The sequence below is a fragment of the Rissa tridactyla genome, chromosome 6, assembly GCF_028500815.1.
Source record: "Rissa tridactyla isolate bRisTri1 chromosome 6, bRisTri1.patW.cur.20221130, whole genome shotgun sequence".
Taxonomy (NCBI): Eukaryota; Metazoa; Chordata; class Aves; order Charadriiformes; family Laridae; genus Rissa; species Rissa tridactyla.
Genome location: NC_071471.1, coordinates 33,888,016 through 35,041,448, shown reverse-complemented (window position 1 = coordinate 35,041,448; position 1,153,433 = coordinate 33,888,016). Strand labels below are relative to the sequence as shown.

Below are 1,153,433 nucleotides of genomic sequence, written 5' to 3'. Positions count from 1 at the left end.
ATGGAGAGCGGTCTAGCGATAACATCTGCCAGCTCTCTCAGCACTCGTGGGTGCATCCCGTCAGGGCCCATGGACTTGTGAATGTCCAGATTGGCCAAGTAGTCTCTGACCCGGTCCTCCTCAACTGAGGGAAAATCTTCCTCTCTCCAGACCTTCCCCCTTGCCTCCAGGGTATGGGATTCATGAGAAACAGCTTTAGCAGTGAAGACCGAAACACTGTACGACTTTTCCTCCAGTTGGGAGATTTACATGCAGCTCACTTGAAAGCTGTGCAAACAGCTTCTTTGTCAGTTCACCTGCTGAATAAAGAAGCCTGAAGGAAAATTAACTGTACTGTGCTGAGGTTCACAACTTTCCAAAGGCAGGTGCTGGATACTAATTCACCTAAATTAGAGGTGAAGTGTGCTGGTAGGAGCCCATCAGAAGCTGGGAGCTGCTGCCCTTCAAAAAGATGGTGTTACCAGTGACATAATTGGTGGTATCTCCTGTTGGGCTGGAGCATGGAGCCCAGCTCTGGCTGCCTTTCTGGGGTGCTGCGCCTCCCACCCAGCTCTGGGTGCGTCCCGGTGCGCCGTTCCAAATCTGCTCTTGAGCTCTTCCTAGAATCTCTGTCATGGGGTCGCATGCCGTAAAGTGCAATGGATAAAAGGAGCACCTGAAGTGACACTGCTATTTTTTGAACTGCTAGAGAGTATGAGACTTCCTGCTGTATTTCAATGGGAAGAAAAGGTTTGCATCTCAATTTAAAGGCAGAATTCTGCTTTTGTTCTTGTCTGAGTGGTGGTGCACTTGGATCTTCCCCCATGCAAGGGTGTAAAAATATCAAAGTCTTTATGGTGGTGCCAAAAATGAAGGTTATGTGATAAGCCATCCAGTTTTGTCTTAATTTAGAAGAAAATACTGGTATGAGATGCACAACAATATGGACATTATATGGAAGAGGTGATGTGTTTGCTAGGAATAAGAAGGTGATAGTTGTACTTTTGGCTTGCATCTCCAGTCCATCTAATGACTCTCACAATCCAAAGTAAGCAGTTACAATGTTTAATTTGAATCAAGCACTTGATAGGAATGGAAAAAAAGACATTCTGGTAAAATAGGAATGCGTAGGAATTACTGTCCGAATCGGATTGGTTTGAAGCTCTCAAACTCATAAGTAATTTTACAAAAGTAATGTAAAAAGTATGTGTCTACCATGCAGAAGACTGTAAACTGGAAATGGCTGCCAAAATCTTCAACTCCCCCAAAAGCCAGGCACTTTTGAAGATTGTCTTAAATATCCAAATAATTCAGTACTTTTTTTTTTCTTTTAATGAAGACAAAGCTTCTTGCCCAGAGCTCAGCTGCCAGGTGCACTGTGGTGACCTGTATTGCCATAGAATTTACCCAAGCTGGAGACTAATGTTGGTATTCTTCAGAAATGATTTCAGTGTTGATAGTGGGCAATCACCATAGCTGTAATGTGCGGCAAATTTCACGAATGTGCCTAGAAGAGCTGCCACATAATACCTTTGAATGGGGGCTGAAATCACATGCGTTGCAGGACTTGCAACACATTCAGAATATGTCTCGTTTATTGTTTTGCTGTGTACTAAGGAGAAAATTCCTCTCAGATGCTTTCAGTGAGCCTACTCATATTCTGTCAGTAGGGGATGTGCTTTAAAAACTGCCTGAGAGAGCATTATTATAATTCTCTTTCATCTGTCACCTGATAAACATTTTTATATTTACCATCAAAACCACAAGTGATTATTATACTTATATATATTTAAGGAGAGGGAGAGCATCTGTTTCATCATTGACCAGTTTGGCCTAAACCACGACATAATTTAATACATTTATAATATTATATATTATATTAACACAAAACCAGTTTATTTAATACCATAAATATTTACTGTTGGTATTTTTATCTGCTTCATTGTTTCTTAAAAGCAAATCAGTGTACAATATTTGTGTTATTTTGGATGAGGGGTTTACTGATATGAAAAAAATATCAAATATTGATATAATCGTTGATAAAATCAGTGAGGAGTGATAATTCCTCTAATAATCTCTTAATTTTGCAGGAGAGAAAATAAAACTTGCTCTTAATGAAACTTGTTAGTAGTCTGTGAACTAGTTGTTTAATCAAGATGACACAAAATCACCTTCACAATTACCTTTGATTATAAGAGGTATCATTGTTCACCAGTAATGTTGTATTCTTTCCTCTTTTAAATGTCGAGTACTACAAGATTTGTATCACGTAGCTTAAATTCAGTGACATACACAAAGTCAAATCACTAGACTGTTGCTGTAACGGTGTATTTCTTAAATGAGTACGTTGTTCTGCAGTGATTAAAATAAAATCAGTCTTCTGAAATTATGCCCTTTCTAGGCTGCTATAATGGTTTTTTTTTCTTTGTTCTTCATCACACCTATAAATATATCCCCATTTCTAATTGCCAGGAGGTTTAGGTTCTGTGAAGACTCATTCTCTCTCTTTTTATTTTCTTCTCTTTTCCTGAAGATATATTAAGCCTCCAGCTCTTGAAGTTGGCTTCAGTTTACACTTTGGTTGCTGAATCTATGTTTGATAAATCATTGTCCACAGATGTTGTCTGCTTTAATTGCTTAATTTTCTAACTAATGGATCAAAACTTGAACAGACGTACTCTTTTCTAACTGAAGGGAGGACAAAAAAAAATAGACAGGATGACTGAAGTTGGGTTGTAGAAGGATTGAGAGAGCGCACCTTCTCTTTCTAATTAGTTTCTGAAGTTCACTGAGAATTGAGGCCTTGAGAGGAGCTTAGAAAGGCAAAATGTGAGCAGCAAAAACTGAGGGGCCGGAAAAGTTCGAGCAGATGCTCAGTTCTAAAATAGGGTGAAAGTTACCTAACTGGATGTGCTGTGCATACACACGTATGGGCAATCAGGCAGCTACCTAATAGAATAGGATGTCAGGAGTGCAGGTCTTGTTCTGCATTAAAGGGGCATGTTTGCCAGCTGAAGATGAAGAGCGCTGCTGCAGGAGTTTGAGGAGGCACGAGAGCCCTGCTTTTCTAAACACAACTGGATCCTCACAGGCCCCAAGGCAAAATTTGAGCTAGAAACATAGGCACTGGCCTTTGAGGCTGCTTTGAGAGTGAGGCCATTGCTGTGAATGCCTTGCAAGGAGGCAGTGGGACTGTCTCCCTCCTTGCTTTATTCCTCCTCTGCGTCTTTGTCTAGTGAGAGAGAGAACAAACATCCTGCTGTGGCTCAGATCTGCTGGGAGTCAGGCAAGAACAGAGTCTGCTAGCTGGGACCTTAGGAGGTGATTTTCCTTTGCAGTGTAAATAAGGGTAAAGTTTTGGCGAAAGATCAAGTATTTTCAAAGTCATCATGCATGTGAAAGCATAGTGAGCTCTGGACTTGAAATGCCAAATAATGCTTTCCCAAATCCACTGAAAAAATCAGAAAAGAAAATTGGGGGAAGTGGATTTCTAAATGGAGTGGTTTGTTCCTAGCAGTGGCCCTCGTATGCATTTGCAGTAACCTCTTGGGGTTAAAACCAGATTCCTCTGACTAATTAGCCTGGAAGTCTTGTCTGTAATCTCTGTCCGTTTGATAGGCTGTGCTCTAAATTCTGGCTCCAAAGTTAGATGCTTAACGTCAAAAAACCTTGAACCCTTCATGAGCACAACTGAAGTCCTCTCACATTACATAGGGGTGCTCCAAGAGACCCTCTCATGACTCAATGTTTGCAGCTTTCTTTCCTGGCTTTATTTGTTGTTTTGTTAAAGATGCAGCTCTAAATGTCCTGTTAGCTGTAATATCCAGGAGAGGAAGTGCTCATTGCTCATTCAGCCTGAGTTATGATATTTTATTTGAGGTTCTTTCTGGGTGGTGTTCATCATCCATTTCTTTTGCTTTGTCTGTCTTCTTTTTTTTCACACTATGGGTCTAAGTCGACTTTAAGAATTTGCATTGGTAGTTTAGCAGACGCTTGCCTTTTCCCTTGCTCACCAAAAGGGAAACATGATTGCAAAGACCCAAGGATGCTTTTTAAACAAATATGGCAAGAATGAGCTTCAGATAATAAGCCTTTCCTACAGGGAGGCAATCTGTTTTGAGGTAAGGAAGAGCATGTTTTCATAGGTATGTTTTTCGCAAGGGCAGAAGCAGCTTGCCACGACAGCATAGTGAAGAATATCCAGGCAGCTGGATATCTTTCCTAATATAGTTCTAATTTTTTTGTTCCTAAGAGTTAAATTTTGTCAATTATTTGACAGGATTTCCATTGAAAAACCATTTTTAAACCAAATCCATAGTATCCTGATAGCATGCAAGGTATTCCTTTATTCTTTATGGTAATCTTTGCTCAAGTGATTGCCAGTTAAAAATATTTTCTAAGGTTACCAAATCTGGAACATAAACCTCTCACAGCTTTTATAGTGCATGGCTTACAGGAGAACTGAAGTCTTTCACGTTGACATCTGCTTAGCCCTTGTTAAGTCTCATTGGAAACCATCTATTCATATGTATTTGCTTACAGCTATTTTGAAGAGATTTGCATTTATCAATGTAATCTAATTAGGGTTGAATGTTTAAATGTTTGTGCAAATGGGAATTAACAATTATGGGGTTTTTTTATTCTAACACATTGTAATAGGTGCCATCTATTGACTAAAATGTATCAAGTCATACATGTACTTGATCTCCTGAAACAGCAGCTCATGTAATTGCTGTTCTTTTCCCGTTGTGATGATTTGAACTGGTAAATAACTCTTTGCTAGTCATTTCTTTGACCTGTTTTTTCTTTCTTTTCTGGTCAGAAATTTTCCATGAACAATTGCATTTTATTGACTTTATCCATTTCATAAGCTACTTCCCCAGTGATTTCTGCAAACAATAGTTAGCTTCTAATTATTTCATGAACAGCTCAGTGATGAGGATGACTAGGGCACTACAACATCTCTCTTATGAAGAAAGGCTGAGGGGCTTGGGTCTTTTCAGTCTGGAAAAAAGAAGACTGAGGGAGGATCTTATCAATGCTTGTAAATACTTAAAGGGTGGATGTCAAGAGGATGGGGCCAGGTTCTTTTCAGTGGTGCCCAGGGACAGGACAAGGGGTAATGGGCACAAACTTGAGCATAGGAAGTTCCATCTAAACATGAGAAGCAACTTCTTTCCTTTGAGGTTGGCAGAGCCCTGGCACAGGCTGCCCAGAGAGGTGGTGGAGTCTCCATCTCTGAAGACGTTCAAAACCCACCTGGACACATTCCTGTGCAACCTGCTCTAGGTGACCCTGCTCTGGCAGGGGGTTGGACTAGATGATCTCCAGAGGTCCCTTCCAACCACTATGGTTCTGTGACTCTGAGTGATTTCGATAACTTTTTTTGCATGTGCTGCTGAGTAGCATGTCAGTATGCCAAAGGGCTCATCATGTTCATTCTTTGCTTCACCTAAGGTTATCAAAATACAAGTTGTATTGTGATATTGCCATCTTTGCAGCAAGACTGCAGGATGGAGACTTGCAGTTCCTAAAATGAATTGATTTCCTAAAATCTGTGAATTTTGAAATTTTTATTGTGTAAGTTTAAAAAAAAGAAAAGTAATTAAGTATTATTATTTAAAACAAGTGTTGTATAAAGTTTGCATTCATGGCCAGGACACGATCCATAGGAAATCAGGTTAAAAGGGCCAGTGATTAAAATTAGTTATGAAAACAAAAGAGAAGAAACCGAGGAGGAAAACTGTCATAGTGGTTTAACTCTGCTGTTTTGTCACTCTTAAATTACATTCTGTTGAACCTTTGCATAATTTCAGTTCAGTGTTGCCATTTGCAAGAAGAAAAAAATAGTGACCTTTCAAATTACCTGTAACAGATTAAAGAAAAAAATATTTTTTCCAAATTACTAGAACTCCATTTGTATCCATAAGCCATTAAGAAAGCAACAGTACTACTAACTGATACATGCCTGTGACAAAAGCTGTGTTGAACAATACAAAATAGGAATAGGTCCTTCAGAAATACAGCATATTGTTTATCATCTGGGTATATTTGCAGTTATGTTGGATCAGTCACGAAATACTTTTGCGTGATTTTTTGGTTTATAATTTTTAAGAAAAAAGGCTTACAACAATTACAATGTTGAGCCACTGACACAAGCAATAAAAAAATCCCAGCTCGGTTTATGAGCACTTTTAACCTGTTTTTGTTTTTTTACGGGGGTTACCCCCAATTGTTATTTTAGTATAAATACCAATATTTGCTGGGATTCATAGAGGATGAGTAATGGAAGAGACAGGTATTATTTCCACAAAATTTGATGAAGTTTGTGTTTCCATGCAAAACTGTGTGTGTTCATTACCCATACCTAGTATCTATACGTTCCATTTCATGCTGTTATTTACAATGCATGTTTTTTTTCTCAGTAGAACAAAGATAATACACAAATATGGACAGGGTTATGGTTCCCCCAGGAAGAGGTATGGTTTTTTCATGTGTTTGGGAGTGGTGTTTTTTTTTTTTTTCTTTAAGTATGCTAAACACACTGTTAATATAAAAGCAAGAAATAAATACAGTGTTCATTTTCCTAGGAATTTCATAGTGGTTTTAACTGATGCCTAAAAATGGTTCCTAAGAATCTGGCTAGTGTTTTCAAATTTGCATCCTATTAGATAGGCCTAATAAATAGTATTTGGGTATTTTCATTGATAGATAAAGCAACACAGCAAGATGGCAATTCTGCAATTCCATGTGAAAGGATCTCTTTGTCATCCAAAAGCAGATGTAGTGTCATAGCCTGTGTTTGAAAGGTTTAAGTCTTATTCTTGTCAGTCGGTATCACTTGAGTGATTAAAATCTCGAGAACTGTTGAAAAGATTGTTGCGGTCAATGCTGTGTTTATAAAAGAACAAACCATATTTAGCATTTAGCTTACTTGTAGAGGTTTGCATTACTTTCCAAGTATATCTATACAATTTTATTTTCTACAGAAAGAGTAGCAGATGTGACCAGATAGTTAAAAGAATATCAAAAAGATTATTAGTAATGCAGCTGAAGCACCACTGAAATCGGGTTCATCAGGGTATGCTCTTTGTACATAGGTAATGGTGTCAAACAGACCAAAATAACTGTTATCTTTGGGAGGAAATTAAATGATTCAAGGGCTGGATGAATCATGGCAAAAGATATAATTTTATAATATTTCTTGAAGAATATATCTTTTGCAATTTTGTTACTTTTGAAAATATACATTATACTTAAAATGGGTGTCATGCAGAGATCTGACATGATTCAGTTCCCAGTTTCAGTATTTACTCTTTTTTTGTGTGTAGGGCTATCCATGAGAGTATTTAAAAGTGAATTTTCATTATTTTGAAACAATTGGAAAGAAAGAAGTATTAAATGTCAGTTTATTGAAATTTCATTCCCTTTTTGTTTGCAATTGATGAACTCTCCTTTTTGCAAAAGAATTAATGATTCTTTACTGCTAATGACCTGGTTTTTATTATTATTTTTTTTTAACTACTACATTTCATCCCATTTCCTTGTAACAGCAAAGATTTCCAGTTCCTCCAGAGCATTCCTTAGAATACTAAGGATGGGTTCTACATTTGTATCATAGGAGATTTAAGCAGCCCTCCTCTTAGGTCATGGTAATTAATGAAAATACTTAGTAGGAGAAATTCAAGAACTCATTAGAAAACTCTTCTGGTAAGCTTCTACCTACGTGACAGTTCCTAATTACGCGCACCTTTTCTTTTTTTTTTTTTTTTTCTGTCTATCATATTATCATGTTTGTATTCTTGTGTTACATCCCATCTCTCCAGTTTTAACAAAAATCTTGCAAGTCTCTGGGTAAACAAATCGGTTTGGTTTGGTTTGGTTTTTTATAGTGAAGAAAATTGTTAGATGAATCTACCATGAACAGATTTTGCCAGAAGTAATTTTATATTTATTTCTATAACTATGAATCTTCCCATAAAAACATACACTTAAGTCTTCCCTAGAGTTGGCTTAGATCAAAGGGTTATACTGTTGCTCACCTTACATTTTGCTCCTTCCTATTGTAGTTTCAGAAAGCCTAATGTATGACACAGACGTGTTTTAAGCACTGATGTGCAGAATTCTGATCCACGTTCTCAACCACACATTAGGTGCTTTTCTGAATTGTTTCCCAGGCAGACAAAGCTGTAGTTTCTGTGGCAGTTCTTGCCTTAACCTGTTAAGATTATTGAAAAAGAGAAGGGACGAGTCAGCTACAAGTGCTGTAGTGGTTAAGTGTGCTGAGGGTGCAAAACAACCACGAAGCTTGACGTTTCACAAAATGGAATTTAATTGTTATCTTATTAAAACAGGAAAGAAGGAAAGAACGAAGGCAGACTTACCGCAGTCTAAGGGAATTGAAAGCCATGTATTCTACTTGCTTGGAAGTTACAGTAGTACCAGCTTCTTGCGGGGAAAAAGCACTCAACATGGCACTTCGAGTGATGCATCAGTGTAGAAAAGATGTCCAAAGTCATGTCCCAGAGAGTACGTGGTTGCTAAAAGAGGAGGAAACGAGGAGATGCTATGTAGGGCTTTCATCTGAAAAGCATGGTTGAGAGCAGGGGAAGCAGTCTTGGCTTCCAGACTATGCTCTCCTGGTACATCTACCTAGAAAACTCAGAAGTCAACCTGGAAACAGTCACTGGAATCCAATGCTCTGTCTTAGTACCTTTCTACTGACTTCTCTGGTTAGCAGGAGTTTAACTTGAAAACACTGATCACTGTGTAGCGTTTTGGAATAACAGAAGCATTTCACAAACACTTCTGGGCTCCAGATCAAAGTGCTTGGAGGCACTTGTGCCAGGCTCTTGGGGTGCTGCCATATGGCAGTGCCTAGCATGGTGTAGATTGCTACTGTCTCATGGTCAGGGATTTCAGATCCTCCTTTTGAGTTTTCAGGTTCTTTTTCCAGTCTGGCTATTAGAGGCTGTTCTGCAAATGGTGCGTCTAATTATCTTTGGTTTTTACTCATTTGATACCATATGTGTTAAGTCACTGAGCATGTTTGAGCGGTGTTCAGAGTCTAAGATGGTTTCTTAGGCCATACATCTAAGAAAAAAAGTTTTTTGTCAAAATACAGGACTGTTTGGAAATATGTGAAAGAAGCCATGGGGATTTAACTGGACATAAACTTAGCATGTTGTGATACTTAACTGAGCAGAGGAGATCCTTGAGTACTAGAAACAATATGTAGAAACAGCAAGGTGGTATTATTTTTGTGCAAGTGTTTATGATGTTGTTGGTGAAATATGTTATTCTATTTTAAAATATAAACTTTGAAAAGACCTGCCAGAATGAGTAGACACTAGGAAAGCTCAAGTTACAAAATCCACCCGAAGTGAATACTGCAAGTCATTCAATCCCTGCCTATGTATACCCTCCCCATATACAGGGAAGATTTCTGCTAACAGAGGCTTGTTCGATAATGCCGTATGGTGATCTGAAATTCTGGAAGCCAGATCCAGATGAATGGACTAGCAGTGAGTTGCACCATTTTGTCAATGAGAGTAATAACAGTTGCAGCTTACCTAAGGAATGTGGTTGGTTTTCCATCACTTGGAGTCTTTCAGTCAAGTATGGATTTCTCTCTAGAGAGAGGCTTTCTTCAACAGCAAGTTGTAGTTTTGGTGCACAAATGAGTGGTGAAATTGACTGGTTTTAGGCAGGAGGTGAGACTAAATGATTACAATAGTCTCTTTTGGAGACCATATAAAAGTTTGATTTATAAAAATTCAAACATGTTTGGACAGGGAGACCATTTCTTGGCTTGTATGACCTTTTGCAGTGTTGTTTTTCCACAGAGAGAAGAAAATCTTTAAAGAATCTATAATGAATTCTCACTTCTTTAGGCACATGATTCCCCTCTACTGTATTTGCAGGTGTTTTATTTCCTCTCCTGCAGTTCCAGCTTCATTTTATATTTATTACCTAGCTTCATCCCAAATTTCCTGCTACAAATATTTCTCTTAGCAGTCCTTGAAAAGTAGAGTTTATTATGAAAAGTTTTCTTCCTTCTCTGTGCATTGAGACAATGCCTATTCAAAAGTATGGCTGCAATTCTGAGGATTAGATTAGAATATTTTTCTTACATCAGTATTTCAGCCTCTGGATGATTAGAAGCCCTTCTACCAAATGATTTTAACAGTAGAAAGGAGTAGGCTGAAATCATGAGCAATCGCGCTTTATAGTAGTGAACCTACACATCATTTGGTTGAGCAGCCATGAAGACTTTTGGATATAATAAAATGTGTTTCTCACAACGAACACCATGCCACTGTATGAAACAAACACAACTTAATTAAGAGAAGAATAAACAGCATATATGTATTTGGAGGAGAGTTTAGATATTTTTAGTAGATTTATTTTTCCGTGTGTTTTTTTTTTTTAAGTCAACTCTGTGTCACTTACTACACTTAGTATGGTGTGATATCTGAGCCACTGAGATCCTTGGATACTAGAAACAGTGTGTAGAAACGGCAAGGTGGTACCTTACCTGCTGGCACAAACAACTAGTTGTCAAATGTCTCATTATTATTATTTTTCTTTACTAGTAATCTCACTCCTGCCTTGCCTTCAGTAATGCCTTGTTGACTTGCACTTTGGCAAGTTTATTCCACTTTCAAGGAAGTACTATGTTGGACATTATTGCCTCTGAATTCTGCTGTCAACATCTGCAGCTTCAGAAAAATTGCTCTATCAGTAGAGCAGCCCTAGCTGAGGTAAAATGGTCACAGGCTGTCCCTATCAGGGCTGAGGTACTTCTTGTCAGAAGGTGGAAGGATCATCTCCCTTCTACTGCCCTGCTGCTGTCCTGCAGAAAAGTAATTCTTTGCGTGTAGTTATGGAACCTCCTGAAGTATCACTGGGAAAACTATGGAGAAGATAAAATCTCTTGACAGCACTATTTCTGTATCAGCAGCAGGGACAAAGAAGTCATTCTCCTTAGCCCGTTTTAAAAGTGAAGCAGCTTCTTGGCTCAGTTTAGCATCAGTTAATGATGGGAAGCTCATTACCTCTGAGTTGTTAACTAGTGTAGTTAAGGTGGGGCTGCAGGGAGCTGTGCTTTGTCCTTCGTATAAGCAGGTGGATACCTATCATATAGTAGTTGCCCACCTGCCATACAGTGTGTTGGTCACTTGATAACTAGGTGTTGATCGTGTAACAGATTAATGTCCAAATACATGCCAAGAGTGTATGTGCGGCTCTAAAGTACCCTTAAGAGGCCAGGCGAGTAGAGTACTGTTTCTGTTGTGTTTCAGGATACCAACCTCCTTAGCATACTAAAAAAAGCAGTCAAATATATAAATAAATGAAGACAGTAGCTTCCTGAAGTGCTTACGGAAGTTGTTGTATCTGGTTATGCCTGCTGAGATGGAAGCCTGAATAGTAATGAAGGAGACGGATTCCAAAGACTTTCTGACAGTAGACGTCTGTGAGCAAAATTCGGACAGCAGACGCATGCATCTAGTTCTGCCTGACGTTAATGAGAGTTGCAGGCACGCATCTAAGGCCGAAGTTGAGTCTATATTTCTCATCATATTGGCTGTGTGAGCTTGTCACTATTTATTACGTTAACCCTTTGGCCAGATTATTGCAAAAAATACTGCGTACTGTTGATACTTGACAGCATGCAGTCTTTGAATCATACATACAGAGTTAGCTTTTGAACTTGTAGCCTCTTTGATTTATTCGCTGCTGCCTCAGGAGTTTCTGTCTGTTTTAAAATCATGTCTGAGTTATATTACTACTAGGAGTTATTTCATGGCTTAGCTGTTCTACAGCTCCATGTTACCTTTCACTTACTGCATATCTTAATCACTCTTAGCTTTACTAATGTACAAGTCACCATTTTGACTTCTTTTTCATTAAACTTGTGCCTGCATAATAAAACAAAAAAAACCATGGACATTCTCTTTTAAGCCAGATGCTAACCAAAGTCAGCTGTACTTGTTTTGAATGAAACTACAGCCTCATTAAATCATAACATTCATTACTTGCTCCTAGCTCAGACATGCTGGGAAGGATATATCATCTGCTCCTTTTCAACTGCAGCCTTTGTATGGCTTATTTGTAAATGCACGTGTGAAGTTAGAGAGCAAATGAACATCAGTGAGCTATTACTAGAAGTATGAAATACGTCTGTTACCTACTCGGGCTCCATGATATGATCACAATGCAAATATCACCTGGTTTTTGTTCTGGTGTGGAACAGCCTGTGCACTAAAACTGTTTCGAGCACAAGGAGATGAATAGTCAAATAAAAGTAAGAATAAGTATGGCTGAACTAGTTCAGCCAGAACAAAAAGTAACTCATCTCCTAATTAGAGTTGACATTTTTAGTGCAGAAGAACATACAATTAAGGAGAAATGTCCATGAAATATTTTCTGTTGAGTGATGCTGAAGTTCCGAGCCTGATAGCTGAGAGTTCTGTTTTTCATCCCATTCCTTGAGTGCTGGAGACAAAGTTCAGTCCCATTTGTGATGCTGCTCTGCACCCTTAAAAAGGAGAAAAGCCTTGGGGTATGGCAATTCTTAACTTTCTGGGTTTTGAGACACAGAAAACAGCTATTGTGGGACTGCATTATTTTAGCAGGAAAAGTTGAGCTTCATGTGCATGGTTTTTAATTGCGATTATGGATGGAATCACAGAGAGGTTTCTGTACTGCAGGGAGCCTTTTGAGGACAGAACATAGTCAAGACTTGTGCCTCCTCTGTACTGTGCTCCATTGCCTTCCTGTACCTGAAAAACAAAATTCTACTTTCTATCAAATACTGAAAAATTTGGATGTTCCCACACCTCTCATGGCACAGCTCTACTCAGGAGTTGCTGATTCTGTGTATGTGTCAATGATTTGAACCTAATGTTTTAGCTGTGGCAGTTTCACAACAGGGATCAAAGTTAAGCAATTTTTGGAGGTGTTGTGACCCTAAGCTGGAGGGTGCAGATCTCCTAGGTCTGAGCTTTTTTCATGAGGAGAACAGAAGCAGTTTGCCTGCTTATCTTTTCTATAGAATCTTAAATTATTTTTTTAATTTTTTCTTCAACAGAACTTCTTGCAGAAATTGGACTCTCACAATTGCAAGAAAAAATGAAGCAGTTTACAGATAGGGAGAATAAGGGAAAGGGGACTGGCAACAGTGTTTTCCACATCAAAGCCATGAAACAGGAATATTGGGCATTTTCTGTTATGCGGAGCTACTACCCAAGTGTATTTCGAGGTTTTATATATATATTATAAGAACAAGCAGGTGAAAAATTACTGAAAGGAAGGAGAAGATGGGTATGGTGTTGCATGACTGGTTGTAATTCAGTTAGGAAGTTGGGGCGGCCTGAGGCTAGAAGGTACATCACTAGGGGACACAGTTTTCCTCTAATCCTACGTCCATAGTGAATAAGCAGTTATCTTTTATCTCTGTTTCCCATATTTTTTATTTACTTGAAAGGTAGGACTTTGTCAAAGGAAAGTGCCTGTGGGAGAGCCAAACATGAGATAAATGGAATTCATAAGGAATAAAAGGAGTCATCTTTTTGCTCTCACCTCTAGATTTTGCATGGTTTCTGTGGAACGTTTTAGTTGCTGTTAGAAATTCATGTAGTTAAAATCATTCCTTCATCTTTCTACTCACTTTGCAAAACAAGAAGGTTTGGCATTTGCATGTGCCTGTCTTCTGGTTCTGGTTTCTTACGGTGCTGATGTTTACCAATACAAAGATGCTGAAATTAAGTGTATGAGTTATGCATCCTTCCAACGTCTCTTTCACGTTACTTTTGTGTTCTGTTTTGCTGAATAGCTTTGCGTAAAATGTCTTGTCCAATGGGAGGCCATATCTAGTAAGGACACTCATTTGGTACATGGAATAAATTGTTTTGTTTCTAAGCAAAGCAGCAAAAAGGTGGATTACATCCAGTATGTGCTAAAGTCTGTAGCACCTAGCAAGTGGATGTGAAGGTGGTTGTTTTTTCTTGAAAGCTGTCATTATAATGAGTCACAGTATTGCATCCTGCGACATGGTTGTGTATTCCATGTGTCACTAGACAATTCTGTGGTGTACTTGTAGCGTTCTGGTCAGCCAGGTCACAGGGCAGAAATAGGAAAGATGCAGAGAAGGCTGAGAAGAATATATACTGGCTTCTGTACAGGGGTGGAGGAGAAGCTAATAGACTGGATTTCGCCCTGGAAAAAGGTGGATAAGAGGAGAGGTGAAAGTGGTCTAGAAAAATAATGACGAGGGGGGAGGGAGAAGATAATTAGAAGATGATTTCTCACTGTTCCTTGGAAATAAAGCATCAGGGCAACCTGTTAAAATTATCAGGCAGGTGGTTTAAAGCAAACAGAAAACCTCATGTATTTTGACATGTCATAGTTACATTATGTGATTCAGGTCCATGGGATGTTTTGGAGACCTAAAATACAAACATAAGAGGAGGTCAGATATGCTCATGGAAGATTAGTGCAGGTGGAAGCGTGTGCAGTTGAATATTCAGCACAGTGGTCTGTGCTTCCTGTGTCTTCAGCTTCAGAAATCCCCAAGCTACAGATTACTGGCAGCAGGGAACAGTAATTCTGCATGTGCACTTGTCTTGTGTTTTTTCCTTGGGTGTTTGCTGCTGGCCAGTGTTAGAGCTGGCATTGGGCTATGGTGACCTGTGGCTTTACACAGTGTGACAACTCTTATTGTACCAGTGTGGAAATGTACTGCTGCTCAAAGAGCTTTCCATCTAAACAGACAAATTGAAAGACAGGGGAGTAAAACATACTTCCAGGAGTAAGGTACTGTGGTCATGGCTCTACAGGAAACAATGTACATTTGGAGAAATATGTATGAGTCTAAGATTATTTTTTTTTTTCACTTTGGAGATAGGAATCTGGTCTAACAAAAAGAAGGAATTTCTCACAAACTCATAAGGTCTTCATTTCTGCAGATGAAATGAGATTAATTTGGGACACTTTTTCATGTGAGAAATGACACAATAAAGCAGATTTTCCTTTCAGTGATGAGTATTATGTCTAGATGAGTCTAACGGCCATTTTGGTATTAAAACTGATGCTCTTCAATAAAATCAAGTCCTCCTTCTCAAGCTGATTATTATTCTTGACTTTAGGATATATTCTCTTTCGGTGTTTTAGTTTTTATGATATGCACATAACTAGGTGTTTGCCGCTAGATTGCAGTATAACTACTTGCAGTGGAGTTCTTGATAGCTCTGCTGTGCTGTTTTATCCAAGTCAAATGCATTAAAATAGTTCTTCTTTCTAAAAAAAAAATAAAAAAAAATGTTCTTTAGTTCTTTTTTTAGAAAGATAGTTTCTAATGTCTTGATTTCAATTATTTGGGAATGTGAATTGCCCGCAGCTGGTGATGAAACAGTTTTCATTCTCATTTTAAAGATTATATAAACATAATCATTTGGAGCACTACAGACACCTCTCATTCCGTTGCAGTTGTTTCCTCAATTTGATTACTTCTTAATCTTTTGTATGAAAAATTTTAAATTAAGACAGACATAATCAGGAGTCAGTAAAATGATTCACAATACTTCTGGTACAGTTCTATGCTTACTAAAGCCAATGGATTTTTTTCTCAGATATTACCAAACGAGGAAAGAACTGAGCTACTCGGGCCAGTGAATGAACTTCCTGGTGTGCAAAAAAGCTGAGCGTTGGTTTTGTTGTATGTATGAGCTTACTGTAAGAAGGTCTGCTGGAGATGAGATGCTTTTATCTGGCAAACTCTCTCCTTCCATTTAACTTTCAATAAACTTATGATCCTAGCAAGCACTGGAGCATGTAAAGAATGAAATAATGTCCTGTTGTACAAGCTTTTGACTATTTGCTAATTGTGTTGCCCTCCAAAATATTTAAGTTGATGCATGTCTTGTTAAATTTCTCAGGAGATTAATTTTAGCTCTAAAAACGAGTGCTAATATCGTAACGGAAATGGTTTAATGGCAAGGTTCCTCTTAGCCTCATACCAACTCTTGATTTTGTATGTGGTTTTGTTTGCTTGCTGGGACCTGCCCTTCACATTTCCAGGAGAAAGTGCCTCATACCGTTTTTTTTTCCTGTCATTTTGGAGAAGGCAGCAATCTCATCTTTTCTCTTGCCAACTCTTTGAATTACCTATTCAGTATAAGACCTCTCCAAAATGTTACCAAATCAAAACAGGGAGAGTGTCCTCTGTTTTTTCCCCCCTTTGGTCAATGAGCTGATCTGACATTCTGCTGCTGCCTGGTCATTTCACCGTGGAAGGAAGTTTGGGGTAGGGAGGGGGAATGTGAACATCCGTCTTAGTGCCAGAGCACAGCAGTGATGGCAGAATTGCACCTTTATATGTTCAAATTTGTGATATCATCAGATAAAAGGTGTTAATGTTTCTCAGATGTAATGTTTGCCGCTGCATTTATGAGGTGTTTCATTTCATCAAGCTTCAGATATTTGCAATTTGGATGTATGTGTCTGCTCTCTTAGTTGTATTATCACTGGAAAGAACAATGTATTTCAGTAGTGCAGGTCATCTCTTCCTAGGCTAGATATCAAGAATACTTATGTTCATTGATGATAAATGGGTGTCCAGCTGATGGGTATCTAGTTTGGTGAGGTGAGGCATAAGCTTTGTGTGAGAACATTTGAAAGGCTTTATTTTATATCAGCAATATGAAATATTTCCTGGTATTGCATTTTCACTTTTTGTTCAAATCAAAGGAAAAAAAAGAAAAAGGTGAACACTGTAAACAAAACTAAGTATTCCAGAACAATCTATTTTTTTGTCAAAATTAATAACATTTCAATGCTTTTGGTTGAATGAAAGTACACTTTTTTTTTTTAACTAAAGGTCTGCTGAAACTGTTCGTATTGGTGACATCATTTTTGCTTTTTCACTAACTCCAGAGGTATCATAGATAATTTTTTTTTTTTACCTTTATAGGAAATGGAAATTGTTACTGTCCATGCACATTGTCACATCTTCAGTATAGTTTACTTAATATATTCAGATTTTCAGGTATTATTTAACTTGGTGCATAAGAGTAGGCAGCTTTTGAAAACTCAAAGGAAATGCCCCAAAAAGAAGTACATGTTAAAAAAAAAAAAATTGCAGCTTTGATGTCATAGGTTGATGTCATGAAATACCAAGTTTACATATTAGACTTTTGCATTATTTTGCCTTTCTACATGCAGGAATGACTTTCCCTGTTTCAGCTTTAATATAATGGGGAAAAAAGATCGGTCACTTACTATATTAATGGGTTTTATATAATGTTAAAGACAAATTATTTCTTTATCTCCCTTCTGTGGCAAGACCATATGCTCACTGGTCTGAGCAGTATAGGAAGGTTCAGTAAGGTAATTTTAAACATAGGTATCTGGGGTCATTTTGTGTAAGACATGCCAGGCTTTCTTTATAGGAATGCTCAATAAAGAGCGAGTTAGCTTATGTGAAAACAGTACAGAGATTCCACAGTCCCCATAATGATGTGAAGTGCATTTGGACAGTTGTGAAATACTGTATGGGAGACATTGCAGATTTTGATACACATTTTCATTATGTTGTTGATTCCTCCCACTGTAAACAGTTTATCATCTTCAGTTATTCAATAGATAATCCAAAGTGTAGTTTAAATAATTGCCTTTTGACTGTTGAAAGCTCACAGTGACACAGGCAACACAGTGTGTGATTTGTATTGATCAGTGAGTATTGTTTGAAGCAAGAGTACTTGAACTAAGAGGGTTCTTTGTAGCAGAATGAATTCTCAAGAGTTACATATGATGTAAAGAGAGAACCTATTTTTGAATGCTATTCAAGGCATTTTTCATGTTGGCAATGAAGCATCTGTTGTGTGAATTAATAATTTTGATGTCTTGAGATTTCAGAAAACATCAGAAAACAAAATATTGGATTTGGAGGCTCCATGCTTAAAAGTGGTTTTTTAATAGGATATCTTACTTATGGGAAGCAGCTGAGGGAGCTGGGGTTGTTCAGCCTGGAGAAGAGGAGGCTGAGGGGAGACCTTACCACTCTCTACAGCTCCATGAAAGGAGGGTGTAGTGAGGTGAGGCTTGGTTTCTTCTCCCAAGTAACAAGTGATGGGACAAGGGGAAATGGCCTCAATTAGGGCCAGGGAAGGTTTAGATTGGATATTAGGAAAAATTTCTTCACTGAAGGGGTTATCAAGCATTGGAACAGGCTGCCAGGGAAGTGGTGGAATCACCATCCCCAGAGGTATTTAAAAGATGGGTAGACGTGGTGCTGAGGGACATGGTTTAGTGGTGACTTGTCAGTGCTGGGTTAATGGTTGGATTTGGTGATCTTAAAAGTCTCTTCCAACCAAAATGATTTTATGATTCTGTGAATCTCTGGATCAATTACTTATTTGTGGGATATATCTTCTCTGGCACATGGTTACAGTAACTATGTTGGAAAACTAGACTTAACTGGGATTGTGTATGTGCAGTTGAGACAGGTTAGCTGAGGATACTGGTGTTTTGCTCTCCTTCCTCATGCTAGGGCAGGTTCAGTTTGACTGTAGTCTTTACACTCAGCATTTTTGATTTGGTTCTTAAAAGTACAGCAGTTCTCACCTGTCTCTTTCAATCCCATAAATATCTTGTACTCCAGCCAGTTGGGGGTTTTTTTTGGCTTTTCCTTTAGAGTAAGCTCACCCAAACCTGTAGCAATTTTTTTCCAACAACAGAATTTAGAAATGGGTAGCAGAGCCTTCTTCCAGGATGCTTTGGGGTATACTGTGTCCCGGTGTTTTTACTGTGGAGGTCAGTGCAGAGGATCTTGGTCTTTCCCTTTCAAGAGAAGACAACAGGCAAACAGTTCTAGAAGAGAGGAGCCAGGTAATACTATTGGCTTCTTTTCCCTTATCAGCTCTAGCTGGTTAGCAAAAAGGAAACCTGTACACTGCAGACTTCTGGTCCTGCCATTCCCAGAGTATTTTGCAATGGGGTAGTATGTATGGCCAGCAAAAATAGCCCTGGAATGATTTACTGTCTTCCAGCGTTGCTGTTTTCTAGAAGCAAAGGTCTGTTCCCCCAGGTTCCCTGTGGCTTAAAGGGCCAATATATCGTCTCAGAAGAAACAATGCAATCTACTGCCCTGAAACAAAACCAAAAACTTTTAATTTTTCACGTAGTTTGTTTTGAAGCACCGTACTTCCAGTCCTGTTCACCATGTCACATCCTGCCTTCTCTCTCCTTTAAAGTGCTTTTGCACAGCAGGCAGTCGTGGGAATGGCTTGATCACATGGGAATGGAAGATCACTAGTTTGTTTCATTGTCTTGTTCTGAATGTGCTTTTAGCTGTATGGAGGAAAAATGAACGTTATCCTTGGCTTCCAGCTTAAAGCTGGCAAAATATGAGTTTCAGTTCTTCCTCATGAGCCTAATACAACAAGCTTAACAGGTGACACAAGAACTACTTTGTATGCATAAGCCTAGAGGGTCTTGTTCACTGCAGCTGAAACTTCTGTTGAACAGATCTCTACAACACGAATTATAATGTCATAGCAGCTTTACGTTGAGTGGTTTAATTTCATGACAGCGTTAGATAGGATTTTTTGTTTTCGTTTTGTTGCTGTGGTTATTCAATAGCCTGTTGTTAGCAGTCAGCAGTCAGGTACGTGCCTGTTGCAACCTATAAGCAGAAAACAATACAGTAGCGCTACAGCAATTAAAAAGTTACCTTCATCTAAATGATACAATAAATAAGCACAATTTGATGGGGACTCTGGTTATCTTTTTATATCCTCCCAATTTGTGCTCTGTGCTGTGACAGGAATTTACACATGAGACTTAGAACCAGAAAATAATATTTAACTCCATGGTAATCCTTTCTAGAATCATACTTAGTGAGAGGAGAATTAAGATTGTTACTGTTTCCTTTCCCGCATCAATGTTAATATCTTAAGATAGAGATTAACATGGAAGATTCCATCAAACTAAAATAGTTGAACTGCAGCTGTGGTGATAGCTTTCAAGAACATATATCCTTCTTTTTATTCACGCAGTCTTTACTGTGTGGTTATAGTTTTCAGCAGCCTTTTAATTATAAATAAAGAATATTTTGGAGGCAGTCTACACATTTACCAAGCAAACTTACATTTTGCTACCAAGCATACAAATAGGTGATATTTACATGCATAATTTCTTCACAAAAGAATCTTATGCATCTCTCATGCATGGAAAGTGTAACCTTGTTTGTTTTCTGAAGATAAGCACAGAAAAAGTTAGCTCCTTTCCTTGAATGCGCCTACAAACAGAGAACTAGGAGGCTACATCTTTGGGCTCAGTAACACCTTTTTGTAATCAGTGTGATACTGTAGAGATTGTGGGGTGCAATACTGTAACTAGTCAGCTGGTCAGTCATATCTCCAAATCCTGCTTTGGATTCAGAATCTTTTTGTGGATATTAGAGAATGGCAATGCAGGGGGTTTACTTCAGGCTTACTTCTTTTTCTGAATTAAAACACCTTGCGTTCACACAACACAACTCCTGCAGAGAATTAGTTGATCAGTTTTAAGAGTGGTCTACAATCCCCTTGTAAAATAATTAAGTTTCCTTTTGCCATGGGTTAGCAAGGAACAAAGTGTAGGTGAGTGCTTCGCAGTGTTTCTGTACTTTGGCTGCCTTCCAGCAGCTGGCCTGGTGTGCTTTGCCTTGCACAATGGCCATCCTGTGGCCCCTGTGTTATTTTGGCGACAAATACAAAGTGCAGCTGCACGGATGTGCCGCCTGTGTTACTGTTATTCCCCCATTACCACTGCAGCTTTTTTATACCTGTGCTTTGTGCCCCTGCCTGGTGCCTCACAAAGTCTGGAATTACTCAGTACAGAGAGCCAGGAAAAAATGTGGGTCTCTTTATGCGGCGGTCTTTGTTGTTTACATATATATACCAGCAAAGGCAGGGGATTCAGAAGACTAAGGAAAGAAATAGGACTTGCCCTGAGCCCATCATTTGAGGCATGGTAGGAAAGTAAGAAGTTTGTCCTTAAGATCTAAGATCTCTTCCCCCCTGTAGTGAGAGCCTTGAGTAAATCTTAAAAAGATTGGAGAGAGAGTCCTGATAGATGGAGCTGGACAGGGGTCATTGGGAAGAGGAGATTAGCTGAAGCTGACTCTGTGCTCAGCTTCCTAAGCGAGATGTAGTTGTTTACTCCTCAGTTGCCTAATCCACGGGGAGCTGGAGCACACGTTCTTGTGAGGGACAAACAGAGCCTGAGCCGAGCCATTGAAATCAAATTGGCTGGTGAGGACAGATTAATGAAGGGCGAGAATGGAAGACGTATGAGTCCCATAGGCCCTGGCATAGCATCCTTCATATCTTTCCACCCCAGTCACTGCCATCCTCCTGTAACTCCTGGCTAACATCAGCAGTTACTATTTGCTTATTACTGTGCCAACAGAAAATAAATTGAAATTGCCTATGGTATAATAAGTTTTGGGAGATATCCTAAAACACAATCCAGTAGTTATCTGCTTCTTGCACGCTGTTTCAAGACATTTCAGAAAGTAGTCTTGACCTTATTTTTTACTTTGCCTGGAAGTTAAGATGGCCAGAACACTCAAAAGTGGGTTTCCAAAATCTTGGCTTGTGATGGATACAAAATACATTTGTAAAACTGTGCTGGATGCTCACATTAAAGGCTTGGGCTGTGTCCTTTGCCTAGTGTAAGTTACCGTTTGGGAAATGCGTGCTTTAGAATTTAGCTGGCATTTAATCCTGAAAACCTTCGTCATGTGAGAAATAGCATGTTTGCTTTGTGGGGGGATTTGGAATCCGAGTCCCTCTTCCCCCCAACAGTGTATTAGTATTTTCACTTAAGTTAGCTTTGATTGGATGCTCTAGCAAACAGTGAAGTTGCTCATTAGCAGTAAACTGGTGTAGTTGTAGTGGAATAAATTGCCCAGCTACATTAAATTGTTCTCCACTACCTAAGTTATTTTCCTTAAAAGTTTCCATTTCTTTATATAACCTTCATTATAACTTTTTTTTTTTGGGAGCAATCCCTTCAAATATCCGTTGCCCTTCCTCGTGTCCCAATTTTGAGGTTAAAAATCCAGTTACCATTGTAAGATGCTAAGTACAGAAAATGGGGATCACAAATAATTTCTTTCTTTTCTAGTATGTCCCTGCATATTCATTTGGTTTCTGCCTTTCTGAAATTTCACCAAGTGTAAGTCAGGTCAGCATACAGCAGAGTGCTGCTGTTTATACTTTGCATTTAATCTGATAATAGGGCACTTTAGGCAGTAAGAAATTGAAATGATGTTCCTTCACCCAGCTCAAAGCTGAACTATACCCCTCCAAGCCTTAGGCTAAGGCTATGTGAGAAGTCGACCTTTAAAGCTTAAGCTGCAGTCAAACACTGTTTTTAAATAGGTTTTAGTAGTAGATGGGAAGTGATCACAGCAACTCCAATTGAGAGCATTAGTTTTCCTTCAGCTTCTCACAGCAGAGGACTTTTTCCATGTTCAAAGGCCTCAGCTTGCCCATTTGAAGTGGTGTAATCTGTCTTCCTTGCAGTTTTCCTTCCTCCATGTATCCAGGGTCAGATCCTGAAAAATAGTATAATCTGTCAGGCACATACCTAAAGAAATTCTGCTTGAGTGCTCTGATTTGGGAATAGGGGTGCTTCTGTGGCAGATATTGTGGCATTTTCAGAAAATTTCTTCAAGCTTTCTCTTCTTTTGGAGCAAGCTGTCTATCCCAAAGAGCCCAAATCCTGCAGGTAGCTTTAGTTTCAGTGGGTTGGTACTTTGATGAAAAAATATTTAATTAAAATTTTCTTCTAAACCTTCAGTGTACTTACATCTCAGCTAGCGAGATTAATATAGTCAATGAGAAAGTCCTTTAGAAGATAAACTGCTGGGAATAGCCTAGCTTCTCTTAGGAAATCTGATGTCAAAGGCTGGCTGTACCAGGTGGTTGAAGATCTGGCTTTGGATACCTGAGTATCCAGTACTGCTGAAACTGACATCTTTGTGTTTTAGCAATGTGTAGCAAACATCACTGGTGGTGGAGAGCTTCACTGGCCACCGAGATGACGTTACCCCTAGGGAATAACTGTCACCAAGAAAACCACTGACCCAGGCTGACTGCTTTGGATAGGATGTTCAGCGTAGTTAATGGTATTCTCATAAGGTTTGCTCTTTCTACTCCTTCTGTAAAATGGCAGATATAATTTTCTAGACATTTGGACGCTTATATGTGAACATTGTCGTTGAGAGTTGAACTTTGTGACGCTTTACCATGCTGGAGGCTTATAATCTGCCAGCAGGCTGTTGAGATTCAAGAACTGTATGATTCAGATTACAGTCTGAAAAAGAAAGGTGAATTCCCAGGAATTTAGTTTATTTCCATCTTCTTATCTTCATAGAATCATAGAATCATAGGGTTGGAAGGGACCTCTGGAGATCATCTAGTCCAACCCCCTTGCCAGAGCAGGGTCACCTAGAGCAGGTTACACAGGAACACGTCCAGGTGGGTTTTGAATGTCTCCAGAGTTGGAGACTCCACCACCTCTCTGGGCAGCCTGTTCCAGTGCTCTGCCACCTCAGGGTAAAGAAGTTCCTCCTCCTGTTTAGATGGAACTTCCTATGCTCAAGTTTGTGCCCATTGCCTCTTGTCCTGTCGCTGGGCACCACTGAAAAGAGCCTGGCCCCATCCTCCTGACACCCACCCTTTCAGTATTTATAAGTGTTGATAAGGTCCCCCCTCAGACATCTTTTTTCCAGACTGAAGAGACCCAAATCCCTCAGCCTTTCCTCATAAGAGAGGTGTTCCAGTCCCCTAATCATCTTTGTAGCTCTCTGCAGTACCATCTCCAGCAGTTCCCTGTCCCTCTTGAACCGGGGAGCCCAGAACTGGACACAGTACTCCAGGTGCGGCCTCACCAAGGCAGAGTAGAGGGGGAGGATGACCTCCCTTGACCTGCTGGCCACACTCTTCTTGATGCACCCCAGGATGCCATTGGCCTTCTTGGCCACAAGGGCACATTGCTGACTCATGGTCATCCTGTTGTCCACCAGGACTCCCAGGTCTCTTTCCACAGAGCTGCTCTCCAGCAGGTCAGCACCCAACCTGTACTGGTGCAGGGGGTTATTCCTCCCCAGGTGCAGCACCCTACACTTGCCCTTGTTGAACTTCATAAGGTTTCTCTCTGCCCAGATCTCCAACCTGTCCAGGTCTCTCTGTATGGTGGCACAGCCTTCCGGTGTGTCAGCCACCCCACCCAGCTTGGTGTCATCAGCAAACTTGCTGAGGGTGCACTCTATCCCCTCATCCAGGTCATTGATGAATATATTGAACAGGACTGGACCCAGTACTGACCCCTGGGGAACACCACTCGTCACTGGTCTCCAACTAGACTCTGTGCCCCTAATCACAACCCTCTGAGCTCTATCTTTCAGCCAGTTATCTATCCACCTTACTGCCCATTCATCTAACCCACACTTCCTAAGCTTCCCTATGAGGATGCTGTGGGAGACCGTGTCAAACGCCTTGCTTAAGTCAAGGTAGACCACATCTACCGCCCTCCCCTCATCTATCCATCTAGTCATGCCATCGTAGAAGGCTATCAGATTAGTCAGCCATGATTTCCCCTTGGTGAATCCATGCTGAGTACTTCTGATAGCTTTCTTTTCCTCCGCATGCCTTGAGATGACACCCAGAACGAGCTGTTCCATCATCTTTCCAGGGATGGAGGTGAGGCTGACCGGCCTGTAGTTCCCCAGCTCTTCCTTTTTGCCTTTCTTGAAGACTGGAGTGACATTGTCTTTCCTCCAGTCCTCAGGCACCTCGCCTGTTCTCCAGGACTTTTCAAAGATGATGGAGAGCGGCCCAGCAATGACTTCTGCCAGCTCCCTCAGCACTCTCGGGTGCATCCCATCAGGGCCCATGGACTTGTGAATATCTAGATGATCTAATTGGTCCCTCACTCGCTCCTCCTCAACCCAAGGGAAGTCTTCTTCTTTCCCTGTTACTTTATTCAATGCCTGGGACTCCTGAGGGCTGGGCCGAGCAGAAAAGACCGAAGCAAAGAAGGCATTCAGTAACTCTGCCTTCTCCACATCCTCCGTCACCATGACTCCTGCCTCATTCAGCAGTGGGCCTACAACTTCTCTGGTCTTCCTTTTGCTTCCAATATACTTGTAGAAGCTCTTTTTGTTGTGCTTGATGTCCCTAGCCAGGTCTAATTCCAAGGCGGCCTTGGCTTTCCTTGTTTCATCCCTGCACGCTCTGGTGGCATTCTTGTAATCCTCCCAAGGGGTCAGTCCCTTCTTCCACTTATTATAAACTTCCTTCTTCCACTTGAGCTCTTTCTGAAGCTCCCTGCTCAACCATGCAGGTCTCCTGCGTCCCTTGGCCGATTTCTTTCTCTTAGGGATGCACCGATCCTGAGCTTGGAGGAAGTGGTCTTTGAATATCAACCAGCTTTCTTGAGCCCCTTTGCCTTCCAGAGCCCTAGCCCACGGGATCTCTCCAAGCAGTTTCTTGAAGAGGTCAAAGTTAGCCCTCCTGAAATCCAAGGTTGTAATTTTACTTCTTGTTGATGTTTTGTGGATAGTACCCATGATCCTGAACTCAATCATTTCATGATCACTACAACCTAGGATGCCCCCAACCTTAATGTCCTCCACCAATCCCTCTGTGTTTGTCAGTACCAGGTCTAGAAGTGCTCCTCTCCTTGTTGGCTCCTGTACCACCTGTGTCAAAAAGTTGTCATCAATGCACTGGAGGAGCCTCCTGGACTGTGCATGCCTGGCTGTGTGGTCTTCCCAGCAGATATCGGGGTGATTGAAGTCCCCCATGAGAACCAGGGCCTGCGATTGCGAGGCTACCTTCAGTTGTCTGTAGAAAGCCTCATCAGTTTCCCCATCCTGATCAGGTGGCCTGTAATAAACACCCACAACAGTGTCCCTCATATTTGCCTGTCCCTTAATCCTCACCCATAAGCTCTCGACCCGCTCTTCATCCGCCCCTAGTGAGAGCTCAATGCATTCCAAATGCTCTCTCACATAGAGTGCAATTCCACCACCACGCCTTGCTGGTCTGTCTTTCCTGAAAAGGACATAGCCATCCATGACAGCATTCCAGTCATGCGAGTTGTCCCACCACGTCTCAGTAATTGCAATGAGATCATGGCCCCGCAACCGCACACAGACCTCCAGCTCTTCCTGCTTATTCCCCATGCTGCGTGCATTGGTGTATAAGCATTTCAGAGAGGGAGTTGTGTGTGTAGTTTTGACCCTTGAGATGTGGTATGCCTTCTGGCTTTCAGAAATACTGGCACACTGGCCCACAAGCGCTGAGCAACTACACCCTGGCACCTCACCAGCAAGCCCAGTACCATCCCCACCCCCCTTCAAATCTAGTTTAAAGCCCTCTCAATGAGCCCCGATAACTCTTGTCCTAGAACCCTTTTTCCCCTAGAGGTCAGGGTATTCCTGCCTGTTACCAGCAGGCCAGGCGTTTTGTAGATCAGGCCATGATCAAAGAAGCCAAAGTCCTGCCGGCAGCACCAAGCTCGAAGCCAGGCATTGATCTGCTGGCTCCTTCTATTTAGCCCCTCATCATTCCCCGCAACTGGGGGAATAGACGAGAACACAACTTGTGCTCCTGATCCCTTGACCAGGCGTCCCAGGGTCTTGAAATCTTTCTTCATTGCCCTTGGACTTCTTCTTGTTACCTCGTCGCTGCCTACCTGAAAGAGCAAAAGTGGATAGTAGTCTGAGGGCCGTACCAGGGAAGGAAGCATCCTCTTCACGTCCTTGACCCGGGCCCCAGGGAGGCAGCAGACCTCCCTATGTACCGGGTCCGGCCTACATATTGGGCCTTCTGTTCCCTTCAGTAATGAGTCACCTATGACAAGGACCCGTCTTTTCTTCTTTACCGCAGAGGTTTTGATGCAGGGGGAGGTCTGACTAGACCTTGCTGAGGGCTCCAGGGTAGGAGAAATAGGAGAAATATTGTGCTCGTCATCATCCAGGTTCCTCTGTAGAGCACTGTACCTGTTAAGTAATGGCAGCTGGGAAGATGGGGTAGTCATCGGGCAGTCTCGAGTGCAGCACCTGTTGTGCCACGCAGGAACTTCCTGCCATTGCCCCCTGTCCTCCAGGTTACCGCCTTCAGTTGAGGTGAGAGAGGATATGGAGCTCTCTGTTGCAGGGGTTCTATCTGCCTGCTGGGTTTCTGTCATGGGATGCAGGATTCTACTCCAGGAATCTTATCCCCCTCTCGCATTCCCTGATGCTCCTCAACCTACTTACCTCCTCCCTGAGCTCCATGACTAATTGGAGAAGATCCTCTACCTGAGCACATCTCCTTCTTTCTTCATGCGTTAAATGCAAAGCAGGTGCCATTGCACAGTTATTGACAGTTGTTACTAGAGGTAAGGAATGAAGGTTCTTGAGGATTATTGCATACCGTGGGGCAATTTTCTTTAAGGTATGGAGGAACTTAACTATATAGATCCCATTAATTTAAAATTGGAGGTGTGATGGTGATCTTAAGTTCACCAACTCATCCTGCTGTGGAATTTTTCAGACAATGTAATTAGGAATGACATCTACTGGTTTTCTCTAATATCCTCCAAATCACATGAAAGAAGAGACAGTCATCAGTGACTCTGTGAAGAGTCTAGTGATCCTGTTCTCTACTTCTAGATTTGTAATGGAAAACGCTACAGGATCCCATTAAAGCCAGAGTGTTGAAAGAAGGAGAAGAAAGAACAAAACAGAAACCAGGTGGAGTTAAACAATTTTTTAGGAAATGCTGGAGGAAATAAGTGCTGATGTCTGGCAACACAATTTCAGTAAACAGCTTTCTATAAATGATTTCCAAAAGGCGAGCTGAGCAAAATCAAACTATTTTGTAGCAGGCAGCGATATGACAACCTAGAGATAATTGGATACACTTCCTGTTAGGAAATGCAAATTGTGTTTTGATATATAAAATGGACTAGGCAGTGATCCTTGTGTTTCTGCTTTGCTTTACTAACAATAGAGCTGGACCAGTGGGAACTCAGGAAAAGAATAGAACAGGGAACAACATTGCCCACAGCTTAAAATCTGTTCAAGAGACGCAATGTCCAAATAAAACCAATAAAGAAACTTCATATTGCTTAGTTCCATTAGGAATAATTAGCAGCAGTGGATAATAAAGTTTTGGAAAGCCCATGTTAGCCAATAGCTAACACTTGACAGATGGCAGCGTGCTCAGGGAGCATGACAGTAGCTGTTAGCCCTTTCTGTAAGGGGTCAATGAAGTTGAGGTGTATGGTAACAAAGACATTTATTGTTTGCTACTTACTCTTCTAAAATCTTGGGATTATTTGATCTTTAAGGAGAAGAGCATTGACAGATTGCCTGGACATTGCAAAACAAATGCTTGGACAGCTGTGAATTTTAATTGATGCTTTCCTACAGGGTGGACTTTCTAGCCCAATGGGTGCTGGAAGTCTGTGGATAGATATGTGCAGCTTGAGGGCTTGAGGCTTTTTACCTTCCTGTGTACATACCAAAAGTATGCTAAAATAAAAGCAAGCTTTTCCCACACTAAAGCTTGTGTTAATTTAACTTTATAATTTATGCATTTGTTTTCTAGTGAGATTCTACTTTCTGAACATAACTTCTGGTAATCTATTTTTGTAAGAACATGTACTTCAGATATTCCTGCAAAATGCGGTGTGCCAGCATGGTGGTTAATTAAGCTTCTGCAAATCAGCATTTCACATTGAAGGAAATATTTCGGTCCAAAGATAGGTCAGTTACTCTGTTTGTCTGTCGTTGGGTGAAGTAGCATACTGGTTGCTTGCTCGGTTATGTACAATTGTACTTTGTTCATGAATGTGGCTTACAAAAATGAAATAGGTTATTTATATGTCAAAAAAAAATTACTCATAGCATGAATTTTGACTAGCTATAAGGCATGTCTGGTTACACTGCATAACTCACTAACCTTTCTTGAGGGCATAGTATTTCTTCCTTCTTTTTGATATTTTGGCACTCCTCTATCCTTTCAAAGTTTTTGGCCAGGGTATGTGATCTCTGTGTTTAGAGGGAAGAGCATAAGACATTGGTGTGACTCTCACAAAATAGTAAAAAAAAAATAAATTGAATGCATAGTAAATGATATCAGTCACTGTAGTCCACCTTCTTCTCTATGGCAGTAGGAAATTGTCAGTTGTTTCAAAAATACTAAAATAAAAAATTGGAGAAAAAATTGAATTTTCAACAGTGTGACTTTGGATGAAATTTTTCTTAGCCTAGATGCCTTGTTGATTTATTTCTGAATGTACTTTGTAATTACTTTTTTTAAAATTTAGAATAGCATAATAAGGAAATATCTTAGTGTTTTAAAATTCTGCTGTGTTTTATAGCTCATTTATTACTTGTGGCATAGAACTTCACAACTGAATCATGCACTCTATAAAGAATATTTTTATCAGCTGCGTGTGGTGTTACATGTTAATTTCATTGGTCGCATAGTGCTTTTGTTTGAGGCTAAGAACAGCTAATCAATTTTGCTAATTCACTGTTTAAGTTAAAAATTTCAAAATGAAACAGGTGCGCTCATGTGGAAGGGCTGTAAATATCTTTGGCATTTTTGTTACCCTTCTGCTATTTCTGTTACATACATTTCTTCTCCAATGGTGTCAGAAAGCACTGGTCTAGATAGGTTGTCAGCTTCTCTAATAGCATAATATTTCCAGTGACACCTGCAGAAAACTGCATTTCTTTCTTAGCTATATTTTTTCCATTTGAATTGTCCTTTAGAGACAGTAGTTTAGGATTATTTTTCCTTCTCTTTGCCTCCCGAGAACATGAAAAACCTGGTAAGCTTCCTTGTTACTTTTCCAATTTTAAACTGGTTGCTATTAGGAATGAGTGAATGCCTTGAGTACCGGGGACGTTTGAAGGCGGAAGTTCAGGATGTTTAGAGGGCAGGCTAGTGTTCCACTGACAGTGAGTGCCATGGTGGTGCACTGCTGAAAGGCAGTCTGAGGTAGGTATCAACACGGCATGTTCAACACTTGAAACTGGGATGTGTCTACTCAGTGGCACTGTAAAAGGCATGCTCTTGACAGCTGCAGTTTATAAATGTCTTGTATATACAGACATAGGTTATCATTGTAGGTGACCGCAACACTGAAGACACATTGGCACAACCTAGCAGCTAAACATCCAGGAAGAGTCTGTACTTGTTACATTGGGTTGAAGACTATGGTAGTGTTCTTAACTCGGTTAAGAACAGTCTCACAGCTCTTCATTTTCTGTGAAGACAAAACATAAAACTGTTGGTAACTGCTCACATTACTGTGTGCTCCATATAACAAGGGATAGCTAATGATGCAAGTGAATTTTGCATCTTTAGATCATAGGGATGATCTTAAGAACATAGGGACTTCTCCAGCAGAGGTAAAGTGTGTACTACCCAACTTTTCTGAGAGCCTCTGGTAACTGTAGTCCTGTAAACAGGATGGTGACATGGAAAGAGAACGGCAGGAGCTACATGGACTCACACAGACTTGCCTCTGTGCTGGTAAACTGCAGTACAAGTACTGCTCTCACACATTGCCTCTCTTTTAAACAGCAGTTGCTTTTCTTTAATTAGTGCAGCTCATGTAACGTGAGACTTCATTCACGAAACGTAAAAGGCACTGTGTGCCCAGTCACTAAGAACAGTTCTTGGAGGCATCTGGTACCACCATTTGAATAAGGTAACAAATATCACTGGGTGATGCAGACTTCTGTGCAATGTGAATTTGAAGATACTAGCTACAGAGATGTCAGGAAAAGCTGTTGATGTGATACAGAAGCAGACAGAACAAGACATGGTAAACAAATGTTGCACCTGTCACCCAAGATTTTTCAGCTATGTGGAATTTGCAACAATACCTCTTATTGATAAAAAAGGGCAATAAAATGTCCAGACTTCAATGCAAATGTACTGATCGTACGCATCTTTTTTTTTCTTTTGGCCGGATATCTGATTTTAGATGCCCCTGCAGGTATCTTTGAAAGCAAAGAAGTAACACTAGTCCTGAGGGTGGTGATAGGCCACCTGAAAAGTCTTGGAAAACTTTGTTTGCTGTGCAGGGGAGGACCTGCAGGTGAGCAAGGATCTCAGAACAAGAATGACTTTTTGTTTTTCCAGTGCACCAGAGTATCCAGCCATGTATTGAGTGTCTCCAGGTCATAAAATCACCCCAGGTTGGAAGGAACCCTGAAAGATCATCTGGTCCAAACTTTAATCATCATGTCATTGGGGAAAAGGAATATTTTGATGGGGCTGTGGATGGATCAGAACTATGGTCAATGTAGAAGATGCCACATCTGCCTCCGACTTCTCTTTGGTTCTTCTTGTTGGGTCCTTTTACCTGTACCCCCAGTGTGTATACTTGACACAGTAACTGCGGAAATGATATGTGCTTACAGCTTGCTCGTATTTTGAGATTTAGGAACTTCAGGTGGCAGCATAGAAGGCCAGTGACAAAGTTTTTCTTTGGTTGCTGAGTCAGCCCAGAGGTCCCTCAGAGCAAAATTATATAGGTCTGCTAAATGAGATCTTAAAATGAGAATACAGTAACAACATCACACCTTTCAAATCTTTCTGATTGAAAGCCCTAACTGTATATCCAGAGGGCGAACTATATTACTTTCACACTAGCAAGCTTTCAGGACCCATTCAGAAATGTACTTGAAACAGGACCAGAATGAACATCATCTGTACCTCTTTTCAAAAGGAAGGAGGGGAATACTAAAGTAGTATAAAGTCACTGTGAGAAATAAAATTAGGGCTGGCAGGCCATATAAGCGGGGGTTCATTATGCTTTTTTCTACTCCCCACAGTAAAGAGCCAGCCACAGGCTTGACTGACAGTTAAAGCTTGTCCTTTCAAGCAGCAGTCCCTGCGCGAGTCACAGGCTTCTCAGTTGTGAGAGCTCACCTTGTTCTGAGATGCACCGGCTCATTTCACAATCAGAGTCTGAGGCACCTACCTCTTATCTGAGTAATTGCAGATGAATGTCATGAAGCCTGCAGTGATTTCTGAGCAGTGGCTTTTTGCTTCTTAGAGACTTCGTGTGGTACCACTGGAAGACAGGAGCTTTAACGGCATCAGCAGAAACCAGTGCATCAGCACTTTGGATTTAGATTCCAGCTGATCTGAGAGTATAAGGAAGACTAACAACACGTGATTTTGACTTTTCTTAAAATTGGGATCCTAACATGTCTTTTAACAACAGATGCACGCTCACAGAATTTAAAATAAAATACAGAGCTTACTAATTGTGCGTATCCTCTATCAGTCCATTTCAATTCCACATTATATTATACACAGAGAGAATTCATCCTGCTCACTCCCATGTTAATGTAAGAAGTCTTATCTCAGGAAGTGGTGTTTTAAACACTGAAGTATTTGTTCAAATGAATTACTGTACCAGGCAATGCTTACCAAATGACAGATATGTAAAGCTTGAACAAGAAGCATCACCATATTCCATGTCTCTGACTCAGCCACTTAGTGTGTCCATGGCTTTATTTCTGTATGTTGGCACTGCCCAGGCCGCTTAGTTACAGAGTGTGTATTTTGCATGCATTTGCAAGAATAACACTTGTGTTACGCAATTCACAAATGTGTAACTTCCACAGTTCATAGAATTATTAGAAGAATAAGGTAACTCTTGTGTCATTCACTTTTAAAAAAGATGACGGTTTGAATCAGACATTACAATTTATGTAACACAGCATTTTGATTACAGTGACCTCAGTGCTGATAAATTCTAAAAGCTAAGGTCAGGAAGATGTCTCATGCCATTTTTTTTTCATAGAATCATTTAGGTTGGAAAAGACCTTTAAGATCATTGAGTCCAACCAACATACATTGCTTTTCATGGGGCCTCAGGTGGCTGAGCACAAAACCAACTGATAGCTCCTTTCTGAATGATAGATGCATGGGTGAAAGTCAAGAATTGTGTCTGTGGTTACCTCAGGGAGCAGGAATGGTAGAAGATTAAATTCCTTCTCAGTATTGCTTGTACTTCTTCTGCTAGGTTAATATCAAAGTATTGTAAGTGTCAAAGAGAGACTAAAGCCTTAGTGTACTTACAAGGGAAAGCAATGCTTCCTCAAAAGGAGAAAAGAACTTGAACTATTGCTTGAAGAGTGAGTGGGACTCCAAAATCAGCATGGAGTTGATTCTCAAGATGCATATCACCTTCTTGTCCCACTTGGGGCAAGAAAGACTTGTGTCTGTCATGCCAAATATTCAGCTGGTACCAACGTCATTAAGGTTTCTCCATCTAGTTGAAGATCTCTGTGTGGGTAAAAATGAGGAGATGAGGAGAAAGTAGAGACAGTAGGGACCATATTTTCAGTCCTCCTGACCTACCAGATTGAAAGGGAGGGTTATCTGCAGGAATTACTTCTGCCATGTTCTGAAAAGACTGATATTTACAGGCAGGGAAAGGTTACACTGTTAATACTTTATGTAGTGGACAGTGAGTAGAAGAGAAATTCTCTATCACTGTAGATAACACAAGTATTTTGAAATATGAATAATACAGGTAGACAGGAATTTTTGAAGTCAGGTCCACCGTGTACCACACAGAAGCATCTCTTTTCTTAAATGACTGTGCTGCTTTTCGAATGTTCACCCGTAACTATTGCCTTTCATTATAGATTTGCTTTTTCTATAATATTCTTTTTTTCCCAGCGTGTTTTGATAGCTCAACCTTTTAATTTAATGGACTCAAAAAGCTCCTTCCCTGAAGCAGACATTTTGGTTACTGTTTACTGCAGTCTTTTTATGCTTTGTTTCGCATTAGCTCTTTCTGTTCCATCCCCCATGCTCACCATCTTTTCCTTTCCCAGCTTGCTACATTTTGTTCCCTGGGAAATAAAGTGCATTTTTGTTGCAGTTGGGCCCATTCAGGAGTTCTTAGGTTGTCTTAAAATAACTTTTAAGTTGTGTCAAATAGTTCATGCAAAAACGTTCAGCTTGGGTGCATTTTGCTAGCACTTTTTCCTTCCTTCTTAAATGGTTTAAATCCATTAAATGTACTAGAAGTTTGAAGCTTAAAATATCTTAATATAGGCTAGCGATGTAAGAGCTTAGAGAAAATCCTTTCCAAGTTTATGAGCATAGAAAGAAGTTAATTAAAGCCAACCAAGAAAATACAAAAGCTAGAAAAAAAAAAAACCACATAATGAAAGAATACAAATTCAGAATCTGTCTGTAACTGTAAGTCTCCTTAAATGATGTTGGGACAGATCCAAGTAAAAGCTTTTACCTTCCACTTCAAAGTGAGTATTTTGTGATTACAGAAATTATGTGCCATTCTGGCATATCACAACCCCTCTTTCCCTTAAGAACTTTTTCAATTTTAGCCATATTCAGAAGGTTTTAATGCATGTCCAGTACATGATGCTGCAAATGGCGGTTTGTATCAGTTCAAGGTGGGTGTGGTATAGAGCTTTTGTTCAAGAGAAGTATTCTGGCAGATCTATTTTAGTGTTGCTTTATTTCTGTGTATATATATTTATATATGTATATCATGTATATTTTATGTCTTCTGCCTGTGCAGACAGTTTTATTTCAGTCTTGGTGCCTTCAGAAAAAGGTGTACTCTGAATTCCCAGAAAAGATGGGTGAGAAACTGTAAAGCTATATGTGATACATCCCCAGTGAGATATATCCAATTCCCTCTTTATTTATGTTATGTAATGTAAATGTAATTTTTAAAAGAACAACCCTGGAAGTTCTAACAGTAAATGTAAATATTCATTTTTAATGTCTCTGTTTAATTGCTTCAGTGAAGTTATTAGTGCCAATTAACCATACCTAGGTGAATAAGGAGTCATTTGAGGCCAATTGGCATCCCAAATTGGAGCCTAAGCAATTTGCAGAGCCAAAGCCTGGATGTTCATCCAAGCCGAGTGAGTACAAGGCTTATGGAGTTCCCGTTTGCTGCATGTTGCGTGTGGATCACAGGTGCTGAAATGGTGCTGGCTCCTTATATGCATCACAGAGAATCACAATGTGAATAAGGCATCTGTCATAGTGTTAACTGTAAATGTAGTGATGTCATAATTTAGTACCTATGAATGTGTGTACGGTCATCTAGTAACTGTTAATCTTCATTATGAGTTTCTAGGGAAGTCTTTTACAGTTAATGCAGAGAACCACTATAACAAAATTTTTTTTAGCTCTTAGTGTCGGGTATGGTAGCATAAATATGTTGGGTTGAAACTGCTTTAGGGACAAGAATGTAATGTTCAGTTCAGAAGCCTCCTCACAAAGTTTACAATATATCTCAAAATAGTATTTCTATTTTTTTTATCCTTTTTAGGACCAGTGATAGCATACAGAAAAGTATCAGAAAAGGAAGACAGTTTGAAAAAGGGAATACAAAAAGTAACAGGTCTAGACCAGTCTTTAGTACAACTTCAAACCAGTTGTAGTACGTACCTAGAGACACTTGAGTGTGTGTGAACTGGCCCAGCAGTTGGAGTGCATAGAATTCCCATGTCTCATGTTATACAGGTTTGAAAGGAGAACAGAGCATGTTTGAAATCTTCACAAGGAGAGGTTACCAAACTTTAACCCATTTCTGAGCAGTTACAGCCTGTAGGAACACTCTTACGCCACTTAAATGCAAAGTCAAACTGATTCCAGGTTGCATGTTTGACTCTGCAGTGGAGCTGCCTTGAAAAGTACTCGAGCAGTCAAGAAGCTTTTAGAAAATTCTTTGTCACCTCTCACCTTAGAATGACTTGAACTGAAATGGGCTAAAAGCAAATAGGTGAGCCTAACATTGCTGCTTCCCCCCCCCCCCCGCCCTTGTCTTTGCACTGAAACAGAGCAGCAGTTGTTAAATATTCAGGAGCTGCCAAAGGCAGTTTAAGAAGGTACAGTCCCTTTGCTGGTAATTACATCTCCCAGCTGAGATACAGCAACACGTTGTTTGAGTATCTTCCTGCAAAATCAGAGAGGAAAGTATGAGTCACTTAGAGAGACCCTCGCAGTGCTGCAGCAGGCGGATTTATATTCAGTTTATGACTATTTTCTGCAGAATTGCTATCTGACCAGGTGTTCTTGTCCGTGTATTTGCGCAGTGAGTTATTCCTGTCCCAAGAGTTGTTCTCTTCTGTTAGCCTTACTTGAGTCCTTCCTCTGTTTCAGGATCACTTCTTCAAATGATTCATGGTTTAAATCGTGTCAGGCATTACAGTGCTCTGCTCAGACACTGCTACCATTGAATCGGATCTAATATACAAATGCATATTATAATATACACAAATGCAGAGATATATCAATACTTGCTTCAGAATTTGTCCTCTTGCATGAAGTTACAGAGATTGTCCTATAAATATAATTTCCAAATCTTGGAACTACACTAGACAAGAAACAATTAGGAGTTGTTGCATCGTCCAGAAAGGCCTTTTCTGTGTTGGCAGCGTTTACCTGCTTACAGGGGTTTTCCATAGAGCAGTGAGGAATAGAGTAAAGTTGTATGGCCAAGATAACTAGTAAGAAAAAGCCCCATATCAGCGCGGTGTTCTGGTACTTTGGGGTTGACTGGCTTGGAAATCAGTTAGACTGTTCTCTTTGCCTCATTAAAATTCTTCTAAATTAAGTTTTAAGCTGAGCAGTGGTTTATCAATGTCAATTGCCCATCTTTAATTTTCTGTTAATGTGGAAAGTTGTTGCCTTTGATTAAGATTAGTTGTAACAAACACAAGCCTGTACTTAACTTCATACTGAGTGACCAGTTTTACTGTCTTTAGATGTTGTTATCTTGCAGACCCTTAAAAATTCAGGTTCTGCACACACAATTTTATGAGCCACAAAAGCATCTTGCAAGTGATTGAAACAGTATTACAAGATGGGGGAGGAGGGAAAATGATGTCCAGAGACTATGTGAAAAGACAGAAGACTTCTGCTTTAGGAAATACCAAACCAAAAATGATTTGGTATTTAGATAGGAAAAAATGGGGTGTGTGCTTGTGTATAAAAAAAAATAAAACAAAAAAATGACACCAAAACCACAAAAAAAAAAAAAAAAAAAACAACAAAAAACAAACTTGAAAACCTTGTACATATACCATCTCAGAGAAGCGTAGTTTTGGATGAAAAGATACAAAAAACTTAGCATGATATTTCTAATGATACAGAAGAATGCAACCATCCTCATTGTCCTTCTCAATTAAGAAGGCGCTGAAGTCTTCCAATAAATCCCAAGATTTTTTAATTAAATGGAATATAGGAGTGTGTGACATGGTTAATCTTTCTCTATTTTTCCAATAAGATGTTGATTTTTGAGTATTTGAAACAATCTGTTAAAATGTGCTTCCTGGGACACTAGAAACGAATGTACCCTCCAGTCAGTCAGTGGATATCCTGTATATATAAACGATAAATTATTATGAAGGGATGAAACCAGTTCTGATACAAAACATGAATCACTTGGCAGAAGGCACCAACTCTCAATACAATTGCATGAAAAGCCTTGAAGAGGTAGTAGAGACTAAATCCTTAGCATTTCAGTAAAGTATGGCTGTAGTTTTGAATTTGATGAAAGGAAAGATTGATATTTGACATGGTTACACTGCTGAGCCCATCTTCATGCAACATAGGAAAAAACGCCTTTCAAAGCAGGTACAAAATATGCCTGGATTTCCAGTGGGGATGTAGCAGTAGTTTATATGCTTGATGACAGATCTTGAGAGAGAGCCTCTACTAAAATTGTTGGGAGGAGCAGGTATTCAACACTATTTGGCCCTGAGCCTTTATTTTTTCCTGTAAAATACAAAAAGCAAATTTACAATGCATGTAACCCTCACATCAGATTCCTAGATTCCAGCCTGCATCCTAAAGCCTTGTGGCCTTGCAATGGCAGCCTGGCAGGCCGAGCCTTGTCTCAGATTTCTGTGCAGTATAAACGTATTTGATGGGCTGATCTGAGGCTCTTTCATGTACCTTTGTTTTTAGATCATTATAGGCTGCTTCTGCACTTTCTCTGATTCCTTGATGCAACCACAGGATTTCTCAACCTTGCCAGTGCTTTGTTCCTGCTTCTCAGGTTGTCAAACTGACTACACAGGCAGTCAAAAAAACCCATACACTCTTGACAAAGTTTTAAATTATTTATTGTTAACCTGTCACTGAAAATTAGCCTCCTTATGTCTGTGTGGAAGAGAATGAAAATTAACACTGCTGATTGCTAAAGAAGGCTTGAAATACTAACGAGGAATTGCTGTTAGTTATGTACAGAATAACATGATGCAATACGGACTTAATATTCCTTTTTTCCTTCCTGTCTTCAATGACATTTCCCTGGCTACCAGTCTCTTCTCCCCATAGTTACATATTCTCTGACCCTAACATGGCCCCGCTTCACTGCTGCTACGAATGTGCTTCTCTCAGAATTCTCTACTTGAGAAATGTAATTAATTCAGAGTAATTTGTTCAAGAGGCATTTAACTTGAAGATTGCTCTTTCTATTCCAGACCTGACAAGGCACTTGGGTGACCGAACGCTGGCATGTCTTCTGTTTCAGCGGGTCCAAAAAGAGATGTGAGCTCTCTTCACAAACATTGCTTTGCCTTTGAGGTCAGCTCACTGTTGGTTTCTAGGGCACTGAACCTGAAAAACACAGGTGTGACAGGAGACCAACAGCTCTTTTTCGGTTATCTAGAAGTTCTTTGTAAATGTCTACAGTGGTTGACTGTATGTCGTCCTTTTTTTGATGAGGAAGACTCTGCTTTATAATACTGTTTTAAACAGGAAACATTGGCAGCCAATATGGAACCGCTAGCTGTGGTTTCATTATCTAATTTAGGTAGGCGTAAACCCAGATCTGTGTCTCTGCCCCTCCCTTTCACTTGCCAGTACAGCAGGGCAAGCCTGGCTCAGCACTCAGTTACTGTGGATTGCTACACTGAAACTATTTTGGGGTTTTCGTCCCTGTTTTATGTGAGTTTAGGTCCCTGACTAGCTCAGCATGGTCCAGGTGTTTGCCAGTCTTGGTGCAAGGGAGGCAGAGGAAGCCCTTGGTGTGAGAAAGGCAGTCAGACTGCCTTCTTTTGCAGCTCTTGGTCACGGAACTGCACAAGAATGCTTAGGCCCCATCAGATACGGAGTATAAACATCCTTGTAACGTACAATCATGGTAATGGAAATGCTCTGTATGAAGAAGAAAGTAGCACGGGAAAAGGATTGCGCTGCAGTTTAACGATCCGCTGGATAAATTTGAAAGGAAAATTCTGCTATAGTACCTCAAAGTATTTAAGAGCAAGGAAGGGATTTAAAAGCTCATTTTAAATCAAATGCAATTAGACAATATTATTTGTTCAATTTGGTAGTAGGAAGCATAAACAAAATAATCAATACCAGTTAAATAAGCATTGAATTTCTTAGGCTGTAGTAACAGCCATAGGTATAAACTGATGGACGTTCATGCCACAGCATGCTGAGAAAGTTCAGGAAACCACCTTTTGCCTCAGTACTGCTCTGAACAGATGTTATTTTATTCCTCCGCAGTAGTCATGAAGACACATGTAAAAATGAAATGACTGGTTTGTATAAGGAATACATTATTAAGTTTGTAAATTCATGTACTTACCTGAATTTTATTTGCTTTAGGTGTGCAAGTCATACAATTTGTAAATCATTGTACAGAAATCAGTAAAATAACAGGCAGGAAGTAGGGAACATAAAGAATGCATAGTTAATCTCTTAAAATTCATGCATGTTGTGGCTGTACCTGTACTTTGTGGGCTCAGTGCGGAGACTGAGTGCTTGTATTTAGTGCTGCTTTATTCCCAAGGGTACACCCTGTGCCTGTTCGCTCTAGAATGTGACTGCTGCCCACATCCCGTTTAGGGCCTATCAACAACTGTTTTATTGCTAGGAAACAAAGAATTTTAAACTGAAAAAAAAATACTACAGTGGTCTGAATACTCCAATACTCTAGAAGCTAGGTCTTTTTATTTTTTTTTAAAGTTCAGTAATATATTTTAGTTAAACAGTGGAGTGTAGGAAGATATGATATATTACCTGAAAACTGAATGCTAGGAACTTTAAAAAAATCACATTAACCTCTTCTGCCTGTTGAGATTTAACTTACCCTGAGCTGAGCCTTGATCTTACTCTAGCTTCTGTGGAGTTGAATCCTCTGGAGGCCCTCAGAAGCAGTAAGTCTGTGTGGGCAGCAGCTGCGGTGACAAAATTCTTTCTTCCAAGAGGTCATTGTGTCCCAAGTGAACTATTCTGTTGGGAGAAATTATGTTGAAAGTTCCTGGGCTCGTGATGCTTCTGCCTTGCAGGCTGCCACGTAATACATCTTTCTTCAGTTTTCTGTCACTATCATTGTCCTTTGTATGTGACATGCCAGAGAACTGAAGTGCAAATTAAGCTTATTTCCACATACATCCTGGGTGCTGAGGTCCAGAACCATTTTTCTTATCCTGGGTGAATTTCCCATGAGGAGTTTCTCTTTCTGATTTCCATAATCATTCACTTAGACCTCTGCAGTGGCAGGGCCTCCAGCAAAACCAGTCTGATCAGAAGCAGGGTTGTGCAGATGGTAGCCATTCTCTTGGGTTAGGCAGAGTACTTGAGATGGAGTTTGTGCTGGCTTTATTCCTTTACCCTGCCTGCAGGTGGGCAGGTGATGCTTAATCCTTCATAAAGCCAGTTGGCGCTAACTTAACCATTCATTGGTTTTTGAACAGATCTGAACTGGCAGAGTGAGTTCGTACCCAGTCAGCAGGGTGAGCTTATTCCAGATCAGTACTTCTGCACAGCCATGGCACTTTTGATGAAGTACAAGGAACGCTAAACCTGGGTTTATGGTATTATTGAGCCATAGCCTGAGTTCAAAGGCTGGATCCAAAATCTATGTAATTTAACTTCCTTTGGCCAGTTTTTTCTGACTTCAACCTTGAGCTATTCAAAGGAGTGCTTCCCGTGGACTTAGCCGATAACTCAGAATGGCTGCGTGGGGGAGATTTTGTCACAGGGCTGCTAATGCAGGCCTAAGTGTTGTGTAAAGGCCTGAAGATTTTAATAAAGACAACACCTGCCAGGAGCTTAGAATGGCAGACGGGAGAACGAGAGTAAGTTGAGAGGCAGACTGCTGCTTTTTTTCCCAAGATGTTCATTCTAGTGTATAGCTAGTTTTATATTTTCTATTTAATGCAAATGACTATTTCAGGCTCTATCAAGCTTCCTATTAAAATAAATTATATAGGCTTCCTTATTCATTCCTTTATGGAATTCAAGATATTCTGATGTTGTCAAAGGGTAATCTCTTATTTTAAAAGTCTGCTTTTGTTTGATACAGAAAGAAAGTGATTTTCTTAGTCACAAGGTCAACGAAAGTCCTGAATAAGACACATGTGAGAGCATTAATATTTCTCAAAGGGATGGTTTAAAAAGAGATGTTTTCAATAAGTACAGTCAGAGGATTTAAAAAAGCACAGGGAAAGAAGAAAATGAAATGAATTGCAAAGTACATTCTGTGTTAAAGAATTATAAATTCATGTAATAAGTACAGAGGAAAAAAACATGCATTAGTCTCCTAAGTGGGTGTGTATGTATCTTCATATTGCTGGAAGGTTAAAGGTGCTCTTTAGCTACAGCTCTGGGTGTGGGGTGCCCTTTAAGTGACAGATTGACATAAGCCAGATGAAATTGTTTGGGTTTGTTTGTTTTTTTTTAAATGCTCGGCTGTCCAGAGGTTCATAGTTTATTCTCGTGCAACAGCCTCCCTGTGAAGGGACTCGACATAATTCCTCAGCAGCTCATGGTGTTAGGAGTAGGGGAACCTAAAAAAATCTCGAAGTGAAAGAACGGAAGAAACACAAATCTTCTGAGTATTACTGTGTGAATATGGAAGAATGCTTGAAAAGTGTCTGAACAGCACTTTATCCTTTTATTAAAAAGTAATTGTCATGGTTTTGGCCGGATTGGCTGATCAGAACAACAGATGGCCCTCCCCCCTGCCCTCCTCAGAGAGGAGAGGAAGAGATAAGGAGATTTACGGGTTTAGAAAAAAGAACTAAACTACTTTAATGAAAAGAATAATAAATAAGGAAATAAGAAATAATAATAAGATTTTTAAAAAAGTATACAATACATACAAAACTGTATCGCGCTCCCAGGATGATGATTGCGTCACCAGCAGACATAGGGAAAGTCCCAGACTGGAGTCAGTGACGGACAGGAGCTGAATTCCGGAACTAGAGTCAGTAATGCTTGGATCGGGATCAAAGGCAGATGAACAGACAGGGTCCTCCTCAGATGTCGGCCATTGAAGAAAGAGAGCGAGCCAGAGCAGACTTGCCCCTTAGCTTTTATACTGAGCATGATGCACATGGGATGGAATACCCTGTTGGTCAGTTTTGGGTCACCTGTCTGTCCGCTCCTCCCTGCAGGTGGGACCCCTCTATGCTTTTCCGCTTCCGACCCTCTAACAGGGCAAACAGCGAAGTTAGCTGACCTTGGTTGTTATAGCAATAAGTGTAAGTAAGAGCCTCTGTGCATACCATTCCTTGGTATAATCAGGTCTTATCACTCTGAGAGTGAACAGTTTCTGAACAATATGCTGTTAATTTCAGACTTTAGTCAGTTAGAAGAGGCCCAGCTAAAAAGTAAAATTACAAATCAGAAAATTGGTTCTGTTTTACCTCAAACCAGGATAGTAATAACTTTTTAAAAAAGAAAGATTGGGAATTAGTTTCATTTTCTTTCTTCAGTTTTTATTATCTTTTTAATAGTTTTCAGCTAACTGTGGAAGGGGAGGCCAACTATGAAACTGTAATGTAGTCTAGATCTAAGGAACACAGCATGCTAACTAAAACCGAAACTGATATTATTGGAGAGTACAATTAAAAAGATGAAAATATAGATAATGTCTGATCTAAGCCTGAGCAGACATTATTGCAATTTGTAATTGCTTGTGGAGGGGTACTTGGTAGCTTGCAATTGACGTCAACAGTGAAACCCCAGAGAGTATGGAAAGAATCACAATTAACCTTTTTCAAAGTAATTTGAATTTGCAAGGCAAAGGAATTTATCTGGTCCAGACTGAAGCTACAAGAACTTCAGAAGCTTTTTTTGCCTCCAGTTCCTTTTCCTACAGGTCTCTTTTTCTGTAGTCCAGAGAACTCTGTTTATTTTTTCCTTTTTTTTCCTAAAATAATTATGCATGCAGTTTCGCGAGCCAAGATAAGCAAAATTATACTTGGAGAGTGTTGCAAATGTATAGTGCATCAGATCATTTTGCTCACAAATGTTTGCATTGGTGTGAAAAAAAATACGGCAATATTATCTCTAACCTACAGAAATTCTTCAGAGATACGATATAGCTGTGGTAGGTAATGGGATACAATTTGAAGACATGCATTTAATTCATCTGTGTTGACATGCAAGTTGAGACAAGGTTGTATTCTCTGTTTTTTGACAGCAGGTGTCTGGAAGCTGGTTGATTTGTCATTTACTGTGCCACTTTGTCATTTACTGTGATCCTGAGTTACACTCCTAGGAAGAGTTTTTGTGGTCCTGCACCCTTGGGAGTGTCTGTAACCTTTAGATGCTGTCACCTAAAATCAGCTCGCTCATGCAAACCACCCATATTCATCTCATGTAGACTAATATCATCAATTACTGTAGTATATGTGAATTTTAGAATCTTTGGTAAACTTACCCTCATCGTTTTCCTCTGAAGTAAGGGAGTGCAGGTTTCATGTTGGAGCTGGAACAGAGACACTGAGGGACCAGTAGCACCAGGGTCACACAGAAGTCTGTGGTGGAGCAGGACCTCTAATGTGTCTAGAAGTCCTAGGCAGAGGTCTTAACCAATGGAGCCTTCATGGTTTTATCTTCCGAGTCTCCAGCGATTCTCAAAATAAGAGTATCATCTGTTTTTTAATGTAAACTATTAGAAATCAGAAAGGCTTTTTTTTTTCTAAATTTCCCAAAAATTTAATTTAAAATTACTTTTTTAATCATGCAGGTCTCTACTGTAAATTGGATATACTATAAATACCTTCAGTAAAGTTTAAACAAGCATAGAATTGTGTAGCATTTTACAGGTCATGACTTAGAGAGAGGCAGTATAATTCCCTTTCTATCTGAGAACAGTAATGCTGAAGCCAGACTTGCTTAATGACATGATTATATCATCAGCTCTATTAACTTAAAAGAAATGGGATCTACCATTATTCTTGCTGTGTCTGGTATGTGTAATTATAAGTATCAAATTGCCATTTCCAGAACAATTATAAAACCTGCAGGAGAATTTCAAGAGGTTTATGTTGCTTCATGGACTATGGTAAGCATATGGTAAAAAATAAAGGCATATACAAAGGGCACAGGAACTTCTCTGAAAGGGCATCATAAGCTTGTGAGAAAGTCGTTCTTTGGCTGCAGTTTTCAAACTACAGAGTTTTGGGGACTCTTATTCTCTTTGCCTCTCCCTTGCCTCCCCCATCTGCAAGACTTGAGCCAAGTAAAGCAAGAGTAGGGTCTGTTACCTGCTAACGTCATTTGAGTCAGAAATCAGAATGCAGGGAGGCCAGATGAGGGATCCTCATTTTTTCTTCAAGGTGCCTGCAGATGTGTTCAGAGGGGAAAGAGAGAGAAGTGCTGAATTCTACGAGGTAGGGGAAACGGGCAGGGGAGATTATTGTCCAGCGTAAGATGGAACTAGGAAGGTTGTGCTATGCAGCAGTCGATCTCCGAGAGCTGCTTTGCAGGGGAATAATCAAATTCTCCAGCCCTTTGACAAAGGTGAATGTGAGTGGAAAGAAAATTCCTGTCTTCTAGTTCGTCCATCTGTGCCAGAGCCACAAATGACAAACCAAATTAGCTTTAGTTCTCTTAATCCACGTGGTTTGGTTTGTTAAAGTATCAGGTCATGTTATAGGTCTGAGTTTTTATTGCTGTGCCTGCCAAATAGTTATTTACATTGATTATTTTGCTACAGAATTATTATATAACCAATTTGTGCTGGATTTAACCTTTTATAGTCATTTTAGGCAGCTGGGAATCAGACTGTATGTTTTCACAACTGATCTTTATTTGAGTAGTGTCACTCGCTATCATTGTCTTCAGTATTACTCGGATTACTTGTTGAAAGCTATTTTCCAGATACTCAACATTAATATCTAATAAGAAAGTCATTTAAGATAATAGGATCTTTTAGCAAAATCTCTGATTTCATATTTTAATTGCTGGTCCCCATTCTTCATTTATCTAAGTCCATATGTTTCTTATGCTTATTATTATCTCATTAAAATGAGAAGGAAAGCGATGACATTTGGAAGAAGGATAATCCTTTGTTTGCAGTTCTGCTAGAATACATCATCCATCATTTTCTTTCTGTGATTTTTTTTCCACTCTTCATTGCCAGTCTATCAACTGTATGATTTACTCTTTTGAAAGTAAATTTTTAGTTCAGCTTAGCTACCAACAAAAGACATCTCTTTCCAGCATTGGTATGCTGAATAAAGTTCAGCGTATAATATATTATTGCTGGGGTTGTGGGTTTCTTGGTGTTTTTTGAAATGGTTTTCTGAAATGCTGGTTTTGTTAGCAAAATGCAAATCCCTCTCATAAAACAGAAGCTCTATCTGTGTACTTTAATATATTTAATAAATAGTCAAAACTTGAACAGATACAGATGCTTAGTCCTATTTTATGTGGCAGTACTCTGACAATTGATAAATATGTTCTGGTTTGTGAGAGCAGCCTTCTGCTTAAATGTGTCATCGTAACCTGTGATTTTCTTTGTTGAATTTAGGCTGCATTTCACTGTAGATGGAGCTGTATCACACACAAAACCAACCAAAAACCAAAAAACCTCTTGAAGTTGCCATCTGCAGTTAAGGTGTCTAAAAAAATGATAGAATTAGTTGTCATCTTCCAGGCAGAATAATGGCAAAGGCAAAGCCAGGAAACCATGTGAGAGGTGCCAGTGCTGAACAATGTTTTTTTCAGTGCTGTGTTGAGATTGCGTTTTCAGCTCCAGGGGACCTGAAGGTTAACCAGATTGACCATCAGGGGTGTGGAATTTATGCATAGGGTGCGGCACTTCAGGGCCTGATCCCTAGTCCTTTTCATAGTGAATGCTCTCACATCTGTCACTGTGTAGGGCATCTGTAGTACCATACATCGCAAATAGCTGCCTCCTGGTGAATCTTCTGGCTGTTCCCCTAGCATGCATAGGGGCAATAGTACTCTTGTCACAGGGACTGAAGCGTGGCCTCATGGCTCAGTTCTCTGAGTAAGCTGCAGGTGCAAGTAGAGCACAAAGTCGCCCAGTTACAAGCTAGAACACCTGGCCTGTGGTATGGACTCGCTTCTGCTGGCAGTGGGTAGGAGGGCAGCAACTTCTGGGAGAAGAGTCAGGAGGCAGCTGGAGCTGGTGGCAGCTCTGACTTGCTGCAGGTTCCTCAGCGAATATAAGCAAGTGAACCCGTGAGGCTTCTCTCTGAAGGAATCTGTTGGCGTTGGGAATGCCCAGTAAGCAGACGTTACAGTGCAAATGCCACTAAGCCTGCCTTCCCTGCTAGGAAACAAAAGGAATTGTGAAGCGTCCTCTCACAGGAAGGAGCCTTGTTGTTGGGAGAGGTGAAGGTTGCTGTGAATTACAGGTTGTCAAACCTTATGTTGTTTTAAAACCACTGGTAGATTTTCCTCTTTGCCTTTTGGATAATAAGAGAAATTTGTATGCTGTAAGATAAAGGACTGCATTTTCCATTGCTTTATTCCTTTCAAATGGGCCACTTACACAGGCACAAAGTAAGTATCAAGTTAAACATTTACTCTTCTGATTTTATATTGCATTTATACTACCTTTGCAGAAGTGCAAATACATGTTTGAATTAGTGACACCAGATCAATCAGAAGCAAAAAAAGATGGTTATGCTTCTAAGCAGTGAGGAGTGAGAAAGAGGGAGCCTGTAAGCTATGCATGGCCAGTTAGGTGGTCTTTGATGCTGACAGTGTTGACTGGTTCTCTCCTATTTATCGTAAGAATGGCAGTGATTTCCTGCTTATATGATGTAATTGAGGCATTTTTTTCATTCTGTCCCCTCTGAATCTCCAGGGCGTCCAAAAAACCACAGGCGTAGAGGAAACACTTGAAGCAAGAAATTTTAGCACTTTGCTTGGATGTTGAAGAGAGAGAACAAGAAGGTACAATTCGGAGGAGAGGCAGTGGGGTAAGAAACTCAGCTAACACACTGGAAGAACTGTTGTCTTGCTGTAAGACGTAAAAAGTGTTAAAATGTTGAAAAGAAATCTTTTGTAAGAATAGATTAAAAACAGTATTACAGGCTGAGAGGTCTAATGACCTCTCATCCCTCACAGTTTTTACCATTTTTACCTCCCACTGTTTACCCATTTTTCAGTCAGGCAAGACCTTTCCTGAACTTGACCGTCATTCTTCCATTTTATGCTTTTATTGTATGTTCATAAATGCCACGTTCACATTAACCGAAGTTTAATGTTATAAAAAATTCCTAGTTTGCATTCATTTTTCAGAAGTCTTGTGTCTTAAATATTTTAACTTTCTGATGCTGAAAATTCCTCAGGTAGAAGAGCTGAGCTTTTGTTTGCAATTCTATCAGAATGGGCCATCTGTCTCTTTCTCAGCCATTTCCCTGTAGAAAGTAGCACATTAAAGTTCCTGTGTCTACACTGGCACAGAAGACAAATAAGATTTTTCTTCATGAGACCTGATATTTTATAAAAATACTGAAGGGGTGGAATAAAAGTAGAGTGTAGAAATGACTTGAGAAGAAACATGTTCTAAACATTTAAGCCTTATGTTATTCACAGAAAAAACATGGACTTAATCCCCTCTTCTACTAAAAAAAAACCCATACAAAGGTCCCTACTTCCTTAGCAGACCATGAATCTTTGTTCCTGACTCAAAGTTGTATAATAGCTGTAAAAGGAAAAATTCTCCTGAGTGTCATCAGAATCAGGAGCGTTCACTGGCCTGAAAGTCTGCGAGTTTCTTTCTATGAATTTAGACGTGCTCTTTTTTGTTAATAAAAAGGAGGAAGTACAACCCCAAGAAGTGAGCCACCCTATGGGTTTCCAGGTGTTCTCCTGTTTGCAATTACCAGACATTTCCTTGTTATGGAAATGTGTTTCATTGTAGTGTATGCTCTCAGGCTTGACCGTGTTGTTCACCACCCATAGACCACTTAAAAATGTGTATAGACCCCAGGAGTCTGTAAACCGGTGGCTGAGAAGCTCTATCCTAGATTTTTTTGTGAGGGGTGTTTATGTAATCTCTTTTAAAAATCTTATAGCAAAGGAAGTCCCACCATCTTTCTGGATTGAGAGATTCACCACTTGGGTTTAACAAGGTTTGCCTTGTCTCATATTGAGACATCTTCTCTGTCCTTAGCATAGTCATCACAGAGGACTACTGGTTACAAGCATTCTTGTGTCCTTCTAAGTATTTTAAGAGGGCTATAGTCATCTTTAGTTTTCTTTTAAAATCCTAATTTTTTCTCACTAATCGTGCTTTCTAATCATCTTGTTATTCTGCGTGGTCCCTTTGGACTTTATCCAGTTGGTTTATAATTTTATGGGAGTGTGGTACTCTAAAATAGCTTCTCGAGGCCCTAGTGGAGCAAGTGACTAGGTACCCAGCCTCTCTGTCGGTGCCTCACAGTCTGAGCATTGTCTTTATCTACATCATGTTGTTCCTCCGCATTCATTTTGCAAATGGTATAATTACTGTGTCACGTTTTGAGATTAACAGTCTAGACTTTGGTATATTTGGGCATTAGTTTTTCCTCACCCAATGGATTATTCTCTTGAGAGGTTTGTTTTTTGGGTTGTTTCGTTTTAAATTAAATTTAATCTCTTTGATTTCAGACCACTTCCCTGATCTGTGGTTTTGAATTCTGTTCTTGTACTCCAAAGCGTTTACAGTCACTCCCAGGCTGGAGCCATCCATAGGTTTTATGAATATATTCTATGTTCCAGCATCTAAGCTGTTTGTAAAACGTACAGATTAGAAGTAAGGCCAATATATAACTCTGCAGGACCCTGCTTGAAAGGCCTTTCCTCTATTAAAGTAGCTTAAGTGGCATCGTTTGTTGTGGAACAGAGTGCCTCGTGGGAAGCAGGTGTAACTTTTGGTAGAAGATCGATTGAAAACTTGACTTTGTCCCAGAATAAATTTGGATGGATGAATCAGCTTGATGGTTACTCGTTTCCCCCTTTTTGCTACTGTAGTTTGGGAATAAGGCTCTTCTCTTGGCGTTTGAGATTTTTAAGACTCGTGTAAGCGGTCAGCACGTGCTACACTGGGGAGGGTGAATTTCAACAAAAATGTGTGAGTGACCAGCCAGCTTTGCTGTCCAAGCTGTGTGCAGTGCTCCAAATAGTCCACGCTCCTAACTGGAACCAGCATTTCAAAGTTGCAGTACAGTTTTTTCTGGTATCTGCTGTGTGCTGTTGGTGAATCACAATAGACAGAAACGTGCATTTTCCTTTTAAAACGTATCAGACTGTTACGAATGTCGAAGACAATGGTGTTACATTAATTTATGTCAGCCAAAGTCCTCTGTCAAAATTTTTACTTCTGTAGTGATTCGCAGAATGGATTTTTCCCCACTGGATCAAACTTTGAACTATTAATTTATACACAAAGTAAGTTATGCTTCCAGTATTTTTTGTTGTTTGGCTTTATCGCTGCCATCTAATTTTGCTTTTGTTCAGTCAAGCATGGCGTGGCAATCCGCAGGCACCAAAATGATTTTGATGGCACAAATTCAGCGCTGCTGTTTGCGCACACCACTTGCAATGAAGAAGGCAGCAGGAGAGTGGTCTGTCTGTGGATTTAGAGTGCAGGTGCTGTTTGTTTGCACCTGTGCATGGGGACTGATGTGTTTATTACGTCTTGTGCGCAGATCGTTCCTATGTGGCATGCTCAGCGAGTCTGAGGCACATAATGACAACTTATTTATACAAAGTCAGAAAATTGAATTCTCATGAAGTGATATGTAATCAAATGACCCAACAGAAAGTCTTTGTGGAAGAGAAGATTACTTGAGAATATTAGAGTAGTTCTTGCATCTCTACGTTAATGAGATTGTTGAATTATTTTAGTACTTTATATAATTTTATAGTCAAAGATTCACTGCAAATATATATATTCTATTTACTTCTATTCCTTTTAGTCCTAATAGGTTATACTATTGTTTCCTTCAACTGTCTCTTCACACAGATGGTTTTTGTCCTTAATTAAAGTACTGTCATTATTTGACAACACTTCCAAGTAAACACCCATCATTTTGTTTTTACTTCAGTTTATAGTGAGCAGTTGTGAAATACTTAATTATACATTTTGTGTGGCTTCCCCAGTTCTAACAGAAAATTTCTTTTGTCCTCTTTCCTTTTCAATACGCAGCTAAGAGTATTCAAATAACCCTATTCACTAGAATGAATATGATTAGCAATGTGATGAGAATCTAATTGTAAGAAATATGTTAATGTTTAATTTATTTTTACTGAGACACTTTGAGGGTATAAAAGGCAATTTAAATGCATTAGTAATGATAATGATGAATTTATGTTTTAGATGTGTCCAAAAGTCCTCTTTGGCAGTGGAGGTGAATTGTGCTTGGAGCTGTATGAGTGCTCATGCTGCATTTTCATAGATTTTGGTGACAATTACCGTGTAAACATAGTTAAGGCCTGATTTTCCAAAATAGCTCTGTTCCCACTTTGGACACCATTTTGTGAGGATGATGTTACTTAACTGCTATCGACCAGTGGCTTCACAGAATCACAGAATGATAGGGGTTGGAAGGGACCTCTGGAGATCATCTAGTCCAACTCCCTGCCAGAGCAGGGTCACCCAGAGCAGGTTACACAGGAACACATCCAGGCGGGTTTGGAATGTCTCCAGTGACGGAGACTCCACCACCTCTCTGGGCAGCCTGTGCCAGGGCTCTGACACCCTCAAAGGAAAGAAGTTCCTCCTCCTGTTTAGATGGAACTTCCTATGCTCAAGTTTGTGCCCATTACCTCTTGTCCTGTCGCTGGGCACCACTGAAAAGAGCCTGGCCCCATCCTCCTGACACCCACCCTTTAAGTATTTATAAGTGTTGACAAGGTCCCCCCTCAGTCTTCTTTTTTCCAGACTGAAGAGACCCAAGCCCCTCAGCCTTTCTTCATAAGAGACATGTTCCAGTCCCCTAATCATCTTGGTAGCCCTCTGCAGTACCATCTCCAGCAGTTCCCTGTCCTTCTTGAACCGGGGAGCCCAGAACTGGACACAGTGCTCCAGGTGCAGCCTCACCAGGGCAGAGCAGAGGGGGAGAATGACCTCCATCGACCTGCTGGCCACATTCTTCTTGATGCACCCCAGGACGCCATTGGCCTTCTTGGCCGCAAGGGCACATTGCTGACTCATGGTCATCCTGTTGTCCACCACGACTCCCAGGTCTCTTTCCACAGAGCTGCTCTCCAGCAGGTCACCCCCAACCTGTCCTGGTGCAGGGGGTTATTCCTCCTCAGGTGCAGCACCCTACACTTGCCCTTGTTGAATTTCATAACGTTCCTCTCTGCCCAGATCTCCAGCCTGTCCAGGCCGCTCTGTATGGTGGTACAGCCTTCCGGTGTGTCAGCCACCCCTCCCAGCTTTGTGTCATCGGCAGACTTGCTGAGGGTGCACTCCATCCCTTCATCCGGACCACTGATGACTATATTGAAGAGGACTGGACCCAGTACTGACCCCTGGAGAACACCACTCGTCACTGATCTCCAACTAGACTCTGTGCCCCTAATCACCACCCTCTGAGCTCTGTCTTTCAGCCAGTTATCTATCCACCTTACTGCCCATTCATCTAGCCCACTCTTCCTAAGCTTCCCTATGAGGATGCTGTGGGAGACCGTGTCAAACGCCTTGCTTAAGTCAAGGTAGACCACGTCTACCGCCCTCCCCTCATCTATCCATCCAGTCATGCCATCGTAGAAGGCTATCAGATTAGTCAGCCATGATTTCCCCTTGGTGAATCCGTGTTGACTACTTTTGATAGCTTTCTTTTCCTCCGCATGCCTTGAGATGACACCCAGAACGAGCTGTTCCATCATCTTTCCAGGGATGGAGGTGAGGCTGACTGGCGTGTTGTTCCCCGGCTCCTCTTCCTTGCCTTTTTTGAAGACTGGAGTGACGCTGGCTTTCCTCCAGTCCTCAGGCACCTCGCCTGTTCTCCAGGACCTTTCAAAGACGATGGAGAGCGGCCCAGCAATGACTTCTGCCAGCTCCCTCAGCACTCTCGGGTGCATCCCGTCAGGACCCATGGACTTGTGGATTGTGAGTATTAGCGGTTACGCATTCAGGTCTTGAGGTAGAGGTGAAGGAGCAGGGAGTCAGGAGAGAGAAAGCTCTGAAGATCTGGGGTTGGCAGCACAGGCCGAGGTAGCAAAGCCATGTCTTAAGAGAATAGGGTAAAGACACGGGCGAAGAAGCTGGATCCCGAGTTTGGGGTGCACAATGAGAAGAAAGATTGAGTTGTGATGCAGAGGCCCACTGTTTGGGAAGGGATGCATGTTGGATGCATCAGTACAAGCTTTATGCTGTCATAAGATATTTTTACTGTCAGTCGCTATGGTACAGCGTCAACAGAAGTTTCTATTTATTAGAAAAGTAGTAATAGTTAAAGTTAGTCTGATTAAAGTGAAAAGAATTACTTGGCTCATAAATTCTCAAAACTGTTTCCTCCACTCTCATTTTTTCTATTTTCTGTTTTAATGTCTCTGTATAATACTGTTAATTCAGGTGGCACCTTAAACACTTTATCTTGCTTATAAATACAGAAATAAATTACTAGTATGAGTTTGTTTTACTGGTTAATTCATTCACAAATGCCTCCTACAATGACTGATAGAGGATATACAAATTAAAAATTTATCCAAGTGAAACAGAACAGCTACAGCATTTCAGATGCTCTCAGCCTAGTACTTGTTTGAAGGTCTAAACCTTTGTATTTTGTGTCAGAAGAATATTTTAAGGTATATGAGTTGATACAGCCTCAGGTGTTCTTTTTGGTGGCTTTGAGAGAAGCTGTTAACCTCTCTCCCCATCTTGCTCAGGACATACACACACACCTGTGCACATCCAAATACGTTTCTGAATTAGTTGCGTTCTGTTCCTAAAGTCTTCTGTCCTCCTCTTGTCTGGAGTCTGCCTCTCTACTTGCTGAAGTTTTCAATCTCTGCTCATGAATTCCTTCCATAAAAGCTGTGCTCTTGGGAATTCTCATCTTACCTCTTGACTGCTCATAGAGAAAGTCATTCCACATGCGGGTGGAAATTATGAAATAGTTCAGGAACAAAAAATTGGCATCTGGTCCTCTGGGAGAAGATGATGACAACCCCTGTCATCCAGATCAGCAGCTCTAGAGAACAATAGGAAGAGGTAGAAGACTGGCCAAGGCAAGAGTATTGGCAACAGACACTAAAAGCCAAACCTTTGAGTCGCTTCCTGGCTTGGGGGGCCCAGTGAAAGTGGATTAAATTGATGACCTGCATTTTTTTGAGATCTAGAATAACTTTCAAAAAGAAACTGAGTTAGATGGTCCCTGAGATATTTGCAGTCGAAGCTGTATGTGAAACCCAGGAGGTGGGGGTATGTCCAAGGCTGAGGCTGGTTTTTTTTTCTCTTCAGATCACAGATATATCACTATATGGGTTCACGGTGAGCTGGGTGTGGTAGAGGGGAACTAACAATTCCAACGTGGAGACAAAGTAGATGCTGATGTTTTTTGAAAATTTGGTATGAGGTTTGCCACACATCCAGTGGAACTGAGAAATCAGTTTTTGACTTTCAGACTTGTTTTCTCCTTGCTGTGTTTGACGATAGTATGAAGTTGCCGGTCATATGTAGGATTATTGGGGTCTTCCTGTTGGAAGTGGTCTGAACTGTTAGGAATAAGCTATTTCCTGTGAAACAACAGGGAGGATAAAGGCACTGGAATAGATAACTCCAGTTGGGAAAGAATGAATGCATCTCACAGTGCAAGACAGTCTTGAATGTGTTGCTTCCTTTGGGTATAGCTTGAGGAACCACCACAGCTGCCAGTGAACAGGCAGCCCAGATTTCATCCCAGACATGTTTCCCAGTATTTTTCCTTGCACTGACACTTGTCTGACTTCCTGGAAAACTGACCAAGGGAATTTTTGGCACAGTTACTTTTCTGATGATTGGCTCACAGAAGCTGACCTCTAGGAAAACATGGAAGTGGCTGCTCAGAGGAATCTGAAGGAGGGTACGTTTGGAGCTGCTGGGAAGGAGGTGGTAATGGAGGTACCACTTTAGCAGCAGTTAGATTGACTTAAAAGTAATGTTAAATTGTACAATCGTGATCTCCCTATGCTGCTTGACATCTGCTTTCTTCACCCGTTGATTTCTTTGAGGGCAGAATGCCATACCACTGCAATCCTGCTGGAAGGACTGCGTTGCGTTTCTGGGATTACTGCACTCTAGCAGCATAGAAATACTGTCGCCTGTCAGAGTTGGTGTTTGTTATCTTTGTGTTCTTGCGATATTTGTGTGCCTCTTGGTGTGGCCAGTGTTTTGTCTTTGTTTTGTATCTTGTTCTCAACTCTAGTAATGCAAGTGCTTGAAAAAAACCTAGCTTGTTTGTAAGAAGTGAAGTTTTAATATATGTCTAGGTAGAAATGCCTCATTAGTTCTGTGAGCAAGGATTACAGAGGCGGTGTGTCTTATGCAGAAGAAACTAGACAAGTATTTCATTGCTGTGATTCTGACCATTTACGTGCAAGACAGTTCAAGAGAAAAGCATAAGCATTCATGCTGTGTTTGGTAACTAAATGCAAGAAGGGAAGAGGGCAGAAGCAGACACAGGTATTCATCACAATTTAAGTCATATTTCACTTGCCAAATTACTGTGTCTCATGAAATTCACCCATATTTCCACCTCCTGGCTCTGTCACCATGTTTGTTGACAGATGATGGGTTAGCAGATTGTTAGCATTTTTCACGTGTTTGTGTTAGCGGGCCTGAGACCTGTCTGAAAACTTCTCCTTCTTTTTTTTTTTTCTTTTTTTTTTTTTTTTTTTTGATTGATAGTCAGAATCTCTTGAGAGTTTTCTGGGATTTTTAATGCTTTCAAAACTGTTTCTTTTTCCTTGCACTGGCTGTTGAGCCTGCCTTGCCTCTCAATTGCCTGCCATGAGAGAGGCAGCTCAGGATTTTAATACTAGCTGTCAGCGAGAGGTCTGCAGAGTAGTGTGTCTGGAGCAACAAGAAATGTTGATTCTTCAAATGTCTTTTCATTACAAATTCTTCAAATGGAATGTCTGACCTTCAGGGATGAAAAAGTTCCAGGGAAAGAAAGGGTCAGCTGCCAGCACTGTAATCTCACAGGTATGAAAACCTTCTGAAGGACCGGTCAGAAATGACGCTTGTGAAAACTGGGACATGTAACTGGCAGTGATAATTGTAGACAGAGCATATACTTTGAAGGAGCGGGCTCAGAGTCGGCCACTTTCTGCAGTGTTTTCATATCTTTAAAGTAATGTTGAGACAGAATCACACATAACAGAAAAATAATTATTTTTTAAATATGTGTAGAACTGAAATGTAAGCATAAGTTTATTTGAGTTAATTAGTGTTCTTTTAGAGTTACTGAAGTGGCTCAAATTCAGTGTTTGAAATATTTCTACGTGTTACGCTATCCCCAGATGGCTAAAAGCTGCTAAAGATGTTGTTCTTATTAATTTTTTGACTTTGTGTAGCTCCTGGTGGCTAAACCTGACGGTGGTTTGAGCCATGTCTCTGAGGTGCTCAGTTTCTGGCTTCGTATTTTTATTTTAAATTATGTGAGTTTTAATTGATGAGGGATTGTACAGTATTCTGTGTTCTTGAACAAATTGGTTCCAAATGAATTCAATTATAATCTCCTCCAAAATAAGTGGCAGAGTTATGTGATTTCATATATAAGCAGGCAAAGTCCTTCTGTTTGTTTATTTCTAAAGACAATCTGGAGGGGAGAGGAGAAGTTTAGTTTTGTAACAGCACCAGACATTTGCATGATAAAACATTTCAAAGCCAACCTCCATCCAGAACAAAAGAATTTAATTTGAAGGAAAAAAAAAATATATTTTAAAGTTTTACCCTGCAGTCATCTAGGTGGAGGGCTGTCACATAAGGTTTTCAAGATGTTTTCAGTGTCTTTTTGTGGCTAGTGTGACTTGTATGCATCAATTCCTGCGAGCTGCAGTTAGACTAGAGGCAGTAGGATGACTCAGTTTGCCCAAATACTGGGTCTAGCCTGGCATAGGCCCAAGTCAAAATGGGCAACTGTTGACAGTCTGATACAAATACTGCTCTAAAGCTTCACGGGGAGTATGAATGACCACTGGCAGTCACGGAAGTTTACTTCAATAAATGTTTCTAGAACAACAAACAAAAAACAACCTCTAATTTTTTACGCTAATTGTTGCCTGAATATTTACATGAGCTATTTTTGTAGAAGTTGTTCTTCCTGCTGCTGAGGCTTTGAGAGCTGTACGCCAAGCAGGAAAGTCCTTTCAGCTGGTGTTTCACAACAATTCGTCACCAGAGTGATGACACTCTGCTAATGTAATACACAGACTCCAACACCATCAGAGTGCTAGTGAGTAGAGGTGCCATGTTTGTGATTTAGTAGCCCTATATATCATCACAGTGTCACCAGCCGATGGTTACTAGCATGATCTCTAGCAGGGAAGGACAGAAAGAATCTTTAAAGCAAGATGAAGATGAGATTAAAAGAAGATGAAAATAAGATGAAATCTTCTATGGATATCCCACTTCTGTGAGTTATTCCTTGAAACCGTGCATGAACATAGGATAAATTGTCCTTAAACACATCCTACTGGTCTTGCATGTGGCTTAAATTTCTTTTATTTTAGCGTGGGGAAAAAAGGTGGTAACAAGTATATTTTGCTGTTACTGTGGACGAGTGCAGAGAACAGTTTTTGTGTGCCAGAAGAGCATGTTCAGTGACTTAATCGAGGTCTCAGTTCAGCCTCTAGGCTGCCTCTCCAGGGAGCCTGTGCAGTCCCTCCTAGCAGAGCGTAGTGCATCAATTACATGAGATTCTAGAAGTAAAAAAAACAACAAAATACAAGAACAACAACAAAAAAAGCCCCACTGAAGTCATGAGGCACTGGTGTTAGTATCTACAGAACTTGATTTGTCCCTCTCTGTGCTGCTGCCCCTGGTCCTTTTCCACAGTGCCGTACATTCCCCCTGTGTCCCAGCTTTCATTTGCAACCGTGTGTTCCTCAGACGTACCCATATGGCGTTCTCCTCTCAGCCTGGGAGGCGGAGAGCGGGCAGCACCCCATATTTCTCATTCCCTGACCAAAGCTTTCATTCCTCTCCCCAGCAAAAGGCTTTAGCAGTGCATAGTGATCGTATAGGAGGTAGCTGTGTAATTCCTGGAGGGTGTTGAAGAGGGTTTGTGTGAGGGTAAAGAGGAGAATCCCTTTATCTGAGATGCTCGAAGCAGAAAAGCAGCACCCATTCTGACACTTTGTGTTGCAGCATCCAGCAGAGAATGGTCTTCATCTCTTTTGTGGAGCAGGAGATCAGTGAGGGGACTGAGAGCCCATCTAAATTCAAAGATATCGTTATTACCCTTTCCAAAAGGCACTTGGCCTTGTGGTACATGGTGATTTCGACACCCTTTTGCGTGTCTGTGTGTGCATATATCATAAAGAATGTAATATACATTTCACTCAAGTATTACGTGCAGATATAGGAGTTCAATCTCATTCCTGCTGTTCATTTGGTTTCCAAATAAGAATCTTGCTTTGTTGCAGCAAAGCTGTGCCATGACAGGTTCCTTCCCCACCACCTCACTCTTACCTCACCCATGTAATGAACCAGGATTTGGGTCAAGTGTTTATGAAGTCAGTTATCCATATGGATTGAATGTCTGTGGGAACATGAATGTTTAATCAGACATTTGTTAGCAAGCTAAAGAGGCAACATTATGTCAAGCGCTGTGCTGTCAGAAAATTTCCTTGCCTACTATCGCTATGGTAACAGCCAACAAATACCTGCTTATTTTGTGTTAGCATCTGAGCTGAAGGAAAATCTTCCAAGCGATAAAGCTTTAACATCTAGTGGATGGGCTGGAAGGGCAGAGAACCAAAGAACGTCCTACCATTTTCTAAACCTGTTTGACTGATCAACTGAGAAGTTTCTCCTGGAACTATTTCTGTCAATCTGCAAGGAACAGAAATGGTTAGCACATCATCTAACCAGCCACATGGACTGAATTTTAATTGCAGTGTCTGGGTAAAAATATTCAGCATTTCAGAGTTGGCTCAGATATGTTCATTAAAAACTTAATGAAGCATATATATATTTCATATAGCAAAATATCGTGAGCTAAGTGCTTCGTCTGAGGAATATGTTGTTTCCAATATTTGACAGGCTCTGCTGCAGAAGAGGATAGTGGTCTGGCTAGCCCATTAGTAGCTATTCAGCAAACTGGAATAGTAAGTCTGTTTCTCCTGGGCTACTTGAAAATTCCCTCATGTTTTGTGGGATGTCCTAGCAGGGATGGGTACAAACCTGTGTTAGCTACTCCTCAGGCTGAGCCCTACTCCCCCTTAAAGGAGTCTTGCTCTCCATCTAACCCACCTCCCAGCTTAAAATCACCTAGTTAACTTTGTGTCTTGAATGTTGTACTTCTGCATTTCAAGTCAATGCCTCTCTATTCTTTGCGTCAGTGCCTTTTCCCTTTCTCTCTCATCCTCTGGCTTCTGTGAAACAGAGTAACTCCTTAGAAGCAGCTCAGGCAGAATCTTTCAGAAGAGGAATTAACTAAGGAAGATAATTCCCAGTGGCCTACCTGCCCTCCTTCCTCACAAAAGATCTGTGCTAGGTAAGAAGCTGAAGCACAATGAATGTTTCCATCTCTCCCCACTGCCCCAGTCTGCCTTCCTGCGTTGTCTGTGGGAAGAGCCTAGGGAAACACACAGCCTTTGGGAGCTTTATCTCACTGGGATCAGGGAGTAGCTGAAGGATTGGAGTCAATTGGGTAAACCCGGCTGGGTGTAGTGTAAGACTTGCAGGTGAAGCAGAGTTATCTGGCCCACGGAGCAGACGTTGATGGAGGGCTGCATCTTTGGGAGCTGTTGTGCTTTTAGCCTAGAGGTTTAGGCTACAGAGAAAAGACGACTGTCTCTGCAGCCAGGCTACTGTTTCTCACAGAAGTGCTGTGGCTTGTGAAGCTCTGTCTGATTCACATCGGCTGTAGCACAGACAATCATCAGAGGAACCTTTTTTTCAAAAGTATATGGTCTCCGGATTAATGAGACCAAGAAATTTTGTTGAGATACCTGAAGATCTTTTACTACTTTTTTTAAGATTTTAACTACTTTGCCTTAAACAGCTTTAAGATTTTTTTTTTATTCCTCTGGTTACACCTTAGTACATGGTATTCTGTGTCTAGAAATTTAACGGATTTTATTGCTAGATTTGAACAGTTCTATGTCATAACATGTCCTTGCAAAATTCTGAAACTATGGGACTAGCTTATGTATTTTAAGTGGGATGTGTAGACACAATTTTGATCTTTGAATACTGCAGTGTCAGAGAAAAAATGGCCCACTGGCAGGGAAAGTTATGAAGGCATTCAATAGAGAGCCTTCTAGAAAGTGTCATCCATATTTTATGTTCTCTGTCATGGACACTTTTGTTTAATTGAATGTTAGTTATTTTCTTGGACTACAGCATACCCCAACCCTCATCCTTTTAACAAAATCCCTCAATAGATTTGCACAGATTCAAACAGTTGATAATCATTTAGAAAGGCAGAAGATGAAATTAAATGGAAGTGGTTTTGTGCAGGCAATTTACCAAGCCTATTTCAAATGCTCCCTTCATAATTCATTGCAGCTGTGCAGCTGAGAGCATACCATATGCATACCATGATGATTACAGGTTATATGCACTTAGCTTTTAAATGGTTAAGAGGCAGCTGTGGTCCTTGCTTGATATTAGGCTGCTGTAGTAGGACTTGTGGAAGTAAATACATGGAAGAGCTGGAATGTCTGTGCTGGAATGTGATCACTGTTTGGGGAAAAGCTATGTCAAGACCGTGACTTGATATGGAGGTCACTGTGATTGATACAAGCAAACTGAAAAATATATCTACTTCATCTGTAAAGAGAAGGCGACTGCCCTTTTAAGTAGTTTAAAAGAAAATGTGCATGGTTGAGTACTACTAACTGGGTAGGTGACACACCTGGAGATGACTGCTTGCTCTTTAAAATGCCTATTGAAAAAATAAGTTTTCTGGAAAAGAAATTTAATAGAGATTTTAGGTATTTTGCTAGTTTTTTCTCTCTCTTTCTCCCTTTTTTTTTTTTTTAAGCATAGGATAACGATGTTCAGTCACAGATGCCTAAATCCAGGTACCTAAATAAAAGCCTGTTCTGTTTCCATGGGAGTAAACTGGCATTTTTTTCATTGATCTGACCTAAAATTGCCACATTTTTCAAAAGTAACTTCAAATTGAGCTGTCAGTACATAGCCTTTTGAAAAATCAGGCTGATTACTTGATTGCCTAAATTTTGACACCCATATTGAACACCCCTGCTATATTATTCTAACCATTAAAGACAATCTTTCCCAAAGGGCAGTCCTTGAGACTGTACAAAGAAATTCAAAGCTGGTCCACAGGGGAAGCCAATTTCTTGTTATTTTCATTAAAAACTTGATGATGATAGCAAGTGGTTCATGAAAAGTGGTCATGAAAAACAGTTCACAGTGTTCTCTCCAAAAATTTGGAAACTACTGATCTATGGCAAGTGTATCAAGTTCCTACCTCCTTTAGATATGGTAGTATGAATTCTGAGGTGAGCTTCCTGCATGCCTTTTTGTGCAAAGAGAAAGTCTTGTAATTTACATCTGCATGTTTGTGTGAACTTACTGTACATATTCAAGAAATGACAAGAATGTCATTTTTGGAAGACATAACTGATGATATTTTTATGCTTTTCAAGTGAACAAGGCTCAGACCCTCGTATTATGTGCTGGCATTGCTCCTTCCATGTCCATAAGCAGAAAGCAATTGTTTCTTCCTTTGTTTAGATTCAGTTTAACACACTGGTTTGTTTCTAAAAGGAAAGTTCCCAGGTATTTTTTAAATTAATCTCTTTCTCTCTGTCTTGAGAGATTTGGGAACTCTTGGATGAACTTCTGACATGCAGGTCAAAAGGCTGCCGTACTCATTCTGATGTTGGTGGAGTGGGCCAGTTAGCATGCAACCACGGTACCTATCAGTCTGAATTGGAGGTTAATGGAACAGGGAATCTTCTCAGCCATTATAAACAGCTCAGGGTAAAGCACCTGATTTTTAAGGAAGTACCTGTAGCTGTGGTTGGCCATCCTGGCACCCAGAAAGTGTATTTTAGGAGGGAAACAGAATCCCATTGAATCTGACTGAAGGTGTTATATATTCAATGGCATTCGAAAGCTGACCCTTGCAGACGGGCAGGGAAGTTTGTTGTTCTTGCCACACAGAAGAGTGATGATGGCCAAGTGCAATAAAACTTGATGCTGCAGCATAGCCTCATGAGAACTTCTGTATATAGAGGAAAGATAGGGAAAAGAGAATAACTGTAAATACATAATTTCTGGACCTATATTTTTCATAAACGTGAGATTTACATGGAAAATACATTTAGCTGTTGGCCTGGAAACATAACTATTCTACTGCATGCAACTCAGATTTAAGTGCAAGTCAGTCACATCTTGCATGATGCTGCTGTTTGCTGCTGCATTAAAATTGAAGATGAGAAGACGCAACTGTTTTTTAATTCCAATCCAAGCACTGAATAAGCCCCCCAAAATGGTGTATCTTTTCTCTGCAGTGAAGTTCTGTTGTATTTTTCTTGGTTTCTCTGCTTGCATGCCATAGTCCATCCTGGCCTCCCCGTCCTGGTCATGACATATTGCTGAATTGTGGCATTTGCTGGCTTACTCTTAGGTATCCTCTGCCTTACACGGAATCCTGTAGTGTGGTGATTGCTTTGCCACTGGCTTGGTGCTCAGTCTTCTACACGGAAAGCTGCTTGAGAGACAAAAGCATGAGAAGTGAGAGTGAAAAGTGAGAGTAAACTAGGAGCAGAGGCCAAAGATGGAGAAGAGGGAGCAGTGTGTCCATGGAGAGGTGGTTGTAGCGCAGTTACTAGGGAGCTGGAAAACTTTGTAGAGAAATTCAGCATCAAAACCGCCGGGGGAAGAAACAGCCCAGCTACAGTTTTCTTCAGGAATAAAACTTCCAAGACCACATGTGTTACATTCCTAAGCTTCTGAGATGAAATGCAGTTGTAAATGAAAAATAAATTAGTCAAGTCACTTTAATTGCTACTTAGTTATGTTTTGGGGCCCTTGCCATTTAGGATGAAAATTTTCTTAGATTCCCAGTGTGATATAACTATTGTATAAATTATTAGCTCTACTTTATAACTAAAGTTACACATCATCACAGTAGAGTGTTGAAGCAGATGTTGAACATGTTTTTTACATGCTGTATTTGTCATACTTTGTAATTCCAAATTATTCATTGCAATACGTGGTGTAGCATTTGCATCTTCATTAAGCACTCATTACTGCCGGTGTGTTGCTGCTGATGGGGCTGGTTTACATCTTGCTGCACAGTTAATAGTGATGATTGGAGAACATTTCCAGTCTTTTGTATTTCATCATATTGTTAATTGATTCTGTTCAGATGGCTGACCACCCTGTCACAGTAAAATGATGGCATTCTCTAAATCCTATTTCAAGTTAAATAGCATTGATTAGTGTCAAGGAAAAATGTAAATGACTGTTAGTATGTTTTTAAGTGTGTAGTACAGTCACTGGAATAAGAGCAAAACTTACGGCCATGACTGTAGTCCACTATTAACTATTTATATCAATTATTTCAACCAGTAGTTTCTAATTTTATTTAATAGGCACCTCAGCAATTTGTCTTGGTGCATCTTCTGTATTTTATAAAACCATTCTCCTACATCGACATGTCACTCATCAATAAATGAGTTTCGTCCCTGGGAAACCTAAGAAGGGGGATGAGAGATTTCTGCTTATTTAAAAAGGCAAGCAGGAAGTTCTGATTTTGTCCCATCACTTCCCTGTGGAATCAGTCTTGCCTGTGGAATTTTACTCAAGTGCAGCCTTTAACCTTGGATGCATACTTAAACTACCTGACACATCTGAAGCTTATTTATTTAGGCCTTGAAATATCTCCATTTGCAAAAAACATGGCAGAATAAAACCACCCAGTTGCCAAAAGGCCATCGTTATTCCCAAACTGCTGCCAGAAGAATGAACAGTCCAGCACTTGGTTAGGAAGGGATTGTAGGCTTGTTCAAGTTGGGCGCAGCAGAAGGAAAGGCGGGCCGTGTCTCCTGTCGCGGGGGACACAGAGGTGAGAGTGTCGGTGTTTGCTGAAGAGGTGGGAGGGAAGGCTGGGGAAGTGCTGTCCCTGCCGGAGGTGCCTGTGCACGGCATCATCCCTGCAGCAGGGCCCTGCCTTTGCCCAGCGTTGGGCAGAATAGCCTCTGGCTGAGACATAATGAAGCCCCTAACTCCTGCTGCTTCCAGAATCTCCTCTATTTTAGTCTACTCCTGTCAGTTATCCCTTGCATTTTTGATGATTTGTTCTACTTTTAATATTTGTGGTTTTAAATTTTTCTTTTGCTGCTATCTTTCCCTTATTAGATATTTTTCTTTCAAAACAATTCATTCTATTACACTGTTTAAGCAACAGTTGTGCTGGGGTAGCCAGTGAATCACCCTGGCGTGCAGAATGGGGAAGTGTGGGGATGGTGGGATGGGGCATTGCAGTTTCTCTGTTAGTTGCAGACGTTTCACTGAAGGTATTTGCAGGACTGATTATTTCTGGTAAAAACAGTAAGTGCTTCTGTGGGATGGCCTGTGGCTTGTATGTAGAGACTGAATATCCTATTCATTTTTTCATCTCCCTAGTTCAGTTGCTTTATACGCATGTGAAGTAGTTTTTAATAAGTTTCTTGTTTTCCTTTATACCCCTGAAGACTGTTTAATTTACTCTGGCATTTCCCATCAATTCTGTTAGGTGCTAATTATTCCATGAGCTTTCTCTGTGGTCCTTAAGCCTCCTTCCCCACTAGGGTAGCTGTTGGTTTCAGGGACTGCCTCTGTATTTACACCCTGTTGGATAAAGATATCCAGCTGGTGACGTTCTGTTTGTCTTACGCTTCCTTTCGCATCACTTCACAGACAGCTTCTCAAACTGGTTCTTTTGGTCTGCTATTAACTTCTGTCCTCAGATATGTATGTACAGCTTCAGCTGAGAGTCAGTAAAAATTACCTGCGTGTATCAGATGCTGAGAATGGATCCTAAGATATGTCTTAAGTTATTTCACTGATAAACCTTTTGTAGCATTCAACCAAGATGGAGCATGACGTCACTGAATAGACATGCTAGGATAGGCTACACTGACCTTGTCAGTCACAGTGTTACTGGTGCCAACACATTAGCAGTTGAGAACAAAAATTTCTCTTTCATGGGAAGATTAAAAGCCATTTTGTTTGTATCTTCTTTAGATGCTTAAAAGACTGTGGAAAGGATTTAAATTGTCAAAGAGTGATTTTTATTATTTTTTTTTCCCTCCCATGTAGTTTCTTACACCGTGACACTTGGAAATGACCTGGCTCAGAAATGCTAGGAAAGCTGCTTATTTCTATTGTTTCCCAATAATAAGGATTATTTTTAGGTGTGACACTGTAATCAACATTTCCACAACATTTCCAACTAGAAGACAAATTTCCCCTGCTTTCATTCTTCATGTAATGTAACGTACATTGTGACACACAGGCTGAGTCTTTCCACTTTACACCCTTTCCCAGGGGTTTTATGATGAGCCCAGTGTCTCCAGCCCAAACGTTTAGTAGTCTGAAGGGAGTGGATGTGTATGCAAACCTCCTTCCCACAGTGTACAACATGCAGAAAACCAGGGAATCGCTGCATCCCTGACAGCACTGTCCATAGGCAGGCTTTCACTGAGATTGAGAGCGTTTTGCCTGCCTGAGCAACTCTTGGATTGTGCTTTTAGGCTTCTACATCAGGAATTAAACACTGCCTTCATCTACGTGGTTGCTTTTCATGGCCTGTATCTGAGTGGGTTTTCTAGTCATTTAAGACTAAATTAAGTCTTCTCTGTAGATAACATCTTTGGGAAAAGAAACCCCCAGTTGTCCCAGGGAGTGGTCCTCAGGGGAATAAGCCCAGATACTGGTTAGTGTAAGCAAAGCTGTCACCATCTCTATATGTGAAGTATTGTGATACAGCGTATGACACAATAAATTTGAAAAGATGCTTTCAGTTATTGGAGCAAGGCCAGGTTTCTGTTAGCAGACTCTCCCTCTAGTCATACAGTGGAAAAACTGACCTGGATGAATAGCTGCAGGGGCTTCCCCCCAGGTGGAGCAGAGAATGCGAAATGTGTATTGTGAGGAGACCCACGTAGTGATCCTGGGGACCCTGTACAGAAGTTCAGTATGTGTCTAGGGACGTGTGAGAGGCAATATTCCTGCATATTTTTTGACTGAGGATGTATGTGGATTTATCCTGCTAGTGCTGACTGCAAATACCAATGAAGAAGGTTCAGGATCAGATTATATTATTTGCTGATAAGTCTTAAAAGGCTTAGACACGTTGAGACCATTCCAAGCATCAATATACAATGATGGATCCCTAGGGCATGAGGAGATTAAAGGTTTCTTTTCATGCCTCAGAGTCAGAATACTAATGCAACACAATGAAAACATGTTTAGCTCTTAGAAGGATTACAGAGACTTCCAGAGATTTTAATACACAGAGGATTCTTAATTACTATAATAATGATTTTTCATGCAATAGTTCACAAATCTTTGCCAAGCAAAAGGGAAAAGTGTCTTTTAGGCAAAGAAATTCAAAGGATTTCATTTTAAGTTACTTTGTAACTAACCTATAACTGATCATTTAGTTGATAAAAGACCTGCTGCATTGTAAAGATAGTATTTCCTAGGCAGTGACTGTAGCGAGGGAAATTTGTGTAGCTTTCCAAAGTCCTTGTTTGGGAGGTTTTGTTTTAGTGCAGCCAATCTAAGACAGTGAATGAGGATAAATTCTGAATTAAGCAGAAGCCGGAGTGGTGCAGTGACTGCATTATTTACACCGGTCTTCTCTACTTTCATGTTATTACTATTTAAAGGTACAGGTTATAATTGACTTTAAATGATAGTGAGCTGCTCCCACATTCTGCTGTTCTTGTTGATTCATGCAGAAATGCCAGGCTGTAGAATATGAGTCATCTTACAGGGTTGACATGGTTTTTGTCTTGGTTTTTTTTTCCAAAAACAAAAAAAAGTAGCTGTATCATCTGTATCCACTGACTATAAAGTTCATCCAGAGGCCCGATTCAGGTGTAGCCCCCTGTACTGAGTTAATCTAACATTAGATGAGATGAAGCCCACGACAAGTTGTCTAGTTTGCCACTTCCCTGGGTAGAATCTGCCTTTTATGGCTTACAGCCAGTTCACCTGTATATCCTGTATTACACTGTAGATCTTACCGTATTTTTTTTCATACTACTTATTATCAGACAAAATCTCTTTGTTCTGAGAAAAAGAACTGAAGGAATAGAAATACATAACATTATGAATTTTTAACCTAAGTAGTGGGTAGCAAGATGAAAAGTATTTCATGTTTCTGAAGATTAGCCAACTTCTAATTATTGAAGCTTAAGAAGAAACATCTTTAGGAAGCAGATCACTTCAAAACTGCATGATTTCTTATATCTTTTGATACTAGCTGCATTTGGAGGCAAGATATGTGAACTGCATTGAAAATTTCTATGTAACTTGTTTCTAAACATTTTTGTAACGTTGGCATATTATTTCAATTGAAGATTTAATCCATGCAGTAATTTGCAGAAAGAAAGTATAAGGCCTATGATAGATGGGTTTTTTTTAAATTTTTTTTTTTGAAAGAAACTGTTTTGATGTGGGTTTAACGTACATGCCAATATTCTCGTTTGTATTTCTAAGCAAGCTCGCAGGTAAGATTGTCTCAGGTCTTGGAACCAATCATAAAGTTCAGTTTTACATATATTTCCAGAAATTCCTCGTAAAAAGTCTTCAGACATTTTTGATTGCTTCTAGTAGATTTTCATCTTTTGCATATGTTCAGGTATAAATAATATGCAGGTAGAGTTTTAGAATTCGACTTTTTAAAAGGGTATGTTGCATTTGCAGCCTGGCTCAAATTTTAGGTTCAAATATGCAGAGTTTTGCTGTCCAAACTGTTAAAGCCCAAGCTGGAATGTACCCTCACACAGGCCTGGAAAGCACCAGCCCCTCTGAAGTTAACACGGTGACTCCCTGGACTCTCTTGAGCTTTAAATTGAAATTTAACCTAACCATTACTATGAAAGGACAAGAATTAGTTGTAGTGATTGCTGAAAGATACCTTCAACCTTCAGGGAGTTGGGGCAGGGGGGAGAGATGGAATATAATTCCCAAGTCACCAGTTCGCTCCCGTTGCAGACCTAAACAGCACTGGTTTGTTGCCTGGGTCTGTCGTTTTTCTCTGCACTGACAGTCACTGGCCATTTGAATTCAGCCAGTGGGTGTTGAAGAGTCTCAGGCAGCTGCTGTAACGAACATAAAGTGAATTTATAGCAGAATGCTAACACTTTTTATGAGATACTTTGTCAACATCTCCCTAAACAGCCACCGTGGATTTGCTGTACATCCCTGGTTCAGCGCAGGGGTCTGCACACAGAGTGGGCTTCTGCTGTCCAAGAGATGGGCCGACAAACTCAGCAGGACTTCAGTCCAGTGCACATACGCAATGCAAGCATGCTGTAAGGAAATCTTTCATGATGAATTCTTGTATAAGCTTGCAAATTTCTCTATTGCCTCAGTAATGCATGACATTTTTTTTTTTTTTTTGCAAGAACTTATTTTATACATCAATGCTGAGATGTGTAGATTGACAGACTTGTATTCTTACTTGTATTCTTTCGCTCTCCAAAGTCAATCTGGAGATGATATTGCTGGTGCTCGCTCTTGGTTTGTTTGTTCATGCTAGTTAACTTTTGCTACGCCAGCTGATGCTTTTTCTTGTATATTGGTTAAGCTGTAACTTAGAAGCCAGACCAAAGTGACATAAGGGTTTCTCATTTAATTTCCTCCCCAGCCCAGCCTCAGCCTGCCTTGGAACAGGGTTTCCCAGCCCTTCTTGTGGGTGGCAACTGTGTAGAGGTGCAGACTGTGACCACAGCAGCTGGAACCCCAAAGAGTTGCCATTTACACCAAAACTGTGGTCACGCTCAATGGTGGCATCTCTGCATGCTCTGTCATACTGAATGATTAATGAACCTTTCTCTCCCTGCACATAAATGTCAGTCTAATTCCATCTAGAGAATTCCAGGTGAGTTTATAGATATATTTGTGAAGCAGTATGTTTCCTCAATGAGAAGATCTAATGTCATTGTTCTGACTTAAGAAACAAGCCTTGTTTTGCCATGGCTTTTTTTTTCCCGTTGCTCATATTCTCTTAGTAAATGTGCCCAGCCTTTGTGCTGAAATTTTCCTACTGTCAAGCAGATGGAGGTCTGGGGAATTTTGTTAGTGGTGTCGGGTGTTACAAGAACAAGCTTTATTCTCTTCCTTGTACAACTCTGGATGGAAGTTATATTTTTGCTCTGTATGAGTGCCAGTTTTTGGAATGTGCTGCTAATTGTGGAAGATTTATTTACTGCTCTTCCTCCTGAGTTGAAAGGCATTGTATTTCTGTTCCATTTGAGAGATAAATGTCTGTCTGTTTCTATTACAACTTTATTTTAATTTCCAATTTCCTTTTTTTCGGCTTCGAGATGTCCTTAATATATTCCAAGGATTTAAAAGATTATGTTAATTCATTTCACCCACAGTGTGTCTTTTGTTGGTTTATTATTCTGGAAAGATACTGTCTCTCGGTTTGAACGCTCTCATCAAGACAGCATAGTCTGTTACTTTGGTGTCCTTGCTAAGAAGGTTTCCATGTTACTTTTGTAACTTGTCCTTTTTTTCAACCAAGTTTAGAAAGAATTTGTCAATCATAACTTTCTTATTTTCACCTTCCCCTAGCCTAGCCCCCCCACTGATTGGGTACTTTGCATGTGTGTTTTCCCATTTGACTGCCATTAGTATAACTTACAATGTCGGTGGCCTTCACGAGCTCTCTTCTGCCCCACCAAGGTGCAACTCCCAGAGAAGAAAAAACTTCAGTGAGAGTAAAAATGTGGTCTGTTCCAGCACGGGAATTAGCATAAAAGCTTGGGCCATCTGGTCCAGTATCCCTGGTGCTCAGGGTGATCATGTTCCTTCTTAACCCTTGGCGGCAAGCAGCTGTGTCATACCTGAAACATAAAGATTAATATACTTTCTAAATGTTTAATGTTATCAGAAGTAACCATGGAAATTCTTAATGCCTATATAAATTGCTGATCCTCCTTTTAAGTCTTACTAAGCTGTTGACCTTACTAATCCTTTAGGTCAGTGAGCCTCTGGGGTTAATTATGTGTAGTGTAAAAAAGCATGCTTTTCCTCTCTGATGTTCCAATTTTCTGCTTTAAAGTGGGGTTTTTTTGTGTAATATGCCTAGAAGGAGAGGTTCCTTGTTTTACTGTTTGCCTTTCTTCAGGACAAACTGACAGCAACCACATTTGGTTTATGCACCACAAAATCCTTTATGATTTTTTGTTACAGCGTCATAGGGCCTGTACCGTTTTCAGGAAACTCTTATCATGTGAGAAAGTGAGGGAGAAGGAAAGGTGCCACTGAATCAGTAAGACGACCTTGTTTTGTCCCTTAAAATATCATTCAGGTTTTTCCTGATAAATAAATGGTTACGTAGCATTCTATTTCAGTGTCAGCTTTGTACTTCTGGAAAATTCTGGGGGCTTGATGAAGTGGTTATTTTTTTAATGGGCATTCAAAGGGCTGGACTTCCACTGAAATTGCTATAGCACTTTCAGTGGCAGCTGCAAATGGCAAGGGTGGAAGTGAAGATGATGGCAGCCCGTCTGGAGCAACACATGGGTGAGAACTGGGCACCTCTTAGATAGTGGTAGGCAATTAATGACTCTCAGTCTAATTTTCAGTTCATTTGGTAGTCAAAAAGTCTTTAGCATAACCGAGACTTGGATCAGTTGTATTTTCAGGATCTCTTCTATCCTTTATCTGTGTTAGTGTCTCGTATTATTTTTTAAAATTTTTACTGCCTGTTAAGAGGTTGTCATTGATTTCACATAAAAATAACTGGTCATCTTTGCTGACTCATTTGCAAGCAGTGAAACAGCAGTAGCAGAACATACAGTTTCTCTCGCTCAGTCATTCGTTTACTTCATTCAATGACCTTGTGCGTTTTGACTAATGAACACATGTATTGGTATTTATTGCAATAACACTTCTGTCTGCCAGAGAGACAAAGAATTAAAGCAATCCACTGGAATGACATTCCCCCCCTTGCCCAGAACAGAAAAGGCATCTACATGTTGAGAGGCAAACTCCTTTATTATGGGCATGAGAGAGACAGCGAGAAAGACAGGAAGCAAGAGGAGATGTATAGACCTCATGCTGATTCAGGAAGGACCACTTAGGTGGTTCTGAAGACAGGAGTTTGTTCCTGCTAATACGACTTGCGTGCAACACAGAAAACACTGAGGCTAGCCCTCCTTCAGGAGTATAAAGCATCCCGTTCAGGTCACAAAGTTTAAGGTTTAAGTGATCTCTGAAGGCCATCAGATTGAGTCCCTTGCTCAGAGCAGGGCTATTTTCAAATGTAGACTGGGTTGTTCTGGGCTTTGTCCAGCTGCGTTTTGAATATTTCCAGGGTTAGATACTCCACGATGCCCCTGGGCAAACTTGTCCCAGTGTTTTCACTGGGAAATGCTTTTTATTTTCCCCCCTCATGCTCAAGGCACAATTTCCCTTCGTACAATTTGTTTGCTACCCCCTTATGATAAGAGTCCCAACTCTGTCTTCTCCACTGGGTAGCTGAAGACAGCAACTAGATCCCACTTAGTTTTCTCCTTGCAGTCCTTTACTTGTTCAAAGTATTTCAAGACTATATTAATTCATTTCTGTCACCCAGCATTTGTTGTTGTGTTATTCTGGAAAGGCGCTTAGGTATCTCTGTTTGATTGCTTTCAGCAGGGCAATGGGGTCTGCTACTTTGCTGTGCTTGCAAAAATGAACACAAGGAGAAACCATGTGTGAGAGAGAGCGTGAGCCTGAGCTGAGCATCACGAAAGCACTAATGAGCTCCTGTCCGGTGACAGTGTGTACCTTGGAATTTGAAGGCATATATTTGTGTCTTCTTGTCTGCTGTCATTTTTTTTTTTCTACCAATTCTTCCCTCTCCAAATTGCCTTTATCCTTTATTTCTCTGTACCTCTCTGCTTTTCCTTGGAATGTAATCCTAGAAGGAAATTCTATCATATGCAGAAAAGAAAAAAAAAAAAAAAAAGAATGAGACCTCATAAAAACACAACACTGCTAAGAGATTTAGAGAGTCAGTCATCTTAATCTGTGTGGAGTGATGGAGTGTGATTTGATGAGGATGACACAGAAGTTTTCACAGACATGTCTGGGCAGGTTTGGAAGGTAAATTTAGCTGGCATTTGAGGCCTACTGTCAGGTGATGAGATGAACTTTCCCGGCAGAGGATTTGTTCCAGTTGGGGACGTTTTCTTCTTGACCAGTGAAGAGATGACACGGATTCCTTAAGGTCAAGGAAGATGCAGAATGAAGGTTTGTGTTCATTTTCTTACAAGTGTAAATAATCATGTGATTGAGGCATATAATCTTGATTGAGGGGAAAAACCCACATGTTCAGATCTGGAGAAGAGGCCCAGCTGCTTTGCCTGGGAGACTCTTCATGGCTTCAGGAAATGTTCCTCCAGTCTTGTTGAGTCCCAGAAGCAGCACTGCCTGCAGTGAAGGAAGTGAGATGTTATAAGGATATTCTCCATCTAAAGCGTAATTAGAAGGGCCTAGCTATGAGCACTCTCTCTTTGTGATATCCAACAAATCCAGATCCATTATATAGCTTGCCGCATGAATTCCTTATCCTGAGATTTCTCTAAGTTGAGAAATGAATTTCTGTGACTCTTTAGCAATAACAAAAGCAGAATATTTCTCTAATTGTGAGCTCATGCTTTACGTGGAGTCAGTGCCTGTACTCCAGCTTGATTTCTGAGACAGCAAAGCAAACCTGAAAGTTCACTATATTAAAAGTTGATGTCTGAAGAAGGCCGTTTAAATGTTTGTTTGTAAGTATCCACGTGTTGAGGTAAAATTTCTGTCATAATGTGGTTCAAAAATATTTTCTCTTGGTATCTTGAGTAATTACAGCCAATCTGCATGCAGTTTATTTCTGTTTATTTTCTAGTAAATTCACCAGCTTCTTCTATCAAAATCCCATGTCAGTGTTTGAGGTCTAATGTTCTGTGGCTTTAGAATTATCACCCGCATGTTTATTGCAAAATTGCGGTTCAACTATAAACTTGTCCTGCAGGGAGCTCTTGAGGCTTTCATGACCTCATTTATGCAGCGATAAATTCCCAAATCTCATTCAGCCAGTGTTTTCTCTGTGTCTAAATATTTCAGTCCCCCACCATATGAGATCATTTTACAGAGCTGAAGTGGTATGGGAAAGACTGTTATAATTAAAGGTATAATAAACTATTAAACTTGAACAAATGAACTGGTGCTCTGGTGGAAAAAAGACAGTAAGCTTGTGAAGCCTGTTCTTCCTCATTACAGTAATGGCTGTTTCCCAGGCTTGGTCCATGCGGCTGTTCAGCATGGCCCTCATTACTGTGGCTAATCTTGGAATGGCAGCTTCCTTCCTTTTAATTTATGGATTCCATTAAAGGCAGCTATGGTCTATATGTAGTTTACTAAGGCTTAATTTTCTTGCCAAGTGAAAAAGTGTATTTTCACCAAACAACGAAAAAAACCCAATAAAACCAACCTTCATTTAAAATGGGAATTTCAGTGAAAACTCGACTTTCCAAAATAAGAGTCCTTGTATTCCTTTTTCCCTGAATTACACTGAAGACATATCACTACGTGTCCTCTAAAATATGAAAGCATGCAGGTGCAAGGTAATTTACAGGTAGTACTGAAGGCAGATTTCGGTCCTGTAATGATCCCAAGTTTTCTAGAAACGTTTGCTATTTGAAGAGGAGAAGGAGATTGCATGGCTGTCACCAATAGGAGTTCCTCATTGGAGTTACTGCCAGTGCAGATACTTCAATGACAATTGATAACTAAATTAGATAGCACCCTTGAAAAAGTGATGAGGTTTTTTTTTCTCTTTCTAAAATACATTAAGCCAAGTGTAATGGCTGTAACTTCTAAAACAAACACATAAAAATGATGAAAGCATAGTTCAAAGATACATGGTCACTTTAATTGCAGAACTTGTCTTAATTTTTAGGTATTCAGTAAATGCTTTTTCTTTCGAGGCGGACCATAGCTATTCCTGTCAAGTTCATGTTTGGTACCTTCTTCATAACAGTTCAGTGTGCCATTGGACCTAAGGCTCTCTGGACTGGTCAAGAAAGGGAGAAAATACTTGGGCCAAAGAACTAAAGGGGTTTACTTTGTTTTTGCAAATTGAACTTTCTTTTATCCTGATGTAAACCTTAGAGGATCTGCATATGTTTATATGACTTGTAATATTAAAGTGTCTGACAAAATTAGGATTTAAATTCTGCAGGAAAATATGCTAAGTTGCTCAAATCCATTATCATATTGTATATTTCTTTTGTCTGTTCATTGCGGTTTTTTTAATTATTAGTTTATTCTCCTCAATACGTTTCTTTCAAGTTGTTAATGCTGTTGCTGTTGAATATCCCTAGTGTGACCACGGAAAAAGGAGGGGGAAAGAATAATGATTAGTGCAGTATATTGTCTTCATCATGTATTCATTAAATTTTGTTTAGATAATTAATCTGGGGGTTACAATTCAGCAACTGTTCCTATTTCCACAGTTGCTGCGCTGTGCCAACACAAGCTTTGACGCAGAATTAACTTTATTTTTGGAGCCAAGTCAACATCTGTGGGGGATCCTTTTGCTCATCATAGTATTTCAGCAGTAATTTCTTATAAAAATGATTCCAGTGTACATTCTGGAAAACTGAGTCACAGAGACTGTTTTCTTTGTGTGTATCTTGTATGTGTCTGACTGACAGCCAACATGCTTGGTTTACCATGGCAGTGGTGGTGTAGGGGGAAATTCTGGTTTGGAAAAGGCCATGGGGAAGATTTTGCCAACTAAATCATTTTGCTCTTAGGAAAAGTCCTCCTTCGAAGGGGAGGAAGGAAATATGGCCAAATCAGCAAAAATTCCCACCGGTCCAGTTATTTTGAGATTTACTGCTGCGAACATCAGCTTTCAAAACTGAGAAATAGTTTGTTCCATTTTGGGACAGTATTATCTCTGCTTCTCTTCAACACATTGTTGGAAGCCCGTTGGAAGTACAGGATTAGTAGAGTGCAATGTGTAAAAGAGAAGTGGCTTAGGCTTTGTTTTGTTTTGGCTATGCAGGTTAATAGCAGTCTGTCGTGGTTGTTCAATAGGTTAGGCAGCTGAGGAGGGAAAAAAGATCCTCTAGTCTTAGCATTTGACCTGGGAAACTACATAATCAGCCATCAAATCTTCAAACATCTATAATTATGTGATGATTCTAGCATTTAAGTGTCTCTGAGGATCTCCAGTCGACTGAGAATTTTTGTTTATTTTACGTAGACAATTAAATATTTAACTAAGTGTTTTTAAAACATCTTGGCAAGTCATGCGTTTTCTTCCACTTGAAAACAATCTTGGAATACACATAGTATTTATTAATGAATTCTGGTTATTTTAGAATAGATTTGTAATCTTGTATTCTTTAGAAAAATAATGTTGTGTTTTGTAGACCTGCAGGGTGCTGTTAATGCTCTTTGTTAGATGGAATCTGAAAAAGGTAAGGTTTAAAAAAATAAATTCAGGAGAGGAGCAAAGATGTCAGTATCTGATAAATGGTGGTGTACTTTCTTAAAGGAGAGCAATAACGGCTGTCTTTTGTTCTTGACTAGTTAGGTTTGATGCAAGGTTCTGAGTTGCTGAAACCTACATCACAGGCCTGAAAATGACGTTTGCTGGCTTTTTTTTGTTTTAAATTTGTCATTATGAACCCTCTCATTGAAACTGATGTTCTCGAGTAAGGATGTCAAAACTCTCTCGTGAATATTCCTGTTGGCACTGGGTCCCTGCACTGGTTGTCATTGCTTCAAGTTTTGGAAAAATATTTTCTGTAGAGTTTACAAAAACTGTATTTATTATCAGCACCTGGCTTAAGATAAAATATTGTCCCTGGACCTTGCCCCTTACCCTTCATGGAAATACTTAGCCTGATTACTCTCTTCCATCTCTAGCATTTTCCCAGGCAGAGAAGATGAGAACACGGAACTGATGTGCTGAGTACAGGGTTAATACCTGAGTACAGGGTTAATACCTGAGAGGTTTTTCAGAGCTGCGTTTGACAGGGCAGGTTGGGCCACAAGTGACTCCTGCAGGGCCATGTGAGGAATCCCTTCCCCTGCATTGACCAGTGGAGTCACAGCATCAATGTCACGGCCCTTCCGTTTTTCAAGTGCTTTACCCATCATGTAAATTCAGGATTTAAGAAATACAAAGTGAATGGGACCTGGATTTGCTGTCTGTATTTTGCCCGTGTAGCGTATCTTAACACTTCCTGCTTTCAGTACCTGGCAGCTTTGTGCTGGCATAGTTGGGTCTGCAGTATAGGGAGTATTGTTGCAGGCAAAAAAGGTTATTGCTGGCTAGCACCAAATCAGCACTGAACGCTGATGGAAGGGGAAGAGATAAGTTACTACTTCCGATTTTTAGAAGTGTCATAAAAATCAAATAGAGGCGAGGAAAGAGAGCAGGCACAAGAGAGAAGATGACAAAGAAAGTAATGCCGTTGTGCATTCTTTATGCTTTGTACAAACAAGCTTATTAATGTGCAGAGTAGAGGCCATATGGCAATCTCTATTTTAATCATCCATTTCAGTGTCTTGTGATCTGCAGAAACTTTCTGGGTTGACTTCTTTACAAGTGGCCTGTTTTTATTTGGGAATTTGAGCATACTGGATGGAGGTGGGGTTTGTTCGTCAGAAGGAAAGTCTATGTAACTATTTCCTAGTAGCTTAACAGATGAAAGAGTGTGTGTTGTGGGGAGGGAGATAAAATTCAGCATGAAAACAACCCATTCTGAAAAGCAATGTGGAATGATTTCATTATCGTTGGAGGCTTTCAGGATTTATATATGCATATGAGTAGGTTTTCCTTTTCTACCCGTAGCTAGAAGTGGAAGAAAGTAATGCCTGGATCAGATCACAGATCATTTACTAAACTTCATGGAACCATCATAGATCAACATCTCTTTGGTCACCAGCATCTTGCTGTCCCAAATGTCCTCATACACCTTCAGCATTGATTATTATCTCTTCAAACCTTTCCTTCAGTAGTCCGTTGTTATTCACTTGATGATATATTATGAAACGGTAGGGAAGAAATAAAGTTCTGAGATAATACCAATTTTTTGAGCCTTTCAGTTTGTCTCTTCTGAAGATCATTGCCTTGCTAGGATCCCAACATCATATTTGATAGACCAGTCCAACTGCTCTGAAATCGTAGTCTTGGTGTGGTTTGCTGCCTCGGTACCTGTCTCGGCACATGTCGCTCAACTCCTTTTTAGTTTATGACGTTGGTGTCAGATGATATTATCCAGGGCATGTTAATTTCGGGGGGGGGGTTGGATTTTTTTTTCATTTCATAATCAAAATATGCCATCCCAAGTTGCACGTAGTTTCATCATTCCCTAGCATTCAGCAATGAGCTGAATCTCCTGAGTATCACTTAGATGTCATCACTTTGGTTTTGACTGGCATTTTACGAAGCCCCTAATAAATTCCATGCTTGGTTCTGTCAAAGCAGCATCGTCTGGGCACAGTGAGGCACAGTTTAAATCATTATTAGTATAACCGCACAGAAGAGCTAATCTTTCACTACAACGCTTTGTTGTCTTCCCCATGGCTTCATCAAGATCTTTACACAGCTGTAAAGCTTGTTTTGGTTTGCAGAGGTTGGGGCAGAAAATGACTTGCTGTGCATCTCTCTGCTTCTATTGGTGTTTTTAGTGAGGGTTCAGTTTCCCTTTTCCTGAGACATGTTAGTCTTTAAACTCATTTAATAATATTTTACATTATTTAATGTCTTGGAATGACTTCTTTCATTTAAAAAAAAAAAAAAAAGATAGATAATTCAGGCAGTAGGTTACTTTGAAGTCTTTTCTTCCAAAGCCCTGAGGAAATTTTAAACTTTTCCCTGGGCAAGAGTCTAGTCAGCTTCAGGAGGGCACAGGATGCTTGAAAATAGGGAAACGCAGTGTTTGCATTATCCTTGTGGCTAACTCCCTACTTGCAGTGTAGCAGTTTGCATACTTCGTGACTTAAACTCCAGGAGTTTAAGTAGCTTTCTGAGAGTTGTATAGGCTGGTATCACTTTGTTGTTTGGGAAAACAACCGTTAAAAAAACCGCAACAACCACCACCACTTTATTTTATGCTTTCTTTACAAGTTGTTTTTAAACACTGTGATTTAAACATGTTCAAATGTAGTGATGTGCTCATCGGTGGAAATAATGTAAATTGATTTAAAAATGTGAAACATTCTAATGGGAAGCAGTAATATTGTGAGTCAGTCATTCATAACAAGAGACCATTTTGCTCTGCTTTCACTCTCTAGTATTCCTGTAGCTGCCTGGTACTGTCACTATAATGGAAACAATAGAGGTGGAAAAGCTCTTTGATTATTTGTGGATGTAAGTGTGTAAGGGCCTTGAAACCAAATGACTGTTGCTAATGAGGTATGTCTTGTGTTAGTGACACTGTAGGACTCTTTCTCATCAAACCAGCTCTAGGACCACATGATGTAAAATGCCATCTGGGTTAGAAGCAGGATTTAGCTTCTGATGCTTAAGTTGGAAGTGGCACTGTCAGAAACTCTTCTAGCTGTAATATGTGTTCAAAAGGAGTCGTAGACTATAAAATACTGTATTTCTGTGTTTCGGTTGTGTATAGTGGGAGGTAATGGCATGTTGTTGTCTCTGATGGATGTTGACATAAAGGAATACAGAAATGCCTCTTCCCTCATAAGAAGATGTTATCGTACAGGTGTGCTGTCTCCCAGCTTAATGTAGTTTAAATATTAATCCAGGTGGCATGCATAGTCGGCTCTTTAAAAGGGGTGCTTGCTGACATATATTTTAGAGAAGAATTGTTTAAAGGAAATGCAGTTAGCTGGGGGTTGGAACTGATGTTTTTAAGTTTTGTTATTTTGCTTTAATTGATTTTTATTGTCACATTTTAGAGTAAGGGCCTTAAGAAAAAGAAAAGTGAAGTTTTAGAAGGCTGAAGAATGTCAGCATGAGCCCTGTCATAGAAGAAGGAAAAGAAAGAGGAGAAAAAGAAGAAAACAAAATAGATGTGGGCAGGACAGAGTAGCCAGCCTAACTTCTATTTTCAGAAAAATACTGGAACAAATGTTCAGGCCTTGCAAGCACTAAAAAATAATACAGTGGTAAGTAGCAGCCCATGTGGATTTGTCAAAAAGAAATCATGTCAAACTGACAATGACAGATTAATAGACCTCGTGGCTGTGGAAGAAACAGTAAATGGAAGATGCTGTAGCTTCACTTCAGTGAAAGCTCTGACAATGTTTCCCATGATGTTCTCATAAGCGAGCTAAGGAAACGTGGCGTCTGTAAAAACAGCGTGGGACAGAGGTGGAAACCGTGTAGTTGCTGTAAATGGTTGGAAGCAGAGCAGCAAGGTGGATTTAGAGACTAGGTACTTTCCAGATTATTGAAGCATGGGAATAGGTTGCGAATAGGTTTCCGGTGACACTTGAGTTATTTCCATCCCCTGAGGTCTTTAGAAGAGGCTAGATAAATGTACATCACCAATGGTTCCAGCAGAGGGGTTCCAGCCCTCCTCCTGATGCTGGGAGGAGGTAAACATGATGATCTCTTGAGCTCCTTTCAAGACCTATTTTGTATCATATTATCTCAGAAAATACTTGGTCACTGTGCTCTGCTTTTCCTGCCAGTCAGTGAGTCTATGTGTGTACGTGTTTTTATATCTCTAACTGGTAGCCAGAATAATGTTGGCTGTAAAGAACATAACTCCAGTACATTGGTTATATGTCCCTGCTCTTTTCTATAGCAAACATAACAGGAAAAAAATAAAGATTATGAAAATCTTTATTAAATAACTTCTTTCAACTTCAGTGTGCAAAAGTACCCTAAACAAAACTGAGCAGACAAAAGGACTTAACAAAGAGGGTAGCTATGGTTGGTTGTATATGACTTTAAAAAAATACTCTCCATTTGCTGCTTAGGTGTGTTACATTTGCATGATTTGTTCTCTTATTTATACTCATTTCATTCTCTGAGAGTTTTGTTGGCTAGGTAATGAACCAAATGAGTGCATTCTCTTGGATGCATACAGAATGTTTACTAAGTGATGTACCCAGTAGTTTAGTTTTGATTGAACCCCTTGCCATGCCAAATATATTATTCAAGTATTATTACAGTTCATTACTTTTCAACACTGTCAAATACAACACATACTGAATTTTAAAGATTTCCTTTGTGAAGGCAAGTGCAAGCATTAAGGGACAAATTGCAATTACTCCACTCTTTTCTCTCCTTAAAATCATCTCCGTAATATTATTTCCTGCCATTTTGTTGTACACAAACCTTTCTGTTTCATCCACTATAGGAAAATGGGGAGATTAAGAAGTGCATATTTGTGTCTGTGCAGTCCTTATATCAGACAGTAACAGTATTGTTAGCATACACTAGATATGAAAGAAGAATGCGGTAGTTATTTAGTACCTTTATAGGTCTAATTCTACATTTTTAATTTTCACTATGACGTTTTTGTGCTTTGGAATGAATGCATGTGGGGATAGTCCCAGAATGTTAAATATAATTAAAATTCTTCTGCAACAAAGTATATCAATCATTTTTCCTTCTTTAAGAATTCTGCAAGAGAAGTGATAATGATTTACTTTCATATGCTTTAGTTCCCTGGATGTTAATACTTTAACAAAGATCAATATATTGCATATTTCTGAATGCAGCCTATTAATTTGTTGTTTTAACATCTCAGGCGTGTGGTCTCTGAGTTATCCTTGTTACTTTTCTCATAATTAGAGGAACTCTTGGAAGAACGCACTTTTTAATCCCCTGGAGGGTTTTTTACTGCATTAAAATGGTTTCCAGGTAATGATCTGAAGTGATTAGTTCTATCAGTAAAATTTAACAAAGGAGAGGGGGGAAGAACAATGAAGATTGAAAAGTGAAATCAGTATTGCCACTGGGCTCAAGAAACTATCAGAAATACATACGTACTGCCTTCTTACTCTGACCATGACTATCCCTTCAAATATTCTTTCTCCAAAGAAAGATTTTTCTTCTCTCCATTAATAGTTTGTAATGGTAGTTTGGTTTTCCAGACCAAATGCTTGCTGAGTATACTTGAGCAGGCGGGCAATGGTTGCAGTTGGGTTTCTTTGTGGAGCGGTGGAGTTGAGGGTGTTTCCCCCTCTTCTCTATTCCAAATTACTTGAAAATTCTTCAAGGGAGAGAGCAAGACTTTAGCTTTCCTTGGTGAGCTCCTGGTCCTGCTCTAAGGGAGACAAGGGAGCCCCAGCTCCGTGCTGGGAGCCTGCAGCTTAGCTGGGACCAGCAGAGTTTGGCCCCATGAAAAGGAGGTATAAATTCCAGGGGACCGAAGGGGACTGGGCAGACCTTGCCATTTGGCGTGAAATGTGGACCTGTCTTGAGGACACAATAGGCAGAGTTGTGTACTTTTGGTTTACTTTTCTGGCTTTTATGGTCGCTTTGAGGTTCTCTGTTGAAAGATGAAATACCAGAACTACTGTTGTAGTGAGGTTTGGCTTTTCCTGTGTTTAATGATCTTCCCGGTCCTCTTTCGGAAGCTCTTGTATGGAAATATTTGGGCAGCTCCATCTCAAAGCTATGGCAAAATTGTGATGCTCTCACACTTGGCTGCGTTATCTTCTTCACAAGCCTTTGGGGAAACAGAATTTCTTCTCCCTGAATCTTACTAGTAGACAACACAATGCTGTCACTTTAAGCTAATCCTAAATTTGGTTTTGTCAAAGGTTTTGCTGCCAGGTTATTTAGTTCTTTACTTTCACAAACGGATCTCTGTGAACTCTCTGGTTGTGTTTGATTACTGGGGAAAAGAGCTTTGAAGAAAAAGGGAATAATTTTGTTCAGAGCTGCCTGTCCAGTACTCTCTGAGATAGTTCATACTGGCCACCTGTGGTTTGTGTGCCCTAAATCACCACTTGATCACTTGTCTTCACAGCAACGAGGAAATTACACCTACCTCTGTTCTTGTGTTGTGCAGTGTCACCTGAAAGATAACATAAAAGCACAACTACTGTGCTCAGAGTATTGGAATCATTCAATTGCACAGTGCACATTAAATACCAGTTACTGTACATGCTACCAGCAATCAGAGGGAGGCAGAGCAGTAACAACTCCGGGCTGGGCAAGAAATTTCCAGGTGCTGCAGGCAGACCTGCAAACTAAAGATGATTTACGTACTTGCTCTAATTGGGGCTTAACCGTGACTTTGCTGTGCTTGGGTCATGTTTCATTCTTCAGTAGAGCAAATTATTAAATGTTTTATTACCAGATTCATCACTTCCACTTGCATCACACTGAGAATTTGCTGATGACAGGTATTGATCAGAAATCTTAGTGTTCTCTCATCCTTCCTCTGATACAGCAGCACTGAACTTAAAATAATAAAGAATCCAGTACTCCCAGTCTCATAAAGTGGTGTTTTGCCTTTATGTGGCAATACCTTTACTGAAGCCAGACAAGAATTTTTCCCCCAGTATGTTATTCTTAAAATTATCTTAAAATCTTACATCGGTTCATTAGATATGTGTGTGCTACTTGTACTACTATCCCTTCATTGACCCTTTTTAAAAAAAAAAAAAAAAAAAAAAAATCTTAGAAGAGCGCTTGTAAAGATAACGCTGCACACAGTTTCCCTAACAAGTTATGCAAGCCCCTGTGAAAGGATTTTGCAGAATCACACTATAAATCCCTTGAATAGGGCTATTGATTTCTGAAGAGGTCTTGCTGCAAAAGGGATGTGCTGCTGGAGCCTCCAGAGGTGTTACAAAACTCACTAAAAGAACAATAGCACTGAAGAAGCAACAGCAGGAGAAAATCAATTCCATGGCTGTTTTCTGTTTGTTCTCGGCTAGATTATACAGGGGGAGAGTGTATGGGTTAAGCTATATTATTTCAACTGGGGCTGAAAGTTGCTTTCTTTTTTCTGTTGAGAGTTATTTGATGTGTCTGTAATATGGGTGCCGGGTAGATGTGGCAAACAGACTGTGGCTTGACAGGTTCTTTGCTTGGAGTGTGTGAACAGTGATTCCTTATGCAGCAAGTAAACGCTATCTTTACGAAAAAAGTAATCCAGTCATGGCGCCAGAGTTACTTTAATGAGGATGGTGCTTGTCTAATTCTGCTACCATCTGTTGTTTAAGACCAGCACCCTACGTTCTATCAGCTCATTCATTTGCTGTCAGATACTAATTTATTATTTTTTTTAAATGAAGGCATGGGAAAGGCATCATATTTGTAGAGAGCAACTGTATTCTTTAAAGTTATACTTTCGTCGTACTTGCAAGTCTTATTTAGTGCTTATATTTGTTCTAGTATGCTGATAAATGAAAGGAGGAGAGCAAAAGGAAGAAATTGCTGGAAGAGAAATGGAGGAAGACCCCAGAAAAACTAAGCTAAAAATCCCCCCTACTTTATTTTAGTCTTTATTTTAAAAATATCTCTTGATGTGCTGTTGACTTGAGCTTAAGTCTCCATTCAGTTGTTTTGAGAAGCCATAATTAGAAGTCCTTATTCCTCCATGCCAGAAACAGCAAAGATAGAGCACTGATTTTTAAATGAAACTCCTCTTTTCGTTTACTTTTTCACAGTCATTCCCCAGGTCAATAGGTGATGTACTTATTCCTTCATCTTTGGAATCAGGCTGTGATCCTCAAGGAATATGTTTTATCAAAGAGATGGGTTTCAGCCTTTTTCCTTTATACTGTGTTCTTTACAGCACGTATTTGTTTTCATGTCTATAGCAGCAGATTTTTGGGTGTATTTAAATTTATGGTGTTTAATACCAGCAAGAAAATATTGGATGGTGACATAAAAATGTTAGTTTCGACTTGTAATTCATTCTAAGGTTCATGAACCACAAGTGTCCTTAGATTCACATCCCCTTAAATAATGTATTCCTCCCAGCTGACAACATACTACAAAATGTAATGATTTTAGCAGCAACTATAGAAATGTTTTATCAGTTGAATCATAAATGCTAAGAAAAACAAGGCTCTGCAGAGAGGTCTGGACCTGTCTCTGGGTGGTGGCTTTTGAACTAGCAAAGTCTATCAGCGTTCAATATTAGACGTGGGGAGATATTTTTTTATTATTATTGTTGATGTTATTAAATTTGGGAAATTCTATCTCTTTTTGCAAATCGCCTATATTTTTAAAAAATTGTCCAATTAAGTATGAATGGTAGTGCTGGAAGTATTACTTCGGTCTGTATTTCAGAAGCACCTAAAATACTTCGAAAAAATCTACGTGATTTTGGGAGCCTATTTTGAAGGTAGTTGAGGAGCCATATTACACAGAATGGGGCTCTTAAAATCCTGAGAAGCACTTCTCTCTCCTCACAGGCAATTGGTGATGTCTCAAGGCTGATCCTTAGGCAGTCTTGGTTAGGACAACAATGTTCCAATTCACACTGAGAATCCAGTTTAAAATGTTGGTGTTTCACAGACACTTTTATCCATCCCTCATACCCTCATATTTTTTTCTTGTATAAAAAAAAATCCAGAAAGGCTTCCTCATTTATTAATAGCTATGATGTAACTGTTTTCTTTATACTACCATCTCTCATCGGATTTCTAACAGATTTTTTTCCCCAAGACATTTTCTTTCCATTTCTGTCCTCTTGATTTCAGTTCAGTGGGAGCTGCAGTCTTGTGTAAGCAGTCTTCAGTGCTAACAATGTATACGTTTTGTCCTCTCTCTTTTCTATCCCCATCCTCACATACGTACATTTTAAAAGTGTGTTTGGGGTGCAGAATAGTTTTGCAACTTGACTCAAACCTGCTGTGGAAGGAAGCAATCCATTTCTATGGTTTCTGGTTTCAGGTGCCTACTGGCAAGAGAGAAGAGAGGAATCAATATATTCTTTCTCTGTGTTATTATTCACAACTCTGTTTAGAATCATAGAAATTAAAAATGACTGAGGTTGAAAGAGACTTCTGGGGGCTCCTAATCCAACCCCTTGCTCAAAGCAGTCTAAGTAGATCAGGTTGCTTGTGAGCCTGTCCAGATGAACTTTGAATATCGCCAAGAATGGAGATTCCTTAGCTGCTGTGGACCCTGCTCCAGTGTTTAACCACTCTCTGGTGAAAAAAGGTAATTCCTTTGCTGTACCTTGTGCTTGTTAATCGCTGTCCTTCAGCCCTTCAGCTGCACGCCTATGAGATGACTCTGACTCTGTCTTCTCTACACTCTCCCATGAGGCAGCTTTTCTAAATGGGAAGACACAACTTGGAATAAGGCAAACACAGTCATTTTGATAAGTTTGTCTTAATTGGAACTTGGTGCTGTTTTGCTGAAATTCTCCAACAGTTTGTTCTTTGCATTTGTTTCAAATACAACGTTTGCTTGGTAATTAAAGGTCAGTGTCTTACAGAAGGAACGGAAGTACATATAAACCACTACTTAAATAGTGTACCTACAGACAAACCATTAAATGGGACTTTTCTTGAGGCACACATTTAATATTGTACTGATACTTAGATGAGTATTTAGTAATAGTTGAAGGAAAGCCTTTCTCCTCAGTATTGACTGTAGAAGGCAATGAACACAGTGTTCAGTGTTACCTGAAAAAGATGCTGTTGGATGACAACCAGTTGCATTTTCAGGTGCACTACAGCATGAGTAGCTATGCAGATTTTTTGCATGATACATTTGAGAAGAGGAACTGTATGAAAGTATTCTAATTAACAAATGACATATATACCAGAACAGCTATCTTTGAGGTTCGAAAGAAAATAAAGTTGCCAAGGACTAAGAAGTTTGGCAGTTCAGACTTAAGGCATACATAACGCTTCCAAAAACCCTACATTTTCCCAGTCTTTGCCCTGGCATGTCATAGTAATCAGTCACATGCTCCCTCACAGGTTGCCGGATGCCATTTTATGTGCCGATGGGCTAAACGTGTGCTGGATTATACAAGATGCAACGTCTAAATTTGACTGACAAACATAAGCATTTTGTCAATATCAATATCATTTTACTCATCAGAAGTTGTCTGTGGCCTTGCTAAGACCTTTGCAATTATTCTAACTGGCATTGCTTATGCTGCTTTACATCTAAAGTTTCTTGGCAATATAATGACAGTCACAGTCAAGCCTGAGGAAAATGTGCGTTTCAGATTGTTTCCACTTTTGAACTTGTCAGATTTCAACATTACCTTTTGGAAACGAGTACATGAAGTGCACAGAGGTGAACCTCGGCTCCCCTACAGAAGACCCCGCGAGTGTGAGAAAAGACTGAAGTGGGGATTCACGTGTGCACTCCCTCAGCTGGAATTATCAGTGTGGGAGGGTTTTACCTTTTAGGTCAGTTTCGGGATTGGATGCTCTTGTAGTCTTCGGCTGTAGTATGTGGGCTTACGTCGGTTTTGTGAACAAAGTTTCACTAAAGAGTTTGTCCTCTGTCTGCTATTGCTTGCTGCGTGTGTGATTTGGGAAGCTTACTGGCATTTGCTGATATTACCTACTCTGCTCGCAGGCTGCTGCGTGGTGGGAAGGCGCCTGTCTTGGCAAATGAGATCCTGCAGCACCCATCAGCACTTAACCATCACTGTAGCTATGCTGTCATTACATTTGACAGCATAAAAAGCATTGATTGCATCAAAAATGATTTGAGTCTTCCTCAAGGTCAGTGTCAGAGGAGACATGATCAGTATTTGAAGGGAATGGGAGATTTTTTTAAGTTTTTGGTTCAGACTAACGTTGGCATAAAGTCCACACTCAGGAAAGCAGAGTCAGACTCCTCACTCCATTTACTTTTTAGTGGACTTGCATATCTGCAAAGAAACACAAATGAAATTATGTGAAAAACAGTAATGATGGAGGTTTGAACTAAAACTAGTTTTAGTTTTGTGGTCCACATAGCTTCCAAGAAAAATTAATGCTGTTGGTGGATGTTGTTAGAATGCAACTTTTCTTCAAATGACAGGCTCTAGTCCAGTCAGACCTATTTGGTACCAGCTTCATTATGGGGAGTAAAATAATGGATTTAGTTTCAAAAAAGCTAATTTCCGGTTTTGGTGGAAAGTTTACATGTAGCTCTTGAGAAATACTTATTTAAAAAAAAACAAAACAAAACAAACCCAAAAAGAACAACAAAAAAACCCAACCAAAACAAAAAAACCCCAAAGAACTAAAACAAAGCACTGCTGTTTTGGTGAACGGCTTTTATGCCCTATGTTAAGTTTTGAAATTATGTCTTATTTTATGGCAGTTTCTCTACATGCAGCTTCCAGCGTGATGCCAGAGTCAAGCAAAAGCTGCTACTGGTGACAACCCTGCAGTAGGAAGTATCCTCATGCTGTATGTCTTTGAGTGAAACCAAAGTGAGGAAGGAGATCTCTACTTCTGTGTTGGCCTCTGGCAGTTAATTTGTTGACTGTGTTATGCCTGAACTCTAAACAGGATGAGATCTGAAAACTCACTGTTGATCCCTCGTGTGGCAGAGTCAGTCTGGAGGAAAGTCACGTGGAATCACTGAAGGTGGAGGGAATAGCCTTTTGGGGAATAGGATTTGGCAGCGACTCCAAGCTGCAGCTCCCGACTGCACTGAACATTTTTCCAGGCTAGGGATTAATTTAACTCTGCATGGCTTTATAATATCAAACTGCTTGTAGCTATGTACTGTAATAATCCTGAATTGATCTCGCTCTGAATGAGTGCCGCACTGCTTTCCAATGGGTTAGGGATATCCTTCCTTCTCAAAGGAAAAAACAATAGCACAGTAAATATGTATAACTCTAAATGTATAAACTATGTACAAAATATATATAATTACTAAAATACGTAAATATAATATTTTAATAATATACATATAGTTGTTGCTCATAGCTGCTACCTTTACATAAATTGTGAAAAAATGAGGTAATGGAATCAGTCAGATCTTGTTGACCTGGTTTGATTTGTACATACCCTTCCTCACTTTCTGCCCAAACATCACTTGCTTTCCGCAGATCTCTTTTGCAGGTTTTACAAATCCCTTGAAACAGGCAGGTGAACCCCAGGGATTTGCAAACAGAAGGTTGGAAACCACATGTGTGGGTCTCAATAGCAAAACTCACCTCTTGTACTCCATAAACTCCGTGGATTTTTGCTCTGTCAGGGCTGCATTTGAACCAGAGCCTTTCTTTAGGTGCTCCAAATCCTTCATCTGGTACCTTGTATTCAGGAGACACAGAGGAAAGACAAAGTTGGATCTTCTGTATTTAACAGGCTTGGTTCTGATTATACATCTCTGTTGCTTCACTGACTTCAGTAAAGAGGGCCTCTCTGTATTTCTCTGATTTCAGAATTGGGCCTAAAATTGATAGTGGTATCACGAAAAGGAAAATACCGTTAGGAACTAACACTCAAAAAAAATGACACAGCCTGGTTTTGAAAATGGAACTAATTCATTCACCAGCTCCCCCAGCAGTGAAGCAGAAATGAGCGGAAAGGATGAGAAGTGATAACAGTGATGAAAGCTGTGGCATCCTTCTGTAGGCAGGCACTAAGGCTTCTTTTAAAAATGTGCAGTAAGGTTTGTGACACCAAGTCACCATCTTCTGAGAAATGTCTGGATTTTTGAAGTTAGGCTTAAGACTTAAGGAAAAAAAAATATTACATATCTTCTGGCCTCTCCCCCAGTCTTGTCTTTCATATTCTGCTGCTGGGCATTGGCTGTCAGCAACAGAATCAAGTTTGGTGTCCGGGGATCCTGTTTAAAATTGCTCGGTTCAGCTCTCCAGCTGGAAAAAACAGCAAAATAACAATTCTCATTGGGTGCTCTGATGTTACTCCCAAGGGTCACCTTTCTGCTAGCGCGTGGTGTGCAGCAACCAAAGCTTGTTTCGGATTGAGGGTCACCACTGTGACTGCATTAGCTCAGCTCTTGTCTAGAAACTTGAGGAAAATTAACCCCACTTTCTGATGACAATGAGTTAATCTTCCATGCCTGCATGCTTAAATTAGCTTGGCAAACAAGATTTATGCTGAAGGGCAACAGTACGATCGTGACACGGTGGGTAGAGTAGCACGTGGTGCTGCATTCCTCGGGTATAACGCTTTTTCAGTGCTCTTTCATCTGCTGAGACAAGTGTTGGACCAGCTTGTTTCTTCTCCCTCTGTGCTGACTCCAGTTTGGGATTGTTCAAGCTTGCTGGGTAGCATGGCCTGATTTAAGCTGTCAGTTTTTGTGTGGTGACCCGCTTTTTTTTAGTGATACCTTGTTGGTCCCTGCCACCCGCTGCTCTAGCTAACTATCCCAGCCTTCCTAACAGCTTTTCTTATTTCAGCTCTTAGCAAGGGGGCATGCAGCACTGAGAGCTAACGCAGTAGCACATCAGTGACCCTCTTACAGCTTCTCCCAGCTCATACCTTGGAGCAGGCACTTACGTAAAGCTCCCGCCTGCGTTTTCTAGGTTCTTTGCTTTTGTACCCTGATGCTGGAAGCTATTGGCTTTGATTAGGAGGAGCCTTCACCCAGGCATGTGTGGGTGATTTGTGATAATTTCATACGTTATCGTAAATGGCAAGCTCTCTTCTACTCTATGATAATTGTATTGCTGTCTATAAGAAATATCTCTAGCTTAGTAAAATAGCTTATGAGAACAAACATGTTAATGCCTGCCGGTTTGTCCTTTTTGCTTATCATTCCTCCTTTTCACTTGATGCTAGAAGAGCCCTCCTCTATTTCTTGGCTCCCCTGTCCTCTGAAACTCTTCGAGTTGAAAGGTGCTGAATGGATTTTGCTTTATGCACTAGGCTTTATGCACACAATATATAAATGTATTTAAATAAGCAAAACTTTACCAGAATGGGGAGGGCGAGAGAAACATAGATTATGTCAGATGCGGAAACCTGAGCAGTCCACATCAGAAGATCCTTTTAAGACGCTGGGCAGACTGGCAAACACCCTTGGCTGTATCCTCTTTCTGTCAGCTGGGTATGACTGCAGCAGCAGCCAGCTCCCGCGCGCGTCTGTTGTCCTTGATTGTATGTTCTTCACAGCATGGCGATCAGGCTCAGAGTACCCCAGTCTATGGCTAGATTGATCTCCTGCTTCGAGAAGAGGCATGGGGTTTTCTGCCAGGTTTAGAGCATTATTGTTCAGTGCTCCATGCGGATGGTCATGGCACTGGTTGAAATCTTAACACTTCAGAAACCAGTGAAGCTACCACTGCAAACTGCAGCGAGGCCATGATTACAAATACAAGTTTTAAAAAAACTTTTGAATTATCCTCAGTCTTCGCAGTCATATCCCCAGAAATCTGTGTTTTACCTTCTCCCAGGAACATTCAAGAACAAAAGAGCATCTGTCCTCGGAAGCAAGACTGGCAAAATGTTAGAGCTTCTAAACAATACTTTCAATAAGGGAGATTCACCTTCCTTGGGTTTCACTGCTGGCATTACTTCCAGGTTAGTGGTATAATTCTTTCTCTCCTGTTCCTATTTCTGGAGAATCTATTTCAATGTCTTGCTGCATCTGTTTCCTGCTCCATTCTGCTTAGAGTTTTTCATCTTGTTATGCGGTTTCAGCAGCTGTTGGGATACTCACAACTGTTGAACCCTTTCAGTTCGACTAGTAGATTTTCCCCATCTCCGCTGATAGCTGATAGGGCTTCATTTTGCCAGGGTCATTCTTCTGCTTGCCTGCTTAATGTTTATGCACTATGTTTGCATTTTTTGTTTGTACTGCTGTGACATTCAAAGCCACTAGTAAAGATCTAAGCCGCGTTGAGCCAGCACTCCACAAAGCCTAAGTAAATGAGAAAGCGTGGTACGTATCCCAAAGTGCTTTAATTCTATGTGATGATTAGACTTTTTTAAGGACTTTATATAAGTCATGCTATAAGAATGTGAGAAAGAAGTTGTCTAGTTTGACTGAAAAGAAGGAAAAAAAGCAATCTACCTGGCTGTGGTTTAGGTCGTGACTGGTGTGAGCGGCCTGCGGCCTCGCTCCTCCTCTCCTGTTCGGCTTCAGCATTGTTGAGCAAATAATGAGGAAGTTTCCCTGCAACCTTAGAGCACCACCTATAAACCCAGCTACTGTTAACTAATAATATAGACAACTCCTGCATGTAATTTAGAGGATCAGTGCACTGCAGAACTCCTCAGTTACACATGCCATAGATGTTTTTTCAGTGTTATTTCTTTTCTTTCTGTAATAGCTCTAGCATTTTGTTGAGAGCATAGCAGAGGAAAAGTGACCAGCATTACTCTAAACTGACTGTTATTATCTGAAAGTGGGCTCTTACTAAAATATTCAAACACTATTTCCTATATTCTGAGATTATAGTACTCTTCATAGATGTTTGCAGATTGCTAAATTAGGATACTAAGCAATTATGAAATGGAAGTGCTTCATGAATTTCATTTTCTGATATGCAAAGCACGAGGGAAAAATACTAATATTAATATAGTGCAGTCTCCAGGATAATTTAGTGAGAGAAAGTTGCTGTTCAGTATTTTAAGTAAACTCTGCAGGAGCAAAGGCTCACTTGGGCTGCAGCCCACTTACAGTTTCGGCACCCACATCACTAAGAATTCTGTGGCACTCAGTGAAAAGTTTCATTTGTAAAAAGATCTTTGAATCCTTCCTTCCCCCCTGCTGTTTTCATCATTCAACAACTGCCTTCACAGTAAGACACCATTTTCCTTCTTGGCCTCATCTTACTCATTCAGTACCCACCTGTAACAAGCCAGGCAGGTTTTCTACAGACAGACAACAGTGTCATTTGAAGTAGATGTCTCTCAAAGCAGCATCTCTTCTGTGCCTTTGTAGACAGGGTCTTAGAAAGCCAAAGATCTGATTTGGGGGAGGGGGGTAAAGTGTGTGTGTGTATAAACATTTTTTTTTTTTTTAATGTATGTAGCTGTCTTTTTCAGATTGTGCCATTAAATTTTACATAAAAATTAATTTCTATAATACCTTCTTAATTGTAATTTATATAGATAGAAGAAATAGTAGAGAGGCCAGTGTCCGTACGTGTTACATCAAAGAATGAGATAAAATGTAAGTACTTACCAGAAAGTGGTATGTCAAGGCATGCAATGTGCATACCGAGTAGAGAGTACCTGTCACTTGGGAGGGCGTGAGTCCCTACTAATAACAGTGACAATTGTGGGTAGCTGTTTTCCTTTTTGTATAGTCTCCAATTCTTTGGGAACATGGTGAAGGGGTTACTTGTTTGTAGGAATTCCCAATAAAAAGAAATGCCGAAAGCGTGCAAAGGTGAACTCATCCTTTTACAGAGAAGATTGTAATATGAGTGCTCTGCCCCAGCTTAAAGACCCTCCCATTGCTATGGGTCTTCATAAGTGGGGCTGCTTGGAGCGTTTGAGGGATCATGCTGGTACTGCAATTCTAGGATATTACTAACGGCAGCTGAAACTATAACATTTTTTCTTAACTATTTTGTTTCCTTCCCTCAAGGTTTACGTTTTCATTTGTTTTCATGCAGAAAATAAATTCTGTGAAAGGGAAACTCTTAATAAATAACCTGTAGTAAAGGGTGTGGCATAACTGGCATAACTCCTTCCGTTCATAGTAGCATGAAGATTGCATCACTGAAGATTGTGCCTGTCAGTAAATTAAATAAAATACAAACCAAGTTCAGGAAATTAAATTCATTGTAAAGATAATGGAAGATTCTCATTTTCCTTGCTGCTGTAGTCATGCACACTTTAATTGTTGCTTGGAACAATCAATACCTTGTAAAGAAAATAAACATTCCTTTTTCTTAAGATACTCCACGGTTTTCTAGGGATATGTGGCAGTCTGTTTTACTGCCAGCCTGGATTCAGCCAGTTAATGCCTGAGCTTCTGTGGTTCAGGGAGTATCTGCTCTGAAGAGGTCCATTACAGGTGCCATTACCATGGACCTCTGCTGTAGAGGCTGTGCTGACGAGTCGTACGTAACCCTTCTCAAGCACCTTGGGTTACATCAAAAAAAGTCCTGTGACTTAACTCCAATGAGTTGAATGGAGTATTCTAGCTGTATTTCAGCCTGGCCCATTACATAGTTGACTTTTTTGGGTAGTATTTACATTATGTTCATCTTTCTTTAACGTGGGTAAACATGGTTGAAATGTTTGTGGCAGGACGAGGAAGCAGCTGTGCACTTCAGTACTGGAGATGCCAGACTTTGGTATAACGGAACAAGCAGCTAGGAACAGTTAATTTTGCCCAACTTCATTTATTAATCAGTTTGATTATTTCAGTTTCTCCAGTTTTGCAAATTAGACGTAATCAGATTCACTTAATAGCGTGGTAGATCTGTGTGTTAAATTATACAGAGCAATGTTATTCATAGGTCCTTTCAATTTCCCCATATAGACTAATCTTATTAATATTTATCTCGTAATCTTCTTACAAATTCAGAGTGCGTAATCTCTTGTCTAAATGAAGCTACTGTTCACACAGGGCTCTCCTTGTTTTCTTTAAAGAAAACAAAGAAATCATAGTAGCACTTAATGTTATGAAAAGCTTAAAACAGGAAAAATGTAATTAAGTGTGAAGTATTATTAATGATGCCAGCGTCCAAAATGTTTGTGTTGTCAAAACAACGGGCAGGAGGGATGATAGCGTACTGAAGGTTAAGCCTCACCTTCAGAAGCACCATACCATCTTGGGGCTCGGCCCCTGCGGTTAGGTTTAGCTATAGAAACCGTCTTGTTAGGATGGTAAACAGTAATGTGCTTGGATGCTGATGGATTTCCTGCCAAGGTCCCAAATGACCCAACATCTGCCTCCTTTCACCCGTTGGTTCTATTCCGTGGTAGCAGAGGGGTGGGGGCAAAAAACAAATGGTTATCTTTAAAAATGCAGGATATGACCTAAGGATGACTGTACCTTCTTCCAGCTCTGTGAATTGGGTTTGGCTCTTGAAACATGAGGAACTGTAGAGCCAATCTGGAATCTGTTCACTGATAAGCACAGTGTACTACTTGGATGTTTCTAAGAGGCTAAAGGACTTTATTTACTACTTACACAATCTTCAGTGCCTGTCTATGGTAACAAATGTTTTGTGAAGCAGTTAGGCACATGCACAAGTTTGTCCCTACTCAGAAAAGCACTTCAGTGTGCTTTTAAGCCCTTTGGTTTTAGCTCTTCGTTGGATCAGTGGGAGGTTTTTCAAAGGCAAGAGGCTGTCCTTATCTCACAAATGGGCTAAGCTATCTTATGGCAAAATAGTCCTCAAAAATTCTTTGTTTTACAAAATGTTAATTTTCTTTTCCCTCCCCTGCTGCAATGGTCAATGGCCTTAGAACAATTCCTTTCTTACCTGCGTGTTTGGTAAATACTGATTCTAATGATTTCAATTCTGCTGTTAAATCCCTCGAACTAGAACCGTGCCCATCATTACTCCTGTAAATTTTCACATTTATGCATCAGCTTGCTTAGGACAGTTCTGGATGCACACGAACAAAACAAGGAAGATCAAACACTTTTTAAAGCATGAAGAAGTGCCTCATATTGCTTCCTAAAATTTTGTCCAGAAAGACACCATGTTGAGTGAGACTGCAAATTCTTGTAGCTAGGCAGAAACTTTTTTACTTTTGCCCTGAATAGCTAGGGAAATTCTGGGGTGAAGACGAAGTGCACTGTATACAGGTTTCCCGGCTGACTGCTTTAGATTGAGGATGATGCCACAGATTTTTGACATTCAGGCATCATTAGAGTCATCTTTTCTGATGTCCTTTATAGCCCTGGGTAAAGTGCCTCATTTGGTAATGCTGAACTAAATTATCTCTAAAAATACCCATTCGTGATGTAGAAACTAGAAAGCGTAATACATCCCTCTGTAAGCTGTGCAAGTGTCTGCTCTCATAGTATAAAAATGTGCGCTCCCAAGTCGTTTCATCTAGTTTTGGATCTCCTAATGAGTTTTTCTGCCAGATTAAAGCATAATGACCAGGGAGGGATAACAAGCAAGATTAGGGATGTGGAAAAACTTATGAAAGAGTGAAAAGATTGATACTGTTCACTATGGAGAAGCAGTAAATAAGAACAGATACGAAAAGGTCTCTATCATTTGTTATTGTGAAGCCAAGAGGGGGCCCTTGCATTTGCTCCTTCTCCCATGACAACAGGAGGCAGAGATATTCATTTAAATGAGACCTAACATCTATTTGAAAGGAAATTGCTTATTTTTCCCCAGCACATACTTCTAGCTGTTTCAAGATTTCTCTGAAACCGAGAGATAAGTGAGATTATTTTTTTTTCAAAGTCTGCTTATTCATAGACAGAATACCCCATTATATATCCAGTGTGACAACACTACAAATAAAAAGCAAAGCCTAAAAAGCTCAAAATATTTGGAAGAATCTTAGTGTTTCAGTGTCCTGGTTCGTAAGCAAAGCTCCTGTATTTTCAGACATTTGCTCCACATGATGTAAAATGTTGAGAAGAGTCAGAGGGATTAGAAACGTAGAAGACTATGAAAATACCATCTCTGGATAATGTTCCCCTCGTATTACCTTCATAAATACATAAGCAGTTTATGTGAGCATCAACTGTATATGATATATGATAGTGTATCGAATATATGAAATGGTAAAGGAAGTTTCATATAATCTTTGGACTACACGCCTGAAAACTTTTTAATTTAAAAGTATAAGAAAAGAGATTTTTATTGTGTGGTTTATTGTTTGGCTGCCTTGAGGAAACCCCTTGGGGTTCTCTGAAGCCCTTGGTGCTGGCCGTGCAGCCACAGCATCCTGTCTCAGGTGGGCTAATGAACTTTGGTGAAGCAACTAACATGTTCTGACATCCTTTGGCTTGTTTTTCTTAAATGTCAGATTTTTTCAGGTTGAATAATTTATCTCTTTGTGTTGCATTATAAATGTGAAAGGTTTTTCTTTGTGAGCTTAACAATGAAAGTTACTTGAAACTAGGGATAAATTGTGTCTCCTGACACACGTGTAAGTAGGTATTTAGTTGAGACACCAATAGTTTTAATGTTTAATTTACACAGTGCTTAAGGTTTAGCATATTTCTCCCAGAGAACTTGTCTGATTTTTCATTTTCTGCTGTCTTTCTGTATTAGCGGTAGAGATGATGTGATACTGAAGTTCTTAGCATACTTTGGTTATTTACAGGTAAGAGGAATAATCCAGAAACTTGTCAAAAAAAAAAAAAAAAAAAGGCAAGCAAGCATCTAAGTGAACTGTAAACAAGAAGTGTGTCTGGTATGCTTAGGAGGGTGGTTCCAAAAAATGACAATCCACTTAAACCTGAACAGCCAAAAAAAGAGCTCCCTAGAAACTGCTTGTAGAAAAGGCTTGACAAGTGTGAGAAGGCTTGGAGCAGGCAAGTCAGCAGGTGTTTTATCCTACACCGTGTTTTGCAAGGAGGACTACAAGTACCTTCTGATTACTTCAGTTATCCAGCTGGGCTCTGGTATTTTGGTTATACTGTTAAGGTCTCACTCGTTTGGAGTTATTTATCTTAGGAGTCATCTTCCTGACTACGTCACTGTCGTGTGGAGGGTTTAGTATGCAGTGATTGAATGCACTGCTTGTGGGTGCTGGGGAGACCGATGGGGAAGCTTGAAAAGAAGGAAAGCAGAAGAAGTTACGAACTGTCCTTCACCCTCCCCAAAGCCCTCCTCCCAATTTAATGAGGTTTTCAAGTGAACCCTTTGCAGCCATACAGCAGCTGGCCCTGCCACGTGATCCTGGGGCTGTTCCTGTGGGGCAGCCTGCCCATAGCCAGGTAATTTATTTCAATAAGGAGAATTAGGAGGAGAACTGGCTGGTTTGAGTAGGCTTGCTTTTTTCTGAACGGCAGCTGACAAAGCCAGAGAGTAGAATTTTATGAGTGTCTGACCCTACATAATTTTTGCTGTTTAAAATAGGAAATTTATATTAATGTTTCTTTTTTCTTTGTTTTGTTACTGTCCTGTTTTTTAAAACCTAACATTGTCTTTGAGCTGAAAGTCAGTAGCAAGATGAATTGCAACTGTTAGCAGTTGCATCAGGTAACTGGGTTCCGGTTCTTCAATAAAAACATGTTGCTACATTTATTGGGTTCCTTTTTATATTTGTAGAGCACTGGGTTAACATTTGTCACTTAAGGCTTTCAATTAGAAAGTGTAATTGGAGTTTTCAAACACAGAACACAAATCTCTGCAACTAACATGTATCTTTTGAAACTTCTCATAAAATAAACTGTAAAAGTTGAATCAAAATGAAAGTTGCAAAAGCTGCGTTTCCTTTTACAAACAAGTGTAAGCCAATATCCATTAATGTTATGGCTTCTGCTTGAGTGACAGAAAATAAATTTTCTTTAAAAGACCCTAAGCATTTTAATTATTAAAATAAGCAACTTAAAAGTTAAGCAGGTGTGTTCTAATGAAACTCCAGCAAGAAATAGGAAGATCGCAATAGAATAAAGTCATAATTTACTAATAATGAATTTTGCCTTGGCGGTGAGGGTTTTTCTCTGCAGCCTGCTGTACTGAGTGGTCTAATTCAATCCGTATCTTCACTGAGACTTCGTTTAGGTAGGAAGCAGGTGAGCCAAGTGTGCCAGCTCAGTTTCTGGGTGTAGTAGGACTGTAACCCTTTGGTGAAGGAAGACCTAAGAGGCATACTGAATTGTAACCAAGAGTTTTCAGCAGCATTAAAAAAAACCCCACGCATGATGTGAATCTCAAAAGAGAGTTTTTTTTCTCAAAAGGCAACATACGTGTGTCATGGGGGAGAGCGCTAGAGCAGCACGATCACTGCAGGGGCACAGTGAGGAATGGAGAGAGAAGAAAAAGAGTTGCTCTTTGCATTCATACATTAATCTCTTCGGAGGAGGAATGCCCACATAGACATAGAGCCTTGCTCATGCTCGTGCCATCCCTACTGGCCCTTTATTCTTACTCTCCAGAGTTCAGGCAGCACAATTTTGAATCATTTGCCTGTGAATTTTGCACACTGCATCCTAACAAAGTGTGAAGCTCCTCAGGGAGAGAACTGCATTACAATGAAGGAGCCTGGGGAGCTGGGAGGAAAGAAAGGTGAATTTGCTGTCTTGTTACCCCCAATTAGGAACTGGGGTGTGACTCGCTTGGCTTCGTGGGAGACGGGGCTATGGCTCATCTTTGAAAGCAGGGGCTTATTTAACAGAATGTTCATGACATTTCTGCAGCTAACACATAATTACCCAAACAATTGCTCTTCAAAGGCAGTTACGTTGCTTTCATGTCCTCTCTGCACTGGGTGATGGCTGATGGCAGGGTTCCTGTCTTTCACATGCCTTTTTGCTGCATTTTGGGTGATTCCATAGTTCACCTCTTAAATTATTTGGCTCACAGCTCCTAACATGTAGTTAGATTATGCATGCCAATTCCCTTAGCAGTCTAATTGCTGACCTTACATGCTAATGTTGCTAAATATATGATTAGCTATAGCCAGTAGCGGCCTACCCACTAAACTCCAGCAATACAAAAGACTTGTCATTCCACTCCTTTCCTCACATAGGAATGAGAGCAGAGCTTCCCCAATTTCTGCGCTATACACATCTACCATCTTTTTCCAAGTGTTTGGGTTTTTATTTTCTTTTTTCTCACAGTGATAGTGTTTGAGCAACTAAAATAAACATGAACCTTTAGAGCTCCATACCTCAATGGCAAGGTTTCATTTGGAGAGAAGGGTGAAGGAAGAGAAAGTTTCTGTGTTTTGGGAAGCGAGTGTATTTGAACCCGTTCATAAAACGGTTTAGATACATTTCCCACAAATGTATGTTTTGGTCCAGATTCTCAGCTTGATGGTGAATGAAGGTCTAAGCAGAAAAGACAAGACTTGAATGGTATGTCCTAGGAAAGAATATTCACCACCATGAATAGGGAACTGATACCAAAGTGTCTTTGGTGTAATGAGATAGAAAAGCGGAATATTAATCCTGAAATACTTATTATCTAGACTTTCCTAGCAAGTATGCCTGAATTCATGGAATTAGTGTTACTTTCATTTTTTGTCTTGCACCTGTTTGCTTTTTTACAAGTAAACTGAACAGATTTTTGTTCTCTTTTAGTTAATTCTCTGGCTGCTCTGACATCTTCGCACAGGCATTGGACTGGCAAATTGGAAGAAAAACAGCAGCAGCACGGGTGAGTGTGTACTGATTTTTTTGAGGGTTTTATGCCTCTGTCAGGTTGGAAAGGCCATTCAGATTACGTACTCGGATAAGTGAATCACTTTGTAATTTTGCACACTACAAAATGCAAAATCCATAACAGAGGGGCTGGAATGAAATCCAGGATAACAGCAGTGAGTCTTAGAAATTTCTAATTTGGTTGTTGTCTTCTGGTTACTTTTAAGTGCAGTATACACTACCATTATTTAGTTACGTGATTCGTTTTAATACCTACTGTAACCTTTAGGTATATTGCATTTCAAAATGTATTTCAACAGAGAAGGTAGGTAACAGTAATTATAAAAAGTCATCCACCAGTCAGGAAAAAAAACAATTATACTCTGCATTTTCTGCTGAAAAGGGTGAGGTTCTCAGCGGTAGAGCAGGCAGAGTGGGGGCAGTTGCCAGGGCTGTGCTCGGCAGCCTGTCTGGGACAGGAGTGGGATCAGCCCTGCACTGAAAGCTGCTGGTGTTCTCAGAGCCTGAAAAGTTAGCTTGCATCAACAACTAAACCGTCTATTTTGCTTCCCATTTTTAAGAAAACATTGCAAATGAAGAAAATCTGAGCAGTCTGTTCCACAGCTAGACCTGAGCTGACTAACAAATTAGGAAAAGATGTGGTCTGTGGACAGAGCTGTACAGTGTTGTTTTGTTCCTTGGTTCTCTTGCTGTGATTTAATCATGTAGGAAGGCTTTTCAGATAAACAATCCTGTGCAAATGATGCAAACATAGACTGCTACAGGAAAGAACTTCTGTGGAGAGTTTCTGGAAGTAATGGGAGAAGACTAAAACTACTGTGTAATCTCACATGTCATTCCTCCAATATGGTAAAAACAGACGTGTTGTTTCACTCGTTTGAATTTGTGAAGACCAAGGCACGTTTTGCTTTCCTAATGAGAAGTCCCACCAACCCAACCTCTTACAGTGGAGATTTTGTGTATGAAGGGATCCCAGTTTTGATAAAGGTGCTTGGATGTGTGTAACTGGAACATGCTTTCAGCAAGGATGGAAGTAGCAGACTGTTGACTGAACAGTCACTAAATGTATCCTTCCTTTGCCAAAGGGAGCTTACATAGAAATCCCAATGAATGCTCCTGGAAACCATTTGTGGTGTTTGCAGTACAGGTTTTTATTTGACCAGAGACTTAATTAACCTTAGTCTTTGCAACTCTGTATGTTGGGGAATTTTTCACTGAGCATTTGAACCTGAAGCTTAAGCTTCTGAAAGTAATACAAATAATGTATGTTGAAAAACTTAAAATTCACGAGCTGTCCATCTCCCTACATAAGGCCTAATGTATTTATGGCCTTCTCACTGCCCTGCCTGAGCGCACGAGCAACTGCTGGTGCCCAAAGAAGGGGACTGGAGCAGAGGGTTGATTCAGTGACTTGACCGAGGTAGCAAAGAACATCTGTGAACTGGATCCAGGTTTTGTGGTTTGTCCAGCATTTGCTCAGATTTTTGCAGAGCCTGTGTTACCTTTGCGGTTACATTCTCAACAGGTAACATTAACACCATATACGTTAAAAAAAAAAATGTTCAATGTTTGCAATTTTTTAATAATATACTGGATATAATTGTTAAATTGATTCTAAGCAATCCATAATATATTTAAGTTTAATAGGTTGCACAAGAATACCTACAAAATAAAAAAAATTTGGACAGATATCTTTCACAAATGATATTTATTAGGCAAAAATTTACTAGAATTTCAGGGATCGGTTTATTTTCATACATTTGGCTTCATGAGTCTGCTAAAGCGGAAACATCCTTTTCCTTTATTGTATACTTATACTGTGCAGACATCCAATAAATCATAAAGCTGAAGTATATAAAAACATATCCTGTTCATTTCCCTATAAAATATCTCTGCACAGTGTTTTATGTATTTTTGTAGAACTACCAGTTCATCTCTGGGATTAGTTTGTAGTAAAGTTTTATAGACATTGTCATCTTTCAGTTTCAAAGGCAGCTGATATTTAGAAGGATGTTCCACTCCAAATGAGGCCAGTGTTTTGTCTGTCCAGTAGAAGTTATTTTTACTTTTAATAATCTGCTACCATGGGAGCCTACACAACATTTAAACGTAAGCGTTCCATACCTTATGTTGATGATTAATTCTTTGTTCAGGCAAGCATGCTATGAAACTAAAATACCATTTGTGTTTTAAGATTCACAAGACATAATAAATTAATTAAGTGAAAGCTAGTCTCCTTTTCCTGTTTGAAGAGTATTAGTAAGAAGCTGTGTCTTTGTTTTTACTTACTGGGTTTTTTACCTGTTTGTGACTTGAATGCAAATGCGGGAAATTCGCAGATGTGTCGGATGTTTGTCATTGCTTCAGTAATTTCCTCCTAGGGTAACCGAGTGCAATTTCTGCATTCAAAATCTGTTACAAATGTGTAATTTCTTTTAAAAATTCCAGAACAGTGGCCATTTGGGAGAAAGAGTGAACATGAATGAGAGAGAGGTCAGTTAGAATAGAATAGAATAGTTTGGTTGGAAGGGACCTACAGTGATCATCTAGTCCAACTGCCTAAAACCCAGTTTATAAAACCCATTCAGATATTAATAGAAAAATGTTGACTCCGTATCTTAGGTGGTGATGTGCTGTTTGGTTTACGCTTCTCCTTTCGTGCGCTAACTCAGAAAGTTTTATGCTCTGTATAATCAAACTTGTACATATATACAGCATGTTGGCATTATTAGGAAGTTTAGCAGGTACTGTAACAAAAACTTGGTTGTCAAAGTTTGTAATTTTGTAAATAATTTGACTGATTTAGTTATTCAAAGACTTTTCATTCCTATTTTGAGCAAGCTAAATATTTTTTTTGGGGGAAAGAAAATTGTCAGTTCTTTTAAATGCTGTAAATGCAGTTCAGAAGTTTTTCCTGATTTTTGTAGTACATCATTGCTGGGGGATTTCATATAAGCTGTATGTGCAGTAACGCTTACGCAATTGAGAGTGACAAGGCGACTTGAGAGCTGCCTCTTAATCACATTTCTAACCTTAGCAGAGTATCAGAGAGCCCAAGTAGAGAGTCCAGCGTGATTAGTTGTTGTTTCCTAACTGTATAATGTTACCATTCTACCAAAATCAATGAGAAAGCTTGATGATTAATATAGGCTTCAAAAGAAGGATTTGGAGTGGCTTCCACTTAACCTGTTTGGTCTTAATCAGTTTTCTTTTGTTTAAAGAGGGGAAACTGGAGAGAGCAAAAAACTAAGCTTTTCTGCAGTTCTGCTTTGGATAAAGTACATCAGTCCTTTGTCCACTAGATTGAGTTTTACACCGTTGATTATAGGGGGGTATATTTGGGTTTCTTTTGCCCCTAAAGGGCTCGGAAGGCACTGATGGCAGAGCAATGTACCTTTGAATAACAGGGGCTGGTTTTCAAAGATTTTCTGAGGCTGGCTGGGAATTTTTTGTTGAATAATTTTCTCACGGAAGAGGAACTCCCTGAAAGATTGCAGCTTCTCTCAGGAAAATAGATTTTTCCATGATGGTCATTTTTATCAGATAAATGTAAGAGTGTTTTGGCATGGGTCTTTTAAAACACAATTCCAATATTTTACTTCTGAGTCTGCAAAAACCGCAAACATTTCCTTTCATATCAATTTAGCAGTATTTCTCTATTAGTACTTTGTTACCAATGCTTCAGTTCATGCCCCTGTTTGCTCCCCCAAGTCAAGCTCTCTGCAAAATCCCTCTCTCCTAATGCAGTGTGATTCTTCCCTCCAGCTGCACTTCTCAGTGCATCCCAGAAAGCGATGCCCGGTCCAGAGGGGAAAACTGAGGCGTCCATTTGTGTGGTACCGCTCAGGAGGCAGCAGTGGCCCAGGGCACTGCGGTTCAGCACGGGGCTGATGCAGGCTCTTCTCATCCATGCAGCGAATCCAGAGAGAAGGCTGAGAGAGAAATGGCAGCCATTCTTTGGGTGGAAAATGTCAGAACACAGTATTTTTCATACTGAGGTCCAAACAAGTAGCTGTGCCTCACAAGTTTAAACAAAAATTAAATGGGATGTAAGTTCCGTATTTTACTAAGCTGTACTATGAAGGCATTGAACTGCAAAGCTGGATGCCTGACACAGTTTTGTGGGCCAGATAGTGAAGTCCCCTTGCTTTGTAGCTTGGTTAGAATCTTCTGAGTATCCCATGAGGCACATGTCTGTAACATTAAACAGCTGAACGCCTGAGAAACTCTGGTCCCGAAGCCTTCTTTTCACATAACTTTTCTCTTTTGGTTCATGGCAAAGCAGAAGCAAGGGCCGTGGGCGGGAATCCTGCCCTTACCAGTAGATATAGTCTCTTCTCTAAAGGACATAATAAATATGTAATAAGTGATTTTTATGTATTATTTACATTTAGGAGGCAAGATGAAAAGAACATGCTTAATTTTTTTTTCCTACCTATCTAGGTATGCCTCATATTCCTACACCGAAAAATAGTACTATTGACTGTAATGTATTCACAACAAACTTTTCTTTAGGAATCATCCATTCTTTGCAACCTTCCCAACATTTTTTTTCCCCAGTCTTTTCACTTCTTCAAGTATGAACTGGTTTTGCCCCATATCTCCTAATTGCTGATGATGTTGAGGTACGTAATTATGTTCCACTTTATCACTTACCTTGAGCAGAGATAAAGCTTGCAGGGGATAGACCATACACAGTCCTGTATTAATTTGCCGTGGAAGGCCTGCATCGTAGGAGAACTCAGGAGAGCTAGGGGCAAGCGATTTTAGGCGGAAGCAATGGGAAAATGTCTTTATAAAATAATTCCATAAATCAGCTGCTAATGAGGATTCCTCTCTGGGAGTGTACTCCTGGAGAACATGGGCAGAGCTTTCTTTGAGGGATTGAACGGAGGCAAGTAGGATCCCACAAAAAAAGGGTGCTCTCCTGAGGGTCTCTGAGCCACCTCAGCAGCCGTCAATCAAGAGCAATCACCTTGCAGCTCATCTGCCATCCGATATGTACGTGAGGTCAGAACATTGCCTGTCCCTGCAGAAGCACAGAGGTGGCTGCAGTGACAGTCAGTGGCTCTTGCTCTTCACATTTTCAAGTGTGTAGGGAGTTTGGGTTTGTCTTTTTTTTTTTTAAATTGCACTTCTTTTCATGGTCGCTGTAGCTGAGACTTATTCTGCATTAGCAGCAGGTATTTGGGATCATCCTTTATTTCCAACCAGTTAAATGTAATTGTTGCATCCTTCTGGTCTGCCCACCTGTTCGTTCCCATTAAGAAAATACTACCTTTATAAAACTGTTAGACTTCTTGTTGTTGAGGGAAGGATTGTGCCATCTGTTAGCATGGTACTGCTAAAAGTCAGGGCTGAAAAAAGTAAGATAGCTAATAAAAAAGAAATTCAAGTCAAAATGGTGAAATTAGTAAAAAGGTTGCTTTGGAAAAGTGGGCTGGGTGACTGATGGAAAAACTGCGCATCTTTAGTGCTCAGCAGAGCTTGGGAATGAGGCAGCAGCGAACCTCTCCACAGTGGCATGACAAATTGTTATTAGGAGGGGAATTAAGGAACTTCTGTGATTCACAGACTGAAAGATCTGATGAAGACATTGCCTGTGTTTAAATCAATCTTCACCAATTTACTACAATTCCTCAAATTCTGGCAGTAGTTCCCTCAAGAGGCTGTTGAGGAGACAAAAAGTTGGAGAAGAGAGGCACTGTGTGGCTATAGAGAGTGCCAGTGAGATAGAAGGGGTAGAAGCTGTCAAGTTACAAAAAGTTGGGAGTGTCTTGAGGTAGTTGGCTTAGAGCTAATGATCTGGAGAAAAGTGATCATCAGTAAATCGTTATCAGCTCATGACAAAATGGAGATCAGAGCTGACAGGGAGGCACTGCTCCATGACCTTAGACTGCCAGGACAATGAGCAGCCTGTTGGCTACAAAAACACCCAGTATGGCAAATGGGCGGCAGCTAATGAGTACTGGAAGACATAAACCCCTAACTTTGAGGTTACAGAGAAGTGCGTCTGCTTGGGAAAAATATTTGAATGTTGTTTAAGCTGCTGCTGTAACTGCCTGTGTGTGACTATGGGAGCTCAGATATTAAAAAAAGAAAAAAAGAGAAAAAAAGTCCTGACGTATTTGATAAGGGAGATTGAAATGGCATGGCAAAACTTTGTAAACCTTTTTTGCTTTTTTCTTCTGGAATTGATTTCATGTGGAATTTTAGGCTGAGCGCAGTCATCCATTAAAACAAAACAGGGAAAAGAAATGCAGAGAAATGAGAGAAATGTAGGTTTATTACTTTTATTTTTTTCCCCTTTCTCCTCCCTTTATGTGTTAAATGACTTGGAAAAGAGACAAATAACTTAAGACATTGCAGTTTAGCTATGTTCTCATTATCCTGACAAGTACAAGAAGTAAGAGTATGCGAAATCAGGCATTTTCTATATTCCTCTAAGGTAGAACAAGGAGAATTCTGATGAAATTAGAGGCAGAGCGTTTTAGCAAAAGATCAATTTACTAAACATTATAATTAATTGGAATTTCTACCCTAAGAGATTACTGCTGGAAGTACCTGGATAGGTTGACCAGATACCTGGTGGGATCCAGCGAGTCGCACTCTGGCGTTGCCATTCTGTCCTGTGGGGTGTGCGCTCGTATCCTGACTTGATGCCTGCTAGGATTTCATGGGTTCTCCTGCCCAATTCATCAGACCCAGGCCTAATGAGATTCTTCGCAGAAGAAATCACATGTCACTTAAGGCCCTTAAAATCAATGACTATACAAAGAGCAGTTTTTAAAAAAAAAAAAAAAAGGGTGAAAAATCTTTACCAGTCTCTACATTTTACGAAGTATGTACCTGCACAAATTGATAGCGAGAACATGGCTATACTGCAATGTTGTTATGATTGTCTGCTGGTGTGTTAATATATTTTTAAAAAAAGTAGTACTTTAGATATTGAAGCATCGAGTTGTTTCCCATGATGAGTAACTTCGAGGAGTTTATGCTGTGCTTTTCTAGACTGAAGACTTATTTGTTTATCTTAATAGTTGCTACAAAAAGAACCTTGTACAATGAACAGAGGAAACCTCACCAAACAGTCCCAAAATAATTCAGGCAACTGACAGAAGGCAGTGCTTTCTGCTATGAAGACATTATGAATGCCTACTTTTTTTTTCCTATCTCCGTCATCCACTCTAAGTTAGCTTTGGAGAGTGATTTTATCTTTAAATATGAATCAGATGATGTTGCCAAGACAACCTCTCCTCAAGCTTTTCGTATCGCCCACAGTGTGCGCTAAACCTCAACCAAGTCTTCTGCCAGAGTGATTGGTCACTTATTTTTCAAGTGGGATTTGATTTGATGAAGCAAAATATTCAAAGTACTTGATTTTCTTGGCTCCGTGGCGAGTCACTCCAGCTAGTTTCACTTGCTCTGTCTCCAGGGCTGGAGGAAGCTAATCACACTGGCAGCTGGATTCCAGCATATGAGAGAGTATTTGACTGAAGGTACGGCTCTGCAGTCGATTAGTGCTTTCCCAGCCACGGCGTAGACGGGGAAGGTACAGTCAGTGACAGAACACCTCCTCTGCAGGGTCTTCTACAGTATTTTCTCCAGGATATTAATCCTCAATGTAGTGATGCTGTGTTTTAGGCTAATAGAGTTACACCTGCTTTGTCTTGTTGCAAGGTGCCTTTTCTTGAACCGAAATGTCTTTTATCACTTGGCAGGGGCTCAAGTATCCTGTATGAATTGGCTGCCCATTGCTGATGCGACAGGAGCGGGGTTTAGTTGTTTGTCGCCGCTGTTCCCTGCTGTGGGAACTCACTTCAAAAGATACCTCTGAGTAGGCTTATCCTTATAAGGAGAGAGACAAACTTGAATAATACTTGAATAAATATAGACTCTGTTTGTCACACAGTAATATTAAATTCCCTTTTCATTTCTTATAACCTCAATGTATTTTATGACCCTTTAGCTCTTACTTCTCACTGCTTTGTCAGCAGACTCCCTCTTTTCACTGTCATTCTTTTAGCTTTATTAAAGAATTGTGCTATCGTTCTGTCTTAAACTTTCAACAAAGTAGGCTCTTGCAAAGTGATGTTTTAATTAACTATAACGGTAGCAATGGCTCAGCTTATGTTACTAAAAAAAGGGAAGGAATCTGGTGTGAAAGGTTTTTTTTGCTCTTTCACTGCCACCGCAAAGTCATTTTCCCAAGAAACCCAGTGAGATTGATGAGGAGATGATGACTGAGAAGCCCACTGATAGTCAAGGCTGTGACAAAGCAGCAGCAGGCTGAGCCTCGTCTTTGGTGGGGACGTGCTGGTGGCAACCTCCACAGGGGCAAGGGCTCCGCAGTGGTCTCAAGAGCCACCCCTGGTTCTTCCTGCCTGGGCGTTCAGTGGTTGGAATTTCAGATTGTTTTACCCAGAAGCAGCTGAAAGATGAGACAGACAGAATTCATCATCCTGACTGAGATGAGAGTTTATCCAGTGACAGCCTTATATGATCACTGGTGCTCTGAACAGTTTGTGTTTTTTACCGAGAGAAAAACAATTTCCCCATGAAGGATTATTTTTTTTTACGAACATTTCCAATGTTTCAAATTTTTTTAGCTATTGCATCCCGTCTTTCCAGCAGAGAGGAACAGAGAGGTCTGAATTGCTGTTGCATCCCTCTCCTAAAAGTCCTTTCCATTTTCTGAAAGGTGGCTGCAGCTGAGGTACTGTGCTTCCAGTGTGCAGCTTTAAAGTAGCTTTCCTGTTACATTTACAAATGTGGAATCTGTTGATATTTAATATGATCTGTACTGAAACCACAGCGTAAGTATAAATATGTATTACAATTTTTTTCTACGCAAACTATGAGGTTTTTACACATTGCGTCCGCATCTCATGGTTATTTGTGCATGAGGGTTGTGGAAAACCCATCAAAGTCAGCCTGTGTACTGAATAAAAAAAATGCAGATTATATTGTGGGCTGCAAGATACTCTAGTGAAGGGATTGTTCTAAATGCAATACATTAGAAGTTATTTCAAGCCAAGACATAAATGACATTTCAAATTTTGAAAAGAATAATTATCTAAACTGTCACTTGAAAGAGAAATTCTTTATCTATTAGTTTTTTATGTTTCAACCTGTAAAAGACATCTATGGGATTTATTTTCAGTATGTGAATAAACTTGATGGAATAAAGTGGAACGACTAATAACCTTGGTCTGTCAGATAGAGCCATTAGGTCCTTGTCCCGGAGGTACTCTGCCCATGCACTTCTTGACGCGCTGAGCAAGTCCAGGTCTTGAGTCTCTGTTTTAGTTACTTTGAGGCATCTTTGTGACTTGCAAAATGCAGCCTAAACGGTCACGCAAGTGACTGCTCCTGCTGTTGGAATCCTGACTGCCCCAGGAGGCGACCCTGTCCTGTAACTCGCAGCTACCGTCGCGTCTGTCGTAGCACACAGTAGTGTTTGTACCAGCAAGCGTGCATGTGAGTAACAGCATCTTCTGTGCCCAAGACTTTAGAACTGGGCTGGATTTTACTGATTGAAATTAGTCTAGGCATCATTTGGAAATGAAGCCTGAGCATAACTTCTGTGTTGAATGGAAACCTGATGTACTAATAGATCTATACAGAACCCAACTATAAAAATAGGCTCCAAGCTTTGTCTGTCTGTACAAACTGGCTCTTCCACTATCAGGATAAGTGAATTTGCTCCACTTTCTGTGACCACTTTGGATTTCAGTGACTGACGAACACAAATTTGAGTTTGCCTCAAATATGGATTGCTGCTATGGAGAATATGGAGAACTCCTCAATTTTGCAGCACAGCTGGGTGCTAAAGCCTTCACCTGCTCTCTTGCTTTCTCTCTTGCACTTGTATTGTTTTCATTATTTATCTTTTTATTAATAAATCTATTTATTTTATCTTTTTATTGTTTTCAGGAAACTGAATTTGGAAACTACTGGATATGTCAAGACATGGCAACCAATTGTCTTGATAAGAAATGACAAAAAAATAGTTTAAATAACTTCTTTTTTTCTTGTGTAGAGATTCAGGAATAAAACGCCATTAAGAACATTAACCTTTTAATGAAGTGTTTAAAAGAAGAAGACAAAAACATAACTAACTCGCATTTCCTTTTACAGACAATAACAAACCATTCCCACAGTTTGCTATGCTATTTGAAGAGTAAATATTTTTTTAAAATGTAACGGCTATATAAACTATACAATCTGAAGGTTTGGTGCTGGGTAGTGTACGGAAAGAGCTGTAGTTGTCTCTGAAACAGATGGATGATCTAAGAAAAACATGTGTTTACTGAAATGGGCTGTGACCACAAGAGATGAGCTTTGGAGCTTTATCAGTGATTATTCTCTTCTCAGCTTTGTAGTTTAACAAATCCACAAGGAAAAATTGAAGAACTTTATGCCTTTTCTGATTGTTTTACAAGATGATGCCAACCAATTGCTTTAATTTTTTAGTATTTGTAAAATACTTAAAGGATTAGTTTAATGGGACGACAGTGAGACAAACATCCTCTACCCCAGGAATGCACTCTAGCCTGGTAGTCGGCAACTCTCCAGGAAAGTAGAAGACATAGCTTCAAACTATTTTAGGCAAAGGAGCACAGGAGGGTGTTTTCAGCTATATGGGTGGGTGACTTGGAGCACAAGTCTTATGAGGAGCAGCTGAGGGAGCTGGGGTTGTTCAGCCTGGAGAAAAGGAGGCCAAGGGGAGACCTCCTTGCTCTCTACAGCTCCCTGAAAGGAGGGGGTAGAGAAGTCGGTCTCTTCTCTCAAGTAACAGGCAATAGGACAAGAGGAAATGGCCTCAAGTTGTGCCAGGGGAGGTTTAGACTGGATATTAGGAAAAATTTCTTCACCAAAATGTTATCAAGCACTGGAACAGGCTGCCCAGGGAAGTGCTTGAATCACCATCCCTGGAGGGATTTAAAAGACAGGTAGATGTGGTGCTGAGGGACATGGCTTAGTGGTAACTTGTCAGTGCTGGGTGAATGATCTTGAAGGTCTCTTCCAATCGATTCTGTGATTCTGTATTGGTAAAGGACAGCAGAAAAAGCATAAACAAGAGAGAACTGATTGTGCCCTCTGTGCCAGGGTAAGTTAAAGTGTGTAACACATCCCAGTTAAATGTCTTTGATAGAGTCACATGAGCTCTGCTCCCCATGGCTTGGTTACAGAGAGCAAAGAAGAAAAAAATACTTACGTCTATGAAATCAAATCCTTCCCTGATCTTTCCCGAATCAACCTGACAGCTTCTAATTGCTGTGTTCAGAGGTCCCACTGGAGTTATTTGTGCTCCTCTTCTAACATCCATTGTCATCTGAAATGTTCCCTGAAATATTCTAAAGATAAATATTAACTAGGTTTATAAAGTTTCTGGAAGGTTGTCGTGGTTTGGGCCGGGCTGGCCAACGTGGGGCACAAAACTATGACCCTGGCATTAAGAGTCCCATGCTCTAATGACTGAAAGGTATAAGATTTAAATATTTATGTAATTGGCAGAGTGGTATTTTTCAATGATAGTAATTGTTGCTTTATTCAGAGATTCACTGCCTGATATGTAACATCATGAAGATGTCCCAACTACATCCCAACTAGGATGCCATCTCCTAGTAGATAGCCCTTGCTATTGAGGTGAGCCCTGTGAATTCCACCAGTTAGTAATTTCGTTCTTATCATATTGTAATACTTGATGTGTTTAAATAAGCTTGTGCCATAAAATCATTTTGCACATATTGTATCACAATATCACTCCTTGCTATATAACAGGAAAATGGATGTTCGCTAGTTTTGAACTTCACTGGACGGCAGAGACTCCTGCGATAATCCTTATGTGCCTTTGAAAGGTTATTTTTCATTAGTAGTACCGGCCTGAATGGCAAAATGATGCTACTGCGCCTTAGATATCAGAAGAGTCAAAGAGCTCTTTTCCTACAAGCATTGGAAATTAATGACTTGTATTCCTGTAAACTTTGTGGCTTATTTCTGTGGTTATAGAAGTAGGATCAAATTGAAAGATGAGGAAGAATGTTAATCATCAAATGTTACATGCTTTGCAGGAGGTAAAGGTGAAAGAAACTTCATATCCTGTTCAATGTCAATATTTATTGTCCACAGAATAAATGTACTCTTAGAAAAATTAACTCTCTTGATGGCATTCCTTCAAACTAAATGTGAGTGCAGAGACAAATTCATGTGGTTGCAAAATAAAGTGTTTTATCTATTTTTGCTCGCTAAAGCACACGGAAAGTTTGTATGTCACTGTGAAATCTTAAAGAGAACACAGGTTTTTGGTAATACTGATGATGTTTTCTGCAAACAATCAACACATTTTACAGGCATTTACAGCATTGATACTTTTTTAATGAAAGACATCTGTTTCCAAATGCAGGAGTTCAGTTTGTCCACGATGCCTCAGCATTTATTTAGGCCATGAACCTTGCATTTACCCAATTCAGTAGACGCTTTTCCTTTTGCGATTCTTTATGCTTTTGTACTTGCCATCTACTGTGTCATCCACAAACTAGTGGGTTTTTTTCCTGGAAGTGACACCACAGGCATAACAGGTCTCTCGGAACTGTCACAGTTCACATGTTAAAACCGCCTTCTAGAGTTGTCTTTACGAGTGTTGTAAATCTCTTCATTCCCGCTCATACTGCAGAACAGTGTTTCAGAATGTGTCTGCTTTGGGGAACTCTTTGCAGGACTTTTGCAGTACTCGGGAGGATGCTGGGGCGAGATCTCTGTGATGAAGGCAAATGTGACAACTTGGCAGTTTATGAGAATTTGTGTAATTTTAATGGCTTTGGAAGCTGATGTGCCTTCCTCCTGCCAGGAGATTGTGATGGTGGCATTCTGATTGGATTGTGTAGAAGTCAATGAAGGGAAGTGAGGTACAAGTAGTCAACTAAAGGGCAACATAAACTTTTGAGAGAGGACAGTAAGTTGGAAGCAAAGAAACTTCTCTTTGTAGAGCCCACTTTTCCCATGAGCTCCCCCCTTGTTCACAGGATTTACTGTTCCTCAGCCACCTCACCCATAAATATCTTTTTACTTTTTTCCATCCTTGTGTATAAGGGAAAAATCATTCTAATAGAGCTGTCCACCCGTTTCTGTGTCCTGCCTCAAACTGCCCCGTATGACTTCTCTTGACTCTCTGCCTGTGAGTCACTGTTATGTTTGAATGGGGAGATGAGATACATTGTCCTTCCTTTCTTCTCCAGCTATTCCTTTCCTCTTAACTTTGCCCATTTCCACCATTTCTGGTGGAAAGTCACATAGATAACTAAGCCCACAACATGTCCAACATTGTGCTTCGCTTTCATCTCCTAAACTGCCAAGAAATTTAGGGCTGCAACCTGTGATTAATGTGTTGCTGGGGTAGAGGAAAATGTCCATAATTCTTTGACTGTGGTTAGTGGAAGCGTATTTTCTATCTATGTGCTGAGCTTCTTATCTTCTGTGGGGGATGGTGATCCTGGGACACTAGGTTGGTTGACTGGAAATGCTTTTGTATTACTTATTTTGAAGAATGAAGGTGTCGAAAAGAATAGCATAATAATATTTTAGTCTTTTACATTTGCGTAGCTTAGACACTAAATTCTAATGCAATATTTGAATAAGTCATTCAGTACACAGCATTTTGTTTTAAACTTTTAAAGACATTAAACTTTAAGCTGCAAAGTGCAGTAAATCAATAATGTGTATTGATCCTGATTCCTAAGTAAATACGCACATTTAATTTAACCTTTTTTTTTTTTCTTCAGAAAACTTCACAAATTAAGTAGTTGGGTTGGGACCAGATCATACCAACACATGCCAGAGAGCTTTCAGCTGAAGATAGAAGTTGGGATAGTTGTTGGTCATTCCTTTCCGTGCTCAGTGTTAAGTTCTGTTGATATAACACTTCTCTCTAAATATAACTACTAATGAAAAAATCTATAAAAATCTGCTCTCATCTATCATAAATGCAAAGCATGGTAAAATTTATCAAAATAAAAACTCTGAAAGGTAGTGAAGAAATCAAAAGTTTGAGAAGTTAAGCATGGAAACAGGTTTCTAAGAGTTATGTTCAATCTGTGATGAGTCTGTCACAGAGGAAGCGCACTTCCAGGTATGGGGCAGTTTTTCTTGTTCAAGTAAATCTAATGCATCATATGGAGCAGCTCAAATGTCTGTTCATTTCCTTAGATGTTTTGAAATATTCCAGATTCACTTTGCCAGGTAGTTTCTGACCGTAGTGGCAAGCTTCTGTTAGTGGTGAGGTCTGTATGTAACTTAATTATTGGATAAGCAGACATTAGGCATTAATTTACAGAAGAGATAAAGAGTGGGAACTTTTGGCATCCTGAAAAATTGTGTTCTAGAATCTAAATCTAAAAAATCTAAATTTTTAGTATTTCTCCTACCTCCACGCCCCCTTTAAAAATATTACTGTTCTCCAAGTAAGAAAATGAATGCTATGGATCTGTCCCCACTATGGCTTGGTAATAACAGTTAAAAACTGCTTGATGCTTCACAGAACTGGAGCTGTGGCACGCGGTCTGAATTCTTGGATGCCACAGCTCATGTGTTATACCTGAATGCTTTATAACTGGCACAAAGACTTCAGTTGAAAAAAAAAAAAAAAGAACAAAGTAAAATTCATTCCTCAGGTTAGAACCTGCCACAAGCTAAGAACAGGAGAGCTACCAGTGCCTGAGGGTCCTGCATTGGCAAGGAATTGATATGGTGAGATATACCAGATCCTTTCATCAGGTAAATTACAAAGAGAAATAAAAAAAAACTCTGTGTGTTTTTTACCAAGTGTAGATTTCCTTCCTACCCCCAGATCAGAGTGACGCTGAGTATGAGTCAGCTGAGCTGCTCTGGCAGCTGTGAGTGAAGATTTTTGTAATGTCACAGGGCTGTGATCCATATCATGCAGTTCTTCCACTGCTGAACTTAAATGCTACAGAGAAGGGCAGAAAAAATAGATTTTACATAGTGTAGAAAAGAAAAGGCTTCCTGGCTCACTTAAGTGATACACTTGATCCCTAAAGTGCTCAGAATGTGTTGAGAATAACACAGAAATTTCGGCCTTCTGCAAGGCCTGTGAAAGGAGAGGCTAAAGGGGTTTAATGGAATTTTCAGAGTTGGAAGGGACCTCTAGAGATTATCTAGTCCAACTCCCCTGCTAAAGCAGGATTTCCTAGAGCACATTACTCAGGGCTGCATGCAGGAGGGTCTTGGAAGTCTCCAGAGAAGGGGACTCCATAGTCCCCACAGGGGACTTCATAGCTTTCTAGGTTGTCAGTTTGAAGGATCAGTCATCATGAACCATAGACAGACATTTTTCTCCCAGAAGTTAGACTTTCTTTTAGGCAGACTCGTAGGGCATGAGATGCCCTGGGGTATGAGACGTCAGCATGCGACTTGCAGGTATGAGTCAGGACCTATGGGAAACTAATTTCTTCTTGAGTGGCAGATGGATGTGGGGTGAGGAATACTCCAGGGCACCAAAAATGGTGCTTGTTGCCTGTATTTAGACAGCCAGATTCCATCCCACCCTTTTGTGGTTGGGTTTCTTTTTCAGAAGGCTCCTAACAGTGCAAGCCTGACATATTTCTTAGCAAACTGTTCCAGCGTTTCCTTATTCTCTGTGCTGCCTGATTGTATATTAATTCATGGTTCAGCTTGTCAAATTTTGACTTCAGCTGTTTGATCCTCTGTTTTTATCAACCAGGTTGAAAGACTTCCCCTGTGGCATATGTTTTGGCTTGGTGCTTGGCCTCATCTGTAAAGCAGCAAAAGCAGTAGGGCCAGTTGTGTGATACCCGTGGCCTTTTGGCTTTGGGCTTGCTTTATTCTGGCTGCCCTGCGGCACTGTTCCCTGTCTCTTGTTTTTTTCAGCAAAACCCGACTCTTAACTGTTGTCTGTTGGGTCACCGTTAACCTCTCTGGCACCAGCCTTTTTGTGAGGATCCTATTTTTGAAATACCCTTGCAAACCACAAGAAAGGCTTGGTAACATTTCATTTCACCGATCAGCAGATTTGGGGGGTGGGATCCCTTTGAAACCCCAGCTTTAAAGGGATGAAGATCCAGAGCAGATGTCTCTTACAGCTTGTATGTCAGAAGTGCAGGTATTTTGGTTCTATGGAGCGCTTCAGTTTATGTAAGGCTTCCCATGCCTGCTGTATCCCCATGTAATCTCCTGACAGCACTTGCTCCCTGCAAGAGGAGGCTTTCCAGGCAGATATTCCCGTGTTGTCCCCCTTGCTTCAGCATCTGCATGTTTCACTTTTTTCTTCTTCCTGGCAAAAATCACAAGCTTTCACCATTTTCAGCCCATTAACACGCAGCTCCAGCCATTCCCTAACCTTGAAGAGGGCTCTGCACAAGCCCTTAGTGTCCAGCCCCGACAAATGGATGTCACTGGTACATGGTCAGGAGGCTGCCTTGAAATTCATTTTTATCCCAAAACTTTTGTTTGCCATCATTTCACCTCCCAGGGGCTCAAACTAAACGTGACTTTGAACCAGCTGCGTTGCTGTGCTGATGACCTGGCCTACTGACTTCTCCTATCTGCATGTGGTTTTTACGTTGCTTTTTCAGCAGCGTTATTGCCCGTGACTCTCTCTGTCTGTCCGACTAATATTAATTCTACTTTAATTCACTGTTTCTTTGCTGGTAGTTCTGAGTTAGCCACTGACTTCAGCATTCCAGTTGTAAGACCACCTCCACCAAATTGCGATTACAGCAGTACCGTAGTCATTAATGTAAAGATTTTTGGATCTTCTGATGTACTATTTTCTCATTTGTTTTCTTGTTTATTATCACATTGCCTCATACTTGCGTCTCATATGCGTGATTCTGCAGCCAATTCAGAGAACTCACAAAAAGAAGCAGGTTATCCCTACTTAGGCACCAAAAAAAAATCTCTGCACTGCATTTCCTGTCTTTTTGATATTTTAGCAATGAAATAGAATTTTTTTTAACTATAAAAGTCTGAATGTGGATGAGAGAAAAGTCCCTTGCTTATAATTTCAAATTCTAGTATTGGCCACCACTTCATGGTATTTGGGACAACTGGGATCACATAATATCAAGTCAAGTGTGCTGTTTTCCTGGTATGCAGAAAAATATATTTCCCAAAGGAACTTGGTACATAAAATATGCTTCACCAAAATCTTTTTCTAGCAATTGGGTGGCGGTGCTGCTCTTTCTTTAATCCTCATTTTTAACTTGGTATTATTCAGATTTATTTTCCTTTTCCTTCCAGCCACAGAGCAAAGAAAAGAAAAAAATTTGAGACACTACTGTTTTGTTAGCTTTCTTTTGAATACCTTTGCAAAACAGGTAGAGGTTTTGTCTGTAGTAATTCAGCTCCAAGAACTGCCAGTTTCATGTATTTTCATGAGTTTTGCAATAAAGACTATCTATTAATAATGTTTTAAACATTTCACATTGTTTTTATGTTATTAGAATTGTCCCTATGGCTAAGGATAAGACATTCCTTGATCTGTATTTTGTGGGAGGTAAAAGTTTTAATAAAGTTGCGGAAGATTCTTCATTGCACCAGGTTATAAACCCAGGAGGGAATAGATAAAGCTGCACACGCTTTCCCAGCTTTCCAGGCAAGATGTGTGTCCGCCAGCTCTCATCGGAGAGCTGGGTCTGTCCTTGCCTCTGGGAGTAACCAGAGCATTTGCCTAAGGCTTTTCCACCCATGGTAAAGCACCCAAGGAGGTTCTCCTTGTCCTCCAGATGTCTCAAAAGTAACACCAGTGCTTGCCTCCCTAATTACTGTTTAATTTCTCTATTGTTACTTATTCCTTGATTTTAACTCTCTTTCCTTCTTGTCTTTGGGGAATATATTAAAATAGAAGTGGCTTTCTTTTCTGTGACAGTCTCGTGTGTTGCAGATTGAACTTTAAAAATATATTATAATTGAGGTATTGAAAAGAAATTTTTCTGCACGTCAGGCACCCTTTCTTTTTCTCCAGGTTAAAAAAGCAACAACAAACCCAACCCATAATTGTCTGTGTTATCAGAATGAGGTACCTACAACAGCTTGTGAAGGGCAGCTGGGGAAGTGGAGCACAACACAGCTGTTCCCTCTGCTACTGCCAAATAAACAAGCTGCTCTATGTCTGGAAAAGGGCTGCTGAACCCTTGGAAATCCCACAGGACTTTTTCTCTCCTGTGGCTCCCAAGGAACTGTGTCTACTCCTGGGAAAAGGTTCCCCTGAAAGGTTGTGAATTAGGAGCAGAGATTATTCTTGAGTGCAATGGTCCACCCGCGGTACCTACCCACTGCCCCTTTGAGGAACATAGGAAATTGTCCAAATAGCAAACCCCTAAATACCCAATTATTTGCACTTACTGTCGTGAAATGTTAAAGTTGGCGCCTTAGTCTGTGAAGCTCTGGAAAGAGGAGGCTGAGATGCTGTATTTCAGAAAAGAAATCCACTTCTGAGGAGGAAATGCTTATTTGCTCTGGAAATACACTCCACAAGCCAAGAGGATTTTAGGCAGGGTGGGCTACACACAAGCCAAGCTGAATACTAACACTTCCGAAGAGGTGTCGAAGTAGTGTTACTTGTCCAGTGGAGTTGTTAGCTTAAAAAAAAAAAAAAAAAAAGAAAAAAAGAAGAAAATTCAGTTATGTCAGTCACAGCATTGCTATCTGCCTCTGCTTTGGTATGTCTGTGGCATTCTTCTCATGGTGCTTAATAGTTTTCCAGGGCTTTACAACCCTGTACGTGAGATGTGTGGAGAAGCTGTAGCTTCCCCTGTGTTAGCGTATCGTGTATTAACATTGCCTGGGAGCTGGGGGGAAATACATGTTTTTTCTTTCTTCCTGAGCTATTCCTGGCTGAGGGGTGGGTGGGTGGCTCAGTTAGGCAGACTGAAAGGTGGCTCACTGAAACTCTTGTTCAAAAGTCAGTCTCTCTTCCATTCCTGTCTCTGACTTGTGTAGATTGCAGAAATCCGTTCACATTTAGTGGGGAAATTTGCACTTACCATAAACTCCTCTGCAGGAGCATTTCACAGTCTCAGGCCAACGTAGGAGAAAGCTCTGTGTCTTTCCTGCATGAGCTTCGCCTTCCCAGATGACAGTTTGGTATTGCCTGAGGGATGTACCTGTCCAGATAATCATCATCAGGAGGCAGGTAGCCTCTTGAGTAACTGTTGGCAGTTTAAACTACGTCCTTTAAATGTCACAGTGAGCAGTAAGCAGCATGCAGACCTAATCTTGTTGAGGGACTAAGTGCATATCACATTATATTGGTGATAAACCAGTTCTTTAGGATTGTGTAGACTTGACTGCTTTTGGTGAAAAGCCCCGATTTACTCACTTTATTCTTAAAGATGTAATCCCAAAGTGGTTACTTCTCCACATTCTGTTTTGATTAATTCAGTTCACTTGCGATTCTATGCGTGTGTGCGTGTGTGTATGTACACCCATGCAGATGTATAGGAATGACTGCAATGCTAGCATTACCTTGGGTTTTGGTGAATGTAATTCCGTTATCCAAAAGAAATTCAGTCACTTCTTACCAATGTAGTTTGTCATTCCATTAGATGAAATGTATGTATCTGTAGGTGATCTGACTTTAACGGATCGTTCTATCCTTGAGGAAGAGCACTGGTGTCACACTGCGGCTATCTTCTCTTTTTGATACCTTAATTTCTGCACAATATGGTCTGTCTAAATCCAGTCATAGGAGAAACTCTTGCATTACTGACAGGAGCCATGAGTAAGCTTGATTACCACCTGAGGTTATGCATGAATGTATGAAATATACACAAATGTATATACATAATATATACAGTCTTTTTATTTGCCACCTGCCAAAAATGTAAATGTGCCTGTGCTGTCAATACTTTAGCATTGAAATGGACAGTTCTTTCCCTAGGTACCATATTCCGAAATAACTAATTGGGGTCATTAATTTGCTTAATATTATTGTTTAAAATGTGGATAGACTTTTCTTTTCAATAATGTGCTTCAAGCAATACTGTTTTTCTTTTAGCTAAAAATATTTCTGTATAAAGTGTCACATCTATAATATCACATCCATTATTAACCTCTAAGGAACCCTGAACTTTTGTACAAGAAATGAACAGGGTCACTAGAACAATTTTTTCTTTGTCTACCCCGTTACACATCAGCTGTAAGAATTTTCAGAGATCCTTAGGACTGCTGTAGGCCGGCAATACAGTCCCCAAAGAATGAAGGCGGAGCAGTGAAGGCACTTTGCTGCCCAGGCTCTTGCTGGCTGCCGTCAGCCATTCCACAGGCTCCGGCTGGTGTCAGCCTTTTTCACCCCGGTGGATATCTCATCAAGGGATTCGACTTCTCTGGCACAATTTGTTTTCAGTAGACCCTGTTGTGTTTGTTTTTTTTTAATAGCCTACCATTTGGTAAGTTTTTGCCAATTAACCTGTTTCCACCAAGGTGAGGCTGACTGGTCTGTGCCTTTTTTTTCCTCCTCTAGAGAAGTCTGGAGAAGGACAAACAGAACCTCCTGTTGCCTGGAGCTGGGAAATGAAACCTAGTGGTTTAGAAATTGCTTTGGCTGGGGGCTCATGAAGAGCAAGTGCTTTTACTTTTAAAGAGTAACTTGAGTTTTGTGGATTTGCTTACAAAAATAGCATTTTATTTATTTTTTCTTTTAATCAGTCTGCTGGGATAAAAAGCTGGAAGAATCAATGCTATCTTGTTTTCTCTTTTGCTGTACTATTGTCAGTAGGAATTTTTTTTCTTGATATTTTGAGAAGGAAGGAGCAGTGGAAGAACTAGGAATTGATTTGGCTTAAAGTAGAGCTGGGGTTTCTTTCAAATTGAGCTTGATATTCTCCTCATTAGCATGACCTGAAGCCCAAGTAAAGATTTGATGCTGCAGTATAAGCAGCAGAACTGTGTATTTTATAATTCATTATCATAAAAACTAGGAATTTACTTCAGAAGAACGCCAGTAGTCTATTTTTTTTAAATTATTATTGCTGCCTATTATGTCATACTGTATGTTAGAACACTCTTCAGTTACTTTCATGGTGCCAAACTAAAAGCCTGTCCTTCTTCCATGTTTTTATACTTCTGAGTCAGAAACTTGGGCGTCTTGTTGCATTTGCGGAAAGTAATTTGTAGTGTCATGTAATTTGCACATCATTAGTTTAGGGTGCAGTTTTAGTACATACTTCCTAGTTTCAACTTGGGATCACTAATTTTCATGGACTACTAGGCTCTATAGATTTAGCAAACTATAATTTATGCATTCATCATTTGAAATTAGTTTGTAATACTTCCACTGTAATTTAGTCTTAAGGGTGGTTTTTTTGCTGTGGTAGTGCGATAATTAAATGAAACAACTTTTCATTGTTTTTCATATGTACAATGCACAAGACAACTCTATTGTTCTCAAATGCACTGTTTCAATAGATTTTTGTTCAAAAGACAAAAGTTTTCCCATGTCCATTCTCAAAAGACAGATTGCGGTACTCTTCTATGCCAATAATTGCTTCCTCTTTGCAGAACTTCGTATAGTACAGGAGAAGGTATTAGAGCACAGGACGCAAAATACTTCCTGAGACTTCCAAATGTCCCAGAGCTGTCCCCTGCAGAATAAAAAAAGCCTCTGCCTTGGTTGTCATTGCTGTTAATTCAGTGGAGACTCGCATTTGTACTTGACACCAGTTCAGGAAGGTCTTTGGATAATCACAGTCATCATCACTGAATACATCCTCTCCATAATCAGAAGGCGTTTCTGCATCAGAGTAACTCACCAGCATAGGATGCATCTGCTCCTTCCAGTTTTAGTGTGGATAGCCACATGTTTCCGTTGGCACCCATGGAATTACTGCTATGGCAATATAAGTCAATTCTAAAGGCCATCAACTCTTATTTTCAATGAAAATTGTTTTAATAAAGACACTTGTTCTGTATGTAGTTGTACTCACAGGCTTCATCAAGAGGAAGGCAAAAGGCTGCCTGATCCCAGGCTGCGTTTAGCCACAGGGGAGGAAAACCCAGTTGGATGGATGAGGCTCACTGACAAGGTCTACGGAGGAAGTCACAGGGCTGGATGTGATAAAAAAAATAGTGAGAGAATGAGATACGAATGGGAAGTGGGAAACTTGTTTTCTTGTATTCCTTTCTTTCTGCCTTTCTTCTGGTTCTGGTAGGAGCTTTAAGTTGTCCAGCTTCTTTTCTTTCTTGTAAGGAAGGCAGTGCGGCTCTGCTGGCAGTTACGCGAGTAAGACAGAAACTGATACCCTCGTGACTGCACATAGCCCAAGTGGAGAGAAGACCAGGCAGGAGTGGGCAAACCGCAGCAGCTCTTGAAGAGTTTTCTGGAGGAAACTGCTAATGCAGGCAGTTGAATTAGGCACACCTCCTGTAAAAGTGCAATAATGATGCTGTTAAAGCCAATAAAGAGAAAGGCTTTATTAATCAGAGGTATTCAAGTATTGTTGCCTGGTACTTACCCTTTCTGTTTTGCAGATATATATTGCAGATACATATTACTGCAGATATAGATTATATATCTGTATCTATAGATCCATCTATCTGTCTGTCTATCTATTGCAGATATGTATTATTTGCACTTGGCTGACAAGTGAGAGCAGGTATTGCTGCTCGCCTGTACTCCTTCGTGGTGTTAAGGAACAGCTTTTTAGTTATGTATGACATGGGTATCTCTCTTTGTCCAGTAGTTATCCTACTTTACATGAGGTGTGAGAGGCATGTAATTAAGGACTGTGTTTTGCTCTGAAGAGGGTCAGGTAGCACTGAATGGCAGGTTTGATACGAAGTGGGCTTGATTGCAGTCTTAATGTGCTTATCTTGCCCTCCACGGTAGGAGGGGAGGTGACCAGGCTCTTAGCTGAGATGCTTCAGCCTAAGCCCCTGGAGGAAGCTGGGCTGGACCTGGGCCTTCCCACTGTCAGCTCGTATCAGACTGCAAAGCATGATTATTCTGTCTGCATTCCTGCTTTGAAAAAGACTGTGAAGATTTTTCTCTCCCTCCGTGTGAGCAATGAAGTATGGAACGAGAAACAAGAGGGAGTCTACCAGCTTACTGTGCTTGTTCTCTTCAAGCTAAAGGGTGTGCAAGATCAACTTGAATTGGTATGTGAGACTCGCCTGTGTATATACACACATGCGATTTCAGTAATGAAGAAAGCCACTGATAACTTTGATTTTAAAATGTGTAATGATAACATTTGAAATTAAATTTAAAGTAGCTACTGGAAAAATTATTTCTATTAATTTATAATCTTAATGCTTAATCATTAATGGGTTTCTTTGAACTGCTCAGGGTCTTTTTATCACCTTAATGCCACCGGTATAGTTGAAATACAAACAGCTACACTTGACACAAACTCACAAGAAATAAAACCAAGATCGTAAGGATCTTACTTTATATAATACTCTGCCATACATGTGGCGTGTATATTGACCTCAAGCTAATGCTCACTTGGTTACTGGCCTGATTTTTCAGTTAGATATTTAAACATAGAAACCAAAGAATCAGTCATCCTTGTAATTCTCTGCCTTTGGTGTTTAAGAGCTAGCAAAGAAAGGATTATCATTATTACAGGCAGAGCACTAGTTCTGCTATGTTAAGGTTGTGAACTCTTTTCTGTTTAAAGGTTGACTGTCTTCTACGTGCTTTAAAACACATGTGCTTATACAGATCGCCTTCCAGTTGAATGCATCTTGTGGCTGTGCTGAACCAAATTTCTCACTTTTGAGGGTCATTAGAAACAGGGTGTTTTTTTCTTACATTTTTAAGCCCAGTTGGAAAGGATACTAAGGAAGTTGTTTCTATTACAGAAAGAACATCATATCATTTTTCTCACTGAACGTCTCCAGTGGTTCACCTCCATTTGGTCTTATTTCTGTCTGCAAAATTGTGCTGTTGGTAAAGCTGGCATTAGATGGATGTTTGTTTTTACTGGCAGTGTGTACATATCAAAAAGTTTTGCTGCAGAGAATATCCCAGAGGTCTCACGCTGATCCAAATGAGGCTCGACATTGTACATATTTTCCTTGGAGAGTGAAACTCTTCTCTGCCTAAGCTGAGTTGACATAAGGAGCTTTTCTGGTGGGAGTCTTGCATTGCCAGTTCTGCTTTGGAGTTGGAGATTGTCATGGGCTTCATTCAAATAAAAGCATTGTTTGTAAAGAAAAGTTAACATGTTTATCACAGATGTCGAAAAAGGAGCCGTACAGCTCAAGTTCTGCTGGAAAGATTGGGACAGTTTCTCTCCTGCTAGAACCTGGTGTTCAACAGTCTTCCATATTTCAGAATTCGATCAATTCCAGAGAAACGATTACTAAACATAATTAACTCTCAGTGAGATAGCCATCACAAAATACAGGGAGAATCATCTCAATCTGTGAGAGCTGGCCCCAGCAAACAGTTGTTCACTTCTGTTCTAAGGAGAACAACTTCCCTTTCTACGTTTGAGAGGCTTCTGTTGCTTTTTTCTGTAATGGTCTTTCTGTCCTTCTTGTGGCAACAGATTCCTTATTTCGTTCTCATCACATTCTCTATCCGTAGATTAGTGTGTATATGGTCACTAGATAAATGCTTCAAATCCCCTGCTGTTCTTCGGAAATAGAAGTTGCATCCTCAAATCCTCTAGTTATTGAATTAGCTGTGCTGGAGCCGATGCTTTGGAAAATGTATTTTCTGGCCTCTTTGGTTTTCCTGGCTATTATCACATTGAACAACAAACATAATGTTTTCCACGGCAGCCGACATTTTCCAAGTAACTGGTTTGTTTTTCCAAGTATCAGAATTCTACGGGTACCTTTGGGTAATGCTTTTCCCTTTTGGACAGATGAATGTTGGTTACCTTTGCGTGCTCTGCACCCGGTTCAGCCAGCCTAGACCATACATCCCGCAGCCCAGGATGTCTTCTGCATTTAGGCTCCATGTGACCTAAAAAGGATCAGGCACGCCTCCTGTGTTCCTACTGATGCTAGTGAGTTTACAGAGAGAATCATTTTGGTTAAGAGAGAAATATTTGATAAAGAAACATCAGATACTACAGACAATCTAGAAGTGTAATGTTAGTTCATGAATAAGGGTGGAAGAAGCTAAATCCTCTGAAGCAGCCATCTCCTGCTCCAAATTAACTTCCAGAAGAGTTAAAATAAACGTATTTCTTCTGTTAAACAGAGAGCTGGGGTTATGGGTATTTGTGAAAATGTCTGTAAATGTTAAAAGCAACCAATCCAGCAAAAAGAACTCAGTGACTAATAGTAAGAGAAGTGTTACAGCACAAAATACGCAGCTGTTGGAAATGTGTAAGAACACTTGGAACAAAGTGCACTACACAGGTGGTTCACTGCATTGTGGTCTGAACGGGCTGGCGCTGAACTTTGGAGAGTGCTTGTTTTATACTCAATGCCCTACCAAGGTTTGTCGAGTCTTTTTTAAAACAAATTAAAGAGCCAGCATGTATGTCAACAACAATACTGGAAAGCAGATATCTTGAGCTCGTCTGCCGTGGTACCAGACTGTCACTATTTGGGGATTTATTAGGAAATATTAGTAATGGAAACATACTTGAAGACTTGACAATAGATTAGAAGATCTGAGCGCCACAGCATAGTGCACAACGCAGCTCAGAGGCTGCTCAGGTTATTGTTGTTGAAGAAAGCAAAAGTAAATAACATGCAGATGCAATTTTTCATCATTTGTACAAGCTCTAGACAGTCAGCTCTGATTTCCTGTAGAAAAGACAAGAAAGAATGTCTCTTGCATCTATTCCACCTTCAATAATTGAATTACAATCATCCCCATTGCTCTTGTTGAGGAAAGCAGATGGTAAAATGTTACTTCAGAGTGTTTGGGGGAACACAGAATTCTGCTTAAAGGTTGTTAATACTTCTACTTAAGTGTTCCGTAGGTTACTTTAAGAATATCCTTGGGATATCTAATGCTAGTATAGAAATAATAGGGAAGAGATGATAATCTCACTTTTGTATTGCCAATTGCTAAAAGAGTTTAAGTTCATTTAAACTAGCACTGACTTACCAAAACGTTCTTTGGTTCACCTTGTCAGGGAAACGTAGGTCAAAATGGAGTGTTAGTAGCTGAATTAAGTCTCATCACAATAAGAAAATAGATTTATTTTGTGGGAGATTTGATAAAAAGTTAATAGAGAGTTTGCTTCTTCTCGTAGTCAGAAATAAACACAGTGGAAATCTTTAGCTTTTAAAAAAAAAAGTTTTTCCAGGTACACCAATGGGAAAATGTATGCTGAATAGAAATTCTACACAACTATTGTTAGAGGAATATATTCAAAATAGTAACAAAGCTTGCTGAAAAGCAACTTGAGAGGTGATTTTACATTTTTCTGCAGCTAATTATGCACAGAAAAGAAGCAATACTGCTGGGGTTTTCCACATGGCTGAAAAACATATAGAAAAATTCAGTTACTGAAACTGGAAATAAAGACAAATTCAATAACGAAGGAAGTGGCAATATGCTACAGTGAAGACTGGATTTCCAGAGGTGGCAACCTTGTTAGCATTTGAGCCTCTAAAACAAGGTTAGTTATCATTATGAAATACGTCTTGTGCCCTCAATTTTAGAGGCTTTCTGCAGTCCTATTTTGCATGTGTCTGCAGTGGTCCCTGCTGATCTTGGAGCTTTTTATTCTTGGAGCAAATTCCCATTGTAATGCTGTTCCTTCAGGAGCCTTGGGAAGAGCAGGGTTGCTTCTCTGGCCCTGGGGAAACTCCTGCCTGCCTCGAGGCAATGGTGATAATCTAGCCTTGTGCCTTACGGGTTTCACTGTACTCCTATAGGATCTGGGATGGGTTTTTTTCCTATGCTAATTGTACATAATTAGCAAAGTGTGTTGGGCATAGGGAGATGTTTATTTGTTTTGGTTTTTCTTAACTGACAGGTTTTGCATATTTTGATTTCACTGAAGCATTAGTATTTTACTTGAGCTGGTGAAAATTTGGTGGACTGAGAAACTGAAGTGATACAGAAAATCTTCTTCAGTAGGTGGCAGAGAGCTACTGAAAAGAGCTACAATAATATTTTGAAAGTGTAGGAACACTCTGAAGAAGCATAAAATCCTCTGACGGGCCCATTTGTTAACAGGGCTTCTAGAAACGACTAATAAATCGAAGGGGTGAGCTCCTGTTCTCACCTCTCATTCGTAGAGTTTAGGTTTAATCTCATGCATTGACTGCGATTTCCACAAATTAAACATTAAAATATAGTAAACCATTAATTTTTTCTTGATTTTCTGTCAAAGCAGCAAAAATCTTATTTCTTGTGGATTTATCACATATCAATTGGAGCATTTAAACAGAGACTGAATCTGGCATAGCATAAGGAACCTTGTCTGTCTTGGTTCAATAGTATATTCCCAAATTGGACAAGTAGTACTATCCAGGTTTCAGAATGTAATTTCACAACTTTTTTACATGACTTTTCAAAGATTATTTGAAGATTTTGCTCTCTTGTTGGCTAGAAGTTACAGGTTGTGTGGTTCTTCTGCCCCTTTCCCCCAGTAAATTAGTGAACTAATTCCAGAGAAAATACATCTAGGCATCTTCTCCCTTCCCTTTCTCTTCATTAATCTATGAATGAAAGTCATAGTGGGGCTGCCTGTGAGCCAGCTTACACCCTCAGGATGCAAACTTCGGACACCTTAGAATCCCTTTTGGTTGCTTACAGCCAAAGATGTTGTTTGTATGGGCTGGATGAAGGAAATTCTAAGTTAGGTGTTTTCTGCATCTGGTATTTATTGTGAGATGATAGTGATATTCAGTTATGTAGAACATTCATTTATACTTTAATAGCAAAAGAAATAATAATTTATAGAAAGGAATTCAAGTATCTAAAATAATACTTTGTTTGATACTTGTATGCCTGAAAATGGGTACAATTTTGTAGTTTCTGGCTTCTAAGAAAAAAATCTTGGCTAATTTGCATTAATCCAGAACCTGTGATCTCTTTGGTTCGCGGGCAAACAGCTCTTGTTGTAGAGGCTTTGGGGACACATTTAGAATTGTTCTTGTTATACAGAAATGCTACAGTTATAACACTTTTGTGACTAATGACTGTAACTTATGCAAGATCCAGTTAATAAATTCAAACTACTCATATTAATTAGTTCATAGACAGTTTGATCGTGGTCAGTATCAAAATGATTCTACAATGATAGAAAGGAAACCTTATTTTAGGAACTAATCACTTCATTCATACATTCTATTTCTACAAAAGTGAGATTTGGAAGAACATTCATTAACTGTGAGTCATGGCATAATGGAATCCTACCAGAGTCTGTGGAATCCCTAAAAAGTTATTGAGCAAAATTGCTAAAGTAACTCATGTGCAACTGCGAATTGGAGGGGAGATGAATACAGTGTCAGCTACTATTGAATCTATTTCTGTAAATTAGATACCACTTCTTTTCACTCGTCTTTTTAAAAAAATTTAACTAAAAATATGGTTCTATACCTCATAATATTTACCAAATGCTTGCAGTTTTTCTCTGTATAATTTACATGCATAAATGCAATTTCCTTTTTCCATGGTTTTGTAAAATACATAAGAGAAAGAATTTACTTGGTAAATGCTATGCTTGAGAAAAAAAATAAAGGGGAAATTTTAAATTCATATATCCTATAAAAATAGAGGGAATATATATTTTCCTCACCTGTCAGGAAAAAAAATGCAAAAATGCTTCTTTAATTCAGTCTAAAGGTAGTGAAAACCCAGCAAAAAAGTTACAGTAGGGAGAGAAGACAATTTTTCTTGTTACTGATGGATTGTGATGTGTACAGTGTAATTGGAGATGACAGGGGAATATCAGAAATCAAAGAAAGCTCTTAAAGAGGCCTAAACAATGCTGAGCAGTTAAAGTAAGATAATGGTTATCTGACCAAAGATGGTAAACTATGAAGCTAGCAATAAATGATCTGTCGGGGGGAAGCGGCACGGCGGGGCGTGTTTCCATTATGTGCGTGATGGTTTTGTGAACTCAAACAGAAAATATGACATTTGTAATCAAGGTAAAAGAAGGAAAAAAAACCCCACCAAAACGGTATTGTAAAATAGTTTTCTCTGGAGTGAGACACGTTGGAAAAAGGTATTGTTTGTAAAGCCCAGTTAAAGTTTTATGTGCAGGAATTAAAGTATTCAGGGCTTGATCTAACGTCCATTCAAGTCAACAGAAGGCCGCTTACTGACTTCAGTGCACTCTGGAGGAGATTCCCAAAACATTTGGCTTCACTTAAGTTGTCCTGCTTAGGTCAGGTTGACCTCGTTTTGCTTGAAATACAGTCAGGCTTACAGAGGATGAAGAGTGATGGATATTGAGAATAATCCAGCAAACACTCAGCTGGGGAATTGAGGCTTTTGAGGTGGCTATGAAAGCCAGCCATTGACAGAGATGAAAAATGTAATTTGTTTTTCTAGCACATGCCGAACAAGTGCCAAAATGAGTGATTCACTGCCTTAAATTCTAAATTAACAGAATCTGTCCATTTTGGAAAGCAGCTTATCAAGCCTGCAGTTTTGTGACAGAGGATTCTAGCGTTCTCCAAGGTTTTGTGATCCTGGTAAGTACTGATGGTAAAACTAGGGAATGATACAATTTATAGACTAGAGCAGGCTGCCTCACCCAGAATGTCATCCTGGCTGCCTCATCCCATATGAATAAAATTCCAATTTTTAAAACATATTATTTGGCTAAATGTCTGTATTTTCTATGCTGGATCCCATCCTTGCTTTGCCTTTAGAAATTTACACCCAGAAATCAGAAAAAATACAGCAGCTGTGTCTTTCTTGTTCAAGTCATTACAGCACAGAGAGATTGATAGGACAATGAAGACAAATCAATAAGAATGGAAGGGATTGGTCTGATTTCTGTTCCACCCAGGTTTACTGCAAACCATCCTATTTAACTCCATAAAACCCATGAAAGGGTATTGATAACAAAACAAGGAAAAGCTCCCACTTCCCACCGTGACTGTAAGCTCGTTACCAGGCTTCTACCAGTGTAAACATTTTCTGATCCAGAAAGCAGCCTTCCTCTGCTAGAGAAAATGCTTCAAGAATAGGGCCAAGGCTGCTGTCTGCCGCCTTCCCCATGAGGGCAGGCGGGAGCAGGACTAGGAAAGGCACTGGAGGTGGAGAGGGCAGAACTACACCCCTTTAGAGCTCCGCAGCTCTTCCTGCTGTAGAGCTGCTCCGGAAACCAGTGCAAGAGGCATTCATCTGGAATTCCTCCCTGTGCTCCCATATAGTGCCAACTGACGCACAGCACAGCAAGAGCGAGTGTCTTTACGGCACACTTTGGTCGATCATATTTTAAGCAGTGCTCTTCATTATTAGAAATGGGCTTAAAGTGGAAAGCCTGGCGGTAAAACAGTACCAGTGTGTGTGGAAGGGGCAGCTGGTTGTCTGTTCCTGTAGGTGAGAGTGAATTTACAGGCTGGCTGTCAGTATTGCTGCTCGCAGTTACTCACAGAGTCGGGAAAGGATTCTGCTAAAATGGGAGTGGGAGGATCTCTAGGCTGCCGTGCGGTGTGTAAACGTGGTGACAGGATGAACAGTATTTTGCAAGTAAGAAATCTTGAAGAGAGGTTGTACTATTGCAGATTTAAATGCAGCATTCTGGGCAAATCTAATCACATAAAAAAATGCTGGGTTATGTGAATTTCAGCATTTCTTGATAACACAGTAAGCAGTGAACTAAATTGCTTGAAAATAGATAAAGATACATAAGTATCATTATGGCAATCTTCAGTATTGTTAATGAGAACGTGGTAAACTCCTATCATAGCATCACATGCATATTTTATGTTTAATGTGTGAATGGTCTCATTTACAGGTTGATGGAGATATATTTTGTCCATCCTCCAAGAAGATGGTCAAAAAACATTCCTTTCTTAAACAGATTATCAGTTCAAAAACCTTGAAAGCATTTGTGAGGTGCATCCTAAAAAAAACAAAATCCTTTTATTAAACGTGTTTTCTCCACACGTTCATAAGAAGGAGGGGTTTTGAATTCTTAATATTCACTTATTTTCATACACTGCTTATAGCTTTTGAAGGGTCTCCCTAACTTAGATCACAGCTTTTTTTGCAAAAATATTTTGATCCAATGTCTGGCTTTTAAAGAGTTGTTTTGTTGTGGTGCTTTTTCTGCGTGCGCTGCAGGGGAGAAGCAAAAAAAAGCTTGGTAGGTAGGGCTGGGGGTTTGCTGTGTTTTGGTTTTATATATATTTGACTTCCTCAGCAACTCCAAAGACTTTCTGTCTCTTCTGAAGCATTGTTGCACACTTATCTGTAACCAACGCTTATTGTTAATCTTTTTATCATTTCAGTTTACAACCAAGTATTGATACAAACAAAAGCAGAACCGGCTGTAGCATGGATATATATGAAAAGTAACCTGGAAGAAATTGTGCTAAACAAACAAACAAAAAGTTACTCGGTTTCTTGATGCTCTGTGTTTAAAAAAGGGGTTATAACAGTGTTTGTTTTCAAAGAGGGTTACTTTAAACTATTTTCCTGTGTTCTATCCTAGAAATATCAGTAATGCTAGCTCAGTTTTTCTGAAAGCCTGCTGAGCTTCTCAGAAGGTGTGCGTTACCCTGCCTAAATTAATGGGGATGACCAGAATGTTGAATGTACAAAGATGCACTTTCTGTTAATGTTTAGACATTGAATTTATATATTTATAAGAAAAAGTAATTAATTAAGTTCCGCACAGAAGCTAAATATTTTCCCTATTTCTTCATATTGTTCCCAATTGACTTTGTTTACTCTTCTGTAGTCATTTTACAATCTCCGTGACCTCTCTGGTTTTCTGAGTTTTACTGAAGCTAGATAGTCCAAACGCCTAAGGGTCCGTCTCTTATACCTGCTTGTGATCTGCATGAATCTTGCAGGGATGTAACTGCATTAAAGATGTCAGTCTCTTGGGCAAATCTGATGGAAAATCGTCAGTGTGTTAAGAGATTGCTGTGGGAAAAACAGACTAAGAGGCTCTTCCTTGCTCCTCTCTTTCCTTCCCTTATCGCCGGGTCACAGAAGCCTTGTTACCATAGGAAGCCAGTCTAGAGTTGAAGGGCATCAGTGTAGTTGAGAGAGGAACCTGCTTTTCCATTGAGGTGTACGTGCACTTCAGTGGCAGCATTATTCAATCTGTGGCTATTGAGTGACATTCCAGTCCAAGGGAAACCTCTGCCTTTTGCAAATATGCATCCCACTTTCAGTTGCAGATGACAAAGCACTTGTGACTTTTCCTCTCTCTCCATGTATCTTTGTAATACCGTCATTACAGGAAGCTTAGACTGCCTGAGGCTATGGACAACAGTCTGATTGCACTTCTAGAAGAAGTCACATTAGTGGCGAGCTGTTAGATAAGATCAAAACAAATTTGGAAGACCTAAAGAGCTAAAGGATTTCTGTTATCAAATGCCTTTTCAGTGGAAGGCAAGGAATATCTGTGAGCAGCAGTGGGTATTGTTTCCAATCAGGGCCTCATTTCTTAGCAAATTCTTCTTCTGGCAGCTCCAGTGACGATGTCCCGGTGACGCTGGCTTCACATGGACATACAAGAGAAGAAATACCTCTGTATTTGCTGGGAAGTTTCAATGGATACATTGTAACTCCCTCTGGCATTTGAGCAGAACATGGGAACTATTGAATATCCTGTAGTTAAACAAAGCCCAGATACTAATTTCCATAAAGGTCCAGGCTCTCATTAAAGGTTTATGAAGAAGTCAGCAAAATACAACCCACAGTGCTCTATCAGGACGGGGCTTTGAACAGTGAGGGAAAGGTAATTTTCTGAGTGGTACCATTCCTGTAGTGCTGAGAATCCCCACTAAATATAGTCCCGGCTGAAGCGACTTAGCTTTTCGGGCTCTCAGGGAGGTATCTCCTAGGAGATGGCTTTGAGTCATCAGGTTTTGATTTGCACCCGCTGATCGGTGTCACGGTATCATTTTGCAGTTTACAGAAACCTCACAAAATCCTTGTCAGTAAAATGAGAAAATCTTAATTGGATATAGAATTGTAATAAAATAGAAACTATAAAATATGGATTTGTTTTTCTGTTAAAAGTTGGCTTGCCAGGGTAGAATATAAAGTTTTCAGTGAAATTCGATCGTTCATTTACAGGTGAGCACCTCTGTCTGCCTCATAGCAAGTCTCCTCAGCATATAAAGAATGTTGATCATCACCTGTCTTGGGCATATATAGTTGTTTTTCTAACAGGAAAAAAAATATTTTTTTCCCCTGTTTAGTCTTCTTGGAGATAATCTATAGTTCTCAGGTTTTAATATTGACTATTCTTTCAGCTGTTCCACCCTGAAGCTTTCTCCCATTCCTGTGAGGGAACATAGATGCGGCTTTGAAGATCAGTTTGACAGTTTCTGCACTACCCTTTAAGGGTACCAGAGAAATTATACTTGAGCAAAACACCAGTGGGTGTTTTGGAAAGGAGGAAAGGAACAAAGCTCCTTTGGAAAGGAGTTTGGCTTGTCTCTTGCTCTAGGTCTGTTGCTACATTTACCTGCTCGGTATTAGTAAAAGCTGAACTCCCCTAGCCTGTCCAGAGACCTTCTTTCTGCTTCAGGAAAAGAGGAATCACACAGACCTGTCAGCCCGTGTCTGCTCGTAACGTGTTAGTATTGGTAGAAATCCTGCCTAGCTCTAAGCAATGACTTCAAGCTTGCGTTGGTTGCTTCTGTCTTTCAGCCATTTTCAAGTGTATTTTGAATAAGACGCCAGCTTTGGTATTTCTCTTTGGATGAATCAGACCTGGGAAGGGGAATATCATTACTGTAGATGGGAACAAAGAATGCAATGGCAGTTAGGATAAGAAAATTGTATTTGCTATTTATCTTAAAATTAAAAATTTATCTTTGGACATCTTTAGAGAGCTGGAGCTGCTAAAGATTATGTCTAGTACTAAGCCTGAATTGGAGAAAGACTTGTTATTTACTGTGAGGAAAATTAGCTATTTTTTAATTGACAGGCTTTTAATTCTATCCATTTCCATGATTTTTCATGGTTGATTTTGACAAAACATTGCTAAGAATAGTAGTTTAGGAAATTGTTTGGGTTAGTTTCTTAGCAGCATCTGAAAATCGAAGTATTTGGCAGTGTTTTAGGGAAGCACGAGATAACCTGAATGCTTCAGGGAGTACCATGTAACATTTTTTACTGAAGTCAGGTCAGTTGTGCTTACAAAACACCTTGTAAAATGTTGAGTGTATTGTTCTTCCCTTTGTAACCCAAATGCTTTTTCTACTGGTGGTGGCGGGTAAAAAATTTTGGCTGGAGTGGAAGGCCAGAAAAAATTCCTGATTTATTTTGTAATTGTAGCTGAAGCTTCCATCAAATGGATATATTTTGACTAAGTGAAGATCAGTTCTTTCTTCCCAGTCCAGTTTGTGGGGATGTTATAAAAGAAGAAATAATATCAAGAAAATGTTTAGGAAAAGTGCATTTCATCTAGGGACTTTAAGTCTTTTCCCTGTGACAGAGTTTATATTCTTCTTGGGTTTCGCCATATTGTGTAAAGGAAGCTTAGAAAACATGGCTCACGTTTTTGTCAATGTCATTTGCACACAGTTTTAAGCTTTCTGAAGTGTTGAGAAATAGGTCACTTCCCCAGAATTCAGCAGTTAGTTTACATGTTTAGTGGAGCTGAAGGGTAGGAAAAATTTCAAAGCATCTTTTTTGTTTTTCTTTTTTAAGCCATTATTCAACCTTGAAATGAAAACGCAGTCACTAAACTATGCTAAATAGCTCTTTTCCCTAGTTTGCTGATTGAGCTAAATGGCCTTTGGAGATATTTATGAAGATGACTTACCTTTCTCTTATATACAAGTCATGCTTCCTCATCCACGTAATAGAAACAAGAGAACTCAGGCCTAAGATTTCCACATCCTGAAATGGTTTAGCTGCTTTTGCAATAAACTTACGAGTTTTTATCTGAGACCTGAGTTTTACATTTTGGAATGAATCACAAGATGCATTTTTTTTCCCAAGAATTTAACCTATAAAAACAACGTAACATACTCGGAGAACGTAGGATTCCTATAAACATGAACACTTCAGCTGTGTTACATTTATGCGCCCTCTGTAATTCTGTATGTGAAGAAAGGAAAGAGCAGCTCGTCCTTCCCGTGCCCGTTGCAGCTGGAGGGCAGGGAAGTTAGTTAGGGACGCGCTGAGCCATGCTGAGGATGCTGATACGGTTAAAGTCTCTCCACTTCAAAAAGTAACACTAAAATAAATTTCTCTATATGGAGCGTCCGTGTCTTTCTTCCGCACAGAGCAAAGCTGATCGATTCACGTATTAAGTTCACCGCCTTCTAAAGTTCTATGCCCCTAGAGAAGCTGGAAGTGAGTGGAAATAAATACTGATCTTGTCTGAGTTTCTGTTTACTTTCCAGTATTGCAGCTGGCCATTCGGGCTAAAGAACCCCCCCATAACCTTTAGTTTGCTTGTCGCCTTGCAAGGCAGGCTCCTCCCGGCGGGCAGCAGCGATCAGCAGGGGGAGCTCCCGCACCGCTGCTCTCCCAGCGCCCGCCGCCGCGGCCGCCCGCCGGGGGAGGGAGGAGCGGGCACCGGCAACGACGAGCGTGCAAGGCCGCTAACGGGGTTTCATCCTACCTTTCAAAATCTCTGGGTGAAGATGACGGTAAAGACACCGTCAAACATACGACACTGAACTCGGTATTGGGGAAGGAAACCCTTGCGAAATATGGGCTTTATTCCCCAGTGTTCTGATCTGTGGGTTGCTCATGTAAGTCCACAGCTTGGGCTTCTCTCTGATTCACAGGTGTAAGCTAAACGCATCACTTGCCAAAAGTTTAACATTTAGATACAATCCCTATAGAGAAGAAGTGGGGGAAAATCGCTTTTGCACACTACTATCATGTTTCTCTTTTTTTTTTTATTTTTTTTTGGCAGTAGAAAGTCACTTTCTAGTTCCTTCTGCATGCGCAAATTTCATTTCAGTCATGTAGAAAGCACTAGGAAACCTTCCCTTAATTTTGAGAAGTTAACCCATTTAATGTAATAATTTGGCCAAATATATAAACATGTGCAATCCTATGCAAAACTTGAACATATTTTATTCCAAGGTAATATTCAGCAATATGAATTTATTTGAATTTTGTTTTATTTACAAATTCAGATATAGAATAAGTAAGCATAATGAAGGCCATTTGAAAATTAAAGGTTTTTCTAAGGCATTGCAAAATATGGGTTAATCTTTTATGTACAAATACACAGAAAGTGACTTGCTGTTTCCAGAAGTCTCTTGGAAAATGGTTTGCAAGCAGTTAGTCCTAAAAGAAAGTTTGTATCTGACATGTTTGTAATTATTTAAATTCTAATGTTTCTTCAGCTGTGTGAGAGAACAAAATTTTTTCACTGAAATGTCTGGGTGTCTTTCCAGCTGGTATTTGGTAAACACTAAGATGGCAAAGACTATGATCATCTTGTGGGAGGTGTGTCTTTTCATTATTCTCCTAAACCTGCTTCTCCCCATCTTTATAGCAGCATTAACAGATTAAAAAAAAGGAAAAAAAAAAAAAGAAAAAAAAAGAAAAGAAAGACTTCTCAAAGAAAACTAACAAAAAGTAGCCTTAAGCAAAAATCCAAAGGAGAACATCTTCATTGGAGGCTTCAAGTGAATTTGGCAGGAGTGGCTCTGTGTCGCAGATGGGGAACTATCCAGCAGAACTCTCCTTGCAGTCCTCAGGAAATCAAATTAGCCTGACAAATGTCTGGCTGCACACTTCAGAATGAAACTCATGAATGTTCTAGCAACATCTGCTGTTACTTATGTGAATGTGACAGAAGAAAATTGAACATAACATGTGCTAGTGAGCCAGCAAAGCTGACTTTGATCTTTCTTGCTTATGCAGGACAAAAGGAGGGAACGAAGTACGAGATGGAAAACAGTTTCTAAAATAAAATTTTAAAATTCAAATGATGACTAAAAAGATCTCAAATGTCCTTTTCAAATCCTGCTATCAGTGTGCAGCAGATGATTTTTTCCAGGAATTCCCCTTGTTCAGAACAGTTGGCCTTTCAGTGAGGAACCGGAGCTGCTTTTCTGTGTTGACGTATTGATATTCATGAAAAGAGTGAACTCCAAATATCAGAGACTTTACAGTCATTTCAATGAACCACAGAGAGACAAATCCTAATATCAAATGTAGTCATGACAGCTACTTCTTAGAAAGAACAATTAATAATTAAAGGCTATTTTCACAATTTGAAGGGGAAAATCTGCGTAATATAAATTCTTCCTAATGAGTCATTTTGATCAAGGAAGTACAACACTGCATCTTTTAAAGGAAAAATAATGTGCTTTGAACCTATAACGTTTGTAAAAGAATATCTTTGAAACTCCTTTACTTACATTAAGGCTATTGGGGCTGCCATCACATTTACACACCACTTGGCAGATTGTCACATCCTTATATTAATTTTCAGCTTCATTCTTTGCCACGTGTGGAATAATTGTTGACTCGAGTTTTAGGAAGAAGTGTGCGGATGCATCCTCATCTCGGCCATGGGTATGCCATCCCTTGCATACCAAGCTCAGTATTGTTTATATTCTTGCTTTTTCTCTCCTAATGATAACAATTACGGGTAAAAGCATTTTACTAATGATGAAGTGTTAAGAGCAAGCATTTGGAATATTTGATTCTAGCTCTGCTATTAATTTGGGTTTTAAAGATGTCATAGAGGAACTGAAGGAACAGTCTGACTATTGACCTGTTTTTACATGAGATACAAAGCAGCTCAATGAGTTCCCGCTTGGGCATGCGAAAGAAGCTTGTGCATCGCTACCAGTTACTGCATTTAAGTGCTGTGCCCATGATGGTCTAGGCAAGTACAGAAAGGTCTTTTCAAACAAGATGAACTTGATGTGCTGTGGTGTAGCTCTTAACCTGCTATGCTCCAGAGGACTAACGTAAACTTCTCGCATCACTGAGTCATGCCCTCCTCCCTAAAATGACTATATAGCGCTTCTCAGATTTTCATGGCTTTTGAGGGGAGAAGAAGAATCCGTGTGTGTGCAGCTCCCACATTTTCCCATGAAGCACAGGGAATTTGGATGTTAAGTTCAGGAATCAAATCTATTTCTCTTGTATGCCAATAACGACAATCAGTTTAAGAACACAGAGCAAGTCAGAAAGGAATCATTTTGTAGCTTCACCTGTTTATGTACAGTTCTGTAACATTCTATTTTGAGTTTGCCAAAGTCTGGACTATGGTTTGGGTATGAAGAGCTATGCAGAACAAACCTCTTTACTCCCCTTCATACGTGGTTATAATTATTGACAAATAAATTTTGAATCCGGTATTTTTAGGAAGGTGACGAGGTGGCGAATGGTATTCTTATTTGCAATTCAGGGACTGGGTTGATCTTGCAATTTTCTTAGTTGAACAATCTTGTTTTGATTTGCTTATTGAACAAATCAGATACAGAAGTTTTTGATGAAAGACAGCTGTGAAACAAATAACGATGTGTTTGTGTGGACCATAGCCATGCTTAAAACCTTAGCATTTACAGTGTGGCTTTCAAGGAAGCAGATGTAACGCTGTAGCTGGGTATAGTGTTTCCTCCTCCACGTATAGACCTCTCCTGACAGCCTCTCCACCCCAAAATTTCGATGACAGATCAATGGAGTGTTTGTAGTAGGGTTTCTTTCCTGCTGGGTGCAGGCCTTGCCACAGTTCTGAGGGGAGTTTCCCAAAGTCTGCACCACCTTTAGCTTTATGAGAGCCAGGAAGAGTTAGGGATTTTGGAATCATTCTGGTTGCCAACTATGCTTACAGGAGGAGCAGTAAGATGGAATCAGAGAAATTCTTGATGAAAATTTCTGGTGTTTTCATCAGCCTTTTTTCCTCTGGTGGCTCGAGAATGATTTTCACATTTGCTTATCTTCTTTGTGATACACAAAGCATTGCTCCTTGCCGGGATGCGTGCTGTGTTCTGCGACTGAATCAAGGGAAATGTTGGATTGCAGAATAGTCCTAGGATAACAGAGATTTCTCTATTATTTCTAATATTATCAGAAAAAGTTGAGAGATAATAAAGTTACCTTTAAGGCCTTCTATTTTTTTAAGACTTTTAGAAGCTTTTTAGGCAGCTTACAACTTAATAGTTAGGAAAATTTGCCTTTTAAGGAGTTTTCAGTAGCCTCTTACTTGTGGGCTGCAGTAATCAAGAGCCAGTGTCTCAAAGGTAACTGGGTGTTTCAGTGCTCGGTGGTGTCTGACTCTGCTGCTGAATTAGGCAACGAGTCCATTGAGTGCACAGGGAAGGGCGTATCTTTACCCAAAAGAAGGTAAAAGGTCTTCAGACACAGATGCAGGCTGTTTGTGCTGTGTACTGTAAACACAGAGCAGCAAAAAGTCCAGAGACTAAATATGAAATATATATGGAGAAAGCCAGAGGGAACATAATGATGTTAATAGACTGACATAGGTCTTTTGGAAGGCTTTAAGGTGCCTTGGAAATATTCTGCTTTGTTGGCATGTTTTTTTCACTTAAATAAGCCCAAAAGAAATATTAAGAGAAGAAAAATTAAACGAAGTGATCACAGCCAGTAGCTTGGAGCTGACCATCGGATAAAAGATCAGGGTGGATAATGTAACTTAAATGAGAGTAGAGGTGGCGTGTCGGCATGTGGGCTCCAAGGCACCTTTGGGCAGTTTTGTGATGCTGGTTGGTAGGATTTTGTGCATGGGGGGCAGAAGGAAATCAAGTGAGGTGATTTGTTGAGCATATTGACTGTGGGTTTATGCTGTGCTCTGCATTTAAGCTGTATTTAAGAGTTGGTCTAGCGCAGAATCAGCAGATCTGAAAGGTTCGTACTGCAGAGAAAAGTCGTGATTGGCAGTGCAATGAATTTACTAATTTTACTTTGGTCCAGATCAGAAAGGCTTTTAATTTCATGAGCGTGAGGTCTTCTATTGATAGGCAGATAGGTAAGAACTCGTTATCTTCTTTAATACATATCTATAATGCTATACCAACTGATTGGCATGGTACTGGTCTGTGTGTACATATAGTGTGTATGTATATATAATGCTCCTAAGCCATACGCTGGCTTTGAATACTTATCTCAATACCCTCTCCCCTCCAGAATGCTGTTTTAAAGAAAGAAATCTGCGGAATTGTGGGTAAATAGAAGCTTTTCTGGAAAGTATAACAACAGGAACAATGGTCTAAATGACAGGCCTGGTATGTGCCTTTTTCAGACATTTATATCTGGGTGAATCAAGGTTGGTTTGTTTTTTATGGCTGACATTGAGGCTGTCTGATTTGGTTTTTTGTTTTGTTTTGTTTTTCCCAGCCAGCAATGTTGTTCCTCAGAATTTGTTGCTGTTGTCTTTCTAGACTCTTTAAGCCCTCTCAACTTAGAAATGTATTATTTTGGCTGGCAGTCTACAGAGTGCAATGCCAGTGTTCTCAGGAGGAGAGCATTAAGGGAAAGCAGGTATTCATCTTGATATTGCCAGTTGAATAAAAACGATTAAGGGAACAAACTGTTGAATCTGAAGATACATCCTCTGACTGCAGTTCATTCTTTCTTGCGGCTTCTCAACATCTTGCTTGTGGCTTTTTTTTTTTTTAACTGAGATTTACCGTTTTTCTGTATAATACACAAACAAGTTATACAGTTAGCTTGAAATGGCTCAGAACTTATCAATATAAGTGTTTTCTTCTTTCAAGAAGATTAGCAAAATCCAACACCTTCTGCCTTTCCAATTAGTCTACAAGTTGGATATAGCTAGTCATCAGCTCTCACTGGACTCAGTGGAGAGAGTGAGCCAGCTCCACAGGGTGATCCATCCCAATTAGTAATCCAAATCAAGCCAGTATCTTCTGCTGGATTTCCTTGCCCTGCCTTTGATCTCATGTAATCTCTTTTCCTTCCCTGGCCAACAATGGGGTGAGGGCTCTCTGTAGGCCCTGTAATGTTGGGCATATTGTGTAAGTTAGAAGTTTATAATTTGTTCTTGCTGGGTTTCAAAGCATTTTAGTGATCTTTCAGCTGGTGGGAGAAGTAATACTCACCATTAATTTTCTCATTTAATGTGAGCACTTTGTTCCAGACTGGCTGGTAGGGGAAGAAGGCAACAGTAAAATAAGAAATATGGTCAGGAAAAATACCGACAGATCAGGATGACTTCATTGAATGGATGGCCTGTGATGTAGTGAAATCAAATTCCTCTGTATTGAACAAAAGTAATGCTCTGTGAAGGTACTTCATAGACATCTCTGTCTCAGGAATTTTCTCCACTCATGTTTCTCACTGTCCTATTTTTTGTTCTCTTGCACTCATTTCTCACTTGTGCATGATTTCACTCAACAAGCAGGAAAAAAATGAATCAAACAGGAGAAGAAAAGTTTCTGTTTGATGTAATACTTGTTTCTATAGGAAATATTTTGCTACGTGTTAAAATTTTCCATCTCCATTTCTGGAGAACCTTGAAATTGCCAAATCCTTTGTGTTGGTGTGTTTTCTCCTTGCATTCTTGATCTGCCAGCTATTACTGTTCCAATTATTGCTCTGCTGTCAGCATGATTACCTTTCTTATCTTACATTACTTTAGCTCTTCTACTTTCTCGTGCCTTAGCAACAATTTTCTTAGCAGAGCTGAGACAAGGTTGTAATGTACCTAATCAGACCTTCAGTCACAAACAGTCCCTTGTCCAATTGTTACATCAATATGTTCAAAATAAACTGAAGTGGGGAGGAAAAAAGCAGGCTCAGTAGCAGCAGCACTGATGCAAGACATAGTGAAAAAAGATTTCATTATAATAAATTTTTTCTAGGCACTATGGGTGTGTAAAGGAAGTACAGCATTCAATTCAGTGAGGACATGGGGAGCAGCAGGCCCAGAGAGGTGAAGATTACATATACCCAGCTGATTGCCAATATTTTTTGTCTTTGGAAGGTACACACGGGTAGCATTCTTCAGTGAAAAATTGTTTTTGAGAGGAAAAAATGCAGAATTATGGCTTGTCAGCATTTAATAATATTTGTTATTTTGTTGTATTTGCTGAATTGTTAGTACCAGAAGACTAAGTAGCCTGGAAACCATGATGCTACATTTTAATACTGTGAATTGAAATAACCTTTGAGCTAATTTTTCATTCAGAATGTTCTTAGCTTTCATTTTTCGTCAGCAGCACCACCAGTGCACGTGCCATTTTCTTACTATGAGGAAGCCTTTTGTTTCAGACTCCGTGTACTTTTGTTTTTATAGAAACATATTGTTACCTTTTTCTTTATGTCCCAATACACAACATGCATACACAACTGGAAACCAAAATGATTTAAATACATCTGTTCCAGCAGCAACGCGTGAAAGATTAGGTTTGATGAGGAGGAAGCACTTGAAATACATGCTGTTAAACTGCAAAATCTCTCCCCAACATGTCGTTTGGAGGCCTGAACGTGGAGGAAGAAAGTCCAGAAGGGCTCCTGGGGCTGCCGTCAGCAGGTCTCTGAGAAAGCTGCAGGACGCCCAGGTTCATGCACCCTTGTCAGGACTTTGAGGGATCCATTGGCCTCCCTCACCTATGAACTGCTCCCAAAGCAGGTAGTCTGTGATTTGTGTATCTTGCCCATACAAGGATTTTGCTGTTGTGGTTCATAGCATCAAGGAGACCTGGGAGCTAGACTGACCTCTAAGGAACAGTTGTAACATACGTGCTAATCTGTTACAGAGCACTTTGTAACTAAGCCCTTTAAAAACTGGTAAATATACAGCAAATGCAGAAAGGTACACTACAATCCTAGATAGGCCATGTGTTTTATTTACCTGGTAAGCAGAGTGGGGTTTTTGTTTATTCTTGGTAGCTGGAGGTCTGACTTGAGAAAGAGTCTTCAAAATATAGGCCAAAATGCGTCTTTAAACAATGATAATGGAGAAGGCAAGTTTTGTCCAATTAAGCATCTTAAAAAGAAAAAAAAAAGTTACTGTGTCATCTTCGCAGATATTTTCTATTGGGTTTGGGGATTTGTGCGATTCGCCACCCTCCCCCTGCCTCCTGTTGAAAGATCTGGGCAGCTGGAATATCGAGGCTGTCCATGGTGGAATTAGAGATGTTTTGATTCTTTACAGCTAGAGCTACTATCAACAAAGAGTAAAACAGCAATGTTGAATCATCAAATGCATCAAATCTTACCCTTTCAAAGTGAATGCTGGTACTTCCACTGAATTCCTAAGATGCCAGTTACATAAAGATTAGGGTCGGTGCAAGAGCACTAAGCTAACGACTGGAGACAAATTTTTCAGTAGTGTGATAGCAGAGAAGAATATATGGAACAGCCTACCCTGAAGGTGAAAGCTTGAAAAATTTCCTTAGCTCTTTTAAAACCAGTTTGCAGTGATTCTGTAGGTGATTTTGTGCTTAGGGGGTATCTTTTAGCTAATAACAGCCTTTTTCAGCTTCTAGTCCGGATGAAACAGGCTGGAGCACGAAACAGGGCATACAGAGCCCAGCGATGTAGTTCTAAAAAGTCATATGTCTGATATTTACTTGGCATGTGTTGAGCCTTTTAAAGTGCAAGAGCATCGTTACAGGCAATCTGTGTGGAACCAAGCTAGCTTAGTGTCCTGTCTTTGGCAGGGTCCAACAGGAAGGGATGTAAGAGTAGAGGAAACATTTAGGGGCACTTCTCTGGAATAGTCTCCCTGTAACTGCTTGTGCCTCAGGGAGTTTCTGGGTTTCTCTTGAGAGATTCCTCTTCCATTTGTCCATTTATGTTGTCCAGTCTCCCTTTTACTGTCCACAGCGTCCTGTGGCAGAGAGTTCTATGGCTCACCCACATCTTGTATGAAGAACTGACCCCCTTTGGTTCCTCTGAAGCTGTTACTTGCAGTTTCGCTGGGTGCTACCTGCTTCTAGTACTGGAAATACAGTAAAAAAAAACCAAAGCAAACTGAAACAACACCCTGTTCCCCCTTTACAATGCCATTCATGACTGTATAGGACTTTGTCGTCTCTTCCTCAGTCATCTTTCTCAAGCTGAAGAATCTGATTTTATTCTGTTTTCACAGAAGCCGTTATAAAACTTGATCATCTTTACAGTCTCCAGGTACTGAAACACTTCTAGTTCATACTCAGTTTCGTAGGTCTCCTCCCACTCCTGGACGATTTCTGTGTAGAGTTCCAGAAATTCCAGATAGGACTTCTGCTTGTCCTGTTCATTATTTCTTTTGGAATTAAGCTCTCATTACTTTTTTAGTTGCATCATTGTACAGTTTATCGAGATTATATCAAATATGCCCAGCTTCTTCATTTTCTTTTAGTTTTATGATGCAACTTTACTGAGCCTATTCCATGGATTCATTACGCTGCAACTAGAGTTAAAGCTTGTCTTTTTTTCCTGTCTTCTTTACACTAGTTTAAAATGAATTATCCTGTGCCACAATAGCATATGACAGCTGTAAAGAGTCACAGATCTTGCTCTGAGCCAAATTTTATTAAAAAAAAAAAAGCAAACTAACATAGTGTGATTTCAAGAGCTTCTTTTGTTGGTCTTTCTTTTCTGTAGCCCTTCTACCTAGAAATGTCCATGCTGATTTAAGAAGCACTATCTGTGGGCCTAACCTGGTTTTGCAAATTCTGTCCTGGGCAAGGCTTATTTAAAAGGGGGAGCTTTGGGTCTATAAACAGGGAATTACTTAGGTTTAGTTGTGTGATTGTCATATAACTCTTGAAGTTGTTTCTGTACCCCAAGCTACATACAGACATTAAGGTAAAACACACAGACAACCCCATTTCTTCTACACACAGCCCAGCAGACACCATGGCGAGCCTAATGTTGCACAAAAAATGATAAAAAACTCTGGTGTGTTAGCTGCAGAAGAGCTGTCTGGCAACTACGTAATTTCAATATTAGATGATCAAGATCATTGGAGGAGACAGACATTTGAGCTACTTTTTAAAGTGTCTCAGATGTATACTCCAAAGTGTGTTTGCTATTATGCACTATCACCTATCCAAAATAATAAGATATAAAATACATAAATAGTACAGACTAATTCTAAAGACTAATTTTCCTGGCTGTTTGTCTTTCATGTCTAAAAGCCTCTCTTGTTAATATTTGGAAACAGTTGGTTGTTAATTCTCTCAATGTGATTCTGCTCACAAAAAGCCAATTCTTCGATCTGTGTTTACCTTGACTGGTAAATTCCAAAAAACGTAACCCCTCTTGAGGGATGGGATGGAAAGAGGAAACAATTACAGATTCTTAAGGGTTAGAGAGCTGGAGAATTTTAACAAGAACTTCAAGCCTTATTGACGTCAAACAAATACTGTCCAACATGTGCAATTCTGTTAGCTCCACTTAGTATAAATTAGTAATTCGGTAAGAGAATATGTCAAAAGCAATGGAAGAAATTGCTGCTGAGTAATATAAGGAAAGAAATTGCTAGTGGCCTCCAACAATGCACATGCATTTCAGCCCTATTGGTGTCACCAGCAATTACGATTTTCATAAACAATTATTCTGGGAAAGAAAAAGTACTATTTCCAGAGTTGTGGTTCCAGCATTGCACAGCAGAAGGGCTGGTTGTGCCTGTCAAAAGCACCAAGGCCCTTAGTAGTTAGTTACCATCCCTGGAAGGTATAGTCTAGTCTTTGGAGATAACCTTCCTCCAGAGGATCACCACATCTCCACATGCTCTTCATTGTAATCCAGACAGTGATAAAACATGCTAACCCAAGACAAAATCCACATCTGCTAAAACTAGTCACGTGTTCAGTACCTGAAAATATAAAAAAATGGCTCATAGTAAAAGTGCGTGCAGCTTCTGGGCATCAGGATGGGAAACTTCTGTTGTTTGTGTTTATACTTGTTTGAGCGTTTGCTCTTAATCAGCACTTGAAAGAAGAAACTGGTTTGCAAAACAGAATTTCACATGAGGTAATTAAACAAACAAAAAACTAAAATAAGACGGAACAAAAGCAGTGGCTCCTTTAAAGCACCAGTAGGATGAACAGGAAAATAAGAGAATACAATTAACTAAAGTACTCATCAGAAAAATGTTTGATCCATTTTAGGATCAAAGAATATCTAAGGGGCTCCACTCAAGGAAAAATATATTGACATGTTTCTGTGGGATTGCTGTACTAATGCAAAAGGAATGAGCAACAATTTTAATTTGTAATGCTCATGAGTTCAACTTAATTTCACTGTCTTGAAGTATGTCTTGCTATAATGGTATGTTTACTTAAGATACATGCCACAAACAGAAATCATTACCTTCAGCTGGGGTGAGGTCTACATCCAGTGTGTTAATGGAAATGGAGTGATTCTGTAGTTTTTCAGGAAGCACTTGAAACACGGTGAAATAGTTTGGGATGTTTGTTCCTGTAAAAGAAAAAAGAATCTTCTGTAAAATTCATTTTTCTTCATGACATCAATCTACCAAAACTACAGGTAGCTGGGAAATTCAGTATTTTCCCATTCCGTATTCAGTATATTATTCAGTATTCAGTATTTTTTTAAAACATTAGTATTTGTAAAGATTACAAGCATGTTTTATAACTTGTTAACAGTGATTAGAACTAGTTCATGAAAATCAAAACAGTTATTTGAACTACTAACAAATATTTACTTGATACTAAGTACAATATATTTCTTCTTGGTCCTGTTAACTTGCTTATGAATATTTAAATGAGCCTGTAAACGTTCACATGCACCCACACAAATCACCTGCTATGTTGAGCTTCATAGTCTATATAGAGCAGTACTAGATGGGTTCTTTTTCAGTATACATTTCCAGGGACAAGAAAAAGAGAAATCTTTGCTGTTCTCTGTTTGCTTAAATCTCTAATTTTTTTTTTTAAAGTATTCTTGTACTGGGTCAGATGAGATTTGTTCTCTAGAAAACCCACAAGGGAAAGGTAATGTCAGTTCATTCGCTGGACCTCTCTGCTGGCTCTCAAGCATGGCATAACCTCCTTGAACTATCTCCAAGGACTGTGCACATTGATGTCCATCTTAAAGACCCATTTCTGTCATGCTGCCTACAGTGAATTGAATTACCTTACATCCTGCTTCTGTTCTCCTTCCCTTAACCGATACCTCATTCTCTATTGCTTTCAGATTTTTGAGCATCTTGAAATGAGGACTGTCCTTGAAGTTTCTGGAAGGCACGTGGGCCAGACTGTGTGCTCAGGAATTAAATGAAAGAGTTTGTGTTTGACCAAATCCTAAACAGGTGTCAAGGATTTAATAAAGTGAGCTCTACTCAGTGTAGCAAATCATTTTCTTGCTGTCTCTTGAGGCACATGGTGTCTGTTCCTTTGCTTCTACCATAGCATGGATTATCACAAACAGGAAAGAAAGCAGTGGCAAGCACTCCAGAGCTGCTTGTTTGGTGCTTTGTGTGCTCAGTGACTGAATCACAAAGTTAGAAAGGATCTGAAGAGACAACTTAGCCCACTGCTCTTTCTGGCAGATAGCTATCTAACCTAACTGTCTGTCTGTCTGTCTGTCTAATGGAGGTTTAGCAGAATCTTTATCCGTTTGGTTTGGGCTGTACCCACCCAGACCACCAGAAGGATGTCCTAATAACTAACTTAAATCCAAAGCAGTTTACAACTGTTTCTTCTGTGCTGATCATAAGACTAGAGCAGGGAATTGAGATCCCATTAGAAGCAAAGTCTGCACTGCAGAAGGACAGGAGTGCTGCCCTGCAGTCTCCACTAACTCGCCTTCCACGGTGAGGTCAGGCAAGCTCTCTCATTGCCTGTTCTGTGTCATGGCGTATGTGCAGGCTGCTGTTGCTGGTCTTCTCTCTTCCTTTGAGGGCAGGATACACCTTGCTTTGGTTGGTGGCTTCTGTATGTCAAGTATGTATGTAGAACCAGCTGGTAATGATACTATCCAGTTCCTAGTCTGCACTTAGATTTGAAAGTGGTGACTAGATTAAGAATTAAACATTCTGTTTTACCTGCACTCTTCTGCTCAGTGGGTGTAGAACTATTCCATATTTAAATCAATACTTCATAAAACAGAGAAGTCTCAGCTAATTGTTACATTATTACTTATAATTCTTTTCTGCTAAATTCACTTTCATAGTTTGGTTGTGGTTTGGAGGGGGTGGGTTGTTGTTTTTCCAGCTGGATGTAAGGAAAAACTTTATCCCGATTAAATCTTTTAATCAGTGGAACAGGTTGCTAAGGGAGGTGGTGCAGCCTCCATCCTTGGGGCTTTTCAAGACCAGAGTGGGTACCAACGTTTAACTTCGTGCAGCCGACCCTGCCATGAGCAGGAGGATGGACTAGAAACCTTCTGAAATCCTTTCTGAGCTGAATTACCTTATGCTGCTATGAGTCTTATTGAGCTTATCAGCTGAGGTTTTTTTTTCCCCTCCTTCCCTACAAAGATAAAGACACCCCCACCTGCCCAAGTATGTAGAAGCCCATTGCTACGGTGTGATATATGCTCTGGTTACCAAACTGACACACAAGTCTTCACTGCAAGACAAATTTCAATATACTTAACATCAAGAGAGGCATTTATAATTAAATTATTGTTGCGAAGTGCTTACGAACAGAAAGCACAGGGCAGGAGGGGTTCCCCTGTCCCTGCAAGCCTCGTCTCCTGCCAGTTTAAACCCATCTGTCCTTGGCCAGCACTATGCTTGAACTTCTTTCACCTTTCCACTGTGTATATCAAACACAGCTGTATTTCTTTGCATCTGGTATTGTGCTATGCTAAACAAGAAATTCTTTTAATCTTTTTTTCATCACTTCCTGAGGGAGAGCCTCTAATCACCCTCCTGCCTGCTCTGGGTTTGGGCCTGACTGAGGTCTGGGCAGCAGCTTTGCAGCTGTGTTCTAGAGAAAGTCCCACCACTGTGCTCTGTTTTCTTGTAACTTCCAGGTGCTAAGCTCCCAGCATTTCACAGGAGTTCCTGTGATTAGTCAATAAATGCTTGACTTTGCATTTTATATTATTCTCTCTCTTTCTCCCTCTTTCCTCTTGGCCAGTTCCTTACGTGTTTTACAGATTTATCTAATCTCCATATTATAGGGGTTAAGATACTTTTTCACAGTGGTATTACTTTGAATGCTTCGTAGAAGTCCACATCAATTAGGTCTATCGTGTTTCCTTTGCCTTAATTGCGAGCCAAAACAATAGAGAGTTGCCGTACCCCAGCAAGCTGCCCGTTCAGTTTGGTACAGCCTATCATGCTGAATCTCCCTGCTCTGTTTACCTCCCTGTTTTCGATTATGCTTTCCTACAGAACGTGTTCAAGAGCCTTCAGTATCACTTGAGATAAAACTAATGGATCTGCTGTTGCTTGTCTCGCCTTTTGTTTTGCCCTCTCTCTGAAGCGTAAGTGGGATTTCAGCTCCTTTTTGGTCAGGCCGTGCCTCACCTCCGTTTGATAGAGGCCTGTCCTGTTTCACTTGTACTTCATCTCTGTATGCTTTCATGTATTCTGGAATGGAGACCATCTGGGCCTCGCAGTGTAAGCACATTAAATCCTTTGATCTGCATTTGTTTTTTGACAGTGGCAACCTCCATTTCAGTACTTCGTTGCCATTAGACAGTGTGGGTTTTGCCTTAGACTCCTCATTTTTTTTCCTTATTGAAAACCAAATAAAAGTATTCATTCTAAAAAAAAAAATCTGAAAAATAATCTTAGATTCATTCTTACAGCATCCTAATATATTTTCTTCTTTATTATGTTCTCTATTATAGGACTGAAGACACTTGTTACTGTGTAGAAAACATTTGATTTAGGGCTGTCCTCAAATTATTCTGGCACTTTTATCTCTACAATGTAGCTTTCTCGTGCTGCTTATTTTCCTTTATAGTGTGTATCTACTGTCTCTTTAAGGATAACTATCACCCGGTTAGGGCTGGAGGCCTTCTGAAGTTCTTTCCTTTTCTTTAGAAAAAAGTTTTAGATGATTTTTAATTTCTGAGTTAGTTTAAGTCCTGAGGCTCTTCATTTCAGGTACTAGTGCTCTTAATATTTCAGGGGGTTTTCATTGTGTTTTTTTACTTATTTTTTTTTAATTGAAAACCTTTGTTTACAGTCTGGTTTTATTTATCATTTAGCTGGCTATAAGTGGAACCAACTCATGATCTCATCAGCTATTTTCCGTGGTGCATGATGACATTAATAACCAAAAATGTAACTAAGATAATATTGATTATTATTGGTTTAATACCTATTTCACCGTGTGTATATATTGTGCATAGTATTTTGTTGTTTCTGTATATTGTGTAATACATATTTTGTTGTGCCAAAGCCTGTGAATTATCTAAGGAAATAATGAAGCCCTGCCACTAACCCAGGAAATAACCAGACCCTACTGTTATTGTACACCTATTTCTCCAGCGTAAAGCAGGGAAGCTACCGCCTTCTAGAGCAATGCAAGAGTCCATTGCTGGTTTGCAGTAAGACCTTACAAGAGCAAGAGCTACTCCTTCCCCTGAGCAATATGTCTGCAATATGCTGTATTATCCACTTGGGAAAACAACGGGCACTCAGGAGCAACACAGCAGCGGGGCACTCATCTCTTGTTGCTTTAGACTGTCTGTTTTGGAATGTGTCTCCTGAGTAACATTAGTGACCTCTGCCTGTATCCCATGAGATTTATAGCGGTCTTCTAGGAGAGTGTCTCTTCTCAGCTAGTGTTGTTCTGTCTGTTTTCATATTTATTTCTTCACAGTTTACCCAGTAATATACTTAAAATGCTACACCCCACCACCCCATTTATTTCTATTCTTTCCTCCTTTCTGTTCTTGCATCCCCACCATGATAGCCATTATCTTTCTGTTATTTATTTTTCCCATCCTGTATACATTACTTCTAGTTCATCTGTTCTGTTCCTGAAGTACACTGCATTGGTTTACAAAAACTAGTTTTCTCCCGTCTTGCCCAATGCATTTACTAAATTGAGTCTAGACCTGGAGAAGTCTCATTGTCCATCCCCCTTTTATTTTGATCTCTATTAATGCTTTCTCTTTCTTTTTCCCTTGTCCTTTGGTGTTCATATTCTGTATATTTTTGCATTACCTGAGTTTATTCTTCCTTTAAAAAGAATAAAAAAAAAAATCACCCACATAATTTATAGATTAATGCTCCTTTTTTCCACTCTTGCCAGCTTTGATTTCGGAGGGGTGAGCGACTGGTTGTCGTGCAGAGTCTGCCACCCAGAGTCCCCTTTCCTGCCTGAACATCTTGGAAGGTTCCTTGCAGAAACAACAGTGAGCTATCTGTTGATCTGTGATAGCTAGAGGCCAAATATGTCCCTCTCTAGACACCAGAATAATTCCACTGATAATCATCTGAATCCTTTTTCTGTCCACAAGACCGTATTTGCCCTCCACTATTTCTTGGTCAAGAGGTGTTCCTAGTTCTTGAATTACCTGCTGACTTCCTAGTTCTTTTATATCTGACATACTTTGAATACATCTTTTGCCTCTAGCTGCATCCAAACTCCTCTGATGTTTTCTTCTGTGAGCATGGTCTGGCTGCATTTCACACAGTAATATATATTCACCTCTCTTGAACTTTTACAAAAAGACAATTTGACTGGACAGTATTTAAAAAGCTACTTAATATTAGTCTGTGTATTTATCTGAAGGAGTTACATTTACATTTATTTGTATTGCCCTATAAAATCCAGCATTTTTGAGAACACCAAAGGAATGAGAAGGTGGAGAACACTCAATTAAAAAAGAAAGAAACTCCACTCCCCTGGTAACAACTTGTAGCTATTTTTCAGCCATTTGTAAGTGTTGGGGTTTTTATAACTGGGAAGATTGTATTTCAACAAAGTACTGAAGTAGGGTTTTACTGGGGAAGTGTTTCTGTACCCTCTGACTTAGTTTGCTTTTTATTAGGTTATGCCATTTTAGATGACAGTTCAGCAAAATATTTAGTATTCTACCCTTAGATGTTATGCATGTGCTTAAATACTTTGTTGGATTGAGTCCTTGAGGGAGAAGTTTCTACTCTTTACCTAGCCAAGGCCCCAAAACTTACTACTGCAGAGGAAATTACCACTCTAGAGCACATTGTGGCTTCCCAACTAGCAACAGCAATGAGATTGGAAGATACAAGCCACTATTCAAACCCCCTTGTTGGGTTCCCTTTTATGTGTTACTTCAGGCTCTGCATCAGATGCCAGAAACCTTAAATCTTGGCACATCCAGAATTGTCAAGTTAAGAACATGAAATAGGACAGAAATGTCTCTCTGCACTGTATGTATGAGATTGTTCCTGTAAGGTGGATAAGGAGAGGGCATGGTCCTGATCCCTCAGGTTCCAGCAAGAAATGCGGTACACCCAAGAGTGAGGAGGGAGATGAGGGTGATCAGAGGTCAGGACAGCTTCCAAACACATGAGGAGCCAGCCAGAGCGGGACTCTGCAGTGTTGCAAGGTCACCTTCTCCTGGTTCACATCTTCTGCAGTCCTTCCCCAGCTTCACGTCCTCAGATGTTGAAAGTCTAGACCTCCATTCGAGTCTGTGGAGCTGTAGCCGACATAAAACACTTGACAGTCTGACCAAAATGTTCACATTTATGGGAAAACATTAAAATGAAGATTGATTTAAAGAACTAATTTGAATACCAGAATAGCTTTAATGATGTAATTTCCTTTCCTCCAATTACCATATCTAATGTACTTTTCTCATTAAAAAGTACTGTGTATGCAGGTATACTACATAAGACAGAAAAGAAACTGCAGGTGAAGCATTCATGGTCCAGGAAATTCTCCTGCAGTTAGTGGTGCAATACTCTATTCTTCCTTATTCTGTATTCTCTCTGCACTGTACCTATTTCACACTGATTCTTTCCCTGTGATCATGTTGCCTCCAGTTAGAGATAACAGAGGAACCACATGGTAGATCGGTTGTAGAGTTTGCTCAAGAATTTTGCATGTAAGGATAATTGCGCCACATCTTGTTTTCCCCACCGAGAACTTAGTGTGTTATTCTATCTTGAATTTGTATTAAAAAGCATTAATGTTTTGTGGCATAGTTTCTTATGCTGCCCCCATTACTGCAGACTCATGTCCCTTCCAGGACTGTATTAAGCAGCAGGACAAACATCTGTCACATGGTGGCTCTTTCATCTTCTCTGCAGGAGGAGGAGTGTTTGCAAAGGAGTCATTTATTTTGGATTTATCTTGATCCATATCTACACATATCTGCACAGAAAGAGACAGAAGCACACATGCCTTGCTAAGCATTTGTTAAAGGATACGGAATCAACCCAAACGTGCCTACTATTTAGGTTGGAAAGTGGTGATGTTTGATGTGTTCTGTAGTTTCTGTGGGAGCTTGTTGTGTAGTGTTACATTACTTCGCAAAAAAGCTATGATGAGAATGAGCAAAAATAAAGCAAAAACCTTTATGCCCTGTCTGCTGTATGAGAGACAGTAGTCAGGCTCCCTGCTTTAACCTCTTAACAATTGTGTATTTTATTTTGTTGGCCATTTCATCACTTTTTCATCAGTGCTGAGAATATAAAAGGAAGAATAAGAAGGACCATTCAGTAAAATTATAGAACATTGAAAAGGTCAAAGGAATATTGTTTACCGTTATCTTTCAGAGAACATATGAGGCTATAAAATTGCAATGCCTCATTCCTGTGACAAAGATTGCAACAAGGACAGAAAGGCCTGCATAAATCCAGTCTTTTGACAATGACTACAAGCGTGGCACATAGTACAATTTAATCCATTGTTGTTAGAGCTTTTAGATGTAATCAGTTGGTTAACACCCATGAAGTTTCAGATGACTTTTAGTTTCCTTCAAGTCACCTGATAGTTGTTTTGTGACTATTTTGAGGGAAGGTGCAAGTGAGAAAGTGTAACATTTTATTTATTTTACTCTAGTCAAGAGTCCAGTGAATTTATTAAGATGAAACTGCAGGATGTCTGAACTTGTCCAGGTCAGTTATTTACTCTTAGCTCACAGAAAGAACATTTCCTATACTTCATTTCCTATACCAACTGAAACAGCGATTATTTCAAGAACCATCAAGCTCAGGCTATCTATTTTTATGGCCTCATCAACAGCCATCTCTGGATTCTTCACATGTGATGCTAGCAGAGCTTTTGGTTATTGTTAGTGATGAGCATTAGACTGCAGCACTTGAAATGAAAGCGCAGTTGGGAGGGTATCTGGGGAAGTGTTGCTTTCTGCTCTCCCAGCTTCCCATCCCAAGGCAACTGCTGCTGATGAGTTTGGGGAATAGACTTAGAGACTAGGTGGACATTTGCTCTAACTTAGCGAGGCTGCTCTTAAGTTTCTGTAGGATCCACCTTTCTCCATCTAACTTAACTGTCTTAAACATTTTCTCTTCAGTAGCTCTTTGTATTTCTTCTACAGCTGGTGAATGCAAATGGACACCTCTGAAGGGGCATGGCAGATGTTGGTAGTTAGCCCCTGTGATTACATAGGAATCTTAAAAAGTACATGTTTATCTTTTAGATGGCTACATTTAGGTGAGATGAACACTAATACAAAGGATTTAATTCATGTTCTGCTTCTTAACTTTGTAAGCACTATGACTGAATATTGCTTGCCGTAAATTCCAAATTCAGTCTGGGCTAAGTCCATTTTGTCTGATACCTTTAAGAATGAATGAGAGCACTCCCCTTCTTAGAAAATCTCATTGTCTGTGATGAGAAAAAATATCCTGTTATTGTAATGCTCCATCTATGAATCCTGAACTCTCCAAAATATTGGTTTGAGCTATAAGAAGACTGTAGACTGTGTTGTTCAATAGTAGAAGTAGCACAATAGGAGCCAGAGGTCTGAGACTTAGATGAAGACTCTGTGTTAAAAACACTGAATTAAATGTTACTACGTACCCTAGAGAGTTTCAGAAGACGTATACAATAACAATCAGATACAGACTGTCAGACTGGAGAGTGTAAGAATGAGGTAGTAACCCAGTCAGCATAACAGGGAACATCGAACTGCCTAACAATTGCCCCGTGAGTTTTTTGTGTGGTGACTGCTGAATAAAAAGACATTTTAAAGACAGTCACAGAGGAGGAGGAGAACTTGGCTTTGCAGGAGCTTATTTAGGAGCTTTTCTTCTGTACTACAGAGCATGTGAGGAAGTCGGAAGCCTTTGCTTGAAGTCACGATAAGTGAGCAATGGAGGAATTGTGGGCCATCCGGTGCAACCACTGAGCTTCTGATAGAGAGTAAGAGGTGAGAGATGGGGACCTGGAAGGGGACGGCTGCCCCATGGGGAGCCAGCCAGCAGGGGGCTGGCAGCAAAGACAGCAGGCGTGTGCTGGATGTAATGCAGAAAGGGGAAGGGAAAGGATCACGCAGAGGTTTGACACGGTCTCAGCAGCAAGTGAAGAGTGGGTCTATATAAAGACCTTCTAGATAGACATCAAGACAGCAGAACTGCATTTACCAAGGTCTGAGAAAAGACTGCTGCAATCACTGAGATGCTGTATAATGAGAACTTCAGCTGTGTGCACAGAGAGGAATGTAGGGTTTTTTGGTCGTTTGGTTTTTTTCAGTTTGCCTCTCCCCATTGTTCTAAATTGATTGATCTGATGTATCATCTGTCTTATTAAATTCAAGTTTTCAGTGGCTTTTTGGAACTTGCATTTTTAAATTGAGTAATTCTTTCCTGCTGCTTTGTTTTCTTAAACTGCTTCTAATCATCAGTTGGTCTGAAAAGATATTCACATATCTGAAATGCTGTCATTCATTAACACAATCGAGCTTTTAATTAAGATTTAAAGTAAAGTTGTTTTAGAAAGGGACAGTGAAATACTCTAAATTTCTTATTTAAAACTTGTCTTGCAGATTTTTATGAATGGTAAATATTGTGCATTTGATCAGTATGTACAGATACTGGAGAACTGACAAATCTTTTAAAATACCCATACATATCTTTAGTATAATTCAGTATTTGCTTTAAAAATTAAATTCTAATAGCTGGCAATATAATAAAAAGGACTATACCATCTGCTAGCTGTATATAATTATATTAAAAGCATCAGTCTGTACTTGATTCAACAATTTTCAAGAGCTTGTTAACCTTTCGAATTAGATTTGTACTATCAACTATACTTAACAAGGAACTTTTTATCCATGGCTTTTATATTTCCTTAATTAATTCCATAACTCATTTTAGGCATTTTTCTAATACAGTAATGTCATACAGTTATACATCCCCAGCAGGATTTTCAGGGATGTCTTGTTTCATCTTCCCCCTTTTCTTTCCCCCCTACCACACTGTAACGCTTCTGTAATGATGAATGTTATCCCCTCCATCTCCACTCCAATCAGCCCACACTCGCTATGTGGCCCACTTGAAACATTCATATTAAATATATAAAGGGCCAGACTTTCTGTCTCTCAGAGTACTGGTGTGCTGTGCCGTTACCCAGCTTCAGACTGTCATCTTGAAAGAATGGATTTACATGTATTCCGTAATTATCTCTTGGAATATCCCTGCTGTTTTGAAAAAGGTGTGAGAAAGTCTTTTGCCTCTGAAACTTTCAGAGAATTTTCTTCAGGCAGTTGTTCTCACCTTGACCCTTTAGAGGCCAGATTTAAGCACACAGCGTGTGTAATAACAGTTTTGGCGCTACCTTAAAATGATGGGATGTGCCAGTGGTGGATTGCTCTGTCTCCCTAGCATTCATAGCAAGTCAGAGACGTAATGGGATTCTACAATTCAACCCAATGTGAATTGGATGTGGAAACATAGAGAAATTCTGCTTCTTACCAATATCTTCAATTACAAAAGTGGGAAGGATCCTACAGTTGTTGTATAGGTGGTGAATGCTGTGTAGAACATGGCAGTCTGTTCAACAGGAGGGTTAATATTTCACCGCAAATAAAGCATTGTTATTATGAACAAATCTCCACAAAGTTTATCAGGTTTAGGAGTGAGCTAAAAGCTCCTCTTTAGCCACTGTTATGATTTGGAAAAACAGAAAGATGAACTAGTATTAGAAAATGTTCTAAAAATCAAAGCATCGATCTATTGAAACAGAAATCATAAATAAGAGGTGGTAATATCCAAATACTTGGATATTACAGGTTTTTTTCATATTGGGAAAATTCTCATCACTCTCCAGAAAACGTCTTTATGTAGCCTCCCAGTTTTTTACACTTTATTTTAACTTCTTATCATCGTATTTTTCATGAATGTTTCCAAAATATATTTTAGAAAGTACACATTATATGTTGGAGTACTGTACTGCAACCGGCTAATGTTACTTTTCACTTACGTGCCTGTCAAATTCACATTAACAGCCTTGAGGCAGTTACATCATTTATCATAGCTTAACCTTGCTCCTTAGCTCAGAGCTGTAGGACGGGAAAGGACAGGGAAGACGGCTTCTTAAAATAGTCTTGACAGTGTTTCTTTAGCCTGTTATTAAAGATCTCCCTATGCCCCGCATGCTAAAGTCCAGTTTAAACCTTCTTTACTGTAATTTCAATCCATGATCTCTTGTATCAACTATAAGTATGGAAAGCAGATTATTTGCCTTCTTTATAGCAGCTTTTCATATATTTGAAAATAGTGTTCCCCTTCCTAGTCTGTAGGCTGGGCAGTCCCATTTCTTTCCACCTTTTTTAGTCTGTCACATTTTTTATGCTTTGGTTAATCTACATCTTTCTCAAAGGATGGTGCCCCACGCTGGATGCAGTGCCCCAGCTCAGATCTCCTTGCTGAGAATTACATGTGTTTAGCAGTCCATGCTCTTGTTACACATATAAGTCTGCATGGGGTTTTTCTTCTTCAGTCTAGCACTGCTGAGTCTTGCTCATTTTGTGACCCACGGTAATTCCCCAGAGCCTGCACCCTAACTAGTTATTCCTCAGCCTGTGATGGTGAAGTCAGGAACAGCTGCCTATCCACAGAGCTATATAATTCTGCTTTCTTGCAGCCTATTTGCTAAAAGCTGTCATCCAAGTTACTAACATCCAAGTTCCTAAGTATTGAGCAGTGCCGGCCACAGGATGGATCCTGCAGAACTCTGCTAGAGTCATCTCTCCGCATTTATAGGCAACCACTGATAGTTAACTTCCACGTGCAGGTTTCATGCAGCTTTCCATTTTTAAGTGCAGAGGTAGGCAGCTTTTATGCCCACCAGCAGTTCAGGCTAGCTGGGAGCAGATCATGGAGCGCTGTTCCTGCCATTCCTGCCAGATTCCCTCCTCCTCCTGTCTACCTGTTCATGCAGAGAATTATTGGGAAAGTAGTCCCTGATGCGTCCCTCTGCATCGCTGCCTGAACAACTCTTATTTCGTGGCTGCACATTTAAATAAGATTTAGGAAAATATGCTCAAAGGAAGAAACACATGAAATATTTCCAGGAACCTTTTAAAGGTCTACAGTGAAGTGGGGGGAAAAAAAAGGGAGGGAGGGGACATATGACAGACAACTGTCAATTATTCAGTGAATGTCACCCCTCCTTGTAGTCTATTATTTTTCCTGCTATATGGCTTTGTTTATTTAAAAAACAATAAAGTGCTTGATGATGGAATAATACCAAGTACATTAGTCATCTTCGTTTCACGGCATTGTTCCCTAAAAAGCTGCTTCAGTTCTGGATATATTAAGCGTTTTAAGTTCTGTACCTTACATGTAGTCTTGGATAACCAGCCCACTGCAGTAAGGTAATAACTTGTAAGAGAGCTTATCCTCAGATATTTACAGGTTTGTAACACAAGGAGTGGCACTGACCTTGCAACATTGGTTGTGTGCCAAAGTAGAAGAAAAAGAACTAGTGTGCCACTTCTGTATGCAGTTAGCCATAGTTGAGGGGGTTTCTGTGCTGTTATCCTGAGCAATATTGCAGCACTGTGGTTTCTTTCTTGCAAGTAAACTAGCCAGCAACAAGAAATAATATGAAGGAGAGGGATTCTTAGTCAAATGTATTAAGAGGGTTCCCACGTTGGTATTTCTGGGGTCAATATTTAGTCTTCAGAGGGAATTTGTGGATGTGAAAAATCAGCATAACATGCAGATGCTCTTCCTTCTGAAGCCAGGGGGAACTTTGCATTAAAGTAAAAAACAATGGTAAGAAAAACATGTATTTTACAAGTATATTGGGATAGATAAATTGGCAAGTCCCAAAATGCCAACAGATCAGGTTTTTTGCTGTGCTAAAACGTAAATGTATGGAATGTTTTACTAATATGCTCTTATGCTGTCTTTTTTTTTTCACCCAGATGGTAAAGAGTATGTATAGTAAACTTGGATTAACAATTTCTAGTCATCCATTTACTTTTATTGTACCTGTAGGTTTATTCTAGAGGATGGCTTAAATCATAGAAAAGAATCATAGAATCATTTAGGTTGGAAAAGTCCCTTAAGATCATCGAGTCCAACCATTAACTTCACCACTAAACCGTGCACCTCAGCACTACGTCTACACATCTTTTAAATACCTCCAGGGATGGTGACTCCACCACTGCCCTGGGCAGCCTGTTCCAATGCTTGACAGTCCTTTTAGTGAGGAAAGTTTTCCTAATGTCCAATCTAAACCTCTTGAGTTCTGAACTTCGGCACAGCTTGAGGCCGCTTCCTCTCATCCTATCACTTGTGACTTGGGAGAAGAGACTGATGCCCACCTCCTTTCAGGTAGTTGTAGAGAGAGATAAGGTCTCCCCTCAGCCTCCTTTTCTCCAGGCACAGCAACCCCAGTTCCCTCACCAACCCCTCATAAGACTTGTTCTCTAGACCCTAATCTTCTGATCATCTATGAATTCATCGTTAAAATGTTGGGTAGTATATGTTATAATCACATAGTATTAAAAAATAAATAGCATATCCAAACCTTTAAACATTGTCTTAATACATACTTACCATGTTTTTGGCAAGTTAAATGAAAACACCATGAAAATGAATCACCTACATGATAACTTGGCTTGACTTATGGCTAGGCTAAAGAATATGTAAAACTAATGGAATTATTAAAAGCAGAAATTAAGAAAAGGCTGTGTAGCACAGGAAGCAGTCTCAAATTAAAAGTCCAAGTTTAGAAATGCTGACAATATATGAAAGTATTTATTATTATTAAAGACATTATTATTTGGTATTATGATTGTTAATTCCAGTAGTTCTTTATTATTACTACTTTTTTGTTCCTCATCTGTGTAATTTCACTTGCTTCTGACAATAACATCAATTTCCCAATAGTATTTCACAGTAGACTATAGCTTAAGTGAAACTAAAGGACAACAGAGCACTTTCCTTAGTGGAGCTAAGGTAAAGACAAAGGGAGCGGATCTCTTACGGACAGTCTCGTGGCTGAGAGGGCGGAGGTCTCAGCCTGGAGGGGTACACAGCTTCTTTATCTATTAGTACATTTCATAAAAAGCATATTCCAAAATTGGATTTTTGTTTAACATTGTCTCCTTCTCTTGAATTCTATTGAATCGTGTCTATAGCTAAATTAAAGCATTATTTTTGCATGGCATTTCAGTGAAAATTGATTATATTTTGAATAAAAAATAGTACTATAATTTTTAGCAGCCCTAGAAATTCTGCCATATTTTACTTTTACAGAAATTCATAATTCACCACTGCATTATTTAATGAAGTATTTTAGGACATTTAGTGAACAAAAACAGTCCTTGAAAGCTTGTCTGGCTTAACTTCTCTCTTCATTTTTCTCTTGCATGACTTATATTCCTGTCATTTATATGGTTTTGCAACGCCAACGCTAGTTTCATAAGTATTAAACATAAATGCATTTAAAATAATTAAATTTAGTTGTTCCTTGTACTGAGCATAAAGATATTTAAACGTAATAGAAAAATGTAAAAAAAAATAGTAGTTTTTAGTAAGTTAATATTTGTTGCTCTGTAAGAAGGTTGATGCTTGTGATCTAGATATCTGTTTCTGAAACAAAGAACTAAGGCCTAATTTTTCAAAGCAGGTAGATCCACACATGCCAGGTTCAAAAAGGAAGTGCGCATCTGTGTTTATGTAAGAACGACTATCCAAATTTATTTCCAATAATTAATGTTCATAGCAAATCAGTTGTAGACTGTATATTAATTAAATCCGTGGCCTGTATGATGGCTGAATTATTCACAGAGTCATTAAAATGGCACCAGAATTTAGATGGGGGTTTTTTGTCAGTCAAATTATTAGATAACTTTTCTTCTATTTAAAAAAACAACAATATTAAATACATATTTGTGTATGAATACTGGCTATAAATTGTATAGAAATTTTCAGATTGGATGCTTGCAGAAGAGCATCAGTTCTTCCAGAAAACATTGTAAGAGTAAGAACAGTATCTGAGATTCAGGTATATCACCTTCCGTCCAGTGTTATACCTTAGTTGAAAAACCAAAAAAAGTTACACATAGCTACGGTGTGTGGTGGGCTACTTGGAGCTGTGTTGTTGAAACTTTTCCTTTCCTATCTGGTATCCTGGATACGCGTTTCTTTGCTGAAAAGGCTTAGTGCCAGGTCTTAATTAATTTAATTTACGAAGAGTAGAAGTGGCTCTGAGCCTTCAGGAGTCATCACCTGGAGAGTTAGAATTAATTATCCCATCATAGTATAGAGCCCCTTCTCCCAGGGTATGACCTTTAAAGACGCTCGCTGGAGTACCGTGCTTCCTTCTGGAAGGTTATATGTGAACAGAGTAAGGTCAGAAGCTAAACCAAGTGCTTGCTTGAGAGAGTCCATTTGTAGCTTCTTACCTGCAGAGGATGGTCTGAGCTCATGTTTGCTTACATGCCCTTCGGATGCCAGTGCAAGGTAATAAATCTGCTGTCTGTAAACCTAAAGAGAAACAAATAAGATGAGTAATAAACTGAGCTAATAATAAATACAAAAAGCAGGACGTAAAGGACAGGGTAGAATATTTCTTAAACTGGGTATCTCAACCCATTTCAGTGAGTAACTGCACAAATAAACTGTTACTCATTTTGAAGGTTAAGCTGTAATAATAACTTTAAAACCTTTAAATGGAATCTGCTATTTACGATAAAGCATTCCCAGTGTTAGACTCAACTCCTTCCCAAATTGATTATATTCTCTTTTGAGCAGAAGTAAGTTTCAAGCATCTAATTCAAGAAGAGTCATCCATCTTCCTTTCTGCTAGTCAGACAGCTCGATACTCCAGTTTCTTCAGAAAGTCTTAACTTGCCAATGGAATGGATATTTCTTTCTCTTCAGCTCTACAGGCTCTTTCTGAGTAGTTCCAAGCCCGTTTAGCATTTGCGTTGTTCATGACAGGCATTCATTTTGCAAAAAAAGCATATGTGCATCAGAAATAAGAAAGAAGTACAATTAAAAAGAAAAATGCCAAATTATTTATAGGGGCATTTTAAAGATTTTTAAGGATTACTGAAGATGTATTTTTTAAAGATTTACAGATACTTTACAGGTAGTCTACAGACAAAAAGCAGTTATTGTAACCTGGAAATGTATGGTGTGAATTCATATTATTTTAATCTATTGTTTGTGGGGTTTTTTTTTCTTAACCAGTGATAAAACCCTAGAGATTATGGTCATGAATCTTGTTGGGAACACATCCAGCTAATTGTTTAGAAAATCCTTTTATCTTAAGTTTTAAGAAAAGTCATCCTTCTTACATGACCCCGGAATAATGATACTTCATACTACAGAGCAAATTCAGTAGAAGAGTGAACAGGAGTTAAGCAAGTAACTTCAAATCATAAAATTGTTTGGCGTTACGATTGAATCTATCAGTGGTGTCAATCATAAAACTGGTATAACTTGGGTTTTGCAATTAACTCAGCAAGGGTACCTAGTTTTCTTTCCAAACACAACAGCCAAGGAAGAAATGCCATTTTCAAATTCCTAAGTGATCTGACTATGTATTTTTCACAGCTAAAATTGGACATGGCAGTTGGCATTTAAATTCTTTTCTGTCACTGGGTACGACACTGAGTTGTGTCCCTCATTGAAACGTACTGGAACCAGTACGTTTCAATATCTTCATCAATGACATAGACAGTGGGATCAAGTGCCCCCTCAGCGAGTCTGCAGATGACACCAAGCTGTGTGGTGCGGTTGACACACCTGAGGGAAGGTTTAGACCAGATATAAGGAAGGAAATTTTTACAATGAGGGTGGTGAAACACTGGCACAGGTTGCCCAGAGAGGTGGTAGATGCCCCATCCCCGGAAGCATTCCAGGTCAGGCTGGACGGGGCTCTGAGCAACCTGATCTAGTTGAGGATGCCCCTGCTCATTGCAGGGGAGGTTGGACTAGATGACCCCTGGAGGTCCCTTCCAACCCATTCTATTCTATGATTCTACGAACCAAATTCATCCTGTCTGAAAAACAAAGTATGAAGGCTTTCTTTCAATGAGCAATCACTTTTATTGTTAACATTTTCATTGATAGAATTTATCAAAAGATAAATGAACTTGTCAACATTAAGTTGCTCCTGTTTTGTTCCAGGATGCCCCAAGTCCTAATGTGATCAGTCTTTTCCCAGAGAAGTTGAAAAGATGACCTTTTAATTTTTGTTCAAGTACACAATGCTAAGCAAAAGTCATAAAACCTCTGTACACTTCAGGTGTAAAATCATCCTGTATAACAATCTGAGTCTAGCGTTGCTGCTCCCAAGGACTGAGAGCTTTGTGACACTATCCAACCAAGAGTAGCATCAAAGTAATGATGTTATAATGAAGGCAGAGGTGGCATTTTAACTTTGAGCATGTATTTTTGATTGCTGATACCATTCTTCCAAAAGCTCCCTTCAGGTTTAAAATTTCTCTTGTTTTTCTGCCATTTTTAAGTGTGAATAAAAAACCATTTCTGACTCATCATGAATTTGCAATTATGCTTGATTGTGACTTAGATCACAATCTAAGCCCCTGTTGCAGGGGGAGGGGGGTGAATTAAAAACTCAGAACCAGAAACAGACAGGATTCTACACAGATTTAACTTCTGGTTAACCAACATTGCGTCATAGTTTAATGAATGACTGTGATGGGGAGTAAGATTGTGCTGCTAACCTTGTCTGAGAAGGAAATTAGTAAAATGGAATGACCGGAAATAATTGAAATCAGAAGTAGTTCAGTAATGAACTACAGAAATGCAATTCGAGGTCGTTAATTTAGGGAATAAAAATAATTTCAGGTGGAATTTAGAAGAAATGGAGGAGGAGGAGCAGAATTCAAATGAACGAGTCCTGTTGCATGATGACTGTGAGTCACTAATGAGATACAAAACTAAGAACTGTAAATGAATCCTAGGAGCCCTGTCAGACATGACCAAAGATGTGATAATGTGCAGTTAGACCTCATTAGCTTAAGAAGTGATATGATTGCAGGGTGAGAAAAGAGCCTCTTAAACTGAAAGCTAGTGCTGGTGAAAGCACAAAAGGCTTCAAACTGGTGTCGACTACATTAAGGCTGGATGTCCCTAACGAGCCGGGGAGGGGTCCTGCTCAGTTCCACATCCCTAATTTTGGGGAAGCTGGGTTTTGTGTTGGAGAATCCCCCTGTGTCCTTTATGTGCTAAGCACCACCTGTCTGGTTGTTCTGCGGGGACATTATGGCTCTTTCTCCCTTTGTCATCCAGTCCCTCCATGGCCCAGGGCTCCTTCCTTAGCTCCTCAGAAGCTTGGCTTCTAGCACACAAACGTTTATGCCAGTAAAACCAAGGCTTAGAAGTATGTAACTCAGATAACTCTGTAGTTGTGTATAGTAATTCCTATGCCTTCCATGTCCAAGAAATGCTATTGTACCAAAGTTTTAAAAAATACCTTATTATTTTTTTTAGGAAGGGATTTTTTAAAGGCTTTCAATAATTACGAGTTCCCGTCTTCAAAAAATTTGTCCGAAGTAGCTTTGGTTTTACAAACATCTACTTTAAAAAAAAATAGACTTAAAAGACTTTTTGTCTTTCTTGCTGCACTCACTAGTAGCAGATGTGCTTTTTCAATGGCATCATCTCCATTTGCTTGTGGAGGCTGAAAAATACTAGCATTCCACAATAAAAAATTTACAGAAGCATGTAATCCCTATTCTGGCAGTAAAAAAACGATGCTGAGCATGTTCAAAATTATCCATTTTTATTTCTAGCCCAGACCTGTTGCTTGATGATGCGAAGTGCTTCATGGTGCTGGAAGCATCAAAATTTTCCCACCTTTCACCTCCACACCCAGAAAGAGAAAATAGATTTATAATATAACGGCAGATTTTAATGTCACAAATAGAATTGTATCATCTACTCTAGCAAACAACACGGGCCTTTCATTTAATATAAGAATAATGGTACTGACAACAAAATGAACTATAAAGCTGCTGCATGTTACATATGTTGCACTGAGTACAGTAATCAACTCGGTGACTTTGTGGAGGAGTTTTAGATTTGGAGAAGGGAAAATTTATACTTAACATTGCTTGATACAAGTGACTTGCATTATGGGCTGGTAGATAATCGGAGGGGTTTTGGTTACCCCGGAAGGTTGAGCTGACCTTGTTTGTTGATTAAAAGGTAAGACTAAAGACAAGGTAATTTTGCTGAACTGGAGCATTTGGTGTTAATGAAGTGGCAGGATAATTTGTAATAATAATATAACCATGGTGATGCAGAATGGAAAGCAGTATCATAGTAGCCGATGAGGTTAAGAAATGATTGTAAACTGAATATGCAAAGTAGATAGAGTAACTAGTGAAAAGCACATTTAAGAAATTGTTATTTGGAACATAGGGTGATATTTTGGGATATCATGGCACATTGCTGGGGTTTTTGGTGTTTTTTTTTTTGGTTAGGAACAAAGAACTCTGCCTCTTGATTTCTCTTTCTGTTTACGGAAGCGAGGAATGTAATAACTTTGGAATGATTGCTTAGAGTGAAATGGATAAAAGAAAAGGAAAGCCTATCTAGGCTACAATTAATTTGACATGTCCCACGTCGTAGGCTATGAAATGAACTTTTCCATGATTCTTTCTATCTGAGGCCTTTGGAGAATGTAAATTCTATTTAAAGGTGATTATTACAACCAAACTCATTATTTTTCCAGTGGGTTTTAAATACAAGTGGCTTTTTGTATTTATAAAAATTTATCTGTAAGAATCAGTTTAGAACACATGAGACCTTTCCAGAATTGACCACAAACCCCAATTTTATTTAAATTAATTTAACAAAATATTAAGCTGTCTATATCACTAACAATGTTTGTGAAATTTTCTTAATGAACTCTGAAATGTGTATTATAATCTCTTCAAATTTGCATTAACTTTTGAAGGCATCCTGTGAAGTTAGTAGAAAAGCTGGCATTCACTTCAAATAAAAACTCTTGTAGGTTCTTGGAGTTACCACTTCTTTCATTTTAGGAATAGAGCAAATATGTTTCCATTGATGTCTGTGGAGCAACACTGATCTATAAAAGCTGGGGATGTTGCCCAGTTGAATCACTTTTTTAAAAAGTAAAATCCTGGAACAACATTTCATTACAGTTTCTTTGCAGTAAAACCCTTTATGAGGCTACAAGTTCCATACAGATGGTACTAATTATGTCATCTTCTTCTTCTTTTTAAGATTTTTTTTTTCCTCTAGATTTATTTTTTCACCTCTAAGCAAAACACAGAACACTGTTATATATAATCCATGGTCATTTAAGCAGAAAGTTGTCTGAGAACAGTTAATTATTTAATTATTGCATAGACTATACCCTTGGTAACACAGTTTGGGGGAAAAAAAATCAGTTAAGCAAGCAGAAGCTTTTTTCCTTAAACTCCATCCTTAAATAGCATCGCCTACTGTTTTCATTGAATTTAGGATAGATGAAAACCCATTCCAATGAAGATAAAATTCCCATTTTAGAACGTGGTATTTGGTTAACTTAGCTGTACATAATACATGTAAATAAAAGACTAGAATCATAGAAAGAGGCACCTCAAGAAAAGCTCTGCTGCTGTCTGCAGCAAGTCAAGATCAGAGATGTTTGCTTAACTTTGTTTGCCTTCTGTGGAACTCCAGAACCTCCCTTATAACCTCCTCTAGGACTTCATTGTTCTTATATTAATGTTATTAACTGATTTATTTTCCTTTAAGTGAAGCTGATGTCATTGCCCCAGCACTACACACTGCTGTTGTCTATGTGAACCAGAGCCAGGATTAGACACCCTGGTGGCTAGGCTGGGCGCTCCCTGCCATCTCCCTTGTCTCCTTCCTTCTTACCACCCTTCTGACCTCTCCCAGACCAAGGCAATTGCCAAGTCTTCTACACCACAGCTTCACTTTTTCTAGAGTAAACCAGCTTGTTTCACCCATTTTCCAGAGCAGAGTGGTTTCAATGGTAGCAGGTAGTTTGTGCTTGCTGTGTCAGTGGTCCGTTGCTCCCTGCCTCCTCTGCCTTTGGAGGAAGGCAGCAGAGGAGGAATACAACAAGCAGAGAGCATTGGCCCTGGGGCAGTGGACATGCCTTTGCCCCTGAAAGCTGTAATCATTCAAGAAGGTGGCATTGTTCCTGCTCCCCCGCCCCCCAATATCTCTCTAGGGTTTAAAATAAGGTTAAGATAAAGCTATCTCCAGGCTCAGCTGAACAAGATCAGCATCACTCAGCACTGCTCAGCCCTGTAGCACCAGCTGATGGCTCCCCTGTTGTCATGTAATTTCTCTTAATCTTCAATGGTAAGAGGAGTGCAGTGGATGTTAACTGCTGTGTGCAGATTTAGTATCTGCTAATGAAGCTTGTATTGTTTTAAAAGGTCTTGATAACAGAAAAAGATCTCAGCTGCTTGATGGCAGTGTACCGTCCCGACTACTGCAGGTGGAGAAGATGGGATGGGATAGGAACTGCTCCTTCCTTGGCAGCGCTTTAGCATCCTTCCTTGAGGGGAGGGAGGTTTGCCAGACCGAGCAGGATTGTGCATGTAGAGGGCAACTCGCTGACTCGGCAAGAGAGAAGCTGATGGCACTGTTGGAGAAAGGGTGACTCTGCAGAAAAGCAGGAGGCAGATGTGCAACCAGACCTCAAAGACAGAAAATGTATTTTGGTGGGCCCAAAGGGACTTGGGGAGTGGTGTGGTGGTGATGTGTGTCTGTTACAGCCCAGAAAGACCTTACATGTTGCTGAAATGGAAGCAGGGCTGGAAAAAAGACCACATGCTGTAAGGATACAGTGGACAGAGGGAGATTCCCTAGCAGACAACTTTAATTTCTGTTCGATGTTACTCTGAGTTTTTTTTCTTTTGAAGAAACGTAATTGTTGTAGTTTGCGGCCTAATGAAACATGTCTCTAGAGTTAACAAAGTTCTGGTGGTATTTTGGGAATCTTGCTTGAAGGTTAACGTTTGGTTCATGTCAGAGTTTTTGCCAGTTCAGGGTCACAACCTATCCAGTGACATCTAAGAGTGTGTGCCTGGATTACCACCAAAGTATCTTCTTGTGACTCTGCTCCTGGAGATGGAAGGCTTTTAGGTTTTCCTGGATAAAAGATGAATGGTAAAGTTGGTCTTGTGTTCAGCTACTTGTAAATCAGAGCATCTTGTGTGTGGTCACACTGGAAGGGAACGAGTACCTAGTGACACAACTTAAAAAACTGCTTCAGATCATGGACAACAGCTAATCTTACGAAGGACTGTACACGTGTGCTTCACTTCAGATCTAATGTGTTTGGAGCCAAGCAAGTGATTGAATTGAGACCTGCACGCATTTGCTTTTATCGGCAGTGGTAAATGCGGGGATTAAATTTGATCTTCTGATGTGAGAAAGAAATCAATAACTGTCATAATCACGTGACAGTTAATTATAGGTCAAAATCTATGGGGGTTTTAAAGTATGTAGATATTTGGGTGAGCAGGAGGGGAAAATACCTTCAAAATTTGCAATAGTGTTTTTCCCTAGCCCTGTCAAGGCTGTTTGCCTGGTGCTCTTTCTTGCCTGGAGAGAAGCTGCTCCAACTGCAAATGGGCAGAAGAGAATTAAAGTTGACCTAGAACAGAAGTGGCTGTCACCCGCTAAGTCTGGTTTCCCTATTCCACTGGGCTCTTCGTTTGCCCTTGGGATTTCTGTGGGTTACCAAGGCAGAATGGCTTCACTGGCGCCATGTCATAAAGCGCAGAGCATGAAGGTCATAGAAGCATAGAATCATGGAATTGTTTATGTTGGAAGGGACCTTTCAGATCATCAAATCCAACCATCAAAGGTCATGTGTGCAGGTCTTTCAAATGGCCTCCACCGCCAGTGGTACCTTTGAATGGTCACTCGGTGGCTTTACAGTTCATCCTGTGACTACGTAGCAATTACCTGGAACAGATTATAATGCTAATCCAACAGGTAGTATTAAAATCACTAGTGGTTGAAAATAACAAGTCTCAAATCATGGTTTTTAAGGCAAATATAGACATCAGGTCTTATGTTTAGAGGCACCTGTGAAATAATGAGGAAATACATAAAGCTATGCAAAAAGCAGCAAGTTGGTTTTGTTTTGTTGACAAAAAAGATCTGGTTAAAGCTCTTAAAATGTATTTATGGGGTGTGTTTACTACAGTTTTTTGAAATACAGTCTGGCCTTTCTCTAAGCGCTCCTGGTAATTGAACAGAACTGTAGCTTTCCCCAGCAGTTTACCTACAGCCTTTCCCACTGAATTGAGAATTGTCCTTCAGTACTATTAGTGCATTAGCTGACAGAAATAGCGGTGTATTTTCATTTGTCATTTCACTCTGAGGAAGAACTGAGTAATGTTCAGTGGCGGGATCTCGGTCCTGTACAAGACTCATGTATGTTTCCAGGTGCTTTGTTAGATCAGACCCCTCCTATTTACATTTCCTCTATATCTCTTATTTTAAATGCTTCCTAGAGCTGTCTAATATATACAGAACTTGTAAAAAATACCTTATAAAATAATGTTGTTGTAGGGGGTGCCCATACCCCGGGGCAGCAGCGGGGCTGAGGGGTCTCTGTGAGGAGAGGCCAGGGCTGCCCTGGGCGGGCGTGGCCGGTTCCAGCCGGTTCCAGACAGCCAGGGCCGGGCACAGCCCAGCCCTTCAGCCCCTATGGTGGCACCTCAGGGAAACGGATTTAAGAAAGGAGGAAAATGCGTGAAAGGAGAGGAATGAGGAGAAAAAGCGGAGAAAAAGTGTGAGGAAGAGCTCTGTGAGCACTGGAGGGGGGGAGCGGGGAGGAGGAGGGGGAGGAGGTGCTTGGGACATCGAGCAGAGAGTCCCCTGTGGCCTGTGGGGAGAACGTGGTGGGGCAAGGGAAGGTGTCGGGGGGAGACAGTGGGGCTACAGCCTGACCATCACCCCCATTCCCCATCCCTTGCACCGCTCTGGTGGGCTGAGGAGTCAGGAATGGAGGAGTGAAGTTGAGCCTGGGAAAGGCGGTGGCGGGGAAGGAAATGTTTTTGTTTTTCACCGTGGAACTCAATGTCAATTGGAAATAAATTCATTTTCACCAAGTAAAGTCATTTTTGCCTGTGATAGTGATTGGCATGCGATCGGTAAGTGATCTCCATGTCTTTATCTCGACCCATGAGGTAACTTTGTCCCCCTCTCCTGTTGACAGCTGGCCAAGGCCCACTCACCACAGTTGCGTGGCCCTTGCACAGCATGTCCCGCTTAAAGATAGTGTGTTGTTTAGAAAAGAAAAACAAAAGCAACCCACAGCTTTCCAGAAGCAGGGCAGATAACATAAATGCATTTTATCACTGCTTTCAAACGTCGGTGATTGCTGATGTTTATGACGTGAGTGTAAATGGTTTGGTATCTAATGCTGTGAAATAGCCAGAGATTTGAGCGATAAGAGTACATCCATGTTGAATGAAAGTGCTTAAATGTGGATTTTAATCTTGTTGTGCACACTGAAACCTAAGGTGGTCAGAGAGAATTATGTCACATAAAGAGCATTAATTCAGAGAGAGAACAGGCTGAAGAATTGTGAAATAAACAACAATAGTGCTGTGTTCCTTCGCTACAGTACCCTGCAGGTTGAGAATCAAAAGATTTGATGGATTATGGGCTAGACTAAATGAGACAAGATTTCAGATGTTCTCAGTCTAAAATTGGACATTCAAACTTTTCATAATATGGCTAAGGAATTAAATCTGAATGCAGATATATATGGCAATCAATTAGCAACAATAATAAAATTGCTTTTTCAGTTACCGTGAGAGTGGACGATGCAGGGAAAGCAGAAGTCAGAGAGAGATGCAATATTGGAGGAAGAAGGAAAAAAAGAACTCAGTTGCCAAAGGTAGGGAAGACATTCCACAAAATGTTTAGCAATGAAGGTGATTTTCCTGTGCTTGATCAAATGTAAAAAACTCGATGTCATTTAAAAATCTTTTTGATGTGAATTTGAAACCATGGTTTGATAGCTTCTCCTTCACTGGCAGGATGTAGATTGCTATTTCATAGGAAATGGAGTGCAATTAGTAACTTTCTACAGCTGAAAACAGTAGTCAGCAGTAACTTTGAGGCTTTTCTGATCTTAGCTCCATCTGAAACAATATTCTAACGTGTAGTAGCCTTGCTGGTACGAAATTCCCCATAGATCTGTCTCCACAAAGTAACTTTTTTTTTGCACTAGCTGCTATCTTTCTCTCACATCATTTTTGTCAAGGACCACTTGGGGTTTTCCCTTGCTCTGTAGTCTGGGGAATGGTCTGTTTCTAAGGAGCATCTGGAAATTTCATCTGTCAGGGCCTTGGGACCTGACAATGCCTGTGATCTTTCCTCGTCTCCCAACAGGGATTTGGAGAGCTTTTTTTGTACCCATTGTAGGTAGGTTAGAGGCACATTCTGCAAACCTTTCTGGACTGAATGTCTGTTAAATTGGTTTAAGTGGATCTTACAACCATTTGCAGTCATAACCTTTCCGTTTATCTTGAGCCGTACTAATATATCACCCTGATGTGATCTATATAAATCCAGTAAATACTGACTTATAAAATTTTCAAGGTTGTTCCTTGTATGGAAAAGCCATCGTGCAGTTAATATGTTCTAAAATTGATAATTTGGCTTTATAATTTGCAGATTGCTTTTTGTCTCAGCTATGTGCTCAGCTCAAAGCAATGTAAGACCCTACTGCCCATCCATTTATTGTTTTCTTTACACGTAAAGACCAGTGTGTTTCACAGTTTGGGGCCTGGAGATGTTCCTGGCTTGTCTGATACCTATAGTTTCTTGCTGCATTGTGTGGCTGATTCACAGTGTTATACAATGGGAGACACAATGGTTTGTGTTGACTGACTCTCAGATGGCTACCTTAATATATTTAATGTAGACTTATCCATCTATCAGTGTGTGCAGAATATGGCATCTGCTCCCATGAATTTAGTTATTCTTTATCTGATTTATAGCACATGCCTGTAATAAATTATCTCAGCACAGTTGGAGTGCAGTGAACTGCAGATTAAGAGCTGGAATGAGTGGGGAAGGCAGGGACTTCGTAAGCCGTATTTATGGAATCAAAACTCTTTTTTGGTTTTGATTCTGTAACAGAAACTAACAGAAAGTTATCTTAATTGCTAACTTTATAACATACTTCAGCAAATTCTTTTCCAACTCCGCTGTTTTCATATAATTAATCTAATCTGTGTTCTGTGTTTTAAATGGACATCCTAGAACTACAGCAACTGCTGGTCTGTCAACTATTAAGAAGCAGTTAGGTCAAAGCCTGTTTCATTATGTCTTAAGTCCAGTGCATTTATGTGTTTATTATTTTTATTAATATTAATATTTTCTTTACTGAGAGCTTTGTAAAAATGCTAATTTCATTTGGATGTAAGTCCTTAGTCTTAAGTCCCTTGACTTCGGGCAGATAAGCTAGGGCAGAGGCAGTGAATGTACTGCAGCCCCATCCTGCATTCTTCTTCCCTCGGAGAGAGTTCTTTTAGCCACTGGTGAAGCATTGCTCTTCAGTGCATTTGTTCAGTATTTATGCTGGATTAACAACTGCGCTTCATGTTTTCTCTTGAAGGAAACACTAATGGTCTGTGCATAGCCTTGGTGGCACAGCAAGAACGTAGAGCTAATGTAGAATTTGTAGAACACATGTAATCACGCCAGCAGTTAGAGCCTCTAACTACATGACAAGGCTTCAAAGGTTACAAATCCAGGAGAAGATAAAAGATCTGCTCAGTAACGTGGAATGCAGAGAACAACCAAAAATACCACTGTGAGGGTGTGAGCTAAAAGACCATATGTTCAGTAGAGTGATTGTGAACTTGGTAAGAAACAGAGTTGTGGACTTGCTTAAGGCTTAGTTTACAAAGGAATGCTCAGCAGGACAGTTGGATTTCTGCAGGACCCATAGTGCCATAGGTTGATGATGTGAAGCACAGCCTGACCACATTCAATAAAGATCAATTAAAGACAAAAACAGATAAACAAAAAACTCTTTTGAGCAAGAGACCTTTGGAATAAAAAAATGATAGACTTCAGTCAAACAAGGATGATGGGACAAGAGACTTCATGCTCCATACTATAGGTTTGAGTTCAGCAATTTGGCAATTTATGATAGTGATACCTCTCTCTTACTAATTCTTAAAATTATTGCCAGAAATACTTGCAATTCTAGCTTTATAAAGAGTCTGGGGTGAGTTCAGGATGCTCAAACTTTGCTGATTCTACAGTACTTTTTTTTATTTAACCTTCAGAGTTGAATTCATATGTGTCAGATGTTAGATTCTGGAAAGCACTCATTAAAAGTGAGTCAGAAATAATTTCTGTTTGTCTTTCTCAAATATACCTCATGTAAAAAATGTAATTTCAGTAAATTTAATAGTGTTTCTTCACAGCAAAGCAAATGGAGTGACAGATTATCCAAATTGTTACAATTGTTTAAAAGGTCATAAACTATAGCACTTAGAGACATACCATTCTCTTAGTCTAGAGAGCTTTCATCAACCTTGCCCAAATGCATTTAACTACTGATACTAAAAGACTGCATTTACCAATTTTTAGAAGTTGCTCAGTGATTTTGATTGAGTGCGATGTAGAGTGTGATGAGACTGCATATGCTGTGTTGCAAGGACAGAATCTCCCATAACCAGGAACCAGTGGTTCCTGGTTAAGGGAAGCAGTCATAGTGGCCCTTTGCAGGGTGTTTTGTGTCTCTGTCACATTTAACCTGTCCACATCTAAGAGCGCTAAGAAAATAGAAGTCCGGACAAGACTCTACAGTTACATACAACATCTCAGTGAAGGTAGTGGTTCTTATTTAATCCAGATCATTGTATCCATCCTCATGGTCACTAAAGAACTAGAATAAATGGTATTTCTCCTGTCTGGAATTCTCTTTTTCTAGTGGCTTGCCATTGTAGCACTTAGGTAAATATACCTGAAGCTTAAAAAACAGAGTAACACAATGAGGTTTTATGGTCTCTCACCCTTAAGCTGACAAACGTTTCTTGTGAACCAGATCCACCAAGGTAGTATAGCATAGCCTTAGATAAAATATCTTGTGTTAGTACAGCTGTGTTTCCTATAGAAGCACACAATAACAAGTTAATAAACGCTGTCTTAGGTTTAACAACTGGCCAGTTGTTTTTTCCTTCATTAAGAAAGCAGTAAACACTCATGTTCCTTTTATCATGTCCATTACGTAGTAGTGGTGTACAATATGAAACCTTTCAGTTGTGTTCTTGGAAAGCTGCAACTCCAAATAAATGGTTTCATATCTTCCTTGTTTGTAGCACTGCGGAAGTTCTGAAATGATTATATATTAATAGGGAGTTACTGTACTTCTAAATGGGGACATGGAAGCTGCTAGCTACATATTTAGTTGATACTGCTGTTTTGGTAGCAACTGTTAAGTGAAATCCTAGAAATTAATTATATTTTTTTTAAGAACAGCATAGGAAAGAAAACAACTTTTGAAAGTACTTTATTTAATTCATAAAACAAATATTTGCTTTGAAATAAAAAATACCTTGTTTACAGCATAAGGACTCAACATTCAAGATGTCTTCATCTATTGTTCTTTGAAATATTTATCAAAAAGCTTTCTCAGATAAATAAAAGGCTATAGGGATTTTGCTGACAAATGTACTGCAGCCTGTTTCATGTTTGGTATTCACTGAGGGATCAGTAGCCTTCAGAATTGCTGTTGTAATGTAAGAAAAAATTTGTGTAGTTTTAACAAATTAAAAATGCAGAACAGAGCGGTACAATAAAAAGGAAAACGGCACCCAGAGCTTGTCAGATATTCTGGTTTGGTACCCAGAGTCTCAAATTGAAAAGAGAAGACAAGAAAGAGGCAGCTACTGGTTACCGATGCGCGTAGTAGAGATTACAGTGATTTGGGATTTAGCTAAATTTGATTCCAGTTTTCCCTTGTTACTTTATTAAATTCCCAGGCTTGAGTAAAAATTAATATTATTAGTATTTTTTCTACAAGTTTCAATACCTAGTTCAAGTATTTGACAGTATGTATGTGTTGATGTATTGCTCTATGCTTCATTTTATTTTAAAAAGCAAAACAAAAAAAGCTTTACTTGACTCAAATGACTAATTTATCCTGTAACCAGTATTTTCCAATTAAAAACTAATGGAAAAAAAAATTTTGGAACCAGCAGTATGACTGTAATATTAAAGGACTAAATGGAAACTATAAACAGAAATATGAACTGTTATTACCCAATATGGCATATAACATGAGAAATGAAAAAGTAACTGCCAAGAAGTAATGGTATTACAAGATGTATATAATTTGAGTCGTGAAATCTGGATAACTTCTTTATGCACTTAGGGCTTCTCTGGGTAGAAAGGCATTCCTGCTCCACAGCTTTGTTTACTGTTAAGTTATGGGTCTGCATTGTCCACGGAGCTTGTATAATGTAGGGGAAGAGATGCTTCCAGAGGGTGATTTCAAAAACGCAATTAGGAACCTAGTGAAGACTTGTCCTGGATCTCTGCGCGACCTCCTGGAGAGGTCTGGCTCTTCCCACTATACAGGGAGACTGGATAGAGGCTTTTAAGTGGGGACCTGACTTTCTTCCACCCAGCTTTCCTGGTGCCATTGGGTGTGGTGGTGTACTGAGATTGCCACCCTGACTTGGCCTGAGACTCACTGCGAGATGAAGCTTCAGCTTTGCGACCACAACTTCTCCTGTGGGGACTGTCAAAAAACTGGCTGTCAGAAGGGGGAAGAATCTGTGTCTTTGTACTTCCTAGCGTGGGGTCTAGCAGCCCCCAAAGCACTGTTTGTGTAAATGCTGTGGTGTGTCTCCCTCTGCCACGATCACACTCAGGCTTCCTAAGATCCAGCTACCGCTTGTGTATGCTTGTGTGTAACGTCACTCCTAAATCTCTCCATACTTGAGTACAGCAGCATTGCCTGCCATTGCCTGAAGTGCTGCTGGTGATGAACCCCTTCAACACAGATACATAAAATAACATAATTCTGTGGGTATGCTCAAAGAAACTTTGTTTTATGCAGAATTATTGATCTTCCTATAAATCAAGTTTAATTATCTCTGTGCTGCCATTTGGCTGTCTTTTTCTGATGGCCTTTGTGTGTGGTAATGGAGATAAATGGGGGGCATACCACACACTAGTAATGCGTAAGGGATGATTGCAGAGTGTGGTTGTTTTGTAGAAAATATTGTAGGTGTTTGACTGGATCTGTAACACATGGTGATCTGGAGTTATAGCAGAGTGTCTCCATCCTCCTGGGGGGTTGGCTTTGTGACCTCGCAATGAAGTGAGTTTTCCTTTGTTAGTGGAAGTAGTTTTCTAGACACGACTAAAGGACTTTTTCATTTTTGGTGAAAGTACTGCAAGTTCTGCACTATGACCTGAGTCATGGCGTACGGTTACAGTTCGCTCCATTATTTCCAGCTGTATAACTGATTTTCGTTTAACTTTATTGCTTATATTGCATGTTTTAGAATTATAAAGTGAGTTTAGGCAATTCTTCCAACAATATCTACTTCCACTGATTTGTGTCAAATGTATATAGCCCCCTCCAGTCATTGAATTAACTACAGAATTCTGTGCAGAATTCTTAGAAATATTTTCCAGGTTTTCATAGAAAGTTTGACATTTTTTGCATATTTCAGTTTAATCAGTTTTTAAAAACTAGTTCTATTAAATAATTTTTCCTTTGCAATTCCAATTAACAAAGAGAATGGGACTTTCTAAAGTAAAGGAGCTAATTTATTTTTGCCTCTTAACCATTTAGATCTGAGGAATGAAAGAAATACAAATTTAAACCGTTTTCTGTAGGAAAAAAAGAACAGTGGAATATAGCAGCATGACAGCGATGCTCAGGACAGATGAGGTAGAGAAAGGGGTTGTGTCAAATTAGTCTCAATTGCATGATTTTGAATTTTTCATTTATGTAGAATAGTGCAATAGTGGAAGAAGTATCCTGCAAGAATATTTCTTGTAATGTGCCACTTGGAAACAAAGCTGAAGCTGGTCAGGAGTGCTTGGGTCAGGACTCGTCTCTCTGAGATACCACGTTATTGATAGATGTTTTTTCTGTGCGATGAACGGAATGGAGTGCTACAAAGAACTGTCTTCCACCATCTTTTTTCCCTGTGCACTTTCCTGCAGTTCTGTATCCATACAGGGATAATGTGCATGTAAAACACACAGGTCCTGCTAGAGTTTCTACAAAAATATGATCGTGATACATTGTGAATGAAAAGTTTGAATACTGTAATTGTATGGAATATAAAAATAAGGCTGTGCCGTACATTACAATGTAGGACTCAAATATCCATAGTTGTATAAGATTGAAGTGTTGATAGTATATTATTATTACTGAGGTAATATTATGGATTTAATTCTATAATAAGATAACAGCAAAATAGCATTAGATGTCTTAAGCATCTGTAATTAACTTTTATGCTTGTTTGGGTTTTTTATATTCTGCCTATATATAATTTATGAGGGACATAGATTATTCTGGTACTCTGGAGATCCTATGATCAATGCAGGTAGAGCTGGAGGGAGCTTCAGGAGGTCAGGGAGTTCAGCCCCCTGCCCCAGCAGGAGCAATTATACCTAAAACCATGCCTGGCAGTTAATTAGCTAGCCTGTTCTTAAAACCCTCCTGTGATTGAGATTCCACTCTCCCTTGGCAATTGATTTCAGTGCTGAACTATGTTGACAGCTAGAAGGATTTCCCTAATGTCTAAACTATATTTCCCTTGCTGCAGTTTAACCCTTCCTGTCCTATCCTGTGAAGAATAGTTTTGTTCCTTTCCCCTGACAGCAATCAACAGAAAGCTGTTATCATGGAGGGTTCACATCGTTTTGGATTAAAAAATCCCAGAATCTTTAGTCTTTCCTTCTAGCGTGTGCTTTCTTAGCCCACTGATTCTTCTTGTCGCTTTCCTCTTGGCACTCTCTGAATGACCTGACTTACTGGCCTGCTGCGAAGCCTTAGAGAAGCCACGGCAATCCTCAGCTTGGTGCTGTGGCGGGGGGGGGGGGGTAGGGAAGTGCCATGGGCCAGTGGGGCAGGGACGGGCACCTGCTGGGTGGGTGCTGGCTCAGGTCTGAAGGCAGTGGCTGTTTGCCAGTACAGCAAGGCGGGCCGTGCAACACATAGCAGTCCTGTGCCAAGCCGTGACACCAGCTCAGCTGGCTCCTGTGCCTCTGCACTGCGTTTCCCTTTGGAGAACAGACATGCCCGCTTACTGACTTCCGTGGAACACTTTGAAATCTGTAGATGAAATGTACTTTGAGAGATGTTGTAATTTTTCACTTACAAAACCATGGGTCTGTAATTTACATCACTTAATGTGACAAGTACAAATCAATCCACATACTGTATATTTTTAAAATGTTCCTGGTTTGTAATTCTATATAGTTAGGGCATATTTGAAAAGCATTTTTTAGGACAAAATGTTGGCAGTTAGAAAATACCAGCACCAGTCTTTATTTCATCCACATAAAAAGCAGTGATAGGTCAAGATTATTTAAGTAGGACCTTGATATGGTCCTACTGCTTGGTCCAAAGCTGCTTGGTTTACTAGCACTGTTTGCCTTTGTGGCTTTTCCTTCTGAGCTCCGTGTTGAGACCTAAGGACCTTTCTTTCACTGTTTACAGAGCTGAGGTTTTCTAATGGCCTGCTGCAAGACCACAGAGGTCAGTGGCAATGAGTTTTGGTGTTGCTTCTGAGCCCCAACTATTGCTACTTCAGTAAATCAGCTTTGGCCCATTTCTTTCATTTGGAATTGAACAATCCTTGCACGCAGCAGGAACAGAAGCAAATAAGTAGCCTTGACAATTCTCTTCTGAGGTTTTTAGTGATTTCTTAAGATTAAAAAGTAGATTAAAGCCATCTCAGAGGCCAAAGGGAGGACTGTCTTCATTGCAGGATTTATTTACAATACTTATTTTTCCAACTTTGCTAACTGTTATGCTAAAAGGAGGAGAAATTCAGACTGTGACCACTAGAGCCCACGTTTCTGCTTGGTTCTTCTCAAAAGCTTGCTGTAAACATGGTCACAAGCTGCTTGTCTCAGCAAGCAGGCAACAGGAAAGCAGAATTTTTGATGAAAGATGTAGGTTGCTAACGACTGCGGTGTTTGCATTTTCCAGTGTGATGCAGTTTTTCAAATGGGTCAGTCCGCATCTGAAGAGTCAGTGTCCAATAAAGTTCCTCTCAGCTTCACCAAAGCCTGTGCTGGCAGTTGTGTACTTTGTTGTATACATGTGAATAGATATATAACTGAATAAAGAGTAGGCAGGGAAGTGGAGAGGAAAGGGAAAATAAGAACAAAAAAGCCTAGTCCTCAGTAGAATAATAGGGTTAACTATTGTCTCACTATGCATTGTAATTTAAATATTACAAAAGACAAGTTTTATATTTTTCCTTTTAAATAGATCACAGATTATCGTGCTTTATTCATGAATCTGACACATAATAGTAACAAATACATTAATAATCCCTATTTTAACTTCTGGGCTTCGCACTCTGTCTTTGCATATCTACAACACCTCATCATTATTAAGCACCCCAACTGCATAATGTGCCATGTTGGGTACGTGTGAGAGGACATACAGTACATTTCTCCAGGAACTGAGCTCTCCATTGCTTTTATTGTTCTGTATCACAATCTTAATGCGTTTTTAATGGAGTTTTCAGAGAGTGAACACCGTCAGCCCATCGTCTGCTATGCTCAGCATAGAGGAATGAGAAGTACATGCTTTATGGAAGCAGGGTAGAAAATTAAAGAAGGATATTATTAAAGTGTGGGAGGAAGTTTGTTGATGAAATGATGATGCTTTCTGTTCTCAGGCATGACTTCTGCCAGTTTAGTAGTGATTTAGACTGAAAATATTTTTCATGATGTTCATACCAGTCGGGTGGCCTGCAGTAAGGACTTGAAACAAAGTAATTCCAGAAAAAACAGTGAAGTAGTTTGTAAATAACTGAAATCACTGCATAACCCATGAACCATTTGGATGATCCCTCTCATTTCACTGCATATTTTCTCACTTAGTTTTCATTGATAGGAAAATCAATGCTGACTTCTAAGGATTCATATGATCTAGAATATTTCACAGGAAGGCCTTATGGAACAAATCTGTTTTTAAATGAAATAATATATCTGGTTTATTTAGTTCCCTGTCCAGCAAATCACTTAAGCTCTGGACTGCTGTTTGACAACTGTATTTAAAGTTCTGCTCGCACTACTCTGTGCCTGCTGGAGTGATGCCATATTTGGTTGAATGGATCTGTAATACATGATCAATGCCTTAGTTTTGCCTTTTTCCTTGCTTTTCTTTCTTTTGTTTCTTGTACAACAAGTCTTGTTCCCATTTTAGGTTTTTTTGGTTTCCTGAGCATAATGCCTCTGCTCCTATTTTTGTAACAGGGTCTAACAAAACTAAAACCGTTTTACATTGCTCATATATTACAGGCATGTGGAAGATGAATTTACAGCAACAGGTAAGGGTCAGAATTTCAGGGCACAGCTGTCTGACAAATAGCTGAAAGTGATTACATTTGGTCCAAAGTGAGCACGAGGTGAGAGAGCAAAACGTATTGCTTTTAATGGCTCCATGTGATATTTCTAGATTACACTTTAGGAGAATTCACTGCACAAGCTAGCCTTCATAGCTGAAAGTCACAGGTTAATTAATCAAGCCCAACACACGTATGTACAGGCATACCCATAAATCTAATACAGAACTTGACTGGAGAATATAGGAAAATACCAGCCTTGTCGATTGGGCTTGGTAAGTCTGACACATAATTCACTTGTTCGGGCAGTGGTTTATAACTAGCAATTACTTCACTCTGAATCAGAAACTGACCATCTCTCAAGTGGCGTTAACTTCATTGCAAATAATTGCTGCGATGAGGCAGAAGAGCTAGAGAGATTTAGAATATAATTACTTAAAATTTGGATGACAAAATAAAACAACCTAAAAAAGTTACACAGGCCTTCATTTACAGACTGTACGTAGTTAACATTTTTCAATTACATGGACAAAACAGGTTTAATCAATATCAGAATAATTTTATCTGTATTGGATACCAGTTCTTAAATATGAATTAGAACATTATCTACCCAAGATCTGTATTTAAGGATGTTGCTCTTTTACTAACGAAGAGATGGAAATGTGCTGGCTAGACACCTCCCCCCCCACCCCGCAAAAGGAATGCTGAGGAGAGGTAACAAAATATTCTGCATGTTTGCTGCAGACACGATGGGAAGTGTTGGGTTGAAATTGCAGCAGGAGAGCTTCTGGGGATAGAGACCCGCAGGAGTGGGCTGGCTAGAGAAGGCAGCGAGGATGAAGTACGTCTTCAGGCAGGGACCTAGACAAGGTGACATCTTAAGGTCACCTTTCTGACCTTTAGTGGCAGTTCTTTGACTGAACTCTTTAGGTTATAACTGCTGTAGGACCTATGCAGAAAACATGCAAGTATGTGCATGTGTGTGTGAATGTAAACACAGGTGGACAAGGTTTGAGTTTTAGAAATAAAATTACATTTATTTCTTTCATTATGTTAAATTCATGGACACAGCAATTTTATGTTTCTGCTCTTTTCTTGTGTTTGTTGTTACTTTAACTAGAGGAGTCTACCTTTCTCCCACAGAAGAGTGTCCCCCCCCCAAGAATGAAAAGCTTCTACCATAACTTAAATACCACTTGAAGCTTTAGAAATGTTAATGCATTAATATTTTGTGATCAGTTACATATGTCCTTGACTGAAAGGTGTCATGAACTGCTTGTTTATCAATCTTGAAGCCAGTGTTATTTCTTTCTCCTTATATCCTCTCTGAATAAATAAATAAATTGCAGATCGTAAGTGCAGATTCTGAAAAAAGGCACAACAATGTGGAAGGCCCTGCAAAAGTTTTTCAGAGACGTCTTGGAGGCATGGGTTGGTGCATAAACATATTCCATGTTTCCTCTCTGATCAGTCTTGGTTTCTGTGTCTTTTGAAGAAGTACGTAGGCATGCCTTTCCTATGACCTTCCTTCTGCTTTTCTGCAAGGAAAAAGAAAATACGGAAGTTATTTCAGCAAAAAGAAATCTCTGTGCCGGATATCTTTGTCGATACCTCCTACACCTCTGAAAAGGCTATGGGACCAATTCCTAAACTAGACAAGTCTCCAGTTTGTTTTCTGTAATTGCTGTTCAGTCTCACCAAACCTAATTATCATCTAGCAGCTGGCCTTGGCAAGTGCTTTGGGCTTGCTCGATAATCAATAGAAAAGAATAGGCACCTCCAGAGGATAGCTTATATCATCCAAAGGTAATTATCTAAAATTGGTGGGCTGAATCACCTCTGGTGGTATTTATCTCTTTCCATCAATTATAGCAAGAGTCCAGATGACTGGCTTAAACGGGGTGATTAAAGAGATGAATCCTGCTCTTAGGTAATGTTACAAGAGGTCTGCTTCCTACAGTGTCTAATTTCTCATCATTGTGGAAAATCACCTTTTCTGTAGCTCAACAATAGGTTACAGTGGCTTCTTGTATAAGCCTCTTTCAGATGCAGTCCTCCAGTCCAGCTGTGGGTACTGCCAGTTTCCACTCAGTCTTTCCAGCTCGCGCTGAGTTGGCATCCACTTGAGCCCTGTGAGCAGTGCCTTGTGTCATTGCAGCTGCTCCCCAGACCTTCAGGGGGGATGAAAAAGGAGGATGCAGTGTTCCAGCTCCAATCCTAAGATATTGAGGTAGAGAGAAAAAGTAAGCAACAGCACAGAGTTACACAGTCACATCTGCTTCCCCTTTGTTGGTCCCAAATGCTAGAATAGACGTTTGTTTTGCATGGCAGCAAGTTTTGGTGTAACTTCACATCTTCACTCAGCCACTTCTCTGCTGCTTCTGGTGATCTGATTTGCTTCTCTGTTCTTCCTCCTGAACTCAGTCTGTCTTATCTTCTCATGGGTTGTGTTTTAAAGCTACTAGTGCAGCTTTTGGATCAAACTGACCCTCTTCTCTAATACAGTAGGTGAATTTATCCTACTTAACTGTAGCTATTTAAAAGTTGGGTGCTTGTTTTAAACGAGCAGTCTGCATTCCCTGATAATCAGCAGAAGAGATATGACCAGAGGACATTCAACCTGTCTAAGTCATGGGCTGACTTGCTGGGAATACCAGCCTATCACCCACAGGTGAACCTGTGGTTTGGCTGAACACCTCTAATGTGGCTATTGAGTTGAGAGTGTTGTGGCCTATGTGCTGATCCTTCAGGATGGAATGGACCATACAGAACCCTTTTTCATCCCTCTTGTAAAGACATGCTAAGTGCAGAACAGAAGGTTGAGGGAAATGTTTTTTACCTTTTCTGTTCTAATCCCAGAGACACCAAAAGTGTGTCTGGGGAAGCTGCTGCAAGTTGGAGCTGCCACTGAAGTTTGGTAAGTTACACCCTAAAGTGTACTGGGGATAGCAAGAAAGAGGTATGAAAAGGACTTTTCTTCCCTGTACCTTACATTTTCTGTTCTCCTTCTCTTTGACGCAGGTCCCAAAAGATTTGTGAAAGAGCCTAGCTTTCATGTTTCACTGTTCATGAGAGATATGTTGGAAGCATAGTTTATCTGCCCACAGTAGGTTGTCCAGTGGAACACTGTTAATTGTTTTCAGTGACTTACTGTAAGCGTAGTCACCCAAAGCAGTATTGCCAAAGGCAAACATCAGTTGTGTTTCTGCTAGACCATGTTTCAAAAGTTTGTTCAGATAATTTGTTTCCAACTCAGATGAGGGACAAAATATTCTTAAATGAGTTTTTCCTCATTCTGGGTTTTCTTGCAGATTTTAAAAACTGGGCATGCACATAAAAGCCAAAAGAAGTTACACAGTTCCTGTGGCAGATTTTTATCATCAAATATCGCCATGCACCACAGCAATCAATTCTTACTGGTGTCTTGAAGTTTCTGAATTTACCTGGACTGAAATCATAAAATCAGATTTCTAAATGCATTTTGTTTCCACGTGTGTTACGTTATAAATCATTTTCATTTTGTTCTTGATGTTATCCTGCTGCAAAACAGAGAGAAAACACTCAATAAATGAAATTGCATCTGTCTGATTCAAAAAATCTGAGTAATACTAAAGGTCTTCAGCTGGAATATATCTATTTCTGCTAGAAAGGTTTTTCAAACCTTCTTCCTCCAATAAATTCTGACTGTTATTTTAGCACAGATAAGATAATACGCACAAAATATGATTGCAAGAAAATCCATAAGACTGGTGTGACAGACCCTGTGTAGTTCAAGAAATTATTTTTTCCAGCAAAAACAAATACACAGTGTAGTGTATGTCATTCAAATGGCAAGAGGAAGGAATTGCGTTTCATGAAGTAAAAATCTACCATCAGCAAGCTCATATATTTCTTAATGGCATCATTGGGCTTTGTAAATTTGGACTTGGGGGATCATAAAGCCCCAATGTGTGTACATTGAATTTTCTACTGAGCAGCGCAGCGTTCAAATTCTGAATATTTTCACAAGTATGTGTAATAATATATCAGTTTTTAATGTTTAAGTGACTTAGTGAGAAATAAGACGAGGAGGATTAGCTACTAAACTTGTCAGAAATATATTCCAAGTAAATGCCAGGAGAAGTGGGGGGAAAAAAAAAAAGATTGAATTTGGTGTTTTTTCACGGCAACTGTACAGTGAGTTCTATCAGATTTACAACTTTCTTTCCTAATATGGAAGAAAAACTGTTAATCTTGTGAAGGTAGGATATTAGGTGACTTGTACACAGAAGCGTTTTCTGAGCAGCTAGCACTTCAGGTGCACGTTCAGTGACATACATCACTGTTCTGTTTCTTTTTCAGTAAATTTTTGTTTGGAAGTCAATTTATTTTGTGTGTCTCATCATGTGTATGCGTGTATATGAAGGCTGTAGTAAGTTGAGATTTCTTCCATAAGGAAGGCTAAAATTGCCTTCCAGTGGCGTAATCTTCAATGTCTTGGTTGTTTGGTACTGTATTTTTCAAGGAAAAAAGAGTATTTCTGTAAGTTCTCAAAATTTGTCAAAAATCCTGCTTTTGCAGTCTTAATTTTCTCACATAATTTTGTCTCAGTTTAGGAAGAAAAAGTCAGTGTCATATAATTTCTTAAAATGTCATCTAGCTAAATCCTTTTGAGAATTGATGCCATTGCTCTGGGAGGCTAAATAGGACAGAAACAAGCAAAAGTGCATAATACTTGTTTGCATATTTCACGTTTAAAAAGAAATAACATTTCTGTTGAGAATAAACTCATTTCAGCTAGAATCGAAGGTCTGTGTTGTTTTGTTTTTCACTTATCAACTCCCAGAGCAGAATCAGGCTGTGCCGAGGATGAGTAATTTAGCCATGTAACCATCCTCAATTGGAAATTATAAAGGCAAAAGGAGTTCTTGTTATAATTCTGTTAAATCTTCTATATAACTAGACTATAGAGCTCATGCAGAACAATAATTGATGGTAAGGCAAAATCCATTACTTGCTGAGTGTGTTTTCTGATAAATTCTGTGTGGTCAGAGGTGGTAAACTGTGCCTGGCTTCCTCTTGATTAATATTCTGCATCTTTTTGCAGTCAGTGTCAATCATGGAATATGAGGATCACTTAATTTATAAAATTCTAAATGAACAATAATTGAGTTCAAATCTGAAATTTTTAGGAGCATTGACAGGAGAATTAGCTGTAAAAATATATGAATGTCAAGGAGAAAAAGAAGAGGAGAAAAGAGGAACATGAGGTAATGTTCAAGCAATTTTGCTTGAAGTTTACTGATCAAGGATATGATAAACCTAAAAGTAATACCCTTCTCAAAAACTCAGATTCCATCTCTTACACAGTTGGACCACAGATATTTGGTTGTGGTTATTCTCTCTGAGTACTGTATCTTCTGTTTAGCTAATGTTTGGAATATTATATTGTGATTGTTGGGGTCTTTCTAAAAAGTATGATTTTCAAAAGAGGGCATTTTCCCTCCCCGATGCGTGTTTATAGATTTTTTGGACTGAAAGCCTCCTGTGAAGTTCATTGTGATTTCAATAGGTTGGGTATTAAAATCTTCAGTGTTTTGAGTGTTCAGGGTTAAGATTCAAATACACAGAGCAAGTAAACCCCAAGCAATAGTAACGCATTACGAAGCTATAAAGAGAATACAAACTTCAAATGTATTGACATTTACATAGGTACGGAAAGACTCCATCGTGACTCTGATTAATTCTAGCAGAATTACCCATTGTGCCAATTCCTACCAATATAATAACTATTCTCTCTCGAGATAGATTTTCTTATCGGCTATTTTGCTAGTTTGAGGAACTGGGAAAGTCATTGAGTAAGTTAGATTCAAACTAGATGGCTTTTATAAGTGTGCTTCTAAAATCAAATCTTTGCTGTAAGGGAGAAAAAAACCCCAAAGTCCTTCTTGTTCTCTTTTCGTGATCTCTGCCTGTTTCTGGACAAATCAGGTGCTTTGAATATATTATTTATTATTTTATTTTTAAGATTACAGATAGACCAGCATCTGGACTGTCAGCTGTATTTGCTAGGTGTTCTTTACAAACCTTGCTTTATATCCATATCTAGTATTTACCTATATATTCTCCTCATTTCTGAGAAAGTTGCTGAAATAGCTTTTCCAGGATGCAGCAGAAGTGCTACACTGACAGAAAATCACAAATCTCACATGGACAATGGACAGAGAGAATCTTGAAAAAAATAAAATCCTTATTGAAGTATTATAAGAAAGTTATGGCTGTATAAGAAAAGCAAGTGAAAACGAGGCTTTTAGCTCTCCAAAACATGGTCAGATTTTCCTGTGAGTTCCATTTTTCAATTTAATAGCTATGTGACATGTACTTGACACATCTCTCCTGTAATATAGGATGATCTCCCATCTTTATTTTCTGGGAAATAAGTCTCTCTAGTGGAGTTACATTTAAGATAGATGCAACGGAATTTGGAGTTGTATAATTTTGCACGAAGAAGGATTGAAAAAAGCTGCCTAATATTCCTTCTGTTAAACATCTCTTGGTCTGCATTATTCTCTTTAAGCATGAAACAAGTTTCTTTTCCAAAGATGGAATTTATAGCAGTCTCTTGTGCAGAGAGCGTATTGTGTTCTTTGGAGGGAGCTCAGAAGCACTGTCTGAGCACAGTTTGGAGAAGAGGTCTTAACGGAGTTGCATTGCACACGTTGTTTCTGAATTTGGCTGTTTGTTTCTGTTTCTGTATTCCTAGATGTCAGTGTTATGTTTGGCTAAATCGCCTGCAGGTCTAAGGGTTACTACCGCCTGGGAATTCACTTCTTTCCCCTGCAATTCTCTCTCTTCAACTGGAGTGAATAGGCAAAGCCCAACGATAAATCTGTGATTATACTTTAAGAAATAGCGTGTGTATTTTGGCTGCATTATTATTTTCAGTTCTGTAATATTAACCTAATATTGCCAACATAGTACTGCTTTTTCACAACAGAACATATTATCAAATAATACAGAATAATTGTTAAATCGCTAAATAATGGCAATAGCAGTTGTAGCTGTGGGGGACTCAGGCCAGAAGCAAGGCCAGTTGTGCAGCAGCTGATCTCGTCTGTTATTAGACCACCTTTGGAGTGACACATGGTAGTCAGAGGGTCTAGAGATTGTAAATCCTTTGAGGAAAGGATTTTTTGCCTTTAGGAAGGCAAAAGCCCAGCTGGAGCTCAACTTGGCCACTAATATAAAGGACAACAAAAAAAGTTTTTATAAATACATCAACAAAAAGAGAATCAGGGAGAATCTCCATCCCTTACTGGATGCAGGGGGGAAAGTTGCAACCAAGGACGAGGAGAAAGCTGAGATACTTAATGCCTTCTTTGCCTCCGTCTTCAATAGTCAGAGCAGCTATCCCCAGGGTTTTCAGCCTCCTGAGCTGGAAGATAAGGATGGAGAGCAGAACAACCCACCCATAATCCAGGAGGAAGTAGTCAATGATCCGCTTCTGCACCTACACGCACATAAGTCTATAGGGCCAGATGGGATTCACCCAAGAGTACTCAGGGAGCTGGCGGGAGAGCTCACCAAGCCTCTCTCCATCATTTATCAACAGTCTTGGTCGACAGGGGAGGTACCAGATGACTGGAGGGTGGCTAATGTGACGCCCATCTACAAGAAGGGCCGGAAGGAGGATCTGGGGAACTACAGGCCTGTCAGCTTGACCTCGATACCAGGAAAGATCATGGAGAGGATCATCTTGAGTGAGCTCTCACGGCAAGTGCAGGGCAGCCATGGGATCAGGGCCAGCCAGCATGGGTTTAGGAAAGGGAGGTCCTGCTTAACCAACCTGATCTCTTTCTATGACTGTGTGACCCACCTTCTGGATGCGGGGAAGGCTGTGGACGTTGTCTGTCTGGACTTTGGTAAGGCCTTTGACACCGTCCCCCACAGCATTCTCCTAGAGAAGCTGGCGAATCATGGCATAGACAAGTGTACTCTTCGCTGGGTTAAAAACTGGCTGGATGACCGTGCCCAGAGAGTTGTGATTAATGAGGTGAAATCCTCTTGGCGGCCGATCACTAGTGGTATCCCTCAGGGCTCAGTTTTGGGGCCAGTTTTGTTTAATATCTTCATCAATGATCAGGATGAGGGGATTGAGTGCACCCTCAGTAAGTTTGCAGACGACACCAAACTAGGTAGGAGCGTTGATCTGCTTGAGGGTAGGAGGGCTCTACAGAGGGACCCGGACAGGCTGGATCGATGGGCCAAGGCCAACTGTATGAGGCTTAATAAGGCCAAGTGCCGTGTCCTGCATTTCGGTCACAACAACCCCAAGCAACACTACAGGCTTGGGGAAGAGTGGCTGGAAAGCTGCCCATCAGAAATGGACCTGGGGTGCTGGTGGACGGCCAGCTGAACATGAGCCAGCAGTGTGCCCAGGTGGCCAAGAAGTCTAACAGCATTCTGGCTTGTATCAGGAATAGTGTGGCCAGCAGGAGCAGGGAAGTGACCGTGCCTCTGTACTCGGCACTGGTGAGGCCTCACCTCGAGTACTGTGTTCAGTTTTGGGCCCCTCTGTACAGGAGGGACACTGAAGTGCTGGAGCGTGTCCAGAGGAGAGCTACCAGGCTGGTGAGGGGTCTGGAGACCAGGTCATATGAGGAGAGGCTGAGGGAGCTGGGCATGTTTAGTTTGGAGAAGAGGAGGCTGAGGGGAGACCTCATTGCCCTCTACAGCTACCTGAAAGGATGTTGTAGAGAGGTGGGTGTTGGCCTCTTCTCCCAGGTGAACAATGACAGGACCAGAGGAAATGGCCTGAAGTTGCGGCAGGGGAGGTTTAGATTAGAGATTAGGAAGAATTACTTTACTGAAAGAGTGGTCAGGCACTGGAACGGCCTGCCCGGGGAGGTGGTTGAGTCACCATCCCTAGGGGTGTTTAAGAAACGTCTAGATGTGGCACTTCAGGGCATGCTCTAGTGACAGAGATTGTAGGGGGTTTTTTGTGTGTGTGTATGGTTGGACTCGATGATCTCCAAGGTCCTTTCCAATCATGAAGATTCTATGATTCTATGAAAATCCTGTATTTATTGCTTATGCTTAGAAACTTGATGTCTCGTTAAATCTTCTTTTCTTCTTCAGGCTCTGTAGTCTCTATTTCAAATGGTACTTTACAATATCTACTGGGTTAGATTAGCGTTCTTACATCTGTGGCAGTCAACGTAAAATTTCTCATCACACATTACATTCAGTAGAATCAGTGGCATTACCTGAGCCAAAACAGTTTTTTCATGGGAGTTTAGATAACGCCATCTGTTATAGAAGCTCCTTTATGAAATTGTTCCTATCAGCTGTTTATCATGTATGTATAGGATCTAAGTGTGTTTGACACTTTTTTTTTGTAAGGCTTTTGAGATCTTTTATCTATAGCCTGTGAAAGAAAGAGATTACAGGTTTTTTTTAAGGGTCTTTAAAAAAGTTGAGTAAACAACATATGTAATGACTCTGTAGGGAGATACTGCTTAATTAAAACATAAAGTCATTCTATTAGCATACGCACCTGCTGCTCATGTGGTTCATTTCTTCCAGAAATAACCAAATTACTGAATAGAGATTGTTCTATAGTTCAACTACCTAGAATGTGCGCTTCTGCATTTTGTCTTGTCCTCCTGCTGGTGATTCATTGTTGGCTTAAAAATAGTCACACTACATGCAGACAGAGATCTGCTGGGACTCAGCAACCAGCTGTGAAAGAATACAGTTTGTCTTGACTGTTTAAGGAAAAAAAAAAATCCCCCAAAGCCTATATAGTTCTCATAGATGTTATCTGTGGGGGAGACTTGCACTTCACATTGGGCACAAAAGAATCTCTACTTCCCCCATGCACTATGCCGTCATCCAAAAAGTGTGGGAAACATAGTTTGTGGAAAAAGATTGAAAATGCTCTGAAAAGTTGTGGCTGCTTTATAGGACTAAGGTTTCTTATTACTTAGGCACCTTGCAATGTATTTTGATTAACTTAATTATAATGTATCTGTCAGACAAAATACTCCTGGAAAGTTTGAATATGTCCCAGTATGTGCCAGGAGTGCCTTTTCTGTGCGTGTACGTGATAGCTTTGATTTGAAAAAGAATTAGACTTGTTCTTGTAATATGATGGGATTTAATTCACATCATCCACTCTTTTTTTCCCCTTGCAATTTTAAAGTGAATGTAATATACATAGAAGGGAGCAGACCAGTAGGGAATGAATTTTAATTTCTTCCACACTATATAGAGTTGGGTGTATTTGCTTTAACTGAGGCACTATCTCCTCTGAAGAGTCTTAAATAAAGAGCATAAGAGTCAAGGCAAGTATGAAGTCATCCTTTCCTGATGCTTCTTTCCAGTTTCTGGTCATCAGAACTGCAGAGGTGTCTGGAGCTGGAGGTTGCGTTTCTAGTACTAGATGTAATAGCTGTCAGTATACCATCCTCCTTCAACGAGGTGCACAAACTTTCTACAGGAGGTCTTCCTCCTTATTTATTGCTTTATCTTCTTTCCATACTGAGGTGCATTAAGTATTGTAAAGAGTTTGACTTAGCTGTTTCCTGCAGATTTATACAAGAAAACCAAGAGATGAAACCCAGCATGTGTAAGGTTCTGATTTTTGTAAATACTGTTCATACGCCTCTAGGGTTGTGAAACTATCACTATGTCAATGTCAGCCGTAAAAATTACATTATCAAAGTTTGTATTCTTTCTATCACATCCTCCATCTACTAAATGGGTCTCTATCTAGTTACGATTGCAGTAGCGTGACAACCAGCTATGAAGAATAAATTGTTTATCTACTGAATGTGGTTTAATATAAGTATGTTGCAGACCTCCCTGGGAAATCTATTCTAAGTACAAAATGTAAAAGTGCCTCATATCCCAGGCAGCCACCCAAGAACTAGATTAATAGTTTAATCTTGGTCCAGAGTGAAGGCCACAGAAGATGTTAGTTTCCTGATGACTTCAGGATATCATTTAACATGTCCTTGGTTTCTAAAACTCTACATAGCTTTGATGTGGATACTTCAAATATTGGCTCTTACTTAGTGTCCTGTTAAAACAACTGAAATCAGCTGATACGCTCAAAAATTCCTTTTAATACTGGACACAGGGACTGTGCCATTTCTGAGGAGGGTATATGTCTCTAGGATTCAGCTTTCACCACAGCTCAGACAAAAGCACAGACTTGTCCTGAATTCAGCACAGAGTGTTCTGAATTTTGATTTTTTTCCCTCTTAACTTGGTGTTTCAGAGTATGTGGAGTAAAGGAGGAATGCTGGCATTGCAGTTGTTTCCTTGTGGAGCACGTGCTTCATCATTTGGGTTTAAGAAAATGCCAGAGTGTCTGGAGATGTTTGTAACTTGTGCAGTGTAGATGGAGATACAAAAAAGTCAATCTAAGAGTTTGCGAATTGTGTATTTACAGACATTCCTTAAGATCTCTGAAAAGCTGTTTCAGGTTAGATTTTCTTCATGAGCAGCACACTACTTTCACTCAGATACATGTTATTTGCTTTAGCTGATATAAATTCAATCTGTAAGGGAGGAGGGAGCATTAAAAATGTCCTTTTATAGAAGACTTTAAATTAAAGACTTAATTTTCCACTGTATATATTGAATAAAACCTTGTCTAATTACCAGTCAAAGTATTGTTGACTGTTACAAAAGCAAGGTTAAACGACTTGGGTCATGCTTTATGTGACTCCGTACCACAGAAAACATGAACACAATCTTCCTTTTCATTTCTCATCGGAGATTGCGTAACCCTCCTCATCTATTTTTAAGAGATCTCTTTTCTCTGTTCTTTGTTTCTGTAGGAGAGAAAGCAATCAGGAGCATGAATTTTGGATAGTGCTCGGTCCATGACAGCTTCACTTCTCTCTACTTAGTTAATGCACGCAGTTAAACCCTTCACATTTCAAGTTATCACTAAATTCCACAGTGCTAGTGAAGAATGAGCATATCTCTGGTCCCTCTTCCTCCTTTCCCCTTCAGCAACTGAGTTATGTTGGAGTGATTAACCCAAAACTTTCAGGAAAGGTCCTCTGAAGAGCAGGAGATAGGGCTTCCTTGGGAACTAAGACAAAGTTTTTGCATGTGCTGCCAAAATGGATTAGAGCCTAAAAATTCGTCAAGAAAGTTGTGCCAAATTAATCCTTACTCTTCGGGCTGCAGCCTACTTAAGAGAAAAAGGCAATGGGAAGGTGTGGCAGATAGTGAGATATGATAGGGGAAAAACATTTTCTTATTCAGAATACTTGCTGCTAGCAGATGGTTAAAATCCCCCACATTACTTTTAGATGCATGGACAAATAAACACACAAATAACTTGCTCTGCAAATGTCTTCTGGCCTACCCTTTTTGTAGTTGCATGGTATGAGAGTAACTAAGCCTATGGTTCCTGGAAAAACATATTTAACAAATGTGTCTGTGTCTTACACAGAGGGGCCTCTAAGTTCAAGCTTTTAGGTGCACAAGCGAGTTAAATTTTGAGTTTTACAGAATGCTCTGAATTCACTTTCCAAAGGTTGAGGCATGTCATTGTTTCATTGTTACGAGGTTTTAATAAGGGCAGGAAAGTGTCTAGAAAAAGAGTAGGAGTGAGATAAAATTTATTATGCAAATTTGGAGTGTTATAACACTGAAAGAAGTATCACAAACAAAAATAATTGAGGGAGAAAAGAGGGAGAGGGGGGAATCTGATTTAATAGGAGGAAAATAACTAGTAAACTTTTTAACAGTACGCTTTATGCAACAACAAACTCCAGCCCAGGATGATGCTGTACTACTGAAGTGGAAGGTGTCAGAAAAAGCTCCAACTTGTGATTAAAAGCCTATGCATGAGCTTTTCTGTGCTTTGCATTCTTTTGTACTGGATCTGGTGCCAAATCTGGTGGGCCTGATTAAAATTGGGAAATCCAGAACAGGTTTCTGTTGTGCTTTCAGGTTATTCATGAGTTCAGTCATGGTGTCTGAGGCTTCCTGGTGTTCAGCAGGATTGATGAACAGATGTACGTGGTGTCTCCCTCCCCAGCTAACGTCTCATTGTTGAAGCTGTCACACATAGATAATGTCAACATTAAGCGTCCTGGTAGCCTGCCTGCTGCTGACATACCACAAAATATCTGGGTAGTAGTCAGGCTGACATCTGCACGTTTGCTAACTAGCTAAGTCATTCATTTATCCAGTGGAAAAAGTGGAATTCTTTAAAACTGCAAGTCATGCTGCACCTTATAATTTTCTTTCTTTTCTACAATTTTTCATCATAAGTGCTTTAACGGAAAATTTAATAGGCTGGATTGTGATCAGTGGAGTCTCCCTCCCTTCAAGGTACACTGCATACGACTGAAGGCTTTCCTGGATGAAGGAAGAATGATCATGTGCTTCAGATGTCCTGAAATAGGTGGGGAATTGTAGTCTAAGTGTGCAGAAATAAGATACAAAGCCTAAACTTGCATTTAGGCCTCCACATAAGAGGAGAAACCGATTGACTTCCAGCAGGTAGTTCCTCCTACCTCTGTTAGGCATTTTGGAATGTAATTAAGTGACCTTTGGAAGTGTATTCCCTTCATTAGCTTCTGAGGGAGCTTTAATGATTGGCTTGGGGTAGATGCCTGTCTTACATGATAGTGTTCGGTGAAACTAAATCCACCCTTAAGCTCTCTGTAACTGATATCTATGTCTGTAAGATAAAGACTATACTTCAGAGACTGTTCATTAATTTTTTCCTGAGGTTCTCAGGTGTTACGATCATGGCAGCGTATAAAAATTTTATCTTTCAGGTCAGGTAACTTGGAAAATGCCTGGTGAAATCATTGCTTGTGATGGATACCATTGCAAGAAAATACAGGGACAAGTATTTTTATTGTGTTCTGAAAGAACATGACAAGAGAATTGGGTAAAAGATCAGCGCTTACGGTATGTGGTTATCATAAATCACCAAACAGATCCATGCAGCATTGTACATGTTAAATTCTTTCAAATGTCTGTATGTTGATTTTGTGGATGCCACTAACGCTGTCTTGTTCTGTTGATATTATTACGACTACAATATAAATGACTGTGTGTCAAAGGAGGAAATGTGAAAAAAGAAGCTAAAATGACAAAAAGTTAAGGCATAGATCATTGGTACAAGGTTGTGCCACAGAGAGGAAGGAGACATTTGCTATGCGAACATCAAGCATTCATGCACGGAAAAATCTCTGAGCAATAACTCTCCCCATGCCTTTGGCCTTGGGAGCTGGGATGCTCGGAGACAGTGCAAGGTGCCTGTGCCAATGTGCCGAACCTGCTGAGTCAAGAGAATTATTTCAGTTTGTATCGGTTTTTGTCCTCTAAACACACTTTTTCTTCCATAAGAAGTAGGCTGAGTCACCAACCTGGAATCTCACCCAAGAATTCATCCCCAACACACTAGGTATTTTGAATGTATTCAGCGTTTACTTCCTATTGTGAGGACTCTGTCGGGCAATCTTTGCATTCAGTCTTTGAGTCCTCTGCAGACTTGGCTTTTCTAAGGTCTTTTGATGTGTTTGTTTTACTCTTTGTCATAATGAAATTACAGTATAAATCTGAAATATCTAGGGTGGCATATTTATTCATGCATTAAAGACTACATTTCTTAATGTATTTCCTCCCATCATTGTGTGGCTAATTCTTAGCTGTGACTTCCAAGAGGACTCATTTGGGGGCACAGACCAATTCCACACAGCTCTTTTGACCTACAGCATACCTGAACGCTGTGAAAATGTGTTCTTTTTCTCCTGCCCCTGTTTATTGTTTCATTTCACTAGCAATAAAAGCCAGTGGCAGATCAGCTTTTTCCTCTCCTCGCGTAGGAAACCTGCCCAAGGCAATGTTTTAGTGCTGAAACTGGCCTGACTCTAATATACAGGTTTAATGCTTTATAATGTTCGCAAGAATAAAGTCTATCATCATGCTCCAAATTGCATTGAATTGGAGCTGTATAATGCTGAAATGTTTCTTTGTTATTTCTCTCTGTGTCATGCTCTGTAAGTTACTGTAAGTTACTCTTAGTACCTGTGTTTGTCACGACGGTGCCTTTCTTTCCAAAACAGAGATTGGATAGTTTGTCCTGGTATTTCCATCCCATATCCTCTTGTGTGCATGTCTCAGGTTTGGTGGTATAGGTGATGTGCTGAACTAAAAAAAATGGGAGCCAGGCTGTTCCCTCAAGTGCCATGACAGGTTTCAGAACACCACGGACAAACTTGACTATGAGTTTTTCATTCCAAACTACATGTCTGTATTAGTCTGCCACACAGGAAACGGGCGATTAATGGGGTGAAATCCTCTTGGCGGCCGATCACTAGTGGTATCCCTCAGGGCTCAGTTTTGGGGCCAGTTTTGTTTAATATCTTCATCAATGATCAGGATGAGGGGATTGAGTGCACCCTCAGTAAGTTTGCAGACGACACCAAACTAGGTAGGAGCGTTGATCTGCTTGAGGGTAGGAAGGCCCTACAGAGGGACCCGGACAGGCTGGATCGATGGGCCAAGGCCAACTGTATGAGGCTTAATAAGGCCAAGTGCCGCGTCCTGCATTTCGGTCACAACAACCCCAAGCAACACTACAGGCTTGGGGAAGAGTGGCTGGAAAGCTGCCCATCAGAAATGGACCTGGGGTGCTGGTGGACGGCCAGCTGAACATGAGCCAGCAGTGTGCCCAGGTGGCCAAGAAGTCTAACAGCATTCTGGCTTGTATCAGGAATAGTGTGGCCAGCAGGAGCAGGGAAGTGACCGTGCCTCTGTACTCGGCACTGGTGAGGCCTCACCTCGAGTACTGTGTTCAGTTTTGGGCCCCTCTGTACAGGAGGGACACTGAAGTGCTGGAGCGTGTCCAGAGGAGAGCTACCAGGCTGGTGAGGGGTCTGGAGACCAGGTCATATGAGGAGAGGCTGAGGGAGCTGGGCATGTTTAGTTTGGAGAAGAGGAGGCTGAGGGGAGACCTCATTGCCCTCTACAGCTACCTGAAAGGATGTTGTAGAGAGGTGGGTGTTGGCCTCTTCTCCCAGGTGAACAATGACAGGACCAGAGGAAATGGCCTGAAGTTGCGGCAGGGGAGGTTTAGATTAGAGATTAGGAAGAATTACTTTACTGAAAGAGTGGTCAGGCACTGGAACGGCCTGCCCGGGGAGGTGGTTGAGTCACCATCCCTAGGGGTGTTTAAGAAACGTCTGGATGTGGCACTTCAGGGCATGCACTAGTGACAGAGAATATAGGTTGTTTGGTTGGACTCGATGATCTCCAGGGTCCTTTCCAACCATGAAGATTCTATGATAGTTTATAGTCATTTATATACTGAATTTTCACATGCTGGAGTCTGCATGGAAACACTTTGTGGATTTTGCTGTTAAATTGCATTGAATAGAAAGCTACTGCTGCTATTTGGGAAGGCTTTTTAATCCAACTCACAGTGTTAAAAAAGTGCAAGTTTCCTTGTGGCTTTTTCAGTCTATCATCCAAAGGGAGTGAGTGCAGCACACCTCTCATTGCTGTCAGAAGTGAAGCATAACGTATAAGCAGTGGTGGAAGTGGCACAATGTTATTCCGGGAGCAGAGATCCAATCTCACCCGTGGTAATTAGTTTAAGTTTCTTCCAGTTATTTCAACTGAGCAAGAGGCTGCAGAGGAAAGTGTGTTCCTCAGCATACCGAGAACTTCAAAACCCGTAACAAGGTTGGGCATTACCATCAGATAATTCAACCAACCTTCTCACCTTTTACTCAAACATGAGCATTTCAAGCCTTCTGTCAATATTAGATATCTCTGTACAGCATATGATGTCAAATTTTACCTTACTGTAGATATTCAAGGATCCCTTAACATACATGAAATTATTTAAGTCAATAGATAAGTATGATTCACTTATTAAGTCTCTATTTCTCTTAAGTTAATTCACAGAAAAAATACTCTTTGAAAGGGGAAAGCTTTAGTAGTGATTTATGGCACGTTGACTTCACAGCTGTGTAGTTGCAGTATTATCCTTTATTGAGGTAAATGTTGGATTAGAGATACATTTCTTCTTGGAGATGGGAATTACTGATTTGTTTTATGGTGTGTGATGTAGTTGCATACAAAGCAGTCTGGAAGGGTTACATGCTCTGTGTAATAATGCTGTGAAACTGCTTTCCCATACCTTATTTTGGCACTCCCTCTGCCTTGCTGAATGTGTGAGGAAGGTGATTTGTTTAAAGGCTGTGTTATGAAATACACATGACAGGAGATAAACCACGTATCAGCCCACATGTCACTTCCAGCAAAAAGATAATCAGTTAGTCAGAACCAGGTTCATGTCTGATGCTGTTGCTAGTGTGTCTGCTATGTAGAATAAAAACGGTTCGCGGGATCTAGGGCTGGGCCCTTCATTTCCCATCTGTCAGCTAATGAAATCACTTTCAGTAGCCCACAGGCTCCCACAGTACGTGCTAGCTGGTTTCGCAGCAAGTCTATAATCTTGTCAAAGTTTGGGGAAGTTGATGACTTTTTTGCTCTGACTCATGTTGTCAAGCATCACTTCACCTGTTTGAGGAATGCAGTCTCAGGAATGCATGTTTCTGCAGTTGCCTGCACCCTCTGAGCAGAATATCGGCTGCTGCTTCCTTCCTTTTTTAATTTTGCAAATATTCTGGTGTTTTCTGGCCAATGGTACAGGTTATTTCTTCTATTAAGCATCGCAGACAGCATAAGAGTTTTCTGTAAGTAATCATTATTTGATTATTTGCTTTTCTCAAAGCATCTGATGGACAGGTTTTCTTAGATACACATTTCCAGTATCTCAGCTGAATGTGGTTGCTTAAACTCAACTGTTTTGAAGGCAAATTCAAAAATTATTTTGGTTCCACATTTAGAAATTCTTCAATAATCTCTTGGCTGGAGCATGTGTAGCCCTCTGATTAAATTAAAGGTTTTTTTAAAGATTATGCTGATTTTCTTGCCTTATGCTAGGTTGGTTTATTTGGGGGCTATAGAGTCTGGAGGCTACTCTGAAGTCTGTTAAGAGTGGAGAAAAGAGAAAGGCAGTATGATCTTTTCTCCTGTGCATGTAGATCTTTGCTTCAAAGAGAAAACCACCTATGGACTCCATTGCACAAGGGGCCAATTGCTGACCAAGCTGCTGAGGAGAAAAACATGTAGCTGAGTTGAGTGATCTGAAATTAATTGGGTCTGATGGCTTTAATCAAAAAGGATTTCTTAAAGTGTCTAAAGCAATCTCAGATCCATTAGTAAGTTTGTTTGAAATCTTAATGGATGAGATCCAGTAAACAAATATATTGGTAGTCTAGTGACTGTCATAAAAGGAGGGAATGCATGAGCAGGAGAGAATGCAGGCCTGTGTGCTTAACTTCAGTTCCTGGAAAAATACTGGCATAAATAAACTACTTGTGAGCACCTCTGAGACACTTAACCTCTGATAGGTGATCAATAAGAGGCAGTATAGTTTTGTCAAAAGCAAATTAAATCACAACAATCTGATTTCTTTCAATGATAACACAGAAGGCCTTCCTAGAGGAAAGGCAAATGAAGTCCTGTTCTTAGATTCCAGCAGAGGTGAAGCTTTTGGCAGTGTTGCATATGGCATTCCCATAAGGAAAATAAAAGAACATAGATAAATTAATATAAGATGAATGCAGTGTCCATGCTTGGAGCAGCTGTCTGTGGTTCTTTTCTAAAATGCAAGGCCTCTTGTAAGCGTGGTTCCTCCAAAGTTTAGTCTTGTATCATTTTCATGAATGCCGTGTATGCTGGATTAGATAGCATGTTTAGGCAGTTGCAGACAGTACTGGTTTAAAGGGGCTAGAAGATTAAAATTCAGAAGCTCCTCAACGAGTTTGAAAAACTGTCTGGCCTGAAATGAGAATAGGATTCAGTGAGAAGTGTAGGCTCTTGGACAGGAGTAATCACCTGCTCAAATTCAGGCGAGGGGAAAAACAGTAAGCTACAAATATGCGGAAAGAATTTGGAGGGTATAATGAGTCATAAACTCAGCAATGTCAGCCTTTTACAGGAGAGGCAAACATCACGATGGAATGCTCAGGACAGCATGATCTGCAAGACAGATAACGTGATCCTTCTGTGCTGCTCACAGTGTTCGTAAGACATCAGCTGGAGTGCGGCACTCGGTTTTGGGCACTGCACGCCAGGGAAGTGGGGCATTTGGAAAAAACGGAGGAGAATGAAGGAAATGACAACAGGTTTGGAAAAGTGGTTTGTTTAGTCAGGAGAGGGCTGACAAAAGCCATTATGAGCCATCAAATATGTAAAAGTTTACTCTAAATGAAAGATTCTGTTCTCAGTGTCCACAGTTTGTCAGGTTAGTAACAAGGGCATAAAATGCAGCAAACATGATACAAGTTTGACATCAGGAAAAGACTTTGAGTGATAAAGAGTAATGTAACACTGGAGTAGGCTTGCAAAGGAGTTAGAAAGAAGTCTTCATCAAGATTTTTAGGAACAGGATAAGAAACATTCCCCGGGAGTCATTCTGATTGCGGTCTGTCCAGTCTTAAAGCAGGGGAATAGGCCAAGTGCCTTTTCAAGCATCTCCTGTGTTCCATCCCTTTTCATTGCAGAGAGACACTCATTTTCAAATACATTATATATACACTGAAATAGCTTATTCTAAAATCCATGTGATTGCATCCTTTCTTTCATCTCTCTTCTGTAAAAATATAAATTTGTCTGTTAGAGTGAACATTTTTGTTTCGCTTTTTATGATGGTGCTAGATTAGTTGTTCTTTTTTTCTCTTTTATGCTCTTTGAAATGTATTTTGCCAGTTTCTTTTATGTGCTATTAAAATTGTTAAGCGTTTCTAAAAGCTGTGGGGTTTTTAATAATTTTTCTGTGGTAGCTTTATCTGTGCAGGTTTTTTTTTTTAACTTTTTTTTTTCTCTGTCACCTTTTCTGGTCTTCTAGTGGATGAGCATACTGTTTTCAGCTCTGCTGGGTTTCAGAAAAGTGAGGGAGCAGAGGAAAGCCTGTGCATGATGTAGTACAGCCTTTTACCCCATCTCTTTGACTTTCTTTTAACAGTTTCCCTTCCTTTCCCTTCCTTCCTCCCATGTATGGCTTTGATATGTCTCCAGATTTTTTTTAAAAAAACAGTGGTGACCATCATTAAGCAAAGATCTTGGCACCTTTGGTTTGCCCAAAGGCAAACCTTATACACTCTGAATTGCAGTTGTAAATCTGTCATGAAGAACAAACCTTGCGGCAGTTGCTAGTGTGGCGGGTACAAAATGCTGATCACATACATACACTCTGAAATACTGTAAATATTATCCTATGAGAAAATGGTGACAAATTAACATTTGTACAGACTCACACTGCTACGGTAATGCTTTAATAACAAAAGACCACAGTGCCCACAGTTTTCTTCCTGCTGAAAATGGAATAGACTGCAGTGTATTCTTTCACTGATAGAAATTAAAAGTAGTCTCACATCAATTATTAACATTTAAATCACATTTTAAATATTAAATGCAAGAAAAGTCATATTATTTCCCTGGGAAAGCTAACTGCGTTCAGGGTCTAATGACAATAAAATTAGCTGTCAGTGCTGCTAGCCTCTAGAGCTTCTTGCCCTCCCAGGGGCCCAGACACCTTCAATAGCTGGTAAGGTGCCCTGCCTGCAGTGGCACTGAATGGGTTTTCAAATGTCTTTATTTCACCTAAAACATTCTAACAGTGGTGATTAGGCAAAAGATACAAAATGCTCTCCTTTTTAGAAAAGTCAGGATTTAAGATACTCCTGTGGGATATATTTTTTGGTGGGGATATATCTGAGTGTGCTCTCCCATCATGTGCTCTGTGTGTCTGTGTGTGCTGCTTATCACACAAAGAAAGAGGCTGCTGAGTAAAGGGCTGTAGGATGGGGAACACAGTCTTTCATTTACATGGCTTTTAGTTCAAAGATAATTAATTATTTTTGCTTAGTTTAACTTTTTTTTTTTTGGTAGTGAAACAACAGTACAGCCTGAACCTATACCATTTCTTTCTAGATAAATAGAATTCAATAATTCAGATACTGTGGAGGAATGCCTAGTGATTCTCTGTATGATTAAAAGTCATTAGGCCAAACACATGGCATTTTAGTGCTCTGAAATCAGAGACATTAGATGAGCAGGATTGTAGCTGGTGCATCTCAGAAATCCTTTTGGGATTAATTAAGATAGGCCCACTCAGAACCTGAAAAGCAATCAGTCAAAAAAAGGGAAAAAAAATAATCTTGGTTTTGCGATTGCCATAAGACAGTATATTTAGACATCTGTGAGGATCTATAAAAAGTGGTTCCAGTTTCCACCAATGATAGCCTCCTTTTGATTTTTTGAGTTAAGTATGAACTGTAGCAGTAAAACAAAATGTTTCTGTTGGAATTGCATTCAGGGTAAGCATTCAGTATTCAGATATTTTGTATTTACCATAAAAAGTCATTCACTTATTCATTCATTCATTCATTTAAGAAAGGGCTTTGCTATTCTATATTTATTATGAGCTCCCTTGGCTCACTTTCCAGTTTTACAAAGGACTCTCACGAGAGGTTTCAACAATAGCAAATACCACAACCTGCAAGGGCCCTCACTGCAGATGAAAGCTCTTTATAACAGGTGAGGACAGAAGCAGGTAAAGCTTTATTCACATTGCACAAAACACCAAAAAAATGTTTTCCACATCCTCAGCAAATGATCATGGAGTTGTCTTTTAGATGCCATTTTATTTTATAAATAAACAAATGAGGGTCTTTATTGAGTTTTGAATATCAGCACCTAATTTGTTTTTTCTCTATACTCAGCTAAAACAATGCTGAGCTTTCTTAGTTTAACAGAATATTGTGTCTTGCAGCCTAGACTTTTATCAGGTGATTCTATACGTGGCTTTGGATGGCTGCCTATAATCCATATTCTTCAAAGTGAATTTCCCTTACCCATAGACATTGGTATGGCCTGCAGCATTATGGAAATATTTCTCCTTTTTTGCATATTAAGGGAGCTCTTAGAGTCAGCGTTGCTCCCATGGGGCCTTTGCCTGTTCTGGAGGTCCCCTCCCACCTTAATTGTATTGTGAAGCCAAGAGAAATGTTATCTCTGATAGTTTCTGTCAGAGAAGCTAATGAGATTGTTTGGATTGAAATTGTAAGAGGTGTTACTGGCCTGTCAAGTAGCATTGCTGGAATTGAAGGCTGCTCACACTCATTTTCCTTGGAGCAGAGCATTTTTCTGCACTTCGTCACCGTGTTCTCCGAAGGTTACTCTCCAGTCTTAACAGGTACCAATGTTCAGAGAGGCAGAAGTGCAAAACCGCATTCCAACTTATACTAATTAACTAAATGTATGTCAGATATGTGTTACCCTCACACTCCAAATAAGCTATACTGCAGCAAGTGGCAAAGAGCCTTAAGAAAATCATAATTAATGAGCTTCACGGCGTCTGGCATTGGTTTTGTGTTTGGTATATGGCATAAAGCCCTGGATGAATCAGTCATCAATACTATTCTCTAATTTTGTTAGTTGTATCAGAGTGAGCTATAAATACTCAGTGCTCATTCCCCTAGTATTTTATTTCTTCATTTGTTTACCAGTTGCTCTAACTATCTGTAAAGGATTAGTGAGTGGAACAGGGGCTGTAATCAAGATATCACTCTCCTAATTGGGTCTGCTGACTGTCATAGAGTGCAGGCATTACTACACCTATTTATCATAGCTTAATCTTGGAGCAACTTTGACAAGACAAATTGAGAGTCCTTCTCTACTGTAAGCTGTAGCCAGGGAGTTAGGGCGCTTGTCTGGGAAGCAGAAGACCAGTGTTTAAATCTTGCTCCACAGCCTTAAGAGGGCATTTGAGCCAGGGGTTTGGTCATGAGCCAGATGTCCGTAGTCCTGTGGAGAGGATTGTAGTTTCATGAATGTTCATAAGGCCTTTTCTTTCGTAATTTTTATTGCTGTTACTAAAATGCATGGAATTGAACTAAAACAGGGCTTGGGTGGGAGGGGGGAGGATTGGCTGCTTTTTTTATGTTAACCTGGAATATTGTTAACTACAGCTGAACCTTAAAAATAATTTATTCACATAGTTGTAGTTTGAAGGGATTTAAAGTGGCCATTTTCACATTGCTTGAAGGGAAATACTGTATCAGCCCACGTTCACTGAAAATTTGCTGGAGGTTCATCTGAAAGGTTTGTGAACCTTAGCTACTTTGTCAACAAACTTGCCTTGGTTTTCAGCCATGTCACACCACTGGACACCAGCAGACCCTTGAATGTGTTTGGAGCAGATACAAAAAAATTCACCCCTATGCCCTGGTGTATTAGCTGTATTAATTAACTTACTCTGTAAACAAAGATGCGTGTAGGTGATCTCTAAATAGTCCAGCAGAGAATATTCATTAAGTGAAAAAACCTAAAGTGCGTGAGTGTTTTGAAGGCATAAACACTTACAGATATTTGCATAAAAACCCTATGCAAATCCTACCCTGCAGAATTTTATTCTTACATTATTCAAATTACAAATTCACTGTTAGATTTATTTAAGAAATTATCTGCATCATCAAAAGCAACAGAGATGACAGCAAATGCACAGGTGAACCAAAGCCTTGTAGAGACGTGACCTGAGGGGCTGAGACTTGTAACGGTGGGAGGTCTCAGGGAGCTGCAACACATGAGCAATGAATATCAGGCAGCACAGCCAGCCTGGCTCACCCAGTACCACTCTGAACTCAATTTCAGAATCCAAATTGGAAAGAAAAATGGGCACACTTAAAGTAAAATGCCAGTCAAGTCAACACTGAACACCACCTCAGTTTTCTGATGTGAACTGTAAATAGTATTACAAGAAACTAGTGAAAGAAAAATAATTAGAAATCCATAACTTGTGAGAGAAAACCACTCTGTGTCTTTTATTCAAGTTTTATGTGAGATTATAAACAACTGATTGCAAGGATTCTTTGTACAGAAAATTACTTTCTTTGCATGAATAACTAGCAAAAGATAACCCTTCCATTGCTGCTGTTCATCATTCCTTATATTTTGTAGTCCTCAGTCATTTGAGAAGCTGGACCATACTGGGAGGGTTTCCTCAAGAAGCTGGCGAGGAGGATAATGCAATTGCTGGACTTAACGATGGAGCATGAGCAGTGTAAATTGTGTGCTTTGGTGAATGTACTGGAGAAAAAAATACTCAGCCTGATTCTTCATCTTGAACTGGCAATGCTTGACTTTCATGATGTTTCAAATCACTAAACTTTTTATTCTTCTAATCTAGAAATTATAACACTCCAGTTTAGAAGAGAACTGCAACTTTCCCATATGTAGAAGATATAAATGTGTATAAATAATAGACTTTTGTTTAGGAGGATGCTTATGCTTATATCCCTAAAAGGTATTGAGACATAATGCTCAACATTTTCATAAATGTCAAAATACATTCTCTTGAGTCACTGTCAAGTTCTAGTTTCAGTCTTAAAAGAATTTCTGAAGGAATTATTTGAGTTATTTATCATATGAAAACAAATTTTTTTCAAAGACAGTCTTATCAAATAGTAGACTTTTTTTTAACTTTAAAACAAAGGTTCCTGTGCAGATTGTAGCAAATTGAACAGATGAGGGACCGATTCCTGGACCAGGGCTCTCAGGCATGAACTAGTTTGTGTCTTTGCTGTGCAGGGCAAGAAGCCTCCAGAGCAAACTGTCCACATCCACGCTGCACAGAATTCTGCGCTGGCTGTCCCCGTGTGGTTCTGAGGTAATGCTAATTCTTATTTTATGTGTTTCAGTTCAGTGTCTGTAACGCTGCAAGATGGACGTTGTAGTCTGCCAGGGTGTTCTTAGGGCACGATGCCAAGAGCACTTGCTGCCTGCACTGTGGTGCGGCCTGAAGACTTGCGGGAGTTTTAGGGTGTGCAGATCATATTGGAGGATTGTGCAGGGCAGAGGGACTTAAATGTCATGTATTCCTACCTATACCATCTTTTGGGAGTGATCCATCATTAAATTAACACCTGAATTTGCCCAGGCGTTGTGGAGAGGTGGTTGGAACAGCCCAGAGTTAGGGGCAGGGACAATCAATCAGTTGCATAGTCAAGGGCTGCGGTGTTGCGTTCACTCCTTAGCCCTCTCATTGAGTGGTATGGACATATCCATTAAGACTGGGGAAAAAAAAAAGGTTTTCCGAAAGATTTCCTTCAAAAAAAAGAAGTGAGGCGACCTGATAATGTAAATGAAAAAGCTGCTTGAATGTTGTTATCCCTTCCTGAACTATGTGGGATATTTCTGCTTTGGTGAGTGCTGATTGAGGGTGGATTACAGCTTGCCAGTGTTCAAGCTCCTTGGCTCAATTAAAGCTCCATGGCTTCTCACGGTTATCATACACAAAGGAAGGTGGGCATGATTTTGAAACAAAGTGGTTGGTAACTGCAGATGCTTTTTGCATGTGCCAAAGCAGAAGAGAAATCCAGAGGCATTTTTCAACAGTTTGGCCCATAAACTTTTCAGTTTGTGAAAACCATAGGGAATTGTGAGAGACTCCAGATTAACGTTAAAAACTTGGCATAGGAGATTCAGCTTGCATAAATTTGAAGGTAATGTACGCTGGCAAAAACAATCCAAGCCTCTCATGCTGCTGAGCTTTAAACTTTCCCATTCCTCTGAGAAAAGAAATTCTCATTGTCACTGGTAAACTAGCAAAGTAAAAATCTCTCCAGAATATGTCAACAGTAGGAAAAAGCAAAAATTAGATCTTCGATTCATTAGGGAAATGGAAAGCAATACAGAGAAAGTTAAGATTTTATTGTCACTGACACTCATGAGCCTTTGTTTGGAATGTGAATTCCTTGTTAAAAAAATACAGAAATAATTCTGAAAAGATCCAGAGGACAGCAAGGCTAATGTTATGTTTTTAATTACCTGTGAGCACTCTTAGAAGTCTTGTCTTGCACGGAATGAAAGAAAAAAAATACTGTATTAGAAGAATCAGTCATAATTCTGTATAATTGATGGCAGGTAAAGTAAGATAAATTGAAGGAGTATTTCTTTAGAGTACATATTATTACTGTATTATTACGAGTATTACTGCTTGGCCCAGCCCTCAGGAGTCCCAGGTTTTGGAGAAAGTTAACGATGAAAGAGGAAGACTTCCCCTGGGTTGAGGAAGATCGAGTGAGGGATCAGTTAGGTCAATTAGATATTCACAAGTCCATGGGCCCCGATGGGAGGCACCCGAGAGTGCTGAGGGAGCTGGCGGAAGTCATTGCTGGGCCGCTCTCCATCATCTTTGAAAGGTCCTGGAGAACAGGCGAGGTGCCTGAGGACTGGAGGAAAGCCAGCGTCACTCCAGTCTTCAAAAAAGGCAAGGAGGAGGAGCCGGGGAACAACACGCCAGTCAGCCTCACCTCCATCCCTGGAAAGATGATGAAACAGCTCGTTCTGGGTGTCATCTCAAGGCATGCGGAGGAAAAGAAAGCTATCAAAAGTAGTCAACACGGATTCACCAAGGGGAAATCATGGCTGACTAATCTGATAGCATTCTATGATGGCATGACTGGATGGATAGATGAGGGGAGGGCGGTAGACGTGGTCTACCTTGACTTAAGCAAGGCGTTTGACACGGTCTCCCACAGCATCCTCATAGGGAAGCTTAGGAAGTGTGGGTTAGATGAATGGGCAGTAAGGTGGATAGATAACTGGCTGAAAGACAGAGCTCAGAGGGTGGTGATTAGGGGCACAGAGTTTAGTTGGAGGTCAGTGACGAGTGGTGTTCTCCAGGGGTCAGTACTGGGTCCAGTCCTCTTCAATATATTCATCAATGACCTGGATGAAGGGATGGAGTGCACCCTCAGCAAGTTTGCCAATGACACAAAGCTGGGAGGGGTGGCTGACACACCGGAAGGCTGTGCCCGCCACACAGAGAGGCCTGGACAGGTTGGAGATTGGGCAGAGAGGAACGTTATGAAATTCAACAAGGGCAAGTGTAGGGTGCTGCACCTGGGGAGGAATAACCCCCTGCACCAGGACAGGTTGGGGGTGACCTGCTGGAGAGCAGCTCTGTGGAAAGAGACCTGGGAGTCGTGGTAGACAACAGGATGACCATGAGCCAGCCATGGGCCCTTGTGGCCAAGAAGGCCAATGGCATCCTGGGGTGCATCAAGAAGAGTGTGGCCAGCAGGTCGAGGGAGGTCATCCTCCCTCTCTACTCTGCCTTGGTGAGGCCGCACCTGGAGTACTGTGTCCAGTTCTGGGCTCCCCGGTTCAAGAGGGACAGGGAACTGCTGGAGATGGTACTGCAGAGGGCTACCAAGATGATTAGGGGACTGGAACACCTCTCTTATGAAGAAAGGCTGAGGGGCTTGGGTCTCTTCAGTCTGGAAGAAAGACGTCTGAGGGGGGACCTTGTCAACACTTATAAATACTTAAAGGGTGGGTGTCAGGAGGATGGGGCCAGGCTCTTTTCGGTGGTGCCCAGCGACAGGACAAGAGGTAACGGGCACAAACTTGAGCATAGGAAGTTCCACCTAAACATGAGGAGGAACTTCTTTCCTGTGAGGGTGGCAGAGCCCTGGCACAGGCTGCCCAGAGAGGTGGTGGACTCTCTGTCACTGGAGACATTCCAAAGCTGCCTGGACGCGTTCCTGTGCAACCTGCTCTGGGTGACCCTGCTCTGGCAGGGGGGTTGGACTAGATGATCTCCAGAGGTCCCTTCCAACCCTATGATTCTATATAGTCAACTTGTGAAATTCACAGCTGGACAGGGTGAGAGCTGAACATTATTGCTGAATATTATTGCTGTTCTTAGGATAAGACTAGTTTAATATTTATGGCCATTGATAATATCCATAGTCAGACCTATTAGGACATATGGAGAATCAAATTGAACATAGTAGACTATAAGTTGCTTGCCACAAGTATCAGCAAATACTTTTTTTCCATCTCTCTTTGTAGGAAAAAATAACACAATTTGTCATTACCACCAAACCGGTTCCCTATTTATTTGCTTTCACTATTTTTTCCACATCTCTGTACCCTCCAAAATGGAGATTGTTTCTCAAAGAAGCTTCAAGTTTTTCTTGTGTCGCGTGATTGCAAGTGTTTTGCCCTGTCAAAAATGCAGTTGTTCCTTGCCAATTGTGAAGTCTGCATTCAGTTGTACAATTAAGGACAGTTTTGTTCATGTGACAGAAGAATTGCCCTTCATTAGGCAAAACTGCCTACATCTCCTGTTGCATCTGTCATTTCGTGGGACACAGAACGTGCCCCAATGACAAACTAGATGAGCGTGGGTGCAGTTCATGATACGACAAGAAGCTATTGGCATTTTATTACCAGATGTGCTTTCTTGGTCACGCAGAGGGGAAGAGGTACAGGGCACTTGAGAAAGGATCCAAAAGAATCCATCAAGCCTATTATCTGTTCTTCATTTATGCCAGAACCACCCATTATAAAAAGGCCAGCAAGGAACGCGTTGCAGGCCAGATGACCTGGTTTGCTGTGTCAGATCCAGCCAAGATAGCCCACGTGGTTTCATCATAACTGCTATAATGAACACTTAGATCAGTACTGTATACCACCATACTGACACATTTTTCTGAGCTGTGAGGGAACAACGACAAGGATAGTTTCATGTTCATATGGTTGTTTTATTTTGTTTCATGTTAAAATTATCTAAAGGCAAAAAGCAAAATAATCTTCCAGAATGTGTTTATGGAGGTTGGGCTTTTGCTCCAATAAGATTTATCAATTTTACCATTGCTGTTCTCATAAATAAGTTACTGGAGTATAGATTAACTTTTACACCTTCTTGAGGAGTGCTTTTTTCAGCAGTGAAACATGTATGTTCAGTTATTAAACTTGATGGTTCTAAACCACTAAACTTTGGGCTTGCTGAGGTTTGAAATGGGTGAAGATGAAGCGGCTTTCAGAAATAATGCCTTCCTACCCCACTGTGTCTGAAATCTGCAGCTCTGGACGTCATACTTGTTTGCTCTTCCACATACAGCATGGAGCCCTATATGGGCTTGCTCAGAGATCCAGGGGACTATACCTGGTTTTAGTATACTGTTAACTTCTAAATAATCCATACCATATGAAATGAAGAACCAGTAGCATTAGCTGTTATTCAGCATGGCCGTGTGTAGGAATGGTTCATATGGGGAGATGATTTTTCTCTACTTCAGCTTGCTTCATGTTTCCAGAGCAGTTAGGAATAATGAGCAGTGAATTCATTAGCAAACTTCACATTAACTCTGTATTACATATCAATAGTAAACCCTAACACTGGGGTGAAAACAGAATGCCTAACCTAGGTGAACAGTAGGCTTGGTTGCTCTTTCAGTCAACCAATAAACTCAGAAAGACATTCTGATACCAGGCTACACGGGCCTTAGAGGGAATAACTTCCACCCATCAAAACAGTGTGTGCTAACCCTAAATCTCTGCAACACTGCTCCACACCCCATAGCAGCATTCAAACTCTTACCAAATTCCCCTACCTAATCACCCCGTCCCTCTTCTCAAAATTCAGATGCTAACAGAATAAAACATTCAACTGAAGGGACAGTGAACAACTAGTAACATGCTGAGTGGTTAAATCCAGTGACTGGTTGGTCACTGACCTTCCTTTCAAAGGAATAGGAACGTTTGTGTGAAAACTGGACGTAGTACAGCTTCATTGAGAAAGAATCAGAGTTCTTATTTTGTAGTAATAAATTATTGTATAAATACTGAAAGTCGTCTGCTTATGTTGTGATTTCCCCAAAGGTTTCTCCAGCTAAAGCCATAGCTTAAGTAAACATTTCCACAAAAACTAGGTTTTTCAACCCTTGGCCTCTGCATGCCTCCCTAAATGACTTAAATTCACTAAAAGAAATCAAACGTAGCAACATATTTAAGTAAAATATACCACTGTGTCTGCATTATAACATTAATTTATCATTAAGCACAATAAGCATAATCATAGGCTGTAGTAGAATGATGTGGGAAAAAAGCCGAGGAATTCTGTGGACCTCTGCTATAGTTAACATCACGCATTGGTAACTATTCTAAAACATGCTTAAATTTGGGACTACAGAACTAAATGTACAGAGAATAAACATTTCAAGGATGGTGGTGTGAAATATGATTAAACTGAGCTTGTGACCACACAGTGAAACATGGAAAATAACATGAAACAAAATGAAATTTGCTGTGTTTTGGCATTTAGTACCACCCATTAATATGTTTGTATATTTCTCTGGAGTTTAAGTTGTACTGAGCCATAATTACTGTGCAAATACATATTTAAACTGAATTCACTTTGGGTCAAGCTTTGGCTAAGAAATCTTTAAGCTTGAGACATATTGAGCATGTGAGCGCTTACTGCAATGCAAAGAAATTCATCATTTTGTTTGACTAAATGTCAATTCTTTTTGAAGGATTAGAGTGGTTTTAAGTTAAAGTCGTAAAATTATGAGAGTGATTAAAAGATTTGCTGTCATCAAATCAAAATTTAGAGAAATACTTCAAGCTGAGGAATATATTTTCAGGTCAAACAGGGCAATGGTTGGATAGGTCTCCATTCAAATACAATTAGTATTTATGAATTATTAATTCAGTCAACTCATCTTTTGTTTATTAATTTGAAGAATTATGTGGAAACACACACCTTTCCTAGTTCACGTGATGTGAATGCCACTGAAAAGTGGGTTCTTGTCCAGGAAGATACTTCAGCAAGGAACAAAGCCCATGGAAACTTTTGTAGTTCAACACTAAAAATAAAGACATTGAGCAGCTGTAAGAGGTCCCGAGTAAGTACATGGCCCCTTGAATAACTTGAAGCATTTCTTTCTCCCCTTTTTTACCCCTTCAGCAGAGCAATTCTAGCTTCGGGCCTCGTAGGTTGTGTGATTTCTCTTTATTCTTGTGGCCCAAGATGCACCAGGCAGCACCAGAAAAGGGGGAATGGCAACAACCACTGCACCTTCAAGTGCACAGGAGCCCCACTGCTTTGCAATTCAGATAGTTAAAGCAGTCTTTTTTCTTACAGAAATATCAAGTTAGCTATTTTTGTTTTGTGATCTTTAATTTGGAATAGAGCCTCAGTGTCTTATTCTCTTTGATAGAAAATGATTCGGTGTCTTACATATTGCTCTGTGGAGTGGGAAACCCTCCATCTGATCCTGCAGCTAAAAGGCTGAGAGTGAGTGAGCACCAGGAGTCCACGACGCTGGAAATGAGGGAGGGAGGTCCCTGTGTTTGACCAGTCACATCAGCATCTTTTCCAAGCTGAGATCAGGGCTTCTTCCTCCTGCACTGAGAGTTGTCAGCCTGTTTCTATGGTGATCTCCAAGACACTGATGGATTTGCTGTGATTATATAACATGTTCCCAAAAAAATCAACTTAACTACTAGGATCTTTGAACGCTGTCAATATTTTTGAGTGTAGCCTGGACATTATGACAGTCAATGGGTTTCATCCGCTTAAATGAGAGCGGGTATTTAAAAAGAGAGCGAGCGGAAGGCAATCTGATTGAGGTAGGCTTTCAAAAGGCAAACATGTCATCTGATGACTGCTGCTTCTGGGCCTGTCAACTGTAATTTGTCCTGCTGAAAGCTTTGCTGCAAATCTGCATGGAGATTTTCTGGAAAGCGCAGCTCATGCACGTTTTCTCTGATGGATATGAACCGTGAAGTGCATAGTCCCTGGATATGCCATTTTACCCGGTTATCCGATTCTTTTTTGCTTGCTGGATCCACAGAGTTACACCGTAATGACATTTATTACACTCCAGCGTTCTCCCTATACCTTTATCAGAGGAGTATTTCCTTCCCTTCTCTTCCCTTCACTTTCCCAATACTTGTAATTTGATTGTAGTTTGCACTGTATTTGGGGCAGGTACTTTTTTTAAACCACTCTCTCCTTCCTCCACCTCCCTGCCTGCACATACACACCATCTGCCATTCCTGGGTTTATTTGGTTTCATGAAAATGTCATCTTTCATTTTAAGCAGACGGACCTCTCTGATTCAGGTGGATACAGCTCTGAATTAAATGCCAGGGAGGGGAAGCACGCTGTGCAGCCGTGGGGTTGTGGCAGCATCCTGCCTTGTGGCAATACGTGCCACACCTATTGATGTTACCAAAGGGGACACTTTGCTAAGTCTCCTTGTCTCCTCTTGGTAACTCCCTGTTTCCCTGGTCCTAGTGGTGATGGAGGAAAAGCTCAGAGAGTTCAAACCATCAGTAGTTGTTGTGATGATCTGAATTGTAGGCTAAATGGTTGGATTTTGGCTGTCTTTGAGGCCTTTTGCCTCCAACATGCTTGCTTGCTCTGCATGTTGCCCTGAGAAAGTCTGGCTGCATGTGTGAAATAAAGGGCTTGTTTTATATTAAAAATACAAATGCATCAGTGGTCATCATGGCACATACTCGTCATACTAAATGAACAGTGTGGCATATTGCTATTTTCAGCTGTATTTAGAACTTCTTAGCATGGATCTACTTCTGTAAAACTTTTAATGTGTGTTCCTAGATTGAATGACCAGTCCTTTGAAAGGAGAATGAAGCAAGATCTGAGAGAAAGTACAGATGGACAGACAAGGCAGGCATGTTTCCTTGAAATATAGAGACCTCCAAATTCTCTATAAATGTGCCGCTGTGTTAGATGGCCCATAGCCTCCCTAAATAAAAAATACAAGCTGCTCTTGTGTTCTTCGTTTCTTAGCAGATGCTGTATTCAGAATAGTACGTTTAAGCGCAGCTTCAGTACTCTTTTATCAAAACTCAAGACCATTGTTACCAATAGCACTGTGTGACTGCCGTCATGTGCCATCGTATTTTAACTTTCTGAATACCCAGTTTTGTACATTTAGTTGAATAATCTTCTCCCTAATTGCCTAAGAGTAAATATGCTGTACCTCTGACACAAAAGGGCAATAAATACAGGGCCAGAAAATAATTTCATAGTCCATGTCACCTGCATTAAACATAAAGTCTTAAATTAATCTCTAGGCAGCCTCCGTAGGCAGTGGAAGGGTAACTTTTCTACAGGACAGTTGATCCCACATTAAAATTGTTCTCTCTAAGTCAGGTGAGTTGAGTTGCCCTTTCCATTCGGCAATGAGCAAGTCTAAGTGAGCAGTTTTGACAAATGTTTAATCTATAGATGGCTAGAGTAAGGCAGAATGGATGTGCTTCTGGAAAGGAGTGAAATTCATACAAATGTGCAATTGAACCCTCATATGCCTCTTTCTGGGTAAGCCTTGACCCGTGATAATGAGTGGGGAACTGTTAACAAAAGGAAAATCACGCTGGCATCACTGCAGCATGGAAAGAGAACCTCCACCGCTGGAAACAAGGGGTGCAGGGAGGTGGTAGGAGCTGTGGGCTGCGAGCAGCTCATCTGAGGAGAGGAAGAGCTGAGTGCCAGACAGTGTAGAAATGCAGATGAGCAGGGAAGTGTGAGGGAGGCTTTCCACCCGTCACAGGCACGTGCCAGGGCAGGGAGTGGCTGCAGCCAAGTGCCTTTTCCCTTGGCCTGGCCTGTCAAACATACTGTTGCATTTATCCTTCATACCCCATATTCTCTGTTCTTTGTACACAGGAAAATGAACTTTCTTGCCTGAACTTTCTTTTGTTTTTCACTGAGCTTGCCTGTCTTAACCAAAATGAGCACCATTAGCAGAGGGAGATGCTAATTTTCCATGGAAACCGGTGGAAAAGGAAGCAGGTTTCCAAATAATCTCTCCACATACACTTGCAGCATCTTAGTGCCTGTTGTGTTTGTTTTAGATTTGGGAAACCAGGCACAGCATGCTCAAATGACATGCTTGGTGTCATGCGGTATTGAGAGCAGGACGCTGAGGGCTTGAATCTGTGCCTGTTGTCTTAGTCACAGCTTCTTCTTAGTATTTTTGTGGTTTTTGATTGAATTTTTTAAACATTTTTTTTCATTGTAGTATATGCTTCAGCCTGTGTTGTGGTTTTCCGTGTGAAAGATATGGACATATCCATGAATAATAAAATTAATCATCGTTTCACAAGTAACTAGATCATGTATTGAAATGGGGGGATGGAGTAGGATTTAGGGAAATCATGAAATTATCAGTTACTGGGTTTTGTCATAAAGCAGAAAATGAAGCTTTGTCAAAACTGAGTTCTTTTCTAGACTGCAAAATATTTCTTTGGGTGTACCCAAACTGGATGCGTTTTGCCCATAATAGCAAAATCTCCAGGTATGTATCTCCCCTGGTCAAAGAGTACTTTGCTAACACAGAGTACGTGTGCTGGCTGGGCAAGTTCCTTCCACGTGAACGCTGCTGTGCTGGGGTCAAAAGGCTCGTACTCGTGAAAAAGTCATCCCTCTTAACTCACATTCTGTGTTGGAAAATGCACCTACCCTGTGCAGACCAGGCCTTAGCATTACTCAGAGATGCATTTTGGAACAGCTTTCCCCAAATCCTACTCACTCTAATGCTGCAGCTGCTTTTCTCAGTGTTTTCAGCTTTTCTACTAATGATAATCACAAAAGAAATAGGTATTTCTTCCTACAAACTGATGTTGAACTTTAAATTGGTCATAAGTAATTATTTGTCTCATGGATTTTTTTTCATATGGCATGCTTTAACAAAGTGCAGAACAATGATACAAAGGAAAAGAAGATATGTTTCATATCTGTTGTATCTTTGTCACTACACTGGAGGATAAAAGCGATGGTGCCGTATATCCAACACTGTAAACAACTTTCACAGCTTGTTAAATGCTGAAAAGAAGCTTGAGAGTTTAGTCATTTACAAAAGCTGTTGTTTTGCTAGCAGATAAAATATTTCCTGCTACAGAACACATGGAAAATGCTCATTTTCGTAATGTGCTAGTTCAGAACCAGTAAGTTGCAGCTCCATCTTTTGATGTTATTACAGTGAATGTACTTTCACTGCTAACACAAACCTTTGTCCCTAACCCAACTCCAGAGCATTGTCCTTGCTTTTTGTGTGCTGGCATTGCCTACCCACGTCACAGCAATAAGGTCTGTGTATGCACAACAACCAGTGGAGGAAGATGCAGGCTTTGACTAAGTTATTTTTTCCCCAAACAGGAAATGAATACCAATTAAATATATAAAAGCTTAATTTCAGCAGTGCAGATTACATAAGTGCAAAGACAAAGTGAGTTGTAATTACTCACTTGAAAATAAGCACAATGTCTATGCCAGGGCGGTTAACTCAGAGGTACTAGGTAACAGTTGCGGTGATTTGAGAAAAAAACCCCAAGATTATGTGCATTGAGAAATCTCAACTGACCAGATTCTGAAGTGGCGTTTGTTTTTATTCTTATTGGTAATAATCCCTCTAATCATCTGCTAAAAGGGGCTTGTTTTCATTTTGTAAGTAGATGTGGTCAAAACTCATTGCACTGTAGCCTTTTGATGCTGCTGCTGGCTTTTCTTAGCGCTGGAGAAGCTGGAACAGTCTGTGTGTGAGCTGCTTTCCTCTGATTTAGGTTGTTCATATGTTTGATAGAATTGGTGCAGGATTAGTGTTCGGACCACTTTCTACTTTTCCTCCAGTTACATTGATTTTCTTGCTCACTTAAGACTTATTATTTTATTTCTTGCCATTATCACAGAACAACTTTTTCTGTGTCTGATTGAATCTTGTTATTGATCCAACTTGAAAGAATAATTTTGATAGTCTTATCTAAATTTTTTGTATAGTCTTGCTTTTACTGAAGTTACGAATGTTAATCCATCTGTCAAATCAAGATTGCATTGAAAATGTTTCTCTCCACCAATATCCTTATCCCTATGTAAGCTTAATGACATGTAGGTATTACAGCGCAGCCACTCTCTCTCCTACTTTTCCAGTTGACTAATAGCCCCATGCCCTGAAATGTGTATGTCCCCAGTTCTCAGGGAGGTCAGCAAAAGTGTCCAGGCACACTGCATATGATAGGAAATGTTTCACAGTTCAAAGTGAATAACAGTTCTGGGAGCAATGCAGGACACTTTGTTTCCTCTTGATTCATATTTTCGGGCCAGGCTTCAGTATCAATGAGGAGCATTAATGTAATCTTTTTCTTCTACTTGACTCCCTATTTGCATGAAATTTGTACAAACCTTAATGTCTTTTGAGTCTCAACTTCTCTTTCAGTTTGGTTGAAATCAGATGATAGATTTTAAAATAATCAGGTAGGAAATGCCAGCGCATGCACCATATGCTGTATCACACAAGCTTTGCTTCCAAGCTGAGCTAAAAATGACTACTGAAGGGTAATGAGACGTAATTACAAATCTGAGTGAGATATGTCTGCATTGTTTCACTATGAATGTGTTCCTGCTAGTGCATGTCTGTCTGTCTCTAATGTGGATAGTATTACCAGGAAACTTCCTGTAGCTAACTACCGCTAAACTATGCGTTCACTGAGAATTGCAACGAGTGTGGCTTTTTATTGTTCAATATAATCCACCATCAAGGTAATTTGGCTTTTTTCGGCAAGTCATTAGCATAATAAATTGCCTAATATGCATCTTTTATTGTGAGCTAATTCATCCTTTGAGGGGAAAAAAAAGGCAATCGCTAGTGTCAAATCCTAAATTACAATAAGCTTGGGAACATATATGGCAAGATAATGCTGATGAAAGTGAGAATCTGAACTCCAACTAAAACAAAAATCATTAGCTTAGCTGCAGCATTTACAATAAATAAGCATACTGCTTATAAACTGCCTTGTTACACTGTTCAAGTAACGAACAGTTTTGTTTTTCAGGTTCAATACCATGGTCTCTTTGCACTTGTTGAACTGTTTTCCTCATAAGTCTTTGTCTTGTCAGTCTGCACAAATCTGCTCTTAAACAAGGTGAGCGGTGAGGCTGGGACTTTGCATCCAGCCTCTGCTCTGCTGGGCAGTTCCATCATCTTTATCAAATATACTCATACCTATTAAAAGTAAGCAGCAGTGGTAAGGCTGAACCAATATTTGATTGCCCTTACAATTGGCAGTGCATCACTTTAATTAATAAGAAGCTTTTCCTCCTCTGTTAATCTTACCTTCCACCTTCAAAAGCTCAGCTGAGCAGCACTATCTAATGGAATACATAATAACTCAATCATGGGGAGAGAGCTATCTCCTCGGCTGCTTTGCAGCATCTGTCACTACTTTGCTTGATATTTGAAAATGTAAGAATACATTATAAGTGGTTGAGATGTCTCATGAAAGAAATCATCGTGTACAAAGCTATTAGAACTTGTAAATAGAAGTTTCTTCTAAAGTGCTCCCTGTCCTGCATTCCCGCTTGAGGAGGGAATTAACATGCACGGAAAAGCTATTTTAGCTTTTCAACTGGATGCTTCTTCCTGGGGGATTGCTCATAATTCCGCACGTAATGACACTCCCTTCTAGAAGAGAAAACAAAATATATTGATGCCCCAGAGTAAACTGGAAACTGTTCTTTATCCATTCTTATTTTTAAACAACTCTGCACAAAATCTTGTGTTTTACTTAACTGCTAAGCAATAATTCCTTATTTTTTATATATATATATGTGTGTATATATATATATATATCTAATGGTCATATAATAACCATCCCATGACTGCATTACATACCCAGAAAGCCCAGGAACCCCAGGTGCTTCAGGTTCATGCCACCTTTTCAAGCTAAAAAGGTATGCACTTGCTGCGGTGTCTCCTTTTGAAAATACATCAAAACGCAAGTCGTATGCCCAGGACAATTAGCTGTTTCTCATCCTGCTGGGCCTAATATTGTATAAAGTAACATTACACACAGCCAACTGCCTCAGGTACATTTAACACTGTATGCATTACTCTCCAGATGTCTGGGGGCTATGAAATAATAAACCTTTTATTTCTTTTGTCTTCCCAGAGGAGGAAAAAAATTCTTGATTAATAGCTTTCTTTTGAACAAGAAGTTCTTTAAATATGTTACCTGCATAGATAACAACCTCTCATTTAAAATACAAAAAAAAATAGTCCAACTTTTACTTACAATACTCCCTTTCAGATTCCCCCAAAAAGCAACAGAAAAGGTTTCAGTGAGACTATTACCTCTTTCCCCGGTACATCCAACCTTTGGAGGATTTGGGGTTGTGGAGAATGGGGAGAGTTGCTGCCTTGTGTCTATTTTGACCTGATTGTTTACTAGTTAAGTAAAGTTAAGCATTTTTTAAGGAACTTGCAGCTGATGGTAAGTCTCCAACAGCATTACTCTTTCAATGCACTCAAGTGACTCCTCTGGCATTGCATTTTGGAGGAGAAAAGATCACTCTTCTCATCCATTTCCACTTAGTGAGTCACCCAGCTGTTACACTTTTATACACAAAATGAAAAGATGGGAAAGAAAAGCAAAAGCAAAATCTGTGTGCAAGATCTGTTGGCGAGTTATACTGTTTAATAGAATGACCTTCACACAGAGCGAAGAAACACAATGTAGAGATTATCATTAAAAAGCTTCATTAATAGAACCAGCCGTGCCTGCAATGCTTTTATGAAGGTGTTCAGATGAGTTCCCGGGACTCACACTGCACCACTGCTTTTCGCCATCGCATACCTATTTCCTACATGTAATTTTTCAAGGCATCTGTTCATCCAGCCTGTCTGGCTTCGGTCTCCTCTGAGTCCTCTCAGCTGATTATTCCAGCTGGGTGGACTTTGATTTTTTCTCAGTATTTTTGTCAGTGAAGCTGAAGGCTTTCAGGACAGGTAGTTTGTTTAACAAGACAGTTTAACAGTGATGTCTTGCTTAAACCTACCTCACAGCTCTTTCGTTGGTCTTTACTTACCCAGAGTAAATCTTACAGGCACTCACTTCAAGGTTGTTATGCAAGTAAGTTCTTCAGCTGCTTTTACAAACTCTTTACAATAACAAAGTTTATTCTTGTAGTTTGTTTTCAGTTTCAGATTTTTCAGTGAGTGACTATTCGTCACCTCTTGCCCTATGCAAGATCTGTCATTATACGTATATATACTCTGTATACACACTATGCATGCAGTGTGTGTGTGTATATGTGTGTACTGTATATTCACAGCTGCTAGCCAGCAACCTGCCAGACTATGAGGAGTAGAGTGCATAATATAAGTACTCTTGTCCTTGAATTTAAAGGAATACAAGCAAATTGATGTGACCCCAAAGGAAAATTTAATTTAAAAGAGGAATAAAATCCTGTAATACTTTACATTATTTTATCCATGCAATTTCTATTCCCTGCAATGAAATTCATGTTGACAAATTACCCTGTACATAAAAAAAGTAATTTTGTCAATTAAGTAGTGGTCACTCACCCGTTAATTACAGTTGGTTTTCTCTGTGTAAGAAAAATTGGATACATCAGCTTTTGTAACCAGCCTTAACTCATTCCTTTTTTTTTTAAAAAAAAGCATCCTCCAACTACAGAAAGGCAGGTATTTACGCATTGATATAAGTGCCCTCTTCCTTTCAAAAAAATCTACTCCTTGCTATACACTACATGACCTTCTAATTAGTTATGCTGTCCTTATACGAGTAGCTATTTCCCGAATTTCAATGAGAGCTGATGTGAATATGTGATGAGACTGGCTGTGTTACCACGCAGCAGAGAGGTCTCCCCTGTCTTGCTGGGAAAAGAGAGTGAATCCAGGCAGGAGTGAGTTGCTGTTGGGAGGAATTAAACTGGATTTGTCCCTGAGAGAGATGGAGAAAAGCATGGGATGCTGTGACTGCTGTGAACTTCTCTGTCTTGAATACCTTTCCTTCCGCATGCACTCACTCTGTTGACAAGTGTAAGGAAGCAGAGCCTAAATCCATCCTGTTAAAACCTGCCGGATCCCAAATACAGTGGGCTATTGACTATCAAACTTCTCTGTCCCAGGATGGGAGGCTTTTGGTTCTGCAGCAGTAGCTGAAATCTTCCTTTATTTCTTGAAAACGAGGGGGTCTTTGTAACAGGGGGGTTATTTTAGCAGGTGCATGGAGAATCGTTAGGTGTTTCTGTAGTTTGTGTCTCAGCAAGGGAATGGGATCTTCCACCCATGGGAGATGTCAAAGATGGCTGTGGTACTACTGACCTGTACAAATCAGTTGATATCATTATATCTGTGTAATTACTGAAACAATGCTAAATTTATATTTTTATCAAGAATGGAAGCAAACTAAGGTATTTATCACTGTGCTGTGGAAAATGATGACAGCTCAGATTAAAAAAACATTTGTCAGGAAAGGTTTTCATTGAGAGGACATGGGAGGGAGAAGTCTCTATCCAACATTTTGACTTAATTTAAAGGAAAGCTTATTCAATATTAGTTTTACTAATAGTAATCTAAGGTGATGGTTAATCCATTGCAGCACACAGTGTAGGACAAACTTTACAGTGGACAGTGTCACGTTCTCGTTTCTAATACCTGATGCTGTCGGCATGGCTACTGCTGTGTGACAGGTCCCTGCCTCATTTGTGGCTAAAGTTTCCAGTGTTGTTGCGCTTTTCTGGTGCAAGACCTGGAGGTGGTGTAGTGGGTGATGGGTGCCCGCTAGAGGGCTGTCTCACATTCAAGGCCATTGAATGCCGCCCCTGCTGTGGGTTTCTAGCCTTTGCCAGAGGCATGAGTAGGTGAGATGAGAAATCTGAGAGAGAGTCGCTAACCTCTTGTCCCCAGTCACCTGCCTGGAACCCCTGGGGCCTGCACGTCAAAGTCACTGTGTTCTCACAATTGAAAATGAGCTATTTAGATGCTACAATTTGAATATTATAATGGTTTATGAAGCAGCAGGTGTTCCCCAAAATCAAGACCCAGGTGCTAAATTGCGTATGCTACACCGGTGGCTACTATCTGTCCTTAATTCAGCATGTTTCAGTTTCTACATGTGAAAAATGAAGTGACAGTGGGCCGTAACAACCTGTCTAGCTGCTTATAAAGCAAGGCGGATTGCTTTTCAGTTCAGGGTGGGATTCACCCTCTGCTTTCTTTTGTCTGAGTGTTAATTTTTCACAAAAGTCAAGCAAGTCTCAAGCAAAACTGCCTCCTTATCACAGCCCCACAGACACTTCTTCCCTCATTCTCCCAGCTGAAGGCTCTCGTCCTGTCTATCTGTCTCACTCTCAGCTCTTCATAGAGAGCACCTCCTGCTCTCCTGGCTGGAGCTCGTAAGGTTGTTAAAAGGCTGACTGCTGCCCGGTCTGAAACAAGCTACCTTCTTACACATCGTCTCAGCTCACAGGCATGCCATGCAAACAGATGTCATTAATATTTGAGAAGTTCTCAGATCCTACATTGTCAGTGCCAGAGAAAACCCTTTGCAAAAATGAATAATTCTGTCTTCAGAGCAACGCGCAGTAAATAAGGCATAGACCAACGCACTGGATCTCTAGGAGAAGGCAAAAATACGGAATTGCTGCTTGTTCAGTGAGCATTGTCCGTTCGCAGAGACAGAGGAATCCTGTAGGACCATGTGAATATTCATGTGGTGAAGACTCCTGGACCACATATGTGCAGGAGGCATGGGCAGATTGTCGTCACAAAAACAAGCTGAATTCTGGCTTCTCCACACTTTTCCAGGGCTTGGATTTGCTGCCTTAATAATGCTGTTTTATTACTGTTTGTTTATAGGCCATGTGCATTTGGTTCCTTTTGTGCTCTTCTATTTCCATAATGTAGTTTTGCTGGAATCATATGAAAGCGCCGTTCTCTCTCCTGTGAGCCCCGGTAGAGCCACGCTTATTATAAATGTATTTATGTAATGAATGAAGTTACTTTGGTTTGGATTAAAAATGTTTTCTGTATCCTCAAACCATTCTAGGCAGATGCCACAGTACAGCTGAGGAGCAGCTTCATGGTACAAAGCACCATTCACATGCAAAGTTATAATTGGGGCTGTTCTGTCAGTCCTGCAGTCACATCGTGTGATCGTATTTCAGGACTTCATAACTGTCATAGTTTTACATCTAATTGCTCAGGTCTCCATAGATTTAAATGCTGCAACGTAATTAAGGGCCAAATGCAACCCTTAGAGCAAAATACGGGTGCAGCGTGCTAGCCAGTTGTATTGCTGGCGTGAGAAGCCTCCTGCAGCTGCAGAGCAAGGAGTTCTTCTGCTGGCTAACTGCCTCTGGTAACTTCTGCTCTTGCACGAAGCAGGCGTGCTAACAGGCTGATGAGCAAAACCCACTGCGCTTCCAGCGCTCCTAACCCCCAGGAGAAGGTTGATATGTATCGTGCAGATGTAGCTTTGCACTGTGCCAAGTGCACTCTGGCGATGGAGCTGTTCTGTGAAGCTGCTTGTGTGGAAAGCGAAGGCACTTTGTGCTCTCTCCCCCCATTGCAGCAGTACTGCGACACTGGTGCACTATAAGTTCAGGTACAGTTTTGTCTTTTTCAGGGCCTTTCTGTATCCTTGCCCTGGCTGTGTGTCTTACATATTGAATCCCATCATTAAGTGTGCTTTACTTTCCATTTTAACAGATTCATCCTGATCTTTTCTGTCAAAAGTCATCTGTATCTGCTCCGTAACATTGCAGGCTGAAGAGTTTCTGCCCAGGAGAGTGGCCCAGGCTAATCACATTCCACATAGGGGAATTCGGATTTACATTAGAAAGCAGCAGTGGTGTATCTGTTTCAAACACTAAGCCCTGAAGAAGAGGTTGAACTATCTTTTCCAGAGAAGCAGATTCTGAAATACCTGCTTGTAAAGTTTAGCTTCGCTGAACCAGTGCACAGGTAAAAGGGGCAAGTGAGTGAAATGTCAGGTGTGGTACAAGGTCTGTAAGAGTACTGAGCGCTTGAGCTAACCTGGAGTTAGAGAAATACCTCGTGCTTGGGGCATGTTTCAATAATTCAGGAACCATGTGATGTTTACTACATTAAGGTAAATTTTAAGATTGATTGTCCTTCACAGTAAATAGCAGCCTAAAGTTTGCCTCAGTAGCTATTTGGCTTACACATATTGATATTCACCAAACCGAGAAATCAGTACATGTATTTTAGAAATACTCTCACAGTGTTAAGTCACAAGCATGTAGCTATTCTGCTACAGGCTTTAAGTAGTATAATGGATTTTACCTAGTCTGAGATCCAGGAGGAAATTACTGTTCACCTTCTGAGATGCGATTTATGTCTTTCCCTTGATATATCTGCAAGAGCCATCATGTATTTTTCCTTTTCTGTGACCAGACTAATGAAAGCTGTGTTTCCCTCTCTAGTATTGCTAATCTCTATGGAGATGAAAAGGAGACCGAATAATATCACTTGATTATTTTGGGCCATTGGTGTGGCAGGATTTTACTCCAGAAAGAAACCACCCCCATTTCTTCACAGTTGTATTTATCAACTTGAGAAGGAAAGCAAGAACAGTATAGTCGCATCTCCTGTAAATCTGGCACACTCAACATACAAAAAAAGTTATATCGATGCATCCTGATCTTGAGAAGAAGTAATATTGTCATTTGGTTTGTTTCTGAAATTACTTTAGTTTAATATTCATTGCTGTCTGCGGTTATTTAGACTTGCAGTATTACAAGGTTAATATAATTTGAGTTGAATCTGGATCAGATTCACGCACTGGTAAAATAAAGAAAAAATGTTTTATAAAAAGTCTATATATATACATACTATATTTCCTTAGGTACATAAGACTATATTTCCTTGGGCTTGCACAGCCATTTTTCACCTCTGCCAAATGAGGATAAAACATTGTCGTATCAGGCCTTTTATGAGAGCTTTTGTTTTCACTTGATGAATGTTATTGACGTACCTTTGCAGTTTAACAGGACAAATGCACAAGGCTTATGCTAAGCGGGTAAGACTGGGACAGGAGAGTGGCCATGGCCGTGTCCTGAGGATTGCTTTAAGAGTGAGTGGGTGGCTACAAGGAATAGGAAGTGCCGGAGTAGTACATAAAGCTTCCTCATGGCAGCACCCCTTGCACTAATAACTTGGAGTGGGTTTTTTACCTTTATTGTGAAATTTCTCAGTGTAAGACTGTACGTGAGTGCATTTGTACTCCTCTCTCTTTGGTGCCTGTGAATGCTGTATAATAGTTGGGGATTGTTACTGTCTGTTCTTTCTGTTAGCTACTTTTTAAGTTTTTAGTATTCCGTAAGCAAGACTTGAAAGAGAGATCGGGAGGAGGAACTTTGTCAGGGAAGGCTCCTTGGAAGGTGAGTGCAGCATGCGAGAGTACGTGTTGCTGCTGGTATGATTAAAGAACTCATTTAAACCTCGCAGGAAGAAAGAAGGCAGCATTCCCAGTTTAAAAACATCAAAAATAGAAAGAACAGGAGAGGATTAGGAAATCAAGCTGGAAGGGTGTAATAAACAGATTAAAAAAGCATAAACCTTTAGTGAACAGAGAATTGCCACGGAAATAAACAGAAACAATAAGATTATTTTGAATTACCTCTGTGAAAACACAGAATGGCCAGCAGAGGAGCGCGCGCGCGTGTGTGTGTGTTGCAGGTGGTAAGTGAAGAGGAGAATGAAGAGAGAGAGAAATAAGAAATTAAAATCAGCTTCTCTGTGTAACTCTTGTTGCCTTTAATCTTTAACACTCAGCTTTTCAATAATGTATGAATAGCCACTGGATACTTTTAAAATATACCGTATTATCTCCCTATTAGGAGAAGGATAACACTGTAATATAAATCCATAAAAAAAAAATAGAAAAAGGAGCAGCTACTACGCTAGACAGTCCTCTGTCTCATTCTGGCGACAGCTATTGGGCAACACTGCCAGATATAGTGCCATACGCAATTTTAAATTCTCCTCGTTATGTTGTCCTAGCTTGAAAATAAGGCAGATAAATGTTAATGAAGGGCACGTTCTGTGCTAGAAAGATATTATTCTCCTAAATTAGGAATCGTATAACAAGAGAGAATTAATAGAAACATATCTTTGTTTATCTTAATACAGGATTGATACAGGGCTTCTGCATAGAGTAGAGCACTCAGAGATGATAGGTATAAATACATAAGTTCCATTTAATCATTTCTTTCTCCTCAGAATAGGCCCAGAGGAAAGGGAGAGTATCTCAAAACCCTGGTGACTGCTCACCTCTTCAGGAAGCTCACTGAGCCCTGCGCTTACTTTAATTGAGCTTTAAGGTGGTGGTGGCTAAAAAAAGCTCAGCTTGTGTGCCAAGGCACAGGGACTAATACTAAAGAGATGCACGCTTTGCTTTGCAGGTCAGGCTTCGTTTTTTTCTACTTCTAGTACTTTGTCCTCACAATAAGACTAAATAGCACAGGCACAGATCTCATTTCCTCTGTAACTACCACCTAACGCAGTTTCCTCTATATATCCACACTTCCCTTCCAAGTGGTAATATCTTCTTCAAGAGAGTTGGGGAAAAATGGGGTAGTAACTAGAGAAATGGTGGTGGTGGGTTTCTGTGTAGAAATTCTGTGGACGGTCATGTTCTCACTTGCTCTGTGCAGTAGAGGTAGCCCAGCACATCATAGTCTTTTTTCGGGTGGGTTCAAAAGGAGCCTCAGGTTTGGGGTGTGTGCTCTCAGGTCTGTTCTTTAATCATTAATGACTTTAGTGAGTTAAAGCACAAGGAGTGTGAAATCGTGCAGTGTTCCGCCTACTGTTGTGTGTCCCTCTGTTGTTATAAGGTCAGACTTTGGTGAAATAGTCATCATCAGTTTTCTTAGAGCTGGCAGAAAGGAAAATGGTGCAAAAGCTAGTTTTTCACCAAAGACATATTGCCTGTAAGAGGGCTGGTGGCTGCTCATCACCAAGATACCTCTCATTCTTTCTCCTCAGTTATCTTAACTGCATTGGAGATGGGCTTCTTCAATGGGACAAATTCCTGAACCTTTACTGAGTTACTTTTCCTTGTAAGAACTACGGTGATAACAATAATATCCCCATTTTTCTTCTACTCCTCCTCATCACTGTACACCTTTTTGCCAAGACATTTCACATGAAAAAAACACATTTAGCCATGCAACAGGCTTTCCCGCCCTTCCAGCTTGACACCAGCAATGCTCTGGCTAAACCATCATTTAGCACATGTTGAATGCTGCTGAAGCTACAGCTGGAATTAGGGCTTTCATGGGTTTCTTTAGTAGCTCTTACTGAAAGTTGGGGAAGGTGGCAGAATGAAATTTTACAAGTGTAGAAGAGCTCCTTCAGTCCATACTACATCTTTGCCCTTATGAAATAGCTATTAGAGCTGATATGTTGACATTTGTTGAACTGAACTTGCTAGTAATTAGACATCTCTGCTCTAGTGGTGCCCCCAAAAGCACACAAGGGGCTTCATTCCTTTTAGCAAATTATAGGAAAGCCAGCTTTCAATGATCATCAATTACACTAGCCTCTTTGAAGTGTAATTATATGACATTTCTGACTCATTATCGGATAGATGTAGTGCGGATCACAGATAAAAAAGAGGAAGGAGAGAAAGTGTTTAATACAGAGTGGTGGTAGCACAAGATCATCTTAAATTTTCACCTCTCAGGCTATTGTTTGAGGCTCTGATACAGCTATTTTTCCCCTTGAAGACTAGGACTGCTTTTCTTATCTGCAGTCCCATGTTCATTGATTTGAATGGTGTCCTGATTAACACCCTTGTGACCCTATTGACTTGGATTCTCCCCCATCACAACTTTTTGCATCCACATTCTAGAGAATCGACATGTGACTTTTCTTACTTTACATGCCAGGAAACTTGTTTTTTTAAATGTTACATCATCTTACACAGTCAGCAAGTTCCACTCCTAAATTAATTAACCTCCAGCCATTCTCATCCTCATGTTTGCCCAGGAAAAAGCCAGCGGGCTTTTCTGTCTCACTGCTCCAGTTTTCCAACGTAAGGGGTGCCCTTTGTCATGGCTCTTCTCTGATGTTTTATACCTGTGAGGTATATAATTTTATTTCTATTCAGATTTTTATTCCTGAATAGACTGGCAGCTGTCTGTAGAGATTTTTACCAGATCAGTCATCCAGATTACAGTTGAGATTACTAATCTAAATAGAGACTAAACCAATGTCAGGAAAGTGGCAAACCTGCTCTAAGTCATTTCGTGGACTATGTGAAATCAGTTGTTGACCCGAGTCCTGGTAGACTGGTATCCAAATAATAAAGCAGAGCAAGAGATTTGGTGATAAATACGACTCGGGCTATGGGAGTCTAAAACCATCTCTGGACAAAGTTGTCTTGTTCTGATGAGCCCTAAAGCAGTCCAGCATAGCTGTTTGTGAGAGCATTCAGCTCTTACGGAGGAATGGTATTTTCTGTACCACTCTGAAGAGCTGCAACACGGTATTTACTCTCATGATAACAGTGAGACTCCTTCCTTAGGTGCTGATGATTGAAAGATTAAACTGGGCAGTAGTGGCATTACTGGGACTGCTAAGCAGAGTTTCTCTAATGCAGTCCCTTGCTGCCGTAGCCATTAGTTGAGGAATGTTAGAGAAATAAGAGATTTTAGGACCACAGCAGGAAATCTTTTTTTTCACTGAGATTATAACGTTGGTACTCTTTCACTTTGACACAGTGCAGTCTAAGGGAAGATTTTGGAATGCTGTCACATGGGCAAACAGGCAGAAAATGCAGAGGAAACAACCCGTAGAAAAAGTATTTTCTGTTCAGGCAGCGTCTGTAAAGTCATTGCATAATTAGCTAGATACTCTCCCAGGTTTGTTTTATTTTTCTTCCAGGAAGATAAATTGTCTACTTATGCCTTGAGAAGCCCCCTCATAACTCACATTAGCCCAAAAAGGCTTTAATTTCCCTTCTGGCTCACTTAATGTTCTTTGTCCTGTTCCTTCCTTTCCCATGTTACAGCTCCGTCATTAGTTTCCGTAACTCTCAGGCCAGCATCTTCACCTATTTCCTTTGCTCTTTGCTTATTTTCTGTGACAGTACGTTCTGGAAAAGCTCAGCAAACCTCCTTCAGGAGCCAGGCAGCCAAGAGAGATCTACCGAGTGCTGCACATGAGTGATTTCCCACATTTGCAAGTCTCTGGGCTGATCTATCAGAGTCAGAACTACAGCAAGATTAAGTGCTTTGTGCAAATACCTGTGCTGGGATTATCCTAGCTCTACGGTGCTCATTAAATATTATAGTAAACAGATGCTGTTTAAATTATTTCACAGTGAGTAACAAAGGGGAGAGCTGTAATATTCTTGTGGATTTTCAAACCATTTTGCCTTCTGTCTTCTTTTTTGCTTTTGTTAACATTTAATTCAAGCCAGCTCGTCCTCTTTTATGTTCTTTTTTCTCAGCACTTTCTAAATACCTGATCGCTTAGAAATCAAATATTTACTCTTTGGGGGAGTTAAAAACTTTGGAACAGTTTCCAAAATTGATTATATTTTTATTCCTTAACATGACTTAAAACATTGAAGACCACAGCCTTCAGCTATCAAGTTTGTCTGTCCTTTACCTCCAACATAGCATCTAATATACTGACTTTTGCATTCAAGTTTGAGGAGCCAGCATTTAAAAAAATACTTCTTTGGATATTAGAGTAAATAATTGAGATGGGAACTGAGTTACTTAGTGATCAAACAGCATAAAATATGGATTTACAAACTGCCAGTTCTAGAATGGGAAGAGATGTGATATTTTCCATTTTCCTAATTGCTGTCTTTGAGTGTTTCACCACATTCACTCGCAACACAGCATGCTTCAGTTTGGTACTGGGGGAAGCGTAACGACGAACTAGCTGTTATTAGGTTCTTCCTGATGATCCTCTGTTAAAATCAGTATAGTAGCAGCAGGGGCAAATATGGCTCAGTGGGAGAGAGAAGGAAAATTGCTTTTACCAAAAACATGTCAGTGTTAATACAAAATTCTAAACTCTGGAGAAGTGTCTCTCTTCCTCTCTTTTTGTCAAGTTAAAAATTGTTCTCCTTCTTATCTGTGATGCTCAGTTCAATTGTGCACACAGTTGTCTTCTCCAATTATTTACTCAAAACAGGCTTTAACTCACTGTTTAATATATTCAGTGGCGTTCTTTTTGCGTTGCACCTTGACTTCTTGCTCAGCTTTTCTGAGTGGGACATTTTACGTCATGTAATAAAAAGACAATCCCTGCTGCAGCCAGACTTTCTGTGTCACTTAAATTGGCCAGAATTCTGTATGTAGTTTCTTTGTGTGTCTGATGTATTTGCCTTTAAGCAGTTAATGGCACAACTCTTGGTTAGTCTTTGCATGGGTATTGTGGCATTGCCTCTGGACTCTGGCTCAGACTGAGATCCTGCTGAGCAGGGCGGTGTCAGTGCATCGGGAAGACAAGTGGTTTGCAAGGAAGGCTGCAGTACAGTGAGTATCGCTGCTCTGCCCTGGCAGCTGTATCACGGCGGAACACAAAGGAGGGGGGTTCACGGATGAAAAGTGGAACCGCTGAACTTCACACGTTTTCCACTTTTTGGTTTTTTGCTGACAAACCAGATCCCAGATTTACAGCATGACGTATTAACTGCCTTTTTTGCTCCAGCATCTCTTGTGCAAGACAACATTGCCTTAGTCACCGGGTTCTCAGGATTTAAATGTCAGGCTTTGTCAGCATGGAGATTGCATGTTTATGTGGGATTTCCTGTGATTCCTCCTTTCCAGTTCATCTTGTCAGACTTCACAGAAGAGGCTGCTGCTCCCTTAGTCTCGCTCAATAGCTGTTATGTCTTATTGCCATTAAGAGCAAAACATTCCAAAACCTTGAACCTGGGACTAGACCATTTTAGAAACATTTTTTAAACTAGCTATTTAGACACCTCACTACTGCATAATGATGCCGGAAAAACCTCTTTTCACTTTTTAAACATGGTGACTGTTATTTTTATCCACAAAATGAAAAGTACAATAGACATTATATGAGAGAAAACCTTGTGTATGTGTATCCAGAGTATGACAGCTCATCTATCCGACCACAAATTAGATTGCTGTTCAAACTGTCTTCAATGAAGGCAAAATGTAGAGCGATTTTGCTGCTTAAGATAGAGTACATTTTTTGAAAATAACAGTTTAACTTTATTTTAGTACTTGGAATAGCTGAAAATACTTCCATGTCTTACCACATTCAGAGTTTATTTCATGTAATTTTTCTCATGTAAATGGTTAAGAGTGGGAAATATTATTTTAATGAATATATAGTTATTTTTTGAAATGATGCACAGGCAGTCATTGCTGCTACTTCACATGCAGTAGCAGTGTACAGTAAGGATGAGGATCTGAGTTAACCCAGCAGGTAGTCAAAAAGAGGAGACTGGTGGCAATGAGCTTAGGTCAAGAATCATAGAACCATGGAATGGTTTGTGTTAGAAGGGACCTTAAAGATCATATAGTTCCAACCCCCCTTCCATGGGCAGGGACACCTCCCACTAGACCAGGCTGCTCAAAGCCCCGTCCAACCTGGCCTCGAACACTTCCAGGGATGGGGCAGCCACAGCTTCTCTGGGCAACCTGGGCCAGTGTCCCACCACCCTCACAGTAAAGAATTTCTTCCTGATATCCGATGTAAATCTCCCCTATTTCAGTTTAAGACCATTACCCCCTGTCCTGTCGCTCTACTCCCTGATCAAAAGTCCCTCCCCATCTTTCCTGTAGGCCCCCTTTAGGTACTGGAAGTGGCTAAAAGGTCTCCTTGGAGCCTTCTCTTCTCCAGTCCTACAGAAGGAAGCAACTGGTGTCATGTTCTACCCAATACACAATCGCTACAGACAGGTTCTGGAAAGCAGTCTCGCCTCCGCATGTTTGAAGGGCTTTGTTACTGTTGTGGTCTCTGATAAGATCAGAGAGAAGTAAGGTGGTCAGTAACTAAGGAGAGGGAAGAGACAGTTAATAGGAATGAAAAAAAAATATTGAGATAATAAAGTAAGCTGCAGTCATGTAGGGCATAAGTTGACTAGGATCAGAAGACAGGCTGCAGCGTGGCCGGGAGCAGGCGTTGGTTTTCGTATTGGCTCTTCAGGTGAACAGTCACGGTGCCCCAGCTTCTGTAACCTCCACTGAGCAAGTGATTTTACATCCATAACTCCAAGGATGCTTTAGTAAAGCAGTTCATCTGAAGAGGTAGTAAAGTGCAAAGGCTAAAGAACCAGATCCAAGATGAGCTGCGGAGTGGCATAAATTGCACCTTTCAAGCAGGTGTTGTAATACATGTTTGATTTACCCTAGCTCTGAGGGCTTTCCCTGCCAGGCATAACATTACCTGCCCTTGAGCTGGTTGTTGCACGAGTCCTGGGTGGCTCTGCACCAAGGAGAGAGAGGTGGCAGATCCACATCCCATCCCCACAGGGTGTGCAGAAGGAGTCACAGCTGGCTCGAGTGAGGGGTTTCAGCAAGGCCTAAGGCAAATACACCCAGGAGCTTTGAGCAACCAGCAAATGGGATTTTTTTTTTCTCTTTGTCATTTTCTGGAAGAAGAGAGAAATTTTTGCAAAGGGAATGAGAAAGACCGCTTTGCAAGCAAACTTCCTTTTAATGTTGTGACATCATTTTAAAAAAACAATGTGTTCTCACGGTTTGTTTTTTGCAAAAACAAAAAATAGCAAGTCACAGCAATTGGCAGATCCCTGCTGTCAGTATTTGGTGACGCCAGCACTAGCTGCAGCAGATGGAGAGATGCAAACATTCTGGAAACTTGGACAAACTGATTTTCTTGAGCTTGAGAAAGCAGCGCTGTAAAATGCTTCTTCCTCCTCAAGTTCTTAATAAATAGCACTTTCTGAGGAAAGGAAGTAGGGATGTGACAGTGCTTTTGGGACTAAGCCAGCTTTCTCTCCAGCAAGCTGCTCTTTCTGTTGATGGTGGCTATTTAGGAAGCATATGCCAGGAACATTGCAAAGGCAGCAGCAAAAGTCAGTTTGCTTATAGTAAAGGGAAGGAGTGTGTTTGCTTATTCTCTTCCTTTAGTAATTAAAATCATTGCAGAATCTTAAAAAACATGGAGTCTGAAGCTGGATAAGTGTTAGGAATTACAAAGCTGAGGATATACAAGCACAGTAGCTGGATGAGAGGCACCTACATCATCAAGAAATCGCTGGTGTTCGTGTTTTACCACCTTAATACCACTGACATTTGCTGGTGAATTTAGAGGTGTCACAGAGGTCTCACTGTATCAACAGATGTCAAGGATGGAACCACAGACCTCTGGTGCCTCAAATGGAAATGAATGTTTATGAATTATCATACAAAAGACAGCCTGAGTAGTCTCTAAAAAACACTTGCTCTTAAGATGTTTCTCTAGTATTGTCCTGACTTCTGGGAAGTCAACTGTCCTTCTGTCAGATAGCAAGTATGATGGGGTGTCACAGAGGGCAGAATGAGGAGGTCATTGTTACTTTACCAAATGCGCCAAAAATATTCAGTATTTACAAACAATTCTGTTTGGAAACTCCTTCACAAAGCTTGTAGCATTACTTTGTTTGCACTGTAGACTCCCAACGAGCTAACCTAAAAACGCAGGCTATTTTTGGGTTGCTGAGGGTGACTTGTCGAGCTGGAATGGAACATGATAGAGGAGTAGAGGAGTAAGGGAGCTTGACAGGACAGACCACAGGTTACAGGATCTGCGACGTTACATGGAGAGCGCCCTATCACAAGGAAGCAAGGTCCTTTAAGCCTAGAGCATAGCAATAGGAACAACGAGCAGAAGGTGCTCAGCTCAAACTAAGCTGGAAATACATGAGCTCCTACTCATTGGACTAATTGCAAGTGGCTAATGGCACTAGTAAGAGAGTATCAGCAACCTCTGTAATACATTGGTTGTCGCATTCTGTGCCATTCAGTCCCCTGGCTCATCTTTCTTAGGAACATAAATAAGTGAAAAGGCAGAGTAAAAAATCAGAGGAAAGTAAATCAGAGCTGAGAAATACTCAACTTTTCAGTAATGCCCTAACAGAAGTGATGGCAGCCCTTAAAACCCTATCACTAATAAAGCTTTTCTCCCATATCCAGGCTGTTCATTTCTCTGTGTCTGGAAAAGTGGTAGTGGTTTTAAAATGCAGCAAAATTTGCCTTTTCTTTTCCTCTGTATCTTAATTTCCTCACCCAGCAGGGTTCTGACGCCATGAGGAAAATGAAAATCCTTGCACTGGTTAACCAGCCAGCAGCCACAGAGGATATGTGAAGGATGCACAGACTTACCTAGTCATTGCTTTCTCTTTCAGGGACCAGTGTGTGTATATATATATGTATTTTTTTTAATGTGTAATGTTGATATTGTTGCCTAAAACTCGGTTTGGAGTTTGAATATAGGCTGAATAGAAGAAATATTTACATCATCATTATTAAAGGAGATTGTTGCTGCTTATACGAAGTTGTTATTGCTTTCTGTTATATAATTTATCTATGTAATGGTTCTTGTCATAAACTAAGCCATGATCCCACCTGTGTTTCAGTTCCCATAGGCACCAGTGACAACTGGGGAAGCTCTTCTGGTTTGTGCTGCTGTGCTGCCGCCACTCCTGAAAGTTCGCAGGGCAACCTGAGGAACCAGACGCGGGACCTGGGGAGAACCAAAGTAATCCCTCCTTTTTAAGGTTGGTTATAACACAGACCAGGGATGGCCAGCACTGCTGCTGGAGGAATATCTGAGTTTATTGGGGTGGAATACGGACCTTTCAGTGAGCACAAGACTCGCTCTTTCTATTTTTTCCCTGGTTGTATTTGTGGGATTCTCGTTACTGAACTGTCACATGATTCTTTATTGCAGAGAAGACGAAGGTATTACACGTTTTAATGAAACCTACATATGGAAATAATATATACGTATGATGCCTTTTCATTAACTTCGAAAAGATTATTCTTTGTTGGAGGAAATAGGGGGTGAGGCATGATCTGTCAGGAACTGCTGTATCTGAGTAAGATTGCTGTGGAGGAGCAGGGAAAGACTTTGACAGCTAATTATTACAGATTTTTGCCCAATACTGTCCAAGGTGAACGTAGCTTGATTGGATCTTGAAGCAAAAAAGAATGTAGGTGAGCTGGCTTGATGTGTCAGGGCAGAGCAGGCAAAGCCACAATCCTAGGGCACTGTCAGTGAATTATGCTGCCAGTACTTCTGTCTGCTTTGGGCTTTTCTCCTGCTCTAACCTAATGTTTTAACTTAATGGGTGCCAGTGACAAGTAGAGTGCTGTGGGAGGTCTGTGCTGCGACTCACTCCGTTTAACATTTCTGTCTGACCTGGCGGAGGTGAGGGAGTGCTCAATCAGAGTTGGGAATGACAACAAACTGAGGGGGTGGAGGGGTTTTACATCATAGAATCCCCTAGGTTGGAAGGGACCTTTCAGATCATCGAGTCCAACCATCAACCTCACTCTGACAAAAACCATCACTAAACCATAGCTCTAAGCACTATGTCTACCCATCTTTTAAATACCTCCAGGGATGGTGACTCCACCACTTCCCTGGGAAGCCTGTTCCAATGCTTGATAACCCTTTCAGTGTAAAAATTTTTCCTAATATCCAGTCTAAACCTTCCCTGGCAGAACTTGAGGCCGTTTCCTCTTGTCCTATTGCTTGTTACTTGGGAGAAGAGACTGACCCCCACATCTCTATAACCTCTTTTCAGGTTGTACATCCTTGAACATTCTCAGGATTCGAGTGGATAAAGCCCTGAGCAGCCTGGTCTGGCCCTGAGCTGGCCTGGCCTTGAGCAGGAGATTGGACTAGAGGCCTCCTCAGGTCCCTTCCAACCTAAGTTATCCTATGAGCCTGTCTCATGATGCAGGCTCCTGCCTATTTAAAAAGGCTGTTCTGTGCCACTACAAATTTCTGCTGTTTTCCTGTGACTTGGTGGTCTTGTAAGACACTCTGAACTGCAGCATTGTGACCTGTGGTGTTGAAGTCAGGAGTGAGTTGTAAAGTAGGAGTACTAAAAGGCTTTGCTTGTCTGACATGGAAAGCCAAAGCACAGCATTCAGAAAGGTACGCTCCCCAGGAGACTGAAACTGAAATGTCCTTCCTGGGTCCTTGACAAGTAGGTTTCACAGTCTCATCTGAAGCTGGCATGGGTAAAACTGCATTTTTTATTTTATCCGGGATTATTTTCCCACAGTCAGGAGCTTTTCTTAGAGGAGTTTCAGCCTCCTGCCCTCTGGGGTCTGTAACTGCATTTCTGATGCACATAGTGTCCCCAAGCGCTGGAGCTGTCATGGTATCAGAATGTGAAGAGGTTTAGAGAAAATTGGCGCAGCCTTGCTCTTGAGGATTTCAAAAACAGGATCTGAGAAGAGGCAGGGCCAGATAGCAGGAGGAGCGAGAACCAGCTTCTGCACACCAACACTTGATAGTTAAAAATATGTTTATGGTTTATTTTACCTAGGAGTTGGGAAACCATAGAGTATGAAGCTTGTAACTTTTTTGGGATTCTCTTCTTTAGTTTAATAGTTTCTTTGGCTTTTTCTAATTAAAAGTTTTTCTAATTAGAATCCAGTCTTAGGCCACTTTAACTTCTCTTGTCGTTTCTTGTACCATTAGGTATTCCTGGTTTTGTTTGATGTTTTCTGGTATTAATGGTGAAGGTGACGTCTCGTGGTAGCAGTGGGATAAAACAGTGTCAACATCTCAATTGTTAGTTTCTTTTTTAAATACTTTGTGAATAAACATTCTTCAAGGCCTGAGAAGAGCTGTACTGTGGAAGTTCTGAGCACTAAACATAAGCAGCTTTGCCTTCAGAACTTCAACTGATGTGAATCCCTGATGTTTATGAGGTGTTCATGTTATTGCTCTCCAATGGGTTCTTCCCAAGACAGAGGAACTGCAAACTGGACAAGGCCAGAGTTCCTCTCATCTGTCTCAAATGGCAGGTGATAGCAGGCTCTGCAGAGGGATACTGGGAAAATCTCCTATGCACGATTCTGGAAGAACATCTACCTGGAGGCTGTTTATTTCTGGTCTGAATTGGGGAGTGAATTATTAGACAGACTGAAATTAAGAGAGCTTGTGGTAGTGTCGTGTCTGTAGAAATGTGATGAAGAGAAGGCAAACAAGATGAGAAGCATAATTTTGTGATATGTGGGGAACAGAGCAGCATATCTCAGTCAAGAGCAACAGTATTAAAAAATAAGCTACTCTCACAATTCAGCATCTCTAGGGAAAATAAAAAACATATAAAACTTCTCAAGGCTTGGGCTAGTTTTCAGCATTGTTTTGAGTCACCATAAATTCTTTGAGTACATCTATATGAATTTAAAAATAGTCTTTTTCATATTCTTGGAGAATTTGCATTGAATGGACTCCTCCGACATCTCTGTTCATCCTTGTCTGTTTGCAGGACTTTTATTGCATGCAAGCAAGTTGTCCGCTGGGGCTGTATAGATTTTTGTATCACCTGAAGACTTGCCCTCTGTGAGCTCTTCTGCTGCCTTGTGCTGTGCTGTTACCTGTCTGCAAGGCCCTCGGGGCGAGATAACAGAGCATGTGTTTGTGTAGAGCTTTCAGTTGCGTGTGGAAAGAGCTGTGAAGTGCATTTGCGTTGTGTGTTAATGAACGGATGAAGCAGGCTTAGTGATCTTTTGGAAGACACACGCTTTATTTATTTTGTATTCAGCTGTAATGAGCAATTACCCGATTCTTCTCTAGTTCAGCACTTTGTATCTGTCTCAAGTTGATGATAATGGCTGATCTTAAAATGTTACAAGTTCGTAAGCAATTAGGGCAAAGACATATCAACAAAAGCAACTTTTTTGTGTGTTAAAGATTAGTTACAATTCAAACCAAAAACCACCAGAGAGAATGGAAGGTGTTGGGAATGTGACTTTTGGTTGTTCTTCTTCAAAGCTATTACGAAGTCTGGTTTATTTCAACTGTTGAGAGTGGCAGGACTGTCTACAAGTGGCAGTATCACAAGCAAAATGAGCTTCTAAAAATGCTGATTTTGGATACATGCAATTATTAGGAGAACAGTGAACTCTTGGGCAGATAACAAATCATGGCACATCCATCATTTCATACCTATTTGGTGAGGTACTAATGAGCTTTGAACAGTACACAGATCTGGTTCTGGCCTCCGCATGGAGTCAGACAAACACTTCAGAAACGTTTATACAGTATTTATTTTAATTCTCTGCGATAACAGTTACTCCTTTAATAATGCATCTTTATGTTTATTGTAGTGGATAGCAGACCTGCTTCTGTATGCAGCATCTTTGCTCTTGCCGTTTTTTCTGTCGGCAGGCCAACTTATCTGGTGCTAGTACATCACCAACCACCTGCTGTGGGCTATGTATCTGTTTTCTTAATTGCAGTGGAATCATTCATGCCAAATAATGCCACATTACAACAGCATGATTTAATTTGGAGCTGTTCGTTATAGTTGTATTACCCTTCAGCTTTGGCACCCTTCCAGAAAAGGACCCATGAGTAGCAGGTTAGACAGTTTCCTCAAGTGATAAAAATGCACCCCACACAGCTCGCTGCCAGGTCTTTTCTGCTGCACAATTCTGCCATAATTGCATTTCTTGGGTTCCGTTTGTGTCATGCTAAAAAATAATAGTGGGGTTTTTTCTTAGACTTTCAAGTCTCGATTACAATCTCTTGCTGTTCTAACTTAATCATGCTGTACTGTGAAAAATAAGGGGTTTAAGGATGCATTACAAACATTGCTTACATTTGAACAGTGGAGCTTTTAACTTAAAACCTGTACAGAATTATGCACTACATTGATAGATGCCAAGGCTAGAAGAAATTCAGGGTGCCTCACAATTATTCCCTAATGAGAATAGTAATGAAAGTTGAACTTGTGAGCATTTGGCTTTTTGTAGTACTTTGAATTTAATGTACACGGTTTAAGGCATTTACTCCATTATAATTTAAGATATTACCATGCAGAATGTAGTCTATTAACCATTCCACTGTTTCTCCTAAAGTATTTATAGTAAACTTTTTACAATTAATCAAAAGCAGACATTGTAAAAGCGAAAATCAGATTTATTGCCAGGATTGTAAATGTCAAGTATACTGTTATGCAGGCTTTGTATTACTTCAGTTGCAACTTTAAAGAACATTTTAAGTGATTGGAAAAAGGAAGTTTATTAAAGGCTCAGCAGGTCTTCTCTGCACTCTACTGTTATTAATGTAAATCATTGCATCGTGTGATAGAGGAGCAGGCAACATGGTAGGAGCAGTTTTTAATCAGGTCTTCTCTGTGACTACCAATACTTTCAGGAAGAACTTGAAACATAGACCATCCTATTTCTTCTGACAAACAAACGCAATGAGATTTTAGAAGAAAGAAAGGATAGTGCAAACCATCCAGGGTAGTTAATTGCTGAACTTGTGTTTGAATATATCCTTGTATCTTTGAGTAGCAGCTGGATGGTCAAAATATACAGACAGGTTTCCCCTTCACAGGCGAAATGGAGCGATGCATTTCTTCTTATAGCTGGTGTCTTGGGAGGGGGAAATCTCTGCAAGAGATCTTATCAGAGGTTTTGTGCATTGTTCTTTTGGCAGTAGAGTTTTGCTCTGTCTGTGGAAAAAGCATTTGCCCATACTGAGAATTGCTGTTGCAGCAGTTCCTCAGAGCTGCTGAGGAGCACTTGTGAAAAGGCAAAAGCTTCAACTGCAGCAAACGTGTGATGCCCATGGACCTGAATGAACAGCTGTATTTCTCCCCCCTGCCCCATACTGTAAGGATTGCAGTTTGATACAGTTGAGTGCCATGAAGTGCATCGATGAATAAACCACACGGATCCCAACACAGTACAGTGAACTGGAGAGCAGCTCTTTGCAAGGACTGCAGGACCAGAGGAAATGTCTGAGAGAGAGGGAGCACCGACAGTCTACCAAAAAAGCAGTTTATGGCGTAGCTTGGGAATAAGCCTTGTGATCTGCGTGGGTATTAAAGGCTGTAGAAAAAACTGTGACTCTAGTGGACAAAGGCAATAGTTAGAAGGTGGAGCTGGAGAAATTCAAAGCAGTTGATGAGAAATGGCATTACCTTCTAGGGCAGTAGGTGTACAGCAGCTGGTTAAGGTAAAAAAAAAGAAGAAGAAAAAAACACTTTGGGAGATTACCTATCTGTGTGGCTACTCCATGTAACATGATCTGAAGCACACGTACACACCATGTAGGGCTGAAAAAAGAAGCTATAACTTTCTTACCTTGCCCATGGTCTTGAACTTTGGGTCACAACTTAGCAGACAGACACTGTGATGGTTGTAAGGAAGTTCAACACTGCCAACTTTTTTCCATTGTGTAATTGGCTTTATCTTCAGTCCAAGATACTTGGTAATGTTTGGGGCAAAGGTTATTTGTTTGCTTTTCGTAGACAACACTAATACATTCCCTTAGCTACTAAGTTGTCTAAGAAAGTTAAATAATCTTGGTGCATGATCTAAAATTGAATTGTGATTGGTAGATTTTGATTACTTCTGGCATGATGGGGGACTCAAACGCGACCATAGCACAGAAGTCTCTGGGCTGGGATTCTGGGATCCTCAGCTTCTCCATGTTTCATTTCACACGTCTAAGAAATGTGGGTAAGGGCTGGTGTCTGCTTTGCAAACTGTTTTGACACTGGTAGATTAAAAATGTCACTAAGAAAAGGACATTGTTTTACTGTTAATATGCACTTAATGAAGTTATATAGAAGACAGAAGAAAGAAGTGAACAAGTTTTCCTCCATTTTTGTGGCTGTGACTTTTAAGCAGGGAAGACTTTGGATAGATATAGAGGATAGAAAAGTACTGTAATAGCTCTCCTATGGATATTTTGAAATCTTTGAGGCTCTTTAAAACTATAACTCTCTGAGAGATGAGTATAGAGGATCCTGTTTTAGAGCTGGGTATGGATTGATGAATTCCTGAGATTGGTTTTACATGAAAATACAAATTAAGGTACGAAGGTAATCTAAGGGAAACAGGTAAGGTAAGGAAGAAAGAAGGAATATTTAGATTAAAGGCAAAGCTACAATTTCAAATGTTTGATTCCTGTATTACTGTGTGTTTTCAAAATATTGTAATCCGTAAGATGTAAACAGGATTTTAAGTGCCTTTCTGCTTTGGAAAGCTACTGATCGCTTTCACTGAAACATTAAACACAGTTATTTTCATTATCTGAGAAGCTTTATCACTGAGAGATTTTAGCTAACACCAAGAAGTTAGCAGGGAAATCACATTAAACCTGGAGTGAACAGGACACATGCAAACAATGCAGAATATTCAGAGCACACTTACCATTGATTGTGCTGGTAGGAAAAGCTGCTAATGGTCAGGGAAGTGAGATGGATATTTTACAGATATTTTGCCTGTTACAGAAAAAATTCTGGCAAATGATATGTGAAGTAGTTTATGACACTGTCAGTGAGAATTCCTAGTGCGCAAGGGATAGCTGACCTGCAGTCCTCTACTCACAGAAGCTCAAAGGCCTGACCAAACCTGTGTCTGACTTAGCAGGTCTTGCCAAGGTGCTCACCCCTCTCAAACACACACAGAGCACTGCTTACAAACCAGCATTGGCAGGGACTTAAATAAAATCAGCCTTGTGGAACAAATCCACTCTGGTCACGACTTGGTTGATTTTGTAATTGGTGAATACCCATATCAGCATTTGACTGTACTTGGAGTGATGCTTAATCAGCAAGGAGGAATTTGACCGTGGCTTTCCACAAAGCCAGCCCACACCCCACTAACTCAACCTGTACAGTCACTTTTTTCATCTCTAAACGGAAAGAGATTAACAGGTTAGATTTTAATTGGCCTGGAATAGAACTACAGCCCTGCAGCAAGGCTTCAGCCCTTTCCTCTTTGCTTCTGTTCCTACAAGGAAATGTACTTCAGTTGAATTCTCCTTCATACTTCTCTTGTGGTGAGAAGGTTTGACATGGCTTACTGGATTCCATTTGTGACAAAATGGGACCCTTTGGACTTTCAGTCCTTCAAGAAGTCTGTAGCGTTTGAGCATCTCCTTTCATGTAAATTGACCTCAACTTTTGTGTGTGGTGGGGCAGTTGATGTCACGCTTAACTCAAGCTAACTTCAGTTTTCTCCTGGCTTTTCCCTGTAGCTCTGCTGACTGCTGTCAAATTACCTACAAAGTGAGGTGTCAGCTGGGATAAGTAGAATTGGAAGAAAATGGCTGTGGTTGTCTGAGGTACTCTGCAATATTTGCAATCTGTGGATAAGCAGCAATCAGCAAAACTCACAATAAGCAGTAAGTGCTCTAAGTGTCGTAATGAGCTCAGTCACTGAAATCGGAATGCCATTTATGTTGCCCTTTGATAATAATTTGTGATTGCCACTCAAGAAGGCAATCATGTATCCAGTACAGCTAAAAATTAGATCCATAACCCAGGCTTTCCATTACAGTCTGAACTGCGGTAAAGTATAATAAAAGGATCTTTGACTGCATTCATGTTTAGATGGTGTACATCCATGTCACGTATCAAAAGAGAAGGGGATCTTAAATAGCAGAATTTTTTTGAGGAAAATGTGTAGATTACAGGTATTCTTTGGAGAACTCTACAGATAATGTTCTAACTCATAAAATAAATGTTATGATGCTGACAGCATCTGGTCTCTTTCGTGCTCACATTCGTATGTTTTGAAGGATCTTGCTAATCCAGATCTGTCATACTAAGTACCTCATTTTGGGGGCTGTTTTTTTCTTCTTTTTTTTTCTCCCTCCTCCTTTCATTTTTATTTATTGCTGACTGCTGAAGTGTTATGGCTTGATTTTCAGACTATGACACCTTTTGTTTCTTTTCTGCCTCTAGACAGAACTAGTTTTTTAGTATTTTCTGATCTGCAAAATTTCTTGAAAGGATGTAATGCTATGAGAGTCTTTTTGCCTTGTGTGCAAATGCCAGTTTAATCACAAATGTAATATAAAACCATGTTTGATACTGATGGGCAGGTAAAAGCATGGTGTTGATGTCACAGAGGAGAGTACGTGCTTTCTTCTTCAACATAAAGGAGAAAGACAGAAATGAGAATGGATGTAGTTCATCTAGTACATGTTCCAGTGTTAACATGAATTATTCCACTGAATATTGGTAGGTAGCATACCCTGTGTGTGACACACTCGGTTGATCACATGCTGCTTTATCTGGTGGTAATGATAACCAATTGATAATTAAGCTTAACATCTGGGGGACTTTAGTAGACCTACGACAAAGCAAGTCCTCCAGAGAGGTGTGCAGAACCAAATTATTGCACTGATTGCTCAACAGCTGTAAAGAGAGGATGGGAGCCTAAGGTTCACACTGCAGAACTACCCCAGTCCCCCACAGTAAATGGCTAAATAGTGTTTCCAGGCCTAAATGTAAGCCTTCCTCCAAGAGTGTGCAGACACTTTGCTCAAGTGGCTCTTCCCTAGCAAGTTCATTTTCCTTTTTTGCATCATGTCATGCTAGGATCTTGGCAAGAGCTACCCATCTACTCTTGTCTCCTTTTATCCTGCAAGAGCACCACCACATTGACAAAGAACCTTCTGAGCTGCAGAATTTGCACACTTCAATGTTGCAATGCTATGTATTCAATTCTTGGAGCCATTGTATTAAATATAGGAACATAAAGACCACCATACAATTCATACTAACAAGATACTTAGCACAGTAACCTGTGTCCGGCAATACCCATGATTCAGCAGACCCAGGATACCTGGAGTACGTTCCTAACTGTTAGGTACTTTTTGCCTAGGGGAACTCTTCTAGGGTCCTCTAACCAGTGATTCCTTGAAAGAACCAGTGACAGAGTGAGAAAATTTCATTTTTCCTAGTGTAACAGTTTATCAGGGGCTTTGGAAGTCTCCCAGTAGCACTGTATCTCCTGTCCTGCTGCTTCTCTCCTCCCAACAGCTGTTTATCATCAGGTAGTGGAGTTTGGCCTCTGTAAAAATTCTTTTGGGTCTTGGACTTCTTGCTGTTAGTTATCCAAGAAGAAAACTTCCCAAGATATTGGAGAAAGATTGGCAAGATGATCATCAGCCTTGTATTGTTTGTGAGTCTTCAGTACTACTTTTAGTAGTACTTCAGTACCTACTTTTAGGTATCTGTTGCTCTCTAAGAGTAGTGAACAAGAAGGGGATGCCAAAGCGGCAGCAGAATATTGTTGGCAAGGTTAAATCATCTCCATAGGAAACAACTTGCAGGGGATGTGAGATTTCCCTTTTAGTGGTCTGTTGCTTCTCTGAGAGGCAAGTGTGGGCATCTGGCACTCCAGGGGTCAGAAGGAAACTCTTCAATGCAGAACTCGAGAGTTCTTTATGTGCAATTACAGTGAACATTTCCGTGTTAGTCACTGGCAAGTCAGATGCTGTACGTAGTCTTCTGTTCATCTTGAGGATATAAGGAAGTACCAGGAGATGGATAAACTTCAGACAATGCTGAAATGCTTCCAAAGAGTGATAAAGGTCATTCTGAATTCCTGAGTTCGATGGAGTTTATCTTCTGGAATGAGTGCAGACAGATGAGCATTTCCTCTGTTCATGGCAGTACTGCGCTGTATTCAGCTGATCAGTTCCGCACACCCTGACATGTGTCAGAAAAAATGTCAAAAATCAGATTTGGAAAGTCTGGAAACAACAAGAACTGGACTCTAGGGGAGTAACACATATACTGTTTGCATTTGAACAAGAAGACTGATAGCTCATTCAAGTGATTTCAAAAAGCCTACTCCTATCTTTGAAGGAACACATTTGCTTACCATATTTGCCAGTTGTTCATTCCTAGCATGACTGGGTTTAGATTTTTTCATCACAAAACTTTGCATAAAAAGCAGTCATTATACTACACAGACAGCAAAAAGAAATTGTGTGTGAAAATAGGACACCGAACTTAGAGACAGAAATTTCTTCCCAGGCCACAGGGTTCCAGCATGGAGTAAACCATGTTTCATACTCTCTGGATTTTGCAAGCAGCTTTAGAAAAAGAATCTGTATTCAGTAAGAGTGTATAAAGTGGGCATCAAATCAGATAATCATAAGCCACCTACATCAGAGCAGCTTTCCAGCATGCCTTTGCTGTGGTGGCTCTTACATATGTTGTATATATTATCTAAACATTGAGACATTGCTCAGTGAGTGAGGTAGACGTAGAAAATACAACTTGGATACTAAATATGACCATTTGCTAATGAACTTTATGGACTTTTCATCCCGATTATTGCAGCAAACCTCAAAAGAGATTGAATAGAGTTAATTCTATTTGATACTGAAAGAGAAGCGTGCTGCGGTAAGAAACTATTGAAAGTGAGCCTGTAATTGTGTTTGCCCAGAGGTCTGAAAGGTGCAAGATTTATAGGAAGAGATACTGAGTATGTTTTATTAGACCAGTTGATTATATCTGGAAATAGCGGATGAGCTTTGGGTCACGCTGCCTCCTCATCAGACACAACAGCGGCAAACTTCAAGCCAAGTGCTGACTGAGACAAATTTGATAGGAAAAAGATAGCTGGCTCTTGCAATAGAAACTGTTCTCTGTGGAAAGAGGTGATGAGTTGTCTCTCTAATTAATATATGTGGAATAGAAAGGTGTTACTAGGGGCTAAAGCATGAAGTTTGTAGTACTATAAAACTTGTATTACTATTGATTGTGATTGATTTATTTTTTAATCCAGCTGTAATTCCTAGGCTTCTGAAGGTTTTTCATTGGCTTCCTTTAAAGGTAAGATCTGAGAGGGCAGACAGAAAGGTAGTGACTTTGTGGAAACGTTCTCCAGCTGGTATGTGGGAGTTTCTGTTTTCAGACAATACGTGATCTCTCTGGTTCTGCCTAGCTGTTTGTTTTCACCTGTGTGCTTTCCAGGGAGGTGAGTAGAAAAGCTAGACAAGAAAATGTGCTGAGATGAAGATTTTGGAAATCTACAGGTAGCAAACTAGGACCTGTTTGCCTCTGAGATGAGGCAATCACTGCCCACAGAGAACAGGAGGAGCAAATTGGGATACTGATGCTAAGATTTGTGGCTTAAAATCTGGATCTTACTGGAACAGTTTTGGGTGCCTGGGGTCAAGTAAGTAAGCCTGATGAGTTGTCTTTTTTTTTAAATCAATATTAATCAGATTTCCAAATAATTTGTTTCTTTATGGAAAAAAAAACCCTTGTAACAGTTTCTACAAATGAAGAATCCAAGTACGAGAGAAATAGCCTCTGGCCCACTTGATAGGGCACATCCTTGGGAAATATTGAAATATTGAAGGGGATAGAGCAGGAACTCAAATATTTGTCTTTCATATGGCAGAAAAGCATACCTTTTATGTACTCAACAGACAAAACAGTTATGAACTTAATCTTTTCTTTGAGAGAAAACATGCTGTGAAGACTCAGGATTACAGGTAGCATTCGTGCCACAAGAAAAAATCACCAAGGGAAGCAAAAAAATTATTTTTTTGTAATAAAAGCAGTGAATTTGCTTTTTTTCTTCAATACTAACATGGTAGATAATAATACTAGAGGGACTTTCCCAGGCACAGTGCTGCCAGGAAGGAGACTGGCAGCACAGCAGTGGTGTGTTAAAGAGGTGCCCCTCCGGTGGTGTGTCTTGGCTTCCTGCAGTCCAGACAGGCTTCAAAGAACCTATTGGAAGACAAATATTTATTAGAAAGTAAAGACTTGTTTATTGTTTGATAGTGTGTTTCAGAGATTTTTCTTTTTTTTTGAGTAGTTTCTATTTCTGTCTGTTGAGCATGTATGTATTTGCAAAAGCCCAAATTTGGAACTTTTTGTCTTTCCTGTTCATAGTCCAGTGTCCAGCCCCATGAGTGTCTGTTTTCACTTTGCTGCCAGCTTTGACATATCAGTTGCATTTGGAATTGATTATTTGGCACTTGATTTTCGATCGGTCTTGCAAGCCACCATCTGTACAGCTGCTGCACCGCTGCTCTTAGCAGCCTCGAGGTACCTTAATGCAACTTGGTAAAGCTTGGAGAGGTTTTCTTTAACAAAAAATGCCTTACTTCTTTCATCCTAGTATGCAATACATTGCTGTTAAGTAAGAATTATGTTTTACTGACAAATACTGTCAAGCATAATAAAAATCCACTAAGTAACCTGATCTATCAAGTGGCAGAATACTTCAGAAGCCAAGTTCACATGGTTTTATAAACTTTTTTGATTTAACTGTATTAATTATTACCTTCCGTAAATGTAGTAGAAATTGATATGCAGAATGGAAACAGTTGTCATACTCAGTCTGGGATGAAAATTAACAACTGGTACGCTGGTTAGTCATGCACACATAGACTGCTATGGGCCAGTTTAATTTTCAGTGTGAACATTATTCATTGAAATATTTAATCCAGACAGTTTGAATACAGTAACTCACACAGTGTTAAATATCTGCCTTTGGGGATTTCAAAATATACATATTTTCAAGTGTAGTGCATGAAAGCCTTTGTCTTCAGTGAAAAAGACCAAATGTTCAGCTCCAAGGGACTGGGAGTCAAACAGGGACTTGTCCGACTTGAGTCAAGCAGAGCTTTCGGAAGCCTTGCTGAGACTCTCTCACCTATTATACAAGACAAGGGAGGCGTTGTGGTCTTTAAAGTCATATCATCTATTTTCATTTTTCCTGAGCCCTTAACCACAACAATCCAGAATTGTGAGTTAATTTTCAGTTAATTTGAATTATTTATTTGGTAGTTGAAGACAGGAAAAATTTGAAAGCATCTAAAGGACCTTTAGGAAATTTAAATTATTTATTTTTTTCTCCCGGAGTAATTTCCATCCACTTTAGTCTGTTGTAGATATCTGTTGTTAAATGTCTCATAGTCACACAGAGAAAGTGACCAAGGCACAGAATTGGCATCTCGATTCCTGATATGGCAAAGGACACTAGCTTAAAAATTGATCTCCTGAGCCTATTTCAGATACAACTAGTAAAAAGCAGGAACAAACAAAGAAAACCCAACACCAAACCAAAAATCTTTCTAAATCTTTTTCAATGATTCTGCCTTCAGCGTTTAATTTTTCACTTTGGAATCCTTTCGTCCTTCCATACTAGAATTTAAATTGATTTGTCTCTACACAGAGTAGCCCTTTTTTACCTTTTTTTTTTTAACGTTAATAGGGCAGTCACGTGGAATTCTCTTTCAATTTGTTTGATGTAATTGTCCTGTAGACTGCAGTTATGAGTTGTCAAGTAGTCAGTCTGAATCAACAAGTGAATAATACTAAAGTATATTAGGAAGAGCTAAGCGTGTTTTCACAGTTGGTATGTGAAGCTCATGCTGTGACTTTTCTCTCCAGCGTGATCAGCTGTACAGATCCCCTGAGGCAGGTTGGTGGTCTGAAAGTCAAGGCTTCTGTCTGGTCTCAGCCTGAGAAATATCCCTCGAAAACTACCCGTGTTTTGCTTTCTTCTCTACATGTTTTGTTTTCTTCTCCATTTTTCTTCTCCATTCCAGTCTGGATTTGAATATAAGGGGAGTGCTGGAATGGTCTAATGGATATAAATTATTAAAATGTCACTATATCTCTTGTTTATGGAAACTTTTTCACTTGTAACTGTCTCTCTAAAATGGTGAATTGCATTTTGGTACTGAGTTATAAGATACGCAGCCTATCTTTGTAAATCTTCATCATCCTAGAAATCCATGTAAATCATTAAAATCTTGAATTTTTTGTGTAAGGTCTGTATCCTATAAACTATTTAGTAATGAAAGCATCTAAGGACTGGAATATATAAACTGGGAATTCTACTGGACTTTAAGATCTTTTGATTAAAAATACATATCAGGATGAAATATTAATAAATCTGTAGAGCGCTGGGTACCGTGTGTATGTCCTGGTGTATAGATGGGCTGAGTATCCAGAGAACCTCTTGGACGCAGTTTGTGTGGTAGATGCTCATCACGTCTGAAACTCAAGCCCCGTCCTCTTCTGCTTGCAGGAGCGCAGTTTCCTTTCTCCACTCGGGGTGCCTACACCCGCATGGTGCACACAGCTGTGCGTGGCCCCATTACATTCCATCCCTTCCCTTCTGGCTGTGTCACCACCATCTTGGGTATCCCCAGAAAAGCCACAGCCCATGGTGAGATGCAGAAGATATAGATCTTCCTTTGAGTACTATATTCAGCGCTCACTTGCAGTAAGTTCCAGTCCCTTGTGTGGCCAGAGTCACACACAACTACAGCTTGGACTGATTCCTACTATTCCAATGTCGGGTCCGTATGTTGACAGAGTTGGTTCTTTCCAAGCACACTTTGTCAGCCTCTAGTAGAGCCATACATAGTGAGTATTTAATACAGCTTTGTCAAGGCTTTAAATAAATAAACAAGAATAATAATAGCAAAGTAATGCATGAGGATGGGAGAGTTTGTGGTATTATGTTGTGTATATGCATGAAATAATAAGCTAACCTTATTCCCTGGATGTTCTTTTCAGGTTCTCTCTCAAATGTTCTTCTTACTTGATTTTGCTTATTTTATTGTCATTCTGGTGGTGAAAGAGCACCTAACAGTGCTATTGAGTGTACTGACCTGGGTGGTCCCTCATGCTGACAACCTGTTGTGGAGTTTCAGTTTGAATTTTATTTTCCGCTAGCCCAAATTATGGTAGGAAGATCAAAAACAGTGGAAAACAAAACCCCTGTGCCAGAACGCTTACAGATGAAACAGAAAAACTTGTGAGCCTGCTGTAGTTTTTTGATAGTAATGAAGCTTGGCAGAGGAAGCAAAGGGGATGAGGGCAGAAAGGTAAAGTAGTACGGTGCTGTAGACCCAAATATTTTGGTCCATGTTAAATATATTTGTGTCTATAATGTCCAATTTTTGCTAGTTTTCCCCCTCAACCTGTTTGTATCCACACCCAATGTAGAACAAATTATATTTTAAACTGGAAAGATGTGATTTTTCTATTATGGCAGTTAATAATACAGAGTAACTCCCTTTTTTTCTCCTCCAAGATGTTTCAGTAGTATTAGACAGTCACGTTGCCTGCAGGGACTGTGGATCTTCTTCCTTCATTATTTAAGTCCTTCTCTTCCTGGCTTGTGTATTCATGGCTGTACTGGTTCAGCCTGGCCTGTTCCACGCGTTTCAGATTTTATGTTGTATTAAAGTAGTATACGTATGAGGTAATAAAGCTAAGTTTACATCCACTCGTCCAGGTCCTCTGGCCACCATCTTTGCTCTTTCTCTCTACACAACCAGCCTCTCTGTGTTTTTATCATTTGTTTTCTTCTTCTTCTCTCTCCAAACAGTTCCTCACAGAAAATGCTGATGTGAAACAGAACTGAGAAATGTCCGGAGCTGTCGGGATGTGAGAGCTTGCAGATATCTCTGTGCCTATTCACTGCTGGGATTCCTGACTCGACTCCAAAGGCTGTAGGAGGTAATAGAAGTTGAGAGACCTATTTCTGATCCAGCTCACAGACCAAACAACGGAGCCTTTTTCTTCCCCCATCCTTAGTGTACAGCCACCTGCTCTGTGATTAGATACGTTCTGCCCACCAAAGCCAGAGGGAGTAGGTAGACTTTGGGTTAAAGCACTGAGGTGGGACACAGGCATGTTGGATTCGGTTCTTTCTCCTCACACTATGAAAATGCCATATTGTGTCAAGTGAGGTTGGTCAATGTTAGTATAGTTAAAAATAAAGACACTTAAAGGCCATTTTCCCAGTTCTACCTCGGGCAGCTAGGGTAGAGTTAATTGCAGCTTGGAACAGTGTTATTTATCATGACCAGAGATGCAGGCATTGCTATGAATGAGCAGAGGTGATATCCTGATTCACTTGGGAATAGCCCAGTAGTTGCTTTCCAAGATGAATGTGGATTTGAGCCTCAGGATGGAAGAGCGTGGGGGTCAATGATAAAAACTTAAAAGGAGTTCAAAGGTGGTAAACTGTAAGTCTGTTCAAATTTCGTTCAATAAAGAAGTATTCCTTTGAATCCTAAACTCAACAAGTTAACAGATCTTGCAAAAGCTTCATAAGAACACACAATACTTCCTTATATATTAAATTTCTACTGTATTTTAGCTTTGGGTACTAGAGCATTACTTTTTTTATTGGGGGGTGTGTGGTGGTCTGTCTTTTGAAGTTTTTTTGGTAGTAATTTAGTCTTACAGAAAATCTTACTTCAGAAGCAGCTGATTTAGCAGGAAGCCATTAAATGGTTTAAAGGGAAGTGTCAAGAATTACGTGGTCTGAGGACTGGCCAGTATTGTACTGTGGAAATAAAAGCTCAGAAAATGCTGACCACCTTCCCTCTTTTCCCTTTTGTTTGTGTAGAAAACAAAGTTAGAATTCTCCTTATTTGGCTGAAACAGAGGCAAATTCATTTGCTTTTTCTCCTGAGTATCCCATTGGCTGTGCTATATATGTTTACAATACATATTGCAGTCGTCTTTTAAAAAAAAGAAAAAGAACTATTTCATTTCTGTTTGATCTTGAGCACAGGAGTTCTGTTTGTAACAGAACTGGCTTAGTGATCTTATTCTCTACCAGCATTAGCAAAACTATGTCCAGATAATGAATAGCCATAAAAATAATACATAAAATGTATGAAAACTGCTTCAATTGTGAAGTCCTTAATCCAGTCCAAATTGGGGTGCAGTGCTTTGCGTTTACAGTAAGACCTTTGCTCACACAGTGTGGGTAAGTAGCTATCTATGGTCATCATTTATCTGTTAAACACAAATAGTCCATTCATCTGAGAAGCAATCAGGTGAAGCCTTCAGCCCAAGAGGTAGACTAAGATTAGAGAGAACCTACAAAGAAATGCAAAAATAGTCTCAGTAAGGAGGAGTGAAAAAGTTTTACACAGACAGTAGCCTTGTAAGAGGACTTCCAAGACTGAGAAAGACTGAGCTGAAATACTGGCAGTAGCTGATGTTGTGCACACTCTTACATAGCTTGGATGCATGTTTTTGTCTACATACAGAAGTACATCATGAGTTTCACAAGGGCAGAGTCCAGAGCTAAATAACAGAGACCCTTTTTTGATAATCTGTGGTTCTGAGAAGCAAGAGCCAGGGCTTAGTCTCTGTCCTATAGGATACACAGAATTCTGGACTTGGTTACAGTGGCATCCTGAAGGACCTCTGTCCCACTGAAAACTTGTTTTTTCCTCTGTATTTGTTTTTCTGCATTTTTAAAATGCCCCAAGTTAACTAAATTCTAATGAATGACAAAAATCTTCCCCCGTGGAAAGTTTGCTAACTAATTAGATGTATACGGTTAAATGATTGCTTGGTTTTTGTTCTGACAATAAATAATTTCCTTTGGCTGAACGGAATGCATTTGCATCTGTTCTCAGAGAACGTTCAACCCTCTCCCTTGATACTCTGCAAGTGTTAATCTGATGGGATGTTGTTTGCATCATGAGTAGGTATCTTTGGAGCTCCCTGCAAAGCTCTGATTCTGGGAATTTAAATGTCCTAAAAATACACCCAAAAAATAAAACCCATACAAACTTTCTTTTACTTCTGGCCGTTTTATTTAATTGTCAGAACTTGAAAGAGCAGATGTAAATATTTAGAGATGCGCTCTGAAGTTACGTCCTTGAATTCCATCTTAATCCCTGTTGTAGCAGGTTTTTGCTTTTTGTATACTGTAAGACAATTTGATCTGGTAAGTTCAGCAATACAGATATAATTTGCTTATAGAAAATTGGAGGCTAAATAAACATGTTATCCTGAAAATTACAAATACAGAAATGCCTGTGTTCACACTCATGAGCTTTTTATGGTGTTTTTATTTTTTCCCCGTAATGGCTGATAGATGATGATGCAGAGGATGAGGAGGGTCCCCAGTGACTAGTTGCATGGTACATACCATGGGAGAACAGCTCTCCGGCATCTGTTTGCATTCAGCTCTAGTACTGAGCACAGGACTAAGGAAGCTTGTTTAACTGCAGATATTCTTCCATTTCTCAAATATTTTAGCTCCCCATGATAGCTGTTTTTGTCAGGTGAACTACATATGTTCTTTGAAAAGTCTGAATTTCAAGCTGTTATGACAGTTTTAATAGTGCTGTGTTGTTGTTAAATGTAGCCCTATTGTTCAGAATTCAGTCCAGAGACACAAATTTATCAGAGAACTTAAGGCTGCAGTGGGTATAAAACTTTTCTTCTACTGAAGAGAAAAGAAAAAAAGATCGTATTTCATAGTAAAACAGGTATTTTCTTATTTCTCCTTCCGTTCTTGTTCGTCATTCTCAGCTTTATCCTAGTATTCAAAAATCACAGAGCCCGTGTAAAGGTGGTTATTTCTATGTATATGTATGTGTTGTTGGTACCATACTACATATATGTGTGTGTTCTTTGTACCATACTGTGGCAGCACAGTAATATGTGCTAGCATCACTGCTTTTTGGAATACAACATTCCTGGCTTGAATTGTAGGCTAGGGAAAACAAAGAAAAAACACTCACACATTTTGAATTACTGTGTGGGAAAACAAATGAGGTAACTTATTGCTAGAGCGCTGCCCAAAAAATCAGTGAGATAACTAAAAATTGTTACCTTTTCCTGGAGCTTGAGTAATATTTAAATTCTTCTGTAGACTTCTGTGCACTGCTAGTTCCTTTCGCTTTAGAAAGTAAGCTGAACATTTCAGTGAGATGGATTTTAGTGAGACATATGTCTTTTCTTGGTAAGAGTTTGGCATTCCTAGTTCTAGTCCTGGAAGAGCAGTGAAACATGTATATACAAATACATGTTAATAAAAGCAAATGCAAACATAAATCTTTTGAGAAAAGACTGCTGTGACACATAAGAGACATGCTTCCTAGCAGCCTTTCAATGAAATGGACCCTTTGCAGCTCATGGGAATCTAAAGGAGGGCTATAAATGAAGTTGGTAAAGTGGTGCGAGGAGAAAGGCGACTTCTCAAGGAGAGATTTATACCCAAGAGACCACGGGTAGCTCCAACAATGGAGCTGAGGAAACATGGCTTGCATCTTGCTACAGCACAAAGAACAGATACAGTCAACAGAAACAGAGAAAGAGTGTAAGATGAGAGTGCCGGAACTGGGGTATGTGCTCTTGGTTTGGCCAATAAAATTGGGAAGGATGTGTTGCCTTGACAAGAATCTGGCATGAAAGATCTTCCTGTGTTTCCATCAAGCCTTCTAGCAGAGCAATATGAATTCTCAAAGGGTGAAGTAGGTCAGTATTAAGGAAGGCATGACATTTATGGTTTGTTCAGGTAGGTGTGGCAGACAGCCTTGTCCACATCCTGCTTGTCCATCAGGGAGAATGTGGAGCTGGACCTACTTTTTGGTACTTGGCTATGTACACTGAGCAGAGGGAGGTCTCATTAGTGCCTAGGTAACCAACCCCAGGTTTTTTTGCGTCTCTGGCAACCACTGTTGTCCAGTGGAAACGAGCTGCACAAGAAAGATTTCTAAGTTGCTCAGCAAGGTCATGTAACAGTGAAATCCTTCAAATACAAAGGCACCAATATGCAGCCAAAAAAGTGAGAAAAGGAAATGTAGTACTGAGTTGTAGTTTGTAAACAGAAATTTCCACAGAGCTTTTTCCAGTTTTTAAACAATTTCCGTTCTCACCACCTACGCATTCAGCAGAACATTGTGTCGTAACTGAAAGAACTTTTCACACATGAAAAAACACTATTTGAGAAGGCAAAAAGATAGGCACTGTTCTGAGTGAGGACGGAGATAGGAGAAGATGGTATTTCAGCATAATAGGAGTCATGCAAAAAATCTTCTGGAGTAGAACTGCTCTTCCTCACTTGAATGAGAGGAAGATTTCATTTGGAGCATTGCGTGGTTGTTGCAGATCCATTGATTCCTGTCTTAAGGACACTTGGTTGGTTAGGTTTTGGTTTGTTTCCTTAATTTCTTGATGGCATAGTTTTCAACTCAAGTTTTCTTTGAACCTGGCAAATGTAACCAGTATTTTTAAGTAATCCTGCATCTCAGAGTTTGCTTCTTTGCAAAAGAAAACTTTGATTCTAGAATTTCCTGCTTTGCTTTTTGTGCTTGTCATAGCAGCTCTGCCTCCTCTGTTCAGCCTGGTGACTAATGGCAGAGTTTGAAACTCTTGCAAATATAATTCTCTGTAGATTATGGTCATATATCATAATTCTATCTAGCAAAATCTGTTCTTTGATAAAAGGGAATGTAGTATCATTTGTATTTACGGTCTTGTTCAAAGGAGTGATGTGAGGTTAATTGGAAGGTTAATTAGGAGAGGTTTAATCTAAAGGCAACAAGTCTAATCTCCACTCTCAAATTCATGAGAGTGCTCAGCTCTTCCAATAAAAGCAACTTTCCTTAGAGATAAAGATCTCTGACACAGGAGGCAATTCCATTTATTTCAAGGTAGTACAACTTCACAGGATTACTCACCTGGAAACACAGCAAGGCAACTGTAGCCGCTCTGGTTGTGCTGTGCCAGCCACGCTAATTCTTCTTCCATGCTATCATGGAAAATCAAAATCTTGCAAGAAAATATGGGAGTCAAGTTAAGCTTCCTGACAAAACAGCTGTAGGCAAATGTGGCTTATTTTGCCTTTTTGGCAATGACAACAGAATTCCCAAGGTCAATAACAACGTCGCTGTCTGGTACTCTACATTTTTTTAATCAATAAGCAGGAGAAAGATGAATTGCTTTTAAGATTAATAGCCAGTCATCACTGTAAGTGTAACTGTCAAAGCCTGAAAAAATTACATGCCCTTCTACTAAGTCAACCTTCATACAGCCCAGCCTTGCCCTGAGCACCTGTGGATATTTCTGCAGTCAGGGATTAAATAGTGTAATGGTTCCTTTTAGGCCAGGGAAATAAATAATGTTCTGAATAGACAGTGAAAATACAGGGCCTCCTGTAGCTGAGTAGCTCCTGCTGTGCTCTCTGCTGCAGGGCTGACAGTCTCGAAGCGCTGTGATAGAAGTGAGTCCAGGAAGCCTTTTCCTAAACTTCCTTCTGGTCCTGTTATTTCATCAAGGCAGGATCAACCCGGTGCTTTTCTTCAGCTCATCATTTTGGTACCCGTCTCTGCCTCTTCTTCCCATCTCACTGTTTTTCCTTCCCTGTTCTTTGTGAGCTCTTACGCACAACAGCGAGGAAGGGGAAGGAGAGGAGAGATAAGTAAGTTCCAGAAATGGTTGAAAGGAGTGAGAAGAAACCATCAATGGCACAGATGGGAAGAGACAGAGAAAAGGTCCCACTGCACTGGGGGAAGATGCACGTGGGATGTAAATCAGAGAGCAGGCAGCCGATCCATGTGTTTGGCCACACCACTGTTTCCAGGATGTTATGGCTTAGTGATCCAAGCTTTGGGGTCACACGCCAGGACTTTCAGGCTATGTAGTTGCTGCTACTGGTGCTTCACACATTATTTATGGTCTTAATTCCCATCTTGGTTTAATTGTTTGTTGAACTATGTAATTGTAGAATTAAAAAAAAAAAAGGCGCTTTAGGTTCTAACTCAAAAAAGTCTAAGGTGATGTGCTGCATGAGAAATGAGTAGACACCTGAATGCTGAGAAGGATGCAGGCAGCAGGGTAAGAAGATGAAAAGGTAGTACAGAGGGCTCTTAAGTCTTCAACAGGATTCTCTAAGAGTACACTTAAAGACAAATGGAGCACTCCAGGAAGTCAGCTGATGTAGGCAATGAGAAGAAGAGGCTGGTTTTGAAGTATACCTTCTATCTTTCACAATAGTGTATTAATTCTCTTTTAGTCTTTTAAGTTTTGGAAAAAAAGTCTAAAAGTATTTCACTGGGGACACATTGTTTTATAGCCAAGAGCTTCCATTGCATTCTGGAAAATACCGTTTATCTGCCATCATATGTACGGGATTCAGATCATTTAGAATATCCTTGCCAGGTGATACGCTTGAAGATTCAAGAATCACACTTGTCACCTCTGCTCAGTATTTAAATATTTCCTTCCCATCATCACAATCTTAATTTTTGCCTTTACTTACGTCAGCATTAGGTGAACAAAAAGGTTCACGCTTTCCCTTTTTGTGTTTGTAATTACAGCTGTGTATATAGCTTTAATTTCTATCTGTTCTTAAAAATTCAACAAGATAACAATTTTTTAGCAGCTTGTTTCTCATTGAGGCCAGAAATGAGGATGTTGTGTCTGGTATTGGTGTGTGACAGCTCTTGGTAGGTGATAATCTGTATTGATGTTTGCTCTGCAAAAACATAGTCAGCCTGTGGCCTGTCAGCGTGAAGTACCATGGGAAGTGTCAAGTGTGTGGGCAAAGTGTTAGAAGATGGCTCTCTTCATTACAGGATTAAGGCTGGAATTTGTCTTCTCTGATTAATCAGCAGTTCACTTGTGAGGGCTGTCGTTCCTCCTCCTCCAGGTAATACTGAGAACCTTCAAAAATCCATAAGGAGGACTTTGTCAGATGAGTCCTTTCTCTTTAGCCTCTTTTGTATTCAGTCCAGCTCAAGTGTTTAGGCAAGCTCATGGCCGTCAGAGGCTCTGACCCCCTCACATCTTCTTCCCCGCTTATGCACAGCCATTCATTTCAGTGTTGTCTACTGTTACTCCCTCCTGCTAAGACCTTTGCCTCTTCTGCAGGCCTTGCCTGTGAAAAGGCACACGCAAGAGCCCTGTTACAGCATGTATGGTAAGGAATATCCCATGCCTTTAAGACAGGCACAGTCAGTGGAATTCTGCCAGCAGGTAAAACAGGTATCTTCATCTTTCTCCACACTCCTCTTGCCTGAGATGCTGTCCTGAGGAAGATAAGCAGTCTGCTACAGGTGCTGAAAGGGGAATGCCACATTCCTGCAATGTCCTAAGCGCCATTCGGATGCCTTGACAGAAATGAAAGAGTACTTTAGGGCAGAAGCTCTACAGGTTTTGGAATAGCAGCCGTCTCAGTTTCACATCAGATGTGTGCAGTCCTGTGACCTTTTCCAGATATGTCTGAAAACAAGAGCCTAGACAACTTGAAAAAATATCCCAAAATCTCATTCGGAATGTTTCAGTACAAGAGCATGGTCTTTCCCATCTCCCAGGTAAGACTCTGCTCATCTCAACGTTGTTTCCCTTCCCCTGGAGTCTAGATCCTGGTAGACCAGCGCTAGTACTGCTCTGGCAGTCAGAGCTTGCCATCAGTGTCAAACGCAGGCGTGGCCCATCCCTTTCATCCATGACAAAATCTACTGTTCTGGCTAGGTTTGGTCACCTACTGACTTGTTCAGTCCCCACCCCTGCTCAGAGGAGTTGTCTTCACAGTACATCAATGAAAGGCATTTTGATGATGGGCAAAGACACCTTTTCCAGATTAAGCAGAAATTTCTCCCCACAGATTTCCTTTCCCAGCTGCATAGACAGCCAGGCAAAAGAGACAGCTGCTTAATCAGCCCAAGGTTTCCTCCATGTTGTAATCTACACAGGAATCTTTGGCCTGTTATCTGTAATGCTTTTTGCCCTTTTCTGGTCCTCCCTTTCCCTTATTTTTCCCAGGCCCAAATGTTTCTCACATAGCAGGGGTCTTCACGCTTTTCCTCTTAACCTGTAATATCAATAAACAAGGAGTGAACTGCACAGTGGTCTCACAGGGAATATTCAGTCCACTCAAATTGTTGATGCTTTTCCAAAACGTACGAACAGGGAGTTCACTGCTATGCCAAGTGCCAGCCAGGCTGCCAGTTGCTGAGGTTACCATAGCCATGTTCACATGTGCTGCGGCACTGTAAAGACCCCACACGGGACTTTTGGGGCTTAGAAAAAGAAAAAAACACACCTTTATCATTAAAAACAAAAAGTCTGAGTCTGAGCAGAATTGTTTGCAGCAGGGAGGTGGCCACAATGAATAGTAGCTGTGAATGCTGTGTTCAGGCACTGCCATCGGCCAATGAAAGAGTGTAGCAAGGCTTTGAAAGTGCGAATGTGTAGCTTGGAGCATCAGTACTGGAGCAGGAAAATAATGGGGAGCAGAACGTGACCTTAGGGGGAAGGAGGCCCATGGAGAAGTGGGGCAGAGGGTACTACACAGCCAGAGCAGGTTGAAGCCCTGTCCCAGAGGTGATGGTGGCCTCCAAGTAAACAAGCTGCGTGTTACCATTTTCATATGTGGAACGACACCAAACGTTTTTGCTTTTAGCTTAGTTCCAACATTTGAAGTCTTGGAGCAGTACTTTAAGATTGTTTTTGTTCTGGAGGTGACAGTTTTGAGAAGCACTTGATCCTGAATATCCATGTCTCTCTTGTCTCCTCTCTTCTCTCAACCAAGACATCATAACATATTGAAATTCCTAACTGACTTTTTTTCTTGTACATTTAACTTCAGGCATATGTTCTATATATGACTAATAGTGAAAAATGACCCCACATTTACAAGTCATTCTGGTAACTCCAATAACAGTCAAACAACAAATTTCAAGGATCATCGGGCTCTCCAAACGTTCATTTTGTTAACAGATATAACAGCAAAGTAATCATCATTAGAATAGTAATTTTGTTTCAGCAACCCTTAAACTCCTGCTGTGCCACTGTATTGCCAGTCTCTGTTCTGAGCTGATGGAAGGAGAGGGTGATTCTATTAACTAAGTTTCAGAATAATTGAAGAAGGTGTTTTAAGATACAAACTTTCCTTTGATAGAGGAATTTCAAAGGTGAATGGAAGCTTCAAAGGAGGCACTGGGAATGCAAGGATAGCAGGATTGAGTTTTTAGTGGTGGGTATCTCCTGACTTCAAATTATTTTCTGTAAAGATACCAGTTCCTTCTTTTCACACCAAAAATATGTCAAAACAAGAAACTTAATTTATTCAGTTCTCTTGGATGCCATATGTAGCTGTCTTTTTCATGAATTAATGTATAAACATGAGAATGCATCTTTGCCATTAAACTATATTAGCAAATACTGTCCTTTTTTTAAGTATTCCTCTGAAAATTTACTACATCTTTGGAAACCAGAACTACAGAGACTGTGTTAAAACAGTATAGACACTAATGTGAGATGCCTTTGGTCTTGCATAATTTTTAGAATGAGCTGTGAAAAGTTGCCCTGGAAAGGTGGAAAACTATGGAAAGTGAAAAAGAAACTAAAAAAATGAAACCCCCTTGCATTGCTATGGATTCTAGGAGTGTAGATACTTGGCAGATTTCTTCTCCTGCAAGCAGCTTTCCTTTGCAGCTCTTTTGATGTAGAGATTTTGAAGTTGTAGAAAAGCACTACCCAAAAATAAGAGGTTTTCTAAGTCATCTCCATGTCAGATCTACTCAGCCTCTGTCATTCCTGAGAGAACGGTGGAAATCTCACAGTCTTCCCAGCATCTCTATTCTAGTACTTTGCTATCTTTGTGGTTAAAAATATTACTCCAGCATCTAAACAGAGACTTTCTTGCTGTCTTTGATGTCAGTCTGTTCTTGTCCTGTCTTCTGGATACGGAGAAAAGATTATTCATCTTTGCCATTTTCTCTTTGCAGTTCGGTATGTACGTGGCTAGCATTCCCCCATGATTTTTCTCTTTAGAAAAGTGTCTCCATTTCTTTGAGTCTTTCCACGTAGGTCACGACATCTAGATACGTGTTCGTGTTCTTTGGTTTGTTTGGACTCTGTTCGGTTGATGGCTGTTTTCTGGACCTGCAGAGCATAAAGTAAGACACAACATACTAACTGTGTGTTCATCAATCCTAGATACAGTGGAAGGATTAGCTAACAGGTAGTGTAAGTTATATTCCTTTGAATGTATCTTCCTTTTTTTGCGAAGGAATGAAACTGTTGACTTTTCGTTCAATTCAATATTAAGACTAGTGATAGGTTCTTTTCTGCAAAAGTACTTCCTTGCCAGTAGCTCCTTGGTGCATATTTCTACAGATGATTATTCTTTTTCGGGTATAGAATTCTGCAGTTCTTTTCAGACTACTTTTCAGACTATTTCTCATGATTTTGAATTCTAAACCCATTTCTTATTGTAGTGAAATCTGCTAGTCTTTCTGGTTATTAAAACTGTGTAGTTTTCATTATGACGAGGATCATTGCTAACTGACTATTGGCTATTCCACTGGTGTTGCCCTCACCTTGTAGTTGATTCATCCAACTAATGTTCGTCAGACTTGTTGGGAAGAATCTCATTGGAAATGTTTTCTCTTAATTTTGGTGTGCTGAATCTGATGCAACCCAGATACACCTACACTCAAGACAAGCTATTGCTATGACTTGTATGCACCTGGCCATTTGTACCATACGTATTTCGGAAACAGAGACTATAACAAGGACTATAACAAAGATCCTAGTCTCTGCTACAGAAAAGTGTATTCTAATAAAGTAGCTGTAGCAATCTTTTACTTTATTATATATGAACTCCCTGGCCACACATGAATATTGGGTATATCCAACTTTTTTTCCTCTGATTTGTATGGGTGTATTGAAAAATATTGGCATAAACTGATATTTTTAGTATTCTACACAAAGCTTTTCCACCATTAGTATTGATTTCAGATTTTTTCCTTGTGTAGGGAATGGTAAGATTAATGAATAAACTTTGCTCTGTTGTATTATAGTTCAGTCTAATTAGATGTTGGGATTAAGTAAAGTCAAGCAGCCACTGACCACTGTGATGGTGTGTCTTTGACACAAAAAAACCATGAGTTTTTCTGCATGTTCAGGGAGAGAAGGGATAGTATGTAGCAAAGTGTTTTGCTGAGGACAAGAGGAAAATGGTGGTGACTATGGAAAGAATAGCAGGGATGTGATGGATGTGAGGGGAATATGACTGAGAGAGGTGGCAGTTGGACATACCACTGCAAAGCATCTGACTTTTTCTTCAAGAAACCATGGGTGAGAGACCAGGAGTTTTGAGAAGCTCGGTAGCAATCATAAAAGTTGTTCTGTCAAGAGAATAATGATGCTTTTAGTGATCAGGAGTGCAAGATGTTTTTCCCCATACTTCAAGTGTTGCAAAACTCTCGAATTCATAAACATAGTGCAGTGCTTTTCCTAAAAGCAAAAGGAGATAACAGTATCACAAATAAAGCACACTAAGTATTTTCCTTTTGAAAGGCAGACTTTTTTCCCCTTTCAGGATGTTTCTTTTTCTGAATGTAAGCCTGTCTGCAGTACTCTGCATACTAGCCCACAGTTCATCTTTTCTCCTCTTGTGCTTTTCTTGTTTTAATAGATGCCACAAGGGATTAATTGTGCATTCAGACAGACTGTTTACTTTTTATTACTCCTTTTTTTTTTCTTAGAGTTTCTTTTGGTACATTTGAGGCCTGATCCAGATTCCCCTCTGGGCAGCCTCAGGGACATGTGTTCTCTGGTACTTAGGAGGAGTTTGCTGGCCCGTGTGTTGGGAATGTGTGCTGTGCTCCTGGTGGGGTGAGCACTGGGTGGCTGTTCCTTGGCGCTGGGGATGGGTATGTACTGCGCTGCAGTGGCACTCATCATGGAAGAGCCGAGCACTGGTTCTTCTACACTCTTCTTCACCCTTCCTCCACTGCCCTCACCTCAGCAAATCCACCCCTGGACTCATGTCAAGGTAGAGTAATTTAAAACTATTGCTTTTCTAGTCTCCCAGTTAAAAAAACAAATTATATCAAAGTTGGAAAACGAACCGTTTTTAAAAACTCCTTCAGATTGTCTTTAGTAGTTTAGGTAACTTGGAAAGTATTATCCAATGTTTTCTTTCTGAGAAAAAGCCATTGTTATCAAAGCCTGCCCCAGGCCAATGTCAGACAGATGAACGCTGAATCAATGCCTCATAGCATTCCCAAGTGTCTGCAGCAGCTGCGTTGTAAAGTAAATGGACTTGTGATAGTTAATGGCAAAATGTCGAGCTATAGAGTTGTTACAGCAGCAATATCTGTCAGAGACCTCTTCTCTAGCCATTACAGTTCACTTCATAGAGGAACAATAACGGCAAATTCCTTATGATTTTCCTGCAGAAGAGTTGGTGTGGCAGGGAATTTAACAGCATCCTTTGTTAAATAGGTATATTTTAAAAGATTTTTGTGCATTGTTTAGGGAAACCTGCAAGAATGAATCTACAGAATGTGTTTAGATAATGTGCCATTTTGATCACTCAGCCCCTACTGTTATATCTCGGTGGATATTGCCATTTATACACAATGAACTTTGGTTTTGCATCCAGAGCTTCATTGGCATAGTAGGGCTTCAGATCATTGCTGTGAAACTGGCTGAAACAGATATCCAAAATAGAAAGTATCAATATTTTAATGTTAAAATACTCCTTTGAAACAGCAGGAGAGCATAATTAATGCCAATCAAAAGTTTTATGGAAAAAAATATTGTCTCACAAATCTGGCGTGAGTTTTGAAGTGATTACAAGTTCAGATGATAAAAGTAATGGCGCTGACAAAGTTATTTAGACTGTTGTAAAGTGCATGGCTGAATGATGCATGACATCCCTTTAAGAAATCTGTTCTTAATGCTTTATACTATCTGTAGTACTCTTCTTGAATAAAGCATGATGGCATTGCTAATAAATACACAGATGGCAATAGTTGGTTGCCTTTCAGATAAGTTTATGCAGCCAGATCTAGTTCATATAGTTAGGTCTAGGTGATAGTATATCTGTATACCCTAGAAGTTAGATTTCTTTGGGGATTTCATGTCCAGTTCTTGTACCTAAGGCTGTTACCTCCTGGCTGAACAGGAGAAAAATTGCAAGACTGAACTATGGCATAGAGTAAAACGGAAGGAACTATGCCTTTGTAGTTAACCTTAAAACAACAAGTCACAAGCTCTGTCAAGTCACTGGTAATACAAAGGAAACTTAATGGTAGCTGGTTGTCTATTTCAGCTGGGAAAAAACGGAACCAGCAAGCCTTTCTGTCTAGATGTTGAAGTCCTGAAACAGGAGCAGTATTACAGTGGTGAGGAAAATTAAATACTGCATTTAATTTTAAAATTAATTTATCTAGGGGTCGATCCAACAGGGATGCTGCTGATCTTTCAGCATATTAGTCAGAAAAGACGCAGGATAGCTGATGGTGGATGGAAGAATGGGTTAGATGGTGTAGCAAAGTCAGTCCTAACCCTACAACTCTGTAATGCTGCAGATTCTCCAACACTGAACTCCAGAGCACTTTCAGTGTAATGATCAATAAGTCAAACCTTCAAGGGAGCATTTCAAACACATTTATGATGTGCAGAAAATGCCCAAAACTTTTCTTGCAGATTTTGTATTGACTGTCTTTCAATGGGCATCTTGTGATATCAGCAGGATTTTCAAATGACAGTAGTGCATTTTTGTCCCAGAGCTGTATGTCAGCAGTGAGCAAGTCATAACAGTTTGGAGATATTTGAAACAAACTACTAAATGAATTGAAAAATGGATACTTTCTAGCTGTGAATTCTTATTACCTGCAGATCTGACTTCTCAGTATTTCTTGTAATTAAAAATTTAAAGGATCATTCTAAATTCCTAAAGAAATCATTACTAAAGCCTATTAAGCTGAACTACCATTTCCCATGAGAAGCTGAGGTGGCCTTTAGTTGATTTTTTCCAATTTTATAGTTTTGTGTCCTTTCCAGGAGATTCGCTGCTTTTAAGCTAGGAGTTTTTTTGTTTGTGTCTCTCAGCGTAGGAGAGGGGTTAATACCACAGCAGAACTTTGGGTTTCCAAACAAGACCAAGTAGTAAGCGTTGAAGATAGCCCTGTGTGAGCAGATAGCTCTGAAGTCTCTTTGTATGGTTCTGCCAACATCTCACAAACCAGATTCAGTTGTTTTCAACTATGTGCAAATATGCTGTGGTGTTTCCAGCCATTTGTTTCAGCTCTTTAAGTGCTACCGGTTAGACACTCTCTGTCGGTTTGTACGTACCTAATGCAGATAGATTTCATCTCAATTAAAGCCTCTGGACGCTAAAATAGAGCAGGTAATAGAATCACCAAGCAGAAAAAAGTTGAAACTGTTTATTTTGATAAAGATTGTGATGCTTTTAGCTTGTGACAGCAATGTTTTATTTGCTGTAGGTGTGACAACGTGATGCCTCTGAACCTTTTTTCTGCAGCAGAGTTGGAATGGAGAAGAAATGGAAAGGATTTTCCTATCCCACTTGCTGCTTCTAAATCGCTACACATACTCTAGATTTCAAAATTCAGCGTTTTTCTCTTGTTCTTCTTTAATTACGTTCTATGGCTGGAATGTAGCTTTATTAAATTGTTTTGGCTTCTAATAAGATTTGCCTCAGCCTGACCCACATGTTCTCTAGCAAGTCCTCCATGACAGCTTTGCCGTTCGAAATACCACCTTGCTTTTACTTTGTCCTTGGCAACATATAGCCCAGTGACAGTAATCCTCAAGGGAAAGATAAGGGAGCTGAAGGATGCTCTTGTGAAAACATGCTGTATCTGCTTACTCAAGTAAAGTGGCTGCGAAGAAGGAATTGGCTTCCTTCTCTGCACACAGATTGCTTGCTTTGCTCACAGTTTGCTGGCGATCCCTAAGTAAGAAGTTGGGACTGATGCTTAGAGTGCCTCATCTTTTTGCCTAGATAATATATTTCTCTTGACATGAATAAGTGCCAGTTCATAAACGTATAAGAAAAAACATATTACTATAGCTACATTTCATATACCAGTAATTGTGTTTCACTCATAAAAATAAATCATCATTTTCTTCCTCTTTTCTGTTCTTATATGATCAAAAAATTGAGTGCTTGCTTAGAGGAATTGAACGGGCCCTCAGCATCCCTGAAATTGAAATCTCAGGTATATCAAAACACTCCTCAAGTATGAAAGCATTCAGAATTCAAGGGATACCTTGTCAGTTTTGCTTTTTCACTCTCTGGGGAACACCTAGTAAAGGTGAACTGGAGCATGGCTGGAAGCAACTACAGAGCAGGCAAGCCAGAAGAACAGACAAAAAGGAAGCTCCTAGTTCGGTCTGGGCACTTGGGTCAATCCTTCCCACAAAGAGCAGGAGCCCTTAGAAGGGAAGGGGTGATGAGCAGGGAAGAAAAACAAAAGTTGAATGAAGTGGTTTCAGGAGGGAAGAGAGGAGGAAATGAACTTTGCAAGAAAGGAGGAGCAGTGTGGAGGATCCCAAGGAAAGGGCTGCATACTAGGAATACAAGAAACTGTTGCGTGAGGAATAGAAAGCATAACAATCAAGTAATAGACTCAGTAACCCATGAAAGCAATAGGGAATGAGAAGAAAAGAATGCTTCTGTTCATGTAGGAAATGAGACGCATAAAAATAGAAGAGCACAGCAAAGAACATAACAGAGGAACAAGCAGAGAGAGATCTCACGTCACCCACAGCTTTTGTGTTGGTGAATTCAAGTAAAAGTGAAGTGATTGCTGTGTGTTCTTAAACAGATGTGTGCTGCAGAGGAAAGCAGGCCATTCTCAGCAATTCTATTACATTAATGTTGTTGCCTGCTCTTCTCTGACATTTTTATGAGGGTGCATCAGCTGCTCCTCTAGACTGAAGAGCCAATTCTCAAGGCTCTTCTCGTCTCAGGCCTGTATTTTGGTCCCCATATGCTCACCTTCCCTTTGATAAACTAAGTGAATGAATAGTACACAGCAGTATTTTCTGTCTGAAGACTTTTTTAATTTAATGGAGAAAGTTTAGGGCACTAAAACTATTTGCAAATCCAGAATAAATTTAGTGAATAGTTCATATGAAAAAGAAGTGAGATGATGAGGTGTAAGGGTGGGGATTTTTTTAAAAGGTCTTTTGCATTTTGAGATTGACTTAACGTTAAAAAAGGGATAAAACAAACACGAAAAACTGAAGAATCTAAAGGAAGACTGGGTTTAAGCTAATACTATGAGTCCATCTGAGCAAAATTTCTTTTAATTTTTCATTTGGCTGTCATCTAAAAATAAATACAGAAATCCTGTGCTCTCGCAACACTTTTCTCAAGCTGTTTTCAAAGCTATTGCTTCTCCAGATAGAATCCTACATTTTGGAAGTCAGACATCGTTTTTCTGATCTTTGTTTGACTTAATATTTGCCTGTATTATGAAGCATGCTGTTTCCTTGTCCTCAGCTTACCAAGCCATCCAGGACACTCTCTACAAGCGATTCATCCACTGATAATTTGCTGTTCCACCACTGTTTGTGTCAACCTCAAACTTTGTCACTAATTATTTCGGTTTTCACCCCCAGCTCACTGATAATAACACAGAGACAACATCCAAGCTATGTAAAGTCTCATGGTGATTCCTGCTGATGATAATGGCCCGATGGTCGTCAAAACCATCTGTTTGATGTGGGTGATGATAATTTATTTTCTAATGAGTCCCAGTCACTCAGTCTGAAAGAAGTGTTCTCACTGCATGTCGTTGCCCGTTTGGGGTAGGACTCTGCATTGTGTTGCACTAAAGATCTTTAAAATGCTGTACAAACATTCTTATCTATATTCTTCATTGCTCACTTCAGAAAAAATAAACCACGTACATCTAAAGATTGGAGAGAGCCTTTTTTTTTTATCATTGCTTGTTTCCATGCAATTAAATAAACTTCACAGGTAGCTGCTTGCTGAATATTCCTAACCATTTGCTCTCTCAGCACTTGCATAATAGTGACAAATATCAAATGTGAAGCTTCTTTTCCCCTTTCCTTTTCTCTTTGTCTTTTTTATCCTCTGGTTTGTACATACTGCGTTCTTAAAATGCAGATCCTGAATTTCTTGCTACAATGAAGAACATGGAAATAACGCGCAGTTTATGAAAAGCGTTTACAGGATTTGTTCCCATTTCCTGACAGGTTGTTCTGAATTATAATGATAATGAATGATATTCTAGATTAATGATATAGGGCGAAGCTTTGTTACTGCTGAAGCCAACGGAAGTTGTTCCATTGACCTTTCAGTGCCAGGATTTCACTCTTAAGAATTAAATTGAAACTGAATATGGATGTAGAGACTTGGGCAATGGCTATTAGGATTATTTCTATCAAAATCCTGTGTGCCTAGAATCTCTCCTCAGTGCTAATAGCCAGGGCAAACAATGTGCTTTTGCCAGCAGTATTTTTCAGTGCATTGTCTCTAGTTTTCAGTGCTTTGTGCTCTAGGATCTGTGTTGTTATGTGTCCTACCGTTTATTAAAAAACTATATATCCCATAGAAGTATTCTTCATGTGTGTGCATAGCCATTTTAGCAAATGCTTAAGTTTTTCACCTCTCAGTGTGCCACCAAAGGTATTTGCCAGTCTTATGATATGTGTTGTTGGAAGTAGGAATTGTGGATGTGCTACTTAAAGTATTTTTAAACTTTTACAAAGCACATTGTATAAAAGATACTGCTGGAGATTAGAAGAAATTTTTTCTGCAGTCATTTTGAGCCAGTAATTGATGGAGAGTTTGCTTCAATAGCTGCTCTTTTTGTGTTTTAGAGTTCAAAAAGATATTGTGTCATTTCTTCAGCAGCTCTTGCAAGCAACTAAATAGTTTGTTTAAATATTTTGTGTAGTTAAGCAAATAAGTTTTGAACAGATAGCTTCCATTAACAAACTGATTAGAATATCAAACATGCATCCTATTTCCAGGAGTTCCAACTGTTAAAAATATGCATAACCTAAATTTTCAAGATACCAGTTTTATTGTAGCTGAAGCTTCTTCAAATAAGTACGGTAAGCCTGGAAGATTTGGTGCTGAGGTGGTAATCTGTCCTTGAGAAAGGTGTCATTTATTTGTGCTAATGCTAAAAGAAAAGTTAGAAGGGTCCCTTCTCTTTTTCCTTTGTTTCATTTGTTAATTTCTGTTTCATTGCACCTGTGCACATCACAGTTGTGGTACTCTGACGCATCCCAAGTCATATTTTAGTCTGCGAAGATTAAAGTGAAGTCTTGGCTTTGAGTGGCATCCTCTGTAGCCCTGCTGGCTAGTCAGGCAAAGTGGGCCCTGAATGGCGTGGCCAGAAGCCACAGCTTACATGAGGACATCACGCACAATTGCACTGTGGTGCTGTCATGTAATGGACTGAGGAACTGGCTGAAACAGCAGATCACATTATTGTCACTTTGCTGTGTTTGCCCAGCTTTTTGTGCTTACCTTAAATGGCAAAATGACATTCTGGCTCTTAGCGAATTATCGCAAATTTAATTTAGGATTATTTAGCAGGTTGAAAAATTAATGTCTTCGTGTTTGAAATGTAGCCACTGGATTTTTTCATAAAATTGAAACATCAAGAAGAGTGTTCACTTAGTGTAATGCATTAAAAAGCAATGTCCAGTCTAGTTTAAAAAGTGAAAAAGAACTCTATGCAGCTCTGTGAAAAACAAAGGTCTAAGGAAGATTTCCTTCCAAGTTTAATGTGGATACTCTGCAAAGCTGTTTTACTGAAGTATATTCTACTTACCTTGAGATAGACAAAAATGTCATGGCTTAGCATGAGGGAGGGAAGGGAGAGGAGACATTCATTTTCTTGACCATTGCCTGAAACTTTACAGATGAGGTTTCTTAGTCCTAGCATTGTCAGGGTGAAAAAATTTGGGAAGAAAAAAGAGTGAGGGAGGATGCTCAATGCATTGATAGGAAGTATAAGGAAAACATACTGACAACATTAGCAAATAAATCAAACACAGATGCAGAAGTCAAGTTTCTAAATCTGCTCATTAAATATTTACAGTTGACACCCTCAAAATTGGAAAATATGTTGACATCTCAATTTATCTTTTTGAACAAACTGTCATACCTGGCATGGTATGAAATTGATAACAAAATAAACTGATCCGGAAAAGTCAGTTACGCTTCTTGAATTAGGGAAAATGACACTTACTGAAAAAATGTAGTGTGTCTTTAGAGTCTCTTCATGTCTATCTTCATACCTTCACCATTTTCTTTATATAGGGTGATGACAATTGCATTTGCTAGGGTACAGAAAGCTTCCTGAATCTGACTTCTTGGAAGGTTCTTCATTAGCATTTTCTGGTTTTACTGTGGTGGGGCAAGGGATAAATATGATGAACATCAGCCACGAAAGCATGAACTCTTGTGCTGTTCCCATCTGCACACAGATGTGAACTGCAGGAGGCTGCAGTGGTCGTGCTTTCTTAGTCATTCTTGGAATCGGAAAATTATTATTTTTTTTTTCCCAACAGAAAAAGACAAATGTTCAGATAATTAAATGCACCTTAATATTGCATTAATAAATTGATTTCTATTAGAGAAGGAAAACAAAAATTATTTAGATTTGTTTTATTTTAAAATCAATCCTCTTTGAAACTCATGAAATTTTGGTCTTAGGTGAAAGTTGAGGGAATGATGTTTTTGAAGAGGTGGGAATGTATAGAAAATGGTTGGTTTGTAAAAGGAAGCAGGAGATAGGCGTGCAGGAGCTGCTAAATTCTCCAAATATTTGTTTAACCACTTCAGCTTGAGCTGTTCTTTTTCTACCACAGAGGCGAGCCCCAAAGGGGTCCCTTCCATGGCTTTTCACACGGGATGCACTGGAGGCAAAAGAGTCTCAGCTCAGGGAATCCCCTGCAGTGCCCACAGAGGTGCCACCTCCTTCCAGGAGCGGCCACCAGCAATGTCCCCTCCACACCTCTCCTCGCCTTCTGTGAGTGCCCCCGGCGGCGCCCGCCGTCCCTTACCTCAGCAACAGCACCACAAGCTCCTCTGATTGGCCAAGGCGCAGAGGTGCCCCTCTCTGATTGGCTGAAGTGCCACGGGGCAGTGCCGTCTGGCACCCAGCCGGCTGGAACCGGCTGTGATAGGCTCCAGGCGGGTCCCAGTTGCCGCCTCACAGCTCACGCTGCCTTCGAAGTCTCTCCGGTTATGCCCAGCACAGGGTGAGTTTTACTTTGAAATATGCTCTTCCCTCTTCAGCTTCCCTCAGGAGGGACCCTCTTGCTGTGGAGAAGCAGGTAGACGTCTGCTTGTGGACGTGGCTGTGGAAATGGGCAGCACGTTTGGGCTTACGCCTTGTTACTCCTCTCTTACCTGAGGGTGGAGGGGGGCTTCGGTTTTGTTACATGGATTTTGGCATACGGAAAGTGCATTTCTTCTAGCAGAATGATGTTTCTAATCAGATCAGTTCTGTATTAACAATTTCTAAATCGCATTTGTTCTCATTTTGTTCAGTGGGCTGGAGCCTCAAAATTTATGTGGAATGGCACGAAATGTAAGGAGGTATCAAAATACTTTGCCCATTTTAAGTCTGTGATGTTACATTCGTTACAGGCTTTATAAATCACTGAGTCCAGGAATGAGGCAAATCTGATATTCAGTCCATTTTCATATGCTATTTGGCTCTTTCTGCCATACTGTCACATTTGTATTGATTTTAGTATTGACTGACTGAAAAATGGGAGAGTCTTGAGTTGCATCATCCTTGTACAGGCAATGTGGTGATAATAGAACAAGGTATTCTTTAAGAACAAAAACATTCACAGGGAAAACATATACTGTGAAACAGAGTATCTTTTTGGATGCTTGCCTGTGTGTATATGCATTAGTGACTTGGTTATAGTCACAGACTGTGCAAATAAGTGAGAAAAAACAGATAATTACTGCATCAGGAGGAAAAAGTCACAGGTGCAGCTGAAAAGGACTTAATCCATAAACAGGGGCTCAGCTGGGCATTTTAAAGAGAACGGGCTGCAAAGAGGCAAGCAATAGTACTAGAAGCAAGAGGACAGCAATTGAAATTCTCTTTCAGAAAGCGAAAAGAGGGATGTGGATCCTGTGATGAGGGTTGTGTGGTTGGTTTTTTTCCCCTTTCCATTGTGATTTGCTATAGTAAGGGCCTTTCATAGGACATACAGGTCTTGTTATTGCAAATGTCTGGGTAGAAAAAGACTGAAGTATTTTAGATTTCTGAAACTTAGGTTTGAGAGTGTCACACTATGGAGACATAAAGGCAAGATGGACAGTTGCATTGAACTGCAGGCAGGTTGGAGAAAAAGATAAAGACTGCAATGGAGTTTATTTAAACCTTTTGTAACAGAAAATTGACTGCAATCAAGATGTAAATAGGCGTGATCATTGTTAACAAAAAGGAAAAATGTCCTTGAAAGAGACTTCGAAGGGTAGGGTGAGAATGGCAGTAACTTCTAAAATTAACTTTAGAAATGTGTAAATTAAGTGCTGAGAACAGGAGATCTCAAGTAGAAGGGAGTGAACTTTTTGGACAGTTTGTCAATTTGTGATGAAAATGCTCTAGTTAGACATGGTACCAGCTATACACTGAAGCCTGGCTTTTAAATATTAAAAATACTACATTGTGAAGCTGTATAAAGAAATACAACTCTTTCCAGAATGATGTTAAGAATAATGTTGTGGATGTGATTCACTGGGATGAGCTGAATAGTTTGGCTGTTGTGCTGAGCTTGACTAGTATGAGGTGCAGCAGCAATCACAGGGAGCTCCCAGAAGGTGCATGAATAATGATCTGAATCACTAATTTGCCCTATGTCAGGCCTAGATGTGGAAGCATGCCTACAAAAAAACATAGCAAGTGTGTTCCAGAAGGTGTTAGTGAGGGGTTAGCTAATTTTCTAATAAGTAGGCAGGCTGGAGAGGAAGAAGCCAAGCAGCAGTATCTCTTGAGGTCAGATTGTTTGGTTGTCTCAAGGAGGGAGGAAGGCTGGAGGACGCTCTTGATTAATAGAGTGGATATAACTCCCTCCAGGTCCTTATTGTGGCTCTGTTTCTTAATCCTGAAGCATTGAGGGGGTGTGGAGAGCCAGCAATGGGATGTGGGCAGTGAGCATGCATGCCTTTTGTGGAGATGGGGGGAAGAAGGGAATACTCACTGCCTTTTGCCAAACGGTTACGAGGAATCTATGACCTCTCACATAGGGATTGTCACAGGTACTAAGAGATAAGTCGTATTAATAAAACTGGCTTCAGCAAGATGCAAAGCATAAAGATTGTTTAGCTCTCTAGCTGATTCTGGCGCATATCTGGTTGGCTCATTCAGCCCGACTAATACAGACTTTACCTGTCATCCCACACACAGGCAGGATTTTTTGCTTCCCTGAGCGCTGTCGCGTGCTGACCCAAAGCCCTGCTCTGGAGAGACAAGTTGCGTGTCACCTCTGAGAGGAACATCCTCAGGCAGTGACAGCTCTTAGTCGTGTTGCTCTAATGCAGTAATAACCACATAACTTTAACTTGTGCAGTCTTGAAAAGGTCTCAGCCTAGGATCTCGAAAACCTTTATGGCTGCTTTGTATCTGCACAGAAATTACCATTTGGAAGAAAAATACTAGTCCATCAAGCACTGAACAGCAAGCAAAAAGAATTAAGTAAACTCACATCTCCTTGTTTTTTAGGCTTAGACTTCATAAACTTTTATGCCGTAATGGCACTGGGATTCCCTGACCTTTTAACTGTGAAGTAATTCTAATAGGTATAGCAAATAAAAGGTTGTAATGTTTAGATGAGTGAAAATGCATATTTTCTTCATAAGCTTGTGAACTGCGTTCATGAAATCTGTACCTGTTTGCATGTTACTGGTTGGGCTTACTGTCATTCATGTAAAACACTTCCATCCTGATTTTAAATGGAATTTTGCCAGTTTCTTGAAACAAAAATGGGTTTTCAAGCCAGGAGTCCATATTTCTTTCTTACAGAAATTGATCTCCCCTGTAGCGCCACCTCTCTTTAATCCCAGGAAACAGAGAAGGTAGCATAAATAATTGCTTTAGAGGTGCAAAATTGTTACATCTTCTGGAGAGATTAATTCACTTTTCAGTATGGGGGCACTATGTTTCGGCTCTGCTAACAATGAGAAAAAAAGGGTGGAATGGGGACTCCTTGGCTTTGAAGCTGTACCACTGCAAAGAAGAGAGTTTAAAATCCACAGACATACATAGAACAGGAGAAAATGGTTCTGTAACCCAGTGTCTAGGCACCTCCCAGGGAAAGCAGAGAGCGGCCTTTGTTAGGTCACGATTCCCAGCAATTCCCCTGCTTGAGGCAAAGGCTGCTGCATGTAAAATAGAAATGGGTTGCCAGCCTTTACATATAAGCACCCTTCTTAGACCCTGTATGTTCCTTTACAGTTATTGCTGGTTTTAGTAGGGTTGAGAGTTGATTCTGATCCGCTTCAGTTGCTTCTGACAATGAGGTAGTTAGCTGTATGTGAACTGTGCTTGTTTTCTTCATCATGTTCCAAATTAGGACCTGAAGCTCTTTCCTTTTGTACTAAGGAATATTTTGCTCTGTATCTGTGAGAATGGGGAAGATGGTGGAGGGGGAAGTGTGTTTTGCTTTCTGTTATTTATAAAATACTAATTGGACCTTTGCCTTCAAATCTAACAGGTGACAATGGCATCTGTATTGCCTGGCAGGACTGTCCCCTGCAGTTAGTTTCCATACCAGTGAGTACTTTGTGCGTTGGAAAGGGCACTGTGACAGCCCCAGTCCCTGCCTCAGAGGAGCTGTGCCTCTTCCGTGCTCACCTCGAGTATGTCCTTTTAAAAACAGTGCACATCAAGAATATTTGAAGGTTTGGTTCTTTGTCATACTTCATTTTTCTTGAGCAGTAACTTAAAATCCTTGGAAGTTATCATAAGCCTGGCTGATTTACAAGTAGATTTTTCAAAAGGCTGTAAATTCTGCTGATTTTATTGGAGCACCCAAGCCAGGTCTAGGGGAATTACAAGCAGGGGAATCCAACAAGACACTTTTTCTTCCTTATTGGCTTTCTCAAGAGAATGAATAAGTTTTATGACATTTTCCATTCTTCTTTCATCTTTGTCACAGGAATGGATTGGATATTCCTTCTTCAGTAGATTTTCTTTTTCTTGGAGTGTATTTTCACAGGCTCTTTCAGTTTTCACTGGACATTCCCTTGCTTCCCCCATGGCTGGTGAGGTTGTAAGTGGGGAAGCTGGTGCATTGCTGAAAGGGTGAGTCCTTCAAAATGTAGAATATTGAAAAAGTCAAAGCGATTCTATACAGCACTGTGGTTCAGTGCATTCTGCGGGTATTAACATTCAGATACCTTCCACTACAGCAAAAATTGAAACAAGGGGCGAAAACAATCCCTTCTCATGACAAGTATTGCAAGTGGGATGCAGAAAGGAAATAAACATTTACCCTGTTCCTCTAACTATTTTCACATTTTATTCACCTTGTGCTTGTCTTAAAGGACAAAATCTTATTTACTATTAGTTTCTAAGTTTTATTTTGCTATTTAATATCTGAATTCTACTTTCAGAGCCTCTTATCAAAAATCAAACTGTAAATTGAGCGCTTTTTTTCCCAATTCTATGGCTGAACCAGAAAAATAAAGTCAAAATTCACATTTCTGACCACCCCCAAGCTATTGTTTTTCTTCTCTTCCCCCTTCACCCCAAGAAAAACATGAAGAATTGTTTTGGTGGGGTTTCTTTTTGTTGGTTTAGCCTTCAAAAATTAAACTAACTTTAATTTCAAAATTTCTAGCTGAAGCTAGCTTTTGAGACAAGATGCTTGAAATTGATAAACTAAAATGTTTTGCTTATTTTGGATTTTTTTCAAGAATTGTTTTCCAAGTGTAAAGTATTCACAAATACTTTTGATCCACCTGAAATGGCTTTTTTGGTGCTTGGGAGGCTTGTTCTGGGCTACAGCCTGTCTGGAGCCTGGCCTATAAGGCATGATATTAACAAAGCTTAGACAGGTGTGTTGCTGTGCTGATGGTGTGCCTGTTGATCGGGTGTATATTTGGTCCAGGTAGCCATGGGAAAATGAAGTATGAATTGCGTAGAGCAGAATGGGAGAAAAACCTCAGTGACGCGTTCAGTCTCACTAAAACAATTTCTCGTGCTCCAGTTTATCCTAGTCATTGTTTTCTGTAAGTCACTTTAGTGGTTGATCCTGTACTTTATTAAAAAAACCTGCCTATCTTAGCATGTCTGGCTTTGTCAATGCAAGTTTAATGAAAACCTTTCACCAATGGATTGTTGTTCAGCCAAGTAACCCTTTTCCATTCATTGGAGCTGCTCAAATAAATACAAAGTGGGATTAAATTCTCAAGGGTTTTATGTTACAGTATTGACTGCTGAATGCTTTTTCTTCAACCAAGTGCTTATTTTGCAGTCCCAGCTGGGTCTGTTTGGGGCAATAATCAGCGTTGTTTGAGGCAGCTAACAGGCACTTTCAGCATCCTCCCAGTGAGCAGAGAAAGGCAGCGTCTTGCGTGCAGTGTGCTCTCACCCACCGTGTTAGGTGACACAGGCATGATGTTTAGAGCTGTGCTCGTAGCACAGAATGCGTTCAGAGAAATTACAGGGAGGTATTGAAAAAATCGTGGATATTAGCAATCTTGCATGGAAACCTCATGTGCTCCAAGTCCAGTACTCATAGACTGAGCAGTGGTCTTCAAGTAGTTGCTGTTGTATCAGGCAGGCTCTGCGTGAGAGTTAATGCACAGATACTTGATACTCTTGTTATTCCTCACTCTGCATTAATGGTACGACTGAATTCACAGGGTCTATGGTGAGGTGGCGGCATGACTGGCAAGGTTTTCTATCAAGCTTTCTGATATCAAGCAACCGAAGTGTTAATTTTCACTTGAGAGTTCTGCAGAGCTGTTGTTAGATGCATTATGGCTAATTTGCAGTTATCTCTTAGGCTGTAAGACACTGGGCTTTGTATTAGTGTTGCAATTGACAGCTTGTGAAGTTGGAAAGCAGAATGAGTTGCTGTTTAGGATAAATAGGAAGCATTATTTATAAATAGGAAGGAAGAAAATTGACAGCTAGAGCAGCATGAAGAAACCCAAGAAGGGTACTTTTAATAAGCTAGCATTAGACTAACCCATTCCGACAGAATAAAATAAAGCAGGAAACAACTTGTCAGGAGGTGCTGCTTTGCTCTGGAAGCAGCAGGTTTTGAAATTCAAAGGCAGGAGATCCTACACCTTCTTCTATACCTGAACTGTTAAGAGGAAGGAGTCTGATGTTCATTGCACACATTGCTTGTGCCTTGAGAAGGAATGGTGGAGCACCATACTCTGCTGTCATGGAATGATGAAAGAGCGCTTGAACATGATTTTTCTTCCCACACCAGGCTAAGCAGTCCCAATCTTGCTCCTGAACGCACATTTTTGGACACCCCATATGCCAGATCTGGCACTTCTGTAACCTTGTGCCTACCCCATCTAGTGCACTGAGCCTGCAGATCACTAAACTGGCCCCGCTTACAGCTCTAACTCTCACTAGCTTCTGGGAAAACCCCAGCCTGAGGGAGAGGAGGCTTACTTTCACCTGGTGTAAATGTAAGTAGAGACTGTTTTCACACAGCTAATTGGTGAGCAAAAGAGAAATAACTTTAATTGGGAAAATGGACAATCTGAATGGATTTTTCTTCTGCCCATACAACAAAATACTGTTGGATCTCAAAGTGACAGCTGCATTAGGAATGTCTGTAAAGAGAGCTAAAATAAATTTATTGATCTGAGGCTCGTAACAAAGCCTCTTACCCATGCTGCATCTTTTCAATTAAAAGAGTGTACAGTATTTTAAGCTCACCAAAGTTCAAATTATAACAGACATTCAGTACGCATCTTTTAATTGGCTGTCTTGATTTATAATCTGGGTAGAGAATCCTGAGTTCCATTTCACAGGATAGTAGAGAGACCTGTCCTAAAATACTACCATAAATTACGTTTTAGGTACTTACTGAAACTTGTCTGACATCAGCATTAACTTTGTAACAATGCATGGCATTGACTAAATATTTAAACAGTGAAGATTTTTAAGTAGCTGTAATTGCAGGTTTTTCTTTTTGTGTTGGAAAGTTATCTGTTCTATGCTTTATTAACCTATTTCTAATACAAAAATTATGCAGATTATCTTTTTAGTGAAGATTCTTCAATATTTTTGTGGCAAGGTTAAGATTGTATAAGAATTTAATTGATTTTGATTGATTTGCCAGTATAAAGAGGAGCATAACTAACAGGGGCTGGTGAGTGTGGCTGAGAATACAGAAACTAAGAGGATATTATGTGAAACTGTTTAATCTGAGACATCATTCACCTGTTCTTCTTTGAAAACAATCCCAGGAAGGGGTACATGTGAATAATTTTAGAGGATATGTGTTAATTAGAAAGAAGACATCTGTTTGAGTCTTGTGTCATTAATGAAAGGCATGCTATATTTACTCTGCTTCTGGAACATTTTGTTCTCTTGGAAAGAAATTACCTCAGCAACGTAAATTGTACATACTAGATTGTCAGTCGTATTCCAGTAGGACTTTCCAGCATCACCTGTCATTGTCTTTACCCTGCAATGTGGTTTAAATCTCTCCTCTGTCTCTCTTCCCATGTAAAAATGCAGTCTTTTTGTCCTCATCTTTACAAGCTGTTGGCACGGATGAGGAATTCTGCGATGTCGTGTCCTGAGATCATTGCTGTGACTATTGCTGTGCCCATGCTGTGTGTCTTAGTCATCTGATCTCTCCCCACATTTTTCACACCACCACTTCTGTGGGTTTTTTATATGTAGCTGCTTTGGGAGTGTGAATTTCTGTCCTACACCATCCTTGTGCCATGTCATTCCCTCTCTCTTTCATAGTTGCCCTACAAAAAGTGTTTCTGTCTGATGCATGCAGTTGTTATCCATCCTTGATATTGGACTGGTAGAAAGCTGGGGCCAGTTTGAGCATAGTGAGCACTAAAAATATTCATACTTACCGCTTCTTTGCATACCTCTCTCTCCTCTCTTAATTTGTTTACATATTTGTCATAACTATGGATTTTGATTCCAAAAGCTCCCAGTCTATTTCTTTTTATTTGTTTTTACAGCACCTTCTGTTGTGTTCTTTTGTGGTTATTAATGGGAACTCTGGATTGGATTTTATAACGGTTGAGATGCTGAGTCTTGAATTGTAAAACAGGTAGATTAACTTCTGCTAGGAGGAAGAGCTTCTTTGTAAGGAAAACAAAGATGCTGGGGCTTTTCTGTGGCTCAGACATGCTGCAGACTTGCATGTTCCCTCCAACCAGCTAGTCCTTGCCAGGATGCTTGAGCGACTGGATCATCTCAAATTATTCAAGGCTCAGTTTCCTTCACATCTGCTAGCTTGACGCACTCACGTGTGCTGTAGCTTCTAGCAGCGTGTGTTGTTGCGTCTCTTCAGCAATACGAGTACTTTTTGTGACACCAAACCAAAAGTTTGGTATCAAAGAAATGTGAGGTGTTCCCTGCATCAGATCTCTGCCTGCCTCTACTCCACCATATCGTTATTATAAATCACACGGGCTGATGTGCTAATTCTGCCTTTGCTGAGTAAATTTAAAGGAGCTCACAGTGGTCCCTGCGCCCATGGAGAATCCCCATTAAAAAAGAAAAAGAAATGAAACACGCATATTTTGGAACAAGAAGAAACAACGCCAAAGTGTTATTTGTTAGGGAAGCAAAATTAAAATGTGGTCAGAGACAGGATGGCAGGAGGTTGCCAAGCTGAAATGGTTACAGGGAAGGAGGAAAAACTGGGATGCTGTAGATGGAGCAGAGAAAATGCTATGAATTGACAGAAAAAAAATCAGGCTGGAAAGCAAAGAAACACATGTCCTACTTTTGCCATCCAAGAAGTTGGCTTCTTCAGCATTTAATCACTACCTCTCATATTCTCAAATACTAATTCATTACATGTACCATCAAAATTCTCAACTCTTCCTATATGTTAAGTGTGTTTATAGATAACACTCATGTAGATGTACGTTACGCTGTGGAAAAAGCTCAAAAAAAAAAAGTAGCAGTACCATTATTTGTGTCTTTTAAAGATTTTGAACACAGAATATGTGCTTGCAAATGCTGAGTTAGCCTCTGCAAAAGGATGAAGCTGTATGATCTTTTGGTTATTCTAATATGACCTCAAATTCTCAGGTTCCAATTCTCTTTTCCATCTAGGGAACAAAATAAAAGAAGAGTTTCCACTGCTTGAACCCATTTCATTTAGATTGCTTGAATAGTTAAAAAAGTTAACAATTACAGAAGTCGCTGTTAATGATGGGCTAGGAAATAAAGGAATGTGAAGTAAATGTGTATGTTTTCTTGTTTGAAGTACAAAGTTACTGTATGGCTGTATTAGTAGGGAGTATTTGTATACAGACTTGGCGACCTGTGGAACTTACATTCTGTGCTTAACTGTAAGGAGAGAGAGAGAAAGCATAGCATCCTGAATGCAGGGCAGCTGGCATTGGCTGAACTTGAAGGTCAGGTCAATAGAGACAAAAAATGTAATGGTGTGGTGTGAAATGCGAGGTTATGGGTTATGCTGATATGAAGTAACGATGATGCATACCAGAACAAGGCAAATCCTGGAATCTGTTAGTATTTTCAGGCTCTCCAACTCAGAGTAGTTTCAGAAGGGAAAACACTTTTAAAGCCTAAGCTGCCTGCAACTACTATGACCTCTTTCTAAATGGTCCTTTGCGGAAGCTCCTTTGCTGTGTGCTTTACTCTGTGGTGGTGTACATTGTAAATTTCTTTTTTTTTTCTTCTGTGTTTTTTTGCCCCTTCCTCAATCCCAAATGACTCCTATGCATTCCCTTTTCAAAACTAATGAAGGACAGTGATTTTGGTATCACTTATACTATTTACGGATTTGTTCATGCAATACATTTTGTACAGCAAGATTTATACAGACTTATTTCTACGTAGTCGTATCTTTTGGCCACTGCCTGTTGATGAAATGGTCTTTCCATCAGATTCTATCCCATGCTGAGACAGTAATGTGTCATATGTGTTGTGAGACAGCCAGTAAGGTAGGAGGATCTTCCTGTAAGAATGGGATCATTATAGCAGTTATAAAACCACTACAGTTATTAAACTTCATCACTCTCTGAAATCGGTATTCACAGAGCCTTCATTAGTGAAGCAAAGACTTGATTATAGGCTACTGTTTATTTTGGGTAATGAGACTTAAATTTGGGTAGCTGGGATTTTCTTAGGTAATCAAAAATGTATCTAGAATCTCTTTTTCTGAAAATGTGTTCCTTGTGTTTAGCACAGAGAGGAGAACTCTTCAGCAAAGCTTGTCCTTATTAAAGTCATTGAGGTGATGAGTCCTGGGTTTGTGAATGTGCGAGGCTTTCATTCTGTGATTTTGCTTCACAAAGGTTAAAATGTATAAGTATCTTTGCTAGAGATTGTTGGTGGTTAGTCATGCCTTTGAACGCATGCTGGTTGCTCATCCATTTTTCAAAGGTTTTGTGCTGTGGCTGGAGCTCTGCTTCTGGTCTTCTCTGAACTAGTCCATTCTGAAAGCTTTTGCCTGGTTTCCTCATGACTCACAGTATTTTGGTGAGATCAAAAAACTAGTTCAACAGAAACACGAGATTATCAAGTTTAAGTGTTATGTCATGTCAACAGTTGAGAAGCCATATTTAAACTGTGAAGCAGAAGGATATTTTTGGTTTTGGACGTGACTAGGGAGTTTCGAGTAGCTTGTTTATACAGAAAAAAAACCCCAAAACTCTGTGTCATCCGCTCATTTTTGATAAATGTAGGTTTACCACACTTTCCCCTAGGAGTGCCATAGCAATGACAAGGTGTTTCTTCCACCTTCCCCTTTTGACTTGGTGCATTGAGGAGAAGTTAACTCCTTTCATCAGAATTTACTTTCTGTACCGTGATTGTGTGTTAGACATCAGTATGTCTGATGTGGCAGTTCCCATGCTTTTAGGCATAACTCTGCATTGTGACTGCTTTTGGACTAATAATGAAAAGGTGTAAAATTTACTGTATCATTTTAGTTGCTCACTAATGCAGTTCTCTTTAAATTTTATGTGTGACCTCAATCTCCAGGAAGAGATTCACGAACACTTCTCAAGATCGCCTGTGTGTTTCTCACCACAGCTTGGTGAGGCACCAGTAAACTTCGGAGAAGTTACAGACTGGTCCTTGAAAGCTCTCTAGTATAGGCTTTCCCTTCTCAAAATTGCTTGAGTTCAGATTTTAAGAGAAATATAACATCAATTTGAGCTGTTGCATATCATAAATTTCATATTTGATGTATTTTCTCTGGAGCCTAGTGAATTAGAAGGCATTAATTTTGCCATCTGGGGGTGCAGCTGATAATTTTACAAACTGCTGCTCAGGTTGTAGTACAGGAGTGCTGAAGTCTTGACATTTACAAGCTGAAAATGATTTACACTTTTAACAAAAGTTTTAGCAGTGTAAACAGCGTTCGGCAATGGTATACAAGCTAACCTGTGCCCTTTAATGTTATTACCTTCCAGAAGCTGCCAGTCCTAAATGATTAAACGATAAATCATAACACACTGAGACAACAGCAATCACTGGGGCCATCTGAAAAAGACAGACTTGTTGAATTTCTTGTATTTCCTGGACATAGTCTGCTCTTTAGAATGGTTTACCAACGAGGGCATTTGGATTAGAGGTTTTCTGCTGTTCCTAGTAAAATATTTTACCTCTAATGTGGGAGGCTTTGTTCTGGACTTTTTTTGTGAGGGTTGTAATTTAGAAGTTCGTATTCCCACATTACTAGAAGAGCTGTAACTTGAATTACCTCATCTGAAGTCGATAGCACAGTTATGGACAGACATCCAGACTAAAAAACAGAAACTGTTCTGAATTCAGGAACATGCTTCTCATTGACATAAATGAACTTCCCGTTCTGATAATGTTACGGGTTTTATGGCTTTTATATAATGTGAGCATGTGTTGATTATCTGCGGGAGAAGTATGTTGAAGTTTCTGCTTGTGTATGATTTTGTGGATTTTCAGTCAGAAATATAAAATGCTGTAAAAATAAACTATGAGAATTCTTTTAGGCATTAGGATGTTAGGGGGATCGTAGGTTTTCCTAGGAAGGTATTTACTTGTATTAGGTTTTTAAAAAAATAAATCAGGTCACCTTAGCTGGGTTTGTTGGATGAAGTTTCCAGTATTTGACTTTGTTTCTCCACTTGTTAAATCTTCTGCATTCTTAAAGGCAGTGCTGGTATTACCAGTGCTGTCTCTGAAACTGAGATAGTGGTCATGGCAAGGAGCAGTTCTCAGTAAATACACTGCAGTCTGTATGTTGTGGCATAGTGTTTTTAGAGGAGAAGCTTATGTATTTGATGCATGCGTGTACCCGTGTGTACACACACTAAAGTGCAACCAAATAAATTCAAAATTTTACAGGGTGGGTACCTCTGAGTCCCCACAGTCGAATACTAGGGAATTAATTTCTACACATACAAACTAAGGAGAAAAAGAAGTATAAAGAGCATAATATTAATGTCTTGTCTGCAGAAAATGGCCTACGTGGCTGCCAGGGGTTGAATGGGTGTAATAGCATTTTAATACTTTTCTGGGATTTGTCTCTGGATGACATACCGGACTCTGAAGCATTGAATCCAACTCAGACGCTGAAATGCTGTGAACCTTATCCCCTTTGCAGCTGCGGTATTGCCTGGCTCCATGCTTTCAGTGCTGTGTGACTTGTCTCTCTCAGCCATTCCTCCCAAGCTGCCACAACATCCCTTCCTTCTAGTTCTCCACACACACATCACCATCCCAGGAAGCCATGGTGCAGCAGCCTCCTCTGTCATTTCTCCATCCAGTCGGGTCTTTCCAGGTGACTTCTGCTGGAAACGCGAGTAGAAATTGCATGTGGCTGTCTCTACACCACCACCTCTGCATGCTTCTGCTTTTATAGCGAAGTATGGGGGTGGGTGTCAGGCAAAAGGAACATGCATGAAAATAATGAACAAACCTCCCTTTCTGTGCCAGTATTGCTAAACTTAGCTGTTGAAGTACTCTTCATTGAAACACTGAATGTTTAACATCACAAAAAAGGTACCAAAATTCCACCCGTGGGAGATATTATAATCCTGTCTGCCAAAATATATGTTTGTTCTTTATAATTTCTCAAAGGAGGGTTTTGACTGCCAAAAACCCATTTGATCTAAGTTTTCTAATACTGTTTGACATTATGGTAATAAAAATTAACTTTGTCTAATTCCATTGCTTGTGAAACAAATTGCCAAACTGAGCTCAAATAAGCAAACATATATTTTAGTAAATGTATTTAAAATAATTAATTTTTATTGGAAATGACTTATTACTGGTGCTGAAAAAGACTTTATTGAACCGTTTGGAGTTTATATTCTCTTAGAATCAATATTTGCTTTTTCATAGTAACAGTACATGTGTATACTCCTTTAGAATTGCAGTCGTAAGCCTAGTACTAGAGTGCTTCTGTTAAAGCATGGAACAAATTTGCTTTAGGAAATAAAAGGTATAAATACAGGAACTTAGTAAAGTTTTATATGGACTAGAGTAACTTTTTTTTTCCTCTAAAAATCTTTATCATAAAAGAGTAGAGTTCCATAAAAACAAAGGTGTAGAGAACTTATGATTAAGAGTGATTTCAGTAAATACATTGCACTTCATACATTAATATAGTTTAAGAATTCAATCTGAAATTAAGGAATGCTGTTCTTTTGTCCAGTTTCAGGACATTAATTCCTTTATATTTTGTGAGGTAATGCAGGTGGTGAGTGACGGAGATTGTTCCTATAATGTAGAATAGTCCAGGTTCAGTTACACAGGTGAAGAAAGGGAGTCTGAACTTCCTCAGTCGGAAGAATTTTGTATCTGTGACAGACTGAGACAGGCTGTGGTGATGTTGATTCAGAGAGTGCCTGTGCCACAACAGAAATGTTGTCTGTGTTCTGCTTTTATTCTCTAGTTTGATCTTAAGGCTAATGAAGGCCTTTACATTAAAGGGAAGGTTTAAATTTCCACCACAGCACTGTATTCACTTGAAGTGTGAAGTGAAAAGCAATCCATGCGGTACTAATGGTATCGCACTGGCTGTGGCTCTGGGAGGTGTCCTGCACTGGGTCCTGGATGGCAGCTACAAAAGCAGTGCTAAGCTGGTTGAGGGGGGAAAAGCTTTTTCCTGTTTTGCTCAAAAATGACTCTTCAGTGCATGAGAAAGCTGTGATGAAGAAGGTGACAATAATGTTAAGACACTACTGACAACAGCCTAGATCTTTGGCAAACAGGTAAATTTTAAAATAATTATCTTCTGAGAGCAAAGTCAGCATTTTCACAAAGGCTGATTCTGTTAGTAAGTAAAATACTGCTTATGGCATATTTGGTAGACCCACAAATCTGGCTCAGTTTCTTTGCCTCTCCTTGAAGTGCAATGCGAGAACTCTTCCCAAATAGGCAGCTAATATACATTTTATTCAGACAACTATTTAACTTTCTCCTTTTCTTTTGTGCAGTGATGCAGCTTCAGTAGACCTGCAGAGACTCTCCATTTTGACTAGGCTTATTCTCTGAAGTGATGCTAGAAGGGGTCTTCAGCTGAAAGAAGAGAGGTGATCAAAATTTTCCTAGGCAGAGAAGCTTCAACCTTTGTATGTTAAGGTGAGCAAATAATTTCTGTACTCTTACATAGTTTAACAAGAGTGGGGCCAGTGCTTGTAAATTGCCATGGAATGTGCATCTTGATTGTAGGCAGATTTTCTATATTTTATAGGTTACCAAGCCTACCAGTCTTGATCCTTACAGGATTTAGCTGTAGGAACGCCTAGGCTGTGCATTGTCAGTGATCTTCACTGAGACATTTAGGCCCTCTAGGCTGGGGTTACGTCAGTCCTGGGTACAAGCAACAGTTTTGTAGGCATACAGGGAAATTTGGTGGCCAAAACTTAGAATCATAAAATACCTCAAGTTGGAAGGAACCCATAAAGGATCATCAAGTCCAATTTAAGAAGTTAGATTACAGAATGAACAGACATGGACTTATTTTGTAGGTCAGGACAGTTAAATACAGACCTCTTTCTTTTCTGTTTTCCTTCTCTATGTTGCTGTACTAGAAAGCATGATTTGTTCTCCCCTGTGCCCCATGGGCATGTTTTCTTGCTTACAGTTTTCATCTAGGCGTATGATCTTCCCTGAGTTAAATGGGCATATCCAAGTTCACAGCTGTATGACCGGATCAAAAAGTTGATGGGCCAGGTCTTCATCTGATGCAGATCGGCTGTGCATCTCTTTTTTTTTTTTTTTTTTTTTTTTATTTGGCCAAAGTTAAAACATAGTTAAATACAAAGAAAATGTAGGAGGTGCAGAACTGTTTTAAAATGCAGTACATATGTGACAGACTCTTTTTACTATATTATTTGCAATACACTGCTCTTCTATTATAAACAACCCAAAAGGTGTGAAAAGACTTCCTAGTAGATACTTCAAAAAGATCACTATTGCACTAAGAAGAGCAAAGATCATTTTTCAAGCAAATATCAGCCAAATATGTAGTAAGTATCAGCAAAGATTTCATTAGATTAACACAATATTTGAATTTTGTATATTTTTTCACATTTCATATCAGATAGCAAAATAAGCTCTACATATTGAAACAGTATCAGCTGGTTTCTACTAGCAAAACCCACTAGGGAAAAAATAATAAAATTTTGATCTCTTTCATTTTAAAAGTGTTGTTAAAATGAGCCTTATAAAAAAAAACAAAAACAAAACAAAACCAGAACATATGTATGACCTCTGAGAGGCAGAAAAAATGTAAAATTTTGTACATTTTAAACTTGCATTCAAGAAAAACATTCCCAAGAAACTGCGTATACAGAAGAAGTACAGATCATTCTACATTTCAAGAAAATATTACTTCACTGAGACCAATTTAAAAGAGAAAAAAGTTGCTTTAAGATAATACATATCTGCAAAAACTGTCTTCGTTTAAACCGAACAGCAAATAAAAGAACCTTAACATCTTTGTTATTTTTCTGTTCAGCCCCACTCCTTCTACTGCAGTTGATTTGATTTGGGTACTTAGTACCCAGTTCGGCTATCCACATAGCTAAAGTAGAAGTCGGAGGAGTAGCTGGATATCCAGTGGGCTTTCACGTGATGGTTGTTGCCGGGGAAACCACTCCCCTGGTACCCATGCAGGGAGCAAGTCCGCCTCTTCAGGCTCACAGACACAGAAGCGTCAGTCTGTCAGTTGATGGGAAGAAAGCAAAACAGCAGTGGAGGAAACTTAATACGGAGAAGTAATTAAAGTGTTTAGATACTTCAAATGTAAAAGTTAGGATATTATTCTTAGGGAGTCCACCAAGGGGACTGCACTAACTCTGACTAGAATGCCTTGAAGGGAGTTACACTTCTGTTCTCCTTCATGGGGATAGTTGTCAGCTCAGCCAGTACTAGTCAGTTGCTCTGTTGATTTAGATTATATGTGTGCGGTGCAGCCTCCAAACGAAAATGGAAAGTACAAAGTTGTAGCTGTGTCAAAACTTATCTAAATGACTACATCTCTGCAGGGCATTTACCCTGCACTAAACACAAGCAGACTTCCGAGTCACAGGTGTCCCTTAAAATGCATCCCACTGGGTGGTATGACTTGCTTGGCCATAAACTATTGGGAAAGGGATGTTTTTCCTTCTCACTGAGTGTGCAATTAAAACCAATGTATTGCCAGGAGTATACTTGAAAACTGTCAGAAATAAACGATCCCCAGGACTACCAGCCACAGAAGATCTTGGTACCAGCAGCTAGGCCTTTCAGGGACATCATTCCCTCTGGTGAGCTGATGGTTTCAAAGGCCTGTGGGGTGTTCTTCCCTACAGGTAAAATGTCATAAGGGACAGGAGTCAGAAAGAAAGAGTCTCCTCTAAGCATTATTTAAACTCAAGAATTTGGAAGGTGAGATCTATTACTTGTTTAAATAGTTCAGTAGAAATGCCCATTAAGAATATAGATTAATTTTTAATCGTTGGAAAGCTCATGAGCATATTTCCCCTTCCCTGAAAGCACCTGCCTAAGAGCTGATCTGAGGCCAAGATGTAGGCATTCGTTAGTGCTTTATCATCAAAGAAGCTGTTAGTATTTCATATTTTGTAATGTTTTGACTCAGATGATTCATATCTTACATTTTTTGTATTGTATGGAACACTAAATGCCTGGTTTTTTACAAGTTTTCTGGAAAACAGGACGGAAACAGTAAGAGAACCCTTTTGTCAGACCAGATTATCTCACCAAACTCTTTTCAATGGAAGAGAAGTCATCCCGTGCCCACCTACGAAGCCTTCTTGCTTTAGAAATCTTCACAAAAGGAAGAAAAGAAGCTGCATTAAACACTTTTCTGACAACATCCTCTGAGTAAGTGACGATTTAGAATTTCAAGGAAATGTGGGATAGTAGTCCGGAGGCCGATATGGCCATTTCTGTCTTGTTTTCCATAAGTCGTTCCTCTGCTTCACATGCTCCCTGTTTTTTCAGTTGTGCATATTGCATATAAAAGATGGGAAAAAGATATATTTGGTTTTGTTGCATCGGTGTTACTCGAGCTAAATAATTGAAGAATATTAACTTTGTTGTTTTGGTCCAATTCTAGTTTTGATAGTTATGCTGTACACTTAAAACTGTCTTGGCAATTGCAAATGATTCATCTTTCTCTCACTTCTTACTAACTTTTGCATATTGCTGTTGTGTATAGTAAACTTTAGCTGTCTTTCTCCCATGAGGGGCTGAAAATTAGTCCTGTAAGGCATGTACTTAGCAAATCCGTTTGTAAAGTGCATTTGGAAAGCTCGTGAATGTGTCGGGGGGTACCATATAAATGTAAGTTTATTAATTCGGTGTGAATTTAGTTACACATTTTTAATGCAGTATAGATTTCCCTCCTGGAAATAACCCATAAAATTTCTGTTGAGAGAGGGGAGGGAAAAAACCCACCTAAATTGTGTCTGTTTTTTTTCATATATTCATAGAAATACGGATTACTGAATGGATTATCATGATTCTCTCTCAGCATGCCATTTCTTGAATGATGTTAATACCTTGATGATGGATAGTCGATGTAGTTGGGAGGGCATTTATAGTAAATACAATTGTTTTATTTCCCTGTCTATACATATATATCGTATTTTGCCAGAAACACACATTCCTATAGCCTTGCTGTTTTTAAATGCTACCACACTATAGTGCATGTCTTGAATCATTTTTTTTAGAAATATAATTTGAGCTAAGTAACTTATAGATTGTAAAATACCTATATTTATGGCCTAATAAAATTTGCTAAATTCATTTTAGGCTTGAATACAAAATTTTATGTGTAATCATGTGGGTAGGTGCATACATTATATTTTGAAATGCCAGTAATTTACTGAAATGCCTGTTTACATAGACAAACGTTAAAATGTGCTAAATAATTGCCTTTGGACCTTCAGTCTTATAAAACAACGTCCTATATGAACAAAAGATGGGTCTTATTAATTCGTGTTTTTCATGTTCAGAGGCTGTGCTAGTTCTTTTTTCCATTTTTCTCGCTTTTCTTCTTAAGAACTTCACTTCTTCATTCTGTTTTCTCTTGCCTGTAGGTCTTCCCTATGAATGTGAAATGTTAAAAATAAACAAACAATGGCATGCTTTTCATTTAGAAATTAAATTGCCCCTTTAGCATATAACTGTTCATTAGCCAGCATGTAATTAGTTTTGCAAAAGTCAATCTAAAACTTGCATACCTTGACGCACAGTTTGTTTTGTTCTTCTCAATTAATGCGTTTGAAGAGAAACTACTGCAGGTCACTGCTGGCTGATAGCAAGCCTAAACATAAAGTCACCTCCAGTGTGGATACCCAGGGAAAAGGACACTGAGCCTTACAGGACTGGCATTTCATCTCTTTCTTCAGACCTCTGTACTACCACGAAACTTTGTGGAGCTCGAAATCCTCGGTGGCCTTAACAGATCCAGGACTTACCTTGCTTTATACTTACATGAGTCAGTATGTTGAAATAAATGCTGCTCAGCCCACCTGGTCTCTGCATTGCATCCAGACCGCCTTGAATTAGTCCCATTGAAATTATCCATAAAGTTACATGCATAAACAACGTAAGGAATTAGCTTGAATTTTTAAGTAGGCGTTTGCTATATCAGTGCTTTATTAGTAACAGATGGAAGTTACTCTTAAGGCTTAGTGATGGTACTTGCGTTATTTAAGAAAACTGTTTTACTGTCTATAGTTGTCTCTGTAGGTATCAAGCTGTAGAACAGCGATGTGACTGTACAACTCAGCATGGATCCCAATTCTGTTCTAAATTAAAACTATTTGAGTTTTGTATTTCTAGGGCACAGTATTTCAGACACTACCTTTCAATACCTAAGTAAGTACAGATGGCAACCTGTCTGAATGTTAGAAGGATGTGCTAAATTGTTCTTTAACTGCGTCGCTAAATACTGGGTTGATTATTGTGCTGGCTAGTTTGAAAACACAGACTTCATTCAAAACATGTTATAGCTTCATTTATTTAGGGGAAAAGGAAAATCTCCCCTGATTTTCCCTTCAGGGAAGTTTCCACGCTGAATGAGTACTACCCCTAATCTTCCTCCTGCAAAACCCACAAATTGCTCAGAGACTTTGAAGCTGGAAGCAAAGGGAGATCATGGGATGCCATTGAATTAAAGAAAATGGAAGGGCTATTGTAATCTTATCTGTAATAAGCCAGAGCAGTGTGGAGTGAAGTAGGAGCTCTTCTGTGCTGACATTGTGATGATGACACCATCTTCTGAAACCAGGATATTTTGCCGCTTAGAGCAGCTATGGCACTGTGAGGACTCAGGGTTCCTTTTCTTTTTTTAATGGGAATTTCTGTTTCTGTCTTCATAGCTCTAAACTCAGTGACTGCTCCTTCATCCTTTCTTTCTACAGTGAGCATACACTGCAGCTGGTAAATCATAAAAGGACCCAGGGCGTGAAGAGGTTTGTGGAAGACTTTGGTCACCAGAGTGCTCAGCATGACCAGGGCAGTAGCTTCCTCCGGGGTTCCTCATGTATTTGAATCAGCCCCGGCTGTGCCCTGAGCTGTCCTGACCCACAGCAGCTGAGCCAAGCTGATGCTGGCAGAGGCTTTCCCGCTTAACTGCACTTGAATGTCCTTTTTGGATGGACTGCTGCAGCGCTCGGAATGTGTGCAGGTTAATTCTAACTTCTCACAGACCAGATGACAGCCCCATGAAGGCAGAGAAGCATTTAAGATTATGAGGGCTAAAATTAACCTCTGCACCCAGCCGGCAGGCTGTCTGTCAGGAAGCCCTGCAGAACAAGAGTATTGTTTGTTCTCCTGCCAGTTGGAGGACATGAACACAATTTAGGGAACAGCTGCAACGAAGAGAACAAACAGGTCTGGTAGAAAAGATTTCTGTTCGGGTTACAGAAAAATAGAAACTATTACAAAGTGATTTAATTACTTACAGATTAGGATCAGTGAGTCAGATCTTTTGCTAACATTTAACCCCCTTTACCCACTGAGTTCAATAACGGTAATTGATAGTGGTGTTTGGCCCAAGATATTAATTCAATCCAGCGAGTCTCACTTCATATATTTGAATCTGATCATTCAGGTGGCATTCTGGGTTGCGTAGTAAGCAGTTTATCTCCCAACACAGAGAGGCCTTGATAAAAATTTATCATTGAGGTCTGGAAGATTTCAGACTGAGGAGAATGTAAATGGTTATTAAAAGTCTTATTTGGTTAAATGGGGAGAGAGTTCATCAGAGCAATGAAAGGTGGCCTGGAGTACTGGGAGGTACTGTCTCTTGTCTGAATGGCTGTCTGTTGCTATGTAAAAAAAGATTTTGTTTTTCACTAAGATATTTCAAAAGGTCGCATTCTCAGAACAACTGTTAATTGTACCTTAGTAGGTTGACTGTGTCAGGCAACAGCTTAGGTATGCTATAAACAAACAGCTGGATCTATTGATACTTGTCCATCAGTATCAACTTCTCTGAGGATGAGTGATACATCTAAGAGTTAGATGGACCAAACCTGTGATGGACAGTTTTAAAATGGGATAAAAAGGACTTGGCAATTTGGAATGTATTTCCTGACCAAGTTTATTTTTTGTATGTCTCTGTGGACTTTGGAGTACTGCTGAGTATTTTATCCCATTTTATATATTAATTTTTACTCAGATTTTTCTGCACGTGTTTTGAGTGGATAATAAATGCTTCTATTGACTTACTGAACTCAATAAACTAGATTTTGACCGACATACTTGATTGAACTCACAGACACCGTCAGGGAACAGAACGTTAAGCTCTTCCCAAGAAGTGTAGAGTTTGCTGAAAGCTTCCTCTGAAGCTGGGCCAGTTGCCTCAGAATAAAAGATGACCATTAAATAAATTAACACTATGAAAGAGGTAGGATGCAGTATGGATACTGTTGGGAGGAAAGAGAGCCATGTAAACATTTCCCTGTTGTGAGGTAGTAGTGATGGACTGCGGGAAGCACTGGACTCTTCCCTCTCCATAAACCAGTAAACCCATGCTTATGTATGCTAAAAGAAAAGCCAGATACCTAGTGGAAGCATCTTCAAACTAATAAAATTATCAGTAATCAAATCAGCAAAGGCAACTTTGTTGGAATATATGGGGTAGGAAGGATTTTTCTGTTACATAAATTTTATTGAAAATATCCTGCTAGTGTCTCTTTTTGTTGAGTTTTATGTTCTTCATACAGTATAATGCTACCTTTATTTTCTGTCCGGCATTATTAGTATTTATTTAATGCTTACACATAGTCATGGAAAAATTACTTACCATATACTTCCTTACAATATTTATGTGCCTAATTTCACTGAAGCCTATGAGAGTATTTTCTTGTAAGTTAACAAGGTTTGTTCCTCCTAGATAATAAAACATAACATTTGTAAATAGATAAGAACTTCACATTTCCACATAGACTGAAACATATTGAGTCCTAAAAAGTGTTTGATGTTCTAAAGACAAAGCTTGAATGAAAACATGAAAAAATAGAATGTTAAATTACAGTAATGTAAATTAAATGCTCAGAACAGATAAACTGTAGCTGTGATCTGTGTAGACCCAGCACAGCACATGAAAGTAGTATAGTTACTTCAAATGCGTATAGTACAACTATGGTTTTTAGTGATTAGTATAGCTAAAATAATAAAACCAAACATATCTGATGACTATAAGCAATAAATACCATTTCAAGCATCACAGGCTGAAAAGAAGCTATGCATTCTGGGCTGAAACATCCTCCTCTTCAGAGGTAAACCTAACTCTTTCTAGCTGTCCAACCAGATTTATTGGCTACAACACAAGTCTTTAATGAACCTTAACAAAAGAGTCAATTAGCAAAGAGCTTACCACTGTATTAGAGCAGTTTTATGAAAATGTATTTCTCTCAATTTTGAATCCCTATTATGTTTTGGGGTTTTTTTTAATTGACTTTTGAGTTCAATTTCCTGATTTTCAGTGGTTCTTCGCAATTACCCAACTTCTAGGCTTCATCACATACTGTACTTAGTTTTGGTTTACTGCTGCGCTCATCATTCAGTGAGTTAGCATTGCAGTAAGAACTATTTCATTGGCGTAGCGTAAATGTCTTGCTTAATTTAAGAAATAAATAGAATTGCACGCTTTACCCATCAAGTATAATAACACGGAGGAAAATGTTTCCGAGTTAATATGCCTGCTTGTATTGCACAGTTAAGGAACTTATCTTTTTGGGCTAAAATTATCAAAAGTAAGAATCTATGAATTGTGGTATTACATCAGACTAACGGTTCCTCTAGTCCAGAATCCTGTCTCAGGCAGTTTGCTGAATCAGATGCATTTAAGAGAGATGCAGAAAGCACTCCCCTTGTGATTTGTCCATTCTTCCAGCTTCTACTTGGTGGTGCTTGGTTTACTTCCTGGAACATGAAGATTTCTGTCTTCATGTTTGCGATTTTATTATGATCTGATGTAACTTCATTTTCATATAAACATAATTTAAACAAAAGAATTGGCTACATTGTTTTCAAGAATGTCTTTCCGCTGTGAAATCTTCGGACTAACTTTCTGTTATATAAAATTATGTTCTCTTATGCCACTTTCAAATTAATTGCTTCCAGTGATCCCTTGCTCTCCTGTCATGAGAACAGTATCTTGCCATGACCAATTTTGTTTCGTATCATTCATTAGCTTATGTATCTTTGTTTCCCCTGTATTTGTCTCTTCTTTTAGCTAAATATCTCTAATCTGTCATTCTTCCTTAATTTTCTCTGTGATGTCTTACTGCTGTATCATTTCCCACTATTTCTTTTTTAATAGGGAATGACCAGAAATTATGACAATAATTAAACCATCTTCATGAATTTAATCAGCGATGTAGTGTCTTACTAGGGCTGGAATTCTTGGAGGTGCTTAACCTTACTTCATTTCAGACACAAACAAACCAAAGCTCTCGGAGGACAAACTTGTGAATAATAAGGAAACAGCTATAGGAAGAGAGAACTGTGAGTTAGGCTTTCTAGATGATGGACCTGTTTTTAGCACTTCACATTGAACAAAAAATGTAATAACTGTTCTTGGGTCAGGGACTACAGTGCAGGGTCTCCCCCAGTTTAGTGAGCAGTCTACTTCCTTATGTATTGTTCTCTGTGGATCACTCAATTCTAAATTCCCCTTTTCTTTTTTTCTAATTTGTGTGTTTGTTTGCTAACATCATGGAAGTGGCATGAATTCAACATGAAGACCTGGAAGCTGTAGGACAGTTGTGCAGCCTCTCTTTAGGGGAAGTGGAAGATGTCGTTTTGGACCCTTTCAGAATAAGTTGGGCAGAAAGCTATGCTCTCCCACAGGCCTGTCTCATAAAAAAGAGCTTTCCATCACCATCAACACTTAACATGAATATGTTTAATGAAAGTGGCTTCAGGTTATGCATGTATGTGAACTCAGTCTTGCCAGCATTGAAGCTGTTGAATGGGTTCAGAATACAACTTCCAGGAGGTTTAAATATGGGGACACGCTGGTTTGGATAGACCAACTGGGTTCTCATCTAACACTGAACTTCTTAGTCCCATTGAGGCATAGACAGTATGTGCAATAGCAGAACTTCAGGTCTGTAATACCAAACACCTTGTACTTGGACCTTATGATTAGTTGTGAAAACTCTCCTGTCACTCTCTCAGAAACAGCATCTTCTTTTAATTTTTAAGTAGAGCTAACTACTACTGCAAGTTTTGTTTTGTTTTCCAGAAAACGTGAGTGAAGAGGCAGAGATAGGAGTGGGTACTCTTCTGGTGATACAAATAAAGTGCTCAGACACTACGTAACTGCTTTTCCCTTTTCTCAGGGGAGCTGATAATGCTGACTGTAATAGTGAGTTCAAGGCCTGAAATCCCAAGGACAGCGAAGGAGAACAAATGTTCAGTGCAGAAATAGAGCTGTCATAGTGCCCCACGTGCATGCTCTCCTCTGCATTTGTGTGCTGTTACCAGGGTTCAGGAGATGTGTGGTACCTCACACCAAGAAAAGAATCGGCATTGTCTCTGAGAGAGAGGACAACTTGAATTGCATTTTTAGAAGGCTCTCAGGCACGATAAGGCGAAGAAAGTATGCCCCATGGTGTATGTAAATATTTTTCTATCTCTGCTAAACAGTGGGTGATTTCATATCTAATTTGTCTGTAAAAGAAAACCAGTTAACTGTAACGTTTTTGTCTTACCCTCAAATTTCTGTTTTATTTTGCTTACACTTGCATGTGCGGTTATCTTGTCTCGTTTGTTCTTAGGCCAAACCAACTATTTGATACTCAGACAGTAATATTGCATCCCCTAACAATTTCTGCCAGTCTAAACTTACCTGAGACAGGCTGAGCTGATGTATTTGTATTGAGCCTGTCCAAATACCTTACTGCATTGGTGAGAAAGCTGGATACTTCAGTTAGACAAGATTTAGCCAATTCTTGACATCCAGCTTTGTAACTCATCAATACGTAATGCAAGTCTTCAAAGGTCAATCCGATAACATTGAAAAATCTATCTTCTCATGTTGCAAATACACAAGTGACAGAAATACACATGCCAGCCTAGTAGGCATTAGGGACAGTGACGCGGTTAGTTTAAGAAGATTCTTGAGTAAGGGTTCTTCAGGGTTGTGGTTGGTTGTCAATGGTAGTGATAAAAGATTCTTAAAGGCCGTGAAAAGTAGTTTCCCAAATGAATTAATTGTTTAAATTGTTTTATGCACCTAAAATCCTATCTCTGTTTCTCTTGATTTAGAACAATAAATTACCTGTTTAGATTTTTGATTTGGACTCTTACCTCTGTTGTACCCATATAAATGAAGCATAACTTCAGTGAGGCTATTACAGATTTATTCTGATATAAACAAAGATTAGTATTAATCTGGCCATCAAACTATAAAGGGAAAATGCCATGGGTTGTGTTTCAAATTTTTATATCAAAGGTGTTCAGCATTTAATAGTAGAGAAATAATTATGGAAGAAGACAGTGAGTGCTTTTAAAGCATGGCTGGAGTAGAGCAGAGCTAGCATGGTTGGGAGTGATATGATAAATACCAAAGATTGCCATTCTCCCTCAGGCTAATGTGAAGAAGTCAGCAAAGGAATGACACTCCCCTGTTTGGCCATTAAATGTTACACTTTTCTCAGAGTAAAGGTTATTAGCTTCATGGTCCTGGCAGAATTCTATTTTGCATAATTTTATTCTAGCTTCTCAGCTGCTTCTGTTAGTGGCTAAGGGCGTCTTTACTTCCTGTCCTAAACTGCTGGGTAGAAACTATTGTGCGACATTTACTGCTGGTGAATAATTGCCTTTGACGAGGTCTTCAGCAGAATATTTTTGGAAACCGTTTTGACTTCAGTGGGATGTCCATCTAAAAGAATTTGTCCTGTATCTGTTAGACCTTTTATAGCTATGCAATAGCAAGTGTTTCTTGTCTGTGAGAGTCACTTGCCTGACTTCCACCCTTCTTGTTAGGCCAACACACTCCAGTAGCGTAAAAACTTGACTTTATTCCCAACTGTGCTTTCTCCCTTGTTTGGTGCAGAGGTCTCTGTGCTAGACTGCGCCAGCTGTGTGCTCCACAACAGCGAGCTGTAGGACATTGGGATTTCTTCTCACAGCTTGGTAGGCAGCTTGAAAGAAGTGGAGATTTCAAAGCTACAGTCCTTTAAGGGCAGACGGAGGATCTGATATTCTTCCAGGTTTCTCTGGCAGGAGGCATTGCGCCTTGTGCAGAAGTGTCCCTACGTAATAAGGGAATTCAGATTGTTACCATCCTGATACTATAGTATGATTTTATTAGCTATTTCATAACTTACTTGATTCTGAATATAGATGACTTCATATGGAACAGGGCAATAGTGAGTCAACCCTTGTGTGCATAAGTCCAGCCCTGCACCATATATAAACATATATATATATAAAGATTGTAAACCAATGTGATTTCCTTTATAGCTTAATACTGAAATCTCAAAATATTGAGAAACCTAGATTCTACTCTATCTTTTGGGAAGCCCTGGACATGATTTGGCGCTATGGCACCATAGTCACGGTTTATTTTTAGTGCACCTTTTTCTAGCTTCCATCAACAGCACAGAAGAGCAGCCTTGTCCACCCAGAGGGTATGCTTTTGAGCCATTCACCTATTTTGATTCTGGGAGGAAATGGTAGACTGTCTACCCTAACAGCTTCCCATGCCTGCCTGAATGGCCTTGTCTAACGAGTCTCTCTACAGAGACTGCCTGTGGTTTTCCATAAAGCAGTGTAGCAAGCAATGAGATTGCATTTGCTTAAGCCAGGGGAAGGTTATTACCAAAGCTGCAAGTGCCTCGTCTCTGCCATAAGTGTAAAGCCCCTGTAGCACAGTTGTCTGTGTGTGTCTTGTTAGGAATGAGGGAGTAGGGCCACAAAACATGTCTAGTCTGTCTGCGCATGGTTCCGTCTTTTCTCCTACAAAGTGCCTGCCTCAGTTTTTTTCAATATTATCAAGCTTTATTTCAATTCCTGGGAAAATGCTGGAGCAAGCCATCCATCCTTGTAAGCTCCTGGAATTACAACATCCAGAAGGGATTTGTCTTGAGGAACCAAAATCACATCTAGCTGATATAATTTTCTCCTGAAACAGGGAAACAATTCTTGTGGGTAGGACAAAGACAGTAGGTGTTCTTCTTTGTCTTATGGGAAAGTATTCTCTAAATGACACTATCAAAGAATAGATGCAAACCTGGTTAGATAGCCATACCTGAGAGGAGTTATCCCCAGTTCACTACCGGAAGAGAAGTGTGCTGTGCATGAGTTCTGCAGAGCTTTGTGCAGGAGCCAGTTCTGTTCAGTGTATTCATCACAGAGCTGTGTGATGGCATAAACAGCATGCGTATTATATTTATTTGCTAGGAGGAGCTGCAAGTATGTTGTAAGACAAGGTGAGAATAAGAAATTACTGTATAAATTGAGGGATTTAATGAAAAATAGGGTGAAATTAAAAAGGGCATGATGTAACACCCAAGTAGGAATAACTAACCGTGCACAAAGATGTTGGGAGATAACTGTTCAAATAGCAGGTCTATAGAAAAGGAATTGAGGGAAACAATCAATCGTAAGTTGAACAGCGATCAATACACAATATTGTGCTCTTCCAGAAAAAGAAATCACACTGGGGTATATAAAAAGAAGTACAGTTTGCAAGATGTGTAAAGCGATCCTCAGAAGTACACAGCATTGGTACTATAGTGTCTGATTTAGAGCAAACAAAAAGAAAAGAATTTAGGAGGACTAAAATTGGAATTTGAGGTGCAACTAGTTGCAAGACCACAACGAAATAGAATTTGAAATGTAAAGGAAACAAGAACTTGATTACATTGTTGAGCAGCTAAGTGGTTTGGATCATCACTCTCTGCTACTGGTAAGAGTAGGCATGTTCTACTCAAGGCTGGCTGTTTTCCAGAAACTGAGGTGCAAGATAAGGAGATACTAGAAAAAGATGCTGGTTTGAAAATGTACTAAATTGCTTCAGTTACAGGAGCTGAATTATGAAGTAGGTCAGCTAATTAAAAAAAAAAAAAAAAAACAAAAACAGTTGATGGGGAAGGAGGTGTCCATTTAAAACAGCAACTGTGTGCTTAAAAAAAAAAAAAAAGTTGTAATAGTGATTTGGGGAATTAGAAACCTGTAAGATTGACACCTGGACCTGGCAAACAGGACAAAATGCTAACTCAGAATAGTTAATAGTTTCTATGAAAGGTCTAGCCAGGATGGATTCAACAAAGGCATAACTGTGCCACCCCGCTCTCCAGCCATGTAAGTGAAGTAGGGGATGTAGAAGCAACACCTGATTTAATTAAACTAAGTATTCAAGGGGCCCTTCATATTGTCCTCCAGAAGGCTGTTAGAGATACTATATCAACACAGTGCAAGGCACAAAGTACTCTTTTGGGCCAGAAACTGAGCAGGAGATGAGAAGAAGTAAGAAGGTACATTTATGGTTAGGTTTCAGTAGGGAGAAAAAATTGAGAGCAGGTGTTCTCTTGCTTGATGTATTTATTAATCTCAAAATACAGATCTGTGTTGAAGCAGGAAATTTGTAAAAGTTAGTCAGCTCTTGCCCTGTCTTGGGGGAATGTGAAAAAAGACATGAGCAAAATGCTGAATAAACAACGTGCAGCGTTGACAAATGCATTAGAAAATGTTCAAAAGCGCAACCATACCTAGCTGCGCCTTTTGGTTACTATGGTTAAGAGATGCCAGTTCTTACAGTTGACAGCACAGGAGAAGAGTACTCATGTCCTAGCACCTCTGAGTCCCCAACCTGAATAACTCTGTCCAGTGGCCTCAGAGACAGATCACAGTCTTCAGCAGAGAATGACTTCTCTTTCTCTGTGGCTCATCTCTGTGAAATGGCTTCAGTCTGCTGACTCACTGAACGCCAGTGAGGCTGCTAATGCTTTGCTACGAGTATTGTCAGGCCGAGTGATCCTCTCCTGGGATCCGTGGGAGTGCTCCCAGAAAGGACGTTCTTTCTGTTCACAAAGAATTCCTCCTACACATAATGTGGAAATGAGAAGAATGTGTACAGGAGCGGTGCTACAGGGCGTCCATCTCTTCCAAATGTCTCAAGGGCTCTTACTTAGTGTTCCCACTTACAGAGTGGGGAAAGACTGGTCATGTTACAAGAAATTCTGCATGAAAAGCAATGATGCCATATTGCTGCTGTTAAACGGTTCTCATGATTATAAACATGCCCCCGAGGTGGGGGCAGCTTCTGGCATCTTCTCACAGAAGCTACCACTGCATCCTCCCCACTATCAAAACTTTGCCATGTAAACCCAGTACAGTAGCCTTTTCAATCTTCTATATTATAGTAAAGTTTTTACTTCTCTTGCTGTCCTTAATTGAAGATGGCAGCATTCTGGTGATAGCTCATCACCCCCAAATGCTGTGCTAGACCTCATGTCAAGATTTCTGAGTATTTTGGAGTAGATTATAATGAGCTGAACGCTTTCTTTCCTGTTTGTGTAGGTCAGGATGTACGCTTCAGGTTACAAGAAGGAATGATATTTGGGTTACACTGGAGTAAATTCCTCAGGTAAGTAAACACATGCCTTTTAAATTTGTGTCAGTTTTAGCTCACGTGTTACAACTCAGAAGTTTTGCTGCATTTAAAGGTGGAGGAGACGTGCCCGCAGGTTTCTTCCCTGACCTGAATCTACCTACCTTTGGGTTTGCTAACAGAGAAATAACAGAAATACGGAAAAGCTTTTGTTGAAATTTCAGCTGTGTCTGTGCTTGCGTTTCCTCCTAGGACTGCTCCTTTCCCATCTGCTTAACTAGAGGGGTTAGTCCATATGCTGCAGATAGTGGCAGCTAAACGTGTCTTTCCCAGGTACTGAAAGCATAGACTATCCCAGGTACGCCCTAGAAGCCTTTCAAGGCTGGTATGGAAGATAGGAAAAAATAACATTCAACCTATTCTGTACAAAGTAATGTGTGGAACATTAAAAAAGGCAGCAAGTCTAGATACACCATATGCAGGGAGCTGCAAAGGTCAAACACCAAATGGGTGCATAAAAAGGGCTTCTGAAAGAGAAGAGAAAAATTTACATTTTCTGTAAATAATCCTGAAATATGTTAAAACCACTCTGAAACATAAGAACAACCTGGAAGGCAGGTGAGGGTCACCATATTGAAATAAACAGTGGAACACAGTTCTCTTAAGTGACCGGACAGACCTGTTCTGGTGGCAAGCAAGTGGAAGGCCCCACACTCAGAGCGTGATGGATAGGAATGTGTTTACCCCTCTGTCATTAGATCTGGAGGGTGAAAGTTGCTGTGTGTCTCTGGGCTTTCCAGAAAGTTTGGCAGAACTGAGTGGATTATTAGATAATGGTGGAAATGATTACTTCAGTAGGTGATCCTGAGTGTTTCTAGGCATTGTTTTAAAATACTGAATACAAATTTCAAAATATTAAACAAACGGGGTAATATTTTTCGAAGTTCTTATATTTTATTTGCAAGTAAGTAAGTTAAAAAGCTATACCGAGGTGTTTATGAAACACAGATAGAGAAAAGTTACCAATTGATGGTAAAATGGTGTAAGCACTAAACTTCTATTGACTTCGAAGAGTATGTTGGCATTTTAGTTGTTACATCTTGTGTTTTAACTTTGTAATTTAGTTACTGGTAAGGTGTAATCACTCTTGATGGATGTGCTAACAACTAAGCCCTAAAAAAACTGCTGAGTGTGTCCTGGAAGCTGCTAATTATTCTTAGCTGTTATTAGTTTTAGTACAAGCCAGAGATATTCAGCTCTTGACTCCAGTATTTTCTGTGCGTGTGAACAGAAGCCTTATTAGTGTTAACTTCCAAAAAAGTACACCTGATTCTGACAGCTGTCCCTAGGTGCTACAAAAAAGTAGGGAAGTAATGGTCACTGGTGCAAATCAGCCCTTTTCTGGGAGAGGGATCAGAAGCTCTGAGTGAAGTGTATCCCATGTGAGATGAGCTTTCCAAAACCTCCCTCTGGGCAGTATCACGTTTTGGAAAAGTGGGACTATGTGCTCTACTTGTTAAGAATCATAAATATCTTCTCCTTTGTACAAAAGGTTTTATATTTGCTATTATCCAGTCTTATTTTCTACTTTAAACTATGATGCTTTCTGGGCACAGCATATTTATTTCAGATGATTAGAATTTATCCTTGTAAGAGACTCTGACAATGGTTTTTTAGAGGCTGAAGCACCTATGTTGTTTTCCATGATCCTTCGGAACTTGGCAGGGAAGAAAATCTCCAAAACCAGAGAAAAGCATTTATTACTTTATGAAATTCTGTTCAGTTCTGGCAGAGTTCTAAACTTGGTAAGTTCTCTTTTTAGCACTTGATTTCTTCGCAAAATGCTGGCAGTTTGTCAAAACATAAACAGTGTAACCTGGCGCGCTGTGCTGCCAGGAATAACAGCATCTCACACTGGCAGGGACACAGTCTCTACAGGGAGCAGAGAAGAAGAGTCTTGGGTAGACTGAACTTCTAATGAAATATTGTCTTACCTATTCCAACAATTAAACCAACGAATAACCTCAATACCCCACTTCCCAGTCAGGACAAAAATCTCTTCTCTTTGGCAGGTGATGTAGTTACTCTTGTTATGTGGGGTTTGTACACAGCTGGTGATAGATAACTGGGAACTGTTGTGATTTCTCTTTCCCCTGGTTCTCACTTGAAGAAAAGACAGGGGGAACACTCTTTGCATTGGTTTTCTTGTGTTAAAAGCTGCCTCAGTTGGAGAGTCAGGCACTTGAAAGTTATGAAAAGCCAGAGTGACAGTCATCGGTGTAACCTTTTAATTCAATCTCTGTGTGCATATTCATTATGATGTAATCTTTAATTATGGCACTTAACTCTCTTGCCAGCTCTCTCACATATTAGTATCTAGATCTATGTATATGTATGTGTGTGTCAGGAAGATTCTCAGTTCATGTGTAGAAATCTGAAGGTGCATGGAGAAGAGAACAATGAGGGGGATTGTTGAAAGAGAAAGGATCATCCTATGACTAAGGCAGGTGAATGAGAAGAATTCCTCTTTTCTTCCTGTTTCTGCTGCAGTCTTTGTGTGTGTTGCTGAGCAAGCCACTTCAACCAAAACACCTTTTGTGGTTACTCTTTGCTTGTCTCATCTCCTCAACCCCTCAGGCCTAATGTGCAGAAGTGCTGAGCGCTCACAGCTGCAAACGAAATCAATGAGAAGTGTGGTCACTCAGCGTTTCTGGAATGAAGGCAGAGTGGATTGGATATCTGCACGTGGGAGGATAGTAGGTTCTGGGTGCCAGCCCTTCCTCTGCAAATGATTTGCAGCGTGGCCTCTGGCATGGGTTGTTGGGGTTTTTTTGTCTTTGTGTCTCTGTTGTGGACACAGTACATTTTGCAGTAAATGTAGATTAATTAATGTCTGTGAGACACTCCTGCTAAAAAATTCCCCAAATAACATGGGTGAAATTAATACCTTTTGTATGCATATCAGATTTTGGATGGTAATGAGGATATGGTATTCATGCAGATGTATACTGTACACAGTATACACGTCACACACATGTATGTATACACACACACATAGACATCCCTAGATGGATTTGTTTGTGTACATTTTAAAAAATGTAGATGTAAAGGTATCTTTCTGTTGATGATAGAGGAGTTCAGAACAGCAATTACTTAGATTGCCTTTATGAACTTCCAGTTATGAGGTCTAACTAATTTTTTTTACAAGACCTCTTCCAACTCAGCACATTTGATAGCTCCCAGTCATCAACTGACTACACTGCTTAATGCTTTTATTTTTACAGATTTATAAATGTATTTGAAAATGTGTTCTTAAACTTGATTCCCAAATAGAAGCTGGGTAATACCTCTTTTTTCCTGAATACATACCATTCGTAATTCAAGGGTTAAGGAGAGTGTTTATTAGTGAACAGGTAGAGGCATCGCCCTTTGTCCAGCTCTGTGAAGCTGTCAGACTAACTAGTGGAGGCTGTTTCAGCCACTCCTTGCATTTCATCTGCAAGTATTTTCAATGGTTTTAACTGACTTCAAGAAGGCAGGATGGGACTCAGATGGTATTAAAGGAAAATAAATAGGAATGCATAATTAAGAGCGAGGGTTGGAGTCTTGTACGTTAGTGTATCTTTCTAGTGGACAATTGCAATGTGTCAGTAGAGTTATTCTGGATTTATACCTGTAAATGTCAGACAAGGAAATGGCCTGAAATGGACTAGCACATAAAGGACCTGCGCCTGCTTTCACTGAAATCAATATCAAAATTTCCATTCATTTCAATAAGCACTAGGAGATGATGGATTAGGAGAATTTAATTTGGGGCTTTGGGGAATTATATTCACAACTTTAATTGTATTTATGTAAAACACACATTGATCCTTGAACAAATTCTCAGTACAGCTGGCCATTGAAAAAAAATTAGAAATGTTGCAAATGCCTCTCTGCACATTCTTCCTATGATTAACTGTTCTTTAAAAGAGAAGAGAATGTAGGGATGTAATAGTAGGTATTGCCCTGCTTGCAATTATTTTGAGTAGTAAAACAGATTAAGCAGAGGCTTAAGGCACGAGCTTAGTGAATGTAGCCATATCTAAACAAACGGTGACGAATCTGCTCTTCCACTCTGAATTTTAAGATTAAATAAATGGCAGTCTCGTTTAAATTATATGTAAGCGTATGCAAATATTTAATTAACGGGGTCTTGACACCTTAGCTTGTAATTCCTACTCTTATTAAAATCATCCACCAAATTTTGAAGTAGAAATTAAATCTCTGTCTAATTAAAAGCATTACTTTTCAAATAAGATTGTGTATTGTGACAAGTACTTCTGAATTCTGCATTAGTACAGAAGCTCCCAAGCTCTCAAATTTGTAGGCCTTCTGTATAAGCAAACAAGATTCGCTGCTAAAATCTCTGACTCATCTAATAATGGTGGCGAGAAATACCCGGCTAGTGCAATAGTGCTCTCGAATGTCGCCGTGTATTTTCTTCATACTCAATCTCCCTGTGCTTCCTTTTCTTCCTCCGATAGTTAATTTGAGGAATTTGGATGTTTAAAAAGCCTGAGAGAAGGGACGTGTGGCATGGGGGGAGAGAGAATAAAAGCCATTACACAGGTTTTCATTCACCAGTGTTTTTGCAAAGAATGCTAAGGCATGAACTGTGAGCTTATTTCCATAGTACATATTGCCATGTAAATACTTACAGGATTCCTGTAAAGCACCAGGATGTAACAGGGGTTGAAATTCATGCTCTTGTCACTTTTGTAGGGGAGTGGAACATAAGAACACCCCATCTAAATCAATAGGAGTCTTGCTTTAGACTTCAGAGAACAGGTGGGATGAAATTCTGGACTGAGCTGCAGCTGGGGGATTAAATCTGGATTAACACAGGTGAAACTGAGAAGAAGGGATCACGGCGTGGCTGAGCAAATTTAACTCCTGGCAGCTGAAGGGGATGATTCTTGCCCTACCTGCATGGTCTGCTTGTTCCTGACCTGCTCAGCAATGCCTTTGCTGTTTATCTGACTCCTTAGTGATCCCACTTCGCTTGGTAAAGATGAAGGAAACTCTGCTTTTCTCTGCCAGGTTTGCTTTCTGCTGATTTAATGAGTTGAACTGGCATGCCATGGGGTCAAGCGAAGTCGCTGCAAGGAAAAGAGCAGAAAAATGCGGCTTTGGAGCTTGGAGAACTTTTCTTTTGGTAAGCAGAGTCGCTTTAAATAGCTGCTATTCCATATTCCCGCTTGTGTCTCTTGCTCTCCGCAGTTGCACCATTGCAATGGTCTGTCTGTGGGGCCACTGCAAGAAATGCGATCAGGGAATTGATCCATGCTAAACTCAATCTAGGAAAAATAATAACTATATTTTTTTAACCTGAGTCAGTTCCCCATGGTGGCATGGGAGACTGGCTTCTTAAGACAGCCCTGAAAAAGAGCCAACTGGACAGAACTCATTTTCTGAGTGATGCCCTCCTCGCGTTTTCATGTGAGTGAGTGTGGTGGGAATGGAAACAGCATTGGGGTTGCTGCAGTCTCTGGCCAACATTGGTCTTCTTGGGATTTTATTGTTAAATAATTGTTCCTTGCATACCATATTGAGTGGAGGAGCCTGGCCTGGCTCCTGTGTTGATCATGGGCTGAAGCTAATATTCCCCCAAAGAAAGGGGAAAAAATTCAGTGTGGGTGGTTTAGGTCATCAATCTTGAAGTAAAAAATTAATAATGGCTGAGCCCCCGATTCCACAGGCTGCCAGTCCAGCCGGTTTGACATTTTTCTTAAGATAGTTTACCAAAAACCTTACCTTTAAGCCTTCAAAGCTCATGCATTAAGGAAATGCTCATATTTAAAGCAAAACAGAACTCTGCTACAGGAGAGCTCATGGGCTTCTCTTGAAGTGCATGAGGATCTCTACAGATACCTCTCAGTTGTAAAAACAAATGTGCAAATACAATTGGCAGAAGCCTAACCACCCCCTCTGGTAATGAGCAGACACTGTCTTCCCCCTTCAGCTCCTGTAATTAAAAGTCATTTTTACTTCATGAAAATCATCCCCTCATTAACTTCCCAGCCCATGCCAGTATCCCCAGACTAATCCCACTCGTAGGGTTCATACCTGTGGCAGCTCAGTGCTGTTTCTTTCTGTTTCAATTAAGTTTGCAGGGTTTGCCCCCCCTCCCCCCAACAACGCAAACTAAAGTAAGCGTGTAGTCTTTGTACGCTCGCATAAGCGGATCAGCCTCTGAGGTTAGGAAGCGTACCTAACGTCTGCGAAACGTGTTGCTTGCTTAAACGCCGGCCACGGCGGGTATTTAAAGCCCTGACCAGGAGTTCCGGGGCCCGCTGCGCCGGGTGGGCAGGAGGGAAGGCAGGCAGGCAGGCGGCTGCAGGAGCTCGCTGTCCGCGCTTGCAATTCACCGGCCCTCCGAGCCGAGAGGGGGGCACAATCCGCCCGCGTTTGACAGCCCTGCCGCCTCGGCACCGCTCGCCTCCCGCCCGCCCGGCTTTCCGAGGCCCGGCGTTGTGCGGCGGGGAAGGAGGAGGAGAGGGGGCGAGGCCGGCCGGGGTCCGCCGGCTGGCGGCGCCGCCCCGCGGGAGCGGCCGCGGCTCGGGAAGGCAGCGGCGGGTTCGCTGGCGGGGCTGGAGCCGGTGGCGGGGAAGCGCTGCCCCGCCCCGGGCTGTGACGGAGGGCACCGAGGCGGAGGTGAGGGGCGCGGGGTGGGATGGGGGGGGTTAGTGGACCTTAATGTCGAGTTCGCCCGGCTTAGGGAGCCGCAGCCCTGCGCGGGAAGGAGTAAAGTCATTTGCCCGAGTAGCTCCGTACCGGGAGGTTTGGGGGCAGCGAGTGCGGCTGGGGTGAGAGGCTCTGAGGGGGTGAATGCTGCTTAAATGGCGCCGTCCAGGGGAGAAGCACTTAAATATAGTAATAGTTGGCGGCATCCCGTTTGCCGGGGGAGACCTCACGTTAAACTCTTTGCTCCTTTTCTAATAGCTAGCGTGTTTAAGCTACAGAGTACTCTAGAAATTTAGTCTGATTCCTTCTGAAGGCTGGGTTTAGTTATTAGGATTCCAAACGACTTAGCAGACTCATCTCAAAATCCTTGGGGAAACTCAGATTTTATTCAGCTTCTGTGCAGAAAATTTGTGGCTCATAAATCTACTTTAACATTTGGATCTGAGATGACGTTGAGACAGTAAAGATTTACATGGTCATCTTCATTTGAAAGGTCGTGAGTTACTATTTTGCTCTTTTAAAAGATTTTACAGAAAGCTGTTGGTGGTTTAGCTGATGGAGTTGCCTGCAGCAGTTTAATGAGGGAGGAGCACAGGTGAACCCAATAAAGGGAGCTGAAGGCAAGAGGGCAGGGGAGTTTGGTGTGATTAAAGAGGCAAACTCGGGTGTTGTGTTCACTCAGTCAGTGTGGCTTAGGAAAGCTCTCTTCCAGCTGTGTGGGGGCACAGGAGTGTCTGTCCTGTCCTATCTGAGAGAGGAGTAGAGGGGGTAGTGTGAAAAAAGTGAACATTTGTGTTTGAAACCAGCAGTATTTTAGCTGCTGCTCACCTGTGAGGCGCCTTTCCTTTGCATTGATGCTAAATGGCTGAATCAGTTTGGAGTTTGTTTGCTAAGAAATGAAGGTATGTGCTTCTTTAAGGTAACACCCAGAGGTTTGCCATTGCAGGGCTTCCCGTGTTCCTGCAGCAGATGCAATTCGCCACAGGTTTGTGTGGGACGTCCTCGGGGGAGGAGTGGGACCCCCCGCGGGGCTAACCCTGCACCGCCGAGCACAGACCGGACAGCCAACAGGTCCCCGCGGTGTTGATTCGCCATCTGAAAGTTTTTGTGCTGAATTCAGATGAGTGGCAGCTGAGACATTCATTCTCCCAGGAAAAAGGCCTACAGGTGGCATTTGGGAATTAAGGCACCACCAGCGAATACACAGGCTTGGCAGTCGGTGTGCTTGCGGGTCCGGAGTTGGGATCGGTGGGTGCCGAGAGTGATTTCGACGGAGGTGCGGCGCAGCATCTTCCCGCACGGCCGAGGCGGGGTGCGCGGAACGGGAGCGAAGGGCGGCAGGGAGGGAGCGAGCGAGCCCCGGAGCCGAACTGAGCCCGCCCGGCGGCCCTGTCTGCCGTGCCCTTCCCTCCCTGGGTGTGCTTGCCCTGGCCGGGGGAGCGGGGCTGTGGGGGACAAGGTTGCTCCATCCTGGAGGAGGAGGTTGCAGAGGGCTGGCTGCCGAGGCAGGGATGCTCGGAGCGCTCGCAAATGCTTGCTTCGGTGTTGGCGTTTTTCCCTTTTCTCCCCCAATCCTCCTCCTTCTCCTTCTTCCTCTTTTTTTTTTTTTTTTTTTTTCCCCTGATCCATAAAACGCGGAGCGGGGAGGCGGGCATGAGCAGCCCCTCAGCTGCGCCGTAACGCTTTCACCGTGCTCCCCCCCAGCCGGGAGCCGCGGCGGCAGCGCCCGCCGCTCGGGTGAGCCGCCGCCGGGGGGGGTGGGCATCGGCGCCGCCGCTTCCGTGCTCTCCGTGCCAGCCCCAAAGTTTTCCTCCCGGCCCTGCGCGGCCCCACCGCAGCGCTGCAGCCGGCGTTGGTCAGCGGCAGGCAGAGCGGCGGCGGCGTTGCCCCCGCTCCGCGCGCGGACTCGGCGGCGGCAGCACAAGCCGCCCTCGCGGGCCTCGCCGTCCCCGGCCTTAAGCGCTCCCGGCACCGTCCCGCTCCCCGCCGCGGCGGAAAGTTTCCCGGCGGAAGGGGGTAAGTCGCGGGGGAGGGAGGCGCAGGTGAAATTGCCGCGGAGAGGGCTGGACCTGGGCCGCCGAGGCTCTTTTGGCTGCCCCAGCCCGGAGACTCCCCACCCTTCTGGGGCAGGGCTCCGCGGCCGGAGCCGGGAGAGCCTCCTCCGGCGAGGACACATGCCCGTCCACTCCCTTCCTTCCTCATCGGTCCCTGCCACCACGCAGGGAAACGGTGACCTCAAGTATTGTTGTATTGCTTTAAAATGTAGGGTTAATTTGAAAGGGCTAGTGGAAGAAATGCAATGTTTAGACTTTAATATCTTTGTGTGGTAATCAGTAAAATAAACGAACCAGTTAGTATTCCACTCCTGTAATACTTGGTGTGGGAGAGAGGCTGCTGTTACATCTCATTTCCGAGCTCATTTGGGGGAAGCGGAGTGATGCTGGATGCCTTGTCTGCTGCCTTTTCCCAAGTGCCTCAGCCCTTCAGGCATCGGGGGGTCCTGCGGAGGGGAGTGGGGAGGCTCCTTGCCTCAAAACTGTAAAGCTGCGGGGAGACACCTTGGGCTCGGAAAGCCCCATGAATGCTTTAGGAGTGGGATTGCAGCAGTGGACTGAGAGTGGAATCAGCAGGGTGACTCCTGGTAGGTGATGTGACTCTGATGCCTGCCTTTTACACACCCCAGTGATTTTTATCATTCCCTGTGGCTGATCGGATCTCTGTGTTTGAAATGTTGTGCTAACTTGAGAGATGCCGGGTGAAGTCAGTCCTGTGGGCTGGAGCCTGAGGAATACACGATTACCTTTGGAAGAACAAGATAGGCATGTGGGTGGTATCATCTGGGGGCACACGCTTGGGGGGTCTGCTTTCCAGACCCTTTACGTGTTTCAGCAGTGGACATTAATGACAAGTGTGTGGATGTCAGTTTAGAGCAAGGTGTGTGGTGGTTGGAGGGGTGGTTAGATGTAAGTCAATTTACATTGACTCATAAAGACTCCACGGAGGTGGGGGGGAACGCGCTGTGTTTGCAGGGCAGGTTGCTTCCATCTCTCATCATTAAAAGTTAAAGTGGAAACACTTCCTTGTTTGTTCCCACCCATCCCCCTGATGGGAGGAGGTTCGTGACATGTAAAATTCTTGGGACTGCTCTTTGGGAAACCTGCGGATTAAGTGAATGTGTTTTTCACTTTGGCTGAGAGCTGTTTTGCTTTCTGATGGTTGGTAACTGGGGAAAAAAAAGAGAGATTTAAAAATAAAATTAGACTGTATAGTTGAAGTGGTAAAGGAAACGTTCTCAAGATCCCACGTAGCAAGCTGGGAATGAACGCAAACTGTTCCTGCTCTGTACCTCTTCCAAATGCAGTTCTCTGAAAGATGTTATCTCCTCCCGCATCCCAGCAAAGCCCAATCTGCATGGCTAGTCAATCACCTAATGTAAATGAGATGCTTGTTCTCAGCCTCCTAAAGAGGCAGTGGGAACATGTTGGTACTGCAGCAGGAGTGACAGTCTGGTCACATGCATAACCCAGCGTGTACAGTAATGATGTGGAAATCCATCCTGCTTTAAACTTTCTGTTGTGTCGCAAAGCTTCACAGAATCTGAGGCAGGTTACTTCCGAATCGAGGACTACTGCTTCTACCCGCTTGCTTCAGCTGCTGTTGATCTGGCAAGTCCCCTTATGCCACCCTCTGGAAGGTACAGTGACTGTAGTTGACACATACTTAATTTACAAGAGAAAAACCGTAGACCAGTAAAGGGATAGTTAGAGTCAAATCAGGCTGCTTAAATTAATATTCAAAGTTTAATAGTGCAGCCTTTCACATCCTGCTATGATAAGTACTTTTTCTGTAACTTTCAAATGACAATATGTATGTGTATCTGGAAAAGTGTGAGAGTGTCCGATTCCTTTGTTAAGATGGAAATAGTTACTAGAGCAACCTCCTAAACATCTTTAAAGGTGAGTACTAATCCAATATGTATTTTGCAGATAAAGGGTTCAGTCAGCTTTTCAAGAACATAGCTATTGTTTATTGATCTATCGTCCACTAACTAAGCATTGTACCAGTTTTGTAAATGTATGTGTGGATATCTTAAATCTGGTCTTTAGGCACTGATTTCTTCCATGCTCTAATGGAATTCTGAAGCACAAAGGCTGTTGAGTTGCCGCATTTTGTATCTGTGATGTATGTGCGTTTGTTACTTTGCAGGGTAGCTTGGGGCTGTCAGCGTGTTGGTGTCTGTTTGCAGGGACAGCTACACTGTAGTGCCGGATGGGTGTGTGGGAACCATACTGAGTTAAGTGTTGGGCTTCAGAAGCAGGTACAGGACTGAATTAGGGGTTGTAGAACTTTACCTGGGTTGATTTAAGAGCATGGGTATCAGACAGGAGTTGGAAGTTGGCCCAAGTTCTTTTTCCTCAATTTTAAAAATAAACCTTCCATAAGTTCCTCATGTATTGCTACTGGGACATGTGTGCTTCAGGAGCATACTTGTACTTAGTGGGATGCATTCTTACAAAGTAGGATCCTTCAGGTCTCCCTCGCTTATTGTTCCTTTCCCTCTTCCCATGGCTCAGCAGCCTGATGCGCATGGAGATTTACCACTGAACTCTGTGATTTAAGTCGTATGTGAACAGCTTCAAACACAGGGCATAATTTGTTGTTAAAGCTGCTCGTTGTTAACTCTTAAACAGAAAAATAGTATGATATTAGCTTTCCTTTTTTGTTTTGTTTTTATGTTTGTGCTTGCATCAGAGCCTCTATCCAGCTAAGTATCAAAATCTGAAAATAGGAAGGTAATTTCTGGTCTTGGTTCAGGTGTAACAGTAAGTCTGACAGAAAACCCATTGGTTTAGCAAGCCAAAGCTTTTTGCCCCGTGAAGGTGGCTTTTGCATCTTCATCAAAACTTCAAGTTAAAGGAAACAGAGAACTCCGGCGAAACAGGGCATTGCTTGTGTGTGAACCAGCTAGTTCTCTCCCAAACTTCAAGTGCATGGCTGAAAACTGAACTAATAGCCAATGAATGTATTCTTCTCAGTACTTACAGCATACTGATGGGTATCTCTGACTAGTTCAAGCTTGACATCTGGATTGAGCCAAAAGACTGCTTGAGACTTTAAACCAGGTTTGCTAGCTGTGTCCTATTAATAGCTTAAGAATTAAGTACGTGAACCACAGAAAACAGTAGTTAAAGTGAAAAGGATTATTGCTCAAAATCCTGCAATCAGAGCTTACTGCTTTAATTAAAAATAACTAATCAACTGATGAAGGAGAAAAAAGTACCTTGCAGGTATATATTGTTCATTTTGCTGCTGCCAGAGCATTTTATTTTATGCGTTTGTTGATAGGAAATCTTTTGGGGAAGGAAACCCTGAGTGCCTAAATAGCTTGTAAGAGTACAAGGGAGCTGGCTTCTGGGGGAGAAGATGCTCCTGTAACTTTGGATGCTTACGTGGTTTATTATAAGAGAGTTCACAATAAATACCAACTCAGCAGTAATTGGATTTGATTTGTCTTTTGGCAGTTGGTATAATCCTATTGGCTGTGGGTTTATGTATTTTCTAGCGGTTAGGATTACACGCTGTTCTTTGACTGCATACCTGACTGAATTTTTTCAAGCTGTAACACAAAAGAGGTTAGAACAAGTACTTTTAATCGCTGGTGGCAAATCTCTGAGTAAGAGCTAAGGTAATTTAAAACGCTGTCTGTTTTTTGTATATATAAAAATCTTATCTATTTGATCTTTGTGTGACACCTATATATGCACAAAACATATAGCTTTGGGTGTGGGAGAGAAGGGTATTCTTCTTGGATTCACCTGAGAAGGGAAAAGCCATTAGAGCATTTGAGAAGGGTGACCTGTAGCTGTAGCGTGGCTGCATTTGCCTTGGACCTCTATAGAGTCCCCTGTTCTCAGGGACTTGACCTGGTCGGTGTGGCTGCCCTGAATCCTTGGCTGATGTTCATGAGCTTTGTTGGAGGTGCCAGAACGCAGCAAACCCCCAGCACTGCAAAGAGGTGAGGAAGGGAGCCAGCCCCCTCTACTCTCTAGCCTGGGTTGGAAATGCGGATGAAGGCTGTCATTGGGAGGCTTTTTTGTTGTGTTTTGGGTTTTTTTGGAGGAACTCTGTCTTTGCTGGATAACTCTTTGGAGGGGATTTTGAGGGCAATTAATGACCAAGCAGACCAGTGGTGTATCTCAATTAGGATGCTGCAGCCGTGGTGACAGCATTGAGCAGTGAGGAGCCAGGTACCAGTCGGGCACTCTTACCTTGCGTATAAAACCCCTACCTCAGCTGTGCTGGCTCATACTGGGAACAGCTGCTCTGAAGTAATGCCCTTACTGGGAGTTTACATTAGTAGCATCAAGATCGGAATCTTAGTGTAAAGGTGAACAGAGGAATCCTGGGCTTTTTACTAATTTTTCTTGGAACTTAAGCAAGCCTTGCTGCAGTGGATGTTCACCTGGGGAAGGGCCATGGACTGCTGTCTTTCTCCAGCCTATTTTGTCTGTCATCAAGAGAATGCCCTGCAACATAGAAAGACACAGTCTTGGTTAAAATGAATTTTCTGAAACAGTGCAGTCTGAAGGGCAAAGAAAAAAGAGAAACGGAGGAAAGTTCAAAGTAAAGTGCCACAAAGACTGTGGTTATTTTCTGTCACTGGTGAAGTACTAGCTTATTTTTTCTTTGGTTTGTATGTTTCATTTTCTAACCTGAACAAACCATTTGAGATATCCAGAGAAGAAACTGAGTGAAAAGACAAAGCTGATTGATGAAAGCTGGTAGAAAGATTTCAGAAGGTGTTTGGGAAGGATGTAAGGAGAAAAATTTTCCTGATAAAACAATTTCGGGAGCCCTGTTAGTAACACAGTAGTAATTCCTTTCTAATGTGAAGATCCTGTTTAAGCACTATAACACTGCTCTTGTTGAAGCAATTCAATTAGTGGGAGAGAAACATACAGGCCACTACTTTTGTCAGTGCTTTTATTTATTATTTTGGTTGTTAGTCAGATTTGGATAAGAATTTGTGGATAAAACAGCTTTTTTTTTTTTTCCAGAAACACATATTAGCACACATTTCTACTTAAAAAACCAACCAACATTTTCTCTAGAAAGTGGCTTAAGACCCAGGTTGTAGGACTGAACTTGTAAATTGCACTGCTTGAGGATCTGGGGAGGCTGTGTGAGATGGGTTGTTAATATGTCCATTTTACAGACTTTTAATTGTGGCAACTCAGGAGCCTTCTTGCAAAGCCAGGTTATTGGTTGTCTCATTTACTTCATTCATGTGGTTCCTTGTCGGATATTTTAAGCAGAACAAAGATACTCTGTCTTTGTTTCCATTTAAACTGTGGTTCAGTGCACAACCATTGGAGACTTTTAGTGATATATTATTTTGGATGAGATGTAGAACTGCAGTCTTATCACTTTGTTTTTAAATTTCGCATGGTGCTTTTTAAAAAAAAAAAACAAAACAAATATTAATCACAGCATGCAAGTGCATTTTGAATAGTTGATTACAGCATTTCTGTTTGCCTACACTTTCTACCTCATTGTATCTAGAGAAACAGTGCTTCTGTCTTGGTGGTTGCTGTCTTCCATTTGGCACTTGGTTGCTTTTGGTAAGAGGAAGATGCTCTTGTGTAAGGTCTGGGTGTCTTGTGGGCTATCCCATGGGAACCCTCCATGAGGCCGGTTCCTGGCTTCACCTGCAGCAACTCAGGGACCACGCACATAGACGTTGTTAGCTCTGTGCCATCTTGCAGCACTTGCATGCCACCAGGTCATTGTATGATTGCAGATTTCTCTGATAGCCATCCTGTACCATCTGAATGGGGGAGCCACCCTATTTCAAAGATAACAGTTCTATTTAAATATTACTTGGACCAGCAGCTCCAGATTTTGCTGGCTAATGAGCAGCAGCGTAGGGACGATAGCAAGCAGCATTGTGCTGTCTTCTTGCAGATCTCAGTATTAACTTTTCTTGTTTTTAGGAGTATTTCCCGAGACAAGCAAATGTAATAAGAGCAGGCCACTCTATGTTGCTTGCTACAAGAGCTGTTAACGTTTCAGAGTGATGTATTTGAGAGTAATGGGCAGAATGTTTTTGTGAAGGATGTTCTTCATGACTCTTGTGGAGAAAATAAATCTCTTCTAAACAGAGAAATTAAGTATGCCGTGTCAGAAGTAGGAGAGAGATGCTTTAAAAAAACCCAAGCCAACACTTGAGTATTATGATGATCTGGTCTTGTTGGTTTTGATTGAGCTTTCTTCTAACTGCATTTTCTATAAACAACATATATGTGAGTGTGTAACCATAGAGCGTGGCCATTCTGGTACATAATGGTGATGAATACACTAAACCTCATAGTTAACTCCTGGGTTTGTCAGGGACAGCTTCGGAGACTATTCTTCTGGGTTAGGAGGTCTTCCAGAGTAGCTGTTTAAGCTAATCTGATATTGTTTGACTGAAATGCAGTAGCAGTAAGGCTGGCTGGGACAGATCTTTGGGAGGGGTGAGTGATGAGAGTATGGGGAGGAGCTGGTGAACTTTTCAGCTGAAGCTGGGAAAGGCCTTGCAAGTGCTGGGCCAGCAGTTTCTTTGTGAATGGCAGTAAAGTTGCCGCGTTTCAGTTCTGTGTTAGTCCATGCTTCGCTTGGCACGATTCAAGTTACATAGCTGAGCCTGTATAGGTATGTACTGGTTAACTATGATGGTGTTTGAATTCTTGAGTACTGTGGCAAATACTTATTCCCAGGAGTCTCCACTGAGCAGGCCCATGCTTCATCTAGCAAACTGAATTTATAGCTTATGAAGACTTCCTTAATTTTTTTTCCTTTGTTTTTACACTTGGGTAATATCAAAGCTTGAAATAACTTACTTGGATACCTTTGGTGTCTCGTGGTGTATCCAACAGTGCAACTTGTGTCTTTATTCTCTGCTGTCATCTGCAAACGGAGATTGCAAGTTTGAGGAAAGAAAATATTTGTGAGATGGCACAATGAAAGTAATTAGAATATGGTATATTTTATTTTTATTGTTACAGGTAAGATGAGTGTAAGCGCAAGCTAGAAATGAAACCCACACTCTAATGGAATTACGTATTGACAGCTTAAGTGCCATGTGTATGACAAGGAAAAATGAACAAGTTGAAGCAGAAATGCAAGGTTGCCTTTGTCAGAGACTAAAAAAATAAAAACAAAATTCAAAGAAAACTGGTAGATGGGTGAGCAGAAGTTAAATGCGCTAAATGAAAGCCTGCATAGTCTTAAAGGATTAATAAAGAAATATTTTTAATTGCCATGTTGTAGAAACATGAAAGTCTGGTTTTAGTTTCTCTGCACTGTAAAGGTTTGGTTTATGTAGTACTTAAATTTTCATGTGCTCTTGCAATTGTGGAATGTCACTTCGTGCAATCTATTAAGGCAATAATTGTTCCTCTCTTGATTCAGAACAGTCCTTTGGGCCTGTGGTTTCTTGGGGGGCAAGGAACTCTGCTAAGAGAACTCTTTCTGTATATGAGGTGCTGCGTGAGGGTCATGGTGAACTGCAAACAAATTCTGTGTTATGCAGTTAAACCTGGCATAGGTTTAACTGAAGCCTGCTTGCGTGATATGAGTGAAAGTCTTGTCTTCGATTACATAGAACGTAAGTGCAATCTGTGATACAAGTCCACAAGTGGGATTCAGCCTTTTCCTAGAACACCTGAAAGTAAAATTCAAAATATCTGAGTTGTTTTGAAATAAACTAACCTGTCTGCTAATGAAGGACTCTGCGTAGTGGTAGTTGCCTTCGAAGAAGCACCAACTGGTTTCTGAATCCGTTTAGCTTTAAGTTACTTAACAATCACAAGTAGGTTCTTTAAATCTCCCTGGAACAGTCTGAACTCCGTTACTCATGTAGCTACTAGTATGAATTTGTTCATAAAAACAAAATTGCTGCAGTTGTCATCATCAAGGAACTTTCCAGTACTCGGTCATTTTACTTAAGTTGGAGGGTTCTTTTTCCCCTGTAGGTGCCCAAATCAGTCATAGGGCAGTAGATAATCTTATTCAGCAGCCTTCCTTTACTTCTCTTTAATTTTATTTTTTTTCCTATCAGGATCTGAGAGCAATGCATTTCAAGAGAGTAAAACTTTTTAGTTTAAAAAAAAATAATAATCTTCTAACATTTAATCTGAAACAAGGTTATTTACATAAGTACTTACAACAATAAGATCTGGATAAAAGCACCTGTTGAATTTCAGATTGTGGCTGTTTCCAGATTATTTTTTTTTTTAAACTGTAAACTCTGTAATAAAATGGGATTTATAACTGGTGAACCATAGGGCAGAAGTTCAGCGTGTAAAAAAAATCTCTTTGTATTTTGAAAAACTCCAGAGAGTAAAGATATTGTTAACTCCTGTTGAAAACATAGTCACCGCTACACTTGGGAGCAGAAGCGGAATGTACAGCCTCCAGGAATTCTACAGCAGCCTCCGTCACAATATGGAATCCTTCTGCTTGGCAGCCAACTCGGCAAGCAAAGTAGATGGAGGTGAAAGGCTGGTGGTGAGTGGTGTTTCTCCTTTCCTTAGCAGTTCATCTACGGTTATCTAGGGGCTTATCTGGATTAAGGGGAGTTTAACAATGTGGCAGCTACAGGAAGGTCAGAAAAGCTGACCTACTGTTGCAGGGGTCTCTTTTAATCTAGGAAGGTAGTCTGAAGTGCACTGGTGGGACTGAAACTACTGAATAGCTGAAGCAGACCACTGATGAAATTCATAATGGATTGAAGCTTTGTCCACTGGCACTGCAACCCACTTCCCTTTTTGCTTTATTTCTTCCTGATTATAACTTCAAAGAGCAGTAAAGCAGTGGATCATAGTGCCTAGGTTTGCCTTGTTGAAGGTAAAGGACAGAGGATTATTGAAATCCCATAATAACTCTGTTTTTTTGGGGGACAATGGTCTCCCTTTGAGTCTTTGATAATGTTCCTGTTCTAATATCTTTGAAGGCAGATTAAAAAAAAATAATCTTCTAACTATTAAGGGAGTCTCAAACTGAAGGGAGCCATCCATCAGAGATATGGATGTTATGTCCTCTTGCCCTCCCACCAATTATCAAGATAGTGACAAGTTTATGGCTTGGACTGTCAACCACAGAGGATGTCATTGGGGGCATGAAATTCCAAGTTCTTTCTGAAGATGTCCTTGTATAACTTTGTGGAAGAAATTAGCAAATTATTTTGATGGCACAACAGATAATTTTGCACTAGCCTCGATATTTTAGCTAAGTCAATCCTTTGTGGGGTACACACACCTGAGACAAGTTGGGGCTAAGAATCTGTGTTTTGGCTAGAAAGTAATCAGTTCAGAGCAGTAGCTGGCCTGTTTTGAGATTGATTCTGAACTGAATTGAGGCTGGCACTGGTTGTGCTGGCATTAGTCCCTATGTGCTGCGTGGTGGTGCTGATTCACTGGGGGCATGTAAAGCCGGTGGAAGAAATGTCGCGTGGCTGGAAAACTTTTTTCATTCTAACTTTGCATTTGCTAGTATAAATACTACTGTAGAATTTTCCTATCTCAGTATTTTAGAGTGAAGCAAGTGTTTAGCTTGTAGTCAAAACCAATAGCTCTACTTCATCTACCAACTTTCTCCTGCCTCTGTGCAGAAATATGTCTCTGCTCCTGTGGCAGTAACATCTTCAAGTTGCTGGGGCTGTTGAAGTACTTGAGCTGGTCTAGGAGGTGTTCATCCTCCTGAAATGAGCTGAACTGAGATCTCTCAGCAGGAAGAGAGTTCCTGAGACAGGAGCAGCTAGTACCTAAGGTGCATCAAGAAGTGTGGCAGTTGGGGTTGTGCAGTCTTGGAAAAATATTACCTTTCCGAGACAAAATGGTAATGAATCTGTCTCAAAAATTTATCTGTATCCATTTAGTGTCTGCTGGAATTTTTCTTTTTGGGCTTTAATGTGAAACTGCCTTCTGTTTCCCATGACTCAGGTACATACAGATGAATGGGTGCATACGTTCCTGGTCTTTCTAAGTAGATGGGCATTTGCTTGTAATGCAAAAGGAATGAAAATTTTCTTGAATTGACTGAGTGTAGTTGTAGGCACAGCACACAAGGAATTTAGTATTAAGACTGAGTAGATCCATCTTGTCAACAAACATTTGTTTGCAGTTCTTGTACTGCTGTACAGGATCTTTTAGCAGAATCAATTACAGCTTAATATTACATGGAAAAATAAGAATAATGAAATCCATCACTAAGGTTATGTTGTGAGCAGGCAGGCTGAGATTATTGTTAGTGTGCTGGTTTACTTATAGCGATACTGTTTCCCTCTCATTCAGTCTCCTAATCAAATTTTTACACAGTGTTTGACATTTACATGACATTCACATCTGTAGAAACGCTGTTTCCTTTTCCCCATTGCTCCGTTTTCTTTGAATTAACATTACGCTCAAAGCAGTAGACTCTGAGGTGAGAGAGATTTTAGAAGGGAACTGTTAAGAAATGATGACTGTAACACATAGGTCTTGTTCATCAGGGCTGGCTGCAACTGTTTTAGGCTTTTAGAGTGGTGGGGTAAAGGCTTTAATCCACAAATTGGTAGCAGATAATACCAGAGAAACTAACAGATTGCCCATTTTTCATCCCTTTGTTGTTTTTAGCATAAGTAATTTTGCAGAATTAAGAACAACGTGCTGCTTGTTGTTGGTATAGATTGTGTTGATACAGTGACAGCAGTGCCATGTAGTTTCCTAGCAGTAGTCTTGGGAAGTTACCATTACCCTTTGAGTGGTAGGGGTTTTTGTTGGGTTGGATTTTTTTCCTTTTACCCTGAGAAGAAAAGGTACCATCACGTATTGAAGTGCAGTGAGCCCAGTGAAGCAAACCACACTGTGTTCTGCACTTAAGTCGCTTGCTGAAGCAGTTTCTTGCGCTTGGTTATGGCATTTTTGGATGAGGCTGTGGGGCTCAAGAACTCAGGAAGGAGCCTGCAGCGTGGGATTACACCGTACACCCTGGACTGATGGCTATGGGGAGCACCCCCCTGGGTCTGACTGAGGGATGTGTGCTTGGTGGGGTGCTGAGGGGGGGACTCTTCCCCCGGGGTGAGGGGATAAAGGTGGATGGTAGTGCAGGCAGAGGGCACCAGCCTCCCTTGCTGAGCTGGCTGGGGTGTTTGGGGACCTTGGAAACAGGGCAGGGATGAGATGTGCAGTGTCTTGTTCACAGTGCCTCAGAGGCTGAGGTGCAGTAAGGGCTCCAACAGCGCATCCACTGATGCACACTTAGATGGTCTCTAGATCCCTCTAAAAGCCGTGGAGAAGTTCTTAGTTTTTTGTTCTGCAGACTGTGCTCAAATCAGAGCTGATAGACTTGTATGTGCTCAATGTATATTCAAGAGTTTATTGTTTTCTTGCAAAATGGGCTCATGATGGGTTTGTTGCATGTAAAGGAACAGCTTAATATGGAAGTTTTGATACATGAAATCTGAAGCAGCCACTGAAGGAGTGTAGCTGCCCTGAGCATTGCCAATACCAGTGCAAGAAGGATTTATCTACATTTACCATGTATATGTAAAGACTTGTTTTCAGATACTATTAGTTCCCCAGTCTGGTTGCCACAGCGTCTTTTGGGGAGCTGTACACCAGTCTTGTCCTGCTGCAAGTTTTTCAATAACTGCATATGTGTTTAAATCTAGTTCTTAATTTCATCATAACAACTTGGCCCAGGTTGCCCAGAGAGGTGGTCAATGCCTCTTCTCTGGAAACATTCAAGGGCAGGTTGGATGGGCCTCTGAGCAACCTGATCTATCCTGCTTGTTGCAGGGGGTCTGGACTCAGTGATCTTTGGAGGTCCATCCCTTCCAACCCAAACTATTCTATGATTCTAATATCACGTCTGTCAAGTAGACTTAGAGGTTGAGTAAAACATAGTGTATCTGCTTCACAAATACGCATCCAAATGCAGCTACTTAAAAAATAAAATCTATACGTTTCAGAAATCATGAGATCCAGAGAGTTGCTGGCAGCTTGTGATCTTGTGGTTAGGTTGGAACCATTTAGTTAGACGTTTTAACTGGTCTGTTACCATGCTGCTTTTAGAACAAATGCTAAACTCTGTGCAGCAGGTGTGTATAATGCATTTGTATTTCATCATTTTAACATCTATCTGTGCTTACTGTTCTCCTTGACTGTTACACAGAGGAAATAATTTGAAAGGGCAGAGCTGTGGACAGAAAAGATTTTTGTAGCCCCATTTTACAATCTGGAGATTGCAAACTCTATGTAGCAGGAGAGGGTACTACTGTGCCTTAACTACAGGAAAGTACTCCCTGCGTAGGGGGCTGCCTACAGTGGTGTTAAATGGTGTGTTATAGTAATGTGGAATTGGGGGTGCGGAGGGGAACCCTACAAAATCAGGATTTGTGGCTGCAGCAGATATGTACTGGTGGTAACTTGTTGCAAAGAAGTTTTAAACAACTGTGTGGTATGAGTGTTTTTAATGTTGTCAAAATGATGTACATTTAGAAATAATCATGCTGGTAATGAACTGTGACAAAAATATGAACTGCGATGTGGGTATTTTGGATTAAATAAGGTATCCCAGTCTGTTTGTCCCTTATATGATTTCAGGCAGGCCATGTACTTGAATTTTTTGATAGAAACGGAGTAAGCTTTGCTGATAATGATCTGCTCATACGTTTGAGCTTTTCCCCCTTTTCAATCCTATTGCAACCAGTAGCTGGTGCGTTGTCCCACTGCTGTCATATTATACAGGAAGGAAAAAACCCCCACTTTTTTTACCTCCTATACTTAAGAGAAGTGTCAGAGCTCGAAGGAATTGGTTATATTGTGTAACGGTATCAGTTGGGAGCTGGTGAAGCACAACTAATGAGTTTTGGACTCTGAAATAATTTATAATGTGGAACTCAAAATCTGGAAAATTGTTTTTGAAAGTTGTTAGAAACAAAAATAGCGCTTCTCAACTGCAAAGCTGAATGTCAGCTCTTTAAGTTGGGTAGGCATGGCTAATGGCAAAAAATTGTTCATTAGATTAAAATGTGCTCTGAGGTAGCTCTGCGCTCTGACTCCTTTTTGAAATGGGTAGAATTAGAGAGGAGGAGAAAAAACTGTTAGGAACAATAGATCTGCTCTCTTCAAGTATCTTGTTAGGTCATTGGCTGAAGTCTCATTCTCCATGTTCTGTGCTGTTTCTGTTTTTCAACGTTATGTTGCATCATTTTTTAATGTTCTATTACCTAAGGGTTACGCTACTCTTTAAAGTAATGCAAGTTTCTCACTTTGTTTTTGTAGAAGTACCTGAAACTGAATTTGTTCTTGGCATTTTTTAAACAAAACCTCCTGCTATTTTTGCAACAAGACTATGAAAAAGTAAACAGGGAACACTGGACATAGACAACCTTTAAAATACGAACCAAAGCCTTGGCAGAGCCTTTGCAAAAAATCACTTCTTATTAGTCAGCCTCCTGTCCTGGACTCCCATAAATGCATTGCTGATGGATCTGCTCTGTGCACCGGTACTGTACTCCTTATTAAGCTCGGTTTGTTTTCTGTCTCTCTTGAGTGGTTGTTTAGAAAATTGTTTTATCCAGGTGGATTTGTTGTTAAAATTCTCAGAGGAATATAATGCTTTAAGGGACCTTTTGGATCATTGAATCTGACTGCTACTGTTACACTGAAAACTCCCTTTCGAAAAGCAAAGCATGTCATGGTTTATATTCCCTCTTCTCTTCTCAGTGTAAGGCTGATTGCTCAAATTGTTGTGCCTCTCACTTATAATTTTTGCTTATTTAAGGCCCATATATTCATATTTTTATTGTGCCAGCATTGTCCTTTTGCTTAAGTGGTTTCCTGCCCTTCTTGGTGTCTTCCACAAAGCATTTTGTAGAGAGTGTGGTTACATTGCCTTTTGCCTGTCGTTTCCCAGAGTAAGCAAGCCGCTCTTCTCCTGTAGGATCTGTTCTGTTCCTAGTGCCATCTTAAAAGATGTGAGCTTAGGTTCCATTTAGGAGTTTGAGGATTTTTTGCATTTATGAACTTGTTAAATCAATTAAAAATTTGGTCGGTGGTTTTGAGCCAGTGTAGGCTGTATGTAATTTTGCCATTTCTCAGGATTAAAAATAGAGATTTTTATCTTAAGAGTTGCAGTGGAGAAAGCATGGCTTCTAATGGTTGAGGGAGCATTGTCAGAGGATAGTGCCATCTAGGGAAATGCTAGTAAGAGTTGATAGCCTCTCTTCCTTCTTTCCTCAGTCAGCTTACAAAGTATAGGGACTTTGTGGGAAAACTGAGCAACTCTCCGGTCCCCAGCCAAGCCAATCTTTCTTTTCCTCCTTGGACAAAAGAGGGGCAGAACTACTTATGCTGCAACTCTGCCTAGTTCAGGTTCAGGGCGGTGCAAATGTTTTTGTGTGGCACAGAGCCTGAGGTAGTGGTACACCCTGCACATCCAGCCCAGTTGCACGCAAGACCAGCAAATGTATTTCATCATTGTATCAAGTCAGTAAAAAGCTGTGGGAGTTGCTGTTACAGGCGCAGATCCATCTCTGTTGGGCTGATGTGAGCTGTGTATGGGTGAGCATCTCCAGTCATGTCTGGTTTTGAGCAGGCCTGTCACGTTGGCTGCAGTGCCACACGAGTGCATGGGTCAGTGGTTGGTGTCTGCAGTGTGGTCAGGAAGCCCTCCTGTTATCTGGGGCAATGTGGAATATGATGTAGAAATACCTTGGTGAGGCTTCAGAAAACCAGCCTGGGTCCATCATGGTCAGGGCTGCGTCTGGAGCTAATCAGCCTGATCATACCTGCACTTGCGTTGTGCCTTTCTTCAGGTGCCCTCAAAGCCTGACAGGATCCTTTTAGCTTTGCTTGAGTACATAGAGCCAGCTTGAGGTGCGTGTGTACCCAAGTAATAAGCCCTCCAAAAACCTGAAGCACATCAAGGCAGGAGCTCCAGAGCAATGAACTAGGTATGACTTCCATTCTTGGGTCGACAACCACCCAATTGGCTGCTTTACACTCCCCGAGACTTTTATGCAGGTTTTCCAGTGCTGGCTGTGGGAACTCTGCTGTATCCCTTCTCCAGGCTTTGTTCCTTTCCAATTCTGTTACTGTCTTTCCTCAAACTGGTTCTTCTAGTTCTGGTTTTCTCTGGCATAGTTTCCCCTGTGATGTTCTACCAAGTATATCACTATAGTTCTGATGGGGAGGGCATCATATCTGCTTTGCGTATTGCTGCCTTAGTAGAAATATTTTGAAAAGCTGTTGCATTTGCTTGATGCTTGTAGGTCTTAAGAAGTGAACTCATCTTTTGTTTGCCAGTTCTTCACTGACCTGTGTATCTTTTAGTGTAATCTTCCCTTCCAAGGCTCTGTAGACATTGGATACAGACTTCAAGCTTAGTTGCTCAGATCTCTTTTTCTTTTTTTTACCCTTTTTTCGTAATTGAAAATCTGTATTTCCTTTTCTGTAATTAATGATTCTATTCTTGACTTGAAATGTTTGAAGCTACTGCAACAGCAGGATGTGCAATTCTTATGGTGGAGCTTTCTGTAGTCGTAGACCGTCAGTCTGCCTGTACCGTTTCAAATGCCCTGAACCTCTTCAGTTTGTCTTCCACTGAGTAGTTGTACTAATTACCATCTGTGTACCCTCAATTTCTGTCTTAACTGTGCAATACGTCATAAGAAGTGTTTCCCCCAGTTTTTTTGCACTTTGTTTCTCTTACCTGGTTTTTCTTTTCCTGACACATGGCTTTGTTTCTTCCTCTGCTTGTAATATATGGCAGAAGATGTTTTTGCTTTATAGTTACTGCTCGGCCTAATACGTAGCCAAACTTGACCGTTGGTGGTTCTCACTGTATTTCTGTGCTTTCTTAATCTCTGAGAAAGAGCTCTTGCAACTAATTGTACGCTCTTCTTCTAAAGTTACTGGGAGGTGTTAAAGACAACGGCTCATTCTTGATCCAGTGCTTTTGGTGAGAGCTGCTCACTTACTGCGCTTCTGACCTTGGTCTTCATTTGTCCCAGGAAAGGAGAGAACAAATTTTGGTGGTAAGTGATGGGGTGTGCTGAGCTGTAAATCATTAACAAGTGACTCCAGAGCTCTTTTTCCTTAAAGAGCCTTCGCTCAAGTCCTGAGTTGGTTCAGCGCACAGAAATGGAACAGGACTTTCGCGTCTAAAATGTGTATTCCTATTTAGTTGTTTTGCTTGCAACCCTGCAATAAGCAAAAGACACCTCAACTCTGCCTGCTGTTCTTTCTGTCTCAGGTTTAATGTCTCGTTTTCTTCTAACTTCAGGGGTTTCCCACATGACATGGTGACATGTTTCCCTTCATATAAAGAAGGGGAGGGGAAAAGGTGGAAGCAAATGCCTGAAAGTGATAACACCACAGAAGTGTTGGGAGTATTTTGGCACACATTCCTATGCATAGATGTGGATATGGCTATCGCAACTAATTTTGATTTTGTTTTAGAAGATTGCATCAAATAAAAGAAGAGGTAATTGAAACTTAAGAAGCATTGTGCAATCAAAGTAGCTTGCTCTTTACCCGTTGTACTGGGAACCATAATATGGAGAACACTGCTATTTGCCCAACAATTTTGGTGATAATTGGAATTTAAAAAGCTCTTGCTTGACAGCTGTAGCCAGATGTATGCTTTCCTCTGGCTTCTTACTGCTCCAGGATGGCAGTTACAGCCTGGCAAATAGGACAGATTGAGGAACACAAGACCTGCAGAACCTTCCTGTTTAAATTATATTACCAGTTAACAGCAGGGTTCCCTCAGCGCATTTGAGCTCTTTCTCATTTATTGCTTCTAAGAGCCAAGGATTTTTTACAGTCATTTAATTTCCTATGTATCTTTAAAACCCACAAGAAGCAACAATTGGAGGGACCATTAACACCTCAGCTATGGGACTAATGAGGAACACAATGTCTGTGCTAGAGATATTCATTTGCTTGGTTCCAGTTGTATTTCTCCCCTTAAATTCTTTGTGTTCTTCCCTTAGCTGTGAGGAGAAGATGAAATACTGAAAATGAGTGAAACATTGGTTGCAAGGACGCTCCTGTTAATCTTTACATACTCCCTCACATGCAGTAACTTTTTTCTTTTTTTAAATACTGCTGCTCAGGCATTGGTGCATAGAGATCTTTCCCTTTCGGTTCTTTAAATGTCAAAAATTCCCTTCTTTTACTGGGAACATCTTTTTAATCTCTTCCTTCATCCATGAAGGAAGTGAAGAGCTAAGTTCAACAGTTAACATCTATTTCCTTTTTCTTTCTTTTTCTTCCCACAGCACTCTGAAGGTGCTTCTTTCCCTTAAGTTGTACCTTTCTAGCTTGTTACGCTTCGGAGGCGAGAAGGCAGGCAGAATTTGTCCCATAGGTGTATGTGGACTAATTCTCTTTATCTTTTGATAAAGCAGTTTCATGCGCGTATTTCATCTGGATTTTTTGGTTTTAAAACAGTCAGGCATTTGTTCTGACCTTCGCTTCATAAGGAAAACAAAAGGATATAAATTAGCAATAACAGTGAATAATACTGTCTAAATGAAAGAATAAAATGGAAGAGGATAAACCATCAGTAAATGCATTGGTAGAATGCTCTGAAATATGCTGCTTACCTTCTTTTTTTGATTATATTGCATTTTCTGAGCTCAGGCAAATATTTTCCTTGAAAGCAATTTTGGATTCATTTATCCTTGCAGTATATAACTTTACCTTGTAAAGTCTCCTGTGACTAAAATATTGTTTAGGAAAATATATCTAATAAAAAAAAAAATAACCCTAAGCTTATTCCCTACTGCTTAAACCTTCTGCTGCTGCATTGTGAGTTTTATGAGGTATGAGTTGGGAGTATAATGGTTTTATAATGTTTGTGCCAAAGCACGATCAGCTGCTTCTCTGTCTCTGCCTCCCAGTTTCATCACTGGGTGGTTTCTTACATTGCTTGTTGTATGTGAAATCCAAGCTATATTAAAGGATCTCTTTCCACATTAGCCTGTTTCCAAAACAGATTGTTGTCTTAGTACAGGTTTATTAGTTTAACAGATAACTGAGTTTGAAGAAACTACCTGTAAATTAACTACGAAACTAGCAAGGCACACTTTGTTTTGACTTGTCAGTCAGGATTTCTACATTGTTTCTTACTTAAAGGCATTGTGTAAATACAGGCTCAATGTTGTTTGGGTTTTTTTTTAATAAACTAATTTATATGTTTGTGTTTCTGTTTTTCAAAGTTGTGCTGGCTTAGTTTACGTAAAAATGTGTGGGTGCTGGCAGATTGCAGTGTTTTGTAAACTTCTGAGGAAGTAGGTAGGCTGCACTTCTAATATCAAAACACTTCAAAATCTTTTCCTGCTGCTTGAGAATGAAATAACTGTTGACCTATCCGAAGTTGCTTAAAACAGAATGCTAATTTTCTTAAAGCATTGATTTATGATTGGTAAGCTATGTCCCTACATCTGTCTATATTTCAGGATGTTCCTTTCCAAAAGAGTTTGGAAACAGTCATGTTTCTCCAGAAATGGCTTTCCAGATGCAGAACACTTTCGCCTTTGTACACGGTTAAGAGAAAGAGAAAAATGATGCTTATAATAAGAAATGTTAGGATCAGGGAAAGGCAATATGGTGACAAAGAAATCAAGTACAGCTTCAGAAAGTCAAATATCTTGTTAAGTCTATGCAGAAATCAATAATCACTTTTGAGAACGATGGTATTGAGTGTTCTATTTTGAGAAATACTTCTGTCTTTAAAAAAATAGAGTAAATGACTACAGTAGAGATGCAGCTGAATTCTGTAGCAACTTTTCTGGGTATGCACACTGGGAAGTCAAGGATGTCTATCTCGCTAGGCTTTCCTAGCTGCTGCTGTGTCTGGATTTGTGGGCAGCCTGTTGGTACCTTGGGATGGGTGGGCAGTTCCCGAGGTGGTGGCTGCATGCTGGGATGTTTCCTGGACAAGCACACGTGGTCCATCGACTATGCTGCTCTACCAAAGCACAGGTTCCAGCAGCTGCTCTGGAAGTCATCTGTGCCTGCCCTGGGCTTCCTAGGTATTTGTCACCCAAGTACTAAATCGGATAACTGCAGGCTTTTCAGGACCATATAGCAAGCTTTAAAATGTGCTTATCGGCTAATAGGATCAACAGTGTTTCTGTCCTCCCCTCAACCCCAAGCAGTGCTCTTCCGTTACAGAAGAGTAAGTGATACTGGGCTTTTCTATTTTTTATTAAAGCTGAGCTGTGACACTTCTGTTTTGGCTTTGTGCTGGGTGAGAAACGTTCAGTTTGAACTGATGATAAAGCTGATTCGTAGATGTCACACAGCACTCTCCTCTTCCTTCTCCATTGTAGCTTCTTGTAATGAAAGCGCTTTGTGTGAGATGTTTGGCCAGTGCTGCTGTAAGTGGAAAATGGAAGAAAATCCTGGAAAACAACTGCCTTGTCCCACTGTCACGGTTAGCTACAGCTGTCTGCTTTTGCTGTTTGAAACTAATGAAATTGCAGTTTGTCTCTGTATGAAGGCCAGTTCTTGCAAAGAAGAGCTTCAGGCTGGAGGAGGGCAAGTAGGTAATTTTAAGTGTCTTTGGACCTCACTGCTGTTACGTCCTGTGTAAGAAGAATATCTACATGGTCTGCGGCAATAAAACTTGACTTGTAGTGGCAAATAAGGCTGTGTGAATGGAATCAAGTGCTGAAGTCAACTGAAATAGGAGTTAGACTATATGCCAGGTTGCATACGATGGGCCTATAAATCATTACTCGGTAGTGAACAGACTATAAGAAAGCTTACTTTGTTGCAAGACCCACAGAAAAATCTATGTTCTCTTGCACTTTTATCAGTTAATGATACAAATCTGCTGATGACTGGGAGTATTTATTTGCTGTGAAAATAACCTGCTTATGTTGCACTGAGTGTCATGGTTGAATAGAAAGTAACAGAATTGTATATTATAGATGCAAATGATACTGGAACATGCATTATTGACACACTCTTATTCAAGAGATCAAGTTAGCATTTCCTGTATGTTTTACCATAAGGTGAGTTGAGAGGAATTTAGTCCTAAGTCCAAAGTTTTATATTGCCAAGCAGATAAGATGTTGATGGCTATTGGAAGAGTCCTGGATGCCACTGGTTTCAGTGAGCCCAGTTTGTGCAGGGGGACCAGCTTTACTCCAGGGTCATGAATGTTTGAGATATGCTCTCACTTTGCTTTTTCCAGCTGAGGTGGTCAGTCCCTGTATCTGGCTGGCACTTCCAGTTTGGGGAATGTAATTGTTGCATTAGTTTTGCTTTTTTTGTTGTTCCTTCCCATTGGAGGTGTGTGTTTTCATAAACCTCTGGCATTCTTTTGTGGATAAAAGTGTTGTAAAATATCTGAAAGCTATTTTCTTTGACATAAACTTCTCTGTGTAAAGGGTATATGGAATCATTTCTTATTAGAGCTGAAGTAGATATAATTGTTAGAATGCTCTGATGTAATGGACTAGTAGTTTTTATGAAACTGATATTTGGGCCTTTTAAAATTAAACACTTCTTGAACTTATTTTGAGCTGTGAAACAGCCAAGATTGAACTGTACGGAAGCAAATAACAGAAATGCCCTACCAGAAAGAAAAGAGAATTTCCTACAATATACTGGGAAATGTGTGCTTTGTGTTTAAAGGGCGTTGGCCCTTTGCCTTCAGGGTAAGGAATATGTTGTTTGGTGATGCGATGTGAGAAGTGGCATTGTGCAGTGTTGCTATTAAGAATTATGTAAATGCTAGTAAATGGGTGGGCTGTTTACTGTGGGAATAGTACTTATCTTCACAGGGAAATGTTCTTTAAATGAGATTGATTTGAACCTCTGCAATGTTATGGTGGAGTGAGGCAGAATGAATTCTCAGTTGATTCAGTTTTGCAAATAAATCCTGGGTATAATTCTTGCTAAATGATCGATCTACTAGGTATAATGGTTAGCATACAGGCAGCTCATACCTTCTTTTTTTTTTTCTTTTTTTTTTCTTTTTTAAATTGCTATTGCTCATTGCTGTCCATGCAGTTTGCATCCCTGAGGGGTGTTGCTGCTAAGATATGAATGTGAGAGATCAGACATTCCATGGAAATTTTGGGCAGACTAGTAGCATTAATTAGCAGGAAGACCATATGCTTCTAGTCCAAGGGTCCTGTCCAGAGAATTGAAATGGCTGATCCTGAGCCGAAGAGGGAAGCAGCCTGAGGAGCTAACAGAGGTGTTGAATTTCACAGTTTGCAAATCATCTTGGCCTGACCTGCTGTGTGTTGTACAGCTTTCTCCTCTACCCAGATGCTCTGCAGTGAGCGTCAAGACTTGAATCCAGACAAGAGTGTTTTGATGAGCAGGGTTGATGGTCTGCCACAGGCAGAGAGCAGGGAAGCCATTTAATCTGTGTTCACCCACCATGCTCAAGAGACAATATGATACTTATTTGTTTCTTGCCCCTATGAGGCTTCCCGAGAATACGTGTTCATGAACAATCAGGGTATCGCATGCTTTCTTCTTCACCTGTGAAGATAGCTACTTTAATTTGTACTTTCTGCCCTTTTCAAGGCAGAGTATTGCAGCTTGCCATCATGGTGGCTTTCAGTGATGACATGAACCACACTGCACAGCGGTACAGCCACTAAACAGAAAGAGCAAAGATGCGTTTGAGCAGTTCTGTGTGTTCCCCAAGGCAAAGTCCTTGATCTGGAGGTCAGGATAAATCACAGCTGTGTTAAGCGAGAGACCAGAGCCTATTCCTTTCTCCTAGTACACAGTATTTCCAGTAGTGCTGTTGGCCTGAGACTTGTCAGACAAAATATCAAAACCTCGTTGTACTTTGGGGGACACAGTGCATATAGGCAGTTTTATCCAGAAGCACTGAGTGGAGGTGTCTGGGTTTGTTCTTCAGTATTTGGAGAGAATAGCTGCTGAAGGCAATTGCTGTGTCTGTATTTGCCAAGGAAGTGGTTATGCCTTTTGTATAGCCCAGAAGAACTCGGGCGGTGCTTCCACTGCTGGTAACTTTCATTTTTGTAAGAAAAAAGTCTGTATGAAACGGAGTGCTGGTCATGTCTTGGACCATGTTGTCGGTCGACTTCATACCTTCCTTTGAATACTTTGTGTAAACTGGAGAGAGGGGAAGCAGTAAAATAGAGATGAAGCCATGATGTAGTACTAACTTCCTTCATACCTTCTTGCTACTTGGCATGGATGGGAGAAGCCCTGTTGAAATAGTTGAGCCTGCTAATAGAGATCCCCAGCTGCATCATTTAAGCAATAAGTAAAATCAGGTTAAAGATCTGATAATAATAATTAAATTTGCCATAAATGACCTTTAAAGGTACTATGTACACCAACACATCTGAATAATCATATCTGTGCTTTGGTGTCTTATTAGAGTAACAATATGATTTTATAGGTGAAGCTTTGTAGTCCAAGGTGCAGCACGCTTGTATTGTTTCACATCCTTTCCTCTTGCAACACCACTGAAATAAATGTTACGGTGTATGTAACTCAACTGGTTAATGGTCTATTCATAAATGCTCTGGAAATGATGAACAAGTGCTGTCCCAAAGGAGGATGGCTTTATCCAGAAATGTTGAATCACTGTTGGAAGTGTAAAATATAGTTTGAGCCTAAGTAGAGAGGTGTGACCAATGCCTTCCTTATTTGGGTACGTGTTAACAGAAACCAGAGCTGCTGGCTGGGCTCTCACCGGCAGATTCAAGCTGAATAGAACGAGTTTGTCCAAATTCTTGCCTGTTGATCCTGTTTTGATGTAGTCTTAATTATTACAAAATTTCTTGTTGTGCAAGCTGAGGGCTCTTGTCGTGCTTGTTTCTGAAAAGGCTAAGCACTTTTTTTCTTTTTTCATTTGGCCTGTGATGTCAAGGTAGGGAGACTAATATGATCCTAGAGATATGAAAGGGTTGCAGAGTTTTCCTGGAACCTAGTTGGATGTTTAGATACTGAATAGTTTAGTTGCCTATGTATGCTAATTTGCAAAAGATCATAAATGATGTCGCGTTTGTTGTTGTATGTCCCAGTATCTCGAATGCTTTGCGGGAGGCCAGTTAGTTGCAGCAAAAATACCCTGTCATTGATTTATACCTACAACACTTTACCTTGTGAAATGTGTTCCAATACAGTATTATTTAAGATCCTCTCTAGAGGAAACACAATATTAAAAACAAAACAAGAAAAAAACAGCAACAAAAAGAAACTAAACCAACCCTCTTCAGTACAGTATATTGGAAGGAAAATCATCTGCCCGCACCGTTCAGTTGTTTGCTGAGTTGAAAGATGTGATGTATCATGTGTGTGAGGGAATGAATCGGCAGAGACAACAAAATAAACTCTGCCAAGCTAGAGGGTCTGGGGACATCACGTACCATAATTCTGTACAGTATTTTGATTGTTCTCCCGCCTTCCACCTCATACCCTCTTTCCTCCGAGGATAAGCATCTCTTCTCTTCTTACTTTGCTTTTCCTCTCAAATTTTAATCTTCAGAAAGCTTTTCTCAAAAGCTGCTATCAACTCCTGTAGTGATTTTATAACTATATACATCATATCTATATATGTATATACACATATAGTAGCATACTACAAATGGGTAATACACTACCTTGCAACTTGGAAATTTTTTGATTTCAGCTTTTTTCTTGTGGAGGTTATTTCAGTTATCCAGTAATCTTACCGGTGCTGAAGTGAGACAACTTTCTGTTATGGCATCATAATCCGGCAAAATGGTAAACAGGAACTTCGCAACTACGGCTTTTTCTGCCACTAGTAGCAACTGCGTTTTGTCTGGAGCTCTTTTTTTCTCAGGTAATTAACAGTTGTGGGACAACATAGTTCCAGAGATGGTAAACTCTTAACTTCACATAACTTGGGTGTTTAAGATATCCTTCTTAATTTTAAAAGAGATTTTCCCACCAAAATCATATTTTACATGCATGTTAATATCCAAGAGGCAAACATTTTTTACATGTGCATGTGTAAGGGGTTTTTTGTATCTATCTACAAATGACAGCGAGAACTATGCTTTAAAACTCCTTTTCTTTGTGTTTCTTGTTGTTCTTGTAACCATCTCTCTTCCTTCAGTGTCTCTATGAATAAAGCTAACTTTCATTCCAAAAGAGGAATTAGGAAAACTCTCAGTTGCATCTTCTGGGATTCAAGATCCGTATACTGTGCTGTAAAAGGATCCCTTTTTTGCTATGGGGAGCAATTTTAACTTCTATAAAACTAGCCAGCATGGGGAAGTTGTTGTATCTGCTTTAGCAGTGTGCAGATATGGGTAAAACCTGTGCACGGAGCCCTTTGTAGCAAGAAATCCAAGATGTGTGTGTGCCGAGAACAGCTGACGGTTTGCTGGTTTGAGCTTATCTAAGCGGCAGTCCCTCTCTCCATCTTTGTTCTCTCAATGATAAATGATGGCTGCAGCTGTATCTGTGTGACACAGCTGCTAATTTTAAATTATAGTTTAATAGACACAGAAATTAACAGTATAAAGGTTTTAAGTCTACTCCTCTCACCGCTTTCTGGTGTTTATTTGGTAATTGCACAATTTAGTTAAAATAACTGACCAACTTGATGCGTAGGAAATTGATTCAGAACTTCAATCTTCTTCTGCCATGCACTGTTAATTTTGCTCTACAGCTCTTGTATTAGACACTCTCATCTCTAGGGTAGCAGCCATAGATCCTGCTGAGCAGGGGAAAAGCACTGTGCAAGAGATCATCAATGCAGCGAAGGCAGGAATGGTTCTGTAAAAATGCCCTCCCCATCAAGTGATGGCTGCGTGTGGGCTTACATCAAGAATGCCCCTTCAGTGACAGGGATCCCAGCCAAGAGGAAGAGAGAGGATGGTAGTGCAGGGGCTTGATTCTCAGCTGTATGGCTACTTGCCTTTTTAGGGTTCACAGGGTAACTTGCCTGGCAAGTGCAAAAAATTTTAGACCTCATTGTATGTCTAGACAGACTCTAGGGCTGGGGATGAGGCAGTGGTCACGGTCCACGTGTGTATCAGTGATTTAGGACTTGGACTGTTGAGGGAGGGACCTCAGCATCCTCTGAAATGCAGCACGTGTTGTGTGCAGGACCAGAGAAGTGAAAAAGATGGTTGAAAAATGATATAAAGAGCTGGGGAATGGGGAAATGTCTGAAACAGGGGAGACCTATATAGCAGGTTTAGATGGTTTTGTCAAAATAGCAGCGGAACTGATTGTTGGTGCTTAAAGAAGACATCGAGAGTGAAGGGTATTAAAAAGAAAAGTGCTGGAAAGCTAATGCATGTTCCACATAGTTCCACATGCATTAGGGATGAAGCACTGTCCGAGAGGGGGGTGTATTTAAAACTTTATTCAGCAGAAGAAAATGTGGCAGATGTTGTAAAACTGAAATAGGAGATAGTGAGGTTTGAAAAGCACCCTGTTTAAACAGGGTATGATGAAATGGACACTTGGACAGATGTCTTAAAGCCTAAGAAATAAGGTGAGGGACTTAAAGTGCTGCGGCTGCTGCAAGGAGTAGCTACTTGCGGAACCTCACAAGAGAAACAGCTCCTTTGCAGAGGGTGTGATTACTAATGTTGCCGCCAGAGGCCTTCTTGTGTTGACCATAATTACACTTGTAGGAGTCGGAGCCACGGATCCACAGCAGCTGGACTTGATGTCAAAAAGGGGAACGGGAACATAAGAAAGAGACAATTGAGAAAAGAAAGATGGCTCTTCTTGAAGTAGTTCAGGAATATTGGATGAAAATACAGATCAACAGGTCTTATGTCAATACTAGGCAAGTTGGTTGAAACTAGAAAGGACTAGAATTAGGTGATGTATGGAAACTGAGCAAGATAAGGAAGAATCGGTGTGACTTTTGTAGTGGTAAGTTGATCCTAATGTAATTATTGAAGCTGTTGAAGAGATCAACTAGGGCTGTTATAGAATGAAGGGGAATGAGAGCAAAGGTTCTTGCACTGATAAGAGGTGATTATAAAATGTAATAAATTAAAGTTAGAAATAGAGAGTCAACTTTCAGAATGCAGGGAGGTTACTAGCGGACCTGTGTTGTTCTACTGTTCCTTGTTGCCTTGGAAGAAAGAAGTAGTGGTACGTTGATGATCACTATTCAAGAAAGAAAAATGAGAGCTAACTGAAGAGCTGCAAAAGGCCCTTGGAGTATCGAGTGGCTGGGTGATAAAAAGGCAGATGAGATTCAGTGTAGATAAATGTGGAGTAGTGTACGTAGGAATCCTAATTTTCATACGAGATCTGGGCTCTGAACTGACTGTTATAATTTAGGAGTGAGATCTCTGTGCTAAAATAGAGAGTTCTATGAACATATCAGATTGTTGCTTGGCAGCTGTCAAAAAGCCGGCTCAAGGGTTGGGAATTATTAGAAAAGGAATAGAAAACAGAAGGGAGCACTATACGACTGCATAAATCCATGCGTTGCCTGTATCTTTGCACAGCTATCATCCTTCCAATCGCAAGAAGAGTAGCAGTGGAAGCAATTCAGAGATGGATGAAAGGCATCATCTGTATACAGAGTGGTGTCTGTGCAGCACAATTAAACAGGCTATACTTGTCAGTGCGGAAAAGAAATACAGGGGAGAGGAGGAAAGCAGTGTGTTAGAGGTCTGTGATGCTATGAGTGATGTGGAGCAGGTGAGTAGAGAATTGGTGTCTTTTTGGAGAGGACCTGGAGGGTGTCTGGTGAAACTAAAGGGTTCAAAATAGCAACAGGAATTAATTCTTCACCCCCCACGCAGGTGTGCTCTGGGGCTCTGCTGTGAGGTGGTGGGAGTGGGAAGAAGTCAGGCTTTCATGCACATGTGAAAGCAAATGCACAAATTGAAAATTCACTGAGGTGGTTAAACACAGATGTTCATGACTTCCCTGACTTGCTTCCTCCTTTTGATACTTGGTCTTAAACATATTCCTCATCTTGCTTTAACTATTGGCAAGAAGAACCAATAGAGGGCTTCTAGCAGCCGTGGAGAGAAGGAAAGAACCGAACCCAGGAGTTCTTACTCAAGCTAAAATTTGAGAGCACTAGTTTTGCTGGACACAAAGAAGAACTCTTGGTGTCCAAATAGAGCATACTGGAAGTTATTCGTGGTTTGTGAAATTAAAAAGAAAAAAAATACTTTTTGACCATGGGGAATACTGTGATAAAACCATGTAAGTTAATAAAATAAACATGGAGATGAATTACATATTTTTTGCTTGGAAGATGTCTTGCAGACATTGCATTTCAGTCTCCAGAGTTACAACAATGGAACTAACTGATAGTAAAACTTTGCTCAGGTTTGCTTGCATCATCTTCATGTAGATCGATTTATATGGCATCTAAGATGGCATTTTTTTTCTCCTCTTAGAAACAGTGACCTAAGTAGCAGAAGTTTATTGAAGTTTTTTCTTAAGTGACAAATCCTGCAGTAGCTGGTTCAGCCACTGCAGTAATTTCTCTTTTAGTGGTTTTGTATCAGCTACGATTTTTCAGAAATCTTTCTGTTGAGTGAAACAGTTCATAAATGCTTCCTGTGTGGAGAGATAGCACACAAGTGGTCTTGAGGGAATTGCTGCTGGAAGCGTAGGCTTCACCGGTTCTCTAGTGGCCAGCCAGTGTTGATTGGCATCGTTACCATTTTCCTAGGATAATTAGAGATGCACAGTAGGCAAAGACATATGTAGCTACCATCTGATACTGGCAGCAAGGCAACAGCAGTCTGCGTTTCGAATCATCTTAGTTGTATACTCATCTCAGTGAGTCACAAATGCTTTTTTTAAAAAAAAAATAAAAAAATCTGCTGTACCAGAAGTAAAATGTGAGCATGAAAGTGTTTGCTTTAGCGCTCTTCACTGGATTTGCTTAATAATTTTTCCCTTTGATATTTTTCCGACTAATGTAATTGGGGAGGAGGGGGAGGGAAGTAGATGGAGTGTGGGAAGTTGCTCAGATTTCTTCAGGCCAAGTAGGGTGAAAGGACTTTTCAGTGGTATGCACTCCAGTAGCAAATGCAGAGAGCTTCTCTTGTGAGGCTGGTGCGTTGGTCCTCAGCAGGATGCTGCAGTGAAGTCTCCTGTCTGCACTATAATTTAAAAAATGACTCCACTTGGTTAGGAAAACAAATAAAAATAAAAAAAACAAACAACCACAAAACAAGAAGCAAGGTGGAAATGTGAATTATTGTTGGGAAGGGTCGACAATAGCACACAATCTCCTAAAATTTTTCTTGTACACTGTAGCTTTTGTATCAAAACAATGAAGTCAGGTTTTGCGTGTGTCTCTCAACTTCATTGTATAGCGTTGAAGGGTGGCTTTGCATTGATTGAAATAAAAGCTTGGTAACACATGAGGCTTCTACTTGAGATTTTAGCTTTAGATTTTAGTGTTGGTTAAGGATTTCTGTGGGCTTAACGTGTCCCTTGGATCATGGCTTTTCCTTGGTGTAGAAGTACCGTGTTATGAAACTACGACTTGGCAGTTCTAAAATGTTGAAGATTTATTTTAAAAAAGAAAAGAAAAAGCATCTTTCACTTACCTTGCATTTCTCTATGAGAAGACGCGTGTGAGTGTTGAATTTGCACTTGTGTTACATGTTGAAGTGTAGGGCTGTAAGCTGTGGCAGAGAGAGACTGCTCCTGCATACGGAAGAGACTTCTGTGATGCAGCACAACATACAGTTTTGCCTAGTTAATTGTTAAGTAAGCAGTGCTGAATGCAAATGAGAATAATGTTTAAAAACGTGGGAGGCGCTCCGAGTATGTAACTCAAATAGTTAGCAGTAATATTTCTGAATATTTTCCTGAAGAATACCCTCCCGTTGGGTGGATTTCCTAGGGTTCTTGTTTGACATAGTTAATCTCCATAAGCTAATGTAACGAAAGATGGCTGAAACAGGTAGCAAACAGTAGGTTTGCTTCCCAAACACCCTTGAAATATTATAATACTACTAGCTTGGCTAATTTAACAAAATTTCTGTGGGAAGTCCTCCAGGGATAGTTAACTCCATAGTAACAGTATCAAGTTTTGTAATTTTTTCTGAAACTCTCCTAATTAAAACAGCAGGGGATCTCATGAAAATTCTTTAAAAAATTTTGTTATTGTAAATGACCTTCTATATTTGGAATGTTTAAAAAGGAAAAAAAAAAGGCAAGATGCTTAAATTAATATTTTATTACTGTTGGCAAGGAAGAGTACGATTATGCCATGCTTTCTTTTCCCAAATCATCCTTTTACTCTGCCGTGCTTGCTCGCTTTCCCTGTAGCAAGTCACACTGCTGTGGAATTAAAAAAAAAAAATAAATAAAATCTATGTCTGCTGCTAGTGGAACATCAACTGTGTGATAATGTTTGTCATCAGAGAAGAGCAAGGGCTATCTTCATCCTTTTTTATTCCAGCCAAATCAGTGTGGCGATGCCCAGGAGAGGACCAGCTGTGCAGGAAGAGCTCAGTTGTTCTCAGCAAGTTGAGGTTTCTGTTATGAATCTTTCATTGACAAAATACGTGGGGGAAATAGAAGCTTATATATGGCTTTGAGGGTCAAGGTGTGGTCAGGAATCATGAGGTTCTGCACAGAGAAGGATGGACCAGTTCTGAAGGAGCTTTGTAGCCACTGCACTCACCTGGGCAAAGGAGGCACAAGGGACTTGGAAGCCATTGTTTTCAAATGGGGGAAATGAAAGATGAGATGGGAGAGAAGGGAAATTACTTCATGAATAAGAATCTTCAAAATCTTTAGTGCTGGTAATGAGATCTCAGTAAGAGGTTTAGGTGCTTTTTTTATCTTCAGAATAGGTGGAAAGGGTTTGTTTGATTTACTTTAATTATTTTATTTTTTTCCCCTTGCCCTTATTCCGTGTTACAGTCCCCATCCTGGAAGATGAAGTGGAAGGGTGTACTGCAACCTGATAAGTGACGTCCCTTAAGACTGGGAGTATTTTGCTTTTGAAATCGCTTCAAAATGTCTTGTATTCTTCAGATTAAACTGTTTATCATGTGACCTGTCTTTGGAGAAGAGTTTCAGCTGTCTGCAGCCTAGTGAGAAAAAATATTAACTTTTTAAAAAAAAAACCAAACAAACCAACCAACCAAAAAAACCCTACAAAACAAACAAACAAACCCAACAACAACGAACCCCTCCTGTTACAACTCTGACTTGAGGACTTTCTAATATAGCAGTTACGGGCTGAATCAATAAGGTACAATAAAAATCTGCATCCAATTTACTAGCATGTGATGGGTGCAGAGTATGTGTGTACTTATCTTTATAGAATCATTCTGCAAACTTCTTTTCTAGAAGCAAGTAGAAATAATTAGCTTGTCAGAAAACAAGATAGATGAAGCTGGTCAGGAAGACCGCTTTTACTGTGATACTGCATAATTAGGGACTTTCCCCTGGCCCCTTCAATTTGAGATATAGATATGTATGTCTGTGCGTGTTTCGAGTTAGCTTGATCCTTAAAAATTGGGGCGAGACTGAAGAGAATGGGGTTTAGGGTTTGAGTTGTTCTTTCTGGATTCCCGTTTTGTTCTGGCTGACTGGAACCCGCTCTCATTTAGAGTTACCTGCCTTTTTATCCCAAATTGGGACGATGTCCTAAACTGTTCACTTGGGTAGAATAGCGCACAAGCCACAAGCACGCGAGCAGAAAAATATTTTTACAACTGCAGGAATTAAGTGACAGATAGATGGAATGGGAAACCCCTCTGCAGGTTATAGCTGTGAGGAAAAAAGCCACCACCGCCAAAAAAATCCCAAACGGAACAAAAAAAACCCAGAATGGAACAATTGAATTTTTTGTCCTGTTTTCAGGTTATGAGACTCATTTATTTCTTTTGTGCATGTGGAACAGAGATCAGTAAAAGAACAGTTATTTATGGGTAGACAATTGTAAGTAAGTTATGGGAATGTGGTAACCTCCTTCTTGGACTCTGGGCAGCTTTTTTACTCAATTGGTTGATGCAAATTTAGACCCAGCTTAGCAGTGTATGCGGAAGATCAGCATATTGTCATTGTCAAGTTCACTTTACCTGGTATAGAGGAAGGAGGAAATTATAGCTATTGTCCTACATGCAGATTTTAGCTGACAATAACAAAATTGTTGATACTGGTCTCAACACACTGAATCTGAATTTGAGGGTGCTTTTAAATTTTCACTTGAGGGTTCGGTTTTTACTCTTAACTAGGTAGGTTTGTGTAGTCAAGGCCAAAATGGAGCTTCATTTTCCTCCTATGTTGTGTGTGGTTTTTTTTTTTTTTTTTTTACTTCAGACCTTAATAACTGTTCATTCAAGATAGCAGTGCCACTGCAGTACAGTTCCTTTCTCTTTTAGGTATGTACTACTGCCCGTTAAACCTTTTCTGGGAATGTAACTGGCTGTGCAGCCCTGTTTCTGATCAAGGGGGAGCAGCAAATGTAGTGAAAAGTGTGATTATGTTCAGTATTGAGACAAAACTTAGAAAAAAGTGCACCAAAAAACTGTCTAAAAATGCACGTTCTCACCCAGAGTACTTTCAGACACGCATTTGAAGTCTGGTCGTGTCGTTTTTGTAGGCTAATGAACGGCTCAGTTACGGTTTTCTTTCTTCTGTGAAGATGCTTTTCTGCAGCATCCACACAGTCTTCACAAGCTGGGACGTGGTGCTGATGCTCGAGACCTTGTGGAGATGGTGTCACTTGACATTCCTCCTGTGCGTCATTGCCCAAGAAGGCTTTTTGCTCTGAAGTTCTTTTTGTTTCCTACTTTCCATCTTCACCTCTCAGGAGAGGAAAACCTGGTAATTGTTCCCTTACTGACACCGCTGGAGGAAACTGAGCAACCATATTCCACCTGAGAAATCATTTTCAGTTGCTAAAGTTCCTCCGTATCCTTTAGAGGAAAAGAGTTTACACAATGTTGTAACTATGAGTAACGTTATTGATCTAGATATATTCTAGTGACAATTACTGCTTTAACTTATTTTTACTAATTGCTGCGCAGGAAATTTCCCATGTGTTTACGGTAGGGCAGGTAAATTTCTGGCCGTATCAGCATGTGCCGAAGTCTGAACAGTTACATTATGTAAGAAAGCTATATACATCATACAAATGTGTGTATGGAATGAAGCCTTGTTTTATTACCCCCCTGCAACTGTTTCGCAGGCCTTGGCCGATATTCAGAGAAGCACTCACACGTATCTCAGTTCCTTCAGGTTTGGTGGAAATGAATTTCATTTCAAGACCATGCTCCAGAAGATGCTTTTCTTCACTGAACCTGTATGCAGATATTGAAACTTCAAAAACAGAAAAAAACCCCAACCCTTTGCATGAATTAATTCAGGCGTTTATGGAGATCTTCCATACAAAGTAAATGCTAGTTTTCTGGGGTTCTGTGACATCAAAGCCAGGTTTTAAGAGAAATAATTTTTTTATTGAACGTGAATTTGAAAGGCCAAAGTAATTTTCCATGTTTAAAAACTTCCACAAGACCTTGCATTTTTTTTATCATCTTTCTCTTCTCTTAGAAAACCACTGTGTGTGGGAACCAAATTGGGTGAGGCAGATGAAATAATGGGGAGCGACAGGATGGATAAAGAACCTTGAGCTTTCCTCTGCCCAGCTGTGAACAGGAGCATTTTCCTCTCTGTATAATCCTTTATTTCTGACAGAAGAGACTTCTAAAAGTTCCTGTTTCTGCCTTCTTTGCTCAGCCAGCACACTTTTTTCCCCTTCTGGTGTTGATATAGGGGCAGTGCTGGAGGCATCATACTGCCATAGGATCCTAAAACTGTAAAACCACGCACAATCTGATGTGCTAGAGGGGTCTAGTCCCCTTACGTAAAAATGATTTCCAAGTTCTGGATGGCTGAAGTTGTCCCAGGCTAAATTAGTGAGATCACTTGGGAAGTTAGTCTCATTGTCTGTTATCACTTAGTATTGTCACGCTTGTGGTGAAGGCAGATTCTAGTGAGGTGTATGAGAAGTGACTTACACATTTGCACTTTCCCAATATAACGGATTTTAGCATGGAGGAAAGGTATAATGAAACATAGTTTCTTTGTTTTTGTTTTTTTTTTTTTTTTTTTTTGTCTGCTGTGTCCAACAGATATGTTGTACTTATCTGCATTAAAGCAGCTGGCTCTTTTGCTGGAGGCACCTATACAGAATTGAGAGTTTGTAGAAGAAATTCGCTAACTACCTTGAGACTTTTTGCATTGGGACTAGATGTTGTCTACCTTGTGGAGAATGGAGCAATCTGGAGAGATCAGTGTGAATAGGGAAGGCATGCAGAGAACAAATGCATGACTAAGTGTGCGGATTTTTTTGTGGTGTGATCTTTTTCTTAAGTCTGGGTCTTTCTGAACAGCTTGGGGTGTGAGATGAGCGCAGTAAAGATTTATTGTGATCTAAAGGGTTTTGAAGTCAACAGATACCAGCTTGTAGACTCTGTTTTCTGCTTTGCCTCTAGAAGATGATATGAAGTATTAAAAAAAATAAATAAAAATATTCAAGTCAATGGTGTTCTGCCTTCACAGTATCAATTGTGAAGAAGTAAAAACTTCTCTGTTGGAGTGATGGAAACTTATGGCTCCGTAACACAGGAATCATTTCTTTGGTAGCAGTTCTTGCCATTGATCCCATTCCTGCTGTAAATATGTTTCAAGTCGTGATGTTTCTTTCTATTGATGTCACGTTAGTGCACATGTGCCCTCTTCTCCCGGATTTTATGCATTTAACTAACATTGCTTGTCAAAGTTGGGCCTGTGTGCAGTTCTCCTGGTGCTTATGTACAGAGACTGAAAAGGTGACAAAGCCACAGCCATCTGCTTCCCTCTTGCTCTCTGTGGTAGTCTGGACTTTCTGGTCCAATGGGTGTATTAGCTGTGACCCCATGCGAGAAACTCTCTAAATCTTGGGAGTTCATCACCGTAACTCTGTTCAATATATTTACTTCATAAGTAAAAGATCAGTATCCCAATTAATGTATCTTTAATGTAAGAACAGAGTTTTTAAAACTCATAGATAAGTGTGTGTTTCTTTATGCCCATCCTCTTGTGTGTACAGGAGCTTTAAAATGGTAGAGTTTTGCAGGAATTTTTGAATAACCACTTGGCTCTAAGCAGAAATTTCAAATGGGACCAGTTGAAGTAGAGTCCTGGTAAGCAGTGAGCATGTCTGAAAACTTGACTGTAGGTGACTTAACATTGTTACGTGTGTATAAAACCATGTAATAACCAGAAAAAGTGTTCTCTTGAATACCTGTGATAAATATGGCTTGCCTTGTTGGCATTTTTGTAAGTTCCTATATGTAAATTTTAATTGCATAAACTGCCAGCGTTTCCTACTTGCCTCCAGGGAGGTATCTGTAGTTTTTACTGTTGGTGGATAAATCTTGATTTCAGTGTCTGCTCTAAGGGCTCCAGTTATAAAGAACCTGAATTCTCCTTCTGGTCCTGCGGTAGTTTGATACCTGTTAAAGAATTCATTTGAAGTCACTGTTTTGGGGGTGTTGCTTTTGCTCCAAGTAAGAATTTAGAAGTATCTGTTTCCTGGTGTGAAATTGCAGTATATATATTCTGCCTGTATGGTGGGATTCATATGTAATGAACCAAAAACTGAATAAAACTCCAGTGACTGGGGCCATTTTATAATTAAATGCTGAATGAACTCGGAGCAAAGAAGACGATGTGTTACTATTCTTCAGCTATCTGTGCAGAAGGATAAAACTTCCTGGTTTTACTGTCTCTTACACTTTGGAGCTACAGTTCACAGATACAATAGAAATAGGGATTGGGACATTACAATGGGTGGTTAGGATGGAAAGCAGTAGAAAATGGAGGATTAGTGGGTTTTAAAATGCCTTTAGAAATAATTTAGTTAATTTTTGAGACATATTTGTCAGCACTGAAGGGCTTAGATTTCAAATGCGGAATGAATTTTTGAAAAAATAATCTCCCATGGAAATAAATGCGTGCATCTTTGGTTTGAAGTCCAAGCAAATCTGTAATTGTCACAGCAAAGGCCAAAGCTGTGTATATGAAAAGAAAAACATAATTAAGAGATGTAAGCTCAATAACAATCTTATCCAAAATGCATTTATAATCATACTGTAGTTGGAATAGGGATAGAGTTAGTAAAAGTTAACTAATGAAACCAGAATTGTTCTCTTTTGTTTGCAAATCAGAATTGTCTGCCTTAGCAGAAAGAAAGAAAAAATCATTCTTGATTTTTTTTTTTTTTTTAAAATGCATGTTTAAAAAAGAAGTAATTATCATGTGTAAAACAGGATCAGTGTGATTAAGAAGTAAAACATGAGACTAACCACAGCTTGATTGAAGCTGTTTAGCTATGCAGGCTGCTGAGTGCTGTGTGCTGCACTATCAGCAGCTACTTGAAAATGGGGTTTGAAATGAAGCTCGACTCTGCTGTTGCTGGAGCATAGATGTGAAATAACATGCAGAAAAAGATTTAGTGCTACGATCAGAAAACTTGTCAGAGGATGGGATGCAGGAGTATTTAAATATTTCTTCCTTGCCTTGATGAGGCACTGAAAGGAAAAATACCAGTAAGAGAAGTGAACAAGGTTGGTAAAAAAGTTTGACTTTCTTTGAGCCAAAATAAGGAATGAAGGCGAGTAACATCGTTGATTGAAAGGAAACAGATACTTGCTGAAACACTATTATTTGTGTGTCTGAGTTACATTAGAATCAATGCAGGCTGATTTTGTACTGCTTGCATGCTAAAAAAATTGCACTTCATGGAAATTTTCACTGTCTGGTGAATTTAAGGTGATAGACATTTTTGCAGGTTAAAATTGTGATTATGAGATAGCAAAACAATGACTGGGAGTAAGAAAAATCTGTCACTGGATGAGAAGACGTTTGGACTTTGTGTGCATCATCTGCCCGAGGGTAACTGTTCTTATGTATGATGTGACTTCAGGGTACCCAGCAATAAATGGGACCCGAGTTTGTTTCTCAAGCTTGAAAAAAAGACAAGGGGGTGCGTTGGAAGGGGAATAAGGTAGCAGGGGGCGATGCAGAATGGCTGATGCTCTGTCCATCTGCATCCTGGCTTGCTCATGCTGTCTTGGTGATAGGGCCACAACATCTCCCCGTGGAGGTCCATCATGTTGCCCCAGGAGACACTTGGCACTCTGTGAGTGATGCTTCCGCTAATGGAGAGCGATTACTCTTAAACTAAAGTTTGCTTTTCACTGGAGAATGAAGAAAACTATTTCACTTAGGGAAAAATAACAGAGATGCTGGAAACAGCTTGAAATTGTGCCACTCGCATAGAAGCTGAGTTTGTCTTCAGAGAAGTGGTTCCTTGTTTGCTGCTCCACCCAGAACAAGTGCTTACACACGCCGCAGAGACAATGGCAACATCAAAGAGCATCTCCTTCAGCCCTGCTGGCAGTGATGGTAGTTGGTTGCTCCCAAGAAATAGGGCAGTTTTAATGCAACTTCATTAAGCTGACTGCTGGTCTTGAAGCTGCAGGAAAGAGACTAGAAGGAATTTTCCACTGCAAAATGTAATCCTGAAAAAACATACCTTTGCATTTGGGAAGGGGCCGGGGGTCGGGGGGGAAGTCCTGACAGTATTTTTTTAGTATATGCTGGAAACTTGGATTGTTCCATTACAGACAGAGTTGTTTGAGTGCTTGTCTGAGTACGTTGTACAAGATAATATTGATGGGGGTTTTAACCAATTGTTTTGGAAAAGAGGGAGGGATTCCAGGACCAGGCTTGCTTATTCGTGCTTGAAAATCCACGTACGGAGGATGTGATGACATATGTCGTGCAGTTTGTGTGTTGAGTTGAATCCATTTCTGAGCGAGTGAGGTGGCTTATCTGAGCAGCCATGCTGGCTTGCTTACAACACAGCCCTGTAGGACTTCAGAGTACCTCTGGATCTGTTCAGCTTTCACCAGCCCATCTGTTATCCCGACCTTCTTGTTTCTTTCCTTCTGGTACTGAGAGTGATTATTCTGGTACTCGGGACACTTTTAGTTTTCACAAGCCATAGCATTAGCTGAGCACCCATGAGGTGCAATGGGTGCTGTGGCTGTACCTTTTTGGAAAGGAGACATCATTTTCTTTGTGGCTCTGAAGGAGTTTCCCAAGATGCTTTTTTTTGTACCTTACTCAGCTGGAATTTCTTGGGATGGAAAGTAGAGGGCAGAGTTTTGTAGCACTAAATAAAGAAACTAAAAGCAAATACTCCTTTAATTGTCTTCTCTAAGAACGTTGAAGATTGAATTGGATATCTGCCCTTTCTGTGTTCATGTAACCTTGATTTAATTTGGCAGCACAGGGATAACTGTGTTACGCCAGTAGGCCAGCATCTGTATCCCAATTCAGAACTGTAGTGGGTTTTTTTTCTTTTTTTTTTTCTCCCCCCTTTGTTCCTATTGTGAAAGCTTTAGTTTGGGCTGTTTCTTTGCCAGCTGAATACAAAGTATCACCCTCTGCCAGGGACCGTCCATTGTCCTCCTCTGATGAGGCTGTTTCTGTCTCATCTGGGGCAGAGGCAGGACTTGCTGGCAACAGCCATTAACACACTAGAGATTCTGATGATGTTCACAAGTTCCTGGACATGTTGTGCTATGAGGCAATGAGGGAATTTCAAAGCTAGCTAATTTACTCTCTCAATGCTTGCTTTTTTGGCATCTGCATCAAAACCAGCAGGTGATTGCTACCAAAAGCATTCTGAGGGCTTCAGGCAGTTTTCTATGTATTTAGCTGTATGGTCACCAATTATCAGTGCAGTGAATGACCATCCAAGACAGTCAGCAAAAGGACGTCAAAAGACAAGGAAGTTGAGAAAGAAGACTGATTGGAAGACTTTTTCTGTATCAGCATGCAAAGGAGAATTGGGAGTTGCTGGAACTTCTTAACAAAGAACAATTACTTGCATTGAGCTCCTAAATCTAAATTTAGAGAGCTTTCCCCAAAATAAAGACCAAATTAGCCTTCATTACTGAAGGTAAATTTAGGAACTTTACAACATCTAAATTTAGGTTTCCAAATGAGCCCTCGTGATGAAGATATGACTTCTAGACATAAGGGGCTCATGAACACAAGGAGATCTGCTCGTCATTCGATAGTAAATACTTCTAGTGTGATCGCAGTTACAACTGAGAACGTTCCCATGCTTCATGTTTCCCGTGCAACTTTTTCCAACTGGACAGTGAGGAATTCAGGAGTCCTGTACTCCAGCTTTAAAGCAGAATGGGGTTCAAAGTTTGAGCATGGCTGAGATGATCAGTGTGTATTTCACGTCAGGAAATTTGAGCCACCTAAAATAGCCAGTAGTTTCAAAGAATGAGTTCATCTATACCTACTGTCTCTCCTTATCAATCCTCCAGGAGGCCTGGATAAAGTCTGGGATGATTTAATCTGTCACTGGGGCCTGAAAAATAGAAAGGTATCACGTACTGTCTGTTTCTCAGCCCTTTTCAGAGGCTGCTTGTGTGCTTTGTTAGAATATTAAGGATGCTTCAACACTGCAGAAATCAGTGGAATACTGCAGAAATAATGTTTTGCAAAAACAAAGTGAAGGTTTTTATTGGAACTGATGCAGTCAAACATATTAGTTTACAAGAAAAAGTTGAGGTTCATATTTGCCTTGGTTAAGTCAAACCATAGATCCATGCTGCTGTTAAACAGTCTCTATCTTCTGGACTCTTATTTCATATAGAAGGTATTTTAAATACCCAATAAGAGGTTCTAACTGCAATTACATGCCACCCTGATTTGGCCTCTTCATAACACTAAAGATATTTGTGAAATGTTTGATGTTAGTGTAGATGAACCTGAAGTCCTTGCTATCTTACATAAATTGCTACTGAGATGACAGCCACCCTTGGGACAAGCCTGTATCTAAAGGTTACAAAAAATTAATCCACAACTCCTTTGATTATTTTTCCCCTTCCTTCTGAAGATGAAAAGTCAACAAACAAAAAAGTGATTTGTATTTGAATTTATAGCTATGTAGGAAGCTGTGGAGCTTTATGTAAAACCACACAGGGGTATCAGCCCATCTTCTAGGAGTCCTGTCATAGTTACTGGTACCTGAAGGACCCTCTGAAATCTTTCCAGAGAGACTTTTTCTCTTTCACCACTGCTGGGATCAGATTTCTTCCTTTTTTATAAATGTTGGAGATTCAAGAGAAGTCTGTTAAGGGTTTACAGTGTTCCGTTTTCTTTTGCACTTATCTTAAGGATCAGTCTTGCCAAAGTCAAGTGCAATAACGTTACAGGTGGATACAGTCAGAGACTCTAACAAAATTTAACCCTTGGTCAGAACACCATGTGCCTGTGGAGTAATATGTTAATGTTTATGCAACAGCAGAACGTTTCTCAGGACTGTGAAATAAGCTGGCAGGTCACCAATTCTCAAGCTGTTTCTTAGCCACTGTTAGTAAAGGACATAAATGTAAGGTGATCTGATCATAGTAGTTTCCTTGCCAATGTGCTGGCAGGAAAAGAAGGTGTGCAGCACCACAGGACAAGACACCAAGGTGCCAGGTTTTCTGGCAGAATTGAGCCTGATTAATCAAGGTATCTCCTATGTGACTACATCATTCCTTGGCCTTGGGTATCTGGGACTGATACGTCCTCCCGGGTTGTCTTTAGGTACAGATACTTACTGCCTGCCCTCAGTAGAAGAATGCTCTTCAGCTCGCCTGCCAAAGGTCTGAATTTTCAGTGGCATGGATGACAAAGTTTGTTTATTTTTTAAGTAATCATGTAGCTGGATAAAACCACAAATAGTTTTACAGATTCTGAGTTTTATGGCATTCTAGTGAGCTCAGAGAGGGTTTGCCTCGCAGCTCTTTTATGTTCTTTTTCCATGTGTAGGCTTTTCTCCACTTTTGCACTGTATTGTATCCAAAGCTTTACAAGCTTGGAGTCTGAAAGTACTGTGAATAATGAGCAATTGGTGGCAGGCCCAAGCAGCTTAAAGATTTATAAATTGAGATTACTTCTGATCTTTTGTAGGCTTGGGAACATTGGTTCAAGAAAAATAAGATTTTTTTTTTTTTTTTTATGGTTATGCTACCAGTTAACGTAAATTTGAGTCCATCAAGATAACAGCTGAAACTTGTAATTGCATCCAAAGTAGAAGTAGGCAGTGCAATTGTTACAGTAATGCTACAGTTGGAATAAGTAAGTAAAAAAAATTAGTAGTGTGAAACTAAGTAACAGAGATCATCCTCACAAATGCTTAGTTCTGGAAGCACAGCAAGCAAAACCTGCTTTACAGCAGCAGCTGTGTCCTTTGTTTTTGTAGTTAGAATATGTTTCACAGTTAACGCTTCCTTTCCCTAAAGGCTCAGTTCTAATACAGAATGGCTTGGGGTTTTGTTGCTGTTTTTGCGGTAATTACTAATTTTTCAGTCTCTCTGTGTATGGGGATTTGAGACCTTTTTGGTTAGGTGTTTGGATGAGTGCATGCCACAGTTTACCATGTGTTCATGAGCAACAAGTACACTTCAATAAAATAGAAAAAAGGAAAAAGAAGGTTAACTATTAACATTGCAAGGTACTGGCAGCATCAGACAGAAGCTTTGGTTCAACGAAACATGTTGATGGTGTCCTCACCGATTTGTATCTTGTGCTGGTAGGCTCCGGTTTAGTTAAACTAATCTATCTTAGAGTGGTTGTTTCCTCCCGGTCTGGTGGCCTGATTCAGGCCAATACCGCTGGTCTTCCTCAGTTGCATGACCCAAGACCTTCACACATAACTATTTTGCTTATTAACCATGTTTCCAGATGATATTCTCCTTCTGGCTTTTGGGAGGAGGTGGCAAGTCAGAGGTTAGCTGATTATTCCTGCACTGACTGCTTGACTGGGGGGACTTCAGCACATCCTACTGACATACTTCTTAAGGAAATGGCCCCTCTAACCTAGAGGAACGTCTGCTGTTGATAAAAGTTCATTACTGCTTGGAGAGTGCCCCAAGTAGCTGAAGTTCAGAGTGCTTTTTCACTGAGTGAAAAGCTTTCTCTTTCTTCAGTGGTTTGAATGGGAGTTGAGAAACCCAGGTCTGCCACTCCAGTGGAAACAGAGCCCTTCACCGCTCGGTGCTCTGCTGAAGTTGGACAAACGATACAGGATTCTCTGGTAAAGTGCTTTGAGATCTATTGATGTAAGAGGCTGCCTTGAGAGTTTGATGTAATTGTGTGTACTGTTCCCATAATACCTCTTTTTAATTTGCAATAATACTTTGCACTGGAAATTAAGGGGAAAAATTCTAACTGATGTTGATTGATCTCATGAAATGGTCAACTATGCTATTACATTGGGAAGAATGTAAACATTATATTTTGGTATAGAGGAGAGCATGTTTAGGGCCATACCACTTGATAATGCTAAATTATGAAGCACAAACTCGTTTTTAAATTTGTCCCTGAGGTGGAGTGAGTTACTGGTGGTTACTGAAGTCTGCTGGGAAGCTGGGGTCAGAGTTCAGCACTTGTGATTCTCAAAGTCCTTTCAGGTTAGTGTCCGTGTTAAGCTTCTGATAGGTTTATTTAGGGGCCCTGAGGGCTAGGGAGTGATTTTTAGCAAATTAAAATTCAGTAATCCCCTGTCACTGCTCTTCAGCAGCTGAAAAGGTCACACATGCTGGGTGTGCTGTCAGAGTACTTGGGGCTGGCATGCGATCTCCCGAATGAGCGAAACCTGTCCAGGAGTCTTACAAGGAATTACTGTTAGGGGGTAATCAAAGATTAACTCATTGCCTACGTTGTCATTGAAATCTGAATGAAATTTAATAGCAGAGAACTGACAACCTTTATAATGATGTGAAGTTCTCTATGGCTATGAACTTACCTAAACATAGTTTGTTACCATGTTTCACTTTTTCTTTTGATTACGGTATTTCTTGGTCTTGCTAGCATTTTCAAAGATACAAGATCTGTACTGTAATTCAGACAAGATTTCTCAATACAGGCATTGTTGACCTACATAGCAAATGGTCTTGAAATACTGAATCTTTGAACGTAATTTTGATTTAGTGGTTGTAAACAACATACCAGGGATACCTCTGCCTTGCAGATACTGAGATGCAGGTTATTCCACATTGGTAGTTTGAATTTTCTAAGACCATAGAGGATGCTTATTTATAAAGTGTTGAGAGTATTTAAAGAATTTCAGACTAAAAATAAACTTTAATAATTTAGCTGCAACCATTGATCTTATCAAAGCTGAGAATATGAAAGATGTTGATAGAAATTGGCTTCCTCTGAGGGAATGAGCAGTCTGCCACTCATTTTCTCACGGAATTCAAACACCATAAATTAGAAGTAATGTGAGTGTTCCTACTTCTGTATCTTTCAGAAGGCTGTTTATATTGTAAGTCCAAAAATATTTGATAAATAATATTTGGAGAAAGAGCAAATATACCTGTATGGATTTGGGATGTAGTGAAGATCTGAGGAACTCTGCTGTTGTGCTTTGTCATCCTCTTTTGCTGTAACAAATGATGGGTGTTTTTCTGTCTTTTTTTCTGAAATGTGTACCTGATCAACAAGAACCTGGTCCTTTGTGGGACATGTAGAGGCTTAAGCTCTAAGGACTGGACATTTTTAAGGCAGCCATTGTAAATAACTTGCACTTTGATGTCGCATATTTTAACTGATAATATATCAGTTACATTAGAGCTGTTACAGCTTGAAGAAAATAAACTTAGAGGTTCTTTTGAGACCCTTCACAGCCAGGACGCGTATTATAAATAATGCCTTGTGCTGTACAGGGAGACTGCCTCTTGGTGGTTTGTGGTACTGGTCCTCATCCCCTGCAGAAGCCCTTTCTGCCCCACAGTGTTTGGGTAAAAAAATCTCCCCATATACATCCATGAAAGGTCTCTTGGTTTAAATTTCTTCTTTTAAGCGTTCTCCTTTGGCCTATCACCTGCAGGAAGGCTAGAATATAAATAGTACGGGCGGTAACTCATTTGTTTTTCTTCTTACTCTTGGTTTATGAAATGCTGATTGGCTTGTATTTGTGTTTTTATGCTATTAGTTCTTTACTTTCCAAACCAATGGCTTTCTTACAAATTTTCACTTAATGCTCTTCATTCTGCTGACTCCTTTTACTTCTCCAAACACGACTTTTTTTCTTTCATACTTCAAAACCTGTTACTGCATAAATTTCATATGCAATGAAACAGACCTTGGAATTTATGTGTGTAATGTTAATGGGGGAAAAGAAATCTTAAATTAGTATTTGAAAAGTACTTTGTATTTGACCCACATGGAATCTAAAAATCTTCTAAGCGTTTTCTGTCTTGAAAATGCAACTTATTGCTGGAACATATTGTTCTTACCTGTAGTCGTCTGAAACTAAGCTGGAAAAAAAACTTAGGTCTGAAACTTCTCTGAACTGACAATAAAATATTTTTCTCTTGGACTCGGTGCCATCGCAGTGATCTGCATACTTTACCTCCTCTTAAGAAACAGGGTTTATTTCCCATTGATCTCTATGCAGACAATCTTATTTTGTCAGGTATTACCTGATAGAAGCGCACAAGAAAAGAATTGGAGATATGTGAGAATTGAAACTCAATTCTAAGACCTGTGATTAAGTACTGGCAGAGATACCAAAAGTAAATCTATTTGCTAATGGGGATTTTGGACTTTGTGTTATAAATTATTAAAGTTAAAAGCTGTAACATCTTATTATTTTGAAAAATTGTCTGAGAAAACTTGGGAATGATACCATTAGGGGGTTGTCAAGTGAATAATCAAATTACTGTATTCCTCAGTTGATGGTAGACTTTTTGCCTGTAGTCATAGTTCCGTGGACCTAGCTCAAGATGCTTTATGCTGCTCTGCTAAGCGTTTTTTATTTAAAAGGAGTTATTAGTTAATAATATCTTTCACATCTTGAAAGACTGATAAAAATGTCAGTAGAATGTAAAAGAGCCTGTCCCTTTCTGTTCTTTCTAAATGATGGTTGTTTTCCTTGCAGAAGGTTTCTTCTTTAATACCAATTATTATTATTCCAGTAATTCATTGCAGTAGACAACATTGGACTCCCCTAACTGCATGTGTTCTTAATCTTAAAACATACATTAAGCAAATCAATGAAATGCAATATGGAAGAAGACAGGAAAATAAGAAAAATGCTTTTTTATGCATGTTAGTGTGGCTTCTGTCGTGCGCTTCTTGGATTCTATGTCCTGTGTTGCCAAAATAAAGGCACTTTCTCCATCTGAAGATGAAGATAGATAATGAAGCATAACACTTTTGTTTCAAAGTACTATTATAGGAAGGAAATGAGGGGGGAAAAAATGCAGTGCTTTACATTCTGCTAGTTCATTTAAGTACCATTTTCTTCCATGTAATTGCTATGGACAGCCATATGAAAATGACCATATTGTGTTTATAGTCTCCCCTTAAAAATGTCATTCCTTTCTCTTTTTTTTTCTTTTTGTTTTTAAGGAGAACATTTGGCTTCTTAAAAGCTTGGATACTTGATATTCATTATTTCTTCCATTTACTCGTTGGGTAAATTAGACAAATCGCAGCAGTTCAAGAGAGATTGAAACTGCCTATAATCAGGACAAACAAACGAGTAGCGTGTAGTAAAGGAAAATTTCCAGCTCTAGTTTTTTATAATACCTGGTGTCTCCTACTTTTTTTTTTTTATGTATTCCTTTGTGGGAGTGGCCTGGGTTTCTCCTGTTAATTAATACCATTCGGGTAATGGTGTATTTTCATTCATGGGGACTCTTGGCTAAAGACCCTGGCAAAAGCAGGTCCTACGCAATTTTCCCAGCCAACTTCCCAAACTGAAAAGAAAACCAACAAAAAGAAAATGTCCAAACCTTTGGTTGGTTTTTGTAAGCAACTTAATTAACCATGTTTCTCTGTGGCAATGTTTTTGTGCCTAAACAACAACTAACTCTAGAAAATAAGGCACAGAATTAACTAATGAGCTTTTCTTGTTGAGCTGAACCTCAATAAATGTGCGTACCAAAACAGATCACAGGTTTCCAGAGTTTTGTGGTGTTTCTATTTGTTTATTTATTTTTGTTTTCCTCATTTGACTTTGCACCTGGACTCATCCTTTTTCATATGTAATGGTAGCCTCTGCTCTTGAACTTTGACTTCTTTATCTTATTCAGGTTTCATTTTTAGGCTACAAAATGGTTTGATGGTTGGGGTTTTTTTTTTTTTTTTGTTCCTTGCTAGCTTCTATTGGGAACAAGCAGCACAGTTACTTGATGGTAGCTCTGTATGTGCAGTTGATTGAGGTTAGTCTTTGTACAGCGCCCATCTCAAATGTATGTCAACAGATAATGAAGTACAAAACCAGAAAATACCTATACGCTCCTAAGTTGGTTTGTTTGCTTCTGCGTTAGGGTCCTTCAAGCCTCTGCCTCTGGTAGAGCCTTGATGTCCCAGGGAGAGTCGTGGTGCTTTCAGTGGGATTCTTTCACTGACGTGACAGAATTGGATCTTTTGTCTTGTGTCTTCTCTTGCGCTTAGTATTCAGGAGTTTGTTGTGTTCATGCCTTTTAACTTGCCTTTTTTGTGGTCTCAGTTCTTGTCCACAGAGAATAAAAATAAATGCAAATCATCAGCCTCTTTGAACCTCAGGATCGACTATCAGAGTACCAGACTTTCTACTTCACCAAGAGATGTGATTAGCTTTCATATGGAGTAGAGAGATTTGTTTTCTTGTCTTTTTCATAATTAAGAGTTTCATACCATCTTAGAGTGGGAAAGATGGATGACAAGTTGTATTCTTTTTGGGAGAAAAGTCAGAACCTGGATAGTCTGATTTTTTTTTTTTTTTTTTTTGGTGTGGTGGTGGCTATTTACGTTGTGTTTTGTTTTGCTGTTGCTTTTTTGAGGAATCGCTGAAGTTTTGAACCTCCCTTCTTTGATAAGCACACATAATGTGATTTTTTTTTTTTTTCATCTTCTGATGCTTAATCAAAGATGAAATCACGTATCCCACCTGTTTTCTGTGGTGGTGTTCTTCAAAAATAATGGAAAATAACAGGTAATAATTTCCTTTTCAAAGCTGGTAGGAAATATCTGCAGTCTTCTGAGCAGATTACGAGGACCTTTTGGGATAGAGGGAGCTTCCACGCTGAATTCTGTGTGCGGTTCATAGTCTTGATCTAATACCATGTCTTAAGACTGGTACTGCATTATGGCTGTCAATTTTTCTCTGGCATTTACATTTTTGAAGAATAGGCAGCACGAACTCTGAAGCGATGACAGAACAAAAACCACACAGTTAGAACTTTCTGCTGTAGAGATGTGATCTTCCCATAATGCTGAATGAAGGCTGCTCAGAGATTGACAGATGCTCTCAGTTGCGTCCAAAGTGATAAACAAATAATCCTTGACAAGATGTTGATGCTTGTTGACATTGGTGGTGCTTTCTTTAAGCTGTCTTTTGAGTAGAAACTTGCAGGCTTTCCTTTCCCTAAATGTTTTCCACTGGAGTTCTTAGGGAGGAAACTTAAAGAGTTGGGTTGGGTTTGGCATCTTTTGGAGATGCCTTTGATGTGGTCTCTGGGCCTTCAGAAGCCCCAAGTCCCTCCCTTCCTCTCCTCCGGGATTGCAGTCATCCTCATGAGCAGTCAGGTGAAAGAGTTGGCTCTCGTGTGTAAGGTGTTCACTTTTGTAGTGCTTTTTGTGTGTTGGGGATGGGGGAGAATGCTCTGTTGCTTTCCATCTGTCTTTTGGAAGACTCCCAACCTTCTGGGGGAGAGGAACTGGAAGGGAAGAGAATGAAGGTGAATTTCAATTGTGTTGTTCGTGCCCTTGGTTACTCCACTTTCTTACTCATACACATGCTGCTTGGCTATAACTTGTTTTGGAAGATTGCAAGGTGAACTGCATCATTTCTTGGAGAAACTGTAAAATAACACATACTGGTAGCAGTGTTTGTAACAGAAATTTCAAGTTTCATAAAGAGAGCTCTCACTTGGATGGATTATAATTACAATATAATTATATATAATATATATAATATATAAAATATAATACATTCCTAATGTATCAGGTTCTCTATTTGATCAATGCTTTTTAGCATTGGGGGAAATAAAGAGTGCAAAAGTTTCAGCAGTGACTTGTAATTGTGGGTGACCCTCGGGGTGTTCAGTAAAAAGGAGTGACTTTGTAAAGGCTTTCAGACATCAAAATTACTTGTTCCCTTCTGGAAATCTTGATAAACGAGTATTTGTGGTGATTGTGAGTTTACTTCCCAGGGACTTCCTGGGTGCTTCGTGCTTTTTGTGTGGGATCTTTCGGTACATTCCATCTTTTGGAGCAAAGATGAGATGGTATTTCTTGACATGCAAAAAGTAGAATGGTTACTTTAAGGTTTTCTTTATGACGTTGTGGTATTTCTTAAAAGTACTTAGATTGATCATTGTGACTAGTGCTGGTGTTTTAAGGATGCTTGAGCAGGTAACAGCTCTAATTTTATTCTTAATGTTTTTTTAATGTAAAGATCTTCATCATGTATAATTATCCAAAAGATGATCAGCAGTAGTTTTGCTTGGGGGGAAATACTAGATCAGAGTATGTTACAGCTGTAAGTTCAAATACTAATACTTAGTAACTTCTCTGAAGGTGTAAGGACAATACAGTTTTGCTCTGCTACTTATATTTCGACAATCAGAGACATATTACTGTGTTGTTTAACCTTGATGAATGTTTAACCATGATGCCCAATGCTCACATCCGTCAATGGCAACTTTAGAGTTAAAGGCTTGATTTTTCTTTATTTACTGAATCAATTTTTGTAGAGCAAACATCTCACATTATCACAGTGGGTACTGAGAAGGTGTGCTGAAGGTAGGACTTGTTACAGGCAAATAAGTTATCTGACGTGTGGCTTGTGACTTTCCTTCATGACAAGTCTAACACTCTAATGATTTTGTGTAACTTAAGTTCCTTCCTATGCAGGGTAGTTTTACAAAGGTGGAAAAAGAAAGTATGAAAGAAAAAAAAAACCACAACAAACCAAACAAAAAAAACCCCCAAACAAAGCCCCACCAAAAAAACAAACAAACAAAAAAAACCACACAAAAACCAACCTCAAAACCTAAAAAAAACCCCAACAAACACAAAACCCTGAAACAACACACACAAAAATGCACCCCGTTTACATCTAAATAAGAGGTATGAAAGCAGTGTTGAATATGCTATCAATAGGAAATATAATTCTGAGTTGCGAAGCAGAGTAGATGATGTGTATTGGTAAACATAAAATGAATGATACCCTAGAAATGAATTCTAATTTCTAGTGTAACTGTAAATTCTTATACTGCTAAATTGCCAAAGAAGTTGTATTTTAGTGAAATTGTCAGCACTGTGTGGTGGAGAGAACAAGTGTATTATCTGTGAGTAGTTACAAAGAAGGACTTTTTCTGTCCTTTAGCTTGGAGATGAAATGATGAAACATGATTTTTCATATAGAATGAGCTGTATTATTCATTTCTTTTTTTGTCCCTGAAGGGTTTCAAAGTTGTTTGGTTTTTTCCCCTCTTAAAAAAAAAAAAAGTAGAAATGGTGCTATAGTATTTGTTGTTGTTCTTTCCTGTTGTCTTTGTGACCCACTTTTTATATTGCAGTATTATCCTTTGTTTAGCCAAGAAAAGAAGAGAAAGGAACTCTGGGAAAAGAACATGGATTCAGTTAGCACACTGTGTATCCGTATGTGCATAGAGCCGAGCAAGTCACCTCAACAAAGGGCATAGAAACTTCTAAAACCGGGATGGGATCCTAATGGGAGATGTGAAATTACTGGTTTTGAGATGATTATTTTTTTTTCTTTTCACTACTTCCATTATCAGAGGCTTGTCTGCTTTGGATGTTGCATTTTTCTTGCAGCTCCCCTGCCTCAAATAGCTGAGCGAAGCAGTGCAGTGTATTCAGAGTGGTTTAATGGTAAGAATTAAAGATGTCTGTGGATGCACTGGTTTATCAATGGCAGATGACGCTGTGCCAATTTTAACTTTCTTCTTGATGCAGGGGGGTTACTATTCCAGCTTTACTTAGAATGACATCTTCCTTTATTAGGATAAAGCTTGATCCCATTGCAGTGCAAATGCTTAAGCCTGGAGGAGAAGTGGAAGGGGAAAGTAATTCTCACCTGAAGAGGATACCCAGCCTTGGGAGTTAAGTGAACCGCTCTTACCTGTGCTTCTCTCTGTCACAAAGAGACCAGAGGCAAAAGCAAATGGGAGCTTACACAGTGTTTTTTCACCTACTGGCTAACAAGAGCAGAAAGAAAAAGAAAAGGGCAGGGGTAGGGGGAAGCAGCAATCTTTCGCTGGGAGGAATACACAGAATTTTTGTTTACAAGTCATCCCTGGTCTTACAGTCTCCACTTATTGTATTGTGTATTACTTAAACTGTTCTCTGAGTACACAAGTGTGTGCTCTGCAAAGAAGTTGTGTGGAAATCCCATAGAAATTAAGAATCTTGATGCGTTTTGAGGCTCTATGTGCCTCTGACTCTTTCAGAAAAAGTGGAATCTTCTTTTGTGCTTAGGTGAAGTTAAGTAGGACTAGAAGAAATATCTGAATTAGATACAAGATTTTTTTTTTCTCGGTGTTCCCCGGCACCTTTTCAGTTTATTTCTTCTGCCGAGTGTCATTAAATCCTGAGGATGGTGATTTAGTACCACCCGGTTTAACATTCTTTCAGAGATCAAATGGCAATAAATAAGTACCCATATAAGGGACCTGACCTGGCAGAGCTCAAGCTGCCCCAGTATAAGTGCTGGCATGTGGGCTTTAATAAAGGGTTCTTGGTCTTGCACTCTCTACAGCTAATGCTTCCAAAGGGCTGGGTTTATAGGGGTGGCCCACAGAGGGGCAGGTGCTGGAGCTGACAACAGGCTCAAGGGCAAAATCAAGAAGCTGCTGCACTTACTCTTGGTCTGTTTCTTAAAGGACACCATTTGCTTTCACATCAAAATTCCTTACAGATGCATCTACACCTTATTGCACCCTGGTTTACGTCTCCAGATTTCATATTAAATATGGATGTCAGTTCAATTCCAGAGGAAAGAAACAGTTCTGTGCACGTCAGTACCATCTCTTCATCATCTTGCTAAACACAAAGGATAATGAAAGGGATCCCTTTGCTCATCTGAAGAAAAATCCACGTTGCCTGATTTCTGCTTGTTGAGTCTGCTTGCAGAGCAAGCATCAAATATAAAACATCAAAAACATCAAATATACTATTTCTTAAGTTACTGTAAATCAGACATTACTTCATAGCAATTGATTGGTCTGTTTAAAAAGAAACAAACCTGAAAACCAAAACCCCAAAACTCTTTCCATCTGCTATGCTGTCGCCTTTGTGACTAGAGTTCTCAATCTTCTGAAGCGACCTTCCACGCACATCAAAATGAATCACAGTATGATTACTGAATACGTAAGCACTGCAGCAGCTGCTGTATGGGCAAAAGGAAAATAGAAGGAACAACTGAAAGCAGTTTTTTCCAGTGCCTGCAGTGCACTTGACTTACTGGGTGTGTTGAAGTATTTGAATGTGTGTGTCTATTCATACATGTATGCATATATAAAATTTATACAGTAGTAACTTAGCTTCCCGGCTTCAGAAGCCTTCCTCTTTTCTCACCTGTGAGGAGTAGCTGTGGTTTGGCAGCTCCGCTGCTAACATGTTCTGTTACGTGTTGTGCTGTGCTTGAGCTCTGGCTGGCGAGAAGGTCAGATGGTGCCCCAAACCCCCATTCCAGGGTTAAAGCGATAGGTGAATCTGTGCCTTCCACAGTTTGTTACTATTTTTCCAATTTTTTTCATGTTAATGGCAGCTATGCTAAAAGGTGGCCTTTATCATGCTCTTGTTGCTGCTCTCCTGCACTGAATTTTCAAAACATATGCATCTTTGCACTTCAGCCAACGTTTCGTGATTAGCATCGGAGCCACTTAGATGCCATGTACGTGAGTAGTTACAGTCAGACAGCAAGGGTGCTTCAAAACTCCTAAAGCGGCAGGCGAGTGACCCAGAAGTGGTTTTCACCAGCTTATGTCAATCAATTTGCAGCTCAGCGGTTTCCTTCTGCTACTCTGTTTTTGTGCTGAATTATAAGGCTGTTTTTTCCTTTATTGTCATTTAAGTTCTTCAGCTTTTGATTTGATTTAATCAAACCCATCAGCTTACTTCCAAAAGTATGCTAGAGTCCCAGTGGAGTGCCGTGTACAGGCATGTTAAATCCATCTTTCATTTAACTCTATCCTGTATAATTGTAGGTATGATAAAGTTTGTCTTATTATCATGTATTAATGTTACTTCTGCTAACCAACTACGTTCCTTTTGCTTAATTTTTTCCTGCTACAGTCTCTAGCTGATTCTACCAGGGATTGTGTCGTGTGAAGTACAGGAAAGAAATAAATCCAGTCTTTCTCTGAAATATTAAAGTTCTGCACTAAAAAGTTATCGTTTCACAGAAATTTTAGCAGTCTTATTATAGTGTAACCTGATTTAAGTTTAGTCCTTGAGAGTTTGTAATTTGATCAGTGCACGCTTACTCGTCTGCATGATGGTCCAATCCACCTCTCCAGTTGTTGCACCCCTTAGCACAAGAGACACGTAAATATCACAATACCAGCCACTTATCAGCGGATATTGTTACAAAAGATGCTTAAAAATTAAAGTGGGAGTGACACTTCAGAAAAATGAAATAATCAAATCCAGGTTTGATAACACAGATGCTGTCGTGTAAGTTCCTAAATTCAGTTTCAAAGTAGTTAAAGAATTGATACTGCACTGGGATTCTAGTTCTTGTTTTGCGGAGTGAGCATTAGCTGTGTATGAATAAATAACACAGCTCTGCTAACTCCAGCGTTGATGCCTTACACCACTTTAATTGAGAGAAAAAACTAATAGAGATAGTAATTTTGGCAATAGATTTTACCAGTGAAAGCTAGGAGTATCAGTCTTTGCGAAAAAGCGTGATTGTGATCCTTGTCCTACCTTCAGTTGCTCGATTTCATTTTTATTTTCCTTCGGGCTCACTTGAGTACTTAATTTATCTCCAATTCAACTGGAATATTTCTATAGCAGACAAATTTTGTCAGATAGCTTCTGATGGGAGCCTCCCTCTTATTACTCTCAGTGAGGCTGCTTGTATTCTTTTCAGAAAGTCCCAGGGATCAAAAGAGCGCTCGGGGGTTGAGACTGCCTTCCTTACTGCTGCCTTTGCCTGGGGAGCAATTTTCTAGGAGAAGCCTAAACTTTGAAGGAAAACTCCCAGTTGAGTGAGGATGTGGCTCCCTCCCCGTTCCTCCAGTAACTAAATTTGTAACTTCACAGCATCCAAAAAGATACAAACTTATAGAGTCCTTGAACTGGGTACCAATTTGTTATTTGTGATCTTGATAAGATCATAGATCTTATGCTTCTGGGCATATTCATCATACCAAATAAAAAAGAATTTAGTAAATGCATGAACAGTAAGTGGTACCTCAGTGCAAAGATAAAATTCTGCTCTCTTGCTGGGAGGATTGGAGAGGGGAGAGCTGAAAGCTATTGCTGTGACCAACATGGACACCTGTGTGCTTGCTGCATTTAAATTAGTGCATCTATAGTTAGTCCCTAACAACTTCGTTAGCTTGCACCCCCGGCATCAAAAGGTTTTCTGCTCTGTCAGGTAACAGAACCAGCTGTGCAGCGTTGTGGGCTGGGGGAGGTATTGTCTGTGCTCAAGTTCAAGGAGCTGCAGCTCATGTGGGACAGGAGCGTGAATTCTGTCCCTCCGGAGCCCAGCTTCTGCTGCTGGGGCTGTTGACATCACTATTATAAATGTGGAGAAGTCCTTTTCCTACCGTACTGTTAGGATTTCTCTGAAACCGTCCTTGGAGGATGTTTCTGTCTGAGAGATGACCCATGAATGTTTGTTTTCTTTGCAAGGCAGGAAAAGTCATTTCTTTGTTGCCTGTGGAGTAGACCTGTGAAGCGTGGTGGAGGTCTGGGTGAGGCAGGGTTATGTGTGGGGACATGGATTTGCTGCTCTTTTCCTCTCCTTTTATTTTTCTCTCCCTCAGTTGAATCCAAATTTGCGAGTAGGACCTTGCCTCTAGCTATTCCTCTCTATTGAAGCAGCTGCTGGCTGCTCTCTTTGCTGCCCCATTTGTACCTCTCCATACCTGTTTTTTCCCAATTCTTTTTTGCCCTCTGGTTCCTGGCTCTACAGAGGGGTTTCAGGATTGAGTTAAATTTGGGAACTGGCTGTCGCTCTAGGTGAGGCCAGCACCCTCCTTTCCCTTTGAACTGTCCTTTGTATTTTTCTATTTTAAGGCACCTAAGAATCAAGGTAGATCTCTGCTCAGCTGATTGTTCAACAAAATATACCACATTCACTTGAATTGTAAGCCCTAGTTGTAAGCCAAATTGTTCCCTTTGCTACTTGCAATACTCTGTATTTTTTGTGTGTGTGTTACCTGTAAAGGTTGTCATTGATAATTTTGTGTTTTCTCCAGTACCCTGGCAGACCTGGGGACAGAGGAGTTAGGGCAAGGTGGGAAACTGGTTCCCTGGAGCAACGTGTGCGTCTTTGTCTTCCTTTACAGACGCATGTTGAGGCCCATCACAGTTTTTAATCCATTTATTATGTTGTTGCAGTGCTGTTGTTTTCTAATCAAGATGGCCTGGGGTGCCAAGAAACCAAGTCTGAGATTCCCACTGAAAAACTGCATAATGATTTATTTTGACAAGATCTATTTACCATGAAATCGTGACCAGTGATGCTAATTTTACTGTCATTTTCAATTCATTATATGATGAGTCCTTATTAGCTTTTCTAGCACTTTTTACTAGGAATGCTCTGACAAGCCTAAAATTGCATGGCTTTCAGGTTTTGTCATGTTGAATTTTTTTTCCCTCCTCCCCTGGGACCATTCCTGCTCAGAATTGTCATACGCGACAACACCAGACCAAACAAACAAAGCACACTGTTGCTCAGAACTGAAGATTGTTTAGGTGCGATGTACTCAAAGTCATTATAGTATAAAAAATCTTTTTGAAGTAGTTTAGGATATTTTGAACACAAATTACAGTTTCTGAAGGGTGTTCCAGCAGTTCCCCTGGCTCATGCATTTGAGTTTTTTCTGCAATAATCTGATGTTGGTGCTGATTGACAAGTTTGAGTAGTGAGGCTCTGTCTTTTCGGAATGATTACAAGTGCTAATATTTTGTAAACCAAATTATTTGAAAAGGCTTGTTCAACACCTTCACTGGAGGAAGAGTTCTCCCTACTTGACTCAGAGTGAAACTTTGAGTACGAGGGCTCTTTCTGATGGTGTAATGCAGCCGCTTCGTTTAGCCCCTGATCCTCCCTGCTCGTGCTTGACACAGGCATTAGCATAAAATGACTGTTACCACTAGATGGATCTGTTTCTTTAATAAGCCATTGACTACCACTTGTTAAAGAGAGCAAGTCTCGTAATACAAAGTACGTGTTGTCTGACTGCTCTTTGACTACAGTTTCTCGTAGGAAGAGCCGTTACAGAATCACAGAATTGAAAAATTATGGGCTTTTTTTATCCGGCAGCCTATACTATTTTACTGCATTGCATGTATGGAATTAGTAAGAGCTCTAGGATTCTGCAAAAAGTGTTTGGGGTTTTTGATTGGTGCTTTTTTGTGTTGTTGGGTTTTTTGTGTGGTATGGTTTGTTTTTTGTTTTGTGATCAGCACTAATAATATCTCACTTAAGTTCCTATCTGTACATTTGAAAAATTTATCAGAATTTTTCCTGTGTGAACATAGGTACTTTGACCTGTGACAGATTAAAATATGTAGCTTCAGTAAACTTATTTGGTCATGGTCATCAGTTGTTTTTATTTAAGAAAAAGTAATTATTGCCTTTATAAATATTGAGAGCACACAAACATCTAGTTTTGTGGTTTTTTTTTTTTTTACTCAAAACCATCTGAAACAGAATCATAAGGCCATTACTAAAGAGTTTACAACAAAGGCAAGCCGTAAATATGAGATGCAAAGGAGATTTTTAGAGGCAAGTACTTTATCAGTTCAAAGATGTGACAGTTGCAATTTCTTCAAAATTTCATACCCTAAGGTAAGAAAATCCTATCTGTGTTTGATGCTTTGCTCTGTATCTCTATGCCAGGGGACATAAACCAAGAGATTCCCCCGCTGCAAAACCGATTGGCTCTGACAGAGGCGAGGGAAAAGGACTTCTCTAGTAAAAGGTGACAAATGACCTAGTTTGGTCTTGGCCGGGGTGGAGGCTGGTTTAGAGATGGCCCTTCCAACCAGTACTGCTATAACTCTATAAAACTGAAAAATTGAAAAAGTTCATCGATCTCTCTTATTCCCCAAGAGGGGGGGGACAACACGACAAACACCTCCAATAGTTTTCTAAAAGCTTTCTTCATACATAACATGGCACAAGAGAACTCTTAGGTCTTCCGTGCTTACTGGTTTATTTCAGACCATTACATTACGCACAGTTACAACTTTATTGAATTAGTATTTGATTTAAGTACCTCTTCAAATTTTTTTATTTATTTTTTTAACCCCCAGCCTCGAAAGAGAATCGCCTGCTCTCCCCAGCAGTTTCTGTGCTTAGATTTCAGCCTGTCTATAATACTTGCCTGTAGCCAGTTCCAAATTTTACTTGGCTTATGATATTAGTGTTACACTATCACGATATGCAGTTTGCAGTTTTCATCAACTGCAACTAGGTGTCTTAGTAACTGGTGTGTCTGAACTTACTTTCATTAAGAGGCAATTAATTTCTACGTAGGGGTTCCTCTAATGCTCGTTTGCCAAAGCAGTTACACAATATACAAGATGCAGCTGTGCCTCAGATGATGGTGGTGTTCCTCCTAGTTCTGCAGATCTTCCAGCCCGTGCCCAAGACAGCTCTCTGTCTTTTAAGGTCATACTGCAAGTATTTATTTACTTTTATTGGGCTACTTTGTTTCTTGTTTGCTTCCGCAGCAACAGTCTGTTTCTTCCAGTAGTTTCAAGTAATGTGGATACGGTGTAAGAAGCCTGTTTCACACTGTGGTAACAAATAATCAGAATTCTTTTTGTGTTCTCCGTGAATGTTTTTAACATCTGCTTGGACTTAGCAGTTTGGAGGTGTTAATAGACAGAACTTGTGGGTCTGAATTCTTAGGAGACAAATGAAACAGCTTTTTATGGCATCTAAAGCAGTATGGCGAAGTGGGGAAATATAAGAGGAGTAGATGTTAGTGTAGTTTGTGTGAACTGACCTTGAATTATCAATATCTTGATTAAGTAAATTACAGAAGTTGTGTATGAGTGTCTAACATGACAGTTCTGTGCTGGAGTTCAGTGCAGTTGCAAATTGCAGACCTTTCATATGCATTTACTGTTCTTGACGTTTTAAACTGTCAAACAGATTCAAAGGATCAATAGTATTAGCTGCTTCCTTCATTTTTCCAAACAAGCCAAAGTATTAGGGTCCAAGTTACTCCTTTCTTTTATTGCTGTTTTGAAAACAACTATTGTAACACAGCTGTGGTGCTGCAGAAGGGCTGGCAAATTTGACTTTTGCTAAGAAAGCCGTTACAAATTAGTAAGAGTGCGGGTATACTCATTGCCAGTATTCATCTCGTGGTTTCATCAGTCCAATGGCATTAACCTAATTGCGTGGCATTGCACAGGTATCAAAGGTTGGTTTGTTTTACCTGGTGGTCTGCAGGTGCTTTCTAGCTGGCTTGGCTGCCCAGGGCAGTATTGTATGGTGTCAGCTACTGGGGCAGATTGCCGGAGCCTCTCTGGAGTACATAAGCTGTATGCATCTGTATCTGCTCTTCCCAGTGTTTTTGCTTGTAAACATTAAAATCAATTTCATTAAGGCTTCAGGTTTAAATCTTCCTAATGGTACTTAATTGGTAATTTGCGTTTGGGAGGGGGATTTTGGTCAGGATTTATTAGCTTGAATTATTTTTTTTTATTGTGGAAGCTTTTTGTTAAAATTTTGCAGGCACTGTAGTTGTTGCTATCTGAAATCAATTCATTAGCAGTAATGAATGAAATCATAAAATACAGCAGTGTAATGATACCTAATTGCTATAAGCTAGATTACAATCTTTTACTTACAGGTAGGCATAAATGAATTGTAGGAGTACAACTTTTTTGGGAAGATTTTATGGTTGTGTTTTGTTTTTTTAATAAATAAAATTACTGTTCAGCAACACATAGGTAGGTGTTTAAGTGCAGGGCATTCCCTGCACTGGTATGCTTTGTATTCTTAAAGCTTGGCGTATGTGTAGGTACTGACTGGAAGAGGGCTACGTAGGGCGGTTGTAGTTCCCTGCTTGCCTGTTGTAGCCATGGTATTTGCAAGTTGTTTTAGATGTGGGAAAGTGCTTGGGTTTCTCCCCCTTAAATTATTTAAACTAAGTGAACATCTTTACTTTGCATTTAAGTGTTAAAGCTGTAATTGTAGTTACTTCTACAGCATACAACTATATTGGAGTTTCAGGGTGACACGTAGCAGGCCAGGGGTCTGCTCCATTATTGAATGCCGATATACGACATGTATGGAAGCTCCCCTGCTTTTGTGGAGTGTCAATTTAAGGAGGACACACAGAAGAGCTGTTGTTAAAAATGTAGCATAGTGGTTTAGTAAAATGCAGGTTAATGTGCAGACTGCAGACCAGTTCAACAGTTTGTCTCAATTCTGACATGGATTTTACATAAAGTAAAAGCCAGAGGTTTTTCGTAAACAACCATGCAGTGGTTAGAGTTGTGTGTAACTGCTAATTTTCACCTCACAAGTGGTGAGTAAGAATAATAATTTTCTGTCTGCAAAAACTGCTTTTAGTTTCAAAAAAAACTTATGCAAAAACTGCTTTAGCTGAAAATACTGGTCTTTCTGCAGCTACGTGGTTTCCGTCCATGTAGTTATTCAGCTGTTGGCCAAAGATAAGGTTCCTGTTTCTCATGACGCTGGTCTTTCCTGTGTGTGGTTTTTTTTTTTTTTTTTTTTTTTGTTCATGGTGATCAAGTCAACTCTGTTGGCACACCCGATTTGTCACTCCATTCGTACAATTAGCATCTGTGCCGACATTTTGCCCAGGGAGAATGATAATGTGTCAAGCACTAATTACCTATCTACTGTTCCTAGGAGATGCAAACGATGAAGCAGTAATAAAACAAGGTTTGACAGTGCTATTTAAAGTGATTTAAAAATTCCTCTGAATTTTTACTTTAAGGTAGGTTAATGGTGGTGCGGTCAAGGCTGTCACGGGGGCTGGCATGACAGTCATTGCCTCAGTATGTCAGCTGTTAATCATTGTGTAGTCTTCGGGGGGGGGGGGGGGGAAGACAGCTATATGTTTCAATACTACTTAAAATATGTATGCCACTTTATAGAGTAATATCTCATGTATCTCTAGAGGAGATAATGAGGTTGCAAACTGTCTAATCATTCTAATGCATGCATATTGCAATTCTGTTTTGGCAAATTTGCAATCAAGCCATTGATTTGGTTTAGCTAATGGTAGCTAATCATGGAGGGTTAGAATTTCAGCTGTGACTGATAGGCTCTGTGAGCAGCTTTCTGTGGGTGACAGATTGGTAAAAACACAAAGCTGTGAGAACAATGCTGTGCTTTCCTGCTTTGCACTGCAGCGTTACGATTGAAGCTGATTTAAATGATCCCAGCTGGCTGCTACCAGAAGCATCCGTCTGTGAGCCCGCGATGGTGAGAATGCAGTGTTACTTAGTCCCTGTGCACGTATCCTGGGGAATGAAGGTCTGCCAGGTGATGTTCCATGGGGTTTCCCATATAACCAGTGTCAGTTCTTCAACCTCCTAGGTTTTTATTATAGCTGGATGATAACTAACGTAAGGACCCACGAGCAGTTTAGTAGGTAAGTGCCTGAAGTAGTTGTGTTACTTCGAGTAGCTGTGTTACTGTGTCTGTCTTACAGAACAACAAAGATTCATGGCACTGTATACCCAACAGCAAATCTACAAGAGAGTGACCATTTACTGTGACCTTTGATGACATCTATAGCTGCTGTATTTCTTAAGCTGTTCGGTTTAGCATTGCTTTAAACTGTTACTGATACGTGATGTGTGTTGAGGAGGTTTGTGTCTGTCATTGTGTGCTGACTGAAATTTATACAAAGAGCATTGAGTTTTACTCTAGAGAAAGGATGTCAAGGTCCTAGAATCATCTGTTATTCTCAGTATGAAGTTACCAACATTGAGTTAACATCATACTTGGCACGTGCATGCAAGTAGAGTTTACAGTTCTCTCACACTCCTCTCAGCTCCTTTGTTGCCAAGGTTTTCCCCCAGATTTTACATGAAAACCAAACTCTTGTCCCCTTTCTTCTAGTTTAGCTTATCTTACTTCTGAGTCTATAGGAATTATGATCTCCACTTCTGCGTGATGATTTTCCTCTATTCTCTGGTTTCTTTAAGGAAAGCCGTTGAGCATTACAGGAGGTCTCAAAGCTCTTAGACTATAGATGTTATGTACCGAGGCCTGAAGAAGAGAAATCCTAAGTTTTATGGCATTCTTCACGATGTGTGCCCAATGTACTGTATCTAGTTGGTGGTCCAGTACCGTTACTGATCTCAGCCATGTCAGTTTACCCTAAGGAGGAGGACTCTATCAGATTAATAAGTGATTAAAGCCCTGCAGTGGATAGTTTATGGCGTATTACTCGAGTTTCTTTTTAACTGAGGATATTTGGTTGTAGGCTTCTGCGCCATGAAAAAATGACAGATAAAATGTGTGTTGTCCCAATGAGTCAAAGAAATTACCCCCCTAATAACAGTAATTACGCTGTGCATCTGTGGTGTTCTGCATGCTTAAGACTGAAGAGATATTAGCTAATTAATCCTTTCAACACTGCTGTGCAGTTGGTGTAGCTGGTACCATTATCTTCCTTTTGTAAATGAAGGAAAAAATAGAAAGGTTGACTGATGTGCTCAGCAGCACAGAGCAAACTCAAACTTCAGAAGTTTATTCAGCTGCACTGCAGTGCCTTCAAGAGACAAGCCAAGTGGAGGTCCACCTAGGAGCATCGCTGCAGGGGCAGACAGTTAAAAATGCTAGCTGCTGTTGTGGGTTTTGTTTTTTTTGTTGTGGTTTTTTTGGGGTTTTGGTTGTTTGTTTTTTTAGAACTACATTACCTACCAAAATAGTTGGTCTTAAAACGATGGTAGAGAGGACAGCTTTTGTGGCACCACCAGAGCACAAATTCAGCTTTCAACCTTGAGCAGTGCTGGTGGCTTGTAACGTGGATGTGAATTATGACGGGGTACACTTTGTCTGCCAGCTGCTTGGGAAGGAAAAGCAGCTGTTGGTAAGTGCCAACTGTGAAGATCATTGGGCATATAATTAATTCATAGAGTGAATGAACAATCAGAGTGTTGATACAGCATCTTTGGTGGAAACATCAGAGCAGTCGTCCTCATGTGACATGTGTTGGCCATAAAAGTTGATGCTAACTGAACTTGAGGTGTTACTGTGTAGTGTCCTAAGCAAATGAATTTGTTTCAGCACTTCAGGCAGTAGATGTTCCATGTTCATCTACTGTTTGAACGCTATAAAGGGTGTGTAGCTTAACGTGGTTGCTCATGTTGCATCTTGATAATCTGATGATAAATGTGCTGCATCTTGTATGGAGTTTCAGTTCATATAACTAGATTGGCTTTGGAAAGTGTCTGTAAAACCCCAAGGATGAGTAAGTACTTGTTGCCTTCACAGCATTAACTATATTTTTGTAAGCAGTTTTGCTGACCCAGCTCAGGTACACGATGTGCCAGAAAAGCTCATGTGGAGAAGGCTGATTTCCTCTAACACAGCCTTCCTCTGCTCTTCCAGTTCAAATGTCCCCAAAAGCCACCTGGCTGTCTCTGTCGTGCCGCAGTGGGGTGGAACAAGGGGAGCGTGTATGCTTGAAGCACATCTACAAGCTTGTTATGTTTGTTGGAACGACCTCCTCGGTTCCTGAGGAACAAAGCCTTCTCATTATGCATGCCTGTATGGTCTGCTGATAGTTCCAAAGTTATGAATACTCTAATTGATGTTCTTGGATCTTTTTTATAGTAGCAAATAAAGACATCACTGGTGTCTTTCAGCGTCTAATTTTTGCTCCTTGGCAACCAGCACAAAATATGCTGATGTTGTGCGGTAGTGTGCACTCCCTTCTTACACTTGGAGGGCACTCAGCTTGCGTGTGTCAGTGGATGGTGTAAAAGGAAAGAGCATAGAAGAACATAGATCTGAGAGATCATCAGTCTTTGAAACCTCAGCTTTCAGGTTGGTGAAACCTCACTTTCCTACTGTGCTGTATCATGAACAAAGCTGCTGGTCATGGCACTGACAACATTTTCAGTCTGGGTTCTCACTGCAGTCTTAAATGCCTTTTTTTCCTTCTCATTTTTCAGCATCTCTCCAGTAATTTTTGACCCTGTCATCCACTTCTGATCAGTTTTGACACAGGAGCAGAGATCTCAAAGCTCATTTACTTACTTTGGAGGAAAATTGCAGCTGGCTGTAGAAAACATACTCAAATTAGGATCTCCAATGAGAGAGAAACTGCAGTGTGGGTTCAACAGTTCACTGGCTGTATTTGACTTTTGTCTGACCATTCCGAATGTGTGGCTCTAAATCAGCCACCCTTTATGCCACCTCTTAACCAGTGGCAATTTCTGGGTGTCAGAGGCAGGGAGAATACTGGTTACACTGAGGGAGCTCAGGAGATGTGTACGGGAAATTAGAATATCGCATCACATAAATTGATGGGGATCGTAAGGGTAGCTGGTGATATTGCAGGGAAAGGTTGGAGCAGGTCTCCGAAGTTTTGGAATCCTGATTTTTCATCACTTGGAAAACATTAACTTCTTTTTTTAGTTGATGAGTGTGAAGGGAAATTGACTCTTGATTGAACTGCCTGTCTATTTTCATAGCTATTAACTTTGTGCCGTAGCATGTAAATCTACCTTCACAAGCAGCATTACCAAAATAACACAACCTTTAAACTGAAGCAATAAATACTACTTATCCTTAAAATGGCGCTTTTCTGGTTTTCCTCATTTTCTGAATTATTTTTGATGAATGGTCCCCTTAAGCAGCCAGTTTGGCTCGTGAATGCCAGTGGATATAGATTAGTAACAGCGTATGGCTGAGCACTTCTGAGAGTCTTTTTCTTAAGTGTGTGCCTGGCCCCACTCTGACACACTGCTTTTGGATGCTGGTGTGAACAGAGATGCTTTTAAAGAACTGTTGAATGGGTTTGAATTGCTAATATTTTTTTCTGTTACTTGAAATATTTTATTGACTTTCTTTTCAGTTTTTTGGCAGCTTGAAAGTTGGGAGTTTATCTTTCAGTAGGCGTGTGATCTGTGAACATGTAGTGTATCTCTAGGTCTTCACTTCAAATTCGTGCTCCCCACATGCAGGACTTCACGCTTCCCCTTGTTCAACTTGGGAATTACTAATTAGCCCGTGATTTTGGGCTGTCAGCCTTGTCTCCAGAGCCTCAGCTTTGCAGCCCTTACTGAGGCATGTTGTCTGCTGTGGTGGGACGCCCCAGCTGCCTTTGTTTCTGGATGTTGCCCTGTATTATACTCCGGATAATTGGACATTTTTTTCTTGTAATTAGAGTAGAATCATAGAATCGTTTACGTTGGAAAAGACCTTTAAGATCCCTGGGTCCAACTGTAAACCTAACACTGCTGAGTTCACCACTAACTGATGTCCCTAGTCATTTACTGCCTACGTGCATCTTACCTAGTGCTGCAGCATTCAGTCTTTCAGCTGTCCTTTCTAGCAGAGCACTTCTGAAGCAGTTTGCTGGACCCCAACAGAAAGGATAGATGCTTTTTCTTTTTTTCTTTTTTCTCTTTTTCTCCCCTGCCAGACCAGCCTTCTGTCGCCTGCTGCAGAGCAGGCAAGCCCAGGCCAGAGCCAGCGCTCCCAAATTGATGGGACTTAGGATGTTGATGGAAAATATTAGTTAGCATTTGTTCTACTAATGATGAACATATTCCAGTTTGCTAGAAAACCCCCATAATGTGGTTATAGAAACCTGGGAAAGAAGAAAGTACGTTAAATTTTATAGTGAGTGTTAATATTTGAGGGCACAATGGCCACTGACAACGCAACAGTGAAGGTCTGGGTCTAACAAGGTCGTTGCACAGGCTATGACCCAGTCCAGGCAGCTTCTCACCGCTAAAAGTGATGGAGCGTGTGCCACAGTGTCAAACTGTGGGAAAAACTTGTTCCAGAGAGAAAGCTGCCAAGCCTGCCGCACTGCTCTGACCTACTGTTTTGTTATTTACCTTTTAAAAAGTGCCTGCATCTATAGGAATGTTCTGGTTTCTGAAAAGAAAGTTTGCCAAGAATTGCTTTAATATTAACTGTGATAGATGTACTGTTTGGCAGGTCTGATAGAACAGTTTTTCTCCTCTTAATGTTTCAGTGAAATACAAGATTCAAGGAAATGTACTAATAAATAATTAGAGTTTTCTCTTGGTCTTTGTCTGGATAGATAGCACTTTTCCCGTGTAGCTAGGCAAATTATTTGATCATGTGAAGCGTTATTATACCTTTTTCACAGGTGTTGAAATTTACCTCCATTCAGAAACTCAGAATTTAAAGTCACTTTTCTCAGGTTGTGGATTTCTCTCCTCTTTTCATCCTTTCAGTAAGTTATGTTGCCCATGACGATTTATATTGTTTCACATAAAAAAAGAGGATCTGTGTTAAAATAGCTCATTTTTTTTTGTTGCTAATTACTGTGAAACAGATAATGGGATATGTTACTGCTGGGTTGAAAGTGGGAGTAAAAGGAGAAGAATTATTGTGATTCTGAACACCTGACACTTTATCTAGCATGGGGAAAGAAATCCCTTTGTACCAGTAATAATAAAGTGGTATATGTTTTGAGGGTGTATTCAAGTGATGTGATTATTTTAGGAATGTAGCATTTATGATTGCATGAAAACCTTTCTCCCTTCTACCAGTAAAATTTTATGTTCTAAACTGTCAAACAAAATACCGCTATGATTTCATTATTTTAAGAATGACGATGTAACCAATGTATTTTTTACTACTCCCCAGAAAAGGTTTCTTTTCTTTAAAAGGAAAGATACTTTGTGTATAAAACCCCATGAGGATAGGCAATAATGGCCTATATCCCCTAGAGCTTGTGCTTGGGGAGAAGAAACACAACTTGATCTAACTAGTGCTTAACTGAGTGTGAGAGAGGAGGAGTGAGCAATGCTCATTGATCCCGTATTGTAACAACAGACATCTCTGTCGGTGTGTGAGCGGCAGAGACAGACCTATTCCTAAGTGGGGAAGCAAAAATCAGTAATTGTAGCATCATTTAAGAAAGCTTTTGGTTTCATCCTTAAGGTAATCTTTCTGTTTTACATAGCTGGTGGTGTTAAAGCTGGAGAGCTGCTTTCCTCTGCTTTTAGTCCAGAACTTGGATGAAGGGCTATGACCAGGGTTGCAACTTTTCTGTCGATTAATTCATGTTGGACGGTAATTTAAAACCCCTGCAGTTTGCTTATAAATGTACACACCCTTCTTAAGGCTGGGCTACTTTCTACATTTCCATGTTAAGGTTCAGAGGAAAGGCCAGTGTGTCCCTGCGTGTGAGGTGAGGCGGCCTTTCACCTTGCCACAGAGCACATCTCCCATCAAGGATGCTCCTTCATGAAAATTTTCAGATGTGCTTAACCTGAGGGAGGTGACGTTTTCAATGTAGGCAGGGTTCTTGAAGCCATGGGCTTTGTTCACGTTTTCCAACTTAATAATTAGGCGAATCGCAGAATGATAGGGGCTGGAGGGGACCTCTGGAGATCATCTAGTCCAACCCCCCTGCCAGAGCAGGGTCACCCAGAGCAGCTCTGGTGCCACAGCGGAGGCAAAGCCTGGCTGTTGTGCTGTCGGAAGTGGTCTGCGAGTCCCCCCTGTATTATCAATTACTAGCCGTGCTGCGCAGGCACTGGGGCGCCACTGCCTCCAGAGAGCTGGGGGAAAGGTAGAGTTTGGTCTTGGACACTGATTTCTCCAGGAAAGCAGCGAAGCGACTCCTTTTTCAATGGGATATGTTATGCAACATGCTTTTATAGCCACGTGTAAATACACTGCTCTCATTTCTCTGAGAGCATTCAAGTGTGATGAGGTTACGATAGGCCACTGGACCAAATGTGTTTAATTTCCTTTATCTTTCCAAGCCACCCAAAGTCAGTTTTGCCTTTAATGTTAATTAGACAAAAGACAAATGTCTTGTAAACAAACCAGTTTGATTAACCTGTTTCTGCGTTGTTCTCATGTGCTGATTAGACATGAATGAGAAGTTAGGCCTTAAGTGTGTGACTGTGGGAGAAATGCAAACCTTTACTTTCAGGGCAGTTGTTCTGTGAGCAACTTTTAGATCTTTCTGTAGTAGAAATCTCTGGCATAGGTCAGAATTCACAATTATCTATGAAGCTGCACCATGATGGTACTCTGCTTTGGAGATGTTTTCTTACTAATTTTGTGTAATAACACATTCTATGATGCCAAAAGTTACCTGCTAAGAGATGAGATGTACTGATGTATTCCATTGATCTGCTGCTAAAAGTTAGAAAAGTTTTTCTTCGTCACTTCTGTGTTTTTTTCTGCAGGATCTTGTCAACAAGAGCTACAGAGCTCAGGCTTCTTCTTGAGGGTCTTTTTGATGAGCTGCTGCTTTGAATGATTGCCTCAGCTAAACACAAACGCAGGTTCTGTATAGTAACATCTGTACTGCTGCTGCTTTTGGATTCCACAGCTAATCTCTTTCTAAGTTTGAGGTGCCTTTTGACAGAAAAACATCATGGTGTGCGCTCCGGAAAGCTCAGAGGAATTTCTGTGAGTGTCACGTGCCCTGTGTGTCTGCTGCATCCTTGGTCAACCCTGTAAGTCTCAGAAATCTTAGTTGGCCAACATCCCTGTTGGTGCATCATCTTTTATACCTGCCCAGTACGAGTTAAAATATTGACTTAATAAGTAATATTTGCCAAATAGCAACAGACGGAATTTTTGTTGGCGTGGAGAACCGGGGAGCAGAAACATTAGAGGGTGAGATGGAGAGTCCCTCCTTCATAAGCCAAGACGGGGAGAGCAGTGAGATACACTATGAATCCATGCTATGGTAAAAAGAGAGGGATGGGGAATGAGCAGACTACCCTTGGTCCTTGGTATCAAGCAAAGCATGTAGAGCTTCTCTGGGCTCCCTCATCATAGCTTTTGTTTCTTGCCATTACTTGCTGGACTCTTGCCCTTCTCGGGGAAAAAAAGCTAAGGAAATCTACAAGGATAATCTCAGAATATTCTTTTTGAGGAGAAGAATGCTTGAATGGTTTAGATTGCTGAAAAGAACTATGTATTATAAAAAGAATGTGGGTTGGTTTTGTTTTTTAATTGTGATGATGCAGTGACAAATTGCAGTTAAAATTGAAAGGCTAAAATGCGGGTGAGCTGACAGACAATACGATGCTGTGAAGTGTTACCTAGTTACTTATTTGGACTGATCATCTCAAAAACCTGGAGAGTTGTTTGAGCGTGTAATCTCCAATTTTCTTGTCGCTCCGGTTGAGCCTACATGTGCTTGCTATGTAAGCCTGCTTAGTGTAACAGAAACTGGTGGTGGTTGGGAATCTTTTTCAGGGGGTAACTTTCCTCATCATCTCACAGCCACTGAAGAACTGTAGTGCAAATGGTATTTCCCTAGCTTAATAATATGAGAAAAGATAGGGGATTGTACCTGCTTTTATTTGTATTTAACACAGTGGTTGATGAGTTGACCAGTGGGCCTTTTCTGTGCTTAGACACGGGCAAGGATGTTTTTATGCAAAAACTGACTTGATGTGCACTATTTCATATAATCTTTTTGAGTTCAGCGACTCTCAGATCTGCCAGCAAAGCTGTTAAGTAAATCCTAGATTTTTCAGTACTTGAAATACATCAGAAAACTGTTCTCTAATAATACTTTTTTTTTCCTATTTCTTTCTTGAGCTGTCTGTTTTTATCTTTCTTAGGAAGATAACTGTCCTTATATTCTGGTAGCAGAACTGGATTTTCTGGATTACATTGGTTTCCATTATTATGTCATGTACTTAACAGAGAATCTCTCCATATTTCTTGCAAGCCTTCCATACGCGATATAATTTCAAGTAATTGGAAAGAATGAGCTATTGGCAAAGCTGTGTTACGGTAGGATTTTTTTTTATGCCTCTTCTATGGACCAGCTTAGAAACCGCACCTGGCCAAGTTCAGCTGTAGTGGCGTTAAGTGTTTTTAAGATTTTCATGGCTGAATTACAAATATCTGTTACTGAAATGCTTACAGGCTTTTTAGAAACATTTGTTACCTGGAGCACAGCTCCTTTGACTGCCTTGAAAAGCAAGTAATGATGAAAACAGTGTGCCTGTGTTTCTAATGCTGTTTTAGAATAGCACTGTGAAATTCTGTTCTTTTAAGACAGCTCGCTACCACTGAAATACAACAAAAGAATTAATGCTTATTAAAAACATTTTTCCTCTCCTGATAGTGAAGCACGTAAGGTTTCTATTTAATACCCTATGAAATCAAAATAATGAGGAGACAAAAGCATGCGTGAGATTCTGAAGTTGTTAAAATCAGTATTTAGGTCCCCAGTAAAACATAATTGTTCCTGTTTTACATCTTTTCTTATGTAAAGTGATTAAAGTAATTTTTTCCATTTTCTTTCTCCATCTGTAAATCCAGGGTGGTAGGTGCGGTTTTTTGCTAACAGAGTTGCATTTGTATTCCTTTTTTTGGCATACGGAAGGGTGAGGTTTGTATTCTTTGGTTTTGTCTGCATTGGAGATATGGGCAGTGCAGCTTGCCAGAGGGCTTTTTCATCGACAAGGTCTGCATTCTTAAGTCAGGGTGGGAAACCTCACCCTGCCTGCTACGCCAGATATGAGTTTTTATAGGGACTTTGTTCTAAAAGTGCTTTACGAACTCTGTGAACAATATTTTTCTGCAATGAAAGCCACTCCAAGGAGAGGGAGCAGTCATTTTACAGCCCACACGAATTCTGTGGAAAGATGTGCAGGCAGAAAGTTAGCCCCGGAGTTGGTACCGGCTTAGGGCGCTGCTAACAGGGTTATTCCCACAAATGTACCTGCAGGCAACAAGTGTTCCAGAAATTGGTGCCAGATCTTTAAAAGAAATGCAAGCTTGGAATATGCTGCTGTTTTTGACAAACGTGTTGCGAAACGCTTTGTTCTTGGTGCTGTGTCCTTGAACTGTGCAATTCTAGGTTTCATTGCTGTTTTTTTCACACTCTTCCAGCTTATGGCTCTTTCCCTGCTCATTTGTTAATGCTGAATAAAGTTTCGTGCTTCACAGCTGCATCTGGACGTTCCCACAGCTTCCATCAGTGCCGAAGTGGTCTTTAGTGAGACTTTCCTCTATGGCTGCTCTGGGTAGGATTTAACCAGAGCCCATTCCCTCTTCCTGAGTGTTTTATTGCCTCATCTGTCTGTCTGCTGGAGTCCTGTCTTTACGTGAGGATGGTCAGACTGCTGCTCCAAGGTCTTTTAGTGCATGGGTTGTCAGGGAGGTGTCTGTGAGATTCCCACCTTGTCTTTCAGCAGCGATTCACAACACTTACTTTCCTCTAGAAGACCGGTGCTTGGTGCTTGAAACTGGTTTGATCTGGGCTGGTATTGGGCGCACACACTTCTGGAAGAAGCGCAGTGTCCAGGAAAGCTCCTGACATATCCTGTACACAAATTCAGTCAGACTGTGCGTTTATTAACAGATACCCCAAATATGAGCAACTGCGTAGGACAGTGTCTAAATAGCCTTCCTTTTTTTTGATAATTGTCTTTATTTGTCTAGGGTTTATTTATTATTATCTGCGTTATTCAATCATGCTTTCAGCGTGAAGTGTCTTTTCCCTAGGTTTTGCTTTCGGATAATCCCTTTGGCTGCCAGCTGTAATATCAGGTGTTGGAGGGGATGAGGGGACCTGTCTGTAGTTCACCACCCCACACACCCAGAAAATGGAGCTAGTCTCCATCTTGAGAAGGCGGTGTGACTTCAACAACCAGGGAGGCTGGTGGCCTAGCACTGCTCTGCCTGATAGTGGCTAATTCAGGTCTTCGGTGGGGAAAACAAAACAACAATTTGTTGGTGCCTCACAGTGATAAGGAGGTAGAAATCTGGAAGGGAACTGCAATTGCACCATGTTATGTAGTGAAACCCATCTTCAAAATAAGAGAAAAGAGAGAGAATAGCCAGAAGCAGATTACAGACGGATGTAATCAAACAGTCTAGACAAGGTGCCTACACTGAAAAGGGAAAATAATATAGGTAATTAAATATGTGCTAGCCAAGTGAACATGTCCCCACCATCACATCTGTGAGCTGATTGATCTCTTCAGTAATCTGGTGAACACATCAGTGTCTCCTCTCTGTTCGTTTGTTCTTTTATTACCTACATCCATTTTGTTTCTCCTCTTATTATCTGCTGCTGCATGTTTATTCTTCCATCTCTAGCACTTTGCTGCTGAAATAAATACCAGCCTTTGCCATGACCAGTGGAGTTTTCCTTGCTTGAAGTGCTGTAAGCTAAAAAGCTGTCTTAAGTGGAGTCCTGAGACTTACTGTTGGGCTGTGTAAGATTGTCTCTTGGGAGGATGCCCAGCACGGGGCTCGCTGTGAGTATGCCCAGCGCCCCAGAAGGCTCTGCCTGTTGGGAGCACCTCTTCTGATGCTGGGTCTGCAATGCAGCTCCAGTTTCAAAGTAAAAGTGAAGTCCAGTAAGGTCTTCCATTCAGGTCATAAAGCGATATCATGAAAAATGATGCTTTAGGTACTTTCTGACTTCATTTTGTTAGTTTAACAAAAATAATTAGTATCTTTACTGAACTATTGTCCTGAGTGTAGGAATAAATTGTGAAATAAATACAACTTGTGGTTGTTATGTTGTTGTTCTGTGTATGTTCCTTGTTTACCAATTATATCTTACCTCTAGGGTAATCAACTTTAAATATCCACCAATAATCTGAACATCAAATGGTACTTATCCTAGAAGTACACCCAAGTAATCTATGCACATGCATTAGGAGTATGCCAAAGTGTTTACTTAGATTTTAATGTGATGTTCTGTATAATTTTCATATAGATTAGATACTGCAGGAAGTTTGCATGTATTTTTCCTCTAAAAGCTACATTCAGTAATAATGGGTAGTATTTATAGCAGTTGTGGTGAATTAGAAAACTGATTGGGTGAACTACTTGATTGCTGCTCATTTAGCAGTTACGCTTCTGCCAAATCCCTCAGTCAAATTTTGCATGGAATTTTGTGTGTTTAAATATGCCTGCACCAGCCGGGAGCATCTGAGGATAATAGGAATAGCGCAGGCAGTACAGAAGTCAAAGTAGTGTTTGCAGCACATGCAGCCTCAGTCAGCAAGAGGTGTTAGCTGTTCGTAGAAATGACTTGGCAGCCTTTTGTGCTTGAAACGGTTGTGTGTTGTTTTTAAGCATGTAAAAGAACGATGATTGTAGCACTCCACCAGCAGCAGGCAGTTCAGGGACAGAGATACAGTCCCATGAGTACCTTCTTGATTGTAGAACTCAAAATCTTTAAGATCCTGAAGCGTCTACAGATGTTACTCCTCTTCTGCTATTCTTGTCATGCCAGCAGCAAGATGCGGTTTGTCTGTTGGCCCAAGGTGTGGCGCAGGTCTTGATTGTTGAAGGAAGTATTTCTCAGAGTTTTTGGAATACTATTCAATATCTGCTCACTTCATGTAGCATCTGTAAGTGGGTAGGGGATGTTGTAAGATCTTGAGTGAAGGAAGCAGCTAAGTCTCCTAATCTTCTTTATTTCAAGATTAGGTACTTCGGTCCATTTCAGAGACTGGTTTTGAAGATTCTATTCACAAGGAAAAGGACATTTCAGTTTTCATTACTATGATATTTGAAATAGTCTTCGACACTTCTTGACATTAGTCAACAAGTCCTCCAAGTGTTATGTGGTGAGTTTGGGATGTTTTTGAGCACCATAAAATTGGCGATGTAAAAAATGTCAAGAAAATAAATGTTTGCATATTCTCCTGGAAGGAATATGAAGCTTATAACGTGTAAGACAGTAGTATTCCACTATGTAAGACTGACCAGAATTGCATTTATTCTGACATGCCTAGCACAATGTTATACGTTCCTGTACGTAGAAGGAAGAAGATCTTTCTATGACCATTAAGGGAATGTTGTTTTTCTCGGTTTTACTGATGTAGCAAAATAATATATAGGGTTGGTTTCCTTAAACTGAGGTTGACTATTTTTGTAAAGAAAATGCAGTCTCTCAAAGCACAGTGGACAAATTCATTGTTATATCGAGTATGTAAATACATTTAACCAAACAGTTAAATCAGGGTTGTGGTGGGTTTCCATTGCTGCAGTTGCAGTGCAGTCAGTGTGCAGATGAACCTGATACTTCTTTCTTTCTCTTAATTGTAAAACCAGGAAAAGAAGGGAAAAAAATAATAACCGACATTTTGTCCCGTTTTTCTTGCTTTAAAAAGTGATCTTTTAGTTCTACGTTTTTTTTTCTCTCCAGACCCATTAGGAATAGTTCACTGATGACTTTTGTGCTTTACTGATCGCTTTACTGATCACTTTACTTACCAAGCTACGTACAGTTCGGGACTACTGGTAATGGGAACGTCCCTCCTGCTGCTTACGGAGCCATATGGAGTTTTGCATCCTTTTCCTCCAGTGCAGGTCAGCCATGCATTACCCAGAGCCTTACACTGCTGGTGCTTGTGGCCTCCCCAGCAGGAAAGCTTTGGACAGGTAGGGACAGCCTGCCCTTGGCTATGCACACTCGGCAGGTCCACCTCGTTCTGCTGGAGGGCACTGAGCTACGCTCATAATTGCCCTGAAGCTAGAAATGAGTTTGGGAATATCTCTAGAAAAGGCAAGGGAATATGCTTAAGTTGATGTCTAGGGTAGTGTCTGCCCAGAAAAAGGAACTCCAGTGTATTTCTTAGGTCAGGAGAACGGTCATCCTTACTTGGGTCTGGCACTGTATGCACTGCTATGGTTTCTCACGCTGTTATGTGGCATTTGAACCTTGATGGAGGTACCTTTAGGGTGAAGTGCAATTAATTTAGTTCCTTACATAGACTATTAATATCAGCTGTGTCAAAACTGCGCTGGTATTGGTACTGCCCACCATGTGGACCGAGATTGCGTGGTGCCAGATTGCTCATTGCAGGGAGCTAGCTTGGAAGATGTGGGAGGTAGCCAGATGAAGTATTATATATTCCGCACGAGAAAGGCGCAAATGCTTGTGTTACTCTGTCAGCTAATCCTGCAAAGCAGCAGGCAGTCCCACAGGCTGTCAGGGTGCCTGCATCTGTACCCAAGAGAGGTCTGATATGAAAAGATAACCTGATCCAAGGTGTCATTCTCCACTTTACTGGCATGAATTGTTAGTTTTTCGCATTATGCCACGCTGGTGCCAAATTGGAGGAGACTTGGATGTGAGATCATCTATGGGTTCTGAGTGGGAAAAAACCACCATATATTTGTTAGGAGTTAGTGATGAAGCTTTCATAAGAAAGAGTATGTAATAGTGTCCAGGAATTTGAGACTGCAGGGAAGAAAAGGATGAGAAATATATGCCTACTTTTGTTTCTTAGATTATATTTTCGCTTTTATGTTGTTAATCAAAATAATACAGCACAACTTCTCTTTCATGTTCTGCGTTAATCCCTACTGCAGAAGTGGCCGACTGTCATGGCCACCAAGGCAGATAGCATCCTCAGGAAGCACTGCTGAGGGGCCGGACAGATGTACTCCCTTCCGTTTGTCCATTTTGGTAGCAACAGCAAATAATCCTGCTGTGTTCCTTGCCTATGTCTGATGTTGATCACAGGAAGACTGCAAAACACTGGGCTCCTTGGTTACCATCAGTGATCATAGCTTGACATTGCAAGCAACTCGTCGCTTAATGGGTAACTAATTATTTAGTGTTCACTCCGGGTAGGCTATCCAAGGCTGTTTTGCAGCTTTAGGATGTGGTTCTTGATTGGGCAATGAACAATTCGTAATTCCTATTTTTGGTGTCCAAACCAAAATGAGAAAAAGTTAAAGATTAAAAGTGAAGGGGCCCATTAAAAATGAGCAGATCTTGTTATTTCTTTGATTTTTAGTGAAAAGCAGATGTAAAAATTTCTTTTGGCAGTTATTTTTAGGATACTGCTTAATTGATGTGATTCTATTATAACGGAAAACCAGTGATTAGTGAATACATAGTCTTAAAAAAAGTTGGTTAAAAATATCTGTTGATAGCTGTTTGATTCTGGATCGATTCAGTTGTAAGAAAGTAAGTACAGTGACAGTTCACTTTTTGCATGTTTGCCAAATAGCATTGACATAATATTAAGTAGGAGATAAAGTCAATACAAGATGAAATTTATGCTCTTGTTCGGAACGCTGCAGAAATAGCAGCTGCCAGCTCTTGTTATTAAGTCCTGGATTAGTGAAAAGGCCACACAGTAAAAATTTCAGGAAGGAAAACAAAGTTTAAGTTATATTGAGAACCGAGTGTGCTAATGGGTATTATGTGGCATCTCCGCTTTATGTTCATGTGGGGATTGAAGGGTGGTGGTTGGAACAGGAGGAGTGAAGGGCTATAATAGTGACACAAACTGTCACTTGAGGGACAAAAATAAAGAAAATATGTATTTAAAAATGCTGTTGCAGCTTTCATAAGAACAGTGTAGCACAGTGGTTAATGGATGTTTTAATATGATGAAGCCATAACAGATTATTCATGTCAGTTTCTGTATCTAACTATTTGCAGGAACCACAATAAAACTAAAAAACAGGGCCACATCATGCTTACCGCTATATATAGTTATAATATTCATCTCGCAGCATTCTTATATGGCTTGATTGTGGTCTCAAAACCTTAATTTTTCTTTGCAATTCATGAATTTGTGCTGGGCAGCTGCAGGTTGTAGGACTGTCTGTGTTAGTCTGACTCAGTGCTTCTGTTACTCTCAGTTAATGAGGAGATAATGAAATTAAAATATCCTTTCCTTCAGAAAGAGGAGCCGCTAATAAACTCTGTTGCGTTACACTGACAATATAACAGGGAGATGGTTATGTCAAAACAATTCTGCGGGTTCTCACTTCCCGAGTGAAGCCATTTATATGCACTGTTCATGTGGCATGTGTGCGTATATGTGCATGTGTGTGTGCATATATATGGGTCTAGGTGTGAAATTTGGTTTATTAAACATCCAGGAATGTCATCTTGTTGAAGTCAGGATGGCTGGCTCTATGTACAAACCCATTAATTTTACAAGCTGCTATATTTTGACAGAAACCAGGGGTTTTGGTGCCATGGGTACGTTAGGAAGTGGCTGTTTTCTCCCACTGGTGGTAGTTTCGCAAAAAGCCAGGCTTTTGTTATGTCCTTGTAGGTCCCTGTTTGGCAGCACCGTTGTGTGCTGATGGGCTGATGTGCCACTTCTGCCCTGGGAACATGCAGGAAGCAGGAAGGCTGTTCTTACTAGAAAAAAAAACAAGTCCCCGAAATATGAGTTTTCTGCAAGCTCTGTGCAGTTACCGAGGGAGATGGGAGCTCTGGGGTGGGAATGTAATAAGCCTGTCACTCTTCTCATTCTGCAGGGAAATTGATAGCTACAGGGACCTGAGTCCTAAACAAGGCTGTGATTAATGTGGGACTGGTCAGAGGTGCATGGGCTGGTATCTGTCCGTAACTGATGAAGTCCCAGCTTTCTGCCTCCTGTTTTCACAGAGGGTACTGCAAATGAGCCCCTCTAATTTGTAAAATCCAGTATCCAAACATTTTTAATTTTATCCTAATGTGACACCATTAAAAGGCTGTGTTATTTATTGGCTGTGAAGGTTGTGTGTGCCGTTTCCCTTGTAACCAGTCCTGTAAGTATTCTCCAAGTGTATCATCTTGTCACCTGAGCTGAGGGGTACATTTGGAGGCAGCCGACTAACCGTGAGTATCATGTGCAATAATTACCTAGTGGCAAGTCCACCTAAAGGAAGGGGTTTTGAGGGCAAATGCATGAAATTTGGGTTTGTTGTGTTTTAGAGACCAAAGAGATTCTGCTGAAAACTCTGTGCTCCTAAAATGAGTTGTTAATTACTTCTGTAATCCAGATTTTCCGAGCTGAAGTCATAGAATGGTTTGGGTTGGAAGGGACCTTAAAGATCACCCAGTGACACCCCCCTGCCCTGGGCAGGGACACCTCCCACCAGACCAGGCTGCTCCAAGCCCCGTCCAACCTGGCCTTGAACACCTCCAGAGATGGGGCAGCCACAGCTTCTCTGGGCAACCTGGGCCAGGGGCTCACCACCCTCACAGCAAACAATTTCTTCCTGATACCTCATTTAAATCTCCCCTCTTCCAGTTTGAAGCCATTACCCCTCATCCTATCACTCCCCTCCCTGATCCAGAGTCCCTCCCCAGCTTTCCTGTAGGCCCCCTTCAGATCCTGGAAGGCTGGTATAAGGTCTCCCTGGAGCCTAGTCTACTGCTGGCATTTCAGTGTTTTTGTGGAGGCTTTTACTCTCTAAATGTATTTCCTTAGGGAGAGCGTATAATGAAAAGTAACTACACATGTATATGAAGTATAGGTAACTTCCGAAAGCTACTCAAAATTGTTTATGTAAAAGCATTTAAAAAAAACCCAAAAAAACCCCAAAAAACCACCACAACAACTGTGCTTGCTTTATACTGCTGAATATTTTGGCTCTTATCTACTCAAACATTTAAGCCGGGACAGCTTAACTTTATGCGTATAAGCTCCATTCAGATCCTATTAGCTCTGTAGTACTGCACATGCGAAGACTTTAAGCTGTGTGTGGGACACGTTTGGAGACTCAAGTCAATAGTACAAATACCCCGCTAGGGAATACCACAGGTACGGGTTCATTTAAGTCACAAATTAATAATAGAGGTAAACCGTGGTTAATTTTATGCAATATTCTGAACTGAAATGCTTGTAAAAGCCTTGAAGCATGGCTTGTTGCTTAGCTGTGATCGTGTCCATAGCATCATCAGGTGGCTGCCTGTGAGCCGGTGGGTTTCTGCTTGTTTGCTTTTTTCCTTATGGCGAATTACCAGCATGTTGAAGAAAAAAACCTGGTTATCTTAACTACAGAGGAAACAGTAGTATGGAAGCTATTGGCTCCAAACTACAAAGCCAACTATAGGGAGCTGCCTTGGATTTAACTTTTTCTTGTACAGCTCTTGTTACACTTGATGTACGCGCAATACCATGAACTTTCATGCAGCTGAATGGGGAATTTTAACCCTAAACCAGTAGTAACTTTTAAGAAGATTTGCACCATTGTATTTTAAAATGTATATAACATGTTTATCACTTACGAGCCAATCTAAAAGCTGCCACTGGTTACATATTTACTGAGGAAAAGGTGTAACTGCTCTGCAGCAGTTTGGAGCTGCTTGGTGCATGTGGATGTTCAACTTCCCAAATGTTTACTGAGCTGTTGTAGAGTTTAAAGCACTTTCTTTGTATACTTTTACTAATGTGCTCTAAAGTGACTATGTTTTAACTATCAGATTTTTCATCTTTATTTCTATACTCGTTTTGAAAAACAAACTGTGCCTTTCAGGAGGTAGAGTCCAAGTGCTTCCCAGAAAGGTGCTCGTTAAACTACGTGACTCTACATTTGTGCTTTCAGCCCACGTTCAGGGGACCTGCTACTGAATTTTGCAGGAGCAGTATTGCCACACAGGGCTTTCGTGTCATCAAAACCTGAATGATGGCTAAAAGAAGTGAGTTTCATCTCTGTTATGCCCATATGAAAAGACATGTGTGTTAGGTCGACGGGGGGAACTAGGATTACAGCAAAATGTACGGAATGGTGTGACTGGCTTTCTGCCAACCAGTTCCTATACAGGGAGCAAATCCCCATGTTTATTATATATAAAAAACCTCACCACCAACAACAACAAAAAAATGCACCAAAAAACCACATACAAGAAACAGTGCTAGTGTGGGCACAAGCAATGTGTTTTGGCTGCCAGCATGCATCAGACTGCTTTTGCCGGCATGCCAGATGTCCATGATGGGGACAGTGTGTGAATGTCACTTTGAAGCACATAACCAAAATAAGACTTATTATTCTTTAAGCTTGGAACTGCCAAATAAATTTTTACATTTGTTGCATGAGAAGTCTGCCAAAAAACACACAAAGGCAGCTGTGTCCAGTAACACACAATGGTGGTCTACAGAAAGAGATTTATTTACTTGCTTCAGAGTAAATTTAATGTGAGTTTTTGCAAAATCATACCAATTTTTATGTAGCCTACCCCTTTGGAAAGTATGTTTTCAGAGAGGGGTAGCTTCCCTTCTTACACAGGTCACTGCCAGCAAAATTGCAGTTTTGGGAAAAGGAAGTAGGAAATCTCAAAAGGAATTTTGAAGTGAAAGTGAGAGTAGTGTTTTAGAACCATCCTGTGAAGTCTTAAGTTCTCTGTGCTTTCTGATGAAGGTTAATGCTGATAAATGCAGGTGCAAGGACTTTAGGGTTAAGGCTGAATGATGAAATTGGTTTCTTTCTTCATTGTTCTCCAAAGATGTCTGACTTGCTGCGGTCCACAAAGTCTTAAATATGTCAGTGGTTATTCCTGGCCTCTCTAGGCCTCAGCTTTGTTCTGTTTTGGTGAAATACTCTTTCCAAAGGTGATGAGTTTTGTACACAGCCTGCTTTGTATCACCTGGCTTGAAATTTGTCCTAGAAGCTCTTCTAAGGAATATAGAGGTTGAATTGAAGACTGACCATCCTGTGTTTCTCCATCTAAGTTCCTAGTTTCTGTTAGCTCCCTCCCTGCCTGGTCGTGTTTCTTGTCTTACAGTTTATAGGGGTTGTGCCTGGTGCATATCTCTGCAGAAAACTGAAATGGAGGTCACCCATTAACTTCATTTATCTCCATCTAAGCATTGAATTTGTGCTTCCTTGCATTAGGATTTCTGGGATCCTTCCTTAGAAGAAGGAAGACATTGGCTTGGGGCAGAGCCTCACAAGTCGGTGGGGGTTGTCCAGGTTATTTAGCATCAGTCGTTTGATTGTGTCTGGGAGTGCAGTTTTCTGTTGGTACTTGCCCTTTCTGGCTCTGCCCGCCACCTTCTTGTGACCCCAGTCATTCCTACTTGATAGAGCAAAAACTCCAGTGCAAATAATTGTAGGGCCAAATTATGCTGTTATTGAGATGAAAGTGGGATTTTAGTGCAGTGGAGAGTTTGCCTGAGGGTAGGCGAAGTGGCCGCCTCCTCTTCCTGGTGCTTTGTGCCCACAGCCATGTCCAACAAAAAGGGCTTTTGGCCGTTTTTGGGAGGAAGAGTGATAACTGCTGGAACAAGCGAACACAAGTGAGCTGGAGCCTGCCTTGGGGATCTGGCAGTGTAGTTAAGGGTGACAGAGGTGACAGTGGCTGAGCTCCTCTCCCAGCTATTGAAAGCGATTAAAAACTACTAAGCAGCATTTGTTTCCTTGGGCTCTGCTTTGTTTTTGGCTGAGTGCCCCCTGCCTGTTCGTCTCATGGAGCCGCGGCTGTTGAGTCTCTGCTCCTGTCACGTCCTGGCGCTGTACCTGCAGCGTGCTGCTGGGGATGGGCTGTCTGTGACTCCCTGGGAGATCATCCAGGCTGGCCTCCCTTGGGGAGAGTTGCCTCTTCACTCTGTTCAAGAGTATTTTGGGAGGAGATGGCCTGCTTGGGGTTGGTGGGTTTGTTTTTTCATTTTCCCCCCTCTCAGAAGTTCAACCTGCAGCAAATTACGTTAATTATGGCGTAGACTGTAAAGCCACCTGTATGCTGTTTGGATTTTGTTCTCAAGAATCAGGAGACCACAAGGTAACTTCTGCAGCTTAATAGAAATGCTGCATTGCTCTGATCCGTTGTGTTTAGTTGGCCAGGTTTGGATGATGTTATTTAAACCTGCTGCTGCAAAGTAGTTCACAACTTCCTGCTGTGTTGGTTTGTTTTGCTTTGGTTTGAATACTACATTCTGGTCAGGTTTCACCTCCAGATGGGATTTAAATGATGGGATTTAAAACTGTTCAGGGAGCCTGAACCAAAGAATAACTCCTTTATTAGAAAATTAAAACTCTGTGCATTTTAAATTGCATAATAATTTAAAAAAAAAAAAAGAAAAGGGCAGTACTATATGGGTATCATGTTGGATGTTACTACACAAACTTCCCAGGTAGGCGATTGCAGGTTATCTTATGCTAAATGAGACTAAAAATGAACTTTGAAAGAAAGAGTCTGTATTTAGTCAAACATTACCTTAAGGAACACTAATAGGGAATTTTCTGGGACAGAATATTTTGTTTATTTAAACTTAGACAGTAACTTTCAGTGAAAGCTTTGGAGTGTGTTCAGATAACAATAGCTGTACCCCTGTTACAAGATCACTGTTTTGTTGCAGAATCCTTCTTTTATTAGCCTTTCTTTACTGCTGATGTAAAACTGTCTTTATCTGTATAAAGTAACAGGATGGAATTCAAATCATCTTAATATAAGGTAAAAGTTGCATTTATTGCCTGGGTTGTAATTAAGGTGCTTCTCTAACCTTTTGCCAGTGTAAAATGCTGACTCATTTCTGCCTTCAGAATGTCCCCTCTGCTGTTTTCCCATCACCTTGTTTCCCATTAGCCCAGCGAAAGCTGTGCTAAACCTGCGCTGCCTGCCATGATTTCTAATGTTTGCTAACCGGAGTGTGATTGATGTCCCAGGCACTTTCTGTCTCTAATGCTCCTGGTATACTATTTCCGGTAGAATCTTTGTGATAGGTAATAACTTAGCCTACTGAAAGAGTTGAAAATAAAACGATTGAATTCCAGCAGTTGTATTTTTGTCTGAAGAAGGTATACTCTGCCAGGTTCTTACATCCTTTAGTACTTTATAAGTCAATACGACAGCTGTGGAATAAAATGATTTTTAATGAGAAGTGATGACAGAATCTGGCAAAGAAATAATGGTGAGTTAATCAGGAAAGTTCTGCATTTCTGTAACAGTCTCTTCTATGGTGTCTTAGTCACATGATTTGAAATAGCGTTCAAAGGCAGGCAGTAATAGTTCTGTATGTAGATACAGCGTTAATTAAAAGAAAGAAAACCCTAATACATCTTTCTCTTGCCCATTCATATTTGATCATGTAGTAGAGTGCCTTTACAAAGAAAATACTCATTTGGCAATGAGGGGCCCGTTCTGCTGGCAATCTTTCGTTAGAGCTGTGAATCCATTGTCCAGAGTGGGGTGAGCTGCTGGGGACTCTCACAAGCACCATTAATTTATGAGTATGTAACTTAGGCAATGGCCATGAAGCCGCAGACTCTGTGCTTGAGAGAGAGAGCTGGGAGAAGGCAAGCCACAGAAGATGCAAAATGAAAACCACACACCTTTTTTTCCCTCGTGACTTCAACTGTCAAATCAACAACTCTTAAATGAAGAAATGACAAAGTCTCTTTTGATACCAAACCCATCGTTAATATGGATTTTTTTTTTTTTGCAAACTTGCGTAGGCAACTCTGAGAGAATAGTGGCAGATGAGACACACAGATAATATACGATCAAGCTCATGTATACAATTGTAACATTATGCAGTAGTAAAAACTGCAGCTGTAAGCAAGATGTGATCAGACCTTTTTGCTGAAAACAAGAACAGGGTGGGAAGGAAAAAAAACACCCCGACTTCCTGCTGAATCTTCTTACACTTGAGTTAAAAAGATGATTTTTTTTTTTTTCATCAGCTTTCTATAGGTAAAATGATATGGCATCTGATGCGCTTCTTTCTCATGCCAGCCATTTGAAAGAAAATTAAATCTCGTCATTACTTTACAGAGTTGAGAAAAACGGTGTACATGCGCTAAGCCATCATCAGCTAATTAATAAATGAATCTGTAGCTCAGTTAAATGTATAGTAGCTGAAGGAAAGGTAGAGAGAGCTCTTGTAGTCTTAAAGATTTCTTGTCTGTTTCCATAGAAGATGTTATGTTTGCGTTTCACATAGCATTATTGCACTAAGCCCCTGAGGTAGTGAGGAGTTGGCTTATTGGGTGGGAAGTGTTGGGGTCTTTGCTGCAAGTGGTGACACCTAACAGTAGCGGGGGGTTACACTTTTGCAAGAGCAGCATGTTGGACATGGGGTGTGTGTTGGGCTGGAGGGAATGAAAGGGCCCATAACCGTTCACTGACTTTCCGCTTTTACTGGTCAAGCGTGACAAATAATTATTTCCTCCGTAAAAGCAAAAGCTGTGTGTTGTACACGCTCAAAGCCACTAAAACCACTTTGCTCATAGAGCTTGAAAATGTGGAATGCCGTGGGTGGGATGGGATTTGCTCTAGCCCCAAAGAGAGTACCTGCCATGGGATATCCAGGGGGAAGAATGATGCCTTAAAGGGAGAAGCCTGAGACTAGTCTCTGAGCAAGAGTCATCTGTGGTAACTGCAGTGCTGGGGAGGAGGGCGTTGTGTTTGGAAAACCCCTTTGGTGGCAGAGATTGAAGGAGAAACCCAAGGTGCCGCTCACCTCCTTGGATCTCTCTGTTTCCATTCCACTTAAGTGATTCACGAAAGGGGTGCTGGTCTCGCTGTTCTTCTGCAGTTGTTGATTTATGCTGTTCCTTTAATATCACTAGGTTCTTTGGCAGTAGAACAGCGTGACTCCATGCATATTCATAACAACATTAATTTATCAAGTGACAGTGAGGCAGATAACTCTTGGAGGAGGTTGTGTAGCAGCCACGCATCTGTCCACTGCCACTAATGGCATCCTGCTGGAAAATAAGATGCCAAGGAAGCCTGCTAAATGTCTTTGGACTGATAAGTAATGCTTCTGCTCAGTGTTCTGGCTGTGTTACGTATGTTCTGCACATTAGCTGTACCTTTCCCTTTGGATTTGCTGTTTATAAAAGCTATGCACATTACAAATACAGTAGCTTGTAGTATAATAGAAGTTGAGCTAAGCAAATACTGGTGCAATTCTATCCACAAAAAACTTCTAACTTGAGCTAAGAATCTAAGTCGTGATGGGGAAGCTGGTAGTACAAAGATTGTCTTGTTATGTACATCAGAAATGTGTTTAAAGCAGAACTAACTTGGCTATCACAGATGACAGACTTTGCTGATTAAAAAATGGTTTTAGAAGGAGGTGAATGAGAAAGAGCTTGAAGATGGGGTACGATATGGCAGTGGTCTCTGTAGAAAATAAGGAGAAGTAAGATGAAGCTGAACCTAGAGGACATCAGGGTCAGCGTTCTTGGTTGAGGGAGTGGGGCGTTAGTAAAGCACACTGAGCTCAAATGCAACATGTACAGGATGTGTTTTCGTGGCCTTTGCAGTGAGGACAAAAATCCTGGACTTGTCAGAAGTACTTGTTCTGTCGTTGTGCTTCAGTGTGTGATGGGATGGCGCAATGACACCCTTCTGCCTTTGTTTAGGTAGCTTGCTCTGTAGGATTAAAAAATAGAGTTCTGCGGCTTTTTTTGTTTTCTTATGATACTTGGCTAAAGCACATTGCTCACAGAATGCTACGTTTTTTCCCTAACCGATTTGAGGATCATGTTCAAAACAGTAGTTCCCATATTCATGCTTATTTCTTTATCTTCTTTTCATTCATCTCACAGGAATCAGGACTGAGGAGAATGTATTTGTCTTTCCACTTTATTCTCAGGAGTCAGCCAGATTTCTTCCAAAACGTTTGGTAGTCTTCTGTAGGGTGGAATACTGTCAGGATGTGAAGTCTGTATTTTTTTTTTTTTTTTAAATATACGTTATATTTCTGTCCTTCAGAAAATTATTTGTTTCTGCTGTATCTTCTGGAGATTTGTTTTATGTTTCTCCCTTGCCACCATTTAATATATTGGTAATGCCTAATGAAGAAAATCTGCCCTTCAGCAGCTCTTTTGCCTTTATACTTCTACTTTACAGAATCACTGTTTGTGTTGCTGTCTTTACACAAATACATTTGATTTTACTGCTGGTGGGTATTTTTCAACACCTGGATTTGGGGAGTTCTGATGGGCTCTAAGGTGTGTTTATCAGTATTCAGCTTATTGCTAATTGGTGTTCTCATATCTCTTGGAGGTGCTTCACTAAATGATCACCTGCTTTGCCTCTGTCACTTGCTCAATGTGGACGGGTTTCTTTTTCTTATGTGTGGGACTTGAATTTTTATCTGGAATAGAATGTGAGCCATAAAGCAATCTTTTTTTTTTTTTTTTTCTTGTTACTTGCCCATCATCTGAAGAGAAGCATTATAGAAAATAGAAAATTATAGAAAAAGGTTTGGTCCTGGTAAAAACTATCTGCAGATGTTTTCAAACTTAATGTTATGTCTTGAATGTTATTCACTGATCCTGTGATCTCAGCTGCTTTTAGAAAATCTTGTATTTGTTTTAAGAGTTTTGTGTATGTACCTGTGTCTGATTTGGTTTCCAAAATCTGCTCTGGTGAAAAGCTTTGGTGCATTGATCCTGCCAAGCCTGGGTGATGGGCACAAGGTTGCAAACATTATTATCTTCTTATTTCGTAGTCTACAATGGGAGATGGGTGTTAGAGTTAATTACAGTACTGAGGCTCAGTATTTTTTTTACTCTTTGGTGCAAAACTGTAAGATGGCTTTTTATTTTCCTCTCCTTGGGGCATCATCTGGGTTGCGCTCTCTGTGTTGCCCTTTCTCTGCACAACTGAGTGAATATTCTCCTCTGCCCACGTTTGCATTGGCACCTGGAGTTATATGCGGCGGCTAGATGAAATCATTAATATGTGAATTAGCTCAGTTCTTCTTTGAAGTGAAGCTGCAATCGCAGTCTTGTTTTTTGGAGCTAACATTTCTTTAACTTTAGCTTCCTATGGTACTGGCTACCTGATGCTTTATTTATGTGATGTAGCTCCCAGAGCTAGACAGGAGTCAAGGGAAGGGAGAAAATGAATGATGTTTTCTTTTCCCTAAATAGAAAAAGAGAAAGGGCTCGCTCTAGCAGGGCTCGCATATTTACATCATTCTGTCTGGAGTGTTTTTCTGTAATACAGTTTTATCTTGTATTGTTTGGAGCTTGTGTTTCTCCACACCCACCCACCCCACCCCCCTGCCCCAGAAGAGTGTCAATATGTATTGATAAATGATGCATTTTGGAAACACAGTGCAAACTGTCAAAGTGAAAGCCTGGAAAACGGATCACTGAACTGATGCTTGGTGAATGGTGGGAACCCAAATTCAAGAAGGAAGATGGGGTTTTGGTGTGAGGGGCTGAGATTTTAGCACCCCACTGGTTTCCTCCTCAGAGATACCCAGGCTCTGAGCACTCAGAAAAAGGTCCGTCAATTAGTGGCGCGGAACCACCCAGATGGAGGGGGTAAGGGGAATTGTCCTCCCCCCTCCTTGGACAATGCCAGGACAGGTCAGTCCAAACTGTAGCTACGTGTACGTGTTGGGAAATAATTTTACTAATATGTGTTCTGGGCCTCTGTGTTTATATGGCTGTATATTGGAGTTTTTTATTGAAAAGAAAACTCTTTATAGTTCCCTATGTCAAAAGACTGATTTCTCTTTGCAAGAGAGGGTGAACGCTTGTAAAAGTTGTCAGAAAAGTCAAGCTCTTAAATCTTAAAGTTAAGCTCTTACCTTAACCGTCTTAATGTAAACAATATTCTAGGTAGTGGCGTGGCTTTCTACCACTTACAATATTAGGTGTATTTAAAAGGAATCCTGACATGCTCTGGAGCCTGTACCTCCTTACACTTAAGAACTCCAGCCAGAAATTTTTTAGTAATTTAAACCAAAAATGTAGTTTTAAATATTCTTAAGTGACAGTAAAATCCAAGGCTTTGTTCTGCATTGTAGTCGTCATTCTCTAAGGTTAAAAGTTCAAGTGTTTGAAGTAGAGACAAAATGGAGCAACCACTAGCAGAGCTAACAAATTAAAAGTAACAAAGCAAACAAATTAAAACCATGACAACTAATGAATGGGTAGATGAAAATCATTGTATTATCACCGCATCGGAACAAGTAGTTTATCTTCTTTAAATACAGTCCCAAAATTTGCATCTGCTTGTAATTTGATAATTAGCATGCTAAATTAAATAGAATACATTAACATGTTATTTTTTTTTATATCTTTAAACTGGTATTTTTGTTGTTCTCTTAAAATCACATTACGTTCCACTAAGTTTATGTAAGGAAATCTCTTCATATGGGTAGGATATTTCTGGAGTAGCCTGAAGTTATTAATGAAGCAGTACCTGACCTCTTCTGTTGATGGTTACGGGAGCTTTCCTTGACCCTGTTGCTGCTGGGTGCTGTGGCAAGTTGGGTGGCATTTGCCCACCCTGCACCTGGTGCTCGGGGGCCTGGAAGGACACGGCAAGCCCAGGACAACCGCAGGTGAAGTGTCACAGGCTGCTAATACTGTCCGTCATAGAGGATCACCGACTGGCTCATTCCCGGGAGCTTTGTTTTCCTAAACTTGTCCCAGAAACCAGAACCATGACAGAAGAATATGGCAGTGGGCACGGCGCAATTAGGGAATTTGATGCCTTTCTTTTTTCTGCTGTGCAAAATGCAGGCTTTCCCTGAGAAATCACGACATTAGAAAATTTGTCATCAGTGCCAAAAGAAACTGTTTGGAGCGGCTTTGGATGGGATTTTCATTTTTCAGTGAAAAGTTCAAATATTTTTTTCATTATGAGGAAAAAAGACGCCCTTTGTGTTGAAATAACTGTATTATTCCTGACAGCAGTTTAGAAACAGGTATTTTTGTCACTTCAGTGTTAATTTATCTGTCCCAGTATCATGTTGGGTGACTGAACTATTTCGTCTTGGCTTTCATAGATTTAGTTCATTTGTTTCTCCTTTGCTTAGTAAGGCTAATGTTGAAAACCACTGTTATTGTACTTATATTTTTAACATAACAGGACGGGCAAAGTATTTTTTGAATGCGTGAACCGGTCTGAAACTTCATCCATCTCTCTCATCCAAAACTTTTCCTTCCAGCTGGCAATTTTCTTATTGTTTCCCATGGCTGCTCCTTCTCCTGCCTGTGTGCTTGGAGCAGTTGCCTCATTGAGGAGACAAGCGTGCAGGAAGGAATCACGGTGGGGTAACAAGTCTTCACGTGCTGTTTGCTTAGTGTTAAGTCACCTTCTGTGTGCTCCTGTTGCTGGTGCGTAAACTGTTGGGCGAGGCTGTGACGCACACGTGTTTCTGGTTACCTCCTGGTACGGGTCCATGATGGAGCAATGTGGGAAACGCTGGGATTGAAGGAAATGCGTATTTAACGTTTAGCATTTAACTGAACGTGAGCCCTGCTTGAGCTGAGCCACCGTAACATGGCACGAATCCATTCCTGAACCTCGCTGACTGGTGGCTGGCAGTCGGTGTGGATGTGTCTACCTTGGTTTCCTTTTACTTCACGCAACAAGGACTGTTGTCAGCAATGAATAATCAAGGTTTAAAATAACAACACTCTGGAGTCAGCATTGTGTTTTAAGCAAACCTCTTGAGCCTTGGTGCCTCTGAGGATGGTGGAGGCCTTCCTGGCATTTTGCTCCTATTTCAAGCCAGGGAGATTTTATGTAGACAGATTGTGCTCACCATTGTGCTGGAAACCAGAATTTGGTAAATTAAGTCAGTGCTTAGGTTCTAAAGACAATTTCTTCCTGGATTTATGATACACAATTGAAGAGCTGCTTACCATTTCAGAAAGGAAGAACAAAAAAGTTGACACAAGTCCATGTATTCAAGCACTGCATTAGAGCTGAATTAGAGATGGCAAGAAAATGACAATTTCCATTAGTGCCATTAGTAGTAGTAATCTGTCTGTGTACACTTAGCACTCCACCTAATAGCTGCAACTGCTTTGAGTCAGCAAGTATTAAAAACAGAAAAAGAAAAAAGTCAGTTCCTCTAAGATGTTTTTAAGAAACAACTTTTATACTGAAAGATTAAACCTAAAATGGTAAACAAAAACAAAGCCAAAAGTAACTACAAATGAAAAAATCCCAGACCCTTGATTTTTTAAAATTTTTTATTTTATGTTTAATATTTACCTTGGCATTTTAGATGACTGTAAAAGGAATTTGTGCTGCAGCTGCGATTCCTCAGCATTCAAAAAAATGAAGATTAATGTGGAAAAATGAAAATAGCTCTCAGAAAGAGTTACTCTGTTAGACTACATTTGCATATAACCAAATCAATGGTACGTCCTGTATTCAGAGAGGAAAGAAGTTCCTTAATAAACATCCATGAATAAAAACTGTAGAGTTGAAAGCTTGTGTTCTGATCCAAAAGAAATTATGCGACATCTGTGTTCTCATTAGAAGATAATAATAGCAGTCAGCCAGACTGCACATGGGTGCTAATAAGTGCCCGAGAAATCGTGCCTTACCAAACTTGGCGAGGCTGAGGAAGGAGCTGGATAATGTTCCCCCTTCTTGATAGGTGAGCTCTTCAACATGGTGTCAGTTTTCAAAAGGTGGTATTTTCAGTCTTCGGCGTTTTACTAATGATATCTCAAAATACAGCACACCATGAGAATTTCTTTGATTGTTGTCTTCCATCTTTTTCAGAGGAAAAAGGGAGGAAACACGACCTCTTTGAGCAGCATCAAGCTGAGTGAGATCATACAGCTAGTTAAAATGGCATAAAGCCTTGAACATAAAGATCCTCTCTAGCGTAGTTCCAGAGTTAAAAGAAAAAAAAAAAAAAGCAGTGTAGCTACTTCTGCTACTTTATTGTGTGTCTCCTGTACATTTATATTGGCTTGCACGTTTGTATTATTATAACTTACAAGCTGAAATAAGAGTAGGAGTTTTAGTCAAGACACAGGCATTTCCAGTGATGGAGGAGCTGGTCCTGTATCCTTGTGTTCCCTGTGTATCAGCTCATGAATAGCTGTGCTTCGCAAACCGGGCCTTAACTGGTTTATCCTGTAAAACAAGTGAGTCACCTGGAAATATTAATCTGAGGTATTCCTTTTTCTTGAAACCCTGTGCTCTTTTGTCCCAGGGAGTTATCTTAGTTTAAGATGGGAAGGCTCTCTGGGAGTTCATCATCATTTGTCTCCCAATCTGGAAGCAGGAACAAGTGTACTGACAGATGTTTGCCTAAATTTGCTCTTATGGAAGAGATTTGCAAACTCCCCAGGTACCTTGTACTGGGGCTGCACTGGCGCTGTGTGCAGAAGGTTTTGCTGAACTCCAGCCTCAATAATCTCTGCTGAAAATGGAGCCTGTTCCTGCCCGTTCTTTTCTAAAAGTCAGGAGTGGGGTGATTTTTTCTTCTTTATAATAACCTTTATATGGTTGAGGACTTTAAGTGGTATAATTGCTGCCAGGTTTTGATTGTTTTTTAAGAAGAAACAAACTTATTTGCTTATGAACTATTTTCCTTTGAACTTTTTTAATTAATCTGTGTCATCTTTTATAGTGTGGTGTCATGATCTGGATGCACATTGTAGATGAGGGGTTGCGAGTACGAAACAGAGATGGCAATTTGGCTTCCAGGATGCGACGTTCCATGCCCAGAGTGAGATGCTTCTTTTTGCAGCGTTACTTTATCACACACGCATGGAATTTGCTGCTATAGACAGTCCTGAGTCTCTGTGCGGCATTGTCCCCTTGCCATGGGGTCCCCAATATGTCGTTTTGCTTCTGATGTAACTTGTCCCGTGTGGATTATTGGCTTGTTTGGATGAGATTTTTTGACTTTTCATCCAGTTTTCCAAGATAGCTTCAAATTTTGATCTTGTTCTCCAGAGTTATTTTTACCCTTTTCATCACCATGTTCTGCATATTTTTGTAAGTCTACTGTATAATTCATCTTCTAAATCATTAGTGAAGATATTAAAGAACACAGGACGTATCTCTTCAGAACTGTGCTTGAAACGTCCTTCAGGTTGAAAGAGAACGTTTTAAAAGCTGCTCCTGTGCCTTTTTACCTAATTGCGAAACTGAGTTCACTTTTTTCTAAAGAAAATGTACCTCACTGGTGGAGGCCTTAGTGAAGACATTTCATATTTATGCACTAATCTGGTTACTCTTTCGGAGATGGAAATTAGGTTGGTTTGACATGATTTGTACTTGACAAATTTCCTGCTGGCTGTTTGCTATCTTTTTATTATCCCCTAGGTGCCTGAAATTGATTAAGGGTATGTCCTGGTATCATCCTGGGCAGCAAAGTTAAGCTTACTGATCTCTAATTCCTCAGGTCCTTCTTCCTCCCATTTTTAAGATAGTCCTAGGTTTGTCCTTCTCTAGTCCTTCGGGACATCACGAGTCCTCTGTTAGTTTGGGGTTTGCTTCTACTAGTTCCTAAGATAATTGAAAGTAACTTTTACCTAGCCTTGCTGATTTGAATAATTCTTAATAAACTTATTATTCTCTAGCTGGCTTTTTCCCCAACCTCTGGGACTTGAGCTTCTAAACCCTGTTTAGCTGCCTTGAATACTTGGTCATGTCGAATATTTGTGAAGAATGACACTAAAAAGGTGTGAGCATTTCAGACTCGCTTACAGGATTATTTATCTTCCCCATTAGGTGGTCATGAGTGCTTTCCTTTGTCTCTACTTGTGCAGTACTTAAGATGCTGTCATTTTGCATTTTACATCCCGTGCTCCTTGTGATTTATTTTGTACCTTAGACTTTTGGGTTTATGCCTTTGTGCTTGTGCTGTCGGTGGGCAGAACGCCACAGATTTCCATGCCCCTTCTTTAGGTTAACTCCATTGTTCGTGTAACAAGACTAACCAATTTGGTTTCATCTTTTGGTGGGTTTTTTGGCAGATTGTTTTCACCTCACATTGATAAGCTGATTAATTCATCCTGCAGCTGCATCATCACTAGATCCAAGAGAGGAAGGGAGCAGGGATTGACGGACGGTGCGTGGTGGAGGAAGGAACAGATGGCCCTGTTTGGTGGCAGCCCCCACTTGGATTGAATGTGACATGAGAATGCAGCCAATCATTTGCTGATGTGTCTTGGTTTTGTTTTCTTTAGAAGGAATTTATTTTTAGGTCCTTATGAAGCTGCCCCAGTATTTGTACTGGGATTCCTTTCTTGAATTGGAATTGCTTGGCTTCTCCTTTGTACAGTCCCCTTCAGGAATGGCCAACCTTTTTGCTTTCCTTTATTCCTCAGCTTGTTTCCAGTATCCCTATAGTTTTCCAAAGTCTACAGAGTCAGGAGTTTTCAACCACTGAAGTTTTACAACTGAGGTAAAAAATTTTTCCCCTCCAATACGTTTACAAAGGGATAAGATAATGAGGAGGACGGAGTGGATCTCGACTGGTGGCAAGGAAGCAGGGAGTGAGAAAATACCGGGCCTTGTGAAACTACTGTTGGCTTCACAGCCTGCAGCTTCTGGAAGATATTCAGAGCAGTTATCAGGAGTTCACAGCCGATGTACAGCAAAGTGGGGGTGAAGAGTGTCTTTTCTTGGTTCGGTCCTATTCAGCTTTTTAATTAAAATCCTTCCTAGTGGAATATGCTTGCTGCATTTTTGAATATCAAGTGTTAAGGAAGGAAGAGATTGGAAGTGTTTTCAAAGTGTGGCTTATGCTTCAGGAGGATTTTCACTAATTAGGAGTAGCCTGAAATAAATGGGATATAAATAAAGAGGGATGTGGGCAATGCACTGAACCTGGGCAAACGCAATCCACAGAAATGTACTTGGTGGATGGCTGCGAAGCATGAGTTTCAAGTAAAAACTCTTGGAGAAACAGTGAATGAAACTAATGCAAGTGAGTGGTCAAGCAGTTGCCAAAACCAAATGTCAGCAAAAAAACCATACGAAATCTGGAGAATCTGTAAGAAGTGGCTGGGTATACTAGTTAGAAGAAAAAAAGATGAGAAGTTAGATAGGCTAAACTGTCCTGGAAGGTAGGTGTCTCTATTATTTTGGCAAAAAAAGAAATAGCAGGGGGAAGAGTAGGTGTTCAATTACAACACAGAGGTAAGAAAAAAAAGATTGTAAGAGTAGGCAAGTGTTAAGCATGGACGTAAATGATCGCAACTGTGGGATCTCTGCTATAGGTGCTTTCAAATAGCATGTTGGACAAATATTTGTCAGGAGTGGCTTTTTGGACATAACTTACCCTACTTTTAAAAAGCAATAAATAAATACCTGAAGGTACCTTCTAGCTCTGTAGTTCTCCTGGGTTTATTCTGTGGCTGTTAATTTCCCCTTTATATTTTGGCAAACCTCTGTTGATTCAAGTAATGTTTGCTTTTCTTTCAAGTAACTTTTGCTTTTAGAATTCTACTAGTTCCTTCTTAGTTAAAATGAGATGTGAGCTAGTGGGTCTCTTGGTAACTTCTGCAGCCTGTTGGGGGGGGCAGCGTTGTTGCTGTTGTGCTTGTGCGTTGGCCTGAGCCTTTTATATTGCTTTTTAAAAGCTATTTAAAACTGTAATTACTGTTGTGTCCTGCCTAGACGATAATTCTGTTGTGTTTTCCTGCTACAAACAAGCGTGCTTTCTGTGTGACACCCGGCAGCACGTGCTGCTGCCTGTGCTTTCTAGATCAGCTGTGCCTGTCTGTGATACCGTTGTCTTCCTTTGTCATGTCATTCTTATTTCTTGGCAGCATTGTCATTGGCGTAATAAAGTGTCAGCTGATACACGTGATGTCTATTTATTTGTTAGTCTGTTATTTTCATTCTTCTATGTACTTTAGTGCAGTTTCTTGGGCTTTTTTTCTTCCTTTATCTCAGATTCTTGGATTCCATTCTTTTAGGCTAGTTTTTCTTTCATTCCCCAGTTAGGCTTTCACTGAAGGTATAGAATCCGAACAAGTAAAATAAATCTAGTCAGACTACTCTTAAGCAGAAGGAAAACAAAAGTGAATATTAAATTTCTGGGCTAGTGTGTTATATGGGCAAAATTGCAAGGAAAAAAGGGAAGAGAATGACAGAAGTGAGTGTGGCAACTTGGCATCAGAATGATTTGTAATGAGAAACATAACTGCTTCTTGAATTTTACTAGATGATAATTGCTGAAGCAGGATTTAAATACAGTGGAATGTTCTCTTAGTGCATCCTGACTTTGTGAACCGAAGTTTTATACTCTTGACAGCATGTAATCCAGAATTAATTGAAGAAAGAAAGGACAGTCAGAGGTTTGTAAATCAAAAGCTGTATGATGAACTTAAACTGTAGCCCTTAGGAGTTTAATTTGTATTGGAGTATGTTTCATCTGCATAGAAATCTTCATTTTTCTCAATCAGCTCAGTCTAGATAGTAGGAGCAGTCAATTTTAATGTGCAAAGAGGTATTGATTTATTAGAAAATGCATTCTACAAGAGAAGATGCTAATATATACTTCAATATAAACATATCTGAAGAAGATGATGGGTTGAGTGCCTGTATTACTGGAAGACGTAACCCAAAATGCACTAACTGAATTTCTTTTCTTGCAATCGCATCGTTTGTGACACGACAGTGAGTGGTATGGCAGGATGGCTTTGATGGAGATCGTGCTTCCTGTCACAGACTGGCTGGAATTGATTTGCTTCAAAAGCAAAACAACGAGGATGGAACGAGCTTCCGCATCTCAGTCCCGTGGTCAAAGACACAGGGGAGGATTTATCTAATCTTAATGATTTCTTCAGCCACGAACTGAATGGCATGTTTGGGTTCATCGACTCTAAGCACATGTAACGGATTAACTGTCAGTGCAGCTGTATCAGAAACAGCAGTGTCATGATTTATGTTTACATGAAAAGCTTTTCTTCATCTGTCGATTATTTGAGTTTGCTTTAGAATGGCTAAATTGTACATCTGAGGTTGAAAGACTCAGATAAACTACAGTAGGTGGATGTACAGTTCTGTCTGAAGTAAAGACTTCCATGAAAATACCACTATTGAGTGTTCCACAGCTTTGCAAGTGTGCAGCTTTTTCCTCCTCCTGTGTCTGTCTCAGTTGAACGTTCCATACGCTAAATAATCTCGTCTCAGGACAAAATGCAGGTTAGCAGTGAAAGCTCAGTGTTGGACCTATGGACAGGAACATTGGGGTAAGCAGTTAGGTATCACATTTTGTGATGTCAGGTTTATATAGTTGGGATAAACCATGTTGTTTCTTGTACTCTTCAAGACATTTTCTAGTGAGCGTGTCTACTGTTAAATATGCTTGCTTATAGGAGGTTCTTTGCTTAATACTGGGATTCACATTATTTTTTTATACAAGCTGTAGGGGAGGGAAGGTAACTGTGGCTTACTGACTTATTTCTTTTTTCAAAGCTGCTTAGCTTGCATGTTTATCTTACTGTGATTGCCACAAACAGGTGAACATGGAAGCAGGCTGTCCGCTGCTTGTGCAACCTGTTTTTCTCTTGCTGGGGAGAGGATTAGGAATGGATTTACACCCTGAAAGCACAGTTTCACAATTAAAATAGAGAGGAAAGGCTGCAGGTCAAAATCGAGTCTCTGCAGGTTGTATTGATAGTTCTTTGTTCAGAGAGCTTTTGTTCCAAGGTGCAGTTTGACTCATCTTTAAGATATCGGCATGTTATTCTCGGGTATCCTGTGAGGTCAGGGTGTTTGTGCTGCTGTGAGTCGGCAGGACTTAGAGTTGTGAACACTAGTTGACACTAGAATCTGAGTGAGTTGTTCACATGCTTGTGGCAATCTTAGTGCTGCTCTGTTAATATTTTACCTCTGCATTATCTCTGTTAATTTATCATAAATGAAAAAAAGAAACATACTGGCCTCTTTTTGATAGAGTTTAGGGATTTGGTAAAGGTGCAAATAAGGTTCAGCTTTTTTATTATGGTAGATTGTATTTATATATTTATAAATACACTAATGTTATTCTAATTAGCTTATAGCATCCTATACTGTGATCAGCATTGTGTAGTGTATTTAGTTCATATTGCCTTTTAGCCTGGAAGGGCTTGGCATGAGGAGTATTGAAGCATGGGTTTCTTTTGCTGATATGGATTGGAACAGTCATTTTACATGAACTGTGACAATGGCATGTCACATGCTTTCAGGAAAAAAATAAACTAGTCATTAACAAATGTAAATGTTAATGTGATGCCATGATTTTGTAGCTGAGGGAGTGCTTTTTCTGGAACGTGAGAAATACTTGGTTTGTTTTTCTAGTAGAAAAGAGACTCTCCAAGGCAAAAAGGGCAGGAAAAAGGGATGTCTTCAGAGAAAGCAGATAATGGAGATTAACTGGCTTTGGTTGTACGATATTCTCCTTTCTTTCTGAAGACAAGAAGATATGTAGTCTACCAAGTGGAAGCTGAGAGTTACGCCAAAGGAGAGGGTGTATACGTTTCAGCTGAGAAGCACAGACAAAACCTAAATGGACACAGGACAGCAATGCTCCTGCTCTTGCAAGGTGGGGCACATACACATCTGCTGTTTGAAGGTACAAATCTTGAACAGCATTGCTTACTAGGAAATAATCTCTCTTTTTTTATTGATAGTATTTTAATAAAGGCTATAGAACGTAAAGCTGCAAAATAAAGCTAGAAGTATACATGGCTTTTATTCTGGTGCTAGGTCTTGAATTTTGGCAGCAAAAATCCGGTATCCCAGCGATGCGGTGGCTAGCCTTACCTTGAAGTAAAAATTTTACTTTGAATTAATTAGAAGAGGAGAATAAGACAAATAATTTCTTTCAGTCTTTAAAATGTATTTTGAGCCTTGTCAGCTTGCTGTTAGCTCAGAACCTCAGTCTGGCAGTTGCACAACAAATGGTGTTGGATCTCATGGCCTGGTTCCTTAGGCTAGCTTTCGAAATGGCAAGCTAACTCCCTTGGAATTTCAAAATAAGGACAGGATGCTCGCATTCTAGAAGTACTAGAGTACCCAAGGTTTTGTATTAGCCTCATATGTTGGTTTTTTTTTTTCCTGTATCAAGTTACGAAGTGAAACATTTTTGCTGAGAGAGATGAGTTAAGTGAAAGTGCTTTGTGAATTCTCCTTCAAACAGGCTATCGAAGCTTAAAAAAAAAATAAAAAAAAAATTACTCTGTTTGGAGGTAGATACTAGTACTTTATTTGAGAAGGAGTATTTTTTTAAAAAAAATCTTCCTGGGCTAGAGGTTGTTAATGTTGTTCTCCATTATAAAATTCAAACTATTTTCCTGATATGTGACTTAGTATATGATAGTCTTGTTCATGTCATTCAGCTAAGTTGTTCCTGCAGCTACTTAGGGATGGATTTTAGGGTTTCATGAATATAACAGCATTAATACCTGTCAACGAGTAAAGCTGGAAGATTTGCTGAGAAAAACAGTTGAAACGTTAAATCTTTTTCCACCAAATGGGTACTCCTCTCCCCTTCCATCATATGCCAGTGCCACTGTCTACCTCCCACAGCCATCCAGTAATTTTCCCCATTTTTGCTCTCTGCGAAGGTTTGAGTAGAAACTGGTGGGTTTTTCTGTGGGTCAGCTCCAGGCGCATATAAACTCAGACTTTGTCATCTCACCATCCCACCCCCTTTCCGGGTTATCTTAGGAATGCATTGCATGGCACAAACCTGAGTGCAGATCCTGATGTAGTCCGATGGCCACTTGATCCTACCTTTTATTTTTACCATCTTCTAATAAGCTGCTTGGAGAGACAGGCAGGGGCCTTCCCTCGTAGCTTACGGCAGCACAGCTTTTGTAGGAGTCTTGCTGGAAGACACTGTTGAAACCTGTAGAATTAGACTCTCTCAACCACCACTCCCTCCCTTTTCAGGAAACTCCAGGAGATCTGAGAGGTTCATCTTCACCTGATAAAAGCTGCGTTGACTCTTCCCCATATGCTGTAGTTATTCATCTCCCCACTGTTTCTGCTCTTTGCAGCAGTTTCTGCCAGTTTGCCGAACCCTGGGTTAGACCTGCTTTCCCACGCACTCTCTTCATGCACTGGCCTCTTGTTATCACCTTCCCATGGGTACATCCAGAGGCTAGGTTGAAGCAAGTGGTTTAACTCCTGGTTCATAATCCGTCTCTTCTGTCTCCAGGTTCTTTAACAATTCCTGGGTGAATGGCATCTGGCCCTGCTCGTTTGTTACTCGTGTTGTCTGTTTGCTGCATAAGATTTTATTTGTAGTGAATTTTTTTGGAGACCAGTTCTCACATCTGCTCCCCCTCCCTAACCCTAGAGGGATTCCGATATTGGCAATCTTTTCAAACCCTAGGTAGGTTTATCTATTATTTTATTTGGAAAAGCTGTCAAAGACATTTAAGAGTATAAGTAAAGTAAGAATAACATAATGGATCGCTCCAGTGTTACTTGACTGACTAATTTTGAGTTTATAACTCTTTTGAAATACTTTGAATTACCTGTTTTTTAAAAGAAAAATACAGTGGCTCCAAACATTGCGTGTTTTGAAGGTGTACAAATTTAGAAATTTAGATATGATAATTAGACATCTGCATCCCTTTTTCAGTGCTGAAAAAAACCCCATAGATAAGCTATTGGCAAGTAGTAAAATTGAATTCAGGAGGAAACAGCGTGTTGAATATTTGTAGAAAGAGGTTTTCAGCATTGATTAGGTTTACTGGTAGATATTGGTCTAGATGAAAATTTTGGGTCTCAGGAGGACTTGTAATGGCTAACCTTGATAGTCAAGCTGATAATATAAGGTCTGTGTAGCAGTGACATTTATGCTTGAGTAGTACAGTAAGCTGCTACACCAGTTTCTTTGCATTTTTATGTGTTTGACATTGACTTAAAGGAGTACATGGCAAGAAAATAAATTATTTAAACACAGAGATGTTATCTGCAATCTGATCCTTTTGCTTTTTATGCTATCACAGCAATGCTTAAATGCAGAGGTGTCTTTCACAATTAATCTTTTCCTACCATATGCTTTATTTAATAGTTTGAAAATTTTTTTCATTGTGCATAATTGAGGAATCAGAGAACTGTGAGTTTGATGAAAATAATAGTTTGAACATGTTGGTCATTGCTGAGGAACTTGCTGTGAGAAAATTGTTTTTTTTTTAATGTTGATGCAATGTGTTGTTACGAAAACGTGCTTACCAGCACTTCTTGAACTGAAGAGTAAAGTCTCTTCAGTTTCCTAGTCTTTCTCATTTTTTTTTTTTCTTAAACAAACAAAATAGAAAAGTACACTCCTTTACAAGAGAACGTTCCTACTAAGGAAGGGAAACATAGTCTGTGAATCTCTACTCGAAAATAAATCACTTCCTCTACTCAGTTTAGCTTAGAATTGCAGTCCGCAGGCACAGCAACATTTTTGGTGGGTAAATTCCAGCTGCAGCCCTGTAATGTAAAACAGCTACGAACCGTATATTTTCTCCCCACCCTCATTTGTTACCTGTGTTAGTAATCTTTACAGAGTATTTTTGGTTATATGTGTATTGCTAGTGACCTTTAAAGAAACTATGAATTAAAAAGGAGTAAGAAGGTGTTGTGACAGCTAAGGCCTTGTCATAAGTTAAAAAGGGAAACTACCAAAGAATAGAATCCAAACCTTAGTATGAATATTTTTGTCAAGAGACCACAGAATGCTTCCTTATTAACTTAAAATAAGAGAATAAACCAGAAAGAGCAGGTTGTAACCATGCAGTTGAATGAAAACGCTATCTTGCCAGACGTTGGTACCATAACTGAAATTGGGAGTAAGTTCTATGCATCCCTGGAGTCCTAAAATGTGCCAGCAGAAAGGAAACAACCCCTTAAATTAAAAGAAAATAGGAGGGTTTTTCTCCACTGTAATAGTAAAGGACGTCCTCAGTCTGTGTGCTTTGTAATTTATTTCAAATTGAGTGGAGGTGGGAGGAATCCAGGAGGTAATGTTTGTTAGGTCCAGGATGCAGTACCTGTCAAGAAAGTAGTTTTATGGGCTTGTACCTAAAAGCTTTTACTGAAGCCAGGTGAGAGCAAATGAATCTCTGGAGCTCTGTTCTGGTCCAAAATCCTGTCTCTCAAAGGTTAGCGACAGCTATTAGGGAAGGGCAGGAGATACTCAGGGCTGAATTTTTGTCAGCTTGTGCAGAGAGAAGACCTAAAATGAATCTTTGAAGTTATTGAGAAGGAGGTGCGGAAAGGATGGAGTCTGCAAACGTTTTTGTAGTAGGAGTGAGGACTTGGACTTGTTTGAAAGAAGTATTGGAATAGTGACCGCTCTTGACTTCAGGAAATGCAGCCTTTTTTGTTGAAATCCGGACAGTAAGTTTGCTGAGGTGTCTGTGCACTCCTCTCTGGGTATTGCACCCTGTTTAACTGCTCGGGGGAGTGATTGGAATGTTGTTTGAGTGAATGTGTGTGTGTAGTGTGTGCTTTGGTGGTAGGGTTCCTCACACCATTCTTCATGAGAAGAAAAGAAGGGGTTTCCTGGCAGAAGGCCCATAGAGGGAAGGCGCTGGTCAGTCTTTTCCTTGTTGCCTCTGTTATAGCCATCTCAGAACTCTCACAAAATTAACTTTTTTTTTTGTCTCCTCAAGTTCACTACTGATTTGGAAAGTTGCCTCCAGACCCTTCCCCATGGGCCTTTTCAGGCCCAGAACTGCCTGTAAGTGGTGTTTGTGTTCCTCCTGTGAAGGCTCACTGCGGAACAGCCTGGGGCAGGCCTGGAGGCCCAAGCGCTTCCCCTCCTGTTTAATCAAATCTTGGACAAGCCGTGGAGGGGAGCTGGAGCTCTGCTGTTATTTTTGGAGGGATGCCATGAGGGAGCCATGATCTGAGTGCCCCAGGTTGTTATGTAGACAGCTTAATACATTTAGATATAAAAATGGTATGTAGGGAAAGTATCTTGCACAAAATCATACCTATACTTAGCATAGTATTTATATCTTTCTTGTTTCTATTTTAAAAAGTCTGAGTGGTAATGTAGAGGAGAAAAATACTGTACTCTAGAAAATTAAAAAGTTCGCAGAGCCAAAGAAAAGCCACATTCTTTAAGCGGGAGGATGAGCGCTAGCATAGATCTGATGGCAAGTTGTCCCGAAGAACAGTCTTGGAATAGGTTTTTGAAAATTGAACTCAAAAGATAATTATGAGCCAAAAACTACCAAATTTTTCAGATACTGTTTGCTGTCTGAAGGGCTTAAACTACTCCTAAAACTTAGTTTCTGATCAGATTAGTAAAGCTGCTGTCCAATTCCTCCAGACAAAAATCTGATGTCCTACTTCGCACTTTTTTGTATTGGATCTCAAGCTCCAATACCAGTATTAGAGATGGTTTTCTAGATTGTGGAAAAGATTTTTAATTATTTTTTTTTCTGTCCACTATGCTATGTTTGCTGTTTAACCTGACTTATAAATAAGGGTTTTTCTGAGGAAGAGGTAGGTGATCACAGCCTGAGAGCCCCACACTACCCAGAATTGGTATGTATCCCTCAGTAATATGTAAGTAAGTACTTGCATTGCTCCGGAGTTTGTTTCTGCTCATAGTCATGAACCCTGATAATTGCAGGTTGGCAAAGGAACATGCAAGGTGAGCCATCTGCCTGCCGCGTGGCGTTAGAAGGGAGGGCAGCAGCCAGGACCCTGGTGAGCTGCGTTTCGGAGTTGCTGCGGTGGTACTGTTAGCCGCTAGGGCAAATGAAGGAGGTCTCCTTGGTAAAGGAGAGCAAGACAGTTTGGTTCTGTGTAATAAAATAGAGGTGAGGCGGCGTAGAGGACTAGCTGGTATTTTAGTCTCAGGAGAGACGGGGAAGTTCTTGGCACGCTAGTGTTTCTTTAATTAGCCTAAAAGGCTGTTTGGCAGCTCACTGATTGGAATGAATGTATACGCTTTGGAGAATTGTAACTTAAGCTGATGAAGCACTTGGACGTATTTTTTTTCAAAATAAATCTTAGTTTGTAGTTTTCTAAATCTGCCTTTGTTTTGGAAGAATATGTATTATTGTCTGGACTTTAGCAATGTAGCATATTAAAGGGATACACAAGAAGGGTCCAGAGTGTTTAAAATTTTACTCTGGAAAAGGTTGTAAAACCTGATTAAATGCTCATGATCAGCTCTGCTGTAGAAACCAAACACAGACTCTTTCCCTCCTGGTGATTCTTACAGATCCCTTTGCTGGATTTCCCTGGTCTTGCTGGCATTTTGATACTGTCTTCTAGCCCTCTAAAACACTTGAGATGAATTTTGGCTACCGTGAACAATGGTCTCTTGTTCATTTTGAATGATGGTCTCTGTTCTTCAGTCAGCATTAGGCTTAACACCTACATAAACTTAGACTGCACCTTCTGTGATTTTTAGCATCCCAGCAATTGCTCCCTTTTTCCTGGATGAAAAAATAGGTGTCCTGCTCTTTGTTAATAATAAATACGTTAATAAGACATTCATATGTAGACAGATACTATTATCATTTATTGTTTCCGTGGAATGTTTTTTAAAGTATGTTTCAGAACCTGTTTGCTAAACTGATGCCTTGTCTATCAGAACCAAACTGCTGGAACTATGTTTGGTCTCTTTTGCAAGTCATTTTTCCATCTGTTTTGCTTATTACCTGCTCTTGAAGAGGGCTGGTGGGCTTTCCTCCGTCTTTCAAGACAGAGATGTTTAAAGCTGCTGCTGCTTATTGTTATTATTTTTGAGTAGACAGTATGAGTCACAGTGGTAGCCCCTATGGACCTTCTGTATAAATTGTGGTCCTTTTTTATATGAAGCATTGCACAAACCAATAAGACTGTAGTATAAAATGCTCCTGGAAACTCAGCAGGTTTTATTGGTTTATTTTGTTGGTTTGTTTTTTTGTTTTGTTTTGTTTTTTTTTTTGTTTGTTTTTTGTTTTTTTTTTGTTTTTTAAAAAAAACATGGTATGTGTACATACATAGTGAAGCATGAAGAAGGGGGAAAACAGAATAACCACAAAAAGCATTGCTAAATTTTATGCTATTTCTCCTGACGTCTATGGGAAAAGATCCATAATTAAGAGATTCAGATTTTTTTTTCCTTTTCTTTCTTTTCCTTCATTCTGAATGTTTTGAGGATTTTTTTGTTGGGTGGGGAAGGGAGAAATTTGACTCAATTAAAAGAAAGCGAGCCATTATTAGCTTTAGGATTTAATAATACTTTTCTGTCTGTTTGTTCTCTAATTTCCAATACTTCATTTCTTTTCACCCTCTGCACTCTTTCACTTCTTTTCACCCTCTGCAGCAGGGGGCTGCTCAGGGTAAGGCAAGTTGATGACTTTCTTTAAGGTAAAAGCTCCTCTGACTGCCAGCAGTCTATGGCTACTTCTGTATAGCCCAGTATTTCCCAGCTATGATTTGGCATCTTTGACTAACAAGCTTTGTATTTGTGTAAATAAATACATATCTGTGTTAAATCTACTTTGCATGTAGTCCGTACTTGAGGGAATCAGTACCTTTTCTGAGAAGACTCATTTCTGGATTCTCTTGACACTCTTTTTCTGGCTTCAGCATGTTGGGAAGCTGTAGCCGACTGAAGGTGAGCCATCGGTTTCTGCGGTAGCAAAAAAATACTTTTTCCTTTTGCAAGAGGAGTTTGTCTTCCATTTGAGAGCTGAAAAGGGAGATAATCTGTTTTTGGTGGAGAAGGAAAGTCTGACTGCTGCTCATTGTTGCTGTACTGATGTGCTTAGCTTTATACTGAGTTGTGCAAATGTTTTACCTTGCAGTTTTCTCTTGAATCCTCAGTTCCATGCCATAGGTAATTTGACATGAAAATTTGGACAATAAAACTTCAGAAGAAATCTTCAGTTGAGCATTAAGGTAATTGCTGAGGCATAAAAATCTGATTTGATTTTGTCAAACTTCTGATGCCTTTTTTTTTTAAAATAGAATTGATGTAACTTGACAGTTAATAATGTAGGTTCATTGGAATCTGAACCCAGAAAAAGGTAATTTTTTTTAGACTGGCAGAACACAACATTCAAATACATTCTTTAAGATGTATAGACTCAATTTCAAATAAGTATATGGTATATGTCTCACGCTTCAACAGGACTTATGCTCACTCGCTTCATAACAAAACTGATGTAATGAGATGGTTTCTGTCCGGTTTCTTTTCCCTGTAGTCTTTCTGTTTTTCTTCCCTCCTGCGTTCCTACTTTAGTTTATCTGTGGCAATAAGGCTTATGTGATCATCCAGGCTCTTGTGTGTGCTTATCTCGTTTTATTTCTCTCCCTCGCACTAACAGGTTTTGAATATCTTGAACATTTCTAACCAGAATTGACAGAAAGGTAGAAATTTCAGAAATTGATATACTGAGTTTTATGAGAAAAGGCATCTGGGTAAAAAGTGATGTTATTAGAGTCCCAGGTGATTTTAACGTTCAATCCTTTACTCTTTTCACTCTTACACATGCAGCTGGTTTAGTGTCACGTAATTCATTGTCAAATCTTGTGCTAAATGCTCTATGAAAAATATATTTCTCAGTGTGAATCTTATTTTGGCAAGTCCTGAAACCCTGCACTGTTAGGGTGATGATAAGTTTCTGATGTCTACCAGCAATAGCAAAATCTTAATTTATTAGGCTGCACCTTCCAGGTTCTGTCGGGTTGCAGGCACAAGTTTAATGTGCTTTTTTTTTTTCAGTATGATCTGTTTAGAAAAGGGAAATCTGCCCCCCTTTGCAGAAAGCAGAGTAACAGGCCAGAGGTACAGTGGGGTAAATACAGAAATGCTTGAGCTTCTGGAGAGAGGACCGTTCCTGGTCAGCTCTTTGAAAGGTGTTCTCGTGTTCTGTAGTTGTCCTCATCTTAAAAACAATCATCCTTTCATCTTTTTGTCTTCTCATGAATTATTTCCACTTGACGATGTCCTTAAGGCTTCAGAAAGGGTGGGAAAAGATTAATCTTTGTCTCATCCTTTCTTTTTAAGACGATTTGCATGTGTATAGAATTGCTTTCTCAGTCTGTTCTGGGTACAGCTACATACTCTCCCTGAACAGTCGATGGGGGGAAAGACGAGTCCTTACCTCAAGTGCTGCGGTGCCTAATAGCGTGGCTCACAGAGAGAGGAAATCTCCCATTTTTGAATGGTTCCGGATCTCCTAACATGTGTGACCCGTGGACAGAAGGAAGCCTGCAGGGTCAGGTTAACGGAGCAATTTCTGCAGTTGGAGGTACCTGACTGGGAATCGGTTTGGTGACCTCAAGGTTGATGCTTTTTCTTCAGTAAACATTTGAGAGGGAGGGGAAAAAGGGTCCTGCAGTACCGCTGCATCAGAACAACTGATCCGAACTGATGGCTTCCATCCCCGTAGTCTCTGCTTGCCAAGTTGCTAGTTACCTTTGCTCATAAATACAAACATGGAAATAAAATATTTATGCTGTCTTTTTCCTCTGCCTGTGGATCTCAAGCTTGACTTAGTACTGGATTACAGATCTCTCTCCCTCCCTTAATTTGGCGCTGCAAGAACTGTTCTTCACTGGGGAAGAAACAGGCTCAAAATGTGCGCCTGGTCTTATGGGTCCCAAAGGCGATGTTAACAAGTGTAATTTATTCTTTTGGACAGTGTAAGTTCTGTATTTTGATTGCTGTGTTAAACCAAGGAGGCTCATATAAATGTTTCTATAGGACATCAAGTTAATTCCAACTTCACAGTTCATAAATGCGCAGCCATGGAAGTCTTTACTGCCTCTGTAGCTGTACCCGCAGTAATCGCCTCCAGGAGCTAATGTTATGCTTCTTCCTAACGGCTTGCCCGTGTCCCAGGCAGTGGGATTTTTTTGATTGCAATGAGGGAGATGGGCTTTTAATCTCCACCATTATCTAAACAGGCATTCCCGGAGCACGTTTGGGAAGGATCCTGTCTTGTAAAAGCATCGCGGCTCTTCAAGCATTGGCGGTTTCAATGGTAATAAAGTATATCCCTGATTTTTATGATCTGTTAAACACCTGTTAGTCCACAAAATTTTGATTGCTGGTTATACGGTTTTAGCCATTTTTGTTGGCAAAAAGTCTTTTTTGCACCTTTGCACAAGGGAATTAATACTACACAATTTTCATCATTAGGTGTCTGTTTTTATTGGATGATTGTGCTTTTTATGCTGAATGCATGCTGCTGAAAATTTCCATTTACTGAATCTGTGGATGTTGCAACAAAGATAGGAAAAATTGTTCTAGCATATCTGAAAAAATGAAGTTATTTTCTTATAATGATAAGTGACAAAAAAAAAAATAATGTCAGATCATTTTTACAGGAATTTTCAGCCAGAAAGAATTTCAGAGAGCAGCATGTAGTGAATGACAAGTTTGCTTCTGGAGTAGCCTTTAACTCTCTTTGAGGAATCACTTAGGGCACTTAAAGTCATACTTTTCTATAGTAAATAATACATTTTATTTTCTGAATTCAACAATGGGGGTAGTTTTGCAGCAAATTTAGATGGGGTTGCTCTGTGCACTTTTATTGCTTGCTCCCAGTCTCGCTAACGTTGAAAGCCTGTGGTGTCTTTTTGATGTGTGGTGGGGGTTTTCTTGTTGCTGTTTTGGTTTGGGTGGTTTTGGTTGGTTGGCTGGCTTGTTTTTGTTTTAAATGTCCATAGCCTGCCTTCTATCTGGTTAGCTTTCCTTAGCTCTCCTTGTTGGAGAGCCATGATTAGCTGACGTCTCCAATGGCTTATCTGTTGTCTTATCTATGCCGGGTTCTCATTGACTTGCATGTAGAGTTCCACTGTGGACAAACCCAGTGCTAAAATTCTCAGCACTTCTTCTCTTCAGTGACTTGCTGGTCAATGAAAGCAAACAGCACATTTCTTTTTCTTCTGTTGTTACTATCTGGTATCCTGTGGCATTGTGTATCACAGCCTGTTGTTTCATGCCAGTGGAGTCCTTGAAAATTCCTTTTAGTCTGTTTGCAGAAAGAGAGGTAAGTTCAATATTTTCATGCTGTGTGCAGTATTTCAGATTTTTCAGCAATGTCTGTAGTTCCTGCCCAAGAGAAATTTTCCCCACAGGCTACAATGAGTAACTGTCAGCATTGCTTGCTATTAATACTGGCATGCAAAAACTAATCTTGGAGCTGCTGCAATTTAGTCACAGTTTTGTGTGCGGAAACCAGATCATTGAGACCTGACACAGTTTGAGGTGGTTCTTCAAGTGCTGTCTGTGCCTTCAGAAGTGAAGTAGGCTGTCTTAAACCTATGTGTCTTTCAGATGACAGGAAAAGCTCTGTTTCATCGGTCTGGTGGGGGATAAACGTTATGTGAAACCCAACGGTGTGTCCAGGAAGTTTATTCTGAAATTTGGGACTCAATCCAGATGTAGCGGTACCTGTGAATAGTTTACCAAATAAATGTTATAACTGGAGTAAGGGAGGTACCGTGGTATTAACATAACTTAAAATAACCTTCAATGGTAGTTGTTAGGTTTCCAATAAAAAAATTCTGTGGCAAGGATGTTACCTTCTCCACTGAAAGAAAGAAGATGCATAACAGCAAAGAAAGAAAAGGAGTACCAGATAGATGGTTTCAAACTTTGCAGTTCTTTAGGTTTATTTTGCTGTATTTGATCAATTGGCATGTCAAATGCAAGCACCTTTCTTCCAAAGGGACTTCTTTCTGCTGCAGTATTTGCCAGTGCCACTTATCAGGGTCAAAATACGCAGACTGGTGTGAGGTCAAGTTACAGTATTTGAAAGGTTCTTTCTGTGATGACACAGAGAGGGAACACTCAGGAGGGACGAGGTGTCTCTGCCTGGGGTTGGCTGGCAGTGCGGCAGGGGGAAGTGAAAGCAGGGTATGGGTTAGAAGGCCCCTTGGTGGGAAGTTGTCCAGTGCCGTTCCCTCCCATAGTTGGCCTGAGACCCTTGATCTATCCAGTAACTGGCCCTGGATCCCAGTCTCCCCAGTTGCTCCCACGTGCTGGGGACCCCTCCAGTGCCTGGCCTGAGGAGCTTGGTCAGCCCAGTGGCTGCCCCTTGGGTCTAGTTGCCTCCAGTTACCTGATTTTTCAAACAAAATAAAGTGATTGCTGGTTTGCACACAGGCATAGCTGTAGAGGGCCTGAACTGCACAAAGTGAGATAGGTGGGGTTTCGTTTATTTTGGTTTTGTGGGGTTTTTTTGTTTTTTGTTTCTTTTTTTTTTTAAAGATGTGTTAGATGTATCTCTGATCTTGTAATTTATACATTGCTTTTGACAGATCTTGGCTGGCATAGGCTGGATAAGGCGGCCAGAAAGGAAGAATGTAGTGACACAGCCTTCATTCTGTCCAAACCTGGGGTAAAGCACAGAACAGGTCCTCAACTACTGTTTTACACTAGCTGTGAAACCTGTTCATCACTTCTGAAAAGTAATATTAATTAGGAAAGAATTACTGTGTTTTGGGTATGTAGCAGTGAGCTGTAGGTGTGCAGGACTGTAGCTAAGAACAAACCTTTTCAGCAGCGGATACTGTAAGTTACATGCTCTTTGCTCCTATTTGTAGAAGTATAAGGAAGTGTGCTTTTAGTCTTCTGTTCCTCGGTGTTAATTCTGTTTCTTAGTTTTGGTTAAATATTTTTATCACGTTTTCATTTTTGTCAGTAATCTCGAACCTATTTTGATTGCTAAGATGAGCATCCTTCCTATCATTAAAGAAATAACCAGGACAGAGAGAGTATCGAACAGTTTCCTCCTTAATATGTATAAAGGTGGTGTATAAAGATCAGTGCTGTGACTGGGATCCACATTTGATCTGGCAAATAGACACATGCTGTTCAGCCGAGCAGAATTTGCTGCAGTATTATAAATACTTGTCCACTGTCAAATTCTGTTCTTTACATATTCTGTCCATCTTCTACGACTTTTCTTAGGGAAGGTAACTTAGAAAAATGTCACTTCAGAAACTTCACGGTGTTGTACCTAGCCACAGAAAATGGCAAGGGAATAATACAGCAGAGGAAAGGATGTGGGGAGCTCACATCTGTGTCTAGATGCCTGGTTGATGAGAGGCAGGGCCAAGCAGAAGGTAGCAGCATGGGTGCTGTACAGCCTTTTCCTTTTTTCCCGAGGTGAAGGAAGAGAAATAACACTCTGTGTCACTGTAAGCAATAGAGTTTATGGAAAATTTGACTTATTCCTGGCCAGAGCCTGCTTGGGGCAGGGGAGATTTTGGTCTTTTCAGTTACCGTTTGACAGGAAGAAGATACAGTGAGAAGGGGCAGCTCATATCTGGAGCTCTAAGGCCACCTGTCTGTTACCCACCCAGAGTGGACTCTGTCTGAATAAAAATCTGCTTCTGCCCCTAGTTATACAAGAATTCATATTATGACTGGTCAAGTGCAAACATAAAAAACTTTGTGCTCTCTTTCTTGTCCCCCGGTATGATGCTTGTCACAGATGCTTGGCTGCTGTATCATCTGGGGCTGCATGGACTTGATCTAAGAATAGCCTTATCCTGGAGCTGAAATGTGTCAGTCTGTTGTACCTGTTATTCCTATCTGTTAGTCCTTCTTGTTCTGACTCCACTGTTCAAACCCCGATGAATTACTCATGCTGGTAGTGTTCTAACAAGAATAAATAGAGAAGAACATAAATAAGCAAAGAATCTAATTACCACCTAATTCACAGGAAGGCTGTGTTTCAGACTATGAAAATTGCCCTCGGCAAAGGGTAACCACGATTATTTCACATATTTCAGCAACGGCAAGAAACTCACTGTTAACTTCTAAAAAGTAGGCTGCCATGACAGAGGAGGAATAGTTGCTGCAATGTTTTTGTCTTAGGCCTTGTAGCTGGTCACTGAGGACACATGATTTTCTGTGCCAGGGAGGCTTGACCCTGGGCTGATAGATGTGTGTCCTTCCTTCCTGGCTGTCTCAAGGGCCTTGCCCGTCACTGCTTTAAAAACATGTGAAAGGGATAAGACAGTGCCTTTCTTAATGTCTGAAACAGTTCTGTCTGTCACCTGTGCTGTTGGTCTGTGCCAGAGGTACATCAGACACTCCTTAGTCTCTCTGGAAGTAGTATCTTAGAAACAAAGTCAGGTTTTGGGCTTAAGCTGCATGTTTGGCGAGATGGATGTTGTTGGTTGGCAGAGTAACGCTTCTAAAGACCTGTCTCCTTTAATTCTCTGATGTTAAATGTGTCACTGGTGTGAAAAATCTCTACCGTGTGCTCCTCTAGCTGTGATGTGATTAGCAGTTTTTTCTCTCAAAGTTCACATGCTCAGCAATATTACTTGTCTTTTCCTGGAACCATTCTAGACTCCAGAGCAGGAAGAGATGGATGAAGCGGACACACAGGTTGTTTTTGTCTGTGAACTTGACAGAACCGAGCCAGTTTGCCAGTCCAGTTCTTTGCACTGATTTCTAGTCTGCCTGAAGATAAACATCCCTTATTGTGAATACTTTCCAGGTAGATCTTGCAGGTGTTGCTCTACCAGGTGGTTTGTGAGCCTTTTCTTTCAAACGCTACGGTGTATTCCAGCAAAACCAAGTTTGCATCTATTTTCCGCTTCAGGAATACTCATATGAGACTTTCAGGGCCTACCCTGGGTAATTTCATGAGTGACTTTGTAGTTCTTCCTGATATCTAATAATATAAAGGGATATTTATTAACAATTTGGTGTCTCAACCACTACATTTTTAATGCCTTATGAAAGAATTGCATGCAGCTCATGCACGTGGCCTTGATGAACACAATACCTACTTGATCCTGGCTTGTGCTTTGCTGGATGCATAATGATTTCAATGTGCTGAAGAAACAACCGACTGTAAATATTTGTTCCACTTCAGTGGGAAAAGTAAATACTCTGATCCCTTAAAGTTATTGCCCTGTACACCTTTTTGTTTTGTAAAACTTCTCTTTATTTATTTATTTATTTTTTAATGTTTTCCATTGCTCTCTGTACATTGATTCTCCTTGTACAGGTAGAATGTTCTGTTGCTGTTGTTCCAATAGTGATTCTCTTTTTCAATTTTTAATTTTTTTTCTGTCAAGCGGATGGGAAAGATTAAAAGAGTGATTTTTGGAAAATTGCCGTCTTGATATGATGTCTTAATTTTAATGCCACAGTGCATTTTTGGTAATAGTGGAAATGTGCCTTGAATAATACAGATGATCCTCTGCATTTTTCCTCAGGTTAGATGTGACGGTAGCTGCATAAGCACTGAAATGTGAAGTGCTCAGGCTCCCTTAGCCTCGAACAAAATAAAATCTTGGCATTGAAATTGAGCTTTAAAGTTCACCATAGCTGTGAGGCTGCTTTCTTGTATTCTTTCTTGCCATTTTAGTTCAAATTTTCTTAGAAATTTGAACAGGAATAATGAATTTTTACAACTCTATTAAAATTGGATTACGAATATAAATATCTGGATTACGAAGACTATGTATGCATTTCTGCAGTATAAGTTAGTGGAGTTTCTCACAAGTGCCATAATTGGGCTCTCTGAGATGGTGGTTCTTATTCTTCAATATAAATGTTATTAAACCATTAAACAAAACAATTTCCTTACTTCAGCTTTTGTTTCTGGCTGCTCTTTTCTTTTGATCACCTTCTGAAGCCTCTCTTCTATTTGCTGCTTCCTTGGGTTTGTAAAGGGAATATTTCTCCAGCTCTCAGCTGCTTTCTGCAAGATTAGCTGCTTCAACACTCTTCCTTGCAAAGAGCAAGAAACGTAATAATCTTTTAATAGACTGATACATTTGTATAAAAAGGCTAAAGGCTGCAGCCACTTAAATTTGTCTGTATTTTCTCTAGTGGTCTTAGACTAAAGAGCAGACTTACCTGGATACGTATAATAATAATATTAAATACAGGGCATTATCAGCCTGGACTCAGAAGTGGTGGTATTTCCATGTGAAGTAGTGGTAAGATCATTCCTAGGCTGGAGAACCTGCTTTGGGTGTCAACATTGTAAAAGGATAATAGAGTCGGTGCAGGAAGAGCCGAGGAAGCTTGATTTGCAGCAAGAGAAAAATGAATTGTCCGTTTAGTTCAAAGAAGAAAAGACGTGGAGTATTTTAATGCACCTTCTGTCTGCATAAATACTTACAAATTATGCAATACTTAAGGACTCTTCAGTCTGCTAGATGAATGCCGAAGAAGCCCTGCTAAATGGGGTCTACAGCTACAGAAACTCAGATTGCAAATAAAGGCTGATTTTTTTTTAACAGTTATGCTTGAATAATCGCTGACAGAGGTTACCAAAGGATGTGCTGCTTTCTCCACCAATGGAAATCTTAAGAAATTAAGACATTCGCCGCCTCCCTCTTTCCCTCTCCCAGTGGAAAATAGGAAGAGAATGTGTTCCCTGTGCTATTGAGAAGTTAATCCAGGATGGTCATGATGAGAACTTCTGCTTTAACCATGCATACAGGTATCTCTACAAGAGATACGGAGAAAAGAAATAAATTTGATCCATTTGTCATTAGTTGGAGCAGTAGAAATTTCGCAGCATACTTCATCTTCGTTATTATGATTCTCTGTAAACTGAATGTGTAGATCTTGCTTGGTTCCTTTCTACCAAGTAGTTAAGGTGTTAATTTTTATGTAGTTTGAACAACAATAGAAAATAATATTAGCATGTTAAAGTACTTGTGATAAAGAAATACCAAGTAGAAAGGTTCTGTTTGCATGAGATGAAACGTGCTTCCTCACTGGCATAATGAACACAGATGGACAGTAATCTGACTGTACTATATATGTGCCTTTATTTACATGACGTGACCAGATGACAATTAATCTAGTATGTACTCAGCAAGGAATCTTCTGATACGTCATTCTACAAAGGTAAAATTCTTTTTCATTTCTTGCAACCCGAGTCACGGGGATCATTGAGGCCCTTTCTCTTCCTTCAGTATTGCTTAGCTCCAGAGCGTAAGGTGCAGTGTGTTGTGTGCACCAAAGTACTCCCTTTTTTGGAATAATTCGTGCGTAGAGTTTGAGTTAGCCCAAGCAGCAGTCAGAAGTTGGAGTTTTACTGCCTACTTGCACATACGATTGCAGGCCTGTGGCCAAACAGCAATTATGTGAGCCCCTTCTTAACTTTCTTTTTTTCCTTCCACTGGATGTTGTGTCGTCTTGACCCAAAGTTTTTGTCTTTTTTTTTTTCCCCCCCTCCTTTTTCTGTTATTATGCACTGTTTTCAAGTTTTTGTTACAGTGGCTGGTGGCAGTGGTATTTTAGTGGCTTTTGGAAGTATAAGATTGATTTGACATCCTTGTTTAAGGATAAGAAAATTCAGATTCCTTTTCTTTTGACATACCTCATGTGCTCATTGCAGGGATTTGAACTAGATGGACCTATAAAGGACCCTTCCAACCCAAACCATTCTATCATCTCATGTGAATGTCGGAGATACTGGTTAGGGTACATCTGGGCTTGGAGAATTTGCACAAATTAGTGTTTCAAGCAAAGATGGCATATTTTAGTGTACCATGGTAGGTAAGCCAATTAAATTGTTCCTGGCCAATAAACCATAAAGCTGCTCAGAACATGAAGGAGTGTTTGTAGAATAGGCATATGAATAGAAAACGTGTATGTATGAGTGTCGGCAACATAGTTAAAAAGCCTGTTCCAACAAAATACCATAACTGCTAAAAGATCTTAATTAGAGTACAATGTATTTCAATTGCCATTTTTATTTTAGTTTTCATCGTCCCGCACTTCATGGTGGTGGTTCATCTCTGTTAGCCTGAATAACTTCACATGGCATGGTCATTCCGGGGTACATTGAACAGCCTCCTTTTTGACACTGCGAGAAGTGACTCCTTTTCTCTCCTCTCTCTCAGTGACAGGTGAGAAACGGGCTTTTTAACATGTGGGATGAATGGACTAAGAACTTCAGAGAACTGATCTGGAAAACTGAGGAAAAATTTATCATATGCATACTTGGTGTAGTAACATGTTGGCCAGGCAAATGAGAGAGATGCGTTCCTTTCAGTGAAGTGAATGCATGCTTTGAGGGGAACGCTTGCACTAATAATGAATTTATGATAGGCATATGCCTAGATATGAATTGGGTGGGTTTTGTAGTAATTTCCCCTCCATCAAAGGCATTTCAACCAAGACGTCAAAAGGAGAAGTACGAGGGAAAGAAATGGTACAATTAGCAGTTAATTTAAAGTAACTAAAGTGTATTAGATGCAGTCAAATGAACTATTTTATTTTTGCTCCTTGTTGTTTGTAATGTCATAAGCATGAGTCATTTAAAAGCCAATCTGGCTCAGTACAGTGTGTGCTGTTTTATAGTGTTTTCTCCTTGCCAGCATGAGTGTTTCCTTGTTAATGTTTCACATCTGTTCTTTGTAATTTAGTGATTATGTGCAGGCCTCTGTGTCCTCCTTGTTTATTTTAAAAGGACAATGGGAAGCTTCATTTACGTGAGATTGAGTAGATGTCTGTGATTTATTGAAGTTTGGGCGTCTTGGACCGCTGCTTTGCTGGTCTGTGTAAATGGATATTTTTAGCAGAAGATGAAAATGTGGATGGTTGGAGAAAATCAGTAATCTACAGTTGCAATCAGCTGAATGTTTTAGAATCGAGTTGGCAAATGTATGCCAGAGATTTATATTGCTTTCTTATCAGTGATGCTCAGGCTCCTTGCAAGCATCTATGATGTGTTTTTGTTTTAGCAAGTATGCAGAGAACAAGTTTTCATTCGGTGGGTATCTATATTCATGCAGGCACAGGGTTTTCATGTCCAAACAAGAGTATTTTCTATTAAATAGAAGTCCTAACTTATATATTGGTATTATTGACCACTCAGACATTCGTATGGAAAGTGGCAACATCATGTAAATCAGGTGAGATATTGCATATAATAATATGCAATATGAAACAGTAAATGACCAGAATGAACTCTGTTCAGATGTGAAAATAAATTATCTACCTATTTTGTAAATGCTTTAATACTTTCTCTGACACTGAGGTGCTCAAATAAGCAAAAGGGCAAACATAATCAGATAACTTAATAATTAGGAACGGTTTGACTGGAGCACACAGTAAGCTTTCAGGTGTTGCAGAGGAAGGTTTCTTATTTATAGTCGAATAGAACCAAGAAAAATAAATCTGGTTGTGGAGGTGATACTTTGCAATTGAAATACTACACAAGACTGGAGTCTGACTCTGATCTCTGCCAAAGCTATCTTTGTAACCTTCAGCAAATTAATTAGACCTCTGGACTTGGCCAAGCCTAGAATTTAGATGCTGGGCTTTGAGAGCCAAGTATCCTGAAAGGGAGGAACCCACATCCCCAGATAATTTGTCTCTGTTTCACATGTACTCAGGATTTATTCTTTTTCATGTACTTGTGCATTCACATGTTTATACCATCCTGTTGTCACTGACTTGGGCGAAGGTGTTCTGGTGCAGTGATCACTGATGTGAACAGGGAATTAATCTGATTGCCAAAAAGGGTGAGGGGATGTGCCAGTCCACTGCATTTGGGTGAAGACTGGAGCAAGGCTGGGGGGTGTTTTGGGAGCAGAAATCGGGTATAGCTGTTACCAGAGATTAAAAAGCAGGGCTCAGGCTTGCAGGAGTCAGACAGCATCAGTCTGGAGCACTGCTGTGTCTGCAGAACGCCTGAGTGGATCCTCCCGCCCTGGGTGGCGGTGAAAATCACCGGTGGAGTCACAAACCAGTTCTCCAGTTAATGCTCTGTTCAGGGGTTGGGACTGACCGAGGAAAACTGCAAAGCAGAGTGTGATCTTTACTATTTTTTTTCCTCCTTCTTACATTCCCAGTGTTTATGCACTCACATTTCATATTGAATGCTGCAGTTGCCTCACAACCATTTTAAGCTCAAGATGGAGGGGTCTTCTCTCCTACTCTTGGATGCCACTTGAATTTTTTGTGCCTTTCCATCATTTTTATGGTTCTTCAGTTGAAAAGCAGATACCTGTATTGCAGTATGAGTTTAGAGCAAGCGTGTAATAAAAATTCTCAGAAAACTCTCGCAGCCTACACACGCTCAGGCAGTCAGAGAACCAGAGGTACAGTCCAAGGTCTTTCTCCCATGTACTTTTTAAGTCTCTTCTTAGACCCGTGTAAACTTTTTGATATCCACAGTATCTTGAAGCAAAGTTTCTTGAAGAAAACCCACTGCCTCTTGTTTGCTTTGAACGGTTGTCGGATGCCCCTCTAGCTCCGATCCTGAGCGAGACAGTGAGCAGCAGGTTGGGCTTTCACCATTTCCATCTCACTCTGGGTTTGCTAGACCTCTGTTGTCCCTCTTCTGAGTCATCTCTTTCCTGACTTAAAGGCCTTGGCCTTTGTGCCCTTCCTTGAACCCTTTGTAAGTCTATTATACCCTTTTTGAGGTGTGGGAATCAGAATTAGGTACAAGAAGTATGCACTGTGTGTTCTATACAGAAACACTTTTTTTCCTGTTGTTTTCTATTCTTTCTCTAATTATCTCAGTTTTCATTTGACTGTCAAGGAATCGGAGCCAATATTGTTGTAGAACTAAGTTGCAGCCCCACATTATCATTCCTGCATGTTAATATTCAGCACAGTGTCCATCATTTTGTATGTAAAGCCAGGATGTTTTTCCCCGGGTACATCACTCTACATTTATTCCTGTTGCATTCCATCTATCATTTTGATTGCTCAGTCACTGAAACATGGAAGGTCCATCTGCAGATCTTCGCAGGTGGTCCTCATCTTTGCAGTCTTAAATACCTTCGTGTCACCCACAGAATGTCACCTTCGTAGTAACTCTTTTCATAGATTAATTAGGAATATGTTGAACGGCACAGGTCCTCATTCGGCTGTCTGCAAGACGCCCCTGGTGAGCTGACTCCCCTGTGAAAACTTTTGACCATTTAATCCTACCTTCTGTTTCCTATCTTTGTAACCAATCATTTATCCATGCAAAGACTCTATCTTTTCTCCAGTATTTTTTCATTTCCATAAACGGAGCCATTGTTGACTTTTGTGGAGGGACTCAGATGGAGAGTTGCTGTCTCCTAAGAATACAGTTCTTATATTATTGATGTAAGATAACTTTTTATTTAGTGATTATGTCTTCCTTTAAAATACCCAGTATGCTAGGGACATAACAGCTTCTGGTTTATTCTATTTTTAAACTCTAATATGTCTTGATTTCATCATGTTTTTAGGTTTTATGATTACAATAAAAGGGTCTTGTAAAAATATTCTTATCTGTAATATACATTTCCATTTATAGAGGGGCCTTTGACATCCTCCACTGTTATGTACAGTAGTCCCATATGAAAGAGATTTAATTTTGTTTCTCGTCCAAGTTGTCACATTAGATATATGGTGCACATACCTCTTCCATTCATGATATTTAATTTTTTTTATATGAAAACTGACATTTAGATACAAAGAATAAATTTACTTGGCTATTTCTCAGTATCCTCTGAGAGCTACATCAAGGATCACCTTTGAAGTACTGACATTTCCAGCAACAATAGCTGTATTGTAAGCCCACTGGATACGTTGACAAAATCAAATTTTGTTAGGAAAATATGTATAAAAATTATTTGTAATAAAAGCAGGGAGAGGGAGGGTTATTAACAAAGTACTGTCAATCCCACCCACTCAGAAGCTATATGAAGTCTGGCATTTCTCTGCTGAATTGATTTAGTCATAGTTAATGCTGGAGAAATGCCAGAAAATTATTTGAAATCTCTTTTTGAATCTGAAATGTGGAAGCACCGGCCAGAGGATTCCCTGAAGACAGTGAGCAGAAAAGCTGTCTGTGCAGCAGACGGATAAATCATCGTTCTTAGCACTGGTATATTTTTAGAGTCTCTCAACCTGGTGAATCAACTCAGCATAGGGTATATTAATTGCTGGTACGGTCAGAAGTACTGAGAAACTGTCGGTTTCCACCCATGATTAAGGGTGATTTCAATAATCTTATTTTGATTATTGCTTTCAGAAATGTAAAATCCAAGTTAAATATCATATCAGAGGTAAACTGTCTCTTTGCACCCAGTTGACTGTATGAAGCGTTCATTATCTGACTAAGCCCAAGTATTGTCAAAAATGCATATGATAAACCAGGTACTTGGACTAATAGGAAGGTTTGCTTCTTTAAACAGCTTCCACCTGTGGTGTTACTCTGTATAAAATGTGTGGAAGTCGAAGAACTGTCAGATTAAAGACAACAGCCTTGTAAAGAGGTGTAACATCCTCAGTTTTCCCTGCTTGGCATCTGCGGAGCTTCTGCTCTGTTTGCCAGCCATTGCTGACTCAGCTGAGAAATGGGAGATCACATAGTACGCATTCTTCCTTGGAATAACTATGGGAAGATACTTCTTAATCTTATTACCAATGCCAAAGTTTAAATTCAAGTAGAATACAGTAAAAACGGTGGAGTCCAACTTCTAGATTTCCATAGAAACTTTAACTGACATAACTTTGGTATTTTGTGTTATACGTGGAACACAAAATCTGTCAGGCAATGTGTTTAACAAGGAAACCAGAGAAAATACCGAATATACTTGTGGTGCGTTTCATGCTGGTCTTGAAAACTTAATTTTTACTTGTTTTGATGTTTTTCAGATGGTCAGGTAGCATGACAAAACAAGCATATATATATATATATATATTTAGGTATATAAGCCAACCTGTGTCTTTGTGTTTGCCTTTTTGAAACAGTGTAATTTATTGCTATTTGTGAAGCAGAAAATCTGTGAGACGTGTAACGTACGGTTCTCAAAGGCAGTTGTGTTGAGTGGCTGGAGGAGAAGCCAGAGAGCTGGTTATGCCACTTGGGAAGCGTATGGGGCTTCACAGCTCTTGATGTGAGTTTGTCTGTAAAATGGGTACGTGACTCGACTTACCTCATCAGTGTCTCAAAGCTTGTCCTGTAAGGCATTTCAGTATTCTTCACAGAAATGTCTGAAAACGTGAAACAGATGATGTACAATGGACTTAGATTAAAACATGAGTAGATATTCAGATGTAGAATGTGTTGAAAACCAGCTATGCCTGAAAGTCATGTACCCCTGTCCTACGTAAGTTAATAGGTTGACCGGAGTTGGTTATTTTTAGTTAGTTATTTCCTACTAGTCTTGAGCAAAACCAGCCGTTAAACAAAGGCCATGAAGACTTTCATAAATTTATGGAATAAATGATAGTGGCATTATCTGCTCTATCTGAAGGACGTGCTTGTGACAGATCACTTTAAGCAGACATGAGGCATTTCACTTTTTTTCTAATGTGTCTCATCATACACAGAGAAACAGCAACAGGACCGTGGATCCTGAAAAAAGGGGGCAGTAGAAAGCTTTCTTTGTCACTTTAAGACTTTTAAATACATCAATTTATGGGATTATTGGGGTCTGATTTAACATCTGCCTCAAGGCAACATAGAAACACAGTATGTTTTTAATACTGCTATGGATTATGTATTTCCATACGGCATATCTTTATATGTGTCTTGGTGGCACAGGAGGAGATTGGCAGTAAGAGGTAGGATGAAGCGTCGGCCTACTATTATGTGCATCCCTTATTTCAAGCCGACTGGTCAGGCTGATTGTGGAGAGCTTTCTCAGTGTCTTGCTGATAGCCACTGTGGTGTTTTCTTTTTCTTTCCAGTTTGCTTTTTTAGTACTGGTGTTTCATCTGAGGATCTCTTTTGGTTGTGCAATTAAGAAAACAGTAATTTTCAACAGAGACCTTCAAAAGCTTACTCTAGTATAGGCCTGGTTTCCTAATCTCTGCTAGGGCCAGAATTCAAACCGTTACCTCTCATAAGTAATTTCATAATGTATAATGTGCTTTGTGGAATTTCAGAAATTTCCTGATGAAAATTTTGCCAGTGAGATTTATTTTTGGAAGTGTGGAAGTTAGGAGAAGTGTTCCTATGTGTAACAGGGCTGTGAACAGTGTTCTGCTCAAGGAGTAGACGGTAGCTGTAGTTACAAAGCTCGGCTTTAGTCTTGGGGTTAAAACGGAAGAAATAAAATAATGGATCTGCCTAGTCTCAGCTGCTGCTGGCTGCTGTTTACTGCATGAGCTGCTCCCTTTCTGCAGCTCCCAGTTCAACATCATCTCCATGTTGGCAATTACTAACTAGATTATTTAGAAATATGCTGGTCCTAGCTAACTATTTTAGCTATATTGACTGAAAATACAGCTACTGTTGGTGAGTTGTAAAAACAACAACAACAAAAAAATTAAAAATAAATCCATTGCTATAGTTGCACTGAATGGTAGTGTAAGTCAAACATGAATCAAATAGATACATTCCCTTTTTATATTCTTTGGGGAGCTAAGTGTGTGTTGCAGTATTGATGAAGAAGCTTATGTTATGGCGAGGAGACACTGGAATCTGTAGGTGGTATAAATGGATAATGTTAATTAAGAAATCAAGTATGCAGATTTGGCTCACCTCTAAAGAAAAATAGATCATTTGGTATTTTTCTGTTAATGAAGAATTTTACACTAAGATGAAAAAAGACTTGGCGTGAAGCAGATGTATTAGTAATGAGATGCAGGCAGCGTTCTCGGAGGAAGATTTCTTGCCAGAACATACCCTGGAAGAGGAGAACAAATAGGAGATAGAAGAATTGAGTCAGACAACTCTGTTCCTTGAAAATGATTATTCTTTTTGTGTAGCTACTACTTCTTTTTTGGCTTTGGCGACTGTCACACAGGTTCTTCTTTTGATCCCGTACCTCGTTCCATCTTCAAACCTGCGTTGCCAATGGTAGTATCATGTCAGGGGGAGCCAGGTTGCACTTTGAAGCCTCGGGTGAGGTTTGTTCAGGAATTCACGCTTCAGGCCATTGTGTTCGAGCACAAACTGAAGACCTCTTCAGAACTCCCGGTGCAAATCTGTTCAGTCGCCAGCTGTTGTACCTTTCCCAAATGGTGCTACCCTGAGCAGTGCTTCCTAGGAGTGAGCTGACTCAGCTGGAAATAGGGAACGCTTCTCGGAATCAGGAGGGGCCTCAGGTCTCCTTCTTTTCACTCAGTGAAGCCGTCTGCCTGCAAACAGAGAGAGGAGGTGGGAGAGTTTCCCGAGGGCTAGAGACCAGTGGGCAGAGTTCACTGCCCACAGGCTGCGAAACTGCATGGAAACAAGGATCTGCCTGGGAGGATGCAGTGACTGAGCAGACACCTGTGCACGTACTTTATTTACACTTCTTCCTCCTTCCCTGTTTACTTTGATCTTTCTCTTTTTGAGAAGTTAATTAGCTTAGTTTTTCTCACCAAGTTTGGCTTTTTTGCATGTGTTAAAGTATCTTTCAGGCACATTTGGGCAGCTGACTACAAGAGAATGGTCTGGATGGGTCCACTTTAAAGTTACGGGCTTTGTTTACGTTTCATAGTAACATTAGGTATCTGAGCAGGACAACAATTGTTTGTTCTGGTCTCAGTAAATCATTCCATAAAGTTTTGTTTTCCTGATTTGAAAGTAACCCTGGACTTCTCGCCAAATGAGGTTCACGCGTTGGCATTATGAAACTTTCAAACCTTTTTACAGTTGATAATGCCTGAGAAAATAAATCAGCTAAAGGTTACTGAAGTACTGAAGTGTGCACTTCCGCTATAACTGAATCCAGGAGTGTCACCAGGCTTTAATGAGATGATTTGTCTCTTCCAGTATAGGGTTGTTCCTTGTAATTTATATTCCTGAACCTGTTACTTTAAAATTGCTTAAATTATAGTATGTCTTCCCATAGGAAATGTCCTCATTAGAACAGTTAACTTCATGTTGGAAAAATAACTTCTGCTGTTTGGACTACCTTTTTTTTTTTTCTGTATACCTTTTCCCAGTTGTTAGGAAACATACTCTTTGACGAACCTTGGCAATTCCTGTCCTTAAATTTTAGAGTTTTCATTTGTGGGTTTTTTTTAATGTATGTAGTAGTTCTGCAAGTTAAGCGCTAGTTAAAAATTATTCTAATTAATATATGGAATGTTAATTAATGCATGTAGTGGAAGATTCCATACTATATTTGCTGGGGTCCAACTATACCTGAACGCATGTATTTCCCATTCATTAGCATCACTTAATTTATGTTTTGGGAACCCCAGTCTGCAAAGTTTATAGTGCTTAAGTTAAGCACAGACATGGTTTTTATTTTTGTTTCCTCTTGAGCATTATGAGGTGATTTTTGTTAATATTTTATTCTCTCTTCCAGAAATAATGACCCTGCCTTTTGGTTTTCTGACATTTCACATGATTTCGGCAATCCTTATTTAATTAACTGAAGCCCTTTATATCTTGGACATGTATTTGATGAAAACATGAAAGGATCTGGCAGACTGCAATTTGCATCTTAGTTGTATAGCAGTATTTCGTGTTTTTCTTAAGATCACAACCTCTAGATGTAGTTGTTTACATGGGACTCTGTTTAGGTCTCTGGGAAGTTGAGCAGTAGATCTAAAAAGTTTCTGCAAGACTGAGAAATTCTCCGTGTTTCCCCCAAAAGAGACAGGAGTTGAGCGTCCTCACATCCCTGGCGTCTGTAGTGCTGGTGGTTATAGATTCAGTCTGAGCTTTGCTTTGCTAGGATTTCAGGATACCCGGATGTTTTTAGGCTTTCCATCTCTTATAGACTACTGTTGTATTACAGAACCAGATACTGCATTAAAGAAATGAACTAATGAGTTACCGCTAGTAAAAATTATTAAAATGAGGTAGTAAATACTTGTCAGGCATGGCAAGTAACTGTTGCAACTGTCAACCGAGAAGCAGGTTCCCAGCCTTTTTGTAATTGTGATTTTACTACAATTATGTCGCCCCTCTTGTTTGTAAGAGACTGAACTTCTAGTGTCATTCTTTTCTTTGCTGATGTGATCCTTTAGCATTTGCTCTTCTGAAAACTTTTGAACCTTTGGACTTTGTAGGCTGGTCTTGCTCTTTTCTCTCCTGCCCAGATTCCTAAAATGTCTTGCTCTAGGGTGAGTATTTGAGGCCTTGCCTGACGAATTCCTGCCTGAAACAAAACCTCTGAGCCTACAGGTAGAGAAGAAAAGAAGAATCAGAATGGGAAGTCTGGTGGGTGAGAATAGGGCATAAAAGAAACTTTTTGAACAAATGCCTTCGTGTTGCAGCCTCTCATTCCTCCCTCACACACACGTGCATACACACATACTTTTCTGGAAAACAGAAGACAAGTTTGTTTGTTGAATTAAAGAAACATATGTTTGTTGAATTAAAGGAGACTTTCAGATACTTCGATACTTTGTGTCAGGAGAAATACTGGGAAGGTCTCCACTTCTCCTAATTCTTTTCTTTTTGTTTGCTTTTTCTTCTTACCAGCCAATTTTAATAAGGCAATTTGGTAGTCCTGCAATTTGAGAATCATAATTGACTTGGTCTTGTTTTTAATTTTTGTTGATGGATTTTCCTCTCTAATAATACCGCATTTCTCCCCCAGTCCTTGACATATTTCTAGGAGTTCTTACTCACCTTAAAATTTTTTATTAATGTTAGCACAGTTGAGGTTTGGAAGGTTGCCAGAGATGTGAAGGAACAGTGGGCTAAATGTCACTTGTCTGGAGAAACAGTTCTGTGCAGTTTGTGGTGGTTTTTCTTTTTCAGAGCACTGATATCCAGAGGAGGATATCGGTGAATATTTTTGATGGAAAGTGAGCCTTGGAGAGTCAGCCTTTTTTGGGGAGAGACTCTCTTGGAAGTGTAAAACATCTGATACAGAGGTGATACATGCCTGTATATGTACGTGCGGGTTTTTTACAAAAGCTGTCATCAAATAGTATTTTTAAGTTAGGAATTCAAACACTCAGAAGTTTTGGATGTACCATTATTTTTATTCTTCCCCCTTTGGTATTAAACCTAAGGCAGGAGCCTTCTGGAGGAAAGGGAGGTGATTCCAGGTGGTTTCATGATAAATATGTACATGAGAGGTGAATTAAGATTGCACCAGGAACTATAAATCTGTTGTTTCCAACATCTTGACTGGGGAACTTCACTTCTTAAATGTCGTTTTACTATATCTTTTGGTGTGTACTTTTGTTTATGAAGCTTTAGAAAAGTTATACTACATACTGCTGGATATGTTTAGGAGCAGGATCAGTTTTCTTGTGAACTGTTGTTGAACTTGATGATTATTAAAATTTTAAACATGTAAACAGTGGTTGAGGGATATTGTGTGTTACTCAAGTGGCTCCAATTTTCTTTGCATTGAACAGAGGCAAGTATTATTTGTGAACACCAGCTCCTTAAACAAGTGCATTAACCCTTCCCTGTGACAGAGAATTAAAGACCTAACTCCTGAGTATCTGCTGAAGGTTTATGGCAGTTTTAGCATATTTGTGGATTGGAAGTAATTTGGAAGCTGAATGCCTGTTTCAGATGGGATTTCCTGTGTGGTTAAAGGAGCTCTCCTGTTCTACCTGTCTTCCCTACCAGCAAAACTCATTATAGGTTGTGTTCCTAAAGTTTTCAGACATAGCATTGCACAGTTCTTTCTCTCTTCATTTAGACCAAGACTTTTTCTTATTTATCTATGAAAGGAGTGTTGCAAATAAATTTTCATTAAGAAAAAATGATTGAACTGGGCCAATGAGGTGTTTTTCTTTCATCTTCCGCTTCTGCATTTGTTTGTGCAGCAGCGCTCAGCTGGAGGCGTCTGTCCCACTGCCGCTCCCCGGGCGGGCAAAGCCCAATGCTGGAGTGTCCTGGGAAGGGGCTGCCGCTCGCGGTCTGAGCTCTGCCTCACGAAGTAGTGTCCTCATATGGAAAGAAATAGCGCTCTGGTGATGGTGTTTTATAAAAGAAGTTGCAAGTTGTGGTAACTCCTGGTTCAGCATTCTCTGTACGTGTTCTTCATGTGCAGCCCACGTAACGTGTAGGTGTGATTAGCTTTGCTTGACATGCTGTGTATATGCTATTTCGTCCTCAACTTTGCTGTAATCACTTCTGGTGGTTTTGAAGCGTGGCCACAACTTACCTGTTTGTGGCTGCTGAGACTGCCGATGGGCACCACTGTGCCAGTTGCCTGTGGTATGTGGTTGAAGCGCTGAGGCTCAGTGGAAATCATCAGCTGTGCGTTAATTGGATGTTAGAAATGTGTTAAAGTGTGTTTCGCTTAATTTTTCCTGGATAAAACTATTACTGTTTCAAGATGCATATTTTTCAGATATTTCTAAGAAATTTTAACTTAAAATTTTCATGTTTGTTACCCATTTCATTAAAAAAGAATAATACATTTAAACAGAACAAGTCTTGCACTTTCTGTTTTCTTTAGTATTTTTGAAATGTCTCCATAAAATGATCTTTAAATAAAGGGCACTTTTGTTCTGATGAGGATATACAAGAAATGTTCCTGTTGTGTTTTCTGTGTTCTGATATATGCTGTTGGACATCTGTGTAATATCAGTTGGGGTTTACGGAAGAAACACGGGGTTTTAAGCTGTAATTAATGAAAAGTAGTAAGAGTTTTGGAGTGGTTTTCACATCTGAAATACAGCACACTGAGCAGAACTCTTTTTCTAGAGAAATTGGAAGGATTTTCCTAACAGCTTAACTGTGAGTCTAAAACGTCTAGAAAGAGAGAGGAGGTGGTTTGGTTGGGGGAGAATGAGGGGCAAAGTCCTTTATTTGATCTTTAGAGTAACGATCGTTTTACAAAGCCACCTCCCTTGGAATCATTCAGGCTAACAGGTTCTGTGCTGAGCATCTGCTCGGTGCCCAGCTTACCCTGCACAATTGCTTATTGGTACCACATCTTGCTTTCTCTATTGAATTTTCTTCTCCTTCCTGAAGGTTTTCATGCTTTTGAAACAGTTTTTTCAGTAATGACCCGAATTCATGGGTTATCTTATTTCTTCAGACTGCTCTGCTTGATCATTCCAGCTTTTGATCTTCTATTCTCGCCCTGGCAGCGTGATGGAGATCTGTGAAGCTGGACTATCCTGTGCTGTGTCCATGTGTCCTGGCTTACTCTGACTTTCTCTTTCACAGAGCTGATGCGTGGGCTTCCTACTGGTGGCTTCAGCACCACAAGCAACATGCTGAATACTGTGGAGAAGGAGTAAAAGAAAATGAGCTGCTCTGTCGATAATGCGTTGGGTTCTTCTGCACAGATGTAGGATAAGGTCCAGCTAGTGAGACAGAAGTCAGGAAGTTGCAGCAGAAGAATATTGCTCAGAGAAGCAGAAGGGATAAAGTACATTCAGTTGGAGTGTTTATTGGAAGCCGTGTTCATCCAGGATTGAAAGGTGAGATTTTCTGTGGGTTTTTTATTTCATTTTTGATTTATTTGTTGGATTCAGGGAAGACACTTTTTTCTAAAAAATAAAATTGGTAATTTGTCTTTAATACTTACCTTTATGAAAGTTATCTGAAGAAGGGCACGTGTTAATGTGCTTTAGTTTTGTCACTTTACTTAAAATTTGGGTTTAGGGCAGTTCTGGTGATTGAATGTCCTTGAAACAAAAACTTGCAAGATGACTCTACCTGACAATGTAGTGAAGAGAACTGGAGAGGTGCGGAGACTGAATAAAATGCTTGAAAACTGGAGGCAGACTGGAATGACAGAAAGGAGCTTGATGAGATCCTTGGTAGGAGGCTGAAATCAGACAAATACAGAATAATAAAGAGAGTTAGAATAAAGTATTGGAAAAATAGCTTGAAGATGAGATCAGTTATCCTGTTACTCAGTGCTTTTAAAACAAAGTTTATAGAAATCAACAAATACCGTGTGGGACTAGCTAAGACATACATAACTATGGTTTGCAGGGGATGTCGAACGAGAAGAAAGTGGTGTTCCCTTCTAGCTTTTTCTTATCTGTTTGAAGCTGATAGAAAGCATCATTGATGTGGTTTCAATTGTGGTGTATAAAATTATAGCTGGCAGATAGTGGTGAGAAGGAAGGCTGCAGTAAGGATAGAGAAACCATTAGGAATTCAGTTGTGAATTGTCTTATGTGCATGAGAAACAGCGTTCCTCTTGTTATGTTTTCACTGGGAGGTATCTGATGGTGGAAGGTACAGCATGTTGAAGGGGAGATGGAAAAGCACAGAGAAGCACACCAGGTAGAAACAAAGTGTTAGGAATGGCACCATTCTGAAATATTGGCCTAATTCTGCATTTCACTGGTAAAATAACCTTTTTCTGCAACCACTGACAAAAGGTAGGTCTTTCATGTTAAGGAATTTTCGATGTGTGACATTTAAGTCTTTGCGTATTGGGTGTTGCCTGAAAAGCTGCTAACGCTGCTCTGTAGGGAACGTGTGTTATTAAATGTTATAAAACATTTACAGTTTGTGTTTGTGATAATCTCAGTAGTACAACCTGAGCTTTGTTTGTGGTATCATCTAAAACTTGATGTAATTAACTTCAGTGCATAAGATTACTATAGTCACATGTATTTCCCTTGTCAACCTGATTAATTATCTTTCATGCTATTGATTCTCTGTGGGATATGAAAATACATACAAATGACATCACAAAGATATTTATTTTTTTTTTAATTATAATTAATCTTAGGTAGATTTAGAGTAGATATGAGGAAGAAATTGTTTGCTGTGAGGGTGGTGAGCCCCTGGCCCAGGTTGCCCAGAGAAGCTGTGGCTGCCCCATCCCTGGAGGTGTTCAAGGCCAGGTTGGACGGGGCTTGGAGCAGCCTGGTCTGGTGGGAGGTGTCCCTGCCCAGGGCAGGGGAGTGTCACTGGGTGATCTTTAAGGTCCCTTCCAGCCCAAACCATTCCATGATTTTTATCATCTTTTAGCACACTCTTAGTTGATATTCCTCCTGCTAAGATTTGTCCCAGGAACAAATTCGGTTTAGCTTATAGACAAGCAAAATACCGTGGATGTTGTTATGATTGTACTTGTGCTTTCAGTTGCAAAGGGTAGTTCAACTGTGACTGATTTGTGGCAGGAGTAGAGCAGCAACACCTTCTCAGCATCATGAACTAGTGAGAGCTTGTATATGAAATATAACCTATGAGACAACAGCATCAACTTGTTAATGTGCTAGGTATTATTTAGGCAGCAAATTTCATTATTTTTGTGGAGGAAGCAAGGTTAGAATCGATGTAGTAAGAAAATTTTAGACTGCTTTTTATGTCACTGGTTTAGCAGCATGTCTCAATTACATTAATTTGCAAAGTCAAGTGATGACGCAAGAAACGGAAAATTCAAAGAGAACAGGCTGATCTTTATTAATATTTTACATTTAACTTGATTTTGTAAAGACTAAGATTAAACTATATCAAGGATATATTTGTTGGGCAAAGTTACAAACCTCAGAGAATTACGACAAGTTACTTGAGGATTTTCTATTTAGCATTACAGTGTGGGTTTTTTCTCTTATAAGTTTAAATTTAAAGCAAAACATTCAGGAGTAGGAAAGTTTAAAAATATTTATTCTCTTAAGCAGTAACTATCAACCCACCCTAAAATATGGACCATTCCAACCAATTCCAGAAACTTCTGTATTCTTTTACAGAGAGAAGGCCATTCTCATGAGTTTTTTTCCTATATATTTGCTTCTTAAAGTAAAATCAAATTTCCCAACTGTTCACTGGATTGGAGACTACTCTTAAGTTTGAATTAAAATTTAAAAAAATTATCGAATTTTTATGAGAAGTATTTCTCACGAGTTGCTCGGTTCATTATTGAATGGATCGTACTCTCCTGTCTCTATGTGTAGCTAATAAATAGCACATCTATTCAGACAGTCAAATTCTGGAGTCATCACAAACGTGCTTTAGGGGCTGGGACTCAACTGCCCAGAATTCGTACTTGTAAGCATCATGGCCAACAAGTGACTATTTTATCGCGACTATTTTATTGGTTTGTAGCTTGGTCCGAGCAAAGAGATAAATTCCAGAAATACTGTCTTACCAGCTGTAACTTTCTGCATAAGTTACAGATTTTTTTCAGTTCCTTTCTGTCATAACTATGTAGATGTCCTAAGGGTGGCAGTCCTGTTTTTGTTCTAAATTTCTTTAATAATTTTTTTTAATCTCTTGCTCTTACGTTACCTTCTCCTCCTTGATACAGCTTGACAAACAAAAACCCCTAAAAATCTAACAAACAAAACCCCTTTTGTTTTGTCACCGCAACTTCCTAAACATCTATGCGAGAGAATTTCTGTAATTTTAAGTCATTTCAACTACTTTTGTTTTCAGTCTGCCTTGAGCTGAATCTTTCTGTATTTAAAGGTTACGCTGTTTTCAACTATTGCTTAAGAATAGAGTAAAAAACCTCCAAAGCATGTGTATATGGTGAACCTGCTCTTATATTTAATTTTTGGACAATTTGAGAGAGGAATGTCTAGAGTCTAGGAGACTTCCTGCTTTTTATTTCTATGGAAATGCAAAGTGGCAGAAGCGGGGTTGTGCTGTGCTGGGTGCGGTCTCTTGGGCCGTTATTTTCGGATCAGGTTGCAGCACTGCAAGCAAGAAGTAGTGACACCCGCCTGTGTGTGTTGCAGAAAGCCAAGGGTGCTCAGGATTCGCTCAGCTCTTTTTCCAAGAACCAATTCACAAGTGTTAACGCTGGATCTTTGTGGGGTGAAAAAGTAAAGGTTATCTGTTCCTGGGTTATGATCATTAGAGAAAAGCAAAGGGGTTTGTGGATGGATTGTTGGGTTGCGTTACTGTTACCTGTGGTGAGCGCTTCCGTCACAGGGGAGGTTTGTAGTATGAGTTACAGGAAACAGAATAATTATATTTTCACTCTTCTGATAAATACCTTAAGTCTGTCACGTGGAATCCCTGTTCCTTACGTTCACATTCATATTGCAGTTCAACAACATTTTCAAATTATAATCTTTTGTGGCGGCATTAAGCCTCCGTTTAGTTGGTGGGAAATCTTTGTTCCCATTCTAGGGCATTTCTAGTGTGACGTAGCTAATATAGGCTGCAATTGTAGTGATGGCAGAAACAGGGAAACTCTTCTTTAATGCAGCGTATTTGATGACCCATGGCTTCTGTTTGATTTTTATACCACTGTTGGGGTCATGGGTGGTGCAAGAGCTTGCTCTCTCGCTGTCCGTTTTCTTCTCTCACTCTCTTCCTGACTATAGTTGTAAACTATGGGGGCAAAAATTTCCTGTTCCTTCATTTATATATAGCAACTTGTTTAGTGCAGAACAGACCCCACCAGCTCAGTGTTCTGGTTTTGTCCTCACATAACTCTTCCATACAATTTGTGTCCCAGGAAGTAGCTCTCTGCAGAGCTGAACCAGATTCTGATTCAGCTGGGGAGTGGTCCTCATTGTAAAGTGGATACTTCATGGTTATTTGGCATAAAATTACTTGCATTATTTTTCATCCTTTCTGAGATGCTTTTTTAATCTCAGGTCTGCTCTACCAAATGTAGTAAACGAATTCTCCAACTCAGAGTCACTGTTTTTCTTCCATCCTCAAAATAAAAGCCATCCCTTATATTTGAGGGCAGAAGTAGCAGCAAAATTAGGCTCTTCCTCCTTATTTAGCATAGAATGATCTCATGGCTGGAGAAGGCAGTTCAACTTCTACTTTCAACCAGTTTCAATTTCTAATTAAAAAAAAAAAAAAAAAGAAAAAAAATTCCAACCTTTGGCTATGGAAGCTCCTTACTACTTCTTTCATCCTTAATTTAATTTGACAAGAATTTAAAGAGAAAAATCTCTTGTGAGTACTGGCCCTTTTACAGGCTCGAGGAATGATGTAGTTTCATCTTCGGTTGGTTATAAAAAGCTGTATTAGAGAAAGCATCCCGAGTAGTGGATGATTGTCTATTAGTTACTGCATTTCCTGGCATATAGATGGCACACTTCTTCCATCCCCCCAAGAACCCCCACCCCCCAAGCTGGCAGTCATTTTAGATTTACATACAGATTTCCTGGAAACTTCTTATTTCTTAGCAGTGGCACCTATGCTGACGTCCAGAAGCTTGATTTGAATCAATAAATGCAATGAGTAGTAAGATTAATTCTCCCAGCACTCAGAAATCTTTTGGCAGTTGCATTAAACTTTCAAATCTTGTATAAATTTCTCAAGCAAATTTATTTAGTGGACTCCATTTAGGGCTCCCTTGAACAGTATAAGAAATAATAAAAACATGCTTCAGAAAAAAGGGGGGGTGGCGAAGGAGCAGGTGGCCAGTGCCACCCACCCCAAAGTCAGAGGATCAGCAAAATGCTGTTTCTGATGGGCTTCATTTAGAAAGAGAACATTTAGTGAACTCAGTTTAGGGAAGGGGAATGGGTTTTGATCATTTTTCTCTTGTCTGTGCAGAATAAGCTGTTTTATCTTTCCTTTTAAGGAAACTTGCTGTATCATGCGGAAGAGGAGTCCAGTATAACCGGATAAAGTGGTGTTACGAAAACTGATAAGAGATTTCATCTTTCAGATATTTCATGGATTGTCTTCTCTTTCAGCTGAAAATTATCAACTATTACCCAGTCTGAAATGGTCAAATTTGGAGTGAATTGCAATAGCTCAGTCTTCCCATTTTTAGTTTTGAGTCTGCAGGTTCTTCTTGAGTCGCGCAGGAGAGAGTAGGATCCACACACATGTGGATGAGTTGGTTTGACAATGTGGTGCTTTGCATATGTAAAATAATCAGTTACAGGAGGGAATATTAAAAATCCTGCTTTTATTTAAGCAGCTGTGGTGTTTAAATAATGGATTTAGCATGTCATACTGCATGAAAAGAGATTAGATGCGGATAGCTCTGAAGTTCTGGCCTCCTGTATGATATCTAAATGATCAAGAACAATTGTTGCTTCTCTTACCTTGTAGTAATACTCTTGCTTTAAGAAGGAAGATTATTTACCCATTTTTGCCAACAGAAGCCTAAGAAAACTTTTGGGGAAAGATACTGGCTGTGTATTAACACGAGGTAATTGTGCTCACTGTGACCTGGTCTGTGATGAAGACATTTCCTGGTTTTCCTTTGAATGACAGTGTTCATTATGCAGGACATAAAAGTTAAAATTCAGGCCTGAAGCCATCTCAAGAGATTAAGTAATTAAGAAATGAGTTTGTGATGGAATGGGCAGTGACATAAGCCAACAGCGTGTAGGCAGTTATTACCACTGTGCAATAAACTGTGTAGCCCAAGTCTATTTTTTTCACTTGAAGAGGATCTGAGATTTGGTGTTAATTAGCTGTCACGTTCTGTTGGTGTAATCAAAGCACATACACTTTCGGTTTACATATGTATGTATACACCTATATGTATATTTGTTTGCACTTGGGTTGCATATTTGCATAGAGTTAAAATATCTAGAGATGTTGTTTGTTTATCTATGGTTCAACTAATTCTAGAAATATGCGTCTCCCAGGTTGAAAATCATTGAAATGTTATGCCTTCCTTCAAGTCTGGCATTCGAACCAGAGTAGTTTTCAGACGACTGCAAGGAATGTGTTATAGCATAACATCTCCAAAAGGATATTGGGTGTGTTTCTTCCTTATAGATACTGTGGTATAGTGTAATCAGAAATAGAACATGTGGAAATATTATTAAAATAATCCTGATGCTTATTGTTGTTTGATTTTTCTGATGTTTCTTTGTGGATGGAGAGGGCAACCTGATGGCCTTTGACCTAGTTAGTAATTTTGCCTGGAAAATGTGTACTGGACGTCTGGGTATTATGACTGTACAAGTCTCACTGGAGTTGTGCAAACCAGCTTAGAGATAAGGTTTCTTCTTGATACCTTATGGACCTTCAAAGGCTGGGACATGTAGATTAATGTCTTTCCGTGACAAGACAGGTTGTCCTTTGAGGTATTTTTTTCTAATTCAGTTAGTAAGTTTTTCACTATTAATAAATAAATAACTACTTTTAAAAAAATCACTCAACTACAACATGCCCTTAGCCTACAGAGTGCCAATTTTTTTAATCTGTGAAACTAATTATACCTGTAAGCTTTCAACTGTATGTGGTGGCTCTTAGGTGTGATCAGAGCATTCTGTGAAGATAGCAAAATTCATGAGAAAACAATAACCACCTCTTCCTCTCTGATTTAAGGTAAAAAAAAAATAATCTTGCTTCAGGAGACTGTCGGAGACTAAAAGGCGCTAATTTTTTTTTTGCTGTTGTACAGCATGGTAACAACAGCTTTTCCATATCTCATAATGACACACATGTATAGTGTATTTGTCCCAATTAGAGCTGCTAAGTTTGTGTGGATCCTCTTGTTTAAAGTGGCTTATCAGGCCAGCTGGGACTTCAGCAGTGAAATCCTTGTATGGATGAATTATTGATTAGAAAGTAGGAAACTGAGATTAAGGGTCTAGGATCAGTCCTCACGAAGGAGTTCACCACTGGAGTATTAATGAATGACTTGGAAAATAGGCTTGCCGGGGAGATGAGAAAATTCAGTGATGCTGGTAAGTTGTTTAGGGGGTGCTAAAGTTGTGAGCTGACAAGGAAGATCTGCAGAAGCCCCTCCAAGAGTGATTGCAGTTAAAATGCTGACCGAAATTCCATGTAAGTAATTGGCAAAAGACGTGCGTGGGGGAATAACAATTCTAATTTCAGGGGAATAATAATTCTGACTTTATCTCTGAGCTGATTGTTACCATTTGGGAGCAAGAGTTTGCACTTGCAACAGATAGTTCATGAAAATGTCCAGTCAATATTTATAAATCAAGAAATAAAAAAGGTGTTGTAAAGATGGTAGACGGGGATCAGTTGTTCACTACTGCTTTGAGTATAATAAGCAGGTGACCTTAGCTGAAGTTTGCAGGAGCCAGGGCTTGATGCGAACAGGAGAGGTGGTTTTTCCACCCCAGTGGTGTTTGAGCTGTGGGACACGCTTCCAGGGGATGTGGTGGGTGTTGGAAGTCCACACAGGCTGAAGGGAAGAGCTGATGTGTTTTTAGAGGAGCAATCCATTGCAAGTTACTGAGCAACTGAACTGAATGTGGCTTGACAACTGTGTGATCTGGAAATGGTTGGGCATGGAGAAAGATTCAAGGATGTACGTGTTTTTTCTTACTGCACACCCTTAGCTTGTGCTTTTGACATGATCAGAGGCAAAGACCTGGCCTAGCCCTCCAGACTGGCCCGGTACGGCCTTTTTAACTCCTGGCATTGTGCTAAGTGTTGCCATAGGATCTGTCTGAGTGGCAGCAGGGCTAAAATTCCCTAATGCTGATTACCCATCTCGGCAGCAAATGCATTTTTATTACTTTAATCAAGTTCCCCAAAAGAGATGAGAGCACTATTGGGACAGACATGCACGTAGAATTTTTCTATGCAAGTGAGAGCTTAAATAGGGTGAGCTAACCAGAGGATTCAAGCTCCATGGATGAAGACTTGAGATAATTATCTCTTCTGCCTGTTTGGCTGCAGTTTATAGGAAGGGTTTTGATTGACGTGGAATCTGTCTCCATGACTATTCACTACAGGCATGTGTCTGAGCAGGAGTGCTTGCTGGTGTTTATCCCAAACGTCAGGCTGGAGTTTGCAGTTTGACATATACCTGAAGGTAATCTGAAGCTTACGTAGGTAGATTAATTCCCCCGAACAACAGGGAAGTCACTCTCATTTAGAAAATGTCATTCATCTCATTTAGACTTGCAGAATCAGTGTTATGCTCTGTTGTTTGATACTGAAAAAAACCCTCAGGATTGCTTACTCCTTAAAGGTTCAACCTCTTTACTGCTGCATGAATTATTCTTTTTGATAGCTTTATACAGTCTTTCAGACATGACATAAGAACCTTGTGGATTGGTAAAACGGTAAACCCTTCATTGGTCTTAGTATCAGGTGTTCTCAAATCGTGTCTGGGTACGGCGGGAAGCTTCTGTGTTCTGTGTGCAACTCCATGTCTGTGGAGGGAGCAGGCTGCTCTTTGAGGGCCGGACATGGGGACAGGGGACTCTCCGGTTACAACTACTCCCCATAAACTCAGAAAGAGCTAGGTTGCTTGGCGAAGTGTCTGGAGAAATTGTATTCCTTATGGCAGGTGTTTTATACACTGTTGCCTTCTGTGTTTGGGGTTTTTTTGTTATTGTTAGATAGGTTGATGAATCTTGTCTTTCTAGCCCTTTTCTTATAGAAATTTCATTAATATAGAATACAAAATTTTCCAATGGAAAATGGAGAAGATGGTATTTTGCTGCAAATGGATTTGATTTGCCCTAACTTAGGTTATTTTTCAATTCATTCCACAAATACTGAATTCTCTATTGTTGCCGGAGCTGTGTATCTGGTTTGTTTTCTGGGGGCTTAAGTGAAGGACTGCGTTTCCCTTCGAGCTCTTGCGTGCGTGGTGGGTGTAGGCAGCCTGCCTGCAGCGGCAGGGCAGGGAGGGCTCTTGAGCAGTGTGGGGTCCCGTAGGAACAGCTGTGAAACAGGGTGTCACATCCCTGGGAGGGACAGGTGACAGCTGCACAGTGGAGGGAGGCTTAATAGAGGTACATTAGAAAGGTTTTTGCTTTTTCTTAAACGTCAACTTCTCTGATGCTTGGGGTCTAATACCTGCTCTTCAGAAAATCATGACTTTTTAACTAGTCATTATATTTGGAAGCAAACAGAGAAATTTCAGACTTCGTTTAGTTTAAGTGCAAGTCTTGTCTTTGACATCTGACCAGTAAAAAGACTCCTGGTAAATGTCTGAGGGTGATTTTGGATGAAATATCTGTCCCAGGACATACTCTTGGACCAGTTTAGCATTTTCATGCCAAATGACAGCCATATTGCCAATTTTGTTTCCTTGAGGAAATAAAAATTAAAAAAGAAAGAAAATTTATATTCAATATACTTAATTTTATAAATAAGGAAATATTTTATTTGTATACCTCAGACCTCTCTTGGTGTATCAGAAAGATGGATGAATGGCAGCTTAAAGGAAGTCCCTTAAGCAGGAAGATTGTTTTCCATCACTTTTAATGCAAGCAGAATGTCAACATAAGAAATAAGCATTATGTGCAATAACGGTGTAGATCCTGTTGCTGTCCTTAGAGCTGTCCTGGCATATTGCCGAGAAGAGTAGATACATTTCCTGCTGGAGAATACTTAACAAGAGATGGTATCAAATGCTTAAGAAACGTCCATCAATACGGATTCGGAATGCTGTGTTTAGGTCAGTTGGTATGGAGTTGGGATATGAAAAATGAGGTTTATTCAGAAGTGCTTGTATCAGCAGACATTGTGTTACTATTTTCTGAAAACAAATTGCCTATTAAAAAAAAAATCTGAATAAGAACATTCCTGTACATGGTTCTGTTTCAGTGTAGCAATACTCTTTCACAAGCAATGTTGAGGTGGCTGTTGTTTTGAAAAGCCTTTAAGGCTTTTCTAAGATTCCTTGTCTGACTGGATAAGAATCGTATGTCTAATGGTTCTTCATTTATATACAGAAAGTTTGTGTTCCCAGATCTTATACAAACCTCTGACTTTGAGAACATCATCCTAAATCTTTGTCACTTCACTTTGGGGAGGAAGGAGAGGGCAAAAGAGCAGAGTCTATGGCATGTAGCCTTCATTTTCTCATGAACAGCTTGTACCCAGACATAGCCCAAGTTCCAGGCTGTTTTATGACTTATTTAACACCGCCCCTACCCTAGTTTAGAAGACTGCACCTTCAGAAGTCAGACAGCAGTGTCACTCAGCCTTCAAGAATCTGGAATCTGTCTGGGTTTTTTTATTATTTATTTCTGTCCTGAATTTTCTGTTACTTGTAAACTTTTAGGACTTAACCAGGCCCAGAGCATCTTTGCTATCATTAGGGACCCAGAGCCCCTAATGAAGATGAGACATGTGCTGGATTACCTGCAGAGTAAGAGACAGTTGCCTCCTTCTTGAGAGCCATGGAGTTGGCAGCAGTCTGGGAGTCATATACGTGTGCCTGCCTGTAGGATGAGGTTTGGAAAAGGCAGCGTATAAAGGTAGGAGAATAAAGCAGTCCAAAACTGCGTGTATTTTAAGCATATAAGAACCAATGATTGGCTGATGATTTCCTGCAGGCCAGTGTCATGTCAATTTGTGTCCACTGATAACTTCTACTCAATTGTTGGAGACAAGCTGGATGAGAATGTGAAAGTCTGGCAAGTGGGTCGAAGTTATCAATTCAACTTCTTAGCACTTGGTTATCACACAATGTTCTTAAATTATCCACGCATAATTGATCAGAATTGCAACGCTGATCTTGTTATTTCTCAGTCCCTGCCTCCTAAACATAGCGTGTGCTTGAACTAAATTAGACTAATGCATTCGGTTCCCAGCTCAACCATAAAGTTAATTTTCTAATAAACAGTTTTCTCTGCCTTGTGCCCCAGTCCCCTTCCATGAAACGGGAAGAACAGTTCGTTATTTCATGGGATTGCTATAAATTTAGAGGTTATAAAAATCTGTGGTGTGTTCTGTTCTTGTAATGATGGTGATCCAGCAGGCAGCATACGTCAGCTCTAGTGGTGTTGGCAAGCAAGGAATGCAAAAAAGCCCTTTCTATTACCTGTGCTGTCAATGCAAAAAACCACACAATTGTACCAGCGTCAACAATTCTCAGTGCCATACAAAAAGCTGAAGCAGCGTACAGTTGTGGGTAATACATAAACAGATAAGAACAGCCTCTTAGAAATCTTTTGTGGATTGTTGCCTTTGTATTTACACTGGAATTGTCACTTTATTGTGGTATCTGTGGTCATATATAGCTTTAAAGTGTAAAGGTGGAAAGACTCAGGTAAAGGAGACGCTTTCCTATGCATGTTTGCATTATAGCTTGCAGTTCAAAAGAGGTTTTGCAGTAATTTGTCTCTGTTTATTTTTCTTTCTGTCTAGAACCTGTGATCAGGAGAAGTATACGGGTGTCATATATTCGCAAAACTTTGTGGAGAGTGTTCCTGTAATGAGAACCTTCGGTGCTTAGTTCCACTGCACGAGGAGATGGGTGCAAAGTTTGTGGTTTATTAGAATAAGTGACCTTTTCTGTACACAACCAAATTACCATGAAAGCAAATAATGAAAACAGGAACCTGAAGGACTACATCTATTTTTAGAGAAGGATATTGTGGTAAGAATAGGGAAAGAAAAAATCAGTAAAAACACTACTTAGTTGTGTTGTTCAGTCTAGTCGGTAGCCGCTATACATAGGAGAGTCTCCGTGTATTTAGTATGCTTTTGTATCTTCCAGAGGCAACTTCAGGGACTTTGAATTTTCATTTTTACTTTGGGATGAAAACCAAAATAAGAGAATGTTTTTTTGTGCAGAAAAAAACAGTAGAGGTCAAAGAGAACACAAATGTGTGCACCAGTCAAGCCCTGCAGCACTAAGGCTTTACAGCACTGTCTGCAGGGGAGAGAAAACCAGCATCACAGCTCAAGTAAGGCAGGGAGTAAGTTTGGTTAGAGTCATGCCATTATTAAAAGTGATGCTTTGTGGCTCTAATATCCTATTTGGGAAGGTTTTCTTTCTTAAAATTGTGGTGTCACACAGCATACAATGGTGAAAGAAAACGTATCACGATTAGAAAGATAAATGTTGGATGGTCCCTGCCAAATTTACTTAATGGATGACATTAGGAAGTCTGGGCCAAATCATCTACTACTTCCCTGGGGTTAACCTGTAAGTGTAATCCAGTCTTCAGTTCTTTTCTTGATGATTTCTTGCTGGCTTTAGTGTCGATTTCCTTTTACTAGTGGCTTAGTTAATACTTCACTTGCTTCTGGTTCAGATGTGCTGATTGCCAAGGTCATGATTCTTATCAGAAGTCCAGAGGTAATGGGAATTTCATAGCAATTTTAATCACTTTTTTCCTGCAGTGATTTTTTTTTTTTATTTCTTTATTGCTGTCATCAGACAACGTATATTCTGACATCCACTTTAGACCAAGTAAAATGACATCTTTATAATCATCAAAGGTAGTAATGGGCACATTAATTTTTCAGTGAACAGTCAGAAGAGATGAAGTGACAGTAGGCAACTGTGCCAGATTTCTTCAGTATCCAACCGTTTGCTTCTGCTTTCCTTTAGGTTGACTGGGACTTACTGGTACAAATGGAGTGTTTGCTTAATTAAAGTCACTGAAATACCCAATTTATAAAATAGTAAAACAGAGTTTGTACATTATTGAGAAGGCAGATAGATTTGAATTCAATTAGCACTGAATCACAAAAAATTACTTAAAATACGTGGGACTGTACTCTCCCGAGCATATATTCCCACCCCATGCGACTAGTAGTGCAAAATGTTTCATACCCTGTCAGTGATGATGGGCAGCCACAGAACAGTAAGTCATAGGTGTGTTTGGAAAGAGAGATTTCATTGCTGGTGCAAATAGTTAAATGGCTGTTACTAGAAGAAATGCTTCTAAAAAAATACAGCTTTTAGTATGTTGACACAGAAATAGTGATACCTTATTCACAATCCAGACTTGCAATATGGTGGTATTTCCAAACATGCCTATATGTTATCTAATATATATGGCCATCATTATGTTGCACTGAGAATTGGCTTTGCCTCTCTCCCAAGAGAACTTACTGCAAAGTCGGATTTTTCTAGTGATACTGTGGTTGGTTCCTTCCTGTCTTTCAGCTATCAGCAGAGGACAACCTTGCCTTTATTTAAAGTCTCAATTGCGTTATATTTGTAGCCCTCAAATTCTTGTTTGTGGTTTTGTTTTTTTTCCATGGCTAGACTTTAGAATTATTTTTTTTAATTATTATTTACCTTATTTATTTGTTTAGGAAGTTTCAATACAAAAGTAAAAAAGAATAAGGAGTTTTTGTTTCCATTTAAGAAATGTTACCTGCATGAGCACCATTTCACTGCTTTAAAAGCTGGGATGGCTTAAGTTTTAAAGTTTGAAATTGAATATAAAAGCATTTTTGAGGATGGGTCCGTGGTATATGTGCTTAGACAATTAGTTTTGATTTAACTGAGTCACAACTAATACAAACAAAGACACAAACTCTTCAAAATACAGTAAAAAACATCACTTAAAAAAAAAAAAAGTGTTGCGTGTATATGCATTTTCAGATACTTTTGGGGGCATTGCTCTGGGCAGTAAGTTGGTGTGACTGAGGAAAAGTTAGGAGCAGATATGGATTTTCAAGGATGGAATGAAACCATGGATTCTCTTAAACAACAGATGTAGCATAAGCACTAGGGAATTCCAATAATGTATTGGGAACATGTCATGTTCTCCTACTTTAAAGATTATTTTACTTTGTAAGGTACACAGTTAAGAATCGTACCTAGTGTTTTTTCTTAAATAATACTTCATAATATTCAATTCACTTCTCGGCAGGCTGTCTCTCAAGGAATATGCCTGCTATTATTTATTCCTAATAGCTTGCCTTCTGTAATATAGCTATTATTTTAAGGACAGAGCATTAATTGAGCGGCTGTATAGGATCTGATGTCATGCTGAGTTTTTTGTTTTCTCTGAGCTGTGACCCCTTCCACAATAGGTGGAGCACCTTTGTGCCTTAATTGTATTGTCATGACTCTTCTCTAAGCCATGTACACTATTTTCCTGCTGAGATTCTTAAATCGTGGAATATCTCAAGTTGGAAGGGACCCGTAAGGATCATGGAGTCCACCTCCCTGTTCCTCACAAGACTATCTAAAACTAAATCATATGACTGAGAGAGTCATCCAGATGCTCCTTGAGCTCTGACAGGCTTGGTGCCATGGCTGCTTCCCTGGGGAGCCTGTGTCAGTGACTGACCACCCTCTTGGTGAAAAACCTTTTCCTAATGGCCAATCTGAACTTCCCCTGAAACAGCTTCATTCCGTTTCCTCATGTCCTGTTGCTGGTCCCAGAGAGAGGAGATCAGCACCTTCCCCTCCACTGCCCCCTGGAGGAAAGTGCAGACCGCCATGAGGGCACCCCTCAGCCTTCTCTTCTCCAAGCTGAACAAGCCAAGTGAGCTCAGCCGCTCCTGGTAAGTCTTGCTCTCGAGACCTTTCACCATCTTAGTCACGCTCCTCTGGATGCACTCTGATGTTCTTACTGAGTCGCCCAAAGCTGCACGCAGAGCTTGAGGTGGGCCTGCACCAGTGCAGTGCAGAGCTGGACACTGGCCTCCCTCAGCCAGTGCTGTCATAGTCTTGATTTCCACCAACATGGAAATAACGCTTGATTGTTGTACATTGTGTACAAGCCCAGTGCTTGTGTTCCCATCGATTTTGCTTGCAGTTGTTGATGCTCATTCCTTTAAGCTGGTGATTCTTTGCGTATAATTGCTTTCATTTAGTTTGCTCATTGCTCTTACTTTGTTAGTCATCATGCTGCCCCCAAGAAGTATTAGTTACTCAAAATAAACGACCGATGGAGTTTTTTAATCTGATGAAACGAGGCTATTATTAGTGGGTGTACAGGGCAAATGATATTTCTCTCTTACAAATTTCTGATGTTTCAGCTCATAATGTTTTTTGCTTGTTTTTAATTGAAGGAAGATACAGAAATTAATTTATTATTCCTCTTTTGGACAGGAAGAGGAAAACCTGCAGTTTCTTGAGGTCGCCCAGCCTATGCCTTTGTAGGGAATTGACGGTCAAAGCTTATTTCTTATGTAGGCCTTAAATGGCTGTGCAGCATAAGTGACACTGCACAGAAGAGGGAAGCCAGAAAACGGCGCACACACCTTCTTTCTGGAGAACAATTCCTTTTGAGGATTTTAGAAAAAGGGAAAAAACATTTAAAAAGGTTCTGACAAAATTCTGAAAAGATAGTGTAGCAGTCCTGAGGTCAAAGGTGTGCTGTGACTAATAGAAATGAGCTTACTGAGTAGAAGCGACAGGATTCGGATATGTCAGTGCTTCATATATGACCATTAAAATACAATTCCTTTTTTCTTTAGAGAAAGATCTCATTCCATTTGTTTTTTTAACATCTATGAAAACACAGAGGAAACACGATGAAAAATTTCACAGATGAAAAATACTTCTTGGGTACAAAAGAGGATTCACATTAGTATAGAAAAGTCATCCTTTGGGCAGGGGTGAAACCCCGTGAAGATCCATATTTTGGAATACAATGCTCCTACTCGTTCCTCCTTTATGTTCTACGGCAAGGGAGCTTGATGACATTCAAATGTGTTAAATACTGCCTGCTATCAATGTAGCTTCAGAGTAAAATTGTAGCTGGGAGCGTTTTTGGATGTTTTTCCCTTTTTGTGCTAGACATTCTAATAATACACACCCCAATGAACACACAGTTCTGCACTTCTGTTAGGCAGAATGAAAGGGGAACAGATTTCAAGCCCATGGAAATTGGATTTCCTGAACCTTCAACTGAGAGAAAATAATATTACAAATGTGCATTGTGCAGTCCAGAAAGACATGTTGATAATCAGGTTTATGTTTCACTTATAAAGAATTTTATTTGATAATCCAGAGGGAATAATAAGAGGGGGTGTGTATGCCCCCCAGGGTGAAGGGTATAGTTCTTTAGCAGCCACCTGTTGTAGCAGTAGGAAATCTCCTTGGCTTCCATGAGTAATGAGCTGGAATGGATAGCTCTAATTCTCTCTTTTAAAAATGCATTGGTAACTTAAACAGTCCTCGTTGTGCTTATTGAAGCATTTGCAATTACAGGAAATGCCTGTCAAAAGCTCTGCTGCGTGTGTAAGTTGCTGCTGCTTATAGAGATTAAATTATTTAATGCAGAAAGTTCCTGTTCTTCCCTGAAGACTAGAGCTGCACAAGTACTTTCACAGGGTTTAATTTTTGATTATTTTTTCCAACTTTACATAGCTTTTAGTATTTGAATAAAAATAGATAGTAATAAGTGAAGTACTGTATCAGAGAGAATTTTTATTAGTAAAAAGAACATTAGTACCACATGCTTCTTTGTTTAAAACACATGAAGCTGAAAACCTTCTAGAGCACTTGTTAAAGTTGTTATGCTTTTCCTCCTTTCTAAGCATGAATCTTTAGTGAACCATAGAAGAAGTGTCTGATGTCAGAGTTTGATATGGAGGTGTGTCTGAAGAAGTCAGGATAATTTTTCCTATTAAAATCTCAGTTCAGCCCCCCTGTTCTGTAACCTGCTTTCTAACCCCCTTCCTTCTCCGTTAAGGAATTACCAAATTCCAGGCAGTGACACCTGGTCAGTGGAGCTGCCCATGAGTGTCCCCAAGGCTGTAATCAGGTTGGTTGAACCAATTACAGTAATGCATGATAATTAAAAATCCGGTAGGACTGCCTTTCCCCTAAGTATGCCAGGTTTTACACCTCAGGGATTTGTTTAATTAATAATAATTAATAGTTGTATTTTAATATACAGGCTGAGCACTCTTGACCTCGTAAGCACTGAATAGCACAAACTCAAACCTCCCTGGTGACACTTTTATGACAGGGTTTTCAATGAAGAAGTGTGCTATAGAAAGCAAAGGGATTTGTCATAAAACGCTATTGGAATCTATCCGGGTTCAGGTACATTTAGAAGCTTAAACCTCAAACTTAGCAACAGGTTTTCTCAAATTTTCTCCGAGATTTTTGTGCCCAACATATTGCAAAAAGAAACATTTTGTTTCTTCTGACATGAAAAAGTTTCTACAGAATTCTTCTCCCTTCTTCAGTACTCCTAAGATGATGGATTTTGCTACTATTCTGAAACACATGACAAAAACATGACTATTCCCTTGTGTTATCAGTACGTATTTACGTAGGTGTCTGGTTTGGAAAAAGCAGTAGCTAGTGTTTTCTCAGCAGCGAAGTCAGTTCATAAATTATATAGAGGACCACTGAGTCTGGTGGTCTTCACTAAACTACCATAAAATCCAACTTGTTAATTGATTTAATTCCTGTTAAAAAGAAAATGGACTGATCTGCTTGTCATGGTTAGAGGCAATCCTGTCTCCTCTCTTCTTCATTTTAGAAGAATAAAGTAGCGTCATTTTGGTTTCTTTTCATTCATTTCATTTTCTTATGAAAGGGTTTTCTGGACTAGTATCAGACCCTTTCTTTGAGCCTGTCCCAGTTGGACGTTGCCTTTCTCAAAAACTGTAGATGCTATTGGAGAAGGAGGTGTTTCAACAACTGTGGTTACAATGCTGGGGGAGGTAAGTGGGATTTAAACGATTGATGGTTGAAAGTAATATAAAGGGAGGAGAGAGGGCTAGGAAACTGAGTTGTATCTTTGTGGGGGGAGGTGTACTAGTAGAAGTAGATCAGTGCAAACCAGGGCTGGGCTCTGCAGGGAAAACACGTTGTGTTTTGTTTGACTCCAGGAGTGACCCGCGCTTCCCGCAAATACCAAATGCGCGAGTGTATGTGCGTAGGAAGAGGGAACTGGGTGATAGAGCAGAGTACAAGTTGGTGTGTGCTGTGTGCATTTAGTTTTTGAAGTCTGAAATGCGCTGATCTTGGAGCTCCAGAAGGGTCGAAGAGCTGTCAGAGTACTTCTGTCTTTGACTAATGCTGTTAATAGAGAATATTCCTGTGTGATACTGCTTTGGAATGACCCACAAACAATACCAGTAAATTTTTACAATGTATTGAGAATAGTGGTTTGAGGGGGCAAGTTTCAGTATTGCTTTTAATGACTTAGCATGGTCTGGTCTGGCTTTACTGTATGTGCAAAATGAGTATACTTATATGTAAAGGAATGAAATAAGGTTTGTTTCAAGGTAGAACATGCAAAAAGTATGGCTTTGTTTTTCTTGCACGTGTGTTAGTCTTCCATGAACAGTCACATAGTCCTTGTTTTTCATTTGTAGAGCACCTCTCCTAGCACAGAGTGGATAGTGTTTACCTCACTGTCGTATGGCCTGTTTTGATCAGGTTGTGGATCATTCCTTGTTTGTTGTGTGCTACTGAAATACTACTTGTGAGACTAAATTATTTACTTATGGACTTCCCTGCATTGATTATCTCTGTGTTATCTTACGTTTCACAGAGACTGGATGGGTTTTGTTTGGTTTTGGGTTTTGTTGCTTGCTGTTAATATCCTTGTAAATAAAGAACACAATATTCTCAGTTTATAGCCCAATCTGAGGCTCTTTAGATTTGATAGTTGAGTACTCTGTGCCATCTCTCTTCTCAGTCCCTGTTTGCCCTTTGTCTCCTTATTCTGTCACCCTGCCCTGTAGTGCCACGTATACGTGTCTTCTGTCTCAGCTGGCTGTAACTCTCTTCCCTTCTCATTCAGTACCAATCTTAATGCCTCCGTTTGTTTCAAACTCTGTCCTTCGAACATAGAGCTTTTTGTCTGCTGCATTCATTTCACATACCTTCTTTTCCTAGCTGGTGTCACTGACGGTGAAGGAGTTTTCACTGAGGACAGGAGACAGATGATGTCTTTGTTTCCATTTCTAGCTGTGGTCTGCTGTGCAACTTCAGGGGAAGTCCTGGCAAAACATGTATGAAAATGTATCAGCATACCTGCAAGGTCCTAATCTTTGGAGTTTTTAACTAAGTTTTATGGTGACTTTTCTCAGCACCTGTACACTTCAGGAGTGCTGGGGTTTTTTTATGGGGATATGTGACTTGTCACAATCAGGTTTTTATGACGTGGGAAACATACTCTCAACATAAAGTGCATTTTTATTCAAAGCCTGTGCTTTGAGAATGGGAATATGAGAACCTCTCAATGAAGCTTTGTTTCTTGCAGTTCTGAATGCAAAATATGATACCTTACAACTGGTGGGGATTTGAAACAACACCACAAAAGGAATTTGATCTATTTGAAGTTCTATGAACCTCTTTTTAGTGTCCAGGAACCAGGAGTGCTTTTTCTTCAGAGTAGGATGGTAGGGGGGACACAAAACAATTATGCTTATACCAAACATTTTGTCCTTTGCCTATGAAAAGGGTCGATCTCAAGTCCCAAAACTGTTCTAGTTGCTTGAATGTCTGCTGAAGTGGACGTTCAGGTCACAATGAGAACTGCTGGGTGCTGCCTGGTTTTGAAGATTTGATCCCTCGCTGCCTATTGATTAAGGCTAATACGTGCTCAGTTAAGAAAAGCGTTTAAAATTCTCTTTGGGGAAAGAGACCATTTCAGTTTAAATGCCCAATACACAGCAGGAACTTAAAGGTGGTGAGAAGAGCTCTCCTTTTTCTTTCTGATGTTTTCTGTTGTCTTCTTTGTTTTATGGTAGCAAAGACACATTGTTCTATAGAAAACATAAAAATCACTCTTGCGATTGCTGAAACCTTTCTTTTCAAATGATTAAACCACATAGAGCATTCTCTCAAATGTCTCTCTGAATAGCGATGACCCCCATTAAAATAACTGAGTTATTCTTCTGACTTGCATAACCTACATATCATGTTAAAACAGCCGTTATAATTAATTTCATTTTTATTGGTCAGGCTCTGTGACTTCAGAAGGATTCGTGGCTGAATGCGGTTACACAAAGCTCCAGATTGGAGGCATGTGTCTTCCATTCAACTCCTGCAAATCTCGCTATGGTCTAAAATTGGACTCGTGGAGCAAAAGTTTAAAGGCAATTGTGAAGATGGTCTGAGAGATTAAATAAAGTCTAACACTGAGCAGGACTGAGATGGGTTTGTAGCAGGTTTTATAAGGCAATAGGAGATTTTTGGGCTCTCAGAAATATGTAGAGGAGTTCTCATAATTTCCGTGTTTCTCCTCAGATGAGGATTTACATACTTTCCTCGGGAAAATATCTTTAAAAGGGCTTTCTTTTATCACTCTTTTACCTCCGGTCTTAACAAATGTTTTTAGTATATAATTTGTGAGTATATGACAAGTTTTCCTAAGTTCTAGAGGGAGGAAAATTCTGTTCCTCAGTCTTGTGGTAACATCTTTATGGTGATTTGGGTGAGAAAAAAGGGGCTATTTTGTAATATGGAGAGTGTTTCCCTGAGAGGTGTTGCACAAAGGAAGTAATCTCAGTGAGCATTTCTTTTACTACTAGTTCAGGTGCTAGCTTGAGTCATAGAATGGTTTGGGTTGGAAGGGACCTTAAAGATCATCTAGTCCCAACCCCCTGCCATGGGCAGGGGCACTTTCCACTAAACGAGGCTGCTCAAAGCTTCATTTCACAGTAGCCATGCTTTTACAGCATTTCACAGATTCCCCTATTTGCGAGCAGCTCTGTAACTCCAAGGGGCCAGTGTCCCTGCATGCTGGCAGCACTCATTTTCCCTTGTACAGCCACCAGCAAATAATTCCAAAGAAAGAAGGATGATGTTCAATGACTTCACCTTTGTCAGTTTTACATCTATAATGGCTGTCCTTGAGAGGTACCTGAGTTAGTTCTCAATAAGCAACTAAGCAGGTAAACTGGGACAAGCCAAGTTTTGTGCTAGTTATTTGATTTTTAGGGCTCTTTTTAGAGAACACTCACAGGCTACAAATACATCAGGCAGTTGTTGCCTAGCTCATCTAGGTTCAGAGAATAAATTTCAGAGAAGATTAAAAAGCATTTGTAAATTGTCGCTTCATGAGGAAGTCTGGTGCAGTGTTAGAGGAACGCTGCCTTATAGCAGAGCTCATAATCACTAGTACAAAGCCATCTTAACATGTGTATCTGTGAAAGGTAAAATGTGTATCTGATGATAAGACAGATTTATTCTGCATGAGGTAACAGATATGTCTGCAATCACATTGGCTTACTGATTCCTGCAAGTGGAAGCCAGGTTTCATTTATTTTTACTCATTCCTCATGTTCTTCCAGTCATTCTCCTTCCTATTAGCTTGATTAGAGCTTGACTACAGTTCTCACTGAAGTTTGGCCAAGCAGCTACTTAAATAATTGTCTTATTTCTGTTGTTATTTTCCACAGTATAATATAAAGGCCTATGAAGGAAATTGTCATTAAACTTTAGATCTTTCTCCAACAGTATACAGATTCAGAAATTGGTTCCTGGGATTATCATAAGCACAGTAGACCTGAAACCCAACAGGAGTCTGCAGGATCTGAGATTGACTTAATGGCATCAATTGGAATGAAAGTGTTTGGAAAGGCTTTTGAGGATTTATGTGTGTGGTGGGTTTGGTTTTTAAGATATTTGTGAGCTGTATTATAGAACAAGCAGCGTAGTATCTAGCTGAGACAGGGTGCCTTTTCCCTTGGGGTATGGTGCAGTGTGGGACAAGTAACATAAGGGAACGGTCCCAGCCAGGGAAGTGGCCTTTCCACATGGTATTTTGAAGAACACGTATTTTGCAGATGCCGTACCAGTCCTGTATGCAGGAAGGGACCATATATCCCTGATGGTTAACTAGGTGATATATTTTATTTTGAGGAGTGGCTTTGGTGATTAATGTCTACTTTACAGCTCCTTCCTCTCCCTGTGCTTTCACATCTTCATTTGTCCTTCTCAGGCCAAGCCACTCGTAGGGTGCCATTCAGTGCAGAATTGTTTGTTTATGTGAAACAAAATGATGACCTGTTTCTGAGACCACAAAAAGTATTTGTGATTCCTCTCAGTATAAGATCAGACTGAAAAGAAAATATCTTCATGTTTATTTTCATTATTATCACGAAATTGTCATTCCAGTTTTTGTGAAGTTCTTGCCAATCAGTACTTGTCTCCCCTCTTCCCCTGGGAGCTTTTCCTTCAAGTTTGAGCAAGGTTTTAGTCTTAGAGGACATTTCTGTGAGAGATCTTTTGATTGCACAAATTTGTCTGCGTATGTTAGGGAAGCAGGAGGTGGGATTGCTCTTCAAGAATTCATCAGAGATTCCTGAATGGAGAGGATGTATAGTTTTATTCCCCTTTGGGCAACCCCATACTGAATGTTACTGGCAGGGATGGGAACGATACACATGTTACTGCTATCTACCTTCACTGTTAATCTGACCTGTGAAACTTTGGGGTCTACTCTCACTTGTTGAAGATCCAGTGTTGATGCCCCAAGAAGGGACAAATTACTACCACAGTGAGAGAAAGCAACGTGAATAAAAGAATAAATTGCCCATCAACTACAAAACCTTCATGTCTTGTCGTCATGACAAGAGTGTTAGTCGTCTGTCCGGTTTTAATGAGTGATTTGTGCTGTCTTGTGGACCCACTGGAGAGACTTGGCTTAAAGCCATGAATTATGGCTTCAGTTCTAGCTAATATTTTGCTCCTACTATACATGAAACATGCTCACATAGTAGGAGTAAAAATAGGGGAGATGGGGAAGTGTTCAAGAGAAAAAATGAACAAAGGAGAAAACCGATTTTTTTAAAAAGCTCCCACGCCCTCCTGGAGAGCATTTCCACATACTCAGGCCAGATATGGAAATTCAGGGTGTTTTTATTGTTTTAATTGATTCTGTTCTGATTTTGTAACAGGTTGGGGTAAATTCAAAATGTCTATCAGCCTCTCTGTGGGTGATTAAAATGCAACATTCTGTGCAATATTGCATGTACTCCTACAGAAATGGAACCGGAGAAAGCCAGTTCTCCTGTTTCCTCTATAGAGGTGAAGAAGGCACGCAGAAAGATATATGCATTTATTTGGTAAATATATCATAACTAAATCTTTTTTTTTTTTCTTTTAACATTCCTGATTCCCTTGTGTGCATGGGATATGGCTCCATTGTGGCATGTCATTTTCTTGATGAAAAAATGAAAAGCCCTAAGATGTTGCCAGACTTGGCATGCACCAAACTGTGCTTTGTAAGAACGGCTAAGGGATAGTTGTAGATGGCTGCTGGTATCTGAGCTGAATTGATTGGCTATGAATGGTGGTTGAACATGAACCCAAATGTACTTGAGAGAAGGGAAAAAATTGAAGTCATACGGTAATAATGAACGTATTTGATGGAGAGAGTCAGAGACAGATGCCAAAGGTGGCTGTGAGCAGCCGGCTGCCTCGAGCCTGGCTGGTGCCGGGTTACAGATGTACATTCTAGATTTCTGCCTCTGTGACTATTCCTGCCTGTCACTGTTCCAAGGTGAAGCTGCTGGAACAGCACTTGGTTGACGCAGCTCTCTGTAACACTGGTGTCCTTTAAAATGAGGCTCTCAGGTCTCAGCAAGCTGAGTATAGTTTCACAGGTGAAATCTCTCAGAGATGATGGCATCTGGATATTCCTGTGCCCATGGAGAAGATACAGGATAGTAATCATCCCGGAATTTCTCTACTGGGGTCTCTGAAACCTTCCGGAAAAGGGCTTTCACCGACATGATCTTCAGCTTTGTTTCTGTGTAAGGTCAGCTTTATCCCTATACATCATTTACTGGTAGAAATATCAAGTCGTGGTCTTTATGAGCAGTTAACTTTTTTTTTTTTTTTTTTTTTTTGATACCAGCAACTGTTTTGGCAGGAGCGGTGGGCATGGGGTTTTAGAAAAAGTAAATCCAAGAGCTTTCAGAGCATGTCAGTTCTCTAAAGTCAGATCTGATTGAACTAGAAATAAAACTCTTCATATTACAGTATCATAGTTATCAAAAGCTTCTCCTCAGACCCTCCCTAAATAATCATCCAGTCCCGTTCAAATATTCTACTGAAGAATAAAGGAAATTTTAACCTTTCTTATAATAGAGATCACAAGGTAGAGGCCTGCTAGTGCAAATAACACACAGTATTGTTCTATTGATTTTGACTGCCTTGGCTACACCCACTGCTGTCCCCTATCTTTTAGCAATTTTCAGGGACAGATAACTAATTCTGCTGAGATCCTTTCACTGAAATGACAATTTCACAGCTCCCTCTTGGGACTGTCATGAATGTGATCAGATTTTCAATCTGCAAACACTTATTGATTTGCTTTCTAAAAACTTCCTAAGAAATCCCACCTGGGCAAAGGATTTCTCTAAACTCTATTATCCTGTCTTACAAGTTCTTCAAAAGAATAATTGTCTTTTAAATAAAACTCCAGTGGTATGTTCTTGATAGAATATGAGATTAAATTACCTGAGCTGGAGCGCAGTTATTACAATAGGTTTAGAATGAAGCCTAAAAATAGATTATATGTCTATATTTGGGATATATACACGTATTATATAATTAAAATCTTATGCGTCTTCCTGGGTTGTTTTGTGGGCTTTATTTAATAATTGGAAAATTGATGGTATATTAGGACTCTTCTTCCGGTATCAGTTAATACAGATACAGCTTGTATTGGAAAGCCATTGAGCAATGAAGAGGTGTGTATTGGTCTAAAGGTGCCATAGACTTTTAAATATGTAGTTTATTTATACACAATTTCATATGCTCCTTAGAAACATGGTGGAATAGACCATTAGAGTTCAATATAGCACTTCACAATGAAAATGGTGCCCTGCTTTCTGGCAGAACACAGCATAGTTTGTTTTACTCCATCTCTCTTGTTTTTCTCCACCAGAATACTTTAATCTTGAATCCTGAATATGTGATTGCATTAATCCTGATGATAGATTACATTAAATAAACATGTGAATTAAAATGTGAGTTAGGACTAGGTTTAGTCATTATCACTGAATATCAGGTGCAGTACGTGCGGTTTTAGAAAGACCTCCACGGTAAGATGCTGGGCAGTATCCTTGCCTGGCTCAGAGCATCAGTCTGTGAGGTGAAAGAGCAGCCATCCTCGGAGAGGTTTTGAACTGTATGGATTGAGTTAGTATTTTGCTGATAGTATTCAGAGGGGAGTCCGGTCCCGGAGCTGTGTCTGTGTTCAGGGATTGCCTGCGCTCCCCAATGGATTAAAACCAACCCTAAATGGTGAGGTGTGGTTTTGCCAAACAGGGCAAGTCCCTGCGATATGCTTGGGAGAAGGTTTTGTGGTGTGAGTTGCTAGAGGCAGTCAAGAATATTTTGCTTGTCTTGGGTTTGGTGTTTGGTTTTGTTCTGTTCTTTTCTCAGAGAGAAAGCTAGATTTTTATGCAAGTCTAAGCAGGGGAGACCTGACAGCAAACCTGAGCACTTCAAGTGTAAAATTTTGCTATCAGTTCATTGGTAAGAAAGATTTAGATTATGCTGAAGAACACTGATCGTTACATGTCAATGTATTAACATAGAAACAACTAGTGACTGTGATGGGGCCAGGGGGTAGATTTGATTCAGTGTCACATCAGTCCACCACCACCCACTGAATGAGACAGATTTTTAACAGACAGGAATCAAAATGCTCTTGGAATTCAAGTTTCCATCCTTCATCTTCATTAGATGTTTCCTCACTTGATCTTATTCGTACTCTTTGGTGAGGTACCGAAAGATGAGACAGAAGAGCTCTTAACAAATGAGGCAAATGTATGTGGCTTTTAAAAAATACTCAGGTCCGAGTGATGTATGATTTGATTTTGAAGTTTCGTAGGAATCTTCCCAGCGTAAGAGAACTCAGTAATTAAAAAAGATCTTTCTGGCCAAAAAAACTTTTCTAGTTTTAAAGTGATGAGAAGATGCAATTCCAGAAAAGCTGTGAGGAAAGTAAACTTTCTTGTGTTTCCAAGATACCACACAGAAGGCCACAGGTGACTGAAATACAAGGTTAGATGATGCCTTTGCATGGGATGTGAGTATTAGCTGGAGGGCAGCGGTCAGGGGTTTTATTTATTCTGCACAGAACAGTGCATGACACTCACACATATAACAAATTCTGGTTGAATTGATGTGAGGGGAAAAAGATCATGAGAGGAAGTGATAAAAATTGAAGCTTTTTTGATCGTTGCACCTCTGTTTTTGAATCTAAGACAACAGAATTACCTGAGTTAAAACTGAAATTCAGAGCTGCCCTGCTTTGTTACTCGCACAAGGGCAAGCAAGTGCAGAAAAGCAGCAAAACTACCAGTCGAGATGAACAGCAGAAGATGGGGAAATCGGAGACCTCTCTCAAGTTTCCGATATTGTGATGTTAAGAAGTTCACAGGTGCTGCCTTAGGTTGCCTTATGCTGTCCTGGAAACACGTGAGAGACTCGTGGTTTGTTATCAGTCCCTATATGATGTGAGCCCCCAAATCTGTACACCCTGCGTCTTTTGACCTTAGTAGTGGTTGTGGTAAGTATAATTATTATAGGATTTTGTCTTATTCTAAGTCAGATAGCTATAACACAGTGGTGGCTTTGGACCTGTCTTGTGGTTACCTTGATTATCTGTGTCAAGTTATCTTTCTTTGTACTTTTAAATGGAAGTTTTGTAAGCAGAGATCCTGCTGTGCTGAGAGCACCACTGCAGTTTTTATTCACCATAAAAAAAATTCTGTAGGTAACTAGCAAAATCTTTTCAAAACAAAGCATTTGAAAAGGAGAAGTAGTTAGTCATATATATGTGTGATACGCATTGGGTTGTCTTTATAAATTGTAACGTTAGCCTGGGTGTGGCATCATATTTGGGAAAGACAGTTTCTCTTTGCGCTCCAGAAAACTAAAAGCAGTTAGTGTGGCTGTGAACCTGGGCTAATAAGCTCTGCAGAGTGGTGAATTATATCACCAAAATCATGGAACTGTGCTATCATTTGTGCAATTTTTGATGGGCTCACACAATAATTCAGAGCAAGCTCTTGTCTGCCTGCAGCATGTTCCCTTTTTCGCTCTAGCCACAAGGTGAGCATTAACCACTCTATTTGTATTTATATTTGCAGAGCATGCAAGTTTTGATAACATTTTAGATGTTTGAAATGTTTCTGAATTCTTGGCGGCGGAAGAGAGAAGAAGATACCAAGACTCAGAGTTTTATGACTGTCCAATGATCAGTTTGATGGATATATTTCATCTTCACAGAAGTATTTCTTTTACTTACTTTCCTTGTGATTGCTCTACCAAACAGTATTTCCAATCTTAAGAACAGAATTTGACTGCCAAGTTGAATATGCTGCTTCTGTATGGCTTTAGTAACAAAAAAGTAGCGGCTTTAAAAGGGTGAGGTTTAAAGGTAATAGGACACAAAAATTGTGATGGATTCCAGTCTTTTCAATGCATTTTTCAAACCTTTTGCTAGTTTCTGCCTACCTCGGTACTTAGATCTTCTTTCCTTCTAGGACAGAGTGTATATGAGATACATGTTCACCATAAAGGATATTGTGCCTGTCAGTTCTCCCTTTTTCCTTTTGTGTCCAAAGACTCTATTGGATTCGATTTAAGTTTTTGTTAACGTTAATTCAGTATTATTTTAAAAAAGGTTAAATGGCTATGCAAGGCGTTCTGATGGTATGACAGGTTAAGGAAAATTTGAGAAGTTAGAGCATTACTAGTGTAGTGTGTATATCTACTAATAAATTTAGGACTCTTCTGAACTGAGTAGGTTTCTTCATTCATTTTTCCTCAGCTTGGAAGCCTGTGCTGAACAGCAGGTCCCCTAGTTACGTTAACTTCATTTAAGGACTGCTTGTAAATAATTCACTCATTATACTTCTGTGTTTCTTAGGGATTAAACAACAGCCGATCCTTTCTGTTTGCACATTTGTAACTGACTGTGTGTGTTAAGCAAGACTGTGTGAAAAGCATTTACACTTTAACGTGGTTAAAATTCACTTTTAACACACTTAACAAATCACTGATGTTGCATCTTTTCACAGTTGACTGACTGCAGCTTTTCACACTCCACTTGAGCCTTGTACCATGCTGTTGAGTTTTTTAATGTACTAAAATTCCTGATCTGTGTATTGTGCAGTAGTTTCTGGACTTTATAGGTATAAGCACAAATTTTATTGATCAGTCCGTGTACTTTAGTAGTTTTATTTAATGTAGGTTGCTGACTAAGCTATATACCATAGAAAGTTAGTTTGTGTGTTTCAGGGTTTAACTGCAGTTGTCCTAACTGATAGTCATGCTTTAAGGTTTTATTATTTTACTGTATTGTACTTTTTAAAATGCGTAATTTAATACACCTTTAATATTTTATGAATTTAATTCAGACTCTTTAAATAAAAAGAAACATAAACAGATTTCATTAACCCACGGTTCCAGCTCACACTGTGATGAGTGGTGTTTTCAAATGAAATAAATGCATTTTCGATATAATATATAGGAGTAAACCATAATGTTTTACAACTGCCGACAGAAGTGCTGTATTACAGTGCAGTTGTTTAAAATAAACCATACGCAGGATATAAAACAACTTCTAGAGATTCTCTAAACAGCAAATGCTGGTATGTAAATAGCAGAGGTTTGATAGATAACAGTGTTGTCATCTGTGTCACTTACCTCTTGCTGCAGAGATTAAGAAGTGTGGCCAGAAAATTCACTTAGTAGCTTTCCTTGCATCTTTTTTCAAAAGGAGCTGAAAGTGGATGATGTCTGTGGCCGTGTAACTCTGCTGTGTCTGTCTTTATTTTTACAGTTCAAGATGGCTTTTAAAAATTCTGATCTTAGTTCTTACAAATGCAATAGGCAAGCTCACCAACTCTGCACTGTGCTGTTTTTATTGTTCCTAAACCTAAAAGTAGCAGACTTGATATGAAAAGGGATTTCAAATCTTAAACATTATTCATGCCAAACTCACAAGATAGTATTGTGATAATGGCTAGAGATCATATAAGTGAAAATAGTTCACTTAGGATCAAGATGCTGTGATAAAATGTGTGTTGTTTTGTGCTTGTTGCAAGTGCTTGGTGAGAATATTTATGTGAGATATATCGAATTGATGAAGTTCTTAATTATTAATTCTGTACTTTCAATTGCATTGTAATGGTGCGATAATAAGTACACAGTTGTCACTTTGCTTCAGAGACCCAGCTAGATGTGCTAAGTTACTGCTTGTTTAGATTTATCTTAGTTTTACATGATAATAATGTGCTATGATCTGCTCAGACTGGTAAACAAAACATAATTTCATTGCCACGGACAAAGTCACATATCTATACTGCAAAGGAAAATTGGCCTCCCATGTTGCACAATGCACTATTATATATTCTCTTATCCTTTTTTGCAAATATTATAGGCATTTCTTTAATCGTCACTTGGGCACTTTCCAGCTTTTCTTCCTGTACAGCCATATTCTTTAGCTACCATCAGTTTGAGTGGAAGTTGGAGGGATTCTGCAGAAAGCAGTTTTAAGGAAGACCTTCACAGCACAGAATTCGTCGTCTTGCCAGCTTCTAGGATGAGTGCTGTGGTAGTGAGAAACTAAGGATGGGAGTAAGAATAATTTGGGCAGAAAGGGACCCGAGGAGGTCTGTGGTCCACCCTCCCACTCAGAGCAGGGCCAGCTCTGGGGTCAGACCAGGCTCTTCGGGGCTCCGTCCACTTGCATCCTGAAAACCTCTGAGGACGGAGACTGCGCAGCCTTGCTGGCAGCCTGCTGCCCCGCTTGCCTCTGCTCCTGGGCAAAAGTTTCACGGGGTTGCTGCCAGCCCGTTTCCCCAACCTGTAGGAAACTATCCCTTTCCAGTGACACTAGAAACAAAGTCTGTGTCTAGCAATAGGTTATTCCTACGGCTCAGATGGTGAAGTGACATTCACTTTTAAAAAATACTCTTCAAAAGCTAGCACTGAATCGTTTGTATCCTGGGATATTTTTGTTCAGAAAATCGTTATTTGCATTGAGGGTATATAAATATTTCTGGAGCTGCATGACGTGTCGTATTTATTTCAGTGCAAACCTTTTGAACTGTTCAGTGTCTGGAAGGTTGGAACAGAATTTCAAGACAGGGGTTACTCAGAGAATAGGGAGGAGGTGAAAACCCTCTGCAAGTGTCTGTAGTGATCTGCGTATCATCTCTGTCTGTGTGTGTTTGGAGTAGCTGTGGGATGAATGTCTATATTAAGTCTCAGTGCGTGTGTGAAGTTGTTCTAATACTGCTTTTCAAAAAAGACTTGTTTGCCATTAGATATGCGGAATGATCTGGGTAACTTGGAAACAACTCAGTGCTATAAAAAAAATTCTTAGAAAAGTAGTAACAGAAATGAAACAAACCTGTACCGCTTCTTCCTTCCGAACAGAAGTCCAGTCTTAAGTGGTGACCTCTGAGTGACTTATAGTAGCACTTACAACCTGAGCTGAAGTTCACTAATTTTTCCTTTCCACCTGGTTTTATGAATGGTCCTGAGTCACTAGCACACAAGTCTCATGAGGAGCGGCTGAGGGAGCTGGGGGTGTTCAGCCTGGAGAAAAGGAGGCTGAGGGGAGACCTTCTCGCTCTCTACAGCTCCCTGAAAGGAGGGGGTAGCCAGCGGGGTCGGTCTCTTCTCCCAAGTAACAGGTGACAGAACAAGAGGAAGTGGCCTCAAGTTGCACCAGGGGAGGTTTAGGATGGATATTAGGAAAAAATTCTTCACTCAAGGTGTTATCAAGCATTGGAACAGGCTGCCCAGGAAAGTGGTGGAATCGCCATCCCTGGAGGTTTTTAAAAGATGTGTAGACATGGTGCTGAGGGACATGGCTTAGTGGTGGACTTGGCAGCATTGGGTTAACGGTTGGACTTGGCAGCATTGGGTTAACGGTTGGACTTGGCAGCATTGGGTTAACGGTTGGACTTGGCAGCATTGGGTTAACGGTTGGACTCAGTGGTCTTAAGGGTCTGTTCCAACCTAAATGGATCTATGATTCCAACTGCAGAACACCTGAAGGAACTGCAAGACAAGAAATGGAAAGGATTGAAGAGAAAAAAGTTTCAAATTAAAAGAGAAACCAGCATTTGAAAGTAATCCATAAAAAGGTGTTGATTGTATATTTATTATTAACAGTCCTCCAGTCAAGTGAGATGGTTTGAAGGCCTTGAATAATTGAAGAATCCTGCACGAGGTACTTTTCTTGAATTGTTTTAACTCAGTTTCTGCTTCTATCCCCTATCAGCCCCCAAATATACGGTGGATTTTCTTTTGAAATGACTGGCTGTGATTTTATCTGCTGCTGCAAACTGTTCCCATTACCATGTGCAGCGATATTTTTTTTTTCCTTGAATGCTCATAAAATGTGAGGAGAATGTTTTAGCCTAATGTCCTCATAGCTCACATAACAGTGAAGTCTATGAATATATCTTTTTTTTTTTTTTTTTTATCTTACTACCTTGTATCTAATATAAACTCAGACTGCGGCCTATAGAGCAATGTGTTCAGCACAGGGGTGAACAGGCAGGAAGGATGTAGTGGTGCTTGAATCTGTTACCCGCAGTTAATTAAGTATCAGTGGAGGAGCACATTGAAGGTCAGCCTACTCTTCCTTAGAAGAATGAACACTGAAGCCTAAAGTTTTTAAAGCTAGGAAAAGGTGTCTCATTTAGTAAGAACTCAGAGAATCCAAAATGAAGAATGAAAGGGAAGTCCTTTGTATTGTAGCTAATGTGTCTGATAAGCCTTACCCAGCACTTGGTCAAATAGCTCTTTATTTAGCAACCTCTTCAAGAAGTCTAGATTAATTGATCTGAATAGTCTAATTCTACTCTCCCCATTATTGTAGATCATCCCGTCACCATCAAATGGGCTGCTGAACTCAGTTCTGCTCACTTAATGTCTTTTGTAATTGTAACTGTGCATCATTCTAGCCTGAATACTGCCTCTTGTTTTTTATGTCAGCTGCAAGTGTGAAGAGGAGCAGTTTCTTTTTGGTAAACAAAATGATAAACTAACTAGGTCATGGAATCTGTAGCCTGTGTGTGGATGTACTGACTTGGTCTGGGACCTGTTATATGAAATGTCACAGGTTTCTGTTTAAGGCTGCTAGAACCCGAAAGTTTTCTATGGTATGCCTAAAGGTTGTAAGCACATGACTGTTGACCTGTGTGTTTACTGTGGCATGCTGAAAGTACTGCCTTTTCTTTAAAGCATTACATGGAAGAGCTTGAGATATACATTTGTCCAGTCCATCTGCTAAGAAAATTACTACCAAAAATTTACTAGTGTTATCTATATGAAATTTCAATGAGTCATTGCCATCATTGTGGTTGACGAACCTGCATTTTGTGGAACACTGTCTTGATATTTGTCAGCAACTGATCTGCATATTCCCTAATTTGCAGTTAGTTTTATAGTTGCTGCTGATTCTCTGCTGTACTGTGAAGTCCTACTTCAGTAATACAGCTTCATCTGATCTTCTCTTGGGCTTTAAGGACTCATTGTAATTGTAAAGTTCAGTTGTTAAAATGCAGCAGCCAGGGGGTTATATTGTGTAGCATGGAAGTGGCTGGTTGAAGTTACGCGAATAAGATTGTGTGCTTCCATATTCCTTTACTTCATCAAAAGACTCCTTGCTCAAAATACAGGAGTTGATTTATCAATGTCTTTCTTTGAATTAAGAATGCATAATAACATAGTACCATAATAACTGACTGTCTCAGAAATACCTAGCTGTGTTTACACCTTGCTCTCATCAGGAGCTTGCTGTCCTTGCAACAGGTCACAGTTCAGGAGTCCAAATGGACTCGTCTAATCACTGGATTTGTCCCTAGGATTGTACTTCTGGCAAAATTTAAAATAAAAAAAAAAAAAATCATTTAAATGTGGGCTGTTGTATATATGAGCACAGATCATATTCATCTAATTCTTCACATTGCAAGAATTCGCAAGGTGAAAGCAAGATAATAAAGGACCATATTGTTACAAAATATATGTATATTAGCCAGTACTCTCTAGCTTATATTTATTATGCCACATGTGCAGAGAGCATTTATGCAGTGTTGTTTTCTCCTGCAGATGACTAATTTGATACAAGAAGGATTTTTGGTTAATTTTTGTTTTGTTTTTTCTTTTCCCTAGAAATTTCTGTTGGAGAGCTTGCAAAATTGCCTGAAAACAGTGTGTGGCACATTGAGAGACATTAGGCTTGGAAAGAGCCCCTTCTAATCAGAAAGAAATTTTAATTTCAAAAGGGTTTTTCATGACTTCTTAACTTCAGGCATGTAAAGAAATGTGTAAATGAAAGGCAAAATATGGGTGATTATGTAGGTATTGTCTAGGAGCATGAGTTATGCTGTCGGTGTAGAAATGGGAAATGATAGGGCAAATCAAGCGTTTTTGTTCACCAGCTTTTCGCATGACTTGGTGTTAGCGGGAGCTCAGTATGGTGCCCATCCAAACACGTGTTCCTGCATCCATCTTTAAAGATGGAACCCGTAAAGACAAAGCACGTGGCATTTGATGAAGCTCACTGCTTCTGCAGTAAGCCCAGTGCTCCTTGTCAGCAGCCAAAGATTGATATTCCTTGCTTTGGGAAATTTAGCATATTGCCCCATTCTGGCAAAGGAGAATATGGCCTTGAGTGGGAGAATGTAATCTTTGGGAGAAGTTAATTTACAATCATTATAGTATTTAACAGGCATCCAACTTTCTATCCTAAAAATAGTAATGATAAAACAGTAACTGATGTGAGATGCATTGGAAATACAATTACTGGTATAAATATTCTGTGAAGACTTGATTTTGGAGAAGGGGGAGAATTTTATCTGAGCAATTTTAAATAACATAAAGAAAATCTTCTGTACCTTATGCATGTGGAGGTGTATGTTTACAAGTTTAATAGATCTCCTAGTGATACCATATCCCTGTGGAATCAGAAACTTACACAACAGTATCCAATTTAAAATAACTGCAGAATAGTCACTTGGACTGAAATGACCGTGCTTATCTTTTTGTTCAGTAATTGCTTCACTTAGAAAATAAATATCAGGACTTAGAGCAGTATATATGCCATTCAGAACCTCACAATCCCAATTTGTCTGTCTGTTTCCTGTCTCAGTGGATTTCAAGCAAAATTTCTCTGTTTTTGTGCTGTGCTAATGGAAGAAGTGAAATTGAATCTACCATAATTTATCTGCCAAACAAGATGAGTTTTCTTTCAGTACCGCACAGTATTGTTATGCTTCATGTAATGCTTAAGAGGAACAGGCTGACCTTGCTCATTTCTGAAAAAGAATAGCTAAAATAAACTTGTGTAAAATAAAGTGTCTAAAGTCTTTAAATGGATTTAAAATGCTTTTTAATTTTAACTTCCATGGGCTGCTTTCAGTTCTTGATCCTTGTTCATGTATTTTGGCAGAGGCTCAGTCTGACAGCAGCTGGGAGCATGTGGGTAACTGAGTGTTTTCACGAACATCACAAAACTCAACCACTCATCCACCCTTCTGTTATTTTGTAGTTCAGTTTTGCAGTTAAGATCAGGCACTGCTTTGTAAACGTATACGTGAGTAAAAAAAAACAGGACAAAAAAAGCATATCCTCCATCCAGTACAGATAAACACACCACAAACAACAAGGGAGACCATAGGACATATTTGAAATAATAACTGATGTATTTGAAATAATAACTGTCATGATCTGTGTAAGTTAATCAAATGCCTTGCTCTGATTCCTCAGCTCCGGCTTTCAGCCCCCGGTTACGTGGAACAAGGAGAGGGATGAGTGAGGAGTCAAGCACTGCTAATTTGCACTGAAGGAGGAGCACATTTCATGTTGTTATAACAGGTCATACTGAGCAGAACTGGAAATAAGCTTGCAGCAGAAGTCATTTTTGGAGTACCTGCAAATGATATCCCTTAATTTTCTATTTTTCAGGGTCTCTTCTCAGGGATTTTTTTTTTGAGAGTCAGTTCCTCAGGTCAAAAAATCAGAAAGTTTTTTTTTTTTTAATAGATCCATCTCTCGATGAATTGGTGCTCTAAAGCCTTCATTTTAGAGGAGTGCTTGTCTGGATATGGCCTTCATCAGGATCAAAGTAGGTTACTAGCTAATTGGAAAGCTCTTGCCCAGCTACAAACATTTGGGTATAGGTTGTTTTATATTATTTATTTGTAGGTGGAAGAATTACAGATGTCTGACACAACACAAGGAAAAGAAAATTGGAAGTTGCATGTGTTGACCTTTGGGTCTGCTTTGGATGTTAATAGCATCCACTGTCATTTTGATAGTACTTAGCTGGGTGGGATGAGCCAGTGTCCTCCCCTCCTACTTCCATCTGTCTTAGCATAAGTACAGGATTATTTCTGTCTTCAGCAGCACCAAAGTGGTTTAAATAAACCAATGTAGACAGACATCTGTCAGGAAGGTGTTCATCTGACCCAGAAAGGGCACTGGCACAGTGATGCTAGGTTGAAGCCTCTGTACCCCAACATGTATTTCTGCGAACTGTTGCTGTTTCTTCCATCAGTCTCCATTAACCACCACGAAGTCCCACCCTGCCCCACGTCACAGTCACTTCTGTCATTTCTCACACTTACCTGCCATGGCAGACAATTTTTCTTGTCATGACTCAAAGATTGTCTCGCGTCCTGTTCAGTGAGAGAAACCTCAGGCAGGAGTCTGCTCAGCAGCTTCATCTCCCTGCTCCCCTAAGAGTTCCACCTCTGGGGTGGTTCTTTTCTTGCTGCCCTGTAGGGGTGGGGCAAAAACTCTGTCTGTAGTTTCATTGGCTTTTCAGTTCCTTGCTGCCTCTTCTAAATATTGATATAAATACAGCAGAGCTGGAAGAATACAGCTATACAAGTGAATTTTTTGAAGGCCCTGAATAAATTAGGAGAAGAAACTTGACTTGGCTAGCTAGCGTGCTTAGTGGAAACACAGGTTAAAACCACTTCGATCACTAGTGTGGATTATGTTGAAATGGAATTAACGTAATGGATGTTATGTTAAAAAATCTTGAAACCTATCAGCTAAAAATCGTCATTTTATTCTCCCTACTCTTCTTGTCATCAGAACATTGTTATGTAGAAGTTGTGGCCAGTAAGGGATTGTTAAGAGCAATGCACCATCAAATTGTCACTTGAATAATTACAACAATCGGACAAAGCCAAAATCAATCGCTGTAGTGGTCTGCACTCAGGAGAACAGAATTCCTTGGGGGACTATATGGATGGCAACAGTTGGAGATAGATGTGGGTGGGTTGTAACTTTATTTTTTGATTGTCTTTTCACATCGTATATGAATAATATTTATTTCAGCTATGTTGATTTTAAGGTATTTGGAAAATGTTGGTATTTTGGTGCAAACTGGTTGCTTGAACTTGGCATGTAGTAGTGAAAAGCAGTCACCCAATATGTACATTATCTATTTTAAAGACTGTGAGATGGAGGAATTGTGTTTTTAAATGACGGTGTCTCATTTTAGGGAATAAAGTAAGAGAGAGGATCAACTTCAATAGTTAAATTTACTTTCTCTGCAACTAATGTTCTTAACTTGATGACATGTTAATTTTCTGAATATAGTCGTGGTCCCTTGGATGTTGTTGGTTAAATGAATTCTAACATTGGTTAAAATGAATTCTTAGAGAAGATAGCAGAGTTTAATTGCAGTTGCACAGCAGCTCTGGGTCAGTATAAAAGTACGGTGTCTTCCCTTTGCTGTTCCTCTAAAAGATATAAGGAAACTGCAAAGCTGTATATGGGATTATATTAAAAACACTGACAAGGTTTTCTGTATCTACTATATCAATTTTCTGTATCCAAATTTCATGAGGTTTAAAGGAAGTGTCTCACTGTTGAAGGAAACGCCTACGCTAATATGCTGTCACGTATGATGGTGTGCTCCCCCCGTCACCCCAACCTGACCTTTATCTCCCATAACCAGTAACCATCCGTGGTGGTCATAATGGGTGCGTCTGGTTGTGATGGCTTCATCTTGCTCAAAGTGGATTTGGGGGAGACAGATAACACAATAGCCAAGGGCTAACTTGATCAATATGCCACCTAACCACAATACTGGTACTGTGGTTGATATGCAGATATCACCATAAGTCAATCGTTTTAACCCCATAAATAGTGAACAGCCCAAGAGCTCGTTGAGCTCTCCTGCACGGCAGCGGCTGCATTTCAGCATCTCCCTGCCCTTTAGTAGGGACGTCTCTCAAGGTTACTCCTTGTGGCTGAGAGATTCCTTGCCACAACAGATCCTCAGTAAGTGACTTGCTGATAGCTTGCTAAACTTTGAAGCTTCACTAAGATTATATTTTAGAGTGAGTGTGCACATACAATCCTTTAGACATAAACCATTGACCATGTCTGGGACTAGGATTGGATCCAGCTGCACCTAGACTCTTCCCCGAGAAGGAGTTTAGAAAGCAAAGGGGTTGTCTCTAAACCTCGACTCAACAGGAGGGTCTCCCTGAGAGTTTTGTCTGACACTGTCCCCTCCACAGTAAATAACCAGGTGTACCTTGCCATCGAATCTTGTTAAAGCCCTGTCATATTTACTATCAGACTTTGTTAAATCGCTCTTGTATGTCAATAAGTGTATTGCTGCTTCTCTCTTATGAGTGAAGTGCATCACTCCATCCATGACAGCATGCAACTATCAGGAATAGCTTAGGAATTTTCTTGAGCTTTCAGATTATATTGTTACAAATAGTAATCTCCCTTTTTGCACTTCCGAAGAAAAATACCAGCTTTTCTTATAAGCTGCTGCTCTGCCTTTTTTTCTGAAGTATGTTACGTGTTACATATTTTTGGGTTGCTGCTTTTCTTCTAATCTTCTAGGAAAGTTTTATTTAGTGTTGTTTATATCCACAAGTAACGTATTTTGAAATATTCCGGGTTTCGATGATTATGGGGAAAGAAAATGTTTCATTTCAACACCTCAGTCAAATTAATAGAACAAATTAAACACAGAACAAAAGAAAATAAAGACTTGCTACAAAAAGACCGTCACTATTGCGGAATTCAGAGGAGATAGATGCGATGTCAATTATTATTGACATTCAGCAATTCAGTAAGTTCAGTTTATGATTTTGTCACCTTGACTCCATGTTACTTCAGTGACCTTTTATGAGTCATCTTCAGTTTAGCTGGGAACTAACGATGTTGAAAATTGGATTATCTCCTATGCTAATATGGGAAATTGTATGGCAGATGTGTTAGATTATTGCTCTGTGATTTTTGGAAAGTGATCTCCAAAGCCTGAAGAGGTCTATCTGAGCAGCAGTTTGTGCCATATAGAGGTGACTGCGACAAGAAGGCATACTTTAGGCAGAATTGTCTTGTTAAAAATAAAAGGAGAAATAAAAGGGTAGTTCATTCTCCATGAGCAGTCTCAACCTTCAAATTGTCTTTTTCTACTGGTCCTGAAAATTGCTTTTGTGTATTTGATCTGAAAAGCATTTTTTCCAGGAGTCCCATATTGCTTCAGACAGAATATATGAGGATAGTGAGTTTTACACTTTTATTTTCAATCTACTTTATACCTTCACCGATACGTATTGGCATTTAATCTGAGTCTGTCCCTCTTTCTGTGCTATGTGACCTGATTTGCCAGAAGCAGGCAGAAGGTTGGGACTCGAGCAGCAAAGGCTTGAAGTAATATCCATGAGCATCCCAGTTCCTTTCATGGTTAATGGCTTTAGACTTACTAACCTTCCAGATAACCTATAAAATGTCCCTTACCATTCCTCTTTTGGTACAGAGCAGGTGTTACTTATTTTGTGGTTATGACAGTCATCTACGTTATATATAAATAGATTACTGACAGGACTGAGTATCAGTTAGGGCTTTTCGTTTGAAGACCAGTATTATTTATCTATAAATATTTTTAACTATATAAAATGAGGAATATATGAAAGGAAATGAAGCTGCATTCTAAGATGCAGGAGCTAAGTGTCTCAAGAGCCTTTAAAGAGGTGTAATACTATATTTAGAGTCTGTGGTACCCAGGTGAATAAAGTTGTAAGATGCAAACTTTGTGACATTTCAGTAAATGAATTATTTAACTATCGATTGATTTTTGTAATCCCTCTTGCATTTTATTTGATTTTTTTCCCCTCTTTTGTCAATGTGGTAGTCACTTTAAAGAAATGATTCTTAGGCCTTCTTCAATGTCAAACAGGAACAGTGCTCTTCAAAGAAAAAATAAAAGACTAAGAAAAGCAGGAAAAACAGCTGGAATATGAAGGGCACTTAGACCATTATATTGTATTCCATTGGCATTTTGGATTGGGTTTTGTGAGGGTTTTGGTGGCAATTAGTAAAGTATAATGCACGGTGAGCACCTCTTCTGTGCCTCATGGAATAAAAGGTCTTCAACCACCTGGTGGTGCGGTATACAGGAGATAGTCAAGCCTCTTCCCACCTGAGAACAGGCAGAGGTTAGATGAGAAATTCCAATTAGATACTGGAATTTTCCATAAGAGTGGCTAAACACTGGAAAAAAGGGCCCAGACAAGTTGAGGAAACTCCACCCCTAGAGATTTTCAAGCCTAACTGAGCAAGGCCCTGAGCAAACTATTCAAGTTGAACTGTATTTATCAGGAGGTTGGGCCATTAAGACACAAAGAAAAGGATTAGTTCAAGAGAAGTTTTCTTCTGGCCTGTGCATTAGTTACAATGGTGGCATTATGCGTGCATGGCACGTGGATGTTATGTGTCTGCTAACTAATAGTTTCCTGCTAAATATTTGTACTAGATTCAAAGTGATTCTCTAAATGTAGTGGACAACATGGAGTGGGCAGTAAGATTGCAGAGTATGTAATTTGTGTGTCTCTTGTACGGATATCAAGCCCCTGGAGATAGTGTCCTACCTAACACAGTGCAGTTGGTGACCAGGACCTCAAATACCACTAAGAGAAAATGTTTGTAGCAATTCAGGATTTTAAGGGCAGGTAACGGAAAAATTATGTACCCTTCCTCAGTATTTTAAAATGCGGTTTTGAAGATAGCATGGGAACCTGCATCTAGGTTCTTGTTTGGGCTAAACTGACATAACGTGTTTATCACAGTTGAAGATCTGTCCCTGTATTGCCTAACGTGGTCTGACAAAGAGCAGCAGGCACTGGAGCAGAAAATTAATGTATCGTGTCGTTCTCAGCCAGTGATGGAGAAGGAGCAAATGGTCAACAGGGACTCTTGAATTCCCAAGTTTCTTTCACAAGAGTTGCATTACAGAGCCTTGGATAACTACATGAGCTTTTTACACATCCCTTTCTGGAGGGAGAACATTTATGATGGATTAAAATATGACTCCTGCTTACCCTTTAGTGGGAATAAGATAAGTTTTATATATATAATATTCAAAGAATGCTTTTAACCACAGTACAACACAAAAACTTCTTGGGGTTCTGAAATGACTGAGGAATAAAATCATTTTGATTCGTTTCCCTTTTCTGGGTATTGGAAATAGCCTTTGCACTACCAGTTCCTGTAAGGTAAGTGAAATTAGTTACTACAGCTCTGTACGGCGTGTCATTGAACTTATTGCGTGTCGCATAGCAATTAGGATGCTGGTGTTGCTGTTGTTTACACACAGGCTTATCTGCCCAAAATAACTCCTCAGTCATAATATTGGTGTAGTGCTCACGTCTAACTGGTGAAGAGGGAACGCAGAAAACTCCACTTTGTTGGTGATGCTCAGTCTTTGTTCTTTGAAGACCGAAGGGTTACTCACATGTGTGGTGGGCTATACTGTGTAGTTCTGTGGTTTATCTTAAAGCAGATATGACTGAGATGGTAACATAAAGGAACACGTTTGGGGTTTTTTAAGTTTATTTAAAAAAAAAAAAATCCACAAGTAGGGATTTTAAAAAAAATCCACTTGAAGGTTTAGAAGTAAGAGGGGGTTGCAGTTGAGCTAAGTATCAGTAGCAGTGAAACAAAAATACTTTTTCTATGCATTGAATTTTCTACTCAAATTCGGTATCCCTTTATGTAGGGTGATATGCATCACAGTTTTTGTAATGGAAAGATAATTGGAACAGAAGAACTACTTTGGGATTAAATTCATTCCTTTATCCTGCTGTGTGAATATTGTTGGGTCAGCAGCTTGATATCAGATTTGGGCAGTTAAATTTTGCTAAAAAGATGGAAATGCATTTTTAGCATGAATTCTATAGTTATGATAAATTTTGTCACTGGGCATAGATTTACTCACATAAAATAGTGCAGATAGGCAGGCCTGTGCAAATGTTGACAAAGTTTAAGTGGAGATCTTTCAATTTATTTTTCGATTTTCTTTTATGTTTATGCTGGCATTTCTCTCAACTGTAAACAGAAAATCTTTCATTTTGAAAATAGTTTCTAACTTAGATTAACTGTGCATGAAATTTATAAATTAGAATTCTGTGAATAACTTCTTTTTTTTTTTTCCACGTTTCAAATACTCCTTTACATATTGCACTTTTTGGTCATTTAAATTGAAAGATGACTGTAGGGACCAATACAAATAAGATGGGAACAATTATTCATTAGCTTGCATTAGTTCTACTGCATATTGCTTTTCTTCCCTACTCTTTTCTTCTCTGTACTTTCCTTAAACCTTAAAGGCAGGAAGGAACGTGGCCAGACTGGAGTAGGGCACTTATGTGATTTACAAAGAAAAATGTCTGTATACCAAGTTCTTTTTTTGTTTCCAAATCTTTTTCTTGCCTGTATTTCTTCTAGCTTTTCACAAACAAAAAGTTACCTTCAGATGTCCTACTAATTGAAAAAGATAATTCCTGGGGTAAGTAGCAGGTTAAGACTTCCATTGCTTTATCGTAAGGACCCTACTTTTCAGTGTTTTATTTTCATATGAAAACATGAAGTGTGCGTGCAAGGGAACTGTATGTGTTGAAGTACCTTGCAGAAGTTACTGCTTCAGAGACTCAGAAGTATTTTTACCTGGGCTAATTTTATTTTAATTTTACTTCTACTGGAAAGTAGCTTGTGGAAAAGGGTACAGCCATTGAAGGAAGTATTCTGTAAATAGCTGTGGTGATAGTAAAGGGGCTTGTCTGGAGAGGGTGTGAAAATAAAACCAGCGCTGTATATCTTTTCTTCTAAAACTAATTTCTACCTCTCTCCTGTCCTTATTTTGCTAGGGTTCACCTTTTGTTATGAATTAATGACATGTTTGGTTTAATAAATGTAAGTATAAATACATACTGTCCACTTAATTTTTGTAGTAATATTAAAAGTATCTAGGCAACCTAGGTAACATACTATAGTGAAATGCAGCATATAGCTTTTAATCAGTTCAAATGCATGAAACATTATACTGTAGGTTCTTTGTACTGATAGTCGCCTACTATCAGAGGCGGTGCAAAGATGAACTTAGATTTTCTAAGTGAGAAATGTCTCGGTGCTGTGAATTGGTGGGTGAGAAGTCACACCTTTTAGTTGTACACTGAGTTCTCCAAGGTTAGGATTCAAGAAATCATTGTGCGTAACAGAACAGGATGGAATTTATATAGCTTTTGGATTGGGTAGGCTGTTAAGTAATAGAAGGATGTTGAAGGAATATGCTTGAAATGTACAATGAGACTGAGATTTTTAAGATGCTTATTTGAATAAAAATAAAGAAGGATTTTATTTTTGTAAACTTGTTTGCTTTTAAGATTTTCACGTGACATCTCCTCTGGTTGTATTTTTGATTAAGTGTTTATTTTTCTGGCACTTGGCTTGTCAATACCAAGGTATACTAGAGCCGAGCACAGGGTATAGTAGAGACAGATTGTACAGAGACCCAATCTATTTCCATCTTTCAGAAAAGATCTTTCAAATCTAAGTACGAAAAAGAAGAGATGAGTGTTGACTTGGAAATTGATAAAATCTGTATATCTTGCCGATTTCTCTGTAGATGGTAAACATTTTGCAGCAGGACCACCCAGCAGTATGTCAGTATAATATTACTGTGTTTCTGCTTCCTAAACGTGATGGCTGGGGTAGTGCCTGGCAGCTGCAGGTGCTCTGTAAGGAGAATCTAATGCCTTCCAGAATGGGGAGATCATGACAGTCTGTGCAATGTGTTTATTTTGTCTTTTTGCTAACTTATAAAAGTACTGTAGAAGTAGATTTCTTGGAAGTGTTTGCAAGGTTATTTTAACTGGAAAGTTAAGTTAGAGTATTACTTTTGAATGTGTAAACATGCAATAGGTGTAAAATACTGGCCTTAGGGTCATAAATACACAGTGTGAAAATACGTGTTTTCTGTGTTGCTTGACAGCACTTCAATAAAATATCCTCGTGTAATGAATGAGGGAAAAGTTTCATATAGCTGAACTTTAAAACAAATGTTATTGCCAGAGCTGCTGTTATTTTCTAGAGTGAGGTACACTGTGATGACTTAAATCTCTTTCCCACCTGTTGCTGTCTGTGATTTAGTATCGTGGGTCATTTTAATTCTTACATAATTCCTATCTGCTTAGAAGCCAAACGGGATGAAAGTCTGATTCATTAGTGCTCTTAAGTATGAGAATCAAAAGCTGCTCAGCATTTAAATTTGAGCACTCTAAATATTATACATAATTAATCTCATGTGAATGCCAGAAACTAGGAAGTTTGAATGTGTTAATTATACATAAACCATCTTTTATTTCACTCAGTAAATGTCAGGTGACCCAGATGTTGCTGGCACCCTGAACATCTCAGGACATAAAGCCCAGAAAATTCTAGATGAAATGGGCGCTTCTGTGCTAAAAGAAGAGAGACTTTATTTGACACTGCTTTCCATAAAAGTACAGCTATTTTATGTTTTCCAATGTCCCTGAATGACATGTATTGTAGCCTGGGTCTAATGGCAGTTGTCCTCACTGCAGCTTAAAAAGTACCAATGGAATCGAATGACTTTCTGCTCCACTGCCTCCTTATCCAAGTACTTTAGTATATCATTTTCGGTAGCTGCTGAAGTGAGCATTTCTTCATCATTTTGTTTCAGGTTACTATGGCTCAGTTGTGCTTTAGCATGCAATTTATGTAATTCTCTTCATTTCCAAGCTGCAGGAATACACTTTGTTCTGGAGGCATTGCAGCAAATTAGCTTTCTTAATTTAAGTGTAGTTTTCCATGACTTCTTAAGGGTGCCTCTTCTGAAGAAAGGGAAACAGCCTGTTGTGTTTAAGAAATGGAGATTTACTGAAAAATGCTAGGCCAGCCGTTGCTTTGACCAGCTGAACCTCAAACAGGCAGGACTTTGGGACTGAGGAGGCAGCAGAGGCTGCAAAGTTGAATACAGAGGGCGTGAGTATTTGCCATGGAGAAGTCTGGGCTGAGCCTGTGTGGGAGGTTCTAACCCTGAGCTTCTTGAAGACTATGGAGCCTGGAGGTCCACTGTCATCTCAGAACTACACGCTGTTTCTTTGGGCATAAGAAAAAAATAGTTATTTTGTTAAGATCCTTGGGGCAGTAAAATTCAATTTTGTCTCTACTGTTGAGCAGTGTTATGCCTGCCCTGGAGAAAACTTTGTTTGTTTTGAAATAAAAATTATCAGAACTCGCAGAGGTTATTTAATTAGCTTTTTTAATACCAGGAAATAAAGACTGTATGTTTTACAGTCCTCTTGAGTAAAACGAACATCTGTGAAAGGAAAACATGCAAGCAGTGATCTGCTTCTAGTATATTCACAATCACAAGGTGAGAAGTCTCATGGGGTCAACAACTATATTCTAATTCTAGAACATTCAATTCACACTTTTGGAATGTGCTTTAATTTTTACCTTTTTGTGCTGCAGAAGTTTGCAGGAGGCTGGAAATATCACTTGCTAATGAAAGAGACATGGTGATGCTCAGAGTATGGATTTTAATGACTGTCCTCAAAAAAAACCCAAACGCCAAAACCTAAAACTATTGTAAAATACTCAAAGTTATTTTACATTGATTGTTTAGTCAAGTGAAATGTCTTGCATTAGAAGTTGTGTGTGTATATATAAAATGGACTTTATTGTAGTTTTAAACTACAGTTATAAAATTGTTACGTCTGGTGCTGCTGCTGGAGGAAATATAGAAAAAAATCACAAGAGTATCCTTGTACAGAAAAGCATTTCATTATGTGAAGCAAGAATTCCAGGGAATAAAACTGCCTCTGCATTAGGCTCCCGCATTGACCACTACATTGCCAAATCAGAGAGCACTAATGTGCCCCACAAGGTCGCTGATAAGACCAGGAAAGACCCAGAAACATCTGGTAGAAAAATGCATTCCAGATTTCTGCATCTGCCTGCTGCCCGTGCCAAGCTATGCCATGTGAAGGCTGGAAATTGGTTTTAAGAGTTGAAAATTTAAGTTTTCTTTTCTTGAGAAAGAGAAATCACACCATTGCGTAAGCAATCAGTATCAAGCTAATTCTTAACATTATATAGGTTCACCAGTACAATTTAACTTCAAATTCTAGTGCTATTTTGGGGGAAAGCTTATATTTCTGTTTCTGGGCATAGAGGAATACTTTTGGGGTGATGCAGAGACTGAGGAAAGAGGAATCCAACGCTGAAGTTGGAGTTAAGTTGAAGCTGAAGTTAAGTACTTCTAGATCTAAGACTCCCTCAGTACCTTCAAGGTGGTATTGAGTATGATTGTAGATAGGTTAAAAAGCAGCAAGGAAGTACTGCATGCAAAGAGTCCTTTTTGTGGAGCAGAAATTTTAAGGCTTTAAGTTTCTCAGATGCTTAGAAGATGGATAATGGCAAAATCACACTCTTACTCCCTATCCTTATTTTTTTTCCTTACCTAGCCCATTTCTAACTATGGCTAATGACACGCCCCTTAGCAAGATGAAACTCCTGCATCGTCCACTACAGCTGCTCTTACATACAACAAACACACTTTAATTCTAGGTGTGTTTAGGTTTAGGCACCCCAGAGATGTCTGTTTCCAGTTGTTGCTTTGATTTTCAGAATTAAACCTAAGAGGAGAGCTCCAAGTAGAATATGTGATAGAAGTGTTTATCTTCCATCCTGACTATCTCCAGCCTTTCACATGACAAAATCTGCAACCCTTATTCACATCATAATTCTTGGTACTGTTTCTTTTCTTAATGCAGACAGACTGTTCTAAGAAAACACTTTTTACATCGTTATTTGTCCCAGCTCTTTTTTTTTTTCTTCTTATGCTATGTTGTACTAGGAAATTTTTCAGTTCAGAGTTAAGAAGAAAAGTTCTGAATTTTAAGGACTGTATTTGTTAAATTAACAATAAAGGTGTTATTTAAATAGCTGGCAGCAGCAATATATCATATATATAGTGGTACTCAATGCATTTAAGATGATAAAATGCAGAAATTTGATCTTAATAGATCACTGGCTTTGTGGACGTGGAAGTATTTTCTAGTGGCACATAATTCTGTATTTTCTGTTCATGTACATGGGCGGCCGTATACTTGCTTTTCATAGTCATTTTTCACATACTTTTTACAAGCAGTCCATGAATCCCTGTGCATTTTCAAGAACTATTGAAAATGGTTATTACAATATTGTCCCATTTAGAGGAGTACAGTTGCTCTGAAAGAGGTAACCGTTGATAACAAAAAGTAAATAAGATGTTGTTCAACCATTTCTGCCAAGGAACTGCCCAGAAAAGAAGGCCTGCTAGGCAGTAAACCCTGTAAGGCATGCCAGCACGTTTCCCCAGAACAGCATCCTGGCATTTTGGCTAGCAGCCAGTTGCTGTTGCCAGATATTTCATTTCTTTTTAGTAAACATTTTCAGTGCAATATTATAGACTCTGAAAAGCCTGAAGGAGAAGCACCAATTAACAACTGTTTTCTAGATGCTGTAACAGCATGCAATAGTGGTGGTTTTTAACCTTCCGTTTTGTTTACTGTATTCTGATCATAGAGTACTTGGTCTTATAGCGATTTTCCCTAAATAGAAGTTAGATTCCTTCTTTAGAAGCAATCATAAAATTAAAAAAAACAAAAACAAACCCCAAAACAACAACAACAAAAAAAACCAACCAAAACAAGACACCCCAAAGTAGTGTGCTTTGTATTTGACTGTGTTATGTTTTGCTGCAGCACTGACGTTGTCTGGACTCATAATACTCCTGCTCTTTGAAAATGGCAAATGGATTTGAGAGTTGCAGCTACCTTGAGTAAGCCTTGTTGCCTCCTTTTGCTCTGCTGAATATTCAGAGGAGGTGTTAAAGGTCTATATACAGCACTTTTTGCTATATATTAATGGTGTTTCTGCTCCTGAAATTCTGTCAACACGTATATGAATGGAAGCTATTGCTGCTTTGGCACGGAAATAGATGTTCCGTTAATTAGTCGATTCTGTGCTTACATGACTTCCTGAGAGGACTGGGAACAAATGCTACCTCCCTCTGTGCTGCCTCTTAAAATTGGTTGCAATAATTGTAAATCAGGAGCTGAGTCAATACTTATTTTCTTTTTTCCTTGAACTGTACCCTTATGAAGCTTCTTACTTACAATAAATCAGCCAATAAAGTAAGAAAATATCCATAATCCTCCTCCTGTCCCATAAAAAATAGGAAAAGGTAGGATTGCTCTGCATCTTCACAATAGAAAAACCCCAACATGCTAGTACTGCTACATTGACGTAAATTGGTATGCATACAAGGCACTGTTTTCTGGCATTATGTTCTCACTAATCCTGACTAAGCTTCATCTCCACCAAAATACGGTCTACATATGGCTGGATTTTGCAGCAAGCAGGAGTACCTGTAACAGTTTCTGATGGATACCTGAGCTTTAGAAGAGTCCCAACAGCAAGTGAGCGGGAAAGGAATTTATAGATTACTAAATCTAATAGAATAAAAATAATCAGTTGTATAAAAAGAAAAAAGAAAGGACTGAAAATGTGTGTGTGGGGGGGGAACAGAGATGCTGTAAAAGGAAAATTCTGAAATGGAAGCGATAACCTGGTCAAATTCTTTTAAAAGGTCTTGGCCTAAATTTTTTGTGGGTTTTGTTTTGTTTAGGTATTAATAGACATGTTTATGTTTCCATCCTTATATTTATACTGCAGTGTTAGGTTTGGTTTTCTGCTTTACTCTTTGATCCTAATTAGTGTCTCTAAGATTCATCCTTATTCAGTCTTTACAATTCTAAGTTAATTGGGCCAGATTCTGCATTTAGTTGTACTTGGGTGGGTAATGATGAAGTGTGACTTTTGAATCATTCCTTGGTAATCACACAAATTAATACTGTTGTGCTGATACTAGTACAGTCATTTTATCAACGAAGTGATTTTGGGCTTAGGCTTTGTAGAAAGTTGTTGCGTGAAAAGGGGCCAAGTGGTTTTGGCAGAAAATAAACCCCCTTGCGTTCTAACACTCCTCACCGAGGTGGGAGGCTAGGTGCGGCTAGGTTTAAATTCTGAGTGATGCCCAATTCAGCACTATCAGTCCAATCACATTTAATATGTATTAAACTATTACGATTTGGATACGGTAATAGTGGACTGCACCTTCAGTCTAGTCGTGCTCCTGAACTACCACGGCCACTCTCGAGTCTTTGGTCGCGTTCAGTGAGAAACCGAAATGACTAGCTACTTAGTTCAGTTTACTTAAACAAGAGGTATATAGGTTCTTAGGATTGCCAGTGATAAATACACTGTCTGCAAAGCACGCGCAAATGAAAGTATTGTTACATATACTAAATGCGTGGCAAAGTTATAAATGGTACAGCCTGGCTATAAATGTAGGAAAGAGGTTCTCTACAGAAATTTCTAAGTTTCCTGAGAAAGCACTCGGTATAATCTAAGTCTCACCCAAAGGCGTCCCTATGCAGGGGGAGAAAGGCTCAGCCCATCGACTGATCCCAGAAGTCAGTGATGGAGTTCTTTGCAATGGTATCTTCCCTGATATCCCCCCCCTCTTTTGGGCTATTTTTATACTATTTGTTATCTTCAAGGTGGAGTTTGACTGACTTTAGTCATACATACTTTTATTATGATTGGTGTAAAATTCTCTCGCTTCACATTTAAAGGTATAGTTTACGAGAAATTGAGGGCACAGACATAAGAAGGAGTAGTCGCACCTTGGAGGCGGGTAGCCTTTGGGATGGAGGTGTGTTTTGGTATTGTAATGACGTTATAACGAGCAAAGTTCACACAAAGGGAAAGCATTTCATCAAAATTTGACACAATATTGGCTCAGAGCAGCAAGCAGGCAGCTAATTGGCAGCTCGTCTGTTTCATGGTACCATCCCATTCCTGTATCTGGATAAGACAAGGCCACGGAATAATTGTCTTCCGTCCCGTATCTAAGCATTGTACAGAGAATCACAGATGTTGCATTGCACGCCAGACGCAGCTGTTTTCTACCTCAGAAGCCTCTTGATTTTATACTTTTCCTTAATGTGTGAACAATGCTGTACTTTTGTATTTTTGGCCAATTTAGTAATTATTCCACAAAAGTGAGCCTCTAGCTCTTTGTGATTTCTTCTTTTTGACATACTTTTATGTTTTCTTGGAGCCAGTAAATACCTGCCTATTTCATCTAGCAAAAATTTGCTTTTTTTTTTTCCTTCTAAATTTTTCCTTGAGTACGCTGCCATCAGGAAACAAACCTCAGGGCTGACAAGCCAAATGCAGTTTGCTGGGGCTGTTCCAGTGTAAGTGTGAATGCTTTCTTTGGATTTACAGCAATAACCCTTCTCTGTGTTTGCGTCTTGTTATCTGAACTCCGCTGTGTAGTAGAGAAAACTCTCAAGGCTAACTCCCTGTATTTTCTGTATAATGAAATGCTTTGCATTTACTAGCCTGTGTAAGTACAATTCAGAAATTTCTTCAGGTTTATCGTGGAGTGAAGGTGTTGTGCAAGGGAACAGAGAGGGATGCATCCTCTTTTCTCTGACTTTTGGTAACTCTCTGTTCTAAGAATATCCCAGTTTGGTAGTTTGACCATGAATGTAAAGGCTTTTATTGCATTGGTTTGCTTGTCACTGGCAGCTGGTGCTTCTCTTATGACTGCTTAGAAGTCTTTAATATGTAGGTGGAATTCCTTATTTTTAATATATCTAGAATTTGATGTAAAAAAATCCAGTGTATGTTTAAATGATAGAAAACCAGTAACATAACAGCTACAATACAAGCAGACTAAAGCTTCAGCCTTTTTCCATCCATCACCCTGAATATGCTTTAAATATGGGTGATGTCAGTGTGCACGAAGAGGTGGAACTTTCACATTTCTTGAGGATTATGCTCTCACTGCAGTGGTTCTGCACCCTTGGGCAATGCTTGCTTGGGTCTGTTTTAAATAACTGGCTGAGGGAAGCGCTACAAGTGGTGGTGTGACTGGGTGAGACAGCTTCCAAAAGCTGCTGTGGGTGTGTGGCACTGCACAGAGGAACAGCGAGTGTGCAGGTCCTTGAGGCAGGAGGGCCATGCTAGTGCTGCCAGCACTGTCGGAGAACATTTGGCGTATTGCATTTTGCATGTGTTGGTACTGCTGCACGTTGGCCAGATGTGCCGAGTCAAACATTTAATGGGTTTTCACAGTGTCGTCTACAGATTCTGTTCCAACATAAGGCCCTTGGACTGGAGAGGCCATCAGGCGGCTGCCCTTCCAGCTAGCTGTGCCAGATAATCCTTCTGCACATTAATCAAGATGGTCTTAAATTGAGTAGGTCATTTTGTTCCTGTGTTTCCTACAGCGAGGCTGTTCTGAACATACTGCTTCAAACTACCTACAGCTCTTTTATACACGCGTATGCTTCTGCCAAGGAGTTTCATTTTGCTTAGCTTAATGCTTGCCCTTCACATGGTGTGTAGTAGTATGTAGAGAGTAACAATATATCCTCTTGGCCTTCATTCTGTCAGATTTAAGAAATTAAGCCTGTCCTGCCTTTGTTTTGTATTTCTCCCTCCCTAATTCTGTGTACTACTTTTCACCTCCTGTGCACTTGAAAAAGATTTAATTTCAAGTACATTGGCAGGACAAGAGGTCGTATTGACCTCAGGTGTTAGTCCTCCAGCTCTCAGCAGTCCTCTAGCTCTACCTGAAACCAGGCAAAATCAACTATGCAAAGACAAGTAGAAGAGCTCATGATTAAAAAAGCATTTAAAAATTACTCACGTGCAAGCAGTTTGCAGAAAGAAGGCATTAAATTGTTAAATCACTTATGCAGCTGGCATGTCTTGCTATATGTGTGTAAAGTAATAATAAGTTCATGGCATTTAAGTTATGATTTAACATTTTTAATAATAATGTAGAACACCATTTTTAACTGGTGTGCAAGATACAGAAACAGCAGAAGCTGTTCTGCTCAGCTTTTATTTTATCAGTCATATAATTTGATCATATAGACTGATTTATTTATTTTCATTCAGTGGTAAATTCAGATTAATTTTTCTGTGAACTATTTTGTCCAACCAAAAGTCACTGTTAATCTTAAACATTGGGCCCTTGTGGTCATTCAGGAGTATCTTCCTCTTCCCCCCTGGACTGATCCTTTGCCTCTCCACTGATAAATAATGGATTTAAGGAATCCAGTGTGAAAGCAATTGGCCTGCAATCAAAGAGGCACTTTCATTTGATGTTTGAAGTTACTGCAAAAATATGTTAGATTGAGCCATTGATGACTTGACTCAGAGGTTAACTTTTTTCCTTTTTACAATATTTGTGTGTTTTTACACTGCGTGTTATTAGCTGAGAGCAGAGCGCTCTGTAGCACTAACAAGACATTTCTAGGCTAGCTAGTCATCTGTTTGTGAAATTCAGAATCAGGAAATAACAGCCAAAGTTAGGGTTTTCAGTACACTTTAATAATCTCACTATTTTTTATCAGATATTTGAAATACATCAAGACAAGACATGCTTTCGTAAACTCCTGTTGTCAAAAGGTTTTCAACTTTCCTCTTGCACAATAAGCATTCAAATATACTTCAAGAATATTTACATCTGACACTTCAGATGCTTTTGCAGGCTTCATTCTTCAGTCTGTGGGGACTTGCCTGTCACTGCAAGCAGTTCAGAGAGTAAGTGCTCATAGGCTCAGTACAGCAGTTTTTTTCTAGCCTTACTAGAAGGGATGCCACGGCTGCTCGCAGATCTGGCTCCAGTGTTTTGATGAATCTCAGTGCTCCTGGTGCATGTCCTGGATTGGAATTTAGTTTACCGCTAGGCCTCTCTTCAGATGTGCTTTGAACTGGTGCACTTTGCATTTTGGTGTATATTGTGATACATAAAATTGGTGCGCGTATATATATATATAAGGGTAAATATTTTTATGAAATGCAGTGAAACTTCATGAAATGAACAGCTTGGAAATATCACTTATATGACAGCTGATCTTAGAAATGTGCAATGCTGTTATGCTGAGTATTTTTATAAGCGCTTGGTGCAGCCTCTGCGAAGGAGAGGTTTGATCATCTACCTAGCTGTTCTCCAGTGCCAATGGTACAAATCACACGTTGTAACCGAGAATATGTTCTGCAATAATTCTTTGAGGTAGAGTGGAGCCTTCAGAAGTTGTAACAGGTTGCTTAATAAGTAGTCTGTTATTGTAAAGATAAATATCGTGTTTTCTCTCAAATTACGTATGTCAGTCAGTAGTACGTGGTGCTCTGGTACAGAGACCAAATTCAGACCATGTAATTCCACAGGACTGTTGCCTCTTCTATCTAGAAACTGCAAAATGTGTTGTGCATGAAGCAGGTCTAGGAAAGCATGTCTGTCAATGTTCCTGAACGCTGCACTGGAAAAATGGATTCTCTCCCTCCTTCTGTGCTGCAGCCCCATTTACTGAAGGCGGGCAGCTGGCCTAACCGGCACTGCTCGGTTATTTTTGCTTCTGTATTCTATTGTTCTTGAGTTGTAGAAACTCAGAAATGCAAGTAAATTCGGCATGCTACAGAGCTAGTTAGTTTGAAAACTGGGACACTTCTAATTGACTGTTGAAACCAGGAAAATCTTTACTGCTCTTTCTGTGCTTTTCTTATTGTCCTCTATGCTCTTCTTTTAGGCTGTCTAGTGGGGAAAGCAGCTCCCCACGTGTTGGGAAGATCAGCCAATGCCTGTGACTCAGACTCTGCGCTGCCCTCCTCGTGGTGAGCATTACAGAACAGCTCACGACGGAGTATCTACTTTAGTGTGGCGGTTTCTCAGTGTTGTGCAGTGAACAAAATCTAGAATCACACTCTAAAGGAGCAAATATATTAGGTTGGTTTTGTCCAACCTGTAAAATTCTCGAGGAAGAGACCCTATGCAGTCACACATTAAATCATAGAAAACATACCCAAAATAAGGTTGTACAAGCAGCCTTTTTTTGACGGTGCTTCTCGGGGTTGACATTTTAGCCTTATTTGTGCTTTTGTAAGTGTGTTTATACACTCAGAATCAACTTTGCTGTTTTAATAGCCATTGCTAAATGCATCTAGAACACTCGTCAATGTCTTTTTGTATTTAGTAAAAGTGCAAAATAAGGGTATTAGTAATTTTAGTTCATTTTCATTGTTTAAATACAACTTTTTTTACTTGCTGTTTTGGAATTATGTGTATAGGAGTATACTAGATTTAAGCAGGTGGCCGTTTTTTTGTGTGCATTAGGAGCAATGGGTTGGTACTAAAATTGTTGTCACAAGGCTGGGATGGATTACTCCTAAAGCAGTCAAAATAATCTGTCTGCCTGAATATGGATCTTCTGTATAATCTGGATCCTGTTTTACAGAACTCCTGCCTGTCCCAATTATTCCTTATTCTAAACCGGTACAGATGATTAAACTTGATTAAATACTTTCATTCTTAAATGTACCTCTTGGATTTTAATCTAGGTTAGATCAAAACCTAGTCCACAAAAGTATCTGTGACAAAGGTTCAAATATCTTATATGGACTATTATTTTTAACTTATTATATGGAAACTTTTCATATCTATTGCTGATTATCACTGAAATTACTATTTTAATGACTTTTACTAAAACACAGTTTCACTAAATAATTTTCATATTGCATTAATTCCTGTTTCAAGATGAGATTTTTTTGAACAGATGCATGTGTTTCCCTCTAGTGTCTTAAAGTAAGCTGTTCTTATCTGGGTTTTCTTTTTTCTTTTTAAATTTTCTTGCTCTTCCACAACAGAGTTGCCTTGATCTTCTCTTGACCAGTATTTTGAACTGCAGTTATTCTTCACACTGATCCTTCACCTTCTGTGAAGGAGTACCAACCCCCTTTTTGAGGAAGGATGTGTATTCTAACTTTTATATAGCAAGATGTTCAGCCTAAGAGACAGAATTAAACATAACCTACTTCAGGTACCACAATTTTGCTAACAATGTGAATGTTTAGGTGTTTCAAACAAAAGGAAAAGTGTTTCTGAGAAAGAGATTGTTTATGTGGTGGGATCCGCTAATGTTGAATGTAGCTAAAGTGATATTCTGTTGGCGAAAGAAGTAGAAAGAAGACCCTAATCCAGGTCCCAAGTGTGGGAAGGTAAGGGTCCATGCAATTGGCGGTGTGAAAGCTTTACTGTTTTCCCATTGCAGTTACCCCCAAAGCTACATTTGGCTGTGTAACCAGGATTGTTCGTGGCATGGGTGGGTGACATTCCCCCTAATATGGTCTCTGTTTCTCACCTGTGACCTGTAGGAAACACCTTTTGATGAAGTATAACTCCAGAGTTTATTTAAACCCTGATGTTTGTTATATGATGACTTCTGCACCCTATGGTTTTGTTGTTGCATTAGTCTGCCTGTCTCATCTTTGTTTCCTTGTTGTCCCTCTAAGACCCCACTCCCCCCCACGCCGTTCTAACTGTACCTTGTTGTTTCCTTTCTTTGTATCAGCATAAAAGCAGACCATGAGGGTTTCTCTCCATCTTGAAGTAGAGCATTGCAGCCTGGTCCCTCCTTGCATCTTCCTTGCCTGATTTTCCACTTGACTTTTCATTGTACGGCAGGCTGCAAGATTTTGTGGTCTGGTGATCTGTTGAGAGAACAGACTTGTGAAAAATTCAAAAGGAATTTAGACCTACAGCTGGTTTGAACTTAGATGGACTATAAATAGAAACATAAGGTAACAAGATAGCTGCTGTATTTTCCAAGCTTTCTGGACATAGTTGCAAAAGTCAGTTTCCAGTCACGTGTATGTGAATAGCTTAAATTAATTTATTCCAAGAATTTCTTAATACAGAAGTCTGTATTGGCCTCCCTGGTTTTGCCCATCTGATAAAGAGTTTATTCGAGTAAAATTGAAAGTGACAACACTTTTTTTGAGCATTTACTTCTATTGTTGGTGTCCCCTTTACTGGAACAAGTTGTTAATATATTTCACTATGTTGTTGATGGTAATTGAAGCACAGGCTGCTCTGACCGCTACAATTTCTGTCAAAAGTTGCCAAATCAGTTTTCTTTCAGTTGTTCTTTTACTACCATTTAGTTAACACATTATTTCCATAAATTCTTTACTGTTGCTGCCCTGCTGGCAACAACTGCTGATAGAGGTCCACAAGTGCCCTGAAGCGCGCAACAGATAAGACATTTTGTGATGAGTCCTCTCCATTGATGGCTGAGGCAATGCAGCTGCACTAAAATACCTCGTGTACAAAGTATTTTGCATTTGTTCAGTTGTAGTGCCAAGGAAAAAGGAGTGTTACAGTCATTGTCAGAGCTTCAGCATTGAACTCTTTTGTGCTGCATTTGTGTTTCATAGGGACATTCTTCAGTACGGGAGTGTTGCTACTGCAGGAGCAGCTGTGATGCCTGAGTTAGAGAAATGCTTGGTAACAGCCTGGTGGTCACCATCTCGTTTCTGAAAATAAGAAATGGGAAACGAATTCGGCCCTGGAGTCTTGCTTGGTCCCTTTCCTTGTGTTCTGGAAAGCATCAGGAGAGAAAACACTTTTCTGATGGGGAAGGCCCTCTGAGGCCATCTACCAGAACAGAGGTTGGGGTAATAGGAGATTTTGTCTTTCCCTGTTTTCACTGGAAGGTCCTTCATGCTCCATAAAATGCAGTTTTGCTGAGGGCAAGCAGTAAAAGATCAGGTAAGAATGATCCTTTTTGGATTTATTTAGAATAGCAGCAATGAAAATAAGCCATCAGCTCAAAAAACACCAGAAGATGGTTGGTTCTTCACAGCTGAGTTATGGAACTCCAGAGAAAAATCTCTATTTCATCTCCTGCAGCCTTGTCCCTTTCTGTTCTCAAAGGTATAGAGAAGATAACAGCCTCTCTTAGACCTTCTTCAAAACAACAAACAAGAAAACAGAAACTTCCAGAGTGGAATGTGCTCTGCAACCTAAGTATTGACTGCAATGTGTTGTGATTTTTTTTTTTTTGTCCTGGAATAGCCAATAATTCCAGAAATCAATGTTTGGAAAGATGTGTGTAAAGAACTTTGAAACTGATAAAGGATATGCTGCTATCTTCATATTGATAACAGCCAACGTTGTGTTTTAAAGCATTTTGTCCAAATCAGCATATTAAAAGATGACACATTTATCCTGTTTATTATGAAGAATGAAAAGGAAATTAAAAGATCTCTTGAAAGATTTTTGGCCCTTTACAATTGCTCCTGTTTCAAAACCAAAAACCACAATAAGGCTGCTGAAATGATATACAGATCTTATCTCAGGCATGACTGTTACATAGTCTGCTTGGTTAGCAATGTAAGATATGTATGGACTTCTAGCATTTAATCGTTTGGATTATGCCTGTCTTTTTTGTGAAAACAAAATTGCTCAGTTTACTTCCAGTTATAAATAACAAAAGAGAGTGACATCTCAGTCATTTTTAAGAAGCCTGCTGCGCTGATTAGAATAAGATTCTGCTATTAGCTTCAGAATAATCACACAGACAACAAAACAGTGAAGTATATTGCAACATAGTATTCCTTGCATTCATAAATCTTTATATCTTTATTTCAGACACAGTATGACAATGCGAATTGTTTCATTGTTTTGCAAAGGAAAGCGGAACCTAAGGAGAAGAACATCATGACATTAAACAGAGGACTTGTTATTGAGCCTCTTAGAAGGAATCCTGGCAGCTGAGAATATGAGATGATGACTTACAAGAGTTTTATCAGCTAACTTGTTTGACTGCTGGCTAATGTATAATACAGTGAGTGCAAATGGCATGCAACACAAAGGAAATGTTTTCTCTTTGTGATTTGGTCTTTGTTTTCCAGCACAAAGCATAATTCTTTAATAGCTTAGCACAAAAATATAGCATTCTTCGGAATGCACATGTCCAACTCCTCCATGGCATTACCTTTTTGTGTGTGCATCTGCCTTACGTACTGGGTTAGAAAAGGATAATATTTGTCACATTAAAGTGAAAAAAAACCCACATTTCACCAGGTGATGGATACTGTTTTTACCCCTGTCTGCATTTGCTCTGGCGCACACTCTATCCCATCCAGAAGCAACTTTGGCTTGAAATTGACTTAATCACAAAAAGCTTTCAAAATCTTGCTAGGCTAAACCTGAAGCCAGAACCAGGAGGAAATATATTATGTTAGCACAATTAAGGTAAAAGATATAACTAAAAATCACACCATAAGTCTCAACTAACCTTGAAAACAACTCTGCTTTCTCCACCATTTTTCTGCAGTTTTCTTCATTATTCATTTTTTATATGTTACGTTTTATGTTGTTATGTACACAGAAGAATGGAGTTCAGAACATGAGTGTATATCTCAGTCCTTTGGCTAGTGTACGTTTCTCCAGTGATCCTCCCCACTTCCTCTCTTTTTGGCTTGTCTATTAATGACCTCCGTTCTTGCAGCTAGTTTAGTTTTAACTTAGGTAGTGGGAATCGGAATAGTCTGAAATGACTTCTGCAAGTGTTCACATGAGCCAGGAACTTCTTATGATGGGTAACAGCTAAGTTTGTTGAGAGCAGTAGGGAAATTATTCACTTCTGTAGCCGTAATTAGATTTCATTATTCACTTACTCTACCGGGAAGAACTGATCTGTTGTGAGGCAATAAACAGAACTGCTGTTTAGATCTATACATTTATATTCAAATTCATACCTGTAATTTTTCAGTGAGTTATAGATATGCCTCAAACATTATCTGGACCTTCAGCGATCCTTGAGTGTTTGTGTCTAAGTATTTGATTTTAGGACCATATCTATAACCATGTTAGCCTCTTCCTTTCATCACGTTTTGTTTTGTTTTTTTAAGGTTTATGTTGAAAATTAGGAAGATTTGCATCTATTATAATTAAAAAGTCAGGTACTAAATTCAGTCTGCATCATACTGCAAAATTAATTCCAGAGAGTAATCTCTAATGATGGGGGAATACTTCTTGCATGATTAGATAGCTTCAGGCACAGAGGAATAACCCTTTAATTAGCTTGGAGAAGAAAAGTTACTGTGTCTGAGTCATTGCAAGGTACTTTGACTACTTGTCTCTGGCTGCAGGTGTCCCTAATGCTGAAAAAAAAATATGTTGTAGAAAATTTTGAGGAAGTATTTCCCTTAAAAAAAGAAAAAATAATTATTTTCTTAATTCAAGTTTGTTTGGGTTTTTTTTTTTCCCTGTTATGTTAATATGTAAGTATGTTAATTCGCCTTTGAACATCCAAGTTGCCTTTCACAGCAGTGATGGCTTAACTGACTTCCCTTCGTCTATTCTCAAAATAATTGTCATAGTTACTGATATTATTGGATTGTTAACAATGGAACACACTGATTTCAGAGACAGTGTTGGCCACTGAGAGCAGCCTATCTGTTAACTTTTTTTATTTCAGCATACGTTTCCCAGTAATTTTGTTTACTTCAAAGAAAAGCTTTATCACCACATGAATGGCATTCTTCAGTCCTTGCAATCTCTTAAGATTGGGACTCTTCGTTTTAAAAATTCAAACAAATAGTGTCCTTTTAGGGTTGTTCTTTTCTTTTAAAAACAGTGCAAGAGCAAGGTAGGAATAGTCATCAATTTAGAGCTTCCTGTCAAGTTTTATATACACTGTTTAAAACATAAATCAGTTAGAAATGTATCACTTAGAAATCAGTGCCACTTAAAGGAATATATATTCTTTATATGGGCTAGATATGAAAAGCCCTGAATGAAAGGAGATGCCTTTGGAAAGGCTTGATTAGATACATAGGCTTGCAGAACAATATTTTCTAAAATCAGTATGTATAACATTGAGTTTTACAAACACCTTCAGTCAGCCTTATGAGAAACTTGATCTTTCACATTTTTAAGGTAGTCTGATAACACAGACATGCTGCTAGACCTATTTTTTATCTGTGACACTTTTTTTTGTACAGTAAAGGAGAGTGATAGCTATACTTATTTTTTTATGACAATTATGTATATCATAGTTTACTTTTGCTTGTATTGTGCCTGAATACAGAGAGATAAATTGAGGCTTCTAAGAACAGCAAAGAAGAAAACTGTAGTGACCGGTTTTAAGACACTACTTACAGGGAGTTAATGGAAAATAGAGGAGCTCTGAGACATTCTTTTCCTGCAGTACACCACCAACACACCTGCTTTTCTGCCAACGGCAGGGTACACAATATTCAAGGGGTTTTTCAGCTATCTGACCTGTGGATGGGTCGGCCTCCCAGAACATTTTGGGTAGAGATCCGCTGAAGGGCCTTACTGCTTACCCCATACTAAGGTGATTCTCAGGCTTTCCAGGTGGGCATTGTTCTCTGTGACCAAATCTTGTCCTGAGAATGAACTCCCTTGATTATATGACAGATAAAACTAGGAAAGAGAATGCAGAAAACCAGTCCCTGGCCACTTACTGTATCCTGGATCTGTTACTACTATAGTGAGCTGCAAGAGTGATAAAAAGATCCGAAGAAACGTAGGACTTCAGGCATGGAGATCGTGCTTGATTTGGGATAAAGTTGTTGTAAACAGCTGTGCTGTGCTTTCTTTGGAAACTCAGTCTCATACGTTTATTAGCTACACAGCAGTGCACTGCTAAGTGTTCTTGCCTAGGTACCAGTGTCTGCAGGGACTGGCAGCTTGTGACCTTGTGGTGGGCTGTGTATAACGTAGATCTAGTACTTATTTGTCTCAGACTGTACTGCTTAATGTGGCTTGGGAATCCCTCTTGCAGGTGATTTTGACATGCAAGGAGCAACAGAATTAATCCTTGCCTGAGCAAGGCAAGCAGGAACTGGAACAATTTCCTCAGGTGATTTCAGTATGCTCTTGAAAATTGTCTTGGCTCCCAACCGTTTTAGGCTCAGAATACCAGAAATTATTTATAAAGCCACCATGCATGAGGGACATGCATCGCAGAATCTTTATTGAAAGCAGGTGCTAGTTCTCCAGTTTGCAGTGTAGTAGGTGGAAGCATCAGCATCCTGGGGTTGATGGGTGCCGCTTCCAGTGTTGTGTAATTACTGTTTGGGAGTTGAATTACTTAGCATTCTGTATTTCATACCCAGGGAAGGGATGGATTGTATTTACTGCCTTAAGAGCTGGTTATTTCATGTGTGGATAGGTATTCATGGAGTTTTTGAGACACACCTGTTCAGTCAGTGCCCTTGCTCTATTGAGATTTGTTTCTTTTATCCAAGCAATAGATTATCTTTCTTGATGAAGCCATATAAGCTGTGCTTAAAGGATGTAAAAGGTTTTCTTATTTTTTTATTTTTCTAATCTAATGTGCAGTGAAAAATTTTTATCTGTAAAGTGACATTGGTCTGGGAAGAGTGCTGGTTTTAATTCCTATACTATTTTATTCCTATTCTTATTTGTAGCTCTAAAGAAATACATTTTCCTCTAGAAAATGGCTGACCTAGAATAGACTATATTTTAATCTCATCAGGAAAAACATTTCAATACTTACGGTCTTGAATTAATTTGGTGATTAGTTTATTTTTTAAATACTGACTTAGCTGACTTTACATTAGTAAACAATGGCAATAGCTAAAGGAAAGAAAGATGATCCTGAGGTCCCCACGCTACCTGCAGTGTAAGTTCTGAGAAGGTTTTAGTAGAAAATGTTAATTTTATTTTGCAGATAAAATTAACTACAACTGTGAAAATTATGCCGAACTTCTTTGGATCTTGTTTGCCCTAGTTTAGTATGAAAACTTTTACTTTTAGTTTGAAACCATTTTTTACTTTCCACTTTTCGGCAAACCACATAATGAAATGGAGGCATCTGTTCTTCAATCAATTAGAACCAATTTAGCTTTGTTAGTGTAGTTCTGCTGGGGGGCTTTTTGTCACTGTGGAAGAAGCCCCTTTCTTAAAACATCTGAAGGAGAAGCCATTTTAGTGGAGTTTATTTTTGGTTTTAATCTTATTATTTATATTCAGTAGAATGGAGGACTTTTACCTTTTTATTTGTTTTAGAAAACAGCAGTGCAGGTGTTGGGTTTTGTTTGTTTTTTTTTTTCTTAATTTATCAAAACACAGCCATGTCTGTTGCAAACAAATTAGAGTCAAAGGTCAGACTGTCAGTTCTGCTGGAGTTGTAAGGACACATTTTTTAGAGCCGAATCTTAGCAGCATTCAGACTCACAATAGGCAAAATGTAGTGAAAGGCGCTAAATCAAGATGCTGTTTTGACTTTTAGGTTGCCCGATGCAGGGTCAGGAGTGGGACTTGATGATCCTTGCGGGTCCCTTGCAAGTCAGGATATTTTATGATCCTGTGATTCTATGAAGAAAACCTATAACTATGGTGAAAAAAAAAAAAAAAGCTAGCATTTCCTTTAGATTAACTTTTGGTGGGTTTTTTTTGTGAACTTTGTGTCAAAGTACATTGAAAATAAAATATATCAGGCTGAGAATGCAGCATTTCAAAGAGAGTAATACCATGGAGATTTAACTGTTACTTATATCTGATTCTTTCGTTATGGTGATGATGATATCTGGGCAACCCAAAACTGCATTAATTTGTAGATGTTAGAGGGGAGGGCTGCACTCCATTGTACAATCTCAAGGCTTTCACTGATAACTGGAAGACAACTAGCAGCCAACATGGGCCAAAACCCTTCTCCTGCTGCTATAAACACATTTTGGCCATTGACTTTCTGATGTTTAAAAAAAGGTATAAAAAAAAATACTGCATTGTGTTGTAATACTGTATTGTAAAATATTGGTATTGTCTCTATTAGTGCATTAAATCATATGCTGAAGAATAAGTTTGCTTTCTGTTACTTTGGTTTTGTAATTAAATTGTTACAGCTTATTTATGCACAGAAATCAGGTCAGTAGGTCATCAGGTGGCTGGAAGATGGTAGCTCATGTTTCTGTTATGTAGTAAGGGTTAAAAATAGACATATGTAAGCTAGGGTGTTTGCGCTTTTCTAAACACATCGAGAATAAATACACAAGAATACATCTGTGTTTCTCAGTTGTTCAAAGATAGGCTCTCCTTTCACCCAGGGAACTGTTGATCAGTAAACCCAGCTAGCAGAGAGTGTTATGGAGAGAGTCTGAAGTAACTGTTCTATAGGTGAGCAGGGCTAAAATGCAAGGTATGTGATTTGAGGCCCACGGAAGAGCAGGAACCTCCTGCTCCTGTGTCTTGTGGATATGCAATAACGAACTGAAGAGTAACCAGAGAAGACCAAGGAAGACAGAAAACAGGGATCTGGTATGCAACAAGCTATGGTAATTTAGTTTGAGATGGTGATTCTTGCAGAAAACAGCAGTGTATTTATGGGATTGAATTCTCTTCAGATATCAGACTTACTCTTTATATGGAACAATATATGCACTTCATAGTGGTTAAGGTCCCTGGTGCAGGGTTAGAGATCAGGGTAGCAGCATATGAATGGGAAGCGACTGATGGGAATAGGAGGCTTGTACCTTGACTGAATTGTAATGCAAGGTCCTTCCTATGACTCAATGTGTAGTTACTGTTGCCATTTCAGTATCCTCTTGTCACATTGAGTATTGCATGGAGAAAATATGTTTACCTTAGGGTAACTGCACCATTTCACCTTTTCTTCGGTATTTGATGTTCTCTCTTTGACCTCTGAAGGCCCGTGTCTCCACTGAAGCTGCCCTGTTCCTTTTGTTCTGCACATAATACTCCTTCCTCTGTTAAGAACATTTGTGAACAGTGAACAAGTGGGAAGATCTAAGTTGTGCTACCAATAAAGATTTTAACAAAATATTGGCGTAATCAAGTTAAAGTAGTTAAGTATGTTGTTACTAAAAGCTAGATCTGGTGAGCCTTTATAGGCTTTGGAATTGGAATAGCAATTCAAAATGAATCATTTTGTATTACAGAGTATTTTCATATAGTTTCTTCCATGGTCTGTTTTTCCAATTATAATTATGCACAATTGACTCTACATTTCGCCCCAGTTTGCGGATTACCCCCCTGCCTATGTTTTGGGATGATGGCAGACTCCAGGCACACGTCCCTCTATTAGTTAAACTTCTTATTTTCCTGCAGTTTTATTTCATTCACGTTTTATAACGGCAATCCCTTACAGCCCTTTAATACCCTCAGCAAAGAACAATGAAGCAAGCTAGCTTGAGTCATTCTGTTTCAACCTGGGCATTGTTTGTCTTTACCATCAAGATGGGATGAGCTGTGGAGGGCACAACTTGTTACATCTCTGAGTGTGTGCCCAGGCACCCACATGAAGAACCCTGAACCCTTCCAGGAGTCTTGAAGTCTAGGTTATCATAATCACAACTTGCTCTGCTCTTAGATTTTTCCTGTTAATAATACGCACCAAGTGCAGCTTGTTGCCATTAGCATGTCGATGTTCGTTTTTTTTTTTGTATTACACACTTACCAGCAGTTCATAGTGTTGTGCTCAGTAGCATACCAATAACAAAGTTAGGCAGAGAGAGGGTGGTTGATGGATTTATTTTTTCCTGCCTAGCGTAATGGACAGTGTGATAAGAGATTGTACCATATGTAGAAAATCATATTATTTTAAAATGTAAATAAATGCAGCTGTTTTGAAGAAAGAAAGGTAGCAATTCACAGCTCAAACAACATGAGAAAAATATGCAATACCAACACTCGGCGAAGGAACAGTTTCTCCTGGAAAGTGAACAGTCAAAGCTCATGCTTTCAAATATTCACTCTGTTAAGACTGAACATTATACAGTAATCTACTACCATTGGGGTACAACGTATATACAGCTCTTCATTGTTTCTGCTATCAGGGTACAATGGCTATTGTATTCTTTGTTGGTTTTGATTGCAAGATAAAGAATAAGAAGTCCAAGACTAAACAAATTATTTCCAACTGACTTACTAATATTTGATTTATCTATTTTTATGACATGGGAGGAGCAGTATAGTGATTTTACTAATAGGGATAAGCATCTCAGTGTAAAGTCTGGAAAGCCTAGTTTTACTGCTATTATTGATGGCAAAAAAAGAAAAAAATGGCACAATGCTGCAGGAGTTCTACCGATTCTAGACTTGCTATCTATTTAACGTTGTTTAAAACTTATGTTTATATCAGAAATTAGTATGATGACATTAAATTAGAGATGATGAGGTGAACTGTTATGCTGGTTATGAAAAATTCAAAACTAGCTTCAGGCATACAAAGTAAGCAACTTCATTATAATGCAAAGTATTTTACTATTGTTAAAAATTAAACTACATTCCAAATGTTATTTAAGCTCCTATAAAAAAAAACCTTAAGTTCTTAGAGTTATTGTTTTGTTTTGTTTTGAAGTGAAATGTTACCTATGCAGATAGGTATTTTCAGAGCATTTGGCTGATCTCAGAGAAAATACTGTAGAAAAAATATTACCAAGCTTGAAGAGAAATACCAGTGTTTGTATTACCCTTTGTCTTCTCTCTCTGCACTTAATGTGAAATTTCTATTAATTATCAGAAACAACTACAAAGCAGTGATGCACAGCTCCTACTAATTTTGTTTTCCTCAGATACTGTATTGTCGTTTTCACTTGCAAAAAAACCAAACTGTCCTTGCTAGAAATAGCTGAGACGTGCAGATGAGTGTGATTATCATGGGAATGTTTTACAATTCTTAGAAACTTTGTCATAATATTACTGTACTTCAGTTTCCTCAAGTGGACTATGAAAATATGTTACTTTCATGCTGTTCACAGGAACCATGAGAATGAAACCGTGTCTAGCCAGACGGCCATAAGGCTGCACACAGAAATTTTTTTTTTTGTGAGATTCCTTTGGATTCATGCACACGCAATTATGAAAAATGCTTTTTGTTCTTAGTTTCTGCACTTAACGTTTCCTATTCCCCTTTGCTTATACATAGCCTATTCAGGAGCAGCAAGCCACCCCTTTTAGCAAAGTACTAGTACAAAATGGCGTCAGGAGCCACCAATGTACGTTGCCTCTTAACCATTTCCTCACAGCAGAGTCCCCTTAGCAATGGGGCAGAGCCAGGGCTGGCTGAGGTAAGATTTGTGGGGTGTCGCTACCACTTTTAAATGGGTGGGGGAAATTCTCTGTGGTAAAGATTGTTCACTTACCTGCAGGTGGGCTGTGCCTTAAGGCAGATGACTCTTCTGCTTTTTTTTTAGTTTTTTTGGGTGAATCCATCTTGGGGAGACTTCCGAAAGCTGAAGGAAAGGCAGTTGTTGAGGGGCAGTTGCTGCAGTTTGAGCCTTTTTCAGGCAAAATTTAAGGTGTTGGGTTTTTTTTCCAACAGGCTGATTGGCCTATTTATAATTCTGCCCTTTAAAAGGGAAATGTGGTGAGCCATCTCTGTGGTGCTCGAAGAGGGAGGTGACTGAGGGTGGAGGAGTGATCTGGAATGTTCCAGAACAACCTGGAATCACTGGGGGTGGGATTAGCTTGAGTTCCCTTCTGGCAGCCAATCAGGGGATGTCTTGGGGAGAGGTGGGCCAATCACAAGGTGGGGCACCTCCCCAGGCCACCTGCCTGAGGGGCTTGGAGGCAGCTGCTGAGGAGCCCGGTGGCCTCAGCCCTGAGGGGAGTGGGTTTGGGGGATGCCTGAGGAAGGGGGCAGGAATGGCAGAGGGTGCTGGGGTGGGGGGAGAAAAGGGGCGGTCTGGGGAAGGCTTGGCCTGCCTCTGCTGAGGAGAGATCGAGGACTGAGAGGTGTCCCTGCCCATGGCAGGGGGGGTGGAACTAGGTGATCTTTAAGGTCCCTTCCAACCCAGACCATTCTGTGTGACCTCTGAGAGACTGAGGCAGGAGGAAACCGGGGCACAAGGAGCTGCTGAAGCCGGAGTTTCGGCTGGGCCGGAACCCAGGTGATCCCTTGTAAGGTGAGGTGTGTGTGGGTGTGAAAGAATAACTAAGAACATGAAATGTGATACAAAGCTTGGGTTGGTAGAGCTTCGAATTTGTTTGAATGACCCCTTGCACTGCATCTGTTTAACCCTTTACAGCTGATGAAGAAATACTCTCAGAGAATATAATACCAAATTAAACGTAGGAGCCTGAAGTTATCTAGGTTTAGGCAAACACTTTTGGTACATTTCAGGTGTCTGTCTGACTTGCACATCTTGTTTATATACTTGCTTATTTAATGTTTATGCAAAAGGAAAACAAACCCTGCTTCTTGCTTACACAGGTGCTACTCAGCCTCTTTATAAAGGCAGCCGTTTCAGGAGACAAGAGTGCCATAATGTTCCTACTCTGTCATACCGCTGTTTTTCCTTTGGAAGTGCAGTCTAAGAAAAGCTAAATGATTGTCTATGCGCCTATGAATGTATAAAATAATAGAAGAAATAGAATTATGATGGTGATGCATGGATGTATTTTTGAAATCATACATAGGCACAAGTAATCATCAATCTAATCGTGCAACAGTTTTTAGATTTATTAAGCTTACTTACTGCAAATGTTAAATGTACTCATGTTACCACAAAAAAAAGAAGTGTATTTTAAATCACTGTGTCTGAGTTGACATAGCTTGTTTTCTTAGTGTTGTGGTCAAATGACTTCAGAAAATATGTATTTTGGAGTATATTCCCTTCGTTGTTGAAGTCAAGGCTGTTACTTGAAGGGTAGGTGGTGGAATGCATTCAAAGGCATTAGTTATAAATCAAACCAATTCTTTCTCTAGAAAGGTTTGATTTATGAATGTCAAATTAACTTTTCCAAACTTGCTGTAAATTATCTCAAATATGGGAATTTTCAAAAAAGGAAAATTAAATGTATTCACACTATGCACTCAAGGTAAAATTTGATGCAGTATTAATCAATAACAATGTCTTCTAGGATGATGGGGACGTAATTCGAGAGATACATTTGGAGCAGCTGTTGTTCTCCTGGCTGATAGAGGGACCAGAAAAAAAGGTAAGAAAAACTTGTTCTTTTAACAGGAAAGCGTGTTTTAAATTCTATTTTTTTCCTCTGCTAGCTTAATAATAAAAAAAAAAAAAAATGCATGTTAGGAGTTTAGATGGAGACATATTGAACAGATAAACCAGATAAAGATTTAACAGTGTAACTGATATCGTATAATACTAAAAAAAGGCAGTGTAATAGTGTGTTAAAATAGGAGTCCCCAGAGATATAAAAAATGTGTTGTTTCTTCTCTTATGCATGTACAAAAAATAGTTCTATGAGCTGGGATAGATTTATTATTCTTCATTGATTGCCTCATTCTGTTGGAGGACATTTCTGGCAGTAAAGTAGTAGACCTGTCACATCTATCATGATGTGTCGGAGATCTGTCAGGTCTATGGCTCTTTTTGAACTTCACTGTTTCAGAAAAATGTAGCTGAGCATTACAGGCAGAAGTTTGACATTTCCAAGATGAAAACCAGTCTTTTATGTTGTGTTTCTCAAACAAGACTTGCGCTTTGATAGCACAAGTAGTGGTTTCACATGTTTGGGGGTACAACATGGGCACAGAATAATTTGGGTAACCGATTTTACAGGTGTTCTGTAGTGAATATAAATTGAAGAATGATGATACAAGAGTTACTCAAGGCAGATGGCAAATCAAACGTTGATCTGCTGTTGTCACAAACATAAACTTAAAGGTGTGAGCTTGTATTTATTTTCAAAGTTGGGGACTAACAAGGTAAACACAGCCTGTGGTGAACTAGTATACTGTATTTAGAGGGAAAGAAAAGAAGTGAGTATGAGCTCAGAATGAACTGCTAAAAGTACGATAAGCAATGAGATACGTTGAATGTATAGGAGGAGAGGTCATATGAAGCACTGTTGTAACTGATAGACATTGAACTTTAAAATTAAGGTAAAAAATATTCAAACAATTTGTTTAAGTGTAAAAGATGTTTAAACAAAGGGAACCATTGTGTCAACACAGGTCCTCATCAAGCTCGTCAGCATCTGGGCTTTTACTTACGTATTATGCTGTCACTAGAGACAAGCCACAACTAAGGTAGTTTTATGCTAATGGCTGTATCTAGACACAACAGAATTCTAAGGAGAAGGGCAGCAAGGAGTCATAAGCAGCCAGACAAGCACAAATAGATGATAAAATATTTTGATGTTGGGTTGCTGTCCAGGGAAGATGTTTGGAAATACTGAACAAAGCAGTGGTCTTGTTTTATTTTTAGTTATGTTCAGGGAAACAGTCATCAGAAAAATAATTAAAAAATGTTTTGATACTTAGTTTTCCCCTTCCAATAGAAAGAAGCATGGAAACTCCTCAAGTAGTACATGTTTTTGTTCTAGAGTATAACTATATGGGAGGAAGAATTGCCTCAATATGTATGTGTTGATTCTTTCTGCTCTCTTTTGATTTGGATAGAACTGTACCTTTGGTACAAACACATGGTATGATTAAAAGAATATTAAGATGGTCAAGTTGCGTTAAGAAAAAGAATGACAGAGACAGTAAAAGAAAACAACAGTCAGAGGCGGAGTTCGGCTTTACTGAAATCAATCATAGTTACAGGCATAAACTGAGTGATTTTTCTCCATTTGTAATATATAAATAAATGAAAAAGTCTGTATGTATGTAGCACTGAAATGTGATACAGTATTCTGCATTTTGAAAGGTGTTTTTTTTTCATCCACCCCGAGTAAAGGCAATCGTTTTCACAAAACATTTCTTTCATGTCAAGTGTCAAGACCATTCTGTAGAGCTGTTGCCATATATCTATTCTGATTTTACATGGAGAAACATGGTTTTACCTGCCTGCATAGCTCACAAAGCTAGAGAGGTTTTCTTTAAATATTTTAAAAAATCAGTTCAAGATAATCAGTCATTCTAAAAGATAACTATTTATTGAAATGTGTTATATTGAGGAAACATAGAACATAATGGAGTTGCTTGGTTTGTTTTTCCAAAACCTTAGGAAGCCTTTTTGCTACCTTCTGTTGTACGTTATCTGGTATTATTAGTGTTATAACAGTACCTATTTAAAATCAGGAGTTTTCAGCCTGATAGTTTTTCATTTGAGTCACCAGAATACGCACTAATTTTCCACATGTATGATAATGTCAGCCACAAAATACTGACTCCACTTTCTTAAGGAGTTTTAGCAATGTGTGAAATGCATAATTAGAGGAGTAATGGGTTTGTACCTTTTAACAATTGTTTCATTCAGGACAACAGCAAAACTCCATAGAGCACACAAATAGTCTTAAGTTTAAATAAGATGACGTCTAAGTTGGTCTGATAATTTCTCGTCCACGTAATTATTACTAATAATAAGTAGGAGAAAGATGTTTTAGCTATTTCCAAGCTAAAGACATTGAGAGAAAAAAAATCCATTCTGTTCCAGAGTAGACGCCATTAACAGAGATTGCCTTCAGCCCATTAAACCTTGTCACTGAGATGTTTTAAACAAGTGTTTGTTTCTAAAAGCTGTGGAAGCTAAAGAATGAAAAACCAGTTTGTTTTTAAAAGCATGTTTTCTGAGCCTTAATAAAATGACACTTTGTCTTAATTTTGTGTCTCCACTCATGCAGGAAATTAGAGGACTAGTTTCTTCCTGCAGAACTCTTGTTTTCCAAGCTTCAGGCTCAATTTGGCAGACTATATTGCTCAAATTAGCTTGTAAATTAATTATTTGTTTCTAAAGTACAAGTGATATCAAATTGTATACAAATACTTAAAATATGAACGTATTTCTCATTTGCTTATGTAATTATATGATGGTTGCTCTTGTCAAGATGTGTATTTGCTCAGAATCTTAGTATTAATTTACGTTACTGAGTTTCTCAAACTGCAATGTGTCATCGTTAAGTATAATTTAGAATTTTTTCTCTCCACTAATCTTGTAAGTTGCTAGCTTGATCTTATTTCAGGCTAGAATGATCTCAAAACTCATAAAATCATAGAATAATTTGGGTTGGAAGGGACCTTTAGGGGTCATCTAGTCCAACCTCCCCTGCAACAAGCAGGGACATCAACTAGATCAGGTTGCTCGGAGCCCCGTCCAGCCTGACCTTGAATGTTAGTAGGGATGGGGCATCGACCACCTCTCTGTGTCAATGTTTCACCACCCTCACTGTAAAAAAAATTCTTCCTTGTAGCTAGTCAGAATCTACCCTCTTTTAGTTTAAAGCCATTACCCCTTGCCCTGTGGTAACAGGCCCTGCTAAAACGTTTGTCCCCATCTTTCCTGTAGGCCCCCTTTTAAGTACTGAAAGGCCAACTAGCCCTGTGTGTGTATAGTGACAGTGGCAAATCTGGATGAAGATAATGTCATTAAAATGTCTGATTTCTGTATGGATATCTAATTGATATGAAATGACATTTTCAAGCCAGGCCTGCATGCTAGTGGCACGTGAGAGTTTTTTATGGGATTCCAGCTTTGGGGGGAATATTCTGCTACTCTGCAGGTCCAGCCCAAAGTCAGGTTAGAAGAAGGAGTCATGAAAGAAGGCAGCATGAAATGGTCTGTCAAACTTGAGAGGTGATTGCTGTCTGTTGCACTCATGCTTTCAGCGAAAATACTGCCCGTGGAAATCGTATAGCGTAGCAGGTGCTGAAGTCATTTTGCAGTGCTGGTCTTCATATGTTGCAAGAGAAACATCAGAATTATTAATATATTATTAAGCTATAATTAATAATGTATGTCATGTGATGCTTCAGCTTTTCCTGACACTGAAGGTGGTGAACATGGATACTCTTGTTGCCTGTATACATAATGCCCTTGAGATGCTGTGCAGTGCTATGCTGACACCCCAAAGTCAGGCAGAGCCTTGAAGGATCTGCCTAAGCCTTCTCATTAAAATGAGTTTCTCAAAGGTGGCTGAAATGCTTTTAAATACTAAACAAAGCCAGGTTTTGATAGAATAAAAATTTGAACGATTAGTTATTAGAGAAAATTCCAAGTAACAGAAAAGAAACATGGAGGATTTCTAAGCGTTTTACCTCATACTGCCCTTGAACTTCATAATGGGTCCTTGATTTCAGCCAACACATTAACTTGGTGAGATATAGCAAACATGTTTCAGTCCTTGCTGATTCCGAGGAGGTTTTGTTCCTTTGCCTGCAAGGCCTGACTGTCTGCATCCGCTGCTCTCGGCACTCTCCTACGCTCCCCATGCAGCAGGTTCTCAGCTCCTTGTGCTGTAACTTACTGCTGCCTGCACTGGGGGAGCTTGCCTCCCTCCACACCTCAGTTTTTTCCTCAACCTTTTTAAAGGAACATAGCACAAGGATGAACAAGAAAACCAACCAACCAAAAAAAAAAACCACCACCAAAACTCACAAAGAAAGAAGAAGCAAGGGACTGCCCTGTCACAGATGAAAAAAGGGGTAAAGACTAAGCAAGATCATACATGTCACGCTGTTTAGATACCGCACCTTTAAAGAGCGAGTGGTAGGACTGACTGCAGAACTGGTATTGAGGTAGTCTCTTCTATTCTGTTGGCCAACAGTTCTTCCTCAAACCCCAGTGTGAACACTTTACTCCTACTTCTATAAAAGTCTCTTCATGTGACTAAAATCTACGACAGCTTTGCCCCACATTGGTGCATGAAGACTTTATATTGCGTTTAAGAGCAGAAGTTGATCCTGAGCAAAGCCCATCTGACATTGATTATTAATGTTAGTAGATGCTGGACTGTAAGAATACATCAAAGGGCAACTACATTTTTATGAATAAAACGAATTTTTTTCCATCTCTTTCAACTAGTATTTGCATTCCAGACCAATCCAATGAACTATTTGTAGAGAAAAAAGAAAGCTATGCAGGTCCCTGTTGCAGGCTGTGTCATAAAACCTCTACTCAAGTTGCTGCATTATAATTAGCCAGTTCAAAAGAGGCTCCTCTTAAGATGACGGGTTTAACATGTAGATAAATAAATGCTCAAACCTGTTCTACATCTTCTGTTCATTTTGATAACAAAACGAAAACAATGTTATTGAAAATTGATTTCAGCTTTTGTATTAATAAATTAATTGGAATATTCTGAGCATTGTTCATCTTAATTTCTTCTGAAATTTGCTTTGAACATTATAGGTTGTTTGAGAGATCGTTTGCGTGATGTGGAGATTAATGTTTGACACATTTTGACACTGTGATAGGAGCTCTTAGTTTTCCAGTATGTCTGTGTGGCAGAGATGAAAATGAGATGCTAATCTCAAACTGGGAACCCATAGTAGTTAAATCGGGTAGACTTTCTCAGTAGTGGTACTTTTATCTGTGTGCTGAACCCGTGGTCCTCAAACCCTTACCTGGGATAAGAAGAGAAAGCATGGGATAGGTAATTGTTTTTTTGGTTTGGTCTGTGTTGGGTTGGTTTGCGTTGGTTTGCAAGGGGGATTTTTTTCATTCAGTCGGTGTTAGTCATTTGAATGTATTCAATTGAATGCGAAATGTTAAGGTTTCAGCACTGCTATCCTCATCCTGGGTGTTTCTTTAGCTGATAGAGTGTAATTATTTTAAGTTGGAAGGTACTAATAGCTCTATGTGAGAGTACTTTGTTGTCAGGACAGATTTTAATGCCAACTGCATGAAGTGTGCTGTGTATTCATGCTGAATGGAAAGAAGAATAGAATTGTTCAGTAGTGAGCTGACTGAAGAATAGAAGCCTCCAACCAACACAGTTTGAGAAGAGCAACCACTGTATTAATAACACAGCTTTTCTCTGACAGTTGATAGCCAGCGGGATCTGGTATATTGTTAGGTTGCAGATTTAAGAGGATAATCAGAAACACGAGCTGAGGGAGAATCCAGCAGAGAGAGATGGTGAGGTTGGCAGAACTCCTTGAGAGCTCTCAAGTACCTTGTTGAGGAGACAGCCTTGGAAATTGTAAGGAAGCTGATGACTGTTCTTTTACTTGCTTTTTGTTCAGTGGAGCTGCATTTCCGTGCCTTTGAGGACTTGTAAGCAGGCTGGTGTCAGAGAGATTTGTTTATCATCAGGTTTCTTCCTTGTGGAAGTAACCAGGGATGGGCCTTTTGGCTTCTTGGTTAGAGTAGCACTTACCTTGAAGGTAAGCTTTCTAGTCATTTTTATCCAATAAAATAGGCCTTCCACTTGAATGCCATCAGTGTGCATTTGCTCTTTTCTAGTTTCTCATGTTTGTGATGTGCAGGATATATACTAAAAATAACATCTATGCACCTTTTCTTTCCAAAAATGATACCCTCTCCCAGATGTGCCTTTAATCGCTATTTAAGGCCTAATCACTTTCATCTTTGATGACATTGCATTAATTACTTACATTTGTGTATTCACTCTGCTAATGAAACAATCCATTTTCTTCAGGTTACTGCAAATGTACTGTGGCAAACTGAAATATATAATATGTGGTATTCGTGTCATTATACCAGCTCTTTGAAAACGCAGACTTAAGCAATAGAGGTGTTCTATGTGTTCATTTATGCCTTGAGGATTGTAAATAGAAGATGTTTTCACATCCTGCACCGATCTGGATTTACTGGCAGAAATCTCTAGTGTAGGCCAGTTGTTTGTTCAGGAATTATACTGTGTTACCCTTGAAGTTCAGCTAGGAGAGTGCTACCTTGGGTGTGTGGGCCAGGAAGGTCCCCTTGCTGCTCTGCCAGGGTGTTTGCTATCTGTTGCAAACAGGGTGGAGAATTCTCCCTAGCTGTTGGGGTTTTTCTTTATTTGCCCACAAAGCATTTCTGCAACAGTACCATCTTAATACTCTTATATTTGTGTTCATGGAATCATTTTGTAGCTGCTTATGTTTCCAAAGCAAAATATCAGAGCTAGGGAGGAAGGGAGCATATTCCCTTTCCCCCAGTGATATTTCAGAATAGAAAGAGTGGATCATTCTGAACAATCCAAAGCTTCGCTGTGTTACTATCCTCTTCCTGGTGAAAGTTTGAGTGGGACAGTAGATTGTGGAAACTCTCTGCATCTATAGTAGTGCTTCTGTGGTAATGATGAGTTTGGTTTTCAGAATTGAAAACAAGTAGTGTTTTTTAAAAAGCAAAATAAACAGTTCCAGAAATGAGATTAATAGTAAAAATCCTAAAATGTTTTTTCATGTTCCTTTGAAGTAAGGAAACACCCACCTTTTGGGATATTGTCAGCTTTACATCTTAATCATCTCTTAATTTTATTTGAGTTTTCTTTAATCTAGGGTTCAGTCTTGCCAGGGAATAGCAGGTGAACCAGATGTACACATTGGCAAGCATTCAGTATGGCATACTGCAATAATTTACACTTAAAACAAGCCTGTGGATAAATCTGTCTTTTTCTGAAGTTCCTCACAGATCCATCTCTCTGGAAAATTGTTTCCTTTCTTTTTTTATTTGTCCCCAGTTGTTTGAGCAAGGTATGTATTTTGCCTCTTTGGGGAGGGGCATTCCTGCATATGCTGCATATACAGTGCTGCCCGTATAATTATAGACTGGTTGCATGGAGTAGTAGATACACTTTTCCGTTTCTTTTTATAACCCAACAGGTTTGCATAATCAAACCTATTTAAAAAAAGACCTGTTTCTAACACCTGTAATAAGTGTTTCTGATTCCTTCAAGGTTACACGGACATGCCATGAAAGTATAAGTCACTCTGTCTTAACCTTCTTAAAATTGGATGCAAATTTTTTACGTTACGCAATTCAAAGATCAGTTAAATTTTGTTTATTTTTGATTTAAATAAACTGGGCAATCGGTTCACTTTTGACGATTTATTTTACAATGGATAGAGATGGTCATTTAGTATAAAAATCTTTTGAACACTTCTGTTGTATTTTATTTTATCTCAATCTGACAAATATATTTTAAAACATATATTTATCTTTTCCTGCTTTGTTAGTTATGGGCTATGCCATTTATAGAACTTGATCTCTAATCACATCCATCATCCATTCAGATAATGCATCAATATTGCAAAATATTAATTCCTGTGATTAGTTGCTTACTTATTTCTAAACTGTAGTTTGCTCCTACCAGCCTGAAGGTTGCATGGAAGCCACACTGAGGCCCTTGCTCATCAGTGGTTTTCTGTTCATTGCCTAAAATGGGCTTTGTAGGACTATTGCCATTCTAATGCCAGAGAGGAATTGTCATCTCAGACCTATTCCTGATGGTTTACTACGGCAGTAGGTCAGTACAGAGATGGTTTCGTTCAAAACATTCCCTCAGCTATGTCCCATTGTGTATTTTGAGTTGACAGACAAAAGGTGGTGAGTGCTGTGTCCATATTCAGTTTTGACCACCACCTAATTGTACAAGTACATGGAAGACTACTGCAAGCTGGGCTAGCCCAACATACTCATTTGTTACCCAGTGGTGACAGGATGTACTGGAAAATAAATTGTTTTTCCTGTGATGAAATAGATATATGGACCTTGTGTTTGAAAGTCAGAATTTTGTGAATAATATGTCCTAAATTCTGCAGACATACATCATACCCAAGGCAAATTTGCAGACAGATCTAGTGAAAAAGATTTATGAGACTTAACCACTAGGGTAGTTGAGCTCTTGGGTGAAGCTGGTATTTCCTTCATTACACTGTCTTGCAGTAGAGAGTCTGAACTAGTACTGACAGTATAAACTCTGACTCCCTGTCCTGGTATCTTAGAGAAGGACTTAAAAATTAATGTAGTCCTAGCTTTTATAAAAGACAAATAAGAAAAACAACTTTTTCAATGCCTGTGATGCGATGTGAAACTTTCTGCGTCTCCTCAGTCTCAGCTTGGGCTTTACTAATTTTTCACATCTGTGGTATCAGAGCTGGAGAAAGACACCTCATCCTTCACATTTTTGTTGCATTGTATGCCCTGACATAAGCTGTCTGCATTTGATTTAATTTCTTCTCCTTACTGGTGATCACTGGTGATCTGTAATCTGATCTGTGATTCTGTGTGAAACAGCTGGTACACGGTGTCTGCACTAGGGTAGCCATCCCTCCCTCCAAATTTCTGATGTAGACAAATTTCCATACCCTAAGAAGTAAAAGTTATAAATAGCAGGCTAAGTCTTAACAGGTACTGAATCTGGACAACTCCCAAGTGATGTAGTGATCAAGCTACTGGAAATACTGCTTTTGTGAACAAGCATTTACTTTAGTTTCTGATGCAATCAACTAATTGTGCCTAGCAAAGTGATATTTTTAGAAGAATGGTTTCGCAAGGGCTCTAATTACTGTGTGCTGTATGGTGAGCAAGAGGGAAATTAGATGTAATGCTAAAACTACTTATTTATAAATTAATGTTATCTGTTTAAAATTAGCATTTTAAGAGAGCTGATTGCCAATGCATTCAGTGGTAATATGTTGCTTGAGCAGTCATTAACAGTCGTACATTTTTTTTCATTAAGTTCCTAATTCAATTTTTTGCATTGGAGCAATTTGCTTCATATTTAAGGTTAAACTTCATGTGAGTATGATAGCACTTTATGTGATTTTATATTTGTCACGTTTTCTGTTTACACTTATTTACTTGGTTTCTATCACAGACACGAATCTGTCAAAACCCAGCATAAATATATCCCTCTTTCACTCTTCTTTTTAACAAAGGGGTGAATACAGTGTAATAGAAAAAACCTTGCTTGCTTTCTTTTGAATTCGCGGCTGCTTTTTGAACTTAAATATGTTATATTTAAATATTTGTTTTCACTGCTAGTATAATATTTTTAAAATTTTTTTTTTTTAAATCTACATGGGCATTACAGTTGTTCTCCCAGCATTTTTTAGTCCTTTACGCACCCAGCATCATTAATCCGTGGTCTCTTTTTCACAAAGTTTGATGGGACACAAATTGTATCCATAGAGAGCTGCATTGAATGCTTGTGGAGAACTTCATTCAGCCAGGTATTAACTGCAGCAATCCTTATGGGGGAACATTCACTAGTATGAATGATGAAATCTTAAACTTTTTCCTGAAGTACATTATCTACTTTTTTCTGTCTAGGAAAAATACCTATCTTTTTATCAAATTACGCATTATTTTTTGGCGTAAGCAAATAACTAGTCAGAAGATGAGACGGAGATTGCAAACGTTATTTGAAAAACCCAACCTATTCAGCAGTAGTCCAGGTTCTGCAGGCTGCAGAACAGGCTGCAGCTCAGAATCCAGTAAATCGTGATTCTCATCATGTTAAGCCTGACAACAGTTGGGTTTACAGACAGGAGCAAGAAGATCCCAAGATCAAGAAAAAAATTCACTTAGAAAAAAGTAGTGGTATACCACATTATATTAAAAAAATTTGATGACAGGGAATAAAAGAGCAAGCATGTCATGTTGGTGTATTAACATAGAGACTGAAGCAAGTATGAAGTAATGAAAATAATAAAAGCAGACAAAACCCATCCTAAAAAAAGGCAACAGTGAAAATCTGGTTAACAGCAGTGTTACCTTGGTTCATGGAGTTGTCCATGGACAAAACATTCAACTCAATATTTAAATATCTAAAATTGAAAATAGAGGAGAAATTAACTAATACCTAATTATCTAACTTTTTTTCCTGTTTTTTCTTTTAAAATGGGTGCAATGCAGCTTACAGTCTTCTAACTCCAAACTATTTTCTATTGAAAGATGTAGGTAGAGAGAAGTTCAAGTGCAAATAACTTTTATCAATTGTATGGGTAATGAGCTCATCGCCAGTTTCTCCTAAACATGCAGTCTTTGGATACGCTATCAAAGGGTGAAATGAAAGCTAGCGAAAACACCTGAAAAAACAGATGGCTTCCATAAACAAGCAAAAATATGTCTGTATGTCAACTAGTTAATCAAGGTTTACAGGAAGTGAAATCAAGAGGTATGAAACAGACATACCTATAGTTCCCATGTAGCATTTTGGGGCAGAACCAGGGTGTTTAAGGTAAGTAACTCCATCCTGCTGCACAGTTTTCCTGAAAGAGTGCAGTGGTCTGTGGTCTTGCAGAGGAGAGATGATAGAAGTAATGTAACATATTAACTTTGTACAGTTTCTCCTAAATTATCTTGGTTAGCAAGTGATAGCGAATCAAGCTTTTTCATGATTGTTCGTAGCTACTCCCATGCTCTTACATCCGCTAGTGCCAAATCGGTGCAGTTAGTGTGCTCTAATGTGTTTCAAATACAGACGTGTCAAGCTGCGAAGTTGATTTAAACACTCATTTGCTGTGTGTATTTAACTACACCATCAATGATTTACATTTGTGTCAATGTAAACTACACATATACACATGCATGAATATTTTTGTGTGTAAATAAGATCTGCATATGCTTAATTACATCATCTTTATAGTGGAACTTTATCTAGATTAAATGATTGTATATGTGAGTCTATTTTCAAAGAGAAAACTAAATTCCTTCTTTAGGCAGAAACTCTGTATTTAGGTAGAAACTGTAACTGTTGTCACCAAGTATGTTTTGTTTTCAGTGAAGACCACTGAACTAGTGGATTATAGTCTGTTTTAACAGTCTGAAATAGAAGGATCAGAAATTATTAAACAACTTTTGTACTACAAAAAAGCTTTAGGAGTAAAATAGCTTGAAAAAAGAGGAGGTTTAAAAGGTTTAATGCTTTTTAACAAGAAAAGTTGAGTTGCTTATATATGTCCATACTGCAAATGTTGTAAAGGAGACTCAGAGCAGAAAAAAACGGAGGGGGGAATATCTGTGTGTTCTTTAATATAGTAAAGAATTTAATTCTCAAACATCTTGGCAAATGACCTCTTCAGTCATTGTCAGGACCCGGAGCACAGTCCCCCTGTAATTGGCAAAGTTAGAGTTCAGCTGGCCAAGTCCAAGGTCAGCTCCATGGCTGGTATGAGCTGTTGTGAAGAAGCCTAGAAGTGAGGGCCTGCCCCTTCTTTCCCTAGGGAACTGCTTTTAAGCTGAGGCTGTACCACTGCCTGTGCTACCTCCCAGCCGTGTCTGTGTGCATGGTCATTTTCCTCTGCAAATCTGACCCGCACCCACTGGCAGCTAATTTTAATAGAAATGCTGCACTCAGGAGTATTATTTCTCCCTGCTTTTTACAGTATCAAATGCAGCTATACAGCCAGTTTTGTATTTTGACCTTAGGCTATGTTTTAGTTATGTCTTTAGATATCTTAAATCTACGTAAATGTAGTAAAACATCAACATAAAAACATGTAAATCTTAAAGTAGACATTGAAATAGACATTGAAAAATTAAGAGGTTAGTTTACTAATATAAGAATAGCATACAAATCTACTAATCTCAGTTGCGGCTCATGCATGCATTCTCTTTCTCCCTCTTTCTTTCACTGTAGTGTGTTGGTGGGTTTGTTGGTGTTTTTTTTTTTTTTTTTTTTAAACTGGTTTGTTTCTGGAAAATTTATTTTATAAAATAAGTGCTACATTTCCCTTTATCATCTCACGGCATTTAACAAATTATAATTGGCTGTAGACATAAATGTGACTCAGCATTACTAACTCAAAAAATTTTAGCTGTCCTGCAGTATTTTGCTTAATAAAGAGCTCAGTTTTGAAGGAAATGAAATGATTACAGGAGTCTTAGGATTCAAAGAAATGAAAGTGACAAGTATCTAGTCTTTTCTGATAAAGTTTGAAAATGACTCAAGATAGTTTAAGTCAGAAACCGATTAAAATGACTGTACTTTCTGGGCCTTATGATTTTGGTGACATGACTGTGAATATTAGTTGGTATTACAGTATCAGGAAAGGAGCCTGGGTAATATGTACCTGCATCATGTAAACAAGTTGCATTATTTATTTGTTTTTAAAAATCTGACTACTTCATCTTACTTCCTTTTTTTTTCTAATGATAAGCTATCATATTTTAAATCAAATAATTTATTCTGAGGCTATAATACTTTTTATTTACCTTTGGGATTCTATTCCTATTTAATCTCTATATCTGAGTGTCTTGTGACATCAGTAGACGCTTGTGTGAGTGGTTTTGTCTTGCAGAGTCTTCACTCTTGCAGAGAGTGAACTTACTGATGGAAAAGTTCTGAAGAGAAACACAAGAATTCTAGTATTCCTCCAACGTTCAATACTATTAACAAGGTCTGTATTCTATTAAATCACACACAAGTGCTAAGTACATACATATAAAACTATGTGTTAAGGTTTGTGTATGCGTATTGGTAAAAAAAAAAAAAATTGGTTCTACAATAAATACATCTTTAAAACAGGAACATCGCATTAATTAGGAATTGAACTACAGAAAGATATGATGTTCTAAACTGTCCTGAACCCTGAAGTGTACAGAAAATGTCCTTCTTGCTCTGATGAATGACGAAAAGTCTCAGCACTGCTCTACTTTATAACACAGTCATGGCAACATGCATGTTTGGCATGCAGTGCACTTTCCTTGCTTGTCTCGGTGTCAGATGAGTGAGGTCTAGATGTGGCTGCTCCATTATGCAAGTCTGATAAACTCTTAGTTGAGCGCTAGGAAACTGTAAAGGCTCCCTGGAAACTCCAGCACAGTACACAGTGGTAGGGGAGAGATTCTAATAGTTTCAGGAGATCACAAATGCTTATTATAATCCATCTGAGATGTCGCTGTTTTGCACGTTAGTCTTATCTGAAGCATTTAAAAATCTTTAGTGTAAAGCTAACCTTCCATTATTAGCTGATTTGCTGTGGGTTTCCTGAGTCCACAAAAATGTTTCTGATAGATGAGATTTGTGATGTTAAGTAGAAGGATTTGGAGATTATTAAGTGCTTATACGGAGGCAGGAAACAAGAGTGGGAAGTTTCTGGCTCAGTAAGAAATCTTCAGAAAGTAGTGAACAGGAGAATCTGGATGATAATACCAAAAGCCTTCATATACCTTTAAACATGACCCTTGCAATTGGTTTAATAGATAAATTATTTGTGATTAGCAGTGGCCACACAGGATAAATATTATGTTATAGAAAAGATGATACCTGTAACTGTGTCTAAAGACAAATACTCAGCTATTGATGATGCGTTCTCAATTATCTGCTGACCTGTAAGGTCTGTGTTAAGGGCTGGTTTATTTTTCTGAAAGCCATTTTGGGAATGATGAACCATGAGAAAGATTTGCTAGTAGGCTGACTGGGGGGCAGCATTGGTGACTAGAAGAGCAAGATTATTTCAGGCCTTCTGCAAATAAATTTTACACAGTAATCGCTTTGTAAATAAGAAAACATTGCTTAGTTTCAGAAGAGTTTTAGGAATGGCCTGTACTTTTCTCAGTGTACTCTCATATGTTTAAATAGGCATGTAGAGTGTCAGGCTCTTATACCTTGCTGTGTTGTACTGTAGATGCAGCTTCGTGAAGGAGTTCAAAATTGTTCTCCTTCCTTGATACTGAGTCTCTTCCAAAAAGAAAAAAAGCAAGCAGTAACTAATGAATGAAAGTGCACCAGTTGACCACAGAACCTGGGGTGTGCTGATTTTTGGGTGTTCTTTTTAAAGCCTAAAAATACTGCAAATACAATTTTAAGGTTCATTAAATTGTATTGTAGAAAGTTTTAAAATACTTTTCCCTAGTAGCTGCTAGTTTCATGTGTGAACCTGGCTTTCATTAAAAAATATAAGCAAGACTGCAAACCTCATGGCTGCAGAGAAAAGCAACAGCTTTAAGCCTGTAATCCCAAAAGGCTTAGCAGAAGAAGAAAAATCAAAAATCCCAATATATTTCAAACCTGAGGATTTTTTCCTTCAAAATCGTTTTCTTCTTTTGTGATCTGACAGTTGAGATTTGGACCCCTGGAGTTAATAGTACTAAGGCAGAGACCAAGGGAAACATGAAGGGGAGGGGACGTAAAATCAGAATATATGATGAAGGCAATACTGCTTACAATTAGATAAAGAGATAAAATATCCATAGTTAATGCACAACTAACCTGTACTACTTCAGATACCAGTGGTCCTAAAAATGAAACAGAGCTGGAAAAGCTTCATGCAGAAACGTAAAACGTAGCAGTTGCAATTATTGATTGTACCTTGTTTTCAGTCACAAGTTCCAGATGAGGCAGTGTTTTGCAAAGGTGACGAAATGGCATAAGAAAGATTAGAAAAGGTAATCAAAGGGGGGTTTTTTGTTTGTTTTGGGAAAACTTAAAGAAAAAATGGTCAAAAACATTTTCCTGCAGCGATAAAAATTTGTGAGACTGATCCTTATCATTCAAAGCTGTTTGCATAGAGTTTGCAACAATAATGGATAACACCATTGATAGTCTAAACTGTTGCCTGTGTTGCTTCTGGGAACAAAACCAAAAAAATGTTAACATATATCTTCTTATGCAAAAGTATAATAGAAATAGCAGTAGACACATGCATTTTAAGAGCAGTTAGGCTAGACAAAGCTTTATAAGAACAATGTTAGGATGGAATGAAAGAGCTTGTGATTATTTTAGATGCTTTGACAAAAATGTCAGTTCAATGTTGACAGTCTATCAAAAAATATAAACAATGTCAGGGACTATTTGGGAGAGTGGAGAATGAAGCAGAGTGCATCTCTGCTGTGGGAAGTTCGTGTGTGTCTTCAGACTCCGTGGGATTACAGGAGGTTCAGAAAAGGGAAGTGGGGATAATCAAAATCATAGAATGGCTTCCCTGTAGAGAGTGGATATGTCGTAGGCTCTTCAGGCTGGTAAAGTGACAATTCAGTGTGTTTACAATGGAAGTTAAGAAGTTATGGGCAGCACAAGGGAGTGATCACTGCCTGTGTCTTACAAGACAAACCGGGACTTGTGGATTCAAAACAAACAAAAGGAGGTGGCTCTTGACACAATCAGCTGTGACTGTACTGGCTGGCATTTATGTGGATATAAGGGGAAATTGCATATGGTTATGGAAGACTAACTTATTAAATACCTAGAAACTGCCTCTGCCCCAAGAAGTTGCCGACTGGCAAACTTTTGCAAGCTGGGAGCTTGTTAGGAGAAACAGCAGGAATTTTCTAACAAGAATTTTTCATTGAAAGAGTTCTCGCCCAATTATCTGTGGTCAAAATCCAAGTCACTTAAACAGTAGGGGAAAGTGAAGTGAAAACAGACCTAGGCCTTTATGTAGGGATTGCTTAAGGGAAATTTTATGTGTAAAACAAATGTGTAAATAAAAAAGCAGTAGCTGAATAACAGAATGCATAAAGTAATAGAAAAAGTAATTGGCGTTATGAATGTAAACCTTGAAATCAGCAGTAAAATTAGGAGTGTTTGTTTAGATGAGAAATGTTGATTGTAGATCAAGGGGATAGATGTCGTTGTCCTCCCCCCCAACAAAAAGGGGAAAAAAAAAGGTTAAACAAAATACTACTTTAAGGGAAGCAACAGTGTTGCACCCATGAATTTCTTTGGCTTATGCATTTGTATGCCTTGGGAAACCTTTTGCTTCTCTCACTGTAGCACCAAAAGTGTGTGTTGGATTGTGTTGCCTGCCTCAGGATGTCCTCTTACTCTAAAAGAGATATGAAGCAGTAAAACATGGATAGTGGCTAATGTGGACGCCTCCTTGTTGAAGATCCTGGCATTTACTGATCTGAGAAAAAGCTTTTCTTTCTTTGATTTAACTTGAAACTTGATGCATTAGGGAAGAACTTGGCTGCACAAATCGGTCTGAGGGTTTGAGGTAGCTCCGCAGTGGAAAGTACAAAGGAAATAGTAGAAAGTAACAGCAGGTTTCTAACCCTGCAGTTCATTGTGAGGAGCAGTGTCAAAGTAGCAAGCATCTGAAGGCATATGAATAGCTTTATACAGCACTGGTGTGTAAGGCAGGTGACTTTTATATAGTGGTATTTATTTTCATAGTTCCAGAAGGGAGGGGCTGTACTACGTTCAGAGCCTGATGTCAGATGCACTGTTCAGGGACTCCTGTATGTACATAACCGTGCAGGTGCCCGTTCCAGTCAGACTTGTCCTCACCTGACAGGCCTCTTGGCTGCTTGGGGGAGCACTGCTGGAATCAGACTTCTCTGTCAAGCAGTCTGTGGAAGATAGTGTGCTGTCGCTTTCACTTGAGAATGTTTTGAGTCATCAAATATTGACAAAGAAAACAACCTTTTGGCTTCCAGAAGGCTAGTGTGATGTTTGGTTGGACTACTTCTAGATATATAAAAATGATGTGCTTTTGATGCTGCTAAACAGTGGTGGAATTTGGCTGTTGTACAGAGGATCTGTGTAACTGCTGGACAGATTTTCTTGCCACTTCCATACTCCAGTTGAGATGTTAGGAACAGATAAGCCCGTTCAAAGCCTGTAGTGGATGTGCAGTCAACACATGGAAGCATTGATACACGCAGTTGCGATGGTGTGGACATGCAATCCAAGGGTATAAATGCTCAAGCAGCTCCTGTGTGATGAATGAATGCATGTGGAGAAAAGGTGTGCATTTTTGCAGGAAAGCCTCTTAAAGCTGGTCCTTGGCTTGGTGAGGCTCTCTTGAACTTTTATACACAAGTAGTAAGCAGTAGACATCAAAATTAGATCAGTCACAAGTGCCTGAATAGCAGGGCAATGGTCCTCTGGGTGAAAGAAGCATGCGAGACTAAGGATACAGGAGCAGCAGCAGCAGACTGCCTCATGCTGCAAAAGGCAATCTGGAGTGTATGATAAAAAGTATTTCTCTCACTTGTATAAGCACTCTGAGTTTGAATCTCCCACTTCAGAGATGAGCTGTCTCCGTATGCTTGCTTACATGTCATAAGGATTCTGGCGAATTATATAAAGAATAGCAGTTGTGATAATATTAAGATTTTGGCCCGTCGAGAAGATAGGAAATTCAGTGTTAGAACCGACTTTATTCTCAAGCTAAATCTCTGTTCTCTTATTTTGCACACTGGGTTTAAGGCTCAAGGGATGACATTTTCAGCTAACATAAATGCAGAGAGTTCCCTTGAAGCTTTGATGATTTACTGAGGATCAGCTGTTACATGAACCATATCAGATTTTTTTTGGCTTTTGAGAGTCATGTCACAGCCCTATCATTTCTTACCATCGTGTTTTATATGAAGGATTCTGTTTCTCAGGGAAACCCATGTGTAAGCACACTGGTTTTAAACTCTCAAATTCTCACAGACTGTATTGCTTCTATGTGTGGTACAAGGGGCTGAATTTATATACCGGCTCTGTGGACGTGTAAGTATTATTTGGCGGTGCTGTAGATGAGATTGCTGGGTCACACATTATGAAGATATACTGCCAATTGGGTGTGAATAACAGGAGATCAGTGGATATGCTGACTGCAGCATATATTTTCTGAAACACAAATTAACATGATTTTTTTTTTCAGCTTTATATACAGTTTTGCTTCATTGCTCTTCCAAAAATTTTATGAATCTGGTAGGTTAATACCTTTAAAACATCATGGCAACTCAGGTTGCATATTCTAAACTTCATATTCATCTCATAGGAATTTAACTATAACATTATTAGCAACATCTGACTTGAATATTGATCTGTCTAGTTCTGTTTATATTCTCTAAGACTCAGTGGGATCTAGAAAAGCGAGGTGTGAGAAATGTGTATTTCAGTAGTTCTTAAAGTTAAGAGCAATAGTGTGGGCGTATACTCTTAATTGTCCAAAACCTTGATCAGTAAAGAACTCTGATCTTGAGAAAACTTGCTTAAACTGTAGGCTGGGCTATGATACAACTGAGAAGTACCCAATTTGGATATATTGTCTCTACATGAGTTAGTGCTGGCTGTGAATGATTTCCAACACCTTTCAGATACAGTGCAAATAGTATTTACTGGTTCTTCAACCTAAATATTTCCTGGCTTCCCTTTCTCCTTTTTTCCCTACATGTTTTTTATCCACCAACAGAGAGACTGGAGTACTCCCCCCAGGTCTATTAAACCAAGGTTTAGGCTGCTTTTTGAGTGTGAAGAGAAAAACTTTTTCCTGGAGAGTTTGTGTAGCAGCATGTTGTAAGGTGTCCTGATGAAATCTACCTTGGGGCACTGAATGTGTAAGTATTGAATGAGCTGCTAGTGTGATCTTCTGCATTAATGATCTCTAACAAGATGAATACTTTCTCTCTTTTCTCAACACACAGCAGCATGATGCTTGTAAAACTTTGTAGAACTGTCAATAGCTTTGACAGGGCTCTTGGAAGGTTATTTTTTGCAACAGTGACCACACTGTTAATATGATCTCTGGGAGAAGGGTATTCAAAGATTCATTAATTCCGTTTCCTGGTGCCTTCATGATAAGATGGTGGCAGGGAAGAATAGTGAGGCATAACTTCCTCCAGTGAACTAATTGTCTTGATAAACATTATGCTTTTATGCTGTTTGTTGGAAACATCAGTTAGGGCTTTTGACAAAATAAAGTGGAGTAGTGTCAAAGAACTGGGTTATGTCTGTGGACCTTTAGAATAGAAACCTCCACTTTACTGTTGCTCAGTAACGTTATCGTTGGTAGCTACACAAAGTTGGAGTCCTTACAAGATGTTATCCTGAGAAAGTGGTGAGTACAAAAAAGGGAATTACTTGCTCAATTGGAATTGAGCACCATGCTCGTTTCTCCATTTTTACAAGAGTTACAAGACTACAGCAAAGTCTGCTGAAGTCCACTCACAACCTAGACTGTTGTGCTAGCAGCGCATGAAAGTTTTCATCAGTATGACCTTTTAGGACACTATTTGTGTAATACCACTAATTTAAAAGAAACTTAAAAGAAAGCTAGTTTGAAAAAGTTGATCTGTTGAGAACTTTTAGGATTTTAATCAGCGAAACCAGTAAGCCCCCAGCTAGAAAAGCACCTTTTTTTTTTTTAATAACTGCATGGGGGTGATTGATTTATCACCTGGCTTCATATTTTTTACAGATTTTCCAATACTACATTTTCATTGCGAACCTAAAAAATGGGCACAGCTGCTCAGAGACAGAAATTGCACAAGCACTATAAATATTTTTTTATGCCATTTGTTGCTTTATTATTTAAATGGTAGAAATTTAAGACCATCAGTCAAATATATCCTGTTGTAACCTCTGACTGTTCGCTGTTCTCTGGAGTTGATGTAACAGGCTATAACCACCTTCCTTTCAATTAATGTGGTAAAGTGTATGGTACCTAAATTTCAATTAGAATGGGTAAGCCAGTATTTACTAAGGTACTCTCTTCTTAATCAAGTTCTTGCTTCTAGAAAGCCAATAAAAACTTCATAGTACAAACCACTTTACAAATTATGCATGAATATTAATCCTGAGAGCTGAACCTCCATAATACTCTGTGATAATTTCATAACGTAATAATAAATAAGTAGCATTTAGACATCTCTGCCATTCACATGGCATAAAGATGGGTTGGAGACCCACATCAAGACTTCTGTCATCACAAAGAGCTGTTATGTAGTTACTAAAATCCTAAGCAGCTTTCTCAAGAGGTCAAGCTTGAGAGCTCACTGTTTATTCATGACTGACAATGATGTGCAAAGAGAAGTCACATGAATCAATCCTTAATCACTGTAAAAACTGATAAAGAAGAGTAAGTGTTCTCTCAAAGCATTTTTGTTCAAAAGAGTGTTAAATGCACTGCTAGATTTGTTTGCCTTGTGTTAGGAAGTCTTGATTACATAGAGAAACTAGGTTGTTCCTCATAATGTGTTTTCCTGCTTAGTCCGTTACAGGCAATGCAGGCAACAGGAGAAATCAAAGCAGTGTGATGACCTATAGTACTGAAGATGAGATTTTTATATATGCCAATACTTTAAAATATTTTGTCATTTATAGGTAACTGATTTGGAAGTTAATTCAGTGCCCTCTCCCCCAAATGTAAAAAGCAAACTCTATCTAGAATGTCTTTTGTCAATATATGGAACGACAGCTTTGCCATTTTCTACATTGTACATTAGATTTGGGGCTGAGTCTGTGTCTCTCCTTGCTTCTTCATTTTAAACACTTAGGCCCAGACTGCATCATTCCCTAAATTTGATCTAGAAACACTCTGGTCCCTAAGGCTTGAGGTGACCAAGCTTCGCCATGCCAAAGCGCGAGCTTGCAGAGTGTGTGAGCGATGGATGAGTCACACCATGCTATTTCTCAGCTGTCAGTTGTCATCTCCTGGCCATGGCTGGACCCATACAGTTAGAGTGCCTTTCCATTACCAGGAGGGATCAGCAAACAGGACTGCTTCCAAATGGAGCCTAATCCTCATCCATTTGGCTCCTATGGAAATTATCAAAGTCACACTGATTCGGAACAGGAGGCTCCAACAAACATGTGTCTTAAGGAGAATCAGTCTTGTTCTGATGTATTCATCCTTGGAGCATAGCCCTATTTTTAGGGGACTTCATGTTGCGGGAATTCCTTGTGTCACACTCCTAATGAATTCATTTATAGCAGTGGTTGAACTGTAATTAAAGCAAAAGTTTAAAAAAAAAAAGGCAGGGGTGGGAGGTGAATCATGACTGGGGTCTTCATCTAAAGGATGGGCAGTTTCCAAGCCCCAAAGCACATCTGATGGGCAGATGCAGAGTGACAGACCATTATGCAAATAACCGTGCAGTGCTGGTCTATCCAGTACTGGCCTGGCTATAAGAGCTTAAAGCCTTCCTGGTGCCAGTCTTGGTTCCTGGTGCTTGAGAAGCTTTTGCAGGTATGTTTTTTCCTTACAATGATGGAAGTTATACATACTGTACCCATTTGGAAAGCATGTCACTTGCACTACATTATAAGAAGTGTGCTTATGCCAAAACTGGGGCTGATTTTCATAGTAGCATTTCCATTTGTAGGAGCAGAATGGTGAACTGAAATACGAATCTGTTATGTAGCTAATTCCATGCTTCTTTTATATAACATTGATCTAGAATGCATATCTATCTAGAATTCTTTTTTCTGTTAGCATCCGGGAATGATGATATCACTATTTTGAAATAAGGGTGATGGGTTGTTTTGGCATGGATGTTTTGGTATTCCATGTATGTATAAACTAAATTAAATCCTGAAAAAATAACACAGAGATTGGATTGAGAGCAGTATACTCTTACAGCTGCTGTGCTGTCAGCCAGCCATTTCCTGGTTTTTAATCCTCTCTTTCAACCATCTGAGAAAAAGCTGGGGAGAACCATTCTTCATGTCGACTTACTCTGCTAGGGTCCTTCTGTACAAGCATGATTTTCTTCTCTGGTAGTGCGGCAGATATTTCTTGGCTGATTCCTAGTGCCTGTTTTCTCTTTGGGGTTATAACTGGTCCGTCTCTGACATCTCCTTATCTATAATTCCTGCTGTATTTTCCTGTAGCTGTAGGTAACTGTTGTCACCTGTAGCAGCAGTAAAGTCCTGGGCTCTTGGCCAGGTTTTTATTATTCTTATGAATGGTTAACTCTGCTGATTCAAAGCTACAAGGAGGGGGCATACACTTAGTCTTTTACTCCTACAACTCTTCTGTCTGTGTTTGCTTCGATAACACTTTTTCTTGTGATCTTTTGTTTGTGTGAAAAGGTCTTTTTATTGTGTTGGACTTGGTCACAATTATGCTCAGTGTCTTGCACCCTCCTGCCCCCTCACTGTGTCTGGATGCCTTTTTCAAAAGATGAATGAAAAATATGTATTAAAATTCACAAAAGACACATTCAAAGAACCAGCTCAAGAGTAAATTAGAAGTCTAACTTACAACCTCTCTCTCTCTGTTTTTTTCAACTAATTCCTTGGATTTCCATAAGGGAAATCCTGATTTACTTCCAGAACATTTTTGTTCTAGATGTTTCCAGAACAATTATTAGGAAAAAAGTCTTAATGCCCAGGACAGCATCTTGTTGTGTAATATCCAGGCTGAATTTTGAACTAGCAATTAGGGTTATAATTAGGTAGATGTTATTTATACATGTGGATATTAGTCTTTTTAATATTATTTAAAGAACTTTTCATATGGTTTATTTTACTGCTCATTGATAAATCTAAAGGTCAGAAAGCTCTCAGAATTCTCTAATTTAACCTTTGATTCAAACAAAACCAAAAAAACTGCATTGATTTCTGCCAGACTTAAAGCCCATGGAGTTCTACTAGCTTTGACATTTTATATCAACTTATTATACATCTAAAATTTTTACATCAACTGACTTAATACCTCTATAATGTATAGTGAAGCCTTTTTTTTAAAAAAAAAAAAAAAACAAAACCAAACCAGCTGATCCTAAACTTCTGTGGCATCGTCTTGGTTATAATTGCATTTATCAGGAAATAAAATCCTTGAACAACCTGGAACACAGAAACTATGAGGTCAGATCAAGCATCCAGGTAAGTCCAGAATCCCTCTGCACCAGCAAACAGTACGAGTTGCCTTGAGAAGAGGAGCAGTATCAATTGCACATAGCGCTATCCTTCTCCAGAATATTCCTCAGGCTTTCAGCGGTTTTTGACTCAGGGACGTTTTGAGCCAGAGGCAGTGCCTGGTTATTAGGAGACATTTTTCCCATACGTTTTCCTTCTTGCTTTTTGAGCCTGCATAAACTTCTAGTATCCATGGTATCCTACCTCAAAAAATTCTCCAGCTTAATGGCATGGTAAATGAGGAACTATAAATTTTTGTCTCTTTTGAACCTACCACCGTGTAATTTCATTTGATGCCACTTGGAATTATGTTTTTTTATAAAAGAAAATCCTGGAATAGCACAAAATCATTTGTTTTCTGAATACGTCTGCCAAACAAAAGAAAAGGTTACTATTGTATAATAGTCAGTGTCAATTGGAGGAGGCAGGGAACTGTTGTGCCCTAGTCTGTTTGTGGTGGCGTCCTTGTTTATAGACATCTTTTGTACTTCCTCTCAGTTGTCCCTTTCCCACCTTGAGTAGCGCTGGTCCATGCTGCTGTCACTTCTCTGTGTGCTGCTTCGTTCTTTTGATCACCATCTGCTGTCTTTCCCTGAATTTCTGTCCCTTTGTACACTGATTCTGTTGTGCACTATTATTCCTATAAATTTACCGGGTGCAGAGAGCATAGTGATCTGTAGCTCTCTTGGTCTCGACAAAGCCTTTAAAAGTGAATTAATACCATGTTTTCTACCTTTCACTTCTTTGACACAGGAGCATTTTTAAGTCCGGGATTAGAAATGGTAATTAACTGTTTCACTGGTGAGGTCTTTTAGGAATACTGTCTATTGTCTGGTTGTAATGATTTGTTATTGTTACTAGTATTTTTTGATTTATCGTATAGCCCATTCTGACAACAGTTATGATAGATCCTTTCAGAAGTTGTCTGTCAAGAAGGATTCTTGCTTTTCCAAATTTCAGTGTCTCAAATGTACATGCAAAAGCATTATTCTGTGAACTTTTCTATGGGTTGATGATCTGTTGGCTCTACAGGTTCCTTGGCAAGCTTTTTTGCTTATGAACTGTTCGAAAAAAGATTACTAAGCTTTTCTGCAAATACGGTTTTATAACTTTTAATTGCCCTGCTTTATTGTATTTTTATTTGTAAATGACAAGAGTTTATGAGCCTTTCTATTTTTCTCCTAGGAGCACTAGTTTCTTTTTATTTTCAGATTTGGGTTTTTCTTTTTCCATTAGTTCTTTCTTTTAGTAGGTATTGTTAAGCATATAATACAAATGCATACTTAGACATACAGAATTTGAACTCACAGTAACTTCAAATGCCTGGAGTCATAACTAATAATGTATTCGGTCTGACTATAGTGGATTCTTTGTATTTAAGACTACTATAGGGGTGCTCAAGTTTGAAATTATCTTAGAGATTGATGGTAGCCAGCAATATAGATGGAAAACCTATTGTTTTTCCTTACTGGTTGAAATTAAGGAGTAAGAGTCCAAGAGAGCTGGGGAAATTGCAAATTGCATCGAGGGCAGTTCTGGTTAGGTGTTGGACAAAAATCTCCCAGTGAAGTTAGTGAAACACTGAAATCAGGTTGCTCAGAGGGGTTGTGCGTTTGCCAGCTTGGGGTATAAAACTCGTCTGCTCACCCTGAGCAGCCTGGTTTAATTCTGAAGTTAGTCCTGCTTCTGGATGGGGGGAGATTGGATCAGAGATTCTCTGAGGTCCCTTCCAGCCTGCGTCACGCTGTAGGTTCCCTGAGGTCCCTTCGAGCCTGCATCACGCTGTGATTCAGAAGTGTTCTGAACGATTATTACTGAAGAGACTAAGGGCAGATTGTGTTCTAACACTCATACAAGAAAGTCCAGATAAGTGACATGATTTCTGAAGCTGAGGCTTGCTGATCCTTAGATAGTATTGTCTAGGAGTCAGTTTGCTTGTTGCTATGTGTACCACGGGGGTAGCAAATGCCGCTTCTCTGGAGGGTCTGCTATTCGGTTTGTGGTCTGGCATTTCAGTTACAAGTGAACCTTGCCTTTGCTTCTTCAAAATAATTACCATGAAGTAAGAAAAGAGCAGCAGCTTCTCGACAGCAGCAATGCTGTATAATGCCCATACTGAAAGATTTAACAACTGTTCCAGCTCTTTACTCTGTTGTGGAACTAGATTGTAGCTATGAATTTTGTGGTTGTAGTCTTCAGTATTTCAAGTACTGTTGCCTTATTCCATGTGCAAGTGCTTTCTGTGGGTGTTTGGGAATAGCAAGGAAGTCCTGTTCCTGGTGTGAGCTCTAGTTGGCTCCCTTTTTTCCTGAGAAATAATGGATGATCACGTCAGCCCAGAACAAGAAATCAGAAGTCGTACAGTGTTTATTAATTCTCCTTTCTATTCAAGTAGCGGGAATAAAAGATAAATATGAAAGTGCATCTCTTCATGGTAAAATGCCCTCAGGTAACTGAATGTACCTCTGCTCTGTTGCCATCTCCCCATGCCACAAAATTTGTCATTTCCTAACCAGCAGGGCGTCCAGCTGTCAGACTTACCAAGTGCAAAAAGCACCTCTGAATCCTTCGCACTAGGTGTTCCACGCATCCCTGGCGTATAAATTACCCATCTGTGTGTGTGTTCCTTAGAGTGGTTTCTTGTTACCAGTCCCCGTAAAACTTGAGTTGCTGGAGAGGAACCCCTCTCCTGTCTGCCCCCGTGCCGGTATCCTAAAGGATTGGGGTAGGTGGCCCCTTTCAGCAAACTTGCCAGATACTTTCAAGTCTGGGGTAAGGAATGGCTGGAAATGACATGGCTTCCTCCTTCACAAAGGAATGAACTGAAGGAGAAGGAGAGCTGGGAAAGGGAAAAAAACATTAGCAGACCACAGGGGGCAAATGGGTACTCTGGTGCAGCCAGAAATCTGCGGTATTTGGTGTACTAAGCTGGCATTTCAAAGCCAAGTTCATTGTGCTGGTTTGCTATGGATTTTAGCAATGGCAAAAAGGATAAGTGACTGTATCTCTAAGTGTCTCCAGCTCTGGGTTGTCTGACTGTTCCGGTTCAATGGTGATATCATGGTAGATTCCGCCAAGTGTGAAATTTCACCCTGTCCTTAGTTGCATGCTTCTGAGTGTAATAGCAGAAGCAAATGATGTGGTGCGTTAAAACAACAGTTTGGTAACGCTTCTCCCATATTCACCTGACATGACACATTTCAGTGAACTGAAAAGATTATTGTCTTGGGAAGTATTTGTATCCTTTTCCTTTGGTAAATAAATAAACAAAAAGTTTGTTTATTACAAGTCCTCTTGTAAAGACAGATGCAAGGTTTACAAAATCATCCCTGGTTTTCTCTCTTCTCTTCACGCTACCATTTTTGTCTCCCAGTGTAACCAGCTGGATTTTTTTTTCCCCCCATTCTTTTTTGAGTACTTGTCTGTTTCTGTTGATGTGCACAAGACTTCTTTCTCCGTTTTCCTTGCTCTGTATCTGGTACCTGTTCTTTGCTGCAGTGCATTGTTATCAGCAGTGTCACTTAGGCCATCTCCATGGTTAGTTCTCTCCAGCTTGTGTTACACTCTCCGCAGACTGACACGGTGAGGTTTCATTGTGCTTAACAATTCAAATAGAATTGCAAATCTGTATTCCTCTACTGTACATTCCTTAACTTAGGCAATTTGGGAGCATTTTAGAGAAACATATGTAAAGATAGTGGATAAACGAGGACAAGGCCAAGGACAGAAGTTGTGTTGTTGGACATTTTGCTGATGTGGCAGCAGAATTACAAGCAGGTGCATACTGCAGTTGTCAAAAGAGAAGTAGGAACTCTCATTGAAATTGCATAACAGTCTTCTGTAATTAAAATAAAACAAAAGAAAAATTGTTTCGTAAAATCTGTAATTTCTTTCTGTTGCAGCTTTTGGATTAACTTTTTGTTTTCACTAGTATTGGAGGAATAAACAATAACTCGAGACTTACTTATTTCCTCCTGGAAGTCGGCTATAATTCCTGATTTTACAAGGATAGGTGAACATACACGGATCCTATTTTGAAGCAGATGATTCACTAGCTTCAGACAGTCTTGAGTATTGGGTTCTTGGTTTTTGAGGGAAATGGAATTGAAGCTCAGCAATCAGCATTGAGTTGCTAACAGCAGCATTCAAAATTCTTGTAGATTATTTGTAAGTCTAAAGGTGTTACTGTTATTTTAAATACTAAGAGGCTCTTGATGAGGGCTAGGGGTTGCTGGACATGTCTTTCCTTGTCAGTGAATCCACTGTGGAAATGGTTCTGTCATTGGAAATTCTCCTGATTGGCACTTCGCCTCCTCATTTAATGGCTCTCTGGAGATGGGTGGCTCTCAGTCCTCAAGCTGTCCTTAGCCCGCGGAACAACAAATCAATTTTATTGCCGTGCACTATAAGAGAAAATGCTATAGTGGAATATTTGAAACAAAGGTATGAAAGGAAATATAGGACTAGCATGCTATGGATTAACTTTTTTTGGTAATTATCCTAATAATTAATTTGTTATTTGTTTTGTTTTCTTGATTCTCTGTTAATAAAGCCACGCACTTGTTCATCGTGTTTGATAATAGCATAACAAGTGAAAATGGCATTCTCCACCTATTCAGTTCTTCCCTTTCATCCATTGTAACTTTTTTCTTTTGTTTAAAGAGCAATTAAGACAAATGTCATCACAGAACAGACAGCCATTTCAGAAAACAAAATATGAGCAATTGTATATTTTTGTGCTGAACAGGAAACAGCGATACCTACCTTCTTGATACCTAATTCCCTGTCAAGTAACAAATAGCAACCTCTGTGACTATTTGCAAAATGTATTGCCATCACATTCTTCTCAAGCAAAATGGTTTCTAATATTTTTTTGCCTCTCCTGTGTAACTTCACTTCTCAGCATATAGTTTTCTGAGAAGTCACACTGCTGTGGACGCTCTGCACTAGGACACGCCTTACACGTGTGTCTCGGACCATCCACAGCTGAACGAGAAAATAGTACCTACTGAAGGCCCAGGGCAGCAGAACACTACAAATGGCTGAATGGTCCTTTCGTCTTTTTAGAGTGACAAATCTGTGCTGTACCAACAAAGGGCATTTCCCTTTGTAAAGCATAAAGCATCCAACAAGGTTGTCCTTTCACTTATCTTACCTTGGCACACCAGTCGCATGTTGCCCTTCTCTGTGGGAGCAAATAAAACGGTAGAGCCGCCTGTTCAGCTTGCGCCTACAAGATATGTGTAGTTGTATGATGCTCCTTATGCATTAGCAAGATCACATACACAGCAAAAAGTTAGTGTTCTATCAGATTTTTTTTCAGGGAATGCATAGGGGGGTTTTAATTTTTCCTATGACAGGCTAAAGATGGACATGAGTGAAGTTTTTATTTACTGGCAGTATGAAAAACTGGGATGAAAACTTTGCAGCTTCAATTAAATATGGAAGATGCTTCCGCAAAATGAGATATTCTTGAAAAGTTTCACTTTTGGCTCAACCCCCAAGTTACCTTTTATTTTAAAACTAAATGTTTTAAATCTTTTGAGAATTATCCAGTCTGTTTGAAATACATAGGCCAATTCTGAAATGAAAATCAGTGCTTTTTGTATCTGTAAATTACATTTAATAGATACTAGTACCAAATACGCTCAGATTTCTTTTGGCAAATATAAAAAAAAGTATTTGATTACTTAATAAAATAAAAAGTTGATGAAAGCTTTTAAAACTAAAAGCTAAATTTGACCTGAATTTTTGGAAATAGTTTTGTTCTATCCATTTCTATTATCACTTAATGGCAATTTCTAGCTTTGTGAGCCAAAACCAGCTGATTCAACCAAACCATGAAATATCAAGAAAATGGATCAAATACTATTTTATTTCTTAAAATAGAAGCAAAAGAGGAAACAGGAGAAGAAAATCTATTACTGTAATTTTTCACAATTATGTCAGGAGATACTTCTTCGTAGTTGGAATACCTGCACATATATGTAGGTAGGTGTTTACATGTGGAAAGAAACGTAGCAGAACACAGTCCTACTTAATGTCAGTTAGAGGAGAAAACCTGAATCATTAGTTATAAAATATTCTGTTGAGAGAAATTAACGTTTTTTTCTGTAATAAAAGAAAAAATGAGTAGACTTTTTGAGTATTCTCTGAGGTCTGTTTTGTCTACAAGCGTTTACAGTTTTAGTACCATATGCGCAGGAAAGGCAATATATGTGATTTTTAGGTTAAATGGTTTGAACAGAGACTCCTCAGGGTCAAATGTTCATTTTTAATAATTTTATCTATTAGGGTGGTATCCAGACATCCTCCATTGAGACCAAGTGCTGAGGAAGCCTGTAGTAAAAGGCGCTGTGGCGAAATTTGTGTCTTGTCAATACAAGCAAATACGAAAACTGTTTTTAAATGAGCATGAATCATAAAGGCTTATAAGCAGATTATGGTGGCTTTAATATATTAGAAGCATATCACTGGTTTATGAGGCCAGGACTTTGTGAGACTTGAAAGAGTAGTACAATAACAGGGAAGCAGCAGTGAAGTAACAGAATCATGCTGCAATCTAAGAGCTGTCTGTAGTTTACATGTGGAGTGTGTGTATTCTTTGCCTCTTTGTGAATGATTGAGAGGTTTTTAAGGCTTTACGAAATTATATATTTTGCTTTTGAATGAAATTAATTCAGCATAATACTACTGTTTTCTCATCCATTGCACTACTCTTCATCTTGCACAGAATTTATCATTCCCAATGTATTTTTTTTTTCCCTCCTGCTGAACTGAAATTTTCATTTTGCTATGGATACTTCCATTTCAATGGCAGGGCTCTTGAAATACTTGGGGTATCCGTAAGTACTTGAATAATTATTACTGATTGTGTATTTTTTTTCTTGGAAAACACTATGAGAATCTCAGGAATCTCCAGGACCATGAATTTCCATCTACCTTCACTTTAAGCAGTCACACCATGCACTTCCTTGCAGAAAAGTAACCTCTATCTGAGTGGTGGTTAGTATTACCCAACTGTTGTTTTTGAGAGACTGTTTCAGAAATGTGTCCCTCTGAGTAAAAATCTGTTTTTAATATCGCTGTAGGTTCATGCAGAATGGAGCCACCACAATGTGCTTTCCATGATATGTGAGCAATGGAATTATAAACCATGGCTGCTCTACTCTCATTTGTCTTGTCCAGACATAACATAAACCTTAGAGCTATGAAAGGCCTTCATATATTCAATATGCATTTCACTTCAATTTAGTAGGTGGTTTGTGTGCAGGGCTATTTGATCCTTGGATATTGGATTTAAACCGCTTATGAATAAGAGGTTAGCAACAAAGCAATTTAGTAAGTTGTGAATAATAAAGCAATATTATTACAATACAAACAAAATTAAGTGATTTGTGACTACATGCAGTGTAATAGAGTATGGTATCATTCTATTTTCAATTACACTTAGTGTTCTAAATTTTCCACAATCACATATGAGATAAATTTGGGAGGGTTTCAGTACTTAACAAATTGACTTTATGTGTTCAAATGATTGGCTCAACTTTTGGAGCTGGAAAGCTCCCATTTTGCCACCTGAAACGTCACCATTCAGCTTTCAACAAATCTTGTCTAAAAGAAGAATAAGTCCCTGAAAGGGGGACCATTATTTGGAAAACTGAGCATTTGTTGACTATTGGACCTTTGTATTAGTTTGCATGATTTTAGATTGCTAAATAGTTCTGATTATTTAAAATATTATGTAGTCTGTGGGATATTTATAAACCCAGTGGGGAGACAAAACCAAGTTTTACTGTTGTCTTTCATGTTGACTATTTGGTAAAAAGTCCAGGTGTATTTCATGCAGAAGATACCATGAAATCAGTGGAAGTTGTCTGGTTTTTGGTAAAGTAGTCCAAGAGCAGAAGTCGCACTGATACTCAGGGACCATTACTGACCCCAGCACCAGAAGCCTTTGAAGATCAAAAGGCTGTTAATTGCTTAAGTTAATATTTAAGGTGTAAACACGAAGTGCAAAGTAAAACTAGTAACATTTTGAGATTGATGCTAGGCTAAGATAGCTTCATTTTATCTGATCTTTCTCAAAAGCATTTGGGTGTAAACAAGATTGTTAAACATTTAATTTGACATTTTGAAAACAGTAATATTAAAAAGGTGTGTATTAGGACCAAAATGTGAGAAACTGAGTTTTAAAGGAATTATGAAGGACATGAAGATGATTAGCAATGCCAGAGATCGGCATGTATCTGAGCATAGTACAATAAAACAACTAAGAAACAAGAATTTATTTTCTCTAAAGCAGAAAACATGGACAACATTAACATTTTGATAACTACATATATTCATGGTTACCTGAAAGCACTAGTTCCCGGGTGGTGAGGTGAAATAATATTATGAGATATTACTAAAAGGACGTTAATTTCAGCTGTTAATTTGACTTAATTAGTAGGAATAGTATGGACTGTACACTTATTTTCATGACAAATTGAGTGATGACTACCTTCCAGTAGCAGGTGAATACATTTCCTTTTACTTAGGATTGCTTCTTCATTTTTAATGAAGAAAGGAGGAAGATGCCTGTTCATTACTGAACTTCCTAGTAGGGGATTGAATTTTTAGTTCTGAGAGGCTTATTAAACTCCTGCTATCTTGGACTTACTTGCACACGAACAGGAGTTTGTCGGACTGCACATTTTGAGGAATTTGTATCTGGGTGCTTTCTGTTGAATTGTTCTTTCTTTAGAAAAATACGATGCCAAGGTAGCAGCGGGTAAGCAAACCATGTTGGATAAGTATTTCCGGGGTTTGCAGTTTGTAGGATGCTGAAATGTACCAAAAGGAAGACTGGGCTGTTACTTTTCATCCTCCAGTCCTATTTTGGTGCATGATGTATTTGAAGTAAAGAATACCTTTTGTGCTGTCTTTTAATTTTTTGTGTGACTAATCAGATTGGGACGTGTGCTTCAGACATGTGGAGAACTCCCCTGGGCATGAAGGTCATAAGAATTTTTGGACTGCTTTTTCAGGAGGTGCTTTGGAAAGCAGAATAGGATCAATTTGTGGAGCACTAGAACACAGCAGTGATTGACTCCAGCAGTGGTGAAATGCCAAATGTGCTGAGAAAAGTTTAAAAAATGGCTAACACATGGGTTACCAGAACTGGGAGGTGCCAGGTACCTTGACTAAGATCCAGTATAATGCATATATTAGCACTGCAGTAATTGGTTTCTGTTGATTTTTAAGTTTGAATTGGAGAAAAGCAGTCTGCATGTGTTTATGTGGGGGGAGGGACTGCAGAAGGGCATATTTATCCAAAAAATCCAGGCACATTTAAAAGAAGTAGCAGTGGGTGTGCTCAGCAGCAGGCTTTGAACGTGTGGGGAAAGTTTGCATTAATAGGAAGCTTTCCCCAGGTTCTCTGTCTGCTGCCTCTGTGTGAAGCCAATTGAAGCTTAGCAGAGAAAGGTCATGTTAAGAGGAGCTGGAGAAAGCCTTTTTGATTCACCAGCTGGATAGGAATCGGAGATGCCTGCTGTGAGACATTGCAGGTGTCAGTATCTGTGCCATTGGGTCCAATGCACTAATTGTATAATGACTCTTCAGGGCAGTCTGCAAATGGATTGGGAATGCTGATTGCAGATTCTTTAGGTTTTGGTATATAAACTACTGTAACTTTTAGTACATGTATGAGCCAGAGAGGATTGGGTAGTGGGAAGAACATAACAGTCTACAAATGCAGGATGTATTACTACAAATAGATTTTTTTTTTTCTCCTGTATCCTTGGTGAACAGGACAAGTTGAACTGCAGGAATGTTTAATGTTAGATGTCGTGAAAAAATTCTTAGTGTTAACGAATGGAAAACACCAGAGTGGATTCTCATGCGTCATTTGGGAGTCTCCATCTGTAAAAATAGGTTTAATTACTCCCCTTTCTTGAAAGCTGAATGAACCTTGGAATTACTTGCTCGATCGTCTGTTGAGATCTCTTCTGTCTGCGTTAACAAGATAAGTCTTCATACGATGAACTCATGGTTGAGCAATGAATCGGTGCCTGGAGAGGGCTGGTGAGCTATAGAGATTCTTTTTCTTTGAAATCTCTCACTGTCTTGATATTTGTTTGAGAAATTCAATAGCCTTGTATGCTCTGACTGGAGAAAACATTGCTCAAATATGACCAAGGATTCTCAATATGAATGCAGAAGCCTGCGGACATGAGAACTGATGTCCTCCACTCAGACATGATGTTGCAGTTGAACTTTTGGAGTGCAAGAACAGCCATCAGCAAGGAAGTTTTCCACTTAGTACATGTACACTGGTAACACTGTGTTGATAGGACAGGAATAACAGACTTCTAAGGAGAGCAGTGGAGAGGCATGCACTTCAGATGCACGTTCATACTTGGCAGGGCTGGGGATTCAAGCTTCAATTGAGTGTCTTAGCAGTTTTTGGTTACGATTAATGATTTATTCTAGCTTGACTAATATATGCAGTTTCTCTCTAGAAATGAATTTTGGAGGTTAGAGGAGGGCACAAATTGCTCTGGAGAAATGGTATGTCCACCATTTCCTGCCAAGTGAATTCCCATCCCATTACACGTTAGAGATTCTGTGGTTGTTGTTCCCAGTAAGAAAAATGGCTACAATTCTCTACCCAATTCTGGCTCCAGTTCTCATTTTATTTCCACCCTGGTCATAAAGCAAGAAACTCCCTTGGAGATGTTTTCCAGGATCCGGCCTTGCTGTTGATGCATGGTGCAGAAGGACTTCTCTCTCCCTGTTTTCCCAGCTGGTGGTATCTCCTCCCCCAGAGCTTCTGGCTGTTATTATATCAGACATCACAGGAGAAGGCTGTGGGTTTTGCATTCTCACCAGATTTACTCAGATTAATGGCATACTCAGATTTACTTTAAGTCCCTGCAGTAGGAGTAGCTAAATGGAGAATAAATTGTAAGCTCTGCAGCTGGTGTTTTGTGCAGTAAGCTAAGTGCCCTTGAGCTTTGGTGGCTGGCAGCCTGATCCTCTTTTTGGCCCCCTAGAAGCCTGAATTAGATGTAGGTTGTCAGGTGCTCATGTGTTAGCACACTCTTTTGGGCCCCACATCAGTCACCTGCGAGAGTGCCCGCATCTGGTGTGTTTGGCAGCTCGGCCCAGCTCAGCGCTGCTCCTGGCTTCCCTCTGTGCTGGGACTCCATGGGGGAGGCTCAGCTGTTTGGGAGAGTGTTGGGTGTGGTGGATGTGCCCTCCTGTGGCTCCCTCCCCAGCTGCGAGGCATGCTGCACGCCCCCTTCATCATGGGGGTGCCATGAATTTGGGGTGAAAGGATGCAACTGTTTTGAGACCCAGCATGTAATCAAGCCTGAAGGACATGGGGAAGAGGAGCGTGCCCATCCATGCCCTGTGGCCTTGCACCAGCAGCAGGATTCCACTAATTGGGAGGCTTTCCAAGGCAGATTTTTTTTTTATAGTGGATTTTATTTGCATATTATTTGGTAGTTATATGTATTTACATTTAGTTACGTTTTAGTTGATAAACCTTTTTAGTTATTTAAGGGAGATATTCTTTCTCCTGCTTAACCTGCAAAATAAGGTTTTGTTAGATAAGTTGCGTGTACATTGTTCAAATCCTGAAGTGCTGGTAGCAGGACACACCCTTTTATATTTTACAAGGAAGCAAGCACGCAGTTAAGTTTTACCCTCTTTTCACTGGTGTGAGCTCTTACAAATATCTTTTGAGACGTGGGCAAAAAAGAGGATTCTCACCCTTTGATTTTCTTTTCTTCCTCCCTACGTTTTCCTGATCATTAGAAGCTACATTCCTTTTTTCATTTTTTACTATTAATTTCTCCTCCCTATAGCTGAAAATATTAATTTTCTTGATTTTGATGAACAGCTGGTGTATAGCTAGGATTTGTCAGGCGTAAGAATGGAGAAGAATCTTTATCTTCGTGATGTTTGTTTTCTTGCTGTTGACTCAGAGAAGTAGTCCCTGCTTGGGCCTTTTTCTCTTACACATTTGATTATTTCTCTAATAGGCGTGTAAGAGGTGATCAGACAATACCTGCTTTAGCTGTGCTACAAAGTTACATGTTAAAATATTGTCTTAAGCATCCGTGGTATTGTAAGTAGTGAAACTCAGATCTCCTTTAGTCCTGAGGAGGACCTTTCAATCTAGCTTTGTCTGAAAGCGGTCCAGTTTGTGTGTTGTGAGATTGGTGTGCGCTGCGAGCGGAAGCAGGGTGAGTGTATGCACCCTTGATCTGAACTAAAATACACGCAGTGCTGCATTGTTCAGATTAACTAGATTGTGCTGAAAGAGAAAGGTGTTAATTAAGTGAGTTTAAAATGCTGATCTGGTTCAGATTAAATCATAGTAAGCTTCCTGGGTGTAGGAAGTAAGTGGAAAGGTAGCAGGCAAAAATCCCCAAGAAATCAACTGCCCATCTTGCACAAGCTGAGCAATTTGAATCTAAATTTTATGAAACACTGTTGCATTAGTGGGAATATTTGTATCTCTGAAGATAAAAATTCTGACAGGTTTTGCACAATAAAAGGAAAAGTAGTCATTCTCTTTAGCTTCAGGTCTTCAAAGAGAAACTAAAGATCTACAGCCAATAATTCCTGTATAAATAAATGAGTAATTAAAATAATTCCTGTTGAAGCTGTATCTTTTTTTCCTGTGACAGACTCCTGGGAAATTATTAGTATTCCCCACTGTTTTCAAAGTTTACATTAGAACAGTCCAGGATATTGCAGGAGTATTGTACCTCAATTGAAAATACTGATTTCTTCTTTCATGCTTTTACCTTTCCTTAATGCTATAACTAAGTGGAAGAAGAAGGTTTTTAAGGGAAAGATTTTATTTTTACATTGGCCAACACTTCTAGGTATTTTAAAAGCATTGAAGTGTATTTTTCCCACGCGGACATTGCATTGCTGTCAAAGTGACAGGGGCAGTGGCTGGAGTGATTGCCTCAGTTATCGTGGAAGTTAAAGTTGATTTAATAAATGTACCCATTTTCCTTTATGAGGTCTGTGCCTATATTACTTGACTTGACAAGTTCTTCCTCATTTTTTTGTGATTTTACGTCCCCTTCAAGATGCAGTTCCCCAATTCCATGCGGAAATTGTCAGGTAGCATCTGGTTAAATGAAGCTGACAAGTGTGTTCTGTCAGTTTTCATTTTAGTAACTTAATATGTGAAGAAGTCAGGCTTTTGTACGGGTGACAGTATCTACAGGATTTTTTTCTGTCTTACACAGATTCATAGAAGAAGCCCAGCCCATCTCTGGCAAGGCTTCTGGCTTCAGGTGAGAGATTTTACTTTTTAATAGTTTTCATTTTGATTTGATGTGTTCAGAAATCGCTGAATGCAAAGGGAGTGTGTCTGGGCTGTACTAGCCATTCTAGAAAAACAATAGATTTTAGTGTCGTGCTACAAACCTACACATTGCTATATGAAAAATGAATAGTTTTGTGCTGAGTTACTGGGCATCACAGTGCATGATATTAAATGCTAAAGTATCTGGTATTCTGAGGAAGACTTTCAGCCAGAGTATCTTTTCTAGTCTTAACCCAACAAAAAGCTTAGCTGTGTTGAAATTTTAAGGATTTTAGTCATCCTCTCAGGACTATCTGCATGCTGAAACTAATGCAAACCGTTTTGGTGTTTGGTCTTGGCCTGCTTTTAGATCAGGGTACCTTGTGCAGTGTAACTTTAGGAAAAAATTGAATTGTTTGCACCCAAATAGTATTCTATCAAGCTTAGAAAGGATTTTATGTAAAGCAGAAACACAGTATTAAGTAACATTAAAAAACAGAGTGGCATGTAAATATTTATTTAATAAATAAGGTACGTGGCTCAAAATGCATCAAATATGGGAATACATTCTACAGTGGTTTTGAAGTAAAGCATGTCACTGAGACCAAGCGCAGTTGTGTCAGGTCAGAGTGGTGTTATGCAGGAGGCAGTGCTGCTCGTGGTTTGAAGTGGGATTCTGCATGCCTTGGGGAGCCTGTGCTTCTGGTCACACAGCTGTGCTCACTCATGCTGTGCTGACTGGGCACATGGTGATTCAGTTGCCCAGTTACTGCTGCTCCCAATAAAGGGGAGATTTCATATGAGAACGAAGAACTGCTCCGTGTTGTCCTTTGCCTCCTTATGATGGAGCATCATTGTGTATAATCGCGACATTTAACTAGAACTCTCCATTGTCTGTGGGGTTTTTGGGTACTTCATCAAACAAATGTTTGAGACAATAGATTTACTTACGGAACCACAGAATCGCTGAGGTTGGCAGGCACCTCTGGAGACGTCCAGTGCAACCGCCCTGCTCAAGGAGGGTCACCTAGAGCAGGTTGCTCAGGGTCATGTCCAGTTGGGTTTAAGCATCTTCAAGGATGGGACTCAACGATCAGTCTGGGCAACCCATTCCAGTGTTCAGTTGTCTTTCCAGCAAAAATGATTATTCTTCTGTTTAATTGTACTTGTATTATAATTTGTGCCCGCTGCCTATTGTCCTTACATGATAGGCATTTTAAAAAAGCTATGTAAGAACATCCACGTAATGTGTGTTTAGAGGTACGGGAATTTGAAGTGCTTTCAACTCTGAAATTCATAGTAATGATACTGTAGAAAAGTTTTGATTTTACTGAGATTTACTTGAGTTTGGGATTTTGGGTTTTTTGCTACGAAACACTGTAATCCAAACTATTTCAAATTGTAGGGAGAGCAACTTGGATGTAAGATTGTGCTGCTTATAATCAAAGGGCTCTGTTAGCTTGTTTAATGCATTAAGTCCATTAGTGGCTTCAGATGGCAGGTTCTGAGAGTACAGTCTTTGTTCTTTCTCTGGTATTCTCTATGCCACCCTGCTATTAAATGTGTTCAGTGCTATACGCGGTGTTCTAAGCATGTGTCAAAGGCATTAATTCCTTAAATCACAAGGGAAATAAAAATACAAGGACAATTTCTGCTGTTCAACCATTTGCTCACTTTGTGCATGTCTGCTTGAGGTGAGTGCTGTAACCTGTTGGTGTTTGGGCACAGCTGATGGACTGTAGAAGCAAGGAGCATGTTTTCTCCTCTGAGAATGTGTTTTGCAATCACATGCATCCGTTATGGATTGTTTTTCCCCTACTTTTCATTGCCGGCATTAAGCAGTCTCAGTTGAGGCTGATGCCATTAGCTAGTTCTGCATCAGTCTTTATAATCCTGGCCTACATCCACATCACAGATATGAGTAATAACATCACGACTGAATGTACCTGTGGTATGAGCATTTAAGGAATAGCTCTGAGCAGACTGAAGGATATTGGGCACTGGTCCACCTCAGTAAGATAGGTTAAGTCATTAAGCAATACATTTTTGATGTTAGCCTGAATTTTAGCTTCTGTTCCTCATGGTTTAAGAAAATTGTTAATTTCAATGATTTTTCAAATAATTTTTTGTGCAATATTTTCAGCTTTACAAATATTGTGTAGCTCTGAGATTAGCCTGAGATACAGTCAGATCTTGTCAAGTGCAATCCTTCATAATTGCAAAACAGGCTAATCATTCTTTAACACTTAATCAACCCCTTTCAGTGAAATGCATAGTAAAGAGGTGCTGGGAAAAGGCGCTTTTGCTGATTTATACGAAAGACATTTGGAATGGTTCAATGTCATCTCACTGAGACAGAAGCTTGCGTGGGTATCTGATATGTTGAATAAGGCCCACTGACAGTTGCATAAAGTGTCACAGAAATGTCAGAACTGAAAGTGTTTGTTAGCATCAGGGCTGCACAGCAGGAGATCCAATTTTTAGTACTTATTGCCTGCAGAAAGAAAAGGCGTGGATCAGAAATCATCAAAAACCATCAACATTTTTTCTTCTCTAGCCTTAAAAATCTAAAAATATTAAATAGGCTTGTCCTGTCTGATCTCTGCTTCCTCTTCCAGAGAAGGCAATAACCCAGTAATACCGAAACACCAGTAAAGCAAAATTCCTTGAGGAATGATTTTCCTGTTTTCTAGTTCTTATAACTAAGAATATATTCTTACCAAAGTTAGCATCACCACCTATTAACAGTATAGATTATTAATGGTATAGCTGCAATGTAAATAACATTATTTACCTGAACGTTCAGAGTTCCCCAAACATGAGACATCTGTGATACCAGTGTTTTTCTCTTCTGTTTAGGTAATGTCTTAATCAGTGTATATTAATTTTTGTCTCCATGTTCACATTAAGTGTAGAGTTTTAGTTGAAAGTGTGCTGTAAATTGTATGATCACATTATAGAAATGCTTTATAGATGGGATTGTCAATACATGGGAAAACAGTAGCCAAGGCTGTGCACAGGCTTTCTCTTTTCCAGCTGTTACGCCAGTTATACACTGGTGTGTGTGTGTCTCCTGGGGGATACCATCTTTGTAAACACACACTCTGATTTCTTTTAGTCTCTTGGGTTGGTTTAAACAATGAAAGGTCACAGAATTGTAGAACAGCTTAGTTTGGAAGGGACTCTGGAGGAGACTGAGTCCAGTCCCTGCCTGAAGCAGATCCAGTTACATCAGCTTGCTGGGGACTTCTCCAGAGGAGTCTGGAACAGCTCTGTAAAGGCCTGAGTTAACCTGGTTGGCCTTGAAGCAAATTCAGGAGGGCTCATTCTTCATATCGCAGAACTGTGGAGTCTTGGCTCACAGATGACAAGTGCTGAGAAGTGTCAGGGGACGGTGATACGTAGCCCCAGTGCAGCTGCTCCCTGAGAGGACGTGCTTAATTACCTTTGGAACCTCTTCAGAGCCTGTGCCCCTGCCTTTGGAACCTCTTCAGAGCCTGTGCCCCTGCTGCTTTGGCTCAGGCCAGGCAGATGCAGTATAAGCCAGGCAGTTTCTGTGGCCCAAACTCAAATGCCACAGAAAATTCAGTGTAAACTCTGTTAACTTACTAGTGAACGTACATTCTCAGCTTTTCTGGAACCACTGGCAACCTCTTCTTAGTGTCGTTCATGGTTTTGAATGATAACTGTTGACTGCCTATCTATAAGACTTTTGATCTCATGGCAGTTTTGTGTAGAAATCTCAGCTTTCCAGTGTTTCCAAAGTCTTCACTCTCTATATATATTTTTGAATGAATATACTTCACTTTTGCTTTTGGTTGATAAATGCCCAGGGAGGCTGAAGTGAAACAGTAGTTGGGGAAAAAAATAGCAGTAAAGGAAAACATGACTGATCCCTTCTTCTGGTGAGACTGAGAACTGAAATAGGCACAGTATGGGTCATGGGTGCTGGTGCGGTTAAGGACTGTTGATGCTGTCGTCTGACAGGGCTGTAAGAGAAGCCAAGGAGAGTGGTTTTAACTTCCGAGAGGTGATGTGATCTTTATAGCTAGCTCAGATGTTTAAGTTGTACAGAATACATAGAACTAGTGCTTATTTCTTACTCAATTACTCTAATATCTACATTAGACATGCTGAGCTCTAGACAGCAATATCCTGGGTTTGTAGTTGACCTAAGTACAATTTCCTATGTACTTAGCAATTCAAGTGCACTCTTAAGCTTAACAATTGAAATTTTGAATCTTGAGCCACCCAAGATGATGAGTAAAATATTGCTTAGAATGTTCACTTAATGATTTTGTATAACCTGAATCATTTAATGTATGAACCCAGTTTATTGAAGTAAGTACTGCATACCAGAGTTGCAAAAGAAGAACAAACCCTATGCCTTCAAAAAATGACTGCGTTAAACTAAATCACTGATTGAAAAAGTAAGTCTACACCTGTCAAAGGGACTTCTGTCTCACTGTAACATAGATGCTAACCTTTTTCAGCATAGTACTAATGTATAGCCTTCAAGACACAATTGAAGTGTCGAGACATCTGTTTACCTATTTTAGCCCATACAGAAACAGCACAAAGTATTAATTCATGAAGCAAAACTATATGGTTGAAACAGAAAAACTCATAAATCCATCTGCCTGTTTTCTATGTTCGTTTTCATCCTTTTATTTTGTGTTTTTTTCGTTCCACATTGTTAATATTGGAGAACATACTTCCTGCTTTACACAATGTGCTGTCATGTTATAGCAGTTGTGGATATGCGATTCTTGTTTTTTGGTAATCATAGATGATGTATAAATTAATTTAAACGGAAACGTATATCAAATAAGGACTTAGTAAATATCACCTGGCACATTTTAAAGAAGTACCAGCATCAGTAGATAAAACCAGTGTAAACAGTTTTCTTTCTTTGGCTATCTTTGACTATAAGATGTTTAAATACATCTTCATCTTCTAGTGCCAGGTGACAGCTCTCTCTGGTTATGTGATAACTACTTTTGCATTCATTTTCCAGTGATCTGTTAAAGGCGTGCTCGTTGTCTTGTCACATTCAGTAATGGATAAAATGTGGACAGAGTCTTGAGCATACCCATTGTCCAGAATCAGTTAGATTTTGCTACCTGTGCTGGAGTTCTCTGCTGTCGTCGTCTTAATTAGTGCCACTGAATTTAGAGAGATGACTGGAGATGTGAAGTGCTGCTCAGTTTGAGAAGAGCTTTGGCAGAACTTGTTCTCCTGTAAATGCTGCGGTTGAGATTTTAAGACAGTTCGGTACTTTGTCAGCAGCAGCACTGGAGCAGCACTAGCTTATGTAGGCAGAACTGAGCTTGCTATGGTAATGTTACACTGAGGATGACAGAGATTTTATGTTTTTTATGTTGTTATTTTGATTGTTGGAAGATGCATGTGTGTGTGATGTAAAGGCTCAAAGACAGTTCTCAGATACTATGTTATTTTGGGCGCGTGTTTATCATATTTACTGCTCTGCTGTAAGGAAGCATGCAAGTAACACATTAAGAGTTCATCTATCCATCTAAATTTGACTTAGTGGTGTTAAAGCAAAAATTTGTTTCCTCATACTTTTGAAATGACATGACAGTGTCCCCTGGTGGTGAGACGGATGGAGTTCTGCTAGATTTGCAGCTTTCCTCGCGTTTTTTTTTTTCATTTTTAATTGGAAGGAATTGTGGCATACCTGCAAAGGAAAAGGCTGTACTTCAATCACTAGTAATGATTTACAGAATAATGTCATAGTATGGATATCGTGAAGATTTGCATGGATGGTATTATCCAGGACTCCTGTAATTATCAGACATAGAGCTGTTCTACCTAAAAACACGTAGCACTTCACATGCAGAGATGGGAAGAAGAATGTTTCCCTTCTTAAATAAACAATGTGTTCTTTTACTCTGCAGGAGGTGCAGAATAATAAATAATTTCACAGCACATTCCTAATTAGCTTGCAATGACAGTACGGCATGGAAATTCACAAAGTCACTCAGTTATTAGATGAAACTGAAACAACCCCAGCAGCAGGTCTTCCAGGTGCCCGCATTGTATGATTCCCGATACATGCTGCAACCGCTGGGCCAGCTATTCTCTCACACGTTTCCTTTCTCTCTGCAGTCTTACAAATCATATTTTTTGTGTTGCACACTGGAATATCTTCGGTGGAATTAGTAGAAAGTGCCCTTCTCTACAGTAGCCTAATTACTGATATGTAGGGCAGGGACAAGTTTCTTCAAGACATTTCAAGTAACATTCTGCTGTATATATATTATACACCTGTGGCACATCTGGACAGATGAAGTTTCAGAAGAATGAATGCTGGAACTTGCTGTAGGACACTGTATGTCCCTACAAAACAAAAAAAGCTTTAAACTTGGCTAGACTGAATTTTTAATTAACTAAGGGCTAGATCCTGTGAAGAAGCATTTCAGACACGTGTTACAGTAGATGACCACATCAAAGGTGGATATGCAACAGAAGCTGGCAATTTTATTTAGTAAGGTGCATGCATCCCACTAAACAGAAGTGTAATTTCTGTCCTACCAACAGGTGACTGTATTTACATTTATATTTGTTTATGAACTACTGAGATTGAAGCCAGAAAATGTTGGCAAAATTATTACATAATAGAGCATTAAAGGATCAAGGTATAAACTTCTGGCACTGAAAGCTATTCTATTAAATGGGAGTGAAGACTCATTATTTTTTTTCCCCATATGTGTGTGTGGTAGAGAGAGCTGCAAGCTATAGTCTTATCTCCAAGTGCCCTTGACCTGGAGGGCTCGGCATGAGGTCTCAACGTCTAATGCACTCTCCGTTTTAATGTAAGTATGGCTTCATCTCTCAGGATTAAGGAATATAAACTGATTCATTGCATCAGTGTATAAATGACTGCTTCAAGAAAGGAGTGCTATTTCGAATATTAATAGCAGAATTCAGTTAATCCAGATACCAAGGAAGACAGAAAGTAGGTTTTAAAGCACATAATGAAAGTAATGCACAGATTTTCAATGGAACAATGGTCCTTTTCCTTTGGCAAGTGTTTTTCATTGAAACTCTTAGGGAGAAGTTTTGGGTTTTTAATGTTTTCAATGACTTTGCGTTTTTGTAGGGTAATACTATGAGGGAAAGGTTCATCAAGCACTCCAGATATTATCATTTTCTGCAAATAAAACCAGTTCCAGATTAAATGCATACCTGGTATTGAAGTCTAACCCCACCTAAATGAATGTAAAGCCAGTAAATCAGAACTGACTTTATCTTAATTTTCGCTGTTGTGTTTAGCCCTGTTCTTCACTTACTGTAGCATTGGGCTTCAATACTATTTTTTTCTTATATATATAAATTACGTGATAAATGCAGTGTGTTGAGGCTGCACTATCTAGGCATGACGTTGGGAAGGCCGGATTTTCAGGCTTGGCTGGCTCTGTGTGGGCAGACTCTTGGAGGTACAGAAATCAGCTGCCATTCTGTGTGCATATAGGAATTGTTTTTCTCTGTGGAGTGTGGGCGTAACCTGTCATTTCCAGATGTGAGCATTTGCCTAGATAGTAGCCATTGCATGCACGGATAAGGAATTACTGAAACTAAAGAATAGTAAGTCTTCATGAAAATTCTACTGAAAAATCTCCTTTCTGTAATTACATTGTGGGTAAAATCCCAAATGGGACAGTAGTTGTTGCTGGATAACTATGTATTTGTGGTAAAACACCAAAAAAAGGAATATAGTTCACTAGCAGTGAAATTCACTGAAATTTACTGAAATGCAAAATGAACTGCAGTTAAAAAACCAAACAGGGGCAGGCGACTTTAGAGGAAAGATGTGTGCTGATGCTCTGTTTGGAACACCTTCTCCATTAGGTTGGATTTGATATTTCAAATGGGGGAAAAAAACCAAACCTCTTGGGGGCTGGAAATCATTTAGGTCAAGATACACTAGATTTCACTATAAAATCAAGATGTTTTATAGTGAGAATTAAATCTCAGGATGAGTGTTATAACAGGTTGAAGATGGCTGGTCCTCTGACATGAGTTACTCATTAGCAACATCTGGGCCCTACCAAGTCCCAGCTGTTGGTTGAGGGGTAGGGCATGTTTTATTTCGTTTGCGTCTTATACTTATCTCTGACATACCTGTACCTGCTGAGAAATTCAAAGTAAAAGATGTTCTTCTCTGCTTTCATCTTTACTTCTTTTGCGCTTTCTGCAGTCCAGTCTTGGAGAAAATTAGCCTGTTCTGTTATGATCTTCTGCTCTCTCTATGGGAGCTCGTCATTTCTGGCAGTGCCCTGTTCTTCCCTATCTAAGCGCAGTGGTTAACTTTGATGGTAAATCCTCGTAGTGAACATATATTTGGACTTTTCACCCACCGAATGCTGGCTTCTTTTTCAACTCCATGGGAAAACCTCAAAGTTGAAGTGATATTTGTTGGAATTAAGAAAACTGCTGTAGTTATTGTCTGGGAAATTTCAGACTGTGGCTGTTTTAAATGACTGCGTAAATCCTGTAAGGAAATTTTAAAAAAATGGATAGAGAAATGGACTTCTCACAGAGAAATTATTTGGGGGCCTAACTACCTGTTTCTACCTTAGAAAATATTTCCCTTGCTTTTTAGCTAGACAGCTGAATTGTTGAGAAATGTGTTTAGCTATTACACAGCTTCTGTCTTGGAAGAAGCAATAATGTTTTTTTATCTGAACATTGTCTCACCCAACCACGGGTGAGTGCAGTTGTGGTTTGGATATTTCAACAGCTTGATTTTTCTGTACCAAAACAGAAAATGTCTGATCTGGAAATGTTGCTTAAAAACACAGCTAGTCTGATTTATGAGTTTTCTGAACGTCTATTTACTCTGCTAAGAAAACATGCCAATTAGCTGTAGTGACACAAAATATTTTAAGCCATAATAAACAAACCAAACTATGCACACTCTGGTGGTTTGTTGTATGTGTTTCTAATATTTTATAAATAACATACACACTTGCCCTGTGCTTAGAGAACTGACAGAGGTCAGATCTGGATTCAGGTTCTACGTTTGGCCATTTAAAGTACGGTGAGACAAATGAAAATGGTGGAATGGGATCCTAGATATTGGGGAACTGAGAATCTACATGAGATGTATTTATTTTTATTTTTTTTTGCCTTTCAGTCTTACCCCTAAGAGTTCACGTTCAGGTAGTGAATCTTCCTCCATTCCCTCCTGGATATCTGTTGTTAGCACAGCCTTTCATTTTGGAAGAAAAACAAAGTGAACATTTTGCAAAAACACTTTTTCTCATCACTGATTCACCACTTTTCTCCTCTTGCATCACATCATTTGGTTCTCGCAAATTCCATGATCCTATGTAATTTCTATTGAATTTCTAATAATATCTTGTTTATGAGTATGCGAAAGTAATACAACTTGGAGAAAAGACTGCAGGTTGTGATCTGCAGTGCGTAAGGCGTTGGTTGTGTGTAAGCGTGGGTGTTGCAGCTTGAACACAAAGAGCCTTATGGTCTCACTAGCCAACTGTCAGGATTAGAGCTTGAGGAGGGACTCAGCAGAGATGCCAGTATGAAATTCTAGTGGCCTGCTTTACCTGAGGCTTGTCAGGAGTCCATGTGTCTCAGAAGACCTCTTCAAGTCTTATCTAGGTGCAGTACTGCCTGCCAGCTGTTAGAGACCTGGCAGCTGTTAGAGTTGGGTACCGCCGTAGCAGGATCCTTTTGCTCTGGTTGTTCCTTGCATGCCATCTGCTCCTACCCTTGCCAGCCGAACAAACTGACTTTCCACTTGCTTTGTGCTATCAGTGTCATGCAAAACAAGCGGATTGGATATAGAGGCTTGCTCTGTCTGTGGTAGTAATTATAATTTATTTCAGTTCACTCACACAGTGTATGAAGACATTCTAATACCATAATTGTAGGGAAAACAAAGCAGCATGGATTGACCGAAATTAAAGGAATTGTTAATCAGAGTAATAAACTTTCTAAATTTCATCCAAAGGTAACATAGTTTAGATAACAGATTATGGATACATAATAATCAGGTAATTCCCTCCCCATCATGTATTGCTGATTTATGGGGAATTGGTCTGAGAAAATAAGTTCTAAATAGATAATTTGTCTCAGGTTTAATTGCAAAGCTGTAAATCCTGGTGAAACAAGCAGAATAACCCAGAGTGATGTCTTAACTGCCTGCCTGACACCCTCACCTATACAGAAAGGTTGTGAGGAAGAAACATAGAGAGTAATATTAATAATGGGAGGGGGAGAAAGCTTTTAAAGTACACTGGGTTTCAGAACTAGTACTGTGAGAATTTCTGTATTTTATGTGTATAACTTGATAAACAGCACAGTAATGTTCGTTTATTACTGTGAAGTGGATCAAAACACAACCTACAGATACTAAGATGAAAATTGCTTTGGTGAATAAGACTATATTACTGCTTTCAGATATCTTTTTTGAAATCAGAACCTCAGAGTTAATAATGATTAAAAAAGAAAGTAAACATTAATGCTGTCACTTGAATAATTGACTTTTGACATATAGATATTTTAGAAGATTGTGATGTTCAGCCAACATAAATATTCTGTGCCAAAAATAGCATGCAGTTAAAATGGAAAATAATTAAATGATCAATATGTGATCCAGAAATATCTCATGTTTTATTTTTAATCTTGCAAATGGTTCATGTGAATTCAGATGAACAGCAGAATTGCTTTAAGAGGTGTTCTGTGGCGTGCCTCTACAATTCAAGGCAATGACTGGGGTTAGTTGGAAAGGTAGAAGGAGGAAACCACTGACAAATCAGATGCACTTTTTCAGTGATTGAGGAAAGTAAATCTACAAAATAAGCTAATGTATAAAAAAATAATCAATAGTTTTGAGGTAACCCTATGTCAAACTGATTTAAATTCATTCCTAAATTCTGGAACTTGGAGAGATAGATTAAACATACATGCACAGGCCTCTTAAAGTTTTGACTTCTAGCCATGAAAGCATGGGTAGTTAATGAATTAGCACAGCTTTTTAAATGACTGTTTTTTCTTAAAGATATAGTACGTAAGCAACAGAAGCATTTTTTTCATACTAATTTAAAATAAACTATGTCTTCAAATGAATGGATTACATGTATGACTTTGCACATTGTCAATGATGGTGACTTGTTGCTCTCGTTTAATCTGGTGTGTTGATTCCCCTTCAGGCATACTTCAAGGGCTGCTTCTACAATATTTATGAATTAAACTGATCAGACCAAGTTTCTGATGAAGAAACTGGTACACTGGAAATGGTGTTGAATCCTGTTCAGTACCAAGTGATCTAATTTCTTTGTGAACAAGGAAGACTCCTTCTGTTTTGTTTTAGGTTGTGTGTGTATTTCAAAAGTATTGTGTGTTTTGTCCAAACCAGGGGATGAAGTAACCCGATTAACTTCACTTACCTACAGCATCATAATAGTTTCCATTATGGTAGTACCACCAAGCTAGGTGCCCTCTCCCAGCTTGCTTTCTGCAGCGGCAGTAACTCGGGTTAGATATCCTTGGTATTTGGTAGCATGTTGAGCCACAGTAATATTCTGTCTCTGGTTGACTTGCTCTGGGATTACAACAGGTTCAAAGCTGGAAGCATGCCTAAAGTTTCCTCTGTGCATGAGTCTGTACTACTTTTGGCCTGTATCCTGTTCCCAGTGTTCTTCTAGTAGGCTTCAGAGTATTTTATTTATTTGAAATTTGTGAAAGAAAACCCTGTGTGGACTATTTTCTCATTATCAGTGAAAGCCTTGTAGAGTTGCATTACTGCAAGCGTAGGGTTTTTTTTTTTGGTATTAATCTCCCTTATTTTGGCCAATGTTATTATATTGATGCTGCCTTTCAAAGAAATGTGGCATTGCTTTTTCATAGAAAATGCACCATTAAATTGCAGATGTCATGGATGAAAACACTGTAACTGCAAGAAAAGAGATTTGACATGCAAATATGTTAGGATCTAATTCTATTCTTGCTGAAGTCAATGGCAGTTGTGAAATTGACTTCAAATGGGAACGGGAGCAAACTGATGATGCTGAAGTTAAAAATGCAAAGACCTTGCCATTTACTGAGAAATGCAGACTATTCATCTGAAGCCAGTTAGATTTACAAAGTAGCATTGCTTAAAAGTTACTAGTCACAATTATTCTTTGAATGAAGTTCAATAAAGTATTGCAGAGGAGTCACCTTCTACAGGTTTGCAGGCAGCAGAGCTGTGGTCCTGGCAAGCAGTGAGTGCTCTCCACTTCCCTGCTGTTCGAGGGACCCCATGTGGTTCCCATTAGGGGTGGCAGTGGGGTTCCAGGCCTGCATTTGTCCCCTTGGGACCTTTCATCATTTTCTGAGGAACAAAATGTAAAGATGGTCCACTGCTTTACATAAAAACTTCCAGCTGTGTTTCACAGCTCCTTCCTGATGCTTTCGGCCTATGGCCGCGTAAAGCGAAGTTGTAACATCTTTTTTTTGCAGTTGACGTTTTTCCTTAATGGATTATTTTGAAGCAGGTGCTTTGATCACTACACAGTGTGTGTTCCTTATGCAGGTGTGCATAAATCATCTTTATGTGTAAATACAGAGGGATTTCTTTTGTGTATTGTAGCTTGCTCAGTTCTTAATTTTTAAATGTCTTAGTTTTACTTAAATATGTGAAAGTACGAAGCTGTGCTGTTGCATTCTGGTGCATGTCCATAGAGCTATGGTTTGGAAAAATTATGTTATCAAAGCTTTCAGAAACAGCAGTAATAAAAAAAAGTTGGGCATCTAATTGGAAGGTGTTGGGTTTTTTCTAGGAAAGCTCTGTGTGAGTTTAGCACAGTGTATCGTAGATACTACTTTGTGAGGGTGCAAAATACCCACCCTTACAGAGAGTATACGAATCGAATGAGGTCAGTAGGATTTGGGGGTAAATCCTCATACATCGCACAAGGCCTTGCACGTGCAAAGTAATGACATTGCTCTTTTAAAGCTGCTGAGCTTTTACTGATGCCTTTTATTCCGGAAAACTTCACTTGGACAAACTTCCAAAACCAGTTTTGAACCTGCAGTGTATTTACTACCGGAGACAAATAGGGTTTTCTTTGCCAAGAAAGTTAAGCGCTGCTTCTGAAAGCACTGATAAAATGTACAGACCTCCTTTGAAAGAGCCGAGATATACACTCTGATACCTAAGATACACACTCTTCCTCTGCTTTCAACCTCCTTTTCTCCTTAACAGTCCTTTTATTAAATGCTCTCCCAATATATCCTCTGCATTCATGGCAAGATACAGCAGTCTTATAGGAGACACGGTTTGATTTGTCTCACTTGTGTACACCGTATTAAAGCTGGGGCTGCTACTGCAACGTGCTGGGCACTTCTGAAACACAATACTTTTAAGGGTGTTTGCCACTGTTAGGTGATATATTTAATTTCAAATTACATAGGTAAGAACCTTTGTGCGTTTAAGTTTCTCAAAATTTTGGCTTAGGTCTTTTCCATTAAGTGAGTAGCATTTTTTTGTTTTAATAAATTATTTCTTTTAATGTATTTTTTGTTTTCGCTTCCTCAAAAAGTCAATATTTGAGGGGGAGGAGGAATCTTCCAAAAGTAATAAGGGTTTAGTTACAAGTTAAAAACTGAGGGTTTGGTGAATTACAGATACACATTTTGTGCCAGCATAACCAGACTGGTTGATTTGGAATGGACCTTTGTGGAGAGACGATCCAAACGCTGTCAAATGAGTAGGTGCTGTGAATTTTCACCTTCCACATTCAGGAGTGACTGTGAAATGTTTCTGTTTGCCTTTGCATGCCATGGCACTACCATGCTGATGAAAATACAAGCCTGTTCCAGTTCTTCCCAGAGGTGAATCATGGTCAGGTAGCAAAAGCCTTGCAGAAGAAACTCAATGAGTGTTGGTGCTGCGGGAAAGTGCCTGCCATGGCAGAGCTGGACAGGGGAGGAGGTGCTGAGTGATGATGTTTCCTTCTGCCGTTCGGAGCAACACATCCATTTTGAACTATAGTGAATAGGGACTGTAACTCTGGTAGTATTGAGTATTAATGAATAGTATCCTCTCTGCTCCAGCTGAAAGCCTGTTAAAATTCAGTCTCGCTTTGTCAGTGATGAGTGTGTGGTCTGTTGGCACACAGTATAGAAGATTAACGACTATCTCTGTACATAACTGACATGGAAGACTTTGGTTGAAGAAAGGTTTTGGTAAATTATAGGTTCCTGAGGGGGGAAATAAATAGGAATCACTTCATAAAATTAAACTCATTACGCACATTTGATATTATCCCAAAAGTGTGCTTGGAATTTCTGTTTCAAAATGGCTAGCTTGCGAAAACAGATAAAATTTTCAGATTCATAAAGCTGCCACTAAATGTTGAAGCGTACTTTTGAAAGAATATAGGCTAAAGAAACTTTTGATGGGATCTCAAACAGGCAGCATTTTTGAATGTCACGGGTGATCAAGAAACATGATAACACTGGGTTTTTCATTTTGAGATTATGAGAATTTCTCTATGGTTTTTTTATACCTAAGTGAAAAGAGATTTGACTGAGCCTTGAAATATGTCACATACAATTCAGCGATATTTTTATATTTGTCTCTTTGAATTGCTTCCCTCCTTTGTTCGTTGTATGAAAGAGGGACGCAGATCTGCAACAGGTTTTCCCCACTGCGAGTGAAGCAACCTGCATTTGCTCCCTCTAGCCCCATGAAGTGTCTGGGATTTCAGAGTTGTCTGTTTGGGTGCTCTTTTAAGTGAGTGTTTGCGATACAAATAATTAAATTCTTCCTAACAAGAGTCACTCATGAAAGCTAATTCTCATCTTCCAGCATTTGGCTGTTCCTGTCAGTAACAAATGCTTTTTAGGAGTATGAAGGAACTCATTGACAGCAAAACAACAGAAGGCATTTTTTTAATAATACGAGCAGGAGCTTGGTGTTGGTAGTTATCACCCTCTGTCACAAACAGGCCCTGCAGAGCCCCAGAGAAGGGCTGTGCCCCATGTGGAGGAAGATATGTGAGCTCCACCTCCCTTCATGAGCAGGCGGCATTGCACCTTCCATGCAGTACAGGAATACACTGAATCACCTGAGAGAAAACAGCTCCCAACATCTTTTCTCAGCATCAGCGTTTGGGCTTTTCTTCCTCCTCTGCAATGCATTGGGCAGAAGAGGGCCTACTGCTGCGGCTCAGGACATCTGTGGGCTTCAAGAAGCCGTTTTACCACATGTGGTCGACTCGAGACAAGATTTTTTTGTTTGTTTGTTTCTTTCACCCTCTTTTGCCGTGCTTTTTCTTTTTTTAGCAGGGAAGGTGATGGATCTGCTGTGAAGGCTTGCTGCTATCACAGAGCTGTAGAATCCCAAGGAATCTGTCTGGTAAGCTTTTGACTCGTTTGGTCCTCTGGGAAGAGGATGATGCAATATTTTTGTCTGAACCAAAAAGGAGCTTGTCCTAAGCAGGGTATTTTTTGCCTTGTATTTATCCAACTTGAAGTGACACTTTCAAATCTTTCTCTCTCTATGAAAAAAAAAAAGCGGTTGACTGGAGGATTTTGTGTTAAGCTGTCAGAGCGTACATGGCTTGAATTCTCACTCCCTACTTGTTCTCTGTGCAATCCTGCACAGTACTGTATTTTCTTCCAAACCGCCTCTGTTACAGAAGTAAACCATGCTTCTCTGATATCCCCATCAGGGTCATCACCTCTTAGTGTTTCTAGAAGAATGTTGGCTAAAATAAGCTGTGGCAAAACACCTGGCATGGATGTCGATTTGATCATCTTGATATTTAGAACATTTTGTGAAGCTCCAAGATCTCAAGTGCTCTCTTCCCTTTCCTGTAATTGAAGCCAATAGGCAGAAATAGCGGATTTTTTTTTTCTTTTTTTTCACTCGTTTTACTGTGGTAAACAACCTGTTATTCTCAGGATGGTTTTCCTTCTTCCCCCCCCCCCCCCCCCCCCCCTTTTTCTGCTTGTGTGTTTGTGGTTTTTGGTTTCTCTTTTTTATTATTCCTCCCTTTATTATTTATTATTTTGATGACTGTGGCTGCTGCATCAGAGTTGTGTGCCTTTAACAGATGATCATAGATGTTAACAGCGTACGTGTGTTCTCATTTGTGTGAACAAGGTTGACAAACAGGTGAATTGTGAGGGCATACTGAAATGCAAAGGGAATACAGAAATTCTTACAATTAAAGTTGTTCACAGAAATCCAATTTGCTAATGAGCTGGAAAGCCCACACCATTTTTTTCTTCACAGCACAGAAAATAATTCATACTAAACAGGGCAGGTCTGAAAGACATTGTAGACCGCACACCACTGTGGAGCTGTGCATTTAGCAATGTATCACAATATGTTACTCTCGTAAGACATCAGCCTAATTACCTTCCAAAAGGCAGTCAAGGATGTTTGAAGTATCTTCTGGTTTGACATCCATGATGAGTTTTGAAAGACGTAATTGCAGATAATGTCGAGGAAAAAATGCATGTATTATTTTTAATCTTCCATCTTTCACTATACGGGGTCCACTCTTCCCCAGCATCTTGTCGCGGTCATTTAAGGAATATTGGGAGCCTGAAGCCTGACTGGATGTTGGATACGTGGCTGTGGAACGGTGCAGCTGGTTTCAGGGAAGAGCTGAAGTGAGAGAGGTGCTCTTCCTTCAGCGCTGACTCCCATTGGTACCGACGGCATGACAGCCGGTAGCCTTGCTTTTTCCTACTCGCACCTTGGTGACCACAATGCTTTTTACTGTCCTTGAGGATTTCTTTTTTTCTTCTTCTGCTGTCTTTTTTTTAGGCAACTTTATTATAAAAGAAAAAATATTATAGTAAAAAATATCCTTTTTAACACAAAAACCTAGTATAAGCTATGTTTCCATGCATCAAGAAGTTGCTATTTGACTAGCAGAATAAAGTATTGCATGAAGAAAATACAAGAGTTTTGATAGTAATGTAAATTGTAAGTAAATTAGTGTATGTCCATCAAGACACTGTGCTAATAAAATTGAATTCAAGTGCTCTTAATAATGCTTAAGTAAAATTAACTTCATTTTATACCTTTATATATGTATTTAGTAGTTCTTTCATGCGGCTTGGATGTGCTCCATGCGATTTTGAAGTGTTCTGCTTTGTTTTTAATTGGGTCTGTGTTTTTGTTTGCTTGTCTGTTTGTTTTGACACGCTGCCTCAGTGTTCTATGATTAATTTGGCAGTGAGTTGAGTTCTGTTTTCTCAATTTGTGGCCAGCGAAGTGATGGCTGTACAAATGTAAAGTTTGTGATCGCACTGTCCTTGGGGACAGGAGTAGCACATGCACAGGGCCAGCCTAATCTTGTTAAATAGGGCTGGGAAACGTACCCTGATGGCACAACTTCCATTCCTAATGCTTGTCCTATCCTGCGTCTTTTTTTTACAGGTGAACCTTGATGTGCTGGGGAGCGAGTGGGCAGCCTGAGGGGGCAGCTAGAGAAAAATCTCATCTTTCTGGGTTGCAGACACTACTGACAAACATCTCCCATCCTTCCTTCTGTCCACACAGTGCTGTATCTGATGCCAGTTAAGCCTCCAGGGTTAGCGTTTCTTCATGTGCATCAAGTTGATAGATGTAGATGGGGCAATGACACAGTGCTGTGCAAGGCACCTGCTCGTGGTGGTGATACTGGCTTGGCCTGGTCACAGTGGGAGTCTATTCCTTCCGCGGCTGGGTCTGTGAGTGTCATTGTTCTGGTCCCAGGGCGACCCAGCAACATTGAATCGGAGCTGATTTAGGTGTTTTCCTTTTCCTATCAGTCTCAACAGAGCCCGTGCACGGTTGTTCCTGTGGGATCAGAGCCTGATCGATCTTACAGGGTAGTCTCGGTGCCAGTTCTAGGCACTATGCTCTCAAAAGCCCAAGGTACACCAGTGAGGGAAAAACTGCTTCTGCTAACTTCTTCCAGTCTTGGTTCTTGGGTTTGCAGGAAGTGCAGCAATTTTAAGCAATAACATTGATGTTCAAGAAGCTGGTGTACCTTCAAAAGCTAAATGTGTGTATATTTTGTGTGCTTGATCTTTTAGCAATGGCGAATAGAGTAACACTTTCTATTTCTAAATACATTTGTCTCAGCAATCGTTGACTTGGGCTCAGTAAATGAAAATGTACTAGCAGAGCTATATCCCCGCAGGAAAAGAAGAGGGACATTGTAAGCGAAGGAAAAAATGAAGAAAAATGTACTAGTGCTTGTGCTAAAGAATAGCGTAGCAGAAGCTACCTGCAGACTGTAAAAGTTACGCTTCTTATCAAAGATTTTGAGCTTGGTGGATGGAGGGTACCGTCTACCTCTCTGCCTCGAGTGGACGGTTGTGTTGGAGACAGCACTGTCTTGGCTACGTGGTGATGTAGGTCTCATCACCATGGTATCCTTCCTTTTCAGTTGTTGTTATTGTTTACAGTGTAGACCCAGACTGATCATTCATCATCATTGAGTAGGATTTGAATCAGGATGTGCACTGGCAGGCTGTGAATAGGCACGTGGGGGCAAGGTGTTCTGCAGAGTCGCAGGCAAAGCTGCTCATCCGCTGAGCAGCGCTGCCTCTTGCTCCTTTGCCCAGTCACTTAAGACTCTGCCAGCCCAGAATTTCTGTGTCTTTATACTTTGGTTTAAAAGAAACAGGGGTACTTCTGCATTGGGAGGAAGTGAGACAAATTAACTGAGCGTTTTGAACTGCCGATATTAACAGGTCAAATTCAGAATATCTGTATCGTTTCTTTTGTTATATACCCTCATAAGGTTACATTTTGCCTTTGCAGATAGGGAGCAATAATATTCTTTCCCTTTTCTTCATAAGAAATCTCCTGTAGTAACACAGCCAGCTTTAACGAGGGTTCATAAAAGTATGCCTTTACTTCACAGTGTTTCCCTCCAGGAATCTTCTATCGATTGTTCTGTAGACAAAAGAGGGAACTAAAGAGTTGCCTTGCAAGAGTGTTGTACAACAGAAGCAGACTTAAAGGAGATCCTGAATGCAGTTTTATGAATATCAGCAGGAGGGAGGAGGCTTGGTTCTTCGTATACTTGAAATCAATAAATGCAGTTCATAAATTTAGGAGCACCCACTCCACGCAAAAATCTAAAATCAGCTGCAAATTTAAAATCTAGTGGTTATTTCATTTTTAACATTTATGTTGCTTAAAATTGGTTGAGTAGTGTAATAGTAACAAGGTTCTTCCAGAGTATAATTATTTAAAAACTGGCAGTGTTTGATAAAATCATGCTGTGTTTAAGCATGCAGTTGTTGCTGGAAGGACTAGCGTAGTATTTCAGACAGAGATAAGTCTTTTCTGTGCAAAATTGCTGCATTCAGATGAGTGCGTAGTTTTTAAAAACAGATCTGGGAAATAAACAGGAATATTTGGGAACCTGTGAAAAAAAAACCTGACATGATGTGTTTAGGAAGAATTCTGCTATGCAGGCTTGTGTCAGGACCTACGATACGGTCTGTATTTTTTAATTTTTCTTTTAAGCTACCTACACGTTTGTGTAATTCTCTTGGAGTTGGGTTGCTGTTTGGAGAATCCTGTTCTAAAGGATGTAGTCAATAAAAATGGCATTGAAGCACGTTACTAGAAAGTTACTTTTGTAACGCTTGTGAAAGGTTGATATTTCTGTAGGTTTTTCTTCTTTTCCTCTGCAAAAGAGATACTGGCTGGTTAAAATGAAGTGATTGCAAAAAGTGTATTGGAAACTTTGTGTTTCTTGTGTTTCTTACCCGTGGCAGTCATCTTTTTTGCTTGGTTCTCTTTGAAATATGTGCATTTATTGGCGTGTTTGTATTTGGAAAGCTGAAATCTCTGTAACATGGGCAGTTTTCACCTTGGAGGTTACATATGTTTAGCTTAGGAGACATTGACTGTGGTGTGATAGTCCTTTCTAGTCATGTTTTTTGTTTCACAACAAAGTGTTTGTCTAGCCAAAAAGAAGCTCAAGTAGAGGAAAAAAAATGTAGCTACATTGCAAGAAAAAGTGGAAAATATGAGGGGATGGGAAGGTTGTCACACCCACTTTATTACTGAGCGAGTGGTTCAGGACGTATTCTCTTTCCCTGTCAGTATAAGAACAATTTGTTGCATTTCTTTCATCTTAAATATTGTGAAGAAATGAAAGCTGTTGGGAAAATTTTGAGTAGACATCTGAAGGACAATTCAGCTTTGACTGTTACGCTATTTGAATCACTCACTCTTAACGGTTCTGATTATTATTTTTTTTTTTTAAGATAGAACACGTGCCTATTTTCCATTGTTTTTCTCATTCAGCAAAACAGAAAAGATCACTTTTGAGTGAAAGCTATGGCAACCAAAATAGAGGAGAGGGGTTTGTATATTTGCTTTAAACCCATATTCCCTCTTCCATTCCCTTTTTATTTCCTGAGCAGAAGATTTTGCTTTATAGTGATAAGGACATCATCAAATTGAAACGTTCAAGGTGGCTTCACTGACAAGGGAATGGGAGTTGTGCCTTTGAACCTCTTCAGGGAAAATGAGAAACTGAACCCGTCTTCCACTTTCTGGGAGAAGGCTCTGATAGTCTTACTTTTACCCTATGACAAGGCTCAGGAGCAGCAATGTTTTAAGACAAAATGTCAAATACTAGTGCATTTTCTCTAGAACCTGATTGTAGAGCTACACACTAATCTTTCTAAAGACAGGATTGATCATCTCAAGGAGACACACAAGGATCTCAAGTTTTGCTTCTCCAGGGCCTATCTGTGAGCTTAGTCACAACTGACGTGTCCTGAGGCGTGGGAAGTGATAGAGCTCTAGGCAATGAAAGCACTTTGAAATAAAATAATGCGCTTATGAAACACGGGCCCATGTGGCTGCTGCCTAGCACTTACAGGAGTTTTCAGGAAGTCACTTTTGAGTTTGCCTTCCTAGTACTACAGACTTCTGTAAACCTGACCTTTAACTAAGTGTTTTACAAGTGTCCTACTTCCTGTAGTGTTTTTCTTCCTCGCTCCTGGCAAGTTGCAGTGGTTTGAAATTTGGGACCTCTATGGATCTTCCAGACAGTCCTTCAGGTGACTTTACATGTACTTTGCTGGGGCAGGTAGTACTAGTGCTTTACCAGATATAAATAAAACTTCCTAATTTTTACAGTGGGCAGGCAATTAGAGATGAAATAAGAGCCGCTGGAAGCCTCATCTCTGTAAGGGCTGGGAACAGAATCCAGATATCCTGGCTCTTCATCCATTGCAAAGGTCATCTTTAAATGTTGTGGCCTTCTAGTGTACCTGCATAAAATTTACTTCACTGAACTCATCATTTTTCCTTTTGATATAGAAGAAAACATTGTGAGAACGAGTACTTCAAATATTTTATGCTATTCCTAAATTTAATTACAGGAGTCTGAGAGTACTTACTGATCTCATTGAAAATAGAAATACTGTAATGAAAATAGAAATTCTGTAATTTAGGTACTCTCTGTTAAAAAAAAAAAAAAAAAAAAAAAAAAAAAAAAAAAAAGCCAGAAAGCTCAGACTCTGAAGTAACAACAACACCTACTGTTTTCAGTCTGTGGAAATGCTGTAGAAGATCCTTTCAGTGCAGCAGTGACTGCAGGTGGGTGCTGGCATGTGTGGACGCTTAATTCTCTCAGTTGGCTTCCCTGAAAAATTCGTGAAGGAGGAGAAAGGCTGCTTGTACAATTTGTTCATTTCAAGGCAATTTTTATTTTTGTTGGTTTAGTGTTATGCTTTGTTGAACAACTTTGGTAAAGACTGGGTCATGTTAGCTGTATATCGGTAATCTGCTCTATGAAAATACTTTCTAGAGTGTGCGTCCTGGCCTCAATCTTGATTGTAGCATCAAAACTCTGCATTTCAGCTGTATACTGTCTGTGTTTCTGCAAGATGATATTTTGACAATATTATTCCAACTTCTGATTTGCATGGCTTGATTTGGTTTGCTTTATAATGGAGAGAGGATTTTAGAGATAGTACTGAGGATTGATTTCTGTGCGTTTTTTTCTTCAGCTGGGTGCATCCGTTTGCAGCTCTTTGAGTTGAATGTGAACAACTAACACTTGCAGCTTAGGTAGGTTTGAGTGCATTTCCGATCTGCTGGTTGAGGCAAACTTTTCTACAAAAGATGACAACTATGGAATTTTAGCCAGCTGTTTCCCAGCATGAAATTTTCTTTTGGATCTGTTTCGGTAGCACACAGCATCTGCTGCGTTTTAAAGATGAAATTTCAATTCCGTTTGCTTAGTTGGCCTGTCATATGAAACGTTCTTCTGTGTGCCCTAATGAATGTAGTTAATATTTTACAGCTTTGTTTACCTATAGTATCAAGCTTCAGGAGTACAATTGGAAATGTTATAAATGGGGGGAGAAAGCATGCTTTTATATGGCTAATTCCAGTCATTTTGCTATTTCTATATTACGGCAAATCTTTCTTTCCAACCCCCCATACCAGTAACAGCCTTTAAACTTTTAATCAGCAAGCACAGCAAGGAAGCTGTATTTTGTATGCCATGTGCTGTATGTGCACAGAACTGTATATCCACAGATGACAAGCTTGGAAAGTGCCACACTCCTTACTATAAGTAGAAAACAAATGCAAACCCAAGTGATTATGACTCGTCATGAAAACGTATTCTAAGAGTGTGTGTTATCTGAAATGAGAAAATAAGCTGTCCTGATATCACACGTCAGAATAAATGAGCAAGGAACCAGTTCAACAGAATGTTTTTCTAGGACTGGAAGAAGGCTTCATGGTCATGAGTGCTGTAGAGGAGGTCATTGCAAGTTGTATCGTATCTGTTAAGTGAAGAGGAAATAACCTAGTAAGTGATGTGTCTAAAAACTGGGGGGTGGGAGGGTGTTGGTGAGGGGGTGTCCAGAGTTACGTTATTTAGCTTTCTTTGAAAGTACAGAGACATCTCAACAGTGATAGCCATTCAAGTTTGTCTTTATGTATTTATGTCTATAAGGATAAATAAGCCACAGAATATTTTACCGAAATGTGTACAAGTATGGCTTTCTGCGCTGGCAGGTTTCTGTGTAAATTATATTGATGATTTGAAAGCAGAGCTGAAACCAGGTGTGAAATTGACCCTGCCTGAAAAAAACCACCTGCAATGTTATTCTGTTACAGTGACAAAACAGAGCTGATGTTATAGATCACAGCATTGATCACACGAGCAGCTGGCATTGAGAACGTGCTTCCTGGGTTCAGTATTTAAAAGTTCAGTCGGTCATTGTTGAAATTTGACAAGGCAAAGCTAAGTTATCAAATCTACGAGAACTTTAAAAAAAGGATATATGTAATTACAACCACGCTCCCAAAAATAAATGACTGCAGACTGTGACTTTAGAATTAGGTAATTATTTTTTAAAGTTAGCCACCTCAAAATGTTTGTGGTCATTATATTGTGTAGTGAGAATTTATTACTTAAAATAAGCTTCTCTATCTTAATTCTGTAAATACGTTTTTTTAAATTAGACTAGGTATGTTCGGCATTGAAGAAAAAGTTTTCTCATTTAGGATCTTGTAAGCTTGCTGGATGTTTCTTCTCATGGCTTTTCTGCACAGTTAGTGCCATTTGCTGTCTCTCTGAGGTGCTTTCATTACTACATTTGCGAAATAATGTTATTTAGGAAAAAACAGTCTACAAAACCTGATTAATACAAAAGCAGATTTAATTAATTTTAATTTCTTCCTTCAGTTTTTTTGAAGATGAGGAGATGCTGCATTCAGAACATGCTCTCAAGGTAGTATTATATACACCTAATTCATGAGGAAATCCAGGCATTCTGATACGTTTGTGTGGTTCCCTGAAAATTCAGAGTACCTTAAATCAAGATTTTATTATTTTAAATTTATTGCCTTCAGAGTTGTAAAAGAAATTGTCAAATTTGAACTGAATGTAGTAATGGCAATACTTAGGTGTCTCTGCACTGAAGACTGGAGTATAGATGAGTGATACCCAAGCTAAAGAAAAGTGTCAAAGCCAGCCTGGGTTTGGTCTCCTACAGGCAAGTTACATTAGGCTCCTCTGGCATTGTCTTTGCTGCCATCCTGTCAGCCCCTTGGGTAACGGCAATGAAAACTTGTGCCTCATAGCCTTTCATATTTGCTACATGGAACGTATTTCTTACATACAGTCACATGCGATTGCCACCTATGGTTACTAATGAAATTACAAACACTGCTGTTTTCCTTATTATTCCTCTGTGGTCACTATCCATTACTGCTCTCCACTTGGGCGTCCCCCAGACTCTGTCATGTGTGGGAAGTGCAGAGCCTGGAGGAGGGATGCTGGGAGCAGAAGGGATTCTGGGTGTCAGCAGGGCTGAGAGACCACAGGGAGATGCCAGTATTTGGGTTACACAAGACAGTTTATCAGCAAGCCAGCTAGCTCTTGATAAAAGATTTTTCATGCTAATATTTCATGAGCCATTCTTTTTATATCCTCAATTTCATAGTAGGTGAAAAAAGATAGTAATTTTTTTTTTTAAATGTTACTCAAAGAAAATGTAATTCCTTAAGGCTCCAAAAAGCTACAGGAGGAATAGATCCCACAATCCATACTATTAAGAGTAGAGCATAACTGTTTACATTTTTTTCAATAACTGGGAAATACTGGAAGGGGCTGCGTGGATGGATGAACAGGTGTACATGGATTTTTATCTCATCTGATAATTTTTAGTCCCTTTAAGAAGAAGCTAGTAATACTTAAAGACAGATTGATGTTGAATTCTTGAAGAGGAGAAAGATAGAGGAAAACAGAATAACATTTTTGTGATTTTTGCCTTTTGTTTAGGTTATTTCTTGTGGTGAGGTTGTTCAGAAAGTGTTCAGCCAGAGCTGTCAGTGGTGTCTCCGATACCAGTTCTGCTTCTTTCTTTACTGAGTGGTCAGCCTTTGTTTCAGCCTCCTCTCTACGTATTTGTTTTTTACTAATCTCTCTTTTAAACGTTACACAGTGTTGCAAAAAGAGAAGAATGTTGGCAGCTTTAGATTTGTGTAATGTCACTTGTGCTCAGTTTTGAAGAAAGAAGGCCTTCATGGTAGGAGAAAAACAACAAAGCTAGTAGTCCTCTGATGGTATTGACGTCTTGTTTTGTGACAAGGTTAGAGTCAAGCTTGAGCTGTAGCTTGTGAAAGCTCTCTGTGTGTTGTACAGTGACAAGGGAGCTACATTGGAAATGAGAGGTGTGTGACCACCAGAAGAAAAAAAAAGAGGTGAAAAGAAGCATTAGTAGAGTTAAATCATACTTAAACTCGTGTTTCAGGTTGGTAGTGCCTGGACAACTACCCTAGAGGAGAATCCCTGGGGTGGTTATTTGTATGCATAATACACAAGGGGAGCTTTGTTAGCCTGATTGCGAAGAGAAAGATACGTGAAATGTGTGTGGTCTGTAGCTAATAAGGCAGTTTTTAGCATGATAGAATGAAATTGGAGTAATATTGAAGTCACTAGAATTGCATGAATAAGCTTGTGTGTTGCATACAGTGATAAATAAGTAAAATCTCCAAATGCAAACTGCTGTGAAAACATGTATAGACAGCTGTTGTTCCAGATGTCTAAAATGGCTTGACTATTGAATATCTTTTTATATCCTCACTGCTATTTTTTCCAGAGCTCTCAGTTAGGATCAAGAACACTAAATCAAATGGCAGGGTACTCTTAAGAACAGGTAATTGGCTTTTCAGATGAGCATGACTTAGGGAGCGGTACGCTAATTAGACAATCCAGTGTGTTTCTCCAAGGAAACCTTCAGAAACTTTTCTGAAAACCTTCACAAAACAGGCACTTTTTAAAAACCCCTTTAAATAACTGCTTTGAGAAGCCTGGTTGAAGTCGTAGACCTTGAGACTGCACAAATTGGACACGGAGCTTTTGGAAACACAGCCAGCAATTGCATTTTGGTTTTGTTCCTTTCAGTGAGATCTTCATATATGCGAAACTGAGGGGGTGGGAAGAAAGTTTCCTTTAACTGCTGGAAAGAGGAGAGGAAGAATTGGGGAGAGGAAAGACCTCTGATTTCTGTTATTGGGAAGAAATGCTAGCCATGTTTCAGATAAGATTCATTAAAGCTGGTATGAGGACAGTTACTCTTTTGAAGAGAATAACTCATTTCTGACTTGCTTTCTGTATTGTCTTGCACAAACTGCCTGTGGCTTACATAGATCCTCTGAGTGGTGTGATGGACTGGATGACCTCCCAACAACTCTTCTCTTTTGTAGTATGATAGACTGTTGCTGGTAAGAGGAGTGATAGAATTGCCCATAAAGAAATAAATGCCTCGATGATGAAAATTTGCCCCAGTGGAGCATAGATGGATTGGAATCTCAGCACACACAATAAAATAGAGAGCAGGTAGCTCTTCAGAAATCCAGACAGTGCAGCCCTTGCCTCCCCAATGTAATCGTCATTTGCCTCTGCTGTTAATGGGAATGTAATTTAGAGCTAGTGGATCCTTGATCTTTAAGCCTGTGTATCCCCATGCACTGCCGTACACTACGGTAAATCTAAACGTAATGTAGCTACACCAGGTCTGCACTGTGCTTGAGCCAGTCAGGAGAAAATACGGATGGATTTCACTTAGACTTCTGTTAGCTCAGGTGTTCCAAGCATGGTATAGACACAGGCTGAAAGAAAATTCTTACAGGGGGAAAAGCCACAGGAGGTAAAGAAGACCTTATTCACATTGACAAGAGAAAGAAGAGATTACTTCTGGAATCTTTTTAAAGATAGTTGCTTGACCTAGTTCCAAGGCTTTGGCTACTTGAGGTCATCCCAACAGGGAAGGGTTAGGCCATGCAGGCTGGGAGAAGGTTGAATATTAAATGCAGATAAACAGTGAGGGACACCTCTGCATGTGATCACCTAGAATTTCCAAATTTGTAAAAGCACCTCTGTGAGGGTCAGATAGGTACTTTCCCTGATGTGGAGGGACCCTGTCCTAAGTGGGTGAAATCTAGAGTTGTTTTCAGAACCAGAGGTGCCAAGTTGCTATGTTGCCCTTTCCTGTCTATGAAATATTGACAGAGAGATGGAAATACTTCAATGCAGTTGTTAGTATGTTTTAAAAGCGGACTGGTATCAGGGCCTCTTGTATACGGTGAGTAACTTCTGTAGTCCAGTACGCAGAAGGATAAAAAAAAATAATTTAGTAATAATATGATTTTAGATTTAGTTGTGAGACTTATTTTTCTTTTAAATGCACGTACTTAAAAGTCTATTATAGAATTGATATACTGTGTTCCTTTTCTCCTTACCATCCCAATATTCAAATATGCAAAGACAAAAATGTTTGAGGCCAGCCCTTGAAGGAAAACAATTTTAGATCAAATATTTTACTACAATATTCTGCATACCCAAACATATTATTATGTTAGGGGAAACTATGGGAAAGCTAGGTCTGGGAAAGAAATAATACCATCATTAGTTAAAGAAGAACATATATCTTACTTCCTCTTGTTTCTCTGAAACAGTCTCAGCGTTTCAAAGTTTCTTACACACATGCTTATAACAAGATGGGTGAATGATGAAAAGTTTTGCAGAATACCACAAAGGACATGCTACAATAGTACTAGTAATTAAGTTTTAAAAGTGTGGTTTATTTCATTTTAGATGTGAGAAACTAAGGAGAGGAAACTCCAGAAGGTTTATACCGGGAAATACCTTCAGTGAAGGAGAAGCTGCATTTGGCACAGTATGTTGTCCTTTTTTTGTTTTCCTCTTAAAGAATAGAGAAAAATATTTTGACTTACCAAAATTCCAAATGAATAAAAGTAGACCTCAAATTAATGAAGTAAATTTATTATTTCAGATACTAATCAGTAAACCTTTTATATATAATTCATCATGTTGCACTTGTTCATAACATTGCAGTAATTGGATTTAAAATTATAAAAAGGAGTTGACCTTTAGGTTACGCAGTTTTTCTTGACTGAGGTTATCACTACTTTTTGTGTGAATGCGCATATAAGAATTGGGAATTTGCCAAGAAGTTTTATTTCTCATCTCTGTCTTGTGGCATTTCATTAATGATTGGGCAAATACATGAACACTCCACCTGCATTTCATGTCAGGTTTTTTCCAATAAAGACGTCAAATAAATGGCTTTGAAATAACAGGTATAAAGTCAATGAATGGGAAAAACAACTGGAAATTAGGAAAAATATGTTGAAGTAATGTCAAGAAAAAAAAAACAGCAGAGAGAAATGTGCCAGCATTTTTTGACAATATGTATAGTGATTATTATGAAAATAATAGTTTATGAAAATAACAGTGAAAATAGACAGTTTTTCCCTGTCCACTTATCTTTCTCTGAGGAATTTGCTTCTGAAGAAAATCTGTTTGTCATCAGGGTTTGTAAAATTTCTGATATAAATTATTTGCTCTCTAACTTTATATTTCCTGTGTTTATACTCTGTGCTTGTATTTTCTGTTTGAATCATTATCAATATGCTTCTGTTTTTTCTGTGTTGAGAGCATTATTTGGAGCAAATTTCCTTGACAGAGTATGCTCGTACGCTTAAACACTTTGCCTGAATTAAAAGGAAGTATTTGAAATAGGAAATTCTTTAGAACAAGCTTCTGTAAAGGTACAGTGCCCAAACACAGTCCCCAGCATCTCATGTCTGCTACTCCTCTGCTTCTGTTAGACTAGAGAAAGCAAAGCAGAAACACCGAATGTAAAGAATAAAATATTCCTGGATTTTGTTTTTTCTTCATTTGTTTTGTTTTACTTTCATCTAAAAATAGAAGTGTCTTCCTTTTATGTGTGTGGTATTCAGGGCACCTGAGGACATCGGTTAATTCGGACCTGTGCTGAAGGGATCAAATGAAGTTGTACGTGGAGGGGACAAGAATTTCTTTAGGTCAGAGATGAAAACCCATTTTTAACTTGCAGTCTAAGAACAGGAAGGTGAATTTCCAGGCATCTCTGTGGACTACCACCTCAAAAGCGTATTCAGTGTAAGGAAAGCCTTGAAGGAATTGAAATGGAGACTTAGCAGTTAAAAAAAAAAAGAAAAAGTGGTATTTTTGGATGTTGGAAAATGCTGATCTCCAAAACAAATGAAAGAAAAACAAACTTCAGCCCTGTACATCCATTTCTGTCTATCTGTTGCTCTACTGTATTTGGACTTCAGAATGTACCTCAAATGAGGAATTACTAATAAAATTACAAAAGATAATGGTCGAGTATTGTTCAGGGAGTAGGAAACTGGCTGAAGCAGTGATAGTGGTGTGGCAGGAAGAGAACTTCCAGAGGTGGAACAGCTTATTTGAAAATAGTGAAAATAGTCATTTACTGTGGAAATTATGTGCAGGTCATCACAGAAATGAACTTCTGCAAACAGACTTTCAGGAGGGGCTGGGGAAAGCGTAGGAACAGAAAATGTTTTGTGTGTTAGTATATAGCTTGATAAATTTAGGAAGTGTTTAACCGATGAATGGTGAGTAGTGGCAGGGGACTGCACAGGGAGTCCTGGGAGGTCTGTTCCAATCCTTTATTCCATGCCGGTCTGCTCTGGGATGATGCATTGGCTGTTGCCTGTTACAGGCACTTGGCAATCTTTTACGCTCTGTCACGTACAGTGCCTTACCCTGAAAACAGCAGGAAAAGTGGAGGCCATGTACCATATCTTTGCTGATAATCAGATTTGGATATTGCAGTACTGCTAATTAGTTCAATGTTGTTGTTATACTGAACTGGAAATTTATTTAAAAGATGACAATTCTTTTGATGGAAAAAACCCAAACAAACAAACAAAACCGAAGCAACCACCACCTCACAAGAAAATAAATGTTTAGAATACGCTTTTCCTTGTGTCCAAATAGGCTTTTATTCATTTCAGGAACAGTTTGATTCAGAGAATACAAAACCTCCAAATACAAGACAATATAGGTCTCAACTCAATTTCCATGGAAGTTAATGGAAAAATTTCTGGGAACGTTTTGTCAAGTCCTAAAAAGTGAAAATGGTAAGATAAAATAGGGCAATTCAATAATCCCTCTGGGGGAAGATCATAATCTCTGTAAAGATGAGGGTATTAATTTTCACTTATTTTTTTTTTTATGAAATGCACTGTATAGCTTTCTTACTTGGTGTCATGTGTGATAGTCAACTATAAACCAGATATTGGGCTACTAGGCAAGAGCAAGAGCTTCATCCGGCTGTCGATACAGTTTAGAAAATTCATATATGTTCTGTTATAAGAAAAAGGAATCATAGATTATTTTTTCTATTTCTACAGATATCGTATAGAATAGAAAAGCGGCATACTATAGTATTTTGTGTACATACTGAACCATTTCTTTAGGCTGCAATAAAAAAGCTCTATTATGGGCTCACTGTGTGCCATAGCCGTGTGTTGCTATAGGCTATATGTCTTTCTCAGTACCACATTTTCCCCTCAGTACTGGCTGCATGCCAGCATCCCTTCCTATCAAAAGGTCATGCTTCATGTACAGAGGTGCGAGATGGAGCTTAGGGTAGAGAAGATTGAGCAGCCTAGTCTCTTATTGTCCTCCAAACCAGAAGACACTGAGTTGCAGCCTGTCCCTTCAGGTTGTGTTGTCTACAGAGGTGTGCAGCCCTCCACAGCAGTGCTGGGCATGGCATCCTTCTCTTACTGGGGTCCTTTTTTTTCTTAGCCATCTATTATGAGAAAAATATGCGGTTGCTTGTAGGTTGGTTCATTTCAAAACCTCAACACATGACCTCTTATTTTTCAGTCAGTTGCTTTTTCTAAAAGCATTCACGTTAATCTGACTCCTCTCCTTCAGCATTTGGTTCAGGTCATTACAATTTCCACTTGATCTCTTTTTTTGCCTTGCTGGGAGCCAACTCCTAATCTTTTTGTTATGTGACTCAGTCTACAAACTTCTGAATACTTGTGCTTGGCCTTTGCTGCACTTGTAAAGTATTTGCAATGTTCTTTTGAACATTGTAGTTTTTAATAGGCTAAAATTCTATTTTACTGATGCACATTCTCCTGCTGGGAGAAGTCAAATATGCCAGTTATTTAGAAAAACGAGAGACTCCAATTACGTATACACAGTGAGCACTGTTTTCTCTCAATTTATCTTTGCTACTTGACACTAAATTTATAATGGAGATTTTATTCCTGCTTCTACTGTTTAAGTGCAGTACGGTTAAATTGGAGAAGGATTTTCCCTTGTCTTTCATGTGTTAACAGCTTTGAGAAGGTTTAAAGGGCAGTTTTCCCTTGCACAGTTGTTCTCATTCATGCTTTTGTTATCATTGCTATGGTTTCCCATTCTGTATCTTTTATTTGCACTTTGGTGTGGTCTCTGTCCCACTCCCTGCAAGGATCACCTGTTTTTACTGCTACAAGGATTCTTGCAGAAATAGGTATGTGTAAGTTGTCTCGTTATATGGTCCTAACCTTTGCTCACGTCTGGGATTCAAGGGTTACGTTCTTTTCCTCCCTGCTAGATTTCTCATGAGAAATAATTTTGTCAAGTCACTGTGCGTGACATAATGTTGCTTTAGATTTACTTAAACTTCTGAAATTCTTCTATTTTGTCACTGGGCTTTCACATAATTTTTCATGCGATGTATGAAAAATGTATATTCAGGCATAAAGTTACTCAAAGGTCAGTTATAGAGTGTATTAGCCTGAGATGTTAGCTAAGTTTCACATTATGAAATTTAAAATAGCCTATGTAAAGACTATACTATAATGTGTACTTTCTTACATTATGAAGTCATTGGGTGATTTATAGGAATTGAGGCACTCTAATACAAAGTTGATTTTCTCTGGAGGGAAAAGGTTTAGTCCGTGTTATATTGTGTCTTTCATTTCTTCGTTATTTACGTGAGCAATGGCAGTCTTTCACCCAGGGGAATAAACTATTTGGTCAAGGTGCTTCATAAAGTTTGTGAGTTCTGGTTGTGTTGTATGCCTTCTATTTATGATAGAGATCAGCTTAGCTAACTCCACTTGAATCTTTTTTATGACTGTCTCCCCATTAATCACATACTTTTTGGGAGAGGCGAAAGTTACTTCGTGGAGTGACTGTCCCTTGAAGGTAGTAGCTATAAAAAACCTTCTCAGTGGGTTTTCCTCAGTCATGGGAGTTACATTGTCTTCTTCATGTAGACTGTCTGCAATTAAAACTAAAATGGACAAGTGAGAGTTGTATTTGCAGGTCAGACAAATGAAGTGCCTCCCCTGAGGACACTTTGGTTTTAGTTAAATAATAACTGCTGTCGAGGTTATTAAAGATTAGTGGGGTTTTGTATAACTGAATTTTGCAACCGATATGCTAGCAGTGGGTTGTGCCTGTTTTGCTGAATTGTAGCTTGTAGACTGATTAATTTCATATGCCTGAAGTTTATAAAAGTTGTGAAATTTATTTGGTTATTTTAAAAAAATATATATACACCCAGAAAATGGCAAAAGGAAAATAAACTTCACTGCTGTTTAGCTTTTGCCTGCTCTGAGGACCTTTCTTTTACCCATGTGTTTGGCATTTTCAGAGCTGGTTAAATATAAAAGTTTCTCTGTGCTGCATTCATGTCCTCATTTTGTGTGCCCTCTGTGACTGTTCCCTTACAGGATGTTGTTGGACAATGCCTAGGCCAAAGTCATATTCTCCTCTTCCTTTTCTGGAGTGAATGTTTCCAAATAGCATAGAAAATGAGGCTAAGATGTGTTTGATACTTTATTTTGCAAGAAAAGGCAAGTAAACAGGCAGTTTTCCAGTATCATGATTCGCTGTTACAGAAGAGAGAAACACAACTGATAAGAAATTTATTATGTAAAGGACATTAGAGCTGGCTCATTAGGATAAGCCTAAGCTACATGAAAGCATTTGTTTCATAGCAGTTGATTCAGAAGCTTCGGAATCCTTTTGGAAGGCTCCTGTGTGCTAGTATTCATGCAAAACTATGTAATAAATCAAGGACAAAAATATTTAGATTGGTTTCACAAAACCACTCTTTACAAAAAGCAAGTTCTCTGAAGAAAGCTGTTCTGTTATGCACTTAAGTAGCTATAACATTAATCATTATGTCATTGATATTATGACAATAATTTTTAATCATAATTTCATCCTTTTTAATCTCTGCTACAAGATGCAAGAATTAAAAACAGTCAGACTCACTGTTCTCTAATATATCTTCAGAGATGGTTGATTTTTAGATGATGTGTAGAAGTCAGTTCTGTCAATTAATTAATACCAGATTTGTGAGCTAGTTTAGTAGTTGCTTCATTCTCAGTTTATTACACAGCGCCGTGTTTTTCCATGTTGGCAGTTCTTTTTAATTTAGGCCCTTGCCTTGTCAAATGTTCTCAGTGGAAGATTAAAATTGTGGTTTGCATGCTGTTGACTGTTGGGTTGAATTACCCTGAGATTAGCTATGGGATGCTTACAGAGCTGTAGCTTTTTTGTTTGGAGGATATTGGAGGGTTCAAAGAGAAGGGGAAAATAACTGCTGTTCTGCCTGACTCCTATCTTTGCGGTCGAAAGACATGGCTGGAGAAAATCTGTGCGTCTGTCTTGAGCTCCTCACAGGGCACATGGGGCATTTTTAGTGAGAATGGACCTTCGCCTGACTGATGGTAATTAAGTGGCAGATGGGTTTGTTTGTGGGCTTAAAAATGGTTAAATAAAAGCATAGTGTTAAAAGGATGATGTTATCAAGGACAAAGAGTATAAAATTTAACAGATGTGGGTTTAATTGTGTGTCACCAGCTTAGAGCTTTACTGGAGGACATTTGTAGATAATACTAAAGCAAATGAGTGTATGCATTGTAAGCATATGGGTGTAGAGATAAGGCTCGATTTGCATATTTCTTTCATTTTAGTTTCCTTGTTTTCAAAAGTTGCATTTGAGAACAAGCACAACACTACTTTTGTATCAGCTAAGTTACTTGCCATTTGGTTTTTAAAGTATATTCATAGAAATAGAAAAGCTGTTTGAGGTATGAAATGACTATTTAAGCAATTGCATTTACGATGATGGTTTTCAGTAGCGATGCGACTGTAGCTGAGCGAAAAATCACGTCCGAGTCTGGCTGCTTCCTTTTGTTAGAGCACTGTTCCTTGCAACAGGGTGCAGTTGTCTGCCACATGCAGCTCCGGTTTCCCATTCTACATCCTCCTCCTCAACTTATTAAGCTCTAAACATTTTTGTGTGACCACTCGTGTGCAAATTGGCTGCTTACTACCTGGTGTCCTTTGCTCCTGTGGACGTGTCTCACCAGAAGCAGTGCATGGAGAGCCTCGGACTTCAAAGCCAAATCCTCTGGGCTGTTTAGTGGCACTTTTCTGTGCCTTCAAACCAGTTTCCTTTCAAATTGGAGCATTTCCAGCACACTCAAACTTCCCCAGTTGCTTCCTTTGTCCTTCCTATTTACTACTTATCCTTTCTCTTTACTATCAGCCGGTTTCCTCAGGACTCGCATAGTTCACACAAATTTTAGTATATTTACTTCCTGGTCATCTAAGAGGAAAATGGAATTTTTCTTTGAAATCAGTGCAGATCCTGTCTTGGGTACAGGAAGAAGGTGAAAGATCAGACTTTGCATAATCCACAGTGCAGGAAAAGTCAAGACCATGCAATGTAAGGCTTCTGTGAGTGAGGCTGTCGTAAAGCTAAAGAGATGAACACAGACCAGTTCCCAGAGGAGGTGGAATAGGTATGTAGGCTCCATGAGGATCAAAAATATTGTTATTCCTCACAAATCCTAAGCATTAAATGTGTGTCTGACTGTAGAACTTAAATTGTTATCATACTATGTTTAAATAGCATGTTTCCTAAATCCATAGCAAATGTTGTCCTCTGGGAGAGGAAACCAGTCATTGTCATAAATGGAGTTCTCGGTCTTCATGTTCCATGTGGGCTGAAGGCCTCCTTGCAACGTTGTTCAATTTAGAAGGATTACAAAAGAGAAGAATAACAACATTAAGCAAAGTTTTGCTACAAATCGAGTTCCAGAATTATCCAGATACTTTCATTTACTTCTCTTTGAACAGTGCCTCCAAATGAAAAGGGATTTTATAGCTGACACAAATAATAGAGGGAGAAGGAAACAAAGTATGAGTGTGCTGGATGGCATGGAAGCCATAATTGCCCTTGACATTGTTGCAATTGATAGAAGACAAAAGTTAGATGCTAACAAAGGTGGGTCACAGTTATGCTGGGAGAAACGTGAAGGAAGAGTGTGAAATTAAGCTGTAACTGAGCTAGGGTATTTGAAGTGGCAGCTCTCAGAGACTGACGCCTTGCTACAGGTGAAGAAGTTCTTAAGAGTTATCGAGTTATTAAAGTTATTATAAATAATATAATAATAAAAAAAATAAAAAAAGAGTTATTAAAAAGAAAAAAAAGGAATCTGTACTGTATAGATGAAGCATACATTGCTGTGCTGTTATACTTGCTCTTCTGAAGGTATCCATATCTAACAAAGCTTACAGAGTGTGCCAGGAAAAAAGAAAGATTTACTACCAATTTAATATGACATATGGCCACCTGCCACTTCTCTCAAAATTTACACGTTAGTTAATGGATAAAACTGTCATACTTAGCTTTTAACATTAAAAGCCTGATCTTTAGGAAAAGAGCATACTCTCACAAATTGCAGACAGTCTAAGAATAAGATCTCAAGATTTGATGTGATTTGGCATATATAGTAAGTTGAGTTGTCTAATAAACTGTAGCAATTCATCATCTACTTTGGAAGTCTGAAGTTTAGTAGGCAGTCATATAGTATGTCTTTTGGTGCCCAGACTACCCAGGAAAAAAAATCAGGGATTTTGGAGGGGCAAGGGGATTATGGCTTGATTTATTTGGCAACAAAATTGACTATAAAACTACTTTTACTATGCTCAGGGGACCATGGCATAGAGATGTCATATTGAGTAATAACATCGGGATAATATCAAGGTCTTTGGTCATCTCACTGATTTCACACAGGCAAAGCCACAGATATAAAACACTTGATACCAGAGGAATAGGACATTTCATGTGGATAATAAACACCTAGCAAAATTAATGATCTGTCTGGCTAAAAAGATAAGCCCCGAGTCACAGTAAGTGAGAGCGCTGGAGGCAGAGCCAGCTACATGCATTTAACTGTTTTAGTGCTGTCCAAAGTATCACTTATTATCAGGTAAAACATGGTTTGTGCATGTTATGTTCCTGTATAAGAGCCAGTGCTGCATCAGAGGAATGCTCTTGCAATTAGGCAGCACTCAGCAGGCTGCATAGTTCATGAAAAAAGTGGATTTGTTTTAAGCATCCCTTTTCCCTACCACACATTTTCATGCCAAGGTTGGAAATTAGGTTTTTATAACTGCTAGTACCTAGTGGCAGGTGTCTGAATCCATCTGTGGGCAGTAATACACTGAGAATCTACTTACAAAGTGATCAGTAATAGAGGTTTCCTAATTTTTGGTCAGCTCTGCGCTGAGGTGCACAGGATTTTATGGCAAAGTCACGGTCACGTTTTGCTCCCAGTTACCCTGTCTGGAGCTACGGGCACTCGGCCCCTTGCAGGTCAGGCCCTTGGTGTTACACTTGTGGGCTGTGTTGGAAACGTGCAGCGTTTCTAAGCACCACCCCTTAGGATGTAGTGGCAGCAGAACCCATTGCTGTTACTGCTACTAATACATTTAAAACAGACCTTAACAAAATCTATCCTAAAGAAAAAAGGCAATTCAGATTGCGATTTCGCTCAGCTGGATTTGTTTCTGAGTTTTTGTTTGTCTGAAATGCCTTGCTTGCCCTGCTCTGCAGCTCCTGGTTTTATGGGGACTCTCCCCACCTCTGGTGGGATTGGGTTCAGCAAAGCACTGGTATATGCACTTAACTGCAAGCACACGCTTGAATCCTGCTGAAGACAAAACTGGGAATGAAATAACAAGCACATGGTGGAGTAGGGAGGACGTGGAGTGCATGCCCTGAACACTGTTGAATATCTGCTTAAATACTCGGCTAACCTGACAAGATATTTCCAGTCTAAACTGAGTTAGGTGTGAGGTGGAGGAAGGGCAATTTGCAGCTCTTCCCAGAAAATGCATAGTTTTTTATTCTGTGCAAAGATGATGATCTTCACACTATAGGACACAATACACAAGGGAAGAAGACAGAACAAATTTCTCTGTAGTACAAAGCACACGGCAGGCAAGCAGCTTTAAATAGTACATTTTTTCAAGTGGATATGTCAGCTTCTTTGATCCTGAGATGCAAAGTGCAGAAAAGGAAACACTGAGGTTGGAGGGAGGAGAAAGGAGAGGGAAGGCAGCAGACACCGGGTTTGTGCATGTGATCAGCAGTACACAGTGCAAGGGAGATCACTGCTCCTTTTGCACCACAGATCCACGGCGCTTGGGTTAGGTATGGAAGCAATGCAGCTATTTAGCTGTTACACCAGTGGCTTTTTCCTTACAGCAACCAAAATCGTTTTAAATGGCTTTAAGTGTCCTTGTAGTAGATGTGAGTACGTCTTCTCCAGTAAATATTTTAGATTCATTTTTAAAGAGAAAAAAAATCCATAAGCAGTTAAAAGCAACCTCCTGAGGCTTGAGGTGTTATCAGCGAATGATGAATCAATCCTATGGAGACATGGCCAAAATATGGACCCAGCAGAGGAGAGGGAAGCAGACAAAACTGGTGTACATGCACACTCTCACTCTACATGGAACATGTAGTGATTCCTGCCCTACTTAAAAATAATAATGGCTGAACCAAACTTTAATGTCATGTTGGTGGGGAGAATGCCATAAGCAGCCGTTTTCCAGATCCAAACTGGATTTTAGCTTCGTAGTTGGGAAGTTTTGGAAGAAAAAAGCAAAAGAATAACAGGAGTTGGTTTAGAAATGCAGGGATGCAGCCTGTGCTTGCTGTCACTTGCACTCTAGTTTATGGCATGTATTTTATCAGAAATGTGTGAATTTAGATTTTAAGAAAAGTTTCCGTGAGGTTTGACCATTCTGATATTCGTGATGCTGAATTCTGTAGAAGGCAAAGTTGTAAACTGCTCCAGTATTTGCATTTTTAATACCTCATTACATTTTATGAGTTACAGTTAATGCTTTCACATTTTTTATCATTTTATTTGGTCTGTACATGCATAGCTGTAATAGCAACATTGCAATCTGCAGCTGTTCTCTCACAGAGAAACTTTTTAAGACTAGCCAGTAACTGTTACCCAAATCTCTAATTATAAAATTTATATCAAATTGCTAACAAATAAGCGTACCGTATAAATGAGAGATTGTGATGTGGTATGAATACAAACAAGTGATGAAAACACTAATGCATCTTGTCAGTAGACTGTTTAAAAAGGAAATATTTATAATCAAGCACATACACATAGATATAAACAGGAAAACTTTCACAAAATTTAGTAGTACAGAAGTATTCCATTGTCCAGGGATCAGAGAAGATGAAAGTTCCCAGAGGAAGTGGAGGTGCACTGCTGTGATTAAATATTTGTGCCTGACAAATGCAGTACCAAGCTGCATGCAGTGCTTCTTACATATGTATTCCTTATTGTGCTGCAATTTTACCTTTTCTGTACAACGTGTATGCATTGCAGTTTATAAAACAAAAGGAAATAATCTGTTGTTTTAATACAAAGTCTTGGAACTGAACTCTCAAAGGTTGTTTAAGAAAATACTAGACTGGGTGAATCAAGAAGATACGTAGTAAGCAGGGAGGAAAAGGCAGTTTGTGATCCAGAGACCTCCATTGGTACTAGAAAAAAGTAAAACAGGGATAGACCTCTGGCAACTTTCCACTCTAGGAACAGCAAACAAGATGGCTTTTGGACACGGAAAGAGAAACAAGATAGTCTCCCCTCTCAAGTAAAGCAATCTATTGCTAGCAGTTTTCCACTGACTTTAACAAAGGAGCAAACTCAAACCCAAAGAGAGTTAACAAGAAGTTCAATGACATAAGAGGAGGAGGAGGAGGAGGATGTAGGATGCTCATATTTAGTCATGACAAGTCAAGACAGTCATGCTGGATGTACAGGAACTCAGCCAGAGTGTACTTGGGAGTTCCTCATCTGATTCTCTTGGCAAGTAACCTGGTTTAGCAATTGGGTGTTTTTTTTCTTTAGTTGGTAAGTGCCAGTTCATGGTAAATCATTTTTCACTGTGGAGATTTGCTTGCAGAAAATGTGTAAATGCTAATTGGCTTGAGAGTTTACTAAAGTACTTGAAAATAGATTATTGAGAGTGATTTACTAGATTTGCTTGAGTAATTAAAATTCCAGCGATGCTCTTCAAAAGTTTCTGTAGTGCATAGTCTGCTATTGTTTCATTTATTTTATTGTTCTAGAAGACCATTGGCGTTTTGAGATTGTTTAATTCCTTCGTTTATTGGGAAGGAAAAAAAGCTTTTGCCTTTAGCATTCGATTAATTCTACAGGGATAGAGAAGATGAAGCAAATAGTAGTACGTTTTTAGGCAGAACTGTAAAAGAGATTGCCTGTTTCTTCTATAGCTTTCCATGGAGTATGGTAAAAGGGTTAAATCATGGTATGAAGAAAAAAAAAACTTCCTTCCCCAAAGCTATATGTATGTACATACATTTTCTTACCTCTTGATTTGACTGTGACTCCTGAAACAGCATTTTGACAAGTAGCCATGTCTCAATAGTGTATGTGGTTGGGAAGTTAGATCTAAGGTTACATGATGGAATAAAGACCTCATTTTTCTTAAATGCCGGCTAGAGGAATGATTAAATATACTGTATAGATAAAAGTTCAGCTGTGTCCCAAGGCTCTATTCTTTAGTGCTTTTAATACCAAACATAACTAGGACTTGTTCTAGCTGTGACGGGGTGAAGTGGTGAAGGATGAAGCTGGTCAGTGTAGTCTCTGCTTTCAGACTTGGACCTTTCCTATGCAGCATAGATTTCCTCCTTGCAAATCTCTTGTCATCCCAGTGGCATGGGTAATAATTGCTTTTAAAAAAATAGCATGTTATTCAGGTTGCCTTAAAAGTTAAATGAGATGCATTTGTTATGTTATGGTTCACAAATTTAAGAACTAAACCCATATTCTCTTCAAACTAATCCTTTCTATTGTGCCAGGTATATACTGCTTCATGTATCTATGAATTCCATTTTCATTCAGTTTTCTATTTTTTAAAACAAAAAGAAAAAATAAGAAAGAGTCATTTGAAATTACATACAAAGAAATAAACTGTAAAACTTTGCTGTTACAGTGAATTAAGATGATTACCAGATAGCTATCTTAGACAATTTTTATACAGCTATATTTACGTGGTTCTTGCAGAGAGTGCAGCTGCCAGTGGAAAAAGATTTTGAAATGCTCATTTGTTTCTTTAGACTGAAAGCGATGCTTTACATAGGATGGTTGAGTTTTCCAAGAAATTCCGGCGGTTAGCAAGGTCAATGAGATCTTTCCAGTTGAGAAAAGCAGGAATCTTCACTGTGTCTGGACAGTGTATTGGGGAAAACGGAGATCCCCCTGCTTAAAATTGGGCCATATTTCAAAGTGCTTTGAATCTGAAAGGGAGTAGCTACATCTTCAGCTGGTTTAAATCACTGAATAGGCACTCAACTCAGTCCAGCATTGCTGATGTTACATTGGGTAACCTTTGCGATTCCTCATATTCTAGTAATCTAGTTCCAGAGGAAAATAATGTTCTAAGTAAGCTAGATAGCCTGCCTTGAACTCGCTGGTTTTGAGTAGGGATAACCTACTGGGGCACAGAGCGGAAGAAGTTACCTAATACTTTCTGCAGTTTATTATCCATTAGCAGTGACAGGGTAGGGTGAGAAGTGCTCAAACGCAGATCTGAGAAACGCAGAAGAGTTTGCAGTCTACAACCAGAGATGAGACGTGAATTCAGGGAATTTCAGGATCATTGCAGTGTTCATTGCAGTGGTGGGCAGCGGTCTCAGCGGCTGGCACCGGCCAGGTGGTATTTGCAGAGTCCCTAACAACAGAGATCTGTAGGAGAGTTTTGATCTCTCAGACTCCATACTAAATGTCACTGTGAAGAAGCCTATATTGCCAGATTGTTCCTGATGTATTTACTTTCCAGTGTCTTCAGTTCTTGGGTCTGGCAGAAGCTATCATGAAACTTGAGTTAATTTCAAACACGTTGTTTCTAATGTCAAACACATTGTTTCTGATTTCAAACACATTGTTACAGCTGTATCTGCCTTAGGGGCAACAGCGTCAAATTCAAACCTGCTTCTAACATCTACCTGCATTGTGGACTTCAGTGCAGGCATCCCAAAATAGCAGTAGGATTGGATCCTAACTTCTGGTACACAAGCAGGCTGGGATCCTTTCCTTGTAGCAGGACCGCATCTATCCTGCAGGACTGTCAGAGACAGATGATTGCTGGGATGTTCGGTCTTACCCAGACCCCAGCAGAATGGGACATTTATTTCTGCTGTTACTTCAAGAGAGACTCGGTTACTTTCCAGGCCGTTTTGAGGAATAATACACATCACTTGGTGCTTTACTGGCAGAGGCAGCCGGTTACGTTACTGGCAATGAACTTCATGTGCAAGAACATCTAACTTGCACATCTCTCCTTTAAAATATGCCTTTGGATTGTCTAAAAAATAGCTGGTGTGTGTCGAGCAAAGAACCTGCGGTGATGAGATTAACCAAGAGAAGTGAAGCAGTCCCGATCGTTGCAGCAGGTTTTTCTTCCAAATCTCACCCTTATGCTGTAGTGCAGGGTGGGGTTTATGCTTTTTTTCTGTTGTTCTCTAAGCAAAGGCTGAAACTTCCTCTCCAGACTTGTTTGTTCAGTCAAGGTTAAGTTTCCCATCAGTGAAAACTCGTCTTTGCTTCCTGCATCCAGGCAGCGGAGCAGTGGTGTCTGTGAGTGCTGGCCACGCGGCTGTCCCTGGCAGTAGCCACAAACTCGACTGCTCACCTGAGCAGTGTTGCCAGCTGCTGGGCTTTCCCTGCAGTTTTGATGCTTCTTTCAATGTTTCCTTTCTAATGTTATTGGCTGAAAAGCAGCGGGACGAGATCTTTTAGATGGAGGTCATGTTTTGTCTAGTTCTTCAATGTATTTTTATTGCAGCAAAGGGATTGGGGATGATAATTCCTTTTGCCAGCACTTTGTAGCATCTTCATTCCTTGAGATGGTTGGAGCAGCTGAGTATCTACTGATGATGAGAAGGAGCCATTGAGTAGAGTATGACCTGCATAATGTGAACCACAAGAACAGGAGCCTTTTAGTATGCTAAGTGAGCTCTTACATAGGAAAGAAGAACGTGAGGTGCATTGCTGGGCTCCAAGAAGAGCAGGCCAGATGTTTCTGGCGCCTCTCAGACAGCAGGACATTAAAGCACCTTGCTGCTTTTCTCTGTGATGCTTGGATTTCTCAGGTGACATGTAATCTGTACAAAGTGTTCCACAGTGCATCCACAGATCATCCAAGAGAGCACGCTCTCTTTTGGCTTTTGAAATGCTATGAGCAGGTTAATCTGAAAAAGTGATACTTAAGATTTTTTTGTGTGCCGTGGTTATAATCACAGTGTTTCTAATTATATGAAATACAGAAAAAAACCCCTCAGAGTTAGTGAATTATAGTTTAAATCTGCAGCACTCAAAGAATCAAGTCTTGAAGTGCAAAACTTCCGTAAGAAGTTAAAAGCAGAAGTGGAATAATAGAAGGTCAGAGGCAATGCAGTCTCTTGCAGGTGTTTTTTCTACACGTCATTTACTTTCTTTGATATATAGTCCATACTTTCAAATGAGTTTTCCAGTGCCAGTTTTTAAAGAGAGAAGTTTATTTTTTCATCATGAAATTAAGTTTGATGCATTTTCTGCTTGCTAATGAGATGAGACTTGTTTTACCTTTCCCCTCCTGGTGAGTGTGTGTAGCCAGAGGCCTTGCTAAGTGCCAGTAGACTCGGTTATTAATTTTAGCAAATTTGGCATTCAGCAGCTTCAGAACGGTGAAATGCTGAGGTAAGAGCCTTTACTAAAATACGAGGAATTTAATTGTATTAAGTTCTCACGTCATTAGATATTTGGGAGAGTTTGCCAGAAGTAAATGCTGTTTTCCTGGTTTCGTAGTATATTTAGTGGTTAGCTTGGTGTGAGGGTTTTAACATTTTAATTAGAGCATGTATATCTATTTTTATACTTCTGTAGTAAAATGATTTAGTATGTATAATTAATTATGCCTGCTCAGAGTCTCCTTGCATTCTTAGGTTTCTGGTAGGGCTGTGTAAAAAAAAATTTATTATAGTCACTAGCATTAATTTTTATTTTTATCTGTAATGCATATGTTCATATTAAAGAAGGGCGTATAATTGCCCCAATGCTAGTTACAAGTACTGCTTTTCTCTTTCAAAGTTAAAACCTAGGAACCTCAAAAGATTGGTTTTGTCTGAGGAGAGCAGGAAGAAAAGATCACTGGCTATTAAGGGCCGGAGTCCTTTCTCATACCAAATCAGCAGTTCTCCGTCCTTTCATCCCTACATCAAGGCCAGGTTGGATGGGGCTTGGAGCAACCTGGTCTAGTGGGAGGTGTCCCTGCCCAGGGCAGGGAGTGGCACTGGGTGGTCTTTAAGGTCCCTTCCAACCTAAACCATTCTATGGATCTATGATACATTGTCCCCCAGAATTTTGGCCCGCTCCCATCATTATTTGACTGAGAAAACACACTCCTGAATTCCTGAAATGTTGAAGGGGATGCTGGTAAGTCACCTTCTGTGCAGCAACGTGGTTGTTTGCATCAGAACGTGTAGTCACAGTTATTACAAAATAATGGATGAAAGTCATCAGGGGCAGGAGCTCACTCCATGGGACAGTCGGTAGGAAGAGGGCTTAGGTGAACGTATCCCATGGAGATGCTCAGGAAAGGGACTGGGCCAGGCAGTACAACAGGAGAACATCTCCCATCTACAAAATCTTACCAAGGTACATGAGAAAGGTGATGAAGTCCCATAAATTGCTTGGAGTCAGGCTTGAAGTGGAAGGGCTTTAGAGTGGCTCTGCCAAAATAGTTTAAGATACATGAGCAGAAATAGTTACAGGATTTGTACAGTTTACTGTACGATAATTCCTATGTGACTTAACAAAGTGTAGCAAATTAAGTTATATATTACTCTGTAATCCACAGAACAATAACATCATTCACCTGCCTGAGGAAGGTAGAGTAGAGTAGAGTTCATAATGTGTCGTCGTTTTTCTTCCCATGATATTTCATTTCTCATGGGAAATCTGGCAGTGTTAGTGCCCCCATCCCTTTATGTATGCTTTTTATTGCTGTTTAGTTCATGTATAGGTGGGGATTAAAGCTCTGCTGTAAATATTAAAATATTTTTCAGGATTCTCTTGGCAGGGCTTTATGTATAACCAGTTAAAAATGCGAACACACTCCTTTTTGCTTCTAAGCCAGCTCAACAGTCACTATGAAGGTAACTCTTGCAATTACACTTTGGGCTTTTAAATTCCGGAGTTGCTGGATTGACCAGTGTGTCTGGCAGCAGCCCTTGTCTTGGAGAGTCATGACCAGAGCCATCTCTTTTTTTCTTCCTCTGTCTGGTGGAGGCTGAAAATATGAAGAATATGTGTATTTTCAAAGAGAAACATGGAACAGAAGGTCTAATGTTGCTGGTTTTTTCTAGTATTTTCTGACTGTATCCATCTTCCCTTGGGAGAGGAATTCAAGGCACTAAATCTGTCCACAGGATTCATTCTCTCTCTCTCTCTCTCTTTGCAGTAGAATATGAATTGTGGTTGATTCTTGGAAGATCCGTCAAAATAAGCAAAAATCCTATTGCCTTTCATGAGAGTACAGACCTTAAAGGTCTTAAAGACCTTTAAAGCCTTAAATACCCATTGCCCAGTTAAAAATTCTTGCTAGTGTAGTGTTTGAGGAAGAATGGTTTAAGATAGCATGAGAGAAGTGCTGTTTTATAGTCTTTTTGAAAAAAAAAAAAAAAAAAAAAAAAAAAAAAAAAAAAAAAAAAAGCTTTATCTGGAAGGTAGAAACTTCTGAATAAAATCCTCATCTGTAATGGGCAATTCCAAGGAACGCCAGCACAAGTGAAAGATCCTGCCAATCTTAGGGAAGAATTAATCCATGAACTGTCATCCCATGCAATTGAAAGATTTTTCTTATTTGAGATTGCTGATTGTTAAAGATCATGGTAATGTTAAATGAATGGTTGATCTGCCTGTATAGTTCTTGGCTTTCACTTACCCTGGATAACCTGAAGGAGATGTCTGTAAATCAAACTGTGGTTTGATAAAGTGAGCATTTTTCCCAACTGATAATGTGCATAAATAATGTGGTGAAATCTTGGTTAAGGCTAAACCAGTGTTTTCCTCAGAGGTTATTTTCTCAAAAAGAATGAGAATTACTCGGATTGCTTTGAACCACACTGGGAACTTGTAAGTCTATTATTCGTTTATGCAAATTCTTGCAGTAATAATTTTCCCCATCTTAACGGTGAAGGTTTATATTTTGAGGGATATTGCATATATTGACTACTTCTCTAAAAGTACTAACAAAACCCATTTCATGGAATGTCATAACAGATTTTTTCAGAGGTTATAGCAGAAAAGCAGGAGCAGTCCCTGGCTAGATTGCACCTTGTAAATCTACTATTAGCATCAGCTGCTATGGTCTACTTTCTTGGAGATGGACTTGACAGTGGTGATTAATTCTATAACTGACCTGTCCCTGAGTTCTAGATTACATGAGCTGAGATTTTTCTCCTTTTTTTTTTTTTTTTTATTAGAAGAATCAGATTTAGTTGTGATTGGCCGTTGTTACATCTGTATAGCGGTAGTTACTTGAGGAGGAAGTTTTATTGAAGCTAACGTATTTGATGTGTTTAAGGAGAAATTTATAAGGAAGCTCTGGAAAGGCTGCATAAAAATGATAGATCTGAAACCATTTGAGGAATTTGCTGGTGCATTCTGGTGTAGCTATTTTAAAGCTGTAAGTGACAGCATTTGATTCAATCTGTTTTCCTCAGCTGGTAGAACTGAACGCCCATATTTAGCACCCTATGATTGAGCACCCTGTGACTGAGTCCCACTTGGCTGGCTTTTAGGTTTTTTTATTGTTCCTTGCTTTTCATCTCACCTCTTTTCACATTTAAGAATGAACTGGTTGTGCAATGCTGGTAATAATCTGTTACTTTTATTTATTAAAAATAACCTGGTGTCACAAGTTCATGTGGGGCTTTTTCTTATAAATAAGAAATGTTTGCTTCCCTGAAGGGATCAAATTATTTGCATATTTTCAATGTTTGTATGTGGTATTAAGTAGTCATGTCACATACCTTCATATAATGGAAGTGAAATGCCATTGAGAGAGGTGATGCTGCTTCCGGAAAGTTGCTGGAACTTTAGAAACTTCGTTTCATCCAGCTGACTGCTTCAAACTTGGCCAGGAATCCAGAACGGAGAGGTGCAGTTATTTTCCTGTCCATCCCTTCCATTTTCATCAGCCCCATAAGTTGTTGTGTTTTGGTTTTTTTTTTTACTGTAACTTAATTTTGGATTTAGGCGAGGGTCTCATTCCCACCAGTACCACGTTTCAGATAATAAAGTTAAACATATATTTATTTATACTTGATGTATGGAAGCTTGGCATGCAAGTCATGCATTCTTTATGTTACAAAAGTGACTTGTAAAAAAAATTGTAAAAACTCCTGGTGATGCGCAGACTGATGCCTTGTCCAATAATTGTCTCACTGCAGAAGCAGATGTGATAGTATTGTGTAGTTGTGTCAAAGGCAGGCATAGCTGCTCACTAACATAGAGATGTATCGGTCTCTTTGCGTATTTTCCAATGTGGAATTTGTTTCATAGTGACAGTTACAATAGAAATCTCATAAAGTATCTTCCACGTAAAAATTAAAAAAAACTACTCCCCCCAGAAAGCAAAACAAACCAACTTCCTTCTACAAAGATAGATTGCCATGTTTTAATCCTGGAACCGCTGTATAAAACAAGCTGATTTATTGGCCTTTATTTGGTTTAACATTTTAATATTTACAAATGTGTTTAAAATCTGCCGTATTACTAATGTACTAAAATGCCAACCTCTGCATTCAGCATTCCAAACTGTTCATTGTCTTTTGGCACGCTGAAAGAAGAGAAGACAATTTCCCGCTACCGTTCCTGTTGCTGTTTTGTAGAAGAATGCAACTCTCAGCACTTTCTGTTGTTTAAGGACAGTTTGTAATGTGTTTAGTGATTCTCTCAAAGCTGGGTTCACCGCCTCCAGTTCGCTCTTTTCCGAGATGCTCTCCTTGCATGTAAAGGGGCACAATTCTGTGAAAGCAGCACGCCATCGTCTTTTCCTTGAGTCATTTGCTAGCAAATAGGATCATCAGTTTCTTTTCAGGAATGCAAAGTAAAATTTCCTCCTCTTACACCTTCCTTCCCAATTGCGTGTGCCAGGTTGTGTTCATGTCCTTGGGCCTTAACATTGGACGTGGGGAGCTGGCAGACCCAGAACCTGCTGACCTCGCCTCACCTTACACTTCTTTTGAGAATGTGCAGTGTCCAAAGCTGGCTGAGGCTTAGGCATCACTTCCTGCAAAGACTTGGAGATCCATTAGTCCCATCTCACACGTGATGGCATAATGGCAACTATAGCAACGGTCAAGTTACTGCACACACAGAGTGCCAAAGCTGGCTCCTGTCTCCAGGAGTGACCATGGGGTGCAGTTTAGACAGGAGCTGAGCTTTAATTCCTTCGGGGTGTGTTCAAGCAAAGGGATCTGTTATTTCTGCAGCAGTCTGTACCAGTTGTGAAGTGTGGATTAGACATATAACACAGCTGTATCATTAGTTTTAAAGGCTATATAAGGTTTGATTTTGTTACTGGTTCTGTAAGCGTACTCGTATCTCTAAGTCTTTCTGCCTGTGTTTCCTCAATATTTGACTGCGGGTGCAATTCTCGCCTTTGCTTAATTTGCTCCCGGGTGGCCTTGCCACTGTGATAGATGGCAAGGAGATAATGTTAGCAGGTTCTGCAGATCGTTTGTTTCTAAACTTTTTTAACAGAGTGGAACATCTTTAGTGTTTGGATCCAATACTTATTTTTTTTTCCTTTGGGGAAAAGGTAATTTTTTTAGTTTACCCCATGTAATTCTCAGTGGCTGCTGCTAAAAGACTTCTCAGCAAATAGCTGTGTGCAATTAACAGCTGTCTCCTTACCTTTGGACTCACGTGGTGCTGAGGAGATGTATTTGCTGTTCCTGTGGGCTGCAAGGGTAGCAAATACTTCTGACCTTTCCTTAAGCAGCAGCTGGTGACGCTCTCCGTGAGCGTGTGGCTGGGTTTCTCTCCTGACCTGTTCTCAGCAGGCACTGAAATCCCGCTGGGGGCGTACTGCTCATCCTGACAGCAGCAGCCCAGTGCCCTGCTCTGCGGCTGAGGGAGGTCACAGGGACCCTGCAGGTGAGAAAAGATGGTGAGGTCCAAGGGCTCACCTTGTGGAATAACAACTGGACTAAAAGTAACGTTTTAATATTAACTTGTTAATGAGTTGAAACTCAAAGAAGAAATGAGAGATTTATGAAGTGCCCCACACAAGAAGGTGCGTGGGACATGGGTGTCGTCACCCCGGGCTCATATTCTGCCTTCATTTTACATGTAGAAATACAAAAGAGGCCTATTTTGATCAAACTTTGAATAAGGTTCTATGCAGGAAACACAAATGAATAATAGAATTTCTTTTGTTTCATTTCATGGAAAAGTGAAAATTCTTGTGGCCTTCTGAGTAGAGGAAATACTTAAGTGAGTCTTGTGTTCGTTTCATGCCTCAAAAATATTAACAATTTATTTAATTAAAAGTATGAATTATTGCTGGAAAATTTTAAATATTTTTTTTGAAGTCAGAGGAATTTGAATGAAAACAAATGTGAGATTGCAATGAGCACCTGCAAGTGAGGAAGCAGGGTGGCTTATTTTTGGGGAAGGATAGATTTGAACAGCAAAATCTACCAAAGGAATAAAGTAGGCAAGGCATTTCTCTTCGTAATATTTTTTTACCCTACAGTCACTTTAAGAGAAAGTTGTCTTTCCTGTTAACACAATGTTAACATAACACTTACAATGTTATGTTAACACAGCCTTATGTTAAACACAGTGCTATGTTAACACAGTCAGTTTCAGAGAAAGTTGTCTTTCCTATTACTTACAGGGTTGGACACTAACTCTCTTCTTTCTGACCCTCTGATTTTGTACTTTGCCCTTAGGCAGAATGTAAGATTAAGATACTCCAGCCTTAGCAGCCTGGGTAAAATGGGATCAAGTCTAAAACTGGGTTCCTGAAGCTGCCACTGAACATTCAGCACTTTACAGCATTGTAATGGATAAAAGCGGCTTTGGAACTGCTGCACGTTTTGTTTCCATGCACAGAAGTATTTCGCAAAACCAGTCAAATCTTGTGTTCCTTTTGCAGCAGTTGGCTTAGTCTCAGTCTTTTGTGCAGCAAAATTGTAGACCACACAGACCCTGTTAATCTCATTTAGCATTCCTTATACTTTCTTCTTAAAATCTTTTTTTTTTTCCAACTCCCCCCCACCCCCGCTGACTTTGTCAGGTCTTCCTGAACACAAGAATGAGTAAGGACACTACAACCTGCCAATGGATTGGGGAAAACCACAAAGTGTAATTAAAATAGGCAAATTTAAGATGGATGTAATAAAAGACAAATTTATATTTAACAGTTTCTGTCAATGTTTTATCTTTCCTGTGGCTAGTGCTTTTCTACAGAGATGCTATTTTTGAAAATAATAGCGAGTACTAAGCTTAGTAGATTTTTAAAATGCTCATGTTTCTGTAAATCAGCCTTTTCTACATGCGCATTTTTCTGTCCCAGTACATGCAGGAGAAGATAAGATGTGAGAATTAGTTTGGAGTGGAATGGGAAATAGTGTCTGTCTAGTGCAGCTGCCTGAAGATGAATATTCTCTAAATAAGTCATAAAGCTGAAAATGCTGTAACTCGCTGTTAGGAGTTTGTTTATTGATAGTTTCTGCCACTTGAGCTTAGATTTGGCTGTCTTCAAGTTGAAATGGGCCTTGCCAATGGTTTGGAGGTTTTTTGGGGCGCTAGGAGAGTATTTTTTTTTCATTGCTACACTTGATTATTTCTTGTCTTTCATTTGGAAGAGTTGCTAATTCTGACAAGTCTTGGTAAAAGTTATAACAACTTGGAGTTAAACATATGTGTTTCTATAGGCTGTTACACTGGTTCTTTAAAAGCTACATGAGCATTATCCTGGCAGGATAGTTATTTCTTATTACAACGTACTCTGAGACAAGACTTGAAATTACAGTTTAAGAGAGGTTATTATAATTTACTGTATCATCTATAACTTTGCTAAGCAAAATATTTGTTAATAAATAATGACATTTGGGTTTCTGTAGTGCTGAACCAATGATAAATAACAATAGTTGGTCTTCTGCATGCTAAATTTTTTTAATGCTTTCAATTTTTTCTGAAGCTTATCCCAATTTGTCGCCTTCCCCAGTTACTTATAATAATTAGTTTTAAAGCTTTATGTGAAACTGACTACAGCCATGACCTCCATTCATGATCATTTATCTAACAATGCCCTCTTTTTTTAGGTACTTAAGCAAAAATGTGTATGTGAATGTATCTGTATAAATGTTAGTTAAATATTGGAGTTGTTGATTATTTTTCTCCCCTGTTGCTATGCAGCTGACAGAGTGAGCAGGCAGTTCAGGCAACCCCAGGTTGCAGCAGCCCCGGGCAGTTTCTGCTTCAGTCTCATTTACGTGCTGTAGGGAAAAGAATAATAAAAAGGTAGATAAAAGCTGGAAGAGAGTGGTGGCTGTGTTTAACATCCTACTAGCAGGCAGGGCTGGACCCAAGTATTAGAAGCACTTCATATGCGTTACATGGAAATCATATACCTATATTTGGTTGATGGCAAGCAATAAGCATGGAAATTTCATATTGTGAAGGTACCTGTCGGCCATTTAAATGCAATTTAATGCTCCATTTCTGAGGGGCCATGGAGTCACAGCTGGGTGAAGGACAACATTTTTGAGTTGTGCTGTGGTGCCCAAAGAAGCCAGGAGTGCTGTTGATTGCCTTCTGCAATCGCTCAGCTTATTTGCTGAGATACCACAGTTGCTGTTGCTTTTAATATCAAAGCGAAGCTGCCGTTGCTCCTTGAAAGTTACTGAAAGTATTGCCTGCGCCCTGGCTCCCTGGAAAAGAACAGAACTTTGTTGTCTATGTAAATAGTGGTGCTGGTACTCAGTGCTGTTGTGGTTAGTGTTAGGTCCAGCCTTGTTGCTTCCAGTGCTACTGGTTCTTTCCACTTGTTTTAATTGTTTTTGTGCTCTTTCTGATTCCCCTGGCATTAGCAGTAATGGCCCTGAAAGAGAGGGAGGCAATTTAGGAGCAGGATCACAAGTGAGCACAGGAGCAATAAGGTTCTGGACATACTCTTTCCTCAAAATGGGAGCTGCAGACTGGTAGGGAGAAACAGAGGTCACATTCTGTTCTTGTGCAGAGTAGCTGTGCCAGCTGCAAAGCATTAGGAAAGGAGGAGGAGGCTCCAAAAGCAGAAAAGCTGGTCAGTTAGGGTGGAAAAGGAGAAGGGCCGCATTGCAGTGTAAGGATTCAGGGATGATGCTTTCTCCTTTGTGCATCCCTGGGAGTCATGCTGCTCCAGGCAGTCCTGGCGTAAGGGTCAGTCTGTGCATGTGGCTCCTCTTCGCTGTCAGATGGTGGCTTATTCCTTCTCTAGCGTCTGGGAGAATCATCAGGCTTATGATGATGAACCTGGTGTGAAGTGGCAAGGAGGAGGAACAAATCTGCATTTGGACGTATCACAGTTTAAACAGCAGCCCGTCAGGTATCTGGATACAGGGGCTTATTTAAGAACCTAATGAGATTAGAGGTTTTACCCTACTTGATTCTCTCACACACTCACCCCTGTGAGCCACCCTGAGCCCAGCATCCCCTTTATCTTGACTTTCTTGACTTTCTTTCCCATCTGGCAGATTGCTGCTGGCTGGGAAGGTTGGGCAGAAAGTCCCCTTCGTTCGTGCTCTGCCGTTGCTCTGTTACCAGTCTTGAGTATTACCATCCAAGGTCCCTGGGCGCCCCATGGCGTTCGTCTACATGGATCTCCCCCTATTTCTAGGGTCTTCCTGCATTGTCAGTGTCTATCCTCCAGCCAGGATGATTGCCAGTGCCTTTCCGGGCCCCAAACCCCTGGTTTTCCCAACCTAAACAGGCTATGTGCAAAGCACACATGATCAGCTTCCTAATTTGTGGTTCCATCTCGCCCCTCTCTATTAATAGGAGGATTCAGGATGTGTTGATTCTGTTTAATCCCAGTGTTATCAAAATTTACTGATACAGATACTGATACAGATAGCAAGTAAAAGGCTTCTGCTTGAGAGTCCAAAAGTTCAGTTTCACACATGCATGCACACTCTTGCACAATGATGTGCTGACTGTCAGTATGCACTATTTAAACTGTTTTAAGGACCTCGTGTAGCTATGTGCACAAACGTACTGAGAGCTGCTGGTATCTTCCGGCACCACTTTATTTTCCTGTGCTTGCTGTTGCGCAGCCTAGATGGAGGCCCTGCAACAAGCGGGAATCATTGTTTAGCTGGGGTGTAATTCTTATACTGGATGGTTTGCCAGCCTGTGTACAATCCTGTGACAAATTGTACCTTTTAGAGTAGTATGGTTTCTTTGCATTAGCGGGTCAGTTCTATCTGGCTTAATGGAGCATGAGAACACTTCTCAGAGCACTTGGCTGACAAAAGGGGAAGATGGATGGCTTGTGGCAGAAACCACTGTTGTTGCAAGAGGAGCTCAGTCTGTCCCTGGTCTTTTCCCTCCTGCCCTTCGCAGCCCCTGCTCGGACAGCAGGAAGCTTGTTTCTCAGTGCTGGAGCACTTGAGCTGTGCTCCGTGGCTGAAACTTAAAATCCAGGTGGCTTTGGGCATTTGTCATTCAATCTGAGTGCGAGTTTCAGAGCCACTGCCTTCCTTTATCGGCTCTGGGTTTGTGCATCGGCTGCCATTTCAATACATGCCACAGGGCCAGGGCTGTCTGCAGAAAGAAGAGAGTGCAGGTAGAGCCATAGGAATAGAAAGGGTGGATAAAGGGCGGATGACCATGATACTGGTAGAGCACTCCATAAACATGTGAAGAGACAAGCATTTGGAAAGTTTTAAGTGAGAATTCTGTCTCTGGGAAGGCAATTGCTGATGGCAAGAAGGAGCAAGTGTGCAAGTCAATTTATATTGCAGCTACTGAGTTTTACCAGTAGTGAGGCTCTCTTTAGACCTGGAGTACTTGTTGATGCTAGGACATGCTGTCTGAACTTCATGGTGTGTCCGCCGCTCCTGGTCCCTTGATGATGTAGCCTGGAGAGCCGTTCTGAGCACCCTGTGGCTCCCTGCATGCTCTTGATTTTTCTTCCAAAGGGAAGTAGGTTGGGAAGAGAATTGAATACAGTTGTGTGCGGGGTGCCCACCTGGGAGCTAGGAAGTGCCCTTGCCCCTGCCCCAGATTTAGTTTTGGAGAAAAGTATTTTGGAAGGTCAGGAGCCTATGAAGCTGAAGTGAAGGTTGTGTATGAGGATGTACTTGCTGAAGAAAATATATAAATTTTTTGAGACTGCCAAACAAAACTATCTATGGTGAGAATTCAGCAATGGTAGAGGATCAGTCTGTCTGTGCTTGGTGTAGACTGATGTATACTACAAAAAGTTAAATATGGTTTCTTGGGTCTTATTCCAGCTATCCAGAAATAATTTTATAAGGGATGTGACTGATTTTTACATGTGATCTCACAATGAACAGGTATACAACTAGGAATGACATACTGTCTATGGTAATGACACATAATAAGACTGTTTGGTGTGAGTTTTGCTGAAGAGTATAATTTTAGGCACATTATATAGCAGCCAGGGTAGTTGCAGTCTAATGGTGATATGGAAAACGTCAGAATTCAACAACCAAACAGTCAAATTCAGAAAGCTCTTTGGCACCACTAAATTACGATCATTCAGAGCAGAGGTCATCACCTGCTGAAATGTTCATTTAAAAGACATTGCCTTGCTGTACAGGTACCGCTGTTAAAACATACACGTGCAGAAATACATTATGATCACTATTTTTACCTTCTATGCTTGCAAAGGGATGTGTATGCACGTCTGTAACAAAAACAGATGGGCAAAAACTACATTGTCTTCTGGTGTTTTTCCACTGTGTCAGAGGTGGTGATCATCTCCAGGTCTCGCCAAACCTCAACGATTCAGTAATTCGCTGAATATTAATTAAGGACTAAACTACAGAGAACAGAAGATACTTCGAGTGTTTTCCACAGAATGGAGTAAAATAAAGGCTCAGTGACTTCAAAGTCTCCATCAGGATGGGTTGTAGAGAAACGACTGGCTGAACAGCATCGAGTGGTACCTTGAAAATCCAACTCAACCTGAGAGCTCCTCATACATACACACTCTAATAAGAGTCACATGTTTATATTTCCCTGTAAAGGGGAGATATTACTGTAACTGTCTCTATAAGAAGCCACCACCAAATACCACAAAAAGTTGAGCTGCTCTGCTGCAATGTGTTCTGTGGGTCATGTGTCAGGCCAGACGGGGAAGGAGGTGCTTCTGCTGCTGGTTTGCACTTGCAATTGCCTCCTCTCTCAGCACACACTTGCACTTGAAGTAACTGGGGTTACTGCACTGCACTGGTATGTAACTCCATCACTGCAGTATTTCTTAGCACCCTTTTCTTTTCTTGTTCATGTGGTTGCAGCAGTTCTGGGAGGTTTCTCCAGCCTGCTCTAAGGCAAGAAATGCACGCTGTCATGTCACAAACATGTGCATTGAGCTTCCTGACTTCCAGAAGTCTGTACCGAGTTAACATGTCTATGGCACTTTCACATCCATGACCAAGGAGTGAAATGGCAGGCTGCTTTTCTGGCTATCTATTCCTTTTTCTTCTGTCATTTACTTCAGATTTACTAGGATTTGGAGTTTTTTGTACAATACAACAATACCTGAACCAATATCATCAAAATCCCCTGTGTCTGTCTGTCTCACTGATGTGTCAGTCCTGATGTTATAGAGCAAGCTTATCAAAATGAAGAGTTAAGTCAGGACTTGGACTGTGAATAGTGCATCCAAGTTCTGGAGAGAAGCTGTTTTACACCAGTACCACAGGAAACCCGGTGTTTCCTTGCAGGCTGTAAGACCAGAGTCTCACGCTGGCCCTTCAGAGGCAGAGCTGGAGAACAACTGTCAGCTAAGCAGACCTTTAAAGACAGGATCAAGTAGTCTTTTTATATAAGTGCTTCTACTTAGTGTTGTACTGCTTTTATTATAGTATTCATTAAAAGGTTCTATGCCACATATTTTCCGTAAGATAAAATGTGAGGAGTTAAAAGTTCCTGTTGAATTGTGCTCGCTGTCACTACACTCTCCCCAGGCCATTGGTATTCGCCTGCATCTCAAACCGCAGTTTTGTATATTGTAATAATACAATCCTGAAATATGCCTTAATTTTGGAGAGAATGTAATAACTTTGTGAGAACTACTTATTGAAAAATATGTCCTATCCTTAGAGATTGATAGTTTATAGAATTAATCCTACTTCCATAGTAATCACTGATATATTTAAATAGGTGGTGTGGCTCCACGTTCAATTATATTGAAACCATGACCCTGAGACACGATAGGTCAGCTGGGAACGTTAGTGCCTGTTTGCATTTCTTTCAGTGTGGCCCAGTCAGTTGCTTTATTATGCAGTATTAATACTATTAATTAAGACCAGGATTAATAGGTTAAAGATTAATTTCATCTATTTGGTGATGATGATTCCTCTATACTAAAAGAAGTTTAGATGTGGAGCAACAACTGTTACTGATTGAACAGTGTCTACGCAAACAATCGCATATGTTGTGAAAACCTGGAGTGCTTTATTTGGCTTTGTTCGATGTTGTTCAGTAATTGCTAAACTGAAGGTTGAATGGGAGTTCAGTTCTAAAAGTAGGAAAGAGAAATATTAAGAATACTGTTTTATTTGGTTATTTTTCACAGCTATAGTTCAAGTTAGTATATAATAACAACTTTCTAAAGTGTGATTCTGAAATCTGTTTTTAAGAATGTTTTATTGCTGCTGTACTGTAGAGGATGTATGGAGTCGCTCAGTGGTAGTGCCTCCTCACATGTATCTAAGCTGGGTTTAGCATTCAGCACTAAAGGCAGATTGTTCATCAAACTGGATGCAAATTTCCGTTGCTGGCCAAAGCACCACGTCCTAAACAGCAGTCCTGGAAGTCAACCATATGCAAATAAATATTCCTCATCGCCTGGCCTGATGCCCACATTTCATCACCTTACACAGAGTGTCTTCATTTCTAAATGTTTTTCCTAAATTGTATTTCTGTCTAACTTCATATGTGCTTGATGGTTGTTGTCTGCTTACCTGTCTATTTGGTGGAGAATCCAAAATCCAAAAGATATCTACTTTTGAAACCTTCTCACTGTGGGCAAAGCCGTATGGCTCCTGAATGGCATCTCATTGCTCTTTCTCATTATGATGGCATGTCATTGTAGAGAGTAACTGGAGAAACTGGCGGGTAGCTGCCTTTGGAAGCATCCTCGAGTGGCTGCCCGGGAGCCCAGCCCTGCCAGTGGTGTCAGAAAACACAGGTTGGAAACGATCTTGTGCCTGTAACACGAAATAGGAGGGAAAGATTCTTATTGCAAAAGTCTAGTCAAAAAATAAATAGAACTTAATGGACTGAAATGGTTTAGGAGGAGCAGATGGAATATCATGGGCAGGGAGGCAGCGTGGATTCATTAGTCTTAAACCAGCAGCTTTGTCAGCGGTCAGTACTTTTGATAGCACTAGAAATCCTCTGCTGACTAGATGGGCTTACTGTGGAGATACAGGGGAGGTGATTAAATTTTTTGTTTGTTTTTTTTTTTTTTCCCCAAAGGACATCTTAAGATTTCAGGCTCTTTCTAGATGCAGATAGCAGATTACTAACAAATCCTGCTTTGGGAAAAACAGTGCTAAATTTCTGTGCATCCCTAAGAAGTACAATCCAGGTCAGTTTAAAGATGGAAGCAATTTATCGCTGGCTTTTGAAATAGTAAAGATAACTGGCCCCATGGTTCTTGCGTTCCCCTGGGTGAGCAGAATCAGCATTGGCGAGGTGTAATGATAATAACGCGTTTCGCATGCCTGTGAAAAGCCTGTCTTCATGAGCCACTGGGACCAGAGGAATGGCATCAGTATTGCAGCAGAGCAGTGACGATGGTTGAGTTGGTGTGCAAGACAACGTGTGTCCCAGAGGCGGTTCACTCTGGTACTTTACCATGTTTGATGTCTCTTTAACTGCCTTATTCCTACTGTGAGAAAACTGGAATATACCCAGGGAGCAGCCTCTGCGTTTTGTGGGTTGTTCCACTTGCCACATACACTGCATCTGTCCTGGTTTGAGGTAAAACAGAACCAATTTTCTGTTTTGTAATTTTACTTTTTAGCTGGGCCTCTTCTAACTGACTAAACTGTGAAATTAACAGCATATTGTTCAGAAGTTGTTCATACTGGGCTATTGGTTGAAACCCAAAGGATGTTGAGTCTTTGTTCGATATCAGTCTCCAGCAGAAACAGAGCAACACTAATCCTGATCTTTTAGCAATGATGAAGGTGATGTGGAAATTTGAAGAAATTTCTTTGCTGGAGGAACAAAAGTAACCCCACTACAAACCCTAAGGTACAGATTAATTTTCATGACCTGAGGAGGAACAGGAAGGTTACTTAGATAACAGAACTTCCTTCAGCCCTCTGCTGAGGTCACAGGCGAAGATAAAACACCACAGCAAGGCTAGGAATGAAATCTCTACTCGCCCTTTTTCGATCCAAAGGTGAATGAATGTGCTGCTGCAGGGAAAGAGATGGCAGAGGATATAATGCTGGTGTCCACTGGCTCTTTCTTACAGCCAGACACCAAAAAAAAGTGTGACCGCATTGCATTAACGTGCACTTACCCTGCCTTCTGCTCTCAGCAAGCTTTTTCCCCAGAGTTCCTTAATAGAGAAATCATCGTGGCTTCCTGCAGTCAGCAATATGTCTCCGCAGGGAATGTGGTGAGGCTTTCAGTTGCCAGGATGAACAAGCGAGTTTTTGTGTGTGACCAAGGCTGCCAGCAGAAGATGTTGAGGCCAGGAAAGCGGGGAAAGGCTTGTGAAGACATGCTTAGAAACTCAGTGGTTTAAATCACCGTATGTTTAACATAATTGTTCCTGAAGGCTGTGAAAACCCTGAATTATTTCACACCAAGTTTACCCATTATACAGGTTATTGGTAGTGCCATGTTTAATTTGCTGGAAATTAAGTGCTGTGAGAAAAGATGTAATTTTCACATTCATGTAATCTTGTTTTGTATCATGGGTATATACATACATATATATAAATTGCAGTGCAAGCATTGACCAGTACACACAGTAGTCTTGGATACTTCTTCATACAGTAGAAACATCTTGTGTGAATTCACCAGCACGTTTTTTAATGAAAACGTCCCACAAGTACAGGCTTTTAGTTCTAATTACCTATATTTTCAACATCTTACTTGAAAATATATAAAAGAAAATAGAAAGTGGAACCTTGTTTTGCAGTCCTTGGTAATCTGAAAACTTTTGTCAAGCTTATTGTGACTGCCCTGGAGCGTGAACAAAGAGAAAAAGGATGTCATTGTAAAGACTGTATGCACATATCCTCTTGGCCTTGGCGCTACATCATGGAATTATTCTTGGATTTCGTGAGATTATAAGACTGCTCAACAGATAGCATTACAACATTAAGGATTCTTTTCGTTTGTGTTTGTGTGTGTGCTTTTTGACCTCCAGATCTTCCTCTTTCAGTTTCACTATATCTATCACAGTATGATTTTTGAGTGGGTTCTTTTTTGTATCTGTGCCACGTGATCTCTCCTTAGCTTGGTTGAAATGATGCAGTAGGTCATGATTGCTGCAATTCCTTTGCTTTCCTCGTAAACCAGCTTGAAGCGCAGCAGAGATCCCTGAGCGCCTGTGGGATGGTGTGAATGGAACTGTGTGGAATGCGGAGAGCTTGGGGCGCAGCTCCTCCCCTCGCCCTCAAATCCTCACCCTGCACAACATTGAGAATCCCCAGAGGTGCAGGGGGCTCAGTGTCAGCCCTGCCACTAGTTCACCCCAGATCCATCCTGGCACGGCCGTTTCGGGTTGAGATGCCTTGCCATTGAAAGGGTTAGCACATTGCTATAAAGCAGTAGGGCTGAAAATGAATGAACAAATATTATGTAAGACAAAATCTTCTGAAGGTAATTACCTCCTGACTCTGTTAGGAGTCAGCTGTGAAATACTGGTTTTAATGTTAGGATTTTTGTGCATATGCATTTGTCCTCCCCGAAATAACACCTAATAATAGTAGCTGCCCAAACCTGAAATTGTCGAAGGAGGAATGATCAAATGCATTAACTCGTTGGAAGTGCATTGCTTCATAGCTGTTAAGTCATAATAGTTAAATATATTAACTATTCTCCTGGCTGTAAAACATTTGCTGTCCAAGGAGGCCTGCCCTTCATGTCTTTGCAAGGGTTCTAACTGACCTCTGTCCACACGAAGTTCAGCAGATCAATGCAGTTTTATGGTTGGATGGCCATAGTTGTGTGGTAGATAATTAATCATCATCAATGGGAAGGTTGCTTAAGGTTCGCGTATACCATAATTCCACACTGTCTTGCACATGCAGACATTTGCCCTGCAAAGTATCAAAAATTTTATGGTGTTCCTCTCTAGGAGTCAGCCACTGTGGGTGAGTTATGTCTTCATTTCTGCAGGGGAGAATGAACAACGTTCATGTGACTGGATAGCAGTTCTCTTTTCAGAATGATGTATCCTTGTCTTTTGAAGTTTCTTCTGTACAAATCTTTGAAGCAGATGTGAAACCATTCAAATTGCGTTTTATAATCTACCTTTGTGAAAACAGATGTTTGTAAACATAGCTCTCTTTTAAGGCTGTAAGAAGTAGCTACTGTACATATTATAGCCGCTATACATGTTATAGCCACTATACTTACAGATCCTGCTGTCTTCCCCTTTTATCTTCTTATTTTTACCCCAGCTCTTACACATTATTTTGGTTGAGATTGGTAAAGACTCTTGCGTGCACAGGGGAAGCCAGGTATGGAACAAGTATGTGCAAAAGGAAATCTAGGGATCCTGGGACTAGGTAGGTGCTGATATTACTTATTTTCGCTCGTAGGCTACTGAGGAGAATTAAATTGTGGTCAGCCCTGGGAATAAAGATTTATTTGATGTTGTTGGTGTTGAGAGTATATACAATTAATGTCTGACCTTGGTGTCTTTCTAAGCAGCAGAGCAGATAGCATTATCTTTGCAACTTCAGCAGTGAAAACTGCTCTCCTGCTCCAGCGTCTAAGGGGGAGAAAAACAGTTTCAAGGATGCCTACAAACTGTGCAGACAGGGTGGTGAGAGACTGCTTGGGTCTGTCATTCATAAAATTATCATGATGTATCTTAAACTTTTTTGTTTTCTCCTTTAGCTCACAGTTTCTGAAGTCTTTCCCTCTGGTAGCTGTAAATTTAGCCCTAAGTGGTTAGCTTTCTCATTTCCAGCCTCGGTGGAATCATTCCTGCTTTATAGCTGTTTGTTATTGTGGGAAATAAACAGAAAAGGTGAGCTCGAGTAGCACCTCTTCTTCTGTGCTGTTTAGTCTAGGAGTATTTTTATCCAGTAGCTGAATCTGGTGTTGGAGTTGGGATGCTCTTCCAATAGAGCTGCACTTTCCCCCATTTTTTCAATGGCCTCCTGTGTACCTTTTTCAGTACACGTGCAGTGTTTCGGAGTATCTTTAGCCAGTACAATGATATAATTCCTCTTTTTATCTTTTCCGGAGACCTTCAAGGATTATGTCTGCCTTTCTCTGTGTCACAGTAGGTGCTACTTCACGGTCATCCTGATACTGACTGATTTACCCAAGTAGTTTCTGTACATAAAACATGCTTAATGCAGTTATCTAGTATCATTCATCAAAATATACAGCGATGTTAGTACTAAGCCCAATCCTTACACTTGTGACCTCTTCCACGTCCTTTTTGCTAGTTGTGGATACCTTCCTTGGTGTATTATTCTCACGTATTTTAAAAGATTAGTTGCAAAGCATTGCAGATGTGGAGCATCATCGCAAAATAGCACTTCAGAAGTTTCTGGGTTTCATAATGTATTTGTCAATTGTAAGTAATTTCCCTGGACAAATTACTATCTTTTTAAGTTTAAAATACGCTCTTTTTTCTTCATATCGGAATTATTTAAGTGTAAATCACGTTATTACTACTATTAACAGTGCAGCGTTAATCCTAAAGGACAGGTGATGCTTCTTCCCACATAAACTATGTCGAGTCCATGGAGAATGATTTGGAGTTTCATAAGGGTATCCACCCAAAGGTTGTATTATACAAATGCTGTTACTTAATAGCTGGTGTGCTTTCCTCCCACATGTTGCCTGGAAAACATAACCATAAATTCGGTCAGAAGCAAATAGGGTGTTTTGAGCTATTGGGTCTTTAAAATGAAGTCTATGTTTTGGATAGTAGAAGGCTGTTACGTATCATCAAACCAAGATAACAGCACTTCCATCTTAAAAACAAGCACAGGAAAATTTCCCCAAATCAGGAAAGTTTTTTGGTTGCACCTTGCCGACACAAGTCGTCTTGCATATGCAGAAACCACTTGTTCTGCTGAAAGTCATGTATTTTCTTGCATGGTAAGTGGGACAGAAAAGGTAAGCTGAAGCCAAATTACTGGTTTTCCCAGGAAATGTGTAATGTGATCGCACTGGTTGAACTGGGAGCGAACAGCTCTGTTCTGCCCCACACAGCGGCAGCAGGCCTGGGCGCGCTGGCGGCTCAGCTGCAGAAGCCTCAACCCGCGCCCGGGAACAGGAGCTGATGTGGAGGACAGTGGCATTTGTCTGAGGCTTCCCTCAGAACAGGAGCAAGGACAGTGGTAGTAGGTGTTACCTGTTATTCCAGAGAGAGTAAAGCATAGTAGAGAGTAGCAAGCAGGAAGGTAAAGTTGTCACATTTGCCTGAATGCAAGTTATGTTTTTCTTTTCATCTGGCTTGCTCGTACTCTCCCACACAAGCTGCCTCTGCTTCGGTGCAAGTCCGTGACAGTAAATCTGATGCTGTGGGATCGTGCAGAGGAAGAAGGGTATGAAATTGCATCTGTAAGTTTACAACAGCGCTATTGTTTGTGTTATGTCCATGTCAAATGTTTTAGAACTGAACTCTAATTTGAATTGTAAGGCTCACACTGCTATAAAATAGTTTGGGTTTGGGGTTTGGTTTTTTTTGGCAGAAAGTCACAGTATTTATGTATCAGAATGTCATACCTTTGCAAAGAACACACCTTGCCAGTATGATTTGCGTGGCAGTTTTTCCCATCTCCAAGCTCATGCTGTTTACGCAGGAATGTACTTCAAAGTTGTAATTTGATATGGGCTTGTTTTTATGTCCCTGTTAAGCTATGATTTTGATTTGGGGAGGTTTGCTCTCCATCTCCACCTTATGAACTAATATAATAATCAGATGCGGTGTGGAACCTGTGTTTCTATTTGGCTCATCATTTGAAGAAATATGGAAAATGTTCAGCGCTGTATAAACAAATAATTTCAATTCTGCTAGGCCTTATGCCAAGGTGAGAAGGTGAGTGTTTTGAGTGCTGAGTTTAAAAAACAAACTCTGAATTACATACAGTTTTGGTAGCTTCCAAAGTAGCTTTGTGAAAATACCGAGGAAATTGCAATAACGCAGGAGGTTTGTCTTGAAGAGGGAATCTGAGGAATTTTGAGAACCAAAATAACTACAGAAGGCCTTGGTGTATGGTGCATGGAGGAACAGAGTTGTGTTTGTGCTGCTGATCCAGCACTTTGGTTGTCACTGCTCCAAAGGGACACGCAAGCACGGCTGGGTTAGCAGGGGTGGGCGAACACTGGGGAAAGAGACGTGGCAAGGGATCGCTGTGGTGACACCGTGGTTGCTGCTGTCCTTCATAAATGAGACAGTATTTGCATTTTTAGAGCACCTTGCCTGAAAAATGGAAGCTTTTTATGGGCAGATATGGGTGTAGTGTGCTCATGTAATACAGCGTAGTCCACTTGACCCGAATGAGCCAAGGTGATTGTTCCCCTCTAGAAGTTGTTCATTTTATTCTGCCAGGAGTTAACGTGGTCTGAGAAGAGATGGCCACGTGTTGTGTAGAAAACTTGTAAGGGGTGGTTGTGAGGACAGAAAAGAAGAATTTGGTTTCTTCTATTAATCGTCAAAGGGGTGGGACAGAATCACTAAGGTGAAGGTTAGCTGAGCACGTCACACGTGTTCTCACGTCCACTGAGGAAAATTCGTGTGAGTGTGTTTGAATTTGATACTTTCACGTGTCCCTGGTAAAAGGAATACAGCAGCAAAGAGAGGGAACAGTTTAATAAAGTTGCTTTTCGTCTAGGAAAGACATTTTTAGAAATCATATTTTTCAGTTACAAAGGCTACCCATTTTCCTTTTGTGATAGCTGCGTTATTTCCTACGGACAACTTGGGTTTGTTCCCCCCCGCGTTCAGCCTTGTGATGACATTGATGCTTTCACTTGGTTGGATTTTTTCACAGTGGTTGTGGTTCTGAAGGTTTTCCTATGTTTTCTACATAACATTACCGTTATGTAGAGAATTAAAAAAATCGTACCGTTTTACTCAAGGTTTTTTCATCTTATTAGGTTTGTATTTAAAAAAAAGTAATCTGTATTTTTAGATTTTTTGAGTGTGATTTCCTTAGTGCAGCCTCTTTAAGGTAAGTTCTTTTTGATAAAAAGCACAGATTAATATAAGAACTTTCACGATACAAGAACAAAATTACTTGTTTGTTTTGGGCTTGTACTTATTCTCAGTGATGGTTTTATAGTTGTAACTGATTTGTAAGCTTTAATAATCATAGTATGCAATCATACCTTGCAGCATTTTATGTATGAATCCATCCCTGTTTCCAGCTTGGTATACCAGCACACTTAATGTGTGGTATTTTTCATGGTTTAATTAAAACTATTAATTAACTTGATTTCAAATTGCCAGTTCTGGCAGTCTGCAGATGAATGTAACAAGGATCAAATTGTTTTATTCAGAGAACGCTGAAATTTACAGTGAAACTTGTTCGGCTGGTCACTGCTCAGGTGGTTTGCTGGATTTTGAAAGCCAGTATGTGTCCCTCTTCAGTATCAGTTACAGGCATTTCATAAAATTACTTTTGTATGGCATGTGGGCAATGAGTATTCTCTTTCATTGAAAAGTAAAATGGGTATTTTTCCCTCTGAATTAGAGAGAAGCAGCAGCCTGAATCACTTCCTGTCTATAATGTATTCATTTGTCACAAAACAAGCAGGCAGTGTGAAAATCCCCGTGGTATCCCCGCCGTATGCCTGGTTTCCAGTTTCACTACATGATGACTTACAGGAGAAAACAAAAAAATCATATAATGTTATTTTGCTGTATTTGAGATGTGGACGGAATTTAAGTTCTTTTATGTTGAGACCACTGTGACTAAGTAAATGTGTATCTAGGTTTTCTGTTTCACGTGGAAACAGGAATAATATAAACCTAAAAGGTTTTATGTACTAACCATGAATGTGCCAATTTAAAGCATTTGATTTCCTTCTCATGGGGAGGTGGGCGATGCAGATGGAGTGGTCCTTGCTGCAGATACGGCAGCAGAAGTATCAGCCTTTATTAGTTTAATAAATAATCCTTGTTATGTTGATTGTGAATCATTGCTGTAGAGTATGACTGTTCTGATGCTGAATGCAGAAGTTTTCATAGTATTCCCCAAGTATTTTCCTTGAGAACACTGAGGCCCTTCAGCAAGGTCAGTCATGTCCAGAGGAAACGAGGGATGAGGGAACATGGGCAGTTTTGGCATTTGAGGGAGGGAAGCAATGAAGTTCCCCACGGATCTGTGCTGGCGCAGGCTTGGAAAGTGCGTCACAAGTTCTTGTGCGGTGTCACAGAGGGCAGCTTGCATTTCTGGAAGCTTTGTGGGAGAAGAGGTGGGAGAGCAGGAGTGGCAAAGGGCTTGTGTTAAGGCATAATGCCATGTGCTGAGGCTGCAGGGACCTAAGGGTGGAACTGAAATCCTGGCAAGTGTTTCTGAACGATGAAGAGGATGGAGAAAAGCACCCATTATTGAAGTGAACAAGTATGTTTTGCCGTGATCTCTAGAACAAAAACAGCAAAATCATCCAGACTTTAAAGTAATGCTGATTTTTTTAATTAAAATGTCTGTATGGCATTCAAATGTCCATGGAAATTAATGCTATTACAAACCCTCAGTACTTGAAAATAATTATTCCTTGCCAGTAGCAAAGGCTTAGAGTCACACTGTGGTTTGGTAAAAGAGAGACTTCACAGAAAAATTGTCCTTCTTTTTGACTATTCTGTTTATTATTAAGTCAAAGCCACATTTTTTACGTTATAGTCAATGTCCTTAAATTATCACCCCTTAGCCTGCTGAAGAGCAGTTGTAGTATTTCATTGTTCAATGCTGTAATAAGGGGAAAAAAAGAATAGAAACCCGTTAACACTGGCCACTCTGAAGTCTTGATTTTTGAAAGTCTTGTGTGTAGTTTAGCTGTAGGCTCTGGATATTAGGGGTTTCTTCAGTTGTTGCTTATGGCTAAGGCAGGCGAGCATGTGTATAGCTGGCACAAGGTGTGTATTTTGATGTTATCTTACTCTATGGCTTCTTAACCTGCAAAGGCTAATGAGTTCTGAAAGGCTGTTCACAGGTTTAATGAGTGATTTAACAATGGGAAAATTAACGTTTAAATTGCCAGAATCTAGTTACTTTTTCTGGAAAGACACTCTGATTCAGCTAATGAAATATTTTTCTCTGCATTTGCTTTCATTGTGACTTTGTTAAGTACGAGGAGAGGAAAAAGGTCTACACAAGGGTCATAGTACTCCATTTTTCATTTAGATAGGGATGGTATCAGAGATCTGTTTCTCCAAGGATAGGGATGAAAAATATTGTATTAAAACTAGATATTATTTAACTTTCAAGTAGTGTGAGCATCATGTTTGCCAACAATAAAGACTTCATTGCAAGAAAATAAGTTAGCACAGTTGGATCATAAAACAGTTTCCCCAATGTGGCATGAGAAGAAATGACACTTCTCATCGACATCAGAAAAGTCGCACGGCACACAAATGAGATCAGTTAAAGGGGGACACACGAAAGGAGTGGAATCGGTATAAAAATAGGCTTTGCTGAACATCTAATTGCTACATACAAAAAAAAATTAAGAGCATTCGTCCTGGACATGTTCTGAATCCAGATACAGGCAAACCAGATAGGAAGGGAAAAACTGCAGCCTTCCTGTTCATTCTCGGAGCTAATTCTGCCTGAGTTTGTCACGTGCATTCGGACGTTCTTCAGCAGCATTTTTCAGAAATAATTCCACTCTCCATCTTCAGCTGCATTTCCAAGATGGAGCCATAAGCAATGTGATGATTTGCCTGGAGCAGTGGTTGCATTTTTGAATGAGAGCAGATGATAATGCTGAGACAAAAACCTAGCTTGCACAAAGTCTCAAACGTTGGCTGCCTGTTTGGAATAGAGGTGTAATTGCCATTGGAAGGGATTGTTTTCTACATGATTGCTTTCTTTGATTAGTTTTCCTTCTTATTCAAACAAGCATTCAGTTTTTATTATGCTTCAAATTTATATTCACTCTTGAAGTTTAAAAAAATCAAATTTTCTCTTATAGTCGTCTCGTTAAAATTCCTCTTGTTCATCTTTTTATCCACTGGGACTTGCCATTTCCTTTCCCAGATTTTTCCTGCTTCTATTATTTTTTTATAAAATAAATAGAATTTTATTTAGAAAATAACAGGCCTGTTAATAATGCAGGTAGTTACTTTTCTGGAATGAAATCCTGTAATTAATGGGCAGAAAGAAAGGAGAGAAAAACCTGTCTAATAACTTCCATGTAGAACTTCTTTGTCATTTGCCATAGGTCAAGGCAGATTTCTCTGCTTGTGGATGAACTGCAAGACTGACCTCTTTGTATTCTGAGGATGTTGCTGTTATCAACAAGGTCAAAACTGGGCATCAGGCAACATTAACATGATGCTCACCACAATTAATGAAAAAGTTTCGTCTCCTGCTTATCTAGTAGCAGGGCAAAAATCTTAATCTTTAACAATCTACTAATAGGGCAGATCAAAGAATTTAATAGTCGGATCGCTTCTCCGTGGCATGCAAACATTGCAAATTAAATAGTAGTATAAAAATGCCTTGAAACAAAAACATTTCCTTTGTACAGCTAGCTTCGTAGAATACAAGAAAAGAAGCAGAAAAGGCATAGTAACTATCTAAAAAAAAAAAAAAAAAAAAAGAATCCTTGTCTTGTAAAGTCAATGTATAATTTCCCCAATTTCTTTTTTTTTCACCAGACTGAAACACTAAGTGAGCAGCTCTAAGTCTCTTCTGTGCATCCCCTTCTGATTCGCTGTTTCAGGTTCAGTATTCTTCTCCTGGCCTGCTAAGAGGTAAGGAAGCGCTGTGCCAAAGGGGACCTCCGTGAGCATGAACGACCCCTGAGTTGGGCTGTGATTAAAAAGAGGGTCCTTGGCTGCTTGGTAGGGGATTCATAAGCTCCACATCTTCCAGCACAGGTGCTCATCCAGCTTTCTGCTGTCAGGATCTCCAGGCACATTCAGGTAGTGGCTCGTGGTTTGTAGTGTGTCCTCTGGCAGAAGTCTGCTGTCTCTGATTTTCAAAATCTTTGCAGGTTTGGCAAGGTGCTCTTTCACCCTTCAGCAGTATTATCACTGGTTTACATTTCATCTAAGAGTGTGCTGGGTTAGAAAGGCTATTGGCAAGGTCCTTTTAACCGCTGAAAATGAAAGCGAAACAAAATTGGAAGGTGAATATATGGAGATGGTTTTGTGCAGTAGCAAAGCAGGCACTGGGCTCACAGCTGATCTTTGCTGTTCTTCCTGCATGCTGCCTAGGGACTTCTGTTGGTGTGAATTCTGCCTCTAGTGTGGAGTTGTGGGCATGTAAGGATTGCTGTGTTTGTTCATTTAAGGTTACTAGGTTTGTGGATTTTATGGATGGATGGGACTATTGTGAAGTTCCCTTTCCTTTTGTTTAACGCTGGCTGTGGAGTTGCACCAAGCGAACTCTGTAATTTTTGGTCAACCTAGTTTATGTAACCTAGTGAACCTGTTCACAATGAAGATATTCTTACAGATATCACATTATATAATACTCTCTTTGTCTCTTTCTCTCCAATTCTCTATTTTAATGTTCAAGCAGTCTTTTATATTGCCTCCTCAGCTTTGCACTTGTAGAAAGAGTGTGTTCAGAAGGAAGCACTTGGTACAGAATATTATGTTTCCTTTAAGGAGGAACTCTACTCCATATAATCCTTACTAGTGCCCCAAGGCTGTTTGCTTATGAGTGGGCATTGCTGGGAGGGTATGAAGAAGGCACCTTCCATGTATGAATGCAGGTGTTTTTCCCTGGAAGTGGTTCTGGTAAAAGGGAAGAATCAGTGGTGACTGCTCAAGTTCTTCTGCATTGCAGCGTATTCTTGTAGTCAGAAAACATGAATTAGGGTATAACCTCCCATATTTATATGCATATTCGAATCCAAGAGCCAGTGAATTGAAGTGGGAGGAGAAGAGTTTTGTTTACTCGTACTTCTAGTGATTTATTTAATACAAGCCTAATTAATTACACAATATTACAACCTTTAGATCTTTAGTTGTCCTTGTCTTTAAAATAAATTAAAATTCTCGACGGTAGCATATGACGGTTCTTGGCTGAAAAAACAACTCCCACAAACCCATATCGCACTGGAGTGCCCAGGACCTCTGCTTACTGCTTTTTCTGGACTTGCTACTTTTGTGAAGATAAATGACCAAAATTTTCCAGCAGCACTCCGGACAAGCAATGCCCTGACTTCTCCTTTGAGCCCTTGGGCTTTGAAGGTGTCACTGCCTGAGGATGGGCCACGTAGCTCAGCATAAACCCTCTGGGTTTGCCCCTGCTTCTGTTCTTTAAAGAACTCCGGTTTGTGTGATCTGTGTTCAAACAGGGTAATGGCCTTTCCCTAGCAGGATATTAAGTCTCTCAGGAAAAGGTAGCTGCTGGTGAAGATTTGTCTGAGCCAGGAGAGAATATACCAAATCACAGCAAGGGATTAAATGGTTCAGTTAATACCAAGGGGTAATCCTTGTGGGTAAGGCTTGACGGAGGATACTTTAGGATCATACTTAGTTGATCCTAAAGTGCGGAATTATTATTTTTTTTTTTTATTTCCAGAGCTGTGACCTAGCCCCTTCTGGCTTTGTTCTTTCCCCTAAAATACAGTAGAAAAAGGCCATATTGAGCCATGGGACACTAGGCAATTCAGATTATGAACCCAAAAATGTCATCAAACTTCAGTTTATCAGTGAATTCAGAGTCAGACATGGTGATGTTAAATACCGTTCAAGGATTGCTTAGCCCTCAAGGGGCTGAGGGGCATTAGAAGAAGAAATGTAAAGCTAGATGTGCTGCACTTTTGTTAGTTTTGTGAAATTTAAGAGATTAAGCAGAGAAAAGTCTTTGTCACAGTATGAGGTTCTCCCAAAGGGTAGGATAACAGATAATCCCTTCGTACTAAAGCTATATATTTTGGCTACAACGGCAATCAAAGTAAAGCCGTGAGAGCCTGTAAAAACCTGCCTGAAGGGCAAGCTCTCTCTGAGTGCTACAGAAGGCAGTTTTAAAGTTGATATAACAAGATCAATTCACTCTTTTTCTAAACACTGCATGTTGGATGTTGGGTCTTCTCTGATGCTGTCAGTAACTCTGTCCCGAGTGGAGCTCTCTGAGGTGTCACCTTCTTTAGCATCGGTGTTTAAAACAAAATGAATAAATAAAAAAACTCTTTGGATGAGGTTGGTGTGTTTGAGGAATGTAAGATTTTTTTTTTTATTATTATTTTTATTTTTTACTGGTCGTGTTAAGCTAGCCAGGAGACAGCTCTGATTGATATTCTTCAGGCACAAGCATCTGCTGACCTGCTGGAAATGGAGAGAGGGAAAATACAAGTGGATTACACGTAAAAGTTGTAAAATAGGTTGTTGGTCTGAACTGCCTTTTGGCCATTGTCAGGCAATCAGAGCAAAAATGTCGATTGGATGTTCGATTTTTAGTCTTCCACCTGGAGTTACCAGAGAGAGACATCGTCTCTATCTGCAGCTGTATGAAGTTCTGCCACATTGTTAAAAGGTGACACACTGAGATGCATTTCACGTGAAGGTGGGTGAGGATCAAGCCCAGGTGACGGACTGCTACAGCAGTGGCAACTTTTGAAGCTGACAGAGGATTTTAGGCAGTTTCATGTTCACAGCATACAGGAGGGACATTTCACAAACTCTTCTTTGGTGTAAGAATACGTTAAAGCCATGTCAGTCTGTTCTTCTGGAAATTCTCATGGAAATGAAAGCATGCTTTCTCTGTCTTGACCGACTTCATTTGTCAGTCTGTGGAAGATAGTGTGAGATGCTGCATACACTGGAGAATGTGTAGGTGGCTGTGTTCGTACGAGAGGTATAAATACTTCATCATAACGATGCAATTTTGAAAAGGAAAGACTAAACACTGCTTTAATTTTCCTTTCACTACGCCTTATTTTTCTCTTGCTTTTCAGTTGTGAGGTCTCCTCCTGACAGCCAGGAGCCCTTTCAGTCATACCTTACCCTGTTACCTTGCTTGAGCTGTGACTTTTATGTTTTCTTGGAACTTGCAGCCATGGCATGAAGAAATGCAGAGCTGTTATTAGGCTTTTACAGAAACAGATTTTTGAAGCTTAAAACACTTGCAGGCTACTCTTTAAGATTTGCTTTTACATGTGAATTTTCATGGCAAAATTGACTAATTTTGTACCAAATGAGGGACAGGACAGGTATAGCACTATGCAGCTTTCTGCTGTGCATCCCAAATTTAAATAGCTGTTAGTGATGATGGCAAGTTCTAAAATGTTTCTGAATAATTACTGTGATGGAGACGAGTGATCTATCAATGTGGGTGGCCATGTTTGAGTGTAATGTCAGGTTATTCTCTGGAAACCACCTACTTTGTGGTGTGCTCCTCCCTAGTGTCATATGTGCTCTTTATGTGTTGTATCTTCTTACCCACTTGTTTGATTGATTTTCTTTCCTTTTTCTCTCTCAACCTTTAAAACCGTGGTATCTCCCTGTAGTCTTCTGGTTTTTGGACTTACGTACTTTTTGAGTCCATGCTGTGAAAGGCATTAGAAGCACCTTTCACCCTCTCGACTGAGCTCTGTGACTTTTGAGTGGCATTGCCTTGTGCACAGCGCAGTATGGAGAGCTCTGGGGATTTTCCTCGTGCTTTCCAGGGAAGAAGGCAGGTGATCCTTAATCCCACGCGCTCTAACCATCGTATGTATGTGCTAGGAGGAGGAGCGATGAAAGGGAGGGAGTGGGGAAGAGGCTGAGAGCTGTGACCTGCTCAGCAGTTTCACCCCTGGTACATGCACACATAGATAGCCCCGTATGGGCGCAGTTGCGATACCAGGAGCGCTCACACTGAACGGCTTCAAGAGCTGACTTTTAAGATTTACGTGTATCGCCTGAATGCAGCAAGTTGTGTTCTTTTATGTCAAATAAAACATAACAGCTGAATGTAAAGGAAAAATTAGGAGAGTAACAGAAAGAAAATGTGTTAATGCCCTAACTGTTCTCTTTTGAACCTTTAGTGGGTAACCATAACCATCAGGAAAGTACTAAAACATATAATACCTACCAACTGAGGACAAAAATACAAACATGGCTCTATAGAATGCATATAGACTAGAAGATACTAGTGCTAAGTCTTGACCTAGCGTTACCTGCTAAATAAGAAAGCACTGTAGCAATAAAGTTCCCCAGAAGAGGAAAGATGCACTGTTTTGACAAAGTGCTTGTAATAGTCTTAGTATTTAGTCAGTAAGTTAAAATGTCACACCAGCATGTTCATTTGTGGGCAGTGAATTTCTTGGAGGAGCAATTAGCTGTTTGCTTTGATCCTAGAGGTTTGTAATAGCCGGAGTGGCTCTATGCTTGAACCCCCAGAAAGATGTCTGCGAGCCAGATGGGAGGTCGCAGCTGAGCTGCACAAATACGTATGTCTCCCCTGAGCTACCCCTCAGGCACTAGGTAGAGCTTTTGTTTGAAGAGCATATTTTTCTCATGCATTTGTGTTTGCCTGAGTCATGTAGGGATTTTCTTTCCACACTGCTGAGTGTCACCAGGGAGGTCCCCTTTCAGATTCAAGTCTACTGTCTTTGATTTTCTGCAGCATTAGGCATTCCTCCTCCTCCTGTGCTTCAAAGGCGATGGGGACCAGCCCAGAACCCGGCTGTGTTCCTCCCCCTCAATTAGCAATCACAAGGCATCCTCGGGACATCCGTTCTTCAGTGGAGGCATTTTATCCTTACGAAGTTGGAAGCATGGAAGTGACTGGGGCACGCTCACCTTTGAAAATCGCCAGCGAGTACATTAAAGGTTGTTTCTAAGGCCAGGGATGGAGATGCTGGCAGGAAACCTAGCCTGAACTGAGGGTCAGCGTGGGTCAGGGTGGAGCGGCCAGCTCCGGGCCACCCTGCACAAACCTTTTCCCATGGTCAAAAAAGACACACATAGTTTGCAGTAGTAGTTTCATTGCTCCAGGAGAACCTCAGTGAACTGTGGTGCACATTCATATAATTACATCCCATGGGCTCCTCTCGTGTGACAGCTGATTGCTTAGATAGAGGTAAAACTTTACTAATTCCTCATTCTATAGAAAACACAAGAAACCAGAACCAGTGGGTTTAGGAGGAAGAAGAGTCCTGGGAAAAAAGTCAGGTCAGTAATGCCTCAAGTATAAACCGTGATGTAAAGAGGTTGTACAGCGTAGAGACCTCCATGTAAGGCCAGTCCCAGCCTCGGGTTTGTTGAGTGATCTTCAGTCTTTTGTTTCCTGAATTTGTGTGTGAGTTCTGTTAAGGCATCACTGCAGTCAAGCCCCGTGGACTGCAAAAGTAAATAATGAGTAAAGGGACAAAATATACAGAGGTGCTTATGTTCAGGCATAAAACTTCATCTCTGCAAATACCTTCTGGGGAGGGAAAATCTAAAATAAACATTAGAACAAAGGTATCACCCTGTCAACTATTAAACAACTGTGTGGTGGTGCAGAGAAGTCATATCAGCTCCGCCATCTCAAAATAACACTGCTAGGCTTTACTAGGCTTTATAGCTGAACAGTTCCTTTTTCTAACTTTTTTCCTCCAAAACCTGTGGCAGTTTTGCACCGTCTCTGCCAGTCTGTCGGAGGGCTGTGATGCAAGATGACGCCCATCCATTTAACGTAAAGCAATTGCAATCAGAAGAGGTGAACCAACCTTTGGGACTTGGAGTGTCAATATTTTCACACTCTATTCAGTAAAATACCTATCTTAAGATCTATCTATCTATTTTAAATACATGGCACTGACTTTCCAAAAGATATGAAGTATTGAATAGTATATTCTACAAATATTTAATTAAATGCTTCCTCCCATAGTGAGAAGCATTGGAAATATAATCAGAGTTTCTTCACTAATTTAAGGAGATAATGCAATGATCTAAGGAGGAATAGATTAAATTAGAAAAATAATTAGAGAGATTATTTGTATTCAAGTCACCAGACTAATGAAATTCACCCTGAACTGTCTGCAGGACTGGCCAGAACGGTCCCAGAACCATTATCCCTGACCGATACCTGAGACTGACGGGTGACAGGAGAGGTCCCGGAGGACTGACGAGGGAAACTTCGTTGCATAAATGAGTGGTTAGATAGATGGGGACAGAGCAAGGATTGCAGTTTGTTTCAAGTTCAGTTGTTCTTTAAGAAGTTTTCCATGTGCTGTTCTTACAAGCAAACATTGGAAATCAGATCGAGGGTAGGTCACCAGTAACACGGTCATGGCTGAATGTGGAATCCTTGTCTTATGTTTGTGCTCACACACAGGGAAGTGTTTTCAAGTCTGTCGTGAGCTCGTGACAAATACTAAACACGGGACTGTCACGTTTAATGTCTTTCCTCATTGACTTGTGCAATATCATAGGCTGGAGTTGGAAAGTCGCAGATGCAGCAGCTTCAGAAAGATTTGAAAGCATTTCAACAAGGATGGAATTATAATTTTAAATGATGTTGACACATGATCTGAAATAATTAAGATTTAATTTAGTCATGACAAGTGCTAGGCAATACCAAACATAGAATAAATGGCTGTGCGTAATTAATAGGACTAAAAAAAGGCCTAGAGAGGGGCAGTTGGATGGAGTAGCATTGTGTGAGGAGACACGGAATGGATTTGGACACTTCAGGCTGAGACATGCAGCTGAGGCGTGGACCTCATGGAGGGATAAAAGCTCCAAAGTGGGGAAAAGTGGTTACAGGCAATTTATTAATTCTTTCTCATAATACAAGAAGTAGGATTAGAATATTTTAAATGAAACTATCCCATAGCAAATTTTAAAAAAGCAGATGGAGTGCTTTCCCATGTAGCACTAAGTGTGTGGAACTCCTCGCTGCCATAGAGCAAAAGCTTAGCTGGGTTCAAGACGTGATTTGAAAACTTCATGGAGGAAAAATTCTCCCATGACCTCACCAGGCAAAGGTGTAATCTCCATCTCGGTAGGTCCTAAAGCAGCATTTTAGAGGCTGCTCTCAGGGACAGGCTTCTCAGCTGGATGGTTACTTCTGTTTCAGCATCAGTTCAGAAACAAGGTCGTTCCGTTACTGAATTCCTGTGACTCCAGCTGGTTTTGAGACAGTTACGATCCTTGTGCAAATCTGTAGAGAACCATTCCAATTGGTGATGGCTTTTCTCTGTAGCTCAGGTGAGAAAGAATAGATGCAAAGTCTATTTAGGCTGGTTGCCATGAAAACAATTTCACGACTGCTTTTATCGTGCAATAAATTACTCATAAAAGCGGAGAGCAGATTAATTTAATTAATTTGATTTAATCCCAATAGTGTATTGTTTTATTAAGCAACGCTGTACCATAATTAAGAGTTGTAACTGATTAAACACTTTATAACCACAGAGCTATTAATACTAAATTACAATAAAATTAACAAAGCAATATAAACAAACCACATGAATTTTTTAAAAATGACAGTGATAATGCATCAACTAAAAAGCTGCTTATGTAAACTATTTCTTAAGAGTTTGCTGAAATTAGTATTTAATAAGATAATTTCAAAAATGGAAATGTGGCAAGAAGAGCATTCCTTATGATTTTTCAATTCAAAAGACTCCTCTGATGAGAAACATGGGGTTTTATTTAAGCTGGATATTCGTAAGTGACCATTGAAGCAAAGTCCTTGAACCAATACCTATAGTATGCACAGAAAAATCTAAAAAGTAAAACTTAATGTCAGCTTCGAGACCTCCTCCAGATCTGACACTTGTTTGTCTTATTTGAATACAAATCCGAACAATTTATGCATTGCTAAGCTTTAATTTGGGTATGATGTATTAATGCTGCAGCTCAGATTCTGTTCTCATTTGCAGGAATGCCAGGAAATGTATGAAACTATTTGCATGCTTAAATGATTTGCTGGATTTGGATGGTTCACAAATTCTGGGAATCCCGCAGGCATTCATTTATCATTGTGCATTAAATAGAGAAATACAAAATACATGATATCAAAGTGCTTGACCATGGGGGCCGGTGGCAGTATGAGATACAGAAATATTTTATAACTTTTTCAGACCTGGGATCAAATTTGATTAAGAACAAATACGTTACAGTAATTTAAAACAAGTTTTAGCAGCATCTGAAAACACCTAGCAGTAAGACTGCCAAGGTTTATAATGCTGCTCCGGCCTTGGGATTTTATTGTGTATGGGGCAATGTACAAACTCCTCTAAATAGATCTGGGGTTTTGGTATCATTTTGGAACCTACTGAGAATTAAAATCAACTGTTTTGATTATCTTACAAACAGATGCTCTAGAAATACACTATTTTTTTCCTAAGTAAGTTACTCAAGTTTACTCCAAAGCCTAAAATGGTTATGCTTTTAGCTTGCTGTTGAATGATGCTGTAGGTGCCAAATCAGTACAATATAGACCTTGTGTAAGTACAAATTGAAACCCAAGTGTCTAAGTCAGCAGGCTGCTAAAAAAAAGTTTGTTACAAATATTGAAATACCTTAGACTTCTAATTTCAATCTCTCAGGCAAAAAGTGGTCTTTTTGATGTGTTTTAATAAATCAGTATGACTAATGTTTGGTTAATCAACAGTTTCTGTCCTTTTGTCTTGTGTGTTATATATAGACACACAATAAGTATATGAGAACGTGCAAATGCATTTGCTACGGTGTCAGTACTCCTGTGGAGAGATTCGTGGGAATTCATATGCATAATGTAACTGCACGTGTGTGATCCTCAGCTTCAGTGGCCTTGTAGATACCCGTTTGCTTTCAGGTACCAAAGTTTTTGCAGATGAGGGTATTGCTTGAAGAATAAAGGGCATGAGCTTATGATTTTGTGTTTAGTTATGTTTACCAGTGGATGGAGGGCTGATGGAGGAAAAAGAGCTAGGAATATATGTGTTCAGAACCATAAATCTATACATTGCTGAAGGTTTCCTTGAATAGTTCCGTGTAAGTGGGAGGAATATTAACCAAGCCAAACACAGCCTAAAAAGGGCTAACATAAATACTCCACAGACTGGGGAATGAAAGACTGTGGGAGCTTTTATTCCAGAATATGCTGCTCGAAAGTTCCTGAACCTTATTAAGGTGGAGGGTGGGAGGGAGATTTCAGGAGGACAGGGATGAATGTGAACAAACATGGAAGAGCAATCAGTTGTTTAAGAAGCCCAGTGGAATTATGTCATACAAGTGCGTGCCATCCCTATTTAAGAACTCTTTATAAAAAGACACAGAGGGAAAGCAGAGAGTGTGAGCGAGGGATTGTGTCTGGGACTGTAACTGGGAGCGTCCATCTGCCGGTTCTGCCCAGGTTCGTGATGTGGAGTGTGTGGCTGAAATGACAACATTATTTTTTTTTTTTTATGGTCTGGGAGCAGCTGCAGCTCTGTGTTTGCTTAGACAAAATCCAAAATCCTTTCTCTCTCATGCAGATTTTGCATTTGAGGTCTCTTGCTGTCACTTTGTAACTGCAAAATACGTGCATCTGTTTGAACTCTGAATCTGATGCAGACCGAACTTCCCTCAAGGACTAATATTTTCAACTGCCCGTTGGGGTGTGCCCCGTCTTTCCTGAGTGGAAAGGCTGTTACCCAGTTTCTCCTTGGCTGTGTTTGCTGAGGTCAACCTGCTCTTCTTTGCCACTCCTACCACACTCCCACCTCTGCAAACCTCATGACTGGGTGGCTTCAAGGAGTTTTTCTGAAACTATTTTTTTGCCAAATGAACCACAACCTGTCACTTAAACTTGTTTCACTGTGATGGAAACAGATTGGCGAGGGAGCTGGCGGCCCGTGCTCCCGGCAGGGCTGGGGGAGTGGGTGCCTCTGCCAGAAGAGCAGTGAGGAGCAGCTGGACGTGGGCTGGGAGATGTGGGGGCCCCGTCAGCTTTTCACTTGGCAGAGCTGGAGCTGGGTGAGGACGTATTTGCAGTCTCTCTCTTTCTAGGTTTTGCTCCAACTTCACTCCTTAAAGAATAAGAGCATTTCATAGGAAGGGATTGGCACCATGTTTTCTGCTTTTATAAAAGTCAGTATTAAGGTAGCTAAAGCCTTTTCAGCCTGAATAAGCCAAAGAAAGATAAAAGATATTTTCTACATCCCTTCTCTCCTCATGTCACACCATTGGGATGATCTCACATTTTGAAGGATCCATCTGTCTCATGCCTTAAGACATAACTATGAAAGGAGTAAGACTGGGGTGGGATAAGGAAGCTGGAGGAACAAGGCAGCATTCCTGTGTTGGCTGAATGCCATATTCTGTAATACGCAGCATTCCTGTGTTGGCTGAATGCCATATTCTGTAATACGCAGCAAAGAAAATTTTGTGAAAGCACTCAGTTTCCTTGTTGAGCGAGGTGAGGGCAGAAGAGGAGACTGAAGGAATGTAAGACCTTCTCTGCTGCTGGTCTGCAACGGTACTGGCACTTCATGTGTTCCCACAGCAGGGTTACAACCAATTTCTTGAACACGGCACTGCAGATGTAGTACACAGGGAGGAGGTGGTAGGCTGCTGGCTATGCTGCTGGTGATGATTTTTGGCTGGAGCCTGCTACGGTGTGACGAGAGACCATAGGGAAGGAACTCGCCTCAGTTGCTTGGGAAATACATCTACCTCTGGACGTGTTTGGAGAATCTGTAGTCCAAGCTTTGGCAATGGGAAGAGAAGGATTTTTTTTTAATTATTTAAAAAGGCAAGAGATTACTTGTATCCTCGCAGCGTACAGTTATCTTGTATCTCAGTCTATAAAGAGAGAAGTGGTCAGTGTACAAGAGTAGTACTGTCTTGGAAACCATCTGTGCAACTGGGGTAGTAGAAAATCAAAGAAAGGTCCTGTGAGCACGCCAGAATAAACCAGGATGGGAGGGCTTTAAAGTAGATTTTTCTGTAAGAACTAGTGATGATCAGCTGAGAGAAACCAAAGGAGAGACAAACTATAGCTAAATCATCTATGTATATGTGTATATATATATTTCAGTTGTCTGTCCTTTAGGTGACATTCTGAATGTCATGAAAATTCTGCATGCTTTTCTAATGTTTTCTGTGAACATTTTACTGTCTTCTCCTTTATTGTGTTTCTAAAACAATTCAAATAGTCCCATTGCGGGTCTGTCAAAGACATCAGGCTGCAGCAGTGAATCAGTGTCATCTGTTGTTTGGGCTGTAAACCCTACGCGCTTCAACTTTTCAAAAATCTGAAAAGTTCGATGTGCAGGTTTACTCTATTTTCTGTTAGTGTCTGATTTAACAGATAGCCACTCTGGACTCTGAGATGCCACACTGGCTAGCTTGTCCCAGAGCCAGCTTCGTAACATCGGCTGTTTTTAAGGAAGAGTTTGCGTGGAGATGACTTGTCCTTTGGAGTGGGATTGGATGTCTTAAAACCACTGGAACTTGTAGTAATTCACCACTTTTGGAAAATATTTGTGTGAGCAGAGCTGAATTACCAAGTTTAAACTTGTTCTTTTCAAAGTAATGCTAGCTCTTGCCTGTCTCCACAGTGGGAAGGTCTAGGTCAGGCTGTGGTTAGGGAAGATCTTCCATCTCTCTCCCACTCATCTCCCAGTAGATGCAGTGTCAGAACTGGGTTTCTGCAGAGCTGAGGTCTGCTCTTCCTCGCAGCACTACCTACATACAGGTAGGGCTTCAAACTGTGCTGAGTTAAAAACACTCAGTTTGGCAGCTGGTGCCTCGCATGAATAGACAGCCCGATGTCCTGGCTGTAAAGACAACCAGGGATTTCGCAGATGGTCTGCACAGGAGCCGGAGAGAGGACATCTCAATGACTTCTCTGACAAGGGTCTACTTCTGGTGTTCCCCCCTTCACCACAGGCTGGTGTATGGGATGAATCATGCCTCGAGATGGATTTTCTGTTTACACTGACCCGTTTACAAGTTACAAGACAATTGTGTGGGCTTCATTTTAGATAATGTACCAACATGTTTCAAAACCGTGCATCTTGTTTCCATCGAATCTAAATGGAACAATTGTTAGATATCTCTGTCTTTTCATCCAGTGTGATTTGTAATGCTATCCCCAGCATCTTCTACCACAAGTGCTAGATACGATGGAATATGGCTGTTGGTTGCCAAGATTATTTTATTTATACAATTTTTTTAAAGTGCATACAGTGAGTCAGCTGGTTAAAACAAGCAATGCCTGCAGAATTGAGGCGTGAGGCAGTATAAAGTGGTACAGATGAGGAATATGGAACAAGCAGAGTTCATTTTGTTCATTTATTCTATAGATGGAGTAAAGACGCAATCCCTGTTGATTTGTAAGTAAAACTTTTTCTGAGGCACTGTGAAATTTTAAGTGACTCGCCTTTAGGAAAAAATTCACTAAGACTTTTAAAAAAAATGGTTTGGAGGTTTTATTTTATTATAAACAGTAAATTCTTTAAATGCACATTGCATGCAGTTGAATTATGTAGTGAGTTTGTGTGGCACAGAGTACCGGAAAAAAATAATCAGAACTGAGATTGTAATTTTGGAATTTGATCGCTGCTCCTGTGTTCAGTCAGCCACGTTCCACCAGCTGTGTGAAACCAGCATTTACATGCATTATAAACAGAGACAGACATAAATATATAGAAAGGTATACAGAAAGCAAGAAATAATGCTAGAACAAATCCCTTACTTTGAATCAAGTTTACTTTCTGTTGCCAAGAAAAATGTGACTGAGTTGATTTTCCAGAAGTGGATTGCAGTAAATCAAGTTTTCATTGCTCCAATTTGACAACAAAAATAATAGTAATAAAAAAAGGCCAGAATAATACTCGTTGATGGAGACTTTTGGAAGATGGTGGTTTTCTGGGAGATTTTAGGGACACCACCTGTAAGTTTTGCTTGCTAGGAAGTAAGCATCATAATTCACAAACCTGTAACAGATAAGCTTCATTAGTTGTTGAGGATATAGTTGCATTTGTAATTTCACTGGTGAAAACTTTTACTTAACATACTATTCAGGCAGAATCAACCCCCTTTTTTCTACATCAGAGGAGAAAAAATGTTTGCACACAAAGGAGTTCTGCTCTTCCCACCCCAATGCTACTTAGTGATTTTGGTTCATGAATTTTCCTTGTAAGCAACCAAAAAGAAGTAGTGATTAGTCTCTGCAGAAGGTAAATTACGTGACTATTTAAAGAGCCTGTTCAGTGTTCTTTAATTTCTTGAGTTTATGGAGTATATCTTAAATGCATAGAAATTCAAGATCAGATGTTGAGAAGTGTAGAGATGGAGTTTGTTGGCACATGGTATGTGAAAATGTACATATTGTAAGAATCATTATAAGTAACATTTGCTTAATTAAAATAAAGGCGGTAATTTTCAAAGACGTCTGAGAGATTTAGGATTCTTGCTTCATGTGAAGTGTGAATTTGCATTCCTTACCTTTAATAATATTGCTCTTCATGCTGATTTTTAACATCTTTTTTTTAAGTCCTTATGAGTCACTTTAGTGGAAGAGAGAAGAGGCCAAATAAAAGTAAAGGTTTGGAGAACATGCTGGAGTGAAAAAAAGTAAATTTCATGTAGAAATAAATGAAATCAGTGTTTTGGTTTGGGCCGGACTGGCTGCTGAGATGAAGGCAGAAGAAATTAATTAAAACACTCTTTTTTTTTTTTATAAGTTCCCAATTAACAATAGCCTGTGTGTGTCTCTGACCTTGTTCTAGTGGAAATGGTCAGTGATAAATACGCTCATGGGCTAAGGGGGTGGTATGAAAGGAGGTGCGTGGAGCGCGTCTTGGGGGCTGCAGCCCAGACCAGGGGCTGGGCAGAGGCGGTGGCACCTCAGAGGGAGCTGCAGGCAGAGGTGACACGGTACGTGTGTCTGTGAGGTCACGGGCATCAGAGGAAGCTGATTGGTGAGCAGCGGGCAGCTTTGTGAGGTGGTGGTGCCCGTCAGGGGTAGTGTAGAGGAGCAGAGCGTAGGGAGGGCAGAGGCCAGTGCACGTGGCAGCACGTGAGGACATGAAAGGGTGTCCCAGAGCCGGGCCAGCAGAGGTGGTGGAGGTGAGGGGGGCTGAGGTGAAGATGATGTGGCCGGGAGACTGCTTGCGAGACCTCTTCAGGGAGGCCCTCAGCCAATGTCTAATCGCTATCCTGAAGCCCTAACTTTAAACCTAAACCTTACACCTAGCCCTTAACCCCATTCCTAACCCCGGATGCTCACTTCTGAGCTGAAGCCCGAAATCATAACCTCTTACGCTAACTCTCCCACTAAACTGAACCCCTAAACAAAAAAGGTTGCCCATACCTTAAACACTAACCAGAAAACCAAACACTCGCCCTAATCCCTATCCCTGATCCCTCACTCCAGGAGGTGAGCTCTCATCCCTGGCCTTACCCGTAGCTCTCACCCCAGAGCCCCAGGGGCAACATCCTCACCAGATGCCCCAACCCAGCATGTCGACCTGAATCCCTAAGCCCTCACCCCCCGCTCCCCTCTGCCTCTCGGCAGCCTGTGGGCCAGCAGGAGGAGGGCAGGGCTGGGAGGGCCCGGAGGGAAAGGCCATGGTAGGAGAGGGTTGCTCAGAGGCAGGGGAGAAGGGAGCTGAGCTCAAGTGAGGTGTAGGTAAATGTGACATGGTGGGGGTGGGCTGTGAGGTCACTTGTGTTGGAGGAGCAGAGCTTGGGGGTGGCGGAGAAGCGGCAGGGCGGCATGTGGGTGCTGGTGTGAAGAGTCGTCTGTCTCAGCACCTGCCCTAACCTTTACTTTAAAGCTTTCCCCTGGCTCTTACCCCAATCCCCTACTCTGATTCTGGACCAAATCCTACTTTAAAGCTGAACCCCAACCCTTACCCAGAGCACTAGCCCTGATCCCTAAGTGTGACATGGTACCCTAAGCCTAGCCCTAATCCAAACCCCTAACTAAGAAATCTGGCCCATACCATCTCTGCTAACCAGAAACCTCAGGCAGAGACCCTCAGGCTCAGCCTCACGCTAGAAATGTACTACCAGTCTTCAACAGGACATACCTAAGCCATTGCTAGACCTGGCAATTAGAACTGGGTGAGTGCAGATGCACAGAGACTTTGGGTCCTTCAACACTGACTAAAATATAATCAACTTCACTGGATCGCAGCCCCAGGTCTCAGCCATTGCAAGCTCGTAATGGCAGCATACCGGGAGAGTCAGCAGATGTCTGTTGCAAAAGGTCAGGAACCCATTTCAGGAAAACTCAGAAATGAATCCTTTATGTACGGAATCACGGAATCTTCAGAGTTGGAAGGGACCTCTAGAGATCATCTAGTCCAACTCCCCTGCTAGAGCAGGATTGCCTAAAGCACATCCCTCAGGGCTGCATCCAGGCGGGTCTTGAAAATCTCCAGAGAAGGGGACTCCACAACCTCCCTGGGCAGCCTGTTCCAGTGCTCGGAATTCTAGTATTTGTACTTGCCCAGCAATTCCTTCAGTCTTCAGAAAATGAAAAATTACGAGGATCTGGACAGAGCTACAGACTGAACCTGTTTTAACATTGCTCGTGGCTGTTCTGAGGAACAGAGACCTCTTCTTCCCACACTTGGCCTTTTCTTCTCCTTTCAGTGAAATATTTTATTGTATTAATAAGAAAGGAGGAGAAGGCTGTTCTCAAAAAAACAGGATCTTTGAAATAATACCAAAAATGTTTCGGATTTAATGATAGGATTGGTTTTCAGGCAGTCATCAATTGTAGAAAAATTAAGCTAGTCTGGAATTACAGCCTTGAAAGTGTATTTAGTCAGCACAATATTTTGAGATTATTATACCAACGTGCCATTTGCACTTCCTCTCTAACTTAAAATAAACGTATACATCTGCTGGTTACAAGGAAACATGGCAGCAGAGTGTCAGAACACCTTTCACCGAGTCTCCCATCGCTGAAAGGACAGCAAAGAAATAAAAGGCCAAATGTCCAGTTTTTAATAGATGGGTTTAGCGGTTGCTGACTAGATAACCATGTCATCCCCGCTGACTGCAGGATCCCCCCAGTTCTTGCCTTTTGGGATGAATTTTGATATCACGTGATGCTTGCAGACAAGGGCTAGGACAGGGCACCAAACTGTATAAAAGCACATTCTTACCTTACCCTTACCATGGTAGTGTGTTTTTTCTTAACATATCCAATCACTTCCTCCTGGGAATAGAAATAGTTAATAGTTTGGAGCAGTAGCATGGTTTTGAAGTGAATCCTTTGACCCTTCCTGTTTATTGTGTTTTGGGTCAATTTGGAGTGTTTTGATGCATATGAATGAGGTTCCTTTTAGAGGCAACTAAACCAGAAGGCACTGAAATTCCAGTGGGCACAAAGTGCTCCACTCACCCTAATAGGGGTGTGAGGGTCCAAATGAGAGACGAATCCTGCAGGCAGCTTTGAACCACGTTTATGGTGGGGATGTAAAGTCTGGAGTAAAACCCAAAATTATAGATTGTGGAGATGAAATGGCTACAGTGCTCCCTGCTTTCATCTGCTCCTCTTGCACCATATCACAGGCTGATGTAACAGCCACAGGCCATAGCTGTGGTGTTATCTTCTAGTGCTGTAGAAAACTCAGAGATGAAGTGTCTGTCTCTTTTTTTTTTTTTTATGTTAAAATCCAAAACAATCGCAATCTAAACAGCCTATTTTGCTTTTGTAAAATAATATACAGAACTAAAAGCCTTGATGATTAGAGGAAAAGGGTTCTACAGTGTGTGAACAACACACAGCATGATGCATCTTTGTTACAAAAATGCTAAATGTCGATCATTTATCATAAAATCTCCTGACAATAAGCATTAATCTCCTAGTAAAGCAAGTAGTAAACCCTGTTCCCATGGCAATGCAATTAATTTTGTTTCTCTCCTTCTACTACATGCATGGAAGACTGGGCATTTTGTGGGCAAACTAATTGCAGCCCTTCTGCTGTGGATTTTTGTGGGTGAAATACATAATTATTTTGGTGGAACGTTGAATCAGTGGTAACCATGGTGTTGGTAGAACGTGCCTGTATTCCGTAGAGACCAGTGCACATGCTCCATGAGCAGCTCTTGTCCCATCCCTGGTTTTATACCAACTCTGTTTGAAGGCTAAAATTGGAGTTCTTTCAGGAGTAAGCCTCAGTAATATGCTTGTATGATGGAACCGTATTTTTTTTTCCCTGAAAAAAATATGGTAAAATTTTTTGATTTCTTCAGAAATACAAACGTTTTTTGTGATGAACTGCACGTTGTTTCTTCCTTGTTTTTGCCTCGTTGTACTGTGGGCTTTGTTTGTTGTTTTTTGGTTGTTTTTTTTTTTCTTTTTGTGTGTGTGTATATGTATATATAGTAGAAAGAAATTATTTGTCCGAGTAGACCTGTTCTGGGGAAAAGTTACATATCGCCACACATATATGGTGTCCTGTTTATGAAGCTTACCAATTTTCACTTAAACAGTTATTTTGAAGGCTAATAAAATACCATGTTGTTTCCCCTTACATGATAATTTCATTTGAAGTCAGCACAACATCCATTTATTTCCACAAATTTCCATCGGCCTTAAAAGCTGTGAGTTATTTTATAAATCTAACTACCCAACCTACCGTGTATTTATTCCACTTCAGAACAAACCAACAGTTTCAGCTGTTGCAAACCAAGCCATGTGTACCTAAATATATCCGCTTTCTGCTTTAAGAACATGGTAAGCTGGCTAACTTCAATGTAACAAATTGCTTCTGTGCCATCAATTAACAGCCCTGATAATAAGTTTTGTTCTTTTTAGTGGTCAAGTCATAGCTCTTTGCATATTCTGGACAATTGAGTCCTATCATGTAGATAACTTACGAATACTAAAGTAATAGAGAAAGCAGCAACCTGCAAAATGTCTTTGCTTCATGTGAAATTGTCTGAAGATAATACTGACAGATGCTCTCTTAGTAAAGACCTGGATTTTTCCAAAAAAAACAGGTGAAATGAGCCCAACAACTGTACAATTCGTTTTCAAAGCCAACCAATAACAACTTACAATCTCTCCCCCAAAATAAAGAATCCTGCTCAAATGCAGTTTCAAACTTGGTTTGATCCCTGAGATTTTTGCTGTATGGAGCAAGCAGAGTTTGGCCCAAGCTGCAGCAGGCACTTGTGCCTCGCGCATTGCAAGCCTTTCGATGCTGGAACGGTTTGAAATGGGTTTGGGTTAGGTGCATTCTGCATGTCCAGTCTGAAAATACGTCTTTTTAACTTCACATGACGTTTTCAGACTGTATAGAACCTTAAAGTCTGGAAACATTGAGCTGCAGTCTGGGTTTAGGTTTAATTCTCTTGAATATGGGTAACTTGCAGTCACACTTTCTTGATGAGTCGGTGAACTACCCAAACAACAGTATTCATTGATGTAGGTACCACTATGCTGGTAACTGCCAAAAGTTTGGCACTAGATGTTACCAGGATGAAGCGAGAGGGGCACCTATGGAGGGGAAAAATGGCAGCGTAGCCCGTGACCACCCAGTTTCCCCAGTGGCTTCCTAATGCCCCCTGCTATCTGAGGTCTCACACCATTTGGAGCCCTGGGGTCTCTGCCCTGTGTCCCCCAGAAAGCATTCCTTGGTAGAGGTCCTTGGAGCTGTGAGAAAGGTGAAACCTCCAAATGTTTCTTGAATCCCTCAACTTTTATGGGCATTCCAAGTTTCCCCGTGGCACAGTCTCACCTGGGTAAACGCATGAGAAACGGCCCCCAAAATACTCCTACACCCACTAGTTGTGTTCTTCATCCCAGGGAGGTACTTCCATGCATGTAACAAAGGGCTGTAAAACACCACTTAGAGATTTTACTGTTAAATGTTTTAGCTTGGGGAAGGGCAGAGAAGCTATTTGAGACTAAACAAATTACAGATGAGTACCTGCTATGTTTTAGGGTAGATATTTTATAAGGATTAAAGTTTTTAGGAATTTTTGCTTGGTTTCTGAGATGACAACCTTCATGAAAATATGTAAATTACTTTAATGAAAACCTCAGGCACTGTTTTCTTGTTATTTTTCTTACTCGAAGCTGCCTTTGTCAGGTGTAAAATAGCAGATATCAAAAGCTATATGTTCTGTTCTTCTCTAGTTGTTTAGAAGGCTAAAACTTCTGTTTTAATACAGGATAAATATCTGATATTAGTTGCTCTTATTAATCAGTAATTAAAATATGAACAATATTATTCATCTTCTATTCTCTACTTTCCAGGTGATCAGCATACGATCTCAACAGCTATGGCTGAGAAGTGCAATTAAGGTAACATAATTTCCCTTTTAATATGGGCACGCCTTTGGTGAAAGTGATTTCTGAAATAGTGTCTTCAATAATCCACTTAATAACTTGCATTCCCTGAAGCTCTGTTCACCTCTGGATGGGTTGTTTTTTCATTTACTGCTTTGTCCACTGCACTTCCTGAAAACTCCATAATTCTTCCCTTATATTCCTTATCTTTTCGTTTTCTAAGTTCAGTAACAAATGTTTTAAGATCTGTATAGAGTTATGTGCTGGGAATAATGCTTACATGATACACTTGCAAGTGAAGGTCGTGTCCTTGAAATACTAACTCAGAAGATGTTGTGGGGAAATGATAGAAAATCTATCCATAGGAGGCTTTTGGAATGATGCTTGCTGCATGCTCCACGGCACTAAGAATTTAATTGTTGATTTGAATCACAAGATGGCAATCGCCTCAGCAACTCTGCTGTACCACAGGGAAAAGGCAGTTGGTTTTGTTGGAAATACACATATCATGAGCAGAGTTATCTTTCTTCAAGTCATGTTTTCGCTTGTAAATTTCTAGCTGGGACTTCAAACAAAGAGTAGCAAGATAGAAGGTGGCAATATTTCATTTATAAGTTGCACTGAACTTCGATGTCATTGTAAACTTAGGCAAAAAAAATACTTTAATTCCTACATGAATATGAACAAGGCAGCACAGTAGTGCTAACAGATTAGAAACCTAACGAACAATATTAAACAGTTGTTTTGAAATGACATGAACTAATTCTTGCCAAAGCATTTATTGTGGCAGTATTTCCTTTCCACTTCTAAATCTTCTGCTATTGGTTTAATATTGCTATTGGAGTAGGAAGCTGTAAAATCATCCTGGAATACTAAATGACCAGTCTCCTTTCTGTTGGGAGTTTTTGTTGTTGAGTCTGCGTGATTTATTTGAGTAAAGGATAGGAAAGCTCTCGTTTTTGTTAGTTACCTCCTTTGTAGAAACTTAAAACGTTACTTTTCTGATTTTACCTCTGGTCACGAGAGGTCTACTAGCAAAACCTCTTCATGTTTATTTCAGTAAGGGGATAATGCAGTCTGGCTGATGGATACTAACATATACACAAAAAGAGCAGAAAAGAAATCCTGAAAAGTACATGCAAATTAGGTTATTTCAACACTGTGTAATATCTTAGGACAGGTTTTGAACAAAGAGTAATCAAGAACATCATCGTAAGTGAAAAGTGGGGTAAAATGCAGAATTCTGATCAGAAGGTGATTTTGTTAGACTTAGTGTTTCTTTTTTCTGAGATAGTGAACATCTCAGGCTACAGTGATGCAGGGGGCTTAAGCTGTCTAGATTTATAGGAAGCATTCATTCAATACAGTTCCCAAAGGAAATTATTATTTAAAGTGGAGATGGTGCAGATTAATACAGGAATTATACGAAGCTGTCTTAGGCAGATAAGGGGCTGGGAAAAGAGGGGGCTGTGACAGGATGTACCGAGAGGTGAGTTACTGGGTTGCAGGGGGAGTATTAGAGGTATTCATAAGGGACAGGTCTCTGCAACATTCCTTTAGTAACCTTGGCACAAGGTCTTTGATACAGTTTTTTAAACTCCTGTTCTGCTGTGAAGGACAGAAGTATTATATGGAAGAATTCTGTTGACTTAGTGGATGAGTATAATAAAGACAGGCCAAAATTTAATAATAATAAAAAGCACGCTGCCATTCTGTTAGGGACTAATAGCAGGGTGGGTTGCTATAAACAAGAGTTTCAGCATATGGATGTTCAACTTTTTTTAAAAAATGTGTTTGGTTGTAGCACACGGCTAAAGCTTTCATAATCTACATAATTTTCATGAACACATGCTTACCAAAGAGTTGCAATTTACTCTAAACAGTTTAGAGCCTAGGTATTCAAATTCTATAAATTTTAATAGAATAAAATCTTAGATTTTAAATACCGAGTTCACAACCTTATTCTGTAAAGTTCAAAGTAGCGGCAGGTGTGAACCCTAACGTTGCATTAGGAGTAGGAAGTTGCCAGACTACTTATGTAGGAGCTGAGGAACTGATCTTCATATAACCAGCCCATCTGCCTCCTCCTCTACAAAAATCCCCTCCAAAACAAACCAGAAACCTGGTAACAAGCCAGCGCAGATCTCAGGCACTAAGTGAGCGGTCAGGTTACTTTGAGGTAGGAAACCTCATCTAGGATGGGTGTAGGTGTAGCACAAGCTCAGCCACAGACAGAAAGCTGGAGGCAGAGCAATAACTGTCATGAAGGAAGGTGAGGCCCAGGAGGTAGCTGGCGGATAAACTGGACAGTTTTGGAGATGGGAGGGTGGAGGGCAGCAAAACACTTAACTGCATCTCGGCTCAACCTGCTACAAATGCGATCAGTGCTCACAAAACACTTAGCTGCGTCTCAGATCAACCTGATACAAATGTGATCAGTGCTCATCCTGCCTCACAGGAGAATTACAGTCAGAGCCAGCACATGGTGAGGCGGTCCAGCTTACTAAAGTGTGTGTCAAAATCTATTGAGTGTCTGCCTTACATGGCACTGGCAGGCGTATACTGGCTAGGAGGAGAGCTCAGTGTCCTCAAGGTCAGCTTCTTGCAGGAATTCAGGAACACTGGAAGGTTCACCGACACACTACGTTCAGGGTCGTCTCTCGACAATCCTTCCTCTAGCTAAATTAACCCTAAAACTGACAAGAAAAAGACGGGGCGTCTTAGGACAATCCTACCTCCAGAGCAGCAGCCCCAGAGTCACACTAAAATCATGTCATGGTGGTAAAAAGGAGCAAATGAACCCAAAAATGGGGCCTCCCCAGTGAAATATGGGTATGCTGTACTCTAGCTAACCCTCTGAGGATTAGTCATTCAAACCAAAAGGATGAGAAAGCGGTACTTTGTCACTGTACACTTAAGAATCTGCACTTCATCTGATAAAAAGAATGCTCTACAGATCAACAAAAAATTGGTTAAAAGATAAACAGCAGGTAGGACTAACTGATCAGTTTTCTGAGTGAGAGGATGGCAGCAGTAAGGTCTCAAAAGAGTCTGTGCTTAAACCTGTGATACTCCACTGATAAATGAACTAGAAAAGACAGCAGAGTGTGCTGGTGATGCTTTTATTCAGAGCACTGAAGATGAGTGCTGACTGGGGAAAAACTGCAGAAGGATCATGCAAAACAAAGGGCCTGGGCAAGGCGATGGCAGGGGAAATTCACTGGAGGTGGTACAAAGTGAAGACGACAGAAATCCCACCCATGAGGTGACGAATGCTGAGGTGACCATTGCCGCTCAATGACCAAAATGTTGGGCATAGCTAGAGCTGTGAAATATAAAAGGTGCTTCTCTGAGAATGTTAACTTGAGTTTTGGAAATTACTTCAGTGTCAGTAGTGGTTATAAAAGCAAGTATTATAATGGGAAAGGGATCAAAAATGTTCTGAAAATGTCCCATTGTTACTCTGTAAGCGTGTCTCTTGCATCTTAAATAGTGTGCGGTTTGGTTTCGCCATCTCAAAAAGGTATAGTAGGAGCTAGGGCAGTTTGGAGGGTGGAAAGTGTGGCACAGATTTCTTCCAAGGAATGATTAAATAGTGTAGTATTCCTTCACATGGGAAGGAGATGGAGGCCTGAACAACTGCCCAGGAGTGAGCAGGGACCTGCTGGTCATTCTCCTTGCCAGAGGCAGAGGCAGGGAGTGAATTCAGAGGGTGGTGAGGGGAGGGGGCTCCCTAGCGGGTGGTGGTTATTGTGGAGTCAGAGTTATGGCAGGACGTGAGTGCTAGCCTTTCACATCGATGCAGACAGCAACAGGACAGAGTTATGGAAGGAAAGCACACCAGCGCCTGAAAAACATAAAAATTTTGTTTTTTGTTCAGGAAGTGAGTGAACTGCAAGTGTTTGGGGGTCAGGTGGGAAATTCTCCCATAGGATGGCTCTGCTCTTCCCTTGGGGGCTGCTGCTGTCGGGGGGGGACTGCTGAGCTTGATGGACCCTACTGCGAAGGGCAGTTCATAGGTTGTTGTGGAGCTTAAAATGATGAGACCGAGAAGCCACTGGTGTTGGAGCCACTAAAAAAACCCAAACTGCTGAAAGGGATTTCAGGCTGTGCCTAGCAAGCAGGAATGGGGAAGTGTTTGCCCAGTTGTACAACGCTCATTGAAACTATCATATGTGTTTTGATTACTTGTCATCAGACGAAGATCTACTTAAACTTGGAGAGTTGTAGAGAAGGATGAGTAATTGTATGGTGTGCCTCTGTATGTCCCTGCTGCAGGACTGATTGGATTTGCTCACTTTTGTAGCAATAGAGATGTTTTCTTTTTAAAAACACATTGAGGGTTCAAATATGATTGAGGGAATAGAACATGATAATATGGATAGAAAATCAAGTAGACTTAAGTGTGTCTTGAGTATGTTTAGACTGAAAATTAGAAAAAGACATGTTAACCAGAGAGATGAGTGACATTCTAGAAGGGCTTTCCAAACACAGCTGGGACACAAACCCACTGGGTTTTCACGATGAAGTTTATGGGAGGGATGAGATGACTGAGTGGAAGTGCACCTGCAGTTCTCGGTAATGGCTTGCGATACTGGGAGCTGGGTGCCCAATTTGTGGGTGTCCCCAAGCATTGAAGGAAACAGACTTGAGTTATCTGTCAGTTGTATTTACTGTTGCACAGTAATACTGTATGTGATTATTCCTCGACCTTGGGACTTCACAAGTCACCTCAGCAGACCAGGAGGATGTTTTTGCCTCGATGCTTACTGATTTCTGCGATGTTTCCCTTCCTCCAACATAGTTGGACTGGTCTTGGCGAGTCTCACGGATGTTTTTGTGTTACGTATTCAGCCATCTCAGAGTGCTCAGTCGTCCCCTCCCCTTACCTCCTCCACTTTTCCTGTCATATACTGTCATTTTTGAGACTCTTCCGCTCATCTCCTACAGATCATAATTTGATCGAGGTGTGTTGTTTAGAAGAACATTACTTTATGGCATGCAGTAAATGGAGAGGGCAGACTATGATATCCTGCAGGACACTTTGCTCTTAACATTTATTATGTGATTGCTTGCAGTTAGTGGGGATTGGTGACCCAGGTGGTCCTTTCCAAGCCTGTGTTCTGGTGCACACACTGAATTCATTAGCTGGATTCAATGCTTAGGCGCTTAGCATTTATCTGAAAGTAGTTGAAGAACTGTCTTCCCTCAGAGGATAAATCTCTTGCATCTGCACTTCCAGTCCTGCCAGCTCAGGAAGCGCACAACTGGCTTTGGAGCCCCCAGGCACACGTGGGATGGCAGTGCAGCAGCTGAACTGTAATGCCAGCAGTAAATCTGGTGCTACCTTAACAAAGCCAACGTAAACAATAATACATACACTTTTGTGCATAATCCATCAGCTCTGTATAGATTACAGTGGCTCTTTGGAGCTACTGTTAAAACACAGCAATTAAAAACACGTGGAGGGTAAGACCTGCTTGGAATGTACCTGCACTTGCTGTCATTTCCTGTAGCAAACCGTAATAATAGTGAAGATACAATATACTACTAATAAAGTTATAGTAAAGATATTCAGCACTGGGCAACAAATCTTTAGGCTTGTACTTGTAGAAACCCATGCTGCCGTATTTTTACTGATAGAGCTAGGAGTGGAAGCTAGAGATAAATTAGTATTGCCTATCCACAGCCTGCTGATACCTTCATGTTGCTCTCTGGATGTGCCTAGATGGGCAAATCCTTCTAACAGAAAGGCAGATCGTGACACTTTGATGCAGCAGGCTGAATTTATGTTCACAACACAGCAATGTTAGATATGTTAGGATCTAAAATATTTGGAGCCATATACAGTATAGATCCTGGAAGTTTCGAAGTATATTCTGTCATTTTAAAGCACCTTAATTATATAAGTAATCTTGTGGAGATCTCTTACTCTAGTAGAAGAGTTAGATGGAAGAATAAAAAAGAGAGACTAAAAGGAGGTTATGAATGTGACACCCCTAGTCATCTGAACTAACACATTTTCATATGCTTGGTTTTTATAACAAATATGGAGCAGTGGAAAATATTTCCCTATCCTGAGGTCTGTCAGTGTAGTGTTAACGTTTTTGCCAGGACTGTAAAAGTCATGAAGACTTGAAACTGATGTTTTAATTTTTGCTATGAAAGGAAGCTCTAATATTATGAGTTGATTCTGGGGATTTTAACAAACAGAAAACTGTACACGTATAATAAGATGAAAAATTGTGTCACTGTTAGCTTATGTGTAATAGGACCCTAAAGGACAGATGTTCTGGGAGAACAGATATCTATTAGAACATGATTGAAGGGGGAGATTTTGAAATGTAGCCAGTACCTACAGATGGAACCTTTAAATAAATAAATAAAAAACTACTTATAAGTAGCCAATATATATAATGCAGGGAATGCATAATATGTTCTTGATTGTTCAAAGCAGGAAACAAACATGCTTCTGCATTCTGAACAATTTGGAACTGATGGAGCCGCTTTGCAATGAGGTTTGCTGGAAGGGAACGGGAGCCAGCCAGCCTCCTGGGCATTTGCAACAGCAATGTCAGGGCTCCAGTAAAGAGCAAAGACTTTCATTTGCAGAATTTGGTTTTCGAACAGTGTTTTTTTCCTCGCTGGTACTGTAACAAGCATTAATTTGGGGAAGCTCTATCCTAGCTGAATCCTTTAACCTGTTTTGAAGATAAATAAAGGAGAAAGGAGAGGGAGGGGACGTAGAAGGATATTGCATGTGTGAGTCTGTATGAAGTGATAAAAGGCAGGTAAAAGTAAAAAGAGTCATCCCAGAAAAAGCTCCAGCCACAGAATAGCACTAACTTCAGGCTTTTTACAGAATCATCCTGAAGATACGTATTTTCTGTTTCGTTATCAATGTAATGCCTGGGTTGCCGGGCACGTACACCATTGGCCTGGCAGGCCACTATTTTCAGCCGAGGACGTTGTTTCTTAACAAAGGACGTTTCATTGGTGGAGTAACAGGAACAAAGACAGTCTCCTTGTGAGACTGGCCCCTCCAATGAACGGGGCGAGTGCTTTTGCTGAGAAAAGTCAAGCATCGAAATAGTTTGGGGGATTGTTCATTTTAATAAACCAACAGCTAAACTCTGGAGAATATTCATGTCAAAGCAACAACTGATACAGTTTTTCTGTAGAAAGAAAACACACACTAGCAGTTAGAGTTGATTTAATTGTGCTGATAGTGAAATAGAAAACTGTGAACTCAGGAGCAGAAGCTTAGTGTGTCAAAATTGCCTGCTGTTCTGCTACATGAAGAGAAAGAATTTAGCACTGGACACTGAGGACCAGAAGCTTGAGTAAAGACAGACAAAATTGTGTTTTTCCCAGCAAATACAACTGCCCTTCTTTTGAACATGAATGCAACTTCCCAGTTTTTGTGTAGCATTTTCCACTAATTATTTTAAAACTGTTTTCATAATGAAATTATAAAATATTCCAGTAGCCGAAAAATGATCGATCTATCTATCTTTAATTGTATTACCTTCAGAGCTGTCCATCTTAATTTTTATACCAAGGGCACACCTCTTGCCACCAGTAGTTGTAAATCTAGTCTTGCAACCCCTTCCACATGAAATCCTCAAAGCATTTCTTCATCAGCTTAACCCCTAACCCAGGAGCACCTTGTGGATTCACTAATAAATATGGTCTTGCTTTCCTGAACCTAGTTCTTGCCTTTCAGCTGCCATGCTCTGCAGCAGCCCAGGTGGCCTTTGCCATCCCAGTGACCATGGGCCATATCCTACCTTACTCTGAGTACTTGTAGCCTGTCCAAGTTCTTAATATATAGCCAGGTGATGCTAACCTTAACGGTGCTTCCAAGTCTAATCCCAGTTTAACTTGGTGACTTCTTTCACCCTCCTCCTGTATGTAGTCAGGTAGGCTACCTCCATAAGAGATTCCTTCCCTGATTATGATCTTTCCCTTTTTTATAAATAGTATAGCCGTGGGAAGGCATAAAAGTCACTTGCACAGCAGCATTATGGTATTTCTGTATTGTTTCCCATTCCCTTAATACCTTGCTTGCTTTTTTGCATCACAGCTGTGTGGTTATACATTACCTAAGAAAATATCTATATATGTTAATTTTTAGCTCTCGCATATTATTACAGGGGTAACATACTGAAATTAGAGAAACTGATTTAGAAATCCATGTTATTAAATTTTATCTAATGATAAACATGCTTACTGATAAATATTCTGGTAGGATTTTGATGCAAGAGTGATGTTGCTGGCAAAAGTATGTCATAAACCAAAGAATTCGCATTAATTAACAGAGAAGGGAGCAGACTTTGCATTTCTATAAGCTAAAAACCAGTGCAAAATGAGGAAATGTATTTTAAACAACACGCGGCTCATTTGTGAAACCTCCTATCTAGTGAAGTTGTCTGGCTTTGTAAAAAAAAGTTTCCATACTACTGCGAAAAAAATTAGCATACATAATTGAATTAACTTGTTTCTTAAAAAGGCTATGTCTTTTTGTTTTCTAGTTTCTGGCAATTTGGCTGGTCTGGGAATGAGTTTTGCCACCATGTCCTATGCTACTAGGTGCTCTCAAGTACATTCATGCTCTTTTGAGATAAGGAATGCTTAGCGAAGTACGGAATAGGAACACCAGGTAACTGTCTAGGGTTATTTTTGTTCTGTTTCTAACACAGTGCCCATCACCACAAGATTTCAGTATTCTTTACGGCAAACCTTGCTGTACTTAAGCTTCCTTACGTGAGCGGAGCTGAAGGTCGAGACCTCCCTTTGTGCTGTCCATCTATTACATTAGGAGCCAGACCGCTGTGTTCTAGGGAGCTTAAGGGCAAGACTGTCCTTTGTTATGACAATAATGGCTTTATTCTTAAAAAGTAAAGAATATTAATTTTACAGCAGTAGCTGCATTACTACCGTTGGTTCACTCACAACAGTGGTTCTTGCACATTAAAAATGCTGTGTTCCTGCGGTGCTGTCATCTTACTGCTGATGGATGCACTTGCATCTGTATCTCCAACTAACCATGAAGCTTGACTTCTCTGGCCGCAAATTTACCTTATTTTCACAGTGATCTTCTACATTTTCTCTACTAAAACAATGCCATAAGGAACAAAACATTGATTACACTGTTGATCAAATAGCATCACAGTGGGAGCCAGCCAGCAGCACCAGCAGTTAAAGTTTATTAGACATCTCTTCTTAAACAGTTTATATTCTTATATGTGATATCATGAGCTTGCTAAATGGCTACATATCTTATTTATGCCTTTCACACTCATTCATGTACACCAATAGTTATGCTACAAACACATGCTTTTGCACATAAATAGGATCATTATTTAGCGCTAATCCAGTTTACACATATTCTCACTTAAGCGACCGCAGGTCTAATTGGAGTAGTCAAACTGGAAGCCTCATGCTTTCAGTAGCATTTCACCAGGATTGTTCATGTTTTGTTTGGAATCTGAACTAATGTAAGACTTCTCTGATAATCTGGATTTTTCCTCCTCCTTGTGTTGTGTAGTTTTACAGACATTTTATTATTGTCTTTGCCATAATGTCGATTATAAAACATCCCCTGGGGAAGTAGTTATTGGGGTTTACAAGAAGAGAAGCAAGGCAGAGAAGTATTAAGGAAAGTATGTTTTTAAGAGCATTTAAAATTGGCAGAAAATAGGTGCCAGTAAGAGAGATTCCTACATGGAAGGTAGAGTCCACCTTAGTGGATTTTGTAGTTTTGACTTCTCCAAGAAGAGTTGGCAGCCAAATCTGGGCTTGCTGCTTGAATAAATGGGCATTCCTCCTTTGAGTATGATGCCATTACATTACTGAGTTTATTCTCTGTATATATTTCTGTCTGCACTTTAACAACATTAATTCTTCTGAATGTAAAAACATTTAATTCAAGGCCAGGTTGGATGAGACCTTGAGCAACCTGGTCTAGTGGAAGGTGACCCTGCCCATGGCAAGGGTGTTGGAACTAGATGATCCCCGTTAAGGTCCCTTCCAACCCAAACCATTTTGTGACTCTGTGAATGTAGTCTGACTTTTCATAGTTGAAATCTTCAATGATTATTTCCATGGATAGTGAGAAAGTCCACCCTAACTTAAGAGTAAAGTATTTCCATTATAAGAATAAATAATACAAACACCGACCTTTCAGTCCCAAGGAGAGCTTCTGTGTAAGAACTTCACAGCTTCTTGCCTCATTGCAGACTCACATGTTGATTATTTGAATGTAAATCAACACGGAAGGAAAAACAGTCTTTGTAGTTACGATAGCAGAGTCCGCTTTTTCTCTGTTTAATATAATATAATGGATAATATATAAATTCACCATCAATGTGTAATTTAAATGATGGCTGCTGTTATGTATCAGTGTGGAGGTGTGGAAAGGGAGAGAAAGTTAAAATAGTGAAAAATCTGCTACATTTTATGAAGAGAGAATGCCTATCAGGGAGTTTGCCAGCTATGCCTTAAAGCATCTTTGCAACCAACTGTGTGTGTTGATAGTATTTTAGGGATTAGAAGCGGACCTTTGAATATGAGTCATCGTGATTTCTAATCGAGATGTGCTAGCATCTGATACAGAAAATTGTGAAAAAAGAGGGTTTTTTCTTATTATCACTTCTCTTTGAAGACCCTCCATCTTTTCATACGCGTTTCTGATAGATAGAAAGGTCCACAGTTTGCTGTGACTACCCATAGCCACAAACAAACAGCCTGCACTCCTGGTTCTTCGTTTAGCCTAAGCTTCTTTCAAGTCTTCCACAAGTCTTCGACGTAACCAGAATCACTGGTTGACACCTATCATGGCTTCAATTTAATGGTAGTTTTAACTTAGGAGCAGGGCAGCTGAGGATGCAGAGAACTTTGCAAGGAGCTTCTGCACATGGGCACGGCAGAAATGCTAGAGGAAAGTGGCAGTCTTGTATGACGTTGAGATGAGGAGAGGACCGCGAGATCCCAGCCTTCGTGATGGTGCTGGTTCCTTGAGATGTGAACAGATCTATCATTTGTAATGCGACACTCAACAGTGCTGGCATAGGTTTTGCTACTGTAAATGTCAACACATAAGAGTAATGCTTAAAACTTCAGTCACTGGAAGAGCCTTCAGCACCAAGACTTAGAGCGCCATTAGGAGAGTGACAAGTCTGGCTTTGATTCAGCTCACCAGGTTGATGAGTTATGGCAATGTGACCCTACTGAACAATCTTGTACTGTGTTTTTCTCCATCTTGCCATTACTAGATCTTCTTTTTGGAGATAGGGGCAAGTTGTTATGCCCGCCATTGCTGTTCTGGGCAGATAAGATTTAGAGGCTTCCCAGCTTGTTCTATGCTTCTGACACTTAAGGACCAGTGACTAATTCAGAATAAGTGTTTCGTTAATGTGACTGTTTATAAAATCATACTGGCTGTGTAAGACCCATCGCTTCTGAATTCTTTGTGGTCACTGCAACGCCTGATTTTGCAACCACAGTTTGCCTTCATTGATCTGTTCAACAAATTTTTAATCCTTACGTGGATAGAGCTCAGAAAACACTGGTATTCTGTTATTACGCGTTCTTAAGCACATACAGGCCTGTCTGTACTGAAAGTTGTCCAAATCAAGCTGAAGCTGAGATAAGAGCATACCATTTTTCTTGCATCCCAGATGACTTTAAACATGGTATTTCTGAAATTGTATATATTGGAAGATAGGAGTGCTAGCCTTTCATCTTTCTTGGCAATGCAGAGTGTTGCTTGAACAAGGCAGCAGATTTGATGTTATGATTGATAACCCTTTCCCCATGCTCTTCTCATGGGTTGTATGTGTGAGAACGTTGCCCTTGGCAACTTTGCTGCCTCTCCATCTGCAGGAGTTAGCAGTGATGGCCGGACCTGCAACACAGACTTCTCATGGTTGCAGCCTTCAGACTTAGCTCCCTCTTCAAACTCTTTCGGAACTTTGTCTTGTACTGCTTTTATGTTATTTGCTGCGTCATGATGGTGTGTGTTTGGGGCTTTGTCCCTTCACAAAGCAAGTGATACCAGGCTCTGGTGAGGCCACCTTGCCTGTCTTTCCATAAGGACGGGTATTGAGGAGATCATATCCTACATTAATTCCAAAGGTAGCCCTGAACTTCTACCAGGACTGACCCATTACTTACTAGCCCTTGTCTTGAGACTACTATTTATGTCAGAAAAGAGCCGATGTAGTACTTAGTACACTTGCTAGATACACGTTAGGCCCTCCTGAGACATTCCTGTGCTTTTATTTATCCAATCTGTCCCCTGTCCCTACCTCAACCCTGGAACTTTTTATTAAATTTCTAGAAAAAGAGCCTTATAGACTACATGTATATTCATCTGCTTTAAAATTATTGGCAAGCCTCTGTCCTAAATATAAAGGCAAAGCCAACACCATCTCCATCAGTCTCCAAGACCTGCAAGTCAGCAGAGTGAAACAGCCCACTGCCTTTTATTAGATATTATGCACTTGACAGCCAAGTCAAATGCCAAGGTTGGGAGAGCGGTAATTCAATTCTTTATTGAGTAATACACTGAATGTGTTGTTCCTGTCCTCCAGAGAAACGTGTGACCTCTCCACTGAGGTGCATCTTGAAACAACAGGTACTTCCTTGGAGGTCACTGGCTTTTCAGGGTGATGTTGGCGGTGTCTGAACCCCCCCTCCACCCCCCGCCTTTCACTTTACAGAGCCTTCAGCAATATACAGTTTAGGAACTGGAGAATAAATGAGAATTCATATCTATGCTGTCCCCAGAAAGACAGTGATGAATAGTTGCTATGAAGGCACCTCATCAAGAAAGTAAAGAGAAAACTGATTCTAAAACAGTAATTTTATCGCTACTTTTTTGTGGGAAAACTAGCCTTGAAGGAAGCTAATGTACTTAATTGCTTCACTGTGGTTTTAAGGGTTGCTTCCCTGAACTTTCCCTCCAGCTTGAGTTAGCTCGTCTTTAGTATTTGCAGTAATTAATTGCCTTAAAGCATAAAGAGACTCCCTTCCTGCTCCACCCTGATGTATGGGGACAGCGTATGCCTGCCTTGTACTCATGCTAAGCTTTTTGAACTTGAGCTAAAAGCTTCATCTTTCTAGTGTGCAGGAACTCAGGGAAACCTCCTTCATCCTTTGTGCAGCAAACAGTGCGATGGAATGAGAGAGCATCTTATTCTCCTGTGCTGCATGGAGAATTGACCAACTCGCAGCCTTTAAAAGCAAGCAGAGCTCAGACAATTGCGTTGAGATTTCAGGAGGATAACCATGAGGATCCGCCTCAGCCACTAAACTTTGGTGGGCTGAAATAAAATGTATCTTAACTGTGCTTTTGCTGCACAAACTACATCAAAGCCCCCGAAGCGGCTGCTTCCTTATTTTCTATGTACAAGTTGTTTTTATGATACCAGTGTATTATTTTGCAAGCAGAAACTAGTCTACCTGGGACTGCATTGCCTTTGAATTTTGAACTCAGTGCAGCCTTTAACGATCAGGTTGTGGCATCAGGCTTCCTAATTAGAGCACTTTCAAAGGTGCATCTTTATTATGGTCCCAAACAGCCTTCAGAGGTGAATCGGAGGGTATGGCAATCATAGAGCTGCAAATGTGCAAGAGGCATTATGTTCAGGAATTTGCTTGTTCTCCTGTATACTTTTTTTACTCTACGTAACATTTGAAAACAAGATGATTTTTTAACATCAGCATATTTTTGCTTAAGTGTACAATTCATGTTATAATGGGTGATACTGTGTTTAAAATAACTAGCTTAGTGGGAAAGTTTTTAAATTTAATTTCACTATCATGTAGATTAAGAGTTTGGGGGTCCAGACATGTGCCAAGAATTAGCCAGTTGATTTCATGAAGTTAAAATTTTCACTCTCCTTTTTGGTAGTTTGGTAGTTACTCTCAGGATCAATGAAAGATTTCTCAAAGGGCACTAAAGTCTACTGAGAGTGAGTCTCTGCTGTGAGGAGAAAAAGCTTATCTTCTGCCTTTGAATGTGTAAATAAACACAACTAAATGGAAAAAGGCAACAATGAAACTGTTGGCCATTAACAGTTATGGTTAACATACCTAACATTAGATTGCAGCTGTGTTATGAGGTTATAGACCCATCAGATGTCAAGTATTAGCCATAAAAAAATTAATCTAAAAGACGTTGGAGTTTCTAAGGATCATATAATGTCCACTGACTGTAAACCTATGGAGTAACTCTGCTCTACAAGCTCAGCTTCAGAGGCCAAACGCTGCTCAAGCTATGAAAGCCATCAATCTAGTTGTCCGTGAACCATGTATTCATGATTTCAGAGCATCTCCTAAGCCATCTGCACCTAATCATTGTAAGAACGTTTTCACACTCTAAATGGTGATTGTCAATGGGAAACATTGACATGAAAGAACTTAAGCCACCTGCTTAAAATGTGTATCCGCTTGCTGCTGTAAGCAGCGTGTTAGAACTGCATTGCATGTCTTCCTCTAGGACTGGAACTAGGATTCAGCCAGGCAAGTAGTTTTAAAGAGAAATAAGTGATCACAAAAAAAATTATGCAAGAAGAAAAATCTCCAATCTCTCATCTTTTTTTTTTGTTCCTGAAGAAACAGGAAATCCTTGCAGATTTTCAGGAGCTTTTGAAATGTTAAAAGGCAAACTAGACTAAAACAAAACATGAATAGAAAACGCTTTAAAAAATACAATGCCTAAAGACATCATTGCCATTGAAGGTGACAAAGAGCAATTGGCAAATTATATTTTCCACGCTTCTGCCAGCCCTATTGGAAGGTTCTGCCTTCCAATATAAATGAGTGATATATAGCACTGGTTTTAGGATAAACCATAATTTTAGCTGAACAGATATAACCGATCTGCACCAATTGTAATTTTTTCTTACATGCTTGGGATAAAGGAAGGCAGGATCACTATTCAGTTAAACGGGATAAAACCTTGTAGGCATAAAAGCGGTCTTGCCCGTCAGCCTCTCTGGGATGTAGATTGCTGGTTCTGAACTTTTTTTTTGAGCCAGCAGCGCAGCTGTCATCAGCTTCACCCTTCTACTGGCTTCCTGCCTCTTTGCCATCTTCCTGATTGTCCCTTACTTTCCTGCCATCAGGTGCAGCAGGACCTCTGAGAAGACCTAAGTAGGGCTAGATACTTTGGATGATGACTGGTGAAAGAGGGAGACATTAGCTCTCTTAGAATAGAGTTTAAAATAAATTAACTTACTGTTGTATACTTATGTTTTCTCAGTTTCAAGAGGTATTGTATGTATTGAGTAGGACCAATGCACCAGAATTGAGTTAATCGTAATTCCAGTATGAGTGCAATTTATACTTCTTGCTCCCTTTTTCATACATGGGCATAAATTTCGTCAGTGCCATTGTCTTATTTAGAAAGCTGCAACAGGAGGGTTGGGTTTTCTTGTCCAGGTTGTTTCAAGTGAATCTCCTGCTTTTTCTGGAAGGTCTGAAAGCCAGATGGATCGTTAGGCTGTGTCTCCCATGTCTAGGAGGGGCCAGAGGAGCTGCTTGCTCCTGTAGAGGCAGTGAAAACAACAAGTGAGCTCTGTGTTCCAATTTAAAATAACAAAGCAAACCCCGAATCTAACCAGGGGCTAAAATCAAGGTATGTGTAAATAATCCCAGCTTGGGCAAAACAAGAAGGTTGTTCTGCTTACTTATTTTGATAGAAATGCTGCAAATTTAATCTGAAGTGGTATTGCAGTTTTGTGGCCCGCCGTGGGCAGGCTGGGGGTTCCTGGTAATTCCGCTAGGTAAGGCCAGTGTGGTTGGCTTGTATCTTTTGTAGCCTTTGTTTGAAGTCAGGTTGCCAATCTGTTTTGTTCTGCTATTCCCAATGACTTCCTTTTGCAAACACTTTATAACACGCTTGATTGAATGCGATGATTATTATTACATCTTTGTTATTCTTGCAGTCTTTGCTCACAGGTTGTATTTTACAATTCTCTTAATACTCCTGTTGTTCTTGAATGTTTTCCCCTCTGCCTGCGTATGTAAGTGCAGTGTCCAAATCTGGATGGGTTGTCTCACTGGGGAGCAACAGTCCAGAACAGAGCCAGAATTTCGTCCTGTTCCTCACAGAGAGGATTCCAGCCAGGTTTCGGGATGACATTGCAGCATTTAGTTGTGATCCTCTGCGGTCTCCCCAGTCTTTCTGTTCAGTGCGGAGCGAGTCCGTCCCCAGACTGTACCTGCACATTTGACCGCTTCTTACATGCGGTCCTTTGCATTTGTCCTCCTTCACTTGCCATCTGAGGTACAGGGTCTCCCACATGGTTTCTGGGTCAGGAAAATAGATAATATACTGTGACAAAATCTGAATGTGACCAAGTTAAATGATTGCATTTTTAAATTGTGAAATGCCTTCAATAGGGTGCCAGATTTCTGCTTTTTCATTCAGTTGATATTTATGATAATTATCCTGTTTCCTAATTGAAGAAAAATAGAGCAAGAATGAGAGCTTGCTAAAAAAAAAACAAAAAAACAAAAAAACAACCAAAAAAAAAAAACGGTAAAAATTCACCTTAAGCCATTCACAGTACAGGCAACTTCTTAAAGTCATTGGCCCAGTCCAGGTACCAGTTTGGAGAGAGATGGGAAATGTAATTTCTGTCTGAAACCAGGGCAAAATCAGCTGAGGTGAGTCTAGAGTCAGGCAGCAATGAAATTACCTTGCTTTTCTTCTGGGGTTAATATGAGCAAGTCTTTAAAAGAACAAAGTAGGGCTGATTATAAGAGTGCCCATGTGCTGTTTTGTAGCACTTGGGATGAGCAGGTGCTTTTTTTTAAAGCAGTGTACGCTCATTACAGAAATGGTCTTGGAAGAAAAAAAGAAAAGGGAAAAAAATAAGGATGTTATTCAGTAAAAATCCCACCCTTAAAGCAAATAAAAAGTGAGGAACATCTAAGGGTTATGTTGGAAGAGAAAGGAGGGGGAAATGATGGTGAAAAAAAGCTGAAAATGAATCAAAAGTGCCATTGCGATGGGGAAAAAAAATAAAGGCAAACATAGTCCTGATGTATGTACGGAGCATAACCTGCAACAGGGGCAAAGCAAGTGTTCTAATTTCTACAGAGGCAGCAGCAGCCCAGCTGGGTCTGTGTCCTCCTCTGGGCAGTGTGTTACGGGAAAGCTGTGGGGCAGCTGGGAGAGCCAGAGCAGAACAGTAAAATCAACCAGAGGTCTAGAAAATATGCCCTGCAGTGACAAATTGATATTATTCAGTATGAAGACAAAATGAAAACGGTCTCCAATACATGAAAGGCTACTTCATAGAGGAAGACAGTTTATTCTTTTTATCCATAATAGATGGCATAAAATTAATGGGTGTAAATTGCAATAAGAAAGGTTCATGTTAGATATCTGGGGAGGCATTTAGAGCATTAACAGTCCAAGTAGTGAATAAGTTGCCTGAAAGCAATGTAGAATATGATGGTGATATACTGAAGTTAAATGTCCACGTCTTTAAATAAACATGGATCGGGAATGAAAGAAAGATCTGAGCATGGAAATGGACCTGATGACCTGCTGAAGTTCCAGGCGACCTGGTGGTTGCTCTGAGGTCATTAAAATGCAAGCCCTGACTCTGCTTTTGTCTTAACATACCCAAACCACACTGAGCATAGAGGGGAAAAGAGTATCTGTGTGAGAAGGAAAAAAAGCCAATGCTGCCCAAAAGAGCCCTTGAAGCAGAAGGTGGGCAGGCAAAGGGACACCAATTCTCCAGTGTTTGGCTAAACTGAGATTTTCTTAATGCTTTATCCCTGCAGAGGACATCACCAGGTTACTCAGTAGTACACCCAGGTACCCATACAATTTTGAATACAAATATGCAGGGGATTTTGCTTTCAACTGTAAATGATGGTGTATGAAGACAGAAGTTCATTTTGCTCCAATTAAAGTTTTAGGATGGGAATGCTAAACTATTGTATTTTCCAGTTTTTTATTTCTATTTTTAATGAGCGTAATGGCTATGCTTACGAGGAGCTTCTCATTGTACTTGCCAATGGGAGAATGAAAATAGATTTGGGATTGTTTTTAGAAATCTTTGGATTAAATGTTTCTATTTTCAAGTGACTAACCTCCCTCTCTGTATACTAACAGTAGATTCACAGAAGCTTTTCTAATTTGCCAGTGGCCTAAGCAGCCAAATTGTTTTCTGCTTATGTGCAATTTTATTGCTGTAGTTGGGGCTTTTTTTACCAAATTTTCTGCATATGCAAGAAATTGGAGGTGAAAGACCATGAAATGAAGCAAATACCTCTGAGTTTTTCCAGCTCCTACTTCTGCTGTGTAAGAGGAGCTCTGTAGCAGGGCAGATGAATAAGGCTGGGGAGAAGGAAGACACTTGTGACTTGGGCATCAAACTCTGCAGCTCTCTAAGGAAATTATTAAGAGCTTAAAGTATGTTGCAAGCAGCAATAATGGCTTCCAAAAATACCAACCTGTGCAGAAGAACATAAAGATCAGGATGGGGTTTATTCCTTGGGATGCTGAGCACCAGCGCGGTCTAAGAAGTGCTAACTTCGGGGAGGAAGAAGCATGGCTACAGGTGTTGCAGTGGGAGGGCTCCTGTGCCGTAGTGTCTGTCTGTCGGCTTCCCAGCTGGCACCACAGAGCTCCTTGCTTCTGTACTGAATTTTTTCAGTGATCTTGTTTACCTGTTTTCTGTTCTTCACTGTTATCATCCTGATCTCGCATAATTTTAAATAGTTATTGCCAGGTAGAAATCATAAATTGGCGTATACTCACTCTTGCTAGCAGAGACTTTCCCTTCTCTTCTTCCCAAATAGTGCGTTCACAAGTAGGAGTGTTTGGAAGGGGCAAGGCAGATGAAGCAAAGCCTCACAGTGCCTTCAGCTGCAGGCAGCTATACTGATAATGTTTTGTAACAAGCCATAACTACATCTAGGTTTGTGGTTTTGCACAAAATTGTGTCTTAGTTTGAGACACATCCTTTTATATTTGCTTCTTTGGTTAAAATGCAAACCTCTGTTGCATGAATGCTGGAATGAATTTCGGCATGGCGTTTGGATTACTCCCAGAGGAGCAAACCATAAGCAAATAGTTTCTTTAAAAAATCCAGCTTCTCTTAGTTTGTATTCAGTTACGTGGCTATTTTCCAGTGGGAGAGACAGAAAAGTTACAATTCTCTCTGCGGCGCTGTCATGGTTTAGCCTCAGACGGCAACAAAGAACCACGTGCCGCTCGCTCGTGCCTTCCTAACACAGGAAGAATCGTAAGAAAAGGCAAGACTCTTGGGTTGAGACAAAGGCAGTTTAACAGAACAGCAAAGGGAACAGGCAAACAACAACAACAACATGGATAGGGGAATATACAAACGCGATTACGGAACCGCCGCTCCCCCGCTGCTCGCCGGCCAGACCCGGGCCGCCCCAGCCCGCTTTTAAGCGGCAACTTCCTGCCCCCTCCCCCGGCAGCTCAAGGTGGGCGTGGCTCACATGGCATGGAATACCAGGAAAAGTTAACCCTATCCCCACCGGAACCAGGACATTATCCACCCCTTATTCCATACCATCTATGCCATGCCCAGCAGGTTCCAATGAATTGCCACCACTTTCCCCTGTTTTATATATATATATACACACACATATAATGCCCTTAGTTTATGGGTCATCCCTCCAAAGTGTCCGTTGAGTTCTTTTAATCCACGGCTTTGGGCTCCATCTGTTAGAACAGTCTCTCAGGGCAGGTGAGATGCTGGGTGGTGCTGGTCTGTTGCATGCTGTATTTTTTTTCGGAGCTAGTGACTGGTGCACCTGGTGTGGCTCATGCACGCAGTCCGTGGGCTGAAGATGTAGATCTTGAGGAAACTGCTGGGCGCCGGCTGCTGAGATCAGTTCTTATCCCATCATCCCTGTGCCTTACTTGTAGTACAACTGATAGCAGTTATAGCAATGAGGACATACAGTGACAGTGTTACTTAGCAATTAACAGCACACAATCTGATTCATTGGCTATTCTCGCCCAAAATCAGATCTCCATGAGGTACACATCGGACTTCCCCATCCTTCCGCATCACCCACCAAGTGCACCCAGGTCCTTGGGCAAAAGCAATCCCACGGATGGGTTTGCCTTTGCCTGAGGCAGGACTAACCCAGACTGTCTTCCCTAGCATATTCTTCATGTGCACTACGGGGACTTTATCCCCTTCTACAGTACGTGGAAGTTTTGATTGGGCAGGGCCAGCCCGATTGTTAGATCCCCTGGTGTTAACTAGCCAGGTAGCTTTTGCTAAATGCGTATCCCAGTGTTTGAAAGTCCCACCACCCATTGCTCTCAGTGTAGTTTTTAACAGTCCATTGTATCGTTCTATCTTCCCAGAGGCTGGGGCGTGATAGGGGATGTGATACACCCACTCGATACCATGCTCTTTGGCCCAGGTGTCTATGAGGCTGTTTCGGAAATGAGTCCCATTGTCCGACTCAATTCTCTCTGGGGTACCATGTCGCCACAGGACTTGCTTTTCAAGGCCCAGGATAGTGTTCCGGGCAGTGGCATGGGGCACAGGGTATGTTTCCAGCCATCCAGTGGTTGCTTCCACCATTGTGAGCACATAGCGCTTGCCTTGACGGGTTTGTGGCAGCGTGATATAATCAATCTGCCAGGCCTCCCCATATTTGTATTTCAGCCATCGCCCTCCATACCAAAGAGGCTTCAAACGCTTGGCTTGTTTGATCGCAGCGCATGTCTCACATTCATGGATGACCTGTGCAATAGTGTCCATGGTCAAGTCCACCCCTCGGTCACGAGCCCATCTATATGTCGCATCTCTCCCTTGATGGCCTGAGGAGTCATGGGCCCACCGAGCTATGAATAATTCACCCTTATGTTGCCAGTCCAGATCCACCTGAGCCACTTCAATCCTAGCGGCCCGATCCACCTGCTGGTTGTTCTGATGTTCCTCCGTGGCCCGATTCTTTGGTACGTGGGCATCTACATGGCGTACTTTCACAACCAGATTCTCTATCCGGGCAGCAATATCTTGCCATAGGTCAGCAACCCAGATGGGTTTGCCTCTGCGCTGCCAGTTGCCCTGCTTCCACTGCTGTAACCACCCCTACAGAGCATTTGCCACCATCCATGAGTCAGTGTAGAGATAAAGTACTGGCCATTTTTCTCGCTCAGCAATGTCCAAAGCCAGCTGAATAGCCTTCACCTCTGCAAACTGGCTCGATTCACCCTGTCCCTCACTGGCTTCTGCAACCCGTCGTGTAGGACTCCACACAGCAGCCTTCCACTTTCGATGCTTTCCCACAATACGGCAGGACCCATCAGTGAACAAGGCATATTTCTTCTCATTTTCTGGCAGTTTATTATATGGTGGGGCCTCTTCTGCACGCGTCACCTCCTCCTCTGGTGACATTCCAAAATCCTTGCCTTCTGGCCAGTCCATGATCACTTCCAGAATTCCTGGGCGACTGGGGTTTCCCATTCGAGTTCGCTGCGTGATCAGTGCAATCCACTTACTCCATGTAGCATCGGTTGCATGATGTGTGGTGGGGACCCTTTCTTTGAACATCCAACCCAGCACCAGCAGTCGAGGTGCTAAGAGGAGCTGTGCTTCTGTACCAACTACTTCCGAAGCAGCTCGAACCCCTTCATATGCTGCCAATATCTCTTTTTCTGTTGGAGTGTAGCGGGCTTCGGATCCTCTGTATCCACGACTCCAAAACCCTAGGGGTCGACCTCGAGTCTCCCCTGGTGCTTTCTGCCAGAGGCTCCAGGTAGGGCCGTTCTCCCCGGCTGCAGTGTAGAGCACATTTTTAACATCTTGTCCTGCCCGGACTGGCCCCAGGGCCACTGCATGGACTATTTCCTGTTTGATTTGTTCAAAAGCTTGTCGTTGCTCAGGACCCCATTTAAAATCATTCTTCTTCCGGGTTACTTGATACAGAGGGCTTACAATTTGACTGTAATCTGGGATATGCATTCTCCAAAAACCCACAATACCTAAGAAAGCCTGTGTTTCCTTTTTACTAGTTGGTGGAGACATAGCTGCTATTTTGTTGATCACATCCATTGGAATCTGACGGCGTCCATCTTGCCATTTTATTCCTAAAAACTGGATCTCCTGCGCAGGTCCCTTGACCTTACTTCGCTTTATAGCAAAACCAGCGTTCAGAAGGATTTGGACTATTTTACTCCCTTTCTCAAAAACTTCTTCTGCTGTGTTTCCCCATACAATGATGTCATCAATGTACTGCAGATGTTCTGGAGCTTCACCCTGTTCCAGTGCAGTCTGGATCAGTCCATGGCAAATGGTGGGGCTGTGTTTCCACCCCTGGGGCAGTCGATTCCAGGTGTATTGGATGCCCCTCCAAGTGAAAGCAAACTGTGGCCTGCACTCTGCTGCCAAAGGGATTGAGAAGAATGCATTCGCTATATCAATCGTGGCATACCACTTGGCTGCCTTGGACTCCAGTTCGTACTGGAGTTCTAGCATGTCCGGCACAGCAGCACTCAGCGGTGGCGTGACTTCATTCAGACCACGATAGTCTACAGTTAGCCTCCACTCTCCATTAGATTTTCGCACCGGCCATATGGGACTGTTAAAGGGGGAGCGAGTCTTGCTGATCACTCCTTGAACCTCTAGTTGACGAATCAGCTCATGGATGGGAATCAGAGAGTCTCGGTTAGTGCGATACTGCCGCCGATGCACCGTTGTGGTAGCAATCGGCACCTGTTGTTCTTTGACCCTCAACAACCCCACAACAGAAGAATCCTCTGAGAGACCAGGCAAGGCAGACAACTGTTTAACTTCCTCTGTCTCCAAAGCAGCTATGCCAAAGGCCCAGCGGTACCCTTTTGGGTCCTTAAAATACCCTCTCCTGAGGTAATCTATACCAAGGATGCATGGAGCCTCTGGGCCAGTCACAATGGGATGCTTTTGCCACTCATTCCCAGTTAGGCTCACTTCTGCCTCCAGTACAGTCAACTCTTGGGATCCCCCTGTCACCCCAGAAATACAAATGGGTTCTGCCCCTCTATAGCTTGATGGTATTAAAGTACACTGCGCACCCGTGTCCACTAGAGCCTTATACTCCTGTGGGTCTGATGTGCCAGGCCATCGAATCCACACCGTCCAATAAACCCGGTTGTCCCTTTCCTCCACCTGGCCGGAGGCAGGGCCCCCCTAATACTGGTCATAGTATCCATTACTCACTTCTTGCATAAATGACTTGGAAGTTCCTTCAAGAGGATCAGAAGCAAGATCAGGCCTTCTGCTTTGTCTGGGGAACGGCCCACTGGAAACTGGGGCGGCACTTTTCCTGGAGGGATCCCCTTTTGTGGTTGTCCTTCCTTGCAACTCCTGTACCCGTGTCCGCAGGATCAAAGTAGGTTGTCCGTCCCACTTCCTCATATCCTCTCCGTGGTCCCGCAGGTAGAACCACAGGGTGCCTCGTGGTGTGTACCCTCTGTACTCTCTCTCTTGAGTGGGGAAATGCCTGCTTCTAATAGCTGAGATGCTGGCCCGTGCAGGTGGGGAGTAGAACATATTCTCTTCAAGTTGCTGGACCTTCCGCGACAGTTTCTCCACAGCTGAGACAAGGGGGGAAGAGAGACTTTCTTCATATCGCCGGAGCCGGCCAGCTACCTCATCCACCGTTGGTCCCTCTTCACCTTTCCATTCCATTACTGCCAGGGAGTTGGCATATGACGATGGTGCGCTCCGTACAAACTTCCGCCACATGGGCCTTGTGCATCGCACCTCATCAGGGTCTGTGGGTAAGTTTGCATTGTCCAAGTCATAATAAATCATCTCCCACACGGCTAATTCTCTCAGGTACTGGATACCTCTTTCCATGGTAGTCCACTTGCTTGGCTGACATACAACATCCTCGCTGAAGGGGTACCTCTCCCTCACGCCTAACAGGAGTCGTTTCCAGAGGCTGAGGGCTTGGGTCTTTTTCCCGATCGCCTTGTCAATGCCGCCTTCCCTAGACAGGGGTCCCAGCTGCCTGGCCTCCCTGCCCTCTAATTCCAGGCTACTGGCCCCATTATCCCAGCACCGGAGCAGCCAGGTGACAATGTGCTCGCCTGAAAGTCGGCTAAAATCTTTTCGCATATCCCGCAGCTCACTCAAGGATAGGGATCGAGTAATTATCTCTGGTTCTGCCTCTTCCTCCTGCTCTCGTGATGGCCCTGGTTCATCATCATCTCTTACTAAGCGAACTGATTTCTTTGTGTACTTCTTCTTTTGTATGGGGGCAACTGATACCGGCACGGGTTGGTTCCCTGGTTCAGTGGCAGTGGCTGCTATGGGGGTTGGAGTAGCCGCAGTGGCTACCATGGGGGTTGCAGTAGCCGCAGTGTCTGTCGCAAGGATTGCAGCAGCCGCAGGGGCCGCCGCAGGGGCCGCAGCAGCCGCAGGGGCTGCAGGTCTGGTTTCCATCTCTTCCCCTTGAGGGTGCTGCATAATTCTGAGCAGTGCCTGGTAGATACTGGCCAGGGCCCAGCACAGCGCGGTGAGTTGTGCCTCTCTAGAATAGCCACAGCATTTTCCCTTCAAATATTCTACCACTTTATCAGGGTCCTGTAATTGTTCAGGGGTGAAGTCCCAGACCATTGGAGGTGAGTAGTTCTCTAGGTACCTGCCCATGCTCTCCCACATGCCATGCCACCCCTGACTATCCAGCCTCGGAGCAGATCTCCGGGTGGTAGTCTTAAATAGTCGCTTAACCCTAAACAAGACCTGGAACGTATTCAGGAGATATAGCACTAGGAACACGCTAGTTTGAGTATCCCAAGGATATTCAAAATTCTCAAAAGCTGTCATACCTGACCCGAAGGAGAAAAGGGAGGCAAAAGGGCTGGGGAAATTATTAACAAATTCTGAGAGACGGTGTCCAATGTACGGACAGGACAGCAAAACCACATAAACACCCCAAAATAGCCGTCTGAACAGTGATGTTATCATATCATAAACAGATATCGCACAGGACAGCAGAATGATAATCCTCATCCCTTTTCCAGACATGGTAAACAGCATCGCAGGGAGTACATAAGCCATATAGGAATTTATGTAACACAGCCATGAGAACAAACCAAGCAACATGATGACCAGTGACTACTTACCTAATAAAATAAATGCATACAAAAAAAAACCCAAAACCGTTTTTTCCACGTTCTAGTTGGATTCTGTCGTTATCTCAACCCTTCGAGCCCCACGTTGGGCGCCAAAAAGGACTGTCGTGGTTTAGCCTCAGACGGCAACAAAGAACCACGTGCCGCTCGCTCGTGCCTTCCTAACACAGGAAGAATCGTAAGAAAAGGCAAGACTCTTGGGTTGAGACAAAGGCAGTTTAATAGAACAGCAAAGGGAACAGGCAAACAACAACAACAACAACACGGATAGGGGAATATACAAACGCGATTACGGAACCGCCGCTCCCCCGCTGCTCGCTGGCCGGACCCGGGCCACCCCAGCCCGCTTTTAAGCGGCAACTTCCTGCCCCCTCCCCCGGCAGCTCAGGGTGGGCGTGGCTCACATGGCATGGAATACCAGGAAAAGTTAACCCTATCCCCACTGGAACCAGGACAGGCGCGTCTGGCTGCTTTCCTTAATCTGCTTGTAGAGGGTGCTTTAATTTTACCTAGGCAGTTGCTTTGTTTTGGTGAAGTCTGTGTGCCCGGGGCAGGGAGTTACTGGCTCACACCTGAGCAAAAGATTTATATGTGTTAGCCTGTAATTGAGATTATACACCAGCAGAGGCATTCTTCCTCTGTTGTGCCTCTAATACGCCCCCTCCTCTTCCAGTTTGCAATAAGGGTTGTCTTCACAGCGGGGACAGGCAGGATGCTGCTCCCGCACCTCTTCCCAGATTTTCAAGGGCTCTTTCATCTCAGCAACAGTCCTGCGCTTGCCCTGCAACCTGTATGTAGTTTAGATTACATCTGAGACAGGCGATGTCTGTAATGAGAGAGTCTGATTGGGGTTCATTAGTCAGGACTGCACTGACCTTCCTGCTCAAACAGGGGATTCAGCTTCTCATCCCTTTCTTATTCTTTTTTCTTCGGAGGGAAGAATTTCTCAAGCTGTTTGAAAGATGGACTTCGATTTAATCTTTTTGAAGAGCACTTATCCGCAACTGAGAAATCAGTATAAAGGCTGCATAGTAAAATAGGAGCTACCTCCTGCCAAATGGACGTACAATCCAGCTAGTGTGAAGAGTGCAATATAACCTATTCTAGCTTTAAAGAATAAAAATACTGCTTCTGAAAGATGCTGAACTAGCAGGGCTTTCATCCTCAAAAAACAGGGAGTACACTCCTTAATGATGGATACCATGTCATTCTGTGGGTGGACACAGCTGTAGGTGTCTTTACTGACTGATGAAGATGTAACGATATTTATCATCTGCTCGGGGCCATTTTTATCCAAAGCCGCTACTCCAAGGCCTTTCCATCCATCTATTTCTTCTTCTTGCCCCTTTTTGAGATCACATTTTTTTGAATCATGATACATTCTTGCTGTTCTTTCTTGTTTGCACCTATGTTATGTTTTCACTTTTGTCTTCTCCTTGCTTTCTTGCTCTGCCTTATTTATTTCCTTCTACAGAAAGGAGAAGTCCACAAGTAGAGTGCCGTCACCAAAACTGGAGGACTTCTCCTGGGAGAAAAGAGGTTCCTCCAGGCTCCATCAGTGGTATAACATGCTAGTGTCCCCACCTTGTTGTGACACATGGATAGCTATAGAATGGGCGGTAGCAGAATTGTTTAGTTGCATTCTGTTAAAAGAGCATGAATAACATTTTCCCAATTTTTCATCCCTATAGGATATCGCTCTGTGACACTGAAGCAAACTGCTGGAGTATGAAGAAGGCTCAGAAGTTCATGTAAGTGTGTATCTTCTGAAAACTGAATCACAAAAGCAGCCATTAGCTCTCTAGCCCTTTTAGGTATGAGGGAATTGATACAGCAGGAAACACTGGAAAAGGGATGAAAAGATTGCAGGGACAGGAAAAAGATAAAAATTCACAAACAAGGTTAAGAAAAAGCAGCAGGTAAATTGTCATTGTCTGACTTCTTGGGAGCTGTGACAATTTATAACAGCCGTGAATCACCCAGGAGTCTAGAAAGAACGCTAATGGATTGCTGACTTGCTGTTCTTGGTTTCTCTGGTTTTTTTTTTGGAGGGGGTTTTCACTCAGCAAGCGTCAGGGCACAGCAAGGACCAGTGGCTCACTGGGGCGGCCGGGGCAGCTCACCGTTCCCCCCCCACAGGGCCTTTGAGTGTATTAGTGCCCTCGGAGCCCTGGCATCGCATTTTAATGCACAAATTTTCTAGCATTTTGTTGTGCTCTCAGTTCCTGGTGGCTTTAGATGCATTTGCAGATCTCTTCTGCATTCCAAAAATAAACACGGCATTAATTTTAAGGTGCGGACGGACAGCTCTGCCTGTGGTAATTGCACAGCCCATTTCAGAATTGCACAAGGTTTACGAAGTCTTAAGTATTTACTAAAGCATAGATGAAATTATATTGTCGTATGGGTTGGTGCTGTATTGGTTGATACTCTTATGTGCAAGATAAGACCTAGTATACTGTATCTACTGCAATGCTTCTGTCTGCTGTGTCTAATTTAAGCTTTATCCTAGACTTTACATATTCCATAAGTAATGAGTTAATTGCATATGCCGTAGTCAAATATATAATGAAGTTATTAGCAGCGTACCTGGTTCTGTGTCCCGTACAGGCATGAAAACCAAAAAGGAATTATCCAAGATGCCACTTTTTGCTGTATGTCCTGGCTGTTTTGATATTAACTTGAACATTGCTATTATACTGTTATAAATGGAGTAAACGGTCAGCTTTACTCAACTGTATTTTCCCTTTTTCTTGGTTTAATGTGACTTTCCATGGGGGGAGGGGGGAGGAATCTTGTTTGCCCATGAGCACCACAGAAGTCAGATGGCCTGCTGCATATTTTAGCTTAGGTGCAAGAAAGTGCTTTCTGGCTGAAAAAAAGAAATCACAGGGGAAGAGCACTGCTGTAAAGTCTGTCAGTGCAATCTGCCAGAGAGCGTAGGATTTGGTCTTGGAAAAATCCTATTGCAGTAATCCATTAATCCATAGAATTACCTGGAAGACTTTCAATACAAAGAAGTAATTAGACGAGATCCCAATTTTTAAATTTGTATTTAACATTATGGCTCTTTCTGGTGCTTTATTTTCTTTTATTCACTGCCCTCTAGAGGTCTTGCAAATGAAATTAGACTAGGAAAATAAGGTAGCAGCACTGAGTGTCCCTGGCTGGTGCCGCTATGCACTGGCTTATACAATGTTTTAAAATAACTGCATAGATACTCCTAGAGCTAAATGCTGTTTTCCACGATCACTAGGAAGGGAAAAAATATTTAAGGTGGGCCCAGTTCAGGTTTTAACATAGCAACTGGCAGTACCAGCTTTTGAGTACAAAAGCAGCTGCATGACATTCCTCTGTAAGAGCCTGCCTGTTTTCTTACAGGTGATAAGACTTATGGCATAAAGTTATCAGTGCATCAAATGTTTTTCCCTTTATTCTTTTTTAATATGTTCTCGATAAAAATATTTTTAGGGAGAGATCATCTTTATAGGTGAACTTCAGTAATGCTTCTGAACCTGAATGTCTTGCTCTTCGTAACAGAATGGGTGAGGCCCGTTGTCCTTATGGCTCCGTGTCTCCCAGGTTGGCTCTGGGGGCTCTTGCAAGGCATTTCCCTCTCTGGAGAGTCGGAACAACTGTCTCGTCAGTGGACTTCCCTTATATTTAGTGAACATGGAAGCGTAACCTGCAGCACGTCCCCTTGTAGGGATGTTTGGGAATTGCTCTCCTCTATCTGGCTGCCTGCTTTCATGAAATGATTTGCATCTTAATAGCTTTGATACTGCTATCAAAGATTTTTTGGGGAAGGACAAAAAAGTGGTGTGGTATGATTAGGTGAACCTCGCTTCTTGGAAAAATACAAGAAATAAAGAATAGAAATGTTGTCTTTACAATATGGCAGGACTTCAGTTCAAGCTTTGCTTCACCCACTGGTGCTCGGCATCAGTCTGAGAAATAATTATAAATTCATATTTAGCTCTTTCACCCTTTATTCACTGGCAGTTGTCATGGGTATTTCTCAGCAGAGATGCCTAGGTCCCATTGCTTAGCTAATTGAGGAAATGGCAGCACTTCCTGGCTTTGTGTTTTATTGAGGAAAGCACTGTTCTGTACTTCTCCAAGTGTGCTTCTGTGAGATGTTCTTTAAGACTTTGTGTTCTATCTTTGAAGTGTGAAGCAAATTAAAGCTGGTTGGAGCAATGTTCGTGTCCTCCGCTGGCCAAGGAGGGCCAGATGCAGGGAAGAACAGCCTTTGGCAGGGCCCTGTGCTGGCACAGGGGGTGCTGCTGTGCAAACAACCAGCGAGGAGCTTGTGGGGGAAATTTTTGCACGAATGAAAACGCATTTGTAGGGTGAAGCAGTTAGTGCTGGGGACCCAAAATCCACCCAGCATGCCCAAGAGATTTTGTGCAGACTGGCTCTTCTGAAGTGTCTGGCCTTCAGCAGCTGGAACGGCTGCATCGTTCCTGGATTTCATAGTTTTATCCTCCCAGACCCCTCTGCAATGCACACCGGTGTGCAGGAAAGTGGGGAGGATGCAGACAGTCGCTTCAGAAGTCTATGTCAGACCTGAACTGTAGTACTTCTCATAGAGACACCCTTGATGTATCAGTATCTCTGTCCTCAACAGAAGAATAATATTAATCATGGATCTCTGATGCAGTAATTATGTAGCCTCTGTAGATTTATGTGATACTTATCTCCATGATTTGTCTCTCCTGTGTACATCCATAAATTTATTTTCCCTGTTCAAGATGCAGTTACAGATAGTTCTATAGACTTTGCAATTTGAGCTTTAGTTGAATTGTATCTTAGCACTGTGCCATTCCTCCCCAAAGTGAATTTGTTCCTAAATTATACTCCCTAAAGGAGAGAAACCTTGTCAGCTATCACAGTTGTATTGTGGCCCAAGTAAAGCCACAGAGATAGGTAGAGCTGGCTCTGTTCACCAGTGCTTGGTGTCAAAGTGGGCACCCAGAATTAGTTAGCAGTTTTTGAAACTTAGCTGTGGATGATGGATATGGAAAATTAATTTACATAGATCTGCAGCTTTGCATTCTTCTGCTTAATTTTCCAGTTGATTGGGGATTTGGTGTGTCACAGTTGAATTTGTCTTTCTTGGTATCAAAGTCTTGAAGCGCAAATAAGCCATTGCAAATTGTCACTTACAGCAAAATCTTTTATTATTGATGAGATTCGTGAGACAGGAAGGAGCGCTGAAGCATTTGCTGCCTTACAGAAGCTTATGGTCACAGAAATTACTGTGAGGGAAGTGTAAAATACCTATGGGGAATTATTCCAAGTAACTATGGGTAATAATAATATGAAAAGATAAAAATGTCAGATCGGTACATTTAGGCAGACAGAGGGGAGGGGTCTGTGCTCATGAGTTGTAGACCCTTTGGGAGAACAGGAAAAGAGTTTTCCTTCCTGTCTTCAGTGTCTTCCCATATGCCTGGTCTTTTCCTTAGCAGCTGCTGTTGGAAGATGCTCGACTGGCAGACTCTTCTCTCAGCTCCTTGCCTGACCCCGTGCACTGACAGTTCCAGGGAAGATCAGCTCCCAAATTCTGGTACTGCTTTAGGTTGCCTCCTTGAAGCGCCATTTGGATGCCTGGGTTTCCCATCATCAGTTAGGAATGCGCTGCCTTCATCCAAACGATGACCATCCCGATATTTGGAAAGAAGTGTCTTCGTTTTTTTGTTGCTGCACAAACGTAGTCAAGTTTTCTGAGGGTAAATGTTGAGAGGTGGATAATTTTGTTATGTGCTAGCATCAACCTGAAAGGGTCTACCAGTAACACACCCAACTTCAAGCCAGAGCAGGGCCAAACAACTAGTGTCTGTGAAGTCTGCTTGATTTTTGGATCAGAACTTACTTTTGCAGTTAGCAGAGGAAGGTGTAATTTTGCTCTCATTTTCCCCAGGTAATTGTCTCAGTTGAAGTACCTTTCCCACAATATATTGCTTTTAACGTTAATTATACCTGCAGATGGCTTTCCTTTATAGCTCCCTCTCTGTGTGCCTATACGGAATGACAGGGTAGTATAAATCCTAATGTTTTCATAAAAAATACAACAGAGGTAGATTAAAAGCAGTTACCCTTCGCTGATCACTCAGCTTATGAAGAACTTCACCATGCAGCTGCAAAATAGCGACTGGCTGTTTGTGGCCCATTTTCTGTGAGTAGGTCCATTACAGACCTTCAGCTGGGTGGGTGCAGAGCGGCTGCAGGTATCAGGACGTTCGCTTGGTCTCTCATTTATTCTCGGCGCTTGCATAGTCAGAAATCAAAAAGCTCCCAGTACTAGAGCTGAAATATAATGGGATTATATCTGAATAACCTCTTTGTCTTTCATTGCCATTTTAAAGGTCTGCTTTTCTATGAGTTCTCTTTGATTGGTATTTAAAAATGCTACTGGATTGTTTACCTTGATGGGGATGGAGATAATCCTTAGACTACTTGAACGACTCAAGGATTTGGAGCAATTTCTCAGAGCTGAGTATTGGCTGAATTGATTTGTCTAGAATCAAAGAGAGTTTTATTTTTTACCTAAACGGGAGCAGAATTCCAGCGAGGCTGATTTTCTCACAAGTCAGCTTTTCTCTCCCTGATTCAGTCCCTCCTTTATGTGTGGCTCCAATGAATGCAGCACTCACTGATTCCTCTCCCCAATTGGTGCTCCTGTGTTCAGTGCCTTGGCCGTGATTGCCAGTGAAATTGTCACTTAGTACGTGCAACATTGGTAACTGTTATGGTCATCAATAATTCAGTGGAGATTACCAAACTGGCATTGGGCATTTCCTGCAATTTGGGAATCTTGAAATGGTCTGTATTCTGGGAGAACAGGCTGGGATGGGTGCTTTTCCTGTGCCCAGTAATCCCAGCAGCAGCTCAAAGTGCTTATGTTGCATTTTGGCAGAGTTTTGGTAAGAAAGTCCAGCATTTGAATAGTTCAGTGCATCAGGGATAACAGTTTTAAACTGGAAGAGGGGAGATTTAGGTGAGATCTCAGAAAGAAATTCTTTGCTGTGAGGGCGGTGAGCCCCTGGCCCAGGTTGCCCAGGGAAGCTGTGGCTGTCCCATCCCTGGAGGTGTTCAAGGCCATGTTGGACAGGGCTTGGAGCAGCCTGGTCTGGTGGGAGGTGTCCCTGCCCAGGGCAGGGGGTGGCACTGGATGAGCTTTAAGGTCCCTTCCAACTCTAACAATTCTATGATTCGTGCCCGCTTTCATGCGATTCTGTGCAACTGTTTGGAGTTTGGGGGTTTTTGGGGGAGGGTTTTGTTTGTTGGGGGTTTTTGGGGGTGGTTGGGATTTTTTGTTGGTTTTTTTTTGTTTGGTTGGTTGGTTTTTCCATTTTTAATGCTGTAGGAATTTATCAGGAATCCCCGTCGTCCCAAGGTTCATGCAGGCCTGGTGGAGCAGCCTTGCCTAAGCTCCCAGAGGCAGAACAGCAGGTGGTCGAGGTATTTTGAGGGGAAGTTCTGCAGAGCCCAGGAGGCTGCTTGCCAGCATCACTCTGTGCACTACCTGCCCAGTTGTCTCCAGAGCCCCCCAGAGCTGTTGGACACCGTTGCACATAGCAGAGAGCCCAGCCTGATTTGCTGCATGATAGTGGGTCTTCTCCTGTTCGTAACTGAAGATCAGAGTTGCTTTCTCCAGAGCGGCACAATACTGACTAGCAGCAAAGCAGCAAGGTGGGAGCCTCCAGCTCCTATTGAGCTCAGAAACCAATCCTGCTGGGTTTCGGCCAGTTTAAGGACTGCATTGTTCTGGAGACTCGGGTCCTTTTGTATCCATCACTTGTTCCTGTATGCCCTCAACAGCAGCAGCTCTGAAGAGGCTGTGCAGTGCAGCCAGCTTAGCAGGGACAGCTGGGTGAAACTTTTGAGGTCATCTTACATTATAAGACAGGGTTAGTAATATTTCTCTGGTAAGAAAATGTCATAGGTATTTCCAGACACATAATTTACTTGGACAATTCATTCGGCAGTCTTTTTTTTTCAGGTGCTGCTGGCTGCAGATATTCGGGCCAGCCTCAAATGTGAAAGCGTGCAGGAATCACAGGCTGTGCGGAGCTGCAGATGCTTAGTGTTATAGTTTGGGGCCGGATATTTTCATAACTCTTCGAAGTTATTGCTCAGACTAAATGGCTGTTAGGCGAAGCTGTTAGCTTAGAAGGGATACAGCCATCTGCTGCTGCATTTCTGTCCGTTGGCTTGGAAGTGTGATGGTCTCCTGCATGAATAACCTGCGGTACGCAGTAGTAACACCAGGCTGTCCATAGGTGGCAACATAACTTTGGAATTACAACGTGGCAGAAACTGGTCCATTCAAGTGTTCTTTATTAATCGCTGTTTGTAAAAAAAAAATGTTATAGAAACAGCATTGAGTATCCAGAAATCTAAGAAAGCGTGTAGTTTCAAAGTATAAATCAGACATGAAAAATATATGCAATGCTGAGCAACCGTTACTTAAAAGCATTTGGTATTAAATTGAAATGGAAAGATACTGTGTCTTTGCTGAAGCTCAGTGGCACCCACCTGGTGGTGGTAGTATACAAATACAGTTTACGTTTTGCTATAGGAAAGAGGACTGGGACAAGAGGGCAAGATGTTTCTCAAATACTGCTTTATTGCCAGTGAAATGCTGAAGGCTCACACAGCTGAGGACAGGGGAGGTATAAAGGCAGATTGTTGGGTTCAGAAGAACAGTAAAATGGAATTCATCCTACGTTTGAGTGGAAATGGGAGGAGTGCATTAATGTTATGAGGAGCAACGATGTGCTCCGACTGCACCGTTTCGCAGGGACAGATGGGCTGGGGCTGTGCACGTCCAGCACTTAATGCCGAGCCACTGGGGCTTCTCCCCTGCACTTTGCACATGATGGCGCAGAGCAGTGCTCATACAACCGTTTCTGCAGCCTCATATCCTGATAAATTGGAGAGTGGGACTGAATGGTGATCGAATGAATGCTCTTTGCTCTGCTGGCACTTGCAGGAACAAGGACTGGCTAATGGAGCAGTTGGAAGATGAGTTCATTCAAGGTCTTTATCAGCCTTTCCTGCCTGTGGCTCTTCTGCAAGCGAGATCCTCCTGCTCATCTCCCCACCCAGACCCCCAGTGCAATGCCAGGAGCGCCTGAGGGCTGTTGTCACCCCAAAATCTTTCCATAGAAACCTCTGGGACAGCCTGTTTTACTCTCCCACTAGAGTGCACGAATATCAAGAATATTATTCTTATATCCACCCTCCTACAATGTCTTTGAATTTCCTTGGAAGCCTGGAAGGATGAGTGCAGAATTGTCTTCCTGTTAGTGAGAAGCTGGGGAAGATAAGGTGTTCGGAGGTTTAGACTAACAAGGGGCTTTTACTGCATATCGGTTTGTCTAAACATGCCCCCAGAGATAAGTAGTGCTCCAATGCACAAAGCAATGTTTTCTGCAGACTGTCTCAAATTCAAGGGATAGGGATGGGAGAGACAAGTACTGAGATACGATACATGTTGTCTAGCTCCCTTGCTTTGTGCTTTGGCAGTTGAGATACAAAATACTCCTGTACTGACTTTTCTTTTTTGTTATTTCTTTAGCTTTTCTCTTTTTTTTTTTTTTTTTTTTTAATCTGAAGGTTAAGCAGAGGAAATAGCAATAGTTGTTTTTTAAGGAGATGCTTCAAAAAAGAATGGGCCAGATTCAAAGCATTGTGTAAGTTATAGCCCTTCCCATTTTATTTTGTTATGCTATTTAGAGTTCCTTCTGTGTGTGTATATAGATATATAGATATATGTGAACGGGAGAGACGCTACAAGCATATAAGCCAAGGAAGAATGGTATTAGGTACAAAAATGCGTACACTGGACTAGCTTGCTTTTCTGCGTACCTTTTGCCACCACTTATTTTACAGATCTACTTTGGTGGCCTGGCACCAAAAGCATAGGACTATCCCAACTTAGATTTCTCCAGCAAAGTAAAAAAGAATCTAAACGTGAATATTCATACTTGGGGAAGAATCTGAGAAGTCTTAAGCGTTCAGATTTTGCAGGCAGAAGTATCTGAAAAGAAGCTGAGGTTCATCGGCTTAGTCTGTCTCCTGAACTTCATCAAATCCAAGTCGCGAAAGTTTTCTTTGAATGAAGGTGGAAAAGGCGTTGCTGGAAGGCAGGAGGCCTGTGAGGGTAGATAAAAGGGAGCGGCGTGAGCAGGGGAGTTTGTATATTGGTTCCATGTTTGTTACTGGGTTTAGGCTGTAGAATGTATTTAGCTTGTTTCATTATCAGTAATGGCATAAGTAATGGGATAACGATAGCATCCTTAGATGGTGATTAAGGAATAGTCTTTGTTAGATCTTTTAACGTAATGAGACAGTGACATTGCAAATAGTCTATCCACCTTTTGAAGTAAATCTCCCCAGGATAGGAGATGTCAGCTAGTCTGGTTATCTCTGACTCTTACAGCAATTCCAAATAAACCCGTGGTGTTGATTAAGTGGTGACATTACTTCAGCCCACCCCATCCTCCTGTTTTGGCTGGTTTGCAGGCGTGCTTTGTTAACATCTCTGTCCCATTGCTTTCCCTGCCTCCTTGGTTATGCAGCTGTGTCTCATGTTAATAACCAAGAAACCTGTCTTTCAACCACAAGGTGATCCCAGTTGTTTGAGCAGAGCAACCATTTTAAATAAATTAAAACAGCTAAATGAGTTAAATACCTTATTTGTGCATAAGTGTTAATGACTGGGCCAAAAAAAAGACCAGAGAAAGAGAATGGAAAAGAGCTTGTAGTTCTAGTAACAAATGACAAATATATTCAGCATAGTCCTTGGAGTAAAACTTCTGACTCCCTTGATTTGATAAAGAACTCAAAAAACTGTGACTAATTCTGTACTGCACAATTCATCGGCATTAGAATTTAATGTGTATTCAGTCTATTCACTTCTGCACCTGTGAAGCACAAAGTGTGTTGTTTGTGACGGATATGAAAGAACCTCTGTATTTCTCCACAGCCGAACATTTCTTTCAGTAATTATTATGAGGCACTCAACAAGGATGTGTAGTTTTTAGAGGGCAAGTTTCAAATTTTTTTATTTTTTAGTTTCTTTTTGCATTGTTTTGGTTACTAAAAAAAAAAAAGCTGAATGCAGCACAAACAGTTATGAAAGATGTAACAAAAGACTTTGTGCCTGTGGTATATTTTTTCCAAACATTTTTCTCATACTATGTGCTTCTCTCTGTACAATAAAATGTGGTTCAGGAGCTGCATTGTTTAAAGGAGTCCTTTCTTGAAGTAGAATATTTATTTTGCGAGTTGGCAAAAACTTGCTTCTTATCGTTTTGCATCTCAAATTACATAGCCATTGTTTTTCAGACCTTAACGTTTTTCAGAAAGCATTAAGAAGTGCCAGCAGGATAAATTATTTCAGGTGATTGTTAATGAATGGGGCCACACGAGCAGCTGGGCAGAGCTTCGGACTGGTTTCAGTTGCCGGCTCTGCCAGCGCAGGCCCACCACAGGGACTTCGCGCATCGTGGCATTTCTCTAGACCTCAGTTCTCGCAGTTCCTGCAATGTCAGAAATTACATTGTTCTTGTTTGAAAAACACCATTTAAAAACAAAGCATTGCTAATCCTAATTGCAACACTCAGAGCAAGACAGGTGGCTATTTATTATGTTTTGACAGCTCACTGTGACCCAGGTGTTTTAAGCTCTTAATGGTGTCTAGGTGAAGTCTGTGCTCTGCTTATCATATATTCCTGGTACAAATAGTACCTGTATTGTAAGTCTTAGCAGTAACGGCAGTATATAAATGAGCACAAAAATGATTTATTTTTTTCTCTGCAGCTCAAGATGGGACAGTGTAACTTTGGTCTTTATACACTTGTCTGCAGATAAACGTTTAACTTTGTCCCCAGGTTTGTTCATGCAGGAAGAGGATTGGATTCTATCGGCTCCTCTTCCCTCCTGTCCCAGTTGCTTCCCTCTCACTGCCTGCCTTCTCTTGCCCCACTGTTTTCTGCGTTCACTGTGTGTCAATCTATCTAGCACTGCCAAGATGCAATTAAAATTTAAAGTCTCAAACAGAAAGCTGAGTTTTAATTAATAAACTATTTCAGGCCCACTCTTCACCAGAAAAATCCATGAAGTCCTTCTAATGATAATTACTTTATGTGGGTAAAGAAAGGAAAAAGGCAAGAAAACCTTTCTTGAATTACATGTAGCCAACTTTATAGTTTCAGTAAATCAAGGAAATTGTTTCTTGATGTTGGCATTTAGTGTGCTTAGTAATTCTTTACTAGAAATTACAAGGAACAATTTCCTGTAGGCTAATGTTAAGTTCTCTAATTTATTATTGTTAGTGAGTATTTTATTTTCATTTTTCATGTTGAACACCTGAGAACGTATTGGAATGAGGATTAAATTACAGCAGCGTTCTGTGCCTGGCTCTCTTGAAGTTCCTCTTTCATTCTGCCTGAATCTGTGCAAACTTTCCCAATTAGCGTTTTGGGGAAAATCAAGTGACGTGTGGAGTGGCTGCCGTGTTTTAAAGACAAACCAAACCACTTCACGTAGGAGAAAGGCAGGAGTTTGCCTTCTTATCAGTAATGAGTGTTGGGTAATTAATCTGTGCACGTGTTGGTATGGGGGGAGAACCAAACGAAGGGATGAGGCTGCCGCGCGGTTATGACTGAGCAGCTGTGGCAGCCTGGGGATGTGTGTGGAGCCGGTAGAGCATCCCCGGGGTCATAAAGAACAAAACGGGCTGGGATTGTTGTTGTTGGAGGCCTCGGCCTTTACTAGGTCTGATCCATTAACCTGTGCTGTCTTTCCAAACGCAAACTTCCTCCCAGATATATATAAAGGCCTAATATAGAAGTGATAACCGTGGTGTATTTAACGTGCTTGTCTTCCTGGTCCAATCCTGATTACAAAAGCACTATTTTTCTGGAGGTTTTCCCTTATATCACTCACAATTTAAAAAAAGAAAATGACCTCCTGATGGTAGGTTAGGCTTTTTTGAAACTTAATTCTCCCAGTGGCTTAACACATTAAACAACCTGTTGCCCCCCCGCCCCTCCCCAAGGTCTCTGGCGTAAGAGCCTGGCTATTTGAATCAGAGCACTGGAAATTAGGCAGGCAGGAGAACCTTTAATGAACTGGGTTAAATTTCCTATCTTTTAAAATACTCTTTCTTCTTTTAAAATATAAAGGTGGAGATTCCCTTCCTAATCCTAGTTGCCAGTTTTGAAGTGGTGTATTGGTGTCGGGAACCTTTCACGCTCCAGAGAGACCGTGCAGTGAAGGGGAGAGCTGGGGGTTGGTTGTTGGAGGCTTGTTGCTGTTGCAGTTCAGTGAAAGCCAGGATTTCAGTCTGAGCTTTTCACTCAGGAGCTTTATTTTACAAAGTGAGCACACCTTTAGCTGCCTTTTTTTTTTTTTCTTCTCCCCTTTATTGCCCTCACTTGCTATATTTGTAAAATCCGTGAGTAGGCATAAACGGTGGTCATTCACTGCAAAATGTAGGAAACTTATCAGAGGAGCTCATTATTTGGTGCTTTATTTTATATTCTACCACACTAAAAAAACACATCGTTGCTCCATTTTACATACATCTGGCTCTTACTGAGACAAAAGTTTGGACCTGCGCTACGTAAGGTTCATATTATGGAGCTCAGTATTGAAAGAAATATTGAGAAAGTCATATCTACCAAATTCTTTCTCTAAGAAAAATCCTAAGTGCGTTCTTTGATATTTTAATTTTACATATAAACCGAGGCTTAGCCACTTTCATGCTCAATCCAGCTCAAATGTTGCTCACTGCTAGTAAACTCTTTTCTTTTGGTAAATAGATTGCTGGTGATGATATTATTTAATTATACCCCCATAAAGTTGGGTTTTTTTAGTTGTGTAACAAGACATCAAAGAGGCAAGATACAGAGTTTTCCTTCCTCAGAGAATAAATACCAAATTTCTCTTTGAAGCTGGAATCAAAGCAAGAGAGTCTGCAGCTGATTTGAGAAATAGGAAAGACAGGTATCCTGCATGAAAGTAAAATCAGAGTTTTGGTGCTGACAGATACTGTTTTATTTTTTTAAATACTTGTGTTTCCCTTTCTTTTGATTTTCGTCTGATGTAAGCCAGTTTTATTCACTCCAGCGAGCTGGGGTCTTCAGTTAATGGATTTCTTTCTTTACGTTGCTAAGGAAAGTCAGGGAGATTGAGTAAAGATAGGATCCATTCTAATACACCGTCTTTAACACACAAAGGAAAAAAATAATATAAATAATAGAACTTAAGACTTCTAAAAATCTGTTGAGAAGTGCTTGATCAACCTAGCAGCTTTCTCTTGGACACTAAAGAAAAGGATGTATCAGGAAAATCTTGCTTTGCTTTTTGGTGACTGGCAGATTTGTGTGGGCTTGGTGAAAATTCCCAAATACTGCTTTCCTGCGGGAATGGCTGCAGAAAGCAGCTTTTTAGATTCTCTTGTGAAAGGATGGGGTGAAGCATGGGCCTTAGAAAACACCCATATGTAAATAGGGAAACACGGGGTTTATTTTGGAGTTAAAATAAGATGATTGCATTGATAAATACAATGAAATGTATATTATTATGTGATGATTGCATTTGTTTAGTGTATTTTGGTTTCAAGGCACTGTTGAAAGCAGCATTTTTGCTGGTGGATAACAATGCATTTACCAGTTCCGGACAAACAAAAGAGAATTAGAAACGGCTACGCTTTTGCAGAATTGAACGTTAATGAGTGTTTGAAAATGCCAGGATATTGTGACACTTCTGCATATTCTTCTAAATATTGAAACATAGATGAATGTTTCCTTTTCCCAAATCTTTGGCTTAACGATATATTTAATTCCAAACTCTTCAGATGTAGAAGAGAAATAAAACTCTGGCCTCTTTTTTTCCTATTAGCTGTTAGCCCTGAGATTTTACTGGCTTCCTGTTGCTTTATCGTCTTTGTGGGTTTTATGCTGCAATTTGTGCCTTAAATTCTTTACTCCTCCCCTCCTTTTAGCCTATCTGTAGTTACCAGTTGTTTGAATCAAAATAAAATACAGCTGCAGGCTTGCTTATAGCATTATAAGTGTTTTTTGGGTTGTTATGGCTGTATTTCGCCTTTCCTAGGATTAAGAGTCAACATCACCACTTTGGCTATTCTTTCACAAAACAGAGATTTGAAAAACCTCCTTGGACTTCCCTTTCAGAAAGCGGTTACACGTTGGGAGCAGTGCTGTGAGAACGCAGAGTTCCTCCACCTCCCACTTTCCATCATCCTCCTCTTGGCCGAGAGCAGACCTGAAGAAGGCTCAACCTCGAGCTTCAGAGGAGTTGAAGGAAAGTCGTGAGTACTGGTCACTGACGACCTGTAGATGCCACCTGTGTCCCAGGCAGCCCTGGGGCAACCGGTAGAAATAGTACAAATCCGTGTAAAGTTATTGTGGCAAAAAATGGGTTTATTTATAGCAGCTGTGTCACTCGTGCAGGACAAGTTCATCAGGAGTCCCTCACAACATGCTCAGCTATTACCTCCTAAATGTCATGTCTACCTCCCCTTGACTACGGAGTGTACTGCTGCCTCTGCCCTGGCTTCCTAGTGCTCTGCTGGGAATAATGAAGCCTGGCAAATGCAGCTTTCAGTCTCACAGCTCTTCTCTCTTCCTTTTTGCATAGCTTCCACATCCATTTTTGGACTTCTGACCCCCCGAAAGTAAATAATTACAGTATTCAGGTTTCCTTTTTTAGATGATTAAACCGTTTGGGGTATCAGATGGAAGGGCTCATTTATGTAATTCTGTTTTAATTAGAAGAAAAAAGCATCACTTCAGCAAATCATGATTTTATAGCACTGCCGCAGTTATATTCAGACTAGGGTTTACTTTTGTACTCTGGATGTAGGAAGATGTTTAATGACAAAATCTTACCCTGTTGATGTGTAAAGAGGGCCTGATTTTTATTTTGTAAGTAGAAGATCTAATTTATTCTGTGCTGGATTTCCACTATTTGACCAAAAAAAAAAAAATGTGGGAAGGTTTTTTTTTTTAAGTCCATTAACTGGTGCTGGTGATAGGCCTCGTAGAGCTGTACCCACTTTCATTCTATTCGTGCTATTAGTAGTGTGCTGGAAAGTAGAGAGGCAAATAGTCCCTGCACAGCTTATACCTTGGTAGAAAGTGAAAGGATGCATGTACTAGAGGACCATTCTAGACAGTTTATGACCCTTGATTTTGTTTTTCAAATGTTTTTATTCTCTCTTTGAAGCTGTGGAGGAGGCGCTTTTTCCTTGGGAGTGGTTGTCTTGATAAGAATGTGACGTACTGAGCACTGAAATAATAGCAAGGGTTGTATACGTTCTGTGGCTGTTTAGGATGGATAGCTTCTATTTTAAGGGAAATAGTAGCAATTTTTAAAACACTTTTTTCATCTTATTTATATGATATTTTATTTATTTCCCCAGTGCTTATGGGTTTCCACTAGATTTATAGAAAGCTACACAGTTAGTTTGTTTTATTCTACAGCCTTCTAAATAGGAGACATTTCCATCTTCACTGGAAAGCAAAAAAAATAATAGTGGTTTCCCCGTGGTGAGGAGATTTGGTGCAGACAGCAATACACAGCCAAAAAAAAAGAAGCTGGAGCTTGCCGTCAGATGTAATGAAGAGTCTGAGTCATGCTATCAAAATAATTTAACTTTGTTTGGCTTCTTGGTGCTCTCAGTGTGCACACTAGCTGAAAATTGCTCTTTGAGAGCAGGAGGAGGAGAAGTGGTGGTAGGGGAGCTCCTCTAGGGACTAGGGAGCAGGAGGGGAGCACAACAGGCTGCAAACCTTAACGTACATCCCAAAGGCAGCGTGTGATGGCAGAGAGGGGTTGACTTTGTTGGAGCCTGGTCAGGATTTGGAGACACCACTTGTGTGACAATAGGATGGCTTCCATCAGAAATCCCAGAACTCATGCAAGAGCAGGCAGCGCTCCAAGGTAGTTTTAAAACTACATTTCAAGGGACAAAATCGAGTACACAAAGAAAAGAGAAAGTAAGAAACACAGGCATGTGGGTGAGAAGGACAAATATAAAAGGGCCGTATTCATTGTAATGGAAATGAGTTATTACAGGCTTGATTCCTGATTTATGAATATTAATTTTGAAGGAAGAAAAAAGGATGAATGAGGCACAGTCAGATGTCGCTACAAATGGGAAAAGTTTAGCAAAGAAAACAGGAAACAGTGTAAGAAGGAAACACATTTTGAAGTAGTTAATTAAACTCTAGCTAGAAAGCAGTAAAAGGGCCATGGATCATGATGGTCAGCAGAGTCCCAACCTATTAACGCTCATTCAAAGAGCTCAGTCCTGCTGATCTCCAAAGAATGGGTTTGAATGGCACCAAAGACATGTCAGGTCCTCCCTGCATTTGTCAGTTCTCTGTGAAACTGAGACAGCAGAGGTGGCTAAAGGAGATAAAACAGGATTTTACATGGAAACCATTTTTGTGTTCTGAAGGGAAAGCGAGTATGTTGAAAGGTGATTGAAGTATTTGACCATTGACAAATGGTCAAGGGATAATGGGGAAGGCCACCTGGCAGTGACACGTGGTAGCACAGAAGTGGTCGGATTGCAGTATTAGTTTGTAGTTGCCTTTTAGCTGCATGTATACTTTAATAAGAAAGAACAAAGTTAGACATTAAGTATAACAGAAATTGTTTGCAAGAAGAGAGTCTCTGGAAGCAAAGACAACAACCAGTGGAGAAAGGAGACCAGAATTTGGGAATTCCAGAGGCATGACACACTGCTGTGGGCTGGAGCGGGGGGACACACAAAGGAGACAAGACAAGGACACAAAGCGGTTGTTAAAGGACAGAAATGGAGGGTAAGAATAATAGTTTTCAGGGCAGAGGGTGGTTGCTTGTGGATTCCCACAGGATCTCATGCTCCTCTGAAGTTTGTTGTCAATGCTAAATCTTTTAGGATAGTGATTGCAGAAGGAATTTTTGGTCCTGGGCATCTGTGTGAGGAAACAGTGAATGCCGTGGTATTCAGTGCAGATAAAACAGTGAACTACTACTGTGCTGAAATAACGTGAGGATTAAGGTGGATAATTTTGTTTTAGCTAAAAATGATGGCCTTAGCCATCACTGTCCTTTCGCAGTGAAGAAAGTAAAATTAAATGTTGGACTTAATGGAAAAAGAACAGGAAGCAAGATAGAAAGCATAATGGCAGTCAGCTGTGTATGTGGTGCAGTTTTGGTCACTCAACGCAAAGGGAGTTAGTTATTGAAGGCCTGTTGAAGGTAGAGAGCAATGGCAGCAAAGATGATCAAAAGTGTGGAAGGGCTTACAAGGAATGACAGCAGAGGCTGGCACCCTTGAGTCTGGAAAAGTGAAAATGAACGTTATGTGACTGAGAAGCATAAAATTCTCAACACAAGAGTTAAGGAGCATGCAGTGAACCTAGGAGATAAAATGACAGGGTCAAAATAAACAAGAGTCATTCCTCCCCGTGTGGTGTTACTTTGCAGAGCTCCTTGCCTTGATAGGTGCTATCCAGGTTGGACTTCAGAAAGTACCTGGATGGTGTCACGAAGAGAAAATACATCAGTAACTGTAAGAATACAACCTCAGCTTCTGGAAGTCTTATTAGCAAGTTGATGGAGATTGTTCCTGGGAGGGCCCACTATGTGCTTTCTTCTTCCTCTGTTCCACGGGTTCGTGCTGTAGGTGCCCAGCAAAGACACAGTGTGGGTGGGCAGAGCTCTTCTCTGAGCTGCTGCGGCTGGTCCTACATTTATGTTTTAATAGAGCAATTGATGCAAATAAATGTAGTATATACAAGTTCTGAATCTTTACCAAGGATCTTCAAGCTGTAGCTTAAGTTTGTCTTTTTTTCTTGTAGAGCGATGAATGCGTTCTTAGCAGTAGAATCTATAAGATGATTTTGAAAAATGAGCAGATTTATTCAGTAGAAGATAGGGATTAAAGCAAGGAACGAGTCAATACAGTAGCTCAAAGCTTGACACCTGTACGGTGTGATAGGTGGGAAAGCTGTTACAGTGATTAGAAATTCATTTGGGAAGGTATCAAGGACTTGAATATTGTGAAGTCGTGCAAGATAAAAAGTATAGTAATGAAATGATGAAGGACTTGTTTTGATTAAACTGGGACATATTTAGTGGTGGTAGAACAGCAGCTCACCAGGGATGCCTCTGGCTGCTTCTCTGTTTGAATGACTTGATATCGTGCCTAGTTTCAAAGTAACGTGGATTTTCTGTTGATAATTGACAGAGGTACAAATAGGAAGTAACAGTCAAGAGCATGTTTAAAATTATTTGGATAGTCTGAGCTTTTGGGCCAAGTTTCTGATGGTCTGTGTTAGGAAGATTTAATCATCATAAATCTGGTAATACAAAAGAGAATGCCGCACATCAAATAAAAAAGTCTGCTTGGGATAATAACTGAAAAGCACATCTAAAGCTATCTGTGCAGCGCTCTTTCCTCTAGCAGTGATAAAACAAACAATACCTTAGAGCTGTATACTGCAAGATAAGGCAAGAAATGATGGAACATTATTCTGGCAGTGTAAAACACATTCTGTAAGGCTACACTTGGACACCAACAGATCGGGCCCGTGCTTTTCCGAAGCATATTACAATGTACAGCAAAGCACAAACACCTTGATTGAAGTTTTGGGGGATACTGACTATAAGAAGACTTATCCACAGCTATCCAAAGTCTTTTTAAAGCACCTTGCATTGGGGTCAAACAGAAAAGCAGCTGCTGAAAGGCAAGACGTGGATTGATGAGTTATTTCCTCGCTACTCGGAGAAAGTCATGTGGAGATGACAAGGCCTGGAATAAGATGAGGAGAAGAAACTCTGCCTATGTGTTTTGGGCATGAAAAACAATTAGCAGTGGGAGCGAGGAGATGGGCTGGAGTCAGAGAGTGATGGAAATACACATCATCAACTTGGGAGGCAAAACGGTATTACTGAACAATCTTCATGCATGAAACTAAAGACTAGTAGAAGATGGGGATTAATGTGCTGTGTGGGAGGTGATTTGTTTTGCTTGACTGTTTAAGGACCCGTCCTTACTGACGTTATGAAATTTTCTGTGCTTGTCCTTTCTAATGTGCCTGTATCACACTTCTGATCTTCGGCCCTTTCAGCACTTTCTGCAATTAAGGAATACCTATGGTCACTGTAGGGGAAGTCCATGAGTATATGGTGAGTAGTTTAGCCAGGAATATTCCCTTTTTGTCAACTAACGTCTAGTCCAGGAGTTACCTCATTGGGACACTTGGCTAGAGACCGAATACAACTAGTCTAGTAATAGCTGAATCATAGAATCATAGAACGGTTCTGGCAAAATGTAAATTTCAGCTGACTGAAATAATAGCTATCTTCTTGGCAGAACTGTTAAACAGGATTTATAGAGAATAAGGCATTACTTGACAGAATGAAAAAAATATAAAATCGGGGTGGTGAGTGGCTCTGTTCATGGGCTGTGTCAGTAACACGCAGAACATCTCTTCTGTGCAAGTAAGAGCAGAATAATCGTCTGGAGAAATGTCTGCATCGATAGCTACGAAATAGTTTCTTGTCTCTTGGCCCTGGACTTTTCCTAAGTTCAGTGATATTGTAAAGGTAGAATTCTTTGCCTTTGCACATTTCAAACATTTTAATCAATTTCTAAAGAATTTTAGTGATACTGAGATAAGGTACAAGATGGTTCTGTTTTTCAGTATTGTCTTTGACTAATACTTCATTTAAATTCTCAGTCAGTTAAGAACTGGTATTATTTTAGCTAAGTTACTTCCCTTAATTGCCTTTGTGTTGTAATTTGGCTTTAATTTTATAACTTCCATTTAAAAAAGAAATTATAAAACGTCTGTATCTAAATAGTTTTCTAATGTTAATTTTACTTAATGAAAAGAAAATAATTGAATGTGAAGTTTCTAAGTTACTGCTTTCAGTCATTGAGATCGTTGTAATGGTGAGAACTTGTTATCCTTGCGTAGCATTTTGGATAATTATGAAAAATGAGACGTGATTGTTGTTACCTAACTGGGCTTCTGCCAGCACCGCAGTTGGCAGTCATCACGCTGACGGGAACAGCTGGGAGGCCAAGAATTAAAAAGATGTGGAGAGCGAACTCTTGTTGAGTTGGACTAAATTGACACCTTGAAGAGGACATGGCAAATTGGGATTGGAAATTTCAAATTTTAGCAAGTTGCCCTCTTTAGCAGGTGCTTCCATAAAGTCTTGGGTTTTATACGGTAAGACTTAGAGCCATGAAATACCTTTTGCTGCGTCCACACAGTGATGAGCATCAAGGGTCCTACCCTTCTCACTTAGTTACTCAGTGCATTGGCTTCTCCACCCTGCAGAGTGTCACTAGTTGCTGTAGATCCGAACGATTGGTTTAGGGGTGGAAATGAATGCATTGTCTGGGTGAGACAGCAGAACTTACCTTTCGTCCAAGAATTTGCACTCATGAACAACTGCAATGTGTTCTGGTCTACCACTGGTCAACACAGACATGTTGAACCCCACAACATGGTATTTGATGCAACTTTTGAAATGGCATGCAGAACATCCAATTGCTATGCACACAAGCAGGAGAACTGTGTGTAAACAGAAATGGAAACGCGTTGTGATGAGCCTGGACTAAATGGGAAATGGGAGATCCCAAGAAGGAAAGGATTTTTTTTGACAAAACCTGCACATTGGTTGAGATTTTAGTCTTTTTTACTTAAAATTGGTTATGTAAACCTCAGCTACTGACAGCAAGTTGAAAAGAAGCTTTTAATCCATATTTATCTCTTATTTGTGTTCATACGTTGTCCGTCAAAAAACATGAATTCATCACCAAGAAGAAACAACCTGCAAACACACAAAGGTTTCTTGTGCTCTTTAATTTCCTAAGCTATTGGCCCATATCCATTATTTTTCCTATCTCTGTAATATTCTCGAATGCAAACACCAGACTGAAGAGTCTGGACTTTCAAGGGATTTTCAATAGTGCTAGTACAGTCAATGAAGAACTTCGTATATAATCTGAATGCAGGTTTTCTTCCCTGTGTTGCACATCTACTGACAGCATATCCTCTAGAACAAAGCCATTTATTTTCATGTAAATGTGATGGCGTCAGTGATGAATATTGTTTAAATTCTTGCAGATGGCATGGTTACAATTTGAAGGCATGTTCTGAACATGCTGTCAAAAGAGGTAGGGGAAGATCCAAAATGAATCTTCCCTGGCTAGAAGGGAAGAATGGATAGTTGCTAGAAGTACAAGAGGTCTTCAGAAAGGCTATGTCCAAGTGAAGACCATAGAAAAGATCAATACCTGGCAGATTAAACAGTTAAGGCACGCCAAGAAGGAATTGGAAGAACAATTTGAAGAAGGCATGAGAACGAATAAATTCTTTTGCAAGCACACCAGGTGGAAAAAGCTGGCCACAGAGCTTCTAAGATGATTTATAGACACATAAAAGGAATAGTCAGAGGAAATAAGACCAGAACAGGAAACCGGAATGAATACTTTGCATCTGTATCTCTATGGAGAAGTTTGAGCTGGTTGCCAAGCTCATTCCTTGAAGATGAGTCCTTCCTTGCAACCATATTGCAGTTCCTTGGAGCTGTCATCAAGCCTGTGGACAAAGAAACGCAGCTGAATTTTGGGTGTGGTTCTTAACCAAAGGCTCCAAGAGAAACTGAGCTGCTCTGGAATAAAAGGGAAGGTCTTCCTATCGATGAATGACGGAGAAATGATAGGAATTTGGCAGCTGTTGTCTTTCTCAAATACCTTCTGGAAAACCAGCTTAATCTCCTTGTCTAAGTACATGTTGGTAGCTCTGCTTGGAAGAACTGCTGAGCATCAGAGTTAGCTGATTTTCACCTTCAGACTGCCTTTTAGACGAATCCCTCTTACTTTGCTTTCTAGATTTTGCTTTCTGTTCCTGAGTTCTCTCTCCCTATTTGGTTTGCATACTTAGGGATAGTTTGCCTGCGAGCTGTTAGTAAATCCAGAAGTATGGGGTATTTTTACTGCACATGAATATGTTAATGATCTAGCACCAGGCAACCTGCTTGCTAATTGCTCTTACTATGTCTCTGCCACTGTTGATTCTTAAATACTTACTGCAAAATGTAAAAAAAATAGCGTGTGAACTGCTGCATGGATGGAAAAAATGAAGAACTTTTTGTTTACTTACACTGTAGCTTTTGCTTTAGGGTATGTTACTGCAAAGTGTTTAGAAAACTAGAATGATAGGCAGTACACGTTAAAGAACAGCATGGCTTATCTTTTTAAAAATTGTGACAATTTGGGGGATATTTTCAAATTAAGTTACACTTTATACTAACTGCTGCATAGTTTTTGTATGCGCATTTATGCAAAGACAGTTAGATCTCTTTACCCCATCCTGAAACTCTGCGTGGCCTGGAAACATTTGTCAGCTCTAGGACAAAATAGTGTGAGCGCAAAAGCTGGCATTGAGAGTCAGCCTTTTCCTGCATACCATAAATCACAATAAACACATTTTATCATAATAAATGTATTACTTAGCATTCAACTCCAGATCTTCCGTTTCGGTAGGAATGGTAATATTTTGACCTGGAGGTCTGACAGCATTAGAGTGACTTGATTGTGAGCCTTCCCTATTAACACATGATGTAGTACCCTGTGCCTCGCACTCCGTGTACCTCAAAGCACGATGCCAATTATTTTCACTGGCAAGCTGTCACCTGGCAGGGTGACTCTACTTTTGCAATTTTCCCTGAAGTGTATGAAACTAAACGATGCACAAACAAGGCAGGACATGTTTTATTTAGAATGATTGTTTTAGGTGTTCCCGTATGGAAATGATGCTTCGGGGAAGCGTGCTGTAGGTACTACATATTTAAACAGACGAAAGAAAGGCTGATGTGGGATGAATAAGCAAGTGTTCAAGTCGATTGTTGGATGTTCCCTTGGGTTTCTTGTGTTGCCTATTTTCACAACGTTTGCTTTCAGTATTTGCTTTCTCCCCTTTTCTAGCTCACAGCTGTTCCTTGTCACCTCTTCAGTTTTGCAAATAGCAAAAAATGCGTATTACAAACGATTTGGCTTTAACCTACTGGCAGCAGACATTGTGTCCCAGAAATAACTAATATTGGTTGTGGAAACCTTCTATTTTTAACTTGATTCGTTACAAAAGCTCAGTCTTCCTTTATCACAGAATCACAGAGTGGTTCAGGTTGGAAGGGACCTTAAAGATCATCTAGTTCCACCCCCCTGCCCTGGGCAGGGACACCTGCCACCGGACCAGGTTGCTCGAAGCCTCATCCAGCCTGGCCTTGAACACATCCAGGGATGGGGCATTGACCTGTATGTGGTCACGTGCACCTCCAATTATATTTGCTTGTATAAATATCTGTAAATGCATTTAGGAAGTGCTCTTAACATTTGCCATTTGAAGGCAGCTGGTGGTGTTTGGATAAAGGATCTGGAAGCAACTTGGTTTACAAAGAGGGCCGTCATCTTCATGCTTGTGTGTTAGCATTAGCTTCTCGTTCCTATGTGGTAGGCTATAACACCGTACCAGGCTAATGCACAGCCATCTCATAGTCCTCATGTCTGTCTGGAATTTTGCGAGTGATTGCCAAAGAGAATTTTGCCCCTCCCACTTCATTACAATGAGTTTCATTTTCACCATTGAAAAAACAGGGTTGATACGTGTTTCTGTCTCAGTAGAATGGTATTAACTTTTGTCTTGTGTTTTGAGGCCACGGATGTGGATGTCATTTGTAAGATAAAACATAGATAATGCCAAGGCTTCATTAACAGAAATCTAACCAGTACCTTAACGGCTAGTATACATTACTTAATGAATGAGGGCAGTAAGAGCCTCCATTAGGAGTCTGCATGGTCATAAATTGAAATAAGGAGGGTCCTACTGGATCTGAGGAGGGAAAAACCCTGCTGGGTTCACCACGAGGGCAGTGCTTGCAGCAAGCCTCATCATGGTACATACTTATACACTTGCTTTTCTTACTTCTGTTTGGGAAAAAAAACCCATAACTCATAAGATGCAGTAAACTGACCTTTAGTGTTTACTCTCCAATATACCCAAAAAAAAAAAAAAAGCTTTTTTTCATCTTTTTTTTTCCTCAAGTCTGAAAATGCGACTGGTACTGTCTCAGCAAGCTTGATAGGAGGTAAATGCAGGAATTAATAAAATGTTCTTTTGGCATTTTTCTTTTCATCCCAGCATACAGTATTTCAGTCTCCTACCTTTCCTGGATTGTGAAAAAAGGAGAAAAACTATTGGTGGTGAATGTTGATATTAAAGATAGCATAGAAGTAGAAATTCTTTTCAGTGTCTAGAAGGGTAAAACTGAGAAACTGAAGTGCTGAAGGAGCAATCCACGTGAAAAACTCTCCAACGCCTGCAGTAAGCACATCATGCTAACGAAAACGTCCTAGGAGGTGTTCAGATTTTCTTTGCTGTTGTTGAAGAACCACAGAGCTTGAAGTTGAACTTCCTCCAGAAGTAAGGAAACATTAATATTTATACAGCAGCTTTCTGGTAAGGGAATTTGGATAGTTTTCTGCCTGGAAGTTTGACTATGGCAGGGATTTTTCTTTTTTTCCCTTGTTTGTTTAGTTGTGTTTCAGACCTGCCTTTCCAGAGACCTCAACCTGTGTCAGCTCAACACCAGTTCACTGCGGCATGCTTTATTTGAGGCCCGCTTTGGATTGAGTTTGTTTAGATACAGCACTGACATCACCGTGTGAAAGGGAGTTTGATGTTTGGAGCTGGACGCTGGCGCTCTATAACTTTCTGTGGTGGTTTGGTGCTTTCTGGATGAATCCCAAGCTGCGTTTCCTTCAAATGAGACAAATGGAGACATAACATAGAGGACTACCTTTTCTGGCAATCCATTGAGATAATCAAGTAAAAGTTTATTTGCCTTAAATGAGAAGGGCTACAGAAAGGGTATTTTGCAATACTTCTTACATCATGGAAGTGTTTCTTCTGCAAACTGAACCTGATTTAATTATTTTCTTGCCACGCTGTGAGATTTATTCTTTTTCCCAGATATCAGAGGAAAAGTTATTTGCAAATCAGAGTGGGTAGATGGAAACTTCCTTTAAAAAAGAGCACTGTCATTGTCAAATGCATGAACCAAATACGTTTTTGTTGTTCATCTTGTGGTGTTCCAAGTTTTTTGCATTTTGAATTGTTTGTAAAGCAACTTTGGCTACAATAATACCCTCAACACCAACGAACACAAACAAATGCTATTAAATATCCAAGGCAATTAAATCAATTTACCTACCACGCATGTTGTGGTACTTCTAACAATCATCAGTAAACAAGTTTAATCATAAAAATACTGAGTTACTGTTACCGAAAGCACTACAGCAAAAAGGACTGTAACTGTTTTAGTAAAAGTGAGAAACAAGTTTCTTGCTTTATAAATACATTTGTAGTTTATCTTCGATAACAATAACCCCTTGGCATTTAAACTGTGTTATTGAGAAACGCACATGAACGCGTATACAGTGCTACATCCGGAAGGGAGAGTAGAGGACAAAATGACAGAAAAATCATAGGACATATGTCTTTGCATTGCTGCCTATATGAATTTGGATATGGAAATGAGAAAAGTTTAAACGACTTGGATAAAGTAAGGTTTTTATATTTATTCTTACTTAAAGCCTCCTTTTTGGGGCATATGTGGGGTTAATTTAGCAATTATTTCATGGAAAAGAGTAGCAATCCTTCCCCCTCAACAGCTTTCAGTGATGTAAAAGACACTGAAAACTCTGAGACAGTAAGATACAGCCAGCCTTATTATAGAATGTGGTTTTAATTAGTGTTTTACCAAGAGACAGCTATTTGAAAATTGTTGATGTTTGTAATTCACAGTGTAAATTATAAGCACTAGGTGTTAATATATTTAGAAAACTTGTTTTTCTGCCAAGAATAAATTGTTTTTATGTAAAAATAATGCCCCTCTTTTGAGACCGAAGGATTGCTTGTGGAAAAGTTCCTTATTTTCTCATTTACCTTTATTTAATTAGGCAATTATAAAAGTAGAGGCTTAATAACTTATTATGAATGAAGTGGGGAAAAGTAAACCTAAATTAACATTGCACAAAAATGTTGCAGGGTTTTTTTCTCTTTCTAGATCTCTTTAGATCTTTAAATACACGCATTCCTACATATTTCAAAATTCTTTGTGAATTTGGTTGTGAATCACTCTTTTTCTAAATTGTTCAGGCTTCATAATGAATATGAGAGTAAAATCAAGCTGAAATCACAATCTGTGCTGTACTTGAAGTGCATGTAACTAGTTTATCTGACCAACTCAGTCTGAACTTTAAGCACGTAATCCATTTACGTATATATCAATTACCCTGTAATAGTTAATTATCAAGTTATCTAGTTAGGGAAGCAATCACATATGTTACCGTTTTTCACAGTCATCAAACATTTTAGGCAATCTTTTAGCAAATATTTGACCTAAAAGCTTATTTTCGCTAATTACTAAAAAAAAAAAAAAAATCAGATTCCTTGCATGTTAACAAAAATACAGACATCGGGAAATCATTATTCATTTTCAGAACTGGAAGCAGATATTCTTAATTTCTGAACATTCGCGGCATTCATTCTGCTGCAGGATGAGGAAAGGTCCTTGGTCCGCTCCTTGCTGTTGGCCTCTTGGCTTCTCTTTGATAAACTGCCTGAAATCTCTTTTGTTCTCCAAACCCAGTACTGTGCTGAGCACAACCTGTGGCTGTGACAGAATTGACGTCTTGTCAGCCCTGCAGGAACTGATGGCTCTGAAACTCCGAACTCTGGAAGGAAGCGCAACATTTTTAGCCTGTAATAAGATAAAAGCGTTAATTGCATCATGCAGAGATTATGGACAACAAAAAGGTGCTCATGTTGCGTATAGATTTTTCAGCTGGTGCAAAAACGCTACCGTAGGAAAAACAGGTGGCTGTCCCAAAGCCTCAGATAAAGGTACATGTGTTAAAATTTGTTTTTCTAAGTGTAAATGTAAAATCTAAGGTCCTTCCCCAGTGCAGATGCTGAAGAAATCACTGCACACCACATTGTTTTTCACGCATTTTGAGTTTTTTTACATACACTGATTGTCCTGAAAAGTGTCTCCCTGGGCCTGTAAGAAAGTCTGGGGAATTAAAGGCTCTGTATTATTTTGTTTTCTGCAGACAGGTACTAAGAGCTAATAATAGCTGTTAAAGTATCCTCTTCCTTCTCTTTCATTAAAAGAAGATTGAGGCCAGGCTTAGATCAGTTTAACAGCAGACATTAGCAAATGAGGTGGTGCAGAAGGTCCATGTAAAAGGTTTTTGTGGCTGTGATGTCCTGGAGCAATTTCAGGGTTGTATTGCGCAAAGGAAAGATATTCTAAAATGCAGATAAAGTTTCTTTGTACGAGGAACTCTTCAGTAGTGCGTACTATGCACATGGGGGTTTTTTTCAGTATGTTTTAGAATTGGTGCTGAAGCTTCTAAAGCCTTTTATATTGAACATAAAAGAAAAGGAGGAAATCTGCCCTGCTAGTGTCTGTAATCCCTGAGTCTGTGTGGGATGCTTGCTGGTTTGTATATGAAGAGAAGTGAGGAAATTTAACTTGAATTTCTGCACTGCCAGCCTGCTGAATCTATTCTGCTGATCCTTATTAACTGGCCTCCAAAACCACGGTGTACTAAATACCTCCAAATTTAGTGAAACACTGTATGGATTTCAGAAAAAAAATCGGTGTTATCTTTGTGCTGAGTGACACGGAACACATAGCGTGAATTACCAGCATCCCCTTCGGAGCTGTCATTAATTGTAAGAGGGCCGAAGGTTGCAGCAGGTGATGGTTGTGGGAGCTGTTGGGGCTGCTCTGGGCTGGGGCAGGGTTCTGTAGGAGCTGTGAAATTCTAGACCGAGAGGTGGGACTGGTACAGAGGGTGCTGCCCTCAAGGTGAAGGCCACAAGCAATGGGGCCACCATTTGCCGTTTGAGTTGGCTTTTGGGCAGAGAGATGAAGAAAAAGGTAGTGTATTCAGGGTTTCTGCGCGTAGAGGTGTCTCTGCTTTTTTGGCTCTTTGTACAAGGTACACAGAATTTATTACTTTTGTAAGATAGATGGCATAAATTGCTATATAGTTTATTCTCCTTTTTTGTCTTCATGAGTCATGGCAAGATCTTCAAAGCTGCAACTTTTCAAGAAAGCAACAATAATTATAAATCAGAAAACCTTCTGTTTCTGTTCATATTTCAGGGTAAAATGTATTTTGGAACCTGGACTTTGTATTAACAGCTGTGACCTTGATTTGTCAGGCATTTGTACAAACGAGATTTTCCTCCTCATATTGTAGCCTTTTTTTTTCTTTTTTTTTTTTTTTTTTTAAAACTTCCTGAAAACTCCCACCCAACCCATCCTGGCCACAGCTTACCCCCGCCCTACGGCCCCAGGTTTATTTGATGCTGAAGGTGGTCCTAAAAGCTGAGGCACACTTGCTTATCTCATGGTCTCCTGGGAGGTAAAACTAAATGAGCTCAGAAATAGAGACACTCTGTGGGCAATTTTCAGCAACAGGCATTAATTTTCTCTAGGCCGTATGGATTTTCTCGAAAGACTGAGCACTTAATGGCTGTAGGGAAATAAAATTCATGAGTTAAAACACTCTCGTAGCAAACCTTCAGCAGCCACAAAGCCACTCTTGGTCCTTTCTCAAGTCCTCAAGAGGGTTATCAGGGTGTCTTTCTCTTCGAGGGGCACTGTCTGATCAAGTCTGTCTTTCCTGTGGTTAAGCATATTTCTTTCTCATGTCATATTTAAACGTAGAATTGAGTCTTCATTGTTAATTGGTGGATGTTGCTGTCATTGTCTGCTGAAAAGCACCTGCCCCCAAGTTCCTATATGTGCCAGTTTTGCATATAACTGTACAAGGTCTCATCCCAAGACAAGACAGTGATTCATTCTTTCCTCTTATAAATAGCATCCAGAAAGCTGAATAGGGGAAGTAAACAATGAACATAAGTATTACAAAATGCTCTCATTCTTCACAAGTTATTTTTAGTGTAAAATCAAAATTTGTTCATGGTTTGAAAAGATCTCCATCCTCATTATTAGTGTTGTTATTATTGCTGCGACTATTTTTACACAGTGCCTTCGATTTACAAATGTTATTTTTGGCCAAATTGAAAGATGTACATTGAAAGTTAATAGTAATCAGAGGATTGTTTCAAGATCCTTACATGGGGATGCTGCGTTTCTTTGCAAACACGAAGAATTTCTTAGGGTGTTTTTGTTTCTTTTGAAGGGGATAACAGTGGGGAATTGCGAGGGTGCCAAGTTGTTGCACATCAGATCTCACAAACCAATTCCCATTGCATGTTAGCACATGAAAAATAGTGCATAAATACAGACACTGGCAAAATGAATGGAGACTCTTGTTTCTGCAAACTTTCAGCTGGTCCTTAAAGAAAGGAGGAGTCAATGGGAGTCTTGGGGAGGTCTCAGGGCCTCCATACAAGCATACACATGCCCCTGCAGGCTCACTCTTTTCTAGCTGTGGCAAGCTTTGTGCGTCCTGTTTTTGATCTCATTTAACTTCCTTGGATATTCTTTCTGTCTGTGTTGATCACTGGTATTTTATCTTGTGAAGATGGAAGTTTTGAATCCTCCCAAAGAGAACTTGTTATTCTCCAGGGAGGGGAAAAAGCCAACTTTCATTCGTCAGTATTACTGTCTTTGATTTGTGAAACTGAGTGCTCCATAAAACAGCACTGGGGAAGAAAATTTGATGGGTTCCAGCTAGTGAACAGCAAAGCTATGAGCAAGTTAACAGGCAATAGCTAATATAAATCATCTAGTCAAAACAGCCAGAGATTTTGGTGGAGCCAGTAAGGCATCACTGGGCAAGGTCGATTGCTCTTGCAAGGGAAAGAAAACACTTCTGTCCATTTTTTTTTAATGATGAATAAAAGTTAGCTACCTGTAATGACAGCAGTGTCACTGAGGTACTTACCTTGTGGGTGTAAGAAGGAAGTTCTCTGCTTACAGTGTACTCATGGATGCCGCTATGGCAAAGGTAATTCCCAGGGGAAAGGAGGAAAAACCTGCCTTTGTCATGTCATATTCTAGAATGGGAATACAGTTCTTCATAGAAAAAAAAAAAAGATTGTCATAATGAAGTTTAACAGCTTCGAACAACACATGACGTAGTATAAGTTCTGCTATAGTCAAAATTAGATGTAGATCTTTGGTGAGGTGTACTACTTCAGTGCTTATCAGCCTGAAAATTCACTTCCTGATTGAAATTTTTCTTTATTTGTCTGAACCCAGAATTGAATTTGTGTGTTATTTTTTTTTTTCCCCTGAATTACCAAAATAGTTTATCTCCCCAGTATAAATAAACGTCCCTAGGCAAAACCAGCTGAACTCTGCCATGTTGCTTTGCAAAGCAAAGGCTCATATTTCACTTAGTATTGTGAGAGTTCTTTTGTTGTTTTTAAAGAAATGAAAATATTTCTTCCCTCTCCCTTACCAAAAGTGTGTGGATATTCAGAAATGAGGACTATCATGAATGGATCTATGTTCATAGTTCCTTTATACAAGCATGGCTTCTTATTTGTAGCAAGTTACACTCAGCAGGATCTCCACTTCCTAATATTATTCTGATTTAAAATTAATAAAGTTTAGTTGCACTGCGTGTAAATGTTGGATATCCAACATGTATAAATCATAAAATGAAGTGCTGTTGTCTCTTGAAAATAGTAATTAGGTATAGATCACGGAATGATCTCAGATGAGAAAATTCACTTGCATACTAACGCTTCTATTTGACAATGAAATGTACCTCCTGGACTCAAAAAGGCAGATGTGACATTTTAGCCAAAAGGGTGCGAGGTAAGAAATAGGGTTTAAGATTTCTTACCTCGCGCTTTGCGACATTGCGTCAAAATTATGTTTGCTTCTGAACATATAACAGTAGAGTATTTATTTCCAGATAATTCAGTACAATGCAAACAAAATCTCAATTTTTCTTCATTAATGAGCTGCTGTCTCATTATATGAAGATTGGTAACAATCTGATATTTGAGATCAGTTATAATTATCAGCGAGAATGCAAAATAGTTCAAGTGTTTCACATTTTGAGTTTATTGAATATGATTTGTCATTATTCTTAATCTGCTATCAGACACAACGTGTAATAGATGAGCAGAGCAGCAGAGAAATTTGCAGGATCATCTGTATTCTTTTGTAGCTGAGGTGGTTTTACTATTCCATGTTCGATGTTGACCTGCTAATGTCATGGCCATTATAGATACAACCAAGTCGAGGAAGTACATTATTTAGATAAATTCCTCTGTTTTGAACTGCATATTGAGGGCATTAAAGTGATTACCATTGTGCCCTGGGCTGACTCCATTCCAAGGTTATTATTAGATTTACCTGGGGCGTATACTCAGGCTGGTTGAGCAGGAGGTACTAGGGACCATAAGCCTTCCCAGCGCCCTTGTGTCCCTGTGTGCATCCCTTAGGAAATACAAGTCCTGGTTTCTTCCAAGAGGCTGTCTTCAGCCTTGGTTCATCTTGTGCTTAGGGCATGGCCTGCTCATGGGTTATTCCTTACTCTCCCCGTTAATTGTTTTATTTGGAGAGAAAGGAGGTGGGATAGGAGGCATCCTGAACCAGCTGCACACTGGAGCCTGGCATCCAACACCAAGTGTGTCTTTTTTTTTTTGTGCTATTCAAGTAACAAGATCGGATCTTGGGCAGTGCAAAGCCCGGACATTGCAAAGTAGTAAGGGATATACCTAGGATTGTTCTCTTCAGGGTTGGTGGGGTTTTGTTTTGTTTTGGTTTTTTTTCTGGGATGCTTTTCAACAAATGGTTGAAAATGGTCTTCTGAAGTATTCTGCTGCTGTTAGCAGGTAGCTGGTGGTGAACACTGGGTTCAGGGCAGAGATGGGTCAGAGCTCAGCAGTCCCTCTGGTTTCTTTTCTCAGTACCTGTTTCCCCAGAGTGTAAAAACACCTGGAATCTGTGCTGATAAAAGGGATGTGGGAACCCTGACCTCCCTCAGGCAGATATGGGGCTGCTTCCACATGCCAGCACACTTGTGATAGGAGTTTAACCTCCATAGATGCTTCTCTCAGTGGATGTGAATCACAAGAGGAACAAATGCACCAGGAATGAAATACATGTGAACAGTGTGCTTGGAAGGATAGTGTGTATTTGTGTCTTAGTGGAAAAACACGGATGTCAAAAAGCTAACAGATGGCTGTCAGTCAAGTTTGGAAAGTCTGTAAATTTTGGAAAAGCTGATTATTGCATGATATTATTTGGGCAGTGGAGTATCGGATCATCCAAGTATGTGAGGAGGTTCCAAGAGAGAAGAGGTGCTCCGGAGGCAGGAGGAGGAAAAGAGCAAGCGGTAGGAACTGGTGGGTAGGAACAGAGGAAATAGTCAGGAGCTGGAAAATTGGGGAATGGCAGGGAAGGAGGAACAGAGATGCATTACTGAGACTTGGAAGTAGCTGAAGGATTGGTGCAAATACACAGAGAATGGAGAAGGAAGAGTTAAGAAGGGGAAGTACCAGGAGAGTTGGAAAGGAAGGAGACAATGTGGAAAAGAAAGAATTCAGCTTAAAGCAAGGAAGCTATTTTGACAAATTATGTGAGCATTTAGAAGGGTGTGAGAAAAGGCATTGTTGAGTCTGGACCATGTTTTGAGTTCTACTTTCATGATAAAATACAAAAATGAGTAAAAAAAAGTGTATTACAAAACTGTGTTCTCCATCTATCTACTTGCATTTGGCCATTATAGCAGGAGAGTGAAGGAGAGGTTTGAAGAGGACAGTGTAGCGGTTCTGCAAGTAAATTTGTGGAAGTGGCTTCATACATATGATAACACGAGAGAAAGCAAAAATAAGGGTAAATGGATGATGAAAACTAGCACTGCTGTTAGAGCATCGTCACAGGTTTCTCCCTTCCTTTTGTTGTCTCATCTAAGAGGGTCTAACAAGGATGTTTCTAAGCAGTGGTTCTCTGTTGGCACAACCTGTGCCACGGTTGCAGGTATTGAGGTTTCAGGCAGAAAATCACCAAAGCATAAGGAGAACCTGCTTTCCTCTTATTCCTTTGCTAGGCTCAGCATATATCTGGAGACGAATTTGTTTTAATTGTGGAAGTGGTTGTTCCTAACAAGTCATTTGATTCAGTCAAACACTGACGGTGCTTACTGCTGTGCTTTTCTCTGGAGGAGTTTCCTCCAGCTCTGGAATAGTTCAGCATAAAAATTAGGAGTGGGGTGGAAAGCAACACATGGAGATGGAACAGGAACTTATCTTTTGTTATCTGCAAAAGATTTTAAAATAGAATGTTAATCGTGTTGGTCTTTTCTGTATAATACTTAAAAAAATCTCCAATCCGTTTGAAATATTTTATCTGATTTCCTGTAAGACCTGAATCAACATAAAAATGAAATTGGGGAATACTTAAAGGTATTCTTAATCCACCTTTGTTCTTTTCAATATACTTTAAACATGTTTCCATTAACTTTCACAATATTGCACAGTGTTCCTATTTCTAAGAGCTACTTGACCCTTGCTCAAAGTCTATCACATAATAACATATTAACATAGAAATGATTCCAAGAGGTGAAGTTGAAGGCATCGAGTGGTTACAGTCTTCCTTCCTCAACTGGATAAGAAATGCGAAGAAAAATATTTTATATACACATTGTACGTTTTTTCTACTGCACCATAGATATCCAAACAATTGAGAATTTTCAACAGTAAATAAATACCAGCTGTGCAGAGCATTTTAAGAAGCAAATACTGCCAATTTCAGAAAAGAATGGGAAAATGTGGAAATGCAGTGCTCTGTGATTTGCTATGGGCGCTGTGGAGGAGCCAGAACGCCTGCATCTTTTCTGCTGTCTTAGCTCGAGTCAATCCGCTCCAGCCACGTGCACAATAAGCTCATTGGCACTAGCAAGGTAATTATTTGCTCCCTGCTCACTTGTTGTACGTGCCTCAGCGTCGCAAAAAAGGGTAATGCTGCCATTGTGTTGAACTGATGGCAAAGTCTCCTTTTTATTTCAATCCTCAAGAGTCTAATATTAGTAGAGACTCGGAATTGCACAACTGTGAACTACTGGATGTATTTTAAGACTCTTACCCTAAATATTCAAGCTTACTCAGAGAAGAAAAGGTAAATCAAAACACTGTGGTCCAAAGGTGGAAGGAGAAGAGCAGCCTCAGAATCACATCAGTCAGTGCTTTTTTGAAAGGCTGATAAAAGCATATTGAAACTTGCCCTTTATCCGTCTCTGAGCGAAAGAGGGTTTGGAGCAAAGTGGGTAATTCTTCTCTTCTGCCGGTTCTCTGGCAGCTGTGTTTGATAGGCTGTTTGCAGTTTGTGTATATTTGGGGTGGGCAAAGGAGCACTTTTTTGCCGTCATCTTTTTCTTGGAAGCTCTCCCTGGTAATTTAAGACTTCTCTGTCTTCTGAGGGAGAAACAAACCGGGAGAAGGGGAAGAAGTGAAGTAGGTGAAGAAGTGGAGAAGGTACGGACAAAATCTAACAGGGAGAGCTCAGGCTTCTGTTCAAGTAACAGAAGGGATACCCCTTTCAAGCGGTGCCCATGGGCTTTGGGAACAAGCCTTTGTCTAGAGGCACTAAGCAATCAGGAGGGCAAATACACTTCTGGATTCAGGGAAAATCTTCCTTTTGTGGTGAAGAACAAAAGAATGATCTAGATTTTCTGACTCTGTCCGTTTTTCACAGAGTTTCAAAACCTCCTATTCAGAGCAGCATTCCTCGGCATCCCTTGGAGAGCAGTGGCATAAGGACTCCAGAAAAGCAGGGGAGAGGGATTTGTGGCTGTGGGTTTGTTACTGGCAACAAGTACCCACGTGACCATTCAGTTAATCTGGGTAAACACACATGGCACCATGGCGTTGGTAGCAGGTGGCCTGGGAACTAATTCACAGTCGGATATTGGTCTTAGTTCATCTCCTCTGATATTTTTGGTGCAGATAGTAAGAATGAACAGGCAATTCTGTTTTGTTGTTTTGGTTTTTTTTTTTTCTATAAAGATGAAACAAAATGCTCTTCCCTAACAGTAGGGTTTAGGACCTGGGAGAGTGTAAGGATTTCCTTCTCTAATCTCTGGGAATTAGCCTTGACTGACAAGGAGCTGCAGTTGACTTAGAGTCCTCAGTTAACTTGCAGGTATATGGTATGTAGGACGACCAAAACCAAGCGGTTCTTGTTTGAAGTGGGATTCATATGAGGATCCAACCAGAATTGTCAATGCTGGAACAGAGGTTGCTGTTGTGTCCTGGGGGGAAATCAATGCAGGTTGGATAGCAATAAGTACTTCTTTTTATTATTATTTTTAATCTTCACCATGTGGTGATCAGGGCTATGGGTTGTGAACTGTGAAAACAAGAATAATATAAACCATTGTGTAGTAGTTTACTAGAAGTAAATTCACTGTATATTGTACTGTATGTGTAGTATGCTGTGTTGTAGTGCTTTTTGATGCTTGAGCAGGGCTGTAAAGCAGTCTCTCCAAAGAGAGCCTTTCACAAAATTCAGGAGTGCTATATAAAGAATAACCATTTGAAGAATAAGTTCCCAGGTAGTGAAAAGCAGATAATCAACTAAATGCATTGAGTGTGGCAGCTGGAAACAGAGAACAGAGTGTGGGAGAAGATACCAGAGCGAGAGACAAATATGCCAAAAAGTCCTAATGCAATTTTTGGGTTATTGCTGGAGCAATTAGGGAAACCTCCCAAACAGGATTACAGCTTTTCAAAAATAGCTAGTTGAGGAGGTGTCAGATCTCTCATAAGAACTAATATTTAGATATAAAATGCCCGTTCCCTACAAAGGGTGTTTAATTTTATGTGATGCATTTCTCTGTCCTTTTATTGCTGAAGGATGAGAAATCATTTGAGGGTTATTTTTTTATTTGTTTGTTTCCCTTGCTGCCTACTGTCAGCTCACATAGTGAGAAGGAAGCAGAATGCAACCCCACGCAAGCTGGGTTCTAGTGGGACAGGAATAAAATGGTCTTTATCTGTAGCTCAGCCACTTCCATCCTCGTTGCTGTGGGAGTGAGTGGAAGCCAGGCCATCATCGTGTGGTTGTGAAGCTGTTGCTTTCACGGTTTGGTGAACAGTTGTTCACAGAAGAAAACTGGTTTTAAAGGTGATATTTTCTTGCCTGCTTGTTGACAGTAACTGAGGGACAGGGGCATCTGAACCACAGAGGTGTTTCTAGGACAGGACCATGACATTTGTGTGTTACAGTGGGTTGTCACTACTGTGTTACCAAGGAGAGCTCTTCAGACACACTTCTCACAGCCATCGCGTTCAGAAAGAGAAAGAAGAGAGAGAATTGTAATTCTTATTTATACTACTGACTGTGACATCAGTAGTTTGGCACTGTCTTGTGCTTGAAGAGCTTGGATCTCGTTTGGTGTTCCAAACTTGGGTAGGCTTAAAGTGGTTGAAACGGGTGCTTCCAAGCATTGAGAGCTGCTGAACTCTTACACCACCAAGTGAAATGTACAATTTTTAATACATATGTCAGTTTTTAATACATATATATATGTGTGTATATATATCTCTGCATATTTTTATATTTGTGTTTATATACATATATTTGTATATATTTGCTGTCTTTGCTACATTCCTCTGCCCCTTTCAGATACTAATTTTAACAACCCGTCTGCATCTTTTGTGGCCCCTGCATCCTAACCCAGATGCTGTGTGAGACAGTGAGGCTCGCTAGGATGTGCTGGCCCTAAAAGCGCGTAGCTGTGCTAGGATGGCCACCATGCCTGATTCTATAACCCTGGCAGCTGCAGTCAGCCTCGGCCCCCCACCGCGCTGCCCTGGGCAGCCTGCTCCGCTCCAGAGTCTCCTTGCTACATGACGCGGTGTATTGTAAACATATCAGGTGCCACAACACGGTGACCCCAGAGAGGATGAGCGTACGGGGGCAGCATCCTCTCCATCAGGGTTGTAGAAAGGAGAGCTTTCTGCCTGCCCACTGGATTGCTGCTTTGGGGATAGAATTTTATCCTCTTTCTTCCAAGGGTTAAGCAGAGCTCACGTTTTCTGTTTAAAACATGCCAGCAGAAGGGGATTCTTCTCCTGGGACTTTCTCTGCATTTTACATTGAACAGCCTGATCACCAGGCTACAGAGGAGTTATCTGCTAATCTGGCTTTGCAGCCCAGTAAAACCTGCTTTGCTGGCAGGGATTCAGCAGCAGAGGTGAGGAGCGTCTCTGCCGCCAGAATTCTTACTATGCTGGTGCTTAAAATGATTTCCTGCAAAACAGAAGTGGTATCTTCTTGTTTTCTTCTGGTCCTGAAGAGCTCGAGTTCGGTTTCATTTCCTGTGTGGAGGATGATAGGCATCTCTGTCCCTTCTCTTGCCGAGGTTTATAGAAAGCTGGAGCAGTAATTTTGTGAAGGGTGTGGGATGTGGGAGTCGGGTCAGGTCGTGGGAGGTGATGTGTATGGAAGCCTATACCTCTGGGCCCTTAGTCTCTGGATTTCACTTGGCTTAAGGTGGGAAATGTTGAGTTTCTCAGCCTTGGTGGGACTAAGGCAGTTCCGAGTCTGCACAGAGATGGAGCTCCAGACAGCTGGGGAATGCGAAGGTTGAAATGCAGCAATACCCACAGTCTTCCAGCAGCACAGAGTTAACTGTGTGAAAGAGGAGCATTTCACATAGAATCATAGAATCTTCATGGTTGGAAAGGACCTTTGAGATCATTGAGTCCAACCATATACACACACACACAAAAACCCAAAACCCCTACAATCTCTGCCACTAGAGCATGCCCTGAAGTGCCAAATCTAGACATTTCTTAAATATCTCTAGGGATGGTGACTCAAACAACCTCCCTGGGCAGGCCGTTCCAGTGCCTGACCACTCTTTCAGTAAAGTCATTCTTCCTAATATCTAATCTAAACCTCCCCTGCCGCAGCTTCAGGCCATTTCCTCTAGTCCTGTCATTATTCATCTGGGAGAAGAGGCCAACACCCACCTCTCTACAACCTCCTTTCAGGTAGTTGTAGAGGGCAAAGATCAACATCTGCAGGTTGATTTTAGGCATTGAAAATTCCACGTATTTCCCTGAAATCTTGTTTCAGTTCAGGACTGTTGGGCTGGTGATGTTGTGCTCTGCATTGCGCTGGGGGCTTTTCTTCCACTCTGACCCACCTGAGCCAACCCAAGGCTCCCAGCTGGGATGAGGGTCTCGTCCATCCCAGGCTGTGGGCATGTGTGCATTGGCCAAATCCTAGTCCGTGCAAAGCCCCCACGTGTTTTCACAGACTCCTTTTCCTGATGGTTTTGTGCAGGTATTCCAAGGACGTGCACCAAAAGGGCTCCTGACACATTGAGCACAATTTCCTTGGCAGGACAAGGTGGGATTGGGCCCAAAATGTTGCTTTTGTAGTAAGAACTACAGGTTACGTAGTCATTAGCTGTGCTGTACTTTAGATGAGAAGTTACTGTGCTGGTTCTATCTACTTAAACCTCATGGTTCTTTAAATAGGTGTCCTTGGCCAGCTTTTCTCACTCCGTTAATCCTAGCACAGATGAACTGGCATGAATATAAATGTTTATGGCAGTCTTCACAGCTGCATATGGAATATATCTGATTGTTTGCATATAGTCAGTGCCGTGGGTTTGTGATTTGATGCTCTGTAAAGAGTCCTAGATAATCTTTCTGAAAGGAGCTGTGTAAACGCAGATATAATTAGCTTTATGATTTTCTTTCCTTTTTTTTTTTTAAACAGATATCTTTTAATAAAGCACTGGAGCACAGAATAGCCATTTCCTGTGATTTTCATTTACATAATATTTATAGTGCTACAGAACAAATGAGCCGTTGAAAAGGGAGAAAAATTAATACCGTGAATGAACTTGCCTTGAGAGGAATTTGTGATAGAATTATGAATCTAACAAACTTCAGTAAACCAATTACTGCTCCTCCTGGATTTGTGAATATGAAAGCTCAATGGGATTTGCTGTAATCCCTCCCTGTGAACAGATGGGCAGATTGCGGGTCTTTGCAGAACATGTTCCAGCCTTCCCAGCTTCTTCCACGGTCGGCTGTGGTCGTGTTTCTTTACACCTTCCCTCTTGGTGACAAAAATACTGGAAAAGGCACGAGCAGAATGAGTTAGGATGGTTGCAATGTGCCTCTGTGAAAATTGTGTTTAGGTTTTTTACCACCTATTACTTCAAATCTCTTCATGTGGAAGAAGGATGGTCTTTTCTGAATGCCCGGTGGCACATTATAATGAGCTCACTACTATTACTGTAGTTAAGAGGTGGTCAGCATTTTATTATAAACTCCTGTTTGCAGGGAATTATAGCACAGCCAAGTCTTTTACTCCGGGTTCAAACCAACTAAATTGAAATGTAAGAACTAAGCCTGGAGCAATTTCTGATTCTCCTCCCTCCCTGAAATCAGTTTGATTGCAGTTACTGAGTTGCCATCTGCATTGTCTGCCTTCTAGAGCGGCAAACTTTCTGCTTTTCAGGAAGATAGTATAAATGTTGCATTGGGCCATAGATAGAATGATGCTGTATTTTGTCTGGTGTAATTCCAACAGCCTCCTTATGCTGCTTGTGTTGCTCCTTACGTTGCAAAATGTAAGTGGAAAGCAGTGCAGTGGAAAGCTTCAAGTAGTTTTGTTTGCCGCAACTAAACTGCACAAAATCTTAAAATAATTAATATTTTTAACTGTTTTGTACAGTTATGGTCTTGCTTTTAACTGGAAATACCTATGTTGGTAACTTTAAGACTTAATACAGCATTTCTTTCCGAAGTAATAGCTACTGTTTCTCAGCTATAGAATCATAGACTATCTCAAGTTGGAAGGGATCCCTAAGGATCATTGAGTCCAACTCCCTGTAGGACAGAAATTGCTGCCTGTTTACGTGAGTATGTAACTTACTTAGAGGCAAGAGTAGAAACAATAGAAAATTTAGGTTGGAAGGGACCTCGGGAGATCTGTGGTCCACCCTCCTGCTGAGAGCCGGGCCAGCTCTGGGGTCAGACCAGGCTCTTCAGGGCTGTGTCCAGTCAGGCCCTGAAAACCCCCAAGGACGGAGACTGCACAGCCTTGCTGGCAGCTTGCTGCCCCGCTTGCCTCTGCTCCTGGGTGAAAGTTATTCCTTATATCCAGTCTAAAGCTCTCATGTTTCAACTTATGTCTGTTGTCTCTCCTCCTGCCACATCTCAGCCCCATCATTTGACCAGTTTTTTGACCTGTTTTTCAATTTTTCAGTCGTTTAGACCGTGCCATTCTCACCTGGATACAACAATGTTGTGGAAGACAGTATTGGAAGTCTTGAGAAAATCAAGGGAAGTGAGAGCTGCTGTCCCCTCATCCACTTTTTGTCACTTGATTTTTTTCTGTAATTTTATCACAGTCAGGTCAGTCAGGCATGATTTAGCTTCGGTAAATCCAGGCTGACTGATCCCAATCACCTTCTTCTCCTTCATATGCCCAGAAACGTGTTTTAGGAGGACAAGCTCCATAATTTCAAATAATCTTCATGTCATATAAGGTGTTTAAAATAGCTGGGAGATGGAATGTAACTTTATACAAGTATATCTTTTAAAAGGCTGAACTGAAGAACCCGTTGTATCCACAGATAACTGTGAGTAGAATCGGAGCCATGCAACAGTTCTGCAGTACGTCAGAAGATCCATCTGTCCATCTTGGGCAGTAGTGGGTTGAACTTGCATTCCTAGGACAGGTACACCCTCCTGGGAATGGTAGGTGGGGATAAGGTCAAGCAAGGCTCTAGTGGGACCTTAGATCCCTCTTTTTACAAGAGCAGAATTTTTTTTCCCAGACATCTTATCCCTGAGTGCAGAAAAATACACCTCTGAGTCTGGCAATAATGTATTTTTATCTTCTCCGTGCTGCGCTATAACATTTCAAGAAGACTTTGGCATGCACATGAACTGATTGCAGGGAAAATCCTCTGTGAAAGGATGACCCTGGATATGTTTTGGGCATAGTCATTGTTGAGATACAGGTTCCTCACAGAAGGTAAAGAAATTAATGAGCACCTTTCAAGTCAATCATCGTTATTTTTGTCAGATTTTCATGCTTCCAAAATAACTCCCTTATGCGAAGCACCCAAGTATTGTAGACCGTAAGGTGAATTAGTTCCTTTTGATAAGGTTCTGAGAAAATTTGAGACTGACAACAATAACGTTCTTGTAGCATATTAAATATTTAATAGACATGTCTGCACTGAAGTCTTTTCTCTCGCTTTGCGGCAGTTTCTGTTGGATAGTCCTTTCCGCATATAGGAGTTCTTTCGGTGTTGGGGAAAGCAAAATTCTGGCTCAAAGGTCCTGTATTGTGATTTAATGGGAGCTGGTCTTAGTGTTTTGAGAATACTGTTACAGAAATATATGTTTCTGGCTTATGCTACAGATGGGTGTATCTCACAGGAAAGCTAAAGCTTACTAATAGATGATGGAACACACTAAATGCACACACCTACACTGGGAAAGAGTAATTACCCTGTTTTTTACTTTTTTTTTCCCCAGTTCTTATTTTTATATATACTCTTTTTTTCAAGTTTTCAGCGTTCAGGTATCAATAATATTCTAGGTCTAATAGGACAAAGGAAGTGCTCATTCTGATTAGTCTCAATTTATGGTTTGGTGAGTTTCTCGTGAAATAAATTAAGATTTGAAGTCCTGTTGGGTAAGTCTTATTGGTGAGTAGGGCTCGTGTATGAGAACCGGTAGCATCAGACAGTTTTGCAAGATAATTCTGTATATTTTTTTAAAAGAGCTGATGAGCAATTTTAGTCCCAACACAGGTTTTCAAGTAACTGATGTGTTATGGTATTATTTCATTGAGGTTACTTTACCCTACAAATCTGTTGTTGTGAGCTCCTGTTCAGTCTTGCTCTGTAACCTGACAAAAAATACCCTTATTTTGAGAAAAGTTGCCTTTTTTTGTAATAGGAACAACAATGCAGTAGGAAATGGGTCCAGAACTTCTGAAGTTCTTTCACTTTGGCCCCAAGAGCCTTTTAGAAGATAACCACCAGCTTTTAGTTCTGGACCAGTCACATGTAACTGGTGTCCATCCCTCTCCAAGAAGGTCCGAAACAGCATCCCAGCATTTTCTCCATTTCATGGCAAGTTCAGGAATTACACTTCTCTAGACGTTACTGTGTAAAGCTAAGCCCAAATTGGGGCAGGCTTTACTTGCTCCTTACAGGTGTAGGCTCTGGAGAGGGTTGATGCTTGGGGTGAAATCCCACCTCTTCTTATGAATCATTCAACTTTATTACCAATAAACTTGATTAGATGCTTGTGCGTTCTCACAGGGTTTGCATTGTGAGCCTGTGTGGGCTTTTTTGTGAAGGCAGTTTCGATGAATGCTGTTTAAATTTAAAGAAGATAAATAAAAGAGTGAAATATTTTTGCAAAATGTGGTGCCGGCTTATGTTTTAGCAAATCGTATCGGGCGCCTTTATTTCGGGTAACGCAGACTTAAGTAGCAGCATTGTTGTGTTGAGAAGGGCTTTAAAGAGATTACTCCTGTCCTGTCAAATGATCTCGCAAACAAGCGTAAGCTGCTGCCTCCCTCGCCGCTGAGGAGGCAGAAAGAGCCACCGCGGAGCAGGAAACCACCCGGCGCTGACTGGAACCGGAGCCGGCCCCGGGGACCCTGTCCCCGGCCGCCAGTCGCCCGGGAGCGCTCGGCTGAGCCCGGCCACTCGCTCCGCTCGCCCGGCGACGGCTGCCAGCGCCGCACGGCGGGCGGGTCCCGCTCCTGCTCCCGGTCCCCGGCTGCAGGCAGAGGGCAGGCACAGCCCCGCCGGAGCCCGAAGCCGCTGGGATGCAGAGCGGAAGGTGGAGAACGATCCTGTGCCTCTTGGTCTGATAACGCCAAGGTATTTTCCTTGTCCTTCCCGTTCCTTCGGTAATTTCCGTGCGATGCGTCGGAATCGCTGTTGCTCTGGTTTTTACGGGGTTTATTTTGGAAGCGTAGAGTGGCAAAGGGGTTGTTGTGGTGTTACTCTGTGCATAGACGTGGCGGGGGGGAAACTTGCTGCATAACCCAAAGCAGCAAACTTTGAACTACTAAGTCAAGCTAGGTTTGCTTCTTGGTTTTTTTTTTTCTTTTAACTCAAAGTAAAATTGCCCCTAGAATTAGTAGTTTTTTCATCTGTTTAGAAAAATCTGTCACTGTGAATCCCCCTCATTCATTAGATTTACGGTGGGGGGAGTCAGTAAAAAAGTGGTTAATTTTTATTTAGGCACAATGTCCTTTGTGAAACTGAAGTCTGTCTTTCCCATCAGCGTGCTTTCCCTGCAGTGACATAGGAAAGATCTTAATGCTTGCTTGTCATCATTTGTACTGGAAATTCCTGTCTGTTGGAAAGTATACCTTCCACAGCTCTTCTCCTCTTCCTCAGAGGAATTTATTTTCAGAGAAGTGCTTGTAAGAGGCTAACATGCTATGCATTTTGGCTAATTTTTGCAGGCTTAGTAAACTTAAAGGCTTGTACCTGGCTAATTTGTTGATGTTCCTCTAAACTCGGTGCAGCAGTAACTGTTCTGTTAGTACTTTCTGTTAGTCTCTCCCTCCTTCATCCCCCTTTTCTCATACCACACTTAAGCTTAATTTAAAAAAAAATCAACTTTTTTTGGTTGTACCTTGAATATTCTTTGTATTTAACTCCTCTTACTACATAGCTTTTTTTTTTTTTTTTTTAAACTGATACCTTGTGTGTTACTTTGTCTGCTTGGTATTATTTTAGTAATTGCTGTCCTTGGATTTCTGCATTTCCCTTGCCCGGTGTACACTGCAATACTACTATTGATCTAAAGACACTGCTTTAGGTTAAAAAAAAAAATCGGTAAATTTTAGTGATTATTGCATTCCATTTATTATGGTGAAATATAAACAAGTTTATTATACTTTACATATCAATCGAAGACAAAATGAATATGTGTGTGTACATTTATATACAAGTAGGAAGGCTGTATTAGAAGCGCTATATTGTTAGAAGAGGATAACAGGTTCCCGTGTAATGTTAACTCTGGGTCCATGTTTCATTACTTCTTATAAAGTCAGCTGATTGGTGGAGCTGGTAAGCTAATACTATAGGAGATATAGGAAATAATTAATGATATTAATATATAATGTATTGTGGACTTTCATGGGACTGAGTTTTGTGTTAGAGAGTTTGAGCCCCTGTGTATGAATTCTCAGTTACTCTTATCTGAATGTAGCTATTGCTTTTGGTTTTCTTTTCCCGGGGAGGCAGAAGAATGGTTTGCCAGGGGTTATTTGATGCATTTTATCTGTCGGTGTTAGCACTCAGGTTTCAGGAACATAATCCACATGGCTTTGCAGTTACAACCCTATGAAATAAGAGCGCAATTTAATGAGAGGACTGCTCTGCTTAACGATGAAGTGCTCCTCTCGCAGCTGTTGTGCTGAGCTGCTGAAGCAAGAAAGTTACCCCCAGTAGCTGTGTTTCACACCTTACCCTTGGAGAGTGAATATGCAGACTGTAAAGAAGTTTGGGGCTCGATATCTTCTTTATGGTTTTCTACTTGTGCTAAATCACTGGTTGGAATAATTGTATTGTCACCTTGTGTCATATTTGCTCAGGTGTAATAGCTTTGCCAGAAAGGCAGTCGCCTGTAAAATTGTGGTGCAAAGTTTTTAATGGTCTTCGGAAAGGTAGAGAGGGTTGTTAGAGGCTTTTTTTTTCTTTTTTTTTAAAGGCATTCTTTTTTTTCCCTTTTTCTCTATGATTTACTGATTTATGGCTGTATGGGATTCTCTGATGATAACATCTTTTTAGCAATAGTAGATGGCTCTTTATGCTGAAGAAACATTTGCTCACAAATACTTTCAAATGACATGAAATGAGTGAAATTTAAGCTGTTAAGGTTAAAAATAAAATTAAGTGCCCATGCTGGATTCTGGTCTTTACTTGCTGTACAGCTAGATTGTAAGGGTTAAAGGTATGAAGTGAGAATTGATTCCTTGCGTCCTGCAGGCTTTGGTTTGAGATGTCCAATTTTAAACTTCATTTCTGCTTTTTAAATTGTGCGTGTTTAAATAATTTGTCTATGAATGTCCATTATCCATGAGCACTACCTTTAAAAACAAGAAAAGAAACATGCAAATTTTCACAAAGAGTGGACTTGTGAAGGGCGTTTGTGTAGTGTAATATTGATATTGAACTTACAGGGCTGAGATGTGGTAACACTGACATTTGTAGCCAGTTTTAGCACCATTGGCTCTAAGTTTATAATTTTAAATATGTATTAGGAGCTTCCGATTGGAAAAGACCATCTGCATCTCCTACTGTGGTTCTTGCTTCTGCAGCCTTAATACCATCCCGTCGCTGGTGTACTTATTGAGCCCCATCTAAAAACAAGGGTATGGCTGGGTTTTTTTGTCCTTTCACTGGTGCTGCCTTGGAAATCTGGAGCTCCTGACGCTCAGATCCTTCTCCTGATCTCCAGAGTAAAGCCAGTCTTTTTGAGGCCCTCTTTTATCTGACGTTTGTCTTTTAACGTGGTGATCAAAATGGTATGTGGCAGTAATTTTTACGCATTACCAGCGTTTGGTTCAGTGATACCATTGCTTTCTCATTCCTGTCGGAAATATTTCTGTTCTGGATCCAAGGATCACACTTGCCTTTTTGCACCTGGATCACATTCATGGTTTATGATTATGTTGTAATTAACTAAAACTCCCTGGTCCTCCTCCTTTGCAGTTTTCACTGGGAAGCACGTAGCACAGCAGGAAACTTCTTGTACTCCTTCCCTGAGTACATGACCTTGAGTTGTGCCTTACTGCATTTTGTCCTGGTTCTGTTACTGTAGTTCTTCAGAGCACCTAGTTATTTCTGTGTAAGATCTGTATCTTCTGATACCGGTATCCCTGCTGTATTACATGCTACCAACCTTTCTTAATACTAATGACAGGGTTATTGGTTGAAATGTTTAATAAGATCAGTTCCAAGACCGATTCTTAAGACCCTCTAATAATCACTTAAGTTTTGGGGACTTCTGCTGTTGCCTCCCCTTGAGCCAGATGCTCACCTTCCCCTAAATGCCGCTGCTTGTTACAGCTTAACTAACAGTTTCCCATGAGACACTGCTGAATGCTCAGCTAAAATCCAGATTAATGAGATCTACAGCATTTGGAGAATGTTATCTGATGAAGTAATCTCTTTGGTTAGCCTGTCACAAGGTACCCTGTGTTAAACCCAGAATAAATTTGGTCACATTTCCCAGTGCTTTCATGTCTTTCGAAGGAAATTTGAAGGGAAGCATAGTTCGTCTCTTTGCCTCTGAAGTGAGTTTTATAGGCTTGTAGATAAACCTTCTCTTTTACTTTAACCATGAATAATTTATTTCCTATTCTTTAATTGTATGGAGTATCCTAGTTAAAAGAAATGTCTTGGTGATGTTCAGTTGTGTACCATTTATTTCAAAACTCTTGGTTTGACTGTTTAATGGCCCCTAAAGTTTTTATTTCACTTCATGATGATATCTTCTTTTGTACCCTTGTGTATCTTACATTTTTTTTTCTTCACCTTTCACCCCATTCCTCTCATGACATGAGACATTAATGCCTTTACTAAAAAAAAAGGTCAAAAATTTCCTTTGGCACTTCAGTTATCCTTCCCAAAACACCCTTCTTGCTGCACGGGAACCCAAATTGTCCTTTTCCTGATCCTTCCCTACTGAGAGCACCCACCAATCTTTATAAAGACGTCAAACCCAGGAAAATATTGTGTTTGAACTTAGATCTTCTTGAGATTCTGTTATACCATTTCTCACTATTTTTTCTTTTCCTGACCTCTCATTGTGTCTGGGTTTAGGCTTTTTAAAAATCCATGTGTTTTCATTAAAAGCCTTCTAATGGTGGAGGCAGTTAACTGTGAGGTGCACATTCACACAGAATAAAAGGGCAAGTCTTCATGAAAGTCTTTCTCTCCCGCTCCTTCCTTGGAATACTGAAGGGTTTGATGCCTGGAATTGGAAGATTTTTAGGCCTTCTTCATATTCGGACAGCTGAGCTCCTCGATTCAGTTAAGTTTTCTAGTTGGTTCCCTTAATTTCTTTTTTTTTTTCAAAACAAATGCTGATAACCCTTAATTACAAATCTGTTTTCTTTTCCTCTTCCATTTCGTTTAATCAGCTTATTACCGTTCAAATCCAGTTTACTTTCTGTGAGTGAACTCTCTCAAAAAATCGAGTATGGATTAACCTTGTTTCTTGTAGATATAAAGGTTATCCACTGAATCAATCATGTATGAGACCGTACAATTTACACTACTATTAGTATTCTTTGCTCTTTGTATCTGGAAAATTAAGTTATCTAATAGTGGCAGTTTCTATATAGTTCTTAGTTCTCTTAAGAACACTACAGCAATCTACGTGTTGCTTCAAGATTTACGGCATTACTGCAACCAAATGCAATTTGACTGGGATCAGCTCTTCCCAGAGCGATTTTGATCAAAACCGATATTGAAGTTTAACATATGGTGCTCTTCTGGCTTTATATCTCTGTCTCACATAGAAAATCCTTTGGAGAATATCTTCTCTGCTCGTGTCTGGAGAAATAATAAGATCAAGTTAGCTGGTTGCACCAGTGGTCGGTTTCTCTGTTCTCTTACTTGGGTTCCTGGCATTTGTATGCAAACAGTTATTTTCTGCTAGCAGCAATTCGCACCCCAAGAGAACCAACCACAGTTCATGGAACAGCCCTGCCCAAAATTAAGCCACACATGGTAACAGCATCAGCATTTCAACCTTGTCATTAATTGCGACTACCACGCTTTGTTGTAATAAGCTGAATAATCAAAGAGTGGTTATTTCATCTAGAGACTGCAATGAATGTGGAAATTGTTAGCTTAGTCCTGGCACAGCAGAAGCGTTCCTCTCAAGGCATTCCTTCAGACGCTACCAGTGTTGTTTTCTGTTCCGTCTGTAGAGAAGACATTTAAAATTTTCTTTTCCCCAACATAGGGTGATCACACTGGATATACATCATACAGTTTTACAGATACAATGGTGTGATGCAAGAAAGCTAGCGGCCACGATCAAACCTGAAGCTTGTCCTTTGCAATAATTCAGAACCCAATCTGAAGTCTAGTGAAGACACTATTTCTAAGGTTCAAATCTTTGCGTTAGTGCTTCCAGCTGGGACGGTTTTCCATCCACACTACTGTTGTGCTTGGAACTAATTGACTGTGCGCTCGCTCTCGCTATATATACAGACACATATGTAATGTGTGTGCTTACGTATATAGTAACTACTGTCTAGTTTTCAGGTATTCGGGGGTTGTGCTTCAGCAGTTGGTGTGTCTTTGCTCCAGTCCTTGTTTCGGTGGTGCCCTGTTTGTTTTAATGTAAGTTCCACTTTTGCTGAGTGCACCTCCTCTTCCACTGAGCAGTAGCCATCAGCTAAATTACCAGCAAGTCCATCCACGGGTAGATATTAACTGTTGGTTTGGCGGAGAAATATCTGCAAGGTTTCAGTGCAAAAATCCAGACCAAAATCCAGGCTTTTAAGAATAAAACCTTTGTATCACGATATACAGGAATGTCTCTTGAAATTTTATAGTGGTTTTTAACATCATACACCTTCTGTAAAGTGAAATTCTGCGATGACTTTTTTTTACTTGTTCATTTGTTCTCTCTCTCTCATTGAGAGAAATTGTTCACTCTTTTCGCTTTGAAGCTGTGCAAGCTGAATCTACTTTCTATGTGACATTTGAGATGCTACAACACCTTTTGCATTTCAAAAAAATTACTATTGCTTTGTAGTACTCTCTTCCTTCCCAGCACACCGGCACACTTTGGATTATAAATTAAATAAATGCTCTTACTATTTTTAAGCGCTTACACTGTCTTAGATCAAATAAGTGAGGAAAGAGTAGAGCAAGATTGTGACGATCAAATCGTACATGAGGATTTGGAGATGTAATTTTTGATGATTCACTGGGACAAATACGGTTTGTTACAGTTTGCTTTTGAATGTACTGAGGCCAGGATGCGCCTAGGTTGCAGAAGAATTTAGGTTCCTCAAGTGACAGTTCCTAATCTAGCCACCCTCTGTAGGTTGTGCACATTCACTGAATCCCAGCCATGGGATTTCTGTCTTCTGGTAGAAGAACTTGGCAGGGAGGAGGGTTTTTCTGGGGGGAGATTTACTGTATTTACTACTTTTCTAGTCTCACTGCAAAGTGCTCCCATGATTTCAAGCTGTGAAGGTGCATGCCGGACCTGCTACACTGCTGGTCCTGGGAAAGCAGACTTTGATTACAAGTTAGCAGACGGTAAAAATTTGAGAAGTCACTGTACTCCCACCTTGAGTACAGTCTTAATCACAGCTCTCACAGACCAGGGGACAGCCAAATAAAACAGCTGCTGTTTGACACAACAGGTCAGAAGCTGATGATAACAGAGCTGTTCTTGGTCCATAAATTTATGTCCTTGGTTCATAAATAACCGACACTTAATTTTAATTTGACTATGTACTTTCACACTGTATCCTTCCTTTAACAGTTTTGTAATGAGCTTCCAGCACACTTGATGCTTTGGGGACTCTTATTTTAGAAGTTTTCTGCTCAACCTACTGAGCATTTGCTTTAAAAGTACTGTGTATTGGGAATAACTTTATATTCACCACCACTTCTATGTCTCAAGTTCAGTTTTCTGCGTGCTACGATGCGTCCTCACCAGGGAGTGTAGTGCTGCACCTTTGAAATCACTGCTAACCAGGTAAGCTCACTGCACCATGCTGGCCTGGATTCTTTGTAAATTGGTTAAAAAACTGTTCAGGACTGTCCTTGCTGAGTAGACAGCATGCTGGATAGCTTACCATTCCTGGTCTGCAGTCACAAAACTAGGTGAATTACAGTGTACCTTGACCTGCCTCTGAAGTCATGAACCTCATAGGAAGTAAGCTAGACAAAATCCTTCTCTGTTTCCGTACTTCTGAACCAAGCATGTAGTGAAGTGGCCACCAAGCTGTCAGTTGTGGTGGACCTGACTCCTCCTAAGGTGGGCCTGGATATAGCTACTAGCCATCTCATGCAATGTTGAATTGGTTGATCCTTGTCAGGGTATCTGTGCATGGATGTAGAAGATTCGTCAGCCCAGAGCAAACTGTAAGAGCTGCTGCTTGCACAAATGATGAATGTTGTGAACCCTTGAAAGGTGACCTGCTCTGTATAGTCTACTTCGCACGAAACTAAGGTGTGAGGGGATATGAAGGGAGATGGTATGTCGATGAAGTGATGTGATCGCTTGCATTGGCAATCCTCTCTTTTTCAGATCTAGTGGAGTTCGTGCTAGCTTGCCACAGTGTGCCCTGCTGTGCATGGTGGAAGTGAGATGCGAAAGTCCTAGCCTGCTGCTGCTGGACCATTGCAGCCTTGTCTAATTTGTACTGTCGTGACCCTTCAGTCCCATGCAGCGTCCAGTTTGTTTTCTAAATAGCAAAGGTGGGCCTTGGGTTTGCTTCTGCAAGTGAATCTTTATGCTACACATACTGCTTGAAATGCAGCCAAAAGTCTAGTATACTTGCTTGTCCCAAGCGTACCTGTAAACAAGTAGAGAAGATGTGCTTCTCTGTTAACCTTGACTCCTGTTCTTTGTTCCTGGATGGTTCTGACTTACTGGAATATTGAACGCACCATAGGCAATGCTTTCCTTAAAGGTAGGGAGCAGGATAAGAAATTACGGCCCTGTAGCTTAAAATTTAATAGCTTAGGATCTCCCAGATTTCCCAGCATCAGCTGGAGAGTGGAGCCCACGTTGCAATTTATGAGCTGTGGTAGACCATGGTTATTACTACACTTGTTTCAGCTGATGAGTTGCACACTAGACATAGCTCAAGCTGCTGCTAGTGCTTACAGAGCTCTCCAGAGGAAAGATGATGGATTGATCCAAAGCCTAGCATTGTTTCGGCCTTGGATCAACATCAGAGACCTGAGAATGCAACATGAAGCATCCTATGGGTGGACCTGTTGCTTATCTTTTGGTATAACTTCTTTCTTTTTCCCTACTGACATTAACTTAGCTCAGTGCAAAATACTTCCATGTAGTATACCTCGAATAAGTCTCTGTTCATATAGCTTTAACCCCAGTTCAGTGCTGTTTTGCCTCCTCTGTATTATATGAAACTGCTCTGTTCATTTGCAAGTGGGTTTTAAAACCCGCTGTGAAGTAAAGCCAGACAAAGTAATGTCACGTTAACTGGAATGCTGCCTGCCTGGTATTTTTGCTCTTGCAAGGTGACTCGCAGTTAAGATTTGCACAGTGGGGTCTGTGAGACTCCCTGCAGATGGACGTTTTGTTCTCCAACCCGTGCCTTGAACAGTTGCCACAGCCTCTGTGTTAGTGGGAGAAAGCCCCCACTTTTGCCTTGTACCTCATTTTTACCTTTTACCTCAAGGTCTTTTCTTGGAAGGCTTATGAAGACGGCTACCTCTCAACAAATCCAAGCTAGTGCCCTGTTTGCTGTGAGCATGTGTATCAGCAGTGTCCGCTGCTACTCCTCATGCTGAGGGACACTTGGAGCTGCTTGTTCTTCTTATCAAGGACTACCTTACAGTTCAAAAGGTTATTCTCTCTCATAGGGATGGTCACCCTCTTTAGAGTGGGATTGCTCTTTGTCTTAGTGGGCATCATGTCCCAGCTGTGTTGTTGACCTCCATCTGCACCCCTCTTCATCAGCAACAGTATTGCTTTTCGATCCTCGTCTGGGTCCTGATGGCCTTGCTGAGGGGGACTGGCTTTACCCCTCTTGGTTGAGTGCAGCGGCTCCTTGGTATTCACCTCACAGTGAGTTGTGAGCCCTGGCTTGGCCGCACCTCCTGGAGCAGAGCCGAAGGGGATCTTCTGTGCCTTCAGCTCGCTGGCACCTAAACCACATAGTGTTTTCTGTGGGTTGCCTTCAGTATCCCCTTGGGATTGCCTTCACGTTCCCTGGGGCAGCTCCAGCCTTGTTCCTGCCCTAGGCTCAGTCACACCTTTCCCAGACACCAGGCACTTGAGCAGGTTTCACAGCATTAACGGCCAGCACCCAGTGCTTTCGGAGGGCCAGGTGGTGCCAGAGTCTCTGCCATGGCGTGTACGCGAATGTGTGAAGCTTGAGCATCGTTGGTAGCACAAGCAAATGTCTAACTCTTTTTTCTGCACGAAGTGGGTCCTGGGTTGGAAATCAGACTCTTCATTTCTTTAAGGCAAACATTTACATATAACCCCTGAAAAATGTGACTTCACTTCAGCAGGCTTGCGGGAACGCACAATTATAAGTAGCAGCAGTGCTGATGTAGTCTTTGGTTTCTAGTTCGCAAACATCTGGGGTGGCAGTAGATACACACAGAAAATGAGACAAATCTGAGTGCCTGATGGGGGGTAAGGAAGGGTTTCTGTGCTTACTGTCTCAGCACACAACCTACATGATTGTTATGAAATGAACTGATGAGAGATATTACTTCTCCCACCGTCATTAGGATGCAAGTGTTCTCTGAATGTGCCAGATGTTTGGCTTTCATTATCTGGAAGTTTCTTTCATTTCCAGCCCTAGTGAAAGGGAAGCTTGAGCACGTCCAGCAGAATTATAAGCCGTTTCCTGTAGGAACGAAGAAAGCAGCATACTTAATGAACTGCATCACGGTAATAGTAAGTCCAGCTAATGAATGCTTTCCCTGTTATTTTAGAGAGGTGGCCGAGTGACATTTCTCCGATTCTGGATCACTGAACCTGTATGGATTGTTTGTCTGAGAAAGGCTTCCTTTTATTTTAATATTTGCAAGAAGTTTATTCAATACCCTGTACTTTACAGTCAGATTTCGGAGTTATTCAGAATACCCTTATAATTCAAAGCTGACGAAGGGTATGTGCTCTAGCAGTTGAAAAAAGGATCTTTACTAACAGGGGTTTGTATTTATTCGGAGAAATCCAATGAACGTTTTTCAAAGCACTGTAATACCAACTCCAGTAACATTTTTTGAAAGTATTAGTTTGTGTAGAAGGAGGAGTTTCTGAACCATAACCAGCTCATTAAGACTTGCACATTCAATATTGCCAAAACCCTGGTAGACTCTCCTGACTCCATGTAGCAAGGCAGTTGCTGCTACTTCCCAGAATATTCCCAAAATATGTTGTCATATTCTGGGCTGCTTTGGGATATGTGTATGTCTTTTTATTTCTAAGGGTTGAATAAATGTTTTTGGAGCATCGAAAGGCGCTTGGATAGACAGAATATCACTGTACCAGGTGGAACAGGTTGTTCTTTCCCATGGTAGAAGAAGAGAGAACTTGTTTTGCCTGTTCTTCTCTGAAAATATTTTCTTCAGCCAGGCCAGCTGTTATTGTGGGGGGCTTTGTCTGCAATTCTTTAGCATTTAATGCTTGCTTTTACTGATCTGGATCTGGATAAGTGATCATTACTGCAGCTCAAGTGTGATTCATTAGTTTTCCCAATGATTTGAGCCAAGAACCTACTGGAAGTAGTTACAGCTAATGGGAAGACCAGAGTCAATGGCCTTGCGGTTCAAATGCAAGTTGCATCCTGTAATAGATGAACTTTTAGGGCTGTCCTACGATTTTTCTTCAGAAATATCCTCTTCCATTCTAGAGGTGAGAATGTGTCCGAAGCCTCTCCCTTGTGCTAGAAGCAGGGAGATAATCATGAGTGGTGCCAGTTAATTCACATGAGCTTCGTGAAGAGCGAGATCATCTGAGATACTGCATGTGTTAGCTGAACAGGATACTACGTGTTTTCAACAGGAGGAGGGTATGGCACTTCAAATGATCTTGAAAAGCATTTTCCCCATCATTTTGCCAGCATTTCTTTGCCTGTGTTGTGCTTTAGAGAGCTCCTTTTCTTCCTGGAGCAGGGAAATGCGCTGATATTCTTGTGTTAGCTGTACAGCAGAGGTGTATAGGGAGTTGGCATCATCATGTTGGCATCTCCGCCTGTGATTTCTCACTGTGCTCCTCTACAATGGCAAAGGGAACTAAAAGATGGCAGATCCATCCCTCCAAACTCTGGGGGATCAGTATCCCCACTCATTGCGTCTTTTAGGAAAGACCAGATGCAATTACTGCAGTGCTGCACCATTTCTCCTAGAGTCACTGGAGGGAATTAACAGCACCTTGAAATATAATGTCAAAAAATGATGAGGCCTCCAGCAGTATGAAAGTAGAAGTCTTATCTGTGCCTGTGTCATAAGTCAGAGCTTCTGGAACACTTCTGTGCGGAGCCCAGATCAGCTCCTCAGTATCTCAGACTAGGTTCATTAAGCAATATGACATTTTAATGCAGCCCAGTGGTTTTTCATAATTTTGGTCAGATTGGATATGAAACGGTGGATTGACGAAGATTGTTTTGGTCTGTAGGTGACATTGCAAGTACTGGGCATACATACTGCATTTTCCATGGACTTGGTGTGCTTGCTTTTCAGAAGGTCCGTAAGTTTCTATTAGTTATGACCTCAAATCCTTTCTGTCAGGAAGCTGCAATTTGAGAAAAGGATCTGGTATTTTTTTTCTTCATATTTTCTTGAAGAGAACCGTAAAAGGATTTGGCTTGAACAAAAGCAGGAGGACATGAAGAGAAGGGCAACAGATGTGAAAGGAATGGGTAGAATATGCAAAAATAAGTCATGTTGGAGGAGAAATATAGAGGATGGTGAGGGGGAGCAAGAGAAGTAAAACCTGTGAACAAAGACAAAAGCAGGCTGGGCCAGATGAATGTATTTTATTCCTCCACAAGGATGTTGTGAGGAGAAGCTGCACAGTGTTCGGCTCTGCGTGGCAGCTGGAAGCTGTTTGAGAATTGCCCTTAATTGGAATGGTTTTGTTTCATAATCTATTTTGAAAATGATAGGAAAGCCATAGAGCTCACGCTATGTTGTGGAGCAGTATGTTATCCTTTTAATGCAATTTCTTTGAATGTGTTGACTGCATTAATATAAGAAGTGGAAAGGAAATTCAATGTTCAGTGTCTAATAGGTATAATACATGCTTAAGTATTTACTCTTGTCTGTGGGTAACTGAAAGAGGGGTTTTTTTATGCTTGAACAGGTTTGAAATACATCTGTGGTATTGACCCAAATCAGCTGACTTTGAGTACTCTAGTGATTTTGAAGTATTAGAGTTAAAATATTGGATCTATAACTTTTCAGAAATATCAATATTTTTTTAAAATGGTATTTCTATATATAAAAATTAATTTTCCTTTATATACAACCTGGCTGAAAGAAGAAAGAAGTTACGTAAAACGTTTGGGTTTGCTTATGCTGTAAATAGAGAAATAACTTCTCCAGGGAACGGGAAAAAGTATAAAACCATTCATTGTTGTACCCGTCTCTCTCTTAAAAAGTGGGATATACCCACTGCTTTTTTTGACTGTTTAGTGCCACGTGATCACTGGTTCTTACTTAGTCCTTCTAACAGTTTCTTCATCTGGTGCATGGACCAGATGCTCTACTCGCTGTCTCGAGAAGAATAATTTGGGAACTGGAGTGTTCTTTGTGTTTGGTGGAAGGAGAGCTTTGGTTCAGTATTGGTTTTATGTTACACTTGGTCATATTTTCTAGCAGGAGTTTGGGAAAGAGGAGGGTTGCATTCTGCATCTTGGTACTAAAAAGCCCTATAAAAATCCAGGAAAACTATTTCTTGCAAAATGTGGGTTACAGGAAGTAGCATAACATCCGTTGCTCTCCAGAAGAAGATTTTGGAGCAATTCCTGCTAGTTCTTAAAAAAGATTCCCATTTTCCTCAATTATTAACTTGAAATAACATTAAATAGACATAAACTCCATGAAATACAACGATTTTTAATAATATTGAGGGTTTGAGAACATATAGGAATAAGTATGAGCTTATGGGAAAGGAGAAGCCAATAAAATTGCATTTTTTTTCTTACATGCCATAAACTTGCTATAAATTTCTGTATTACAGTTAATTAGTCATATTCGGTGATCAATATTTTTTAAAATAAATGTAGAAAAGCTGGTGCTTTAGCAAGTTTTTGAGAGGCCAACTAAATTTAAGAAGAAAACCGCATCTTTCTTCTCATGACAAGAATAGTAATAGTAAGTGATTGTAGAGAAGGGATGCAGGGGTTTTTTTGCTCGGATGTTTTACGTTGACCTAAGTTATTAGCATACTTTAACATTATTGATTTAAAATTACATCTTAGAATATGTACCTTGAAACGTAGTTTCTTTTGTGATAAGTAGTCTTGCAAGCCTATTACTACGTGTATTATGCTTAAGATTTTTTACAGTTTTGGGGAGGGGGAAGAGATTGGGAGTTTCTGTTGTTGTTGTTGGAAGGGTAGGTCTAGGATAAGTGGCTGTCTCTAAGCTGTTACACTCCTGTGAATCATTCCACTTACTGTAATCGAGAGAGAAGGCATTGCTCCCAAAGCAACTTTTTATTATTGCAGCTATTGACATTTTGTCTAACCCAGGGAAGCAAACTGAAGAATCCCGGTCATCCAGGGCGGATGTCACTGGATGTGTCTTATTTTATAAGGAGTCCTCTGCAATTGTTTTCAATGTCAATAAGTTAAACATTTCCCGAGAGGCAAGTAACTGCAGGTTGCTGATCCTAAAGTTCTGTAGAGCCTCTGGCTTTTCAATAGAAATAGGAATCCTTCACTTTGAAAGCGCATGCTTTCTCTCAGTCTTTATGGCATGAGGCATATGTTAATGGCTTCTGTGTCCTACCGTACTGTCCTGTCTCGTCTAAACTGAGCAGTGCTAACGTGACTCACGGTGTGATTCTTTCTCTTGCATCTTAGCTTTTTGGATACATTACTTCTTTTTCTTTCTGGATTCTTAAGGTTAATGTTTTGTACGCATCTGCAATGTCTGGGTGGTGATTTCATCAGAGAACTTGCCCTGGTTGTTAAAGAAATAGCCTGGAGTCACATTCATGGATATTTATAGGGGATGGTAGCACACATGCCTGCACTAAGTCCATAAACTACACAGACTGAAAGTCTTTCTGTGTATATTTTTTGTTATTTTCAGAATTCTAATGAAAGTAACGCATATGCTTATGATGGCTTTAGTTGAATATGTACATACAATGCCATCCATGGCTTGCACTGATTTGCCTACTTTTTTCTTCTTTCGCCGCTTTTCTTCTCCAAAGCTGCTGAGAATGCTCCTGCAAGTACCTCAGGGGAGGATCTGACATTTGTATTTCTGAGGAAGCGCCTGGGGAAGATGAGAATATTTGAGGTGGTAAGAGTTGAGTGGAAACTGGAATCGGTCAAGGTGACAGCTCAGTGCGTGGCCTTCATTTGTTGTTGTTCCGCAGTTGCTTGCTTGCTCCATACTAAAATTAGCAAGACATGCTGATGAATGAGATGCAGCACGGCAATATCTTCCTGAACCAATAACCTGTAGCAGCGAGCCATGCTTTCAGCCCGTCTGTACGTGCCTCCGTGTGGGATGGGAAAACAGCACTAGCTAGAAATTGGAGTTGGAAGAGGTTTGTTGTTTTAAATGTAAGGAAGATAAATCAGGGGTTTGCAAAAACACCTTTTCAGGCCAATTTAAAATACTTCAATGGTGTCTGGGTGTTAAAAATGCACCTCCCGTAGGCTGTTTAGCTTTGACTAACTGGTGTTTCTCAGTGGAAGAATGTTCCAGTTGAGCATTCTGGTTTCTCTCTTTTTATAGAGAAGAGGAATGTGTACTCCTGCTGTAAAATGACAAGCTTAATCAATCTGAGTATGCCATTTATCTAATTACAATCGGAGATTATTAGGTTTTTAGGTAATCCTTTAAATTAGATCAGAAATCATTTGGTTTACAGCTTGATGGTGCCTTTCAAACAGAGTTTTGTTTTCCTGTCTAGAAAAATGAGGTGTTCTGTAGTCTCATGTCCTGCTTTCAGATATTCCCATTGCAATTTCATGCCCTGTAGCTTCTGAGAAACTTTGATACATATTTTTAAGGCAGTATGTGTTGTTCAAAGTACTATGATTCTGTATATACATGAAGTTACTGAGTAAATCTTCTATACAGACCTTGCCAAGTGGCTTTGTGACTTACAGTGGAAGACGTAGGGTTTTAAATACTTGTTATATGCCCGTTAGGTTTATACAGCAATCTGTGGGAAGCTCATTTGGAGATGCTTCTGCTCTTTAATGCTCTCTTTTACTGTCTCCTGTTCCATGTGGCTTCTGCTTTTGCATGAAAATTGTTTTGGTGAACTTAATGTGCCTCTCCCCCAGGATGAGAACGAGAAGGGTACAGCAAGCACGGCAATGCTGACGCTCTTTACCCCTTTATCTTGCTTTCCCCTCTCTTCCCTTTGCTCTGCACAGCCCAGATTCTCTCCCTGAGATGGTTTTAAGCTCAAACAATAACAATTGCTTCCTTTCAGGATTTCAGAGCTGTGTGCAGTTTATGCAATATAAATAGGAGTAGACTCCTATTTATAGCAGCTATTTTTCATGGCTTGCTTTGAGTGCAAATTGCACTTCCAATTAAGCACTGCAGATCTCCTGTGCCATCTACCTGTGTTCCCTGTTCTGCCTCTCTAAAACCTGCTCTGAGTGGTGGGTTAGCTCTGGGTTGGCTACATTCATAGCAATATAATGTTTAAATTCGAGCTCAGAGACTCCTTCCTTTAGTTACTTTAATTCATATTTACATTTAACAAAATTATTTTTTTGAATTTTTTAATTTATTTCCAAAAATGAGCACTGTCTTAAGTGCAGTGTATCACAGTTGCTAATCACATACCATGCCTGCAGTTGTGAATCCTCCCACTGGGTAAAGATGCACTCATCTTCCCCCTAATTGTGATTAGTATTCAAATTGTACCGCGTGAAGCCATCGTTTTCCCTCTGCTCTGCACGCTTGGGTCACAAAAGCAAGCTCATGTTTCTCTCCGTGCATGTTTCTCAGACAGTGGGGACTGCATTTAAAAGGAGAAAGAAAAAATAAAAAAAGAAATAAACCCCGTGAATGCTTGCTGCTGTTAGAGTATTTTCTTTCTGAAATGAGAAGGCATGCGCATCTCTCAGATCTTTTACCCAACCTATTGGTAAACAAATGGAAGTTTTTATATGTTCAGTTACTGGTTTGGTTTGGACTTGGTTTTTGTTGGTTTTAGTTGGGTTTTTGGGGTTTTTTGTTTGGGGGGTGGGGGGTGGGGGCTTTAGTCAGGTGTTGATGCCACATACAAAACAGGTATTTCAGTAAAACCTGTTTTGTCAGTTAGTAATTGTTATTGAGGACGCAGGGACATGGAAGCATGTGTTTATTTTGGGGTTTCTGAGGCCACTGATCAGTGGAGTACCTTCTAATTTTGGACTGCATGATCCAAGATCTCTTTCTTTTCATGAGGGATGAATGTACTGTAAGGGATGGCTGCACATTCCGTGAAGTGTTTACAGGAGGTGATTTGTAAATTCTTCAATTCTGTTGTTCACAGGGGCACTTTGTAGCCTGTCATTAGTATAAAACTTGAAAAGCTGGGTAAGGAAGATTAACTCCCTTCCTATTTCAGTCATTTCTAGCTACTGAGAGTGACACAACTGCGGTGCCCTGGGGATGCCTCCTTCCTTGAGGTGACTCAGTGTTTTCTCTGCCTGAGGCTATTTTGGTTTGTAATTCTGTATATTCTCAGTGAAAACAAATTTGCAAAGGCATGGGGTGGTTCCTGAAGATGGGTAAGTCTTGAAGCTTCACCAGATGTATTAGCTTCAGTCTGATGGTGCAGCGCTGAGCTTCAGGTGTGACTCAGCTGTTTCCAGTTTGGTTATTGGAGTCATTGCTGCAAAGTGCTTTGGAGCTGTAAGTGAGCCAAATCATGGTGGTGCCATTAATTTAATTGCTCATATTGCCTTTTCAGAATATCAGGGTTTTTTGACTGCATTCCCATGTCATGACTGGCTGATGCTGATATAAATTGCACATCATAATCCATCGTCTTAGAGACTGTCGGAGACTTCATCACAGAATGTCACCTTCAATTTTTCTTGACTGATCCACTGCTAAGCCCCTATTGATCGTTGCCCAGTAGGTGGTGATACAGTTGCATTTAGCTTCAGATTCTTTACAAGTATGCTAGGTTAATGATAAGGGTTTTTTTAAACTTTACCATTTTGGAGGGTTTTTTTTAAACTACATTTAATAGGCTGCTATTGTTTGGTCTTAGGCACTGATTGGAAAACACGTCTTAAAACCAAGCTATGCTATGTGAATGACATCAACCTCAATTTATGACTCTTTCTAGGAAGACTGCAGAGGCAGATTTAGTCTGTAGAGTGACATGAGCAATATTACTTAATCAGTTGTTCCATAAATTAATGAAGTCTTAATAAACTTTTCTCATTCTTGATATATTGCATTTAATAATCCTGTTAATTCTCAAAGGCTAGAAGGAAACAGATTATGGGTTTTCAAGATATATAGTTTTGGCATTTAGAGTCTGCAAAATCATGCTTTGTATTCTTGTATTTTTTGCAGAATTTTTAACCTCTGGGAAATTCAACAATTCGAAGCCATGCACTGACAAATTCAAAATAAAATCCAGATTGCCAGCGTGGGGGGTCTGGTAAGGACTCTTTTGGTGCTCTTCTCTGGTTTCTGAGCTCTTAAGTTCCACCAGCTGCCTCTAAGCATTTCTAATACTTGGTTACTCAGAAACACCAATAAAGCAAATATCAGCATTTTCATAAAAGACTAAAAGTTCCAGTACTCATCGTTTTTAGAGAATGGACCCGATTCCCATGAAAACCTCGGCAGCAGTTAACTAAGAAAATGAGAAACTGCTGTTATGTAGGTGTATCTGGGAAATCCAGATAAAATTGCTTTGTGCGCGCTTTCTGCTGGAATAAATGTACGAGCTTTACTGACAAAAGAATTCATCTATTTAACTCTGGCAATGTTTTCCAGCTTGGATTAGGCCAGAAATACACAACAAAGCCGCACAGGCAATACTTGCGGTTTTTTCTGTCATGAGTGCGGCTGAGGGAAAAGGTGGAAATTTTGCCTTTGGCCAGAGAGTGTTTGAGAGTGAAATAGGAGGGGTGATGTATATAGAGAGGTGTAACAAGGCCTCACCTGAATTCAAGCACTGTAAGGTCTCAGCCTTCGTGGGGGAGAGAAGTGGCAGACCTGTGACATGCTTACAAGTAAATTAATCTCGAAAATCTAAATGTTGCCATTTGTCACAGTCATTATCTTGTCTTCTTGATATAAAACCAACAAGATGGTTTAAAAGACTTTGGGCACAGCTCAGAGGGTGAGTTTCCAGGTAAAGTTGCCCTCCATGCCTTTTAATGCTGCCAAAGCACCATCAAAGTTTTGTTTCACACACGTGCCTCCAGTTTTTGGACAGGCGATTTATCTGTCTGTTTTTGTCTGCTGATAGTTGATTCTTCCGGTTCCTAATCAAGCTTTCTTGGTCAGTTTCTGCAGATTTTTAATTTTTTTAAAAAACTCGCATAGATTATAAAAAAAAAAGTTCCATATTTCATACTACAAGCATAGCTGCTTCTCAGCCACATGAAATCTGGAGCCATTGGAATGTAATTTTGTAATCGGCTTGTAGCAAACACGATCCGGAATATAAACTGCTCTTAGGAAGGGACCGATGGTGAATAAAAGGGCAGATTTGTGTCCCCTGGCGGTGAACCCACCGAGCCCTGTGAGAAGGTACCCGCAGCTGTGCCTGCGGGTTGTCTAACTCCCTGAGTGGGGGAACGATGTGCACCTGTGGCACCAACACTCTCCTCCTCCTGAAAAACCCCTCATGTGTGCTGCGTAAGCCTTGATAGGGCTGCCTGTTTAGCCTGGAAGAAGGGAGAAGAAAGTCTCACTTCTTGAAAGCCAGAGCCAGGAACTGGGAAACCTGAATTCCTGCTGCCATGAGGAAATGTAAAGTTTTGGGGTTTTTTTTTAAAACTCTGGAGGGTTTGATTTTGGGTAAGGTGCAGAGTTTGCTAAGGACTGTAATGGACAGGAGAGGAGAAAGAAGTGGTAGCTTTTGAAAGAGATTCTAGCTTTTAATTTTGCATGTGTGTCTGAGAAAATTGGGGAATGTAGATTTTATTTTTATTTTTTTAAGTGAAGTTTTAACCACTACTATTTTCACCTGAGTTGGAATTGCTCGGATTTTTTTTTTAATGGAAGTGTAAGATTTCTGGCTGCAGGCTACTTGGAATGTAGGTATGTGTTACTCGTTTTCTTTCTTGAGCTCTTACGATCTGCTGTATTATTTGTTATTCTAGCATTTACTAGTCAGATGTTTGTATACAAAGTAAAGATAATGTAACAGCCTAGCTTAATTTGCATTTAGAATTTTTAAATGCTGCTTAAAGAACTGGTTTAAAAAAAAAAAAACAACAGCAAATTTGTTTCATTCTGTCCCTTCACAACCTGAAATAGTATAGCACATACTTTAAAGCAGCATGGATTAAATTTTTAATGAGTGAAATTAGATTGTTTCCAGACTTTTTTTTTACTTCAGTTGCAAGCATGTTTTAATTTCTTTTTTTAATTGGAGAACCGCAGGAACAATTAAAAGATACCTTTTCTTCAGTCCTTGATGTGCTTATCTCGTGTAGCTATTGTAAAATTTGTGTGGTTTTGAGCAGATTTGGGATGTTACTTTACAGAGCGCTTGTACGATGTAGAAAAACTAAGAGATAGTTTAAAGTGGGTCTCTGAGACTACTGCTTTCTCTGCTTACAGTTTAATTAATAAAAAATTGGTTTAAAGCCAAATGAATGCATCCTATGAAAATTATTTTTTCCAGTCTCAGCTCATATTTAACTTAAGGGTTTTTTCCCTATATTTGAGGGAGAAAGGGGCAGCTTTCGTGGTTCTTATACGATGGTAATGTCTGGAACTCGCGTATTTGGAGTTGGTGAAACTTTCCTCTCCCTGTGTTGTGTCAGGGGCAGGAGAAGCCTCTTGTCCTCAGGCTTCACCCACCTCTGTGGGGACCGGCCTGGCTCTGACCGTCTGCCTGTATGCAAGTTCTGTGGGCATTTCTGCTTGTATTTCACACATAGGTCAAGTCCAGAGATTGTCAGGGTTTGATTCAATGACCAATTGAATAGCAGAGGCCTTGCTGACAGCAGTGACTGTTTTCTTTGTGTGCACACACATTTTACAGGGGCACACATGCATCGATATTAGGCAGACAGGCACGCAGGTGTGTACACGCCGGGCCGGGTGTTGCTTGTGTTACCGGCAGTCTGTGTGTCCGACCCCCTTTGTTACCTCACAGTGCTGCCAGGTGTGAAGAAGCTGCTTCCAGAGCAGAGTGAAGGCCTCGGGTGTTACGGTGGCAACAGGGTTACTTCAGTTCCTTTGGAGGGAAGAGCAGCTTAAATTGATCATAATACACTGAGATGGTGGGTGTAACTTGCAAAAAGGTAATGCTTCAGCTGACAGGACCTCCATCCTGTTTTCTTAGGCTGTGAAACTACCTTTCAAGGCTGTTGTGAACAAGTGGCATAAAGCCAGATGTGGGTGAGGAGGACTGGTGCACAAAGACAGACAAGCTGGAGAGGCGTTGCCTGGTAGGTAATAATTTGTCATCTTAACTAGTCCTGATGCCAGTATGAAATGTGGTAAGTTACTAGTATCAGTATCAAAACCTTCTCAGGGCTTTTAATTTTTACATGTGTGGTTATGTTAAGTGACTGTAATTTAAGTCTTAGAAATGCCAAGCTCTTCAGAAATTAAATAGTAGCACATACACCTCTGTGCAACCTGCACATGTGTAAATTGCCCAAAAGTACGACAGTGTAATTCAGCAGTGTAGTTCTAAAGTTTTCTCAAAGAACATTGTAGGAGACTGTTGGAAATATGAGTTTATTAAAGGACAGAGTTGCAAGAATTTCTGCAAAACACTGAGGTGCTGGAGCGTGTTCAGAGAAGGGCAACGGAGCTGGTGAGGGGTCAGAGCACAAGTCTCATGAGGAGCGGCTGAGGGAGCTGGGGATGTTCAGCCTGGAGAAAAGGAGGCTGAGGGGAGACCTTCTCGCTCTCTACAGCTCCCTGAAAAGAGAGGGGGTAGCCGGGGGGGTCGGTCTCTTCTCCCAAGGAACAGGACAAGGAGAAACGGCCTCAAGTTGCGCCAGGGGTGGTTTAGATTCAACATTATGAAAAATGTCTTCCTCAAAAGGGTTACTGAGCATTGGAATAGGCTGCCCGGGGAAGTGGTGGAATCATCATCCCTGGAGGTATGTAAAAGATGTGTAGACAAGGTGCTGAGGGACATAGTTTAATGGTGGACTTGGCAGTGTTTGCTTAACGGTTGGACTCGATGATCTTAAAGGACCCTTCCAATCTAGACAATTCTATGATTCTAATTAGGTGAGTCTTAGATAATATATTCATGAACTCATATCAAAATTTTTCTTCTAAGTAGTTTTCAAACCTGCAGCTATTAATGTGACAAGCAAGAGAAGACAAGGTAGTAGCAGAAAATCTGTGTATGTAGTCTTTGTCTGTCTGAAATACTGTATTATGTTCTGAAGGAAGTGCAATCTGTTCAGTATAACATACGCGTATGTATGTTTATAAACTTACCACAATGTTGCAGAAGCATAGGACTATGCCTGTAAGCAGAGTGGGTGATGGCACTGTGTTCCCAGCTGGGTCTGAGAGCCCTGGGAGTACCTTGTCTGGGAAGGTGCCGGGCAGCTGAAGTTGGGCTGGGTTTGTGCATGAATGCTTTGCTTTGGAAGGGGAAAAATACTTGTTCCATCTGCTGGTTTATCGTCATTTACCAAAGGGTTAATCTCTGTTCTACGCAGACTCTCAGTACATAGTGTTGAGTAGTTGACGCACCTGGTTTTATGTTCAGATATCGTAAATGTTAGTCTAAAGCTGCCAGGGATATTAAAAAACAAACAAACAAAACCCAATAAATTAATTCAGAATTAGTATTCTTGTTGTGAACAGAGGTTTTATTTTGCTCTTGTGGGCTTCTTAAGTGTGTGTATGTTCACCCTTATTTCTCCAAACAATAACTGTTTTTATACTTTCCATTTTTCATGCACAAATTATTGCTTTGTTCTACCCAAATGTTATTAGTCATATTAATAAGAAAACGATTTGGAGAAGAACATGAAATTTATTGAGCTGATTTGTTTTTCCTGTTCTTTTAGATTGTATTTTAAGGTATTGTCTTCCAGTTATTATATTTTTTTATTAGTTTGCCTTTTACTTAATATTTTTGCATTAGCATTAATATTGTCAAAGTCAGCAGATGGGCAGCTTGATGTATTTTAACCTTGGCTTCAAGTAGTTGGGGTTTTCACCATGCTTGCTTCCTCGTATACTGTTCTTTAAAGATACAAACCCTGAACCTGTGATGGTCCTTTCCTTCTGAGCATTTTTTTAATAACTTACTGAAATGCAGTAGCTGGGTTGAGTGATACTAATAACAACATATTCTGAGAAGACCTCAAGAGGTCATCTGTCATCCCATCCTGGATGGTGTAGAGTGCAGTTTGGGGCTGCAAAACTCACTGGGGCTCAAGTGCTGCCTTTCCATGGAGGTAAGGAGGCATCTGTAGCTGAAGAGCTGCTGTGCTGATCGTTGCCTCAGCGTGTGTGCGCACTTGGCTCTTTAGTTTCTTTAGTGACCTTTCTCACTGACAAATGTTTCCCCAGGTGTCTGTGTGTTTCCCTCACTTCTCATTGCTCCATTGTCCCCAGGCAGTGGCTTTAGAACTGCAGGGCACCGCAGCTCCAGAAGAGCTGGGAAGCGGCTGGGCCAGGCCTGCATTTTTCACTCTTTCATGGAAAAGACACTGCTGGCTCTTGGTCACTAGGGTTCTTTATTTGCAGCCCAGATGGTGACTTCTCTAAAGAGACCAAAGGAAGAGGAGGCAGCTCTAGCAAGTGTCACTTCTGCTTCTGTGTATGGAATGTGCTGTAGTGAGCTCTTGTGGGCTAGACAGCCTGGACATTGCAGTACTATTAAATACCTGGTGTCCTTTGGGCATGGCCATCTGCTGTGCATAAGAGACTTCCTGTAAGTAGACTGAGGCTTCACGCTACTGCTCTTAATATCAAATTTCGCTGAAGCCAGGATGCGCCTTAGAGCTGTATGGATGCTGCTTTCAGGCACAGTTTTTCCAGGATGTTTTGGAGCCTTTGCCAGTCCTTGCTCTTTTCAGGAAGAGTCTGTAGGCTGTACAGGTTGATCTGAACTGTTTAAATTTGGGAACTTAAAGGCTGCTGGACAAACTGGGCAATACCACCACATACATCCATCATTGTTTCAGGGAAGAGCAGGAAAGTGTGAGGTGATGGCTATTTACACGGTACTTTTGGTGATGAGAACGGGAAGGCTTACAAGCGTCTCCCTTCATTGTCTGTGATGTGACACGCTTTGCTGGTGGGGTTTGCTTCTTAGTTTGGGTGCACTGAACTGTTCCTTAGAGCCAGGACTGGCCCTGTGTGTTCATACCCAAGCCAGAATTTTCTGAGCTCTCTATTTTAGTGCTAGCGTATCTGCAGCAACACTGGCCCGGTTGCTGATGGCCAGTGACTGGCCAGACAAGCTGGTTTATGTGTTTTCTTTTGCTTACAATATTTGTTACTCTCCTGGGTGTCTCTGCAACTTAAGATTTCTCTGTTTTCCCCATGAAATACTTGCCACTGATTTGGAAATGGAGCGTCAAATACGGTGATTTAGGTTTATGACAAAAAAAAAAAAGTGCATTGAAATACTGTTCTCTGATGAAATAAAAACGGGCTTGCATGAGGCTGCAAGCGAGTTGTGGAAACCTGAAGTGTGTAGATTAGACGTGTATGGGTTCACCCCCAGCATTCTCACAAAAAAGAAATAATTAGTATCTTTGAGGAGTAACATAGTTTGCCTTAAAAATAAAGTGCAATCTTGAAATAGTCCGTTACTTTAATCAATGGGTTAGGTTTTTTGGTTTTAGTGAGAATAACACATTGTGAAAAGGAAATGCCCATACGGTAGTTGTCTTGGATTTTATTTTGCACAAACGTAATTGTATCTGCTAATTTAAATCTCATGCAACTAGTCTAAAGTAATCATAGTCATACTGCAAACAGTATAGCAGTGCCAACTAGGATTTGCTTTTTGGATCTTCTTTCCTGTGAAAATAAGGTACTGCTCTAGAAAAGGCAGAACTAAAATAACTTCTTTCCTCAGCTTATGTCTTGTGTAGCTTTTTTACAACAGTTTTAATGACGCACTGTTTCAAATGCCACCTTGTAGCTGCCATGTGAAGTATAAGAATGCTGAAAACTAGCATTTCTGCTTATTTGGTTTTGAGTAGGTGCCACGTTTAGTCAGGGGTGTTCAAGAAGTGTTACGTGAAGGTACAGATCCCTTTTCTTCCGAAGTCTCTAGTATTTGGGAAATCTTTGAAATGGATATTCCTTCTACCTGTAGAAATGAGCGTAATGCTTCCGTCTTATCACAGATTCATTTGGCTGCTTCTCAGGATTTTTGTTGTCCTGCTTCTACAGCATTGATCATCCTGTACTTTCAACGCAGTTGCTCAGGTTGGGTTTTTTTTTGTAATTATATCATACCCAGCTGCTGTTCTTTTACAGTACTTTTCCCAGGTGTCTTAATTTTACTATAAATATTTCTTCTTTTCCTTGAGTTACCTTTCTGCTTGAATTCTAGTCTGCATTTCCTTGTGAAGAATGTCTGCCTAAGTACTCATTTGTGTTACTTCCCTTACCTCTTCCCGAGGTTCTTGTGCTGCTGTGAGCTCTCAGCCACGTGGGTGCTTCCTGCGTCAGGTCTTGGGCTGAGGTGTTTTATGGGTCTCATCCCGTTACTGTCCTTGGTCATGTGGATCTGTCTTTCCTGAGCCAAAAAGCTTAAGACTCTCTCGCTTTAGGGCTCCTGTCTCTTGTGAACTTTCCCAGTAAGGTGACTGGGAAAAAGGAAAAAAGAGGAGGGGAAAAAAATGTATGGGGGTTATTTTTAGGAAGATACCATCCCTTGAAAAAGCAGCTGTGCACCAATGCAGAAGTACGTGCCTTAACCTCAGGTTAATCCATGTTCGTTTGCTGTGTTATCTATATTGACAAGAGGATCAATTAAGCGTATCTGGCTTTGCTCACTGCACGACGGAAAGAGCAGAGATGGAGAAGTCCAAACTTTTAGTCATTTTCATAAAAGCAAATGTATAACCCACACTCCTGAGAGAGGTTTCTGAAGGCTTGTTTGCTGTTTATGTAGATGATACACAAATTAACCAGTGGTAACGCTTGAAGTGAGCAAGTACATATTATGTTTGTTGCAGTGTAGGAGTCCTTGGCAGGTAAGAATGACAGGAAGCCATCCTTTTTTTTTTTTTTCCTGTTCATCAGAAGCGTATCTCTTCCAGAAGGAGTTTGCATATCAACTGGAGTGCTCCTTGTGGAAGGGGATAAGATCTGTTCCTCTTTTATATCTCTCTTCTTGGCTTGTTGTGAGTGTACACAGCAGATACGAGTGTGTACTTGGCATTTAATTAGAAAACCCAAAACGTCAGCTGCTCTTTATATCGCATTTTCAGTTAATGATTTGTGATATGTTACAGGTAGTGGTACTTGCAAGTAAAGCGAGGGAGAATTCATGCTTTTGAAGCTCTTCTTTTTGCAGATGGGGAAAACTCATCTAACCCAAACATAAAAAGTTTTAGAGCTATGATTATTTAATTCAATTACAGACCATCACCTAAACCTCTGAAATCCACAAACATCTGCTGCCAAGAGAAAGCTTTTTTCTTTGAATTTTGCTGGTTGAATACGGCGTATGAATAATCTCTCAGTGATTCTCTTGAGAGCAAAATGGAGACTTATAGAAGTTGCATGGTAAGGAGGGGGAAATGGGTGAAACGGGAAACTCAATGGAAGGGATTATCCTTTTACAGGTTTTTTTTTGTGTGTCGCTGGTTCATGGTTTTATGCATGCGTATACTTTCTTGCATTGCAGTTGAGAACTTGGGGCAGGGGGAAGTATTTCTACATAATAGCCTCAGAGAAGATGCAAGAACATCTATGACCCGAAAAATTGTGTCATTTTCACATCTTTGAAGTGCAAAATATGCTGTTTACAATTAATACATACTTGTAAGTTTTTGTGAGGGAGAGACAGATTCCTGGCAACAAATACTTTTATTAATTTCAGTGGTTTTAATTTTCTTGCAGCCTTTGGGTTTGCTTTGGTGTTTTTGTGAGAGTGTTTGGGTGTTTATATTCATAAGCTGCTTAATTGGGGGTGCATTCAGACAGCCTGAATTATCTTGAAGTCCCAGGGCACTGTGCGATGGTGGTGGTTTCTCTAAAGTTGTCACCAGTCTCCTTGCTGTCCTTGCTGGTTAATGCTCACCAGGAGAGTTGTATTCCCTTTTCCTGATCCTCCTCTTCCTCAAGACTCCTGCATCTTGGTGGAGAATATACTGCTATGGTAGGGACCCGGACTGCAGGATATTTTGGCAACAGTTGGTTTAGTTTCTGTACCTCCAGGGCAAGGAAAGTGTTTCAGATTCATCCACTTGAAGGCTTAACAAGGAAAATTCTGTTTATTCTACAAGGTGAGGAGTTATGTGATTGATTGCAAAGCTACAAAAAACCACAACAAACTGAGAAAACACAACCTTGTGATATGCCTGACATTCATCTCTGTTGTCTTGCACCTCTGTTTTCGTATTTCTTGGTGTGTTGTTTTGTCTGTGGAAACCCAGAACAGAGCTTGCTTTCACTGCAGGCCCCATGATACTCAGAAGTGTTCCCTCTTTCTGAAAAGAAAGCTCTCTCGATTCTTCCCTCCTTCAAGCATCCAGCTTTTGGATTTATGCTGAATATGACAGTGTGTTAAGTTTTCTTTCTGTTTTTTTTTCCTCTAATGTTGTGCTTTGAGATGCAGAATTATAACACATGGGGCGTTTTCCATCTCTTGGGAGCTTCTTTGAGTGTGTTTTGCTATTCTGTGTATATTTGGGCAAAACTGGATCATAGTAGCAGACATCTGCAGTTCACATGACTTAATCTACTGACATAGGCTGAACTGGTTTCAATGAAAATGCTCCTGGACACAAATGTTTTGTGATGAAATATTTGTAGCCTGACGTGTTTATGTGAAGCAAAGAACTTGTGCGTGTCAGTAGTTACTAAATACACAGTAACAGTGCATTAGGTGGAATATATAAAGAAAGCGAAGAGTGGTGAGCAGTGGATCACAGCTGCTGAGGGGACACTTCCCCTTTCTTTTGTCTTTATCTGCATAAAGGTTTGTGTTCCCCCCAGCATTCCTGCAGTGTTCATGATACTTCCTGCACCCAGCAGCTCCATCTTCAGCACTTTGTATCCTCAGCCACATCAGTGGCTCTCACGGGGCAAGGTAGAGGCCAGATGAATTTTTTGTTCTTTATCTGGTGCCACCCAATCAACCAAGAGTAGCCCGTGGGTCCCCCCTGTTCTGTGCATTGCTCTTAGCTCCATTTTCGCTTTAGCCGGTCAGAATGCAAGTTCTGCGTTTTCCAAATGGAGAGGCATCTCTTGTGGTCCTTCAAAGCACTGGAGGGAGACAAATAAACTAATAGTTTATTTTGATGATCTAAAGATTGGTGGATTTGATGCCAGAGGAGGTAGTAACATCTTTCAGTGGCTTCACTGTGGATCCTTCTATTAATGTAAGGCAAAGCCAGGAATTTATTTTCAGTTTGTATTACTAAGAGACAGGTACTGCAGAAAACAATGCATTGGTTTTCTACCCCTTACCCCTCCCACAAGTTAACCATAACCATATTATTTCTGTTAATTCCTGGACCATAGTTACTGAAGAGCTAAATTTTGGTGGCTGGAAGTGCAAAGGGCCTGGTTATAATCACTGATTGCCTGTAATTTATCTGCTTGGGCCAGTTTCAAGCAGCTCTGGTGGCAGCTTCTGAACTATTTTGGGATTTGTTAAATGTCCTCCAGGTGAAGTGTATTGTAAAATTCAAATAATTGGGAAGATTGAGGGGTTTTGCTGCAACCCTTGCTTGCCAAACTCATCATCAGTCTGTTGCGACGAGGAGCAACTGGAAATTGGGCCATCTAAATTGTATGGTTTGTGCATATGAAAAAGGTAAAGAACCAGATGGAGTGGGCGTATCGCATATTGGGAGCTCCCTGTGTATACCCTTGACTTTCACAGTATTGTAGCCCTTATACAGAGTCTCTTAAGTTGAAAATTGAGATTAAAAGGAGTGTATTTTAATACTAAAGTTTTAAAAATAAGTGCTGTGTAGCACCAATGCACTTTACACAAGGAGAAAGAAAACTGATAGGAAAAAAAGAGAAAATTAATAACTTGTAGGGTAACATTTTTGATAAAGGCTGAGTTGTGTCCCTCCTTGCTGCCCTTGGGTAGAGTTCAGCTCAGCTGCTGGGTGTCTGGCACCCCTGTACCCGTTGCCTTGTTGGAGGGGGTTTTGGTCCAGCTGTTATTTGCGTAATGAAGTTACGTTGGCCACTTCTCTGCGTAAAAACATGTCAACTGTGAGGGGAAAAAGCAGAGCCAGCTTCTGTAGCAGGCTGGGAACCAGAATACCAAGACAATAAATGCAAACATATTTCCTAGACTCCAGTAAATTCTCTTCTCATGCTAATACTTCTAATAAAGACAGATCTATTAAAAATTAATTATTTTTGTTTGGAAACAGGTTTTAGTGCTAGAGGGCCTTTATTCTTGCAGTGAAATGTTTAGCAAGATATAATGGCTGGAAGTCAAAATTGTAAAATTTCAAATTGTAAACAAGCTGTAAATATTTTACTGAAGGTAATCAATGATTGAAGTAAATTAGCAAGCCATGTTATAAATTTCCTGTCATTTTGAAACTATTCATAACGAGAAGTCTTTTTAAAAACATCTCATGCTTGAGCCAGAGCTAGTTGGAGTTACTGTGGGCATTGCTTAGTTAAATAAAATTGCCCATGTTGTGCATGATGGGAAGGAAATGGTCTGTGTGGCATTAAAATGCAAGAGCCATGCGAGTGGGCCCAGTGTAAAACAAACAAATATTTGCGTATTGGCTTTTGGTGGGTTCAGGAAGGTGCTTCACGTGGGGCACTACGGAAGTGGTACAGCAAATACCGTATTGAATTGCAAGCTGAGTCTTGATTTAGAGGGGAAGAATAATGGCAGTTTGGATGATAATACATGCCACAAGCAGTTACTTTTAAATGTTGATTAGTTGAGGGTTTTTTTAAGTGGTGTTGCATCCATGTTTAGGAGTAGTTTGTGAACAGCTTGCCAACGTGAGTTTAGTATTTGTTTCATAATTTCTCAGAAGGGACGTCAAATGGAAGAATTTTGTTGACTAAATTGCTGAAGGCTATTCATCATACTCTGGAAATACATTATTACAAATAGCTCTCTAAAGTCATACAGTCATCGACTGCAAGTGGATTGTTCCTCTTATATGTTAACTCATTTGAAAAAAAGATTGTGGAATTCACTTGAATCTTCAGTAGAAGAATTGGACTGTTCTGGTGTAATTAAGTCACAACTTGTAAGCTTATAGGAAAAAAACAATGCAGAATGTTGTTTTCCATGTGGAGTTTATGTTAATATACCTTCAGTTCTGAAAGATGGTGGACAGCCCAAAGTGACACGAGCCTCGCTATGTTAATGTTCTAATGCAAAGCAACAACAAATCTGTGACATCTGCAGGTTACCATTGATTACAAACCATGAAATTTATAATGGGAATTCCCTTAGTACTCAGGAGGTTGCCAATGAACAGAAACAGTTAAAATCAAAACCTCTTTTTACAATATTAACAAACCAAAATAAAAGATTTTGGCCTGTTGTGTGTGGTGCCACAAGCGCTCAGCTCTGCACATCTCGCTCTGAACCTATGAAATAAGCTTTTTGAGGGGGAAAGGAAAGGAGACGTCTGACCTAGAGCTAATCCCGTGTAAGGAAAAGTTTGAGGTGGTACATGGTCAGTGATTCTGGTGGAGGACAGAGGAGACCCGTGTTTTTCTCTTAATGGCTATAAGAGTTAATTCCTTGTTCTCCACTGAAGCAACATTCCACACATAAAGCCTTACAAGCAAGCCAAATCCTGTGTTCTCTGCTACAGTCTCTCTTAGTTTAGACACCAATTGCTGTTTTTTGGTGCTTGGAGGCCTGGGGGAGAGGTGGTGTCCAACCTGTTGTGTGGGTTGAAGCTTGAGATAATGTTCATTAAGAGAACACAGAATGAAATAGTTGTTCTCCTGCACAGAGCAGCTGGGTAATGCACTTGCAAGTACTAGCCTTACTTAGTAACTCACCTGAGGCTTGTCATGGTCTTCATCTTAATTCACAACTGCAGTTTGCTGCAGAAATCAAGTGTGAAAGCCATGCAAATCATCATGATCGGACCTAGATGGGACTGGGTTAACTGGCTGGAGGTTGTGTCCCTGTGGTCACTGGTGCTGGCAGGCAGAGGACAATTCTCTCTGACTGAAAAGAGACCATGAGGACAGCTGTGTCTCAAATGAATATACTCAATTTTTCTCCTTTGCCCCCACTTTATTTTGTTTGAGCTTTACTTGGCTGTTTTCCCTCGCGTACTCATGCATGAAGTACCACCAGAATTACAAGGAAAATGGATGGATTTGGCTGCCTTGCGACACCCCGTTCTGCAGTATTTCTCACCACTGAACAGTGGAATATATATTGAATGTTACAGAGCATGGCCTGAAAGGGTGATGTGATCCGTTCCTGGGAAGGGAGCTGCTCACGCTGTTGCAAATATGATTACTACCAATCTTTATGATGAAAATAAGCAAAGCCACATTTGCTGAGTATCCAGTCTTTCCTGCCAGTTCTTTCTGAATCATCAATTTTTGAAAAGAGCAATAAAAATTGCGCAAAGATCTAACTTTCACAGATAATAATCTTCAAGTGTGACAGTTGTCATCTCTATTCCCTCATTTTTTCAGTTAGATAGAGATGTGTCTAAATTGGTGACTTTTCTACTGCTCTTGGAATGAGTCATGGCCAGAATTCAAAGCAAATGGGTTAGAAGCAGGGCATCTAGTTTTGTGAATCATTTTTTGGGGGAGTGATATTACTTTAGACAGCTTGGTGGCCTTTAGCAAATAGGTTGCTCCTTGGGAAGATGTAAGACCAACCTGTACTGTGTAATTAGACCCACCTGTTCCTTCTTGTGTGTCAGATGTTTGAAGGATCATGTCAACATTGTTCTTTCACGCACTCTTGTACCACTGTGAGACGAAAACCTCTCATGTTTTCATTACGTGCTGAACTGTGAAACCTGTTCTAAATGTAGACTCTTTTTCATGTTGTTCATTAATGAATCTTTCGGCAGTGGACAACATAATATTCAATTGCTGCTCAAAGGAAATCTCTGTCCGGTCTCGCTGCCTCTCTCCAAGGTTATCCCTGGTTAACATTTTATAAACAGTTTTGTGGCTGTCCCGTAAGGCTGTATTTGTTACTTGTCAGATTAACATTAGGTACCTGCCTTGCTGGGTTTTAATTTTTTTGAACTCTGAATTTTTATTGTGCTATGCATAAGCTAGATAGGAAGATAAGTGAAGTTCAGCATATCGAAGTGTTTTCAGTGTATTTGGTTCTGCAGTTCCTGGTGTGGGGTAAATAGGAAGGGAGGCAGAAAGAGGGCAAAATTAAATCTGCTTAGACAGGTGAAGTGCTGCCTGTAGCTATGGAGTCAGCGTTGTATGGGGAAGGTAAAGGGAATCTGATCTTGAGAGAGACTGGATTAAAACTATAACTTGCCTAAGGGCGAGATAGTTCTTTAAGAACTGCTGGCTATTGATTAAGACCAATTGCTGTTGACTAATGGGAGCTGTGAATCCTTATTGCTCGTGACTAGTTTGGAGAAATTATTTGTAAACTTCTAGTGGGAAATAACTGAACACAGAGGGATGTCTGTTTCACAGTTTCTTCTGTGTCTGTCATTCAGTGTCTACTTACTTCTGAGAAAGATTTGCATGTAAAGAAATGGAGCAGTGTGTTCACTTTCCAGCTGTACATGTTGCTTAGGGAATGCCTGAATGGTAGTTCTGGTGTTATTACTTGAGCCTGAAAGTCACCTTTTAAATTCCTAGCAATTTGAAACTGTAGGAATGTGCGTTTCCAACTCAGATTGAGTGATATTACTCCGACTTGTTTATTGTTGCTACTCTGGATTTTTTTTTTCTCGTAGATTGCAGAATCCAGTAAATTCTCTTTTCTGTTTACCCCCACTTAGTTGAACAAGGTGATTCTGCTGTTGCAAGCTTGCAATGGAGGTCCTTTATCTCCATGTTTTTGTGAGACAAGGAAAGAGCTACTAAGTTTTTGAGCAGACTTGGCTGAACTCTTCTCTTGTCCTCGCTCATTGCATCCACAGAGATTCAAAGCAGCGTCACTGGTTCAAGGGGGCCAAAGGTGGTGGTGGTTTAGAACATCAGAGAGTTACATTTTCTTAATTGGTTCAGATGATTCAGAGCACGAATTGCACTGGACAGTGATTTGGATGTTTCTAGGCTAGTAAGAGCCAAGTAATTCTAGTTTGCCCCAGAGGCTAAACTGATGTACAGATCAAGTTCAATTAAAATTTTTTTCACACTCCAACTATTCATTTTTCTTGTTCTGACAGTATTATTTACTGTGTGCCCGAGAGGTCCACCACTGTTCACCACTTCGGCATACTGTCAAGAGCCTGAAGGCAGCACCTAGTTGACATGTTCTTAGTATAAAAGTGTGTATGGTTGGACCATTCGCTTTTGGATTTACTTAAATTAGAAGACATTGCTGCTGTCCCTGTCCCCCTGAGAGCTGACCAGTAAGAAGCACTGTAGATCTGAACTTACCTTGAGTTTTCAGGGAGAAGGAGCTTTCACACCTTGTAGACCATAAAGTGTTACAGGTTCTGTTTTGTGTTGCTTGGTGTCCATCAGGTGCAAATCTAGGCAAGTTGCCTCTGAAATAAAACCTTTTTAATCACCTTGATGATTAAAACCTTCAGAGTTCTTGATTTTCTGGTATTCGTTTCAGCAGGAAAAACTTGCTGCATGTTGGACACACATGGAATTCTAAATGTTTGAGCTGTTGTTGCTTGTTTATGCTGGTATGTATTGTTGAACTGTGTATAAAAATCAAGAAGGATTTCTTGATTTGTTTTGCACGTCTAAAATTTCTCCCAGGATGGAGATGTTTACTTGATAGCGCGCAGCAGACTTTCAGTAGTGTGCAACTGTGTGCTTAAATGAGAGACACAAGAAAGTACTTGTGGCGCAGAGGAAGCCTATTCTTAATGGGGACAGGTGGAGGTATGAGTAGATCAGCTTCTGCTTCTCTGCAATTCTGAGTAAAGGTTCCATTCTTGGAGTTTCGACCGTTAACCTGTCTTCTCACTCTCCATGTCTTAATGATGACTGTCCAGTCACCAAAGTGAAGCAAATGTGATCAGTTAAAAGAAATCTCAGCAGTAGACATCTCACTTGAGAAGGGCAGGTAACAAGTGCAGCCCAAAAGCAAGGCCAGAGTATTTCACTTTCCAATTTGACTATTTTTTAGAATTTTTTTCCCTTAGCATTTATAAGTGCTGTGATGAAGGTTTTAATTTCTAATGTTGTTTCATATGACTTTTGGGAAAATTAGGTTTCTTTGTTCTAAGTGAGGCAAAGTTTTGGGATTTTCCCTCAGTTCTCCCTAGTGCAGAGCTTCGTTTGACCTGTTGTTCTTGGGTTAATTAAAATTCAGGGCCTGTTTTCAAGTATGTGGAGAGCTTAGATGAGCCTTATACTGCACCCCTCCAAATGCGAGTGCATGCTTCTGGAGATTAAAATGCTATATTAAAAGACTGATTAAAACATAAAATTAAATTGCATATAATAATTTTTAGTTCCAAGTTTAGATTAATTAAAAGCTAAATTGCCTGCAACACCTTCCACTTTTGATACTTCAGTGCCTTCCTGTATGATCAGATGAAACTGCAAGGCTTAAACTCTTTCAACTGAACACGCTTGTACATGAACAATGAGAATTAAATAGTGAAGTTTAGGTACTGGTCGATTAGAATTACAAGAGACACTGGTTATGATAAATATCTTCCGTTTTGCACTACCATGGAAGTTACTTTAAAGAGGAAAGAAGCATCCTAAGTGAAGAATTTGAAGGAATCCTGATAACTTAACCAGTAAAATTATACGGGGAAAACTGTTTTGGAAATGCTGGTACTTGCTTTTTAGAGAATCAGAATTCCCAAATTGCTATAACACTTCATTGGTCTTTCCTGCTGACTAGATCAAATGGTTCAAAGTTGGTTTTGGCCATTATCCATTAGGTTAAGAGTTTGGGTGCCCTAATTTTAAAATTTCAAATCACGTAGATCAGACCATCAAGAGAGACTGTTAAGCGGTTTTCACGATGCTGAGTGATCTTGACAATGAGCATTGAGGGATTCTACTGCATATGCTGACGATGCAGATTGATATATTTGTATGTGTGTGTATATATATCTCTATAAAAAAGTAGTGCATATGTGGCCAGCACTACGCTGAACATGTTTTGCTGACAGTTGCAGATTTTTCCTTTATTATTATTTATTTTGGGACTTACTCCATCCCATTAAAGACTTTGGGTAAAATACTGATGGATCTAGAGCTTCGTGTCAGGTCGCTTTTACAGCGCTGGGCTTTGTGGATCATAGGACCAGTTTGCAATGAATCGGTCCGTAGGGAGGAGGACCCTTGTGGCTCTTGTTTCAGAATCTCTGATTTGAAGTTAATTAATATGTTTACTGAAATTTGTTCCTCTAATGCTATGATTTTCTTCCTCCTTAGAATACGTAGTTGGCAAGCTGTTCTACAGATTTATCACATGTGCTTAAAATCGTCTGAGGAATAAAATTAAGTCATTTTTCCTTAAATGCTAGACTGTCCTTGAAGCCTGGGGCTTTGCAGTAGACAGCTCTGAGTAGAAATGGATGAGTTTTTCTTCTCTGGTTCTGCTCTAGGTTTCAGCAAATTTTAATTTTCTCTCACTTCAGATAGGAAATGGGGTGTGTCCTGCTATGAGGTGGAAGAGAGTACCAAAACCAGAGAAAATAGTTCTAAAAAGCATTTGAGGATCAATCTTTTAAGGTACTCAAGTATTCCAAATACCATGGGGTTTTTTTGAAAGTGAGTTTGCTCACATAAATTCTGGAATTCTGAAGTTTTTCTGGCTTTCATTGTCCCTAGGGAGTAGTGTATTGCAAAATTATTGGGGTGGATTTATGCACGGGACTTCAGTCTGTCAGGGAGGGGGGATTCAAAGCCTTGGAAACCACTGGCTTGTACAAACACTCATTCTGTTTCTTCAGCATATTTGTGTGATTGCAGTGAAATGATCCCCCCCCAAAAGACTTGGGAGGCCATTGCTCTTAAAGCCGGCAGATCTCTGCCTCCGACTGTTGACTGTTTATCTGCCCAGCCGCAAACAGGTAACGAGGCAGCTGCTAAGGCCGTAGTACATCACCCTTCTTGCGCTCTGTAATCTAGGCGAAGAATCTTTCTTCCAGCACTTTGCTCATCCATAAGAATTAAACAATCTTTCTGTTATTAAGTATTATTAGATTATGCTAGATGATTAATTTAGTAACTAACAGTATCAATCATGCTATTTTCCTGGCTGTTATCTATTGAATTAAAAACAAGTTTCTAACAAACAGTTATGCTTCTTATTATTGATGTAACAGACGTTTCATTTACTGGTATTATAAATTACCTTCTGGTGTTACTTCGGGAAGTGTGGTGGCCTGACAGTAATTAAGCAGTAATTGGTATACAAAGGCAGGAAAAGTTCCCAGTAGCGAACTATTCTGTTAGAAAATAGTTTCATTTATGCTATGGTATTTCAGCAGCTCTGACCAATTTCCATTTTATTATGTGCCATATGTCTGTGTAGCAAACTTTGGATTTGGTTTATGAAATGCAGTTGTTCTGCTTTATTAAATGTTGACTTTTTTAAAAGTACCTTTTTTTCCCTTACCAGTATATATAAATACACTTGTGTGCCTCTCGAGCGTATTGCTGTCTCACCTAATGTTCTGCATAGCTTTTGCATTCATCATCTCTTGTTAAAGAGATGATCAAACATCATCTTGTTTTGAAGAGGAGGAGGGATACAGTAGAAGACCATGGTCACTCTATTTTTCTATATTGTTCTCTAAGGGCGAGGTTTTTTTCTGAAATCAGACCTGAGGAGGAATGGTGGTGGCAACAGCTTAGCTTAGCATGGGTTTGAAGGTGTCTTAATTGCCTGCCTTCAGGTTGGCATGCGAATAAGTTATAATCAGCAGCTGCTTCTGCAGAACCATGTACAAATGGGACACAGTGTTTTGTTTCTCCTTTTTTATGCTCTCTGCCTGTTTTTTTAGTGTTTGTTCTAGGAAAGCCAGTCTCGATTATTTTTGCATGTGACCCCAACAATGTGCTTCCTCTAAGTGGGGTATGAAGGGATTCCTGCTCTCCTTTGGGAGCACTGGTGTTTAACGAGTCTGCCGTAGAGAGAAATGAGTGGTACCCATTGAGGAATATCCTAACGGTCTGTCACTGTTACAAGGTGATTTACAAGTCTTCTTTCTACGCAAAACCTTTTCCTATTGTTGCATTCCAGTGATATATAAGCCTGATACGGAGATTTAGCTCAACAGCTATTTGAAACTCTTAGACATAATGTGTTGTAATTATTTTTTCCTCTGTGTTTCCATTGCTATTAACGACCTCTCTCGGGTGCGTAGGGAAAACAGGAGTGTCTTGTCTCTCCAAGCTCGGATGCTGTCTGTGCTGCTTGAAGATGAGAGTGACTGGAGGACTGATTTATCAGGGAAAGGTTAGAGAGGTGAGTCAATGGAAGAGATGAAAGGGCACAGGCGGGAGAAATGAGCTGGTGTTTAAACAGGACTGGGTCAGGGAGCAGACGAGAATGTAATAACCGACTCCTGACCTGAGTTAAGGTCGCACTCGTATGATCACAGAAAAAGCTACAACTAGCAAAAAATACAAGTCCTTTTTCCATAGCTGGGTAGAGATTTTTAAGGTGCAGTGCGTTGTTTCTTTCCTGATCACCATTTGACACACACAATCACAGAATGGTTCGGGTTGGAAGGGACCTTAAAGATCATCTAGTTCCAACCCCCCTGCAGCCACAAAGACTGACCTACGAATGTTCAACTGAGAGGAAACAACTCATGGAAGTTGTCTTGTGGTTTGGGATTTTTTTTGTTGGTTTTTTTTGGGGGGGGGGGTTTGTTGGGTTTGTTTTTGGGGTTTTTTTTTTTCCCTCTCTGTCCTCAGAGGCCCAGTGGTGACAGAGGTGTAAGGTACGAGTCTGGTCCTGGTTGTGACGCCCAGCTGTGGTGCCCCGTAGTTCCCCTGACAGCTGGGATTTGCCTTTTTCCCCATCACTGCTTGTGGTGTGTTGACTGTTTCTCTTTTTCCTGAATGTTTGGGCTTTATATAAATACTTTTCAGTTTCTTCACTGAAACATGGGAGGTAGAAAAACATTTTTTTTTCATTTTCCCTTGGAATTAGTCCTCCCTTTTTTCCTCCATTGTTAAGATTTCATGAAATCCAGGCCAGATTCAGCAGAGATCTAATTTCAGACGTATAAATAATTTCTCTGTGAAGCATAACTAAGTAGGCTGGGACTCTCAGCCTGGAGGAGGGATGGCAGAACAAGGATGTGATGGAGGTATATAATCATGACTGAAGGGGAAGGGGAGCAAGGGTAGATAGTACCCATCTCTTACAGTGCAAGCACTGGGATATCATCGCATGAAAGTAGTTGCTATGGGGGTTTTCCTGTAATTTTTTTTTTTTTTTTTGCTTTATTTTGTCTTCCTAATGATCCTTCCCATTGATATTTTTCTTTGGAGATAAAGCAGCTATGCCTGGTCAGCCATAGGTTTGTCTGGACTGATAACCTTTTATTTTCTTAAGGGTGAAAAAACAATTTGATAGATAGTTTAATTCTTCAGAGGTGTGGTTTCTTTTTTTTCTTTTTGTTAATGTTTACATAGCCAATATGAAAACTCTTGTTCTCTTATGAATGTAAGAAAAAGGATATTGCTGCTTATCCTGTTGTAGAATTGATAGCGGTGTGTGTTAGCTGCTCTGAAAATTAAGTGATAGTTGTCTACCTCTGTTTGTTTACTGTGTTCGTTTGACTGCCCTGTGTTTAGTATTTCCCCCCGAAGTCTATTTGTGGGGAGGAAGGAGACCACAGCAGGGAAAGGTGCAGGGTGAATTTCGCTCTGCTTTTTTTTTTTTCCTGAAAAAGTAACATTGGGAAACTTTACTAAAGCTGTTCAACTCTAAGACCATGGATTCAATCTAGGGAACTGCCCTCTCTAATGACAAATACGTCAACACATGAAGATCTCAAAACACTTGGGTTTACCCTCCCACGTTTTCAGTACAGATATGCAGTGAACTACAAGGTGTTTCTTAATCATATGCTCAAAGTATTAACACTCTATCAGGGCTTATCTAATTCTACAAAGAAAATACTTCAAAAATAGTGAAGAAAAGTACAGAAACTTGTTAAATTTGTTTTGAAGGCTAACAGTTTTTGTCAAATGTTATAAATGGATGTCTTTCCTTTATTGGCTCTTCTGTAGCAATACTTTGCCTGTACACTGTGAATACAACAAAGGATTTTGTTCTTAAGTAAAAAACAATACTTTCCCCAACTAATGAATTAAGGATCGAGACCTTTCTTGTTGCCACTGACATGTAATCAGTTTTACCAACACAGGTCACTCTTCTCAAAAAAGTGGAGAATTGAAATATGATGCAAAATTGGACAAACAGACTGATTTTTTAATTATTTTTTTTTAAATGGAAAGTGCCATGTTACTTTTGCAGGTGACAAGTAATCAGTTTGTCAGTTCTTTATCTCACCTACAACTGTCGGTTCCCCCCTGCGGGTAGCTGCCCCACAGCAAGGCATGGAGCCGGAGCTGAGCCAGAGCATCCTCCTCAGTACGTGTTCCTGCCTCTGCCAGCCTGAGGGACCTGGAGGTTCCCACGTTCTTGAGAAGGTTGCTGTAGGCCCATCACTTCCCAGATGAAATTTCTTTTGATCCAAATCTTTGCCATATGAGATCGCCTAAGAAAATTGATCTGCAGAGTTTGTCATTTTTATACATAAAACATCTTTTAATACTAACATGAAGACTATAAGTCAAATAAATTCCTTACTGTAACTGAAATAGTTTGCTTTTTTCGTGGACCTTACCTCTTCCCTCCTCCAAATATCAGGATTCTCAGGTTGTATTTGTGTATTTGTTAGCCCCCTTGGTGGAAAGGTTATGTTTTGAAACCTTTACTCAAGGCGGACCATTTATTGCCTTCAAACTTCATTCCCTTGTGCTTGAGGCCAGATTTGCTTGTATCAGTGCATTGGCATATCTCTCTTCTGTGTTTGCACAAAACTCATTTATGTTCTAGCGTCTCCACTTGTCATGCCTTGTAAGAGATAGTCGTTTTCTACTGTAAACTAAACCAGGTGTCTTATTTCCAGCAAGACGAAATGTTCACATTGGCAAGACGCTGTAAAAGTGCACTCAATCGCAAAACATAATTTTGCAGATTTTTGCAATAAGTAATATTGAACTGCTTAAATCTGTCATGTTTCTTGGTGGTGTGCTGAACAATTGTTTTTTCAGGTGTTTTTAATTCTGAAATTTGAAAAGTAGTGCATGCTGAAGTGCTCTTCATGCTCTTGAATATTTTTTACTGTATTTTATATGCATTAGAAGAGTAGAAGTGTGGGTAGCATCCTCTTCTTTTTGAGATGATTTAACTGCGAAAAGAATAAAGCAGGAAGAGGAAAGATGGTAAGAGAGGGACTTAATTTTAAAACGGGAACAATAAGTTTTCTTCAGTCTGCATTTTGTCAAATGCTGGATAAGCCTGGCTTTCTTGCCATGTATGATCTTATGAATCCTTTCCCTCCTCTGTCTGTAATCACTGAACCGTTCCTAGTAGTTCCATGCTCATTCTAAGAGGATTTGCTGTATTAAATAAGCGTGCTTTTTGTGTTGCCTTTCTCAGTGGAAGCAGGGGAAGGATGCTTGTTACAATCATGGTTTACCACTACTTTTACTTGAGCCCTTTTTAACGTGTCCTTGAAGCCCCTATTGACTCAGTGTTGGTTCTGTACCTGCTGACAAGTGAGAGGTTCATGCAGCCTCTGCGTCCGTGGCATAGTTGGGCATCTTCCACGCGTTCACTTGCAGATTGCTGTTTCCTTTCACGTGTTGCATTAATGGTACTGAGAGACAGTTATGGGCAAAAATCAGGGATGAAACGGGAACAGTGTATCTTGCTGGATATTTGACAAGTGTGGTGGATATTTGACAATGCAGTGGTGGACACAAATGCTGGGTGAAAGCGCATCCATAGACATTGAAATACAGCGTCCCAGCTACGTGGCCACGCTGGTGGCTTTTATTCAGCTTTTATCAAAGGAGCACTTTAGAGAATAAATTCCTTTTAATTACTTCAAACTCCTATTTTCCGAAGGGTCATGGAGACTTAAAGGTACATGGGGAATTTGCGTGCTGTAAGGAGGACCTGGGCCTGTGGCCTGTAGGTCAGACATGGGAATTGTACTGCTTCGGCAACGCAGAAGGCTCTCATGTGTGACTTGCAGTTCCCTTCCAGATAGACGCTATCTCTTCCCTTCCTGCTGGATTTTGGGTACATGGTGCATCTGTGTTCCAGAGAAACTTTGAAAAAATACATGTGTGTGTTTTGGGAGTTCAGCAGCAGCATGCACTGGATGATAAATGGTAAAGCTCAGGAGTTTTCAATCAAGCCTGACCCCTGCTAACGGCGTATTCCAGTCTCTTCTGACCTCGGGGAACTTTCAGATAGGCAAGATAAAAATCTGCAGGGATCGTGTTTTGGGGTATGTTGAAGTGACGATTCAAGCATAGGTAAAGTCAACAATTTTAAAAAGTAAAGCCAACAATTTTGCTTTATTGTAAACTTTTTTTAAACGTAAGGGGCTCTTATCTGTGGAATAAAATTTCTAGTAGCCAGTTGATGATTTATTTCTTTTCTTTGCCTCCTCCGAAGTAAGAATTCAGTTTGAATTGTTTTTCAGAGATCCCACCTTTTAATTGTGTGTTTTACAGTTCAGCTGTTTGTTGTGGCTATGTTTGGTGATGGTGGACTGAATTTAGTATAGAATACAAAAGCTATGATCAGAAAAGACATTTAATTAATTTTAAAGATTATACAAAACTTTCTTGAGTAATAAGACTGGACTCGATGTCCTGCCGCAAAACAAAATTACTCTCTGTCTGTGTGTTGGGATGCTCAGATTTGGATTTTACAGATTTTTAACCAGATTATGCCAGGGAAGTGGAAGTGTGAGATGATTTTTTACACAGCAGTCTTCCAGTTGTACAAGTGATCGAAATGATGAGTGGGAAGGTATTGATGTGAAGTTTTTTTGCATAGTGAGAAGGGAGCAAGTTATTGGGGGAGAGATAGTAATGATCCAGCTCATAAAGACTATGCTCATGAGAATAATTTTATCAAATACTCCAGCAGATCAGTAAATCCTTCAGCTGCCTTTTTCAGTACAGTTATATAGCTTATGTTCTTCTGGGAAGAATTCAACTCCTGTTCTTGCCTCCTCCCTCCAACTTGACATTTTGCTAAATCAATTTATTGCATGGCAGAGCCTGCAAACAATGCCTTCCAAGGCATTAAAGATCTGATCTATTTAGAGAAGACCTTTTCTGTTTATATCCTAAATATGTTGTCAGCTGATCGTTTGGTTGGAATGTAGCTTGTCCCCTTTGATCTCTTGCAAATTCACTCCAGTGACAAGCCCAGCTTCCTGAGCTTGTCTCAGCTGCTATTTCCCTTATCTTAAAAAAGGTTTTCTGTCCTCTGGATTCTATTTTTCCTAACAATAGAGTGACCTCACTTGGACGCCTCTCGTTAGTACAGTGGCAGCTCTCCATGACTTTTGGTAATTGGATTGGTATCGGAGGCCTTCTGTGTTAGTGATTCTCAAAGAGGACAAATAATCTTTTAATGAGGATCCGTTTCTATGAAATTCAGCTTGAGGGAACAGAAGGGAAAGGGAGAAATGAGTATTAATTGATAACAATTGAAGCAGATGGGACCGGAATTTGATTTTTTGGTGACAAGTGAGGAGGTAAGATGTGGTGAGCTCAGCAAATAGCATTGGGAAACTTTTGTGTTCTTGAACTCCTTCAACTATATTAAGCAGGTTAATCCTCTGATTTTTGTACGCTGTAAATATTCTTCTCGTAGAACAATGCTGGTAGTTCCTTACCTGAGCCCAGTTCTGAATTTGAAGGGATCAAAGACCTAGTTTTCCTATCAAGAATGCAAGGTATTTCCCCCAAAATACAATGCTTACTCTTTGAGCACTGATTCCTTCCTTCCCTCTTTAAAAACTTTATAAGTATAATTTGAGTTAAAAGGAAAAATATAGAGCAGCCATTAAGAAATAGAGTAGTCCACTGCTGGGTAATTTTGTGTTCCTAATGAATGAGAAAATTATGTATCTCATTAAACTTCCAATTTGGATCAAAGCCTGTAGAATCTCATGAACAGAGTACTTCTGAAAACCTTGCATTCAAATAGTGGTTAATATTTTTTGCCAATATTTTTCATACTGAAAGGTCTGTTCTTCAGCAGACCTTGAGGAATACTTAGGTTTGGGGGGCAACCAAGATGAAAAATACAAATTTTAAATGTGTATTTAAAAAAATCGGTTCAATCACAAATTATTTTTCTGAGCAATTATAATGACGGCAAAAGTACAGTACCGATCCAAAGAGGAGCTGTGTTGCGTAGATGAATTTCCTATGTCTTTCCATTATAAAACTGAGTGGTTTGGAAGTGGTATTACTCTACCACCACCTGTACGTAACAGTAGAAGAACAGGATGTCTTGTGAATAATAGTTCACTTATATTTAAATGTAGTAAAAATTGCAACACTAGATGGTTTTTCAATCAGGGGAAGACCTTTCCCTGTGAGAGGTTTTTTTTTGAGAGGTTTATGTTGAAGGGCACAAAACAGAACCAATAGGATTTTATTTCTAAATAGATGCTACAAGAGGACTGTAGCGCATTAAACCATCCTACACTTGCATAACTTTCAGCCCCCTGAGGTTTTCGGGGTGGGACGTCTGCTGAACCAGATTTTGCAATCTGCCTCCATCAGATGTGTTTTCAGATGTAGGGAGTATTTATGCTTGCACACTAAGTGATACCTAAAAATACATATATTTGCATTTTTGCCTCTCTGCATTTGTTCTGAGAAAGGTATAAATGATGATTAAAGCATTGAGGAAATGGTGCATGCATAAAAGATTTGAGGAGAAATTCAACAGAACTTTGAAAACACTTGAAAACTGCAAAGGTGTAGAAGGCTCTCTATAGAGATGTCTCGAGATTAGCATCAATAAAAGGATAATATGTTTTAGAGCCATGATTGAGATTGCCAGCTCTAAAGTGATTTATAGCAACCTAAGCTAGCTGTCTATGCAAGTCGTGCTAGGACACGTCTGCTCATCGGTGGGTGTTTTGAAGAGTTGCTGCCTTCTGATCTGAGTAGGTTCCCTGTATGAGTGGCCTGTGAGGAGGTTTAGCCAAAGCTGGGTCTTCACGACCTTTTTTCAGTGTTAAGTTCAAAGCATTTTTTGCTCTCGTTTTTATTTTGATTTCTTTCTTTTCCCCTCTGCCTTTCAAAGGGGGGTAGCAAAAAACGAAGTTCTGGCATGTAGTGGCTTAGTTACTTAACACCATCAATGCAATTACCTTATGGAAACTGTTTCTTTAAAAAAATCTCATCTCAGCAAGTTTGAAACCATGTAATACCTTCCCGATGCAATTTATGAGCGAGCACTGATAATTTGAACTTCAAAAATGGGATAAGGCTGTACAGCAGCATTCGTGTCATTACTGTGATGTCCTCCACTTAGTTGTGCCACCTAAGGTTGACTGTATCCTCAGGACAAGTTGCAGTGCTTCTGTCATGGATCCTGTTTTGTATAATTTCTCAAAGGACTCTGTTGGTTCTACATCCGTATAGATTTTTGCCTTGATTTTGATGGCTTTGCCTCTAAGACAAAACTCCTTACTGCTATAATGATGTTTTGTCTTGAAGGAGATTTTTCCAATTTTCTCTTTTGGGGAGGAATACCTCGCATTGCAGTTGTTGTACAAATTGGGAGCTAGCTCCAGGAAAAAGTTCATGTCACTGCAGTAATATATCTGTGTGTTCAGAGCAAGACACACAGCTTCCTAATCAAATGAGCCCTGGCAATAAAGCAGAAATCTCCCTCTTATGGGAAGGCAGTCTGGGCCGTAGGAAGCTGATGATGTAGCTAATCTGTATAGCTACCTGCTAGCCAAGAAAAGGCCTTCACAATTTCTTTCCAGTCTGTCTTTAAATTGTGTGTCAAGGAGAAGTACTGGACTATGTGCTGTAAATGGCACTCCGGCACCTGTTGACTTGGAGTTGGTCTTGAAATGATGCATATATATTGGAGGAAAAAAAAAATAATCTAACTAACTCTAACTGGTTCCAACTTCAGAAGCGTTGCTATTAAAATATTGTGAGGGCTGCTTTTGTGGATGTGGTTAGGCTCGGCGCTGGAGGCTAGAGGAGAATTTGCAGTGGCGAGATTCCTACCCTCCAGGCACGCTCTGCTTGAGGCAGGTAGCGATGCTCCAGCCTCCAGAAGTCTGCCATCAAGAGACCTGCTGCTCGGCACTGCTGGGAGTCCCCTTTGGAAAAGCCACTATACACTAGCAAAAATTGGAAGTCTATTCAGGAGAAGGAGAGCGCACAAAACGGTCATCTTCTTACTCTAATGCTTATTTTGGGGAGGAAAGGACAGAGTGGTCTCTGTGGAGTTGGAGCCACATGAAGTCAGAAATGCTGCCTCGGGAGCAGGCATACATCGGTGTGGCAGGACAGTTTGCTACCAGTACTGCTACCTGGGACCTTCTGTCCCTCTAATTTCTCATTATTGTGTGATAATGGATTGGTGCAAGTTTAAGGGCTTCAGTAGGTGCAGCTCTCTGCAGGAACGTGACATAACCCTGATTTCAGCATCTTGAGATCTTGGATTTGTTGTCTGTGTGGACGACAAAACGCACATATAATTTGCCAACAGGAAATAGATTTAAGTTGAATTATGCATTTCAAAAAAGAAAATAGTCTTGTTGCTTTGCTTGTTGAAATCTAAGTAGGTGAATGTGTGGATTATTTCTTTTGCCTTGCTCTGCTGTATTTTGTTTAGTGGATTTTAACTCCTCTGTTCTTAGGCTGGAAACCCATTTCTCCTCCAGCTTTGCAGCATTGCACTACAATAAGAGATTCAAATATGAAAATGATATTTCTTTTTCTTTGAATGGAAACAGAAGAGATTGGTCAGGTCGTGTAATTTCATTAAATATTTGTTTTGTAGAATACAAACTGCATTTTGAGATCACATTAGTTTGAAACACTATGTGGGAGAGAAAGAGGTATCAGAGAGCATCTTTGGGATGTGTGTTCACTTGCAGTCACATTACCATCTACAGCTGGTATGAATTAAGCATCCTGTTGAAACAGCTGGATTTAAGCCTGAGTTTCCCCAAAAGCTGGCTGCCTTATGCGCAGGTACGGTGCTTTCTCTCTCCTCTGCTGTGTGCTGAGGGCTGAAGCAGTGCAAGTAAAGCAAAAGAGGGAAGGTGAAGAAAATTCCTTATTCCAGATGGTTGCTTTATCTCGGAACAAGTGTAGAAATGCGCAAGAAAATTGAGCTTCGTTTTTGGGTTTATATGCTTTACTAAATTTATAAAACACAGCTGGGGAAAAAAACCTCAGACATATGAATTGGCAACGGAATGAAGCCACTAATCTGTTACATTCAGCGTATAGTCCTCTGTTAGTGCGCGTTTTGGAGAAAGCAAAAAGTACCCCTGAGGTGAGCCATACAGCACTACCTGGGTATTCTCCCTTGGCTCCTGCAGGCGGTTTGCAAAAGCCCTGAAGCGCAGAATATCCTTACTTAATCTGCAGAGTTAAAAATATTGTTTGGAAAGGTAACTTAACTGGGAGTAGAATCAGCTGCTCTCCTCTCCTGATGACTTCCTGAACAAGCCCAAATGTTTATCTCGTGTGAAGAAGATTCTTTTATATTTATTCTTGCTTTTATTTCGGTCTGTGTTCCTGTAGTATAGAAATATTACAGTGTCGAGTGACAAACTTGTTACCACAACAGTTTTGGTAACCAAGATTTCAGTTGATATCAGTAAAGTCTCTTTCTTGTGATAAGTAAGCCTTGGGCTTCTTTCTCAGAGGTGGAGGTTGTTTTTTTGTTCTGTTTGAGAAAGAAGGTTAGGTCCCCCAGTGTCTTTCAAGGCAGCTGAGTTGTCCTTCACGAGACCTTTTCCTTCTCTGGTGTCTCTTTCTGAAATTACGGCAGCAAACCCAGTGTTTAATGCTCCAGGGGTTTTCTATTGTCCTTTATAATGTCATTATAATTTAGATCCTATTTCTATCTTTTCTAATGCTCCCAAGCATTTTGTTTACTTTAGCTCAGTACCCATTACACTACAGCAGCTATCTATACTGCTGCCTCGAAGGGCAAAACAGCTAAAAAGCTGACAAATTCAGAATCCCTATTTGCATGCATGAATATCTTATTTGTCCCAATGTGCAATTTTTATCCAAATGGAAATTCATTTCCCAAGCTATTGCTCAGGTACTAATCCCAGAGCTGCTCACAGTCCTCTGCGGTTGTTAATAACCATGGCGGAACTCCATGGAGTTGGCATACTTTTGCAGTTGGCGCTTCTTTATTCCACGCCGCTCCACTGACTCTCCAGTACGACACCTACACCTCCTTCATCCAACAGTACTAAACCACGGGGGCCAGCCCAGTTCATCTCGTCTCTTGGCTTTCTGCTGTGTTTACAAGTAAATTTGTCTGATTAAAACTTTTGCTTCCTACAGTTCGGTATTTCATCTTGGACAGCTAATCTCATACACTATGGCTGCTTTCCCTTCTAAAGCAGACTGGATCCATGTGTGTCTCTACACATTTTGATACAAGACCATCCCAAAAAACCCAAAAAAACCTGAGGGAGGAGCATGAAAGTATCCCTCAATCCCAGGAGTGTGGCCTATCTCGTGAAACATCTGCCTGCATTGAAAGGTATCTCTCTTCTCGTATTAAATGAAGACTGTCCTCTAATTTTATCTTTTGGATGAATGTTTTCTGTAATTCTGTTTTTATGTTCTTGCTGCTGGGGCTTTTTTTGTACCTTACAATCTTGACAGCCTTAGGATACTCTGCAAGGAGGATCAAGGCACATCACTTCATTTGGCACTATTTAGCCATAATTCGTGTACAGGTCATCTTTTTGATGCAAACTATATAAATGCATCTTCCCTTGCTTCAAAGTATAACTCTTGGGACCATGTCCAGAGCCCCACACTCTCACCTGTATGAAAATTCATGACTCTTGAGTCCATTCCCCTTTCTTCATTGTCATCTGATTTGAGCAGTGAGTCGGACCCTGTGCTTTGTGTGTTACCTATTCCGAGTATCTGCTGTTTGGAACATTAAGAGTTGCACTGGCCTCTTCAGGTTCACTGTTGTCAAATTCCTGGGTAGTAAAATTACTTCTTGTAAGTGTTGTGGTCAGAGCAGCTTCCAAGGCGAATTGGCATTACTTAGTCTTCCTTGAGTACGGCAAGCCGTTGCCTAGCTGTCCATCATGAACTTGTTTATATATTGTCTTTCACCTGAGCGACTTGGGTACGAGTCTCCTTGCATGGTGTTGTCTGCTTGTGAGGGTCTACGAGGTTTTATATTGGGGCCACTGCTGCTGAACCTTGGCTCAAGTTTTACTACTCCAGGTAAAAGAGGTATCTTAACCCCTGGTTTCTAAAGCCTGGTTTATTATCTCACAACTGAACTTTTGATAATACCCTAGTCGATCTGCGTTGACTCATTCCTGTGTTCTGTGGAGGTCAGGGAGTGTCAAAGTTGTGCTGGCCGTTTGCAGACTCAGTTCAACTTTACTGGCTCAGCTTAATGACTTCTGAACACTGATTGTTATGGAATTCATGGAAGTGTCAGCTCAGTAACAATGCAAATATCAAGTAGGATGCTGGAAGTAAGTAGGAGAGGGAGAGAATGTTACCTGTGACATGTATGGGCTATCCACATCTTGAACACTGTCTGCATCTCAGAACACATTCACTTGTCTACTTCTGCCTGTTCTCCCACAGCTGGCCTCAGTCAGAGGCAAAATGGTGGGGCTCAGTGACCTTGTGTGGGTGTAAGGATACGGTTAGTTTAAAGACTGTCAAACAACAAGGTTGTTTTTTCCTTTATGAGATATGTTACAGGAAATTGTTTCAATGATCTTATTTACTTTGATGTCTTTTGAAATTTGCTAATAACATAGCCCTCTTTTTAAGTGTTACTCTGATGCATTATTGCTGTGTTAAAACAGAAGCTGTGAAAGCCCCTTTTTTTGGTAATATGTAGTGCTCTTGGATTTCTTTTAAGTATCTTATTTTTACTTGAATATTTCAATAGTTGGTTAAAGATAAATGTTTGTAAGCCCGTTTTGGCTGAACAACTTTGTCTTCTGGAAATAATCACTAATTCAATAGCTATGGATTAAGTAAGCTATTAGAAGTCTTGTGTTCAACAAAACTGTTTAACCTATTCCTAGGTACGTGCTGCATTTACACTAAAGAAATTTGCTGGAGTCATTTTGAATGTTGCAGTGAGGTCCTTGTTTTGCATCATTTCCGACACAGCTGTGCTTTATTCTGTCCACCTCAAAGTTGCTTGTGATGGTGTGTTACTGTCTCTGCTGCGCACTGTTGTGGTGAGGTGCAGTGCTTTCCCATGGGGGACACTGTGTTTCTTAAAGAAATGCAAGAATCCTTCCTTTCCCCCCCCGAAGGTGCAGAGCAGCTTTGGTAGGCTCTCTGTCGCCAGCGGTCCCCGAATGAGGGCCCTGTGCACATCAGAATGTCACAATGCATCGGCACAGAAACCCCAGCTCCGCAACCCGTGGATCACCGACAGGTGCAGTTGAACAAAGAAGCTGACAAATGCAAGATCAACTCCTGCGTAAGCGCTTTTCAAATTCTTGACGGTTGGAAGAGAAGGATTCACCTGAAAGACACAGAGACTGTGTGTCTTGGAATAGCCGAAGAAACCTGGGCATGTGAGAGCTGTCTGTTCTTTGGTTTAAGGAAAGCAGGAATATGCAAAATCCAGAAAATGTAGAAAGTAAAATGGTGAGTGTCGGGGCTTGATGTGGTACTGAGGCGTACAGGTATCTGGAGAAACAGCGGTTCTGGAGATGGATATACGTGCTTGCCAAAGGGCTAAAAGGGCGGCTGGAGTGATGAGGTTTAGAAGGTGATATGGTTAGGTAGAGAAGGGGGGGACAAATGCAGAGAGGAAAGTGATTCCAGCTTCTGTGAAAACTTCTTTTAAAAGGAAAAGAATAAATATGTGAAAACATGAGCAAATACTTCACCGCCTCCTTTCCCTCATGGCCAACAAGCTGAGAAAGCAATCAAACTATAATCAAAACAAGTAATCATGTCTAATTATGCACTTATTGCTTATTAAGAAGTGTTAAGAGGGATTTTTGAAAGGTAAGATCCCCCCCAAGATATTAGGAGGGAAAATCACAGAGCGGAGGAGTGAAAGAGTACTTGAGGATTGATAGACGTGTCAGATATGGAAGAGCTTGGAGAGTGGAGGGGCATGAGAGCAGGGGCAGCAGAACTGAAAGTTTGGAAGAGGCAACATAGGAGTGGTGATGAAGACCAAGTTTGATGTGCAGAACTGGCACCTGACAGAGCGAAGGAGGTAGAGGAAGGCAAGACAGGACTCCTTTGGTTTGGGATTGCTGTTAGATGGGAGCAGAGGGAAACTGAAGGGCAGGCCTGGCGAGCATAGGCAAAAGTAACACTGTGCAGGGCTTGAAATATAGCATGGGTAATTAACAGCAGGTATGTGGTTAAAGTAACGGAGATCTTGCATGTGACTTGATTAGCAGAGTCATAAATCCAGCTGTCCAGACTGATGAGGCTTCCCAACAAAACCATGATGATGTATGAGAGCGGTCTAAATGTAACAGTTGTGTAATTGAATATATGAGTATGTTTAATGTCTTAAAGCCTGCTTGTGTACTTGGCTTATGGCGTAAATAATTCCTTGATTATAAGTGCGTAGCAGAATATAGTAACGGATAATGCCTTGAGAAACATAGTAAACAAGGAACTGGTAAACATGAAATTTGCCATTTACTGCACTTTTCTAGAGAAGAAACTTCAAATCTTTAAGTAGCTTAATTTTGATGAGCAATGCTTGAGGAGTCTGGTCTCTCTGGAGAGTTTAGAAAGGGATTCTCTCCTGTTGTCAGCTGTGGCTGGAAGGTAAAACCATGGTTGGAGTGTCACCCCTGTATTGGAGGTTAATAGCAGGTAGGCACTGGTGAGAGAAGAGGTGTCTGAGATTTATTGAGAAATGAGGAGAAGCAGGTACTGAGCGTCCCAAGGGTGTGAAGGAGGGCAGGCTGAACCGAATCCTTCACCGGTACAATATTGAGACGCACATTAGCTTTTGGAGGACTTTGTAATGCCGTTGTCCCGCTGCTACCAGCAACCACTTATAGATGTCTCAGGCAGGCGAGTGTGTAGCTGAGCGCCCTGCTCAGCACTATGGAAGGGGATGGAGTTACTCCAACAAGCAGCAGCAGTGGAGGTTCTACTGTCTGTGATCGGAACAAAACTTGTAGAATGGGGCAGGCTGTTGAGCTGGGCTGTCTGCACTGGGATCTGTAATGGGACACGATTGCTGGGAGCAGCATTAGAAATGGGGCTGCAGAGAGCTCTCAAGGGCTTTTCTTGGTGGGTTTCTTTTATCAAGATTTGTCATAAATAGTAATTTCCAGAGAAACAGATGACAACAGAAAACATCTCTAAACCTTCTAAACTTTATTTAGTTTTACTTAGTACGTAACTTGGAGTGCGGACCTAAACCAGCTCTTGATAATTATTTGGCTTAATCAGCCTTGCTATTTGTAAGCTGTCATAACTTCAAAATCGAGGACTATTTTTAAAGCTTCTGGCCCAGCAATGTGTAATAATGGAATCTTCAATTTGACGTTGAAGTAGCTGACTAGAATGTCTGTTAAGTGTGCGCACGCGTGTGTATATTTATGTGTATGCGTGTTAGTTCTGAAATGTCATTGCACTGAACTATTTGAACAGAGATAATAAAGAAACCTGTAATTAGCCCAGGATGTATTTAACACCACTTTCGATGTGCAATGACTAACAGGCAAGTAGAAGGTCTCATTTTCTAGAAAGGTAGACTTTGCTTTGACAAGTTTGATGTATTTATTTTACAAAATCTGAATAAAACTTCAGAGAAGAGAAGCTGCAGCATATAAATTCTACTTGAGAAAATGTAATTTTCTTCAATGAAATACATTAGCATAGTTTTGGACATTTCCATTGCCATAATGCAAGTCAGTTTTTAAGTCTTAAGGTATTGAGACAGTTAGTGGTTTCCTACAACAAATACTGAGAGGGGCTCTAGACAGAATAGTTCCTGGTATTGGAGAGAAACTGGTGCCTGTGGTTGCATCTGCCTGGTCTAGCAGGGATGGAAAAGTTAAGGGTAGAGCTGGGTAGATTTGGATGTTTCGACTTTAACATATAAAGTTGGGCTCATCTTTAAAGAATCAGTCATCTTGAGAAAGATGAACAGGTATCTAGACCCAGAAATTTGATTCCTCTAATGATGCTTAGAGTGAACCATTTTAACTGGGTCATCTTTTTTAAGGGAAAGGCATAGTACAGCTGCTTGTTGTACGTCTCTGACAATGCCTCGGTACTTGCGTGACAATAGCTGCAGCTGGGGACTGAAGGTCCTTTCTGGAGCTGGGCCGTGGCGTGTCCCCCCCTAGCCCCCCCAGCCGTCAGTGGAGCAGTGACCTGGCTGCCTTCCAGCCTCTGTTTTTGCTGTTTGCTGCCGTCAGTGACAGCAGCTCTCTCCTGGCCAAAGCTAGTTCCTTAATCTGGGGGCAGTAGCGTTGATACAGCTTTCCAGCAGCACAAACCGAGAGTTGCGTGTCTGAACGTGCTTTTTCTTCCTCCTCGTGATTCGTGCATTTTGCCTCTCTGAGAATCTTTTCGCTTGTTGAGAACTTGGGTGGGAGCTGGGAAAAACCCAAACTTTCAAAGTGTCTGAGATTTCAAAAATCCAGTGCTGTTTCCACTGCAGTGACACCAAGATCTTCTTGGTTTTCACTTTAAGGAAAGCTCTGATTCGCTCCTCTATATTAAATAAGCCAAAGGAATGATCCTTGGAGAGAAACAGCTCTGGCAAGGGAGAAATTGAGAGGTTTCTGGGATACCATCCAGTACTTGTCTTGCAGTAAAAGCAATGAAACTGATCTTTTACTTCGTACTTTTATATTGAAATATATTTTCATTATTAACCAGCAAAATAGCCCGCACTTTAATGTCTAATTTAACTTTGTGTGCATATTTTGTAAAGCCAAAAGTTATCGAAGAACTAACTTAAATACTTCTGGCTAATATAGATTATATTTCTTTTAATGGTTTTATGTTAAAGCAGTTAATATGACTTTTTAAATGAAGTCTTCTGGCACTGATTTTAAGGAGTTTTACGATATCTATCTTCTTTCCAGAGCCACTCTCTGCAAAGTAGGAGTTTCATGTGTCGGGGGTGATGCAGCCCAAAATTATGAACTTCTTTGGATTAAGCACTCGAAGCCTTCTGTGGGAATGGTGTTTTATAGGTTAAGTCCGTGCAGAAGGGTTGGGAAACTGAATATCTATATGATGCATTAAAAAATCAGGTTTGTAGACAGGAATGAATTGGCTACTTTCTTTACCCACACATGACTGAGAGGTGGTAATACTGTTAATCCATCTAATAGCTGGATTACTTAAAAATACAGAAAATAAATCAGTCACAGCTAGTGATGGAAGCAGGAAACGAAAGTCCTTCTCTATCCCCACCTCAATTATTCTATAAAAGCTTGTTTCTATTTTTGGTAGTAGGGTTGGCATTTCTCTGTGCAAACTTACGTATACTTAGCAGTCTTCTCTCTTCTGTGGAAATTAGCAGTATGCTACATCAAGTGTTAATGTAGAGCATTTATAATGCATTCTGCTAGCAGGGGGATTGGAAAAGTGTTCTCAAGACATCACCTACTGTGAATCAGGCCATATGCACGTTGGCTCCCATTGCTATATAGAGATAGAAAATAAAGAACTTTATTATTGATGGAGTTTGGGAAAATAGCAGTTACTTCATTTTGGGTGACAAAGTATTGAAATAAACTTAGGAATTTCTGACTTTAATTGTTAGCTTCTAAATTGCATCTTTCACATCAGGTACAGGGACAGCTGCACCTAGATGAAGTGCTGTCACTGAAGGTTTCAATTACTTTTGAGCTAATGCAGAGGCAAGTAACTCTGTGTTATGGGATGCTCTACTTTGGCTTTGAAACACCTTGCTGTGGCAGTGGCTATGCAGCTCATGGAAAAGTGATCATTTCTTTAAGAAAGGCACTGAAACTAAGAGGTCTAAAGAGTTGAGCGAGGAAATAATTGAAATTAGTAGTCCTTAGAAGAATATGAGCAAAGGAGGAACGTATGAATCATTTCAACATAAATACAAAGGATATGCTGAGGAATTTAACTTGCAGATTAAAATGTTTTCAGATCTTTGTATAAATTGCCATCAGATTTTTTTTTAAATCTTTCTGAAAATGTGCTCTCCCAAGTAAGCCTAAAAACCCTGGACCTTGGGAAGCACAGAACAGGAGAAGAGGCACAAATGCAGCGTTAATGCTACTATATTTTTAATATGTTTATTGATGTGGACTAGATCCATAAGAACGGATCTGCTAGCTGGGAAAAGGGGATGGAGTTGTGAGCATGTTTGATCTTGAAACTTGCTGTTAAAAATTTTCATCTTACTGAAAGGTTTTATCCAAGTAGAGGAGAGTAACCAAAGTGCATACCGATTGTGTTGATTCTATAGCATGAAAGCCCTATAGGGGATGAAATAGGGTTGAGTAAATCCAAGAGTCCATAGGCTGAAATATTTACATGTGAAGTGCTCAAGCAGTGTTAGTGAAATAAAAACTGTAGTGGTGCTCTGGTTTTTTTGGAACATCCAAAATTGGAGAAAGGGTTGTATTTGCACGTAAATTATTCATTGTAACCCCAGTTCAGCCAAATATTTGCTTGTGCTTAAATCCTTCTTTAGGAAAGCGTTTAAACAGTTATTTGCCTTCAGTAAACGGAGTTACTCACGCTTGCTGCTGAGTTAGAGCCGAAAATAGCTTATATGGCTTTAATTCAAAGTAAACTCTTCCTTCACTGGCTCGTCTCTTGATCATAAGTAGGTGCTATGAGATGGGCTCAGCGGCGCTTGGGCATGGGAGTTTGTGGGCTGACCTTTAGCCTTCCAGGATGCCCTGAACTACCTCGAATGGTCCCTGGCTCATCAGCCAGAATGAATTTTTTTTTTTTTTCCGGTTAAGCCTAAAGTGTGTGTGTGGGGGGTGTTTTCCAGCACTGTAGCTTTGCAGCTGCTGTGCTCCAGATATGCTCCACCAGCCATACAGCCTCAGGACCCAGCTAATGGAAAATAAAAACCCTACCAAAATACTTAGTGTGGATGTCAGGTCCCAGCACTGACTTCACCATACGTGTCCCGATCTGGTCTCTGGTCGGGAGTGTAGGTGCCACACTTGGTTTGGGTGGCACTGGGAAGAGCTAAAATCGTAACTGGGTGGGCGCTCTGTGGTGCCTGACCGGGTTAGGACATATGTTAAGCCAGATGTAGCTGCCTACCATATGAAGTGAGATTAGTTAAGAATGGCATTGAGACAAACCCAGAGGGGTTTGGGGTTTTTTTGTTTGTTCTTGTGTTTAAATAATATTTTAGAAGTTGGTTTGTTTTTTTTTTTTTATGTTGACAGTTCAACATAATTGTTTCGGCAACAATAAAACATTTGGGACATATGGTTTAATGGACCGTAGCTTTAACCAAGCCAGCAACACTGTCAGACTGTAAAGCAAATTCATCTTCTTTCTGGCTTGTAGAAGAGACTTTTTTCTGTTTCTGCTGACATTTCTGATTTATTATGGCACCCGTTCTCTCAAAATAAGCATTTGCACTTCAGAGACTCCCTGGTTTTGTGTCTTCAATCTTTAAAAGAGTTCATCTGATCAGTAATAATATAGATGAGCCTCATAATAAAACTGTCCACTATAATTTTTCCTATGTTTAAACAATTCAATACCTTATACTTTAAAAAACAGTTTATTGTATGCTTTGATGTTTTATCACAATTGTAATCTATAAAAAACACCACCACTAAGCAAAATGTGTAACTTCTGATGCTTGAAGGAGTTCTGGCTGGTTGTGTAAATTCATAGCATACATATAAATGGGAATTTAATTGTTTTCTTAAATGCCGTATTATTCATCCAACCATCGCGGTTTCACAGGAGCTATTGTTTTTGACATCTGTATTAAATGGCAAATATTTGTTTACATGTCTGCTGAATTAATATGTAGTTAAGTATGCACTTTCTCCTCTTACAATGGGCTAGAGTATTTGCCTCAAAGTTGTTTTCAGATTAGCTGTTAATGGTAAGAAAACAGTTGTTTTGTAAGAAGTTCTTGGTGCGTGACTGTTTGTGGTATGGCACTGCTATATTCCGCCTTTCATACAAAACCAGGGGCACGTATAGGTCACTTCTGCTCTGAATAAGCCAGTGGCCTCTGGCTTGCTGCAAACTCAGTCCAAAATTCAGATTTTTCTATTCAAATTGGATTATTTTGAGTGTTTTATAATACTGAAACTCCATGTGCTGCTGCAATTTTGGCTGTAGTTTTGAGTTAGGAGTTTGTTGGAGACCAATGTGGATAATGTTTGCAAGGGTTTAGGTATTTGTAGCCTAGTTTTTCACTCTGTTGTCTCCTAACCATGTCAGTGACTCTTTTTGCCTTTTTTATTTTTCCTCCCTTACCTGTCTTTGAGGTTAACTTAATAAAGAATCAGTTCCGCTCAACATGTAGCATTAGACTGTGTTAGCATGTACCTGATTTCAAAAAAACTTTTTGTAACTTCTGTTTTTATTTACATATGAGAACAATTCTGTATGGGTAGCTAAAAATATTTTTTTACCCCAACAGTGCATGGCTGAGTCCATGTTTCCCCCCTCAGCTTCAAATGAATGTAACGTTTTAAGTACTGTAATACCACCTGATCTTAAAGTATATAAGTATTTAAAGTTACTGTAATATCATTGGGCCATAAATATATTCAAGATGCTTGAAGGTGACAACTTACATTTGATATTTTGAGGGTTTTTTTATTCACTTTATCCCCTCTTAGAATTTGTTGAAGTGCTTCCTATATAGATGTCTTGATAACTAGTTGACGTTTTGGCTCATTCAGTAGCTATGCTGGTGAGAGGGGAAGAGAAAAAAAAAAGGCAGAAGTGAGAGGAGGAGACATGATTGCTCCTTGGAGTGTGATTACACTGGTTTGCTGCCGTCGAGCTGTAAACAGCTCCAGTGATCGGCTCCTGCTGCCGCTCCGCTGGGAATATCTCTGTGTATTTTTGTTTCTCAATACAGCTGTACAGTCAAAGAGGGAACGCTCCGGAGAGAACATTATTGAAACTTTTTTTTCTTCTTTTAAATGCAGACGTGCCAGGAAGTGAAATTCCCCTAAAGTTTTTTTTTTTTTCATTTAAAGTTTTGTGTGCCTTGAGTGTATAACTTCTTGTTGCCCATGGTAACATCCAACTTTAAAATACTGCTGCAGCAACATTAGAATATTTTCCAGGAAAATGCTGAGACTTGTAGACATACTGTATGTTCTTACTTTACAGATCTTCCTTCTAGCATTGATTCATAATTGCCCTTTGCCCTGGCAGACTGTGTATCTAGAGTTCAGCGCTGTATTCCTTACAGATTATCTACCTTTGGGGACTTTTAGTAACTTGTGGCTTGTTGTGAGCTATTTCTTAGTTAGCAGAATCTGTTTAACTTAAGAATATTCTTGCTTTCTATGCTTCATGCTAGTTTTTTCTGGTACAAATTGGAGGAAAAGGGGGGAGGGGGGCAATTTTCATTTTGCTGTATTACAGTTGCGTATAGAGATGCTTATTCTTGGAGCAGCAGTGTTGGTATCCTCGTGGGTTACGTGACATTTCATCAAAATCAAAAATAAATCTGCCAAGATTCTGTCCTAAAATCTCTCCAGAGTAGACTCAACTCAAGTATGTCAGCTGAGCTTTGAATAACTTTCTAAAATAGAACATCCTGATTGGAAAACTGGATATTTTTTTTTCTCCAGGGTTGTAAAATGAAATATCAGAGGCCTCCGAAGCGTGTATGTGCGTTTCTTTCAAGGTCTTACAACGTGTGTAATCTGCATATGGATGTGATCTTAGTCTGACCTAAAGAAGCTAAGATAGTCTCCTGAATCACTTGTTCCTGGTTTTGAGGTGTAAAAGGTTGGAAGCAGTTGACAGCAAATGCCACCTAATGTAATAACGCTGTCTGCTTAAACTGAAAACACGGCAGAGCCCAGTTTTTTCAGATCTCCTCTTAATGTGGGAGGAAAAACTGGTGAAATACTGAGAAGTCCACGTCCTCAAAAGTTCCTAGGAAGCCAAGCAAAGTCTAACAATGACAGTGGATTCATTTGAATCCATTTGGGCAATGTGGAGACGCTCAGACTTTATTTAAAGGTAGTCAACTAGAATACGTTACGGTGGAAGTAATTTCTGTTTTTTCAGGGTGCCGCTGCAAATGACTGCTGAATTGGCTAAGTGGAAAGATAGGCAACAGTAATCAAATTAGCATTTTGGTAAGTAGAAGGGAGGAAAAAGCCACTTTTGAGCAACACTGGCAAGCTGGTGGCTTCCTTGAGGAATTGAGAAAGAACTTAGCTGTTCTTTTTCTCTACGGGTAACGTACTTGTCAAGTTGTTGGTAACCTACTTGATGAGCTTGAAGCTTCCTTTTCATAGCTGTGTAGCAAGTTTTTAAATATTTTTTTCTTACGGATGGTGGGATCTTTGCTAACAATTCTGGTCTCCTCACATGTATAGGAATAATAGGCCCTTTAGGAAGGGTCTGAAATTGTCATTTGAGCATCTCTGCTGGAGTTAAGGGCAGAAACTTGTAGAAGTGACAGTGGAAGCAAAGGAGGAGGAAGACGGGTGCTTTTGGATGGTTCGTAGATATTATTGCATGGCTTAAATTCATTAATTCCTGTAACCTTGAGCTTGTCAAGAGTGACGTTTGTCTAGCTGAAAAGAAAACGAACAGTCCCTGGAGATTTGCACTGCCACTTCAATTAGACGCAGGCTGCCTCCTTGTTTTGATGTGTAATATTTAAGTTCCTCCTGAAATTGCTGCCTATTGCAACTCACTGCCTGCAGTGACCTGCCGCTGCTGAACAGGGTGGGAAGAGTCCTACTTGAACGAAGCTGGAGATTGGAAAAGCCTCTCTTCATCTTTAACCCCAGAATGAGAAGTGGAGCAGTGTGTGTAGTGTAGGATTTCAAACAGTTTTGTGGCTCCCCACCTTTATTTTACGGCACTGTTTGAAATAGGTGGTGTTATAATCCACTGGAAGGCAAAAAGTCAACTGTGATCCATGCCTTTGTAAAGAAAAATGGAGCTCTGCTTGCTGAGTAAGGGAGCCTCACAGATCCCACCTGTGCGAGTCGCCCTGGGAAGCAGGCTAAATATATACAGTGTCACCCACCCTAGGAACTTTATATATTTAAGTAAATACGGGCTACTCAATCTGGTTTATTAAATGCTTGTTTTCCTTTTTCTCCAAAACTCTTAATGGGTACTTGTTTTTGTCTTTTTTTTATATCATGACACTGTTTACATCATAGCCCTGGTTCCTTCATATTAATCAAAATGTTTTGCAAGGTGGTAGATTTTGAATAAATTCAGACCTTTGAGAAATTCTTGGCTTGTCCAGTACTTAATGAAGCTACCACCTATTTCTGTTGGTGGAAACCCCACCTCCTTGTAGCTTGGATAACTCTTGAGAGCCATCTGAAAGGGTGTTTTTATGCCCTAGGCTGATATTTTGTTTGTGTGGTGTGAATTAGATGCTGCCCATCCATTTGTGTTTTCTCCAAGCTGGGTTTGTGGAAGGAAACTGATAGCATGTCTTCAACAATGTCTCGCTGATGGGCGATCAGCTGGCGTTAATGCTGAGGCTGTTAAGTGGGGGTAATAGTCTGTTTGTTTGACTGGGAATGAAATACAGCAGTTTTGTAACCAGGATAGGAAGTTATACACAGAAAGTGGCAATGAAATCAGAGTCAAGTGCTTTGCCTGGGAAAACTGACAGCACTTAAACCCTTTTTATACAATAACTTGTTTTTATACTGCTGTAAGTCTCTCTCCATTTCATGCTTCTGTTGCTAGGAAGTCCATTGTATTTGTCACAATGTTTTTAAATGTGAAGGAATATTTTTAAGTAATTCCGTTCTGGGCTGCAGAAATATGCTAATTCTCTTTATTGGAGCAATAAAACAGAGCTTTAGATAACTTTCTACTGTTACTCACTCTAAATAATGCTCTGGAGTTCATCCAGATCTGTCTTGGCCGGTTTATTCTCCTGTTTTTTTGTGCTTTTGGGGTTATTTATTTGTTTTTCCTCCTTTGCTGGGCATGAAGCAACAGCCTGTCTCATTAAAGAAGGGCATCTAAGGGACATGTTCACGTTTTTGCTGGGAGAGGTTCTGCTGGGCCATGTCTTTGAAACCGGGTCCCTGCTGACTTCAGCAGTCAAACACTAGTTCTAATAAGTGGAATTTCTCTTGACATGGTCACTTCTGCAAAGTGCTTTAAAACATAAGGCTAAAGCAGGAAGAATAACATAAATGCTTTCTTTTATGGCAATTAGACCTGATTTAAGCAAGAAACTTGCGTTTTCTTTACTTGGAGGCCTCTGCATACATGATTATCAAGTTAATGAGTCTGTAAGTATGTACTGATGCTAATGGGACTACCCCAGCTTGTCTTAACAGGCGCAATGTTGTGCTCTTGTAGACTATATATGTCATATGTAGTCCTATAGTTACCTGTGAAATAGTTTGTAATCGTTCACCTTTGTGTAGGTTGCTTGACTAATGCGTGTATCAAATCTTTCTTTTTCAGATCTGCCTTGAGTGAAGTTTGACAAAAAATGTTACAGCAGTTTTGTCTCTGGAAATGGTTAGCTGTAGGAACTGCAATTGCTACTGTCTTAGTGAGCGGTTTGGCCCAGAATGATGAAGGTAAGGTTTTTGCCATGGGCGTGAAGCCATGGGAGGGGTGGGATGATTCTGTGATTTCATTTTATTTCACCTCCCCACCCCTGGAATTATTACTTGAGAAAGTAGTTTGATACTTGGCAGGAAAGGGAGGTTACAATAAAGAAAGATCTGGCGTGTTTCATGATTTTAAGCATCTGCCGATGTTTATATTTTACAAAGCTGTTGATTTGCCAGGCAAGATGAAATCTTAAGTTATGATTATTCAGCATTGGACTCTAGCATTAAAATTTGCTTCCTCTTATTCATTGAGCAAATACTTTACCTTGCTTTATTTGTAAATCAACAGTTACAGCACTCGTAAGAGGAGTTTCAGAGAGATTGTTAATGGGCTCTATGCATCTCTGACCAAAACTTGAGCAAAGATCCAGACTGAGGGTCTTCTAGAGAAACAATACTTCAGAAATCCTGAAACGTGGCGCCAGTAGCTCCTGTTCATCCTCACAGTATCTTTGTTGAATTTAAGAGATACCAGCAATGTGTTCTGCCAATTAGCTATAGTTATAAAAAATTACAGACCTAGGTAACCGATGGTGATTTCTTCTTTTCAACAACTTATAAAAGTTGAAAAGCTGAGTTTGGCAGACTTGTTCTTAAATACTCTTAAGAATAATGAAGGGGATAAGTAAAAACTGAGTACAATTTCAGAATGTCTGTAATGAAGGTGTTTACTTTAAGTGGCGCGTATGCCTTCCATGTAGGTAAACTGTAATAGTACATATTTATGACTTATTCCTGCAGCTGGATTTTCTTTTAGAAAACTCTATTTTGGCAGTTACAAAGTACAGTAGTTTTGCTTCAATGAGAAGTCTTCAATCCTACTTGAATTTTGTTTAGGTTTTTCAGTGTCAAGTAGAAATTTAATTTTTCTTGCTCTATTAATTGCTCTCCAAATGTCCTTTTAATTCCCTTCCATCCCCCAGCTCAACCCTACATTGTATTTGATGTTTGCAATATACAAGAAAACTAATTTAATTTTATCCATTTTTATACACTGTCATTATAGCTGTCATTCTTGACATGAAGCGAAGTGCATGAGCTGCTCGAGTTTCAGACACTTGATCTATGCTTGGATACAATTAGCTTGCTTTTTAATCATTTATTAAAGCAGAGGAGCAGGGCCATTAGGCTTTGCAACGTTGGACTCGCGATGGCTGTCAAATGGTCTTTGAGCCACAAAATGCACGATTTGAGGGAGGGGAGGCTGGATGGCAGCGGGGATGTCCCCTGGCGTATTCAGCACCACGGGAGGAGGTGGATGCTGGGAGCAATGGGAATAAGAGGAAAGGGGGAGGGAAGCAGGATGATAGGACTACGGTGGGCTGTATCCCTTCAGGGGTTATGAGAAGAGGTAGGCTAAAAATATAAAGCAGTACTTTTTACTGTGATCTTGTTTGCACTCACGCAGGCAACATCATAACATTCATCCAAAAAAGGCATCTTTGATCAAAATAACATTATGAATTTCAGTTGAATACTGATTTCTAGGTACACATGAACGAAGTGTGCAAAACATGTGGCACGGATGCCCCAGAAGGTATAGTACTTTACAGTTTGATGTTTAAAACAGGAAAACAGATTCTTCAGGCTTTGGGTCTTGTTCCTTTCTACTTCTTAAATGAAAAACTTCCATGTTAATTAATGTCCCTGTCTCAAAAATTATGCAGATGGTGCCTTTTTGTTACAGGTGATTTGAGGAAGGGAAAGCTGCTTGGCCACAGTTATGTGTAAAGCGATTGTTCATTAATCACAGTGTGACTCAACATGTCAGGCAACATCCTTACTTAGAAAGGCTGTAAACAGGTAGTTGCAGTGGGTGACCTGTTGTCTATAAAACTGGTTTTTGCCTGATGGGGTCATGTGGTAGGAGAGAGTCCGTGAAACTTCTTCACTTCTGTGACAGGAGATACTCTGAGCGGGTGGAAATGGCATCACTGACAGCAATGGCAGCAGAAACTCCCCTAATTAGATTGCTTTTTGTTTTTTAAATTGCTTTGCACCAGTTTGACTTTTTATTTGCTTCTTATATCGAATGTTTGCAGTAATTCTATGAAAACTTGCCAATAAAACTTTCACTTGTGACACTAGGAAACGGAGAAGACCTGAAAATACAGGATATTTTGAAGGCAGATCTAAATCTTGTGGATGACTTAGCAATGTAGCTACTTCAGACACGCACAGCTTTGGAGACTGTATTCAGACAGTGTCAGGGTTTTACAGACTTTCTTTTAGTGGATTAACTGGCATTCTTGAAATTCTGTGTTTCATGTCGAAGCCACTGTTTCAGATGAGTTTACAGGATCCTCGCTGGTGTGGCCACATCTCCTGGGTTTTTTTTGTGGTGGGTTTTTTTTTGTTTCCTTTTTTTTTTCCTTTGTCCTAACTCATGCCATTTTATTTAGCACAGAACCCAAACTTGTTTATATCCTTAATGATAATGCTCTCATACATAGTCTGAGCAGAGGAGCTTTGCTTTTCAATGAACAGAAATTTGATGCATGTAGGCAAGAGTATTGTTACTTTACTGGGAGGAAAAGTTCAGAAATGCTGTTGCTTGAGGAATATGCAGCACCTGGACACAAACTCGAGCATGAAATTATTTTCCTCCCCCCCCTCCATGTTCAGGAAAGGGTAAATTTAGCTAAAAGTGCTTCTAATATCTTCAAGGTGCTTCACATAAATTCCATAATACTATAATAGAGGAAAAATTATATGGAAATTAATTTAAGACAGGGTGGGGTACTGAGTTACTCAACAAATGCCACCCAGCTAAATGAGGCAATGCTTATAAAAACAATTACTTTGAAATGTATTTCTTGCAGCTAAGTAGAAAACTCTGTTCTGTACTTACATCATTGCAGAGAAGTATTTTGGCATGCCTGGGACTGGTAGAGTTGTTCTCATTTGCAATAACAAAATCTGTAATCTAACACATAACATAAAAGATGCATTCTTTTAGCAATTGCAGTTTAAAAATGGTGTAGTTATTTTAACAGCAGACCAATCATGAATACAAAGAAGAAAAATCAATTATGGCAGAAATGATAACCTATTTCTTTGCATCTCGCATGCAGATTATCTGTTTTCGTGGTTGTAGCTGTGCATATTTAGTTAGTTGCATGCCCCTCTCACTGCATTTTGCTCCATTAGCTCACGCTTTCTCTATTTCAGCTGGGTTTTTTTGCTTGACCTCCTGAGTCATCAGATCTTCTCCAGCCACAGTAATTAATGATTTTATAGGGTAGCCTTAAAAATTTTATCAAGGACTGCCTTGGAAATAGGCTGCTTTCTTCCTATACTTAGTAGAAAGCTTCCCCAGAATCTCATTTGTTCGTTTGGCTTGATGCCGTTGTCTTGTAGAAACGGGCCAATATATTCACGCCTAGCTGATAGCGCCTGCGCAGTCTTTCAGTTCAGGTAATGTGTTTCCATCACTGGCATTCCTGCTCCCCAGCCAAAGGGACATTTAGAGAGCAGTAAATTCCCCCTTTTGGTTTTCGCTTGCTAAACTAAACAAAGACGTTTCTGTAGGCAGCCCTTGCGCGGGAGATTCTCCTTCCCCTCATGATCCGGGTAGTCCTGCTGTGACCCTCGTTCGACCAAATTCCTCTCTTGAGCACTGTGGCTGGCATTTGTATTTTGTGTCCAGGTGACATCCTGACAGTTCTTTGCAATGCCAGCTGTGCTTTGCTGTCTCTGTTGGAATTCTTCCACTCAGTAAAAAGTGTATTTGATGCATTGGTGGCTGGCAGTTGTGCTGTAATGTCGTACAGCTCTGCCTTCTGTCCTCACCTGTAACTGATAATCCTTTAAGGATTTTGTTTTTCCCAGCATGTTTTGGTCAGCAGTGTCTAAGTGACGTGCAAAGCAATGTCAAATTTGTGCTCAAGTTTTATTTCCATTTGTGCCACTAATAAATTTGTGTCCTGCGTTTCTTGTTCCAAGTTTTCAGTGAGCTGAGATTTCAGTCATGTGTTTACTACTTGTTTGTAGAGAACTCTGTCGCCTTTCAGGACAAAGGACCCTTTCGTTTTAGCCATCTCTCTTCAGGTGGTACTTACCATTTTCGTAGTAATCCTGCCTTTCCATTTTGATCATTTCCTCTGGGGAGCATGTAAAAATCTATTGATGAAATGCAAACACTTTATATCTATTGTAGTCCCTTAGTATTAAAAAGCAACACCACCCCCCCTGCCCCCAAATATTAAAAACACAATTCTTTTGTTAAAGAGTTACCACATTAGTCTCATTGTACTGTTGATGAACCCATTCAGTGTTTTCTTCCAGTGATTTCTTTGTATTATTCTTTTGCTCAGTCATATGGTGTGCCAGAATAAATGTAAGACTGTGGGTAACGTGGGGCGTTTTGTTGCGTTTCTTTTTTAAAATGGAAGATTTTATGGTTTTACAATTTCTGCTGCCCCTAGTTAGCTCTTTTCCAAGAAGAAAGACTGCAAAGATATTATTTTTTTCCAGTAATATTTTAGCTTAAGTAAAAGTAGAAAAGTCAGTTATAACCTTGCAATATGTGAAATTAGGTCAGCTACAGTCGCTTTTATTTTTTCAGTGCTACTCTACTAAATTGAGAGACAAACTCTCAAGCTAAAAGAAGCAGTGAGGAGGAAGGTGGAAACTCAGGATGCAATTCCTTCCCCCGCCCCCTTTTTTTTTTCCTTCAATGCAACGTATGTGACTGGAAGAAACTCTTCAGCAGCGATCTTTTGGTCGCAGAAAGGCTGCTGAATTTAAAAGCTGTCTGTGTGCTCTTTTGTGCCAGGCCAAACCGATCCAGCAAAAATGATCATTTGACAATTAACAGATTTAATAGTCTTCAGCATTTAGACTTAGTACATACCTGTCGTGAAGGGTATAGCTGCAAACGTGGGGGTACCAGTGATTTGCTTTTAAAAGATGAAAGAAAGACAAGAATAATTCTGATCGCTGTTTAAGAAACCCAAAAGCAAACATGAAGCTCCACCAACAAAAGTTGCAATGATTCTCTTACTAGGATTTTCAGAAGTGTTTAATGGGATTGGGAATTTGATGATCTGTTTAACATAATGGCATCTTTGAAGGATTATTGAAGATAGTAGTTTGTTGGGGCTGCTTTTAACCTGAAGGTGACTTGTTTTGCCTTTTTTTAAAACACAAATAAAAGGTTTGAGAAGTCCCTTATGTTTCACGTGAAGATTTTTAGCTGTAAAACAAGAATACTGACAAAAGTCTTCAATTAACACACTTAGAGATGAGGCCGTCTTTGTCCTTATGTTATCCTGCGGTGCAGGTGCAAACTTGGATGGTGTTTTAGGGAGTTCTTGAGGGGCAGGAGGGGAAGGTCTGGGCTTGCAAAGGCTGCACGTTTTCCCCTGCATGGCACTTCCTCTCACCTGTCTCCCTACGTCTCACCTGACTTGGGGACTTGTTCTACCACCCTATCACGTAATGTCCAAAAATGTCAGTGCTTGAATTGCGCTTGCATTTTATATGGAACCAGTACTTATGCGTCATATATGGTAAAGTAGGAATCATCTGTTTTGATTTTTTAACATTTCTTTTCCAAACATACGGGTGAATTTGGACTTACCGAAGCAGTATGATGTTATTTTCTGATCTTCTAGTTTCAGACTCATTTCCTCATTTTTGTCTACTCCAGCCTGTTGAACAGGAGGTGTGCCACTGACATCTGCATTGTGGAATGAGATGTCACCCTGTCACTGACTAACCTACTAGTGACCATCTAACCCCTCCTAGTTGGCTCTTTTCGCAGAGTATAGAGTTTGCCAGCAGGGATTATGTTTGCAGGATGGAGATTTCACGTTTGGGAAGCTAGAAGGAATACACCTTAGTGTTTTTATTGCAGTCTAACTTACCATATAGATGGAGGGTAAAAAAACAGTCTCATTTGAGTTGAAACATAAGATAGTAGAAACTGCTTTTTGTCCTTAAGCTAATTCATCCCCTTGAAGCACTGAATCAACATGGATCAAGATGGATTTTTTTTTTTTTTTTTGTGTTGTTGTAGGGGGGTGTAGACTTGTTGGATAAAATATGCAGCAGGGAGAAATTGAGGAAATAATTGACTTCAGTGGGAATTAGTGGAAAAACAGTGATCACAAGGTATCACAAATACATCCCATCCTGGGGTATGCATTAGGGTTGTGCAGGACATTAAGCACCTATGGGGTTCTTACCCTGGATGCAAAGCTGGCTGTGTGGGAAGCTGCCTGGGGTAGCAGATTGCCAGGGGAGCCCAACTATCTGCCTGGCTGTGCTAAAGTTGCTGCTTGAGAATCATAGAACGGTTTGGTTGGAAGGGACCTTAAAGACCGTGCAGTGCCACCCCCTGCCCTGGGCAGGGACACCTCCCACCAGACCAGGTTGCTCCAAGCCCGTCCAACCTGGCCTTGAAACCCCTCCAGGGGTGGGGCAGCCACAGCTTCCCTGGGCAACCTGGGCCAGGGGCTCACCGCCCTCACAGCAAACAATTTCTGCCTAATATCTAATCTGCCCTCTTTCAGTTTAAAACTGTTACACCCTGTCCTATCGCTCTACTCCCTGATAAATAGCCCCTCCCCAGTGATCTCCTCCTGCACCACCCTGTTACTGGGTTTCCTACTGCCATGGAGAGGAGGCTGCGTGGGGATGGCTGGTTTAAAAGTAGACTAAAGGTAGGCCTTGTTTCTATTGGTATTAAGAGTTTTGGCCTTTGTATCGGAAGAACAGAAATTCGTACTCCTGACTCCTTTTGCACATAAAAAAAACCAAACCCAAACATGAGCAACTAGAGCTCATTGGGTTTATTTTCCATTGGCTCAATCGGCTGAGCTGACTCGTCCTACGGCTGCGTAACTGCTGGATGGGCAGCAGGAGAGGGTGATACCAAGCCTGGAAGGGCTTCATAGCAGCTTCCAGGTGAGGCATCATGTAAAACTGTGTCCTCACTGCGTCCTTAAACTTGGACTTTGCAAGGCGTGTGGGCCAGCCAGAAAGAAACAGGTTTCTTTAAGTCCATCTATAGTTAGTGCTGGCATCTGAAGTGAAATAAAATTGAGGCTAGTCAGAATGTTTACTTATCCAGATATTTATTTCCTAAGGGTTAAGCAGATATTTTTTTATCAGAATGTGAGGAATAGCCATTTGAATGGTCTTTGTCTTTACCCTGGGTGGGAGATTGCTTTTTAAATAAGGGTTTTCCTGTGGAGAACACAACCGTGCAATTCACCTTTGCCACCGGGATTGTTCAGGCATAAGCTCCTTCAGCTGTTTTTCTGCTGCATTAGTTACTATTAGTAACTAACAGGAACTTCTGTTAGCTACTGTCTTCTATTCAGTCTAACAGAGTCTTATGCTACAAAAATTCAATAAGTAAAGGGCCTTACAAATCACTTTAAGAGGCTACTTTAAAAATAAAATAGTTTCAGATCTTGATGTATTACTGTTGGGCAGGAAATTAACTCAGGAAAAAGCATATTTGAATACATGTAGCTCATTTTTCATTCCCTGAGCCCTATATCGTACATGTCCAGTGAAAGAAGAGAAATGCAGACAGGTTCTTGCCTAAGGGCTGCCTGGGAAAGCCTCCGTTCTTCAAAACAGAAGTAATCCATTTGGTTTGTGGAAACTTGCTGCTTTTGGTTGGGAACTCTGGCACTTGACTCCGATCCTAAAGGGAAAAGAGCTGTCCTTGATGTCTTTGAATTGTAGTGCAGCTATTATTTCCTCTGGAAGGGCTTCATTCTTCAAAATTTAGCTGGTGGGACGTCTTGAAGTGCCACTAGCAGTGCCTTGAGTGTGCAGCAGATCGATTTCCCTTTGGCAAAAGGTGAGTTAAATTCATGAAATACGGGCATTGGAAACAAGGTTCATCTTAGTTAATGTACGAATGTCAGCCCTTGGTCTCCTGGCAGAAGTGAGCAAGTACCCTGCATGCTCCCTGTGATGGTGCTGGGACGGATATGGCAGGAAGCTGCTTGTGGGCAAGCAGCAAATCCCAGATCCCAACATCCTTGGAACAACCAGACTGTGGGATCTAGCTAGGAATGAGCCTCTTCTGGGAACTGCTCTACCAAGTTCTTTCCACTTAGCCTTAGTCTTTGGGACACAAGGTGGTGTGTGTTGGGTTGACTGGTTGGAAGCATCGATGTTCTTTGAGTTACCTAGGACTTAGCTGACCTGAGCCATCCCTCCATCCCTTGGTGTGGGAAAGCTGTGAATACTGAGCTTTTCCTCCAAGATGCCCTTTCTTAAGGTGAGATTCACATCTGGGAAGGGAAGGCCTAGCACAGGGAAAGCAGAAACCCCTTGTGAAAGCACGCTGGCACAGCTTGTGTTCCCTGCGTAAGAGTGGCTTGTGCTTTGGGACTTTCATAGAGTAAACTATAACTCCTGTGATACTGGGCTGAGCTCCTAAAAGTTAGTAACAGTTGGGTCTGTGCGTTTACATGTAGGTTTATAGCCGTAAAGCATGTGTGTTAAGCAGACCAACCCCGTATTGGTCATTCTTGTGCTTTAGTGGTAATGTTGGAAAGAGTCTTGAGCAGAGAGACGCATCTGTGTAACTTTATTCAACAATTTAGTCAGTGTTTTGACATAGAATTAGAGTAAGAAGTCAGGTTTTCTAGAACACTGTATGTGTTTGTGATCTCCATCTCGCATCCAGATTTCACAGAACAAATTTACCACTTCCATTGAAATTAATTCCTTTTCACCGTGAGGCATGGTGCACTGACATCGCGTGAATTGGGTTTGAATCGCTTCAAATGCCCAGTTTTTCTTCAGTTCAATTAATTTATATGTTAAGGTTGGCATTCTTAACTTCATCGGTAACGAGCATAAGTTCTCTGTTTTATTATGTGGCAAAGATGTGATTGAACAGTGGGTTATTGCAAGGACACCTCCAATTACAATAGCAATAAATATGAATTTTTAAGTAATTAGTATAGAAAAGGATCAGTAGTACTGTAATTAAGTTGTGAAAAAAAGCGTGCAATCTTTTTTCAGAGGAAATCTTGACTTTTTTTGTTGATAACTTGGTAAGCGTGGACTCCTACTCAGGAAGGCTTTACAACAGGGGTCTGGGTTTTTCGGCGCTTTTGGAAGGTCTGAACTTCTGCAGGGTCTGAGCTGATGCCTCAGACAGCGGTGTCTCTGCTCTGGTGTGTGGAGTGGGAGCAGAGTCCTGCGTTTGGGCAATAACCGTAAAGGATGAGCTCTCGCAGCTCATCCTAATGCATTCATTTTACTGTAATCATTTTCAGATTAGGGGATCGTTACTGTTCAGCTGTTGTCTGTCATTAAATATAGACAGTGTTTTTATTGACTGTAGCTCATGTAAACTCAGGCAATTGCTAGGGGTTTATATGGAATGCCTGTGGCGAGGAAACATCTGGCATTTTGAACCTAACACCAAAACCCACCACCAAAAAACCCCAAACCAAACGCCCTCCCCCACTTTTGCACAAATATTGCTGTAGTTTTTGAAATAACTGCAGTTTGTAACTCTGTTTGCCTGTAGCATCAGGTGAAAAAATGCCTTTGACTTTTGCAACAGGTAAGACAATGATGTTAATATTTAATGTAAACTTAAATAAAGCAAATAGAACGGACTCTGAAAGATTTTTGTCTTGAAGACTTTTGCCCTTATGCACAAACATGATCCCTGGGTTTCCTCCCAGGCAAATACCCTCTCTCTCATCTCATCTAGGGAATCTCTGGTGAAAGATAAGAAAATTTTTCTTTTTGCATGGAGAAAGGAAAACTTTTTGGTAAATAGAAGGCGGCAATACAAGGTTTTAAAAAAGAAAAAAGAAGTCCAAGGGTCTTGCTGAGTCCAGTTTAAAAAAAAAAAAAGAAAAAGTGAGAAACAATCTGTCCTTTACTGCATATTTATTAGACAGCGTAGTGAGGCATGGCAAGCTTTAAATTGGTGTGGAGATGAATAGTTCGTATACGTAGGCTACAATGAGCAGAAGTCAAATATTTAAATAATGACAAATTATTGTGATGCACCTAGTTAAGCCTGATTGCAAAGTGAAGGGCTGAGGAGGTAAAAAAGGAAGCAAGGGGGCGAAGTCGTGTTCTTAACTTGGATATATAGATAAATGGGATTTCTCTGGAAATGAAGGCTAAACAGACCTAGCCCTCATTATCCTAGAAAGCCAATTTTCACAGAAGAATGAGTGTTGTGGTATGATTTTGAGGGTGTTTACCTACAATGCCATTTCAGTGTTCTTTTTCTGAATTCCATAGTGATAAACATTATTGCTTCTCATTTGAGAAACCTCTAAATGTGGTTTCTATTAAAGGTGTTGCAGACCGTTAGGCATTTTTAAACATATTCCTATGGAGACTAAATACCTTGCTCACATTGTTTGCTTTGCTTGATCCTGTAGTATTATAGTTTTAGTCACTGATTTTTAAGCTACTTATTATCTTGCCTGCAGTATTGATTTGACATTAAATACTTGATTTATTTGTCCCTTAAAATAGGTCAAATCCTGCTCTGTGCCACTATCTGTTGAGCAACACAAGTTATTGCCAAAATAATTATTTTTTCTCTTCATCTGCTAGAATGAGCTGTTTGTGTTTGCTCAATTATACTGACAAGAAGAGTTTTCTGTTAGTAGTATCATCTTGATGTGGAATGTCATAGGCTTGTGCAGCTACGTATAATTCTGTTACTGCCAAGTGGTTCCCTGACTTTAAGGATATATAATGGGACAGGAGTTAATTGTCTGACCTGCTGCTCAAATCTTGCATGAGACTAATTTCACGTCTTATTTCTAACCCCAGTTGTTTAAACAGACTTATTTGTTGGGTCCTAAAAGGGAACACGCAATTGTAAGCAACTAGGGCCCTCCCTTGTTAAAAGTTTCATCTGAACCTCCACATGGTCCAAGCTTAAAACAAGGCGCCTGGTGTTGCCTGATGTTGTGTTGATGTTGCTGGAGATGGTAGTTTTGCTGTTTTCTTTGAGACTAGTTGGCCAATGCAAGACCAGTTAGCCGATGCAGGCTGGTCATGTTTCTTGAGAAATAGCTGGGCTTTTTAAAATTCTTTTTCTCTTTTTTTTTTTTTTTTTTTTGGCAAAGGGATTATACAGCACAAAAATTAATTACTCAAAAAAAATACTATAGTAAGTTTTTGAAAGATTTCAGAGGAGACATTGAAGGAAAACAGTGAACTATTTTTCTTCCACGTAGTATAGCCAGTAATGATACTGGATGACAGAGCAGTTAATGTGTTACAATGTTACGAGTTTATGGTGATTATGTTGTTCTCTCCCATCTTCTTTCATAGAAACAATAGGTTTTACTCATCTTTGCAAATAATTCTTCACTCATCAGACTCTCCCCCCACACCCCCCACCCCCCAACATGATTAGGATTCTGCCACATGAATCATTATAATATTAAATGTCATTCTGTGATAATGGCTGGTATTAGATGAGGTTGGAGTAAATGACACCTTTCAAAAATTTCCTTAAATCATTTCTGTGTTTCTTTTGCAATAATAATGATGAAATATAGGCCACCTGACTGTAAATTGGGGAGCTCCACATAAATCTCGCTTGCAGTGTTGGTGTGATCTGTGACCAGGCTCACACCTCAGTGGTTGTGTGACGTGAGTGTGGTTGTCAGCGCTCCGCAGTCGGTGCAGAGAAATTAGTCCCCTCTCAAATGAAATGAGTCCCACTATCTTTAAGGTCCCCTCTAACCCAAACCATTCCATGATTCATTAGGATGGCTACTTTAGAATTTAGAACAAGATTTGTGCCGCTATTATTAGCTGTAATTCCATGGTTTCTGGTGTTTTATCTCAAGGTTTTTAGATGTATAACGATGAAAACCAGTATCTTCAAGGCTGTGTTATGATTTTCTCCAAAGCTTGGCTTCAATATTGTGGTAAGAGGTGCTGAAGGGCTTTCTGAGCCATTGGCATAGACCGTTTTGTTTAGTATGCAAAGGTTCAGACACACAAGCCAGAAACTTCAGCTCTGTTTCCCTTTCTTCAGTGCTTTTTTTTTGGTTGTCCTTCCAAATTTTCCTTTACTGCTTTTTATTGCAAAATTAATTGAAAAAATCTGGGCACCGTTCTTTATTAGCTTTCTAATAATTTGAAGTTTTTTATGAAGTGTTTCATGCGAATATAAAACAGAAGTAGTATTTATAAATGCAGATTGGTAATTTTTCTGGCAAGAGGCTCTAGAGAGATATTTGTGATGCTTCCCTTCTGAGGAGCATTTTAAGGGTTATTTGAGCCCTGTTTCCGGCTTGGCTACAGTGCAGGATTAGCTAAAGCAGAAAAAATACGACGATTTTTTTTTTCTTTAAATAGTGTAAATACCATCTCATCTGGTAGGCACTGTTTTGTAAATGATAGGAGAAAGTTTGAAGCTTTTCAACTTGAAACCAACAAATGTAGGTACATTTTGTGACCTGTCTGTTCCATTGACCCATTACTGGTTGGGTTTGGGTTGAGGGGGAGAAAAAAAACGCACTTGTACATCATTTGTACTTGAACACGCGGTATATCTGATATTTTATAACATATGCAACTGTAGCAAATTTTCACAGCCCTAAATTTCTTTCAGTAGGATGTATTAATCAGTCAAAGATGTTATCTTACAGTCTTTATTGATAGAGATTTTGTTTACGGTTTCTTCTTCACTAAAATGCCACATTCTGTTAGATACATTTCTTACGAGACACTTGCAAAGTATGTTTGTCCTGATAGGAAATCTATTCCTGTTCAATTAAACAGGGCATCTGCAATTCCTGCTGAGCGTAGTGAACACTGTATGTGAAGAAGATGCTTTCATTTGATAGAGATGGGGTTAAAGAGCATCAACTTGGGAGTTATTTGTCTGTTTTCTATGGGCAAAATACAACCAAAACCAATAAAATAACCCCCCCCAAAACCCCCTCATGGAAAGCCCTGCCTCTTCTTTGCTTGTCCAGTGTAGGTTTATGAAGTTGTGGTGTTTCATCGTTCTGGACTCCATTAGTTAAAGGTTTACACTATGAAGCTAAAGACAAGCCCATAGATCTGTATGGCTTTCTGGTGCTGTTAAAATTATGAGCTGTTGTGTTGACCTTAACTCTAAAATTTTGGTTATCTTTGGGGGGGGGGGGGAAGTTGAATGATTTTTAAAGTGAAAATTTACCAGTAGTTTAGAATAAAATAAGAAGTAGTCTGTCACTGAGCTCACAAGGAGATTGAGGATCCTGCAGCCACAAAAAATAGCGGTCTGCTTTGCTTTTGGTCGGCTGTAAATGCTGTTTGAAATCTCCCTGGCAGCGTCTCAAAGGTACATCAGCGGTGTCCGTTTTTCAAATCTCAAGTGCACAACCTGCAGGAAGCAATATTATTTTTCATTTAATGAGCTTTAGCACATGAGCAATTAAGAAGACATAATTGAATGAAGCTAATCAGGAAGACACAGAAGCTTGCCTCTGGGATGCTGCTCAAGTCAATTGCTCCTTATATCTACAATTTTATCTGTTTAGTTAATAACACCGATGGGTATAGTGGCACGGGCTAGTGGTTTTACAGCTCTAAGGGCTTAGCGGTTTGGTTTTGTGTTGTCTTCAGGCCTTAGTCTTTTTATTCTGCTAAGGAGGTAGTGATTAACAGGTGATGAGAGTCTCTGCTTGGCTAATAACGTTCTGGGTGCTCAAAGGAACGTGATGGAGAGTGCTGCGTTTTAAATGTCTTTGAATTGTTCAGTATACAAACTGCAGATAAAGGCAGACATTTACAGACACGATCTTCACGCGGCTCCAAATAATCAGTGAACCTGCTGTTTTCTGATAATTAAAATAGTTATGAACATACAGACACAGAAAGATAAACTGAGTGAGTGGCTTTGGATAAACTACTCTTTTCTTCATTATCCAGAAAGAAACCTGTAATGAACCAGAATCTTACGCAAAATAAATAATATTAATTTTGTACGTAAAGAACATAAACAACCATACAGAGAAAATAATAATTTTGAAGTCCCATAGTTGTGCTCAGCTGTTTTCTTACAGTCCTTGTGGGCAGAACCTTTGTATAATTATGAGAGGTATGAAAAGAAAATGCCTTTATCTGCTTGTTCTTCCAGTATAATCAATGGCTTGGGATTTATTTTCAATTGTGCGTCTGGCGAATACAAAATTAATCAACCTCTCCATTACAGTCAGCCTGGATACGAAGTAGAAACTGAGTACTTTTGTGTCAGGTGTGCTACTTTATCAGTGCCTGCGTGCTAAATACAATTAAAAAAAAAAAATAGGTTTGAATGGGACTAGGAGGGGAACAGTCTCTGGCAGTACTGAATGCAAAGAATGCCTGTTAAACCTGTAGAAATGTCTGTGCAATCGTGGTCTCATCCGCAGGGTTGTTTTCAGTGCTCTTGTAGTTGGAAATCTTGCAGGGAGAATTTGAAAGCTCCCCTATATCCTGGTATTTCCAGCTGTAGAGATGGAGCTGAGTCGGTTTGGAGGCATCATTTCTGTACTTCTGCTGATGGCCTCTGTAGCCTGTGCGTCCAAATTGTTACTACATTTTTGTGATTTAAGAAAAAAACGATCTTTGCTGCCCATTCTTGCGGATGTGAAACTTCGTGAACACGCACTTGGGTGGGACTGACTGAATAAGTACTAATAGTTGTCCTTTCTAGTCCAGTGCTGTTCTGAAAAGTGTTTCTGTGTGCGAATGTATTTGGAGGGGAGAGAGAGACCAGTGAAGGGGAGAAGCTGATATTCCGTTGGCACTTCTGGTTTTTCATGGAAGCAGAAACACTGTGGAGAGCTCTAGCTGTACAAGAACAGATGAACGACCTTAACTTCTGACATCAAATACCCTATTTTGGGGTTTGGGGTTTTTTTTTAAATTTTGATAGTATTTTCAATAAGAAGCTGAAGTTGCGTTTTATGTTAATTTACCTGTACTCGATATTAGCACCAGAAGCAGTAGATTTGTTAACTGTTTTTGTAATATTGCTTTGCTATTTTGGTATCTTGGGAAGCACAAAGGTACCGCCCTCGTGACTGTTTTAGGAAAAGATATTATTTTTTTCCACGTCTTCAGCTCTCCCAGAGATTACTGATAGAGGGGGATTCTGATGCTAATCAGTATGTCCTATACGGTGTTTGTTTCTGTAACTGCTTTCTAAGGAGGTAAAAATTGAGAAGTAAATATTTTGAGGGTTTGGAGTCAGATTGCAAGGGATATGAAATGTCTTTTCCAATGTAGCACAAATGTATCGACACTCTTCTTGCAGTTTATCTGTTGTTTGGTGATAAAGGCTTCAGACAGCAGATGTACCATACTTGGACTTCATTTTCACTAGTGTTATTAAAAAAAACATGAAAAAAAATCATCCTGTCTAAAGTGTGTAAGTTTCTGGAATAAATCTTTTAGTGTTTAGAGCTTGGAGAGCCCATGCACCGGCATCATCTGGTTTGCTTGGCTTCAACACCGTGTTTTGGGGGAGCTTGGCAGATTTTGGGAGTCTTCTCCAGACGGGTGCTAGCAAGCGCTGTCTGCTGAAGGGTGCCGAGTCAAACGCTCCTTTGTCTCATCCCATAGAGTCCTCACAGAGTTGCAAACCAGAATTGTTTTACAGGGGAGAGACCTAAACACCTTAAATTTATTAAAATAAATCTTAAATTGGTTCAAGGACAAATAAAAGTTGTAACTATTTTGCATTTACCAGATCTCTTTTGTGTTAATAGGGCCCAAGCTTTCCAAACATGAGTTTAATTATGGAAAATCTAGCAGGAGTAACAGGTGATGCCCAAACCTGTTCTTTCATCTCAGATGGCAGTTTGCTTATTAAATAGAAGCTTCAAAAAAGAAGCTCAAGTTATACCTTCACACTTTCCACCAAAAGGTTTTTTTTAAAATACATAATCCCTCCCCCCCCACCCTGTCCTGCATTTTTTCAGGCAAATTGTGTTTAGAACCGAGAGATGTTTTGTGAATTTACCTGAAAGTGTAAATAATAAACTGTGGAACCAGGAAGACAAAGTACAAGTTGTGTAAGAAGGGTTATGATTACTATTGTAGATGGGAAGAATATCAGTTGTAAAATTAAGATTGTATCATTTTTTGCTCAACAAAATAGGTATCAAAAGTGTGCATCTAACCAGAAGAAAAACAAATAACTCTTTGTAGCAATTCAACATTAAAGTCCTTATTGCTTTTATAATTAACTCAGGTTCAGGCTGTTTAGACACAGACTAGATCTATGGATGGGCAGAAAGCAGTTGAGACTTCAATTATTGAATCCATTGGACCATAATTTATTAAACAGATACTTCAAAGGATGACACTTGCTGCGAAGTCTTATTACTTTGCATTTTTCATGGATGAGGAACATGCAAATGGATGTGACTCAGTCAAGTGGTGTTTAAAAGCTGCACAATATCTTAGATGCCTTAACCTTTTTTTTGGGGAAGGACCTTCTACCTGCAACTTTGGAGCCTGCTTTCTGCTCGCAGCTCCATACCTTTTCACCCGGCTGCAGGGGCAGCATTTTCCAGGTCCTTGCCTTATTGAGTTGTACATCTGTGAATATGTGTCAACATCCTCTGTGCAAAATAAGTTAACTTTATGAAGCCACAGGAACTTGACTGTAAGTAGTAAGTTCATTATGTGCTATTTCATGGATTCTGCTACTATGTGTGTGCTTGGAAAGACGCTTAAGAACAGCTTTGGGCCCTTTTTATGGCCTTTTTGGTCTCTAATGTTGGATACAATGTCTTCTACTTGAAATAGCTAAACCTTTCTGCTTTTGAAACCAAAGCACAGTGTCTGTCTTACTTCAAGACAGTGTTCAATGGCAATTAAATCATGATTTAGTTAAGACACATTATCAGGGTCCGTATTTCAAATGTGAAAACCTCCACGTCAGTCCTCAGTGGCGCAGATGGTTGTTTCTGCGGGGATGGAGTGGGGGATACCCTGGTGTGTGCCACCTCATCCAACAGAGTCCCGTGGCCGTAGGACATGCTAAATTGTCCTCCCAGAACAGGGTTGCATTTGCCATGGAGAAAGAGGGAGAATATTTGTACTGTGATGTTGTCATTAAGATGCAGTTGTGGAAGTCTCTTTTGACCAGGTAATTTTAGCAGTGTTTGAGTGAGTATTCAAGGAGCTGAAAGAGTCGGGTGTCTTTGAGGGCAAGGACTTGTCTTGCTTCCCTTCATTTCCCCGAAGGGCGCAGCGGGCTATTGCTTTACTGAGCAGCAACGCCACTTCCTCACCTTCTGTCGCTGCTGCTTGACGTCTTGATTAAATTACAGGAAGATGTTGATCAACATTGACTTCATTAGAGATGTCACGAGAAAGATATTTATAGGCACAATATGTAAATGTTCACAGAATTGCTAGTTAATTACCTGAAACACAAACAATGGTAGAACTGGCAGGTTAATTAGCGCAGCCTGTTTTCGGTGGAGGTAGGCGTGGGATACCTGCTGGAGATTTGGCACATCTGGTACCCAGGGGAATTTTTTGGAATTATTTAAATATTGACAGCACCTAGTGCTCTGGGTGGGAAGGGTGACTTTGGAGGAGCAAAACAGCTTCTTGTTTTCTACCACCAAAGGACTCTGACAACTTGACTCTTGTTTTTTGCTCAATAACACATGAATGTTGCTGATGTTTAGGATGAGGGAAGGGCTGGGTGGGCGGGTATAAACTTAAAAATCCAAAGGGAGTTTGAGGTTTCGTATTAATATAACTTTTCCTAGTCTACTTTATAAAGTGCTGCTTTTTAAAGGAAGTTGCTGAAGCCATAGTCTCAAGCATACTGTTCAATGGTATTCACATATGGTAATGTAATACTCTAAAATTTTACATTGGCTTTAAAAAATGAAAATATTCCTCTGTATATAGCAAAATTTCATGGAGGTTTTTTTCCTAAATTTAGGAATCTTAAATTTCCTTTTAATGCATCTTTCTTTTGTTTGGGCTAATCTCAATCAGTTTTGTGGAAGACAGACTTACATTTTTTGCGTCTGTAGTGTACAAAAAGAACCATGGACTGAAATAGGAGAAGCTGTTCAGGGGAAAATGAGAAGCCTGATAATTAAATGTGGTTTCAGTGTCAATGAACCCTAATGTTGAGCCTCAAAGTCACAAATTTACCGTTTAGGAACAGGGGAAGGGTGAATATTATTAGGTCATCTATAGGCAGTTTAGCTGTCTCCTCTCCCATGTTTCAGTTAATAAATGCTAATCCCTTTTTATTTGCATGTAAAGAAGTTTCAACAATATAAAAGGTTACAAGTATCTCCAGCTGCTTTTTCCAAGTTGCTTGTACTAGCTAGTGGTTAAATGTCTGCTTTTAATACAGCATTTAAAATCGCTGTGACTTAAAATTTGCTTATAGTACCTGAATTCAGTTTAATTCCAAATATTAAACGTTTTTTCATCCTCCTGTATGAAATTTTTGTCTTAAATGCATCACACAGGTAATAGGGAAAACGCAGTTTTGAAAATATTGAAAACGGCATGAAATTTTAATGCTCAGTGTGTAATAATGGTTGAAAGCAGGTTTAGTCAACTTTTGAAGTTTAAGCACTTCTCAAGATATTACAGCTATTGTCGAGTCATCCAGTGCATTTTAATGGTCTTAAAAATTACTTTTGGTAATACCAATTTTAGATGCTGCTTGGCATGGTACCATATTTTTATGCGTTTTACAGTGTTTTCAGGCTCAAGTATGATTTTAAAGACTCTGTCGACTCCAAAACTGCTTGCAAAATGGAAAGTTGTTTCAATCTAAAAGAATATTGCCTGAAACACGGATGGGGATGGTACTGCATTTTACTAAAGCTGTAAAAGTAAAATATCAATCCACAGCACTTGCAGAGCAATTTTCACGTACCAAACCCTTTACAGATATTATTTCTGTACAAAGAGTTGGCAGAATGGAGAAATAAAGCTACAGAATAAATCAGCTGTTCAGGTTGCATATTCTGTATAAAAGCACGTTTTTCTGAGGCTGTGGGAACAAGAGCTCACAATAATACTCTTTATTTGGTTTATGTCCTTTTTGTGCTTGATTATCCCTCAGCCTGGCTTTTTGTCCAGTTAAAACCAACCCCAGATTCAGCTACAGTCAGATTTTAACATTTAAGTCATCTTTCACTTGAGTCTTTGAATTTCTGAGCTATGAATTTTAGAGTAGTGCTTAACAGAGGCCGCCTGAATCAAAGCACAGAAATTCAGTGTAGGTTTGAGAAGTATCACAAATGTGTTTGAACCAAGCTCAAGCTCGCTGTCATTCCTTCCCAGTTTCTACAATTAGGGAGATGTCTGTCAGGAAGAGCTCAAAATAGTCTGTGAAAGCCCTTCTTATGCTATTTGCAATACAGAGCAATTGTAGTACAAGCCTGCTAATGTAAAGGTTATGCCAAGCTTATCCGAAATTGCACAGCTGTAGTTCTGCATTCAGTCACACAGGAAACAAGACAGGACATTTTCCCCTTAAATTGGGTTGCTTAGTTACTCAATTTCACTGTATGGTTCTATGTAGCTCTTTATTAGGAACCTTCTTCTGTAAATCGAGATGTTTAGAGAGACTCTTCCATGGGGTTTTTGTGTGAGTGTTCCTTGCTGAATGAGCGGTGGAAGTACAAACCGTGGAGGTAAGTACAAGGTCTTTCAAAGGAGTGTTTACTTAATTTCTGAGAATAAAGCACATCTGAAAACCAAAGTAGATTTTTCCGGCAGATTTAACTGTGAGGTGCTTTAACCTCAGCCAGCGCCACAGACTGTTAGAATTTCAGTTCCTTCGTTTCTTCCATCTCCAATTAAAGCAGAGAAACACGCTATCACTTTCCCTGCACCTCGCAAACTCCCAAGCATTTTGCTGGGAATTTCAGTCTATAAAACCCAGGGGCTTGAGGTTTTACTGTATTCATTGATACTCTGTTTTCTGAACCACTTAGTTCTCTTGAAACAGGCTTTCTCGATAGCTTGTACCCTCTCCAGCCTCCCTGGCCGTTCAGAACCTGCCCTCCTGGCACTTGCTGTTCTGGCAACATTTTAGTACATCAATTAGTGCAGGTGTTTTGGCTTTCTTCCATCGGACGTCTTTTGCGTGGCGCGTCCACAAACTGTCCTTTAATTTCCACTCAGTGATCAGGTGGAAATCATGTGTCTGCTTTTTTGTTTGTGGCTTCTCATTAATTTATTATTTAGAATGGCCGCAGTATGATCAGTGGCTCAGGCTTGAGGACTGGACCTCAGTGGTTCTCGCTGTATATCTCTAAGACTTTTATGTAAGTGTTTTATGTGCTTAACAATGCAGAAGAAATGAGGAGGGGAAAAAAGCTTTAAATATTTTGACTTCCTAAACCTTCTTTCACAAGCTGTTTTTTCTTTGTCTCTCAACATAAATGGAAAGAGTCAGAGTTGCAAATGGAAAGAGTCAGAGTTGCAGAAAAGAGCGTGCTTGAAATGAAGACTGCTGCGCAGTGCTCACTGCTCGCACTGAGCTGAGGAGTGTTGTGGAATGTTGAGCGTTTGCTTTGTTTTATTGTCAACAGAGCAAAATTAAAATGAGTATGAATCCAGAGGGGAAGAAACAAAACTTTAAAAATCTAGACTTGTAGCTCTGCTCTAGGGTACTAGAAGACTCCTCTCTGTTCATTTAGGCTTTTTTCTAACTCTGCTGCCACGCTCCTGGTTCTGGAAGTAGTTTAGGCTTGCTTGCTCCGTCAGGTGTTTTGTAGAACCAAATGACTTGCCGCCAGTGCCTCATCCTTATTCAAGTTGACTTCCCAGCGTTCAGTGTTGAACTATCCAAGATATTCTCTATAATCATGTGTGCATCAGATAAAGTGGCTTTAGTGTCTCCTTTGGCGTAGAGCACAGGTAGGCAGCTGGGCCTGTAATTCCAGTATGCAGAGAAATCATGTGTTTGGGCTGTGACTGCTTCAGAAACTGCAAGGGTGGACAAAGGTGTCAAAGCCTCTCATCTCACTTGACAGTCATCTGTTACCGCTTCATCGTCAGCTGCTCTTATTCAAACCATCGGGACAAATTAAAAGACCACACACGTCACCTTGTGGACTTCAGGACAAAATGAGCTGGCTTCGTTCAAGGGTTGATGTGCTTTGCCAGATCAGCATAGGGATGATTTTTCCTCCAGCCAGGGCACAGTGACATCTTAAAGTGCCACAGGATTTCTGATATACGTGGTGGTAGCCTGAAAACTATTCCTTGTGTTCATCTGTTTTAAAGAGGGGTTAAGCTGACTGGTCCTGTATGTTGTTAACGTGCCTTGTTGTTACACTTGCACATATGGCTTAAAAATTATCCCAGTGTAATTAATGGTGATTCTGAGGCATCAGCAGGGCTCTTTGCCTAGAGGTTCCAGCGCTGCAATGACTTCCTTTAAAAATGGCAACTAATTTTAATATTAAATTTTCCATATTAGCATGTTTGTTATGTGTACCTATAGTCACTGAAGTGGGCCAGAATCCTGAACTCACTTGAAATTATTGGAAACGTGGTTTATTGAAGACAGAGGGTCAGGTAGGGACCTATTAAAGCCTATTTCTTCCTGCACCATAATGAGGTGGTACCATGTGAACAAGCAGTGACTACGTTCAAAATAAGCTTGCTCTGAGAAGTTGGAGATGCTAGACACTTTAATGGATTCAGGAAGAGTTTGGACAAATTAACAGATAGGAAAAAAAAATCAATTAAGAGTTAACATTATTGGAATGTTACTTTTGTAGGCTGTGCTTGAAGATAGGTTTGAGTTTTTCCTGTTGAACGAATATGGCTTAATTCAGTGTTTCAGAGCTGTCAGGCCTTAATTCTGTCCTCTGAGTTCACAGATTTGCAGGAAAGCTGTTGTAACTGTGACACACATCACCTTTCCAAACGTTGAATTAAATGTACAGGCAAATACTAAGAAATTGTTAAGTTTAATGTTCTGAAGTTCATTAACAGAACAAAAGTGCCTGAAACATTAAATACAGAGTAATTGCGAGGTGTGATTTTTCTGACTGGGGGAGAAGGCTGAGGTGAGAAAGGCACTGATGCTGCAGAGGAATAGAGCCTTCTGCAATCACTGATAAAGTTTAGAATCTGATCTTTGTTCCAGTGACAAAGAATGAAATTTTATTCTGCCACCAGATAAAATAATTGCAGTATTTAGTAGAATTTTATTTAGTAAGTCTTTCAAATCAGGCTATGTATCTCCTAGGAACTGAGTCAGTTTTTTGAGCTTGCCTGTTGTACTCCCTACGTCTGTTTATTTAAATAAAAACAAACAGAACTATGTATCTGAATACATAAAATCAAAACTGAATATAAGAGAAAAAGTGGAATAACTTAAGAGTAATAATTGGGCATTTCTGAAGCAGCTGCAAGAAGAGTTGGTGATTAGCATATTGAAGTGGTTTGGTTTTTTTCAGTTTTAATTTTAGGATTACTTAGCAGGAGATGACAGTCATTTCGCAGAATAACATCCTCAGGAAGGTTCAGGTTGGCTGTTTGTTTTCCAGGTGAGTGTGCCATACTCACTGCAGGGCAGCTCACTTCTTATTTTTGTCAGGCTAAAACACTTTCTGCCTTTCACATTGTGGTAGGACTAAGTTGTTGATCTTTTCTTAAAGTCGTACTGTGCTACTGGGAACACACAGCCCCTCTCAAATGTTGTCAGAGACCTTTTTCTGCTTCTAGTCACTTAAATTTATAAGGCTTCATGGGGCAAGCCATTTTCATTAGCCATTTTCATTATTAAACTTTCAAGCAGTCAGTGTGATTGTGTGCCCTGCAGTCATATGATTTAATGGTCAGAACAGCCTTCAGACACAACTCCCCACTAATTCCAATGTTTTATTTAACTGGAAATTAGGGAAATACAAGCTATGAATAGGTATTTTGGGTTTCCAAGTAATTCTGTTTAGTAGAGGGATGTTATAGGCCGGTCTTGATCACTGCAACTAGCTCTAACTTTGTATTGTCAGGCAGCTTCTAAATGTGCGTGAGGCTACAGCCATCTTTGCAAGTGTATGAATACAGGGCCTATGGAAAATGTTGTTAGGGAGACACTTGCAAAGGCTTCTGTGGCCTCGTAAACTCCATCTACAGTTAGTGGCGAAGAGGTGTATCGAGTGATTTGGAGCAGGTTGAAAACACCTTTGTGGAGGACCTGGTCTCTCAGGAGATGGCAGGAGAAAAAGACCCACCCCCCCGCAGCAGAGAAGGGCTGTGAGGATGCAGTCGACCTTTGGGATGGCGGGAACGAGGAGAAGAGAGCTGGGGAGGGGACGGCCCGCTGCTGTGAATTGCAAACCCCCAGGCTGGGGGGGCCTTCGGCTGTCAGGTGGGTTAAACCCCAGCTGGTCGCGGGATGTCACCACTCCAGTGTCTTTAGGGCTCCTTGTGTTGCATGTCTGTTCCCCACACTTGAAGTTTCTTATTAGCTAATTCAGTAACCTCTTTTTTTTTTTTTTTCCTTCATTTTTATAGATGTTTCTGTCTACTTTAGCTGTGAAGTTGAAATAGAATTCCTCTCAGTAATGTGACCCTTGGACGGGAAGTGGCTTTGAGCGGGCAGGGCCGAGGTGAAAGGATCAGGCAGCTTTCCCTTGGCAGAGTACGGGATTATTCAAGTTATGTTTGTTTCAGCTCAGGCTGTTTGACCTCTCCAAGCATCTTACCTTCACCAATGATTGAGGGTTTCCTCTGAGCCATCTCATTAAAAATAATTAGAAGTTAAAATAATGAAAGTTAGCCATCAGAAACCAAATGGATCTCAGCCGTTTAACTGTTCCATGAAGTTTGTTAAATAGATTTTTACTTTGCTCCCAAGGAGACAGGCCCTTCATTTATCTACCTTTGGCTTGATCGTATAATTGTAAAGCAAATGCACTAGTTACATGGAAGTTAACGACAGGAACAAAAATGCTTTTCTGCAAGCTTTTAGGAAGGCCTTCATAGCTTGTTGTTTTATTTACTAAGTTTTATTTGCCTGATGCATAGTGCCCCTTCTGTAAGGTGCTTGGGGCCGGGGTGGAGGACACTGCTACATCGTAATTACGTTTCCCAGTGCTGCTGCTTTAACATAAAATACATTGTGAAAACTGTAGATCGAGAAGATCATTTATCTAATGGCTTTTCTACCTTTCTTAAAGCGTGTTTGATTTAGCATGATTTGCCTTCCATGCCTACTCCATATGCCCAGGAATTTTGAGGGCAGCTTGCTTTTTGTTGAGAAAGTTGGAGCAAATAAACGTAGAAAGAATAGATTATGGTTAGGTGTGTGGCTTCTCCCTGAGCTTCCAAGTTCCTTCCATCAGTCAGCCAAGGCCACCAGCCGCTGTCTGCGTGGTGTTCCTGCTGCTGCTGGCTGGCTTCTCTTCCATGGGGCACGAGGCCTTCAAAGAAACCGTGTGATGGAAGGAAACCATCCTCTCATAGCAATTGTGGTAGTTCTATTAAAAATTTGAATCGTTAGTTAGATGTGTGCCAGTATTCTGTTAATAATCTGCAGCGTGAAACTGGAATAGTTAAAATATCTAATAGATTTATACCGAGGCCTACAATCGGACACTTTAAAACAAAAGAAGAGGGAAGCAAAGGCTCGTGTAAATATTTCCTTCGTAAGTCACCTTTGATGCTGCAATTATCCGTGCCTGTTTATATTGAATAAAGCAATCTATTACTGCTAAAATAATTTCTGTTGAAGACGTTTAAATAGAACTTGAGAAAAAACATCTCATAATATTGCTGAGGAGCATTTCATGTAATTCCTTTCTTAAGCAAATAAAGGTATATTCCAAAAATGCCGAAATCACATTTTTGTGCTGTTTCTGCTGTGGAAGAGTGTTCCAGGATCTACCTTCTCTGCCAGTCCAAAAAAAAAAAAAAAAAAGAAAGTTCAGGCTGGAAATGTACTTTTTAAATTTGTGGGCAGCGTGCAGGCATTTCTCCTTCGCACTCATGGTGTTCTTTGTGCCTGGTATTGCTCTTTAGTTGAAATAACTTGTATTTCTTCCTTGATAGTTACCCAAGTGTAGTTCTAGAGAGCTTTCATTTTCCTAGACTAAATAATTCAAGCCTCTGTTGTGTTTATAGGGTAGGCTCTCCATCCCCCTGACGATGGGAATAACCTTTCTGTGCACCTGGCTCAGTCTAAAGATGTCCTTTTTCATGCGTCCAGTGTTTCCCACTGGGTCTGGCTGGTGCCTGGTGATACAACACAGAGCTTGAGCGTATTGCTTGTTGAGGTCTTGCTGCTGCTGCTTGATTGCATTTTGCAAGGGGAAAAAAAAAGGTATCACCTTTTTTTTTAAGGTAACTTTAAGGTTTTAAACTTTTTACTCATCTTTAAGGTTTTAATTAAAATTATGTCTCCCTTTGAAATGGGAGTTTGTGTAAGACTACCATTTTTAATTTATCTGTTCAGTGTATGGTGATGAATGTGAAACTAAGTAAGGCTGTGGCATTGGCATTATTAGGTTTGGCCTTTGAGAAGGGGAGGGAGGGGTGACAGGCATCTTAAAAAACCAATCTGATAATTGGCCAGTACTGCCATGGTTGAAATTAAATGAAATAATCTCTAAACGCTTAACTATGCAATAAAACTACACATTTCTTCAGAAGTTTTTTATTGGTGCCATGAGGATAATCCACAGCGAGACTTATACTACACATCCTGTTTTTGTTTTTTTTTCTCCCCTAGATATAGAAATAGTTTTGCCTATTGCCTATTTGCCTATTATACATTTCATTGAAATGTACCTCATGATAAATTTTATCGCTTCACCTGCTCACACTTGCAATAAATCCTCTGCAAATCACTGCACTTAAACTGTACAGTCTGCCTTTTCTCTGAGACTCTCCTTATCCAGATTTCAGTGCTGAACATCGATTATAAATGTACTGAATAACTGCTTTGATTATAATTCTGGAAATCCTGATGTATTGGGAAAATGGGTCCTGTGAAAATGCTGCTAACATGTGCTAGACTTGTAATTTTGAAAATTTGCTTATTGAAGAACAGAGCTAGAGTTTGGCCTGATTTGGGTGAACTTTTCATTGAGACACCCAGAAAGGAGAAAACATCTTTATGGAAACATAATAATGGGGGGAAAGCTCGTTCAGTTTAAAAAAAAAATAAATAAAAAAAAAATCATGCTTATCCTTTTGGTAAGGCATATGCAATTTTTAGAAATAAAAATTGTCCCTGCTTTGGATTTCTTTTTGGTTGTGTGTGCAGTGATAGCTGTTCAACGGTGAATAGCAGAACCAGTCATGAAAACAAAGCCTCAGTAAAAGTTTGTATGGGTGAGCTTCGTTGCCTTAACAAAGAGTTTGTTGAAGGGTCATTCAGTTAGCCAAATCCTAAACTTCCAGAAAATTTTAATGCATGCCTCTGGAAAAGGTTAGAGTTGTGTCTGTTATGGTCCTATTACCTTTATAGCATCCAGTGAAAAAAATAAGAACAAGGAAAAAAAAATAAATCCATATTTCATGCAGATATGCAAACATTGGTTATCTCCCCACATGAAATGCTTGTAGGAAACTACAATGAAATGAAAGACGTAGTTTTTCAGATGATCTCTTTGCTCTGTTAATGCCTTCAAACAAAAAGCTTTAAAATCATCAACAGAAAATATTCTATTTTTCTGTATCAAACTAGAGCATATAAGAATAAAAGAAAGAAGTACTGATAATTGGTCATTAAATAATTTAATTTAGACTGCTTAGGATAGCAAACCCAAGTGGGTTTGGGAGACTCTAGAAGCGGTGTCGAAGGAGAGTGAGCGAGTACCCACACAAGCTCTCTGTGCTTTAACTATGGAACAAGGTTTGCCTGTTTGTCTTTTTAAAAAAAAAAAAAAAAAGTTATTAGAGTGACTGTATTATCATTACTATTAATTCAGGTGTCATTCAGGCTCTTCATGCATATGAACAGCCTCAAGGAATGGTGTGCTGCCAGTCCTTACCCTTGGTGTTTAGAAGTTTGGTCTTGCGGTTGAACTCATGAGCTGAATAGCAAAGCTGTTGCTGGAGGAAATTACTGTGCCACGGAGTTGTCCTTCAGAGGCTTCACCTAAGCGGAGATCTGAATAAATCCTTCACTGTTTTGATCTTTCTTCGTAGGTCTTGTCTGTGCCGGGGTAATCATAGTCTGTAATTAGCTGCAGCGCAATTCTTTTGAAGTCGATGAATGTGTAATTTTTCTGTAAGCTGGGAAATAGCATTTTACCTCGGCTTGCTCTTTTGTTCAATTTACAGATGGTTTTCTCTTGGGATTTTTGTGTAAAGTGTTTAGCGCTCTCTCTCTCAAAAAAAAAAAAAAAATACAGTGATACTCCAGCATTTCTTTCCTTGGCTAGAAACTAATTAGCCGCTGTCATTTCTTACAAATGGGGTGTAGCCATCCACGTGGCCGGGGCCGTGTTGAGAGGATCAGAGGGGTGTCCCAAATGCGCGCTGCGATCTCATATGCAGTTCTCCAGGGTGAAATGGGAAGGAGAGTGGTTGTCTCTTATCACACTGTTTCAGTGGTACTGTGAGGCTCTTTGAAAATGAGAAGCGCTTCTTAATTAACTTTTATTTCTGTGTGCTTTAAGGAGGTAATATTTTTCTTCTATTTAATGTAGAAAACCAAATTGTTCACAAAGTACAGTCATCACATGTAGTATACATGCTTTGATATATTTTAAGACTACACCTATGCATTTGCTAGCTCTGCATGTACTGCTTTTATGTCTTTGAACCTATCTTTTGAGTAAACCAACCAAATCTTACTTATTTTCTTTCGTTATTCTGCTCTGCTTTCATTGATGACTCTAAACTTTTGACTCCAGACTGGCAATATGAGGGTAAGATGGCAAAATGTAACTTCCTGAACATTGCTCGTCTGTTTTTAATTTTTATTTTCCTTAGAACATTATTAAAATTCTGTTCACTCTCTTTAATTAGATCCTTTTGTTGCAATTAAATACAGATTATGTTTGTTTCTGTTCTGAAGCTTTTAATTACGATCTATAGCTTTTAATCATTCCTTTATTATTTCTTTGGGTTAAATTACCATCATATTCTCTCTGTCCTGAAGGACTTGTCCTTCACAGAGATCCCTGGTGGTATCTCTAGAGCAAGACACGAACAGGTTCATAGTGTAGCCATCCGACTGTATTGTGGTGGTATGTCACGACGATTCAGTGTGTGTGTGTGTGTGTGTTCATGACGTGGAAAGGAAGGCTCGCATAAGAGAGAACAGAACAAACCATGTTAATCTTTTGCTGTTTAAGTGTTTGTTTTAAATGTGGATCAGCATCTGAGATGTTAAATCATTTGTCATCAGATTTTCCCGTGCTTTATAAAGTTTGAGTAAGGGATGAGCAAACAGCTCAGATTTTGATCCTCCGTGAGTGTAACTTAGTGAACAGTTGTAGCTCCTACATACATCGTATGTAAGTGAATATTTGTCTTCAGTATACTGATTATGCCAACTTGTTTTAAAAACAGCAACAAAACCCCCAAGATCCTTCTTCTGGAATTAGAAATAACTTCTCTTTTCATCTTTATAGATTGCAAATTGGCCAGAACAGGTCCTCCAGCCACAATAGTTCCCATTGACGAAGAAAGTCGTAACGGTGAGTGCACCTCGGTTTTCCACGCGCCGCCTTCAGTTACCCCGCGTTGGCTGATCAGGGTGTGGAGCAGCACGTGGGGCAGTTGGGTGGCCGCGTCCAGCGCAGCAGTGAGCACCGGTCCCAAAAAACCTGTTAACTAACGGGGATTGCGGGTGGAAAGGTGACAGTGGCCCAAAATGCTGAGATGTGTCATTTCTCCCTTAAAACGATACATTTTGATGACTTGGTCTTTGACTCCAGACAGCGCTTGTGAATACGCATTTAGTTTTAACAAGTATGTAGACCACAATTATTTGTAATACAGCAGTAGTCTAGCTCCCTGGTTGCTAATACGCCAACTTGTTTTTACTGTCTAACTTGTTATGTCAGTGAGATGTTACCGAAAGACAAAGTCGTGGCCAGTCTTTGTTTTTGGTGTGGCTAGGTACAGCTGAAACCTCCTTGCTCTGAAGTTTAATGGGAGCGATAATGTTGCTGTCTTCTGGGTTTCACATACACCTTTTAGAAGGTTGCTTGTTGTTTTGCTCGAAGTTTAGTAACAGGAGTTTGTGAATACCTGAAATAGCAGAACCTGCCTGCACTGAGTCATGGAAAATGCGTAAGAAAATTAATGTCTTTTTTTTTAAGCTCTCTTTTCAAATGATACTGTTCTCTAATTGCTGATCTGTAGTCCATTTATGCAGCGTTCTGTGATGTGATGAAGTGCTTTAATCCCGTTAGAGTCAACACTTTGCACAGGCAGCTTTTATTCCTGATATTAAGTTACTACTCCTTCCTGATTTTTATTTTGTGATTATTTATTTTTCTTAACCTCATAAACTAGGCACAGTTGTGTGCTGCGTGTGGACATGATTTATCACATACGGCTGCTTGTAAGGGTGAAGAAAGTCCAGGTCACGCTGGTGGAACCCCTCTGCTTTGGGGGAGCTGCTGTTGCAGTTGCTCAAGTCAGATAGATAAGGGTGTGCAGATTTTACTGGTAAGGAAACCAGCCACAAGCAGCTCTGTTAGTTGGTACTGGAGTAACTTTTAAAAACAGACTGTTTTCTTCCTCCTGTGCTGAATTTTCTTGCAGTAGTGTCTGCTGAAACTAGAAACTGATGACTGGTCTCAACAAAATGAAATTCCCCCTGGTAGTCATGGCCACATACTGAGCAGGACTCTTCCTGTGTGTTTTGTTTTTTTGTAATGCAGCCTGAGTGCCATAAAAGTAACTTGCACAGTGCAATATTAATTTAGAGTAGAAAGCTGTATCATGTTTATAATCATGCTTATATCAAGTGAAAAAAACCCAAGTGTTTTTCTTCTCAAGTGTTTAAATGGTGTGTGATCACAACATCCATGATATGATAGGTGTTACTCTCTAATAGCAGAACGTCTGTGTGTAATCTGTGCTGCAGTATTAGTCAATTATCATTAAAATAGTTTGGTATATCTGGTACCTAAATAGTTTAGGGGTCCAGAATCAATGTTGTGGGTTTTTTCTGTATCTTTTTCAATGTATGTGCTATAGAAGGAGTCTTGGGGTTTGATGCTTATGAAATAATTGTTATCTGTAGCACCTTGTTGGGAAGGCATCAAATATTCTGGATTATACATAGGTAGTACTGGTGGGTTTTATAGCACTTTATTCGTACATGCTATCAGCACTCAAGCTATTTATTTGGAGAATGTGGTGGGAACAACAGCCAAAACTAAGGCTAGATGCTGACCGTACAGTCACGTGAAATATAAACAAAAATTTAGAGAAATAAAGAACCTGCAGCACTTGAATTGAACGGCATAATAAACTTTATTTCTCAGCTTTCTAATGCTTGATTCAATGTTTGATAAAAATTGGAAAGTTAAAATTTCTGTTCAAACTAGCCAGTCCTGCAAGAAAGATGGTTAAATTGAGTGGCGGGGAGAGGTATGAATTTCCTTAATGGTTTGCATGTGTCTGCAATGATTTAAAATTATCTATTTTGCTATGAATTCTTATGAACCATTAACTCCCCATTAAAGAAGTGGAGCTGGAAGTAGAAACTTCAATTCGCATTGCAGTTAATGGAAGCGACACACCTCATCTGTAAGTCACAATATGCATTAAGTAAATGGGTCTCCTGGGAAGGCAGCTCTTGAGTTGAAATATCCTTAAACCTTTCGCTGTCTTTGTTGAAGTGGTAAGTTGTGTCCTCCCCACAACCATGTGTGACTGAAATTAATGAAGGTGAAACCTCGGTAGAGTGTAGAGGGTCGGCGGTTGAGTCGATGCTACTACTCGTGTACTTCATATTAAATAATTGGTTTTCCACGAGTCTTGCTTAAAGTGAATGTAGGTATTTCAAAATAGAAAAGTAGTCACAGCAAAGGGTACGGAGCAGCTACCAGCAAATTTCGTTTTCCAGCTTTGTGCGTGTCTTCAGGTTCAGGGCAAATGCTTTATCTTGCAAGAGTCACGTTTGAATCTGTGCTGATGATGGGTATTGCTGCAACTGAACGTGTATGAGCACATACCTGTGTGCAGATGGGCACACACACGCGCATATATGTATCGGTGGATTAGAAGACTTACTGATCAGGTAATGCTTTGTCACTTGGTGCTGCCTGTGTGCAACTGCACCCATCTCTTGGGTTGGGTTTTTTCGGCCTCTTATTGTGGTCATGTTCATGTACTTACAGAATATGTTTATAAGTAGGGTCTGACTATGCTAAATATCAATACGTTATTGTTAGTTGTGCTCTTTTAATATGCCGATGTTTTGGTTCTAGGCAAGCCAGTGTTGTACCCTGATGGGTCACTGCCATTTGGGTATGGTGTCAATTTGTGCTCTACAACACTGCCCTCGGCAGGTTTCCTTACATGTTTTACGCTAGAGCTACAGCTTGAAATGACTAGTGAAAGAAGCAGGCGGAGAGCTGAGTCGTCACCAGTAGATGATGGGCCTCAATTGGATTTACAGAATGACCTCTTTTACATTCAGTGGAAATGGTTTGGTTACCAGAGCTCGTCTCTTGTAGCCTTTCATCCTTCCTGTGCATTAAAAGATGGATCTCTATCAATGGTAAAGGGTTATATGTAAATCAAAGTAGCTCTGCCACCAGAAAACCTTTGTAAAAATCTTGAGAAGGGAAGAAAAAGGGGATATAATGGGGAATAAGGAAGGTCAGGTAAAGCAGTGTATTGTGATAATTAAATATTTTAAGAGCAGTTTTTGATACATTGGGAGCTTTGGTACAAGGCTTGGATGTTGCTGTGTTATACGGCTTGCAACCTAAAAGTAAAAATCACGGATATCGATGCCAGGATCAACGCGGTGAGTATGTTTACTTGTGCACGTGAATTCACTAGAATACTTTATGAAAAATGATTTCAAATCATTTGCCATTCAGCCTCAAAATCAGCAGTATATAGCTGTTAAAGTGATAGTGAAGCTGTAGTGAGAGAGATTTGGATGGTACGCGGATTGTGTGTTATACAACATTTCCAATGACCAAACAAACAAATTGTACTGAAATTGCCAATAGATGCAGAGAAACAGTCTACCTACTTTTGTTCTCATATATAGAAATATGTCATTAGATCACTTAAAGTATGAAATCTAATCATGTTATTTTAATTCCTTGCTCTGCAGTGTAGCTTTCAAAGGTCTGTTGTTGATGCTGGACTGTCTCCTCTAAGGTTTCAGAATTAGGATCTCCAAACAGTAACTGAGTTAACGCCTCTGTGGGACGTTTCATTTCATCCAGTGCACATATTCGTCAACTTCTGGCAACTGAATAAACAGAAAATCCTGCTTTTAGAAGTTTATTTTTAGTTTCACTGTGTGGAATGTCACTTCTTGGCATACTGAGTTCACTCATTTCTAATTTACAAAAAGTCTGGAGACCAGCAAATCTCAGGGAATAAAAATATTTCACAAAATAACTATTCCTTGTTTTTTAAGTCAGACACACAGTTTAGCATGTCTGACCTTTAAATATCTCCTTGAGCGATCAGCATAGATGTTAGAATTTGACAGATTCCCACCCTTGGATTAATATATTTATATCAAGTAATTCAGGTACAATAGTATGTTAGATTATCATTGTGTTCCTGTGAAGAATCCTAGAAGGGATGCACTTTACATTTCTTAAGGTCTAAACGAATTTTTTTTTTCATTTTTCCTTTGTTTAACTGAATGGGTGATAGTATTAGAGATCATATTAATGGCAAAAATTTAACTTTTCTAGATGTACAGGGATTTTTTAATAGGCAGAGAGTTATTTTCACCCATGGATTTATTTTTTTTTCATTACTGAATCTGAGTCTTGGTTTTAACTTGTTTTAGAAATTGAACAAATGAGACTAGTTCATACTTCAGACTTTTTCATTGCAATTGCACCCCAAATTTTTGGGGGCCTTCATGAAGAGCTGCCTGTGCCTTTTTCCTTAAGATGAGCATACTGAAACACTAAAAGGCTTTGAATCTTTAAAAAGGGTTTTTAATGGAAAGTAGACTATTGGGAAATGACTTCTAAAAGAGGCAAAATCAGAATCTGCTAGATATGACTGGTTTGAATAGGATTTGGAACAAAACGCAGAGGTTGGGGCGAGAGAGCAAGCAGTGGTGCAGCTTCTTGGCAGGACGTTGGGTGGCCTCGCGTACAACGTGAGTGCGCAGACACGACAGCTCTACCTCTGTGTCACCTCTGCTTGATATTTGCCTTTCCGTGTTTTATTTCAGGGTAGCTACAAAGTTAATAGAATATGGGCAAGTACTATTCAAATTTTTACAGATAGTTGCTTTGGGTATAAGTATTACACTTAGCTAATAGCCAGTATGCTGGCCAGGTGCCAACGTGGAGATCAGTCCAACTCTAAAAGATCTACCCTAGTGTGAAGAAGAATAAGAACTGGTGTCTTGGTAATGCGTTCATAAGAAAAACTCTATAGTTATGAATATTTTGTTTGTGTTCTTGCCTATCCTACATAAATCAGTAAATGTTCTTCTGCTTTTGATTTTATTTTTGTCTTTTTGTTTCTCCCCCCTCCCACCATTATGATGGTGTAGACCATCGTTGGACCGTCTCCTCAAATTACATGATCTCTTTCTCCTCTCCATACATAAATCTCTGTAATCCTCACTGGGGATGTTTGGTATTTGTGTAAACACAAGTAAATGTGGGATTGAGCTTTCGTGGCTGTAGGTGGGTTTGGTATTACTTTTATATCTTTTCATCTTCCTGCTATCTTGGCAGCAATCTCTGGTCAGCCTCGTGTCCTGGGGAGGCAGAGGGTCTGTGATTGCTCTGCAAATCCCCATCAGTAACTCCCTGCAGCGGGGGATTAAATGGGAAATAGGACACAAATATGCAGGAACCCAGGCTTTGGGTTTTTTCCTGGTACTGTTGGAGGAATTTGTTTTCAGTTTAATTGTATGTAATGCTGGAGGAATGGACTTGATTACTAAAGCACAATGACAATGTCACTGCAAATTTCCATGCCATACCAAACTATTTTAACTTGTTTTTCGGTGGCAATTGACAGGGATTGAAGAAAATGTCTCCAGAGGCACAAAATCTGTAGCCTCTCTTCTGAGACGGGCTTAAGTGTACTAATACATTTCCTATGTACTGTGTGTGATGGCTTCCCAACAGCCATTACTTAATTAAATTTTCAGTGACTACCTGTGTGGGCTACAATTGAACTAATGAGCCTTAAAGATGAAGGGTCCTGCTGTCCGTCTCCTGCGTGGATCTGTATGCTGATTCCAGCCATTTTCTGATTTGGAAAGTTGCTGTGGTTGAATGCAGGTGTATAGAGAGTGGCATTTCTTAAGAGTTGTGGCTCTACGGTCTTTTCCTACTTTTCTGTTGCAGAAGAAGGATGAATTAATGACTTGAAGGATGAGAAGGTGCTTCAGCATCTTAATTTCTTCAAGTACACCTTTTATACAGAACTAACAGTCTGACATTATTGCTGTTTTGAAATTCCTTTATCTGAGAATTTTTTGGCTTTGCAGTTGAATTTTGAATGTCAACCAAGGCTATATAATTGGTTTAAAATAGCATTTAACAGGTTTTCATTCAATTGCTTCAGTTAATGCCAGTCTAAGTTGTGCAATTGTCTTATGTGTCCACACATAGATTTTTCTCACATCTTTAGACAATCTTACAGCTGCCTAAAATATTTGTGAACATTTTTCACCAGCTGTGGAAAGTATTCCTTTTCAAATGAATTTTCACCAAACTGGAATCCGGTTTCCATAGCAACAGAGATGTGGTATGTTGTTTATATGTATGATAAAATTATTGCAGCCAATAAATAAGTTTTTGAATGAAGTACTGTCATGCTGTACAAGGGAAAGAGGAGTCCAGTCAACTTTGCTTCTAAACCACTGGCTTCTCTTCAACTGTAAAACTACTTGCTCTTATTGTACAGATGGTGCCACTTTCTCAGGTCCCACATGTGCATCTGAGAACACTTAAATAAGTCTAGATACTTGTTGGCCGAGGGTTGCAGTTCAGTTAGCTGCTAATACAGTGTAGATGACTAAAATGATTGTAGCGTTGAGTGTCAGTAGCCTTTTGCTGAATTTGTGCGTGCTGATGCTGTTCTGTGCTCATTAATACTGGGTTTGTGCAACATTAGATTAGCCAGCAATGCAAATCTGATCTGGATCCGGCCCAGGCACATAATAACATTTTGTCAAATTAGGGAACGCAGTATGGAGTTTATTCTGGCTCTATGTTTTTATATAGGAAGAAAAATGATACCTTAGATCTAATATCTGCCAGATTAACTAACTTCTGTCAGAAGTTGTTATCCTTTCAGAACGTTTTGGACAAATTTTAATGAGAGGAGTGGATTTGTATTGATTTGTGTAGGCCATGTGGCTCTACGGTGCTAGGGCTGCTGCTGAGGGCTGAAGACGGAATTTACCACATTGTAGAGTGCCGTATGGTTCAACCCCGTCGTCCCATGCCCAGGCTCATTTGCGAGCGCGGGTGTTTCCTATTGACGCTCCTCTAAGTCATCCAGATTGAACAGCTGTTGCACGGGCTGTTTTTGGAGGAGCCTAGAGTGGCTCTGAAGATACAGTCAGATGCTGAGGCCACCCAAAAAAGGAGCCCGCAGTTGGTGTTCACGGCCCTGGCAAATACTGGCTCTAGTTCTGGATCGTTCAGGACATCACTGCTATTTAGGAGCGTGTTGGTTAGACTTGGAGAAAGGGGTTCATTTGGGCCACAGGAATCCCTTGGGAACAGTGCATGATCCAGGAAAGTTTCAGCAATAGCATCGGAAAGGGACATAGTGACTTCTGCTGTGCTCCTTGGCTTTGGGGTGGGAAGTGCGCAGCGGGGTGCAGGTGCGGGGGTATCTAGAGAGACCCGATTGTAGCTGACTTGGTTTATTCTTCTGGCAGAACTTTACTTGACACTCAAGGATTTTCTGAGTGCTCTGGTCCAAGTATTGTCCTCAAATTTCTTCATGATGGAGGAAAATCGGCTAATATGCCACAGCTTAACAGCGTACTTTCAGACTGTTCCTCTTTTTCTGTCATGACTTGCCTGCTTGGTTGCCAGAGATAGAAATTGCCTTCTTCTGTATTCAGAGATGCAGACAATTAATACTAAGGCTTATTTGGTCTTAATCAGCTGTCCCAGGAATCATTATCCAATGCAACAATAGGAATATTATCAGAGCATAGCAAATATATATTTCAAGAAAAGGTAAATTGCCTGGAAGAGTGTAGTTGCTGTTCTTGTCAGGTGAGAAGGCTTAAAGTTGAGCACATAAAGGGTAAGAACTAGAAGTTAGAAAATTCTATTATGCTCAGCTAATAAATGTCTTCAACAAGATGGAATATGGAATTATTTTTTTTTTTAAACATGTATTTGTGGTTTTCCTCCCGATCTTCATGTTAGCAGCTGGCTCGTACGTGTTGGTTCTCAGCTCGCTGTCTCAAGTTGTTTAAATCACAAGGTAAACTACTGCAAGAAAGGATCAGTTGTTAGCTGAAAAATTGATGTAGTTCCTAATTTCACGAGATGGAAAAAGAGGCCTAAATGTATGGAAAATATTTTTGTTTCATTGAAGCCTGTTTGTTCGTTTCCATTCTGAAGTTAGACATTCTTAGGATTTTGGTATTAACGATTTGAAAAGTCATGAAACAATTTGGTATCTCATGCTATTTTTATACCACAGATTTAAATTCACCCTCACGTATTTTTCATGGAGGACAAATGTGTAAAGACTGAAGAAGCTGTAAAACCGATGAGCTTATTATTCTACTTTTATTCATGAGCACAGACATCAGTGGTGGCTGGTATTTAAGCAGAGCTTTTGTTAAAGATCTCTACAATTCTCTTTTTTTTTTTTTTTTTTTAAATTATATCTTTTAAGAAAAATATCGAAGTGCCAGAAAACAGGAGATAGTTTAGGGTGGAAGTAGGGGAGAACAGAAGCCATCCTTTTAGAAAAGGATTAATTTATTCTTGAGGATAGAAAATACAGTCAGTAAGTGATAAAGTTGGAATTATTTAAAATCTTTTTATGCTGTCAGCTGTCTAGAAAAAAATATCCTAACTTGGTATTGGTGCCCTTGGGGAGGTGTGAAATAGAAGTCCTTAAATTACCTTCAGGGATGAGAGTTCTTTTCCCCCTAATTTTCATCACTGACTGTCTTACCTACCTCTGTACGCTCTTAGGATTTGTGTGTGGCCATCACAGCTGTTTGTTTTCCATGGCGTTGTCTGTGTGGACGATCACGCGTCACGTCTTGGCTCAGGTTGCATCTGCTGAAACCTTCCTTGTGCTGACAACTTACAACTGTCTCGGTGTACCCACAGGCTAGTTCAGCTGCAAGCTATGGAGTTCTGTTCGCTAAATATTGAATAACTGTAGGAGTAATTAGCACATCAGGCAAGACCGTAGCCCTTCCCTAGTATTGATATTTAAAATGACAAAAATGTGGGATTTAACTCCATTTTGAGGTAGGTATAATTTTTGTGAATAATGATTATACTCTGTAATGCTGAAGCCTTTTCAAAATGCATATGAGATTTACTTTTTTTAGTGGAAATTCTCCTCGGAGTGATTTAAAATTTTCTGAGCAGTTCATCTTTGACAGTTTGAGTATTTAGAATAAATTATTCAAATTATGGTACTCGGTCCATTCATATTCCCAGGTTGTCAGTTTACCTTTGCAAATGAAGAACTGCATATTTCAACAATTTATTTCTTTCATATAATTTTGAAACATTGAATGCCATTTTACTAGCAATATTCTTTGACTGTCTTCTCCTTTACAGTTCCGCCAAAGCAGTGCAAGAATAGGAGTATTTAATAGGTTTTAAACCTGCTTAAAATCAGTTTTCCTCCAGGGAGTGGGAGGTGACTGTTGTGATCAATCCTCTGGTAGTAATTGCCAGAACTGTTATGTCGTGCTTCCGAAGCTTTATTTTTGGAGTTACTGTTTACTAACTAACACATATACCCACAGGAGGTGAACAGAGAGCTCAATTTTTCTATTCCTTGCAAGCAAAGAGGGGGCACCGACAAACTTTGAAAGAAACTTGTTTTGAAATCTCCATTCACAGCGTGTTCAAAACATAGGCAGAATTTCTTTCCATGGCATGGTTTTGAATACAGAATACTGTTTTCCACAAACTGCATGTCGAGCTGCGCATCTCCCTCCCTTTTGTCATGGCTGAAAGTGGGCGCTGTGAAAACCCTTTCAGAAGCAAGAGTGGCATGTTGTAGGTCAGCCCAATAAGTTAGATGAAACATTTAAATATTTATCAGCCTTATTTTCGCCAAGCAATACTGCTTTTTCTGGCATGGCTCAAAACTAATTCTTGCCGGGTTCTCCTTTCGTGAAACCTTTCCTCTTGTGGAAACACAATTTACATTTGGCACGCTGCTCATCTGGAAGAAAATCTCTTCCCCGGAGCATGTCACTGTCATTGTAATGGATATCTATTACTGTTCCGCTACCCACCAACAAGTCAGCCATTCATGTTTTATATTCTCCACTGCCTGTTCCTATAAGCAACTCTCTTACCCTGATGTGGGAATTGGTAGCATTTATGCGAACGCCAAGACAAACAAGTGGCAGAGCCAGGAATAGATTTAAGCATCTGGTAGGAAGAGGTTGGGGGAGAATTGTTTTTGCCGAGTTCTACAAAAACTGTACGAAAGAGAGTCAGAAGCAGGAATATAGAGTTCATAGGTAGTGGTGAACCCATCTAAGCCACAAACCTGGGTCTGTTCTGAATCTCTCCCACCTGGCCCTGCCCCAGGCAGTGTGAGCGTAGTGAATATCGTAGAGATCTTGCAGTGTTGAGAGCTCAGGTCTCCTCTTAATGCCACTGGCAAAGGCTCGTCAGTGATGCTGGAGCTAACAAGGAAAGGTTATTTACTTGTGTGCGGTGTCAAACGGTAGGTTTCCTACCCTGCAGCTTAGAATCAGTTATTCCTTCTTCACTCAGCTCTTTTGAGCTCTTGTTTCAGGCAGATGCTCTTGTTCCTAAAAGCCCTGGCTCTGCTGGCTCCTGTGCTCTTGAGCTACCTGGTCCCAGAATCATCTCTTCTCACCCGCTCGGGCTCTGTTGAGTCGGACCTCACCTACTCAGCAGCTCACATTAAATTCACCTCTTGGTCGACTCAGTCCTGCGTAAGATAATAGCAGGTTACTAATTTCTGTGTACTTTTGAATTGCAATATTTAAAACTAATCCAGTGTAAAGCATAAGTTATTTTTTTTTTTCTATCCATGTGAACTAAGATGAAATTTGGACTTGTCAGAAGCTGCAGCTGTTATCATTTTTTTGCTAACACAGTCAAAACGTATTTTCAGTCCGTGGGAATTGTTCACTTGATTTGAGTTGAAATGATCCATGTTGCTCAGGTTCTCTTGGTGGCTTGGGACATGTCATAGATTGCAAATACAGAAGAGAGGTGATGACCAGAGGAAGCCCATGAGAGTGAGATCTTCTGAAGGTGGGGCTTTGCTTTTCAGGGAGCCTTTACATCATGTCTGTCAGTGATGCTCCTATTTTACTGCATCCCATTATAGCTTGTTAGGTGTAGGAGGAGTGTTAGCTATTATTAGTGTTTGTATCAGTGAGCAGTGTGGTGGGGCTGAGACGGGGGTGACCCCAGCAGTGGTGGGGCAATGTCCCCACTGACCAGGACACAGTCCCACAGGACCTGGGTGGTGGTAACGGGGTCAGTCAACAGTGACGGGCACAGTGTGGTGATGGAGCAGGTCCAGGTCCACGTGAGGAGTCCAGTCAGGAACAGCAGAGGGTGAGGCTGGAGATGAGTATGCTTCTGACAGAGAAACATAGGGCATGACTCTGTGGTAGGACACGTTGGCCATACCATGGTACAAATGGTAAATAATCTGTAACTCTTTGAAATGACCACCAGTCAGAGGGTGTCATTCAGTATTGCACTCGCTTGAATCATGATGATGGTGAAGTTGTCATCTTTCCTTAAATGTCTTGAACGAAAGAAATTTAAGTCTTAGTAAGTTCTTGTTAAGCTGTGAAGAAGCTTACAACACATTTTGGTGCTGTAACTTTTTTGTGTAGAGAGGGCATCAGTCCTTGAGATTGTTAGATGGCCAGTTGTGAGTTTTATATAGAGCTATAGAGACATTATTTGTATAGGAATGCTTGTGGGAAGAGTAATTTCTTAAATGTCTGTTTTACCAATTTTTACTTTTACATTTTTATTTTTTCTGAATGCAACTTTTGTGTAGCTTAGGGTTTGGGTTGTCTTTTTTTTTCTTTTAAATAGCCATCATAATTTAATTAGCATTGCTCCTAATTTTCTAAATGTATTTTTGTTCTGAGTTCACTTCCCCCTCTACCCCAGGTAACTTATTTCAATGAGAAAATGATCTGACTGTTGCAGAGCTGTAGTAAAAATTCTCTCTAATCTATGAAAGTACATGTTTTGGTTGCGTATAATAAGTTTCTTAAAATATTAATTTGAACAGTTGGTTTTGAATCTTGTTTCCATGGTAGTAAAGACAGGTAAGATATTCAGTGCCTTTTGAACTACTACCTCTTAATTTTAGGAGTCCTTATGATACGCCTTCAAAGAGTACAGGGAGTTTTTTCTCTGCTTTTACGCATGGGCAAGGGGATGTTGCGAACCTTGTGTGGACTGGAGCAGTGTAGGGTGTCAGGCGGATTTACAGTATGCTCACTTTAATCTCAGTTTTGGGAATCTCTTTGGCATGGGTGATTTGGATGCATCCCAGAATACTTAAGCGTGGAGAGCTGACGTTATTTAGTGAAACACACCTTTGTGGATGGGTATCTGAAAAGCTTTTCTGAAAGATTAAGCGTGTTAGGATTGTAAGCCTACTTGGTTTTAGTGGTAGTCAGGGGATCTCAGCCACTTCAGTGCTTCTCAAAGTCCAGGTAACACCAGGTGACATGGTTAACACTGTGATGAGATCCCAAATCGGTCTCCTTCCTTCCTCTTCTGTGTTGAAAGAATTGCTCGCTTTACCTTTGTTGGAAAACAAAGTATTTTATTAAAATGCACAAAGCGGAACTAAAAATGACAGCTCACTAAGCAAAAGGACTGTGGAGCTACTGACAGAGGGTTTCCCTGGGGCAAATCCTGTCGCGTTAAGCACAGCATGTGTCCTTTCCAACAGTGTTCAGGTTTGGCTAGCATCCCGGATTTGGGGGGAAAAAATTGTGCCCAGGCCCTTCTTGAATGATCCAGAAAAGCTTTCAATTGCCTGTAGGGCTTTAAGGTTAGAGTGCTTGCAGGCCTGCTCCTCTCGCTTCTCCTGCTGAGCCCCAGTTTACATGGTTTCTTCTTGCCACCCACCATGTGGTGAGCTCAGCATGTTGAGTTGCTCTTAGAAAGGTGGACATGGTCCTCTCCACTTGCTGTCCAGACAACTTAGTGTCATCTAGAGGACAGTGTCCAGGTAGAGGTACCTTTCCTGCTTCGTTTATTCTTTCCTACATCAAAATATACAGAAATCTATAGAAATTTCAGTGGCAAATTGGAGTTATTGTGTCTCGTTCAGGGGACGTTTGAGGACCTTTGAAAGTCTGTACCCCAGAACAAAATTCCCGTTAGTTTTCTGAGAGGCTTTCTATAAACTAGGTATGCTTTTGAAAATTTCCCTGCTCCTAGGAAACCTCCACTAAATTTTCATTTAAAAGAATGATTAACCCCAATACTTTTTTGCACCTGAACGAGAACATACTGCTTTGTCTCTCTCATTCTTCAACACATGCCTGAAAGGGCTTTTGGTAGTATGAAAATGGACCGGGTGAGTAATGAGCTGTTCTCAATGCTTTCATAAGCATTAATACCTTTAAAAAATGAAAAGAAAACAAAAAAGGGGTGCAAAAAAAAATAATCTGGTCATGCCCCAGCTTCCTTTAATTATATTTATTTTGCTTTGATCTTGAAAGGACAGGTGACTGTACAGCAACTCAGGGTATATTTTTCTCCTTCATATTCCTTGTGCTTTTAAGCAAGTTGCTCTGAAAACCAGTAATTTTAGCTTTATTCCAACTTTGAAATGCTAGTAAGAATAACACTGAAGTTACTACTAGTTTGGAACAGTACAGTGCTTGTAATAGTAAAATAATTTGATAAATGACGGATTTGCTTGGCTCAAACCTAAATTACATTGGTTTATTTTGTTACATAGTCTCACGTGCAAATTCCTTGTATCCTTTTAGATTTTCAGAGTCATGTTAATCAAGCCAAACGTTATCCTCCACAGCTCTGATTTTTATTTTTTGTTTTCTCCTTTATTCCGTTACCGTTTTTCATCATTACCGTGTGGTATTCTACATTTTATCCTACTGATGCAACTGTTTAGGAAAACACAGCCCGATTAAAATAAGTCATCAAGTCTCAACCTTCCGGGTATCTGCCTCTAATTTATACCATTAGTACATTCCTAAGGATGATTTTCTTCCCCTGATGAGCCCTTCCTTCCTTCTGTAGATTTTTAAGGAGCCACAGTCAACCCTGTGGTCTGAAGGGGCAAGATGTTTTTGATCCAAGTGTTTGCTGGGGGAGTCGGGCTGCCGGCGGTTGTGAACTCTGAAGTGTTTTTATGCTGTTTTCCATGATGAGCCTGCGCTGTTTTAAGATCTGTCTGGATTCACTGCCCCTGGGGATGGAGCTCTTTTGCGTATAAACCGGGTGTTCTATTCTTGGTGGTGGTACCGTAGCGGAGGGGCCGTGGCTGCCGTGCTGAATGTGTTCAGAATAAAAATGGCACCTAACTTCTACGGAGTGTGAGGCTTGTTGGGCATAATTTTTTTTTTTTGCTTTGCTTAATTATTTGATGCCAAGTTCTAAATCAGCCCAAATGTGTATTGGTTCTGTTCAGAAGAATAATTATGCGTGGCTGCTGCCACGCATTAAGTTTTATTTTTCAGGATGGTTTATGAGACCAATGAAAAATCTGGCAAATATTGCTTCTGAAATGCGCGACTGAGCATTTGCGTTGGGCCTATTATTTTGTCACTGTCACAACAAGGTGAAGTTTAAAAGAGCAGTTCTGTGATAAATTATCTTCCACACAAGGAATTAATAGTTTTTGAAAAGGGCATCCCTGAAGAAACCGGCAGCCGAGAGAACCACCTGACTTTTCAAGCATGTCTGTGTGTTTTGATAGCTTCTCTTGTTTGGTCTTTTATTTTCTTTTTGATTACTGGTGCTATAACCCTTCAGATGCAGCTCCCCACCCTCGGTTTTATGCCTTCGAGCCTTTCCATAGTTCCACCCAGAGTACGACGGGGTGGGGGGAGAGGATGCGGCGCATCAAACACGGCAGCCTGGGACGGAGGTCGCTGGTTGTTCCCCTCTCCCATGGGTTGTGGTCAATAATCCTCATCGCCGCGCTTCCTCCTGGCTTTTCACCTGTTTCCTCATTTTTGTTAATGCCTCTTGTGTCTCATTCCTTTTACAAGCAAAAATCTTACTAGGTCCCTTTGGGCATCCTTCTGTGAATTACACTTTCTCTCTGCAATTAACCACCAAATGACCTAATTTCTTTTGCAGTTTTGGAGCCTCTAGGTTGCTCCCCATATCTGTTTGTCAAAGGTCACTTTTTATCAGTTTTCAGAATTACCTCTGCTTATTCCATAAACCAGAGACCCCTGGGGAATTCAGTTCTGGCTTTTCCTTAATCTCTCCTCTCTATTCAGTTTACCAGAGATTGTTACTCATCCCGTGCTTTGATTCCCTTTTGCATTGTGTTGATGTAGCTGCCGGGGTTGGGTTTTTTTTTCTTCCCTCTAATTATTCTGTGGTTTAATTCTATTGCTTCGAAGTGATAGAAATTTCAAAGAAAAAATTCAAAAATGAAATTCGCCTTTCTTAAGGAAATGTTTAGCGGGTTTCATCTGACTTCACTGATTCTTTGCCACTTTAAAAAAAAAATAATCAAACAGATCTTAAATCAATGGAGGTCTGTTTTCCTTTTATCCTCCCTGACAGCTTTGTTTTCTTTTTTCTGAGCTGTTACTTTTAATGCATTCATTCAGCTGCTTCTCCTTTTTTTTCTTTTCCAAAAATGCTGTAAGTACACTTAACGTTTTATATCATGATGCTCTTCCTTAGAACTTTGCACTTGGCTTCAGAGACGCTACTTGTGCATGTTAAAACAGGAGAAATTTGGGGAAGTCCAGCTGAAGTCATGTGTCCAAGAAATGCATCCGTTGGCAGATTGGGTACAGCTGAGTGTCATATAGGTGGTGATTCTTCTGAAGCTCAGGATTAATCGTTTTTACTATATATGTATCTAGTTTTCTACAAAAATTGAATACAGTTTATTCATTTTAAAATAAAGGTAAGAAACTGAACAGGTACTGGTACTCCAGTTTTGCATTCCACTGTTTTTCCACTTCTAAAATTTTTTTCTGTGTGGATTTGTTCTTCAGCGCAGCTTAGCACAATGCCGTATTTATGCCACAGCTTCCTTTTATTTCTCAGTGAAGCAGTCGTGACTCTGAAAGCATGAAAGACGAGCCCTTGAACTCACACTCACGTTACGGACTGTGGGGGTAACTGGGTTTCATAAGCTTTTCAAGAGCATTGGGCACATGAGCCAGGCAGACAGTTGTCAGTTTGTATGTAAAGTTGCCTTCGGGCTATGAAAAATACCGGTAACAAGTCTCTGGCTGGTATAAGCCAAGGCTGCTCACTTTTCTGAGAAATGTCTTGGTTTATGGAGTCAAAATACTTGCGGGTGTATGATGCTGTGAATGTGTAATTGATAAAATTGTGTTTGCCATTTAAAGACTGTCTAGATTGTGGAGACACACTTTCTCTTTCTGGAAAGGTTCATCCATGAGAGACAAAACATCCAAAAAGGGGTTTGTCCCTTTTCCTAGGAATTTCAGTGGATGCAGCATTTAACATTAATCTGCTGAGATTAACGTTATTTTTTTTATCCTCAGTTTTACTAGGAATATTTATTATCCGTTTATCACTGGACCTCTTCTTGAGTATGAGATTTGTAAACTTCTTCGGTAATGTGGGCTCTTGACACGATGTGAACCCTGTGTACGTGCTGCTAGGAATTAGCTTTCTGGACCAGATTTATTTTTTTTCCCTCGGTAACCTACGTATAAGTTACTTCTGTTAGACTGAAAGCTGGAAAAAAGCTATGAATTGCTGAAGCTGAAATTATTAAGGTTACTCCTGCTTTCTGCAGCTGGCCTGGTTTTGAGCAGGGACTTGGACTAGAATGGCCTCCGGTGATGCCTTCAGAACTTCCGTAGTCTATGATTCTGGGCATACACTGCAAACTGCATAATTAGTGTGCAGGATGGTTTGTTGGTAATGCAAATTTATCTGACTTGTTTGCATCTTTTCAGGGCATAACACTGTACAGTCTCTTATGTTGATCAGTAAGAAAAGAAAAATAAATGAGATGGTGTGCTCATTGTCTGATTGCTGTTTACTTTCCTCTTTAACCAACAGCTGTAAGGGAGTAATACTCATTTTTTCCTCCTTGTTGTTCCTGATTTGTTAAGATTGAAATTGGTATAATACTGAGATGTATTACACTTCAGTTTCTGTAAATATCTCTGAATACAGTAGCTCCTGTTTATCTAAGCTCTCTTGGAAGTGTCTGCATCAGGGTATTAGACGAGGTTCTGATATGTTAAATGACCAGGGATTTTTAGGGAAACTTCAGGATGTTCTGTGCAGTAGCTTTGAATATTACACATCTTGTGGCTGTTAAGCTTCTCTGGACGTCACCAAAATGTTATGCTGTGGATTGTAGAGGACAACTGGAAATAGTTAATCTTTGCCCTTTGTTACAAATCAGAGTGAATCATTTTTCACTGCTGAGGTAGGTGAGAGTTGAAGTACTGAATCAAGAAGAAAAAGAGCAAGATAATTGCTGCTGAAATAATTCTCATTAAAGATCCTTGCAGTTCCAGGACTGATCTTCTGTGATGACACTGCGTGCAGCTCCATGCCTGGGGGAAGTATTTTGTGCACAAGATGAAGCACTTGCTTGGGGGTCACAGAGGGGCTTGGACTCTGACACTTAGGTTGAAATAAAAAAGGTGCCGTTGACTTTACATAGCATCGTGCGCTGGATTAGCTACTGCTGATTTGATTTGTATAACTCTCAACTTCTGATTTATAGCTCATTCTTAGCTAGACAGGAATACCAGCTTTAGAAAAGAAAAGGGGAGCAAAAGTTACCGGAAGAGGACTGACGGCACCCCCTTGGAAATGTACAGGAATTTCAGTAACAGCCACCTCGTTGGCTGATGAGTTCTCTAGGTAATCCAAAAAGTTACCAAGTGATTATATATCACGTTGACCACAAATGCTGTTTTCCCATTTAAAGCGTAGTTGAGGGTTGTTCTTTATTAAAGGCAATTCTGATTGACTGGAAGCCTTGCAAATGGTGCTTAACAGAGGCAAAACAGCTCTTTTAGCCCTAACTCAAGACCATTTTCTGTAACATTTTATTCAAGTTCTTATTTATTCATTTAATGTTGCTCAGAAAAGCTTTGGGGAATTAGTTAAGAACCTGAGCCCTCTATATGCGTGTTTTTCTACATGTTTGGGGTGTTGCTATATTAATGCAGGACGTTCACACGAATGATGTGTGCTGTAGGTATCTGGGATCAGCAACCTCCAGGCAAAAATCATTATAAATTCTGGATGTTCTGTTTTATTTGAAGTGGATAGTAAATTAAATTATCAAAAGGGATGGGACAAGCAGAGTTCAGTGTCTGGGATGTTCTTTATCACGGTGGAGGAGAGAGATGGTATTTGAAAGGGTTCGGGATCATGAATGGCAGTATAGCTCAATAGACCTAAATATATAAAAAAATATATATATAAATTCAAGATAGACCAATTGAATTTAAATCCATAGGTCATTATTTAATCACTTTTATTTTTTTTTCCAGTTTAAGTAAGTCTACTTTAAGAAATAAATAAGATGTTATGAACTGGAGATGCTAAAAATGAACCAGCTAGGTAAATTAGATTCTTGAAAAATACTTGGGATGTAGATGGGAAATGGAGAAAAGAGGTCAGTCAAGAAAGAAGGCTTTGATCAGGACATCAGGAGGTGAGAGCTATCAAAATCTATGCTATCTGAGAGCTATCAAAATCATTGAAATGTATATTAAAAAAAAACAAAACAATTTTCAGCAAAAAGAAGAAAAAGTGTAAATGAAGTGGGATGGCTGTGCTTGAGGGAGAGAGGAAAGCTTAAAGATGGTCTTAGACACTGCCTCGACCCTAAATACGCACATTGTCTGGGTTGTAATTAGGGAGGACCACGCTGAAATTAAGGGCAAGAGCAAGACCACTGCTGAAAATGTATGGAAGCAGTGGAAGGGACTGTATTTAGGCTGAATGGAAATCAGGAAGCTCTCTGTCCTCAAAGCAGGAGGAGCGGGAAGGAAAGCAGATAATTTTCATCCCACAACAGCGAAAGAGCTGACGCATGAAATAACAGATGAGACAGTGAGGATTTTAATAAATCTTTCAAGCTTGGCAGTAACATATGATTGGAAAATATATTGGCTATGTATTGGCTCAACAGTAACAAATATACTATTTTGAGGAACAGAAATTATTCAGGACCTGATTTTCAATAGTATGTGAGGAAAAAGTATAAGCATGCCAGTAAATACAATCTAGGTAAAATGAATATACCATTCCATACCAGATGTGACACCAGTCTATGACTTTTTAGAGAAGAAATTACAGTTTAAGAAAAGTTAGGTTATGTGCACAATTGTGGACGAAGCAAGAAAATAGTTTCAGAATCAACAGCCACCGCTGCTCGTGAAGGGAGGAGGATCAGGCAGAGATCTGGGTTGGGGCCGGTCACTTTTAGTGATGCCATCCACAATGGTAAAAACCCACATGTTTGAGTCTGCGTTCCTGCTTAGTACGAGACGCAATTCCACCTGGTGGTTTTTTTGTAAGAAAGCTGAAATTCTTGGTTAAAAGGGCATCTAGTTTACATCAGTTGTACATGGGGGAACTCCACAGATGCCAGCTCACTCTTCTGCTACTTTGCAACTTAGGGTATCAGACAGCTTTCGTAATAAGATGTATTCGTAAGTGTCAGAACATATCCTTCTTTGGTCTTTCAATATAAAATTCTAATTCTGACCCTGGTGGCTGGAAATCGTCTGGCTGCAACAGGTTTTAGGCAAACTTTGATGCTCCCAATCCGGCCACTACAGCTCGGGCTGCTTTGCTGCTGTCTTCAGGGCTGCTTTGCAGAAGAGATCAGCCTTTTGTCTTGAGTGGGTATGAACTCCTTTAGCGAGCAATGTATTCCTTTTTGTTAGTGACAATCAAAGAGGTCTTCTCAGATTCCTGTGCAGCCTCTGGAGTTTATAGCAGCGATTTTGTACGGCCACAACTGAAGCGTCAGCACAGTGGACTCTTCCCTGGAGCTTACTGATCAGCTTGCTGTCACAATAACAAGTTGGGTCTGCTTGTCCACATGGAGTCACGTTATGACAAGATGACAATGACTTATCTCAGTGGGATTTACCCTCCTTACCTGTGTGAATTAGTTTGCATAGATCTCAGACTCTGTTCGTACTGTTGTCTGTGGCTGGGACTGCTGGCGTTGCTGGGGAGCCCATTTCAGGTTTTTGCAATATGGCTTTACTTAATTCCAAATAGTTTTCTCTGCTCTGAGGTTTGACAGCTGAAGCTTGCTTATCTCCAGAAGCATCTAGTCACTGTATCAGTATGTTTTTACCAAAGACCAGTCAGTTATGCTTGTTACGTCGTTCTTCTCTGTATTGCATGGCAATTTCTTTGGGTGATGACAGTCACGCTTTCCAGCAATAAGCAAATAGATGTAAAGTTTTATCTACGTAGAGGAGCAATCAAAGGGAACAGGTTTATTTAATGGTGGTGCACTCTGCGGGATTTTTAAACACTTTGTTAGATGATTCATGCAATTTAATTTTTCTAGATTGAGTAGAATACAATAATCTTAGCATTGTGCTTGAGGACTGGGGATAAACCATGATTGATTGAGCGGTCTGCAAGAAGTATGAAGTCTTTTACTCCGGATTTTGTCTTTCTCCAGCACAGCTGTTGAATAGCTTGGATGCTTCAGTGTGATGTATGCACTGATGTATGCGTTTTCTCCGTCTTCAGTTTTGGTTGAAGATGTCTTCCAAGTACACAGGATTGGGCCCCGCTTGGTACGTACGCCCTGACCTGCAGGTGTCAGACCTGCTGCAGTTGTGTGTTGAGAGCAAGAACCCTGACTCTGTTTCCAGATCTTTCAGCCATGCATTTAAGGCAAAATATGAAATATTCGTCTTTCAGGGTTAGAATTTAATGAATTTTTTGTTAGCTATATCTTACCTGATAGTAAGATGTTGCTCACTGAAGGAAGACAAAAATAAGACCAAATGGTTGATGTCCACGATGTGGCGTTCTACACGCTCATGTGCTGCCACTTGAGCTTCTTTTCTGTGGGAAAGAAAAAGAGTTTTGGTTTTCTTTTTTGTTTCTAAATCAGATGAGCAAAAGTCCTTTTGTCAGCAGTTTTGGCTTTGCGTATGCAAAAGGAATTCCTTTGCTTTTAGCAAAGGAATTTTCTGGTGGTTTTTTTTCTCTCTTGTCCTATTTAGAAAATAGATTAAGACTGCTTTCATAATTTAATGACTGCTTCCCAATAGGACCTTACACCCTCAATAGGATGTTAGTGTTCGTCTATCTAAATGGGAAGAGTCCTTGAAGCCATTAGCCTCTTGTCCTTGTCCTGATTTGTCTATGAAAGAATGCACTTTTGCGCTTAATTTCTCCTACTTTTCTTGTAAAAGCAAGGCTCTTGCAGAAGGGCCTTTAAAGAAGAAACTCGTATCTCTCTTTGATATCTGATATCTGTCTCTCTGATACAACATTTGACTAACCTTACATTGCACTTTTGATAAGACTGTGAATGCAAAGGCATCTGCATTTTTTCTGTGAACCTGCATATGTGGCAAAAGCTGTCCGATCTTGGGTGCAGTTTTTTCTCAGCAGGCACAGGCCGTGTGTTTTAGCAGGACTCCTCATCCTTCCCTGTCTGCTGGAAGGCATTGCCTGCTCCAGCGCTGCCTGCAGGCTTGGCTTGGCACAAGGGTGCTGCCCTGGCTTATTAGAACTCTTTCACTACAGCTCAAGCAACATCAGTATCATCAGCTGTAATGGATTAACATGTTAAATTTGCAAAGCTACCATACGGAGTTTGTTTCGTGCTTTTATTAAGCATTAATGCTCCCGTTGAAGCATCACAAAGCAACGCTGCTTTTGGAAGTGTGGTCCCTCAGTCCGCAGGGGCTCTGAGGTGCCCCTCCAGGCACTTAATTAATCTCAGGGTTGAGAAACTATTTCTGGTGCAGATGTGTTGTCAACACGTGTGTACGCTACCTCTGCCTCTCCCAGGGAGTCCCCCTGCTTTTAAGCATCCGTGGCTGAGAGGAGCTGAAAGAGATGGATGTGCTCCTCTTCTTCTGTCGGGCAGCTTGAAGGCAGGCCTGAGGGATACTGCTTATGGTTATTTTAAAATAAAATAAAAAAAGCCAGATAATGGTGGACTGCAAAATGTATTTCCATAAGAAGAATGCATGTTTAAACAATGCATACAGTAACCATCTTTACAGAGCTTTCAGTTCATTGAGATGTTGATTATTTTTTTTCCCCCTTTAGAATATTGTATGATACTAGTTCAAACTACCTGCTGCTGTTTCAGTTATTCTGTTAACAGCATCTCGTGGTAAACCGTAGGCTTTCAGTTACCTTTAGGATAATGACAAGTCCTGTAAAAGGCACTGGAAGAGCACGTTTCTTTGACCGGACTCTGCAACTGAAGAACACACTTTGTTCAGGTCCCTACAGACAACTGCTTGTTTTATGCAGTACGTGTTAAAGATCTGGAAATGATATTTTTTTGCCTGTTGTTGAGAGCTCTCTCATGCGTTATTTATCAAACAGTAGGTGAAGACTTCAACCTTTTTATGATAATTGATAGTGGTTAAAACACAAGATGACAAACAGTTGCTGAGTGCCAGTAAATGCCAGCCTGGGAGGTGTATTACTGGGACATGTTTTTCATAGTTGATTCAAAAAATACATGCTTTATTTGGCCTTACTCAGTCAACATGGGAGAGTAGGGAGGAAACCGATGATAAAACTGTATGTTAATAGCATTGCATGGGGTTTTGCCTGCTTGTGTTTTACAGTACTTGTTCAAACTACATGAACTGTAGCTCTTTCAGTGGGAGATAATAAGATTAAAGATACCTTCTGTGGGTTTTACAGCTTGTTCAGGATGACTGCTGTGCTTCCCTGAAATCCAGGATCTTTATCCAACAGTTTCTCTGTATCACCTGGGGATTTTAAGTAGTTCTAACATTAGATACAATTAGAATTATCTCATGTTAATCAGCCGAATCCGTTATGGTCAAGAGGAGCAGTGCTAGGTTTCTGCTCCAAACGGCCCAAGTCCTCCTTGTATTTGGGCGCAGTCGATCCCTGTTTGGGGCTGAGAGTTCAAAAACGTAGCCGGTAAGTCGGTCTATCACTTCAGTTAGTTTAAGTACAACTGAAGTTAGTAAATTTTAGCTGTTTGTAAACAGACGAGGGATTGTAGGTTGTTTGATTTTTAGTATCAATTGTATTGAAAGAAGACAAACATTGGAGGAGACTGAGGGGAAAAAAAACCTTTATAACCATGAACTGTTAATTTAATTTGATAGAGCTGAAGCAGCTACATATTGATGCCTCATTATTTTTAAATTGAATAAGATATTTCCTTTCATTAATCCTTTATTCTGTAGGCATATGGGAAACGATAGCTGCTGTTTTTCAAGGGCAATTTCGCCCAACTTGTCAGCACACTGAAATTTAGGGGGTTTTTAAGTATTGAAATATGGTGTGGCATAGTTGGGGCGGGGGGGGGGGGTAAGATACCTTAATTTGAAAAGGATGCAGCCTTGTTTTTGTTTTATTTCTTTGTAATCTGTGGTAAGATCTATATTAGTTTTCTGCTTGGATAGTTGTATATCCGCAAATGTGCCTGGTAGTTGTCAGATGTAAATATCTCAAATTAAAAGATAATGTTTGCGTGCCAGTTATGGGTCAGAAGAGTGAAACGGTCTGAAAAAAGATCATTCTAAAACTTACAGGTTGATCCTCAGTTGAGCTCATGGCTGGTAGCGGCTGCGCTTCCCCTGACGCCGAGGGAAGGTCTGCCCCGGGCTTGGGCTGAGCTGGGAAGAGTTTGGTTCCTGGGAGTGTGGAGAAATGTGGAGTCAGAAGGGAGGAACCTGCATGTTCTGGATCAAGTGTAGTATATGACTTAATTTTCTATATCCAAGGGCTACATTTTATTTTTTTTAGTGTAATTATGGAATAATTGTTCATTTGTCTGAGAAAAGGTAGATGCGAGTGTTGTTTCTGTGGCCTGCAAATGGCGTTCAAAAGATCTGGTTATCCCCTGGTGCATATACTCTGCGTGCAGCCAATTTAAGCAGTGGTCAGAGCAGGTATTTCATATCTTCCTTTTAGCTGCTAGTTCTTCTTTTGTCTTCATCCTTCTTGGGTATCTCATATCTTATGTATGCTGGATTGGTAAACATGAAAATACGTTGAAAGCACATATTTACTCTCCCTTCAGTACTGATTTGCTCTGTCCTCTTCGTTCCGTAGCTGGGCATAGCCTTGAAACTTTTTGTACCTTTTCTATTAGCTCTCATAAGCATTTAAGCAGGACGAGCAATGTGACAACTGTGGAATAGCTCCATGTATTTTATGAGTTCTAGACGTCGGTCCGATTTTGTGTCCGTGACTGCTATCTGTTAAGTTAAACCCACAGAAAAGTAGAAGAAAGAAAAAGCTGGGTCGAGATAAGCCTCTCGCCCTTTCCTCCTTCATCCCATCAAAGACATCAGGGTATTAGCTAAGGAGAACGCTCTTCCAGCTCAAGTCAAAATATAAACCTCGCTGTTGGATGAGTGCAAGGATGAGACTGAGAACTGGAAAATCAGAAAGTGCTATAGCCGGCTGAATAGATTATACGGTTGCTGTAACCTTCCTGTCTCTCAGGGTATGTGAATATCCTCACACAGCCCAGGTTCTGCTTTTCCAATTGTCATCTAACAACGTTTCTGTTAATGAACAATCCATTCACATTGTTGATCAACTGTTGGAAAGTTTAAATATTCCACTTCTAAAAGAAAATACCCTTTCCTTGTTCCCATGGTGAAATCCAGCCTTGCTGGGCTGTTGTTCCCCACAGCGAGGGTGGTTTCTGGCCTGGTGCCTTGGGGCAGTGCAAGGCTGATCGGGTCCATTCCTCAGTCTCTGCTTGATGAAGTTGAAAGAGGGGAGTTTTAAAGCATTTCTTGAAATACCAAAGGCTCTCCAGTTTGGTCATTGACCTGATCTTTTCTCTGACTCCTTTTGAAGGATGCGGATTGATTTCATTTTGTAGGTTATGTACTACAGGGCTATGGACCCGGTGTTCCTGCTTGGCTGTGCTAATACGAAACACAGCAGTAACATCCGTGGGCATCCTTGATCTTCTCTGGGTTACTAGGGACTGCATCAGCCCTTGTGGACAATGTCCTGTCTCCAGCAGTGGGGGGAGCCTGTGTGATACTTGCCCTGAGTAGGCTCAAAGTCAGCTGTTTTCATCTCAAAAGGAAAGAGGTACCCAAGGGGCTCTGCAGCATCGTGGTTGTGGCCAAGACCCTTCCTGGTCAGGACACCGCATTTCCAAGATGTTTCCAGACCTGGACCTGTGTGTTTACACGTGGCTAATGCAGTGATTTCATCCTGGTTGCGTTTTGAGACCTCTCAAATGCATTTCAATCCATTTAACTTCCTTAATCCATTTAACTTTCATCCGGTTTATTTTCATAGTTTTGTAATCAGCTTAGGTGGTATGAGGCCATGGCAATTTAAACTTAGTAAGTCACACTCCCTTTGTTGTCCAGGCTTGTAATTTAGTTAAAAGTAATACAAAGTTACATTTTTCTGTAAGCCTCCGTTAATAGGCATAGTTATGTTATATTCCTGTAGCGTTCATGGAGCCTCATATGTGTACTTTAATTGTTTTTCCTGGCACCAGCGTTCAGCTGAGGTGTATGTTTACTGGGTTTAAAGAATGGCACAACGTTTGCTTTCCCTGTGTTTCAGGACTATTGCCAAGTGACATGAGCACTCAGCTCCCTCTTTTCCAAAACACCTCCACACCAGCATGCTGGGTCCGGAGGCACAAAAACATCTACCCTTGTTTGACATTGTCCTCTGTTACAACGTAAATAATAAGTTTTTTATCAGTGTCTTGTGACCAAATCACTTTTTCCTGCTGAAAAATGGCCATATGTTTAGTAAACGCTTCTGACTTTTTCTGTCGTGTGGACAGAGATATTAAGCAACACCAGGGTTCAGATTTTTTTGCTTTCTATAGAACATAACAAAGCAAGATCTCAAAGCTGCTTTCAGGGGCTTAACTTGGTTTGTCACAGGTTTCTCCTGGCGTCTTTTGTTTCCCTTGTCGATGTTGTGAAGCGTTACTTCTGTCTCACATTAGTTTCTTCACCTCTATTAGCATTCAGTGGTTTCTATTTGCTGGAGTTTTTTTCTTTGTTTGCTTTGTCCAATCAAGTTGATTTTAGTTTATTTTTAGCCAACGCTACCTTGAGGGAATTAAGCTAAAGGGTAACGTGCCTGTGTAACCTCTTAAAATTAAGTGGAAAACACACCTTAAGGAGAGGTGTCTGTTGTTCGCTGCTGATGACAGGAACCCAAGGGAAGACTGCGCTTGCTTTGCTACCAGAAGTTGTTAAAGGCACGCTGATGGTGTGCATTGGCGCAAGTTCACAAGTCAAATGTGTTTCACCTCACCAGCAACAGCATGGTGGTATGTTGAAGCCCATATATTGCCAAAAAGGGTCAAGTTTCTTCAGATGTCTAATCATTCCCTTTCCAGGCAGCAGCCGAGATGCATATTCAGTAGCTTCAGCCAGAGCAGATTCTTCCCCTCATTACTGCATTTCTATTTAAAGATTAAGGTGAAATAAACGTTAAGGTTATGGTCGTATAGAGATGTTTGGCATTTGAAGTTTGTGGCAGTCAATGTAAAGCATTTTACCCATGTCTGTCTTTCGAAGTAACTTGAATTTGCCTTTATAACTAAACCTTTTTGTGAACAGGATCATAACTAAGATCGGAAAAACCTTAGCAGCAGTTTGACAAACGGTTTATAAAGAGTTGTTCTGTCCTCTCGAGCGAGGTGAAAACACAAGTCTGACACCAAAAGGGATGCAAAGCTGAAGAAGACAAAGGCAGCTAACCAAGTGTGACAGTCCTGTCCTCTTTCTGGTCATCCCTTGTCAGTGAAAGATACAGCTGAATTAGAAATGACTAATGGAGATTGTTAGAAGTGTGGGAAAAAATCAATAGCAACGTATATTAAAAAATCTTCAGATTCTTGAAGTACAGAGAGAAGACGATATGCCGAAGGTCTGTGAAAGGTAAAATAAATAGATGTAGTGCGCCATGGACACCACTGTCCATACCAATGAAGTCTCCAGTGTGACTGCAGAAGCTGCCTACGGCAGCCAGCTCTGGTACCGATATCTGGATTGTTGCTGCCAAAATAAATCAAAGTGAGATGCATCTCCTCTCCCTTTAAACTGCCGGTGTGACTCAGTGGACGGGGTAGTTCAGGCTGCCCAGTTAGTAGGATGAAAACGTAGCTGGGATTGTCATCATTCCCCTATGGTAAGGCCTTGCTTCAGTTTGCTTATTGACATAAAGTACTAATTGCAACTAGTCATCTGCAGAGGTGTTACAGTTGATGGGAAGGACCCAAACAGCCGCAGCGTGTGATGCCAGGGGCTGTCTGCCAGGGTATCCTGCCTCCAGGAGTGGGAAAACCCAGTTCTGCCCAGAGGAAGCACGCAGAGAACGTTCCATAGCTGTGTGATGGGTAGAAATACAAACAGTGTTGCAGATGAAGGGCTGCGGAAGAGCCCATAATGGCAAAATGTTTGAGGTTTTTTTTTCCATTTCGTAATGGTTTCTACTGTTTTGGGTTTTTTTATGTGACCCCTGTTACATGCTGGACTGGTGCTTTGATAGAATCTGATTGCAACTCCGAGGTCTAATACCTGTGTGGAAATGGCTCGCGTGGAGCTTGGCAGAATTGTATTAAGCTGGAGTTCCTCCCCCCAATATGTGTGTGTCTGTGTTTTGTGTGTTGACTGTACCCTGCAGAAGACTCTTCTCCCTTTTCTTTTGTTACATTGGAAGCAACATTCCTCGTTGGTACAGCCAGCGTGATGGGAGAGATTTAGATTTCTTTCAAAGCTGGTAGTAGATTTTCATCTCACCAAGGAGAGGAGTCTTCAAAGTGACTCATCTTCTAGTACAGAATGTCTTTGTGTTCCTCGTGTTAATCATCATCTTTAGAAATCTTCCATGTAGTATATTAATTTTGCAACTGGAGACAAGTAAAAACTCCTGGTTTGGGTTGGCAAACTCTCAATTGTAGTCTTGTTTGCTGTCCAAATGAGCAACAATTGAATAGCCAGGATAGAAAGGAGGAGAAGGTCATAAGCACTTGGGGCGGGGTGTGCGTGTAGCAATGCTGGTAAAGAAAAAAAAATGTATCTAGCACAATTGATGGGAAATTAAAATAATATTAATAATGGGTGAAACAAACCAGAAAGAGGTCTCTGACTGAAATGTGAAGCGAAGACATGAATACGGAATGGGACATTTTCCAACTTAATTTGAGAGCTGTATTTTGAAACTCGAAGTTGACAGGTCATTAGTAGGAAAATGTAGCAATCTGTTAGCAGACTGGCATTTAAATTCCTGCTGTGCCAAGTGGATCTTTTTGCTGTGTTTGAAAACCTCCTCTTCCTCTTTGATTTGCTTGCAATTGAAGGCTGAGAGACCTTTGGTATTGTCTCATATGTGGAAGGACAAAGTTAATTTCCCGCTGTTTGTAATATAACTCACTTTCTCCGTATTAATCTATATCAATCAAATTTACCAATTTCCTTTATGAGAAATATTTATGCCTACTCCAAACACATCCAGTTAAAATTGATTGCATCTTAATTGGATCTATTATGAAATATTTTTTTCCTGGTAGAAAATAGAGAATGTTCTCTGTTAGGAGTATTTAAACATCATTTAAAGTTGTGGTTTTGAGAATAAGAACTTTGGAGTTCCCGTCTGCGCTGCTTAGGGCAGTGGCCAAACTTCTTCCCTAAGTGCTAGTACTTAGAGAGCAGTATTATAGGATTGCAAGGTGAAAGGGCGTCTGGAGCTCAGTCCTCATGCAGTGTGGAAGAATGCCTGCCATTTAATGTTGTTCTAAAAGCTGGCTCCATTTCGTGATTAGTTTTTGATTTACAAGCTTCTTTGCTAACCCCCTGTTGTTAGAGAAAATGGAGTGGCCTGGTTGCGGCACAGAGGATTTAGGTTCAAGTCTGAGAGCGCTGCCCTTGTGCGACCTGCCCATCATTACTGGCAGAGCGAGAACTGGGAATTACTTTCTTTGAGGCCGTGATGCATTGTCCAAGATTTGTCTGGCAAATATTCTTGTGGCAAATGGAGAGTGGCGTTATTATCGTTGGGTGCAGAGCACGCCGGAACGAGCCATTACCTGTGCGATCTTCAAAATTGCTGCCAAAATGAACTCTACAAAAATCAGCGAGGAGGCTGCTGTGGGTACAGCCATGTTGACAAAGTATATTCAGTGATAAGACTTGGACTTTGTGGCGTAGTAAGAGAGAATGGAGTTAGAAAAGAAAGGAAAAGCTGTGAGTAATACCCGTTTGTGCACCCTGTCTGAGCTCCTTGATCCAAATACTGCCCTCATAAAAGGGGATGAGGGGCCTGGAATAGCGGAGGAGCTGCAGCTCTGCATCTTTCTGCCGTTGCTCTGGTGGAAAATGGCTGAAAAAGAGGTGATCAAATGGAGCAGGCTGGTAGTTGTGCATTTCGGATACTTTTTAAGCTTCCAGAGAGTAGGATAAAACTGCCTTTTTTTCCTCAGCAGTGTAAAATTGCCGTTTATGTTCATTAGCCAGCATGTATGAATGGTGAGTTGATACTATGTAAAGACTAAACGTGGTACATTTTCATTTAGGTCTATTTTCATAAATAAAACAAGGTAGCTAACCAGGAGGTAAATAACATGCTTAGCAGTGCCTCCAGGTTTTCATGAAGTTTCACGGCTCTCTTTAATAGTCGCCATTTAAGATGGATTTCATTTAAGCCAAAATGCCATTTGAAGCTACAAGTCTGTAGGGAACTTGAGGAATGAATGGTTTTGACAAATGAGCAGTTTGAGGGAATTCATCTTCTGTGGAGGGAATCATTGAAACTCTGCTTTCTTACACAGGGATAAGGTAGAATTTGATTAACTTCAGGTAGAAAACAATGAAGAAATGCCTTGGGAAGTAAGATTTTATTCCGATTAGACTAGCCAAGCAACCAGACCAAGACCAAATATGCAGATTTTTATACTAATGCTTGAAGTCTTAAAAACTATAGCAGCATACTGAAATCTGTGTGCTTTGGACATCTGAAATTACTGTTGTAACAGATGCATCAGAAACTTGCTGGAAGCTAGAGAACTGATGGGATTCTTACATCCAAGAGCAAATGAGACAAGAATAACAAGGTGGCTTGTTTCCAGCGGAGCCCTAAAGAAAGCACAGATTTATAAAAGGGAAATAAGGCAACAGAGGCAATAGCATTTCCGTAAGCTGCAGTGTCATGCCTGAAAAGGAAAAGTTGAATATTTGTGCCCTACCTGCCAGCCGGGTGGCCTGGGGGGCTGAGGCGGCGCAGTAAGGCAGGGCAGGCTGTGGTAAAGGGCCAGTGTGGTGCTGGGAGAGCCCGTGTCCTGCGGCGGTGAGATGGAGATGCCATCCTCTGTCCCCGTGGTCTCCTGAGCAGGGCACACTGTCCTGTTCAGGTGGTAACTGTCAATATGCTGCGTTCTAATAGTGGCTTTAGTGAACTCTTTAGTGTTATCCTTATAGAAGCAAATAGTCATTTAGGTCTGTAAGGTAAGATATGGTAGGAAAAGCTCCGCTTTTTTTCCTAGCAGGAGAAATAGGAGTTACTGTATGCAATTACTAGGTTGCATGATAATGCAAGGAAAACATTTCTGTAGTACCTCATCAAACTGTGACACACGCTGCCGCAGAGGGTTTGAAATGTGAGTGAGCTCAAAAGAAGGAATGGGAGTCATGGAAAAATGTATATCTAGGCCCTTTTTAAGATCCCTGTAATATAATGGCCCAGCTACACTTGCTGGCTCTGGATTTTTCCAAACTGGTGATTGTAGGAACCTCGAAAGTATGGCAAAGAGTTTCCCCCTGTGTGTAGTTAATGAGTCAGATATTCTCCTAATATTCACCCCCAGTTGCCATTGAAGAAAGGCTGCTGGGACCAATATGTTCAACCTGGCCGTAACCTGCCTGTGCAGAGGAGCTGGTGAGGTCCACGTGCCCGACCTTGCTCTGGGCCAGCTACAGGACCGTGCTGTAAAGAGGTCAGTAGAAGCTGATGGCTCAGTTAGATCCCTTGAATGGACCAACAAAAAAAATCTGCAGCTCCTTAGAAAGAGTTGGAGAAGGAAGAAAATAGGAAGAAATAAAATGCAAATCCTACTTACTAGAAAAAACTTTTTTTTTTTTTTTTTAAATATGTTTGACACTGCTGGGATGGTTTGTTTGGGTTTTTTTTATATTTTCAAGAGGGAACATAAATGCAAACTCTGAGAGGATGAAAATATACTAAATTAAAAACATAAGTAGGAGCAGTTGTGGTGCATCGAAGTATGTATGGTAAATTTCTGCTGGAAATGAATGGGTATGTCACAGAAAGTTCCTAACCAATACCATGATAAAGCCAAATAATTACAGCTGCCATAGCCAGAACTCAGGATTACTCAAGATAATGTGTAAATCTAGCGTGATTGTGCCCCAGGACCACCTGCTAGTCACTTCTTTACACTCTGGTAAAATTCATGCTTTTGGCAAACTTCCTTTTTTGCCTTCTCCTTATGATGAAAATGAACCGTTGAATAAAAACAACCACCCTTCTATTAATGGAAAATGTGGTTAACTGCCACAGCTGGGCACTTAATTTTAAGCTCTGAATAGACAATGAGCAATCGGCTGTTAGTTGCTTGTTAAATGTGTAAAATATGTAAGTATATACTGTGTCTTTTAATTTCACAAAGAGCGTGTAGTTGAAATCATTAGCTTAACTGCTTTGGTGAAATAATGTAATTTATGTGAAATTTTCGTATTTTTTACTCTCTAGGGGTTTTATAATGGATATAAGTACTGTATTTATTGGGCATTGGTGCATTGACTAATAGGACAGAAAAGGTGATCCGTAACCTTACAGCTCCTTATTTGCACGCAGTAAGCTAGCAGTATATATTTTGCCTTTTGCAAGAACCTGTGCACTCAAACAAAAATAAGGTTGTGAAAATAGTGCTTCATAGCTGTAAGTATGGATTTTTCGCTCCTTACTGTGGACCTATTTCATGTGTCCAAGTTAATCTGTGGCACAGTATTACCAAGTTTAAACTTTAATTCATAATAAGTACATGGCCTGGCAGACAGTGGCATGTGCCAAGTGATGGCCCATACAAAAGGGTTATCATCTTGTAATATGCTTTCTGAATTTGAAACTTGTTAGCTGCTCCTTTTTGCTCCTCTGGATATAAAAGGACATTGCCCATATTCACTGTCATAAGTTCTCTTTGAGGTAGGTATCTGGTGACGCTGAGCCTTTACGTTTGAATGGGTAGGGGCAGAGGAAGACAAACAAGTGCAGTGTCTCTCTTTTCATGTATATATAAAAAAAAAATTAGTTTGTTTTTTTTTCTTCTTCTATATCACAAGACAGAGGGGAAAGCTTTAGGTAAATGTACTTAGGGATAGGGAGAGCAGGCTGCAGGAAAAAATAAATTTAAAATAGGTGAACCATATGCTTTGGGGAAATACTGTAGAAAGACAACATTAAAGCGCATCAAGTAAGTTCTCCTCTTGGAACTGTTCATTGCGTGCTGGAAAATGCTGTTGAAAGAGTGATCAGACCTACGGAAGGGCAAGATTTTCTCTGGATGTTTGTGAAAGCAGCTCACGATGAGCGAGAGGCATCTGGCAAGCTGGACGGAGAGGCAGAAGGGACGGAGATACTTTTTTTTTTTTTTTTCCTTAATGAAAAAAGTCTCAGTTAGGCTAGAAGAGCAGCCAGCTGGTATATTGGTCATCTGCAAACTTAAGATCACAGCTGCTGTGGTGAATAATATTGACTCGAAAAGCCATGGTACATCTGGGTTGTGTTCAGGTAAGACTGCTTCATCCTGCGTCAGAGGAGCACGGATAACACCACTGCATGCCGACCCGCTCTGCCAGAGGACTTCACAGCAAAAGAGCATCGGTGAAGGTTTACTACTGCATTTTGGTTTCACTCAGTTAAAGTGACTCAAAAGAAAGCCACCTGCAGAGAAAGCAGCCTTCATTTGTTCGATTGCTGGTGGAGTGGCTTGCCTTGAGTTGGGCTGAGCCTTCGCTGAAAAAGCTGCTCCCTGCGATCACATTTTCTTTTCGCTTTCCCTGTGACCAAGCGTGGAGCCAAAGCATCCCCAGTTTATTGTGGAGCATTTTGGTGCGTGCTACAGCAATTGCTGAAGGGGGCAGTTCTTTAGCCTGTGGGTTGTCTCTGTCTTGATTTAGCAGCTTCAATTAAACAGGCCGGTTAACTCCACAGCAGATTTCAGAATAGGCAGGATAAATTATTCCTCTTGGAGATTATTGTATTTTTACCTAAGCAAAAGACTCAGAGCTGTATAAAGCCTTCGGGAGGAAAGTTTCCCTAGGGAGTCTGTGGCAGGGAGTAGCAAAGATCTCTTTGCAAGCGCTGCTGACACAGACATAGTGAGATTAAAAGTGACAGGGAAAATTACATGATTTTCCTGTGAATAATATATATTTTTTTTAAAATGTGTGGGTAGAATTTGACAACTGTTTTGTAAAAAAAAAAAAAAAAAAAAAAAAAAAAAAAAACCCAAACAAAAACTCAACCCAAACCCAACTGAACTTCTCACATAGTATTGAAAGAATTTTCCAACTTTTCAATTGAAAGTGATGCAAAATCTGAAACAAAGTTGTTTCTTTTGCCCTTGCACTGAAAAAAAAGAAACCAAAGCAAATTTTCAGCCAGCAGAACGAAATGTTCTTATTTTGAGATTCAAAAGCATGCTCCCCTCCTTTCCCTCCCACCTTGCACATAGTCTTTTTAGACTGACCAGAACTACTACAGAGGCTGGGATTTTTTTTTTTTTATTCGGCTGACACTACATTTTAAACAAAACCGAACAAATAAAACCCCAACAAACCAAACAAACTCCACGGTTTTATTTCTGCCTGTATAGTTTAATGCTGCAAGTGTTTTATGCTGATGAATTGGTGCCCTGACACATGGCAGTGATTGGAAAACACCCCTCTGCAGTGAGTGAAGCCACCTGGTGGGAGTTTGAATTGAGCTATTTCTTGGCTTGAAGAATGACTCGGTATAAGTGCTTTTGGTTGATTGGTGTGTCTTCTAGGTTAGAATTTGAATCAATTTATTGTGCGCCTGTGTGCAGGCTAAAAATTGTGACTTTCTATATAAACAGGAAATAACGCTTTGCTTTGTCTATTCTGGACGATAGCATTGATGCCTTTGGATCTAGGTAAACAGGCGGAAAAGTGCCTCATTAACATTTCTCACTTTTCATGTCATCTTAATCAGTGCAAAACCCAAACTGCCGCTTAGAGATATCGTCTCACACCAAGCCTGGTGGAATTCCCCCAGGTAGCACAGTTGGCCACTCCAACAGGCTTCAGAGTGCTGCCCACCACCAAATCTTCTTTCCTTTACTGTATCTTTATTCTTTCTAATAAATGGCTTGGGAGTCATTTGAGCGAGCCTCCTTCAGCCTTAATGGCACGTATGCGATTTTTATGGTATATGCCCCCATGAGGTAACATCATATCAGTGATTCTGTTCGTCATCTCAATTAACATGTTCGGGCGTACTCCTTCACTCAGTTTAATCTAACAGAGTTCTCAGATAATGCCATTGTCAGTAATAAACTGTATTATTACTTCCTCCATATGCCATTCAGTCAAATCAGGTTATGTAAATTTATTTGCATGAATGTCGGTTATACTCATCTCATTCCTGAACGTGCTTTTCGAGTCGGTTCTAAGCTGAGCAAGTTCTTTCAGCTCTGCAGAGCTGATCAAGAGCTTTTCTGCCAGACTTCTGACTGTGGGATCAATTTGCAGCCCAAATGTCCGTTAGGTAAATAGCTTTTCATGGCATGTTACAAGTACTGCTCAGCTGCCAAGAGGTTTTCATTATTTAATATTTATTTGCAGTTTTTTTGAAGTATTGCATCCAGTGCACTGAAAAGTCTGCTTTGGTGGTTTTGGCAATTTTTTTATCCTATCCTATCACTCTCTCTTCTGAAAATCAAGTTGGCTATTGTTCGAAATGGTGTCTTGACACGTGTCTTCCAAGCTGGAGGCATCATTGCCTTCCATTACTACTAAAATGTTTGGGAGTCAAGACGTTGATTTATCTAACATGGAATAAAATTTGTTCCTAGCCTCATTTGGAATATGACAGGTATCTGTCACCAGCAACAGGGTTATGAATGTTGAAACTGAAACACATTTTTTATTTGCAGCTACTACTATGCAGTTGCTCACTTGTGATCTGAACTGGAAATGCTGTCATTAAGTCTTCATTAAAGGCCCACGGCTGGATTTTCTGGGGAGAGTTAAATGCTCAGTTTGAATGGTGTGGTTTGGTTTCATTTGCACTCCTATTAAAACAGTTTGCAGCATTAAATTTGCATTAAAAATGCAGAGGTCAGTAGCTGAGTGTGGGCTGTGAATACTGTAACTAATCAGAATAGCCGGTGATGTGAGACGACGAGGTGGAACGCGGCGGAGCATTAGCGGTAGTTTTGACCAAGAGGTCCCCGGCCAACAGCCATGGTGGGAGCCCATGAGGAAGCCAGGAGCCATGAGGGACCCTGCTGCCGGCTACCTCTGCATCCCAGCGGGGACTCGCACATCTCTGTGGCAGGTCAGTCATGTTCTCTGTGGAGACTCCCTCCAATCTAGCCTGCGGTTAGCCCCTGAATCCCACTGATTTGGCCATAACCCGGAACAGTGACAATGATAGCTTAAAATTGGGGCACGAGAGCTCCATAATGTCTATGTAAGTGAACGTAAAGAAGGAAATTCTAAGTACTGGCATAGGGGTGAACGGCAGCAAAGCTAGCAGTGACGCATCTAAATAGTCTTTGTACCTTCAGCATGGAGATAGAAGAAAATTTTCTGTTCCTAGCTCCTTTTTCTAAATGTGCTTGTATAGAGGAAGGGATTTTTTCCCCAGAGTTGTTCTCCAAGCTGCTGCCAGGTCCCAGCACTGCAGCTGGTGCAACAGAAAATGGGATGTCCAGCCTTGACTGATTCTGTAGGAAAGCAGCCCCTTCCTGCCTCCATTCCCACAGCCCCTCTCTTCAGTGCCTGGACTAAAGCTAAAGCGGAACAGAAACAAAGCAGCGTGGCTGCTGGCAATCCAAGATAACGAAAGAGAAACGTGCGTGGCAAATAAAGACTGTAGAGAACCGCACACCAAAGAAAAACGGTAGGAACAGTTGTACTAGTTGCATTTTGCTCTTGCTGTTTTGGACCACTGAGTAGAAATATTTTTGGGTTAAAGCAAGATTTCAAAATGCAATTTGTTTTAAAAGCTAAACAAGAAGGGTTAGAACAAAGTGGCCATCAGGTCAAGGGAGGTGATTCTGCCCCCCTACGGCTCTTGTGAGACTCCACCTGGAGTCCTGCATCCAGCTTTGGAGTCCTCAGCACAGGAAGGACACGGAGCTGTTGGAGCAGGGCTAGAGGAGGCCCCAGAGATGCTGGGAGGGCTGGACCCCCTTTGCTCTGAGGACAGGCTGAGAGAGTTGGGGAAGGGTGTTCAGCCTGGAGAAGAGAAGGCTCTGGGGAGACCTTTGAGCACCTTCCAGTCCCTAAAGGGGGGACTACAGGAGGGACTCTTGACCAGGGAGGGGAGCCATAGGACTAGGGGTAATGACTTTACACTGGAAGAGGGGAGATTTAGATGAGATATCAGGCAGAAATTGTGTGCTGTGAGGGTGGTGAGCCCCTGGCCCAGGTTGCCCAGAGAAGCTGTGGCTGCCCCATCCCTGGAGGTGTTCAAGGCCAGGTTGGACGGGGCTTGGAGCAGCCTGGTCTGGTGGGAGGTGTCCCTGCCCAGGGCCGGGGGTGGCACTGGGTGGTCTTTAAGGTCCCTTCCCACCCAAACCATTCTGTGATTCTATGAAAGTTAACATTTCATATTGAGTGTGGCTCAGCCTAGTCCCTGAGGTCAGTCCTTAACTTCCCATAATGGAATGTTTTTTTCTACAGTCATATTCATCTGTGCAAAATACCAGTTAGTTCTTCAGCCTCTCTATTTTATTGCAAGAAGGTATGGGAGATGACAATACCCTTTATAATAAAAAAGATACACAAAAAGCTAAAGGATTCGAATGTCCATGAAGAATACCTCTAATGTTGTTTATTTGCCTATATAATCAGCTGTTATTGTGCTTCTCAAATGACACTGGTTTTCCCTTGGGATGCTCTGACCTCTTCAAGGATAGCCTTACGCAAGCTGAGAAAAAATATTAAACAGAGTATCCTTTGTAACAACATGTCAAAATGGAAACCCGCACTGAATATTCAATGCCGACTGCTCGGGGGTAGGCAAATTCATTTAGATGACATGGTGACGATGCTGCAGGAAAGAAAAACTGGGGGGGAAGGGGGCAGTCTTGTAAGCATAAAATTTATGGCTGAGTATAGTGTTATCTTTTCCTCTCTGAAAAAAATAATGCGCTTCATTTTATAAATCATTTCCATTCGTAGATGTTTATTTTATGTGCTTGGGAGGTTAGTAAGAGGGGAAGTAGCACAGTTTATTAAGAGCGAGTTTAATATACTGTACGTCAGTATAGTTTATTGAGAGAAAGGATTATAGATTTATGATACTGTTACTGTAGTAAATGTCATCAAAGCGGTTCTGGATGGCTGTATCATTTGTAACTGTGAAACTAGTCGGGATTTCTGCCAGCTCCTTCCCCGGGGATTTCTTTGGGCCGATTCCCCGGCCTGCCTGCGCTTCCCAGGGCTGGGCTGGGGAGGACACTGCTCTCAGCACGTCACTGCCCCCGTCTCTGCTTTGGGCTTCCCCTGCTGTGTGAAAACTCCCTCTGTGGCCCAAAAGGATAAACGGGGGTTCTTTGCAGTTCAGGGGAAGGGGGTTGAGCATTGGTTTGAGATCTGATGGGAGTCGCGGGGGGGTGTCAAACACGGCAAGTCAGTGCCACTGCAAATGCTGTTCTTCAGCTTGGTTTCCTCATTTTTGTTTGTTTGGAGTCAGGCTAGAATAACTCAAAAGATGTAATTTGCAAGTCGCTGTAAGAAATTATGCAGATGAGAAAGGACAGCCAAGAGAAGTACTTTTTTTGTTATATTGGATAGGTATACATAACTCACTGACTCTGGTATTTTTTTAAAAAATCGAGATTTTCGTTTGTGTCAAAGCTGGTAGATTTGCGCTTGGTTTAAAAAATGAATTTTGGAAAGTAGAATATAGTAATAATGATGCTATATCAGGTATCTCATTATTCCAGACAGCTCTTTCTCTTTGATTCTGGTTAACAGTTTATGAGGGGGTTGAGCTATATATGGGAAATGAAATATTCCGGCGCTCAGTGCCCCCCCTCACTGTCCCCTCCCATGAACGCCGTCCCGTAGCTCCTGGTCCTTGCGTGGTTACCAAGTTAGGGTTTGAAGGAAAATTGCTGAAAAGATTTCAGGATGATCAAAACTGAATGACCTATAAAGATTGTTTTATATTAACTGCATTAATTGTCTATCTCAGTATGTCGTTAGCTACGTGAAATGGCTATACTTTCTTTAAGCACAAAAAAAAACCCAAATCAAAAAACCACCAGATAAATGAGGTAAACATTCTCATCCTTTGAATGTGGGAACATTCATCTGGAGTGATGCCTTTGACCCCAGCGCAGTGTTTTTCAGAATTCCTTCCTGTAACATGGGATCTGTTATTTCTGGTTTTACATAAGTAAAAGTCTGCTGGAGCTGTTGAAGGTCTTAGTAACTTATAAGAAAATGTAGTAGCAAAAAAGTCTTCTGGTATTCTGTGACTTGTTTCAACAAGTGAAAAACAGAGACACTTTAACAGATGGAATGAAAGAAAGGGCTCTTTCTGCCAGCGCTGTTGCAGGTTTAGGTAGTAAGCTGTAAGTAAGTTCATGGAGTTCAGAGTTAAAATGGACCTTAAAAATCTCTCTCATGACCTACATACTATAGACTATTAAATTAACATTTACCTCTGGATTGCAGGGGTAACGTTATAATACAGTAATAATTATACAATCTGAAAAAAATACTTTAAGGGGTAATACCTACTTATTACACTGTGTTTAATGGCATTATGCTTACTACATTACACTTGTATTTGATTAACCTTAGTGATTCATTTCAATTTTTAATTGCCCTCTCTCTTTTTTGGTTCCTTAATTATATGTTTTTAGCATTTGGACATGTTCTCCTCTAACACGTACCTTTTATAACTGATCCTTCCACCTTCTGGCAATGCTCGTAGAGGGATGAAGTTCTTGTTCTTTCCCATAGTCAGGCTGATTCGGATCTTTCACTTATGCACTAATGCTCTCTTTTTCCTTTACGGGATCCGTTGCCATGTATGAGTTTGCTGACAAGCAGACAGGAGAACTGCAGTCCCTTTTGCAGGCTGAGGGGTGTGCTGCGCAGAGTTAAACGGACATCCCCGCTTCTTCTCTCTCTGCTCCTGGTGACTTCTCTAAGGATGGTACCATTTGAGAGGGCGAGCAGAGTTGCTTGTCCACAATGATTTGTGAATGTTTTTAGAAGCGATGCACTCCAAGGAGTGTCTTATTTTGTAACTATGGACTATGTCTCATGTTTTTTAGATACTTTCCATTTGTATCAAGCAGCCTTTGAATGCTTTGGGTCTGCTTCCCATGAAAAATGCGCAAGCTTAAGGTTGGAGTAACTATGGATTCCACATGTGAGTTTGTAGCTGCTCAGAGAAGTTACTCTTTAAAAACATCTCTTTAGTTTGTTAGCAGTTCTTCATCGCATTTGAGAAACCAATACAAATGTGTTATTGAATATGTGTGTGGCTTAATAGGCTGGATATTTAATGGGTTCAGATGTTTTACATTTGGAGATGAACCGAGGTATATTTTTAGGTGAAAAGTATTTTCTTATAAGGAAATGGATTTAATACCATGAGCTTGTTTTCTTTGTTAAAAGCTTATCAATCATTTTGTTTCAAAACGTTGTGACAATGTCAAAGGGAATTCAAAACAATACCAATAATTTCTGAGTAGACTGATAAGTTCACCTTCTTTTTTATAACTTTTGCTTGAGTTAGGTTTGAACGACTGGAAGGAGTTTGTTTTTCTTGGCTTCTTTCAACAGACACAACCACATGCACGTTATTGCTCCCCGTTGGGAGCAGAATGGAAACCAAATACTGGTTGAACAGTGACTCTTCTGCCCCAATAAAAAGGTAAAATGAGGATTAACTGGGCAGAACTGTCCAAACTAAATTTCAGCTGTTGGTAAGCGTTAACTCTTTCTTGAATTGCCCTTTTCACTTCTCTGAGCTAGAAATTCAAAATGCCAGAAAAACCAGCTTTGTCAATGTCATGCATAAAATATCAGCAATTATGAAAGGGTTTGACTAGAAACCTCCACAAGGAAGCACAGTCTCAGGTAAAATGCGTAGGCAAGCGGGGACTGATTCTGCGCTGCTGTTTGCAGCTCCTCGTGCAGCACAACTGCGCTACCCTCTTAGAAGAACTGATTTTGGAGCAGTTTCTGCACTAGTTAGTGAATTGCTGGATTTATTTGGACGATAAAAGTGCCGCTCATGGAGGATGTGTGAAACACAGCTGTTGTATTCTGTGTCCACTTACCATCTCTGCATCTCTGTTGTGTTGGAGATCTCTGTACTGATGCACTTACAGCTGCATCCAGGTCTGAGAATAAAGTCAAGCCTAAACTTCATTTAAAACCTTAAACTCTTCTCCCGTGTTCCTTCAAGCCTTGCCTTTGAAAGATGGAGAAAATGAGGAGGAGAATTCTGTAGACACGGATTCCAGCACATGATGCCGGATATTCACTTCAGTCATCGGTGACTGAGTGATGAGACCTGGAAGCAATTTGAGTGACAAAGCCAAAGTTTTAATTAGTTGCTTACACTGGAGTGCTACTAGTTTTGAGCTATTGCAGGCTCATCTATGCCGGTAAGGCAAGCAGAGCGAGGGCCTTGTCTGTGGCCCTGAAGCCAACTGCCGTGGTCCGACCATGTGTGTACAGTTAGGCTCCCCTGGCCTCCAAAGCCAGTACCTGCATCTAGGCCTGGGTGGTGGCACCTCCCAAGCTGTGCCCGGAGACTGTTTGGGCGAGAACTAGCTGGCCAGGACCAAAAATGTCCTGGAGATGGTGGTAACCATTTACCAGCCACTGACTGTTGGTCTCCAGTGTTCGGGTCTGTGCTGTGGCACTGTTTAATACAGTAAAAAAACCCACTAAGCTGCTGTGGGAAGGTTGGAAAGCGGGTCAGTTTTTAGTGCCTTTTCTCCCTCTTGCTGGTGTCAGAGTGACTTCCCTTTCAGTAATTTGCTTGGCAAACCAACATTGCTGATGCTTCATTAGCATTTGAGTTACTTATTTTCATCCTTATTGGATATCAGCCATTTACAAAGCAAGCTGACATCTATTTTGTTTTTTTTCTATGCAAACAAAGAACTTGTACAACAAAATAAAGGAGATGCAAACGATCTGTTGCTAAACTTGACAGGTTTTTTGATTTAATGTTGTTAGACTCTATGTTTCTATTTTCAATTAGCTTTGAAATCTGTTTGGTATACTGTGCTGTTTAGTATTTCTGTCAAAAGAAAGGAGGAGATTGCAGCGTGTGTTCAGGAAAGACAAACTGAGAAATGCCACTGAAAGAAATACTCGACTGCGCAAATAATTTGCTCCTACGGTGTGTTGCTGGAATTGCTCGGTGTAAAGATAAAAACATGCTGTGTTTGAGAAAGCATCAGAAAATATCAATGGGGTTTTGAGTATTTTTTTTCTTCCATTGGAAGCTCTTATTGTGGCTTGTGTTATTTTTGTTTAAAAAAACAGAAGTCCAAAAACGTAGGTGCTTTTGTTTCATGGCTCAGAACAAATGCTGTGAGAACACGAAGAAAATGAGTGTGTGAAGGGAGATTTCACTGAAAGTCCCATTTCCTCAGGGTTAAAGTATTAACAGATTTTAAGGGCTGCCAAAGCAACTTTTATCAGCAAATGCTGACAATAAACTGTGCCAGATCATAATTAGATTGGATGCAAAACAATAATCATATAAGAGCCGTAGCAGTTGCCAATTACTGCTAGTATTCTGCAAGCTTGGTGGCCTGGGCGGATGCTTCCATGCTTAGGTTGGTTCCGCTTCCAAGAAGCGTTAATTGTGTACCCACCGTCTCTTCTTTTGTGGGTTTTCTGCAAAAATGCTATTAAACTTGTTACCCATTTGGGCCTCAGCAGGAATACGTGCTGTGCAGGTATCTTCTCTCGACAGGTTATTTTCTGGCGTGACATCTGCCACACGCACAGGTTGTTCTGTACATATTTGCCCGTTGTCATTAATTTTATCTCCTCTTGTCCCCTGCCAAAGGAGGGCGACGTGTGAGATGGGCTCCCAAGCTGCCTGCTCCAGTTGCCATAGCCAAGGCTTTGCCTCTGCGGAGAAGACGGTCTCCTCCACCCAAATCTCTCATTTCTAGCAGCACTATTTGAGATTTCCAGCCATGTTTGACATTTGGTTGAAACGGACCAAGGAGTTTTGACATTATTCTGGGGGGAATCTGAGAGCGGGATGGGCATTGATTTCATGTGGCCAATGTCCATTTAAGATCTGGCCAAAACCAAAGCGGCGAGTTAGTATACGGAAAAATTGAGTGAATCACAGAACAGAAAGGGATACTTTTTCCACCTGGGGGAAGGGACATAGAGCAGTAAGGGCTGGGAAAATACTGAGCGGGACACTAAGTAAATTGTTGAGATGTTTGGGCATAATACTGTTGTGGCTCTACTCTGTACGTAAACGCGATTACACTCCTACAGTATTAATCTCTCAGGAGTAGAATTAAACTTTTCTCACTACTGTTTGCGAAGTGTCTCAGACATATATTGACAACAGTAAAACGTTGTTCATGTTGAAATCATGAGTGAAATTATGCTCACAAAGATTCACGTGATTTTCCTTGCAATGTGTGCGGTAACTGTATAAATCTGTAGAAATTCTTCTTATTCTGGGCTATTAAAATACAGGAAATTTTGCAATGGGAGGAAAAGAGCGGAGTGCTAGGAACTCTGCATTGAACAGCTCTGTTGGGATGAGAGAGCATCAAAGCGTTGGGCCGCTTTCTTCCCCCCAGGCCTTCAGCAGCTGAGCATTTGTTGACATTCTGCATCCTGTTTGCCTGAAAAGATGTTAAAATCAAGATACCGTCTCAGTGGGAAGTCCTGATATGTGACAGCCTTCTGCTATGAGACTTCCAGGCTCTAGAAGTCAACCCAACATGGAATTACTCTTTTAATGTATTTATCCTGAAAAACATACACACGTGTATCTTTTCATACAGAAAATTAATTTTCATTGTCGTGCTCAGAACTCCGTCCTCTGAAAGGGATATTCTTTGTCACATTTCCTAAGCGTGGGATGCCAATATAATTATCTTTTAGTAATACAATTAAGTTGTGTGAGGCTATTTATCATGTACGTCACTCTAGTCAAATACTTTTCAAAGTTTAAAGAGAAGCTGGCTGTTTATTCAGTGGTAATAACAGGTACCATTAGCCCTTACCTGTGCAGGCTAAAGCAGTTGCGTCATTTCCAGTTTTTTAAAAGTGCATTTATATTTCTCCTTTACCCATGGATTTCAACTTTTTTCCCCTGCATTGACCAAACAAACCAGACAAGTTATTCGATACTTCTCCCCCCCGCCCCGGTAGTAGAATCTTACGTTTTGCACTGTAGAATCAGTGATTAAAACATGCTCTCTGATGCTGGGCACACAATAACTCTGAAAACTGCTTTTTATTTGAAAATGAGAAGTTAGAGTAATTTTTTTATGTTACAACAGAGCCTTTAATTGGTGTATCCATGGATCTTGTGCCCCCAAGTTTAGTATTCAGTTACAGGTATTTCTCTATAGAATCACAGAATTGCCTAGGTTGGAATGGACCTTTCAGATCATTGAGTCCAACCATCAACCTCTCAAGGCATAATGAAAAGGCTTCATCTTAAAGAGGTTATTTTGACATTGTTTTTTCTTCTAAATTAGGCAGCTATGACTCAAATGAAACAGAAGCAGCTGGGGATGAGACCAGGGGGTGTTTAAACCACTTGTGTACGGGTCTAAGTAGATCATCCAAACCCACTAACTTTAATTTTCCTGCATTTTCATCTGATTTGCTTTCTGGGCTTTTTCTCTCTATGCTTTGTTTTGGTCTGTTTGCACAGCATCTGCACAGGGATGCCGGGGATGTGCGAGTGGAACTCCTACAACAGTCTCATTACAGCAGTCAGGTGTGTGAAGGTGTATTTTTTCCCTGTTGTACTCGTACACCTGGTTCTGCAGGCACAAGAGGTTTGTGGTGAGCAATAATTATGCCGCAGGTTTCTTGCAGTTGGAGTGGTGGTTTCACAGCTCCAGCTCCGAAGCCTCTCTCCCTCCAGCAAACTTGCCTGCGAGTAACTTCTCTTTAGGTGCCTTTTTGGGCAACTTGCTGAAGTTTGGGGGACATGGTATTGAAAGTTAACAGCTTCCTGAAGGCTGTCAACAGCTTTACTTGCATATTTGTTTAGTATTCAAGAACACTTAATTTTTCAGTTTCCGTGTAATGAGAAATTCTATTAAACTTTGCCATAACGTGGCCATTTTGTTTCTGATTGTTAATAAATTGGTGATGTTTTCAGTAAAGGGTTTCTTGTGAATACGAGCCACCGGAGAGCTGTAGTTTAGAGCTGGTGAAGTGGTGACAGGCTCTGGAAGAGACAGTCAGTTAGCTTTGCAGTGATACGTTATCAAAGTGAGGAGGCGAGAGAGCTTCGTAGCTCTTTCACCTGAGAAGATAATTGCAGTAACCATAAGACTGTTCCAAAGGCAGTCTCAGAGGTGTATATAAAGAGTAACATCAGAGAAATTAGTTAGCTGCTCTAAGAGTTTTGCAATGGGAAATAGCCTGTATCTGTGTAGACACGTGTGGCAGTTGTATGTTTAATTATAACATGCATGTAATCCTGGGTTACGCAGCCCACGTGAATTTCTTTCAGAAAATGAACAATGGGAGAGCTCCGGATGCACAGGGGGCTCCTCCCCCTCCCTGCCTGCCCGGAGGTGCAATTTAAGAAATTAATGGTAGTGCCCAAACGGGCAAGTCACACTGTCCCTATGCAGGATTAAAGCATGCATGCAGGCTGGCATGCTATCCAGTTAATTTATTTTAAGAAGTTCGCCCTCCCCATCTGGTGATTACCATCCCTCAGCTGCAAGGCAGGAACCCGTGCTTGCCAACCCACAGTGCATCTTGCCTAGGGCAGATATTTTGGTTTTTAAGTGCATTGAGTTGGCTACTTGTAATCATGTGCTTGGTGTAGCTGTTTTTTGGCCTCTCCTTGAGGGAGCTTTGCGTTCCTCAGCTGCAGCGGTGCGGCCTCTTACGTGTTAATGAGAAATAACAGGATTGTAAATTGTAATTAAGGATTGTAATTTTTGTTTGGAGAAGCAATGGGAAATGTTTCTGGTTGTTGAAACTTTGTTGGAACTGAGTTTCTTTCTGGAGTTGCTAAAATAGTTTTTTTTGATGGTTTTCCATTCCTGCTGCTTCTTTTTAAATAAGTCTAAAATGCATCATTTTGTAATGGCCTTTTACATAGTACTGTGGCTCTTAAGGAGATGTGTTGGTTCTCTCTTAGAAAGTGGCGTTTGCTCATTATCAGAAGGCTCAGATCCCTTCCCAACCTAAGGCACAGGTTGCTCCTCTGGTTAATGCAACAACTAACTGCCTCCAAAGCCACCAATAAAGTATCTTTCATGTATGTTAAATGCCTGGGGTTTGTAAAAGGAATGCCTGCTGGGGGCTGGCGTGTGAGCAAGCTGCTGTGGGGAGTGGGACGAGGTACTGGTGTGCTCAGAGATGATGGCGTGCATTTTCCAATACTCTAGTTGCTCAATTCCCAAGTCCTCTGGTCTGAACACGTGCGAACCGTGTTTTCTTCAGCAGCGTGCATGTGGGCAAATGTCCATAGGGTGTCAAAAGGCCCATCCCTGACGTGATTCTATACTTCGCTTCGTTTCAAATTCCTGCTCTGAAAAAGATAATCCAGAACTATTAAAAGGTGCAAGAATCTTTAAGAGGAGCAAGAGGTTTATTTTCAGCTGGGTTTGTTGTTAAAAATTACCGCCTTAAGCCAACACTTGTTTTATTAAGTGAGCTCAGATGGTTAAACACTGGGATGTTCTCAGCAGCATTATAGCAAGAAGCGTGGCTGAGGCTCAAGTCAGGTGGTACCAATTGTGCATGTATATAATCATTAATATGTTTTATCATTTCAGTGATTATTTTTTTTTTTTACTTCATTACATGCCAAGGCTTTTTCTTTTCCTCTTAGAGTTTGCTGCAACTGCTTGATAAAGTCAAATGCCTAAAACTTTCACTTCCATAAGGCATACAACAGAAGAGCAAAAACATAGTTAATCACAAGTCTAATATTTTATTCTAACTTGGCTTTTCTTTTTTTTAAGAAAACTTTCAGATTATAAGCAAAATCAAATGCTGTGAGCTCTGTAGCAGCCTCTTCCAAATGTTTGTTTTCTGTTCACTCGATGACTTTTGCTTTATGCAAAGCCCTGTTCCGATAGCCTGTTAGTGAGCGGGATTTCCCTTTGAAGAAAGAGCAGGTCTAGCTGAGGGAAAAAAAAAAAATTAATCATCATTTGTAAAGTCAGTGACCTGATCCTCATGCTAAACTCATAAGCTGGATACGTCGTCTCTGCTTCCCTGACACTCAAGTCAGGGAAGTCTGAAATAATTGGCTGGGGAGCAGTGTGGCTTTAATAACAGGTTTGGCCTTTCCCCCTGATAAATGTAGCATTTTAGCGGCATTAAGGACTTTGGCTTCTTCGTAACTCAAATCCCGTGCATGGTTGCAGAGGCAGCAAAACGGCTTAGAACTTGCTTTTGAATGTCCTCAACAAAAGGAAAAATAATTACTTCTAGGCAGGATGTAGTGCCAAGTATTTCCGGATTTCTTGGTTTTCCTTCTGTATGTCTGCAAACACAACTGTGAGTTGGTACCAGTGACATAAATCAGCTAGATTTTGTGTATATTAGTGTGATGAGAATAGAATAGTAGGGAAGGATGCTGGCCTGATATTTTTATCAGTCTGTCCATTGTAATCCGTCAAGCTGCAACAGGGTAGGTTTAGACTGGACGTTAGGGAAAAATTCTTCACAGAAAGAGTGGTCAGACACTGGAATAGGCTGCCCAGGGAGGTGGTGGAGTCACCAACCCTGAATGTGTTTAAGACTCGTTTAGATGTGGCGTTGGGGGAGAGCTTCGTAGAGTGGGGTTGATGGTTGGACTTGATGATCCCAAGGGTCTTTTCCAACCTGAATGATTCTATGATTCTTTCTGTTTGCTATCTGAATTGCTTGATTCTGTATTCTACTCCAAAACTGGTGGTGTGACTCTTAACCGCACTCTTGCCACTTCTTTGAAATTCTGATTCCTTGACGTGAACTCGATTCGTGGAAGCTTATGCACAACTGTAGGTTACAAATGGTCTTTTAGATTTAGATAATAGAGTCCTTTTCCTTATATATCTTTCTTATATCCTAGATAATAAAGTCCTTTTCTTATGCCTTTTATTTCTGCAATAAAGCAATTCACAGGAAAGAAAGGATTTCTTTCTCCCCATGAAGGAGAATGCTTTCTTCATAGAAAGGGAATGCTAGGCAGTAATGCATAGAAAGCTTTGGCTATGAAAAAAAAAAGAAAAGCACCCTTCTTCCAAAAACATGCTATTACGGATCACTGAAGAATGAATTTCAAAGGCAGAAGCTCCTCTTCCTCCATCCTGCTATTGGACTCTCCTGGCATTTTTCATTTGGGGTAGTTCCCCCTTTATTTGCCACTGCTGAGGCATCACAAGAAACACCTTCATTCTCTGAAAAATTACATCTCCCACTTTTTTAAATAGACGAGGAGTTTTCCAAGAAATTGTGGATTTTCTTCTGTCTGGTATAAAGTCCAGCGTGCACTTCATCTGTAGTGCTCCACTCCATACCTCAGGGATTATTTTTTTTTGCCTCTGAAAATAGGACAGATATTGTAGCAAGCGTACAGTAAGACAGAATTACTGTTTAACAAGACTTATATCTAAATCTAGTTAAAGATACAAATTTAGGTCTGTGGGAATGTTTTTGGCCTGGATGATGTGTGATCGTAGCTCTTCTCCTGCATTTCCCACCCACTCACCTTTTTACTCCCTTTTCTCAAGGCTCAGGTTGTCTGTGGCCTCCCGACGTCTGCAGCTGGGAGACTACAGCCAAGCTCAGACTAAGTCATTACGTTGGGGGAAATGTGGCTTTGATTTTTCTGCCTTTGTTATTGAATGAAGCGCACCCAGAAAATTCAGGTTTGCTGGCAATGCTTTGGGGTTTTTTTCTTCTTTTTTTTTTTTCTTCCTTTTTTTTTTCTTTTTTTCTTCTTTTTTTTTCCTAGGATACTTCCCTGTAGAAAGTAGAGAGGATGGATAAGCATCAGAAAGTTGTCCTTTTTCGCCTCCTTTATCAGGAGAAAACAGATACGTGCAGTGGTTATACTGCACAGCAGAAGTCTAGGAAATATTAAAAAAATTATGCAGATAGCCATGAGCAATGTTTAGGGAGACCTATAATTTTAATAATTCAACTTTAGAGCAGAGTGTTACAGGCTCCTGCTGCTCCGCTCAGAACGGTATGCAAACAAGCCCTAGGATGGCTCCAAATTAAGGTGAAAACATTCAAGTCATTTAATTTGCACCTTCAATGGCCATTGCCTGATCACGATGTTCCCGAATAAATGCTTGATCTGTTCCATTATTTATAAGTCCTTGAGTGTTTAAAGTGTAAATTAGACTTTTCTAAACAGAGAACCATTAAAACCCCGTTGTTGATTTGCATGAGTAACGGCTAAAGGAATTGGAAAGCAAGCAAGATTTACAAAACCAGTTTTTAACATACGTTCGTGATATGACACACTCTGAAATGTGCCCAAGAACTGCAAAACAGATTACCTGAATATGCCGTCTTCCCGAGGAAACGTGATGAATGGAGAGCTGCCCTGCACTCCATCTCAGTGGGTTGCGTGCTGAAACACTCATTTTGATAAAATAGTTCGCATTAGAATTTTGCCGGTCAGAGACACCCCGCCATGCACATGCCTATCTCCTTGTTATCAATCTTGCTTGCCTGTATTGAAAGCTCAAGTCCCACCCTGTCTGCACAATCCTAGAGATGTATTTGAGGTTAACTTTGAAATATGTGTTTCTATTTTGAGAGGCAAACCCAGCCAAAGCTTGGCATTTCCTGAGTGACAAAAATCTGTATTTCCAAATAAGTAATTTTCCTAGAATCAGAATGGAAATTAGATTTCTTTTTTATTTTCTGTAGAATGGAAATAGAAATATGGTATCCTCTCAGAAAAATATAAATGAAACAGAATGACCAGTCTCTCCAATTCACATTCATCTTGTGCATACAGCAGCTGTTGCCCAGGTGTAGCAAGTATTGGTCAGGGAGGAGGAACCAGAAGGGCCTTTGCTTCGCATGCAACTTCCAAGATCCTGAGGCTTATCCGTAGGGAAAGAGCCGGGAAACTCTTAATTGCTCCAACTCAGCTGTTTCCCCCTACCTTGAATTTTGGGAACTTGCAGTTTCCCCCATTTGGCAGGAGGAACCTAGAAGCCTGTAGAGCCTTGCTGCAGCTCCAGGGACTACGATCAGTGATACTTCTTCCTGGCCAATTAAAAAAAAAAAAGATTGATGTGGAAGTTTGATGGCACATCAACACAAGTAGATTTTAAGAATAGCTTTTTGTCTTGTGTGGAGGCCACAATTTGGCTGCTTTTCCACCTTCACCCAAACCTGATCACCACTGAGATGCCTTATGGAAAGACCGTGCCGATTTTCAAGGGGTTAGGACAGAAGAAGCCTCAAGGAATCAAAGCCAAGCAAGTTAGTTGTTTGGCTAAAAAAACAACAAAAAGGTCAGAAACCAACCGACCGTACAAGAAAGGAAAGATCTCTTATTTTCAGGGGTAATAATATTTCTTCTGAAATTAATGACATTTACTCAGAAATGTTATCTGAGCTTGTTTGGAATAATTCAACAAATAGCTACAAAATAAGACAACAAAAATAAAAATCATAAAGCGCTGTAAATATTATAAGAATAATTACGTGCTAAACTATCCCTTTGAGAGGAATCCGGAGGCTGAAAATCTTCATTAGACTGAAATAGTAGGGGGAAGGGTTTGGTTTTCCAGATCAGTCTCGGCAGAAGGTGAGCTTTTTATGGGAAGGGCTTTATTATGAGGGACTTGAGTGCAAAAGCCATGAAATACGGAATTTGCAGTTCATGCTCTAGTAAAGACAGGAGACCATCAGAGCTCAGTCCTGGCTTGGTACATATTTGGCAAATGAAGAGTAAATATAACATTTATTATTGTTTATTAACATGGCCTCAATAAAATAAAACAGGTCTGAAATAGAAATGAGATTTGGTTTGTGATAATATATTTAAATGGGAAGTCCCGGATATCCCTGGGAACATGACTCCTTTTAAATGCAAATTGTTTGGTTTGCAGGTACCTAACTTAATAATCTATGCACATACCCAGGGAATTGGTGTTCCCAGGAGCTCAGTTCTGGCCTGGAATATACATGAACTTTGTTGATATACATATTTATTTTTCCTAAGGTACCAAAATAAACCCAGGAGTTTTCAGCATGGCTTTTGCTTACTCTCAGAAGTGATAACTTTCAGTGCAAAAGCTAGTCTGTAGAATTCACTACTGTGGCAAGCAATGCCTGTTACTTTGGGGTGATTTCTACCTTGCGAATCATGGCAGAACATTGCTGTTCCAGAACCTGAATTGTGTGAAGTTTCATGTTCCCACGGTCCCTTGTGCGCCCAGGTTTCCCTGTGTTGGTTCTCCCTCATCTCTGAGCATTTAGTAAGGCAGAGAAGAGCTTTCCAGTTGCAACTTTCATAAACTGGGCCAAATTCAGGAAGAGGTCCAGTACGTGAATGGAAGTAAAACTTGCTGAGCTTCTGCTCTGTCTCTGAAAATAACAGGATGACAGAAAAAAGAACTGTGAGTCCCTTTCTCTGGCTCCAGAAGTGGTGGGTGGGGATGCGTTCTGGTGAAAGTTTGTCTGATGTCTTCCTAAGACATCCAATGCTGAAGGTCTCCTCCTCTCAGAAGGCTCGTGATCATTCCTGGATTTAGGCGAGGAGCTCTTAATCCAGTTCCTGAATCCAGGGCTACCAGCTCTCAGCCCTCCGTTCTCACTGTCTGACTTGCCTTTCCAACCTCTGACAGGTTCATGTGTTCATTTGCTTTCCTTTTAGGTGAGGACATTGCGTTTGCTCTTTTTTCTCCTGTACAGCATTGTTTTCCTTTTTTCCACGGCCTTTAGTCATTTTGAAAACATTTTCCCTCATCGCCTGACCCAGATGAAATGCAGGGATAATTCCTATGCTGTTCTTTATACCTTGCAAAAGAGTTTGTTTAAGTACAGTGAAACTTAATGGTGCTAATGCATTTCCTTTATCAAAGGATGTGTAACTGGAGTAAGCTCCTCTAATTCCAGATAGCTCCATCCCAGAAAAGCCTAACTCAAAAGTTGTTGCATTCTGCCTATTTTTATGCATATCCTTGTTTTTGTTGTTGTATGTCTTAAAATCTTAAATCACCTTCAAGAATTGCTGGTGCCAAGGTCTTGTGGGAAATGAGACAAGAAACAAAGTGTTTGCCGGAATGGCCCGAAGACTTTTTATCTCACCGCTGACTGTAGCGTGTGCATTTTTATTATTTCTGTGCTGTCTGGTAAGAGGAATGTTTTCTTTTTGAAATGTTCCCAGAAATTCTAGCCTGTGTATTTTCTTGTCATGATAGCCTTTCCATTGTCAGTGTGGGTACTTTATCAGGTAATATTTTTGTTAATGGTAATTTTCTTTGTGTCTGTACTTGTTATCTGCTACCAGCGTCCCAATCTGGGAATATTTTTTTCAAGAATTGCCAGCTTTTTGTATAGATAATGGAGAATCTTATGTCAACCTTAGCATTCCATTTCTGGTCCTGTTTGCTAAAACCAAGAATAAGAGGAATCTCACAATTCAAAGTCTTTCCAAATTTTATTTCAGGAGCTATTTTACCCTTGTGGGTTGCCAAAGACTCAAGAGCCTCCAACAGCAGATGGGCTGGGGGCTGGGGAGGCCGCTAAAAGCCCCTGGACTTGCGGGAAAGTCCTTCTGGCTGCCCCACGGCCAACAACCCTGACCCCCCCTCCAGTTGTTCAGAGAACTTTTGCTGCTCTGCATATCCACGTCTGCTGACTGGGAGAGAGGTCAGATTATTAGTTTTTCTTCAGTTAGCAGGTCGATACATTTTGAACATATGCATAGTTAGCTATTTAGAAATAGTCCCTTGAGCAAAATACGATTGATGCCTTCTCTCAATGTATGCAATTGTAAGCTTTTAAAAGCTTTTGAAGAAGAGCCTGTGTGGTTTTAAATGCCTCAAATGTCTTTTTTTTTTTTTTTTTTTTTACCTGTAAAGCCAATAAGCCTGTGGACAGGGGAGATCTGGAGCCAAGGAGCATGTGGAGGAGGGAGATAAAGTAAACTTAATTTCTAGAAGTAGTTTGGTGAGTTCCTTTAGCAAAGACTCTTTAAAGAAGTGTCACGACAGGCAGGATTCTTGCGTTGATAACCAAAGAAACCCCAAACCAGAATGGCTGCTTTTCACAGTAGAGGAAAGTCAGCAGCGGATTCTTGCAAGAATGTGTGCTAAGACCTGTGTTATTCAGCATGCTTACAAGTTTTCTAGAAGTAGAATGATTGGTTTGGTTTGGCCAGCTATGCTGTCCAGCGTAATTTAAAAAAAAAAAAAAAAACAAACAAAAAAACCAAAACAACAAAACCCAAAACAAAGCAAAACCCAGGCGGGGCTGGGGGAAGGAGTACACAGCAAACGTTAATATGGAGCGACTAGGACAGAGAATGGCAGATGAGAAATGTAATGTGATCCTCACAGGGAGAAAAGTTCGTCCTAGGTTCATGTATGAAATGGCGGGTTCTCTTGCCTTATCTCCTTCAGACTTGTTCTGTTTTGCTTTGCTGCTTGCAATGCAGAGTATTGTTGGCCACCTAGTAAAGGATTTAGCAGACCGCATTCTGATCCAACAAAGACATTCCTGTGGTCCCATGTTGCAAAAATACTGCTGTATATAGTGAAAAGCCGCCTTTGATGTTTAGAGGCTCTGTTCAACAATGTTGGCTCCTGATACCAGTGCTGAGCGAAAGGGAGGGCAAAATGTGAGGAGCAGGCAGCTTTGGAGGGAAGGGGGGTGAGGGGAGGTGTGCTGCTCTCAGCAGCGAGGGTGGGCAGGCACAGCACGGCGCACCTCACAAGCTGGGTACAGAAAGAGAAATGCGGTGTTGGAAGAACCTTACATAAAGGGTCCTTTTTGGTTTAAGGTCTCATAAATGTGGCTGCTGGAGGAGTGGGGAGGAAGCAGCCAGTGCGGCCATGGCTCTGATACCATGGGGAGGGAGCTACATCTCTTTCTAACTTACCTTAGATTGCTGCCATAATAATTGGGAGTAGGACTCTGGATTTTGCACTGTGTAGTCTGTCACAGTATGGTGGAGGAATGTGGGCCGTTGAGATCCAACAAGCATAGTTAATCTAAAAGTCCTGGGTTCTGTTGAGACGTGGAGAAATAAAATAATGGTATGGTAAAAATCAACACACTTGAGTCAGTCCTTGGGCTCTGGTACACTTTACCTACTTAATTTAGGTTCCTCAGCACAAAGAGGCTTTCTGTCGGAAGCACCTCCAGAAAGAGAATACAAGAGCAACATCAGTGGCCTCAGCATGGGGCCTGGTGGTGACCTTCTCCCGGTGAAACATTAGAGGAACACGAGGACCCTTCTGTGAACGAAGCAATTACCCTGCTGCTGCCCCGAGCATTTAAAAAAAAGTTATTTTTGAAAAAGGATTTCTGAACAACTGTTTTCATGTTGTCCTGTTTTAAGCCTTTAGTATTCATCATTTTCAGGGTTTTTTTGTCGTAAGTGTGCAAGGAAGGACAGGGTGCTTATTTTTGTCTAAGATGCCCCTTTGCTACTGTAATTTTACAGCATGGGGCTTTGTGCAGAATAATGTACGACCCGGGACTTAGAATAAACTTGCAACTTGTGAACTTTGTCATCAGCTAGACCCTTGGCCTCCCCAGTCCTTAGTGGTTTTTGGTTTAGAACAGTATAGTCTCTGCAGCCTGAATTCTTCTTTCCTGTATCCCTGCTCTGTCCTCCGGCTTTTTTAAATCTCTGCTCCTCTCAGTGCTGCTCTGTGACCTAAACTCTGCTTCCTCTTTACCCTCTGCTTTCCCCTGGGCATCCATCTCTGTCTTTCCACAGTCACTGTTTTATCTGTTCACCTCTTGCTTATCTTCTTAAAAGGAGGAAATTAACAAAAACATTAATCTAGGTTTATACACCTAGGAAGGCAAGTACTGAATATTTAGTGAATTTAGTAGTTAGCATTTGACCATCAATGTTTTTTCTTCCGGTTTCTTTTCATCCTTATTTGTTATGTTTTGATGTAGAGTGTAAATGGTGTGGGTCAGATTTTTCAAAGTCCTGTTTGATTTTTGTGTGTGAAGTACTGAGGTGCTGCTTGTATGGCTTTATGAGACCCTGGTCCCATTGTGGATGTGGAGGGAAGGAGGAGAGGAAGGACCGTGATTCTTAATGTCCTGCAGGACAGGCATATGTGTGCTCTGAACTGACGGTGATCCCAGTGCTTCTGCTTTTCCCCAGTCGGGAGCTGCCTCTAAAATGTCTTCCATCACCTTGCTCCATCGTTTCAGCCTGGAGCAGGAGTTGTTAGTGCTAAGTCTCTGTCTTTGTGCTGGCTGGGAAGCACTGAAACAAGAAAATGGGTGACCTTCACTTACAATGGACCCAAACTGGTACTGTTCAATGTCTTAAGAGCAGACCTTTTCCCCACAAATTCTTACAGTGGCTGAAGGTGTGAAGGCATAAGGTCCACGCGGGAGGACTAGGAATAAAAGCCTTAAACGTGAACTTGTCAAACTCCTAGTTTGGCTGAAATAATGGGCTGGTTCTAGCTATGCTCTATAATTGCTTGGAGGCTGTGGCTGCAGACGGAGCAGGATGGGAGAAAGATGGGTCAGGACAACAGGAAAACAATCTTGAAACAACCTTGGAAACTTGTCAGGGATCCCTACTGATGATGTGAGGAGGAGAATAGGAAGTATGTAATCCAGGAGGTGGCTTTGTAGAATTATCCTGGTTTTGTGTATGAACATGCAGCATGGGACTAAGTAAGTTCACGATAATGTTGAGAATTTACTTCTGCAATAAGGCTTTTATTTTCTATTGATTTCTAATTTATTGATGTTTAATCCATCCTATTCTACAGACATACATCTTCAAATGTAGAAAAATAAGTTTATGATCCAGGTTTAGCTATGAAAACTCTGTAGAATATCAAAAAAGCAACTACCATTTCAACTGATCCATCTAATGCCTTTCTATAAGAAAATAATCCCCTTTTTCAAATTGCTTTACAGCAGGTGGAGGAGAGCGGTACAGAGATATAGGTGTTTTTTCTAATGCGCATTTGCACTGTCTGAAAGAAATCTGGCGTATTGGACACTCTGTAAGTGTTGCTCCGGAGTGACCAAGTGGAGGGGACCCTATGGGCTTTGTGCAGGTGGAACTCGGGTTCTGCAGCACATTCTTAATGGTCCTGAGCAGACGAAGGTGGGACTGGCACGTGGAGACCTTCCTGAAGCCCTGACCTCCCTCTGATAAAGCAATCAGAGGTGGGACGTGCACACGCTTTGAGCTCAGTGATGGCAGAAAGAGAAACCGCAGCTGCCTCTTAACTCCTAAAAATAAAGTGCTGCGGGTGTCATTCTGCTAGAATACTGTTTTCTGATTCATGTGCCGGCATAAGGGTTATTCCCAGACCAGTCGTAAATCACTGACTCCTTAAAAAAGAGCTCTGCTGAAACATTCAACTAAAATAATCCCAAGACGTGTTAAATCATTTAAGAAGTGAGTCCTCACTGAGCACTGAGGGTCTGCTGTCTTTACTAGAGCATGAACTGCAAATTCCGTATTTCATGGCTTTTGCACTCAAGTCCCTCATAATAAAGCCCTTCCCATAAAAAGCTCACCTTCTGCCGAGACTGATCTGGAAAACCAAACCCTTCCCCCTACTATTTCAGTCTAATGAAGATTTTCAGCCTCCGGATTCCTCTCAAAGGGATAGTTTAGCACGTAATTATTCTTATAATATTTACAGCGCTTTATGATTTTTATTTTTGTTGTCTTATTTTGTAGCTATTTGTTGAATTATTCCAAACAAGCTCAGATAACATTTCTGAGTAAATGTCATTAATTTCAGAAGAAATATTATTACCCCTGAAAATAAGAGATCTTTCCTTTCTTGTACGGTCGGTTGGTTTCTGACCTTTTTGTTGTTTTTTTAGCCAAACAACTAACTTGCTTGGCTTTGATTCCTTGAGGCTTCTTCTGTCCTAACCCCTTGAAAATCGGCACGGTCTTTCCATAAGGCATCTCAGTGGTGATCAGGTTTGGGTGAAGGTGGAAAAGCAGCCAAATTGTGGCCTCCACACAAGATGAAAAGCTGTTCTTAAAATCTACTTGTGTTGATGTGCCATCAAACTTTCACATCAGTCTTTTTTTTTTTTTAATTGGCCAGGAAGAAGTATCACTGATCGTAGTCCCTGGTGCCCTTTTCCATGGCTTGCGCATGTAGGACAGAAGTGCAGGGAATATATTGTGCTGAAACGCTATTGAACATTTGGGTGTTTGAGTGTAGCGTCCCAGAAATTGAGTACAAGAAACATGGAGCTTCATGGACCCCCTCTCTCCTCACCACGGGTGGCAGCATTCTGGTCACGTGCCCTCAGGCTTTGGCCAACCCCTTATCCCCCCCAGTACTGTAAAACTGAACTTGCAGTATAATTGTAGGAAAAGGGATGCAACTTTTATAACAAGGTAAAAGATTCCACTTCAGCTAGAGTGTTGTTTGAGCTTCTTACAAAAGCATATTGTCTAAACATATTGTATTAGTGCATTGCAAGCACTGAGGGACGTGTTTGTTGTGCTCACATGGATGGAGAGTTAATGGACAGACTGTTGATGTACTTGCATTGAACTACATGTATTCAGATGTATTGTTAGTAGGTTACCTCCCTGGCACTTCAGGCCAAGGACAGAGGCAGGACGTAAGGAACAAGACAATAGACATCTAAAGGGAACAGAAAAAAAAAAAAAAAGACCGACAGTGTCAGATTCTTTGTAAATTAGAAGAATAGTATTTTAAGGGTGGCTATTAAAATGCTTATCTACAAACTGCTGTCTCTTGAAGAGAGAGTACAAGTGCCTCATGAATATCTGAAGAAAAACCAGTCCATTTTTAAGAACAAAAGAGTCGCTGTATCAAAACCACCCGAACGGAAGCGCTTTGTTAAATCAAGCAGATAGCTGTTACAGAGTGCAACAGAGGGGAGCGGAATGAGATGCAGAATTCGGGGCAGTGAGGTCAGTTAAGTCGCAGTGGTTTACTGGAGGCTGTACAAAATCCATCATCACATCAAGATTTTAAGTTGACCAAATATATATTTTTTTTAAGTATGTAACTTCAGTCATTTATTCTCGGGTTAATTGCAAATTGACTTGTGTGAGCTCGTTAGCCCTCTCAGAAGGCTGAGTTTGGCAAAAGTCAATCTTCTACAAACTAGGCAAGGGAGGACGAAGCCTCCTTCGACAAAGAGCACCAACCTGTGGTGTACATCACCTATCCTGAACCAAAGCTGCCTGTAGACGCCAGGTAGTACAATATTTGGTGTATGCCCCCACAAGGACTGTTACAACCACTGCTGACTTGTTTTGCAGCACTTTCCTCTTGCTGTAGATGTTTCAGTCTGAAATTGAACTTCTTTTTTTCTTTTTTTGCAATCCTTAACATGTGGAAAATGCTTGTGGTATTATGGCCCTTGTGTCTTGCTGCTTCCAAATGCACACTGTGCCATGAGGAATTTATGCGTGCCTTTGAGGTATGCATTTTTTCCTCTGATTACTTGTATGCGGTTCATGGAAAGGGTAACAGATACGTTCCCAGCGGCACGGCCCCAATGACTCTTCTGTTAGCAGAGCTCTGCCACGATTCTTGGTCTCATTCCTTCAGTGCTGCATACGCTGGGTTTCTCTACAGTGCGACTGCTAAATCTGAAGGGAATTTCCCTTTGCTACTGTCGCTTCAACCAGAACCTACTAATGCTGGATTATATTTATAATCTTGAGTTTTGTAGAAGCCAGGGGCCAGTTTTAATTAGAGGAAAATCTCTATTTTTTTTCTTTTTTATTAAACACTTAATTTTCTGAGGAAAGGAAGAAACTCTCTTTATATGTCATGATTGCATAAGCGTCTTAAAGTCTTGTACTGGTGGGCAGCTGCAGTAGCTCTGTGTCCTGGTAACTTGTGCTGTGGTCCCTCTGCTCCTCATGGACCTACTAGCCTTCAACATGGGAGAGAAGTCAGAAGCTTCTGCTTTTTCCCTCCCCTATTTCCTAATTGTCTGTTGCAGTATAGTTTTCCATTACTTTCACAACCCTCTCCTATTCCCTTTTCTGTGTCATCTGGTTCCTTCAGTTGCCCCAGTTCTTTCATCCCTTCAGCTCCCCCTTTTCCAGCAAGAATTTGTACATGTAGTATTTTCTATAAAGCAGTACCTTATAGACACGCCTACTGCTCTGCTGTTTACAGGTGGAAATTGCAGATTTTTAGTTCCCTCGAGAGTCATGCCAGTGGAGTTGTAGAGCCTTCTGTTGGCGTTAGTGCTGGCAGAGATGTAGCCTTCAGATCTGAACAAGACTAGAGGAAATCAGAACAACTGAAGCCTTTAGGGTGGCTGTGGGGTTTGTTACCCTGTTGGGTTTTTTTGTCTTCCCAGGGTGGCTTTTCTTGGGGCACCTTCTGTTCAAGTGATCTCAAACTTGTACTACTGACCTTTCTTTACATCATCCTTGAGGCACAATAATGAGGGCAATATACAGAAGCTGGTGGATTTTACAGATTTTAGAGGCATCAGTGACTAGACATAAAGACTTCAAGCTGTCACAGAGTTGACAATCGGCTTGTTCTTCCTGGTGAAATCCTCTTTATGTTAAAAGTAGTGGTGATGGCTCCAAAGTTGTGTGCCGGTTGGGGTGTACGGACAGTATTGCACAAGAAACGGGGCTGATAACTGTAAAACACACGGGCAGCAACTGTGTTTCTCATGTGGCTAAGAGGGTATTGCTCCTCTGACTTGAAACTGGTGTTTGATGCAAAGTTATCGATGTTTGGCAGTATTTCTTTCCGTCATCTCTATTGTGTTATAAAAAGTAGTTTTAAAATGAATGATTGAAAAAACCTTACTGTGGTGTTTTCCTCGATAGGACTGTAAAACAGTTTGCTGTGATTAAGACCAGTAATTAGTTTTACTGTCTTATCCAGAAAAAGCATTGGCTCAACCCAGAACCACCCCCCTGCCCCCAGATGAATGTATTTATACAGAGTTGCTGTTGTTACAAAGTTAAGGTGTAAAGAAACTTTACTCTTGACTTTTGAATAAATTATTTGGGCCCTTAATACAGGAGGTTACGTGATAAATGTTTTTAACAAATTTAAATGTTCTGCAGCCAGTGACGTTCAAGGATTTTCTTCGTAACTGTTGATGAACTTGAACAAAGATCATTTCTTTTAATATTTCAGCATCGAGAAAACTGGGTAGTGTTAATTTTTCAGAATAATGAAATGTTAAAGAAGTGTTAACATACCCTCTGCATGCAAATCTGAGGCACCAGAGTGCAAGGTTTAGGGTAGTTAGTAATGCTTGACATTTGGAAAGTGAGTTGGAGTGTTTTACACAGGAAATTCTGTACATCGGGGGTACTGTGAACTAACGGAGCTGTTAGGCAAGGCTTCTCACTGACAGGATGGGACAAGAAAACAAAAAAGCACGTTATATATGTTGAATAGATGGCTGGTCCTAATTAAGTGCTACCGTTGTCTTGGTAGGTAGAGGTGTAATTTCTTTATGCTGCAATATGGTTCACTGTTGCAGAGCAACTCAAGGTATAAAACCTCTTTTTTCCTGGAGAGCTTTACGTAACTGTTCTTTTTCCCCCCCTCACCTTGACGTGTCACTCTTGCTGTGGAAAATTTTATTCTGGTTTTGGTTGTTATTTGAGTGCCTTCATTTGTTTGAGGTGAGATTGGGTGATGATTGCTCAGTGGAGAAAAAATTCATAATGTTAAATAGATATCTTTATACGACGGGTCTCATCGTCAACATAAATTATTGTGTGTTGCAAGTGCTGCTTCTACTATTGTCTGAAATAGCTTCAGTGTCAGAGGCAGTTTTTCATTGCAGATAATAAGATTCAGACTTTTTAAATATCCCTCAAAACAGAAAATACCAGAAACCTAGTTAGAAAACAGTATTTTTAGTGTTGCAGTTGTTAGGAAAATACATAAAAATGGAGATGCCCGTATAAATTTCTCCCTTGTGTGTTTATTGTTTTTGCAGGCACTATCCTGGTTGACAACATGCTGATCAAAGGGACCGCAGGAGGGCCGGACCCCACCATCGAACTCTCCTTAAAGGACAACGTAGATTACTGGGTGATCCTCGATCCCATCAGCCAGAGGTTATACCTAAATAGCACTGGCCGAGTTCTGGACAGAGATGTAAGTGGGGACTTTGCTGTTTGTTTTCTTTTCTCCATTAATTTCTAAATCTGTGTATGCTCATAGAAAGACCATAAACACAAGAATATAATAGCTGCGTCTGTCTTTTGTCCCCAGACGGATGTGAACAGAGTTAATTTGATTCTTTATTAGGACTTATTGGGAGCATGCAGAAACTTGACCGTGTGCATAATTATTACGTGTGGATGAACACAACAATAAAGACCGAACAAATAGATGCGTGGGTTGGCAAAAAATATATAGGAAGCCAAACTTGAGTTGTTTACTGAATTAAAAACATTTTTATTCTGCTGTGCTGCTTTTGTCGGGAAGAAGCGCTGCTGACCTCATGTCCCATGACACTTATTAAAAGCCTTCTCTAACTCTGTACATCGACTTACAAGATGTGAGAGTGAGCAAAGGGATTAGGAATATTACGATTTGCTTACGAAGCTTGGCATATTCAATGGAGAATCTGCTAGTCGAGATTCTTTTTTTAAGGCAGCATAAAATCTGTGTGGAATGCTCATTCCTAATAGGATTAAAGAAATATTTTCAGGCTAAGTTTGATTTTTATTAAAAAAATAGATTAAAAGCACAAAATAAATAGGAATGTTCTCATCTATGCTAATTGCATTGAAGAGGAACGCTTTAAAAATAGAGATGTTTTCTCACAGTGTTGCAGCATTGCTGCAGTTCATCAGAATCTGAAAGGAAAATTGATTCAAAAGTGACTGTGATCAACGTGGAAAAAGTGCTTTAAAGAGCAGGATTTCTCCTTGGAGTGCATGAAAGTTTGTTTTGTATTAGCTTGATTGATTAATTTATGGTCTTCATGTGTTTTGAGATACATTCATAAGTACTAGAAACACCATGTAAATTTTTCTTCATTTCCATTTTTAGTTTAAAAGCGCTAATTGAATTCAGCTGTTCTTAATTTGGTTTTAATTCACAAAGTGTTTTCATGTGTGAAGCAAAGGTGTGCAGTGCAACACATGGCAGAAGGGACATGGTGGCAAAAGACTTTTTGGTGCATCGGCAGAGTCGGCATTTCCTCAGGTGCCAAAGGGCCGGCTGCCTTTGAGGAGACAGGCAGGCGCTGGAACACCTTTGGCTTTTCAGGTTTATTTTAAATCAGAGCAAAAAGCAAGAGCCCCAAATGGGAGGTGAGGCTTAAGAACCCCTCTAGGAAGCGCAGGCTCAATTCTTCACCACGCACAAGTCTGCATATCCATATGTCATTAGGAAAGAAAATTAATTCCTGTTGGATTAGCAGTAATAATTTTTTCAATGCCTCTTTTAGTGACACTTTTCTCTCTATAGGATTTTTCATCTGAGCTGCTTTACCTGAATCTAACTAGATGCTTTACTAAAACAACCTTGTCAAATTATTTGATTTCTGATCTTAGTAACAGTCTGACTAAACTCACAAATACTTTACATTATTATGAATACATACAGACACTTTACAGTGATGCTCTTTGCAAGAAGTAGACTTAAGTCATAAGGAAGGAAGTGGAGGGTGTACATTTTCCTAATTATATATAGATAATATCGCTGTTTTTACATTGGTATTTAAAGGGGCTATTTCCTCATTTTTTACTAGGAACTGTAACACTGCTTATCCTTAGTCCTGTAGCGCTGGGTAAAATTACTCATTTGTGTTTATTTAAGTTTACTGGGATATGAAAAGAAAATCTGAGAATTAAGGTGTTTAAGATTTTGGGTGTGAGCCCCGCTGTAGCCGCCTTCTGTGGTCTCAGTGAATTGCCATAAGTCACAAGCCAAAGAAAATGAAAGCAACCCGCAAAACCCCCACTTGATTGACTAGAAATATGAAATTTATGTCGTGGAGTTGATTAATATGGCTCTTACCTAAAGGCTGCTTCCAGCCTTCAGAACCAGAGCTATACTAACCCCTAAAATGCAAAATCATTCAAGAGTCTGAGAGTCTGTGTGGTTCCTTTTATCTTTTCTTTTTTTTATTTAATTTAACAAAAAAGTAAACTATTTTTCTCATCTTTCAAGTTAAAACCGCGTGAAACTTAGTAGTACCAATAAAACCGGTGGGTTTATTAAGTTGAACCTTAAAATTCAATTTTTTATTACAGAGTGAAAATTGTACTTTCTGATTCACAAATGGTGCATATATGATTGCATTCAATATATTTGGATACTCTTCCCATTTTTCTCTCCGATATGCCTGCTTGTCAACTCCCTGCTGATTCAGTTAGCCTGATCCTGTTCTTTTTTATTACTTTTCTTGGAAGAAAATCTTATTAGATTCCATTGATTGATTTTACTAAGAATGACAGTATGTTTTCCAAACAAAATCAGATAAAAAGAAAATTCCAGACTTTTCTTCCAAAACTTTAGGTACTTAGAAAGGATGAATTGCGATAAATCAGAACTGAAGGTAAGAGGAATTCGTAAAAGGTGTTGGGATAATTTGTCCCCAGTATCATAAACAGTTTGTTACATTGTGCTATTACGTATTTATGTTTATTGTCTATAAATGCCTAGATTGATGAGTTTAAAGACCTGATTTTAAATCTCAGCACTGACTCAGCAGAAATTGTACATATGTCAAAATAATATTGGTCCTTATACTCCCTCACATTTTACCATAGGTGAAAAACTATGTTTTTCTTGGGCATTGCTAATAAATCTAGATAAACTCAGTGGCACTTGAAGTTTATTAACGGTGGCCTAAAAAGTCTTGGATCTTTTGCAAAGAATCCCAGTTTGAAAAATAAATGGAGAGTATAATGTTAGAGGCTTAATTTAAGTTACAGGTGATATTTGGTACGTTCCTACCTGTGCTAGAAGTTCCCTCCGTAAGAGTAGAACCACATAGCTGGCTGCAGATTTTTACAGCAAAGAGAATGGACTTAGTTAAAAGCTCATGCTGTAGTTCATCGTGGAGAAAGTTGAGGGTGAATGTTTAGGGAAGAATAGATATTTCACTGGATCTCAACACCACCATAAAACCCCCTTCTTTTCCCAAGTTGTCTGACTCTTTGATTAGTGACAAAGTCTGAAGGGTAAAGAAAGCCATATGGTTCTAAAATCCACTGTAGCAAAACTGGAAAAAAATCAATCAATCAAAGAAATCGTAGCATTTAGAATGAGTGAAAGTGTAATTACATAGATGTATAATTATGGTATAATTGTAAGTCTCAGAATCTCAGTAGAAAAACCTGTTTGTGTTTACTTTACAGAATAGTATGGTATAGGCATCTTTAAATTAAGGGTTTGAGTTGTTTATTCTTTTGAAGACTTTGAGGTTAATAAATACAGATTTATTTTTTTTTTTCATTTTGTCCCTTCCTATGCTTGCTTGCTCTCTGCTGAGTGTTAGATACAAAATCCAAATAGACTTGCTGTCAATACTTTACATGCTAGGCTGTTGCTTCAAATATGTAAATTGGCACTTGCGGTGGTGGGAATGTTGTGAATAGAAGTTGTGCTGGAATGCTCTATTTCCATAGGAGCCTCTCTGCATTTCCTTTGCAATCAAAGGTGCCTTTTCCTTTATTCTTCTTTGAACTGTTCAATTAACTCAGGTAAGTAATAGGAGCCTTTCCAGCTTAAATTTCTTTAGCCATTCATCAGGCTTGGGGGATATATTTATTTGAATATTTTTATGTTCACTGGAGTAAAACCAGCTGGACTCTGGATTGCCTACACTTAAAGGTGACCAAGTTGTTTCTAAATTACTTCATAAATGTAAGTGGTAGCATATTGAATTTATTTCTGACTTGACCTTTCAATTCCAATATTCATAAACCAAAGGTTAAAATGTGTGACATTTTCTAGGAATCTTTCAATAACCAGAAGATGTTCAAAAGATGTGCTCTTTTTTTTGTTCTCAGAGGAAGTGTGAAGGGCTAATCGTGCTGTGGGGATTTTTATTTCTGTGTTAGCACGTAGAGCAGGCAAAGCTCGGCCTGCAAAATACAGCTTTGAGATCTAGGTCTACTTAAAATATTGCCAGCACGGGTTGTAGTCAGGACACCCTTAGAGAAGTTATTTAATCCAGACGTGGAGTATTAAATGTATCGCGGGCAGGCTGATGGGCTATAAGTGAATCGAGAGTGATATTAACATCAGTGGAAAATTTAACTGTTAGTTCAGATTTTGACTATGTATTATAAAAATGTATTTTCACTTACAGCCACCAATGTCCATTCAGTCCATCGTGGTGCAAGTTCAGTGTGTTAACAAAAAGGTGGGCACCATTATCAACCACGAAGTACGGATTGTGGTGAGAGACAGGAACGATAACTCGCCTCAGTTCCAGCAGGAGCGATACTATGTGGCAGTAAATGAGGTCAGAACCACTTAACTTTTTTCTTTTTTGTATGGTGTCATTGCTAAATGCTAGCTTTTCAGCTCTTTCACTTACCATTTCAAAATCCAGTAAATTCAGTTGTTTTAAAATCCCATCCAGTCCTGTCCCTATGGAAAAACACAGCACAGACAATATACTTAAGTTTTTAGCATGCAAGCTGTTCTTCCTTTTTCTTAATGAGTAAGACGATGAGCACACTTTTCATCAGGATGCTTGGAATATTGCAGAAGACACTAGAACGTGAAGCTATGTCGCAATGAGTGAAGCATTGATTTCTGTGAAATTTACAAAATGTTTTACTGCATTATGCAGTTGTATCAACAAACCTGGAAGTAAAACAAATGCATTTATGGAAAACAGATGTAAAGCAATTAGTTCAAAAGGTTTTATTAACAATATTGAAGCTTGGCAAACTGCAGTTTTGATTTGTTGCTGTTTGTCTTTATTCAATGATGTCTGTGAATGGAATTCTTTCACTTTATTTCCTTCTCCATATTACTTGGTTTATACCTCTCCTTATTACTTGAAGGAAAAATTTCATTTCTTTCTTGAGCTGGTACAACTTCATTTCACCTCTAGTAGGGATTGAGTAATCTGCTAATAACCAGTACGAAGGAGCTGTGTTTTCAGTAAGTTAGTATCCTGGGGATTTAGTAATAAGAAGGGTAATTGGGAACTTAGATGCAAAAGTGGAAATGTCCACGCTGAAACTAGGAGGAGAATGGAAAGATGGGTCAATCTTCTGCAGGTAAAGACTGGAAGAATTACAGTTGCATTTAAGAAAACAAATCTGTTGAATATGTAGTGTGCGTTGTGTCCCTGTTGGGGTTTGGGTGGTTTCTTCTATGAAAGAGAGTAACTGCTTTCATCTTGTTTGATTTTAGTAGAATTGATTTGCTGTTTCAGAAAAAAAAAAAAAATTCCATAGTTTTTTGTGTCTAGGACGTTCAGCTTTTCAGTGTGTCTGCGTGTTGTAACAATCACACTACATTGCTCTAAGTGCGCAAGCGTGTGGTGATGTGCAGGAGACTTCACAGGCCCCAGGAAAGGAGCTGAAGAGCTGGTTGGTTTAGGCCTAATGAAGGCAAAAGTACAGAGGAAAAAAAACCAAAACCCACACATTATTTTTGAGTAGAGACCTGCAGTTGAGATAAGGATATGCAGGTTTTCCAAACTTCGTAGAATCGTAGAATGTTTTAGGTTGGAAGGGACCTTACAGCTTATCTAGTTCCCACCCCCTGCCCTGGGCAAGGACACCTTCCACCAGACCAGGTTGCTCCAAGCCCCGTCCAGCCTGGCCTTGAACACCTCCAGGGATGGGACAGCCACAGCTTCTCTGGGCAAGTGTCTCACCACGCTCACAGTGAAAAATTTCTTCCAAATATCTAGTCTGAATCTACCCTCTTCCAGTTGAAGCCATTACCTCAACTTCCTGGTCTCCTGGCTGGTGACGCCTTTTAAAGTGAGATTGTTTCCCTTCAGACAAACATTCGGTAATCCATCTGCTGATGTTTCTTTCCACCAGAATTTGGAGGTCACAAAGTACCATCTAGATGAGTATCATTAAAGCCCTCCTTATGCTTTTCAATTGTTTTCAAGTTGTCCTTTACATGGTAATTGTAATTCCTATGTTTTTGCAGGCCTGCTGCAGAAGGGCTTTTTGTCTTGAGTAAAGACAACATAAACATTAGTCTGAAGTGCCTGTACGGGCTGCGATGTGGGTCCCAGATCTTCCAAGACCTGCATAATTTGTGCAGTAAAACTGAAGGCAGGTAGTGTGTCAGTGCTGTAATAATAAGGAAACAAGGATTTTCCATAATTAGAAAGAAGTCCAAAAGGTAGATTGAAAAACGCACCATTTAAAATTATTTATATTCAGAAATTTAGCAATGTGCCAAGTATGTGCAATCATTTATTTCCATTACTATTGGGCATAATGCAAGGTTTCTCATTGCACCAGTTGCAGTCCTGATTTAATTAGCTGCTTTGTTTCATTTTATCACTGTTATGCTTATAGCTTCTGACATGGCACCACTGTGCCCTTCAGCAGTACCCAGTGGGTTAATGCTCTCATTAATTAACCAAAAAAAAGTTCACAAAGCATCTCAGACTTTCTCAAAGGCTTTAGTGAGTGATTACATTTTTTAATGATAGTCTATTCTGCTAGTAATTGGCACTGCCTCTAGTGAGTTTAACAAGAGGAATGTGCTGGGATGAGGCTTTTGTGGTTATTTTTTGATTGCCTCTGGTCTTCTGGTTTTAGGTTGCTTGTAAACTAAGAAGTACAGAAATTTCTATTACATAAGTAAGATAAAGCAAATCAAAGGACAAGTATATGTCATTACTTACAGCTGCTATCCATGTGAGCATCACAAATACCTATTTCTTCTAGCCACGAAATTTCATCTGTCTCAATTTGAGGACTGACTCGTTCAGGTGCTTTACAGGGTTGTATTTGGCAGTTTCTCCTATCAGCTGCCGTGCTTCTCCCTGGCTGTCCTACATGGGGTGAAGAACATGTGCACTGGGTCTTTATACAAAACATCAGGTGGACTTCCCACTCATACTATTTAATCCATCTGCACATCTGGATTTACAACTCCTGTGCCAACCAGCTTGACAGTGGTTGCACTTTGTAATATCTCCCAATAGCATGATGCTTCCTATGTACATCTGCTGTAAGGAAATCCTGGGCAAATATGTTTCAGCCTTGCAATTACCCCCAGCTGTCTTTTAGGGAGTGAAGTTCTAGGGCTAAGACTTTCCCAAGTAGTTAAAATTATTGTATAATTATTGGCACCTGTAATACAAGACAAATAACTGTAGCTAGATTTTCCTTTATGAGGTGGTTTCGGAAATGTCAAGGGGTAAAATTGTATTTTGGAGAAATAGAATGGTTTTTACGTCAAGTATTCTTTATATTTCAACTGTGCACAATGTACTGAAATTAATTTGTAGAAGTAGTGAGGGTAATTGTAATACCAACATAAATCCTCATTTCACATGGGTCTTTTCCATTTGCACATAAAAAGACGTGGTTTAAAATTAAGCCCATATTTTTCCAGGAGGCTTAGAATGGGATGGATTTGGTAGGGTAGTGTTTTGGTTTCTTCCAAAAGGTATGTCAGTTGTTACACTTGACTGGTTAGAAAAGGAGGATGTCAGTGCTAAGTTATACCAAAAGTTCCCCTAATCCAGTGTATTTGCTGTGTCAGTGGCCCTTGAAGATGCTCAAGGGAGAGCGTAAGGATTGGGAAACAAGAAGCGGGGCTTTCCTAATGAGCTCACCCAAGCTGCAGTTGCTTGTTGCTGTAAAATGTTAGACCAAAGGCAGTGTATGTAATAGTTTTTGACCATTTTTTTCTTTCCCAGTTGCTTGTGAACATGTATATATTAAAATACAAGAAATACTGACTAATCTGTATCAAACTTTTCCATGTTGTCATAGGCATCTATGTCAGCATCAGAAGTCGCATGGGTGTAAGTTCAGAAACACCACAGTAGCATTTACTTGATTTTCAAAGCCATCCTTCTGTTTCAGGAGTAGAGAATTTTATCACTAACACCTATTTGCAGATGCCTCGGTATTTCTGAGTGTTAATACTCCCTTCAGTCTCTCTTCTACCACCTCTAAATTCCCCCTTGAGTGCATGAGCATGAAGAAGGCAAATTCCATGCCTTAAGGCAAACTTTCCAAATCCTTCAAAATATGTGCACTTACTAATCTGGTAACTATGCAGCCTCTCTTACGAAAAAGCCGTGGTCCCTTCCTTCCTTCCTTACACAAAGTGTTGTATAGCCTTTTTGCATCACGTCACGTCTCATCTCAGGCCCTGAGATGAGAAATACCATAATTTCTCACTCTACTGTTTCAGATATCTTCATCTGGATCCTAAAAATCTTGAGAACTCTTTATGCATAGTGTCTGTAGAATTTGGATCTATTCTGCATATTGTCAAACAATCCTTAGGGATTTAAATTTCTTCTTCTGTCATTCACACACTTGTATGAATAGAAGACCCTTGGATAAGGTGATCCAAAATCAAAATGTGCAGGGAAGTTTATGTCCCCCTCCAGCACATGTGTGGTTTGAAAAATGTCTCTCTTGCATCCAAGTATAAAAATTATCATTACTTGTTTATTGAAGAAGTACTTTTTTTCAGGAGGATTTTAATTATTCTGTTAAAGGTGTGGACTTTTATATGTAACTGCAGTATGATTATTCTTGTACTTGTTAATGTGTTGATGGAGCTTGTGATGTTTGTGATGCTTGGTGGCTTTGCTTTGAGTGGCAGTGCTGGTATTCACACTAAGTTACAGTTAAAATTGGTTTTAAAGTTCCATTTCTTAGTTTAAAGTATAAAAATAGAATGTCCACTTCCCTAAAATAACTATGTGCTTTTTAAGCTAAGTGTGATTATCTGAGCATTTATAAATTGAATTTGTGATTAGAGTTAGTTAATAGGAAAAAACCCACCATGGTTTTTTGGGTTCTTTTCTGGGGTGGGTGGTGCGCAAGCAAAGGAAACACCCTACATGTGTGTTATGTGTACATATATATTTATGTGCACAAGTGTGTATGCATACCTACGTATAAATAGTTTCCATTGTCTCTGGTCTTCAATAGTCATAGTAGGGGGCTGATGCAGACACAAAATAGCCACCTGCTTAAAATTAAATGGCATTTTGCACGTAAGCTATAGTCAAGAAAATGAGGTTGTAATTAACCTATTGACTTTTTATAGTTGCCTGGGTTATGAGACAGATTTGGGACGTAATTCAGCCAACTCCTAAGTAATGCTGTTCCAACATCTGAAGTAACTAAACTGATGGTGACTCCGGGGCTGCTGCTGTGCGCACCATACCAGGGAGCGTGGGCAAGCACTGGGACAGAAATGGGCTCTTTTCCTTTGGGCCACAACTGGCCCAGTGCCGCCGCTCTGTAAGGAGCATGGGGTTTCAGGTGTTTCATCTGTGTTAGAGCAGGCTCTGTCCTCACCAGGAGCTTAGTGCAGCACAAGTGCGGAAGCCCTTTAGAGGGGAGCTGCCATTTAGGAGCAAGTTTCCCTTTTCCCTTTCTCATGCTTTTTCAAGACAAGGAATGTGTCTTGTCCAAAAGCAAATCCAACTGCTGTCCACAGCATTATGAATCTCCTCATAAGAGTAAAAATGAGTTAAGGTCAATGTTAAAATTTTTGGGATAATTGGAAATAGTCCGCAGGGTTATTTCCTTTGTTTTGTGTATTATATATTTGTATTCATATGAAAACTTCACATCATTATTCATTTAGAAAAACATCCTGACAAAACAACATTAGCCTGGGGCTAAGTTTGACCATGCGTGTTAGTGACTTAAAGATAGGAGTTATTGCAGTATATTAAAACAAAGTTCTATAGTTAGGTTGAAATTCAAAAGAATTTTACAACTCTGTTAACACTCTACAGGAAAATCTATAGTACTGCCACAAGGGTTTTAAATACGTATGATGTAACAAAGGGACTAGAAACTAAAACTTGTACTACTAAGGCAGAATTGTGGTTGTCTGTGTTTTGTCTTAAACACATCTTAACAAATTTTATCTCGGGTAATACAACTCTAATTCCGCATTGCCTGGGTTTTATAAGACTGACTTTTTTTGTGTTAATTTTTCACGAGCCTTACCTGAGTGCTACAGAGGGGTTGGTAAACTCATGAGCATTTAACAACAGGATTTTTTTGGAAATGGTAGTGGAGCTACTAGAATACTGTCAGTGTTTATTTTATTAAACATACATAACCTTATACCTGATGAGAATTTTCTGCTTGAAAACCACTATTTTTCCAGCTGGTTTGTTTTTTCGAGTGTCCCCCCTGCCCCGCCTTAAATTGGCAGAGATGGGAATCCTTTGCAACATGAGTGTGTTTGTTGAACATCAGCTGTCTTAAAGGTTTGGCTTTGGGCTGTTGAGAATTACAACTCATGCTGAATGTTCATTGCTTCTGGTGTAATTATTCATATCTTTTTCCTTGTGGTATTGAAATAATTAATCTCTGCAGGTAGACATCATCAAAAGAATATTAGCTCAGAATGATTAACTGTAGATCTTGCTTTGCTCTGTTGTTCGGGGCCACTGTGAAAAATTATTCATTTTTAACTTTGTAAATAGGCAATAATAGGAAAATTTATTTTCAAAATTTTTTATGAAAGCATTGAACGTTCCTGTCTGCATCTAGACTTCTAATAGACATAAATCACGTTGAAGGAAATTTTTAAGCATTACAGCTGTTGACTGTGGAAGAGTAAGATTTATTGTGTGCATTTCCTCTCTATTTGTTTAATTACATTCTTTTGAAATCTTACTTGTTTCTTGTCACTGTGGTTCTTTTTCACCACATTGAATTCCAACAGAGATTATTATCCTCAAACTGTTACTAACACTCATTATAATTTTTTCTTTACAATTCCTAACATTTTATCTTGCATAAGGTGAGATGCACAGCATGGTCAAACAGTTTACTACATAATGTCAGTCCCCTTCTGTAGGAGATACTAAAGTTTAATATGGAGAGGCAAAATTCCTCTCGAAAGAGGCACTCTCTGAAGGAAGCATGTCTAATGGGAAGGAGACAAGTGGGGCTGAAGCAACACTTTCTGGAGCCATTGTTGGGTCCTTCTGAAAGGTAGAAAAGCAAAGAAGCCAAGAACCCCTCCGTAGACATATTTCCACCTCCCCCGACTGCCAGAAGTCTTGGTGGTGGAAGATTTTTCAGACAATGAACTGGGTTGGAAATGGTGGGAAAATGTGCGCTGTGCAGAATCTCTCTTACAAGCTGACACAGCAATGGTGGGGGGGCGTTAAACTCTAGGTAAGTCTTTACTGTCTAGAGAGTGTGTGCATCTACTAAAGAATGAATTTGATCACTGGTTCGAGAAATTACATATATTATATAGTATATAATACAAAATCATATCAATGTTCTGCTTTTCACCAGTGCAAAAAATCTGATTAGCCGGTTTGTTGTGCTTGCACACGCTTGTATTCGAATGGCATGCCCATTTTATGTCTGTGTGAGATCAAAGCCAGTCTTTCAGCCTGCGCTTTTAGCTTTTGGATACGTGTTTTAGATACCTCCATGATATTCACTAGAAGAATATGCCTTTCAGTCCCATGTTACCTGCCTTTTTTCCAAGGAATGTAGTTCCTCATAGGATGCTCACATAATTAATCCCTGTTTAAACAAGAACAGTGGGATTGTTCATGTTGATGAAGAACAGTATATCTATATGCTACATCCAGTCACATTTTATAAGGTGAACTGAGTTCCTCCTTTTTGTTCCAACAATAAAGTGAGTGGTGACAGCAGTCTGTCTCTAGAAAGCCCTCACAAATTGTGGGTAAAAGTGATATTGCTGGCTAATAGTAAATCATTGCAATGTTGAGATCTCAGTGTAAAAGTATTGTGTATCGAATATGCTGAATGCCTCTTGAATGATTAGAAGTGGAGTTTGAGGCATTCAGTTAAGCGCTCATCTGAATTTTTCCAAAGGCTGTGGTAATCTCTGATGTGAGATCCTGGGCAGGCTGGAAAGTTGAGTGAAACAAGTTAATTTTTTCCTTACTTTCAGGAAGAGGGAGTGGCAGGGGATTTTTTTCAGTGCCCTTTCTAATATCATTTGTATTGTGTAAAAGAAAATGTAGATAACATAGACCTGCATTAGATTCATGAAGTCTGCAGTCAGTTATTTTGGATGTAATACACTAAATCCAAGACTTCAGCTTTTGACTTTTACAGTAAGAACACGCAATTGTAATTCTGGTGTTTACCGCTATTTCCTTTTTACAACTGTCTGTTTTGTTATCACTTAATGATGTGCTTTACAGTGCTGGAGCCTTTTTATGTTAGTCATCATTTATCTGCACCCTGTCAAGACCCTGATACAGGTGAAATAGAGCAAATGACTATTGCTGAGCGGAGCTGTTGGCTGACTTCAGTGGAAACGGAGCGTTTACCTGCTTCTGAACAGCACCAGAGCTCTGGGTGTCCTTCAGCTGTGAGCGCTGGTGCAGCTCCAGCCCTGAGGGGGGGGGGCCTCCAGCCCTGAGGGGGGGGGGCTCTGTGAGGAGAGGCCGGGGCTGCTCCAGGCTGGGCACAGCCAGTTCCAGCCGGTTCCAGCTGGTTCCAGCCAGTTCCAAGCCAAGGGCCCCAGCAGAGGGCACAGCCTGGCCCCTCAGCCAGGCCGGTGGTGCCTGAGGGAAATGGATTTAAGAAAGGGGAAAATGCTGCCAGGCAGCAAGGAGTGAGGACAAAATTGTGAGGAGGAGAAGAGTCGGGAGCGAAGGAGTGAAGCTTGTGTAAAGGGGTGCTGTTTTGCCTGTGTTTGTCACCAGCCAAATATATTTTCAATTGGCAGTACATTAAATTAATTTTCCCCAAATCAAACCTGTTCTGCCAGTGAGAGTAATGGGTCAGTGATCTCTCCCTGTCTTGCCCCTTGATTTCCCTCCCCTGTGCTGCTGAGGAGCGGGGTGAGAGGGTGCCTGGGTGAGTGTCTGCAGCCAGCCAAGGGCAGCCCACCATTAGAGGGGGGAAAAAAGACTACAAACCCTCCTCTGAATTTTTCAAATTCGTTTTCAGGTTGCTTTGTTCTTCTGTCCCCTTACAAAAACGTGAGGAAAAACGCCTTCTTCCCATTTTGTCATTAACCAAACCCTCCTTGGTTTATGACAGAGGAGTCTGATTCTGTACCGTCAGGCAAGGCTCATGTTTCTGAGGCCATTGCTCTCCTGACTTCTTGAAAGGCTGCTGCTGTACCAGAGGTACAAGGCAGAGACTCTCCGTGAGGTAATTACCTCGCAGTTAGTCAGTATGAGGCAACAGTCAACTTCCTACACCCACATGTGGCACTTCTACTATCTATGCCAATAATAAGCAAGTCAAGTTTGTAGTAAAACATAAACATATATAGTTATTGTGGTGTAAGTGTAGATAATGTAAGTATTGTAAATTAAGCCCCACACAGTTTATCATAAAAAAGGCTTTGAATTGCTGGTTTCTGTTTCAAAGATTCTGTAGTCTCGGCCCTGAAAATATTTCTCCGAGAACTCCGTCAGCCATTAAACTCTTAAAGTAATTAGCAGCTTTATAAATAAAACCATACCAGAAAGGATGACTACAGGAGGAAATGGGCAGTTAATTATTTGCTTTATGGTGTGAACTAAAAAATATGAAAATGAAGTAGCATCCACACTTGCAACAAATGTTGGAATAACTCTTTGTCCTTTGACACCTTCTATTTTTACAGCCTTTCAAACCTTTTTAGACCCTACAGATTTAAGATGTGCAACAACTTAATGTAAAATTTGGAGGAAAGAAGAGGGCTCGGTGCTCCCTGTGAATTCAAGGGCCAAAAATGTGGGTGTGATGAGAGCAGCAGCGGGAGGCATGGCTAGGAGCAATGTCTAAGTTGAATCCAGAACTGTTTGTTCATTTGGTTTTCTCTTTAGGGTTGATTGCTCACAAAGTTTTCTGGCTATTAAAATTCAGAAATGATGACTCCCAAGAAGTCAGTTGGGCTTCTGTCCTTGCTCTCAATGGGTCTTGATTTCATGTTATTTATCTACGCTAGGATAATTATGAATTGATTCATTTTCAAAATATAATTTTATGGGTATTCAATTGCTGCCAACAAAATATTGGAGAAACAGCATTGTTCTTGTGTTTGTTTAAAGCCATAAAGCTCTTTGGGTGTCTGTGTTTGCATGTAATAGTATTTATCTGGCGCTATTCAAATTGTCATGAAGACACTGTTAAATAAGTTCTGTTTACTTTTGCAGCTCATCTTTATTTTCCTTACTGAGTCTGAAAAAGCAGCTTTCCTTTTTTAAATCTGTTTATTTCATTAATTCTTTCATTTCTAAGATACTTTTTTTTCATCTTTTTTAAAACAAATGGGGTTCTGTCCTGATGCAGACAATCTGTGGAATAAAAATGGAGATTGCCTTCATTCTGTATGTGATGCTTGGTATCAGTGAAGTAGGGTCTGAGTACATCGTGTCTAAATAGTTGCTCGCACATCAGGTTCCAGGCCAAACAAAGGGGAGGAAAGAATGTTAACCTTGTACCAGAACTATGGAATATTCTCATATATCTTAAGGTTTTAATGGGTATCTGTCTGTCTCTCTTCTTGCAGTTAACTCCAGTTGGAACGACCATCTTTACAGGATTTTCTGGAAACAATGGTGCTACAGATATTGATGATGGCCCAAATGGCCAAATAGAGTATGTCATCCAGTACAATCCTAATGACAAGGTAAGTGCATTTAGCTTTTTTTTTTTTCTTTCAGGTGTGAAACAGCAAATGAACAAGAGGTTACTGTTGGACTTCATAAAGAAATTCTTTCCTTCTCTGCTTATGAACCTTGCTTGCCGTGTAAACACAGCTGAATGTACCTTCATGCCATGCTGTTAGCAGCTGCATTACTTCAGTATCAATCATTAATAATCCCTTGTCTTCTCCAGTGTTGTTCACACACTTCATCTTGGTTTTGGCATGCCTTTTTAGTCTGTGATAGGTAGTTGTATTTATTCCTACGCATTTATACCTAATGGATTCACAGCTGAGAGATAGTCACAGGCATGGCTAAGTTACTCTCAGAAGAGACGTTAGAGTTATTTATATTTAAAGATCACTGTTTTTTAAAAAAGAGAGATATATATTATTAAAATAAATCACTAGTGTCCTTACCTGTTATCTTTGCAAACACATAATTTTAGAGACAAAAAGCTTAAAGCATTAATTCTCTTTAGGGTCCGATGTGTGAATTTCTCTATTATAACAAGGTTTTGTACATGATGTACATGATGTGTGAAATGTCCCATACGCATTTTTGTAGCAAATTCAAAGTAATTTTAGCAATTGTTTTTTACAAAGCAGGCTATCTTTTGCCATGGGCTAGGAGCACAGTTACTGTGGATCAGCTGTTGTGGTAATTTATTAAGCAGGTTAACATGATTATGTGTTCATCCCGAAGATGACATAGATGTTAAAGATTTTCTGGGTGAAAGCATAGAGTATATAGACTTAGTAACCTCTCATTGAAATTCCCTACCTTTACTTCAGGGGAATTTGAGCAGAAATGGTTTTGTGGGAAAACAGCAATCTGATATTCAGTTTAATTAGAAGTGTAGGCACACAAGCTCTGTTTCAATTTGCACTATTTAAGCTGTACACATCATAAGGGCTTCGGTCCTATTTCCATTGAAGTCAACAACAGTTTAAGTATCGACAGAGTTACACTTAGTGCTTATACTTTTTAGGAGGTAGGATTTTGTAGAATAGTGAAAATATCAAGGAATAATTCAGTGTAAACTAATGATATAAGAGCCTACTTTTTTTACTTTTCACTGGGATCGTTGTTGATCTTTGCATGGCTACTATGGTTACATATCTTTAGATAGAGATGATTTCTTGAGAAACTTTGCAACACCTTAAGCCACAATGTTTTCTGGGGAGCATTGTTTTGCAAAGAGGCAATGTTTTTTTGACGAAAGTGCAATTGTGATGTTAAGTTTTGGGGGGATAGGAAATTTGCTGACTCTGTATCTTATGTATGTTTGGAATTATTTCATTTTTTAAATGTTTGCAGTAGTTTCTGAGAGATTAAATTGATTGTGCAGACTTGAGCAGTCTCAAGTTATGATACATACTTCAGTGAGACTACTTCAATGAATAAAATCATTAGCGCACAGTGTGTGGGTTCATCGTGTTACGTTCTCAGCTGCTCTTTGTACTGGCAGTATGTATGACTGAAGAGTTTCTCTCCTAAACTTTATAAACAAAGGCAAGGGTTTTCTGTGGAAATAGTGAGTACTAAAATGCTATGCTAACACCATCTTTTATGTGTTTGCATAATGGCAGTGTTATAAAAAAATGCTATTCTGCTACCACAAATATTTGAAAAGTAAACAGAAGGCAGGAAGGAGCGACAGCAATGGACAAACAGTTTCAAATTCACAAAAAAAAAAAAAAGAAAAGAAAACAACCAAACAACCTCAACCTCTCAACCTTTCCTGCTTCTAGGATCCATCTCTATTGTGTGATGAAGATGCATGTAGTGTTTGGCACCTATGATACAGTCTTCCGCCTTGGATAAAAGCAGACTGATAATAGCTCATAAGTTTCATTGAAGAGTAGTTTAGGTATTTGGAAAAAACTCTGTAAAAACCAAGAGGTGTTTTTCTAGAAATTCAATTTAATTTAATTATTGTGTTGTTTCATAGGGAAGATATATAAAAGCCAAGTAGAAAAATGAATGCAAATCATACTTGGCATAGGGCTGGGCTCTAGCTATCACTTAAAGGAATGCTATAAAACTTCTCTTAGCTGTTAAAAGCTAAGGATCAAGTCAATTAACTTGCCAAAAAGATTCTGTCTCCTAATGCTGAGTAGATGTTTAGATCTCTGAGGGCTCTAATTATACTTGAAGGTTATGAAGACAAAGGCATCCTCAAAACAAGTTCTGGACTCTGTCCTTACTAGCTAATTTTACTGAGATTCATTGGATTTTGTCTGGTGAGGATTCAAAATTAAACATTTTGAGTTTATCTGGAGTTAGGGAATATGCATAATGCTTTTGCTGTACTGATTTTTCACGTATCACTCTGGGGAGTAAATTGAATTGTTATCCCAGTGACTTTCCCCATTTTAAATTCACTGGCCCGCATTCAAGATTGTGGGCCTAAAAATGTCCGGAATTATGAAGACTGCTGTACAAAAGCATTTTGTTGTCTCTATTTTGAAGTGAAAGGAGAACCAGTTTTGTTCTCTTGGAGTAAGCAGGTGACAAAACAGTGTCTTGATATTCCTGGCTTCCAGCATGCACTGGCTCATTTCAGTATAGGATGGAAATGCTACTGAGATGTGATGGTGTTGTGCACATCTTTTAATTGCCCTGGAGCTTCATTACAGTTTGGGTTGCAGCAGAAATAAATGGAGTTTACAGAGGGATCACAGTGTTGATCTGATGTGATACCTCCAGGAGCTGTGGCACAAACCTATGTTTGGAAGTTAAAGCTTAAATCACCACCGAACAACTGCGTTTCTGTGCTGTGTTGGAGCAAGAGGAGGCTCCAGATAAAAGCAGTTTGGGAAGAGGTTAAAGTTTTTTGCTGAAATTGTGCTGAACTTTCCTAACAGTTTAGACTGTACAGTTCCTCTTAAGTGCATCCTCATGGCAAGATCTGCCAAGGACAAGGCGGTTATTTTGGGGGTGCCTTGGCTGTTTCTCAGCTGCAGTGTCCTTTCCAGATGTTTCTGGCCTTTTAAATCAGAGATAAATGGGCTAAAGTAGTTAGGAGGATCTTCCTTGTGAATTAGAAGTGGCACATATATGTGTGCATGCGCGCGCACATGGAGTTATCTTGTACAGCAGTCAAAGATATTACCCATTAGTCGCATAGGTCACAACCTGCTTGCTTGTTTTGTGCAAATACCATTAAAAGAAAGGAAGAGGGGGGACAAAAGCAGTGAACCCAACCCTCCTTGGTCCTTCCTTCTTCCAACAGTAAGAGTCTGTTCTAGTTTCCTGTTTTGCCTCGGTATAAATATGGTAATCAATTTATTTTACTTTTTTTTCAGTGGGAACTATGTATTTTTTTCTCCAAAAAGATGAGTGCCAAACTGAGAGATAAGCAAACAGTGTCTGCAGTTACTTAGCAGAGTCTGTGATGTACTTTCCAATTCTCTTTTCCTGCATACCGGAAGTGGCTGCAACATGGTGAATTTAGCAATCGTTATCATTTATTTGCTGGAAAACAAACTGCAATATAAGCAGATGTTTCAACTATTAGAGGAAAAAAGGTCTTCCTTATCTAAGGGGAGGATAGTACTCTACCTCTGCGGTGTTTTCTGTGGAGAGATTTTGGAATTTTGTATTGCTATTACACATTCAACCTACTTAAATGTTGACTATATTCTACATAGATTGAAGCACAGAAAGATAGTTTTTTTTTATGTGATTAATTTGATAACGGAACTGGAACAAAATCTCACTTCAGAAACCTGTGTCTGTGCCTGTAATCCTCCTCCGAAAATGGGTCATTAGTCAAAGTGAATCCTTTTAAGGTGTGTGCACCCCAGCAGTACCCTCCTGCCATTTGATGCCACACCTTTGCAATCTGAATCTGTTTAAGCAAATATGCAGGACAAATTTAATTTCACATGATTTACCCTGAAATCTGAATTTACTAGTGTACAAGCATGTACATAACTGGTACCTAAGTGTGTAGCGTTGATGTTCTCCACGTGTTTACTACTTCATTGCCCTCATGAAAGCCAGAATAAAGAGAAGGTAAGTATAATGATGTGCATAATACTTGATACTTTCTACAATAGCAAGAAAAAAATAGATGAAGGCAAGTTGAACTGTAGAAACTGAAGACTGGAATTCTCAGCTGACAAATAGGGAAAAGTTTTCTGAACGTACTACTGCAAATTCAGCGTGGCAAATCTGCAAGAAGCAGGATAGTTAGACTTCAGTTTGTGGTTGGAAGTAATAATGCATATGCAAAGAATCAGAGAGAATTTTGTTATGTACAGATTATTTATTGTGGGGTTCTTAAGGAGTAAATTGTGTAGGGAGAAAACTGTTTAAAATAAAATACAGAAAACTGTTTAAAATCTCTAATCTGGCAAGCACATGCAATTTTGATATGCCATCCAATAGATCATCTCATTGTGGCTTGTTTGAAATATTTAACTTGGAAGCATGTTCAATTTTGTTGTGCTATTTTAACTTCTGCAGACTTCAAACAGGACCTTTGATATTCCGCTCACTTTGTCCGGAGCAGTAGTTCTACGGGAAAGACTAAATTATGAAGAAAAGACACGTTATTTTGTCATTGTTCAAGCAAATGTAAGTATAGATCTCTTAGGCCATTTATACGACTGTTTTAGGTGGAGTTTTTGTTTGCAGATTTAAATTTTTCCAAGGAAAGGAAGTCGTTGAAATACCAGGTCTGATAACACTCTTCTCTTGAAGATCTTATTTAAGCTCTGTCTTGGTCGTTGAAAGCTTACGCATATTATTACTGGTTAAAAAAAAGCCTGTTCAGTGTGTGTTACAAGACAACCTTTTTGGCACAAGGAACAAGTTGCAAATTTGAGGTACAGCTCATGCAGAAAAGTGCATTCTAGTGTCACTAAGTGTTCATTTTCTAACAAATCTAGTGATGCTAATTTGATCTCAAATGAGTTTAATGGATACAATTTAGTTGTATCCTTCAGGTTTGAAATGCATTTTTCTATAAAGAGGTGTAATGCTTCGTTCAAGTCATATTGCAAGCGTATGTAGAGGTTTTTACAGAGTGGCAGGCAGTGGATAATGCATACTGAGAAGAAAAGTGATGTTTAAACTGTATCTAATGTATCTGTCATCAGAGAAGATTTTTGGCGCCCTTGAAGGCTGTGAAAGCTTTTTTTCCCTTTTTGTCCTTCTGATAATACCTGAAATTAAAACTCTTCCTCTGCTGTTTACCTCTGTTGTGCTACTACTTCATTTGTGGGAAAACGAGAATGCTCTGAAGCAACTTTAAGATAGCTTGCTCCTCAATTCACGCATTTATATTACTGTCATCTTTCTGATGCCAAATTGTAAATACATTTTACAGTCTACTTTCCTACATATTTTGTGGCATATTCAGCATTTCCCGAGTAGAAGATAGGCTCCAGGGGTGTCTCCATGCTTTTTGCGCTTCGATGTATCTAGAGATGCTTTCTGGCCCACACAGCTATGGCTGGTAGAACAAGTCATTTTACCTGGGTAACATAACTTGCTGATCTCTTGAACAGGAATACGGGAAGGCTCAGAACTGACTTGACTCGTTGTTTTATCAATAATTTATTCCACAAATCACCACTGCATATTCACAGCTCTTTTCCTTTGATGTCAGAGCTGTGAGTTTCATTAGACACTGCGCTCCTAGAAAAATATCCGGGGTAGCTGTGCAGGTCATGTTTTTCAAGAGACAGGCGTGGTGTATAGTAGCGCAAACACCTCGCGTGAGGAGGGAAGCCTGTCATGCTGCAGGAACAACTGATGAAGGCACGGCTTGGAATGCACAGCGGCAGTAATATAAAGCAATCTCATATTAATTTGTCCATTCCTTCCAATATACATCCTTACACAGTAAATTGTCACTTTTGTGGTACTAGGTTTGGGACTAGAGCTGTGCTGATAGCTTCTGTATCATATTTATACGTAATGGGGCAATGTGCGTGATTGAACTGTCTGGCTAGGCCGTATGTTTTGGCAAACATACCCAAATGGTAACTGAGCTCACTGAAGTTTTGAGTGATCACAGGTGAGAAACTAAATCTTGATGATGATCTTTTTTAGGAGTTTGCTTTATGTATCTTTTATATTATTTTTTTTTACAAAATATTGCAGGCTGCATTTAATTCTCTGTTGTACGTACTATGCATTCATACTTCTGTTCCACTGATTACATTAGCAGTGATCATTTATTTTTCTTGTATCCTGAAGGTACTACCTGAAATTTATTACTCTGTATCTGTGCCTTGATCCGATATTACTCAAAGGCACATGTTGGGGGAATGTAAAAAAGAATAGTTGACGATGAAGGCTGCTTCTTGCAGCTGGTATTGTTTTTCATCATTGACCATGAAGAAAGCTGAATTCAGAAATTCCCATATGTAGTAACTGTAAACGTAAAGCGGTTCCCAGAACTGAGTAGACTGCAAAGTAGGGAAAAAAAAATATGTATCCAGTCTTGTTTAGAGCAGTGACCTATTCTTCTTACACATTATGATGATATTAAACAGGATAAATACTTCTAAAAAAATAATGGCTTTTTTCTTTTCTGTCGATGTTATCCTAGGATGGGAGGGCAAGACTTAGGTAGTGGCCCATATTCCCTCCACAAGATGTTATTTTTGTAAGGAAAAGCTATCACAGCAGTTCCTCTGTGAAAATAGATATATTTTTGACTGTTTTTTTTACAAAAATTTTGGATAGTCATGGTGTTTCTTCACTATGATAACAAAAGAAGAAAGAAAAGGTGAACTGTTGCTAGTGTGTACGTTTTTCAGTGTATAAAAATAATCTGGGTGGATCCCATGATTCAGGAAGGTGCAGCTTTATTCTGTAACATCTGGAATGAAAAAACGTAGACAATAATGAAATTGCAATAGTCAATGGTGTCTTGTCTACCCAAAGATTTAAAAAAAAAAAAAAAAAAGGTAAAAAGCAAAACCATGATATATTGAGAAGAACCTGTCATGTAGCATGGAGACTTTTTTGGGGTGCAGCATTGTAGCTGCTTTGTTGTGGACGGAAGTGTTCTTCAACCTTTTAAAACATGAGCAGTGTAACTCACTTTCTAGACAAATCAGCTTTCCGCATGGAGTACAGTTTGGAGATCTTGGATCAATCTCATTGCTGTCCTCTGGCTGTTTGGTTTTTTTGGGGGAAAGGGAAGTGCTAAATGTTTCTTAAATTGCAGCATGCGGAAGTGGATTGAGCATTACAGTCCAGGGCCTTTCCAGTAGCAACTAGAAAAAAAGTTATTACTGCTTATGCTTTCCATTTCTGTAAGTGAAAGTCCTTTTACTTATAGGTAGGATTTGTTAGAACTATACAAGGCAGTGTAAGAGTGTATTTCAGATGATATGTAAGGCACGAAGGACTTTTTATCTTATACAAATAGGCTGCATTTTTATAGATTTAACAAGACGTATCTTCATTTCACACATTTCCTGAGAATTAATTTCTCAAAATGGTATTATTTCTGAGTGATAAATGTCTCACGGTATTTGTTAATTCAAGAGGTAAATTTTTCCTCTTAATTGTATTTCTGAGCCTTTATGAAATCAAAGGCGGTAGCGCTGATGCTGAAGTTTCTGTAATTAAATATTTCCTAGAACCTGGATAATTATGGTTCTTGTACGTTTTGCTTTTAACTTTAATTTTTTTGTAGATTCTGAATTCAGAAAGTCTCACCAAATGTAACTCATTTGCTCCACAGGACCGAGCCCAAAATCTTAATGAGCGAAGGACAAGTACAACCACCCTGACAGTAGACGTGCTTGATGGAGACGATTTGGGACCGATGTTTCTTCCTTGTGTCTTGGTGAATAATACTCGTGACTGTAGACCTCTCACCTACCAAGCGAGCTTGCCAGAACTGACTGATCCTGTAAGTCCTCTTGATTTTTTGCGAGTTTTATGTTTGTTTTGCAAGCAACTGTTATCTTCTTTCTGCAGACACAATTGAGAACTGTAGCTAGAAAGGTCACATAGGCTTTATGCCACATTTTATGTCCTAATCAAAAGAAAGCCAAGGTAAGATATACGTAGGAATAGATGGTGAAATTCTAGCTTAGATGCAATGGCAAACTGCTCGTTCACTACAAGGGCTGAGTCTTGATGAAATACTGTAAATTGTGTAGTTGCTTTTCCTGATCCGTCCATGTTTTGCTCTTGAAATATCCTGAAGAAGCACTTTTGAGAAGGGTCTTGACGTGTTATTCTACTCAGTATTATTACAGACCTTAGGAGAAAGATTTTTGGAAGAGGAAGCATTAGTCACTACTCCCTGAAAAGATTATGTGTTGCTGTTACCTGGTTTCAATCAAGAGGCACTAAAGAGTAGCGTGTGTTTATCCCATGTAGGTCTTGTACTAAGTGTGTTGGTTAATACATCTTTTAGGATAGGGATAAAGGTCAGCGTAAGGCTCATTTTGCACTGGAATGTGCGCAACGAATCATAGGAGGAGGAGGTGAGAGCTTTATCATTTCTTGATGCAAGATGGTGCCAGCTCCCCTTCCTTGCAGAAGAACTGCTGCTTGGTATAATGCAGATGTGCATCTCTGGTGGCTGAGACAGAAAAATGAATTTCTTAATTGATACTGATGTATGACCTTTGATTCCTGTATTTAAGAATATGAAAAGGAAGAACCAATTGAATCACAGGGTATTACCCCACCCGATTGACACTGACATTAAGATGACATTAAGATAAGGTTGAGTATTGACATTAAGATCATGATTTCCCTTGTTCATTGCAGGACACACTCTCTGTCCTGCTTCCTCCAACAAGGAGATGGGAGAGGTTGAGGTTGTAAGTGTGGAGGTTCCTGCTATTCCTTGCTTTATCCATCTTCTCATCCTGTGCCTCATAGTCTTTTGCCAACCCACATTTTACGGTGTCTACTGCAAATACACTTGAGCTGGGTCAACAAGCACTGCTGCCACCCTGCTTGGTTGATTCAGATGATACCCTTAGCAAGTTTCAAAGTCTTTCGCAGTTGTTTTATCCATTTCAGGAGCAGCTACAATTGAGTCTAATATATGGCAGTTGATCAATTGGTTCTGCACACGTTAACAATACAGGCTCTGGTTTAATAACCAGTACAATCTCAAGGAGGTGACATGAGGCTTATTGTAATCAAGATGCGTGATTAGTGTGCCTTCTGGATAAGGGAGAGCTAGAACAAATTTCAGGGAGGTAGCGTAAGTCTGGACCCCTTGGCAAACTTCTGGGAGAAGACAGGGTCTTAAAGGGCTCATGCACCTCCAATGGAGGCGATTTCTCTATACCAGAGGATCTCTTCCTAACAACTGCAGCCTGATTTGTAAGGTGTACCAAGACTTGAGCCTTGATATTCAGCTTGTGACAACAGCAAATTAATTGTGAGATGGAAGGGAAAAGATGTTCCATATACAACATTATTACATGGATTAACACGCACACACCCCTCCCACCTTTTACACCTTTGGTATTTGATAACCCTTTGTGATACCTGTTTTGAACTTTGTGAATAAGGCCATTTACTTTAAATCTTACATAAATTTGGCTTGGGCTTAGTGTCATTTTAAGGTAACTGGGCAACCACAAGTTATTGTCTGTCTGAGTTTGTGACCTCATCAGCGTTACTGGGATACCCAAACTGAGGAGGATGACAGAATGACTCCATTTTATCTGCACAGATCTGATAGAGTTCCCTGTACAAAGGCAGGTGAGGCAGAAATTATGAATAACCAGTGTTTGGTCGTTACCTTTGTTTTTGTCTGGTTATCCTAAGGTGTAATGGGAGTCATATGATTTTCCTGATACAGCTCTCACAGGTGGAAGGAATCCAGCTCAGTCGCCGCTCCTGCCCTTGGTCAGGCATATACACCGCACTGGAAGACAAAGCGGTGTCTGCCAAGGAGGGTGTCTAGGCTAGGAAAAATCTGACTGCAAATCAGTCTGAGGTGCAAAATGTATTCTTTCAATTTCATAAGCTACAATCTGTTCAGGTGTCAGCTTTTTTTGTTTGGTTTTTGGCTTTTTTGCGTCAAACTGCACCTTGAGAAATCTGATCTGTGAAATGAGAAACCTGTTCTGTTGATGAACTACCAGCTATTTGCTGTTTATCTGTTTGTAGCACTGCAGCTGTTTTGATAAACATAAGTGGAAGAAGGATGTTTGAACTCAAAGTTTGCCTTGGGTACTCAAATATTTACTTGACTTCTAAATTATAATTAATTTAGAAAGTATGAATGGTACCTAAAAAGGTTCAGCTAGGAGACATATGTATTACATTTTTCATGCAAACAGCAGAATAATAAAACATAGAGAAGCCTGAGCTGTCTGGACTAGCCTGAGCAGTGAACTCAGGTGGTGCTGTGATCCGGCAAAACAGACGGGGCAGGGGGACCGCTTTCAGAGAGAGGTTGGAGATTTCTGCGTGATGTGAAACTGTTGTGTTGCACCACGTAGACAAGACCCATCTGAGTCTGTAATGCTGTAAGGCTATAACTACATTGTCAGGTTATATAGAAGCTGATAGTGACCAATATACTCCTCAGAATGATTTATCTGAAGTTTCTTGGACGGGTTGTTTTATTTTTTTAAATTAATCTTTACTGTACTGTAGATGTTGAATCTTCCAGCGGGTGTAGAAAATACAACAGAATGCTGTTGGAAGTTTTTTAATCATAGTCTATGATTATGTAGCCTACTACATAGGCTAAAGGACTGTTTTTAGTCCAACGTTGTCAATTTTTTATTTGCTTCTTAGTTTTTCAATGAATATGAGAAGGAATATTAATGAATCTGGAACAAAGAGCCTTCAAGTATGAATTGTTCAGAAGCAGTAGCTTGAAAAAGTAGTCCTGCGTTATAGGGCAAGATGCCTACTCAGCTGACCCCTAAAGTAAAGAGTTTAATGTAACTGTTAAGAATAACATATTTTTTTTCAGTCTTGCGTGATTACTTATCTTGTAGAGACCAGTGATGAGTGCTGTTCCTCGGGGGTTGGTAATGGAACTGGTGCTGTTTAAGATCTTTGTTGGTGACATGGACAGTGGGATTGAGTGCACCCTCAGCAAGTTTGCCAACGACACCAAGCTGTGTGGTGCAGTTGCAAACTGGTGGGAAAAGGATACCATCCAAAGGGTATCCACTGGGACAGGCTTGAGAGGTGGACCTGTGCGAACCTCATGAAGTTCAGCAAGGACAACTGCACAGTCCTGCATCCAAGCACTAATACAGGCTGGGCAGAGAATGGTTTGAGAGCAGCCCTCAGGAGAAGGACTTGGGGGTATTGGTGGATGAGAAGCTCAACATGAGCCAACAATGCGCACTCGCAGCCCAGAAAGCCAACTGCATTCTGGGCTGCATCAAAAGCAGCGTAGCCAACAGGGTGGGGGAGGTGATTCTGCCCCACTCCTCCCCTCTGGTGAGACCCCACCTGGAGTCCTGTGTCCAGCTCTGGGGCCCCCAACATAAAGACAGACATGGACCTGTTGGAGTGAGTCCAGAGGAGGCTACAAAGACGCTCTGAGGGCTGGAGCCCCTCTGCTGTGAGGACAAGCTGAGAGAGTTGGGGCTGTTCAGCCTGGAGAAGGCTCCATGGAGACCTTATAGCCCCTTCCAGTACCTAAAGGCGGCCTACAGGAAAGATGGGGAGGGACTCTTTGTCAGGGAGTGTAGTGATAGGACGAGGCGTAATGGTTTTAAACCGATAGAGGGGAGATTTAGATTAGATATCAGGGAGAAATTCTTTACTGTGAGGTTGGTGATGCACTGGCCCAGGTTGTCCAGAGAAACTGTGGCTGCCCCATCCCTGGAGGTGTTCGAGGCCAGGCTGGATGGGGCTTTGAGGAGCCTGGTCCGGTGGGAGGTGTCCCTGCCCAGGGCAGGGGAGTTGGAACGGGATGATCTTTAAACCATTCTGTGATTCTGTGCTTTTTAGTTGGTCTTTACCTATTAATTTACTGAGGTAAAAATCGTATGTCCTTTCCAAGTTTCTTTCTCTTAGATGCTCTAAAGCAGTTGGATTACACTGGCAGTGAAGAATCCATGTACTTTGTTTATGGGCTTTGGCTGGTGGAGATGGAAGCGAAGCAATTTATTTTCCTGAAGAACAGTATCAAGGTTTACACTATGCCTTCTGAGAGTTGGTCTGACTCATGGCAGTATTAATAATATTATTAAATCTGCTCCAGGCAGGCCAGAGGGCTGTATAATTACTGTTTATACACTTGTAAAAACCTGTTCTGCATTTCTGCCGTTTGCACAGACAGTGTAAATTCTCCCAAAGCTGTAGATTTTCCAAGCGGAGCCAAAGGTTATCTGATGGTCCTCTCTGGGTGTGCATGTAGAATGAAATGTTGTGAGAGAACCTTCTGGGTCAGCTGGGTGCTGTGACCAACTGAGCTTTGCCACAAGGTGTGATGTTCTTCATCGATGGTTGCCTGGTTTTGCAGGTGTCACTTCTGCAGTGCTAGCAATGAGCTACTGTAATTAATTGCTACGATGGCCTCATTAGGTCTATGATCATAGCTAAGGTCATATAAACATCAATGTCTCTGATACTGAATGTTGGTGAGGTGCTCTTGCAACTTTGTAAGAGGAGGCAGAAACTCACAGTGAGCAAACTTTGGATGTTTTTATAGCACATTAGCTCTTCTGGATGCTTAATCCTTTGGTAGGTGAGTGGTGAGTGAGGGCTAAAGTGCCTCGCCGCTGCTGAAGCCTGGACACAGAGCTAAGTTATCAGCCCATAACCCACACCTTAGATTATGTATTGCTTCCCTGGGCAGTACTTTGCTTGCAAAGTGCTACCTGTTGAGTCTGGTTCAGTGGCTGTGACAGTGATGGAGTAAGCTGCTTTACAAGTTCCAGGCTAGGAGGGAAAAGAAATACATCTACTGAGTTTTGAGTCCTCTAATAATCATTGCAAAAAGTATTATCTTTCAGAGAAGACACCAAAGCCCACGATAAGAGAGCATTTAAAATCATTGTCTGAATTTCTGTCTCATAATACATGTGCAGATTTTTTGCATTTCCCTTAGGGAAATGCAAAGTGCGGCTTCAGTGATGTCTTACAATGAGCTAGCATAAACCTTTCAAAATTCAAGTTCCACAAGCCAAATATATTGCCTTGTAACAAAAAGGAGAGAGGTGTCTGTGCGAGATGAAAGGGTGCACGTATGAACTCCCTGTGTCTGTTAATTGGTCCATATACCTCTGTGTGTTTTTTCCCCTAACTGTCGCTGTTCTACTTTCTCTCTAGGAATTAATTGATTGTTGTTAGCTAAATTTCCGTTTCTGAGAAAACCTGTGGTGTTTGTTAGGTTTTGGTTGGTTTGGGGATGGTTTTTTGTTACATAGTTTTGTATTGTCCCCCTGTACTCAGCACTGGTGAGGCCACACCTTGAGTATTGTGTCCAGTTCTGGGCACCTCAATACGAGAGAGATATCGAGGTGCTGGAGCGAGCACAGAGGAGGGCAACGAAGCTGGTGAAGGGCCTGCAGAATAAATCTTATGAGGAGCGACTGAAGGAGCTGGGACTGTTTAGTTTGAGGAAGAGGAGGCTGAGGGGAGACCTCATCACTCTTTACAACTACTTGAAAGGACATTGTAGAGAGGTTGGTGCTGGTCTCTTCTCACAGGTAATTAGCGATAGAACAAGAGGGAATGGCTTCCAGCTGCAACAGGGTAGGTTTAGACTGGACATTAGGAAAAAATTCTTCCCAGAAAGAGTGGTCAGACACTGGAATAGGCTGCCCAGGGAGGTGGTGGAGTCACCAGCCCTGAATGTGTTTAAGACTCATTTAGATGTGGCGTTGTGGGAGAACTCTGTAGAGTGGGGTTTATGGTTGGATTCGATGATCCCAAGTGTCTTTTCCAACCTAAATGATTCTATGATTTGCCTTAATATTTCTGTGTCTGATCAAATCTGGTAAGTAATTTTTTTTTTTCATTGTCTCAGGAAGACCTCAGTAAGTTAGCATTTATTAATATGTGCACGTCATCAAATGGAGTAAAAAAGATAGAACCTCATGAACTATCTCATAACATTGGAGAGGTAATTTCTCCTCCTTCTTTCCTCTTCAGTCTATACCTGTCATGCTTACTTTAGGAATTTTTGTCCATTCCTATACTCAATTTTTTCCATCATCATGCAAAGAAGGAAAGCCAATTAGCAGCAAAATATAGACTAGGTTTATTTAGTCAGTTACTGGACTAGTTTTGCAACAAACTGAGTCATTATCAGGTTCCGCAGGGTAATTATCAGTCCACATGAACGCTAATGTACTCCGTGACACCTACAAGGCTTTCTTTGTGCTAATTCAAGATTCAATGCTTTAAACACCTAGCTGCATTATGAGATATTACTTATTAATGCCTCACTGATGTATCTTTCTACATGGAAAGTATTTATTTTTGTACTAATTATCCTCGATATCCTTAGGAGTTGTGTCAGCAGGGACCTTACAATGTCTCTGGGCTCAGCTGCTGTGTTAACGATACACTCAAGGAGATGGTTCTGAGCAGAGGACTGCTAGATGAAAGGCTAAAATAAAATAAATATTTCCAAAGAGCAGTGTGATTGAGGGGGGGTAAAAAAAGACATCAAAGAGCAGGAAGCGCCTTTAGAAGCCCTCAAGCTTTTATTATCAGGAAGGACCTCTTTAGTTAGATTAGTTGGGATTCAGGGGAAGAAAACTGAACTTTTAAGAGGTGGTATTGTAATCCTGCTGCGTAAAAGCCTTGCTTGATCAGTCAGGGAGCAAGTCCTCCCTGAAGAGCGCTGCACGCGTCCTGTGACACATAGTTTTGAAACTATGGAAACTGCAGACTTTTGATGGTAAGGTGAAATGAGCAGTTTTGCTCTACTGCCACAGAAATCAAGCATTACAATATTTTTATTTTTTTTTATTGCAATGTTAGATCATTATATATTCTATGTTTAAAACTGAGTGAGGTCTTTTCTGATCACTTCAACAAGCTTCCCCCCGACCTCCCCCCCCAAGGAGAAAGGTTTTGAATACCTCATGGCAAGAGACAAAAAATTCATTGAGTTTCATGTATGCAAAGCATAATAAACCATCATAATATTAAGAATTGGGCTATACCGTAAATTCAAATAAAATCCTCAATATATCTTGACAGAAAGTGCATCTTACTTGGAATCCAGAGTCACTTCAGGAAGTTTGCAGTTAGCAGTGAAAAGTGTGTTTTGCATCAGACTGATAGTTACGTCAAAAATGACAGGTGCTTTTAAAAACTTGCACTTTATCTTTTCATTTCTTTTTGCAACTCTAGAGGCAATCGCAACAGTTTTTCTCGCAGCCATTTCCCATTCCCTTGCAGTGTTCTAGCTCAGCCTCACAAGGTCACGTACTGTAGCAGTTGCAGTAAAATAACTTTCATACCACCTTCCCTGGTGTGTTGCTGTTTGGCAGTTATTTGCATTTATTGTTTGGGGAATTGGGAACTGACCCTTTATGGTACCTTCTGAGCACCATCGTGTATTGCAGCAGGGAGGGTGTGGGATGTGGAGGAAATGGGTTATTCTCTGGGTGTGAGAAGTGGAAATGCTGCAGGAGGGAGCTGAGGTTACAGTACAGGAAAAGCTGCTTTTGTTGCAGTGAAGAAGAAAAAAGGAGTGTGGTGGAGGACTGAAGTAATTTGATTAGTGGGTGAGGCAGGTGCTGGGAAGGCAGGACACTGCCCTAAGTAACCAGGTTTAATCAGCTCCGTACAAATCAATTCTGAGCTTATTATTGATAGCTAATTAACATTGCAGAGGATGTGCTGTCTTTTCAGTACCTCTGGGCTTGAGGGTGACAACTACTTAATTCTTTCTAAAGTGATTTCATTGCAGTTCCGTGCCATCTGACTGTACGAATCCCAGTTCCTTGCAAACAGAAAATCTCCTGGAAATTTTCTTATAGAGACGCATTAATAGAAAACTTGCTGCAAAACAAGTAATTTCTGAAACCTCTGGAAACAGCATCTCCCCACCTTAATTATAAAGGCAGTTATTAATCAAAGAATAAAGATCATCAGAATGTTCTGAGGGGTTTTTTGTAGTGTTAGGGGCTTTTTATTACTTATTTATTTGTATTTTTTTTCTGTGGGAAAGACGTAAGCACAGAAGACATTTTATCTAGGCATGTACCATGCAAACTAAAACCAAGTAACTTTCCCTGATGTTTGAGAGAAACTTGCTAGTTCAGCCTGAGCTTCAGTACATAGGCTAAGTAAGATTTTTATGGCACTGAAACACGCAGTCTTCATAATTTGGCAAATGAAAAATTTAGTCTGAGTTGAAAGTGAGGATGTGTTGTTAAATCAACTTTAATAACACCTTTCAATGTGTAAGGGAGCTGCCTCTTTTACCTGTGTGAAGTGTAAAATCTCACGGAAAAGCAGGAATGCTTATCCCTGATGGAAGTGGTTTCTTTCTTGCCTTTTCTTGTAAGCCTGACTGCTTAAAGTCAAATGTGCATGGGGGTGAATTCACCCGTACTGACAATCAAACTGCATAAAGCTAAAAAATAAGGTTAGATTGCCAGTTTGTCTTGCCAAATCATTTTTTCTTGGTTAGATATGATACGTTTAAAACTGCAGATATTCATGGCTAATTTGGGAAGCTCTTAGTTTCTGAAGCAGTTGTGTCTCAATATACCTTTTTTTTCCTGTGCCTTATTTTTGCTAAGATTTGGAATCTTTAATTGAAACATGGTAAAAGACGTTTGCAAGCCTTTGGCTTACTCTGCCTGTATAGTCTTATGAGCTGTGCTGTTGATTTAGTTGCATCAAGCATCAGGAAATTATTTGAGATTTAATTTGTTTCTAATTATTCTTTTCTCAGCAAATAGATGCTATCCAATTTTTGCGACTAATGCTGAATGCTCTTGTAGGGGATGATATTACACTTCATCCTGGAATTAGACCATGATTGAGCACAATTATGTCCGCTGGCATAAGTGCGTATTTAAAGTGTGGCTTGGGTTTGTAGCTTCCAGAGAAAATAGGGCTTTCATCATTAGAACTGCGTGTTTCTCTTTATACAAATATTTTTGCTAAGGAAAGAAGTGACTTTGCATTTTGAATAGGCAACGTCCAGCTCTGCAGTGGTACCTGGCATTGAGACTTAGGCTGACATTGGAGGTGTGCTGGGGGGTTCTCAGAAAGTAGATGGGCTATTCATAAAGACAGGTCTCGCAGCCTTGCCCAGTGGATATGCTCTGTCTCTCTCGCGCAGTAGTTTTTTTTGTTGTTTTTTCCCTCCACCTGTTTCTTTATCTCTTGCTATGTTAGGAACTGATCTTAGCTTTGAATTCAGATATGTGTTTCTCAGGAAACAATACAGGGGAAGGCAGCAAATTCCTTATTATTGGTGCTGTGTTCGTCTTTGACTTTAACTGCATTCGTGCTGCCTGAGGAGATCTCTTACATTTACCAATAATGAACCCATGGGTTGTTTGTATCTCATGATTTCAGGGCTTGATAGGAAAGAGGAATAAGCATAAGCATGCTTTGGTTTTAAATAAATGTTTTATTGAGAAGATCAACTTCTAAGAGCTGTTATTTCGGAGTTTCTATACAGTCTATGCGACAAATGATTAGAGTAACAGTTTATATTTTGTTTAACATTTCTGCAACCGTAGTAGCTCCAGAGCATAGAAAATCAGGCCTCTTGTACATTATAGACTAGGCTGTTAACTTTTTGGTTTTACGGTATGCACATGTTGTCCAACTTTGTGTATAAACTCATTCTCATATTTAATGCCATAATCATTTTGCCTTTTTTTCCACAATTACTCTGTTTCTGAGCAAATGTTAGACGAAATAGCACTGGCAAATCAATATTTGCTACTAAAAGGTACTTTCTTAGTACTAAAAGGTACTGTAGATTATATCTTAAAATATTTATTTAGAAACTCCTGGTGATTGATGTTAGACTAAAATCTTGGTGAAAGATGGCATCTGCTGTCAACCGTTGAGCTGTAAAATTAATGAGTTCCTATGTATTTGCTAACCAAAAATTATTTGGTAGACAGGGCAATGGTGTCACTTCAGCCATACTGCTGTATCTATACGTTCTTGGGTTGTTGCTTGTTCAATAAACTAGAGAAGAATCTCTCTGCTGTCTGAAGATTTGAATAGTCCCTTTGCCACTGGCTGAACGATGAGCAAATTGACCCATTTTTCAGGTATTAATTTTTCATTAGCAATTTAGGTAAAACCTGAAACTCAGATTAGGAAAGGGAAAATGAAGATTGATTGCTGTGACACCTTTGCGGTTGTTGGTGCATTTTTTATTGAAAAAGGCAAGTTGTTATGGCCAAGTTATTTGCAGCGTAGTTGAGGAGCAGATAACAATTTTTCTAATTAAATTTAAGCATAGATGCATGATGAACTGATAGGCAGTCTTGAATTGCTTTCGAAGTCAGAAAGCAATTCAAAGGCAATGATAAAATCCTCTCTTGGGTGCAGTTTCCCCTTTAAAGTTCATGAATAAACTTTTAATTTGTATTTTTTTCACTCTTTTCACTCTAATTACAGCCATACAGAGGTCACCAGATCGGTAGTAAGTTCAAGGTAATGGACAATGTTAAACAAGCAGTAGCGTTCACAGTAGATTTACTAGCATAGGGTTTTTTATAACTTGATATAAGTGATTTTGAATTAACTGTAAGGAAATTACTCTTTCAGCAAAGTCAAAACGGACGGCTTTGATAAGCTATTGATTATCTGCTAGTGCATGATAAGGAGTCATAAAAGGTTTTTTAAGTCGTCTTCTATGATTTGTCCCTAGCTTTTCCTTTTTTTGTGATTGATTGTCTGTCTCCCATATGCAATCTCTTGGTAAGTAGATCCTTTTTTTTAGAGGAAATGTCACTGAAAAGTAGTGAAGCATGAAAAGGTTAAAATTAAAAAGATTGTGATGTTACAGGTAATTAATTTTTATGTAGTTGGGAGTATACCAAGACAGCATGGCTAATTAAAAGGAATTGTCGGTAACTTTAGTATGTGAATACATGAACCTGAGAATTGTTTTCTATAATCTCTCTTAGCTGGCAGGCAAGCACTTCACTTGCTTGATGTATTGATCAGGCAGGGCAGTCACTGTTCAGTATCTAAGATTAACTTGTGATTTTAAATATAGATGTATTTCAGATAGAGAAGTTAACTTGGCTGCTTTTCACTTCCAGAACAAATAAAACCAGGCTTTTAACTTCTAAAATATAATGAAAGTTTAAAGAAACGAGATGTTTCAGTTATTGAAAATACTGTTTCTGGTTGAGAAAATTATAGCAAGGCTGCAGAATGAGTGAATATAGTCTGAAAGTTACTTCCTGGCTGGTGATTTTAACCAAGTTGTGTTTCAGAAATAGAGTTGATGTCTATGGGTAGGAATAATGTGATATGTCACAGTTATCTCTGAGTACAGGAAATTTGCTTTAAATGTGGGATTACTGTGGTGGAGATTTTACCTTGTATGTTTGGTACATACCGGAAAAGAGTGGAAGAATAGTGAATTTCATTGAAAGCTAGAACAGGAAGACACATGGCCTTTTTTAATAATGTGAAAAGATAATTGATTGAGCAAGATTTACATGCTTTAGGTTTTCACTAATACTAATCTTTATTAAAATGCTCAAGGGGAAGTTCTAAGGGAAAATGGATCAAGCTTGACTGAAAATGGAGAATTTGGGACAACATATATTCAAACATGAAAGATAATTTTTGAACTTTTGTTTGGGGTGAGAAAAACACATTTTGTTTATTGCCAGGAGTGGGTTGGCAAGTGACGCGTGATACACAGTGGCTATGGGGCTCACTTGCTGGCGCAGGAGGAGCGGGAACTCTGGTAGTTCACTAGAGACACGGTCTGGGCTGGATATTTGGCTAATGGTGAAAACAGGCGCATTTTCCAGGTATTTATCAAGCTATAAAGTGAAATTTTAGAGAGTTAATCTCAAATCTGATGCATTCAATTATCAAGAGTGAGAGGGGAATAAACTGGTTAAAATGACTGATTTTATCATATGTGTAATTCTCTTCTTTTTTCCAGATATGGAAATATTCCATTAATTGTGTGATATTTATCATCATGGGTAGTAACTTACTGGGAACACTAATGGGAGAACGTTAAATTCTTACAGCTTTGTCAGAAGGTACCAATAAAATGGGTTCTGATTGTGCTTGGAAGAAGTAACTGCAGAGGTGTAATTAGAAGTCATTTCCTTTCAGACATTATCTGCTTTGATTCAAACTTTAGTCTGGCACATCAGCCGCATAAGCCAGATATGTAAAATGTTCGAGAGAGACCGACAGGGTTCCCGGGTGGGTTTGATGTGTGCAGTATTACAGGTTTACTACCATAAACCACCTTCGTGTTGTATGGCAGAACCAATGCCAAAAATCTGTTCAATTAATGAAGTACAAACACTGCCAAACACCCCAGTCTTAGCTGAAAAGATCTTGCTGTTTCATCCTATTGTATTCTTTGTTCATTCTCCAGTTTTCATTTTATAGTTTGTTAGAAAGAAGAAAAAGAAAAAAACCCACCCATCTCATAACGAAGAAGACTTTAGCATAATGTGTGAGATCACAAAGCTTGCAAGAATAATTACATGATTTTCTAGAAAAGTGTGATTCCTCACTTTTGCGAGATATCCCACAGTCTGGGGTTTGAACCTGTCTCTCTCTCTGTGATGCCATTAAGGAATTTCAGATATGAAGTGACTGAGCCTTTCTCTCCTCAAAAACTAGAGCTTCAGGAGAGGAAAGAGTGCCAGAGAAAGCACCGTTGCTGTCTTATTCTGAGCTCCGGCTGTATCTTGAATATACAATCAACTCCTTGTGTGATTTAATTGCTGTCTTGGATATTTGCCATCACAAAAAAGCCACTTTCACAATATGCACGTCTGTTTTCTATTTCGTAAAACTGTTTGTTACAGTGTGAAGTGGAGCTATTGTCAGAGGAAGCATATGTATTAATTTATTTGATTCCTAAATGTCATTTAGAAACATTTAAAGATTTTAAATGTTGACATTTAGACAAAATACTTTTGCAGTGATGCTTTCTCAGTGAACTTCACTTCAGAAAAATTCTCATCTATGTCATAACACTGATCCTTGTAGTGATAATTATCATTTCAATAGCTAGGCTACCCCGTTACACTATAAACTAGCTGTTCATTAAGGGTCAGGAAGAAAGATTCCTCTTTTCAGCTTGTTGTCACAATGCAGAGGGTGCAGATTGTATTTGTTCTTTAATTAATCTAATAGTGATTCATCGATTAAGGTTTTTCAGATATGTGCAAGTATACTTGCAGGTAATGGGAAATAAAGTAGCAGAGAGAGCTTTTTCTCTGGGGTGGAAGCGTTCCCTCTCAGAGGCTGCGGTTGGCAGTCTGAGCACTGCTTCCCTCTTGATCACCACCAGGACTTGTGGCCTCTCACAGAAAACGGGGCAGCAGGATTCACTGTCACCTCCTCGTCAGCAGTTGTGTGATGTTACACACCTGTGGGTACGTGATTTCCCACAGAATTCCTCACCAGGCTTGGCATTCGCAGTATGGCTCTTGATAGCAATGTGGGCATGGCAGCTCACAGCTCACCTTGTCTGCGTTAGGTAGTTTTTTGGTTGTCCCTGGTCTTTTAAGGCTAACTTGGGAGTCTCCTTGACCCACTGCAGGCTACGCTACAGATGTGCCCATGTTCCGCTTTTTGTTATTGTCGTGTTCCCAAGGCAGTGTTTGCCCTTGAGGGGCAGCAGCCCTCCCAACTGTGCCGTCCAGGCGGGGATCACACCGGGGAGGGAGCAGCCAAAGGAGCCTTGACATCCCATCCCAGCAGCTCGGTTTATCCTCAGTGCCCTGAACTCCTGTCTAAAATGTGGAGAAGCCCGAGAGAATGTGTTGTGCTGTGCCAAAGACTGTTTCCCTGCCTCCAGCCACGGGCTGCACGATGCAGCGTAGGGTAGGGAGGGGGCAGCCCAACACCGTCATTGCCACTGCCATTATGTTTGCCTCTGCTTTGTGCTATTGATAGTGTTTCTGTAGAAAAACTTGCTTAAATCGTAACAGTCGTTCCTCTAGAGCACGAGGAAATTCACGGTGAGCTGGAACGCCCTCTTCTGAAACAAGAAAATGTTATTAGTCTGAATTTGGCTCTGCATCAATACCTCTAGCAGTACAGCAGTGCTCAAGTTGAAAGCAGCTCCTATGGGTAGACAGGTAGGAGTTTGCTTTGTAAATAATTCCCACATTTTGTTCTGGAAGAGCATTGGGATTTGAGAAAAGAAGCATTTTAAATGTAGGAGTAACATTTCACTATATCATAAAAATATGTGAGGATGAATTTATGGATGAAGAGACCCTTGCAGATTGTATACAATATATCTGCATAACTGCACAAATTTATTGAAAATTAAAGCATTTGAAATACACCTAGGAAAAGTAATTTTTCCTTTAACCTTCAATCTAAGTGGCATTAATGCCACTCTTAATGTTACCATTAAAGCAGCATAATAAAGCAGTCAATAATAATGGTGATACAGAATTTGTAGCTGGATCTGGGCACAAAATCTCATCAGGGTGACAAACTTTAATGAGAAAAGGACAGTGGTGGATACAGTTTGAATCAAGTCAGTTGCTAGGTAGTTGGCAGCTGGCATTCACATGCCTGAACTAGAAAAGTACCCATTTAGTTGCAAGCATTAAAAAAAATAAATAAAAAACAGTAAAGAAAGTGTAAATGTTTTTGTTTTTGTTTTTTTTTTTTTTTCACAAAGCTGAGTGGTGATCCCTAGTGGTGTTTCGTTGAACCCAAACATTAAACTCCTGTATCAGCCTGACCCATGGGAGAACGCTGCTTGACTGCAGATTCAGTACTTTCGAAATTTCCTCTCCTTTGAGACTTTTGCACTTGCTTGTTCCTCAAGGTGAGAAAATGGCTCTATCAAATAAAGTTCTCTGAAGGAAGATACTAAATGTATAAATAAAAACCCAACAACCTTATCTTAATAAAACATATGTGTAAAACAAGTAAGTCAAGACATAAAGGATACAGGTGAAATACTGACCTGTATTCTTTCTACGTTTTAATTTCTACGTTTACCTTTTTTTGAATTTTAAATGCATTACTGTTTCATGTGGGGTTTCTGTCTAGTTTCATAAAGGTCCCACCAGTGGTACGGGTTGTACTTCCCCAAAGGGTTCTCCCATGTCACAATTAGAAGCGCTGTATTAAAAATTCATAGTAGATATATTTTTTATTTTTCTTTTGTTCTGCGAACTTGTCTGATACTTGAGCCAAGGTAAACTTTTAGCATCTATGGTGCCTGTAGCAAGGAGTGCTGTAGCATGGCTGTATTTGGGTGAAGATCCTTGTTGTTCTGTGTGTTTTGAGCCTCCCACCAGGCTCAATGGCTAGCCATTCTCGAGCTGCTGGTTTGCAGGAGGGCAGCGAGCAGCTGATCCTCTTTGCACTCTCTGTAACACCCAGTTTTATAGATCTTTCATGTATTTCTTCTTGGTCTTTTTTTTTTCAGGCTGAAAGGTACTTGCTAAGCCAGATTCTGTATGTATTCAGGCTCTGCCCTCTGCTTTTGATCATACCTTTGATCATAACGTCTCATGCCTTTTCTAGTATGTTATATTGTGGATAATTTTTCTAAAGGCATAGAGAAGCCATCAGCCTCTTCTCCTTGACAGTATCAAGATTAAGTGTTTGCAAACTCAGCTGGAATTAGCAACTGTTGACACAGCAGACCACTGCATTCCTTTTTCCCCTCTGAAAGAAATGTGCATTTAAAAGAAAACAAAATGGGATCAATATTTCAGAGACTTTTGTATTGTAATGAAATTACTCTTAGAAATTAAAAAGTAAGTAAACTTTAAGTCATGACAGTAGTGTTACACCAATCTTTAAATATTTTCTATTTTTTGTGAATCTGTGTGAAGCAGAAGTAGTTTGTTTTACAAGTTGCTTTTCTGCAGCTGTTCTCTTTCTACATTCTGAATCCTGAACAGAAATCATCATCGTAAACCTACCATCAAGAATTTGAAAGATAATCAAGGAAATAAGACTTCCTAGTTTGTATGGAAAAAAGTCAGATGTCAAAAAGGAAACGTTTATTGTTCTTTAATCACTGTCATCAGATTGGAACAAGTAGAACCTCCAGATTGAATTCTTGCTTTTGCCTGAATTGCACAGGAGATTATACCTGGGTGCCAAGGCAGGAGGCCCATTGCATAATGCATTTCGTTTAGTCTCCAGCACAGATACTGTGTTGGAGACGTTTCTTATAAAGCATGTCAGATACAGAAAAAAGCAATTTAGTAAGCACTGTGATCAGATCCTGATGAAATTCAATTCTTTTTTGGACCTGCTGTTCCTGGAGGACATCATTGATAAAAATAGTCTCTATTTTCCTCTTTGCTCTGATTCATTATGCTATCTTGCTGCTCTTTCAAAATATTTTTTCCCCCTCAAACGTGGCTTGTTTTTACAAATAAATGGAAGGAATTGTGTTTTTTGGCAGCTTACTCTGTTAACAACATGATCTGTCAGGATATTTGAATTCTACAGTTTTCATTTTAGTAAACTGCATAAACATTGGACACAACAGAAAACAAAGAACACAGCAACCATAGATCATATTGAACAACTAAATACGGTGTAAAAACTATTTGACCGTTACGGTGCTGAATTTAGAAAGTAGGTCCCTTTTTATTAGTCATTCCTGTGTCTTAGTTTTTCCCATCAGTTAGTAAAACACTTCTTGTACCCCAGAGAAGACATGAGAGGTTAGTTTGGACATGTCAGTTGCATAAATTATCTGCTGTCACTTTTTATCAGTAGCTTGTAGAAATTAAGGTTAACTTCTTAAAAATAAATAAATAGAAAAATTAGATTTATTTTAAACTTGCAAATCAACCCCCGTTATTGTTACTTTCTGCATATGCATGTGTTTGAACTGAGGAATTTTTAACAGTGATTTCATAATACCAGTTTTACTACCTCCTGTTAATAGTTAGATTCCTCTGGGTGGACTGGTACAACACAGTTCCTGTTTTACTGGTGGTATTGGTAAAAGCTCCCTTTCACCCAAGAGCTACACAGCAAAGCTAATCTCCAGGAATGCTGCTTATATTTTATTTTCATATCAAGTGTGGACATTTCACACGGTCTGGTTGGACTCTGCAACATCACTAGTGGTAAGAAGTATTATTTTAACAGATGCAAACAAGTAAGAAGTATCGATTAGGTGAATTGGCTGCAAATCTGTAGGGTTGAGCAATGTAGATTTTGAAAGAGTTGTTTTTTTCATGTAGGTTTGCCCTTTCTTGGAGAGCAGTTGTTGAGGCACAGAATTTTTACCATATAAACCTGTGTAGCTCCTGTGACAGTTTGATCAGAACAGAGGGTTTACTCTCCGTTCGCTGTTTCAGCTTCACAGTGTGTTTTAAAATCTGTGCTCGGGGTTTTTCTTCTCTCTTTGTATTGGCTTTCATCTGAGATTTTAGCCAAGACATTTGGTGCTCCAGAGGAGTTGGAGGAGGGTCAGAAAATCCCATTCACCTGCATTCCTGTATATCTTTGTATCGCAGTAGCCCTCAAAGAGTAGCACAGGAAATTCTGCAAACACCTGATGCAAGACACTGCTTCTCCCTGTGTTTGCTCACTGATCAAAGGGAGCCTCTGTAGGCTCTTGTAGCTATCAGAAAGGCGGCAAGAAGAGAGGGAGAGCGGTGAGATCCTACAAATAGGAGATTTGATGTGACATACTCAATCTAACTAACGACAAGGTTTTTGTAGTATCTTCAGCTGATTATACTTTTCTACGGTGTTTCTTGCTTTTTGGATTTACTTCACTTGTGGTTGGATAACTCTATTGAAATATTTTCTGTGTTTTACTGATGTGCAAGTACTTAATGATGGATTTGTGATCATTAGTGTTTTGTCACAGCCCTTGTTGTACTGGCAAAGCATCTGAAGCAGCAGCAAGAAACAATGTTGGAATGGTTTTGCAGTTCTTCCTGCTGCGTGTTGGCAATAGTGTTATGTATGTCTGCACAGCGTGGATATCACTTAGCTAATTTCCAATTTACAGCTTGTATTCTAACCTCATGTGTTTCTCAAGAAAGTACAAGGAGAACCAGTGTAACCATAATGATTCATCAATTCATCAAAAACTTTGTTGGTTTAATATTGTAGGGCTCTCTTTGAAGGGGTTTTGGATGTCAGCACAGGGTAGTGTGTTGCTTTGCTAATATTTTCTGTCCGGCAAAAAGCTTCTCACCCTTGTTTGCATAGAGGTGAGAATTCTGCTGCCTTGATCAGTGAATTCATCAGCTAAGCTAGGAGTGTGATGTATATCGAAGGCCTCCAGGCTTTACTTGAAGTCCGTTGAGCACAGTTACAGCTTCCTAACTGGGAAAGATGAAAAAAAAAATGCTTTTCAGGGTTTAAAATGCTAGCATGGTATGTTTTGTGTTGACTAATGGTGCTAATATTGACCACCCTTTTCTAACAAAATACATGTATCTATATTGCTTTGCACTGTGAAAGAAACCCAAGAAAAAATGATGGCTAAATGCAATGCATATTGCTTTCTTTTGGAATATTTCATGTTGTCAGTAAAAGTTGTCATTCTGAAATAATCTACAGTTCTCAGCACTTCCTAGAAAACAATGTGATGCCATATGGGAAAGGAAAAGAATGCTGTATCTGTATGTTCATACAACTTGGATGTTGCAAAGCATTATGCACATCTTCCTTAGTTTTGTTCAAAGCAGTAGAGGCTATAAATTGTCAAACTCAAGAAATAGCCTGTGTGTTTCAGGGACTAAATCCGGTTTGCTAAATTCTTTTTATATATTTTGACCTGACAATAGAGGGGCAGGGAACGCTGGTCTTATTTCCTTGAAAATCAGTGAGCCACTTAATCGGTGCAGAATTCAGTTCCTTGTGTCCTTGGCTAGAAATCTGGATGACTGACTGGCTTCATGGCCACAGTTTGGGGGGAGTTCTGGGGCTTATAAGCCCCCATCCTCGATTCTTATAGTTGAACTGCACTCAGTGCTACCAGTCAACAAAAATACTGGTCTTCCTTGGGGGTGTCAATGCGTGCAATTCGACATGAAGGCAGCACAAGGCATTGTGGGGTGATGCATAATCTGGAAGTGGCAGCAGGGATTACTGGCAGCTGGGAAAATAGGAGGGCAAGCAATTGGGTGTGCTTGTAGTTATTGATGGGGGTGCCAGTGCGGATGGGGGTGTGGGATAGGGAGGCAGGAAGGGTCGCCACTCTGACACTTAGTAAATATGAAGGCTGAGAAAAGCAAAAAGGGAGAGAAGTACTTGGAAATGTAGGGAAAAAGGCGACTTTTTATAATGTGTTGCCAACTGAGTGCCATAACGTCATCAGTCTTCTAGTGTTGGAAGAAGTCTCTGTTGCAACGCTGTCAGTTGAGCTGATGCAGATCAAAATATTTATTTGCCATTATATGAAAAAGTATCTTTCTTAACCTCCCCCGCCATATTAATGAACATGATAATCTGCTGAATCTGAATAATTTAGAATAAACTGGTATTCACGATTAGGTACGCTCTTTTCACAACTGGATATACGCTCCTACATTCGTAGAGAAAAATGTCTGGGGAGGCATTTCAGATTTTTCCCTATTAGACAATTTATTGAACTCCTTGGAGTAAATTCTTAACTGTTCAGCATTAATCATCTTACAAATGTCCTGTGTACCTCCGCGGAACAGATCGTATATGTGTATACGAGTACCTTAGAGAGCTCCTATGACAAATGAATAGGTAACAGAGGGTTTACCATGACTTAAGAAATTATTTTCAAAGAAAATCAATGTATTTAGTAACAATGATTTAGTTAACTGTGTGTCTGACTAAGAAATGCCACAGCAAACTGGCAGATTGAAATATTAATGGAAGTGAACGTCCCTTTTTTGGGGGAGGGGATTATTGCTCAAGGCACCGTGATGTATCAACCAGTCTTTGTGTATGTGTTAGTAACTTAGTCTTCCATGTGAATTAGTGGGTAGAAAATGTCTCACCATGTTTGAATTAATTCTAAAGATGTAGATTTTGTCCCTTTGGGTACTGGATTTCATGCAGGCTAATAGACATAGGAGTGCTATGGATGGGAAGCTCACCTTGGTGAATCTAAACAAAAGTTTGGGAACTCTTTCTTTTTGTATGGTTTTATCTTTTACAGCAGTTGGTAATGTTTACTTTTGCCTGCATAGCGGCCCTGACCACTGACTCCCAGGAGCGTCTAAAGGCAGGCAGGGGGGGAGCTGAAGTGCATCATCAAAACGGCATCACCCCAGTTCATAAACCAATGGCTGATTCATGGTCTGTTGTCTTCAGTCGTGTAAAAAGATAGTTCTTATTAATAACGTAACTGCTCAAAAATAGGCGGTATCGTAGGTCAGTAAGGCTAACTGTTTCAGTTTGTCAGAACACAATTATTTTTGTGGTAATAAGCAAAAAAAAAACAAAAAACCAAAAAAATGAAGCTCTGTGCAGAAAATCACTCTAAAAACATGTCATTTCCTCCTTTTTCCTTTTTATCTTCCCTAGAGGAAGAAGTTCTCCATAAATAGATAAGGTTTGCAAATTCAGCTTTGCATGTCAGGTAGGCCATGGAAAAGATAGGAAATATTTTTTTCTTAAAGCAGGGCTATCCTCAGTATCAGTCATGCAACAATTATTATGGTCCCATTTTTAAACAGAAGATCTCTAAACTCATAGCAAATACCAATCAGTGCTTTTCCTTTCTCATTTAATACGTAGTACTTGATGGAATCAGTGCCTTGAACGAGCCAGTGGCAACTGGAATTCAGCATAGCACTGTATGTGATACAGCATGGGTAGCTAATTTGAAATCCTAAATTGTTGTTAGGTGTGGCAGTTAGGTTTCTGGTATTTCATGACTCTGACTTGTAGTTATTTACTAACAAACAAATAATATCGAGAGAACAGTGTTAGATGCAGGGAGAACTGAGTTATTGACCTGAGAGGTTTTAAGTCACTTAAAAGCTACTATTTAATAATGCATGAAGTTGCTGTATTCCGGGGAGGTATCTGAGTAAAACTATAGATACGCGGCCTTAAGTTTAGCTTTCACTCCTAAGAGATTTAACTGGTTTTTATTCCATTAACTTCAAGAAGAGTATTTCTGACCTGCGTGGCTTGAAAAATCAGGAGTAGAATCATAGAATTATAGAATGTGTGGGGTTGGAAGGGACCTTTAAGTGAACATATAAAGAAAGGAAGGCATTTCTTTTGGGAAGGTACTTTAATTTCCTGAAGTTGCTCTTCTCTTGCTTATTAACCATTATTTAGCAAAAAAGACCCTCTGGGTTTTTTGGCAACATGCTGGTTTTAAATCATCACCAGTGTTTTCCCAGAGATGCAAGGTCCAAGCTGATTGCTTCCAAAGACTTTGTGCAGTGCTGAGAAGCAATGCTTTACCCCCAAAAAGTGGACAAGAAAAATCTCAGGGAAGGAGGATGGTGGGAGGAGGTATAGCTAAGGAAGGAGGAGGAGGCAGGTGTCAGTCATTTATAAAGCAATCAAAAGTGACTGTGTAAGAAGATAAAAACCTCAGTTTCAGTTTTTAATCAAATAATAGAGTTATTACATTTCAAACATGTGACCTTGTACATATCCTTCTATTGAAAGCCTGGCGTTCGTGGGCATTTTAAAATGTTTAAAATAAAATAACATACATACAAAATCTTTGGAAAATATTTAACTTAAAAAAAAAAAAGTCCCTTTTATGTTCTTTTATTACGCTTGAAAGCACAAAATGTTTATTCTGCAACTCAGTTGTAAATTCCCTTTTTATTGTCTATACTAGAAAACACATTTATACGAAGATGCCTAGGGATCCTGTTTGGATTTTTGAATACAGCTGTAGTCCTAAATATATTAAGCTCTGTGTTAATAAATAAATAAAAAACATCAATCCTTAGTAGGAGCCTAAAATACTCTTGCAAAAATGCATGCAGAGGTTTACGGCTTACTTTGCAAGTTTTGGGACAACGTCAATGATGTGCTGGTTTAAAGATCTTTTGCCTTAGATTGTTTAATGTATTTTTCAGGTAAGGAAAAATAGGGAAATTTATGGCAGTCAGTATTATTTTATTATTATCATATTACCATGTTGTTGTCCCACTTAGACATCTGTATTCTAGCCACATGCCACCATTTGAAGTGAAGATAACAAGTGAAAGAGTTTGGCTGAGTTAGGAAGGTGTGCATGCCGAAACAGAAAAGCAGGCAGAGAAGGAAACATCAGAGACAGTCTCAGATGTGGTGATGGTAGTCAGTTCCTGAATAAAAGCAAAGAGAGTTTTTGTGGTTGAAGTACGTTCAAAGATGTAAGCAGGAGTACTGTGTCTGGAAGCTCAGTTTCTCTCCTCTCCGGGGAAATGTGGCTTTTGCCTTTCTGAAAAAGCAGGATTAGTTTAAAACAGACCTGCCTCCATTATCGGTTTATCTTCTAAAGGGAAACAATTTGCAGCCAAATTTTGGCTAACCACTCAGGTCAAAGAGCAAGACATAAAAAGAGCATAGCAAATTAATATAAGTGTTTTCCAGCTAGACTAAATGCATTAAGACAAAGTATTTGAATGAATGTTTGCTGTTAGGTTTTTTTTTTCTTCGTAGCCCTTTGGGTTTTATAACAGTAACCAGATAATTTCCAGTCATCTTTCCCATGACAGTAACTTGATGATCCTGCTTTCTGAAGTGTGTATTATTTGGTGACTGGGGTAGGTGAATGGCACTATTTTATGATATTTGTGAATAAACATTTTATTATTCACCATCATTTTGTAATGAATAACAAAAGAACTTTCTATTGAAAAAAGCTGAGGGAAAGATTCCCAGTGCTCTGTCCTCATAGCCCCTAAGCAGTCAAGTCTTGTTTGCCTTCATAGAAAAGGAGGATCATTTTGACTCATTGCCCTCCCAAACATAGCTGAGAAGATTTCTTTGAGAGTTTTGGTTGGTGTTTTTTTCATAAAACAACCGAATATGTAAAAGGAAAATGTGAAAAAACTTGAGGTAATTCATTAAGTATATAGCCTTCAGTGCTTAAGACTGCAGTGTTTTGCAGGTGACCCTTATGCTCTTTACTCTCAATAATTTAGAATAATCTGCAGTTCTTCTTACTGTGTTCTTCACAGCATTTCTGAGGTGACACGGGAATGAGCTGAGCAGCTCCAGTACCAGCACTGATCCCTGTGGATTCTCCTTTCTCTGCCAAGGGGAACGGAAAGCTTACTCCTCCTCTGCCCCATGTCCCTTGACCTGCTTGGGGATACGCAGGTCTTTGCTTGTGTTCTGTCTAGGCCAAATTTTCAGAAGAGCATTTTGTGAGGGAGCTTGTCAAAGTTGGCTGGAAATCTACACGCGCTATATTAAATGGTTTTGTGGTAGCCATGTGCCCGTGATTCCTGCAGGGAGCTGCAGTAAATCTGAGAGGCTGGATTTCCCTTTGCAGAAACCCAAACTTTCCCTGCTGTATTGTAATTTATTTATGTGTTTGCTCAGAGTCCTAGTCTAATTTCATCTGTTAATTTTTCCTGATAAAAGCCTCAGGCTTCATGGTGGTATTCCCCTGGGTCACCCTGGGACCCTTTTAATTTTGGTGTTCCGTTTGCCACCCGCTGTTCCTTGGGTACCAGAACACTTTTAAGCAGGAGATCACATTGCACAGCAAGTTCATATGATTCACTCTTGCCTTCCTTTAGAAATCCATCTGCTCTTGGCCTCATGTTACTCTTCATCTGTCTAGTTCTTTCCATAATATTTCAGAATACTATGGTTTTTTTGTGGGACCTGCAGGGCATCCCACATGGAGAAGGTGCTGGCATGGGGATCCATTTGAGTCCTTTAAGGGTGAACACAAAAGGAGGGGAAAAAAAAACAATCAGGTTTTGGGCTGCTACCTTATTCTCTCTGAGCTTTTTTTAAATACTTCTTTTTGCCTTGATCATCTCTTGGCCTGGCAGACTCCCTGGCAGGCTTCTTGTCACAGTTCTGTTTGAAGAAGGATTTATTTTTTTAAATTTATTAGTACTTGTGATAATATTTGCAAGTTGGGGTTTGGGTTCTTTTTTTTGGGCTATATTGAGGTGTCTGGAAGTCTATTAATACCAAAACCAATAAGTGAGAGATCTTTTCCCTAATGAGGAAAAAGTAAATAAATTACTGCATATTTTACCCTAGAACTGACAGGATCTCCTTGTTTGTTTGTTTGTTTTTTAATCACCTGCTTCTGACAGAGCTTATGAACCCTTTTAGGTTCTTCACTTTGAAGGGGCTGGTTTTTGAAGGCCATCTCTTTATCCTGAGTAACCTTCCCTGTACCGCTGCGCAGCCGTGCCGACTTGCCTTGCCCTTTCTCAAGCCTGTCTCAATAAAACCCCATGTGCTGCTTCTTTGCCTCCAAGTGAGTCTCCTTAAACAGTTGTAGACCCTGCAAACATTTCACTCTTCCAGAAATCTGTTTTCCCTTCCTTTTAATGAGCCTCTATCTTTTCACAGAGCTCGCTTGATTCTGAGAATTACAGTGTAGGGTTGTTTTTTGTCTTCTGCAAGTATAAGGGTGGTGAGCCCCTGGCCCAGGTTGCCCAGAGAAGCTGTGGCTGCCCCATCCCTGGAGGTGTTTCAAGGCCAGGTTGGACGACGCTTTGAGCAGCCTGGTCTGGTGGGAGGTGTCCCTGCGCGGGGCAGGGGGTGGGAACTAGATGATCTTTAAAGTCCATTCCAACCTAAACCATTCTGTAATTCTGTGTTGGATCTAATACACGCTGGTGGCTGTCACAGACCCCATTTTGTAACATTTGCCTGCTCTGCTGAGCTGCGAGGATGCTCTACCTCCTCTGCTTAATTCAGGAGCCACCTTCCGTGTGTATATGACTGTGCCCTCCCTCTCAAAGGGCTGAGCAAATCCTCATCTTTTTTTTTGAACCTTCTGGTGAGGATGGCGGCGGCTATTGTATCGTCACGATCTGCTCATCTCTAGCAACAACTGCAAACTATGATAGGCAGAACAGTTTTGGGGGCAGGACCGGGGCCCCGTCCCAGCGAGATGGGCTCCGGGGAGCTGCCTCGGGCCCCAGGAGCCCTGACAGCTTTTCTGCCAAATGGCACCATGTCCCCAGGACCCAGGGGATGTTGTGAGCACCTGTTTGTGCCTTTTATATTTTAAAGCACTTGGGAAAGAAAGAAATATCCCTATGTGGTCATAGTTATTGCAACTATTGATCAAAGCATGTTTTGACTATGAATTTTTAAAATAATTATTTTTCATAAAAACTATACGTACACCTTCTGAAACAATCCTACGTGTGCTTTTACAAATTCACTTAATGGCTGCTTCTTTGTGCAATTATGTTTTCATAGTTTAAGTTTAAAGGAAAAAGATATTTGCTTTATCTATGTATACTTAAAACAATATGAAAGCACCTTTAGCTTTGCTTCGAAGCACATCAGCCTATTTAATTCAAAACAGCTTTAAATTATCCCTAAACATTTCAGTGGGTTGTGGACTGATAGTGTTGCATGATACCCTCTAGTATGTGAGCAGCCCGTTTCAGGGTGCATACACTACGTAGAAAAATAACTTATATGGAATCAAAATTTAATGGATTTCACATTTCATTTTTATATTTCTTATGTGTCTTCGTTTTCTTATACCACTTGCTTCTGTTCAATTGATTGCTTTGGTTCTGAGGAGTCAGTGTAATGGTGGCAGTGTGGAATAAAATATTTATTGTTCAAGTAGAACCTGTTTAATTTCAAATGCAGTTTTTCTAAAGGCTTTTTTCTAAATGCTCTTGAGCTTATCCTTGAATTGGAAAGTAAAGCACATGTCCTTGCGATCCGAGTTATATATCCAACAATTATTATTTTAGTGTAGTTTTGGCGGCCGGGTACAGCTGACAGCTTGTTATTGACAAGGTTAGATCCATTGCTGTTGCTCTAGCATAGACTTGGAGGTTTCAGCTTGGCCTGTAATATCGTAACGGTGAATTTAAAACCTAGGCACTCTTAGCAAGTGAGACTTTTTTGTTGTGGGTATGTTTTTAACTATGATGCAGATTTGTCTGAGAGTGCTTCAATTGATCTCTAAGTTTAAAAATAGCATTTTAGTCTTGGACAGTTTTAATCTTATCTCTCAGCATGTAACTTTTATGCAGTCCTAAATCATTTTAAAAATTCAAACATATGTCAAATATATCTTCTTCTCTCTTTCTTTATGCCTATTTTGAGCTCGTCTTCCTCATTACACTTTTGAGAGTTTAATTTTTTAAGCAGTCAAAATTGGAAACAGGCGTGTGGCAAAGGACCTCGCCTGCTCATTGGGAACGGTGGAAAAAGCCATGAGCAGAGAGGCAGAAGTAGGGAGGTACCAGTCCCGTGTTGGTAGACAGATGCTCTGCACCCAAAGCTGAGAGCTGTGTAACCACGTGTGGCTGGAAGCCCTGGCTCATGAGCCTGGAAAGGCCCCATCGGACCTCAGTAACCTGTAGGAAATGACTTCTGGGTGGGCAAACCATGGGCAGAATAGTTTGTGTTTATTGTGGCTACGTATCCAAAATTAGAAGAAAGGGTTTATTAACCTCTCCGCTCTTGCAAACTGCATTGCATCCATTCCTGTCTTGTTCCTGGCTCTTTTCCCTCTAGGTTTATTGACAGACGTCACTAAAGCTCTTGCAGATTTTTTTCCACGTCTCAGCAGGGGGATTTCTAAAGGCTGTGCCAAAACTTGGCCAAGCGTGGACTTATCTCCTTCCTATTCCTATGCTAAATTTCAAGTTTGCTCTTGCAGAACATGAACCGTTTGAGCTTTCCAAAGCAAAGGCTGCCAGGATTTAGTTGTATGTGGAAAAAAGGTGTCTGGTTTTTCATAGAGGTTATTAAACATTTTGGCCACACAAATAAAAGTTCCAAGGGGAGGGAAAAGACTGCTGCACATACGTTCACGGAGTAGCTGCATTTCTAGTTGATTAAGCGGCCAAGGTCACTGAAACTGTTCTTTTAGAGTTGGGAATGGCGGCTCTGGTGTTACCACATCAGAAAAGTTTAGAAAATATTCAAAGCAGCAGTCAGGTGAGAGCCTGCAATGCTTTTTCAGGATTTCTGTTCCCATGTTTGGCATGCGAGATACTCCACTTCTGAATAATAGTTGAATTACTGCAATGTCTATCCAAACTCTTCAAACGTGTACCTATCCTTGAAATGTCTGTACTGTGGCTTGAATTTCTTTTGCAGTCTGTATTCGTGTATCACAGCCACTCTAGCTCCTAATGATTCTCAGATTCAATTTGTTTTTATTTCCCTTTTTAAAGCGTTTGCTGTATTTCACTGCTATGATGGTGTGAAATGTCTGATTCAAGGCACTATTTATAGAAGCATAGTCAAGTATTTGCTTGAACATTTGCGAGCTTCCTTTCCTTGAAGGTACTATTATAGTATAAAATGTATCTAAGAGAAAGGAGATTGCTGTAGAAATATATATGTTGCCTACTTAATTTCGATTTCAGAAGGGACCTGTGCTGTAACTATTCTTAAATAAGGGGTTTTTTTTCTCCTGCAATTTCAGCAAATATCCTTTTCAGTGGGATGTTTTTGTGTTAAACCTAAAGATCTGCCTGCTGGCTTTCTAATTTTTCTGTTTCAAATCTGTTTGATTTTTCATTTCAGGCACACGTGAATCCCATCAGTGTCACTCCACCCATACAAGCCATAGATCAGGATCGAAACATCCAGCCTCCTTCTGATCGACCGGGCATCCTCTATTCCATCCTAGTTGGTTGGTGTCTGCTACTCTTCCTATCACTCACAATCAGTCGCTTTATTATGACCAGCCAGAGAAAGATTGACTGGGAGAGTGGAAACCTAATAAAAATTCATATTGTGGTTTGTGGGATGTTTGAAATCATAGTTCTACCTGTTTACGTTTAATTGCAAGTTACAAGCTTATTTCAGGTGGTTGCATTATTTATTTATTCAGATTAGGTTCAGAAGTGCCTTGTTTAGTGAATGCAGCAACACGGGAAGCAAAAAGGCTTCCATGCCTGCTCATAGCTATCCTGCCATGCATTTTTCATTCACAGGTGCAAAGGCGCAATGAAAGATGCTAAAGAAAGGCAAATTAGAGCAGGTTTCCTTCCAAAAGCCTTCTGGCACAGAGCAACTTAAAGGGTCTTACTGCATCCACCTTTAAGTTTGCTGCCTGTGAGCTTGCATGTTTTCCCATGTAATTTAGTGTTTGTTTAGTTTATGCTGTTTTCTGGCCAGAGGGGAATGCAGCTCTAGAAAGAGCTCAGAGATACCCACTTTGCTGGGGGATTTCTTGTATTCTGCTGTGGTTGGTTTTTTTGTTTCCTGCTACTTTCCTGTGTTTGGCATTTGTTTCCAATTGCTTAGCTTGTATGATTTGATAATGGAAAGGCCTAAGGCAGTGGTGTGCAGTTGCAGTCCTGCGCCTGCCCTGTTCTTCTCAAGATACAGAGACTGATGTTGTAGTAATTTCTGTGCCCTGTGACTAGTGTGGGAACTGAAAACTGCGTTTTGTGGAATCCCATCTTTTTTCATGTTTGCTGCGTTAAACTGCAGCTACGTGGCTTTCTCACCCATGGAGAGATGGAAGTAAAGATTTTAATGAGCAGATTGCACATTTTGCTTGTCACTTAAAAAAAATAAAAGTGCTTACGTATATTATAGTTCCATTGTGGAAGGGGAAAAATAATAGGTTTGATATGTCTGCCATTTTAAGAGGGTACAAATGAATTGCTACTGTAGCAGGTACCAGTGTACTGAACGTGCAAGTCCTGAGCTCTGTGTGCAAAATGCAGGAGCCTGAACCTGCTCGGTGCCAACAGACTGGTCTTGAGGCATTTCCAGGGCTCTACTCCCAGGACTGTGGCAAGGGATGTGGCTGTGACAGATCGGCCTCAGCGTGACAGACCTCATTGTCCTCTCAGAAAAGAAATCAGGTTTTGTTTGGAGAGCTGTGGAGCAAGCTAGATTCCTTCAGGCTGTTGTAACTGGATTCAAATCTGGCAGACCAAGAGGTGCATTGCTGTCAAGTAGTCCTCTTCCACAAAGCTGTTTTGTAAGGAAATTTGTAAATACTTTAGGGTAAATATACTAGCTGGTCTTATGTTTGAAAATTGACTTGGCAATTCTGCTGTTGACAGTTATGCCCTAGTGCAACGTTTAATCCATTTTTTTTAAAGTTCTTTGCATAACTTGCAAAGTTCTTCAGGAGTGAACTTATTAAAAATTGTGTTTCACTAACCTGTGATGTTTTCAATGTTTAAATGACTGTTCTGACCTCGAAAAAATAATTCAGAAAGTTGTGTTGTAGCAACTTGATTTGGTTTTGGGGGTTTGGGGAATTTTTCGGTGGAAAGGTTATCTTTTTTTTTTCTGCCCAAGGTCTTCAAAAGGATTTCTTTTTAGATTTTAAGTCTGTCTTCATCTTTGCCAATATGCAGTGCTATTTATATTTTAGCCTTTACCTCAGAAAATATTAAATAGTTTCACAGGAAATAGGCCTTGCAGATATTTCTCGTTATATGGATTTTTCTGTTGCTTTAGATCTAAAGGTAGTTCTTTATATCTTCGGATATGTCTTTTTTTTAAACACTGGAAGGTCTGAACTATGCCCATAGAATGAGAGAATAAGCTACTTACTGAATATGAGAATAATTTTGAATTTTATTTGATTTGTCTGAGTTCTAATTTGGTGGTTCTTTTACCCAGCTTTCTTCCTCCCACTGCACACCTGTACAAGTCAAGTCCTGGCATATGCTTTGGGCACTATGGGTTTTATGTGTGAAATCTGTGCATCTTTCTCGATGACTTTAGGATCTACTGTAAAGATCCGCTTCTTTTAACAAAGCCTGGCATCACTGCAGCAATAACTCACTTCTACTTGATGTGGCTTACAAACTTCATCCCTAAGTGCCCATAAAGATCGCTACCTGTCATGCTTTCAAGCTAACTAGCCTTTCAAGTGTTCAGGTAAATGCCTCGGTGCTGCTTTCGCCAAATCTAGTGATCTTTCCCATGAGAAGGGTATGAGTGAACCTCTCCAGTTCCACCAACTACAGGTTCTCCTGCAGTTCATTGACAAGGAGTTAGACTCACTCCTTTAGGGAACGATAAATGCCTGAATTGTTGCACATTCACTTGAGCATAGCACTGCTGAAGAGAAAAGTAACTTGAGGGTAAGGCACTTGAGAAATGAAGAAATAGCCCAAGTGTGTTACTAGCCCATTATTTTCTGCTTGCTTTCTCATTCTGAGTATAGTCCTCTCAAAGGATATATCAAGACGTCTGAATGTACTTGTTCAAGTAGCTATGGACTGATACTGACACAATGATAGAATATTAGGTCTTAAATATTCTTGAGGGTCATCCTAGGATTAAAGAACTAGTTACTGCATAGTACTACTGGCATTGTTGTCTTCTATTTAAAGTATTGGCTAAAGTACATGATGAAAGACCTACCTTCCAAAGTGCAGTAGAGTTGTTCAGAGGATTGAACTGGGGCCATATGTAATATTTCAGTTCTTATAAAATGCCCAACATCTTTACACTTGGAAACATGATGTTTGGAAATTTTTTTTCATGCACTAATTTTTCCAATCCTTAATTTTGAGGAATGTTAATATATTTGGGTTGTTGCAGTAGACTCACATATAGAGTCTGGCGTACACAAGTGTGTAAGCTGTACCCTTCCCTTTGTATGTAATGTGTGTGCAATAACAAGGGAGTAGAAGCCCGCTCACCTTCTTTCATCTGCAGTCTCACCCTGGTTTTTTCCGCAGTGCTAACTACATCACAGCCCTTTGCTACTCTTGTACTTGCTGCTCAGCCCTGTTCGAAGGTTTTCCGTAGCTATTTTTATTACTAATTTTAAGGCTTTCTTTTCTTTGGGGCTGGTCCTTAGGAAAAGTCAATTTTTCCTTTAAATCAACAGCTCCTGGTTTTGACCCTGGAACTCTCTGTGATTTCTGCTGCCAGTTTTGGACAATTAAGTGTTCTATTTGTTTGATATTTAAATGAAAAGTCACCAAAACGCAACAACCTTTTCGGGGATTTCTCTCTGGTCCTGTGAGCTCCCTGATGCATTTGCCTGGTAGACAACGTGCCCCTCAAAAGGCCCTCCTCTGGCTCCGACTAAAGCAAACCCAAGACTGCTCTTCACCTTGTGGGCATTCCACTCTGCTGTAAGGTCATCAAGGTAGAAGAGATCATGTTCCCTCCTGGGCTGTCAGCTCGCTGCTTCTGTTGCCTGGGGCAAAAGAGTGTAACCAGACGTCTGTTGAGCACTCGGTGCTCATTTTTGGTGTGGATGGTGCAACCTCATCTCCACTTGTTGAAATTCAGAAGAGAAACAACCTGCCACCCTTCATATGCTGTCTTCCTTTCTCAAGAGTGCTTACGGACCCACTGGTGCGTGCTTGCCTACCACCTTTTGATACCCTAGATCCCTCCAAACATGCAGATCAGATGAATTTCTGGAAGTAGGAGACTCAGAGCTCACCCATAGAGCTTTAGGCCTCTCTGCTTTTCCTGGATTATGTCTCCTTGCAGGTTGGACTCGTGAGAGATTGGAAGCGTAGGGGTGGTGTGAACAGTTCTCTGGCCAGTAGTGCTCATCTTTAACATGCAGACAATGCATTTGGAAGACATGTAGTTATAGCTGCAGTAGGAAATTCCTCCTTTCTAGAGGCAGATCAGGCAACAGTGTGGACTGAGTGTTGATCTGCTCTGTCAAAATAGAAACATTTTTATGTATGCAGAAGCAGATATCTCTGTTCCTGGAAAACTTCACTTCCAGAATTTAAGGTATCCTGGAGTTCGGGCTGTTCATCTGGTAGGCAGCAACAGAGCAGGCATCATCAGTTAGGAGTCAGGCAATCCAGCTCTGTTGTATTCTAATCTTTACTTTCCTGATCTTCCTCTTTGCTGTCTTTTCCTCCTTTACCTGTTTGGTTTTGTGGTTTTTGGTTGTTGTTTTTTCCCTGTGGATTCTTTCATGGCATCTTTACACAGTATGAGCTTCATCTTCCCTGCTGTAGATCACTTTGTGCCTCTTACAGCTGTCTCCATCCTCCCCTTTGTATTTGTTCTCCTTCAGGGAACATCTTGGTTTTCCTTTTGCATTTAGTCCTTCATTTCTTGAGTTTTCTTAGCTTCAGCATCAGCCCTTGTGATTGCAGCCTCCTAAGACTACAGCAGTCTGTTATCTGCCAAAAGCTTGGAGCTCCTGCTGGATGCCTAGTGCTCTTAAAAAATTAAATCGGTTAATTAGGAGTTGAAATTAAAAGGGGGGAAAGGGGAGGGAGGACTTGGAGCTAGAAACTCTGCATTTATGTTGGTGGTATAATAGGAAAAATAATTGATAGCGGTTCTTCCTATTACTACTCTCTGGGTGTATGGCATACATGTATACAGAGATTCTTGCAGAACATGTACAGTGGGCATATATATATACGCCAAATATATATATATGCCCAATATACACACAGTATAACAAATGGCTGTCATATGATGAGTTGCAAATTAAAGTATTGCACGTGAGTTTAGACCGTAATCTATCTCCTGGGATAGCTACTGACTTCCTAAAAGCAGTTTCTAATCATTCCACTTGAAAGGTGAACAAATAATAGCATCATTTATCAGAAAAGTGGTCTTTTTTTGTGTTGAATCTTGTGCCCTGTTGTACTATATTGTCCTGGCAATATTTGTCCTGCTGTCATGGCTGCTTTAAAATATCATAACTCATGAGCTCAGAGAACTTATTGGGGCATTTATACCATCATCCAGGAGTGCTTTCTGACTCTCAGCTACTAAACAGGACTATTCCTAGACCTAAAATGACTCGAGATCTTAGACTTGTAATCTGTATTTTGGTTTCTTTGGATACTTCAAGTAATACCGATAAGCTGTGAGATGCCAGAGTTCATGCTGTTTCTAAACACTTTGGCTTTCTGAGCCCTGCTCTGTTCAGATCTGTGCTCTCGCATCTCCCCAGCTCGGAGTCGGGCTGGCTCAGGGGAAGTCAGACAGTTAAACTGAAACAAACTGGGATAAGACACAGAGACTAGAGTAGGCAGACACAGTTTTCTGCCACACAAATTAGGAGAGAACATCCCTTTGTCTTTTAGGAAAAGTGGTATAGCCTCTATTCCCTGACAGGCAACAGACTGTTGCTGATTAGAATCCCATGTGCGTATTGCTTCATCCTACCCTGGCAATTAATATTCCACTATTGCTACTTTTTTCTATACTTTCTTTGAGAGTCATGCATCCCAAAATCACTGTAGCATAATTCTTACCTCCTCCTGTGTCAGGCTATGCTGCTGGAGCCTTTTGGCTTGAGCACCGTACCATGGGAACGTATTTGGGCTGCAGTTGCCTCCCTGGCCAGCCTAGGGGCCAGGCACAGCAAGGTCACAGCTGTCTCCATCCTTTGCGTTAGTCCTTGCTGGATCTCCATGGGTTCACAAATCTGTTCAGGCTCTGACTGCTTCTGTGTTAACTGGGTTGGAGAGGATCCTGGAAACTTACAGCCATAGAGACGCTATTTACTGCTGATAATAAATGGAAGCTGTTAGACACAGATGAGGTTTCATCTGGTGCTTCCTCCCTGATGAGAAACTTCTTTTCTTAGGATTTCTAAAGTAACATATCTGTTGTTATTACTTATGTATATGTTATTAATAATGGGTTGAAGAGCTTGCCCATAGATGCAACAGAGGGCTACAAGAACGAAGATATTTAAAATGTGCATTTTAAATTGCAAATGTGAAAGCATCATCTGTGAGCAATAACGTGGCTATCATGAACTTAGTGGTAACATCTTTGTCACATCACCTCATTGTGTACTTTCTTTGTGTAAATAGGTGCACTAAAAACTGGTTCGTAGTGTTCTTTGCTTCATGGCTAATGTCAGCATATGTCCAGTGATACCTCAGGGAAAACGTACTTCAAAGGGGAAGAGAGAAAATCTCAGTGGTGTACGTTCAGCGAGTTGAGTTTCAGAATTGTGGTAGATAGAAATGGAAGATGATTTGCAGTGAAAGCTCATTTCTCCATATGTCCTTTTATCTGCGTAGATTTTTTACACGTCTCCTGAAAACTGAGAAGCAGAATTTCCACCAGCTGCAGGTGTATTTGTACTCCTGTTGTTATTAAGTACTTAGGGATATTCCCAGTTCAGAAGAATCTTCATAGTTCAGGAGAATAAGGAAATAATGATAATATTAAAGGCATAATGTTAGTAGCATCATTAAGCTCCATGTACACATGATGCATTATTTTATCCTTATAATAGGAGGATTAGTTTATGTTCCTTTGATGACTAATGAGTAAAATAAATATATTGTTTAACTAGACCTTTCAGAAACAGCATTTGTTCAAACCTCAATGTCTTTTTTTACAGGTACTCCTGAGGATTATCCACAGTATTTCCACATGAATCTCACAACAGCTATACTCACACTCCTCAAGCCAATAAACAGGGATTTACACCAGAAGTTTGACTTGGTTATTAAGGTAATTTTGACTGAATTCTTATTTCCATATGCTTTTGAAAACTGCTTAGTAACAAAAAGCTCTGGAGAAAATGTGGGGTGGGATTGCTTGTTTTTCCTGCATTTTTCTTTTTTATTTTTTAACCTGTCAGGCATCAGTTAGCACAGTCATGGTGAAGAAAGATGTGAAGTATTTTTCAAAAGAGAATGAATGTGGTAGAATTATAATATTTCATCTTATACTGACACTGTATGAACAAACTGTAAGTACCACTTGTACATTTGCTGTTTACAAACCCAGTTGTCTTGGGAATGCATTTGGTTTATATTTCATGTTTCCTCCCGCTCACAACCCGTGCTAGAGAGTCGTATAGACACAGATAATTGTCTGAGTACTGAATATTAGGAGAACAAAAAAATCATCTCTACATCTTGTAACAATTTTTTTTGGTTCAGGGACGATTCAGGAAAAAAAAAAAAAGGAAGCTCGCTCCAGCTCTGCTCCTGAATAAAAAGAAACCTTCTGAAACATAACCAGTGCTGATCTCATTCATCTCCTATTGCTGGGAAAAGGCAAAAACCAGTTCAGTGGGGTTGGTCTTTTCGGCTCCTGCCGTTGATGAGGGGAGTTGGCTTCCTTCCTCTTTTGTACATACTGCACTCTCCTTAATTTTATAGTCTGACTTGATAACAGGCTGCAGTTCTTAACTGAGCCAAGTGATCAAAGCACATATCAGTTAGTTGTGAAGAGTGTGTCTTTACAGAAAATCTCAAAATAAATCCTTCATCTGGTTACTGAGTCCCAGTTTTGCAAGTATAAAATATTTTCAGTGTTTGTTGCTGGCTTTGCCAATTCAAGGATTAAGAGGAAAAGAATGGGAGGTGATGATATCAGTATTTAATTGCTAAACTTGGGATAATGTAGTAAGGTATCAATTTTACTTTGAGCAAAATTGACGAAGCCTTAAGATTTGCTGCAGATGAAATTTGTGTGAAGAGACTGCAAAAGTCAGTTCATTAAAGACGGTCTCTAATGAGAACAGAGCAGGATTACATTTGGTTCTTTTGGACACAGTCTGGAATTGTCCCTAAAGCTGTTGTCTAATAGAACAGAAAATTGTATAGGTTTTGCTGTATTTACTGGTAAGCAGAGGAACAAATAAAAAAGAAATCTCAGTACTCTATTTTAAAGTAGCTGATCACTTATGTATTTATTGGTGTATTTTATGTAAAACAGAGAGTGGGCTTTCCAAACTGCAGTGTGTTTTAATGCAGGGATGTCATAAAGCTCTTGCTGTTCATGTTAGTAGTATTTAATCTATTCCTAAATACAAGGGTTGGTCTTGTATGGTAACAATTATTTATTTGCCTCTCCTCCCCCTCCAGATTTTTTTGGGGGGTGTTAATGGTGGCACTGGCAGCAGGCAGTCCCCTTGGCAAGAGGAGCTCCTTCTTCTCTACTGGTCTGTGAACCTTTTCGGAATCATGTGCCATAGTTTTGCTGGCTCGCAGCCTCAGTGCTTTTGATCTGTCGCACAGTCAGACCTAAATGTTTACTACCCCTCAGGGAAAATCTTGAGTAGGATTTTGTCCTTTTTTTTTTTTTTCATTCTGAGCAGAAGCAAAACTCAGTCTTTCAGTCATTTGGGAGTGAGCGGAGCAACAATACATACTTTTGCCCTTGAAATAAGGAGGGATGAAGGAACATATACAAATACGGTGTGACAGAGCGGCCTGGATCCTCAACTGTGTCTGTGCCTGTGCATGGCAATGCAAAAGTTGACTGTGGCTAGTACCTGTGTAACTTGTAGGAATTCTTCTTTTTTTTATACTAACTCTGAGCATTAATTATGCACAGGAGAGTTAGGGGCAGGTTTGCAGGCTCCCTTTGTGCACCTCAGAGAGGACAGCAGTTTCTCTGGGAAGGGGTTGTTCAGCCTGGAGAAGAGAAGGCTCCAGGGAGACCTTACAGCAGCCTTCCAGTACCTAAAGGGGGCCTACAGGAAAGATGGGGAGGGACTCTGGATCAGGGAGTGTAATGATAGGAGGAGGGGAAACGGTTTCAAACCAGAAGAGGGGAGATTTAAATTGGGTATTTGGAGGAAATTCTTTGCTGTGAGGGTGGTGAGCCCCTGGCCCAGGTTGCCCAGAGAAGCTGTGGCTGCCCCATCCCTGGAGGTGTTCAAGGCCACGTAGGACGGGGCTTTGAGGAGCCTGGTCTGGTGGGAGGTGTCCCTGCCCAGGGCAGGGAGGTTGGAACTAGGTGATCTTTAAGGTCCAAACCAAAACCAATTCCAAACCAAACCATTCTATGATTCTATGGTAATAAGTTTATTAATATATAGGTCCTTTCTGTATCTTCTGATGAATTTAACTGTGAGTATAGTATGACAGAAGATGAAATAAAATTGCAGCGTATAGGAATTTTTAATAGCTCGGCACCTTTTTAAATGCTTGTGTGTGCATCAAAGTACAAAGCCATATACGCTTAGAGTGAAATAATTTGTGATTGGATTCTTTTATAATAATCTGGCTTTGAGTTTACCTCCTGTTGTGGAGTTCTGCTGTCACTCGGGCAGATGAAGAAACTTAGGTGGGTTAATATCTAAATAAATATGCGAAGAAGTTACGGGATAAAGCCCTGTAGCACTTTGTTTGGTTTCGTTGTTGTTGCTGTCAAAATTCAGCAGCCATATACAGTAGCAGAATATATCAATTAAAAAAATCAATTACACTGGTCTGGTACCGCATTCTGTGTGCCTAAATAGCAAGCTCTGTTGTTAATGGAAATGTTTCTAGGCATTATTAGGTTCATATTGCTGTGTTATATGTGCAGTCAAGGGGATAATAAGGAAAATTATCAGTCTGCAAGAATGATAATATGCCACCTGCTAGAATAATAAAAGTTTTAATGCTGTGTTGTTCAGGGACCTTTTGAACTGGTATAATGTCTCAGGCTTGTACTGAATCAAGTCTTCAGATTCTTGTGTTGTATGTTCTCAAGTTTGCATGTCTTGCAGTGCTGAAGTTGTTGAATCTGATTCTGTTTTATCTGGAAGGGAGCAATGTGTGACGTGTCCCTTTAAACAGAAAATATGCTATATTTGCAGGACTCACTAAGTTTAATCTTTAACATATTCCCTCTGATATCAGGAGATAATTTTTTTTTTCTGCCAAAATACTATGGAAAAAGCTGAAATGGAAAAGTTGGTTAAGTCAATACATGAATATTTAGAACGCGTGAAGTAAGGCGGAGAAGAAATTGGCGCGCTCATCTGTGGTATAAAAACTGCATTGCTGATAAATGCTGAATTCTCAAATAGGTAGACAACAGAAAAAGCTAAACTTCTTAATAAGAAATGCCGGTTTTCAGCCTCCCTGCTTTCTCCAGAACATATTTGATGATGATTTGATATTTGATATTTGGTGCAAAACCACACCCCATAATACTAATTCCTTTTTTGAAATCAATTCCTGCTTTTGGAGTAAGTTTTATTTATAAATACATATGTGTGTCGCTTGAAGATTTCTGTCCGTAAAAGCAGGGACTTGCCTGTCTCTTTGGAGAGCAGACAGTTTGGAGAGAGAACCATCTCCTGTGGAGCAGACGGACCTGCTTTACAGAGGGTAGTTGCTGGAGAAATCAAACCAAAGCTACAGTGAGAGGGAGCATGCTTTCAGCAACCTCAAAGGCTAAAAAATAATTACATCTTTGATCTGCAGCCTTGCTGAAACATCTGAGATTCTCGATAAAATAATAAACCTATTAAGACTCCATTTCTTCAGCATTGTCACTACGGTAGCTATCTTTCTCCTAGAGGACAATGACTGTAACAGGAAGGCATGTAATTAGTCCTCAGTAGAGTTAACTTCACCTCTGATACCTCTTCACTTGTAGAAGGGGATATAGCTGCTTGAAGAAAATGGCACCAGCTTTGATCACCTTTCTGGAAAAACCATGACCATTGCACTGTAGACGTGAGACTACGTTCTTGTTACTAGGTCTAAAAAGTGTCAGTGAGTTTGTAGATTTTTTTGAAAGCGGGTGTATTGTGAAACAAATAGAAGAATTAATCAAATTGATGCACTTTGATCCTTTCCAATTTGAACATTGGTTATTTATCAATCAGACAAAATCTAACCTGACAGTTCTATTAAAATCAATTTGCAAAGTGGATGGGCTTCTGAAGGCTGGTGTGCTTACACAGTCAATGAAATACTAATGAATGGAAGTGTTACAGTGCGGAGGAATTTACCACACCTGTAAGAGACCAGATTTTGATAAAATCCCTCATGCTGAGTAGTAATTTAATTCAGAAGGACTGATGTGGCTTTTGGAGCAGGCTGATGCTAAGGAGTTACACTACCACAAGGGCTGTCAGTCTGGCTCAAAGAGTGCGTGTGTGGAGGTTTGGGGGAGAAACTGTCACTAGTTTTTGCTTTATAAAATAATTAAAAACATTGTGACTTCTTAGATTATTTCAATGTCTTGCAAAACTAAAAGGGATCCTCCTCTAAATTAACAAATAGTCCTGTTATTTAATATGATAACATAAATTTTGTCAACTCTGTTAAGACCCAAGATGGTCCTACTAAAAATATGAATAGTAATACAGAATAAAGGAGGTAGGGAAAGTGTTTTCTGAACAACTGTTGCACAAAAAGCTGATAATATATGCCAGAAGTCAGCTCTGGTTCTCCAGCACATCAATATTGCCATGGGTTGGTATCCAGCAAGTAAGGAAGAAGCAAGAATTTTGTTCATTCAGGATTGCTATAAAACCTGTAGGAGTTGCAATAGAAAAAAAAAGATTTGAAATACTTTGAGGCTGATGAAATATAGGCATACCTTTTCACGTTATGGTTGCATCTCACTAGTCTTATGCTTTTTACCTAGAACAAGCAATACCCCAAATTTTCTCCAGCGTAAAGAAAATGCATGCATGTCAGATTCAAAATCAGGGTAGGAATTTTATTTCTTTTGCAAGAATTGATTTTCCATTTTTAATGGCATGGGGATACTTGTATTAAAGACTAAAAATACTTGGAGTATTAGAACATGAGGTAGAGAAACAGAGGAATGTTTTGTTAATCTCATGTGGACACCTGTTTACTGGGGAAATTAAATTTATAATGAAGTTTTAGAGTAGGTTTTCATACAACCTGTATGGTTCTTAAACGACTGGCTGTTGTATTGGATTGTATTTGTGCCATTGGGAAATTGGGAAAGATTAATGTAAACTGGACATCTCAATAAAAACTCCCACTAGATTAAAAGAAAGGGGGGGACAGGGGGGATAAGTTTCTCAGCTTCAAATAACATTTGTAGCCTGACTTTATTAATAAGACTTTTCCTTGGATCTGAGAGGTTTATGGCTCCTGGGGAATAGACTCTTACAAAAAGAATTGCTTTGTGTCACAGCTGCTTGTTTTTTTGGTGCCTTCCCAACAGGGTTGGTGACAGAAGTGTACTTCAACACTGTGCCGCAGCTGTGCAGAATATTTTGAAGAATATCCTTACAGAGTATTTTCCGTATCTCATGTACCTATCTCAAAAATCTGTTAGCCCCAAATGGTGTTTCAGTCAGACTGGCATTAACCTTGTGACAGATAATACCATAGAAACAATTCTATTTTAGGATTGTGTTTCCTTATTGTTTAGGTGGTAACAGAAGGTCAATGCCGTGTGTCAGGGTTGAACAGTCTGTTTGAAATTCCAGTGTTACAAGAACATTGGTTTGGGGTCCCATTCTGCAAGAAGTGATGTTGAACTTTCCAGCAGTAATATCGACTCTGTTTACTCTCCAGTCTTGAATCTTTGAATGGAGTGTGATTTCCAGTTTTTAAAAGGCTTCTCCCTGCCGTATTGGCTGTGACTAGGCACAGGAGGTTTGAATAAGTTGGTTGTACTTGTTTTGAGTATGCATGTAGAGACTGAGCCTGAGTGTCGGCCAGGCCAAATTCCATATTAATAGGGATTTCAGCGCAAACAGTAATGCCCCATTCATTTGGTTTAATCAACATCATAGAGATTTACTAGTTTGAAGTTCATCTGGGCTGCTGCTGTCGAGAACTTTAAGAAAACTTCACAGTGATTGCTGTTGAAAAGGTCTCTAGAAAGTAACCTGAATGTTAAAAAGCTCATCTTCCTAAATATTGGTGTTTTCTCTCAAATTCCTCTGAGTGCATCATGGACAATAAAATATAGCCAGCATGACAAGTTCCAAAAATATATCACGCTTGTTCTGCAACTGCTTTTTTTTGTGTGTCTCTCTTGAAATGAAGATAGTCTCCTCTGTGCAACACTGAGTCTTGCACAATAGTAGAGATGTATCAGCTGTAGTGCGAAACAGGGTGATTGCTCTGCCTCAAAATAGAATATGAATCGAACAAATGAGAGTGGTTTTATACTTGTGGTGTGACAGATTAGAAGAAGAATGGGAGAAATGTATTTTCATTAAATAGTTGTTCAATCCACTTCCTGACAATGATGAAATCTTCAAAATCATTAGTTTGGTTGAACTACTGTGCATCTCTTGTAGGCATTAAGTACAATAACTGCTTTTTAAATTGGCTTTTCAAAATGCTCATCCCTTATGTGAACTCAGTATTCAATTACTTCTCTTGGTTTATCACTGTCACAGAAGTGTACCTAGTCCAAATAGTCTGGAAATTTCTGTTTTCTTTGAGGCAGCCTTTTTTTCTAATACAGTGATGAGAGTTGATGTAGAATTGAAAATCTGGGTGCAGAGGCAGGTCTCGTGTTTGTGAATAAGCAGACGGGGGAAAAAAAAAGGTGCAGGAAAACCAAACCCCCTCCTACACATCAATAAAATGCTTCTTCATATCAGTCTTTCTCCAAAGTTATCGCATGCATATTGAAAACAGCAATTTTTTCCTGTGTTTAGCAGCATCTCAGCATGGTAAATGTTCTTATTGCCTTTAGAGCATTGTCACAAATACACGTTACAAAGACCAGTGACTGTGAGTTAAGATTGACCCTAAATTGTGTGTCATCACTCACAGAGCAACAAAAATATTAAAATCCATAAATGGCAAGTTCTGTAATGTCCTTTATTTACAGAAATAGCTGTATTTTCTTCTTGTAATAAACAGACAGATTTTCATTTACAACTGAAACATCCGTCACTTAAAACTTGGCATAATGACTTCATAGTTGGCATTTTCTTTGACTGAAGGGAAGAAGAAAGAGTTTCATTATTTGGAGAGGTGGGCAGCTGTACTACTGTTCACTACAGCATCACAAGTCTTACTGATCCTGAAGTCACTTACCCTTGATGGATGAAGAAAAAAATGCATGTTTTGGATTTGGGTTTTTTTAAGCATAGTGTCTAGACACATTATGTGCCAATTTAATTTCACTGCCACATCACAGGCTTCACTGACGGTAAAGTCAAATTTCTTCTGTGTTCTAAAGATACTCTGTGCTTCTTGTCCTTAAGCCAATTTTGAATCCATTTCAGTAGTTCTTTCCTTATGCTGTACTTTCTGACCTTATAAATTAATCTGGTGTGATATACAATCCTAAAGCTTACCCTAAATCTAGATAAATTATGTCCCTAGTTTCACCTTTATCTCCCCATTCAGTTATGCGCTTAAAAGAAGCAACTTTGTCAGACCTGACCTTCCTTCTCTGTATCTCTGCTGACTGCTTCTTTTTTTAATTACATTCCTTTAAGCACTATATAATGTTTCCGTCTTCTTTGCAGCTTGAAGTCGAGTGTCTGAAGTTCTGGGCTCTTCCCTTGTTCTTGTATTAAGTAGAAAATCTGAAGTGACCTGCCTGCAGTTCTCCCATACTGCTTCTCCTTCAGTGAGCTATCAAATGTGTTTGCCAGAGGCTTTTCCTTACTTCTTTTACTGGATCTCTTGAAATGCTAGGGCATAATCCAATGGCAGGGGAAGCACAGAGGATTTTGGTGATCTTTGGAAAGGAGATGTGTGTAAGACTGGAAGCAATTACAGCAACTGCATTTATAACATTTATGGTTCTTGTTGGGATAGGTGTGAAAAGGTAACTGGACTGAAAACCCGACGTAACTTACAGGGTGCACAAAGATGGTTGTCAACCAGGCAGTGGCTCTCTGTGAGAGAGGCTCTAGTCCTACTAGGAGTTTTCTCTGTCTCGTTGACGTTGGTATTTTCTCGCTGTAAAGTTTGGTGTAATTCTTTTAACAGCATGCCTAAATGGACACGTGAATTCTAAACCCCACATTGACTGAAAGGTGAACGAACTTAGTGCTGCTTCTTGGAATATGACAGTGTTTTTTTTTTTCTTTTCCAGACCTAAAGATTTTGTGTGTGTACACCTGCTAGAGTGGGCATTTTTGGCAGGAAAATCTAGAGACTTTCAGGCCTGATAAAGGTTTCATGCAAAATGAAGAGTTTCTTCAAGCTTGAGTTTTATACCAAGGAAGGAGCGATCCTTGTGAGGATATATTTAAAGCAGCAAAGATGAGGTCCTAGTCTGCTCCCAGGAGTGTTTCTGTATTTTCTGAAACACCTATTTAATGTAGACATCACTTCAGCCAGAAGGATAAATGAAATGTGAGCCTTTATAAGTCAATCTGCCGTATAATTGTCTTTAGGGGAGATATTTCAAGGGAACATACCCAAAATTTCATTCCAACAGGATTTCATGTAAAATACATTCACTTTTCCCCTCGACCCTACAGAAATCTCATCCCTTCTGAGCAATGTCAGTTCTTCCCAAGTGCTAGGTGCTGGGCAGGTGTTATCCTGTCATGTTGACCAGGTGAGATCTTTTGGAGGAGGGGTGAGCAAATACTGAAATAACTCCTTTTCATCATGGGCGCTCTCAAAATACTTAAAAGGTTTCCACAGTTGCTTCTCAGGTTAGTTCCTGCTGCAGTTGCAGACTACATGGAATGATGCTATTAAATAGCTAACAAAGAAGTCAGCTTCCAGTGTGAACCCCTTCACTCAGACCCCTCCTTCAGTTTACCACGCCGGCCAGCCACCTGCAGCACCATTTGTTGGCACTGAGCTCTCATCCAAGTCTGCAGATCTGCTGCCTCTGGAGGAAGCATCCACCTGCCTTTGTTTTTCTTGAGTGTCAGATGCAGCTGTTCCTAATTCTGCCTGGCCCTTGAAGAGGTCCTGAGGTTGGCCCTGGGGTTTGCTGTTTGGTGCTGGTGACAAGTGAGGTGGGCAGGGCAGCAGAGCGAGTGCAGTCGTACCTGTCCCACCTCCTGTGCCTGAGCACCGAACCCCAAGAGCCAAGCTCTGATGCTTTGGGAATTTCCAGTCCTACCCTGATGGTCAGTTTGTGGATTAGTAAAGAGGCACTTTTCATCATTGGTTTCCAAAGCTTGCTTTTTTTTTTTCCCCAGATGTAGGTGCCTTTGGAAACAAAACCTAATTAAATGGCAAAAGAGACGAGCTGGGTGTGGTGGGTTTCACATGGTAGCCTTGAAGTTGAGTGCTTGCTAAGGAAGTGAAAGAGTGAAGTTGAGTTGTGCCCTGGTGCAGCGTTGTTGCTGTGTCCTGGTGCTGCAAGAAGCGCTTGTTGCTGGCAACAAGCAGCTGGGAAGTGACTGTGACTTTCTGAAGGATTAGCTGCCTAATTCTGCCCAAAGCTAATTATTTTGACCAGTGTACCCTGCCTGGGTACAAAAGGAACAAAAAGGAAAGCACCTGTAAAGCTGCAGTGCTTTTGAGTTGACGTGTCACCGAGGAAGGAATACTTTTCATTGTAATTTTGGTCTCCAGGGCCTAAAATTTGAAGTCCAATCTTAGGATCACATGTTGTTCTTTGTATTTGTCCGTCTGTAATGTAGAGCACTGTCTTCCTTCAGAAAGACACTGTAGATCTGTGGCGATGATGTAGTAAACACCCTGCATAAACGAGTATTTCCTCTTTTAACCTGGGATGGGGTCTGTGCTCACTTATGCCTTAAAGCAAGGCCATTATTCCAGCAGTTCAAGCTGTTAAGAAGATTGGCACCCTCTGTTCTTTGCGTTTTCCTTTTTTTAGAATCTCTTTGTAGCAGTTGCAAGGAACATCAAGGTTTGTTGTGAAGAAACTTGCAGCAGTTGTGTGTAAACTTTTTACTGTGAAGAGGCCTATTTTTCTTGAAATGGAACAGATTATTCAATGATGCTCAGCCATAGATCTGCTTATAAAAGATAATCAGATAAGTGTGTATTTGTCACTCATAGAGCAGACTTGTTCCTGACGTTTTTTGTCATGCTTTCAGTATATTAACTTAGGCAAAAACTCTTGGGATGTTTTTGAAGTTTCATCCTACTGGGTCAGTAGCCAGAGTACTTCCAAGTAATCCTGGTGACATTAGTTTTTACATGTGAAGTTTATTTTCATTCAGCAGGGCATCAACTCCAAAATAAATCTCACTTCTGTAGATTACGTTCAGCATTTGGGAGTCACTTACCCAGTCTCCAATGCTATCGCCAGCTACTGCTGTATTGGATTTGAAATACATTGCAGTTAACTTCCACAGGACCAGGATTTCCCCAGGGATGTTTGGAGTGCTGCTCTGCTGAATGAAATTCCGTGCAACTGGAAGATTTCTAATTAAATGCTGATACACCTGATATATGTGATTCTCTTACAACGACCAGTGTGAAGGCAAACTTTCTCAGCTAACGCGCATCTCTCTAAAATCGGTTGGGATCACCCAGAAGCATCGGTCTGCTTAGGTGGACTGGGGCCTGGTGTACTATTTTCCTATTATGTGTTTTATTTGAATATGTATAATTGAAGCTGGCTGAAAAAAAAAAAATTCATACTTAATAAGATAGTAATTATTTGAGGCAATTACAGGTTTGATCACTTGTAGTATCCTGTATCCTAGAAGCAGGTAAAAGCAGCAGGAAGTAAATACGTTGCCTCCTGCACCCTGGTTACTGAAAACTTAATGTGCCAATTAATTAACTAGCAGAATTCCCAATTTCTTCAAGAGAGTTTTGTCTCATTAAAATTAATCTCCTGGGAAAAGTCTTATTAATTTCAGATACTAGCTCCTGCTTACGTAAATTCACTTTCCTGATCTGACCTTATCCTCATGAGTCAGAAAACAGCCACCTACAAGCAGAGAGGTTCATGGTTGCTTTTAAATCTGTGCCAGTATCACTGTTGCCCATCTCTTAGTTGGGAGTAATCCTGGTGTATTTAAAGAGGAAAATACGCCTTTCGTGAGAACTGAGGGTCTTGAATGAGTTCCTTATGAATTACTAAAGGTGTCACTACCTACTTTGAACAGAATCACAATGTTGATGTTTAACTTCTTTTTCCTTGAAATGGAAGTTCTTATCATCAACAGCATATTGTTGTTGCTTGGTAAACAAAGTAAAGCTTTATACAGAATTAACATTTTGCAGACAGAAGAAAAAAATGGGTCTACAGAGGAAATTAAAAAAACCTGGTTGATGAAATCAAAATGGCATGTTTCCAGAAGAAGGCTCCTGGGATGTTAGATTTGAAAAATGAGGAATTACCTGTTCTGAAATGGGGGAAATACCAGAATGAAAATAAAATTCCTGCAAACCAAAAGTACTCTTAACAGCAACAATTTGGGTACTGTTGTCTCTCTCTTGAAATATTTTTACACCTGAGAAGTTTATTGCACGCTATGCTTCCCACATGTGCGGAAAGGTAATAGTGCACTGTTGCAGTCCAGGGTGTGTGAGCTTACAGCTTTTAGCAGTGAAAGCCGTAAGAATAGGAGACTGTTTTACAGTACTGTACGATTGCAGTGCTACATGGGACACATGGAGGACTATAATTAAAACTGGTTTGCTCTTTATAAATTAAAGAACAAATTACTTGTTGTCTTCTACTTCCCTTGTTTATTTTACTTTAATTAGTCATAGGTAGTAAATTTAAAAAAAAAAAAGAAAGCAGCATCATACATTTATATTGGATTAGCACACTGGAATGGGCAAATAGTGCTTTTCTATTTAGGAAGTTTGAAAATAAGAAAAAATCAGGTGAAACGGTATCAGTGAGTAAGTCTTGGTAGGTGAGGTGTTGCCATCGAAAAGTTGGTGTTATTAATTGAAATAAAGAATTTTTCTTGACATTCAAAAACAGGCAAAACCAAAATTACAGTCCCATTCATCTAATACTAGAGAGATGCATTTTGGGGGAGAAGGAGAAAGAGTCGTATCCAGGGCAATGTGCTCTTTCAGTAATCTGTAGCAAGTACCGTATGTCCATGTGTACAATTGTCATTTTGGTTTTAACTCTCTTGCTGGTGGTGTGGGTGTAGGTTCTGTCGTACAATCAGCAGTTCCCAGTTTTCTTTCATCCTTTGAAAATTTTCCAAAACTCTGAATAGTGATGTTTTAAGGAACTTTACTGGCATGTGTGCTGTATGGCTTTGAGTTTCATTGTGACTATTTAAAAGGTTATTGTGATGGAAAGTCTTTTTGTTCTTCTATCCTAGCTAATTTTTGTTTGGTATTTCTTTTTTTCGTGGTGCTGTTTCATAATAGGGTGATCTGTACAATGTTACTCATTTGTATAACCGGGTTGTAATTCTTAAATATAAGCCAAAAACAGTTAGTAACTGTTCGTAGTTTTACTTGGCTGAGAGCCTTTGACTCAATTGTCCAAAACTTTTTAGGCTGAACAAGACAATGGCCACCCTCTTCCTGCCTTTGCCAATCTGCATATCGAAGTCCTTGACGAGAACAATCAGAAGCCTTATTTCACAAGATCTACGTATGAGGGCTTCATCCTGGAATCCTCCCCAGTGGGAACGACCATCTCTGATAACCAGAATCTGACTTCACCGCTACAAATCGTCGTGTTGGACAACGATGTGGAGGAGGTATGTTTCATTTTTTTTTATAGTGTCATACTGGTGTTTAAATTTGTATTATTTTCAAAGTTTGTTCTTTTGTCTTTCTTTTTATTGAGGCAAAACTGTTTTGATCAATGAATAAAAAAATCCCAATGTCATTGTTACGGGTTCTTTTTCATTTTCATTCTGAGTTCAAATAGATTTGAAAGTATGTCTGAACTGAAAAACTAATCTGTATTTTACTTAGCTCTCCATAAGATTGTGTTCTATTAGAGATGATGAATGCTTAGTGCGAAGAGGAAAAAAAAAAAAAAAAGCATTTTGTGAGAAGGATGAATCTGCCACACAGCGTGGGGAAATGGGAGAGAAGCTCAAAGTGGAAGGAAGTAGTAGTTTGAACAAACTCGGAAGAAAAGGAATAGGAGTGCAGGAGGCTCAAAGTTCAGTCCGTTCTTTGCCCAGATTCTGATACTGACATGATGCGTAGTAAAAAGTGGGCCCCTACAAAAGAATGGTAACCACACAGTAACAATACTGCACCTCTAGGGCTAATGTTTCTTCTGTTCTCACCAAGGCTGTTGCTTTTATGTGTTTTTTGATAATGTTTCTTTTTCCTCTAATTACTTTCGTCTCTCCAGTTGTTCCCTGTGTTCCTGTTTGTTTCTCTTCTTCCATTCTCTTGTTATCTTCAGATACATAAGGAAAACTTAAGTTGTAGGCTTAAGTTTTGTAGTAATATTTATAGTATATGCCAATACTCTTTAATAAAGTTCTTCACTTGATAGTCTGAAAACAATCGTCTGTTTGTGAAAGTTTCACTTTTGACATCGGTAAATTCATTATTTTTGAGAAACAGGAGAGGTCATTGTCACTGAAAGACGCTTTCTACATCGCTGTCTGCATTAGAGTGATGTATCGTCCTAAGAAGCTATTTTAAAGCCCAAAGTCACGTAGAATATCTCCTTCCTATCCATTACAATATCTCAGTCAATTTACAGCATTCATAAAAATCGATTGGAAGGCAAGTGGAAACAGCTGGTGGATCTGGCTTTCTTAGGGGCTGGACAAAAAGTATGGAATAAGTGCATGTGGCAGTCGTCAGCCGACATTGCTGGTGGCTTGTACTACTTGTGAAACACTCTTGTTCAGCATTGCCTTTGTTAAAAGCATTGTGGTTTTCTTGTTTGATCAAATTAATGGGATCTTGTAGGTTGCTTAATAAGAAGGGTGTGCAGGCATCAGGTGTGTGTTTATACTTACAATACATTGTCTGATTGTGTTGTATAAAATCTGTGTAACGTGAGCCTGAACACAACAGAAATCAAATTGTATGAGTTAGTGTCCACAGTTCTAAGTCCTTTTTAAGCTACTCATTTGAGAGTTTTTCTCGGAAGGCTGCTTTTAGTTTTGTGTTCCTTAATGTGTATTAAACCAAAAAAACATGGGGATATTTTTAGATGGTTTTAGCCTAAGCAAGTTGCTGTCTATTTTGTTCTGTCCACACCTTTATGAAAGTACTAGTGTAAAATCCATTGGTTCAAATATGCCTCGTTCATATTTGTTTGTTACAGAAATCTGGAATTTTAGGGCACTATTTATTATGCCCACCTTATACCGTGCATGACTGCATATTAATTTTACAAAAACGGAAAGAGAGGCTATTAATCACCAGAAGGGTGGAAGACTGGAACCAAGCAAGTCTGTCTGTGAGACTGATAGAGTTGCACGCTAGATAGGTGTGGTCTGAAACTTAGAACTGAGTTTTTGGCAAGATGGAGAACTTGTTGTCAACCCTTTCTGCCTGGGTTGCTACGTTGCCAGTTTGGGCGATGGACTGCTAAAAATAGTACAAAAATCTCCCTGTTAATCCACAATGTGCTGCTGGTGTTTCTTTGTCTGCAAGTCCACCAACGTTCCAGGGACTGAGATATTTGCCCGCAAGGCTTTGTAACTGCAACGACCTCAGAAGATCCTATTGTGCATAGAAAGTCCACAGTGGGAAAAGAAGTCAGACAGCACGGCTGGTGAGGGAAGGGCTGAATCCATTGTGCTTGAAATAATTCAAAACTGTTCTAATTAAAGAGAATTCAGTCTCCTAGTTCAGACACTTGAATTTATGCGGCAGTTTACCATGCTGGTCGTTTTTTGGGACTCTCTCCTATTTCCTAGTAGGTGATACTGTTACACTAAAGGAATGACAGAAAGACTTTGGATTTCATTAACCTCCAGAGGTTTTTCAGGTTGGAGTTAGTAGTGCTCTGATTAACCTTTCCCTGGCAGATGCACCACTCTACCCACAAGATGTCAAAGGCAGATTTGATAATACAAGGTTCTTTGATGTAACTACATATTAGATCCTATACGAGACTGAAAATTAAGATTACTTTGAACTGTTAAATCATGAATTTGGGCTGACTCTTTGAATGAATCATGCAACTACCAGATAGTTAGTATAGCACACGATATTTGTATACTCGCAAACTGCAAATATTTAATTTTAAGAACTTCTGCATGGAAGAGTAATTTGTTCCTTTAATACAAACTACTTCATGAGGTTCGTAATGTAATCCTGGTATTTATATTCCCCACCAAAAGTGCTTTCTGTTACTGATTTTGTCAGTACAAGTTCAGTACCTCAAGTTTTGAGGGATGCTCTGAAATTCATCACAAGCTGTTTGACCATGGGCCAACGTTTTCTTGTTGAGCCTTCTCTGTAGTACATCAGCATGTTCCCAAGAAGTTATATTAATATTTGCATATTGACTAGGGCGGTTCATTAATATACTTGTGTTTGCACTAAAAATTTCAACGTAGGTGTGGCCCAAATACTTGTGGTTTCAATTGCATCACTAATAATTAAAAAATACATCTGTCCAATCTGCAGAAGATGTTTCAATTGGGAGCACTGACATAGCTTAAATATTTGTGTCCAAAGACAGTGAAAAACAAGTTTATCATTGTTGAACACAAGCTGCTTAAGGCAGCTGCTTAGAAGTTGTTAAATATTTCTGTGTCTCAGTACGAGTAGACCTGACATTTCATATCCACAGGAAATGACCGTGCAAGGGCCCAAAAGTATTTCCTAGTGAACTTAACACTTGGTTGTTTTACATCATGTTTTCATTTTCATTGCTTAGTGAGTAACAGGAGTTTGGTTAAGTTAGTGAAAATCTAGTTCAGTCACATGACACAAAACGAGGCACAGCCAAAACTTATAACCTGTTGTGGGCACGAGACTTCCAGCAGAGGAAGGCTGCAGCAATTGCATGTAACTCATACAAAAAACAGCCAAATAAACTGAAATGACCTGTACCTTCTACATGGTAGCTCAGGGTGGGTTAGGAAGCACAGGGAATGCGTACTAACTTCGGCAGGTCTCAGTGTTCTGATGGCTTCATTGTATCTTAGTCAATTAATGTATTTAGTAAGTAGGGATTGCTGATGAGAAGTCGACGCAGCTCCTCTACGTGCTTGTGCGCATACTTTCTGATACTGACACTGGCGAAACATAACGTAGTCAGTCTTCTGATTGACAAATCGTTGAGATTATATTTCTTATTAAAATGTCCCTGTCCTCGGATAAATGCATGAAGAAAGCGGTCATCGTCACTGTGGATCTTAAGAAAAAAACAGAACACATTCTAGATTTAAACCTTGTGGGAGTTATAATAGGGTCCTGCTATAAACCTTCCAAAAATTAATTTATAGAAGTGACATTGCAAACAGACCTTTAACTAGAGCAGCACTGCCAAGTGCTGATATAATTAAGTGGTCTGTTTAAATGGCATAAATTAAATTAAGCCACATGAGTACCTTAAGACCTGAGTAAACCAAAGCTGAGATGAGGAATTTGAACAGTATGATCTGATTGCTGTTTACATAAGCCTTCCCAAGCCACTTCCTTCCTTACTCTTTTGCTTCCAGGGGAGAGTACTAATTTCTTCTGCTCTGGTGCTTAGGGTTGATAAAAAAGCTATGCAGTTACCACCTTACCACCTTGTATGACAGATTTTGTTCAATCTCTCTTAAAAAAAAAAAAAACCACAACAAAGCCAAACAAAATAAACCACAGGATTTAACTTGGGAGTTGAAAGAAGCTGATCAGCATTCATATCCATTACATCCTACTGAACTGCCGAGGTGTTTACCGATACCACATGCAGTGCCTTGATGAATAAACTCAGGGTGTAGGGTAATTTGTGCATTGCTCGTTAGAACACAAAATTGATGTCATGTTTATAAGGTGTGCCAGCATGTGTTCCAAAGCGTTTAACGCATTGCAGCACACATTCAGCAAAGGAGCTGTGCAGTGAGCCTGATGCTTCTGCGGATGCCTGCAGCCCAGCACAGCATCCCCAGGCAGTGGGATATGATGCACGTCCCATTGGTTCCTCTCTCCAGATCCTTTTCTGCCAGACCAGTTGCTTGTTTTCTGCCTCCGTTGTCTATGAAGTTGAAGTCAAACTAAGTCGATGGTTGCTCAACACCTGTATTTCCAGAGAACTTGCAGGGAAATTTTAAAGAATGATTATTTTACATAAAGGCCTCTCAGTAGCAATCTGAGAGGACAGAGTAATTAATGGGTACAATAACTTTTAAATGTAACTACAAATGCAGGTTATGGATTTTCAATGATATATCCAGATAAGGAAAAACAATGTTTTTTTTTTAACCAGGAGTACTGAAGCATTTTAAATACTGAAGCGTTTCTCTCTAATATTTGCCTGATTGCTTTTATCTTTCACTGTATATTGTTTGAACTTGTTTTGCAGCCAGTATCCTCTCAAGAGGAGAGTTCTCATAATACTGCTATCCCTGTATAGCACTTCTGTGACGCTGATTGTCATGTTACACAATAATAGTTCAGGAAATATTCTTCCCAAATGTAAAAGCCCATTAATATCATTATTAAAACAAACAAAAGGGGAAAAGCAAAGCAAAAAGGCTGCTTCTCTTTCTTTGGGATTTATAAAGAGACTTTTTTTGCTTTTCTGGATCTTTCTGCTTAAGAAGGAAAAATAAAAATCTGAACATCGAATCACTACTGTAGCATTGTATATCTTCCTTAATTTGTGTAGGATGAATAGCTAATATTTTCTGCCTTCTGAAGCTATTCTTCTCTCTTTGAGTTCCTCTGAGTCCTCAAGAAATTTCTTTTTCTATATATCTACCATTTTAAACAAATGCTATTGCTAATTAGTGGAAGCATGGAAGATGCTGACATTTGTTTGTAGCCCTCTCCCAGGAGTGGCTCCCTTGCATGAGGAACAGAAGATGATTTTTTTCAAAACTTTTCTGTGGGCTTTTCATTGAGGGAGGGGCATGGCCCTTTGCACCTCAGCTGGGAAAAGTCTACAAAGTATTGCAGCACTTTTTAGTGCCTGACTTTATAGTCGTGCTTGTGCCTCAGCCCTTGCGTTGTGCAGGGGCTGGAGATGTTTTGGTGGTGAATGAAAGAATTCAGAATTCAAGCACTGCTGAGCATCCATCCTTGTTCTCTTAACAGTCATTTGACATCTTTTCCTACAAAATGGAGATGATGTAAATGTTGAAGAGCTTTTTTATTATTATTTTAAATTGTACAATTAAATATAATTTAAATGAACTCACTTTAAAGGAAAAAGCGTTTAAGAAGAAAAAATTATTCATAGGGTGTGCTGGACAAAGTCTGATCAGACTGGTTTAAAACCCTCAGTTTTTTAGTTGCTGAGAATTTAGGCTTGATTTCTTCTCCTCCTCGGGTTCTGTTGATCCAAGCGGTTTTGCAACTAAAGCCATCTTGAAGACTTCTCAGGAAGCTAAGGAGGCATGAAGACAACTCAGGAGGTTGCTTTTCTGATATCTAATGGCAATGTTAAAGATGCAGGAAATTCACTCCAGCTGCTGCATCTACCTTGTCTGTTCCATCCAAGCTATTGGGAACCTGGAGGACCATCTCATCAAGCCGTGCAGAACTAGTCTCACGCGAGTTAGAGAAAAGCAATGAGGCCAGTGCCAACCCAGTCTGATTGGAAACCCCTTGTCAATGGGACTGGGGATCTCACTTGCTTCAGCTCTGCAATACTGTGAATGTTGGATTTTTTTTTTTTCAATGAAAAGATCTGCATGGAAAAGATTTTCTACTTTCACCCAGAAATGAGGAGGACAAATGCTGAAAACATCTCTTCAACAGAACAACTCTCATCCCTGGGTGTTTCAGTGCTGATCGTCCTCTACATGAAGAATGCTGGAAAACCGAGATGTGTCATTAAATTATCTTTGTTATTGCTACTTCTTTTTGGAGACAAGCCTGTGCTAGCAGTCGGGAAGCTTGAGCAGTTCTGATGCTCTTGGAGCTTGTTCTGGCGACCCTGGAGAATTTGACAGCCAAATATATTCTCTCTAAAAGGTCCTTGGGGATGTTGAAACACATACAGAATATGTGTCATTGTCTGCTCATTTTTGACCATATCATGTAATTTTGGTGTAATCTTTAGTAAATTGTAGAAAACTCTTTGTTTTAGGAAGAGCTGTAAGCCCTCGTGGGAGAGCAGGAGCAGCAGAAATAGAACATTGACATCCACACAGGCTTCCAAACTTTCCAGAACTTCTCCAGAGATTTTCAAGTAGAACAAATTCAAACCCAGGCTTTGTTTATTAAGAGAATATTGGAGCACTTTCTGCATCTCGTTTCATTTTATGTTTGTCTGTAACCATTTTTTCCCCAAATGTGCTGTTTTATGAGGTCCCTCAGTATGGGGGTTGTGTTTCTTTACCTATATTCATTTTGTATCGTGTTTCTCTTTGTAGCTTGCACCAGGTGCCACTCCTGTAGGTATTGGGTATCACGTTTGCAAAATTACTTTTTGATTGCGTTGTGTGATTTCTTTCTTTCTTTCTCCCGTCCTCCTTCATTTTTCTCCGCCCTGTCGGTGTTTATTTGGGACTGGGACTGTCGCTTGGTTTGTGAAGCCTGCAAAGAGCCCTTTAAACACATGGGACCAAATTCATTTAGGGCATAAAGTTGTACCGTGGTCACAATGTGATTACTTTATGTTAATTTAATAATTATATATCTTTATAGAAATCTTCAGTATTACAAAAAGTTGGGTTGTTTTAAATTTCAAATGTACCTACTAGTCAGTTTGAAGTACGTAAACTGTATCAGGTTTGAACTGCATGCTTGAATTGGTCCTTGCAGGTTGCATGTATACTCTTTTGTGTGGATTCTGGTAGTTTTCTACTTAAAATTATATGCTAAACAATTTAGCAGAGACAAACCAGTCTACGTGACCCAGTAATGTAGTCAGAAATCACAATGCTTAGGTCCAGACACCAAAATAAAATAATAGTTAAAAAATATAAAGTAACTGGAAATAGTGTTGGCATCATAGATGGATTGTTCCCCACAATTGTATTCTCTCACAGTATCTGCCACATAAAATGTTCACAGTTAAGTTGAGCAGACTTTCTTCCTGCATAAAATGTGATAAAAATGTAAAAGCATAGCAATGCCAAGATTAAGGAAATAAATTGCTTTGTAGGTTGGACGTGCACAGAAGCTAGTAGAAATAGGCATTGATTGCAGTAAAGGTGATTTAACTTACACATTAGGATAAAATTTTTATTAAAAGAATAGCTAAGGAATAGGACAGATTACTTCGGGAGCGAATATTATCTCTATCATTGGTTTTCCTCAGTAACAAATTAGGGAAAAATACTGTTTATTAGTGTTCAAAATGGCATGACAAGCAAGAAGTGTAACAACTAACCAGGGTTTTTGTAAATTAAATTTTTGACCGACTTTGTAGTGTCTACAAAGTGAACAATTATTGGCAATTACCTTCTGTAATTTTTCATGGAAAAAAGAGATTTCCGTTTGCATTGCTAGCTGTAAAATGAATTTTAATTTTACTGAAAGCTGGCATAGCTGCAGCAAAGCTTTAGGCAATAGGAAACCACTCATTTGGAACACTTTGATATTTCTTCCACGTAGCTTTCAGCAACTGAAATTGTTTGTCATTTAAATAGTATAATCTTAGCCTTCCAAACTGTGTGCTTTAGAGTATTTTGAATTGCTAAAATAAGTTTCTCTTTCTCCTTCTGTTGTGCTAATCTGTCCTCATAGAGGTTCATTATGATACTTGGTGCATGGTAGAGTCAGCTCGTGTTCCTGCCTGCTCTGCTGTAGGGATTGCTGAGCTTCCCAGTGGCCTCTTTTCTTTTTTTTAATTACATAGGAATAACAATAACGACAGGGCAGGAGTTAACCTTCTAGAAGCATTTGGGATTCAGGATGAGAAAATGTTCAGGGAAGAACAACATCATGCTACTTTTGGGGATAATTTGTTGAATTCTGCTATTTCTGACTGCATTGGGCGTTCTACGCTGTATGGGGCGCGCTCCGTAGAATTGTGTTGGAAAGTAGCCGGTAAAAATACTTTTCAAGTTATGCCTTGTGCAGCCACTGGATTTTCTGTTATGTTTTATTCATAGTACTAGTCCTCTGATTTCTCATCCCCGCGTTATTTGGGGCAGTTCATGACTCGTCTCCCAGCCCTTTGTGTTTTGCCTGATCACATTTGCATTCCTCTTTTGTAACCTCGCCTCATATAACAGAAATAACTAATGACTAAGAGTAGCATATTAAGTCAGGTCAAATTAAGCAGATTACACACAAGAATACAGAAGTCTTTGTTGGAATACTGTAGGCAGTAAAAGATAATGTAATTTATTTTAAAATTTAACTGTAATATAGAGTGACCCTTGCAGTCTAATCACTTTAATAACTCAATACCATCTTTAAAGAGATGGGGAAGATGTTGGGATATTTCATACTGGTCATGAATCACGTTTCTGTCATTTCAACAACATGGACATCCCACAAAAGTGCCTTAATTTGTGGGGCATTTTAGAACCACCAGGGCATATGAAGCTTAAACACCCTTTTTGCCTGCTCTGTGCTGGCATCCAGCAGACTGCAGGGTAAGGACTAAGGGTAGGAAATCCATTTTGCAGCTTTGTATCCATCTGGTAAATTCACACTGGAAGGAACTGGCTTGAGGTTCTGGACTTTAATTAATCTGCTGTATTCCTTGTGAATGTAGTCATAACTTCTGACTCTGTGGCAGAAACATTCTTCCCCTTTCTGTTAGCTGAGATTCTGTTTGCCCCAAAATTAATTTCAGTCTTTTCCCCAGGGAACATTTCATTCTTCTTCCCCACACTCTTGTAATCTGCCAACCGTGCTGGCAGAGAAGACGGAAACGGAAGGATGAGTTCCGGACTGGTTGCTCAGGATATCTCCTCAGGCATTGCCCTGTCTTTATAACGTCCCGTGCTTTTGCACGCAGCATTAGAACTGCAGCGCAGCCCTTGGTGCTCGCCCAGTTGTACATGGAGCCATCCAAACCTGATCTCTGTGCTCCCAGCAGGCTGCTTAGGGGAGTCATGAGTAGCAAATTCACAATGCCATGACTTGCCTTTTTTTTTTTTTGCTCTTTACCTTAAAATGATAACTTCCTATTGAAAATCACACCACGGTTGCTTTACTGTGGTTTTCACCTGATGAACTGAGAGATTCGTAATTCTGCGTCAGTATATTTTGTTTCTTTTCGAGACGTAAAGAGGATCTCTGAACAGCATCTATTTAGTGATATGTTTCAACACATGTGATTATCTTATTTCATTGCATCAACCCAACTGTTTTATTACTCCGTTAATCAAGATAAGTTTTGTTTTGTTTTTAATATGGTTGAAGACAAATGCTTGAATCTAATTTCTTACATTGGTAACTTATGTTTGGCTTAAAAATTACTGTTTTAATGAAAAAAGCATCATTTAAAACTAGCAGATACAGGTATTTGTTTACCATTGAGGTATTACCATTAAAGTGTGTTTTTAATACATTTTTCATCCAGAAGATAGAGTTGTTTTTTACTTTGTTTTTTTTTACAGCTTTGTAGATTCAGTTTGTTGCAGTATTTGTACTTTCTGCTTATTTAGGTTTCAACTAAAACAAGCACTTGCATTGAATAACTGGAAAAGCAATGGTATATATGAATATATAATAAAATGCTCTTTGTTGTTTAAAGACGAAGGATCCCCAGCTCCATCTCTTTCTGAACGATTACAATACGTTTTTCACTGTGACTCAGAGTGGCATCACCCGCTACCTCACCCTGCAGCAGCCTGTTGACAGAGAAGTCCAGCAGCTTTACACCTTCTCGGTAAGCTAAATGCACTTCAAGGCATATTTCGCATTCTTCCGAGTAAGTGTTGAAAAATCATTAGTTATAACATTGTTGTAGATCATTAAAATGGTGCAGAAGAAGAAAATCAGTGAAGGATGAGCAGCAGCAATACCAGGGGAGGAGGGCTTGATAACTGGGGTAGTGTGCTCTTCCAAAATGCATGTATTTGGTTTGATAGGAACGTTTTAGAACTGCCTACTGGCATCACCTCTGTGGTCCCAGGCTTGTATCCTGCTCCTCGCTTATCCCATGACACAGTCTGACTCTTCTCTTTTGTACCCGGCATGGCCTTTGAGGCCACCTTTGCCTTTTCTTGACCCTTGAGCTATCAACATGATGCCTGTAATGGCCTTTCCGCTTTATTTTGTACAAATTAAAAAAGTAGGCTAACATATACCCCAGCCAGCAGTATTTAAAAAATGGGAAAAAAAAGTTCAAATGAACTTAATACTCCCTCAGGCATTTCCTAGTCCGTTAGTAAACATCTTATCAGCCCTAAAGCAATTTGCAAAAGTGCTGTAGGGAAACTCTGTTCCTCTGCAGGGGTTCCCAGTGAATGCTTCTGTATTTTCTAACAGTTTAGCATTTGAAAGGAGAGCTCAGATTTCCTCTATGAAATAAGGCCTCTAGCTCTTAAAGTCCCACCTTAAAAGGCTGTCTTTGTGGTTTAACACATGTATAGCAGCTCCTGTGTGCGGCGGTGCTGCGTGTCAGACGGGTTTGTGAGCTGTGGCCAGGCCCTGCTCCTTGAGGATGTTCAGCAGAACTGGGGACAGGCTCTGTCCTTCCAGCCATGGACTGCAGCTCAGATCCCAGCCTGGGACTCACCCTGACCCTGGGACACTGTTACTCCCTCTCATTTCTCCTCCTAATCCGACACTGTAGGTTTTAAAGGCACTGTTTCATTTTACTTTTGCCCTGAGTCTTGCACACTGCAGGCTCAAGCTCAGCTGAAGCCTCCTGTAATTGACCCACAAGCATAGACAAAAATGAAAAATGAAATTGTACTCGTCATACTGTATTTTCTCATAGCTGGAATTGTGTGAAGAATACACCATTAAAATATGTTCCTGTTCTGCTTTATTTTTTTTCCTCCTCCTGAAGATGGCAGCTTCTGATGGTGTACAGGAGAGTGTCCCAGTGACAGTCAACATCGTGGTGATTGATGCAAATGATAATTCTCCAACCTTCTCCAACATATCATACAATGTCAAAATTTATACAGATATGAGGCCTGGGGAAGGCGTTATAAAGGTAATTTCAAGGCCTCTTTATTAGCTTTGTTAACTTGCTCTTTGATAGCAGTAGATGGTCTTACACGAGTTGGAAATGTACTGAAAACAGCTGGAAATAAAGTCTGTGTATCCCCATCCACTTGATTAGTTACATAACTATTAAAAAGTTGGTAATACTAAATGATTGGCCTATCTTAGATGTATAGTTGCAGTTCACCTGTTTCATCTGAAATTTGACAAAACCTGTTCATCTGAAAAATCTCAAAAGAAAAAAATAATATTCTCCTGTATTAGCAGGATATAGAAATAAAATATTTTGGGAGAACAGGTAAACAGTTCAGTAGAACATAACCAGAAATGTTTTACTATGTCATAAAACCTTTTGGTTTTTACAGAAGCCTAGAGTCATCTGTTTGTAGAGCAAATGAGCAGTGAAAAAAGTGTTGAACACAGGCCCAGAGAGAGAAGCAGTTTTAATTAAAGTTTACGAGCACTGATTAATGTTTCAGCACAGACTGGAGGTGAATCCTGGTTGCACTGAAGTTAATGGAAAAAGGCTTTTTTGGGTGGTAATTCTTTTAAGATCTCAGCCGTGCTCTGAGTGCTTCCAGTCTAGATGGATGAGAAGACAAGCTGCTGTTAGTGGAGGTCAGCATTCAAGGGTGGTAGAGGCAGTGGGAGTACTGGAAAAAAAATCCAATTCATCAGCTGACTGGTAATAAAATACCATTTTCTGAAATATAATCAGCAACTAAGCATCTGAAGGCAGCAGTGATTTAACAGTATTAGGAGAGAGTTCAGTGTCTGTTTTGGCATAGGCCCTACTTGAACTGTATTGACTTGCTGCATTTGTTATCTTTGGATATTCATTAGTGTTAATCTCGTCTTTTCATCAGTCTGGGCTACAAGTGCTTAAAAGCATCAGTGAGAGTCATGAGGACATTTTCAGCAAGATTTGAGGGAAAGATAAAAGTTTTAAACACAGTTAAGTTCCTTCAAGCTTTGCACGAGGCTGTGTGCAAAAGGGGAAAAAAAGAGACCAAATACTGTTGTCCTGAGTGAGTAAAAGGCAGGTGGAGCTCAGGAGCTGTGCGTAGGGTTTGACATCAGGAGCTGTATTTGCAATGTCTCATAAGCTTCTAACCCCATGTATAATCGTGGGATTTTGTGAGTACAATGCATTCACTTGGTATTTAATGGACAGAGATAGGTACAGTGCTGAAAAAAATTTAAATAAAGGGTTTTTTTCCTAAAGCATAAGCATTCTAGTTCAAAAAGAAATAATTGGGGTTATTACATGGCCTTTGCTGTGCGGGACATCAGGCAGAGTGTAGTGTGCTATGGATTTAAAGTACCTGTCTGTCTAAGTGATTTTTCCTCTTAAAGGTGCATGTGCCAGGAAACATGAGGCGGAAGCTGTTGCTGAATGAGATTGCAGCACGTATGAAAAGAATGGGTTTGATACCGCAGGTTGGCCTTAAGGATGCTCTGAGCTGCCTGAGTTGTATTTTGATGGCTTGAATGAAGCAGAGCAGCTACGCTGCTTTTCTAAACCAGCTGCAGTGCAAAAGTACCTTTGTGTTCAGAGGGAATGTGCTGGTCTGAGGGTTTATACTTTCTGATGTTTCAGCTGCGAATATTTTCAGACCCTGGAGGCATGCAAAGGGCAGGAGTGCAAGTTCCTCAGTAAGTTGTTCTTTCTGGGAAAAAGCAAGAGGGCAGCTCTGCAAGACCATCTGCGTTTGCCTGTGCCACCAGAATTAGCTTAGCGGAGACACAAATTACTTCTCTGTGAGCAAGTTCGGTCTGAGAGACTGTTATGTCCTGCTCCTCTTCCCTTGCCCATTGCAGCAGTTACCTTTTGCCTTCCCACACTGATGCTGTGGAACTGCATGCATAAAGAGCATTAATCAGATCAATGAAATTATGCAGATCAGGAGCATTGCAAGGATGAAAAAGCACAAGAGCAGAAATGGTAAGAAGAAAATTTAAAATGTAAATATTTTGCAGAACATTTGAACTTAGCCTGAAGTAGATCTAGAACGGGTCCCTGCTAGAAGGACATTGTGAAGTTGGAAATGAGCAGTGGGGAAGTGAGGCCTTAAACTTGCCTTTGCTAAAAATTAAAATTATTTTGGAAAACGTGAGAGTTCTGAGAGTGAGTTTTTTCCCTCCTCCACGCTTCTTGTCTGCAAGGTCAGTGCGTGATGACTTTCAGACTAGTAAGTTTATAGTGCAGTCAGATATGGAGGGTGGAAAATTCTGGCTATTTTGGGAGAGGAGTTATTTCGCCAGATGATTGGAGTTTCTAAACAAACTGACCAAAAAAAGCTGAAAGTCATCTTAAGATTTCTGCATACTGATAATGCCAGTAAATAATGATTTCAGGCTGCTAGGGTATTTGGGAAGTTGCTCAACTTGTTATTTTGCCAGGGACGCAGGTACTGAGTCTTTCATTCAGTGTTACAGGAGTGTGAGAAATGGGATTTGTCTTGTGGAGTTGAGTGGCCACTGAATCTGTGGGGCCACAAATACCCATGGGTTTCCTTAGCCCAGGAACGTGGATATGTGCTGCCTTATCACTGCTTTATAAAGCTTCTGCTTTATAAATGCCTTCTCAAATGGAAAACAGAAATTTTTTCCCTTTTTTTAGCTGCTAATACAGTGATTTTGATGATATACTTAGCTTGTTCTCTATATGCGGAGCAAACTCATCTTCTAACCCTGTCTCATCATTGATTTAAGAATCATTTGAGATTCTCTGTTGCGAGGTGATGATCAGCTGTGATAGTTCCCAGGGGAAAACGAGCCAGGTCAGATATGATTAGTCTGTAAAAACCACTTTCTCTAATCGGAGAAAGTAGGTTAGAAAAAGAACACTGACCTCAGTGAGTCTGTACAGACTCATAGTCATTTACACGTAAGTGCTGGCTTGCACTTAACTCTCTACTCGGACTTATTTGCAGAGATGATCAAGAAAGTATTTCTTTTATGAAGCCTGTAATCTTTCTACAAAAATACAAATTTCTGCTATAGCAGTGTTAAGTGCTCTCATGTCACTGGCACTTTGCTTTTCTTATCCTGAAGGTAATAAGGGATTAAGATTTTTTTTCTTTTTTTTTTGCTAAGTGCAGTTGTGTGAAAATGTACAAATAATCCCAGTTTGTACTTGCTTGTTGTCCCATATTGTCGGAAATTGTTTTGATTTTACTCCTGGGAAAAAACCCAAACATATCAGTTAATGGTTTAGATTGTGTTTGCTGTCTGGTATACTCTTAAAAAACAGTAAATTAAAAAAAAAAACAAACAACTTAGGCTCTGCTTGAAAATAACCACAGCTATCGGGGGAAAAAAAAATTAATTTCAAATGTTTTTGTTCCCTCTGGGTGGTTAGAGCCAGGCATTTCCCTCCTTTCCCTGTTGTCTTTAAGAGAAATGAGCAAAACAGTGGAAACAAATCTGTGTGTTACTGAGTTGCATTGGTTTCATCTGGGAGCCCGGTGGCGGTGGGTAATCTACCTTTTGCCTTCCAGTTGTATGTGTTAGGTGCAGCCTTGTGTAGCTTTTGGTGTAGTTTTCAGAAAGTTGGAGCGTTTCATGACAGAGGAGCTTGTCCCCTTTATAGCAGTGACCTCCCTCCACTTTCTGAGGATGCAGAGTGGAACATGAAATCTCTGCTCCCTGCCTTCTTGGGCAGGGGCTATGGCAGTACCATTGGGGGGCTGAAAACAATTGATTTGGGAAGTTTGTATTTCACTTGTCTACTCTGAGTACTTGTAAGATTGTTTGAGGCCTTGATCGAGAAGAATGTTTTCTCAGTCGAATTCATACATCTGTATATTCTGTCCCTTTCAACTTGAGAATTTATCTGAATTTTCCCTCTGCTTTTGTAGGTATTTTACTGCACTCCCTGAGAGCGGCAATAGCTGATTGAGGAATCTGTCATTTAAAACAGATAAATATGTTGCAAATAATAATTATCACTAGAAAGACTGATTACTAATAAACAGTTTAAAGTACTTAATCTTTTTTTATGTTGTTATAATTTTGCTTTTCTGTTTTTCAGTTTTCTATTAGTACTTTCATCCTGTGACTCAGATTTAAACTAGTTGCGCGTTGATAATTGGAGTATGCAGCCATAATGCAGTAATATTTCACACAAGTAATTTAAATCCACTCTGTTTCTTTAGACATCTCTCATTTCTGTATACAGCATAAGCTACGCAGGGCACAGAGAATACTGAGCAGGAAAATGAGAGCACTGAGAAGGGACAAAGGATGGCAAATAACATTATTCACCTAAATCTTTCTGTAAATTTGCCTGAAGGTCAAAGACTTCCTTGGCCCATGAAAAGCTTTTGTGTATGTTCTCTTTACGGAAGAAGTTGTGAACTGGCCTTAAGAAGTATATACTGTTCTCACTCTCCTTTAAATTTACAAAACCAAAAGAACCTATTTTAGTTTCTCTGTGTATCTTAATTTCTACCTAATTTCCTGTTGCAGAGGTATGAGCCATGTTCAAGGGCTCTTTTATAACAACAGTTAAATAACTTCATGATTGAAAATAAGCTATGCAGTGGATTAGTACGTTACCTGGTCACCTTGTGCCAGCTGAAGCAATTCTGCCTAAGATCAGCAGCGCAAGTGGATTTGGAGGTCCTGCCATACGTCCTGGTCACACAGAGCACTTACCTTCACACGTCGCAGCATAAACGGCCTTCGTGCTGAAGGTCAGAAATGAAAGCAGAAAGATAAAACACAGTAAAACTGCAGGCAGTAAAGTTTCTGTCACTTATCTCTTGCTCACGGTAGAATTAGTCTTGAGCAGTAACAGTACTTTCAGTTGTACATGGGGACAAATTTTATTTAGAGCCGTTAAATAAATGCCTCCTCTGGGACTCTTCTGCCATTACCTCAAATGCGGCTTCTCAGTGCTGAATCACTTTGTCTCTTTGAAACAGTTTCTTTCCATTCCTTGCAAATACACACGTGTGACCGGAGCCATCCTTGCGTACAGACACACACAAAATTATGTCTTAGAGACATGTTTGATTATTTGCAGATTGGCAGGTATGCTCGTGGTTTACTGCTCTTAAACACGCGTCTTGCTATAAAGCTACAGAACAATTTAGAGGAAATCTTTTAAAAGTCATCTCTAAACCACACTTAGGGTTCTATTTACGGGGTTATTTGCAACCCTCTGCCTTCAATCCATCAGCATATGGATTTCCAACTACAAAGTAAACATTATTAGCAGAAGCAGAAAAGAAAACCTGGTTATGTTTGCACTTCTCAGTAAATGCACTTACATACTTAAGTAAAAATATAATGGATAGAGACTTAATGAAATGTCTGGAGGAAGGTATTGAAAAAGTATTTTGACTTGCTCTATGTTAGTGTTGCCTTTTGTTGGCTCAGGTTCAGGAATATCTCCATCACAATCCCGTTCGCCTTTGACATGTAGAAACTCATTACTGCTTTTCCTGGTGAAACTAATGGCTGGCTTGTGCTGCTGAGAAGGATGGGGAGGGTGTGTAGTTGCCATCTAAGTTGTGGCAGCCCAGCATTTCTCACTGGTGTACTGCTCCGGAGAGCAACTGGACTGTTTCCTTGACAGCGTTATACAACATAAATGTGTACTGAACGTGGCTCTGGAGCCACCCTTGAATGGGCACCCGTTTTAAGGCTAGGCGTTGCGAGGCGAACTGGCGTGACGCGGGTTTTCTGCAGGATTCGCTGGAGGTCAGTATGAGTCAGACCAACTTTTGCTGGACATTTTGTTGACAAATGTAGGGCTGCTGGAAAGGTTGGTAATCACTTCATCTGTTGAGGGCAAGGTCACTAAAAGTGGTGCTGCGGAAAGGTTGCAGGTCAAATGTTGAAGCCCAGTTTCCTCCAAGTACAAAGTGAGTCTGAACAGAGCTTATATAGTGACGAGGAATGTGTCTTTGCAAGCTGTAAGGCCATCATTGAAAGTTTCCTTTTCCTTCCAAAAACCCCACTTCTTGCTGCAGCAGAATATGCACCTATTTTGCAAAACCTTCAATACATTAAATTTTAATGTAATGAAGCTGATACTGCTGGATGCAAAAAGTTTCTAAGGAAAGTAAAATAACTCTTGTTTTTACTTCTTTCTGTATATTTTAGACCGTGTTTCGCAAATCTTGTTAACTATGAAGCTCTATCGGTCTGGGACAGCTGGAGAGGGAATTTATAGAACCATATATTATGGCAGCTCTTTAATTCTGTTTAATTCTATGTTTGATTCCTGGTTTTGCCCCCAAAACGTTATTTAAATCACTTATCTTTTCAAGCATTCAATATTTGTAAGTTTAATTAACCTTCTTAATCTATGTACTTGTGTAGTCATTTAATTTCCTTTTTCATGTCGTCACAGTGAAAGATGGCCTTGGTCCAAATCCCGTCATTAAGTCCTTAGGATCTTGTATTTTGCATAAAGCCTTTATTTATCTTTTTGTGTGTGTTACTTCTGAAGTTCAGTAGAGGAGGTAATTACAGCACTTTTCTTAACTATATCACTTAGTTTGATAGTTACTCTTTGCGAGGTTAATGACCGCATCCAGTTGTGCATGGAGACTGTAGAATGAGTGGAAGGAAAGGGAGTTTGAGAGGGGTTTAAGCTCTAAATCCTAAGAAGGTGTAGAAAGTCTGTTTTATATGCTGAGTTTTGGTGTGCTGCCTCTGATCGTTGCAAGTTTATATATTGGCATACCAAGGCATCGTATGGATGGATGTAAAGCACATTACAGAAGTGCAGTTTTAGGATTATGTGTTCAGAATTTCAAAAGGAAATATAGAATGAGATTGAGATGTTCTCCAAAAATAAGACACGGATGTCGATTTGTTTTTTAAACTTGTAAGAGGAGATGATCTCTGCTTGATGATTTTCTTTGGTGGTATTTCAAGTGTTTATTCTGTGTTTGATATATTATGGGATGTCTCAAAATACTATAGGAGGATGAATTAAGAAGATTTGCTAATTCTAGCACAACATTGTTCAGTTTGGATTGTTGGAAGGAAGCATCTATGACAAAGAAATTTAATTTATCTAAGCTGATTTTAATTTAAGTTTAAATACTTCAGTGTTGGAAATTTGCTTTGGATCACCGTTGTGCGTGAAAGAAGCAGAACACTGATTACTTCATGAGAAAAGTAATTTAACTACCATGCTTTTCAGTTGATGAGTACTGCATACAACCTATTCCATGTTAAAAAAGGTTGTTCCTCCATAAAGTAGCTCAGTCCTCAACAGCAGTAATAGCTTGCACTCCTAACAAAGAAGGTAAACCCAACTTCCATTAATATATCTAAATCGCTTATCTTTTAGCGTTTCATTTAATTTATTCCGTTTAAGCTATTGTGGGCTTAGTTCTTGGTTTTCGTACTAGATATGAAATCTCATATTTTGCCGAATCTATGTGCATAAAGAATTGAGATTATCCTTTAAAGTAGCTAGATCCCTGAGTTTTTTTTCACATACTCCCCTTGGTGTTTAATGTTGTATGCAAATGCGGTTAACTTGAATACTACAGCTTTGGGTTTTATTCTTCACCTCCCTTCTTGTTTTAGTTGCAAGGTTTGGTTTCTACTCTTCCCGTTCTTTAGCTGTCCTTGGGGAAAGGTGATTTGAAAGTTGTAGGTAGTGCTCTGAAAGGCCGTGACCTGCTGGAGCGTGATGCTATATTGATTAATAGATTACATTACATCCTAATGTAGCAGGAGTTTCAGTGAGTCCCTCTACCTCTCTGCAATGCTGTCAACTTCCAGAGTGTCCGGGATGAGAAAAGGCTGTCTGGCAGGCAGGCATTTAGCCCTGCCTGAGATCACATCTGTTGATCCTGCCATCGGCTTCACAGTCATTGCTAAGGTTTTGTGTCATCGTGTGGTACCTTTAAATCCTGTACTTGCAGTCTGATGTGCTGTGCTGCCCACTGGCATGAGTGTTTGTAGCAGGAAAGCCAAAGTGGACAGGCCAGTGGAGGCCTTTCAAGAAGCTACATGTCTATTTTCTTTTCATTCTCACTTTAGTGGCCCTGCAGGGAATAATTTCCGAGGCTGGGATTTCTTATTGCTTCGTACATCCCGGGGGGGGAGGCTCTGCTGCTGTACCTGCCTGTGCCCCTTGCTGTGTCCCACCTCAACTGCTCGGCTGCAGCTGGGAGCAGCAGGAGCCCATTGTGCCATCATTCCCTGTTGTTTGCACTCTGCCGCTGTTGGTACCGGGCAACTGGGTGCACAGGCAGCGCTGCCACTGCCTGCTGCGGCCGTGGCTGCCTCGGTGTTCAGGTACTGCTTGTACTGCTTTATGTCACCCCGTGCGCTGTTTGAGGTAATACATACATACAAAATACACAGAAAATTACGAGCCAATTGAGAAAGCAGTGTGTTTATCAGAAAACTAACCCCTATGGGAAGAAATTCACCTTCGAAAGCCCAGAGGTACTGGTGGTATTTGGTGGGACTTTGGTGACTCGACCCTAAACGTAACAAAATGCTGTGCTCCTTTTTGTTTTCTGAATATGGTGATAATTAAGATGCAATTTTAATTGTCGTAATACAGGTCAAGTGGTAGGCACTGTGCAGTTTGCTGTGTGATTATATGTCATATGTAGAATAACTTGTGTTATTCCACATATGCATAGAGGAAGAGGAGAGGTGAAAGGGCTTAGCTAGGACATGGGGCTGTCGTCTGTCGTGACTTGAGGCGTGGGTGCGTAATTCTGACTGTTACGGCAGGGGTATGATCTGAAATCTCAGATTGCTGGTTATTTGCTTTATGGCATGGCAGTCAGAGTCATTGGTACTTGACGCTTGGCTAAAAGCAAACAATTGATTTGTGTATGTATGATTACTGAGCTGTATTTTCTGGCCGTGTGTGTAAATGTTTGGTTTAGCATGGCATGCTACAGAAGTGGGATAAAGCCGTTATCTTTCCCAAGGGCAAGATAAGAACCCCCTCGTTTCATTACGTATATCATTATAATTTGTATCTAAAATAGTAGGCCTTAGATTCATGCTTAGAATCAAAATTGTACCATTACATAGAAGAAACGCTGCATGGGAGAGTAGAGAGATGGTAGGGAGGCGACAAAGTACAGAAGTATGTGCTTAGCTGCGTTTATACCATGGCTCTGAGATCGTCCCCCCAAACACAACCTTTTAGGTAGGTGGTGTCATGTTGCCATGTGAAATGGCCCTGACACGTCTGTGGTGTGTGTGGTTGTGTTTCCTACGTGTGTATCCATAGGGGAACAGCTGCTATTTCGCTTCCACTCGGCTTCCTTTACGGTACGTGCACACGTGAGTAATACAAACACTGTTCTCCAGTTCCACACAGCAAGGACTTGTAACGCAAGACTGGGATATTAGAATTTCTGACAGTAGCAAGGCTGTCACTTGAAATGTGTAGAGAGGGATGTGAGCTTTCAGTAATTAAGTACGATTCTCTTGTTAACGTTTGCAACACAGTAAGTATCTTCTTTCCCCCTGCCCCCTTCATAGGAAGGGTTATAAATTCCAATCCACAGAGAGTAAACTTGGTCTTAATTAGTTTTCTTAATTCATATCTTAAAATAATTTGCTTGTAATATTAGGTAAGCGGTTTTTCTCTGCTTCATGATGTTTTTATGCCTATTATCCTTCATTGAAATTGTATCCTTGTTGTACAGTAATTAGAAATTACTGCATATGTTACAGGTGTTCCAAGTTTCCCCTCTACTTCCTCTACCCCTACCGAGTTGCCTTACAAAAAACTATTAAAATACAACACTGAACCATGCGTGCTGACATTCTGGTTTTGAATTGCAGCTCACCGCTGTAGATGCGGACGAGGGACCCAATGGACAGATAGTATATGAAATTTTGGCTGGGGATCAGGGAGACTTCATCATCAATGACCGAACAGGCCTTATCACCATTGCTCCAGGAGTTGTATTGTCAGTGGGGCGATCCTATGCTCTCACTGTCAAAGCATCTGATAGCGCTCCTCCTGCGCAGAAAAGGTAATTAATCTTATAATGAAACTAATTTTTTAATCAGTCCTTAGCAGCGCGTAAGAAGTGTGGCACACCCTTATGTCTGTAACTCCACACTGGAATACAATTCAATGTGTTCTGTTTGGTGTAAGGATCACATTTTGGGAAAGTGTCATATTAGAAGTCTTTCACTTTTTGTTCCTTATTTACATTTTCCTTACAGTACACAGTTTTCATTATGTCATTTGCTTCTAATGGTCTGGTTTTTAAAAGTTCACATGTTGTGCTGTCATTGTGCGTGCCCATTTGTGAAGAGAAATGGAAGTGAAGGGCTGTAAAGAAGGAAGCAAGTGAGAAGGGAGATGCTTTTTGTTCAGAATGCAGCTTGGTGTGATGCAGAAAGGATTGGGAATAGTCTGGTTGCTGAGTGGGAGACCTTCTCTGCACGTCTAGGGTGTGTAGGGTCATCCAGGCCTGGCATGCTGTTGACGTACTTGACAAGCCGTGCCAGTGGTGAGCAGTGCCCTCACTGAGACCTAAATTCTCACTGGCAGAATTATTTCTGTTCTCCACCAGCTGATAAAGAAGAGCAGCCTGAAAATTTAGCATGGTTAGAATTGGACGCTGTCACGTTCCAAAAAAATAAAGGTACCGAGTCCCACTTGCCTGCTTCTTTTGAGTTTGTGTTCTGCATATGGCAATTGTGCACAAATGTTGTCATTTCATGAAGAGGTAGGAGGGTGCATAAAAGTGTCTCTCATGTTCTGGGATGGTATGGATAATGTGACAACCTTGTTGTCCAGAGAGGATGGCAGAGAGGAACAGTAGTCTCCAATATTTGAATCTCCCACTAGCTTTTCTCTTTCCTGCGAATGGGCAATGTAAGAAGGAAAGATTGCTCAAAAATGGAATTTCAGTCATTGACTTTTCTTCAGGACCTGCTGTTTCTGTCGTGTCTCCAAGAAAGCAGCTCATACTGCTCTGCACGTATTTTATGATTACATTTTCCAATCGCTGGAGTATTCAGATTGTTATATTGTTCATAAAACTAGTATCTGGTAACACAGTCTTTTAGTTAAATTTTCTTCTCCTTTCCCTCTGTTGCTTGCTTTCTTGATAAGCCCTCTCAGGGTGGCTGATAGTAGGCTGTTAATAGTGCTGAGGAGAAGATTGTGGACTATTACGCGCTTACTTTTGTGTAGTACTAGCCTAGTATTAAAGTGGAGGAGAAAAATCAATCAAAAATGAAATCAGAAGGCAACCGCGTGGCCCCAGCAACAGTAGCCCCTACAATACAGCTTTGATTGCCATCAGCTCCTTTTATGTTTGAGAAATCTTTATATTGTCTAAAAATATATACTTCTGATGATGTATGTTGGGAGCATGCGCTTCCTCCTCTGAAAATGTCTTTATTGCAATAATCTTCAAAAGTGGAAAAGCTCTCCTTTCTTGTCATTTCTGCTTGTCTCCCCTTTTATGAAATTATAGCATGTAATTTCTTCATAGCTTTTAATATTTGTTCAAAAAACCACTCCATCTAAGCAGTATTCCTGTAGCAGCAGTAGGTGGCCCCAGGACCAACCTGGTCTTGAACTGAGGCGGTTTTGGGGCCCAGAGCTGTTTTTTCTGTGTCTATGATGGTTAAAAAACGAAGGCGGGGGGGGGGGCACTGGACCTTCAGCAAGGTGCCATGGAGAAAGAATGTGAACAACTCTTACTGTCTGGTAAGGTACATTTAGAGAAAAAGATTTTGCTGCCTTCCTGACATTCTTTCTGTAAGACTGGAAACCCAGAAACGAATTGGTGGTGCTCGAAGCAGCCTCCTGTGGTTTTACACAGAGAAAAGCCAGGCAGAGCTCCTGCGCAGTACAGCTCAGAGGTCTTTAAAACTGTCCTTTTGCATCTCCTGAGTTCCTTCCTTGTGGCTGTGAGGCGGTCAGTATCTCACAACTGGAGTTGTATGAGCTTCTTGCTCCTTCTAATGCAAAGTTGTCATGTTGGGTTAGGTGAGTCACGTTGCCTTGGTGGAGGCAGTAACCAGTATTTGAGACTACTAGGAATGGGCTAGGTCTAGCCAGCCATTGTGTACCTGCAGGCAGGAAGGTGTGTGCCCTGTAAAATAAATGAATAAATAAATGATTTAGATGTAATTGCAAATACTAAGCATTTTTTTTCCCAATCTGGATTCTGCCGCAGGGCACACCAAGCGAACTGCAGTCATGTGTAAACTGCCTGGGGTTCAACTCTCCCCTCGCTTCTGCACAAAGCAAGGCCAAGCTACTAAACCTGGCTCAGGAGCTGTAGCGCTGTAGCCTTTGCTAGAGCAAATTTAAAATTAAAGGCATCCTATGTATCTTTTTTTGCATAGTATGACATTAAATTCTTCTGTGCGTGAAACAAGGTATTTTGCTGCGTATTATTAAAGTTTCTATTTATGGCAGGCATCATTAATGAAAGTTATCGAGCCATATTTAAGTACACTTAAGTACTTTAAGTATACTTAAGTTTATACAAAGTATACATTTTAAAGATGAATTTTTAGCTTTTAGAACTGAAGTTATAGTTAAGCATATAGTGATTATCAGTTTCTGCACAAACTGCAATTGTTAGAAGGCTCAGCTTTGGCTCCTTTCCTTTCCCATGCCAAAGGAGATTTTTCCAGCCACGTAAATGGTCTGGATATAACACACACAGAACGAAGGGGTTAAAATTACAAAGCGCTAATCAAAAATGGATTGGAAATGAAAAAATGTAGCTGTTGAGTGTTACAATGCTTTTAGTTTGCAGACTATTAGTGCTTTACTTTTGTGATCTTATCTTAAAGATTTGAAGAAAATTTGCTTCCTATTGTGGTGAACAGAAACATTATTTTTTCTTTTTAGAGCTTGATAGACAATAAATCAGCTTGGGTATTATTAAGATGTAGCAGGATCAGAAAAAAATGATAGAGAACAATATATTTTTGTTAAATGTTCAGCAGTGGAAGAAAAATGCACACTAAACTGCAACTATTGGGATGTGTATATCATACACAGACAGCAGCCACCCTGAGAAAATATGCAGCCGCAGTGCTCAACTGATATTTTGTCTGCTAATTCATTACGTCTGTTGTTGAGCGTTTGGTGATGGTATTATTATTTTACTGTAAGTGTGGAACATCGATTCAGAAAGATTAGTGGGATATGAGGGAGTATTTTAAAATAGACAAGAGAGGAAATGGACTGTAGTTTATAAGGAGGTAATCAACACCGAATGATCAACTTCAGTTGTTAATTGTCCATCTTCCCCTGATCACCCTGGTTTTGTTTATATCCATTGAGTCAGTCATCTGCAAATTCAGCTTTTTAGATGCTCAAGTATATGATAGATGGTAAGGCTCTGCCATTCACCGGTGCATTTCAGTGCAAGTTATGTACTTATTTAAAAGGTGATTAAATCAAATAAGGACCTGTTACGTTCAAAGCAGGAAGATCCTCATCTGCTGTATTTCTAGATGGAAGCGAGTCCGGCACTTGCTCTAGAGAGACACAGCTGTGGCAAGGTAGCATCCCCAGCGTTGCCGTCCATGGGAAGCTCGGGATTGCCCTGGACTAGCTGGTAGCCAGGGGTTTGGGGCACTGGTGGATGCTTGCTAGACTGTCCCAACATGGCTAGCAGTGAAGCGGTTTAAGGTTGAAGGCTCATTAGAGTCAACTTGTATTTATTGTTAATATACAGGTGGTGGGTTGGCCTTGGCCAGCTGTTAGATACCTGCCCAGCTGCTCTCTCGCTCTCCCTCTTCAACAGGACAGGGGAGAAAATAAGATGAGGATGCAAGATAAAGACATAGAGCTCACTTATCACGGGCAAAACATACTTGACTTGGGGAAAATTAACCTATTGCTAATTAAAATAGATTTAGATGGTGAGAAATAGATAAAAAACAGCAACTCTCCCTTTTTCCCAGACTTAACTTCACTTCGACATTTCCCAACACCCCTGCCTCTTAGTGGCACAGGGGATGGTGAACGGGGGAGACGGTCAGTCCGTGACAGCCCCACTCTGCTGTTCCTTCCTCCCCACACCTTCCCCTGCCCCACAGAGCCCTCCGTACAGGCCGCCCGGGAGTCTCTGCTCCGGCGCCTGGAGCATCACCACTTTCTCCTTGGTGCTCACGCTTTTTTTCCTCTTTGTTCTCGTCTTGGGTTTTTTTTCCCCTTTCTTAAATGCGTTTCCCCAAAGGCACAACTGTTGGGGCTGAGGGGCTGGGCTCCTCCTCACAGAACCCTCAGCCCCGCTGCTGCCCCCGGGCACCCCGTGCAGTAGCACTGACGAGCAATGACCACAGACATGTCTGTCTCCTGTTGGAAGTAGGCAGCAGTGAAGCAGCTCTGGGTACGTGCTCCAAGCTGGCCAAGAGGTGTAGCTGAGCTGTGAAAGGTGGGACGCCCTGGGTTGGGTTTAATCCCTTCCTCGTGGGCTGTGGGGCACAGGCCATATGTATGGAGCAGTTTCCTATGGGTGGGATTTGTCCTTCTGGCCAGGGGCGTTCATGGTTTGTTATCTCAGAGCATGGTCACCCCACTGCGTGACACAGCCCCAACAACGTAGCTGTCTCTCACGGTGTTGCAGCCATGGTCTGCCCAGCTCCAATCAGTGGCACAGAGTTATAAAACTTGCTGGCAAAGGGCGGTGTGAAGCATCTGTAACACAACTTCGTCAGAATTCTGTACAGCTAATTAAAAATATCGATCAGTGATGTGTTGTTTTGGTATTTAGTGAACTGTGTCAGTTAACACAGAAGCTGTTTCAACTATGAGATACCTGGTGATTTCTGGTAGGAGTCTCTAAAAATGCCCTGAGTTTGCTAGCCCTGGAAGAAGCAGCTCATTGTGTGGGCATGTTTTTCTTTTCTTCCCCCCCCCACCCCCCAATAAAAATTGGGGACAAATCCTTTGTCCTGAAGAGGTTTCTTTCCTGCAGCCTTAAAGCCTGAGATTTACCAGCTTTGTCAAAGGGCGTATGTGGAGGAAATCTGCGCCTGCAGTGTGACACATGCTCTCCTCAGGATTTTGTTCTGGGGCAGGGATGCTGTTTTGACATACAGGAGAGAAGGCAGGTGGGGTAACTGAGCAAAGATGCAAGAGAAAGGTCCCTTTAAGCCAGATTTTTTTTAAATCTCTCTTTCAACTTCAGGGAGACTTTTGGCTCCCTTTCTCAGTTTGGAGCAGTTGAATAGCCAGGCCAGTGTGTCTACAGCATGGGCTTTGCAGGGTCTGTGGTGAGTGTCAGTGTTCTCAGAAAAGCTTCAAACTGGAGTGCTGTTTGCAGTATATTCCTGTTAGGGGTTCAGTGCAGCTGAAGGGTTTGCAGGTTTCCTGTGTGGGTTTTGTGGTCTTCTGTATTGCCGCAGCTCACTGGTCTGAAGTGGGCTTGGGTGTGTTTGTGTGTGAGCTACAGTATTGATGCAGCCTGTTATATAGTTGTGTACATCAGTCTTCTCCCAGCATTATCCTCTCTGTTTTCTCTTCCCTCTCTCCAAAGAAGCTTAGCAAACCGAACAACAGCAGGGATGCTCCAGGGGTGGATATTGTGTGTGGCAGGAGCAGTTACCATCTCAGAATTGTCATACTCTTCTAGAGGACACAGTATCACCGGGGGATTATGAGTCGTCTTTGTATGTGGAGCGTGCAGTGATACCCAACTGCTTTGTTTTTCGAAGAACACTTGAGCTACTTTTAAAGAAATTATTTAGCTTTTCTTCTGTTAATGTGGCAGCCTGCTTTATTTTCGATACAGAATGAAAAATATGTCCTGAAGCTTTTAAAGGAGCAAAGGGAGGTTGTTAGAGCTAGAGAACACACAGTGTAGAAAATAGATACTGTTGGTTGCCTTGTGTTTGTTGATTTATTGATTTTGACTGGCTTTGATTTTTTTTTCTTCCTGCATTACAGGAGCTCTATTACTACTGTTTACATTGAGGTCCTTCCACCCAACAACCAGAGCCCTCCCCGCTTTCCCCAGCTGATGTACAGCCTTGAAGTCAGTGAGGCCATGAGAATTGGAGCCGTTTTGTTAAACCTGCAGGTACAGATGCTTCCCTGTAAGCTTTTACCACGTTCCTTCTGTTTGTGCCCATGCCATGCAGAACCCAGTCCTCGTGTACAGGGGGAAAGGACAGTTTATAGGAATTGAAAATTACATAATTGTGATAAATAGCTCCTTTTACATGGACTGTATAGGAAAAGTGCTTACTTATATATTTCTGTAACTTCTTTTTTGTGTTCAATGTGCTAAAAGGTACTATAGGCTGCATATGGGAAGCTACATATGAGAAGAAGACTACATACGAGAAGAAAATTCCATGAATGGCTCATGAAAGACCTGTGATTTCTTAAGTTAAAATTTCTCTATATATGTTTGCCAGCAAATCAGAGGAGCTTAGAACCTTCCGTGCCTAATTCACGTGGAATTTCAGCAAGATCTTTGGCACTTGGCCTTCTTTAGCCTTTCGTTTTTGAAAAGCATCTGAAGATATTTGCTCCCCTTGGTGTATGTAACAACTGCTGTTAACGGGCTAACAAAAAGCAGAGGTCCCTGAACTAACTGCTCACCCAATATCGCTCTGCAAGTGACAGCAGTGAAAGCACATTAGTCGGGTATCACTGATAAATAATGCTGCACTGACATAGTTTGCAGACCCAGATTGCTTCTCTGTGTGCTGCTGCATGGTTAATATTTCAGCTTTATTTTATAAATAATCTAGCTTTCTCCTAGCTTATTTACTGTTCCCTGAGCTTTTGCTGCACTGCGTTCTGCCCACGTGTCTTGAAAGCCAGCTGTGCAAAATAGGTAGATAAATTACAACTCTTTAGATGTTTTTTAAGGGATTGGGAACTTAATATTATTATGAAGTAATTACGGCCTGAAGTCTAAAGCAATAAGGTCAGTACAGCACGCTCTCCTGAGCGCGGTTCCTGTAAACATTATAACATTATTCAAACTTTGTATAAAGCCACTGAAAGAAAGAAGGCTGGAGATACCTGAACTAAACAGAAAGCAGAGAAAGCAACAGCCTTATCGGCTTTAAGGCAGTGCAGCTCTATTGAAGGCTGTTGAACTCGGTAGAATTAGGTCGCTTCATATCAGCTGAAGTGTGTGGCTCTCTGGGTTTTGCACATTCGGTAAATGCACGGGGGAAAAAAAAAAATGCAAACCAAAGTCTGTGAAATAAAGGAACTCTAATTGAGTCACTAATGCAGGTGAATGGATAAGTTTCTCTTAAATTCATTTGCTGATGAAAGATTAAGATTATTATGGATGGTTAAGGTGATGCGGTCACCTGCGCCAAGGGAGGATGGCTCATTTAGCTCAGTGCTGGAAATTAACTTCTGGCATGTCTCTTAACGCCTGCAGTGAGTTCAGAATTGAAGAGCCGTGCTGCTCAGGAGTCTTCTCCTCACTGGTGGGAGACGCTTGGGTTTTGGAAACCCCAAAGAGTACCGGGAGCCAGGAACATGCTGAGACACAGAAACATTTGTGTTTACTCGACAGGTGCTGGAATATATGGCTGAAGGCCTGCCTTTGGAGGCAGAAAAAATGTTAGCAGGTTTTAGTATTTAAGGATTTTGTGCAATTTAAATGTGGTTAGAAAGCGAACCTCATTGTTGGAATGATCTGTCTGCTTTAATGTTTCACTAAACCCCAAACATCTTCCCTAGCTTTGGTTTCCTTTTCCAACGATCCTCGGTAAGGTATGCTGAGGAAATCTGGGAGAGAGAGCCTGTGCCAGGCAGGGTAGGGGACACGCAAAACGGTCACGCTAGCTACTCTCCTCCTAGCTGGGATGCTGGTGACCATTCTGGTGGTAGAGCGATGCGTGTTCTCTTGCTGCGTGCCCAAGATCCCCAAATTTCTTGGGGAAAGAGTGAAATGCATCAGTTAATTTTAAGAGCTTTGGAAATGCCCAGAAAATGTTGTCGTCGTCTTAGTGTTACTGCTGGGTAGATTTATCTTATATTACCAATGTGCTATGCATGACTTGAATTCAGCTAGACAGTTTCTCTTTATGAAGAATGCTTAATTGTTAAATCCCAATTAAGCGTGGCTTCATCTCTTGGGGAGGAGTCCAAGACTGTATCTCTTGTGGGGCTGGTGGTCCTGGACCTGAAACGAGGATGCATTGCCTTTGTAGCGCAAGTTCAGCTGCCTCATTCTGCATTAATATGCCCGTCTGTATTAAAGGACTTTCATTGTGTGGAGTATATTTCCATCTTCATCTTTTTTTATTCCCTGTGTAAAATTGGCCAGGACATTTTAAACATTCATAGAGTGAGTATTTAAGCTTATGAAATCTTGTGCTGTCTTTTCCACGCAAACAGAAAGTTACCAATTAGTAATCTTGGTTCATCTTGGGGTTTGTTTTTTTTGTGGAATTTTAGCAATAGCTTAAGGTATTGCCTGTGTTCCATAGGTCATATGGAATATTACCAGACCTCAGATATTTAACAAGTATTTTCATGTGTAAATTTTCCCACTGACTTTTTCTTTCACGAGTAGTAGCAATACATTGGGTCTTTTGGACTTGAAGGTATGTTTTGGGTTGGTGCAGCGGGGTCAAGAGGTTATGCTTTTGTGACTCCCTCTTAATAATATTTTGTTAGTGTTGCACACAGCATGAGGATTACCAAAACTGGGAGAGAGCAAGCAAGTTAGTTTAAATATTCCCGAGTTAGCAAATCTGAAGATCCGTGAAACATCGGTGTCAATAGCAATGCAAATGCAGCTCTTTTAAATTTGCCTATTAGACTTTATAATACCTGTTCTAAAAATAAAATTTACTTTCTCCTTTTCCATTAAATTTGTTCATGCAGATGATAGATGGTTATATTTTTTCTTATACTATTATTTATTTTCTATGTACCCAGTTGATTGTGACTGGTGTTTTAATTAACAACATTTGAGATAAAGTAATGCAATATTAAATGATCTCCACAGCATTAGTTTGTAAATAAACCTCAGAGTTTATTGCATGCCTGGGAGGCATTCATTGCTTCATGTTCTGCCAGCCATTATTAATTAAAATATGCAAATAGTGTCATTTTTCTGGGAGTCTGCAAAACAAATAGGACCATTATCAGGGTCCAGTTACGTGCTGAACAAGGAAGCAACATGGAATCATTATGAACTCACTGTATACAATTGATCTGGAAAACAGTAGGTATAGATCGCTCCTTTCTTGTGTGCAAGTAGTCAGTGTTTTTCTTATGTACATTATAACTTGCTATTCTTCGGTTTTAAAGAAACCAGAAGTTTTTTAAAACAATGATAACCTTTTCCCCCTGTTTTTTTAAGTGTGTTGACTGACAGGTACTTTTTGGGTTTTTTTGGACGTAAGGAGAAAATGAAATGAACTAGAAGCAGTCTTTTATTTCCTGTCTCTTTGAAAGTCTCCTGACTTGTTACAGATGAATGTAGACCATAAACAAGCCTCTGTGATACCCTTAAATGTGATGTGAGGGCAGGTAAGGTAAAAAGAATACAAAGGACCACTAAGGATAGAAGCAACGATGTGATTCTGGTGATTTAGAATCTCTGATAGTCCTCAGAGATGCCAGCTAGTCAGATTTTCTGCATCCAGTATTTCTATAGTTTCGTATTCTTGGCTGACAATTTTTCACTTGTCTTTACTGACCGTTCATATCTTTGGCATAAGAACATCGGAATTCCACTCGCACCCTCTAAGATGCCGTCTCCTCCTGTCACTCCATGCCACCCATGGATTTTATGAACAAATTTTCTGTTCTCTCACTGATGTTGTTAATGGAAATATTGATCGGTATCGGAACGAATATACACACCTTCGCAGAATTCAGTCAATACTAAATGCTATCCACTGCTGTCTGACCTTCATTTTTATCATCATTTTTAGTCTTGCTTTATCCCATCTTACATTTGGAGACCATGTTGTCTAAACTTGTTCGTGAAAATGTCACAGAAGGCAGTGTGAAAAGCCTTTCTGTGGCTGAGATGCATTATTACCTCCACAGCTTTTTCCCTATTTGCAAGCCCTGTTGTCCTGCTGTAAAAGAAGATTAGATTGCTTCGACATACTTTGTTCTTGGGAAATTTAGCTTTGTGTTATCCATCTCCATATTGTCATCGCAGGTACTTACAAATAATTTGATTATTTGTAGTTTTCTGGGAATTGAGCTCTACCTGTCTGGTCTGTGATTTCCTGGCTCATTCCTTTGTGAAAGATGTACCTTGTGTTTGCCCTTCAGCACGTTTGTCCTCTGTGAGTTTTCAAAGAAAGCTGCTAATGGCTTTGAGATTGCTTCAGCCCATGTTTTTCTGCACTAGGATGAATTTCATCAGGCTTTAATTTCAGCAGATGATTTAAAGATGCTCTATTTATGTACATATTCTCTGCCTTATTCTTTCCCTCTTCTCATCTGAGATTTTACCCCTTTGTTGCGCCAGTTAATTTTGTTAGCTGCATGATTGCAGCTGAAACTCGAGGGTTAGCTCTTTGACCTTCTCCACATCATCCTTTCTGCTTTTATGCTGCGGCAAGGCACCCCGCTCCTCAAGTTTCCTCTGTAATTTAAGCATTTCTTTGTTATCCTTTGTATTCTTTTCTGTTTCTATTACAGGTTTGCCTTGAATACTTCTGACTTTGTCCCCATATAGTTGTGCTTGCTTTTTCTTTATACTGGTCCTCTTCATTCGATTTAACCCCTATTTTCTATGTGCTTCCTTTAGTTAAGGCAAGTTGGTCTCTTACTAGATTCCTTGTTCTGCCTGCACACTGGAATAGTTTGTGCTTCTGTTCCTCATGGTGGGGAGCATGGGGTGGTTGGGTGGGTATTGTTTTTTTCTTTCTTTTTTCTTGTTTTGTCTTAAGAACTGCTTTTTAGATGGTCAGCCCAAAGATAAACACAGTTCTTGACTGTGGTCTACAGGAAATGCCTATGGAAATAGATAAGAAAAAGGATGGTTGTTGAAAGATGCGAAACAAAAATACTCTCTCCTTATCCTCTTTTTAATTTTGACCTGTCTTTTCTTAAATCCTATCTGCCCTTCTTTGAACTTGTTGGTTGGCCTTCTTGCAATTCTCATAGCAGTTTTTTTTATTGTTTTTCCTGCGTTAGCATGCTTAATCGCTTTAGATTTTGAATGCTAAGTAGTTGTAACTGAGACAGTTTGGTAGACGGTATTTTCTCTGAAAAGCACCTGATGGGCTTTTAGGGAAAAGGTGTGTGTCAACTTGGCAAAAAGTAACAATTACATGGCCATTTTTGGAAATAGATTAGCCGAAGTTTAACTTCAAAAGTAGTTTACTCAGCTTCTGAAAAGCTGTTTTGTCATCTAGTAGGTAGAATATGTTTGTTTTGGTGCTGTTAATAGTCCTTCTTGAAGGTCTCATCCTGATCTTCATCCCCCCAAAAGCAAATTATTATGTCGGGTGAGTGCTGCGATGTCCACGCTGCTCAGTGGAGCATCAGCAAAAGGACTGGGATTCTGGTACACTAACAGAAAGAAGAATCTGGATAAGAAGTGGAAATAAAGAATACGAACAAAGGAAACATAATGTTCAGTCTAATCAGTCTGTAGCTGCACGAAAATAGTAGTTGAATAAAGCCTGAATTTCATACTTGTGATGATGTGTGTTTCTGTGCAGTAGTAATGTGAAAGTCTGTGTTCAGGATATTGTTACTTCTCTGTAGCATAAGAATTCTGGTGTGCTTTATTTTAAGTAGCCCATCTGTAATTATCACTGTTGCCTTAGAAATAGAGAGATCAGCACCATTCCTGTAGATAACTTTAATAGAACTTCAGGGGTTAATTTTCCAGTTTATAAATTGAAGAAAGGAAAAGAAAAGCTTTGTAACTGACTTCGTTTTATCCTCTTTTTTTCCTAAAGGCTTTTGATAGAGAGGGTGACCCTATAAGATACCTCATTCAGAATGGAGATCCTCAACAAGTTTTTAATCTCTCTCAAAGGTAAGTGGAAAACCCTTAGAAAATAGACTTGTAACTTTTTAGTCAAGTGAATATGTGGGCTGAGAGCAAAAGAAAAGACCTGTAATCAGACATATTCAGCTGTGCCTTAGATTGGCTCTTAGACATTAAATGAGAGCTCTTTGAATGATATTGCACTCTGGAATTTTTCACAGGGGACTATTTATTTATTTTAAACACTTTAGTAGGTGAAACTCACTGAGGTGGAAACATTCTATTTAAAAGATGTGACCAGGGATTAATTAAAAACCTTATACTTGTCAGCTCTTGAATAATGACAGGGACAATTTTTGCTTTAGTTTCCTGCCTTCGAGCGTTTTAGTTTGTAGTGGAAAGTCTTTCGAGCATTCTTTTAAAATCTCTTTTCCTTAAATTGAATACTAACTTAAATAGAGTTTGGAAGAGATAGTACCTTGTGAAATTATAAGCACCAGGTAGTTTTGTGCCTGTCCCACTGCTCCCTTCTTTATTTTACCCAAGCGGCTATTATTTAAACTCCAAAGTATCTTTTTTCTTTGCAGGAAGAAGGGAGGGTGGTGAGTCGATTTCTCATGGTAGGCAATGGGACAAAAGTAACCTGGGGCTTATTTGTCCATGGTGTGGGTATAATTGCAAAAAATTGTTCTAATTCAGTGCAAGGGGGAGATTGTATGAAACAGGTCTGTATATTCCGAGTAAGCTCTAGGTTACTCACTGTGATAAATCTCCCATATACGGAGAATCAAATCACTTATGAAATAACATGAAAAAATCCTTGAAGATCCCAGGAGATGCTGATGTTCTTATCCACCAAGATCGGTGGACCCTCTAATGATAAAGACGTGTCAAGCAAGGGAAGGGACAGTTTAGAGAGAAGAGGCTGTTTCACTGAGGTGGCAAGAGCAGGAAATGGTGTTGAGCTGCTGGTTTTAGTCCTGCTTGTGGGTTGGAGTTTTCAGTGCAAATCGGGGAAGGTTTGCTTTGTTCATCAGCTTAGGGGGAGCGCTGGGAGTCGTAGCTCCAGCACAGCGCAGGTTTGTAGGGTGTTCTGCACAAGCCGTAGCAAAATTTGGCCTGACCTACTCTGTGGCCTTTAGAACTTAGGAATAATGAGGAGTGGGCCTGGCAACGTGAGAGATGCTCCAAAGGTGGGTTGTTTTGTATAGTTTGTGCTTATCACAGCGCTGTTCACGTCGCACCGTAAAAATCCTGATAGTTCTCCATACGAGAGATATGAAAAAATGTGTGCAAATTCAGACCAACTTCTGGCCTGCCAAACCCATGGTGTGAAGGTGTTCCAGAAGTCAGATCCTAGGCAGCTCCTGTATTGTCCTTCTTTGGGTGTGGACAGTGTGGCGATGCCCAGAAGTGAATCTCTTAAAGGTTGGCATGTGAATTCACAGCTGTGAATTCAGTCTGAGAACAAGGAATCTCTGGAGTGCTCTCGAAGGCTGCGGGCACAGCACACCCCGGTGTGTCCGTGGGCAGTTGCAGGTGTCCCCTCTCAGGCATGTCAGGGGTGGCTGGAAGTCCTCCTCCATCCCGCCCGGCCTCCAGGGTCCATCATGCACAGCCTGACCACCCCCAGCCTCCCACCCACGCCACAGGCGTCTGAGCATCACGGCACATTGTGAGGGTTTCATACGAACTCAGGCATTTGTTTGCCTTTTTGATCTGTTGCCTTTTGGTAAAAATGAGAGCTCTTTGAAGTGTTTTCTCCTTCTTGCTCTCTTTGTTTTCTTGGAAACTGTTTGTGCAAAGTTTTCTTCAGCCTTTTGTAAGTTTTTTTTCTAGATACTGAAATATCTTGATAGGAGATTAAAGTAGGATTAATACTAAACAAAGCATATAGTTGATGTGAGTGGCATATTAAGGCTACAGGAATTTATCTTGATGGTTACATAAATACATTTTTAGATACTTTAAGGCCAAGGCAGAGACCATAAACATGATTCTGTCTCTTCCTTTTTCTCATCTGGATTATTTTCTTGCATCCTGGAGCATGTCAGTTAATCCCTGTGTAATTCCTAACTGTCAGCATGACTACTGAGTATCAGCAGTTTTACATCTACCTACTAGATCTCGTTTATCCTCAGTCTGAGGATTATGAGATGGTTTTGTTCTTTCCTTTCTTTGGCAAAACAACCTGAGCATGATCTGTAGTAATTCAGTACCTCCTTATGTTCCCCAGGGAAAGTGATGATTAAAAGCCAGGGTTTTAGAAGAACACAAGTACAGCTGCGTCCTTGAGTAAAACATGGGAGTTTTTATAAATTGGCCCATCTCTTGCATGATGTTCGTCTATTGAAATTGAGACAGTAGATTGCAATTGTACAAGCGGTCGTAAGGAGGAGATGAAAAAGGTGGTACAATAGTGCAAAAGTATTGGAGAAATTTAAATGGATCTATGCAGCTAAAGGTCAGCATTAGTAAAGCAGTTGTCAATGTTTTATTCTTAGCTCCTCTTTGATTTTTGGGGGGTGAATTAATATTTTACCATATAAGTGTTTTATGTTTTATTCATTGTTCCCTTCCTAAAAATTTCTTCTGTTCATATTTTATTGCAGAGTCTTGAACAAATGCTGAAAAATATATATGATCTATTGTGATAGCTAATTGATTTGCAGAAACACTGGAAAATTAGGGAATCGTTAAAATACAGAGCATGGTTTACTGTTTCATGTCAGTTAATGATACATCTGACTTTTCTACAGCCCTCAAAGGAAGTTAATGCCTTTCTCAGTAGCGTCACTGCTGTTCCAGCATCTGCTATTTATTAATTATAAAAAATTCAGTTTAAAAGTTAAATGGTCTTTAGTAATATAACAATAATATTAATTGAGCTCAGCTGAATATTCCTTAGCAGAAGACAGTACATGAGACTGGAAGCAAAAATGAGCTACAGAGTGTTGTTAACTTGTCACACACAAATTACAGGTTAGGTTGCTGGAAATCCTACCACTTTTACACTCATTGCCTTCTTGTGGGCCATGTATGCATGCAAAGTCTAATTAAAACCTTAATAATTGAATCAAACAATTACTAGTAGTCCAGTTATGACACTAATGCAAATAGGTAAAATTGCATATAGATGTATGTTTTAGTATGTGTATATATGTAAATATAAAATATGCATAATGTAATTTTTATGTATATATGTAATTTTAACTTTTTAATGTGTATGATTATATATGTACACATGTATATCATACAGCTGTGTGTAGCTACATATATTTATATTACTATATATATGACCATATATAAAAAACATCTATAAATATATACACAAACTTCCTAAGGTCTGTCCCTTGCTCTGGTGTTACACTTTACCCTGCCACCTTCCCGTTGGGCCTTCATGGCAGTAATTTCCTCTGCAGCAGGGGTCTATGCTGAGTTTTCAGCATCTGAAGTCCTGCCCTGGGATGAGTGTGGTTTCATTCTCCTCGCTCTGGGATCCATTTCGAGTCATTTTTATGTTTGTTAACATGCTCTGTACCATGCTCCCCCCCATCTATGTGCAAGTCTATCTTACATCTGACCTTACTGCATGTGGTGGTTTTTACGTATGTTGTAGTCCAGGTACCATGAAGTTGCTGGATTTTACTTTTTTGGGGAAGCTAAACATAACATGTGCCTGTGTTTTAGCAATGAGGCAGATTGAATGTAGCATCTCCTGAAATTTCCTTTTCATTCATTACTGAGCTTGGATATTACTTTACCTACCAACCTTTCATCCGTAAGCAAGAGTTATGCTCCCATTCACTGTTTCCACCTATTTCTGCAGTAATTAGTTGAAACTGCTCACGGTAACAGCTTGCAGGGAAGTGTTGGTATTTGTCTCTGCTGAAAATAACGTTTGAAAAAGTCTTGGCTTGGAACCAGTTTGCTGAGCTCTTCTCTGAGAATAAGAAGTTACAGCAGAAACTCTGCAGAAATTTATAGTCTAGGGAAGAAACATCATTGGATTATATACAGATTATATACATCCAGGCATTCTGAAGAAGTACAGCTAAGGAGATCTCATAGTTTCGTGGGACTTTTTGGTTTGGTTTGGCTTTCACTTTTTTTCTTGTTTTAATGAAAGCTCTTTCTGAGCAAGTAGCTGTTTAGGTTCTAGGTCATGTATGTAAAATGTAGGTACAACCAGCAAAATGTATAGTTGTGCATCACGAATGCTTATGTCTGATGTGTCCATTAAAAATGAAGTAACACGTGGAAATTCACAGCATACCAAGATCCCAGCCCGTGTGGATTTTGCACTGCAAAATCATGTCTTGTTACACTTTTCTTAAAATGTTCCAAGCAGACTGTGACACGTTTGGTGGAGTTTCATGGGAGAAGCTGCCTAGGCCTGTGACGAGAGGATAACGATATCCTGGATCCATGTTTCTTGGTGCATCTTTGTTAAATAGCCTAAGGATTGGGTGGCATTTAACAGACATCTCAATTTGTTACATCTTTGGCCATTTTCCAGTAGACACCCAAATCCCGTAAATGAAGTGTAGGGCCTTCAGCACTGGTCGTGGAAGTACTGCTTGGGCCAGTTCAGATACGTTGACAGGACTGTCAACTCAACAGTACTTTTCTGATGCTTCCTAATAGAAAAGTAATGAGTCCATGGTGGGATCTTGTCTGTGTTGCTACAGCACACCTCCAGGTGGCTTCCAGACTCCTGCATGAGGAAATTAGATCATCCTAGAGACAAAATCCAGGGTTTTTTTTTAGTTTGTCAGCAGTTACAGGACTTTGTGACACTTCTAAGAAGCAGTGTTTTTATTTTAATTCTGTTTATTTTCATTGTTGTGCGTATGGCTTGCCCTTCATTCTTTTCTTTATTTTTTTTTAAATAAGGATCAATAATCACAATATCCTGATTTATTCTGCACAGCCTTTGTGCTTGTGTTGCTATGGTGTTATTAGGGTATACAGTACATCTGTGCTTGCGCTGAAAGGGCATTGGCTCATTGCAGTGCTTTTCCTGAATTTACACAACGTGCGAGATAGTAGCCTTTCCCTATGAAACTCTGAGGAGACTCCTGCTTAAGACTGTGTGTATTTTATTCCCAGATTTTACTGCTGCAATCTTGTCGGGGCTATCAGGACTCTTCTGTGATTAACAGACTGCTTGTCATTCCCTCTTCTCTTTTATTGTGGCAGTGTAGCCTTCTAACAAATGAGATTCCTGTGTTCAGTGCAGTTCTGTATTTGTATAATCCTGTAGATCACTAGGTTGTTATTTTATGCCTAAATTATACACATATCGAAGCGGAAAGCATTAGAAATTGGCTCATCATTTTTATTAGCCTTTACCTACACAAAAGGTGCCTTCGGTTTTAATAAAGCATAAAAGCTTAATAACTTGCTTAAAGGGAAACAGTTGTGTAACGCAAAGTAGTGGAACAAAAGTGCTTGTAGATATCTTGAAACTGTTGTGATAACATTCTGTGTTTTTGTTTTGTTACTAGTTCTGGACTGCTAGCCTTAGGAAAGCCCTTGGACAGAGAGAGCACTGATCGCTATATTCTGATTGTTACAGCCTCGGATGGCAGACCAGATGGGGTGAGTTTCCTGGCAAAGTTTAAGAATATGGGCTGTTACAATATGTAGTTAGGCACTTGAAGTAGTCTAACTGGAGTGTCTTTTATATGGGTCTTGACCAAGTATATCTGTAATCTGCAACAATTTTCCTTTATCTCCGGAAGGATTGTGTAGATAAAGCCTTTGTATCACTGGGGTAATGTCCTTTGATCTTGAAACAAAGTGACTTTACTGCTGCTTCTGCCTTTTGGTTATTCTTCAACAAGAACCGATGCAGTCAAGGTTTTGCCGTATTCAGATATGTGCGTCTTCTTACTGTTTCTTCTCCATGCTATTAAATAACCAGTCTTCCTTCTTACCTTCTAAAGATCAGCTATCTGGGCAGCTGTATTATGGATTTGTACTTTATCTAGTCAAATGCATTGTGCACTTTTCACAATTGACAGATGAAAGCACTGTCCAGCTTCAATTTTTTTAAGCTCAAAAAAAAAAAATCTGGAAAAGTGTCCATGGCTCTTCTCTTAAGAAAATAAAACTTTTTTATCAGGAGGTATTTCTAAGTCTTCTGTGTTTGCACTGATCAGGCGTGCACGGACCCGACAATCAAACCAACACACTGCTCACATTTGTGCTTAGTGTAACAAAATTGTGGTTTTCAATTTCCATATTAATTGGAGGGCGATTTAATGTTATGTATTTATTTATCAAGCAGAGGCAGTAGAATTAGTTTTTCTGAAAGTTTGCAGCAATCCCGGCAGGGGGAATTTACTGCAGTTGGATTGTGTGAGGTAAATGGGAGTGCAGCAGTTCTGCTGTGGACTTGTGCCATGGAATGATAGCGTAGGTGGAGGAAAAGTATCTATGTATTGGACCTTGAAATTACAGTGTATAAGGGCAGATCTAGAATAATATATGCACATTATCCGAGCTGTTCTAGGAGGCAGTGTTCAGCTTTGAGATTGAAACAGAGAAACCTTTGACAGCTTGCTATGGAGCAGTCACGAAAGCTCTGTGGTTTGAACCCTTCCCTACCCTGTCTTCACCACAGCAGAAGAAAATCTTATGTATTATTTCTGTCGTATGCTCTTTTCCCTATTTTAGCTTCTTCAGTGTATAAGGTTTGCCTTCCTGCTCAGTATTTACTTAGATTTTTTTTTTTTCCCCAAAAGTATTGACAAAGTTTTGGGGCCTTTATACAATTCTGTGGCAATATGGAATAACTATAACAGAGCCTACACCTTTGCCATTAAAAATCTGGTTACCATTATCTTCAGTAATTCATCTTAATACTTGTAATTTTGTTACTTGTGAACTGCTCTCCACTCCTGATAACTATGAGCTCAGTTGTTTTCATCTCTAACTTCCAGCTGTGAAACGTGAAGATTCAAATAAAAGACTTGCATTCTGTTTCAGACTATGTTATGCTGCTACCTGGGGCATAGAAAGGCTACTGAAAAGATGTTTCCTCTTCCTTTCATCTAAAGATTCATTGTCTTCGTCCTGGAACTTAGCTGGATATGTGATCCATTTTAACACTCAGAAGATAACAGTTACTTTTTAAATAGAAATCCACTTAATTGTGGCATGCTCCTTAACATAAAATCGTTGTATGTAGGGTGAGATATGGCTTTTGAAGCTCAACTGTGTAAAAACCACCAAAAATGAAGTGCGGAGGACTTTGTTAGCATTGTCTCTGAATGATACTGATGTAGGGTGGACTGCCTGTTGCAGCAGAAGTCATTGGTGCTTCAGTCTGCGAGCACTTCAGTAGCCAGGCTGGAGCAAGAAGTGGCCCTGTCATTGGGGGAATGGACTGTCCTATTCTTCATGCATTGCCTAGCCCAGTGAAGACAGGGCTAGCGGTTTCTCCAGGTGTTTTAATACAAATAAAACAGTAGCATTCTCAAAAGTAATTGGAACAATATGCAAATTTCAAGGATTTTTTTAGTGGTTTTTTTTTTTTTTTTTTTAGTTACAGTATCAAGAGTATCCTACAAGGAAATTAAATAATTAGAGCCCGAAGAACTGTTGTAACATCAATGAAAGGTATTTGTGGTTTCCCAGCGCTGGCACATAAAACTCATCATTTCTCAATAAGCATAGCAGTTCTTACTGGTACAGCAGGTGCTTGACAAGCCGAAAGATGAGCAAAACAGCAGCAGGTCACTTGACTTCTTGGTACTGAATGCTCTTGATGGATGGTGTTGTCATGTTGTTGCTGCTGTAATGACAACATACACTTAAAAATCCACTTCCCTTTTATCTTATAATCTGCTTTCTTCCCTTAATACCATACAGGTTCTGTCATGGAGTTTTGTTCCTGCAGGTGTGCGTGTTAATTGTCCTCATAATGAAATGTAGTCACACTCTCTAGCTTGTGTGCGTTCTCTTTACTGCTCCTTGCTTTGGAGTCCTCATCACTCTCTCTTAACCTGGCTGGAGCTGTTTTCTTCTGTTACGATACTTTTTGCCAGCGGTGGGGCAACTTTCTTCTTAAAATTGGCCAGCAGTGTGGCTGGCGACTGCCCTTGCACCCTAAGCCTCTGGTGGCAGTAGATGAAGGTTAGGACTTGGCCTGGTTTGCCAGCATCACGAATGAGGCTGTATAAGTTTTTCGGCTTTTATTTTACAAATAGATGAAACAGGGCAGCTCAACCCATTAAATCTCTATGCCTTTCCCGTGCCAGGAAACAGTGGTTTTGACTAATTTGCCAGGCTTCCTTGCATCTTTGCAGAATTGCTTTGATTTGCAGCTCATTTCGACTTTGCTATTTGACAGGCTCCTCCTGGGTCAGGGACTCATTTAAAATTGCTAGCTGGTAAGATGGCAAACTATTCTAAGGGTATGGATGTTTATTTCAGTAAGTCAGTGAAATTTCATGGAGGACCTTTTCTTTTTAACTAGTTTCTATCAGAAAGCAATGGTGTCTCATTAGGGAAAAAAAAATATAAAACCCCTACAATTACAAAACTACGGCTCCCCAAATAATTCACCATCCACTTGTCATCAAGCTTTGCTTTTTGGAACAATTCGATTAGTGCCTACAGAAAACCGGTTATCCGATTGAAGAACTTGTTTCAGTTTCCCTAAACTCACAAAGTTAATTCCACAGGCAGGTACAACTTAACTAAAATGACGTTAACATATTTTAGCTGGTAACATATAAAAATTGATTTCTTTCCATCCAACAGTGGGCTGTTTGGAAACCAGCTATTAGAGTCAAATATACTTAAAATAAGCTTTTGTATTCTGTACAGCCTTTTCTGTATTTGCTTGTTTCTGTAAAATTTGAAAGGCATTTAAGGGAAAAGACTATTACTGTGGGGGGTTTTTTTGGGGGGGGGGGAGGGGGGTGGTGGTGGTGACTTTTTAAAAACTTTTTTTAACTAGAGCTTTCCTCTTCAGTTACAACATGAAAATACAGCGTTTGGTCATTTTAGTAGTTAGGTTTTATGGACAACAGTCGTAAGATTGCAGGATAATTCAGGTTGCATGGCATCTCAAGAGGTGATGTAGTTCGAGCCTGTTCTCAAGCACAGACAGCTGTGGTTGCACTGACCATTTAACTATGGAGCAGGTTATTTAATTCCACAGCCTTCAAGTATAAAGATGTATAAAAAGCCATGTGAGTACTCTTACATACTGGAAAAAATAAAACGTTTTTGTTGGTGTTTCATACGGATCTGAGAAAGTTCAGTCTTTGTGATTTCAGCCAGTGAACTTGCTTAGAAACTGTGAACGGCACTCAAGACATTTCAATATCGATAATATTTTTCAGCTAAATTCTGTTGTGAATAAAGATTTTTAACCATTATAACATAGGTTTCAAAGAGGCGTAACTTCAGCTCTTTTAATTATTAATAATAGTGTATAAAGTACTGCATTTTAGATGGAGTACTTCAGATGGGAAATGTTGCTGTGCTTTCAAATTGTTGAAGCTTTCAGAAAATTTATCCCACGCTGCTTAAATAGTTGTCTGTCTCAAGGTGATGACTCTCTTGTCTCTTCAACATTGTTCTCTTAAAACTAAGAATGTTTTTCTCCATAGAGATAAGTAAGGCTCGTTGTGAAGCCTGTATTTCAGTATCGAGTCAGCAGTCTCTGGGATCAGCTCACCTGAAGGAAACAGAAAGAAAGGGCCAGAAAGATTTAGCATCTTTCCTGTCTTTAACACTGGTCCAGTTCACTCACTGATTGCCATCTCCAGGCCTGACAAGAGTCTTCTTTGGCCTGGGAAGACATGCCAAAATGGATCTTTTTCCCCACTTTTGGCACCTCCAGGAGCTCAGAGGTCAGCACATTGGGCACAGGACACTTCCAGAAGGGATCACCCTTCTGCTTTGGTACAGCACCTCCAGCCCCAGTCTCCTGGGGGGCAATGTTTCCTCTGGATGCCTTTCCCGTAATCATAGCGGTATGAATCATTACCTTTCCAAACCCACAAGTTACCAGATTCCTGATCTTCTAGGGACTGACGCTCTTCCCACACTCTGCTGTAAACCCCATGAGATACTGGCCTAGTACACAGTATACAATACAGCATTGGCCCTCCTTTTTTACCTGCAATGTTCTCTATCTGTTTTGTGACAGAAAACTAACTGTTCCCCATCATCATCCATGAAGTCTTTTGAACACATTTTTGCATTTGAAAAGGCTGTGGTCCCACGCACCTTAAATTTTTGGTGGTTTAATGGAAGTTTTTTTCCTGCTCGTTTTCCTGTGTCGTTAATAAAGGGTCAAAGAGACTTTTAACAATGTCGCTATGGCACTAAGTAGTTGAGGTTTCTGTATTCTAAGCCCCAAGGCTTATTTAACTGCCTAATGTTGTGCGGTGACAGCCACATTGACGCCTTTTGACTTTTGGGGACTGCTTATTCCATCAAAATTAATACAGACCTACTTATGCCTTCACCAAGCAATATGGCTTTCCATTTAGCCGCGTGGCCTGGCTGACACCATTTCATCACTTTTGCATGCCTTATAATGCTCTTGATTGTTTAAAATGCTTGACTATGCTTCCCAAGTTATTGTTGGTCTGATTTATAACCTGGAGCATTAACAGGCTTGTGGTTTTTCTCTGACCTTGGAATAACGTGACCTACCACCCATCACTGTTAACAATATGACACAACAAACAATTAAGTCCACATTAATTGAGTAGTCAGGAAAATATTTTTATTTCCCTAGTAATGAGACTTAGTTGTAGATGGGCAGAAGAATGACGCGAACGAAAAAACATGTCGAGCTCAAATTGTTTTCACGAATGATAGTGTTTGGATGGGATTTCAAAGCAAGAATTTGTGTCTTTGCATTTTGGAGGGAGAAGTTAGAAATAAATATGCATGACTTTTGTTAGAAGAAAGAAAAAGACTTCTGTGCTATTTATTTTTGGCTTGTGTGAGTGTATTTGTCAGTCCATTTATATAGATAAAACAGGAAGCTCCATTGTGTTGTCTTAGTGTGTATGGTGTGATTTAAGCAGAATTCAAACCTCCAAATACAGATGCCTAGTCTTGAAAATATTCACCCAGCGCTTCAGAAATGTGCTTCTGCCCAAGTCTTTGCAAAAGTGAGCAGCTCAGTGCCTAGCTTACAAAGCCATTTGGGAACTAGTAATTAGGTATTCTTAAAAATTGTCAGTCATCCAGGAGGGCTGTTCTCAACCTTCCAGGCAGCTACAGCCTTCCTGCAGGAGAGCAACAACATTGATGTCCCTTGTCACGCTCACTTTGTGGCACCCAGAAAATACTGATGAAGGTTCATATTCTCTTCTAGGTCTTAGAAGACTCAAGGTTTACTTAACCTGCTTTCCCAGAGTGTGTCTTAACCACCAGGCCACTGAACTACTTTGGAAGTCCAGAAATAGCTGTTGTCCGTCTGCTTTTTTGAAGTTGTGCTGTTCAATCTGAGATTTGCTGGTAGGAAAGATCAGAGGCGACCTAGCTTTGGGAGGGTTTGATCTTGCCTGTTAATCTCAGACTGTGACCATTTCTTCTGCAAAGAACACTTCATGGAAAAAAATGGAGTAATTTTAGCATTGCAGACCCCAAAACTGATTTGGAGCCATGTTTCCTGAGGAGACAGAGGCACCATCAGGCAACCCTTAGAAAGGCATCTGAAAGAGAACCGTTTTCTTGGTTGTCTGGGCTGGCCCAGAGCATCTGGGTGCCAAATTGGGATTGAATTGGCATTTTTAAAGACATGTTAAATATTTTTCTGTGCTTTCTATATGTGGTTCTGGGTACCCAGCACTGGATTCCAAATTCCACTGCGATGTCTGGTGCATAAAAGTGAGACGCTGCAATGTTCAACCTTTAAGTGTGGTTAAAACCTTCAAGGATTTGCAACGTACTCAGTACAGGAGCTTAAATCAGTGGGGCTTAGAATTTAGAAGCTCTGAAAACCATATTCCTGGCTGCAGTTAGGCTTAGTGTAAGTTAGACTTCGGTATTTCAGTCGTCTTAGAAGATCATTAATAATTTAGAGCATCTATCTCCCATGACACTTGAATAAATTACTTTCCTTAAAGCAAACAGGTAGCACTAGATCAAGGTAATTTAGACAAAGATTTACTGCTTGAGCTGCGTACAGAGAATTAATTAACTACAGTAAATTTTCTGTTACTCCTGTAAATATTACTTATATCTGCTCCACATCAGTTCCATTATCTATCAAGATTAACCATGCGTGCCTCTTTTGGTAAATACTCACTGAACAGAGATTTTGTGTACAAAGAGGCTTGTATTGAAAAAGGCTTCTACTTAACTGACCTTTTTGTAAACTGTAAAACAAGATTGCCCAAAAAAATATAATCAATGTCATCCGTTCATACTGTGGAACTTTAATGCTACCTTAATGCAGCACGTTTATTTTGATCTGTTGGTGCAGTGGGAAGGAATAGTTCTTAGATACATGAAAAGGAATGATATAAACAGATAAATGATTTTGTACTTCCTCCTCTAAAGAACTCATCCTCGAATTATTTTCTTTTCAAGATTACAAACTGTAACTAAAGAGAAACACTGCCTATTGCTATTTCCCTGAAAAGTTACGTACTTCACATGAGAAAGCCTTAAAGAATCCAGCTGATCTGTACATTTCAGTTTACACGAGAAGAATTTGTCCAGCCAGATTTCCCCTTCTGTGAGAGAAGGCTTTTCTCCATGCCTTGGCATCTCCGTGCACCCTCTGTTATTAGGGCAAGTTTTAGGAGACTCCCAAACTGAATTCCTCATAAAGGCCCAATATTCGTCATAAAGGCTTTGATTTCAAATGCTAAGAGGGAAGGGATGATTTAAGTAATCCTCATAAACAAAAAGATTCATCACAGTTTTCAATCAAAGATTTTAAGCAGATTGTAATTCCGTTTTGAAAGATGACTTCAATTATTTTAAGGTGAGAAACAGTTCTGCACCAAGGATTATTGAAGCATTTTGTATGCCAAAATAAATAAGCTGAAGGAGAACCATGTTAAAATAGATCTTGCAGGAGAGTTCACAATAGCAGTAATGTATAGTGTAACACTGAGTATGCGTTATGTTACTGTGTATATTCCATAATAGCACAGTCTTGACAGTAAATACCATGGCCATGAATTCTAGTTAGACTGGAAAGCATAAGTTGGGCAGACTTTTTCAGCCAGGACTGTATGTGCAAAGAGAGCTCAAAAGCAGACACCTCTTAAAGCTCCTTGCCTTCAACCCCTCTGTAGCTGAGTGTGCCTCTCAGACGGGTCTTGCAGGTTAGAGAAACCTCTGTTCCTTTTATAACAGCAGCGCGGTCTCCAGTATATCGATAACCCATGCAGGAATGCTAGGCGAGTTGCAGCTGAAGGCTCTGGCAGTCCATGTTCCTCACTTGTTCTGAAATTCTCAGGTTTGGTTTATGGTATAAAGACATTGGTAATTGCCACAGCTTTATTTATTTGTGAGTAAGACACTGAATCCTGAGCTTTTCATTTAGATGCAGACCAATTTTTCCGCATCTTTGTCCCTGCTGGGCTGCATGGCAAACACAGGCTACTTTGTACGTTAGCCTCCAACTGTGGTAGGTGATGCGTAGCACACAGGATGCTCTAAATTTGGGTTGTTTAGCCTGAACCATGTAGCTTGGGATGTACGCTACCAGCTACTGCTGGTTCATCCCATAGAAACAGCAATGTTTCATTCCTGTAATACTGAGATGCTTTTCAGCTGCTCGGAGCGCAGATCAATACTCTTCCTCAAATAGACACGCAGGCTTATAGCCCTGGCCGTTACATGGCTAGTGAGCGGCATAAGCGTGGAGACCTCTCCCATCAGTCCCATCCATTTGTCAAGGACATTTCGTCAATGTAAAATCATAGAATTGTCAGGGTTGGAAGGGACCTTAAAGATCATCTAGTTCCAACCCCCCTGCCCTGGGCAGGGACACCTCCCACTAAATCAGGTTGCTCAGAGCCCCGTCCAGCCTGGCCTTAAAAACTTCCAGGGATGGGGCGTCCACCACCTCTCTGGGCAACCTGTTCCAGTGTCTCACCACCCTCATGGTGAAGAACTTCTTCCTAACATCCGATCTGAATTGTCCCATCTCTAGTTTTAATCCATTCCCTCTAGTCCTACCACTACCCGACATCCTAAAAAGTCCCTCACCAGCTTTCTTGTAGCCCCCTTAAGATACTGGTAGGCCGCTCTAAGGTCTCCTCGGAGCCTTCTTTTCTCCAGACTGAGCAACCCCAACTGTCTCAGTCTCTCCTCATAGGAGAGGTGCTCCAGCCCTCTGATCATCCTCGTGGCCCTTCTCTGGACACGCTCCAGCACGTCTGTATCTTTCTTGTAGTAGGGGCTCCAGAATTGGATGCAGTACTCCAGGTGGCGTCTCATGAGAGAGGAGTAGAGGGGGAGAATCACCTCCCTCGACCTGCTGGCCATGCTTCTCCTGATGCAGCCCAGGATACAATTGGCTTCCTGGGCTGCTAGTGCACACTGACAGCTCATGATTTTCTCTTCCTTTCCCACTGAAGTTCTCATCTTTTTTATTTTCTTTTGGGATGTGTGAGGTTTTGGTTTTGGAGGGTTTCCTTTGGGGATTTGTATTTGTGTATTTGACAGCTTTTCTCTTTATCTCCTCCCCAGGCTTTTTCTGATCTTTTTTCATTAATGAAATTATTGACAAGCTCCAGCCTTGTCTTTCCCTTCAGCCTCAGTCTCTTCTCTCTCCTAAATTTCTTTGCAGTCCAGCTGGCTACTTCTTTATAACTTGGAGGGATGTAGAGGGTCGATAGATACGGCTTTTAAAGTTCTCATGCCCTGCACTGGAAGGAAACAAGGTCTGAAAATACCTGAGGCTTGCAGCCTTGCTGATAGGAACAGACCGGAAAAAAGTAACATGGTCCCCTTCCCCATGGCCTGGTGGATGTGGTTTATGCAGCTTCTCTGCATTCAAAAAGGTTAGTGACCAAGGCCGTAACCAGTTGTGCACATTTAGCCATCATTTTTTCTGACTTTGGCGCTTGATTGTCATCCTCCGTTACCAGCCGTTATTAGATTCCCGTTAGCAACGTCACTCTTCAGGCTGTCACTCTCCTGGAGCGCTGAGCTTGGACAGCATGGCAGTTTACCTGTTCTGTAGTTCATGTGTATTTGATTCTGGTCCTTATCACTCCCAGTATTTTAAGATCTGAGCAGCTGTTTCCTCTACTTGGTAAAGAATAGCTCTTGTTTTGGATATCATCATTTAAGTGTCATTTTCTTGAATTGACTATAGACAAGTCCTGATACGTAGATCAGAAGCATTACTTACAGTTTCTTTTTCGATGAAATAAGGCCTTGGGCTTTCCCTCAGATGTTATTATTTGCAAACTAGTTATATCTAGAGTTGATAGCGTTTGTCTTAGAGTTTGTCTAAATTAATAAACTTGCTTGACATTAGAGCTAAGAATGTTTCCTCTCCAAGGCGTAGAATGCTCTCATCAATTCCCAACTTCAATTTAAATGGCAGGGTACAAATAAAATAAGTCAGGAGTGAAATTTCCTTCAAATTTATCTTCCATAACATTTGTCAGACCCTGGCATGCTTAGGACAAAAGATATTTGTGGAGGCGATGTAAATGTTACAGTTATTGCTAAGGGAAGAATTATATATGTAAGAACTATTTTAGTGGCCCTAAGAAAACTATAAATTGCAGCTGTTGATCTTTTGTTTGACTTATGTTTATTATAAAAGAGAAGTAAACACAGTTAGCTTCAGTAATAAATAGGAAACGCCTGATGCGAGGCTCTACTACTTTTTTCCCCTGCGTGAATTTCTGGTAATAGCTTCAACTCTCATTTCTGAACCATACTTGACAAATCTTTAGTAGAAATGCCTAGTTTTAAAGCAGCCAAGGCAGTTCTTTAGGTATTCTTAACTGTATTATCTTGGTATTTGCACAAGGAGTATCCATTCAGTTGATACACAAAACCGGTTGTGAACTAGGTGTCTCTCATTACTTTGGGGAACCACTCAAGTTTGTTTTGAGACTTTTAGTGGTAATTAAACATATGGCAAGAGCTTTAGCAAAACAGCAGCTCTGTTTCATGAGAGCACGCTGTTTTACTCTCTCTCTTAGGATTCTCTACAAAACGCTCCAACTTTTCACAATTCCTTAAGAAATCTGTGATACTATTTGCTTTCATTCTGAAGTATGTAATGAACAAAATAGCATGTATACAATCAAGTGGGAGAATTAAAAGATTATATTGGCAACTGATTTTCTTCAAATATCATCTTTTTCTCTATTTGTTTTCCCCAGGCTTTGCAAGGAAAAATTTGCTTTGTGCTGCTGGTAGTTGTAAGCATTGTCTCTTAATTTTAGTCTGCCAAATGCAGGTCACCTGGCAGGGGTGCGAGACTAGAGCCAAACGAAGAGGACAGTAATGTTGTAGGGAGCTGGGACATGGGTTCCAGATATATGTTACAGCACTTGGAAGTATGAGAACCAGTGAATGAAGAGAAATTAAATCTTTTTTTCTAATCTTGAGACTATGAGATGTGGAAATAGAGCTCTTTCCCCACACAAGACAAGAAAGCTGGCTTTGCAGAAATAAATGGGCACCCAATCAGAATTTGTCATTAAGTATAACTTTTGCTGCTTTGGTAGTCAAAGGCGAGAATTACTCTTGTAGTTCCTCACGCTCTTCATTAATGATTTAAAAATTCCAATGTGATGAGTTGTGACAAAGTTAAAAGCATCACCACCTCTCCATCTGTCTGCTGGAGGTTTCCTTGGCGGAAAAACTTAAGCTAGTGACAAAGAAAATGAAGTGCCGTTTACGTGACAGTGGGAGCAGCTGCCACTACCTGCAGTTGAAAATGGTAATGAGAAATTATAGGCTTCTCTAACAGTATGAGAAACTGAGCTTCATACACAATATAGCAACACTTTCTCAGTGTGTTTCCTTTTATCCTCTCCGCGGGGCGCCTTTTATCCTCAGAGCATGCATTCACTACCTGTGGTCCTTCTCGCCTGTTGACTAGCATGCCAGGTAGTTAACTTGGCTGCTGTAGGAACGGCCATGACCCATAGTCTACTTGGCTTTCTTCTTTTCTGTTCCAGTGACAGACTGAAAAAAGGTTATGGCTAGCCCTGAACATAACTTCTAAGCAATGATTATTTAGCCAATGTGATTTTAGTGTTGCTGGTGACTTTCTACATTATCCACAGGACGGATGATCATGATGTTACCAATACTGCCCTGTACTGCAGTTGTGAATAAGCTGCTGTCATTTATTCTAGTTGTCTAATAAAGGCCATTTCAGAACAGCATGTCGGTCTTAAGCTCTCTGCAAGCCACAGCTTAAGCAAATCTTTGGAGCCATCTAATGGGGATATAAAAATGTTGATTTTATTTAATCATCTTTGATTATAGCAGTTTCTGATGCTAATGGCAGAACTCCTGCTTTATGCATCTCAAAGAAAGGAAGGTAGGCAACTGACTACCACTTTGTATAAAAGGTTGGCATTGCTCTGTCAGTGGGATATTCTTTCTCAGTTTCAGAGTTTGTTGTTACTGATTTGAAGGAAGAGAACACCAGGGCATTGCTGCTAACCCAGAGCTTGTTACGAATGCTCCTCTTGGTGATCCTGCCACTGAATGTATCCACTTTTGATAGTTTGGTATGTTGGAACTAATATAACAATGAGGATATTATTTGAAATGTTGGTCTTCTTACAGGATCTTATTTTAGTACCCCTGGAAGTTTAGGAAGAAAAGAAAACTTAATTTTATAAAATAATTTTCCTGTTTGGCGTGTCGATAAAATACCATTCCTTTGCAAAAATACTGCTTTTTAAATTCATGAGTGAAAGTTTAAGTATGACTTGAGACTCTATAACAAGTGGAGCACTGTCCTGTGTGGCCATGCTGGCTGGCAGGTGGGATGCTTAAGGGGAATACAAGTATTGCTATCAATTTGAAAAATACTAAAATTCTTAGGTAACTGAAGAGTTGGGAAGCAATTCCAAATGTCTGTTCCCCTACCTCCTCCCTCTCTTCCTTCTTATAAAATCCCCACAAACTTTCTTTTTTTTCTTGCAAAACTAAGCCAAGCAAAAACTCTGCAATTTTTCCAATTCTTGTTAGTCCGGGGATTTAGTCTGACCTGGGATCCCTCAGCACCAATGACAGTTCCTACCGTATGTCGCAGAATAACCTGAAGAATCACTCAAGAAAGCTTTTAGCCATCATATGCATAAGTCAGGCTGGTAGTTGTTTTATTGCTTTTTTCGGGTAACTCCTATCTAATGACAAAAAGGCGTCAGACTTGATTCTTCATGTTCTTATCCAGGACGTGCTGAGAGCAGGTTCCCAGTACCTGTCTACAGTGTGAAAACAAGCTCGAGCACAGTGGATAGGAAACACTTTTGCTTCATCATGCTGAAATGCTCTCATTTTGGTCCTAGTGGGAAGAAGCTACTGCTTGTGCCCAAGTCTGAACCTCTCTTGTTTCAGTTTACATCCATTTTTTCTGCTGAGTATGTAGGTCTTATGAGGGCTGATGAGAGGGGACAGTCCCCTTCTTGGGTCTCCAGGCTGGTCCCCTGTCCGCACAGCCCAGGAGCTGCTGTCGCATGTTGCTGCCAAGGGCACGCAGCTGCTCCTGCTCCACTCGCTGTTTGACAATACTCACAGGCCTTTCCCGCAGAGCTGCTGCCGGCCAGGGCCCCTGCCGAGGGCTCTTTCCTCCTCAGGGCAGGACTGGGCTTTTGTCCTTGCTGAATGTCACGGGGTTCCATGTCTCAGCCGGCTGAGGTCCTTCTGAACGGCAGCCCTGTCCTCCAGCATATTGGCTGTTACCCCCAGCTTGATGTCGCCTGCAAACTTAAGGAGACTGTGCTTTGTTACCTCCTCTAAATCATTGATAAAGATGTTAGAAAGGATCTTAAAATTCACCTTAAAATCCAGGTTGTATTAAGCAGAGCGCAGCCTTCCCTGCTGCCGCCACTGTCTGCTTTTAGGAGAAACCTGAGTTTCCTTTGATATGTCTTCAAATGACCCCTTCTAGACTCATTCCAGTTTTTCAGTAAGCTCTGTATTTCTAATAATATTATAATGATTGGGTTTCAAGAAGGCTTGAAGGCAAGAAAAGTTCCCTTTTTTGTTCAAGATGTAAAAGTATTGCTGCAGGGTCATGTTGTTAATAGCATGCTTGCAGAGCAGAGAGTTGCTTGGCTTTAGAAGAACACTGCTGTTTAGGAGAAGTGCTCATAGGAGTCCCTTGTAACGTGTTGCTACGTTTATTTAAAAAAAGTATGTGAGCCCCTCCCCACTGGCACGCACTTACGGCCAAAAGCTAGATGTGTAAGTAATTCACAACAGTGATTTGACTTCCAGCACTTGATTCAGAAGTTACCGGATGCAAAGCCGGGTTCTGGCGGCTGCTCTGAGAGCTGCTGGGGGTTGGTTCAGCAGCGGCAGGAGTAACCACGCTGCAGATTATCAGGCACATCCCATTAAAATTCTCCTGAATGGAAATGTTTTTCAAAATGAGAAGTACTCACTGTCTTAAACCAGTGTTTTTTATGACATATTTCTCTCAGTTTATTAAATCTAGGAGTTTTTATTACCCTATATTCTGTAAAATCAAGTTAGCTTCAGGAGATTGATTTACATTCAGTGTGTGTTGCACATCATCACAGCAAACGTTCTGGACTGTGTTTTGTGTTGGCAACGAGGCATAAACTGTAAAGTGCATTTTCCTTATGTAAGTTGAACGTGAGAATGGCAGTTTCAGAAACCAGTAGCAAATAACTGAGCCTAAGCAAATATCATATATAATATAATTCTGTAATTCTGTGATTCTATGATAAGAAGCCAGCCTGAAAGCATCTTTTTGTTTGTTTGTTTCAAGATATTCTGTATTTGTTACTTTTTAAATATGAAGAAGTTATTGTATGTTGCTTATTGTGGAACAGATTTTCTTTCTGCATTTACCTCCGTACAAAAGCTGTAGAAAAACCCACTCTGAAAGAGCTGTCTGGTGCATGGATGTTATTTATGCCACTGGTGTGCGTTTGGGATCTGCCCCTTGCCGTGTGGGTATCAGGAGGGGTTGCCAAGGAAGGCTGCTGGCACAGGTAGCACCCCACTGAATGCCTGGGACCCTGCAAACGCACCAGCCAGATTCACAACCGGGAAGAGAGACGGCTGGCTCCAGTACTGGCAACTGGGCCCCTTGCCAAGCCTGAGGATTTGGAAGGTGAAGGAGATTGACCTGTTACAGGATCTCTCTGCAGAGAGTAAGTTATCAGATTGAACTGGCGCCACAGCAATGAAAGCGTGATCAAATGCTATTAAGATAGGGAGTAGGTTTTGAGTGCATTAGTTGTCCTTTGCAAGTGCTTTTCCCATGTGTCAGATACAAGGAGCTTGCCCCTTAATAGAAATTAGACGATATTCTGCATTTATTGTGGGCAGTTACTGCACGGAGCTGTGACGGTGTAAATCTGCTTGAGGTTTGTTCATGGGACATACTGCAGAAGGTGCTTCAGAAAAGATGCAGAATACCTTCAGACTTTTTGGTTGGTTTTTTAATGGAGGTTGTTCACAGGCTTTGCTATGAAACCTGTGAGGTGCCGCTTCCTAACAGATCGGTTAGTCTTGTGCCTAAAGCAAAGGGCTCTTTCAGGGGTGACATCCGCACTGTGTAAGTACTGTAACTGTAATTGTGAGCCAGCAATGTGCTCTTGTGACCAAGAAGGCCAATGGCATCCTGGGGTGCATCAAGAAGAGTGTGGCCAGCAGGTGGAGGGAGGTCATCCTCCCCCTCTGCTCTGCCCTGGGGTGGCCGCACCTGGAGCATTGTGTCCAGTTCTGGGCTCCCCGGTTCAAGAAGGACAGGGAACTGCTGGAGATGGTACTGCAGAGGGCTACCAAGATGATTAGGGGACTGGAACATGTCTCTTATGAAGAAAGGCTGAGGGATTTGTGTCTCTTCAGTCTGGAAAAAAGACAGCTGAGGGGGGGACCTTATCAACGCTTATAAATACTGAAAGAGTGGGTGTCAGGAGGATGGGGCCAGGCTCTTTTCGGTGGTGCCCAGGGACAGGACAAGAGGTAACGGGCACAAACTTGAGCATATGAAGTTCCACCTAAACACGAGGAGGAGCTTCTTTCCTCTGAGGGTGGCAGAGCCCTGGCACAGGCTGTCCAGAGAGGTGGTGGAGTCTCCGTCTCTGGAGACATTCCAAACCCGCCTGGACGCCTTCTTGTGCCACCTGCTCTGGGTGACCCTGCTCTGGCAGGGGGTTGGACTAGATGATCTCCAGAGGACCCTTCCAACCTCTACCATTCTGTGCAATGCCATATAGATTTCCCCCAGCATAGCTTGACACAAAGTAGCTCAGTATCAGAAGGCATCTAGATATGGCACAGGAAAGCCGATTTGATGCAGCGTTTGATTTTACACTGCGCTTCACAGCAGTAGTGGCTGCAGCATAAACATTGTTACAAATATTACTCTCACTGGGGGAAGAGTACAAAGCAGAGCCTGGACAGCCATCATTAGCAATCCGCAGCAATGAGGCATCAGTATTAAACTTCACGTGTGTCTCTTTCTACCATCTGTCTCCCTTAGAATACTTGTCTAACAGGCTGTATTTATAGAATAAGATAATTTTATTTTCCTTGCATGTGAACTGAATAAAACACTGAAAGAAGCCTTCATAGACAATGACCCAGTGTTCTAACACCAGGTCAGTCTCCCATGCCCTGCTCCACCTCTGCAGCAGCCTACACTGCAACTGTCGTGACAGATACCAATGCCTCTTGCTCCTGGGGAAGATGTTGTGGCCTCCCTGCGCTGTCTGCGCTCGTGCTTCTCTGTTCTTGCGATGAAAGGCTTCCCTCGTGTAAAACTACAATCTTCCTTACCGTGGGTTTTGCCCAATAGTGCTTCTCTTTTCCCTGGTGGATGAAGAGTACTGTTCATTCCTTCTCTTTGCAACTCGTGTCACTGGCCACAGAAACTTGCATTATTGGCCTCAGCTCTTCCATTGTTATATTTATAAGGTATAAAACAAAGGCATGGTTTCTATTGCTCTTGCCACAATGTTTAAATTCATGAGGCTCAAACTGAGGTATTTCACCTCAATGTGAAACTGTGAAACTTGAGAAATGGAGAAGTTAAGAGATGCCAATGCTTAGGCATATTCTGCAATAACTAACTGCGTGAAGTAGCTGGTGTTAACTGATGTATCTGTTTCTATTACAATCTTAAACTGTAATAAACCTGAAGCTACAATTCACAATGGTACTTGCTGCTCTGCTGGTTTGGAGTTTATGGAATCAAAATATCTCTGATAAGGTGTTAGCATTTGTCGAATTGATCTAAAATGCAATAATGTATAATTGCAATAATGTATTAAATACAACAATGTGGTGGTTTGCGTCTGAAATGCTTGGTATGTAGGAGCAGTGAAAAGAGGTCTGACTCAAACTGTGAAGATCTGCAAACAAAGTATTTCACTCTCCAATTGCTTTGATTTGGATAGAAAAATTCAGTAGGAAGCACAGACGTGTTTGCTGAAATTCTTTGTGTGTTAAATATAGTTAATTATGCTGTTCTCACTAGGCACCTCTCTGTTAAAGTTGATGTGCTAATGCGTAATAGCACGTCAGCGTGATGTGGGTGAAGGATGATGGAGATCGCTGAGCTCACCACAGAGCTGTGGTAGCATGATTGTGCCAGCTAAGAGGCTGACTAACCATCTGCGCTAATCATCACACTAGCATATTTTGGTTAGTAAAATCAGTAGTTTCTTTGCAAATTTGTAGTTCTGGCAAATTTTGGTATTTCTAGCCTTTTCCCCACTCAGAATGTAAGTTCTTACTTTCTTACTTCCTTACTTACTTCTTACATCCTTAAAAGACCATATAAGAAAAAAGATACCTGATGTCCTTTGTGCCTCTCCAATATGTTATTCAGTCTGGAGCCTGTTTTGTCTTATAAGAACTGTAAAAATATACTCTTCAAATGAATAATGCTTTCTCTTTCACAAAAACATGCGAAAAAGAAATCGATAATCTGTTTACCTGTGATTCTGTATTGATGGGTGTAATACACAGCAGTAAGGTTGCTGATGGGTTGTCATCTGTGGAATTGTAAAATGAAGGTAATTTGTTCATAATGTTATCTTTCTCTGTAGACCTCAACTGCTACTGTTAATATAGTGGTGACGGATGTAAATGACAACGGACCCATTTTTGATATGTTTCTACCTAAAAACCTATCCGTACAGGAAGAGGAAGCCAATGCTTTTGTTGGTCAAGTACGGGTAAGTTATTAACTGTGCAGAGTTAAATTCTTTATTACCCAAACTGTCCTGACTATTAGGAAAGAGCACAAAATAATTGTACCTTAGACAAACTCACATCAAAACGTCTTGGGTTTAAATGCAAAGTGTCTCTTGTCAGATGCATTTATGTTATCAAAGTCATCTTTTGGACTCTAAAATACAGAATTGATTTTCTTCTTTTCTATGCTTAATAGCCAAAAAGGCTTTTTCATTTAAAAATAGCTCTTAAAAAACTGTCTTTGAAGACACGCACCACTGTAAAAGCTTGCTGATAACAGATTTACGATGTTACAACATTATTGCCATGTTTTTATACTCTGATTTCTTTTAAAATATTTTTCTAAAATACTGAATGGGTGACGCATAAGTACATAAAGTTGTCATGCATATAGAAAATTTTAAGGCCATTAAAAGGAAAAACAGTTAAACTGTTGACTGAAATAATTGATTACGTGTCATAAAAACAGATGATGCTTGGGGTATTGTTAATTTGAGTGATTTGAAGCTGTGTAAATTTTTATAATGTGTATGGGTCTTCTGGACTACCGAATGCAGATTCAGTCACTTGAAACATATATCACTTTTTTTTGGTCAAAGTCAGTTTTTCCTAACATCAGGTGAAAGAAGAATGAATGAGGTGGGTTTTTTTGAACTAATAGTTTAGTGTGTTGTTTCATGCTTCCTTCAGTGATGAGTTAGCACAAAGGTTGGATGCAGTATGAGTTGTAGCTAAAAGATTAATTTGGGAGCATGTTTTTTCAGGAATTTTGGTGAAAAAACTGCCTTTCTTTCCAGTGGCAACCATATCAGTAGAAAATGGGAGCTCCTTAACTGTCGTATTAGCGGTACCTTCAGAGAATTGGACATTTTGGGTAGCGTGGGAACCATATCGGGTAGCATATAACCATAATAACCATGTTTCTTTCCAAATTCATATTATTCAGTAAGACATTCATCGGTGTTTCTTGTCTGTCATCTTTCTTGGTAATTTTGTGTTCTTTACGTGTGAAGTTCAGTTGTTTTCTGGTATTTCTAAATTGAAAAAATGCTTCTTTGGGATAGGTTTCTGTTTCTTTCCGATTTCATTACGTATTCACGAAGTTTGATTTCCTCCAAGTTATACTTTACATTTTGTAGGCTTTTTCAGTACAGTTTCATTTGCACTTATACTGAAGTGATTCTACATGTGTCTGTGCTCTCCTTGCTGTGTAACCTGGGATCATTAAAGGTGGGTACTGCTCGGAAGCTGGCCAAGCTCAGGTCTAATTTTCAAGGGAAATAACTTTTGTCAGCATTGATGAAGGTTACACTTTTCCTAAAGCTTAATTTTGTTACGCTAGACTGAAATATCAGCCACGTCAAAGGCTGTTTTGAAGCCTTGGACACACAGAAATCAGGATCCCTGCAACTAAGTCAGTTTCTGTAAATTGATAAATTATTGCTTTGGGTTTTGTCATTGTGTTCATCTTATGTGGTCATTTTTCATTTTGCATCCTAAAATGTAGGGACATGATATTTCAAATCAGTACAATATATCTTTAAAATCCATTTTGTATTTTGCTGGGTGCCCTCAAGGTGCAATAATCTTTTCAAACACTAGATTTGCTCTATTTTTAGCTTAGATGGGACTATAAAATAAAACAAGTCATTGCAACAGAACCTCTCTATCTTATAAATAAGTATAATTTCTAAATTGTATGGAAATGAAAATATTTAATGAAGCCTTGTGATAGCTTATTCCTGGTTGTGGAAAGGCAAAACTGGTTATATCATTTATTGTTGTGTTTATCACCAGTCCTAATTCCTGGTCTCTGGACGGAAAAAGCTTTCTCTTTATAGCACAAATACTGCATGTAGTTTCCACTGTTTCATAGTCGCAAATAGATAGTATAGCAGGGAGTGATGTTGGTATTTGGAATTTTTTTCTGGCTTCAGTGAGATTGGTGAAATAAGGATGATGAACATTTAGGTGTAGCTATGTTGTTTGAGGGTATTCTTGTTTAAAAACCCCCAGTAGCTTTTGTCGTGGTGTTGTGCTTCACAGTACATTAGAACCGCAGTAGGTCTGGGAGAGGTTTCTATGGGAATACATTTGGTATAGAGGCTGTAATGTGGTTAAAGTACAAAGACCTATTTTAGACGAAAATAGCCTGGTAAAAAAAGAAGGTAGCCCTTATTGTGTCTTGTGTTTCCACTACCAAGAACTAAGCCTCTGGCTGGCAAGCCCGATTTTCAGAGTGTCTTTCACTGTATTCATTTCCAACAGAAACCTGAAATCCACCAGAGTAAGCAGTGACATAGAGGATTGAAAAAAAAAAATAATAGACAAACAAAAATAAACAGGTTTTTGTGGTGTCCTTTTCCCTTTTGTATGTTGGCTTCAGGAAAAATATAGCAAGAGATTTTTATCTTAAGACTTAAGAATATATAGGCCCTGCTGCTCCTTAAGGCAGGGGACCTGGGCACGAAGGATATGTATGGAAAAGGTGCTCAACTACTTCGGTGCCTCGGGTTTTTTTAGTGGTAGGGTTTGGCGTCAGGATCATCAGCTGCCTGAGCCCAGTGTCAGTCTGGGGAAGGAAGGCACTACCCGCAGTAGAAGATGATAAAGTTATGGACTGTTTAAGGAAATAAGTCATAAGCAATGACCTGGCTGCTGAAGGATGAACGAAGCAACCTCCAGAGGTCCCTCCCAACGGAATTTATTTTATTTCTAATCAGCTTACTATTTGAATATATTTTATAGTGAAATCCATTATTTTATTCATGCAAGATCCACCCAAACCAATTATTACGTGGTTGGATTATTAGCAGCAGCTACTGTTATTTATTTTTTAAATTTATTTTTTTTTACAATTGGCCGCTGACATGGTAGTAATGCTGGTAAGTCTGGGTATATTTTCTATGATGTCAATAAGTAGAAAGGTAAAGCCATAACAAATTTATCAGTACCTTTATTAAAGTGTTAGAAATAGTCTAGATAACATGTGAAGAGCTGTTGGAATGTTTTTCCTATTCTTGACTGTCTACATGGGCTTTATCTTTCTTTCCTCTCCTGAGACTGCAAAGCTTCGTGTCTCTTGTCCGCTCATATGTTGTAAACAAGTGATGAATCCCATTCACACCCTCCGTTTTTCCCCCTCCCCTAATAAAGGTAAGGTTATAAGCAATTTGGGATATAAAACAATGAGGTCAAGCACTCCCATGAATAACTCTTGCCACAGACAAGAGATTTCTGTGCTCTACTTTGGTGTGAGTGGGAAAGTTGGGCTTAAAAAGGGATTCCCATAAGGGCTTCGGTAACGTTTGGGAATTAGTTTCCCAGGGAGAGGCAGAACAAGGGCGATGAAAGATTTTCTGGCAAAGGCAGGGGTTATTGGAGCAGGCAGTATTCCCCCTCTGAAGTGCGCTCGCCCTCTGCCACTCCGATAGCTCCTGCTCTGCCAGCTGGAGCTCCCAAAGGACCCGGTGTAGGAGTGGTGCCTGTGGGGATTCGAGGAGCATACTGAAGATTAAAAGAACAAAAGCTAGAAAGAATAAGGCTAAAAGTATAGCGGATGTATTTCAAATCCCTTTTATTTTACACAGTGTTGTCTAAATTGGAGCAGTCGGAAGTGTGTTAGATTCCCTGCTGTTCTTTCATGTCTGATCATGGGGATCCCCCAGCAAGACAGGAGGAGAATTGCCAAACGAAGTTCTCTACAAAGGACCAACAGGAAAGAAAAAGCTTCAAATGGGAAACTTGAAAATGAAATTCGGGCACCTTATTGCCTGTTGCAGTCTAAACCAGCTGAGGTCCTGCCGAAGACGGGGTGTCTGAATGATTTCCATTGTACAGTGTGCTGTTTATCAACACCAGGTGCATAGGGGGTAAAAAAGTGGAAGGAAATTTACATGGGGATCGATGTATCGACTGTAAAATCTGCAAAAGGTCTGCATTTTTCTTCAGTAAAAGACAGTCCTGAGTAGTTTGTTACAGACTTTAAAAATGCAGTCTGTGGTTGAATAAGAAGCTGTTGACCTGATGGGGCCCAGGAGAGGAAACAAACCACTTGGCTGAAGTTTTTATTCATCTGTTTCCTATATTTACCCAGATTCTTTCACACACACACATCATTTGTTTCTTGTAGGCATATTTTTGTGTCACTGATCAGCACAGTTTGACATCTCCAACATGAACATGTTGGTATCAAGGGGAGGTAGGGACATGAAAGGGAATGAGAAGGAAAATACGGGCAGTGGACAAGCCAACCCCTAATCAGATGTTCAAGTGTCACTGGACCTTAGATCTTCCCTAAAATGGCGACAGTATAAATAAACTCCACTAATGAAAGCGGTTTGTAAACAGTGTGTGTAATACCTCTGTCATCTGCTGCTTTTTTTAAATGAGAGAAGAAATCATGGAATCACGGAATTTTTCAGAGTTGGAAGGGACCTCTAGAGATCATCTAGTCCAACACCCCTGCTAAAGCAGGATTCCCTAGAGCACATTACTCAGGACTGCATCCAGGCAGGTCTTGAAAGCCTCCAGAGAAGGGGACTCCACAACCTCCCTGGGCAGCCTGTGCCAGTGCTCTGTCACACTCACCGTAAAGAAGTTTTTTGTCATATTTGATCGGAACTTCCTATGTTCCAGCTTGTGCCCTTTACCCCTCGTCCTGTCACTGGGAACCACTGAAAAGAGTCTGGCTCCATCCTCCTTCAACGCACCCTTTAGATACTTGTAAACATTAATCAGGTCCCCCCTCAGCCTTCTCTTCTCCAGGCTAAAGAGTCCCAGCTCTCTCAGCCTTTCCTCATAAGGGAGATGCTCCAATCCCTCAGTCATCTTAGTTGCCCTTCGCTGAACTCTCTCCAGCAGTTCCCTGTCCCTCTTGAACTAGGGAGCCCAGAACTGGACACAGTATTCCAGTTGTGGCCTCACCAGTGCAGAGTAGAGGGGGAGAATGACCTCCCTTGACCTGCTGGCCACAGTCTTCCCTATGCAGCCCAGAATTCCGTTGGCCTGCTTGGCGTCAAGGGCACATTGCTTGCTCATGGGTAATTTACTGGCTACGAAGACCCCCAGACCCTTTTCTTCAGAGCTGCTTTCCAGCAGGTCCACCCCTAACCTATACTGGTGCCTGACATTCTTCCTCCCCAGGTGCAGGACCTTACACTTGTCCTTGTTGAACCTCATTAGGTTCTTCTCTGCCCAGCTGTCCAGTCTGTCTAGGTCATGCTGGATGGCAACACGGCTCTTTACGATGAAGCCATTCTGCCTATTGGAAAAGCGAGCTCTGGAGAACTTCCTTTGGTTGTACTGTACAATGGAAATATTTTCTTTCCTATGTATGTAATAAATGCAAATTCCTACCTGCCGTATACATCCAGTAGCATCTGTCCACTACAGAACAAAGCAAGGCGAAACTGTAAGACGAGTGAGACAGAGGCGGCCTGTAAGGCACCAGTCTACTGATTCTAGATATTTTAATGGTATAGAAGTGTTGTGTAATGAAGCAAACTATCGCTTTTGAGTGCTGATGAAATTTAATTATGATGCCAGTTCCCTAACAGAACTTTCTGTCTGTAAGCATCAGTGAATTCTTAGAAGCTTCTATTTTTATTTAAATTCCTAAGGGGGTAAACCCTGCGAGTCTCATGATTTAAAGCCCAGTTTAAATTTAAAGGATGTCATTAAGGCTTATTGTGTTGGACTAAATGACCTCTGGAGATCCCTTATAACTACATGATTCTGTCTTTCTGCATACAGGAAAACTGCTTCAAATGCTGATGAGGTGTTACATTACAAGATTTTGTTAAAAGCCTGGAAAGGAATCTTGCTTTACCTAAATCACCATTGTCACGTTTTCTGCATGAAGGCTTTTAGAACAGGGTATGGTTTCCCACAACCTGCACTGTAGATTACACCTTACACCTGCATTAAAAATACCAGCTTCTGAAATTAAATTCTCAGGTCTTCTATACCTTCAGACAACTTGTAGGAAAATTAGAGGGGGAGGAAAAAGGACATGATCAGAAAAGAGGGACATTTATTGGCAGGAGAGGACAGTCTTTGAGGGAAAGGAATTAAACCTTTGGGGAAGAGTAAAATCATGGCCTCAGAAGTAAATCTCAAATACCCGCAGCGAGTCCATGATTATTGCTCACTGCATAATACATTACCTAATAACATATTTTTAATTCATCTAATATATGTAAAAACAATATAAGCTAGGATTTTTGGAGTAAGAATCCATAAAAAATTAATCAGAATTTAGAATCGGAGAATCTTAACATGGGAGATGGACCACAACCAGAGGAAATTCTGACTTTCTGGTTGCAATGTGTGTATCTGTATCATTAATGTGTCTGTTACCATTTAGTGGTGTAACCACCACTGTATCTGTGTGCATAGGAATGAGGTGCGACTTTCCAGTGCAAAATCGTTATTAAACTGTTAGTTTTGAGCTTCTGTTTGTGCTCATTTCTGTAACTTCCATAAAATGTAAGTGATGGGATCATCACAAGGTCGTTTCAATAGGATCTCTGTGGTTTCATTTCCTTGCATGCTTATTAAGAAAGCTGTCTACGTGGTAGGTTGGAGAGACCTTTAGTAAGGCTTCCAGCACCGTCTCCCTTAAGATCCTCCTCTGGAGATGCTGACGATATGAAGACTTCCCTAGTTTAATACCAGACGAGGTGTGCGGAGGGGAGAGTATTTCCAATAGGGCATGGGTGTGCTCAAGTCCTGTTGCAAGCGCTTTTATTCTTGCTTCTCACCGAGCCCGTATCAGTTTTGTCAGGACCTAATTACCTAATGAGGGTGGAAGAATTGTAGCTTCTCTGACTCACTGCATCCGCAGAGTCTGCCTTTCATCTTTTGCGAGCGCGTGACAGCTCATGTCAGCTTGCCTGGACTCTGCTTAAAGGCGTGCACGGAAGAGGTGCCAGGATTTGCTTTTGGTTTAAGCTAAATGCTCCTTGCTTTCCTCAAAATGCTAAGTCCTGGGGAATATTTTCATTCTGACCTGGAAGGGGATGTGTAAGAAGGATGAGAAATGCAGAAAACGGTAACTTCTATGAATAGTCTTCACTTATTTTAAAGTCTTTAGTGTAAAGTCTTTTAAGTTAATTTTATCTTTCTTTCCCCTTAAAGTCTCTCAGATTTTATAAATAGCTGTCACAATAATTATTAAAGGCTGCATCTCTGCTTGGACGGTGAGAAGTAATGAAATGACAGCCATTGCTGAAGTCCATGTTGTCATTCCGTGTGCTTCTAATTGGATTTTCACCTGTTTGTTAACCAGCAAATTCCTTCAGCTTTTTAAAACAAGACAGATGTCATGGTTTCAAGTCCAAACCTGTGGCATGAGAAGAAATAAATGTGGTTGTAGATCTGTGATTTTTTTTTCCCTCTTACCAGCAGTGCTAGGCAGGATTAGCTTCTTTCTGCTGACGCCCCTGAGGGCTTAGATCATTCCTTGGAGGGTATTTCACTGCCTGTGGCTGTAGCTACGCTCCCTCTGCTTTACAGCCATTCCTTGAACTTAGAGGTGAGCTTAAGGCACACATCAAATGGCTTTAAAAAGCTCCTTGCCACCCATAACGTGGTAAATGGGGTGACTTTTTAAACTAAATGGATTTCAAAAGCTATGCTCTTGGTTTTCCTGTTTCCGATATTCTGTCTATGCATTAATTTACATCTTAGTCTTCAGAATAGTAACATCTGTGCTTTAATGCACTGGAAATTCTGATAGTTGTTATCAGAGAAACTTTTCAACCGTTTTCACGTTGACGGTAGTTGATCACTGAGAGTCCAGGGATTTTTGTATGAAAGAAATACTTGGTTTTGTCTGCCTGACACCTTGCATCCCAGTGCATTTTTAAGCCTTTTCATCTATTTCAGCCTGATGCCATACTAAATCTTCTGAATGAGTGGTTTCATGTCTCTAATACATGCCCATTTCGTATTTTGATGGCTGATTCCGTTTGTTTAGATTTGGCTGTTCAGATTTCTGTCACTGGGATAAGAAATTACGGTTTTGCCGAGCTCACAAATTAGAGTGGTTGATATTGGGCCCGCTAACTTTTGACTGCAGTCTCTCATTATAGATATTCTTCTGTGACTTGAATAATCGTCTAGATTAATGATCCTTTTTTGAAGACTGCCTGGTAGAAGGAGAAGTTGGGGAGTTTTCTTGTGATTACATATCAGTTGTCTAACTTTTTTTCAAATATTCAGACCTTGTGACCTCGATATCTGTAATTGATATAAGAAAACTAATTTCCTTTAAGTATTACTCTGTGAACAAGAGAAGACAACAGGACACAACCGAGAGCGTTTTAAGAGTCTGACTGGTGAGATAAGTAGTTTCAAGTCCAAATGCTGACTGTTATGATCCAGCTCGGATTCTAATTCTAACGTTCTCTAATTAGGTGGGCTTATGAAGAGAGCCAGCAGTCTACAGAAATGACAAAAATAACTTTAAAATGGATTACCGTATCAGAGAAATGTTTGGGAGCCCAGCTAAACGTGGAGATTTTAAACAATACAAATATGTTTCATCTGTGACGTAGAAAGCTTTGGGTATTTTGCTATCATGTATATTAATTGGTTTAATCTCTGACTAGCTTGATTGTATCATTGCCAAAGAACATACTCATCATAAAAGCTGAATTTTTAATCATCTTTCAAATAAAAACAGGCAGTGCAAGTCTCTAAATTTAGGATTTGGTTGTGTGCCAGGCTGAAGAAAGCTTGTCTTTTTTTAAGTGTTACAAGGTGATTAACTTCTGTAGGAGGTTCACCAGTCCATTGAATCATGGTTTTGCAGCCATGAGCTTTCCGATTTTCATTTATTGTAATTTATATTTGCTTGTAGCATTTAAATGTTCTTACTGCACAGTTTTATTTAGAGTCACATTTAATTGGTTTCTGAACTAACCCTCCAGATGCACTGGAATTAGCATTGACTATGAAAGTAATTATCAAACCTTTTCTCATCTTTTGTAATGGCTAAAATACGTCGGTATTTGAAATTTTACCATGTGCTACCTTTTACCCTAACAAATTACTAGAGTAGTTATGAGAAAAATGATGAGCTGTTACGACTTGTAGTTCAGTAAGGTATTTTTCCTTTTGAAAAGTTCCTGGAGGATATAGAGAATACCTGCAGTGTTTTTCAAAAGCATGTGCGTGTAGGGCATTAGGTTGTTCTCTGAAAGAAGTAGGAGTTGCCTTGAAATTTCAAGATAGTCAAAATTTGAGGGTGCTGCCTCTGAGTTTCATTTTTGCCTCCCCAGTTTTTCTAGACTGAACTGCCCCAGCCAGTGACACATCACTGAAGTTGCCCCCTGATGCTACAGCGTCCAGTTTTATTGCATATTCTTTTTATCATCTTTCTTCATCAAGTCTTTTTTTATGCAGGCCAATAATTCAGAAAAGATTTATCACACATTGTAACTAAGCCTCTGTCTCTTCTTGCAGTGTAATATGAAGTTTTGTGGCATTTCAGGAATTCTATAGCAGAATGAAGTGAGTTGAAAAGCCTTCCATATACTTTTGGTTGAGCGTGAGCACAGAATAAAGCATTGTATCATTTCTTATCTGAAACTTGTACTAACCCTGCAGTCCTCCAATCCTGCAAGTCTGTAAATGAATTTTTTTGTCTTTACATGAATAATGTGATTTAAATGTCAGTTTTGTAGGAAATTCTGTAGAAATTAACTCTTGTTGGGTTTTGGGGGGCTAGAAGGGAGTATTGCAACTATCTAATGGGTATACAGTGATGAGACGTATGTTTAGGAGCATGATTTATTGATCTAACTGCGTGAAATGAGAAAAGTGTGTGCAAAACTGCTGACAACACTGGGAGGACGAAAGTATTTCCTTGTTTTCTTACTTCTTTCGATATTATTTTGAGACCAGCTGACAGAAATCTTTCTAAACTCTTGGTACCATCTAATATTTTCCTTTGCTTAGAGCACGTAATGAATGAAATAGGGAAATGAAAGACCATGTAAAAGCAGGCAAAAATAAATGAAAGAGAGGGTAGAAAAGTCTTTCGGAAATGTAGAGCAGAAGAATTCCAAACTTTTGTGGATGAATGATTCTCCCTTCTTAAAATATTTTTAAATAAATACCAAGAGGTCAGAAATGTTTCAAATATCTGTGGCCTCTTACTGCATCTGGGAGATGTTAATTTTGTCCTATGAGCCCAAAGACTAATCTCCCTGAAAAACAAGTACAAAATCCAATTTAGCACTCCCACCCACACTTGATTTGCTATTTGACACAATTGAGGGGCCTGGGAATCTTTTAAACCCATAATAATAAACACATTGAACGCATAATAATAGAAAAATGACATTATCATCCATGAAGACAATAACCCAGCTCCCACCAACAGCATCCTTTGTATCCTCTCGCACGCTTTCCATCCCTCCCCTAAGCCACAGGGTTTGCTGGGATACTGGAGAGGCTGTGGGAGATCAGGAGCGTTGGTTGGGGTGGGTATGGATCATGGGGAACTCCTGTCCCTGAAGAAGGCCTGACGGAAAATTTCATCTGGAGGGAAGCTGGGTTGGTGGCAAAGTGGTCCCTCAGAAGTGTTTCAGCTTGTAGCTTTAATGAGGGGATACCTGGCATGTTTGTCTCTGCTTTATAGACAAGTACGAATAACAACACGCTGCCTTATTTTGCTGTTTTCCGGCTCCAGCAGTCCGAGCATAAACCCTCAATTAACCTGCCTAAATCCTGTTGTTACCCATTGTGAGCAAGAGTGGTGGATATTAGCAAGAGGTTTATTTTGAAAAGAATGATAATGATATAATTAATATTGTTGACATTTAAGCACTTGTCATTATATTTCAGAGTTAATGATCCTTCAAGAGATATTTTAGTAATTCAGATCTCCCAGAATTGTATTTTCAAGCTGTTCGAGACGGAGGAAGATTATTTGTTACTCTGGAACGCTGTCGGTTTATGTTTATGAGGGTTTCTTAGTAATGTTGAAGCATAGTTGGTAATGCAAATTTGAACTTTCCACCACAAATAAAGGCTATCACCTTGTCAATTATGGTGTCTCCAGTAAATGTGGGATGTATTTTTCAGGAAATAAAGTAATGATTAATTTATATTCTTAGGTTTCCAGATTTGTGTTATCATGCAGTACTTTATAAGTTAGCCCCGCGAGAGACGGAAATGAGAGCAGTCACGTAGATCTGAGGAGTTACTAGAATGACAGCAGTAGTTACCAGAGACCCTTCAGAGGAACATACTTTTCCTAAGTCCGAATAAACATAATGAGATGGTAGAAATGTGCATCTCATCTTTCCGCATCTCTTGCAGCATTGGCAAGAAGAGCCAGTCAGCAAGGGGTTGTTTTATTTCTTTCCATTTTTTCAGTCTAATTTATACTCCTGCAGGTGCTCTCAGTATAAAGAAAATAAATTACCTTAGACCTATGTAAAGCAGGCTCCTCTGTCCTGATAAAATCCCTTTGGGTTAGGCCACATTGTGTTAAGGGAGTTTATGAGCTCTTCAGTTGTGTAACACTGGTGTAGAAAATTTAGCAACGGGCTGCTTGAACCAGTTTCAATAAGAACAGAGGAAAACCTCTGAGCATGCAGAGGGGTGGTTCCAAATGTTTCTTTTACACAGAATAGCAAAATCAGCTTAGTTTCCTATCCAAATTTAGCAAGTGTATTGCGAGTGATCAAACACCTGAGTGTGTTGGCAGATTTTGGGGTAATGCGATGGGTGGGATCTCAGGTGCTGCAGTAGCTCTGGTGTGATGGCTGGGAGTGCCTCAGGCTCCTTGGCTCTCTTGCATGTCACCCAGCCCTGCCTCTGCAGCCAGTTGAGCTGATACTTTCCTTCCCTTTGACCACTGTAGGGATGAGGGGAAGGAGGACTTGAGTAAGGGCTGGATGCCAGAAAAAAATCTTCTAGCAGGAAAAGAAGGCAGAATTGAGTACGTTCTTTCTTCATTTGCCTGGTCTTGACATCCCCCTGTGGAAGAGTGAGGGATCGTCTTTGGAAATGCAGATTGTCACTTGTGCTGCCCTCAACTTTGACAGCTTTGGTTATCGTAAAGGGGGGAAATGTCTTCTGCACATATCCTACACGTAGAGGCAAGATGAAATGCGTAGGCATTTGAAGCGGGGATGAGGCAGAGATTTCCCTATGGGGAATGGAAAGAAATCTGGCTGATTTTGTGCTCAGTGTTTGCCTTGATCTTTTTTACTCCTAGTGGACCTTGCCTAATAGAAGAAATTATTGACAGTGTTGGTGTAGCCCAGAGAAAAATAGTATCTGTGATTTGTATTTCATTGTTATAGCTTAAAACAGACAAGGGACAACTGGTTGCTGGAGAGACCCCAGAGCTGACAACCTTTCATACCTCCTAGCAGATAAATTTTTGGAGCAATTGGACAAAGCACTGACAAGAAACGTCAGGAGCAGATGGCAAAGTCAAGATGTCAGCGAGAGGTTCTTGATCTGAATTTGTAGTGTTCTGTGGCTTAGCTTGCAGAGATTCGTACTTTAACCAGGTACTCTGTGTCTATTTCTGGAAAGCTTGGCACGGCCAGTTTTGCCCACAAAGCCTGGATTCATACCCGTGACGTCTCTATGCAGAAGCTCAGACAGGGCCTGGCGTGTCATAATCCCAGGACCACCAAACTTGGTCTGAACTGAAACAAGCCTGAGACTTGCTGTGGTCCAAGATTGCTGTGGGTTGACCAACTGGCTGAGGGCATGTGGCTCAGAGAGACTAGTTGGGGAGCAGATAACCTCAAGGCAACAAAACAAAGGGGTTTGATGAGAGGACATGCACACCCCAAACGGCTCTCCTCTCCTCTTCTCAGTGCTCATCTGGTTATGCAGATGGTGTACCTCCATGAAGCTCTTGTAGTGGGATGTTTTTTCATCCTCACTCATATCCAGGGGGAGGTCATATGTGTGTCTTCCCCTCCATGCAGTACTGTGTAGCAGAGATGACAGAAGCAGCACACGTAGCTCTGTCTCTCAGATCCTCTCAGCCATTAGTGGTGCTAATTCTCACCACCTCGAGTGTTTGAGATGCACTGATGTGTGATGAAGATGTCCCTTCTTGGGATCTTTTCTGCTGCTTTTGAAATTTCCCTCATTTTGCTGGTTCCCTCCTGTTGTTTTTTTTTCTGTTTGTTTGTTCTCACTTTCTATGATATCTGTCTCCCCTGTGGCCTTTGAGGGCTGTGTTGCCTACAGCCATCACACCTGCTGCTTCTGCTGCCTCTACAAAGCCTGCATTTCTTGTATGAGCAACATCTGCAAGGCTGTGAAGACATTTCTGCCTGTAAATAGACCTGTAGCTCCTTTTAAGATCTCCTATCATCTGGTGGCCCTTTAGCCAGCTAAAGCTTCAAGACTCTTACCATGCTTTTTATGTGCAAATCAGTGAGGATGAGTTGTGGTTGAAAGCCTTGCATGATGCATCGGGTATACGAGTGTGCTCTTACCTCTTTTAGGCCTGCCATAGTCTCCTTGACTTTGTCTTTGGGGCTTTCCTTGGGACTCGAGTAATATAGAAATGGAAGTGTTTGCTTGCTTCTCTCCACCTCTGGTAACTGCATACCCAGGTAATTCAGCTCAGCGTTGGTAATGAGCAAATCCTATTAAATTTATTGGCATGTTGCTGGCTTCTGTTTTAAGGGTAGTGACAAGTCCAAGCAGGGCTGATTTTTGAAGTAGGACTTTCTGAAAGCCCAGCTCCTTGTCGTACAGACCTCCTCCTCCCTTACCTTCTGCTTAAGGCTTGTAACATCTGCATGTCTGTTGGAGACAGAGTGTGGGGATGAAATTGGGATGACTTGAAGTCATCCATTTTGGCACAAAGCAATAGCTGCAAGCAGGAACAGATAGTAACCATGCCTCCAGCAAGTCCTTCCATGGAGCTGCTGCCCACAGGCTCCAAGAGCCTCTGTGGAATTATTTCCATGTCGGAAGAGTTAATTTTGTATACCCTTGAGATAGGATTCTTTTAGAAAACAGATTAAACACCTTTTCTTTCATATTCGTGAAGAGTGCATTATCTCTTTTCAAGTTTGTAGTGATAAAATGTTAATTAATGGAGGTCTTAAACTGTAAAAGCGATCTAATTTGGTGAAATAACAGCGTTTTCTTAAGGCTTTTTTCACGATAAAATCCATTTTGATTCTATAAAAACATGCACTTCAATTTTAAACACACAAATGCATGTGCAGGGTGCCGGTGCCTGGGACTGGCAGCGGGGTGAGGGGTCTCTATGGGGAGAGGTCAGACAGGGCTGGTTCCAGCTGGCTCCAGTGGCCCCACAGGGCACAGCTCAGCCCCTCAGCGATGCCGGTGATGCCTCTGGGAAATCGAATTAAAAAAGGACAAAAGTTCTCCCAGCAGTGCGGAACAGCTCTGCAAGCGCTGAGGAGGAAGAGGAGCTTCAGGCACCGGAGCAGACTCCTTGCAGCCTGTGGGGAGACCATGGTGGCACAGGGAAGAGCTGTTAGGGGACATAAAAGTCCCTCTGCTCTGCCAAAGGGGAGGCTGGGCTGGAGAAGGCAGCCCCTGGCATGGGCTTGTTAGCCACCACATATGACGTTTGGCCTTCCCAAGTCTCTGTCGGGGTCACAAAGCCGCCTGTAGGTAGGTTGGACAGTGATTGTACAACTTGTAACTTCTCAGCTTTGCCCTTCTCCCCAGCGGCTGGGCTTCTGCCCGGGGTTCGTCACCAATGGGTGACACGAAGCGCAGCCCGAGCAATGGGATGGCGGCGTTGTAAATAGGCAATAGCTGTCTCTGGTGTAACACCAAAGATAGAGCAGGGAGTTGGGAGCAAAGCTGATTTTTTTAACCTAATAGATAATCAGAGAATCCATATGGGAAAAATTTTAGTGGACCAAGTGCAACAAACATTTGTTTGTGCAATTTGATGGTTCAGTCAGAACATCCAGCTGAAATTTGATTTTGCACCATGCTGTGGAAGCACAGGACTAAGACAGGTCAAAATGCACAGAGCTAATGCTTGTCTTCACGTGTTTTTGGCTGGCTGCTCACCAGTGTTATGGTGGTACTATAGCAACTACTTTAATTGGATTTAATAACGATGATTTGCCTGCTACTCCGCATGGGAACAAATCAGTCCTGCAGAATATGGAAAAGATGTTTATGCCCAAGGATGTACACAAATGAGTTTACTACATACATGGTCTTGGTTTTGGGAACCAAATAGCAAAGCCTGCTGCATATTTGAAAAGTAATTTCAATTTGCTTTCCTAGAAAATAAGTTTATCTATTCAAAAACATTCCCCCAAATTAATCTTAAATAAAAATGTTACCTGGTTTATTCTCATGGATTCCAATGGTTGTGGTATTTCAGATTACTGTTAGGTGGGGGATTTGTTTGGTGGGTTTTTTTGGTTGTTTTTTTAACTCCAGCTGTTTAGCATCAATTTAATCGCTATAATACGGCTTTGGCTTAAATTAGAGGCTAAGTATAAGGGCTGACCTCATGTGTGCGTTGGAGATCTGTGTCTGTGAAGGTAAGTAGTGCTGGTAGCGTCTTATCCAGAATCTCTGCAACTTACTCTGCGTTTCCTATGCTCTGCTTTTCTTGCAGTGGGGCTAAGTGTCTGTTACTGTATACTTTAAACTTTTCTCCTTGACTAGCTTTCTGGTGGTTTGCCAGCGTGTCATCTAGGAGGTCTTTCTGCCCCAAATCAGTTATTTCTACAGAGGAATTGATTCTAAACTGAGCAAATCAAGCATATGTTGAAAGCCGTCGATGAAAAGGATGTGTTATCCGTAAACTGGTCATTATGAAGTTGTAGCCATTACTACTTAGCACATTGATGTAGTGCTGGGGGAAAGCACCGGGCAATTTTTCTTATTAACAATTTTAATTAACTTCTAATTGATTTCTAGGAAGATAAATAGTCTTATTACAAAGTCTTACAATGAACAGCTTCACTGGAATTAAACATTCGTGGAAACTTCCTGACAATCGTTCTGATAACAAAACATGAAAATCTCTTACGATCTTCCCAGATGTCTGTAGCCTCATTTGTGAAGTCAAATAAATGAAAATACCTTGCTCGCAGAATGCCCTTTGTTTAATTTACATAACCTTATTCATCATGCCATAATTTAATTAAGAGGAGGAAAAATAACAGGTCAGCATTCAGACTATATTGAGGGCCTGGTAGGTCTAGGAAAAAACATACGGATTTTGTTCATCCCTGTAAGGGCATTTATGGAATAGCAAGACTTATTTGGCTGATACTGAAATTGTGAGACTTAGTTCAGTACGTGAGAACAAGGATAGCAATTGAACAAAATCTAAACAGTGTTCTGTCACAATCATCTGCCTCTTCTGAGTGTAGAAGAATAAGGATTAAATTTGATAACACTTGGTTTTGAAGAACAGCATAAACTATAGAAAGTTAAGTAGTTCTTCAGAGAGCAATGATTAAAGTATCACGAAATGTGACAAACATGTTAAGTGAAAAGAAAATTTCCAACTAATGTGTCCAATTCTAGCTATCTGCTGACTGCATCCATCTTTCATCTAAGTATGTATTCCAGAATGATTTGGGCAGCAATGGAACACCTAAATCAAACAGCATAAAATAACAACTCGCCTCAGACACCACCTAACCCTGAAGGTACTTCAGCATTATCTGTGGGCTTGACTTCAAAAGCATCTCGTTTATTTTCTGCTTAAGTGCACAGTTGTCCAAGGCTGAGCAACTAAACGTGTCTTTTCTCCTGAAGTCCAGTTGGGATCCAGTAAGCCTGCCTTCTGTCACTGCAAATTCAGAGGTTTGTTTCTGTAGGGTATTTTACCTTCAGCGAAATATCGGAGAGGAGCAAGCTGCTGTAGACAAGAAATGCTGAATAACCACGCAAGCATTAGTACTCTGTAGAATATTACCCAGTCTACCTCGTTACTCCCATGTAGGTATGTCCCTCATATTTAAAATGTGCATTAAAACGTGGTTCTTTTTTCTGTTTCCTTAGGCTACAGACCCCGATGCTGGTGTTAATGGTCAAGTTCATTACAGTTTGGCAAACTTCAACAACCTTTTCCGAATCACATCAAACGGTAGCATTTATACGGCAGTTAAACTCAACAGAGAAGTAAGGGACTATTATGAACTTATTGTTGAAGCAACAGACGGAGCTGTGGACCCCCGCCGTTCAACGCTAACTTTGGCCATCAAGGTGCTGGATATCGATGACAACAGCCCAGTTTTCACTAATGCTTCCTACACTGTCTGCGTGCCAGAAAACCTACCGCCAGGCACCGTCTTCCTACAATTAGAGGTAGGAGAGTGTTATAGAGGGAAGAAGATGTTTTGTAAATGTTCCGCAATATCGAGCATGTTCTTGCTTAACTTGTCAGCGCGACTGCACTAAAAGGTTGCGAACTGGAGTGGGGGAAGTTATAACACTTAACAAACCGAAAAATGTGTGGCCTTTAGACAGGTACATAAAAATACTTTGAAGCTGAGGTTCATTTGGAAATAAGAGTAATTAGTAAAAAAACCAAACAAAAAGCAAAAACTACACTACTATTGTCATTTCTTGGAATATTGTACACATTTAAAGTGCTTTTGATTTGTTTTTGAAAACTCATCATACTGCTCCTACCTGTTTACATTAGTAGGAAGAGAGAGCTCTCAACTGCTTCAGACATTTAAGTCAAACCTAGGTGTCTAACCTCACGTTATAGTTAATGGAGATAAATAGTTGCTTGGAGAAGCAATTCATCCAATACCAAAATCATCATCTAAGATAGCTGGAGTAAAGTGGGCACCTGGAGGCGTTGTCTTCTCTTCATTGACTATAAATGATACTCAGACAAGTGAGAGTTAATTGCTCAGGGATGAGCTAGGTCTCTGAAGACAGCTGAGATTCACTTCCCGCAAGCAGTCTATATATCTTCCTGGTGTTTTGGTCAGCATCCTTTAATGAGGAGAATCTCTCCTGAGACAATTTGAACAAGAATGGCTTTCTCTGAACCTGACTGCAGAGAAATCTAATGTCAAATTACAGCTAAAGCCATCACACAATACTCCTTATCCTGATGAAAATCAATATTCTTTGTCTAAATACTGGTATGAAATTAAAACATCCGTGCTGCCGTATGGGGGTGAGATCAAACATCTGCTTAGCCCAGCATCTTCTCCCTGGCAGTGGCCGATAGCAGGTGCCCAGGGAAGAGAACAAGAACACATTGTGCTTCCAGTGACTCTTGCCCAGAATATTGCGCTCATTTCCTGTGGCAGGTATCTCTGGATTTTATAACCTGAAGTGGATTTGCCTTCCTTGTGTTTGTGCAATAGTATTAAGTACATCAACTGCTATTAGAATAATATAACAAAATTAAATTTGTTTGCAGTAGCTTGCTTTTCTATGTTCTTGAAATCTGGTAGGGATTTTTTGTGAAAATGCATTTTATTTGGGTTTAAGTGCTTTTTTTTTTCCTTCTGTATGGCATGCTCTAGGCGAAGGATGTTGATCTTGGTGCTGATGTTAACTATCGAATACGGACACAGGAAGCACTACAATATTTCGCTCTGAACAAATACACAGGCGAGTTATCGCTTCTGAAGTCCTTGGATTATGAATCATTCGCTGAGACAGAAGCAACCTTCACCTTCCTTGTGGAAGCCTTCGACAGCAAGGGCACTATGCCTCCTGGGCTCACTACCGTTACAGTGAGAGTAAAGGTAAGAGGAATAACTTGCCAGCCGATAGCATCCTCTCCTTCTTGTTACAAAATACTTCGTTAACTCTTACAGGCGTCCTGGTGAAACACCAGACCGCGGAAGCAGTATGTCTGCCTTCCTGTTTTTTCACTTGTACGAACCTGCTGCCCTTTTCTGACAGCAACTTGATCAGTTATGCACTTTATAACAGCTAATAATTTCTTTGCTATATGCAATTGCGTAGTTAAATCTTGGATCATAGATTTATGAAGTACAAGAATACCTGAGACATACATAAACATTTAGTCCTTTAGAATCCCTGAAAGGCAGAAATAAGTACCTAATGGAATTGTTTGCAATAATGACACCATCACATTTTAGTTAAAGCTCTCATAAATTGTAATTTTATGAACCATTCAGGTGTATTGAGTGCTGATGTGGCACACCGCATCCTGTATTTCAGATTCTGCTGCTTGAAAATACAGAGCTGCAAAGGAACAGGCTTATTTAGTGGTCTAGCACCATGAGTTGGTGCAGTGAGTTACAGCATCACCTCTGGGTCTCGGTTATCTCACCGGTAACATGGGGATAATGGTATTCTGTTTGGTAAAGATCTGCAAATGAAAAGCATTTGTAGCTGAAACATTAGCACTTACCCATCTTAATTTGGTTGACATACTCATGTCCGAGAGGAGAGGATGTTTTAGATGCTCTAAATCATGCCGCCTTGCTTTTGCAAAGGTGCAGTTCTGGAGCCAGGCAGTCGAGTCCTTTTACGCAGTTGCTTCTTTTTTGTTGACTTTGTCAGTGAAGAATTGTGAGCTGGGGGAGAGAAGAGAGTTTAATTACTCGTATTTTAGCTAAGAAGCAGAAATTGTAGCAGGAACAAAAGCGTAGCTCACAAATGTGAACTTCGTATCTGGCAACTTCAGTTTAAATGTAAGTCTGAGGAAAGTATTTAGCATATATGAATCAGTCTTGTGTTCAGCTCACTGTGTATCTGCAGATGCTATGAATTGCCACATGATTTTGAGTAATTCTGTTTGTCAGTCTCTAGTGAGCTCAGAATTATTTTAGGGACAGTAAATGTCTCCAATTATTAGCTTCGATGACAATGTAAGAAGGCTTCTACAATACCTCTCTGTCTCTGCAAAATTTCTCAGACTGAGATGCAGGTCACCAGTTTCCTAATACTCTGTGCGCTTCCCTGGCAGTTTCTGAGTGAATCAAAGAAAAACATTGCTTTTGACGTCATTCCCCGAGCCTTTTCTGTCATACTTTTAAGGAGGAAGTTGCTGAAACCTGTTGTTTTCCTAAAAGAAACTTTTCCCTCAGCACAGTGAATTTTTGAAAGTATTAAGAGTTTTGGTTTGTTTGGGTGTTTTTGTTGGTTTTTTCAAAGGTAGTTGTTTTCAAATAGGGATGTATTCAGAGAAAAGGTGTCGGTTGCATCCCAGGGCTGACCCAGCTGCACAATTGTGCGTTTGACATATTAATTAATGTATTAATTGATGACGGGGTACAGAGGAGCACTACAGTTCCACTTGGTGGCCTCAGTGTAACAGCACCTTGTGTATTGTCAAAGGAAGTGGTGTGGGAATAGGGAATTTAAGAAGAGGATTAGTAGGATCCAAAAAATACCTTTCTTGCTTTCCAGGGAAGCTCTTCCCATACACGAGCAACAAAAGGAGCGTGATGATACTCGTTTGGAAAGGCAGAATGTGAGAGGCTGGAGTTGTAGGCTGGTGCCAGGAGTAACAACTTCAGCAGTAAAAGGTGTTAGGCTGGGGCAGACCAGGGCCTGAAAGCGAGGACAAGCAGCTTGTATTTCAAATGAGAAAGAAAACAAATAAAGTAAATTATTAAGTGAGTATTGTTGTACTCAGTGACAGGCTGACTTTTTCAACAGATCAGTGGACGTAATTAGATGTTATATATATATTGCTGAATGAAGGTGATGCTTAGGTTCCAGCCTTGAGTGGCAGGTGGAACTGCCACTGCATTTTGCATGGCAGTTGAGAGAATGGGGGAGTGCTTGTGGAAAAAATATTTTTAATACCTCATTTTGTTGGGCAGATGTATGTCAGATGGAAGAAACTTAGAATCTTGGTCACAAGAGATGTCTGGAATAGAAAGAATGGTTTAATTTGAGCTTATAGGTGAACTTTCCACATACAAAATTTATGGGGGGGGAGGGGGTGGAGGGCAAAAGCGAAGATTGAAATCAGAGCCTTGTGTTACCCCTGCCTGAGATGAGAAGGAACCATGAGAGGACACCTGGAATGGTTGATTCAAGAGACAGAGTAGCAGGAGAGGGGTGCGTAGTCTTGGAAGCCGAGTGAGAACAAGGGGAAGAGCAGGCCTTGGCGGTGAATACAGAAGTAGAAAGTGTGTTGCAATGCAGTTTGGGTTTGTTCTTAATGGAAGAGACGCAAGGGGAGAGCCCTTGTTCAGGGCCAGCATCAGCATATCTGGCAGAAGGAACTGGTTTCTCACCAGCAGCTCAGTGAGGATGTTTGCGGAGCACTGAATCCGGCCCTAGGTCTTGAATGCATGATGGCACAAATGGCGTGTGGTATGTAGCAGTCTGGAGCCTCACGCACAGTGTATTGCCTGATTCCAGGCTTTTATTCCTCTGCAATTTTAACCACTGTCCGAGCTTTAGGGCTTAGCTGAATAGCTAACTCCTGCTGAGCATGTTCACTGTTTCTTGGGAGTCATTTATAATTTTTTGTTGGCCATTTAAGATGTCTGCACAGGGAACGGAAGGGGTTTTAATAACGATTTCTGCCACACCATCTACCAAATCTGAGCCTGTGTTCAGGGACAGGCTGGCTCTGCATGGGGATGTACATCTCTGCCTGGACGCGTTCCTGTGCAGTCTGCTCTAGGTGACCCTGCTCTGGCAAGGGGTTGGACTAGATGATCTCCAGAGGTCCCTTCCCACCCCACCATTCTGTGATTCTATGGCTCTGGAGGAGTTGGTCCCTCCCACACAGCCCATATTCTGCTCCCGCTCAGGACCAGGAACTGGATGTGTCTGCTTCATCTTAGTGCTTTCACTTGATTTAGAAGGTGATATTAGAGTAATTATTTTAATACGGTGTTTGTGACCCCCAAATAGGAAATAATCCAAGTGCAGATAACACCGGAGGCCCTAACATAAGTTGTGCAGATTGCAGTCTTCAAAAACACAAAATTGAACTAGAGAAAGCCAGAAGCAAGCATTACAGCAATGGTGGGTCCAAGCAGGGAATACACGTAACCGTTAGGGATTCAGACCCTATAATCCTCACAGCATTATTTGTATTACAGAGGTCTTTGAGTCTTTTTGGGCTTATGCTGTTAATGTTTGTCATTTTTCCCAGTTCAGCTTTTAACCGAATGCATTGTAATTTTTACTGTGTAATAGGATTCTGTTTACCAGCTACGGACAACATCTGATGGTGTCATACATCGTTTATGTGGTATAAAACTGAATGAGCAGCAGTGCAGTATCCCCATAATCACACTGATCTTTCGGGCTTGGAGGAGGGTGGATACACACAGTGACTTTCTTTAAACTCTCGCTTTCAGCATTTGGCATGACAAGTTACAAATAGTTTGTATTAACCTTCCCTGAACTTGATCAAAACACAGATTGCATAGCAGAATACTCACGGCAGAAAAAAAAGAACTTAATCCGTTACCTGCATGTCAGTATTGAAATAGATTATTGGCCACTGCTGCAGCCAAATGGCCTTTACGTTGTGGGGATGTCTTATGGCTCTTCCTTCAAAACAAGCCAAAGGTAAATTACTAAATTGTTGCATCCTTTCTAGCATTACTGAGGAGGAAAAGTGTAAGTGGCTTTGATTTCTTGCCAGAAAGATGCAAACCACCCGAAATGGACTGCGATTTTTCTTTTTTTCCCCTGTTCTCAGATCCCTCTCGCTGCTTTCATAACTTTTCACCTTAACCTGAAAGTGGTGATGAGTCATCTTGTCGTGGGATGGCATGGGAGATTGCGCAAGTGTTTGTCCAGAAGGACTGATGATTGTAATCTGTTCTGTAATCAAGAACACAAAACTTTTTATTTCATCTGGAATTTTTTTGATAGATATATAATTATACAGGTTAGCCATAGCAAATTTTATCAGTCTTGAAAACACAGTTTAAGGGATAGAAACATTCGGAACTCCAATAAACAATTTGTGTGCTATTTTTCAGTGGTTCGCCACTGTCAAGGCGTAATTTCTCTCACCATGGGAATGGCAGAGATTTGCATTCGCTCGGTGTCTGAGGGGGCTGAAACCTAAGAGTGCCTGTAGTGCATATTGCAGGACGCACAACCATCCCCTCACAATATAAATGTTTCCCAGTATTGGAAGAAGTGAAGTCATTACTGTTCAAATGGTGTGCTTATTATTAGGATTTAGCATTTGGAAACAATTACTATGGTAATAGAGCTTCTTAACAGAAAGAGAACTAACCTTTTTCCAGTTTATATTGCTGTTAAATGAGTAATGTATTCCTAAATACATATTATAAGAATTTCTGTATCATGGGGCCTGTAAGGTACTTGCATATTTTATGCTGTGACCTCCTCTTATTGTTATTACCAACATTATTTTTGTATTATTTTATGTCTCTTTCTTGTTTGTTATAATTGCTTTTTCTCCTTCTTCTGGGATTGGTTTTCTTTTCAGTTTTTTCAGGGAGAGTGTGTAGTGTGATGAAGGCCATTATCTCTGTCTGATGAGTCAAAGGGATAGAGCAACAAGAAGAAATACAAACATATCTATGTTTCTAGCAATGCCATATTATGAGACTGCCAACCAAATATTTCATAAAATTCCTACAGTGCCTTAATCACAGTGGACCATTATAAACATTATACAACAAATTTCCAGATATAGTAAAACTGACTTTACGCATGAGTATCAGTAAAGATATCGCTGTCATCAGAGAGTACACAAACTGCAACTGTCAAACTAGTTTTCCAAGAGAAGTTAGAGGTCATCATATGCCTTAGATGGGGCGTTATATGTGTTGAGTGGTACTTCTTGTGGGGGTGAATTGGAATCTTTCATCCTCGCTATGCTGAGTCTTCCCTTCCTTGGCAACTTTGCATAAAAGAAACAAGCCAACCATGCAAAAATGTGTAACAGCTAAAGCTTTATCTCTGGCCTGGTTCCTCTGAATGGTCCTTCATCGACATGACCCCGTTCTTGCGGTCCTTCATATTCAAGTTGGCAGGATCTCGTTGTAATGATTCTTAGCCGTGCAGATCTCCAACCTGCTCCCTTTGTTTCTCTGACAACCGAAACCTTCAGTCGGAACACGGAGAAATAGAATTTGTTTGCTTTTCCAGGGTGGGAGGGTTAGAAGCAGCTGCGTGTTTGTGGATGAATCACCCTCTCAAACCAAACAATTGGAGCCAATAGTAAAGCAAAGAAAATAAAAGTGAGTTCGGGAAAGTAAGCAGGAACCTAGAATTTGGGGCAGCTGGAATAAAATGGTACTGCAGGACCCTCTCCTCTCACAGAGCGCGTTTGCTGTACTGCTGCAGAGTGCTGGGGGCTTTCGTCACTATAAAATGCTTAAATTATCACTAGGAGAAATGGGAAAAGAGGGATCCACAGGTTGTCATTAGGGAGAGGGGGGCACATTTTGGTTCAACCCCTGCTCCACTGCTTTCTCTTCCTGCAGGTGTTCCCTAGAAATTCACTCAAGTCTTGTTTCTAATGAGCAGGTGAGCAGGAATACATCAATGCTTCATTATGGTGGGATTTCATGTTATGGTGAGATTTAATTACAATAATAATGAAGATTTTCTGCCAGAAATTATGCAGGTAATAAAGGATACATGGAAGATAAAAGACATCAGTTAAGTTAAGGTTGAACAAGTCATCAGTTTCTAATATTTCTGAAATAAAGTTTAAGTTATGTTTTTTCAATAAATTTACATCCATGAAGTTAATCCTTCCTTTCTAACATGTAACAAAAACCATTTCCCTTTAAAGAACAACAGGGTGGTCCAGCGCAGCAGCACTTAACTTACACCAAAGTTCAAAAAATTAGCTGTGTTGCTTCCAAAATGTTACTGCTCATTTATTTCTTTTTTAGTAGCATTAAATGAATAAAGGGCATGGTGTTGGACTACAGTGCCAGTAAACAGATCTATTTTTTTTTCCAGTCTCAACTTATCTGTTCAATCATCTGCTAGTCATTTATTGCCTCGTATATTTCACTGTGAATATTATCCCTTAATTTGTATGATGAGCTACTTTAGGGCTTGCTGAGCACTAAATATGAAAAAGAGACAGTTATACCATGGTAACAAGCCTGTATTTTGTATAGCTTCAAACAAAGAGCCCTGTGTAAAGAAGCTCTGCACCCGATTAAAGCCAGAATTCAAAGTGCCGCTTCATCCAGTTTGTCACATTATCTTGTCAGCATCACCACAAAGATTTTGAACTTGCTGCGCAAAGTTACTCAAAATTGCTTGATTCTATAACTTCAGTCCTTCTAAATTAGTCACTGTCGTTGATACATAAATCTAAAAGGTATTTTAAATACTTCTGGCAAAGCTAGGAACGGTTTTCAAGTAGTGGCTTACTTCAGTGGACTTAATGTAAATGTAAAATTGAAACAATACCTTGGCGGATCAAAATGCAGGCTCACAAAGAAAGATTGACTTGCAAATTTTTTTGTGTATCTTGGGGGATGAATGTGCTGGTGAGACACATGAACCTTAAAGGAGAGGACCTTTAAGGGTGGTATGTGTTTATTATAAGAGGCCAAGAGATTACATTAAGATGAGAAAGGACTTCAAGTTCTTGATACTCCAGTATCTGGTGAAATTAGGTATTTCTATATTATGCCATGTAATGAGTTCACTTGTCTCCCTCCCCCCCAGCTGCATTTTTCATGAGTCAAAACTTTGACGGCACTCTTTTACGTAAGTAATTTCAGGTGGGAATAATCACAGTAATTTTTCTATCACATGTATGGTTATTGATATTAAAATTAACTTGTTACTGCATTTGTAAAAGAAACGGTTTTAAAGCTAAGAATCGGTGAGATAAGTGGGTTTTTTTCCCCATTACTGTTATCTTATTCATTAGGAAGTATAAATTGTTCTGTGCTCACCTTCTTTGTATGAATCACAGAAACTGACTGATGAAATGAAAGCGCGAATTACAGAGGAAACAAAATTGAAAATATCTTTAGAAAACTATTTTACCTCAATGATTTTAAGCCATTGTACAGTTACTCATTCCTAATCCCTTTGCAATCAATTTAAAAGGCTAGATATACTTGGATGTGTAATAGTCTGTTGCTGTGAACCACTCCACAGAATTATCTGGGTAAATTGCAACGAATCACTCATTTCAGGTAATAATGCCAGTCTTTTAGCTGAAGGATGGGAGCTTGCTTGAAATCTTAAGATCCTGGTTATTGTCCCGGTTCTAGATAGTATGTTAACTGCCTACAATAGTCCTTTAGGGGATTGTTAGTGGTTATTAAGGCCTGGAGAATAATCTTGTATCCTCTCAGATTGCATCAGTGTTTGTTTTGTGAAAGAATAGACAGTTTACACTCACGCATGAATATATATGTATCTCTCTCTCAATCAACTCTTGGCTCAAAGTACAGATCTGTTGTAAGTTGCATTTTGCTGTTGCTGTGTGCATGGCATGGTAGACATTTAAGGGAAGCGGAAAAGAAAAAATAATCTTCTAGTGAAGGGATTACAGTTGAATAACATTTTGGTTTTCTTTCAGATAAATAAATTCACCCATTGAGAAGATAGTTTTCTGAAGTCACAGCTCAAATTTTCAGTTGTTTCAATGCTGAGTCTGTGACACCAAATCCAGAGACCTTGTTTCAGTAGAGCTTTAGAACTTATTTTTAGACTATGGCATAAAAGCATATGAAGTTTGCATTTTAGTATTTAACGTTAAATTTGTAAATTTGTACTGTTCTGTAAAAGGCTGATTAGCATTATATTGAAAGGCTTAGGAAACTTATTAGGTTTAATAATAGAAATATACCCAAATGAGGATTTGCAGAAATTGAGAAATTACTGAAAGACTTGAGGGCACTAGACGGCTACTGCCAGTTAGCGTGGACCAGAGGGAAGGGATGATGAGAAAGTGTGGCACTTAGAGATGCTGTTGCTGAAATGTCGTGATGGTAGCAAAGATCTCATCCTGTGCGATCGTCAATGAGCACCATGCTGGAGAGGTTTCTGCCGAGTGATAACCCCCACTTGGCATTTCCTTTAGAGCTGAGCAGAGCTTCAGGGACCCATTGCAAAGCACAGTTGCATCAAAATGAAAACACTTGCTCATCTGGGCCCAAAAAAACGTTTTGTTAAAGGGCAAGGTGAGGCCTTGTGGCAAGGGTCAAAGATCTGTGGGGCCTTGGCTGCTTGGTACAAAGGGTTCACTTCCCCCTTTCATGCTTTTGTCATGAACTGGTAGTTAACAGGTGAAGAAATTAAAAATTACTGTGAGAGATTAGTGTGAGCGAGACTGCTCCGCATGGAGGGATGAGCTGGGAGCTGAGGGTAACCCAGCATGGGCAGTGCTGTCCCTGTGGGAACGCACCAACAGGGTCCATTGACAGCCCCAGACTTGGTGAGGGGATGGGGCCAGAAGCAGGGCTGGAGACTGGTGTCCTATGGCATCACTGGAGCAGGACCAGGGGTCCCGGCTGGGCTGAAATGGGCTCCTGGGCCGAGGGGCAGGGTGCTGGGGGGCCTGGGTGAGGCTGCTCTGAACTATGGATGCCCTTAGGGCCATGATATCCTGTGGCCTTTAGGGTTTTTTCATTCTGCTTATTTCGTAATAAAATATTTTAGATTTTTTTTTTTTTCAAATATGTTGCGGAATGACATCTTTCTATGGTTAAAGAATGCCCAAGAGGAATAATGATTTTCAAGTACAGTGCTACCAAAACGCCCCTTTCCTTTCTGTAGAAGAGATTTTTCACAAATATCATAGAGGAATGTTAAATGTGCCCTTCGAAGTCCCCAAACAGCAGGGGATTATTAAACACTTGGAGGCAGCTCAGATGGGAAGGCACCAGCTCTGGTAATGTGCACGTAGACTTAAGTGGCAGATGTTCAAAACAAAATGACAGCAGAAAATTGCAGATACGTATCTGCAGTTGTAGAAAAAGATTGGGAAGGTTTGAAAATTTCAGTGTGTGACATATGCGATGCTTTGAAGTAAACCCTTTTACTTTCTCCCTCTGTTGGGATCATGTTATGTACATTTAACATGAGTGGAAGGAGGGATCGCTTTTAAAATACATTTTTTTTCCTATTTATTACACTTGCGATAAAAGCCAGCAGACAGCAAAAGGAGCTGTAAAAGCCTAATATGCATTTATTAGCTCAGAGGGTGTTCAGTCATGCTGGTTTTTATAGCAAGGGGACGTTGGTTTCCACTTAGAGTTGACTAGAAACCTTGGTATCAGCAGGTATAATCAAAGAGTGCGGTCCTAAAGCGGTAGGAAAAACACATGGATGTGCTTATAAACTCTTTCTGTAACTATTTACAAACGAAGAAAATGTAATATTTAAGAAGCTAACAAATTTAATGAGTGATTTTTTTTTTTATTTTTTTTTCAACAGGTCAGAAAAAGGGGAGTAAAACGTTTCCTCAGACTTTTAGAATGGTTGTGATAAGATGCTTTCTGCTTAGCAGTTGAGGAGGGAGGCAAGAAGAAAGGGAAGCTTTGTGCAAAATTGCATTTGTGAGGCAGGCACCTCGACACGCGTACTCTATTGATAAGGGTAAAAATTATCTAAAGAGTGTGATTCTCTTAGTGGTCTAGATAAATCAACAGAATCTGTGGTTTTGGTGTTCTTTGACAGGACTTTGTCCTTCTGGAGCTGTTCAGCAGATTAATAATTAGATTTTGCTGTCACAGAATTACAGCTATTTTAATAAAGAATCGATACTTGATTACAGTTAGGTCTCAATCTGCAAAAAAACAGGAATTAAGAAATCAGACTGATTTTATAAGCTGAAAAAAAAAAAAACCCCAAACCAAAACCTAGATGACTAGATGTAAAGAAGTATAACCCTGTTTTGGTAAGAAGGAAATGGGGAGATTTCTGTGGGTGCTGGGGAGGAGAAGCTTCGCTCCCCTTTGGCAGGGCTGCCCTCTAGTGCACTGCAGGCTAAAGGCAGCCAGTTTTTCACTGCAGTAAAAGGGCTCCCTTTGGAGGATAAAAGGGCATTTGCACAAACTATTATGCCTGAGATAGATATAGACGTGTATACATAAATATATCTATGTACATGTAAATATATATCAGATATATTGGAGTGTCAGCTGGAGTTGCTTCTGTTTGCGTGGAGATAGCTGGTGAAAAACTAACTTCAGGCTTTGCCCTTTGTTTTTCTCATACAAAACAAGATTTCTACCGAAACACATTTTCAAAAAAAAAAAAAAAAGTAGTATTCTTCAGAAAGTCTTGAGGTTAGTGGTAATACTCAAATCAGACAAGTCTGTCACTCGTAGTGATGTTGCGTGTTATTAATTAAACCATGGTGACAGCCAGGAGCTGCAGCTTTAGTTCACTGGAGTGAGACGGGGCTGCATCCTGAGCTCATCACAGCTGCTCTCAGCAACCCGCAGGAAGGAGCTGTAATCCCAGTGTATCCAGCTCCTTCCTTCGGGCAAGGTTTTCCAAGTATCCTAGAGCCACCATAGCAACTCCTGGTGCAGGTGACCTCCCCCGGCTTTGCTGGTTTGGAAGGGTGGGATTTTATTTTCATCCACGCTTCTCGGTCCTTTGGGAGGTGGATCTGCAGGATCCACTGCGGAGTCAGGGAGGAGCACTGGGGACTGCTTCAGTTTGTGACGAAGACTGTCGTAAATCCTGGTGACTCTGGGATGCAGGAGCTGCCACAGTGGCTGAGTTCGGGTAGCCTGGGCGTACGCAGCACGCCCAGAGCTGTAGCACTTCAGCTGAAGTTACAGGGCACGGAAGAAGGCAGACATTTGAATCCAATGTCTATGTTTCCCAGATTAGTGAGCGAGGACAAAGAGGGAGATTCTTTCACCCAGATGTGAAATGCTTCTAGTCTTAACTTAGTGGAGTACAAGCATCAAAGGTCTCTTGGCGTCCCCAGAAATCAAAAATATTTGAAATATTTGAATCTCTGAACTCTCTTTAAGTTTACAAGTTAATTTTATGGTGGGAACAGTGTACTGCAGGTATTTTTCTCTTGCTCTAGTCATGTATCGCCCTCCCACGTCAGCGGTCACCACCTGTCTAGGAGCACCTAGTTTAGTATTAGTGCAGTACCGCTAGCGACTGTCTTAATGATTTTTAAATTACATATTGATTTGCTCCTTAATGCCTTTCCTCCCCCATGCTTTGTTTCTCCGCCTTGGCATTCCTAGATGACTATCTTAATTCACCGACATTTTTGTTCATAATCTTTGCAGACAGGTCAATATTTGTTTCCTAAAAACCTTTTGGTAAATAACAACCCTTTAAATCCTGTGAATGAGATGTGTCTTGTGCAGAGGGTCAGGAAGTTTGTCAGGGAATGGGATCCTTCACGTGCTAAGGGTGACGTCTGAGCTAACAAATGAGTTGGCATCAAGAAATCTCGTAATCTGTCTTTGCTTTTGAAGGTACTAATGTGAATTCTCAAGAAGAATAATACTTGAGCAGCCCTTCCATGTTGTGCGTCCTTCATGCTTGATTCCTAATCTTTGTGCAAGGGAAAGATGTCAGGATTTGTCCAGTTCTGCTTTTATGTGCTGACCAGTGTGAGCAATATGAAACAAAACCAAACAAGAAGTGGTAGATAACAAGCATCTGTGACAGGGACAAAGCTTTTGGGGGTTTTGTAAACAGAGATGTTTAAAAATATAATAAATCTGCAGCTAGATGAGCAGCAATACAAGGGCTGTTTTGTATTTAGATATAAATACGTGACTGCTATTACCTTACTGTCAAAACACACAGCCCAAGTATTTTAAAGTGAGATATCTAGAGAATTCATTACCAATATTGGCCATTTACATATGTGTGTGTGTGTCTGATAGTTAATAGCAGCCTGGATTTATGTGAGTGAAGCAATGAACTGTGAAGGGTTGTAAGATGCTGCAGTTTGGCCACAAGAGCCTACGTAGGATTATGCCCCAGATTTAAAAGGTGATCACGCTGCTGCTTACTACCACTTTGAGGAAGGTTACTGCCCTATTCCTGACCCGTGGTTAAGGATTGCACTCATCTGCTGCATCCATGTCTATGCAAAGTCAGATTTAGAGGTGTTTTAAGCAGAAGCCGTCAGGTATGGAGAAATCTTAAATTATTTCATTTAGCTGTGCAAAAACACCTCTAGGTCTTTGGTAGTGACAGAAGCCCAGTACTTTCTCTAAATGTCCTCTTTTTGCCCAAAGTCTCTCTGTGATGAAAACCTGAAAACTCTGTCTCTGTATCTCTCGGGGAATGCTGAACACTACTCATTGTTAAGTCCGCTTCGATGAAGAAAATTGGATTGGAGACCTTGAGTAACAGGGGCGCAGGTGTTGGGGGTGGGATGGGCTGGGTCTCTTCAGCTATTCGCAGAAAATAGCGAGCGTGCTTTCATTCTGTGCTCTAACAAAATCAGATCTAGACTGTATTCCATCCTTGGTGGTGGTGCTTTTTGCTAGAAAATCAGTAATTCCTTTTTGTGACCTTTTTGGTACCTTTAGGTGCCCATAATGTGTAAAGAGAAATTATACCAGTTGAAGGAGATGATAATATATGAATTTCTCCAACATGTCTCTTAACAAAATCTCTACTTCCTCTTATAGGAGTTGCCCAGAAGAGTAATTTCAAACAAAAAAAGCCCATTTCTATGTCATCTGCATGTTTTGCGTGTAAACCTTCTGCTTGCAAAAATCCCCGTTCTGCTTCTAGCAGGCTTTCATGGTGGACATTTGTGATGAGGACATGAGACTTGATCGCCTTTCTCATTACTGCAGCTGCATAATGTGAAAACCTGTGGTGATTCTTACAGGGAACTTTTATTTGGATAAAAGTGGAAACATTGAAGCTTGAACTCTGCTATAAAAAATTAGTGGCTGCTTTAGGATTCAGGAAGAGATGAGCCAGGAAGAAAAGTCCGTGGAGCTGCTCTGTCTAGTTATGACTGAAACATTTGGTGCCTATTCGGTCGGCTTGGCTGAGGTTTATGAGGCACAATTTTGTGCATAAAGCTTTTCTTAGAGAAAAGATAAGTTAGAGAGGCAGGCGGCTTTCTGTCCTACTTTATGCTTTGCTTTGTATTCCTGTGTATTTTGTACTGATCCACGTATAGGCGTGTGAAGTAGGATGACTTAATCACTTTCTATAGCAGACTTTAAACAGGATTATGCTTTCCAGTACCTTAAGTCACAGATTTTCAGGCGCTAAGGTCACATAAAGGTATTCAAAAGGTAACAAAAACATCACACGGTGATTCTCCCCACCCCGCAAGCGAGCAAACAGCAGAATGTGATCTCTTGCTGCTACGCCAAAGAGAAAAGACCAGATACGGCTGTGGATTTGCAGGTGCGCAGGGAGAGATGGGTTCAAAAATTCATAAATACAGATAAAATGCTGGGTTATTCTAGAAACTTCACCTCCTTCATGGAGGTGACCATAAGCATCCAGATCATGGGAAACAAAAGATGGGGAAAAAAAAAAAAAATTATTGTAAGCGTAGTATTGGGCCATTACCTCAGATGGAGACCTCATATGGAAGGAGAGAAGGTGTCTTCTCTGTGTGCATGCAGTTTGTGAAAGGTCGTGTATCCCACTGGAAAACTTTGGTCTACAAACCAAAAGTTTCAAACACAGTGATTTACACAGTTGTAAGACCTGTGCATGTAGGGTTTTATCACATTTCTCCTATCATACCGGAGATGATTTTTAATATTCCATCCCTAAATGCCTAGGATTTCTGTACTCATAGCTGCTTCATGTCTGCTTCAAATAAAGTGTGATTCCCCCTCTTTTCTTAGAAGTAGATCGGCTGTGAATGGAGTCTTATGGTCTGAGATTACGATGTTGGTTTCTTTGCCGCAGCGATCTATTGTTCTAGCATGGAGTTTCTGGGGGTAAAACGGAACAAAGGATAGCTTATTTTACAAGTACGATGACACTTTGAAGAGTCATGTGAAACAAGATTGTTTATGTAAAATAGTCCTGGGTATTAAATTCTCAGATGAAGCAAGTTATTTTCTTGCAAACAGGTCAAGAAATGGAAATGACAACATTCAATGCCTGTAATTCCACACAAAAATGCTAATCTCTTTGAATTCAAATGTTTTTCCAAAATGTTTTCATTTGAATACTCTCCTAGTTTGAATTGCCTAGGAGTCGCTTTTTGATGATCCAGTTGTCTCTTTGAAAATCTGAAAATCAGAGAAAAAGCATTTCCAGTGCCTTGAAGACTTAAATTGCAGACCTTTCTGCGGAACACAATGCTTAATTATTCAGGCATTTATTACATGGACTTGTAACGGGAAATTATTTTTTCATAGATGTTTATTATACTGTCATTTCCTCTGATGAGGTATGGATGAATGTTTGAAGTGGTAGTGCAATATAGCATGCTAGCCAGTATCAGCATATTGCGTTTTCAGCGGGAAGAGCTGTGACAACAGGCAGAGGCATCACTCCATAAACTTTGTGCGTGGGTTACCCAAGAGGTGGGTGGCACCTGCATTCCTCCCGAGCTCAGGCACACATTCTGCTTTCTGGGGAAAAAATGTCTGCTCTTCATTTGTGGTTCAGTAAAGTCACTCTTGTGTGCTGAAGGCATATGATGCTTCTTACTTGTTCTGAAAAAAAAAAACCAGAAAATTTAATGTTATCCATTTGTGCAAAACAATGGAAACAGTAGTGTACAAAAATGAATAAATCTGTTCTCAATGGAATTCAGGCTAAGGCAGTGGCTCTACAGAAAAAAAAAAAAGAAATCAGTTTTATAAGTAGAATAAAGATTGTGATTTAGAGATGTATGTTTAATTTTTTTAAAGGAACATCCAAATAAATTTTCTGGAACTCTCTGTGAGAGAACTTACGACAGTCAGAAAGAAAGCCTTTTTACTAACCTGTGATGCTGGTTGGGTTTCTAAATGTCCATGGCTCCTGATGCATGGAGCACCATGTCACTGAGAGCCGCGTGCTTCTGACTGCTGCATCTACTTTGGTGCTGGCTCACACAGTCCCACACAGCCCGGTGTTTGGGTGAGGTTACATCTTTCACACAAGGAGGTGTATATATATATATGCATATAGCTGTGCACACACAGGGCGGCAGAGCCCCTGGCACAGGCTGCCCAGAGAGGTGGTGGAGTCTCCAACTCTGGCGACATTCCAAACCCGGCTGGATGCCTTCCTGTGCAGCCTGCTCTGGGTGACCCCGCTCTGGCAGGGGGGTTGGACTAGATGATCTCCAGAGGTCCCCTCCAACCCTATGGTTCTATGATTCTGTATAGGTGTGAAAGTATACGTATGTGCACCCATACACTACTGTGTCAATGAAATTGGGCCTTTGAAGCTTCTTTTAGACAACAGCAGTCTGAAGAACACCTTCTTAGGCTGTCATGAGGTGTTGATACTAATCTGATATTACATTTTCCCTCCATTTATTGCATATTAGAGGTAACAAACACTGTCAAGCAACAGCAGCTCGCTCATTTTAGAAAATTAGCAAAGCCATGTGTGGCCCGCTGCTTGAGAAGCAGGTGTCATGGAAATCTCTGCTTTGTTTACTTGTGAGACTGTGTGGGTTTTTTGCAGAATTTCCTTCTGTTGATCTGCCTCACATGAAGTTGTTTGGTTTTTTTTTTTTTTTTTGAAACTTTGGCACCTTCCCCTTGTGTGCTGGTTTTGTGCGGTGGTAATGGAATTGAGCGCCGAGAGAGACTGTGAATGGCAAATAGGTTTCCTAATGAGGAAGGAGTGATTGGGTAGAGTTTGAAGAAAATTATTTCGAATGCGTCTATAATTCTGTTTGAACTGCAGAACTAAACTCTTAATTATGTTTTGCAGGATATGAATGATTACTCTCCAGTGTTTAGCAAAAAGCTCTACAGGGGAATGGTTGCTCCCGACGCAGTCAAGGGCACCGTTATCACCACCGTTTCAGCTGAGGATCAAGATCCTCCGGTAAGCAAAAAGGTTCTATTAATACTCTGCACCCAAGAGGGAAAAATCTTTAACCCTCATAAGTGACCTAACTCTCTTAACAACGAAGGTGATTATTATGAGTTTTGCAGAGCAGTAACTCATACCTTTTTTATGTCGGCCTGTCCTTTGTCGTTCTGGACAAAGGCTGCATTTATGATTGTTCCTGAAGCTGGCAAATCAATGATACCACTCCTTTCTCTCAGGAAGATTTTTGGAAAGCTCTTTATTGGACTTCACAGTGTAGATGAATAGGAGGAATAGGCAGGAAGGGAAGCCGTGCCTGTCTTTGGTACAGTTCTGCAGTTTAAAGAGGAAACAAACCCCAACTTCGTAAGATTATTGCTTTCTTGATTTCGCAGTCATTGTGCATTTCCAGTCTGAGACATCCCAGGGTCATGTGGAAATGTGCAGCTCAGCAGCCACCCCCATTGGATCTGCAGCATTTGAACCGAGTGCCTTTGTTTTGGGGATAAAGTTTATTTCTGCCACTGACTTTTATCGCTGTTCCCTGGTGAAGAACTTGATTGACAGAACTGGGCACATATTTTTGACTTGTTAGCTATTCTGAAGGGTAATATCAATTTTTGTAATCAGAGGTTGATGAACATTGGTGACCAGATGATACACTGAGGACAATAAAAGCTAAAGATGTTCTGCCAGCCATGTTTAATTTTTAATTGGTAGCGTTTGGCATATTAAGGAGAATAATCCTCAGGGAGAAGGGTTCAGAGAGAATGTGCTGTGCACATGAAAAGCTGATGGCGGTGCTTTGACACAAATCAGCTGTAGCTTAGCTAAATATGCTACGTAGTAATTTATTTACCACCCAAGGACAGAAATGTTAAAGCAGCATTTCTGTAAGGACAGTCCTGCTGTCCCCTGTAAAAAGTCCTACCACACAAAGGTTAAGTAAATCCCCTGCAGGTGATACGTATCAGTGGGGTATTACTGAGCTTGGAGGCTTTTAAGGTAGTTTATAATAGCTGCAGATCTGGACTATGGTTTGTTTAAATTATATGAAAGACAGTAGTATCGTCAAGTAGGTAATGAATAGCAGTATTATCAATTATTAGTGCTACAGAGTATTTAAGGAACGCAGCAGCAGAGGACATAGATGTTATTTGAGCAGTAACCAAAAGAACTGGAGAGAGTTGTGCCTTAATGGCGAGTCTTGGGCAATTTGAAGGGGAGCATTAAGAGATGCTTGTGCCTGATTTGGGGTGCTCTGCTTGCAGAACGGAGCCCAAGATGTGTGTTAAGCTCCTTCCATAGAGCACAGACACATTAGAATAGGGTCCCAACCAGCCAACGTGGTAAGCACAAATCTGCTTAATTAAAAGTAGAATAGTCGGCACATGTATGTGTTAGACTGATCCGTAGACCCCAGAGGGAATTTCTAGTGTCTTGCTTTAGACATACTTTTAAAACTGTGTAGCCTGGGACTGTTCGCTTCATGGCAGGCACCTACACTCCCCTTCAAAGTCCCATCCGCGTGCACTCATAGCTTTTAGCATGCAGCGGGAGAAGGATGATGCTGTGGTAGTGCCTGCTCTCATCCCTTTGCATCTTGCTATATTAATTGTGCTAAGAAAAGCCTTTCCGTGGGATGTCAGAGGCCTGGGATGCCTTCCTTCCTCTGACTGAAGGATTCAAACCTTTACCTCTATTTCCATGTAAAATATCTTAACTACCAGGAAAGGCCAGAGTTCCTGGCAAACTTGAGGCATATCTACAGGTGTGTGGAAGCCTTCCAAGCCAGGAAGTTGCTATAAAGGTAACAAGCTGCAGCACCTGTGGAGGTCAAGGACCTACAAGGTCAACCAGACTTGTACCCACATCACCTGGTCCTTTTTTGGTCTTCAACCATTACACCTAAGCCAGGGGATATATCTCTAGTAGCACTGTGGAAGTCTAAAATGTAGAGCTGCCTACTGTAGCCCTTCAGAAGGCTTCATAAGTGTTGGTAATTTTGTGTCCTACCTACACTCTTGCTCTGACTGCATTTTTGCTCTGTGGGACTTCTAGTGCTTTTGCCTGACCTCCTTCACTGTTCCTTGGGGCACACCAGGCCCGGGTTTCCACCATCATGTTTAAAACAGAGATTTGCAGAAGAAAGAAGGCTTGATTGCTCAAATCTCATAGCTATTTGCTGGAAAACAATTTAAAATTGATTTAAGACTATTTAATTCCACTTTGTGGATGACTTTTACTGTCACGGTTCATGAATGTCTTATTCTTCCATATGTCAGGCACAATAACCTAGCAATTACAGACTGGAAATTGAGATCAAAGTGGGCAGAGTTTCTGGGTGGCATTATAAGTTTGCGAGGGTTATGTTTATGCTATACTTTGTACAAAGGCATTAGCTCATTTTGCTAGCATTTCTTCCTGAACAAAGCACTTGTGCTGCTGGAGTACTACCACCAAATTAGTAAAGCTTGCCTTCACATTAATGGGTCTGAATTGCATTCAGCACTTCAGGGAGATGAGCAGATGCTTCTTAGCTGGAGAAGATTCTCTGATGCTCTGCCCAGGAATGACTTGGGAACCATGGAGGTAGGAAACACCATTTTCCTAAAGAGCTCTCATCCTCAGCAGCTAACAGCAAATAATTCAAAAGGGAACACTCTGCCCATATCACGAGTGGAGTCACTTCAGAGTGATCTGCCAGTGGAGAGTGGGGAAAACTGGCTGTGCGTGATTGTTGAAACTGTGTGAGTTTTTTAGTCTGCCGCAGTAGAAATCTAAAATACTAAGTTCATTAGTCATAATCCTACGGGCTGTCTCTGCCCCTTGCACCAGTACGGATTTGCTGCTAGCCGGTTTATCAGACTGACCTTTGAGAAAAGCTTGCAGAAAAGGATGTTTAGGATCAACGAAACTGGGCAAGAAGCTGAATTTTTGTTCTGTGGAAATTTCAATGTAAATGGGTTATTGAGGATAGAAAAATAAAATTATTCACTGGTGCCAGAGAATCACTTTTTACTTGGTTTTTGTGCTGCTTTTATTTAATAGTATCTGTTGCCTTACAACAAGATATTTTGGTGTTGATACAGTATTTGCCCATTCTGATATAAGCTCCATTTCATAATCCTTAGGTTTAATGTTTCTAAATTTTAAAGAATAAGATATTCCTGAGATACTGAATGAAACAAAATACTTCAGAAACTGATTAATGTAGATTTATAACAATTCTTAATCCTGTGGAATCAGCATTTTCTAATGCAAAGTTATTTCCCTTTTTCATTTAAAAAAGAACCCAAACACATAAATGTAGGAACTAGACACAGATAAGCTTATGTGCTGTTTTCTACAGTGGGTAATAATGGTGATATAAGAATGGGAGAATAGAAACCTAGCGAAAGTGCTTGTCTCCCAGGTTCCTTTCTTGTGATTTCCTCCCATATTTATATGAATTTCTTTTATATGGTTTTGAGTGTTATATATTTGAAAGATGTACGGATCGCTTCTGTGGAGAAATCAAGCTACATGCATGACAGGGAGATCAAAATCACTGAATGTGGGATCCTGTTTATTACCGTTATAACAGGCATAAATGCATATGACAGTAATGTTAAGATAATGTTCTTTGAAATCAACTGTTGCATTTCTTTGATTTTTATGAAGATTTAAAAATAAAACTCCTCTTAGGCATTTAATGAATACAGTAGCCATAAAAGTTAGCCCCCTACAGAGGAAAGCTTTTAAAATAGGTTTTGAAAGTTGGTATTTTATTTCAAACTAATGGCTGATGGTTTTTACTTTTAAAATAAGGAAGAAGATAGAGAAAACTATTAGGCATAAATGACTTTGTTTCTTTTTCCGACTGAGACAACCTTTTTAGATGTTTCGTGCTACTGGCAAATCCCTATTTATTTGGATCTGGCTTTGGCATTAAGTGGTGTCACAAAGTATTTCATATGAATTCACCAGATATTGTTTTAAAAAACACATAACTTTTTCTCTGTTCAGCAAGAGTGTCTTCCTCTAAACTTGCCTTAAGGGAAAGACTATTCTTTGCTATCATCATCGATATTTTAGTTGGGTTTTTTGGGTGTTTTAACCTGATGGAATTTTATTTGCCCAGTCCTAATAGATCTATTTTATCAGTTCAGGAAAAGAAAAAAAGACATACAGCTTTAAAACACGTCTGATTATCAGGAGAGGTCTAGTAAGAGCCAAAATAATTCGAAGTATTCAAGCCTGAATTTTTCTGTTGTCATTTTACAAGTAACGTAGACTATTCCTCTGTCAACATTGAACTCCGCTCAGAATAAAAGTCAAGCTAGATTTTTTTCATCGTCTGCAATAAAAGCTGCTCAGACCTAATCAGCTCTTCAGAGACTGCCACTGTTCTCAGGAAATCCCAACTTTGCTTTGCATTGTCAAATTAATATAGATGGTCTGAGAATCCAAACTGAAAAGCTCGTGGGGCCAGTGGAATTTGGCTCTCCATTTCAGCCCACGGGCACCATCCTCAGCTCGTTCGTCCTTTGAGCTGCTGGACTGGGGCTGTTCTGGTGTTGCCCTGTTGTTCCTTCTGGTCCTTCAACAGCAAAGGTGACAGCAGCAGTGACAGCCATGTGAGTGGTAGAAAAAAAAATTCATGCCACTGAAGGCCAACCTTAATAAGTCATCATCTGTAGCAAAATATCCAGGTATTTTACTTACTGTGTTATTTTTTGGCTGTGAAAGTGCTCATTCGGTGATGTTTCTGAGAAAAGATCATGGCTTTATCTGCGGCTTTTGACTTCTAAAGGACAAGTCATTAATATAAATGCAAGGATTAAATGGTCGGTGAGGGTGGCAAGGGTACAAAAAGTAACATAGGTGAAAGATTGAGAGGTTGGAAGAGACTTGTGACATGGAGTTTTGTGGTCTGCAGTAGCAGTGTATTTCCCGAGTGATTTAGAAACTTAGAGCATATAGATATGGAAGTGCTACGAGTGACTAGGATATGCTTCCAAAACAGTCACAAGGAGTGAGAGTGAGCGTTTACTCTTAAATGAAGAACTGTTTGATTGGTTTATTGGAGATGTAGATTAAAGTTTATCTTGTGGCTTTTCATTTAAAAAAACCCCAACACATCAAATCTCCATGCAGTAAATTGTTTGCGACTCAGTGTATCTTACATGTATGAATGTATATATGTGAGCAAATGAATAGCTGAGTCGGAATGAAGATGTGTAATTTTTTTAATTTAACTGTACAAACCTAATGCCTAAAACATTAAGCCATCATTAGAATGCAACTGTTAATAATAGGATTGGTTTGGTTGCAAAAACCTATGGATTTCTGGTTACCGTTAACGGTTACTAATTCAAAACAAAAATTATCTATGCTAGATTCAAGTGCTTCCAAGTTGGTATTTCATTATGTTTTTATTCTGACCCGTGGATTTCAAAGTGGTCAAAAAATCATGGCCTGAAGGCGTAAGAGATCTCTGATAGTTATTCCTTCAGGTCCTTAGTGAAATGTCAATTAAAAGATAGAAACCAGTGCTTTTCACTAAAGGCCAGAGCAGGATTTGAAGGGCTGTCTTGAGCAAATGTCAGTTTCTTACCAGTTTCTCCATTGCTTTCCTTTCTTTTCCAGTTTGAATTCACTTTTTTTTGCAGTGACTGGGAATATAGGCTGTGTTTCAGAAATTACTTTTACATTTGTTTAAAACAGTCTAATTTGAAATACCATTCTGGTCATTGAAATCTGGTAAATTTTGATTTACGTGTATTTCATAGAATATGGTAAATCAACATATTGCGCTCTGCTTTATTGGAACAGTCTATATTATATTTTTCTACAGGTTTAAAATAGTTATGTGGCATCTGACTTTTCAAATTCCGTGGTACATCCTGTAGTTGTTCACCCTGTCTCTCCCAGAAGAGCTTACATTTAATTCCAGGCATGGTACGTGTAAAGGGTAAGAAAATACTGAGCAGAAAGCAACAAAAACAGGCCAAGGGAGCCAGAGGGAATTATGGTAATAGACTAGAGCCATGGTTATATGGCTGCCAAGGAAAGGCTTGAGTACATCTTCAATTATTTTTAAATAACTGGTATACCTGAGTAAAATCAAAATCTTCAATTTTACAAACATCGCAATTGAAATTGTTGAGAGAGTTGAGCATGCTTTCTCTTCAGCATTTGAATAATCCCTTTAAGTTATAAGTACTGATATATTCAAAATATTGTGTTGTGCAGAAATCTGAAAGAAGAGAGGGAGGAAGCCTCCAGCTTCTCAGCTGGAAGGTAGACCAGCTGAGAAAAGTTGTAGCGTTTGCCTGGGCGGTAATGGTGAAGAAGCAGACAGGTGAGGCATCACAGCCACTGGGCACACTGAGCTCAAAGGAGAATAACACTGGGTTTAGAGGCTGCGCTGTGTAGGTTGTAGGTCGGAAACAGCAGAGACAGTTGTGTGTCGAGGGTTTCCCTCATATTATCTTGAGTTTTCTGTCCAGAAGTGTTGTCCAGCTGGAGCTTAAGGGCTTTGTCTATTTATCCGGGGCTCCTTGGTATCTAGGAGTGGATTCGTTTAGGCTCTTGGACATTGTGGTCAAGTGTCACGTTCAGGATGATTCTGGAGCCCTGTGCAGTGAAGCTGTGCCTCCAAAATGCGCTCGGATTTCCTGAGCTCCAGGTGTGCAGAGTCGCTCAAGCAGGCTCTGCTGCCCTAGGGCTGCCAAAGTGGCTCCAGTGAGTCCCAGATGCGTTTGCCCTGCTGCATACAGTGTAATCGTGTGTCTGATTAATCCCAGACAGAAATACGATAAAACTAAGCAAGAGGGATGATTTTTTCCATTACAAACTCCTTGCTTTCTTTCCTGGAAGTACTCCATTGACCCTATTTATTTCCCCACCGACTCTTTTGTGTTGAAGACTGTGATGTGACCAAAAGACAAAGTCAAAAATGGTGAAAGGTGCAAGCAGGTATCCATCCTGTGGGAGGTGCATAACTTTGCAAGGGTTTTGTGTGCCTGGGAAACCACAGAAACGCTGCCTCTCTGATGGAGGTGCCAAAGAAATGCTTCTAGCAACTAAGGTAGATGTAATAATATCCTGTAGAAAAATATTTATTTTGAGGTGTTGCTTTGCTGTAGCTAACACAAATGTATGCAGCTGTGGTTTCTCTCGGAGATATTTTCAAGTCTTCACAGGGAGAGATACCTCAAGTCCCCAAAAGCTGGATGAAGTTAGTGTCCGACTCTCTCATCGAGACACTTCTGAATTTTATTAGCACAGTCTTTAGTATAGAATCATAGAATGGTTTGGGTTGGAAGGGACCTTAAAGATCATCTAGTTCCATCCCCCCTGCCCTGGGCATGGACACATCCCACCAGACCAGGTTGCTCCAAGCCCCGTCCAACCTGACCTTGAACCCCTCCAGGGATGGGGCAGCCACAGCTTCTCTGGGCAACCTGGGCCAGGGGCTCCCCACCCTCACAATGAAGTATTTCTTCCTGATACCTCATTTAAATCTCCCCTCTTCCAGTTTGAAGCCATTACTTGTCCTGTTGCTTCAATCCCTTATTAAGAGTCCCTCCCCAGCTTTCCTGTAGGCCCCCTTTAGGGTCTATTATCTGGAAGGCAGATAATAAGTCTCCCCAGAACCTTCTCTTTACCAGGCTGAACAACCCCAACTCTCTCAGCCTGTCTTCATAGCAGAGGGGCTCCAGCCCTCAGAGCATCTTCTTGGCCTCCTCTGGACTCGCTCCAACAGGTCCGTGTCCTTCTTATGTTGGGGCTCCAGAGCTGGACGCAGGACTCATGGGAGTATCCCCAGCCAGCATCTGTCACTGTCTGTTGTTTGGGCAAATAGATGATCCTTTGTAGCTGAAGAAATCTGAGGCCTGTATCAGGGTTGGTACAGATGCATAAATCCCTCAATTCAACGTCGGTCAGCTCTAAGAGGCCTCAGGACTGTTTATAGTAATTCCCCTCTCAGTGCTCAGCTTGAGAGCTTAGCTCTCACAGAATGACAAGTGGCCTTGCCTAGAAGCAGAGTTCTTAAAATGCTTCAGGAGTGGCAAGTGAAAACGCATGGAACTGGTGTCTAGACCCTGCTTGGGCCATCCGGGCAAGTCCCTTCTTCTGCACTCGGCAGCTCTACGGACACCCAGCTGAAACTGCTTCTGAACTGCTTTCCTCTTGCTGCTCTTCGACTTGGGTTTCGATTTAACTCAAACTAAAACTAAATGCTAACCCATATTGTACGTGGCCCTGAAAAAAGGGCATGGTGTCTTCGTTTCCTGTGCAAACTAATGTATAGTCTGAATTAAAATGGCAGGGGCAGTCACTTCGGGAGCAAGAGAAAGGAAAGCAAAAGGACTCATGTGGCTCTGCGGAACGATCAAACCAAATGCACAGCAGATCAGTGGTTTGCCTTGAAACTTTAGAGGTCAAGCTTGATCAGTCTCAAGACTGGGAAGGTTTTGGTGACGAGAAAGAGCTTTAAACCTGGTTTATTTCCTATTATGTAGCAAAATTTACAAATCTGTATGCAAAATGAGGCAATTGCGTGTGGAGGGATTTGTACGGTGGTTGCTTTTTTGCCTGGCGAAGGGGCTCCCTGTGCTTCTGTTCAGCAGGTCTGTACACACACCTGAGCCATCCAGGGACACCTGAGATCATCCTTGGAGAGAAGAGGAGTCTCGTTGTCAACAGTTTATGCTTTGTTGAAGTGGCGTGGTGATGAAAGACACCAGATGATTATGGCTGTGTTCTCGAAGCTCTTAGCCCTCCACGTGTTTTGAGAGGAGAGCACCATGAGCGATTTGATAGATGCTTAGTTTGCTCGCTTTGTTTATCAGAAGGTGAATATTCCCAGGATTGATATAACTTGAGATGTTTGCTTTTCCTGTCTGTGCCTTTTTTTTGTATGGTTTATCGCTGTAAAAGCTTGAGTATTTCTTCCATGAGCAATTCCCCTGCATATTCTGATTTTGTTGATTTGAAATGTCAATAGAAACAGATGCAGAACACTAATTTTAACGAGCAGCCAGCTTCCAGAGCTCCAGAACATCCAATTTAATGGTTTCTCCAATCTCTTAACACCTTGTAAGGTTTTTGTTCAATGGAGCCCTTTTGTGAAATTGAGAGTAATTGTCCTGATTGTTTTACGGGCACCCACTAAAAGAAAGATGCTAACAGATATTTAATTAGAGATTTCACAGATACTTAATTGGAGATAAAAGCATTTTCAGGCAATCCACAGCTTGATCTTTTAAAACCTATTACTGTTGGATTTCATAGTGTCTGCTGGAGGTTTGTATACGGGAAACACTCTGCAAATTCAGAGTTCTTAAAGTAATTTTATCTCATAGCTTTAAAAGTTCATGTTCTTCTTGTGTTCAGCTTGTTACAGTTAATAAATCAGAATTTCCATATTTAGTAATTCAGAATTTCAGGCCCTCTGGTTGAGTTACATGCTAAAGAATAAAATATGTCAAATTTTAGAGCTTATAGAAGTTAATTTAGGGTGAATGTACATGAGTACACCATTCACAACCTAGAGCTGGTATAAGACCCACCAACATCATTCCACTACTCTGGGGTCTGACCCGTCTTTCTTGGTTGCTTTACTTTGAGCATGTTACAAAGAACATGTGCAGCCACCTGTAAATTTTGGGGTTTGTCCAATTTCTTTCATAGAATTTACAAAATTTGCCTTAGTGAACTCTTCGCAATGCAAATAATTTGGATTTGCATTGAAATGTACAGATGGAGATAATTTATTAAACTCCTTACCAGTTTCACATTTTATCTATAGTACCCTCAGAAGTTTTCCGACTTCAGTCAGGAAGTGGACTTGATAAATAAGTCTGTATTCATTAGGCTGCTATTCCAAACTAGTACAATCCAGATCATTTACCAGATGCACATCTGGGATCTTCACGAGTAGACTGCAAATGAAAGTGAAATGCAGTTTTTCCCTGCTCTTCCCTGGGCCAGATCATTCTGGTTTTGTACCTCTGTTACTCATTTGGATAGTGGAAGTAGCGATTCCTAGCTTCGTTTTGAATTGCTTGCAGAGAGATACGTGAAAACCTACAGAAGTTGTTGTTGTGTTACACTTCTCACCGTTTTTCCTTGCTTTCTCACATTCCGATTTCTCTGCAGCCGGTCTATGGCAGTTGAGAGTTATCTGGAGAGCGCAGATGTGCAGCCTCCACCGCCTCTTTGCCCAGGGCCTTCCTGTGCAGCCTCATCGTCTCATGGAAACGTTGGGGACATTTTCCTACCTGTCAGCTGTGTCACAAATGAAATGGCGTTCCCCCAGAGCAAATGGAAACTTAGGGAACTATGCGGCAATAAAAGAAATAATTGAAGCTGGATGAGCTTTACATCTAAGTTTCATATTAGGCTTGAACTCCCAGAAAAACTTTGGTTTGAAAGAATGAGCTGGTTCCTGCCAAATACAATCCTTGCTCTATGGTTTATTTGAGAGTATTACCTGCTATATTCAAGTATTGCTGTAGACATAGGAATGCATCTAAATTAATTTAGAACAGAGGCGAAAAATGATTAATATTCGAGATAATTAAAACTTGCTTCTAAATAGATTTCCCTGGGAAATCTCTCTGGAGATTTTTCTAATTACATTGGTGCCAAAATATAGTAAATAAAAAATAAATCTCTGTTTTGTTATTTTCAGAAATGACAGGGAAAAAAGCATACTTGATAGTCATACCAGGAACAATAACCTGATGAGATTTTTGTTTATTTAATAACAAATTACCTGGTGTGTGCAGGTTTAATGATGATGATAGCTTTTAGTCTTCCAAGCAAATGTGAGGACCATTACTCGGAGACCAAATAGGGTGGATTTCAGCAGGCAATTTCCTCTTAATTATAACGTTGAAGAAAAATGACTGAATCAGAGAATGCCAGAGGGAAAGTTGTATAATCACCTCTGTTATGCTATGATCTCTGAAATTTCTCACGTTTTCACGATTTGCACTCGTTAGTATGCATGGTCTTGTACTTTTAACTCTTAACGTGGCCTTTCACAGATTAATTCACTGAACACCAGAATGCATCTGGCGGACCCAGTTCTTGAATTATTAAAGGTGCTGGCGGCACTGGAGCAGTGTACTGGCTAATAAACCCTTCCTGGGCTGGATTTCCTTGGAGGGCTAGAAGAGGCAATGTCCTCATGGCCGCTGCAGTGACCATCATCCAGCTGAGCAGCTCTGCGCGTCTCCCTGCAAAGTCTGCGAGTGCCCGGGTTTCATCCAGCCCTGCCTCGCTTCTCTTTACGCGCAAGGTGCTACCTGCGCAGGGGTTGATGGGGAGGAGGGCTGAGGTGGCCTGGCTGCCTTGTCCTCTGTCTTACTCTTTTGCTATTAGACTTAAGTATTCTTGTCCTTTTAACAGTTGTGAAATTGATACCACCAATTAAATTCTTACGAGCGACCTATAATTTTTAATTCAAATAAATATTCTTCGCTGAAGGGTCACTTTTCTCACATTGAAGTATAGTTAATTATTTGAGTAATCCTACTACTCATCAGAAGGTAACGTGGCAAAATGTGACACTATGTTCAACAGCTCTGTAGCGTGCATTAGCATGATGTGAAATACCTGTGCTAAATGCGTTCCAGTAAATCTTTAAGTTTAGACGGTGTATTTTGACTGAGCATTTCAGTGCACTTTTTGTGGTATCAACAAAATGTTGATATGATTTAGTGAGCTGAAGCCACTTTTGTAGCTGTTTCTATTACTGTTTACAAAAGTAAATTTAATGTTTCCTTGTAGTTAGTAGCTGACGGGGTACATTGAATATATTTTCAATAACAACAAAGCTGCTTTATACCACGTTGTTGAATACAGATGAAAGTTGCCAATTTGCTATTAATGGAACTGCGGGCTCTGGTATTTTATCTGTTTAAATACAATGCAAAGGTCAAAACCGAGTCTGAGGTCTAACCTCAGCAGCATTAAGAAACTGAAATCATACCAATGATAGGACCTGAGTTTCTAAGTGCTTCTCTGAATCTACTCCTAAATATATTTCACAAATAACCTAGTTTGAATTTTGTGAAACGTCTCAGGTGCCTACGTATCCAGGTAAGACAGACTTTGGTTTGCTGAAAAATAGTTATTCAGACATCAGTGTGCAAAAAACCCTTTCTTTGCTTTAAAGCCTTTCTTTGCTCCCCCTTTTTCTCACAGTTCTTTAGTACGTGTTTTTTATTTAAGGCTTCACTGCTTAATAATGTGCTGCGACGTCACCTGTTAATCTTTGAAAACAGTGGGTTACTGTCAGTACCAGTGAGGGGACGCTCGCCGAGAATGCAAGTAACCTGTTAAACCGTAATGCCTCCCAGACATCCTCTGTAACTGGTCGAGGGTACAATTCATCTCACCCAAAAAAGATCTTGGGTGATTCCTGCCAGGAGTGGCAACCAAGATGATTATGGGACTGGAGCACCTCCCTTATGAGGAAAGGCTGAAAGAGCTGGGACTCTTTAGCCTGGAGAAGAGAAGGTTGAGGGGGGACCTGATTAATGTTTACAAGTATCTAAAGGGTGGGTTTAAGGAGGACGGAGCCAGGCTCTTTTCAATGGTTCCCAGCGACAGGACAAGGGGCAATGGGCACAAGCTAGAACATAGGAAGTTCCGTTCAAATACACAGAAAAACTTCTTTACAGTGAGGGTGACAGAGCACTGGAACAGGCTGCCCAGGGAGGTTGTGGAGTCCCCTTCTCTGGCGATTTTCAAGACCCACCTGGATGCAGCCCTGAGGGATGTGCTTTAGGCAACCCTGCTCTAGCAGGGGAGTTGGACTAGATGATCTCTAGAGGTCCCTTCCAACTCTGAAGATTCCGTGATTCCGTGAGTGTCTGCTGCTTTTAAGTTAGGTGGGTGCCACGAACCATCCCGCCGCTACCGGAGAAAGCTCCTCTGTACGCATGCGGGAAAGTGGCTGCTGGAACAGGGCCTGGGGTGCCACCAGGGAACGGTGGGACTGTGGGCATCCCAGGGACAAGCGTTGCCACCTGTTTTGCTTTTTGGGACTGACATGGGTCACCACAAGCTGCCAGGGCCCTCCCGTCTCCGACATGGGAGCAGCTGTCTCTTAGGCTGTGCTTATGGGCATGATGTTACTCCACGTCCTCAGGAGGTCCCTGGAGGGTGTCTGCTGCAATTCTATCATTGGAATATAATGGATACTTGAAGAGACTTCATTCTTCACAATAAATGTTATTTATTTAGGCAGTTAGTGTTGAAAGAGTTAAATCAAGTAAATAGCCTTCTATTAGAAAATGCTGAGTTACTGGTCTGAAAAACTCACCTATTATACCCTCTGGCAGTGCCTCTTCTGATTCCCCTTTTAATTTGGTATTTCAGGGTGCATATGCACGCAGACAATTTCTGACATGTGCGTGGGCTGTCTCTGCTTGTTCCTTGTCACTGGAACAGGGTTTGAACAGTGGGGAGGGTTCATCACAGGGCTACTTAAAACCCTGTACAGCTCAGCCACAGAAAGAGCATTGTGTTGGAATATGTTTGGAAGTGGGTTCCAAACACGTAATCTCTGTGTTTTACTGCTTAAGAGATGGGGATTTTGAAATGTGGCGGTTCTTCATCACTTGGTTTTGGTGAAAAGTGAAGCCTTCACATGCTGCTGCTTGACTCCAATGTAAACCAGCCCATTTAGGCTGCGTGGTGGGTTTGCCCAGGCAAAACACTGCTGTTTTCACCTCGTCTCCTCTGAAAGAGAAGCGTGTGAACGACTCGTAGGCTGCGCTGTCCTGTATACGCAGAACTATACTCCGACTCTTCAGAAAATAATACAACGTACATATTCCCATCTTCAGCAACAAGACACTGTAACTTTCAGGACAAGCTGAATAAGTGTTGGAGATTTTAGAGTATTTAGAAGTTTCTTGAACTTCAAAGGAGGTTTTGTAAAACATTGTTGAGAACTGAGTAACCAGCCTTAAGCCGTGTCCATCTTCTGTCATTTAAAAATGGCAGTAGTTATAAAACAGACCACTGGTTCTGTCTGTATTTCAGTAGATGGGTTTTTCAGCTTTCTTCTTTCCAAACCTCTAGTCATTTTTCTTACTGGACCTCTTGGATGTCACTGTAAGGTGTTTTGGGGGGGTGACAGGGGGGCTGCTTAGTAACAAACCCAGTTCTGAGGAAGGTAAACTGCAAGTTTTGTTTGTGGTGGTCTGTTTAGCAATGTTGCATTTTAATCATTGAATAACTTCATGAGAGGTGTAAAAAGACAGAAGTATGCAAGTTGCTTTGTTTTTGCCTTGCAGGGCACACCAGCAAGTCGAGTCCGATACAAAGTCGACGTTGTCCAGTTCCCTTACAGTGCCAGCATTTTTGATGTGGAGGAAAACTCAGGACGTGTAGTAACCCGAGTAAACCTCAATGAAGAGCCAAGCACGGTGTTTAAGGTATGAACTCCTATAGCTGTACATTGTCAGTAGATATTGACTGCATTTGGTAGAATTCCTTTTACCTTTGTGTTTCTCCGTGTTGCTTTACATTGCATAGAAAGAAGTGAAAGTTTTGTTTGTTTGTTTGTTTCTTTAATTTCTTCCTGGCATGTGTCATGCCTTTTTGATTTCAGGAGTATCTCGAATGGTTGTGATTGCGGCTCTTACAAGGGCAGGAGAAACAGGGAGGCAGCTAAAGCAAACCTTAGTTTTTGGAAGTTACCTTGCTGATCTCCTTGGTTTTAGTGGGGCTGTCAGTGTCCCAATTTTCTGAGAACTTTATAAGAATGGCAAGAAATCTTGTAGAGAAAGTTACTGCGCAGTTGGATAGTTTGGGACGTTCTGTTCGCAAGTGCTATAATGTAAAACATTAGCTTTCGGGAGACTTAAGTTATTATTGTGGTGTTATTGTTGCTGAAGGGTCTCAAGTGTAGTTAATGTGGAGTAAGTTACGATTTTGATGAAAATCATTGGGACAGATCTCCTTTCTGGCATCCATGAGTGGAAGGGGCAGTTAAAAATTAAAATTAAAGTGTGTCACTAAGCAAAAAAAAAAAAGTATCTGTAATATGTGGGTGTTTATATGTAATTTCCCTACTTGGAAACAGCCCGCCTTCTGTATGGTCGTTCAGGAGTGTAATTATTTTGTGTGGCTGTTTTCTGCAGCTGTGACGTGCATGTGGACATGGAACTACTTTTCTATATGAAGATGGCTCTATATTAGGGCAGACCAACGGTAAATTTAGCAGAGCGATGCTTTTCAGAAAATACAGGTGCTTAGGGAAGAAGCACAGAAAAGACTCCAGAAATCAGTGATGTGGAGACTTTGAGTTAGTATTTGCATTTAGACCATTGGGCTTGTATCTGTCGCTGAATCTTCTGTGAATTTGTCCAGTCAATTTTTAACCCACTCATACTTTCTGCAATTATGATATCTTGCACTGCTGAGTTTCTTGTTATATTGGCTGAAAAATTGCCTTCTTTTGTTTTAAGCTGTCTCTTCACCGACGTATTCCAAGAATAGCTTGGACTAGCAGAAATGAGTTGAAAACTCTGTACTAGAATGAGGTGCTGACCTGCTCCATTTAGTGACCTCTCGAAATAAGGACAGATTTAGAGAAATAGGAAACTGGAAGACTGTCCATTACTCCTTCTTCAGTGGGCTGGTCTCTCATCCTTTTGCTAGCAGATAGCTTACCTTCATATGAAAGCTGAAAACAGGCGAACCTTTTTGTTGCATTAGGAAAGCACAGATTAAATAAGCAAATAGACATCAGTAAAAATCAGATAATCAAAAGATTTATAATAGGCCACCTTTGGAGAAGGTCTTCTGGTCTTGTCCATGTTTTAGCATACAGGGGATCTCTTTTCTTAAGAGGATTTTTTTTTGGAGGGGAGGTAATGTTAATTTTTTTCATTTTGATATCAGACCTCGGTTTTAGTTATTAATATCATCAACACAGAATTCTTGGCTAGCACTTTTTCTGTTTGTTTTAGTGGGAGTTTTAGGTGGTTTTTCAATAAATAACGTGTAAATGTAGAACTGAACCATATACTGTTAAAGCAGTTGAAATTGGTTCTGGAGTTCTGAGTAAGCACTCTGCATGGTTAGGTGTGAAGGGAATCCCCTGAAAAATGTACCTGAAGCCAGCAGTGTGTTTTGGAGAGGTATTTGTAGAAGGCTGTTGTATTTGAAGTCCCGTTTCAGGTGTTTCTCTACATTTTCTGGGAGATGGTTCAACTTGTGGATGGCTGTTGCCTTTTTCCTCTATGTTTTGTTCTTACACAATGTATGATTTGCAGTGAAAGAAAATCTCGTCTGACTTGTTAGACCCTGCAAATACAAGAAGTCAACATGCAAGTCAACGTAAAAAATGCCTTTGCCTGTACCGAGAGAGTGATTTTCTGTATCTTTTATAGCTAGTGGTCATCGCATATGATGATGGGGATCCTGTGAAGTTCAACACCACTACCGTAGAAATTGCTGTACTGCAGCCTTCAGTAATTCCACGGTTTACGCAGGATGAATACAGGTAAGGCATTTATTCATTCACATTGTAACTGTTGTTTTTTAAGTTGAAATAAGTTCCTCTTTGAATGCTAGTCTGAGATATGTGGGCTACAAAAATACTCTGTTGTCAGTGTGGAAGTGCTTCCCTTGTGTATACCTCAACTTCTGTTCCTTCCGCTGTTCACTTTGGCTCACGGAAGGAAGTAAGGCACAAAAATTAGGATTGAACCAAAGCACCAAGAATCTTGTGTACTTAGAGCTGATAACATATTTACTGATGTTAACTCTTCTTTAGAAGAATTGGATGCTGCTCTGAGGAGAGAGCAGTCAGCACTCAAGTCCCCCACAAGCATGACGGTGTGAAATTACATGCAGGACTTTTTCCACAGCACTCCTGTTTGACAAAGGGAGGGTGGCAAAATACTTCAGAGCCGCTTCTTTCTCTTAGAAAGAAGATAAATAAAATTTCTCTTAGAATAACAAGTTATTTGGCAGCCAGCCATTCCCTAGTCATATCCGATAGTGGTGCAATTATACCGTCTTAACAGGTGGTCTCCAATGTCTCCAACTGAAAAGATCTGTAGGTGACAATGACGGTGAGGAGAGACTGGTTTGAAATTACCCTCTTGGAAGCTGTTTAAAATGTCAGTCATATGAATAAACAAAAATTCTGTGCATTGAAGTCGTATCTGGGATCACCGGGCCTCTAGGTTAAGTTGCCTCCGGTCTGCTTGAGTGTGTTTTGATTCCATACACCAGTCATGTGGGACATGAGAGGGTTCAGGCTTGACATCTTTGGTGTTAGAAGGTCAGATGATAGTTATTTCTATTACAGAGTCATGGGCTGATGAAGTTCACATGACAATGTAATAAAATCAATTTAATAAAATCAACCCCATTTTCTTAAGCTAAAAAAAAAAAGGTGGTACACAGGCTGATTAGTTTGTTAAATTTCGTTACACAGAATTAGTTCATAAATGGTTTCTGCTATGTGTACAGTAATAGGAAGTAACAGGATCAATGCACACAGCCTCCTGATATCTAGAAGTCACAGCCTTGCGGCAATACATGGTCGTGATTCAAATGGAGCAACGTAATCAGTATCAGAATATAATTTTGTACAAATATTTCTAAAGCTAAGTACTGCAGGGAATCAGAAATTGGAGGAAACGTTATTGGCCTCAGTAGAGCCTAACAAGAGGACTTGCTCGGCTATTTTAAGGGGTTTAGACAAAAATTCATGATGTGCGTTCTGGTTTTCCTCACGATTAGAATATTAGCATTTTGAAGGAGTACGTTAAAACGAAAAATGGCAAAATACTAATTTTGTATTTAAAGTTGAAACAGAAATATGAAATCTGAAAGAATAGTGCAAAATTAAAAACTTTGCATTTAATGGTAGTGCAAATGATAATCCTTTGCTGAAAAAATGTTCTTAAGAGAGATTATTCCTGCTGCTCCCTATATTTTATTAGATATCTTTGAATGTACGAGGTGTAGTTTGGGTGATGTAGCAGAAGGTAGGCCTTTAAATAAAAATGTTTCTATTTGTTTCTATAACTTCAGCTATCGTGGGAAAGCGTGCGGTTTCTGAATAATATTTAAAGCCTTTCTGTAACAGACGCAACCTTCTGTGTTACTGTTTTCAGGAAAAAAAGTGAACAGGTCCTATATACGTAGCTGTGAGGAAAAAACAATGTCTAGCGATGTTTAACAGAATGACATGAAAATACGGTACTATAAGACTTTTCCAAGATACTCCATGTTTCGGGTAAATTATAAAAGGTAATTTATCCAGACTCAGGAGCCAGCCGGGGGTCACTGCTAAGGGCTTACTTAGGAGTGCACTTTGTTTCCTTTTTCTTTTATAACTTTCTTCCGAATGACCTTCACCTTTAAGGAGCTTGTCCTTGGATCTTACCTGGTGACAAATGCGATCCCTTAGCAGCGTGACACGCTCTGGGCTATCCGTTGTTTTGGGAGAGGCTACAGCGCAGCCACAGTGCCTCGAACAAATCCAGCCTGAGGAGTGCTGAGGGCACGCTGCGCTCCACCTCTGCGAGGTAAAAGGGGGATCTGGCGGTTCTCACCTCAACCGGCACAGCGTCTTTGTTTGCAGGATTGGGAGAAGAGACTTCAGCGTTTAGGAGCACAGGTGGAGTTTGCATCACCTTGTGAAAAGTGAACTGAGCTCACGCTTCCTGAGGCCTCTTTATGGGAACTTTATTTCACTACAATGGAGAAAGCTTAAAGTAAAAAGCGGCTCATATCCCCTAACACCCTTAGATGACAACTGAATAACCCGTGTTACCTTCTCCTCCTTGCGAACTCATCAGGATTAGCTGAATAGCCCAGTTTCTCTTTCCAAAGAAACAGCGCTACTCCATTCTTGGTAAATTCTTTCATGCACACCGTAGTAAAATAAACTCTTAAAATCTTTTGGGGGCAGTAAAGGCAGTTACTCATTTTCTTCAATGTCAGAAATTAAATGAGAACAACCCTAAAACTTTCTGATTCAGCTCTGAGCCTCCCTAACATTTTGGAGCAGGACTAGTTTTGATTCCTAAGGTTTTTCAGGGATTGTCACACTGTGCAAACTGCACTTCGTGTTTGGTTTCTTGACAGTGATGCGAGCCGAAACTGGTAGGCTTCATATAACCTTATTTTTCAGGTGACAGAGTATATCTTCAGGGTAAATGTCAGCACGGAGTAATGGTGGTGCTTGCAAAATGATAAACTGTTGAATGTGGACACTAGAATTTCTGCGGAATTGAGAATTAGTGGCCTTAGAGTGGATTAGTATTGATCTTTGCTTGCATAATTATCATAATCTGGATGATTCCAGCAGGATGCTTTTTTTCTAGCTGTTTTACAAACTTCATTTCTGTGTATTTTAAAAAAGGTCACAGTTGAGCAGTTTTACAGAATAAAGCTACCTGCGCAGTTGCAGCATGTATTACAAATCAGAAATAAATACAAAAAACAGGAAAGAGAGGGCCAGATGGCACCATCAGAAAGGCCCAGCCGTGGTAGGCAGACAGGGAGATGAAAGTGCAGCTCTGCCTTCAGCCGTGGGTCTGGCAGCTCCCTGCTCTCTCAGAAGGACGCCAGCATATCTACTTGCAGTCCTGTCCAGGCTCCGGGAGGCTTTGATTGATTAGTATCCATGATTTAAAGTGAATGCCACAGGAGGCAGCAGTCAAGTAGATCAGAGTCAGAGATTTGCATTTTATTCACTGCCTCTCCCTCTGCATTATCCCATAATTTGGGGCAAGTTAATTAGTCTCTCCCCCCCCCCCTTCTTTGTTTGGATTGTAAATTATGCTGGAGACTTCTAAATGCTGCTGCGCTATACATACAAAACAGCAAAAGGAAGCTAAGAGCTCCGAGAACTGTAAAATACAACATGGAGCCGTTACTTTGTGATGAGTGATAAAATATAGTTCCTTCCTAATGACTGAGGTAGTCGACCGTGAAAGTACATCGGAGAGATATCTGCTGCAACCAGTCAGCTCTTCTGGTGGGAAGTAGCACGTCAAGGCCACGCATCCCAGCAGCCTGGGTCAGCGTGCTGTGGGACGCTCCTCCTCCACACGCTCACAGCCTCTTAGGAGCAGAGCAGCATCAGCCAGCAGCTCCGCAGGATCTGGTCCAGCAGCTCCGCAGGATCTGGTCCAGCAGCTCCGCAGGATCTGGTCCAGCGGCTTGTGAAGATGCCACTTGAGGGGCTCGCAGGCCGTTAGCATAGTCAGTAAGGGCCAGATGATCCATTCCTGGTGCTCCTTGAACGTGACCATCTTCTAGGGAAGCCGATACACTGCAACTCTCACAGATCTCTCTCTCATGTATCCTTAGATGGGAGCCGAACTGCCTTCACCGCACTTCAGTTGGCCCTGCAGGTACTCCTGTGCTCCTGGCCTGGGCCTTTGTTGTGAAGCTGCAGAGTTTAACTGCGTTAGCAATGTGCATCCTTCTCTATTTCAATCCTTGTCACGGATATTAAATATGCCTTTGAGAGAGCTGACAGCCGCAGTGCCTGCTAAGCCAAGTGTTTTCCAAACCAAGTGTTGTTTGCTCATTCCACAAAAACGCAAAGTGTGAAGAGGCAAAAATCAAAAAGAATCAAAGGCCTAGAACATGCAGACATTTAATTGTAGATGGCTGGTCCACCTCTGAGCCTGCTTGACCTTTTGCTGCCAGGGAGGGAGACTGCTTGTGCTGCTCTTCTCGCTGCATCTCCCCACGGGGTGCATGGCAGGCAGTCAGGCTTTGCTGGTTCTGCAGAGTGCTGATGGCAGGAGGAGGCACGTGTGCCGAACCTGGCGCACGGGGTGGTCATCAGCAGTGTTCGGAGAAGGCCTTGAGCTGCCACTTCCACTGCCCCTCTCCAGCCAAAGTGACAGCCCAGAGAGCAGGGCCGCGGGGGTGCTGGGCACAGCAAGGGGATGACGAAAGGCACGCAGCATGTGAGACTTTCTGCATCACTGCCCAAAACAGGCCATGGCTGTTCGCACAGTTTATGAAGTTTTTTTTAATGCTGACTTTGATCTTGTTCTGCTTAGTGCTGGCGGAACAGCCACCTCTCTGGCAATAAATCACTTGCCTGGGAAAATCAGATCGGCTGTTTTGAGTGGTCCCTTCCCAAGCTATTATTTCTCTTGTCCCGACGGCTCCATCCAGGTCACCTCTTGATTGAACTCCAGAGCAAGTCATTGATCCAGAAGTTTCCATTTCTTCCAAACAGGTAATGGCAGCACTTTCATTTCTTAATTAACAGATCATAATTAGTAACGCTATGGAACAGCGAAGACCAGATGTGAAGTGAACCTCAGATGAATATAAAGAGATTTTTTATTTCTTTTTTTTGCAAGCCTGTCCCCTTCATGAGTAGGTTCTCATTTTAAAAAAGTAAAAGTTCAAAGGGACTTGGGATCTTTTTCTTCTTTTGTTAATTAATAAATATCACAATCTCTGCAACGAGAAGGTCATTGCTAATAGCAATGTGCTGCTGTAGCAGGAAATGAAATGTTAACTGAAAACAGCGTCATTGGTTCCTAATTATTGCCTGTGGGCACATTAAACAGGTGTTCAGCTATTTCATAGCAGAAGAACGAAAATACTGAAAACTTTTAGCTTCTGTTAGTATTGCATTATAGGTCCCCAACCTGTTCGAAAATATGTGTCCAGTTGTACGGTAATCTGAAGTTTGGTTCCAATTTATAAGGAAAAATGTGAAGTTGCAAATTTGAGGATATTGCTTGATGTAAATGGAGTGTGGCATTTTATCTTTCTACTAGCAACAACACTCTGCTGTGAAAATGTGTTCTGGTTAAAAAATGAGACTTTGCGACATGTGGACCTCTCGCTCGCTCAGCAGAAGATACGATGTAATGTTTTCCACTTAATTAAATCCATCAACACTGTAGGCAGATATCATCCAAGCAAATAGCTATGTATCATCGGATTTCACAGAACAAAATTATGGAGGCATATCGGGTGTCAGTTGGAAGCATTATTCCGAGAGGCTGTTCCCATTTCTCTGGTTTCCTGCTGTTCAGTCAGACAGTTATTCTCATTGGGGAATGGGGAATCTGCACGGAGGCACTGAGGGTATGGGGGGCATTTCATGTTTGAAATCTCTCTGATTCGGTGCCTCCTTCAAAAAGGTTTGGTACAGAACAGCATCCACAACATTGTGAACAGCTGAGGCCTCATAGAAGCAACTGTGCTTTTCTTATCATGAGTATCCTACTGACTCAGTCATCCTTCTTTACAGAGCAGGAGAGAAAAAGAAAAGTATTAAGAGAAAGGAGTTATTCCAGGGAGAGGGAAAGGTTAATGTATGCATGTCTTAAAACATCAGGAATGGTAAGTTCTCTTCAGAAATGAGGACAGCTGCTGAGAATGTCCTTTGTTCAAACCAAGAGCAGCACAGGGGGGAAACAGGGGACACCAGGGATTTGGAGGGGAAGGGAACACTTTTGGGTTGAGGGCAACAATGAGGTTTCCAAAGCTGTTTTCTTACTGACTGACTGACTTGTCTCTGACATGTTGCTTTGAGAAGTAATTTGAGAAGTCATAACTTGTTTCCTGTAAGTAAAATGGTACTATTCAGGGAATCAAGATGCTTCCTAAATGAAACTGTGTCCCAAAGTGGCAGGATATAAACTTTGGCCTTCGATGCAGTTGGGTTTTCTTCAGGCGGCTCGTGATCTGTATTTCTTTAAGCCTCTGTTGACTTAAGTCTTCTTTTTTCTTTCCTATTAGAGCTCACTGCCGTTTTAACTAGTGCTCAATAAGGGGGTCATTTCCCCCTTTTTGTAACAAGAGAGCACAGGGGTTTACTTTTATCCCTCAAAAGTATTTTATTTAATGGTGGTAGCTTTAGAGCATCCATTTGGGTAATCCTTTTCCCAGGATATCCAAGTCTTACTGCTGCTTCTCCCGCCTTTCCCATAATGGAATTTACATTCACATTTTATGAATGAAAGACACGAAAAAGAGAGCAATACTAGCAACATTTTTGATGCAGCATTTCTGAGGTGGGGGAATAAATAATATTTTTCCTCAAACTGAAGCTAGGGGAATGATGCGTAGGTTCCAACATGCGTTTTTAACTCAGAGGCAGCTTGGCTTGAGGAAAATATGTGTGATTTTGGCTTTGGAATCGATGTCTTATGGTGGCGTTCTCCTGGTACTTATTTTGGCTTTGTAATAAAAATTAAGAAAGCATATGGTTTATAAAAGTTAGGAAATTAAAGCATGGTTTGCCATGGAAAAATTAGCGTGCGAGTTAGCAGATGATTGCAGTGTAGTAGAAGGATCACCTTATTTTTCTGGTTTTCCTTGTCGTAGGAGTGATACATTGCATTTTATTAAAATCTTCTTCTTTTTACCAAATGAAAAGGAAACTCTGATTTTATGTGGGTTTTTTTTTCGATGAAATCTTACAGTGAAATGAGTCTAGCTGCATGCTAGCTGGTTAAAGTAGAAGAGGGGTCCAGGTCCGCGCAGGGAGACTGCCTTTGTTGTGCTGGGGCAGAGCTTTCAACACTGTGTTGCGGTTTAATGAAATGTAGAACCGCGTCACTCTGGGAATGTGAATCTGGAATACAAATACTACACAAATGTAGTATTAAACCCTATCGGCAGTGTATTATGAGAGTGCAGAGCCTTGGTCTTAGAACTGATCCTATCCATGCCCATCCATCTGACTGATTCCAGTATGGGAGTGAGGCCTACGTTCTGCTTGATGGGAATTTATTTTTTTTCCCTTTTTTGCTTCTGTAGTAATCCTGACAGAAATTTTCATGTCTTCATGTCCTTTGCTTTAATTTAGGAAGATTGGTGGGATCACACAAATGCATTATGCCCGATGACAGGGAGATCACGGGAACAAAATTTGACATCTGGTTGAAAAGATAATAGGTTATGACAGGGGCCCACCGTAACAACATCCAGACTCCCTTGTCATCTGTTTTAGAGATAAATACTGTGAAAAGGTCATATTGTCTTGGACCAATTTGAGAATTGGGACAGAAAGTGAGGATTTTAAGTACAGTAAGGAATACAGTATCCTTTTCAGGACACTTTGAAGATAAACTGCTTGAAAAATATGTCTAATTAAGAATCACTGTCTCTGTCAAACTGTTCAGATTGTTACAGTTGCACATACAGGAAACTGAAAATGTGAAAAATTGATCAATTATTGCTCTAAAATGTGGCTAAGTCCTCCTTTTTCTGAGCAAGGACAGGAATCCAAAAATAGTTGGCTGTGTCGGTGAAAGGATTAAAAGAGCTGCCATCACAATGTTTACTTTTTCCTTATTTCTTTACTTTTTGTTTTGCTACGCCAGTTAGAACCTTGTACGGTTTTTTTTAGAATTTTAAAAACTCAGCTGCATAGCCAGACCAATTTAAGTGTGTCTGTTTGCAGAGCTTTTATTAGCAATTTTATTGTCCATGTAACTTCACCGTGAGCTCACCTCATTTTAGACACTGGAGTGCTCTGGCTACGCTTGACTTTTCTGCAGAAAAATATATAAATTCAGTTGGTTTTAATGGCTTATGTAGCTTCTCTTTAATGTGAAGCATCAGACAGACAAAAAGCCAAACGAAATGACTTCCCAGGAGGAGCCGGATGAAAAGAGGGTGTGCAGGAATGGGTGCACTGCTTGGAATCGTGTTTCGGGTAGAAGAGGATGGAATAGCTTCAGGTAAAATACCCTTGAGAGTTAAAAGTAGCCAAGGCCAAAACACTTTAAGAAGCTGTAATGTGACAGAAAATAAGGAGATGATTTTACCAGAAGGGGTCCAAATGACATTTTAATCAATTTGAGCTAAGAATCCTAGCAATGTAATTAAAAAAATAAAATATTTAAGTTCTGAGGTATGCTTATGGACCTCCATGAACTAAAATGTAATCCGCAAAATAGAGTCGACTGAAGTGTCTAATACAGAGTACATACACATCACACTATTAAACTTCAGCACTAAACCAATTTTCCAATTTATTATTGGGTTTGCTGGTTTTAAATTTAATTTTTGATTAAATCTCATGTTCGTGCTTTTGGAGATAGAAAGGTTTCATGGTGAATTTAAAGTATATTGGATATCAGGCAAATTGAAAAATGGATGAGAGTCTGACGTGTTTAGCGAAGGGGAAAAAGAAGCAGAAAAGAAGAGAGGAAAAGTTAAAGTTTCGGTTTGGACATTAAAAATCGTTATGCCCTGTGATGTATTTGGTATGTGTTCAGTCTCCATTTCCCCCTCTGATCAAGATACAGATAACTGAGAGATACCTAATTAAAAGATATTGTTCTCTTATGATTTGTATCCTTTGTCAGTGTTTTTGCATGTAAATAATGACTTTATTTTATTCCTGTTGTTCTTCTAGTTTGGAGTTGTTTGGTTTTTTTTTCCTGAGGGGCAAACACATTTTGTGGCAAGGTTTCATTCTGAAGCAGGAGGCGATGCAGTAGGGGCCTCAAAGAAACACCAGCAAATCTTCAACTTGTTCAGGGGTAACAAAATCGGAAGAGTGGGACAGAAGACTTGTTATTGAACATCTATTTTGTCAATTTTAAATTACTTTGTTCTTCCCAAATCCAAGTTGGAGGCCATCAGATACTAATCTTATCTCAGCGTGGCCCAAAGAGATTGAGGCTGCTCCTTTTTGACGCTTTGCTGCCTTCATGCCCTGTGTTCCCACCACAGCTTCTCAGGAAGGGTTTGGGCAGTTGGGTGGCTTCACCCTGACTCCAGGGATCCTACAGGGTTTTCATTACACCAGGGTGATGGGGACCAGTATCCATCCCATCCTGGATGCTGACAAGATACCATTCACTATTTCTGTGAAAACAGTCACGTGAAGATTGACCAACCTAAATATGCACATTGCGGTGACGGTTACGGAAAAGTCCCATGTGAATGAATGAAACACTGGTGTAGAAATTTATTTGTTTTGCCGTGGGCAAAAGATAGTTGTGTGAAGGAAAGTGTTTAGGAGGGGAGATTTAAGACTATGGGTAGACTTGAGTTGCAGCTGAGGTAGCTGAAGTATGCGTTAATTGCTATTTATCCTGTTTCACCCTAAGATTTATGCGGTGCGAGTGGATTATCGTGTCAATGCTCGGGGCTTTCTTACATTCAGTGACTGTATGTACATGGGTACCCGTGCATGGAAGTATTGGGAAGGGTGGAGATCAGAAATTGCATATTTGAGAAGATGTTTTGTTCAGAAGCGCAGAAAGGGAGCGTTTTATTTGAAGTATTTCAAAGAAGTCAGCACTGGACCGTCGGGCATTGGCGTGCCAGTCCCAGGCAGGTGACAGTGACAGAAATGTACTGTCAGGTACGGTCAGAGCCGGGGGCTGGCGGGGTAATCACCGTATTGGCAGTTGCACTCAGAGGCTCAATAAGGCGTTGCAAACATTACCAGACAAAAATACCTGCGGACGCTGTGAATCCTAATGATGTGTTGGAGTCACAGCAGTACCCTTCCCTCTCACTACGCTGGCGGGTTCCTGAGCCATCTCTGGGGGGCTGGGGCTGGATTGCGCCGCTTTGCTGGTGTCATGTCTCCTTGCAAAAATAACCAGCCTTTATCATCCAGCAATGCAAAATTATTGCATTAAAATGCCCTTGCCTGTCCCCTAAAACAACTTCAAATAGTATGTCTACCACGTACCAAAAAAAAAAAAAAAAAAAAATTAAAAAAGCACTGTTGTACATCTTAGTCATTCAAAAATTGAAAAATAATGAACTTATCCCCCAAGAAAGCTTATTAGAGCTTGTAGTACAGGATAAAGAACAGTGTATTGTCAGCTGAATACCGTTGTCTTTTCCTGGTTCGCTTCTCTACAATTCAGAAAAATGTTCTTAGGAGACCAGCTGTATGTTTTAATTCAGCTGCTGCATTGCTCCCGTTGAACCTGATCACCTTAGTTAAGTCAGGGAAATGAAATCAATACAATTACTGTGGCGGTTTTCTGCCCGCTCCCTCTGTCGCCTCTCATAGCCAACACAAAAGCCCTTTGCTAATTGATATTGATCTGTCAATTCATTGAATTTGGCTCTGTCAGAGGGGAAGTTACAAGGCCATTTCCATTAAAAGAATATACTGAAAGTGTGCTTTGGATGAAATGTGGGGTTTGTGTGTACACAGTCATGAGGGTTTTTTGTCCAAATTATGTGCCTTCAGAAGAAAAAGAAAAGAAAGTAATAGATAATGCAACATAAAATGGGTCTTTATTTTCCTTGCTGTCCCGCATCTCTGACCTCATCAAAAGAGCTACAGCTTGCAATACTTTCAGGTTTGACAGCCTTTTTTCCCCCCATCTCTAGGATTAACCTTTGCATTTGTAAAATGCACACTGATAAGCATTTTATAGCACTGGTTTTGCCGCTTAATAAATCAGGTAGCAATAATGAATTTTATTTCACTGCTGATAGCACACTTGAGGCAGAAGGGCAGGAGCCAGAGTGATCTGGTCTGTGCCTGTGTGTTTGAGTAAAAGCGAACTTACCGTCATCATCTTCTCTGAAAAAATCAGGAGGTCGGTGTTTCAGTACAGCCACTACTACATGATCCAGTGTGGCTCAGCCTGGAACGGGATTATCTCCCCATTATTTGTACAGTGGAAGGCCTAGGGATGCTCAGAAGAATTAATACCTCACCAAGCTAAGTGAGATACAGTGGATTAATTTAAGAGAGACGGGGCCCTCCAAAGAAAGCAAACCAAACCAAATAAATAAAGCAATGGCAGATGTTAGAAGAAGGGAAGGAAGCATCTTAGCCCTATGGGCCATGGACGTGGTTTGCCTTTGGCATCTTTTTTACAGGTGGTGTGATCTGGAGCATGCAGCAAGCCAGCAGTACGGTGCCATAATTGGATCAAGCTGAGAGCAAGAACTTGGGAAGAGCAGGAGAATTACAGCCCTTAGGGCAAAGTAAGGGAGTGGAGAGAGAATGTAGGGCTGGGGTGAAGTCAGTCTAAATAGCAACTCGAGGGAAGAGGCAGAAGGGTAGGTAAACTTCTGACCAGCGTTTGTGTAGGCAGAAGGTAGTTGCTGCAGAAAGCTGCAAAACATGAAGGCAAGCAAATCTTCTGGGTTCGTTTATTTTTTTTAAACAATAGCGAATAATTTACCCACTGAAACTTTTAAACTTTATATTCAGTGTCATTATCTAGCACTTTTCTAGGATGTTCGAACCCATATTCATCCCAAAGAAAATGTTTGCAAGACAGAGCTCAAGGGCGGATTGTTGGTCTCGTGGTACGCAATGGCAGAGGTTTGGGTTCAACAGTCAGGACTGCAACCTGGCTTTCTGCCCTTGGAATGGGAAAACATGGTATTGGGGAGGAGTATTTGAAAAATACCTGGAGGATGAAAGAGGGAAGTCATAAAATATTCTCTGAAATGAAAGCAGGTGTAGATTCTGTCCAGAATTTTGAAGATCAGTGCACAACTGAAATACTCTTTAAAGTCCACTCCTATTTAGGAGCCTATCTCAACATATCCTTGTCAGTTTTTTATTTCGTTATATACCAAATGAGTGTAATTTTTAAAGAACGGAAAATATCTGGATAATGCTGGTTTTAACAAAGATGTATCTGCATTTATGGATGAGTGCAAAAATTCCCTTACCAATTTATTTGTTCACTAGCATGAATAGTTTTCAGCTTGAATTCAGCCTTTACTTGCTTTGATGAAAATCTGAACGTTTGATTTGAGATTAGCTCAAGAGTCTCATTTCTCCTTGTTGAAATTGTTTAGATTGCTGCTTTAAATCCATTAGCACAGGCTCTTTGTTCGTTCTGAAGTAGTTACGGTTTCCTTGAGGAAACAGCATCTCAAAATGGTCCTCATCACTTTTTCTGATCACGTTTGAACAACAGGAGAGAAAGAGTAATTCTTTGCTGTGTTTCATGAGGAAACTCGTTATTTATACACGATGAAACTATGCTGAATAAGAGATGCTTATTTTTCAGTGTTTGCAGGGTATGGAGAACATGAGATACCAATGTGTTAGCAGTGTAATCTTTTTTTCTTTTTCTTTCTTTACACAAACCAGTGCTCAGTGAATCAGAAACAATTTACTGAACGCTTAGAAGATGTGTATGTGTACTTGGGTTCCAGTTGTTTTCCTGAAAAGCATCTTGGCTTTTAGTACCAAAATGGGTTTGCAGGAGATGTTTTTGATCTTTCTGAAGGGTAGAAAGTCCTGTGGAGGTGGCTTTAAAGAGCTCACCGTTTAAATGCTAGAGGTTTACCCATGAATGAATTTTCCTGCATGCATTTCTGATAGATTACTGAGCTTTTTTAGTAGAGGTGAGTATTATAAAGGAGCTATTATGTTCTGAATTTTACTTGCAGTTCATCAGTCTGTGGTGGTTCTTGTGCTCCTGTTCTTTTCTACTCGTTATTCCCTGCTTTTCCACTTCTCATATCAAAGAACCGTTATATTTTTCTGTTGTCACCTCTTGTCAGTTAGACTTCTTACAGTTTTTTGCATTTGCAGAAGTTTTTAATATGTCTTTCCATAATAACAGATCACCTGGCTTTGGCAGCCCAATCGATGGATGAAACTGCTAACCTGAGGAATAAATTTCAGTAATCTGCCAGTTAGGCAACTGGAAGGTAACACAAATACTTCTGTTCAATTCTGCAGACCCCCGCCAGTGAGTGAAAGTGCACCGAAAGGAACCGTGGTCACAGTTGTTACAGCGGCCGCCTTGAACCAGACAATCGTATATTCGATTGTTTCGGGAAACGAAGAGGGTAAGTACTAATATTTCAGCCTTAGTGGTTCTGCTGAGCCTAGTGTGTGCATCAGAAGTCTTCAGGAAATAGGGCTTAGAAATAAAGCTGATGAGGTGAAATCCCACCTCACGTGTATGAACAGGAGGGTCTGCCATTATTCAGCCTTTAGAGATCAGCTAAAGATCAGATCGGTTAGCAGAATTACACTGAAAATAAAAATACATTGAAATTTTCCCTGATGTGAAAATTCACAGCGGTGCCACATGGTGTGAATCCATGGCATCCTGGAATAAGAATATAAATAGCTTTGATGGAGTTGCACCTCTTGCTTAGATATCTGTTTTAAGGCATTATAGACTTTGCCATGCTGTAGCCACAAGTATTAGGTTAGAGCCTGATATTTGAACAAAACATCATTCCTCCATTTGCATCCTTCTTGGGTACTCTCCGTGATCCACCTTGAAACCTCTAACCCAAATGACGCTAAATTATTTGGAGGGCAGTATAATAATTCCCCATCCCATCCTCCTTTTCGTGAGACAGGGCTGTTTGTCTTGTCTGCTCTTGCCAACGTGTCCTCAAGTTGGTTATTGCCCTACCAGGTCAGCACAGCTTCAAAGAGGAGTTCCCTGGGCTTTTAGAGGCCAGAGGGAGGGATGGGAAACAAATTTCTGAAGATGGTGTAGGAGAATAGTGTCATCACCAAAATAGAAGCATTTGGGCATTAAAAAAAAAAGTGTTTATGCATCTTAGAAAGTTAATTCTGTTTTTGCTGGATTTCAGGTGTGTTTGCTATTAACAACAGAACAGGCGTGATCTCAGTTAAAAAGTCTCTGGATTATGAAAGCGTGAAAAGTTACGAGCTTCGAGTTCAAGCGGACTCCTTACAAGTGGTACGATCCAATCTGCGTGTCCCTTCCAAAAGTGAGTTTAAAAACACTTATTTTTAAATCTCCTTTTAATACACATACGTGTTGTTATTTTTTGAAGCTATGGATAACTGCGCTGTAGCTAGTGACCTTGTGTTGTTACCAGAAATACAAAGGCGATGATGGCGTGTGAGCAGCAGAGAGTGGATTTGTGGAGCTCTGTGCTTGCCTTCCATACATGGATCAGTCTTGAGCTAAACCCTCGCAAATCATGTCGATATTGCACAGTTGTAGGTCTCACTGAAACACCCAAAAGGCATGTTTGTATATAAACAGAGAGTTGATGACACAAATTGAACATTTTCAGTGTAATTAGAGGGTTTTGTGATGGAATGTCGCAGTCACTTTTTCATAAACACATTGCACAGCCCAAATACGGCCTTCCTCCCTGCTGGGCTGGGAAGTGTTGGGACAACACGGAGAGGAATGGGGAACAGATGCACAGCGAGGGTGAGAGGAAGAAAAAGACTCCTTCAGCAGCCCTGAAGGTCTACGTGGAGTTTATTGCAACCCTGACTTGAGAGCAAACTGGAGGCAAGGGCCTGCTCTGACAGAGACAAGAACATTCTTTGCAGCATCTCAAGGCAGGAAGGAATTTATTTATAGGATCACAGAGTTGTCTAGGTTGGAGGGGACCTTTCAGATCATCGGGTCCAACTATCAACCTAACACTGACAAAACCACCACTAACCCATGTCCCTCAGCACCACGTCTACCCGTCCTTTAAATACCTCATGGGATGGCGACTCCACCACTTCCCTGGGCAGCCTGTTCCAATTCTTGATAACCCTTTTTAAAAATAAAAATGTTTCCTAATATCTAATCTGAACTTCCCCTGAGGGGGGAATGTCTTTGTCTCATTGTAAGCGTTTTCTTTTTCCCTTTAATTCTTTTCCTAATAAAAGTAATTTGAAGGGTCTTTGGATGGTTTTTATCATCCTCTCTGTAAGGAAAAGGTCTGGGTGTCACTCTGAGTCCTGTCCCATCCTCTAATACTTCCTATTTAAGCCACAGTTGGGCCCTAGTGAAAAAGAAACCCAAATCTTGTACCAAAAAGCATTTTGCTACACGTTTTTACACGGACTGTGTTTGTTGTCTCAGCTTTTTTTCCCTGTGTTTTTGGTCTCTGTGAGTCCCAGTTTTTTGCTGCTGTAGCTGAGGAGCATCATGGATGCAATGAAAATAAGCCCAGGGCGGTGGACTGTTGCACTGAGAAAAGGGCAGCGAGGAATTGAACGTTTGTTGAAAGGCTATAAAAATACTACCTTCTTTCATTTCAAATTGAATATAAGATAGTTTCAAGCCATTTGATCTGCAGTCACAGTAATTCCAGTATGAGCTGTGGGCCAGATCTCTTGCAGGTGGCTGGAGCTTTTTTCTCCTCCGCACTTCCACCAGTGTTAATTGTAGAGCAAATTTGGAAAAAAAACAGGCTCATTCTGACCAAAACCAGCCCATGATCTAATAGTTTGAGGGGAAAACCTCAGCCTCTTTCATTTATAAATGCCTGCCCAAGAGATGCTGCTGCACCATCTCATTGTGTTTGCCCTTCTGTGAGCTGAGGCCTCCCCAGGAGGCCAGGCTTTGGCTACCTGCTGTTTATTGGTGTGTGTGTATCATTCACTCAATAAAGGACCTCACGTTGGTACTTGGAGTACAAATGGAGGTCAAATTTACTTCAGACTTCAGTTTTATGCAGATAACCAGTATTTAGTTACCTGTCAGTCAAGGGAGACGGGTGGGGGGAGATACCATCCACAAAATGCCAGTACCAGATTGTTCCTAAACGTCCATGAGATTTGGGCATTTGTCAAAGTGTATACATAATAAAACCTTCTTACAATTTTTGGGAGCCACCAGTAATATAACGAGTGATTTTGGTTTATATTAAAGCGTTACTGGCAGTATGATGCTGTAGGGGTTGTGCTGCCCTGGATTTTGGGTTGATCTCTGTTCCCAGGGAGGGCTGCATGGCAAGCCAGGGGCAAAACAATTTCCATCTGTCACTAATATTAGACTGTCACCTTTCCACCTGCCCTCAGTAAGAGAGAATTCTGTGGCCGGGCGCAGAGAGCACTGAGCAAATTAGGACTCGGAGCCTGGCGTGATCCCCGTTGTCTCCCTTGCTGCAGGGAGAAGGGAGCTGTGTCAGCTTGCTTGTTTTTCCTCCTCATTCTGGGCTCTTTAGCTGGCACGTTGGCAGGCAGAGAGAAAAAGTGCCACCACCCTGTTATTGTCAATGCTGACAGAGTTGTTCTATGACAGACAGAGCCTTTCCCACACTGCAGGTTGTGATCCACAGAGTGAATAGTCTGAGAGTGACAAAGGAAGGGCTGCCCTTAACTAACTGGGCTGATTCTGCTGTCCTCCTTCTATAATTAGTCTTTTAATTATTGTTCTGATGCATACAATAATAGCCATGGATATTAGGGAACACATCTCCAGTTTATTTCAGTGCCAGTTTAAAGCATTAATGTATTGTATATACAGTAGAGATCAAAATTCAGATTTTTCAGGATAGTAATTTAAACGGGACATAAGTCTGTTTCTTCTGTGTAAAGATACTGCTGTAGAACCTGCTTGTGATACTGAAATTGGTACTTCGTGAAAATTTGCTTACCGATTTTTAAACTTTTTAAAGATACTAGACTTGATGGGCTTAAGTATTTGGAAGCATGCCATAAAATTGGGGGATTGACTATAGCCTGAGACATTGTGCGGGGGGTGGCACTTAAAATACATTCATCGGGCTTTCCAGTACTACCCATGTAACCAGCAGAAGATTTTTGGAAATTGTGCGTGTATTATCATGGATATTTCTTCTCTTTAAGAAAGAACTGAGCATGTGTGTGGTGTAACATGTAGGGATTATTCAGTGGTCGGAAGCTGAATTGTATTAAAAGCCATGTAAGATGCTGTCACAGCCACCATTGATGATGTACCTGGGGAGGGAGTGAAAGAGCGAGCTAGTGCCAGTTGACTGCACTTCTTTGTGTCTGGGAGAGGTCCAGGTAAGGTTCGGTTCTGTATGACGCAGCCAGGCCATACACAGCGAGGAGATGAGGCCGTTGTGTAGCGTACAGCCTGTTTCAGGTCCTTCTCTGGCATGGATGAGCAGACGAGGGAGTCGGCAGGTTCCACCGCTCAGGGAAGCAGTGGCCTCTCTGTCCCTCTTCCTCGCAGTCTGCGCTAGACCAGTTCTTCCAACTGGGCAGCAGTTTTAAAAAGGTGATGGCCGAATTATTTTATTCAGCGCTACTTGATGATGACTGGAGTTTGAATTTGGTCTGATTGAAAGGAAGACACGCACTTACTGTATGTGTTTGGATATCCACGTGTGTATTAGGGTTTGAATATGCACTATGCTGGATGGATAGCTGAAGAATTTGGTAGATGTATATTTTTTAAGTACTTTACAAGTATCTGGCTAACTAAATCCCTTATGTCTCTATAATGGAAATCTCTTGACCTCTAGGTTTGATTCGTACATTTGTGAGATGTATGTCTTTCCATTTTCTCGACACCTTTTTCTTTCTTGATGAGTTTTAATCAGGTTAAATACTACTTCAGAGTTTCGGGGCACTGAATTGATGAACTACAGTGGAAGGAGACGAGACAGAATTAATGCACCACTGTGGACTTGGGTGACATTGAAATGATGACCCACTTTGGAGAGAGGTGACTTCGAATGCGCTTCTCTAGAATTATGTGACATTGAATTAATACACTGCTCTGACATTCAATGGCAATGAATTGCTGCCAGTTCCGATGTAAGATACCACTGAATCGGTGAACCGTTCTGGAATTTGTTGGCAGCGAATTGATGACCCACTCTGAAGCTGCAATGATGAGCCCTGCTGGAGCTAAATAACGCAGCACTGACGAACTGCTCAGCCACAAAACAGCACTGAATTTTACAAAACTCAGAAACTAGGTACCAAATTGTTTTTAACCATGTGGTATTATAGAAGATAATGATATACAAGTTGGAGTTTGAGTTTTCATCTGTGCAGTGGAAATGTGGATGATACTGCATTAAGTGTAACTAAGGTTGTCATTCAGTGATAGTGCCAACTGATAGCCTAGTAATAGCTGAATAAATAAATGAGGAGAGAAAGTAAATTGAGGTGTCCTCTCGAGTATAAGAACGTAAAATTGGTGACTTAAATTGGGTTTTTTAAATGTCATGCTATATCATGCGAAATCACACTCTTACTTTCAGTGAAATCAAACTCCTTAAATGAGTTACTTTAACTGAAGCTTTATAATATGAAGTTGCAGTGCATTTTTACTTCTTTTGAAGGGAAAAAGAGTTAGGCTTTCTCATGATAGTGAATTTAAAAGGTTGGAATTATGGCTTGAAGAATCATCAGCTGGTGATGCTGAGCCCTGAAAGACCTTCAGTGTTAATGGACTTCTCCAGTTCAGTTGAATTTAACAGCCTGTTTTTTTTTTAATGTTGGCTCTTTGCTTCTTAGATTGTCTAGCACAATAGACCATAGTCTAGTAGTCGGTAAATCAGATTAGGGTTGTGATTATTAGCCTCCAGCTAGAAGCTTTCAGTTCTCCATCAATGGATTAGATGAAAAAAAAGAAAAACTGATACATAAGGGGAACATCCCAAAACTGTGGGTTTTGGGATGTGTTCTGCAGTTGGAAGGTGCTGCTCTGTGATCTATCACAGAGCCAGCAGCTCCATCCTCCCAAAAGAGCTGTGAATTAGTGAGCTGAAGGGAATGTATCAGTACAATTAATCATTTACTAAACCAGAAGTAATCCTTGAACAAGAACAGGAGGAACATCATCTTTTGCCTCATTTGAACGCTGTCAGCTGTTCACAAAGTTTTCATCAGCATCTCACCGTCCTGCAGTTTGATGCCCAGGGAAATGCAGTCAGAGGAATAACCTTGTTGTGGGAAGGAAGAAAAGGACAGGAGGCAGCAGCGGGGTTTACGGGAAACCAGAGACAGCAGCGAAAAGGAAGGGCTGACAAATGCAGTAAGAGCAAGCAATGGAGCGGTATAGACAAGAAGGAGCAAAGAAAGGGTTTTACCACCAAAGTACGCATAGTCCCAGTTTAAAGAATCAAAGCATTAGTGGGCATCTGGGCATCCATGCCAGACAGATGAAACATGGACCCTGGTGGTAGACACCAGGGCTTCCCACTTGGATCTGGAAAGAAAGGTGTATTTACAAGAGAGCCAGAATATGTTTGCTTTTCAACACCACGGACAGAAGGGCCCCCCAAATTCCATTGACTATGGAAGTGGAGGATTCCGTATAGTGTTTTCAGGTGTTCACAGTTTCCAGCAGCTGAGAAAAGCCTATCTTCTCATTCCCCGACTCCCTACGTGTGACCCTTCCAGCCTGTCACCGCGCTCTTGCGCACTGAATCACTGCCGACAGCAGTTGTCATTTGCTCTTGAGTTCCCATTGGTGTCCGCACAAAGCTTCACCCATCCTCTGTGCCGGCTCAGCCAGGTGACCTCCAGGCTCTTCGGGGTCTGTCTGCAAATGGACCCGGACGCAAAGAGATTGTTTAAAAATAAAACCTTTCAGGCAAAGGTGTTAGCAGTTGGCACAGTGCGGCGTGAAAGGTTTGTCTTCATTAGAAGTTACCTGTGTTAACAACTTCTTGCTCAGTGGGTTGTTGAGAGGGAGACCGGAGGGAGTATTTTTGACTGCAGGTTGCTCTACTGCAGATTTTGTCTCGTTTTGATTGTCTCTGAGACCGTCTGTGAGATGCCTGTGCCTCCCAAGTACATCGTGTTCTCGCGGCGGGGTGAAAGGGGGTGGGTTTCTTGTGTGATGGACTTGTAAATGCAGTGGAACTCTCCCCCACATCCCTGAGCTTGTCACCTGCATCTTTGTTACAAAAATTCTGGCATCACTCCTAGTCCTGCTGTCATCTCTCCTGCATCCTTTTTAATTTTTCTTACACTCTTGCTGACTTGATGGGCTCTAATTAAAGAGTAGGGAAAGGCAGAGCAGCAAGCACGGATCTCCCGTTCCTGGAGATGCAAGAATAATGACAGAACCATGTGGGGGCTTTGCTGCCTTTTAAGAGGAATCCAAAAGAAAGGAAAAGCACCGCAAACGTTGAATTTGTTGTGTTTTGCAGTTGCGCTTGCCCTGTTTTGATATACAGATTTCCTTTTCAGACACTGCAAGTGCCCCCTCTGTGTCTGTGCCCAGCCTGGCAGCGGGGAGAGCTGAAACAAGCTGTCCCTCCAAACTCTTACGGGTGCTGCAGAATTCAGAGTAGCATGAATTTTTATTAAAAATCAACTTAGAATTAGAATTCAACGAGAAGGAGGTAAGGTATCTCAGTAGTGTTAGACCAGCTGAGGGGGGAATTCACTTCCACATTGTTTCATTTCAATCAGCTGTGCCTAAATATTATATTTGCTGCCAGATGTGAATATGCGAGCTTGGTAGAGATTTTTTATTTATTTTTTTTTTTGGTATCGACAGATCTTTAAGCAAATATGCACCTTTCAATTTATTATTTACATGGTTTGTTCATTCAGTTAGAACTATTTTTTTGGCCTTTGACACAGCCCCAATTAAGAAGTGGTGCAGACCAATTCCCCCGACGCGTGCGGAGGCTCTGCCCTGAGGAGGGACATTTCTGTTATCGAATCGCTTCTTTAATCCTGGCTGTGAGGCTTTGCTGTGGGTTTTGGAGGGTCAAAGGAGAACAGTTCTGTCTCTCCTGTGGTGGTTTTTGGTTTCTAATCACAAAATAAACCTTTGGGAATCATAAAGCGAAAAGGGGTAAAACTAGTTTTGCCACCAAAATTCTGCAACTGCCCCACCCTAATTGGGAATAATAGTTTTACTGAGTCAAATATGAAAATGAATTCTGAATAATTACCCAAGTAGCCTTACATTTTTAGTTTCAAACATGTTGCAAAAGTTGGTGCTGTTGGTGTTTCATAAACTGCTGCCGTGCCCAGCCCCTGACTCCGGGAGATGTGGCATGGAGGCAACGCGCTGCAGAGCCTGAAGTGCTGCGGATCTGCTGCCTCCGCCACGTGGCTCAGGGGCAGGTCCCCTGGAAGCCACTGGGACCAACTGCAAATTTCTCTGGGCACCAAAGCAATGTATTTTAGAGACTGCATAAAATGTGAGCTCCCTTTCAATTAATTATTTGGGAGAAAAAGATGGTTTATATTCATTTAAATCGGAGCTGGGATCAGTGCTGCTCCAAATACATTGCTGTTTGCGTCTCGTCGAAGCTTCCTTTTGCACTGTTCTTGCTCAGCTGCGGCATATGAGCCTCTTCAGGCTTTATGGGCACATGCTGATTTAGATCAAAATGCCATTGAAAAATATTCGGTGCTGACTCCTATTTGGTTCTGCCAAATTTAGTAAGGCGAGATGGAGTGCAGCTGCAGTTCAGTTTGTTTTACCTGCCAAAGCACAAAGTCTGCTCGACAGACTTGTAAGACAGTAGTAAAGCAAAGTGCTGTTGAACCCTGTTGAATTATAATTCTCATTCCCAGTCTGATTAAAATGAACTTTTAAAAGAGAAAACTCTGCTGTTATCTACTGCAGAGCAAACAGCCACTGCTTAAGCTGGATGTGGTTTTTCTCTGTTAAATTGACCGACGGATGAAGAGCAGCTGTATCAATGGCTGGTTCGGAGTATTACAGAAGTGCAGTATCATTGGTGAAAGCGTAATGTAAAACAAATCTGGTAACACTGAAAGCGTAGTTGACGCCATCTCAGTGTTCCAAAAGCATTGCTTTAGTTCAGCTTAATTTCGGAGTCTGGCAAGAAGCTACGGACTCACATGAATCGGGCACGTTATCAGCACGACTTAGGTAAGCAGTGATACTGGGAAAGAGTTTTCAACAAGCATATTTGGGAAGAACCTCTGGAAGTGCTGGTACACACCAATTCTGACCAGCTCCCTGGAGTTTTTGTTGTGGTTTTTGGGTTCTACGTTAGTCATTCATGATCTTTCAGACATTCCTCAGGTTTCCTTTAGAGCAGCTTTCAGGATGTTTTCACTCTCCTTAACTAAATCACAGAAGCTGCAAGGTCCAAATGCCTCGTTTTCTGCTCTTGGGAATGATTGTTTATCTGGAGCAGTGCATGCAATGTGTTCGGTTCTGGGCAGCTCTGAAGATGACTTAGAAGCAACTGCAGTTCTGTATAGTGTGTACACTGCAGCTCAGCTCAGGGGGGTCTAGACGAGCAGAGGCAAATGGGACACAGGAGACATTGCAGGAGATGGTGGTGCAGAAAATTCCTTTGTGGTGTGTTGTCTGGGGGGCTGACTGGACCTCCGTGGCTGTTGAACTAATCAGTGTTGAAAAATCCAGACAACACACGTGTTTTAGCAATAAAAATATGCAGTAAAACTAAAGAAGCTGTTTGCGTATCAAATATTATCTGCATACCTTGTGTGCAGAGAAGCATTTCCATTACAGCTGGAGGAAGGCAGCTGTAGCACTCAGTCAATGTTCTTCTCTGCCCCTTTTGGCCACCTTGGCAGTCCTGTGCTGCTTGTCCAGGGAAAGACGCTTTCTTCTTTCACCTGCTCAGCTATTTAGGTAGCTCAGTCACAGTAATAAGAATTATACTTTGATGGCATGAGGTCTCACAAGAAGTACCACAGAAGAGTAAATTCTGGTTCTGGCTTCTGGAATCCATAAAAAAGAATGTAACTGGAGCTGGATTCCAGGTCTAGAATATCAAAGGAGCAAGGTTTTACATACATGGAGGTACAAAATTTCACTTCTGGAAGGTGACTGTAAATATTGGTGTCCTTTGGTGTTCACTGTCCTACCTGCGGGATTATCAGTAACAGTGCGCATTATAGAGTGGATGCTGTTGCCTCCCTTCAGGCACCAGAAGAGAGGGCTAGAGCCACACACAAACAATATTTAGAACAAGATTAACAAATCTGGAATGTGAAGGAAAAAAGAGTCTAGTGCTTGAGTCTGCACCAGCCTGTAAGAACATGCTGAGGCTGGGTGGCTTCCCAGTTGGGCAGGCAGTGGTGGTGCAGGGGGTGGGCAGGAGCACCGTACCCCGTGTCCCCCGGTGCCCCGCGGGCAGGGGATGGCTGGGTATCTGAGCCAAGCAGAGTGGCTGGGGACATCCCCACAGCAAAGGTTCTGGCATGACCTTCACAGGCGTGGCACGGTTTCTGGTGAGGGATTTCAATGTGCTCTTTAGGGTTTTCCAATATGAGAGTTGGGCGACGGCTGTGCCGGGCTGGGAGTCACTTGCCATGGCCAGCAGTGGGCTGGAATGGGATGAAAAGCAGGCGGCAGTGAGGGGTTCACAGATGCCGCCTTCCCCTCCCTCCACCAGAAGGAATGAAATAGAAGCTGCGTGTAAAAATCAGGCACTAAGATAAAATGAAGGTATATGTTTAATTTAACGTTAGCGATGCTAGTGTTAGTATGCATATATACAGGCTATTTAATTTGCTTCATGCTTAACGCAATAACTTTCATTTCTCATTTTCAAAGCATTCAACCCTGGCTAAACAAATTGGCGTTTTGGCAGCTCGGAGAACTACCAGCAAATTAAACAAATGCCTTTCAGCAAATTGCAAAGCAAACTTTGTGCGAGGCTAAGCCACCTCACCAAAAACGGGCTTAAAATGAGGGAGATTGTGAGCACCATGCAAAAGATGTTTAATTTGCGTTAGAGAGAGCTAGTGCAGATTAGGAAAGGCCTAGTCCTACCAGCACCAAAGGTGATACAATTAGGATCTCCCCAGTTAGGATCTCTGGTGCCAGCCATTGATGGAACTGTTTATTAGCTCAGCAGGGCAAGCCACTTACCCACGGTGCCTGTAATCCTGCTTCAATCGCCTTCTTCCCTAAAGGCTGCAGCTGTGGTGAAAAAGCCTCCCTGGGAATCTCATTTATCCCAACAGGGCTGCAGTTTCTAGCTGTAACTTGGTATTGCAGCCAGAAACGTTACGGATCGGGTTTAGCAAGAGAGAGATTTGACTATTCATAGGACCTCACCCTACCTCTTTGAAATTTTGCTTTGCTGTAAATAAATAATGTAGCCAAGGTAAGGAGCGTTCTCTTAAAATGAACATAAGCAAACTAGAGATGATTACAAGTAGACCATTATGGCCATGTTGCACACATTTAGATATTGGATTATGGCTTTTTCTTCACATCCATAAAAAGAGGGCTTGTCATGAAGTCATTTTCCCATGAAGGAACAGCACCTACAAGTTGTTTATCAGATCTGCACAGATCAGTGGGGAAGGTGAATAATTGATTATTCCTCCGAGGAAGTGTAGTTCCCTTTTATTTTTTTCCTTTCTCTTTTTTTCTTCTCTCCATTCTCATACATTGGATGGCATTTTAAATGTTTTTCTCAGATTTCAGTTACCTTTATGAAATCCTCATTTGTTTCCCATCAGTTGGACCATCAGATATATAGAGTATCTTTGGTGGTGACTTTGGCAGTCTAAGAAATAGACTGGGTTTTAATTTTTTTGTCCTCTAAAGATACAGCTACAAAGCTCTCCCTAAATGAGACTGCGTTTTGAAGCTACCTCAGATCAGCATGGCACCTGCACAACATCTAAATTACCCTGGCACTGAAACACATTGGGAAAACCAACTCTGAAATGAGGCAATTTATGATTTGAAAATGTGGTTTTAATGAACTGGATAGCATCATTTCCAGCAATCTTTCTGGATTATACAATTCCAAAAGAGACAAACAGATGTTGGTACCAATTACTGCACAGTTGAGTCTTTTTTGCACTAGGTCCGTAATTTTTGCTGGATGTTTTTTCCTTGCAGGAGAGAGATGTTCAAGGGGGTGGATCAGTAACTGTTTAATAAACCACAAATTAACAGCTGTATTGTGCTTGAAGAGGTATCAAACCTCTCAGGGGGGAGGTGACACTTCTTGAGTTCCCCTGGGCCAGGTTTGCCATGAAGACAGACTCGGGCATGCGCTGAGTTGCCGCAGTACGTTTGTTAGGTGTTGAGGCTGATTAGCACACGCGTGGTCAGACCCGTCACATCTTTGTGCTTTATGGCTCAGGCAGGGATAGAAAACGCTGTGTTGACCTGCAATGTGAACTACCAAATGTGAAGTGTACCAATGTGAAGTGACCAAAATCTGACTTATTGAAGTACAGTAGTCGCAGAATCACAGAATAGTAGAGGTTGGAAGGGTCCTCTGGAGATCATCTAGTCCAACCCCCCTGCCAGAGCAGGGTCACCCAGAGCAGGTGGCACAGGAACGCGTCCAGGCGGGTTTGGAATGTCTCCAGAGACGGAGACTCCACCACCTCTCTGGGCAGCCTGTTCCAGTGCTCTGCCACCTCAGGGTAAAGAAGTTCCTCCTCCTGTTTAGATGGAACTTCCTATGCTCAAGTTTGTGCCCGTTACCTCTTGTCCTGTCCCTGGGCACCACCGAAAAGAGCCTGGCCCCATCCTCCTGACACCCACCCTTTCAGTATTTATAAGTGTTGATAAGGTCCCCCCTCAGCCGTCTTTTTTTCCAGACTGAAGAGACCCAAATCCCTCAGCCTTTCTTCATAAGAGAGGTGTTCCAGTCCCCTAATCATCTTGGTAGCTCTCTGCTGTCCCCTCTCCAGCAGTTCCCTGTCCTCCGTGAACCGGGGAGTCTTACTTGTCTTTTCTTAGCCCTTTTTTTTTTTTTTTCTTAGTCTTGCTTGTGCTTTTCTATTTATTTGAAAAATTAGTTACAGGTCTTTTTGTATATTTTCCCCAAATATCTCACTTCCTAAAGAAAGCCGTGGCAGCTTTTTGCGTACAGGCACATTCACATCGTCCTTATAGCAAAGTGCAGGTGTGCAGCTAATGGGACTCATTTTCCATAAATGTACAAGTTTCAACTCAAGATTCGGATTTTTATTCAGAAAAAATGGCAAATGCAGAAACGATGAAGGTAGAGTGACAAAAAAGAATACATGAAATCTCTTTACTTCTTTCAAGTTCATGCTTCTCATACCAAATGTGCTATTATTTCTAACGCGTTTATTTTTACAGTGTTATCCATTCACTTATTTTACATGATTCCTTTTGACTGTAAATGTTTGAACTCCAGTGGGTGTTAAAGATTTATTGCCAAATGTTCTATGTATACTTTTCATTTGCTCTTGTAGGCAATACAGCCAAGGTTTTTATTGAAGTAAAGGACGAAAATGACCACGTGCCTGTCTTCACCAAAAAAATGTACATTGGAGGAGTGTCTGAAGATGCCAAAATGTTTTCTTCTGTGCTTAAAGTTAAGGTAAGACTGAAATGTATTTTAAATCCCATTCACGTGCAGTGGGAAAATATTTACTCACTGGTTTGATTTTTCACAGGAGGTTACAAAATGGGTTTGTCCTAAAACTGCTTGAGCTCCTCAGACACGGGCAGTAATTTCCGTTTTCTGTCTTTTTATAACCGAGTATAGTGAGCACAGAAGGAGTAATTCTTCTCACAGGATCAGTGGTTGAGTATGAATATGCGTGTGATGGTTTGCATTCGTGTGTGTATGATGGACACGCGTCGCTCCAGTATTCCAGCAGTTACTGGTGCAAGGTTGATTTTGGGCTTAGAAGAGTTTTGCAGGTTTTATTTCTGTTGAATTTATGAGCTGGTTTTTCATTTGAAGATGTGTAGCTATCATTTCAGAGACGTTAATATTTAGAGGATTCTTTTATGCTCAAAGTGAATTTTTACCTTAAATTCTTTCAGCTGCCTCTTGGGCAGCAGCCTGTTTATGCTTTAAAAAAAAAACAAACCAGTTTGTGTTTGAGGTCTGTGCACTGTGATGCAATTTGTGAGTGAAATTGACTACCCGTAGGTTTTGGGGTTTCTTAAAATAAAAAAAAATTAAAAAAAAAAAAAAAGAAACCAGGAGAAAATTCAAGGAAATATAATATATAAAATGTATAGACAGAAAAATAGCTTAGAATGAAAGCTGTTTGTTTTCTGTAACACGCTTTGTGACGCAATCTTTTGTGCCAGAGACAGCTTGAGTTGCCAGGACTTTCCAAGTCAGCTTCTTTCCTCTGCCTGTGTTTTCTCCCCTCAGCAGGACTCCTGCAGCTTTTTTTCACCTCAGGTGTTAGCGGAATAGCTTGGAAGTTGCTGATTCTACCTTATGCATGAAAGGGCACAGAAAAACGACCTGCTAAGAGTTCTGCTCTGACCTCCTGATGTGTTTAGAGCACCGGGAATGGAATAGAGAATATCAGAGCTTATTAAAGTTGTCTGTTGCTTTTGTTTTATGGCAGTCCTTCCCAAACTAAGCCCAGAAATGGCAGAAAAGTGGGACGTGGTTAAGGACTGACTATGGGATAGAAGCCTCTGTAGATGAAATTGGTTTACTTTGTGCACTCCTCCAGAGTATTTGTTTTTTCTTTTTTTTGTTCTAAGACAGTGCTTATCGTAGGCAATTTTTTGTCCCCAGAGCGTCCATATTGGTCTGTTCTAGAAAGGCATACAGCAGCAGTCGGAGTAAACAGCAGGGAATTTACTGAAGAGAACTTGGAAAGGGAACATTACAGTGTCTGAATCTGCCCTCCACCAGTTCTTCCCAGCTTCCTCTGCAGGCAGGTAGGGACTGACCTGCCGAATGGGGCTGGTCAGCTTCAACCTCGAGGTGAAGATGGAGTCCGAGCTTTGTAAATGAAGCCAAAAAAAGTCCTCTAGCATGTGCAACGCCTGTGTTTACTTTGAAGATTTACTTGCACACGAATAACGAAATTACAAAGTGCATAATAAAGCAGCATTGTGTGCTGGAAGGAATGCATGCAGAAAATGAATCGCAAAATTTACTTTTATCACTTTGTTTTCCTCCAGCGTCTATGTTGAAGTTTGAAGGTACACCAGATTTCTGCTCTATGCAAAATAGATGGTGACATATAACTGTATAATGGCTTGAGTCGATGAAAAGGAAATTCTAGATGCACAAATGAAAGACATTGTGGTCGTGTCGCTGTTAGGGTGATCTGAGACCATGATTGAGCAGAGTTTTGAAGGCAGAAGTAGTATTTTCCTTAACGTCTCTTTTTCCAGACATTTTGCCAGTTATTGCTTCTGGCTACAAACCTTAAACTGATCTCTGGCACACTCAAAAATAGGAGATAAAAAATTGTTTCAGATCCGTAAACTTTAGAAGTGCTGAAGATACAGAACTGCACAAATATGCTGGAGTAGATAAAGAGTAGTGAATAGCAAAGTTACTTAGATCAAGGAGTGGTATGTGTGTGAAAGCAAATGAAACCTAAGACAGAAATGTAAAATTACATTTTGAGTGGATCATGCAAAACTTGAACAGACTGTGAAATCCCACCTGGTTTTCACAGAGGCATTCGTGATTTCTTTGGCACAGATATTAATTAAGAAGTGTGTGAAAAAGAGCAGCCACACAGGCAGGGGATGTTTCGGGGTGAAGAGGGGAATCCACTTTTACCCTTCAGAAACATTTGACTCAAGAAAGGTGAGCAGAGGACAGAAAAGGGCGACAAAAAAGAAATTACAATTATGTGTCTCTAACCTCCTTCTGTTAAAACGTATGACAGAATTCTCCCTGACTTTGCTCACAAGCAAAAAGAAGAAGGTATAAGACGGTTGTTACTAATGGATGGCATCAAACATAACTGCATGCTTAGTTAAAGTAAAATTAGAAACGGTTAAGAAGTGCTTGTCGCAGAAAATCAGGCTGTAATTTATTGTTCTAGCACCAAGCATTTTCGGCAGTTGTATTTTCTGTCCTTTAGAAAAAAAAATGATTGCTCTGTTAGTTAAATATGATACCCATTCCAATTAGTGTTAAGAAGAATTAATCAAATTAGTGTCTATTCTTGAAGAGTTCAGGTGAGTAGAATTAAATGAGTAGTTTTCCAAGTTGAAATTTTTAAAAATATTAATAAAGTACACGCATAGAAATGATACAATTTTTTATTGCAATAAAAATTATTAGAATTTATATTTCATTATTATTCAAATTTTTATTGTAATAAAAACCTCCTTAGTAGGAGTTGTAAATGCATTTGCTTTCATCTCCTGCATTCGTTAGCAGTTGCTAAATTTTTTCACGACATCTGAGTCATTTTGAGAAGAAACTGATATTCTGAGTGTATTCTCATTCTTCTGCCACTGACAACGACTTTGATGGTCCTTGAACATGGACTAGCAAAAACAAGTTTATGACCGAAAGATGTAAAACTGCATATTATACGTGGTTAAAATCATTGTTATTGGATCTCAGAGCGAACCAACATTTTCTGATTATGACTAGTGTCATGTTATTTGTCACAGAATGCCATGCAGTCACTGCTGTAAAACGTACACAAGACTTCCTGCATACTAGGACCCAAACTTGCCGGTTTTTCCCCTGTACCTCAAGGAGATAGCAGCAATAAATAGGTACTAAATGTGTAGCAGTGACGTTAACTTTTAAATTGGTTTCTTATGTACATTCCATTATCCTGAGGGAAGGAGAAAGTGTTTATTTTAAATTAAAGTGTAAGATTGTTGTTACTGAAAAAAGAATAGACTTTGAGCCAGTGTTTTCTTTGTATTAACAAAATTAGGCATTCTAGAGGTACGGCAGGGACTCTGTTGATTAACTCCTAGCTTCTTTGGTTTTTTCTCTTGATTTTTATCTGCATGTGACAGATTTTGCTTCAAAACCGAAAAGTCAAAGACTTCTATTAGTAGTGGATGATTTGGATAGTCAAGTCAGATGTTTCAAAATTCCCGGACCACCTTTTCCATATCAGTCACCGTGTGTGTGTGTGTGTCTATGTTTAATACGAACTTCTACTCATCCTTCTCCAGGTCCCTTATTTTTGTATCCCTTCATGGGACTATCCATGCTCCTAATGACCCGTGTCAGTTCCCGCACCCGTGGACAGGGCTGCTGTAAGTCCGAACATGGTTTTCTACCAGGGCATTTACTGTGCTGTCAATACGTAGAGGCAGTTGTCAAGGTTTGGTTCTCCAAGTGAGGGGAGATGCTTAAGACGTTGCACAGGGGATACATGAGATCTGTAATGCAGCAGGGTGTATCAGAAGAGAAACAAGGACAACCTAATTCCTAATAATGGTTGGACTCGATGACCTCAAAGGTCCTTTCCAACTATGAAGATTCTATGATTCTATAATTCAATGAAGAGAGAATAAGAAGAAAAAAAACCCCACTTGATCAGAGTGAGGTAGGATCCATCTTCTGCTTTCATATCATAAAAATGCAACTCAAGTTAATGGTGATGTATTTCTCATGACTCTTGTCAATTGTGTAACCATTATGTACCATAAATTGGTATAGATCACGGAAAGGGATATCTAAGTCACAAGTGAAGATAACTCACATTGTGAGCACCTACATTTCCTTTCCCATGTGAAAGTGATAAAATATGGCAAAGTTCTCCTTTTTTTGAGGTGACCTCCTTGCCCAAGCATTGGAAGTGTTAAGGGCAGGCAACCATTTGGCACTCTATTTGATTGCCTTCATATAGTAGCAAAAAGTTATGTATAACACAAGTTTTATAGCAGAATTTACGAGATACCAGTATTATAGCAGACTTTCAGAGAAAATAAATTACATTCATTAATTATATTTTTATATTGTAAGCACAAATGTGTGTTTAATTTGCCTCAATGGATACCATAAAATTCTCCAACAAGGGCCTTCTGACGGGCTGGCAGAGGATGCTGCTTCTGCAAGCCTGGATTTTGGAAACACTAGCGCTGTGTCCATTAGCGGGAAATGTCTTTTTTCTGGTGTGGCAGAAGGAGGAGATATTGTTGGTTGAAAATAAGGGTGAGATTTATGACAAGAAGCTGGTCATTGCGAGTTTATTTGCATTGGAAGCAAAGGGGAGCTTAAGTACATCATACTTGAGTTGAGGTAACGACTCAGCTTCTGGGTGCCTGTATCTGTTTCAGCCTTTTACATCGGAAGGTCAGAGTCTGGAATTCCATCTAAAGCCCAAGTGCCAGACAGTGGTTTGGTTTCTGTTACTGTTTATTCATGCATCCATTTTTGAGGAAAGTATCATGACAGAAATCCAAGACTCATCCTGAAACTTTTCCTTTCTCCTAAAAGCTCAAGGTCAAAGCCGTTGGTGGCTTTAGCAGAGGGTTTGGATGACCACCACACAGTTCTTTGTTATGTTCCCATATCTTCAGTTTCAGCTTCCTGATGTTTCCAACACATTCCTGAGGCTGGGAGGGCAATGGCACCAGCGCGGCTGCACCGGTCAAGAGATGTGTCTGCCAAAGCTCTGGGGCAGCTTCACAAGTGGGCAGGTCTTTCTGGACCCCCTGGCGCTGCTTTGACCCGGCTCCTCTTGTCTGTGAGAGGTTGGAGACGGCCTTTGCTTTGTCCGGTCGCCATTGGTGGAATAACCGTGGGAAAAGATCACTGGATGGGTGGGTTAATTGCAGTAATGGGAATGGACGGTATTTAGATCTTGATATGGCTCAAGCAGTTAGATGTGATTTACAGGGCATGCCTGCTTTTATTTGCCATTGCTGTAATTACATTCGTTAAGCATAATAATCACAGTGGCAGGCACTTGCCAGCAGTTACCGTTTAGTGGCAGTTTAAGCTAATATAATTTTTCCTTTTCATCAAATAGGAAATAGAGAAGATGAGCTGACAGACGTTAGCTAGGAAGTACTAATTACAGGTGTTTACCAGTGTAGATACTAAGGAGGTTCAAAATTACTTTATAATCTGGGTTGAAATTCACTGTGTCTTCATTTCACAGAGTGTATGGGTTACAATAAGCAAGAGGTAAACAATATTTTAAGTTTTTTTAAATGTATCTAGTTTTGCAATAGTTCAAAAAGAAAAACAGTCTGAAATGTTGGAACAGCGCTGGCATGAATAGGGAGAGGTGCTTCTATGGCAGGAAAGGATCAGCGGCTCTGCTAGCGCCCGGATCCTCATCTCCACGTCATCCCGCCACACCAGGATCCGCGGTGGCCTCTTCCAGCAACGGCCCAGGCCAAGGCGGGTGTCCCGGTGCCCACAGCCCTCCTGCCCAGCTGCGTCCCGGCACTTCCCCAGAGGGAACCGGGGGCTGAGGGGCAGATTCTGCCCCGGGGAACGGGTGTCCTGCTGACACCCCCTCAGGCTGTGGCAGCCCTCCGGTGCTGTCTCATCCTGGTGTTTCCTCAGTTATTCCCAACTAGTGCTCTGTCTTTCTACGTAAGAACGGCTCATTTTTGATGAGTGTAATTTATATAATAATGAGACGATAAGCTTTATGGCCCTATGCAAAAACTATGGCTTCCAAATTAAAAAAAAAAAAGGTAACCACAATTAGTTCCTCTTTAAATAGTACTTAATGATTTGCTCTAGTCATTAATTTTTAATATAGCAATTTATGTAAATTAGTTTTAGACAAATTTGTCACAAATATACTGCTGAACTTCTGTATGTTTAACTCCAGTTGCTTAAATCATTGTGTACTCTGTGGCTTGAAGAAAGTTTCCCCCCTCCCACCAAAGCCCAGTTCTTCCCCTCTTGAAAAATGTTTTGTGAAGCAAAAAGTCACTTTCAATTAGAATTAATTTGGTTAATGATATGCCATATGCATTATTCTATGTGAATATGATTGTTTTAGGGTTAGTGTCATCTGAAGGCTGCTAAGGACTAATGTCTCTAAGAAAAAAATGGCACTTTTTGACTGAGGCTTTAGTCCTTGCGTCTTAAAGACCGTGTTTAGATTGCTAATAGCTCTGCAGGGAACGTGGAGCTGTGTTAAATACCATTTCTCTTGAAATGATAGCGGAGGCTGATTATCGCATCTCAAATCCACAGGGAATTTCCCACCGCCGTGTTTTTTAGCCTATTCGTTCCCCCCAAAGCCTATCCAAGATACAGGATGCCCTGATGGGATCGGTTGAGTCCCGGTTGGTGATGTGATGCCAGGCCAAAGGGTGGGCAGAGCCATGGGGGTGGGAAGCTCCAGGACATCCGGATTCCTGGTTATTTGGGTTTTCCTGTCACTCTGCGACCACTGCACTGGGCCTGCGGTGCTGGGACAGCAATCTGGATAATGGCTTTAATTACAGTTCTGGTGTGCTCAGAAAAAGGCTTCAGGTGTTGGACAGTCCTGATGGGGATTGGTGTTGCAATAACCTTTTATTCTCTTGCTTTTCCTGCAATTCTCTTTTTTTTTTCCACAAGTTTCAATGTATATAAGAGCCCATTTGCATGATGAAAGGCCTTCTCCTGCTTTTTGTTATGAATATGTTAATTAAAAACAGATGTAGTGCTCATAACTACTAATTTATGAATTTTGTGGTTTGAGATTTGCTTTGCATTTCATTCTATTAGAATTAGTTCCTTTGCTTTGCCACTGGTATTTTCATGTAACTCCTGGTTTTCCCCTCAGAATTAGCGCCAGGCCTCCTTTAGCCACAAGCACAATTATTTTCAATCTGCTCTATAAAAATAAGACCAAAATCAAGACAATCTTTAGGGAAATTACTGGCGGGAATTGACTTTTTGCTATAATGGTGCATTATTAGCCCTTTCTTTTTAAACATTTTTTTTTTACTATATTAATCTCTCTAGTTTTGTTTGTTGAAGTGCATTTAAATGAGGAAATATCAGAGGTGCTAAGTCAAGTACAGAAAGGGAGAGTTTTTTCCTAAATTACTGCTCAGTTTATAAAGGTATATTTTTGTCCTGAAAATGTTTGCAGAGAAGGCAGCTTGCCAAAATAAATGCCAGCGAATGCCAGTGTTTGGACCTGTGTTTGATAGAAGAGGCTCACACTGAAGCCAGCAGAGCGGGCTGATGGTGGTAATGGGAGCCAGAGGGGCTGAAATGCAGTTACATCCTGAAGAAAACTCTGTTCTTACAACACGGTTGATCAAATTTTGATTTTGGACCTGCATTTTGTGCCCCTTTCTGGTGGGCTTCATAACGTAACTTCATCCTTTATTGCTCTTTGAATATCTCAAATGTACAGAACTGCAAAATAAAACGAAGCCATTTTTTTGCTACAGGTTTCTACCCCGATGACACACAGGAGAACAGGAATTACTCTTAACCATAATCCTTGAAAGCAGTCTATCTTAGGAGTTGCATACTGATCTAAAGCAATTGATAAAACACGTCTAAAATTCCCGGTTATGGATGTGTGTTACATATAGAGAGAATACTGGGATTACTTTTTTGCCTAGATGCATTTCTCCATGTTAATCTCCAGTTATTTTCTATTCGTGCTCATAACCTCTAGATTTCTTGCGATATTTCCTTTTCCCTTGGGACGACAAGTAAATCTTCAGAGTGGCAAGTTCTATAGAAGTGACGTTCAACCCTAGGCACCCTGAGAGGGCTTTCTGCTGTGAAAGACAAAGCGGTCCCTTCTCTAAGTTTGCTTTTGCGTGTTACACAAGAGAACAGCTTCTGTGTAAAAGTGAACTGCTTTGCCAGTCACAATCTTGTATTAGTTAAAACAGGATTTGCAAATCACAGAGAGTCATCTGCAGGGGGAAAAACTTACTTGGTAGAAGTAAAAATCTACTTTGAAGCCTATTTGCAGTGACAGCAGCGCACCCTCAAACACGCGCAGCTGCTGTAACATCTGGCCTCTGACAGGAAGCTGCTTGCCCTGCTAAGAATAATATTGCAGCAATTCCAAGCACGCAGGTAATTTCTTTCAAAGAACATACCTCTAGATAATATGTTGGCTTACTAAACATTTTACTATAAAAAACAGTACGATTGTTTTCCTTTGGCCATGTTCAGAAAAACTCTACTACCCGTTGGGATTTTTTCAAATGTAATATTAGATTATTTCAATTAGTATGTTATTTTCTAACATTTTTAAGACTGTTAGTCCTGCACGTGCCTTCCAGGGTAAAGTACTCCCGCAGGAGCTGGAAGAGGTGAGGATTCCTGGAGTGTTGGCAGTGCTGGATCATTCCCATCCCATGGCGGATCAGCTGCATGGTCTGCACTCTCTCCCAGCACACTCACATAAACCTACCATATCGAGCAGTAACTGCTATTGGCATAGCAGGAAAATGCTATAAAATCAACTTTTTTTTTTCAGAATACAAGTTTGGGAACACCTCTTCCTCAACATTTTTTCCCACGAGACAGCCTATCCAATTTGATCCATGTTTCCACACCATGGCACCATTTTGTCACCACTGGAGGAAGAAGTGAATAATTCTCACTTACTTTTTTTCTCTCTACTACCTGTATTTCTCAGAAGTCCCTGTGGAGCTGGGGCTTACTTGGAGCAGGCTGGGCAGCAGTCAGCGATACGCTTAGCAGAGTCCGCTCTTTTCATCTTTGTTGTAATCACACCTAATAAACAATGCATTTAAAGCATAAATTAATTAATCTTTGGCTCCTTGCAACCCTTGTGAAAGGTGAGTATTTGACATTTCTGAAGTCTGCACACTTCCACGGGGAATATTGTAGTGCGAGGCACAACTGTGTGGCCACACAATCACAGCATTACGTCCCCTCACCCAGAGAGACTTGTGAAAGCAATGCTATGTGGCAGTGACACTCTGATACTGCCACCAAATTGCCCGGGGGCTGACGTGTTTGGTGGTGGCTTGTTTGGGATGAGCATTAAAATCTTCATGAACTGTAGCTCCTGAAGCTATTGCATAATCATCAGGCGATATATAAAAATATCATTCTCAGCGTGAGCTAAATTCAAATTAGCTGCTTAGAGTTAAATGCAATTGTTAATTTTAAATGTTTTCCAGTCTCCCTAGCAGGGTCACCCTTAATCACGAGCCCGAGGATGCTAACGGGGTATGGAAAACGAATGGGACTGGCCGGGTGGTTTTTTTTCCTTCTCCCTCGCTTAGTGCCACTAAGCAGATGGCAGGTTCAACTGTTTCCAATTAGTTGCTGGTACATAAAATAGCTTTTAGAACCAGACCATTTTTGCTAGTAGGAATTTACAGATTGTTGGATATTTTCAGTTCTGAAGCCACATCTGCCGTTGTACTGTTTTAGAGGCGGTTTTGCTTTGTGATTCACAGTCGCTTACGCCAGTGAGTTTGTTGTGGCTATTGCAATTTTCCTCTTCTTTTTTTTCCCCTGTATTTCTTCACTCCTGTGCTTTTTTACATGGTTACCTGTCTTTAGCACTTTGGAACTCAGGGTCATCAGCTTGTTTTTGCCACAAGCTGCCGCAGAATTCCGTCGCTTTGCATCTCCTGGCATCTGCTCCTCAAACTCACCATCCTTTACAGACCTCTTCCCACCGAATTCTTAGCCATGAGAATTTGAATGGCCGGTAGGGACAGCTGCTGTGTGAAGTGCTCAAACGCAACCCAAGTCTTGTGTTAATTAATTACACCAGAAAAAAACATATATACCAGGACAAACTGTAACTGGTTACAGAGGCACCACTAAAGGGATCTCTGTCACTGACAGTTTTCAGCTCCTATATTTTCATTTCTTGGCTTCCAGACATGCAGTTTGACTCGCCTCTAGTGAGTCCTATATATTCCCGTACTCAAGCTACACTTTTTTCCCCTCACAATCCTCCTAAAGCTGTAAACCAAACAAAATAAAGTACCCTTCTGCTCCCTCTCTGTTTTAAGGCAACTCATGTGTTGAAAGCACTTTTTGTTGGCAGGAGAGCAGCTGTACCCTTCATCCCGTTGCCTCTGCAGTGCTGGGCTGAATTAGACATCGCTTATCTGAGAGGGAACCCGGCGCTGACAGCATCCGTCTCTTTGCTGCCTCTGCTGTGCCAGGAATTTTTACGTTTCTTAATGACTTGCTGCGCGTTTTGTTGGCAACCCATGGATAGGAGATGTAGTCACCGAGGACACTTGGCTTATTGGTCTTTTTGCTCCAGGAGAGATAGCTGCCAATAAAGTTGTAAAAAAAATAACTGTTAATGACTTTGCAGTAAATACCCTCAATGTTAGAGCAGCGTATTTCAGCTGATGCCTGGCTGGTGTGGTGTGTTATTATGGTGGGGTTAGGGAGGACACGAAGAGTTGCGCCTCTTTCCCCATGGGAGAGGACAGGTAAGGGCTGGAGGCGGTGCACAGCAATGCCAACAAAACACCATTTGTGTGGGCACACTTACCTTCAGTTCCAGGAGGGCTGAATTTGGCCCGGTAGTTCCTAAAATCCTACGTATTTATCCGTACTCAATCATAGCAGAATTTAGGAGACATCTGTATTTCTTGCACATAACAAAAGGAAGATATACTGCTGTAATATTAAGATTAACTATAGCTCTTTCTCTTCTTTGACAGTCATAACGCAACTCTTGAGATGTCGTATATCTCTTCCTAATGAAGTGTCAAAAATATTTACCTTCAGGACAAATTACAAGAATAGCAAACATTCTTACTGTGTATTAAGGAAGTCGGTACGTTAGTGTCGGCAGCTCACAGGCTCTCTCTGGTGGTCCTGCAAAGCTGAACATTACGCTGAGCGTCATTAGGTTTGATCAAAGTATAAATAGCGGTGGAAAGGGGGGAAATGGGAACAACAAAGTTAAAATATTTGAAATTGAAATCTGATGGTTTTCCCAAGTTCCTCAGGTCATTTTGCACCTGGCTTTGCTCGTCTGCACGTAGATGGTTTCTGGGACAGAAATAGCCTGAGCTGTAATGATGCCGAGGCCATCAGTTTCTCGGGGGTGCCACTGAGTTCTCAGAACTTCTGAAAATCAGCTTGCAGCCTGTCTACCAGCTTTGGGCATCTCAACTGCAGGATTTTAGAGGCTGCATGCTTAAAATTCAAAATGCCTCTTTCACTGGAGTTTCATGCATTAAACTCAGCTGCAAGACTTATCGTACCATTACTTCTGAGCAACTACACTAGCCTGACATTTTTTCAGAACGGCTGACTTTATTTAATGTCTCTGCCTGCAATATTGATACCCTAATTTGGATTCAAATTTTGGCTGTCCTCAGTTGCACACATACACAAGCGTGAAATACTGAAGGTGAAATTGATTTCTGTTGTTATTGAAACAAACTAGTATTAAAAGTCATATCTTTCTATTGAGATAGAATTTGCTGATATTAAAAAAATGATAGGCTTACGGCCCAGCGGAACCAATCTAATAAATCCATTTTAAGAATGAAATTGGCTTTTTATTGAAAGGGCGTAGTGCTCATCTGGCAGGGCACCTCCAGAGAGCCTGCGGCAGTTAGCTGGACAGTCGCTGTAAATCCCGTCTCGCTACGGTGAAGTCCCCAAAGGAGCCGGATCAGATAGTGCTCTGCTACCTGTGCCTCATGTGCCGGAACACATGCTGTTACAGGAATTAGTCTTTTTTCTCTTTTTTTTTTTTTTTTTTTTTTTTTTGTCTTCTCCAGCTCCATTACCAACATGCAAAGTTGAGCGTGGATAAGCTAGTGGGGTTTGTCAGACCAGTCTTTTCTCTGTTGTTCATGGCTTTGAACTGAGCTGTGTTGTACAACCTGTATTTGCCTGGTCTTAGATGCACCCACGCAGTGACTTGTTAGCTATGAGGCAAAGAAGTGATTATTTCTGAAAGTTGGCTGCTCTGCATCACCATGAAATCCTTTCCAAAGAGGTTTCCTTCTTGTCTCTCGAGCAGCGTGTAGGTGCTCTTCCGGTTGGATTGTCCCAAATGTTATCCCTGCTCCTACAGGCAAACGCTTACTGATCTCTTTTTTGAGTACATGGAGGATGTAAAGCTCTCCTAGAGAATGTAGGCAAAATTGATCCAAAAAGCACCAACAGAAGCTACTTTGAATGTCTCTGTAACCTATAGTTTGATATTGTCAAGGATGTTCTATTGCTGTTATGCTGGTTTTAGAAGTTTCTTTAGTAAGAATAATTTTAGTAGTAATAGTAATCCCGTGGAATCTTTCAGTTGTCATTTTAAGATTTCCTTTGCATTTGGTTAAGAACAGGTACTTGAAATGAAATATTTGATATTTAGATGTGTACAGGGTGCCCGTGCCCAAGCAGGAGCCGAGGGGTCTCTGTGCGGGGAGGCCAGTGCTGCCCTGGGCTGGGCACAAACGGTTCCAACAGCCCCACACCCAGGCACAGCTGAGGTAGGGTTTTAATTTTTGTCTTTGCTTCTCTTCATCCAAATCTATTTTATATGGCAATAAATTAATTTTTCTCAAGTTGAGTCTGTTTTGCCTGTGACGGTGACTGATAACTCCCTGGCGTTATCTCAACCCATGAGCTTTTTTATCTTATTTTCTCCCCTGTCCTGTTGAGGAGGTGGGTGAGAGAGCGGCTGGGTGGGCCTCGGCCAGCTGGCCAAGGTCAACCCACCACAACACGCTAATTTGAGAATACCTCAGATGAAACAGTGGTGGGAGTAAGTGTCCGATGAGGTCACTGCTGTTGGCACGGTTGCTGGAGCAATGAAGGTGACCCCTTGTGCAGTTTGGGCATTTATGCACTTCTTAGAAGGGCTGGGCTGAGCTCGGTGCTGAGCGCTGGCATTTAGCGCTCCAACAGTGATGGCTGTTAGCACTTGCCTATCAACCTGATTTTTAGGTCCAGCCACTTCCTCACTTCCTTGTGCCTTCATTTATTCATTCCTTCAGCAATTTACTTGTCAAAAGGAAAGCCAAAAATGAGCCTGGTCCTGAAAATCTACCTGTCAAGCTCCTGTCTGCTGGCTCCGGCATGTTTTGGGGCTGCAGTTACCTGTGCCTGTTGGATAGCAGTAGTGCTCTGGAAAAGCTCATCACTGTCTTTACCTTTTGACTGACAGAATAGGGTAGATTTCAGAAAGCTTTTAACCTTCCCCATCTTTCGTAAAAATGCTAATAAAAGGCTTTGAGATCACCCAAGAGGTAGTAATCTAAATTTTAAAAGCCTTAAAAAAAAATCATAGAAGTAGAGAACAAAAGCACTTCAACACATTTTATATTTATGCTTTTCGTAGCCAAGCCAGATAAAGCTTTGTCAATTTAGAGGAAAACAAAACATTTAGAAAGGATGCAAGGACCATCTTAAACAGTCCTGTCTCTGGGATGAGTGGCAGCCAGTGTCATTGGGGGAGTCATCTTTTGGGCAGCTGCAGCATATTGGTGTGCTATGTGAAACATGTTTCCTGCCTCTAGCTAAAGCAGCCCAGGTGTTATCGCTTAAGCGCTGTGTAGTTGTATCTCTGGACTGGTAGCAGTTGGAGCAGCATGGAAAGCACACACAGTTTTGAGTACCTGGATCATTCGTCTGGCACCGGTATCTCTTGATGGTGCAAATGCAATCGGTGTGCTGCAGAGACTTGCTCTTTGTTATCTCCTCATTGGTATTCCCTCAAAATTAGCAGAAAATAAAGACAAAAGAGGAGTTAGTAAAAGTTTCCACCTTATAGATCTTGTTCGCTGATGGTGAGGAAGCAGGTAATGATGATTAATGGTCATCTGTTGAAGGCTTAATGACCTTGCACAGATAATGCTTTTTTAGATGGCAGTGGCGTATCATGGTAAACAACTCTGCTCTGCCGTAAGCCCTGACTAGGCTGTGATTATTGTTTTTAAGTCCTGGTGAAGTATTTTACACAAAGACCTGCACGTTTTTGAAGTTAAGGGTGTTTTTTCCCCCAACGTTAGCTTAAGCCACAGGCTGAAGAAATTGTGCCAGTGTTTTGATAAAACTCTGCTAATAGATGCTGAGATGTCCCAGGTGCTGAGGCAGTGCTCAAGTCTAATGAGCAGGCAAAGGTACAGGCCGTAATTAGCTACCATCTCGCTGACCCCTTCCTAGACGGACCACGTGAAAACCATTATAACGGTCCTTAAAAACACTCCCATCTGGGTATGGGTCCTGTGTTTTGAACGGGAGCATGATCGGTGCGAAGGAGTGGATCTGGAGAGGCCAGAACGGGGCTAGGCAGAGGTGTCGGGCACGAGGCAGGCCAAATAACGTAGCTCCTGGGGCTGCCTCATCAGTGCCGGGCCTGCGTCTGAATTCTGCAGCAGCTCAGCTATGAGAGAATGCCAGGGCAGCTCCGTGTCCCACGCTGGGTTTGTACATCGCATCCATGGTGCAGCATTGCAGGAATGCCAGTCAATCTTTTTATTTATTTATTAATTGGTTTATTATAATTTTAAAAAAAAAAAAGGATTAAATTACTCCAAAAATATATGTGCTCAACCAGTGAGGGTGCAGAATATCGCTGAGAAGAGGGAGAATGTTCTTGTTTTGTAAGTTTGTGAATGCGTTGCTGGGGGGTTTTTTCTTTCCTATTTAATTATCAACAAGAATTTGGCAGTGGAGGTTTCTAGGAATTAAATTGTTCTTACCTGTTCGGTTTGTTGCAGTTTTGAAAAGTCCATTTATATTTTTCTTCTTTTTTTCTTTTTTTTTTTTTTTGAGCAGTTTAGTGCCAACACAGGAGAAAGAAATTGCTGGAAAAGCAAAACTGTATGCTGCAAGGTTAAATGAACCGCTTAAAGTAGTAGTAATATCTGCTCTCTGGGATCTAATGTTTTAAACGTCAGAGTGGAAGAAATTTGCTGGACCAACTTGCAACTTTATTTAAAGGACAAGGTTAATGATTCTTTGCATGCATGTTTACTTTATTTGCCTTTGCTTGTTTTCTTTTTCCTATTAGGCTGATGATAAAGACACTGGGAATTACAGTGCCATGCAATACAGACTCATCATTCCTCCAATCAAGGATGGTAAAGAAGGTTTTGTGATTGAAGCTTACACAGGGCTAATAAAAACTGCTATGCTGTTCAAAAATATGAGAAGATCCTATTTCAAGTTTCAGGTCATTGCAACTGACGATTATGGAAAAGGACTGAGCAGCAAAGCAGAAGTACTTGTAAGTATGAGCCAGGCATTATCATCATGGAATAATTCCTGAGGAAATTCAAACACTACATGAAGTTTATTTCCAGGCAGACCTATAGGAACGCCATAAACTGTGTGTACTTAAATCTTTTTAAGTCACTGAAATAAACCTTTTTTTTTTTTAACCCAAAAGCTTTTGTGACCATATGAAACGTGTTCATGTTTCATGGCAGAGCCCTCATCTCAGTTAGCACGCTAGACATGATGTTCAGTATTTTATTTATTCAACGAGCCATTGTTAATGGTTCAATTTCGATCCTAATTGTTTGCATTAGACATGGACCCTAGGTTATGTTCTGCGTCTTCTGGACCCAGACGGCAGCAAAAAAGGTGCTGGTTTTGTGTGTTACAAGTATAAAGCAGATCACACCTGTGTGGTTGGACACAAGTATTTAGAGATCATCTCCACCTGCTCTCCAAGCCAGCCAGGCGCAGCCAGCTCCCACACCGGAGCTGTGAAGCAGCGTTAGCATGGGAGGAAACCCCGGTTAATAAGCCAAGCTGAAAGCTTCCTGACTTGGGCTGTGCTCTGTGTTAACATCAGCACCCAGCTGCTGGGGCAGAGTTAGATGGGGTGTATTGAGGTGCAGGAAACTACCTGAGCAAACAGTCCCTGAAAGCTGCGAGTCAGTTGACTTAGTGGGGAAAGCCGAGGTTGCCATGTCTTGTTTGCTCATGTCTGGAAGGGAGACACAATTTTGGGCTGAGACGGTACTTTTTAAGTTTTCAGGGAAGTGACGTTTCAAAAATGGCACCGGCTTTAGGCCTTGAGCTCCTGTTTTTGTGCCGAGGAAAGAACATTGACTTAGTCCAGTCACAGAAACCATCAAAGCTAAATTTCTTTAAAGCCTATATAACGTGATGGATTGGATTAATATTAGCATAATGTCATAGGGATGAAGTGCATTATCTAGTTCATGGGAACGCTGTCAAATGATACAGATGATAGCCATAATACTTGGTATATTGAGTTATACAGGAATTCAGCAAATAAACATAATGTATGATGTCCTCATGCTTGACCTCCCAAAATGATAGGGCATTCGCATGCAATTTATGCAGTAATAGTATATTAAAATATAGCCAGAAGGTATCGACATTAAAATTAGAAAGTGAAGTATGTCTCATTAATTTATAGAGGTATCTTCAGGTTGTCTGAGTGAGTGATGACTGCTCTAGTACGGTGTTTTTGAGCAAGATGTGAAAGCTTAGAGTAGCTGCAGATACAATTACAGACTGACACCATCCTACCATGAAAGTTTGGGTTTGCTCTAAGCGTGATCCATATGTGAAGATCCTTTCTAACTAGACTAAGCTGTTCCTGGGCTTCGTGATTTGAACAGAATTTATCCTGCTGACACTGTGGTCTCAGGTGCTGAGACAGGGAGGTGTTAATTCCTTTCAATTCAAGCTCAAGGAGTGCACATAGATAAGGGAAATGAATTTAATTACTCTCGGGCAAGAGAATAAGATGTGGGGGAAGAAGATAGGATTGCACTGGAAGGAGGTCTAGGGAGAAGACGTGGGGCAACACCAGAGGGACAGTACTGCAAAGAACCTGAGCAGAGCAAGGTATCTTCCAAAATCTGAGCCAGGATGCTTCCTCAGAGTGCTGCACAGCTCTGGGAGCAGCATAAGCTGCCGACTGCACCGGTAAAATGTTTTCATGCCATGGGGGATGGTCCATGTGAAGGATACCAGTCTGTTCCTGATGGTGGGGACTGGCAGGATGGCTCAAGTTAGACATCCCTAGGTCTACGGTTTGGTTCCATGTGATGGGATTTCCCTTTTTAGCCTCTGTGAGAGAAAAAGAAGAAATAACAAATTACATTTTAAAGTAAGTTTGCTGCAAGTAAGCACTTAAAGGTACTATGTAAATGTGGGCAGTAAATATTCACTATGCTATGATCTTTAATCAAACGTTTATTGGGGTTTGGGGGGGTTCCACGGCCCATTCCTCATTCAGCTCTCAGCATAAGCTACTGCCGGGAATCCGTTGGTGCCGTGTAACGAACAAGACTGTTTGTGGGCTCTGCCTTGCTTGATTTAAAAATTGGAAAGTGCCTGGTGAATGAAGCATGGGATACAAAGGGGTATCGCTTATGTGCTAGTGGTTATCAAGAATCATATGCTTTCCCTGCCTCTGCTGCAAGCTTCCAGTTTGTGCTAATTTGATTAAACCTGGAGCTTCACTTGTTTTTAGCAATGTATTCTTCAGATACTTATGGACATGAGACATCTGAACACGCTGACTTCCAGCCCTGTAATTTAGGCTGGTGCCTGCTAATTAGCATCATGGGACCTGGCTGTATTTTTGCTCAGTAGACTGGAAGTAGCAAAAGCTTTCTAAGGAACGGTGGGTCGGAAGATCCCTGGTAACTGCCCCAAAATGCTTCCAGAACACGGTGATGCCTCAGGAAGAGCCTTTGCTTTCACACACCTTCCACTTCTGCCCCCAGCATGTTTCCATCTCTCCTCGAGTGGAAGGGAACAGTTTCTCCCTACAGCTTTTCTTACAATGTAGTTAAATTGGACTCAGTTCCTCAACTCAATGCTATTTTTAATAATTGAAAAATGGAAGCTTTTACAAGTGTGGATAGCAAGCAAGTTAATGTTACTATGGAAACCTTAACTTTTTCTTGATTTTTTTTGTTCGACAGCATTGTTTTACTATAGCTTGTCATGAATGTATGTTTATTCATATTTTTGTATTCGAACAATTAGTCATAATTGTGATTTCCTTGAATATCAAAAGAACTATTGCCTTTTTTAAGTGTTGCATTTATGCAGTACTCAGTACCTAGGTGCAGAGTGGTTGCTTGACTTGGCTAATATAGTTAATTCTATTACGCTGTTTGTTGCTTTAGAGTTCCTTTCAATGATCTTAGTCTAAAATTTATTTTGAGTTCATTATAATTCTGTTTTTCTTACACAGTAGTCTGTACGTGCTGATCAGTGCATCTGATGACATTTCAAGAACATTTAAATATTTAAAGTTGAATTAAGCTTCAAAGCTGGTGAATCGGTGTTTGATGTGAAAGTATATTATGGCTTGTCTGCTGAAGGGCTTTACAGGGCTCAGACTTCTCTTTTGAAAATCAGGGGTTGTTTTTTTTCTTTCAGAATTGAATCAGCTAACTCTGATTTTTAAATTTATTGGGTTTAACATTGTCCTACTTTTCCAAATTTAATTCCAGAATCCTCCATAGGGAGTATAGGTTTGGAGTATAACGTTTGCTGTCATGCCTATGTGGACGTGAGGCAAGTTTTAAGAAACGTTTTATTTTCTCCACCGGTACGGGAAGTAACTGTTCCGTTCACAACCCAAGGGGAGCTTGTCTGTGCTGGTGGAGAAAGAGCTATTACAAATGCAAAATCATTTAAAAGGGAGGGAAAAGCATGCAATCATTTTACTGGAAGGCAGCCTTTTCTTGGGATAAAAATAGCTGGAGGAGACTACATCAGGAGATGTGGAAGCAGAGTTTGCCAACTCTGCTGAATTTGACGCACGCGTGTAGTTCCTTCTGCTCCCCGACCATCCAACCTGTGGCTGAGAAACAGAGGAGTTACATTGCTTTTGCAGCAGAAAATGCTAATGTGAGAGATTTGTTCTGAGGTCAGTCAGTTCTTTCGTGGAATTCTAGATATTTATTTTTTTTTAAACAAAGCACACAAGTGTTGAGTGCATTAAACAGGCATTTTCCAGTCCTTTTAAATAAAAGTGCAATGGTAAAATGCACATAGTTATGCAATTTTATGGCAGAGAGAGATAACCTAAAAAAAAAATTGGAGATTAAAACACTCAAGACTTCAAAATAGATGAACAATTTCCTTTGAGATTTTCTAACAAAGTATCATTGATTTAGTTGAATTAATCTGGTATTTGCATTTATGTTGGTGCAAACTGCATATTTCCAAGGTTGGATTTTCCTGTCAAGTCATCAAAAATACCAAAATGCTTATAAGTGATTTTGAATATGGCACGTGGGAGATCCGTGATTCTGTAAGTACAGTCTAAACTACGAAGAACAGGTTTTGTAGTCACTCTCTGAAAAATCTCTAATTCTGATGCAGTCCTGCAATTACAGTTCTAGTTAAATCTCTGCCTGCTGTTTATTGGTTTTGGCTACCAAGCAAAGCAAGATTTCCCAGCTCTCTTATTTGGAATTAAAATGAGAAATCCGTACATCAGGGCATGGCTATGAAGGGAGGAAAGTAATTATTCCATTCTTTTTTGTTTGGGGAGGATGTTATGCATGGGAGTGCCAATTCAATTTCACTCTTTTGTTTCCAGGTCTCTGTGGTCAATCAGTTGGATATGCAAGTCATCGTCTCTAATGTTCCTCCCACCCTTGTGGAGCAAAATAAAGATCAACTCATAGGGTAATACATTTATTTACTCTACAAATATCAGACAATTCACTGGTTTGTGTTTAGATTCCACAAGGAGGGCTCCCTTTATGCCATGACTCATTTTTTTGGCAAAAGACTTGAAAATGAGTAAGCGGGTGTTTTGACGAGGAGCACAACTGGCTGAGTGACAGCACTGCACTCCCCGCCCCCAGTCCAGATTTTCCCCTTCCCCTGGAGAAGGCAGAGGTACAGCACTTCTTTGCTTGCACATCTGCCCGCTTTGCGACCTGAAACTAGGTTCCGAGCTGCCCCTAATACAGACCGTAGTGGAGCCTCCAAACTGCGAGCGCAGAACCTGCATCTGTCAAAATCCAGGCTGTGAAATGCATAGAGCACGTCTCCGAAAGGCTGTGGCATTGTGTCTCAGTGAGCCATATTGCTTCACTGCTGTTTTATTTGGGTGACATAGCTGTAAGGGAAAGCAGAATTTAGAAAATTTATACTGGTACAATTAATGCTACTAACATCATTACATAAAATTTTAATTGCAAAAAATTGGTAGCAGGGTGTCATTATTCAGGCCTAGCAGGTATAAAATGTTGTGATGGACGGTGGGTAGTGGAAAACATTAATGCCTTGCAATAGAAGTGATGTATTTTATCATACTGGAAGCCAGCTAAAATCCTTTTGGTAAAAAATGTTTTAATAGCGCTCATTCACCACAGCATCATCAGCTTCCAGGAGTCAGGTTTTCACTTTTAGCTCCTTTTTGTAAGACAAGGACAATTTTTTATACTTGGTGTCATTAGGTATATAACCATGAATTAGACCACACGGGAAAGAAAATACTATAGGAAACTGTTTAAAAACAATCTTTGTACTTTTCTGTCACTTTAATCAGTGATGAATGGCATTTCTCAGATTTTAACATGTCCGTTCCATCCTGAGAGTTGTCATGCCTTACTTCTCGAAAATTGAAATACCTTAGAGTTGATGATATAATCGCTCACTGAAAAAGAAGTGTGTTGTCTCCAAATGGCTCGCGTCTTCATTGGGCTAGGAAAATATATCGATGAATTTGCTTCTGGAGACTTAGGACATGTTCCACGTTTCTCTCTCTGTTTTGAGCCAGGTGTAAATTAGCTCTGATAGATTCTAAAGTCAGAAACACTAAGTTTTTCAGGCAATGGTCTGTATTTACAGGGACTCCATTTCCTAGAGCCAAGAATAATAAAGAAGTCTGTTGCTTACCACTTAAGATCTAGCTTTCCAAAAGGGTCAGGTGTTGGTGTTGACTGGAGAGATGAAGAAAGATATATATTTTAGTGACAGTAATAGGAAAAGTTAGCTTTTGCTTTGCTAAGCCTTCAAGTTCACCTCACCATGCCGCGCTGTACAATTTTCTCCTCACACAGTAATGTGTAGCCTTCCTGGGCATCTGTTTTGTTGAGTGGAGAAGATGAAGATATGTTCAGTACTGTGTTTCTACATGACCTGGCACGGAGCTCGTGTGAAATTGGACTTAGGCTGTGTTTGAGATCTTCCCAGTTTTGGACCGTCCTGCAGCCAAAGGGGCCACCAGCAAAATGCAGAGGGCTCTTACAGAAGGTGGTTTGAAAGCAGGGTAGGACAAGCCTGGCTTGAATGAAGAGTGTCAACTGCATGACACACGTGTTGTGGGACCGAGGGAGTGAACGCTGCAGTGGGTGGCACGGCAGGAATGGCAGGAGCAGGTACTGTCTCACCCTTGTGCATCCCTGCAAAAATCTCCTTTTGCAAACACAGGAGCAGCTTGTTTCCAGCCCCCAGCAGGTCTCCGCGGTGTTCAGTGCCTCAACAATAAATCGTACCATAACCATACCCTCACTCCTCTCCTCCAGGGCCCAGAGCTGGCACATCCTGCCACGGTCTTGGAAAACGGCCCAGAGCCACATTCCTCAGTCTCCATGCTCCAAAAAACTCTTTTCTGCCAGGTTGGAGGCTTCTAAAACTTGTTTCATGCTGTTCTGGCCCTTGCGCATGAAAGTCTCTGACAGATGTGTAAATATTTCACAGCGAATGAAGCTTTTTGAATGAGTATGAAAATGAGAAAACATGGCCAGGTTTTGAATTCTCAAAATTAGCTTGGGAAGCCTTTACCTTCCCAAACACCGTGAGGCCAGCAAATGAGTGTAGCAGAAGAATTTAACTTCTGAGGATGGGCTTTCAAGGACGAACTTTGCAAGCAAAGGTTGCATTAGCTTGTCTTAAAATTGTCGCATCCTTTATTGAAAATACTTGCAGAGAGCAGAAGTCCCAGAAATAAATTTTGCATGTGTGTACTTGTCTGTTTCACATAGAAATGTATTTGTTTCATTGCTATCTTCAAATTTCTTGGATTTTCCTCCTAAAGTTTAAAAGAATGCCATCTCCTTGTTTTTATAAAGGCTTTAATAATTCAGGCAGGACATAAAACCAATAGGAATTTGTGATTTTTCCTGCACTATACAGAAGATATAATCACAGGCAAAGGGAAAACATATAATTTGGAGACCACCTCAGGCAGAAGTATTTTCACTCAGAGAGGTTTCTGAGCCATTTCAAATAATGCACTAATGTATAAAATTAGAACACTTTGTATAATTCATTAACAGATAAAAAGAGTATGTCATTAAATTAGTCACTACAGAAGTTATTTGGCTCTTTTTTTTTTTTTTTGGATCTTTTTTTTTTTTTTGGCACTGGAGTGACGGTAAATATTAATTTCTGAAAATACAACATTTAACCACCAATTGCAACAGTTGGTGATGGGGCACGTTGGGGAAGTGGGCAGCTGGGTTACTTTTTGAAATTATAGTGATTTTTCACAATAAAATAAATAGTGATTTAAACAACTTCAGGCAACAAGTTATAACAGCTTCTCCCCAGCTGCCTGTAATTTTCACTAGAGAGTGGGTACAAGGTATTAAGAAATATCTAATTCAGTTCTTCCATACTGGAAAGACTTACTCAGCATAGCCCTGAGATGTATATTGGTTAATGGTCCAAATAACGGAAGCAAACCACAGAAGAAAAGATTTAAAACATCATTATCTGTTTGGTTTAGGCATTTGGGGTTTTTGAGGGCTACAATGGGTATGTCTTCAGCTGACGTTTCTGATAGCGGCATGATGCTTTGCAGTCATTCTGTCAGCACCTCGCTTTTCCTCCAACAGCTTTCATTTCATCAACAAGCTTTTCAGCTCCTCTGGACTGCACATCAATGTCAGATTTGCCATTTCTCTCCCCAACTCTAATTATGTCTGTTCAGATAGGTCCATTTATGTCTGCTACGGAAGATGACAGAGAAAATGGAGCAAGGCTTAGTGGAAAATTCAGTGTGTGTTCCTCTCCTTCAAGAAAACTTGGTGAAGGCGGATGACAGAGTGTTCTTTAAACACAGCAATGTTTGTGAGTGCTTCCTTGTTGGGCAAGGAACAGCTTCACTGGAATAAAATAGCCAGCTTCGTGCTCAGAGCATTTAGTTCTTTGCTTTTCACGTGACTGCAAACTTAAGCCTCCAGGTAAAATCAGAAACACCACATTGCCAAGAGAGACCTGTGTTTCTCATCCCATAGGTAACAGAAATATCTTGTGAATTAAATTCTTCTATATGCACTTCTACACATGGCACGTCATTTTCTCGGAGATGGAATAATGGAGTGGCTCAAAATGAGCGCTTTGATGAAATTCTCCATAGATATTCCTCTTGAAAAGGCTGTTGTAAATGCCACAAAATTGAGATAATACTGCTCGGGGAGCTCTGTTTTTTCCTGAACTAGAGCTAGCCAAAACCATTTGGGCATCTTTTTCAATGTTAATGGTTTCTGCATTGTGTGTGCTTTCTGAGCCGACCAGGTGGGTAAAGAAAACTTACTTAGCTACACTGGGACTGCCCTGGAGTTGTTGAAGGGTGGTAGGAGGATTGTCTCCTCACTTTCAAAAATCATATGAGGTGTCCCATGTTCTTCTTTTGTCCCGTTAGTGAAAAGGGAGTTTCTTCTCCATCCGTATAAAGAAAATCTTTTAACGGTGGTGTAGGAATCTTTCATTGGAAAGAGGGTCTGATCGAAATCACCTCATACTGCTGATAAATGTACACAGATACAACAATAGGTACTTTATTATTTAATAACAACTTACATAATTTAAACACTGAAATCCTGACTTCCCGCATCAAGAAGTTTCTGTAGTCTCGTGTCTTTTCGGTGTGGTCTCGGTGGGGATTCCCTTTTTATATATTTTGACTAGTTGTATCTGGTGGGCTTTTGAGCTGCCTTCTCTCTGCATCGCCCTGGCACCTTTCCTTCCCGGGCTGAGGAATCTGGGTGCCTGCAGCCTCCTGGCCAGACCCACCTCTGGATGTGGAATCCAAGTGCAAATGTTCTTGGGTAGCAACTTCATCTGTCTTCTGGATGTTCATGTGTATTGTGTGTATCTTAATAGAGGTTGTTCCGTACTTTTCAAGACAAAAATAGTGGAAATAGCACATGTGACAATTCCAGGGAACTTTTCTTCATGCGTATTTTGGCCTGTTATAGGCTGCATTCCTTTAATACCCTAACGTTTATAAAAGAATGAAGCAGTCCCATAGTTAAAGAAAATCCACACTCAAAACTCTAATGCGATGTACAAGTGACCAGGCAGGTTTTTTACTAGGAACTCCAAACGTAAAATCAAGTGCTGATCCTCAGATATATACTGAGGGAGTCTAAGCATATGAATATTCATCCTGCTGACTTATTAGTTTGCATATATAAAGTTGACTGCCATCATTTCTCAAAGGAGTATCTGCTCTGCTTTGCTGCTTAGAAACTGTGGTCCACTTAAAAGAAATGTCATAATATACACTATAGTAATATATATTGCTATAAATTATGTATCATAATACACATCAAATGTACATTGTACATCATATATAATCTTATGTATAATTGTAGTGTATGAGATAATCTATTTTTTATATAGGAGCTGGAATGCACAGCCCCCTCTTTAGGGAAGTGGCTCAGAACGTGGATGATTTCCCGTCAGTTGTGTTTGGCTGTTGACAATATAGCAAATGGTATTTTCTAATCTCAGGTGCAGAAGCTAGTTGGTGGCATTTAATAGGGACAGCTGACACGAGCGCTCTACATGGCACTTGTGTATATCATTGTATTTTATTTATTTCTTCCTGCTTTCTTTTTCGTTAGAATGCCAGTGTGTTCAGTAATTGGGAGGATGAGTGGATGCCTCTGAAATGTAGCGTATTTATCAAGCTGTGGCTGTGTATAATGAAATCAGATGTTACGAGGCATCACTGGGGTTCCAGCGTTCCCGGTACCTTCAGCAAAGCCAGACACAGCTGCCCCTCGGATGGGCCGCCTTAGAGGCACCGGTTTGGAAATGCAGTGCTGCTGCAAGCGCTCCCGACAGTCTTAAAATATTCAGCCACGAATTTGTAGAAAATGAGCGCGTCTCTCCTGCTGGATGTAGGTGCAGTATTTAAATCACTCAGACTCGTTAGTTTTCCCATAGGGGAAGTACCATTCTGTTGCTTGCTTTATGATTTTTGCCACATAATTACTGAATTAAGCCAAATTACAGGTGACTGGGCTCTCTGCATATCAGGGTGGTGGCAGTGAACTTGCCATTTAAGCACTCTTCAGAGCTAGCACTTACGTTCCTACCCATTATTAAATGTTCGTTAGTCGCAGGTACTGCTGTAGCTGCCTTGGTCTTTGCCTCAGCGCTCTCTGACGCTGTTGTTTGGGTTCGTTTTGCTCCTGGCCCTTTGGTCGGCTTCCTCTCTGCCTGTTTCCCTTTCACTTCTTTGCACTGCATTGTTTGATTCTAAATTCAATTGCAAAATTAGCAAATAAATAAATAATGAGTTTAGAGGGACATTTCCCACCAACCGGCTGCATCGTATTTCGTTATCTACCCTCCGTTTGGCTTTGCTTGGAGAATGCATGTCCTGTAGTTCCCGCTTTGTGCAGCGTTTAACAGAGCCCATTCCATTTCTTAGCTCCCACCTCTGTAATCAGAATGATTAATAACATTAATAACATTAATAACATTAATGATTAATAACATTTTTGAAGACATCACTACAATCTTCAAAAAAGGCAAGAAGGAGGACCCAGGGAACTACAGGCCGGTTAGTCTCGCCTCTGTCCCTGGGAAGGTAATGGAGTGACTCATTCTGGATGTCGTCTCCAAACACATAGAGGAACAGGAAGTTATTGGAAGTGGTCAGCATGGATTTACCAAGGGCAAATCATGCCTGACCAATCTGATAGCTTTCTATGATGTTATAACGGGTTGGCTGGATGAGGGGAGAGCCGTAGATGTCATCTACCTTGACCTTAGCAAGGCTTTTGACACTGTCTCCCATAACATCCTCATTAGGAAGCTGAGGAAGTATGGGCTAGACGAGGTGACAGTGAGGTGGATCGAGAGCTGGCTGTGTGACAGAACTCAGAGGGTTGTGATCAGCGGCACAGAGTCCAGTTGGAGGCCTGTAACGAGTGGTGTCCCTCAGGGGTCAATACTTGGACCAATTTTGTTCAATATATTCATTAATGACCTAGATGAGGGGACAGAGTGTATCCTCAGCAAGTTTGCTGATGATACCAAGCTGGGAGGGGTGGCTGACACTCCAGAGGGCCGTGCTGCCATCCAGCGTGACCTGGACAGGCTGGAGAGCTGGGCAGAGAAGAACCTAACGAGGTTCAACAAAAGCAAGTGTAGGGTCCTGCACCTGGGAAGGAAGAATGCCAAACACCAGTATAGGTTAGGGGCGGACATGCTGGGAAGCAGCTCTGAGGAGAAGGACCTGGGGGTCCTGGTAGACAGCAAATTATCCATGAGCCAGCAGTGTGCCCTTGTCGCCAAGAAGGCCAATGGCATCCTGGGCTGCATAGGGAAGACTGTGGCCAGTAGGTTGAGGCCAACCAACCAATAGGTCATTCTCCCCCTCTACTCTGCACTGGTGAGGCCACAACTGGAGTACTGTGCCCAGTTTTGGGCTCCCCAGTTCAAGAGGGACAGGGAACTGCTGGAGCGAGTCCAGCGTAGGGCAACCAAGATGATTATGGGACTGGAGCACCTCCCTTATGAGGAAAGGCTGAAAGAGCTGGGACTCTTTAGCCTGGAGAAGAGAAGGTTGAGGGGGGACCTGATTAATGTTTACAAGTATCTAAAGGGTGGGTTTAAGGAGGACGGAGCCAGGCTCTTTTCAGTGGTTCCCAGCGACAGGACAAGGGGCAATGGGCACAAGCTAGAACATAGGACGTTCCGTTCAAATACACGGAAAAACTTCTTTACAGTGAGGGTGACAGAGCACTGGAACAGGCTGCCCAGGGAGGTTGTGGAGTCCCCTTCTCTGGAGATTTTCAAGACCCGCCTGGATGCAGCCCTGAGGGATGTGCTTTAGGCAACCCTGCTCTAGCAGGGGAGTTGGACTAGATGATCTCTAGAGGTCCCTTCCAACTCTGAAGATTCCGTGATTCCGTGATTAGGCTACCTTTATTAAGTTAGGTAATACACACCAAAGCTTATTCAACTCCAGCTTTTCCACTTGCTACTTCCACTGCCAGCTGGGAAGCACTGGTTCAGCAATCTTCTCCCCCCTCCTCTCAGTAATTCCAAACGTTGTTCTGTTCGTGCACTTTCTCTGAAGCACTGTAATGCAGTGCGTGGCTTCTCAGATAAAGCTGTAAACTCCTGCTTTATTCAGAAATTGCTTACTATTGCAGTAAAAGCCCTTTTGTGCTGAGATCTGAAGATAGGTCTTCTGGGTCGAAGTCAGGCTGTCTCTGCATATTACTCTTGGGTGAGTGTGGCATAATGTTCCTTCTGCGAGTGGGAAAAATGATACTGAAATAAAAAGTTGGAGTGCACGTAGGTTTTTGGGAGGACAGGCTTATACGTGAGGAATGCAAAAAGAAGAAAAGAAACTTTAGCAATATGTGAGAAAGCACATTGCCTTTATGGTGTGCAATCCAATATGCTTTTATAGGATTAGGGTAAGTATGGACATTGTCTCTGGGTTTTTTTCTAAATAATTTAGCTGGTATTGTATGCAGAGTAAATTGGCTCAGTGGTGCTCCTTCCTGCTAGATACATGCCTTGCGTGTGATATACAAGTAGAAATAATCTTTGTCAAAAGGCTATTTTATAAAGAAGGAATAGTCTTAGGCTTGAAATAACCCCTACTTATGCCTTTTTTTATTCTACGTTGCAGCAAAAGCAGGCCAACTTAGCTGACTAGTAAATGTTTCATTATTCATTATTATTACTCAGTTATTTTGGGGAACTAGAATTTTCAGAGGAGGAGCCAAAAGTTATGCAGGATATCTCGTCTTCAACACTTGTAGCTCCAAGCCTGTGTTACTTTGTAGTCCTGAAAGAAAGAATGGATTCTTTTCTTTTTTTTTTTTCCTTTCTTAAAATATTTTTATGTACTCCACAAACACAGCAGGCTATCAAATTACTAGAGAATTGAAAAGTTTTTTTTTCCCATAGAATTTTCTGCTAAGAAAATTGTGGAGTAATTAAATTCGGGTCCAGGTGAGGATCTAAAATGTTCTGTAAATTGAATTGTTTCTTTTGTTTGAGTGCTGATTCAGAGGATGCGCACACAACTTTGCAGTTCAGCTCAAGGGTATAAAACTACTGAAGCGTTGGCAGTGCTCTTTCAGGCCGTGTCATGTATCTTCTCCGCCAGAGACAAGGGAGGGTCATTAAACCTTGCTGTTGACTTCCCAGGTCTCACAGGATGAGTGTTAGTCTAGTTGAGTTGCCATTGCTGCTGGGCTCTCATGCGGCTGATTCCGTATCTCGTATTTTGAGGTGAATTAACTGACTCATATGGACTTTCACATTAGTTTACAGAGAAGCTTCCAAGTGGTCCTTTGCATCTTTCCCATGCTGGATGACTCCCATCCTGGGGCATGCGTCTGGCATGCCGGATTCGTGCAGCTGTGGGGAGAAAGCAGCACGATGCTGCGATGCCAGGGTACACCCCCTAATTTAGTCCTGTGCTCAGCAGGGTCTTTCTCTGCCTGTAACAGGGTGCAGCAGCCTCAGCCCGGCCATGCGACGTGATGCCTCAGGAGCACGTATCAGCTCATGGACACAGCGCTGAGAGTAGCCCAGGAACATGGTGCCTTATCCCAGATTTTGGGGTTTGGTCTGCTGGTTTCAGAAATGTTCTGGGAAGCTGAATGCCACCAGCCAAGGGACAGCTCAACAAACCAACATACCTGTATTTTTTTGCCTTTCCATTTCTTTTGCATCTAAGGATTAAAAAAAAATCATCTCCAAATTTTCAGGATATTTGGGGCCACATTATGCCCTCAAGGACAGTGAAGAATCCTCTTGTCCTTCATCTGATTTCAGTGGTGTCACTGATGGGTCACTGATGGCAATTCGGAAAGCGATGGTAATGAGGGTGCACTGGAGGCATCTCTGTTCATTACATTAGGTCTGCAGAGCTACACGGAGTTAGAGCAGGAGGAAAGTCTCATCGCCTGCTAAGTTGCTGGTTCCACCTTTAACTACAACGCTGTTGGGAGGATGGTAATTACCCTCGTTGCATTAACAAGTGACAGACTAATTTTAAGCTAACTTTTGCTGATAAATGCAGTAGAACTGCAGACACTGTTGCTACTTGAAGTATGCGTATTAAAAATCAGTTCTTGTGAGTAGTACTACAAGCAGGTGGCTGCTTTCAGGAGAGTTCTAAAACGCTACAGTGTTTTCAGCATCACAACTTCAGCTGAATGACTTATTTAAAATAACTCTATGGGGGACTGCCCTATTTTTAGGTGCATTCTTTAATTGCTGCTTTTCAGTCTTCAGTGCAGTTTTATTATATATTTCCACCTAAAACATGCAATTTGTGTGTTTCAGATGAAATATTACTGTCATTCCACTATACTTTGTGGTGGGTTTTGCAATGTCAGAAAGTAGTATGCTATTTGTTCTTTGATTTTAGTCACGTTTTGGACAAAGATACTCTCAAAGGCAATGAATTCCGGCAAAAGCCATGCCAGGAATTTCTGAGAAAAGGGTACGTTGTTACTAGTTCTGCTAAAAATGACCCTACATTATAACCTTCCAGCCTTACAGGGGGTTTGTGTCTTGGGTGAAATAATAGTTCTGTGCAAGCAGACAGGAGCATCCCTGCCCTGCAGCAACAGACGATGATTGTATACTAATTAGGGAGGTAAATCTTTTACGTATTTTGTCCGTGTGAATCCTTGTGCAAAATGCCATTCTAAAGATGGTTATGGTTTCTTATAGTTGTTTTATAGTAATTTGCATATTTACCCGGAAGAACTATTGTTAATGAGGTGCCTGTGACAGGTTATCACCCTAGCTGCCAGTTAAGCACATGCCAGAAGCAGAGATGAGTAGAGTTGACCATATCTGCAAGTAACAGGAGGGCTTGTTTAGGGGACACCAGTCAAACAATGTGTCAGACAATCTACCTATTTTTATTTTCTCTACAGAAATGGCTCTGCGCTAAGAGTATATATTCACTGCTAGGCTAGGAGCTGAGTCTGACAGATTTGGATCTTTCAAAATCTCATAGAAAAGCTTCTATTTTAAGGGCACACTAAACTTTCACACAAAGAGCAGAGGAACGGTATGGGTAAATGTGATTCAGTGGTCTTGAAAAATTATGAGATAGTGGTACTGCTTTGACAGCATTACTTCACTTCGGAGATGTTGTGTCAGGAAAAAACAGCAAAATGTAACCTCAGCAACTGCAAAAGATTTTGTTTAAAACAGCAATGACTTCTTCAAGTCACTGATGTCCTTTTTTATGAGATTTGTCTTCCTTCTCGCCCTAGTGCAGCCTTGATGTATCGGGCAGCACGTTCCCTCTCGTTCCCTTGCTTTTGCCTCCTAACTCAGCTATTGCTTTTTGATTTGATGTTCCAATCACATAAATTAGCCCAGAAAATCTTGTGTTTTCCCATAACTCATAGTTCTGATGGAGTGTTTAGACTTCCAGCTTCTCTTGTTTATTCCTCCATGGGTTTTTTGCCCTTGTATCCAGTATTGATGATATTTGCTTTTATGCCTTTGTTTATAAAACTCTTTGTGGGCTTTAACTGAACCCTTCTTGGTCCCAGTTTGGAAACCTCATCCTGCCGTTAGCAAGTCTGTGTGCAGACACTCTTCCCCTTTTCTCCGAGATGTGTTCTGTTCTTGCCCGGCAGCTGCGGTTAAAGCTTTTCTCATAGCACTGTCTAAGCAGCTTTCCATTTTCGTTCTGGCTCTATCCATTCTTGCCGGAGTCGGGGTCCTCACCATCTTGGCTGCCAGCCCCAGATAAGGTCTCAGTGGCAGTACCGGCTCTCCCTGTCGCGTACGGAATTTAAAGGTCATCCAGCCAAGCTGTAAAATACTTCTAAACCTCCTTTTTTCGTTGCCTCCACAGTGCAGCAGATACAGAGAACTTCTCCTGCTACAGGAGCTCAGGAGATTTCATGGGCCCCACTAAAGCAGTAGTCCAGACAAAGAGGAAGGAAAGGAATATATTTTTTTAAAGCTTTATTAAGATATTGTCCTTCCTAAAGCAATTTGTAACAGTAGTAGTGAGTTATGCTTATAACTTCCCATAAACACTCCATACCTGAGGTACAAGTGTGCTTGCTGTCTGTGCAGAACCTTCTGAGGTGCTCAGTGAGGTCCTCTTCACCATAGGTTTGGTGCTTCTGCAGACATGCTGAAGGCATTTCAACCTGCCACAGGCACAAGCATTTTTTGTTTGTTTGGAGGGACATTCAGCAAACAGCTGTTCTCCCTTTGCCTTTTTGAACAATTTAGGAATAACATCACATATTCGGACTTCTCCCATAAACAGTTCTGCGTGGAAAACTGAAGTAAAATATGAGATTTTGAATTTAGAGCAAAGGCTTCCAATACTAAGATGTCTGTGGACATTCAGTTGCCAAAAAAAAGGAGGAAAGAACATTCAGTAATGAAGAAAATTGGTCACATTACAAGAATTAATAAAATTACCTATAAATGTCATCTTCTGTAATAAATCTTCATTCCCCAGAATTGCATTTATCTCGTGTATTGACACATTGTGATGCATATACTTATACACAGAGTGTGCCGTTCTGTGCTCTGGCTGCTCGTAGTGAATCCCTCTTTTTGGAAAAAGAACAGATTTGGTTTGGTTTATTGTTGTTGTTTTGGCGTTGTTATCTCGGGCATAGCTGCTGCTCAGTTCTATCAACTGTCTTTCTTCTGCTTGTAGAACTTCTGCAGTTTATTTTATTTTTTCCCTGTGGTAAATATGTCAGATGGATATTTCAACTTTCTTCCGGCTTTAAAACTTGCTCATGCCTTTTGGAGTAGCAGGTGTTCTGGCACCTGATATGTTGTGCTACGTTGGAGGGCCAGATGAAATATCCTGCTGAAAATGGTTGAAGTAGTTGTTTCTGTGCGTGGGAATTTATTGTATGCACCCTGTGTAAGGCTGGAATTGAAGAGTTCTGAAATCATATAGCTTAACTAAAAGGATGACAGTGGTTTTTTGTGAAATATAGATGGTGTTTCCCATGAGCCATTTAAAACTCAGCTGATGTCATAAATACAAAGAGCTGAACTTAAGGACGCTATTTCTGGTGACCTCTCCTAACACTGCTAAGCTTTTCCCAAGAGTTCACCATTTAAGAGGTTATATTGGAGCAGAGATTTTTTTTTTTAAGTGCTCTGAAGTTTAACATCCTTCTAAGCTTGTGGGTTTTGCCTGTTAGTATCTCGCTTGGGCTGTTGTCAGTCTTGATAAGCGCAAATAAATCACTGCAGCTTTCTGGCTCCATCTCATCTTTAGGATTTTGGAACGCTACGTCCAAGATCAGATTCCCGGTGCAACGGTCGTGGTGGAATCCATTGGTGCACGGAGGTTTGGGGATGGCTACTCTGAAGAGGATTACACCAAGTCTGACCTCATGGTCTACGCAATCGACCCACAAACAAACAGAGCTATAATGAGGAACGAACTGTTTAAGTGAGTATATTATTTGTTTTTCTTCCCATAGTTGTATGGACTGGAAGCCTGTTGGTCTGTCTCTTTCAGCAAGTGGTTCAATACATAAGGAACAGAAAAACCTATTGAAGCAGTTAGTGCATGCCCCTACACCTACCCTATGTGCAGCTTGGGAGTTTACAGCTCTACCAGCTTCAGCCCATTCCCTTGAGCTGAGTGGCCCCAGAACGCATGATTTAGACATTGTCACCATGAGAGCTTGCAATACATTTTGTCTACCCTGTGGAGGAGCTTCCAGTTTGAATGCCTCTGAAGGAACTTACTTGCAATGTACCAGAACTTCTCTGTGATCTCCAAGCAAAGGCTTTGGTGCTCCAGTCGTTGACCTTTAGGCTTTCTGCAGTTTCCACTTGGAGCATATCTCTTTCTCTTTTCTTTTTTGTGGAGACCAAAGGAGAAAAAGAAAGGGAAGGGGAAGGAAGAGAGGTGGTGTGCACCTACATGCAGGAAATCAGTAGTGCGTGCAGATGCCCAGTGGGTGAGCATCCCACCAGCTGCTAGAGGAGATGGTGAACAGCAGTAGACAGGCCACTTATAGTCATAATTCAATGTTGGTTTGCCTTGTCAATTGACTTCCAAATTAGCAGTTAAATTGTATCATACAATGAGTGTCACATAAAACATAAGAGACGGCTTTTCATTGCCTGATTATACTCACAGCATGTTGGCAATGAATGGGCCAGCTCTGATCACTGCAGCAGAGCGGTTTGATAGGGGACCTGGGCTTTTGCACCTTAGCAGAGCTCTGGTGGGGTATCACTCTGGCCAGCTGCTGCTTTGGGAGCCAGCGGTAACTCTGCTCTCTGCCTGCAATAAGAAGAGAAACCAAAGATTACATGGGTAAGGAAATGCAATTAAGGTAATCTCTCTACATGTTTTTTCTGAGTCATCACTAGCGGCAAGTAGGTTCTAAGACAGAATTAGTATCTCAACCCGTTCAGTTGCTGATGTATCAATATGGTTGTAGAATCATTTTGTTAGAAACGGTATTTTTGTGTTTCAGCATTCTGCATATGATTCAAACCAATGAAAATGCTAATCAGGCTCTTCTGATAAAGCGGCCACTATCTTTTGGGGTTTTTTTGCATGAGTTTTACCTTTGTGTTTGCTTTTTATCTCAGTGAAAACTAGACCAAACTGCTCCATGATGGTATAAAGCAGCATGTCAGTCAGCGGCCTAAATAGCAAGCGTCTGTGAGCCATGTCGGTGGTCTGTGATTGAAAAAGGGCTTGTTCTTCTGAGCTCTTAATTTAGAACAGATGAATTATAGCATACTAAAGCTCTGCATATATTCAGAGTTTATAGGTTGGAGATCACTGTGATCAGTCTGACCTAGTATAATAAAGACCATAGGAACTTCCAAAACTAATTCTGCTTTGAGCATGTCTTTCAGCAAAGCAACTGCTCAAGATAATCCAATCAACTACAACCTTTGTGTTGTTATTGCATGGTAATTATTTTTACTGTCAAAAATTAGTTCTTTTTTTTTTTAATTTGTCTAGATTCAGTGATAAAGCTTTATTATAACTTCGGGGGCTAGATTGAAGCATCCAATTGGTGCTTTTCATTTCTGGTTCCCACCAAGGTCTAGGCTTACAATCACATCATCCTCTTAATTTGTTTTCTTGAGAAGTCCCTTGACCTCTGCACTCTGGGCTATGTTTTAATTCTTTCAATCACTTACAGTTTTTTCTGAACCCTCTCCAGTCTCTCAGCATCACTTTCTGAACTAGGAATATAAAAATCAGATGCAGTTTAGCAGCGGTGGCTTGCAGAGCGGTGGCAATACAGCCTCCTTCCTTCTGGTGGCCATTTGCCGTTTGTAGGTGTCTCCATGGTCATACTGTCTTTTTAGGTCTCAGTGGTGCACCGGGAAATAGTATTCACTTGTCCACTGCCAGAGCTGCTGATCGTACCCAGAATGGGTGATTTCATTCAGGAATGGAAGTGAAATTAAGGAAATCTGGCAGGAAGCGAGCAGAAACCCCTGATAGATAACCATTTTCCTTTCTCTCTAAGGAAAAGTGCCAGTTAACCTGCTTGCAGTGACTGTTGTTTCCCCAACCCACTCTCAAAACTAGTCTTATTAAAATGTATCTAACCACCTTACACCCAGGCTACCTACTGATCCTTCTTTATCATTAGTTTTCCACCTTTGCCGTCTGTAAATTTTTTAAGGTCTGTGTTTTCTTCCAGTGATAGCCAGTTTAGAGCATGGCCAAAGTGGGATCCCCTTAGAAATGCCCAAGGTCGAAAGGACAGTATTCAGTGCTGTCCAGGTTCAGAAAATTTATATGACCTTAATGACAGTTGAAAATCCTGATGCCCTTTTACTCCTCACTCTGTAAAGCTCTCTGCAACCCTACTATTATTAGTTTATGAAAGTGAGCTAGTATCCGTGCATGGAGGCAGTTAGCCCTTTCAACTCCATTAAAAGGATCTTTCTCTGATGCAGGCTCTCTTCATGGACAGAAAATGTGTCTGTCCTCATTTTGGTGCCCTTTGAAAATACACGAATGTCTTTTTAGGGATGTTTGTGTGTCCAGTGACAGACACAGAATAGAGTAGAGTTAAGATAGGTTAAAAAGCAGTTTTTCAAATGTGAAGGGAAGGTTATTCATTTGACTGGTCTGAAAATGTATGGGGTGTCGGCTTAGAAGCAGCCTCATTAAAATGCTCCATATGCCTGCATACTCAGCTTTTTTTTCCTTCTCTTTTCTCTCTTCAAAAGCTTTTAAATATTTAAATCAGCAAAATCCCAGGGAATGCTTTCATGGCTTGAGGGTAGAGGTGAGTAAGTGTCAGCTTACTAAAGTAAGGAGAGAAGATGAAGTGAGAGTTTTGTAGCTTGACATCTGAGTTAACACGTCTTTGCTAGCAAGTGGGTGACCCTCAAGAGGTTTGGCTCAGCTCAGGTGCTTACCCAAGTCTAAAAATAAATTCCTTCTGTGACCATCTTTCCTGGAGTTTTGAACTTTAGAGGGACGGCTCAGTGTTCTTCCTGCTCCGGTCACAGGACACAGCAGCAATGGTTGTCCCCTCATTGGGAAGAGATTGCCAAGAGCCACAACGATCCTTCTGGCAGCCAGGAATCTGCTCCAGATCCTAGCAGAAAAGAGATCAATAGGAGAAAGGATCATTTAATAAGTTGGATACAATGGGAGAAAGGTTAGAAAGTCAGAAAAAGATGGAGCCCCCCAGTTTAAAAATTTAATTAGGAATAAGGAATATAAATTTAGCCAAGGTATTTTCCAAGTGTTCAAAAATTTCATGATGTATACAAAGAGAGAACAGTACCAACACAGATTTAACCCATGAATTCTGCCAGTTGCAGTTTTAGCACCACTTATAAAATGACTGTGTATTGGAAGATACCTGTGGCTTTTCTTAAATGAGCTTTTTGGGAACACCCTGCTGTGTTTCTGCTTACAAAACATAGTGCAGGCCCTCACTTTAAAGGAGTTTATGTTAAACCTGTCACTGTTTGAAAACAATATCGGCGGAGGTCTCTTAAGGAATGTGGGGGTAAGTTGAGGACAGAGTGGAGCAGAGCAACCCGTTTGCCTTTGCAGATGGAGTGCTGCCAGCACACAGACGAACGTCACTTGTGACTCCTCCTGGTTGGGGCTGGTAGCCAGGCACAACTCAGGGCAGCGCTGGGGTCCCAAAGGTGCTCGGCTTTACACCAGAGCTGGGGGAAGGGACAGTCACGACAGCTAATGCCCGTCAGCAGCCGAGCAAAGTCACACTCGTGACTAGCTGCAGAGCTGCATTTCTACCAGTAATAAACCCCACTAAACCAAGGCTAACTTTTGAGGCTCCAATAATCACCTCTGGGAGATGTCGCTCCAATGCGTCAGGTCATGTCCAAGAGTCGTTTATGAAGTGAAGAGACAGAAGGAAAAGCAGCGTGCTCTGGGTATGCTGGACCTATGCTGATGTTCACAGCGACAGCGCACGCGCAGATGGTGCCATACTCACTACCCGGCTGTTTTGAATGGGACAGGAGTCCCAAACGAGTAGCCCAATCCCATGTATTTGCATTCAAGTAAGTTGTTTGGCTGGAAAACAAAGACATGATTTAAAAGTCATGGACATAACAGCCGTGCTGTGTTCCTCACTGCCAGCTGGGAAAAACCCATGTGTCTCTCAAGATACGCTGATTTTTTCCCTGTCCTGTACTTCGTAAGACTGATACGCAACAAGAGACTCATACTTTTCCTTAGGACTGTTATGACTGATTACCTGACATTTTTATTAATCAGGAGTCTGTCTGGTTACACAGAGGTCTGAATAGTAACTGTGCTTTGTCGTTTTCTCCCTCTACCACAAACTCCTGAAAGACTTTGAGGCCACTTAGATAATTTTACAGACTGAAACGCTCAGCCTTCTTTTTTATCTTTTATATGAAAGAGGGTTTGATTTATTGGAGCATAAAAAACAATTGAATCCAGGAAATTTCTCCTGCATATATTAAGTGGAAAATGTCCACCATTAAAAATAAAATGCTTACCCCTTCTGAATCTTTTGCACAATGTGTCATGTTTCATCGTGGTGTAAATGTGCACGGTTGAGTTACGAACCTGTTAAAATAGGGTTTGTCAAGAAAATGCTAACAGAATTTTAACGGAGAGATTGTTAAAGTCTTCCAGAGATTTAATGCTGTCCTACCTGAATGCTTTTGCCAACTCAAAGGACATGTAATACGCACCAGTGACATCTAGCGTACAACAAAAGAATCAGAGCTCGGTTTATGTCCTGTGAACCATCATTGCAGGTCTTTAAGCTGTGAAAAGGGATTTTTGCTCAAATATCCAGCAAATGTTTTAAGGAAGAAATCAAGGAATTAGTTGTGAATATCAGCAGAGCATGCCAATACAAAGGGAAATTATTCCTTAAAACGCCTTGGGCTGGTTTTTGTGACCGTGTGGGTCTGGGAGTGAGCAGCCACTGCTGCTCTTTGAAGTTAGCATCACGAAACCAGCACCATTTCGTCATTCAGGCAGAGTTGTTCTGCTTGTTATGAGATCCGGCTAATAGGTTACACGCACAGGTCAGACTGCATCCTCCCTAAAGTTCAAAAACACCCAGGGACAAACAATGCTATGAGGGTTTATCAGTAAATTAATTTGAGAGGAAATAGATTGTGAGAAATGAACACCATTTAAGAAATGGTCTTTTAGGAGTGTAATTTCTGTCTCATGATCAGACTAAGGAAATAAAAGCTATTTCAGATTTTTTTTTAGACATCCAGAATTTATATGCAGAAGTCCTTTCAGAGTATTTTTTTAGCTGTTGGTTTTTTTGGTTGGGTTTTTTTTTTTTTTTTAAGCTCAGTATTTTTCACTTAACTTTCTCCAAGAGAACTGCTGTAGAGGTAAGGGTGGGGGTTCTGCTATAGCTAAGAGCCAGCAGGATCCTCCTCCATCCTAATGGGTGCCTCCATCTTCGATCTGTAGAGCTGGAGCCTACTCCTTGGCAGCTCGTGAGACAGTCAGTCCTCACTTCAAAAGTGATCCAAGAATTTTTACTTTCCTTTGGAAGTTAAAGCCTTGGCCAGTACATTTTTTCAAATAAAGCCTTGGCCAAAATATTTTTTCAAACTCCTGAAGTAAGCTTCTAAGCAAACATACTGTTTGCTATCAAAAAGTCATCCAATAGAAAATTTTCCGTCATCTGGGAAATGAGGTCATTTGATTAGGGTTTACATTTGGCTACCTGTCTTTAAATGGCCAATTATCAGATCAGATACTGAACTTCTTCCACTGCATTTGCTTTTTCAGGGGCCGTTGCAGTCCTGTGCTTGGTAACTGCGTTGTTCCAAGTTCCCCTCCTAGGTGATGCCCAAACGGAAGATGGGCATTACTATCGGTTGCAAGCAGTGACAACAGCGTGCGGTTCCTCGTTAGCTAATACCCTAGTTTTGCCTAGGACCTAACTCTGTCTTAACACTGTGCCCTGTGTAGGCCTACTTGAAGCCAGCGTTTTTCTGATAGCTGTATGGATATTCTATTGTTCCTGTAATTAGTAACGTTATCAAGATTTTTCTGGTATCTGGCAGTGTTTGGAGAGTCCCTGAAGATTAAATTACAGTTTAGTCTAAGCAATTAGTGCTTTTCCTTTTAGAAGATGTGTGAAACTCTGGAAGAAATGGCTTCCATCTTCTCAAAATAAGAAAAAGAGGATGCAGTTTACAGTAATCTCAGTCTGTCATCTGTTGTGACCTCCACTTTGACTTTAAGGAAATGAATACAGATGATGTAGCATTTTCTAAAATGTTACGTTTTCCTTGTTACAACTGTCCTGCGTCTCTCAGGAAGGTTGCTACAGATTCCACCCAAAAATTGCCCGTGATGGAGAGGATGCTGTCAGATAGCCGGGAGCCAGTGAATAAACTCCCTCAAGCACTGTGCCAAACGTTAAGAGGGCACATCCTTCAGCTGCTCTGATGTTCACTCCCACTGGAGAAGAGTTCATCTGATCACTGTTCTGTGTTTTCCTCTTGCCATCAAACAGCCCATGCTATGAGAGAAAAGTCATACTCAAATAATTCAATATGTATTACCAGCATTACAATCTAAGAAAACAGCAGAGACACGGAGGCTGAGTAGAGAGAGCAGGTGGGAGAATGACGTTCAGAATTGATGCGGCTGGTGGCAGGGAAGATATTAATAAAAGCATAGTTTTTCCAAATCCCTTTTCTTTTTAATAGGGATTTTCCAAATCCCTGTTCTTTTTAATATTGAAAGAGAAGTCAAAAGGGAACAAACTGTAGGATATCCCTCCAGTTGAAGAATTTCCTTGAGAAGCTGAGGAAGGTCCTCTAATAATTACCTGCTTTTAGAGTAGGATCAAATTGATGTTTAGGCTGGAGTGGTCTTTACAGATACGTGCAGGAGGGTTAGTTAATCCTCTGCAACACACACTGAAGGATAAAGCACAAAGCAAGCGGTTTGCCGTGCTGCTCTCAATGGCATGGAGAACTTTTTGCCCCTAGAAATGAGGATAAGCTTCAGCTCACCTCTCCTTTTCAGTGTTTAAACTGTGTTCTGGCATTAAGTGCGTTGGAGTTATCACTGACATAGGGATTATGGGGCATTACTAATATTCTTAAGCACATAAAGAAGAGGTATGTGCTTTATCAGACTACAGTTATTAACCCAACTATGCAGCAATTCAAACACAGTTAATGAACTTGGCTGTAATAGTTTTCTTTTGTGACATTGAAGGTTCCTGGATGGCAAACTGCTGGATATCAATAAAGAGTTTCAGCCGTACCTGGGGCAGGGGGGGCGCATCCTGGAGATCCGCACCCCAGACGTGGTGGCAAACGTCAAGAAGCAGGCACAAGCCGTAGGCTACACGGAAGGCGCGTTACTCGCTCTGGCCGTCATAATCATCCTTTGCTGTATGCCAGCGATTTTAATAGTTATGGTCAGCTACAGACAGTAAGTACTCCTCCTCCTTTCTCTGGTAGCAGCCTTGTAGTAGGGATGCTACACTTCTTAGCAGAACTGCTTTGAAAATGATCCTTCATTGCAAGGAAGTTATTATACAGGGGAATGTTTTTAATTTCCCTCTTGCCACAAGAGTTGGTCAATGCTCGATGTGGGCGGTGCATGAAAAGAGAAAATGCATGGGAAGTGCATCTTGCCGTCGTTCTGAAGTTGTGGTGCAGTTTTAGAACACGTGCCAGAACACGAGATCGAAAGCCAGAAGTTTGAAACACAAGTGTAGATTTGGAGCTGAATTCCATGCCAAAAAAAAACAAAAGAGGAAAAAGGTGCTGTTTCAATAAATTAATCAAAAATAAAATTGTGTAGCTCGGGCCAGATAAGGGGACTCGACTTTTTTTGTTTAAATCCTGCAATATTCACAGTTATATTTTTTTCCCTAGCAGTATGCTTCTTAATTGCAAATCTTTCATGAAGAATTGATTTTGTGCCATTTTAGCACTATCTAAAGCAGCATACGCCAGAGAGAACCTTCTTGATATTTCCACTCACCTCTCATAGACTCAAGAGGTTTATGTAATTGGGCTAATAGACTAATTAAAGGATCAACATCACTAACAAGTTCTTCTCAACTAAGCCTTTTCAGGTCCACTCATATTTAAAATCAATGCATTTGGACTTAAAGGCTGTATATTTATTCTTTAATTTCTTCTCGTGGAAGATTTCTAATTCCACGTGCATGCTCTGAGAACTCAAAGAATTAACAGTCATTACAGAATCAGCATATAAATAATTCTGTGCATCTTCCCCAGTGAATGGCTATATTCAACTTCTGCATATATCGGTCTGTACCACGCTATCTTTCTAACTTCATTTTAAAATTGGTGAACTAGCTGGAATGTAATGTGCCCTCATCCTGGAAAACCTCTGCTCCACAGGACCATGTGGGAAGGGGTACCCAGAGCCCTGCTGGATTTTTGTTTGGTTGGTTTTCTTTTTTGCTTGTTTTGTTTCTACGAAAAATGCTGTGGCATCTCCTCCCTTCATTGTGTTGAGGGCAACAAGGTGTCAGTGGCTCTGCAGACTCCTGCTGCAGTGTTGCATCGGTCTGTGGGAGGAGAGGGCACGGAAGAGCTGATACACATGTGTTACGGTCAAGCGATTACAGTCGGAATGCTGCAGTAGATGTGGTACAATACGCCAGGTGAGATTCAAACAGTGCAGTTTTCCTTTCTGCACTGCAGTGAGGAGTTAGTGAAGTGCTGTGTTAGTCATCATTTAAAAAGCATATCCTACATGAAAAAACAGCAGCCTGCCTGCGAGCACTCTGTGTACTGGCATCGCAAAAATTGCCAAGGATAGCCATTTCTTGATGGTTACTGTACTTTGGATTATATTTACATCCCAGTTTCTCCAAACAATTTGGGCCAAAGGAATAAAAATTTTAAAGGTGTTTGAAAGAGCTTGGCAAACTTCTGCGCCATTGGGATGATAGTGCATCTCAAAATGACAGTTAGTTTGTGTTTGTTGTTACCCAAATTGCCTGTTTCTTTAAATCTAATAGCACTATTTTTCCTTGGCATCTATTAGATTATCAACAGATTATCAGTCTCTTTTAAGAGCGTTAAGGAATCTGCCTAACTTCATTTCATCAAAAAACCCCCACATTTTTATTGTCTAGAAGTATGACTTGGAGTTGGATTTATAGCAGATCAATGTGAATAAACTATACTTTTATGAAAAATATATTACTGAAGAGTGCCAAAGAAAATAAAAAGAATTTTAGTGTTAATATCAACACCAAAAGCCTGTCCTGAGCCTTATGGTTTGTTTTTGCATTACAGCCTTTTTTCCTCCTTTTCAAAAGGAGTTTCAGTGTTTTTCCTGATAACATTCTGTCAAAGTAGGTGCTCCAGTCTGCCACCGAGTGTCGAGATTATAGCGGGATAAATGTAACTGTCATACCCACAGCACATATAATGGAAATATTAAGATTTTTCTCACTGTTAAACCTTTTTATGGGCAGTAGGTCCATTTTTCAGTGCTTTCCAGATACAGTGATCAGCTTACGAAATTTTGTAAAAATAATAGTTACTGAAAAGAAAACTCATTTAATTTATAAAATGATCACTGTTAAAGTGCAGCTCAGTGCCTACATTTATGATTTGTAAACAAGCCAGAAACTATCATTAGACGTTTCTATTAAATAGTGTCTTTGAAATACACTATCCTGTACAGCCCCATAAGGTAACTATAAATAATTAATCACAAAGACCGGCATCGTCTAAATAAAACCAAAAGTAATAGTTCACTCTTGAAGATGTTTTCTATAGCATTCTTGAAACACGTTAAAATGAGTTATAAAAATACCCCCCTAATAATGTCCACCTGTTAAAGAAATATTGTGAGGTACATTCAAGTTTTCACATCTTACTCTTTTCTCTGTGCGTGTGCGTGGCAGGGAGTTGTTTTCTGTGCGCCCAGAGCAGTTTTCCCCGCTGCAATTCATGTTTATGCTGACTGCAAAATTGTTTCAAGAGTATCACAAATAGCAGCTAAACACTGCTCAGCTCTGGAAATGAGGATTCTTTAAACATGTCATTAATTCTGTAATTTTATGTGTGGAATAATTAAGTAGCATCTAGTTTATTACTCCTATTAGGTTCACTGTTTAGGATAATTGTTGCAAACAGAATTCATTTAACCTTCCTTTTTATCTCTTTTTTTTTGCATAACAAAACAGATTCAAAGAGTAAGTACTTCTTTTCAGCTTTGTTTCTAACAGATTGCATAGAAATATTGATAACCTGCCAGTCTTTATTTTTAAGAAGAAGGGGTACTTGACATTCAGTGAGAGTTACTTCCTGTACTCCAGCTTGTTCCTGAACACCCAGTATGGCGAGGTTAAAAGTTACTTCTATGGCTACTCGGTGTATTTTATTACTGCATGCTAGCACACATTAAAGATACCGTGGTTCAGGAAATCACCTGTTCCCTGCAGAGAAAACGGCAGATATTTTCGTGTGTGTGGTATTTGTCAAGCAAGCGAGTGCATGTCAGGCTAGAGCGCACAGAGAGACTTCCCTACAAATGGTCAGGTATCGACCAGCCTCAAAAGCAAAGGGAGGTACATCAGTCAGGACACCTCAGTGGCGCTCCCCAGGTTACACATATTGACCACAGGCTTTGTTTTCTAGACAGAGAATAGAAATTTGTTTCATAGTGATAGTGAAAATAATTTTTTTCAGGAAGGCTGTTCATTGAGACAGAAATTGCCCAGCCAACTCTAATGAGAAAGGAGTTGTAAGTGATAAACCTTGACAGAGACTTTCTTTGTGTTTAAAATTACAGTTTCTTGGCACTTGGATGAAGCACTTGACCAAGAGCTTACTCTCTCCACTGTTAGTCTTGGGCAGCCAGAACAGATAAACGTCCTAATGAGAGCAGTGTCAAAGCTCGCACATACATTATTTCCTGGGAAATACCTTCTGCAGCAGTGACATGCTGCTGGTCGGGGGGCTTCTGTCTGGGGGGAGCTCTGGGATTCCATCAAGAGAGAACAAATAACAGAGAGCTGAAAAAGCCAGGAAAAGATTATCACATTATTACTTTTCTTCGAAGATGACATGTTTTGAAAACTGCAGGAAAAAGCATAGATAACTTTACGTCTTGTATTAGTGTATAGAGTGTTTCTAATGAGTATTTCTCCTTCCCTACGTGGCTTACCAAAGGCGACAGGCTGAATGTGCAAAGACTGCGAGAATCCAGATGGCTTTACCAGCAGGCAAACCAGCAAGCACTGCTGCCAATAACCTCTACGAAGAGCTTGGCGACAGCACCATGTGAGTATTCCTTGTGATACATTAATAAAACTGATAGTGAGCGAAGAAGCCGTGATTCACTTTCCAGGGATATCGCTTCATGCGGTCTAAGTCCAAAAGGCGTTTCTTCCCGAAGGGGTCTTTCCCCGGCTGCTTGGGGTTCTCAAATATCCAGAAAATAAATAGGATGACTCTGTAAGGAGAGAAAAAACCATTTAACCTGCTAACGGGGATTTCTTGTAGCGCATGGGGGAATCTCTAACAGGTTTTAGGTTGGCAGAAAGCAAGGTATAACCAGATGTTTTTTTCCTAGAGCAAGAGCCTCCAGCAGGCCATTGCTGCCAGCGTGAGCCAGGACTGGGCTCCTTCAGTGCCTTGGCAGATCCAGGCCAGCGTTGCCACAGCTTTCAAAGCTGTTCACTAAACACATCCAATGAAATTGCTGCCCCAAAGTCCCCATTTGTTCTAGTAAGAAATATTTTGTTGGGTAAAGTGGGGGGGTTTTGGTTCTAAATTTGAAACTGTCTGAATATTGAAATTAAAGATAAAGGAACTATCAAAATAGAGAAACCACTAGCAGTGCAATGAAGGTATCTTTTTCCTCTTATATGCTCTGAAATGATAATATAGCAAAGATGCCTACTTTTTCATGCTTCCGTAAATCTGAAGTTTATGGACTCCAATAACAGTTTAACTCTCAGTATGAAAATATTACAGCGGAGAATAGCCAATTAACATTCATATCATCCTGGGGGGTTTTGTTGATAAGCTTGCCACACTTACTCATCTAAGTTCGTATTTTAAAGCCAAGTAACGCTGAAGAGCGTAGCATTAATAATACGTTTGGAGGCAGGTAGAGAGAGCGCTGCTGGTGGTGTTGAGGGTTGCCCAACTCCTGCCCAGAAAAAATACTGTTTTCAAGCAGTATTTCTTTAGCTCAGAAAGTTGAAATTTTCCAGATGCTGGATAGATAGAGTTTATAAAATGTTACGGAGGCATGACAGAACGTATCACTGCTGCTTTAACTCTTGGCCATCTGAGTGCAGCCTCTGCTCGAAATAATTCCGGAGCTTTAGCTTTTCTGTGTAAATAGAGGTGCTATATGTGAAGGGAGGACTCCTGAATTTCCTCCTGTGCCTTTAACCTTCGTGGCATGTTACTGCTTGGGCAGGAAGGGAGGAAAAACGTTTGTTTGACAGTAGCGTATCTGCTTGTGAACCACCTGAGATCACAGCTGTACACACTTACACATGCAGTGGGGTACCCTGCTGGAAAAAAATCCCATTTCTTTTGAACTCAGTTTCTACTGAAATTAATGACTCGCTTCTACTAATTTTTCTGGCACTGATACTAAGCTGATTGTCTGTGGGAACTGAATATCCCAACGGATGACTCTGCGTTTTGTACTGATGAATACCTTATGCTAAACCCAGAACAAGCCTCATTTTGCTGGGTTTTTACCTGCAAAGATTTTTTTTATGTTTAGTACTGCAACATATAGCTGCAAATATACAGATTAGCAGTATTGATTTTGAGGCTTAGGTTTATGTCCATTTTGACTAAAAATAGGCTTTATTGCAGAAAAGAAGATGCCGTATTTGGAATATTTTCTCTTAGATGTCTTTGCATACAGCTAAGATATAACCATCATGCTAAGGAATTGGTTAAACATAACCTAGTAAAAATCCTTACAAGATACATGAAAATCCTTAAGATTTTTAAGAAAATAACATGCTTCAATTAAAATAATTACAAATAATCTTTTTTTTTTTCTGTCAAATATTTGATTTCAAAGCACTGGTAAACCATAGGAAATTATTATTTGGGAAATACCTGTTATTAACATTTTTCATGAATTTTAGTACAGTATTTTCTGTCTTTAGTTGTCCTAAGATAGTCATCGTTCACTTGCGGTGCTGCCTTGTCTCTTGTTTTCTTAATTTGGTGTTTATAGCAAATGAAATGGAACTACGCTCTTCAGTTTTAAATCTGCCTTGTCTCATAATTTTCATTTTTCTCTGTCTTTGGATACATAGGCATCAGTAAGTAAGCTCATTTCATTGTCTGAGTATTTGTAGCTAGTAGAAACGCTACTTAATTTTCCTTTCAGTAATTCCCATTAAACCCTGCAGTCTGTAACTCATAGCTTATTTGTCCATTGATCAAGTACAGGAAAGACATTTACTGTGAAGTTTCAATACTTCTGTGCTTCTTTATCCTTTTCTTGGAAGTAGAGATGAAGTATGATTACTGAACTTGAATGGTATTATTTCTAAAGCCAAATAGTCCTACTACCTTAGAAAAGCCAAACAGAACCACCACCGAGTGCACGCACAGAGGTTTGCTTTCAGTTCATAGACTTAAGATCTCACGACGGGATGGAAGCAAAATCTTTCTTGTCTGCTGTCTACAATTCCTTGCAAGGCAAGGACTTTTTCTTCAATTTGGTGAGCTGGTGTTTCTCATTGATTAAAATACCTATATATAAACAGAAAAAGATTGCAGGATAACCTCATCCTTGAGAGCCATCCTGTGAAGCGAGGAAGGAACTGAGAAGCTTTTGAAATAATCTGTTCCAGTAGCATAAAGGTTATGTCATCCTGCATGAGCCTTCTACTGGAGGGTTTCCTTCAAGTTCAGCATCACTTCTTTCTCTCGCCTCTGAATAGATTGAGGGTGCTTGACCAACCTCCAAGTATGCTGCTTTAGAATAAAGAATTAGTTTATTATTAGTGTGAATTCAATTGTTTTTCATACAGTTATTTTCTGCCCAAAGGCAAGCCTTAGGCATGCTGGTTTTTGGAGAACTGCAGTGCTTGGGGAGAGTTTATTCACTGGTATAACCCTTCGTGGCTTTGCTGGGTGTTATTTGCAAAGGGAGAGCGATCCCTGCAGTGCAGTGATGCTTCTCATCCATCCTCTCAGGTCCCTGTGACCATTAGGAAGCTCTAGTACCTCTGTGTGGGTGATCTCCCAGTCAAAACAAGAAACAAAAGTTAAGCAGCAAATGTGTTTCATTACCAAATGCAGGCTTTTGGGGGACTTTTACATATTAAATAACTTAGAGGGGATTTAATATCTTTTAATTAACTCCTGTCCAGTATCTAGTTATTTAAATTTCTCTTCCAGTTTTGCTAGAGAATATTTATTCACTAGAGGTTAAATTCCCATTAATTTAGATTTGGTAATATTTTCTGAGATATGAAAAAACAACACTAAAAAAGATGGAACGATCTGGCCATGAGATCTAAAACTTTGTCTTACAACATTCATGTAATCATGGAAAATGTAATTTTCCCCCTATTCCTTTGTTAATAAAGCCTAACCTTTTTTAATTGAAATTCTAAAGAATATGACTCAAATTTTCATAAGACAAGACGGAGAGTTTTTAACTGAGAAGGTTTTTTGAAACTATTGGACAGCACTAAGTCACTAAAAGTAGTTTTATATGGTAATTTGATTTGCATGTGTGTGTAGAAGTCGTTACCACTCATGCTATACTTTAGCTGCAGTTGCTTAACTGCAGGAAATAGGAAGATTTTAAGTAGGGCATTGAAAATGTAGAGGACCAGCATGAGGTAGAGGCAGTGAAGCTGGAAGTGAATTGCACAGAACTGGAACTCAGTCTTTATACCCCATTTCTACCATTGTCTTCCCTTACGCCATCGTGTTCTCATCATAGCCTGTCTTACAGATGCATTTAATGTTTCAGAGAGCTTTTAGAGTAGGTGTCCTTTTTAAGACTCTTTTTTTGACTTGGGTTTTTTTTGCATCCCCATGCTAGACAGCACGTCTGTTTAGTTACAATTAATTTGTATATGGCAGCAATGGAAATGCGTTTTGATTCTATCTCGTTGATGATGAGGGTAATCTCTTTGAAAGGACAAGGGTTTTGTTTTCAGCTCTGACATTGGCCAATGTCTTAAATTTTCACAGGCTGGGGGGAAATAAATTTATTTTCAGCCTCAAGTGAGCATTATTAAAAACAGGGCTCTAAGGGCATACTTTTCTACTAGGCGGTTTGCGGATATTGATTTTAAAATGCTGTTTATCTTAAAATCTGCTCAGAAGCTGGTGGTATTAAAAATATTTGAGGAAGGTAGGTTAATGTGGCACTTGAAGGTGTTAGACAAATTCCAGAAAATGGTGAGACCTCCTACTTCTGGTGTAGAAATTCAGTGTTATCCAGCTGCAGAGTTTTTTTCATTTAGTTTAACGTGGTGCAGAGATGAAATTCATACACATATTGATACTTCTGCATCAGTATACGTATCATCAATGCAAGAAAAAAAGCCCAGCTTGGTAATTCTTTAACAGTCAGTGTCAGGAGAATGGTCTGGGTCTGACGTGCATCTCAGCTGACTGGCTTCAGCTCCTGTTGGCCACCTCACAGCAACCCTACAGGTCTGTGCTTCAGGTGTGCCCAGGTGCACCGCTGGCTCCTCCTGGGGACACAGTTCCAGGCTCACCATCGGCTCAAACCACGGTCCCAATTTTGTGTGTCACCTACGGCCAGTCCTTAACAGGCAATGCAAGCACACCTAAAGACTGCCTAATCGTACACGTGGTTTACAGAATAGCAGAGTTTAGATGCACAATTATTATAGAATATGTTTAACATAAAAATCCCCGCGAATATTCTGTGTTGGCTGTGTGCAGGGCAGCACAGTGCCACTGCCATTTGAATGATGGAGACACAATTACACATACATATATAAATATGTGTGTATATATATGTATATGTGACTCATGGTATACATATCATGAGTCCGTATTATCTCACAGATAAATCGCATCGCATAACTACGTAGCACTGATATTTTGTGTCACTGGGGAGATAGGGTACAGTATTGACTGATACTTTTGAAATCTAAGGGATTTTTTAAAAAAAGAGGTTAGCTTATCTTTGAACTTGCTGAGTAGCTGAAAACTGGTTTCAATTTTTCTCCCTCCTCGAGTCCTTCTCCCTTAAAGAAGATGTAAAAGTAAATGTCTTGCCCAGTAGTCTAGTAAATGTGGTCTTTCTGTTGGATAGTAGTAGCTTGCTAGAAGTAATTTAATGGCTCTGATTCATATCATGAGTTATTTTTTTCTCTCTCATAAGTATCTGTGTCCATGCATGTTTCCTCACATGTGATTATCTTCTTTTCTTTCAAGTCTTTTTCTTCTCTACCATTTCCAACAAAGCAGGGGAAAAAAGTCAGTCTTAGAAGAAGGAGACCGTCAGAGAGTTATAAGCAGCTTTGCTTCCCGTGCTATTGAGGCTCACAAGCAATCTAATATCAATGGATCGTTGAACAATAATCTCCCCAAATCTTCAAGTAACATTACCTTTTTATCTGATGAGAACCCATTAACTACTCAAAACCCATTGTATGTGGAAGGTGTCATTCAAAGTCCCGCTGCTGCTGAGTTTCTACGGAAAAGAAACGATACTCTAGATACTCTCTCTCCTTCAGGACTAGTCTTGAGAGATGCCTCTTTGGGAGGCAGTCACCGTGCGTGGACGGTACCAACTCACGTTACTAAGAGACATGCGCCTGGTTCTCTGAGTAGGCCAGTTATCATGGACCCCATTCAGTGGCAACAGGAGAGACTCAAAGCAGAGAATGAAGGAACCGAAGATCAGCATAGCAGTGTTGATACTAGCAGTCCACTATTTCAAAAACTAAGTGGCCCCAAGTTAACTGTAAAAGAGAAGGCCAGACAGTTTGAGCAGCAGGCTTTGCAGGAAATGAAGCAAGTGAGATCTCCTGATGTGAAATCCATCCGATCACCAACACACAGCATCTGTTTCCAAGAAGGAGAGAACGTACTAGAGCAGTCTCCTAAAAGTGTGGTTGCTTCTCCTTGCCTTCGCTCTTCTCCTCTGTCCTCTCCAACGCCTTGTGCTGAAGTAGTTGAACCGGAGGCCTCTGCGGTCCCCTCTGTAGTCGTCACTCACCATGACTATCCAGAAGAACTTTCTCCTCCACCAACGCGCAAACCAACTCCTCCATCTTTTAGGATAAAGAAATCAGTTTGCCAAAGTTTTCTAGCTCCTCAGACCAAAGAAGTTACAGGAAGCATTCCAGATCCACCTAAAATTCCCCCACCCCCACTTCCACTGCTGCCACCTCCACCGCCACCACCACTTCCATCCCCTCCTCTGTTGCCACCACATCCTCCGCCTCTTCCCACAGTTTCTCTTTCTTCTTCTTCTTCTTCTTCTTCTTCTTCATCTCCTTTTACCACCCAGCACCTCTCTCCTGCCAAGCATTCAAAATCCCCTGCCAAACAGCCAGCTGTACCACCACCGGCCACAGTGCCAGAGCCTCCTCCCCGTAGGGAGCTGAAAGGTATTCTTAAAAACATTCAGAATTTAGCGGCGATCGAAAAGTCTGTGGCCAACATGTACAGCCAAATAGACAAAAACCACGTCCTGCCCAAGCACGTTTCTAAGCTCAAACCAATTGCAACACCAGAGCTGCCAACCCCAGAACCTCTGCCTGAGCCCAACCAGCAGAATGGCAACTTGAGCTGTGTTGTGGAGGAGCTTGAGAAACGCTTTCCATCTCAGTCGACAGCACTGTAATATTTACGGTTGGATGTTTTCTGCATGTAACGTTTTGAGTGAGATGACTCTAATGCAGCACATGGTATCTGCCTCAGACTCTCTAGAAATTCAGACCTTTTTCCCTTTCTCTGCTGTATATCACTACTTATTCAGTCCTAATCCCAAATTGCGAGACATTGTCTTTCCTGTTCCCTTGGAAATTTGTAATGTATAATAATTCTACAAGTTGTTTTCTCAGAGCTACATCTTACTGTTCTATGATGCTGGTTCTTAGTCTGTTTACCAAAAAGACTTGGGGGAAACTGTCCATTTTTACCCAAGGATCGGTCATAAACGGCAGAGGGCTTGATACTGCTTTATGTTAAGCAGCCTTCACTGTAGGTACTACTATCAGTAAGCAGAGTGGTTTTTCTGCAGCTGTAATTGGAATCTCTTGCTTTGCCCCTAAAATGTACCACCTGGGAGGAATCTTACTGTCAGATATTGGATGTCAAAGAAAGCAAGTACTGGTAGCAAGTGGGCTCAGCGACAGTGAGCCGGAGTTATTGCAGTAACGCATCTTCGTGTTCGGTGGGAGGTGACGCAGCACTCTGCTATGCTGGCACGCTTTCTTTCAGCTCACATTTGCATCTCAAGTCAGAAGAAGGGGTTTGTCTTGATTTGTCAGTAAACCTGGCCGTCTTCCCTCCTGTTACCTATGTTCTGCCTTCCATTGCATTTTTTTATATTGTAACTCCATGTTAAGAGTTTTTATTTTGTAAATTTCTTTAATGTACAGAGCATTTGTTTGTTTTTTATTTTGCATGTGCTTGTTGTTGGCGTCTCTCTTTATCTTTCATGCTAGTTTGCCATGAGCTTTACAGCTGAAACATCTTGCTTATCTTAAATGGTAATAAAGTCACTCTGATTAGTGTCACCAAGTGAAGATTTTTCGTGTACTTGTAAAAATCCATGTAATACGGATTTACTTACTGGCTTTTTTTCTCACAGACATCTAAATCAGACCTTTACATTAAATATGTCAATTATAGTAAATTAGCTTGTCCTTTGAGAAGAATGGTAAGTAAAAGCAGTTCTGGCATTTCAATGAATGTTAGTTTCGTTCAACTTGCCAGTTCCCTTTTAGTCTTCTGCCAAAATTCAAAATATTTGTGTTTAATATGAGAATTTTTAAAAACATATTGGGAAAGGCAGATATTACATAATGAAGAAAAACTAAACTCCCAGTTCAGTATCAAATGTTGTAAGCCTGAGCAAAAAGGTAATTAATTATTTATCATACTGTCTGGAGTTACTCAGCATTTCCATGGTGCTTGGCTTTTTCTCTTTTCTTTTTTTTTTTTTTTTTTTTTTTTTAATCTGCAGTTAGGACATGTATGGATGCTTCAGTCGGAAACTGATGAAGGTAGTTTCTCTTTCTTTGTCCCAGAGCCAAACTCCATGAACTCCCATCACACAACTTTTGCTTGATACATTAGAATTTCTCTTTGCTTAGAACTCTTGTTGGGCTAGACTGTAGTTCCAAGACACGTGTCGTTGCTAAATGGGTGAGGGGAATGATTATTGATTTTTGCTGTAACAGAATCTGAATAATTTACGAGACACACGCATGTAGAATATCTGCCGATGATGCTAAATTCTCCAAGAGTGGCACGATGGTAACACCAGCAGCAAATTGTCAAAGGTTCAGCAGCTGTTCGGTAGAGAAACTTTTCAGATTTAAGGGTCAGAATTTGTAGATGGCTTACATGTCTGCTTGCTTCAGTGTGTCTGCGATGGTCCAGGCATGGAGAGAGTGGGACAGTGGAAAATGTGCGGAGATGAGCATGAGACATTATTGGGCTAAGCGTGTTCAGAGTGGATCAACCCTCAAGGCAGAGATTTGAATTTAAGTACCCAAATCCCACTTTAGAGCTTGTAGACTCGTAACAGATGCTTTTGTGAAGTTCATGACATCATTAGTGAAATATTAGACAAATAGGACCTCATTTTGCAGTCTCTAGTGTCATGCAGCAAAGATGCAGGTGTTTAGTTATTCACAGCTTAAACTCCAAATGTTTTATCTGGCTACAGTTATTTGTGGCATTCCTTAAGCAGAAAGAATGGCCATCACACAGGAGCTCCTTTTTAAATATTTTGTTTCGTCAGTCTCAGAAGAGTCTCGGGGGGGTCATGGTAATCAGCTCTTCAGTAATGAGGAAACCTTTATTAAGTGGTAAAGTTCACAAAACCTAGTTTCATTTGGTCTGGAATTAATGTAACCTTTGTTCTCCTGCTGGTTTTTTGGCTAGCCTTTGTTTAAAAAAAAATCATTCTATTAGAACAGGAAAGAAACTACACAAATAGCACGTATTTTTAACCTACCCCAGGGAAGTTCTGTCCCATTGAGATGTCTGGATGCTACTGCAGTTCTGCAGCACTACAGCGTATTTTAACCAATATATTAGTTGGTAAGAAGTTGAGCATGTGTAAACTTACTGCCTCCTCTTCAGGTTGTCTTATTGGGTTAATTAGGGTCAGAAGTGACCCTGGACATGTCTCATCCTTTCATCATCAGCTTGACTGGGTTGAGTTCTGAGCAGGAGCAGAGATTGCATCAGTGGAGACTGCTTCTTTGCAAACCGGTTTGCAAAGCTGATACCGAGCAGTAGCCCGTCAGTACTCGCCTCCCTTCCAGATTCTTTCTCCTCGGTTCCAGACATGAATGGCAGGAAACCTCAATTTTAAGAGTGAGGGCAAATTGATAAGCAGCTGCCTTCTCTGAGTAGTATCCGTAGTATTTGGGGTTTATAATGCTTTTGCTTTTAATATGAAAACAGCTATAAAGTATGAAATAGTAAATGCCTGCTGGGATGCCAGTAATTGGGGAAATTGTTGCTTTGGGCAAATCACAGTTCCTTTAACCTATGTTAGCAATGCAGTCCTGTGAAAGGTTGACATATTTTGTACATGTAAATTCATTCTTGTTTTATCTTTCACATTAAGTACGAGCGGCACATACTAGCTGTCATATTATCCTGCATCCTCATAGGCACTATGTCCTTGCCTCCCATTTTGCATTGAAGATTTCTCTCTGACTGACTGCAGTGAAGTCTGGCTGATAATGTTCATCCAGAAGCAATTCCTCCCTCGCTGGAGAGCTTTAATCCGTTCCTGGAAACAAATGATGTTGTTTTGACCTTTGCCTTTTTGTCAGAATAGATCCTTGTGCTGTATTGAGTGAATGGATGTTTTTTGTCTTTTGGGGGCTTTTTTTTTCTTCTAATCATGGCCACACAAAACTCTAAGAGAAGTATAAGCATCTCTCAAAACACAGCATGGTGCTATTTTTAAGAAAGTTGAATTCCAAATTGAATGAGAATTACTTACGTTACGCTTTTAATCTGCAATATAGTGACTACTCGAGAGCAATTAAGATTAATAAGCTTACTTATCCTCTGTGCAACACAAGACCTTCCTTATCTGAAGATTGCGGTAGGCGATACGGAAACTAAATACAGTGTTCCTCAAGTGGGCTTTGAAAAGTCACAGATCATCTTTTGATGATAAATCTTCATTTCAGTTGTTCATTAGTTTTTTTATTATATGGGCAACAGCGTTAATTTAATGCTGATAATCAATTCCATGTGTTGAATATTAATAGAAAAACTTTATAGATGGTGATATTAAAGAATTAAAAGGACTTCTACTCTGTTCTTTATTATTTGCGCAAGTGTAATTAAAGAATTTCCCTAGACTATCCTGTCTGTGTACCAGCTTAAGCTCAATGTTATTTTGAGCATTTACCCTTCCCATCTTAAAAAAAGAAATTTAAAAAAATCCAGGCTTATCCCTAATAATAATGGTAAGACCTAAATTGCTCTTCCTTAGTTTTGTCTAAACCATTTTAATTTTCTGGCACAAAATGTGAAAATAGAGAACTTGATAGACATAAGTGCATTTGTCATGCATAGGAATGGCTCCAAGAAAATGAATTAAACAACAAAAAAAAATTCAATAAAATCAAAAACACAAAGCCTGTGGCAAAATAATCATAGATAGCGAAAGAATTTAACTCCCCTCTGCAGAGGAAATGTTAAGAAATGTGTAGTTTTAATAATAATGTTGTCACAAGAAATTAGGAATAGAAGCTCCAGGCCAACTTCTGGCAAGTCCCGAGTGGATACAGAAAGTCCAGAAGTAGAAGAGAAACTGTTTCACTGCTTAAGCAGATGCGTGAAGTAAGAGTCTCTTTGTAGATGGTCTCTGAGGCAAGAGAGAAGGCGACTGGGCCAGACCTCTCTCACGGGATCGCAAGGAAAACCAAACACAGCATCCACCCCCTTTCCCTTTGCTGTGTTCCACTGGGTGCACTGGCTTTCTGGCTTTTGGGGACTGGGGATTTCTTCTCATTCATTTGCAAGCTAAAGCAAGAAAAGACCCCAAAGATTCACTAGCCTTTATCATGCAATAATTCGTATGTCCAGAGCAAATCTAAAGAAAAACATATTTTGCATTGTGGATATGTATTTCTTTTCTTGCTAGTAATATTTCTAATTACATTATCTTTTCACCTCTCTCCAGAAAGAATGGCAATGTGCATCTTTATATAGTCTCAGAGAAGTATACTAATTTATTTTTCTTTCTTTTTCTGACTTCTAGGAGAGGATATGCACAGCAAGAGGTAAGGCTGTTCCCCAATTATGTTTGAAATATTAATTACAGCATACTTTTCCCATACAACCTGTGTTGTGAAACTCATTGCTGCTTGGGTGTTTTAGAGGCCAGAAATATGAAACAGTTCAAAAAGTTCACGAGGCATAGATTCACTGGGGGATAGTAACCATCATGGCACAAAGGGAACCTCCAGGCTAGGAGATTGCTGCTCGACAAACTGCCAAAACCAGTTTCCCTCCACACTGGCTGTGGTTTTTTATGGCATGTCTCATCATCTGCCGCTGCTGACTGCCGTGGGCCTGGCACTGGACTGCACAGACCTTCTCTACAACTCACTGTCGTCTGTTCTTGCAGCATGTTTTTCTCCAGCAACGAGTAACACGGAGTTTCCTCCAGAAACCTGAACGAACTCATTTAATAATTAGAAAGTTTTCCAAAATACCTTTCTATCATAAAGGCTGATACTTACTGCTGAGAACTAGATCGGTTTTGCTAATCTTGAGGTGTGTATCTGGAGCTTACTGCTCCTTATTCAGTGGTGTTTTACAAACTGCAAGCTTTCTGTTCTGCTGTGATTTTTCCTCCCTTTGCAGAGCTGATTTGTGTCTCTTAATTCAGATACAGAACTTCACCCTCTCCCAGGGTTTAGTTTTGGCCAAGAAACTTGGCTGAAATAGTGCCACCAAGTTTTGGGAGGAGTGTGGGGACAAAGGTATTGATTTTTCTGAGAAAATCTCATCCCAATTTACAAAACAGCAAGCGATGTGCATCGGCATGTCATTTGCAGAAAACTGGAGGTGCAGAGTAATTAACAACATGCTTACCAAAAATGACCCATGTTTAGCTGTGACGTACCTGAGAGGAGCCATATCGTCCTGTCGGTCCTCTCTGTGCAGCCTCCCAGGGTCTTTTCCCTCACATCAGCGTGCTTTTCTCACTGCATGCTGCATACAGAAAGAAATCATACATAAGCTGTAAAGAAAACAAGTGAGAGAATTCTTCTCTGTCTTACTGGTATTGTGAATTAAAGTATATTTGTGGTTGGGAACTACACATTTAAAAGCCACAGAAGTATATAAATATATAGAAATTAAAGCGAAGATACTGCAGTAGAAGCATAAGAAATCAAATCATGTCAGGTTTTTAATAGCTGAATCACAGACTTTATTGCAGATTCCCATAGATTTCCTTTCTACCTAGTGGGGATAATTTTTTGTCTGCCATTGTCTCCCTGCCGTCTCCGACACACACCACACTATAGTTCTCTTGGGCTCTGACAGAAGTTCTTGAGTTAAATAATTTAGAGAATCAACAGATAAACTGGAAATTTGCTTTTATATTAGGCAAACAAAATAGTGGACTGTAAAGTGATTTTACTACATGAGGTGCTTAGCAGTGTTCTACTTCTCACCGACTGTGGAAGTATCCAGGTGGCTGCCGTACAAAAGGCTCTGAAGGGACCTGTGTTTTTAGGATTTCTTTCCAATCTTAACTCAAACACAAATGACCTGCACTTTAATTGTTGCTGCCTAATTAATCCCTTTCTCATTTTCTTTTGTAGCAACAGCAGTTGCTGAGACCTTCTCTTCTCAGACCAGAGGTACCCCTATTTTTTCATTTCTTAATTATTCTGTAACTTTTTTAATGGCTTTTACATAATTTCCTTGTCTGTCGTAGGTAATATTTTTCCTTCTGACTGTTTTAGATGAAAAGGAAAGTCTTGACATTGTTGCCCCATTTATGTTGTTTTAATTAAATACCTTAAATTTACTGCATCTTGCTATTTTCCCCTTGAGCATCTTTTAGTTGCTCCCATGGACTTCATCACACAGACCAAAAGCTTTCCTAGTTTCTTGTCCAGATTCACAGAGAGAATAATTTCCTTGCTGTCCAACCGCAATCTATTTTTTCAGATGTCAGTCAACTGATAAGTGATTATTGTACCTAAGAGATGAACCAAGCAGTTGGCCTGCCAAGGTAATGAAAGCATTAGCACACTGCTATGAAGTGCAAAGGCCGCTCTGGATTATAAACCCAATGCTTACTTTTTCAAATCTTTTAGGTGCACTATCATTTCCAGAATAAGCAATGGAGCAAATGTAGCTTTTGTGAGACGTTGCTATCGATGGTATTTTTGTAGCACAGAATAGTGATAGTTTGTGTAAGTAATTACAATGAGATGCTCTGACACAACTTTAAATTCATTGGAAAGGAGAAAAACCTCTAGGAGGCTGTGAGACGGAGACAACATGCCATCCCTTGCCAAAACCCAAGCTCTGGTGCTCTGTGTCCATACTGCAGTTCAGAGGTTTTCTACAGAGCAGCCTAATACCAAACAGTGCATGAAACGAGCTTATAGACACACTGGCGCTTTTGTAGGATACAGACAAGTACTTAGCTTGTTCCAGTGCTGTTCATGATTGTTGGTGGTTTAGAAAACATTAAAACAAGACAGCCACTGTAAGTGAAATATCCCTAATCTTTCAACGCAGCTTTTTCCTTTGAGAGAGGCGCAAGAAGTGACGGCGTATTTGCTGTGAGTTCAGTTTACTGAGTAAGGTTTTTGTACAGGATAAGTGAGATGTCCCACACCAGAACAGCATCTGCATTTATTTGACCTAGAACAGTCACTCTCAGGGAATACATCAGAGAAGGAGTCATTTAAAGTTCCTGTTGGCTTCTCATCATGGCTCTTGACAGCTGTCAGTGTTCCTCAAATTATTATCATTTTTTATTTTGCTTGTTTGCGCTTTGAGAAACTGTTCTTTGTGCCTTTTTCATGCATCATTACTGTGTATACTGTTTGCTTTCAATCAGTGTTTCTCTTTTGACAGGAGTTAAGTATGGAGTCTGGAATTGATCCAGGGCAGGAATATTATGGGCAAGATTACTACAGTTACGAGCATGGGTATATTTTCATTTTTCCTATATATTTCTGAATATGCTGCTTTTCCAGGTTGGTGATGTTTATTATTACAGCATCTAATCTGGAGACTTCCCTTCACCACAGGATTACTTTAATCTTTGTGTCCATGAAAGTGTGTGCTGACAACAAAACTCTTTTTAAAAGTTAAAGGGGCGTTGTGTAACTCTCTGCTTCTTTAGAAATCTAATTATTACGCTTGCAGAGTGTATACTCCCATCTATCATGCCGGTTTTGTATTCACTTTTTTATTTGCATATTTTTGCTGTCTTGGAAATCAATTTCCATCATCTGCCCCCCTTTTGTGGCTCACCAGCCTGAGTTCAGTGACTGATACTTTCTGCTCACGGTTCCCAGCCAGTGTCTCGCCTTTTACCTTCACCTAGAAAACCATCACTCTGCCTTGTTCTGATAATGCCCCTCTGACTGCAAACACTTCAGGGATGATTGCTGTTCTTAGAAGCTCACAGGGATTCTCCAGAACTGATCCCAGGGAACCTGCTCTTTCATTCCCTAGTTATAAAAAAGATCCCCAAAAAAATCAGGTACCTGGAAAGAAGGGCATTGCACTTGGGGCATTCTTGACTGATCCCAGAGACTTCGCAATTCTGGTTGCCCTCCGGTTGTAACGGGCTTGTAGCCAATTGCAATAGGAAGAGGTTTTGTATTGTGTTACCACTAAGGAAAAAAGAATCTCCTCAAAGGTAGAGAAAAAAGAGAGCAAAGAAATCCTTGTCCCTTTGGGGTGTGAGCATGTGCATTTGTTGCTGTGTGCGGAGACATGAGTGGACATACCAGTGCACGTTATGAGGAGACGATGGTGTTTTTGCCAGGTATGAACTGCCTCAATACGGGAGCCGCCGCCGCCTGCTGTCTCCTTCGGGGATGTACGATGAGTATGGGGAAGTCGTCGTGGAGAATGACGGTGGCTACTACTATAGTCCGCATGGACCAACAGCAGAAGAGGTAAGTGTCTCTGCTGTGGTGATTCTGTCTCTGCAGTGAGAGGAAGGACCATTAAACCTTGTCAAATGTATTTTGTAATTGATTAGAATATCGTTTTCTGTATAGATCAAATAAGCAGCTGTTCCAATGCTAATCATTGTTTGCCCTTCTGATGACCGATAAAGTTTGTGTCAGCACCTGTTTCCCTTTTTCTAGAAATAAAAAGGAATTGCAAAGTTTCTTTTAATATCCACATCTATTTTTCCCTCAATGTAGATTTCTAGTTCAAAGAAAAATCTGCATAGCCTTAGGTAATTCCATTTTATATTGTTAACCAAATAGGGTATTACTAATATTCAGCCTATAACTGGTGATTTTCTACAGAGAAAAGCAGTCACCTAAACTCATTTATCATAAAGTTCACAACGGAATGTAAAGAAATTTTAAAATGTCAGTGGCAGCCAGAAGAAAGTTGATGTAAATGTTCCTTTTTTTTTTTTTTTAAATCTAATTTTCAGAGATACTAGACTCTTAATCCATCACATGGGTTTTAATTAAATGAGAAGAGATAACATTTTTCCTGTTGTGGAGTAAGGTAGTTGTGCACTTGCAGCCTGTTCTAGAACTTTCCCCATAATTTTGGTAAAAAGCTATTCTAAAACAGGTAAGTTAGTTTTGCTTTTGGGAAAAAATGTCGCATTTGTTCCTACTGACTTATTTTAGGGTACGAGTTTTCACAATAACTACCTTTCAAATTGTAATCAAGTTCCATTTTCATAATTTGCAGGGGATGAGTCAAGGCAGAGGTCCTTCAAGCAGAGGTATAAGCCAGAGAGCAGGGGCTCAAATAGAAGGTAGACCTGTAGGTGGTGGGATGGATCTAAGACATGGTACTGGAAGAGCATATAGGACCAGCCAGGGAAAAAGGAAACTAAAAGCAGCAATGCATTTAAGTCGCGTAGCAGTCAGTGCTCACAAACCAGTAGGAAGAACTGAGTCTGCTCGTTCTCCATGGAGGAAAGCAAAGATATTCCCGATGATTCTGCAGAAAGTGAAAGGCGGTAGGAAGGATTCCAGTTACGCCAAGTTAATGTCAGCTCGCCAAGCGGATGGTGACAAAAGCATGATTATCAGGGGAAGTTACTTCCAGAAATCGACAGATGACAGACCTTCAATGAGAAAACTAAATCATGTGTTAAAGCGCATTAGTGTCTCCAGAAAATTTCAAGAGCCTATTACGAAAGATTCAGTGCATGCGAGAGGAGGAGAGGAAGAATTTGAAAGAGATGAAGCAAAATCAGGAGTTTCAATAAGTATCACAGCAGAGAGTGAACATGAGGATAGTGATTATGAGAAGAAGAAAAAGAAGAGAAGAAAATACACTTCAGGTGAATCATCCGCGAAGAGTAGTAGCTCTGGCTCGGAGTCGGAAGATAAAGACTACCTGAAAGTAACTCTGGACCAAGATGAAGCCACTGAAAGTACTGTGGACTCGGATGAAGAATCTGGGCACGATTTTGGGGATTCTGATGACGAATCTGGCTCCAGCTCTAGCAGTGAATCAGAGGAGGACTCATCTGAAGAGGACCATGATGAGGAAGACTCTGACAGTGATGAAGATGGTAGCCTGTCAAAGAGCTCATCTACACGAAGTTCATACAGCAAATCAGGAACTAGTAAATCCAGCAGTAGAAGAAGCACTGAAAGGTCCAGTGTAAAAAGTCAGGGAGGTAGCTCTCGTGGCAGTGCAAGGCGGTCCAGCCAGAAATCAAATATTAACTCTAATGCATCAGGTAGTGACAGGGACACGAGCTACAGGAAAACTTCAGGATCCAGCTATAAGAGCAAAACCTCCTCTGCCAGCCTGGAAATAGAAGACACGATAGAAGAGGTGTCAGAAGAAGATGAAGAAGAGGATGCGGAGCAAGTCAGCGCAAGCCCCGATGAGACAGTAGATAACTCAAATAAAGGAGTTTCTGAAACATCTGCCAATGCAAAAACTGCTGCTACTGAAGTAGACAAGAGAGGAAAATCAGCTATTAATGGCGATGATAGTGCGGAGGAAAGCACAGAAGAGGTTGGTACAGATGCTAGTGACAGGGAAGAAACTATCAGCAAGAACGAATCTTCTTGCCTGGAAAGTGAAATCAGTGTTACCTCCAAAGGTACTGAAGGGACAAAAAGCACAACAAGTGCCACTTCTGGTAAAAATGCTACTTCCCCTGATACTGAGAATCAAAGTTCTGACACCAACGTGAAAAGAAAGAAAGTAAGAAAAAAGACATCCCAGGAAAACAGCCAGTCTCAGTCAGATGAGATCCTGGACGCTGCTGTTGCAGAGTCAGAGACTACTGGTGATTCTACATCCTTTTAAAAAGGAGCAACAGTAGGTGGACGTTTTGCAGTAAGGAGTAATCTTGTTTGCTGTGCCTTCTGTGTGATCTTTCCTAAGCAATACAGACTTGACCAGAGACAGACAATAAGAAAATGTCAAACCTTTTTGCTTCAGCATTTGAACCCTTTATACTGTCTTAAGGATAGAACTGTAGAAAACCAAACTAATATAATTCTTCTGAGAGACTACTCAGGTATATTTAGTGGTGGATATAGAAAGATTAGTTTTCATTGAGCGATGGCAGGAAGGAGTACTTATTTTTCTCTGCTAATTTCAGTAATGTAGTTAAAGAGGCATTGCATTGATTTTTAGATTTAATCTGTTTTGCATTATGCACGTTGTGAAGTGAAGTAACACAGCATTTTGCATTGGCTGTGATGGATAGCTCGACAAACCTGGTGGCACAAATCTATTAAGGGCCCTATGTTTGTGCAGATTATGTCTGTCACGAAATGGATAGGAAGGAAAAGGGATAAAACGTGGAATGAACAGGAATGTTGATGAGGATGAAGAGACTTAGAAGTCATACATGGTTTCACCTTATGTTCCCCTACCATACAACATTTGCTACTCTTCAAATGAGTTCTCTGCTGTAAACTTTAGCCCTGTTTTCAGGGAGGACAACTGAAATTGCAGCAAAGCAACACTCCCAAAACTGCAGAGTATTACTAGCAGTGCTGGGATTAAACTTCTTCTGGATCATGGGATTCAGGTTTCAGGTACCAGGGATGTACGAGACAGGAATGCAGAGGTAGGTGTACAAATTGAACTTGGTCAGAAAAGGAAACGGATAACATTTTCCAACTTCTGCCCTTCCCACCTAACAGTGCGGTCATTTTATTTTTTTAAACATCTATGTAAAAGTTTGAGATGCTTAATAGCAAAGCATTCATGAAGGTAACCATCACCTGTGTTCTATATTTTGTTATCTGCCTTTTAAAATTCAATAACCTCTAATAGCTGATATCATTCAATAGAGAAATCTTGTAGCACTTTCATTAGCACAGTTCCGCTCAGAATGAGCATGATTCCGTAGGAAGGATTTCTGTTATTGACAGCGCAAGTAGCCTTTGTGTTTTCTTGTAAGAAGCAACCTCGGCATGATGTACCTCCTCATGGAGCTCTTATCTGTGCTGTCAGCATGCAGAGTGTGCAAGCTGTGTGTACGCACAGGCTGTGTGTGCTTTATTTACCATGCATCAAAACCCACAGAGCTGTTTCTTAAGCACTAGATTTATCCAGATAAGACATAAGAAGCCTAAATAAAATTAAAGCTTTGAGCCAGTATTGGATTAGTCTTGTGAGTGAGTACTTTAAAGCTAGTGCAAATTCTGGCATATGCGCCAAAGGTCTGCCAGGAAGTCTCTGTTAGATGGAGGAGAGAAAAATTTTCCAATTTTTAAGATAGTTGAGCCTGCTGTGGAGTTACCCTTGCAGGACAATTGGTGTTGAGGTGCACAGTGTGATACTAACTCTTTGACTACTGTCTTTAATTCCAGTTGAAATGTGAACTAGATTTCTGATCACTTACCTACTTTTGTATTCCCATATAGCGCAAAGTTGTAGCTGCACATAGTGTTTTAACGTAAATCCCATTTAAATTAGTCAGTCCTTTCATCCACCTGAATGTATCTGTGGGAAGAAAACTGTATGTCTTTATCAGGAATAAAAGAATAGGCATTTAAGTAATTTGTAAAAGTGTAACTTCTCAAAAGCTTAAGAGTAATCATCACCCGCTTGTACCTTGCATGATTTTCTTTTTCTCAAAATTGGCTTTTCTTGCATGCATGCGTATGTATTGCTGTGGGAGTTAACCATGGTGGTATCTGCTGCCTTAGTGAAATAACAGCGTTTTCATTATTAATTCAAGAATGATGGTAGCTTTTTTCAGTGTACTGGAAGGAGGCAGTTATTTTATAAACACCAATTGTAAATTAAAATACGTAATGAGTTTTGTGTAATCACGATTAGTACAAAGTCACAGCAACATGGAAATTGCATTAAGTCTTTAAAAACAATAGAAACGATATAAAATCTAAAGTCTCATTTCTCCACCATCTTCCATTTAATAGCAAAGCATCTCCGTTGATCCCACTAGATTGGAACTGGCACAAAGCCTTACATCAAAGCTTTTCTTTTTTTAACCAGACAATTTCGCCAACATCATGCCTGTGAATTTCCCTTGTGCAGGTCCTGAGACCTTTCTCTGCTTGATGTGTTCTGCATGTAAACCAGACCTGCTCAGTGCCATTTTTGCACTGAATTTACAATGTAGTAGTATTCTGGAAGAAAACTTCTATGGCCTTCCTAGCATTTACCCATTAGTACAGTAGTTTCGTAGAAGTATCACGCAATGGCTTCGTCGTCAGTGCCTCCCAGTTTCTGTTAGAAGGAGTTTATTTATCTAGTTGTTTTTCATCTCTCTGTGTAAGAGAGATTGCTTTATCAAAATATGACTGGCTTACCAATATCGTGATTTACGGAAGTAAATCTTCAAAAAGTAACGTCTGCATTCTCAGGATTCTCTAAAGAAGGTGCACTTCAATTTAATGGGAGTACGGCTGAATGCATCTTTAGCCAAAAAAAACTAAACCCAACCCAAATTTGTCACTACTTTTCAAACCTGAAGAAAAACGTCACAGTTTTTATACACTCTAGCTGACTCGCGATATGCAGTTCATGAACTAAAATGGATTTATCTGTCTTAGAACTTTTTAGTACAAAGAATTGTTTGCGTGTTGAAGCATAGGTATATGATAGGGGCACACAGTGGTAATCAAAACAACTAAGAAATATCTGTGTACAACCTAAGAGGAAGCATACAAAAGACCGAGTTAATAAAAATTTATGTGAGTGTCTAGATAAAAGACAAGATAGATAGAAAAAGGGCAGGAAAATGTAAGAAGTAGTGCTGAGATTTAACGACATTTTTATTTATTGTCAAACAGTGGGCCAGAAAGAAAAGGATCAAGTTGATAGTCGACCCAGAGTATGAGACCAGCTCCACTGGAGAAGACAGCGCTCCCGATTCCAGCCAGAGGAATCGTCTTAATAACCCGAATATTCAAAACAACATCAATGGTAACATCTACATTGCACAGAATGGCTCTGTTGTCAGAACCCGTCGCGTTTGCCTTGGTAATAATTTAAAAGTCACATCTCCAGTGAGGCTGGGGAAACAATTCAAGAAACTGGACAAGCTTGCAGTGACACACGAGGAGAATGTCCCACTGAACACATTGTCAAAGGGACCATCTTCTAGTGATAAAATGAACACAAGACCTTGCAGTGTCTCATTTGCTTCCTCTACTACAGGGGCCGAAAATATAGCAACAAAGCCAGGGGGCTCCAAAATGAAAAGCACAGAAGAGCAAGAATCGGTTGTTGATAACGAGGATGTCAAAGAGCCCTTGGAGTCGCACAGTGAACACACACAGTCAGATGAAGAGGAGCTCTGGATGGGCCCTTGGAACAACCTTCACATACCAATGACAAAACTGTGATTTTATTTTTTTTTTATTTTAATTTTTACTTCAGTTTATAATAAACTGCGCTTTTTATTGTCACTGAGGAAAATGTATGAAATTTGTATTGTGCACATACGTTGTATACTACAAATGACACGCTTTAAAGTTTAAAAACAAAATTTGCACTCACATTTGTACCAATTAATTGTCCTCCCCAACAACTATTTTGACAGGCTCCCATTTCACTAAACAATACTTCATTTAAATTAATTAGGTTTTTTGGATCTCGATTTATTGTTTAATAAACAGTAAACTACTAATAAATGCACAGCAACATTTGGTTAACTTTTCAGACATGAACTTTTCAGACATGCCTAGCTTGTTTTTCTGTATGGTACTTGTGGCTATACTGTTTAGATTTGGAAATTGTCTATTTATGTTCAAGATTTATATCCAGAGCTCTTGATTCTGAACTCAGAGTAATAAATTAAAAATAAATCCATGAAAGTCAACAGAGCAAATCCTCGGCTGGCTTAAATTTAAGTAACAATACCAAAGTCGATAGTGATATACCAGTTTATGCAAACAGAGGATCTCGCTCAACACCCAGCTACCAAACTTAAGCAAGAGTGGAATTGGAGTTTATAAGAGTATAGCAGTGCTACATAGAAAAGTGGGATAGAAGATTAAATAAGATAAAAATTGCAAAGAGGAAGGAAATGGCTAGCAATTAATCTTATTCAGAGTTACCTGGCCGTGGTTTGTTCATTTTCTTTTGTAAATTAGCTCATTCCAGTTTTCTTGTCTAGCCAATTTTTCATCTTTTCGTCTCTTCCCACATCAGTTCTGTTTTCTTCTTTATACGGTCTTTAGCTACAGGTTTTATGCTCCATCAATAATTGTCATCCTATGGCTATATTCCTCCGAAATAAACCAGGATGATACACGAGTCTGTGTGATAGAAATAGGCATTAAAGAGTAATTAATAGGAAGGGGATGGATACATTTTCAAGCCCAGCTAGCTGTTGGGTTAAATGGTACAATCACCATTCCACTCCAATAGCGTTGAACGTAAACCTGCTGAAAAGACAAATGGATCAGGGTGAAGAGGATAAAAAGTGAATATTCAATGAGGCTAATATGCATAAACGGATCTGTGAAGGGCAAAGGGTGTCAGAACACACACACAGAATTGCTCCAAAAACTTGAAGTAAGCATTACTTGAAAATACACTACGTAAATTTTGGCTTCTGCTTATAATTTCTTTTTGTACCTCAAAGTAGTGAGTCTGTTGTGTTACAACTTGAATAAGGAGCTGAGAAATGCCACTGTTCACAGTCACCAACACCAAAAAGACGTTAAAATACAGAGCAAAGTCTTTTTGTCCAATGTGATAGAGGAAAGAAAAAAATGAAGGTACATATTCACATGAGAAAAGTGTCCTGTTGTATCACACAAACTCTTTTTTCAGGATAAGATCAAACTATATACGGTCTTTAGCTCCAGGTTTTATGCTCCATCAATAATTATCATCCTATGGCTATATTCCTCCGAAATAAACCAGGATGATACATGAGTCTGTGTGATAGAAATAGGCATTAAAGAGTAATTAATAGGAAGGGGATGGATACATTTTCAAGCCCAGCTTGCTGTTGTGTTAAATGGTGCAACCACCATTCCACTCCAATAGTGTTGAACGTAAACCTGCTGAACAATGTGGATACCTCTCGAAAGATAGGAAGAGTTGACAGATAAATGTGTGCAATTAGTAAGGAAATGATTGGCATTCCTCATTCTTTCCCTGTTGCTATAGTTGAAGGTTCACCACAAGATCTGGATGGCGATGGTTGTTGGTTCTGCTCTGGCAGGAAATGGACTTCTGCTACTGTGATTGTGTTTGTTTTCCCTTTGCACAGGTTCTCCTCCACGAGGTTCCTCTTAATGTTTGTCTTTAGAAGCTGTTCGCGTGTTATGCCGATGTAAATGTGACATTTCTGTCAAATACCTCCTTTTCAAGCTGAGGTTTCCGACCAAATATTTTGAAAGACAGTGCTTGTTTTTAGGCATGAGAACTGCTATGTAGCCTACCACGCAAGGGAAAAAAAAAAAAGACCGGGTATTTCTTTCTCCTAACTCTATTATCTTGGCATATTTGCACTTGGTACCTAACACAACATAGCTTTTTGGAGTTTAGCTAGAGTCTGAACATATAGGTAAGAATGATGGAAGAAAAAAAAAATCTATTCTTTGAAATAACTAGTAAAATGTTATATTTTAATCCTGTTTAAGATACTGTTATTATTTGACTACATCATTTTTATTGCAAGATCTCTCAGTTTAGTTCTTCCTGAGTACTTCAATAAGGGCACGTGCTTTTTAGGGAAACATTTTGTCCCAGCTTCTCTCAATTTTCTGAGGGGAAAATAAACCTGTTCCTTTTTCTAGAGACTCAGAGCTATACCAGCTTCAGCCCTAGCTCTGCGAAGGATTGTCAGGCCTAAAACTGGTGGTCAGTCAGTAGTTGTATGTACGCTTGTCAAAGGCAAAACTTGACGATACCAACCCCTTTGTGCTGTCCAAGTGCTCAAAACTTTTCCCACAGTGCAAAGAGCATAAGAAATTTCACTTTTTCAGCAATGGGTGGGGTTTATCTAAAATCTAGCTTGATTTTAGCTAAACTTGTAGTGACTTTCAAAATTGTGAATACCGTTGGCAGAGAGAGGGCTTCGTGGAATCTTTCACAGGTGCAGAAGATTTGGGGGTATATATTTTTTTTTTTATTTTCTGTGGATGCAATACTGTAAATCACTACAGAATTCAAATTTTTATTTTCGGGTGATGCCATACTGTAAATTAATACAGATTTTAGACTGAGCAGGTAGTAGTCCCAGAACCAACAGCAATAACAGTACAGACCGATTCAATAAAAAAAGCTCACTTTTACTTTTCCGCTGGGAAGTGAAGTATTAAGCATGGCTTTGGTGGATACAGTAAGCAGAATAAAGTATCTGGGTCTTGGGATATAATTTACAGCTATTTAACCACTGTGATTTGTAAAGCTGATGCAAGGCATGAGCATTTTCCCCTGGGTGGCAGAACTACTCACTGGCTGACCGATCAAGGTGACAATCATTGCTCCTGACATTGATTTAATTTGTACACTCCTCCAAGCAGGCACTGATAGTTTTGTGGTTTAATATGGCATCTGCTATGTTTTCAGTATAAGCAAGGATCAAATGACCGACGTTGTGGCTGTAGAAGAGCAGTGTAATGCCCGCTGTGAGGCAGGACAAGCGCTGTCAGGAAAAAAACAGAAACTTTTTTTTTTCCCCCTTTGTTTAGGTGTATACTAGAATGAACAAGATTGCAAAGAAAGCCCCGCAGATCTGTTGAGGACCTGTTAAGAAGCTTAAAATATTTATGCATTAATGGTAGGTAGTTCTTGCACCTAGGATTTGCCTGAGTGGGTGTCGGGGAACAGACAATGTGGTTGTGGTGGGTGATGTGTATCTTGGTGCCTTCTGCCAGCAGAGTGATGTCGCAGCATGATCACTCAGCATCCCCTGGCTGGAACCCTTCCAGAGCCTGGTTATGTAGCTGGAAAACTTGCACTCAGAAAAATGGAAAAGAGATTGGAAAAAAAAAAAGTCTGAATTACTAGCAATGGGAGAACAGCACCAGTCTCTTACACAAATTTCAGCTTACATGGTGGAAAAACACATAGTGGGAACCAGGTATTTTGGGCCAGTCACAACCATGAAAGGGCTTCCTGGAAAGTCTTACACACTCCGAAGGGAATACAGCTTGATAGTTAAAAAAGTCTAATGGATCACAGCCATGGTGGTTCTTCTGGTTTCTTGTGGTGGTCACCCCCAAGTTGCTTCTGTGTGATGATCTCAGTGGTTGGAAAGTGGCTTATCCTTCTTACATTTCTTTGCCTCCAGCAAATGTCAGTTGTAACTCAAAACTTTACAACCAAGTCTGTTTTGCAGTTGGTGGATGGTGATAAATGCTTCTTACCTTGTAAGATTTATAATTGTGCTGCAAATGGGGGTATAAATTTGAATGCTTTCTCATCAAGCCTTAGTTCCTGGCTGTGCAAAGACACACAGCTAGCCAGAAATAAAAAGGGCAACAGCTTTCTCCTGCTCAGCACACCCTTGCTTGCTGACCCTTCAAATAGTGCACACAAAAAATAGTAACTTGAAGTTACCATTGACTGTCTTACTGTTTATAGTCTGAGAAAGGCTTGCATTTATTACAAAGTATTGATAAACCACAAGGTTTGATAAAGCCAAAGAATGGTGCTGTTTGTCAAATGAATTTTGAAGGCAGCTGGTTCTCAGAAGCCCATTAGAGGAGTACTGAGGAATACTACCGTTTTTCTTTATTATTGAAAGAAGAGAGTTTCAGTGATTTCACTGTTTGGACTAGGAGTACTAAGCCCAGATGATGAAATGATAAAGCTGTAGCACAGGCCTGGATCAATAGTGTAGCAAACATGAGCAGAATCAGGTAATTCACCATAACTAAACTGAAGCTTGCAGGGTGACACCAGCCTGGACAGCCGGAAAGGAATTTATCTTTCTGGCACTGATTGTTGCTCGTTACCAATACACAATAAAATTTTATTGTTCATTTTGCAAGCCACCTAACACGAGCAACGCCAACCCTGCAAACTGTTAGCACATTGTTCAGCAACGGCTGTCCACAATGTTGCTGTGATTCCCAGAATGAGTTGCAACGTCCTGAGGAGCGTTTGCCTGTCCCCGTACAGATGCCATAGAAACATATAGATGGCCGTGGCATTCAGAACAGCTGCCATTTGGCTCTGTCTAAGCAGCCAGCGTGGGGTGAGCAGGCATGGGGGGCCTGTGCTGGAGTTCAACAGAAGGGGATGCAAGTTCTCGATCCCAGTTACGTGGAGAGGGCTACTTGGAAATATTAAGTGGTTCTATCCCAAAGAAGCTTAATTTGTATCCTCTCACCCTGGCAAGAAGCAGCAGTTTCCATAGAGAGCTGGGGGAACCACATAGAACTGCACAGGCAGTGGATCTACCGGGGCACTGTGGGCAGAAATGTGGTGGAGATCCTTGGAGTCACCGTGCTTTGCGTAGGCCTATTTGCCTTTAAGGATGTCCCATTAAAATTCTAGCTCTGTACAGGCTGACCTTGCTTGGAGCGGATAACAGCGGTAAGTTGTTTGCGCTGTATTCAGAAGTGCGTTGAGGAAGGAACTGTGTCTGTACAGAGGCTCTTGCAGTTCTTGAACGAGCGAGGACAAGATCCTGCATCAAACAAAAATCATCATCCTCAAAGCTCTGCTGAAATGCGTAAAAAATAGAAAATATCATCGTGTTTTTTAGGCAACAGAGGTAAAATTAGCCTTTTTTAGTGCAGTAGAGACTTTATTCTCTACTCCTAGAAGTTTGTGGGCGTGGTACCTGGCAAAGCCAAATCCGAGGCAGGTATGGGGCTTGTCTCATTGCAGCAGTTATCAGAAACTGTGCCTGTTCCCAGGTGAGGTGTTCCTGGCAGCCCTGTGAGTGCTTCAGAAGTCCAGTCAGAGGGTTTGGGGGAGATTTTTGGGGAGCCGGGGACAGGATGCTTACAGAGAATGGCAGCTTTGGTGCAGAACCGAATGTTGTGTTACACTGGAGGAAGGTTTAGTTTTGTTTGAAGAGTTCAGGGAGAATATAAGCCTTTTACTGATAACGCCACAAAGCTGTGTTCTATATCAGGGTTGCTGAGAGTAACAGTTAATGGGTGATTGGTGAAAACCATCGTTGGTTCTCCTCACCAGTTAGCTTTGCAGTACGTGTGTGCATCATCTCTGGCTGCCCGAAGATTATCTGTTGTCTCTGAAGGCATATAAATGTCTCAGATTGTGTCTCCAACTAACTGATGGTCCCTTAAATACAGGTGCTAGCAAGTTTCCATTTCAGAGGGCAGTGGTCTCCTAAGAGTTTGGCACCCTGCAGCCAGGTGTCTGCTAGAAGTGCTCCCTGCAGCGCAGTAATTTGCCACCGGTCATGTGGGTTGGAGCTGATGGTATTTCGTTCGTGTGAGAGTCAAGCCCAACCTCTCGCAGGTACCGCGTTCTGTGACACGCTCCCATTTGTCAGACTGAGCCGTTCCTGTGGACCTACTGGCAAGTTATGTGCTATGTGATATAATTAGTAGTTCGGAGCCATGCCCTCATGCAATTTAGCAGTGGGTTACTGGGTTTTCTGAGAAAAATGTGGCAAAACCACAGCGTTCAGCGCTGCTGTGATTTAGCTGCTACTCGCTGAGGTAACGATTTAGATTCTCCTTAATGCCTGTGCAGAAAGCCAACAGGAGGGTTTAGAGAAACTCTACTTTGCCATGATTACTTTTAGTATCTAAGAAAGAATTTCTTATTTCCTCAATAAAGGTCACCACGGGAAATTGTATTAAGGTCATTATTTAATCTGATTAATTTTTCACAGGTAGAAAGATTATTATTTTTTAATGTATTACATTTTATAAATTAGACCTAGACAGCACCTCTCTAACAGCATTCACAAAGAGCTATTTTACTTTAGCTTGTTTCCTCAGAAATACTGGTAAGAGGCTGTTTTAATGAAAAAGGAAAGTGCAATTTTAAAATATATAAAATATTAAGCAGGGTCTGCCCTGATTTAGTTACAAAAAGCTACCACAGCATGCTAGTAGAACAGGGGGTAAACAAGATGGTGAATGCTGATTAATCACCACTGTTTAAATAGGAACACAAAGTGTAAGAATGCAGTAAACTACAAAACTTAATATCATCAAGCCAAGTGAGAATAGTAAATATTTGTCTCTCCCATCAGTTCAATTGTGATACGCGTTTTTCTCTTGCAGTCTGAACAATCTGTACAGTTACTCTATCAATATGCATAAATAAATGAATTTTGAGTAGACATCAGGGCACAAAGTGGCCTGTAGGCACCTTGAAAGACCTTCACAATGTGGTGAAGCCCTGGTTGTGGACAGGATTGCTAAGTCCAAGTGAGTTAGAAGCACAGGAAGAGAACAGAAGTCGTGCTCCCACATCTCACGTTCAGAAGCTACACTTGGTTTGGCCACTGACTCCTTCTTTATTTCTTTAAAAAAGGTGAGCAAGGACAGGAGAGACAGGACTCTGCACAGTGCACGGAGAGATACCCAGTCTAGCACAGCTGCCAGACTACAGCCACGCTGGGCATTGTGCTGCCCAGGCTAATTATCCTGCCAAGATGACAAATTGCAGTCCCGTGTTTTCTGGACTTAGAGAACAGCCATGCCCTTGTTTGCTTGGAGGGGATTTGCTCTCTTTGTGTACATACGCCTGTGTATCTGTACACACACATGCACCCACTTGTCTATCATCCTTTTCCGTCTATAAATGTATAGCTATGACATAGACTATTAGATAAAATAGATCTTCCTGTTAAAACAAGCTAATGGCTAAGGGGAGACTCACGAAAGATGGAAATTGTGATTAAAAAAAAATTAATATATCTTAAAGGGGAGTGGGAGAAAGAGCAAAATGATGTAACATGCAGCATTTGCTATCACTGGGCAATACTGTGACCACCAGACCCTGGCAGCTCAGGAAGTGGGGAGGGCCACATGGCTTCAGTGCTGTGGTGCGCACTGGGAGGACTTTGCAGCAGCAGTCGTGCCATGGCGGTGCAGCGCCTTTCCCTCCTGGTCCCACATGCTGGGCACAGCTGACCGGCTGTGACTGAAACAGAGACCCAGCGCTGCCCGTCTGCTGCCCTGTGCCCACGGGCGTGAGGCGTAGCTCTCATTGAAGCCAGAGCACGTTGCTTGTGCCACTGTGAAGGTAACACAGCTAAATAGCTTCTTGTGCCAAATGAGTTTGGGTTAGCAGGAGGCAAAGTGCTCAGCTGTAGGCTCCACAAAGGCAAGCAGAAAAGTCACATTGATTTCAGCAGCTGCTCTGTTTATGACACAGCTTTCCAGCCTTCCTGATAACCTCCACGTCCTCAAACTAATGAAGATGTAGTCACTAAAGGAAAAAAGTATAAAAAGAAAAGACAGCAAAGCTTCTGAGATTTAAAAACAAGGTAACAGGCTGCAAGTACAATGAAACACCCCATCTGCTGCTACTGCAGGATGTGTCACCTTGATTTCTTGTGCTTTTGTCCCGGCATCCATTCACTAGCCATGCTGCAGGAGAAATCAGATGAGGACAAGATTTGCTTTTTAGGAATTTTGGCGGAGAGGTTGTAGAAATGAATTAATCCTAGGCTGTGATATATGTTCATCTGAGCGATGCTAGTTTAGCCTTCATAGAAAATATGCTCTATTATTACAATTTTGGGGCAATAAAATGTAATAAATCATATGAGAGAGCAGCTGGGCCTACAGTCCTCCTAAGGGCCACTGAAGAGCAGAGACTTTGCCGGTATGTAAGCACACCACCCCGCTGTTGGCAGGACTTTGAGCACAGGGAAGTGCAAAACTGTGTCTGCTACAGCTGGATGTGTGTATCTTTTCCAAATGTTAGACCTTCCTTTGCTGATCTATAGACTGCTCATAAATTATTTTTTTTTAAAAAAGGGAGAGGAGAGCATGGTATTGATACTTGAGGCCTGGGTAGTTAGTTGCAGATAGGCTGTGAAGGGAGACCTTAAGTCTGTCTTGAGGAAGCTTCCTGCTTTGGACAAAAAAAGGTGTAAATTTGCTGATTAAAATCAAACCATCTCCTGAATTACATAAACTTGTATTGAATATATTTAACATGCGCTGGGATTTTGTGCTGGTAGTATACTATAGTAGTTGAGGGCCAAGCTTGTTGCGTGCATGTACCCAGGGTAAGTGCCCAAGTACAACTTGCCCGCTGAGCCTTAGTCTTGGTTTCGCTGCAGATCGCTGGGAATGTGGTGATTCCTTTTGCATAGAGGGCACAGGTTACCAGGACGCTGGCACCTTTGCCAGCCCACCCTTGATTCCCGTCCTTCCTATCTTCTCCTCCAAACATCATACCCACTTTCTCTTGCTAACTGCTCTTTTTTTTTTCCCTTTTTTTTTTTTTCTTTTTGTCCATTGTCCAGGAGATCTCTGATAGCTGTTGAGCAGCTGCATTGATTACATTGAACACCTATATATGGATGTGTAGGAAAATGAAAGGCTGGCTTAAAGAAGCGGTAATTAGCTATTGGAGGTTAACAAGAAAATATCACCAAGTACTTCAGGTTTGATCTTTTCTGTTTGAGTCAATTAGGTGCAGGCTTTTAAAGCGATAATCTTTGAAATGTAGTAGCTGCCGTAGCACTGCAGTTTCTGAGCAGGACTGATGTTAAAATCAAAGGATGCTCAGTGGACGCACACACCAACCATTCCTATACCTCCATATAGGAACATGTGCCTCTGCACTGCATCAACATGAATTCTGACTGATGGCAAGTGTGTTACAGGAACACCATCACCCAAGAAGAGGAATGGTTTAGGAACTAATGAAAAATATGCCTCCAATGCTTGCTGTTGTTGCTGCTGAAAAGCAGGTTTCTAGTTGCATTTGAAAAATGGGGGAGTAGGTATCTTCGATAAAGCACAGAAGAAAAAACCATCCAGGGACAAATCAATTCTTACATAGCCTTAGCAAAGGGGACTTCTGTGAGGCCATTTCATATAAGAATGTGGCCTTGGCTCTTATTACTGATACATATTTTAAAAGCTTTAATAATAAATGAAAAGGTTTATAACCTTTGGAATATGGAACCTTCCTTTTATTCAAGCAGCAAAATGCTACCTGGATTTATAAAAGGAGACTGTCTTCATGAATGCACTGAAATAACTACGAGAAACACTGTAACATGGGACTTGGTTTGAAGTGCTTTTTTTACAGTAAGCTCATTATGGAAGCTATTCACAACTGGTCTTTTTCATGCATAGCTAGCTTGAGCCATGTTAGTTCTGTATTGCAGAGCTCAGGGCTTAAGGCCATATTACGTTTAAGTGTAAATATGTAACTTCTCAGGTTGATTCCCCGCTGTAGGTCCCACTCTTGTTTTCACATTTCCCTTTTGGCAGGTTGGTTTATGGACATTGATTCACTGCCGTTTCTATAAACGTGGATTTAAAAGCAGATCATCTGTACTGAATGCCAGAACCGGAACGCAGAAATATTGGTTAGTGCTAGTAAAGCAGCCTGGCTACAGCATACATTTGATAAACAAGATGAGTTTTCAGTGAAAGGTGTTTTTTCTAATGAGGGTTCACCATCCACGGCAGTCTTCTCTCTGTCTTTTTTGCAAACAACTTCTGCAGCAGAATTTGCATGGATGGAGTGTTTGGCCTTTCCTAGCTTCATTTGGAAAAATGCCGTCTCTGCCATGGCCTGTCTGAAGATACCCAATTATTTTTACCCTTTTTGGTTACTGATAGATGTTGTGCTGTGCCCCAATTGCTAAGAACTGTCAGTGATGACTCCAGGAGCTCTTCTTCTGTTGCTTCAGAGTTCAGTGTCTTGCAGGTAGCGTTTGGATTATTTTTCCCTAGATGCATTTCCTTGCATTCATCTCTGCTGAAAGTCACCTACCTCCCTTTTTTGCCCACTCATTCAGTTCTGTGAGGTTTCTCTGGAGTACTTCAGCATCATTGTGGCATTCGACTATCCAAAACTACTGGTTTATTTGGTTTTGTTTGCTTTGTGTTTGTTGTTTCGTTGGTTTTTTTTTAAATGTATTCCACAATATGGAGTGAAACAGCATTTTGTGGACAGGGATTCTGTGTTGTCACTGGTGACAGTAGCATTTATTTGTATTTGAACATTTGGTTCAAATATGGGACATTCCTAGCACTCTAGCAATAATGTAAGACTTTTGCTGGTCTTTAATCCCTCTCCATCTTTCTAGGAAAGCTTATAATTATATGTAAAAGATAAAATAAAATGTCTGGTCAGGTAGGTAGTGTTGGGGAGATCTTATTTACAGTTGCATGCAGCTCTGTGTGGCTGAATTGAAGAGGCAAATATAATACCCAAACCCAGCAGGGAAAAACTGAGGCAACAAAAGGTGTGGAGAATAGAAGCAAGAATCTCATGTGCTCCTGCAAGTGACTTTGCTTACATGGGCTAATGAAGTTCTTGTGAAAAGATATATGCTATAATGTAGTTTGATTATTTTTTCTGTTTTAAACACCATGTTGTTAAAAGTTCAGCCTCAGCAAGCATTCTGCTGATGACCCTACCTCTACAGACTATTGTGTTAACATTGCTAGTTTTAGCCTGTGAATTTATTGATTTGCAAACCAGACAGAATGGATTCGTTCTCTTTCCTACTCTATATTATAATAAAAGTTGCAGACTTATCTTTTGAAAAAGGTATAGGAAAGAAGTTTTTAAGTTTCACAGTCTTGCTTAGTAACACGTTTCCAGACTCTTTCTAGCTGAATCCAGAGACAGTAGCATTAGTTTTGATCTTACAGGATCACTAAAAAACTCCAAAACCAACCAAACAAAAAGATTTCTTAAATAGCACTTCTCATTAGTTTTAAATTTCAAAGGTAGAGTTATAAAAATACTCTTTTTTGGCATGATCGCTACTGTTGCTTCTCTGCTTCAGTGTCCAAACCACTTATTTCCTCCCATGAAAACCTTCCAAGTTTGATTTTAAGAAATATCATTCCTACTGACTTCCTGCTTCATCACTTCTAAGGCGTGGTTCTGTGGTGCCCTCTTTCTATTGTCCTGAAATTTGCCAGATTGCATTAAAAAGCTTTGGTTTTGTGACATGTCACAGACATCTGAAGTCTGGCCAGTATTTCAACTAGCTGCTGCTGATCACCATTACTTTCAGGAGTTCAGGTTCTTTTCTAGGTGATTGTTTTATTTATAGATTTGACTGCATTCTTTGTATTTGGCAAAGAGCTCTATTACCCATAGTCATGCCCATATCTTGTGGGAAGTGCTCACCGCCAGCACTGCAGCATCACTACACCAATGTGCATTTATCACCTGGTACATCCCACATACCCAGTCCATCAACAATTAGTCCTCAAACAGTTGTTAGATACTAATTAGCTCTCCTAAGATTTGAGGACCTCTGTTTTTCTAATGTTGTTGTTACTCTCTTGTTTTCAGTTTGATTTCCTAGGGAAAAAATACTTGTGTGACTGCAGTGCCCACCCACCTGTCCCTCTTGCTTTGAATAATTTCTGAACGAAATGACCAATTTCATCCAAATTTGAAGGAGGGTTAGCAGTCTCCAAATTAATTAAGTTTCCACAAGCTTCAGGAAAATTGACAGCTGGGTAGAGGAAAGTGAGAAGCGAATTAATGTTTCTGTGCCCCCAGAGGAAGACGAGAATTCAGACATTACCCGTTCAGTTGGCTAAAAGCAGATGGCCAGCCAGGATGCACCCGGCTCTTCAGTGACCGCTGGGGGTGTCCTGGTGGCCTTGGGACGCCTGATGTGACTGTGGTGTGAATGGCAGAGGGACAGATGGGAGAAATCCAAATACTTTCTTCACTCACGGTGCAAGTTACTTTCTTTTCCTACTGTGATACACAGCTGAGATCTTAAAAAGCATTAAAGAGCCAGTCATCATTGTCTGATATGTACATCTGCCATGAGATGCCAATGTGCTTGTTGCTGTTGCACTTTGACTAGCAGAACATTACAAGCACTGTCCTCCAGCAGGGACTTAAAAACCTTTGACTTTTGGTTTTAGTTCATGTTTTGAAGATATAATAGGAATTTAATACGTTCAGTAAGAACAATTATCTGAGGTAGAAAGTGACATATGCAGCTCTGCAATATCAAGCTTTCATGACCGCTGAGCATTAGTAAGCACTACAGCAAACCACGGTTACATATGTGCATGTTACCAGAAACCTTAAATTGTGGGTTTTGTTCTTCTTCTGGCAGTTTATAATGTGTTATTCTAAGGCAGACGTGACTCCATGGATGGCTCAAATTCATTAGCACTGGGCCACACACCTCCTCCCTCCCTCCCGCCACTCTACAATGGTGTACTCCCCTTCTCCCGCACTGATGCCCAAACCCCAACCCGCACCTGTACCTGTCTCAGGTTTTCTCTGCACCCTCCACCTATGCCATCCTCCATCTTCTCCTGCACTGTGCACCGCTGCGGACATGCCAGCGTCCGGCCTCACAGCCCAGCAGGTTCTCCCAGCCCTGGAATATAATCAGAGGTTTCTATGGGTGGTCAGGGGTTTTGTTTGTGGTTTCTATCTAGTGGATCAACAAAAATCTCTTAAATTCCCTACTGTTAAAAAAAGATTAATAGGATATTTGCAATTTGCAACTTCCAGTATAAAACCAGGAGATGAAAGGAGCCAGAATGGCAGCTGGACGTGAACATAAACTGATACCTGCAAATGAATTTTGCAGATTAACAGCTCTTGCAAGCTTAAAAAGTTAAAGCCTAAAATGATCTCTGCACATTCAGATGCTGAACTGATTTATTCATCCTCTCCTTTCTCTTTGAAATTATTTTTGCCCTATAAAGTTGTAGAAGAGTCCCCCTTGTGGTATATACCATAAAAGCAACAGGCAGTACTGTGATTTTATCTGGTCTATTTTTGCCCTCTGGTCTGCAGATTAAACGTATAGTGCTCTATTAGATCGGAAATATTAACAAATCACAGTGCGCCCTGACTTTTTCTTGGAGAGTTTTGCAATTGGTATTGGAACACCAGAAAGTAAAGACATTGAGACTGATTTTCTTCCACTTATCACAGCTCTAAATGCAGTTTGTCAGCTGGGGGCTTCATCACGGCTTCTGCAAAACGCAGTACTGGAGAGGTGAGCGCAGAGGGTAAGAAAGCTGTGAAGAAGGCACTTTGCAGGATTTTTCTCAAGTCTGAAAAGTTGAAGTCAGAGAGAGGAAACAAGTCAGTGGGACTGTGCTTCCAGAAATCCCAGTGGTGCTGGGAAGATCAGAGCTATTCAGTGTGGCTGTCAGTAATGAACTTGTCCCTTCTCTTCTGGGAGAAGGTGCAGCATCTCTTCTTCCAGCCACTGCCACTTTCCTTCTCTCTAATGTATTCAAATTTATTTTTATTGAAGTGTACAAAACCCTGAGTACTGTGTGGGATGGCTTATGGAGCTGTGAATTATCATTTGCATGTTGTTCATCTTATAATGTGTTTTCTGTTTTACTCCTGCATTGTGGCTGTGTTAATAACTTTACCACTAATGAGCTGTTCAGGGCAGTTGTGATTTGTGGGCTGCTCCATCTCCCTCGCAAGGCAGAGGGCTTTCTTGAGCTCAGTGATTTTTTTGGCAATGTGGCTGGTTCTGACTCTGTCAGGTCGCTCTGTCCCCAGCACAAGTGTGGGTGCGTTCAGCTCCAGATGGTAGGAAGAAGGAACTGTAGTTTTTGTAGAATGTTTTTAAGGTTGAATTAATGTTTAGGCTGTCTTACCTACTGATGAAAAGAATTCCTCTCTCCTTTGAGGGCTCACACCACACTATTTTTTTTTCCTTTTTCTTTTTTTTTCAATTGCAGCAGTTGCTGCTCCCATGTCCATTTGTTATCTATGCACAGTAAAGGAGGAATTCATAGCTTAGAGGCTTAACACCCTGCAACGTAGATGCAGCAGCATTTCTGGGTAAAGCCTAGTTTGATTATAACTGTTTGTGCACTGTGAGAGAAAACAAAAAACGAGGCCCAAACTATGCAAGAATTCTGCACTTTAAGTAGGGTGCTCTTTAAAAGGGATGTCCTTTCTATTAAACTGAGGATAGCAAACCATCCCACTCCAAGGGCTGGCCACACAGACCCTCTGGAATCATTTAACAGCTATAAACCTAACTCATCAAACATGCAGTTGTTTGTAAGGATACCTGGTCTCTCCCTTCACCTGGGACAATTTATCACATGGGATGGGGTGGGGAGGATGCCTGGTCTGATACTCTCTGGTGACCAGGAGAAAGCTGCAGCTTGGATGATTTCTAGTGGACTTGGATGTACCCAGGGCACTGGAGAGCATATGAACACCCAGAATTACCTCCCTGTGCGAACAGGGGAGGCATCCGACATGGCTTGCCTGATCAGCTAAAAGAGGGAAGTCTATAGCAAGTAATGTTCTCCCCTTTATGGGTAAAGTCCTTTCATGGAATGCCTCGTGTTGGGCATGTAATGGTCCCATAACTTTTTCCTATCTGGCTCTCTGATTTGGGTACCATAAGAACTACCTAAGATTTCTTGCTTTCTCCATCTTGTCAACCTCCCATTTAAAAAACCAACAAAACAATAAACAAGTATTTGTTGGGCTGCATTCAGAAACCAACCAAAGGCTTCATTCATTGATCTGCAGGGTGCAGAAAATTTTGCATCTTCTTGGATGCAAAATTGTCAAAAGGGTTTAAAAGTAGGAAGAGAGGGGAGACTGAGATGAGACACTGGACAGTTGTCTGTGATGCTATAGAAAGATTGTAATTTTAAGTATGGCTGCACTGAAGAGGTGATTTTTGTGTGTGTGTATGCTTGACCAATTGCCAGATCTGAGATGCAAAATGGATGGGGCCTTTTTCACCTCTTCCCACCACCCCATGCTTACTGCAGGTCAGTGCAGAGCAGCGGCTCAGTCTGAGAGCAGCAGCTCAGTCTCTCATTTTCCTCTGTGCAAGGACACACATGATACACTCTCCAGATGACCAACAGCCTTTCTTCCAGCCCAAGCTATTTGGCTTGATATGGAGGAAAACGGATAAAAATTAGTGCCCTGTGACAGAACTGAATACCAGACTATCTGTGCTAATGCTCCCTTCTCCAGGAAACAGCTAATTTGGCATTCAGTTACATGACATCATTTTTGTGTGACAAGACTTGTATTCAAGTCAGCAGCACTTAGAACCACTTTTTAAATTATCATTGACTTCTCTATGTACTGTGAAGTCTATTTCCTGTGCTACAGGTTTATTTAATTGAATGGGAAGGTGCTGAAAGAGTTGTGTGTATTCACTTGTTAAATATACTGGACTCCTCACCTCTGTGTTTGCATTGTTCCAGTTCATTATCCACGAGGCTACAGCAGATGAGGGCTGAGTGAATAATTACTGATCATCTGAACCAGAAAGGCCCAATTTCAAAAGGATGCAGGTAAACTGAAATGGTAGAAATAAGAGACCTAACTCTAAAACTATATTGCAAAAACCTCCTACTCTGCAACCGTGTGACCCCGGAGGCAGGTAGCATCATTTAGCAGCTTCCTTGGGTTTTGGCAAGGTTCCTAGGTACAGCTTTGCATGGGCAGAAAGCTTTGTCCTGGGGCACATGCCCAGAGGCTGAGCCCAAAGGCAGCCCAGGACCCCATCGGGTGGCTGTTTCAGGGCATGCGTTAACAAGTGAAAAGGCCCGGACTCCTGTGAGGAGTCTGTGACACTGCAAGGCCATTGTCTTTCAAGGTGAGGGAGGAGAAATGCAATTTTTCTAGAGTCACTTGGGCATTTGGGGAGGAGTTGGGTGATTCAGGGTACCTGTGGGGCTGTCCTGAGGTCATCTGCAGAGTTGGTGTCTAGCTGCCTCCCTGCTCATGTGTCTTGGGCCAAATCTGTTTGCTCCTTCTGAGGGGCAGTTGCTCAATATTCAGCTGTAACGCACGTCCGTGTGAAGACAAGGCAAACCCTTGGATCAAACCATCGCATCAGGTGAGGCAGGGGCATTAAGCTCTTGGTCAGACCACCTCTCAGGTATGCTGTGAAGGCATTGGGAGTAGAAGACCTCCGTACTTCCTGAAAGAGCTGTGCAGACCAAAGGTTGGAGTAATTTTCTTAGATTCCCCTAAAAACGCATATAGACAGGGCATTCCTGTTCTGCCTGAAAATAAAGGCGGCTTTATTTGGGGATCTAGCCAGTTCTGGAAGTTGAAGTAGCCTTTACATAAAACTCGTGAAGCTGAGGGGTGCTTTATACCCCAGACCCTAATCTGAGCCCTCTTTTGCTACAGCTTAATAGTGGTGCAAAATAAAAACAGCAAAGTGAGTCAGGGAACAGGGAGGGGTTTGTTATTTGGGTGGGGTTTTGGCCAGACAAGAAATCTCTAAGGATGAAAGGATAATAATGCTTGTGGGAAAACAGATGAGAGATTTTTTTTTGTCCAGTTTAGAAACCTCTCAGTGCCCAGAATTTGAAGGGTTTCTGGGCTGTCCTCCACCAGTGTCGCTGGAGGTGGTTTTGTGCAGTCTGAATAAGGCCCAGAAGATGTCACCACAGGACAATAGGAAAGCAGGAGAGAGCCTCAAATCTTACAGGAGAGCGCTAGATCTATGCAATAACCAGCCCAAGTAACCTCTAGGGTTTCTGTTGCTGGATTTATATTTAGAAAAATGTTTTAGGGTGTTTTTTTTAATAATCAGATGAACATTAACACAATTATGGTAAGAGAAAAGACAAAAGTGTGGTAGTGTTTGCAACACTTCTTTCGGGGGAGGATTTTTTGGTAAAGATTTGCATTCTGTAATAGATATTTATAAGCAACTTACAAGACAAAATTGAAGACTATTTTTGAACAGTCACAAAAGCAGTCATGGGAAAAAACTCATTTTTCTCCATAAAAGGAGTGGTCAGATGGTCAAATGAGTGGGTTTATTAAAAACAAGCAGTGTCCTGCTCTTGTTTTTCCATTGCTCTGCGGCTGTTCCTCTCATTTCCTCTTTCCTGCCATAAGTTTAGCAAGTTTTTCATTTTTACTAGAAAGCTAAAGGGTCATTTTATAAACATAACAATGATGCACAAATAAATAAAGCAACTTTTTCTTTTGCAAAGTCAGCGTATAAAAAATGATGCAAACAAGTATATCCATGATGTGTCAAAGCAATCCACTTGGGACTGACACAGGCATCCACAAAAGCTTTATGAGTTCTGCAGCTGTATGCTCAGATATATTTTAGTTGCTTGCACTTACTTAACTCTTGAGTCTCCAGTCTAGTCCACCGGAAGATCAGAGTGTAAAACTCATCCTACCCAGAACCTTGCAAAAATTGCCATGTGTATACATAGTAGTTTCAAGCAGGTTTGCTTGCTTTTTTCTGTAGAAAATCCCAATCTCTACAATATTTCCCAGTGAGTTATATTTCTCATTTGCCAGGAGTACTAGGACTTTGAACATAATAATGGAAGAAATGTATATGCTATGTTACATGCTGAAAGAAAGAGATATGTTGCACATTGTCCCTAACGCTATGCCTGCGACTCCCCTTTTTCAAGTTTGCACATCAAAACTGTCACAACATTTCAGTTACAGCAGAAAAGATTTAGATCTATCTATGCTATCATCCCTTAGCTGCCTTCAACACAGCATATCCCCACTTTGCAGGCTGTAAGAAAAGCAATCATGAGTTGGGCTCTTACAACTCACAGCTGCTGCCTGTTTCTCCACCTCATTCCTCCGGGCCACCACCATCCTTTGGGTCACATTGTAACATGACCTGATTTCTGAAATGTGTTCCGTTCACTGGTGCTATTTGAATAAAAATATATCTCAAGAGAAGCCACTCAATATAGGACAGCTCAAAACAGATTACTTTTCAGGCAGTTGCAAAATTGCTAACATCAAGCAGATTGTCCCCTAGGCTTCAAATCACACGTGAGGTGCAGGGACAGTTACTTAATAACACATGCTTTGTAAATGGACGAAGTTGTGAGCTTTTTTTTTAGGTTCAGTTTTTTAAGTTATTTATTTATCTATCTATTATTTATTTATTTACTTTTGAGCCATAGCAAAGTTGCGTTTTATTTGTAGCAAGCCTTATCAATGCAGCAGGGAAAGAGTCCCAATGGGTGTGATTTTTTTTTTCCTTCCTGTGTTTAGGCCTGAGACTCATAGCTTTCAAATACAACTTTTCCTATTTTGTGGCTTGCGTTGTCAGCTGAGTTTTGAGAGCCCATCAAAGTAACAACTCACTGTGGTCGCTCTAATTTAAAACTAATCCAGTGCTGCAAGCAGACACCGTCACAAGCCACTGTGCTGGGCCTGAGGCTGTGCACAGCCTTTATGGGAAGGTCAGGGACATCCTGGAAATGCACAGTCCAAGTTAGCAGGTCTTCAGGGTATATTGCAGTTGTGCAAATAAATTCACAGCACAGGAACCCTTTCTGGCAGAAGGTGACAGAGAGATACAGTTCCTGATAGAGGCACTTCAAGGGTACACAGCCCACATTCATCCATATGGATGTTTTAATTCACCAGGCTTGTATACCAGCGCACAAACTTGCAGCAAATAAAAAGGCCAAGATATTAATAAAAGCTAAAAATAACTAATACTTATAAATAGAGCCTTCCCCCAATGGTATCTATAGCTCCAGATTGACTCAATATATACATCCCTGACAATTCTTTCCAAAGCTAACTAATGCTTTCGTAACAGACATCAGCAAAGAAAAGCTTGTGCAGCAAAGGAGAATTTCATTCAAATACAAACCCAAAAATACATGTCCCCACTTCAAATAATTTTGGAGGACAAGCCAAATTGAAAAACCTTGTGTTAAAAGAAACAGGTGGGCCGCAAAGCCAAGGATTCAGCTTCAGAAATTAAGTTATCTGATCAGCCGTAACTGCTCACATGCTTTGTGGTGGAGTCATTATGGCACCATTTTCTTCTGTTAACTATGTACCAGTGCACAGGAAATCAAGCCAGTCTTCTCTCATGCACTGAAAATACTTGCAGCATCTCAAACATTTGAAAAAATTTTTCTCCTTATCTGGTTACCAGCAAGAATATAAATCGATCAATTTTGGGGGTTATGGGATTATCTCTCCTTTTCTATACACTGCTGATTAGGTGAAAGTATTTGCTATCTCATTTTATACCCTGATGAGTGAGGTCTTTATTGTGAGACAACAGAGGAGAATTTCAGACTCCACTTTCTGATCTCACCACATTCCCATGAAGAGCACCTCTCTTCTCGGTCAAGTGCAGACAGTCATGCATTAGCTCTGCCTGCTCTCAGTGCCTGCATACCCTCCAAACTTGCAGCCATCCTAGCACATCTGTGTTTGGCAGTCAGGATGAGATAATAAGGGCAAAATAAGTGTCTAATGAGATTCCTGATTGATGGTGCTGCCTACTGTGGGCAGGAAAGAGGCTCTGCCTTCTGTGGCCTGTAGGTAGGACTGACTGATGCACAATTTAGCCAAAATGAAACCCAGCCAAAAGTTGGAGAATGGGATAACACATTTGTTTTTCCCCCTTTTTTTTTTTTGAGGGTTCTTTTTTACCTAGCTAGCATAAAGTGAAGGGGGGGGGGGGAAGAAAAAAAAAAAAAAGGAAGAACACAGATAGTCCAAAGGTATGAACTTAATATTTTGAATTAGAAGCTAAATGTAGCAGGTGAAAAGTATGGTAACTCAGTCACCTAGTTAAAGCTGTTGTCCTTGTTGGATTGCAAAATCAGTTGTTTCAACTATCTGCCTTTGAAGTGGTTCTCTGATAACTGCTGCTACAGTTTAGTTTCATTGTAGTTCACTGAACTACTGTTCAGTTTAGCTTCATTGTAATTTTAACTCTCATGTTTCAATACTGTACTTTCATTCTATGCTGACAGCATCTTTACTGACTTACAGTGTAACTAATAACCATCTTCCTACCCTTTTTTTCTATATCTAAAATAGTGTAGTTGCAGCATCATCACACTAGATGGCAATGATGTCCACGGAGAAGGAAAACCGACTCCAGCATCAAGATCTGCAGAGGAAATGAGTTACTTGAAAGATTTCAACCCCTCTTATTTAAAAAAGAATATTATATTGGCTAGGGAAATCAAGGTTGAAAAAATCAGGTGACAGTGATATACATAAAAGAACTTGCCAAGGTGTGTAGGTGAAATGTGTGCATGAGGACAGCACAGCTGTTATTTCCAAGGCTTACATTTTGAATGCCTTAAAAACTTAATACCAGCATCTAATACTGCAGTGGATGAGCAAAATTACAATATAGTTTCCTTTCAGCACATTGTTTCCATAATTCTTCAAGCCTTGTCTTGGATGTGAGCTTTCTGCTGTGCTGCTTCTTTCATTTTCTTTCTTAATTGAGCCATGTAGCTGTAAATCCAGAAATTAATACTTTAGGAAAAAGAAAGGGGGGCGGGGGAAAGACTTTTATCTGTTAGAAATCTACAGATCATTTGCATAGTTGAATCCTTAAGGGCAGCAATGCCACAGAAGTGAAATTTGCTTGAGATTGTTGTATACTTTGCAATGTGTTGCTTTTGTAGGAAAAAGGATTAAAATGTTAATCTGCTCTTATGTTTTTGTACACATATACATAAGTACCCACGCATGTATATATTTAAAAGTGTACATATACATGTTTATATGTAGATGTGTACACAAACATGTGTATTTATATTACCCCACAGTTTGAATTTAGGTGAAACTTAAAGACATATTCCCTCTCCCCAGGTCAGACTAGCACTTATCCTGAAGAAATTTTTGAGCACATTCTCCCTGTGATCCCTTGGCTTTTCCAGCACCACATGTAGCTTCTGGCTCCTTTCCCGTGCCTCACAGCAAATCAGCTTTGGAGACCTTACAGCTGGAGCTATCAGCTGGTGCTTACTGGGAAAGCCCCTCTTGGCCAGTCCTGCCACAACACATTACTGAGTGCTGGAAGTGAGAAAAGGGATAGCACAGGGTCAGCTCCTGCAAAAGCAGTGCGGGAATCTCCCTTTCTACAGGTGGCCTCAGTTTAAAAGGCCCAAGCCCTATATGCAAGGCCACAGTAGCTCTCTACAGGAGGGTGGGTTGTTTGTACTTGCTTTAGTGGGGCACTGGCATGTGCCAATGCTCACTGTTCTCTGGTTGTTTCTCCAAACAGTTTACCCTGCATAACCTCAGTGTAATGTGAAGGTTGGCTGTAGGTACAAACTGCAGAATACACATCCACCTCTTGGTTAATTGCCCTGTCTGTCATGCAAATGTCTCCAGAGTGCCGTATACTTTCCTCCCTAGCAGTTGTGTAAGATGGCAATGACCTTTTCCAAGAAAAGCTGTAAAAGCTTGGCAGTTTTAAGACCTAGGTGCCAACCTCAGGTGTTTATTTCCTTACTAAGGGCAAAATGAGTCTTCTTGTCTGGCTGCAGTGCATGCAGCTGTGCTGTCTGCCCATGAGGACCCAGCTCAGTGGGGCTCTGCTGCTGAGCTGAGCTGTCTTGTGCAAAGGTAAGCAAGTACATCCAAGGAGGCCTCATACTGCTGTGTGTCTAAAAAATACACTTTTCAGGAATGAGTTCCTCGTGTTTTCATATAATTGACTTTTCCTTACTGGATGAGCATCCTGTGTTATGCTGACAGCTTTCTAGTCCACCACAGCAAAAACCAGAATTCTGACAAGGTTGGACTCGATGATCTTAAAGGTCCCTTCCAACCTCAACAATTCTATGATTCTATGACATCGTACGTTACCAATCTGCCCATATCTAAATATTTTGTCTTTAAAGTTCATTTGAAATTAGCATTTGTTTTGGAAATATAGGGCCTCAGAAAAGGTAAGCAGGCTTTATCTCTAAATCCTGCTATTTTTTTCAAGATCTTGACAGTGTTTATTCAGTGGAACTTTTGCTATTGACTTAAAGGAGTTAGAGACCAGACCCAAATCTTCCAAATGGACTCTCTGCTGCAATAAATTATACTGTATTTTCTTACTTAAGGGCATTTCTTACACTTAATGTGGGAATTCAAAAGGTTATATATAGAACTGGGAGCTATACAAACAGAATTATGTTTACAATGTAAATGTTTACCATATAATCTGACCTGTTCATGCCTCTTGGCTATGGTGCTGTTATTAGCCAGTCTGGCTAGATATTTTTAGTTTCCCTGTTTACGTAGCATCTTCATGTACTTTAAATTTATCCATTTATTTTTTACATGGAAAATTTTATCAATAGATTTCTGGGAGGAAGATATTGGTATTATTTGGAGAAAATATGTTAAGGAAGTAACAGATTTAAACTGTATCTACTGGGGTTATAAAGTTTCCTGCAAATTTAAAGGAAATCTTTAAATCACTAGAACTGATTTCTTTTGAATTTTATCATGCTGGAGAAGTTTTAGAGGAGTAAAGAAAAATTAGTATTTAAAGTATTTAAAAAGGCCAATATAGGCTGGTTGGCTTGAGAATGAGTCTGAGGCTGAATATTGGAAAGATATGGCTGGATGCAATCAGTGAAAGACATAAGACAACATAATTAACACCAATCAAAGGCATTTTGTGAAAAATAATTCTTGCGAAGCAAGTATGAAATCTATTCTGATGGGGTCAAAAATTTAATCAATAAAATTAACTTTCAGCAGTGGGGCTGCGAAATCATTTGCGGCACTTAATTAAAGTCACAGGAAAGAGCACATCATGTGGTATTAAATCGAGACTAGACCATTTAGGAAAGCGAACAGTACAGTTCAAACAGGAGTCAGACTCTGATGTGGGTGAGCGAAGTACTGCAGCAGCCAGCCTTGGTGAGCCACTGTCTGTTCTGCCCTTCAAATCTCAGAGGTGAGTTGGGCTCCTCTAAAGCTCCTTTAGGTACTCGTGTAGACACAGAAAAAGAAAAGCACTGCCAACCCCAGTAACTGTAAATCATACGCTGTGAACAGCCTGTTCAGGATGCTTCAAGGTTGCAGTGATACTGGCATGTATTTTTTTGTCTCTGCGCACAAGGCTGTGTTTACTTTTTGTTTTTTAATGAACAGTGAAAATCTAACACCATTGTTATTACCTCATTAACCCTAATCCCAACAAAATCATGAGGGTTGGCAGCACTGAAACAAACATTTTCTATCAAATATGGAACCTCTGTGTACTTTTTACCACAATGTACACATTAATCAGTATAATTGCACTGCACTGTAATTATACTGATTAATGTGTACATTTGTGGTTAAAAGTATACAGAGTTAGGAATACTGATGCTAAATCGTTTGGTGCTGTTTTCAGGACAGCATACATATGGAAAAACCAGGACTGGGGACCAAAGAGAGGATCCTAACTAGGCAATGCATAAAGGAGAAGGTACTTCCTCTTCTAGCTTCATTGTGGATAAGGAGCAAAGAAACCCTCCAAGTGCACAGGAATCCCAGGGCAGGTAAGGAGAGGCTTTCGGTCACTCACTCTAACTCACAGGTCAGATGATTGCATTGGAAATGAACAGCAGGATCTGACCTGTCAGGAGGGCTCTGTAGGAAACCTACTTATCGGGGTTTGCTCAGGAGGACCTGCCTCACTGTAAACTGAAGTCAGCCACGTGTCTGGACTGCGAATTCTATAAAATGTCCAACTACAAAGTGTGTGGTGATGCAGCACCTTCTTGCATGACAGCATTCACTGCGCATGCTGTTCCTCCCACTGGGAAAGTAGTGTCAGGTTTACTCATTCGTACAGAGGCATCCTTTTCACAGGACCTTCACAAAGGTGAGAATAAGTCTTGATCTTAGGCAAAATGTTGACAACTACTCGCTGATAACTGCAGCTCCTTATCAATGTTGTAAATGTAATCAGCCCTTGATCAAGTGCAATGTTTTAGGCCTCTGGAGGGTGGTTACAGGTTCCCAGAGAGGTAGTTTCCCCCTCCTATAGTTAGAATTAAATTCACAGCTTTAAGATGCAATAACATTATTTAACCTTGGGCTAACGCCCCTTTATGCCTATTTACCTGGCAATAAAACACCCTTTATGTGACACCCTTTATGTGGCTTGATTACAAAGGTGCTGATCCGAATCATTTAAAAGTCATTTAAAAGAGTTAACTCCAGATAATATAAGGCACTGCAAGGCAGCTGTTACAATTTGGAAATCATCCTGTATCTTCAGTATGAGGGAGAAGATAAATGTTTTTTCTCCTCTTTCGAGGGCCTCTGTCGTGGCTTTAAACCATGGGTTTGATCTTATTCATTGTGTTCTTGCGTATCTGGTGCAAAATGGTTTCCGAACTTCATAACTGGTTTTTAGGATAACTCTCCTGAGTTGATCCTTTATCACCAGATGTGCAGGTTGGCAGCATGTTAGTTTCATTTGCAAGTAATGGATGAGGCAGAATTTGAAGTAATTTTATAGGGAATCATCAAAGATATTCAATAGTCTAACTGTATTTTGTATAGGTGGTTATTTCTCTGGCTCTTCTCTTTTGGTACTAATTTATATAATGAATGATTTGGTTCTTTTGAAATTGCAGCTAATCGTACAACAAGTTGAGGGATTCTATTATACTTCACACCATTTAAAAAAATGGAATAACAGGTATAAATGATACAAACTGAGTATTAAATTAGCATTGAAAATATATTTTGAAGGAACTAACACAATCAAGCCAGAATTGCTTTTTCTTCCCAGAAGATAGTCACTCCATCAGTTCCCCTGTGAAGTTATTGAAATAAAAAATGAGGTAAATTTGCCATCTCTTGCATGGAATTGATCATTTATAACGTACAATGATTTCAGCATCAGGGGAAGAAAGGGTTTAGCAAGGGCTAAATAGCTTGCAGGAGTGTTATTGAATAAATATAGTCTGTCCAAAAAGGAGTGTATTTTGTGCCAGATTTAGTGAAACCAGGTCCAATTAAGATTTTGCAGAATAGCCTATATCTGAGTGCCCCAAATGCTGTTGAACTGTCATTAGTGATAGCTTGTTTCTGTGTCAGGGAACTAGAATAGATGTTACAAAGGCAAACTGAGAATTTAAGAGGTGGTGGGAGGAAAACTTGCACAGTCCTGTCACTTAGGTCTGTAAGCACTAGCAAAAAACAAAGAGGCACAACTCGCATGAGAGAAAACCATAACAATGTGAAGGTGAGTAGTAGAAAAGTGTTTGGAAAAATAACTAGAGGCTTCAGCAAACCTCCCCCACCCCCATCTGCAGAAATTTAACTGGTTTCTGGTGCCAGAGCAGGTGAAAATGGTTTGCGCTAAGAGGGGCAGCCTGAGGGGAGGGATCATGAAGGGCAGCTTTTTGAGACTCTGTAAGACTTGGCTTGAAGAAAAAAGTAACTTTTAAAAAGTTCTTTCTGCCTCTTTTCCTCTCTTTTGATTAATCTCATCTCTCATTTCCCAAGAAGTGGCTGGGCAAAGGCACAAGTGTTGAGTAACTGAATTGGTACTGGGAGTTTTTCTCTGAAGGACATGCTTTTGGGGGCTGTTTTGGTGCCAGAGCTGGCGTATTTTCAGAGTGAAAATACTCTTTTTTTTCTTCACCCCCCCCCCCCCCCGGAACTTTTTCCTCACAAACTTCTGGGTTTCGCTGCCGGCTGTCCGCCAGCTTTAGCACCTCTTTAGCTTTAAAAGAAAGAAAGCCGGGCCCGTCTCTTCGGCCCCTTTGCCTCAGCCCAGTCCCCAACATGGGTCACCCAGCTGCGGGGCAGACCCGGCCCAGTCAACGTTTGGGCGGGAAAGCGAAACCTTTCCACCCCTCTTACCGCGTTCCTTGGCGGAGCCGTGACTCCTCGGGTGCTAAAAGCTGCCTCCCGCCTTTTCCGCGGCGACAAACACCGCGACTGTCGCGACATTTGTGACGGAGGGGGGGAGCTGGAACGGTCCGTTAGGCGGCTGAAGGCGAGGCGCGCGAGCGGTTGCCAGGTAACGGTTGCAGCGCGTGCGGGGCGGCCTGAGGGGAGCGGCGGGGCCGGGCCGTCACCGGGCCCAGTTGCCGGCGGAGGGCGTCGAGGAGAAGCGGCCGGGTGGGCTGTGCCACGCGGGGCTGGCTGCATGAGCAGCGGCCGGCGGTGCCCGGGGAAGGCGGGTCGGGTCACCGGCAGTGTTTGGGGAAAGCTCGGTCCGCTGAGGGAGCTGTGGGGGCGGCGGGCGAGGCCTGGTGTTTTCTCTGGTCACTGTCTGGCTTCGGAGAGGCATGGCGAAGCCTAAAAGATCCCTTCCCTCCCTTCTTAGAGAGCTAACGCGGGTGTAACACTTTTGTTGTGAGTTAATTTGTAAAATTCACATTATCTGCAGAGTCTTGTACCTCTGTGCAGATGAGTCATATTTCTAAGGGTCGTTTATCCTGAGGCCAGCCACGTTATTTAAGTAAAGTAGCAGATTCAGCCTGTCACTAGAAAGGCTTAGTTAGGGGAAGGAGTATGGAGATTTGTTTGCAAAATGCTCAGTGTTATTCTGCTAGTTGCTTAGGTAAGTGGTGTGCTGCTCACTCATGGAAGTATATTCCACCCACCTTCAGTGCTAGTCAATAAGGACTTTGTTTCTAGTTGCCAAATGTTTGGATGTCTTCGCAATTTCCAAATGGCTTACAAGGTGGAGGAGCCATGCGTTGGCTGAAAATCTCCATGAATGCTCCTGCAGCTTCAGCTTCAGGGAAAGACAGTTGAGGAAAGCCTGGAAGTGCGTGAACTTGTGGGGACATGGAGGGAAGAGTCACCTGACAGATAACTGAATAAAACTTACTTTGATTGTCCCATCCCACGTGTCTTAGTATTGTATAGGTTCCCATATACATGCAGATTTTTGGCGTTGCTGTATCCCAGCAAACATCAGTTTTTAACCTGCACTAATATGCATGAAACAAAATTAGGTCTGTCTGTGTCTAACAGTACCACGAATTTGGCCACTATGCTGATGTTTGCAAGGAGGGTTGGGGACATACGCTGATGTTCTGCCACAGTCTAGAGGTTCATCTCCTGTGATGTTCAAGATGTAACTGTTGACCATAAATGGCTTCAGACATAACTGCGGGGCACCTAGGCTGCAGCCGAATGCTATTGGGGAATCACAGACTTCTCTGTGGAAGACTTTAGAGTGAGAGCTTTCAGCAGCCAGAAATAGTATTGATTGTGATTCGCCTCCTTCATGAAGTTCAGGTAGCTTGGGGTTTTGTTTCTGGAGTTGTTGGTGCTGCTGTTTCATCTCCTCATTTGAAGATGTAGGGGGAAAAGTTGCACTAAAGGGTGGTAGGAGGGTTATTGGTGTGCAGGTGGTTATATGCTGATGTACAAGGGTGTCTATTGAAAGACTGTGTGCGTATGGAAGCAGCAGACTTTTTGTTGGTGGTGGCTTTTGTTCTGAAGCTCAGTTTAAGTTCCGGACTTCTCTGCCTATTGTAAAAATGTTATGTTTGGAATATCGTCTAAATCTGAGTGAAATCAGATACAGGCTACATGTAGAGGTCTTGATGATATGTTTTAAAAGTTACATTAATAGACATAAAAATGTGTACTGAGATTTAATGAACTTAGTGAAACTAAAACTGTGGGGTCACAAAATTTCAATTCTATACAGAGCCAAAAAAGTAGGAAAGGCCGCGTTTTCAGATGTTGCAGTTCTCTGTAAACAGGTATTTCAAGGGTTCCTGGTTATTGCATATATTGAATGTAACATAAAGGAGCAATCTAAATGCTGTTACTATTGTATGTACTCATACTGTACTAGGTAAAAACACGCGCTTTGTGTGGAATTGCTTGTTATGCGTAATATCCCTCTACGAAAGGGATATTAGTGTGATGTAGTTCACATGGCCTTCTTTGGTGACATCACTAGAAATGCTTACTGTGAGCTCTGATTTCTTTATTACAGCCCAAATATTGTGCATGTCAAAACAATAAAGGAGCCAGAGACTCCCTTTTACAAGGAGTCACGTGGAAAAGACAAGGAGTAATGGGTACAAGTTGCTCCTGGGGAGATTCTGATTGGACACAATGGGAAACTTTTTTATAATGAGAACAATCAGCCATTGGAATAATCTTCCCAGGGAAGTGGTGGATTCCCCAATGTTGGACACACTTAAGACTCAGCTGGACAGGGTGCTGGGCCACCTTGTCTAGAGTGTGCTTTTGCCAAGAAAGGTTGGACGAGATGATGCTTGAGGTCCCGTCCAACCTGGTATTCTATGATTCTATGATTTGTCTGTTGTGTAGGCGAACTGGTATGCTGATAACTTCTGGCTCTCAAAAACAAACACAAAACTCCCACTGTGAAGCCTGGAGACCGTACTTCAGGGCCAGGAGTCAAGGCCAGCAGCACTCAAATTCAGCTGCGGATCCAAGGAATTTAAACTGGAATTAGCAAGGTCAGGAAAGGCAGGGCTCCCAGAGGACATGCCTTGGAAATGTCAGTTAACCCACAACATCATGAAAATTATTACAAGTACCGGCTGCTACTGTAATTGCATACTGTATTTTGGAAATCTTGGGGATTATGCTCAGTCAGATCTGGATACCAGGATAACCTAAGCAGTATAATAGCTTTTAGGAAAAAATAAATTCTACAATGAGAATTGGATTGACAGTGATTTGAATGCAACTGTTAAATTTCTTGGTCTGGATTTGGGAATATCATGTGTAGACTCACGGTCTCAGGTATCACCTCTGTAAGATGTGCATAAGCAACTTTTTAATATGAAGGAATGATGTTTTTCCAGACCACTGGTTGTTGTTGCTTTTTGTGAAAATACTGTCCCTCTAGGAGCCTTTCTTGCACTAGCACTTTTTAATATACATTTCTGTTGTGTGTAATTTTGACATCCGCAATAAAACTGAGGTGGTTGGTAGGCTTGAAGACACCTAGTAAATGTAAAGCCTGAGAAAAATTTAAGCATAAAGAATAGAATAAAATTCATGTCCAAAACAGTGTGATATAACTGTGATTTGGACTGCGTTGAGGTTTATATCCAAATCCGTACATGCTAAGACTACTTCTGGACATAAAGCTAGAATGTCTATGAAGACTAGTGGGTAAAGCTTCCTGTCCTCAGTAAATCCAGAACTTGAAGTTTCACACCTACTTCTCAGTCTGGTTTGCTCAGAACAAACACCTTCTTCCCCCAGGAAAAGAAGTTTGAAGGTTACATGAGAAATTGGAGCAGGATAAGTGTATCATTGAGTTACATAAGCCCACAAGGTGACTTGTAAAGGCCAAGGAAAAATGTGTTAAGAGAAAAGGAAAATAATAGGAATTCAGAATCAAATTGCTGATGTGTAAAACTTAATCTAGGATGAGCTTTGTTTAATTGGCAGTAGTGTACCTTCCACTTTGTGAACCTCTCTCCTAGGGTGCAGGAAAGACCAAATGCACAAACCTATCTAGGACCTACCCAAAAGTGATTTGTATAGTTCAGGTTTGTATTCGGCTTCTCAGGAGTAGTGACTAGCAGTCCTGCTGCTATCTGGTATTTTAGATTGCTGCTGGGTGAAGATCACCTTCCCTTCGAATGTGGGTTTAATTTTGGGGCAGGGTTTGGTTTGGGTTTTTTTTGAGAATGCTTATTCTAGTTCATATAGTGTAGGAACAAAGACCTGGCGTGGGAAATGGTGGCTGGGAACAGCTTGCGTACAAAAGGCTGGATATAGTCACTGTGCCACCCAGGTAACGGACGAGCACTGTCTGTAGCACTCCGTTTACATTTCCAGGAGAGATAAAAGAGTCAAAATGCGTTTGGAATTGCAAAGTTACATGGCAGGTGGGCAGCAGGTTCCAGGAAGAAACCAACCTCTCTCTTAAGCTAGCTCACTGGTTTTGGTGAACGTTTTGGTAAACCTGCTTTTAAGTATGCAATCATGCTTGATATAACAGTGGTGGTACTAGTGGGTTGGTCTGGAATTCTTTCTCTCCCAATACAGTGCCAGGCATTGAAAATAATTTCAGTTTGCTTTTAAAAATGTCCTTGTTTTCTGTAAAGTGCGTTTCTTTAAAAGACTAGTGAGAGAGGAATGAGTTTACAGGGTCTGGCTATGCTTCTTCAAGAGCTGTTTTAACCATAGTGGTATTTCCAGAAAAAGACAGTAGAGGGGGCTCATGAAATACACATGCTTTTTAGTTTTTGCAATAAAATACCACATTTCTTCATTTTTCTGCTGCTGGGGGTGGAAGACGGTGCTGAAATTGTTTTTCAGGCAGACAGTGCAGCACAATTGTAGGCTGGAAGCTGAGGATAGTTTTGAGAGGATGCCAAGTGAGATCTACTATGGGAAAAAGCCTAAGGCACGCGAGGAAGTTAACCTTGGGTTATGTTTATTTTTTGGTTTTAATGTATGGAGTATATGTGAAGCATGGAGTGACCTCAGTTCCTTCACTGTGCAGCTTGCGGTCCTAGATTCAACAGAATGAGCTTTTTTAAAAGCCTTTGGAGTGGCTTTTCATATTTTATCATCTTGGCAAAAATTTCATTCTGTTTTCAAATAATCACAAATGGCGACCACATACCTCTATACAGAGATACGAGAGGTCCAAATAGTGGATTTCTCATGGTAATGACCCAATCTTAAATGTGACATAAATGTAGAAGAGGTGGGAACGGTAAGTCAGCAATGAACAAGAGCCATATGGGTAAAATAGCCCAGTTAGTAGTATACATCATGATGCAACTATAATACACACACATAAGCAATTTCTTTGAGTGAGAAGTTACTTAATCAAATCTTATACATTTTTCTGCGTTTTAGGGCTGTTTCTTCAATGTTTTTTTGTGCTTAATGTGTCAGCATGTTTGCTGTTGATAAGACAAAGTGTCATGAATACTACGAACAACAGAACAGTCCTGCTGTGGTAAGCCAGCGTCATTCTAAATTTTACATATATGACAACATTTTGTTCTTTTCCATCCATGTTCTAAGCATCTAAAAGAAGTGCTCTCAGAGCTACCAGTTGCACTATTTCAGTGCCTGGCCTGCCAGCGTGTCCGGGACACTAAAATATCACAGGATTAGCGGGTTACTTGTAAACAGAACGAATATGCTATTGACTCAGAACAGTATTGCAAACAGTAGGACATAATACAACATCGATTAAATATGTGCTTAACTGTTCTCTTAATGTTTACTGTGCTGTTGAACAGATTAGAAAGGTGAACAGATTTTAACTGAGGTTTTTCTCACTGAGACACATTTGCTCTTCAATATGCCACATGCCTTAAGTGTTGATGGGAATGACCTTCGATTTGCTGTCTGTGACATCGTATTGAACGTTGGTCAATATTCCCTTGTAGAGACATGGTCATAAGTGCTGTGTTTAGTTCCATGTTTCCCTTCCATAATAGCAATGACATAATAACCAATGCACTACTGGAACTATAGTGTGGGGTTTTTTTCCAGGTAATGGAATTCATATGGATTTTGGCTTCGTGTCCTGTAGGAAACCACAAGTTACAAGGTGCTGAAAAATCCCTTGTAAAGCTAGAGAATGAAAGTGGACCTTTACAGAATAGAGTGTTTTGCTGAAATGTTGTGTCCTGGAAAGGATATTACAAATGTTCAATGTTAATGGTGTTTAGATGATATCTGAAAACAAAACCCTCCTAGTAAAATAGCCAAACAGGGTGATTTTTTTCCATGCAAAGGACTACAGTCCTGTTGTGTATATGTGCATCTGATGCAGAGTAGTATTTTCTGGGGACTGTGGAAATGTATCAAAACCCATAACAAGCCTGTTAGTAAAAGTACCTCACTCTGAATACATATGTTGTCCAAAGTACTTTGTCAGTAAAACATCAGGTAGGTATAAAGTGCCTCGCCCTTAATCCTTCACAGACCAAGTGCTGTAAGATATAAATGTTGTTCACAAATTCTTGACAGAAAGATTGTGTTGTAATAAGAGAGCTTTTTTTATTGCAGGATAAAAAGAAATGTGTGTATATAGAAGGGCTCAATAATGCCAAAGAGGTGCACCATCTCTGGCAGGCCTTGTATAAACCTGAACAATATGAGGGGCTGTCTACTGATATTGGACTTAGACTTGCGGTGCATTATTGATAGCTGTTTCCCTTCTTTAATGGTCCTGGAATATTGCGTGCCATAGTGTTCATATGAATGATTTGGTTCGGGGTTGGGATTTTTTATGTTACTGGCAGAAGGAGATAACTAGAGTGGTACTGTGAGCAACTGAGGTGAGGGCAGGAGCAGATGGCCCGACCATGTATTGGCTACTGAAGAAAAGCAACCTCCAGCACCTGTTATATGCACTCTGCCTTCTTATCGTCTGGAGATTTTTCTGAGTACATGGGGTTTTTTCCATTTTCTTTCAATTTTATCCCGTTTCCTCATAGTCCAGATCCTGTACATCTAGTACACCTGGTAGCCACGGCCTCACCTGCAACTTGTTTTCCTTCTGGAATAGCAGGTCCCAAAGATGCGGTAAATTTTCTTCCACCTTTCCTTAACACGTCAATATATGAACTGACCACAGGAACTGCTTTATTAGGGCTAACTTGAGACTTCTCTGCTCCTGTGGCTGATCCTGAGCGAAAACCTGGAATTAGGCAGATTATGTATCTTTTGTTCCTCTGTACTGAATTTCATCCTGTCACTAGCAGCTGGAGATTAGAAATCCAGAAGTATAAACACCCAAGTATCTAAGTCTAACTTACCTGCTGAAATCTGACATGAGGTTTGGTAGAAAGGTGCTGTGCTGCTTTATAGCTCATCTCAGCCCCACGTTGCTCTGTGGGGTCGTGCAGACGTGACAGAATATCCTTGCATTTCCTGAGCTGTGCCTGGTGCAGAAACCAAGTGTACGGCTATTCATTGCTTTTTCCAGCTTTACTGCAAATTAGGTTATCTTGAAGCTGTAACGAAATTGTTCCATTTGTTACTCATGCTTTGATCTTGTGGCCTATGTTGAAAAGTGAAGTAGCTGGGCTAGGAGGAGGTGTTTTACAGGCAGCAAGAAGCCTCTGGGAGCTGGCTAAGCAAATTCAGGACTAGAGCTGCCAAATCTGACACGTGATCCTAAATTGTAGAAAACGTCAAGTTCTCAAGACTTCTGAGATCTTCAATCAGAGGTAGAATAGAACCCATCAAAACCTTCCCTTTTTCTCTTTTTTCCTTTTTTTTTTTTTTTTTTAATAAAAGCAAGCAATTATTCAGTCACTTCCTGTTGAAAGAAAAGGATTCAACCCAAACCCTAATGCTTAACCCTGTCACTTTTGTCTTCTCTGTCAAGCATAGAAAAGTTACAAATTCTATTACTTTGGGGAATGGGGACACAAGAAATAAAGTAAAAGTATATTGTGCTATTACTTAAGTAAACTGAATATGAAAGGCAGAAGTATTAATGACAAATCATAAGCTTTCCCATGTAAAGAAAACTTTGAGCAAAATAAATTAAATGACTTCAGCATTTGTTGCAGCAGCTTTACAAATTACAAAAACTAGGTTTTTTCCTTATGCCAGGTGTTTTATGTGAGGGTTAGTGCCAGCACAAATCTTTCTGTCTTTGAGCTGCTGCAAGCCGGAAATGCTACCTGCAGGACCAGAGATCCATCTATAGGAGTCTAATGTCTATAAAGTCCATTAAATCTAAAGAAAGGAGGAGGAGGGGGAGAGAGAGAAGGGGGGGAAAGGTAACTATAGCTGAAAAGATGGAACTGCGCTCCATTTTTGCCATAGATCTTGAACTGTATTTTTATCTATGTGATTTTGTTTTAAACTATTGCTGTTATTTTTCCTCTTTTTTTTTTCCTGATAAATACAGAACACTGCTCTGAGGTATGTCCACCACGTGGCCTCTAATCAAACTGGCCAGGCCAGATTTTTGTAACCAGGGCAAAATTAAACTTTTGGGTGTACTATTTTAGGTCCTAGCAGAGACTAGAGGAGATGGTAGGAAATGCTTCTTCTCAAGTCTATACAACTCCACTTTTAGTTGGGTAATTGATACAGCCAACTTAAGTGTCTCGCCTAAAAGTCTCACCTAATTAAATGCCTCGATATCTGAATGGAAATCCCTTTCTGCCCCAAATCAATATGATTTATAGGGAGAGCTAAGAAAAAGGAACGGAACTGGGTATTTGTAATGAGAAGGAAAAAATCCCTTCCCTCTTCTTTCTATGAAAATGACAAGAACCCCAAACCATTAGCCCAAGTCTTGCCAAACTTACAGTTGCTGGAAGCAGCCGAGTGGTTGGACAAGCTGGAGCTGGATTAATGAGCGGAGTAGAAGTGGGTTTATTGGCGCAGATGTCTGTACTGTATCGAGCGTTCATATGAATCACTGGGTGAAATGCCTCCTGCAGTCCTTCACATAAGTCTTTCATGTTGAGGTATTTCCATTTAAGTGGCTCATTAGTGGCGCATCTTTTGCATCATCAAATTCCCTCAGGAGTTGTCTCAAATTTCCCCTCATCTTTGATGGCTTGTGTACAGCAATATCCTTCTAAGTCCTTGGCATCTGTCCCCTGTATGTAATTATGTAGAAATTAATCTCTGTGTATCTGAATAGCTCCTTTTCCAAGATTAACGTGAGGGCTGCTTGCATTGTTATTAACAAAGCACCTAGATTTATCAGCTCTGCAAGGAACAGGCACATAGACTTCAATGTGTAAATAATAGGCTAATATTCTAGCTGTCTAGTCTACTATCAGATGTTGGAATGCAAATGCTTTTTTTTTTTTTCTGTGAAGACAGCAAATGTTACATGTTTTCCACTATGTAAATGGCCTTAGTTAACATTAATCAAAATTGCTTATCAGCTGCAAAACACACTTCTAGATGTGCATCTCCAGGGCAGCCCAAAGCCAAATGGGTGACAGGCTTCTAATAGATATCTCATGAAACCCTGTTCTGCCAGCACTTGGCTTTGATAAAGCTGAACTCTAGTCCATGTTCTCATCCTGTGATACAGGGGCTGGTCTCAGAAACCGTGACTCCTTCGTGCTAGAGAAAAGACAGGAGGCATGAAAGCAATGCAAATGTGCAACCCAAACACATGCAAGTCTTTTTCCCACAGATTCCTGAACTTTGAGGGTTTCTTGCAAGTCTGTAAAAAGCTCACTTAAAAGAAGCATCCAGTCAAATCCACACAGAGGTTCCCTCAGAAATCTGATGTCCCAGAGGGCTGTGCCATCATTTCACATTTGAGGAACTGCACATTTCCAGTGGTGTATGCTGTTACTAAGGTAAAATTTGGAGCCCATATTAATACAGTGGGTTGGCTTCTCTGTGGACAGCAGAACAGAAAGTAGGTCAGGGAATGGGCTAGAAGTCAGCAGTGACACTGCTTGACAAGCAACTAGTTTTGCACTTGAGGATGAAAATATATAATCCTTAAACTACTTCAAACTGTATGTATGTATAAAAATGTGAAGTTCCAGCAGATTGTATTGATAACTTTCTGAGCAATGGTTTCCTGTTACTTTCCATGCAGCAGAGAGTTAGCTGTGTTAACAGAATGAGAACTGGACATATTTAAAAGCTGCCTCCCCGTTAGAGTAATACAATTCACATGAGCCCAGACCTCCCTGTGTTTGAGAAGGTGGGACAGCCAGTAGTGGAGTAACAACAGCCTAGACTGTCTGTTTGGTTGCTCAGCCTCACGTCAGTCCCTAGAAAAGTACATCCTCTTGGATTCCATTTCCAAATATTTTAAGAGCAAGAGGTTAATCAGGGATTCATTTGTCAAGAGCAAATTGTACCTGACCTGCTGGATTGCCTTCTCTGATGAAATGACTGATTGTATGGTTGAGGGGAAAGCAACAGACACAAACTACCTTGATGTTTAGAAAGGCTTTTGACAGGGTCTATCACAGCATTCTCGTTTGGAAGCTGTGGAAGGTATGGACTTGAAGAACAGACAGCCAGATGGGCTGAAAATTGCCTGAGCTGCTAGGCTTGAAGGGTAGTGATGACAGGCCAGATGTCAAGCTAGCAGCTGGTTAGGAGTAAAGTACCTCAGGGGTTGGTTCAGGGGCTGATATCATTCAATATCTTCATCAGCAACCTGGATGATGAAACAAATTGCCCCTATGGCAATTATTCGGTTGCCCTTTTTATATATGTGTACTAGTTAGGATCAGAACTTGTGAGGCTGCTGTATTTTCTGGTGGTAGACTTGGGATTTTTGCTAGTGCTGGGTTTTGGAACACGTGATCTTCTGTGAAGCCAGGGAAAACTTTTAAGCAGACTGAGTTTACTTGCCAGTATTAGAACCAAAAAGGGACCCTGGTCAAGTAATATGTGGGACCTTGCTAGTTCATGAGTGGCTTAAAACCGTATAAGCAAGGTGAAGCAGTCCAGGCCCATGAGCTATTCAATTATTATTTTAGCAAATCTTATAAATTTAACTTGCTGGAGCAGTTTAGTACATTCATGCAATATAATATAATGTAATATAAAAATTATATTACAATGTCATTCTCTTGCCAAGCAATGGCACTTCAAAATAGGTCCACTTTCCTATTTTGGTATAATTTTCAAGAGTAGCGGCTTAATTCATGATTTATGCTGAGAGGTCTTTTGCTCCTACAACACCTTCAAAATACAAGCTAGAGGACTAAAATCTAGTGAGAGACATAATTTTTTTTTTCTGATATAATGTCTCAAATTCTGAACTAATTAACTAGTGGCTGGAAATATGCCGTGATCTCACATAAAATAGTTTTCTAGGTGAAAAGATTAAAATAGTAGCTTAATTTTGGTCGTCCCTGAGGAGGGCAAAAGTAAAATATTGTTTCCAATACAGAGTTTCAAGATTTTGTGGCATTAATTAAAAGTATGTTTTGGGGCTGCTACCTGTCGAAGGGCTTAGAACTTGCAGTTTCAAGTGCTCTAAAAAGAAGTAACTTCAATTATGCGTCATGGATGCTGATTGTTACATATAGGTTTGTGTCCTCATGATGCTTGTTTTGTAAGAACGTAATATAAGAAGGGCAATACTGAGAAAAAAATGTAGTCTCACAGCTTCCAGTCATTTTCACCTCAAGGAACCTCCTAAGCACCGTATGGTTTCTAGGTGCTAAAGAAGCTTGTTCAGCTTTTCTTCCATATTCGTGTACATCTCCGCCCTGACTACATGTGAACTGTTCATATCCGGGACATCTTGTGGCAAGGAATTATATGGTTTAACTGAGTATTATATGAAAAAAATACGTTCTTATGTGTATTCTTGAACCTGCCACCTGCTAGTGTCATTCCATAACCCTCAGGTCTTGTGCTGGAAAAGGCAGATAGCTGGCCCCCACTCAGCCTCTCCTTGCCACTCATGATTTTACAGATATCTGTTGCTCTCCTGTATCATCTTTTCTAGATGAGAAAATCCTGGTTTATGCAGTCATTCTTTGTATGAAGGCGTTGGGTTCTTCAGACCACTGGCCATCCTTGTTGTCCCTCCTTGAACTTTTTCCAGTATCCATCAATCTTGCTGAGGATGGGTGAGAAGGACCAGAGCTGCAAAAATTGTCCAAGTTCTGGACAAAAATGTGGATTTAGACAGCAGCATAACGATGTTGTCTGTTTCCTTTTTTAAGAATGCTGAATGATTTTTGATGACTCTGCACTGATGTGCTGATGTGTTAGATATCCTGCCTAAGCCCAAAATCTCACTTTTGAATTGAAATAGGCAGGTCATTCCCCATAACTGTATCTGTGAAGTTAGGGCTGTTTTTCCACTTGTGTCACTTTACATTGGAGCTGATCGGTCATTTTAACACTGTTACTCAGTCCTGTAGGTTCTCCTGCAGCTCTTTACAATCTGCTCTTCTTTTTACCAGCTTGAATAACATAATTACTAGACTTTGTGAGTTACTATTTATCCCCTTTTCCATGTTGTTTGTGAATAACTTTCCACATATACAGCAGCGTGACTAGTGGTTACCACCAAGGAGCCAAACGCATTGGTTGTTTTGAGGTAGAAAAACTGTAATTGCTAAAGAATGATGGAACTGATTCTGATTTAAACATAGGACTGTGTTGCGAGTGTGTTTGCTAGGTCATTGGTGTTGATTTTGGATCTTAACACCCGTTACCTCAGGTCCACTATCTTACCCACAGCAGCGAGACTGGGGCTGCTGTTGCAGGATCCCCTCAGATAGTCTGTAGTTTGTTTCCTTGCTCATAACCTCCAGTCTTGCCTTTCCAGGTGGTGCATACACAGGGAGCCTCTCTCTGCTTCTTGGCAGAGCTGCTGACCGCTGGCTTGTGCTTTCTTTGGTTTTTACTAATTCTCCTACTTCAGTCTCCATGGTTTTTAATCAGTCCCGAATGAATTCCTGTGGACCTGCTTGGGTAAGCTTCTGCTCAGTGTTTGGCATGTTTCTGCCAGCACTTGCCCAGCCAGCCTGGATCTGGCTTACTTTTCTCACTTCAGGCTTATGTATGATTAAGCAAAATTTCATTGAATTTGCCTGTATAATTCTGCTTAAAAACAGTTTTCTGTGGAATACAAAATAGTTTTCTGTTAATATTTTCTATGTAAAATACACAAAGATACCTTACAGAAACCCAACTTCGCCAATACAAGTTCATTTAAAAACCTAATCTAATTCCTTCAGTTTAATTGCAAGAACATCAGCCATTAATAAAAACACAAATCAGAAAGAAGTTTGAATCTGCACTAGTGTTTGTAAGGTAGAAAGCTACAAAATTTGGCAAAAGTCTTTCCAGCCCAATGTCTCATCCCTAGCAATGGCCAGTAGTGGGGTTTCAAGGAAGAACCTGAAGAAGATGCTGTTCTCCTGCTGTTTTTTGTCATAAGCAGGGACAGTATGGCAACGTTTGTCTGACATCCCCTAGGCAGAGAGATGCACAGACATGCGGAAACTCTGTGCAGCGGTTGGTGGGGGTCAGGGCTGGCTCCAGGGTGCCTTGGGATGAGCTGGCTGTACTGCCCATGTGCTGCACAGCTGGGCCTTCCCATGTGCAGGAGTTGGCACCCAGAGCTGATGCATCCTGAATGCCCTGGGTTTGCTCTGCACGCGTAGGCCGTCTGCGCAGCACGTGGGCAGCAGATGTTGTATGGCTGGTCAGTGCTGGGCACGCGTCATGCATGTGTGCTGTGGGGACAACTGTGCAGTGGGCTGCTCTGGGGACATTGCTGATCATCTTGGTCATCTGAATGTCTCAAGCCCGCAACCTGTATATGGACAAAACATCCTTTGGAAAAGATGATGTGTCCCAATGAATCTGGATAATGCAGCATATGCTTAGCTGTAAAGAGTTCTTAAATAGCCACTATGGCTACATTTCTGGTGAATCTCAAAGTTGCAATCTCTTTTCCATTGAAGCCAGGGCCAAAAATCACACTTGTTTCTCCCAAAGCTGTTATTGGGATCCCTTTCCACTTTCACCAAAAATCCTGCTGCCAGTACGTATGAGAGGAATCAGACAATGGGGGGGGGTGATGTGCAATGAAATCAATGCCTGCTTAAATCATGGCAGTTGTGTTAGTGACTTATCTGGGGTCAAGCCTTTGGCCATGGATTTTAATTCTTCCAGTGCTGAATTTCAATTCTGCTGGCAGAGAAGAGGAACAACTAAAATAATTTAATTCACTGGCTACAGGAGTAGGTTCAGCTCATTTCTTTGCTGCAATTACTCTTTGTCTTGGGTAGTTTCCCTATTGTTAAGAAAAATCAGTCTTGATGCATCTAACTCACAATGGTTTCATGAGGCTTGCAAATATCTCTGAGGTACTCACAGCTGTTGAAGGGCTTTTGATTGACAATACCACTTTCATGTAATTCTTCTGTGTTTCCTTTTGTATTGTTTTCAATTACAGTAATTTCAGCAGAGCTGTCTACAATCAGAAACTATGGAAATTGAATACAGAAAGATGTAATATTTCAAGGAAGAGTAAGTATAGCTGTGTCTTTTTTTTTCCTAGAGAAAGGATATAGACTTCTCAAGACCGGCTCTGTATTCTCAGTTTAACTGGCAGACAGGAAATGTTTTTTCTTTCTTTAGGTCCCAAAGGATGTTTCTTTGTTAGAAAGCCAAACCTCTGTTTCCTCTATTTCTTGTGACCGATAGCAAACCTGGTGAACATAGAATAGACTTGGCACCAAATGCATGACCTTGTAGCCTATTTCTTTTACAAACCAATTTCATTTGAACATTGGAAGTCTGCCTTTGTTTTCTGCTGGATAACTTGGTAGGCAACTAATTGATTTTCTTGTGGCCAGATGCTGGAGCCTACCGTGTTGTTAATGAGACTTCACTTACACAAACAGTCTCAATGAGGTTAACAGCAACCCATGTGTGCATGGAAGTCCCTGATGCAGCTGCTATATGCTGAGAAATGTTAGTCTTGGTTAGGCTTGGTCTCAATCCCCACTTTTACCTGCAAAAAATTCCCCTTTCTTCCCCAGGATCCTGTGCGTACACTGAATATGGCTGGACAGCATAATGCATACATAGAGGTACCCAAGGTAGCATTGGTAGCAAAAACAATAGCTGTGTACAGCCACAAAACCTGCTTTTAAGAGGGTTGATTGTAGTTTGGGTGGCAGAGCATGCTGTCCAAATTCCTGTGCAGCTAACGCATGGACTCGTGTCCTGTTAAATGGCAGGATGGAAACTTCAAGAGCATTTTGAAGCACATCAGTCTTGTAGTGATCAAAAAGCTGTCATCACAGCCAAGAGGTTAGATTAAGTTGTGTATCTAGGATGCCAAATAAGTGTGGCGTGATGATTTGGAGCAGGTATTATATAGCTGAGAGGGTTGGAGAAGTATTGCAAGGACATACAGAAGTACCATCTTAAACAGTGCAAAACGGAGACACAGCAGAAAACCGCACTGGAAGTCAGGCTTCTGGCTATTATTGGCACATAATTGCCAGCTGAAGGGCTGCAGGAGCAGAAGCGTGGTATGGCTGAAGCCGACCTCACGTTCATGGATGTAAGACTCTAGGCACCATCTGTGTCTTTTTATTTTTCTGTATAGAGGTTGGGAATCTTGGTTGCTGGAGTCTGCCATCTCTGCAAACTAGTCTGAGTCAGTATCTGCAACGTTACCTCTTCGCTGTCTTTATATTTTCAGGGGATGATTCTTCTTGATTAACTTTAGATCGGGATGTTATACCCGTGTGCTTTAAAGGATTGCTGCCTAATGAGTTTCTGTGATTCTGAACTCCAGTGTAAAGTTTCTCAGCCATGAGGCTCTCCTTTGCAGAACTGCTGAGATTATTTTCATTTACAATGAAATGAGAGGTAAAGTTTAGCCTCCCATTTTGTTTGGTTTTGTGCCCATGCCTCTGAATTGCTTCTGTAGTGGTTTGTCTGACCATGCAGCTGTAG

At 40.3% G+C, this 1,153,433-nt stretch overlaps 1 protein-coding gene across 17 annotated transcripts; it reads left to right on the top strand.

The window, feature by feature from the left end:
- Positions 1 to 285,996: 285,996 nt before the first annotated feature.
- Positions 285,997 to 1,113,639, top strand: PCDH15 (protocadherin related 15). 17 transcript variants are annotated; one of them, XM_054204854.1, is made up of 48 exons: positions 285,997 to 286,069; positions 286,342 to 286,525; positions 298,697 to 298,763; positions 303,810 to 303,924; positions 431,280 to 431,536; positions 498,698 to 498,775; positions 562,958 to 563,039; positions 602,888 to 602,983; positions 622,356 to 622,403; positions 649,230 to 649,289; positions 709,151 to 709,238; positions 712,110 to 712,215; positions 751,985 to 752,103; positions 780,702 to 780,767; positions 841,475 to 841,635; positions 845,813 to 845,968; positions 856,162 to 856,281; positions 860,774 to 860,884; positions 864,015 to 864,185; positions 892,052 to 892,160; positions 898,812 to 898,924; positions 911,532 to 911,738; positions 921,785 to 921,919; positions 923,048 to 923,197; positions 933,007 to 933,200; positions 939,107 to 939,239; positions 945,079 to 945,158; positions 950,621 to 950,714; positions 968,360 to 968,488; positions 985,527 to 985,832; positions 987,017 to 987,241; positions 1,003,272 to 1,003,388; positions 1,017,683 to 1,017,823; positions 1,019,786 to 1,019,898; positions 1,033,051 to 1,033,160; positions 1,033,926 to 1,034,066; positions 1,046,206 to 1,046,333; positions 1,061,623 to 1,061,838; positions 1,066,162 to 1,066,250; positions 1,079,083 to 1,079,259; positions 1,086,529 to 1,086,747; positions 1,090,485 to 1,090,595; positions 1,101,772 to 1,101,793; positions 1,103,348 to 1,103,386; positions 1,104,621 to 1,104,694; positions 1,105,543 to 1,105,675; positions 1,106,442 to 1,107,908; positions 1,110,998 to 1,113,639. In XM_054204854.1, the coding sequence occupies exons 13-48, from the start codon at positions 752,013 to 752,015 to the stop codon at positions 1,111,550 to 1,111,552; spliced, it is 6,603 nt and encodes a 2,200-aa protein (XP_054060829.1). In that variant the 5' UTR covers positions 285,997 to 286,069; positions 286,342 to 286,525; positions 298,697 to 298,763; positions 303,810 to 303,924; positions 431,280 to 431,536; positions 498,698 to 498,775; positions 562,958 to 563,039; positions 602,888 to 602,983; positions 622,356 to 622,403; positions 649,230 to 649,289; positions 709,151 to 709,238; positions 712,110 to 712,215; positions 751,985 to 752,012; the 3' UTR covers positions 1,111,553 to 1,113,639. The 17 variants fall into 17 exon arrangements, with proteins under 17 accessions (XP_054060829.1, XP_054060812.1, XP_054060813.1 ...); XM_054204837.1 differs by lacking the exons at positions 562,958 to 563,039; positions 1,106,442 to 1,107,908 and adding an exon at positions 550,641 to 550,713; XM_054204838.1 differs by lacking the exons at positions 602,888 to 602,983; positions 1,106,442 to 1,107,908.
- The last annotated feature ends 39,794 nt before the right edge of the window (positions 1,113,640 to 1,153,433 follow it).

Bases quoted from the DNA above. Each gene is read 5' to 3' on its own strand.
- PCDH15 (XM_054204854.1), top strand. From the start codon at position 752,013: ATGTTACAGCAGTTTTGTCTCTGGAAATGGTTAGCTGTAGGAACTGCA. The intron at 933,201-939,106 runs GTAATTAATCTT...CCTGCATTACAG, and splicing joins GCTCCTCCTGCGCAGAAAAG to GAGCTCTATTACTACTGTTT. The intron at 1,003,389-1,017,682 runs GTAAGCAAAAAG...TTTGCCTTGCAG, and splicing joins CTGAGGATCAAGATCCTCCG to GGCACACCAGCAAGTCGAGT.